General features: G+C 44.0%; 2 protein-coding genes across 3 annotated transcripts in view; both read right to left on the bottom strand.

Moving 5' to 3' along the window:
- The window catches only part of TAPT1 (transmembrane anterior posterior transformation 1), a 66,527-nt gene extending 66,280 nt beyond the window's left edge, over positions 1 to 247 (bottom strand). The window contains exon 1 of the mRNA XM_069744701.1: positions 33 to 247. Within this exon, the coding sequence (XP_069600802.1) occupies positions 33 to 183 (151 nt within the window). The 5' untranslated portion in view covers positions 184 to 247. The remainder of the gene's footprint in view (positions 1 to 32) is intronic.
- Positions 248 to 71,447: 71,200 nt separating this feature from the next.
- LDB2 (LIM domain binding 2) lies at positions 71,448 to 640,854 on the bottom strand. 2 transcript variants are annotated; one of them, XM_069744698.1, is made up of 9 exons: positions 640,488 to 640,854; positions 458,554 to 458,656; positions 213,553 to 213,725; positions 170,147 to 170,269; positions 163,251 to 163,334; positions 95,337 to 95,460; positions 91,767 to 91,903; positions 88,902 to 88,976; positions 71,448 to 77,039 (listed from the first exon to the last, which is right to left on the bottom strand). In XM_069744698.1, the coding sequence occupies exons 1-9, from the start codon at positions 640,617 to 640,619 to the stop codon at positions 76,809 to 76,811; spliced, it is 1,182 nt and encodes a 393-aa protein (XP_069600799.1). In that variant the 5' UTR covers positions 640,620 to 640,854; the 3' UTR covers positions 71,448 to 76,808. The 2 variants fall into 2 exon arrangements, with proteins under 2 accessions (XP_069600799.1, XP_069600801.1); XM_069744700.1 differs by having other exon boundaries at positions 76,934 to 77,073.
- Positions 640,855 to 1,040,285: the final 399,431 nt, after the last annotated feature.

Raw genomic sequence — 1,040,285 nt, 5'->3', positions numbered from 1 at the left:
ACTGCAGGGTTAACCCCGCTGCTATCAATCACCTGACAGGTGGCGCCTGTTCTCCTCCGGCCGCTGCAGGTCGCTCCTCTCGTAGAAGCCCAGTGTCTCCGCGGGGCCCGCGCTGCTCCCCGCCGTCTTTTTCCCTCCATCCTCCTCCTTGTCTTCTCCGCTGATAGCCGCCGCGTCCGCCATCCCCTACCGCGGCGGCCAGGATCCCCGAAGTGAGAGTGTCTCACCAAACACAGTGCGTCATCACAAGGCGCCGGCGCCAGGGAGAACGATGACTGCGCTTACACCAGGGGGCGGGGTCTGGAGGCCGCCGGCGCCATATTGGATGAGGGCGGAATGCCTGCTGTCGTGTTTTCTCTTTAGGTCCCTGCTCCCCCTGAGGTAGCATTGCTGGGGTCATTGCTGCACAGCCCTGGTGGATTGGTGAATAAGCCCCTTATTATGGAGATACATGTCCCAACACACTAAAAAAGAAAGAGGAACAAATTGTGCAACCCCCAGCCATACTTATTACCTATTTCCACCGTGGCAGGAGGTGTCAGAGGAGGCATGGGGGTAGTGATGGGCAGTCTGGCTCTGTGTGGTGAACGGGATCACTTGGTTCCACTCACCAAGCAGGGCCGGCCCTTTTGGATCCTTATTATGTGTTCCCACCAGGTGAAGCCACTTGTAAAGGAAGGACAGCCTGCAGCGTGCATAGGGACCGCCTGCAGCGTGCATAGGGACAGCGTGCATAGGGACAGCGTGCATAGTGACAGCCTGCAGCATGCATAGTGACAGCCTGCAGCGTGCATAGGGACAGCCTGCAGCGTGCATAGGGACAGCGTGCATAGTGACAGCCTGCAGCATGCATAGTGACAGCCTGCAGCGTGCATAGGGACAGCGTGCATAGTGACAGTCTGCAGCGTGCATAGGGACAGCCTTCAGCGTGCATAGTGACAGCCTGCAGCGTGCATAGGGACAGCGTGCATAGTGACAGCCTGCAGCGTGCATAGGGACAGCATGCATAGGGACAGCCTTCAGCGTGCATAGGGACAGCGTGCATAGTGACAGCCTGCAGCGTGCATAGGAACAGCCTTCAGCGTGCATACGGACAGCGTGCATAGGGACACGTGCATAGTGACAGCCTGCAGCGTGCATAGGGACAGCGTGCATAGGGACAGCCTGCAGTGTGCATAGTGACAGCCTGCAGCGTGCATAGGGACAGCCTGCAGCGTGCATAGGGACAGCCTGCAGCCTGCATTTCAGTCTCACCTGGTCATATTAATGGCACAGTAGGCCTCACAGGCACAGCACAGGCATTATTGATCCCCCTCCTCTCAAAGGTAGCAGGGGGTCCCGCCACTCACAGGACCTTCATATTCTTAGGTTCTACTTGAATCCCCTCCACTCAGGTATACCGCCGCCCTTGTGGAGAACCGGTGTGACCTCCGTGGCCTCTCAGGCTCACTGCGCCTGAAGGTTCTCACTTTTGAAGGTTTGTACTTTCTGGGTTTTTTTTCACCACGATTGATGAATAATGTAAAGTCTGTGGATATTTCATAGAAATGAGTAGGGTTTTCTTACAAATAAGAGGGTTTTGGCAGTAGGGTACTTTTTGCTATGGTTATTAAAAAAATTTTTATATGATTTTGTGCACTCTCTTCGCTATGAAGGTCACAGATTAAGATTAGAGCCCAGAAATTGAGTTAATTGGATATTATATATAGATATCTTCTAACCTGTGCCTGTCAGGTGCACTCCTCCTGAACCCATTTTTATTATCCTGTCCATTATAGGAGCAGAACAATGGAAAACAGTTGGAGGCAGATTTGTCAAACTCACACAGGAGAGCCTAACCGACCCACTGTCTATAATGAGCTCAATCCAGTATCTGTGCACAAGTTCAACACATTTTAAACCTAAGTTCTTGTTTCTATTAGTCCAGACTCAGGCCGTCTCGTCAGCGCTCCTCTCTGCCCCCAGGCCGTCTCGTCGGCGCTCCTCTCTGCCCCCAGGCCGTCTCGTCGGCGCTCCTCTCTGCCCCCAGGCCGTCTCTTCGGCGCTCCTCTCTGCCCCCAGGCCGTTTCGTCAGCGCTCCTCTCTGCCCCCAGGCTGTCACGTCGGCGCTCCTCTCTGCCCCCAGGCCGTCTCATCGGCGCTACTCTTGCTATCAGTTGATCTCAGTTTTCCCTGAGAAAAATGGCGTGGGCTCCTGCTTAATATTCTTAACCAGCAGAGGGAAAGCCGACGGCTGTTGGCAGATGTTTATAGCCTGGGAAGGGGGTAATACCCATGGAGCTCCCAGGCTATTAATATCAGCTCACAGCTGTATACTTAGCCTTTACTGGCTATCGAAATGGAGGACCCCCCAAAAAATGATGTAGGGTCCTCCTATAATTAATAACCAGCAATGGCTATGCAGACAGCTGCGGGCTAATAATAGCCTAGGAAGGGGCCATGGATACTGGCCCCCCCAGGCTAAAAACATCAGCTCTCAGCCGCCCCAGAAAAGGCACATCTCTAAGATGCACCAAATCTGGCCCTTAGACTAGTCCCATCAGCTGACACCAGTGACTGAAGGTAAACTGTATACCTCTGATCACACCTGAGCACTCACGCTGTCTTTTGACAGCGTGGGAACCGCAGTTCTCTCACCGGCGGGGATGGTTTCACTGCCGATCAGAAACTGTGTTTGCTGCACTGTCATGCATATGACAACGTGTCAAACACTATTGTCGGGGCCCCCCCATTCAAGTGAATGGGGTTCTGGTCCGCTCTGCTGGATTACAGGCCATATGGATGCATCATGCAGCCTGCCATCTAGATGTAGAGGAGCTGATTGTGAGGTCACATCCTGCTGTCCTTGACTTTCCTGCAGAAAATACGCTGCAAAAAAAGTCAACCTACGTATTTGCAGCATTTTTTCACCTTCCATTCAAGCCAATGGGTGAAAAACGCTGAAAGAAATGACATGCTCTATGTAAAAAAAAAAAAAACACTGCAAAGCACAAAATCCTGATGACAAAAAAAAACAACAATGTGTGTGCATGAGACTTCTGAAATCTCATAGGCTTTGCTGGTACTGTAAAAGCAGCTGAAAATTAACTTAAAAAAACGCCCAGTGTGAACTTACCCTTATACGGAAACCCCAATGTAAGCCCTCAGCACAGGATAAATGTGCACTGAGCCTTACTGCAAACTTTGAGAGGCAGAATGAACAAATCAGCAGCATGTCAAAAATTGGTTTCATATATTTATTATGCCGTTCCTCGTGTGGTATAAGTGATTAGACGACTTCATTCTTTGGGTTAGTGCCATTGCAGCAATACCAGATTTATATCAGGTTTTTATACATGTATTTGGCTGCTGTCACAGACTAAAAGACGTTTGTTTTTACAAAAACAAGTTTTTGCATCTCAGTATTTTGAGAGCTATAATTTTTCCATATTTCTGCTGACTAAGCCAAGTGACAGCTTGTTTTTTGCAAAACGAGTTGACGTTTTTATTGATCCCATTTTTGAGCACATTACATTTTTTGATCACTTTCCATTCAGATTTTTGTGAGGCAGAATGAACAAAAAACAGCAATTCAGGATTTTTTTTTTTTTTTTTTAATTCCATTCGCAGTGTGCTAAAATTGATAAGGAAGCTTTATTCTTTTGGTCAGTATGATTACAGCAATAACAAATTTATGTCTTTATTTTTCTCTATGTTTTGCCACTTTTACACAAACTATTTTATAGAAAATAGAATTGTGTTTTCATCGCTATCACTTTTTTGTTTCTATGCTGATGGAGCTGAAAGGCTTCTTTTTTGCGGGACAAGATGACGTTTTCAGTGGTACAATTTTGATTTCAATTTGACTTTTTGTTCGCTTTTTATTACACTTTTTGTTCAGCATTATGATGAAAAATAATTTTTTCCCCCATTTTTTTATTTATCATTTTTTTTACGGTGTGCACTGAAGGTGTTTACGCATGTCAGTTTTATAGGTCTGGTCGTTCTGGACGCAGCAATACCAAATATGTGTACTTTTTTTTACATAAATATACGGTATGTATTTATTGTTTTATTTATTTATTTTTTTACTTAGATTCTGTATGGGACTTTAATTTTTATTTTTCCAATCCCTGGTCTCATGCATTGCAATAAATGGCAGAAAATGAACTTTATTCCTCCCAGGAGCTGCCGGCTTTCACTCATAGAGGTGCACAAGGTGTCTACAGTCACCTTTCGCAGCACAGAGAGTGGCCGCTATAAGCAGACCCCGACACTTTGACTGACAGCTGGCTTTGTACTGATGCTCTGCAGAGTCGTCTCTCAGCATTTAATTTTATTAAGTTTTTAATAGCGCTCTTGTTTACACTATTTAATGATGTCTGTAAATTTTTGTTGCCATTTTTGTCCGTCGAATATTTGAAATGGATTTTCTATACCAGAATCCCCCCTTAATGAAGCACGACAGGTGCTGGGAGTTTATAACATATGCCTGATTCTTTCTCTTTTCTGTTTGAAAAACGTTCTGAAAACAGAAATCTTTACTGCCTTTACCTTTTCCAAGTTGTTGATGTCATCAGACAACAGAAATGCCAAGAAAAGTCAGCGGGGAACTTACAGACTGGCACCGAATCCCATATCCATTCATACTATCTGCTAGCCAAAGGCTGTAAATATTAAAGAAAATTTCCGCTTTTAAATAACACATTACAATATTCTACAGTTTCATTACACATAAAAATCTGAGTATCTTTGTAAATAATTTGCTTTACTTTTCTTTTACAATTGCTTGATGTTTTATTGCTAGTTCAGATTGAAATATAAATTTCCATTTTTCTCAGAGGGCAGTGCATTGTGGGAGCGTAGATGTCACTTAGATCTGTTCAGTCACTTGTTGGACAGCGGAGTGACATCATTTTTTTTTGTTTTCTTTAAATTTTATTTTATGGAACGGACTTAGAAGAACATAGAATTAGCAAAACAAAAAATAACCATGTAGAATTAGAAAGCTGATAAGGAGATCTAAGTGGAGGAATAGGTGGAGTAGCTGGAGGTTGACGTTGTAGTGTAGGTGGAACAGGCAGAAGAGAAGGTAGCCAATGCTGTTTTTTTTTGTTATTTGTGGAGGCCCCAAAATTAAATAAATGGCAAATAGAGATGAATAATGGCTGGGTGTGGCTGTATAGTTGTCTAGTCTGCCAAAGGTACGGACAATGTATGTTAGCTCCACCACGTTGGCTGTGGAGGGGCAGTGGGGGCAGTCGCCCAGGGCCCCGCACTCTGAGGGGGCCCACCTGGAGCCACGCTAATGCCCCCTGCCTGTCATCGCAAGGTCAGCTGTACCGGCATTTAGCCGATACAGCTGATCGCATTAATGGGATAAGGAGCGCTATGCTCCTCCCACCATCCCCCTGTCAGTGACTAACATCACCGACGCCGACACTGACAGCGGGTGCGATGACATTACCAGCGCCCGCTGTCAGGAGATGAGCAGGTGCTCAGAACACCGGAGGAACCAGGAAGGAGAGGTGAATATTTATTTTTTATGGGGGCTGCCTTGTACTACAGGGTCTGCCTATATGGGTGCTGCCTTATACTACAGAGTCTGCTTATAGGGGTACTGCCTTATACTACAGGGTCTGCCTATAGGGGTGCTGCCTTATACTACAGAGTCTGCCAATAGGGGTGCTGCCTTATACTACAGGGTCTGCCTATGGTGGTGTTGCCTTATACTACAGGGTCTGCCTATAGGGATGCTGCTTTGTACTACAGGGTCTGCCTATGGGGTGCTGCCTTATACCACAGGGTCTGTCTATGGGGTGCTGCTTTGTACTATTGGGTCTGTCTATGGGGTGCTGTCTTATACTACAGGGTCTGCGTATAGGGGTGCTGCCTTATACTACAGAGTCTGCCAATAGGGGTGCTGCCTTATACTACAGGGTCCGACTTTGGGAGTGTTGCCTTATACTACATGGTCTGCCAATAGGGGTGCTGCTTTGTACTACAGGGTCTGCCTATGGGATGCTGCCTTATACAGTTATATGAAAAAGTTTGGGCACCCCTATTAACCTTAAGCTTAATGTTTTATAAAAATTGTTTTTTTTGCAACAGCTATTTCAGTTTCATATATCTAATAATTGTTGGACACAGTAATGTTTCTGCCTTGAAATGAGGTTTATTGTACTAACATAAAATGTGCAATCTGCATTCAAACAAAATTTGACAAGTGCATAAGTATGGGCACCCTTATCATTTTCTTGTTTTAAATACTCCTACCTACTTTTTACTGACTTACTAAATCACTTTTTTTGGTTTTCTAACCTCATTGAGCTTTGAACTTCATAGCCAGGTGTATGCAATCATGAGAAAAGCTACTTAAAGGAGCCACTTGCAAGTTGTTCTCCTGTTTGAATCTCCTCTGAAGAGTGGCATCATGGGCTCCTCAAAACAACTGTCTAATGATCTGAAAACAAAGATTATTCAACATAGTTGTTCAGGGGAAGGATACAAAAAGCTGTATCAGAGATTTAACCTGTCAATTTCCACTGTGAGGAACATAGTAAGGAAATGGAAGAACACAGGTACAGTTCTTGTTAAGGCCAGAAGTGGCAGGCCAAGAAAAACATCAGAAAGGCAGAGAAGAAGAATGGTGAGATAAGTCAAGGACAATCCTCAGACCACCTCCAGAGAGCTGCAGCATCAACTTGCTGCAGATGGTGTCACTGTGCATCGGTCAACCATACAACCCACTTTGCACAAGGAGAAGCTGTATGGGAGAGTGATGCGAAAGAAGCAGTTTCTGTAAGCACGCCACAAACAGAGTCAGCTGAGGTATGCAAAAGCACATTTGGAGAAGCCAATTTCTTTTTGGAAGAAGGTTGTTATGACCTGGTGGTTAGGAGCACCCGACCTGATAGTTAAACTCATACAGGACGAGCTCTGGGATGTGGGAGCTCTGCTGACCACAAGCTCTAATCCTATCACACACACTAAAAATAGCCGTGGAGCGCTCCTGACGCTCCCTAGGCGCCTCGTCACAGCCTCAGAGCTAGCTAGCCCTAGAGATAGAAAATAAAGCCTACCTTGCCTCAGAGAAATTCCCCAAAGGAATAGGCAGCCCCCCACATATAATGACTGAGAAAAGATGAAAGTCACAAACGCAGAAATGAAATAGGTTTCAGCAAAGAGAGGCCAGACTTACTAAATAGACAGAGGATAGGAAAGGAATCTTTGCGGTCAGCACAAAAACCTACAAAAGACCACACAGAGTGTGCAAAAAAGACCTCCGCACCGACTCACGGTGCGGGGAGGGGGCACTCTGCATCCCAGAGCTTCCAGCTAGCAAGACAAAATCAGGATAACCAGCTGGACAAAGAAACAATGAGCAAAAATAACAATAAGGAACTTAGCTTCTGCAGGAGAAGACAGGTCACCAGGCAGATCCAGGAGCGAACTGAACCAATGCTAAAACATTGACAGCTGGCATGGAGTAACGATCTGAGTGGAGTTAAATAGAGAAGCCAACCAAAGGATAAACCACGTCACCTGTGCAGTGGCGTAGGAAGGGGCGTGCGGGGGTGCGGGCCGCCCCGGGCGGCACAATGCGGGGGGCGGCCGGCGCTGCAGGAGGAGGAAGAAAAAAATTTTTTTTAAAAATACGCGGGCCCTTTAAATCTTCGGGCGGCGCCGTCCGCCGCCAAGACCAGGCTCCTCCCACCCCCGGCCCCCGCTCTATACTCACCTCTCCTGGTTCCTGCGGCAGCTGCAGCGTCTTCAGCGCCCTCTGACTCTGCGACGTCATCACTGTGCGCGCCGCTCAGCCTCTCTGTCCTGAGCGTTGCAGAGCCGGAGAGACGCTGACTGGCTGCACCGGACCTGCGCTAGGAACGGGAGAGGTGAGGATTTTTTTTTTTCTTTATGTCTGACTCTGTCTGGGGGCAATGTTGGAGACACTGGGGCAATACTGGAGACCATGGGGCAGATTGCTGGACACACCGGGGCAATACTGGAGACCATGGGGCAGATTGCTGGACACACTGGGGCAATACAGGAGACCATGGGGCAGATTGCTGGACACACTGGGGCAATACTGGAGACCCTGGGGCAGATTTCTGGACACATTGAGGCAATGCTGGAGACCCTGGGGCAGACTTCTGGACACACTGGGGCAGATTTCTGGACATACTGGGGCAATGCTGGAGACCGTGGGGCAGATTTCTGGACACTGGGGCAATGCTGGACACTGGGGCAGATTGCTGTGCAAGCTAGGGCAGATTGCTGTGCACGCTGGGGCAGATTGCTGTGCACGCTGGGGCAGATTGCTGTGCACACTGGGGCAGATTGCTGTGCACACTGGGGGCAATGCTGGACACACTGGGGGCAATGCTGGAGACCATGGGGCAGATTTCTGGACACACTGGGGCAATGCTGGGCACTGGGGCAGATTGCTGGACACACTGGGGCAATGCTGGACACTGGGGCAGATTGCTGGACACACTGGGGGCAATGCTGGACACACTGGGGCAATGCTGGACACACTGGGGCAATACTGGAGACCCTGGGGCAGATTTCTGGACACATTGAGGCAATGCTGGAGACCCTGGGGCAGATTTCTGGACACACTGGGGCAGATTTCTGGATATACTGGGGCAATGCTGGAGACCCTGGGGCAGATTTCTGGACACTGGGGCAATGCTGGACACTGGGGCAGATTGCTGGACACGCTGGGGCAATGCTGGACACTGTGGCAGATTGCTGTGCACACTGTGGCAGATTGCTGTGCACACTGTGGCAGATTGCTGTGCACACTGTAGCAGATTGCTGTGCACACTGGGGCAATGCTGGAGACCCTGGGGCAGATTTCTGGACAAACTGGGGCAATGCTGGACACTGGGGCAGATTGCTGGACACACTGGGGGTAATATGCTGGACACACTGGGGCAATGCTGGACAACATGGGGGTAATATGCTGGACACACTGGGGGCAGGACTTGAGGCATGGGCAGAATGTAGATACGGGGCATGATTGGAGACACAGGGCAGGATTGGATCATGGGGCAGGACGGATACGATGGAGGCTGGTGGGGCAGGATGGGGAGATCATATGGGGTAGAATGGATACTCATGAGGGCAGGATGGGAGAACATATGGCTGGAGCCAGGAATGAGATAAACGGGGCCAGGGTGGGGAATATTATTACCATAGGGGCTAATTAAGGGATATTATTACTGCAGTGATGTATTTATTTTATTTTTTGAGTATACTGTTTTAAATGGGGGGCGGTCCTGTTACTGTGCAGAGTGACACTATATCACCTTTTTTTCTTCATGTGGTGTAATGTAGAAGTTGTGAAAAATTAAGTAATGTGTTCTGCAAGCGGAGCTTGAGATAACTGTTATTTCCTGCAGAAACGAGTCCTGGCTGGAAGGAATGATAGCGGTCTGTGCTGGATGAAAGATGAAGGACTTCACCTAGAGACGTCACTGGTGAGTCAGTGTTACCTATACACTGACACTATACACTGTATACTATATACAGAGGTCCTGTGTACAATGTCACCAGTGATCACTGTATTATCTATACATTATATACAGAGTTCCTGTGTATAATACCACCAGTGATCTCTGTATTACCTATACACAGACACTGCATACTAAGTACAGATCTCCTGTGAATACTGGCACTTATGGTGACAGTATTGTGGTTTTTTTTTTATTACTGATCAGTATTGTAGTATTCAGTCACTATGTGGTGGTAATATGTGGTCTGGAAATGGTGTTGTGTTATTTGTCCCTTGTATGTAGTATTATTCGGTCACTATGTGGTCTGGTCACGGTGTGGTGGTATTAAGTCGCAGGTTTGGCATGTGGGGGTGACACCATTAGGCCCAGTTTAAGTTCTACAAAACAGGAAAACCATTTTTAGTAACCTTTGTGTGTATTGAGCGGGGGGGGGGAGGGGCAAACTCGGGAACAGCCCCGGGCGGCAAAAGCTCTAGCTACGCCTCTGCACCTGTGTAAGGAGCCTCAGAAGCAGCAGCTTCACTCATGGCCACCAGAGGGAGCCCATAGACAGAACTCGCCGAAGTTCCATTCACGACCACAGGAGGGAGTTCGACAACAGAATTCACAACACTACCCCCCCCCTTGAGGAGGGGTCACCGAACCCTCACCAGAGCCCCCAGGCCGATCAGGATGAGCCAAATGAAAGGCACGAACAAGATCGGCAGCATGAACATCAGAGGCAAAAACCCAGGAATTATCTTCTTGACCATAACCCTTCCACTTGACCAGGTACTGGAGTTTCCGTCTCGAAACACGAGAATCCAAAATCTTCTCCACCACATACTCCAACTCCCCCTCGACCAACACCGGGGCAGGAGGATCAACGGAGGGAACCATAGGCGCCATGTATCTCCGCAACAACGACCTATGGAACACATTATGGATGGCAAAAGAAGCTGGAAGGTCCAAACGAAATGACACAGGATTAAGAACCTCAGAAATCTTATATGGTCCAATGAAACGAGGCTTAAACTTAGGAGAGGAAACCTTCATAGGAACGTGACGAGATGACAACCAAACCAAATCCCCAACACGAAGTCGGGGACCAACACAACGCCGGCGGTTAGCGAAACGTTGAGCCTTCTCCTGGGACAATGTCAAATTGTCCACCACATGAGTCCAAATCTGCTGCAACCTGTCCACCACCGCATGCACACCAGGACAGTCCGAAGGCTCAACCTGCCCTGAAGAGAAACGAGGATGGAAACCAGAATGTCAGAAAAAAGGAGAAACTAAAGTAGCCGAGCTGGCCCGATTATTAAGGGCGAACTCAGCCAAAGGCAAGAAGGACACCCAATCATCCTGATCAGCAGAAACAAAGCATCTCAGATATGTCTCCAAAGTCTGATTAGTTCGTTCGGTTTGGCCATTAGTCTGAGGATGGAAAGCCGAAGAAAAAGACAAATCAATGCCCATCTTAGCGCAAAAGGACCGCCAAAACCTGGAAACAAACTGGGAATCTCTGTCTGAAACGATGTTCTCCGGAATGCCATGCAAACGAACCACATGCTGGAAAAACAATGGCACCAAATCAGAGGAGGAAGGCAGTTTAGACAAGGGTACCAAATGGACCATCTTAGAGAAGCGATCACAAACCACCCAAATGACCGACATCTTTTGAGAAACAGGGAGATCAGAAATAAAATCCATGGAAATATGCGTCCAGGGCCTCTTCGGAATCGGCAAGGGCAAAAGCAACCCACTGGCACGAGAACAGCAGGGCTTAGCCCGAGCCCGAATCCCACAGGACTGCACAAAAGAACGCACATCCCGTGACAAAGAAGGCCACCAAAAAGATCTAGCCACCAAATATCTGGTACCAAAGATTCCAGGATGACCAGCCAATACTGAACAATGAATCTCCGAGATAACTCTACCAGTCCATCTATCAGGAACAAACAGTTTCTCCGTAGGACAACGGTCAGGTCTATCAGCCTGAAACTTTTGCAGCACACGCCGCAAATCAGGGGAAATGGCAGACAAAATTACCCCTTCTTTAAGAATACCCGCCGGCTCCGGAACACCCGGAGAGTCAGGCACAAAACTCCTTGACAGGGCATCAGCCTTCACATTCTTAGATCCCGGAAGGTATGAAACCACAAAATCAAAACGGGAGCAAAAGAGCGACCATCGAGCCTGTCTAGGATTCAACCGTTTGGCAGACTCGAGATAAGTCAAATTCTTGTGATCCGTCAAGACCACCACGCGATGTTTAGCTCCTTCAAGCCAATGTCGCCACTCCTCGAATGCCCATTTCATGGCCAACAACTCCCGATTGCCCACATCATAATTGCGCTCAGCAGGCGAGAATTTTCTAGAAAAGAAGGCACAGGGTTTCATCACCGAGCCATCAGAACTTCTTTGCGACAAAACAGCCCCTGCTCCAATTTCAGAAGCATCAACCTCCACCTGAAAAGGGAGCGAAACATCTGGCTGGCACAACACAGGGGCAGAAGCAAAACGACGCTTCAACTCCTGAAAAGCCGCTACAGCCGCAGAGGACCAATTGACCACATCAGCACCTTTCTTGGTCAAATCAGTCAATGGTTTAGCAATACTGGAAAAGTTAGCGATGAAGCGACGATAAAAATTAGCAAAGCCCAGGAACTTCTGCAAGCTCTTCACAGATGTCGGCTGAGTCCAATCGTAAATGGCCTGAACTTTAACAGGGTCCATCTCGATAGTAGAAGGGGAAAAAATGAAACCCAAAAATGAAACCTTCTAAACTCCAAAGAGACACTTTGACCCCTTCACAAACAAGGAATTCGCACGAAGGACCTGGAACACCATTCTGACCTGCTTCACATGAGACTCCCAATCATCCGAAAAGACCAAAATGTCATCCAAATATACAATCATAAATCTATCCAGGTACTCTCGGAAGATGTCATGCATAAAGGACTGAAACACAGATGGAGCATTAGAAAGCCCGAATGGCATAACCAGGTACTCAAAATGGCCCTCGGGCGTATTAAATGCTGTTTTCCATTCATCACCCTGTTTAGTTCGCACAAGATTATACGCCCCTCGAAGATCTATCTTGGTGAACCAACTAGCCCCCTTAATCCGAGCAAATAAATCAGACAGCAGCGGCAAAGGATACTGAAATTTCACTGTGATCTTATTAAGAAGGCGGTAATCAATACAAGGTCTCAAAGAACCATCCTTCTTGGCCACAAAAAAGAACCCTGCTCCCAATGGTGACGACGACGGACGAATATGACGAATTAAACAGACGGCCCTTAGGAAACTTACTACCAGGAATCAAATTAATAGCACAGTCGCAATTCCTATGAGGAGGTAGGGCAGCAGATTTGGGCTCTTCAAATACATCCCGGTAATCTGATAAAAACTCAGGGACTTCAGAAGGAGTGGAAGGCGAAATTGACAGCAATGGAACATCACCATGTACCCCCTGACAACCCCAGCTGGACACAGACATAGATTTCCAATCCAATACTGGATTATGGACCTGTAGCCATGGCAACCCCAAAACGACCACATCATGAAGATTATGCAACACCAAAAAGCGAATATCCTCCTGATGTTCAGGAGCCATGCACATGGTCAATTGAGTCCAGTACTGAGGCTTATTCTTGGCCAAAGGCGTAGCATCAATTCCTCTCAATGGAATAGGATACTGCAAGGGCTCCAAGAAAAAACCACAGCGCCTGGCAAACTCCAAGTCCATCAAATTCAGGGCAGCGCCTGAATCCACAAATGCCATTACAGAATAGGACGACAGAGAGCAAATCAGAGTAACGGACAAAAGAAATTTAGACTGTACCGTACCAATGGTGGCAGACCTAGCGAACCGCTTAGTGCGCTTAGGACAATCGGAAATAGCATGAGTGGATTCACCACAGTAAAAACACAGCCCATTCCAACGTCTGTGTTCTTGCCGTTCAGCTCTAGTTAAAGTCCTATCACATTGCATAGGCTCAGGCCTATGCTCAGAGAATACCGCCAGATGGTGCACAGCTTTGCGCTCACGCATGCGCCGATCGATCTGAATGGCCAAAGACATAGACTCATTTAGACCAGCAGGCGTGGGAAATCCCACCATGACATCCTTAAGGGCTTCAGAAAGACCCTTTCTGAAAATTGCCGCCAGGGCACATTCATTCCACTGAGTAAGCACAGACAACTTTCTAAACTTCTGACAGTACACCTCCGCTTCATCTTGACCCTGACACAAAGCCAGCAAGATTTTCTCTGCCTGATCCACTGAATTTGGTTCATCATAAAGCAATCCAAGTGCCAGAAAAAACGCATCTACATCTCGCAATGCAGGATCTCCTGGCGCAAGGGAAAATGCCCAGTCTTGAGGGTCACCAAGCAACAAAGAAATTATGATTTTTACTTGTTGAACGGGGTCACCAGAGGAGCGGGGTTTCAAAGCTAGAAACAGTTTACAATTATTTTTGAAATTCAAGAATCTAGATCTATCCCCAGAAAATAAATCAGGAATAGGAATTCTAGGCTCTAACATAGGATTCTGAACCACAAAATCTTGAATGTTTTGTACCCTTGCAGTGAGATGATCCACACAAGAGGATAGACCCTGAATGTCCATCTCTACACCTGTGTCCTGAACCACCCAAAGGTCTAGGGGAAAAGAAAGACAAAACACAGTGCAAAGAAAAAAAAATGGTCTCAGAAGTCCTCTTATCCCTCTATTGAGATGCATTAATACTTTGGGCCAGCTGTACTGTTATGACCTGGTGGTTAGGAGCACCCGACCTGATAGTTAAACTCATACAGGACGAGCTCTGGGATGTGGGAGCTCTGCTGACCGCAAGCCCTAATCCTATCACACACACTAAAAATAGCTGTGGAGCGCTCCTGACGCTCCCTAGGCGCCTCGTCACAGCCTCAGAGCTAGCTAGCCCTAGAGATAGAAAATAAAGCCTACCTTGCATCAGAGAAATTCCCCAAAGGAATAGGCAGCCCCGCACATATAATGACTGTGAGAAAAGATGAAAGTCACAAACGCAGAAATGAAATAGGTTTCAGCAAAGAGAGGCCAGACTTACTAAATAGACAGAGGATAGGAAAGGAATCTTTGTGGTCAGCACAAAAACCCACAAAAGACCACGCAGAGGGTGCAAAAAAGACCTCCGCACCGACTCACGGTGCGGGGGGGGGGCACTCTGCATCCCAGAGCTTCCAGCTAGCAAGACAAAATCAGGATAACCAGCTGGACAAAGAAACAATGAGCAAAAATAACAATAAGGAACTTAGCTTCTGCAGGAGAAGACAGGTCACCAGGCAGATCCAGGAGCGAACTGAACCAATGCTAAAACATTGACAGCTGGCATGGAGTAATGATCTGAGTGGAGTTAAATAGATAAGCCAACCAAAGGATAAACCACGTCACCTGTGTAAGGAACCTCAGAAGCAGCAGCTTCACTCATAGCCACCAGAGGGAACCCATAGACAGAACTCGCCGAAGTACCATTCACGACCACAGGAGGGAGTTCGACAACAGAATTCACAACAGAAGGTCCTGTGGACTGATGAAACCAAGATTGAGTTGTTTGGTCATACAAAAAGGCGTTATGCATGGCAGCCAAAAAACACAGCTTTCCAAGAAAAACACTTGCTAACCACAGTACAATTTGGTGGAGGTTCCATCATGCTTTGGGGCTGTGTGGCCAATGCCGGCACCGGGAATCTTGTTAAAGTTGAGGGAAGCATGGATTCCTCTCAGTGTCAGCAGATTCTTGACAATAATGTTCATGAATCAGTGACAAAGTTGAAGTTACGCAGGGGATTGATCTTTCAGCAAGACAATGATCCAAAACACCGCTCCAAATCTACTCAGGCATTCATGCAGAGGAACAATTACACTGTTCTGGAATGGCCATCCCAGTCCCCAGACCTGAATATCATTGAACATCTGTGGGATCATTTGAAGAGGGCTGTCCATGCTCGGCGACCATCAAACTTAACTGAACTGGAATTGTTTTCTAAAGAGGAATGGTCAAAAATACCTTCATCCAGGATCCAGGAACTCATTAAAAGCTACAGGAAGCGAATAGAGGCTGTTATTTTTGCAAAAGGAGGATCTACTAAATAGTAATGTCACTTTTCTGGTGGGCTGCCCATACTTATGCTCCTGTCAAATTTAGTTTGAATGCAGATTGCACATTTTCTGTTAGTACAATAAACCTCATTTCAAGGCAGAAACATTACTGTGTCCAACTGTTATTAGATATATGAAACTGAAATAGCTGTTGCAAAAAAAAACAATTTTTATAAAACATTAAGATTAATAGGGGTGCCCAAACTTTTTCATATAACTGTACTACAGGGTCTGTCTATGCGGTGCTGCTTTGTATTACAGGGTCTATCTGTGGGGTGCTGTTTTATACTACAGGTTTTGCCTATAGGGGTGCTGCCTTATAATACAGTGTCTGCCAAAGGGTGCTGCATTAGATTACACAGTCTGCCTATGGTGGTGCTGTCTTGTACTACAGAGTCTGCCTATGGGTGTGCTGCCTTATACTACAGGGTCTGCCTATGGGGTGCTGCCTTAGATTACAGAGTCTGCCTAAGGGGGTGCTGTCTTATACCACAGGGTATGCCTATGAGGGTGCTGTCTTATACTACAGTGTCTGCCTGTAGGGTGCTGCCTTATACTACAGGGTCTGCCTATGGGGGTGCTGCCTTATACTACAGGGTCTGCTTGTGGGGTGCTGCCTTATACTACAGGGTCTGCCTGTGGGGTGCTGCCTTATAATACAGGTTCTGCCTGTGGGGTACTGCCTTTTACTACAGGGTCTGCCTATAGGGGTGTTGCTTTGTACTACAGGGTCTGCCTATGGGGTGCTGCCTTATACTACAGGGTCTGTCTATGGGGTGCTGCTTTGTACTACAGAGTCTGCCAATAGGGGTGCTGCCTTATACTACAGGGCAAACGACAAACTAACAGGACTGAAGTATATCCACTTTGTGAGAATTTGAATCTCACTTTTTTGAGGGAGACTGAACCAAACCTCAGGCCCAGTGTGCAGTATAAAACAACAAAATGTAAGTGGCAGAAAGTGGCTGGCTGATATACGACAAACTAACAGGACTGAAGTATATTCATTTTGTAAGAATTTGAATCTCCCTTTTTTTTGAGAGACTGAACCAAAACTCAGGCCCTGTGCATAAAACAACACAATGTAAGTGGCTGGAAGATATATGAGAAAATACAAGGACTGTAGTACAATTTCAATCTCCCTACAATGATCTCAGGACAAATATGGCAGCAATAAAAAGGACTGCAGCACACAAAAGTGTGGACAAATAAACAAGATAACTGTGCAGAAAGGAACAACAGGATTTTTGCTCTTAAAAAAGCAGTTGGTTTGCACAGCGGCGTGCAAACAGCAATGCAGCTATCAGGGAGCCTTCTAGGGCAGCCTAATAAGCTACAGAGCTGATGCACAAAACTATAGCCTCCACTGTCCCTGCAAAGAAATAGTGGTGTTGGACAGTGGAAATTGCTACAGCACAAGCAGTTTGGGGGTTAATCTTCCCTCCCTAACGATATCCCTTCTGATGAAGCTGCAGCAACCTCTCCCTATACTAAGATTGGCAGACGTAAGATGGCGGCCGGCATGCACGCCCCTTTATAGCCCCTGTGATTTTGTAGAAAGCAAGCCAATCACTGTCATGCCCTTCTCTAAGATGGTGGGGACCGAGACCTATGTCATCACGCTGCCCACACTCTGCGTCCTCCTTCATTGGCTGAAAAATGGCGCTGAAAGCGTCATACGAAACGCAACTTTGGCGCGAAGATCGCCGACCTCATGGCCGATCCCACACTAGGATCTGGTCGGGTTTCATGAAACCCGACTTTGCCGAAAGTCGTCGATTTTTGAATTTGTCCGATCCGTTTCGCTCAACCCTAACACAGACACGTGAGAAGGAGCCTAGACCCACGGTTTAACGGCCCGTTTTAAAGTCCAGCTGACCACATTCACCTTAGTGAAACTTGAGGGAAAGCCCACCTGGATCCATGCCAGTCACTGCAAAAAGATCTTTTCACCAGCAGAATGACGGTTCTCCTAATCACCGTGCTGGCAGTGGTAGGATGTGTGCACCTTACAGAGACACTGGATAAACTTTGAAATGTTGACAAGGACAACAACTTATTCAACATCATGCTTTTCTTATAAAAGACGCGGAAGGACAAAAACCGATGGACTGTTGGATCTGTGCACACAGCCCAGTATCTGCAAGGACTATGCTGTACTTAGCCTTTACCCCAGGAGCCAAGGAAGGTATTAACACCACACTACATACACAATGAGACTTGGACTCAGATTTTCTTGGTTCCTTAAGGCTCTTAATGAGACTAATACAATATAGAGACTCCTTTTTAAATCCAGTCAATTGGCTTAGCGGCCTAGCGGGATGGATTATTTTTGGCATTATACAGACTTGTATGCAAATTTTGTTACTTTGCTTATTGTTTTATGTAGCTGAAAAAGCGCTAATATACAGTATGTATTACCTAAGCTATTGAAGAGTGTATGTTTAAGGAAGGAATCTAAGGCTGTGCCATCTATAGTGTATCATAGACCCCGGATAACCACTGCTGACTGGGGAGGTGAGTGTCCACACTGAGGGTGGATGGGCGAAGCAGGTAGAAAGCCCCCTTATGGGTACTAGACCCACGAGACAGTAGCTCCTTTGTAGATATCAGCTGACCCGGTGGCAGAGGTTATACCATTTACAAAAGGGGGAAATTGACATAGAAGGGTTAATAGTTTGCCTTTAAGTACCTTTTGCCTTTAATTGCTAGAATTACTAGAATCTGTTGACGCAGTAGTCTGATGGTCTCCTCTTCAAGGAGACTACACTTCTTCTTCTGTGGGGTGCTGCCTCATACTACAGGGTCTGCCTATGGGTGATGCATTGTGCTATAGAGTCTGCCTATTTGGGGTGCATTATACAATATAGAGTCTGCCTATTTGGGGTGCATTATACAATATAGAGTAGGCCTATGGGGAGTGCATTATACTGTATGGAGGCTTATAGGGAGTGCATTATACTATATGGAGGCTTATGAGGAGTGCATTATACTAAATGTAGGACTATCTGGTGCATTAGACTATATGGAGGCTATCTAGGGGGGCATCATACAGTGTGGAGATTACAGTGAGGGGCCCATCATACAGTGTGGAGATTAGTGAGGGGGCCATCATACAGTGTTGGAGCCATCAAACAGTTTGGAGGCTACTAAGGGGTCAGTATACTGTGTGGGTGGTACTATACAGTGAGGGGGCCTTATGCTGTGTATAAGAGAGCATCATGCTGTGTATAGGGGAGCTGTACAGGGGGGAGACTCGGGACATTATTAATTGTAAAGTGGGCACTTATTGTTATAGGGGAACTCGGGTTACTGTGACTATCAAAGGGGCACACAGGGTATTATTACTTTCTAGGGGGCAAAATATGGGCACTGTTTTCTAGGGCACTTGCACCCGGCATTACTATATTATAGAGAGTTGCTTTAGAATTTAGAGGGCACAGTATTGGGGTATCAGGGGCAATAATAGGGACACATACACCAGCAGCGGCTCAGTATTGGGGTATCAGGGGCAGTAATAGGGACACATACGGCAGCAGCGGCTCAGTATTGGGGTATCAGGTGCAGTAATAGGGACACATACGGCAGCAGCGGCTCAGTATTGGGGTATCAGGGGCAGTAATAGGGACACATAGCATACGGCAGCAGCGGCTCAGTATTGGGGTATCAGCAGGATGAGGAGTTTGTGCAGGTTGGGAACAGATGGTGATGGGGCTGGAATATGAGAAGTGAAACGTGTCTTTATTGTATTCTCTGCAGACGAATCGTGGCTGGAAGAAGTTGTCATGTCGGTCTGGGCCAGATGGAAAGGACGGGAAAAGTGACGATTCCATCAGAATGGATGTCAGCGGTAAGTTGTTATCTGTAACTGTGCTGTGATCTCTTATATGTCCTGTAGGGCTGGTATCTACTACTGACCATATGGCGGTAATATCCATGTTGGTCGTTATATAGAGATTATCTTCAGTAACAGGGCGGTCATCTGCTGAGGTTCTCCTCCACTATTAGGGTGCATCACACAGTTGTAATTAAGGTTACCTGGTTAGGGGCCCACTCAGAAGCTTCACCGCCCCCGAACCAAAACCCTAGCTACACCTCTGCAGTGGACAGGTGGATGGCCCTGTCTGTGAACATATCCACTGCCGTACTAAACACACGTTCCAACAGTACACTTGCTGCAGGGCAGGCCAGCACTTCCAAGACATAAATGACAAGCTCAGGCCATGTGTCCCTAGAAGTTAAGTGGGGCAGATTCATCAGTTGGTACATGGAGACATGTGGACACTCTTCCACCATGTTGTTGTAACGCTGTCTCCTGCTAATACAGACTGTATCAGGCGGTGGTTCTGGATATTGTGGAGTGCATTTCGGCCATGCTAACCCTGCCTACCGAGGTGGTGGCAGTGCCCCAGCTGCGTTGATGACTTCCTCCTCCTCTGCCTTATTTTTCCACTTTGCCCCCGCTGCAGGGCTGGACTGGGACAAAAAAGCAGCCCTGCCACACAAACCCCACCAGCCCACATACTATAACACTCCTCACCCGGATCAGTGCTTTACTTAGTTGTGCCCCTCATCACTCTCCTAAAAGGAAATATTTGAAGAGCCATATGTGAATGCCGCCACAGTGCGTGTGATCGACCACAGCTGCATTTACATGGTGCTCTACAGAGCTCCGTTTTTCATGATCATGGGGGTCCCAACAGTCGGATCTCCAGCAATTGGAAAGTTATCCCCTCTCCTGAGCAAAGCGGATTACTTGGGATAATCCAATTAAACAGCTTTTCCAATATTTTATTTTTATTTGGCCATTGTAATATTGAAAATACTAAACCAATATTCACACCCTTCCCCCCAAAGTCCAATGTCGCCTCTTCGACAACAGGACAGAAGTGGTACTGTGCAATGTATGCAGGGCCAGCTTCAGGTTTTTGTGGGCCCCGGGTCAAAGTCTCAGTTGGCCCCCTTTACACATTTTATATATTGTAAGGAGGATCCAACAGGGTGACCACCCAGTAATCAGCAGTGATAATTCGGGCAATTTGGCGGTCGTTAGGCTGAACTGGATGGACAAATGTCTTTTTTCGGCCTTACTAACTATGTTGCGCAGGCACAGTAGCATGTATTGGCTCATGTGTCAGGCTGCCCAATGACAAGTTGTCCACAGTGGTAAGTGTTTGGTCTGGTTCCTCCATATTCCCCAAGCCACGGTCCAGTGATGCCTGTGAGCTGATTTGAGTGCCACCCTGCTATGAACATGGTTTCTCCTCCTCGACCAAAACTGTCTCCTTGCTGGACGGATGTGTACCTGGCCACTTTTGGTACTGGAACCCACCCTCCGAGCCATGTGTGGACAAGAAGCATGATAACGTTGTGAATGGTCCCTGTTCCTCCTGCTCCTCTTCCTCCTATTTCACCACCTCATCATCATAGCCCGAAGTGTTCTTTTCCAGTAAGGCCTGGGTTACACTTGCGAGTTCAATGCGAGAAACTCATGCATCAAGTCTGGACACGGCCGCCGGCACTCGGGACCTGAGCGTGCCGCTGTATGTGTTTCTATGTAGCTGAATGCTCTGGTCCCGAGTGCCGACGGCAGTGCCGGGTATTGATGCGAGAGACTCGTGCGAGCTTCTCGCATTGAACTCGCAAGTGTGACCCCGGCCTAAGACTCGTGATGGCGTCATTAGCTCTGGCCATGTTGCTGGAGTATTCGAAGCAGCGCAACACGTTACACACGTCCCACATTACACACGTCCCGCATTTAGGCCCATTCACTGGTCGTCAAGTGGTGTTCTGCAGAGTGACACAGCCGGGCGTGCTGCAGCTGAAATTTCACTATTGCCTGCTGCTGCTCACACAGTTTCCCCAGCATGTGGTAAATCGCATATGAGGCGCTGAACGGGAAGACAGAAGTAATGCTGCTGCGTAGACAGCCGAGCAGCAGGGTGAGAACTTCGCAAGCGCACACACACTTTGAATACTTTGAGGCGTGCAGTTTTAAAATTATGGGTAAATGTTGGGGTTTTCTGCCAAATTAGCCCCTCGAAGCGATGCCAAAAGTGAAGTGGTACATCAGAAACATAGGATGTGAAAATTTTATTGAAATAAATGTGAAAAATTGCTGCTAAAATTTAGCCCTAACAAAATAAATACATTACTAGAATGATGCTGATGTAAAATAAAATATACAGTAAATGTTTTTTAAATATTTTGTGTGGTATCGGCGTGTGTTTGTAAGGGCATAGAAATTTGAAGTTTGAAAGTTGAGAATTTTTTCAAAATCTTTGACAAAGTTCCCCTATTTTCATAAATAAATGCAAAACGTGTCGACCTAAATTTACCACAAATGTAAAATAAAACGTTTCATGAAATAACTTTCAGAATAACTGGGATGTCACTTGCTGCCATAGTAGTCTTCACACTGTTTAATGACAGCCACAGGAGTCCTCACATTGTATGATGGCCTCCATCTATTATGAGGTCCCCCAAACTGTATGACAACCCCCTACAGTAGTCCCCACACTGTATGGTTGCCCGCAAGCTGTATAATGGCCCTCACAGTAAATCCCACACTATCCAATGGCCCCCCACTGTAGGCCTCAAAATGTATAATGGCCCTCACAGTAACTCTCACACTGTACAATGGCCCCATGCTGTATGATAGCCCCCCACTCTAGGCCTCAAAATGTATAATGGCCCTCACAGTAAATCCCACACTATCCAATGGCCCCCCACTGTAGGCCTCAAAATGTATAATGGCCCTCACAGTAACTCCCACACTGTACAATGGCCCCATGCTGTATGATAGCCCCCCACTCTAGGCCTCAAAATGTATAATGGCCCTCACAGTAAATCCCACACTATACAATGGCCCCCATCCTGTATGATAGCCCCCCACTGTAGGCCTCAAAATGTATAATGGCCCTCACAGTAAAGGTACCGTCACACTGAAACGAGGCTGCAGCGATACGACAACGATGTCGATCGCTGCAGCGTCGCTGTTTGGTCGCTGGAGAGCTGTCACACAGACCGCTCTCCAGCGACCAACGATCCCGAAGTCCCCTGGTAGCCAGGGTAAACATCGGGTTACTAAGCGCAGGGCCGCGCTTAGTAACCCGATGTTTACCCTGGTTACCAGCGTAAACGTAAAAAAACAAACATTACATACTTACATTCCGTGTCTGTCCTCCCGCGCTGTGCTCTCCTCTGCACTGTCAGCGCCGGTCAGCCGTAAAGCAGAGCGGTGACGTCACCGCTCTGCTTTCTGGCTGGCCGGCACTGACACAGGATGCAGGAGGAGTGCAGAGAAGCAGAGCGCCGGGGACAGACAGCTGAAGGTAAGTATGTAGTGTTTGTTTTTTTTACGTTTACGCTGGTAACCAGGGTAAACATCGGGTTACTAAGCGCGGCCCTGTGCTTAGTAACCCGATGTTTACCCTGGTTACCAGTGAAGACATTGCTGAATCGGCGTCACACACGCCGATTCAGCGATGTCAGCGGGAGAGCCAGCAACGAAATAAAGTTTCAGACGATCTGCTACGACGTACGATTCTCAGCGGGGTCCCTGATCGCAGTAGCGTGTCAGACACAGCGAGATCGTAAGGATATTGCTGGTACGTCACGGATCGTGCCGTCCTAGCGATCAAAGTGCCACTGTGTGACGGTACCCTTACTCCCACACTGTACAATGGCCCCCATCCTGTATGATAGCCCCACACTGTAGGCCTCAAAATGTATAATGGCCCTCACAGTAACTCCCACACTGTACAATGGCCCCCATCCTCTATGATAGCCCCCCACTGTAGGCCTCAAAATGTATAATGGCCCTCAAAGTAACTCTCACACTGTACAATGGCCCCCATCCTGTTTGATAGCCCCCCACTGTAGGCCTCAAAATGTATAATGGCCCTCACATTAACTCCCTCACTGTACAATGGCCCCATCCTGTATGATAGGGGGGCAGAGGAAAGGTAAGTAGAATCTTTTTTTTTTTTTCTATGAAGAATAGCTGCACAATGGGGGACATATACCAGGAGGGGGCCCAGGATATTGGGCATATATACCACGATGGGGGACAAATATACCAGGATACGGGACATATATACCAGTATAGGGGATATATATACCAGGATAAGGGACATATATACCAGGATGGGGGATAAATATACCAGGATAAGGGACATATACAGTGGGTACGGAAGGTATTCAGACCCCTTTAAATTTTTCATTGTTTCATTGCAGCCATTTTGTAAATCCAAAAGCAGTTCATTTTTTTCTCATTAGTGTACACTCTGCACAACATCTTGACTGAAAAAAAAACAAATGTAGAAATTTTTGCAAATTTATTAAAAAAGAAAAACTTAAATATCACTTGGTCATACAAATTCAACCCCTTTGCTCAGTATTGAGTAGAAGCACCATTTGAGCTAGTACAGCCATGAGTCTTCTTGGGAATGATGCAACAAATTTTTCACCCCTGAATTTGGGGACCCTCTGCCATTCTTCCTTGCAGATCCTCTTCAGTTCCGTCAGGTTGGTTGGTGAACGTTGGTGGACAGCCATTTTCAGGTCTCTCCAGAGATGCTCAGTTGGGTTTAGGTCAGGGTTCTGGCTGGGCCAATCAAGAATGGTCACAGAGTTGTTCTGAAGTCACTCCTTTGTTATTTTAGCTGCTTGCTTAGGGGTCATTGTCTTGTTGGAAGGTGAACCTTCTGCCAAGTCTGAGGTCCAGAAGAGGTTTTCATCCAGGATATCTCAGTACTTGGCAGCATTCATGTTTCCTTCAATGACAACCAGTCGTCCTGTCCCTGCAGCTTAAAAACACCCCCATAGCACGATGCTGCCACCACCATGTTTCACTGTTGGGATTGTATTGGGCAGGTGATGAGCAGTGCCTGGTTTTCTCCACACATACCGCTTAGAATTATCACCAAAAAGGTCTACCTTCATCTCATCAGACCAGAGAATCTTATTTCTCATAGTCTGTGAGTCCTTCATGTGTTTCTTTTTAGCAAGCTCTATGTGGGCTTTCATATGTCTTGCACTGAGGAGAGGATTCCATTGGGCCACTCTGCCATAAAGGGCCGACTGGTGGAGGGCTGCAGTGGTAGTTGACTTTGTGGAACATTCTCCCATCTCCCTACTGCATCTCTGGAGCTCAGCCATAGGGATCTTGGGGTTCTTCTTTACCCCTCTCACCAAGGCTCTTCTCCCACGATTGCTCAGTTTGGCTGGATGGTCAGGTCTAGGAAGACTTCTGGTGGTCCCAAACTTCTTCTATTTAAGGATTATGGAGGCCACTGTGCTCTTAGGAACCTTGAGTACTTCTGAAATTCTGTTGTATCCTTGGCCAGATCTGTGCCTTGCCACAATTCTGTCTCTGAGCTCCTTGGCCAGTTCCTTTGACCTCATGATTCTCATTTGGTCTGACATGCACTGTGAGCTGTGAGGTCTCATATAGACAGGTCTGCGCCTTTCCAAATCAAGTCCTATCAGTTTAATTAAACACAGCTGGCCTCCAATGAAGGAGAAGAACCATCTCTAGGAGGATCACAAGGAAATGGACAGCACGTGACTTAAATATGAGTGTCTGAGCAAAGGGTCTGAATACTTATGACCATGTCATATTTCAGTTTTTCTTTTTTTCTTTTTTTATAAATTTGCAAAAATTTCTACATTTCAGTTTTTTTCAGTCAAGATGGGGTGCAGTGTATTCGTTAATGTGAAAAAAATGAACGTTTTTGAATTTACCAAATGGCTGCAATGAAACAGAGTTAAAAATGTAAAGGCGTCTGAATACTTTCCATACCCACTGTATACCAGGATGGGGCCTGGAAGGGGAATATATAAATCAGAATAGAAGACATTTATATATATCAGAATGGGGACAGCATGAAGGACACATGTACCAGGATGGAGGACGTGTATGCAAGGATGGGTGACATATATACCAGGAAGGGAGAAGGCAGTGCAAATTGTATGTTCTTATAGGATTTGGAACACTACAAGGGTCCAAGCATCTGACCAACATGAGGGGGAGGGACAGGTCCAAATCTTTCACAGTGGCCCATTGGACTCTAGTTAAGCCACTGCTTCTTAATAAATTTGTTTTTTTTGTTTTTTTTACTCTGGCCAAATCTGTTCTGTCTAAGTAGTTCTGGCAAAATACTCTCTTTTTTTTAAAAATAAATCTCATAGAATGGAGAGAGGCAATTGTCCACACTACCGTACACGATCATTTACTATCCTTGCACTCGGTGCTACATCATATACTGCCCTTATGGATGCCACAAATAAAAACACTTCCTCTCCTGACCACTAGATGGCAGTAGTAACACATCGCTTTGGAACAAAGACTGACTTTTTTCCTTTTTCCTTTTTTTTATTTTTTCTAACTAAAGCTCATTGTGGTTGCTTCAAGGCTATCTGCCGTTTTGTGTCCAAAATAGAAATTAAAAATGAACACGGACTGGGGGGAACGAGAGTTGTCAGTCATCCTTGCATTTTATTTTTAAGCTGCAGAATGGGAATCTCTTTAAAGCATTATAATGAATGGATGGCTATTGAGCGCGAATAATATTAATTTTCCCTCTCTGTAGATTAATAGTGTATATTCTTTGTAGCATCATTAGATAATAAAACATTTAATTGCCTTTACTAGGATTGTAAAAATACGGTGATTTACAAAGTTTTATTTTTATTATATATTGGCAAATTATATACCATTCATTTGACCTCTGTAATAATTTAATGTTCTTTGTTCTTTAGTCTGTCGGCTGAGTCTGGTATTAGCAGTTCAGCCCCATTTACCTTAATTAGGCCGGCGTCACACTAGCGAGTTTTATGGACGTATGAGAGGTGCAGAAAGTAAGGTACAATGCTTCTCTATGGCCCAGCTCGTATCTGCCGTATTTTACTGATCCGTATTATACGGTCTTCTACGGCCCTAGAAAATCGCAGCATGCTGCGTTTGTCAGCGTATTGTGCAAAAAAATCGCCAATGAAAGTCTATGGGGGCGAGAAAAATACGGATTACACACGGACCAACAGTGTGACTTGCGAGAAATACGCAGCGGTGTTCTATAGAAAAGCCGGCAATTCAGTGATGCGCCCTCTGCTGGATGTCCTCATATGAACTCGAGCGTGGGAAAATATTCTGAAAAGTTTCCAGGCTAGAGTTCATATGAGGACATCCAGCAGAGGGCGCATCACCGCGACTCGAGGTAACTACAGGTCATTCTCCTGCATTCCATTCATTCCCCGGGTTTTTACAGCCACGAGCACAGCTGCATTAGCAGAGCTCCTGGGTGTAAAATGATTTAACCCCTTCAGATGGATTTACAGAGTGGGAGGGACAAGACTGAATGACGGAAGGTATGGAATATTGTTGTTTTTTTTTTTAACTTTGTTCCAGGTGACAAGGGTCTTCAGGTGTATTACCAGTATAATAAAATATTAATACACCCTGTGTCTTTATTTCATTAAAATACTTTGTAATAATGTGTGTGTGTGTTTTATTAACCATTTCGTACTATTGGATTAATAATGGATAGGTGTCATAATTGACGCCTCTCCATTATTCATCTGGCTTAATGTCACCTTACAATAGCAAGGTGACATTAACCCTTCATTACCCCATATCCCACCGCTACAGGGGAGTAGGAAGAGAGTGGCCAAGTGCCAGAATAGGCGCATCTTCCAGATGTGCCTTTTCTGGGGTGGCTGGGGGCAGATGTTTTTACCCGGGGGGGCAATATCCATGGTCCCTCTCCAGGCTATTAATATCTGCCCTCAGTCACTGGCTTTCCCACTCTGGCGGAGAAAACTGTGTCGGAGTCCACACCAATTTTTTCCGCGATTTAACCCTTTAATTTAATAGCTAGAACCCCTACATTTTGCACCAAGACACTTCTTACATGATTAAAGAGCAGGGGTCCCCAACTCCAGGCCTCGAGGGCCGCCAACAGTGCAGGTTTTCAGGATTTCTTTAGAATTGCATCGGTGGTAATGTGATCATCTGCACAGGTGATGATTCCAACCCCTGTGCAATACTAAGGAAATCCTGAAAACCTGCACTGTTGGCGGCCCTCGAGGCCTGGAGTTGGGGACCACTGCTAAAGAGGAATATGTAATAAAAGAAGGGATATTAGATGGTTTACTGTATGTAAACCATGTCTCAAATAATGTCGGGTTTGAGAAGGAGATAGGAACAGCTGGCAATTGAATTACCGTCTTTTCTGCTATCTAGAGCTGTATGAAATATTAATATATATACATATATGTGTCTCACTGACACACACATATATATATATATATATATATATACATACAGTATATATGTTTTAACGAATATGTGAGCCCATGGATCCATTGTATGTCCGTTTTGCAAACCTGCGATAAAATCTCGCAGTACGGATGCCATACGGATTACATACGGAGGATGACACGCGCAAAATAAGCTGCCACACCCTGCCTACGGAGGAGATACGGACCACTATTTTGGGAACATTTCTGCGTATTACGGCCGTAAAAACGTACCGTATTTTCATACGCTGAGTGTGACGCCGGCCTTAGACTGAGATGACATACCAGACACAGCCACTGTACAAGTGTGGCGCTGTTTCTGGAATGAATGTATGAATGAATGCTAAAGGACAAAAAAAAATTGCTTATCAAAGGGAATTTGTCATAAGAAAATGACCTTCTGTTTAAATCCGGTTTTTGTGTTACGTGTATTTTTTAAACATTTTCAGCATTTTTTTTCTTCATATCATGATCTTTATTAAAAAATAAGACTAGTATTCTTGCAATTTTTACAGTACCCAGTGGGGTTCTGTTAGACTCTTCTTCCTGTGTTTTCAGGAAAAATTTAAGGCTATGTTCACAGGTTGAATTTTTGCTGCATTTTTTTAAGGCAAATTTTAGGCTATGTGCACACATTATGGATTTGACGCTTTGGATTCGCAGCAGTTTTCCATGTGGTGTACAGTACCATGTAAACCTATGGAAAACCAAATCCGCAGTGCCCATGGTGCGGAAAATACCGTGTGGGAACGCTGCGGTGTATTTTCCGCAGCATGTCAATTCTTTATGCGGAACTGCAGGGTTTCTGCACCCATTGACTTGCATTGTGTCAGGCCTATCCGCAGCAAACCGGCATATGTAAAAAAGATCTGCAGTTTTGCTGCGGTTGTGGGTGCGAGAAACACTGCCGCCCGGGAGAAGGGAAGTGTGTGGGCGGTGGGTGACTGTGTGCGTGTCTGTGTGTGCAGGCGGGGTCTGCGTGTCTGTGTGTGTGTGGGTCTGCCGGGGCTGTCTGGGGGTCTGTGGGGCTGTCCTGGGGTCTGCGGGGCTGTCCTGGGGTCTGCGAGCTGTCTGGGGGTCTTCCGGGGTTGTGCGGCGGGGTCTGCGGGCTGTCCGGGGGTCTGCGGACTATCCGGGGATCTGCCGGGGCTGTGTCAGTGTGTGTGTGTGTGCAGGCATTGTCTGATGGGACTACGAGTCCCATCCAGCTATGCCTGCTACAGTGACACTGGTTGACACATTAGCCAGTGATGGGACAGTAGTAGTCCCATCATCCGACTAATGTGTTGAATGTAAAAAAACAAAAATAACAAAAAACACATACAGTACATATATAGTTTATACTCACAACCTACACCTAATCCCTCGAAGCCATCGCTCACCTGAAAAAAAAATTAAAATAATAAACCAACAATATACTCCCTGTGTCCGCCGTAATCCAATTGATACGATTGTCCCACAATGATCTCCCATGGAGACCTGTCACATCAGCTGATGCGACTGCTCTCCAGGGGCCCCGGAATACAATGACATAAGGTATCTTTCCACACTGTATCCCTCCGCCGCTGTGAGTGCAATATAGTTCATACTGTCACTTGCGGCACAGCTGTGTGGGAAAATTCCCATGCGGCATTGCCGTAAAGTGAGAGCCTGAACTCAGGTAATCTCTTCAGTGATGCACTGCAGGAGCCATTGTCTCCTGTCAGTGTGTCACTGAAGGTCTATATAGCTGTCACATCTCCTGATGTATAAGGGAAAAACAGCCACACTCAAGTCTTTGTGTTGATGTAGAAAATTTAGTTGCTTTTATTCTCGTGTACAGGCACCACCAAATAATTTTCAGAGAAGAAAAGAAGTGATTGCGGACAACAAGGTTAACATTTCGACCAGGCACGGTCTTTCTCAAACCTCACTTTTGTAAGAGGAGTAGATAGGAAAAAAGGAAATGTAAGAGGGGAGTCCCCGAATGGAGCTCCAAGCTGAGTACAGGAGTAGAGTGTCCGTTTCATTGGTGATGCATCATTACTTTCAGTGCAGCAAACTCACTCCAGAAGTTCATTGTGAATCTCTGAATGATATAATGTTGTGCTAAATGCCTAATGATGATAAATATAATCCACCTGTGTGTAATCAAGTCTCCGTATAAATGCACCTGCTCTGTGATAGTCTCAGGGTTCTGTATGAAGTACAGAGAGCATCATGAAGACCAAGGAACACAACAGGCAGGTCTGTGATACTGTTGTGGAGAAGTTTAAAGTCGGATTTGGATACAAAATGATTTCCAAAACTTTAAACATCCCAAGGAGCACTGTGCAAGCGATGATATTAAAATGGAAGGAGTATCATACCACTGCAAATCTACCAAGACCCGGCCGTCCCTCTACACTTTCCTCTCAAACAAGAAGAAGACTGATCAGAGATGCAGCCAAGAGGCCCATGATCACTCTGGATCAACTGCAGAGGTCTACAGCTGAGGTGGGACAGTCTGTCCATAGGACAACAATCAGTCGTACAGTGCACAAATCTGGCCTTTATAGCAGTGTGGCAAGAAGAAAGCCATTTCTCAAAGATATCCATAAAAAGTGTCATTTAAAGTTTGCAACAAGCCACCTGGGAGACACACCAAACATGTGGAAGAAGGTGCTCTGGTCAGATGAAATAAAAATCGAACTTTTTGGCATCAATGCCAAATGATATGTTTGGGGTAAAGGCAACACAGCTCATCACCCTGAACACACCATCCCCACTGTCAAACATGGTGGTGGCAGCATCATGGTTTGGGCCTGCTTTTCTTAAGCAGGGACAGGGAAGATGGTTGAAATTGATGGAGACAAATACAGACCATTCTTGAAAACCTGTTGGAGTCTGCAAAAGACCTGAGACTGGGACGGGGATTTGTCTTCCAACAAGACAATGATCCCAAACATAAAGCAAAATCTACAATGGAATGGTTCACAAATAAACGTATCCAGGTGTTAGAATGGCCGAGTCACAGTCCAGACCTCAATTCAATCGAGAATCTGTGGAAAGAGCTGAAAACTGCTGTTCACAAACGATCTCCATCAAACCTCACTGAGCTCGAGCTGTTTGCCAAGGAAGAATGGGCAAGAATTTCAGTCTCTCGATGTACAAAACTGATAGAGACATACCCCAAGCGACTTGCAGCTGTAATCGCAGCAAAAGGTGGCGCAACAAAGTATTACAGGCAGGAGCTCTTCTATAATGCAGCTGTGCTCCTGCCTGTAAAACCCCAGCGAATGAATGGAAAGTAGGTCAATGACCTGTAATTACCTTCATTCGCGGTGATGCGCCCTCTGCTGGATGTCCTCATATGACCTCGAGCATGGGAACTTTTCTGCATATTTTCCCAGGCAAGAGCACAGCTGCATTATCGCAGAGCTCCTGCCTGTAAAATAATTTAACCCCTTCAGATGGATTTACATCGTGGGACATATTGACGGAAGGTATGAGATATTGTTGGTTTATTATTTTTAATTTGTTACAGGTCGAGGGTCTTCAGGTGGATTGAGAGTGGAATAAAATATTACAACAACCTGTGTGTTTATTTCATTAAAATACTTTGCAATATTGTGTGTGTGTGTTTTTAACCATTTCATACTATTGGATTAATAATGGATAGGTGTCATAATTGACGCCTCTCCATTATTAATCTGGCTTAATGTCACCTTACAATAGCAAGGTGACATTAATCCTTCATTACCCCATATCCCACCGCTACACGGGAATGGGAAGAGAGTGACCAAGTGCCAGAATAGGCGCATCTTCCAGATGTGCCTTTTCTGGGGTGGCTGGGGCAGATGTTTTTAGCCAGGGGGGGCCAATAACCATGAACCCTCTCCAGGCTATTAATATCTGCCCTCAGTCACTGGCTTTACTACTCTGGCGGAGAAAATTGCGCGGGAGCCCATGCCAATTTTTTCCGCCATTTAACCCTTTAATTTAATAGCTAGAGCGCCCAAATTTTGCACATACACACTACTAACATTAGTAGTGTGGAATATGCCAAAAAATGGGGATATGAGATGGTTTACTGTATGTAAACCATGTCTCATATCATGTCGGGTTTAGGAAGGAGATAGCAAAGCCGGCAATTGAATTACCGGCTTTTAAGCTATCTTGCACTGGATGAAATATTAATATATATATATATATATATATATTTGTGTCTCACTGATATATCTATATATATAATTGCCTAAGGGTTTTTCCGTCTGTCTGTCTTTCTGTCTGTCTGTCCTGGAAATCCCGCGTCTCTGATTGGTCGAGGCCGCCAGGCCTCGACCAATCAGCGATGGGCACAGCGATGATGATGTCATAAAGGACGTAGACATGCCGCGTCTCTGATTGGTCGAGGCCGCGAGGCCTCGACCAATCAGCAACGGGCAATGCGACGATGATGTCATAAAGGACGTAGAAATCCCACGTTTCTGAATCAGCGACGGGCACAGTATCGACGTAGATGTCATAATGGTTGCCATGGCGACGATGATGTCATGAAGGTTGCCTCGACCAATCAGCGGTGGGCACAGTCTGCCGCGAATTCTGGAATAATCATTGTCCATATACTACGGGGACATGCATATTCTAGAATACCCGATGCGTTAGAATCGGGCCACAATCTAGAATATATATATATATATATATATATATATATACAGTACATATATTTTTTTATGTTTTTGGGAGCACATGGATCCATTGTATGTCCGTATGTCGGTTTTGCAAGCCTGCGAGAAAATCTCGCAGTACGGACGCCATACGGATTACTTACGGAGGATGCCATGCACAAAATACGCTGACACACCCTGCCTACGGAGGAGATACGGACCACTATTTTGGGGACTTTTCTGCGTATTACGGCCGTAAAATACGGACCGTATTGTCTTACGCCGAGTGTGACGCCGGCCTAACAAAGCGGACAGTTGGTGCTCAGAAAGTGCTCGTAAATTCAGCCCAAGGTCAGAATGTGCGATGTTCAGACAAATTGCAAAATAAATAAAGAGCTACAGCTCAGACTCTAAAGGCCTCAGAAAGCATGTAAAATGTTCATGGCTACAAAATTAGAAAATGACTGGACAAGTATGGCTTGTTTGGAAGGGTTGCCAGGTAAAAGCTTTTTTTTTTTCTAAAAATAACATGGCAGCACACGTAAAGTTGCATCTGACAAACAAAAAGAATAATAGAGAATTCCAAATGAATTGTCTAACAAAAAAAGAGAAAAATCACCCTTAGTTCTTCATTAACCCCTTTACAACATCCGCCCAGGTGATCGTCATGCCGTACATATACGTCAGTTTGTGCACCTCCAGCAGCATTGTCCGTGTACAGGGTGACAATTGCGCAGTCTCCCGCCGAGCTTCACTACGGTCAAGTGCGGGTGTCAGTTCTATATGAGAGCGGACACTCTGCGGCCATGCACACTATCGATGCTAGCGCCGATCTGACGTTAACCCCTTTGATGCCGCTGTCAATATTGACAGCGACATAAATTGCCGTCGCAGATGGAGAGAGCTCCCTCTCTGCTCTGATCGGCACAATGAGATTATGGTGGTATCCTTGGTTGCAGAGTCATCCAGGTATGATAGTGGCAAAAAGCCGTTCTTTTTCATCATACCGCTGAACAAAAAGTGGAATAAAACGCAATCAAAAAATCAAATGTAAGTAAAAATAGTATAGCTGAACACGTCCCCTTGTCTCGCAAAAGAACAAGCCGCCATATAGCTCCATCAGCAGAAAAATTAAAAATGTATTGCTCTCAGAATAAAGATATGCAAAAACAATTATTCTTTATATAAAATAGTTTTTATTTGAGGAAAAGCGGCAAAACATAAAAAAATGACATAAATGAAGCATCGCTGTAATCGTATAGTGACCTGAAGAATAAATCTGCTTTATCACTTTTACCACAAGGCGAACGGCATAAAATACCCCCCAAAAAATCTGTTCCTGAATTGCTGTTTTTAGTTCATCCTACCTTCCAAAAATCTGAATAGAAGGCCATCAAAAAATGTCATGTGCCTTAAAATGGTACCAATAGAAACGTCAACTCAACCCGCAGAAAACAAGCACTAACATGCTTGTGTCAGCAGAAATATAGAAAAATTGTAACTCTCAAAATATTGCGATTCAAAAACTTTGTTTGTAAAAAAAAAAAAATGGGGTTTTAGTGTGTGACAGCAGCCAAACATTAAAAATCGGATATAAATCTGGTATCGCTGTAATCGCCCCAACCCAAAGAATAAAGTCGCTTAATGACTTATACTGCATGAGGAACAGCGTATAAAAATTAATAAACCTAATTCTTCACCTGCTGTTAATTTTTTCATTCTGTCTTCCAAAGATCGCAGTAAGGCTTGGCTCACATTTACAGTGGGGGGAAATAAGTATTTGATCCTTTGCTGATTTTGTAAGTTTGCCCGCTGACAAAGAGATGAACAGTCTATCATTTTAAGGGTAGGTTAATTTTAACTTTGAGAGATAGAATATCAAAAATAAAATTGAGAAAATTACACTGTATAAATTGCATAAATTTATTTGCATTTTGCAGTGAGAAATAAGTACAGTACAGACCAAAAGTTTGGACACACCTTCTCATTTAAAGATTTTTCTGTATTTTCATGACTATGAAAATTGTAAATTCACACTGAAGGCATCAAAACTATGAATTAACTCATGTGGAATAATATGCTTAACCAAAAAGTGTGAAACAACTGAAAATATGTCTTATATTCTAGGTTCTTCAAAGTAGCCACATTTTGCTTTTATAACTGCTTTGCACACTCTTGGCATTCTCTTGATGCCAAGAGGTAGTCACCGGAAATGGTTTTCACTTCACAGGTGTGCCCTGTCAGGTTTAATAAGTGGGATTTCTTGCCTTATAAATGGGGTTGGGACCATCAGTAGTGTTGAACAGAAGTCTGGTGGATACACAGCTGATAGTCCTACTGAATAGACTGTTAGCTGCTTTTTCTTGCCATACTACAAATTCTAAGTAAAGAAAAACGAGTGGCCATCATTACTTTAAAGGGACACTGTCACCTGGAATTGGAGGGAACAATCTTCAGCCATGGAGGCGGGGTTTTGGGGTTTTTGATTCACCCTTTCCTTACCTGCTGGCTGCATGCTGGCTGCAATATTGGATTGAAGTTCATTCTCTCTCCTCCATAGTACACGCCTGCACAAGGCAATCTTACCTGGTGCAGGCATGTACTACGGAGGACAGAGAATGAGCTTCAATCCAATATTGCAGCCAGCATGCAGCCAGCGGGTAAGGAAAGGGTGAATCAAAAACCCCAAAACCCCGCCTCCATGGCTGAAGATTGTTCCCTCCAAATTCAGGTGACAGTGTCCCTTTAAGAAATGAAGGTCAGTCATTCCGAAAAATTGGGAAAACTTTGAAATTGTCCCCAAGTGCAGTTGAAAAACCATCAAGCGCTACAAAGAAACTGGCTCACATGAAGACCACCCCAGGAAAGGAAGACCAAGAGTCACCTCTGCTTCTGAGGATAAGTTTATCCGAGTTACCAGCCTCAGAAATCGCAGGTTAACAGCAGCTCAGATTAGAGACCAGGTCAATGCCACACAGAGTTCTAGCAGCAAACACATCTCTACAACAACTGTTAACAGGAGACTTTGTGCAGCAGGCCTTCATGGTAAAACAGCTGCTAGGAAACCACTGCTAAGGACAGGCAACAAGCACAAGAGACTTGTTTGGGCTAAAGAACACAAGGAATGGACATTAGACCAGTGTAAATCTGTGCTTTGGTCTGATGAGTCCAAATTTGAGATCTTTGGTTCCAACCACAGTGTCTTTGTGCGACGCAGAAGAGGTGAACGGATGGACTCTACATGCCTAGTTCCCACCTTGAATCATGGAGGAGGAAGTGTGATGGTGTGGGGGTGATTTGCTGGTCACACTTGGGGATTTATTCAAAATTGAAGGCATACTGAACAAGCATGGCTACCACAGCATCTTGTAGCAGAATGCTATTCCATCCGGTTTGCGTTTAGTTGGACCATCATTTATTTTTCAACAGGAAAATGACCCCAATCACACCTCCAGGCTGTGTAAGGGCTATTTGACCAAGAGGGAGAGTGATGGGGTGCTACGCCAGATGACCTGGCCTCCACAGTCACCAGACCTGAACCCAATCGAGATGGATTGGGGTGAGCTGGACTGCAGAGTGAAGGCAAAAGGGCCAACAAGTGCTAAGCATCTCTGGGAACTCCTTCAAGATTGTTGGAAGACCATTTCCGGTGACTACCTCTTGAAGCTCATCAAGACAATGCTAAGGGTGTGCAAAGCAGTCATCAAAACAAAAGTTGGTTACTTTGAAGAACCTAGAATATAAGACATATTTTCAGTTGTTTCACACTGTTTTGTTAAGTATATAATTCCACATGTGTTAAGTCATAGTTTTGATGCCTTCAGTGTGAATTTACAACTTTCATAGTCATGAAAATACAGAAAAATCTTTAAATGAGAAGGTGTGTCCAAACTTTTGGTCTGTACTGTATTTGACCCTTACCAACCATTAAGAGTTCTGGCTCCTACAGACCAGTTAGATGCTCCTAATCAACTCCTTATCTGCATTAAAGACAGCTGTCTTACATAGTCACCTTTATAAACGACTCCTGTCCACAGACTCAATTAATCAGTCAGACTCTAACCTCCACAACATGGCCAAGACCTAAGAGCTTTATAAGGATGTCAGGGGCAAGATCATAGACCTGCACAAAGCTGGAATGGGCTACAAAACCATAAGTAAGACGCTGGGTGAGAAGGAGACAACTATTGGTGCAATAGTAAGAAAATGGAAGAAATACAAAATGACTGACAATCGACATCAATCTGGGGCAACATGCAAAATCTCACCTCATGGGTTATCCTTGTTCACGAGGAAGGTGAGCGATCAGCCTAAAACTACACGGGTGGGATATTGTTTTGGAGGCGTTTCTCTGCTAAGGGCACATTATTACTTCACCACATCAGTGGGAGAACGGACGGAGCCATGTACCATAAAATCCTGAGTGACAACTTCTTTCCCTCCGTCAGAACATTAAAAATGGGTCGTGGCTGGGTCTTCCAGCCACAAAGGAGTGGCTCAAAAGGAAGCACATTAAGGTCATGGAGTGGCCTAGATGGAGTTTCCCTGGGGTGCACTTACAGTATATGGTGCTGGGCAGCCCACCTAATCTAATAGTACAGTGGGTACGGAAAGTATTCAAACCCCTTTAAATTTTTCACTTTTTGTTTTTTTGCAACCATTTAGTAAATTCAAAAAAGTTCATTTTTTTTCTCTTTAATGTATACTCTGCACCCCATCTTGACTGAAAAACAAAAAGTAGAAATGTTTGCAAATTTATTTAAAAAAGAAAAACTGAAATATCACATGGTCATAAGTATTCATACCCTTTGCCCCGACACTCATATTTAAGTCCCATGCTGTCCATTTTCTTGTGATCCTCCTTGAGATGGTTCTACTCCTTCATTGGAGTCCAGCTGTGCAATTAAACTGATAGAACTTGATTTGGAAAGACACACACCCGTCTATATAAGACCTCACAGCTCACAGTGCATGTCAAACCAAATGAGAATCATGAGGTCAAAGGAACTGGCCAAGGAGCTCAGAGACAGAATTGTGGCAAGGCACAGATCTAGCCAAGGTTACAGCAGAATTTCTGCAGTTCTCAAGGTTCCTAAGAACACAGTGGCTCCATAGTCCTTAAATGGAAGAAGTTTGGGACCACCAGAAGTCTTCCTAGACCTGGCCATCCAGCCAAACTAAGCAATCATGGGAGAAGAGCCTTGGTGAGAGATGTAAAGAAGAACCCCAAGATCATTGTGGCTGAGCTCCAGACATGCAGTAGGGAGATGGGAGAATGTTCCACAAAGTCAACCATCACTGCAGCCCTCCACAAGTCGGGTCTTTATGGCAGAGTGGCCTGACGGAAGCTTCTTCTCAGTGCAAAACATATGAAAGCCCTCATAGAGTTTGCTAAAAAACACATGAAGAACTCCCAGACTATGAGAAATAAGATTATCTGGTCTGATGAGACGAAGATAGACCTTTTTGGTGATTCTAAGCGGTATGCATGGAGAAAACCAGGCACTGCTTATCACCTGCCCAATACAATCCCAACAGTGATTGGTGGTGGCAGCATCATGCTATGGGGGTGTTTTTCAGCTGCAGGGAAAGGACGACTGGTTGTCATGGAAGGAAACATGAATGCGGCCAAGTACAGAGATATCCTGGATGAAAACCTCTTCCGGAGTGCTCTGGACCTCAGACTTGTCCGAAGGTTCACCTTCCAATAAGACAATGACCCCTAAGCACACAGCTAAAATAACAAAGCAGTGGCTTCAGAACAACTCTGTGACCATTCTTGACCGGCCCAGCCAGAGCCCTGACCTAAACCCAACTGAGCATCACTGGAGAGACCTGAAAATGGCTGTCGACCAACGTTCACCATCCAACCTGACGGAACTGGAGAGGATCTGCAAGGAAGAATGGCCGAGGATCCCCAAATCCAAGTGTGAAAAACTTGTTACATCATTCCCAAGAAGACTCATGGCTGTACTAGCTCAAAAGGCAGCTTCTACTTAATACTGAGCAAAGGGTCTTAATACTTATGACCATGTGATATTTCAGTTTTTCTTTTTTTTTAATAAATTTGCAAACATTTCTGTTTTTTTCAGTCAAGATGGGGTGCAGAGTGTACATTTATGAGAAAAAAATGAACTTTTTGAATTAACCAAATGGCTGCAATGAAACAAAGAATAAAACATTTAAAGGGGTCTGAATACTTTCCGTACCCACTGTATGGGTGTCACTAATAGGCAGTAAGCCAGACACTGTGCACTAACTGTGTGTGACCAGGGCCCTATACAAGCTTTATTTGTGTACAATTGTATTACTTAAGCAATCACCCCTCCATGATTTGGTAGGTTGTGAGTGGTCGTCCCATCAGTATTCTGCACCTGTGTTGCCGCTATCTTCACCATAGGGGTTTGCTGCATCCTGATAATGCATTAGCTCTGAGACCTGGGCAGGTAAATACTGCCGCCCTTTTTTTGCTGTGTTAATTCTTTAATTTTTGGAGGATTTTGTATTCCTTTTTGTCGCTTTTGCTTTTAAACAGTTTTATAACATTTGAGGTTGGTTAATCTAATTAAGTGAGTACATTTAAATGTAGGGCTGTACAACTTTATAAAAAAGAAAAAATAGAGAATAACTTAAAAGCGTAAAACATTATAAAATATCTGAATCTTTAGTTCGGTGCCCATATTTTTCCTCTCTAGTGTTGCTCTAAATAATGGTCTGAATGTCAGGACTGCCAACTCAAAGCATTTTTCACAGTGTGATACGTAGACTATGGAGCTGGGTATGTTAAAAAAGCAACCCCGTGGCATGCTCATAGAACAGTTTGGGCACACCATAAAAGAAAAACAGCTTGCTGTGTGCAGAACCATCCATTGTAGCCTGAAAAATAAACCACTTAACATGAAGAAGTGAAATCCATTATACAGTCGGTGAAGCAGGCATCTAATACAAGCCTATAGCAATAAATAGGAAGAATAATGTAAAATAGATAAAAACAATACACAGCATTAAAAGTGAAATGGTGATAATCAAGCACTACACTGCTCGAGTGCTTGTTACTCGAATTGAGCAGGTCAGACTCTAGTACAGGCTCGACTTGAGTAATGAGTATAGTGGAAGTCAATGGGAAACTCAAGCAATTTTCTAGCAGATCCTAACAAGAGAGCTGGGAGCGGCAGGATAAGCACTGAAATGGATGGAAACAGCGCTCAAATGGAATGGGAACAGTGTGGGGAAGATGCCTGGATGCATCTCTGACTCCCAAGTCGCTGCTGGGAACTAAAGAAATGAAAAAAGACGTATTTTTGATAACCAGCCAAGGTAAAGACAGCTAATATTATCAGGCTGGGAAGGCCCATTGTTATATGGCCCTTCCCAGAATAAAAATACAATTGGATGTGCCAATTCTGGAGCTATGCCCTGCTCTTCCTGATTGTCCTGATGCAGTGGCAATAGAGCTATTATTTTTGAGGGTTGATGACAGCTTGAAACTCGAGTCAAGCAAATCGTAATACTTGGGTGCCTGACCCGAGTAAGCAGTATAATGAAAGTCAATAGGAAACTCGAGCATTTTTCCAGCATCCTCCTTCGGAGATCTGGACGGGGTCTAAAAATTAATGAAAACAATGGAAACAGCCTGCAATAAACATAAGAGCCATCTTCGCAGAATGCAGCCTTAGTGCTGCTGAAGGTGGCTCCTTTAAAGAAGCACCCAGACATAGATGGAAATAAATCACTTAAGAGTTCAGAAGTGATAATTCCAGCTCCAGTAGCGTAAAGTCTCCTACCTCTTACATACAGATGCTACAGAGAAACTGTGAAAGGACACATTAAATCAGTTAATTTTGCATGCTTTCATAAATTTCTGAGTACAGAATTCTGTAAAAAACATGTATCTGTCCATGGAAAAAGCAGCAGCAAGGCTTAGAGTTTATAAGGCAAAATAACCTTTGACTAGATGCCAGTCATACGCTATACCTGTTGCATCACCTTACCATAGACTAAGTGCAGACAAGAACGGTTTTATGATAACAGAATATAATGTATTTGAATTAGCTCTAGAAAAAAAAGAAGCAATTTGTTTAATTTAGCAGCAGCAAAGACTGTTATTTCATGAACCCTGCTGGGGAATATAGTGGAGCATTTTGCATCTGCTTAGCCTGATATGGAGGAGACCAGGATCTTCTGTACTTACTGTACAAAGTTTCCTGTCCCGGCTGTGAAATTCAGTGTGCAGTATGAGTACTCCCTATGTGAAGACCACCTGACAGCCCAAAACAAGGCACTGGATCATATACTAATAGAACCCACTGGCTCTTTTGGTTTCCAAAATTGTTCCCTCAACTAGAAAGTGGAGCCTCAGAAAATATTTTTTTTCCCATTACTAAGGAGTGGGTCTCCTAAACTGGTAAAGCGTACGCACTAAGTGCAAGAGATGAAGGAGGCACTTTAATACCCCTTTGAAGAGAGGTAGTGGATGGCCTCAGAAAACATTTTCCCCAGTATTAACCCCTTAAGCCCCAAGGGTGGTTTGTACATTAATGACCGGGCCAATTTTTACAATTCTGACCACTGTCCATTTATGAGGTTATAAGTCTGGAACGCTTCAACGGATCCTGATAATTCTGACACTGTTTTCTCGTGACATATTGTACTTCATGATAGTTGTAAAATTTATTCGATAAGACTTGCGTTTATTTGTCAAAAAACGGAAATTTGGCAAACATTTTGAAAATTTCGCAATTTTCCAACTTTGAATTTTTATGCCCTTAAAGGGCACCTGTCACCCTGAAAATCGCGGGTGAGGTAAGCCCACCGGCATCAGGGGCTTATCTACAGCATTCTGTAATGCTGTAGATAAGCCCCCGATGTTACCTGAAAAAGGAGAAAAAGAGGTTAGATTATACTCACCCAGGGGCGGTCCCGCTGCTGGTCAGGTCGGATGGGCGTCTCCGGTCCGCTGCGGCGCCTCCTATCTTCTTTCCATGACGTCCTCTTCTGATCTTCAGCCACGGCTCCGGCGCAGGCGTACTTTGCTCTGCCCTGTTGAGGGCAGACAAAGTACTGCAGTGCGCAGGCGCCGGGCCTCTGACCTTTCCGGCGCCTGCGCACTGCAGTACTATCCTCTGCCCTCAAGAGGGCAGAGCAAAGTATGCCTGCGCCGGAGCCGTGGCTGAAGATCAGAAGAGGACGTCATGGAAAGAAGATAGGAGGCGCCGCAGCGGACCGGAGACGCCCATCCGACCTGACCAGCAGCGGGACCGCCCCTTGGTAAGTATAATATAACGTCTTTTTCTCCTTTTTCAGGTAACATCGGGGGCTTATCTACAGCATTACAGAATGCTGTAGATAAGCCCCTGATGCCGGTGGGCTTACCTCACCCGCGATTTTCGGGGTGACAGGTTCCCTTTAAATCACAGAGATACAGTACAGACCAAAACTTTGGACACACCTTCTCATTTAAAGATTTTTCTGTTTTTTCATGACTATGAAAATTGTACATTCACATTGAAGGCATCAAAACTATGAATTAACACATGTGGAATTATATACCGTATATACTGGTGTATAAGCCGACCCGAGTATAAGCCGACCCCCCTAATTTTGCAACAAAAAACTGGGAAAACTTATTGACTTAAGTGTAAGCCTAGGGTGGAAAATGCAGCAGCTATGGGTAAATGTTAAAAATAAAAATAGATACCAATAAAAGTAAAATTACTTGACACATCAGTAGGTTAAGTGTTGTGAATTCTGTGGTCAAGCTCCCTCCTGTGGTCATGAGTGGTACTTCGGCTGGTTCTGTCTATGAGCTTCCTCTGGTGGATGTGAGTGGGGCTGCGGCTTCTGAGTTTCCTTCCTCAGGTGACGAGGTTAAGTCGTTAGGTGCTGCTCTATTTAACTCCACCTAGTTCTTTGTTCCTGGCCTCCAGTCAATGTTCCAGTATTGGTCTTGCTTTCTCCTGGATCGTTCTTGTGGCCTGTCTGCCCTGCATAAGCTAAGTTCTGCTTGTGTTACTTTTGTTTGCTATTTTTTCTGTCCAGCTTGCTATATTGGTTTTTCTTGCTTGCTGGAAGCTCTGAGACGCAGAGGGAGCACCTCCGTACCGTTAGTCGGTGCGGAGGGTCTTTCTGCCCCCTCTGCGTGGTTGTTTGTAGGTTTTTGTGCTGACCGCAAAGCTATCTTTCCTATCCTCGGTCTATTCAGTAAGTCGGGCCTCACTTTGCTAAAATCTATTTCATCCCTGTGTTTGTATTTTCATCTTAACTCACAGTCATTATATGTGGGGGGCTGCCTTTTCCTTTGGGGAATTTCTCTGAGGCAAGGTAGGCTTATTTTTCTATCTTCAGGGCTAGCTAGTTTCTCAGGCTGTGCCCGAGGCGTCTAGGTCTGGTCAGGAACGCTCCACGGCTACCTTTAGTGTGGTATGATAGGATTAGGAATTGCGGTCAGCAGAGTTCCCACGTCTCAGAGCTTGTCCTATGTGATTAGCAACTATCAGGTCATTTTCTGTGCTCGTAACCACCAGGTCCATTGTGGTTCTGAATCACCTGTTCATAACAGTTAAGTGTTTTTGAATATCCATATTGAATCAAGAGCCCCATATAATGATCCATACAGTTGATTATGGCCCCATAAGATGCTCCATACAAAATAGGCCCCATATAATGCTCCATATAGTTCATTATGGACCATAAGATGCACCATATATTGCTCCATGCAGTTCTTTATGCTCCATAACATGCCCCATATAATGCTCCATTCAGTTCTTTATGGCCCCATAGATGCCCATATAATGCTCCATTCAGTTATTTATGGCCCTATAGATGCCTCATATACTGCGCCATGCAGTTATGGCCCCATAGATGCCCCATATAATGCTCCATGCAGTTATGGCCCCATAGATGCCCCATATAATGCTCCATGCAGTTATGGCCTCATATAATGCTCCATGCAGTTATGGCCCCATAGATGCTCCATATAATGCTCCATGCAGTTCTTTATGCATTGTACCACATGTAATGCTTCTGCTGCTGCACTAAAAAAAATGACATACTCACCTCTTGTCGCTGCTCCTCAGCGTCCCGTCTCTCCGCACTGACTGTTCAGGCAGAGGGCGGTGCGCATACTAATGCCTCATCGCGCCCTCTGACCTGAACAGTCACAGCAAGAGGACGGGAGGACAGGGCGGCGGTGGAGCGCGGAAAGGTGAATATGACATACTCACCTGCTCCCAGCGCTCCGGACGCAGTCCCCACATGTCCCACGTCTCCAGGAGCGGCAGCTTCTTCCTGTAGTGAGCGGTCACATGGTACCGCTCATTACAGTAATAAATATGCAGCTCCACCCTTATGGGAGTGGAGTCCATATTCATAGCTTTAATGAGCGGTACCAGTGACCGCTGAACAGGGGAAGAAGCTGCAGGCGTCCGAAGACCGTGGGACATGCAGGGACCGCGTCAGGAGCGCTGGGAGCAGGTGAGTATTTGACAGGCATCGCTCCCTCTCACCCGCCGACCCCCCCGCCTTCCATGACTCGAGTATAAGCCGAGAGGCGCACTTTCAGCCCATTTTTTTGGCTCAAAATCTCGGCTTATACTTGAGTATATATGGTACTTAACAAAAAAAGTGTGAAACAACTGAAATTATGTGTTATATTCTAGATTCTTCAAAGTAGCCACCTTTTGCTTTGATGACTGCTTTGCACACTCTGGCATTCTCTGATGAGCTTCAAGAGGTAGTCACCGGGAATGGTCTACCAACTATCTTGAAAGAGTTCCCAGAGATACTTAGCACTCGTTGGCCCTTTTGCCTTCACTCTGCGGTCCAGCTCACCCTAAATCATCTCGATTGGGTTCAGATCTGGTGACTGTGGAGGCCAGGTCATCTCTCTCCTTCTTGGTCAAATAGCCCTTACACAACCTGGAGGTGTGTTTGGGGTCATTGTCCTGTTGAAAAATAAATGATGGTCCAACTAAACGCATGCCGGATGGGATGGAATGCCGCTGCAAGATGCTGTGGTAGCCATGCTGGTTCAGTATGCCTTCAATTTTGAATAAATCCCCAACAGTGTCACCAGCAAAGCACCCCCACACCATCACACCTCCTCCTCCATGCTTCACGGTGGGAACCAGCGATGTAGAGTCCATCCGTTCACCTTTTCTGCGTCGCACAAAGACACGGTGGTTGGAACCAAAGATCTCAAATTTGGACTCATCAGCCCAAAGCACAGATTTCCACTGGTCTAATGTCCATTCCTTGTGTTCTTTAGCCCAAACAAGTCTCTTGTGCTTGTTGCCTGTCCTTAGCAGTGGTTTCCTAGCAGCTATTTTACCACGAAGGCCTGCTGCACAAAGTCTCCTGTTAACAGTTGTTGTAGAGATGTGTCTGTTGCTAGAACTCTGTGTGGCATTGACCTGGTCTCTAATCCAAGCTGCTGTTAACCTGCGATTTCTGAGGCTGGTGACTTGGATAAACTTATCCTCAGAAGCAGAGGTGACTCTTGGTCTTCCTTTCCTGGGGCGGTCCTCATGTGAGCCAGTTTCTTTGTAGCGCTTGACGGTTTTTGCCACTGCACTTGGGGACACTTTCAAAGTTTTCCCAATTTTTCGGACTGACTGACCTTCATTTCTTAAAGTAATGATGGACACTTGTTTTTCTTTACTTAGCTGCTTTTTTTCTTGCCATAATACAAATTCTAACAGTCTATTCAGTAGGACTATCAGCTGTGTATCCACCAGACTTCTGCACAACACAACTGATGGTCCCAACCCCATTTATAAGGCAAGAAATCCCACTTATTAAACCTGACAGGGCACACCTGTGAAGTGAAAACCATTCCCGGTGACTACCTCTTGAAGCTCATCAAGAGAATGCCAGAGTGTGCAAAGCAGTCATCAAAGCAAAAGGTGGCTACTTTGAAGAACCTAGAATATAAGACATAATTTCAGTTGTTTCACACTTTTTTGGTTAAGTATATAATTCCACATGTGTTAATTCATAGTTTTGATGCCTTCAGTGTGAATGTACAATTTTCATAGTCATGAAAATACAGAAGAATCTTTAAATGAGAAGGTGTGTCCAAACTTTTGGTCTGTACTGTATGTCACACAAAATACTTCATAAGTAACATTTCTCACATGTCTACTTTACATCAGCACAATTTTGGAACCAAAATTTTTTTGTTAGAGAGTTATAAGTGTTAAAAGTTGACCAGCAATTTCTCATTTTTACAACACCATTTTGTTTAGGGACCACATCTCATTTGAAGTCATTTTGAGGGGTCTACATGATAGAAAATAACCAAGTGTGACACCATCCTAAAAACTGCACCCCTCAAGGTGCTTAAAACCACATTCAAGAAGTTTATTAACCCTTCAGGTGTTTCACAGGAATTTTTGGAATGTTTAAATAAAAATGAACATTTTTCACTTTTTTTCATAGAAAATTTATTCAGCTCCAATTTTTTTTATTTTACCAAGGGTAACAGGAGAAATTGGATGCCAAAAGTTGTACAATTTGTCCTGAGCACGCTGATACCCAATATGTGGGGGTAAACCACTGTTTGGGCGCATGGCAGAGCTCGGAAGGGAAGGAGCGCCGTTTGACTTTTCAATGCAAAATTGACAGGAATTGAGATGGGACGCCATGTTGCGTTTGGAGAGCCACTGATGTGCCTAAACATTGAAACCCCCCACAAGTGACACAATTTTGGAAAGTAGACCCCTAAGGAACTTATCTAGATGTGTTGTGAGAACTTTGAACCCCCAAGTGTTTCACTACAGTTTATAACGCAGAGCCGTGAAAATAAAAAATCATTTTTTCCCAACAAAAATGTTTTTTTAGCCCCTCAAATTTTTATTTTCCCAAGGGTAACAAGAGAAATTGGACCCCAAAAGTTGTTGTCCAATTTGTCCTGAGTACGCTGATACCCCATATGTTGGGGTAAACCCCTGTTTGGGCGCACGGTAGAGCTCGGAAGGAAAGGAGCACTGTTTTACTTTTTTAACGCAAAATTGGCTGGAATTGAGATTGGACACCATGTTGCGTTTGGAGAGCCCCTGATGTGCCTAAACAGTGGAAACCCCCAATTCTAACTGAAACACTAACCCTAACCCTAGCCTTATGTTACGGCCGCTACCGCTACTCACCGCTCCTTGTCTGGGTCCCGCCGCGCTGTCCCCGCTTCTCCTCCTGCTGTTGCCGCTGCTCCCCTCGGCCGCTCGTCCTTCAGGTTACGGCGTGCTGGTCCGTCTCCCTCCGTTGCTGCTCGTTCCTGCAGCCCGACTTCCGGTGGGCGGTACGCTCGTCCTCGGCGGGCCCCTCCTCCACGTCTTAGACGTGCTGCTCCTGCGCAGGCACGCAGGATCCTGCGTTAGTCATTCCTTCCCGGTTTTCCTGATTCCGGATGCAGTCTCCGGTGTGCTGCAGCCAATCCAGGTAAAGTGCCTACTATTTCAGGCCGCCTCCTTTGCTAGGAGGTGCCTGAGTGTCTTTAGCTTTAGCTTTTGCCTCCGGTCACGTTGCTGCTGTGTCTCTGTGTCTCTTGCTGCTTCCCTCCTTTCCCTTCAGCTCCAACTTTGCTCTCCTTCTGTTCCCGTTCATCGTTCACATTTTTGCTCATCATCTCTCCTCTCTCCCTACAGTTCCGTCTCGGGTATTCTACTGTTCCAGCTTGTCTTTTCATCCCCGAATCCTCAGCCTCCGGTCCCGTAGTCCTCGGTTCAGGTTTTCTGTTTCGCTCTCATCCTCTGTTTTCTCCCTTTCCTGAGCCGTCCCTCTTGGTATCTGCTACCGTGGATAGGAGACCCCTGGGCCTGCTCCTGACAGCCCCTGTATAGGGGTTGGTTACATCTGGTCTACTCGCCCAGGGGTAGGTCTACCACGGTCCAGAGGGTCCACTCTCGTTTTTGCCCCTGAAACGTTACAGTACACTCAGGCCATGGACCCCGCAGGTGCCGCGTTCTCTGCTCAGAAGGAGCTAGCACATCTGCGCGAAAATCAACAGCGTATTATGTCCTTCTTAAAGAACATGGAGTCCCGCCTGACTTCTTTGCAAACTTCTGATCCAGTTATCGCTTCTCAGATTGCAGACCTGCAGCAAGAGCTTTCTCAGCAGCGAGATACGCAAGCACGTATGCTGTCTTATATGGCTTCCATAGACGACCGCTTATTTAATTTGCAGTCTGTTTCTACAGCTTCTGCTCAAGGTACGCAAGACTCTAATCTTGCTCCTTCCTCCCATCCGTCACCTCGTCTTGGCAAACCTCCTCCCCCAACAATACCCTACCGATCGGGCCAAGGTGGCCTTCATGGTTTCGCATTTAGAGGGTGAGGCTTTGGCTTGGGTCAATCCCCTGTGGGAGCGGGACGATCCCATAGTCTCCCAATTAGCCTTTTTTCTTGAGACCTTCCGCCGGGTTTTTGATGAGCCCGGGTGCCTAGCCTCTACGACCGAGTCGCTTTTCAACCTGCAACAGGGCTCTCTTACTGTCGCTCAGTACGCCATCCGCTTTCGCACCCTAGCCTCCGAGTTAGGGTGGAACAATGAGGCCCTGGTAGGCGCTTTCTGGCGAGGCCTCTCTAGTCGAATAAAAGATGAGTTGGCAGGACGGGATACTCCAACCTCGTTAGAGGATCTCATATCTCTGTCAACATGCATTGACCTGCGCTTCCAGGAGCGAACGCGTGAGTCCACTAGAGAGAGGAGGTCTGTTCGTTCTTCACCATCTGTCCGTAGGTCGTGGAGTCCGCGGCCTTTGTTGTCCTCTTTGGCGTCTGCACCAGAACCTATGCAGGTAGATCGGGTCAAACTGGCTGAGCAGCGTCGTCGGGAGAGACGTTCCCAGGGACTCTGCTTCTATTGTGGTAGTGCTTCCCATCTACTGCGAGCATGCCCCGAGAGACCGGAAAACTCCTCCGCCTAGGACAGGTAAGAGAGGCCTCCCTAGGTGTTTCTGATTCCTCTCAACCCTTGTGTCTGTCTGTCCTGTTTGTTCTTAATCAGAGACGATTTTCTGAAGTTGCGTATGTGGATTCGGGCGCAGCAGGCAACTTTATCAGTCTTGAGGCAGTTCGGAGGCTTCGCGTTCCAGTTCTCTCATTGGACTCTCCTCGTCTGATCGCTTCTGTGGATGGAAGACCTTTGCAGGATGCCATTACCTTGGTTACGGAAGAGATTGAATTATGGATCGGGGCTCTACATCGTGAGAAGATCACTTTCTATGTTCTCCCTAACCTCGCTCATGCTTTGCTTCTAGGGTTGCCTTGGCTCCGAAGGCATGAACCTACTCTTGACTGGCGGTCTGGTGACGTACGACTGTCCGATCGAACTCCTTTCCGGTTCCACTCCGCCTAGAGGAAGAATTTACCCACTCACTCCGGCGGAGACTAAAGCCATGTCCGAGTATATTCAAGAAAATTTGTCCAGAGGATTTATCCGAAAGTCATCTTCTCCCGCAGGTGCGGGATTCTTCTTCGTCAGAAGAAAGACGGGTCACTTCGTCCTTGTATCGACTACAGAGGTCTGAACAACATTACGATCAAGAACAAGTATCCTCTGCCGCTCATTCCGGAACTCTTTGATCGACTTAGAGGAGTGCGAATTTTCACTAAATTGGATCTTCGGGGCGCTTACAACCTTGTCCGAATTCGAGCCGGTGACGAATGGAAGACCGCATTTAACACTCGAGACGGTCATTATGAATACCTAGTCATGCCGTTCGGTCTCTGCAACGCTCCTGCAGTCTTCCAAGAATTCGTTAATGACATTTTCCGTGACCTTCTCTACTCCTGTGTTGTGGTGTATCTTGATGACATCCTGGTCTTTTCTGTAGACTTACCGTCCCACAGAAGAAGTGTTCGTTTGGTTTTGCAACGTTTAAGAGAGAATCGCCTTTATGCCAAGTATGAGAAGTGTCTCTTCGAACAAACTTCTTTACCTTTTCTCGGATACATCATTTCGGATGCCGGTCTCAAAATGGATCCTGAAAAGGTGAATGCTATTCTCCATTGGCCACGTCCCTATGGAATAAAAGCCGTTCAACGGTTTCTTGGATTCGCTAACTACTACAGGCAATTCATATCTCATTTCTCCTCCATAATTCGGCCTCTCTCTGCTCTCACTCGCAAAGGATCCAACCCGAAGACTTGGACCACGGAGGTCGAGAATGCCTTTGTACTCTTGAAGAAGTCCTATTCTTCTGCCCCAGTACTTCACCATCCGGAAGTTAATAAACCATTCGTTCTCGAGGTGGATGCCTCTTCCACGGGTGCCGGAGCAGTACTCTCCCAAAGGTCTCAAATGGGTCGATTAGTTCCGTGCGGTTTCTTTTCTAAGACGTTCTCTGCTTCTGAACGTAACTATACCATTGGGGACCGTGAACTTTTGGCCATAAAACTTGCTTTGGAGGAATGGAGGCATCTTCTTGAAGGAGCGGTTCATCCTTTTGTGATTTTCTCTGACCACAAGAATTTGGCCTACCTTCAAACTGCGCACAGACTTAATCCACGGCAAGCTCGATGGTCCCTGTTCTTTGCTCGCTTCGATTTCGAGCTCCGTTTTCGGCCTGGTGACAAGAATGTCAAGGCAGATGCACTGTCCAGACTTTCTCAGCCAGAAGACATTGACGAAGAACCTGCGCATATCCTGGATCCCTGCAAAGTCGTCACGGTGGCTCCTCTTAAGATGATCCGTCCTCCTCCGGGTAAGACACTAGTGACGGAAGATGACAAGATGAGAGTGCTTCGTTGGGGTCATTCCTCTAAATTGGCAGGTCATGCCGGAATAAAGAAGACCTTCCTTCTCATCTCTCGCTACTAGTGGTGGCCTTCGCTATGCCAGGATATCAAAGACTTTATTGCCTCTTGTCCCTCCTGTGCTAAGTACAAAGTGCCAAGACAGTTACCTCGTGGGAGTCTGCTTCCCCTTCCCGTACCTTCCTGTCCGTGGCAACATATCGCCATGGACTTCATTACTGATTTACCAAAATCCTCTGGTTGTACTGTCATCCTAACAGTCGTAGATCGGTTTTCTAAAATGGCGCATTTTGTTCCTCTGCCTGGACTACCCTCGGCTCCTGAGTTGGCGAAAATTTTTATTTCTAATATTTTCAGACTCCATGGTTTTCCTCAAAACATCGTGTCTGACCGAGGAGTTCAATTTACTTCACATTTTTGGAGGGCGTTCTGCAAACTCTTGAAAGTATCGCTGGATTTTTCGTCTGCTTATCACCCACAGACTAACGGTCAAGCGGAACGTACGAATCAGATTGTGGCTTCCTATCTTCGTCATTTCATCAACGTCCACCAAGATGACTGGGTCAGCCTTTTGCCTTGGGCCGAGTTCGCCTATAATAATCACTCTAACGAGTCCTCCGCTAAATCTCCTTTTTTCATTGTCTTCGGTCAGCATCCGAATATGCCCCTCCCAATTTCTTCCGTGTCTGGAGTTCCGGCAGCAGAGTCTTTATCTTCTAAATTCTCTGCAATCTGGGGTGAAGTTAAAGATGCTCTCAATTTGGCCTCTGCTAAGATGAAGAGACATGCCGACAAGAGGCGTTTAGATTCTTCTCCATTTTCTCCTGGCGATAAGGTCTGGCTGTCCTCGCGTTATATTAGGCTCAAGATTCCATCCTATAAACTTGGTCCCCGCTACATTGGTCCTTTTGAGGTTCTGAGTCAAGTCAACGATGTCACCTACAAGCTGAAGTTGCCTGCTTCGCTCCGTGTTCCCAATACTTTCCATGTGTCTCTGCTCAAACCTGTTACTCTTAATCGCTTCCATCCCTCTTCTGGTACCTCTCCTCCGTCTGTCTGCGCCGATAACATTTTTGAGGTAAGGGATATTTTAGCCATGAAGAGGGTTCGTGGGAGAGATTTTTTCCTGGTGGATTGGAGGGGTTTTGGTCCTGAGGAGAGATCGTGGGAGCCTCGGGAGAATATCAATGCTCCTCGTCTTCTTAACAAATTCCTCTCCGGGATTGGGAGAGGGGATTTTAAGGAGGGGGGTACTGTTACGGCCGCTACCGCTACTCACCGCTCCTTGTCTGGGTCCCGCCGCGCTGTCCCCGCTTCTCCTCCTGCTGTCGCCGCTGCTCCCCTCGGCCGCTCGTCCTTCAGGTTACGGCGTGCTGGTCCGTCTCCCTCCGTTGCTGCTCGTTCCTGCAGCCCGACTTCCGGTGGGCGGTACGCTCGTCCTCGGCGGGCCCCTCCTCCACGTCTTAGACGTGCTGCTCCTGCGCAGGCACGCAGGATCCTGCGTTAGGCATTCCTTCCCGGTTTTCCTGATTCCGGATGCAGTCTCCGGTGTGCTGCAGCCAATCCAGGTAGAGTGCCTACTATTTCAGGCCGCCTCCTTTGCTAGGAGGTGCCTGAGTGTCTTTAGCTTTAGCTTTTGCCTCCGGTCACGTTGCTGCTGTGTCTCTGTGTCTCTTGCTGCTTCCCTCCTTTCCCTTCAGCTCCGACTTTGCTCTCCTTCTGTTCCCGTTCATGGTTCCCATTTTTGCTCATCATCTCTCCTCTCTCCCTACAGTTCCGTCTCGGGTATTCTACTGTTCCAGCTTGTCTTTTCATCCCCGAATCCTCAGCCTCCGGTCCCGTAGTCCTCGGTTCAGGTTTTCTGTTTCGCTCTCATCCTCTGTTTTCTCCCTTTCCTGAGCCGTCCCTCTTGGTATCTGCTACCGTGGATAGGAGACCCCTGGGCCTGCTCCTGACAGCCCCTGTATAGGGGTTGGTTACATCTGGTCTACTCACCCAGGGGTAGGTCTACCACGGTCCAGAGGGTCCACTCTCGTTTTTGCCCCTGAAACGTTACACCTTAACCCTACCCCTAACCCTAGCCCTAATCCTAATGGGAAAATGAAAAATAAATACATTTTTTAATTATTTTTCCCTAACTAAGGGGGCGATGAAGGGGGGTTTGATTTACTATTTATAGCGGGGTTTTTTAGCGGAGTTTTATGATTGGCAGGGGGCAGCACGGTGGCTCAGTGGTAGCACTGCAGCCTTGCAGCGCTGGAGTCCTGGGTTCTAATCCCACCTTGGACACCATCTGCAAGGAGTTTGTATGCTCTCCCCTTGTTTGCGTGGGTTTCCTCCGGGTTCTCCGGTTTCCTCCCACATTCCAAAGACATACTGATAGGGAATTTAGATTGTGAGCCCCAACAGGGACAGCGATGATAATGTGTGCAAAACTGTAAAGTGCTGCGGAATATGTTAGCGCTATATAAAAATAAAGATTATTATTATTTATTATCACACACTAAAAGACTCTTTTTATTGCAAAAAATTGTTTTTTGCGTCTCTACATTTTGAGAGTCACGTGACATTTTTTGATCGCTTTTTATTTTTGTGAGGCAGAATGACTAAAAACCAGCTATTCATGAATTTCTTTTGTGGGGGGCTTTTATACCGTTCCATGTTTTGTAAAATTGATAAAGCAGTTTTGGCGCTTTTATACGATAAAAACTATTTTATAGAAAAAATAATTATTTTTGCATCGCTTTATTCTGAGGACTATAACTTTTTATTTTTTGCTGATGATGCTGTATGGCAGCTAGTTTTTTGCGGGACAAGATGATGTTTTCAGCGGTACCATGGTTATTTATATCTGTCTTTTTGATCGCGTGTTATTCCACTTTTTGTTGGCGGTATGATAATAAAGCGTTGTTTTTTGCCTCGGGTTTTTTTTTTTTTTTTTACCGCATTCACTGAAGGTGTTAACTAGTGGGACAGTTTTATTGGTGGGTATAAAGAAGAAAGAACAGTACATGCAAAAAACGGTTGGAACTCCACAAATCAATAATTTAAAAAAATATCAAATTTTATTTGTACACAAAAAGTACTACACACAGTTAAAAACATCTAAAAAACTACTCCAACAAGTAGATATATCCAAACTTCCATGATTAAATACAATTTGTCTGGTCATAAACATACATTTGCACCAAGATGGTTATATAGTATAGATGCTGCATATATCTTAAACAAGAAAAATTCTATTGCAGATTAACGGAATCCTCATGTCCTAATTTCTTCTATTTTTTTCTTTCAACATGCATCAGAATGTCTTCTACGGAGTCTTCATCTGATAAGGAGTTCCAGCCACGTCAGTCAGAAGTGGATCATGTCAGTGAGGTTAGTTTTTGGTCCTTCAGCTTGGTAAGTATTGACTGTCACATCGACACATGAGACAATTTGATTTTTTTTTTATAGAGCACTTCAACTGAGGGACAGAGAGGGACGGAGCAGCGGAGTCAAGGTCCGGTGGGAAGACGGCAGCGGGTATGTATAGAAAGCAGACTGTCCTCATTGTAATATTCTTGAATCTTCCTTTCTGTACCCTTGATTTTCTTTTAATTTTTCTTGTATGATCCTTTTCTGAAAGTTGACTTTCATATTCCTGCCCTTTCTCATCTTCTGGTATTTTTTTTTTCCCAATGTGATTGAGCAAACTTAAATGATTTTCTTTTACTTTTAGGTTTCACAACGGGACGACGATCGGATCGATAATGACCTCCTGATCACCCTGGTCCAGGAGCGAGTCCCGTTGTGGGACAGCCGGGATCCACAGCACGCAGTCAATAGTACGCTACGTCGGTTGTGGAGTGAGGTGGCCCAAGTGTTGTGGGAAGGCTGGGAGAATGCCCCGCCACAGGTCCGTAATGCATTTGGTAAGTATTGCACTGCAGTGTGAAGCAGCAGAGACCTTGGCCGGGCTCTCTTGACTGTGTGTGATGAAAGAAACTTTTCGGAGTTTCTGTCATCACACACAGTCAAGAGAGCACGGCCAAAAGTACTTTTTCTGACCATTATATGTTTTTGTTATTTCACAGTGGACAAAATAAGAACATGTTGGCGTTCCATGAAGGACCGCTTCAACAAGGACCTTCGTGCAGAGAATCGTTCAGCAAGTGGTTCCGGAGCAAGGCACCGGCTCTACAAATACCACCGTGTGCTGGCCTTTTTAAGACCGGTCCTTCTCATGAGAACGTAAGTATTTCTCACATGCTTCCAGTTGTATTGCATTGACATAATCTGTAATTTTACATTCCACAGGATGTACCGTCTTGTTATATTTTGGTATTAATTTTCTGTTTTCTTTTTTCACAGCACACACTGCACGACTGTCGCAACAGGTTCTGGAGCGGTCCTTCAGCCGGCAGCCACGGACCCGTCCCAGCCATCCAGCAGCGCAGCACCAGGTGGGTCTTCCACACTCACTGGAGACCAGGGGGCTGGCCCATCAGGTCTTCCCCTTTCGCAGTCCTCTTTCACTGCACCCATTTTTGCGGGCTCATCCCGGCAGCGACAGAGGGCTTCAGATAGGTCCCTTATACCCGAGTTTTTGCACTTGAGCTCGGTTTTACACGAAGCAATCAAGGCTTTAGGTGACAGATTGGATGTGTCCCATAACCTCTTAGATTGCCGCATCCAGGATGTCGCCAAAAGCGTTGATCAAGTGAAAGCCGACCTCCAGAAGCCAGGTCATCATTTTTTTAATCAAATACAACAGGGCATGTGGGAACACCTTAGCCCTGATCTCCAGCTGAGTGTGATGCAGGCCTGCAATGTTGCTTTTGTGCAGGCTATGCAGCAGAGTCAGAGTCGTAATGTGGCGGCATATCCAACTGTGCCGTCACTGTCACGATTAACCACCATTCCTACCTCTGCTGCATACCACTGCACGGCCACCTCTATTCCATCCACAGGTGTACTCCACTACAGCGCCAACACGATGACGAGTGCTGTTGGACATCCCACCGCCACCACCGTGACAACCGCTGCTCCGGCTTGGACCTCCTCCGCTGACACCACGATGACGCAGGACCCTGGCGTGGCTTATCGGCCCGGCCCCCTCCCGATGCAGCAGGACCCAGCCATGGCATATCGGACCGCCCCCCCCCCCCCGATGCAGCAAGACCGAGGCATGGCATATCGGACCGCCCCCCCCCATGCAGCAGGACCGAGGCATTGCTTTCCGGGCAGGACACCCCCCGATGCAGCAGGACCCAGGCCAGGCGTATAGGACGGCCCACCCCCCCATGCAGCAGGACCCAGGCATGGCGTATCGCACCGGCCCCCCATGATGCAGCAGGACCAAGCCATAGCTTTCCAGGCAGGACCCACCCCGGTGCAGCAGGACCCTGCCACGGCTTTATGTTCCCCCCACCAGCAATGCAGCAGGACCCCGGTATGGGCTTATGTTCCCCCCCCAACGATGCACCAGGACCCTGGGAGGGTTTTATGTTCCCCCCCAATGAGGCACCAGGATCCTGGGAGGGTTTTAGTTCCCCCCCCCCCCAACGAGGCACCAGGACCCAGGCGGGGCTTTATCTTTCCCCCCCACTACAATGCTGTTGGACTCTGAAGTTGCCGAGCGCTCCACAATGGAGACGGACTGTGTTATTGTGGAGCCGGATCCTGACGTGTCTCCCGCCAACACTCAACATCCTATTAGCCCAAGAAGACATCCCCCTACCAGGAAAACCCAAAGGAAAACCGCCAAAACACATAAAAAACAAAAAACTCTGAATATTCCTCCCCCATCACCTACCGATGTGTCTCTATTGTCTGTTGTTTCTCACCCTTCCAGTGTGTCTCAAGCCCCTCATGTTTTAAGCCCCATCCCCGAACTTCCAGACCCTTCCAGTTTAATTGCCCCTTCTCCTGCCACCTCTGCCTCCTCCACGGTGAGCCAGGCTTCAGTTCTGAACACCCCCCAGTTACGTCACTCTACCCCAAGCCGGCGCGGTACAACCCGTCGCGGTACAAAAAAATAAATTTGTTTGTTTTTTCTCAATAAAAAAAAAAGTTTATTTGCAACAATTATGCTTGGTTTATTGTGTCTTTCACCGCTCTCAATACACACCAATAAGCTTCGCCACACACTTATTCTTTTGGCCTAAACATATCTCCAGTAGTATAAAATACAAGACAACATCTATATGTGTTTCTTTAGTATACAGATATGAGTTGGCCCAAAAAATATAACAGTTATTTCCATACTCTTATTATTGTACCTAGTGTAGTGTCACTGTACAAAGAGAAAATGGTGGAAATCAAGTTCAGTACTCAACTGAATCGGTCAGATGTCAAAATAGACACCTGACCTATTTAGTTGATTACTGCCTTGTATATTCACCATATTCTCTTATTATGTGACAATGGTTGCAAACTGATGGGACAATGGTTGTCACACGCTACATATCTATGCTCACCTGGCCAGGTGTAAGAAATTGTGAATTCATGATCATGTATATGTTTATCATGAATTCATTATTTCTTACACTTGACTTGATGGGTATAGAGAGCGTGACAGTCTTGACGCAATGACGTCAAGAAGATTACCAATAAATAAATCAAAATTTGGTCCATTATTATAAGTATGCGGCCCGTGTTTTATATCATTCTTTGTAAACCAAAATAGGGAGTGCAACAATATAAGAGGTCAATTATGATGAAAAAAAAATAAATTATTACCTCATCATCTATCACCCACTCCTGGTTTTGGATTACAAAATATGATATACATATCTACTGCCCATCTTTGGTCAACCTTTGTTTAGAGAGGAAAAAGATAGGAGACATGGTCAACACAACCCACACTAAAGTTTATTAATTAGAAAAATTTGTATCAGTATTTAATAATTGGTAAAGATAAACATACAACAGGACATTTACACAACATTGTCCTGCCATGACACCCGTCCAATATCGGACACAAAATAGGCCGCAAATTGGTCCAGCATAAGACCAACGGCTGCAGTTTACCGCATCGGGTGATGCTGAAAATCTGGCAATGGGTGTGAAACTGGTTCATCAAGTTCATTGTGGGGTCGCTCCTTAGCCATTATATAATTGTGTAGAACCACACAGGCTTTGACCACCTCGTCCACTGTTTCCACTTTTAGATTGATGGCTGTTGCAAGAATGCGCCATTTAGCAACCAGAATGCCAAAGCTGCACTCTACGGTTCTTCTGGCCCTGGTCAGTCTGTAGTTGAATATTCTTCTAGTGTGGTCCAAGTCCCTACTAGAATATGGCTTCAGGAGATTTTCACACATCTGGAAGGCCTCATCCCCAACCATAACAAATGGCAGCGGTGGGCCTTGAGTGTTGGGGAGAGGCTGTGGAGGGGGAAAATTAAAATTGTTGCCATACACACGACGGCCCATATCCGAGCTCTTGAAGGTCTGGGAATCATTGCCACAGCCAAAAGCTCCAATATCCACGGCGATGAAGCGACACTCCGCATCCACTATTGCCATGAGCACTACCGAAAAATATTTTTTATAATTAGAAAACTCAGATCCGGTTCTGGCAGGTTTGACAATACGGATGTGCTTTCCATCCACCGCTCCTAAACAGTTGGGGAAATCACACACGTTCAAAAATGTATTTGAAATTTCCCGCCACCTGTCCACGGTGGGTACGGGTATAAACTCCTCACAGAGTACATTCCATAACGCACGACAGGTGTCCACAACAATTCCGGACAGGGTTGATATTCCAAGGCGGTATTGGAAGTGCAGGGAAGATAAACTCTCTCCTGTGGCAAGAAATCTAGAAGAAAAAGAAACAAAAAAAAACCATTTAAAATCGGCTCTTAATGGTGTGTTTAAAAATAAGAAAAAGAAAAAAACAACATAAAATACATGTCATAACAAAAAATTTGGACTGTCATTGGTTTAGTTTTGGAACGTACCGTAATGTCACTAACAGACGTTCCTTGGGTGGAATTGCTCTACGGAGCCGTGTGTCCTGTCGCCGTATGGATCCTTCGACACGAGACAGTAAATCCCGGAAAGATTCCTGAGACATTCTCGTGTAATCCTGGAATTTCTCCGGGTTGGCATTCAGCTCCGCATAGAGTGTGTGATATGCTCCACGGGTCTCACGCACTTCAATGATGGGGTGCCTCCAAAAACGCCGACGCTGTCTCCTTCTCCATCTTTGGCAGTTTCGGTCTTGCTCCCGAGCAAAAACACAGGCAAGGAAAATCTTGAAGCTGAACTCCAGTTTGAAATAAAAGCTCTCCATTGAAAGATCCATCATGACACCGGAAACAGTAGCAAGCTGTGAACATTTCTGTACCCCCAGGGTCAATATATTGAGAGACAATCATATACGCCCTCTCTATTCCCATTGGTTGTGTCTGGTGACCTTTTTTTTGTATTTTTTTTTTTTTGGTAAAATGCTTAAAAAAATGCAAACGCATGCAAAAACGCATGTAAACGCGTGTAAACGCTGCGTTTTTTTGACGCACGCGTTTAACGCATGCGTCAAAAAAACGCAGCGTATACACGCGTTTACATGCGTTTTTGCACCATGCATTTTTTTAAAAAAACGCATGCGTTCAAAAACGCAAGTGTGAAACCAGCCTTATAGGGTCAGATCGCTGCAGGACCCGGATGTAGCCCCACGGCCATTTTGGATCCGGGGCCTGCAGGGAGGAGACGCTCGGTACAAGGTGAGCACATTGCCTTGTACCGAGGGTCTCAGGGAAGCACGCAGGGAGCCCCCTCCCTGCGCGATGCTTCCCTGTACCGCCAGAATGCTGCGATCATGTTTGTGGTTAATTTGCCAGGAGCTGTCCGTGCGATAGTCAGCTGACACCCAGCCGCGATCGGCCGCACTCTCCCCATGAGCGTGGCTGATCGCATATGACGTACTATCCCATCGGTGGTCATACCGATAGGATAGTATGTCATATGGGATTAAGGGGTTAAGGAATGGCTATCCTAGACTGGTAATGCCCATGCACTAAGTGCATAGGCTGAAATACTTTTACCCCTGGAAGGTTATACATATATATCATATACAGTATATGTTCGAGGTAGGCCTCTAAAAATTGTTAATGCAGGAATCATAAACACGCTTAAAAAATTTATAACGAGGGTAGCATGAATACCCTGCTAATATGGTGGTGGAGGAGGACAACACAAAAAAAGGCAAAATCCTGAAGCATATACCTATGCTTGGGTGGAAAGGGGTGCATGGGAATAGACCAGATAAAAAACAAAAACAGTGGATTTGAGTTTTTTCCGCTGCTTTCATCTGGTGGTGTGGAGAAATCTGGCCCAATTCAGCCACTGTTCATTTTGATAAGTCAGCCTGTCAGCATTATCAGTTGACAGGCGGATGCGCCTATCGGTTATATTATAAACCCCCCAGCGGCACTAAAAACCCACTCTAAAAATACCCTAGTACAAAATTTACAAAAAAATTTTTTTAGGGTCCACAACACATTGGGAGTCACTTTGAGGGGTCTATATGAAAAAAAGATACCCAAAAGTGATACCATTCTAAAAACTGCACCCCTCAATGTACTCAATACCACATTCAAGAAGTTTATTAACCCTTCAGGTGCTTCACAGGAATTTTTTTTTTAAATTAACTTAACTTTGTTTCACAAAAAATTGACTTCAGAGCCATTTTTTTATTTTGACAAGGGTAACGGGAAAAATTGCACCATATAATTTGTTATGCAATTTCTTCTGAGTGCGCCGATACCCCATATGAGGGAGAAAACCACTGTTTGGGCGCACGGCAAAGCTCAGACGGGATAGAGCACCGTTTGACTTTTTGAATGCAAAATTAGTTGGTACAGTTGGCAGATGCAATGTTGCATTTCGAGAGCCCCAGATGTGGCTAAACAGTGAAAATCCCCCACAACTTACGCCATTTTGAAAACTAGACCCCTCGGGGAACTGATCTAGATGTGTAGTGAGCACATTGAATCTTCAGGTGCTTCACAAAAGTTTATAACATTGAGCCGTAAAAATAAAAAAATCAAATTTTCCCCACAAACATGTTTTCACCACAAAATATTGCATTTTCATAAGGGTAACAGGAGAAATTGCAACATACAATTTGGGCAGGGCTCGGAAGGGAAGGAGTGTCATTTGACTTTTTTAATGTAAAATTTCCTTGAATCATTAGTGGGCGTCATGATGTCCCATTTGGAGAGCCCCTGATGTGCCTAAACAGTGGAAACCCCCTATATGTTACCCCATTTTGGAAACTAGACCCCTCAAGGAATGTATTTAGATGCGCGGTGAGCACCTTGATCACCAAGGTACTTCACAGAAGATTATAACGTTGAGTCGTGAAAATAATAAAATCACATTTTCCTCACAAAAATGTTGTTTTATCCCCAAGTTTTTAATTTTTCTAAGGGCTAATAAGAACATTTTTTTAACAAACTGAGGTCCATTTTATCCTGAGTGTTCCAATACCCTACATGTAGTCAGGAAATATTTTTCAGGCACAGTGCAACGCTCAGAAAGCAAGGAGCGCCAGATTTTACTGTTATGGTTTGTAGGTACCATTACCCACTGGGACAGCCCATGAGGTGCCAGCACAGCAGAAGCTCCCCCATAAGTGACCCCATTTTACAAACTACACCTCTCAATGAATTCATCTAGGTGTGCAGTGATCATATTGACACCATGATTGTGTCACAGAATTTTATACCATTGAGCCGTGAAGACAAAATAACTACATTTTTACCATCAAAATTTAGTTTTATCCTCAGATTTTACATTTTCACACAAGAAGTGGGTAAAAATGGCACCAAAATCTGTCACACAATTTCTACTGAACGTGGCAATACCCCATATGTGGCTGTACAGTGGTACTTAGCCATACGGAGAGACTTGGAAGGAACAGAGCGCTATTTGCCTACTGGAGTGCAGATTTTCCTAGAAGAGTTTGTGGACTCCATATAAAGAGCCCCTAATTGTTAGAAGAGCAGAATCCCCCCTCAAATGACACAATTTGGAAATTATAACCCTTGGGGAATTTATCTACAGGTGTAGTGCTGACAGGTTTGGACTTGGCCACCCTGCCACCCAGGCCCTGACACCTGCTGACATACAGGGCCAACAGCTGCCTAGGGCCTCGGCTGCTTCAGGGGCCAGCGGGGCAGCAGCAGGTGACAGGAAGTCTACGCCTGATCCCACTGCTAAAGTGAAATGAATATTCACGCTTCTCCACGCCCCCTTGGGGGTGGAGAGGAGTGACTTCATTTCACCATATTAGCAGGCAGCGTTTGCCGCATGCTGCAACTAACACTGCCCGCTATCAGGGTCCGCAGACCAGGGCCCCACCCCTGTTCCCTCTCCTCCAGGGGCCCCAAGCCCACACGGCCTCTATGGGGCCGTAAGCCAGGGGGACCCGTAGCCAGCGCAGCCCCCCAGCGCACATTAATGGAGGAGAGAGCATAATTCCTCTCTCCTCTAACACCCAGCGGGTGCGCGATGACTTCACTTCATTGCTTACCTGCGGTGTGCGTGGCCTCCTGCAGCGCTGCTCCTGTCATTGGAGCAGAGCTGCCACCAGAATCTGCGTGGGAGCGAGGAGGAGAGGTGAGTATTGTGGTTTTTTATATATATATATCAGTGAGTCTGGGACAGCATTACACCCTTACACCCTATGGGGGGCAGCATTATTCCCTATGAGGGGCGGCGCATTATTCCCTATGAGGGGGGCAGCATTATACCCTATGAGGGGAGCAGCATTACTCCCTATGAGGGGGCAGCATTATTCCCTATGTGGAGCTTCATTATACCCTATGAGGTGGGCAGCATTATTCCCTATTGGGGGAGATACATTATTCCCTATGGTGGGAGCTGCATTGTACCTTATGAGGGGGGCATCATTATTCCCTATGCGGGAGCTGCATTGTACCCCATGAGCGGGGCATTATTCCCTATGGGAGGAGCTGCATTGTACCCTATAAATGGGGGCAGCATTATTCCCTATGGGGGAAGCTGCATTATACCCTGTGGGGTGAACTGCATTATACCCTATGGGGTGAGCTGCATTATATCCTATGGAGGAGCTGCATTATACCCTATGAGGGGCTGCATTATACCTTATGAGGGGGGCATCATTATACTCTGAGGGGGCTGCATTATATTCTGTGGGGGGCTGCATTGTACTATATGAGAAAGCTACATTATATTCTATGGAGGGGCTGCATTATACTCTGAGGGAGCTACATTATATTCTGGAGTGCTGTATTATACTATATGAAGTGGGCTACATTATATTCTATGGGGGGCTGTATTATACCTTATGAGGGGGTTGCAATATACTCTATGAGGCTGGTTGCATTATATTCTATGGGGGGTGCATTATATTCTATGGGGGGCTGAATTATATTCTATGAGGGGGCTGCATTATACTATATGAGAGCTACATTATATTCTGTGAAGGGGCTACATTATACTATATGAGGGGAATACTTTATATACCATGAGGGGGCTGCATTGTACCCTATGAGGGGGCTACTTTATATCCTATGAGTTGGCTACTTTAGTTTCAATGAGAGGGCTACTTTATATTCTATGAGGGGGGGCTACCCAACCCCTGCTATAAAATTAAGTTATGTACTACCTAATATTCTACCCTGATATTAGCACGTTTTACCACACAATTGATGGTCTTGTATTTATTTCTATGTAGCTACATAGTGGGCCCCAAGAATGATTTTCTCTGGTGGGCCCAAGGTGCTCCAGTCCGACGCTGAGTGCTGATTTTGACTCCATGGGTATTTTCTAGAAACAAGCAGCAATGAATGTTGCCGAGTGAAAATTGCAAACTGCCGTTGTAGTGACAAGTGTGTTGCGGTATGTTATGCCCAGCTCATGCTTCTGGAGGCATGCACCTGTTAAGTTAGACGTGCTCTCATCGCTTCAGAAATGCCAAATGTGGACGCTATATGTGGTTTAGGTACACTGTGGGGCTCAGAAGTGAGGGGGGCATTTGGATTTGGGAGCACAGAATTTGCTGAATTTCTTTTGGCGGGTGAGGAGCCATTTCTCTTTTCCCAGAGCCTTTGTACTACCATTAACATGGAAGCCCCCTATATTACCGTTAACAGATGACAGATCTGAGTGGGGACTTGATTTTTATGTGGACTGAGTTAAAGCTTTTATTGGGAACATTTTACATAACATTTGCGATCACATTTATCTGGCGCTCTACGCTGAGCACTTCTTTTGGGGTTTCCATTAGTGATGAGCGAATATACTCGTCACTCGAGATTTCTCGAGCACGCACGGGTGACCTCGAGTATTTTTTAGTGCTCGGAGATTTAGTTTTCATCACCTTAGCTGAATGATTTACATCTCTTAGCCAGCATAAGTACATGTGGGGGTTGCCTGGTTGCTAGGAAACCCCCTCATGTACTTATGCTGGCTAGTAGCTGTAAATCATTCAGCTGCAGTGAGGAAAATTAACCCCTTAGCGACCGCCGATACGCCTTTTAACGGCGGCCGCTAAGGGTACTTAAACCACAGCGCCGTTAATTAACGGCGCTGTGGAAAAAGTGTATAGCACCCCCCAGAGTCGGATTTTCTTTGGGGTCTCGGCTGCCGGGGGTAGCCGAGACCCCAAAGAACATGATTCAGGGGGTTTTGTACCCACCCCGCATTTGCGATCGCCGGTAATTAACCGTTTACCGGCGATCGCAAAAAAAAAAACCGCGATCTCTTTTTAATTTCTCTGTCCTTCGATGTGATCGCACATTGGAGGACAGAGAAAGGGGGTCCCAGATAGCCCCCCGATACTTACCTATCTCCCCCGGTGCTCCTCGTGTCTCCCGGTGGGCGCCGCCATCTTCAAAATGGCGGGCACATGCGCAGTGCGCCCGCCGGCCGGCCCCGCGAGAATCTTTGGGGTCTCGGCTGCCGGGGGTAGCCGAGACCCCAAAGAGCATGATCGGGGTCGGTTTTACAGACCCCCTGTTTTGCGATCGCCGGTAATTAACTGTTTACCGGCGACCGCAAAAAAAAAAAAAAAAAAAGTAAAGTGTAATTCTCTGTCCTCTGATGTGATCGCACATCAGAGGACAGAGAAATAGGGGGATTCGGGGACCCTATCATACTCACCTGTGTCCCTGGATCCTCCTGCTGCTCCTCCTGGCCGCCGGCAAAAGAAAATAGCGGGCGCATGCGCAGTGCGCCCGCCATCTGTCTCCATCTGCTGGCCGGCAGGAGAACAGCAGTTGGGGCTAAAATTAGGGTTAGGGGTAGGGTTAGGGTTAGGGGTAGGGTTAGGGGTAGGGTTAGGGGTAGGGTTAGGGGTAAGGTTAGGGGTAGGGTTAGGGGTAGGGTTAGGGGTAGGGGTAGGGTTAGGGGTAGGGTTGGGGCTAAATTTAGGGTTAGGGTTGGGGCTAAATTTAGGGTTAGGGTTGGGGCTAAATTTAGGGTTAGGCTTCTTTCACACTTATGTCGGTACGGGGCCGTCGCAATGCGTCGGCCCGACATACCGACGCACGTTGTGAAAATTGTGCACAACGTGGGCAGCGGCTGTAGTTTTTCAACGCATCCGCTGCCCAATCTATGTCCTGGGGAGGAGGGGGCGGAGTTACGGCCACGCATGTGCGGTCAGAAATGGCGGATGCGACGTACAAAAAAACGTTTCATTGAACTTTTTTTGTGCCGACGGTCCGCCAAAACACAACTGATCCAGTGCACGACGGACGCGACGTGTGGCCATCCGTCACGATCCGTCGGCAATACAAGTTTATGGGCAAAAAACGCATCCTGCGGGCACATTTGCAGGATCCGTTTCTTGTCCAAAACGATGGATTGCGACGGATGCCAAACGACGCAAGTGTGAAAGTAGCCTTAGGGCTAGGGTTAGGGTTGGGGCTAAAGTTAGAGTTAGAGTTGGGATTAGGGTTAGGGTTTGGATTAGGGTTGGTATTAGGGTTAGGGTTGGCATTAGGGTTACGCTTGGGATTAGGGTTAGGTTTGGGATTAGGGTTAAGGTTAGGGTTGTGATTAGGGGTGTATTGGGATTAGGGTTAGGTTTGAGGTTAGGGTTGAGATTAGGATTAGGGGTGTGTTGGATTTAGGGTTTTGATTAGGGTTAGGTTTGAGGTTAGGGTTGAGATTAGGGGTGTGTTGGATTTAGGGTTTTGATTAGGGTTATGGTTAGGGTTGACATTAGGGTTGTTTTGGGGTAAGGGTTGTGATTATGGTTAGGGTTAGTGATTAGGATTATGGATCAGGTTGGGATTAGGGTTAGGGGTGTGTTGGGGTTAGGGTTGGAGCTAGAATTGGGGGGTTTCCACTGTTTAGGTACATCAGGGGGTCTCCAAACACGACAGCCAATTTTGCGCTCAAAAAGTCAAATGGTGCTCCCTCCTTTCTGAGCTCTGCCGTGCGCCCAAACAGTGGGTTACTCCCACATATGGGGTACCAGCATACTCAGGACAAATTGGACAACAACTTTTGGGGTCCAATTTCTCTTGTTACCCTTGTGAAAATAAAAACTTGGGGGCTAAAAAATCTTTTTTGTGTAAAAAAAAAAATATTTTTTATTTTCACGACTCTGCATTATAAACTTCTGTGAAGCACTTGGGCATTCAAAGTTCTCACCACACATCTAGATAAGTTCCATGGGGGGTCTAGTTTCCAAAATGGGGTCACTTGTGGGGGATTTCTACTGTTTAGTCACATCAGGGGCTCTCCAAACGCGACATGGCGTCCGATCTCAATTCCAGCCAATTCTGCATTGAAAAAGTCAAACGGCACTCCTTCACTTCCAAGTTCTGCGGTGCGCCCAAAAAGTGGTTTACCCTCACATATGGGGTATCAGCATACTCAGGAGAAATTGCACAACAACTTTTGTGGTCTAATTTCTCCTGTTACCCTTGTGAAAATAAAAATTTGTGGGCAAAAAGATCATTTTTGTAGAAAAAATGCGATTTTTTTTTCATGGCTCTACATTATAATCTTCTGTGAAGCACATGGGGGTTCAAAGTGCTCACCACACATCTAGATAAGTTCCTTGGGGGGTCTAGTTTCCAAAACGGGGTCACTTGTGGGGGGTTACTACTGTTTAGGTACATCAGGGGCTCTGCAAACGCAACATAACGCCCACAGACCATTCTATCTAAGTCTGCATTCCAAAACGGCGCTCCTTCCCTTCCGAGCTCTGCCGTGCGCCCAAACAGTGGTTTACCCCCACATATGGGGCATCAGCATACTCAGGATAAATTGGACAACAACTTTAGTGGTCCAATTTCTCCTCTTACCCTTGTGAAAATAAAAACTTGGGGGCTACAATTTCTTTTTTTGTGAAAAAAAAAATATTTTTTATTTTCACGACTCTGCATTCTAAACTTCTGTGAAGCACTTGGGCATTCAAAGTTCTCACCACACATCTAGATAAGTTCCTTGGGGGGTCTAGTTTCCAAAATGGGGTCACTTGTGGAGGGTTTCTACTGGTTAGGTACATCAGGGGCTCTGCAAACGCAACATAATGCCAGCAGACCATTCTATCAAAGTCTGCATTCCAAAACGGCGCTCCTTCCTTCCGAGCTCTTCCGTGCGCCCAAACAGTGGTTTACCCCCACATATGGGGTACCAGCATACTCAGGACAAATTGGACAACAACTTTTGGGGTCCAATTTCTCTTGTTACCCTTGTGAAAATAAAAACTTGGGGGCTAAAATATCTTTTTTGTGTAAAAAAAAAAAATTTTTTATTTTCATGACTCTGCATTATAAACTTCTGTGAAGCACTTGGGCATTCAAAGTTCTCACCACCATCTAGATAAGTTCCATGGGGGGTCTAGTTTCCAAAATGGGGTCACTTGTGGGGGATTTCTACTGTTTAGGCACATCAGGGGCTCTCCAAACGCGACATGGCGTCCGATCTCAATTCCAGCCAATTCTGCATTGAAAAAGTCAAACGGCACTCCTTCACTTCCAAGTTCTGCGGTGCGCCCAAAAAGTGCTTTACCCCCACATATGGGGTATTGTCGTATTCAGGAGAAATTGCATAACAAAATTTATGGTTACATTTCGGTTTTTACACTTGTGAAAATAAAAAAAATGGTTCTGAATTAAGATGTTTGCAAAAAATAGTTAAATGTTCATATTTTCCTTCCACATTGTTTCAGTTCCTGTGAAGCACGTAAAGGGTTAATAAACTTCTTGAATGTGGTTTTCAGAACCTTGAGGGGTGTAGTTTTTAGAATGGTGTCACACTTCATTATTTTCTATCATATAGACCCCTCAAAATGACTTCAAATGTGATGTGGTCCCTAAAAAAAAATGGTGTTGTAAAAATGAGAAATTGCTGGTCAACTTTTAACCCTTATAACTCCCTAACAAAAAAAAATTTTGTTTCCAAAATTGTGCTGATGTAAAGTAGACATGTGGGAAATGTTATTTATTAACTATTTTTTGTGACATATCTCTCTGATTTAAGGGCATAAAAATACAAAGTTTGAAAATTGCAAAATTTTAAAAATTTTCGCCATATTTCCATTTTTTTCATAAATAATTGCAAGTAATATCGAAGAAATGTTACCACTAACATGAAGTACAATATGTCACGAAAAAACAGTCTCAGAATCAGCGGGATCCGTTGAAGCGTTCCAGAGTTATAACCTCATAAAGTGACAGTGGTCAGAATTGCAAAAATTGGCTCGGTCATTAAGTACCAATTTGGCTCTGTCACTAAGGGGTTAAAGCTCCGAGCACTAAAAAATACTCGGAGGTCAACAGAGCGTGCTCGGGAAATCTCGAGTAACGAGTATATTCGCTCATCACTAGTTTCCATATAAATCCCCGAGTGACGTGATTGAGATGAAACCCCCGAGGGATCCATTCACAATAAAGGGGTAGCAGAGTTACTCTGGACTCTGTTTGACCTCTGTTTAGCAGTGTCCTTCTTTCCAGAAGTGCACAAAACTGTGGCCGACGGTACTTTTATGCAACCCTAAAAAGACGGACACCGCCGGATCACAGGTCAGACGGCATCCACAGTGCCTCCATCTGCCTCATTATAGGTAATCTTCCACCAGAGGTTCCATCTGAATCAAGTATTTCAGAGATTTACACGGAAACGCCGGGGCGAGCGCTCAACGCAGAGCTAGCGGTTCTGTGACTGCTGAGCTCTGTATAACCCCATCCACACCACTGATTGGCAGCTTATTCTGTACTCTGTGCATAGGCAGAAAGATGTCAATCAGTGGGGCAGGGTTACACAGGGCAGGAGAACTCCATGCCGTGAGACAACTAGTCCTCTAGTGATAATCTCCTGCTGATTAAACACTGATTTTATTGAAACTACAAGAAGCCCAATAAGTGACACATGGTTGAAATCAGGGTATCTGCCCCTACATCATGCTGCTCTCAGATTACAAAGCAAAAACCTGACAGATTCCTTTTATTACCTATTGACAAGGGGAATAGAAAAACCCAATGGGCAATATATTCATCCACTTCTAGGAGGAATACTGGAGGAACATCACAATACATAGTTATAAGCAAAATTGGTCCAACGTTATTACATGGTTGAAATGTATTTTTTTTTTCTTTCACATTTTCCAATCTAAGCAGTTATGCATTACTGATGGTTATACTTTTAGTGGGACGGGAATGTAAAAACATTTCTGGTTGTCCCGTTTTCTCACCTACTGTAACCTTCGCTCACACATATGCATTCATATCGTGGAGGTGGGCTACATTAGAAGTAGATTTTTTTTTATGTTCTTAAAATATTCCCGCTCGGTTTTCCATGCAAAGACCTACACAATGAGCAGTCTAAGCAATTACCGCTCACTTACTAATGCGCCTCCATAATTGAACACCTTTTAGGTCTAAAAAGAAGTGGTTTTATTCACAGTGTGAGACTCAATAAGAAAACATTTTTAGCTTTTTTTCCCCCCTTATTCTGACAAATGCAAATGTCTTTTATTTCTGGAGCTCATTTAAAATAACGAGGAGGAGGAGGGCGCCATTCATTGGGTCTGGCGGGTCACGAGATGACGCTATCCATTGTTCTCTCCTGGTAAGCCGGGCAGACAGACGTCTATCACGTCTCTCATTTCCAGCCTCTTTGGACTCATTACGTTGTAGTCCTTAAACAATAAAGTATGCGCTGGCTGTTAAGCTTATGTGGGATGGATAATTGGCTCCAGTAATAAAGTATTCGTTTTGATTAGTCTAATTATGACTTTTTGTGGGAGTTGACAATTGGACTTATGTGGAAATAATAGTAATCCGAAGAGCAAAGGAACATGGAACAGAATCGGAACGTTGAGATCGGTTCTGTCCGTTACGGTACATTCAGGCAACTGCCGTGGACTGAAAGCTGTTGACAAATGTTAGAGGGGCGCCCATCCTAGAAATAAATGAGAAATACAAATTTGGTAAAAAGCCCCTGAAATATACGATCTGCAAGAAAAAAAGGTCATCTTACCTTTATTCCCTTTATTTCAGGGCCTTTATTGGTTGGTGTTGGTGAAATGAGCGGATCGATTTTAGATGACTTCGCTCCTCAAAAAATCATTTAGGTCATCGTTGACTTTGTTTTACGTTAATTTCTGATTTGGTTCTAAAGTACAAAAATTAAAGAAAATTATACTCCTCTATCCAGTTTGACTTTGCCTTTCGACATCTTCGGCAGCACCTCGACATCATGACTTGCGTCGCCTCTCGCTGTGACCTCCTGAGCCATCCAAGATCCTAGAAGACAAAGTCTGACAGAAGAAGGAGCGGGGCTGTGCCGTGGGACAGGTCAGGACCAGGGTAAGGTTAATGTAATTTAGAAAAAATAAAGTTAATTTATTAAGTTCTTGGGTCTGGAGAGACCCAATGTCATAAAAAAATCACACTGAATTCACATTGATTAAATTTGATGGTTGATTTGAGCGAATCTGGCGTTTTTGCATGTCGACAGATTCGCCTTTCACTACTCATTTTCCATAGTTTAAACTATCCAGAAACTCAAACCCCTTCCTTAAATAGGTTGTCCACTTTACCTTTAGGTTAATGAACTTTCGAATGGGCAGAGCTTTTCAACTGAAACCCAATGTAAGCAAACATTGTGGGCATGCTCAGTGATCTGTGCAGAGGTTATTGTGCAAGGAGGGTGATGAGGTGAGCTGTGTCCATCACTTATTGTCTGTTTTAAGAAAGAAAATAAGGAGGCGCTCCATGTGTTTTACCACATTGACATGTGATAAAGAAACTGGAGATTACCACTTACCAGGGTGGGTTGTGTCCCGACACAACTCCACTGAACATAATGAGGGAACTGATGCTCCAGCTGCTGACCTACACCTTGGTGTGTAAGAACATAGAAATGCTGACAAAATGTGTGGTGTGTTCTGGACTGGAAACTAGACATGCGTCAAGAAGAGAATTATTCATACAACGCGTTTCAGACTTCAACTCCTTCCTCATTTTTCAGTTTTTCCAGCAATTGCCAGCAGTGTGGTGTGTTACCTGCCATATTTTTCATAAAGCTTTAACCTTTTAGTGTTATCCTGTTTCCGAAGAGAACAAAATGACTGCTGAGAAGTGATCTCTACAGAACAGGATGTCTAAGATGTCCCAGAATGAGAATGAAGGGGACTGGATGCTCGGAAGAATCTTATGACCACTTGATAAAACAAAAGAAGACTTTATGACCACGTGGTAAAAAAAGCGGTGGTTTTGTGCAGATAAAAACCCTTTGTGGAATTTAGTACCAGGCATGTGGGTGACATTTTAACAAATCCACATGCTATGGATTTTTTCAACATAGAAATTGACCGCTGGTGAGATTTTTTAGATCTACAGTAGGTCAATGTCTACGATGGATTTTCACTGCTTTCAATATAGTAGGGATGAAATCTGCAGGGAATCTGTGGCAAAATTGGCAGAAAAATCTACAGTGGAATTCCTGCAGAATCCAGCGGTCAATTTGGCCAGGAAAAATTTGCCAAATTTTGATATCGCCTTTAAAAAAAAACCCCAGCTATGGCAGCAATAAGGATATAATAATTAATCATCTTTTACAAAGCGACTTTTCCTTGACATCCTACCAAAATATACCGTACGTGTCTGTTCAGCTCTTTAAAAAAAAAAAGGCAAAACAATTATGTTAGCACAGTTTATTGGCACACAAATCGGCAAAGCATAACATGAAATACATTTGCTCATAACACATTGACTTATACTGTGTGCTCAAAATGGTCATATGAAAATTAAACAGAATTTTAGACATATAAAGTTTCACATAAATACACTGCAATAATAATAAAAAAATGCCATAAGAGAATTTACAAAATATTTATACAAGAAATATACTATGAAAGATAGCAACAAAGCCAACCGAGATACAATAAAACACAAATTCTGGATTTTATAAACTCCTCACGAAATGAAAATGAATACATGGCTTTTTGAAATATCTTGACCAAAAGATTTTTTTTTTCATTTTTTGGTATTTTTATGGTTCAAAAATGTATTTAAAACTGCTAACATGATATTAAATAGGACCGGTCACTTCTCTTAATATGTCTGTTTTAATAAACATTTGTATTCTCCAAGAAATAACAATTCCACATGATATTTTCTTAGGATTCTACACGGATTCCAATCTGCTACCCCTCTTGGAAACGCATGATTAAATTGACAACCTGGTGTTATCTTTTTACTAATTGGTTGTTTGTACCTACAAGATCTAATAATGTCCAATTACTGTTGAATATCAGGTTGTGTAGTAACACAATCTATTGATCAGAAAAATGGTAACACTCTGTTATCAATTAGCGCCATCTCAGCAGCGACGGTAGTCGCGATTCCTAGCGCTATTGCCACCACAATTATACTGGACACACCACCGGCAATCAGTTCTGATGAAGGTCCAATGTAGGACCGAAACATTAATTTAATGCAGATTTCCTATTAAAGAAACTATCTATTTTTCACCGTAACCTTTGAGTGCCAAGTTTTCTCTAGTATTCAGTTGTCAATGAATTATATTACATTTCCAGGAGGAGTAATAATTAAGATTTTTATTTAAAATACAAAAACAGGCGTGTCAGAAGTGATGACCGGCCCTCCTGTAAAGGGAACCCGACAGGAACATGCTACCCAAACCACAGACGGCGTAAATCAGAGACATTCTGCTGCTGTGCATATTTTATTCTAAAAAATTGCCATGATTCAGAGAATAAAATACTTTGTAAATCCGACCAGGGACTGTGCATCGTAGACGGTTAGTCCATGTGACATGTACCTAGCCGCTGTCAGTTATGGAGATCTGATAGACAAGGGTTGTGGGGCAGAGCAGTGGCTTGGACAGAGATAACTAAAGTCTCAGTATGATGAAATAAACTTTGTCATCTCAGTCGTTGCTTATGCAGAGTGCAGTAACTAGTGACAAACTCACCTGTCCTGTGCACTGTGCTCTTCTTCGGCTCTTTGCCTTTACTCTCAGTATTGTGAGAGAATAGGCAGATACCTGCTGGTACAACCGTAACAAAATTTAAGCTGTTCGTGACATATGACATACCTATATGTCATGTGTAGTCTCACTGCCTTTGATGCGGGCTCACACGCCGAGCCTGCATCCTTTCCAGCAGATGCTGGTGAAAGGTGTTTGGTATCTGCCTAGTTGTACTGACCTGGAGAATCATATTGCCAGGTCATTTTTATTGTATAGTGAATATGGAAAAAAACAAAGATGGAAATTTGTCTGGGGGTGAAGAGATTAAAAAAGTGTCACCTGTAGGAAGAAGATTTAAAAAATGAAGTTAAGACTAGGTTAAAGTTAGGAGTAGAACGAAGACAAGGGATAGGGTTAGAGCTAGTGTTATATTTAAGGTTAAGAGTAGAGTTAAGGTTAGAGCTCGTGTTGTAGTTAAGGATAAGATTAGGGTTAGAGCTAGGCTTATAGGTAAGGATAAGAGTAGGGTTAGAGATAGGCTTATAGGTAAGGATAAGAGTAAGGTTAGGGTTAGAGCTAGTGTTGTAGTTAAGGATAGGAGTAGGGTTAGAGCTAGGGTTATAGGTAAGGATAAGAGTAGGGTTAGAGCTAGGGTTATAGTTAAGGTTAAGAGTAGGGTTAGAGCTAGGGTTATAGGTAAGGATAAGAGTAGGGTTAGGGTTAGCGCTAGTGTTGTAGTTAAGGAAAAGAGTAGGGTTAGAGCTAGGGTTATAGTTAAGGTTAAGAGTAGGGTTAGAGCTAGGGTTATAGGTAAGGATAAGAGTAGGGTTAGGGTTAGCGCTAGTGTTGTAGTTAAGGAAAAGAGTAGGGTTAGAGCTAGGGTTATAGGTAAGGATAAGAGTAGGGTTAGAGCTAGGGTTATAGGTAAGGATAAGAGTAGGGTTAGAGCTAGGGTTATAGGTAAGGATAAGAGTAGGGTTAGAGCTAGGGTTATAGGTAAGGATAAGAGTAGGGTTAGAGCTAGGGTTATAGGTAAGGATAAGAGTAGGATTAGAGCTAGGGTTATAGGTAAGGATAAGAGTAGGGTTAGAGCTAGGGTTATAGGTAAGGATAGGACTAGAGTTGAGGTTAGAAACTGGGGTTAGGGATAGTGTTAAGGTTCAGTTAATATCTACGATAATTAGTTACATAAAAAAATAATAAAGCAAAAAATTAAAGCATTTTATTGTTAATAATTTATATTGTATTTCAGCAAAATGTAGAAAATAACTACAGAGTCATGGGGCAAGTTACAATTAAATTGATATTTTCTTTAAATAAAAATACATGTTCTTGGGGTAAGCGGTTCAATGCTGGACTGGTGGAAGGATTAGGAGGCGTAAAATATTTGCTTTGCCCCTGTGCTGGCAAGCAACGTTATGCCACAGGGTCACAAAAAAGTATGTTTTTTCTGAAATGACTTTGTGTTTTCAGGGTAAAATGTACACAGCTGCAGTAGTAAAGGCGGTCGCTAATTCTTCTTGACTATGGTTCAGGGAGAATGAATCTCCTGTCGGGTTCCCTTTAAATAATAATAAGTATTAACAATCTATGTGAACTTTATATGACCAATAAACAGCAAGAAATAAAAAAAAAATCTGCATTAATTTCGTAACTAAGGAAACAAACAAATGAAATATATAAAAAAGTCTTAAGCGCAGGATCATACAAAGTTATAAATGAAGTTGATGTTCCATTTGTTAAAGCACAAATGACTCCTCAGATTTACAAAAAGTTTCACACTTACAAACTATTGTAAGTTAATACTGTCATAATCACGGTTCAAAACCAAATTAATGAAATAAAACTTTTTAGAAATTTCTACATAAGTAGAGATGAGTGACACAAATACCGTCCGAGATGTGGAGGATTTTAACCAGTTAGGCGTGTTTTAAGTAAAGAGTGGAAGTCACAAAAAAAGATAATAACAAAAAAAAAAAAAGGTTGTCCATCAGGAATAAATATTTTAATTTGTTTTATATCTTCCTTATTATTTAAACTGTTTTGGATGATGAATTACGTTTTAGGAAAAATAAAACAAATTAACAATAGGAAAACATTTAGCTTTTAAATAAGCTTATTTATGAAATGCCTAAAAAAAAAATAAAAGTAAAAAATATACTGGCCCAAAGTGACAAAAAATTCTGTGAACCACATCCCAACAGACCCATTTACACTGAGAATTACTTTTTAAATACTTCACAGACTGTGATATTCTTTACGCATGGAAAGGCAATCTTTACAATTTTAAAAAGTGAACCCTCCCTTTTATTGTTAGGTGTTGACAGATTCCCTTTAAAATGAATCTGTCATGAGGATTTTGCCACCTAATCTGAAAGCAGCATTTACATACGGTGGCAGATCTGATGTCTGCATACCGGGCATTCTTACAAAATGCTCTCCTGCGAGTTTTACTGCTGATCTGAGCTGACTACGATGTGCACAATGACAGCGCACGTTGAGTTTAGTGCACATCACACAGGGACTAGCCCAGTAACAACCGTTACTGATGATGCTTCATTTCAGAGAGGAGTGACCGCAGCCTTCACCCCTTGATGACGCTTTATTTCAGTATCCACAGCAAGCACTGGAATTCTCAAGAGAGGCGTCATCAAGAAGGAAGAAGACAAAAAAGAGCAAAGAGTTGTTAGTGCAGTTGGGGAAGGATAGGGAATTATTAAATTCATGTACAGTATATTAAAATATAGTTTATATTATCACATCATATAGATACGATCTTATGAAGAAAATTTATGTGGATTTTACCCCTTTTAAGGTTGGTTTACACTGGCTGATAATCTGTCAGATTCTAGTGGCAATGTCCTATCTTTCACGATAATTATGTATTATGAATAAGTAGAGTGACTGAACAATGTGTGCAAAAATGCTCATTCATCGGGATTGAAATCGTTTAGGTGAGCAAAAATATTCACGTTCAGTTTTCGAAAGTTGTGTAATATAAATGGAGACTGATCACTCATTCAACAATTCGACCATCAAAAGGGAGGAGTGGAAATTCAAGTCTTAGTGTTGACGAGTTGTAATATTGGACAGAGTACATATCCGTAATTATCCCCAAAAATATTTTGCTTAGTTAGTTTGATTATATTTGTACAATACTTTATAAATTCATGTATCCGAAATAAATACTATGAATTAAGGGATGTTAATGTTGAACATATAACTTTACGTAACTTATCTGCCTGTGATAACAGTGGACAATGTTCGATGTTATGACTGCTATTCAACCATTTCATTCACGATTCTCATCCTGTGTAAACATTTGTCTGACATCGTATTCTGGTCGGGAGTAATTATTGCAGTGTTCATTGTTCAAAAGATTATCTGCTCCTGTAAACGATCCCTTAGGGCCCCCATACACATTAGCTAAAAATGTGACCAAACTCGCTGATTTATTTGAGACTGGCTGATTATCAAGAGACAGAAGGATTGGGCACTTGTAACTTTCGACATCAGATTCTTTTGTTTCTAGGGGGGATAAGCCGCTGCCAGAAGAGCCTGGTAGCGGCTTTCTCCTTTTTTACTATGGAAAACACATGAACGGTGACCCAAACGTTTACATTTTTGAGACAGTCAGGAGTGATGTGAGCCAACTCAAGGGAATAGGCAGGGTGCATGCTCGACCTGCGTTCCATTCAAAGTCCTTTGATGACTGGGATTTCCAGAAGTTGGTCCCTCATCGATATGCTATTTTTATGTAACCAGTGTGCCAGAGTTATATTACATTTTTGTTATACACCTTTGGCAATTTTTGGGAATACATGGTAATCTTTCACCAAAACTATACTCCAATTCATAAAATATCACAAGCTGCAGAGTATTAGAAAACTCATGGTAATTGTACAATTTGCATTGTAACTAATTGATATGAACATATAGGTATTTGTAGAATTTTTTGTTTGGCATAATGACAATTTTTGTATAATTGTACGGACACAAAGTAAACAATGTAATAATCTGTAAATCAACATCTTAAGCATTATCAAGTTCTCTGGTCAGTCTTGATCTATTGGGAAGCTTGTTGCGTTGGATTCTCTGGTTTGGTGTCCTGGGTACTGGGCGGTTTGCTGTTCCATGGACTATTGTTTCCCAGTGCAGGGGAATTGTTGAAATCTTCTTCATCATCCATTCCATTAGCTGCATCATATTGAGTGTTTTCTAGTCTAGTGATAAGCCTTTCATCTTCATCTCCAAATTCGCCTCCCATCAAAGTTGGTTCTCCTACCACCATCACATCCTGTGAACAGCACAGACCATTATTATGTGGGCACCTTGAGGAAAGACAAAAAAACTATCGATGACTGAATGTGGGACTGGTATTGTGCGATCTTACAGAAGGTTTGTCACAAGCATTACTGGAGATTAGATAAAGATTAGGGAATAATTATGAGAAGCTTTGAATTTTAGTTTTCGAGACATTAACCCCCAACGCAAAAGACTTGTGAGATTGGTAACCAGGTAAATTCCAAGACAAGTCTTTTTACATTTCTAAGGATATGTGCACATAGTGTTTTTTGAGGAGTTTTTTTTTTAAGCTTTAAAAAATCTCTTAAAAAATGCTGGAAAGACTCTTCTTATTCATTTCGACTACAAAACCACTTTGCTGTTCTTATGATTAAGCAGTTCCTGATGTATTCCGCTTCAGACTAGGCACTGTCCAATCAAAAGGCTGAGAGAAACACTTCAAGAAAAAAAACTCTTCCAAAATGCTTTTAAAACTCTTCAATACACCAACACTTCAGAAAACAAAAAGCATCTCCAAAATCTCTTTAAAGAAGGAGTGTTTCCTAAAGCAGTTTCCACGATAAAATGTGCTTAATTTTAAAGGATTTATCCAGGAATATATATATTTTTTTAACTATGGTCCTAAAACCTAACGGGCTGGCAGTTGTTACCTACCTGCCTTTTGTACCCAGTGCTAATCTCTGCCAGCTCAGAATGGTCACAGACCTCTCCTGCCAGCAATTCAGCAGTTACTACTGACATCTGCTTCTCTTCTGCTGTGCTCTGTTGATGTTGATGGGTTGTGACTGCTAATGTCATGCTGATTGACAGCTGGCTCTCCGTTGCCCTACTGTGGGAAGCCAGCTGTCAATCAGCATGACATCGGTAGTCATACTCTGTCAACAGACCAGCCAGGAAGAGGAAGAGCTGCTCTGTTGATGTTGAGCAGCTGAATCGCTGGAAGGAGCGGTCAATGACCACTTTGAACTGTTGTTGGGTAGAGGAGGCAGGTAGTTACATATGATCTGATAGAGATCATATGAGAAAAATGGACACCAAAACCATGCTTACCAAATATCATTTTTATTAATTATAATACAAAAAAATACACTTTTGTTAAAAACATGTACAAAAGTGGGAAACCACAAGATGGCACCACATTCCTAAAACTGGTATACACAGGCGACAGGCTCATGAAGTCATCTAAACTATCTAGCACTCTCACATGTGTCTAATAGATCTATAGCCTGCTGGTATCATACTAATTAAACAGCATTATGAAAGAGAAAAACATCATATAAGAGGACCCAGTCCTTTTTGGTGTAATGCACCCCCAGAAGACGGCATTATTCTGAAACGTACGTCGGGGTTTGTACCACATTCCATTACAGATAACAACATATGTCTGTATATGCTTTCCTTCTTATGATCTGTATATGTATGTCCTGCTGGGTCCTCTTATGTAATGTGTTTTTCTTTCATAATGTTATTTAACTAGAATAATACCAGCAGGCTATAGATCTTTTAGACACATGTGGGATTGCTAGGTATTTTAGATGATTTCATGCATCTGTTGCCTGTATATACCAGTTTTGGGAATGTGGTGCCATCTTTTGGTTTCCAACTTCTTGCATGTTTTTAACAAAAGTGTATTTTTGTATTGTAATAAAAAAAATGTGATATTTGTTGATAAACATGGTTCTGGTGTACATTTTTTCTCATATGATTTAAGCTCTTCTATGAACTGAACCTATTAATCTATCCATGCAAAGAAATTAGTTTGGCACATCAATATTATTGTATGTATTTGTGCCATGACTGTGGACACATTTGCTAACTACCTGATCAGATAGAAAGCAGGAAGACTTCCAGCAACCGCAATGGAAAGAACTATAAAAACATTTATTAATAACTAATACAATATCAAAAGGGAAAAATAAACACACTAGCCCTACGCCTTAGTGCTCAAAACGTACTCAGAAGAGGAAGAGCTTCTCTGTTGACTGTCACGGGGTTACCGAGACAGTGTGGAGCCAGAAGACCACAGCGTCTAATTGCTCCTACTCTGGCACTGAGAAGAAGCACTTCTTCATTTTGGCAGAACAGCGGTTAACTCTGAGCTCGCAGCTGAGCCCAGTTAGCCACTCCCTTCCCCTTTATAATCTGGGCTTTGATGCAAATCAATGTCAGAGCTAGCATTTGCTGCATGGCTTCAGGAGGAAGAGGTGTTCATATGAGAAGGAGAGTTGGAGGAGTTCTCTTTGACTATTGCAAAGTTTGTAAGTGGGGTAATTCCCTTTTCTACTTTTGTTTATTCCCTATCCTCCACTCCCCGATGCATTCCTTGATTATATGTGAGTGAATTTTTTATATGCCTGGAGTTTTCTGTTAATCCTTGTTTGTGTAGCCTTGTTTGTCGGGTTGGTGTACTGCGGTACATAATAGCGCCCCCTCTTCCCTGGGTGGGGGAAGAGAACAGACGGAGGGCTAACTAAGGAGATAAGGCAAGAGTGGAGGCTCCAGCATCTTCACCTTCAAAAGTATCCTAGGGAATAGGGCGAGCTAGGGCGCCCCCTAGTGGTAGGATCAGGGAAGGAGCCCCGGGTCCCGGGTCACCCGACAGCTGTGTCGTGAAATTGACGTTGAGCATAGGAATTGCCGTCAGCATTGGTCACTCTCCGGGTAGAGCAGACAAGTAGTTGGCAACCAGCGTGTTAGTTTTTAGGCCCATAGTGAAAAAAAAGTCCTGGATAAACCCTTTAACTGCCTAAAGACAACTCCATGTGCATATAATCTATGCCCTACCGCACTGATCAAGGGTTCAAGGAGCTTCAATATAGCTTAATACATACCTGCTGTCTCTAAGCCATAAGATAAAGCCAAGAAAGGTCATATTACACTCTTCTCCAAGTCAATGTCAAGTAGGAGGAGGCAAAGCTCACATTGTCTGACCTCCTGAATGGCACTGCAAATAACCTTCAGGTTCAGGTTTGATTGCATATCGCACACATTCCCTATTATAAATGGAACCTGAACTAGTGACATATACTTTTTAAACATTAGGCACAACAGGCCCATGACAATGCGCTGCGATTCCACTCAGTGAGAATGTGTCATCAGAAAATTACATACTATTTAAATTAGGTTTTTATGTTACATTTATTTTTTTATGTTTTGGTAGGTTTTTCTTTCCAAATCACAATCTGTACAAAAGCAAAAAATAATAGAAATCTTGTAATTCTCACACTGGTCACTGGGGTCTTTCTAGACTTTCACTTTCAGGAAATCCTCTTGTATATTAGCTGCAGTAGATGGCGATAGATCCAGTACTGAAGCAGCTAACGAGTTTGTGGAAGGGTTATTATGAAGTTGGGGATAAGGGGAACTGTGACGTCACCTATAGTGAATGGTGGATTGTTATTTACTGTATATAGGGGTGTTGCATATCATTGTAACCCTGCCTGTGATGATAATGAGACTTCCGAAAAGTTTTCTGTACAAAAAACTGGAAGCGTGAATCTAAAATGTCCTTCGTGGCCGGTATGAAATTTGCAAGGTTGCCAATTTTATTTGCAACTATTTTTTAGAAACCTGTTAAACAATTAAACCTAGCTTAAACTATAGAACATTTTTTGATTATACATTTAAATCAGTTTTCCATGTTAAAATGGTTTCATCCATTCAGCTTTCCTTACGTAAAAATAATAAAATCGGCTCTAATCACCGTCCCTTGCTCCAGGAACCGTTTCCTGTCGCGTCTCCCAGTAAGTGTTTTCAGGATGTAGGAATGATGTTGATGTAGACGTCAAGTGATTGGCGGCAGCGGTCACAAGTTCTGTAGCTGTGGGGGTCACCGCCTATAAACAAACACTGGGAGCAGCAGAGAATAGCTGGAACAGGAAACTGGGAGTGCAGTTGATTTTATTATTTTTACATAGGGTGAGCCGACGGCACTAAAAGAATTTGAACAAGGAAAATCCCTTTAGGACCCGTTGCACTATGCTGTTTCTAGTCTTGTCTTAGGATCTCACACACAGCATATATACAGTCATGGCCAAAAGTCTTGGCATCCTTGAAATTGTTCCAGAAAATGAAGTATTTCTCCCAGAAAATTATTACAATTACATGTTTTGTTATACACATGTTTATTTCCTTTGTGTGTATTAGAACAACACAAAAATAACTGAGACAAAAAAGGCAAATTGGACATAAATTCACACAAAACCTCAAAAATGGACAAAATTGTTGGCACCTTTAACTTTGGATGCACACCCTTTGAAATAAATAACTGCAATCATTTGCTTCCTATAACCATCAACAAGCTTCTTACATCTCTCAGCTGGAATTTTGGACCACTCTTCTTTTGAAAACTGCTCCTGGTCTCTCATATTTGAAGGTGCCTTCTCCAAACAGCAATTTTAAGATCTCTCCACAGGTGTTCAATGGGATTTAGATCAGGACTCATTGCTGGCCATTCCAGCGCTTTGTTTCCATCGATTTCTGGGTGCTTTTTGAAGTATGTTTGGGGTTGCTGTTTTCCTGCTTGAAAACCTATGACCTAGGACGGAAACCCAGATTTCTGACATTGGGCACTACATTGTGACCCAGTGTGAGGGGCAGCAAAACAACCCCCAAAACATGATGAAGCTCCACCATATTTGACTGTAGGTACTGTGTTCTTTTCTTTGTAGGCCTCATTTAGTTTTCAGCAAACCGTAGAATGATGTGCTTTACCAAAAACACTTTCTTGGCCTCATCTGTCCACAAGACACTTTCCAATAAGAATATTGGCGTACTCCCATACATTTTGGCAAACTGCAGTCTAGCTTTTTTATGCCTCTGTGTCAGCAGTGGAGCACTCCTGGGTCTCTTGAAATAGCGTTTAAATTTATTCAAATGTTGACTGATAGTTCGCAGTGACACTGATGCACCCTGGGCCTGCAGGACAGTTTGAATTTCTTTGGAACTTGATTGGGGCTTTTTATCCACCATCTAGACTATCCTGCGTTACAACCTTTCATCAAATTTTCTCTGCCGTCCAGAAAGAATAGCTACAGTGCCATGGGTTGTAAACTTCTTGATTATGCTGCGCACTGTTGACAAAAGACCATAAAGATCTCTGTAGCAGGACTTGTAACCTTGGGATTGTTGAGATTTTTCAACAATTTTGGTTTTAAAGTCCTCAGACAGTTCTTTTCTCTTCTTTCTGTTCTCCATGCTTAGTGTGACACACAGACACACAATGCAAAGATTGAGTCAACTTCTCCCTTTTGTATCCAGTTTCAGGTGGGATTTTCATATTGTCTACACCACTTACTTGCCACAGGTGAGTTTGAACCAGCATCACACGCCTGAAACAAAGTTGTTTACGCGCAATTTTGGAAAGGTGCCAACAATTTTGTCCGGACCATTTTTGGGGGGATTTTGTGTGAAATTATGTCCAATTTGACTTTTTTCTCTGTTTTTTTTGTGCTGTTCCAATACAAAACCCATAATAGAAACATAATAAGCAAATGCCTTGCAGTATATAAATAAACAGCAATAATGCAAGAAAATAATATTGGGTACTTAGTTAACATAATTTTGATTAAAATAAATACAAAAGCCATCCCACCGTGTCATGGTAACCCTAATCGGGACAGTCCTAACTTCAAATATTAAAACCTTACCATTTGTCAAATGACATGCATGTGCATAAGGACTGAGGGACTGAAGCTGGCTAGTAGACACACAGCCATGGGAAATCACATGAATATAATGTCCAGCTCAAAGAAATGGCAGGCCACCCCTATATATGCACAGGGTGCAAACAAACAAGGTATTTGCTTATTATGTTTTTTTTCTTCGGTTTTGTCTGTCTAGTGCCCAGTGTGAACATGCACTTACATGCTGCATGCACACCAACTTATATCCCAGTTAATTTCTTTAGGTTGTTTTTTATTCAGTCTGTTTACACCATGTGCATATAAAGGTGTGGCCTCCCTTTTCCTTGAGCTGAACATTATATTGATGTGGCTCCCCATGGCTGTGTGTCTACTAGCTATCTTCAGTCCTTCTCAGCCCTTATTCATATGACTGTCACTATACAAACGGTAAGGTTTTAATATTGAGGTTAGGACTATCCCAATTAGGGTTACCGTAAAGTGGTTGGACGGCTTTTGCATTTTTTTTTTATAAAGATTATGTTAACTAAGTACCATATATTAATTTCAAGCACTATTGCTATTTAATTACTGTAGGGTATTTGCTTATTATGTTTCTACCTTGGTTTTGTCTGTTTAGTGACCAGTGTGAACATGCACTTACAGGCTCGGACTGGCCCACCGGAGAACCGGAGGATTCTCCGGTGGGCCCAGGCACTGACACCTGCTGGCATACTTGCCAGCAGCTGCCTAGGGCCCCCACTGCTTCAAGGGCCCCCACTGCTCCAGGGGCCCCTAGCCAGTGGCTATGTGGCCCCTGAGTCAAGGGGGCCCGCTCTGTGCCAGCCTATCAGCAGCTGGAGACAGGATCCTGTCCCCGCTGCTAAAGCTAAATGAATATTCACGCTTCTCCACGCCCCTATGGGCGTGGAGAAGCGTGAATACCATTTCTCTTTAATAGCGGGCAGCGTTAGCCGCAGGGTGAGGCTAACGCTGCCCGCATGTAACGCCCCACCACCGCACCACACAAAGCACCGTCACAGCACCACATACACAGGCATACAGTCAGACACACACAGCGCAGTTCACCTCCTGGCAGCAGCAGCACATCCCGGTGTCCTGCTTCCTGTCTGAGACAGCCTAGCTGGATGACGTCATCACCCAGCACGCTGTCTCACACAGAAAGCTGCCGGCGAGGAAGAGGCTGCAGCCTGCAGGGAGGTGAGCAGTGCTGTGTGAGTGTGCCTGTGTCTGTCGGCTACCCAATCACACAGATGGGCACCATCTATCAGCCTGCAGCTGTACACTACCGTTTGCTCCTCCATGCAACATTATGTCTCAATGCATAGTCATGGTGTCTGACATTACTATAGGAGGTTTGAATATACTGTATAAGGGGAACGGATCTGGGATCTGAATTGTGTTAGGGGGTCTGGTCTGAGGTCTGATTATACACGGTGGTTTGATCTGGAGTATGAGATTAATATAGGGGCCTAATTTAGGGTTTGACTATATTTAGGGGGCAGTGGTTTGGAGTCTGGCATTTATATATGGGCATAATATGGGGTGTGATAATATGGGGGGGTCTGGTCTATATTAATATAGGGGTTTGGTCTAGGGTCTTATAAAATATATGGGCTATGATAATATTATAGAGGGTCCAATCTCTGGTATGAAAATATAGGGGGCCTGAACCGAGTTCTAAATATATTTAGGGGGCTAGTCTGGGGTTTGCTATTTATATAAGGGTCTGGTCTGAAATCTGAATTACCATAAAGTGCTGATCTGGGGTCTGATTACATGACGATAGCCTAATATAGGGGGTCTGGATACATAAAGGGCATGTGTGTGTGTGTGTGTGTGCGCGCGCGTGTGTGTGCCTGCGTGTGTGTTGGTGGGGAAGCACAATGATATTGGTGGGGGATGCAATAGTGCAGGCGATGGGCAATGATGGTGTTGGGGGGAGACAGTGATGGAGGTGATGGGCAATGATGGTGGGGGGCAATGATGGTGAGGGGAGGCAACGACGGAAGTGATGGGCAATGATGGAGGTGATGGGCAATGATGGTGAGAGGAGGCAATGATGGAGGTGATGGGAAATGATGGTGGTGGGGGAGACAGTGATGGAGGTGATGGGCAATGATGGTGGTGGGGGAGACAATGATGGAGGTGATGGGCAATGATGGTGGAGGGCAATGATAGTAAGGGGAGGCAACGATGGAAGTGATGAGCAATGATGGTGAGAGGAGTCAATGATGGAGGTGATAGGCAATGATGGCGGTGGGGGAGACAGTGATGGAGGTGATGGGCAATGATGGTGGTGGGGGAGACAATGATGGAGGTGATGGGCAATGATGGTGGGGTGGCAATGATGGTGAGGGGAGGCAACGATGGAAGTGATGGGCAATGATGGTGAGAGGAGGCAATGATGGAGGTGATGGGCAATGATGGCGGTGGGGGGAGACAGTGATGGAGGTGATGGGCAATGATGGCAGTGGGGGGAGACAATGATGGAGGTGATGGGCAATGATGGTGGGGGGGGCAATGACGGTAAGTGGAGGCAACGATGGAAGTGATGGGCAATGTTGGAGGTGATGGGCAATGATGGTGAGAGGAGGCAATGATGGAGGTGATGGGCAATGATGGCGGTGGGGGGAAACAGTGATGGAGGTGATGGGCAATGATGGCAGTGGGGGGAGACAATGATGGAGGTTATGGGCAATGATGGTGGGGGGCAATGATGGTGAGGGGAGGCAACGATGGAAGTGATGGGCAATGTTGGAGGTGATGGGCAATGATCGTGACAGGAGGCAATGATGGAGGTGATTGGGCAATGATGGTGGGGGAGGCAATGATGGAGGTGATGGGGGAGGCAATGATGGAGATGATGGGCAATGATGGTGGTGGGGGGAGACAATGATGGAGGTCATTAGGCAATGATGGTGGTGGGGGAGGCAATGATGGTGGGGGGAGGCAATGATGGTGGCGATAAGCAATGATGGTGGGGGAGGCAATGATGGAGGTGATGGGCAATGATGGCGGTGGGGGCAAGCAACGATGGAGGTGATGGGCAATGATGGTGGTGGGGGAGGCAATGAAGTTAGGGGGAGGCAATGATGGAGGCAATAGGCAATGATGGTGGCAAGAAGCAATGATGGTGGGGGTGGCAATGATGGAGGTGATGGGCAATGATGGCAGTGGGGCAGGCAATGATGGAGGTGATGGGCAATGATGGTGGTGGGGGAGGCAATGATGGAGGTGATGGGCAATGATGGTGGTGGGGGAAGGCAATGATGGAGGTGATGAAATAGGCAATGATGGTGGGGAGAAGGCAATGATGGAGATGGTGGAATGGGCAGTGATGGGGTGGTGGGGGAGAAGAAGGCAATGATGGAGGTGGTGATGAGGACAATGAGGGGGGTGGAGAGGGGCTGCATTATACTTTGTGAGGGGGGCTACATTATTCTCAGGGGACTACATTATATTCTGGGGGGGCTCCATATTACTATATGAGGGGTCCACAGTGTATGCTATGGGGGGCTGCATTATATTCTGTGGTGGGGCTGCCTTATTCTCTCAGGGGGTGACATTATATTCTATGAGGGGGCTACCCCTCTATGATTCTACCCCAACACCTGCTACATAATTAAGACATGTACTACCTTATATTATACCCTGATATTAGCATGTTTTACCACACAATTGGTGGTCTTGTATTTTTTAGGTAGCTGCATAGTGGGCCCCAAGAATGATTTTCTCTGGTGGGCCCAAGGTGCTCCAGTTCGACGCTGAACACTTACATGCTGCATGCACACCAACGTATATCCCAGTTCAATTCTTTTTGTGCCAGTACACACAAACAAAATAAACATATAAAAATAACAAAATATCGGTAGTTGCAATAATTTTCTGGAACAATTTCAATGGTGCCAACATGACATGTGTGTGTATATATATATATATATATACACTTAAACAACAGAATCTAACTCCAAGTAAATCAAACTTCTGTGAAATCACACTGTCCACTTAGGAAACAACACTGTTTGACAATCAATTTCACATGCTGTTGTGCAAATGGAATAGACAACAGATGGAAATTATTGGCAATTATCAAGACACCCTCAATAAGGGAGTGGTTCTGCAGGTGGGGACCAAACTTCTGTGAAATCACACTGTCCACTTAGGAAACAACACTGTTTGGCAATCAATTTCACATGCTGTTGTGCAAATGGAATAGACAACATATGGAAATTATTGGCATTTATCAAGACACCCTCAATAAGGGAGTGGTTCTGCAGGTGGGGACCACATACCACATCTCGGTACCAATGCTTTGTGGCTGATGTTTTGGTCACTTTTGAATGTTGGTTGTGCTTTCACACTGAGACGGACTCTACAACCCACACAAGTGGCTCAGGTAGAGCAGCTCATCCAGGATGGCACATCAATGCGAGCTGTGGCAAGAAGGTTTGCTGTGTCTGTCAGCGTAGTGTCCAGAGGATGGAGGCGCTACCAGGAGACAGGACAGTACACAAGGAGACGTGGAGGGGGCCATAGGAGGGCAACAACTCAGCAGCAGGACCGCTACCTCCAACTTTGTGCAAGGAGGAACAGGAGGAGATCTGCCAGAGCCCTGCAAAATGACCTCCAGAAGGCCACAAATGTGCATATGTCTGCACAAACGGTTAGAAACCGACTCCATGAGGATGGTCTGAGTGACCAAAGTCCACAGATGGGGGTTGTGCTCACAGCCCAACACCGTGCAGGACGCTTGGCATTTGCCACAGAACACCAGGTTTGGCAAATTCACCACTGGCAACCTGTGCTCTTCACAGATGAAAGCAGGTTCACACTGAGCACTTGTGACAGACGTGACAGAGTCTGGAGACGCTGTGGAGAGCGATCTGCTGCCTGCAACATCCTTCAGCATGACCGGTTTGGCAGTGGGTCAGTAATGGTGTGGGGTGGCATTACTTTGAAAGGCCGCATAACCCTACATGTGCTCGCCAGAGGTAGCCTGACTGCCATTAGGTACCGAGATGAGATCCTTAGACCCCTTGTGAGACCATATGCTGCTGAGGTTGGCCCTGGGTTCCTCCTAATGCAGGACAATGCCAGACCTAATGTGGCTGGAGTGTGTCAGCAGTTCCTGCAAGATGAGGGCATTGAAGCTATGGACCCGCCCGTTCCCCAGACTTGAATCCGATTGAGTACATCTGGGATATCATATCTCGCTCCATCCACCAACATCACGTTGCACAACAGACTGTCCAGGAGTTGGCGGATGATTTAGTCCAGGTCTGGGAGGAGATCCCTCAGGAGACCATCCGCTGCCTCATTAGGAGCATGCCCAGGTGTTGTAGAGAGGTCATACAGGCAAGTGGAGGCCACACACACTACTGAGCACCTTTTCCTTGTCATGAGGCATTTCCACTGAAGTTGGATCAGCCTCTAATTTGATTTTCCACTTTGATTTTGAGTATCATTCCAAATCCAGACCTCCATGGGATATTTATTTTGATTTACATTGATAATTGTTCTGTTTTATTGTTCTGAACACATTCCACTATGCAATGAATAAAAATTTGCAACTGGAATATTTCATTCAGAGATATCTAGGATGCGGGATTTTAGTGTTCCTTTTTTTTTATTGAGCAGTATGTGTGTGTGTGTGTGTGTGTATATATATATATATATATATATATATATATATATATATATATATATAGTGTAGCAATGACATTGTGTCTGATATGTCTGTACGACATTAAAGCTTAGTTTAATACATGATTCTCTGCAAGGACCAGACCCTTGACCTACGTTCGAGCAAGGAACTTAGTATTTCACTACCCTCGCCTACTGTATTCTCACCCATCCCTTGTAGATTGTGAGCCCTCGCGGGCAGGGTCCTCTCCTCCTGTATCAGTTATGACTTCTATTGTTTAAGATTATTGTACTTGTTTTTATTATGTATACTCCTCATCACATGTAAAGCACCATGGAATAAATGGCGCTATAATAATAAATAATAATAATAATAACACAACAAAACCAGTCCATATTCCATGATAATTGAGCCCATGCCTTCAATGTATGCAACCATACAAGCATATTTTCAATTGGGATCGATTTAGCAGCAGAGCAAGCCTGCTAAAGGATATTATCATGGAATAGGCACTGGTTTGGCATAACAGGCCCAAAATGTATTTTTGCCTGGGCCCATTACTTACCAAACCGTTCCGTATTCCACGATAATTCCTCCTGACTCTCGTCTTATCGCCTATTAATTTTTTTGTAGTGCTGAGCTGTAAATAAAGGTGAGGACTTTGTTAAAGAAGAGATTTAATAGAGAAGTTACACATATAATACAGATACATTTGTGCATTTAAAGAAAATTATTTGCAAAATATTTCAATAAAATATTGCATTAACATAGTAAAATGTAAAATTTAATGCAGGTTCACTGCTTTTAAAATAAGATCAGGCAGGACTCATAAAATGCTCATATTAATATCATGATTATACAGCTATTTTGCTGGGGATTTTCAAAGTAAGTACATCAGTCTCATTGGGTTTAATAGATCTATCTATGCAGCTTGTATTGCATCCTTTTAAAATCTGTGACAATTCTGACGCATGCTGAGTAGGCTGTTCCTGCTCGCTGTCGTGATACTTTCATTGTGCACCCTTGCCGGCTTGTCACTTCCTTTTTGAACCAGTGAGCGAGCGTCAGCAATTTATCACATTCTATATTAATCTTTATCAATCTTTATTAATTCCCCACATCACATTTTTTATGAATGCAACTTGCTTAATGTCTTCTTTAGACTCTAAATTCTTTTTGTTTCAGGAAATTACATTGACATTAGCAGCAATAGACTAACTGAGACCCTATCTTTTGAAAAGAAGCATCTAATGAGCATGTGCAAAGGTCATTATGAAGGGAAGCTGTGACATCACCTATTGAGTTATCAGCTGTATACAGTAATGCAGGTGTGGGGGTCAATTATGGCCTGCCATGTCCTACTCTCCAACCTCGGGAAAATTCCCGGAGATCGCAGTGCTCATATCGGCAGCTGGCATAACACTGGTCACAGGCTCTTTAATTGCTTTTTACACTGCGAGCGCACACATGCTTTGTTCATTACTGAATGCTGCAGCACATGCAATAAAGGATTTTGTCCTGATGATGGCCATTGCCCGCTTTAGGACATGCTTTGTGGGTGGAGTCAGTGAACTCTGCTCTCAAGTCCCACAGAGGAAGAAAGAATGGCAGGCCCAGCGTCTCCTGTGATGCATATGCTCAAGTTCTAGTATCTCTTGTGTGTGTATGCCCCAGCATCTCCTGTGATGTGTATGCCCCAGCGTCTCCTGTGATGTGTATGCCCCAGCATCTCCTGTGATGTGTATGCCCTAGCATCTCCTGAGATGTGTATGCCCCAGCATCTCCTGTGATGTGTATGCCCCAGCGTCTCCTGTGATGTGTATGCTCCAGCATCTCCTGTGATGTGTATGCCCTAGCATCTCCTGAGATGTGTATGCCCCAGCATCTCCTGTGATGTGTATGCCCTAGCATCTCCTGAGATGTGTATGCCCCAGCGTCTCCTGTGATGTGTATGCCCCAGCGTCTCCTGTGATGTGTATGCCCCAGCATCTCCTGTGATGTGTATGCCCTAGCATCTCCTGAGATGTGTATGCCCCAGCATCTCCTGTGATGTGTATGCCCTAGCATCTCCTGAGATGTGTATGCCCCAGCGTCTCCTGTGATGTGTATGCCCCAGCATCTCCTGTGATGTGTATGCCCCAGCATCTCCTGTGATGTGTATGCCCCAGCATCTCCTGTGATGTGTATGCCCCAGCATCTCCTGTGATGTGTATGCCCTAGCATCTCCTGAGATGTGTATGCCCCAGCATCTCCTGTGATGTGTATGCCCTAGCATCTCCTGAGATGTGTATGCCCCAGCGTCTCCTGTGATGTGTATGCCCCAGCATCTCCTGTGATGTGTATGCCCCAGCATCTCCTGTGATGTGTATGCCCCAGCATCTCCTGTGATGTGTATGCCCCAGCATCGCCTGTGATGTGTATGTCCCAGCATCTCCTGTGATGTGTATGCCCCAGCATCTCCTGTGATGTGTATGCCCCAGCATCTTCTGTGCTGTGTATGCCCCAGCATCTCCTGTGCTGTGTATGCCCCAGCATCTCCTGTGATGTGTATGCCCCAGCATCTCCTGTGATGTGTATGCCCCAGCATCTCCTGTGCTGTGTATGCCCCAGCATCTCCTGTGATGTGTATGCCCCAGCATCTCCTGTGATGTATATGCCCCTACCATATCCTGTGATGTATATGCCCCATCCCAGGAGTCTCCTATTTAATGTATATGCTGCAGCCCCAGTGTCTCCTATATGATGTATATGCCCCTACCATATCCTGTGATGTATATGCCCCAGCCCGGGAGTCTCCTATTTAATGTAAATGCTGCAGCCCCAGTGTCTCTTATATGATGTATATGCCCCTACCATATCCTGTGATGTATATGCCCATAGTGTCTCCTATGTTGTATATTCCACCAATGTCTCCTGTGATGTCCAGACTGAAGCAAATCTGGAAAGGCAGTTGAGTAGCAACGTTATCAATACCACCTAACATCATATGTTTCAAGTTGATCATTTTATATGGCCCCCGAATGATGGGACAACTATCCAAATGGTCCTTGTTAGAAAAAAAGGTTTCCCACCCCTGCAGTAATATAATCCAGTAATGTAATGTTATCGCCTGTGTCAATATAATTCTACCTCAGCTGGTCACAATCCTGCTGAAAAGTCTTCTTGATAGGACAGGAAATACAAGTCCAAAACAGCCCAGTTTCAGCTGTGTTTTTCTTTAATTCATGACATTTCGGGTTGGACCCCAATTATCCTCTAAGCATAGCCACCCAGTGTTCTGTTTTGTGGACCTTTACTAAATGATATTCATGATTATTTGCCCTATGTTTTATACCATCACCTTATGAACTTCTGATTTTTTGGATAATGCCTCTAGCAAAAAAGTCACAATCCAAATATACGAGACCGGCATTAACCAAAGGATGCTTACAGGTACTTGACTGGATAAGTTGAGATTTGCGGCTGGTGCTTTTTTCTTGGAGTATGTGCTGTTTGTGTTGTTTCCTGTACTGCTGTTAGAATTTTTCCTTTTCCGCCTCTTGGTGGTCGTCTGTCTTGTAGGTTCTGCTGCGAGACACAAATAGCTAAATTAGTTGAGCACTTGGAGACATGGCGGTGATATGATAAAGAATTGATAATGACGGCTAATCATGAAAGGATCCACCTGCATCATCTATCCAGGTGACATCCATACAGTGAAGTGAGAGTCATGGGGAGATATAGGGGAGATATGAACCCTCTCACCCATTTCATATAAGATCATTACCATCAGTTTACCAATCTCTACTCTGGGATTGGACATGTCATATTGACACTATGGGACTGTAGAAATGCATGGAGGCCCCAACTCTACCTTGTTTTATTTCCATGTCCAACCAGCATTGAATCTTAGTGTTTTTGGAAGTCTTTTAAGGAAGCTTTCCGCTGATTACATTTCCCAGGGGTGCACTGAGTGACGTGTAAGTCTACTTTCACCAGTGTGGTGGTCTCATCATGGAGAAACCTAACCCCTTGGACGACTCCATAAAGATATCTTACTAAGAGAGAAATAGTCTCCCACATTGCACTGATAAGGGGCAAGAACCCCAAAACACGTGCAAATAGAGGTATTTTTGTTCGGTTTGGCTATTTATTAGTCACTTAGCGAACACTTTAACCCATTAAATAGGACTTGTCACCAGGTTTAAAGTGACCCAGATTTGCTCTTATTTTATGCTCGCTGCTGCCCTGAGTATTCTCCTTTTTTAAAATCCTTCATACGGGTCTAGAGATATGGGACTTTTTATCTAGTGCCAAAGGGGCGTTACTCACAAGACCCTCCTGGGCGTGTGTTTAAAGACCAAAGGGAAAAAACACTAAATAAAAAGCCTTCTCTCTGGAAACTGTATGGCAGATTTAAAAAAAAAAGTAAAAACTACAATACTTAGGGGAGCAACGGGGATAAAATAGGAGCAAAAACTGGGCACTTTTCACAAGGTAACAGATCCTCTTCAATGACCCAGGAATTTTTCATTTTTGAGCTTTCGTTCCAAGAGCCATAATTTTTCTTTTATTTTTCAGTCAACATAGCCGTAGTAGGGCTTATTTTTTACAGGACGAGTTGTAGATTGGAATGATACCATTCATTTTACCATAATCATTTACTGACAAAAATTACAAGTGCTGCGAAATTGTGAAAAAAAAACCTCAACTGTTCTTAGGCTTTTTTTTTTTACAATATTCATTGTCCTGTAAAAATGGTTTGACAACGCGAATTTCGAGATGAGTACGATTACAGCAATACCAAACCTGTCCAGGTTTTCTATGTTCTTGGTGAAAATAAAATCTGAAATATTCAAATATATACAGTATATTCTATGTGTCCCGTCATTTTTATTTTTCGGTCAGTGGAACTGTGTGAAGGCTTGGTTTTTTTGCGTCCTAAACTGATGTCTCTATTGACATTTCTTCAGGGTACACAATTTTTTCAATTTTCTTTTTACTTTATTGCTGTTTAATGTCTGATTTCAATAATTTTATATTTTGATAGATTGTACTTTTTGGGACATGATAATATAAAATGGTTATTTTTCAATTTCTTTATTTTTAAAGTGTGGGGGGGGGGAAGTGAGTGATTCCATTTTTAATATTTTCTAACTTTTTATTTTTTAAAACCTTTTTTTATAATATTTACTATGTTTTAGTCCTGCGATAACTTGAAGACTATCATAGTATTGCATTATATAGGGAAAATGTGGTTCTCCTACGAAGCTCAGCCTGTGTCAGTTATGGGGCCTCCATGATAACCCAATCGGGTACCTGCCACTGAACAGTGTGTATATATATGTATATATATATATATATACAGTGGGGCAAAAAAGTATTTAGTCAGTCAGCAATAGTGCAAGTTCCACCACTTAAAAAGATGAGAGGCGTCTGTAATTTACATCATAGGTAGACCTCAACTATGGGAGACAAACTGAGAAAAAAAAATCCAGAAAATCACATTGTCTGTTTTTTTAACAATTTATTTGCATATTATGGTGGAAAATAAGTATTTGGTCAGAAACAAACAATCAAGATTTCAGGCTCTCACAGACCTGTAACTTCTTCTTTAAGAGTCTCCTGTTTCCTCCACTCATTACCTGTAGTATTGGCACCTGTTTAAACTTGTTATCAGTATAATAAGACACCTGTGCACACCCTCAAACAGTCTGACTCCAAACTCCACTATGGTGAAGACCAAAGAGCTGTCAAAGGACACCAGAAACAAAATTGTAGCCCTGCACCAGGCTGGGAAGACTGAATCTGCAATAGCCAACCAGCTTGGAGTGAAGAAATCAACAGTGGGAGCAAAAATTAGAAAATGGAAGACATACAAGACCACTGATAATCTCCCTCGATCTGGGGCTCCACGCAAAATCCCACCCCGTGGGGTCAGAATGATCACAAGAACGGTGAGCAAAAATCCCAGAACCACGCGGGGGGACCTAGTGAATGAACAGCAGAGAGCTGGGACCAATGTAACCAGGGCTACCATAAGTAACACACTACGCCACCATGGACTCAGATCCTGCAGTGCCAGACGTGTCCCACTGCTTAAGCCAGTACATGTCCGGGCCCGTCTGAAGTTTGCTAGAGAGCATTTGGATGATCCAGAGGAGTTTTGGGAGAATGTCCTATGGTCTGATGAAACCAAACTGGAACTGTTTGGTAGAAACACAACTTGTCGTGTTTGGAGGAAAAAGAATACTGAGTTGCATCCATCAAACACCATACCTACTGTAAAGCATGGTGGTGGAAACATCATGCTTTGGGGCTGTTTCTCTGCAAAGGGGCCAGGACGACTGATCCGGGTACATGAAAGAATGAATGGGGCCATGTATCGTGAGATTTTGAGTGCAAACCTCCTTCCATCAGCAAGGGCATTGAAGATGAAACGTGGCTGGGTCTTTCAACATGACAATGATCCAAAGCACACCGCCAGGGCAACGAAGGAGTGGCTTCGTAAGAAGCATTTCAAGGTCCTGGAGTGGTCTAGCCAGTCTCCAGATCTCAACCCTATAGAAAACCTTTGGAGGGAGTTGAAAGTCCGTGTTGCCAAGCGAAAAGCCAAAAACATCACTGCTCTAGAGGAGATCTGCATGGAGGAATGGGCCAACATACCAACAACAGTGTGTGGCAACCTTGTGAAGACTTACAGAAAACGTTTGACTTCTGCCATTGCCAACAAAGGATATATTACAAAGTATTGAGATGAAATTTTGTTTCTGACCAAATACTTATTTTCCACCATAATATGCAAATAAATTGTTAAAAAAACAGACAATGTGATTTTCTGGATTTTTTTTTCTCAGGTTGTCTCCCATAGTTGAGGTCTACCTATGATGTAAATTACAGACGCCTCTCATCTTTTTAAGTGGTGGAACTTGCACTATTGCTGACTGACTAAATACTTTTTTGCCCCACTGTATATATATATATATATATATTGTATAGTAGATGGATATATAGTACTCACCTGGGGGTGCAACCATTCGCTGCCATTTTTGAAACAAACAGGTTTTCAGACAGTCCCGTGGACTTAGGTTATAGGTTTTATGTCTTGACATTAATTCTTGCATTGGCTCCAGTATTACACACAACTATGATAAAGCACAAATTCAAGATATTACAATCAGCAGCTCCTCGTAGATATCACTGGTTTAATAAGGCTCCCTAAAAGTATATCTTTATTAAATTTGTCCTATTCTGCTCTCTCAGGAAATATCAGTTTTAGTAAATGAAATAAGAAGTTTCATATTTTATTGCTCGGTGTTGTTACGTTTCTCTGTTATTCTTCTTGATTATTCATAATTGAATTGACAACTGGGTGGTACTATTCTCCATGTAAAGAGAATTTGGATTGGATTGGACAGTGTAAGATTGGGCAGGGACACCCCCCCAAAAGGTAACACCCAATTGTCAATTATCTGATACATTTCTACTAACAGAGTAACAGAGGATCGGCATAAAATAAAGATCTAAGAAGAGATGCTTCAAAATTGTCATCCATGGAGACAATTAGTTTCTAAAATAAACAGAAGAGATAGGTTTTCTTAAAAAAAATATTATATATATATATATGACAGTGTATATGGAGAGATTTTAGTTCATCATATTTTGGAAAAAGAAGCAAAATCAAAGCGTGAAAGGTTAAAATGAAGTTCTCACAAGTCCTATTTTCTCACCAGTTATAGGACAGATGTGGTGCCACAATTTGGGCAGTATGAATCGTCGGCATGACTGCAGCCAGGCATAATATTCACTGAAATGCTCCGGTGTTTCAAAGAAAATATACTTTGAAGGGCTGGTGATGAGATTAGTCCAGCCCTGCCCCGACTGGGTTTTCCCAGGGCCGCTTATGAAATTGACAGGACTCTCAGTAAGTAAATGCGAGGGATAGACCTGTCAGTCATCTGCTGTGATGCTGAGGGAAGCTAGCCGAGGGCGGCACCAGACTAGTCTCATCTCTCGCTTTGGTCCAAGCTCGATCCTTAAAGTACATTATCTTTAAAATGCAAGTGAATAATATACCGGTTACAGTTCATGCTGCCAGCTGTAAGGACAGGTTCCATGTCACCAGGTTTTCCCTATATAAATAGATCCAGTAAAGTGTCCAGCTCCACCTAAGAAAATATCTTTATAATCTTTTAAAAAGGTTATCCGGGAATGTTTTTTTAAATATTTGCCTAAAAACTAATAGGCAGAGAGTTGCTAAGAGAGGCAATTACTTGCCTATTCTACCCGGCGCAGGCCGCTCCTGCCAGCGATTCAGGTGCTCCATGTTAATAGAGCAGCTCTTCCTTTTCTGTCTGCTCTGTTGACAGGGTGTGACGCCCAGCGTCATGCTGATTGACAGCCAACTTCCTGCAGTTAGGCAGAATGGAGCCGACGGTCAATCAGCATGACAGCAGCAGTCATGTCCCATCAGAGGAGAGCGGGAGATGAAGAGCAGATCTATTGACGTGAAGTGAAGCTACTGATACGCAGTCAGGAGACCGCTCCGTCCCGGCAGAGATCGGCGACCGGAACGACAGGCAGGTAAGTCCCGTATACATCCTATATGTAGGAGGGCAAGTGATTGTGGGGATAGAGGAGACAATGAGCCCTGACTAACACCCTAGTGAAAGGGGCCTGTCAGGGTTGTAGGTGAGGGTGGTGCCCCGTATGGACAGTGGGTATCTGTGTAAAACTGTACCAAGCTGGCCTTGCGTGTCCCCAGGGGGTGAGGAACGTCACGTTGGTGCAAGTGGGGAGACCGTACCACGCGATCCCTCCGATGTAATAGTGATGACAGGCGGTGTGGCGAGGTGCGAGATCATCACAGCCCTATTTTGGAATACATAGGATAAGTTGATCACTTTGTGGTGTGTTGACAGAAAAATGGCAGTTTTTGGCATTTCTATTTTTTTTTTACTTTGCGGGTTTAATACTGTTACATTTTCATTCATTGAATTTACGTGAATTTGGTGATTCTAAATATGATTATTTCTCTTTATTTTCATAGGAATAAACGGGTATGTATGGGACAGTGCTACTGTGAACAAAGCATCATATCTGCAGACACTATGCTGTAGACCAGGAGGAGGAACTGAGCAAATTAACAAGTAGCTTTGTGGGGAAATAGTTTTTATCTATTTAAATCCCTTCTCCGTGCTCCGGAGTTCAATGAGTCGTCCCAATCAGTGGTTAATCACTATTTCTATATGACTCTGCGTAGAGGTGAAACTGTCAATCGCATAGTAGCACCGCCCACTGGACTCCTAAGGACGGAACGAGCAGATATCTAATGAATAAAATATGCCAAACTCCATCTTTTTCCATGAAAACAATATGTCAAGGATCAAAAACTAAGGCATCTATAGCACCCCAGCTGACACGAAACTACAAATCCCAGCATGATCTGACAGCATCTGACAGCACGCGGCTGTCAGCGATTTCTAGGGATGACAGAGAGTGATAGGTTCGCTTTAAAAATAAGTATTGTAATAAATGTATGTATTTTATTGTGCCTCTCTACCGCCTGTCCATGGTTCTGTCTGGTACTGCAGCTCAGTGCATAGGTTGTGCGCAGTGTAGCAGCTTACACCCGTGACAGCTATTTTTGATCATTCTCTACATCCCCCTGTAAGAGTATTTTCACACTAGGTGTTTTTCCAGCGTTTTTTGATGGTGTCCGCTCCAATAAAATGGCAGGAAAAAAGCTCTCGGAAAGCACTCCAAAAAAAATCTTCCTATTCATTTCTATGGAAAAACGACTTTCTGTTCCTATATTTAAGCTTTCGAGCATCTTTTAAACACTTCAAACTTTCAATAATGGCAAGGGGTTAAACGTGGTGACGACCATTCTACTTTACAATAGAAGTCAATGGAAAGCCTATAATAAAAAACCCGCCTGTGTCTTATTTATTGAGCATTTTTTAAAGCACCACTCCAGATTTTTTTTTATTGGACCCCTGGAGTGGCGCTTTCAATGGAATTCCCCTTCTCTCTGTCTGATACTCACCTGCCGTCAACTTCATCGTTTTCCAGCATCATTCCTGATGGTCTCCGGCGAAAAGTCACCTGCCGGCAGCTCCAGTGTTTCATTGAGCGGTACAGAGGTCACTTTTCAACAGAAGTCTATGAAATCCTTGTTCAAAAATTTTTTTGCAGTAGACAACTCCAAAAAAAAAAAAAGGTTAAAAGGTCAGGAAAAAAATGTAAAAAAAAAAGAAAAAAAAGAAAAAGGCAGCATTTACTGAAGTGGTATCTGCGCTGAAGGGAGGGTTTAAAATATACTACTCTCCCTGCTAGCTGAGATTGCCAGTAGCAGCTACCTACAGCCGCCACTAGGGGGAGCAGATGAAACAAGAATGCTTATAATATCCATTTTAGAAAAACACGACCACGGTGTAATAGTTAGAAGTGCACAGGCACATAAAAGCCCTAACATTAAATGGCCGACAGTCACTAGTTTTACAAATGGTGATATGAAAAGAATCTATATATATATAATTGCCTAAGGGTTTTTCCGTCTGTCTGTCTGTCTGTCCTGGAAATCCCGCGCCTCTGATTGGTCAATCAGCGATGGGCACAGCGACGATGATGTCATAAAGGAAGTAGAAATCCCACGTTTCTGATTCAGCGACGGGCACAGTATCAACGTAGATGTCATAATGGTTGCCATGGCGACGATGATGTGATAAAGGTTGCCTCGACCAATCAGCGACGGGCACAATCTGCCGCGAATTCTGTAATCATCATTGTCCATATACTACGGGGACATGCATATTCTAGAATACCCGATGCGTTAGAATCGGGCCACAATCTAGTTTACTATATAAAGCTGAATGTGTGTATGTGTGTCTGTGTGTGTGTGTGTGTGTGTGTATGTCCGGGATTGGCATCTGCACCGTCGCAGCTACAGCCACAAAATTTTGCACAGTCACACGTCTGGACCCCGAGAGCCTCATAGGCTATATTGTGAGGCGAAATTTTAACCCCGCGCGTTCCAATTCACCAAACAATTTTGCCCCTATCTACATAATGGGGAAAAAAGTGAAAGGAAAAGTGTTGGAGGCGTCGCAGCTACAGAAACAAAATTTTGCACAGTCACACGTCTGGACCCTGAGAGCATCATAGGCTATGTTGTGAGGTGAAATTTTAACCCCGCGCTTTCCAATTCACCAAACAATTTTGCCCCTATCTACATAATGGGGAAAAAGTGAAAGGAAAAGTGTTGGAGGCGTCGCAGCTACAGCCACAAAATTTTGCACAGTCACACGTCTGGACCCTGAGAGCGTCATAGGCTACGTTGTGAGGTGAAATTTTAACCCCGCGCTTTCCAATTCACCAAACTATTTTTCCCCTATCTACATACTGTGGAAAAGTGAAAGGAAAAGTGTTGGAGGCAAATTGACAGCTGCCAGATGTGAACAAGGGGGACTTAAAGAATGAGAGCGATGGCGCCAAGGAGTATATACCGTACAGTTGCTAAGGTGGGACCCCGACATGGGATACTCACCACACACGGGGATATGAACACACACACAAAATGCGCCACACACTACCATGTGCTTGAACACATATACCACCCTCAGCACACATTTCACCACACATACACCAACCTCGCCACATAAAAGTCGAAACACAAAAGTCACCGCTCAAAACTCACCACGCGCAAAACTCGCCACATGCAAAAAATAGGCTCAGGCAAAACTCGCCACAAGTGCAAAACTCACCTCATGGAAAACTCGCCACACGCAAAACTTGCACATGCGGAAAAATTGCCACATGCACAAAATTTGCAACACATGCAAAAGTTGCCTCGCACAAAACTTGCACATACTCAAAACGCACCAGACATAAAACTCACCACGCGCAAAACTTGCCATGCGCAAAACTTGCTGCACACAACTTGCTACACTAACCTGTCACATGCAACTCGACACACAAAAAGTTGCTACACGCATGTTGCCACACAAAACTCATCACACAACTCAACACACACAACTTGACAAACGAAACTCGCCCTAAAACACACACAAGTCTGGTATTAGCCTTCAAAAATAAAAATCTGATTAATAAGCAGACAAACTACAAGAGCAACAAATGTACCATATAGGAAATACGGCAGCTGTCAGTCACATGACCTGTCTATTATGTGTATGTGTGAGCTAATATATACTGCCAGGGGGAGGGCTTCCTGTTGGCTGGGGATTTATCAGGCTGCCAATTTAGCTTACAAATACTGAGGTAAAAATACTGAGCAAATAACGTGTTAACGAGGTCTAATACAGGAGATCACACAGGTATATACTATATACAGGGGAGATGACACACAGATATATACTATATACAGGAGAGATGACACACAGGTATATACTATATAAAGGAGGAGATGACATACAGGTACATACTATATACAGGAGGAGATGACATACAGGTATATACTATATACAGGAGGAGATGACACACAGGTATATACTATATACAGGAGGAGATGACACACAGGTATATACTATATATAGGAAAAGATGACATACAGGTATATACTATATACAGGAGGAGATGACACACAGGTACATACTATATACAGGAGGAGATGACATACAGGTATATACTATATACAGGAGGAGATGACACACAGGTATATACTATATACAGGAGCAGATTACCTACAGGTATATACTATATACAGGAGGAGATGACATACAGGTATATGCTATATATAGAAGATGACATACAGGTATATACTATATACAGGAGGAGATGACACACAGATATATACTATATACAGGGGAGATGACACACCGGTATATACTATATACAGGAGGAGATGACATACAGGTATATACTATATATAGAAGGAGATGACATACAGGTATATACTATATATAGGAGGAGATGACATACATGTATATACTATATATAGGAGGAGATGACATACAGGTATATGCTATATATAGGAGGAGATGACATACAGGTATATACTATATACAGGGGAGATGACACACAGCAGTTATATACTATATACAGGGGAGATGACATACAGGTATATACTATATACAGGAGATGACATACAGGTGTATACTATATATAAGGGAGATGACAAACATGTATATACTGAGGTGAAAATGAGAGGTGTGAGGTGAAAATGAAAAGGTGTGAGTGCAAAATGAGAGGAGTGAGGGAAAATAGTGGAGTGATCGGAAAATGACAGTTGTGAGGTCGAAAAGACAAGTGTTAGGCGGGAATGAGAGGAGTGAGGGAGAAAATGAGAGGTGTGAGGGAGAAAATGAGAGATGTGAGGGGGAAAATTAAAGATGTGATTGGGAAAATGAGAGGCGTGATGGGAAAATAAGAGAAGTGAGGTGCTATAACTAACCACAGATATTTACTATGCCCAGGCAACGCCGGGCTCTTCAGCTAGTATACTAATAACTATCATGTAAGATGCAGCCTGGCCTCCAAGCTGCAGGTTGTAGAGAAAGATTTGCTCACCAGATTGATCTATAGTTAGAGAAAACAATTTAGTGTTACTTGTATTTTATCATTTCATTTCCTCCTCATTCTGTGCTTTAGTGACCAGTGGGGGGATTTTATTAATGGATGGATAGGACCGCCCACCGGACTCCTAAGTTCAAAATGGACAGATTTGAAATGAAAAGTTATACTGAATCTTTTCCCATAAAACTTTAGAATCAGTTTTTGCTCGATTCCATGTTATCTGCCGCTCAGACACCATCTGTAGTGTGCAGCAGTGTAAGTCATCCATATATTATAATGCACCCCATAGTCATCCATAAAGTACAGGGCACCCCATAGTCCTCCATGTAGTATAACGCACCCCATAGTCATCCATAAAGTATAACGCACCCCATAGTCATCCATAAAGTATAACGCACCCCATAGTCATCCATATAGTATAATGCACCCCATAGTCATCCATAAAGTATAATGCACCCCACAGTCATCCATATAGTATAATGCACCCCATAGTCATCCATAAAGTATAACGCACCCCATAGTCATCCATGTAGTATAACGCACCCCATAGTCATCCATAAAGTATAACGCACCCCACAGTCATCCATATAGTATAACGCACCCCATAGTCATCCATAAAGTATAACGCACCCCACAGTCATCCATAAAGTATAACGCACCCCACAGTCATCCATATAGTATAATGCACCCCATAGTCATCCATAAAGTATAACGCACCCCATAGTCATCCATATAGTGTAATGCACCCCATAGTCATCCATGTAGTATAACGCACCCCACAATCATCCATAAAGTATAACGCACCCCATAGTCATCCATATAGTATAATGCACCCCACAGTCATCCATAAACTATAATGCACCCCATAGTCATCCATATAGTATAATGCACCCCACAGTCATCCATAAAGTATAACGCATCCCATAGTCATCCATAAACTATAATGCACCCCATAGTAATTCATAAAGTATAATGCACCCCATAGTAATCCATATAGTATAATGCACCCCACAGTCATCCATAAACTATAATGCACCCCATAGTCATCCATATAGTATAATGCACCCCACAGTCATCCATAAAGTATAACGCACCCCATAGTCATCCATAAACTATAATGCACCCCATAGTAATCCATAAAGTATAATGCACCCCATAGTAATCCATAAAGTATAATGCACCCCACAGTCATCCATAAACTATAATGCACCCCATAGTCATCCATAAACTATAACGCACCCCATAGTTGTCCATGTAGTATAATACACAGCCCATAGTCATACATGTACTAGTATGGCTATTGATAAAAAATATAAAAGAAATACTCATCTTCCCTTCGTTCCCAGCTGCGCGGCGTCCTTGTGAAGCCGATAACGGACTTCGGAGTGTGAGGGGTTCGCATGACGTCACGGTCATGCACCCAGTCACGTGCATGCTGACATCAGCTCCTGGCCTCTATTTGGCTGGCAGCGTATATTGTCGCACATGGACCTGATGGGTCTGTGCACCACAATACACTTCAGCTGGAGGTGCGTCCAAGGATGCACATCCAGTTGACGTTTCCACTGGCATCGGTGGACCCTGACTTGCAGGGCCCTGTCACAGCTGCGGTGTCGTTACTTCGCTGGTAATGTGAAAGGTTCCTTCTAAATAAGTAGAATTAAATATCTGACTGAACCAGTCCGCGGGCCACTACATTTCTATTTCTGTTTATTGTACAATATATTTTCACATAAATTCTATGTAGTCAAAATACTTGCCGCACATTTACATAAAATTAGTAAAAATAAATGAGCAAATTGCCACTTCAGAGAGAAAGAGGACTTGCACGCTATAAAATAAAAATAACTGGAGACCTAAGTTGTTGAGACCTGAGCGGTGCTGCTGCATATGACCACTAGATGGCAGTAATGGCATATCCAGGCCTTGGGAAGGCAACGCACTAATCCCCAGTATAGTATTGCTGCTATTTGAAATAGAAAAACATTCTCTTCCAGCACTGGAATTAATTATACCAGATACAAAAAGGACAAAAACCCCTGCCATGCAAAATACAGCCAGACTAAAAACAAATTCAATGGACAGATATGCACAGGATTATTTTTCACACATTTATAAGAAAAAATACATCTAGTATAAGGGATTGCAATACTCCTGTATGTGCAAATAAATAATGCAACTCATTAAAGGGGACTTGTGTCATTAAAAATAGTATCTGCTCAGCAATCATCATATTATAGGGCAGAAGGAAGTGAGTAGACTGATTCATCATCTTTGGAGAAAAGATTTATTATAACTGGTATTTTTTTTTTCATTTATGTCTTTGCTCCTTCTCTGCTTAGGTGTCCAGTGGGCGGTCTTACCAATGACAGATTTCTTGTTTGACTGTATATACAGATAAAATAAGTAGGACCGCCCACTGGACTCCGAGGCAGAAGAAGCAGAGACACATTATAAATAGAGAAGAGCGAGTATACTCTTTGTTCATGTGATCTCTGAGTATTTGTTATTGTTCGGAGATATAGTTTTCATCGCCTCAGTTGCATGATTTACAGCTGCCAGATACGCTGAATACATGTGAGGAATGCCTGTTTGTTAGGGAATTCCCACATGTATTCAGCTTGTCCAGCAGCCGTAAATCATGCAACTGAGGCGATGAAAACTATATCTCTGAGCAATAACAAATACTCGGAGATCACCCGAACAACGAGTATATTCGCTCATCACTATTTATAAACAAATACAACAGAGGTTAAACTGAATCTTTTGACACAAAACTATATAACAATCTGCTCATCTATTTCTGATCTATTACATGGTGCCTGCAGATAGATATATACTGTAGATAGAATTAGAATCTACCTATCCATCCACCTACCCATCCATCCATCCACCCATCCATCCATCTACCCAACCATCTACCCATCCATCTACCCAAACATCTACCCATCCATCTACCAAAACATCTACCCATCCATCCATCTACCCAGCCACCTACCTATCCATCCACCCATCCATCTACCCAACCATCTACCCAACCATCTACCCATCCATCATCCATCTACCCATCCATCCATCTACCCAACCACCTACCTATCCATCTACCCATCCATCCATCTACCCAACCACCTACCTATCCATCTACCCATCCATCCATCTACCCAACCACCTACCTATCCATCTACCCATCCACCCAACCATCCATCTACCCAACAATCTACCCATCCATCCACCCATTCATCCATCTACCCAACCACCTACCTATCCATCTACCCAACCATCTACACATCTATCCATCTACTCAACCATCCATCTACCCAACCATCTACTCATCCATCCACCCACCCAACCATCCATCTACCCAACCATCTACTCATCCATCCATCCATCCATCTACCCATCTACCCAACCATCCATCTACCCAACCATCTCCCCATCCATCCATCTCCCCAACTTTCCATCTACCCAACCATCCATCTACCCATCCATCCATTTATCCAACCAGCAATCTACCCATCCATCTACCCATCCATCCATCTACCTATCCATCCATCTACCCACCCACCCACCCATCCATCTACGCATCCATCCACCCACCCATCCATCTACCCATCCACCCACCCATCCATCTACCCATCCATCTACCCAACCATCCATCTACCCAACCATCTATCCATCCATCTACCCAAACATCTACCCATCCATCCATCTACCCAAACATCTACCCCTCCATCCATCTACCCAACCACCTACCTATCCATCTACCGATCCATCCACCCAACCATCCATCAACCCATATACCGAACCATCCATCCATCTACCCAACCATCTACCCATCCATCCATCTACCCAACCATCCATCTACCCAGCCAGCAATCTACTCATCCATCCATCCATCCATCCATCTACCTATCCATCCATCTACTCAACCATCTACCCAACCATCCATCTGCCCAACCATCTACCCATCCATCTACCCAACCAGCAATTTACCCATCCATCCATCCACCCACCCATTCATCCATCTACCCAACCACCCACCTATCCATCTACCCACCCATCCATCTACCCAACCATCTACCCATCCATCCACCAAACCATACATCTACCCAAACATCCATCTACCCAACCATCTACCCATCCATCCATCTACCCAACCAGCAATCAACCCATTCATCCATCTACCTATCCATCCATCCACTCAACCATCCATCTACCCAACCATCCATCTACCCATCCATCCACCCATCCATCTACCCAACCAGCAATCTACCCATCCATCTACCCATCCATCCATCTACCTATCCATCCATCTACCCATCCTTCCATCCAACCATCCATCTACCCATCCATCCATCTACCCAAACATCTACCCATCCATCTACCCAACCACCTACATATCCATCTACCCATCCATCCACCCAACCAACCATCCATCTACCCATCCATCTACCCATCCATCCACCCATCCATCCACCCATTCATCCATCTACCCAACCATCCATCTACCCAACCATCTACCCATCCATCCATCTACCCAACCAGCAATCTACCCATCCATCTACCTATCCATCTATCTACCCATCCATCCAACCATCCATCTACTCAACCATCTACCCATCCATCCAACCATCCATCCATCCACCTACCCACCCAACCAGCAATCTACCCATCCATCTACCCATCCATCCATCTACCTATCCATCCATATACCCATCCATCCACCCAACCATCCATCTACCCAACCATCTACTCATCCATCCATCTGCCCATTCATCCATCTACCCATCCATCAACCCATTCATCCATCTACCCATCCATTTACCCAACCATCTACCCATCCATCCATCTACCCATCCATCCATCTACCCATTCATCCACCCATCCATCCATCCATCAACCCATCCTTCCATCTACCCAGCCATCTACCCATCCATCCATCCATGTATCCATCCACCCATCTATCCATCCATCCATCAATTCAGCCATCCATTCATCAATCCATCTACCCATCCATCCACCCATCCATCTACCTATCAATCCAACCATCTACCCATCCATCCATCAATCTTATCACACGCCGTCGCCTCTTGCCTCCTGTTCTCATGAGTATTGACCAGATTGCAGAGTGTTCCCTTCTTTCTCCACTATGGTTTTGCTATGCTTTTCGCCTTCTATATTTATTGTATTTGTAGCTCTTTCTATAATCTAATGTGGCTTTGGACGCACCGTACTTACATAACATTTCCAATAGTCACATTAGTTTTCCCACATGGATATATTGCACTATAAAAACACGAGTTTTTCACTGCTTCTTCTTATTTAGGTTCCCCCTGGAATAGATTATCTGCGGCACAGCGCTTGTACCTGCAATATTACATTATGGAATGGCTTCTAAATTCAAAGAGAATGCAAAGAGTATGTATTGTTAAAAAAGTGAAGGAAGGACAATTCCTGGGCTGTATATTGTATTTGAAGGATAAGATTATATTTAGAATATATCATACACTACGAGTAAAAACAACTAAAACACACACACAGCGGTGTAAAAAAGGCAGTATTATTTGGCAATTGCTCTAGATAAAGGAGGTGGCATGGCCGATATCCATCTTTAGAAGTCATCACTTGTCAATAGGACTGCAAATAATTTGCTGATCAGTGGGGGTCCGACCCAGCAAGAACCCCCAGCAATCTCCAGAACAGGGCTCTCCTGAGACCCATCTAGATGGCGCAATGGCCGCTCCATTCATTCCCTGAGTCTGCCAGGATAAGTACGTTGTTTGGCTTTCTCTGTGGATTCCCTGCAAGTTATCAAATATCTGTGGATAATTAAAGTTTGCTCCCATCTTAAGAAATTATTAAATGTCCCCCAAAATGTACAATGGATAAACTATTGTGAGTGTATCTCGACTTTGGTAACAAACATGCCAATATTTAGTACATTTTGTAGCAAATATTTGCATCCAATTTTGCACATATTTATTATGTGTTTTATACACTTTTTGTGGCACATACAACTAAGGTGAGTCTTTAAGGAAAATGGGACATGGCTCAATTGCTCAACATCAGCCAAATGTGCAAAGAGTGGCACAGATTAAAGGGGTTCTCCTGGCTTTGGGCTCAGTTCTGTAGTCACTTTATGTGACCGCAGACTTGTGAATTCTGACAGCGTGCACAGTGTGCACTCTCAGGATTCACGGATACTGGCGTTCATGTGATTTGTATACTCTCGGCCACATTCCGACTAGACTTGTTTAGCTTCACTAAATTCACTTGTATTGAGCGAGGCCACTAATGTCTAGTCGGCATGTGACCGCATGTATGCAAATCGCATAACTTACCTACTGTCCGGAGAAAGCTGACAATGCACACACACAGACTAGAACCTCAAGCCTGAGCAACCCCTTTAAGCTAACCAAGAAGTGATGTGAAAGGATACACCAAGTTTATCATTCAGCATGAATCACTGTGATGAATTTATCGTGTTTTTTTCGGTTGGACAATTTGGACAAAATTAGTAAAACTGACTTTTTAATTGAACCCTTAGATTTTATAATAGATGATAATATAATTGGTTCATAAATAGCCTCAGTGACCACCATTACTACCAATGAGCTATAGACCTTTTTGGCTTTAAGAAACCCAGTTTCATGCGCCGAAAAAATATAATTCTGAATGAAAAGACGGAGGTTCACTGTTCAGAGTTGTGAAATTGATTATCAAAAGATCATGGACAGCCAACAATAGGAATTTGTTATATGACCATTTTCATCTTGATTTTAGTTAAAGATAACTTGATCTCATTAGCCATATAATCTGCAAATGACTTATAAATTATGTTGTCTTACTGCCCAAAAAGAAACCCTGGCAACTAGGCCTGTTGTCAGGCATAATCCTTCTTCAGCAGCAGGGAAACCAAGAGCAATTGCATGAATTGGGGGCGGGGCTTTATGTTTGCTCCTTCTCTCCTGTCTGTCAAACTGCATACGCGCATAATAGAGAGGCGGGCTTTCAGTTCGGTGCAGACAGGCCATTGGACAGTAGTTGGAGCAGTGCACCCTGGGATGGAAAAGTAATTTTAGCACATATAGTGCTCAAAGAACGCTGTTGAAGAGGAAGCACCCACTGAAAAAAAAATTGCTGTAGGGTAGGAGAATTGGTACAAATCCTAAGCATATTATTTGGGTAGGTGCACCAAAAGCAGTTTACGCTTGTTGGGGACGAAGAAGAAAAGTACACTTTAATGTCTCACAATTGTTAATTTTTTTACACCCCCGTCCTTTACATATATCTCTGACTCGCTGAGATGGAGACACTGGAAATTTAGAGAAGTAAACTGTAGCCCGTAAAATATAAGCAGTCATATGGATCCTAATGTGCAGAAGTGAGGTTGGTATTGTTGTGTTCCTACTGCGAATGTCATTGCATTTTGAAAAAAGTAATGTCGCCTATATGTTCCAGCAGAGAGACATTTTTTTTTTCCCACTTGTCAACTGTCGTTTGATAACAAACACATAGAGGGAATGAACGGAGGTGTACAGTATCTTTAGGAAACAGCATGGGAAATCTGTACTTCCTCCTCAGCGTCTCTCAGTACAGTGCTCGCTGTTGTTGAGTCACATTTCCTTCCTTTAAACAGGACAACATGTCAGCATGCCCAGTTTTTCATGTTATTTGTTCATTGCAGGAGGTAATTTACAAAGCAGTGTCCTTAAATCTAATATTATTATCATAGAGATTTGATATATCTCAACCAGGATCTTATTGTCATAGGGTTTCTGATCAAGTGTGGAATAACATGCTACAGTAAATGCATCTGTACCACAGAGGAGATACCGTGCCTGGAAAAAGTGTACAGACCTTGTGAACGTTTCTACGTTACACTCACCAAACTTAAATGTATTTTATTGGGATTTTATGTGATAAAGAAGCGAGTTTCACGCTGCTACAATGTAGGAAAATGCAAGCTCCACCAGACCTTCAATGCAGCGGCGAGGCCACCACTAGGTGGCAGCAGAATAGTCAAAACAAACCAGGTCAATATAAGAGTCAACAACAAGCCAAATAGGTCAGTATCGGTCAGGAGCAGATATGCCAAAGACGAGACAAAACCACAGGTCAGGTTCCAAGCGAAGTCAAAACCAGAGAGTCAATACACGAAAGGGGTAAACTGAATCAGGAAGGGAAGAGGGGAAAAACAGACACAGATTCAGTAAGCAAGCAGCAGGACAAATCAGGGCAAACCGAGTCAGCTACACATGCCATAGGCAGAAACTATAACTGACATGGTCTGCAGGACGCAGCGGAGATAAATAGCAAACCTGAGACCAGACTGAGGCTGAGAAAGTTAACCCCTGACATGACCAGACCGGAAAAAGGGGAAGACAGGACTCAAAACCTGGTCTGGATCATTACAGCAAGTATTGGTGAAGTGTAAAGAAAAGGATACACGGTTTTCTGATTATTTTAAAAATATAAATCTGAAAATTGTGATGCTCTTTAGTAATTTGAGTAGTTTGATACCCCTAAATAAAATCCTGAGTGACTAATTGCCTCCAGAAGTCACATAAATTGAGTCCTCTTGTGTGTAATTTAGCGTCAGTATAACTACAGCTGTTTTTCGGGCGCCTCACAGGTTTGTTTGCAAACATTAGGAGTCAAGCATAATGAAAACCAAGGAAAACACCAGACAGAACTGGGATAAAGTTGTGGAGAAGAATAAAGCAGGATTAAGGTATAAAACAATAATGGATGGTTGAGATCAAAACATATTCATGTGTGTGAATCACCCAGTCACAGTCCACACCTAAATCTCATTGAGACACTATGGCAAGACTCAAAAATTGCTGTTTACAGATGTCTCCTTCCAATGTCGCTGAGCTACAGCAAGTGTGCAAAGTAGAATAGAAAGATAGTATTATAAAGTATTGAATTAGGGGGGCTGAATACAAATGCACATCATAAATTTTATATTTTTAAAATAATTAGAAAAACATCTGCTAGGGCTGGCAAAACGCACAAAATAAAAATAAAGATAACAATAAGGTGTGTTTGCAGCCCGGGGTCCACCGTTCAGAGACGTTAATTGCGGCTCGGTAATGGCGGACACTATATGGCAATATAGTACCTACACACACGGGTTAAGCGTCACCTGGTGGGAACTGCAGCGAGCCCTGTTACATCACAGAACTGCTGACTATATTTAGCACACTAAGTGCGTGAGGCGTCGCACAGGCGAACGCCAAAGACTGACGCTAGCTACCGTGAAGTGTGAACTGAGTGCATGGTGACGAATAAGCAATGGCACTACTCGGCACTGTCTAAAACTCCAATCACCCTATTCACATACACAACCAGAGGAGCTTTCGCCAGAGGCATACACGCTTGCACACACACACCACGATTATACAATATACTAGCGCACGGCCGTGCGATCCTTTTATAGCCACAGTCTTCTGGGACCTTGCTGATGGCCCAATCCGAGCTGCTTGAGGACCTGAGCATGTGACCTCCGACCACCAATGAGCGGTCGTTTTACGGGTATGCTCAGATGGAGAAAAGCAGGACTTAGTCCCAGGAGCATCTGCTCGCCGCTGACTAATGCTAGTTGCTATAGTTGGACCTGGGACGGCAGCAGCAGCAACCAGATGCACAGCATTAGCCTGAGCAAGACGCTGGGACCGACATCTCTGCTGAGCAGAATCCTGTGCGGCTGAAGAAGAATGGGAGACTGCAGAGGACATGGCTGGAGATTCCCCCTATGCAGCGGTGGAATCTCGACGCCTAACACCATCTATCATTTACTTTACACTTCACAAATAGTTGCTACTTTGCATTGGTATTTCACAGAAAATCCCAAGAAAATCCATTTGTTTGTGGCTGTAACATGAAAAACAGTGGAAAAGTTCATTGGGTGTGAATACTTTTTCAAGGCACTGTATTAGTTTAATGTTTGTCATTTTAAAATATACAAGAACCACAATGGCAACTGTTAAATCCTTATCTGAATCTGCCGCAGAGATATCTATCTCTTTCACTAGGCGTGGCCGCATGCACTTTTTGGGTGGCACTCATGATGCAGGAGGCGGCATTGCTAATATCACTGAGTGGCACAGATTCTCTCCAGCTAAAAATAGTGCTGTCACTATAACTTGTGGTCCTGTCTAAACAGAGAATGTGTGTGTGCTGTTCAGCTGTTATGCAGGTTTAATCAATTACCTGCTGTGAACCAAGGGGCAGCACCCCACCTTATTTAAACTCCCAACTGAAATTTGCCAGTTATTCTATTGTTGCTTGCCTATATTGCTGGTATGCTGCTATGGTGTTCTGATCCTGATCCTGAGCCTAACTTGTGGACCACTTTCATCTTTCTCCAAAAATCCAACCAGATTCAGGCCTTGATTAGTTTAATCTATCTTTTTATGATACCTGACCATGGCTATTTTCCTGACTACGGTTTATTCTCCTACTGTCCCTGGTTCTGTCTCTTCAGTTACTGACACAGATAGTTTGACCATTTTTGCCTCAACCTTGTTCTTCTGGCCAGCAGCTACTCCATGCAACACAGGTGAACCTCATTTTATTTTTCTATGCTATTCCAACTTATTTCTGACCTTAACGTGAATCCGTCATGTTCTCTTTGTGTTTTAAACTGCCCTCAGTGTGTGGTTAGTGATGCAATGTGCATCACTAACATGGTTTTCTCAAAGAAAAGCTCCCACTACAAACAGCTCTGGCAAAAATTAAGACACCACTGCACAGTTTTATAAAAATCAGCTTCTCTACAAGTCTGACAACCATTCCATTCCAGTGTCAGTTGAATTCCAACCAGAGGACACCTCATTCTACTTAATGTGCTTCTGATTACGTGATCACCTGAACCAAATTTTATTTAACGAAGGAAAGTATAAAAAACCCTGCTGTGGTGTTCACAATCCTCTTGCAATAAGACAAGCTGGATGGAAAAACAAGTGCTAGTAATATCCCAAAAGCAATAGGAATGCAAAAATAACTTTTAACCATGTCAAAGGAGTTGAAAAGAAAAATCTTGATTGAGGAAAAGAAGGGCTCAATTCTGGCTTTGCTAGCAGAGGGACACAGTGAGCATCATGTTGCCTCCATTCTTAAAATTTCTAAGATGGCAGTCCATTACAACAAGGTCAAGCAGCAGACATTGGGGACAACAAAGCTACAGACCGGCAGAGGGCGAAAACGACTCTCCATTGATCGGGATGCAAGTCATTCTATTCGATTGTCACTCAGCAACCGCAGGATACGTCAAGTGACCTACAAAATGAATGGTAAATGGCAGCTGGGGTGAAGTGCATGGCAAGAACAGTTGATAACAGGTTCCTAGAGGCAGGACTCAAGTCATGTAAAGCAAGAAAAAAGCCTTTCATCAATGAGAAGGAGAGCCAGGCTGAAGTTTACCAAAAACCATAAAGATTGGACCATAGAGGACTGTAGTAAGGTAATCTTCTCTGACGAGTGTAATTGTCAGCTTTGCCCAAGACCTGGTCATCTAATGGTTAGCCGGAGACTTGGAGAGGCGGACAAGCCACCGTGTGTTGCACCCACTGTGAAATTTGGTGGAGGAGCGGTGATGATCTGGGGATACTTCAGCAAGGCTGGAATTGGGCAGGTTGTTCTTTGTGAAGGACATGTGAATCAAGCCGTAACCACAGTTATCCTTGAAAAACAGTTGATTCCTTCTGCTCAGGCAATGTTCCCCAACTCTGAGGACTGTTCTTTTCAGCAGGACAATTCACCATTCCACGCAGCTAGGTCAATCAAGGTGTGGATGAAGTACCACCATGTCAAATCCCTGTCATGGCTAGCCCAATCTCTAGACCTGAACCCCATTGAAAACCTTTGGAATGTAATCAAGAGGAAGATGGATAGTCACAAGCCATCAAACAAAGAATAACTGTTTAGATTTTTGTACCAGGAGTGGCATAAGGTTACCCAAAAGCAGTGGGAAAGACTGGTGGAAAGCAGCCAAGACGCATGAAAGCTGTGATTAAAAATCATGGTTATTCCACAAAATATTGATTTCTGAACTCTTCCTGAGTTAAAACATTAGTATTGTTTCTGAATGATTATGAACTTATTTTTTTTGCATTATTTGAGGTCTGCAAGCAATGCATTTTTTTGTTATTTTGACCATTTCTCATTTTCAGAAAATAAATAAAAATGTATTGCTTGGAACTTCGGAAACATGTCAGTAGTTTATAGAAAAAAATAACAATTTACATTTTACTCAAAAATATACATATAACAAGAAAAATCAGACTTAAATAAATAATGAAAAACATTTTTTGACAACCAGCCAAGCTAAATCAGACATCTGGGGTCTGAAATTCTCAAACTGGGAAGGACCTATGGATATTGGCCCTTCCCAGCCTAAAAATTGCAGCCTGCAGCTATTTTCTGGAACTTTGCCCGGCTCTTCCCACTTGCCCTGGTGTGGGGCCAAGTGGGGTAATATTTGGGGGCTTGATGTCAGCTTTGGAACGTCAGCTGACATCAAGCCCAGGGGTTAGTAATGGCTAACCCGGTTATGAAAATTAAATAAAGAGGCACTCGTGAAAAAGTCCTTTAATTGAACAAAATACACATAAAAATCCTTTATTTGAAATAAACAGTCCCCAACCTTTTTTACCCATTTATAACTGTAAAATAATAGAACACCATATTCCTCACCTGTCCTACGACAATCCATTTGTCTAACGAAAAGGTCAACTCTGCTACATCTGGATTGCATGGCTGAGCAGAGGCATGATGCAACCGCTCAGCTGTGACTCTAGGAGACACTGAGCTGAGCCTGAGAGTGCAGCATTAGTGACCTGCGGTGATGTCATTGACGTTACCACCGGTCACGGCCAACAGTACTCGGGCTCAGCTCAGTGTCTGCTGGGTTCATGGCTGAGCGGTCGCATCATGTTGCCACTAAGCCATGCACTCCAGATGTAGCGGAGTAGGCCTCTTTGTTGAACAAATGGATTGCTGTCGTACTGGTGAGGAGTATGGTGTTTTATTATTTTCTCATTTACATTTATAAATGGGTAAATGAGGGTGGGGAGTGTTTATTTAAAATAAAGGAGCTTTTCTGTATATTTATTTCAATTAAATAATTTTTTGCTGCGAGTGTGTGTCTTTCTTACATACGATAATGGTGTTAGTAAATGTAGATGTCTTATAGATGTCTTTCCATTACTAACCCCTGGGCTTGATGTCAGCTGACATTACAAAGCTGACATCAACCCCGCAAATGTTATCCCACTTGCCACCACACCAAGGCAAGTGGGAAGAGCTGGGCAAAGCACCAGGATTGTCGCATCTAATAGATGTGCCTTTTCTGGGGCAGCTGTTGGCTGCTATTTTTAGGCTGGTTGGGGAAAAATTCATGGCCCCTTACCAGTCTTAGAATAGCAGCCCCCAGCTGTCTGCTTTAGCTTAGCTGGTTGTTAAAAAATGGAGGGGACCCCACACCGCTTTTTAAAATTATTTATTTAAATAATTTTAAAAAAAAACAGCGTGGGGACCCATCTATGTTTGATAACCAGCCAAGATAGCTGAGGGTTGCAGCCTGCAGCTGTTGGTTTTGCCTGCGCTGCTTTTCTAAAATAGGGGGGACGCCATGCCATTTTTTAAAATTTTATTTATTTATTTATTTCACCAGCTCAGACTGATGAATACTCTCAGCATCTTAAGCCTGCTCTCACTGCTATCGGTGAAACCAGGTGTAGGATAATGAGAGAAGCTCTCTCATCAGCTGACGCATGTAGCCTGTGGTAACCTTTTTACTGCCGGTCAGAGCTGCTGGCTCATACACTGTCATCCGTGTGACAGCGTGGGAAACGCAGCGCTCTGACCAGTGGTAATGAACTTACTGATGATCAGAGCTGGTGTTTCTCACGCTGTCACACAGATGACAGGGTGGGAAACGCCGGATGTACGGGCAGCCGAACCCCAACAGTAACATGGTATTCAGGGGGAAGTCCATGTTTCGGTTCTGTACATGGACACTAGATGTTCGGTATAGACCCCGAATTTTACCACTCGAGTTCGTTCATCCCTAGTCCTGTGACCTACTATCCGGAGTGTTTTGAGCCAATTCCGTCTGAGGAGGTTGCCTTTTTGAGTCTAAGGTCTCAGGCATTTTTTGGGGGGGAATATGTGGAAATATATTTTTTTAACAAGTTCCTCTTTCTTATCTAATTCTTGTGAAAGAAAAACTAGATTTATAAATGAATATTATAAGTACATGGGATTTCTATGCCCACATATGGGGGAAATGTATCAATCCTGTCTAATTCTTAGTGTGAACATAGACTAGACAGTGTTACATTGTGCCACATTTATCATAGTGGCTCCCTCTGTGTGAGAAATCTGGTGTATCTTTTGACTGTCTAGAGGAAAATTATCATGATGAGACGATTTTGTATCATTTTCTTGACTGGTATTATCCTTTTCTTGCGAATGATTTTGTGACATATTCATCATACAATGCATGTTAATTCTAGTGCTATTCATTTTGGCACCCGCTTTGAAAAAGTGACTAATAAAAAGCAAGTTCTAGAAAATTCTTATCACATTTGTCAATAATATTTCTAATTTAACATGGAATGCCTTTCTGAAAGTGGAGACAAAACAACAAACAACAGGCACGGAGCAGTTATACAAGAATTTTAGACGGCAAAATAAAAAAATAAAAAAAAGAGGTTTAAAAATCCAAAGCTTTCACATGAGAATACTGAGAAAAAAAGCTTTAAATAATAATAATAATTTTATTTATATAGCACCAATATATTCCGCATCGCTTTGAAAAAATCTCTTTGCATCTAAATTTTGCATCTTTTCACCTCTTCATGCCGATTTCTCCCAGCCCTGGTAGTATTCTTTCTACCATGTGATATACTGGAAACCAAGCAAAAAATTCCAAGGTGTGGTTGCAATCAACTGCAATTCTACTATTGATTTTTTAATTTGTTTCATATAGCATTCAATGTATTATAAAAATGACCTGGAATTATGATTTTCCAAGTCTGTACAATTCTGGTGATACCAACCTTGCATGTTTTCTTTTTTATTTAATTGTAAAAAATTTGGAAAATCTGTAAAAAAAATAAAAAAACAAAACATTTTGCTTGTTTTGCCACTTTCCAACACTTAGATTTTGCTTTTGATGGAGCTGTGTGACAAATGGTTTTATTTTGAGTGGTGAGCTATCGGTTTTATTGATATAATTTCGATAGCTTCTTGGGAGTTTTGGGAATTTTTTGGGAGTTGAGTTGACCAAAAACTGCAATTATGGCATTTTGATTTTTTTTTCTTCAGTTTTTACCCACTTTTTTGATGTTTTGATACATCAGACTTTTAAAGTCACAGTGATCCTAGATACTGTATGTTTTTTTTAATATCTTTATTTTTAATGGAGGGAAAGAGGAGTGATTAAAATTTTTGTTTTTCTTTTTTAAAAACTTTTTTTTAAAAACATTTTTTTTACTTTCTCCTGTATTTTTTTTAGCCACCTTAGGGGACTTGGTCATCGGCAGACCCCCAGATGCCATGGGAAACCATCATCACCCACAATTGTATCACAGGTGGAGGCCAATGGGCTCTTACAACGTCGTCCCCCTCATGCCTTGCTGCACAAATGCTGGTTGTTAGAGGCAGAGGATGGCTCAATAACACAGCCATCCTCTGCTGGGATGATAAATGTTAATAAATACAATGCAAGTCATAAAAGTCAGTTTTTTTGGCACAAATTGCTCCACAATTCTTGCACATATACTGTAGCTTTATAAATATCTCAGGTAAAATCTATGAGATTTTCTGCATGTTCTGATACATGATTTTTTTGGTTGAAAAGGTTAATTATTACGGCTCATGCACACAACCGTATAAATTGGACGAGTGCTATCTGTGGTTTTGACAGATATCACTTGTCCTCATGTTATTCTATGGGACTGTGTAAATTTCTGATTTTTTTTACCTCGGACCGAGTGATCCCAGAAAGAAAATTGCATACATTTATGATCTCAAAATCGCCTGGACGTATCCATAGATCCCAGGTTGATAAGTACCAGGCCACCTGTACATATGGATATGTCTAAGGTCGGACAGGGGTTAAAACTTAATTCACTAAAAATAGATATGTCATTAAATCAGAGTACAAAAAATATTGCATATGAAACTTATGTGTTAGCTATGTATGTGATCTGGTGTTCAATGGGAACTGACAATGTGTGATTGGTGAGGATGGGGTGCAGAAGTGGCGTTTTCCAAGAGAGGGTGGTAGGACTGTGGAAGGTTCAAGGGGCCCCGAAAATTTTACCCATATGGGGCCCTGACAAGGTAGACTCTTGGCCTGGCCCTACTCTAACTTATTAACCTTCAATTAATCATTTTCTGTCCCCCCGTTCCTACCCCTCAATTCATCATTATTGCGCTTTCTCACCTCAATAGATCGCCCCTCGTCCCACACCATCATGTAAAGCTAGAAAAAAGCCTTTCATCAATGAGAAGCAAATGAGAGTCAGGCTGAAGTTTGCCAAAGACCATAAGGATTTTGCCATAGAGGACTGGAGTAAGGTAATCTTCTCTGATGAGTCTAATTTTCAGCTTTGCCCAACACCTGGTCGTCTAATGGTTAGACGGAGACCTGGAGAGGCGTACAAGCCACAGTGTCTTGCACCCACTGTGAAATTTGGTGGAGGATCGGTGATGATCTGGGGATGTTTCAGCAAGGCAGGAATTAGGCAGGTTGTTCTTTGCAAAGGACGCATGAATCAAGCCGCATACAAGGTTATCCTCGAAAAACAGTTGATTCCTTCTGCTCAGGTAATGTTCCCCAACTCTGAGGACTGTTTTTTCCAGCAGGACAATGCGCCATGCCACACAGCTAGGTCAATCAAGGTGTGGATGAAGGACCACCACATCAAATCCCTGTCATGGCTAGCCCAATCTCCATACCTGAACCCCATTGAAAACCTCTGGAATGTAATCAAGAGGAAGATGGATAGTCACAAGCCATCAAACAAAGAAGAACTGCTTGGTGGGTGGATAGATGGATGAGTATATTGATGGATGAGCATATGGATGGATGGAGTGATGGATTGGTAGATAGAAGGATAAGTAGATGGATGGATAGTTGGATGAGTATATGGTTGGATGGGTGGATGGATGGATGGGTAGACGATGGATGGGTAGATGGATGATGTGTAGATGGATGGATGGATGGATGGGTAGATGGATGGATGTGTAGATGTATGGATGTGTAGATGGGCTGGATGGGTAAATGGTTTCATGGATGGATAGATGGGTAGACGATGGATGGGTAGATGGATGGATGGGTAGATGGATGGTGTTATGTGTTACGGAACCACTCAGCACCCAGAATATGTTGTGCAGTTATATGTATGTATAATAGGTTCCATGTGAGATGCATGTCCCTAATGCATCAGCCCACAGGCTGCGCCCCTGGGCAGAGGGGACACGATATTCCCCTTTTGTCCGCCCCCACCTTTGTAATTCCCACAGTAAATATCGGCAGGCTCCGGCCACCTGCGGCTATTGTAATGTATGTCTGGCCTGCCGCTTTTCTATTGGCCTGCCCTCTGTATCTGTGTGATATATTCTGTGTCCTGTGAGTAAAGTGTTGTCAGACTGGAAATACGTGGAGAAGCAGTGATCTTTTATATGCGCCCATGTAATCAAGGAATTCCAGCCAGCGTCCTTCATTCAGACTCCAGCCAAAGCAGAGTGGACCTCCTGAAACACGGGGTGGTACTGAAAGAGGTACCCCAGCTTGGTAGACCTCGTTAGAGATGGATGGGTAGATGGATGTGTAGATAGATGGATTGATGAATGGATGGTTGAGTATATGGATGGATGGGAAGGTGAATGGACAAAAGAATGAGTAGATGCATGGATGGATAGCTGGATAGATGGATGATAGATATAAAGTATATGAAATTTATAACTATAATTTTCTTCTTGCTATATGATATTTTTATCCAATAGTAAAAGTTGGTTATTTGTTAGATTTGGAGTTTTTAAGCAAGAGATTTTTGTTCCTGTTAGATTCTGTACTCGGAGATCATGAAACCAGTTGTGCAGCCAACTGTTCTCGGTGTTTTTCACAGACCCAGTGCTATTTTTAGCCTGAATTGTAGGAAGTGTGCGGCTTTCATAGATGGGAGAGAAGCAGAGAGCCTTGCTGCATATTAACGTGCTAGCCTGAGAGATAGCCTGGCCTACAGCCAGCAAATTACAGGGGGGAGAGGGAAATAAGAGCGCCGAATCTACAATAACACACTGACGATATTCTGTGGGGTGTCAGAAGAATTATTAATGGGTGAGAAAGTGGAACATTGATTATAAAATAATGATTTAACTGGTAAATATCTTATATTGAATAATTGATGTATAGATAATTATATATATATATAATAATAATAATAATAATAATAATTTTATTTATATAGCGCCAACATATTCCGCAGCGCTTTACAAATTATAGAGGGGACTTGTACAGACAATAGACATTACAGCATAACAGAAATACAGTTCAAAACAGATACCAGGAGGAGTGAGGGCCCTGCTCGCAAGCTTACAAACTATGAGGAAAAGGGGAGACACGAGAGGTGGATGGTAACAATTGCTTTAGTTATTCGGACCAGCTATAGTGTAAGGCTCAGGTGTTCATGTAAAGCTGCATGAACCAGTTACCTGCCTAAGTATGTAGCAGTACAGACACAGAGGGCTAATACTGCATAAAGTGTATGAGAACATGATGCGAGGAACCTTTTTTTTTTTTTTTTATTATAAATAGGCCACACAGGGATCGTTAGGTTAATGCATTGAGGCGGTAGGCCAGTCTGAACAAATGAGTTTTTAGGGCACGCTTAAAACTGTGGGGATTGGGGATTAATCGTATTAACCTAGGTAGTGCATTCCAAAGAATCGGCGCAGCACGTGTAAAGTCTTGGAGACGGGAGTGGGAGGTTCTGATTATTGAGGATGCTAACCTGAGGTCATTAGCGGAGCGGAGGGCACGGGTAGGATGGTAGACTGATACCAGGGAGGAGATGTAGGGTGGTGCTGAGCCATGGAGTGCTTTGTGGATGAGGGTAGTAGTTTTGTACTGGATTCTGGAGTGGATGGGTAGCCAGTGTAATGACTGGCACAGGGTAGAGGCATCGGTGTAACGGTTGGTGAGGAATATGATCCTGGCTGCAGCATTCAGGACAGATTGGAGCGGGGAGAGTTTTGCAAGAGGGAGACCGATTAGTAGAGAGTTACAATAGTCCAGACGAGAATGAATAAGTGAAACAGTCAGAGTTTTTGCAGAGTCGAAATTAAGAAAAGGGCGAATTCTAGAAATGTTTTTGAGATGCAGGTAAGAAGAGCGAGCCAGTGATCGGATGTAGGGGGTGAATGAAAGGTCAGAATCAAGGATGACCCCAAGGCAGCGGGCATGTTGCTTTGGAGTAATGGTGGAACCGCACACGGAGATGGCAATGTCAGGCAAAGGTAGGTTAGTAGAGGGAGAGAACACGAGGAGTTCAGTTTTTGACAGGTTTAGTTTCAGATAGAGGGAGGACATGATGTTAGAGACAGCGGTAAGACAATCACTGGTGTTTTCTAAAAAGGTCGGTGTGATATCGGGAGCAGAAGTGTATAATTGGGTGTCGTCAGCATAGAGATGGTACTGGAAACCAAATCTACTGATTGTTTGTCCAATAGGGGCAGTATACAACGAGAAGAGTAGGGGGCCTAGGACTGATCCTTGAGGAACCCCAACAGTAAGGGGAAGGTGAGAGGAGGAGGAACCAGCAAAACATACAGTGAAGGATCGGTCAGAGAGATAGGAGGAGAACCAGGAGAGAACGGTGTCCTTGAGGCCGATGGAGCGGAGCATAGTGAGGAGGAGCTGATGATCCACAGTGTCGAATGCTGCAGAGAGATCCAAGAGAATTAGCATGGAGTAGTTACCATTAGATTTAGCTGTTAGTAGGTCATTAGAGACTTTAATGAGGGCAGTTTCAGTAGAGTGTAAAGAGCGGAAGCCAGATTGAAGAGGGTCGAGAAGAGAGTTATCTGAGAGATAGCGGGTAAGACGGGAGTGGACCAGGCGTTCGAGGAGTTTAGAGATGAAGGGAAGATTAGAGACAGGTCTATAATTAGCGGCACAGTTTTGATCGAGGGATGGTTTTTTAAGTAATGGATGTATGATGGCATGCTTAAATGAGGAGGGAAAAATACCGGAAGTGAGGGAAAGGTTGAATATTTTTGTTAGGTGAGAGGTGATAGCCGGGGAAAGGGACTGGAGGAGATGTGACGGAATGGGGTCACTGGTGCAAGTGGTCGGGCGAGAAGATGCAAGGAGCCTGCTTACTTCTTCTTCTGTAACTGCTTCAAAGTATATATCTATATATATATCTATATTATATATATATATATATTATATATATCTATATATATATATATTTAAATTTAATTTTTTAAACACGTTTCTCAAAAATATTTTCTGTGTTGGTAGATTAATATGGAGACATCTTAGTGTATAAAATCAATAAAAAAGAAATATTATAGAATTTAGCCAAGAAAAGCAGCAAAGTTTTGCCTTTTTGGAATCTTATTTAAATCAGAAAAAAAAAAATAATAATTAAAATTTTAATGGTTCCTGTCTTTTCACACAACTGAATCATTCACATTTGATAGATATAGTGATAAAAATACAATGTGCAAATCCCTTTATTTCCGGGTGCCTGCAGACGAGGGTACAAACCGGACGTGCGCTATCCTATCGGACAGCACCCTGACCCATGTTATTCAGTAGGGCTGATTTCCGGATACATTTCTATTATACACCTAGGAAACTAGATCATGTGCATGATTTAATGTACAATATGAAAACAGATCACGCATGGATGTCGAAAAACACACACAGATGACACATGGGTGAAAATCTGATGAAAATTAGAAAAAAAAATCTAACGGGTTTTCTGCATGAAACTTCGATGCTTTTTACTCTTTCATACGCTCCTCTGCAGGAACCCTAAAAGTGATATCTTACCAGTAAACAACATCAGAAAATGCCGACCACTAGGTGTCTCCCTTCTCTAGCAGCAAAAAAACACAGTCACATTGCAAGAAGTCTGGGCTCAGTCTTTCTGCATGCAGGAATAACAGGGAGGAGAGCTTTCAGTTCAGGTCATGAAAGCCATTGGACAAAAGCATTTGCAATGCATGTTGGGGAAGCTAAAAATAAGGGAAGTTCCAGCACCTATAGTGCTGGAAGAATGTTGATGACCAAATAACTCTCCAGAGAGAATACAAACCAAATCTGGAGTATGAAGTGGGAATAAAATTAGACTATACAGACCTATTGTGACAGATTAAGTATAAATCTGATCCGCCATGTACATGAAACATTAAAAAGTATGGAAAAATGGGAACAGCAATTATATGTAAATCATCAATTGTCTTCTTCCACAAGGAAAAACTATTATTCTACTTGGGTAAAAACTGTTCTCATAAATTTCCAAGATGTGCCTATTTAAAATGAGATACTATATCATTAAAAGGGGTTGTCTTATATTTTAAATATTATTTTTTAAAAATGCTCAGAATAGGTAACAAAAAAAAAAAAAAAGAAGAAACAATTCTTTACTGCTCACTGATCCCACATCGATCCTATTCTGGTGCTGGCTAGCTTCGTCCCTGATTCTTATTTATGCCGTACCAATGACATCATGTCACAGGGACATGTGATCACTGTTGGCAGATTTGCAACACATACAGACTTATTTGTGGACAGGAGGAGTTTACACTTTTCTGACAGTAGATGGCGATGTTGTTACTGTTATATGCTTAGTTGAATGTAATGCATATACTTGTTGTACTTTGGTTTCACTTTCTCTCTGGTAAAAGGTCGATTAGACTTCCTGTTATGCTGTATTAAGAAGCTGATGTATGAACCTCGTGTTCTGTGTAGATAAAAGTTGAATTACCCCATATAATCTACTCTGACAATTTTCATCTGCGACCAAACTATGCAACAATCACTGCAGCCAATCACTAGCTGCGTTTTACAGCAATACTCAGTGATTGGCTGAGCAGTCATTGCCTTTATGTGAAGACGGACCAAGGGGTTGACCTGTGAATCCTTACAGTTCGCACACTGCATGCTGTCAGGATTGTCCGGTGCGGGCATCGGGAGTGGACGGTCATGTGACCACAATTATGAGATTTACCTAGTTCTGGCCACATTTTGATTAGATGTATCTGGCCTCGCTTCACTTTTATTGCAAATCACATTCATGAGTCTACCGGCTTCGGCACCGGAGAATTCTTACAGCACGTACACCGTGCGCTGTGAGGATTCACAAGTCTGCAGTCACATACAGTGACTGCAGACTTGAACCCCAAGGATGGACAACCCATTGCTGGTGGCATAAGAGCTGATGCACGGGCATTCTTCAGTCCAGCAATAATGGCCTTTGGTGGGGGATATTGGTTCAATATTCTGGATTATGGAATTGTAAGAAAAATCTCTATAAAACAAGTTTGCGACTGAGAGTCAATAAGGGTTATATAATATAGTTTCTTGCTCAGGTGATTTGTATGGCAATACTACAAGGAAAAATAATTTGTCCAGCTTTTGAGTACAAATCTTCAGTTTCTCTATGTGACTGCAGACTTGTGAATCCGACTGCACCGTATTGAAGGGATGATGGATGGGGTCATGTATCTCGAGATTTTGGCCAATAATCTCCTTTTCTCAGTATGAGCATTGAAGATGGGTCATTGCTGGGTCTTCCAGCATGACAGTGACCCGAAACTCACAGTCAGGGAAACTAAGAAGTGGCTCCGTTACAAGCATTTCAAGGTCCTGGAGTGGCCTAGCCAGTCTTCTGATCTGAACCCAATAGAAATTCTTTGGAGGGAGCTGAAGCTCAATGTTGCCCATCGACAGCCCTGAAACCTGAAAGATCTGTAGAAGATCTATATGGAGGAGTGACCCAAAATCCCTGCTGCAGTGTGTGCAAACTTTGTCAAGAACTACAGGAAACATCTGACCTCTGTAATTGCAAACAAAGGTTTCTGTACCAAATATTACGTTCTGATTTTCTACTTATCAAATACTTATTTCATGCAATAAAATGCAAATTAATTATGTAAAAATCCTACAATGTGATTTTCTGGATTTTTTTCAAGATTCTATCTCTCACAGGCGAATTGTACCGACGATAAAAATCACAAACTTCTCCATTCTTTGTAGGTGGGAAAACTTTCAAAATCGTCAGTGTATCAAATACTTATTTTCCGCATTCTATATAGCTAATTTTTCGATGAATATATATATAAATCAGACAATTCGAGATGTGGGGGATTATGTGAGAGTAGAGAAACATTGTTCTTTAACAATGTTATATGTATGTATTTTACCTTTTTCTTTTTTTTCCGATGTTTTACATATTTTAAAATTAGTTTAATAAAAACAGATAAAAGTTATTATTTTATTTGATCATTAAATAATGTGTGACCTTCATTATAACCATTGTGATTGCTATGATACTATATTCAGTATGTGTATTTTTTTCTTTTAAAGACTTTTGATATAAAAAAAACACGAATTTTATTTCTCGCTTTGAACACTTTATAAAATACATTTTAATTGACTATAACAATTTTTCTTGGTTTTACTTGGACACTTCACAGTGCGATTAGTTTAAGTTATTATTGTTTGTCAGTTTTACAAATAGCCATGGAGGGTCTCGGGGTCTTTGTTAGACTCCTGGCTGTTATGGCAATTTATTGGTAGCCACAATTGTGAGGTGGGGTGCTACAAGCTGACAGAAAGCCTCCTTCTTCTGTCCTACTACCTGGATGCTATGGCCATATCGGGTGTGAGCAGACGGTAAGGCAGCCGCTGCGGGTTACCGTGGACAGCCTGCCATTGCAACGCAATCACCGATCAGTGATAGGCAAGCAGTTAATGATCGCAGCATAAATATGAATACCCATGAATCGTCATCTTTTCACGTGAAGTGCAGATATCTATAAATGCGTGGAGCAGCGGGACGCCACTTACTGTACCTGCACTGATTAAACAATTCTTGGAATTGCCGAATACTGGAAATATCCATATTCTGTGGACGAAACCTTTATAAGAAAAGTATCGACACATCGCACAAACAAACTTTGCCAGCATTTACCATTTGCAAAATTATTGCCAATATTGTCAATATAAGTGTGTAAGCCACAATGAAAACCAATATCCTTTGTCCTAACAATATACACCTATATAGAATGATGGAATCATAGAATGTTACAGTTGCGAGGGACCTCCTGGGTCATCGTGTCCAACCCCCTGTTCCATGTATTCATGTCACCTGCAGCTCAATAGTGTTCTCATTCCACCTGACAATTGCAAAAATTATATTGTTAAGAGACTAGTCATGCAAGTGATATTACTGGCTAATATAATAGTATACACCACATAATCCAATGCGTTTCTGAGAAGCTCCCTCTCCTATGTAGATTAGTTGTTGTGACGTCACACAGGAATCTACGGAAAGTCCTACCGGCTGGATTACAAACTTTTGGATATCATCACCAGCCACAGTACTTGTGGACACTTACTGGCTGTGAACAGGTTGGCCAATCCATGAATTTATGTGTTTATTAACCTTATGTGCATAACATTCTGTATATTAGCCTGTATTGTTATAAGATAGAATGAGTTGACGAGCCCTGAAGCCATATTGACCTGTCTGTTTAATGGAGATGAACAAGCCCCCCCAATACTCCAGCATCATATGAATAGTGTGGCACTAAGCATCCTATAGATCAGTGGACTCCAACCTACCAGTTGTAGGTTTACAGTATTTGAGGAGCCACTGGTTGGAGACCACTGCTATAGAAGTTACAGAGTTCTTGGTGAATAAATTGTCTATGGGAGCTGCCGAGCTTCTATCGGTGTCTGCTGGATAAATATCGATAGAACTCACTGATTTATTGTTTTTCTCCTGATGTACTAGTTTGTCAATCACTTCCAAGTTTAAGAAATTAAGGAGTCCATTCATTAATTTTATTGACTATGTTTCATTCATAAACAAGTTGAAGAGAACCTGTCATATTGAACATGGCGTCTGATCTGTAGAGCAGGAGAAACTGAACAGATTGGTTAAATATTTAATTGGAAAAAAATAAAGTGGGTTATCCAGGACAATTTTTTTAAATATGGGCCTAAAACTAGCAGGCAGTTGCTAACAGAGGCAGCTAAGGCTTCTTTCACATTTCCGTCGGTACGGGGCCATCGCCATGTGTCGGCCCGACGTACCGACGGACGTTGTGAAATTTGTGCACAACGTGGGCAGCGGATGCAGTTTTTCAACGCATCCGCTGCCCATTGTGAAGTCTGGGGAGGAGGGGGCGGAGTTCCGGCCACACATGCGCAGTCGGAAATGGTGTGATCCGACGTACAAAAAAAGTTCACTTGAACGTTTTTTCGTGCCGACGGTCTGCCAAATACCGACGGATCCAGTGCATGGCGGATGCGACGTTTGGCCATTCGTCGCGATCCGTTGGCAATAAGTCTGTGGGCAAAAAACGCATCCTGCGGGCACATTTGCAGGATCCATTTTTTGCCCAAAACGATGGATTGCGACAGATGGCAAAAAACGCCAGTGTGAAAGTAGCCTTACTGCCTGTTCTACCCTGCACTTGGTCAGTGCAGTCATCGACCGCTCCTGTCAGTGGTTCAGCTGCTCAATGTCGACAGAGCAGCTATTCCTCCTCTGGGCTGCTCTGTTGAAGGGGGTGACTGCAGTGAGTGAAGAGCTGGCTGTCAATTAGCATAACGTTGGCAGTCACACCCTGTCAACAGAGCAGAGAGGAAGAGAAGCCATAACTGTGATGACGTGATATCAGTGGATAATTAAATAAGTGGAAGCCACTGAATCACAGGCAGGCTCAGTCTGTGACCGATCTGTGCCAGCAAACACAACACAACAGAAACGTAGGTAGCAACTATGTGCTGGTTAGCCTTTAGGCCCATAGTAAAAAAACTAAATAGTTTTAGATAAATCCTTTAACCCCTTAGTGACAGAGCCAATTTGGTACTTAATGACCAGGCCAATTTTTGCAATTCTGACCACTGTCACTTTATGAGGTTATAACTCTGGAACGCTTCAACGGATCCCGCTGATTCTGAGATTATTTTTTCGTGACATATTGTACTTCATGTTAGTGGTAACATTTCTTCGATATTACTTGCGATTATTTATGAAAAAAATGGAAATATGGCGAAAATTTTTTAAATTTTGCAATTTTCAAACTTTGTATTTTTATGCCCTTAAATCAGAGAGATATGTCATGAAAAATAGTTAATAAATAACATTTCCCACATGTCTACTTTAAATCAGCACAATTTTGGAAACAAAATTTTTTTTTGTTAGGGAGTTATAAGGGTTAAAAGTTGACCAGCAATTTCTCATTTTTACAACACCATTTTTTTTTAGGGACCACATCACATTTGAAGTCGTTTTGAGGGGTCTATATGATAGAAAATAACGAAGTGTGACACCATTCTAAAAACTACACCCCTCAAGGTTCTCAAAACCACATTCAAGAAGTTTATTAACCCTTTACGTGCTTCACAGGAACTGAAACAATGTGGAACATTTAACTTTTTTTTGCAAACATCTTAATTCAGAACCATTTTTTTTATTTTCACAAGTGTAAAAACAGAAATGTAACCATAAATTTTGTTATGCAATTTCTCCTGAATACGCCAATACCCCATATGTGGGGGTAAACCACTGTTTGGGTGCACCGCAGAGCTTGGAAGTGAAGGAGTGCCGTTTGACTTTTTCAATGCAGAATTGGCTGGAATTGAGATCGGACGCCATGTCACGTTTAGAGAGCCCCTGATGTGCCTAAACAGTGGAAACTCCCCACAAGTGACACCATTTTGGAAACTAGATCCCTTAAGGAACTTATCTAGATGTGTGGTGAGCACTTTGAACCCCCAAGTGCTTCACAGAAGTTTATAATGTAGAGCCGTGAAAATAAAAAATCGCTTTTGTTTACACAAAAATGATCTTTTCGCCCACAAATTCTTATTTTCACAAGGGTAACAGGAGAAATTAGACCACAAAAGTTGTTGTGCGATTTCTCCTGAATACGTCGATACCCCATATGTGAGGGTAAACCACTGTTTGGGCGCACCGCAGAGCTTGGAAGTGAAGGAGCGCCGTTTTACTTTTTCAATGTAAAATTGGCTGGAATTGAGATTGGACGCCATGTCGTGTTTGGAGAGCCCCTGATGTGCCTAAACAGTGGAAAACCCCCACAAGTGACACCATTTTGGAAACTAGACCCCTTAAGGAACTTATCTAGATGTGTGGTGAGCACTTTGAACCCCCATGTGCTTCACAGAAGTTTATAATGTAGAGCCGTGAAAAAAAAAAATCGCATTTCTTCTACAGAAATGATCTTTTTGCCCACAAATTTTTATTTTCACAAGGGTAACAGGAGAAATTAGACCACAAAAGTTGTTGTGCAATTTCTCCTGAGTACGCTGATACCCAATATGTGGGGGTAAACCACTGTTAGGGCGCACCGCAGAGCTTGGAAGAGAAGGAGTGCCGTTTTACTTTTTCAATGTAGAATTGGCTGGAATTGAGATTGGACGCCATGTCGCGTTTGGAGAGCCCCTGATGTGCCTAAACAGTGGAAACCCCCCACAAGTGACACCATTTTGGAAACTAGACCCCTTAAGAAACTTATCTAGATGTGTGGCGAGCACTTTGAACCCCCATGTGCTTCACAGAAGTTTATAACGTAGAGCCGTGAAAAAAAAAAACTGCATTTTTTCTACAAAAATGATCTTTTTGCCCACAAATTTTTATTTTCACAAGGGTAACAGGAGAAATTATACCACTAAAGTTGTTGTGCAATTTCTCCTGAGTATGTCGATACCCAATATGTGGGGGTAAACCACTGTTTGGGCGCACCGCAGAGCTTGGAAGAGAAAGAGTGCCGTTTTACTTTTTCAATGTAGAATTGGCTGGAATTGAGATCGGACGCCATGTCGCGTTTGGAGAGCCCCTGATGTGCCTAAACAGTAGAAATCCCCCACAAGTGACCCTATTTTGGAAGCTAGACCCCCCATGGAACTTATCTAGATGTGTGGTGAGAACCTTGAATGCCCAAGTGCTTCACAGAAGTTTATAATGCAGAGCCGTGAAAATAAAAAATATTTTTTTTTCCACAAAAAAGATATTGTAGCCCCCACGTTTTTATTTTCACAAGGGTAACAAGAGAAATTGGACCCCAAAAGTTGTTGTCCAATTTGTCCTGAGTATGCTGGTACCCCATATGTGGGGGTAAACCACTGTTTGGGCGCACGGCAGAGCTCGGAAGGAAGGAGCGCCGTTTTGGAATGCAGACTTTGATAGAATGGTCTGTGGGTATTATGTTGCGTTTGCAGAGCCCCTGATGTACCTAACCAGTAGAAACCCTCCACAAGTGACCCCATTTTGGAAACTAGACCCCCCAAGGAACTTATCTAGATGTGTGGTGAGAACTTTGAATGCCCAAGTGCTTCACAGAAGTTTAGAATGCAGAGTCGTGAAAATAAAAAATATTTTTTTTTCCACAAAAAAGATATTGTAGCCCCCAAGTTTTTATTTTCACAAGGGTAACAGGAGAAATTGGACTGCAATAGTTATTGTCCAATTTATCCCGAGTACGCTGATGCGCCATATGTGGGGGTAAACCACTGTTTGGGCGCACGGCAGAGCTCGGAAGGGAAGGAGCGCCTTTTTGGAATGCAGACTTTGATAGAATGGTCTGTGGGCATTATGTTGCGATTGCAGAGCCCCTGATGTACCTAAACTGTAGTAACCCCCCACAAGTGACCCCATTTTGGAAACTAGACCCCCCAAGGAACTTATCTAGATGTGTGGTGAGAACTTTGAATGCCCAAGTGCTTCACAGAAGTTTAGAATGCAGAGTCGTGAAAATAAAAAATATTTTTTTTTCCACAAAAAAGATATTGTAGCCCCCAAGTTTTTATTTTCACAAGGGTAACAGGAGAAATTGGACTGCAATAGTTATTGTCCAATTTATCCCGAGTACGCTGATGCGCCATATGTGGGGGTAAACCACTGTTTGGGCGCACGGCAGAGCTCGGAAGGGAAGGAGTGCCTTTTTGGAATGCAGACTTTGATAGAATGGTCTGTGGGCATTATGTTGCGATTGCAGAACCCCTGATGTATCTAAACTGTTGTAACCCCCCACAAGTGACCCCATTTTGGAAACTAGACCCCCCAAGGAACTTATCTAGATGTGTGGTGAGAATTTTGAATGCCCAAGTGCTTCACAGAAGTTTAGAATGCAGAGTCGTGAAAATAAAAAATATTTTTTTTTCCACAAAAAAGATATTGTAGCCCCCAAGTTTTTATTTTCACAAGGGTAACAAGAGAAATTGGACCCCAGAAGTTGTTGTCCAATTTATCCCGAGTACGCTGATGCACCATATGTGGGGGTAACCCACTGTTTGGGCGCACGGCAGAGCTCAGAAGGGAGGGAGCACCATTTGACTTTTTGAGCGCAAAATTGGCTGTCGTGTTTGGAGACCCCCTGATGTATCTAAACAGTGGAAACCCCCCAATTCTAGCTCCAACCCTAACCCCAACACACCCCTAACCCTAATCCCAACCTGATCCATAATCCTAATCACTAACCCTAACCATAATCACAACCCTTACCCCAAAACAACCCTAATGTCAACCCTAACCATAACCCTAATCAAAACCCTAAATCCAACACACCCCTAATCCTAATCTCAACCCTAACCTCAAACCTAACCCTAATCCCAATATACCCCTAATCACAACCCTAACCTTAACCCTAATCCCAAACCTAACCCTAATCCCAAGCGTAATCCTAATGCCAACCCTAACCCTAATACCAACCCTAATCCAAACCCTAACCCTAATCCCAGCTCTAACCCTAACTTTAGCCCCAACCCTAGCCCTAACTTTAGCCCCAACCCTAACCCTAGCCCTAAGGCTACTTTCACACTTGCGTCGTTTGGCATTCCGTCGCAATCCGTCGTTTTGGACAAGAAACGGATCCTGCAAATGTGCCCGCAGGATGCGTTTTTTGCCCATAGACTTGTATTGCCGACGGATCGTGACGGATGGCCACACGTCGCGTCCGTCGTGCACTGGATCAGTTGTGTTTTGGCTGAGCGTCGGCACAAAAAAACGTTCAATGAAACGTTTTTTTGTACGTCGCATCCGCCATTTCTGACCGCGCATGCGTGGCCGTAAATCCGCCCCCTCCTACCCAAGACATAGATTGGGCAGCGGATGCTTTGAAAAACTACAGCTGCTGCCCATGTTGTGCACAATTTTCACAACGTGCATCGGTATGTCGGGCCGACGCATTGCGACGGCTCCGTACCGACGTAAGTGTGAAAGAAGCCTAACCCTAAATTTAGCCCCAACCCTAACCCTAAATTTAGCCCCAACCCTAACCCTAAATTTAGCCCCAACCCTAACCCTAACCCTAGCCCTACCCCTAACCCTACCCCTAGCCCTACCCCTAGCCCTAACCCTACCCCTAACCCTACCCCTAACCCTAACCCTACCCCTACCCTAACCCTACCCCTAACCCTACCCCTAACCCTAACCCTAACCCTACCCCTAACCCTACCCCTAACCCTAACCCTACCCCTAACCCTACCCCTAACCCTAACCCTACCCCTAACCCTACCCCTAACCCTACCCCTAACCCTAACCCTACCCCTAACCCTAACCCTAACCCTAATTTTAGCCCCAACTGTTGTTCTCTTGCCGGCCGGCAGATGGAGACAGATGGCGGGCGCACTGAGCATGCGCCCGCCATTTTCTTCTGCCGGCGGCCAGGAGGAGCAGCAAGAGGATCCAGGGACCTAGGTGAGTATGCTAGGGTCCCCGAATCCCCCTATTTCTCTGTCCTCTGGTGTGCGATCACATCAGAGGACAGAGAATTACACTTTACTTTTTTTTTTTTTTGCGGTCGCCGGTAAACAGTTAATTACCGGCGATCGCAAAACAGGGGTCGGTAATACCGACCCCGATCATGCTCTTTGGGGTCTCGGCTACCCCCGGCAGCCGAGACCCCAAAGATTCTCCTGGTGTCGGCCGGCGGGCGCACTGCGCATGCGCCCGCCATTTTGAAGATGGCGGCGCCCACCGGGAGACACGAGGAGCATCGGGGGAGCTAGGTGAGCATTGGGGGGCCACCTGGGACCCCTTTTCTCTGTCCTCCAATGTGCGATCACATTGGAGGACAGAGAAATTAAAAAGAGATCGCTTTTTTTTTTGTTTGTTTTTTTTGCGATCGCCGGTAAACGGTTAATTACCGGCGATCGCAAATGCGGGGAGGGTTAAAAACCCCCCGAATCATGTTCTCTGGGGTCTCGGCTACCCCCGGCAGCCGAGACCCCGGAGAAAATCGGCCTCTGGGGGGCGCTATGTACATTTTCCACAGCGCCGTTAATTAACGGCGCTGTGGTTTAAGTACCCTTAGCGGCCGCCGTTAAAAGGCGTATTGGCGGTCGCTAAGGGGTTAATTATAAGAGAAGAGTCTTGTGAGCTTAGGAGTCCAGTGGGTGGTCTTAATACCTACTTCACAACCACCTATGGATACATGCGGATCACTGAAACTACCTACTGGACTCCAAAGCACAGAGTGACTAAGGAAGGAGTCCAGTGACACATAATGGCTGCAGCCAATCACTAGCCTTATAGACTTGTACCATCTACTTTGACATAACTGCTACGGCCGGTGATTGATGGCAGTGATAACATTTTGTAGACGGAACGTCATAGCTGCCACCCTGTCTCCTAAGAACTCAAGGAAAATGCAGAGCGACAAGGGCTTTAACACCAAAGTATTTTTGTTTCAAGCAAACCCCGTTTTTGTTATTTTTTTTTTCTTTCCATTAATTGTTTTTGTCTTATTGCTGTTATTTTAACCCACGTTGAACTTCTTGGAAAGTGTGAAAGTGGAGGGACAAAAACAAATTATTTTGTCCCAGCTGAATTGGGAAATGTTGGGTCTTTGGAAGACCTCTTGTGAAAACAACATGTTTACCAGCAAAATGTTAGGCTCCTGCAGTATAAAATGATGGGTTGTATGAAACTCAACATTTAGGCTGTAATCCACAAAGGTATGTACGTGTTCCTGGGTCACTCAGAAAAGCAGAAAATATAACTCCAGGGAATACATTCTATTTCTTGGTATATGGTTTGATTTTCCTCTTCATGTGTTTTCTGGTTTTGATGAAAATCAGATTCCACCTTAAGAAATATCTCTAATTAAATACTTTACAGGTGGGAGCTTTGGCTCATTAAACAGAAATGTTTCCCATCATCTACAAACATGAGGTTTGGGGTTCATTTCATTTATTGGTGGAGAATAGTGTTGACTTAAACTTAATTGCAAACAATATCACAGCAGCCGATGTTATTAATGTCACGCACACCTCTCTTATCGCTCCGGAGATTATATTAAAAATCATTCTCAAACTTTTCAATACCGTCAGGTGAATGAAGTGCTAGTCCTCACGTGTAAAGGTACCGTCACACTTAGCGACGCTGGAGCGATACCGACAACGATCCGGATCGCTGCAGCGTCGCTGTTTGGTCGCTGGAGAGCTGTCACACAGACCGCTCTCCAGCGACCAACGATGCCGGTAACCAGGGTAAACATCGGGTAACTAAGCACAGGGCCGCGCTTAGTAACCCGATGTTTACCCTGGTTACCATCCTAAAAGTAAAAAAAAACAAACAGTACATACTTACCTACAGCCGTCTGTCCTCCAGCGCTGTGCTCTGCACTCCTCCTGTACTGGCTGTGAGCACAGCGGCCGGAAAGCAGAGCGGTGACGTCACCGCTCTGCTTTCCGGCTGACCGACGCTCACAGCCAGAGCAGGAGGAGTGCAGAGCACAGCGCTGGAGGACAGACGGCTGTAGGTAAGTATGTACTGTTTGTTTTTTTTTACTTTTAGGATGGTAACCAGGGTAAACATCGGGTTACTAAGCGCGGCCCTGCGCTTAGTTACCCGATGTTTACCCTGGTTACCAGTGAACACATCGCTGAATCGGTGTCACACACGCCGATTCAGCGATGTCTGCGGGGAGTCCAGCGACGAAATAAAGTTCTGGACTTTCTTCCCCGACCAGCGACAGCACAGCAGGGGCCTGATCGCTGCTGCCTGTCACACTGGACGATATCGCTAGCCAGGACGCTGCAACGTCACGGATCGCTAGAGATATCGTCTAGTGTGACGGTACCTTAAGACCGGATGAAAATTTGGTGATCACTATAGACGTACAATGGAGACTTTTGGGTTGATTGTTGGGTACAGTGCTGTACATTTCCTGGTGGCTGAGCCTGGTAGTGCAGCGGATTTGCAGCTGCGTCCCATTGAAAAGTAAAAAAGGAAAAGGATATGATCTAGCACTGTAGAAAATTATATAAAAAAATACATTTTCTTAAAGCTTAATTAATTAAAAATAAATCACAAAATCAGAGGAAGAAAAAATTGCACGTGAACCTTACGCGTTTCGGACTAAGACAAATCCTTATGGAAGGACTTGTCTTATTAAAGCTTAATTCATTTAAAATAGATGTACATTGGTAAAGTAAGTATTGAACACATCATCAGTTTTCAATGGATATATTTCTAAAGGTGTTATTGGCATGAAATTCTCACAAGATGTCAGTAACAACTAGTGTGAGCGATACCGTCCGATACTTGAAAGTATCGGTATCGGATAGTATAGTATCGTGCAGCACGGTGGCGCAGTGGTTAGCACTGCAGCCTTGCAGCGCTGGGGTCCTGGGTTCGAATCCCACCCAGGACAACATCTGCAAAGAGTTTGTATGTTCTCTCCGTGTTTGCGTGGGTTTCCTCCGGGCACTCCGGTTTCCTCCCACATTCCAAAGACATACTGATAGGGATTCTAGATTGTGAGCCCCATCGGGGACAGTGATGATAATGTGTGCAAACTGTAAAGCGCTGCGGAATATGTTAGCACTATATAAAAATAAAGATTATTATTATTTATTATTAGTATCGGCCGATACCCGAAAATTATCGGATATCGCCGATACCGATATCCGATACCAATACAAGTCAATGGGACATCAAGTATCGGAATGTATTCTGATGGTTCCCAGGGTCTGAAGGAGAGGAAACTCTCCTTCAGGCCCTGGGATCCATAGTGAGGTGTAAAATAAAGAATTAAAATAAAAAATATTGATATGCTCACCTCTCCGGCGGCCCCTGGACATCACGCTGGTAACCGGCCGGCTTCTTTGTTTAAAATGAGCGCGTTTAGGACCTGCGAATGACGTCGCGGCTTCTGATTGGTCGCGTGCCACTCATGTGACCGCCACGCGACCAATCAGAAGCCGCGACGTCATTCTCATTCACTAAACTCCTAATTCTAGGAATTTAGGACCTGCGAATGACGTCGCGGCTTCTGATTGGTCGCGTGGCGGTCACATGAGCGGCACGCGACCAATCAGAAGCCGCGACGTCATTCGCAGGCCCTAAACGTGCTCATTTTAAACAAAGAAGCCGGCCGGTAACCAGCGTGATATCCAGGGGCCGCCGGAGAGGTGAGCATATCAATATTTTTTATTTTAATTCTTTATTTTACACATCCCTATTGATCCGATACCACAAAAGTATCGGATCTCGGTATCGGAATTCCGATACCGCAAGTATCGGCCGATACCCGATACTTGCGGTATCGGAATGCTCAACACTAGTAACAACCCATCCACTCCACACAGGCAAATGAATCATACCATGGATGTCTATTAATTAAGTTATGTGTAATAATAAGTAATGACACAGAAAAAGAGTATTGAACAAGATTACTGAAATGTATTTAATACTTCATACAAAAGCCTTTGTTGGTGATGACAGCTTTAAAATGCTTCCTGTATGGAGAAACTAGTCGCAGGTATTGCTCAGATGTCATTTTGGCCCATTCTTCCACACAAACACTCTCTAAATCTTGACGGTTCCTTGGTCTCCTTCTATGGACTCTTAGCTTTAGTTCCTTCCATAAATTTTCTATTGGATTCAGGTTAGGTGATTGGCTGGCCATTCTAGCAGCTTTATCTTCCTTCTTTGAAACCAATTGAGATTTTCCTTGGCTGTGTGTTTGGGATCATTGTCTTGCTGATATGTCTACCCTCCTTTCATCTTCATCATCCTGTTAGATGGCAGTAGAATTTTTATCAAGAATGTCTTGGTACATTTGTCTATTCAACCTTCCTTCAATTTTGTGAAGTTTGCCAGGGCCATATGCTGAAAAAAAAGTCCCATACCATGGTGTTACCACCTCCAAACTTCACTGTTGGTTTGATTTTTTTTGTGACTATATACAGTGCCTTTTGGCCTCCAAACAAGGTGTGTATTATGGCATCCAAAGAGTTCAATTTTGATCTCATCTGACCAGACCCCTTTTATAGGCCATCAGTTGAACCAGCTGATGTTTTTTTTCTCTAAGAGGCAGGATTTCTTTCTTGCTCGAGTTTACCGGCCTGGAGATTTCTGTGCACCATCCTAACACAGTAAATCCTCTGCGTTTCTTCCAGAGTAATAATGAGCTGAATATTTTTTTCCCTACCTTTTTACATTGAGTCCCATTCAAGTTGCAATAATAGGAACAGCCACTACAAAAAATACATTGCTGTGCCTCACAAGCGATAAAAGGGATGAAGTGCTTACTGGAGAGCTACTGTCCTCTTGTCACCTACTTTCATGAGAAGTTTGACCCCCCACTATTTATTTAGATACCAAAGAATAAGCTGTCATGTAATGTACATGAGGCATAAAATTATTTCTGACTATCGTATGATCTGCATCTATCAGTTTTCAATTGTTTTTGCCTATACAGGCTTTATCTTTAATTTTCAGTTGTGTCTTAGCTAATGGGTTGAGATTAGCTGCTATGGTGTGTCTTATACACTGCACATCGTGACACAAGGCATTCCTGCACTCCTGTCTGTAGCACACCCTCAGAAGCAGCATCAACACAGAGGCAATTATAGGAAGTACTGAGCAGTGTAGCTGTGAATCCAGTACTTTGGATGAGATGAAACACTTACTAAGCACCAGCACCTCCTGCTTGTCTTGGAGCTTCTCTCTCACTCTGCTTCTCCCCCTCCTCCCTTCTTCATAGTCCTCTATTGACAGCTGTAACCTGATCCCTCAGTAAGCTGGCAGTTTGTGTTGTCTTGAGCAAGACAAATTGTAAACAGTTTTTCAAACTGAATGATGAATTCAGGAAACAAGTGGGTGAAGGAGAAGTGGTTCATAGAAATCAGCATTTTTCCGAAAGGGTATTTCTTGTAATCTATTGTAGTATTGATGTATTGAAACATTACTGAAATGTCAGAGACCATTTAAGCTCCAGAAAACCCTTTAGGGTATGTGTCCACGTTCAGGATTGCATCAGGATTTGGTCAGGATTTTTCATCAGTATTTGTAAGCCAAAACCAGGAATGGAACAATTAGCGGAAAAGTATAATAGAAACATATGCACCACTTCTGTATTTATCACCCACTCCTGGTTTTGGCTTATAAATACTGATGGAAAATCCTGACCAAATCCTGATGCAATCCTGAACGTGGACACATACCCTCAAGAAACCTTGCCACTTCATATCATCTGCTACTGTTTGGAATTGTTTATTTCTTTAAATACTTCCCCGTAAACCAACATGTTCATAAAGGATGTCCAGACACACAGTATTTTAAATAGTAGATAGTGTCATCTGGTGCCCTCCTGCCTCCATCACTGCGTTAGGCTAGTCCTTACCTGAGGGAACGGCAGAACATTTTGCATTTGCTAATTATATGGAAAGTTGTACATATTTTATGGCGGTCGGACAATAGTTATAACATTAGTAATGAATTATGAAGAACGTTATAGTAAGTCATCTATACAAGGCTTATCAGCATAATAGATCTTTATGGAACGAATCATCTTTTATTTGCAGATTTTAAGTCATTATTATTTAATAGAGTGTTTGGGATGTATAACATAGCTAATATACTATGTACGAATATATCCTCAAACTTACTGCTATCTCAGATATAGCTATCTATCTATTACACTGGTCAACACACAAAAAAATCATCAGCAAAGGTAATATATCTGTTTTATGGAGTTTGATGTGCTCATTCCAAAAATATGCTTAGTTTTGCTCTATCATAAAACATTTATGAGATAGAAGTATTTTTGTTATTACGTTATTTCTGCATTTTCAATGCATGTGGTTTTTCCTTTGTTATTCCCATTTCTTTGCCTGTCATACTTAACTGTGATTTTTCTTAGGCTACTTTCACACTAGCGTCGGAATCTCCCCGTCGCAATGCGTCGGGCAGAGATTCCGACGCTAGAGTTTGACGCACTGCACAACGGGTGCAGCGGATGCATTTCTCCGGCGCATCCACTGCCCCATTGTGAGGTGCGGGGAGGTGGGGGCGGAGTTCCGGCCGCGTATGCGCGGTCGGAAAAAGCGGTCCGTCAGGAGCAAAAAACGTTACATTTAACGTTTTTTGCTCCCGGCGGTCCGCCACAACACGGCGCAACCGTCGCACGACGGTTGCGATGTGTGGCAAAGCGTCGCAATGCGTCGCTAATGTTAATCTATGGGGCAAAAACGCATCCTGCAAACAACTTTGCAGGATGCGTTTTTTGCAATAAACGACGCATTGGGACGTCTCGCAAAAAACGCCAGTGTGAAAGTAGCCTTACAGGGACAACATCAGTAAAGGTTTTAGTGAGTTTTACGGGAAGGAGTATTGACAGTGCAGTTAACCAATGACTGCTTCTTGGAAAAGTCACATATTATGGGGAGGAGCTGTTATGAGGTATAAGATTTGAGTCAGTCAGAAAAGGATGGTGATGGCAGCAAGGACTGGTATGTGAGACTCTGACAGGAGACAGGCCTCTACAGGGATCGGAGCCCTGCCACAGGGAGATAGAAGGGAAGGCAGCGGACAGCCGCCATTGTGAGAGGATTTTCGCTGCATTTCTGGGAAGGCAAGTCAGGGAAGAAATCAGCTCAGCCACTGAGGTGTAACTGAGTGAGAGTCTCCACAGAGAGAGAACCTGAAAGCAGCCTGTCTGCAAATGTTCATCTGTAAGGAATAGGCTGGCCCATTTACCTCACAACTGTATATAGTTATCTACCTGATTACCTCCAGTAAAATCAGTTCTAAATACAAGCTGCCTCTGTCATCTCTGGGGAAATATCTACATATAGTCGGTCGGCTCATCGCATTTTTTTTAGTTTGTGACCACCATTGAACTGAACTTACCCTACTATTTGATCTGATTTAAAGGAGAAAAATGCCCCGACAGTGTATCAATCATCAGAACAGATCCTGCTATGTGTGTGGTTCTTTTACACCAAAAGGCCAAGTACGTTCAATCACTCATGAGATTAAAAGGATGTACCAGATGTACTTTAAGTGTCCACTTGATGAACAAGACAAAAGCTGGACCCTCATGTGATATGATCAGATTGTTCAAATGGTCTTCACGACTGGTTGAATATGAGTATAGTGGCTATGCCATTTGCTGTTCCCATGATTTGGAGTGATCCCAAAAATCATAGTGATGACTGCTACTTTTGTTTTGTCAAACTGAAGGGCTTTTCTACAAAGAACAAACATAAGATTAATAACCTTGAAAGTTGAATTTGCGATTAGGCCAGTTCCACATGATGGTACCGTGCCAGTTCCTGTACCACCGTTGTCTGGATTGGATGAAAATGACGTAGAATATGAAGACTATTGAGCTGAAGCTACTGGCAAAGACATGGAGATTTCAAGTCAAGATGAGTATGTGCAGCGCCCCAGAGTCCTGGTCGTTGCAGTAATGTCGTTCTTCCACCAGGGGGAGCGATGTTACGTCTCATGGCACCAAAGGAGTTCACCCTGCCAGGTATCACAGCCACACACACACTTCACATGCCGGGCCACCAGGGGGAGCAAAAGGTTCTATCTATTAGGCCACTCCTCACACTTGGGTAAAACTGGGGGTTTGGTTAAGAAGTGAGTCAGTAGGAGACAGAGAGAGAAGCTGACTGGAGGGGAAGGAGATAGTCAGGAGGAGACTGGGCTCGGCCCAGGAAGGAAAGAAGGACACGGAGCTGCGCCTGCAACCCAGGCGGCAGCCTCCTAAGAAAGGACAAGAAAGGAAGTGTGCCGTAGTGAGAGAGCATTGAAATCGTAGCAACAGGAGTAAAACACCAGTGGGAGACCAGCTAGGAGCAGGCTGCCTCCCACTGAGCACAGATCCGGTAGCTGGAACACCGAGGGAGTAATAGACTCTACGCTTTACTTCAGAGACCGGCAGGACAGTCGATTCCAAGTTGGCTGCCTGACCTAAGAACCTAAGCAGACAAGGTGGCAACGCGGAGGAGGGGCGATGCTAGGGTCCCTATAAAATAGCCTCAGGCCACCACCATCATACGGGTTTGTCCTATCCATCTGGGGGACAGAGAGAAGAGTAACAAGAGTGATGACCCTATGGGAGCTAATGCACGTAGGGACCTACTACGTTACTGTGCACAATGGGAAGGCTACTGAGTTCCACCTGGATAAGGGGACTCTGGAATTGCCATCAGACCGGCCAGACTCTGCCTACCCTGTGATCCGGCACCCTGGACTGTGGATGCTGAAGCCTTCAGTAAAGGTAAAGAGACTGCACCGATTGTGTCCTCGTTATTCACCGCACCTTGCACCACCCACTATCACCAACTACACTTTTGGGAAGCCCTGGGGACATACTTTACCTGTGGGAACGTATACCATCTAGCTGCCATTCCATCACCCCAGTGGATCCCTAAGCAGCGTCGGTCACACTGACCGAATACCACAGGTCACGAACACTACCGTTTTCTACAAACTCTAACCCCGCTTATTGGGCGCCCCTCATAGGGCCACAGTCCGGGTCTGGCCACCGTGACATCCCAGCTGCGGGAACTGAAGGACCCAGTACCGAGTACTCCATTGCCCTTACGTGGGGGCGATCCATATGTACCTGATGGAGCAGCCAGAACACTTTACTCAACATGAATTAAATGATCTCATCAGAGACCTTTCATTGTCAAAAGATAAAGCTGAATTTCTTGCATCTAGGTTCCAAGAAGTATTGTTTCTCCTTGTGGAGAGTGACATGATAAGGATGTCGAGGTGAGGAGATTTAAAGCCGCAATGCTCCTCTGGGAAATATGTAAATTGTCTCTTCAGAGAGGAAGAGGACTAGAACTCTAGTGCCACCTATTGGAAGTAGCAATCCTAACAGTCAATGTTGACTCTTTAATGAGCCTTGTCACATGACTTAGGATAATAGCAAAACCAGAATCTCAATGTGCTGACACTGTGTTTCTGGGTACTGCCCCTCGTCAGTGCAAAGTGGAGATCTGGTTTGGCTGATTGAGAGGTGTCTGACCGGGATCCAAGAAGTATCATTTCTCCTTGCGGAGAGTGACATGATAAGCATGTCGAGGTGAGGAGACTTAAAGCCGCATTGCTCCTTTGGGAAATATGCAAATTGTCTCTTCAGAGAGGAAGAGGACTAGAACTCTAGTGCCACCTATTGCCATCTATCTATAAATCTATTATCTATTATCTAGTATCTATTATCGATTATCTATCTATTATCTATATATATAATTGTCTAAGGGGTACTTCTGTCTTTCTGTCCTCAACTTCCATAACGGAAATCCCGCGTTGCTGATTGGTCTCGGCAGCTGCCTGTCATGGGTGCCGCGACCAATCAGCGATGGGCACAGTCCGATTAGTCCCTCTGCTCCATACTCCCCGCAGTCAGTGTCCCCTGCGCTCCGCTCCATACTCCCCACTCCATGCTCCCCGCAGTCAGTGTCCCTGGCGCCCGCTCCATACTCCCCGCAGTCAGTGTCCCCGGTGCTCCGCTCCATACTCCCCGCAGTCAGTGTCCCCGATGCCCGCTCCATACTCCCCACTCCATAGTCCCTGCAGTCAGTGCCCACTCCATACTCCCCGCAGTCAGTGTCCCCGGCGCTCCACTCCATACTCCCCGCTCCATGCTCCCCGCAGTCAGTGTCCCTGGCGCCCGCTCCATACTCCCCGCAGTCAGTGTCCCTGGCGCTCCGCTCCATGCTCCCCGCAGTCAGTGACCCCGCCGCCCGCTCCATGCTCCCCCCCCGCAGTCAGTCTCCCCGGCGCCCACTCCATACTCCCCGTAGTCAGTGCCCACTCCATAATGCCCTCCAGTCACCGCTCACACAGGGTTAATACCAGCAGTAACAGACTGCGTTATGCCGTGGGTAACACATTCCGTATCCACTGCTATTAACCCTGTGTGCCTATGCAGCATCAATAGTAAAAAGATGCAATGTTAAAAATAATAATAAAACAAAAAACTTGCTATTCTCACCTTCCGATTTCGAACGATGCGCTCGCGCCGGCCGCCATCTTCCGTTCCCAGAGATGCATTGCAAACTTACCCAGAAGACTTAGCGGTCTCATGAGACCGCTAAGTCATCTGGGTAATTTCGCAATGCATCTTGGGAACGGAAGATGGTGGCCGCATCACACAGCTTCGCTGGATCCCAGGGGTGAGTATATAACTAATTTTTATTTTAATTATTTTTTTTAACATGGATATGGTGCACACACTGCTAAATACTGCTTGGGCAGTGTTATATACCTACGTGACTGGCCAATATACTACGTGACTGGCCAATATACTACGTGGCTGGGCAATATACTACGTGACTGGGCAATATACTACGTGGCTCGGTGCTGAATACTACGTCGCTGGGCAATATACTACGTGACTGGGCAATATACTACGTGACTGGGCAATATACTACGTGACTGGGCAATATACTACGTGACTGGGCAATGTACTACGTGACTGGGCAATATACTATGTGACTGGGCAATATACTACGTGGCTGGGCAATATACTACATGGCTGGGCACTATACTATGTGACTGGGCAATATACTACATGGCTGGGCAATATACTACATCACTGGGCAATATATTACGTGACTGGGCAATATACTACGTGACTGGGCAATATACTATGTGACTGGGCAATATACTACATGGCTGGGCAATATACTACGTGACTGGGCAATATATTACGTGACTGGGCAATATATTACGTGACTGGGCAATATACTACGTGACTGGGCAATATACTATGTGACTGGGCAATATACTACGTGACTGGGCAATATACTACATGGCTGGGCAATATACTATGTGACTCGGCAATATACTACGTGGCTGGGCAATATACTACGTGACTGGGCAATATACTACGGGGCTGGGCAATATACTACGTGGCTGGGCAATATACTACATGACTGGGCAATATACTATGTGACTGGGCAATATACTACATGGCTGGGCAATATACTATGTGACTCGGCAATATACTACGTGGCTGGGCAATATACTACTTAGCTGGGCAATATACTACGTGGCTGGGCAATATACTACATGGCTGGGCAATATACTATGTGACTCGGCAATATACTACGTGGCTGGGCAATATACTACTTAGCTGGGCAATATACTACGTGGCTCTGTGCTGAATACTACATCGCTGGGCAATATACTACGTGGTTGGGCAATATACTACGTGACTGGGCAATATACTACGTGGCTGGGCAATATACTACGTGGTTGGGCAATATACTACGTGGGCTGTGCAATATACTACGTGGACATGCATATTCTAGAATACCCGATGCGTTAGAATCGGGCCACCATCTAGTCTATAATAATTAATGAAAATTTGGCAGCACTACCAAAAGAAAGCGAGACCGCTAAGTCATCTGGGTAATTTCGCAATGCATCTTGGGAACGGAAGATGGTGGCCGCATCACACAGCTTCGCTGGATCCCAGGGGTGAGTATATAACTAATTTTTATTTTTATTATTTTTATTAACATGGATATGGTGCACACACTGCTAAATACTGCGTGGGCAGTGTTATATACCTATGTTACTGGCCAATATACTACGTGACTGGCCAATATACTACGTGGCTGGGCAATATACTACGCGACTGGGCAATATACTACGTGGCTGGGCAATATACTACGTGGCTCGGTGCTGAATACTACGTCGCTGGGCAATATACTACGCGACTGGGCAATATACTACGTGGCTGGGCAATATACTACATCGCTGGGCAATATACTACGTGACTGGGCAATATACTACGTGACTAGGCAATGTACTACGTGACTGGGCAATATACTATGTGACTGGGCACTATACTATGTGACTGGGCAATATACTACATGGCTGGGCAATATACTACGTGACTGGGCAATATACTACATGGCTGGGCAATATACTATGTGACTCGGCAATATACTACGTAGCTGGGCAATATACTACGTGACTGGGCAATATACTACGGGGCTGGGCAATATACTACGTGGCTGGGCAATATACTATGTGACTCGGCAATATACTACGGGGCTGGGCAATATACTACGTGACTGGGCAATATACTACGTGACTGGGCAATATACTACGTGACTGTGCAATATACTACGTGACTGGGCAATATATTACGTGGCTGGGCAATATACTACGTGGCTGGGCAATATACTACGTGGCTGGGCAATATACTACGTGGCTGGGCAATATACTACGTGGGCTGTGCAATATACTACGTGGACATGCATATTCTAGAATACCCGATGCGTTAGAATCGGGCCACCATCTAGTCTATAATAATTAATGAAAATTTGGCAGCACTACCAAAAGAAATGTAAAGAAATCTGCCGAAACGTTGCTGTTAAGGGATCAGTAAAGCCACAGTTTTTTTACTTTTATTTTCACTGTTTTTGGATTGCTTTTCTAATAAATCTGATATAATTTTTCTGAAACTCAATATTGCTGGATTTTTTCTTCACCGTACAATTTGTAAATAGTGTAGAAGAGAGTGGGGACTCTAGTGTGTCCTGTTGGAAATTATAAGCCGAAAAGTCAATATCAACCCTTTAACCCCTTCATGACATGCACCGTACTAGTACTGCGCTGCTGGCACTGCATTTGTGCCAGCAGCAGTACTAGTACGGCGCGCCGATCACCGCGGTCTCGCGCTGAGCGCCGCGGTGATCGGGTGCGGGTGTCAGCTGTATATGACAGCTGACACCCCGCAGCAATGCCCACGGTCGGCGGTAGCGCCGATCGCGGGCATTTAACCCCTCTGATGCCGCTGTCAGTAGTGACAGCGGCATAGAGGGGGATCGCGCAGGGACGGGGGCTCCCTGCGCTCTCCCACCGGAGAAACGCGATGAGATCGCGTTGCTCCGGTGACCCAGAAGGAGTCCCCGGATCCAAGGTGGCCGCCGGACTCCTTCCGGGTCATGAAATGACCTGGCTAGCCGGCGCCTGCTGAGAGTTGCTGAGAGCAGGCGCCGGAAAGCCTCCTGAACTTGCCTGTCAGATCGTTGATCTGACAGTGTGCTATGCACACTGTCAGATCAACGATCTGATCTAATACAGTGATGTCCCACCCTGGGACAATGGTAGAAAGTAAAAAAAAAAAATTGAATGTATAAAAAAATTTAAAAAATCCCCAAATAAAGAAAAAAAAAACATTTCCCACTATATCCATTTATTTATGTAAATTAAAAAAAAACAATAAAAGTACACATATTTGGTATCGCACTAGTTAACCCCTTCAGTGAACACCGCAAAAAAAAAAAGGCAAAAAACATTGCTTTATTATCATACAGGCGAACAAAAAGTGGAATAACACGCGATCAAAACGATGGATATAAATAACCATGGTACCACTGAAAACGTCATCTTGTCCCGCAAAAAAAAGGCGCCAAACAGCATCATCAGCAGAAAAATAAAAAAGTTATAGCTCTCAGAATATAGCGATGCAAAAACAATTATTTTTTTATATAAAATAGTTTTTATTGTGTAAAAGCGCCAAAACATAAAAAAATTACATAAATGAGGTATCACTGTAATCGTACTGACCCGAAGAATAAAGCTGCTTTATCAATTTTACCACACGTGGAACGGTATAAACGCCCCCCCTAAAAGAATTTCAGGAATTGCTGGTTTTTGTTCATTCAGCCTCACAAAAATCGGAATAAAAAGCGATCAAAAAATGTAATCTACCTGAAAATGGTACCAATAAAAACGTCAACTCATCCCGCAAAAAACAAGATCTCACAAGACTCTGTGGGCCAAAATATGGATAAATTATAGCTCTCAAAACGAGGTGATGCAAAAACTATTTTTTGCAATAAAAAGCGTCTTTTAGTGTGTGACAGCTGCCAACCCTAAAAATCCGCCCAAAAAACGCTATAAAAGTAAATCAAACCCCCCCTTCATCACCCCCTTAGTTAGCGAAAAATAATAAAATGTAAAAAAATGTATTTATTTCCATTTTCCCATTAGGGTTAGGGCTAGGGTTAGGACTAGGGTTAGGGCTAGGGTTAGGGTTGGGGTTGGGGTTGGGGCTAGGGTTAGGGTTGGGGTTAGGGTTACCATTGGAATAAGGGTTAGGGGTGTGTTTGGATTAGGGTTTCAGTTAGAATTGGGAAGTTTCCACTGTTTCGGCACATCAGGGGCTCTCCAAACGCGACATGGCGTCCGATCTCAATTCCAGCCAATTCTGCTTTGAAAAACTAAAACACTGCTCCTTCCCTTCCGAGTTCTCCTGTGCACCCAAACAGTGGTTTCCCCCAACATATGGGGTATCAGCGTTCTCAGGACAAGTTGATCAACAACTTTTGGGGTCCAATTTGTCCTGTTACCCTTGGGAAAAAAAAACCTGGGAGCTAAAATATCATTTTCGTGGAAAAAAAAATATTTTTTATTTTCACGGCTCTGCGTTATAAACTGTAGTGAAACACTTGTTGGTTCAAAGTTCTCACAACACATCTAGATAAGTTCCTTGGGGGGGGTCTAGTTTCCAATATGGGGTCACTTGTGGGGGGTTTCTACTGTTTAGGTACATCAGGGGCTCTGCAAATGTAACATGATGCCTGCAGACCAATCCATCTAAGTCTGCATTTCAAACGGCGCTCCTTCCCTTCCGAGCTCTGCCATGCACTCAAACGGTGGTTCCCCCCCACATATGGGGTATCAGCGTACTCAGGACAAATTGGACAATAACTTTTGTGGTCCAATTTCTCCTGTTACCCTTGGGAAAATAAAAACGTGGGGGCTAAAATATCATTTTCGTGGAAAAAAAAATATTTTTTATTTTCACGGCTCTGCATTATAAACTGTAGTGAAACACTTGTTGGTTCAAAGCTCTCACAACACATCTAGATAAGTTCCTTGGGGGGTCTAGTTTCCAATATGGGGTCACTTGTGGGGGGTTTCTACTGTTTAGGTACATCAGGGGCTTTGCAAATGCAACATGACACCTGAAGACCAATCCATCTAAGTCTGCATTTCAAACGGCGCTCCTTCCCTTCCGAGCTCTGCCGTGCACCCAAACAGTGGTTCCCCCAACATATGGGGTATCAGCGTTCTCAGGACAAGTTTGACAACAACTTTTGGGGTCTAATTTGTCCTGTTACCCTTGGGAAAATAAAAACGTGGGGGTTAAAATATCATTTTCGTGGAAAAAAAAATATTTTTTATTTTCACGGCTCTGCATTATAAACTGTAGTGAAACACTTGTTGGTTCAAAGCTCTCACAACACATCTAGATAAGTTCCTTGGGGGGTCTAGTTTCCAATATGGGGTCACTTGTGGGGGGTTTCTACTGTTTAGGTACATCAGGGGCTCTGCAAATGCAACATGACACCTGAAGACCAATCCATCTAAGTCTGCATTTCAAACGGCGCTCCTTCCCTTCCGAGCTCTGCCATGCACTCAAACGGTGGTTCCCCCCAACATATGGGGTATCAGCGTACTTAGGACAATAACTTTTGTGGTCCAATTTCTCCTGTTACCCTTGGCGAAAAAAAAATTGCGGGCTAAAACATCATTTTGTGGAAAGAAAAAATGATTTTTTAATTTTCACACCGCTACATTCTAAACTTTAGTGAAACAATTGGGGGTTAACAGTGCTCACCTAGATAAGTTCCTTATGGGGTCTTCTTTCCAAAATGGGGTCACTTGTGGGGGGTTTCCACTGTTAACCCCTCTGTGACCTTAGACGTACTATCCCGTCGAGGTGCCCTGGGCTTATCTGACCCTGGACGGGATAGTACGTCATAGCCGATCGGCCGCGCTCACGGGGGGAGCGCGGCCGATCGCGGCCGGGTGTCAGCTGCTTATCGCAGCTGACATCCGGCACTATGTGCCAGGAGCGGTCACAGACCGCCCCCGGCACATTAACCCCTGGCACACCGCGATCAAAGATGATCGCGATGTGCCGGCGGTGCAGGGAAGCACCGCGCAGGGAGGGGGCTCCCTGCGGGCTTCCCTGAGCCCCCCGCAGCAACGCGATGTGATCGCGTTGCTGCGAGGGTCTCCTCACCTCCCTCCCTGCTCGAGCCCCGGATCCAAGATGGCCGCGGATCCGGGTCCTGCAGGGAGGGAGGTGGCTTCACAGAGCCTGCTCAGAGCAGGCACTGTGAAGGCTGCAGCGCTGCATGTCAGATCAGTGATCTGACAGAGTGCTGTGCAAACTGTCAGATCACTGATCTGTGATGTCCCCCCCTGGGACAAAGTAAAAAAGTAAAAAAAAAAATTTCCAAATGTGTAAAAAAAATAAAAAAAAATATTCCAAAATAATGAAAAAAAAAAAAAAATATTATTCCCATAAATACATTTCTTCATCTAAATAAAAAAAAAAAACCAATAAAAGTACACATATTTAGTATCGCCGCGTCCGTAACGACCCGACCTATAAAACTGTCCCACTAGTTAACCCCTTAAGTAAACACCGTAAGAAAAAAAAAAAAAAAACGAGGCAAAAAACAACGCTTTATTATCATACCGCCGAACAAAAAGTGGAATAACACGCGATCAAAAGGACAGATATAAATAACCATGGTACCGCTGAAAGCGTCATATTGTCCCGCAAAAAAAGAGCTGCCATACAGCATCATCAGCAAAAAAATAAAAAAGTTATAGTCCTGAGAATAAAGCGATGCAAAAATAATTATTTTTTCTGTAAAATAGTTTTTATCGTATAAAAGCACCAAACCATAAAAAAATGATATAAATGAGGTATCGCTGTAATCGTACTGACCCGAAGAATAAAACTGATTTATCAATTTTACCAAACGCGGAACGGTATAAACGCCTCCCCCAATAGAAATTCATGAATAGCTGGCTTTTGGTCATTCTTCCTCACAAAAATCGGAATAAAAAGCGATAAAAAAAGTCACGTGCCCAAAAATGTTTTCAATAAAAACGTCAACTCGTCCCGCAAAAAACAAGACCTCACATGACTCTGTGGACCAAAATATGGAAAAATTATAGCTCTCAAAATGTGGTATTGCAAAAAATATTTTTTGCAATAAAAAGGGTCTTTCAGTGTGTGACGGCTGCCAATCATAAAAATCCGCTAAAAAACTCGCTATAAAAGTAAATCAAACCCCCCTTCATCACCCCCTTAGTTAGGGAAAAATAAAAAAAAATGTATTTATTTCCATTTTCCCATTAGGGCTAGGGTTAGGGCTAGGGTTAGGGCTAGGGCTAGGGTTAGTGCTAGGGTTAGGGTTAGGGCTAGGGTTAGGGCTAGGGTTAGGGCTAGGGCTAGGGTTAGGGTTAGGGCTAGGGTTAGGGCTAGGGTTAGGGCTAGGGCTAGGGTTAGGGCTAGGGTTAGGGCTAGGGTTAGGGCTAGGGCTAGGGTTAGGGTTAGGGCTAGGGTTAGGGCTAGGGTTAGGGCTAGGGTTAGGGTTAGGGCTAGGGTTAGGGCTAGGGTTAGGGCTAGGGTTAGGGTTAGGGTTGGGGCTACAGTTAGGGTTGGGGCTAAAGTTAGGGTTAGGGTTTAGATTACATTTACAGTTGGGAATAGGGTTGGGATTAGGGTTAGGGGTGTGTCAAGGTTAGAGGTGTGGTTAGGGTTACCGTTGGAATTAGGGTTAGGGGTGTGTTTAGATTAGGGTTTCAGTTATAATTGGGGGGTTTCCACTGTTTCGGCACATCAGGGGCTCTCCAAACACGACATGGCGTCCGATCTCAATTCCAGCCAATTCTGCGTTGAAAAAGTAAAACAGTGCTCCTTCCCTTCCGAGCTCTCCTGTGTGCCCAAACAGGGGTTTACCCCAACATATGGGGTATCAGCGTACTCAGGACAAATTGGACAACAACTTTTGTGGACCAATTTCTCCTGTTACCCTTGGGAAAATACAAAACTGGGGGCTAAAAAATAATTTTTGTGGGAAAACAAAAAGATTTTTTATTTTCACGGCTCTGCGTTATAAACTGTAGTGAAACACTTGGGGGTTCAAAGTTCTCACAACACATCTAGATAAGTTCATTGAGGGGTCTAGTTTCCAATATGGGGTCACTTGTGGGGGGTTTCTACTGTTTAGGTACATTAGGGGCTCTGCAAACGCAATGTGACGCCTGCAGACCAATCCATCTAAGTCTGCATTCCAAATGATGCTCCTTCCCTTCCGAGCCCTCCCATGCGCCCAAACAGTGGTTCCCCCCCACATATCGGGTATCAGCGTACTCAGGACAAATTGGACAACAACATTTAGGGTCCAATTTCTCCTGCTAACCTTGGAAAAATACAAAACTGGGGGCTAAAATATAATTTTTGTGGAAAAAAAATATTTTTTATTTGCATGGGTCTGCGTTATAAACTGTAGTGAAATACTTGGGGGTTCAAAGCTCTCACAACACATCAAGATGAGTTCCTTAGGGGGTCTACTTTCCAAAATGGTGTCACTTGTGGGGGGTTTCTACTGTTTAGGTACATTAGGGGCTCTGCAAACGCAATGTGACGCCTGCAGACCATTCCATCTAAGTCTGCATTCCAAATGGCGCTCCTTCCCTTCCGAACCCTCCCATGCGCCCAAACGGTGGTTCCCCCCCACATATGGGGTATCAGCGTACTCAGGACAAATTGGACAACAACTTTTGGGGTCCAATTTCTCCTGTTACCCTAGGGAAAATACAAAACTGGGGGCTAAAAAATAATTTTTGTGGGAAAAAAATTTTGTTTTATTTTTATGGCTCTGCATTATAAACTTCTGTGAAGCCCTTGGTGGGTCAAAGTGCTCACCACACATCCAGATAAGTTCCTTAGGGGGTCTACTTTCCAAAATGGTGTCACTTGTGGGGGGTTTCAATGTTTAGGCACATCAGTGGCTCTCCAAACGCAACATGGCGTCCCATCTCAATTCCTGTCAATTTTGCATTGAAAAGTCAAACGGCGCTCCTTCCCTTCCGAGCTCTCCCATGCGCCCAAACAGTGGTTTACTGCCACATATGGGGTATCAGCGTACTCGGGACAAATTGGACAACAACTTTTGAGGTCCAATTTCTTTTCTTACCCTTGGAAAAATAAAAAATTGGGGGCAAAAATATAATTTTTGTGAAAAAATATGATTTTTTATTTTTACGGTTCTGCATTATAAACTTCTGTGAAGCACTTGGTGGGTCAAAGTGCTCACCACACCTCTAGATAAGTTCCTTAGGGGGTCTACTTTCCAAAATGGTGTCACTTGTGGGGGGTTTCAATGTTTAGGCACATCAGTGGCTCTCCAAACGCAACATGGCGTCCCATCTCAATTTCTGTCAATTTTGCATTGAAAAGTCAAACTGCGCTCCTTCCCTTCCGAGCTCTCCCATGCGCCCAAACAGTGGTTTACTGCCACATATGGGGTATCAGCGTACTCAGGACAAATTGGACAACAACTTTTGAGGTCCAATTTCTTCTCTTACCCTTGGAAAAATAAAAAATTGGGGGCAAAAATATAATTTTTGTGAAAAAATATGATTTTTTATTTTTACGGTTCTGCATTATAAACTTCTGTGAAGCACTTGGTGGGTCAAAGTGCTCACCACACATCCAGATAAGTTCCTTAGGGGGTCTACTTTCCAAAATGGTGTCACTTGTGGGGGGTTTCAATGTTTAGGCACATCAGTGGCTCTCCAAACGCAACATGGCGTCCCATCTCAATTCCTGTCAATTTTGCATTGAAAAGTCAAATAGCGCTCCTTCCCTTCCGAGCTCTCCCATGCGCCCAAACAGTGGTTTACTGCCACATATGGGGTATCAGCGTACTCAGGACAAATTGGACAACAACTTTTTGGGTCCAATTTCTCCTGTTACCCTTGGTAAAATAAAACAAATTGGAGCTGAAGTAAATTTTTTGTGTAAAAAAGTTAAATGTTCATTTTTATTTACACACATGCTAGCCACCTTAGGGAGAGACCCAAGTTGGGCTAAATGTAGCGGGACGAAAGAGACCGAAAAGCCCTCTACTTAAAGGAAATACATAGTGGATGCTTTCCTGAAACGGAAAGTACTTGCAAGCAGCATAATACAAAGAATAGCTGGTTTACCCAGAATCCTTTGCAGTAGGCGGAGCTATGCAAATCATCTCTTTCCACCCCAGTCTAATCCACAGCGCTTGGAACCGCCAAGCGTGCAATGCTGCGGATTAGTTTCTAAATTTACACAGCCAACCTAAGGTGGCTAGCATGTGTGTATCGCTTGCTCACCGAGCCCCACTCCATACAGCCAACCAATTCCAGCCCTGTGCTGATGAGGGCCTAAAGCCCGAAACACGTGTCCACAGGTAGGAATTGGTTGGCTGTGTAAATTTAGAAACTAATCCGCAGCATTGCACGCTTGGCGGTTCCAAGCGCTGTGGATTAGACTGGGGTGGAAAGAGATGATTTGCATAGCTCCGCCTACTGCAAAGGATTCTGGGTAAACCAGCTATTCTTTGTATTATGCTGCTTGCAAGTACTTTCCGTTTCAGGAAAGCATCCACTATGTATTTCCTTTAAGTAGAGGGCTTTTCGGTCTCTTTCGTCCCGCTACATTTAGCCCAACTTGGGTCTCTCCCTAAGGTGGCTAGCATGTGTGTATCGCTTGCTCACCGAGCCCCACTCCATACAGCCAACCAATTCCAGCCCTGTGCTGATGAGGGCCTAAAGCCCGAAACACGTGTCCACAGGTAGGAATTGGTTGGCTGTGTAAATTTAGAAACTAATCCGCAGCATTGCACGCTTGGCGGTTCCAAGCGCTGTGGATTAGACTGGGGTGGAAAGAGATGATTTGCATAGCTCCGCCTACTGCAAAGGATTCTGGGTAAACCAGCTATTCTTTGTATTATGCTGCTTGCAAGTACTTTCCGTTTCAGGAAAGCATCCACTATGTATTTCCTTTAAGTAGAGGGCTTTTCGGTCTCTTTCGTCCCGCTACATTTAGCCCAACTTGGGTCTCTCCCTAAGGTGGCTAGCATGTGTGTATCGCTTGCTCACCGAGCCCCACTCCATACAGCCAACCAATTCCAGCCCTGTGCTGATGAGGGCCTAAAGCCCGAAACACGTGTCCACAGGTAGGAATTGGTTGGCTGTGTAAATTTAGAAACTAATCCGCAGCATTGCACGCTTGGCGGTTCCAAGCGCTGTGGATTAGACTGGGGTGGAAAGAGATGATTTGCATAGCTCCGCCTACTGCAAAGGATTCTGGGTAAACCAGCTATTCTTTGTATTATGCTGCTTGCAAGTACTTTCCGTTTCAGGAAAGCATCCACTATGTATTTCCTTTAAGTAGAGGGCTTTTCGGTCTCTTTCGTCCCGCTACATTTAGCCCAACTTGGGTCTCTCCCTAAGGTGGCTAGCATGTGTGTATCGCTTGCTCACCGAGCCCCACTCCATACAGCCAACCAATTCCAGCCCTGTGCTGATGAGGGCCTAAAGCCCGAAACACGTGTCCACAGGTAGGAATTGGTTGGCTGTGTAAATTTAGAAACTAATCCGCAGCATTGCACGCTTGGCGGTTCCAAGCGCTGTGGATTAGACTGGGGTGGAAAGAGATGATTTGCATAGCTCCGCCTACTGCAAAGGATTCTGGGTAAACCAGCTATTCTTTGTATTATGCTGCTTGCAAGTACTTTCCGTTTCAGGAAAGCATCCACTATGTATTTCCTTTAAGTAGAGGGCTTTTCGGTCTCTTTCGTCCCGCTACATTTAGCCCAACTTGGGTCTCTCCCTAAGGTGGCTAGCATGTGTGTATCGCTTGCTCACCGAGCCCCACTCCATACAGCCAACCAATTCCAGCCCTGTGCTGATGAGGGCCTAAAGCCCGAAACACGTGTCCACAGGTAGGAATTGGTTGGCTGTGTAAATTTAGAAACTAATCCGCAGCATTGCACGCTTGGCGGTTCCAAGCGCTGTGGATTAGACTGGGGTGGAAAGAGATGATTTGCATAGCTCCGCCTACTGCAAAGGATTCTGGGTAAACCAGCTATTCTTTGTATTATGCTGCTTGCAAGTACTTTCCGTTTCAGGAAAGCATCCACTATGTATTTCCTTTAAGTAGAGGGCTTTTCGGTCTCTTTCGTCCCGCTACATTTAGCCCAACTTGGGTCTCTCCCTAAGGTGGCTAGCATGTGTGTATCGCTTGCTCACCGAGCCCCACTCCATACAGCCAACCAATTCCAGCCCTGTGCTGATGAGGGCCTAAAGCCCGAAACACGTGTCCACAGGTAGGAATTGGTTGGCTGTGTAAATTTAGAAACTAATCCGCAGCATTGCACGCTTGGCGGTTCCAAGCGCTGTGGATTAGACTGGGGTGGAAAGAGATGATTTGCATAGCTCCGCCTACTGCAAAGGATTCTGGGTAAACCAGCTATTCTTTGTATTATGCTGCTTGCAAGTACTTTCCGTTTCAGGAAAGCATCCACTATGTATTTCCTTTAAGTAGAGGGCTTTTCGGTCTCTTTCGTCCCGCTACATTTAGCCCAACTTGGGTCTCTCCCTAAGGTGGCTAGCATGTGTGTATCGCTTGCTCACCGAGCCCCACTCCATACAGCCAACCAATTCCAGCCCTGTGCTGATGAGGGCCTAAAGCCCGAAACACGTGTCCACAGGTAGGAATTGGTTGGCTGTGTAAATTTAGAAACTAATCCGCAGCATTGCACGCTTGGCGGTTCCAAGCGCTGTGGATTAGACTGGGGTGGAAAGAGATGATTTGCATAGCTCCGCCTACTGCAAAGGATTCTGGGTAAACCAGCTATTCTTTGTATTATGCTGCTTGCAAGTACTTTCCGTTTCAGGAAAGCATCCACTATGTATTTCCTTTAAGTAGAGGGCTTTTCGGTCTCTTTCGTCCCGCTACATTTAGCCCAACTTGGGTCTCTCCCTAAGGTGGCTAGCATGTGTGTATCGCTTGCTCACCGAGCCCCACTCCATACAGCCAACCAATTCCAGCCCTGTGCTGATGAGGGCCTAAAGCCCGAAACACGTGTCCACAGGTAGGAATTGGTTGGCTGTGTAAATTTAGAAACTAATCCGCAGCATTGCACGCTTGGCGGTTCCAAGCGCTGTGGATTAGACTGGGGTGGAAAGAGATGATTTGCATAGCTCCGCCTACTGCAAAGGATTCTGGGTAAACCAGCTATTCTTTGTATTATGCTGCTTGCAAGTACTTTCCGTTTCAGGAAAGCATCCACTATGTATTTCCTTTAAGTAGAGGGCTTTTCGGTCTCTTTCGTCCCGCTACATTTAGCCCAACTTGGGTCTCTCCCTAAGGTGGCTAGCATGTGTGTATCGCTTGCTCACCGAGCCCCACTCCATACAGCCAACCAATTCCAGCCCTGTGCTGATGAGGGCCTAAAGCCCGAAACACGTGTCCACAGGTAGGAATTGGTTGGCTGTGTAAATTTAGAAACTAATCCGCAGCATTGCACGCTTGGCGGTTCCAAGCGCTGTGGATTAGACTGGGGTGGAAAGAGATGATTTGCATAGCTCCGCCTACTGCAAAGGATTCTGGGTAAACCAGCTATTCTTTGTATTATGCTGCTTGCAAGTACTTTCCGTTTCAGGAAAGCATCCACTATGTATTTCCTTTAAGTAGAGGGCTTTTCGGTCTCTTTCGTCCCGCTACATTTAGCCCAACTTGGGTCTCTCCCTAAGGTGGCTAGCATGTGTGTATCGCTTGCTCACCGAGCCCCACTCCATACAGCCAACCAATTCCAGCCCTGTGCTGATGAGGGCCTAAAGCCCGAAACACGTGTCCACAGGTAGGAATTGGTTGGCTGTGTAAATTTAGAAACTAATCCGCAGCATTGCACGCTTGGCGGTTCCAAGCGCTGTGGATTAGACTGGGGTGGAAAGAGATGATTTGCATAGCTCCGCCTACTGCAAAGGATTCTGGGTAAACCAGCTATTCTTTGTATTATGCTGCTTGCAAGTACTTTCCGTTTCAGGAAAGCATCCACTATGTATTTCCTTTAAGTAGAGGGCTTTTCGGTCTCTTTCGTCCCGCTACATTTAGCCCAACTTGGGTCTCTCCCTAAGGTGGCTAGCATGTGTGTATCGCTTGCTCACCGAGCCCCACTCCATACAGCCAACCAATTCCAGCCCTGTGCTGATGAGGGCCTAAAGCCCGAAACACGTGTCCACAGGTAGGAATTGGTTGGCTGTGTAAATTTAGAAACTAATCCGCAGCATTGCACGCTTGGCGGTTCCAAGCGCTGTGGATTAGACTGGGGTGGAAAGAGATGATTTGCATAGCTCCGCCTACTGCAAAGGATTCTGGGTAAACCAGCTATTCTTTGTATTATGCTGCTTGCAAGTACTTTCCGTTTCAGGAAAGCATCCACTATGCATTTTTATTTAAACATTCCAAAAATTCCTATTAAACACCTGAAGGGTTAATAAACTTCTTGAATGTGGTTTTGAGCACCTTGAGGGGTGCAGTTTTTAGAATGGTGTCACACTTGGGCATTTTCTATCATATAGACCCCTCAAAATGACTTCAAATGAGACGTGGTCCCTAAAAAAAAATGGTGTTGTAAAAATGAGAAATTGCTGGTCAACTTTTAACCCTTATAACTCCCTAACAAAAAAAAAAATTGGTTCCAAAATTATGCTGATGTAAAGGAGACATGTGGGAAATGTTACTTATTAAGTATTTTGTGTGACATATCTCTGTGATTTAATTGCATAAAAATTCAAAGTTTGAAAATTGCGAAATTTTCAAAATTTTCGCCAAATTTCCGTTTTTTTCACAAATAAACGCAGGTACTATCAAAGAAATTTTACCACTATCATGAAGTACAATATGTCACGAGAAAACAATGTCAGAATCACCAGGATCCGTTGAAGCGTTTCGGAGTTATAACCTCATAAAGGGACAGTGGTCAGAATTGTAAAAATTGGCCTGGTCATTAACGTGCAAACCACCCTTGGGGGTAAAGGGGTTAAGGCACGTCAGGGGCTCTCCAAATGCGACATGGGTTCCGATCTCAATTCCAGCCAATTATGCATTGAAAAGTCAAATGGCGCTCCTTCCCTTCCGAGCTCTGCCATGCGCTCAAACAGTGGTTTATCCCTATATATGAAGTATCAGCATACTCAGGACAAATTGCACATCAACTTTTGGGGTCCAATTTATCCTGTTACCCTTGGGGAAAAAAATTGGGGGCAAAAAGATCATTTTTTGTGAAAATTAATATGAAATTTTTTTTACGGCTCTACATTATAAAATTCTGTGAAGCACTTGGAGGTTCAAAGTGCTCACCACACATCTAGATTAGTTCCTTAGAGGGTCTACTTTCCAAAATGGTGTCGCTTGTGGGGGTTTCCACTGTTTAGGCACATCAGGGGCTCTCCAATCGTGACATGGGCTCCGATCTCAATTCCAGCAAATCTTGCATTGAAAAGTCAAATGGCGCTCCTTCCCTTCCGAGCTCTGCCATGTGCCCAAACAGTGGTTTACCCCCACATATGGGGTATCGGCGTACTCAGGACAAATTGTACAACGACTTTTGTGGTCCAATTTCTCCTGTACCCTTGGTAAAATGAAACAAATTGGACCTGAAGTAAAAATTTTGTGAAAAAAAAGTTAAATGTTCAATTTTTTTTTAAACATTCAAAAATTTCCTGTGAAGCACCTGAAGGGTTAATAAACTTTTTGAATGTGGTTTTGAGTACCTTGAGGGGTGCAGTTTTTAGAATGGTGTCACTTTTGGGCATTTTCTGTCATATAGACCCCTCAAAGTCACTTCAAGTGTGAGGTGGTCCGTAAAAAAAAATGGTTTTGCAAATTTTGTTGCAAAAATGAGAAATCGCTGGTCAACTTTTAACCCTTATAACTCCCTAACAAAAAAAAATTATGTTTCCAAAATTGTGCTGATGTAAAGCAGACATGTGGGAAATGTTGATTATTAACTATATTGTGTGATATAACTCTTTAATTTAAGGGCATAAAAACTAAAAGTTTGAAAATTGCTAAATTTTCATAATTTCCGACAAATTTTTGTTTTTTTCACAAATAAATGCAAGTCATATCAAAGAAGTTTTACCACTTTCATGAAGTACAATATGTCACGAGAAAACAATGTCAGAATCACCAGGATCCGTTGAAGCGTTTCAGAGTTATGACCTCATAAAGTGACAGTGGTCAGAATTGTAAAAATTGGCCCTGTCACTTAGGTTAAAACAGGCTTTGGGGTGAAGGGGTTAAAGAGTCTTGCCATGACTACAGCATGTGTTAGGCTCTTTAATGGGTTGATACTGATTTTTAGGATTATAATTTTCAACGGGTGGCACTAGAGACCCCAGAAGCAGATAATTTTCCATCAAACAATATCATCAGGGAGGCATCTGACTGGGTCTAAATTTATTGTGTCTCAGAACAACGACCGCACACATACAGTCAATGTCAATAACAACTATATTCCGTGTACAGAAGAATATGGAGTCCTGGAATTGATGAGATGATCCCCACAGTCAAGATCTCAAAATCATCGTGTTTGTCTGGCAGTATATGAAGAGACAGAAGGATCTGCACAAGCGTCATACACAGAAGATCTGGGGTTAGTTCTCCAAGATGTTTGGAACATCTAGAAGAATTGATTCTTTGCTGCAGTTTTGAAGACAAATATTGATAAGATTTAGATTTCTCTTTTTTTCAATCATTTTGTATTTAATTGATTGCTAAAAAGCATCTAATAACATTTCTATTTTTTAATTGCATTCTTACTCTACAGCATATTTTCCACCCACACCTGCCTAGAACTTTTGCACAGAACTGTATGGTAATAATGCGATAATGATACGCTGCTTGTCTGATACAGAACGGCAGTGATCTCTGTATGTACTAATTAAAGTTATAGGATAAGCAACTGTAGTCAATAATTTTTTGGATGAAATGTGGCAGATGCCGTAAATTACTGTAAATTAATTACATTTATTAATGAAGATATCCAGCTGACAAGCTGAGGTGAAGCATCAATGAACAAATCATTCTGCACGCAGTAAGAGGCAATTGGCAGCACAATTAGCGAATTACCAAAAATGACTGGAGCCTCTCACAACAGTAAATAAAGATGATGCTCACAGCTGCCAGAATGAGTTACGTTCGCAGAAATCCTCAGCTCGTAGTGTCTCTGATGTACATGATACATGATGATTAGTGATAAGCGAGCGTCCTCAGGTAAGGTGTTACCAGACCATGCTCAGGTGCTGAGAGTCTTCGCCGTGCTCGAATACTATGTTCGAGTCCCCGCAGCTGCATATTCCGTGGCTGTCCAACAGCCGCAACACATGTATGGATTGGCTAACAAACAGGCAATCCCTCCATGTGTTGCAGCTGTCGAACAGCCGCGAGACATGCAGCCGCGGGGACTCGAACATATTATTTGAGCACGGCGAAGACTCTCAGCACCTGAGCATGGTCTGGTAACACCTTACCTGAGGACGATCGCTTATCACTAATGATGATAGCTTCTTACTAATCTTTAACTCCTTCCATAACTGGCCATTTTTCATTTTTTGTACTTTTGTTCAATTCCTCCACTGCTTCCAAGAGCCGTAACTTTTGCATTCTTCCATCTACGTCAGGGGTGTCAAACTGCATTCCTCGAGGGCTGCAAACAGGTCATGTTTTCAGGATTTCCTTGTACTGCACAGGTGATAATTTAATCACCTACACAAATAATGAGTTGGTGATTAAATTATCACCTGCGCAGTACAAGGAAATCCTGAAAACATGACCTGTTTGCAGCCCTCGAGGAATGCAGTTTGACACCCCTGATCTACGTAGTCGCACAAGAACTTATTTATCCCTTTACGAGTTGTAGCTTTGAACAAAATCATTCACATTATCATATATTGTATTGAACAGGGGAAAAAAACCCTTTCACAGTTGGGTTTCATTGTGCAGTGAAAGCGACCTGACATATGAACAGGCTAGTGCAATAACCGCGTAAAACAAAGAAATTCAAAACTTAAAAAAAAATGGTTTGTATCGCCATTTTATGTAACCTGTAATGTTATATTTACTTGGATGGACCTGTGTGAGAGGTATTTTTTATTTCCAGATCCAGACATTGTCGGTTTTTTTTTTTGTTGGGGGGGGGAAAGGGGGGTGAGCCACATACATTGTGTTGATTAATTTTTTTTTTAATTTTTGGGAGGAGGTGCTAGGACCAAATAACAGTAATTCAGTAATTCTGACTTTTTGTTTCTTTTTCAATGTTAAATAATTTTATATTTTGATAGATTGAACTTTTATAGGTGTAATGATAACAAATGTTTGTTTTTTTAATTTATTTTCATTGGGAAAATAGGGGTGATATACCGTATGTTGATATGTTTTTATTATTTCAATATTTTGTAAACATTTTTTAATACATTTTACGTTTTAGTTTAGTCCTCCAAGGGACTTGAACCTGCAATCGTTTGAGTGCGTGTACTATATACTGCAATCCTAAGGTATAAGGTGCAATAGATATGGTAGAATTGCTGATCTCCTATGAAACCCAGCCTGTCTTCGAGTTTTATAGGAGTACCAAGATGGCGACAGTGGGGATCTTCAATAGGCCCTTGGCTGCCATAACAGTCCGTTGACTCCCTATGACCTTCTTATGGAGGACCAGTGAGATCTGAAGCTTTTGGGTTAGAACAACCTATGTTGGGATGACTTGAATGATGACGGTCTGTTTGGGACACTTTGAGGAACACAAAATATCAATGTGGCAAAAAAGTAAGAATTTCAGGATGATATACAAGACACTAATATAATATTCAATAAATGATGAATATGGTGGTTCAGAGTCTGTGCTGCCCAAGGTTCAAAGGTACGATTTCAGACAAGTGGTTGTGGTTTGTTCCTCATGAAGAGGTTTCAAAACCTTGAAACGCGTTGACATACTAAACCGCCTTAATGTTTCACTTTGGTGTGTGATCGTTCCTTTGAACCTTGGGCAGCGCGGACTCTGGACCACCGCCCTCCTCATTTATGGCATCATATCTCATTGGTGGTCCAGCAGCATCCATTACATGCTTCTATAGGCATTCAATCACAACTCCATCTGTTAAGCGTACGTATAATATTTTATATCACTTGGTTATCAGATAAGACACTGTTTGCACTTTTTTGTCTTTCCAGTTTTACTATTTTGTTTTACTATTATAACATTTTCACCTCTCGTGGAGTTGGCTTGGTGGTCAGCACAGAGGACCTGGGTTCAGGTCTACGCCATAAGTAACATTGCAGTTTTCACAGTCTCCCAGTTCTTTTTTAGGAGGAACATAGTGCCCCTTTGCTTCACATTTCTGGGTTGACATCTGACCAAGGGCAATAATTATTATTATTATTTATATAGCACCATTGATTCCATGGTGCTGTACATGAGAAAGGGTTACATACAAGTTACAGATATCACTTACAGTAAGCAAACTAACAATGACAGACTGACACAGAGGGGCGAGGACCCTGCCCTTGTGGGCTTACATTCTACAGGATGGTGGGGATGGAGACAGTAGGTCGGGGGTTGCAGCAGCTCCGGTGTTGGTGAACCTATATTTGCACGTTCTCATTTTTGCATGACTTTCTTCCCACTCTCCAAATACACATTTATAGGGAATTTAGATGATGAGCCCCCCAGTATTTTTATCACACTTTCCATCCAATTGTCCTATGCATTTGTGTATTTACTTGCCTGAAATAGGAATTATATTGTAAGCCCGGTGGGGTCCACAGCCAATTTGAGTGATTACAATCTGTGTACATTGCTACAGAATATAACAGCGTTATAGAAGCAATGGAATATAAATGAAGTGTCCACAAAACTCATAAATCTTGCACAACTGTCTGAATTCACTTTACACAATATCAGCTTCTAGGTACTTACCCTGAGGTAGTTGAGGGTGAAGTTGGTTAGACCCATCCTAGTTATATTTTTGGAGAGCTGCTCTAACACCTGGGGGTCTGGTGCCTGTATATACAAGACATGAATTACAATACACAAACTGATAAGTCCGCCAAGGAAAATTCACAGAGTTGCATTCTCTATTACATTACTGACCTGAATAGAAGTAAAACAAAGGAGAATCACAATGTATAATCCATAGAAGCATCGACACCGCAGTGGAAATTCAATATATATATATATTGTATACTAATTTCTATCATGATCACTAGTATTTTAGACTTTCCATGTACTTTCTAGGCTAAATATGAAGGCATTTGAGTGGTGAATGGTGCTCAGAACTCTAAGGAATATGTAAGTCTTTATAGTACTATTTCATTCATTTCTATTATTTAAGGGGATATTTATTGCTGGTGAAATACCAGTATGTGGTCTGCAGTCATAAAACAGCTAAGAGGAGCAGAAAGATGATGTAGGTACTGATAGGTGATAGAGGAGGAGCTCCTCATCTAGCTCTTTCCCCTAGCCTCTACATAGAATATTATCAGCACCAACCACCATCTTCTATCCTTGTGATGTAACAATCTGTCTTCACCGAAGACAGATTTTACCTGTCAATTGAGCCTATTGAAAATGAAAGTTTAGTCTAGTAGGTGAAAAAAGGCAGATTTCTCAGATAAGATATATTACACAGTTTATTTTTTTTTCATGTGAATTATTGATTCTATGCATTTTAAGAAAGACTAATTGACCCACTCAATATCCAAAAGACTCTAGACGCTGAAAAAAATAATTCTGGGGTATCTGTTATGATAAGGTAATTCAGTACCACAATGGACATAGAGGTCAGAGCACATACAGTGACCTGACAATAACCCAAAAACATAGAACGAGCTCTGAGACGTGGGAACTCTGCTGACCGCAATCCCTAATCCTCTCCAACCACACTAGAGGCAGCCGTGGATTGCGCCTAACGCTCCCTATGCAACTCGGCACAGCCTGAGAAACTAGCTAGCCTAAAGATAGAAAATAAGCCTACCTTGCCTCAGAGAAATACCCCAAAGGAAAAGGCAGCCCCCACATATAATGACTGTGAGTTAAGATGAAAGACAAACGTAGAGATGAAATAGATTTAGCAAAGTGAGGCCCGACTTTCTGAACAGAGCGAGGATAGGAAAGGTAACTTTGCGGTCAACACAAAACCCTACAAAAACCACGCAAAGGGGGCAAAAAGACCCTCCGTACCGAACTAACGGCACGGAGGTACACCCTCTGCGTCTCAGAGCTTCCAGCAAGCAGGAAAAAAAAATAGACAAGCTGGACAGAAAAAAACAGCAAACAAAATAGCAAAGCGGAACTTAGCTATGCAGAGAAGCAGGCCACAGGAACGATCCAGGAGGAAACAGGTCCAATACTAGAACATTGACTGGAGGCCAGGATCAAAGCACTAGGTGGCGTTAAATAGAGCAGCACCTAACGACCTCACCACATCACCTGAGGAAGGAAACCCAGAAGCCGCAGTACCACTTTCCTCCACCAATGGAAGCTCACAGAGAGAATCAGCCGAAGTACCACTTGTGACCACAGGAGGGAGCTCTGCCACAGAATTCACAACAGTACCCCCCCTTGAGGAGGGAGGGAGGGGTCACCGAACCCTCACCAGAGCCCCCAGGACGACCAGGATGAGCCATATGAAAGGCACGAACAAGATCGGGAGCATGGATATCAGAGGCAAAGACACAGGAATTATCTTCCTGAGCATAACCCTTCCACTTAACCAGATACTGGAGTTTCCGTCTTGAAACACGAGAATCCAAAATCTTCTCCACAATATACTCCAACTCCCCCTCCACCAAAACCGGGGCAGGAGGATCAACAGATGGAACCATAGGTGCCACGTATCTCCGCAACAATGACCTATGGAATACGTTATGTATGGAAAAAGAATCTGGAAGGGTCAGAGGAAAAGACACAGGATTAAGAACCTCAGAAATCCTATACGGACCAATGAAACGAGGTTTAAACTTAGGAGAGGAAACCTTCATAGGAATATGACGAGAAGATAACCAAACCAAATCCCCAACACGAAGTCGGGGACCCACACAGCGTCTGCGATTAGCGAAACGTTGAACCTTCTCCTGGGACAAGGTCAAATTGTCCACTACATGAGTCCAAATCTGCTGCAACCTGTCCACCACAGTATCAACACCAGGACAGTCCGAAGACTCAACCTGCCCTGAAGAGAAACGAGGATGAAACCCAGAGTTGCAGAAAAACGGCGAAACCAAGGTAGCCAAGCTGGCCCGATTATTAAGGGCGAACTCAGCCAAAGGCAAAAAGGACACCCAGTCATCCTGATCAGCAGAAACAAAGCATCTCAGATATGTTTCCAAGGTCTGATTGGTTCGTTCGGTCTGGCCATTAGTCTGAGGATGGAAAGCCGAGGAAAAAGACAAGTCAATGCCCATCCTACCACAAAAGGCTCGCCAAAACCTCGAAACAAACTGGGAACCTCTGTCAGAAACGATATTCTCTGGAATGGCATGTAAACGAACCACATGCTGGAAGAACAATGGCACCAAATCAGAGGAGGAAGGTAATTTAGACAAGGGTACCAAATGGACCATGTTAGAGAAGCGATCACAGACCACCCAAATGACTGACATCTTTTGAGAGACGGGAAGATCTGAAATAAAATCCATAGAGATATGTGTCCAAGGCCTCTTCGGGACCGGCAAGGGCAAAAGCAACCCACTGGCACGAGAACAGCAGGGCTTAGCCCGAGCACAAATCCCACAGGACTGCACAAAAGAACGCACATCCCGCGACAGAGATGGCCACCAAAAGGATCTAGCCGCTAACTCTCTCGTACCAAAGATTCCAGGATGACCAGCCAACACCGAACAATGAACCTCAGAGATAACTTTATTCGTCCACCTATCAGGGACAAACAGTTTCTCCGCTGGGCAACGATCAGGTTTATTAGCCTGAAATTTTTGCAGCACCCGCCGCAAATCAGGGGAGATGGCAGACACAATTACTCCCTCTTTGAGGATACCCGCCGGCTCAGATAAACCCGGAGAGTCGGGCACAAAACTCCTAGACAGAGCATCCGCCTTCACATTTTTAGAGCCCGGAAGGTACGAAATCACAAAGTCAAAACGGGCAAAAAACAGCGACCAACGAGCCTGTCTAGGATTCAACCGCTTGGCAGACTCGAGATAAGTCAAGTTCTTATGATCAGTCAAGACCACCACGCGATGCTTAGCTCCTTCAAGCCAATGACGCCACTCCTCGAATGCCCACTTCATGGCCAGCAACTCTCGATTGCCCACATCATAATTTCGCTCAGCAGGCGAAAACTTCCTGGAAAAGAAGGCGCATGGTTTCATCACCGAGCAATCAGAACTTCTCTGCGACAAAACAGCCCCTGCTCCAATCTCAGAAGCATCAACCTCGACCTGGAACGGAAGCGAAACATCTGGTTGACACAACACAGGGGCAGAAGAAAAACGACGCTTCAACTCTTGAAAAGCTTCCACAGCAGCAAAAGACCAATTGACCACATCAGCACCCTTCTTGGTCAAATCGGTCAATGGTTTAGCAATACTAGAAAAATTGCAGATGAAGCGACGATAAAAATTAGCAAAGCCCAGGAACTTTTACAGACTTTTCAGAGATGTCGGCTGAGTCCAATCATGGATGGCTTGGACCTTAACAGGGTCCATCTCGATAGTAGAAGGGGAAAAGATGAACCCCAAAAATGAAACCTTCTGAACACCAAAGAGACACTTTGATCCCTTCACAAACAAAGAATTAGCACGCAGGACCTGAAACACCGTTCTGACCTGCTTCACATGAGACTCCCAATCATCCGAGAAGATCAAAATGTCATCCAAGTACACAATCAGGAATTTATCCAGGTACTCTCGGCAGATGTCATGCATAAAGGACTGAAACACTGATGGAGCATTGGCAAGTCCGAATGGCATTACTAGATACTCAAAATGGCCCTCGGGCGTATTAAATGCAGTTTTCCATTCATCGCCTCGCTTAATACGCACAAGATTATACGCACCACGAAGATCTATCTTGGTGAACCAACTAGCCCCCTTAATCCGGGCAAACAAATCAGATAACAACGGCAAGGGGTACTGAAATATAACCGTGATCTTATTTAGAAGGCGGTAATCTATACAAGGTCTCAGTGAACCATCCTTCTTGGCTACAAAAAAGAACCCAGCTCCTAATGGCGACGATGACGGGCGAATATGCCCCTTCTCCAAGGACTCCTTCACATAACTCCGCATAGCGGCGTGCTCAGGCACAGATAAATTAAACAGTCGACCTTTTGGGAATTTACTACCAGGAATCAAATCGATAGCACAGTCACAATCCCTATGCGGAGGTAGGGTATCGGACTTAGGCTCATCAAATACATCCCGGTAATCAGACAAGAACTCTGGAACCTCAGAAGGGGTGGATGACGAAATAGTCAGAAATGGGACATCACCATGTACCCCCTGACAACCCCAGCTGGACACAGACATGGATTTCCAATCTAATACTGGATTATGGACTTGTAGCCATGGCAACCCCAACACGACCACATCATGCAGATTATGCAACACCAGAAAGCGAATAGCCTCCTGATGTGCAGGAGCCATGCACATGGTCAGCTGGGTCCAGTACTGAGGCTTATTCTTGGCCAAAGTCGTAGCATCAATTCCTCTCAATGGAATAGGACACTGCAAGTGCTCCAAGAAAAACCCACAACGCCTAGCATACTCCAAGTCCATCAAATTCAGGGCAGCGCCTGAATCCACAAATGCCATGACAGAATACGATGACAAAGAGCAGATCAAGATAACGGACAGAAGAAATTTTGACTGTACCGTACCAATGGTGGCAGACCTAGCGAACCGCTTAGTGCGCTTAGGACAATCAGAGATAGCATGAGTGGAATCACCACAGTAGAAACACAGCCCATTCAGAAGTCTGTGTTCTTGCCGTTCAACTCTGGTCAAAGTCCTATCACACTGCATAGGCTCAGGTTTAAGCTCAGGTAATACCGCCAAATGGTGCACAGATTTACGCTCATGCAAGCGTCGACCGATCTGAATGGCCAAAGACATAGACTCATTCAGACCAGCAGGCATAGGAAATCCCACCATGACATCCTTAAGGGCTTCAGAGAGACCTTTTCTGAAAATAGCTGCGAGAGCACCTTCATTCCATTGAGTGAGTACGGACCACTTTCTAAATTTCTGACAATATACCTCTATCTCATCCTGACCCTGACACAGAGCCAGCAAATTTTTCTCTGCCTGATCCACTGAATTAGGTTCATCGTACAGCAATCTGAGTGCCAGGAAAAACGCATCGATATTACTTAATGCAGGATCTCCTGACGCAAGAGAAAATGCCCAGTCCTGAGGGTCGCCATGTAAAAAAGAAATAATGATCCTAACTTGTTGAACTGGGTCACCAGAGGAGCGAGGTTTCAAAGCCAGAAATAGTTTACAATTATTTTTGAAACTCAGAAATTTAGTTCTATCTCCAAAAAACAAATCAGGAATAGGAATTCTCGGTTCTAACATAGAATTCTGAACCACAAAGTCTTGAATATTTTGTACTCTTGCCGTGAGCTGATCCACACATGAAGACAGACCTTTAATGTCCATCGCTACACCTGTGTCCTGAACCACCCAAATGTGTAGGGGAAAAAAAAGGCAAAACACAGTGCAGAGAAAAAAAATGGTCTCAGAACTTCTTTTTTCCCTCTATTGAGAATCATTAGTACTTTGGGCCTCCAGTACTGTTATGATAAGGTAATTCAGTACCACAATGGACATAGAGTTCAGAGCACATACAGTGACCTGACAATAACCCAAAAACATAGAACAAGCTCTGAGACGTGGGAACTCTGCTGACCGCAATCCCTAATCCTCTCCAACCACACTAGAGGCAGCCGTGGATTGCGCCTAACGCTCCCTATGCAACTCGGCACAGCCTGAGAAACTAGCTAGCCTGAAGATAGAAAATAAGCCTACCTTGCCTCAGAGAAATACCCCAAAGGAAAAGGCAGCCCCCACATATAATGACTGTGAGTTAAGATGAAAAGACAAACGTAGAGATGAAATAGATTTAGCAAAGTGAGGCCCGACTTTCTGAACAGAGCGAGGATAGGAAAGGTAACTTTGCGGTCAACACAAAACCCTACAAAAACCACGCAAAGGGGGCAAAAAGACCCTCCGTACCGAACTAACGGCACGGAGGTACACCCTCTGCGTCCCAGAGCTTCCAGCAAGCAGGAAAAAACAAATAGACAAGCTGGACAGAAAAAAACAGCAAACAAAATAGCAAAGCGGAACTTAGCTATGCAGAGAAGCAGGCCACAGGAACGATCCAGGAGGAAACAGGTCCAATACTAGAACATTGACTGGAGGCCAGGATCAAAGCACTAGGTGGAGTTAAATAGAGCAGCACCTAACGACCTCACCACATCACCTGAGGAAGGAAACCCAGAAGCCGCAGTACCACATTCCTCCACCAACGGAAGCTCAAAGAGAGAATCAGCCGAAGTACCACTTGTGACCACAGGAGGGAGCTCTGCCACAGAATTCACAACAGGTACCAAAAAGTAGGTAACAATGCCAAAAAGGTAAAAAAAAATATTAGGTATTTACCTCCGATTTTGCAGTCAATTTAGTGGAATAGTTTGGATGGAGTTTAGATTGTCAGTCTTCATAAACGGAAATAGGAAAATTCAGAGGGTACAGTATCTGTTGTTTTAGTTTGAGCTCAGGACCAAGACCTTAAGCATTATACGTAGCAATTATATAGGTTCCTAATTTGTAATTTAATGAGGTACTTACGTGCATGGCGAGTATGCTGCGAGGTACTAATTCTCTGTATTGTCTAATGGTAAAGTGCCATGTCTTAATTCTCATGAGATCATCAAATGTGAACTCCAGGATGAGGCGACCTTCAGTGCATACCTAGGAGGAGGAACAAAAGGAACATTTACTTCCATGATTGCCAAGTGCTGCCAAGAAAAGATGACAATAATATTGGAATGTTATGGTCTTTTCTTGGCAAACCACTGGTTGCTTATTAGGCAAAGACCAAAGAGAGGGGATCATACTCCAGCTAGTTCTGCAGACAATATGGTCAAATCAGGTTAAATTTTCCATAATAGAATTTATCTTAAAACTAAAATCTTAAAGTCTTTTTTGTTTTCCTTCTGACCATTAAGCATAATATTGGACTCATACTTCCTGTTCTGTACAGAACGCTTTTCAGCAGTTCTCTTATTCAAGGCTGGATAACAACAAAGGGTTGCACCTATAGTATACTGTACATACACACAGTGCTCAGCATGAATGAGGACACCCCCTTTAAAAAGTAAGATTTTAATTAATATAATTAATATATCGCTGAAGACAAGGACAATTTCCAAAATTTTTACAAGGTTACGTTTCAGGCATTTAGAAAAAGTGCAGATCTACCAAGGGTACTGAGTGATGGTGGATTCTTATCTTTCAATATAGAGCAGCACATCTGTGAATTCATGATACCATCAATAAAATGCAGCTCCCCAACACCAGTAGCACGAATGCAGCCCCACGTGAGGACACTGTGACCACCATGTTTCACTATAGGCACCATGCATTTTTTTAATTAATTTTTCTAAATGCATGGTGCCTACAGTGAAACATGGTGGTGTCAGTGTTCTTAATTGGGGCTGCATGAGAGCTGTCGGTGTCGGAGAGCTACATTTCATTGATTGTATCATGAATTCACAAATATACTGCTCTATTTTGAAAGAGAAGATGCTGCCATTACTCTGTGTCTTTAGTAGATGTGCACTTTTCCAACATTACAATGATCCAAAATACACGTCTAATGCCACTGTTGCATTTCTGAAGAGGAGCAGGGTGAAAGTGGTTCAGTGAACAAGTGTCTTCTGATCTGAACCCAACTGAACATCTATGGGGAATTCTGAAGAGACAAGTTGTCATCACTCTCCATGCAGCATTCATGATCTGAAAGAGGCCATTCTTGTGGAATGGATAAAGATTGATGTTGCAATATGTTGTCAGCTAGTGTTAGGACTGGCGGAACGCACCAAGTATAAGGTGTAATGGTATTAGGTGCGTTCGCCGTCCGAGGTCCACCGTGCAGGTGAAAACCCTGCTGCTAGTAGAGACGGACGAGATGGCGGTACAATATGAATACACACTTGTGTTAACTTCACCCAGTGTGAAGGAAGCGAACCCTGTTGAGTCACAGGGCCGCGGTACCGCACCAAGAGAATATATTTTAGAGGCACGAGAGTGCGTGCGCTGCCGCACTGGCGGACGCCACTAACCACCCAGGCTTGGGTTAGGAAAGCGCAGAGAAAGCGCACGGCGCCGCACTGGCGGTCACAGCAATAAGACGCTGTAATGTGTGTACCGTGCTAGGTAGCAATCACCCACCTTCCGCGAGCAGTCATACAATAGGGAGGGGATTTTAAAGAACGACTTTCACTCACAACACACACACATTTACAAAAGACAATACTAGCGCATGGCCGTGCGGCCATGCGAGGCTTAAATAGCTGCAGCATGTTTAGGACCTTCCAAAGAAGGACCAATGGAGTGCTGCAGCACCTGAGCATGTGACCCTGGATCTCCCACTGAGAGATCTCGCCCTGGGCATGCTCAGAGTGCAAAGCAGGATTTAGTCCTAGCAGCTACAAGGACCTTAGCTGCAGTATCTGATCATGTGACCCTCGATCTCCACTGAGAGATCTTACTCTGGGCATGCTCAGAATGTGAAAAGCAGGACTTAGCCCCAGAAGCGTCCGCTCGCCGCTGCCCAGCAATGACTTCAATGGGAGAAGCAGGAAACGCAGCAGTAACTCTAAGCACAGAGTCAGACTGAGCGAGACGCTGGGATCGACGTCTCCGCTGAGCAAGCTCCACTGCGGCAGGAGAAGAATGGGAGACCGCAGCGGAGATGGCCCGAGATTCCCCCTGTGCAGAGGCAGGAACTCGACCCCTAACATTACCCCCCCCCTCTAGGGCCCCCCCTCCTTGGGCCTCGCTACGTTCGAAGGCAGCAATGAGCTGCGGAGCCTGAATGTGCTCAGCAGGCTCCCAGGACCTGTCCTCAGGGCCATAACCCTTCCAATCCACCAAATAGAATTTTTTACCACGTACCACCTTGTACCCCAAAATAGCGTTCACCTCGTAATCATCCGTAGACGAACCCGATGTCCCGGCAGATGACTCAGAAAGCCGGGACATGTATACGGGCTTAAGGAGGGACACATGAAAGGTGTCGGTGATACCAAGGCGTGGAGGAAGGGCCAGACGGTAGACCACAGGATTAACCTGTTCGAGGACCTTGAAGGGACCCAAGTAGCGAGGTGCAAACTTAGTGGACTCTACACACAGCCTGATGTTACGGGCGGAGAGCCACACTAAATCGCCAGGAGCAAAGGTCGGGGCAGGGCGCCGATGTGCATCGGCGGAGGACCTCATTCTCTCCTTTGAGGCCCGAATGGCATCCTGAGTGCGGTCCCAAATGTCCCGTGCCCCCACTGCCCAGTCTGCCACCCTGGAGTCAGCAGAGGACACGGGCATAGGCACAGGAACCCGCGGATGCTGGCCGTAATTAAGGAGGAAAGGAGTCTGACCAGTGGAGGCTACAGCGTTATTAAAGGCGAAGTCTGCCCATGGTAATAAAGATGCCCAGTCATCCTGCCTGGCAGAAACAAAATGTCATAGATATGTGACCAGAGTCTGATTGGCCCTCTCTACCAACCCATTCGTCTCGGGATGATATGCGGAAGAGAGATTTAACTCAATGCTGAGAAGACGACAAAGCTCTCTCCAGAACCGAGACGCAAACTGGGGACCCCGGTCACTGACAATTTTGTCTGGCATGCCGTGTAGGCGGAAGATGTGTCTTATGAACAACGCTGCCAAGGCCCGTGCAGAAGGTAACCGTGGGAGCGGCACCAAATGCACCATTTTCGAGAAATGATCGGTAATAACCCAAATGACGGTACAGCCGCGAGACTTGGGCAAACCCACTACAAAGTCCATCCCGACCATCTCCCAGGGCCTGTCTGCCACCGGCAAGGGATAGAGTAACCCAGACGGCCGTTGTCGAGGAGACTTATTTTTGGCGCATGAGACACACGCCAGAACGTAATCTCTGACATCTCGGAGCATATGCGGCCACCAGTACGTCCTCGCCAGCAGCTCAGATGTCCTTTTTGTCCCAAAGTGTCCACCCACCCTGGAGGAATGAGCCCAAGAGAGAACCTCCGGTCGCAAATTTATGGGCACAAAAGTCTTGCCCGGAGGCACAGACTCAAGCGACACCGGAGCCACGGTTCTCAAGCTCTCAGAAGGAACAATAAGCCGAGGCTCTCCTTCCTCCTCCTCAGATGACACAACAGAGCGAGAAAGGGCATCAGCTCGAATGTTCTTCTCCCCAGCGAGATAATGGAGGGTGAAGTGGAATCGGGAGAAGAATAAGGACCATCTGGCCTGGTGAGAATTTAGCCGCTGGGCTGTTTGCAAATATAGCAAATTTTTGTGGTCTGTGAAAACTTGAAAGGGAAAACGAGCCCCCTCCAAGAGATGTCTCCACTCTGAGAAAGCCAATTTCATCACTAGCAACTCCCTGTCCCCGATGGAATAATTCCTCTCCGCTGGTGTGAAGGTCTTGGAGAAGAAGAAGCACGGATGCTTCCGACCTTGAGCATCTTTTTGGAAGAGGACTGCTCCAGCACCAACGGAAGAGGCATCCACCTCCATTATAAACGGCTTATTGACATCGGGACGATGTAGGATGGGAGCGCTAGCAAAATGAGACTTAGTAGAAGAAAAGGCCCTGGAGACCTCTTCAGACCACACTTTGGGATTTGCTCCCTTCTTGGTGAGGGCTACCAAGGGGGCTACCAGAGTTGAGAAGTGGGGAATGAACTGGAGGTAATAATTAATGAACCCCATAAAGCGCTGCACCGCCTTAAGAGAATGGGGCTCTTGCCAGTCCATCACAGCCTGTAGTTTGGCAGGATCCATAGCCAATCCCTGGGCGGAGATGATATAGCCCAGGAACGGTAAAGATTCCTGCTCAAACATACACTTCTCCAACTTAGCATAAAGAGAGTTTGCCCGTAGGAGGTCGAAGACTCTGCCAACATCTCTCCGGTGGGAGTCAATATCTGGAGAAAAGATGAGAATATCATCCAGATAGACTACAACCGAGGTGGAAAGCATATCCCGGAAGATGTCGTTGACAAAGTCTTGGAAAACGGCTGGGGCATTACAGAGCCCGAAGGGCATCACCAGATACTCATAGTGCCCATCTCTGGTGTTAAACGCCGTTTTCCATTCGTCCCCCTCACGGATGCGAATCAGGTTGTAAGCACCCCGCAGATCTAGTTTGGTAAACACCCTTGCTCCCCGAAGCCTATCGAAAAGCTCAGATATCAAGGGCAAAGGATACTTGTTCTTAACGGTGATAGCGTTAAGACCCCTGTAGTCTATGCATGGACGTAGTTCCCCATTCTTCTTCTGCACGAAAAAGAACCCTGCCCCAGCAGGTGACACTGACTTCCTGATGAACCCTCTTGCCAGATTCTCTTGAATGTACTGAGACATTGCCTCCGTCTCCGGGAGAGATAATGGATAGACTGGACCCCGGGGAGGCTCAGCACCAGGCAAGAGATCAATCGGACAGTCATAGGGGCAATGGGGCGGAAGGGTCTCCGCCGCCTTTTTGGAGAACACGTCTGCATACGACCAATATTGCTTGGGGAGAGAGGATAGATCTGCGGATACCTCCGTAGTAGCAACCTGAACGCACTCTCGGTGACACCTACCCCCACATGATTCACCCCACCCCAGAATTCTGCCTGAGGACCACTCGATGTGAGGAGAGTGGTACCGTAACCAAGGTATCCCCAACAGGACCTCATCAATCCCTTCAGGAATGATGAGCAAAGATATAATCTCCTGATGGGATGGTGACATGGACAGAGTAAAAGGGATGGTCTGATGTGTTATCTGTGCGGGCAGTGTCGACCCATTCACCACTCGTACCGTTACTGGTTGGGGTAGCATAACCAGGGGTATTGCGTAACGTTGGGCGAAGGCAGAAGACATGAAATTGCCCTCCGCCCCAGAATCCACGCAGAGCTCTACTGGGTGGGAGGATGAGCCTAATGTTATTGACAATTTGGAGGCAAACGTCGCCATGTCTAGTGCACCTCCACCTACTACCACTAGACGCTGACGTTTCCTCGACCGCTGGAGACATCTGGTGGCAAGATGTCCTGACTGTTGGCAAACATGACAAACCTGGAGTGCACGAGCGGTCCGGGACTTAGATCCCGCTCGTGACACTACCATAGGCTCATGGGACTCAGGAGCCTGGACTGGAGACTCTAAAGGTTTCGCGAAGGTGGGAGCCAGCCGAAACCTCTGCCTACACTGGGCTCGCTCTAACCTCCGCTCGTGAAAACGGAGGTCAATACGAGTAGACACTGTTATTAACTCTTCCAGTGTGGCGGGAATCTCCCTAATGGCCAAGGCGTCCTTAACATGGTCAGCCAGCCCCTCCAAAATATAGGAATAAGGGCCTTATCCGACCACTCCAGCTCAGATGCTAGGGTGCGGAAGTGGACGGCAAAATGGCTGACCAAGGACGAGCCCTGAGTCAATGCCAACAGTTGGAGCGCCGTATCATGGGTGACACGAGGTCCTAAAAAGACCTGTTTCAGAGTGCTCAGGAATAACAGAGCACTCTGCACCACATGATCGCCACGCTCCCACAGCGGCGTAGCCCACTGCAACGCCCTGTCCGACAATAAAGATACGATAAAGCCCACCTTAGCCCGCTCTGTAGGGAAACGAGAGGCCAGAAGCTCGAGATGTATTGAGCACTGACTCACGAAACCCCTACAGGACTTACTGTCACCAGAAAATTTCTCTGGTAGCGGGAGGCGAGATAGCGTCGGTACAGGGGCGGCAGTGGACAAAGTAGCTGCAGCCACACTTGCAGCCTGAACAGCGACAGCAGTAACATCCACAGCTGAGGTTGAACGCTCAAGAGCCGCCAACCTTCTCTCCAGCTGCTGGATGTACCGCTGTGAACGCTGATCGTCCGTCATTACTAGCCAGACCTTGGCGCTAGTATTATGTTAGGACTGGCGGAACGCACCAAGTATAAGGTGTAATGGTATTAGGTGCGTTCGCTGTCCGAGGTCCACCGTGCAGGTGAAAACCCTGCTGCTAGTAGAGACGGACGAGATGGCGGTACAATATGAATACACACTTGGGTTAACTTCACCCAGTGTGAAGGAAGCGAACCCTGTTGAGTCACAGGGCCGCGGTACCGCACCAAGAGAATATATTTTAGAGGCACGAGAGTGCGTGCGGTGCCGCACTGGCGGACGCCACTAACCACCCAGGCTTGGGTTAGGAAAGCGCAGAGAAAGCGCACGGCGCTGCACTGGCGGTCACAGCAATAAGACGCTGTAATGTGTGTACCGTGCTGATGGCTAAGTCGGGCGCTAGGTAGCAATCACCCACCTTCCGCGAGCAGTCATACAATAGGGAGGGGATTTTAAAGAACGACTTTCACTCACAACACACACACATTTACAAAAGACAATACTAGCGCATGGCCGTGCGGCCATGCGAGGCTTAAATAGCTGCAGCATGTTTAGGACCTTCCAAAGAAGGACCAATGGAGTGCTGCAGCACCTGAGCATGTGACCCTGGATCTCCCACTGAGAGACCTCGCCCTGGGCATGCTCAGAGTGCAAAGCAGGATTTAGTCCTAGCAGCTACAAGGACCTTAGCTGCAGTATCTGATCATGTGACCCTCAATCTCCACTGAGAGATCTTACTCTGGGCATGCTCAGAATGTGAAAAGCAGGACTTAGCCCCAGAAGCGTCCGCTCGCCGCTGCCCAGCACTGACTTCAATGGGAGAAGCAGGAAACGCAACAGTAACTCTAAGCACAGAGTCAGACTGAGCGAGACGCTGGGATCGACGTCTCCGCTGAGCAAGCTCCACTGCGGCAGGAGAAGAATGGGAGACCGCAGCGGAGATGGCCCGAGATTCCCCCTGTGCAGAGGCAGGAACTCGACCCCTAACAGCTAGTGGGGAGCAAACCAGTGGATGTTCAGGTTCGCTGGGTTAGGGTAGACTTTTTAAAACGTCCATGTTGGGACTCAATCTTAACCCCAGACTCTGAATTCTATTCAAGTCAATGGAGACCTGAACTTCAGTGCTGTAAAATGGTTGGAGTAAGGGCTAGGGGGCTGCAAAAAGAAACTAAATGGGGGTTAGAGCAGGATAATTTTCCTGCAATTAGACGTGGATAGGAAAATGACTTAAAGGTGTTCTGTCACCAGAGCAATCATGGTAAAATAGGAAGTAAATGAATAACATAAAAAAAATGCTAACAGTGCCCTCACAGAGACTGAGGCTTGCTACTGCCAGTCCAGTTAAAAATTTCACTCACAAAGCATGGGGCAGAGAATCCCCACAGAAGCAGCTTACAAAAGGTGATGGTCACAGCTCACCCCCTCCCCAGTCCCTGCATGAGGAACTCTGCGCAGATCACTGAGCGTGTCTAATAATACTTCTGATATTAATCAGTCTATGCAGCTGCTGTAAGCAAAATGGCTATCCCCATAATCATCTACAGAAAATAGAAAAATATGCCAGCAGAAAATAAAAACGGATTCGAAAAAAGTCACATGCTGGTATATCAGCATCTGGTTTTAAGTATTTAAAATAATATAGGTGATATATTTCCTACAAATGGCCTCTCCAAATGTCCAAGTATTTCCAGAGAATCGTTCCCTAGTCCTAGTCGATCACCGAGCTTAGGAGGGACACATACACTGTCTAGCTTGAATTGTTTCTAATACAACTGAGGCACAACAAATTATAGGATGAAGATGTAGAAAGCCGTAAAGATCCCGAGTAATGGCTTATGCATTCAACCAGCAATATTCAATTTCTGAACCGTTTCCTTTGTATTTTTGTAATGCATTGTAGTTTATTGAGCAAGGAAATAATGAATATTTATGAATATTTATGAGTCAAGACAATACGGCTCCCTCAACAGGAGAGGCCCACCCCTGGTTGATCCAGTCCTTTTGGTGGAGAGAACGTGGGCAGATCTCCCGAATCCAGGGAAACCACATTTTCCACAAGTGAAGAGATGAGGAATTGACCCAAAGGTCATGAAAAAGGGTGTGAAGGGTCAAACAGATAACTTTCGGGTAGCAAAATTGGACACCATATTGGGGGACCCGGTTTGACCTGTGCTATAGAGCCCCTTTTTAGGCACAGAATTGTTCAAATGAATGATTCCATGGTAATGAGCTTTTGGAGAGTATGGAGCCCATATACTGTCCATTAACAGGGGCCACTTGTGTCTGACCCTGGAAGTAAATCAAATTTTGCAGATATTATAATGATGTTTTTGAACTATTTCTGTTCCCTAATATAGACATGCAGTGCCTTAACAATATATTCGTGCCGCATGAACTTTTCCACATTACACGCACAAACTTGAATGTATTTTATTGGGATTTTATGTGATATACCAACACAAAATAGCAAGTATTTGTGAAGTGTGAAGTAAATGATACATTATTTTCTAAATAATGTAAAACTATAAATGTGAAAATTGTGACGTGCATTTGTATTCAGCCCCCCTGAGTCAATACTGTGCAGACCACCTTTCGCTGTCATTACTTCTGCAAGTCTTTTGGGGTAGGTCTCTACCAGCTTTGCACATCTAGAGTCTGAAATGTTTGCCCATTCTTCTTTGCACACTTGCTCTAGCTCAGTAAGAATGGATGGATTGCGTCTGTGATCACCAATTGTCAAGTCTTGCCATAGATTCTCAATGGGATTTAGGTCTGGACTGTGACTGGACAATTCCCACACAAATGAATATGCTAATATGCTTTGATTGAAACCATTCCATTGTGGCTTTGGCAGTAGGTTTAGTCCTGTTGGAAGATGAACCTACAAGTCTCAAGTCTTTTGCAGCCACTAACAGGTTTTCTTCCAGAGTTGCCCTGTACTTAGCGCCATCCATCTTCCCACCAACTCTGACCATCTTTCCTGTCCTTGCTGAAGAAAACATCCCCATATAATTATACTGCCACCACCATGTTTGTCAGTGGGGATGGTGTTTTCAGTGTCTTGTGCAGTGTTAGTTTTCTGCCTCACAGAGCATTATGCATTGAACACAATAAGTTTTACTTTGGTCTTACCAGAATCCAGAACAGAGCACCTTCTTACACACATTAGCTGTATCTCTTACATGCATTTTTGCAAACTGTAAAACGTGACTTTATATGGTTTGCTTTAAAAAATTGCTTTCTTCTTCTCACTCTTCCTTAAAGGTCAGATTTGTGGAGTATATGGCTAGTAGTTATCCTGTGGACAGATTCTCCCACCTGAGCAGTGGATCTCTGCAGCTCCTCCAGAGTAACCATGTTCCTTTTGACTGTTTTTCTAGTTAGTGCTCTCGTTGCTTGGGATGTCAGTTTAGGTAGGTTTTCAGTTTTTGTAGGTTTACAGTTGTACCATAATCCTTTCATCTTAGGACGATAGATTGAACAGTTCACCATGAGATGTTCAGAGCTTGAGCTATTTTTAACAACGTAACCCTGTTTTACTCTTCTCCACAACTTTATCCCTGGCCTGTCTGGTGTGTTCCTTGCTTTTTATGATACCTTCACATCTAATTAGATACAGGTGGACACAATTTACTACTTATTTGACTTCTGGAGGCAATTGGTCATCAGAATTTCAGGATTTTATTTTGGGGTATCAGACTACAGGGGATTGAATACAATTAGTCACCATTTTCAGATTTACCGTATATTTTTAAAATTTATAGAAAACCATGCATCATTTCCTTTACGTTTTACAAACACTTGCTATTTTGTGTTGGTATATAACATAAAATCCCAATAAAGTACATTTAAATTTAGTGTAATGTGGAAAAGTTCACGAGGAATGAATACATTTTTCAAGGCATTATACATCCAAAGTAGCCTAATCTTCTTACAAATTTCTTGAAAAAAATAAATGAACAACTGATACACTCTTTTCATCCTTATATATTATATATTTAAATATTTAAAAGTAAAAAGAAAGAAAAGTAGCAGAAACTCTTCCACAATTACATTAGAAATCTCCTGAATAATAAACGTACTGGCACAGATCTACCTGTTATCTAGCGGCGTGTTAATATCATATCAGATACAACAAGCAAAACTGATTCCCATAAACGCGTTCTTTCATTGAGAAGAGCCTTGATTTTCTACACATGCGAAGTACAAGCATTAATGTAAAATTCCAAACACTTCACCTGTTCTTGGTGGGAACAACGATGATTAATTGTTTATCTCAATACTCAACTACCGAACTTCTGCTGGCCTTCACAGGTAAGTGATTCTGCGGACTAGATGTACGAGTTGTGTCTTTGTTCAGAAGTTTAAATTGCTGCTTTTGTGACTTGCAAAAGTTTTAACTTAGCAAATAAAATCAGAACTATAAATAAAGTGCATATATAAATATATAAATAGCTGTAATTGATGAAGTTTTGGTCTTGTAGGCAGTTAGTTGAGGCGGGGAGTGAGGTTTTGTTGCTGTGTCCTTCATAGTTGTAACCTCTCTTAGGTCAATACTGACCAAGGCATTTAAGAGGTTAGACAGTCTGGGCAAAAATTAAACTGCCATGGTGCTATAGACCACATTATCTAAGGGGTTTATCATCTGGAATCAGAGATTTCTGCATTTCCTTCCATTACTCTGGTGTCAAACATCTCCAGTCTCCCATACACCAGTTGAGACTGTACGATCACTGTGAAGTATACATGTCTCAGTGCTTAAAGGAAAGGTCCTTCATGACGCACAGGTAGGTCATGGTGCCTTAAAGAAAAACCCGACAGCACAAATTTGCATGTTAAAGAAAAGACTTGAGCAAAATGGCACTTTTACACGGATCAAATTGATACGTTTATTGAAGAAATCCGCTATGTGATTGTTCTTCAATCCGCATTTGAAGTTTTTGGGTGCAAAGGGGCAGTAATGTGGGTAGGGTCTTCTGCTCTTGTCGCGACCCCTCCGCCTGCCTCTGGTGTCTGATTTGTGAGTAATGGGCCTCCTGATTCTTCAGTAAAATGCCACCATGTCAGTGCATACGCAGATTGAACTCTCGGCTCAATTAAATCTCTAAGGCCGGAGTCACACTAGATCGTAATACGGACGAGTGCAATGCAATAAAAAATCGCATAGCACTCGACCCAATGTTAATCTATGGGGCAGCTCCTATCATCCGTTGTTTTCTCGGCCATATTCAGGATCAGAGTGAAATCGCAGAATGCCGCGATTGTCAGCATATATCGGCCGAGAATTGCCAATGCAAGTCTATGGGTGCGAAAAAAAATCGGATTACACACGGACCATCAGTGTGACTTGCGAGAAATACGCACTGGTTTTCTATAGAAAAGCTGGCAATTCAGTGCGGTGTACAGTAAAATCACACTGACAGGTTAGAATAGAACAGATAAAATTAATGTCTACACATAGTATAGGTATATATATATATATATATATGTCATTTATACACATAAATATATACATATATTTATATTTCATATAGCGCTAGATAGCAGAAAAGCCGGTAATTAAATTGCCGGCTTTTGCTTTCTCCTTCCCAAACCGACAGGATATGAGACATAGTTTACATGCAGTAAACCATTTTATATCCCTTATTGTTTTACATATGCCTCACTACTAATGTTAGAAGTGTCTGTGTGCAAAATTTGGGGGCTCTAGCTGTTAAAAATAAAGGGTTAAATCACAGAGAAAACTGGCGTGGGCTCCCGCGCAATTTTCTCCACCAGAATGAGAAAGCCAGTGACTGAGTGCAGATATTAATAACCTAGAGAAGGACCATGGTTATTGCCCCCCCCCCCGGCTAAAAACATCTGCCCCCAGCCACCCCAGAAGAGGCACATCTGTAAGATGCACCTATTCTGGCACTTGGCCCCTCTCTTCCCACTCCCGAATAGCGGTGGGATATAGGGTAATAAAGGGTTAATATCACCTTGCTAGTGTAAAGTGACATTAAGCCTGGTTAATAATGGAGAAATGTCAATAAGACACCTATCCATTATTAATCCAATATCATTAAAGGGTTAAAAAAAACACACACACACACACACACACACATTAGGAATAAAGTATTTTAATGAAATAAAGACACATGGTGTTGTAATAGTTTATTAAACGCTCAATCTAATGGACCCTTGTCACCTGAAACAAAGTTAAAATAATCCCATACCTCTCTGGCGTTACAGTCAAGTCCCACGATGTAAATCCATAAGAATGGGTTAAATAATTTTACAAGCAGGAGCCTGCTAATGCATCCGCCCCTGCCTGTAAAAACTGGGGAATGAATGGGAAGCAGGGGATTGTAGCTATGTAGACTTGTGGTGCTGCGCCCCCTGCTGGCAGAAACTCATATGAACTTGAGCGTGGGAATTTTTCTGAATATTTTCTCACGCTCGAGTTCATATGAGTTTATGCCAGCAGGGGGCGCAGCACCGCAAGTCTAGGTAGCTACGATCCCCTGCTTTCCTTTCTTTCCCCAGTTTTTACTGGCAGGGGCGGCTGCATTAGCAGGCTTCTGCGTGTAAAATTATTTAACCCCTTCTGATGGATTTACATCGTGGGACTTAACTGTAACATTGGAGAGGTATGGGATATTGTTGTTTTTTATTTTAACTTTGTTTCAGGTGACAAGGGTCTTCAATTGGATTGAGCGTTTAATAAACTATTACAACACCCTGTGTCTTTATTTCATTAAAATTTTGTTTTCCTAATGTGTGTGTGTTTTTTAACCCTTACAATAGCAAGGTGACATTAACCTTTTATTACCCCATATCCCACCGCTACATGGGAGTGGGAAGAGAGAGGCTAAGTGCCGGCATCTTCCAGATGTGCCTTTTCTGGGGTGGCTGGGGCAGATGTTTTTAGCCGAGGAGGGGGGGCAATAAACAAGGACCCTCTCCAGTCTATTAATATCTGCCCTCAGTCACTGGCTTTACTACTCTAGCGGAGAAAATTGCGCGGGAGCCCACACCAACTTTCTCCTTGATTTAACCCTTTATTTTAACAGCTAGAGCCCCCAAACTTTGCACACAGACTCTACTAACATTATTAGTGAGGAATATGTAAAAAAATAAGGGATATGAAATGGTTTACTGTATGTAAACCATGTCTCATATCCTGTCGGGAATGGGAAGGAAATAGCAAGAGCCGGCAATTGAATTACCGGCTTTTCTGCTATCTAGCGCTGTATTAAATATTAATATATATATATGTGTTTAAATATTAATATATATATATGTGTCTCACTGACATTATATAGATATATACTGTATATATGTTTTATGAATATTTGAGGCGGTGGATCCATTCTATGTCCATTTTGCAAGCCGGTGAGAAAATCTCGCCGTACGGAAGCCATACGGATGACACACGGATAATTTTTGGAGAAAAAAATCACATCCTCGCATTGAATACGGATCACTGTTCAGGAAATTTTCTGTGTATCTTGGCCATCAAAAACGGACCGTATTTTTATAAGTTGTGTGTGACTCTGGCCTAAAGGACATAATTGAGATTTTTATATGTGCATGTGCCACCATTTTACTGAAGACTGCCCAAAAGATCAACCTGCGCAAGTGCCGTCTGTGGTGAGGGGAGCACCGATGCAAACTTTCAAATGGGAGGCATGTCACTCTCAAAGCAATGACCTGTCATACAGACACCAAATTTCACCAAAACTTCAAATGTTGGTTAAAGGACAAGTATTGTGCGGATTTCTTTACTTAAGGTTTCAATTTAACCTGTATGTTAGCGCCATTATGGCCCTGCCGTTACATGCAAATGGTGTGACGGGTTCTCTTTAAAGGGTTAAAAGTGCGATTGGTTACCATTTTCAATACAGTTGAAAGTGTGAAATCTGACTACCCTTCAATCGTACGCCAGAAGGACAATCGGTATCGACATATTTATCCACTGAATGTCTATTAGCTCATAGGAGTACATCTCTGGAGATTTTCTTGATTTATCGATCACACACCTGTAACATGGGGTGAATTTTATCTAAAAACTGACTTTTATTGGAATATTGTAAATCTTCAATAATAAGGTGCTGGATCGATGTGTGTTCATATTTCCATCCAGAAGGATGTAATAAGGCTATTGTAATGAGGGGTCATTATTGGTGCACTGTTGATCAAGTATAGGCCAAGTTTATGGCATTTTTAGATCAATTTAGCTAACAAGTCTATCATACATCAATAGTACAACTGTAAAGGGTTCTTTACAGTAAGAGCATTCAGACTGTGGAATGCCGACCACAGGACTAGCAATGGCAGACACTATGACAGGTCTTGAAAAAGGGCTGAATGCTTTTCTTACAACAAACGGCATTGTGGGTAATAGAGAATTAGCAGTAGAGAATAAATAACACTGTGTTACAAAGGGTTTGTCCCTTGGACAATTTTGAGTGTTCTTCCTGATAGATTTTTTCATGCTGATTTCAGAAATGACTTCAGATTTTTCCTATCACGTAAGGTTTTTGAGAAATGATACGATTCAGAAGATTTACAATATAACATTCATATTCCAACATATCAACATATGGTTTTTGCGCCAAGTAGAGGGTACACTGTATGCACTCTGTATATTGCCATTTTTTGGCTCCGTGTACTGTCATATGATTCCTGCACCAAGCAGAGTGTTGTACTGTATGCACTCCATGTATTGCCTTTTACTGTATTTGTATGCTTTAGCATTTAGGCTTATTTGGTGCCCATTGTGACTTATTTTATATATATGCGCCGTCTTTTATGTTGCATACTAATTGTGTTCCTCTTCCCACAGAACCGGCCGTTTTGACTCCACCTTTTGACAATAGTGACACTCTACGGCCACCGTACTGCACCCTGCATAGCGGTTCACCATCTGGAACGCACCTCCATCTTCTCCTGTCTCTGTGGAACGCACCACACACTGCCCCCAGCGGTCATGTGACGCTCGCGTCATCACCGCCCCGCCCCTTCCGGTTTCACTTGCCAGGATTGTAGCGCACATACTAGCGCTCTTCCCCTCACTATATAGAGGCACCGGACACAAACCCCCCACTACACTTGCGGTGGACACCGCGTGTATCTCACTCCTGTGGGTAAGTCTCACACACACCGCATGTGTCCTCCTTTGCACCAGCGGTTCATTGCGCCAACACTCATTATTTTATATGCCTTTTCTCACCAGGCAGGTTCCACTGCGCTTGTGGCCCATACTTTTCAGGCCAGTTATTTGGGTATGTAACTCCGCATCTATATCAGTCACCACTAGCTATAGCTTACTCCTTCGGTTACAGCATCTAACACTGCTTCTCTTATAGATGCAATGTTTACTTAATTTGGGGGCTCTACCAAGTATACTGCTATAATTAGGTATGTTTTCCTTCTCCCTCTGCCTATCTCACATATATACATATAGACTCTGTTCCACGGTCACAATTAATCTTTATAGTCCTCCTTCGTACCCTCGTCACCACACCCAGTTGTCCAAGTGCTTGCGTGCACACTCTATACAACAGAGCTCCATGATGTTTTAGTGTACTCCATTGAAGTTGTTTGTTTCCATCCATATACATGACTGTATTGCCCTATGTGATGTACATAATAATTTTTTGTTTAGCTTTTGTTCTTTTGTTTTTGTTATTTTCTGCGTTTTGTTTTTATATTTGATGTCACTTTCTCTGTATATATTCCCTTATAGTACACTGATGAAGGTCCAGTATCGACCGAAACATTTGATTACTGTATGTAAATAAACCCCCCATGTTTGCATCACAACACTTTGGAGTGTGCTAGTCACTTGCATTGTCTACTTTTAACAGCTGACATGTGCCCGCAATAGGCGTGAGTGGAATCACGATCCGCCCGCACCTATTAAGTAGTTAAATGTTGCTGTCAATCTCTGACATCGGGCATTTAAATGCACTTCTGGACGCTGGTCCGGAAATATACGCAGCGTTGTGATCGGTGGTCATCGCTGCGTTGCCATCACAACCAGAGGTCTCCTCAAGACCTCTATGGTTGTTGATGGAAGATTGCTATGAGCGCCACCCTGTGGTCGGCGCTTATAGCAAGCCTGTAATTCTGCTGCATAGAGGTAATCTGAGCATCACCTCTATGTAGCAGAGGCGATCGCGCTATGGCAGCTTTAAGCCTCCTATGGAGTCTATTGAAGCATGCCAGAGAAAGTGTTTAAAAATATAAAAAAATATAAAAAACATAAAATTTCAAATCCACCCCCCTTTCACCCCAATCAAAATAAACAATAAAAAAAACTAACCATACTTGGCATCACCGCATTCAGAATTGCCCGATCTATCAATTAAAAATAAAAAAAGAATTAACATGATCGCTAAACGTCGTAGTGATATAAAAAATCCAAGCACCAGAACTACGTTTCTTTGGTCGCTGCAACATTGCATTAAAATGCAATAACGGGCGATCAAAAGATCGTATTTGCAAAAAAGTGATATCATTGAAAACATCAGCTCGTGCCGCAAAAAAATAAGCCCTCACACGGCCATATTGATGGAAAAATGAAAATGTTATGGCTCTGGAAAGAAGGGGAGCGAAAAACGAAAACGAAAAATCAAAAAAAGCTCCGGTCATGAAGGGTTTAAAAACCTTATGTGATACAAACTTTTGGAGCACATATCCGTGTTCAGCATTTCAAAATCGATAAGATACAATAAAATTTTCTCAGGGGACAAGAACTTCCCCTGAAATTTGTTGCGCAGACCAAAGTCTTTTTCAATCTATGTAACTATGTAAGTAAATATAAGAAATGTTGCCATATACTGTATCTTATCAGAGAAATATGCCTTTTCTCCACTTATGTGACACTTCTCTTCACCCTTGTCTCCTGAACATATCTTTAACTCTGAAAAATAGTTGAAATCCATCTTGCTCAAAACAAGGACTATCAACTCATTGAAGAATCGGGTAACAACTGCCTATTAAACTCTATGTAGTGGGCAGGGGAAAAGAGCAGAATGCACCAGGTAGAGAGATGGCGCCGTAATTTTTAAGTCTTTTATCAATTTCTGAGCTAGATTCACAGCTACACTGCTTAGCACTGCTGTGAAATGTCGTCCATGCTGCTGCTGCTCTTTCTGAATGTGCTATACAGAGCACCAGAGAAGAATCACTCATGTCTCTGTGTGCTGCGTATGGTGGACATCATAGCAGCTAGTATCCACCCACTAGCTCAGAGACAAGTGGAAATGAGAGAGAAAGTCCACAGAGGGCAAAACTTCAGGATACAAGTCACAGAATGACAAAAAATAGATGCATTCTTCATGTACTCCCAGATGACAACATGATTCTGAAAAGTCATCTGAAATGACAGCATTTACCTATTCTTTAACTCGGCACAGAAGTTTATCACCTGACATTTTCATTGTCGATCATGCATCTTATTATTGAATGTTACAGCTTTTTAATATTTTAGAGAGTTCACTAGTGTATCCATCAGAATGAGAAAAATAACATAAAATGCCGTCATGTTCTTATCCGCGATGCCAAACTTGACACTGAGGCTGAATGAGCTATAAAATCACATTGCCCTGTTGCTCCTTACTCTAAGGCATTATTCCGATTAGAATCATGGATTCTGTTGTAAATGGAGCCAAGGTTTGAGAAATCCATTGTGTAATAGCCCAGACAACCATGTCTTCTTGCTGAAAAGTTTAAGGAAACTAGAAGGAATGGAGACTAGTGGAAATGTGAACAGAACCCTAACCGTAGAGTTCATATATTAGCCTTGGGTCAGGCGCATATTTGACACTCCCGAGTTGAGGTGAAGTGCACCTGACAGGCACAGGTGAGAAAACTGCCTATAATATATCTAATTATCTTAATTTCTGGGCTCTAAGAGTAATCAGTGATATTCATAGGGATGTGTTAAAAGAGAGTACGCAAAATCAAATGAAAAAAAAAAAATAACCATAAATGTAATAAAACAAAAAGTACACAAATTTCACAACGACCGCCAATTAGCCTCCAGTTTTCAGGACATAACAATTACTAAAAAATAAAATTAGGAAAAAAACTTAATTGTAAGACACTTAGAAGCTACTGGGGTCGTGTTTACTCTGATTCAGAAGTTAAAAGTTGAGCAGAAACACATTGGCAGAGAGAAAAGCAATGTTGGCAGATCATATTATTATATCATATATCGGGGGGAGGGAGGGACATGTGACAAAGTCACTGGTAAAGTGCTGGAGAGGAGATATGTTTCACTACACCTAAAGGCGTCAGTGATATAAAACTCGGAGTTTTTCTTCCAGCACACTAAGTGTTGTGAGGGGTTAAGCTAATTTTCATAATGGGCTGGCTTTTATGTGGACATCCATAGAGCGGGTGGGAGGAGGTCTACCTTATCTCCACCCCAGGGTGTCGACTGGAGCTTAAGTAGCTGGCCTCCAAAGGCATCAGTGTTCAGTGTCTGGACGTAAACACTCCAGAGAAGTGTTTGGTGCTTTGTTTATGCCTGAACCATGATTCTTGCTAACCCTGAGCGGGCTGATCCCTGCTAATGCAAGGACTGTACTTAGTGCTACTGTCTTTGTTTTGCTGTTTTGCCCAGAGGGCTGTATATATTTTGTGCATCAGCTTGGGTTATGCCGTATCTAATAAAACGTAGTGCATGCCTAAAGCCACAGTGTTTCCGTGTCTACCTCCACGTGCAGCTGAGTGAGCCAATGTACCACAATATATACACACAATCATGGCCGAAAGTGTTGGCACCCTTGAAGTTTTTCCCGAAAATGAAGTATTATTGCAATTACTCATACTTTGTTATACACGTTTATTCCGTTGTGTGTATTGGAACAACACCAAAAAAACTGAAATTTCACACAAACCCCCCAAAAATGGGCTGGACAAAATTGTCGGCACCTTTCCAAAATTGTGGGTAAACAACTTTGTTTCAAACATGTGATGCTCGTTCAAACTCAAGAGGGCAAGTAAAAGGTGTAGGCAATATGAAAATCACACCTGAAACCAGATAAAAAGCGAAAAGTTGACTCAATTCTCAGTTCTCAACAGAGAACAGAAAGAGGAGAAGAGAACTGTCTGAGGACTTGAGAACCCAAATTGATGACAAAATATCAACAATTTCAAAGTTACAAGTCCATCTGCAAGTACATATAGCCCAAAATTGCACCTATTTGTACTTAGTGCCACTTTAATTAATATATTTAGGTATGTACAAACCTTACATTGGTAAGAATTTCCACATGACAGCCCATATAACCTAACTATGCAGACACCTCCAACAGTTAATGTTTTATTTAATGGTATAAAAAAGCTATCACATATTTTAGGAAACCATAACACCAACCCATACTAGATGTGGCTGAAGCCGCACTTCATAGTTATTATATAATCCGATCCATGCCTAATATTCCATCAAGCAATGTAAAAACCAGGGCAATGTATGTAAATATGGAAACTACAAGATAACATTTAGGCTAGATTGTCTTTTCATTTTTATCAATTATGTAAGGAGTGTGACAGACCCTTGTAAGAGGCAGCGATTCATTTCCATAACATCTCACATAAAACACGCTGCTTCTCTAGAATATGCAAAATCTGTGAATGGAAAATTGTTTTTTTTTCTACCATTCTGGAATAAACAGCAAATAAAAAAAACAGTCACGGAAATGTACTTTATCACCAGCATTGCAAGATAAATGTTCGTACTAAACCTGTTTTTCCTGGGTACAGTAAAGGGATTTTGCCATCTCATATATTTATGGTAGATAGAGGTCTCACTGATGGGATGGACATCTTCTTCTATACAAAAACCACCAGTATCAGTAACTAATTTCTCAAAATCCTGTTTTCTGTGTATAATGGTTCTCTTTAAGAATTTTTACAGCTTTTTTAAGCTTTTTTTTTGTACTTGTGTTTTCTGGACATTTTTTAACTCCATTCAACAATGAAGTAATTGCTCACAGTTTTTGAAGCAAAAATGCTGACATAACTGTAAAAAAAATACGCCAGAGCGACTTTTCTTTGAGCTTTACCATTGACTTATACTGTAAAATATCGAGAGTCGCTTCTTTTAACTGCTGGGTTTCTTTGGAAACCTGAAGCAGTTAAAAGACGCTCAAAACCCGGATCATATGAACAGCAAGTTGTTTTTACCTAAGGATTAATATATATAATATATAAATTAATAATATTAATACTATTAATATATTATGTAATTAAATTATATTGATATATTAATATGACATAATATTAAGGCTATGTTCACACCTTGCGTCGGGTCCCTGCGGGTTCTCCCGCAGCGGATTTGATAAATCTGCAGGGCAAAACAACTGCGGTTCTCCCTGCAGATTTATCGCGGTTTGTTCCGCGTTTTCCGCTGCGGGTTTCCGCCTATACTATTGATGCTGCATATGCAGCAATATGCAGCATCAATAGTAATGTTAAAAATAATAAAAATTGGTTATACTCACCCTCTGATGTCCGGATCTCCTGGGCGCTGCACCCGGCGGTCCGGTTCCTAAGATGCTGTGGGAGAAGGACCCTTCGTGACGTCACGGTCATGTGACCGCGACGTCACCGCAGGTCCTGGTCGCACAGCAACTCTGACCGGACAGCCGCGTGCAGCGCCCAGGAGCTCCGGACATCAGAGGGTGAGTATAACCAGATTTTTTATTTTTTAACCCCAAATATGGTTCCCAGGGCCTGGAGGAGAGTCTCCTCTCCTCCACCCCGGGTACCACCCGCACATTATCCGCTTACTTCCCGCAACGTGGGCACAGCCCCATGCGGGAAGTAAGCGGTTCAATGTATTCCTATGGGTGCAGAATCGCAGCGATTCTGCACAAAGAAGTGACATGCTGCGGGTTGTAAACCGCTGCGTTCCCGCGCGGTTTTTCCCGCAGCATGTGCACAGCGGTTTGCGGTTTCCATAGGGTTTACATGTTACTGTAAACGCTATGGAAACTGCTGCGCACCCGCAGCATCAAAATCGCGACGGTTCCGCGGTAAAAACCGCTAAGTGTGAATATAGCCTAATATATTCTTTTCAGAATTTTGTTAGTGCTTTTTCAGGTGGGTTTCAGAACAAATCCGCTCTGTAAAAAATCTTTGTGTGCATATACCGTACGATAGCAGACTATCCTCTTTATAGACAGCATGGACAAATGTGATACCATGCAGACTGAGAGCTAACAGAAAATATGTAGAATTCTGGATCCTAGATAATATGGATCCTAGATACTTTAGTCTTCATACTGTCATATGTCTTCCGTTGAAAAGAATCTAGAGGAATTTTAGTTTTCAGTATCCAGGTCAGAAGCATTGGATTTCTTACTAATGAATTACTGATGACACAAGATGGACACTGATGACGAGATTATTGGCACCTACTGTGGAAGGAGAAGACTGTATCTTAAACGGCATCACGCTCTCTCCCGCAACTGAAATCCGCTGCCTCGGGGTAACTCTCGACTCTGCCCTGTCCTTCAAACCGCACGTCCAAACTCTTACCACCTCCTGTCGCCTCCAACTCAAAAATATTGCCAGAATCAGTCCCTTCCTCAGCCCACAATCTACCAAAACTCTTGTGCATGCCCTCATCATCTCCCTCCTCGATTACTGCAACACCCTCCTCTATGGGCTCCCCGATAACTTTCTTGCACCACTCCAGTCTGTCCTCAACTCTGCTGCTTGGCTAATCCACCTCTCTCCTCGCTACTCCCCTGATTCTCCCTTCTACAAATCCCTCCACTGGCTCCCAATTCCCCAACAAATCCAGTTCAAACTACTAAAACTGATCTACAAAGCCATCCACAACCTGTCCCCTCCCTATATCTCTGGACTAATCTCCCAATATCTTCCCTCAAGTAATCTTCGATCCTCCCAAGACTTCCTACTTTCCTCCACACTTATTCGTTCCTCACACAACCGCCTGCAAGAGTTCTCCCGAATATCCCCCATCCTCTGGAATTCCACACCTCAACAGGTCCGATTATCCACCACCCTCGGATCCTTCAGATGGAACCTGAAAACCCATCTCTTCAGGAAAGCCTACAGCCTGCAATAACCATTCTGCTGCCTCACCACCACCAGAGCTGCCACCTCACCACCACCAGAGCTGATGCACCCCCGACCTTCTGTCTCTTCCCCACTATCCCATAGAATGTAGGTCCGCAAGGACAGGGTCCTCTCCCCTCTGTACCAGTCTGTCATTGTAAATTTGTTTACTGTAAACGATATCTATAACTCTGTACGTAACCCCTTTCTCATGTACAGCACCATGGAATTAATGGTGCTATATAAATAAAAATAATAATGAATAATAATATGTTGTGTGATATTTATATAGTTAGGTAACAAAGCTTGCGTTCCATACTGTGAAGGTAAAATGAAATAAGGAAAAAGGTAACTTTATTGACTTTTTGCCTAAGTCCCTAAAGAGAAACTTTGAGAATATACAGTATAACGACAGTATAGATATATGGAAGGTAAAAGACAACTTCTGACCATCAGAGGTCATTCGAGGAGAGGATGGACAAGACATATTTCCATTCTCAAAACTCTTAATATAGGCCAAGTATCACCATCATACTGGCGCTGATGTAACATTCAGCTTCTGCTAAAAATATCAAATATGTACTTAATGGAGAGTATCACCGATGTCTCGGCAAATACTTATTGTCTCAGATATGTCGGAATGTAATTTCATCACTTTCTACTGATGCGTACACGACTGCTGATTTAACCATTCTAAATTTCCAATCTTCAAATTGAGTAATTTCTTGTAGGTAATTCAGTGTTCACAATAGCATCTAGTTATCCCAAACGTTAAAGGAATTGTCCACTACTTGGACAACCTCTTCTGAACCCTGTTTCCTCCCAGTAAAATCATAACAGCAAAACTCACCTCCAATGCCGACGATGTTCCAGCAGTGTCAGTACTGGTTCCCTGGGACTCGTGTGACATTGTAATTTTATGCAATCACTGTGGAAAGTCAGCATTGGAATCACTCTCCCCTCCTTCTGACAAACCAAGACATCTGGAGAAAGTGAGGGAACAGCCACAGTTCTCACCGGATGTCAATTTCATGCAGAGGAGGGGAGAGTGAAGCCAGCTCTGACTGGCAGCAGGGATCGCGTGACATAACTATGTCAGGAGAACCGGTGCCGACACCGCTGGAACGGCGCAGGCACTGTAGATGAGTATAAGTGTTATTATTTTGCTAGGGGTAAACATAGGGATTCAGAAGCGGTTGCCAGAGTAGTGGACAACCACTTTAACCTAAACATTTCTTTACAGCGGCTGCTGTAAAGCATACAGTATCTCTGAAATGATGTTCACAGAACAGTACAGAGGTTCAAGTGAAATGGCCACCCCCGTAATCATGTACAGAAAATAAAATAATCACGAAAAATCTAGGTGGAGCAGCTTTGAGGGGTAGGTGTAATTCTAGTTGCAATTCTGCATCAGAACTGTAAGAAATAATACTTTTATCCAGCCTTACAATGTGAAACGACTACGCAATATTCTTGATCTGAAGGGTTGTGAAGCTGTCAGTTACCAAATTTGGATGTAGAGCCTCAGATAGGGGATATGCAATGTAATTTGTAGGGTTTTTTTGCCTAGCGATATTAAGGACATAAACTGAAGATAGGTCATCAATGTGAGATTGGTGAGGGTCTGAAACCTGGAACAGCACTGATCAGCTGTTTTCAATTTTTGCGTCGGCTGGATAGCAACAGTGAATGGAGCCAGAACAGCACAGCTCAGCAGTGTGGTGCCCATTGCTGAAAATTGCAGATCGGCTCCTCAGGTAAAATTAGAGTAAGGTAACAACACCGATGTCTACCCAGAAACAGAAATGCATGGAGTCGAGAAGAAGGTTCCTTGCTTTATCTTTTTGCAAATTTAGTAACATAGTTAGTAAGTAACATAGTTAGTAAGGCCGAAAAAAGACATTTGTCCATCCAGTTCAGCCTATATTTCATCATAATAAATCCCCAGATCTACGTCCTTCTACAGAACCTAATAATTGTATGATACAATATTGTTCATAGTAACATAGTTACTAGTTTCAATAAAACTATGCGAGGCAGTGATCGGTGTTATATGTGAGGGTCGCTATGTGTCCCCTAGGATGTGCAAAGAAGCATATGGAGGCCATGGGAGTGTATTGCAGTCACAGGTGTAGCTTTGAATGCAATGCCAAATAAAAGTGTGTATTGGTCTTGGGCATGCTATGTGTCCAGGGCACATTTAAGAAAACCTGTTGGGCTTTTATTTTTTAAACGGACTACAGGATGGTAGTGGGGCAGTCCGTTTCCTCCCGTCCGGCCTGGGTTTTCTATGTGGCCCATGGCCATAGATTCAAGTTAAAAACCCTGCAGTAAAGGGTTTGGGTGTGTCAGTTTTGGTCTTGCAAGCAGGCAGAGCAGAGGGCTCTGCAGAGCTCAACCTGTGTGAGGCAACACAGGGCCAAATGGAGCCAATAGGCCCGGCACCCTCAGCATACATGGCGTGCAACCGGTCACGGGCTATCTTGTTTCCCGGCTGCAATCCGGAGGATACCGTTTTGTTTGTAAGTTTGGACATTAAAACTATGTTTTACTTTGAATTTTCCTTGGTCTCTGCCTCATCACTGCTCAGTGAGGAAAACGGCTGCACTACAACTACTATTTCTCATGATACTAGAGATTTCATAAGCTTTAATGTAGGCAGTGGCACATATAGCATTACAAACAGAGTAACTTATTTTTCTTCTTCTTCATTTTACAGTCTATCACAAGCCAGGTGGATACGCAAGAAAAGACATATGTGCGTATGGCTGCACAAGGATTTAACACATTCTTACACAGACACATATAGCATAAGCGATGTTCGACAGAATGTCACCATTCTTTTTAATGAATCTATTTATTATATACCTTTCACGTTCTGTGGCAAGTTGGCTGACATCTATGGTCCCTATAATTACTATTAGAGGTCGCCACATATCAGAAATTACCTAATTGATAGAACGAATACTGGTTTTATTTTTAACTTTTTAGAGGGAAGCTTGTTTTGTGAAAATACATTGTTTTTAAGACAAAAGTTAATGTGCTAAGCAGAGTGTGGATATGTTTCACTTATTTATAAAATTCTGCTCCCTCTAGGATTTCCTGAAGGGAAGCGTGAAAAATACTGATCAATAGTCTCTGTGTAATGAAGCATCATGGAGAATCTGCAGACATAAAATCAAGAATTACTGGAGCATCGTCTTGACTTTGTGATTTTTCAGGTATTTTGATTTTCAGAGCGATTTTCCTGCTCTCATTTACGGGACTCATTAGAAAAATGTTCTCCATACAAGAAGCCTCGTTTCTGGATACAGCAAATGCAGATGGATTGTTTTCACTTGGTAACTCTTGTTGACAGCAGTGGGAATTCACACCAGGGATCTGCCAGATCCGTCATCTGGTGGAATGTGAGGATGAGACTTGCCATTTACTGACCGAATCCTTAGTTATTGGTGCTGTAAATTTGGCAATTGACAGGAGGCCAAAAAATTAAATTCTTACTGTAGATAATAGGAAATAAAGGCAGTTGTTCTATAGTGCAATATTTTATGATATGTTATACTGACATAAGTACAAATGTTAATGACTTTTACATGAGTCATTATAATGCATCTATAAAATGGCTCTGTAAAGCCCAAGAAGGTATGGGACTGTATGGTGCCCATCAAAGTCCATAGGATTTTCTAAGCCACAATTGGCTTGGTGTTGTTTAGACTGGGGTCTAAGAAATTCTTATTAGTGATGGGTAAAGCTATGGATATTGGGATCCAGCAGGTTCAGCTAAATCAGGACGGTACCCGAACCAGAACCCCATTCACATGAATGGGGGCCCGAACATCCATTTTTGCCATGCTGTCATCTGCATCAGGGGTGTCAAACTGCATTCCTTGAGGGCTGCAAACAGGTCATGTTTTCAGGATTTCCTTGTACTGCACAGGTGATAATTTAATCACCAACTCATTATTTGTGTAGATGATTAAATTATCACCTGTGCAGTCCAAGGAAATCCTGAAAACATGACCTGTTTGTAGCCCTCGAGGAATGCAGTTTGACACCCCTGATCTGCATGACAGAGCTAAAAACACAGGTTCTGATCGGGGGTATGATCATTACCGCCCATCAGAGAGCTGCGATTCTCACCATGTCAGTTGACAGCATGAGCCATCAGCTGTGACCGGCGGTAAAAAGGTTACCACTGGTCACAGGCATCAGATGATGAGAGAGTACTTCTTCCATCATTTTATGCTTGCTGTCACTGATGGAAGTGTTCATAACTGGCACCTATGTTATAAATAAATAAAAATAGCAGCCTGCAGCTGCCCCAGAAAATTTACATCTGTTAGATTTTCCCAGATCTTACCACTTGCCCTGGTGCGGTGGCAAGTGGGGCAATGGTTGTGGGATTGATGTCAGCCGTTGACATCAAGCCCACAGGTTAGTAATGAAGAGGCATCTATAAGATACCCCCCATTACTAACCCCCTAGTTAGATTGTAAAAAAGACACAGCCACAATAAAGTACTTTAATTGAAAAAAAAGACACTGACATCAATCACAGAAATATTACCCCACTTGCCATCGCACCATTGATGTGATGCACCATTTCTGGGGCACTGAGAGCTGATGTTTTCAGTCTGAGAGGGTGCCAATAATCATGGCCCTTTCCTAGGCTATTAATATCAACCTGCAGCAGTCTGTTTAACCTTTGCTGGATATTGATATAATAATTGTTTTGGGGGGGTCTCCCCTATAAAAACTAGTAAAGTCTAAGCAAATTGCTGTAAGCTAATATTAATAGCCTGGCAAACTTTATGGCTATTGGCCCATTCTCAGAATATTAACATCAGACCTCAGCCATCGATTTTCCCTCTGCTGCTAATGAAAATTACGGGGGATATCACACTGTTTTTTTTTTTCGTATTTTTTTTCCTTTTTTTAACAAGTACAGTAAAATACACACCCAAAGTATCTTTAGTTCACAGCCTCCAGGTGTTCCAGCAGCTGAAAACTCCAGTGACCTTAAAATGTCCATCAAAGTTTCCCATGAGGTTTCTGGGCATTGCAGCTTCCAGGAGACCCTGTGGCTGTGAACTCTGGTAAAGGTCACCTGAGTTTAAGCCACCAGGTCTCATGATAGCTTCAGTGCTGAACTGTTGAATTCTGGAGTGGCGAGTGCCGGATTCGCAGGTGTTCATCAGTCCGGCACTTGCAAAGAAAGAGAAAGAGTTGCTATGATGTCACCTTACTGTTCTCATTAAAAAATTTAAAACAAATTTGAAAAAAAAGCCACATGGAGGTCCCCCGTAATTTTCATAAGCAGCAGCTGATGATAATATTCTGGAAAGGAGGGCAATATCCCTAAAGTTTTTTAGGCTATTAAAATAACTAGTAAAGGCTAACCAAACAGCTGTGAGCTAATATTATGGGGGAAAACCTGAAAAAAAACCATACGGTCCATCCATGATTTCAAACTAGCAAAGGCTAAATAGACAGCTGTGGACTGATAGTAGTAGCGAGGGAAGAGGCCAGGGACATTGGCCCTTTTCCCAGGCTAAGAGCATCAATAAGATTACCCAAATCTTGTGCTTAGCCTTGCTCTTCCTACTTGCCCTGTGGCGGTGGCAAGTGGGGTAATTTATGGGGTTGATATCACCTTTATATTTTCAGGTGACATCAAGTCCAGGAGTTAGTAATGGAGAGGCGTCTATGAGACTAACCCATTACTAACCTCATAGTAAGTTTGGAAATAAACACACAGCATGAATAAAATCCTTCATTTGAAATAAAATGCCCTGTTTTACACATGTATTTAAAAATAAAAAAAACAATTAGATCAAAGTGAGCACTGTGACTTTTGAATTTTCTCTTTGAGGTCACTGCAATTCATCGTCCCGGCTCGAGTGAAGTGACCCTGGGAATGCAGCTTCAATGAACTGCGGTAACCTCTACAACGTCACCGCTCATCACTGAAGCTGCGCTCGGAGCACCTCACTGTCTCATGATTTTCAACCTGCATGGTTGCATCATGCCACCGTTCAGTTTGTAAACCAGGTATCACAATGATGGATTACGGTATGGGACAGAATGGCTTATCTTGACTTTGGACAGGTAAGGGATATGATTATTTATTATTTATTTTTGTGTAAGGGACAAGGGCTTAAATGAATTAGGTGTACGGTGAGTATTATCGTTGTTTATTATTTTCTGTGTTTTTTACAGGGGACAATGGCTTCATTGAAATAGGCGTAAGGTGAGTATAACTGTGCTTTTTATTTTTATTTCAAATAAAGGTGTCAGTGTCTTTCTTTCAATTAAAGGATATTATTCTAGCTGTGTATTTTTTACATTCTAACTATGGGGTTAGTAATGGGGGTGTCTTAGAGACACCTCTCCATTACTTACCTGTGGACTTGATGTCCGCGACCATAAAATAGCTGACATCAACCCCACAACCATTACCCCACTTGCCACCACACCAGGGCAAATGGGAAGAGCCAGGCAAAGAGCCAGAATTGGCACATCTAATGCATGTCTAGTCAAGTATAGTCAAGATTAGAGATGAGCGAATCAATCATTGAAGCCCTCCCATCAAAATGTTTATCCTATTAATATATTGCAATCATCATATTATATAGCAATGTGTACTTACAATTTCTCATTTTTCTACCCAGCTAATCTTGTCTTTTCTGTTATGTCTATGACATCACATGATTACAGTTAAATAAATAGGGCAGCACACTGCAGCGCCAAAACATGCAAACTTGAAAAAACGAAATTTGAACTGCATTACTGCACTAGAAATATGAAAAATGAGAGCTTTTAGTGCACAAAAATGGCCAATTTTATGTGTACCTCGTAGCCACGTTAAGGCATCTCTCTTATACGAGGTCCTACGTTTGACCTACCTCACTGAGAATAAACGTCTCCATCTGAATGGGTACATGTAAAAACCTCTTCTTGGACTCAAATTCTCTCTCTATGTGGAGGGGTATTGGACCTACTATAATTAAAACACCTGAAGCTAGGAGGCGGGGAGTGCACGATCAGAAGGCTAGAGAATACATTTCAAAAACCTGACCTGCACATCCAAACATAGACTGAGTGTGAACTATAGTTAAATAAATAGGGCAGCACACTGCAGCGCCAAAACATGCAAACTTGAAAAAACGAAATTTGAACTGCAGGTCAGGTTTTTGAAATGGATGTGCAGGTCAGGTTTTTGAAATGTATTCTCTAGCCTTCTGATCGTGCACTCCCCGCCTCCTAGCTTCAGGTGTTTTAATTATAGTAGGTCCAATACCCCTCCACATAGAGAGAGAATTTGAGTCCAAGAAGAGGTTTTTACATGTACCCATTCAGATGGAGACGTTTATTCTCAGTGAGGTAGGTCAAACGTAGGACCTCGTATAAGAGAGATGCCTTAACGTGGCTACGAGGTACACATAAAATTGGCCATTTTTGTGCGCTAAAAGCTCTCATTTTTCATATTTCTAGTGCAGTAATGCAGTTCAAATTTCGTTTTTTCAAGTTTGCATGTTTTGGCGCTGCAGTGTGCTGCCCTATTTATTTAACTATATACGAGTTGGCGACTCTGGGTTCAGCACCTGTTCACACTCAGTCTATGTTTGGATGTGCAGGTCAGGTTTTTGAAATGTATCACATGATTACAAACTGACTAGGTGAATCCTTCTAAGCTCGGGGCAGAAATAGGAAATCTATTTTCCTATATGACTCATGAGTTACTGCAAAAGTTAATGGCAGGTGGAGGATGGAGCAACTAGGTTATGATTTTAGCAGGGAAAAGAGACTCCCTGTTTCTACATAGAGCAGAGAAAAGAGAAGAAATAGCTGGGAAGAAAGGCAAAATGAGCAATTGTAAGTACACAGTGCAATGTAACATGATGTCTGCAATATACTATATTAAGAAGATAAAAAGTTTGATGGGAGCGCTTCTTTAGAAAAGTAAAATTAGTTCTAATTTCCTTAACTATTTTGATTCCAGCAAGGTAAAAATGTTTGTAATTCAGTTTCCAATCCCCCGAAAAAATGGATGGCTGCCATTATGCTGGAATTTTGAAAAAAAGACATAGGTCCATTAAGTTAAACCTTTCTCCACCAATTATATATTTTGTCACTAAATTATTTATAAAACACAATGTAATGTGCACTGAGGAAATCGTCCAGCCCTTTTTTAAAAGCTGTTATAGTATCTGCCATCCCTACCTCTTGTGGTCGGCATTCCACAGTCTGATTGCTTTAACTGTAAAGAACCCTTTCCTATCTAGCTGTCGGAATCACACCAGGGGACATCAGGGGGCACTCATTTCACCAGAAATTAGTGCCCCCTGGTCCTTAGTATGGTCATTGCAAGGAATAAGTTGTGTGCCAATCCTTTATATTGACCAGACATGTATTTATACATATAAATGAGATCTCCTGTAAGACATCTTGGTCAAGATATGTGGAAGGATTCGGGATTTTGGGCACATTGCACAGGAACAGTGCTCTGCTGCTGTGGCAATATTGTCAAAAAAGTAAAAACAGAAATCACAAGTGTAAATTCTTTCCATTTTCCGTTCAGGAATCAATGACATCATAGCATTTATTTTGACACATTTTGATGATTCTTTTCTGTTCAATTATGACCTCTTGTAGATCCGTCATGATCCATTATTTTTCATGGTGAAAACCCCTTGTATACATAGTTTGTTGTGTGTTAAACATCAAAAATATCAATATATGACAATAACAAATTCTGAAAATCAAGAGCCACCGGAGGTCATAAATAATCGGTGCTCTAAAAACAATTGCAGCGTAAGTACATGCATGTTCTTAGTAATTCAACTGTAGGACTCGAAAATGTTGTATTCCCATGAAATTCACAAAACAAACTCACAAAATGCCATTTTCGCTTAATACGTGTACCTTGATCATCATTATCACCTTTCCATTAAAAGCCAGCACTCACATAGCTCAGCGTGCCATGCCACACATGCCTGTTCACTAGATCTTTCATGCTGAACACTGCTTATTAACACCTACAATATATTTTTCCCTGTAGAGAACAGAGAAAAAAATTTCCTTTGGAAATTCACATTTCCTCGATATATTTTCCACAAAGACTCGGGGTTCAACAATTCTAAGATAAACACTACAAGTCAGAAATAAATATAGACTTACATGTAATGCTCCATCAATTTAATTTACTAGTTAAAATAGATTTGCGTAATTTTTTGTAAAATGTGACATAGAATGGTTAAATTATCAAAGACTTTTTGATTACTCTTGGAAAAAATCTCAAGAATCAAACATGCAATAAATAAATGTGTACAACTTGCATTAGCTACAAGATGACTAATTATTCATCTTTACAGCAAATACATTGATCAGCCTGTGAAACTGGAGAGAAAAATGTCTCTACAGGAGGTGAACTGTGATCTCGAGAACTGAAGGCTCAGGATCTCTGGCCAACTGTGATCACACATGAAAGCATTTTCATGCACCACTAATGTTGGGCACGCTGTTTTGCATTTATTTAGAACATCAGATGAGTAAAAAAAATGTAATGCACAAATATAAAGAATCCCCTAATGGCACACCCTTCATCCTGCTTACCCAGCTCTTTCTTTCCCATTCCAAGGCTTGGTGATGGAACTGGTAAGTGGTCATGCCGTATCATCAGCATTGCATACTTTGGGCAGACTATGGCTCCTCACAAGTCAACATCAGAGTCAAGACATACACTAGCAAGTTTTATCACAACTAGTCCCATTTCCAAAAAAAAACATACAGTAAAACCGGTCAGTCAAAGAAAGTCATCTTGGGTGTCTCTCCCATAGTTAGGAGCCTTGCCCAACCGAGCATTCCTGTGTTATCTATGGCCTCCATTTTGGTAGTGCCATCCTTTTTCTCTCTCTTTGAGAAAGCTGTCACCAGACATTTCGGCTTACAGTGCCTTGGAAAAGTATTCGCCCCTGGAACTTTTCAACCTTTTCCCACATATCATGCTTCACACATAAAGATACCAAATGTAAATTTTTGGTGAAGAATCAACAACAAGTGGAACACAATTGTGAAGTTGAACGAAATTTATTGGTTATTTTAAATTTTTGTGGAAATTCAAAAACTGGGGCGTGCAATATTATTCGGCCCCTTTAACTTAATACTTTGTTGCGCCACCTTTTGCTGCGATTACAGCTGCAAGTCGCTTGGGGTATGTCTCTATCAGCTTTGTACATCGAGAGACTGAAATTCTTGCCCGTTCTTCCTTGTCAAACAGCTCCAGCTCAGTGAGGTTGGATGGAGAGCGTTTGTGAACAGCAGTTTTCAGCTCTTTCCACAGATTCTGGATTGGATTGAGGTCTGGACTTTGACTTGGCCATTCTAAAACCTGGATACGTTTATTTGTGAACCAACCCATTGTAGATTTTGCTTTATGTTTGGGATCATTGTCTTGTTGGAAGACCAATCTCCGTCCCAGTCTCAGGTCTTTTGCAGACTCCAACAGGTTTTCTTCAAGAATGGTCCTGTATTTGGATCCATCCATCTTCCCATCAATTTTATCCATCTTCCCTGTCCCTGCTGAAGAAAAGCAGCCCAATTCATGATGCTGCTACCACCATGTTTGACAGTGGGGATGGTGTGTTCAGGGTGATGAGCTGTGTTGCCTTTACGCCAAACATATCGTTTGGCATTGTTGCCAAAAAGTTTTATTTTGGTTTCATCTGACCAGAGCACCTTCTTACACATGTTTGGGGTGTCTCCCAGGTGGCTTGTTGCAAACTTTAAACGACACTTTTTTGGATATCTTTGAGAAATGGCTTTCTTCTTGCCACTCTTCCATAAAGGCCAGATTTGTACAATGTATGACTGATTGTTGTCCTATGGACAGACTGTCCCACCTCAGCTGTAGATCTCTGCAGTTCATCCAGAGTGATCATGGGCTTCTTGGCTGCTTCTCTGATCAGTCTTCTCCTTGTTTGAGATGAAAGTTTAGAGGGACGGCTGGGTCTTGGTAGATTTGCAGTGATATGATTCTCTTACCATTTCAATATGATCGCTTGTACAGTGCTCCTTGGGATGTTTAAAGTTTTTGAAATAATTTTTTATCCAAATCCGGCTTTAAACTTTCCACAAAGGTTTCACGGACCTGCCTGTTGTGTTCCTTGGTCTTCATGATGCTCTCTGTACTTTAAACGGAACCCTGAGATAATCACAGAGCAGGTGCATTTATACGGAGACTTGATTACACACAGGTGGATTATATTTATCAGCATTAGGCATTTAGGACAACATTGGATCATTCAGAGATCCACAGTGAACTTCTGGAGTGAGTTTGCTGCACTGAAAGTAATGGGGCCGAATAATATTGCACGCCCCACTTTTCAGTTTTTGGAATTTCCACTAAAATTTAAAATAACCAATAAATTTCGTTCAACTTCACAATTGTGTTCCATTTGTTGATTCTTCATTAAAAATTTACATTTGGTATCTTTATGTTTGAAGCATGATATGTGGGAAAAGGTTGAAAATTTCCAGGGGGCCGAATACTTTCGCAGGGCACTGTATCTCCAAGAGAACAAAGTGATCAGCAGTCTGAAATCGGACATGCTGGATCGACATCTCCCCATGACAATTAGTCTACCAGCACGTTAGAGTGTCAGCCGAACCCATTGATATTGATGAGTTGGGTCAACATTAGTCTAATTTGTATGGAGGCCTTAATACTCTGGTAATCCTTATTGTAGAATATAGACATCACAGAGGGACCAGGACGGCCAACTTAAGTTTTTATTTTTTTCAGGAGAGCTTAAAATAAAAAAAATCATAGATGGACAACATTTTTATGGACAAGTTGGACAACCACAATAAATCATTAAAGAGGCAGTTCGGCCTTGGGTTACAAGTCTGCAGACAATATGTGACTGCAGAATTTAGAATTTTCACAGTGACCAGTGTGCATGCTGTTAGGATTCTCATTTCTTGTACTGGTGCCGGGTGCGTGACCCAAGTATGCAGTTTCCATTCATGTGATCACGTGCCAAATAAATATGTGCAGCCTTGCTCAGTGCAAGTGAATTGAGCTAGGCTAGATATGTCTAGCCAGAAGGTGTCTGGAAGTATGCAAATTGCATACTTGTAGTCACATGACTACCTGACGCCGATACTGTGCATTCTGCAAGCTGTGAGTATTCCCAAGTCTCCAGGCACATAGAGTGACTGCAGACTTCTACCCCAATGTAGGACAACCCTTTTAAGCTTCATGTGTGATATATTTCTACAGCCTACAATTTTAATATAAAGATGTAAGGGGTGCACAAGGGCTATTGTGCCCACTTGCCCTGGCCCGTGTTTTACATCCCTGACAAACTGGTGTGTTTAACTGGTGTGTTTGTTATATTGTATATAATTGATAATGTCATGTATTTATATTATTGTCTACGGAAAGTGCAGTATTCAGATTGGCCCACTAGAAAGGGGGCACAATAGTATAACACATCAGTAGGATAGGAACTAGTTAAATTAGGAGGGGCCAAGTGGGATAAGCTGGAAGGATTTTCTGTAGTTAGTCAGTAGGGCCTCATAGCCCGTACAGGGCAGTTGAGCCACGCAACGTTATATTAAGAAAAGGAGCCCAGCTCGTCCAGGGCCCAGGAGTAACGATTGCCAGTGAAGCGAGTGAATGCAGGACAGCTTCGTCATGGTGGCAGACAGCTATGTAGGAAGATACCTGTGTGTCTGTGGCGAATACGGACCTGAACTCCTAAAGATAGCCAGACTTGTCAGACAGAATGCTGTGGTGCCGGGGACAACGGTACGATCCTGCAATAGCCCTAAACAAGTGAGGGACAGCACAGGGAAAGAAAATGTCACATCTTATGAAGTATTCGGTGCTGTACCTGAATGTGAACTGAACGAGATGAGAAAGAAACTGAGTAAAATCGTTTGTTTTAAGTTGGTAACTGACTCTGTCTCTCATTGTGTGGAATCTCAAGAGGGAGACTCCCAGCGGACCAGAGAGGATCCGGATGGACAGGAAAGCGGACAGAAAGGTATGCTACCGCTGGGACATTGTGTGCATGTGATGGAGGGCCAGGGTGCACTGAAGCAGCCACCATTGAAAGACACAAAGGAAGAGGGAGAGCTAGGGAGCACTACCAATGGGCGAGGGGCCAATTGCGACCTATAAAGTAAGTATAATAAGGGGTGCAATGCATAGCAGCAGCAAATACCAAACAAACAAGAAAAGAGACTATGCATATAAGGCGCACACCCAGAATACAAATAAGTTGCAAAAATACAAAAATGTATTTATTAATGGGAAAGACAGAAAACACCAATAAAAACTTATATATTAAAATACAACCAATGGTCCTATACAGAGTCAATATATGGAGACAGCTAAAGATACAATAATATATGGTGAGTCACGCCACCAACGCACTGCTGGTACTTTCATAAATCTAAGATACAAAGATGTAACATAAATAGCAAAACACATATGCACAAACGGTGACTTATGTGCACAATGGCTTATATGCACAAAGCAAGGTAGCAGGTAAACTCTGGGGTAAACTTGGGGACCAGATGCCAGTTGATAAATATTCTGGATTTCCGGAATATATCACACTTATTTGTATAGGTCAAGTTAACAAAAACCAGTCAAGTAAAATGCTAAGAAAAAAAATTGGAGATTTGGTTTAGTCTAAAGTAATTTAATAATGTAATATTATGCAGGTCTGGGTTAACAAGTATTACAGGAACTTGAAGGTAATTGATCAAAAATAAACAACATCATTAAAATCTAAAATTATAAATTTGAAAAAATCCAATTATTTTGCTTTTTTTTCTAGAAACTTGTATGTTTTATTTTCCATTTTATTTATTAAACATTTCAAATGAAAAAAAAAAATGGATGAAATTAAGTTGCGGGGCATCGGGGACTTTGGTCGGTATCTGATTTTAATTTACTTTATTCTGAGTTCTGAATTTTTAATAAACTTTAATAGGGTAAGAACTTTTCCTGTTGTATGGTATAGTAGAGGACGGCGTCAGCTGTTTACAAGTCTATAAGAACGAGAAAAAAAAAGTTTTCATCTCTCCGCAGAGCTGATTAATTTTCAAGGTTTACTCCACATATTCAGCATGTGACCGCGTCGGGGGAGCGCGGCAGGCGGAGGTCAGGGGTCAGTGTCCCACACCGGCTATAATGTATTTCTATAATAAGCACCTGCGAGACCTATAGAAACACTTCTCCTGTATAGCTGAAAAAGCGCAGCCCCAATGGGGAAAAAATTAAAAACATACCAAAATAAAAAATTGCTTAAAGGAAAAAAAAAAAAAGTGCAAAGCCGGAATCCGCACCATAAAACTAATATAAACCTTTCAGGTGATATTTTCTATTTTAGAGCTGATACATAAGACCCTCAATTAACGTGGATTTTAATATAATGCCTTCAAGACGCGCTTAACAGGAAGAATCCAAAAAAAAATCAAAAGGGTCTCCAATTAGGAAAACATTTTGTGTTGTGCAGAATTCGTGTTGCCGTACGCTGAGCTCTGACATTTTGTTACCATGGCAATGGAAAATCAGCTGATTAGTTGGCATGGCAACAGAAAAGATGTAATCCCAGCAGACACACTCTAATCAATGCCCCCAGCACAGATGGTCTCCGGAGGATCAACAAGAAAGAGGCTGGCAGTCATTCAGAGGATCACGTGCTCCCACCAGACTAGACCGGGAAAAGGAAAAAAAAAATGATGAAAAAAAGCAAAAAAAGAACATTTCTTTAGTCAACCAATGGTGGATTAACCCATTCCTTCCTCCCAATTGCCAATTAAACTGCACATTACCAAGAAGACATACAAAGTGCACAGAAGATATGAAAAAATATGCAATGTAGTCACATACCCAGTATATATCTAATATATAAAGCTGAATGTGTGTGTGTATGTCTGGGATTGGCATCTACACTGTCGCAGCTACAGCCGCAAAATTTTGCACAGTCACACGTCTGGTCCCTGAGAGCATCATAGGCTATGTTGTGAGGTGAAATTTTAACCCCGCGCGTTCCAATTCACCAAACAATTTTGCCCCTATCTACATAATGAGAAAAAAGTGAAAGAAAAAGAGTTGGAGGCAAATTGACAGCTGCCAGATGTGAACAAGGGGGACTTAAAGAATGAGAGCGATGGCGCCAAAGAGTATATACCGTACAGTTGCTAAGGTGGGGCCCCGACATGGGATACTCACCACACACGGGGATATGAACACACACACAAAATGCGCCACACACTACCACGTGCTTGAACACAAATATACCACCCTCAGCACACATTTCACCACACATACACCAACCTCGCCACATGAAAGTCGAAACACAAAAGTCGCTCAAAACTCGCCACGTGCAAAACTCGCCACATGCAAAACTAGGCTCATGCAAAACTCGCCACACATGCAAAACTCACCTCATGGAAAGCTCGCCACATGCAAAACTAGGCTCACGCAAAACTCGCCACACGTGCAAAACTCACCTCATGGAAAACTCGCCACATGCAAAACTAGGCTCACGCAAAACTCGCCAAACGTGCAAAACTCACCTCATGGAAAACTCACCACATGCAAAACTTGCACACGCGGAAAAATTGCCACATGCACAAAAGTTGCAACACATGCAAAAGTTGCCTCACTCAAAACTTGCACATACTCAAAACATCTCCTATATACAGGAGGAGATGACACACGTATATACTATATACAGGAGGAGATGACATACAGGTATATACTATATAAAAGAGGAGATGACACATAGGTATATAGAGGCGGAGATGACATACAGGAGGTATATACTATATACAGGGGAGATGACATACAGGAATATAGTATATACAGAAGAGATGACATACAGGTTTATACTATAACAGGAGGAGATGACACATAGGTATATACAATATACAGGAGGAGATGACATACAGCAGGTATATACTATTTACAGGGGAGATGACATACAGGTATATACTATATACAGGAGATGACATACAGGTGTATACAAAAAGGAGATGACAAACATGTATATACTGAGGGGAAAATGAGAGGTGTGAGGTGAAAATGAAAAGGTGTGAGTGCAAAATTTATTATTTATAATGACCACGGACAAGATAAAAATCCCCAATTCACATCAGGACTACAAGATACCAGGTACTTTCAGCTGCGTCACTTCTAAAGTGGTGTACCTAATTATTTGTACTAAATGTCCAACTGGGGGTCTGTATGTGGGGGAGACAGGGCAAAAACTTAGAACAAGAATGAATTCTCACCGCCACACAATAAGAGAAAAAACAATGGATCTACCTGTGGCAATACATTTTTGTCTCCCAAATCATAACATTATGGACATGAAATTACTTGTGTTAAAAGGTAGCTTCAAATCTCAGAGAGACAGAAGAGTCTGGGAATATAAACTGATGACGATCTTTGACACGCACACTGCAGGAATGAATGTGTCGCACGGATTTATGTCTTTTTACATCAACTAAGGAACTTGCCCCTCAGACTATGAGGGGTCATCACAACAGAACCAGACCCCAATAAAACAATCCTTATCTAACAACTGGCCCAATATTTATGGACATAACTGTTTATCACCCATGGTAATTCTGCTTCATGTCACCTGTCTTATCCATGGTCTGTCTTATCCATGGTTTTTCCCTTTTTTTTCTGTGAATTTTTAAATCTACTAAAATAATATTTGATTTCGTCAGAATTATTCCAACCCAGAGAGTAATGTTTAACTGAAAAATGCACGTCGTAAAAACAAAACCCCAAAAACAAAAGAGGAATTTAGTTTTTGCGACATTTGGAATTGTTTTCCCATTTTTAAACATTACATGGTAAAGTGTACGGTGTCAATCAAAACTTTAACTTGTCCCACAAAGAACAAGCCAAGATAAAAGTAAAAAAGTGGAAGAAAAGGAGGGAAAAAAAGTGAAAACGTAAAATTGAAACTTGGCAGCATACTTAAGGGATTAGTTTATCGTATTAAATAGCCAAAAATTGCAAAGTGCATGTGAAAATGAGCAACTTTTAAATTGACCTCTTATTAAAAATGCTTTCTGTTTAAGAACTGAGGCACTTTTAATTCTGTGGTATACAGCTCGTTGCCTGGTTATTGGCCACTTGTTGGCTGTACAGCTTGCGAATGCTCATCTGATGTTGGCCAGATCGCTGGATGGCACTAAGCTCAGTGTCCCTGCGTTTCTCTCATGCTGCAGGGGTAAAGTAGCCTCTGCTAGCAGCAAGCGAGAGCACACAGTTTGGGCAAGTGGCTGAGGCATGCCAGGTGGTCGAACTGACAATTTTCAGGAGTGCACTACCCAATGGTAAACAGGAAGTGAGTAAGCAAGGGAGCGGTGTGCTCCTGAAGATTGGAACATGTAACAACTACTTTAAGGAGTGAGCATAGTCATTTTTTTTTTTGCTTTGATGGTAAAATTGGCTGTTGACCGTTAAGTCACTCTGTATCAGTTAAGGTATTAAAAAGGTTGTTCAGGCTCGGGGCTCAAGTCTGCAGACCTTCTATGTGACTACGGACTTGTGAATCCTCACAGCGTGCACAATTAGTGCTGTTAGGAGTCTCCAGTACGTTCATGTGATTTCAAGTAAGCGATTTTCATACTTACGGCCACATTCCTCGAGATGTGTATTGCCAGGCTCAATACTCATGTACTGAGTGAGGTCGGGCTTCAGGGAAATGGCCGCGGGATGCCGCGCGTGCGCACAAGAGATCGCGGCGGCCATTTTCCCAAAGCCGAGTTTGCATCTCGGCTTTGGGAAAATGGCCGCCGCGATCTCTTGTGCGCACGCGCGGCCATTTTCCTGAAGCCCCGTGCAGCAGAGCACTCCATCTGCGCACGCGTTGCCCCAGGAAGATGGCCGCCCCCATCGATGACAGGGGGTGATAGTGCAGATCGCGCGCTGCTTGTTCACGTGCCCAGAGTGGATTAGTCACTTCAACATGCGCACACCACTACGCCACCAACGTAAAGCTGAGGAAGAAACAGCGCTGTGAACACGCCCTCCCGACCTGACCAGCCTGATTGACAGGCGAAAACGGCGACTTTGGTAATGTATTTTGCAGCATAGGGGGGGAATCAGGGTACACTACATACACTATAGTAACGCACAGCGCAGGCCCTATTTAACAGTATTTATATCTCAATCTGAAAAAACGGGGTGACAGGTTCCCTTTAAGGTGTTCAATTAGGGTGGAGCCAATAAGAAACTCAGGGTGGAGACAATCAGAAACAAAACAGCTACTACTATCTGGGTTGGCAAGGAACTGTCTAGCTAGCTGAATCACTCAGAGGGAAGAGCTACCACCTGGTGCACAAGAGCTGCTGGATTTGAGTCCTGACACCTTTGCTGATCTGAATTTATAGGGGGACCCTACATCATTTATTTTCTGGTGTCCCCCATAAATTCACCATAAAAGGCTTGGGAACCTTATGTGGTATTGTCCATTGTCCCAGATTGTTAACATCAGCCCCCAGCCATGAGCTTTCCCTCTGTTTGTTATGAAAACTGTGCGAGAGCTCACACCATTTTTTTTAAATTAATTATTTATTTTACACAGGAGGGACACAGCTGGTGCTGAGTACAACTCCCATCATTGTCTCCTGATCTCGCTGATCTCAGAGAGCTGCCTTCAGCAGACAGCCAGGGCCAGAGAACAGCGTAAACTGTACCGCTTGTTCCCAGTAACAAAAATGTTTTTCCTTTTTTGTTTATTTTTTACACAAAAATGTGTATTTAATGGTATATTTTTTTAAAATGATTATTATTATTTTGTAAAATTTTTTTTACAAATATTTTTACAATTTCTTTTATTTTTCTTTACCTTTTTTTACTTATTCGCTCTATGGGACTTTTACTTGTTTTTACTTTGATAGCAGTTAAAATGCATTGAAATGCACCTGCAGAACCTATACAGAAGCATTTTCTTAGCATGGTCTAAGATGGTTTACGTAGCTTGGTGACTCGGGGGTCATCATGACGACCTCGGGAACCATGGCAACGGTCAGCCGATCTGAAAGTAGAAGGAGCTCCCTCCATCTCCCTGCTTCCTAAATGTTGGCTCAGTCTCGATCGCAGGATTTAGGGGGTTAAACAGTCATAGGCAGAGCTGGCATCGTCCGTGGCTGTCACAGCAGGATCTCGGTCACTAGCAGTGCTGAGCTCCTGCTGTGATTGTGCGGTAGGTGCTGATATTTCAACACTTCCTGTGCGACTATGCTGTGATCGGTCAGTTAGACTGGCTGACCGATTACAACCCTCTGAGTGCGGGGACCATCAGCGTGCCTCCACACACCTCTTCCCGTGCCGCACAGCTGTCAGTGACAACTGTCAGCACTGAATTGTCACTGTGTGTTTAAATGCATGACTGACATAGCATGTTGTGGTGCGGGAACTGACACTCACTATGTCCACCATTGGTCGTAAGGGTTTAAAGTGGATCTCCATGCAACACCATTAAGGCTGTGTACCCATGATCAATTTTTGACATTTTTTATTTCCTACACTACGTCTTACAGTTCCAGCAGATGATGGGATTTATAGATATCTTATGCCCACTGTGCTGTTATTTTATTCAGTGTAAACTGACATGTGGTGCGTGTTTCACATCCACAATATGTCAATCTCTCTTGCGAGTACACTGAGTTTTCGGTGCAGATTAGCATTAGATGCAGAAATCTGCAGATAGAAAATCCACATGTGTTTTTATTGCATTCACACGGCAGAAACGCATCAAAAACACATGTAATCCGCTAAGGACTCTATCAATAAAGTTTTGTCAAAGCCAAATATCAGGAAGCATCAAAAACAAAGCAGCTTTATTTAAAACAACACATACCAACAAAAGACAAAAACCGGAGCATCTGAAACTTGATAAAAATGCTTGTAAAAAACCTAATTCACCTAAGGCCACGTGCACACGTTGAGTATTTAGGTTTTCAGCATTTGTAACACAAAACCAGTGGTGACATGTTTCTATTATATGTTTATAATCTTTATAATCTTTATTTATATGTTTCCCCTGATTGTTCCTCTCCTGGTTTTGGCTTACAAATACTGACCAAATACTGAACATGTGAACGTGGCCTAATGGGTGCAGAAAATCTTCAACAGCAAAAACTCACCAAAATTTGACTGAGGGAACGTGGCCTAAAGGGGTTTTCCGTTTTCAGAAAATCCCATTCCCAATTTGTCTTTAAAAAAACTCATTAACTTTTTTTTTGTCTCACCGATTCTACTACACCGCTCCCCACACACATCCAGTCAAGTGGACAAGTGACCTCTGCTGCCAATCACTGGCTGTATAAGATTGTCTGCAGCGGTCACAGGTCCCTGTGACTAGATGGATCTCATTGGGAGAGTAGGAAGGATTAGAATGGGTGTGACAAAGGATTTATCTGATCAGCATTGTGCCATTTTTCTTTTTGAAACAATCTGAATTGTTTTTACAAAATAAAAAAAACCACATTCCCCAGACGGCCCCTTTAAAAAAAGATTTCTGGGAACTAGTGAAATAGATTTGGGCAAACTGCTCCTGACGGTACTTTCTCTTTTTTCTTTGCACTGGTTTTAATAAAACTCATTCATGGTATCTGTTCTACGAAAAATTCTTCGTCTTGCCCATAGCAACCACTTGAATAACTTTTTTTCTTTTCTATCCATGCCCTGGAGAGAAAAAAACGGATTGGTTGCTACGGGTAACACTGTTTTTTTGTGGGGTTTTTTGTTGTCATATCCGTTTTTGAGCAGGAGGGCCGCGGTGAGCGATGGCCGCCCTCCCGATGGGTATTTAATAGAAAGCAAATATTTATAAATTAAACAGTTTGTTGCTCTGCTGAAAAATGAAAGTTGTGCATCTGGTCGGGGAGGCAACGATATATTACTACGAGAGCAGGAAAATCAATCACTCTTAAAGATGGGGAAAGAAATCAGCTTTGTTATTACCTTGGTGAACATGGGTTTCCCATGCTGAGTGACCATGGTACATTGATCACAGTCCACGGTGATGGATGAGTTGTGGTATGATTCTTTGGAGTGCTTGAGAATGTAATAGAGATCAGTGACACCCCCTTCAAACACTGTGCTAAAGTATCGAGGAATAAGAGTCCTTCCAATGGCTAAGGAAGTAAAAAGACAGAAAAAAGTAATGAGATTTCAAAACCAAGATCCGAACTAAACAGAAGAATATTATATATCTCCAGGATGGAATGACAACAGATAACATTGGATATCGGCAGTGGCCATCGGCTCGTCTAATGGAATATCATTAATTATTCTTACACATATGAATTCATGGCGATCACACAATGCTACAGATCAATCTATCTATTATCTATCTATCAATCTATCTATCTATCTGTAGATCTATCTATCTATCTATCTATCTATCTATCTATCTATCTATCTATCTATGTATCTATCTATATTATCTATCTATTATCTATATTATCTATCTATCTATATTATCTATCTATCATCTATCTATTATCTATCTATCTATCCATTATCTATCTATCTATCTATCTATCTATCTATCTATCTATCTATTATCTATCTATCTATCTATCTATCTATTATCTATCTATCAATCTATCTATCTATCTGTAGATCTATCTATCTATGTATCTATCTATATTATCTATCTATTATCTATATTATCTATCTATCTATCTATCTATCATCTATCTATTATCTGTCTATTATCTTTCTATCTATTATCTATCTATCTATCTATTATCTATCTATATATCTATCTATCTATCATCTATTATCTGTCTATCTATCTATCTATCTATCTTATCTATCTATCTATCTATATTATCTATCTATTATCTGTATATTATCTATCTATTTATCTATCTAGCTATCTATTATCTATCTATCTATCTATCTATATTATCTATCTATTATCTATCTATCTATCATCTATTATCTATCTATCTATCTATCTATCTATATTATCTATCTATCTATCTATCTATCTATTATCTATCTATCTATCTATTATCTATCTATCTATATTATCTATCTATCTATCTATCTATCTATCTATCTATCTATCTATCTATCTATCTATATTATCTATCTATCTATCTATTATCTATCTATCATCTATCTATATATCTATTATCTATCACCTATCTATCTCTCGATCTATTATCTATTATCATCTATCTATTATCTATTTATTATCTATTATCTATCTATTATCTAATATAGATAATAATAATAATAATAATAGAAGGACGTAGATCTGGGTATTTATTATGATGGAATATAGGCTGAACTGGATGGACAAATGTCTTTTTTCGGCCTTACTAACTATGTTACTATGTTACTATGTATGTTACTATCTATTATCATCTATCTAATATCTATCTATCTATTATCTATCACCTATCTATCTACAGTATCTCACAAAAATGAGTACACCCCTCACATTTTTGTAAATATTTTATTATACCTTTTCATAGGACAGCACTAAAGATCTGATACTTTGATACAATGCTGTCAGTGTATCTTGTACCATATAACAGTGTAAATTTGGTGCCCTCTAAATAACTCAACACACAGACATCAATGTCTAAAAAACTGGCAACAAAAGTGAGTACACCCCTAAGTGTGTACAAGCTGCACACTGACTACTGTACATTGTATCAAAGTGTCAGATCTTCAGTGTTGTCTCCTGAAAATACAGTATATAAAATATTTACAGAAGTGTGATGGGTGTACTCACTTTTGTGAGATACTGTATCTAGGCACTGTATATACATATTTATCTCTCTGTATCTATCTAGAAATGTAAAATAAAGTAATTATATTTATTGAGGCTTTCATTGCTCTGAAATATTGGAAGAAAATAATTTCACCTGTTAATACAAATATAACCACCATTACTATCAGCAATTACTAATTATTATGTAGCCATATGTAAACCAGGGGTGGATGACTGCAGCTAGGCAGATTAGTCACTAGGGCTGCAGATAAGGTGATGATAGCCCCAAGCATTTTTCGTAGTTCTCCAGTTCTTGCCTACTATATTATCATTCATTAATTAAAAGTTTGGAGAAAAAAAAAGTTTAACAATTTGACATCAATTCTTTTTTGGCAGTAAGTTCCCACTGGTCAGCAGATGGCATTGGGCCCTATATGATTGTCATACCTGGTATTTGCCCTCTGGGTAGGATGTAGAAGGGCAAACATTTAATTTTCTTTTCCTAGTATTAAAGGGGGCTTGCTATTTTAGTAGACGATGACATATTGTTTTTTTTTTAGTTATTACGCTTGTTTATATAGAGTCATTAATTTGCACAGTGCTTTACATCATCATCGCTGGCTCCATTACGCTCACAATCTGAAATCCCAGTATGTTTTTGCAGTGTGAGGGGAAACACGGGGAGAACATACAAACCGCGTGCAGATGTTGATCTTGATGAAATTTGAAGCCAGGACCCCAATGCTGCAGGCTACAGTGCTGCTACCCACTGAGCCAACATGCCGCTCGTTAGCCAGCTCCTGATGACCTTTGGGACAATCACTAATCCTTCACAGTTTTTCCTATGCAGAGTGGGCGTTTTGAAGGCCCAGTTTACATGAATACATCCCGGTTTCAGTGAGTGGTTGGGACCATCCCTATGTGTAGGACAAAATACGAAGGGGATGAGGCGTTAAAGTAGTGGAGGCCCCTTTCTTCACCGGATTGGTGATGACTCCAAAGGTCTGATCCCCAGATATCCTAGCAAAATGCCATCTCTTACTGAGGGTCAATATTAATTAAAATATTGATTGGATATACCAAGGATAGGCCTCCAATGTTTTATCTTTGGGGGTCTGACCTTTGTTTCAGGCAACACCAGTAAGTAAAATCCATTAACCCCCAGTTGTCAATTTAATCTTAACTATTCAGAAGAAACATCAGAGCAATCACAAAACACAGAGGAAAATGTTCCCATCATCACTGAAGATTGAAGAGGTTATCCGGGACGATTTGTTTTTACTATGGGCCTAAAAACTAACAGGCATTTAGTTGCTCACTAACTGCTTGTTGTACCTGGCACCGAAACAGAGCAGTCAGTAGCCATTCCTGATGTAGATTCAGTTGATCCACGGTTACAGAGGAGCTCTTCTTTTTCCGGGCTGCTCCATTGACGGGATGTGACTGCCGCTTGTCATGCTGATTGAAATCCGGCTTCTCATAGTTAGGCAGTGGGGAGCCAGCTGTCAATCAGCATGACATCAGCAGTCACGCTCCGTCAACAGGTGAGAACGGTTGCTCTGTCGACGTGACGTCAGCGAAAGCCACTGAATTGCCGTCTACAGTGGTATTTGACCACTCTGTGCCAGCTGAGAATGCCATCGGGCACAACAGGCAGGTAGTTTGTAAATAACTACATGTTAGTTTTTAGACCCATAGTAAAACAAAATTGTCCTGGATAGCCCCCTTTAGGTGAGTACAGGCAGGCGTGTGTTTAGAAGCTTTGTATCTTTTCAATATATCTTGTGCAGGTAGATGTCTTGTGGTATTACAATGGTAGGGTATGCATTGCAGGGCTTGCTGACCTTATAGACTGGATGGATATACGACATTACAGATATATACAAATCCGTCTTGGCGATTGCATAGCCTGCTATTACTCTATTTAGTAACGCAGTTCTCCAATTACAATCTGAAAGAATTTCAAAATGTTCCAAGAATAGAAATCCTACGTTCACTCGCGTCAGCGATATTGTAGAAAAGTGCAATCAATGGCAAACGGCTATCTTTTAGCTCAGTGATTCAGCCCAGCTTACTAAACCACCCGCATCGCATCTTCTCTGTCTTATGAAAGAGAGATAAATATCCTCCACAACCCTGTTGAAATGCTACATTTTTGTCATGTAAAAAAGATCACACCAAGAAGAATCATTTCAGAAATATCTGCACCTTTAAAGCGATAGACCAAAAAAGAGAGAACAACGCGATCATAGAGGCCAGACAATATATAAAAATGCAAAACTTTATTATATACAAATATAAATGACAGGTGAAACAGTGGGTATCCCCACTAACCATACGTACAAAACACACAGGAAAACAGGGACATGAGCACACAGGCTAAAAATGCACAGTGAAGACACAAAAGAGAATAGTAAAACCAAAAACACTCAGTTTGAAAAAATTGTTGCAGTAATCCGCAAGTGCTAGTAAAAGATGTAAAAAACAGGGTATTTGGTTGATACGTTTTTTGCAAAAAATGTATACTAAGCTGCTCTACCAAACTTCACGGTATACCCTTATCAGAGCAGATGTGTGCATACAGAGTAGAACAGCTTTTGTGCAGATAGCCTAAGAGGAGTGGTGGGTAGCTCCCCAGTCTTGTAGACACAAGAGAACAATTATGGAAACAGGAACACATGGGCTACTTGCACAGTGAACAAGTCTGTAGGATCATTGTTGTGGATTCTGTTTTTGGGCTCCCTCTGGTGGTTACAGATGGTACTGGGTGACTTGTGTTTTCTGCGGTCTCTGGTGTCCACCTGTTCTATCAGGATATGGGAGTTTCCTATTTAACCTGGCTTTCTTGTCATTTCCTCGCCGGCTATCAATGTTATCAGTGTGTCTTGTTACCTCTGCTTCCCGCTTCTGTAATCTTCAGGACAAGCTAAGTTTTTGATTTTCCTGTTCCACGTTTTGCTTAATTTTTGTCTTAGTCCAGCTTGCAGATTTGTGATTCCTTTTTGCTGGTTGCTCTAGTGGGCTGATATTACTCCTCATGTTCCATGAGTTGGCACATGAGTTCAAGTAATTTCAGGATGGTTTTTTGTAGGGTTTTTCGCTGACCGCGCAGTTCACTTTTGTATCCTCTGCTATCTAGCTTTAGCGAGCCTCATTTTGCTGAATCTGTTTTCATAACTACGTATGTGCTTTCCTCTCATTTCACCGTCATTACATGTGGGGGGCTGCTATTTCTGTGGGGTGTTTCTCTGGAGGCAAGAGAGGTCTGTGTTTCTTCTAATAGGGGAAGTTAGTCCTTCGGCTGGCGCGAGACGTCTAGGAATCATCGTAGGCACGTTCCCCGGCTACAGCTAGTTGTGTGTTAGGTTCAGGATCGCGGTCAGCTCAGTTTCCATCACCCTAGAGCTTGTTTTGTTTTTTGTGCTTGTCCTTTTGTGATCCCCTGCCATTGGGATCATGACAGATCATGTTCACACACTACCAAGAAACCTGAAGACACAAAAGAGAATAGTAAAACCAAAAACACTCAGTTTGAAAAAATTGTTGCAGTAATCCGCAAGTGCTAGTAAAAGATGTAAAAAACAGGGTATTTGGTTGATACAAAAAATAAAAATGCACAGTACAGCAAAATAAGTATATCTTGTCCAACATAGTACGGATCAATGACGTATTGCTATACCTACTCCCATTATAATATCTAGCCGGCAGTGCCAATCGAAGCATAGTCAATACCCACTAGATGGCAGTGGTGATAGCAAACATAGAGGCCATAGAGAAGCATGGAGCATGGATCACATAGAGAGTAACGGTATATCTTACCCCAATGATAGCATGGGACCGCCGGAGGAATACAAGAGGGAGATAGCCTGGGAACCCACGTCACCCCGACGCGCGTTTCGACACAGCCTTCGTCAGGGGCGAACCTGTCGCCATGATTGACCGAGATGAGATACGGCCACAACCTTTCCGCCCTCATATACAGCATACTAATATGCTGTGCATATGCCCCCGATCTGGCCTGCAACATAAGAAAAAGAGCTTTTATTATACTCACCTTCGGGGCGTTGTGGTCCCATGGGTGTTGCTGGTCTTGGTCCGGCGCCTGACTTCTTGCGATGCTCTCATAGAATCTTAGAATGTTAGAGTTGGAAGGGACCTCCAGGGTCATCATGTCCAACCCCCTGCTCAATGCAGGAGTCACTAAACCGTCTCAGACAGATGTCAGTTCAGCCTCTGTTTGAAGACTTCCATTGAAGGAGAACTCACCACCTCTTGTGGCAGCCTGTTCTACTCATTGATCACCCTCACTCTCAACAAGTTTTTTCTAATATCTAATCTGTATCTTCTCCCATTCAGTTTCATCCCATTGATTCTCGTGTTTCCATGTGCAAATGGGAATAATGATGATCCCTCTACACTGAGACATTTTGGATAGTCATGAGAGACCTCAGAGTGTCATACATATCTTTTCATAGTAATTGGAGGCTACAGGTTTTTTTGACTAGCAGTGAACTGATTTACTGCAAAGTGAATTTCCTGACCAATTTTGGTGAAGGCGCCAAATCAAATTTCAAAAGATTTGTTAATGTCGCATTTTAATGTACCGTATGTACAGTAAATGTTTATATTTCGTATCAGTGTGCATTTAAATAAATGAATATGAAGTCTGCTGTCAACTTCTCTGTTTAGCTGACTTTTTTTTTTACTGTGACCAAATAACCTGTAAACGGAATTTAATAACTTTTTAATTATAATGAAAAATACTAATGTTTAAAATACTACTATAACAGGTAATAATCACTGCTCAGAAAAAAACAAGTTCAAGGAGAAAAAAATGAAACTTGTATTAAGTGCAGTCTTAGACAATTTTCAAGAATAAATATCACTTTATTTGCATAGAACACTTTCTGTGAAGATCAGGATTCCGCCAATATAATGTCTCCTGTTCTCTTCAGCTATATCTTACTCGTACACTAACAGGCAGTTAATATGTCAGATTGATGTACACGACATATCATCAACCAGAGATTTTTTTTTTTTAAATCGATCAATATCCACATTTGTGATGTCAACATTATGTTCCATTTTTAACCCCTTGTGCTCTCATTTTCCCTGAAAAATAGAAAAAAATGACTTAAGCAAATAATAAGTAGCTGAGACAAAGAGTGATGTGTCAGGATGCAAAAACATTAATATTTTGCTAAGATGTTTTGACAGGTAATAGTATTCATGGTAACCTCAAGTTGCATAATGGTTGATACATGTTATCTCCCTGGTGGCGTAGAATGATGAAGGGGTTAATACTGATACTAGAGATGAGCAAATCGTTTGAAATTCAGATGTGCCATTTTTAAAAAAAATTCAATTGCAAGTACTGGAAAGCTTCCAATTAGCCGGAAAAGACGTGTGTAACACTCTGATGTATCCTAGGACTGTATCCAACTCCTTTCAAGTTCTGTGTCGCAAACACAGTAATGTCCAATTGACCTCAACATATATGGCTATGGGTAAACTGATGGTAACTGTTTTTATTGCTGTGATATCACACACCATATGCAATGTTTATTATAACATTACCAATTTGTGTCTCCTCTTACCGTTTTGGCTGGAGGGCACCTTTATTGCTTGTGAAAGCGACAATCATGTTTTTTTTTTAACTATGACTTTTGGTGCTGCTTAATCAGGGGGTTATGGGGTTCATATTGCTCTGGTTATGATCACTTCTACCTGAGAGCCTTAGCGGGGCTGTCAGGTAGTTAAGCCCCTGAAGCTCTGACTTCCTCTGCCAGTCATTATCTCTGCATTCTGATTTATAGAGTATGTCGGTTGTGTGCTCCTGTTGTGTCATCCTGATTTATCCCATTTTCTGACCCTGGCTTGAATATTGACCATCAGCTCCCTGGTCTTCACAATTTAACCCCTATATAGGGATCTGGATTTAACAGGGAACCCTGGACTGAGACCATGGATTTTGTCGATGACGTGACATTTTGGCATTGACCCTCCTTGGTGACCCTTCTTGCATTCAGCTCACACCATTGAACAGCCACTAACTCCATGATCTATGTCCGGGGTTCTGCTATGACCTGGTGGTTAAGAGGCCACACTGAAATGACCTGGTGGCTAAAACGTAACATGGAACGAGCTCTGAGAAGGTGGTATCTCTACTGACCGCAGTCCCTAATCCTAACAACACAACTAGAAATAGCCGTGGGCTGTTCCTGACACTCCCTAGACACCTCGTCACAGCCTAAGATATAACTACCCCTAAAGAAGGAAATAGAAAGCTATCTTGCCTCAGAGAAACCCCGAAAAGGAAAGATAGCCCCCACAAATATTGACTGTGAAAGGAGAGGGAAATGACGAACACAGAAATGAAATTAGAATTCAGCAAAGAGGAGGCCAATACTAAACTAGATAGACAGAGAGCAAAGGATACTGTGCGGTCAGTATTAAAAACTACAAAATCCACGCAGAGTTTACAAAAATGAACTCCACACCGACTTACGGTGTGGAGGGGCAAATCTGCTTTCCCAGAGCTTCCAGCTAGCCTAAATAAGACATAGTGACAAGCTGGACAAAAGAGACAAAATGCAAAGCACTAGAGTCCAAACAAATGGACAAACAAACTAGCAAAACTTATCTTTTGCAGACAAGGACTGGCCATATGAGAAATCCAAGGGAAGAATAAAATCCAACCAAGAACATTGACAGCAGGCATGGACTAAAGCCCAGAGCAGGTTTAAATAACAAACCCAGGCAAGGCGATTAGTGAAGGCAGCTGCTACAGCTACCTAACGGAGCAGCAGTTCCACTCGAAACCACCAGAGGGACCCCAAGGGCAGAACTCGCAAACATACCATTAGCAACCACAGGAGGGAGCTCCAGAACGGAACTCACAACAGTACCCCCCCATTGAGGAGGGGTCATCGAACCCTCACCAGAGCTCCCAGGCCGATCAGGATGAGCCAAATGGAAAGCATGAACCAAATCGGGAGCATGAACATCGGAGGCAACAACCCAAGAATTATCCTCCTGGCCATAACCCTTCCACTTGACCAGATACTGAAGCTTCCGCCTCGAAAAACGAGGATCCAAAATCTTCTCTACCACATATTCCAATTCCCCCTCAACCAACACCGGAGCAGGAGGTTCAGCTGAGGGAACCATAGGTACCACATATCTCCGCAACAAGGATCTATGGAACACATTATGAATGGAAAAGGAAACTGGAAGGGCCAAACGAAAAGACACTGGATTGATAATTTCAGAAATCTTATAAGGCCCAATAAAGCGAGGCTTGAACATAGGGGAAGAAACCTTCATAGGAACATGACGAGAAGACAACCAGACCAAATCCCCAACACGAAGCCGGGGACCAACACACCGACGACGGTTAGCAAAACGCTGAGCCTTCTCCTGAGACAACGTCAAATTGTCCACCATATGAGTCCAAATTTGCTGCAACCTGTCCACCACGGAATCCACACCAGGACAGTCAGAAGGCTCAAGCTGCCCTGAAGAAAAACGAGGATGAAAACCAAAGTTACAAAAAAAAGGCGAAACCAAGGTAGCCGAACTAGCCCGATTATTAAGGGCAAACTCGGCCAACGGCAAAAAGGTCACCCAATCATCCTGATCAGCAGACACGAAGCATCTCAAATAGGTTTCCAAGGTCTGATTGGTTCGCTCAGTTTGGCCATTTGTCTGAGGATGGAATGCAGAAGAAAAAGACAAATCAATGCCAATTCTAGCACAAAAGGGCCGCCAAAACCTAGAAACGAACTGGGAACCTCTGTCAGACACAATATTCTCCGGAATACCATGCAAACGAACCACATGCTGAAAAAATAATGGAACCAAATCAGAAGAGGAAGGCAACTTAGGCAACGGCACCAAATGGACCATCTTAGAAAACCGGTCACAAACCACCCAGATGACAGACATCTTCTGAGAAACAGGAAGATCAGAAATAAAATCCATGGAAATATGCGTCCATGGCCTCTCAGGAATAGGCAAAGGCAAAAGCAACCTGCTGGCACGGGAACAGCAAGGCTTAGCCCGAGCACAGGTCCCACAGGACTGCACAAACGAACGCACATCCCGCGACAAGGAAGGCCACCAAAAGGGCCTAGCCACCAAATCTCTGGTACCGAAAATCCCAGGGTGACCAGCCAACACCGAACCATGAACCTCAGAAATTACCCTACTAGTCCATCTATCAGGAACAAACAATTTCCCCACAGGACAGCGGTCAGGTTTATCAGCCTGAAACTCCTGAAGTACCCGCCGTAAATCAGGGGAGATGGCAGAAAGAATCACCCCCTCCTTGAGGATCCCAGCCGGCTCAAGAACTCCCGGAGAATCAGGCAAAAAACTCCTAGAAAGGGCATCAGCCTTCACATTCTTAGATCCAGGAATATACGAGACCACAAAATCAAAACGTGAGAAAAACAAAGACCACTGAGCCTGTCTAGGATTCCACCGCTTAGCAGACTCGAGGTAAATCAGATTCTTGTGATCAGTCAAGACCACCACGCGATGCTTAGCTCCCTCAAGCCAATGTCGCCACTCCTCAAATGCCCACTTCATAGCCAACAACTCCCGATTGCCGACATCATAATTACGCTCAGAAGACGAAAATTTTCTGGAGAAGAAGGCACATGGTTTCATCAAAGAGCCATCAGAATTTCTCTGAGACAAAACAGCCCCTGCCCCAATCTCAGAAGCATCAACCTCAACCTGAAAAGGGAGAGAAACATCTGGCTGACGCAACACAGGGGCAGAAGTAAAACGACGTTTAAGCTCCTGAAAGGCCTCAACAGCCGCAGAGGACCAATTCACCACATCAGCGCCTTTCCTTGTCAAATCGGTCAGAGGCTTCACCACACTAGAAAAATTAGCAATAAAGCGACGATAAAAATTGGCAAAGCCCAAAAATTTCTGAAGGCTCTTTACAGATGTAGGTTGAGTCCAATCATTAATGGCCTGGACTTTAACAGGGTCCATTTCAATAGCCGAGGGAGAAAAAATGAAACCCAAAAAAGAAATCCTCTGAACTCCAAAGAGGCACTTAGACCCCTTCACAAACAACGCATTAGAACAAAGGACCTGAAACACCATCCTAACCTGCTTCACATGAGACTCCCAATCATCGGAGAAAACCAAAATATCATCCAAATACACAATCATAAATTTATCCAGATAATTCCGGAAGATATCATGCATAAAGGACTGAAATACCGATGGAGCATTAGAGAGCTCGAATGGCATCACAAGATATTCAAAATGGCCTTCAGGCGTATTAAATGCTGTTTTCCATTCATCACCTTGTTTAATACGCACAAGATTATACGCCCCTCAGAGGTCGATTTTAGTAAACCAACTAGCACCCTTAATCCGAGCAAACAAATCAGAAAGCAAAGGCAACGGATACTGGAATTTGACAGTGATCTTATTGAGAAGGCGATAATCTATACAGGGTCTCAAGGAGCCATCCTTCTTGGCAACAAAAAAAAATGCCGCTCCCAACGGTGACGAAGACGGGCGAATATGCCCTTTCTCCAAGGACTCCTTTACATAAATCCGCATAGCGGCATGCTCTGGCACAGACAGATTGAAAAGTCGGCCCTTAGGGAACTTACAGCCAGGAATCAAATTAATGGCACAATCGCAGTCCCTATGAGGAGGCAGGGAACAGGACTTGGGCTCATCAAATACATCCTGGAAATCCGACAAAAACTCAGGAACTTCAGAAGAAGGGGACGAGGAAATGGACATCAAAGGAATATCACTACGTATCCCCTGACAACCCCAACCAGTCACAGACATAGATCTCCAATCCAGCACTGGGTTATGTACCTGTAACCATGGAAAACCCAGCACAACAACATCATGCAAATTATGCAACACCAAAAAGCGAATATTTTCCTGATGTGCTGGAGCCATGTACATGGTTAACTGTGTCCAGTACTGAGGTTTATTCTTGGCCAATGGCGTAGCATCAATCCCCCTTAAGGGAATAGGACTCTGCAAAGGTTCCAAGGAAAAACCACAGCGCCTGGCAAACTCTAAGTCCATTAAGTTCAGGGCAGCGCCAGAATCCACAAATGCCATAACAGAAAAGGACGACAATGAGCAAATCAGGGTAACAGACAAGAGAAATTTAGGCTGCACAGTACTAATGGTAACAGACCTAGGGACCCTCCTAGTACGCTTAGGGCAATCAGAAATAGCATGAGCTGAATCACCACAGTAAAAACACAGGCCATTCTGACGTCTGAATTTCTGCCTTTCTGCTCTAGTCAAAATCCTATCACATTGCATAGGCTCAGGACTTCGCTCAGAGGACACTGCCATATGGTGCACCGCATTGTGCTCACGCAAGCGCCGATCAATCTGAATGGCTAGAGACATAGATTCGCTCAAACCGGTAGGCGTAGGAAAGCCCACCATTACATCTTTAAGGGTTTCAGAAAGACCTTTTCTGAAAATAGCAGCCAGCGCCTCTTCATTCCATTTAGTGAGCACAGACCATTTTCTAAATTTCTGGCAGTATAATTCTGCCGCTTCCTGACCCTGACACAGGGCCAACAGTGTTTTCTCAGCATGCTCTACAGAGTTAGGTTCGTCATACAACAATCCGAGCGCCTGAAAAAATGCATCTACATTCAATAATGCCGGATTCCCTGTTTCAAGAGCAAATGCCCAGTCTTGAGGATCACCACGCAGTAAGGATATGAAGATTTTCACTTGCTGAATGGAATCACCAGAAGAACAGGGTTTCAAAGCAAAAAACAATTTGCAGCTATTTTTAAAGTTCAAAAACTTGGATCTGTCCCCAAAAAACAAATCAGGAGTAGGAATTCTTGGCTCTAAAGCCGGAGTCTGAACAATATAATCTTGGATACTCTGGACTCTTGCAGCAAGTTGATCCACACGGGAAAACAAACCCTGAACCTCCATACCAGAGCATATATCCAGCACCACCCAGATATCAAGAGGAAAAAAAAGGCAGAACAGAGCACTGAAAAAAAAATGGTTCAGAACTCTTTTTTTTTCCTTCTTTTGAGACGCATTCAATTCATTCTTGGCCTGCTGTACTGTTATGACCTGGTGGTTAAGAGGCCACACTGAAATGACCTGGTGGCTAAAATGCAACATGGAACGAGCTCTGAGAAGGTGGTATCTCTACTGACCGCAGTCTCTAATCCTAACAACACAACTAGAATTAGCCGTGGGATGTTCCTGACACTCCCTAGACACCTCGTCACAGCCTAAGATATAACTACCCCTAAAGAAGGAAATAGAAAGCTATCTTGCCTCAGAGAAACCCCCAAAAGGAAAGATAGCCCCCCACAAATATTGACTGTGAAAGGAGAGGGAAATGACGAACACAGAAATGAAATTAGAATTCAGCAAAGGGGGGGCCAATACTAAACTAGATAGACAGAGAGCAAAGGATACTGTGCAGTCAGTATTAAAAACTACAAAATCCACGCAGAGTTTACAAAAATGAACTCCACACCGACTCATGGTTTGGAGGGGCAAATCTGCTTTCCCAGAGCTTCCAGCTAGCCTAAATAAGACATAGTGACAAGCTGGACAAAAGAGACAAAATGCAAAGCACTAGAGTCCAAACAAATGGACAAACAAACTAGCAAAACTTATCTTTTGCAGACAAGGACTGGCCATATGAGAAATCCAAGGGAAGAATAAAATCCAACCAAGAACATTGACAGCAGGCATGGACTAAAGCCCAGAGCAGGTTTAAATAACAAACCCAGGCAAGGCGATTAGTGAAGGCAGCTGCTACAGCTACCTAACGGAGCAGCAGTTCCACTCGAAACCACCAAGGGCAGAACTCGCAAGCATACCATTAGCAACCACAGGAGGGAGCTCCAGAACGGAACTCACAACAGGGTTCCTTATTAAATCCATATCCCTATATAGGGGATAGATTGTGAAGGCCAGGGACTTCTATGGGATTTAGAAAATACAGCAGATGGTCAGGTGACTGCAATTATACAATTTGCATACTTCCGTCCCTATTTCGAATATCCTATATCCGACCTCATTCAATGCACTTGCATTGAGTGAGGCCGGATACCATATACAGTGGGGCAAAAAAGTATTTAGTCAGTCAGCAATAGTGCAAGTTCCACCACTTAAAAAGATGAGAGGCGTCTGTAATTTACATCATAGGTAGACCTCAACTATGGGAGACAAACTGAAAAAAAAAATCCAGAAAATCACAGTCTGTTTTTTTAACATTTTATTTGCATATTGTGGTGGAAAATAAGTATTTGGTCAGAAACAAACAATCAAGATTTCAGGCTCTCACAGACCTATAACTTCTTCTTTAAGAGTCTCCTCTTTCCTCCACTCATTACCTGTAGTAATGGCACCTGTTTAAACTTGTTATCAGTATAAAAAGACACCTGTGCACACCCTCAAACAGTCTGACTCCAAACTCCACTAAGGTGAAGACCAAAGAGCTGTCAAAGGACACCAGAAACAAAATTGTAGCCCTGCACCAGGCTGGGAAGACTGAATCTGCAATAGGCAAGCAGCTTGGAGTGAAAAAATCAACAGTGGGAGCAATAATTAGAAAATGGAAGACATACAAGACCACTGATAATCTCCCTCGATCTGGGGCTCCACGCAAAATCCCACCCCGTGGGGTCAGAATGATCACAAGAACGGTGAGCAAAAATCCCAGAACCACGCGGGGGGACCTAGTGAATGAACTGCAGAGAGCTGGGACCAATGTAACAAGGCCTACCATAAGTAACCCACTACGCCACCACGGACTCAGATCCTGCAGTGCCAGACGTGTCCCACTGCTTAAGCCAGTACATGTCCGGGCCCGTCTGAAGTTTGCTAGAGAGCATTTGGATGATCCAGAGGAGTTTTGGGAGAATGTCCTATGGTCTGATGAAACCAAACTGGAACTGTTTGATAGAAACACAACTTGTCGTGTTTGGAGGAAAAAGAATACTGAGTTGCATCCATCAAACACCATACCTACTGTAAAGCATGGTGGTGGAAACATCATGCTTTGGGGCTGTTTCTCTGCAAAGGGGCCAGGACGACTGATCCGGGTACATGAAAGAATGAATGGGGCCATGTATCGTGAGATTTTGAGTGCAAACCTCCTTCCATCAGCAAGGGCATTGAAGATGAAACGTGGCTGGGTCTTTCAACATGACAATGATCCAAAGCACACCGCCAGGGCAACGAAGGAGTGGCTTCGTAAGAAGCATTTCAAGGTCCTGGAATGGCCTAGCCAGTCTCCAGATCTCAACCCTATAGAAAACCTTTGGAGGGAGTTGAAAGTCCGTGTTGCCAAGCGAAAAGCCAAAAACATCACTGCTCTAGAGGAGATCTGCATGGAGGAATGGGCCAACATACCAACAACAGTGTGTGGCAACCTTGTGAAGACTTACAGAAAACGTTTGACCTCTGTCATTGCCAACAAAGGATATATTACAAAGTATTAAGATGAAATTTTGTTTCTGACCAAATACTTATTTTCCACCATAATATGCAAATAAAATGTTAAAAAAACAGACAATGTGATTTTCTGGATTTTTTTTTCTCAGTTTGTCTCCCATAGTTGAGGTCTACCTATGATGTAAATTACAGACGCCTCTCATCTTTTTAAGTGGTGGAACTTGCACTATTGCTGACTGACTAAATACTTTTTTGCCCCACTGTAGTTGATATTTGACCACATGTATGCAGATTCACCCTAAAATGACTGATGCATTCCCCGCCTCGGATTTTACACAGGCTATATAGTCCCTCCTGATTGGCTATCTGATACCATGTGTTGTGATATCTACTAAGCATTGTGGGGAAGCCTGTGCGGCTGTGCCTGAAGTCATGTGGTCCTTCGTGAGTTGCTGTAATCTTTGACTATATGTACAGAGGTCGAGGATCTACAAGTAGAACGTGAGTCGGGATCAGGCAGAATTTGTGTCCGGTGACCAGGCTTCCGGTCCATTGTATCTGTACCATGGTAAACAAATATAACTTAATTGTGAATTAGTAGAAAAAGAAATATGCAGCACAAATGATTGAGCTGCAAAGGGAAAGACTCCAAATACATGAGAGTCTATGATCATTGGAAACTTTTTATTTTTCACCCAATGTACGGTTAAAGAGAACCTGTCACATTAAAAATGGTGTAAAATCTGCAGGTGGCATCTAATACTGTAGAACAGGGGGACCTGAGGAGAATGGTTTATAGTTTTTGTTTTGTTTTTGGAAAAGATTAAAGAAGGGTCACTTGCTCAAAAAACGGAATTAAGTACCTAGTAAAAATCCCTGTGCTCCCCCGATTCTCTTGCTCTTTTGCGCTGTATCGTTCCATTGCAGAGATATTCACATTTGTTTCTTCTGGATCGCAGTATGTGAAATCTCTGATTGTAGTGCAGTGTCACCTTTCTCCAGAGTCTTCTCTGGGTGTTTGAGCTTACTCTCCTCCCTCCCAGATTCCGCCAATCACAACTTGGTCATTTGAGACTGTGAAATCAGCTGCCAAGCTGTGATTGGCAGCATCTGGGAATTTGGGATGAAAGTGCACTCCCAAAGAGAAGTCTCTAAAGAAACGCCCAGTTCAACTACAAGCAGAGATTTCAAATTCTTTGCTCCAAAAGTAGCAAATGTGATGACCATCTCTAAAATGGAGTGACGCTACATCCTACAGTCAGATTCTTACTATTCAGGAAAGTACTACATTGGCGGCTATTGATCAAACATTGTACTGGCAGACTGGAACCAATCTGCATTGCCGGTCGAGAACCGCGTTTGATTCTGCTCTTGAGCCCGACTAATAGAGAGGAGGTCAAGAAGAAGGAACCTCCATTTATCTTTTCAGTTTGCCATAGTACGGCATTGTAGAAGTTGCCTGAACTACCTAACCCTATTTAACTTACTTTATCTTATCTGATGGAATTTCTGGCTCTCTGCCCACTGGAAACATTGAAATATCTGATTTCTTTTTTTTTTTTACTTTCTTAATGCACTCTCACTACTTAGCAGTAAAACTAGGAGCACAGGTAGTAAAATCTGAGATATACAGGTTTTAAATGAAAAACAGGGCTGTGTAAAAACCTTAGTGTGCCACGGTTTAATTTGCATGTTAATATATCAATAAAAGTTTTATGCCAGAGAGCAGATCTTGCAATAACGGAAGAGTTTGATGGCTTCTCGTGAATAAAAGCGTGCTCAGTTAATCCTCACGATTGAAAGTGCCAAAGCCAGTCAGGATTTCAGGGAAAAATAATTTTGTTTGAATTCACGGACAATTTAAATAGATCTGGAAGTCACATTCATTAATTTAGTAGATTAAAGAACACAATGCCAGCGCTCTGCTGCTTTCTGGAGATTTTACCAAGTTTTATGCAACCTAATTAAAGGCGTTATCGGGTAGCTCTGTAAGTCACATACTTACTAGAGACCCGGATTCCAGTGATGTGGCACTTGCTGGACTGCTTGCTGTAGTTTTGATAAGGATCTGGCCTGGAGTATGTATAACCAGGGCTGTGGAGTCGGAAAGCCAAACCTCCGACTCCAACTCCTCAATTTCCATGACTCCGACTCCACGACTCCGACTTCCTCATACCAGGACTGTGGAGTTGGTAAGCCAAACCTCCGACTCCTCAATTTGCATGACTCCGACTCCACGACTCCGACTTCCTCATACCTGGGCTGTGGAGTTGGTAAGCCAAACCTTCGACTCCGACTCCTCAATTTGCATGACTCCGACTCCACGACTCCGACTTCCTCATACCAGGGCTGTGGAGTTGGTAAGCCAAACCTCCGACTCAGACTCCTCAATTTCCATGACTCCGACTCCACGACTCCAACTTCCTCATACCAGGGCTGTGGAGTCGGTAAGCCAAACCTCCGACTCAGACTCCTCAATTTCCATGACTCCGACTCCACGACTCCGACTTTCTCATGCCAGGGCTGTGGAGTTGGTAAGACAAACCTCCGACTCAGACTCCTCAATTTCCATGACTCCGACTCCATGACTCCGACTTCCTCATACCAGGGCTGTGGAGTCGGTAAGCCAAACCTCCGACTCAGACTCCTCAATTTCCATGATACCGACTCTGACTCCAACAAAATGGGCTCCGACTTCATGATTCTGACTCCACAGCCCTGTGTATAACACATACATACCCTCCTGTCCCAGCTTAGAAACTGGTGAATCGTCATAGCGCACAGTGCTTATCAATTTGGACAGGACAACCCCTTTAAATTTTTTAACTCAGGCACTGGGTCCCTCAAGGAGACCCATTTTTTTGCTATGACACCTTTTTTTTTCATGTTTGACGATCATATTTTTTGGCATGCGGTACAAAGTATCGATTCATTATCAGTGCTGTACATGGCACAGTGGAAAGGACTTTTTTTTTTCTACCTCCAATCCTTTTCACAGTATATAGTCTGGTAAGGCTGATTCATCACTGAGATGCTCCTTGTTTGGGACTGAGGTGGGCGATGAGGCGGCGTACCGGACTCCCTCGGTCGAATTAACAATAATGAGTTAAACTTAAAATGTATTTATTCCAGATCTGCCATTTCTAAGTTTTATTAAGGGGAGATAATAAATCAAATAAGGTTTTTACAAACTTTTGGCAACTTTTGACAAGTTTAGAAGCAAGCAGTTGCCGTCCCACATATACCAAATATACCATAAACTATTCCATATGGTCAGAGACAAGGAAATCTGCTCCAATACAGGAGTCTTTAGTGATCGGTGTATTGCCATTACCATTGCGCAAGAAGGGAGGTACTGAAAATCAGCAAGTTCGTCACTACTACATAAAAAGCAGATAATAAACTGAAATGTAAAGAAATATCAACAAAATTCTCATTTTTTTCTAGAAATTATAATTTAGAATTCAATGTCAATAAAAGTATAATTCTGAAATATTTGACTATTCTGTACCAGGAGCCAAGTCTTCAAAAGATCCTTCCACAAGGTATCGGCTGTATGTCTCAGAAGGGCATGTTCAGCATGCCCGATGACGGGGACAGTGATGCCAGCGCTAATTGGGCATCAGACATCACGTGTCACAACACCACATCACAGCCCCGGGACCGCGAGTGCAGACACCACGGGAATGGCACCAGCACGGGATGTGGGTATAGGCTTTATTATTTTATCAGAGCATAATATTAAGTTTAAGAAGTAAATCAGGGAAGCATTTTGGATACTAAAAACGAATGCCAGATTCCCTAATGGCATGAATTACACCAATTAATTAATGTACGGTATATTTATTTTCAATGATTTATTGTGTATTTTATTTACAATTCATTTTTTATTCATTTACATATTTATGTATTTTCTAATGATTTTTTTTGGTGGTCTCATCAATTGAGGAATGGCTATTGATGTTAAAAGGTAGTAAGTTAGTGTATATATCAGGGTGGGAATAAGACCGATAACTGGTCAAAATGTGTCTACATTTGTTAGGTGTCGAGTTCCCGCCTCTGCACAGTAGGAATCTCGAACCATCTCACCTACAGTCTCCCATTCTTCTCCAGCCACAGTGGAGTCTGCTCAGCAGAGACATCGGTCCCAGTGTCTGGCTCAGGCTGATACTGGACAACTGGTTACTACTGTTCTTCCAGGCTCTGTCCTTGTAGCCAGCAATGTTCAGCAGCGAGCAGGTCTTTCTGGGACTAAGACCTGCTTTTCACATACTGAGCATGCTCACGGGACGACCTCCCATTGGAGGTCGGGGGTCACATGCTCAGGTCCTGTTGCGGCTCTTATTGGTTCATCTGGAAGGTCTTGTTGCACTGCCGTTATAAAAGGTTCGCATGGCCGCTCGGCCATGCGCTAGTGTATACTTGAAAACATGTGTGTGTAGATGTGTGAAAGTCGCTCATTAATCATCCCCTCCCTTGTGTATGACTGCTCACGTAAGGTAGATGTTTGCTATCTAGCGCCCGACAGAGCCATCAGTACTAAACACACGATACAGCGTCTATTGCTGTGACCGCCAGTGCGGCGCCGTGCGCTATTAGAGCGCTTCCCTGACCCAAATCTGGGTGGTTAGTGGCTTCCGTCAGTACGGCACTGCTCGCACTTTTGTGCATAAAATTACTATTTTAGTTATACTGACACCCAGTAGTGGTGTCGAGCGCAAGTGGTCTAGACCAGTGTTTTTCAACCAGTGTGCCGCGACACATGGTCGGGTGTGCCGCGGGGAACGGGAGTCAGCTGTTCTCTGTGCCGACTGTCAAGCTGACAGCCGGCACAGAGAAGCTGCAGCGCGCCGGCTCCCGGAGATCAATTGTACTCGCAGACATCTACCAGCTGCGAGTACAATTGAGGCTCTGACCGCTGGGTCAGAGCGACGCCAGCAGCGTGATCAAGTCATGTGATCACGCTGCTGACGTCACTATCCGGCGCGCAGGAGACAGAAGACACTTGGTGGTAAGTGCTCCTGTGCTGTGGAGCTGAAGACACCGAAGATTCAGCGTGGGGTGGGTTTATGGGGAGTATGTGGGGGGATTTATTAAGTGTGTGGGGGGATTTATTAAGTGTGGGGGGATTTATTCAGTGTGTGGCGGGGATTTATTCAGTGTGTGGGGGGGATTTATTCAGTGTGGGGGGGGGGATTTATTCAGTGTGTGGGGGGATTTATTCAGTGTGTGGGGGGGATTTATTCAGTGCGTGGGGGGATTTATTCAGTGAGTGGGGGGATTTATTCAGTGTGTGGGGGGGATTTATTCAGTGTGTGGGGGGATTTATTCAGTGTGTGGGGGGATTTATTCAGTGTGGGGGGGGATTTATTCAGTGTGGGGGGGATTTATTCAGTGTGTGGGGGGATTTATTCAGTGTGTGGGGGGATTTATTCAGTGTGTGGGGGGATTTATTCAGTGTGTGGGGGGGATTTATTCAGTGTGTGGGGGGATGTATTCAGTGTGTACGTGGGGGGGGCTGGAATTTATTTAGCATGTGTGGGGCAGGGTGCATTTATTCTGTGTGGAAGGGGATGGATTTATTCTATCGGAAGGGGAGTGGATATATTCTGTGGGGGTGAGTGGGGAGATGGGGGTGGACACAGTAGCGAGGGGAAAAATGTGTGCTCACAGTACTGGGAGCAACGGTGATGGGATGTGTGAGGACAGTATGGGGAGTCGGGGGAATGTGTGAGGAGGAAATATGGAGAGAGCAAAGGGGTATGTTAGCAGGGGGGGTGTACAGGAGGAGGCTATTAGAAATGTGTGCAGACAGTATGGGGGGATGAAAGTGTGAGTGGACACATAATAGATACTGAGTAGTGTGAGGGTAACAGCCAGGAGGAGACAGTATGCCAAGTAGGAGGAGTGTAATGAAGGGGCACAGTAGAGAGACTGGGCTCTCTATGAGGGACACCGTATGAGAAGGCAGTGTGAAGTATAGAAAAGAGAGAGAGGGTAGTGTGGATGGCATGTACCATAAGAGGGACAGTGAGGGTCATATTATGTGCTGGGAATAAAGTGAGGGGCAATTATTTACTCAGGGGCTCAGCCTAGGGCAGATATTGTTATTCCGGAGCATTATAATAACACTGCTATCTTTAAGGGTGTTGTGTCGGGATGTGCTGCAGAAGACAGGAGAAGATGGAAGTCTGCAGAAACGAGCTCTGCCGGTGGATGAGAAGAGTCATCATGGCATCTGGACAAGGTGAAGATGAAAAGAAAGAGGCGACTCCACAAACAACGTCATCTATCAGGTACCTGGATGTAAATGTGGTTTTTTTTGTGATACTAATTCTCATTTTTATTTGTTAGGAACATTAAAGGGGATGTCCAAGGTTGTGATGAGTCTGCAGTCATACTATGTGACTGCAGACTTCTGAATTCTCACAGTGCACACTGCTATCATAATTCTCTGATGTTGGTGATTTACATACATGCGGTCACGTGCTGACTAGACATGTGTGGCCTCATTCAATGAAAATGAATTGACTGAGGCCGGACACGTCTAGTTAGAATGTGGCCAGAAGTATCCAAATCACATACTTGTGCTGTCATGACCGTCCACTCTGGCCACCGGCAAGGGAGAATCCTAAAAGTGTGCAGTGCTTGCGCTGTGAGAATTCAGAAGCCTGCAGTCACATAGAATGACTGCAGACTTTCATCTCAAACCTGGACGCACCATTTTGTGCCATTTTGGTTGGTGGTGTGCCTCGGGATTTTTTAAGTATAAAAAGTGTGCCGCGGCTCAAAAAAGGTTGAAAATCACTGGTCTAGACGAACTCTAATCCCGAGTCTTGGGATTGAGTTTTGTGACTCCTTGCTTGCGCTCTTTGTGCGGTACCGCGGCCCTGTGACGCAACAGGGTTCGCTTCTTTCATACCGGGTGAAGCTAACCCGTGTGTGTATCCTCATTGTACCGCCATATAGTCCGTCATTACTCAGCAGCAGGTTCCATCTCTGCACGGTGGACCCCGGGCTGCGAACGCACCTTATATCATCTCTGTAATTATTTGGTGCGTTCCGCTAGCCCTAACAACGTTCACACTGCTCCTGCTGATGGGATGCAATATTTTAATATGAGGATGGAATAAAAATTACATACATTTTAATGATGGCACAGTCACCACTTTATTTTTCCTTTGGAAAACTTATCCAGTGACTGTGGGAGCTGGCAGGCTGACTGTGGTATTGGAGATGCACGATGGATAAGATAATAATTGTGGAACATCTCATAGGCGAGCCTGTACTTCTATAGACTGTTCACATTGGCTAAACTCATGGATTCCAGTGGGATTTGACGTCCATCTAATATATGCAAGGGCTTCCCTACTCGTCTTCAGTTTCAGCTGTCTGGGGAGAGAAGCATCAGGCACTTAGATTTCAACTGCCTAATCCCTGTGCTCTTGGAAAGATAAATTGGAGGAGTCTAGCAGAGGTTTACGGCCCTGTTGCTTCTGAGAACACATGAATGCTTGGCAGAGCATACATGTGTACCTGGTGGGCCTGTTGTTGGCAGAGGTAGCTGTCAGTGGAATGAGCTTTGTCAGACAGCTATCCAATCTGCATTACCAGCCTCACATCACTACATTATAAGGTTATAAGATTACAGGTTGTTTCCAATGGCAGCAGAATATTGCATGCAGCTCTGAGTTATAATAAAGGGTGGATCCCAGGAAATCTTTCTCAACAGCTAATGTGGCCATAAATATACTTACCTCCCAACCCAGTGCAGCTCCTCCGACGTCCAGCCGTCACCATTCCATCATCCAATCCATTGGAATAGTAGAAGGTTGTAGTCGCTATTTGGATGCAGTGATTATGAGACATAATAACGACAGATGAATCACCGTGCTAGCATAGGAGGAGCTCTGCCATTAATGACCAAGCCAATTTTTACAATTCTGACCACTGTCACTTTATGAGGTCACTAGATGGTGGCCCGATTCTAATGCATCGGGTATTCTAGCATATGTATTTATGTATGTATATAGCAGCCACATAGTATATAGCACAGGCCACGTAGTATATAGGGGCCATGCAGTATATAGCAGACAAATACTACGTGGCCTGTGCTATATACTATGTGGCTGCTATATACATACATATTGTAGAATACCCAATGCGTTAATACAGGCCACGCAATATATAACAGTGGCCACGCAGTATATAACACAGCCACGTACTATATAACACAGCCCACACAGTATATAGCAGCCACGCAGTATATAACACAGGCCACACAGTATATAACACTGGCCACCTTATATATAGTACAGCCCACGCAGTATATAGCAGCCACGTAGTATATAACACTGCCCACGCAGTATATAGCAGCCATGTAGTATATAACACTGCCCACACAGTATATAACAGTGGCCACGTAGTATATTGCACGCAGTATAGAACATAGCCCACGTAGTATATAGCACAGCCACATAGTATATAACACTGCCCATGTAGTATATAACACTGCCCACGTAGTATATAACACTGCCCACATAGTATATAAGACTGCCTATGTAGTATATAGCAGCCACGCGGTAACTAACACAGCCCACCCAGTATACAGCGGTGTGGGCACCATATCCCTGTTAAAAAAATTATTAAAATAAAAAATAGTTAAATACTCACCCCTGGAATCCAGCGAAGCTCCGGCAATACGCGCACAGCTGCCGCCATCTTCCGTTCACAGGATGCATTGCGAAATTACCCAGATGACTTAGCGGTCTCGCGAGACCGCTAAGTCTTCTGGGTAATTTCGCAATGCATCGTTGGGAACGGAAGATGGCAGCAGGCGCATGTGGCTCGGCGGACTATGGAGGGTGAGAATAGCAGGTTTTTTGTTTTTTTATTATTTTTAACATTACATTTTTTTACTATTGATGTCGCATAGGCAGCATCAATAGTAAAAAGTTGGGGACACACAGGGTTACTAGCAGCGGTTACGGAGTGCGTTACGCGCGGCATAACGCGGTCTGTTACCGCCGGCATTAACCCTGAGTATGCAGACGCCGGGCACTGACTGCGGGGAGTAAGGAGCGGCCATTTTCTTCCAGACTGTGCCCGTCGCTGATTGGTCGTGGCTTGCCGCGACCAATCAGCGACTTGGATTTCCATGACAGACAGAGGCCGTGACCAATGAATATCCATGACAGACAGAAGTGACCCTTAGACAATTATATAGTAGATAGCTCGGGAACACTTCAATGGATCCCACTGTTTCTGAGAATGTTTTTGCGTAACATATTGTACTTCGTGTTAGTGGTAAAATTTCTTTGACATAGCTTGCGTTTATTTATGAAAAAAACAGAAATTTGGCAAAAATTTTGAAAATTTAGCAATTTTTAAATTTTTTATTTTTATACCCTTAAATTAAATAGTTAATAAATAACATTTCCCCCATGTCTACTTTACATCAGCACAATTTTGGAAACATAAATTTTTTTTGCTAGTACATTTTAAGGGTTAAAAGTTGACCAGCGATTTCTAATTTTTCCAACAACATTTACAAAACTATTTTTTTAGGTATCACCTCACATTTGAAGTGAATTTGGGGGGTCAATATAGCAGATGACTCTTTATTAGTTAAAAGCAAGGCATCAACCCCACCTGTAGTGACCAAAACAAACAAAACCAACAAAAAACAAATGTGCTCAAACCCAAAACAGATAAAACTAATGGGGAAATCTATACCGCCCTAGCTGAGGCACCTATAACTGCCCCTACCTGGCTGTGGAGGTTGACGCCCTAGGGGGGAACGTTGTAGAGCCCCCGCTCAACGATGACTATCCCTATGGGCCCTGATATGCCCTGCAGCCACTATTGGGAGCCTCTACCCACACGCTAGAGGATCCTCTACCACTATACAAAGAACTACTATGCTGGGGAGGACCTAGTTCCCCAAGAGAAACAAGCTATAAATGAACACATATGGTGATATATATGGACTGGATAATTATTCCTTCACAGTGGACTGAAAATTCTCTACAGAGTGTGGCTAACATCCATCTTAGAAAATTTTTAGCCGGATAGACTCTATTCTTTACATGGGCTAACACTCCAATCATGTGTCCCATTGTCACACTCTGGTCTTAATATAAAGCCTCAGCAGCATGGATAATTTCCATACACTGATACATATTGAAGCCATAAATACTCATCTGTGCCACTGTGTTTCACCAGTCGCCATCTAAAACGCACGCCTCAACGCGTTTCGCTTGTGTAGGCTCATCAGGAGGCCAGATGAAGTGATAACTTGTGTCACCTAAGATAGTGGCTATTCGGCTAATAAAGAGTGGTTTTAAAGGGACTCTGTCACCTGAATTTGGAGGGAACAATTTTCAGCCATGGAGGCGTGGTTTTCGGTGTTTGATTCACCCTTTCCTTACCCGCTGGCTGCATGCTGGCTGCAATATTGGATTGAAGTTCATTCTCTGTCCTCCGTAGTACATGCCTGCACAAGGCAATCTTGCAGCCAGCGGGTAAGGAAAGGGTGAATCAAACACCCGAAAACCCCGCCTCCATGGCTGAAAATTGTTCCCTCCAAATTCAGGTGACAGAGTCCCTTTAATATTGAGGTTTTTTCATATGATTTTGATGGTAAACACCTCGTGCCAATTTGAAATTTAGTGAGATTATTGTTGTCAATATAGCAGAAAATATCCAAAAGTGACACCATTCTAAAAACTGCAACCCTTAAGGTGTGAAAAACCACATTCAAGAAGTTTATTAACCCTTCAGATGCTCCACGAGAACTAAAGCAACGTGGAAGGAAAAAATGAACATTTTACTTTTTTCACCAAAAATTTGCTTTGTAACCATTATTTTTATTTTCACAAGGGTATCAGGAGAAAATAGACCACAAAATTTGTTGTGCAATTTCTCCTGAGTATGCTGATGTGGGGGAAAGCCACTGTTTGGGCGCATGGCAAGGCTCAGAAGGGAGGGAGCACCATTTTACTTTTTGAACGCCATGGATTCAATGGTGGCACCATGTTGTATTTGGAGACCCCTTGATGTACCTAAACAATGGAACCCCTATTTCTAACTTCAACCCTAACCCCAACACACCCCTAACTGTTATGATCTGGTGGCCTTGGAGCAGCATGAGACGTACTCTGGAGAAGGTGGTCCCTGTACTGACCGCAAACCCTGAACCTAGCAGCGCAACTAAAAGTAGCCGTGGGGGGTACCTAACACTCCCTAGACCCCTCGGCACAGCCTAAGATCTAACTACCCCTAAAGACAGAAACAGGAAACCTATCTTGCCTCAGAGAAAATCCCCAAAGGATAGATAGCCCCCCACAAATATTGACTGTGAGAGGAGAGGGAAAAAACATACACAGATATGAAATCAGATTTTAGCATAGGAGGCCATACTAGCTAAAAAGAAAGAATAGAACAGAGTACTATGCGGTCAGTATAAAAACACTAGAAAATATCCACCGCAGAAAATACGGATCACCACATCTGACTAATGACATGGGGGGTATATCTGCATCTCCAGAGAAATAGCTAGGCTGCAAAAAATCCACACAGACCAAGCTGGACAAGACAAAAACATGAAAATGCACAGAACTATAAGGTCCACTGCAGGTGGACAGCAAAAACAAAGCCAGGACTTATCTTTGTAGAAAAACACAGCAAACTGGAGAGACCAGCAGGGCAGTGAATCCTTCAAGAACAATGGACAACTGGCACTGACTAAAGGATCCTGCAAAGCTATATACCCCAGTCAGTCCTGCAATTAGTAGATACACATGTCCACTCCTGCAATCCAGGCACAACTGCATTACCCTCTACAACCACCAGAGGAAGCCCAAAAGCTGAATTCACAACAGTACCCCCCCCTTGAGGAGGGGTCACCGAACCCTCACCAGAGCCCCCAGGTTGAGCCCGATGAAAGGCACGAACCAAATCAGCGGCATGGACATCAGAGGCAGAAACCCAAGAATTATCCTCCTGGCCATAACCCTTCCACTTGACAAGGTACTGAAGCTTCCACCTCGAAAAACGAGAATCCAAAATCTTCTCAACAACATATTCCAACTCCCTATCGACCAATACAGGGGCCGGAGGATCAACAGAGGGAACAACGGGCTCCACATATTTCCGCAACAAAGATTTTTGGAAGACATTATGAATAGCAAACTAGGCCGGAAGCGCCAGGCGAAAGGACACCGGATTAATAATCTCAGAAATCCTATAAGGACCAATAAACCGAGGCTTAAACTTAGGGGAAGAAACCTTCATAGGAACATGACGGGAAGATAACCAAACCAGATTACCAACCCGAAGCCGGGAACCAACACACCGACGACGGTTAGCAAAACGCTGAGCCTCCTCCTGAGACAGCACCAAATTGTCCACCACATAAGCCCAAATCTGCTGCAACCTGTCGACCACAGAATCCACACCAGGAAGGTCAGAAGGCTCAACCTGCCCAGAAGAAAAACGAGGATGAAAACCAAAATTACAAAAAAAAGGCGAAACCAAAGTAGCCGAACTAGCCCGATTATTAAGGGCAAACTCGGCCAATGGCAAAAAAGCCACCCAATCATCCTGATCAGCAGACACAAAGCATCTCAAATAGGTCTCCAAGGTCTGATTAGTTCGCTCAGTCTGGCCATTTGTCTGTGGATGAAATGCAGAGGAAAAAGACAAATCAATGCCCAGCTTGGCACAAAAGCCCCGCCAAAACCTAGAAACAAACTGGGAACCTCTGTCGGACACAATATTCTCCGGAATACCATGCAAACGTACCACATGCTGAAAAAACAACGGAACCAAATCAGAAGAAGAAGGCAATTTAGGCAAAGGCACCAAATGAACCATCTTAGAAAATCGGTCACAGACAACCCAGAAAACCGACATTCTTTGGGAAACAGGAAGATCGGAAATAAAATCCATAGAAATATGCGTCCAAGGTCTCTCAGGGACTGGCAATGGCAAAAGCAACCCACTAGCGCGGGAACAGCAAGGCTTAGCCCGCACACAAATCCCACAGGACTGCACAAAAGAACGCACATCCCGTGACAAAGAAGGCCACCAAAAGGACCTACCAACCAAATCTCTGGTACCAAAAATCCCAGGATGGCCAGCCAACACAGAACAATGAACCTCAGAAATCACTTTACTAGTCCATCTATCAGGAACAAACAGATTCCCCACAGGACAGCGGTCAGGCTTATCAGCCTGAAATTCCTGAAGAACCCGTCGCAAATCAGGGGAGATGTGTTATGACCTGGTGGTTAGGAGCACCAGGAATGACCTGATAGTTAAACCTCAAACAGGACAAGCTTTGGGATGTGGGAGCTCTGCTGACCGCAATCCCGAATCCTATCACACACACTAGAAATAGCCATGGAGCACTCCTGACGCTCCCTAGGCGCCTCGGCTGTTGTGAATTCTGTGGCTGAGTTCACTTCTGTGGTCACAAGTGGTATTGCAGTCTCTGGGCTTCCTCCCTCAGGTGTTTTGGTGAGCTCGTTGGCTGCCTTGCTATTTAGCTCCACCTGAGTCTGTCTTCCTTGCTCCTTGTCAATGTTCCAGTGTTGGATCTGAGCTACTGCATCTTTCCTTGGGCCTGCTGCTCTGCTAGATAAGTGCTTCTAGTTTGTTTTCTGTTTTTTCTGTCCAGCTTGCTATTAACTTTTGCTGGAAGCTCTGAGAAGCAAAGGGGTGCACCGCCGTGCTGTTAGTTCGGCACGGTGGGTCTTTTTGCCCCTTTGCGTGGTTTTCGTTTTAGGGTTTTTGTAGACTGCATAGTTCTCTTTGCTATCCTCGCTCTGTCTAGAATATCGGGCCTCACTTTGCTGAATCTATTTCATTCCTACGTTTGTCTTTTCATCTTGCTAACAGTCATTATATGTGGGGGGCTGCCTATTCCTTTGGGGTATTTCTCTGAGGTAAGTCAGGCTTGTATTTCTATCTTCAGGCTAGTCAGCTCCTCAGGCAGTGCCGAGCTGCATAGGTAGTGATAGGCGCAATCCACTGCTGCTTATAGTTGTGTGAGGATAGATCAGGTACTGCAGTCTACAGAGATTCCACGTCTCAGAGCTCGTCCTATTGTTTTTGGTTATTGCCAGATCTCTGTATGTGCGCTGATTACTGCACGCTGTGTTGCCTGATTGCCAGCCATATCAGTACAAGGAGCCACACCAATGATTCCCAATAGAGGGAAAAAAGAAATCCTGACATCATTTTTTTTTCTTAGCTCGGTCTTCAGTCTTTTTTTTCCCCTAGACATTAGAGTGCTTCAGGACACAGCTGTGGACATGGATACTCAGGCTCTGTGCTCCTCAATGGATAATCTCGTTGTAAATGTACAAAAGATTCAAGATACTATTGATCAGAAATCGATGCTAGAACCAAGAATTCCGATTCCTGATTTGTTTTTTGGTGACAGAACTAAGTTCCTGAGCTTCAGAAATAATTGTAAGCTATTTTTGGCCTTGAAACCTCATTCTTCTGGTAATCCTATTCAACAGGTTTTGATTATTATTTCTTTTTTGCGCGGCGACCCACAGGACTGGGCGTTTTCTCTTGCACCAGGAGATTCTGCATTGAGTAATGTTGATGCATTTTTCCAGGCGCTGGGATTGCTTTACGATGAGCCTAATTCAGTGGATCAGGCTGAGAAAAATCTGCTGGCTTTATGCCAGGGTCAGGATGATGTAGAAGTATATTGTCAGAAATTTAGGAAGTGGTCAGTACTCACTCTGTGGAATGAATCTGCACTAGCGGCTTTGTTCAGAAAGGGTCTCTCTGAAGCTCTTAAGGATGTAATGGTGGGATTTCCTATGCCTGCTGGTTTGAATGAGTCTATGTCCTTGGCCATTCAGATCGGTCGTCGCTTGCGCGAGCGTAAATCTGTGCACCATCTGGCGGTATTGTCTGAGAGTAAACCTGAGCCTATGCAGTGCGACAGGACTATGACTAAAGTAGAACGGCAAGAACACAGACGTCTGAACAGACTGTGTTTCTATTGTGGTGATTCTACTCATGCTATTTCTAATTGTCCTAAACGCACTAGGCGGTTCGATAGCTCTGCCGTTATTGGTACTGTACAGTCCAAATTCCTTTTGTCCATTACCTTAATGTGCTCTTTGTCATCGTATTCTGTCATGGCGTTTGTGGATTCAGGCGCTGCCCTGAATCTGATGGATTTGGATTATGCTAAACGTTGTGGATTTTTCTTGGAGCCTTTGCGGTGTCCTATTCCGTTGAGAGGAATTGATGCTACACCTTTGGCCAAGAATAAGCCTCAGTACTGGGCCCAGCTGACCATGTGCATGGCTCCTGCACATCAGGAAGTTATTCGCTTTCTGGTACTGCATAATTTGCATGATGTGGTCGTGTTGGGGTTGCCATGGCTACAAACCCATAATCCAGTATTGGATTGGAACTCTATGTCGGTAACCAGCTGGGGTTGTCAGGGAGTACATGGTGATGTTCCATTTTTGTCTATTTCGTCATCCATTCCTTCTGACATCCCAGAGTTCTTGTCGGACTTTCAGGATGTATTTGAAGAGTCCAAGTCTGATGCCCTACCTCCGCATAGGAATTGTGATTGTGCTATCGATTTGATTCCTGGTAGTAAATTCCCTAAGGGTCGTTTATTTAATTTGTCCGTACCTGAACACACCGCTATGCGCAGTTATGTGAAGGAGTCCCTGGAGAAGGGACATATTCGCCCATCGTCGTCACCATTGGGAGCAGGGTTCTTTTTTGTAGCCAAGAAGGATGGTTCGCTAAGACCGTGTATTGATTACCGCCTTCTTAATAAGATCACTGTTAAGTTTCAGTATCCCTTGCCATTGATTTCTGACTTGTTTGCTCGGATTAAGGGGGCTAGTTGGTTTACTAAGATTGATCTTCGTGGTGCGTATAATCTGGTGAGAATCAGGCAGGGAGATGAATGGAAAACGGCATTTAATACGCCCGAGGGTCATTTTGAGTATCTGGTGATGCCGTTCGGACTTGCCAATGCTCCATCTGTTTTTCAGTCTTTTATGCATGACATTTTCCGTGAGTATCTGGATAAATTCTTGATTGTTTACTTGGATGACATTTTGATCTTCTCAGATGATTGGGAGTCTCATGTGAAGCAAGTCAGAATGGTTTTCCAGGTACTGCGTGCTAATTCCTTGTCCGTGAAGGGATCAAAGTGTCTCTTCGGTGTGCAGAAAGTTTCATTTTTGGGGTTCATCTTTTCCCCTTCTACTATCGAGATGGATCCGGTTAAGGTTCAGGCCATCCAGGATTGGACTCAGCCGACATCTCTAAAAAGTCTGCAGAAATTCCTGGGCTTTGCTAATTTTTATCGTCGCTTCATCTGTAATTTTTCTAGCATTGCCAGACCATTGACCGATTTGACCAAGAAGGGTGCTGATTTGGTTAATTGGTCTTCTGCTGCCGTGGAAGCTTTTCAGGAGTTGAAGCGTCGTTTTTGCTGTGCCCCTGTGTTGTGTCAACCTGATGTTTCTCTTCCGTTCCAGGTCGAGGTTGATGCTTCTGAGATTGGTGCAGGGGCGGTTTTGTCACAGAGAGGTTCTGGTTGCTCAGTGTTCAAACCATGTGCTTTCTTTTCCAGGAAATTTTCTGCTGCTGAGCGTAATTATGATGTGGGCAACCGAGAGTTGCTGGCCATGAAGTGGGCATTCGAGGAGTGGCGTCATTGGCTTGAGGGTGCTAAGCATCGCGTGGTGGTTTTGACTGATCATAAGAACCTTACTTATCTTGAGTCTGCCAAGCGCTTGAATCCTAGACAGGCCCGTTGGTCGTTATTTTTTGCTCGTTTTGATTTTGTGATTTCATACCTTCCGGGCTCTAAAAATGTGAAGGCGGATGCTCTGTCTAGGAGTTTTGTGCCCGACTCTCCGGGGTTATCTGAGCCGGCGAGTATCCTCAAGGAAGGAGTCATTTTGTCTGCCATCTCCCCTGATTTGCGGAGAGTGTTGCAGAAATTTCAGGCTAATAAACCTGATCGTTGTCCGGCCGAGAAACTGTTCGTCCCTGATAGGTGGACTAGTAAAGTTATCTCTGAACTTCATTGTTCGGTGCTGGCCGGTCATCCAGGAATCTTTGGTACCAGGGAGTTGGTTGCTAGATCCTTCTGGTGGCCATCTCTGTCACGGGATGTGCGTGCTTTTGTGCAGTCCTGTGGAATTTGTGCTATGGCTAAGCCCTGCTGTTCACGTGCCAGTGGGTTGCTTTTGCCCTTGCCGGTCCCGAAGAGGCCTTGGACACATATTTCGATGGATTTCATTTCTGACCTTCCCGTTTCTCAAAAAATGTCGGTCATTTGGGTGGTCTGTGATCGCTTTTCTAAAATGGTCCATCTGGTGCCCTTGGTTAAATTGCCTTCCTCCTCTGATTTGGTGCCTTTGTTCTTCCAGCATGTGGTTCGTTTACATGGCATTCCTGAGAATATTGTTTCTGACAGAGGTTCCCAGTTTGTCTCGAGGTTCTGGCGAGCCTTTTGTGGTAGGATGGGCATTGACCTATCTTTCTCCTCGGCCTTCCATCCTCAGACTAATGGCCAGACCGAACGAACCAATCAGACCTTGGAAACATATCTGAGATGTTTTGTTTCCGCTGACCAGGATGATTGGGTGTCATTTTTGCCGTTGGCTGAGTTCGCCCTTAATAATCGGGCCAGCTCGGCTACCTTGGTCTCTCCATTTTTCTGCAATTCTGGGTTCAATCCTCGTTTCTCTTCAGGACAGGTTGAGTCTTCGGACTGTCCTGGTGTGGATTCTGTGGTGGACAGGTTGCAGCAGATCTGGACTCAGGTAGTGGACAATTTGACCTTGTCCCAGGAGAAGGCTCAGCTTTTCGCTAATCGCAGACGCCGTGTGGGACCCCGACTTCGTGTTGGGGATCTGGTTTGGTTATCTTCTCGTCATATTCCTATGAAGGTTTCCTCTCCTAAATTTAAACCTCGTTTTATTGGTCCGTATAGGATTTCTGAGATTCTCAATCCGGTGTCTTTTCGTCTGACCCTCCCAGACTCCTTTTCCATACATAATGTATTCCATAGGTCGTTGTTGAGGAGATACGTGGCACCTATGGTTCCATCTGTGGAGCCTCCTGCCCCTGTTTTGGTGGAGGGGGAATTGGAGTATATTGTGGAGAAGATTTTGGATTCTCGTGTCTCTAGACGGAAACTCCAGTATCTGGTCAAATGGAAGGGTTATGCTCAGGAAGATAATTCCTGGGTTTTTGCCTCTGATGTCCATGCCCCAGATCTTGTTCGTGCCTTTCATGTGGCTCATCCTGGTCGGCCTGGGGGTTCTGGTGAGGGTTCGGTGACCCCTCCTCAAGGGGGGGGGTACTGTTGTGAATTCTGTGGCTGAGTTCACTTCTGTGGTCACAAGTGGTATTGCAGTCTCTGGGCTTCCTCCCTCAGGTGTTTTGGTGAGCTCGTTGGCTGCCTTGCTATTTAGCTCCACCTGAGTCTGTCTTCCTTGCTCCTTGTCAATGTTCCAGTGTTGGATCTGAGCTACTGCATCTTTCCTTGGGCCTGCTGCTCTGCTAGATAAGTGCTTCTAGTTTGTTTTCTGTTTTTTCTGTCCAGCTTGCTATTAACTTTTGCTGGAAGCTCTGAGAAGCAAAGGGGTGCACCGCCGTGCTGTTAGTTCGGCACGGTGGGTCTTTTTGCCCCTTTGCGTGGTTTTCGTTTTAGGGTTTTTGTAGACTGCATAGTTCTCTTTGCTATCCTCGCTCTGTCTAGAATATCGGGCCTCACTTTGCTGAATCTATTTCATTCCTACGTTTGTCTTTTCATCTTGCTAACAGTCATTATATGTGGGGGGCTGCCTATTCCTTTGGGGTATTTCTCTGAGGTAAGTCAGGCTTGTATTTCTATCTTCAGGCTAGTCAGCTCCTCAGGCAGTGCCGAGTTGCATAGGTAGTGATAGGCGCAATCCACTGCTGCTTATAGTTGTGTGAGGATAGATCAGGTACTGCAGTCTACAGAGATTCCACGTCTCAGAGCTCGTCCTATTGTTTTTGGTTATTGCCAGATCTCTGTATGTGCGCTGATTACTGCACGCTGTGTTGCCTGATTGCCAGCCATAACAGTACAAGGAGCCACACCAATGATTCCCAATAGAGGGAAAAAAGAAATCCTGACATCATTTTTTTTTCTTAGCTCGGTCTTCAGTCTTTTTTTCCCCCTAGACATTAGAGTGCTTCAGGACACAGCTGTGGACATGGATACTCAGGCTCTGTGCTCCTCAATGGATAATCTCGTTGTAAATGTACAAAAGATTCAAGATACTATTGATCAGAAATCGATGCTAGAACCAAGAATTCCGATTCCTGATTTGTTTTTTGGTGACAGAACTAAGTTCCTGAGCTTCAGAAATAATTGTAAGCTATTTTTGGCCTTGAAACCTCATTCTTCTGGTAATCCTATTCAACAGGTTTTGATTATTATTTCTTTTTTGCGCGGCGACCCACAGGACTGGGCGTTTTCTCTTGCACCAGGAGATTCTGCATTGAGTAATGTTGATGCATTTTTCCAGGCGCTGGGATTGCTTTACGATGAGCCTAATTCAGTGGATCAGGCTGAGAAAAATCTGCTGGCTTTATGCCAGGGTCAGGATGATGTAGAAGTATATTGTCAGAAATTTAGGAAGTGGTCAGTACTCACTCTGTGGAATGAATCTGCACTAGCGGCTTTGTTCAGAAAGGGTCTCTCTGAAGCTCTTAAGGATGTAATGGTGGGATTTCCTATGCCTGCTGGTTTGAATGAGTCTATGTCCTTGGCCATTCAGATCGGTCGTCGCTTGCGCAAGCGTAAATCTGTGCACCATCTGGCGGTATTGTCTGAGAGTAAACCTGAGCCTATGCAGTGCGACAGGACTATGACTAAAGTAGAACGGCAAGAACACAGACGTCTGAACAGACTGTGTTTCTATTGTGGTGATTCTACTCATGCTATTTCTAATTGTCCTAAACGCACTAGGCGGTTCGATAGCTCTGCCGTTATTGGTACTGTACAGTCCAAATTCCTTTTGTCCATTACCTTAATGTGCTCTTTGTCATCGTATTCTGTCATGGCGTTTGTGGATTCAGGCGCTGCCCTGAATCTGATGGATTTGGATTATGCTAAACGTTGTGGATTTTTCTTGGAGCCTTTGCGGTGTCCTATTCCGTTGAGAGGAATTGATGCTACACCTTTGGCCAAGAATAAGCCTCAGTACTGGGCCCAGCTGACCATGTGCATGGCTCCTGCACATCAGGAAGTTATTCGCTTTCTGGTACTGCATAATTTGCATGATGTGGTCGTGTTGGGGTTGCCATGGCTACAAACCCATAATCCAGTATTGGATTGGAACTCTATGTCGGTAACCAGCTGGGGTTGTCAGGGAGTACATGGTGATGTTCCATTTTTGTCTATTTCGTCATCCATTCCTTCTGACATCCCAGAGTTCTTGTCGGACTTTCAGGATGTATTTGAAGAGTCCAAGTCTGATGCCCTACCTCCGCATAGGAATTGTGATTGTGCTATCGATTTGATTCCTGGTAGTAAATTCCCTAAGGGTCGTTTATTTAATTTGTCCGTACCTGAACACACCGCTATGCGCAGTTATGTGAAGGAGTCCCTGGAGAAGGGACATATTCGCCCATCGTCGTCACCATTGGGAGCAGGGTTCTTTTTTGTAGCCAAGAAGGATGGTTCGCTAAGACCGTGTATTGATTACCGCCTTCTTAATAAGATCACTGTTAAGTTTCAGTATCCCTTGCCATTGATTTCTGACTTGTTTGCTCGGATTAAGGGGGCTAGTTGGTTTACTAAGATTGATCTTCGTGGTGCGTATAATCTGGTGAGAATCAGGCAGGGAGATGAATGGAAAACGGCATTTAATACGCCCGAGGGTCATTTTGAGTATCTGGTGATGCCGTTCGGACTTGCCAATGCTCCATCTGTTTTTCAGTCTTTTATGCATGACATTTTCCGTGAGTATCTGGATAAATTCTTGATTGTTTACTTGGATGACATTTTGATCTTCTCAGATGATTGGGAGTCTCATGTGAAGCAAGTCAGAATGGTTTTCCAGGTACTGCGTGCTAATTCCTTGTCCGTGAAGGGATCAAAGTGTCTCTTCGGTGTGCAGAAAGTTTCATTTTTGGGGTTCATCTTTTCCCCTTCTACTATCGAGATGGATCCGGTTAAGGTTCAGGCCATCCAGGATTGGACTCAGCCGACATCTCTAAAAAGTCTGCAGAAATTCCTGGGCTTTGCTAATTTTTATCGTCGCTTCATCTGTAATTTTTCTAGCATTGCCAGACCATTGACCGATTTGACCAAGAAGGGTGCTGATTTGGTTAATTGGTCTTCTGCTGCCGTGGAAGCTTTTCAGGAGTTGAAGCGTCGTTTTTGCTGTGCCCCTGTGTTGTGTCAACCTGATGTTTCTCTTCCGTTCCAGGTCGAGGTTGATGCTTCTGAGATTGGTGCAGGGGCGGTTTTGTCACAGAGAGGTTCTGGTTGCTCAGTGTTCAAACCATGTGCTTTCTTTTCCAGGAAATTTTCTGCTGCTGAGCGTAATTATGATGTGGGCAACCGAGAGTTGCTGGCCATGAAGTGGGCATTCGAGGAGTGGCGTCATTGGCTTGAGGGTGCTAAGCATCGCGTGGTGGTTTTGACTGATCATAAGAACCTTACTTATCTTGAGTCTGCCAAGCGCTTGAATCCTAGACAGGCCCGTTGGTCGTTATTTTTTGCTCGTTTTGATTTTGTGATTTCATACCTTCCGGGCTCTAAAAATGTGAAGGCGGATGCTCTGTCTAGGAGTTTTGTGCCCGACTCTCCGGGGTTATCTGAGCCGGCGAGTATCCTCAAGGAAGGAGTCATTTTGTCTGCCATCTCCCCTGATTTGCGGAGAGTGTTGCAGAAATTTCAGGCTAATAAACCTGATCGTTGTCCGGCCGAGAAACTGTTCGTCCCTGATAGGTGGACTAGTAAAGTTATCTCTGAACTTCATTGTTCGGTGCTGGCCGGTCATCCAGGAATCTTTGGTACCAGGGAGTTGGTTGCTAGATCCTTCTGGTGGCCATCTCTGTCACGGGATGTGCGTGCTTTTGTGCAGTCCTGTGGAATTTGTGCTATGGCTAAGCCCTGCTGTTCACGTGCCAGTGGGTTGCTTTTGCCCTTGCCGGTCCCGAAGAGGCCTTGGACACATATTTCGATGGATTTCATTTCTGACCTTCCCGTTTCTCAAAAAATGTCGGTCATTTGGGTGGTCTGTGATCGCTTTTCTAAAATGGTCCATCTGGTGCCCTTGGTTAAATTGCCTTCCTCCTCTGATTTGGTGCCTTTGTTCTTCCAGCATGTGGTTCGTTTACATGGCATTCCTGAGAATATTGTTTCTGACAGAGGTTCCCAGTTTGTCTCGAGGTTCTGGCGAGCCTTTTGTGGTAGGATGGGCATTGACCTATCTTTCTCCTCGGCCTTCCATCCTCAGACTAATGGCCAGACCGAACGAACCAATCAGACCTTGGAAACATATCTGAGATGTTTTGTTTCCGCTGACCAGGATGATTGGGTGTCATTTTTGCCGTTGGCTGAGTTCGCCCTTAATAATCGGGCCAGCTCGGCTACCTTGGTCTCTCCATTTTTCTGCAATTCTGGGTTCAATCCTCGTTTCTCTTCAGGACAGGTTGAGTCTTCGGACTGTCCTGGTGTGGATTCTGTGGTGGACAGGTTGCAGCAGATCTGGACTCAGGTAGTGGACAATTTGACCTTGTCCCAGGAGAAGGCTCAGCTTTTCGCTAATCGCAGACGCCGTGTGGGACCCCGACTTCGTGTTGGGGATCTGGTTTGGTTATCTTCTCGTCATATTCCTATGAAGGTTTCCTCTCCTAAATTTAAACCTCGTTTTATTGGTCCGTATAGGATTTCTGAGATTCTCAATCCGGTGTCTTTTCGTCTGACCCTCCCAGACTCCTTTTCCATACATAATGTATTCCATAGGTCGTTGTTGAGGAGATACGTGGCACCTATGGTTCCATCTGTGGAGCCTCCTGCCCCTGTTTTGGTGGAGGGGGAATTGGAGTATATTGTGGAGAAGATTTTGGATTCTCGTGTCTCTAGACGGAAACTCCAGTATCTGGTCAAATGGAAGGGTTATGCTCAGGAAGATAATTCCTGGGTTTTTGCCTCTGATGTCCATGCCCCAGATCTTGTTCGTGCCTTTCATGTGGCTCATCCTGGTCGGCCTGGGGGTTCTGGTGAGGGTTCGGTGACCCCTCCTCAAGGGGGGGGTACTGTTGTGAATTCTGTGGCTGAGTTCACTTCTGTGGTCACAAGTGGTATTGCAGTCTCTGGGCTTCCTCCCTCAGGTGTTTTGGTGAGCTCGTTGGCTGCCTTGCTATTTAGCTCCACCTGAGTCTGTCTTCCTTGCTCCTTGTCAATGTTCCAGTGTTGGATCTGAGCTACTGCATCTTTCCTTGGGCCTGCTGCTCTGCTAGATAAGTGCTTCTAGTTTGTTTTCTGTTTTTTCTGTCCAGCTTGCTATTAACTTTTGCTGGAAGCTCTGAGAAGCAAAGGGGTGCACCGCCGTGCTGTTAGTTCGGCACGGTGGGTCTTTTTGCCCCTTTGCGTGGTTTTCGTTTTAGGGTTTTTGTAGACTGCATAGTTCTCTTTGCTATCCTCGCTCTGTCTAGAATATCGGGCCTCACTTTGCTGAATCTATTTCATTCCTACGTTTGTCTTTTCATCTTGCTAACAGTCATTATATGTGGGGGGCTGCCTATTCCTTTGGGGTATTTCTCTGAGGTAAGTCAGGCTTGTATTTCTATCTTCAGGCTAGTCAGCTCCTCAGGCAGTGCCGAGTTGCATAGGTAGTGATAGGCGCAATCCACTGCTGCTTATAGTTGTGTGAGGATAGATCAGGTACTGCAGTCTACAGAGATTCCACGTCTCAGAGCTCGTCCTATTGTTTTTGGTTATTGCCAGATCTCTGTATGTGCGCTGATTACTGCACGCTGTGTTGCCTGATTGCCAGCCATAACAGTACAAGGAGCCACACCAATGATTCCCAATAGAGGGAAAAAAGAAATCCTGACATCATTTTTTTTTCTTAGCTCGGTCTTCAGTCTTTTTTTTCCCCTAGACATTAGAGTGCTTCAGGACACAGCTGTGGACATGGATACTCAGGCTCTGTGCTCCTCAATGGATAATCTCGTTGTAAATGTACAAAAGATTCAAGATACTATTGATCAGAAATCGATGCTAGAACCAAGAATTCCGATTCCTGATTTGTTTTTTGGTGACAGAACTAAGTTCCTGAGCTTCAGAAATAATTGTAAGCTATTTTTGGCCTTGAAACCTCATTCTTCTGGTAATCCTATTCAACAGGTTTTGATTATTATTTCTTTTTTGCGCGGCGACCCACAGGACTGGGCGTTTTCTCTTGCACCAGGAGATTCTGCATTGAGTAATGTTGATGCATTTTTCCAGGCGCTGGGATTGCTTTACGATGAGCCTAATTCAGTGGATCAGGCTGAGAAAAATCTGCTGGCTTTATGCCAGGGTCAGGATGATGTAGAAGTATATTGTCAGAAATTTAGGAAGTGGTCAGTACTCACTCTGTGGAATGAATCTGCACTAGCGGCTTTGTTCAGAAAGGGTCTCTCTGAAGCTCTTAAGGATGTAATGGTGGGATTTCCTATGCCTGCTGGTTTGAATGAGTCTATGTCCTTGGCCATTCAGATCGGTCGTCGCTTGCGCGAGCGTAAATCTGTGCACCATCTGGCGGTATTGTCTGAGAGTAAACCTGAGCCTATGCAGTGCGACAGGACTATGACTAAAGTAGAACGGCAAGAACACAGACGTCTGAACAGACTGTGTTTCTATTGTGGTGATTCTACTCATGCTATTTCTAATTGTCCTAAACGCACTAGGCGGTTCGATAGCTCTGCCGTTATTGGTACTGTACAGTCCAAATTCCTTTTGTCCATTACCTTAATGTGCTCTTTGTCATCGTATTCTGTCATGGCGTTTGTGGATTCAGGCGCTGCCCTGAATCTGATGGATTTGGATTATGCTAAACGTTGTGGATTTTTCTTGGAGCCTTTGCGGTGTCCTATTCCGTTGAGAGGAATTGATGCTACACCTTTGGCCAAGAATAAGCCTCAGTACTGGGCCCAGCTGACCATGTGCATGGCTCCTGCACATCAGGAAGTTATTCGCTTTCTGGTACTGCATAATTTGCATGATGTGGTCGTGTTGGGGTTGCCATGGCTACAAACCCATAATCCAGTATTGGATTGGAACTCTATGTCGGTAACCAGCTGGGGTTGTCAGGGAGTACATGGTGATGTTCCATTTTTGTCTATTTCGTCATCCATTCCTTCTGACATCCCAGAGTTCTTGTCGGACTTTCAGGATGTATTTGAAGAGTCCAAGTCTGATGCCCTACCTCTGCATAGGAATTGTGATTGTGCTATCGATTTGATTCCTGGTAGTAAATTCCCTAAGGGTCGTTTATTTAATTTGTCCGTACCTGAACACACCGCTATGCGCAGTTATGTGAAGGAGTCCCTGGAGAAGGGACATATTCGCCCATCGTCGTCACCATTGGGAGCAGGGTTCTTTTTTGTAGCCAAGAAGGATGGTTCGCTAAGACCGTGTATTGATTACCGCCTTCTTAATAAGATCACTGTTAAGTTTCAGTATCCCTTGCCATTGATTTCTGACTTGTTTGCTCGGATTAAGGGGGCTAGTTGGTTTACTAAGATTGATCTTCGTGGTGCGTATAATCTGGTGAGAATCAGGCAGGGAGATGAATGGAAAACGGCATTTAATACGCCCGAGGGTCATTTTGAGTATCTGGTGATGCCGTTCGGACTTGCCAATGCTCCATCTGTTTTTCAGTCTTTTATGCATGACATTTTCCGTGAGTATCTGGATAAATTCTTGATTGTTTACTTGGATGACATTTTGATCTTCTCAGATGATTGGGAGTCTCATGTGAAGCAAGTCAGAATGGTTTTCCAGGTACTGCGTGCTAATTCCTTGTTCGTGAAGGGATCAAAGTGTCTCTTCGGTGTGCAGAAAGTTTCATTTTTGGGGTTCATCTTTTCCCCTTCTACTATCGAGATGGATCCGGTTAAGGTTCAGGCCATCCAGGATTGGACTCAGCCGACATCTCTAAAAAGTCTGCAGAAATTCCTGGGCTTTGCTAATTTTTATCGTCGCTTCATCTGTAATTTTTCTAGCATTGCCAGACCATTGACCGATTTGACCAAGAAGGGTGCTGATTTGGTTAATTGGTCTTCTGCTGCCGTGGAAGCTTTTCAGGAGTTGAAGCGTCGTTTTTGCTGTGCCCCTGTGTTGTGTCAACCTGATGTTTCTCTTCCGTTCCAGGTCGAGGTTGATGCTTCTGAGATTGGTGCAGGGGCGGTTTTGTCACAGAGAGGTTCTGGTTGCTCAGTGTTCAAACCATGTGCTTTCTTTTCCAGGAAATTTTCTGCTGCTGAGCGTAATTATGATGTGGGCAACCGAGAGTTGCTGGCCATGAAGTGGGCATTCGAGGAGTGGCGTCATTGGCTTGAGGGTGCTAAGCATCGCGTGGTGGTTTTGACTGATCATAAGAACCTTACTTATCTTGAGTCTGCCAAGCGCTTGAATCCTAGACAGGCCCGTTGGTCGTTATTTTTTGCTCGTTTTGATTTTGTGATTTCATACCTTCCGGGCTCTAAAAATGTGAAGGCGGATGCTCTGTCTAGGAGTTTTGTGCCCGACTCTCCGGGGTTATCTGAGCCGGCGAGTATCCTCAAGGAAGGAGTCATTTTGTCTGCCATCTCCCCTGATTTGCGGAGAGTGTTGCAGAAATTTCAGGCTAATAAACCTGATCGTTGTCCGGCCGAGAAACTGTTCGTCCCTGATAGGTGGACTAGTAAAGTTATCTCTGAACTTCATTGTTCGGTGCTGGCCGGTCATCCAGGAATCTTTGGTACCAGGGAGTTGGTTGCTAGATCCTTCTGGTGGCCATCTCTGTCACGGGATGTGCGTGCTTTTGTGCAGTCCTGTGGAATTTGTGCTATGGCTAAGCCCTGCTGTTCACGTGCCAGTGGGTTGCTTTTGCCCTTGCCGGTCCCGAAGAGGCCTTGGACACATATTTCGATGGATTTCATTTCTGACCTTCCCGTTTCTCAAAAAATGTCGGTCATTTGGGTGGTCTGTGATCGCTTTTCTAAAATGGTCCATCTGGTGCCCTTGGTTAAATTGCCTTCCTCCTCTGATTTGGTGCCTTTGTTCTTCCAGCATGTGGTTCGTTTACATGGCATTCCTGAGAATATTGTTTCTGACAGAGGTTCCCAGTTTGTCTCGAGGTTCTGGCGAGCCTTTTGTGGTAGGATGGGCATTGACCTATCTTTCTCCTCGGCCTTCCATCCTCAGACTAATGGCCAGACCGAACGAACCAATCAGACCTTGGAAACATATCTGAGATGTTTTGTTTCCGCTGACCAGGATGATTGGGTGTCATTTTTGCCGTTGGCTGAGTTCGCCCTTAATAATCGGGCCAGCTCGGCTACCTTGGTCTCTCCATTTTTCTGCAATTCTGGGTTCAATCCTCGTTTCTCTTCAGGACAGGTTGAGTCTTCGGACTGTCCTGGTGTGGATTCTGTGGTGGACAGGTTGCAGCAGATCTGGACTCAGGTAGTGGACAATTTGACCTTGTCCCAGGAGAAGGCTCAGCTTTTCGCTAATCGCAGACGCCGTGTGGGACCCCGACTTCGTGTTGGGGATCTGGTTTGGTTATCTTCTCGTCATATTCCTATGAAGGTTTCCTCTCCTAAATTTAAACCTCGTTTTATTGGTCCGTATAGGATTTCTGAGATTCTCAATCCGGTGTCTTTTCGTCTGACCCTCCCAGACTCCTTTTCCATACATAATGTATTCCATAGGTCGTTGTTGAGGAGATAAGTGGCACCTATGGTTCCATCTGTGGAGCCTCCTGCCCCTGTTTTGGTGGAGGGGGAATTGGAGTATATTGTGGAGAAGATTTTGGATTCTCGTGTCTCTAGACGGAAACTCCAGTATCTGGTCAAATGGAAGGGTTATGCTCAGGAAGATAATTCCTGGGTTTTTGCCTCTGATGTCCATGCCCCAGATCTTGTTCGTGCCTTTCATGTGGCTCATCCTGGTCGGCCTGGGGGTTCTGGTGAGGGTTCGGTGACCCCTCCTCAAGGGGGGGGTACTGTTGTGAATTCTGTGGCTGAGTTCACTTCTGTGGTCACAAGTGGTATTGCAGTCTCTGGGCTTCCTCCCTCAGGTGTTTTGGTGAGCTCATTGGCTGCCTTGCTATTTAGCTCCACCTGAGTCTGTCTTCCTTGCTCCTTGTCAATGTTCCAGTGTTGGATCTGAGCTACTGCATCTTTCCTTGGGCCTGCTGCTCTGCTAGATAAGTGCTTCTAGTTTGTTTTCTGTTTTTTCTGTCCAGCTTGCTATTAACTTTTGCTGGAAGCTCTGAGAAGCAAAGGGGTGCACCGCCGTGCTGTTAGTTCGGCACGGTGGGTCTTTTTGCCCCTTTGCGTGGTTTTCGTTTTAGGGTTTTTGTAGACTGCATAGTTCTCTTTGCTATCCTCGCTCTGTCTAGAATATCGGGCCTCACTTTGCTGAATCTATTTCATTCCTACGTTTGTCTTTTCATCTTGCTAACAGTCATTATATGTGGGGGGCTGCCTATTCCTTTGGGGTATTTCTCTGAGGTAAGTCAGGCTTGTATTTCTATCTTCAGGCTAGTCAGCTCCTCAGGCAGTGCCGAGTTGCATAGGTAGTGATAGGCGCAATCCACTGCTGCTTATAGTTGTGTGAGGATAGATCAGGTACTGCAGTCTACAGAGATTCCACGTCTCAGAGCTCGTCCTATTGTTTTTGGTTATTGCCAGATCTCTGTATGTGCGCTGATTACTGCACGCTGTGTTGCCTGATTGCCAGCCATAACAGTACAAGGAGCCACACCAATGATTCCCAATAGAGGGAAAAAAGAAATCCTGACATCATTTTTTTTTCTTAGCTCGGTCTTCAGTCTTTTTTTTCCCCTAGACATTAGAGTGCTTCAGGACACAGCTGTGGACATGGATACTCAGGCTCTGTGCTCCTCAATGGATAATCTCGTTGTAAATGTACAAAAGATTCAAGATACTATTGATCAGAAATCGATGCTAGAACCAAGAATTCCGATTCCTGATTTGTTTTTTGGTGACAGAACTAAGTTCCTGAGCTTCAGAAATAATTGTAAGCTATTTTTGGCCTTGAAACCTCATTCTTCTGGTAATCCTATTCAACAGGTTTTGATTATTATTTCTTTTTTGCGCGGCGACCCACAGGACTGGGCGTTTTCTCTTGCACCAGGAGATTCTGCATTGAGTAATGTTGATGCATTTTTCCAGGCGCTGGGATTGCTTTACGATGAGCCTAATTCAGTGGATCAGGCTGAGAAAAATCTGCTGGCTTTATGCCAGGGTCAGGATGATGTAGAAGTATATTGTCAGAAATTTAGGAAGTGGTCAGTACTCACTCTGTGGAATGAATCTGCACTAGCGGCTTTGTTCAGAAAGGGTCTCTCTGAAGCTCTTAAGGATGTAATGGTGGGATTTCCTATGCCTGCTGGTTTGAATGAGTCTATGTCCTTGGCCATTCAGATCGGTCGTCGCTTGCGCGAGCGTAAATCTGTGCACCATCTGGCGGTATTGTCTGAGAGTAAACCTGAGCCTATGCAGTGCGACAGGACTATGACTAAAGTAGAACGGCAAGAACACAGACGTCTGAACAGACTGTGTTTCTATTGTGGTGATTCTACTCATGCTATTTCTAATTGTCCTAAACGCACTAGGCGGTTCGATAGCTCTGCCGTTATTGGTACTGTACAGTCCAAATTCCTTTTGTCCATTACCTTAATGTGCTCTTTGTCATCGTATTCTGTCATGGCGTTTGTGGATTCAGGCGCTGCCCTGAATCTGATGGATTTGGATTATGCTAAACGTTGTGGATTTTTCTTGGAGCCTTTGCGGTGTCCTATTCCGTTGAGAGGAATTGATGCTACACCTTTGGCCAAGAATAAGCCTCAGTACTGGGCCCAGCTGACCATGTGCATGGCTCCTGCACATCAGGAAGTTATTCGCTTTCTGGTACTGCATAATTTGCATGATGTGGTCGTGTTGGGGTTGCCATGGCTACAAACCCATAATCCAGTATTGGATTGGAACTCTATGTCGGTAACCAGCTGGGGTTGTCAGGGAGTACATGGTGATGTTCCATTTTTGTCTATTTCGTCATCCATTCCTTCTGACATCCCAGAGTTCTTGTCGGACTTTCAGGATGTATTTGAAGAGTCCAAGTCTGATGCCCTACCTCCGCATAGGAATTGTGATTGTGCTATCGATTTGATTCCTGGTAGTAAATTCCCTAAGGGTCGTTTATTTAATTTGTCCGTACCTGAACACACCGCTATGCGCAGTTATGTGAAGGAGTCCCTGGAGAAGGGACATATTCGCCCATCGTCGTCACCATTGGGAGCAGGGTTCTTTTTTGTAGCCAAGAAGGATGGTTCGCTAAGACCGTGTATTGATTACCGCCTTCTTAATAAGATCACTGTTAAGTTTCAGTATCCCTTGCCATTGATTTCTGACTTGTTTGCTCGGATTAAGGGGGCTAGTTGGTTTACTAAGATTGATCTTCGTGGTGCGTATAATCTGGTGAGAATCAGGCAGGGAGATGAATGGAAAACGGCATTTAATACGCCCGAGGGTCATTTTGAGTATCTGGTGATGCCGTTCGGACTTGCCAATGCTCCATCTGTTTTTCAGTCTTTTATGCATGACATTTTCCGTGAGTATCTGGATAAATTCTTGATTGTTTACTTGGATGACATTTTGATCTTCTCAGATGATTGGGAGTCTCATGTGAAGCAAGTCAGAATGGTTTTCCAGGTACTGCGTGCTAATTCCTTGTTCGTGAAGGGATCAAAGTGTCTCTTCGGTGTGCAGAAAGTTTCATTTTTGGGGTTCATCTTTTCCCCTTCTACTATCGAGATGGATCCGGTTAAGGTTCAGGCCATCCAGGATTGGACTCAGCCGACATCTCTAAAAAGTCTGCAGAAATTCCTGGGCTTTGCTAATTTTTATCGTCGCTTCATCTGTAATTTTTCTAGCATTGCCAGACCATTGACCGATTTGACCAAGAAGGGTGCTGATTTGGTTAATTGGTCTTCTGCTGCCGTGGAAGCTTTTCAGGAGTTGAAGCGTCGTTTTTGCTGTGCCCCTGTGTTGTGTCAACCTGATGTTTCTCTTCCGTTCCAGGTCGAGGTTGATGCTTCTGAGATTGGTGCAGGGGCGGTTTTGTCACAGAGAGGTTCTGGTTGCTCAGTGTTCAAACCATGTGCTTTCTTTTCCAGGAAATTTTCTGCTGCTGAGCGTAATTATGATGTGGGCAACCGAGAGTTGCTGGCCATGAAGTGGGCATTCGAGGAGTGGCGTCATTGGCTTGAGGGTGCTAAGCATCGCGTGGTGGTTTTGACTGATCATAAGAACCTTACTTATCTTGAGTCTGCCAAGCGCTTGAATCCTAGACAGGCCCGTTGGTCGTTATTTTTTGCTCGTTTTGATTTTGTGATTTCATACCTTCCGGGCTCTAAAAATGTGAAGGCGGATGCTCTGTCTAGGAGTTTTGTGCCCGACTCTCCGGGGTTATCTGAGCCGGCGAGTATCCTCAAGGAAGGAGTCATTTTGTCTGCCATCTCCCCTGATTTGCGGAGAGTGTTGCAGAAATTTCAGGCTAATAAACCTGATCGTTGTCCGGCCGAGAAACTGTTCGTCCCTGATAGGTGGACTAGTAAAGTTATCTCTGAACTTCATTGTTCGGTGCTGGCCGGTCATCCAGGAATCTTTGGTACCAGGGAGTTGGTTGCTAGATCCTTCTGGTGGCCATCTCTGTCACGGGATGTGCGTGCTTTTGTGCAGTCCTGTGGAATTTGTGCTATGGCTAAGCCCTGCTGTTCACGTGCCAGTGGGTTGCTTTTGCCCTTGCCGGTCCCGAAGAGGCCTTGGACACATATTTCGATGGATTTCATTTCTGACCTTCCCGTTTCTCAAAAAATGTCGGTCATTTGGGTGGTCTGTGATCGCTTTTCTAAAATGGTCCATCTGGTGCCCTTGGTTAAATTGCCTTCCTCCTCTGATTTGGTGCCTTTGTTCTTCCAGCATGTGGTTCGTTTACATGGCATTCCTGAGAATATTGTTTCTGACAGAGGTTCCCAGTTTGTCTTGAGGTTCTGGCGAGCCTTTTGTGGTAGGATGGGCATTGACCTATCTTTCTCCTCGGCCTTCCATCCTCAGACTAATGGCCAGACCGAACGAACCAATCAGACCTTGGAAACATATCTGAGATGTTTTGTTTCCGCTGACCAGGATGATTGGGTGTCATTTTTGCCGTTGGCTGAGTTCGCCCTTAATAATCGGGCCAGCTCGGCTACCTTGGTCTCTCCATTTTTCTGCAATTCTGGGTTCCATCCTCGTTTCTCTTCAGGACAGGTTGAGTCTTCGGACTGTCCTGGTGTGGATTCTGTGGTGGACAGGTTGCAGCAGATCTGGACTCAGGTAGTGGACAATTTGACCTTGTCCCAGGAGAAGGCTCAGCTTTTCGCTAATCGCAGACGCCGTGTGGGACCCCGACTTCGTGTTGGGGATCTGGTTTGGTTATCTTCTCGTCATATTCCTATGAAGGTTTCCTCTCCTAAATTTAAACCTCGTTTTATTGGTCCGTATAGGATTTCTGAGATTCTCAATCCAGTGTCTTTTCGTCTGACCCTCCCAGACTCCTTTTCCATACATAATGTATTCCATAGGTCGTTGTTGAGGAGATACGTGGCACCTATGGTTCCATCTGTGGAGCCTCCTGCCCCTGTTTTGGTGGAGGGGGAATTGGAGTATATTGTGGAGAAGATTTTGGATTCTCGTGTCTCTAGACGGAAACTCCAGTATCTGGTCAAATGGAAGGGTTATGCTCAGGAAGATAATTCCTGGGTTTTTGCCTCTGATGTCCATGCCCCAGATCTTGTTCGTGCCTTTCATGTGGCTCATCCTGGTCGGCCTGGGGGTTCTGGTGAGGGTTCGGTGACCCCTCCTCAAGGGGGGGGTACTGTTGTGAATTCTGTGGCTGAGTTCACTTCTGTGGTCACAAGTGGTATTGCAGTCTCTGGGCTTCCTCCCTCAGGTGTTTTGGTGAGCTCGTTGGCTGCCTTGCTATTTAGCTCCACCTGAGTCTGTCTTCCTTGCTCCTTGTCAATGTTCCAGTGTTGGATCTGAGCTACTGCATCTTTCCTTGGGCCTGCTGCTCTGCTAGATAAGTGCTTCTAGTTTGTTTTCTGTTTTTTCTGTCCAGCTTGCTATTAACTTTTGCTGGAAGCTCTGAGAAGCAAAGGGGTGCACCGCCGTGCTGTTAGTTCGGCACGGTGGGTCTTTTTGCCCCTTTGCGTGGTTTTCGTTTTAGGGTTTTTGTAGACTGCATAGTTCTCTTTGCTATCCTCGCTCTGTCTAGAATATCGGGCCTCACTTTGCTGAATCTATTTCATTCCTACGTTTGTCTTTTCATCTTGCTAACAGTCATTATATGTGGGGGGCTGCCTATTCCTTTGGGGTATTTCTCTGAGGTAAGTCAGGCTTGTATTTCTATCTTCAGGCTAGTCAGCTCCTCAGGCAGTGCCGAGTTGCATAGGTAGTGATAGGCGCAATCCACTGCTGCTTATAGTTGTGTGAGGATAGATCAGGTACTGCAGTCTACAGAGATTCCACGTCTCAGAGCTCGTCCTATTGTTTTTGGTTATTGCCAGATCTCTGTATGTGCGCTGATTACTGCACGCTGTGTTGCCTGATTGCCAGCCATAACACTCGGCACAGCCTAAGAACTAGCTAGCCCTAGAGAAAGAAAGTAAAGCCTACCCTGCCTCAGAGAAATTCCCCAAAGGAAAAGGCAGCCCCCCACATATATTAACTGTGAGTTAAGATGAAAGTCACAAACACAGAAATGAAACAGGTTTTAGCACAGGGAGGCCAGACTAACTAAATAGACAGAGGATAGGAAAGGTATCTTTGCGGTCAGCACAAAAACTACAAAAGACCACGCAGAGTGTGCAAAAAGACCCCCGCACCGACTCACGGTGCGGAGGCGCCACCCTGCATCCCAGAGCTTCCAGCTAGCAAGACAAAATAATGAAAGCAAGCTGGACTAGAAAACCATGAACAGAAAATAACAAACGGGGACTTAGCTTCTTGCAGGAAGAGACAGGTCTCAGAAAGATCCAAGAGCGAACTGAAGCAATGCAGAAACATTGACAGCTGGCATGGAGTAACGATCTAAGTGGAGTTAAATAGAGCAGCAAACCAAAGGATAAACCCCCTCACCTGTGTAAGGAACCTCAGAAGCAGCAGCTCCACTCACAGCCACCAGAGGGAGCCCACGGACAGAACTCACCGAAGTACCATTCACGACCACAGGAGGGAGCTCGACAACAGAATTCACAACAGAGATGGCAGAAAGAATCACCGCTTCCTTCAAAATGCCGACCGGCTCAAGAACCCCAGGGGAATAAGGAAAAAAACTCCTAGAGAGGGCATCCGCCTTAACATTCTTAGTACCAGGTATGTAGTATGCTTGGCCCCCTCAAGCCAATGTCGCCACTCCTCAAATGCCCACTTCATAGCCAACAACTCCCGATTGCCGACATCATAATTGCGTTCCGCAGGTGAAAACTTCCGAGAAAAGAAGGCACACGGTTTCATCAAGGAACCATCAGAATTCCTCTGAGACAAAACGACCCCTGCCCCAATCTCAGACGCGTCAACCTCAGCCTGAAATGGAAGAGAAACATCTGGCTGACGCAACACAGGGGCAGAAGTAAATCGGCATTTAAGCTCCTGAAAGGCAGAAACAGCCTCGGAGGACCAATTCGTCACATCAGCGCCTTTCTTGGTCAAATCGGTCAGATGTTTAACCACACTGGAGAAGTTGGCAATGAAACGACGATAAAAATTAGCAAAGCCCAAGAATTTCTGAAGGCTCTTCACAGATGTGGGCTGAATCCAATCATGAATGGCCTGAACCTTAACCGGATCCATTTCTATAGATGAGGGAGAAAAAATGAAACCCAAAAAAGAAACCTTCTGCACTCCAAAGAGGCACTTTGACCCTTCACAAATAAAGCATTATTACTGAGGATCTGAAATACCATCCTGACCTGTTTCACATGAGACTCCCAATCATTGGAAAAAATCAAAATATCATCCAAATATACAACCATGAATTTATCAAGATAACTCCGAAAGATATCATGCATGAAGGATTGGAACACAGATGGGGCATTAGAGAGTCCGAATGGCATCACAAGGTATTCAAAATGGCCTTCAGGCGTATTAAATGCAGTTTTCTATTCGTCACCCTGCTTGATACGAATAAGATTATATGCCCCTCAAAGGTCAATCTTAGTAAACCAGCTAGCCCCTTAATCCTAGCAAACAAATCAGTAAGCAAAGGCAAGGGGTATTGAAATTTGACCGTGATCTTATTCAAGAGGCGATAATCAATACAGGGTCTCAAGGAGCCATCCTTCTTGGCAACAAAAAAGAACCCCGCTCCCAACGGTGAAGAAGATGGCCGAATATACCCTTTCTCCAAAGACTCCTTAATATAGCTCCGCATGGTGGTATGTTCAGGCACAGACAGGTTGAAAAGTCGGCCCTTAGGGAACTTACAACCTGGAATCAAATCAATAGCACAATCACAGTCCCTATGCGGTGGAAGGGAACTGGATTTGGGCTCCTCGAATACATCCTGGAAGTCAGACAAAAACTCAGGAACTTCAGAAGAGGGGGAAGAGGAGATTGACATCAAAGGAACCTGATCATGAACCCCCTGACAGCCCCAACTAGTCACAGACATGGATTTCCAATCTAACACCGGATTATGTAGCTGCAACCATGGAAAACCCAGCACAATATCATCATGCAAATTATGCAACACCAGAAAATGACAATCTTTCTGATGGGCTGGCGCCATGCGCATGGTCAGCTGTGTCCAAAACCGAGGTTTATTTTTAGCCAACGGTGTAGCATCAATGCCCCTCAAAGGAATAGGGTTCTGCAAAGGCTGCAAGGGAAAACCACAACGTCTGGCAAATTCTAAGTCCATTAAGTTCAGAGCGGCGCCTGAATCCACAAATGCCATGACAGAAAATGATGATAATGAGCAGATCAAGGTCACAGATACAGAAATTTAGGTTGTATAGTACTGATGGCAACAGAACTAGCGATTCTCTTAGTACGCTTAGGGCAATCAGAAATAACATGAGCAGAATCGCCGCAGTAAAAACACAACCTATTCTGACGCCTGAATGTTTGAAGTTCAGCTCTAGACAAAATCCTATCACACTGCATAGGCTCAGGGCTCCGCTCAGAGGACAACGCCACAGTGTGCACAATTCTGCGCTCGCGCAAGCGCCGATCGATCTGAATGGCCAGAGACATAGAATCACTCAGACCAGCAGGCGTGGGGAACCCCACCATAACATCTTTACCGGATTCAGAAAGACCCTTTCTGAAAATTGCCGCCAAGGCATCCTCATTCCATTTAGTCAGTACAGACCATTTTCTAAATTTCTGGCAATACAATTCTGCCGCTTCTTGACCTTGACACAGGGCTAACAAGATTTTCTCAGCCTGATCCACAGAATTAGGCTCATCATACAACAACCCCAATGCCTGAAAGAACGAATCAACATTAAGCAAAGCAGGATTGCCAGATTCCAGGGAAAATGCCCAATCCTGTGGGTCACCACGCAGCAGAGATATGATGATTTTAACCTGCTGAATAGGATCACCAGAAGACCGGGGTCTTAATGCAAAAAACAGTTTACAGTTATTTTTGAAACTCAAAAATTTGGATCTGTCACCAAAGAATAAATCAGGAGTGGGAATCTTAGGTTCTAAGGCAGGAGTTTGAACAATGAAATCTGAAATACCCTGTACCCTAGCAGCAAGCTGATCCACCCGAGAAACTAACTCCTGAACATTCATGTTAATACTAGACTCCGTAGCCACCCAGAGGTAAAGAGGGAGGAACAGACCAAACAGGCTAAGGAAAAAAAATGGTTCAAAATCTTTCCACCCTTCTTCTGAGATGCAATTAACTCATTGTTGGCCAATTGTACTGTTATGATCTGGTGGCCTTGGAGCAGCATGAGACGTACTCTGGAGCAGGTGGTCCCTGTACTGACCGCAAACCCTGAACCTAGCAGCGCAACTAAAAGTAGCCGTGGGGGGTAGCTAACACTCCCTAGACCCCTCGGCACAGCCTAAGATCTAACTACCCCTAAAGACAGAAACAGGAAACCTATCTTGCCTCAGAGAAAATCCCCAAAGGATAGATAGCCCCCCACAAATATTGACTGTGAGAGGAGAGGGAAAAAACATACGCAGATATGAAATCAGATTTTAGCAAAGGAGGTCATACTAGCTAAAAAGAAAGAATAGAACAGAGTACTATGCAGTCAGTATAAAAACACTAGAAAATATCCACCGCAGAAAATACGGATCACCACATCTGGCTAAAGACATGGGGGGTATATCTGCATCTCCAGAGAAATAGCTAGGCTGCAAAAAATCCTTCACAGACCAAGCTGGACAAGACAAAAACATGAAAATGCACAGAACTATAAGGTCCACTGCAGGTGGACAGTAAAAACAAAGCCAGGACTTATCTTTGTAGAAAAACACAGCAAACTGGAGAGACCAGCAGGGAAGTGAATCCTTCAAGAACAATGGACAACTGGAACTGACTAAAGGATCCTGCAAAGCTATATTCCCCAGTCAGTCCTGCAATTAGTAAATACACATGTCCACTCCTGCAATCCAGGCACAACTGCATTACCCTCTACAACCACCGGAGGGAGCCCAAAAGCTGAATTCACAACACCTAACCTGTTGTGAATTCTGTGGCAGAGCTCCCTCCTGTGGTCACAAGTGGTACTTCGGCTGATTCTCTCTGTGAGCTTCTGTTGGTGGAGGGAAGTGGTACTGCGGCTTCTGAGTTTCCTCCCCCAGATGATCTGGTGAGGTCGTTAGGTGCTTCTCTACTTAACTCCACCTAATGCTTTGATCCTGGCTTCCTGTCAATGTTCCAGTGTTGGACTTGCTTTTCCCTGGATCATTCCTGTGGCCTGCTGCTCTGCATAGCTAAGTTCTTCTTTGCTATTTGTTTGCTATTTTTTCTGTCCAGCTTGTCTAATTTGTTGCTGGAAGCTCTGGGACGCAAAGGGTGTACCTCCGTGCCGTTAGTTCGGTACGGAGGGTCTTTTTGCCCCCTTTGCGTGGTTTTCTTTAGGGTTTTGTGTAGACCGCAAAGTTACCTTTTCTATCCTCGATCTGTTAAGAAAGTCGGGCCTCACTTTGCTGAATCTATTTCATCTCTACGTTTGTCTTTTCATCTTACCTCACAGTCATTATATGTGGGGGGCTGCCTTTTCCTTTGGGGTATTTCTCTGAGGCAAGGTAGGCTTATTTTCTATCTTCAGGCTAGTTAGTTTCTCAGGCTGTGCCGAGTTGCATAGGCAGAGTTAGGCGCAATCCACGGCTGCCTCTAGTGTTGTTTGGAGAGGATTAGGGATTGCGGTCTGCAGAGTTCCCACGTCTCAGAGCTCGTTCTATGATTTTGGGTTATTGTCAGATCACTGTATGTGCTCTGACCGCTATGTCCATTGTAGTACTGAATTGCCTTTCATAACAGTACATGAAGCCAAAAGTACTAATGATTCTCAATAGAGGGAAAAAAGAAGTTCTGAGACCATTTTTTTTTCCAGGAAGTTTTCGCCTGCTGAGCGAAATTATGATGTGGGCAACCGAGAGTTGCTGGCCATGAAGTGGGCATTCAAGGAGTGGCGTCATTGGCTTGGAGGAGCTAAGCATCGCGTGGTGGTATTGACTGATCATAAGAACTTGACTTATCTTGAGTCTGCTAAGCGGTTGAATCCTAGACAGGCTCGTTGGTCGCTGTTTTTTGCCCGTTTTGACTTTGTGATTTCGTACCTTCCGGGCTCTAAAAATGTGAAGGCGGATGCTCTGTCTAGGAGTTTTGTGCCCGACTCTCCGGGTTTGTCTGAGCCGGCGGGTATCCTCAAGGAAGGAGTAATTGTGTCTGCCATCTCCCCTGATTTGCGGCGGGTGCTGCAAAAATTTCAGGCTAATAAACCTGATCGTTGTCCAGCGGAGAGACTGTTTGTCCCTGATAGGTGGACCAATAAAGTTATCTCTGAGGTTCATTGTTCGGTGTTGGCTGGTCATCCTGGAATCTTTGGTACCAGAGAGTTGGTGGCTAGATCCTTTTGGTGGCCGTCTCTGTCGCGGGATGTGCGTGTTTTTGTGCAGTCCTGTGGGATTTGTGCTCGGGCTAAGCCCTGCTGTTCTCGTGCCAGTGGGTTGCTTTTGCCCTTGCCGGTCCCGAAGAGGCCTTGGACACATATCTCTATGGATTTTATTTCTGATCTTCCCGTTTCTCAAAAGATGTCAGTCATTTGGGTGGTCTGTGATCGCTTTTCTAAAATGGTCCATCTGGTACCCTTGTCTAAATTGCCTTCCTCCTCTGATTTGGTGCCATTGTTCTTCCAGCATGTGGTTCGTTTGCATGGCATTCCAGAGAATATTGTTTCTGACAGAGGTTCCCAGTTTGTTTCAAGGTTTTGGCGAGCCTTTTGTGGTAGGATGGGCATTGACTTGTCTTTTTCCTCGGCTTTCCATCCTCAGACTAATGGCCAGACCGAACGAACCAATCAGACCTTGGAAACATATCTGAGATGCTTTGTTTCTGCCGATCAGGATGACTGGGTGTCCTTTTTGCCTTTGGCTGAGTTCGCCCTTAATAATCGGGCCAGCTCGGCTACCTTGGTTTCGCCATTTTTCTGCAATTCTGGGTTCCATCCTCGTTTCTCTTCAGGACAGGTTGAGTCTTCGGACTGTCCTGGTGTGGATACTGTGGTGGACAGGTTGCAGCAGATTTGGACTCATGTAGTGGACAATTTGACCTTGTCCCAGGAGAAGGCTCAACGTTTCGCTAATCGCAGACGCTGTGTGGGTCCCCGACTTCGTGTTGGGGATCTGGTTTGGTTATCTTCTCGTCATATTCCTATGAAGGTTTCCTCTCCTAAGTTTAAACCTCTTTTCATTTTTCCGTATAGGATTTCTGAGGTTCTTAATCCTGTGTCTTTTCGTCTGACCCTTCCAGATTCTTTTTCCATACATAACGTATTCCATAGGTCATTGTTGCGGAGATACGTGGCACCTATGGTTCCATCTGTTGATCCTCCTGCCCCGGTTTTGGTGGAGGGGGAATTGGAGTATATTGTGGAGAAGATTTTGGATTCTCGTGTTTCTAGACGGAAACTCCAGTATCTGGTTAAATGGAAGGGTTATGCTCAGGAAGATAATTCCTGGGTTTTTGCCTCTGATGTCCATGCTCCCGATCTTGTTCGTGCCTTTCATGTGGCTCATCCTGGTCGGCCTGGAGGCTCTGGTGAGGGTTCGGTGACCCCTCCTCAAGGGGGGGGTACTGTTGTGAATTCTGTGGCAGAGCTCCCTCCTGTGGTCACAAGTGGTACTTCGGCTGATTCTCTCTGTGAGCTTCTGTTGGTGGAGGGAAGTGGTACTGCGGCTTCTGAGTTTCCTCCCCCAGATGATCTGGTGAGGTCGTTAGGTGCTTCTCTACTTAACTCCACCTAATGCTTTGATCCTGGCTTCCTGTCAATGTTCCAGTGTTGGACTTGCTTTTCCCTGGATCATTCCTGTGGCCTGCTGCTCTGCATAGCTAAGTTCTTCTTTGCTATTTGTTTGCTATTTTTTCTGTCCAGCTTGTCTAATTTGTTGCTGGAAGCTCTGGGACGCAAAGGGTGTACCTCCGTGCCGTTAGTTCGGTACGGAGGGTCTTTTTGCCCCCTTTGCGTGGTTTTCTTTAGGGTTTTGTGTAGACCGCAAAGTTACCTTTTCTATCCTCGATCTGTTAAGAAAGTCGGGCCTCACTTTGCTGAATCTATTTCATCTCTACGTTTGTCTTTTCATCTTACCTCACAGTCATTATATGTGGGGGGCTGCCTTTTCCTTTGGGGTATTTCTCTGAGGCAAGGTAGGCTTATTTTCTATCTTCAGGCTAGTTAGTTTCTCAGGCTGTGCCGAGTTGCATAGGCAGAGTTAGGCGCAATCCACGGCTGCCTCTAGTGTTGTTTGGAGAGGATTAGGGATTGCGGTCTGCAGAGTTCCCACGTCTCAGAGCTCGTTCTATGATTTTGGGTTATTGTCAGATCACTGTATGTGCTCTGACCGCTATGTCCATTGTAGTACTGAATTGCCTTTCATAACACTAACCCTAATGCCAACTCTAATCACAAGCCTAACCCCAACACAACCCTAATCCTAATCCCAACCCTAACCATAACTAACCACAAACCTAACCCTAACACACCCTTAACCCTAATCCCAACCATAACCACAACCCTAACCCTACCCTAACTTTAGCCCAACCCTATCTTTAGCCCCAACCCTAACCTTAGCCCCAACCGTAACCCTAGCCCCAACCCTAATCCAACCCTAACCCTAGCTTTAGTTCAACACTAACCTTAGCTTTAGCCCAACCCTAACCCTAACTATAGCCCAATTCTAACCCTAATGGAAAAATGGAAATAAATGTATTTTTTAATTTCATTATTTTTAACTAACTAAGGGGGTGATAAAGGGGGGTTTGATTTTCTATTTTTGTATTTGATCATACGGTCTATCACAGTGATCAAAATGAACCAATAGGACAAATTTCCAACTGTTGCCGGGTGCCAGGCGGCAGATCCCGGAGGGTGCACTGCGCATGCACCCGCCATTTTCTTCCCAGAAGACGCCAGCAGCCAGTGGGACTTCACGGGGAGTTGCAGGGACATCGGAGGTACCAGGGGGGTGTTGGGGGACCCCATTTCTCTCTCCTCTGATGAGCGATCACATCAGAATAGATAGAAATTAAATGCAAAATCTGTCTGTTATTTTTTTCCGGTCACTGTTATACCGTTAATAACAGCGATCGCAACACTGGGGTCGGCAAAAAATGACCCAAATCATGTTCTCTGGGGTGTCAGCTACTCCCGGTAGCCGAGACCCTGGAGAAATTCCGAATATGGAGGGGGGGGGCGCTATACACTTATTTCTCAGCGTCGTTAAAAAGTGGAGCTAAGACATAAGTACCCTTAACTGCTGCCGTTAAAAGGTGTATCGGCGGTCGTTAAGGGATCAAGTTCAAAAGGTCAATATGCAGGTTTTTTTTATTTTATCATGGGCAGTTAAGTTGTTAAGAATGGCTTCTCCAGTAGTGAGAAACCACTAAAATTTGACCAAGAAGGAGAGTGATTGGATGCTACGTCAGATGATCTGGCCTCCACAGTCAACAGACCTGAACCCAATCGAGATGGTTTGGGGTGAGCTGGACCGCAGAGTGACGGCAAAAGGGCCAACAAGTGCTAAGCATCTCTGGGAACTCCTTCAAGATTGTTGGAAGACCATTCCCGGTGACTACCTCTTGAAGCTCATCAAGAGAATGCCAATAGTGTGCAAAGTAGTCATCAAAGCAAGAGGTGGCTACTTTAAAGAACCTAGAATATAAGACATAATTTCAGTTGTTTCACACTTTTTTGTTAAGTATATAATTCTACGTGTTAATTCATAGTTTTGATGCCTTCAGTGTGAATGTACAATTTTCATAGTCATGAAAATACGGAAAAATCTTTAAATGAGAAGGTGTGTCCAAACTTTGGTCTGTACTGTGTATATATATATATATATATATATATATATATATACTAGATGGTGGCCCGATTCTAACGCATCGGGTATTCTAAAATATGCATGTCCACGTAGTATATTGCCCAGCCACGTAGTATATTGCCCAGTCACGTAGTATATTGCCCAGTCACGTAGTATATTGCCCAGTCACGTAATATATTGCCCAGCCACGTAGTATGTTGCCCAGCCACGTAGTATATTTCCCAGCCACGTAGTATATTGCCCAGTCACGTAGTATATTGCCCAGTCATGTAGTACATTGCCCAGCCACGTAGTATATTGCCCAGCCACGTAGTATGTTGCCCAGCCACGTAGTATATTGCCCAGCCACGTAGTATATTGCCCAGTCACGTAGTATATTGCCCAGTCACGTAGTATATTGCCCAGTCACGTAGTATATAGCCCAGCGACGTAGATGGTGGCCCGATTCTAACGCATCGGGTATTCTAAAATATGCATGTCCATGTAGTATATTGCCCAGCGACGTAGTATATTGCCCAGCCACGTAGTATATTGCCCAGTCACGTAGTATATTGCCCAGTCATGTAGTATATTGCCCAGTCACGTAGTATATTGCCCAGCCACGTAGTATGTTGCCCAGCCACATAGCATATTGCCCAGCCACGTAGTATATTGCCCAGTCACGTAGTATACTGCCCAGTCACGTAGTATATTGCCCAGTCACGTAGTATATTGCCCAGCCACGTAGTATGTTGCCCAGCCACGTAGTATATTGCCCAGCCACGTAGTATATTGCCCAGTCACGTAGTATATTGCCCAGCCACGTAGTATATTGCCCAGCGACGTAGTATATTGCCCAGCCACGTAGTATATTGCCCAGTCACATAGTATATTGCCCAGTCACGTAGTATATTGCCCAGTCATGTAGTATATTGACCAGCCACGTAGTATGTTGCCCAGCCACGTAGTATATTGCCCAGCCACGTAGTATATTGCCCAGTCACGTAGTATATTGCCCAGTCACGTAATATATTGCCCAGCCACGTAGTATGTTGCCCAGCCACGTAGTATATTTCCCAGCCACGTAGTATATTGCCCAGTCACGTAGTATATTGCCCAGTCACGTAGTATATTGCCCAGCCACGTAGTATATTGCCCAGCCACGTAGTATGTTGCCCAGCCACGTAGTATATTGCCCAGCCACGTAGTATATTGCCCAGTCACGTAGTATATTGCCCAGTCACGTAGTATATTGCCCAGCGACGTAGATGGTGGCCCGATTCTAACGCATCGGGTATTCTAAAATATGCATGTCCACGTAGTATATTGCCCAGCGACGTAGTATATTGCCAGCCACGTAGTATATTGCCCAGTCACGTAGTATATTGCCCAGTCATGTAGTATATTGCCCAGTCACGTAGTATATTGCCCAGCCACGTAGTATGTTGCCCAGCCACGTAGCATATTGCCCAGTCACGTAGTATATTGCCCAGTCACGTAGTATATTGCCCAGTCACATAGTATATTGCCCAGCCACGTAGTATATTGCCCAGCGACGTAGTATATTGCCCAGCCACGTAGTATATTGCCCAGTCACGTAGTATATTGCCCAGTCACGTAATATATTGCCCAGTCACGTAGTATATTGCCCAGCCACATAGTATGTTGCCCAGCCACGTAGTATATTGCACAGCCCACGTAGTATATTGCCCAGTCACTTAGTATATTGCCCAGCCACGTAGTATGTTGCCCAGCCACGTAGCATATTGCCCAGTCACGTAGTATATTGCCCAGTCACGTAGTATATTGCCCAGTCACTTAGTATATTGCCCAGCCACGTAGTATATTGCCCAGTCACGTAGTATATTGCCCAGTCACGTAGTATATTGCCCAGTCACATAGTATATTGCCCAGCCACGTAGTATATTGCCCAGCGACGTAGTATATTGCCCAGCCACGTAGTATATTGCCCAGTCACGTAGTATATTGCCCAGTCACGTAATATATTGCCCAGTCACGTAGTATATTGCCCAGCCACATAGTATGTTGCCCAGCCACGTAGTATATTGCACAGCCCACGTAGTATATTGGACAGCCCACGTAGTATATTACCCAGTCACGTAGTATATTGCCCAGCCACGTAGTATGTTGCCCAGCCACGTAGTATATTGCCCAGTCACGTAGTATATTGCCCAGTCACGTAGTATATTGCCCAGCCACGTAGTATGTTGCCCAGTCACGTAGTATATTGCCCAGTCACCTAGTATATTGCCCAGCCACGTAGTATATTGCCCAGTCACGTAGTATATTGCCCAGTCACGTAATATATTGCCCAGCCACGTAGTATGTTGCCCAGTCACGTAGTATATTGCCCAGTCACGTAGTATATTGCCCAGCGACGTAGATGGTGGCCCGATTCTAACGCATCGGGTATTCTAAAATATGCATGTCCACGTAGTATATTGCCCAGCCACGTAGTATATTGCCCAGCCACGTAGTATATTGCCCAGCCATGTAGTATAATGCCCAGCCACGTAGTATATTGCCCAGTCACGTAGTATATTGCCCAATGACGTAGTATATTTCCCAGCCACATAGTATGTTGCACAGCCACGTAGTATATTGCCCAGCCACGTAGTATATTGCCCAGTCACGTAGTATATTGCCCAGTCACGTAGTATATTGCCCAGCGACGTAGTATATTGCCCAGTCACGTAGTATATTGCCCAGCGACGTAGTATATTGCCCAGTCACGTAGTATATTGCCCAGCCACGTAGTATATTGCCCAGCTATGTAGTATATTGCCCAGTGACGTAGTATATTGCCCAGCCACGTTGTATATAGCAGAGCCACGTAGTATATTGCCCAGGCACGTAGTATATTGCCCAGCCACGTAGTATATTGCCCAGCGACGTAGTATATTGCCCAGTCACGTAGTATATTGCCCAGCCACGTAGTATATTGCCCAGCTATGTAGTATATTGCCCAGTCACGTAGTATATTGCCCAGCCACATAGTATATAGCAGAGCCACGTAGTATATTGCCCAGGCACGTAGTATATTGCCCAGCACAGAGCCACGTAGTATAGAGACTTTAAAAAAAATAAACATATACTCACCTTCCGAAGGCCCGTTAAAGTCCTGCTATAGTCACCATCCGCCGCCTTTGCCGCTCCTTGCCACGCTGCCGGGACCGCTCCATTGCAAGCAGCAGCTTCCGTTTCCAGGGCTGGTGTGAGCAGGAGATTATGGATCGGGCGCCGGGCAGTGAGTGCAGGGGAGTAGGGGAGGGACTAATCGGACTGTGCCCGTCGCCGATTGGTCGCAGCAGTCATGACAGGCAGCTGCCAAGACCAATCAGCGAATGAATAACCGTGACAGAAGGACAGACAGATGGAAGTGACCCTTAGACAATTATATATATAGATATATCTGCGGCTAGTTGGAACAACTTACTTGCAGAGTTTCTTCAAAAACTGTATGCAAGTGTACAGAAAAAAACTGATACTGTTTTGAAGGTAAAGATCACACCAAATATTGATTTGATTTAGATTTCTCTTTTGATCTTACACTTTGCATTTTGTTAATTGCGAAATATAAACCTATTAACACTTCTATTTTTAAAGCATTTGTACTCTGCAGCATTTTTTTTTTGCACATCTGCCTAAAACTTTTACACAGTGCTATTGTTACTATTGCTATTAGTCTAGGGTTATGTGGGCGCATATTCTGTCATCCGAGAGAATCGGCCCGAATATGCTAATAACACTCTGATCAGAGTTTGATCAGAGTGTGATCTGATTTATTCGGATGAGGAGAAGATGGGGAAAAAATATTTTTCTATTTTCTCCATTCTTTCAGTCCGTGATAATCAAACTGCACTCAGATGTCATCTGGGGGCATTTCGATGGTTTCCACGCACTCATTGACTTGCACGACCGAATGGGATCCGCCTTTGTGGCCCCCCAAAAAAATCTGATATGTGCGCGACCCCATAGAATAACAATGGTCCTAGTGCAATCTGATGTATTGTTGAATCGCACTTTGTCGGAAAATACGAGCATGTGCACGAGCCCGTAGCAGTACCATCATGATTATTACGGGTGATTATTCACATGCTCTTGTTTTTCTGTGCTGATTGAATGCAGCAAAAACAACCATAGATAGATTTCCATTTCATTGCTATCTGTTTGGACTGCCTTATAACTTTCTATATTCTGTCATTACAAGCGTGGACAGAAAACAACGTAAGGCACAACAACACTGAAAAAAAGGTAGAGTAAAGCGATGTGAGTGAAAATTGCATGCTTCTTCATTTGCATATATATTTGCATTAACTCACCGGGCTATTAATTTCTTTTTTTTTATGTGCTCTAACGTTTTACAGCACCAGTGAACTGGAGAACAGAATCTACAGCGTGAGAATTGTATTTATTTTGCAGCCATAAAATTCACCACTGATTTAGACACCTGCGCGGAGATCAGACTGCAGCCGTTCAACCCGAAATAATCCCACTGTCCAGCAGTCGCTTCAGGACAGACCATTAATGTATTTAAGAATCACAAAAATGTTTTGTATCTGGATATATTTGTTGTAAGTTACTTTTGCTGTGTCTGCCAAAAATGAATCATTTACTAGCGGTAAAAGATAAAAAATAAAATTAAGCATACAGATGTAGCAAAGCAGAACTTGCCATTACGAAGAGCCAAATCCAAAGTCCAAATTTTCCATAAAAACCATTACTTTATTCTATATATTAAAAAGCCAGAGTTTCCATCACTGACAGCACGGCAAGCAAACTCGTTTCAGGCCGGTTTCACATGTCAGTGGCTCCGGTACATGAGGTGACAGTTTCCTCACGTACCGGAGACACTGACTCACATAGACACATTGAAATCAATGTGTTTCTGCACATGTCAGTGTGTTTTCACGGACCGTGTGTCCGTGTGCAAAACATGGAGACATGTCAGTGTTCGTGGAAGCGCACGGATTACACGGACCCATTAAAGTCAATGGGTCCGTGTAAAAAACGCTGTCCGTGTGCAGTCCGTGTGCCGTGCAGGAAACAGCGCTACAGTAAGTGCTGTCCCCCCAGCGTGGTGCTGAAGTCGCCATTCATATCTTCTCTCCAGCAGCGTTAACTAGAGAGAAGATATGAAAAATCCTTTTTTTTTTTTTTTCGTGTTTAAAATAAAGATCCCTGTCCCCACCCCCCTCCCACCCCCTGTGCGCCCACCTGCTGTTACTAAAATACTCACCCCTCTCCCTCGAAGCGTCCTCTCCGCGCCGCACCTTCTCCTGTATGAGCGGTCATGTGGTGCCGCCCATTACAGTCATGAATATGCGGCTCCACCCCTATGGGAGGTGGAGCCGCATATTCATGACTGTAATCGGCGGCACCATGTGACCGCTCATACAGGAGAAGGTGCGGTGCGGAGAGGACGCGTCGAGGGAGACGGGTGAGTATTTTAGTAACAGCGGGCGCACAGGGGGTGGGAAGGGGGTGGGGACAGGGATCTTTATTTTAAACACACAAAAAAAGGATTTTTCATATCTTCTCTCTAGCGAAAGCTGCTGGAGAGAAGATATGAATGGCGGCTTCAGCACCAGATGCAGGGGACAGCGCTTACTTGTAGCGCTGTCTCCTGCACGGTCTGTGTGGTACCCAGTTGGCACACGGGCGGCACACGGCTGCTGCATGTGTGCCACACTGATGTTCACGGTAAGCACACGGACACGGATAATTCCGGTACCGATTTTTCCGGTAACGGAATTATCTGGACGTGTGAGACTGGCCTCAGACAAAGTTCTTAGTGACTGCAACAACTATCAAAGATTAAGAACTGAAATGCGTTGTATTGTCATTTTGTCGGTGACCGAAGCTGTGACTTTTTAATATACAGAATTAAGTCATGGCTTTTATGGAAAATTTGGATTTGGTATTTTTCTCTCCATTACTTTTACCGTGTGGCAAGTGTCATTAGGTGGTGGTTTATTAGTGAGTTGTTAGGTCCCCTGGTCCTGGGGTGGCCAGTGTCCTGAAGTCATCCATGGCCAGCATTCATAGGAGATTATGATTTTTGCTATAAATACCGGGGCTGAAGACCTGCTATGTCTAGCATAAGTGATCAGATAATCACAGCTTCATGTCTCCTAAGGAGACTATTGAAACAAATATAAAGTAGAGAAAAAATGTTTTTAATAATATAAAAAAAAATAAAAAATATAAAAGTTCAAATCACCCCCATTTTACCCCAATCAAAATAAAACAATAAAAAAAATCGTTGGTGTCGTTCAGTTCAGAATCGCCCAATCTATCAAAATCTAAATTTAAGTAATCCGAATGGTAAACGGCGTAACGAGAAAAAAAAATCAAAACATCAAAATTATGTTTTTTTTGGTTGCTACAACATTGCAATAAAATGCAATAAATAGGAGATCAAAACTTCGTTTCTACCCAAAATTGGTATAAAAAAATATCAGCTCGGCGCCCAAAAAATAAGTCCTCACCCAGCCCCATATCCCAAAAAATGGAGAAACTAGGGGTCTCGGAAAATAGCACCTTTTGTTTTTTCTTTACAAATTTTTGGATTTTGTTTTTTCACCACTTACATAAAAAAGAACCTATATTGGTATCTGCAAACTAATAATGACCTTGAGATTCATAATGGCAGCTTAAGTTTAGCATTTTGTGAACATGGTAAAAAAACACACCAAAAAAAAGAAATTGTGAAATTACACTTTTTTTTGCAATTTCAGCTCACTTGGAATTCCTGTTTTCCAGTACACTATATGGTAAAGTCAATGGAGACGTTCAAAAGTAGAACTAGTTCCGCAAAAAACGAGCTCTCACATAGTCATATTGACGAAAAAGTAAAAATGTTAGTTATGGCTTTGCGAAGAAGGGGAGCAAAAAATGAAACCACAAAAAATGGAAAATCTCAAGGCCGGGAAGGGTTTAATGACCCTTTCTCAACATTTTTTAGTTTTGGCATAGGTGCTAAAAATAGTGTAGTAAATGGCGCAAAACATTGATAAATTTGACTTAGAGATTTACAGTTACAATGATGAAATGTGGCAATTTGTGTAATAATTTTAATGTAAGCGCAACGATAAATGTTTCAGACTGTACAATATTTTCTGCAATATTTTCGAGAGAATTTTTAATTCTAAACTGCAACGTAAAAGTCAAGTGAAGCCTATAATTTATGTCCCCCATGGAACATGGCTAAGTCTGCGGTGTTTACCCATGCAGCTGTACATTTTTTGCCGTCTCCTATTCAAAGAAATCCACATACGGTATATTTAATTGGTCTTTCTGGGACTCTTGTACCAGCACAACCTTCTAATGTTACTTTTTTTGCTACATCCCTGAGGTCACTTTGTGGAGAAAGTAGGCAGAGTTGTTTTTTCTGCTAACCGGCAATCAGCCTCCGTAACAGGAACATATATTGTTCTCTGCCGATGAGTGCAACGATCTACAGTGGCATGTAAAAAGTATGGGCAAAATTACTGCTATTGTGAACAGTCAAGCACGAAGATAAAATCATCTCTAAAAGGGCTAATGTGAAAGATGAGCCATTTCCATTGTATTTTAGGCAAAAAAAATGCAAATATATTGTCATTTTTTTGCATTTTAAAAATTGCAAAAAAGTGACATGAGCAAATCCAAAGTTTGGGCACCCTTAGAGAGAATTGTGTATTCAGGTAACTTTAACCAAGGTTTCAGACCTTAATTAGCCTGTTAAGGTTATGACTTGTTCACTATCATCATTAGGAAAGGCCAGGTGATGCAAATTTCCCAGCTTTAAAAAAAAAAAAAAAAAACAGCCTCCTCTAACCTTGTTCCAAAAAACAACAGCTATGGGTTCTTCTAAGAAGCTGCCTAGCTCTCTGAAAATGGTGGCCCACAAAGCAGGAGAAGGCTATAAGTAGATAGCAAAGCTTTTTCAAGTTGCCTTTTCTTCAGTTAAAAATGTAATTAAGAAATGGAACAATGAACAATGGAGGTCAAGATAAGGTCTGGATGACCAAGCAAAATTTCAGTGAGAGCTGGTGGCAAGATTGCTAGAGAGGCAAATCAGGACACCCACTTGACTGCAAAAGAACTTCAGGGAGATTTAGCAGACTATGGCATTGTTATACTGTTCAGAGACACCTGCACAAATATGGCCTTTATGGAAGTCATCAGAAGAAATCATCTCCTTAATCCACATCATAAAATGCAGCTTTAGAAGTATGCAAAGAAACATCTAAACAAGCTTGATGCAATTTGGAAGCAAGTCCTGTGGACCGATTAGGTTAAATAGATCTCTTTGGCTACAATTATCAAAGGTATGTGTGGAGAAAAAAAGGGCACAGAATTTCGCGAAAAGAACATCTCGTCAACCATTAATCATCAGGGTGGATCAATCATACTTTTGGGTTATGTTGCAGCCAATGACAGTGGGAACATTTCAAGGAAGAATGAATTCAATTAAATTTCAACAAATTCTTGATGCAAACATAACACCAGCTGTACAAAAGCTGAAGTTGAAAAAAGGCAAATGGTTAAGGATCCTAAACCCATACCAAAATCCACAACAGATGACCTCAAAGGGTGCAAGCTGAAGGTTTTACAGTGGCCCTCACAGTCCCTTGATCTGGACATCATTGAAAATCTGTGGCTAGACCTCAAAATAGCAGAAGATGGAATATGACTCAGGAATCTCACATAACTGGTAGAATTTTCCAAGGAAGAAAGGATAAAAATCCCTCAAAAAAAGTTGAAAAACTCTTGGCTGGCTACAAAAAGTGTTTACAAGCTGTGATACTTTCAAAAGGGGGTGCTACTAGGTACTAACCATGTAGTGCTCAAACTTTTGCATTGGCCCATTTTTTTTTTTTTAATTTTTATAATGTAAAATATACCGTATTTTGCGGTTTATAAGATGCATCGGATTATAAGACGCACCCCAAATTTTGAGGAGAAAAATAGAAAAACTTTTTTTAATATAAAATGGTGGTGCTTCTTACAATCCATGCATCTTATTGCTTATCAGGGGTGGTGGCAGCGGTGAAGCGGAGTCACAGGTTCGCTGGCGGAGGCAGGGGTAGGGCAATGCTATGCTGCAGACCCCAGACTGGGAGAAAGGGGTGTTCGGATGTGTGATGCTTTGGGTGTTTGGTGGTGCAGGGGGTCTGCCGATATGAAATATTTGTGAAAGCCCAGAACCCCTGCACTTCCATGGTTTACTAAGCGGTTGACTCAGGGAAAATGGCTACTGGGGGCAGAGCATGCGCAGATGGAAATCTTGGCACTGATATCTCATCTTCCGAGATCTTGGTGCCGATCTTGGCAGTCATTTTCTCATAGCCCACCGCATAGTAAACATGGAAGTGCAGGGGCTCCGGGCTTTCACAAAATGTCAGCAGAGCCTCCGCATCACCGAAGCATTGCACATCCGACCACCAACTCATCCAAGCCTGCAGCAACGTTCCACTCTTGCCTCTTCCAGCAGTCACCCTGGGACCCTGCTCGACCGCGGCTGGTAAGGTATATTCGAATTATAAGACGCACCCCCATTTCCCACCCCAAATTTGGGGAAAAAAAGTGTGTCTTATAATCTGAAAAATACATTGTTGTTTTTTGCCTAAAATACAAAGGAAATTTCTCATCTTTAACTTTAGACATCATTTCATCTTCAACTTGCACAATGAATGCACAAAAAGGCATTTGTTATACTGCCTTATTGTGCATATGAACTATGCATGGGAAAATAAAATTGTGTAAATATGTGACATTTCTGCCCAGGGTATGTTCAGACAGAATTATTTCAGGAGTTTTTTTTTGGAGTGGGTCTACTCCAAAAAACACCTTCAAAATTGCTCAAAAATGCTTTAAAGACTTCTTTTAAACATTTAATAGTTTCCTAAATGGAAAATGTAAAAAAGTCCTCAAAGAGGAAGTTTTTCATAAAGCAGTTTCTAGTAGAAAACACATTAGTTTTGACTGCTTAAGAAAAACTGCATATGTACATACTCTTACTCTATTTTTCCCAGCCGTCAAAAACATTTGTATCTCAAGCAGAAGATACTTGAGGAATTTTTCCTTTCTCTGGAGGCTTGCAAGCTTGAATAGTCTTTATGTTAGCTTTTTTTTTTATCTATCTTGAGTTTTTCTGCTGTTTTATTGTTTTTTTAGCGTTTTTTTGCGGGGGGGGGGGAGGGGAATACTGGTATTTTCTATCATAAACTATTGAGCGTCTTCCTCGTGGAAAATGCCAGAAGAATGAACATGTTAATTTTTTTTAACTCTGGACATCTTTGAAAGCCTGAAGTGTTTAAAAGACGTTCGAAAGACAGAACATATGAACAGTAACTTGTTGCCCCATACAAAATGATAGGACCATTCTTATGATCGTTTTTTATATTACAAGATAGGAAGGACATAGGAAAATTAGTCAGTAGAGGCATTCATTGTGAGGTATAGAAAGGAACAAAAAGAAAATCACAGACAAACCAGTTGGCACCACACACTGCCAACATAAGTCACCAATGTGCTGGATTCACAGCTACACTGTTTAGTAGTGCTTTAAAATCACCTCTATGCTGCTGCTGCTGCTTCTAAACATTCATTCAGGAGAGCAGGAGTTCCTCTATTTTGTCTGTCAGAGGCCACAATCTCAAAAAGACTGCTTTGGACAGACTTGGCATAAGCCAGGTTCCAGAGGAAGTACAGGGATCCGGTTTAACAATGGGTTCCAATGGATTGCTTCCTTGGAAAGGCAGCTATCCGGAGGAGCAAACCAGAGGCAGGGAACAAAATCGTAAAAAACAAGAGGATGGTCAAAATTCACACAAAGGTCATAAAACAGGAGCAATCTGTAAAACAACACAAGCAAGGACTAGCAACCAGTTAAAGAAACTAACTGACTGGCAGTGGAAGTCAGAGACCCAAGGGTTTAAATAGCAGGCTGCCCCTACCCAGACCTCTCAGAAGGGAGTAAGACAATTAACCCCAATAGTTCCTTGATCTACTGGCCCCAAAAATCCCAGGAATAAAACAAGATTGATGATGTCACACATAAAAAGATGGAAAGGTGTGGAACAGCCTAGCGATCGAAACAGAATCAAAAGAGACAGGAACCTGGCACAGATGTTAAATCCTCATGTGTCTGTGCATGGAAGATATAACAGCTAGCCACCACCTACTAGCTGTGAGACAACTGAAAGTTAGAGGTGGAGCCTGCAGAGAGGAATGGCATGAAATTGTGTTATTCCTCATGTACCTTACAGTGGTTTTTTCTGAGATGTCGCCTAAATAGATGCTTTATAGGGTGAACACCAGGGAGTCTCCTAAACGTTGCCATGAAGAACTACGTGTGGGGAAGAGAACAGCTGACCGCACTACCGCTGCTCAGACCAAGAAAGCATGAAACCCACAGACTTCAGCCGGCCGGCAGACCTGAGGTGCTGTAGCCAGAAAAACGACCATCGATGATGCAGCAATAAACAAGAAACTGTGGCAGCACTCACTGGTCTTCTAAAAACAGGTACTTTATTAGCCAAACTTCATGGCTCGGGAGTGTGTACAGAGAAAGTGGCAGCTGAACGACGGCCATTTCGCGTCCTCCGTTGAAGTGTCGGGAGGGCGCGAAACGGCCGTCGTTCGGCTGCCACTTTCTCTATACACAACTCCGAGCCGTGAAGTTTGGCTAATAAAGTACCTGTTTTTAGAAGACCGGTGAGTGCTGCCACAGTTTCTTCTTTATTGCTGCATCATCGTTGCCATGAAGAAGCCTGACTTTGGAAACCTGCTTTGGGCTGATGGCTTGCTACAGCGTTCCTATGTTCAATTCCTCTACATCTACAACTTACTGTAAAGTTTCATGTTCCTTTTTCAGCACAAGGAAATGTTAAGCAATGATCAATGTAGAATTTGTATGTGGAATATCTCATGCAAACATTCATTACCTACGAGAGTCATTTCCAACTTTTTTTCACGCTGACGCTTCAAGGTAGTCGGTCGGTTTACTTACTCATTTCATTATGCACAATCATTCATGCTTTCCCTTAGGAGGCAATTTTTATTTTTTACTGAGCTTGCTGTTTGCTGACGGTTCTAAAAAGGAACACTCAGGAGATACGATCAGCAGTCACTTGTTTCAGCACACATTGAATGTAACATATGCCTCTCAAGTAATGTGTATCCAAACATACAATTTACAAATAATTAACATCATGTTAATTAGTTACATTAATTTATGCCACTTTGTGGAATTATTTCTTTCGAGCCCTTAGGAATGATGCCAGACGTTTGAGCCGGAGCCTGCTTGAAGCAGAAGAACCGTTGTGATCCACAGCGTGAACAGGAGGGATGTGACGACCAGAAAAGATGATTGCATAGCACAGATCCTACTCACTGTTGGGTTACTGGCAGGACACATACTGTAATACAGCGTGGGAGCGCTCGTATTAATTAGCGCGATTTGTAGATGCCAACAATGTCGCGTTATAAATAATAAATCTGTGGATTGCTCCATTCAAAGTAGATTTCTGGACCTGTCACATTTCTTGAAGGCTTTGGTGACTTTTTCCAGCACATACTGAATAAATTACTTCACTTTTCTCAGTTCAGTCACCAAAATGCTATTTTTTCAACTTTGGTTTAGACAATAAGATAATATTTTAAATGTATTTAATATTATTTTAACTTGTCGTGCATATGCAGTCCGATTTGTGGGCAGCATATTATAAAGCAGAAAGGGCTGAGTAGATTAATGAGAATCTGTCAACAGATGTTTGCTATGTAATCTGAAGACAGCAACAGATAGGGGCTGAGACAGTGAATTCAGCGATGTGTCATTTGTTAGGCTACTTACTTACAATGAATGTTTTATCATCAGGAGATTATCACTGCCAAGACTGTTTCCCAGGTGACTGCTAGTCCAACCACGCCCCCCCACGTGATAAGCAGCTAACTGTCAATAGACAATGTACACAGAAATCTGTGGTGTGGGCGAAGTTAGCTTTCTCAGCCCTGCTTCATGTTACATCTAAGAACTCTGATTTGTCACACAGTAAACTAAGTGATACACAATTGGAATCAGTGACTTGTTTCCTACATTATGCTGCTCACAGATGAGGTAGCAAACACCTGGTGACAGATTCACTTGAAAATATAGTTTTGTGGGGGAAAAATTCAGTATAATCTGTCATCTATTAATTTAAGTGGATTGTGCCAGCAAGTTTAGACCCCGTTAACAGAATAGATAATTATATAGTTACTAGATTGTGGCCCGATTCTAACGCATCGGGTATTCTAGAATATGCATGTCTCCGTAGTATATGGACAATGATGATTCCAGAATTCGCGGCAGACTGTGCCCGTCGCTGATTGGTGGAGGCAACCTTTATGACATCATCGTCGCCATGGCAACCATTATGACATCTACGTCGATACTGTGCCCGTCGCTGAATCAGAAACGCGGGATGTCTACGTCCTTTATGACATCATCGTCGCTGTGCCCGTCGCTGATTGGTCGAGGCGTAGCGGCCTCGACCAATCAGAGACGCGGGATTTCTACGTCGATACTGTGCCCGTCGCTGATTGGTCGATGCTGGCGGCCTCGACCAATCAGAGACGCGGGATTTCCAGGACAGACAGACAGACAGAAAGACAGACAGACGGAAAAACCCTTAGACAATTATATATATAGATTGTGGCCCAATTCTAACGCATCGGGTATTCTAGAATATGCATGTCCCCGTAGTATACGGACAATGATGATTCCAGAATTCGCGGCAGACTGTGCCCGTCGCTGATTGGTCGAGGCAACCTTTATGAGATCATCGTCGCCATGGCAACCATTATGACATCATCGTCGCTGTGCCCGTCGCTGATTGGTCGAGGCCTGACGGCCTCGACCAATCAGAGACGCGGGATTTCTACGTCGATACTGTGCCCGTCGCTGATTGGTCGAGGCCTAGTGGCCTCGACCAATCAGAGACGCGGGATTTCCAGGACAGACAGAAAGACAGACATACAGACAGACAGACGGAAAAACCCTTAGGCAATTATATATATAGATTGAAATTGCAAAGTAAGGTTTACATTTATGGCAAAGTGCTGCTCCAGTGCTCTGAACATATCTGTTAATGAGGGTGAAATTGCAATGTGGGGAAACCAATGCATGGCTAGTGTATCAGTCTCTATGCGTGGTGCCAGCTTCCTCTCCTAGATTGATTGCTCCACTCTCCAATGGCCAAACTCCTACTTCAGCATACACCCTTGCTGTAAATCAAGGAGAAGAATATGATGCCAATACTGTGCACTTCTAGCCTCATTACCATACATGTTCAGAATGAAATTTCTTTTTGATGGAGCAACACTTTGGGCACCATAAAAGTACAGCCTATATGGCCATGTATGCTGTTGAAGAGGGTCTAAAGTTGATGACAGGTTCCATTTAAATGGATAAATTACAAGAAGAATTGGTACTAGAGATGAGTGGATCTTTTCAGATTTTATTTAACTTACTTTGTGGAATTTTCCCCCAAAAATCGATTTGTGGCGAAAAAATTTGCACAAATCTCAAGACTGGAAAGCCTGTAATTGCTCAGAAAATACACACGGTGGAGAAGATAGAGAAAACCCCTTTGACAATATAAGCTTACACTTTAGCAGAAGAGAAAGGACCCACTGACCATAAGAGCCTACACTCTACAGGAGAAAGAGGACCCTGCTGACCAAAAGGGGTTACACTATACAGGAGAGGACCCCACTGACCATAAGAGCTTACACTCTACAGGAGAGAGGACCCCGCTGACCATAAGAGCTTACACTCTACAGGAGAGAGAGAGGACCCCGCTGACCATAAGAGCTTACACTCTACAGGAGAGAGAGGACCCCGCTGACCATAAGAGCTTACACTCTACAGGAGAGAGAGAGGACCCCGCTGACCATAAGAGCTTACACTCTACAGGACAGAGAGGACCCCACTGACCATAAGAGCTTATACTCTACAGGGGAGAGAGAGGACCCTGCTGACCATAAGAGCTTACACTCTACAGGAGAGAGAGAGGACCCCGCTGACCATAAGAGCTTACATTCTACAGGAGAGAGAGAGGACCCCGCTGACCATAAGAGCTTACACTCTACAGGAGAGAGAGAGGACCCCGCTGACCATAAGAGCTTACACTCTACAGGAGAGAGAGAGGACCCCGCTGACCATAAGTGCTTACACTCTACAGGAGAGAGAGAGGACCCCACTGACCATAAGAGCTTACACTCCACAGGAGAGAGAGAGGACCCCGCTGACCATAAGAGCTTACACTCTACAGGAGAGAGAGAGGACCCCGCTGACCATAAGAGCTTACACTCTACAGGAGAGAGAGAGGACCCAGCTGACCATAAGAGCTTACACTCTACAGGAGAGAGAGAGGACCCCGCTGACCATAAGAGCTTACACTCTACAGGAGAGAGAGAGGACCCCACTGACCATAAGAGCTTACACTCTACAGGAGAGAGAGAGGACCCCGCTGACCATAAGAGCTTACATTCTACAGGAGAGAGAGAGGACCCCACTGTGTTGTGAATTCTGTTTTCGAACTCCCTCCTGTTGTCATGAATGGTACTTCGGCGAGTTCTGTCCATGAACTCCCTCTGGTGGCTGTGAGTGGAGCTGCTGCTTCTGAGGTTCCTTCCACAGGTGACGTAGTTTATTCTTTGGCTGGCTGTTCTATTTAACTCCACTCAGATCGTTACTCCATGCCAGCTGTCAATGTTCTTGTATTGGTTCAGTTTGCTCTTGGATCTTTCTGGTGACCTGTCTACTCCAGCAGAAGCTAAGTCCCTGCTGGCTAATTATTTGTTCATTGTTTCCTTGTCCAGTTGGCTATCATAATTTTGTCTTGCTAGCTGGAAGCTCTGGGATGCAGAGTGGCACCTCCGCACCGTGAGTCGGTGCGGAGGTCTTTTTGCACACTCTGCGTGGTTTTTTGTAGTTTTTTGTGCTGACCGCAAAGATACCTTTTCTATCCTCAGTCTGTTTAGTAAGTCTGGCCTCCCTTTGCTGAAACCTGTTTCATCTCTGTGTTTGTGGCTTTCATCTTAACTCACAGTCAATATATGTGGGGGGCTGCCTTTTCCTTTGGGGAATTTCTCTGAGGCAAGGTAGGCTTTATTTTCTATCTCTAGGGCTAGTTAGCTCTTAGGCTGTGAAGAGGCGTCTAGGTCGTGTTAGGTACGCTCCATGGATATTTCTAGTTGTGTGACAGGATTAGGGGTTGCGGTCATCAGAGTTCCCACTTCCCAGAGCTTGTCCTGTGTGAGTTTAACCATCAGGTCGTTCCGGGTGCTCTTAACCACCAGGTCCATAACAGTACAGCTGGCCCAAAGTATTAATGCATCTCAATAGAGGGATAAGAGAAGTTCTGAGACCATTTTTTTTTCTCTGCAGTGTTTTTTGTCTTCCTTTTCCCCTTAACCTCTGGGTGGTTCAGATCACAGGTGTAGATATGGACATTCAGGGTCTGTCCTCTTGTGTGGATCATCTCACGGCAAGGGTAAAAAACATTCAAAATTTTGTGGTTCAGAATCCGATGTTAGAGCCTAGAATTCCAGTTCCTGATTTGTTTTCTGGGGATAGATCTAAATTCCTGAATTTCAAAAATAATTGTAAACTGTTTCTAGCTTTGAAACCCCGCTCCTCTGGTGACCCCGTTCAACAAGTAAAAATCATTATTTCTTTGTTGCGTGGTGACCCTCAAGACTGGGCACTTTCCCTTGCGCCAGGAGATCCTGCATTGCGTGATATTAATGCGTTTTTTCTGGCACTTGGATTGCTTTATGATGAACCAAATTCCGTGGATCAGGCAGAGAAAATCTTGCTGGCTTTGTGTCAGGGCCAGGATGAAGCGGAGGTGTACTGTCAGAAGTTTAGAAAGTGGTCTGTGCTTACTCAGTGGAATGAGTGTGCCCTGGCAGCAATTTTCAGAAAGGGTCTTTCTGAAGCCCTTAAGGATGTCATGGTGGGATTTCCCACGCCTGCTGGTCTGAATGAGTCTATGTCCTTGGCCATTCAGATCGATCGGCGCTTGAGTGAGCGCAAAGCTGTGCACCATTTGGCGGTATTCTCTGAGCATAGGCCTGAGCCTATGCAATGTGATAGGACTTTGACCAGAGCGGAACGGCATTTGTGGATTCAGGCGCTGCCCTTAATTTGATGGCCTTGGAGTTTGCCAGGCGCTGTGGTTTTTTCTTGGAGCCCTTGCAGTATCCTATTCCATTGAGAGGAATTGATGCTACGCCTTTGGCCAAGAATAAGCCTCAATACTGGACTCAATTGACCATGTGCATGGCTCCTGCACATCAGGAGGATATTCGCTTTTTGGTGTTGCATAATCTGCATGATGTGGTCGTTTTGGGGTTGCCATGGCTACAGGTCCATAATCCAGTATTGGATTGGAAATCTATGTCTGTGTCCAGCTGGGGTTGTCAGGGGGTACATGGTAATGTTCCATTGCTGTCAATTTCGCCTTCCACTCCTTCTGAAGTCCCTGAGTTTTTGTCAGATTACCGGGATGTATTTGAAGAGCCCAAATTCGGTGCCTTACCTCCTCATAGGGATTGCGATTGTGCTATTAATTTGATTCCTGGTAGTAAGTTTCCTAAGGGCCGACTGTTTAATTTATCTGTGCCAGAGCACGCCGCTATGCAGAGTTATATAAAGGAATCCTTGGAGAAAGGTCATATTCGCTCGTCGTCATCACCGTTGGGAGCAGGGTTCTTTTTTGTGGCCAAGAAGGATGGTTCTTTGAGACCTTGTATTGATTACCGCCTTCTTAATAAGATCACAGTCAAATTTCAGTACCCTTTGCCGCTGCTGTCTGATTTGTTTGCTCGGATTAAGGGGGCTAGTTGGTTCACCAAGATAGATCTTCGAGGGGCGTATAATCTTGTGCGAATTAAACAGGGCGATGAATGGAAAACAGCATTTAATACGCCCGAGGGCCATTTTGAGTACCTGGTTATGCCATTCGGGCTTTCTAATGCTCCATCTGTGTTTCAGTCCTTTATGCAAGACATCTTCCGAGAGTACCTGGATAGATTCATGATTGTATATTTGGATGATATTTTGGTCTTTTCGGATGATTGGGAGTCTCATGTGAAACAGGTCAGAATGGTGTTCCAGGTCCTTCGTGCGAATTCCTTGTTTGTGAAGGGGTCGAAATGTCTCTTTGGGGTTCAGAAGGTTTCATTTTTGGGTTTCATTTTTTCCCCTTCTACTATCGAGATGGACCCTGTTAAAGTTCAGGCCATTTATGATTGGACTCAGCCGACATCTGTGAAGAGCCTGCAGAAGTTCCTGGGCTTTGCTAATTTTTACCGTCGCTTCATCGCTAATTTTTCTAGTGTTAAACCATTGACTGATTTGACCAAGAAAGGTGCTGATGTGGTCAATTGGTCCTCGGCGGCTGTAGAGGCTTTTCAGGAGTTGAAGCGTCGTTTTTCTTCTGCCCCTGTGTTGTGCCAGCCAGATGTTTCGCTCCCGTTTCAGGTCGAGGTTGATGCTTCTGAGATTGGAGCAGGGGCTGTTTTGTCGCAAAGAAGTTCTGATGGCTCGGTGATGAAACCATGTGCCTTCTTTTCTAGAAAATTCTCGCCTGCTGAGCGCAATTATGATGTTGGCAATCGAGAGTTGTTGGCCATGAAGTGGGCATTCGAGGAGTGGCGACATTGGCTTGAAGGAGCCAAGCATCGCGTGGTGGTCTTGACGGATCACAAGAATTTGACTTATCTTGAGTCTGCCAAACGGTTGAATCCTAGACAGGCTCGATGGTCGCTGTTTTTCTCCCGTTTTGATTTTGTGGTTTCGTACCTTCCGGGCTCTAAGAATGTGAAGGCTGATGCCCTGTCAAGGAATTTTGTGCCTGACTCTCCGGGTGTTCCTGAGCCGGCGGGTATTCTCAAAGAGGGGGTAATTTTGTCTGCCATCTCCCCTGATTTGCGGCGCGTGCTGCAGAAGTTTCAGGCTGATAGACCTGACCGTTGTCCAGCGGAGAAACTGTTTGTCCCTGATAGATGGACTAGTAGAGTTATCTCTGAGGTTCATTGTTCGGTGTTGGCGGGTCATCCTGGAATCTTTGGTACCAGAGATTTGGTGGCTAGATCCTTTTGGTGGCCTTCTTTGTCACGGGATGTGCGTTCTTTTGTGCAGTTCTGTGGGATTTGTGCTCGGGCTAGGCCCTGCTGTTCTCGTGCCAGTGGGTTGCGTTTGCCCTTGCCGGTCCCGAAGAGGCCCTGGACGCATATTTCCATCGATTTTATTTCAGATCTCCCTGTCTCTCAAAGAATGTCGGTCATCTGGGTGGTTTGTGATCGCTTCTCTAAGATGGTCCATTTGGTACCCTTGTCTAAATTGCCTTCCTCCTCTGATTTGGTGCCATTGTTTTTCCAGCATGTGGTTCGTTTGCATGGCATTCCGGAGAACATCGTCTCGGACAGAGGTTCTCAGTTTGTTTCGAGGTTTTGGCGGTCCTTTTGTGCTAAAATGGGCATTGATTTGTCTTTTTCTTCGGCTTTCCATCCTCAGACAAATGGCCAAACCGAACGAACTAATCAGACTTTGGAGACATATCTGAGATGCTTTGTTTCTGCTGATCAGGATGATTGGGTGTCCTTCTTGCCTTTGGCTGAGTTCGCCCTTAATAATCGGGCCAGCTCGGCTACTTTGGTTTCGCCTTTTTTCTGTAATTCTGGTTTCCATCCTCGTTTCTCTTCAGGGCAGGTTGAGCCTTCGGACTGTCCTGGTGTGGATACGGTGGTGGACAGGTTGCAGCAGATTTGGACTCATGTGGTGGACAATTTGACATTGTCCCAGGAGAAGGCTCAACGTTTCGCTAACCGCCGGCGCTGTGTTGGTCCCCGACTTCGTGTTGGGGATTTGGTTTGGTTGTCATCTCGTCATGTTCCTATGAAGGTTTCCTCTCCTAAGTTTAAGCCTCGTTTCATTGGGCCATATAAGATTTCTGAAGTTCTTAATCCTGTGTCACTTCGTTTGGACCTTCCAGCTTCTTTTGCCATCCATAATGTGTTCCATAGGTCGTTATTGCGGAGATACTTGGCGCCTATGGTTCCCTCCGTTGATCCTCCTGCCCCGGTGTTGGTCGAGGGGGAGTTGGCGTATGTGGTGGAGAAGATTTTGGATTCTCTTATTTCGAGACGGAAACTCCAGTACCTGGTCAAGTGGAAGGGTGATGGTCAGGAAGATAATTCCTGGGTTTTTGCCTCTGATGTTCATGCTGCCGATCCAGTTCGTGCCTTTCATTTGGCTCGTCCTGATCGGCCTGGGGGCTCTGGTGAGGGTTCGGTGACCCCTCCTCAAGGGGGGGCACTGTTGTGAATTCTGTTTTCGAACTCCCTCCTGTGGTTATGAATGGTACTTCGGCGAGTTCTGTCCATGAACTCCCTCTGGTGGCTGTGAATGGAGCTGCTGCTTCTGAGGTTCCTTCCACAGGTGACGTAGTTTATTCTTTGGCTGGCTGTTCTATTTAACTCCACTCAGATCGTTACTCCATGCCAGCTGTCAATGTTCTTGTACTGGTTCAGTTCGCTCTTGGATCTTTCTGGTGACCTGTCTACTCCAGCAGAAGCTAAGTCCCTGCTGGCTAATTATTTGTTCATTGTTTCCTTGTCCAGTTGGCTATCATAATTTTGTCTTGCTAGCTGGAAGCTCTGGGATGCAGAGTGGCACCTCCGCACCGTGAGTCAGTGCGGAGGTCTTTTTGCACACTCTGTGTGTTTTTTTGTAGTTTTTTGTGCTGACCGCAAAGATACCTTTTCTATCCTCAGTCTGTTTAGTAAGTAACATAGTAACATAGTTAGTAACATAGTAACATAGTTAGTAAGGCCGAAAAAAGACATTTGTCCATCCAGTTCAGCCTATATTCCATCATAATAAATACCCAGATCTACGTCCTTCTACAGAACCTAATTGTATGATACAATATTGTTCTGCTCCAGGAAGACATCCAGGCCTCTCTTGAACCCCTCGACTGAGTTCGCCATCACCACCTCCTCAGGCAAGCAATTCCAGATTCTCACTGCCCTAACAGTAAAGAATCCTCTTCTATGTTGGTGGAAAAACCTTCTCTCCTCCAGACGCAAAGAATGCCCCCTTGTGCCCGTCACCTTCCTTGGTATAAACAGATCCTCAGCGAGATATTTGTATTGTCCCCTTATATACTTATACATGGTTATTAGATCGCCCCTCAGTCGTCTTTTTTCTAGACTAAATAATCCTAATTTCGCTAATCTATCTGGGTATTGTAGTTCTCCCATCCCCTTTATTAATTTTGTTGCCCTCCTTTGTACTCTCTCTAGTTCCATTATATCCTTCCTGAGCACCGGTGCCCAAAACTGGACACAGTACTCCATGTGCGGTCTAACTAGGGATTTGTACAGAGGCAGTATAATGCTCTCATCATGTGTATCCAGACCTCTTTTAATGCACCCCATGATCCTGTTTGCCTTGGCAGCTGCTGCCTGGCACTGGCTGCTCCAGGTAAGTTTATCATTAACTAGGATCCCCAAGTCCTTCTCCCTGTCAGATTTACCCAGTGGTTTCCCGTTCAGTGTGTAATGGTGATATTGATTCCCTCTTCCCATGTGTATAACCTTACATTTATCATTGTTAAACCTCATCTGCCACCTTTCAGCCCAAGTTTCCAACTTATCCAGATCCATCTGTAGCAGAATACTATCTTCTCTTGTATTAACTGCTTTACATAGTTTTGTATCATCTGCAAATATCGATATTTTACTGTGTAAACCTTCTACCAGATCATTAATGAATATGTTGAAGAGAACAGGTCCCAATACTGACCCCTGCGGTACCCCACTGGTCACAGCGACCCAGTTAGAGACTATACCATTTATAACCACCCTCTGCTTTCTATCACTAAGCCAGTTACTAACCCATTTACACACATTTTCCCCCAGACCAAGCATTCTCATTTTGTGTACCAACCTCTTGTGCGGCACGGTATCAAACGCTTTGGAAAAATCGAGATATACCACGTCCAATGACTCACCGTGGTCCAGTCTATAGCTTACCTCTTCATAAAAACTGATTAGATTGGTTTGACAGGAGCGATTTCTCATAAACCCATGCTGATATGGAGTTAAACAGTTATTCTCATTGAGATAATCCAGAATAACATCCCTCAGAAACCCTTCAAATATTTTACCAACAATAGAGGTTAGACTTACTGGCCTATAATTTCCAGGTTCACTTTTAGAGCCCTTTTTGAATATTGGCACCACATTTGCTATGCGCCAGTCCTGCGGAACAGACCCTGTCGCTATAGAGTCACTAAAAATAAGAAATAATGGTTTATCTATTACATTACTTAGTTCTCTTAGTACTCGTGGGTGTATGCCATCCGGACCCGGAGATTTATCTATTTTAATCTTATTTAGCCGGTTTCGCACCTCTTCTTGGGTTAGATTGGTGACCCTTAATATAGGGTTTTCATTGTTTCTTGGGATTTCACCTAGCATTTCATTTTCCACCGTGAATACCGTGGAGAAGAAGGTGTTTAATATGTTAGCTTTTTCCTCGTCATCTACAACCATTCTTTCCTCACTATTTTTTAAGGGGCCTACATTTTCAGTTTTTATTCTTTTACTATTGATATAGTTGAAGAACAGTTTGGGATTAGTTTTACTCTCCTTAGCAATGTGCTTCTCTGTTTCCTTTTTGGCAGCTTTAATTAGTTTTTTAGATAAAGTATTTTTCTCCCTATAGTTTTTTAGAGCTTCAATGGTGCCATCCTGCTTTAGTAGTGCAAATGCTTTCTTTTTACTGTTAATTGCCTGTCTTACTTCTTTGTTTAGCCACATTGGGTTTTTCCTATTTCTAGTCCTTTTATTCCCACAAGGTATAAACCGCTTACACTGCCTATTTAGGATGTTCTTAAACATTTCCCATTTATTATCTGTATTCTCATTTCTGAGGATATTGTCCCAGTCTACCAGATTAAGGGCATCTCTAAGCTGGTCAAACTTTGCCTTCCTAAAGTTCAATGTTTTTGTGACTCCCTGACAAGTCCCCCTAGTGAAAGACAGGTGAAACTGCACAATATTGTGGTCGCTATTTCCTAAATGCCCAACCACCTGCAGATTTGTTATTCTGTCAGGTCTATTAGATAGTATTAGGTCTAAAAGTGCTGCTCCTCTGGTTGGATTCTGCACCAATTGTGAAAGATAATTTTTCTTGGTTATTAGCAGAAACCTGTTGCCTTTATGGGTTTCACAGGTTTCTGTTTCCCAGTTAATATCCGGGTAGTTAAAGTCCCCCATAACCAGGACCTCATTATGGGTTGCAGCTTCATCTATCTGCTTTAGAAGTAGACTTTCCATGCTTTCTGTTATATTTGGGGGTTTGTAACAGACCCCAATGAGAATTTTGTTACCATTTTTCCCTCCATGAATTTCAACCCATATGGACTCGACATCCTCATTCCCTTCGCTAATATCCTCCCTTAAAGTGGACTTTAGACAAGACTTTACATAGAGACAAACCCCTCCTCCTCTCCGATTTTTACGATCCTTTCTAAACAGACTGTAACCCTGTAAGTTAACTGCCCAGTCATAGCTTTCATCTAACCATGTCTCGGTTATTCCCACTATGTCAAAGTTACCTGTAGATATTTCTGCTTCTAGTTCTTCCATCTTGTTTGTCAGGCTTCTGGCGTTTGCGAGCATGCAGTTTAGAGGATTTTGTTTTGTTCCAATCTCCTCACTGTGGATTGTTTTAGAAATGTTCTTACCTCCCTTCTGAGTATGTTTTCCTGGGTCGTCTTTGTTCGAGTCTAATGTTTTTCTTCCCGTCCCCTCTTCTTCTAGTTTAACGCCCTCCTGATGAGTGTAGCGAGTCTTCTGGCGAATGTGTGTTTCCCAGGTTTGTTGAGGTGTAGTCCGTCTCTGGCGAGGAGTCCATCATACCAGTAATTCACACCGTGGTCCAGGAATCCAAATCCTTGTTGTCTGCACCATCGTCTTAGCCAGTTGTTTGCATCAAGGATCCTGTTCCATCTCCTGGTGCCATGCCCGTCTACTGGAAGGATAGAAGAAAAAACTACCTGTGCATCCAGTTCCTTTACTTTCTTCCCCAACTCTTCAAAGTCCTTGCAGATTGTCGGTAGGTCCTTCCTTGCCGTGTCATTGGTGCCAACATGTATCAGAAGAAATGGGTGGACGTCCTTGGAGCTGAAGAGCTTTGGTATCCTATCGGTCACATCCTTGATCATCGCACCTGGAAGGCAGCATACTTCTCTTGCAGTTATGTCCGGTCTGCAGATGGCTGCTTCGGTGCCTCTCAGTAGTGAGTCTCCCACCACCACCACTCTTTGTTGCTTCTTGGCTGTACTTTTTGCTGTCACTTGTTGCTGTGTGCCCTTTTCTTTTTTGCTTGCTGGTATTGCTTCATTCTTAGGTGTGCCATCTTCATCCTCTACAAAGATTTGATATCGGTTCTTCAGTTGTGTGGTTGGTGATTTCTCCATGGTCTTCTTGCTTCTTTTGGTCACATGCTTCCACTCATCTGCTTTTGGAGGTTCTCTGACACTTTTTGCACCTTCTGTGACCAGTAGAGATGCTTCTGTTCTGTCTAGAAAGTCTTCATTCTCTTTGATGAGTTTCAAAGTTGCTATTCTTTCTTCCAGACCCCGCACCTTTTCTTCTAAAAGGGCCACTAGTCTACACTTCTGACAGGTGAAATTGGATTCTTCTTCTGGTCGATCTGTGAACATGTAGCACATGCTGCAGCTCACCATGTAGGTTGTCACATCTGCCATGTTGCTCCTAGATCCTGCTGACTTGCTGTGTGTTTTCCTCCTTGTGTAATCTACTCAGCCAAGCTCTCTTGCAATAATGTCCTACAGGCAAAAAAGATCTTCTAGCTTAGGGAGACTTCGCTTCTCCCAGAAGGCACCTGGAATATGCAAATTAGCCTCCTGAAGCTTGAATCCCTGGTTTGGTGATGCTTTCGAAGCAGCTGGTCCCGGCTGTACCCAACGATCTTCTAGCTTAGGGAGACTTCGCTTCTCCCAGAAGGCACCTGGAATATGCAAATTAGCCTCCTGAAGCTTGAATCCCTGGTTTGGTGATGCTTTCGAAGCAGCTGGTCCCGGCTGTACCCAACGATCTTCTAGCTTAGGGAGACTTCGCTTCTCCCAGAAGGCACCTGGAATATGCAAATTAGCCTCCTGAAGCTTGAATCCCTGGTTTGGTGATGCTTTCGAAGCAGCTGGTCCCGGCTGTACCCAACGATCTTCTAGCTTAGGGAGACTTCGCTTCTCCCAGAAGGCACCTGGAATATGCAAATTAGCCTCCTGAAGCTTGAATCCCTGGTTTGGTGATGCTTTCGAAGCAGCTGGTCCCGGCTGTACCCAACGATCTTCTAGCTTAGGGAGACTTCGCTTCTCCCAGAAGGCACCTGGAATATGCAAATTAGCCTCCTGAAGCTTGAATCCCTGGTTTGAGCAAAGTCTGGCCTCCCTTTGCTGAAACCTGTTTCATCTCTGTGTTTATGACTTTCATCTTAACTCACAGTCAATATATGTGGGGGGCTGCCTTTTCCTTTGGGGAATTTCTCTGAGGCAAGGTAGGCTTTATTTTCTATCTCCAGGGCTAGTTAGCTCTTAGGCTGTGAAGAGGCGTCTAGGTCGTGTTAGGTACGCTCCACGGCTATTTCTAGTTGTGTGACAGGATTAGGGGTTGCGGTCAGCAGAGTTCCCACTTCCCAGAGCTTGTCCTGTGTGAGTTTAACCATCAGGTCGCTCCGGGTGCTCTTAACCACCAGGTCCATAACACCGCTGACCATAAGAGCTTACACTCTACAGGAGAAAGAGGACCCTGCTGACCAAAAGGGGTTACACTCTACAGGAGAGAGAGAGGACCCCACTGACCATAAGAGCTTACACTCTACAGAAGAAAGAGAGGACCCCACTGACCATAAGAGCTTACACTCTACAGGGGAGCAAGAGGACCCCGCTGACCATAAGAGCTTACACTCTACAGGAGAGAGAGGACCCCACTGACGATAAGAACTTACACTCTACAGGAGAGAGAGAGGACCCTGCTGACGATAAGAGCTTACACTCTACAGGAGAGAGAGAGGACCCCACTGACCATAAGAGCTTACACTCTACAGGAGAGAGAGAGGACCCTGCTGACGATAAGAGCTTACACTCTACAGGAGAGAGGACATCTCTGACCATAATAATAAGCATAATAATAATAATAATCTTTATTTTTATATAGCGCTAACATATTCCGCAGTGCTTTACATTTTGCACACATTCTCATCACTTTCCCCGATGGGGCTCACAATCTAAATTCCCTATCAGTATGTCTTTGGAATGTGGGGGGAAACCGGAGATCCCGGAGGAAACCCACGGAAACACGGAGAGAACATACAAACTCTTTGCAGATGTTGTCCTTGGTGGGGTTTAAACCCAGGACTCCAGCGCTGCAAGGCTGCAGTGCTAACCCCTGCGCCACCGTGCCACCCCGGAGCTTACACTCTATAGGAGAGAGAGATCCCCGCTGACCATAAGAGCTTACACTGTACAAGAGAGAGGACCCTGCTTACCAAAAGGAGTTAAACTCTACAAGAGAGAGAGGACCCTGCTGACCATAAGAGCTTACACTCTACAGGAGAGAGAGGACCCTGCTGACCATAAGAGCTTACACTCTACAGGCGAGAGAGAGGACTCTGCTGACCATAAGAGCTTATACTCTACAGGGGATAGAGAGGACCCTGCTGACCATAAGAGCTTATACTCTACAGGGGAGAGAGGACCCTACTGACCATAAGAGCTTACACTCTACAGGAGAGAGAGAGGACCCCGCTGACCATAAGAGCTTACACTCTACAGGAGAGAGAGAGAGGACCCCACTGACCATAACAACTTACACTCTACAAAGAGAGAGGACCCTGCTGACCAAATGAGCCTACACTGTACAGGAGAGAGAGGACCCCGCTGACCATAAGAGCTTACACTCTACAAGAGAGAGGGGAACCTACTGACCATAGGAGCTTACACTCTACAGGAGAGGACCCTGCTGACCATAAGAGTTTACACTCCACAGGAGAGAGGATCCCACTGACCATAATAGCTTATGCTCTACAGGAGAGAGAGGACCCTGCTGACCATAAGAGCTTATACTCTACAGGGGACAGAGACTTACTCAGTGATTCTGGTGACGGAAAACGACTCTGCTGAATAAACTGTGCTCTGCTCGGAAACGCTAATCTGTGATGGCCAAGGTACTGACCACCACTGTACAAGATATGATAATCCACTAGATGTCACAGCTGCAGGACATTACAGGGAAGCCCAAGCGGCCACGCAAATTGATGTTAGCCTGCTCAGTGACGCTTAAGTATATGGGAAATGGTGGTGGGGAAGTTTTAGTTTTTTTAAGAACCACAAATCGAAACCCAAAATGTTCAAATTTGTGTGGAACCCGCAAATTTCTAGAAATTTTACTCTAACTCAATCATCTGTGGATCGATCAGCTCATCTCTGACTGGTACAATTGACACTTGCCATTCCATTGGTCATGACAGTGGTTTACGGCTACTACACGGAAGTGTGAGTATTGCCTCATATCTGCCGACATCCGCAGTTCTTATATTGATGAGAATACACCCTTTTGTAAAGACCATAAAAAGTAGCTCTAAATAAAAGGCCCATATCTCTGGAACCATATGGCGAGTTTAAATAAAATCAAGATCTGGAATGCTGAAGGAAGTAGTGGGAATAGAATAGGAGCAAAAACTGGACACTTCTGAACTGAAGTCAGAAGGAACTGGTAACTAGTCTGAAGGGTAGGAGACCACGTTCTGGGCCATCATATTATGTGGTGCAGCCAGGATGTGGAGGAGTGAACAAACACGATGAGATAAGACAGTTTAAATTTTGCTAGAGACATCATACTCTAATTTAACGTAAAGCTTGGAAATGGAGCTGTCTTCACTTGACTGGTGAGGATATCTTCTCATAAGGGCAACTTAGCTAACTGACGTTTGTTAGTTATTTCTATATCTTGCTTTTTTAGAATAAAAACATGTATATACTTTTTTTTACCTCACAACCTCTTTAATTTTGGGGAGTGAAAATAAGTGTCTACTGATGAACAAGTTTGGCTTTTCTTTCCCTTTCTACCCGCAAATATACACAGAATTTGTGTGCCATAAAACTTGTGCTTAATTAGAAAAAAACATGACTGCTTTTTTGTGGAAACAGCAGCACAGCAGTCTTTGTGTTGTGTCGGTCATTGAAGCTCAGCCTCAGTGAAATGACTAGGAGTTACACACCTGTCCCGAGCTTCAAGGGCTCTGCTACTTTCACCTCACTCTGATGCCCTCTGTTGTGCTACACATTAGATCTTGAAGGCTGCCCGGGCTGGCTCAGTGATGCCATCTCCCTAATCCTATTTTAGACCCATCAGGACACCTCTGTGTCTTAGGATTGAGACCCTAGTGTGCAATGTTTGGTTTGCTCCATTAGATGTACTTGCTGTGTTTCAACTTCCATTAATTCCTTCTGGATTTCACTCCATTTGTCTGACTGTTCCAAAGATTCCAGATAGTTCAAGTCCTCGATTCCATGTGTCCTCTGGGAAGCTGCACCAACGCCCCGGAGTCTGTGACCAGAAGCTTAGCAGATCCACCTCACAAGATGAGCCTTAAACTAGCGTTCTACTGCAACAGCATACTAAACCTGTGCACAAAAGTGGCACTGTGTTTTTGGAAGAAGGCAATTATCATGTTTTAGTCCCGTACAACCACTTTATTCTCTAGACATTTTAAATGCCATGATCAGCAGATACAAACTTATGAGTTGTCAAGTCCTTTCAAACTGTCCTCTTTTCATCCTATAGAAGAGGAACATATGGTGTTACCACTGTCAGTACAAAAGCAGAGTGACAGCTTAAAAAAAAAAGAAGTCTGTATTTAACACACAGACGTACCAGAAGCTAATTTACGCCAAGTTCCCATTAGCCATAAATTAGCTTACATTACAACCTCCTAAAAACAAAAACAAACGACGGAGACAAGCGGAATAGTGGAAGGCAATCGTGGGCACCTATTACTTCATCTAAAAATTGGGAATGAGATTCTTCTTCAAAATAATAGGAGATGAAGTTTAATTAGAAACCAAATTTGTATTGCTAATGAAATGACTCCATAAACACACTGACACTGCTTCTTTGTGCAGTTAATCTCCATATGCCGCTGCTATCTGCTGCTTGCAGGGACTTGTTAGAATTGCTGCCTAAACTGTGGGGATGTGAGCAAAATATTACAATTTATAAGCCTATACTAGCGGTGAGACAAATAAAAAAAGAGCAAGACTGACGAAACGGCAACATTAAAAAATAAAATACCTACTAGGATAATTTAACCCCTTAGCGATGGAGTAAATTTTGACCTCAATGACTTAGTCCAATTTTTTAAATCTGAAATGTGTCACTTTATGTGGTAGTAACTCTAGATTCCTCCAATATATACCAGAGTTTTGTGACTCATTGTACTTTATGTCATTATGGCAAATTTTGATCAATGTTTTGCATTTATTTTTAATGAAAATATATGAATAGTGATTAGCAAACATGATCCGATAAGGTTTTATCCGAGTATGCTCGGGTGCTAAATGAGTCACTTCGGCGTGCTCGAATAATAATAATAATTTTATTTATATAGCGCCAACATATTCTGCAGCGCTTTTTTAATTGTAGAGGGGATTTGTACAGACAATAGACATTACAGCATAACAATAATCACAGTTCAAAACAGATACCAGGAGGAATGAGGGCCCTGCTCGCAAGCTTACAATCTATAGGAAAAAGGGGAGATACGAGCGGTGAATGGTAACAATTGCTTTCATTATTCGGACCGGCCATAGTGTAAGGATCGGGGGCTCATGTAAAGCTGTATGAACCAGTTAACAGCCTAAATATGTAACAGACACAGGGGGATATTAACTGCATAAGGCGTATTAGAACATCATGCGAGGAACCTGATTATGGTTTAAGTTTTTGGAATGGGCCACACAGGGATCGTTAGGTTAATGGGTTGAGGCGGTAGGCCAATCTGAACAAATGAGTATTTAGGGCACCCTTAAAACTATGGGGATTGGGGATTAATCATATTAACCTAGGTAGTGCATTCCAAAGAATTGGCGAAGCACGTGAAAAGTCTTGGAGACGGGAGTGGGAGGTTTTGATTATTGAGGATGCTAACCTGAGGTCATTAGCGGAGCGGAGGGCACGGGTAGGGTGGTAGACTGAGACCAGAGAGGAGATGTAGGGTGGTGCTGAGCCATGGAGTGCTTTGTGGATGAGGGTAGTAGTTTTGTACTGGATTCTGGAGTGGATGGGTAGACAGTGTAATGACCATACCTCCCAACCATCCTTTGATCCAGCGGGACTGCCCCGATTTTGACAGTCAGCCCTGCGATCCCGGGTGGGACATTGGTTGTCCCGCACTGGTTGGGAGGTGTGTAATATCACCCAGTCAGCTCCCTGAGTCCCTGCACTGGCAGAGCAGCACACCACATAATGGCTGCTCTGTGCGCACAGGAACCGTGGTGAGGTCACAGGATGGGAAGAGTCAGGGGGTCACATGATCGGGAGGACCTCCGTGTACAGGACTCTGCTGGTTGTCATGGCGCGGGACAAGGGTAAGCGTAAGTGTGAGGTCAGGAGGTGTTTACAGTGTGGATGTAGCAGAGCCGTGTGTGTACGAGGTGTATAGATCGGAGCAGAGGTGGACGGAGCCGTGAGTATGAGGTGTACGGAGCACAGCCGCGTGTACGAGGTGTACAGAGCGGAGCAGCATGTGAAAGGTGTATGGAGCAGAGTCGTGTGTGTACGAGGTGTACGGAGCAGAGCCATGTGTGTACAAGGTATACGGAGCGGAGCAGAGTGTGCAATGTATATGGAGCGGAGTCATGTGTGTGTACGAGGTGTACAGAGCGGAGCCATGTGTGTGGATGACGTGTGCGGAGCAGAGCCATGTGTGTACAAGGTATATGGAGCGGAGCAGCGTGTGCAATGTGTATGGAGCGGAGCCGTGTGTGTACGAGGTGTACGGAGTGGTGCCATGTGTGTACGAAATGTATGGAGAGGAGCCGTGTGTGTACGAGGTGTACGGAGCGGAGCCGTGTGTGTACGAGATGTATGGATAGGAGCCGTGTGTGTGTATGAGGTGTACGGAGCGGAGCCGTGTGTGTGCAAGGTATACGGAGCGGAGGAGCGTGTGCAATGTGTATGGAGCGGAGCCATGTGTGTACGAGGTGTACGGATCGGAGCCGTGTATGAGGTGTACGGAGTGGAGCCGTGTGTTTACGAGGTGTACGGAGCGGAGCCGCATGTGCAAGGTGTATGGAGCTCAGTTGTGTGTGTACAAGGTGTACGGAGCGGAGCCGTGTGTGTACGAGGTGTGTGTATGGAGCGGAGCCATGTATGTACGAGGTGTACGGAGCAGAGCCGCATGTGCAAGGTTTATGGAGCGCAGTTGTGTATGTATGAGGTGTATGGAGCGGAGCCGTGTGTGTACGAGGTGTACGGAGTGGAGCCGTGTGTGTACGAGATGTATGGAGAGGAGCCATGTGTATGAGGTGTACGGAGCGGAGCCGTGTGTGTACGAGGTGCATGGGGAGGAGCCGTGTGTGTATGAGGTGTACGAAGCGGAGCCGTGTGTGTATGAGGTGTACGGAGAGGAGCTGCATGTGCAAGGTGTATGGAGCGGAGTCGTGTGTGTACGAGGTTTATGGAGCGGAGTCGCATGTGTACGAAGTGTACGGAGCGGAGCCGAATGTGCAAGGTGTATGGAGCGGAGTCGTGTGTGTACGAGGTGTATGGAGCGGAGTCGCATGTGTACAAGGTGTACGGAGCAGACGCTATCTGTGTCGGATCGGAGCAGATATTGCTTCTCGCTCTGACACTGACTGGCACAGGAGTGTTATGAAGGCAATCCAGTAACACAGTGTGCCAGTAATCAGAGCACATACAGTGATCTGACAATAACCCAAAAACAATAGAACGAGCTCTGAGACGTGGAATCTCTGTAGACCGCAATACCTGAACCTATCCTAAACACAACTAAAGGCAGCTGTGGATTGCGCCTGACACTACCTATGCAACTCGGCACAGCCTGAGGAACTGACTAGCCTGAAGATAGAAATACAAGCCTGACTTGCCTCAGAGAAATACCCCAAAGGAAAAGGCAGCCCCCCACATATAATGACTGTTAGCAAGATGAAAAGACAAAACGTAGGGATGAAATAGATTCAGCAAAGTGAGGCCTGATATTCTAGATAGAGCGAGGATAGCAAAGAGAACTTTGCAGTCTACAAAAAACCCTAAAGCAAAAAACCACGCAAAGGGGGCAAAAAGACCCACTGTGCCGAACTAACGGCACGGCGGTACACCCTTTGCGTCTCAGAGCTTCCAGCAAAAACGAATAGACAAGCTGGACAGAAAAAACAGCAACAAAAGCAAAGAAGCTCAGATCCAACACTGGAACATTGACAAGGAGCAAGGAAGACAGAATCAGGTGGAGTTAAATAACAAGGCAGCCAACGAGCTCACCAGAACACCTGAGGGAGGAAGCCCAGAAGCTGCAGTACCACTTGTGACCACAGGAGTGAATTCAGCCACAGAATTCACAACAGTACCCCCCCCTTGAGGAGGGGTCACCGAACCCTCACCAGAGCCCCCAGGCCGACCAGGATGAGCCACATGAAAGGCACGAACAAGATCTGGAGCATGGACATCAGAGGCAAAAACCCAGGAATTATCTTCCTGAGCATAACCCTTCCATTTAACCAGATACTGGAGTTTCCGTCTAGAGACACGAGAATCCAAAATTTTATATATACTCCAATTCCCCCTCCACCAAAACAGGGGCAGGAGGCTCAACAGATGGAACCATAGGTGCCACGTATCTCCTCAACAACGACCTATGGAATACATTATGTATGGAAAAGGAGTCCGGGAGGGTCAGACGAAAGGACACAGGATTGAGAATCTCAGAAATCCTATACGGACCAATAAAACGAGGTTTAACCCCTTCATGACCCAGCCTATTTTGACCTTAAAGACCTTGCCGTTTTTTGCAATTCTGACCAGTGTCCCTTTATGAGGTAATAACTCAGGAACGCTTCAATGGATCCTAGCGGTTCTGAGATTGTTTTTTCATGACATATTGGGCTTTATGTTAGTGGTAAATTTAGGTCAATAAATTCTGCGTTTATTTGTGATAAAAACGGAAATTTGGCGAAAATTTTGAAAATTTTGCAATTTTCACACTTTGAAATTTTATTCTGTTAAACCAGAGAGTTATGTGACACAAAATAGTTAATAAATAACATTTCCCACACGTCTACTTTACATCAGCACAATTTTGGAAACAAAATTTTTTTTTGCTAGGAAGTTATAAGGGTTAAAATTTGACCAGCGCTTTCTCATTTTTAGAACGAAATTTACAAAACCATTTTTTTTAGGGACCACCTCACATTTGAAGTCAGTTTGAGGGGTCTATATGGCTGAAAATACCCAAAAGTGACACCATTCTAAAAACTGCACCCCTCAAGGTGCACAAAACCACATTCAAGAAGTTTATTAACCCTTCAGGTGCTTCACAGCAGCAGAAGCAACATGGAAGGAAAAAATTAACATTTAACTTTTTAGTCACAAAAATGATTTTTCAGCAACAATTTTTTTATTTTCCCAATGGTAAAAGGAGAAACTGAACAACGAAAGTTGTTGTCCAATTTGTCCTGAGTACGCTGATACCTCATATGTGGGGGTAAACCACTGTTTGGGCGCACGGCAGGGCTTGGAAGGGAAGGAGCGCCATTTGACTTTTTGAATGAAAAATTGGCTGCACTCTTTAGCGGACACCATGTCACGTTTGGAGAGCCCCCGTGTGCCTAAAAATTGGAGCTCCCCCACAAGTGACCCCATTTTGGAAACTAGACGCCCCAAGGAACTTATCTAGATGCATAGTGAGCCCTTTAAACCCCCAGGTGCTTCACAAATTGATCTGTAAAAATGAAAAAGTACTTTTTTTTCACAAAAAAATTATTTTCGCCTCAATTTTTTCATTTTCAGATGGACAACAGGATAAAATGGATCCTAAAATTTGTTGGGCAATTTCTCCTGAGTACACCTATACCTCACATGTGGGGGTAAACCACTGTTTGGGCACATGGTAAGGCTCGGAGGGGAAGGAGCGCCATTTGACTTTTTGAATGAAAAATTATCTCCATCGTTAGCGGACACCATGTCGCGTTTGGAGAGACCCTGTGTGCCTAAACATTGGAGCTCCCCCACAAGTGACCCCATTTTGGAAACTGGACCCCCCAAGGAACTTATCTAGATGTCTAGTGAGCACTTTAAACCCTCAGGTGCTTCACAAATTGATCCGTAAAAATGAAAAAGTACTTTTTTTTCACAAAAAATTTCTTTTTGCCTCAATTCTTTTATTTTCACATGGGCAATAGGATAAAATGGATCCTAAAATTTGTTGAGCAATTTCTCCCGAGTACGCCGATACCTCATATGTGGGGGTAAACCACTGTTTGGGCACACGGCAGGGCTCGGAAGGGAAGGCGCGCCTTTTGACTATTTGAATGGAAAATTAGCTCCAATTGTTAGCGGACACCATGTCGCATTTGGAGAGCCCCTGTGTGCCTATGCATTGGAGCTCCCCCACAAGTGACCCCATTTTGGAAACTAGACCCCCCCAAGGAACTTATCTAGATGCATACTGAGCACTTTGAACCCCCAGGTGCTTCACAGAAGTTTATAATGCAGAGCCATGAAAATAAAAAATAATTTTTCTTTTCTCAAAAATGATTTTTTAGCCTGGAATTTCCTATTTTGCCAATGGTAATAGGAGAAATTGGACCACAAATGTTGTTGTCCAGTTTGTCCTGAGTACGCAGATACCCCATATGTGGGGGTAAACCACTGTTTGGGCGCACGGCAGGGCTCAGAAGGGAAGGCACGCCATTTGGCTTTTTAAATGGAAATTTAGCTCCAATCATTAGCGGACACCATGTCGCGTTTGGAGAGCCCCTATGTGCCTAAACATTGGAGATCCCCCACAAATGACCCCATTTTGGATACTAGACCCCCAAAGGAACTAATCTAGATGTGTGGTGAGCACTTTGAACCCTCAAGTGCTTCACAGAAGTTTATAACGCAGAGCCATGAAAATAAAAAAAAAAATTTCTTTTCTCAAAAATGATTTTTTAGCCCGCAATTTTTTATTTTCCCAAGGGTAACAGGAGAAATTTGACCCCAAAAGTTGTTGTCCAGTTTCTCCTGAGTACGCTGATACCCCATATGTGGGGGTAAACCACTGTTTAGGCACATGCTGGGGCCCGGAAGTGAAGTAGTGACGTTTTGAAATGCAGACTTTGATAGAATGCTCTGCGGGCGTCACGTTGCGTTTGCAGAGCCCCTGATGTGGCTAAACAGTAGAAATCCCCCACAAGTGACCCCATTTTTGAAACTAGACCCCGAAAGGAACTTATCTAGATGTGAGGTGAGCACTTTGAACCCCAAGTGCTTCACAGAAGTTCATAACACAGAGCAGTGAAAATAATAAATACGTTTTCTTTCCTCAAAAATAATTTTTTAGCCCAGAATTTTTTAATTTTCCCAAGGGTAACAGGAGAAATTTGACCCCAAAAGTTGTTGTCCAGTTTCTCCTGAGTACGATGATACCCCACATGTGGGGGTAAACTACTATTTGGGCACTTGCCGGGGTTCGGAAGTGAAGTAGTGACGATTTGAAATACAGACTTTGATGGAATGCTCTACGGGCGTCACGTTGCGTTTGCAGAGCCCCTGATGTGACTAAACAGTAGAAACCCCCCACAAGTCACCCCATTTCGGAAACTAGACCCAGAAATGAAATTATCTAGATATGTGGTGAGCACTTTCAACCCCCAAGTGCTTCACAGAAGTTCATAACACAGAGCAGTGAAAATAATAAATACGTTTTCTTTCCTCAAAAATAATTTTTTAGCCCAGAATTTTTTAATTTTCCCAAGGGTAACAGGAGAAATTTGACCCCAAAAGTTGTTGTCCAGTTTCTCCTGAGTACGGTGATACCCCACATGTGGGGGTAAACTACTATTTGGGCACTTGCCGGGGCTCGGAAGTGAAGTAGTGACGATTTGAAATACAGACTTTGATGGAATGCTCTACGGGCGTCACGTTGCGTTTGCAGAGCCCCTGATGTGACTAAACAGTAGAAACCCCCCACAAGTCACCCCATTTCGGAAACTAGACCCCGAAAGGAACTTATCTAGATGTGAGGTGAGCACTTTGAACCCCCAAGTGCTTCACAGAAGTTCATAACACAGAGCAGTGAAAATAATAAATACGTTTTCTTTCCTCAAAAATAATTTTTTAGCCCAGAATTTTTTAATTTTCCCAAGGGTAACAGGAGAAATTTGACCCCAAAAGTTGTTGTCCAGTTTCTCCTGAGTACGGTGATACCCCACATGTGGGGGTAAACTACTATTTGGGCACTTGCCGGGGCTCGGAAGTGAAGTAGTGACGATTTGAAATACAGACTTTGATGGAATGCTCTACGGGCGTCACGTTGCGTTTGCAGAGCCCCTGATGTGACTAAACAGTAGAAACCCCCCACAAGTCACCCCATTTCGGAAACTAGACCCAGAAATGAAATTATCTAGATATGTGGTGAGCACTTTCAACCCCCAAGTGCTTCACAGAAGTTCATAACACAGAGCCGTGAAAATAATAAATACGTTTTCTCTCCTCAAAAATAATTTTTTAGCCCAGAATTTTTTATTTTCCCAAGGGTTACAGGAGAAATTGGACCACAAAAGTTGTTGTCCAGTTTCTCCTGAGTACGCCGATACCCCTTGTGTGGGGGTAAACCACTGTTTGGGCACACGTCGGGGCTCAGAAGGGAAGTAGTGACTTTTGAAATGCAGACTTTGATGGAATGGTCTGCGGGCGTCACGTTGCGTTTGCAGAGCCCCTGGTGTGCCTAAACAGTAGAAACCCCCCACAATTGACCCCATTTTGGAAACTAGACCCCCAAAGGAACTTATCTGGACATGTGGTGAGCACTTTCAACCCCCAAGTGCTTTACAGAAGCTTATAACGCAGAGCCGTGAAAATAATAAATACGTTTTCTTTCCTCAAAAATAATTTTTTAGCCCAGAATTTTTTATTTTCCCAAGGGTTACAGGAGAAATTGGACCCCAAAAGTTGTTGTCCAGTTTCTCCTGAGTACGCCGATACCCCAAGTGTGGGGGTAAACCACTGTTTGGGCGCACGTCGGGGCTCAGAAGGGAAGTAGTGACTTTTGAAATGCAGACTTTGATGGAATTGTCTGCGGATGTCACGTTGCGTTTGCAGAGCCCCTGGTGTGCCTAAACAGTAGAAACCCCCCACAAGTGACCCCATTTTGGAAACTAGACCCCCCAAGGAACTTATCTAGATATGTGCTGAGCACTTTGAACCCCCAAGTGCTTCACAGACGTTTACAACGCAGAGCCGTGAAAATAAAAAATCATTTTTCTTTCCTCAAAAATTATGTTTTAGCAAGCAATTTTTTATTTTCTCAAGGGTAACAGGAGAAATTGGACCCCAGTAATTGTTGCGCAGTTTGTCCTGAGTATGCTGGTACCCCATATGTGGGGGTAAACCACTGTTTGGGCACACGTCGGGGCTCGGAAGTGAGGGAGCACCATTTGACTTTTTGAATACAAGATTGGCTGGAATCAATGGTGGCGCCATGTTGCGTTTGGAGACCCCCTGATGTGCCTAAACAGTGGAAACCCCTCAATTCTAACTCCAACACACCCCTAAACCTTATCCCAACTGTAGCCGTAACCCTAATCACAACCCTAACCCCAACACACCCCTAACCACAACCCTAATTCCAACCCAACCCTAAGGCTATGTGCCAACATTGCGGATTCGTATGAGATTTTTCAGCACCATTTTTGAAAAATGCGCGGGTAAAAGGCACTGCGTTTTACCTGCGGATTTACCGCGGATTGCCAGTGTTTTTTGTGCGGATTTCACCTGTGGATTCCTATTGAGGAACAGGTGTAAAACGCTGCGGAATCCGCACAAAGAATTGACATGCTGCGGAAAATACAACACAGCGTTTCCGCGCGGTATTTTCCGCACCATGGGCACAGCGGATTTGGTTTTCCATATGTTTACATGGTACTGTAAACCTGATGGAACACTGCTGCGAATCCGCAGCGGCCAATCCGCTGTGAATCCTCAGCCAAATCCGCACCGTGTGCACATAGCCTAATTCTAAAGGTATGTGCACACGCTGCGGAAAACGCTGCGGATCCGCAGCAGTTTCCCATGAGTTTACAGTTCAATGTAAACCTATGGGAAACAAAAATCGCTGTACACATGCTGCAGAAAAACAGCACGGAAACGCAGCGGTTTACATTCTGCAGCATGTCACTTCTTTCTGCGGATTCCGCAGCGGTTTTACAACTGCTCCAATAGAAAATCGCAGTTGTAAAACCGCAGTGAAATGCGCAGAAAAACCGCGGTAAATCCACTGCGGTTTAGCACTGCGGATTTATCAAATCCTCTGCGGAAAAATCCGCAGAGGACCAGAATACGTGTGCATATCCCGAACCCTAACCCTACCCCTAACCCTACCCCTAACCCTAACCCTAGCCCTACCCCTAACCCTACCCCTACCCCTAACCCTACCCCTAACTCTAACCCTACCCCTAACCCTACCCCTAACCCTACCCCTAACCCTACCCCTACCCCTAACCCTACCCCTAGTTCTAACTCCAAACTTAGTGAAAAAAAAAAAATTCTTTATTTTTTTTATTGTCCCTACCTATGGGGGTGACAAAGGGGGGGGGTCATTTACTATTTTTTTATTTTGATCACTGAGATAGGTTATATCTCAGTGATCAAAATTCACTCTGGAACGAATCTGCCGGCCGGCAGATTCGGCGGGCGCACTGCACATGCGCCCGCCATTTTGGAAGACGGACACCGGCAGGCTCGGTAAGTATAAGGGGGGGGGAGATCAGGGCACGGGGGGGCGTCGGAGCACGGGGGGGGGGCGTCTGAGCACGGGGGGGGGGAGGCATCGGAGCACGGGGTGGGGGGCGTCGGAGCACGGATGAGGATCGGTGTGAGTGCGGGTGGATTGGAGCACGGGGTGGGGGATCGCTGTGCAGGGGGGGGTGATCGGAGCACGGGGGGGGATCGCTGTGCGGGGGGGTGATCGGAGTGCGGGGGGGTTGACTGGAGCACGGGGGGAGCAGACAGGAGGACGGGGGAGCGGAGCACAGGACGGAGGGGAGCGCTGCACAGATCGGGGGGCTGGGGGGGCGATCGGTGGGGTGGGGTGGGGGCACATTAGTATTTGCAGCCATGGCCGATGGTATTGCAGCATCGGCCATGGCTGGATTGTAATATTTCACCAGTTTTTTAGGTGAAATATTACAAATCGCTCTGATTGGCAGTTTCACTTTCAACAGCCAATCAGAGTGATCGTAGCCACGGGGGGGTGAAGCCACCCACCCTGGGCTAAACTACCACTCCCCCTGTCCCTGCAGATCGGGTGAAATGGGAGTTAACCCTTTCACCCGATCTGCAGGGACGCGATCATCCTGTGACACAGCATATGCGTCACAGGTCGGATTGGCACCGACTTTCATGACGCATACCCTGTGTCACAGGTCGGGAAGGGGTTAAATTTAGGAGAGGAAACCTTCATAGGAATATGACGAGAAGATAACCAAACCAGATCCCCAACACGAAGTCGTGGACCCACACGGCGTCTGCGATTAGCGAAAAGTTGAGCCTTCTCCTGGGACAAGGTCAAATTGTCCACTACCTGAGTCCAGATTTGCTGCAACCTATCCACCACAGAATCCACACCAGGACAGTCCGAAGACTCAACCTGTCCTGAAGAGAAACGAGGATGGAACCCAGAATTGCAGAAAAATGGAGAGACCAAGGTAGCCGAGCTGGCCCGATTATTAAGGGCGAACTCAGCCAACGGCAAAAAGGACACCCAATCATCCTGGTCTGCAGAAACAAAACATCTCAGATATGTTTCCAAGGTCTGATTGGTTCGTTCAGTCTGGCCATTAGTCTGAGGATGGAAAGCCGAGGAAAAAGATAGGTCAATGCCCATCCTACCACAAAAGGCTCGCCAGAACCTTGAAACAAACTGGGAACCTCTGTCAGAAACAATATTCTCAGGAATGCCATGCAAACGAACCACATGCTGGAAGAACAAAGGCACCAAATCAGAGGAGGAAGGCAATTTAACCAAGGGCACCAGATGGACCATTTTAGAAAAGCGATCACAGACCACCCAAATGACTGACATCTTTTGAGAAACGGGAAGGTCAGAAATGAAATCCATCGAAATATGTGTCCAAGGCCTCTTCGGGACCGGCAAGGGCAAAAGCAACCCACTGGCACGTGAACAGCAGGGCTTAGCCCTAGCACAAATCCCACAGGACTGCACAAAAGTACGTACATCCCGTGACAGAGATGGCCACCAGAAGGATCTAGCCACTAACTCTCTGGTACCAAAGATTCCTGGATGACCAGCCAACACCGAACAATGAAGTTCAGAGATAACTTTACAAGTCCACCTATCAGGGACGAACAGTTTCTCGGCCGGACAACGATCAGGTTTATTAGCCTGAAATTTTTGCAACACTCGCCGCAAATCAGGGGAGATGGCAGACACAATTACTCCTTCCTTGAGGATACTCGCCGGCTCAGATAAACCCGGAGAGTCGGGCACAAAACTCCTAGACAGAGCATCCGCCTTCACATTTTTAGAGCCCGGAAGGTACGAAATCACAAAATCGAAGCGAGCAAAAAATAACGACCAACGGGCCTGTCTAGGATTCAAGCGCTTGGCAGACTCGAGATAAGTAAGGTTCTTATGATCAGTCAATACCACCACGCGATGCTTAGCTCCTTCAAGCCAATGACGCCACTCCTCGAATGCCCACTTCATGGCCAGCAACTCTCGGTTGCCCACATCATAATTACGCTCAGCAGCAGAAAACTTCCTGGAAAAGAAAGCACATGGTTTCAACACTGAGCAACCAGAACCTCTCTGTGACAAAACCGCCCCTGCACCAATCTCAGAAGCATCAACCTCGACCTGGAACGGAAGAGAAACATCTGGTTGACACAACACAGGGGCAGAACAAAAACGACGCTTCAACTCCTGAAAAGCTTCCACGGCAGCAGAAGACCAATTAACCAAATCAGCACCCTTCTTGGTCAAATCGGTCAATGGTTTGGCAATGCTAGAAAAATTACAGATGAAGCGACGATAAAAATTAGCAAAGCCCAGGAACTTTTGCAGACTTTTCAGAGATGTCGGCTGAGTCCAATCCTGGATGGCTTGGACCTTAACCGGATCCATCTCGATAGTAGAAGGGGAAAAGATGAACCCCAAAAATGAAACTTTCTGCACACCGAAGAGACACTTTGATCCCTTCACGAACAAAGAATTAGCACGCAGGACCTGGAAAACCATTCTGACCTGCTTCACATGAGACTCCCAATCATCTGAGAAGATCAAAATGTCATCCAAGTAAACAATCAGGAATTTATCCAGATACTCACGGAAGATGTCATGCATAAAAGACTGAAAAACAGATGGAGCATTGGCAAGCGAACGGCATCACTAGATACTCAAAATGACCCTCGGGCGTATTAAATGCCGTTTTCCATTCATCTCCTTGCCTGATTCTCACCAGATTATACGCACCACGAAGATCTATCTTAGTGAACCAACTAGCCCCCTTAATCCGAGCAAACAAGTCTGATAACAATGGCAAGGGATACTGAAACTTAACAGTGATCTTATTAAGAAGGCGGTAATCAATACACGGTCTCAGCGAACCATCCTTCTTGGCTACAAAAAAGAACCCTGCTCCCAGTGGTGATGACGATGGGCGAATATGTCCCTTCTCCGGGGATTCCTTCACATAACTGCGCATAGCGGTGTGTTCAGGCACGGATAAATTAAATAAACGACCTTTAGGGAATTTACTACCAGGAATCAAATTGATAGCACAATCACAATCCCTATGCGGAGGTAGGGCATCGGACTTGGGCTCTTCAAATACATCCTGATAATCAGACAAGAACTCTGGGACCTCAGAAGGAGTGGATGACGAAATAGACAAAAATGGAACATCACCATGTACCCCCTGACAACCCCAGCTGGATACCGACATAGAGTTCCAATCCAATACTGGATTATGGGTTTGTAGCCATGGCAACCCTAACACGACCACATCATGCAGATTATGTAGCACCAGAAAGCGAATAACTTCCTGATGTGCAGGAGCCATGCACATCGTCAGCTGGGCCCAGTACTGAGGTTTATTCTTGGCCAAAGGTGTAGCATCAATTCCTCTCAACGGAATAGGACACCGCAAAGGCTCCAAGAAAAACCCACAACGTTTAGCATAATCCAAATCCATCAGATTCAGGGCAGCGCCTGAATCCACAAACGCCATGACTAGTGTTGAGCATTCCGATACCGCAAGTATCGGGTATCGGCCGATATTTGCGGTATCGGAATTCCGATACCGAATTCCGATACTTCCCGCGTATCGGATACCGGAATCGGAAGTTCCCAGAATTCAAACTGAACGCAGCAGCCAATGAGGAATGATTGGAAGTGTGGGCACATCCTGTTTAGCATGGTGGGCATGTAAGTACTGACAAGGCTTGGATTGGCTGCTGAAATGATGTCACTCTGCACTATAAAAAACGCTGCCGCCATTTTGCGCTCACTCTGCTGTGATTTCAGTTAGGGACAGGACGCTGTGTTCTAACTGAGGGCCAGTCGAGCTAGCTAATTGCTTTATTTTCCTTTCCAAAGGCTAATTTAGCAAAACGCTGTGTGTTCTTCACTGTTCACCTTGCTCTTGCCTTGCAGCGCTGTTTTAACAGCGTTCTGCAAGGTCTCTGTGTGTGTGTGTGTGTGTGCAGCTCACTCTGTAGTCTGTGTGCAGCCATATACCCGGTTGTATTCAGCTCAGGGGGGGTTCACACTGCCTCACACAGTTGTCCTTTTTTGCTCTTAGTGCAGCCTGCTGCACATTTTTTCTCAAATTTCCTATTAGTGTTTTTCCACCAGTCTCCAGCTCTATTGTGGAAAAACACTACATAGGATAACCTAGAGGGGGTTTTTTGGGCCTTGCAGCGCCGTTTACGGCTGTCTGCACGGTCTCCGTGTGAGCCCAGCTCGCCCTGTAGTCTGTGTGCAGCCATAGCCGGTTGGATTCAGCTCAGGGTTCGTTACTGGCTCATACCTTGAGAAAAATGTTACTTTTTTTCAAATAGTGCAGCCTGTTTAAAATTTGAAAAAAAAAAATTCCTATTAGTGTCTTTCCACTCGTATCCAGCTAAATAGTGGAAAAACACTATATAGGATAACCTAGAGGAGGGTTTTTTGGCCTTGCAGCGCCGTTTACGGCTGTCTGCACGGTCTCCGTGTGAGCCCAGCTTGCCCTGTAGTCTGTGTGCAGCCATAGCCAGTTGGATTCAGCTCAGGGTTCGTTACTGGCTCATACCTAGAGAAAAATTTTACTTTTTTTCAAATAGTGCAGCCTGTTTAAAATTTGAAAAACAAAAATTCCTATTAGTGTCTTTCCACTCGTATCCAGCTAAATAGTGGAAAAACACTATATAGGATAACCTAGAGGAGGGTTTTTTGGCCTTGCAGCGCCGTTTACGGCTGTCTGCACGGTCTCTGTGTGAGCGCAGCTCGCCCTGTAGTCTGTGTGCAGCCATAGCCGGTTGGATTCAGCTCAGGGTGCGTTACTGCCTCATACCTTGAAAAACAATTTCCTTTTTTTCAAATAGTGCAGCCAGTTTAATATTTGAAAAAAAAAAATCCTATTAGTGTCTTTCCACTCGTATCCAGCTAAATAGTGGAAAAACACTATATAGGATAACCTAGAGGAGGTTTTTTTGGCCTTGCAGCGCCGTTTACGGCTGTCTGCACGGTCTCCGTGTGAGCCCAGCTCGCCCTGTAGTCTGTGTGCAGCCATAGCAGGTTGGATTCAGCTCAGGGTTCGTTACTGCCTCATACCTTGAGAAAAATTTTACTTTTTTTCAAATAGTGCAGCCTGTTTAAAATTTGAAAAAAAAAATTCCTATTAGTGTCTTTCCACTCGTATCCAGCTAAATAGTGGAAAAACACTATGTAGGATAACCTAGAGGAGGGTTTGTTGGCCTTGCAGCGCCGTTTACGGCTGTCTGCACGGTCTCTGTGTGAGCGCAGCTCGCCCTGTAGTCTGTGTGCAGCCATAGCCGGTTGGATTCAGCTCAGGGTGCGTTACTGCCTCATACCTTGAAAAACAATTTCCTTTTTTTCAAATAGTGCAGCCAGTTTAAAATTTGAAAAAAAAAATTCCTATTAGTGTCTTTCCACTCGTATCCAGCTAAATAGTGGAAAAACACTATATAGGATAACCGAGAGGAGGGTTTTTTGGCCTTGCAGCGCCGTTTACGGCTGTCTACACGGTCTCCGTGTGATTTAAACTAGCTCTGTAGCCCGATCTGCACCAAAAAAAAAGTTAAGTTCACCAAACACAACTTAACACTTGTGTAGGCCACATTTGAAAAATAATAAAGTTTAGTCCACAATTTACAACATTAGTGTTTCTTACACCTGTTAGGAGGAGCATTTCAGGAATAAGCACACTAAGGCCTTAGTACTTTTCTGCTTATCTTTATCTGTCAACCAAGATGAAGAGGGCAGGGAGTAAGGCACGTGGGCGTGGGCGCGGAGCAGGGAGAGGAGCAGGGAGAGGACGTGGTGATTCTGTGCCTGCTGCGGGCGCCGGTGACTCGTCACTCAGTTTCAGCAGGGAACAGTCCTTCATGCGCAGCTTTGTCGGAGAGCGCCGTGCACCGCTGCTACGTGAAGACCAAATTGAAGCCGTTGTCGGGTGGATGGCAGCTAACGCCTCGGCATCGACTTCAGTTAGTGCCACATCCTCTCAGGCACAGAGCACTGGAGAGCAGCCATCTGTCTCTTCACCACCTGCCAAATTGGCCAGGCAGTCAGAGAGCCCAGGACAGGAGCCGTCTCTACTTCTGTTCTCTGAATCTCTTGGCTTGGAAACAGGGGGCCAGCCAAGCAGCATTGGAGAAATGGAAGAAGAGGCAGTGTGCAGTGATGCCCAAAAGCTTTATCTCTCTGACTCTGAAGAGGCAGGTGGGCCAGTGCCTCCGGTGACCACAGCGCAGTACGCATCTGATGATGAAACTCAGGTGCCGCTTTCTGATGCGTACTGTGCTGCCGAGACTACCCAGGAGGAGCAGTTGGTGGCAGAGGGTAGTGGAGATGATGAGGTCCTTGACCCATCGTGGCGTGAGGAACAGGAAGGTGGTGGGAGCAGCTCTGAGGAAGAGCTTCCCCTTACGGGCCAAAGAGGGAGAGGGAGGGGGAAAACTGCGGAGCCTGTAGCCTCCACTTTGGCACCCGTTAGGAGCCTGTCTCTTTCCAAAGCCAAAAAGGGCGCTCCCAAGACTTGCAGTGCCTGGTCCTTTTTTGACACAGTTGCAGATGACATTTGTTTTGTCAAATGCAAGCTGTGTCATCAGAAAGTAAAAAGAGGTAAAAGTGTCAGCAACCTCAATACCACAAATATGTGGAAACATGTGCGGAACAGGCACGCGGTGGAGTTACAGAAACACAGTGAAGACGTAGGCCAACCAACAGCGGCAGCTACCACCTCTTCATCTCGTGTTGCCTCTTCCTCCACTGTTGTCCAGAGACCTAGTGTAATTCCACCCACAGCACCACCTTCCCAGTCATCCTCACACTCCCAGTCTACTCTACAGCCATCGGTAGTCCAGGCATGGGAGAAAAGGCGGGCATTCTCGGCCAACCACCCCCGAGCACAGGCTCTGAATGCAGACATTGCCAAACTGTTGTCCCTGGAAATGCTCTCGTTCAGGCTGGTGGAGACTGACAGCTTCCGTGACTTGATGGCATTGGCAGTCCCACAGTACAAGGTGCCCAGCCGCTTTTACTTCAGCAGGCAGTCTGTCCCTGCCCTGCACAGGCATGTTGAGGCAAACATAAAACATGCGCTACTGAACGCCGTCAGTAGCAAGGTCCACCTCGCCACCGATGCGTGGACCAGTCAGCATGGACAGGGGTGATATGTTTCCCTCACTGCCCATTGGGTTAATGTTGTTGAGCCAGGTACAGATCGTGCGAGTGGCGCAGGACGTGTCCTGCCCACTCCAAGGATTGCAGGAATCCAGTCTGTACGCATCGACTCCTCCTCTTACACCAGTTCCTCTGATTCCTCTCTGCAGGATCCGTCACAGTCCACCTCCACATGGACCCGTGAACGTTTACCTATGACCGACATGAGCACAGCCGTGGCCAAACGTCAGCAGGCCGTCTTGAAACTAGTTTCATTGGGGCATCGAAGCCACACAGCGCAGGAGCTCTGGAATGCCATCAAGCAGGAGAGCGATGTGTGGTTACTGCCAGCGAATCTCCAGCCAGGCATGGTAGTGTGTGACAATGGCCGAAATCTGGTGGCAGCTTTGGCCCTTGGCAACCTCACTCACATCCCATGTCTGGCACATGTGCTCAATTTGGTTGTGCAGAGTTTTCTGAGGGACTATCCGGATCTTGATGCCCTGCTGCACAAGGTCCGCCTAGAGTGTGCTCACTTGCGGCGTTCCAGCTTGGCCAGATCCCGCATTGCTGCTCTGCAGCGCCGATTCCGCCTTCCGGAACACCGCATCATATGTGACCTACCTACCCGGTGGAATTCCACGTTACATATGTTGGAGCGGTTGTGTGAGCAGCAGCAAGCAGTTATGGAGTACCAGCTGCATCAGGCGCAAAGAAGTCGCAGTCAGCGCCGATCAGACTTCACAACCACAGAGTGGGCAACTATGAAGGACGTCTGCCAGGTTTTGCGTCCTTTTGATTATTCCACGCGGATGGCAAGTGCAGATGATGCACTGGTCAGCATGACTGTCCCCCTTATCTGCCTGCTTCAGCAAACTTTGCAAGGGTTAAGGGATGATGTGGTGGAAGAGGTGGAGGATGAGGAGTCACCATTTCCATCAACTTCTGGAGAGTCAGCGCCACGTGGTTCCTCACAAAGGGGTACGCAGGGGCCAATTTGTGAGGAGGATGAGGAGGAGTCAATGGAGGAGGAAGAGCTCCGTCCAGAGGAGGGATTGACACAATTGTCCAGTGGTCAGTGTGTACAGCGAGGGTGGGGTGATGACGAGCGGGCAGAGATCATGTCTCAAGCAGGGGACAGCGTTTCTGGGCCAGTTGGCACTCTGCAGCACATGGTGGATTTCATGCTGCAGTGCCTGAGAAACGACCACCGCATCGACCACATTCTCAACATGCCTGATTATTGGGTGTTCACCCTCCTCGATCCTCGCTACCGGGACAACGTCCAAAACCTCATCCCTGCGTTGACCCGGGAGCGTAAATTGCGGGAGTACCACGACACACTGGTGAATTCCATCATCTTCTCCTGTCCAACTGAGAGGAGTGCTGCTAGTGCTTTACAAAGCAGCTCAGTGCGTCGAGGCAGTGGGGGAGGCTCTGCCCAAAGAGGGAGCAGAAGCAGTGCCTCTGCCCAAGGCAAGCCCAGTATGGCACAACTCTGGCACACTTTTGTGTGCCCGCCCCAAATGTCTACACCATCACCGGCGGCTCCAGTCAGCAGGAGGCAACGGTTCCGTCAGATGGTGACAGACTACATGGCTTGCCCTCTTACTGTACTCCCAGACGGCTCTTCCCCGTTCAAGTTTTGGGTCTCTAAGCTGGATACATGGCCAGAGCTAAGCCAGTATGCATTGGAGGTGCTGGCTTGCCCTGCGGCTAGTGTCTTATCGGAACGTGTCTTTAGTGCCGCAGGTGGTGTACTAACAGACCGTCGCATGCGACTATCCTCCGATAACGTTGACCGGCTTACTTTCCTGAAAATGAACCAGGCCTGGATCTCGCAGGAATTTGCCACTCCTCTGCCTGATTAAGTAATTGGGTGTCATCCAGGTCTCCTGCTGTGTTCATCTTTCTACCACCTGAACTGCTATTCCTGGGCTCCAACACCGCCAGTTGCGGCTCAGAAGTGCAGGCTGCACAGTAAAAACATACGACCAGTGTTATTGGGTTTCAGTAACGTCAGCTGATCCCCAGCTGTGTAGCCGGCAATGTGTCCTGCGACCGCCACGCTGGCACAACAACCTAAATGTAAGGGAACCTGTCCTCCCCCCCCCCCGTCGTTTGTTACTGAAAGAGCCATCTTGTGCAGCAGTAATGCTGCACAAGGAAAAGGTAGCTCTTTTTTTTTAGCTCTTTGCACACGCAGAACTTAACACTTATAAAATGTGTTCACTGATACCGTTATACCGTCCCGGAGCTGGGACTTTCCTTCGTAATGTGACGCAGCACAGCCGTCATTCCTATCCCCTTGGTGCCATGCGCTGCCTCCTCAGCGTTGTTTTAAGCTGTCACGGAGCCTGCGCTGTTCTGTTATCCCTTGGGCATGCCCTATTTGCGCTGCCTGTCTTCTGACATAATTTGGTGTCAGGCTGGCTGCGCCTGTGCGGCCGCGCTGCCCGAGATCCCGCCTCGCAGTGTCTTCTGATTGAGTCACACTGCGGGCCTGGGATCCATGGGCATGCGCAGTGCATATCTTCCCCTCGGGCTCTCGCTCATTTCCCTCCGCCTTCTTTAGACTGTGCGCCGTCAGCTGATCCCTAGCATGCCACGGCCGTGACACCGCACAGTCTGAAGAAGAGGGAAGGAGGGGAGTGAGAGTCGAGGTTATGCACTGTGCATGCCCATGGTTCCAAGGTCCGCAGTGGGATTACGTTAGACGAGACTGCGAGGTGGGATCTGGAGCAGCGTGGACGCACAGGCACTGACAGCCTGACACCAAATTATGTCAGAAGACAGGCAGCGCTAATTGGGCATGGCCAAGGGCTAACAGAACAGCGCAGGCTCCGTGACAGCTTAAAACAACGCTGAGGAGGCAGCGCACGGCATCAAGGGGATAGGAATGACAGCTGTGCTGTGTTCCATTACGAAGGAAATTCGCACCTCCGGAACGGTTTAACGGTATAAAGGGACACATTTTTAGTGTTTACTTCGGTGTTTGCAAGGAGCATAATTAAAAGAGCAACCTTTTCCTTTTGCATCCTTAGTGCTGCACAAGATGGCTCTTTCAGCTACAAACGTCTTGGGGGGGGGGGGTTAAAGGTTTCCTTTCAACTTGCTCCAATCAGGCTTCGGCCTACACTCTGTTCCTCTGCTCCTCCTGCTGTCCCTGGGCTCTAACACCGCCAGTTGGTGCCTGGAAGTGCTGTGTGCACAGTCAACAGTCGCTCCTCTGTTATTGGGGTTCAGTAACGTCAGCTGATCCCCAGCTGTGTGTGCGGCAATACCTCCAATCTGCTCCTCCTGCTGTCCCTGGGCTCTAACACCGCCAGTTGGTGCCTGGAAGTGCTGTGTGCACAGTCAACAGTCGCTCCTCTGTTATTGGGGTTCAGTAACGTCAGCTGATCCCCAGCTGTGTGTGCGGCAATACCTCCAATCTGCTCCTCCTGCTGTCCCTGGGCTCTAACACCGCCAGTTGGTGCCTGGAAGTGCTGTGTGCACAGTCAACAGTCGCTCCTCTGTTATTGGGGTTCAGTAACGTCAGCTGATCCCCAGCTGTGTATCCGGCAACGTGTCATGCGACCGCCACGCTGGCACAACTAAAATGTAAGGGGACCTGTCCCCCCCCCTAGGCGTTTGTTACTGAAAGAGCCACCATGTGCAGCACTAATACTGCACAAGGGAAAGGTCGCTCTTGAAATTATGCTCCTTGCAAACGCTGAACTACACACTCATGTAATGTGTCCCCTCACACCGTCCAACCGTCCCGGAGGTGGGACTTTCCTTTGTAATGTGACGCAGCACAGCCGTCATTGCTACCCCCTTGACACCGTGCGCTGCCTCCTTAGCGTTGTTTGATTCCGTCATGGACCCTGCGCTGTTATGTTATCCCTTGGCCATGCACAGTTTGCGCTGCCCGTCCTCTGACATCATTTGTTGTCGTCCTGGCTGCGCCTGTGCGTCCACGCTGCCCGAAATCACACCTCGCAGTGTCGTCTAATGTGATCCCACAGTGGGCCTGGTATCCATGGCCATGCGCAGTGCATATACTAGCCTCTCACTCCCCTTCTTCACGCTTCTTCAGACTAGGCGGCGTCAGCTGATCCCTAATAGCATGCCACGGCCGTGACGCCGCACAGTCTGAAGAAGCAGGAAGGAGGTGAGTGAGAGGCGATGATATGCACTGCGCATGCCCATGGATCCCTGGCCCGCAGTGGGACTACATTAGATGACACTGCAAGGTTGGATCTCGGGCAGCTTGGACGCACAGGCACTGCCAGCCTGACACCTACATGATGTCAGAAGACGGGCACCGCTAACTGTGCATGGCCAAGGGATAACATTACAGCGCGGGCTCCGTGACAGAACCAAACAACGTTGAGGAGGTGGCGCCCGGCACCAAGGGGGTTGGAATGACGGCTGTGCTGTGTCACATTACAAAGGAAAGTCCCACTTCCGGGATGGTTTGACGGTGTGAGGGGACACATTATATGAGTGTGTACTTCAGCGTTTGCAAGGAGCATAATTTTCGGAGCCACCATTTTCCATGTGCAGTATTACTGCTGTACAAGATGGCTCTTTCAGCAACAAATGCCTGGGGGGGGGGGGTTAAAGGTTCCCTTTCAACTTGCTCCACTGCAGGCTTCGGCCTACACTCTGCTCCTCTTTGATTCCCTGGGTTTCAACACTGTCAGTTGCCACCTGGAAGTGTTGTCTACACAGAAAAAACACTAGGTGATGTGTCAGTGGGGTTCAGCACCGCCAGCTGTTCCCCTGCTGTGTAGTCGGCAACGTGTCCACCACAAGCCACGCTGGCACAACAGAACAAAAGCTGCCACCAGTGCAGGCTTCGGCCTACACTCTGCTCCTCTCCTCCTCCTGCTGACCCTGGGCTCAAACACCGCTAGTTTTTGCCCGGAAGTGCTAGCTGCACAGAGAAAAACACCAGCCAATGTGTTAGTGGGGTTCAGCAACGCCAGCTGTTCCCCTGCTGTGTAGCCGGCAACGTGACCTGCAAACGCCACGCAGGCACATGAACTGAAATTAAAGGGAACCTGGCCCCACCCCCCCAGGTGTTTCTATGTATAACAGCCACCTAGTACAGCAGTACTGCTGCATTTGTACAAGGTGGCTGACTTTTTCTCCTTGCCCACGTGGAAATCAACACGTACAAAATGTGTCTCATTGAGACCATTCCACTGTCCCTGAGGTGTGACTTTCCTTTCTAATGATACGCAGCACCCCCCTTGGTAGCGTTTCCCGTCTTTTGTCATCATGGTTAGCTGGCTGCGCCTGTGCATCCGCCCTGCTAGAAACAACGCCCCTCGTTGTCATATTTATTTTGTCAGCGAGGGTGTTGTTTATGGGCACGAGCAGTGCATATGTTCGCCTGTCTTAACTCATCTCCTTCCGCCTTCTTCAGACTGTGCGGCCTCCTGGCCGTGGTAGGCGATAAGGGATCAGCTGAGGCCGCCCAGTCTGGAGCAGGTGTAAGGACATGTGTAAGCGGCAAACCTATTTACTGCACAAGGCCACGAATCCCAGCCACGCAGTGTGATTTTTTGAAAACACACTGTGGGTCTGGGATTCATGTCCATCGCTAACCGCAACGGCCGAAATGAAATGAGGTCAGAAGACAGGAAGCGCTCACAGCGCATGGCCAAGGGATCACAATAGCGCAGACTCCTGTACAGCAAATAACAACGCTCAGGAATCTGCGCCCAGTACCTAGGTGCAAATTTTGACACCTGTGCTGCGTCTCCTTAAAAAGACAAGTCACGCCTCCACAACTGTTTGACAGTATAATGGGCTAAATAGTGTACGTGTTTTAGTCAGCGTGTGCAAGGAGCAAAACAAATAGAGCATCCTTTTACTTGTGCAGCATTAATGCTGCACAAGGTGTGGCTCTTGTACCTTGCAACACCTGAGGGGGGTTAAAGGTAACCTTTGAAATTGGTTCAACTAGGCTTCGGCCTACACTCTGCTCCTCTCCTGCTGACCCTGGGCTCAAACACCGCTAGTTTTTGCCCGGAACTGCTAGCTGCACAGAGAAAAACACCAGTCAATGTGTTAGTGAGGTTCAGCACCGCCAGCTGTTCCCCTGCTGTGTAGTCGGCATCGTGTCCAGCACAAGCCACGCTGGCACAACTGACCAAAAGCTGCCACCAGTGCAGGCTTCGGCCTACACTCTGCTCCTCTCCTCCTCCTGCTGACCCTGGGCTCAAACACCGCCAGTTTCTGCCCGGAAGTGCTAGCTGCACAGAGAAAAACACCAGCCAATGTGTTAGTGGGGTTCAGCACCGCCAGCTGTTCCCCCGCTGTGTAGCCGGCATCGTGTCCAGCACAAGCCACGCTGGCACAACTGACCAAAAGCTGCCACCAGTGCAGGCTTCGGCCTACACATTGCTCCTCTCCTCCTCCTGCTGACCCTGGGCTCTAACACCGCCAGTTTTTGCCCGGACATGCGAGCTGCACAGAGAAAAACACCAGTCAATGTGTCAGTGGGGTTCAGCACCGCCAGCTGTTCCCCTGCTGTGTAGCTTGCAACGTGACCTGCAAACGCCACGCAGGCACATGAACTGAAATTGAAGGGAGCCTGCCCCCCACCCCCAGGTGTTTCTATGTAAAACAGCCACCTTGTACAGCAGTACTGCTGCATTTGTACAAGGTGGCTGACTTTTTCTCCTTGCCCACGTGGAACTCAACACGTACAAAATGTGTCTCATTGAGACCATTCCACTGTCCCTGAGGTGTGACTTTCCTTTCTAATGATACGCAGCACCACCCTTGTTAGCGCTGCCCGTCTTTTGACATCATTGGTTAGCTGGCTGCGCCTGTGCGTCTGCCCTGCTCGAAACAACGCCCCTCGGTGTCTTATTTTCTTGAACAGCGAGGGTGTGATTGATGGGCATGTGCAGTGCATATGTTTGCCTGTGTTCACTCATCTCCTTCCGCCTTCTTCAGACTGGGTGTCCTCATGGCCGCGGCAGGCGATAAGGGATCAGATGAGGCCGCCCAGTCTGAAGCAGGTGTAAGGACATGTGTGAGCGTCAAACATATTTACTGAACAAGGCCACGAATCCCAGCCACGCAGTGTGATTTTTTGAAAACACACTGTGGGTCTGGGATTCATGTCCATCGCTAACCGTAACGGCCGACATTAAATGAGGTCAGAAGACAGGAAGCGCTCACAGCGCATGGCCAAGGGATCCCAATAGCGCAGACTCCTGTACAGCAAATAACAACGCTCAGGAATCTGCCCACAGCAGCTAGGTGTAAATTTTGACACCTGTGCTGCATCTCCTTAAAAAGACTAGTAGTCACGCCTCCACTACTGTTTGACAGTATAATGGGCTAAATAGTGTACGTGTTTTATTCAGCGTGTGCAAGGAGCAAAATTAAATAGAGCAACCTTTGACTTGTGCATCATTAATGCTGTTCAAGGTGTGGCTCTTGTACCTTGCAACACCTGAGGGGGGGGTTAAAGGTAACCTTTGAAATTGGTTCAACTAGGCTTCGGCCTACACTCTGCTCCTCTACTCCTCCTGCTGACCCTGGGCTCAAACAACGCCAGTTTCTGCCCGGACATGCTAGCTGCACAGAGAAAAACACCAGCCAATGTGTTAGTGGGGTTCAGCACCGCCAGCTGTTCCCCTGCTGTGTAGTCGGCATCGTGTCCAGCACAAGCCACGCTGGCACAACTGACCAAAAGCTGCCACCAGTGCAGGCTTCGGCCTACACTTTGCTCCTCTCCTCCTCCTGCTGACCCTGGGCTCAAACAACGCCAGTTTCTGCCCGGACATGCTAGCTGCACAGAGAAAAACACCAGCCAATGTGTTAGTGGGGTTCAGCACCGCCAGCTGTTCCCCTGCTGTGTAGTCGGCATCGTGTCCAGCACAAGCCACGCTGGCACAACTGACCAAAAGCTGCCACCAGTGCAGGCTTCGGCCTACACTTTGCTCCTCTCCTCCTCCTGCTGACCCTGGGCTCAAACAACGCCAGTTTCTGCCCGGACATGCTAGCTGCACAGAGAAAAACACCAGCCAATGTGTTAGTGGGGTTCAGCACCGCCAGCTGTTCCCCTGCTGTGTAGCTGGCAACGTGTCCTGCAAACGCCACGCAGGCACATGAACTGAAATTGAAGGGAGCCTGCCCCCCACCCCCCCAGATGTTTCTATGTATAACAGCCACCTTGTACAGCAGTACTGCTGCATTTGTACAAGGTGGCTGACTTTTTCTCCTTGCACACGTGGAACTCAACAAGTACAAAATGTGTCTCATTACAGACCATTACAATGTCCCTGAGGTGTGACTTTCCTTTTTAATGACACGCAGCACCCCCATTGTTAGCGCTGCCTGTCTCCTGACATCATTGGTTGGCTGGCTGTGCCTGTGCATCCCCCCTGCCCGACACAACGCCCCCCATTGTCTCATATATTTTGACTGCGAGGGTGTGATTGATGGGCACGAGCAGTGCATATGTTCCCCTGTCTTCACTCCCCTCCTTCCGCCTTCTTCTGACTGTGCGGCCTCATGGCCGCGGCATGCGATAAGGGATCAGCTGAGGCCGCCCAGTCTGAAGCAGGTGTAAGGACATGTGTGAGCGGCGAACATATTTACTGCACAAGGCCACGAATCCCAGCACCGCAGTGTGACTTTAGGAAAAGCCACTGTGGGTCTGGGATTTATGGCCATCGTTAACCGCAACGGCCAACATGAAATGAGGTCATGAGACGGCCTGCACTAACAGGGTATTGCCAAGGGATATCACAAGAGCGCAGTTTCCTGTACTGCAAATTACAACGGTAAGGAATCTGCGCACAGCAGCTAGGTGTAAATTTGTACACCTGTGCTGCGTCTCCTTAAAAAGACTAGTAGTCACGCCTCCACTACTGTTTGACAGTATAATGGGCTAAATAGTGTACGTGTTTTATTCAGCGTGTGCAAGGAGCAAAATTAAATAGAGCAACCTTTGACTTGTGCATCATTAATGCTGTTCAAGGTGTGGCTCTTGTACCTTGCAACACCTGAGGGGGGGGTTAAAGGTAACCTTTGAAATTGGTTCAACTAGGCTTCGGCCTACACTCTGCTCCTCTACTCCTCCTGCTGACCCTGGGCTCAAACACCACTAGTTTCTGCCCGGAACTGCTAGCTGCACAGAGAAAAACACCAGTCAATGTGTTCGTGGGGTTCAGCACCGCCAGCTGTTCCCCTGCTGTGTAGTTGGCATCGTGTCCAGCACATGCCACGCTGGCACAACCGACCAAAAGCTGCCACCAGTGCAGGCTTCGGCCTACACTCTGCTCCTCTCCTCCTCCTGCTGACCCCGGGCTCAAACACCGCCAGTTTCTGCCCGGACATGCTAGCTGCACAGAGAAAAACACCAGTCAATGTGTTAGTGGGGTTCAGCACCGCCAGCTGTTCCCCTGCTGTGTAGTCGGCATCGTGTCCAGCACAAGCCACGCTGGCACAACTGACCAAAAGCTGCCACCAGTGCAGGCTTCGGCCTACACTTTGCTCCTCTCCTCCTCCTGCTGACCCTGGGCTCAAACAACGCCAGTTTCTGCCCGGACATGCTAGCTGCACAGAGAAAAACACCAGCCAATGTGTTAGTGGGGTTCAGCACCGCCAGCTGTTCCCCTGCTGTGTAGCTGGCAACGTGTCCTGCAAACGCCACGCAGGCACATGAACTGAAATTGAAGGGAGCCTGCCCCCCACCCCCCCAGATGTTTCTATGTATAACAGCCACCTTGTACAGCAGTACTGCTGCATTTGTACAAGGTGGCTGACTTTTTCTCCTTGCACATGTGGAACTCAACAAGTACAAAATGTGTCTCATTACAGACCATTACAATGTCCCTGAGGTGTGACTTTCCTTTTTAATGACACGCAGCACCCCCATTGTTAGCGCTGCCCGTCTCCTGACATCATTGGTTGGCTGGCTGTGCCTGTGCGTCCCCCCTGCCCGACACAACGCCCCCCATTGTCTCATATATTTTGACTGCGAGGGTGTGATTGATGGGCACGAGCAGTGCATATGTTCCCCTGTCTTCACTCCCCTCCTTCCGCCTTCTTCTGACTGTGCGGCCTCATGGCCGCGGCATGCGATAAGGGATCAGCTGAGGCCGCCCAGTCTGAAGCAGGTGTAAGGACATGTGTGAGCGGCAAACATATTTACTGCACAAGGCCACGAATCCCAGCACCGCAGTGTGACTATAGGAAAAGCCACTGTGGGTCTGGGATTTATGGCCATCGTTAACCGCACCGGCCAACATGAAATGAGGTCATGAGACGGCCTGCACTAACAGGGTATTGCCAAGGGATAACACAAGAGCGCAGTTTCCTGTACTGCAAATAACAACGGTAAGGAATCTGCGCACAGCACCTAGGTGTAAATTTGTACACCTGTGCTGCGTCTCCTTAAAAAGACTAGTAGTCACGCCTCCACTACTGTTTGACAGTATAATGGGCTAAATAGTGTACGTGTTTTATTCAGCGTGTGCAAGGAGCAAAATTAAATAGAGCAACCTTTGACTTGTGCATCATTAATGCTGTTCAAGGTGTGGCTCTTGTACCTTGCAACACCTGAGGGGGGGTTAAAAGTAACCTTTGAAATTGGTTCAACTAGGCTTCGGCCTACACTCTGCTCCTCTACTCCTCCTGCTGACCCTGGGCTCAAACACCGCTAGTTTCTGCCCGGAACTGCTAGCTGCACAGAGAAAAACACCAGTCAATGTGTTCGTGGGGTTCAGCACCGCCAGCTGTTCCCCTGCTGTGTAGTTGGCATCGTGTCCAGCACAAGCCACGCTGGCACAACCGACCAAAAGCTGCCACCAGTGCAGGCTTCGGCCTACACTCTGCTCCTCTCCTCCTCCTGCTGACCCCGGGCTCAAACACCGCCAGTTTCTGCCCGGACATGCTAGCTGCACAGAGAAAAACACCAGTCAATGTGTTAGTGGGGTTCAGCACCGCCAGCTGTTCCCCTGCTGTGTAGTCGGCATCGTGTCCAGCACAAGCCACGCTGGCACAACTGACCAAAAGCTGCCACCAGTGCAGGCTTCGGCCTACACTTTGCTCCTCTCCTCCTCCTGCTGACCCTGGGCTCAAACAACGCCAGTTTCTGCCCGGACATGCTAGCTACACAGAGAAAAACACCAGCCAATGTGTTAGTGGGGTTCAGCACCGCCAGCTGTTCCCCTGCTGTGTAGCTGGCAACGTGTCCTGCAAACGCCACGCAGGCACATGAACTGAAATTGAAGGGAGCCTGCCCCCCACCCCCCCAGGTGTTTCTATGTATAACAGCCACCTTGTACAGCAGTACTGCTGCATTTGTACAAGGTGGCTGACTTTTTCTCCTTGCACACGTGGAACTCAACAAGTACAAAATGTGTCTCATTACAGACCATTACAATGTCCCTGAGGTGTGACTTTCCTTTTTAATGACACGCAGCACCCCCATTGTTAGCGCTGCCCGTCTCCTGACATCATTGGTTGGCTGGCTGTGCCTGTGCGTCCCCCCTGCCCGACACAACGCCCCCCGTTGTCTCATATATTTTGACTGCGAGGGTGTGATTGATGGGCACGAGCAGTGCATATGTTCCCCTGTCTTCACTCCCCTCCTTCTGCCTTCTTCTGACTGTGCGGCCTCATGGCCGCGGCATGCGATAAGGGATCAGCTGAGGCCGCCCAGTCTGAAGCAGGTGTAAGGACATGTGTGAGCGGCGAACATATTTACTGCACAAGGCCACGAATCCCAGCACCGCAGTGTGACTTTAGGAAAAGCCACTGTGGGTCTGGGATTTATGGCCATCGTTAACCGCAACGGCCAACATGAAATGAGGTCATGAGACGGCCTGCACTAACAGGGTATTGCCAAGGGATATCACAAGAGCGCAGTTTCCTGTACTGCAAATAACAACGGTAAGGAATCTGCGCACAGCACCTAGGTGTAAATTTGTACACCTGTGCTGCGTCTCCTTAAAAAGACTAGTAGTCACGCCTCCACTACTGTTTGACAGTATAATGGGCTAAATAGTGTACGTGTTTAATTCAGCGTGTGCAAGGAGCAAAATTAAATAGAGCAACCTTTGACTTGTGCATCATTAATGCTGTTCAAGGTGTGGCTCTTGTACCTTGCAACACCTGAGGGGGGGGTTAAAGGTAACCTTTGAAATTGGTTCAACTAGGCTTCGGCCTACACTCTGCTCCTCTACTCCTCCTGCTGACCCTGGGCTCAAACACCGCTAGTTTCTGCCCGAAACTGCTAGCTGCACAGAGAAAAACACCAGTCAATGTGTTCGTGGGGTTCAGCACCGCCAGCTGTTCCCCTGCTGTGTAGTTGGCATCGTGTCCAGCACAAGCCACGCTGGCACAACCGACCAAAAGCTGCCACCAGTGCAGGCTTCGGCCTACACTCTGCTCCTCTCCTCCTCCTGCTGACCCCGGGCTCAAACACCGCCAGTTTCTGCCCGGACATGCTAGCTGCACAGAGAAAAACACCAGTCAATGTGTTAGTGGGGTTCAGCACCGCCAGCTGTTCCCCTGCTGTGTAGTCGGCATCGTGTCCAGCACAAGCCACGCTGGCACAACTGACCAAAAGCTGCCACCAGTGCAGGCTTCGGCCTACACTTTGCTCCTCTCCTCCTCCTGCTGACCCTGGGCTCAAACAACGCCAGTTTCTGCCCGGACATGCTAGCTGCACAGAGAAAAACACCAGCCAATGTGTTAGTGGGGTTCAGCACCGCCAGCTGTTCCCCTGCTGTGTAGCTGGCAACGTGTCCTGCAAACGCCACGCAGGCACATGAACTGAAATTGAAGGGAGCCTGCCCCCCACCCCCCCAGATGTTTCTATGTATAACAGCCACCTTGTACAGCAGTACTGCTGCATTTGTACAAGGTGGCTGACTTTTTCTCCTTGCACATGTGGAACTCAACAAGTACAAAATGTGTCTCATTACAGACCATTACAATGTCCCTGAGGTGTGACTTTCCTTTTTAATGACACGCAGCACCCCCATTGTTAGCGCTGCCCGTCTCCTGACATCATTGGTTGGCTGGCTGTGCCTGTGCGTCCCCCCTGCCCGACACAACGCCCCCCATTGTCTCATATATTTTGACTGCGAGGGTGTGATTGATGGGCACGAGCAGTGCATATGTTCCCCTGTCTTCACTCCCCTCCTTCCGCCTTCTTCTGACTGTGCGGCCTCATGGCCGCGGCATGCGATAAGGGATCAGCTGAGGCCGCCCAGTCTGAAGCAGGTGTAAGGACATGTGTGAGCGGCGAACATATTTACTGCACAAGGCCACGAATCCCAGCACCGCAGTGTGACTTTAGGAAAAGCCACTGTGGGTCTGGGATTTATGGCCATCGTTAACCGCAACGGCCAACATGAAATGAGGTCATGAGACGGCCTGCACTAACAGGGTATTGCCAAGGGATATCACAAGAGCGCAGTTTCCTGTACTGCAAATTACAACGGTAAGGAATCTGCGCACAGCAGCTAGGTGTAAATTTGTACACCTGTGCTGCGTCTCCTTAAAAAGACTAGTAGTCACGCCTCCACTACTGTTTGACAGTATAATGGGCTAAATAGTGTACGTGTTTTATTCAGCGTGTGCAAGGAGCAAAATTAAATAGAGCAACCTTTGACTTGTGCATCATTAATGCTGTTCAAGGTGTGGCTCTTGTACCTTGCAACACCTGAGGGGGGGGTTAAAGGTAACCTTTGAAATTGGTTCAACTAGGCTTCGGCCTACACTCTGCTCCTCTACTCCTCCTGCTGACCCTGGGCTCAAACACCACTAGTTTCTGCCCGGAACTGCTAGCTGCACAGAGAAAAACACCAGTCAATGTGTTCGTGGGGTTCAGCACCGCCAGCTGTTCCCCTGCTGTGTAGTTGGCATCGTGTCCAGCACATGCCACGCTGGCACAACCGACCAAAAGCTGCCACCAGTGCAGGCTTCGGCCTACACTCTGCTCCTCTCCTCCTCCTGCTGACCCCGGGCTCAAACACCGCCAGTTTCTGCCCGGACATGCTAGCTGCACAGAGAAAAACACCAGTCAATGTGTTAGTGGGGTTCAGCACCGCCAGCTGTTCCCCTGCTGTGTAGTCGGCATCGTGTCCAGCACAAGCCACGCTGGCACAACTGACCAAAAGCTGCCACCAGTGCAGGCTTCAGCCTACACTTTGCTCCTCTCCTCCTCCTGCTGACCCTGGGCTCAAACAACGCCAGTTTCTGCCCGGACATGCTAGCTGCACAGAGAAAAACACCAGCCAATGTGTTAGTGGGGTTCAGCACCGCCAGCTGTTCCCCTGCTGTGTAGCTGGCAACGTGTCCTGCAAACGCCACGCAGGCACATGAACTGAAATTGAAGGGAGCCTGCCCCCCACCCCCCCAGATGTTTCTATGTATAACAGCCACCTTGTACAGCAGTACTGCTGCATTTGTACAAGGTGGCTGACTTTTTCTCCTTGCACATGTGGAACTCAACAAGTACAAAATGTGTCTCATTACAGACCATTACAATGTCCCTGAGGTGTGACTTTCCTTTTTAATGACACGCAGCACCCCCATTGTTAGCGCTGCCCGTCTCCTGACATCATTGGTTGGCTGGCTGTGCCTGTGCGTCCCCCCTGCCCGACACAACGCCCCCCATTGTCTCATATATTTTGACTGCGAGGGTGTGATTGATGGGCACGAGCAGTGCATATGTTCCCCTGTCTTCACTCCCCTCCTTCCGCCTTCTTCTGACTGTGCGGCCTCATGGCCGCGGCATGCGATAAGGGATCAGCTGAGGCCGCCCAGTCTGAAGCAGGTGTAAGGACATGTGTGAGCGGCAAACATATTTACTGCACAAGGCCACGAATCCCAGCACCGCAGTGTGACTATAGGAAAAGCCACTGTGGGTCTGGGATTTATGGCCATCGTTAACCGCACCGGCCAACATGAAATGAGGTCATGAGACGGCCTGCACTAACAGGGTATTGCCAAGGGATAACACAAGAGCGCAGTTTCCTGTACTGCAAATAACAACGGTAAGGAATCTGCGCACAGCACCTAGGTGTAAATTTGTACACCTGTGCTGCGTCTCCTTAAAAAGACTAGTAGTCACGCCTCCACTACTGTTTGACAGTATAATGGGCTAAATAGTGTACGTGTTTTATTCAGCGTGTGCAAGGAGCAAAATTAAATAGAGCAACCTTTGACTTGTGCATCATTAATGCTGTTCAAGGTGTGGCTCTTGTACCTTGCAACACCTGAGGGGGGGTTAAAAGTAACCTTTGAAATTGGTTCAACTAGGCTTCGGCCTACACTCTGCTCCTCTACTCCTCCTGCTGACCCTGGGCTCAAACACCGCTAGTTTCTGCCCGGAACTGCTAGCTGCACAGAGAAAAACACCAGTCAATGTGTTCGTGGGGTTCAGCACCGCCAGCTGTTCCCCTGCTGTGTAGTTGGCATCGTGTCCAGCACAAGCCACGCTGGCACAACCGACCAAAAGCTGCCACCAGTGCAGGCTTCGGCCTACACTCTGCTCCTCTCCTCCTCCTGCTGACCCCGGGCTCAAACACCGCCAGTTTCTGCCCGGACATGCTAGCTGCACAGAGAAAAACACCAGTCAATGTGTTAGTGGGGTTCAGCACCGCCAGCTGTTCCCCTGCTGTGTAGTCGGCATCGTGTCCAGCACAAGCCACGCTGGCACAACTGACCAAAAGCTGCCACCAGTGCAGGCTTCGGCCTACACTTTGCTCCTCTCCTCCTCCTGCTGACCCTGGGCTCAAACAACGCCAGTTTCTGCCCGGACATGCTAGCTACACAGAGAAAAACACCAGCCAATGTGTTAGTGGGGTTCAGCACCGCCAGCTGTTCCCCTGCTGTGTAGCTGGCAACGTGTCCTGCAAACGCCACGCAGGCACATGAACTGAAATTGAAGGGAGCCTGCCCCCCACCCCCCCAGGTGTTTCTATGTATAACAGCCACCTTGTACAGCAGTACTGCTGCATTTGTACAAGGTGGCTGACTTTTTCTCCTTGCACACGTGGAACTCAACAAGTACAAAATGTGTCTCATTACAGACCATTACAATGTCCCTGAGGTGTGACTTTCCTTTTTAATGACACGCAGCACCCCCATTGTTAGCGCTGCCCGTCTCCTGACATCATTGGTTGGCTGGCTGTGCCTGTGCGTCCCCCCTGCCCGACACAACGCCCCCCGTTGTCTCATATATTTTGACTGCGAGGGTGTGATTGATGGGCACGAGCAGTGCATATGTTCCCCTGTCTTCACTCCCCTCCTTCTGCCTTCTTCTGACTGTGCGGCCTCATGGCCGCGGCATGCGATAAGGGATCAGCTGAGGCCGCCCAGTCTGAAGCAGGTGTAAGGACATGTGTGAGCGGCGAACATATTTACTGCACAAGGCCACGAATCCCAGCACCGCAGTGTGACTTTAGGAAAAGCCACTGTGGGTCTGGGATTTATGGCCATCGTTAACCGCAACGGCCAACATGAAATGAGGTCATGAGACGGCCTGCACTAACAGGGTATTGCCAAGGGATATCACAAGAGCGCAGTTTCCTGTACTGCAAATAACAACGGTAAGGAATCTGCGCACAGCACCTAGGTGTAAATTTGTACACCTGTGCTGCGTCTCCTTAAAAAGACTAGTAGTCACGCCTCCACTACTGTTTGACAGTATAATGGGCTAAATAGTGTACGTGTTTAATTCAGCGTGTGCAAGGAGCAAAATTAAATAGAGCAACCTTTGACTTGTGCATCATTAATGCTGTTCAAGGTGTGGCTCTTGTACCTTGCAACACCTGAGGGGGGGGTTAAAGGTAACCTTTGAAATTGGTTCAACTAGGCTTCGGCCTACACTCTGCTCCTCTACTCCTCCTGCTGACCCTGGGCTCAAACACCGCTAGTTTCTGCCCGAAACTGCTAGCTGCACAGAGAAAAACACCAGTCAATGTGTTCGTGGGGTTCAGCACCGCCAGCTGTTCCCCTGCTGTGTAGTTGGCATCGTGTCCAGCACAAGCCACGCTGGCACAACCGACCAAAAGCTGCCACCAGTGCAGGCTTCGGCCTACACTCTGCTCCTCTCCTCCTCCTGCTGACCCCGGGCTCAAACACCGCCAGTTTCTGCCCGGACATGCTAGCTGCACAGAGAAAAACACCAGTCAATGTGTTAGTGGGGTTCAGCACCGCCAGCTGTTCCCCTGCTGTGTAGTCGGCATCGTGTCCAGCACAAGCCACGCTGGCACAACTGACCAAAAGCTGCCACCAGTGCAGGCTTCGGCCTACACTTTGCTCCTCTCCTCCTCCTGCTGACCCTGGGCTCAAACAACGCCAGTTTCTGCCCGGACATGCTAGCTGCACAGAGAAAAACACCAGCCAATGTGTTAGTGGGGTTCAGCACCGCCAGCTGTTCCCCTGCTGTGTAGCTGGCAACGTGTCCTGCAAACGCCACGCAGGCACATGAACTGAAATTGAAGGGAGCCTGCCCCCCACCCCCCCAGGTGTTTCTATGTATAACAGCCACCTTGTACAGCAGTACTGCTGCATTTGTACGAGGTGGCTGACTTTTTCTCCTTGCACACGTGGAACTCAACAAGTACAAAATGTGTCTCATTACAGACCATTACAATGTCCCTGAGGTGTGACTTTCCTTTTTAATGACACGCAGCACCCCCATTGTTAGCGCTGCCCGTCTCCTGACATCATTGGTTGGCTGGCTGTGCCTGTGCGTCCCCCCTGCCCGACACAACGCCCCCCGTTGTCTCATATATTTTGACTGCGAGGGTGTGATTGATGGGCACGAGCAGTGCATATGTTCCCCTGTCTTCACTCCCCTCCTTCCGCCTTCTTCTGACTGTGCGGCCTCATGGCCGCGGCATGCGATAAGGGATCAGCTGAGGCCGCCCAGTCTGAAGCAGGTGTAAGGACATGTGTGAGCGGCGAACATATTTACTGCACAAGGCCACGAATCCCAGCACCGCAGTGTGACTTTAGGAAAAGCCACTGTGGGTCTGGGATTTATGGCCATCGTTAACCGCACCGGCCAACATGAAATGAGGTCATGAGACGGCCTGCACTAACAGGGTATTGCCAAGGGATAACACAAGAGCGCAGTTTCCTGTACTGCAAATAACAACGGTAAGGAATCTGCGCACAGCACCTAGGTGTAAATTTGTACACCTGTGCTGCGTCTCCTTAAAAAGACTAGTAGACTAGTCACGCCTCCACTACTGTTTGACAGTATAATGGGCTAAATAGTGTACGTGTTTAATTCAGCGTGTGCAAGGAGCAAAATTAAATAGAGCAACCTTTGACTTGTGCATCATTAATGCTGTTCAAGGTGTGGCTCTTGTACCTTGCAACACCTGAGGGGGGGGTTAAAGGTAACCTTTGAAATTGGTTCAACTAGGCTTCGGCCTACACTCTGCTCCTCTACTCCTCCTGCTGACCCTGGGCTCAAACACCGCTAGTTTTTGCCCGGAACTGCTAGCTGCACAGAGAAAAACACCAGTCAATGTGTTAGTGGGGTTCAGCAACGCCAGCTGTTCCCCTGCTGTGTAGTCGGCAACGTGTCCAGCACAAGCCACGCTGGCACAACAGAACAAAAGCTGCCACCAGTGCAGGCTTCGGCCTACACTTTGCTCCTCTCCTCCTCCTGCTGACCCTGGGCTCAAACAACGCCAGTTTCTGCCCGGACATGCTAGCTGCACAGAGAAAAACACCAGCCAATGTGTTAGTGGGGTTCAGCACCGCCAGCTGTTCCCCTGCTGTGTAGTCGGCATCGTGTCCAGCACAAGCCACGCTGGCACAACTGAACAAAAGCTGCCACCAGTGCAGGCTTCGGCCTACACTTTGCTCCTCTCCTCCTCCTGCTGACCCTGGGCTCAAACAACGCCAGTTTCTGCCCGGACATGCTAGCTGCACAGAGAAAAACACCAGCCAATGTGTTAGTGGGGTTCAGCACCGCCAGCTGTTCCCCTGCTGTGTAGCTGGCAACGTGTCCTGCAAACGCCACGCAGGCACATGAACTGAAATTGAAGGGAGCCTGCCCCCCACCCCCAGGTGTTTCTATGTATAACAGCCACCTTGTACAGCAGTACTGCTGCATTTGTACAAGGTGGCTGACTTTTTGTCCTTGCCCACGTGGAACTCAAAATGTACAAAATGTGTCTCATTGAGTCCATTCCACTGTCCCTGAGGTGTGACTTTCCTTTCTAATGATATGCAGCACCCCCCTTGGTAGCGCTTCCCGTCTTCTGACATCATTGGTTGGCTTGTTGCGCCTGTGCGTCCACCCTGCCTGAAACAATGCTCCTCGTTGTCTTATTTTGACTGCGAGGGTGTGATTGATGGGCACGAGCAGTGCATATCTTCACCTGTCTTAACTCATCTCCTTCCGCCATCTTCAGACTGTGCAGCCTCATGGCCGCAGCATGCGACAAGGGATCAGCAGAGGCCGCCCAGTCTGAAGCAGGTGTAAGGACGTGTGTGAGCGGCCAAAATATTTACTGCTCAAGGCCACGAATCACAGCACCGCAGTGTGACTTTATGAAAAGGCACTGTGGGTCTGGGATTTATGGCCATCGTTAACCGCACCGGCCAACATGAAATGAGGTCATAAGACGGGCAGCTCTAACAGGGCATTGCCAAGGGATAACACAAGAGCGCAGACTCCTGTACAGCAAATAACAACGCTCAGGAAGCTGCGCCAAGCACCAAGGCGTTATTTGGGACACCTGTGCTGCGTCTCCTTAAAAAGCCAAGTCACGCATCCACTACAGTTTGACTGTAGAATGGGCTAAATTGTGTACGTCTTTCGTGTGCAAGTAGACAAATTAATAGAGCAACCTTTCACTTGTGCAGCATTAATACTGCACAAGGTGTGTCACTTGTACTTTGTAACACCTGAGGGGGGGTTAAAGGTTTCCTTTGAAATTGGTTCAAATAGGCTTCGGCCTACACTCTGCTCCTCTCCTCCTCCTCCTGCTTCAACACGGGCTCTAACATCGCTAGTTTTTGACCGCAAGTGCTAGCTGCACAGAAAAAAACACACGCCATTGTGTTAGTGGGGTTCAGCAACGCCAGCTGTTCCCCCACTGTGTAGCCGGCAAAGTGTCCTGCAAACGCAACGCAGACACAAAGCTGCCTCCAGTGCAGGCTTCGGCCTACACTCTGCTCCCCCTGCTTACCCTTAGCTCCAACACCGCTAGTTGGGGCTCTAGGAAGACAATCTTTAATAGGCAACGCATCTGGGTTCCAGCACCGCCAGCTGGTTCTCGGCAGTGTTCTTGTCACAGGTACTCCCTCGTGCCAAGCCTGGTTTCAGCACCGTCAGCTGTTTCCGGGTTGTGTCAAGCTCACTGAGACGCCTATGCTTGCCCCATCGTGGTGCGGTCGGGTTAGCCAACTCCAGGGTGCCTCCAGTTTAGGAGCTTCCTATGTGGGCTGCGTGAACTGGCAGTCAAGGCTGGTTCTGTAGTGCCAGTAGGCCCAGCTCCCCCTGTAGGACTGTTGGGGTTCGGTAACTGCGGCTGCCTCGCGGCCTAGCTGTTCTCTCCTCTCCTGTGGGCCTTCGGGTCCACCACCTGGTTCCAGCACCGTCAGCTGGTTCCGGGCCGAGCCTTTGGCTTAGGTGCCTCCTCCTGGGTATCCGAGTTCCGCCAACGTCAGGCGGTCCTTGGTAGTGCTTTTAAGCGCGGGCACCTACAGCTTAGTAACCGGGTTCCAGCACCGCCAGCTGGTCCTCGGTCGTGCCATTGGCTCTTGCACACTGGGGCAACGCATCTGGGTTCCAGCACCGCCAGCTGGTTCTCGGCAGTGTTCTTGACACAGGTACTCCCTCGTGCCAAGCCTGGTTTCAGCACCGTCAGCTGTTTCCGGGTTGTGTCAAGCTCACTGAGACGCCTATGCTTGCCCCGTGGTGGTGCGGTCGGGTTAGCCAACTCCAGGGTGCCTCCAGTTTAGGAGCTTCCTATGTGGGCTGCGTGAACTGGCAGTCAAGGCTGGTTCTGTAGTGCCAGTAGGCCCAGCTCCCCCTGTAGGACTGTTGGGGTTCGGTAACTGCGGCTGCCTCGCGGCCTAGCTGTTCTCTCCTCTCCTGTGGACCTTCAGGTCCACCACATGGTTCCAGCACCATCAGCTGGTTCCAGGCCGAGCCTTTGGCTTAGGTGCCTCCTCCTGGGTATCCGAGTTCCGCCAACGTCAGGCGGTCCATGGTAGTGCTTTTAAGCGCGGGCACCTACAGCTTAGTAACCGGGTTCCAGCACCGCCAGCTGGTCCTCGGTCGTGCCATTGGCTCTTGCACACTGGGGCAACGCATCTGGGTTCCAGCACCGCCAGCTGGTTCTCGGCAGTGTTCTTGACACAGGTACTCCCTCGTGCCAAGCCTGGTTTCAGCACCGCCAGCTGTTTCCTGGTTGTGTCAAGCTCACTGAGACGCCTATGCTTGCCCCGTCGTGGTGCGGTCGGGTTAGCCAACTCCAGGGTGCCTCCAGTTTAGGAGCTTCCTATGTGGGCTGCGTGAACTGGTAGTCAAGGCTGGTTCTGTAGTGCCAGTAGGCCCAGCTCCCCCTGTAGGACTGTTGGGGTTCGGTAACTGCGGCTGCCTCGCGGCCTAGCTGTTCTCTCCTCTCCTGTGGACCTTCAGGTCCACCACCTGGTTCCAGCACCGTCAGCTGGTTCTCGGCAGTGTCTTTTGCTCTTGTACCTTCTGCTCCCCATCCTGGTTCCAGTACCGTCAGCTGGTTCCGGGCAGAGCCTTTGGCTTAGGTGCCTCCTTCTGGGTATCCAAGTTCCACCAACGTCAGGTGGTCCTTGGTAGTGCTTTCGGGCACGGGTACCTCCTGCTTAGTAACCGGGTTCCAGTAACGTCAGCTGGTCCTCGGTAGTTCCATTGGCTCTTGGACCTTCGGCTACCCATCCGGGTTCCAGTACCGTCAGCTGGTTCTCGGCAGTGTCTTTTGCTCTTGTACCTTCTGCTCCCCATCCTGGTTCCAGTACCGTCAGCTGGTTCCGGGCAGAGCCTTTGGCTTAGGTGCCTCCTTCTGGGTATCCGAGTTCCGCCAACGTCAGGCGGTCCTTGGTAGTGCTTTTTAGCACGGGTACCTCCTGCTTAGTAACCGGGTTCCAGTAACGTCAGCTGGTCATCGGTAGTTCCATAGGCTCTTGAACCTTCGGGTAGCCATCCGAGTTCCAGTTCCATCAGCTGGTTCTTGGCATTTTCTCAGCCTTCTTGTATCTTCTGCTACATTTCCAAGTTGAAGACCCTAAAGTCGACGACCCGGAAGACCACCCCGATGACGACGACGACGACCCGGAAGACCACCCCGATGACGACGACGACGACGGCGGAGACGACGACGGCTGAGACGACGACGGCGGAGATGACGACACTGGAGACGACGACCCCGGAGACGACGACATGGAAGACCGAGAAGCAGAAGAACAAGAGGCTGCAGAACAAAGAGCAGAAGAACATTAAGCATAAGACTTAATATCAGAGCAAAAGATATTATCTAAATTATATGCAGAAGAAGACTAAGCAGTGTATGGGGGTGAGTCCGTTCCTCCTCGTGGTGCCCCTGAATAAAGCCTGATGCTGCAGGCCAAACTGAACGCGGACAAATGTAACTTTTGTGACTGGCAGAACGGAAGGTGTAATCTTCCAACTTTTATAGATAACAACTACGGGAATGCCTGTCACAAATGAGAATATGATGAAGAAGTAGAATAGGAAGAATAATAACAGTGGAATAAAAAGAATATGTAGAATAGGAAGAATAATAATAGTTGAATAAAATGAATATGAAGAATGTAATAAAAAAAAAAATAGGTAGAAGATGAAGAAGAAGATGAATAAGGTGAAGAGGAAGTTGATGTCAAAGATGCTGATGATGATGAAGATGAAAGTGTGGGAAAAGTAAAAAAAAAAAGAAAAAAAAAGAAGGGGAAGGGCGTGGAATAGTGAAACATCAATATCTGACAAAATAAAAAAAAATTTACATACTCAATATCTTTTTCACTCCGAACGTCTTAAAAAAAAAAAAAAACATGCTATTCTATTTGATTGGGCTAAACCTCATTGCCTTTAATGTCTCCGCCACCTCCCACAATACATCCTACATTATTCTTAGTTGTTTTCCTTGATGTAGAATGAACCTACAAGGAAAGAAAGGGTTTATTTTAATTCCGATATTTTGGTCCCATTGACTTGCATTGGGATCGGGTATCGGTATCGGCGATATCCGATATTTTTTGAATATCGGCCGATCCCAACCGATACCGATACTTTCCGATATCGGAAGGTATCGCTCAACACTAGCCATGACATAATACGATGACAAAGAGCATATCAAGGTAATGGACAGAAGGAATTTGGACTGTACAGTACCAATGACGGCAGACCTATCGAACCGCTTAGTGCGCTTAGGACAATCAGAAATAGCATGAGTGGAATCACCACAGTAGAAACACAGCCCATTCAGACGTCTGTGTTCTTGCCGTTCAACTCTGGTCATAGTCCTATCGCACTGCATAGGCTCAGGTTTAATCTCAGACAATACCGCCAGATGGTGCACAGATTTACGCTCGCGCAAGCGACGACCGATCTGAATGGCCAAAGACATAGACTCATTCAAACCAGCAGTCATAGGAAAACCCACCATGACATCCTTAAGAGCCTCAGAGAGACCCTTTCTGAACAAAGCTGCCAGCGCAGATTCATTCCACAGAGTGAGTACTGACCACTTCCTAAATTTCTGACAATATACTTCTATATCATCCTGACCCTGGCACAAAGCCAGCAAATTTTTCTCAGCCTGATCCACTGAATTAGGCTCATCGTAAAGTAATCCGAGCGCCAGGAAAAACGCATTGACATTACTCAATGCAGGGTCTCCTGGCGCAAGAGAAAATGCCCAGTCCTGAGGGTCGCCGCGCAAAAAAGAAATAATAATCAAAACCTGTTGAACTGAATTACCAGAAGAATGAGGTTTCAAGGCCAGAAATAGCTTACAATTATTTTTGAAGCTCAGAAACTTAGTTCTATCACCAAAAAACAAATCAGGAATAGGAATTCTTGGTTCTAGCATAGATTTCCGATCAATTGTATCTTGAATCTTTTGTACATTTATAACGAGATTATCCATTGAAGAGCACAGAGCCTGAATATCCATGTCCACAGCTGTGTCCTGAAGCACCCTAATGTCTAGGGGAAAAAAAAGACTGAACACAGAGCTGAGAAAAAAAAATGATGTCAGAACTTCTTTTTTCCCTCTATTGAGAATCATTAGTTTGGCTCCTTGTACTGTTATGAAGGCAATCCAGTAACACAGTGTGCCAGTAATCAGAGCACATACAGTGATCTGACAATAACCCAAAAACAATAGAACGAGCTCTGAGACGTGGAATCTCTGTAGACCGCAATACCTGAACCTATCCTAAACACAACTAAAGGCAGCTGTGGATTGCGCCTGACACTACCTATGCAACTCGGCACAGCCTGAGGAACTGACTAGCCTGAAGATAGAAATACAAGCCTGACTTGCCTCAGAGAAATACCCCAAAGGAAAAGGCAGCCCCCCACATATAATGACTGTTAGCAAGATGAAAAGACAAAACGTAGGGATGAAATAGATTCAGCAAAGTGAGGCCTGATATTCTAGATAGAGCGAGGATAGCAAAGAGAACTTTGCAGTCTACAAAAAACCCTAAAGCAAAAAACCACGCAAAGGGGGCAAAAAGACCCACCGTGCCGAACTAACGGCACGGCGGTACACCCTTTGCGTCTCAGAGCTTCCAGCAAAAACGAATAGACAAGCTGGACAGAAAAAACAGCAACAAAAGCAAAGAAGCTCAGATCCAACACTGGAACATTGACAAGGAGCAAGGAAGACAGAATCAGGTGGAGTTAAATAACAAGGCAGCCAATGAGCTCACCAGAACACCTGAGGGAGGAAACCCAGAAGCTGCAGTACCACTTGTGACCACAGGAGTGAATTCAGCCACAGAATTCACAACACAGGAGACACGGAGAGGTCTTTATCAGTGGCGTATCACAGCTGCAATGACGTGAGCAGTCAGCGGCGCAGCTGGATGACACCATTCAGCGCCGTGGGAGTGGAAGCTGCTGGCTGCTGCGAGGGTGCGCGGTGAAAGGTGTTTGTGTGTAGTGATAGAGAAGGCAATGATGGGGGTGGGGTAACCATGTGTGGTCATTATACTGTACCCAGCATTGTGTGGGGCCATGATACAGTATGGAGCATCGTGTGGGGCCATTATCCTGTATGGACCATCACGTGGGGCAAGTATACTGTACGCAGCATCATGTGGGGCCATTATACAGTATGGAGCATAATGTGCCTTTTAATACAGTATGGAGCATTATGTGTAGTCATTATACAGTATGGGGCACTGTGTGGCCATTATACAGTATGGAGCATCATGTGGAGCCATTATACAGTACGAAGCATCATGTGTGGCCATTATACAGTACGAAGCATCATGTGGGGCTATTATACAGTATGGAGCATAATGTGGCCATTATACAGTATGGAGCATCATGTGTGGCCATTATACAGTATGGAGCATCATGTGTGGCCATTATACAGTATGCAGCATCATGTGTGGCCATTATACAGTACGAAGCATCATGTGGGGCTATTATACAGTATGGAGCATAATGTGGCCATTATACAGTATGGAGCATCATGTGTGGCCATTATACAGTATGGAGCATCATGTGTAGCCATTATACAGTATGGAGCATCATGTGGCCATTATACAGTATGGAGCATCATGTGTGGCCATTATACAGTATGGAGCACTGTGTGGCCATTATACAGTATGGAGCACTGTGTGGCCAATATACAGTCTGGAGCATCATGTGGAGCCATTATACAGTATGGAGCATCTTGTATAGCCATTATACAGTATGCAGCATCATGTGAGCCCATTATACTGTATGGAGCATCACATGGGGCCAGTACACTGTACACAGTATCATTTGGAGCCATTATACAGTATGGAGCATCATGTGTGGCCATTATACAGTATGGAGCATCATGTGGGCCCGTTATACTGTATGGAGCATCATGTGGGGCCAGTACATTGTACGCAGCATCATTTGGGGCCATTATACAGTATGGAGCGTCATGTGTGGCCATTATACAGTATGCAGCATCATGTAGGCCCATTATACTGTATGGAGCATCACGTGGGGCCAGTGCACTGTACGCAGCATCATTTGGGGCCATTATACAGCATGGATCATCATGTGTGGCCATTATACAGTATGGAGCATCACGTGGGGCCAGTACACTGTATGCAGCATCATTTGGGGCCATTATACAGTATGGAGCATCATGTGGGGCCATTATACAGTATGGAGCATCATGTGTGGCCATTATACAGTATGGAGCACTGTATGGCCATATTTTTTTGTTTATAATTATTGTTTATGAAACATTGTGATCAGAAGTGCTAAATGGGTGTGGTTGGGGCGTGACTAGTTGTGAAATGGGTGTGGTCAGAGGTGTGGCTAAAATTGCCGCTGCGCGCGCCGCTAACTTTGTCCCTCTTTCCCTTCCTCAAAAGTTGGGAGGTATGGTAATGACTGGCACAGGGTAGAGGAATCAGTATAACGATTGGTGAGGAATATGATCCTGGCTGCAGCATTCAGGACAGATTGGAGCTGGGAGAGTTTCGTAAGAGGGAGGTCGATTAGTAGAGAATAGGGTTGAGTGAAACGGGTCGGCCACTTTCATGAAACCCGACCCGACCCCTGTGTGGGGTCGGCCATGAAGTCGGCGATCTTCTGAATCTGGAATCGGAATTCCGATACCGATTCCCGATATGTTTAAGATATCGGGAATTGGTATCGGAATTCAGATTTAAGTGTAAAATAAAGAATAAAAATAAAAAATATTGCTATACTTACCCTCTGACGCGCCCTGGTACTAACCGGGAACATTCCTTCCTTCGAATCAGCGCTTTCAGGACCTTGCGGTGACGTCGCGGTGACGTCGCGGCATGTGATTGGTCGCGTGACCGCCGCGCGACCAATCAGAAGCCGTGACGTCACCGCGACGTCACCGAAGGTCCTGGAAGCGCTGATTCTTAGGAAGGAAGGCTGCCGGAAAGAAGCAGGGCGCGTCCGAGGGTGAGTATATTCCTATTATTCCTATTCCTCTCCTTCAGACCCTGGGAACCATTGGAAACCCAATGCACTGCATTGGGTTTCGAGTTTCGGCCGACCCCAACTTTTTTATAGGATCGGCCGATTTCACTCGACCCGACTTTTGAAAAAGTCGGGTTTCGTGAAACCCGACCCGATCCTATAAAAGTAAAGGTCGCTCAACCCTAGTAGAGAGTTACAACAGTCCAGATGAGAATGAATGAGTGAAACAGTAAGAGTTTTTGCAGAGTCGAAAGTAAGAAAAGGGCGAATTCTAGAAATGTTTTTGAGATGAAGATAAGAAGAGCGAGCCAGTGATTGGATGTGGGGGGTGAATGAAACCATAATATGTTTGAAGTCCACGCAGCTGCATGTCTCATGCTGAAGCCCTGCTATGTGTAGGACAAACGATCAGACAATTGCATCTTCAAGTCTCCTATGAGGACTACTGAAGCCAGTAAAAAATAAGAAAATAGTTTTAAAAAATATAAAATAAATAAAAGAACACAAAAGTTCAAATTAAAACCCCTTTTGCCCCATTGAAAATAAAATAATTAAAAATAATCAAAAAGCCAATGAATCGTCAGCTCAGGGTGCAAACCATTTTTTTTCTTACAAATTTTGGATTTTTTTTCACCACTTAAGAAATAACTTAGACATGTTTGGCATCTGCATATCATAGTGACCTGGAGAATCATATTGTCAGGTCAGTTTTAGAATTTAGTAAACATGGTAAATAAAAAAATAAAAATACAATTGTGGAATTGCACTTTTTTTGCAATTTCGCCATACTTGAATTTTTTTTCCTGTACTCCAGTACGCTACATGGTAAAATCAATGGAGTCATTCGAAAGACCAACTTATCCCAGTAAAAGGGGAAAAAGGAGAGCAAAAAAGAAAGCACAAAAACGAAAAGTTGCAAGGTAGTATAGACAAAAAAAATATCCAATAATGACACTATCACAATATCAATATTAATTTAAAGTGCAAAGTGCCAGTGCAGCGCCCCAGAGACCTGGTCGTTGCAGTAATGTCGCTCTGCCACTAAGGGGAGTGATGGTACGTCTGATGGCACTAAAGGAGTTCATCTGACCAGGTATCACCAGCACACATTACACTTCACACTCTGGCCACTAGGGGGAGCAAAAGGTTTTATTTATTAGGCCGCTCCTCACACTGGTATAACTAGGGGTTGGATAGGAAGTTAGTCAGAAGCTGACTTGGTATTGTCCAGGCAACATCCTGTGGCAGGGGGTGCTGCGGGGGAAGATTCAGGGGGGTCCCTGTCAGGCGTTGGAACCTGGCAGGTACCTAGCGACAAGAACAGAACGAAACGGAACCGCGCCTGCACTACCTTGCGACGGTATCCTTAGAAAGGACACGAAGCGAAGGATATTGTGGACAGTGAGAAACGAGATCAAACACAAAGGAGAGCCTGTAGGAGTCGTGCCCGGAGAACGGCAACATCCTACTGAGGCACGTAGCCGGTGCCCGGAACACCGAGGAAGTAACTGACTTTATGCCTTACTTCAAATACTGCAGGACAGTTAATTATAGGTTGGCTGTCTACCTTACATCACCTAAGCAGACATAGGGGGCAACCGTGGAGAGGGGCGTCTCTAGGGTCCCAGAATAGCTCCGAGCCTACCCGTCAAACGCGTGCGTCCTAACCATAACAAACTTGGGGGACGGAGAATAGAAAGATCGAGCAAGAACTAGAAAGAACGAGAAAGAACGAGAACAGAAGTTGTGAGGACTATCCCGAATGCTCAGCAGGGAAGCACTACAACACACAGGCGCTAGTGGTAGGCAACAATTTCCACCTGCAAAGGGAACTCTGGATGTGCCATCGGACCGGCCGGTCTCAGACAGCCCTGTTGACAGTGCTCTGGATTGCGGATCCCGAAGTCTTCAGTAAAAGGTAAAGAGACTGCAACCCTGTGTCCTCGTTATTGACTGCACCTCACACCATCGCCACTGGGAAGCCCTGGGGACATACTTCATCTGTGGGAAGGTATACCATCTAACTGCCATCACATCACCCCAGTGGACCCCAAGCAGCGTCGGTCACCCTGACCGAATACCACAGGTGGCGTCACAAAACCTTAGCTGACTTCCATCATCCCTTTTATTGGATGCCCCTTAGCAGGGTCATGGACCGGGTCCAGCCACCGTGACAACCCTAGGACTGAGACAGAGAGGACCGGTACCGAGTAACCCGTGGCCCTGCGTCTGGGGGCGCTCCACCAGCTTCATTATAAAGTATGTCAAATATACCCAATAAATAATATAAATAGCTGCATAAATGAGATACCATTAATCTTGCAAAAACATGACCATATAAATATGACTAAAATGGAAACCTGGAGGACAATACATACTTAGTATAAGTAAGACCCTAAGAAGGAATATGATTTGTCCTAGAGAGATACCATACTAACAAGTAATGATACAAACTAATAAGTAATGATACAAAATAACAAGAAGACATGTATACAATAAATGGTATAGCCGGTATATCAGATACGGTAGGGACGGAAAGTATTCAGACTAGTGATGAGCGAATATACTCGTTACTCGAGATTTCTCGAGCACGCTCGTGTGTCCTCCGAGTATTTTTTAGTGCTCCGAGATTTAGTTTTTCTTGCCGCAGATGAATGATTTACATCTGTTAGCCAGCATAAGTACATGTGGGGATTCCCTAACAAACAGGCAACCCCCACATGTACTTATGCTGGCTAACAGATGAAAATCATTCAACTGCGGCGATGAAAACTAAATCCCCGAGCACTAAAAAATACTCGGAGGACACCCGAGCGTGCTCGAGAAATCTCGAGTAACGGGTACCCTATATACTCGAGTATAAGCCGAGATTTTCAGCCCACTTTTTTGGCCTGAAAGTCCCCCTCTCGCCTTATACTCGAGTCATACCCAGGGGTCGGCAGAGGAGGGGGAGCGGGGGCTGTCTAATTATACTCACCTGCTCCTGGTGCGGTCCCTGCAGGTCCCTGGCGCTCCAGCTTCTTCCTGTACTGAGCAGTCACATGGTACCGCTCATTACAGTAATAAATATGCGGTTCCACCTCCCATAGAGGTGGAGCCGCATATTCATTACTGTAATGAGCGGTAACGGTGACCGCTCAATACAGAAAGAAGCTGCCGGCGCTGGGAAAGCCAGGGACTGCACAGCGCCAGGAGCAAGTGAGTATAATGGGGAGCGCTGCGCTGTGCGATATTCACCTGCTCCCCGTTCCAGGTGGTGCTCCGTCTTCTGCAGTGACGCTCAGGTCAGACGCCGCGGTGACGTGGTTAGTGCGCGCCCTCTGCTTGAACGTCAGTGCAGAAGATGCTGAAGACGGAGCACCACCCGGAACGGGGAGCAGGTGAATATTGTAAAGTGTTGGGGCCTGAGCGACGGAGAGGTGAGTATGTGATTTTTTTTTATCGCAGAAACAGCAAATGGGGCAAGTGTCTGTATGGAGCATCTATGGGGCCATAACGTTTGTGCAGCACTTATTGGGGCAAGTGTCTGTATGGGGCCATAACGTCTGTGCAGCACTATATGGGGCAAGTGTCTGTATGGGGCCATAACGTTTGTGCAGCACTATATGGGGCAAGTGTCTGTATGGGGCCATAATCAACATTTGTGCGGCACTATATGGGGCAAATATCTTTATGGAGCATCTTATGGGACCATAATCAACATTTGTGCAGCATTATATTGGGCAAATATGTCTATGGAGCATCTTATGGGGCCATTATTAACCTTTATTCAGGATTATATGGGGCATATTTTAATATGGAGCATCTTATGGGGCCCATCATGAACTGTATGGAACATTATATGGGGCTCCTGATTCAATATGGATATTCAAAAACACTTAACCTACTGATGTCTCAATTAATTTTACTTTTTTTGGTATCTATTTTTACTTTTGACACTTACCTGTAGCTGCTGCATTTCCCACCCTAGGTTTATACTCGAGTCATTAAGTTTTCCCAGTTTTATGTAGCAAAATTAGGGAGGTCGGCTTATGCTCGGGTCGGCTTATACTCGAGAATATACGGTATATTCGCTCATCACTAATTCAGACCCCTTTAAATTTTTGCCTCTTTGTTTCATTGCAGCCATTTGGTAAATTCAAAAAACTTCATTTTTTTTCATTAGTGTACACTCTGCACCCCATCTAGACTGAAAAAAAACAGAAATGTAGTAATTTTTGCAAATTTATTAAAAAGAAAAACTGAAATATCACATGGTCATAAGTATTCAGATCCTTTGCTCAGTATTAAACAGAAGCACGCTTTTGAGCTAGTACAGCCATGAGTCTTCTTGGGAATAATGTAACAAGTTTTTCACCCCTGGATTTGGGGATCCTCTGCCATTGTTCTTTGCAGATTCTCTCCGGTTCCGTCAGGTTGGATGGTGAACGTTGGTGGACAGCCATTTTCACATCTCTCCAAAGATGCTAAATTGGCTTTCGGTCAGGACTCTGGCTGGGCCAGTCAAGAATGGTCACAGAGTTGTTCTGAAGCCACTCCTTTGTTATTTTAGCTGTGTGCTTAGGGTCATTGTCTTGTTGGAAGGTGAACCTTTGGCCAAGTCAGAGCACTCTGGAAGAGGTTTTCATCCAGGATATCTCTGTACTTGGCCGCATTCATGTTTCCTTCCATGACAACCAGTCGTCCTGTCCCTGCAGCTGAAAAACACCCCCATAGCACGATGCTGCCACCACCATGTTTCACTGTTGGGATTGTATTGGGCAGGTGATGAGCAGTGCCTGGTTTTCTCCACACATGCCGCTTAGAATTATCACCAAAAAGGTCTATCTGTGTCTCATCAGGCAAGAGAATCTTATTTCTCATAGTCTGGGAGCCCTTCATGTGTTTTTTAGCAAACTCTTTCATATTTCGGGCAGCACCGTGGTGCAGTGGTTAGCACTTCAGCCTTGCAGCGCTGAGGTCCTGGGTTCTAATCCCACCCAGGACAACATCTGCATAGAGTTTGTATGTTCTCTTCGTGTTTGCGTGGGTTTCCTCCGGGCACACTGGTTTCCTCCCACATTCCAAAGACATACTGATAGGGATTCTAGATTGTGAGCCCCATCTGGGACAGTGACGATAATGTGTGCAAAAACTGTAAAGCGCTGCGGAACATGTTAGCGCTATATAAAAATAAAGATTATTATATGTCTTGCACTAAGGAGAGGCTTCCGTCTAGTCACTCTGCCAAAAAAGGCCCGACTGGTGGAGGGCTGCAGTGATAGTTTACTTCGTGGAACTTTCTCCCATCTTCCTACTGCATCTGTGGAGCTCAGCCACAGTGATCTTGGGGTTCTTCCTTACCTCTCTCACCAAGGCTTTTCTCCCACGATTGCTCAGTTTGCCTGGACGGCCAGGTCTAGGAAGACGTCTGGTGGTCCCAAACTTCTTCCATTTAAGGATTATGGAGGCCACTGTGCTTTTAGGAACCTTGAGTACTGTATATATACTCTGTGCGTTTCGCCAACCCTAACAAGGGGTCTGAATACTTTCTGTACCCACTGTATGTATCCTTAACATAAACGTGTGTCGAAAACTGATGTAGTTTCGTCAGAGTGGTCCATCATGTCCCATTTGAAGACTCCCTGAAATACCAAAATAGCAGAACCACCCACCAAATTACCCCATTTTTGGAAAATAAACCTCTCAAAGGATTCATCTCTGGGTGTGGTGAGCATTTTCTACTCACAAATGCTTCACAGAACTTTATGAACATGAAAAAAAACATTTATTCCTGGTAAATGTTGTTTTAGTCCTAAATTTTTCATTTTCATAAGAGTAATAGGAGAAAATAAATGCCATAATTGAATGAGCAACTTCTCCCAAATGGTGGTATATCCCATAGGTGGTCGGAAACTAAGGTTAGGGAAAATGTAACAAAGCAGGATATAATCCACAAAAAAGAGTATGTAAATAGCAATGGACCTAAAACTTAACTTTTATTATCTCCAAAAAACAACATATAAAGTGCCCGTTTAAAAACACCTAAGTGAAAAAAATCACGAACATGGCACCACAAGACACAGAAAAGGGAGGGAATAAAAATACTGATGTCAATGGAATCCAATGCTCCTGTGGGAGCCTATCACAATAAATGTGGAAATATGATTCTAAACCCAATAGTACATGACCGGTACCGTACCTGGATTGTACAAGAATATAGGCCACGAAAGAATCACCACACAAAGCACAATGTCAAACCGTAATTACACATGTATACGTATAAAAAGTGTTCACAAGTGCTGTATAGGCTGTACCAGCGTATGAAAGAAATATATATCGCTGGGACCTAACCCCAAACCAAGATCAAGGGGGGGTATATAGAAAGTGTATCTACATATATAACACAGTATGCTGTTAGATATGGGTAAAGTAATAACCTGTAAAATCTATATAATTACAGCTATGTGTAAGAGAATACACTTATCATCTTACCATGCACTTAGTGGACATTGAAACGGAAATGACATTAAATATACAAATGTACACCAGTATACTAAATAGCAGCAAAACTAAGTAAAAATATATATGCGGCTCAGAGTGGCAAATAGCATGCCCAGGTTACCATATAGCAGCGGGCCAATTATCCATAAATATACTGGTGTACATTTGTATATTTAATGTCATTTCCGTTTCAATGTCCACTAAGTGCATGGTAAGATGATAAGTGTATTCTCTTACACAAAGCTGTAATTATATAGATTTTAAAGGTTATTACTTTACCCATATCTAACAGCATACTGTGTTATATATGTAGATACACTTTCTATATACCCCCCCTTGATCTTGGTTTGGGGTTAGGTCCCAGCGATATATATTTCTTTCATACGCTGGTACTGCCTATACAGCACTTGTGAGCACTTTTTATACGTATACATGTGTAATTACGGTTTGACATTGTGCTTTGTGTGGTGATTCTTTCGTGGCCTATATTCTTGTGCAATCCAGGTACGGTACCAGTCATGTACTATTGGGTTTAGAATCATATTTCCACATTTATTGTGATAGGCTCCCACAGGAGCATTGGATTCCATTGACATCAGTATTTTTATTCCCTCCCTTTTCTGTGTCTTGTGGTGTCATGTTCGTGATTTTTTTCACTTAGGTGTTTTTAAACGGGCACTTTATATGTTGTTTTTTTGGAGATAATAAAAGTTAAGTTTTAGGTTAGGGAAAATGGCAGAGCTTAGAAAGGAAATTGATTTTTGGAACACAAATTTGGCTGGAATAGATTGAGGATACTTTCGCAGAGCGCCCAAGAGACAAAAAAAGTAGAAACACATAAATACTGTCAATAATTTGGAGGCTAACAACCAGGGGCGTGGTGGGCATTTTTAAACAACAGATGCTTCACAGAATTGTAAAAGTTTGGTCCACGAAAATGAAAGATTATGCTTTTCCACTAAAATGTTATTATAGCCTCAAAATTTTCATTCTCACAAGGCGTAATAATAAAAAATGGATACCACAATTTGTAGGGCAATTTTTATCGATCACAACAATAAAAACTAATTAAAGCTGCCAAAAAGGAAACAGAGAAGCACATTGCTAAGGAGAGTAAAACTAATCCCAAACTGTTCTTCAACTATATAAATAGTAAAAGAATAAAAACTGAAAATGTAGGCCCCTTAAAAAATAGTGAGGAAAGAATGGTTGTAGATGACGAGGAAAAAGCTAACATATTAAACACCTTCTTCTCCACGGTATTCACGGTGGAAAATGAAATGCTAGGTGAAATCCCAAGAAACAATGAAAACCTTATATTAAGAGTCACCAATCTAACCCAAGAAGAGGTGCGAAACCGGCTAAATAAGATTAAAATAGATAAATCTCCGGGTCCGGATGGCATACACCCACGAGTACTAAGAGAACTAAGTAATGTAATAGATAAACCATTATTTCTTATTTTTAGTGACTCTATAGCGACAGGGTCTGTTCCGCAGGACTGGCGCATAGCAAATGTGGTGCCAATATTCAAAAAGGGCTCTAAAAGTGAACCTGGAAATTATAGGCCAGTAAGTCTAACCTCTATTGTTGGTAAAATATTTGAAGGGTTTCTGAGGGATGTTATTCTGGATTATCTCAATGAGAATAACTGTTTAACTCCATATCAGCATGGGTTTATGAGAAATCGCTCCTGTCAAACCAATCTAATCAGTTTTTATGAAGAGGTAAGCTATAGACTGGACCACGGTGAGTCATTGGACGTGGTATATCTCGATTTTTCCAAAGCGTTTGATACCGTGCCGCACAAGAGGTTGGTACACAAAATGAGAATGCTTGGTCTGGGGGAAAATGTGTGTAAATGGGTTAGTAACTGGCTTAGTGATAGAAAGCAGCGTGTGGTTATAAATGGTATAGTCTCTAACTGGGTCGCTGTGACCAGTGGGGTACCGCAGGGGTCAGTATTGGGACCTGTTCTCTTCAACATATTCATTAATGATCTGGTAGAAGGTTTACACAGTAAAATATCGATATTTGCAGATGATACAAAACTATGTAAAGCAGTTAATACAAGAGAAGATAGTATTCTGCTACAGATGGATCTGGATAAGTTGGAAACTTGGGCTGAAAGGTGGCAGATGAGGTTTAACAATGATAAATGTAAGGTTATACACATGGGAAGAGGGAATCAATATCACCATTACACACTGAACGGGAAACCACTGGGTAAATCTGACAGGGAGAAGGACTTGGGGATCCTAGTTAATGATAAACTTACCTGGAGCAGCCAGTGCCAGGCAGCAGCTGCCAAGGCAAACAGGATCATGGGGTGCATTAAAAGAGGTCTGGATACACATGATGAGAGCATTATACTGCCTCTGTACAAATCCCTAGTTAGACCGCACATGGAGTACTGTGTCCAGTTTTGGGCACCGGTGCTCAGGAAGGATATAATGGAACTAGAGAGAGTACAAAGGAGGGCAACAAAATTAATAAAGGGGATGGGAGAACTACAATACCCAGATAGATTAGCGAAATTAGGATTATTTAGTCTAGAAAAAAGACGACTGAGGGGCGATCTAATAACCATGTATAAGTATATAAGGGGACAATACAAATATCTCGCTGAGGATCTGTTTATACCAAGGAAGGTGACGGGCACAAGGGGGCATTCTTTGCGTCTGGAGGAGAGAAGGTTTTTCCACCAACATAGAAGAGGATTCTTTACTGTTAGGGCAGTGAGAATCTGGAATTGCTTGCCTGAGGAGGTGGTGATGGCGAACTCAGTCGAGGGGTTCAAAAGAGGCCTGGATGTCTTCCTGGAGCAGAACAATATTGTATCATACAATTATTAGGTTCTGTAGAAGGACGTAGATCTGGGTATTTATTATGATGGAATATAGGCTGAACTGGATGGACAAATGTCTTTTTTCGGCCTTACTAACTATGTTACTATGTTACTATGTTACTATGTAATATCCCATAGGTGGTTGTACACTACTGTTTGAGCACACAGCTGGGTTCGGAAAGGGAAGACCATCTTTTGACTTGTGGAGAACAAATTTTATTTGAATATCTTGTGGGAGCCATTTCCAGAGACCCTCAAGTGCCACAACAATAACAAAAAAACACAAGTGACCCCATTTTGGATACTGCACATCTTGACGAATTAATCTTTGGGTGCAGTGAGTATTTTGGCCCCAGATGGGTTTTCCAGAGACTTGGTGTTATGGAGTGAAAATGGCAAATATGCCATCTAAGAGCCCATACATTGTGTGCAGGTTGTGCTTCATTGTGCGGACTCAATATATTATTACTTATGCTCTTTCCGCTACTGCAATTCCATACATGTGGATGATAATGGTTTAGCCAAACTGTGGGACTGGGCAGGGAAGGGGTAAATTTAGATTTATGAGCTCAGATTTCACTGGATTTCATTTGCAGTATAAGCCTTGTCTCATTTCTTTTGTGCTACCGGTAATGCGAAAATCCACTTTCTTTTTTGTTGACAGATGATGAACCTTGTTATTTCCGGGATGGGTTGAAGTTTTTATTGGTACCATTTTGGGGCACAGAACATTTTATAATTACTTTTTATTCCGATTTTTTTTAACGCAAAATAAACAAAATCCAGAGATTCAGGATTTGTTATTTATTTCTTTTTTTACCTAGTTCATCGTTCGTCAAAAGTGATAAGCCAGCTGTGATCTTCTGGTCACTTCCGTACATTTACGGTGAAACCAGATTTATATTTTTTTTATGCTTTGCTACTTTTGCCTCCTAAAAACGATATATTACAAAATTAATTATATTTTTTATATCCATATTCTGAGAGCTATAGCTGTTTTATTTTCTGCAGACAGAGCTGAATGAGGGCTTGTTTTTGAGTTAATATTTTTAGTGATACAATTTTTTTATATATATGACTTTGTGATCGCTTCCTAGTTTTTGAAAATCACTTAAATGCATTTAGCTTTTGTGAGGTTTTTTTCATATATTTTTTTAACGGTGTTCAATGTACAGGATAAATAATGTAACAATTTTATAGTTATGGTTGTCCAAGACGTGGTAATACCAAATATGTGCATGTTTTTTCTTTTGTTTTTACACAGAAGCTGCATTTTTAATGGCGGAAATGTATTTTTTTTTTGCTTTTCTTCTGTGCATTTTTTTGTGTGGTTTTCTTTTTACGTTTTTACAAATTTTATTGAACTTAACTTTACATTTCATTTAGTCCCACTATAGGACTGAAAATGTTTCAAATTGATCACTGATCTCATGCATTGCAATACTTTTATATTGCAGTGCATGAAACCTATCAGTTTCATACTGAAACAGCCTCTTTTAGACCCTGTTTTTGGCACTGTATCCAAGACCATTACTTAGCCTTTAGGTGCCCTGACAACTATTGGTACCGGTGATAGTGATAGGGTTGAAGAGGAAGCCTCCCCATCTGTTATCTAACTGGATGGCGCTGTAGTGATTGACAGCGGCATCTAAGGGGTGACACAAAGTGCATTAACATCCTCTGGGGGGTGCTTCTTACTTAATCCTCCTTAAATGCTTCTTAATTACAGCTGTAAATAGGCATATCTATAGTCCTTGACTGATTTAAGGGCATAGTCAGTGCTAGGATTTCTGTTGTGAATTCTGTGGCTGAATTCACTTCTGTGGTCACAAGTGGTATTGCAGTCTCTGGGCTTCCTCCCTCAGGTGTTTTGGTGAGCTCGTTGGCTGCCTTGCTATTTAGCTCCACCTGAGTCTGTCTTCCTTGCTCCTTGTCAATGTTCCAGTGTTGGATCTGAGCTACTGCATCTTTCCTTGGGCCTGCTGCTCTGCTAGATAAGTGCTTCTAGTTTGTTTTCTGTTTTTTCTGTCCAGCTTGCTATTAACTTTTGCTGGAAGCTCTGAGAAGCAAAGGGGTGCACCGCCGTGCTGTTAGTTCGGCACGGTGGGTCTTTTTGCCCCTTTGCGTGGTTTTCGTTTTAGGGTTTTTTGTAGACTGCATAGTTCTCTTTGCTATCCTCGCTCTGTCTAGAATATCGGGCCTCACTTTGCTGAATCTATTTCATTCCTACGTTTGTCTTTTCATCTTGCTAACAGTCATTATATGTGGGGGGCTGCCTATTCCTTTGGGGTATTTCTCTGAGGTAAGTCAGGCTTGTATTTCTATCTTCAGGCTAGTCAGCTCCTCAGGCAGTGCCGAGTTGCATAGGTAGTGATAGGCGCAATCCACTGCTGCTTATAGTTGTGTGAGGATAGATCAGGTACTGCAGTCTACAGAGATTCCACGTCTCAGAGCTCGTCCTATTGTTTTTGGTTATTGCCAGATCTCTGTATGTGCGCTGATTACTGCACGCTGTGTTGCCTGATTGCCAGCCATAACAGTACAAGGAGCCTCACCAATGATTCCCAATAGAGGGAAAAAAGAAATCCTGACAGCATTTTTTTTTCTTAGCTCTGTCTTCAGTCTTTTTTTTCCCCTAGACATTAGAGTGCTTCAGGACACAGCTGTGGACATGGATATTCAGGCTCTGTGCTCCTCAATGGATAATCTCGTTGTAAATGTACAAAAGATTCAAGATACTATTGATCAGAAATCGATGCTAGAACCAAGAATTCCGATTCCTGATTTGTTTTTTGGTGACAGAACTAAATTCCTGAGCTTCAGAAATAATTGTAAGCTATTTTTGGCCTTGAAACCTCATTCTTCTGGTAATCCTATTCAACAGGTTTTGATTATTATTTCTTTTTTGCGCGGCGACCCACAGGACTGGGCGTTTTCTCTTGCACCAGGAGATTCTGCATTGAGTAATGTTGATGCATTTTTCCAGGCGCTGGGATTGCTTTACGATGAGCCTAATTCAGTGGATCAGGCTGAGAAAAATCTGCTGGCTTTATGCCAGGATCAGGATGATGTAGAAGTATATTGTCAGAAATTTAGGAAGTGGTCAGTACTCACTCTGTGGAATGAATCTGCACTAGCGGCTTTGTTCAGAAAGGGTCTCTCTGAAGCTCTTAAGGATGTAATGGTGGGATTTCCTATGCCTGCTGGTTTGAATGAGTCTATGTCCTTGGCCATTCAGATCGGTCGTCGCTTGCGCGAGCGTAAATCTGTGCACCATCTGGCGGTATTGTCTGAGAGTAAACCTGAGCCTATGCAGTGCGACAGGACTATGACTAAAGTAGAACGGCAAGAACACAGACGTCTGAACAGACTGTGTTTCTATTGTGGTGATTCTACTCATGCTATTTCTAATTGTCCTAAACGCACTAGGCGGTTCGATAGCTCTGCCGTTATTGGTACTGTACAGTCCAAATTCCTTTTGTCCATTACCTTAATGTGCTCTTTGTCATCGTATTCTGTCATGGCGTTTGTGGATTCAGGCGCTGCCCTGAATCTGATGGATTTGGATTATGCTAAACGTTGTGGATTTTTCTTGGAGCCTTTGCGGTGTCCTATTCCGATGAGAGGAATTGATGCTACACCTTTGGCCAAGAATAAGCCTCAGTACTGGGCCCAGCTGACCATGTGCATTGCTCCTGCACATCAGGAAGTTATTCGCTTTCTGGTACTGCATAATTTGCATGATGTGGTCGTGTTGGGGTTGCCATGGCTACAAACCCATAATCCAGTATTGGATTGGAACTCTATGTCGGTAACCAGCTGGGGTTGTCAGGGAGTACATGGTGATGTTCCATTTTTGTCTATTTCGTCATCCATTCCTTCTGACATCCCAGAGTTCTTGTCGGACTTTCAGGATGTATTTGAAGAGTCCAAGTCTGATGCCCTACCTCCGCATAGGAATTGTGATTGTGCTATCGATTTGATTCCTGGTAGTAAATTCCCTAAGGGTCGTTTATTTAATTTGTCCGTACCTGAACACACCGCTATGCGCAGTTATGTGAAGGAGTCCCTGGAGAAGGGACATATTCGCCCATCGTCGTCACCATTGGGAGCAGGGTTCTTTTTTGTAGCCAAGAAGGATGGTTCGCTAAGACCGTGTATTGATTACCGCCTTCTTAATAAGATCACTGTTAAGTTTCAGTATCCCTTGCCATTGATTTCTGACTTGTTTGCTCGGATTAAGGGGGCTAGTTGGTTTACTAAGATTGATCTTCGTCGTGCGTATAATCTGGTGAGAATCAGGCAGGGAGATGAATGGAAAACGGCATTTAATACGCCCGAGGGTCATTTTGAGTATCTGGTGATGCCGTTCGGACTTGCCAATGCTCCATCTGTTTTTCAGTCTTTTATGCATGACATTTTCCGTGAGTATCTGGATAAATTCTTGATTGTTTACTTGGATGACATTTTGATCTTCTCAGATGATTGGGAGTCTCATGTGAAGCAAGTCAGAATGGTTTTCCAGGTACTGCGTGCTAATTCCTTGTTCGTGAAGGGATCAAAGTGTCTCTTCGGTGTGCAGAAAGTTTCATTTTTGGGGTTCATCTTTTCCCCTTCTACTATCGAGATGGATCCGGTTAAGGTTCAGGCCATCCAGGATTGGACTCAGCCGACATCTCTAAAAAGTCTGCAGAAATTCCTGGGCTTTGCTAATTTTTATCGTCGCTTCATCTGTAATTTTTCTAGCATTGCCAGACCATTGACCGATTTGACCAAGAAGGGTGCTGATTTGGTTAATTGGTCTTCTGCTGCCGTGGAAGCTTTTCAGGAGTTGAAGCGTCGTTTTTGCTGTGCCCCTGTGTTGTGTCAACCTGATGTTTCTCTTCCGTTCCAGGTCGAGGTTGATGCTTCTGAGATTGGTGCAGGGGCGGTTTTGTCACAGAGAGGTTCTGGTTGCTCAGTGTTCAAACCATGTGCTTTCTTTTCCAGGAAATTTTCTGCTGCTGAGCGTAATTATGATGTGGGCAACCGAGAGTTGCTGGCCATGAAGTGGGCATTCGAGGAGTGGCGTCATTGGCTTGAGGGTGCTAAGCATCGCGTGGTGGTTTTGACTGATCATAAGAACCTTACTTATCTTGAGTCTGCCAAGCGCTTGAATCCTAGACAGGCCCGTTGGTCGTTATTTTTTGCTCGTTTTGATTTTGTGATTTCATACCTTCCGGGCTCTAAAAATGTGAAGGCGGATGCTCTGTCTAGGAGTTTTGTGCCCGACTCTCCGGGGTTATCTGAGCCGGCGAGTATCCTCAAGGAAGGAGTCATTGTGTCTGCCATCTCCCCTGATTTGCGGAGAGTGTTGCAGAAATTTCAGGCTAATAAACCTGATCGTTGTCCGGCCGAGAAACTGTTCGTCCCTGATAGGTGGACTAGTAAAGTTATCTCTGAACTTCATTGTTCGGTGCTGGCCGGTCATCCAGGAATCTTTGGTACCAGGGAGTTGGTTGCTAGATCCTTCTGGTGGCCATCTCTGTCGCGGGATGTGCGTGCTTTTGTGCAGTCCTGTGGAATTTGTGCTAGGGCTAAGCCCTGCTGTTCACGTGCCAGTGGGTTGCTTTTGCCCTTGCCGGTCCCGAAGAGGCCTTGGACACATATTTCGATGGATTTCATTTCTGACCTTCCCGTTTCTCAAAAAATGTCGGTCATTTGGGTGGTCTGTGATCGCTTTTCTAAAATGGTCCATCTGGTGCCTTTGGTTAAATTGCCTTCCTCCTCTGATTTGGTGCCTTTGTTCTTCCAGCATGTGGTTCGTTTACATGGCATTCCTGAGAATATTGTTTCTGACAGAGGTTCCCAGTTTGTCTCGAGGTTCTGGCGAGCCTTTTGTGGTAGGATGGGCATTGACCTATCTTTCTCCTCGGCCTTCCATCCTCAGACTAATGGCCAGACCGAACGAACCAATCAGACCTTGGAAACATATCTGAGATGTTTTGTTTCCGCTGACCAGGATGATTGGGTGTCATTTTTGCCGTTGGCTGAGTTCGCCCTTAATAATCGGGCCAGCTCGGCTACCTTGGTCTCTCCATTTTTCTGCAATTCTGGGTTCCATCCTCGTTTCTCTTCAGGACAGGTTGAGTCTTCGGACTGTCCTGGTGTGGATTCTGTGGTGGACAGGTTGCAGCAGATCTGGACTCAGGTAGTGGACAATTTGACCTTGTCCCAGGAGAAGGCTCAGCTTTTCGCTAATCGCAGACGCCGTGTGGGACCCCGACTTCGTGTTGGGGATCTGGTTTGGTTATCTTCTCGTCATATTCCTATGAAGGTTTCCTCTCCTAAATTTAAACCTCGTTTTATTGGTCCGTATAGGATTTCTGAGATTCTCAATCCGGTGTCTTTTCGTCTGATCCTCCCAGACTCCTTTTCCATACATAATGTATTCCATAGGTCGTTGTTGAGGAGATACGTGGCACCTATGGTTCCATCTGTGGAGCCTCCTGCCCCTGTTTTGGTGGAGGGGGAATTGGAGTATATTGTGGAGAAGATTTTGGATTCTCGTGTCTCTAGACGGAAACTCCAGTATCTGGTTAAATGGAAGGGTTATGCTCAGGAAGATAATTCCTGGGTTTTTGCCTCTGATGTCCATGCCCCAGATCTTGTTCGTGCCTTTCATGTGGCTCATCCTGGTTGGCCTGGGGGTTCTGGTGAGGGTTCGGTGACCCCTCCTCAAGGGGGGGGTACTGTTGTGAATTCTGTGGCTGAATTCACTTCTGTGGTCACAAGTGGTATTGCAGTCTCTGGGCTTCCTCCCTCAGGTGTTTTGGTGAGCTCGTTGGCTGCCTTGCTATTTAGCTCCACCTGAGTCTGTCTTCCTTGCTCCTTGTCAATGTTCCAGTGTTGGATCTGAGCTACTGCATCTTTCCTTGGGCCTGCTGCTCTGCTAGATAAGTGCTTCTAGTTTGTTTTCTGTTTTTTCTGTCCAGCTTGCTATTAACTTTTGCTGGAAGCTCTGAGAAGCAAAGGGGTGCACCGCCGTGCTGTTAGTTCGGCACGGTGGGTCTTTTTGCCCCTTTGCGTGGTTTTCGTTTTAGGGTTTTTTGTAGACTGCATAGTTCTCTTTGCTATCCTCGCTCTGTCTAGAATATCGGGCCTCACTTTGCTGAATCTATTTCATTCCTACGTTTGTCTTTTCATCTTGCTAACAGTCATTATATGTGGGGGTCTGCCTATTCCTTTGGGGTATTTCTCTGAGGTAAGTCAGGCTTGTATTTCTATCTTCAGGCTAGTCAGCTCCTCAGGCAGTGCCGAGTTGCATAGGTAGTGATAGGCGCAATCCACTGCTGCTTATAGTTGTGTGAGGATAGATCAGGTACTGCAGTCTACAGAGATTCCACGTCTCAGAGCTCGTCCTATTGTTTTTGGTTATTGCCAGATCTCTGTATGTGCGCTGATTACTGCACGCTGTGTTGCCTGATTGCCAGCCATAACAGATTTCCTTCACCCAGGAAAGATCCAGTTTGCTACTCTAGCCCTATATATGAATAGACAGTGTAAGCCGGAACAGGCTTCCATATTCATAGGGTGTATGCATTGCCAATCTGTCATCTACAACCCCCTTTTAACCCCTTAACTACCTGTGACATACAACTTTATCACAGGTCACATGCGGGGTATATGGAGCCGGCTCAGGGGTAAATAAGCACCGACAACTCAGCATGACCCAGATTCCATCAAGCAGCAAAAAAGTCACTCACTGAGTGGAGGAATCAAGACACCGCCGGGGTGGAAATCTGAGACTTCTATAATCTGTGCGTGATTGATTATTGACCTGGCATTTGATGAGATGTGTCCATACAGTTCCTTTATTATAGTTGTAGTCCGGCTTTATTTTGTCACCGGTTATTTACATCTAACAATACAGCAATGAATGGGCTAAAGGTGGAGTAGGACATAAATATATGAAGGGATATTTTTCAGAAATCTTTTTGTTTAAAATGTAACTGCACTTTTACAATATTTCTGATAATATAGAGATATGTCAAAAGTTTTCACCATAAAAGTAGAAAAAAAAGACGGCGCATCCAAATATTACACATTGATTAAATCAATTGATCAAATTTTATAAACCCACTTCACATTACTGTGAAAGTCTGAGTTATTGCTCTATTACAGTATGTGTATCACGGCATAGTAACTCGCTCAGCACCGTCCCTGGTGCCCAACAGCCAAGATCATGCCAGGTATGGCTCTCACAGCTCTGGGTAACACCACTCCACAGACACAAATCTAACGTAACAATGGCCGCCACTCAGCATTAACACCAAGTAAACAGATCTAAAAACACCTAACTTTCCATGTGGTTTCAGGCAGCAAACAGAGAATAACATAGGCAGGGACTTGTTTTGAAGTCTCCTGAAAATTTAAAAACACTCGACAGGGACCCAATAACAGGGTCCGTGAAATGGCAGTGGGCTTTTACCATTTGATTGTTAACTATCATCTTGTTCACTTCCAACAAACTTTGCTTATCAACAGTCGAACAATTTATAATATTTAGATATTCGATTTATGCCTTTATTTCTACAGAAATCTTTAGTCAACTGTTGCTTTTCTGCAACACTGAAGACTGTCAATTTAGAGCCTGTCTACAGTGTTAGGGAAGAGAAGGGCTCAGTTGAGAGTTTCTGCCTTTGTCTTTTTAGACTTAAGTGGAACTGTTAGAACATGAAGGAGACCATATGCAGAAAGTTAAAGGTGTTATCTAGGACTATTTTATTTTTTTATTACTGGTATGCGCCCAAAAACTAACAGGCAGGCAGTTGCTAAGAGAGGCAATTACCTGCCTGTTCTATCCAGTGTCAGCTCAGAGAGGTCACTGACCGCTCCTGCCAGTGATACAGCTGCTTCACCTTAACAGAGCAGCTTTTCTTCTTCCGTGCTGCCCTGTTGACGGGGGTGACTGTTGACGTCGTACTGATCGACAGCTGGCTTCCCATAGTCAGCATGACGTTGGCAGTAATGACTTGTCAATTGAGTAGAGCAGAAGATGAGCGGCTCTTTTCTCGACGTCACGTCAGTAGAAGCCGCTGAATCGCCGGCAGGAGCGGTCTCTGACCGACCTGAGCCAGCGGCGTATAGCAGGGGTGTCAAACTGCATTCCTCGAGGGCTGCAAACAGGTCATGTTTTCAGGATTTCCTTGTACTGCACAGGTGATAATTTAATCACCTACACAAATGATGAGTTGGTGATTAAATTATCACCTGTGCAGTACAAGGAAATCCTGAAAACATGACCTGTTTGCAGCCCTCGAGGAATGCAGTTTGACACCCCTGCGGCGTATAGAACAGGAAAGTAGTTAGCATTAATTAGGCCTGTAGTAGAAAAATGATATAGTCCTGGATAATCCCTTTAAAAGACTGAGAAATGCATGCTTTCTAAAAACAGCACCTTATCTGTTTACAGGTTATGTGTGGTATGACATCTCAGCCCTATTAACTAAAGTGGAGCTGAGCTGCAATACCAGAGATTGTCATTGTTTTTGGAAAAAATTGTTTTTGAATTTTGTCTAGTTATATAATGGAGCAGCCTGGAGACTTTATGCCAATAACTGTCCTGTGACCATCAGTTGACCATCAGAGCAGCAACTTTCTAATAAAATGTTGTTCAGATTAGATAAAATTCAAAATTTTAAGCATTTGACTCTTTTTTTCAAAAATACGCCATCTATACAATAAGGACTTTACCAACATTGAGGCCTTTTATGACTTCACTAGGAGACTTGAATATCGTTCTCATGTGAGAAAATATTCTGCTATACAATATGTATATGACTTGACATTAGAAATTATTTTTGCATATTTTTCAGGTTTCAGCTCCAGGACTTTTTGGCTGTGTATATGCCATCTGCTCCTTGTATCATATATGTTCCTGTCTCGTACGGGTATCGTCATCTCAATAATTGTACCATTTTGGCAGATAGCAATGTAACATTTCCAGACAGCCATACAAACACAAACATAAATGTATTCTTGTAAAAATTCCACTGCACAAGGAAGAATATATTATAATATATAATTTGCTGTCAGGACCTTGCATTTGTAGACAACATTAGCATGCCGTTACATTTTGCCGTTACATTTGCAGACAGCACTAAACTATCACAATGTAGCATATAATTAGAGTCGGTACTTTGCATATGTGAACACAGAACTCCCACCCCAGAAGATCGCACTAAAGAGTAGACAGTGCGCTTCCAGACTACATTACAACACAACAACATTCAGACATCCTCATAAATAAAGGGGGAGAAGAGTAAACAGCCATACATTAGGGTGACACTGTCGTGTACCGAGATTACTGCAGGTTTCAATTACGGTATAATCTTCTGAATCCTGGTCCATAGCGAAAATACAACAGGTTAATGGAAATGGATGGACATGAATGGTCACCTAAGAGTAGGGTGTCCATAATAACTTCTCCTTCAAAGAGTTCTCCAGAATAGAACCAAATATATAAATATAAAAATAGGTAATTATGAAAAAATTCTTTACGTTTTACTCTTTTCTAAGGTAGTAATACCAACAGAATAAAAATCACCACCATGTTGTAATGTAAATAGGAGAGGTGCCTGTGAGCATGTGCAGAAGAAAACTCTTGCTCACGTGTAGTAATATGTGCTCCCAGTTTATGTTCTGATCTTATACTGGAAATACCCGATGTGCTGAGGTAAGAAAAGGATGCTCACACTGCTGTCCACCATGTCTGTCTGATCTTATTCTGGAGATACTAGATGTGCTGAGGTAAGAAGAGGCTGCTCACACTGCTGTACATCTCATCTGATGCTATAATCCTATACTGGAGATACAAGAGGTGCTAAGGTAAGAAGAGGCTGCTCACACTGCTGTCCAACATGTATGTCTGATCTTATTCTGGAGATACTAGATGTGCTGAGGTAAGAAGAGGCTCCTCACACTGCTGTACATCTCATCTGATCCTATAATCCTATACTGGAGATACAAGAGGTGCTAAGGTAAGAAGAGGCTGCTCACACTGCTGTCCACCATGTCTGTCTGATCTTATTCTGGAGATACTAGATGTGCTGAGGTAAGAAGAGGCTGCTCACACTGCTGTGCATCTCATCTGATCCTATACTGGAGATACAAGAGGTGCTAAGGTAAGAAGAGGCTGCTCACACTGCTGTCCACCATGTCTGTCTGATCTAATACTGGAGCTAGCACGGTGGCTGAGGTAAGAAGAGGCAGCTCACACTGCGGTCCACCATGTCTGTCTGATCTTATTCTGGAGATACTAGATGTGCTGAGGTAAGAAGAGGCTGCTCACACTGCTGTACATCTCATCTGATATACTGGAGATACAAGAGGTACTGAGGTAAGAAGAGGCTGCTCACACTGCTGTACATCTCATCTGATATTATACTGGAGATACCAGAGGTGCTAAAGTAAGAAGAGGCTGCTCACACTACTGTCCACCATGTCTGTCTGATCTTATTCTGGAGATACTAGATGTGCTGAGGTAAGAAGAGGCTGCTCACACTGCTGTACATCTCATCTGATATACTGGAGATACAAGAGGTGCTGAGGTAAGAAGAGGCTGCTCACACTGCTGTACATCTCATCTGATATTATACTGGAGATACCAGAGATGCTAAAGTAAGAAGAGGCTGCTCACACTACTATCCACCATGTCTATCTGATCTAATACTGGAGCTAGCAGGGGTGCTGAGGTAAGAGGAAGCTGCCAACACTGTCGTCCACCATGTCTATCTGTTCTATCACTGGAGATACCAGGGATGCAGAGGAACAGGATTCTGTTCACACTGCTGTCCACTCTATGTGATCCAGTATTGGAGATACCAAGAGTCTTGAGGTAAGAAGAGGTTGCTCACACTACTGTCCACCTTGTCTACCTGATGTATTACTGGACATTCCATAGGTGCTGAGGTAAGAAGCTGTTCATACTGCTGTCTACCCTGTCTTTCTGATCTAGCACTGGACATACTATGGGTGCTGCGGAAGAGGAGGCTGCTAACACTGCTGTCCACCTTATCTATCTGATTTAATACTGGAGATACCAGGGGTGCTGAGGTACAAAGAGGCTGTCACACTGCTGTCCACCCTGTCTTTTTTATCTGATATTGTAAATACCAGGTTACTCACATTGCTTTTTGACTTGCTTAAAGAAAAAAATCAGTATCTCAGGCATTTCAAAAATTTAATCACAAACACACGGTGGGCAGCGGTGTAAGCAAACTCTTCCTACCTTACAACCCTTGGTATTTCCAGTATTAGATTAGAAATTCAGAGTGGACAGCAGTGTGTGCAGCCTTTCCTTACCTCAGCACGCCTGGTATCTTCAGTTTTAGATCAGATGGAGAGGACTAAACAGCCTCATGAAGGCATCATTTATCAAGTTAGAATTAGGAGAAACCTGATTGCAGGATGTCAATAACGTTGATATGGTGATCATGGGGACTACTGCAAGCCCTAGCGTCTGCCATGTTTATGCAACTATGAAGGCAGGGGCAACAGTCAGAAGCAATAGGTAATAGCCAAACAGTAGCCAGATGCAATAGGTAAAAGGTATTTTTACAATACACTATAATATTATAGTACTACAATAAAATGTACAAGTGATCATGTGATAACAGGTTCAAGTCATTATGGAAAAATGTAAAAAAGAAAAGAAAAAATGTTACTATCACTCCCTTTCCTGTAAATAAAATCTAAAAAAAATAACATATTTGATATTGCCACCTATGTAACTATCTGAGTTAATAAAATATTATAATATTTATCCCATGCTACGAATGGTACAGTAATTTAAAAAAGAATTCAATTAGCAAAATTGCTGTTTTTTGGACATTTTACTTCTAAATAAAATGGAATAATATGAGATCAGGGAGTTAGGCAGACTTCAAATTGGTAGTGATTAGTGAGTGTGCTCGCCACCCTATTGAGCATTGGGCTGCTCGGGTACGGATCGAGTATCTTGAGCGCTCGAGCACAATGCTCAAGTCCCTGCACCGCATATTTTGTGGCCGTTAGACAGACAATAAAGTTGTGGGGATTGCCTGCCATAAATGGTAATGCCATAGCCATGTTTACATAGTAACATAGTTAGTAAGGCCGAAAAAAGACATTTGTCCATCCAGTTCAGCCTATATTCCATCATAATAAATCCCCAGATCTACGTCCTTCTACAGAACCTAATAATTGTATGATACAATATTGTTCTGCTCCAGGAAGACATCCAGGCCTCTCTTGAACCCCTCGACTGAGTTCGCCATCACCACCTCCTCAGGCAAGCAATTCCAGATTCTCACTGCCCTAACAGTAAAGAATCCTCTTCCATGTTGGTGGAAAAACCTTCTCTCCTCCAGACGCAAAGAATGCCCCCTTGTGCCCGTCACCTTCCTTGGTATAAACAGATCCTCAGCGAGATATTTGTATTGTCCCCTTATATACTTATACATGGTTATTAGATCGCCCCTCAGTCGTCTTTTTTCTAGACTAAATAATCCTAATTTCGCTAATCTATCTGGGTATTGTAGTTCTCCCATCCCCTTTATTAATTTTGTTGCCCTCCTTTGTACTCTCTCTAGTTCCATTATATCCTTCCTGAGCACCGGTGCCCAAAACTGGACACAGTACTCCATGTGCGGTCTAACTAGGGATTTGTACAGAGGCAGTATAATGCTCTCATCATGTGTATCCAGACCTCTTTTAATGCACCCCATGATCCTGTTTGCCTTGGCAGCTGCTGCCTGGCACTGGCTGCTCCAGGTAAGCTTATCATTAACTAGGATCCCCAAGTCCTTCTCCCTGTCAGATTTACCCAGTGGTTTCCCGTTCAGTGTGTAATGGTGATATTGATTCCTTCTTCCCATGTGTATAACCTTACATTTATCATTGTTAAACCTCATCTGCCACCTTTCAGCCCAAGTTTCCAACTTATCCAGATCCATCTGTAGCAGAATACTATCTTCTCTTGTATTAACTGCTTTACATAGTTTTGTATCATCTGCAAATATCGATATTTTACTGTGTAAACCTTCTACCAGATCATTAATGAATATGTTGAAGAGAACAAGTCCCAATAATGACCCCTGCGGTACCCCACTGGTCACAGCGACCCAGTTAGAGGCTATACCATTTATAATCACCCTCTGCTTTCTATCACTAAGCCAGTTACTAACCCATTTACACACATTTTCCCCCAGACCAAGCATTCTCATTTTGTGTACCAACCTCTTGTGCGGCACGGTATCAAACGCTTTGGAAAAATCGAGATATACCACGTCCAATGACTCACCGTGGTCCAGCCTATAGCTTACCTCTTCATAAAAACTGATTAGATTGGTTTGACAGGAGCGATTTCTCATAAACCCATGCTGATATGGAGTTAAACAGTTATTCTCATTGAGATAATCCAGAATAACATCCCTCAGAAACCCTTCAAATATTTTACCAACAATAGAGGTTAGACTTACTGGCCTATAATTTCCAGGTTCACTTTTAGAGCCCTTTTTGAATATTGGCACCACATTTGCTATGCGCCAGTCCTGCGGAACAGATCCCGTCGCTATAGAGTCCCTAAAAATAAGAAATAATGGTTTATCTATTACATTACTTAGTTCTCTTAGTACTCGTGGGTGTATGCCATCTGGACCCGGAGATTTATCTATTTTAATCTTATTTAGCCGGTTTCGCACCTCTTCTTGGGTTAGATTGGTGACCCTTAATATAGGGTTTTCATTGTTTCTTGGGATTTCACCTAGCATTTCATTTTCCACCGTGAATACCGTGGAGAAGAAGGTGTTTAATATGTTAGCTTTTTCCTCGTCATCTACAACCATTCTTTCCTCACTATTTTTTAAGGGGCCTACATTTTCAGTTTTTATTCTTTTACTATTGATATAGTTGAAGAACAGTTTGGGATTAGTTTTACTCTCCTTAGCAATGTGCTTCTCTGTTTCCTTTTTGGCAGCTTTAATTAGTTTTTTAGATAAAGTATTTTTCTCCCTATAGTTTTTTAGAGCTTCAATGGTGCCATCCTGCTTTAGTAGTGCAAATGCTTTCTTTTTACTGTTAAGTGCCCGTCTTAATTCTTTGTTTAGCCACATTGGGTTTTTCCTATTTCTAGTCCTTTTATTCCCACAAGGTATAAACCGCTTACACTGCCTATTTAGGATGTTCTTAAACATTTCAAATTTATTATCTGTATTCTCATTTCTGAGGATATTGTCCCAGTCTACCAGATTAAGGGCATCTCTAAGCTGGTCAAACTTTGCCTTCCTAAAGTTCAGTGTTTTTGTGACTCCCTGACAAGTCCCCCTAGTGAAAGACAGGTGAAACTGCACAATATTGTGGTCGCTATTTCCTAGATGCCCAACCGCCTGCAGATTTGTTATTCTGTCAGGTCTATTAGATAGTATTAGGTCTAAAAGTGCTGCTCCTCTGGTTGGATTCTGCACCAATTGTGAAAGATAATTTTTCTTGGTTATTAGCAGAAACCTGTTGCCTTTATGGGTTTCACAGGTTTCTGTTTCCCAGTTAATATCCGGGTAGTTAAAGTCCCCCATAACCAGGACCTCATTATGGGTTGCAGCTTCATCTATCTGCTTTAGAAGTAGACTTTCCATGATTTCTGTTATATTTGGGGGTTTGTAACAGACCCCAATGAGAATTTTGTTACCATTTTTCCCTCCATGAATTTCGACCCATATGGACTCGACATCCTCATTTCCTTCGCTAATATCCTCCCTTAAAGTGGACTTTAGACAAGACTTTACATAGAGACAAACCCCTCCTCCTCTCCGATTTTTACGATCCTTTCTAAACAGACTGTAACCCTGTAAGTTAACTGCCCAGTCATAGCTTTCATCTAACCATGTCTCGGTTATTCCCACTATGTCAAAGTTACCTGTAGATATTTCTGCTTCTAGTTCCTCCATCTTGTTTGTCAGGCTTCTGGCGTTTGCGAGCATGCAGTTTAGAGGATTTTGTTTTGTTCCAATCTCCTCGCTGTGGATTGTTTTAGAAATGTTCTTACCTCCCATCTGAGTATGTTTTCCTGGGTCTTCTTTGTTCAAGTCTAATGTTTTTCTTCCCGTCCCCTCTTCTTCTAGTTTAACGCCCTCCTGATGAGTGTAGCGAGTCTTCTGGCGAATGTGTGTTTCCCAGGTTTGTTGAGGTGTAGTCCGTCTCTGGCGAGGAGTCCATCGTACCAGTAATTCACACCGTGGTCCAGGAATCCGAATCCTTGTTGTCTGCACCATCGTCTTAGCCAGTTGTTTGCATCAAGGATCCTGTTCCATCTCCTGGTGCCATGCCCGTCTACTGGAAGGATAGAAGAAAAAACTACCTGTGCATCCAGTTCCGTTACTTTCTTCCCCAACTCTTCAAAGTCTTTGCAGATTGTCGGTAGGTCCTTCCTTGCCGTGTCATTGGTGCCAACATGTATCAGAAGAAATGGGTGGACGTCCTTGGAGCTGAAGAGCTTTGGTATCCTATCGGTCACATCCTTGATCATCGCACCTGGAAGGCAGCATACTTCTCTTGTAGTTATGTCCGGTCTGCAGATGGCTGCTTCTGTGCCTCTCAGTAGTGAGTCTCCCACCACCACCACTCTTCGTTGCTTCTTGGCTGTACTTTTTGCTGTCACTTGTTGCTGTGTGCCCTTTTCTTTTTTGCTTGCTGGTATTGCTTCATCCTTAGGTGTGCCATCTTCATCCTCTACAAAGATTTGATATCGGTTCTTCAGTTGTGTGGTTGTTGGTGATTTCTCCATGGTCTTCTTGCTTCTTTTGGTCACATGCTTCCACTCATCTGCTTTTGGAGGTTCTCTGACACTTTTTTCACCTTCTGTGACCAGTAGAGATGCTTCTGTTCTGTCTAGAAAGTCTTCATTCTCTTTGATGAGTTTCAAAGTTGCTATTCTTTCTTCCAGACCCCGCACCTTTTCTTCTAAAAGGGCCACTAGTCTACACTTCTGACAGGTGAAATTTGATTCTTCTTCTGGTCGATCTGTGAACATGTAGCACATGCTGCAGCTCACCATGTAGGTTGTCACATCTGCCATGTTGCTCCTAGATCCTGCTGACTTGCTGTGTGTTTTCCTTCTTGTGTAATCTACTCAGCCAAGCTCTCTTGCAATAATATCCTACAGGCAAAAATTCTTAGCTTAGGGAGACTTCGCTTTTCCCAGAAGGCACCTGGAATATGCAAATTAGCCTCCTCAAGCTTGAATCCCTGGTTTATTGGCTGTCTAACAGCCGTGAAACATGCGGGATGGGGACTCAAGCATGGCGCTAGAACACCGGCGATACTTGACGCATACCTGAGCACCCCGATACTCAATTGAGTAGCGAGCAAGCTTGCTCATCAGTAGTAGTGATACAAACTACAGAAGACAAGCCCTCATGCAACTCTATCAATGAAAAATTAAACATTTGCAGCTGTTTGGAGGTGATTTGGAAAAATTGAAAGAGTAAAAGGGTCTACTGGAACTATGTCACCTAAAGATCTGTATAAACCTGGCCTTGATCAATTGGCTAAATAACGATGCTGACTAGTGATGCCACCTACAAATATACTATACAGTACAATAGTAAGTCAATAATAACATCAGACAGGAGGACACATACAGTGGGGCAAAAAAGTATTTAGTCAGTCAGCAATAGTGCAAGTTCCACCACTTAAAAAAATGAGAGGCGTCTGTAATTTACATCATAGGTAGACCTCAACTATGGGAGACAAACTGAGAAAAAAAAATCCAGAAAATCACATTGTCTGTTTTTTTAACATTTTATTTGCATATTATGGTGGAAAATAAGTATTTGGTCAGAAACAAAATTTCATCTCAATACTTTGTAATATATCCTTTGTTGGCAATGACAGAGGTCAAACGTTTTCTGTAAGTCTTCACAAAGTTGCCACACACTGTTGTTGGTATGTTGGCCCATTCCTCCATGCAGATCTCCTCTAGAGCAGTGATGTTTTTGGCTTTTCGCTTGGCAACACGGACTTTCAACTCCCTCCAAAGGTTTTCTATAGGGTTGAGATCTGGAGACTGGCTGGGCCACTCCAGGACCTTGAAATGCTTCTTACGAAGCCACTCCTTCGTTGCCCTGGCGGTGTGCTTTGGATCATTGTCATGTTGAAAGACCCAGCCACGTTTCATCTTCAATGCCCTTGCTGATGGAAGGAGGTTTGCACTCAAAATCTCACGATACATGGCCCCATTCATTCTTTCATGTACCCGGATCAGTCGTCCTGGCCCCTTTGCAGAGAAACAGCCCCAAAGCATGATGTTTCCACCACAATGCTTTACAGTAGGTATGGTGTTTGATGGATGCAACTCAGTATTCTTTTTCCTCCAAACACGACAAGTTGTGTTTCTACCAAACAGTTCCAGTTTGGTTTCATCAGACCATAGGACATTCTCCCAAAACTCCTCTGGATCATCCAAATGCTCTCTAGCAAACTTCAGACGGGCCCGGACATGTACTGGCTTAAGCAGTGGGACACGTCTGGCACTGCAGGATCTGAGTCCATGGTGGCGTAGTGTGTTACTTATGGTAGGCCTTGTTACATTGGTCCCAGCTCTCTGCAGTTCATTCACTAGGTCCCCCCGCATGGTTCTGGGATTTTTGCTCACCGTTCTTGTGATCATTCTGACCCCACGGGGTGGGATTTTGCGTGGAGCCCCAGATCGAGGGAGATTATCAGTGGTCTTGTATGTCTTCCATTTTCTAATTATTGCTCCCACTGTTGATTTCTTCACTCCAAGCTGGTTGGCTATTGCAGATTCAGTCTTCCCAGCCTGGTGCAGGGCTACAATTTTGTTTCTGGTGTCCTTTGACAGCTCTTTGGTCTTCACCATAGTGGAGTTTGGAGTCAGACTGTTTGAGGGTGTGCACAGGTGTCTTTTTATACTGATAACAAGTTTAAACAGGTGCCATTACTACAGGTAATGAGTGGAGGAAAGAGGAGACTCTTAAAGAAGAAGTTACAGGTCTGTGAGAGCCAGAAATCTTGATTGTTTGTTTCTGACCAAATACTTATTTTCCACCATAATATGCAAATAAAATGTTAAAAAAACAAACAATGTGATTTTCTGGATTTTTTTTTCTCAGTTTGTCTCCCATAGTTGAGGTCTACCTATGATGTAAATTACAGACGCCTCTCATCTTTTTAAGTGGTGGAACTTGCACTATTGCTGACTGACTAAATACTTTTTTGCCCCACTGTACATATGGTAAAAAGGAGGACTGAAAATAAAACCTTTTTTTACAGTATATGGTGCCATATATCATAAACAGTCCAACAAATGTCATGGAAATGTCAACAGTTTGGCCAGTTTGTCTCCATTTCGACACTCAGCCAGATGAGTGACATTACTGTTGTTCCTCTACTCTTCCTATAATCAACCAGAAGAATCGGAGGAGCACTTAGCTTCCGTCTAATTGCTCACACTTCTGAGATGTTTTGATATCAACTCATTACAACGTTCACCACATTTTAATCTCGTGAACTTAAAGCATTACATGAGCGACAGGTTGACAAGTTTATGCCGTAATTGAAAAAAAAAAAACATTACAAAGTAATAATGAATTGAAAGGATGATAGAAATGTCATCGTTTATACATTTCCACAATTGATTTTCCAGACTTTCTCCTAATGTTTCTTTATTTTCAGTCTTGGCTTGTAGATTGGGGCAGCACGGTGGCGCAGTGGTTAGCACAGCAGCCTTGCAGCGCTGGGGTCCTGGGTTCGAATCCCACCCAGGACAACATCTGCAAAGAGTTTGTATGTTCTCTCCGTGTTTGCGTGGGTTTCCTCCGGGCACTCCGGTTTCCTCCCACATTCCAAAGACATACTGATAGGGATTCTAGATTGTGAGCTCCATTGGGGACAGCGATGATAATGTGTGCAAATTGTAAAGCGCTGCGGAATATGTTAGCGCTATATAAAAATAAAGATTATTATTATTATTAGATTATGTTCTGTGTTCCATAAAACAGATAAACAGTAGATCTACATAAGGGTTTATAGAGGGGAATCGCTACAGAGCAAATCCTACAAAGGAACCGTGCAATAATTGACAATATTAATAAGAGGATAAAACAATGGGCAAGTGTAATAACGTAGCTATAGAATCTACAGAAATGCTTCCTATTCATCGTCCCTGTGCTCAATACAAATAAATAGAAATATAGTCCAGGTCCTGGGTTCATAGCCCACAAAATATATGCAAGAAGTTTGTATGTTCTCCCCGTGCTTGTGTGGGTTTCCTCCGGGTTCTCCGGTTTCCTCCCACACTCCAAACACACACTGATAGGGAATTTAGATTGTGAGCTCCAATGGGGACAGTGATGATGATGTCTATAAAGCGCTTAATGGCGATATATAAGTCAGTAAAATTAATGAGTAATAAAAACACAAGGTCACAGGAAAAAAGTCACAGATCCAGCCGAAAAACAATAACAGACGGATACAAAAAAATTAATTAGATACAGTTACACACATCAAAGTATTTAATTTATTACAAATCATACATATAGTAAAGATGTTTAAATTAGAATACCAGGTATAAAACACATTGATGGGGAGGGACAAAGATCAAAAAAAGATCAAATACCAACAAAATCTCTCTTTACAACGGCGTGCAGCACCGCAAGTATCACTGCACTCTTCACAAGCAAAATTAAAAGGAGTTGATGCTCTCCAGCTGCTCTGCCGACAATCAGCGCGAGCAGGGGAGAATGACGAGAGTTATATTCAAGTGAGAATAATGAGAGCAGGTGGCGGCTGATGGGAGTATTCATCACCCGCCACCTGCTCTATAAATAAGTAAATAAAAAATCCAGCGTGGTTTCACCTGTATTTTCTATAACCAGCTAGGCAAAACTCTCAGCTGTCAGCTTTAGCAAGGCTGGTTATAAAGAATAGTGGGGGTCCCTATGCAGTTTTTTTTTTAATTATTTAAATAAACAGCGTGTGGTCAACCCATTTTGGACAACCAGCCTTGCTAAAGTAGACAGGTGGGAACTGGGATTCTCAGGCTGGTAAGGGGCCATGGATATTGACCACGCCAGCCTAAAAATATCTGCTCGCAGCTGCTCAGAAAAGGTGCATGTTTTAGAGCAGAGGTGAATGATGAGAGCCATCTTCCCGGCGCCAGGGAACAGCGCTTATTGTACCTTTGCTTCTCAGGCGCCACCGGTACGTGTCACATGGATGACATCCCTGTGTCATCCGTGTGCACGTGTGCGGGATGTTTTGAGGCCTGGGCTACTGTTAAAAAAAGGACATGTCAGCGTATTTTGCCCACGGACACACGGTCCATGGAAACACACGGACTTGTGCACAGGCCCAATCACTTTAATGGGTCTACGTATGTGTCTCCAGTACGTTTGAAAAATGTCATCACACGTACAGGAGACATGGACGTCTGAAAGACGCTAACAAGCCATGATCAACCATGCACTCGGAAATTGGTGCTCATTTACTGACCCGTTTAGAGGAAAGGTAGATGTATGTATGATTGTTACTACGATGTTCTTTTCCCCATACAGTATTATGGTATCACAGTGTTCCCCAAGTCCGGTCCTCAAGAGCCACCAACAGGTCATGTTTTCAGGATTTCCTTAGTATTGCACAGGCGATAATTGCATCACCTGCACAGGCAATAATTCCATCACCTGGGCAATACTAAGGAAACCCTGAAAAGATGACCTGTTGGTGGCTCTTGAGGACCGGACTTGGGGATCACTGTGGTATCAGCACATCCCCCATTTACTAACGTTTCAGAGATTCTAATATTATTCCTTTTAATATTCATGTTTGCATTTTTTTCTTGAAATCCTGTGAAATTTACATCTGAATATATTTTTTATTAGAATGTGTACTTTTTTATACTTATTGATTTATTTAATTGAATAAATAGATATCTTAGTCATGATGAGTCTGGTGTGCTTACTGTGAAAATGGCTCTATAATTCTGATATTAAATTGAGCATTTTATGAGTCCAGCTAAAAAGTGAGAGAGTTCCTAAATGCAAGTATTTTTAGCCTCAGCCCATGCAGCCTGTCTGACAGCTGCAGCTTGTACTGAGAAGTGTGAGATCTAAGCAGAAAGGGGGGACACTGAGGTGCTGTTAATCATGCTAAATGGGAGATTGAGTTTAGACTTTCAAAAAAGGATTATACAGCCATACTAAAATGGATTATCAAAGTAATTACCCCAGTATCTTCAGGTTTGGGAGATCTATTGAATAATGAATGCAGTTTCAATCATGAAATCTGGGGAAAGACTGAAACGGACAATTACTTTATGTGTAAGGGGTCTCGCTGCAGAGACTGGAGCAGCGGGGGAATGAGGAAGAGCGCGAGTATTGTATTTTTTTATGGGGAATGCATTATACTATATGGAGGCCTATAAGGAGTGCATTATACTATACAGAGGCCTATGGAGAGAGCATTATACTATTTAAAAGCTTATGGGGAGTGTATTATGCTCTATAGAAGCCTATGGTGAGTGCATTAAACTATAGGGTGCATTATACTATATGGATGACTATGGGAAGTGCATTATACTGTATAGAGGCTTATGGGCAGTGCATTATACTATAAAAGGCTTATGTGGAGTGCATTATGCTATATAGAGGCCTGTGGGGGTGCATTATACCATATGGATGAGGGATGCATCATACTATATTGTGGACTAAGGGGTGCAGTACACTATATGGAGGCCTATGTTGAGTTGCATTATACTATATGGATGCATATGGTGAGTGTATTTATAGGAAAAAATACTATATTGAGAACTATGGAGTGCATTACGCTATATGGAGCACTATGGGCTGTGCAGTATATTATAATTGAGGACTTTGGGGTGCATTGTACTATTTGGAGGACTATGGGCTGTGTATTATACTATATGGAGGCCTATAGGGAGTGCATTATTGTATATGTAGACTATGAAGATTGCAATATACTGTATGGAAGACTATGGAAGTGCAATATACTGCATAGACACCTATGGGGAGTGCATGATGCTACATTGAGGTGTATGGGGAGTGCATTATACTGTATGGGGGACTCTGGTGAGTGCATTATACTATATAGACTATTTAGGGTGCCCTCATACAGTGTGGGGATTACAAAGAGCGGACTATTATACAGTGTTGGGGCCATTAAACAATTTAGAAGCTACTAAGTAGTCAGAATACTGTGCGGGGGGTACTATACAGTGTAGAGGTCATTATACTGTGTATAGGAGAGCATCATATTGTTTATAGAGGAGTTTTACAGGGGGAGTGTTATGATCAGGTGGCCTTGGAGCAGCATGAAAACTTTCACTGGAGTAGGTGGTAACTTATACTGACCGCAAACCCTGATCTTATCACCGCAACTAGAAGTAGCCGTGGGGTGTACCTAACAAGCCCTAGACACCTCGACACAGCCGGAGGACTAAATACCCCTAAAGATGGAAATAGGAAAACTATCTTGCCTCAGAGTACACCCCCAAAGGATAGGCAGCCCCCCACAAATATTGACTGTGAGTTGGAGAGGAAAAGACACACGCAGGCAGAAAACAGGCTTAGCAAAGGAGGCCACTTCTAGCTAAATAGAAAAGGACAGGACAGGATACTAAGCGGTCAGCATAAAAATACTACAAAAAATATCCACAGCAGAAAATACAAAACTCCACCACCTAACTAAAGATGTGGAGAGTATAACTGCAACTCCAGAGAATCCAACCAGACTGAGAAAAACAACTGACACAGTCTAAGCTGGACAAATAGAAACAAAAGATCAGCACTGAAAATAAGCACACAGCAAGTGTGCTTCAGAAAAAGAAACAGACACTTATCTTTGCTGAACTGGCAGCTAAGCAGGTGAGGCCAGGCAGAGATCCAACACTTCCAAAGAAACATTGGCAACTGGCAAGGGCTAATGAATCCTGCACACTTAAATATCCCAGTCAGAACAGCAATTAGCAGATACACCTGGCCAGGACTGTGACTCAGAGACAACTGCATTCCCACCTACAACCACTGGAGGGAACCCAAGAGCAGAATTCACAACAGGGGAGACTCAGGACATTATTAAATGTTACGTGGGCACTTATAGTTATAGGGGAACTCAGGGTATTGTGACAGTCAAAAGGGCACACAGAGGACATTATTACTTTCTAGGGGGAAAAAATGTTGGCACTGTTTTCCTTGTTTTACCATTTAGAGGGCACACAGTAAAAACAAACTGCAGATCATAGAAAGAGGTGTTCCAAAATTGGAAAACCCATTTAACCCCTTCACGACATGCACCGTACTAGTACTTGCGCTGAGCCCACATCAAACTCGCGACATGTCAGCTGTTATGTACAACTGACATGTGCAAGCAATAGCGGCAGGTCGAATCGCGATCCACCCGCCGCTGTTAACCAGTTAAATGCCGCTGTCAAACGCTGAAAGTGGCATTTAACTACCGCTTCCGCCGCCCGGCCGTAAATGCGCGCATCGCCGACCCCCGTTACATGATCGGGGTCTCCTTGAGACCTCTATGGCTACTGATGCCACCGTGGGGTCGGCGCTCATAGCAAGCCTGCAATTCAGCTACATAGGAGCGATCTGATGATCGATGCCATGTAGCAGAGCCGATCAGGATATGCCAGCTTCTAGCCTTCCAAGAAGAAGTTAAAAAAAATGTTTTAAAAAATATGAAAAAAATAAAAAAAATATAAAAGTTTAAATCACCCCCTTTTCGCCCCATCCAAAATAAAACAATAAAAAAATTCAAATATACACATATTTTGTATCGCCGCGTTCAAAATTACCTGATCAATAAAAAAAAAGCATTAACCCGATTGTTAAACAGCATAGTGAGAAAAAAATTTGAAACACCAGAATTACGTTTCTTGGTCGCCACGACTTTGCATTAAAATGCAACAACGGGCGATCAAAAGAACGTATCTGCACAACAGCGGTATCATTAAAAACGTCAGCTCAGCACGCAAAAAATAAGCCCTCACCTGACTCCAGATCCCGAAAAATGGAGACTCTAAGGGTATCGGAAAATGGCGCAAATTTTTTTTTAGCAAAGTTTAGAATTTTTTTCCACCACTTAGATAACAAAAAACCTAGACATGTTTGATGTCTACTAACTCATAATTACCTGGAGAATCATAATGGCAGGTCAGTTTTAGCATTTAGTGAACCTAGCAAAAAAGCCAAACAATTGGAATTTTTTTCCCATTTTCTAGTACAAGACATGGTAAAAACCAATGGTGTCGTTCAAAAGTACAACTCGTCCCGCAAAAAATAAGCCCTCACATGGTCATATTGACGGAAAAATAAAAAAGTTATGGCTCTGAGAAGGAGGGGAGCGAAAAACGAAAACGCAAAAACTAAAAAGGGCTGCGTCTTGAAGGGGTTAAGGTACTCTTCTAACAAGGAGAGATTAATCAAAAGTATTAACACTTTGAAAAATTTTCCCGTATTGTTAATGGATATAAACAGAAGCATCAAAGAAAACTGTGAGAATGATAAGGAATAATGTTGATGATGAAAACGGGTGATGACATTAATGATGATGATGAACATTGAAGGCAATGACGATGAGCAGTGATGATGATGAACAGTGATAATGACTTACACACTGATGATCCTCATCACCATTATCCTGTGCTTGGCCTGTGTGTTTTCATTTCTATTTATCCCACTAGGAAATTAAGCCGTTAACTATGTTCAGCGTATTAATAGAAAATAAATATCCATCCTATTCCATGCAACAACAGAGCATTATTGTAAACCTTTGCCGGCATCTGAAGCATCAGAAATCCTGTGCAACTGATATGAACTGTCAGGATATACAGTTAGGTCCATATATATTTGGACAGAGACAACATTTTTCTAATTTTGGCTGTAGTCATTACCACAATGAATTTTAAACAAAACAATTCAGATGCAGTTGAAGTTCAGACTTTCAGCTTTCATTTGAAGGTATCCACATTAAAATTGGATGAAGGGTTAAGGAGTTTCAGCTCCCTAACTTGTGCCACCCTGTTTTTGAAGGGGCCAAAAGTAATTGGACAGATTCAATAATTTTAAAATAAAATGTTAATTTTTAGTACTTGGTTGAAAACCCTTTGATGGCAATGACTGCCTGAAGTCTTTAACTCATGGACATCACCAGACGCTGTGTTTCCTCCTTTTTGATGATCTGCCAGGCCTTCACTGCGGTGGTTTTCAGTTGCAGTTTGATGGTGGGCCTTTCTGTCTGAAGTGTAGTCTTTAACAAGTGAAATGCATGCTCAATTGGGTTGAGATCAGGTGACTGACTTGGCCATTCAAGAATATTCCACTTCTTTGCTTTAATAAACTCCTGGGTTGCTTTGGCTTTATGTTTTGGGTCATTGTCCATCTGAAGTATGAAACGATGACCAATCAGTTTGACTGCATTTGGCTGGATCTGAGCACACAGTATGGCGGCTCTGAATACCTCAGAATTCATTCGGTTTTTTTCTGTCCTGTGTCACATCATCAATAAACACTAGTGACCCAGTGCCACTGGCAGCCATGCATGCCCGCGCCATCACACTGCCTCCGCCATGTTTTACAGATGATGTGGTATGCTTTGGATCATGAGCTGTACCACGCCTTCGCCATACTTTTCTCTTTCCATCATTCTGGTAGAGGTTGATCTTGGTTTCATCTGTCCAAAGAATGTTCTTCCAGAACTGTGCTGGCTTTTTTAGATGTTTTTTAGCAAAGTCCAGTCAAGCCTTTTTATTCTTGATGCTTATGAGTGGCTTGCACCGTGCAGTGAACCCTCTGTACTTACTTTCATGCAGTCTTCTCTTTATGGTAGATTTGGATATTGATACGCCGACCTCCTGGAGAGTGTTGTTCACTTGGTTGGCTGTTGTGAAGGGGTTTCTCTTCACCATGGAGATTATTCTGCGATCATCCACCACTGTTGTCTTCTGTGGGCGCCCAGGTCTTTTTGCATTAATGAGTTCACCAGTGCTTTCTTTCTTTCTCAGGATGTACCAAACTGTAGATTTTGCCACTCCTAATATTGTAGCAATTTCTCAGATGGGTTTTTACTGTTTTCGCAGCTTAAGGATGGCTTGTTTCACCTGCATGGAGAGCTCTTTTGACCGCATGTTTACTTCACAGCAAAACCTTCCAAATGCAAGCACCACACCTCAAATCAACTCCAGGCCTTTCATATGATTAATTGAGAATGACATAACGAAGGGATTGCCCACACCTGTCCATGAAATAGCCCTTGAGTCAATTGTCCAATTACTTTTGGTCCCTTTAAAAACAGGGTGGCACATGTTAAGGAGCTGAAACTCCTAAACCCTTCATCCAATTTAAATGCGGATACCCTCAAATGAAAGCTGAAAGTCTGAACTTCAACTGCATCTGAATTGTTTTGTTTAAAAATCATTGTGGTAATGTCTATAACCAAAATTAGAAAAATGTTGTCTCTGTCCAAATATATATGGACCTAACTGTAAGCACTTAATAATAAAGTGCTTCAGAATTAATCATTTCACAAAATTAATACCTGCAGAGTCATTGAAACCCAGAGCACATAAAGTTTTGTTCCTGTTGACATCTACAAGAAACAACATCATTCAAGCTCCTAAATTATTATTCATGAAGCTAATATGTGGGGAAATATGTTTTACCCTGTAACCAGAACATTTAAAGAACTCATTTTACTTTTTTCATATTTTTTTTATAAGTAAATGGTGTTTATAGGAATATTTTGTGTAAAAGTTGCCGTAGCTGTTTATTTTGATACATTTATAATCTTCCATTTGTGCATTGATGGTGTGACAAGACGTACGCTTTACGGCATCTGCAATTAATGTAAGTTAAAGGCTTTAGGGTACAGTCACGTAAAGTGACTTCAGGATTGTGAATTTCCACACTGCACGCTGTGAGGATTCTCCTGTGCTTGAGCGATTTGCATGCTGCAGTTACAGTCCGACTAGACGTGCTCACTTTGTTCAATGCAAGTGTTCTGTGCTAGACCAGACACGTCTAGTCAGAATGTGGCTGAAAGTCTGCAAATCACATACTTGAGGTCACGTGACCGCCCAATCCTGGCACTGTAGAATCCTCACAGCGTTTAGTGAGCACAATGTGAGGATTAATAAAGTTGCAGTCAAAGGCCGGGATCACACATGCGAGAAACACGTCCGTGTCTCGCATGTGAAATCCAAGCTCTGGCGCCGGCACTCCAGAGCGGAGCGTGCGGCTCTATGTGTTCCTATGCGGCCGCACGCTCCGCTCCACAGTGCCGGCGCCAGAGCTTGGATTTCACATGCGAGACACGGACGTGTTTCTCGCATGTGTGATCCCGGCCTAATAGAGTGATTGCAGCCTTACATCCCAAGCTTGGACAACCCCTTTAATGGTCAAAGTAATGTCAATAGTCTAATACAATCAAAATTCTAATGAAGTCCAGGGGGATGAGGTGAGGAAAGGGGGAGGACATAGTATCTTCATACATACTACACATTATCTTATTGTGTCACAGTAGTCTCCAACCTTTCTTACCTTGAGAGCCACATTCAGCTCTGAGAGATGGTCCCAAACCACATCCAGGTCCCCCCACTTACACACAATAGTGACGCCCATAGGCCCCCATTATTGGTGTAATGACAGCCAAAGCTTCCCCACAGAGGGCGTACTTACATAAATGGGTTATGGATTTACCCCTGTTCAATATTCTCACATCAATCCCCCCACTTCACTATTTCATCCATATTCAAGCCCCCGTCTAACTTGCAGTATGATGTGATCTCCAGATTACCCTATCTATCCATTCCCCCATATATACGCATCCCAATCTGATTTTCTGTACAATGATGTTCACGAAGCTCACCATCTTGAGATCTCCTCTTCATAGCTGATCGCTAATGCACCGAGCTGGCAGACAGCGCCACACATCATGGACTCGAGAGCCACATGTGGCTCCGTACCACGGGTTTGGGACTCCTGCAATATAGGGTTGATATTTTGCCTTTTCCCCTCCATTTAAAATAAAGATCTTAAAAAAATTATATATTATTGCTGTGTACATAAAAGTCTATCAAAATCTATCTATCAAAATGAAGTAAAGTAACCTGATCTCTGTGAAGAGAAAAAAAAAGCCACAGCTCCTTAAAAAATGCAATAAAAACATCATATCAATGCCAAAATGGTATCAATAAAAACATCAGGTCGTATTGTACAAAACGAGACCTCACACAGCTCCATCAACTTTAAAATGAAAACACTATGGGTCTCGGAAAATGGAGACACAAGCTGATAAAATTCTATTTAGCGGGAAGATGGGAGGAGCTTCTCTCTTCTCCTCCCCTTCTCTTCTTCATAGAGCTTTGTAAGCACAATTCTATTTAGCGGGAAGATGGGAGGAGCTTCTCTCTTCTCCTCCCCTTCTCTTCTTCATAGAGCTTTGTAAGCACAATTCTATTTAGCGGGAAGATGGGAGGAGCTTCTCTCTTCTCCTCCCCTTCTCTTCTTCATAGAGCTTTGTAAGCACAATTCTATTTAGCGGGAAGATGGGAGGAGCTTCTCTCTTCTCCTCCCCTTTTCTTCTTCATAGAACTTTATAAGCACCAACTGCCATCTCCTATCTCAGTAATGGGAAAATCTGTCTTCACTGAAAGCAGATTTTACCCGTGGATTGAGATTTTTGATAAAGACTGATTTCATCGATGAAATAAAAATTTAAATAACAGTTACTCTTTAAGCCATATTTATGTAAACTCCTGGGATTCTTTTTTTTTGCAATTTTCACTTTTGTAATCCATCTAAATCCATCTCAGTAAAGGTCATTGATACCTTCTTTTCCATATAGTTGTCACACTAAACTTATAGAAAGAAAAAAAAAAACAAATCTAGTACAATAAAATAGAAAAAAAAAAAGTTGAAATTGCGGAATGTACAGGAAAGCTGTGGAGACCTTTGGGGTTTTAATGCAGTATTTATAATGTTTTTTCAACCATAACATGAATTCCATAAAGAGTTAATTTCAAACCACCCATCGAAGCATAAGGACTCCAGGTACCTCTGGCACCCCAAGCATATAATATTTATAACATTCATCCAAGTTTAATTTTTTCTTCCTTGCCAAGGAAAGAACACACATTTTTTTCTGCACTGCAGAAAAAGAAAAAAAAAAACCTGAATCTCTCATTAGTTGGGAATTTTCCATTACAGTCGCCGCTGACTGACAAAGTGAATCTGAAAATATAGAGATAGCTACGGACAAAACAGAGGAAGGAATACAACAGAGAACATAGGGAGGGATTTGATTGACAAAATTTGTTATTTTTCAGTTTTGTAAAATATGGGTTAGAATGACATGTAGGACCAATAGGGGGTCAGTGTACAACCTAATTAAAGTCCTCTTCGTGCAAAAAATCCAGGGGTCTTCTGAAGCAATTTATTTATTTTACTCACTTATATAACGCCATTAATTCCACAGCGCTTTACAGACATTATTATCACTGTCCCCATTGGGGCTCACAATCTAAATTCCCTATCATTATGTCTTTGGAATGTGGGAGGAAATCCACGCAAACCCGGGGAGAACATACAAACTCCTTGCAGATGTTCTCCTTGGTGGGATTTGAACTCAGGACTCCAGCGCTGCAAACGAATAGTGTTGACCACTGAGCCACCAAGCTGGCCATGAAAAGTATTGAAATAATTGCAATCAGCAGTGTAGCTATCCGGGGTGCAGAGGGAGCATATGCACTTGAGCACATGATAGAAGGCAGGAGTGGTGTAACTATAGTCATTTGAGCCCCAGTGCAAAATTTTGACCTGGACCCCGACTAGAAAGTTGGTCAAATGTACTACCCCCTGTAATAATGTCTCCCATCCTGGCCCCTTCCTGTAATAATGTCTACCATCCTGGCCCCTTCCTGTAATAATGACCCCCATCATGGTCCCTATAATGCGATAATACCTTGTTCTGGCCCATTCCTTTAATAATGTCTCACATACTGTGATGATGCCCACCTTCATGTAATATTGTCCCTCATGCACGTCATGTAATAATGTTCCTCAAGTTGGACCCTCTCATGTAATAATGTTCTTATCCTGCCCTCTTCGTGTAATAATGTCCCACATCCTGGCCCCCATCCTATAATAATGTCTCCTGTCTTGGCACTTTTCTCCAACACATTAAAAAAAATAATGACCCCCATCCTGACCCCTATAATGTAATAATACCCCCTTTTTTCCACCCGTTGCTTTAATAATGTCCACTTCCTGTAATAATGTTCCCCACCCTGGCTGCCTTCATGTGATAGTGTCCACCATTCAGGCCGCCATACTGTAATAATATCCTCCATCCAATCGTCTATCCTGTAATAAAGTCTCCTGTCTTTGCACTCTTCTCCAAAACATTAACAAAAAAATAAAAATGAACGATTCCTCTTCACTGTCCACGCACCCACTGTGAGCAGTGTGACCTTCTTCCTCCTCCACGGCTGAAGCAGGGGGTGGACGGCGTGTAGTACTGACAAGTACAAGCCAACGTCAGCTGCCGGCCTTTGATTGGCTGGCAGACAATGTATAGCTATTGTGGAAAAGCGGAAAACACTGGTCAGCACACCTGGCGGAAAAATTGTGATATGTGGGCGCACATCCACACTGTGGACATTAACAGACACATATAACTTAGAATAAAATTAATAAATAGATACCCTGCAGTAAGGAGATACTATAAGGAAAAAACACATAGAGCTCTTAGTTGACATTTCATTTAAATAAAAAAAGCGTAAAAGTCATCCCACCGCGACATGGTGTACCCAATCGCGAAATACCTAACTCTAGTAATTTACCTCGTTAATTGCCAGCAGGCCTCAAAATGGATGGGGCCTGACTGTGTTTTATTCATGCCAGTGGACAGCTAAGTAGTCAACGTGAAGGCATCTGGTGGTGGCTATTGTGGCGCAGGGATCTGATTGTTCTTTATCAGTTGAATGTGCGTCCAAGGACACGAGGACAAGAGGGCAGACGTTGGCGGGTTCCCTGACTCCAAAAGCCTGGTTACACCCTCTGTCACCCCATTTATTACACTCCTGGAAGGGAGCTCTGCCATACTGTAAATTTTGTATTATGGCTTAGGAGACCCATTTTTGTAGATTATGTATAAAGCGGGTACATTATAAGTACATTCAGAACGTATCACCTATCCACAGTCTGGGGGATAAGTCTGATAGCTGAGGACAGTGTTATCTCCACCAATCCCATAGACCGTGAATGGAGTAGCAGTGCACTCGCTCTTCAACCACTTCACTGAATTGGGGGGCACAGGACTTCGTTTCTTAAACACAGTGGAGGTCCCAGTGTGGGAACCACCGTGATCATACACTAAGGCCGGCATCACACTAGCGAGTTTTACGGAGCGCATAAAATACGTCCGTAAAACACGCATTACACACGGCCCAATTATTCTCTATGCCCCTGCTCCTATCTGCCATATTTTACTGATCCGTATTATACGGCTTTCTACGGCCGTAGAAAATCACAGCATGCTGCGTTTGTCACCGTATTGCGCAAAAAAATCGCCAATGAAAGTCTATGGGGGCCAGAAAAATACAGATTACACACGGACCAGCAGTGTGACTTGCGAGAAATACGCAGCGGTGTTCTATAGAAAAGCCGGCAATTCAGTGCGGTGTACAGTAAAATCACACTGACAGCTTACAATAGAATAGGTAGAATAAATGTGTACACATATATATATATATATATATATATATATATATATATAGATATATATATATATAGATATATATACCTATTTTATGTCAGTGAGACACATATATGTATATACCGTATATTAATATTTCATACAGCGCTAGATAGCTTAAAAGCCGGTAATTCAATTGCCGGCTTTTGCGATCTCCTTCCAAAACCCGACATGATATGAGACCTGGTTTACATACACTAAACCATGTCATATTCACATTTTTTTTGCATATTCCACACTATTAATGTTAGTAGTGTGTATGTGCAAAATTTGGGCGTTCTAGCTATTAAATTAAAGGGTTAAATGGCGGAAAAAATTGGCGTTGGCTCCCGCGCAATTTTCTCCGCCAGAGTTTTAAAGCCAGTGAGAGGGTCAACGGTTATTGCCCCCCCCCCCGGCTAAAAACATCTGCCCCCAGCCACCCCAGAAAAGGCACATCTGGAAGATGCGCCCATTCTGGCACTTGGTCACTCTCTTCCCATTCCCGTGTAGCGGTGGGATATGGGGTAATGAAGGGTTAATGTCACCTTGCTATTGTAAGGTGACATTAAGCCAGATTAATAATGGAGAGGCGTCAATTATGACACCTATCCATTATTAATCCAATAGTAGGAAATGGTTAAAAAAAACACACACACATTATTAAAAAGTCTTTTAATGAAATAAAAACACATGTTGTTTTAATATTTTATTATTCTGGTAATCCACCTGAAGACCCTCGCTCTGTGACAAAGAAAAAATAATAAACCAACAATATCCATACCTTCCGAGGATCTGTCACGTCCCACGATGTAAATCCATCTGAAGGGGTTAATTTTTTTTACAGCCAGGAGCTCTGCTATAATGCAGCTATGCTCCTGACTGTAAAACCCCAGGGAATGAATGTAAAGTAGGTCAATGACCTGTAGTTACCTTCATTTGCGGTGATGCGCCCTCTGCTGGTTGTCCTCATATGAACTCGAGCCTGGGAACTTTTCTGATTTTTTTCCCACGCTCGAAGGACATCCAGCAGAGGGCGCCTCACCGCGAAACAGCTGTCTGTGGATGGATACCATGCTTGGCATAGGTGGATTTCCTTCATAGGATGCTGCCCTTCCCGTGGTTGTTCCTTCCCGGGGAAAGGCCTGGCTATTCACTGCTTGCGTCGAGAAACACGTGATGGTGTCTCCGCAGCTTCTTTACATGCATAAGAAGGGATTGTATCATTATTAATATTAATAATAAAGTAAACCATGGATGCAAAATAGAAATCTTATTACATCAGCTTACTGAAGCTGTGGTGAGTACTAATAGTGGGGTGTTATGATTTGGTAATTCAGTACCACAATGGACATAGAAGTCAGAGCACATACAGTGACCTGACTATAACCCAAAAACATAGAACGAGCTCTGAGACGTGGGAACTCTGCTGACCGCAATCCCTAATCCTCTCCAACCACACTAGAGGTAGCCGTGGATTGCGCCTAACGCTCCCTATGCAACTCGGCACAGCCTGAGAAACTAGCTAGCCTGAAGATAGAAAATAAGCCTACCTTGCCTCAGAGAAATACCCCAAAGGAAAAGGCAGCCCCCACATATAATGACTGTGAGTTAAGATGAAAAGACAAACGTAGAGATGAAATAGATTTAGCAAAGTGAGGCCCGACTTTCTAAACAGAGCGAGGATAGGAAAGGTAACTTTGCGGTCAACACAAAACCCTACAAACAACCACGCAAAGGGGGCAAAAAGACCCTCCGTACCGAACTAACGGCACGGAGGTACACCCTCTGCGTCCCAGAGCTTCCAGCAAGCAAGAAAAACAAATAAGCAAGCTGGACAGAAAAAAGCAGCAAACAAAATAATAAAAGCGGAACTTAGCTATGCAGAGCAGCAGGCCACAGGAACGATCCAGGAGGAAACAGGTCCAATACTAGAACATTGACTGGAGGCCAGGATAAAAGCACTAGGTGGAGTTAAATAGAGCAGCACCTAACGACTTCACCACATCACCTGAGGAAGGAAACTCAGAAGCCGCAGTACCACTCTCCTCCACCAACGGAAGCTCATAGAGAGAATCAGCCGAAGTACCACTTGTGACCACAGGAGGGAGCTCTGCCACAGAATTCACAACAGTACCCCCCCCTTGAGGAGGGGTCACCGAACCCTCACCAGAGCCCCCAGGACGACCAGGATGAGCCATATGAAAGGCACGAACAAGATCGGGAGCATGGACATCAGAGGCAAAGACCCAGGAATTATCTTCCTGAGCATAACCCTTCCACTTAACCAGATACTGGAGTTTCCGTCTTGAAACACGAGAATCCAAAATCTTCTCCACAATATACTCCAACTCCCCCTCCACCAAAACCGGGGCAGGAGGATCAACAGATGGAACCATAGGTGCCACGTATCTCCGTAACAACGACCTATGGAACACATTATGAATGGAAAAAGAATCTGGAAGGGTCAGATGAAAAGACACAGGATTAAGAACCTCAGAAATCCTATACGGACCAATGAAACGAGGTTTAAACTTAGGAGAGGAAACCTTCATAGGAATATGACGAGAAGACAACCAAACCAAATCCCCAACACGAAGTCGGGGACCCACACAGCGTCTGCGATTAGCGAAACTTTGAGCCTTCTCCTGGGACAAGGTCAAATTGTCCACTACATGAGTCCAAATCTGCTGCAACCTGTCCACCACAGTATCCACACCAGGACAGTCCGAAGACTCAACCTGCCCTGAAGAGAAACGAGGATGGAACCCAGAGTTGCAGAAAAACAGTGAAACCAAGGTAGCCGAGCTAGCCCGATTATTAAGGGCGAACTCAGCCAAAGGCAAAAAGGACACCCAGTCATCCTGATCAGCAGAAACAAAGCATCTCAGATATGTTTCCAAGGTCTGATTGGTTCGTTCGGTCTGGCCATTAGTCTGAGGATGGAAAGCCGAGGAAAAAGACAAGTCAATGCCCATCCTAGCACAAAAGGCTCGCTAAAACCTCGAAACAAACTGGGAACCTCTGTCAGAAACGATATTCTCTGGAATGCCATGTAAACGAATCACATGCTGGAAGAACAATGGCACCAAATCAGAGGAGGAAGGTAATTTAGACAAGGGTACCAAATGGACCATCTTAGAGAAGCGATCACAAACCACCCAAATGACTGACATTTTTTGAGAGACGGGAAGATCTGAAATAAAATCCATAGAGATACATGTCCAAGGCCTCTTCGGGACCGGCAAGGGCAAAAGCAACCCACTGGCACGAGAACAGCAGGGCTTAGCCCGAGCACAAATCCCACAGGACTGCACAAAAGAACGCACATCCCGTGACAGAGATGGCCACCAAAAGGATCTATCCACTAACTCTCTGGTACCAAAGATTCCAGGATGACCAGCCAACACCGAACAATGAACCTCCGAGATAACCTTATTCGTCCACCTATCAGGGACAAACAGTTTCTCCGCTGGGCAACGATCAGGTTTATTAGCCTGAAATTTTTGCAGCGCCCGCCGCAAATCAGGGGAGATGGCAGACACAATTACTCCCTCTTTTAGAATACCCGCCGGCTCAGATAAACCCGGAGAGTCGGGCACAAAACTCCTAGACAGGGCATCCGCCTTCACATTTTTAGAGCCCGGAAGGTATGAAATCACAAAATCAAAACGGGCAAAAAACAGCGACCAACGAGCCTGTCTAGGATTCAACCGCTTGGCAGACTCGAGATAAGTCAAGTTTTTATGATCAGTCAAGACCACCACGCGATGCTTAGCTCCTTCAAGCCAATGACGCCACTCCTCGAATGCCCACTTCATGGCCAGCAACTCTCGATTGCCAACATCATAATTTCGCTCAGCAGGCGAAAACTTCCTGGAAAAGAAGGCACATGGTTTCATCACCGAGCAATCAGAACTTCTCTGCGACAAAACAGCCCCTGCTCCAATCTCAGAAGCATCAACCTCGACCTGGAATGGAAGCGAAACATCTGGTTGACACAACACAGGGGCAGAAGAAAAATGACGCTTCAACTCTTGAAAAGCTTCCACAGCAGCAGAAGACCAATTGACCACATCAGCACCCTTCTTGGTCAAATCGGTCAATGGTTTAGCAATACTAGAAAAATTGCAGATGAAGCGACGATAAAAATTAGCAAAGCCCAGGAACTTTTGCAGACTTTTCAGAGATGTCGGCTGAGTCCAATCATGGATGGCTTGAACCTTAACATGGTCCATCTCGATAGTAGAAGGGGAAAAAATGAACCCCAAAAATGAAACCTTCTGAACACCAAAGAGACACTTTGATCCCTTCACAAACAAAGAATTAGCACGCAGGACCTGAAACACCGTTCTGACCTGCTTCACATGAGACTCCCAATCATCCGAGAAGATCAAAATATCATCCAAGTATACAATCAGGAATTTATCCAGGTACTCTCAGAAGATGTCATGCATAAAGGACTGAAACACTGATGGAGCATTGGCAAGTCCGAATGGCATTACAAGATACTCAAAATGGCCCTCGGGCGTATTAAATGCAGTTTTCCATTCATCGCCTCGCTTAATACGCACAAGATTATACGCACCACGAAGATCTATCTTGGTGAACCAACTAGCCCCCTTAATCTGAGCAAACAAATCAGATAACAACGGCAAGGGGTACTGAAAATTAACCGTGATCTTATTTAGAAGGCGGTAATCTATACAAGGTCTCAGGGAACCATCTTTCTTGGCCACAAAAAAGAACCCTGCTCCTAATGGCGACGATGACGGGCGAATATGCCCCTTCTCCAAGGACTCCTTCACGTAACTCCGCATAGCGGCGTCCTCAGGCACAGATAAATTAAACAGTCGACCTTTTGGGAATTTACTACCAGGAATTAAATCGATAGCACAATCACAATCCCTATGCGGAGGTAGGGTATCGGACTTGGGCTCATCAAATACATCCCGGTAATCAGACAAGAACTCTGGAACCTCAGAAGGGGTGGATGACGCAATAGACAGAAGTGGGACATCACCATGTACCCCCTGACAACCCCAGCTGGACACAGACATGGATTTCCAATCTAATACTTGATTGTGGACTTGTAGCCATGGCAACCTCAACACGACCACATCATGCAGATTATGCAACACCAGAAAGCGAATAACCTCCTGATGTGCAGGAGCCATGCACATGGTCAGCTGGGTCCAGTACTGAGGCTTATTCTTGGCCAAAGGCGTAGCATCAATTCTTCTCAATGGAATAGGACACTGCAAGGGCTCCAAGAAAAACCCACAATGCCTAGCATACTCCAAGTCCATCAAATTCAGGGCAGCGCCTAAATCCACAAATGCCATGACAGAATAAGATGACAAAGAGCAGATCAAGGTAACGGACAAAAGAAATTTTGACTGTACCGTACCAATGGTGGCAGACCTAGCGAACCGCTTAGTGCGCTTAGGACAATCAGAGATAGCATGAGTGGAATCACCACAGTAGAAACACAGCCCATTCTGACGTCTGTGTTCTTGCCGTTCAACTCTGGTCAAAGTCCTATCGCACTGCATAGGCTCAGGTTTATGCTCAGATAATACCGCCAAATGGTGCACAGATTTATGCTCACGCAAGCGTCGACCGATCTGAATGGCCAAAGACATAGACTCATTCAGACCAGCAGGCATAGGAAATCCCACCATGACATCCTTAAGGGCTTCAGAGAGACCCTTTCTGAAAATAGCTGCGAGCGCACCTTCATTCCACTGAGTGAGTATGGACCACTTTCTAAATTTCTGAGAATATACCTCTATCTCATCCTGAGCCTGACACAGAGCCAGCAAATTTCTCTCTGCCTGATCCACTGAATTAGGTTCATCGTACAGCAATCCGAGCGCCAGGAAAAACGCATCGATATTACTTAATGCAGGATCTCCTGGCGCAAGAGAAAATGCCCAGTCCTGAGGGTCGCCACGTAAAAAAAGAAATAATGATCCTAACTTGTTGAACTTGGTCACCAGAGGAGCGAGGTTTCAAAGCCAGAAATAGTTTACAATTATTTTTGAAACTCAGAAATTTAGTTCTATCTCCAAAAAACAAATCAGGAATAGGAATTCTTGGTTCTAACATAGAATTCTGAACCACAAAGTCTTGAATATTTTGTACTCTTGCCGTGAGCTGATCCACACATGAAGACAGACCTTTAATGTCCATCGCTACACCTGTGTCCTGAACCACCCAAATGTCTAGGGGAAAAAAAAGGCAAAACACAGTGCAGAGAAAAAAAAAATGGTCTCAGAACTTCTTTTTTCCCTCTATTGAGAATCATTAGTACTTTTGGCCTCCAGTACTGTTATGATTTGGTAATTCAGTACCACAATGGACATAGAAGTCAGAGCACATACAGTGACCTGACTATAACCCAAAAACATAGAACGAGTTCTGAGACGTGGGCCTCTGCTGACCGCAATCCCTAATCCTCTCCAACCACACTAGAGGTAGCCGTGGATTGCGCCTAACGCTCCCTATGCAACTCGGCACAGCCTGAGAAACTAGCTAGCCTGAAGATAGAAAATAAGCCTACCTTGCCTCAGAGAAATACCCCAAAGGAAAAGGCAGCCCCCACATATAATGACTGTGAGTTAAGATGAAAAGACAAACATAGAGATGAAATAGATTTAGCAAAGTGAGGCCCGACTTTCTAAACAGAGCGAGGATAGGAAAGGTAACTTTGCGGTCAACACAAAACCCTACAAACAACCACGCAAAGGGGGCAAAAAGACCCTCCGTACCGAACTAACGGCACGGAGGTACACCCTCTGCGTCCCAGAGCTTCCAGCAAGCAAGAAAAACAAATAAGCAAGCTGGACAGAAAAAAGCAGCAACCAAAATAATAAAAGCGGAACTTAGCTATGCAGAGCAGCAGGCCACAGAAACGATCCAGGAGGAAACAGTTCCAATACTAGAACATTGACTGGAGGCCAGGATAAAAGCACTAGGTGGAGTTAAATAGAGCAGCACCTAACGACTTCACCACATCACCTGAGGAAGGAAACTCAGAAGCCGCAGTACCACTCTCCTCCACCAACGGAAGCTCATAGAGAGAATCAGCCGAAGTACCACTTGTGACCACGGGAGGGAGCTCTGCCACAGAATTCACAACAGTGGGGGAAATAAGTATTTGATACACTGCCGATTTTGCAATCTTTTCCACCTACAAAAAATGGAGAGGTCTGTAGTAATTTTTATCGTAGATACCTTTCACCTGTGAGAGACAGCATCTATAAATAAAAAACAGAAAATCACATTGTATGATTTTTACATAATTAATTTGCATTTTATTACATGAAATAAGTATTTGATACAATAGAAAAACAGAACTTAATATCTGGTACAGAAACTTTTGTTTGCAATCACAGATGTCAGATTTTTCCTGTAGTTCTTGACCAAGTTTGCACACACTGCAGCAGGGATTTTGGCTTACTCCTCCATACAGATCTTCTCCAGGTCTTTCAGGTTTCTGGGCTGTCACTGGGCAACATTGAGCTTCAGCTCCCTCCAAAGAATTTCTATTGGGTTCAGGTCTGGAGACTGGCTAGGCCACTTCAGGACCTTGAAATGTTTCACTGTTGGGACGGTGTCCTTGGCGTTGTACTCATCCACCTTCTCCTTACAAACATGGCGAGTGAAGTTGATACCAAATTCGATTTTGGTCTCATCTGACCTTCTCCCATGCCTCCTCTGGATCATCCAGATGCTCATTAGTGAACTTCAAACAGGCCTGGACATTTGCTGGTGTGAGCAGGATTTCGTGCCCTGCAGTATTTTAATCCATTATGGGGTAGTGTGTTACTGACGGTAGTGTTTGAGACTGTGGTCCCAGCTCTCTTCAGGTCATTGGCCAGGTCCTCCCGTGTAGTTCTGGGCTGATTCCTGACATTTCTCAGAATCAACCTTAGCTCACCAGGCAAAAACCTACATGGAGCCCCAGACCGAGGAAGATTGACAGTCATCTTATGTTTCTTCCAATTTCTAATAATTATGCCAACAGTTGTTGCCTTCTCACTAAACTGCTTGCGTATTGTCCTGAAGCACATCCCAGCCTTGTGCAAGTCTATAATTTTGTCCCTGGTGTCAGTTCTTTGGTCTTGGCCAAGGTGGGGTTGGAGTGTGATTGAGTGTGTGGACAAATGTCTTATTTATAGGTAATGAGTTCAAACAGGAGCAATTAGTACAGGTAATAAGTGCAGAGTACGAGGCTTCTTAGAGAAAAACTAACAGGTCTGTGAGAGCCAGAATTATTGCTGGTTGGTAGGTGATAAAATACTTATTTCATGCAATAAAATGCAATTTAATTATTTAAAAATCATACAATGTGATTTTATATGTTTTTTTATTTTATTTTTGGATTCTGTCTCTCACAGGTGAAATGTATCTACAATAAAAATTACAGATCTCTCCATTCTTTGTTGGTGGGAAAACTTGCAAAATCGGCAGAGTATCTAATACTTATTTTCTCCGCTGTATATACTGTATATGCAGCGCCCCAAAGTCCTGGTTGTTGCAGTAATGTTAACATCACTCCCCCTGGTGGAAGAATAAGTCTGAAGGCAATGAAGGAGATCTTCTGTACAGGTATCACAACCACAATACACACTTCACACTATAGGCTGGACTCTGCCTACCCTGTGATCTGGTGCTCTGGACTGTAGATCCTGAAGCCTTCAGTAAAGGTAAAGAGACTGCAACCTTGTGTCCTCGTTATTCACTGTGCCTTACATCATCCACCATCCACCATCTACACTCTGGGAAGCCCTGGGGATATACTTCACCTGTGGGAAGGTATACCATCTAACTGCCATAACATCACCCCAGTGGACCCCTAAGCAGCGTCGGTCGCCCTAACCGAATACCACAGGTGGCGTCACGAACATTATACCTTTAAAGACCTTTCCCCCATATTACAACGGACGTTCCCCTAGGGCCACGGACCGGGTCAGCCACCGTGACATCCCACTGAGAACCGAAGGACCTGGTACTGAGTACCCCATAGCCCTACACTGGGGGGGCGATCCATAAATATTAAGTTACCTGCGTTCTGGCATTGAGGAATAATCCTGAGGTTTGGCTATTTCTATAGCTAAGTGCTGTTCTTGTTTCTTCCTCCAACGACTGAAATGCATCCAGTATTAGAAGCCATGGAACTAATATTCTCTATCCCGCATATAGAAATCACTCACTGTCTGAAGTTGGAACATTCCCAGTTACTGCTCAGAAGCTGAAGTTCTGCTCTTTTATCTCTGAAAAAAACCCTTAGGTATTTTTTTTCCTTTTGAATTGTTATATATTTTAGGAAATTTAATCTACACAGTGATTAAATATTTTTGATACCCAGGTGTTTCGGCTGTCATAGCGCAGCTCATCTTTTCATTCTGTAAATGTCTTCTTACATCTATTTGCACGTCAAAGATATTGACTGTCTAAGATGTGTCATGTGCAAATCCACCAGTTAATCACAGTCCTCCTTAGTCAATGTGCCGTGAGTGCTCTCCTGTACTCAAAGGCATCTCAGCCATAATTCAATTAAAGGTGGAAGGAAAATCTTTTTTTATTGTTGCTGATAACGCAGAGAAAATCTTCAATCGAAACTGATTTGGATGATTTTTGGAATTCTGCCATTAAGACTGTCTACCTGGTTTCAAACTCACATCAAGGGCTCATGCAGACGACCATATTATCGGTGCAAGTGCGACCCCACAAAACATCGTATTGCACTCCGACCAATGGTATTCTATGGGGCCATGTACAATCAATCAGATGATCGGAGGTGAAAGTGCCCTAAAGGAACTACAAAATACAAGAAAAAGTTTAAAAAAATAATTTTTTTTCTTTATTTTTAAACATATTTGGTATCGCCAAATCCATAAAAGTCCGATCTATCAATGTATAAAATTAATTCAATTCAATCACTAAATGGAAAATTGAGAAAAATAATTGAAAATCCAGAATTGCAGTTTTTCAGTCACTGACTAAATAAATATGGGGTATATGGGGTAGATCCCGACTGAGGTCACTATAGTTTTAAAGGGGCTGCTCTGTTCTGGTGGCATCTGAGAACTTCTGTCCAGTGCTGGTAAGTGCTGTCGCACCACCACTGATCAGATATTAATGGTCTATCATTATTTTACCCCACACAGCATAGGGGTACTACGTTTAGACCTTTTTTACACTTGTGATGGAGGAAACCAAACTTCTTCAGAGACTCCTCAACTGCACATACTGTATAACCTGACCATACAAGACAGAGCAGTCATCAAATCACCACCACAAAATATGGCTATTGTAATAGGAGAGGATAACAAATGGGGGTGGGATGGTCATATAGGAAAAAGTCGAGTAAGACAACCGCAATCTGACAAAGAATTCTACACATTTCTCAATACAAAGCCAACCAAATAATATAACCAGCCGATCACCAACGATTAAAAAAAAAAATAACGAGAAAGAAAAACAATTCTTGCTTAACAAAGAACCCTTCATGGCTTTCTGCTATCTTTTGCCCAATATACAGAAGCGTACTGAACTCCTCTCTTTGGTCGACCTATGATTTCTGAGATTGTCTCTTTTTTCCTATTTTATCTGCTCCTGTCTATTGCTCTACATGATTGGCCTGAGGAAGGTGTCGGTACGATGCTGAAATGCGTAGCCATGTAGTCTTATTGGGATGAACTATACCGTGGAATGATTCTCTACTTCAGCAGCGCTTTTATTCCCATTTTTTACCTTTTCCTTTAATACAAAAAACATTTGCAGGAACTGCATTTTTGGCAAAATCACTGCATTTAGATTTTTTCCCCCTCATTTTCTAGTACATTAAATGATATAATGAATGGTGTCATCTTGTCCTGCAAAAAAACAAGACCCCATATGGCCAAGAGAGTGGAAAAATAAAAAAAGTTATGGTTCTTGGTACATCCTTCATACACACAGATCTAGAGACCAACAAGTTAATGGCTGTTTGATTCTTAGCCGCATCTTTAGTACACTGATTGATTGGTCTATTCATAAATGGCTGGCGAAAATCATGAAAAAATTTCACAAACAGTGTGTCACACTGGGTGAGGGAAAAGCAAGGTGCACAACAACGGTGAGAGGGAGGGAAAGCCCAAACACTAGGGAAGGGGAGAAGGAGTGGGGACCCCAAGGCAGCTCTAACAACACTTTGTCTGCCCTAAACATCCCTAAATCTGTTCCGCACCTATTGCCAAGCAGGAACCAAATCCTTGCCTGACCCTAGCGATATGCCCTGGATAGGGAGGGGACTTGGTGACCCTAGTCAGCCCCCACTACTACTAAAGACAGAAAGGGTGGACAAATGAGGGGATACACTTAGCTTGAGAAGACCACCGCGATCTCAAGCCAGCAATCCTCCAAGACATTAGCCAACAGCTAGTACTTCCAACCAGACAGAGGGAAATTGAGCTAATTGCAGTGACCTTCTACAGCCGAATCCGGGATGCCTGTCTGTCACACCTGACACACCCATGTCATTGCCAACCTTGCCCAGATACTGTGCCTGTTATAGCAGCTTAGCGAGAGAGGCCCCATTTTCAATATAAGCAATGATTATCTTGTTTCATGAAATGATAAATTGAAATGCTTATATTTACAGATGCTTGAGGCCAAATGTAGAAGAGTAAATGCTCATTCAGACGTTCATGCAAATCAGACCGAGATCAGAATGCGGCTTTCCTTACCCAAGCGGGACAGTCTCATAAAAATACATGAAGCTATCATGCTCAGGTCCGGAGACCCTTGACCAGTCCGTGTATTAGTGGTCCGGTTTGAGACCAGTGTACAAGGACGTTTGAATGACCCTTTAGACATGAGTCAAAATCCAAACCTAAGAGGCTTAACGGGGTTTCCAGGAGTTAACAAATGAAGACCAATTCTTAGGGGATGATTCAACACCCGGATTACTCAAGGACCAACTGAAAGTTGCTCCATGAGCCGCTGTATATAAGCGACATATAGGGCCGCTGTGTCCTGTCACATACATTTCTTATATCCAGTCACTTTCAGAGCAGCCTCAGTCAGGTGTTGGACCCACACAGATCTTATTGATCTATCCTACAGATGGGTCATCATTTTAAAGTCCTGGACAACTACTTTAATAATCACCAAAAGATTTACCTTTGATTTTATGTGTAAAGGTCCTTTTACACAGGTAGATAAACTGGCTGAACGAGCATTGTTCACCAGTATAGAAAGTCAATCAGTGCACGTTTTTCATGCAGCAATCATCATGAAAGTGCAAACTGCATGGGGATAAACGATTGATTGTCTCCATCCAGTCTGTAACATGATATTTATACATCTCCTAAAAAACATGATCATAGGAGGAACAAGCAAATGCTCATGAAAATCATTCCTCAACAAATGTCAAGTTCCTGGTGGATCGCTTAGCAGGATCCACGCCAATGATTACAATGGGGGTCCCATGTCTGATTCTTCTTCAGCGAGGACGAGTTTGAATGAAGGGGCATGGTTGCACATGTGTACTGCTTGCAGCTTTCCCAGTCAGTGTTATAAACAGTCAGTGAAGTTATTGAGAGTAATGTACTGTAGAGTAATAATGCCAGAGGAGGAGTAGTGATACCAGAGGAGGAGGAGTGATGCCAGAGGAGGAGAAGTGATACCAGAGGAGGAGTAGTGATACCAGAGGAGGAGGAGTGATGCCAGAGGAGGAGTAGTGATACCAGAGGAGGAGTAGTGATACCAGAGGAGGAGTAGTGATACCAGAGGAGGAGTAGTGATACCAGAGGAGGAGGAGTGATGCCAGAGGAGGAGAAGTGATACCAGAGGAGGAGGAGTGATGGCAGAGGAGGAGTAGTGATACCAGAGGAGGAGTAGTGATACCAGAGGAGGAGGAGTGATGCCAGAGGAGGAGTAGTGATACCAGAGGAGGAGTAGTGATACCAGAGGAGGAGGAGTGATGCCAGAGGAGGAGTAGTGATACCAGAGGAGGAGTAGTGATACCAGAGGAGGAGTAGTGATACCAGAGGAGGAGGAGTGATGCCAGAGGAGGAGAAGTGATACCAGAGGAGGAGGAGTGATGGCAGAGGAGGAGTAGCGATACCAGAGGAGGAGAAGTGATACCAGAGGAGGAGAAGTGATACCAGAGGAGGAGTAGTGATGGCAGAGGAGGAGTAGTGATACCAGAGGAGGAGGAGTGATGCCAGAGGAGGAGAAGTGATACCAGAGGAGGAGGAGTGATACCAGAGGAGGAGTAGTGATACCAGAGGAGGAGGAGTGATGCCAGAGGAGGAGAAGTGATACCAGAGGAGGAGGAGTGATGCCAGAGGAGGAGAAGTGATACCAGAGGAGGAGTAGTGATACCAGAGGAGGAGTAGTGATACCAGAGGAGGAGGAGTGATGTCAGAGGAGGAGTAGTAATATAAGAGAAGTAGTGATGTCAAAGGAGGAGGAGTAATGTAAGAGGCAAAGTACTGATGTCAAAGGCAGAATAGTGATGTCAGAGGCAGAATAACAGTGTCAGAGACAGAGTAGTGTCATCAGAGGAGAAGTAGTGATGTCAGAGAAGTAGTGATGTCAGAGGAGGAGTAGTGATGTCAGGGAAGAAGTAAAGATATGAGAGGAGGAGTAGAGTTGTCAAAGGAGTAGTAATGTAAGAGGCTAAGTATTGATGTCAGAGGTAGAATAATGATGTCAGAGGCAGAGTAGTGACATCAGAGAAGGAGTAGTAATGTCAGAGGAGGAGTAGTGAGGTCAGAGAAGGAGTAGTGATGTCAGAGAAGGAGTAGTGATGACAGAGGCAAAGCACTAATGTCAGAGGCAGAATAATAATGTCAGAGACAGAGAATTGATGTTAGAGGAGTAGTGATGTCAGAGGGAAAGTACTAATGTTCGAGGTAGAATAATGATTTGTAGGTAAAGTACCGTATTATTAATCTACTCTATATAAATAGAGAACCAGCCCAATACAAATATACAAAGGGCCCGATAGATTCAATATTGTATTAGTCCCTGTTTTTCTTGTCAAGTTTCATCTTTCCATTTTCACCTTTTTTAAGTTTATTTTATATGTATTCACCAAGTTTTTTTTATTTACCCTGGTGGGTTTTTAGATGTTTTTGCCTGTTTAATTATTTGCAACTTTTCAAAAAAACACAAACTTGTCACAAATGTATTCCAGGCCTCTTAGAATAATTCTATATACATCAGGACATTTTGCGCAATTTTTGTGACATTCAGAGAAATTTGCTCCTTTTTTTTAACTCTAAAGAGTTTAAAAAACTATTAATGACACAAAAAAAGACCATTTTTAACTTTGTGCAAAATTCATGAACCGTGTGAGCCATTCTGATGAATTTGGCGCAAAAAAACATTAGCGAATACCACTACCATAAAGATAAAAAAAAGTGACATAAAAAAATGCAAATGCTGAGTTGAGCTCATAGTTTACACTTCACTTAGAGAGATTCCATGAAAAATTAAATTTGGAAATAATGTATGATTAATAGATAACCTACATAAATTCTGTCACTTTCTTGTATAATCTAAAATATATAAAATTATAACTTTCAGTGAGGCTGCCGTCACACTAGCAGTATTTGGTCAGTATTTTACATCAGTATTTGTAGTCAAAACCAGGAGTGGAACAATTAGAGGAAAAGTATAATAGAAACATATGCACCACTTCTGGATTTATCACCCACTCCTGGTTTTGGCTTACAAATACTGATGTAAAATACTGACCAAATACTGATAGTGTGACGGCCGCCTATGGCCGGCGTCACACACAGCGTAAAACAATACGGTCCGTATATTACGGCCGTAATACGCTGAAAAGTCCCGAAAAAAGTGGTCCGTAGCTCCTCCGTAGGCAGGGTGTGTCAGCGTTTTTTGCGCATGGCATCCTCCGTATGTAATCCGTATGGCATCCGTACTGCGTGGTTTTCTCGCAGGCTAGCAAAACCAACATACCGCTATAGAAGTGATCCATGTGTCCCAAAAAGAAAAGAAAATATATATATATACTGTCTATATATATATATATATATATATATATATGTCAGTAGACACATATATTAGAGAGAAAAGCCGGTAATTCAGTGCGGTGTACAGTAAAATGACACTGACAGCTTACAGTAGAATAGGTAGAATAAATGTGTACACATAGAATAGGTATATATATATATATATGTCAGTGAGACACATATATGTATATATATTAATATTTATTCCAGCGCTAGACAGCTTGAAAGCCGGTAATTCAATTACCGGCTTTTTCCTTCTCCTTCCTAAAACCCGACATGATTTGAGACATGGTTTACATACAGTAAACCATGTCTTCTCTCCATTTTTTTTGCAGATTCCACACTACTAATGTCAGTAGTGTGTATCTGCAAAATTTGGCCGTTCTAGCTCTTAAAATAAAGGGTTAAATGGCGGAAAAAATTGGCGTGGGCTCCCGCGCAATTTTCTCCGCCAGAGTAGTAAAGCCAGTGACTGAGGGCAGATATTAATAGCCTGGAGAGGGTCCACGGTTATTGGCCCCCCCTGGCTAAAAATATCTGCCCCCAGCCACCCCAGAAAAGGCACATCTGGAAGATGCGCCTATTCTGGCACTTGGCCACTCTCTTCCCATTCCCGTGTAGCGGTGGGATATGGGGTAATGAAGGGTTAATGCCACCTTGCTATTGTAAGGTGACATTAAGCCTAATTAATAATGGAGAGGCGTCAATTATGACACCTATCCATTATTAATCCAATTGTAGTAAAGGGTTAAATAAAACACAAACACATTTTTTAAAATTATTTTAATGAAATAAAAACAATGGGTGTTGCAGTATTTTATTCAACGCCCAATCCAGTCACTGAAGACCCTCGTTCTGTGAGTAAAAAAACATAATAAACCAACAATATACTTACCCTCCGCAGATCTGTAACGTCCAACGATGTAAATCCTTCTGAAGGGGTTAAAACATTTTGCAGCAAGGAGCTGTGCTAATGCAGGCTGCTCCTCGCTGCAAAACCCCAGGGAATGAGGCTAAAAATAGATCAATGATCTATATTTAGCTTCATTTGCGGTGAGGCGCCCTCTGCTGGCTGTTCATAGATCGTGGGAAATTACCTAGAAAGCCTGGGAGCTTTCTAAGTAATTTCCCACGATCTATGAACAGCCAGCAGAGGGCGCCTCACCGCAAATGAAGCTAAATATAGATCATTGATCTATTTTTAGCCTCATTCCCTGGGGTTTTGCAGCGAGGAGCAGCCTGCATTAGCACAGCTCCTTGCTGCAAAATGTTTTAACCCCTTCAGAAGGATTTACATCGTTGGACGTTACAGATCTGCGGAGGGTAAGTATATTGTTGGTTTATTATGTTTTTTTACTCACAGAACGAGGGTCTTCAGTGACTGGATTGGGCGTTGAATAAAATACTGCAACACCCATTGTTTTTATTTCATTAAAATAATTTTAAAAAATGTGTTTGTGTTTTATTTAACCCTTTACTACAATTGGATTAATAATGGATAGGTGTCATAATTGACGCCTCTCCATTATTAATTAGGCTTAATGTCACCTTACAATAGCAAGGTGGCATTAACCCTTCATTACCCCATATCCCACCGCTACACGGGAATGGGAAGAGAGTGGCCAAGTGCCAGAATAGGCGCATCTTCCAGATGTGCCTTTTCTGGGGTGGCTGGGGGCAGATATTTTTAGCCAGGGGGGGGCCAATAACCGTGGACCCTCTCCAGGCTATTAATATCTGCCCTCAGTCACTGGCTTTACTACTCTGGCGGAGAAAATTGCGCGGGAGCCCACGCCAATTTTTTCCGCCATTTAACCCTTTATTTTAAGAGCTAGAACGGCCAAATTTTGCAGATACACACTACTGACATTAGTAGTGTGGAATCTGCAAAAAAAATGGAGAGAAGACATGGTTTACTGTATGTAAACCATGTCTCAAATCATGTCGGGTTTTAGGAAGGAGAAGGAAAAAGCCGGTAATTGAATTACCGGCTTTCAAGCTGTCTAGCGCTGGAATAAATATTAATATATATACATATATGTGTCTCACTGACATATATATATATATACCTATTCTATGTGTACACATTTATTCTACCTATTCTACTGTAAGCTGTCAGTGTGATTTTACTGTACACCGCACTGAATTACCGGCTTTTCTCTCTAACAGCGCTGCGTATTTCTCGCAAGTCACACTGCTTGTCCGTGTGTAATCCGTATTTTTCACGCTTCCATAGACTTTCATTGGCGTATTTCTTGCGCAGTACGGTGACAAACGCAGCATGCTGCGATTTTGTACGGCCGTAGAAAGCCGTATAATACTGATCAGTAAAATACGGCAAATAGGAGCAGGGGCATAGAGAATAATTGTGCCGTATTTTTTGCGAGTTTTACGGACGTAGATTCTGCGCTCTTACGTCCGTAAAACTCGCATGTGTGACGGCGGCCTATTAGTTCACTCGTTCAGTATTTGGTCAGTATTTTACATCAGTATTTATAAGCCAAAACCAGGAGTGGAACAATCTGAGGAAACACAGAATAGAAACATATGCACCACTTCTGCATTTATCACCCACTCCTGGATTTGGCTTACAAATACTGATGTAAAATACTGACCAAATACTGAATGTGTGAACATGGCCCTAGTCTCTCTTTCCTGGAGAGTGTAAGCTCTTATGGTCCGCAGGGTCTTCTCTCTCGCTCTCGCTCTTTCTGCTATGGAGTGTAATGGTGGTTGGGGTTCTGTCTCTCTGTTCTATAGAATGTAAGCTCTTATAATTAGCGTTGTCCGCACTATTTTCCAAGATATTACAAGTTTTCCAGAATTGAAATTTGTGCAAATTTTTTTGGGACACAAATCGAATGTTGTTGGAAAATTTGGCGAATTTCAAAAGATCTGCTCATCTCTAACTGCTATGTCTTTATTATTGCCTAAAACATAAAACATGAATAGTCTAAATCGTAACAGGAAACAATATGGTCGCTGATAATAATTCTAAAACATAAATACATTTCTGCATTCAGTACAACGTGGGTGGATTCAGGGAGATTTTCTAATAGGAAACACCAGCCCTGTGGCTTACAGTTCTGGAAGGAAATTCGCAAACAGGATGTCAATCAAGACAGAGAGGAAAGCTGATAATCTGGATAAGAAACCTCACGCAGTAAAACTCTCAGGCATACAGTTGTGTCATACACTGTATGTTTACTGGCATATGGTATGGAAGTTAGAATATTTTACCATCATTTTTTAAGTAATTTTCTTGCGCCATTGGTTTGTCTATATGAAGAATTACGCTCATTGCAGCAATTTTAGAAAATAAAAACTAACTCACCTGCAGGACTATGATCCAAATCTAAACTTATTAGCAATGTCACGCATAGATGGTATGAAATATTAAAGGGAATCTGTCAGTAGGATCAATCCTGCTAAGCATCTATATGGGCATGCAGGTCATTAGAAGCTGAATAAAATGATACCTTGATAATTCAGATCTGATGTCTTATTCCAGAGTAATCTGCATTTTTCTTAATATGTAAATGAGCTGTTAAGATCTAAGGGCTGGACATAGATCTCTCTGAGAATCTGCCTCTAGAGCTTATTTTATATAAAGGGGGCGTTATCAGTGTGAGACATGTGATGACTGACAGTCTGCTTTCCTGATCTACATGGGTCACACTATTAACATCCACTCTGATTTAATAAAAGCTCTGGAGGCAGATTCTCAGGGAGATCTACATTTACATATTAATAAAAATGTGGATTTCTCCGAAATGAAACATTGGATTTCAGATATCAAGTTATCATTTTATTCAACTTTCTATGACCTGCATACTCATGTAGACGGGCTAGGAGGTTACATCCTGTTGACAGATTCCCTTTTCTAGGTGCTTTTCTGTGTATGTTTTCTGCCCTTAAAGTCACCCCATTTTTGGCCAATAAGCTGCGGCCACCGCCATCATTCATGCTGTAGATAAGCCCCCGATGTAACTTGAAACATAAGAAAAACAAGTTGGATTATACTCACCCAGGGGCGGTCCCGATGCAGTCCGGTCCGATGGGCGTCGTGGTCCAGGTTCGGCATCTCCCATCTTCCTCTTTGCTTCGTGTTGCGGCTCCTGCACAGGCGTACTTTATCTGCTCTGTTGAGGGCAGAGCAAAGTACTGCAGTGCGCAGGCACATGGCCTCTCTGACCTTTCCCAGGACCTGTGCACTACAGTACTTTGCTCTGTCCTCAACAGGGCAGATATAGTATGCCTGCGCAGGAGCCGCAACAGGAAGCAAATGAGAGGACGTCATCGCATGAAGATGGGAGGCGCCAGACCCGGACCGCGACGCCCAGTGGACCGGACCGCATCGGGACCGCCCCTGGGTGAGTATAATCTAACTTGTTTTTCTTATGTTTCAGGTTACATGCTGTAGATAAGCCCCTGATGGCCGCAGCTAAAAGGCCAAAAATGGGGTGACAGACTCCCTTTAAAGTAAATGAGATTTAAAGTAATGGCCCCTCTCTTAATGAGTTTAATAGCACCTGCATGAGCCTTCTCTATGAAGCATACACCCTTGCATTTACTTTTCCAAAAATGAGAGGCAACGTGTCATAGTAAATCACAAAATAACGCATGTCTGTAAGAACAAGTTCTGATGCATAATAACATATTCTAATCTGACAAACCATAATTCATACCTTAAAATATTTATCCTACCATAGCTTTAGCAAAATATATGGACTGCACATCCAATAATCATGCAATGGTCTAATGCCACCAGGCAAAAATGTACAAAAATGAATATGAGGTTCTTAGTTTAACATTCTGATTAAACTTCATGAAGCCACTGCCTCATCATGGCGAACCTCTCAGTGGGTCCTTTAAGGCTATAAAAATTTAGGAACCCACTGCAAAGTTTGCTGCTCCAATGAACCTATCCATTACAGTAAACGGCTGCCCACTCTGTCCAGTCTCACAAGCTCGCTGCCTCGGGGTAATCCTTGACACTGATTTCTCCTTCAAACCACAAATCCAAGCCCTCTCCATTTCCTGCCGCCTTCAACTCAAAAAATATTTCACAGATCCGTATATTCCTAAACCAAGAATCTGCAAAAACCCTAGTCCATGGCCTCATCATCTCCCGCCTTGACTACTGCAACCTCCTGCTCTGTGGCCTCCCCTCGAACACTCTCGCGCGCCTCCAATCTATTCTAAACGCTGCTGCCCAACTAATTCACTTGTCCCACCGCTATTCCCCGGCCTCTCCCCTCTGTCAATCCCTTCACTGGCTCCCCATTACCCAGAGACTCCAGTACAAAACCCTAACCATGACATACAAAGCCATCCACAACCTGTCTCCTCCATACATCTGTGACCTCGTTTCCTGGTATTTACCTGCACGCAACCTCCGATCCTCACAAGATCTCCTTCTCTACTCCCCTCTTATCTCCTCGTCCCACAATCTTATACAAGATTTCTCTCACGCATCACCCCTACTCTGGAACTTTCTACCACAACATATCAGACTCTCGCCTACCATCGAAACCTTCAAAAAGAACATGAAGACCCACCTCTTCCGACAAGCCTACAACCTGCAGTAATCACCAATCGACCAAAAAGCTGCACGACCAGCTCTAACCTCACCTACTGTATCCTTACCCATCCATTGTAGATTGTGAGCCCTCGCGGGCAGGGTCCTCATTCCTCCTGTACCAGTTATGACTTGTATTGTTTAAGATTATTGTACTTGTTTGTATTATGTATTCCCTCCTTACATGTAAAGCGCCATGGAATAAATGGCGCTATAATAATAAATAATAATAATAATAAAACAGTCTGATCAGAATGTTAAACTTAGAACCTCATGTTTAGTTTTTGAAATTTTTGCCTGGCGGTGTTAGACCAATGTATGATTTATTTATATATGAAGGATGAGCGGACTAATTTTAGAGTATCCGAAAATGATGTGAGGAGGCAGTTTAAGTCACTTAACATTGGTAAAGCTGCAGGACCAGATGGACTCAGCTCACGTGTCCTTAAAGTTTGTGCAGACCAGCTGTGTACTGTCTTTACACGCCTATTTAATGGAAGTATACAAACACAGAGGGTACCTGTGTTATTGAAAACTTCCTGTCTGGTGCCGGTACCCAAGACTTCTTCTCCTGCAACCCTAAATGACTATCGTCCTGTAGCCTTAACATCTCACGCTATGAAGGCCTTGGAAAGATTAGTGCTTGCTCACTTAAGACCAAGGGTCAATGCTTTTATCGATCCCCTTCAGTTTGCCTACCGACATAGATTGGGGGTGGACGATGCTATTCTTTCTCTGTTACATAGTGTACATTCATTTCTAGAGACTGACGGAACCACGGTGCGAGCGATGTTCTTCGATTTCTCGAGTGCATTTAACTCCCTGCAGCCACTTTTACTACACAAAAAGATGACTGATATGAAGCACGGTGGCGCAGTGGTTAGCACAGCAGCCTTGCAGCGCTGGAGTCCTGGGTTCTAATCCCACCTTGGACAACATCTGCAAAGAGTTCTCTCCGTGTTTGCGTGGGTTTCCTCCGGGCACTCCGGTTTCCTCCCACATTCCAAAGACATACTGATAGGGAATCTAGATTGTGAGCCCCATCTGGGACAGTGATGATAATGTGTGCAAACTGTAAAGCGCTGCGGAATATGTTAGCGCTATATATAAAAATAAAGATTATTATTATTATTATTATTATAAGGTTGAGGAGGGGATGAGAAATTGGATAACTGACTACCTATCAGATCGGCCACAGTTTGTACAGATGGGAGCAGTGGTGTCAAGCAGATTATTAAGCAGTGTAGGTGCCCCCCAGGGAACGGTGCTTGCGCCCTTTCTATTCACACTGTATACTTCAGACTTTCAGTATAAATCTGAACTTTGCCACCTTCAAAAATTTTCGGATGACTCTGTGGTTGTGGGATGCATTAGGGGAGATCAGGGGGATGAGGAATACAGAAGGGTGGTGTCGAATTTCGTGGATTGGTGCAATGGTAACTATCTACAACTAAATGTTAAGAAAACTAAGGAGTTGGTGGCCAACTATAGCAGGATTAAGTTGGAATGCTTACCGATCACTATTGCTGGTCAGGAGGTAGAGCAGGTGGAGAGTTACAAATATTTGGGGGTCCATTTGGATAGCAAACTGGACTGGAGATGCCACTCTGAGTTTGTCTACAAGAAGGGGATGAGCAGATTGTATTTCCTAAGGAAACTGAGGTCTTTTAATGTGTGTAGCAAAATGTTAGAAATGTTCTACCAATCTGTGGTGGCAAGTGCCCCAATCATATGCTGGGGTAGTAGTGTGCGGGCCTCTGATGCTAATAAGCTGAATAAGATTATTAAGAAGGCAAGTTCTGCTGTGGGCTGCAATCTGGACTCTTTTGGGGAGGTAGTGGAGAAAAGAACTCTGAAAACGTGTATGACAATTATGAACAATAATGCACATCCACTATATGAGCTATTCATGAGACAGAAGAGCACCTTCAGTAACCGGCTAATACTTCTGAGGTGTAAGAAGGAAAAATATAGGAAATCGTTTGTGCCAACTGCCATGGGAATGTACAACAATAACATTAGGGTTAAACCACCAAGGTGAATGTCTACTTATTTCTCTACATTTCAGTTCACTTGTTGTGTATGTCCTATTCTAATGTATAATGTATAATGTTCTTCTGTCAACTCCACTGTCATGTCAACTATGTAATTCCTTTATGATTTTTATGATTTAAATTGTGCTGCTGTGATACCATAATTTCCCACGGGATCAATAAAGTGTATCGTATCGTATCGTATTTATGTGCGGTCCATGTCTTTTTCTACAGTTCAAACATATTGCATTACTGTTCCCTCATCTTTTTGTTTTACGCCCACTTTCACACGTTCAGTATTTGGTCAACATTTTACATCCTAACCAGGTAAGGAACAATCAGAGAAAAAGTATAATAGAAACATGTCACCACTTCTGTATATTTCAGCCACTCCTGTTTTTACAAATACTGATGTAAAATACTGACGAAATACTGAATATGTGCATGTGGCTTTACTTGGAAAAGCACTCCTTGCAATTGTCCTTTTTTTTGTTATCAGTTCACCATCTGAGAATATGTGGAAGGTGAGTTTTTAGCTACGTTCACTTGGTGTTGGTACTGTGTGGTGGCCATTGTTGCTGCTGTGGTGTGCTTGTGGGGTGGTGTGGCCTGGAGTCATGTGGACTCAGCCTTGTAGCATGGGTGCGCTGAGGCACCAGGTTGTCCGCCCTCCTGGTGCACTGTCACTGTGACCCTATTTTGTGCACAGCACCACACCTTTTAGGCTAGGGACCCACTGAGACTTTCGCCAAGACGTGGCAGTGGGCGTCATACATTCTGATTAGAATGTTAAGCCAAGAACCTCATATTCAGTTTTTGTTATTGGTTGTTGGATGTGAGGTCCATGTCTGTTTTTCTACAGGTCTCCTTAAAATATTTATTACTAAGCATTTGTAAATTAAAAATGAATAAATATTTCATAAAGAAATAGGTTAAAAAATATTTTAAAAGTGCAGCATTTCTACAGATGTCTTGGTAGCCTGATGGGTAGACAGATGCAACAAAAGTTGCCAGTACGGAAACACCTATCTTATGGCATGCCGGTCCAGTTTTCAGAGAGAGTGAGGGCAAGGACTCCTGGGCTGGGGGTAAGCAGTGCACCTTTGTTATTGAGAAGGTCTGCCATTGATAGAACGGACACCCAAAAAAAAGCTGGTGTCAGGCCGCTGGGACTCTAAGAGCTTAACGATAAGCTACATGACATACATGGTCCTTGTGAAAAGCAGGACTTTGTGTAATGCAAAAAAAAAGAAGTATCTATCAGACAAAATCCCGTTCTTCTGATCATAGAGAACAGAGCTGCTTTTCTCTCTCCGTTCTGCTGTGATCACATAGATGGGCGCAGGTACAGGAAGCCTCGCGATCAATGTTTTTCTAACCTTTGCGCTCCCTCCAGGAACAATCACAGTCTGATCACAATTGACTTCCCCTATGTTATATAATGTATAGATACAAATATTTCATCTCACTGGCAGATTTCTCCTAGAATTCATAGAAGAGGCAAAGTAGGGGAACATGGATAATTATACACTGCATAATTTTGCTTCTCCACTTTATAGACGGATTTTGTGTGCGTTTCATTTGAGGGATCTTAGAGAGAGGACCTCTCGACTCTCCTGACATGTCTACTTTAATTACTGATGAAATAACAATTCGGGAGCATCTTAGAACTCTGCATTGTGTCATTCCTGTGTTATTCCTCCAGGAAATCTATGAATAAATTGAGAATTAGTTAAACATTGGTAACAGACTGAGTCCGTCAAATGCGTGTTCATAATAGTGTCAGCGTATGTGTGGACACAACAAACTGACCAGGGGAATGGAGGCACCATAATCTTATTGTGTTTTTAGGAAGAATAACAGAGGAACAGAATGACACCACATCCAAAGAGATGATTATACAGAATTGGTATTTAGTGGGAAATATACATATTTTCTAAAACAGATTTGCGAGGGAAGGTCGCCACACCTCTATAATCAACTCTCTAGGTAACACTAATACACAATGAAAGGGAAAATATACAGATTAGATATTACTGTAGAATAAACTTTTTGATAGTGAGGGTGATCAACAAGTGGAACAGGCTGCAACGAGAGGTGGTGGGTTCTCCTTCAATGGAAGACTTCAGAGGCTGGACAGACATCTGTCTGAGATGGTTTAGTGAATCCTGCATTGAGCAGGGGGTTGGACATGATGACTCTGGAGGTTCATTCTATCTCTAGCAGTCTATGATTCTATGACAAGACATCAGTCGAAATGCCAAAGCATGGGGTGGCGTTGTCTTTTAAAATGGCTCAATAAATGCTATATTGTACTATAAGAAGACTTAGAGCCTTTATCACTGGATCAAACTACCTTCATGTGTGCTTCTGTTGCGGCTGCTCTGCCCTGATCTGTGCAAGGCACTGGAAAATACTGGGGACTACACACTCATGCCGGTAAGAGGACTACCTCTTTTTTTGTTTTGCATAAATAGTGTTACTCAAAGTCCTCATGTATAATCACATAACTTATTCTGAAAAAAATATATATAATTTTTACTGTCTATTGCCAGAGCCGGCTTAATGTTTTCATGGGCCCTGGGTGAAAGAGTCTCAGTGGGCACCTTTAACACATACCACTTACATTACATGATCAATATCTATTGTAAATTCTACAATTACTCAGAAACCAGCGAATCCTTGCAGTCACTGAATGACTGCAGACTTATTATTTTAGACCAGACAGTATAATCATCAGTACAGTATTATGGGCACCACATAATCCTCCATACAGTATTATGGGCACCACATAGTTCTCCATACAGTATTATGGGCATCACATAATCCTCCATACAGTATTATGGGCATCACATAGTCCTCCATACAGTGTAATGAGCCCCACATAGTTCTCCATATAGTATTATGGGCACCACATAGTCCTCCATACAGTATAATGAGCCCCACATAGTCCTCCATATAGTATTATGGGCACCACATAGTCCTCCATATAGTATAATGAGCTCCCCATAGTCCTCCATACAGTATTATGGGCATCACATAGTCCTTCATACAGTATTATGATTTTTTCCACGCACTCATTGACTTGCATGGCAGATGGCAATCTGATAACTTGTGCATGATGTGATTTTTCCTCAGACTGAATTGGTCTGAAGAAAAAATTTGGACATGTTCACTGCCCAATAGAATATCATGGGTATGAGTGCAATCTGTCAAAATGACAGAGAGCACTTGTCCTATTTTTATGGTTGTGTGTCTGAGCCCTTAAAGCGGTTTTCCTTTTTTTTTTAGAAAAGCCTTTTGTTTAAACTAACCGTCAGGAAGGGCCGAACAGTTCAGTAAGTGGCTGCAGTGCTGTTAATATAATGTCATCGTTCCAAACAATATCCGACATTAGAAGCAGCGGCGGAGACTCGGTGCTGGATCCTGAGTAACGCGCATTGAGTAATCCACTTTAACTGGTGTTTCTACCATCTGCAGGTGACTGGAAGAAATCGGAGCTACTCGCAATAGAGAAATCCTCACTATTCTGTATGACTTTTATTCCTCCTGCAAACTAGAAGGATCTTCCCCTGTTATTATGGAGAGTCACAAGCCTGATTGAGGAGCTCAGCATCGCCAATTTGAACAAAACTGCTCTGTCATGTTAATTAAAAAAACAGTACACAAAAACTCAACATATTTATCAGTGCAAATCGTCACATATTAATAGTGCAAAAGAGCAGGCGCTTCACGTATGTGTAGCACCAATGTAAAACCCCTATCAATGGCATTACATAGCGATAACATGAATTACAATCATGCTAATTGTTAGAAAAAGAAGTTGTTGGAAAATGAATAGAGCTGGAATGATTAGTTATGGAGGATGAGCATTCATCATTCGGATTTGTTGTCAGCTAGCGCTGAAAATGAAAAAGCTGCTTGTGAAAAAAATTAACAAATGTTAAATATAACTGTGTAATCTGCTGCATTACATTCAGTCTTTAGCATCAAAATCCCAGATTCAACTTTAATCTGCAAACAGATTTAAAAAAAAAAATCCTCCCTGCTTGGTTTCTTCATATTATCCTAAGCCAAGTGCAAAATAAAATGCAAACCCAAAAGAAACCTAGAGGTTATTATAATGACTGTACGTTCTCACTCTAAAATAGCATCACATACAAGAGGAGCAGAAGCAGGATTTCAGGATTCGACATTTATTCCAGGTGCCATCACTTATTCCTTTCTTGAATGACGCTGAGCTGCTCTTATACAGGTTTTCTGACGTATAAACTGCTGTTCAGCTGATTCCTACGTGTCCTGCCTGTCTCTTTTTTCTCTGATGTACAGACATGTGACTGCTGTAGGAAATTAGTTGCTGAAATCCACATTTGCCAAATTTTTTTCGAATTTCATTAAACCAAATTACTGCAGGGTACTTGCTCATTTTAATTTTAATCTTAGGTTTTGTCTGGTATATTGGTCACAGTGTGAATGTGCACCTACACATTGCACTTATACCAACTTTTGCTCCGGCTCATTTCTTTGGTTTTGCTTTAGTTTTTTGTACTCTGTGGCTCCCATTTTTTGGAATGGCTATTTTGTCTATATACTGTATTTTTTCCATGCGCAGGTGTCTGAACAGTCAAATCTGAGTCCTCCTCCTCCATCTGTCTGCAAACACATATTAAGGTGAAGTACAATAGTTTAGGTCCATCCCTATTGGGGTACACCTTGTCGTGGTGGGATGGCTTTTACACTGTTTTGATCATTATAGTGTCATCTAAGTCCCCTATGTTATTTACATGTACTATTACTATTTATTTACTTCAGGGTATTCGCTCATTTTTTTATATTGAGGAGACCGAGAATGTTTCCGCGCATGAGCGCACAAGGTCTTAGCACTTATTGTGATATCAAGACTTTACGCATTCTTGTGTAGAACCATTCGGGGTTTTATCAGATGGACGTCCCGGGCTAGTACAGTTATATGAAAAAGTTTGGGCACCCCTATTAATCTTAAGCTTAATGTTTTCTAAAAATTGTTTTTTTTGCAACAGCTATTTCAGTTTCATATATCTAATAACTGTTGGACACAGTAATGTTTCTGCCTTGAAATGAGGTTTATTGTACTAACAGAAAATGTGCAATCTGCATTCAAACAAAATTTGACAGGTGCATAAGTATGGGCACCCTTATCATTTTCTTGTTTTAAATACTCCTACCTACTTTTTACTGACTTACTAAAGCACTTTTTTTGGTTTTCTAACCTCATTGAGCTTTGAACTTCATAGCCAGGTGTATGCAATCATGAGAAAAGCTACTTAAAGTGGCCACTTGCAAGTTGTTCTCCTGTTTGAATCTCCTCTGAAGAGTAGCATCATGGGCTCCTCAAAACAACTGTCTAATGATCTGAAAACAAAGATTATTCAACATAGTTGTTCAGGGGAAGGATACAAAAAGCTGTCTCAGAGATTTAACCTGTCAATTTCCACTGCGAGGAACATAGTAAGGAAATGGAAGAACACAGGTACAGTTCTTGTTAAGGCCAGAAGTGGCAGGCCAAGAAAAACATCAGAAAGGCAGAGAAGAAGAATGGTGAGATCAGTCAAGGACAATCCTCAGACCACCTCCAGAGAGCTGAAGCATCAACTTGCTGCAGATGGTGTCACTGTGCATCGGTCAACTCTTCAACGCACTTTGCACAAGGAGAAGCTGTATGGGAGAGTGATGCGAAAGAAGCCGTTTCTGCAAGCACGCCACAAACACAGTCGGCTGAGGTATGCTAAAGCACATTTGGAGAAGCCAATTTCTTTTTGGAAGAAGGTCCTGTGGACTGATGAAACCAAGATTGAGTTGTTTGGTCATACAAAAAGGCGTTATGCATGGCGGCCAAAAAACACAGCATTCCAAGAAAAACACTTACTAACCACAGTACAATTTGGTGGAGGTTCCATCATGCTTTGGGGCTGTGTGGCCAATGCCGGCAACGGGAATCTTGTTAAAGTTGAGGGATGCATGGTTTCCTCTCAGAATCAGCAGATTCTTGACAATAATGTTCATGAATCAGTGACAAAGTTGAAGTTACGCAGGGGATGGATCTTTCAGCAAGACAATGATCCAAAACACCGCTCCAAATCTACTCAGGCATTCATGTAGAGGAACAATTACACTGTTCTGGAATGGCCATCCCAGTCCCCAGACCTGAATATCATTGAAGATCTGTGGGATCATTTGAAGAGGGCTGTCCATGCTCGGCGACCATCAAACTTAACTGAACTGGAATTGTTTTGTAAAGAGGAATGGTCAAAAATACCTTCATCCAGGATCCAGGAACTCATTAAAAGCTACAGGAAGTGACTAGAGGCTGTTATTTTTGCAAAAGGAGGATCTACTAAATATTAATGTCACTTTTCTGGTGGGGTGCCCATACTTATGCACCTGTCAAATTTTGTTTGAATGCAGATTGCACATTTTCTGTTAGTACAATAAACCTCATTTCAAGGCAGAAACATTAATGTGTCCAATAGTTATTAGATATATGAAACTGAAATAGCTGTTGCAAAAAAAATTAATTTTTATAAAACATTAAGCTTAAGATTAATAGGGGTGCCCAAACTTTTTCATATAACTGTAAGTAGAGGCCCGGGGATTTACCGGTTGGCAGCAGTGATAAAAATCTGAGCTGATAAATGGACGGGTTACTGTGAAGAGCGCAGGCACCGGAGAGGTTAGCATAAGTGGAGAGACTCCAGAACATAATAAGGGATATTCAATCTGTGGAGCATAACTTCTCCAAGGATTGAGTTTCCCAGGAAAAAATGCACTAATTGGCAAATTCGAATTTTGTCAGATCTGCTCATCTTTCCTGATGACATTGGGTCCTAGAAAGAAAAGGTATTTTCAGTTTTCAGCATTTCCTTTTTTTTCAATATAAATGAGATAACCATTAACCAGTGTGAAGATCAATCATTGGACAGCAAGCTTGGCGAGTTAGTGAAATAAAAAGGGTCTTGTTACAATTCCAAGGCCTCAATGGGTTAGCGGGAGTCTGTCACCAGCATAATGTAGAGACAGAAACTCTGCTTCTAGAGATGTGTCACTGACTTAAGGTACCATCACACTAGACAATATCGCTAGCAATCCGTGACGTTGCAGCGTCCTGGCTAGCGATATCGTCCAGTGTGACAGGCAGCAGCGATCAGGCCCCTGCTGTGATGTCGCTGGTCGGGGAAGAAAGTCCAGAACTTTGTTTCGTCGCTGGATCTCCCGCTGACATCGCTGAATCGGCGTGTGTGACGCCGATTCAGCGATGTCTTCGCTGGTAACCAGGGTAAACATCGGGTTACTAAGCGCAGGGCCGCGCTTAGTAACCCGATGTTTACCCTGATTACCATCCTAAAAGTTAAAAAAACAACCACTACATACTTACCTACCGCTGTCTGTCCTTGGCGCTCTGCTTCTCTGTACTGGCTGTGAGCACAGCGGCCGGAAAGCAGAGCGGTGACATCACCGCTCTGCTTTCTCTGCTTTCCGGCTGCCCGGCGCTCACAGCCAGAGCAGAGAAGCACAGCGCCGGGGACAGACAGCGGAAGGTAAGTATGTAGTGGTTGTTTTATTACTTTAACGATGGTAACCAGGGTAAACATCGGGTTACTAAGCGCGGCCCTGCGCTTAGTAACCCGATGTTTACCCTGGTTACCGGCATCGTTGGTCGCTGGAGAGCTGTCTGTGTGACAGCTCTCCAGCGACCAAACAGCGACGCTGCAGCGATCCGGATCGTTGTCGGTATCGCTGCAGCGTCGCTAAGTGTGACGGTACCTTTAGTGTGCTTCTCATAAAACCATTGTTTTATCAGCAGGAGATTATCTCTAGAGGACTAGTAATCCTGCCGCCATGTAGTCCTCCATATTCATGACCTCCGTATAACCCCACCCCTACCATTTATTGGCAGAATTGCTGGATCTGCAGCAGATAAATCAGGGATTTAATCAGTGTCTCTGCCTCTATATTATAGAAAAATGCAAAAGCACAATACGATCTTATCTAAGTAAAACAATCACTGGAGAAGGTATTTGCGCTCACCTTACAGGGTTGTGTGAGACTCAACCTCTAAAGAGCCTGTATTCCAGAAGCTGCAGCTTTCCAAGGTAGTGAACACGTATAATTTGCAGGGGCAAAAGAAGTAACCTGCTCTTGTGGGAAATATGACAATCCAAGATCGGATATCAAGTGTTGGTTTATTGTCAACGCGTTTCAGAGTCACATTGACTCCTTCTTCAGGACAACCACATGTAAAGGTTGTATGGTTGTCCTGGAGAAGGAATGATGTCATTCAAAACTACAACTCATCTCCGAAAAAAACAAGCTATAACTGCACCCCTGGTACTTACTCTGCTAGTCATCCTCCTTGCGACATCCCGCGCCAACGTTCCAATTAAGAGTTGGTGCGAATTGTTTCACAGTATCCGCTCCATGGACCATGTTAGTAATCTGTGGCAGCCAAATGGGAGTCTTTAGAACTGCTTCTTTCCTGATTTGCCCGTCTGGCATGAGGTAACTGTGGTGACGTGACAGACATGTAACGTCATTGTAGGTAGGCTAAACAAAAGATGAGCCGCGGATGCCATCAAGTAGATGGTGGTTCTCAGGGCTCCGGCCCAGTGAGCACAGATTAATGACGTGGCTGATGGACTGGGTCCTGTCCATCATTCGCAGAAACTCTACTGGTAATCTTCTTGTATGAAGGATTTTGGAACATTTGTGTAAGTCATTGACACAAAATATGCTAATACATTGTTATTAAACGGACTTGGGTCTAGTCTCTATTTTGGAAAGTGCAGCTAATTGTCATGAAAAATATCATGCAGTGACCGTACAAAGTATTTGAACACAACACAATCCATGAGCAGTTACAGACTGCAGTCTGGAGGCCATTAAAACTTACATGTTGTTTCAGGGGACTTTTTAGAATAGGTCGTCATGTATGAGTAGTACTGTACTGTACGAATAACTGTTTCTAGTCATTGTATAACTTTGACCCCAGATGAAGCTTCAGTGAAACACGTCAGGCCGTTGGGGAGTGAGCATCAATGTACTCTGCTTACTGTTTGTCCTGATCATTATTTGTACCACTGCATTTTATTCACAGTATATGTGTACTTTTTGGGTCTTTCAAATAGTGTTGGCACTTTACATTTCTATTTTTCAGCCAAACTATTTTCTTCATGTGCTCATGCACATTTTGAATATCTGTGATTGCCATGTTGGATTTTTATTGTTCTTTTCCCCTTTTTTAATACTTAATTATTAAAAATGTATACTATTTATATTGAACTTTATCCCAGCTCACTTTTTTGCTTTGTTGGTTTCATTCCGTTCATATGGGACCTAGAGTTATAATTCTTCTGCTCATTACATTACTTGTATGGCACATCTTTCACCAGTTTTCCCTACACAGGCTCTATCTCTAATTTTCATTGTCTTTGAGCTATTGGATGAAGATTAGATGCTCTGATGTGTCCAATATACAGCACACAGAGAGAAAGATGGACAGAAAAAGCTGATGCATGGATGACATTGTACAGAAGTACTGAGCTCTGTGGCTGTGAATCCAGCACTGGAAGGAGGTAGACTTTCATAAACTAACATAAATAAAGATATCTGCCACGACTCAGCTGTCGAGTGACCTGGGACCTGCGGCACCTTTCATGGCCCTAACACTAGGGAGCGCCCTAGCTTGCCCTGTTCCCCGGGACACTTCAGATAGTGAAGATGCCAGAGCCTCCACCCTTGCCTTATTTCCTAAGTTGTCTCCTACCCCCACCCAGGGAAGAGGGGGTGCTACTGTGCACTGTAGTACATCAACCCAACAAACAGGGCATCAAAGACAAGGGTAAACTGAAAACTCCGCACTCACAAAATATTCACTCACATATAACAGAGGAATCCACCAGGTGCAAGACGAATTCCAGCTATTTTTTCTGTGTTAGTAATGAGTTCAAGAGCAAAGGAGGAGGCAGAAGTGGCTCAAAAATGGAGATAAATTGTATATAAAGTAGTAAGATATGTAACAAAGTTTCTTATATTCTACTCTACTATTAAGGGCTTATACTCACATGCGAGAAACTCGGTTGAGTCTCGCACGGCAATACCCGACACTGCACCCGGCACTCAGATCGGAGCGTGAGGCCACATAGCAATACATGCAGCCACCCGCTCCTGAGTGCCGGGTATTGACGTGCGAGACTCATCCGAGTTTCTCTTATGTGAGTATGAGTCCTTATGCAATGTATTGGTCAGCCGATCCTATGGGTTTGTAAATTGATCAGAAAAAAAAGGCTGCAAAAAATCTGTGGCAAAATCCCCATGAGCAATATTTGAATATCTGTGGTTGATCATGCTGCGGATTTGCAACATATTTCACCCTGTATTTTGCAATAAGGGAAATCTATGGAGAAAACCCATTGCACTAATTGATGTATATATTCTACACCAACCACTTGTTCATTTTCGCTCTGATTTTGCACAGATTTTTTTATGCAGCATGTGGAGCAGATTTGGTAAAACATAATCCACTTTTTCCTGCAATGTAATAAGCTGCACATTTTTTGAGTGAACAGAGAGTAATCGTAAGTTATTGACAAGTCCTTCACATTTGAAATATGACTGGCAGCTCACATCGCTCTGCAGAACACAAGAAAAAACAATAAAAGAATCCGCTGAACGGGGCATTGCACCTACCAGCTATAAAATACTGCTTAAGATGAAATATGGCGTTAACGTTTTTTTCTTCATCTAGTTTGCAGTCATTAAAATGAGCAGAATTGTGCTGTGGAAAATGCTGGATTAATTATGACATTTTTTGGCTCTGGGTAGACTGTGAATTCTGCTTATTGTTTCCACTAGCATTAAAAATTCAGATATCAATTTTAAGTAAGGGATACAAAAGTCAACGAATGGGCAATAATCTTGAGAAATAGAAAGCCATATATGAATTAACTCTGTACTTATCAGGTACAACGATATATACTATTGTGTGACTGATACTTCTGCAGTCACATAGTTTGGTAGTGCGTTCCAAAGGATGTCTGCTGCAATGGTAAAGAAGCCTTTCCTATACTGTGCTTTAACAGTAAAGAACCCTTTCCTATACTGGATCTTTTCTCCAAACTGAACTAACCCAATTTGTTAGCTACTCATTGTAGTATATAACTCCAATTCTTTTTATTAATTTAGTCTCCCAGTTGTAAAAAAATCAGCTCTGATGCATACTTTTTGCAAACAGGAGTTCAAGGCTATATGAGCAAAATTCTGGTTGCGTAAAAATGTTGTGACTTTTGGCATTTTTAGGCCAGTCCTTGCTAGCTCTGACAATTATTGAAAAGTGGGCTGAGCTTAGCCGAGAGAGGGCATGGACGAGCGCGATGAGCAGATTCATCAAAATTTACGCCTCTGACAAATGTGGCATAAATGACAATAGAAATGTACTCCAACTAAAAATGTGCCAAATTCCTTACTCCTTCATCGAGACAAATGTGAAAAATGGCAGTCTTAAGCTCGGGGTCATCATTTGCATTTTTTTTAAGTTACTTTTCATCTTTTTTTTTACCCACCATCTGGCTAATCGTTACTCGGACGCGTCCGCTCTTCGCCAGTCGTTACACTGGCTACCCATTCATTACAGGATACAATTCAAAGTACTTGTTCTCACCCACAAAGCTCTCCACAGTGCGGCACCCCCTTACATCTCCTCCCTCATTTCTATCTATCAGCCTAACCAACCACTGCGCTCTGCAAATGACTTTCGGCTAACCTCTGCACTAATCCGTACCTCCCATTCCCGACTCCAAGACTTCTCCCGTGCTGCGCCAATCCTCTGGAATGCTCTACCCCAAGATATTAGGACCACCCATAATTTGCATAGTTTTAGGCGCTCGCTCAAAACACATTTGTTCAGAGCAGCCTATCACGTTCACTAATCAAAGTTATGTTATGTTTGTGTGTGTGTGTAGCCCATTCACTATCCCCATCTATTCCCCACCCCCTGAAGATGGCTGGACCATCATTGTAAATACATCATTGTAAATACACACCTGTGCTTTGTATCTCCCCCACCTCATTGTAGATTGTAAGCTCTCACGAGCAGGGTCGTCTTATTTTGCTTTAATTATTGTATTGTTAACATTGTTACTTATGACTTTTGTGTTTGAAACTGTTAAACTGTAAAGCGCTGCGGAATATGTTGGCGCTATATAAATAAAGATTATTATTATTATTCATTGAGGTGTTGTGCACCAAATCCTTCTAAATGATGCACATGGTTCATAATTATTTTGCAAAGTAAAAAAAAAATCTTCTTTGGTTCAAATCAGAGCAGAGGGTGGTTATAAATGGTATAGTCTCTAACTGGGTCGCTGTGACCAGTGGGGTACCGCAGGGGTCAGTATTGGGACCTGTTCTCTTCAACATATTCATTAATGATCTGGTAGAAGGTTTACACAGTAAAATATCGATATTTGCAGATGATACAAAACTATGTAAAGCAGTTAATACAAGAGAAGATAGTATTCTGCTACAGATGGATCTGGATAAGTTGGAAACTTGGGCTGAAAGGTGGCAGATGAGGTTTAACAATGATAAATGTAAGGTTATACACATGGGAAGAGGGAATCAATATCACCATTACACACTGAACGGGAAACCACTGGGTAAATCTGACAGGGAGAAGGACTTGGGGATCCTAGTTAATGATAAACTTACCTGGAGCAGCCAGTGCCAGGCAGCAGCTGCCAAGGCAAACAGGATCATGGGGTGCATTAAAAGAGGTCTGGATACACATGATGAGAGCATTATACTGCCTCTGTACAAATCCCTAGTTAGACCGCACATGGAGTACTGTGTCCAGTTTTGGGCACCGGTGCTCAGGAAGGATATAATGGAACTAGAGAGAGTACAAAGGAGGGCAACAAAATTAATAAAGGGGATGGGAGAACTACAATACCCAGATAGATTAGCGAAATTAGGATTATTTAGTCTAGAAAAAAGACGACTGAGGGGCGATCTAATAACCATGTATAAGTATATAAGGGGACAATACAAATATCTCGCTGAGGATCTGTTTATACCAAGGAAGGTGACGGGCACAAGGGGGCATTCTTTGCGTCTGGAGGAGAGAAGGTTTTTCCACCAACATAGAAGAGGATTCTTTACTGTTAGGGCAGTGAGAATCTGGAATTGCTTGCCTGAGGAGGTGGTGATGGCGAACTCAGTCGAGGGGTTCAAGAGAGGCCTGGATGTCTTCCTGGAGCAGAACAATATTGTACCATACAATTATTAGGTTCTGTAGAAGGACGTAGATCTGGGTATTTATTATAATGGAATATAGGCTGAACTGGATGGACAAATGTCTTTTTTCGGCCTTACTAACTATGTTACTATGTTACTATGTAAATCCTTTAGTGATTTATTATGGCAAAATTGGGACTTGGGGTAGATAAAGTCAGTCTAGATTGGAGAAACTAGCGTACCTTTGCGGAAAAAGTTTGTGACTTTATCAAAAGTCACAAATAACGGATCAGGAGATAATTTCTGGAAACCCCAAACTTTTCCCACCATGGAGAACATTAAAAAGAAAAACAAAAGAAAACAGGTGGACACATAAAATTAAAAAAAATAAATAAATCCAAAACCAAATGAAAACAGACGAAAAACACTGAAACCTAGACAAAAAAGCACAAATGCAATACTGAATGGGACCCTCTGAGCTATGTTCACATTTTGCACTTTTTGCAGGTTTTTTTGCAAAATAAAAGCTGCTTTTTACAGTACCGGCAGAGCTATGACATTTCAGAAATGTCACGCACACGCTTGTTTTTCTTTTTCCTGACTGAATTTGAGAACGGCAGCATTTTTTAAAATCTTCAGCATGTCAATTCTTTCAGCGTTGCTGCAGCAATTTTTTCCACCCCAAAAAAGCAATGAGAAACTGAAAAAAATGCTACAAAGAATGCAAAAGTTTTTGCTGCATTTTTGCGGTGCTTTTTGTTGTATTTTTTAAGTGTTTTCGGTGAATAAAACTAACTTCATTAAACATGCACTGTAGATAAAGAACTCAAGTAATCTGCATAAAAAAAGCTACAAAAAAAATGACAAAAAACACAACGAAACTCTGCGCAACGAGGGTTTTCAAAGAAGAGTTTTTTTACTGCCAACACTGCAAATTTTGTCTGCAGAAAAAAAGCAGTGTGAAGATAGCCTTAATGTTCACAAGCAAATATATTTGAGATCAGACAAATGAATTTACGGCTCTGACACAATCGTGACATTTCATAGCTTTCATTAAATCTCTTGTTAATGTTATTTATCATTACCGTATCTCAAAATGATGGTGCAGTGTTCAATGTAAACTGTTATTTGGGCACATGCTGTGTGACGTGACATTCCGTCTCAGAGCCCAACTGCCCGATGGTACATGACAATCAATGAAGCGTGGCGCTTCTCACGTGCCGGCCAGTGGTAATAAGATGTTGTAATGTAATGTCTTTAGTATGTTGTAAATATCCTTGGATGAATAAAATCGTAACATCTGAGTAAACTCATTGAGCGAGTGCGGGGGAGATATGTCTACCTCTATGACAACCAACGGGCTTCGAAACGCGTTAGTAGAGGTCATCTCGTAGATTTGATGTGATGCCTAGCTAAAAAACTCTAAGAAACCATCTCACGATAGATATTATACTTTTTATGAATTTTCCCCACTATTTTGCTGTTTTTTATACATCCGATCGACATTAAGGTCAGCTGATCAACACTTTTTATATAAAGGAAATAGCATAATCCTATATGACAAAGGTATAATATTGTAATAGTATTAACACCACGTCGAAGCATTTTAACAGCTTTAATTTCTATCAGAATATGGTGGCAATATGAATCCAATAATATATAGTATTTTATAATGTCCCCCTCCGAAGGAAGCCATTATAATGAAAAAACTAAGAAGTCTCCCTCATCTTACACTGTTTATGTGTCTGAAGCTGTCCGTCACTTGTCACTTCACAACACATCAACAACATGTGGCTGACCAGGCTGTCACTATAACGACTCTCGCTGTCCAAGGAATGGCAACAACTACATCCTTCAGTTCCTGAATGAGACGGCTATGAGGCTGAACTGAGAAGACAATTATGACTCCGGGACACATTTCTTATACAAATTTTCATTTCAAGCCTCAAGAAAAAAAAATATATTCAAGCTTATATGGGGATCTGCTTTACATTACGGAGTGTCCAATATAGGTATACAATGTGGGCTTTGTGTTGACCTAACTTCAGGAACATAAACTGCTGGAATGATTCATAAAAGGTTTGTTCCATAATTGAATTTTACATTTCTCAGATTACATAATTTTTTTTTTTTTAAGTATTTCTGTTCCACACTTGATATAGTTACCCCTGTTGTTGGTTTTTTTATTCTCTCTTGGAATGTCCTCCTAATGTGTTCACTGTCCGTGACTGCAGTCTATCCTTCTTAGCCGGGTTGTAGAATATCATGAATTTGCAATGTGTACAAAAGGATCTGGGTGATGGAAAGTTGGTGCCTATTGAGCGTGTGTGACCTGCAGTACAAGATTCATTAGGTAATTAAAGGGGTTATCCGGAAATATTTAATATTTCACAATGGGCCTTAAAACTAACATGCAGATTGCCCCCAATTACCTGCCTGCTGTACCTGCCACCGATCTCTGCCGGCACAGAGTAGTCACAATCCGCTCTTGCCAGTGATTCAGTGGCTTCCTGTGATGTTACGTTTAATTACATGTTCAAATGTTAACTTTTAGTATTGATGCCTTGAATAGGTGTTACTAGATTTCATGTCTTCTTTTTCTGTAAAGACCCATAGATGTCACTTCCACAGGGCAGCAGCTTCTTTTCAGCTCTGCTCTGTTGACAGGGCATGACTGCTGACATCATGCTGATTGACATGACTGCAGGGAGCCGACCATCAATCAACATAACATTGTCAATTACACTTGATCAACAGAGCAGCCCAAAAGAGAAAGAGTTGTTTTTTGACATGAAGCAGCAGAATCGCTAGCAGGAGTGGTCAGTGACAGCTCTGCGTCAGCACCGGGTAGAGCCATCAGGTAGTTACCAAATATTATAATAGTGTAACAATTCGCTTTTGGAAATAGGTAACACAATAAAAACTGCAATTGATCCTACATGTACCTGTACAGACTAGGGGTCCTCACCCCGCAGTCCCTAGTAATTCCTGATTGAGTTGAGATAGACCTTACCAGAGACTACATGATGGCAACTATGACCTATGCTGCCTTAAAAGCCTTCGAGCGCTTCACAAAACTCCTAAAGAACCGGAGGGCAGAGAAGAGTGCAAATTACCTACAAAATGGAAAGTGTGCAAAGATAGAAAAAGATTGCAGAGTGAGTAAAACAATCCATAAAATACAAAATAAAAAGGATTAAGTATATACTGTTAGAGAATACACCACTTACTTCCTAAAAAACACTAAGAAAAGATTTTTTCCTTTTATGGCTAAAAAATTGTTTTTATTAAACAAATATAAAATACAAAATTCATCATACATATAGTCCTGAGCAAAAGCAGGAGGAGAAACACACAACCATGAAGAGGAAAAAACATGGGAACACCTGAATATAAAGGCAATAAATTGATCTTATATATATATCTCATACACAATGTCCCGGGAAATATATGATATATAGAAACACATAACATACAACAACTTATAAAGTGCAAGTGTTTGTAAACACTATAGATTATCAAATTAAATACCATAGGGAATATATCCTTACATTCAATAGCGATCTAAAATTATCAGGCAGCATATCATATCATTCAGACCAAAGTGACAGTGCTGATGACAAACCCAGGCAATAACAATTTGGAGAGATCAAATAAAACCTTGCACATTTACCACAAAGTGTAGCTATCCAGGTGCCCACCACACCCGACGCGCATTTCGCTTGGAAAGCTTCGTCATGGTTGTGTGTTTCTCCTCCTGCTTATGCTCAGACTGTATGTTTGATGAATTTTGTATTTTATGTTTGTTTAATAAAAACTATTTTTTAGCCCATAAAAGGAAAAATCTTCTTTTCATAGTGATTGCTTGCAATTATCCCTTTTCCTTGAGTTTACTTATTGTGGGATTGTGGGTTTACTTTGGTGTTATATATTACTTCCTAAAAAGAAACATAAAATAGGTGCAGGATAAAGAATATAAACAGCAGAGAGATAAACCCTAGCTGGTCTTTCTCTGACTGGCTTAAACTACAGCAATATGGCTGGACATCCAAATGAGACTATTACCAGCAGGAAATACCAGCAGGGGGAAAGTATATAAAGTTTCACCGGAAAGGTGAAAGGGCAGACAAATGAAAAAATGAAAACACCTCATAACCTGAAAAGACTGAAGCAATGATAACAGAGACTAAACACCCAGAGAAAAAATATATCTGCTGTGGCTCAGGGAACAGAAAAGCTGGCCACAAAGCACAGGCTCAAGGGTTCGAAACCAGATGCATGGCACCAACTACCTGTTCAGGTAGTAGGAAGGAAGACATCCTGAAACCGTAATGGAAAGGACCATAAAAGCGTTATCTATTAGTCACTATTAAAATATCAAAAGGGAATAATCACACTAAGGTTATGCCTTAGTGTTCGAAATGTCTATGCCTAGTGTGTTTCACTTTTATTTTTTCGCTTTTGATATTTTAATAGTTACTAATCAATAATCTTTTTACAGTCCTTTCCATTGCAGTTACTGGATGTCTTCTTGCCTTCTACCTGATCATTTTCACACAGGAGCCCGTGGTCTCTTTCCGTGCACAGCTCCCTTACAAGATTGAATGATATCTGGACAGCGTGAGCCGATGTATACATTTTTTTCTCTGCCTTAGTTAGCAACTAGCTGCTTGTTAATTTTTTGTAACAAAAAATAGTCCAATACAACCTTATAAAGAGGTTGTCCACTTTTTTTACATTGATGGCCTATTCTTAAGGCCCCTTCACATTAAGCGACACTGCAGCGATACCGACAACGATCCGGATCGCTGCAGCGTCGCTGTTTGGTCGCTGGAGAGCTGTCACACAGACCGCTCTCCAGCGACCAACGATGCCGGTAACCAGGGTAAACATCGGGTAACTAAGCGCAGGGCCGCGCTTAGTAACCCGATGTTTATCCTGGTTACCATGCTAAAAGTAAAAAAAAACAAACACTAGATACTTACCTACCGCTGTCTGTCCCCGGCGCTGCGCTCTGCTTCTCTGCTCTCCTCCTGTACTGTCTGTGAGCCGGAAAGCAGAGCGGTGACGTCACCGCTCTGCTTTCCGGCTCACAGACAGTACAGGAGGAGTGCAGAGCACAGCGCTGGAGGACAGACAGCGGTAGGTAAGTATCTAGTGTTTGTTTTTTTTTACTTTTAGCATGGTAACCAGGGTAAACATCGGGTTACTAAGCGCGGCCCTGCGCTTAGTTACCCGATGTTTACCCTGGTTACCAGTGAAGACATCGCTGGATCGGTGTCACACACGCCGATCCAGCGATGTCAGCAAGAGTCCAGCGACCAAATAAAGTTCTGGACTTTATTCAGCGACCAACGATCTCCCAGCAGGGGCCTGATCGTTGGTCGCTGTCACACATAACGATTTCATTAACGATATCGTTGCTACGTCACAAATAGCAACGATATCGTTAACAATATCGTTATGTGTGAAGGTACCTTTAGGATAGCTCATCAATGTCTGATCGGCTGGGGTCAGACACCCGGCAACAGCTGTTATAGTTGTCGGCGGCGGCCATCGGCCAGAAGTACTCACTCACTGAGCTGCTCTGTCTGCCTGTAGTGGCCGGGACTTGTTACTGCATATCTGCCTCCCATTGATTTGAATAGGAGGTGGATGGGCAGGAACAAGCTGGGGCCACTACCAGAATGCGAAGCAGCTTGGAGAGTGCAGAGAGTATTTCTGGCCAATGGCCACGGTAACATTTGATCAGCGGGGTTGCTGGGTGTCAAACCTTGGCCGGTAAGACATTGATGACATATCCTAAGGATAAGCCATCAATGTAAAAGTAGTGGACAACTTATTTAAAGTGTCTCTATTGATTTACTAAACACAGACAACCTGACAAGTAACAACTGTGAAACAGTTGTTGGCTAGACAGATTTGTATCTGGAAGGTCCGATGTATTAAAGGGGATTTCCACTACTATTTTAGACCCTTTTATATGTCCTATCCATATGTCTTTAAGGACCAGTAAGTCCACACAAAAAAAGAAAAATGAAGACATGGCTATTTTTGATCTGTGTTAAAGATCAAATAATAATAATCTTTATTTTTATATAGTGCTAACATATTCCACAGCGCTTTACAGGTTGCACACATTATCATCACTGTCACCGATGGGGGCTCACAATCTAAATTCCCTATCAGTATGTCTTTGGAATGTGGGAGGAAACCGGAGGAAACCCACGCAAACACGGGGAGAACATACAAACTCTTTGCAGATGTTGTCCTTGGTGTGGTTTGAACCCAGGACTCCAGCACTGCAAGACTGCTGTGCTAACCACTGAGCCAAATACCCAATTCATGTCTATGGGTCTTCAGAGAAAAAGGAGACAGGAAGTCTAGTGACACCTATTAAAGACGGCAATCCTAAAAGTCAATATTGACCCTTTAATTAAATTGTGTGGAAACGGTTGGGGACCTGTGTTAATCAATAAATATGTAATGAACTAAGAAATTGATCAGCACAGCATATTGGATCATTTTATACAAAAACTTAAGTTTAAGAATAGAAATGCGCTTAAAAAAACAACAGAATAGTTCAAATTGGATTGTTCCAAGGGTTATATAGGCTTGAAGGTTGTCAATCAGCTTTGTTAGACAGATATATTACCACTTTCATTTCCCTCTTGCAATATCATACAGATCATAAAATGTGCTTTAGGAAGCTGTGCTCAAGCGGAGAAGAGGGCACCTAATAGGGTAAAAAGCAAATTAAATATGTTCTTGCTAAAGGGGAATATTTCACCTTTTTTACAAATGGAAACTATAGATCAAAACATTTTTTTGTCATGATCTATTTTTATTTTCTAATTGTATAATTTTAATTAATTATCTCAAAATAGATGTTTTACTACTATGATATTGATGATCAGAGATGAGCAATTTGATTTGTGCAGCCCTTTGTGATAGCCGGTGTTCACTTCTGAGCTTGGTACACTTGGCTTGGCATCCTGGGTGTCTCTTACTAAGTCCCACAACTGATTACATCCATGGGAGTGTCGGGTGTTGGACCCCAACATCAGAGTAGAATTTCTATGTTGCAGCATCAACTTATCAAATGCTTAGTTGGAACAGTGGCATACTTTCAAGAGGTGGAAGACCACACCACCTGTTTGCGGCCTAAGAGTTGGGTGGGCTTAATGTTCCCGAACCTCTTGCCTGGGGAGCGGGCTCAGCCCCAGACATTCACTGTATACTTATGGCAGAGGTTTGTAGGAGTTGTACTGTACGGTCTCAAGCACTGAGCCTGCTCCATACCTGGTGGGTATAAGCTGTTCTACACAGCAAATATCCGCTGGTAACAGCTGCGATTGGAGCTATCTCTGATCACGGTAGTTTAACCCCTTAGATGCTGTGGGGAAGAGTGACCGTGGCATCTAAGCAGTTATATTACAGGGAGGCGCTCCATTTTTCGGCTGATCATAGAAAGACATATTGGTTGCTATCAAGGCAGCCCAAGCCAACTTTTGCACTTTTGTTAGGATTTCTACATATGCCGCAGGGTTGGAAAACCCATTTAAATCACATCGCTGTCAAAATAATAATAATAAACTATCTTTGCTCATGAATGCCACCGGTCACCCAACATACAATATAGCTAAATACATGTCCTTCCTTTCTCCAAACCTTTCCACTTTACCAGTATTGTGCATACTAATCACATCACCCCACAAGATACAGACGGCTATTGGAAGTGGAAGACTCTCTTACAGTGGGGACAGAATGCCACGAAACATAGCCCATGTGCAAAAACAAAAATACAAACTCCTCCTTTTACAGTTTCAATGCTTTTTAAAGGGGTTGTCTACTACTAGGACAACCGCTTCTTAAACGAAATGTTTGGCTCCAATAAAATAATAAGACTATACTCACCGCAGTTGCCGTGGTGTCAGCACGCACTCTCCCCGGGGCTTGCAATGAAGTTGTGTGACATGTGAAGCCGATGCCTAAACAGCTCAGCAGCTCAACCCAGACTTCCTCTTCAGTTCAGTTTGTTCGAAGCCGAAACCAGTGATGCCAGCGTTGACTGGGCGCTGGGCATCAGGTGTCACAGTTCCGTGACTGCGAGCGCCGACACCGCTGGAACGGAGTCGACATGGGAGGTGAGTATAGCCTTTATTCTTTTTTGGGGGGGCCAAACATTTAGTTTAAGAAGGGGTTGTCCTAGTAGTGGACAACGGGTCAAGGCTTCGTTCACATATCAGTAGTTGGTCAGTATTTTGCATAAGTATTTATATGCCAAAACCAGGACTAGAACTTACAGAAACAAACTATAACGGAAAGATTGACACCTGTTATGTGTTTTTGAGACACTCCTGGTTTTGACATACACATAATGATGAAATATTGATCAAAAATTACTGAAATGTAAATTAGTCCTAACAAAAATGAGCAGGCAAACAGATAAAAATCTAAAATCTGGGTTTATAGGCCACCCTCTGTTATGAATGTTTTCACAAAATGGCTGGAAATACGGTTCACGTTGATCCACAGTAATCACTAGTGGGAGTATCGGCACGTTGGCCCCTTTCCTGCTTATCTATAGTTGCAATTCCCACTCTTCTGAACTTTTTCTTTACCACAAAAAGAAGAAAACTATTTTACTGTAAAATACAACTGGAAAGAATATGATATTTATTAAGTTGATAAGTTTTGTGTGTGGTAGAATCTCAGGATACAGACAAGTGATATAAAGTCGCATTCATGGCCTAGTCCTCTCGTCTCTGGTCCTTTAATTAAGGAAATAACAAATGTGTTATGACAAAGAAAACTCCTGCACTGGGAACTGAATGAGCCGGTAGGAACACATCGTAGGCAGAGATATGGGGTTAAATGCTCACATCCATCGGATACACAGGCACAAGATATTACTCAGTGATGAGGATGGCCGTCTATCACTGCTCACTTACAGCTTGTGGTTAACTGCACAGGAAATTCTCTTAGGAAAGTCAGCAATTAGTTTCTCCAAGAAGTTAGCAGAGCTATAGATGATGTATAGAGGTTGTGGTCAAAGCAAGACTTTGGTGCTTTAGAAAGGCCATTGTAGTTCTAATGATAACTCATGCAGGGAAAATAGACTTCCTATTTCTATATAGTGACACAAATCACCCCCCACACTGCCCCACATTCTGCCCGGGCAATGACACAGGCACAGCTATATTGCTGAGCACTAATTGAGTTGTTGTAGAGTTACATTTAAATCTACTGTTGGATCAAGCAAAACAACATTTCTAATTGCAATAATTAAAAAAAATGCCCCTGTGCCCAGATATTGCAGTAATACACTTGTTATGAAGCCCCTCCACAGTTCTTTATGTTTCTTTTTCCTTCTCAGAATGTTCACTTACTGTGATAAACACTGATGTGAAGGAACTTGTCACGATCCATTTTTGGATTCGTGGCAGATCTGGTTCCACTCTGTTTTAAATGTTGCTTTTTCCTTTCAGGACCATCGGGGGTTAATGTCAGTTCCCCTCCCCCCCCCCACTGGCACTCTGGTGTAACTGCAGTGCTGTCAGGTCTTCTGAAGTGGTGGTGACCACTCCCACCATCTTTAAATAGTCACCTGATGCATCAGCTGACTGATGGTGATAGAGTTTCTCTTTGGAGACCAGCCTTGCAGGAGCAGCTCTCTGGTGTCAGCCACTTCAGGTGTTTTGGAGTCCTGTTGCTGTGCTATTTGCAGAGTGGAGCATGACAGCGGTGTCTGGAAGCTAAGTGCTGTGCTTTCTCCTTGTCCTTTTTGTGTTTGTCACTTTCCCCTGTGTGGTACCATCTGCAGTGGTGAGGCTAGCGCTCCTTGCCAGCCAGTGCACTAGCCAGGGCAGTGTGAGGTGACAGTGAAGGACTAGGTTCCTGATGGCAGTGGGAGGAAGGACCCACTTAAGGTGTTAGGGGAGTGCAGGGACAGGCTCAGATTTGAGCTCAGGGGTGTCCTTTCCTTCATTTCCCTATTGATAGGACCTTTCTTACCCCTTTTCCATCCTGTTGTAGCTTTGTTGTGCCATCCGCTACCAACCCACCCCGCGGAGTTGCTATATATTTCGTGACAGAACTCTTTCTGGGATAGGTAATCAATATCAGATCAGTATCAGTATGATACTCAGTGCCCCCCTCCAAAAAATATCTATTATTAACTCTGTTGGCCTCCAGATGTAGACACTGATTCATTAAGACTAGTGTTTCGCGACTCCAGTCAGAGTCTGGAGAAATATTTCTGACTCAAGGAACGCTGACACTTTTGCTGGATTTGTCAGGTGGTGTTGCTCCCCAGTTCTGTCCACTTTGGCTGAGTTGGTCGAAAGTAGCATGAAAAATTTAACGACTTTTCAAAGTGTTTTAACCCTGAATTTTGGCATAAACATTTAACCCTGAATTTTGGCATAAACGCTTTGATGAATCAGGGCCTTTGAACGGAGCAGCATTCAATATTGTAGTGAGCACTGCCATGGGCTACAGAACAATTCTTATCAAAAGAATAATACTGTTCTATAGTACTCAGCAGTAGTCGCTACACATTGCTGGAGCAAATATCAGCTGATTTGTGGGGAACGTCATGTGTTAGATCCCCTCTGCTCTCATATGGATGACCTGTTTTATGGATAGGTCATCAAAATTCCGTGATCGGGCAACCCCATTAAAATGAATAAATTGCAAGTTACATTATACTGAGTCTTTCCCACAAGAAAGCATGGCATGTTCATACTGACAGGCTCCTGGTAAAGAAATACATTTGTATAGTCTGAGGCAAAGAATAGACCTGGAACATTGTCCTCATCTTTATATATTGTTTTCTATCCATTCGTATTTCACTTCCCTTGCTTCTTGCTTGCATACCTGAGTGGCCATCTACCCCACCCCCTCTTTATGACCTGGCTTAACTGTGAACATGTGCTCTAGACACACACGCCCACATCCTCCCTCTCAGCTGTGAGCCCTTAGGTGCCCATAAATTCATAGCCATGAGTCTGACCAGACGTGTCTGACCATCTTAGAAATTGCATTTTTAAATTGCAGTTTTTTAATTGCTATGAATTAGACTAGAATTGGACTGGAATTGACTGGAAGGTAAAGGAATAGAAAACCACTATAATGTTTCGGTTTCTTTTCACATTCACCCCCATACTACTCTATTTCTTCCTATCGCCTGTAATCCCTCCACCCAGTAAGGAACTGGTCATTTCTCCCTCCATCCTCCCCAGTCATCTCACCTCCTCCACAGAACTATTCCTCCACATACAATCCTTTCTCGCCAGGCACACACGGCCACATCACGACCTATCCAGCTCACACCTTCTAACGCTCTGTCTGCTGCTCCTCATTGCTGGCGACATATCCCCAAATCCTGGCCCTCCTCATCACATCCCCACATTCATTTCTAATCCCCTGCCACGATCCTCTACACGTCCTCGCAACCACAGTAACCTCATACCCATTCATCCTGCCCCCACTCCCCCAATTTCCCTATCTGGAGCACTATGGAACGCACGCTCTGTCTGCAATAAACTTCCATTTATCCATGACCTCTTTATCAATAACAAACTCTCCTTCCTCGGCATCACTGAAACCTGGCTCACCCCTTCTGACACAGCCTCCCCTGCGGCACTCTCTTACGGTGGCTTCCACCTTTCTCACACACCCCGCCCCAGCAGCAAGCATGGCGGAGGAGTTGGTTTTCTCCTGTCAGATAACTGCTCCTTCACCCCAATCCCACTGCCACCCTCTGTTACCCTCCCTTCCTTTGAGGTGCACTCTGTGCGCATCTACTCCCCCTCCAACCTCCAACTGGCTGTCATCTACCGTCCCCCAGGGCCAGCCACCACCTTCTTCGACCACTTCACCACCTGGCTACTCCACTTCCTCGCCGCTGACATCCCCACTATCATCATGGGCGACTTCAACATCCCCATTGACACTTCCCTCTCAGCTGCCACTAAACTTCTATCTCTCACTTCCTCCTTTGGCCTCACTCAATGGTCTTCTACAGCCACCCACAAAGATGGTCACACACTGGACCTCATTCTCACCCGCCTCTGCTCCCTATCTAACCTCTCAAACTCACCTCTTCCTCTTTCTGACCACAACCTACTTACATTCTCTTCCCTTTCCACTCCTTGTCTACAACCCCCACCCCACAAACTCTCACACCCTCGCAGAAATCTTAAACACCTTGATCTTCACTCACTCTCTGAATCCCTCCTCCCTCTCACAGACATAAGCTCCCTACACAATGCGGATGATGCTGCCGCTCTATATAACACCACAATAGCTGCAGCTTTGGAATCTCTTGCCCCTCTCACACATACCAAAGCTCGCAAAATCAACAGACAACCCTGGCACACCAGCATGACAAAAGAACTGAGGCGAGCTTCCAGAGCTGCTGAGCGCAGATGGAAAAGATCCCACTCCATCGAGCACTTCATCGCATTCAAACAGTCCCTCACTGCTTTCAAAACCATGCTCGCCACAGCAAAACAAACCTACTTCTCATCTCTCATATCCTCCCTGTCTCACAACCCCAAACAGTTATTCAACACCTTCAACTCTCTCCTCCGTCCCCCAGCACCTCCTCCCTCCCCACTCATCTCAGCTGAAGACTTCGCCTCATTTTTCAAGCAGAAAATTGAGAACATCAGAGACAATTTTAGTAAACAACCCCCAGAACCCTTCCTCCCAACTACCCAGCCCTCCACCTCCAAAACCAACTTCTCCACCATTACAGAAGACGGACTCTCCACTCTACTCTCAAGATCGCATCTCACCACCTGTGCACTTGACCCACTCCCATCCCACTTCATCCCAAACCTCACCACAGTCTTCATCCCAACCCTAACCCATCTCTTTAACCTATCACTAACAACTGGCATTTTCCCCTCAAGCTTTAAACATGCCACAATCACACCTATCCTCAAAAAGCCCTCTCTTGACCCATCCTCTGTATCTAGCTATCGCCCTATATCACTTCTCCCCTTTGCCTCAAAACTACTGGAACAACATGTCCATATTGAACTGTCCTCCCATCTATCTTCCTGCTCCTTCTTCGACCGCTTTCAATCAGGCTTCCGGTCACACCACTCCACTGAAACTGCCCTAACTAAGGTCACCAATGACCTATTAACCGCCAAGAGCAAGCGACACTACTCTGTCCTCCTCCTCCTGGACCTGTCCTCTGCCTTTGACACAGTGGACCATTCCCTGCTGCTGCAGACCCTCTCATCCCTTGGCATCACAGAATTGGCCCTATCCTGGATCTCATCATACCTAACTGACCGTACATTCAGCGTCTCCCACTCACACACCACCTCCTCACCTCGCCCCCTATCTGTCGGAGTCCCGCAAGGTTCAGTTCTAGGACCCCTGCTCTTCTCCATCTACACCTTTGGCCTGGGACAGCTCATAGAATCTCACGGCTTTCAGTATCATCTCTATGCTGACGACACACAGATCTACATCTCTGGACCAGATATCACCTCCCTACTAACCAGAATCCCTCAATGTCTGTCTGCTATTTCATCCTTCTTCTCCACTAGATTTCTAAAACTTAACATGGACAAAACAGAATTCATCATCTTTCCCCCATCTCACGCGATCTCCCCAACGAACCTATCCATTACAGTAAACGGCTGCCCACTCTCCCCAGTCCCACAAGCCCGCTGTCTTGGGGTAATCCTTGACACTGATCTCTCCTTTAAACCACATATCCAAACCCTTTCCACTTCCTGCCGCCTCCAACTCAAAAATATTTCACGGATCCGCACATTCCTAAACCAAGAATCTGCAAAAACCCTAGTCCATGCCCTCATCATCTCCCGCCTTGACTACTGTAACCTCCTGCTCTGTGGCCTCCCCTCTAACACTCTTGCACCCCTCCAATCTATTCTAAACTCTGCTGCCCGACTAATCCACCTGTCCCCCCGCTATTCCCCGGCCTCTCCCCTCTGTCAATCCCTGCACTGGCTCCCCATCACCCAGAGACTCCAGTACAAAAGCCTAACCATGACATATAAAGCCATCCACAACCTGTCTCCTCCATACATCTGTGACCTCGTCTCCCGGTACTTTCCTGCACGCAACCTCCGATCCTCACAAGATCTCCTTCTCTACTCCCCTATTATCTCCTCTTCCCACAATCGCATACAAGATTTCTCTCGTGCATCCCCCCTACTCTGGAATGCTCTACCACAACATATCAGACTCTCGCCTACCATCGAAACCTTCAAAAAGAACCTGAAGACCCACCTCTTCCGACAAGCCTACAACCTGCAGTAACCACCGATTGACCAAACCGCTGCACGGCCAGCTCTACCCTCACCTACTGTATCCTCACCCATCCCTTGTAGATTGTGAGCCCTCGCGGGCAGGGTCCTCTCTCCTCCTGTACCAGTTGTGACTTGTATTTTTCAAGATTATTGTACTTGTTTTATGTATACCCCTCCTCACATGTAAAGCACCATGGAATAAATGGCGCTATAATAATAAATAATAATAATAATATATGATAAAGAACTAAACATTAATCAATCCAAAAAAGAAACAATACAAGAGCAGACTAGATGAAGCATGTCATCTATTTTGACTATTAATGGTTTCTTATATAAGACTACTGTCATGATTCGGGGTCGGGGTTTGTTTCATGTTATTCTCTCCCCAGTCTGGTTATGCGGGGCTAACCTTCTCTGCCTCATTTTGGTTTCTGTGTGGTTATTTCAGTCTTCTATGGCCAGCAGACCAATGTCAGCGATAGTTCATGCTCCCTGGCTAGAGCAGCTGACCCCTTGATACCATGTCTTGTCCTCTGCCCATTTACTCTGTTCCCGTGACTTCACTTTCCTGCCACCCCGCTTGTCTTGTGTTCGCTCCCCGTTCTTGGACCTCTTAGTATGTGACCTTGGTTTGTCTTTTGACCTAATTGACTGTCTCTCGTCTCTGCTATCTCTGCTCCTGCCTGGCTCTGACTTCTGGCTTGTATTTGACCACGTGTATTGCTGTGACCTCTGGTACTTCTTGTCCTAACTGTTTCTGACTCGGCCCGTCTGACCACTCTTTTGCCACCAGGTGGCGCTTGTGCTGCTGCTCAGTGGTGTTACGCTGTGGGTACAACCTCTCTTCCCTCACCAGCATCCCCTGGTGGAGGTTGTGCAGCAGCATTACAACTACATTCACATTTCAGTTTTGGATCAGTATTTTTCAAAATCAGAAAAAGATTCTGAACACAGAAAAATATCAGCGATAGATTTTCCCCCTTTTTTTGAATCTTCTCCTGATCATTGCTTAGAAAAAAAAATCAACATGTCAGATCAAATACTGAAATGTGAATGTGGCCTATCTTTGATTTGTGCAGGTAATCACGTTTCTCCATAGCAATTACTGAGAAGGATCAGGCAACTGACGACACCACTGCCCAATGATCTGCGTGTGGCAGATATTCTTATATGTTGTACATCTGGAAACCTTGATGGAAATGTTGCATTTTTAATGACTAATGATGAGATAATGTTTCCCAACAATTAAATCTTGTATTCTGTGCCTACCAAGAAATATATTCCCTCGATGTCCAAAAATAAATAAATATAATGTCGGTCGATGTGTATTTATTTTTAGATTTACAGTAGCTGAGGATTATGATAAATATGAGTTATACACGTGTCCTTACTTACGGTATTTTCTTTAGTCTTATCATGCCCTGAGATATCTGGCGCAAGAGAACCAAATACAAAAAAAAAAGATAATTTGTGATATTTTGCCACAAGATGTATATGCTCCACATGTCTGTGTGTGGACGCCCAGTGGTCACCATGTGAATTGCAGTCAGTCTATGATATCATCGGTTGACTTGGAAAAGATTTTGATATTTGTATAAAAAAAACTACAGAATATGAGACATCACTCAGGGCTAATAGGCAGAAATGATAGCGAGGGCGACTTCACAGGGACCTCCCCGCTTTAAATAAAACCCAGTGGCAAAAATTATTTTAGGCCAAAAATTTAAGAAAAATAAAATCCATAATTCATCATACATATTGCTGCTGTTTTCCTGAATTTGGTGTTATTTTTCTTTTGTTTCTCTGCTTCTCCGTTCCTGAGATACGGCCCCCTTTCTTTGTCTGTAACTTTAGCTTTTTTAACTAAGCGGGGCATGTTCCGCAAGATAGTCCCAAAGTTGGGAACCACACCCATTTGGCTAAAAAAAGACTAGATTTATATACAGTGAAGAAGGGGTCGCATCTCAGGAATGGAGAGGCGCAGAAACAAAAGTTAAACAACGGCAATTACACCAATTATAAAAAGTACATATTAATGGCATGTGACGGGTCCTCTTTAAAGTCAAGCTTAAAAGAAAAATCACTGAAGGAAGTGATTGTTAAAAATAATAAAATAAACTAATTTCGATATCTAGTGCCACTTTTTATTATTTAAAAAATTACATATTTTTACATTTATGACTAGGGACAGGTCCTCTTTAACCTCGGGCTACAATTACACACTTGCAACATGTGCAGCGTGCGGCTACAGTGGATAATGAAGGCCCTATGTCTCTATAGTGTAGAATTGTAGGCATCTCGCGTGACTCTGCTCAGGACCATCTAATGAAGACACTGAAGACAGGGAAGATGCCACTGAAAGAGAGCATCTGATCAGGCACAAAAAGAGGTTTTCTGATGGATTCATATGAAACCTAACGGAAAAATGACATCAGGGGCACGTATGGCTCCATAGACTCTGTTATGGGTAAAGTAATTAAGGTAAGTAAAGACCAACTTTTCTAGACAGTGAGGTTTACGACCAATATTGGCGCGTTTTTCAGTAGACCCTTCATCAAGGTTGAGCTGTTCCTGTGTGACATCCGGGAAGGTGCCGGAGGTGTTTGCCAGCATTGTTCTTCCGCTACTGGTGTTGTCACTGGCACGCCTTATGTTTTTACACTTCATAGATTAGTTTTATTAGCAAAATTCCTATTAAAACAAGTCAAACATCATTAAACTAAGTATATTCATGGGGTATAAAGAAGCTGAAAGCCACGTTTTATAATAGGAATAAGAGAGGGACATCACGGCCTGTTAATTCTGGAATAATAAAAAAAGTCATTAAAAAGTGAATGGTAGGTTTTGTTACAGTAAAAGTAAATGTGCAAAACACATGTAATGTCAGACACAAAACACTAGGTATATTCTGTGGGCAAATAAATGGAAGATAAAGGACCTTATTCATCTTTTTTTTAAAAAGATTTTTTAACTCACTTTCCTTTTTGCCTTGTGGTATTTGTTGGCAGTTGTTGTTCCAAATTCTTCAAAATGGCACACGTGGTTCAGAAATTTGGCACAAAAGCAAAAATGCTGTTTATTTTTGTCTTTAACCTTTTTTCCAACCCTTAGCATAAAGTGAAGCACAATCCACTAAAATGTCGCAAAAATTGAGTTCTCCGGAAAAAAAAAATCTACAAGTACATGAAGTCATCCCGAGGAAACTAGAGTACATTTGTGCAAACATTTTGAGAAAAAAGTCACAAAAAACAACTCGAAAGCCCAAAACCTCGCGCAAAATGCTGAACGTAAAAAAAAGGAACACAAGCGAACACATAAAAATAGACTTTAAAAAAGACATAGACGCAATAAAAAAAACATATGAAAAACATCATAAATGACAAAAAAGGCGCAGATGCAATAATGAATCGGTTCCATATTGTCTAAATGTACATTTCATTTTTTCAAAGAAAAAAGTGGAAATTATGATTTGATCAATAACATGTCTCATGAGGATGTGTTCACACTGAATCTTTTTGTGGAGTTTTTGAAGTGGAAACTCCTCGTTTTTTAGAGGTTTCAAGATCCTGAGGACGATTTGGAAAGTTTCCTTTATGAAAACGCCTCAAAAAGTTGATGTAAACATATCCTTACTCCTTCTCTGTTGCCAACTCTGGGCATATTCAGACTTGAGATGAAGATAGGGCCTCGTGCACATGACCGTATTTTTAGGCTGTATTCAATCCAACAAAACATCAGATTGCACTCGGACCAATATTATTCTACAGTATGGGGCCGTGCACACGTCTGATAGTTTCCTTGGACTGAGCCAAAAATCAGAGCATGTCTCAGTTGGATCCGATTACCGGATCGCACTCAGCCAAGAAAGTCAATGAATCTTTGGAAAACATCGGACTGCACTTGGATGAATCTGAGTGATGTCCGATTTTCACAGACTGAAAGAATAGAGAAGATGGAGATTTTTTTTCTCCATCTTATCCTTATCCAAGAAAATCAGATCATACTATGATCAAACTTTGATCACAAGGTGATTAGCATAATCGGCCCGATGAGAGAAAATATGCTTGTGTAACCCTAGCCTAAAGCCACGTTCACTATTAGGCCGGCGTCACACACAACGTATAAAGATATCGGTCCATTTTTTATGGCCGAGATACGCAGAAATGTTCATGAACACTGATCCGTATGTCATCCATATGCAATGCAAGGATGCGATTTTTTTTTCTCAAAAAAGTATCCGTGTGACATCCGTATGAAGAGATTTTCTCGTCGTCTTGCAAAATGGACATATAATGGATTCATGGGCCCAAATATTTGTGAAAACATATATTATTTTTATTATTATTATTATTATTATTATTTATTTATATAGCACCATTGATTCCATGGTGCTGTACATGAGAAGGGGTTACATACAAGTTACAAATATCACATACAGTAAACAAACTAACAATGACGGACTGATACAGAGGGGCGAGGACCCTGCCCTTGCGGGCTTACATTCTACAGGATTATGGGGAAGGAGACAGTAGGTTGAGGGTTGCAGGAGCTCCGGTGTTGACCGGATGTATATATGTAAATGTAAATGTATATATATGTCAGTGACATACACATATATCTACTATATAATTGTCTAAGGGTCACTTCCGTCTGTCCTTCTGTCTGTCACGGATATTCATTGGTAGCGGCCTCTATCTGTCATGTAAATCCAAGTCGCTGATTGGTCTCGCCAACTGCGTGTCATGGCTGCCGCAACCAATCAGCAATGGCCACAGTCCGATTAGTCCCTCCCTACTCCCCTGCAGTCAGTGCCCGGCGCCTGCTCCATACTCCCCACAGTCAGTACCTGCTCCATACTGCCCTCCAGTCACCGCTCACACAGAGTTAATGCCAGCGGTAATGGACCAAGTTATGCCGTGGTAACTCACTCCGTTAACTGTTATGATACAGTGGTCTGGGAGCAACATGGAACGAGCTCTGAAGGACGTGGTAAATGTACTGACCGCAGTCCCTAAGCTCAACACAACACTAGAAGTAGCCGTGGAATGCTCCTAACTCTCCCTAGGCATCACCAGGAACAATTTACAAGTGGCACTGGCTGAAGAAAGAGCCAGACCTAAATAGCCGAGCAGAAGAGAAGATAAGTGGAGGCAGCTGATGACAGCTAACTCCAAGGAGCAGTCATACCACTAGAAACCACAAGAGGGAGCCCAAGAGCAGAACTCACAAAAGTGCCACTTACAACCACCGGAGGGAGCCCAAGAGCGGAATTCACAACAGTACCCCCCCTTGAGGAGGGGTCACCGAACCCTCACCAGAGCCCCCAGGCCGATCAGGACGAGCCAAGTGAAAAGCACGAACCAAATCGGCGGCATGGACATCGGAGGCAACAACCCAAGAATTATCCTCCTGGCCATAACCCTTCCACTTGACAAGATACTGAAGCCTCCGCCTCGAAAAACGAGAATCCAAAATCTTCTCAACCTCATATTCCAACTCTCCCTCAACCAACACCGGGGCAGGAGGGTCAACCGAAGGAACAATGGGCACCACATATCTCCGCAACTAAGATCTATGGAAAACATTATGAATGGCAAAAGAGGCAGGAAGAGCCAAACGAAAAGACACCAGATTAATAATTTCAGAAATTTTATAAGGACCAATAAACCGAGGCTTAAACTTAGGAGAAAAAACCTTCATAGGAACATGACGAGAAGACAACCAAACCAAATCCCCCACACGAAGCCGGGGACCAACACACCGACGGCGGTTAACAAAACGTTGAGCCCTTTCCTGAGACAACGTCAAATTGTCCACTTGTACTGTTATGATACGGTGGTCTAGGAGCAACATGGAACGAGCTCTGAAGGACGTGGTAACTGTACTGACCGCAGTCCCTAAGCTCAACACAACACTAGAAGTAGCCGTGGAATGCTCCTAACTCTCCCTAGGCATCTCGTCACAACCTAAGGGCTAACTACCCCTAAAGAAAGAAGCAGGAAAACTATCTTGCCTCAGAGAAAATCCCCAAAGGATAGATTAGCCCCCCACAAATAATGACTGTGAGTGGAGAGGGAAAAGACATACACAGAATGAAACCAGGATGAGCACAGGAGGCCAGTCTAGCTAAATAGATAGGACAGGATGGAATACTGTGCGGTCAGTATAAAACACTACAAAAATCCACGCAGAGTTTACAAAAAATCTCCACACCTGACTAAAGGTGTGGAGGGCAAATCTGCCTCCCAGAGCTTCCAGCAAGACAGAATTAATTCACACTGAAAAGCTGGACAAACATAGAAAGCACAGAATGGATAAGTCCACAATCTATGGACAGAGAAGAGCAAGCAAAAACTTAGCTTAGCTGAACTGGTCAGGATAACAGGGAACTCCAAAGAGATATGAATCCAACCAGGAACAATTTACAAGTGGCACTGGCTGAAATAAGAGCCAGACCTAAATAGCCGAGCAGAAGAGAAGATAAGTGGAGGCAGCTGATGACAGCTAACTCCAAGGAGCAGCCATACCACTAGAAACCACAAGAGGGAGCCCAAGAGCAGAACTCACAAAAGTGCCACTTACAACCACCGGAGGGAGCCCAAGAGCAGAATTCACAACAGTTAACGCCGCTATTAACCCTGTGTGACCAAGTTTTTACTACTGATGCTGCCTATGCAGCATCAATAGTAAAAAGATCTAATGTGAAAAATAATTTTGAAAAAAAACAAAAAAACCTGCTATTCTCACCTTCCGTAGTCCGACGATGCGCTCGCGCCTGCCGCCATCTTGCCTTCCCAGAGATGCATTGCGAAATTACCCAGAAGACTTAGCGGTCTCGTGGGCTGTGTTATATACTGCGTGGCTGCTATATACTGCGTGGCTGCTTTATACCGTGTGGGCTATGTTATATACTACGTGGGCTGTGTTATTTACTGCGCGGCCTATATTAACGCATCGGGTATTCTACAATATGTATGTATGTATATAGCAGCCACATGGTATATACCACAGGCCACGTAGTATTCCTATATACTGTGTGGCCTGTTCTGTATACTATGTGGCTGCTATATACATACATACATATTCTAGAATACCCGATGCGTTAGAATCGGGCCACCATCTAGTACAGTGATTTTCAACCTTTTTTGAGCCGCGGCACACTTTTTATACTTAAAAAATCCCGAGGCACACCACCAACCAAAATGGCACAAAATGGTGCGTCCAGGTTTGAGATGAAAGTCTGCAGTCATTCTATGTGAGTGCAGGCTTCTGAATTCTCACAGCGCAAGCACTGCACACTTTCAGGATTCTCCCTTGCCGGTGGCCAGAGTGGACGGTCATGACAGCACAAGTATGTGATTTGGATACTTCTGGCCACATTCTAACTAGACGTGTCCGGCCTCAGTCAATTCATTTTCATTGAATGAGGCCACACATGTCTAGTCAGCACGTGACCGCATGTATGTAAATCACCAACATCAGAGAATTATGATAGCAGTGTGCACTGTGAGAATTCAGAAGTCTGCAGTCACATAGTATGACTGCAGACTCATCACAACCTTGGACATCCCCTTTAATGTTCCTAACAAATAAAAATGAGAATTAGTATCACAAAAAAAACACATTTACATCCAGGTACCTGATAGATGACGTTGTTTGTGGAGTCGCCTCTTTCTTTTCATCTTCACCTTGTCCAGATGCCATGATGACTCTTCTCATCCACCGGCAGAGCTCGTTTCTGCAGACTTCCATCTTCTCCTGTCTTCTGCAGCACATCCCAACACAACACCCTTAAAGATAGCAGTGTTATTATAATGCTCCGGAATAACAATATCTGCCCTAGGCTGAGCCCCTGAGTAAATAATTGCCCCTCACTTTATTCCCAGCACATAATATGACCCTCACTGTCCCTCTTATGGTACATGCCATCCACACTACCCTCTCTCTCTTTTCCATACTTCACACTGCCTTCTCATACGGTGTCCCTCATAGAGAGCCCAGTCTCTCTACTGTGCCCCTTCATTACACTCCTCCTACTTGGCATACTGTCTCCTCCTGGCTGTTACCCTCACACTACTAAGTATCTATTCTGTATCCACTCACACTTTCATCCCCCCATACTGTCTGCACACATTTCTAATAGCCTCCTCCTGTACATCCCCCCCCTGCTAACATACCCCTTTGCTCTCTCCATATTTCCTCCTCACACATTCCCCCCTCACACATTCCCCCGACTCCCCATACTGTCCTCACACATCCCATCACCGTTGCTCCCAGTACTGTCAGCACACATTTTTCCCCTCGCTACTGTGTCCACCCCCATCTCCCCACTCACCCCCACAGAATATATCCACTCCCCTTCCGATAGAATAAATCCATCCCCTTCCACAGAATAAATGCACCCTGCCCCACACATGCTAAATAAATTCCAGCCCCCCCCCACGTACACACTGAATAAATCCCCCCCACACACTGAATAAATCCCCCCACTCACTGAATAAATCCCCCCCACACACTGAATAAATCCCCCCACACACTGAATAAATCCCCCCCACACACACTGAATAAATCCCCCCACACACTGAATAAATCCCCCCACACACTGAATAAATCCCCCCCACACTGAATAAATCCCCCCACACACTGAATAAATCCCCCCCACACACTGAATAAATCCCCCCACACACTGAATAAATCCCCCCCACACACTGAATAAATCCCCCCCACAGAATAAATCCCCCCACTCACTGAATAAATCCCCCCACACACTGAATAAATCCCCCCCACACACTGAATAAATCCCCCCCCACAGAATAAATCCCCCCCACACTGAATAAATCCCCCCCACACTGAATAAATCCCCCACACACACTGAATAAATCCCCCCCACACTGAATAAATCCCCCCCACACTGAATAAATCCCCCACACACACTGAATAAATCCCCCCCACACTGAATAAATCCCCCCCACACTGAATAAATCCCCCCCCACACTGAATAAATCCCCCCCACACACTGAATAAATCCCCCCACACACTGAATAAATCCCCCCCACAGTGAATAAATCCCCCCCCACTGAATAAATCCCCCCCACACACTGAATAAATCCCCCACACACACTGAATAAATCCCCCCCACACACTGAATAAATCCCCCCACACTTAATAAATCCCCCCACACACTTAATAAATCCCCCCACACACTTAATAAATCCCCCCACACACTTAATAAATCCCCCCACATACTCCCTATAAACCCGCCCCACGCTGAATCTTCGGTGTCTTCAGCTCCACAGCACAGGAGCACTTACCACCAAGTGTCTTCTGTCTCCTGCGCGCCGGATAGTGACGGCAGCAGCGTGATCACATGACTTGATCACGCTGCTGGCGTCGCTCTGACCCAGCGGTCAGAGCCTCAATTGTACTCGCAGCTGGTAGATGTCTGCGAGTACAATTGATCTCCGGGAGCCGGCGCGCTGCAGCTTCTCTGTGCCGGCTGTCAGCTTGACAGTCGGCACAGAGAACAGCTGACTCCCGTTCCCCGCGGCACACCCGACCATGTGTCGCGGCACACTAGTGTGCCGCGGCACACTGGTTGAAAAACACTGATCTAGTATATATATATTTATATTTCATAGAGAGCTAGATAGCAGAAACGCCAGTAATTCATTTGTTGGCTTTTACTAATTCATTAAATCATAAAATACCCCTTTTTATAAAGCTACTTTTATTAGAAAATTAATAAAATTCCACCAACCTGTGGTAATCCCACGTAAACAAAACACACTGTGAACAAACTGGTATGGGGATATAGTGTTGCTGCACTGATACCGTAACTTGTACCTGGCTGTCTGCGGGGGTTGGCGCCCTAGGGGGAACGTTATAGCGCCCCCACTCCACGATGGCTGGCCCTAGGGTCCCTATTAAAAGCCCAGGGTCCCTCTACCCAATTATATCACTGAAGGTACCCCTGTCCACTATACACAGACCAATCCTATGTCTAAGGAATACTGATCCCCACAATGTGTCATAAAAACAATAGAGAACATGTAGAAGAATTCAGGGACGGTAGTTAGATGGAGCATCCTACTTCTCAATATTCCATATCCCGCTGGGTCTCTTACCCATCAGATTTAGGACCTCAATGTGTACTCAATTATGCGGTTAATACTCCCGTAGGATATGCTGCACACATGCTATCATAGATATGAATGGATATACTGGTGAGTATACATCTAGATGTATATATCAATATAGTACTCATCCAGCCAAAGCATGCCGTCCACCTCTCCAAAGTACGCCTCAACGCGTTTTGCGTCTCCAGCTCATCAGGAGGCCCAATTAAAGAACATGTGTCCCGATGGTGTTAGATAGGTATACACTCCTGATCAAGTTACCTCTGATTTAAAAGGTCCGCCCGGGCTCCATATCCGTCCCATTTCCGGTTCAGCCAGAGGTCCGCCTCTGCGGCCTCCTCACATAGAGAAGAAGGTACTGCGCAGAATCACCGTGGCACGCACACATGATCTCGTGTTACCCACAACATGTATTGCGCATGCTCGCCTCAGGACATACCTTCCCTCCTAGTTCACGTATGTAGATACGTCACTAGGCTTATTGCGCTTGCGTCCAGATGGAACGCATCCACTGCGCTCCAGACCATGGATATCAGCTGGATGCTTCTGCGCAAAATCATGACTACGCATCGCCTGTGTTAACCCCTAAATTTCTGCCGGCAGCATAATGATGAATATAATGTGTGATACCTATGATATAAAACAAATATAATGTAAGTATTCCTCTTTTAGGATATACCATTCTGAATACCACTCCATATCAGAAAGATGAAGACTCCATATATAGCCACATAATTTTTACTTGATCTACCGGCAGGGAGTATATAATAATAATACATACACAATTGGCCCAAAACTTTAGCGTAAATGACCCATATCTCAGAGGATTTCTATTATAAATTATCTTTAACATACTGATCTATGTGACACCCTAACTGAGGGTGACCTTTAGAGTGTAGACATAGCCCGAATTGTATTCATGGAGATGTATATCACGCCCCTCCCAATCAAAAACAGAGAGGGAGAACGGGAAAACGTACAAATGACTAGAAAGAACACATACCGTGTGTATGATGCTCCAACGTTAAAGGAAACAAGCAAAGGACAACTGTTCATTCAGCCCCTTGGGGGTCATTGCGTCCATACGGAATGTCCACTCACACTCTCTGTGCAGAATTTTTCTATCAAAATTGCCCCCTCTAGGGTTGGGTTTTACCACCTCAATGGCCATAAATCTGACATTCATCATGTCTCCAGGGTGTTGACATCTCAAATGTTTCGCAAGGGTGGTGTCCCTGTTGTTTCTCACGTGTTCACCCACCCTTCTACGCACAGCTCCCCCTTTGTTTTGCCAATGTAGTCCTTTGGACAGGGACAGGTGGCCATGTACACCACCCCTGAAGATCTGCAGTTAAGAGAAATCCCTCTGATAGAAGACCTTTTCTGTGGAGGAGCTCACAAAGGCCTTATTAGGCCTAAAAGTGATATCTGGGTGTGGAACTAACAGATCCCTGAGATCTGGATCCATTTTGAAGATGTCCCAATGTCTATTTATAATTTCCCTCACTTTATGGTGTTGATGATCATAGGTCCCTATGATTCTAATCACATCTTTTGTTGTTTCCCTTGATGTATCATGCTTATGTAGTAGCTTTTGTCTACTCATATTAGTTTCCCCCCGATATGCTGTTTCCAAGACATGCCTAGGATAGCCTTTTTCTTTAAATCTATTCAGCATAGCATATCATCGGCTTGACTGTGGAACATCCTCTCATCTGAGCAATTTCTCCTCAACCTCAAGAACTGCCCTTGAGGGATCCCCCTTTTTAAAGGTACCGGGTGGTGGCTATTCCAATTCAAAAGGCTGTTCATACTCGTTGGTTTGCGGTAAATACTTGTTGTTATACCCCCATTTTGTTCCCTTCTGATTTTTACATCTAGGAACGCAAGTTCTTTCCTATGAATTTCTGGGGTAAACCTCAAGCCAATCTCGTTGATATTCAGTTCTTTAATGAATGTTTCAAACTGATGTTTCGTACCTGTCCACACCACAAAGACATCATCTATAAACCTGAGCCACATGGCCATACATTCATGCCACCACTTGGTTGTGTCACCAAACACTAGAGTCTCCTCCCACCAGCCCAGGAACAAATTTGCATAAGATGGGGCACAGGGACACCCCATCGTGGTGCCCCTGAGCTGGTGGTAGTGTTTTCCATCAAATTTAAAGGTATTGTGAGTAAGTATGAACCTCAGGAGGGACTCTATGAACTTGTTATATTCTCTGCAGACTGTTATGACCTGCTGGTTAGGAGCAGCCGACCTGATAGTTAAACTCATATAGGACGAGCTCTGGGATGTGGGAGCTCTGCTGACCGCAAGCCCTAATCCTATCGCACACACTAAAAATAGCCATGGAGCGCTCCTGACGCTCCCTAGGCGCCTCGTCACAGCCTCAGAGCTAGCTAGCCCTAGAGATAGAAAATAAAGCCTACCTTGCCTCAGAGAAATTCCCCAAAGGAATAGGCAGCCCCCCACATATAATGACTGTGAGTAAAGATGAAAGTCACAAACGCAGAAATGAAATAGGTTTCAGCAAAGGGAGGCCAGACTTACTAAATAGACAGAGGATAGGAAAGGAATCTTTGCGGTCAGCACAAAAACCTACAAAAGACCACGCAGAGTGTGCAAAAGGGTCCTCCGCACCGACTCACGGTGCGGGGGGTGCCACTCTGCATCCCAGAGCTTCCAGCTAGCAAGACAAAATCAGGATAACCAGCTGGACAAAGAAACAATGAGCAAAAATAACAATAAGGAACTTAGCTTCTGCAGGAGAAGACAGGTCACCAGGCAGATCCAGGAGCGAACTGAACCAATGCTAAAACATTGACAGCTGGCATGGAGTAACGATCTGAGTGGAGTTAAATAGAGAAGCCTACCAAAGGATAAACCACGTCACCTGTGTAAGGAACCTCAGAAGCAGCAGCTTCACTCATAGCCACCAGAGGGAGCCCATAGACAGAACTCGCCGAAGTACCATTCACGACCACAGGAGGGAGTTCGACAACAGAATTCACAACAGCAGACTACCGACCTTTGTTGCAAAAAGTGGTGTGTTCCCTCAATCCCAGCATCATGTGGGATGCTGCTATAAAGGGCTTCCTCATCAATTGATGCTAGCCAGGAGTTATCATCAAGGTATAGCCCTTCCAGTTTTTTCAACAGGTCTGTTGTGTCTCTTAGATAAGAGGGGATTGATACAACAAATGGTTGGAGGATTTCGTCTATATGAAGGCCACGATTTTGTGTTAAAGACTCCACCCCAGACACACTGGGCCGTCCTTTTAGGGGGCTCAGCCCCTTGTGTACTTTCGGCAAAGTGTAGAAGGTTGCCTGTTAGAGAAAATTGGGTAGCAAAAATTCAAATTCACTTTTAGAGATGAGTCTATTTTCAAGAGCTCCCGCCAAGAGCTCTCCCAACCGTTCTCTAAAGTTGTCCATTGGATCAGATCTTAACACCTCATATGTGTTTTTATCCTGGAGGATCATATAGCACATATCACGATACATTTGATGGGCCATTATGACCAGATTCCCACCTTTATCAGATGACTTGATTACTAGCTGGTCATTACCTCTTAGTACCTCTAGTGCTAGCCTTTCTCCTTCGGTGAGGTTGTAGTCTATATCCAGACCATGGCTCCCAATTTTTCTGAGATCTCTCTTCACCAATTGCAAAAATATATCAATATTGTTTGTGTCAGTCTGTGGTGGCATCTTAACACTTCTATACTTTAAAGTTGTAAAAAGGCCATTACCTGTGGCTAACCCTCGTTCATTTTCAACAAGAAGGCCAATTAGGTCCTGATAACTTTCCCAATCTTCCTCATGGAGGCCTTGTTGTACACATTCCTCCCTATTATTGTGCATAAAAATTTCCTCCACTTCAATTTTCTACAAAAGAAGTTCAAGTCCTTGAACCATCCAAAGCAATTACAGTGATTAGTCGGTACAAAATTCAAACCCTTCTGTAGGATACTATATTCATCTCTCGAAAGAGAATGTGTGGATAGATTGATAATCTGACCTCTATCTAGGTGGGTTTTGTTCTGAGATGGTATCCCGACCTCACCCCTTGTTCTAAAAAAGAAGAAGAGGAAGAAGACGATGGAGGCAAAAAGGAGGCTGAAGCTGGTGTTTCCCTTGGGGGTGGGGCAGGTGTTCTTGATGTCCCCTCCCCATTCCTGTAGTAACCCCTTCCCCTTCTTCCATATTTCCCTCTTGGATGTTGCCATTTATGTTTAAATGCTGGTCTCTCACTTAATTGTGCCCCTCTCAAGGAAGTCTCAGATCTCTCGATGTCTGATGAAGAGACCTCCCCCGGTTTAGTTCTTTGGAAATTATACGCCTGATTGTCCGAGAAGTTTTTTAAATCCTTCTGAAACTGTATCTGTTTCCTTTCTTTAAGTAGGGCCTGATATTTTTCTACGGACGTCTGCAAAAGGCCCTCCCTCCTATTGAAGTCCGGGTCCGATTTATATTTCAAAACACGTTCAATCAGATTATTCAGATCACTCATAGATTTCTCCAGTAATTTCTTTTCCTCACTTAGCAACAATTGCAAAAAGCGTATTGATGAATCAACAGACTCCTTCAACCATGCATTTAAAAGTTCAGGGGAGGATGTTCTAGGGGAAGGGCTAATATTGATCCTTAAGCCTCTAGGAATTATCCTGTTTTTAATATAATTTTCCAGAGTACTAATTTCCCACCATGATTTCAAGTATGCTTTATAGCCAACCTAATACCTCATTGAACAAATTTTTAAGGGTTAGAGTACCAGTATTTGAGTCCTGTGTCCCCTCAAGGTTAAAGGCCTGGATAGCATCCTCTAGCCATAGATCATGATTAATTGGGCCTGATAAAAAACTGGCCATGCTACACCAAAATTGCAAATAACTAATTGAATGATCAATTTTACACAAGGGTAACCATTAAAGTATTAAATCATTAATACTTTAATGGTTACCCTTGTGTAATATTGATCATTCAATTAGTCTTTTGCTAATTCATTCCCAAACCCGACAGGATATGAGACATGGTTTACATACAGTAAACCATTGCATATCCGTTAGATTTTTATATGTCCCTCACTAATAATGTTAGGCTGGTTTCACCTTTGTGGTTATGTCCGCAGCATTTCATACGCATACATCCGCATGTGTCTTGATTTCCTATCTTTAACAATGTAGACGCAGGTGCATGCATTTGCATGCGTTCACCCGCGTTTGCTTACGCATGCGTTTTTTCGAGGTGTGCGGCGGGGTGCAGCTGATGCACCATGATAGAATTTGCGAGGCGGCAAATTTCCATCAAATATGCGCAGGCATGCGGATGAGTGCGTTAAAAAAAATTATTTCTGTCTATGGGAACGCATGTGTACGCATGTCTTTGCGTATGCATGTGTTCGATGCGCTTGCGTACTTCGGACTGCGCATGTCCAGGAACTGATTTAGACACGCCCATAGAGACATGCCCTCCTGAAAATATTAAACGCATGCGCATAAAAAGAGCAAACGCATGTAAAAACGCATGCAAACGCTATGGTTTTTTTGCAGTCATGCGTAAGCTGATGCGGATAAAAAATGCTGCGCTATCATGTGTTTGCATGCATTTTTGCATGCGTTTGCAGACGATACGCTGCAGACTCAACCCTAAATGTGAACCTAGCCTTAGCAGTATGTGTGTGTGTGTAAAATTTGGGAGCTGTAGGTGTTAAATTACTGGGTTAGTGCACGGAAAAAACTGGAGTGGACTCCCGCGCAATTTTCTCAGCCAGAGACGAAAAGCCAGTGACTGAGGGCAGATATTAATAGCCTAGAGAGGGACCATGGTTATTGCCCCCCCTGTCTAAAAACATCTGCCCCAGCCACCCCAGAAAAGGCACATCTGTAAGATGCGCCTATTTTGGCACTTAGCCTCTCTCTTCCCACTGCCCTGTGGCATTGGCACATGGGGTAATAAGGGGATAACGTCAGCTTGCTATTGTAAGGTGATATTAATCCTGGTTAATAGTGGAGAGGTGGAGACACCTATCCATTATTAATCCAATAGTCTAAAAGGGTTAAAAATACACAGACACAAGAATAAAGTCTTTTAATGAAATAATTACACACACAAGTTTTACATCTTTATTGCACGCTCAATCCAAGGGAAGCCTTCGTTCTTCTGAAAAAAATTCCAAAATAAAAAAGCAACAAGATCCCATACCTGTCCGCCGTACACTCAAGTCCCACGCTGTAAATCCATCTCAGGGAGTTAATTAATTTACAACCCGGAGCGGTGCTAATGCGACCGGCCGGGCTGTAAACCACTGAGGAATGAATGAAAAGCTGCCTGCACAGCATCTCTGCCTGACTGTACATGAACTCTCTAGCATGGGAAAGTTTCTGAATATTTTCCCACACTGTCAAGTTCACCGCATCAGGCTGGGAGTCACGCAGCCTAAGTGACATCAACGGTAGTCACTGAGCATGCGCTGACTCCCCGCCTGACGCAGTGAACTGACAGCGTGGGAAAATGTTCAGAAACTTTCCCAAGCTATTCAGTTCATGTCCGGTCAGGCGGGGAGGCTGCGCAGGCAGCTTTTCATTTCTCCATGGTTTACAGCCCGGCTGGTAGCATGAGCACTACTACGAGTTATAAACTAATTAACCCCTTGAGATGGATTTACAGCATGGGACTTGACTGTACGGCGGACAGGTATGGGATATTGCTGCTTTTTTATTTTGGAATTTTTTTCAGAAGAACGAGGGCTGCGCTTGGAATGAGCGTGCAATGAAGATGTAAAACCTGTGTGTGTAATTATTTCATTACAATACTTTATTCTTAATGTGTGTGTATTTTTAACCCTTTCAGACTATTGGATTAATAATCGATAGGTGTCTTATTGACATCTCTCCATTATTAACCAGGCTTAATGTCACCTTACATTAGCAAGGTGACATTAACCCCTTATTACCCCATATCCCACCGCTACACGGGAGTGGGAAGAGAGAGGCTAAGTGCCAGAATAGGTGCATCTTACAGATGTGCCTTTTCTGGGGTGGCTGGTGGCAGATGTTTTTAGACAGGGGGGGCAATAACCATGGTCTCTCTCTAGGCTATTAATATCTGCCCTCAGTCACTGACTTTCCCTCTCTGGTGGAGAAAATTGCACGGGAGCCCACGCCAGTTTTTCCGTGAATTAACCCTTTAATTTAAAAACTACAGCTCCCAAATTTTAGACACACACACCACTAACATTATTAGTGAGGGACATATAAAAATCTAACGGATTTGCAGTGGTTTACTGTATGTAAACCATGTCTCATATCCTGTCGGGTTCTTCAATGATTTTACAGAACCCGGCAATCGAATTATCGGCTATTCTGCTATCTAACGCTCTATGAAATATAAATATATATATATATATATATATATATATATATATATGTGTCAATGACAAATATATATATACATCTCCCTATACTATGTGTAGACATTTATTTTATCTATTCTATCCTAACCTGTCAGTGTGATTTTACTGTACACTGCACTGAATTGCCGGCTTTTCTATAGAACACCAATGCATATTTCTCGCAAGTCACACTGATGGTCCGTGTGGTGTGCGAGTTTTTCTCGCCCCCATAGACTTGCACTGGAGAGTCTCGGCCGAGATATGCTGACAATCGCAGCATCCTGTGATTTCACTCACACACTGAATACGCCCGAGAAAGAACGGATGATGGGAGCTGCCCCATAGATTAACATTGGTCCGAGTGCTATGCGATTTTTTATTGCATAGCACTCGTCCGAATTACGCTCTAGTGTGACTCCGGCCTTATGGTGAGTTTTTTACTTCAGTATTTGTAAGCCTAAACCAGGAGTGGGTGATAAATACAGAAGTGGTGCATATGTTTCTATTATACTTCCCTCTGTTTGTTCCTCACCTAATTTTCGCTTGCAAATACTGAGGTAAAATACTGACCAAATACTGACCGTGTGAACGTGGCCTAAATCTGAGAGACAGTTTGATAGCAAATTCTCAACCTGATTACCCCATCCATGTTCCTTGTGGTTACTTGTAAGTCAGAGTAAAATTATAGAAGTACTGTGTCTTCACCATAATTTATACTTGTCTCTAAAAAAAATAGGCAAAATCTTGTGAAGGTCTAAAAAAAAAAATTTTTGACACTGTTGGGGTACGTTCATAAGTAACGTTTCTGATGCATTTTTTTCTGCATAAAAAATGCAGTTGACGGCTGGAAAACTGAATATTTTGGTGTGGCTGGTTTTGGTGGGTGATTATTTTTCTATTTTATAAATGACTTCTAGTACATTTTATTAATTTTTATTATCTATGCATTTAATAGCGAGTGCTCGAGTAACATGTTTAAGTCCCCTCGGCTGCATGTTTTGCAGCTGTTAAACAACCACAAAACACGCAGGAATTGCCCATGTATATTAGGCATTTTCAACATGTTTTCGATCTGGATTATTTTAATTGATTGATTGATTGATTGATTGATTTAAGTGATTGACTTTTTTTTAATGAAATTTGATCACTTTTTTTTTATTAAAAGTAGCTTTTTTTTATAAATTATTGTAAAAAGTGTAAAAAACATTTTAGAAAAAAAGCATAAATTATGCCTCAATTGGTTCACTAATTAAATTTTCACTCAGTAGGGGCTATAGAATAACATGTTAAAGGGGTTGACCCGGGTGTAATGGGGTGACCGACTGCAGGGAACCCCACCTACATCTAGTATGGTGATCTCAAGTCCTACATTTGGACGGCGCTATATTCAAAGTCTACAGGTTTGGATCGATGATACTATACAATACAATCTTGAAACAACCTCATCAGAAGCTCTACATCACTATTCAAAAATACTGTAATCCTGGCAAACTCCATTAACGTAAATGGTGTCTCTAGGGATTCAAAACCTAGAGAAGAATCATTCAGTGCTCTGGTGTACATGGAATTCATGATTGTAGTATAAATATTAAAGGATATGTCCCAAGATATGAAGTTTCCCACCTATCCATTAGGGAAAATTTTCCTGATCATTGGGGTCCCCCCACTTTGACTCCCACTAATCCTAAGAACGGGAGCCCCATCTGAATAAAGTGGTGGTCGAGCTTGCCCATTCTCAATAGACCCCCATAGATAGCCAGGCATAGTGCTCAGCTAATTCCAGCAGTCCGATTAAAAATGAATGGAGCGGAGGTGTTCATCCTTGGCCTCCACTCCATTCTTCTCTATTCCTGCAAAGACTCTTCAGAGCCCCATTCTTGGGATTGGTTGGGGTCCTAGTGATTTGACTCCTAGGAATCAGGGTGTTATCATCCCATTGATAACTTTTCGATTCGACAAAACCCCTTTAAATTCTACCAGTTGTATATGTTTACAATAGCTGTACAATTATCATCATGAACAGACTACTAGAACTACGGTATATTATATTCATCACAATTTAAAATGAAATATTATGAATTGGAAAAGTTCGATATTTAGGTGAATCTAATTTTTTCATAATTTGTGAGAAACCACCTGAGTAATTTTTAATTCTTGTTGGACTGGATTTGACCTACTACCAAGTGGAAATACTGCTCCACTATCTGAAAATCTTGGTTTACCATATAGACGGAAAGAACTTATTCTGCACAGGTGCTTATAATAATAACTTTGCATACACAGTGGAAAATATCATGGTCATGCGCATCATTCCTATATTTGGCAAAAGGCCCCAAGGGTCACAATAAACTAATTAATATATAAATATATAAAGCAGTATATACGACTCTAAAATATATTTACAAAATCTGCTACTGTGCAAAAGAAAATCTGCATTTCCACAACAGAGTGCTAGCATTTCTCTATAAATTTAGTAAAACTGTTCTTAACATGGTACATCTTGTTATTTTCCTACTTTGCATAATCAATAGGAAATAAATATATAGATTTAGACTACAGGTATTTCAGAAATAAGTTTGGTTACACGCAATACATATTCGATTACGGCAGTTAGGCAACTTTTTTCCAGTCTTTTTTTCTGGTTGACTTGTAAACTAGACTAAGTAGTAAGAACAAATAAATATGAATAAAATAAATAAATGTAAAATAAAATATAAATAAACAAAACAAAAATTTAAAATAATATAAAAATAAAATAAATATAAAATAAAACAGAAAATGCATAAAATAGTTAGATAAGTATATATTGTAATATACTAATAATTAGAATTGAAATATGCATGCAATAGACTTTTGTTTAATTAATTTTATTACTTTAAATTACAGCTAGTTTTTCCTTATGTAATTGTTAATTTCTGTCTGAAAATTCATGGTGTCCTTCTCCTTTGTTAATGAAGGATGTGTGACAACTGACAACCAAAACTGCCTACATGATGCAATAGCATGGAATGTACAACACCCGTTCACCACGTGAGGGGAGAAAAAAACAAATATCACAGTTTATGATAATGATTAGACGGCTCAGCTCGTATATAAATACACTCTCTTCCATGCTTTTTTAAACTCCACACGCAATTATAAAGCAGGAGATGATAGAGGAGACGAGAATTTGGAGGAGAGAATAATCACACAATTAATACAGCAGACAGAGATAGTATAGGCTCTAGTTAATCACATGATGCTGGGCTGAGGCACTATGGATTGATAGCAGAGCACAGAGTAGAAAGAAGCAGAGTAGAATCTGAAATTCAAGATGAAATCTAAAGATACGAAAATAAGAACTACAGGGAAGTAAGTACACTGTATATATGATAAGTGCAGGAAGATTGGATAGTATAGTGGTTATACTCTTTCAGTGGTTCTAGTGCGTGACACAATACATTTTTATGCCTTTTTTACGCCTCTATAATACTAGAAAAGTTGAGATTACATCCTCCATCATGACTCATACAAAATGATGATTTTATGGAGCAGAATATATAAAACTTACTGTATCTCTTTGGTCCATCTTCTAAGCAAAATGATAATGTTAATGTTGCATCATCTTCAAAAAATTCTGTAGTAAAGGCATCCCACCAAAGATTGTCACTATCCTACCAAAGAAAGAAGAATATGTATGATTACCTAGATCCTTAAAAGTTCTACAGCCATTTCTTAGTATTTTGTAATAATAATCACCATTGTGACATTTCAGAGTCATTACTATATCGTGGATGAATAATGGCGTCCCTATGTTTAAAGGGAACCTGTCACCCCCAAAATGGAAGGTGAGCTAAGCCCACCGGCATCAGGGGCTTATCTACAGTATTCTGTAATGCTGTACATAAGTCCCCGATATATCCTCAAAGATGAGAAAAAGAGGTTAGATTATACTCACCCAGGGGCGGTCCCGCTGCAGTGGGCATCGCGGTCCGTTCCTGGGCCCCCCATCTTCTTACGATGACGTCCTCTTCTTGTCTTCATGTTGCGGCTCCGGCGCAGGCGTACTTTGTCTGCCCTGTTGAGTGTAGAGCAAAGTACTGCAGTGCGCAGGCGCCGGGAAAGGTCAGAGAGGCCCAGCGCCTGTGCACTGCAGTACATTCCTCTACCCTCAACAGGGCAGACAAAGTACGCCTGCGCCAGAGCCGCAGCGTGAAGACCAGAAGAGGGCATCATCCTATGAAGATGGGAGGCCCCGGACCGGACTGCGTCACCCATCATACCGGACCGCAGCGGGGACCGCCCATGGGTGAGTATAATATAACCTCTTTTTCTCATCTTTCAGGATACATCGGGGGCTTATCTACAGCATTCCAGAATGCATTACAGAATACTGTAGATAAGCCCCTGATGCTGGTGGGCTTAGCTCACCTTCCATTTTGGGGGTGACAGGTTCCCTTTAAAAACTCTGTCAACTTTAGATTCAACTCTTTAAGAACTTCATGAACATATAATAGTATTCTGTATGTAAAATCAAAAGGTTTCTGAGTATTTTGTTGTTCGGTTTTCAATGTACTGACATTTCCTAAAACTTCTATTTGCAAAACTAATATTGCACATTTGACAGATTAATTCAGTGTTCCTTTATATAGAAAGTTACCGTCAGTTAATCAGACACCGTAAATCTAAAATAAATCAAACAATTTTTTTTTATTGTTCCTGGCCCTAAAATCATGATGCAGTAATGAAGAGCCAACATCTTAGAATTGTTTGAAATTATATTTTGTGACTTTGGCATTGACCATCAGTTATCTATTAGCCTAGCACATTAATCGCAGAGGTCCTATCTTTCTATGGTCTTCTGGAACAGTCTCAAAACAATAAATGTAATATAAGTAAATGCAAAAATAAAATATCGAAATGCCAGAACTGTCTTTTTTCTTGTTGCCATTCTTCACCTACAACATGTATGAAAAAGCAATCAAAACGTGGTGTGCACCCCAAAATGACTTCTACAAAAAAAATCTACAGGTCGCTACCCAAAAAATACTAAACCCTCACACTGTTCTATCAATGGAAAAACATTTACAACTTTACAAGTTACAGATTTCAGAAAATGGCAACACAAATGAAAAAAAGATTCACATATTTGAAAAAAAAAATTATATTTCTAAAATATGGGGAAAAAACTATACAAGTCTGACATTACTGTAATTCTACTTGCCTGAAGAATCGTACTTCCTGTTTTTTTTTTTCATTTTATACTACACGAGTACCAAAAAAACTCAAAACCCTTAATGCCAGAATGTTTTTTTTAACCAATTTACCATTTTGTTTTGTATGGGTTTTTTTTTTTAACACATCTTATGGTACATTTAATAGTTTCATTCAAAATTACAAATCTTCCAGAATAAAAAATTATTTTGGTCTTGGACAAAAAAAAAGTTATGATTCTTGGGAGAAGGGGATGAAAAAAAAAAATGAAAGTACAAGAATAAAAATTAGCCATGCCCGGAAAAGGTTTTAAAGAGTAATTTAGGTAAAAAAACTGAATATTTCAAAAATGGCAAAAAAAGAAAGCTCTTTCTTATTGCTTAAAGAATAAATGGAGCTTGTTGAAACAAAAATTTCCAGTTTCAGCTACATCCATTATCAAAACCAGGAATTTGTTTTTTTGTTATTTTACATTTCTATTTGTGCATAAAACACACAAATAATATAATTAAACATCTCAGTTGTTACTTCTGACTTTTACTAAAAAAAAAAGAATAAAAGCAAAGGACTTTATGCTTAAAAAAAAAAGTGAGCACGAAATTGCTTTTTTGGCAAAGATTTCCAAAGTCCAACTTAGCGGAAAATTTAATTCAAAAGATCTGCTCAGCTAGAAATGCAGAAATCAGTACTGGGGGGAAAAAAGTGCTTCGTTTTCTATAAGGAGGAGGAAAAAAAAAGGAACAAAAGATTAAAAACTGAAATTCGAGAACTGCCCTAGGCAGGTTTAAGTTATGGACTGACAGGTAGTGTGGAGTTCTACCAGACTAATTATTTTCCTATTCAACAGTAATGAGAAATTGCCATGGCAACTAAGTTCTCCCCTGGCAGACGGTATATGCACACCACACACGGAGTCATGTGAAGGGAACAAGTAACGCCGAGCGTACACACAATGTTGACTCATTTTCTTTATGATGCTTCCCACTTACATGAGGTAATTGACCTAATATGGATAATGGGAACAGGAAAACCATAAAACACCGTACATGAAGCCTATTACTGGTACATTATAAAAAATGCATTAAACATCACGGTGCTATCGAAAACAATCCAATATCTGCGATATTAATTATTTTTTACATACTGGGACGTATTAAAGTCTTTAATATGGCAAACAGATATTCATTAACTTGGATGGAAAACAACGGTAGGCAAATGAATCATCCAGATTTTTTTTATTTTTTTTTTACAAAAAAAATATTTTTTTTTTCCAGATTCATCAAGATCAGCTTTGTTCACACTGGTCTTGATGATCGTCTTGGTCAGACAATCCTGATTCATAAAGCGTTGCATGCCTCTTCTTGATTCTGGACCATCTGATGAGTGCCACGTGCCTCTATGCTCTAAGCCACAAATCTCATTCCAGTCAGGTACCGGAGTGAGACTTCCGCCATACAGAACACCACCGGTCATATGAAATAGACGAGCTGTGATGCAACGCCCCCGCCACACCCCCAATCCGCCCCAGCTTTACCCGTCTTGGCGGACCTGGGAGAAACGGGTGTGAAAACATCAAAAGTTGCAAAATTTGGACAGAACTTGCTCCTAAATTTTGTGACTTTTGAAAGCTTTACGCCAGAATTCTGGCATGAAAAACTAAGGGCCTCATTCATCTAGGTTATTATCATCTTCATATAAATTAATGGAGCATTACAGTTTTTAAGTTAGTCATTGGCACATACACTTTTGGCTGATGTTTCCTTTTTTTCTACAATTTTCTTGTCAGCTTTACTGAGTAGACTGGGACAGAGTCATCAGAGATTTCTCATCATTAAATAGTCGGGATGTTATTGATAAATGATGGCTGTTTTGGACTGATTTAGACATAAATAAGGCAGGATAGCAAAACTACATACACAGATAATGTGTTTATGCGGAGATGGCTATTTTCCACTTTTTCCTGGAGAAGGTATTTCTCAATGAAACCCGTTCCATCCTTTAATTGTCATAAGCAAACGCTTTGCTAGACTATTTATATCTATTATATTGTACTATCTATAGAAAACGCAGGAAGGACGTGCAATGATCTAATATGGTCACCATCTTGCAAGTTTTAAAAAATAAATTTAACTTTTTTATTAAAATGTATTCCCGCACATTCAAAATATCCACTTTAAAGGCAGGAGAATCACTTGTTTTTGAATAATGAAGATTAATTTAGAAATTTGTTCCAGAATGGTCCCACTGTACAAATTACTCCAAGACAAAGTTCACATGAGTATAGAAAAAATTGACCAATTTTGATTCAGAAAAATACGGAATTTTTTTCATCTGTATTCTCACTGTGTGACATCTGTTTTTATACATCAGAGGTTATTAAAATTTACAAGACCAAGTAAAGTTTCCTATGTTAAAAATTTGCAATGTAGCCACAAAATAACAGGCTACACGGTTGACCCAAATTGGATCTAATTTTTTTGCCCCCCCCCCTCCATACACTTAAGGCCTGTCCCACACGTCCAGATAATTCCGCTACCGGAAAAGTCGGTACCGGAGTTATCCGTGTCCGTGTGCTTACCTGGCACATCAGTGTGGCACACGTGTGGCAGCCATGTGCCGTCCGTGTGCCGACTGGGTACCACACGCACCGTGCAGGAGACAGTGCTAGAGTTAAGCGATGTCCCCTGCTTTGGGTGCTGAATCCAGAATTCATTTCTTCTCTCCAGCAGCGTTCGCTTTAGAGAAGGCGTGAAAAATCATTGTTTTTTTTTGTGTGTTTAAAATAAAGTTCCCGGTAATCTCCCCCCTCCCTCCCCCTGTGCGCCCGCCTGCTGGCATTAAAATACCCGGCTCCCTCGGTGCTTCCATCCTCTCAGCGTCGCAGCTCTTCCTGTATGAGCGGTCACGTGGTGCCGTACATTACAGTGATGAATATGCGGCTCCACCCCTATGGGAGGTGGAGCTGCATATTCATCACTGTAATAAGCGGCACCACGTGACCGCTCATACAGGAAGAGCTGCGACGCTGAGAGGATGGAAGCGCCGAGGGAGCCAGGTAAGTATTTTAATGCCAGCGGGCGGGCGCACAGGGAGAAGGAGGGGGGAGATTACCGGGAACTTTATTTTAAACACACAAAAAAAACAATGATTTTTCATTCCTTCTCTCCAGGGAATGCTGCTGGAGAGAAGAAATGAATGGGACTTCAGCACCACAAGCTGGGGGGACAGCGCTTACTGTAGCGCTGTCTCCTGCCCGGCACACAGACTGCACAGGGACAGCATCCGTGTGCGGTACGTGTTTTACACGGACCCATTGACTTTAATGGGTCTGTGTGATCCGTGAGCTCCCACGAACACTGACATGTCTCCGTGTTTTCCAAATGGACACACGGTCCGTGAAAACACGCTGACATGTGCAGAGACACATTGATTTTAATGTGTCTACGTGAGTCAGTGTCTCCGGTACGTGAGGAAACTGTCACCTCACGTACCGGAGCCACTGATGTGTGAAACCAGCCTAAGAGAGTTACATCCGAAATTCAGAAAAGTGCATGCTGACATTATTTTCAAAAGGACATTTGATCCATGTAAAAAAAACCTCATGTGAACAGCCCTATTGAATTTCCTTGGTTCCCGTGCTGTTTTTTCCATGGAAAGCACTCAGATAAAAAATAAGTTCATGTGAATGTAGCCTAATAGAATAGACATATCACCCATCTTTAGGGGAGAAAATAAATAAAAGGATAATAGAGATAAGTAAATTGAATACAAGTCATGGCAAATTTTTACGAATTCTTCGAACCTGCAAATTCAAATAATTTTACACATTGCAGAAGATTGCATCAGCCAGAGAAAGATCATATGACCTCAGACGTGGCTGAACGGGCTGTCTCATAATGCCTTACAGCTTTCACATCACATGGTAGGACACTCAAGACATCTCAGGAGGGACTCTCATAGCCTGTATGAAACCAAAAACATGCGATGCTGCAGCCATTTTAGGGTGAATCTGGATTGTGAGGGGATGTTACAGTTCTCAGTTTAGATAGGTAGGTAGGCACTGGTAGGTAGGGAAAGACATGGAACACTGAAGAATCTGTATAGACTGTTGTGAATTCTGTGATCGAACTCCCTCCTGTGGTCATGAATGGTACTTCGGCGAGTTCTGTCCATGGACTCCCTCTGGTGGCTGTGAGTGGAGCTGCTGCTTCTGAGGTTCCTTCCACAGGTGACGTAGTTTATTCTTTGGCTGGCTGCTCTATTTAACTCCACTCAGATCGTTACTCCATGCCAGCTGTCAATGTTCTTGTACTGGTTCAGTTGCTCTTGGATCTTTCTGGTGACCTGTCTACTCCAGCAGAAGCTAAGTCCCTGCTAGTTAATTATTTGTTCATTGTTTCCTTGTCCAGCTTGCTATCATGATTTTGCCTTGCTAGCTGGAAGCTCTGGGATGCAGAGTGGCACCTCCGCACCGTGAGTCGGTGCGGAGGTCTTTTTGCACACTCTGCGTGGTCTTTTTGTAGTTTTTTGTGCTGACCGCAAAGATACCTTTCCTATCCTCAGTCTGTTTAGTAAGTCTGGCCTCCCTTTGCTGAAACCTGTTTCATTTCTGTGTTTGTGACTTTCATCTTAACTCACAGTCAATATATGTGGGGGCTGCCTTTTCCTTTGGGGAATTTCTCTGAGGCAAGGTAGGCTTTATTTTCTATCTTTAGGGCTAGTTAGCTCTTAGGCTGTGAAGAGGCGTCTAGGCAGTGTTAGGTACGCTCCACGGCTATTTCTAGTTGTGTGATAGGATTAGGGGTTGTGGTCAGCAGAGCTCCCACTTTCCAGAGCTTGTCCTTTGTGAGTTTAACCATCAGGTCGTTCCGGGTGCTCCTAACCACCAGGTCCATAACAGTACAGCTGGCCCAAAGTATTAATGCATCTCAATAGAGGGATAAGAGAAGTTCTGAGACCATTTTTTTTTCTCTGCAGTGTGTTTTGTCTTTCTTCTCCCCTAAACCTCTGGGTGGTTCAGGACACTGGTGTAGCTATGGATATTCAAGGTCTGTCCTCGTGTGTGGATCATCTTACTGCAAGGGTACAAAACATTCAAGATTTTGTGGTTCAGAATCCGATGTTAGAGCCTAGAATTCCAATGCCTGATTTGTTTTCTGGGGATAGATCTAAGTTCCTGAATTTTAAAAATAATTGTAAACTGTTTCTAGCTTTGAAACCTCGTTCCTCTGGTGACCCCGTTAAACAAGTAAAAATCATTATTTCTTTGTTGCGTGGTGACCCTCAGGACTGGGCATTTTCCCTTGCGCCAGGAGATCCTGCATTGCGTGATGTAGATGCATTTTTTCTGGCGCTTGGATTGCTTTATGATGAACCAAATTCAGTGGATCAGGCAGAGAAAATCTTGCTGACTTTGTGTCAGGGTCAGGATGAAGCGGAGGTGTATTGTCAGAAGTTTAGAAAGTGGTCTGTGCTTACTCAGTGGAATGAGTCTATGTCCTTGGCCATTCAGCTCGATCAGCGCTTGCGTGAGCGCAAAGCTGTGCACCATTTGGCGGTATTCTCTGAGCATAGGCCTGAGTCTATGCAATGTGATAGGATATTGACCAGAGCTGAACGGCAAGAACCCAGACGTCGGAATGGGCTGTGTTTTTACTGTGGTGATTCCACTCATGCTATCTCCGATTGTCCTAAGCGCACTAAGCGGTTCGCTAGATCTGCCACCATTGGTACGGTACAGTCAAAATTTCTTTTGTCCGTTACTCTGATTTGCTCTTTGTCGTCCTATTCTGTTATGGCATTTGTGGATTCAGGCGCTGCCCTGAATTTGATGGACTTGGAGTTTGCCAGGCGCTGTGGTTTTTTCTTGGAGCCCTTGCAGTATCCTATTCCATTGAGAGGAATTGATGCTACGCCTTTGGCCAAGAATAAGCCTCAGTACTGGACTCAATTGACCATGTGCATGGCTCCTGCACATCAGGAGGATATTCGCTTTTTGGTGTTGCATAATCTGCATGATGTGGTCGTTTTGGGGTTGCCATGGCTACAGGTCCATAATCCAGTATTGGATTGGAAATCTATGTCTGTGTCCGGCTGGGGTTGTCAGGGGGTACATGGTGATGTTCCATTGCTGTCAATTTCGCCTTCCACTCCTTCTGAAGTCCCTGAGTTTTTGTCAGATTATCGGGATGTTTTTGAGGAGCCCAAATCCAGTGCCCTACCTCCTCATAGGGATTGCGATTGTGCTATTAATTTGATTCCTGGTAGTAAGTTTCCTAAGGGCCGACTGTTTAATTTATCTGTGCCAGAGCACGCCGCTATGCAGAGTTATATAAAGGAATCCTTGGAGAAAGGTTATATTCGCCCGTCGTCATCACCGTTGGGAGCAGGGTTCTTTTTTGTGGTCAAGAAGGATGGTTCTTTGAGACCTTGTATTGATTACCACCTTATTAATAAGATCACAGTCAAATTTCAGTACCCTTTGCCGCTGCTGTCTGATTTGTTTGCTCGGATTAAGGGGGCTAGTTGGTTCACCAAGATAGATCTTCAAGGGGCATATAATCTTGTACGAATTAAACAGGGCGATGAATGGAAAACAGCATTTAATACGCCCGAGGGCCATTTTGAGTACCTGGTTATGCCATTCGGGCTTTCTAATGCTCCATCTGTGTTTCAGTCCTTTATGCATGACATCTTCCGAGAGTACCTGGGTAGATTCATGATTGTATATTTGGATGATATTTTGGTCTTTTCGGATGATTGGGAGTCTCATGTGAAGCAGGTCAGAATGGTGTTCCAGGTCCTTCGTGCAAATTCCTTGTTTGTGAAGGGGTCAAAATGTCTCTTTGGAGTTCAGAAGGTTTCATTTTTGGGTTTCATTTTTTCCCCTTCTACTATCGAGATGGACCCTGTTAAAGTTCAGGCCATTTATGATTGGACTCAGCCGACATCTGTGAAAAGCCTGCAGAAGTTCCTGGGTTTTGCTAATTTTTACCGTCGCTTCATCGCTAATTTTTCTAGTATTGCTAAACCGTTGACTGATTTGACCAAGAAAGGTGCTGATGTGGTCAATTGGTCCTCTGCGGCTGTAGAGGCTTTTCAAGAGTTGAAGCGTCGTTTTTCTTCTGCCCCTGTGTTGTGCCAGCCAGATGTTTCGCTCCCGTTTCAGGTCGAGGTTGATGCTTCTGAGATTGGAGCAGGGGCTGTTTTGTCGCAAAGAAGTTCTGATGGCTCGGTGATGAAACCATATGCCTTCTTTTCTAGAAAATTCTCGCCTGCTGAGCGCAATTATGATGTTGGCAATCGAGAGTTGTTGGCCATGAAGTGGGCATTCGAGGAGTGGCGTCATTGGCTTGAAGGAGCCATGCATCGCGTGGTGGTCTTGACGGATCACAAGAATTTGACTTATCTCGAGTCTGCCAAACAGTTGAATCCTAGACAGGCTCGATGGTCGCCGTTTTTCTCCCGTTTTGATTTTGTGGTTTCGTACCTTCCGGGCTCTAAGAATGTGAAGGCTGATGCCCTTTCAAGGAGTTTTGTGCCTGACTCTCCGGGTGTTCCTGAGCCGGCGGGTATTCTCAAAGAGGGGGTAATTTTGTCTGCCATCTCCCCAGATGTGCGGCGGGTGCTGCAGAAGTTTCAGGCTGCTAGACCTGACCGTTGTCCAGCGGAGAAACTGTTTGTCCATGATAGATGGACTAGTAGAGTTATCTCTGAGGTTCATTGTTCGGTGTTGGCTGGTCATCCTGGAATCTTTGGTACCAGAGATTTGGTGGCTAGATCCTTTTGGTGGCCTTTTTTGTCACGGGATGTGCGTTCTTTTGTGCAGTCCTGTGGGACTTGTGCTCGGGCTAAGCCCTGCTGTTCTCGTGCCAGTGGGTTGCTTTTGCCCTTGCCGGTCCCGAAGAGGCCCTGGACGCATATTTCCATGGATTTTATTTCAGATCTCCCTGTCTCTCAAAGGATGTCGGTCATTTGGGTGGTTTGTGATCGCTTCTCTAAGATGGTCCATTTGGTACCCTTAGCTAAATTGCCTTCCTCCTCTGATTTGGTGCCATTGTTTTTCCAGCATGTGGTTCGTTTGCATGGCATTCCAGAGAACATCGTCTCGGACAGAGGTTCCCAGTTTGTTTCGAGGTTTTGGCGGTCCTTTTGTGCTAAGATGGGCATTGATTTGTCGTTTTCTTCGGCTTTCCATCCTCAGACAAATGGCCAAACCGAACGAACTAATCAGACTTTGGAAACATATCTGAGATGCTTTGTTTCTGCTGATCAGGATGATTGGGTGTCCTTTTTGCCTTTGGCTGAGTCCGCCCTTAATAATCGGGCCAGCTCGGCTACTTTGGTTTCGCCTTTTTTCTGTAATTCTGGTTTCCATCCTCGTTTCTCTTCAGGGCAGGTTGAGCCTTCGGACTGTCCTGGTGTGGATACTGTGGTGGACAGGTTGCAGCAGATTTGGACTCATGTGGTGGACAATTTGACATTGTCCCAGGAGAAGGCTCAACGTTTCGCTAACTGCCGGCGCTGTGTTGGTCCCCGACTTCGTGTTGGGGATTTGGTTTGGTTGTCATCTCGTTATGTTCCTATGAAGGTTTCCTCTCCTAAGTTTAAGCCTCGTTTCATTGGTCCGTATAAGATTTCTGAAGTTCTCAATCGTGTGTCATTTCGTTTGGCCCTTCCAGCTTCTTTTGCCATCCATAATGTGTTCCATAGGTCGTTATTGCGGAGATACGTGGCACCTATGGTTCCCTCCGTTGATCCTCCTGCCCCGGTGTTGGTCGAGGGGGAGTTGGAGTATGTGGTGGAGAAGATTTTGGATTCTTGTGTTTCGAGATGGAAACTCCAGTACCTGGTCAAGTGGAAGGGTTATGGTCAGGAAGATAATTCCTGGGTTTTTGCCTCTGATGTTCATGCTGCCGATCTGGTTCGTGCCTTTCATTTGGCTCGTCCTGATCGGCCTGGGGGCTCTGGTGAGGGTTCGATGACCCCTCCTCAAGGGGGGGGTACTGTTGTGAATTCTGTGATCGAACTCCCTCCTGTGGTCATGAATGGTACTTCGGCGAGTTCTGTCCATGGACTCCCTCTGGTGGCTGTGAGTGGAGCTGCTGCTTCTGAGGTTCCTTCCACAAGTGACGTAGTTTATTCTTTGGCTGGCTGCTCTATTTAACTCCACTCAGATCGTTACTCCATGCCAGCTGTCAATGTTCTTGTACTGGTTCAGTTGCTCTTGGATCTTTCTGGTGACCTGTCTACTCCAGCAGAAGCTAAGTCCCTGCTAGTTAATTATTTGTTCATTGTTTCCTTGTCCAGCTTGCTATCATGATTTTGCCTTGCTAGCTGGAAGCTCTGGGATGCAGAGTGGCACCTCCGCACCGTGAGTCGGTGCAGAGATCTTTTTGCACACTCTGCGTGGTCTTTTTGTAGTTTTTTGTGCTGACCGCAAATATACCTTTCCTATCCTCAGTCTGTTTAGTAAGTCTGGCCTCCCTTTGCTGAAACCTGTTTCATTTCTGTGTTTGTGACTTTCATCTTAACTCACAGTCAATATATGTGAGGGCTGCCTTTTCCTTTGGGGAATTTCTCTGAGGCAAGGTAGGCTTTATTTTCTATCTTTAGGGCTAGTTAGCTCTTAGGCTGTGAAGAGGCGTCTAGGCAGTGTTAGGTACGCTCCACGGCAATTTCTAGTTGTGTGATAGGATTAGGGGTTGCGGTCAGCAGGGCTCCCACTTCCCAGAGCTTGTCCTGTGTGAGTTTAACCATCAGGTCGTTCCGGGTGCTCCTAACCACCAGGTCCATAACAATAGACAGTGCATATAACAGCACCACAGTGAAGAAGATTAGTATGTAAGGAAAAGAGAATATATATTTAAATGATGTAAAGTGAGAGATAGGAGAGTCTTTGTGCCTGTGAGGCAGGAGAATCTCTGTATGTGTGAGGCAGGAGAGTCTCTGGATATGTGAGGCAGGAGCATCTCTGTGTCTATCAGGCAGGAGAATCTCTGTGTCTGTGAAGCAGGATAGTCTCTGTGTCTGTGAAGCAGGAGAATCTATGTGTGAAGCAGGAGAATCTCTGTATGTGTGAAGCAGGAGAGTCTCTGTATGTGTGAGGCAGGAGAGTCTGTGTGTCTGTCAGGCAGGATAATTTCTGTATGTGTGAGGTAAGAGAGTCTCTGTGTCTGTGAAGCAGGAGAATCTCTGGATATGTGAGGCAGGAGAGTCTGTGTGTCTGTCAGGCAGGATAATTTCTGTATGTGTGAGGTAAGAGAGTCTCTGTGTCTGTGAAGCAGGAGAATCTCTGGATATGTGAGGCAGGAGAGTCTGTGTGTCTGTCAGGCAGGAGAATCTGAGAGAGAGAGAGAGAGGGAGAGAGAGAGAGAGGGAGAGAGGGAGGAAGAGAGAGAGAGAGATTCCTCCATGCAAGGATCTAAAAAAAAAAATCTTGTGGGCATGCTCAGTGTGTTAAAAAGGGATTCAGTCGCCGGAAATGATCTTATCTTTCACACATCAGTTCCATGCGTTTATTGCCGGAAACGTCCCTTCAGGCTTTTTCGCCGGACATAAAAAACGTTGCAGGAGACGTTTTTTGAATCCGGCAAAAAAGCCTGAAGGGACGGATCCGGCACAAAACGGATGAAACGCATGTCCTTCAGGCACAATCCGGCAGTAATACAACTCTATTGGGAAAAAACGGATCAGGCATCAGAAAAACTGATCCAGATTGTGCCTGAAACTGCTGGATTGTGCCTGAAACCAAAAAACCTGATGTGTGAAAGCAGCCTTAGAGAGTCTCTGTGTCTGTGAAGCAGGAGAATCTCTGTATGTGTGAGGTAAGAGAGTCTCTGTGTCTGTCAGGCAGGAGAATCTCTGTATGTGTGAGGCAGGAGAGTCTCTGTGTCTGTCAGGCAGGATAGTCTGTGTTTCTGTCAGGCAGGATAGTCTGTGTATCTGTCAGGCAGGAGAATTTCTGTATGTGTGAGGCAGGAGAGTCTCTGTGTCTGTGTTGCAGGAGAGTCTCTGTGTCTGTGTTGCAGGAGATAATACAAAACCCGGCACTCAACTTTGTGGTGTGAAGAAACGAAAGATTTATTATCCCAAATCAGAAAACGTTTCGGTCCCACAACTGGACCTTCATCAGTAACGTTTACTGGGACAATGTATAGATTCAAGTGGCTATATGGCCTGCCCGGAGGTTGCTACCAATATAGTATTGGATATCCAGAGAGAAAAGTTACAGCCTAAATTGGTGCTGTCATTGCGGCATCCACCGCTGAATAGCCATGGCTGGATATCCAATACTATATTGGTAGCAACCTCCGGGCAGGCCATATAGCCACTTGAATCTATACATTGTCCCAGTAAACGTTACTGATGAAGGTCCAGTTGTGGGACCGAAACGTTTTCTGATTTGGGATAATAAATCTTTCGTTTCTTCACACCACAAAGTTGAGTGCCGGGGTTTTGTATTATTTGCTGATTACGGTTTGGGAACCTACCCGTGCACCTCATACGGTTGTGCACACGTGTTTCTAACTGTGTTGCAGGAGAGTCTCTGTGTCTGTGTTGCAGGAGAGTCTCTGGATATGTGAGGCAGGAGAGTCTGTATGTCTCTCAGGCAGGAGAATTTCTGTATGTGTGAGGCAGGAGAGTCTGTGTATGTGTGAGGCAGGAGAGTCTCTGTGTCTATCAGGCAGGAGAGTCTCTGTGTCTATCAGGCAGGAGAATCTCTGTATGTGTGAGGCAGGAGAGTCTCTGTGTCTGTCAGGCAGGATAGTCTGTGTTTCTGTCAGGCAGGAGAATTTCTGTATGTGTGAGGCAGGACAGTCTCTGTGTCTGTATGGCAGGAGAGTCTCTGGATCTGCGAGGCATGGCCAAGCAGAAACACATTGCTGGCAGCTGCTGCTTGTTTTGTAAATGTTGTTATAGTCCTGCCGCAATTCAATCACACATCCATGTCTTTTCAGGGCAATTGGAGGTTTTGCAGTATTTTCAATTTATGATGCATCAATTCACTGCAAATTGAATTTCCCGAGAAAATTTTGTGAAGCAGGCAAATAGAATTTCAAAAGATTCGCTCATCTACAAACGATGCCCAAAGCATCTCCTGCTGAGGGTGATGGGAAACATTTCACAATTTAAGTCAGTGAGCACTGATAAGATGAATGTGCAAGTAACAAAAAGGAAAAAAATGAAAAATTAAAAACCAAAAAAACCCACCAGTATGTCTGGATAATAACCACTAAGCCATTCTACCACAATCTGAAATATCTATCTTAAAAGGTGAGTAGAAGTGACATTTTTAACCCCTTCACACTGTGGCCAAATTCCATTTTTGTTTTTTCCTCCCCTTCTTCCAAGAGCCTGAACAATTTTATTGTTCCATCCACATAACCGCATGAATGCTTGTTTTTACAGGACAAGTTGTACTTTTTAATGATACCATTAATTTTATCATTTTTTGCATTGGAAAATGGGAAAAATTCCTAAGTGCATAGAAATTGCAAAAAAAAGTGTAATTCCACATTTGTTTTTTGTTTTTTATTTTACCATGTTCACTACACGGTAAAACTTACCTGGCAATAAGATTTTCCAGGTCAGTGTGATTATAGAGATATCAAACATGTAGAGTTTTTTAACTTTTTATTTAAGTGATAAAAAAAAATTGGAAATTTGTTAAAAAGGAAATTTACTTGCGTTGACGTTTTCCAAGACCTGTAAAGTTTTCAATTTTCTGGATATACAATGTATTTGATCGCCTCTCATTGCATTTTATTGCAATGTTGTGGCTGCCAAAAAAACATAATTTTGGCATTTCGATTCTTTTTCTCGTTATGCCTTTTACTGATTGGATTTTTATGACGGCAGCGATACCAAGTACGTGCATATTTTTTATTGCTTTATTTTTAATGAGTCCAAAGGTGGTGATTTGAACTTTTAGATTATTTTATCATATTTTTAAAAACTTTTTTTTACTTTTTACTATATTTCTTAGTCCCCTTAGGGGACTTGAAGTTGTGATCATCCGAGTACTTGTGCTATACGCAGTAGTGCTACAGCACTGCTATGTATAGAGAAAATCACTGTCTCCTATGAACGCCGACTACAGGTTGGCTTTCACATGAGGATCATAATGAAAAGCATGGAGTCTTCAGCAGAACCTCAGCGCCCCGAAATTACGTCATGGGTGCACCATTGGGCACTTACAATGATGCACCCCAATGATAGCATGAGCTAAATGTCACTGTCAGAGATTGACAGAGGCATTAACAGTCTAAAAGCCTCACTTCAAGCATTGCTCCACCCGCGGCTGTTAGCGGCAGATGATGGCTGAATAACTTAGCCACCATCTGCCAGGATAGATGTGGAATCTGCTCAAATTCAGGGGCTTGATGTATGACGAATAACCATATGTCATTTGTCTGGAAGGTGTTAATGAGATACCAAAAACTAATAGGGTTACCCTGTTTACAGTATATGCTATCTATTAAGTCATGTAAACGCTGTAAGCAGGGTGCGACTTTTTTACCGCCTTCTCCCACTCTGTTAACCCACTACTTGCAAGAAATGATTATTGGGATGCAATGAAATGTTACATTTCAAGAGTAGGAACCATGCAAATCCTTTGAACATCATGATCCCTCGTAGCAGTGTATTACAGTCACCTCTTGCAAGAATGAAGAAATCAATTGCCTTAAATGCAAAACCCTATAATACAACCCCCATATACTACATGGCATAACGGTCATTTTGCAGAGATAATGTTGATTAATCTTTGTAGCCATCAAACTAAATATCCAGATGCACAGTCTATCCATGCTTAAGGGTGTAAGAAACTATAGTGTAAGGGGAATGGTCAGTCGCGTGAATCCCGCACACATTTGCGATGAATGTTCCTGTCGTCCTTTTCTAAATGCAATGATCTCAATTATAACAATCTGTCAGAGCGAGTCAGCGTCAGTAGACACGGGAGCCAGTTACACTGCTCAAATGTCACCCGTGCTTCACATGTCATCAGATGCCGCCTAGATGCCAATTAGTTTAGCAAAATGTCTATTTGTTTAAAGTTTTAAAGGCTACTGTACAGCTGACATCTGCCTGTGCTGGGCGCTAGATTGCATTTCACACTTCATCAGAGTAGACAAGTTGACAATTCACATCTAATTAGGGAAAAAAGGTCTCAAGTATGTTAATGGATTCCGTAGTGAGTTTGGGACCGGTTTTGGCTTATGTAAAAATATTGTATTATAGTAATAGAGCTCTTCAAAGAGTTGTTCAGTTATTCTGGGAGGCCTCGAAAGGCAGAGTTGTAGTCATACTTGCCAACTTTCCCGAAATATACGGGGAGCTCCAGAAAAATGGGCAGACTTTCTGTGCTCCTGAGCCCAGTTAAAATCTCCTTGAAACTGGTGATTATAAAAGGTCTCTTGTTCATAAGCATCTAATTGTGAATTTGGAGTTTTTATTATGGAGGGGCATGATCTCTACAGGTGGGTTTGTGTAAGGCCAAAAATTTCAGCAGTGCACGGAGGATTTCCCTCTCAGATTGCACTTTGCAAAAGTTGTGAAGTATGGTTGTAGCTGGGCTTATCTTTTCTATATTGCCAACAACTTAATTTGCTGCCTTAGACATGTATCTTGCTCATGCTACCCCTCAACACTAAGTACTTGGGACACATACAGATGATCCTAGTTTCATCTCTAGGCATGGATTACTGAATACTAGAGATGAGCGAGTATACTCGTTACTCGTGTTTCTCCGAGTATTTTGGCGTGCTCAGAGATTTCGTTTTCGTCACCGCAGCTACATGATTTGCGACTGCTGGACTGCCTGAATACATGTGGGGTTGCCTGTTTGTTAGGGAATTCCCACATGTATTCAGCCAGTCTAACAGCCGAAATCATGCAGCCAAAATACTGGGAGACCACCCGAGAATGCTCGGGGAAACCCGAGTAATGAGTACACTCGCTCATCACTACTGAATACCAGATTACAGCTGAAGCCGCCATTTTACTGAACAGTGGAAGACCACCAAAAGGTTAAAGGGAATCTGTCACCCCATTTTTCGCCTATAAGCTGCGGTCCACTACGATGGGCGACGCGGTCCGGCGCTTCCCATCTTCATGTGATGATGTCCTCTTCCTTGCCTCTATGACCTTTCCCAGCGCCTGCACACTGCAGTACTTTGCTCTGCCCTCAACATCGTCGTCGCATGAAAATGGGAGGCGCCGGACCCGGACCACCCCTGGGTGAGTATAATCTAACTTGTTTTTCTTATCTTTCAGGTTACATCGGGGGCTTATGTACAGCATTACAGAATGCTGTAAATAAGCCCCTGATGGCGGTGGCCGCAGCTTATAGGTGAAAAATGGGGTGACAGATTCCCTTTAGAAAGGCAAAAAACCATACTCACCTCATAGCTCACCCTTTTGGCCAACTCAACTGCTCCCTGCCTCCTGCATGGTTGCCTGTGCATCTGTCACGTCACATCTCCAGCCTGGTGTTCATTCATCTCTGGGGCTTCCGGCCTCAGGTAGTACAATCTTTGTGGCCTGCTAGGGGGCCAAAAATCCCAGCCTAGACTGAACACTAGTCTGGAGAAATAATAATGCTTACTTTAGGCCACGAACAAGCCCCAGAGTTCACTGAACATATATAGTCAACTCTCGGGCCTGCGTGAGGCCATAAGTGATCACTGAGCCAGAGATGTAACCTGATGGAGGTGCGGATTACCAGACAGTGGGCACTGAGTAGTAAAAGAGACAGAGAAGTGGCAGTGAAGTGAGAATAACCAGAGGAGGACTATAATGAAGGCAATCTGGGCTACCAACACTATCGTCAGACAGGGAGCTTTCCTGTAGCTCTACTGCTGGCAATAAAAAATCAACTACAAGCAAGTACAGGAAGCCATTCTTGGCTTCCTGTCAATCCCATTATCTATGAGGACAATACATTAAAATGAATTGATGTTGGGGGGTGGGAGAGATCACATTACATTGTAATCAACTGATGATGGAGGATGTTATAGAGGACATGACAATGAATTGGGGGGCATTTTATTACAATGCATTGGGGAGGATATGTAGTCATAATGAATTGGTGAAGAGAGAGGAACACAGTGGTGGGGGAAGAGTACAATGGCTAATTATTTTTTATTTTTATTGAGAGGGGAAAGAATGGTCTACTACAATTAATGGGGCTACAGTGATGGCTAATTATTTATATTTTGAATGGTGGGTTGCACAATAGCTAATTATGACCATAGAAATATCCACAAACATATACAATGTATAAAGGGGCTTTAAATATTGTAAATCAGTATCCCCATCATGATCACAAATATAAATGGGTGCTTTATAACCCCATATCAACAAAAAGCGGATAACATGTATCTAATAACACCACTCCAAGAAAACGGTAATAAAAATTAATAAATTTTATTGAACAAATACACATTAAAAAAGAAACCATGAATCAGGATTACCCATGAAAGATGTGTGAGGAATCAAAAGATAGGAAAAATATTGAAGTCTTTAAAAGTGGTGAAGCGGACCAGTGTCAGGCTGCAGGTATTTAGTGGTAACCATGCACAAAATTCATAAAGCCAGAAGTATATTAATTAGTAAGCAAGTACATACATATTAAAATCTGACCTAATGAAAAAAAGGTGCAAAATGTATCTTACACATATTGCTGTAAGCCGCCGTCCGTAACACCACAGACGCCCTGACATGCGTTTCGGAGATCTGCTTTCTCAAGAGGAGTGTGTGTGCATATTTACATTCAGTGGTGCAGTGTGGGGGATTTTTATTCAGTAGACAAATGTACAATCATATATATATATCTAAGGGGTACTTCCGTCTTTCTGTCTTTCTGTAACGGAAATCCCATGTCGCTGATTGGTCTCGCCAGCTGCCTGTCATGGCTGCCACGACCAATCAGTGACGGGCACAGTCTGATTAGTCCCTCCCTACTCCCCTGCAATTCAGTGCCCGGCGCCCGCATACTCCCCTCCGGTCACCGCTAACACAGGGTTAATGCCAGCGGTAACGGACCGCGTTATGCTGCGGGTAACGCACTCCGCTATCGCTGCTATTAACCCTGTGTGTCCCCAACTTTTTACTATTGATGCTGCCTATGCGGCATCAATAGTAAAAAAATGTAATGTTAAAAATAATAAAAAAACAAAAAAACCTGCTATTCTCACCCTCTGTAGTCCGCCGAGCCACACGCGGCTGCTGCCATCTTCCGTTCCCAGAGATGCATTGCAAAATTACCCAGAAGACTTAGCGGTCTCGCGAGACTGCTAAGTCATGTTGGTAATTTCACAATGCATCCTGGGAACGGAAGATGGTGTCAGCCGCGCGCTTCGTTGGATGGGTTTCGGCGGGTGAGTATAGAACTATTTTTAATTTTTTTTAACAGGGATATGGTGCACACACTGCTATATACTACGTGGGCTGTGTTATATACCGCATGGCTGCTATATACTACCTGGCCAGTGTTACATACTATGTGGGCTGTGTTAAGTACTGCGTGGGCTGTGCAATATAGTACGTGGCCAGTGTTATATACTGCGTGAGCTGTGCTATATATTACGTGGCCAGTGTTATATACTGCATGGGCTGTGTTATATATTACATGGCCAGTGTTATATAGTATGTGGGCTGTGTTATATATTACATCGCCTGTGTTATATACTGCGTGGCTGCTATATACTGCATGGGCTGTTTTATATAGTACGTGGGCTGTGTTATATACTGCGTGGCCACTGTTATATATTGCGTGGCCTGTATTAATGCATCGGGTATTCTACATTATGTATGTATGTATGTATGTATGTATGTATATAGCAGTCACATAGTATATAACACAGGCCACGTAGTATTTGTCTGCTATATACTATATGGCTCCTATATACTACATGGCCTGTGCTATATACTATGTGGCTGCTATATACATACATACATACATATTCTAGAATACCCAATGCGTTAGAATCGGGCCACCATCTAGTATATATATGGACATCAATATGAAGGCTTGTTAAGATGAAAAAAAACAAAGACAATGGCTCTAATCAGATGAGACTTTAGCAGTAAGTTACCGGATGTAAATATTTATTCTGTATCAAGGTTTGGTTATACTGAGAAACTGTGGCACTAAATGACTGGCGATCAGCAAACCTTTACCAATTACTAGTTATTTCACCCATTTCCCCATTTGCTGCGGGCTCCGGCTATGAGTCCGCAACTTTACTGGCACAAGTCAGCTGATTTTAACAGCTGACATGTGCCCCTAACAGCCGTGCATGGAATCGCAATCCACCCGTGGCTGTTAGCATGTTAAATGTCGCTGTCAATCTATGACAGCAGCATTTAATACGATCATGCCAGAAGTGCGTCACTAATCCTATGGCCATATTGACGGAAAAATAAAAAAAGTTATGGCTCTGGGAAGAAGGGGAGCAAAAAAACAGATAAAGGTCGCAGATGGGTTAATAGTCTGTTTACACAGACACTTCACAGTGAGCGAGTTATATTAGGTATATCAGTGCTCATTGGCTGCCATGGTTCTCCACAGTGTGAGTTCATTTTTTCTGTCTCCCTATGTCTGCAGATATGCACCAGAGCACCTGTATGTTCATCACGCGATCACATGACCTCCCAAAACATCATGTCACATGATATATCAGGTGCAGGTGGGCCCATGTACTCTAAACTGCCCCGTGACATGGCAACACTTAATCCGCCCCTGAAAATAAGTATTTTTTTTTTGTTTTTTTACATCTTAAATTTATTACACTCTGAGGTCTCAAGACTCAAATTTGAGGAACATAACTTCTCTGTGAATTGCATTTTGCGGTAAAACGAGCGCTAACGGGTGAATTGGAATTTTGGCAAATCTGCTCATCTCTGGTGAATAAATTTGTAAGGAACCAATGGCTCAATAGAGTTAAGTCTAAATCCAAGGAAACATGAAGGTGAGGAAGAACAGGTTCAACCAAAGCACGTTTATTTCTCTACAGTCCACTGCTACTATAAACAGATCAGGCATGGAGTATTGACTCTTCGATCTTTATCCCTATGGCTTAATCTTTTTTTTTTTCGAAGGCAAAATGCAGACTGTTATACAACAGATATTGGGAATTTGCCTTTCCAGCTGCAGCCCTGCTCAACAGATTTCTCCCAGAGAGTAAAGCAGCATTTTTATAGTAGCACTAGCTGAAGAGCCCGGCGTTGCCTGGGCATAGTAAATATCTGTGGTTAGTTATAGCACGTCACTTCTCTTATTTTCCCATCACGCCTCTCATTTTCCCAATCACATCTTTAATTTTCCCCCTCACATCTCTCATTTTCTCCCTCACACCTCTCATTTTCTCCCTCACTCCTCTCATTCCCCCCTAACACGTCATTTCGACCTCACATCTGTCATTTTCCGATCACTACACTATTTTCCCTCACTCCTCTCATTTTGCACTCACACCTTTTCATTTTCACCTCACACCTCTCATTTTCACCTCAGTATATACATGTTTGTCATCTCCCTTATATATAGTATACACCTGTATGTCATCTCCTGTATATAGTATATACCTGTATGTCATCTCCCCTGTATATAGTATATACCTGCTGTGTGTCATCTCCCCTGTATATAGTATATACCTGTATGTCATCTCCTCCTATATATAGTATATACCTGTATGTCATCTCCTCCTATATATAGTATATACCTGTATGTCATCTCCTTCTATATATAGTATATACCTGTATGTCATCTCCTCCTGTATATAGTATATACCTGTGTGTCATCTCCCCTGCATATAGTATATATCTGTGTGTCATCTCCTCCTGTATATAGTATATACCTGTATGTCATCTTCTATATATAGCATATACCTGTATGTCATCTTCTCCTGTATATAGTATATACCTGTAGGTAATCTGCTCCTGTATATAGTATATACCTGTGTGTCATCTCCTTCTGTACATAGTATATACCTGTATGTCATCTCCTCCTGTATATAGTATGTACCTGTATGTCATCTCCTCCTCTATATAGTATATACCTGTGTGTCATCTCTCCTGTATATAGTATATATCTGTGTGTCATCTCCCCTGTATATAGTATATACCTGTGTGATCTCCTGTATTAGACCTCGTTAACACGTTATTTGGTCAGTATTTTTACCTCAGTATTTGTAAGATAAATTGGCAGCCTGATAAATCCCCAGCCAACAGGAAGCCCTCCCCCTGGCAGTATATATTAGCTCACACATACACATAATAGACAGGTCATGTGACTGACAGCTGCCGTATTTCCTATATGGTACATTTGTTGCTCTTGTAGTTTGTCTGCTTATTAATCAGATTTTTATTTTTGAAGGCTAATACCAGACTTGTGTGTGTTTTAGGGCGAGTTTCGTTTGTCAAGTTATGTGTGTTGAGTTGTGTGTGGCGACATGCATGTAGCGACTTTTTGTGTGTCGAGTTGCATGTGACAGGTTAGTGTAGCAAGTTGTGTGCAGCAAGTTTTGCGCATGGCGAGTTTTGCGCATGGTGAGTTTTATATCTGGTGCCTTTTGAGTATGTGCAAGTTTTGTGTGAGGCAACTTTTGCATGTGTTGCAAATTTTGTGCATGTGGCAATTTTTCCGCGTGTGCAAGTTTTGCGTGTGGTGAGTTTTCCATGAGGTGAGTTTTGCACTTGTGGCGGGTTTTGCGTGAGCCTAGTTTTTGCATGTGGCGAGTTTTGCGCGTGGCGAGTTTTGAGCGGCGACTTTTGTGTTTCGACTTTTATGTGGCGAGGTTGGTGTATGTGTGGTGAAATGTGTGCTGAGGGTGGTCTATGTGTTCAAGCACGTGGTAGTGTGTGGCGCATTTTGTGTGTGTGTTCATATCCCCGTGTGTGGTGAGTATCCCATGTCGGGGCCCCACCTTAGCAACTGATCGGTATATACTCTTTTGCGCCATCGCTCTCATTCTTTAAGTCCCCCTTGTTCACATCTGGCAGCTGTCAATTTGCCTCCAACACTTTTCCTTTCACTTTTTCCCCATTATGTAGATAGGGGAAAAATAGTTTGGTGAATTGGAAAGCGCGGGGTTAAAATTTCGCCTCACAACATAGCCTATGACGCTCTCGGGGTCCAGACGTGTGACTGTGCAAAATTTTGTGGCTGTAGCTGCGACGGTGCAGATGCCAATCCCGGACATACACACACACATACACACACACACACACAGACACACATTCAGCTTTATATAGTAGACTACAATAGCCAGTAAATATATATACACAGTGGCGGCTTGTAAAACTTTGGGCACCACTGACCAAAATTACAGTTATTGAGAACAGTTAGCAAGTTGAAGATGAAATGATCTCTAAATGGCCTAAAGTTAAAGATAACACATTTCCTTTGCATTTAAGGCCACCATTGTTTTTCATCTTTTACATTGGGGCCGATGCAAAAGTTTAGGCACCACACATGGTTAGTACCTAGCAACAGTGGCATACCACCAATGGCGGCAGGACACTCCTATGGGGCCTGTGAACTGGGAGGGCCCAGTTTCAGTGCCCACATGGGGCCCCACCTCCGAATGTCAGCGCCCACACTGCCTGCCAGCACAGAATGATGAGATGAACGTTTCGTTGATGCTCCCTCCTCCATCATCTTAGCTTGCGCCTTCAGTGCGACCAATGATGATTGAGGAGGGAGTGTCAGCACACGCTTCCACAACCATCATTCTTCCTCAGTGTCTGACGTGTCAGAACAGCGGGCATGATGACTTTATTACAGCACGCCCCGCTGTTCTGACATGTCCAGCGCTTCACACCACACGCTCAGTAGACTGGATCATTGGGTGGAACAAGCAGAGGTGAGTATTGTATTTTTTTTTAAAATCAGTAACTAGTGGCCACAATAGAGTTTTGAGGACCATGGAGGGAGTGCCCTACATTGTTTGGAGACCATGGGTGGGTGCATTTCATTGTATTGGGGACCATGGTTGGGTGCATTATATTCTATGGAGGACCATGAGGACCATAAAGGGAGCATTATATTGTATGGGGGACCATGGGGGGTGCATTATATTCTATGGAGGACCATGTTGGTGCATTATATTCTATGTAGGACCATGGCGATGCATTAAATTTTATGGGGGCGCATTAAAATGTATAGAGAACCATGGGAGTGCATTATATTGTATGGAGCACAATGAGGGGTGCTTTATATTGTATTGTCGGACCGTGGGGGTGCATTATATTCTATGGAAAAGCATAGGGAGTGAATTATATTCTATGGAGGACCATGGGGAGTGCATTATACTATATGGAGGATTATGGGGGGCACATTATACTATATGGAGGATTATGGGGGGCACATTATACTATATGGAGGATTATGGGGAGCATTATACTATTGGAAGATTATATTGGGTGCATTATACTATGTGGAAGGTTATCTGGGTCCATTATAATATCTGGAATGCTGTGTGGGAAGCCATTATACTCTATGCAAGCAATTATACAGTGTGGAGGTTTGTGTGGGGTTCATCATACTGTGTGGAGGGCTAGTGTGGGCCATTATACAGTGTTAGGCTATTATACTGCATGGAGGGCTGTGTGGGGGTCACAGTTGGGGGATCATATTGTGTAGGGTGTCACCATAATTTGCCTTTTGAGTACAGTAGGATTATTCTACTGTTCTCGTAAAGGCTAATGTGGAAGACTTATTTGGGGGGCACTTTTGTTGGCATCATACTTTATTTGGGCAATGAAAGATGAATCTACTTCAGCAGAAGGACAATTGCTCTATAAGGGCTGGAAAGTTATGAGACATGCTCTTCTGTGACCACGACAAATATTTTTTTTTTTTAAGGGAGGGGGCACAACTACAACTTCTGCTATGGGGCCAAATGATTTCTATGTGTGCACCTGCCTAGTAGCACCCTCTTTTGAAAGTTTCACAGCTTGTAAATGCTTCTTGTATTTGGACAAGAGTCTTTCAGTTATTGTTTGAGGGATTTTCATCCATTCTTCCTTGGAAAATTGGAGAATCCTGGGTTGTCTTGCATGCACTGCTAATTTGAGGTCTAGACACAGATTTTCAATGGTGTTCAGATCAGGGGACTGTGAGGGCCATTGTACAATCTTCAGCTTGTAACTTTTTAGATAGTCTACTGTGGATTTTGACATGTGTTTTAGGATCATTGTCCATTTGTAGAAGCCATCCTCTTTTCAACTTCAGCTTTGTTACAGATGGTGTTATATTTGCATTAAGAATTTGTTGAAATTTCATTGAATCCATTTGTCCCTGTACCTGTGAAATATTCCACATGCCATTGACAGCAACACAACCTTAATGCATGATTGATCCACTACCATGCTTAATGGTTGGCCAGATGTTTTTTTTTTCCTGAAATTCTGTGCCCTTTTTTCTCCACACATACCTTTGATCATTGTGGCCAAAGAGTTCTATGTTAACCTCATCAGTCCACAGGACTTGTTTCCAAAATGCATCAGGCTTGTTTAGGTGTTATTTTGCATACTTCTGAGGCTGAATTTTATGGTAAGGACACAGGAGAGGTTTTTTTTTTGGTGACTCGCCCATGAAAGGCATATTTGTGCAGGTGTCTCTGAACAGTACAGTACCACGACTCCAGAATGTGCTAAACAGGCTAATTAAAGTTTAAAACCTTGGTCAGTTTTATGAGATCACAAATCTCCAAGGGTGAACATACTTTTGCATTGACTCATTTTCCTTTTTTGTAAATTTTTAAAATGTAAAAAATTACTATATATATATATATATATATATATATATATATATATATATATATATATATATTTTTTTTTTTTTTTTTTTTTTTTTTGCCTAAAATTCAAAGGAAATGTACCATCTGTAACTTTAGGCCTTATAGAGATTATTTTATCTACAACTTGTTTAAATGTTCATTATAACATTAATTTTGGCCCAGAGGTGCCTGAACTTTTACATGCCACAGTGTATTGTGTGTGTGTATATATATATATATATATATATATATATATATATATATATATATATATATATATATATAGATATATAGATATATAGATATATATATATATATATATATATATATATATATATATATATATATATATATATATATATAGTATATGTTTATACACACTCCTGTACATATGCACATATTTGGAATTCTTTTATTTTTAATAACATCTTTTTACTTTTTTCCTAGGGAATAATTGGAAAGAAAGAAATAGAGGAAAGAGGCATGGCCGCCATAGTTAATTTAGGGAGCATGTACTGACAATGCTTACGGCGGCATCCACTATTATTTCAGCTCTGCTCATTCATGTCGATCTCTAAGACTCTACACTTGCATTTCAGGACATGTTGCTTATTCTACAGTGGCTGGAAATTACCGGTGCAGAACTAAACAAGGCTTTGAAAGTGTCACTGTAATGCGGGATCTGCTTTTAAATGCCACTGATACACACGACTGTATCTGGAAATGTCTATGATACTGATTATTAAAAACATGCAGTACAACCGTTTTATCTTAATCCTAGAAAAAGAGTTTGGCTCATTAAATGCTGCTCTTTTCTTGTAAAGTTTACATCCTCGCTGCAGTAGTTAATCTGGGGTTTGGGAGACGCTGTGCTACTAATCTAACAAGCAATAAAAAAAACTATATATAAGTATAATAAGGAAAAAAAACTGTGGAAACGGCTAAGTGGTAAGAAAAAAAAAAGGAAAATAAATCAGAAATAAATGAAAAAATAGGAGAATATGATATTAACAAAATAAACGTTGAATAAATATAAAATAAATACAGAAATGATGTTAGAGAATGTTTGGTGCTGGTTTTATCAAAGAGATAGGTCACTCTGCAAATTTACCTTTGTGATTTTCTCCTGACGGTAGTTCTGGTTTGAAGGAATGAAAGAGTAATATTCGGCTAATGAAATCACCTAAATTCTTTACCATCTCCGTGGACCCTATTGACATCATCAACAACAACTAGGAGGATCATAGGGAAGAAGACTCCCAAATGAAAGCCGTCTCGCAGTACAGTGTTAACAATCTCCAACAAAAATGAACACGGTAACAACAAATTAACACAGTCTTCTTTACGCAAACCCTACCAGCATAAGCCTGCAGTTGTATATCCCAGCATGACAAGCTACCGTATATATAGCAATGGTGGACATGACGAGGGCATCTTGCTTTCATCAGAGGTCAACATATTCCATCCTAGGAGTGAATGTATGCTTATATATAAGGTTCACATACATGTTCAATTAATGAGGTTGTTTCATATAAATAACAGTAGCCCTTGATAGTTTATGGCCAGCTTTAAAGAGGACTTTTCACCAGTTCGAGTGTGTTCAACTGGCCACATCATGGAATAGTTGCTGCACAGTTGAGTAAAACACAGTCTTTATTTGCTAATTTTTCCCCTCCCTGTTGTGGAGATATCAACTTTTAAAGTTTAGATTATAATTAATGATAAATCAAAGGGGGCGTTACTGGAGATTCTTCTCTGGGGGTGGAAACTTTTTCCGCTGCATAACGTTGACCAATCAGGGTATGAGCACATGTTGCGGATTCGTGTGCGGATTTTTCCCGTGCAGATTCTGAAAAATCTGCAGGTAAAACGCCCAAAGAACTGACATGCTGCCGAAAATAAAACGCAAGGTTTCCGTGCGGAATTTTCCGCAGCATGTGCACTGCAGATTTGATTTTCCATAGGTTTACATGGTACTGTACACCGCATGGAAAACTGCTGCCAATCCACAGCGTCAAATCTGCAACGTGTGCACAGACCCTCATAAGCAAGGAGTGTCGTTTCTCCTGATTATGGAAAAAAAATAGCATGCGCCCAGAAAGTCAGAAGCTGAAGGTGTAACCACAGTGAGCGGCTACAAAGATCACGGATTAGAGCAGGGCTGTCTATCAATATTTCTCCCAGGAGAAAGCATGTTCTTCTGATCTTCTGGGCGCGTGTTGTTTTTTTTCTCTTGCATGACATCTTTTCTTTTTATTGGTCAACCTCAAGCAGGGGGGAAAAAGTACACGCCCCAGAGAAGAATCTGATGTGAAATACTGACCAAATACTGCCGTGTGAATGTAGCCTAACAGTAATTTAAAGATGTTGTGTACTACGTGGTCAACTCCTTCTGAATCCTTGTTTCCCCACTAAAACATTGTCACTGGCTCTTCCAGGGCTTTCATGACATTGTTATGTCACGTGATCACTGAGGCCTATCAGCGCTGGCTTCACTCTCCCTCCTTTGGATGTAATTGACATCTGGAGAAAGGGAGCCCTTCGGCTGCTCTCTCACTTCCTCCAAATGATAACTACATTCGAAGGAGGGGAGGGTGAAGCCAGCGCTGATAGGCCTCAGTGATGACATGGCATAACAATATAACACGATACTTGGGTGACCCAGTGCCGTCATTTCTGGAACAGCGCTGGCACTGGAAGTCAGCATAAGGGCAGAGACAGACTGCCGTATTTTTTGTGTAAGAATTACATCGTAAACCTCGTACTGGCTGTCGGCTCTCCTGACCTGAGCTTGTCAGCTGCATAGAAATACATCATACTGTCTTGTTTAGGACAAGAGAGGTGCCGGGCCAGTGCGTGCAGTGCCATGCAATTCTCGCACAAGAAATACAGCAGTCTGTCTCTGCCCTATGTATTATTATTTTATTAGGGGGGAACATAGAGATTCGAAAGGGGCTACCCAAGAAGTGGACAACCTCTTTAAATGAATGCAATACATTAATGGTCGGAGTCCAGCAGAATCCCTTCGTATAACATCCATGTCCCCTGTAATTTCCCTCCAACTCTCTGTTCGAGCAACACATTGCTATCACGTTACCAGTAGATGAAAGAGTTCATAAAAGTATAATAAGGAAATTCACATAATACAATGTTTTCATTTGTTGTTCTGTATATTGAATATATAGAAAAATTGATGCCTACGAAATACCAGCTAAATTTATCCCCTAAATGGATTTGTTATAAATGGTTTCTTTAACATGAGGAAAGCTGTCTCACTTCTTTTTTTATCCATTACTACAGTATGTTGCTACGTAAAGTCAAATAGCAATAATGAAAAACATACAATGTGATCTTACAACATAAAGAGCATCAAATCTAACAGAATGGAAAGTCTTATTGAAGAATGCGAGACGCTAAGGAACGTTGAAGGATCGCTCAGCACTGCAGTCTAGAGAAGAATAAATCTTCATTAGCATGGCTGAGCGTTGTCATCATCCGCATCCATTAAATCAGTATTCATTATTAATACTGACATTGCTTTAAATGTTTTTTTTTCTAAATGTAATGCCTATTTATATTGATTTTCAATTATCCTTTATTATATATGAAACTATACTTTATATTAATATTTGTTTCTGATTTTAAAAAAAATCAACATTTCAAAAAATAAAGTTGATAATACAGAATCTCACATGGCCAGAATGCCAAGCCTAGAGGACTGGGTATATGTAACCTATATGTAGGGCATTCTTCCATGGTTCTGTCCATCTACAGATTAATTTTGTACCCTTGCCGGATCCTTCTGATGCTAAATTTAAGGAATTCTATTGTATATTTTAGATATCACATGTCTAGATTATAATTCAGATATGTATTGCTTATTATTTGAGGGCGCACTTTTCTTTTCTAAGCTACAAAGAAAAAGTCAGTATAAGTGTTATTATTTTATTGGGGTGGAGGGGAACATAGGGATTTGAAAGGGGTTATCCAAGTAGTGGACAACCTCTTTAAATGAATGCAATAAATTAATGGTCGGAGTCCAGCAGAATCCCTTCTTATAACATCCTTGTGCCCTGTAATTTCCCTCCAAATCTCTGACAGAAGGAAGCAAAAAGTGCTCAAAAATTTCCTGGTAGACGGCTGCGCTGACTTTGGTCTTGATAAAACACAGTGGGCCTACATCAGCAGATGACATGGCTCCCCAAACCATCACTGATTGTGGAGACTTCACACTACACCTCAAGCAGCTTGGATTGTGGCCTCTCCACTCTTCCTCCAGACTCTGGAACCTTGATTTCCAAATGAAATGCAAAATTTACTTTCATCTCAAAACAGCACCTTGGACCTCTGAGGAACAGTCCAGTCCTTTTTCTCCTTGGCCCAGGTAAGAAGCTTCTGGTGTTGTCTATTGGTCATGAGTGGTTTGACACAAGGAATGCGAAAAAAAAGGGGAAAAAAAGGATATGTCTGTGTGTGGTGGCTCTTGAAGCAATGACTTCAGCAGCAGTCCACTCCTTGTGAATCTTCCTCCCCAAAATTTTTGAATGGCCTTTTCTTAACAAACCTTTCAAGGCTGTGGTTATCCTGGTCACTTGTGGACCTTTTTCTACCACACTTTTTCCTTCCACTCAACTTTACATTAATATGCTTGGAAGCAGCACTCTGTGAATAGCCAGCTTCTTTAGCAATGACCCTTTGTGGCTTACCCTCCTTGTGGATTGTGTCAATGACGGCCTGTCAAGTCAGCAGTCTTCCCCATGATTGTGGAGCCTACTGAAACAGACCAAGGGACCTTTTTAAACACTTAGGAAGCCTTTGCCGATGTTTTTTGTTAATTATTACATTTTGTTCCTGAGCCTCTTCATACCTGATATACAGCCCCCTCTTCCTTGTATGTAAATCAAGTATGTTTAGGCAACTGGGAACATTAAAATGGAAAAGAGTTGAGGGCCGCACCCACTTGGATAACAAGACTAGATTTCCAGTACATACAAAGAAGATGAGGCCATACCTCAATAACTGATTGGAGCAGGAACAAAAGAATCCCAACATCAGATTCCAGAGAACAAAGGCATTTACTACGGGGGGGGGGGGGAGATCTTAAATCTCTGTGGCAAGTGACATCTTGGCAGATCCAATCTGACAACAGTAGGGCGAATTGGCTATCATGTTTACACCTAGATATTGGTGCGTTTTAGACATATATTGAGACATATATCGCGACAAGGGAGCATGACTTGAAGACATTGCATAAAGGAAAGGGACGTGGCTTAAAATGTGGCAATGTGCACTAAAATGTAGATGAATTTAGATGTAAAAAACCCAAATAAGTGGTATAAAGCCTGACAAAAGTGTTAAAAAATGCACCAGATGCATCATCCATCAGAGCGGCTTTGATAATTTTTTTTACATTTTATACTGTCTAAAGCAAAGCTACTTTTACAGGGTAGTTGAAATTAGGAAATCTTCCCCATTGTTCTTCTATACTGTAGTAAACTACTATAAAAGAACAATGCAAAATACAATGCAATAGTTGAAGGAATTTTTTAATCTTCCCAGCTTGCAAAATTAAAAGAAAAAAAATCCTCAAATTAAAAGAAAAATAAGGTGCAAGTAAAAAACATCAAAAACTAGACCCCCAAAAATGCAAAAACGCAATAATAATAATCCGGCCCTATATCTTTCATTGTCATGGAGCCACCTGCACTCGTGCTATTAATCTACACGTCATTCCTTTTCATAAAAGGGCTCATCACACAAAACATCTTTTTCCTGTACTTGTGTTTTTCATTAAACCGCCCCGATGAGGAAATTGCTTACACAGCATCTAAAACGTCTTCTTGATACTTTTAAGGACAAAGCCCGCAGCTCACGTTACTAAGCACCTTCAGTCTGTCAGATTTCATGGGAATTCCTGATGAACTAATATTGATTTTCACATATCATTCTTGTCAAAGGGATTTATTGATGTGTCATGTTTTCCAGAAGTCTTGGCGAGGTAGCTTGAAAGGAATTATTAGGAATCCACGCTCTCAAATACAAGGTGGTAAATAACTAACAGCAGCTCGTGACATTGATCCTCGCGGAATGGTCAATGAAATCTTTAGCCTACTAATTGTCAACATTGACAAACAGTTCATGATCTAAATGAACAGCTGGAAGTAATTTCAGAATGGAAATGTTCCAAGTAGGTTTAGAAAGCGAGCTTTGTGAAGCTGTTACTTTTTATTGTTAGGAACCGTGCCTCACAGCATGACTGGCGCATTGCCTAGACAGAGACTTTATACCATAGCAAGCCGCTTAATTTGCTTCTCTCGACAACACCATAATGACGAGTCAAGGTAAATAAAGGTAAATGAATTACTGAGGTCATGTCAATTCAACAACGGCTTACAAGGAGATGCATCATAATCCCCTATTTACTTCAGTCACCATCTAAGTCAGTGCCGTGGTATATCCGAAAAGACAGGCAGCGTAAAGGAGTCAATGTCACGGCGGAAAGCTGATTACATCTATTAGTTATCCAGAAATGATCACACAGCAATACAATCTTTGGCAGCAATAAAATCACTCATTTTTTGTGCTAATGTAGCAATAGCTACTGTCCAGTCAGAAGCTTAAAAATAGTATCTAAATCAGTAGCTGAGTCTTCCCTTTTCAGGTTCTAGCTCCTTTGCCGCTTTTTAGCCCCGCTCCATTAAGACAGAGTTGATATCTGTGACTACAGCTTAGGTACAGTGACTACAGGGGCTCACTGGTAGTCTGAGACCCTTCCTTGCTTCAGACTCATCTGTTCCCTCCTTCTTCCTGCACCTCTACCTCATCAGATTGGCAGCAGTTCATAAACATGAGGCAGCACTGCTAAAGGTATGCTGAAGTCAGACGCTCCTGATTCATTAAGAAGTGCATGCCTAATGATGAATCCGGGGGTCTGAAAGTGGTGTGTGCCTTCGTGTGCACCTTGCCCCAAATCTCACGCCAGTCGTAAGATTTTGGGCACAAGAAACATAACTGCTCGTCAAGATTTTGATGAGTGGGGGTTGCCATGACCTGTCCCACCCCAGCTCTGCGACAAAAAATGTATGTCTATTTATGTCTATCTATGTGACAAAATTTTAACACATCCTTGAGATATACCAACATTTTGCAACTTTTTAGAGCTTTATACACCAGAATGCTGGCATTAAAGCTTTGAAAAATTGGGTCCACACTTATTACACCAATCATCGGTCCATCATGGCAGGTCCAGCTCCCAGACTCCATGTTGAAAACATGAATTTATAGATGGTCCAATATTTCCCTGAAATCCTGTCCATGACTCATTATCCTACCTCTCCAATATAGCATAACCTCGCCAGCTTCATAGAGAAGACTGGAAACTTTTCAGATTCATCAGAACTATCTCTGAAGGAAGCAAGCCAACGTTTCCCTAATACTTCAATGAAATACAATTTATGAAACATTTCTATTTTGACAAGACAATTAAATCATGCACAATCTAGATTACTTACTTTACCCAGCATCAGGACTGTCAGTATCAGACTGAGGTTCCTCAAGCCCACCAAAAAAATTGATTTTGATGGACGACCTCCCTTCAATATTGAACAAAGTTCATTTTAAAATAAATCGTAACATGGCAAAATCATTGCTCATACAGGAAAAATCATTAAAGTATTTTTTTATTGCAGCGCCGGGGTAGTGCTACTAATCTTAAATTCCCTGCCACTAGTCTCATACTTACCAGCCACAATCTTCATCTGCTCTGGTCCGTCTCCAGCATTTTGTGACCTGCCAAATCGTTCTAGTGTTTGCTGGGTGGTCCGGAAGTCACAACTCAATGTAAGTCTATGAAAGCCAGAATGAGGCACTGGGAGCGGTACTGGGAAGAGTGGAAGACAGTGGCTGGTGAGTATAAGACTAGTGTTAGAGAACTTAGATTTGTAGCATCACTTCAGCGGTAAAATAATTAAAAAAAAACACTGGAGTGGTGCTTTAATAACATTTATTAAGTTATTTGTTTGACAACCTATAAAGAGTAGACCCTGGGGACAAGTGATTGGCTCCAATGTCAACTCCAAATGATGTTGTCTTCTGCTGGATCTTTGAGATGCATTATTGTATCAGAAGCCCTGACACACCAGGAGATCATCAGGTACTCTGGTGGTCTGACCCTTTGTATCCATTATGGATCTCAAGACTTCAATGAGGTACACATATGATCCTTTTACTACTCTGATCTATGTCGTACATAGATGCCGATAACACTAAGTAAAAATCGATTTTTATATTATATTTGTCCAAACTACTCACAAACATTACATCGTGCATGCACTATCCAATAAATCCTTGATTTTTCATGTTATACAAGTCAATAAGCCTATTGCATTATATACTATGTGTTTAGACCAAATCTTTTCTTGGTTACAAGCCATTAGAAGTATTCTAGATGGTGCTAAGCCACAATGAATGGTGACAGTAAAGTGCTATGACTTTTATCAGAGAGTACCTGCCAGTGATATGGTTTTGGTCCTGGTACCAACTACTAGTAATGCTGTGACATTCCGGATATCCAATGGTTTCTAGACCTGTCAACAGCTGGACAACCACATGCAAAGGACACCAATGCCATATCTTTCTGGAGAGGCATTGGCTGAAGAACACTAGATTAGCTTACCTTTAATACTTCTCATATTAAGTTTATACGTCTGTAAGATGTCTAGCTCTTGAAGACTGTGAAAGTGCATTCAGAGTGCAACGTATGAGGTTTTACAGTTTTTTGTCTAGCAGGAATCTAATTACATCATTAAGCATTCACAAGATGTAGAACTTGAAAGTTTTACATCTTGCAATCTGGATGAAGTCCCAAGTGTGCACAAAATGTAATACACGTTCTGAGATATTGTAGATGGTAAAGAGAAGAAAACAAACCCGAAAGAAAAATAAAAAAATATTCTAAAAACTACCGTACACAAAAAGTTATCACTGAACTTACTAAACAGCCCCAGATCAATGACTTACAAGTGACCAGCAAATTGCTTCCCGAAATAATTTTCTTATCAATATAGTACCTACAGGTTCAATCTATCTCTCACACTTAGAGCATATCCACTTGTAAAGTAGTTGCTGGTTCCACCAATAGGTTCTGCATTTATTTAGAGAACATGGCCCCATTGTTGCTGCTTTTACTGGAAAGTCTGTTAGTATAACCACCATACAAATTAATGGAATTCTGATTACCTCTCTACTGACAGTGCCGCACTGTGGAGTTCTGTTCTCCAGATAGAAACAAGTCCCATTGGTAAAACCGGCATCTTTTATTCATTTAGGCCATAAAGTACCATAAAAGAATGCCACTTTAAGATAAAAATGAATATACGATAATTATCAAGTTACCTTATAGGTCACTTGCTAATTATCTCCTCACAGCACTATGAGCACTGCAGAAAAATGATAGACCTTGCATATAAAAGCGACACAGGCTACACTAGCACTTATATACATGATCAATGAGATTGGGAACTCAATATATTGTCATCTAAGTTATTTTCGGTCACTTAGGGAAAGAGGAAGGAAATCATAAACGGTACTTTACAGAAGGCTGAGCCAGGTAACACTAGGACATTGCAGAGTGAATTTTGATTTACTGCAGCTGTCCTTTAATGATTAGCATCTTCTACTCATCCATGTTCATCCATTGGTAGCGGTGTAAACTTCATGAAGGAATTTAGGAAGAAAAATCTTTCTAAGTGCACACTGAAGCGTGTTAACATTACAAAATAACTATCAGGAGAGTTCCCGGCTAGATGTTTAGGAATAGATCTCTTGTTAACTGAGGCGATAAAAGAGATTGAAAGGTAGGAAGGCCGTCAAGCTGAAGAGGGTTGGAAGTTGTGACAGAATAAAACATGTACCGGTCACTCGCTGCGGCATTGTCAGAGCTAGTCACTTTCCATCAATAATCACAACAAGCTCAGGGCTCGAAATAGAAAAGCACCAGATTTCTTATTACGGAAGGACTAAAATGATGTACAGCTTGCTGCATTTGCCAATGGCTGTCTTTAGAAAGCTTATAGAGTTATTCCCCAAAAAACAAGTTATCCACTATCCAAGTTATGCCAGGGTCAGACGATTATGAGATGTATGGAGCCGAGGCTGAGTATGCGCACCTTCTCTTTACTTAAGATTGGACTGTAGAGTCTGTTCTCGAGGTTCCAAAGCCCCTATCTGGTGATTGCCAAGGGAGCGAATAGAGAACTGCAAGTTATCTCCTGTGGATATCTTTTTGGGGGTAAATAAACCCTTAATGCAAAGTCAAAGTTAGACTTTCCTTTTTCTGGAGGCAAAGTTTCATATTTCTGCCTTCGTTCTGTCAGTAAATACTGTACTTCAGAAAATAACAAATGCTCCCATCCCTACGAGGGGAAAATACCTCTAGGTATTTCACTATTTAAAGGGGGTTGTCCAGGCTTGGAGATCAAGTCTGCAGTCACTCTATGTGACTGCAGACTTGTGAACCCTGACGGTACGAAAAGTAGGAATGGGATGGGAGCGTGACCTCAAGTATGTGATTTGCTTACATACGGTAATTTGCCAACTATACATGGACAGCCTCTCTCAACACAAGCAAATTCAGCGCAAGTCTAGTCAGAATGTGTCTGGAAGTATGCAAATTCCATACCTGTGGTCACTTGAACTCCTGCTTCCGCTGCCGGCACCAGAGAGTCCTGATAGAGCGAACTGTTCCTGCTGTAAGGGTTTACAAGTCTGTAATCACATAGTTACTGCAGATCTGTACTCCAAGCTTGGACAGCCCCTTTAAAGCAGAGGTATAGATATATCAAGGCAAATATGACCTACGGCTGAAAAGAACAAATGGGTCTGAACTATGGAAAGTTTTTTAGTGCTTACAGGGTGGGCCATGTATATGGATACAGCTGGGTGGGCCATTTATAAAGTTGCATTAAAAAATGGCCGACTTCAAAATGGCTGCCATTGTCACTACCCATCTTCATCTTGAAAAGTTTTCCCCCTCCCATATACTAATGTGCCACAAACAGGAAGTTGATATCACCAACTATTCCCATTTTATTTTGGTGTATCCATATACATGGCCCACCCAATGTTATATGATTTTTTTTAACTAATTAAAAATCTATTAAACACATGCTTCTTTCCATTTTGATTAGATTTTCTGATTGCATAAGATTATTTTGTAATTTTTCACATGATTTCAGGACAGCCATCTTGCCTAATCTACTGGAATAGTAGCTGCTGAGTTAGAATTACTTTACGGAAGACAACTAGACATGAAAAAAACTTGACGTTTACTGTATATAAGAGTGTTGTGAGCATGCTCTGTGCCAAGTGCAGAGGTCACATGAGGCTCAGGTATATGCACCAAGAGGAGCTAAATTTCACTGTAATCCTGCACTATGATGATAATGACTTTTAACCTGCCCCTATCCGTAACCGACTTCTTCAACCAGTGTGAAAACTGCAATTCAAATTTGTCTTAAATAAATACTAAAATTACAAATTAAAACATAGAACTTAACACCCTTTTATATGGTAAATTTTAACAAAAAAATTGAAAATAAATGTTATTGAAACAGAATTGTTTTCTAAAAATATATTCATTCTAGGGCATGATGAGAGCTAAACTTTTTGGACAAGACAGTGGGAGTCAACAATCAACTTCAATATGCTCCATAAGGGTAACTCATTTTTTTGCTTTATTGTACTAGGTGACAATCTTGAAGATGCTAGAGGCCCTACTAAATGTGATTGCACAAAAAGAAAAAAAAATGAGCATGAACCGCACCTCCAAAAATCATACATTGATTTAAAGCCGCTAGGCAAAAATAAATATAACTGAACATGAGGTTCTTAGCTTAACATTCTGATCAGACTGTATGAAGCCCACTGCCACATCACGGCAAACCTCGTAGTGGGTCCTACCGCCCTAATGGAGCACCAGCAGGGCAGATGGCCTGTTGCCCCACAGCACCCATGCTGCAAGACTGTGACCCATGACTCCAGACCGTGCCGCCCCACCAGCACAAAGCCACAGCAACAATGGCCGCCACACAGCACCCACACCAAAATGAAAGGAGCACTGAAACTCACCTTTCCCAAGCTAGGGGTCTAGCCTATTTTTGCTCTCAGAGGCTGGAGGAAGGTGAGTTTAATCACTCCTTTCATTTGGTGTGGGTGCTGTGTGGCGATTGTTGTTGCTGCGGTTTTGTGTTGGTGGGGCGGCGTAGTCTGGAGTCATGGGGACTCAGTCTTGCAGCAAGGGGGTTTGGGGGCACCAGGCTGTCTGCCCTGCTGGTGCATTGCTGCTGTGGTGATGGTTGCCGCATGGCTCCGCTCCATTAGGGCGGTAGGACCCACTGCGAGGTTTGCCGTGACGTGGCAGTGGGCTTCATACAGTCTGATCAGAATGTTAAGCTAAGAACCTCATGTTCAGTTATATATATTTTTGCCGAGAGGCATTAGATCATTGTCTGATTTTTGGAGATGCTGTCCTTTCTCTTTTTTGAGCCTACTAAATGTGGTCCCGCTCTTCTTGCAAAAAAGCCAAAAATATTTTACAAAAAAAAGTAATTAACACATTTCTTGTCATGAGTGTGTCACATCCTCCTGGGAGATCTGGGGTTAGAAGATCATTACGTATTGTGAATTGCAGATCTTCCATTTAGCCTCTGTGGTTGTGTCCCATATTAAATGGATTTGGTTTCCTTTGGTGCTGAAGAGGTTAACGACCCTTTCTATGCTAGTCAGAAGCTTGCAGCTCCATTTCAGCTGCTTCTGATCTGGTCATAACCTTTCCCTATAAAACCTGGCCAGAGCTTCTCTGTCTTGCCAGTCAAAACTTTGCTTCCTATCTCCTTGTAGACACTGTGCTGTATTGGAGATGCTGTTGCTACTGGAGATTGTTGGGTGCTGTTTTGGGGCGTATGCTTTTCTAATTGTCCTATTCCCTTTAGGTTGGTACATTCCTATCCTTCCGTTTATACCTCTCTACAATTTATGTGTGTTTCTATGTTTGCTGCTTTTCTGTTATCCTTGTCTGTCTTATGTGTTGACACATTAGCATTTCTGTCCTGGGACTACTGGGCAAGAGGACATCTTAGGCAATAACAGGAGAACAATAAGACTGGTGGTCCAAACCTCCTCACCTTTAGAGGTACCTTTGGAAGTAGGGATAGTTAGGGCCCCAGTTCTAGGGATGGTTCAGGGCCTCTTTCCCTAATCACGAACACTCACAGCATGACATTTCTTCCTTTTAGGCTATGTGCACATGATGTCTTTTTCGGGTGGATTCCGCTTGGTACCTGCCTGAAAAAGCGTTCAAAAAATGCCAAAAAAATTAACACGTGAATTGCTGTGCACATTTCCCACCTTTTTTTTTCTTCTTTTAATTATTTCAGGCTTTGAAAACCATGAAGTGACTACAAGAAGTGACAAGTCCATTCTACTGGCAGCTTCTGCTTATAAGTTGGCACAATGTTGTATATGGCAAAACAAAAACTATGTTCAAAAAGAAGTCAGAAAAGACACTGAATGGAAAACACCGCTGTGTCTTCTCGAGTCGTTTTCTGCTCCAGAATAGATTCACCGGCTCCTAAAAGATGCCATGTGTGCGTACCCTGAAAAACCCTGCAAAAATCCTAAAATCTGTGAATAAATGCTCTGAATTCGATTCAGTCTAAAATTACAATGCTGCCCAATGGGTGTCAAGCACCATGCCGGATACTGTACCAAAGTTATGGCAGGGGTTCCTACTTTAAATGACCATTGGACCTATTAAGTTTAATTTCAGGTAACTGCCAGAGAGCCTTTCCTGCAATCAGTAATAAACCCTTAACAGACTACAGAATGCATCCCATCAAATGCTGGCGGATAAACAAATATGAGTATCATCGGCAAACACACAGAGCAGAGGTGTGTTTACCGAGATGTGCGCTCCCATTCTTGTGTTCTTGTAATGAGCCTCCATTGATCCCTATGTGCACTGTACTTACCTTGTGTATACACAGCCATCAGCAGTTTCAATTTATCACAATTCTTCTGTCCTACAGCCGCCAGATGTTGATTTCTTCACTAATCTGCTCAATATCTCTTCAATCCCAAATATATTTGTTTACCCCCCCACCCACTGAGAATATTTTAGTTGTCTTCGATGCAAAAGTGTGATTTACAACCTATTTGTTTCTTATGCTATTTTATGTAGCACCATCATATTCTGCACTTTACAGATATTGTCCTATTCCCTACTAGTATGTCCTTGTAGTTTCGGAGAAAACTGGGGAAAATCCACACAAACACAGAGAGAACATACTAACTCGTGTCTTAAGTTGTCCTTGGTGGGATTTCAACCCAGGACCCCAGAGCTACAAGTCAACAGTGCTAACCACTGAGCCACCGCACTGCTTGCACATAGGTTTGTTAAAGGAAACCTGTCACCAGAAAAAAATGCTATTAACCTGCAGATATGGGGTCAATCTGCAGGTTAACAGCGTTATTAACGTGCCCGCAGTTAGCCGAATGCTGCGGGAAGAAATTTCGCTTTATTCTCCCCGTTCAAGTTTCTGTCAAGGGGGAGGAACAGTCGCACATTCAGTCACTGCTCAGAGTATACAGAGCGGTGGCTGTAACTTCACCAGCGCTGCCCCCGTGTCTGAAACCAGAACTCTGCGGGGGCAATAAAGTTCTTCACTTTTTACTGGACTTAATTGTCCCCTTGGAAGACTTGAAGATGCAATCATCCGATTGCTGGTGCTACACATAGCAGTGCATCAACACTGCTATGTATAGCTAAAATCATGATCTCCCATTAATGTCTGCCACGGGCTGGCTTTCACAGCAGGATCGTAATGACAGGAATGGGGATCTTCAACAGACCCCGGGTGTAATGATAACTCATCTGCACCCTGCGATCACATAATTGGCACACTGCTGGGCATGTGAATCATTGCGTGTTAAATGCAGCTGTCAAGAGATTCACAGTGGGATTTAACAAGTTGACAGCTGTGGCTGGACTTCCACTCCACCTGTGGCTGTTAGAGGCACATGATGGCTGACTAAGTGATTTCTTTTTCTATTTTCACCATTTTTTTCAACTGAAATTTTGCTGTTTTTATTCTGACCCCATAGTAGTTTGAAGCTTCCTGCTCTATAGAGATCACCTTTCAATGGCCATCTCATTATCATCACAGGTAGGATTAGAATGGTAGGTAGCACATATATTTAGGGAGCCTAAAGGGTAAAGTTTCTCCTTGTAAAGAGCATGAAGTTAGAGTAGTGAGACGTAAAGTGCACGCAATGCTCCTCTGGGAAATTAAATGTTTCAATTGCCTCTTTGGGGACCCTAGTGACATCTGTCACAATTCCACCCCTCAGTGTGTCTGGGATGCAGTTACTGACAGTCCAGATGTTCAATCTCATACAGTGGCGTACTAAAGCTGTCGGCACTTTGATTGACAGGTCAGTGTACAGGGTGGTGCATGGGAGTGCTGAGCTGTTGGTGCTTTGACTGACGGCTCAGACATCCAATCTGATACTGGGAGGTGCTGGCTGTCTCCAGATATTCATTGTCTCAGGTGATTGCTCTGCTACTTAGTTGGGCTATTAGTCCCAGACCTGTGCCAGACACACATTGAGCTCTTTGTGGTTTGTCTCTCTGTGTCTTTTGTTCTGCCTGTTGATCTTTTGTTACCTGACAATGCCTTTATCACTTTCCTCTGTTTATGATGCACCATCCAGGATTTTGAACTCGAACTCCTTGGCCATCCCAACTAACTGCTTGTCCGTGAGAAGTGATTCAGCGTCACAACATCTTTTACAAATAGCAATCCTAAAAGTCAAAATTGTCCCTTTACAGGACCTTAGTATACCTGACACTTGTTTTGAAATGTTTTCCCCTCATTAGTAAAAAGCGGGAGAATAGGTTGGTTGGATGAGAGACCTTTGACAGGTTTCTAAGGTGTAAAGTGTTTTCTACTGGAGAGCACCAAGTTGGCATAGAGAGGCTTTTTGGCCATGCATTGCTTACTTGGGAAGTTAAATATGCAATTAGCCTCTTTAGCAAGGAGAACAGGGACTGTAGAGCCACTTATTGGAGGTAGCAATCCTAAAAATCAATGCTACTTGCATATTTAAATTCCCAGGAGAACATTGTTTCCCTACACCAATTTAGCGCTCTCCCAAGGAAAAACGTTATCTCTTGTCAAAGGCCTCTCATTATCTCCTGTCAAAGGCTTCTCACCCACCAACCATTCCTCTGCTTTTCAATGATGAGGAACGAATATCCTGAAACATGTCTGCAACATGTGTCTTCTGTTTTCACTTCTCATCTTAAGTCGTGCAGCAAAGCCCTTTGAAAGGGCAAAACAAACTTTTAGCATTGCTATATCCATATGGTGGTACTAGAGTTCCTGTCCTCTTCATCTCTGCATACATATATGTAGGTAACATAGGATCCACCAAATCGGTGATGTCAGAGCTCACTTCAGTCATTTCCCTGCACAATGACCTCTGCACAGATCTTAGAGCATGCCCACAACATTAGCCCTTAAAAGTTAACAACCATCTCCAGACTATTTTTACCTATGGTCTGTGTGGCTGCTGTAGAGTATATGTCTCAGAATACCGGTAACAAGCAAGATGGCTGCTCACTTAATCATGTACAGAAAGCAAAATTAAATATAACAATCCAGAAACGCACAAACATTTGAAATAAAATATGTATTAGTATCTAGTTTTATTTAGTAAGAAATACATGTGGTTCTTTGATGAGGGTCTATAATCTGTAGTGGGGATTTTCAGTTTTTTTTATTGATTTTTTAAAGCAGTTTTTGAAGCATGTTTATCACAAGTATTTTTTGCAGCCTTTTGACTTTAATACCGAGTTTCACCGATTTCATAAGGAATCTGCATCAAAGAAGTGACTGGAAATTACTTGTCAGATCTTTTTTTTTTTTACAGCTATGCGGTTTTCAAAAAAACTTGTTAATTTCTCATTGAAGTCAATAGGAGGTGCATTCAAAGAGTATTTGAAGACTTTTTTATGTGGATTTTGGAGCAGATTCACTTCAAAATCCAGCTAATAAAACATCTGTGTGAACATACTCTAAGGCATAAAAAGAATATTAAAGGAGTAGTTCAATACTTTTATATTGATTGCCTATCCTTATAATAGGTGATCAATAACAGATAGATGGGATGAGTGAGCCAGTACCCCAGCCAATCAGCTTTTACCAGACGGATGTGATCAGTTGTGGAGCTGCACAGAACAGCTCTCTGTCAATTGCATAGTGGCCATGACCAGATATTGCAGATCCCGTCCTATTCAAATGTCTCTATACAGTTTATGGATTAGTGCTGTTCCGCTCTGCAACTGATCACATCCATCCGCTGCTCGCAACGGGAACAGCTGGTCAGCAGGGATGTGGGCTCTCACACCCTCACTGATCTAATATTCATAGCCTATCCTAAAGAAAAGCCATCAAATTTTTACCAATCCTAAATCCTTGGCGCTCTGACGCTTCGGTGGACTCCACTGGTACTGAAAGTAATGACTTTTAATCTACACTGCTCAAAAAATAAAGGGAACACTTAAACAACACAATATAACTCCAAGTAAATCAAACTTCTGTGAAATCAAAGTGTCCACTTAGGAAACAACAATGTTTGACAATCAATTTCACATGCTGTTGTGCAAATGAAATAGACAACAGATGGAAATTATTGGCAATTATCAAGACACCCCGTATAAAGGAGTGGTTCTGCAGGTGGGGACCACAGACCACATCTCAGTACCAATGCTTTCCTGCTGATGTTTTGGTCACTTTTGATTGTTGTTGTGCCTTCACACTCGTGGTAGCATGAGATGGACTCTACAATCCACACAAGTGACTCAGGTAGTGCAGCTCATCCAGGATGGCACATCAATGTTAGCTGTGGCAAGAAGGTTTGCTGTGTCTGTCAGCGTAGTGTCCAGAGGCTGTACAAATGGTTAGAAACCGACTCCGTGAGGATGATCTGAGTGCCCGACTTCCACAGATGGGGGTTGTGCTCACAGCCCAACACCGTGCCGGATGCTTGGCATTTGCCACAAAACACCAGGATTGGCAAATTCGACACTGGTGCCCTGTGCTCTTCGCAGATGAAAGCAGGTCACACTGAGCACATGTGACAGACGTGAAAGAGCCTGGAGAGCGATCTGCTGCCTGTAACATCCTTCAGCATGACCAGTTTGGCAGTGGGTCAGTAATGGTGTAGGGTGGCATTTCTTTGGAGGGCCGCACAGCCCCCCATGTGCTCACCAGAGGTAGCCTGACTGCTATTAGGTACCAAGATGAAATGCTCAGACCCCTTGTGAGACCATATACTGGTGCGGTTGGCCCTGGGTTCCTCCTAATGCAGGACAATGCCAGACCTCATGTAGATGGAGTGTGTCAACAGTTCCTGCAAGATGAAGGCATTGAAGCTATGGACTGGCCTGCCCGTTCCCCAGACCTGAATCCGATTGAACACATCTGGGACATCATGTCTCGCACCATCCACCAACGTCACGTTGCACCACAGACTGTTCAGGAGTTGGCGGATGCTTTAGTCCAGGTCAGAGAGGAGATCACTCAGGAGACCATCCGCCGCCTCATCAGGAGCATGCCCAGGCATTGTAGGGAGGTCATACAGGCCTGTGGAGGCCACACACATTACTGAGCATCAATTCCTTGTCTTGAGGCATTTCCACTGAAGTTGAATAAGCCTGAAACTTAATTTTCCTCTTTGATTTTGAGCATCATTCCAACTCCAGACCTCGGTGAGATGTTAGTTGTGATTTACGTTGATAATTTGTAGGTTTTGTTGTTCTCAACACATTCCACTATGTAATGAATAAAGATTTACAACTGGAATATTTCATTCAGTGATATCTAGAATGTGGGTTTTTAGTGTTCCCTTTATTTTTTTGAGCAGTGTATATAGTCATCTGACCACCAATGTTACTGTGTCACATGTTATGACCTGGTGGTCAGGACAATAATGGACCTGGTGGTTAAGAGCACACGGAATGACCTGATAGTTACTGATAATAAAGGATGAGCTCTGGGACGTGGGAACTCTGCTGACCGCAATCCCTAATCCTATCAAACACACTAGAAATAGCCGTGGGTTGCGCCTAACGCTCCCTATGCAACTCGGCACAGCCTAAGGAACTAGCTAGCCCTGAAGATAGAAAAATAAAGCCTACCTTGCCTCAGAGAAATTCCCCAAAGGAAAAGGCAGCCCCCCACATATAATAACTGTGAGTAAAGATGAAAATACAAACACAGAGATTAAATAGATTTAGCAAAGTGAGGCCCGACTTACTGAACAGACCGAGGATAGGAAAGGTTACTTTGCGGTCAGCACAAAAACCTACAAAAAGACCACGCAGAGGGCGCAAAAAAGACCCTCCGCACCGACTCACGGTGCGGAGGCGCTCCCTCTGCGTCCCAGAACTTCCAGCAAGCAAGACAACAATAAAAATAGCAAGCTGGACAGAAAAATAGCAAACCAAAGAAATACAAGCTGGAACTTAGCTTCTGCTGGGAAGACAGGTCACAAGAACGATCCAGGAGTGAACTAGACCAATACTGGAACATTGACAGGTGGCATGGAGCAAAGATCTAAGTGGAGTTAAATAGAGCAGCAGCTAACGAATTAACCTCGTCACCTGTGGAAGGAAACTCAGAAACACCCACCAGAGGAAGTCCATGGACAGAACCAGCCGAAGTACCATTCATGACCACAGGAGGGAGCCCGACAACAGAATTCACAACAGTACCTCCCCCTTGAGGAGGGGTCACCGAACCCTCACCAGAGCCCCCAGGCCGACCAGGATGAGCCAAATGAAAGGCACGAACCAGATCGGCAGCATGAACATCAGAGGCAAAAACCCAGGAATTATCTTCCTGACCATAACCCTTCCACTTGACCAGGTACTGGAGTTTCCGTCTCGAAACACGAGAATCCAAAATCTTCTCCACCACATACTCCAACTCCCCCTCAACCAACACCGGGGCAGGAGGATCAACGGATGGAACCACAGGCGCCACGTATCTCCGCAATAACGACCTATGGAACACATTATGGATGGCAAAAGAAGCAGGAAGGGCCAAATGAAATGACATAGGATTGATAACCTCAGAAATCTTATACGGACCAATGAAACGAGGCTTATACTTAGGAGAGGAAACCTTCATAGGAACATAACGAGACGACAACCAAACCAAATCCCCAACACGAAGTCGGGGCCCACACAGCGCCGGCGGTTAGCAAAACGTTGAGCCTTCTCCTGGGTCAATGTCAAATTGTCCACCACATGAGTCCAAATCTGCTGCAACCTATCCACCACAGTATCTACACCAGGACAGTCCGAAGACTCAACCTGCCCTGAAGAGAAACGAGGATGGAAACCAGAATTGCAGAAAAACGTCGAAACCAAAGTAGCCGAGCTGGCCCGATTATTAAGGGCGAACTCAGCCAACGGCAAAAAGGACACCCAATCATCCTGATCAGCAGAAACAAAGCATCTCAGATATGTTTCCAAAGTTTGATTAGTTCGTTCGGTTTGGCCATTTGTCTGAGGATGGAAAGCCGAGGAAAAAGACAAATCAATGCCCATCCTAGCACAAAAGGATCGCCAAAACCTCGAAACAAACTGGGAACCTCTGTCAGAAACGATGTTCTCTGGGATACCATGTAAACGAACCACATGCTGGAAAAATAATGGCACCAAATCAGAGGAGGAAGGCAATTTAGACAAAGGTACCAAATGGACCATCTTAGAAAAGCGATCACAAACCACCCAAATGACCGACATCTTTTGAGAGACGGGGAGATCCGAAATAAAATCCAAAGAAATATGCGTCCAGGGCCTCTTCGGGACCGGCAAGGGCAAAAGCAACCCACTGGCACGAGAACAACAGGGCTTAGCCCGAGCACAAGTCCCACAGGACTGCACAAAAGAACGCACATCCCGTGACAAATACGGCCACCAGAAGGATCTAGCCACCAAATCTCTGGTACCAAAGATTCCAGGATGCCCAGCCAACACTGAACAATGAATCTCAGAGATAACTCTACTAGTCCATCTATCAGGGACAAACAGTTTCTCCGCTGGGCAACGGTCAGGTCTATCAGCCTGAAATTTTTGCAGCACCCGCCGCAAATCAGGGGAGATGGCAGACAAAATTACCCCCTCTTTGAGAATACCGGCCGGCTCAGGAACACCCGGAGAGTCAGGTACAAAACTCCTTGACAGGGCAGCCTTCACATTGTTAGAGCCCGGAAGGTACGAAACCACAAAATCAAAATGGGAGAAAAATAACGACCATCGAGCCTGTCTCGGATTCAACCGTTTGGCAGACTCAAGATAAGTCAAATTCTTGTGATCTGTCAAGACCACCACGCGATGCTTGGCTCCTTCCAGCCAATGACGCCACTCCTCGAATGCCCACTTCATGGCCAACAACTCACGATTACCAACATCATAGTTACGCTCAGCAGGCGAAAACTTTCTAGAAAAGAAAGCACATGGCTTCATCACCGAGCGATCAGAACTTCTTTGCGACAAAACAGCCCCTGCTCCAATCTCAGAAGCATCAACCTCAACCTGAAACGGGAGCGAAACATCTGGCTGGCACAACACAGGGGCAGAAGAAAAACTACGCTTCAACTCCTGAAAAGCCTCTACAGCTGCAGAAGACCAATTGACCACATCAGCACCCTTCTTGGTCAAATCAGTCAACGGTTTAACAACAGTAGAAAAATTAGCGATGAAGCGCCGATAAAAATTAGCAAAGCCCAGGAACTTTTGCAGGCTCTTCACAGATGTCGGCTGAGTCCAATCGTAAATGGCCTGGACTTTAACAGGGTCCATCTCGATAGTAGAAGGGGAAAAAATGAACCCCAAAAATGAAACCTTCTGAACTCCAAAGAGACACTTTGACCCCTTCACAAACAAGGAATTCGCACGAAGGACCTGGAACACTATTCTGACCTGCTTCACATGAGACTCCCAATCATCCGAAAAGACCAAAATATCATCCAAATACACAATCAGGAATTTATCCAGGTACTCTCGGAAGATGTCATTCATAAAGGACTGAAATACTGATGGAGCATTGGAAAGCCCGAATGGCATAACCAGGTACTCAAAATGGCCCTCGGGCGTATTAAATACTGTTTTCCATTCATCGCCTTGTTTAATACGCACAAGATTATACGCCCCTCGAAGATCTATCTTGGTGAACCAACTAGCCCCTTTAATACGAGCAAACAAATCAGACAGCAACGGCAAAGGATACTGAAATTTGACTAATTTTATTAAGAAGGCGGTAATCAATACAAGGTCTCAAAGAACCATCCTTCTTGGCCACAAAAAAGAACCCTGCTCCTAACGGTGATGACGACGGGCGAATATGGCCTTTCTCCAAGGACTCCTTTATATAACTCCGCATAGCGGCGTGCTCTGGCACAGATAAATTGAACAATCGGCCCTTAGGAAACTTACTACCAGGAATCAAATTAATTGCACAATCGCAATCCCTATGAGGAGGTAAGGCACTGGCTTTGGGCTCATCAAATACATCCCGATAATCCGACAAAAACTCTGGAACTTCAGAAGGAGTGGAAGACGAAATAGACAAAAATGGAACATCACCATGTACCCCCTGGCAACCCCAGCTGGACACAGACATAGATTTCCAGTCCAATACTGGATTATGAACCTGTAGCCATGGCAACCCCAAAATGACCACATCATGCAGATTATGCAACACCAGAAAGCGGATATCCTCCTGATGTGCAGGAGCCATGCACATGGTCAATTGGGTCCAGTACTGAGGCTTATTCTTGGCCAAAGGCGTAGCATCAATTCCTCTCAATGGAATAGGATACTGCAAGGGCTCCAAGAAAAAACCACAGCGCCTAGCATACTCCAAGTCCATCAAATTCAGGGCAGCGCCTGAATCCACAAATGCCATAACAGAATAGGATGACAAAGATCAAATCAGAGTAACAGACAATAGAAATTTAGACTGTACCGTACCAATGGTGGCAGACCTAGCGAACCGCTTAGTGCGCTTAGGACAATCGGAGATAGCATGAGTGGAATCACCACAGTAAAAACATAGCCCATTCCGACGTCTGTGTTCTTGTCGTTCAGCTCTGGTCAAAGTCCTATCACATTGCATAGGCTCAGGCCCATGCTCAGATAGTACCGCCAAATGGTGCACAGCTTTACGCTCACGCAAGCGTCGATCGATCTGAATGGCCAAGGACATAGACTCATTCAGACCAGCAGGCATGGGAAACACAGCCCATTCTGACGTCTGTATCCCCTCTGTTCCGCTCTAGTCAAAATCCTATCACATTGCATGGACTCAGGACTCTGCTCAGAGGACACTGCCATATGGTGCACCACCCTGCGTTCACGCAGGCGACGATCAATCTGAATGGCTAGAGACATAGATTCGCTCAAACCAATAGGCGTGGGAAACCCCACCATAACTTCTTTAAGGGCTTCAGAAAGACCCTTTCTGAAGATTGCTGCCAGGGCACATTCATTCCACTGAGTGAGCACAGACAACTTTCTAAACTTCTGACAATATATCTCCGCTTCATCCTGACCCTGACACAGAGCCAGCAAGATTTTCTCTGCCTGATCCACTGAATTAGGTTCGTCATAAAGCAATCCAAGCTCCAGGAAAAATGCATCAACATCACGCAATGCCGGATCTCCTGGCGCAAGGGAAAATGCCCAGTCTTGAGGGTCACCACGTAACAAAGAAATAATGATCTTTACTTGTTGAACAGGGTCACCTGAGGAGCGAGGTTTCAAGGCAAGAAACAATTTACAATTATTTTTGAAATTCAAGAACTTAGATCTATCACCAAAAAACAAATCAGGAATTGGAATCCTAGGCTCTGACATCGGATTCTGAACCACAAAATTTTGAATGTTTTGTACCCTTGTAGTGAGATTATCCATCCAAGAGGACAGACCTTGAATGTCCATGTTTACACCAGTGTCCTGAACCACCCAGAGGTAAAGGGGAAAAGAGAGACAAAACACACTGCAAAGAAAAAAAAATGGTCTCAGAACTTCTCTTATCCCTCTATTGAGATGCATTAGTACTTTGTGCCACCTGTACTGTTATGACCTGGTGGTCAGGACAATAATGGACCTGGTGGTTAAGAGCACACGGAATGACCTGATAGTTACTGATAATAAAGGACAAGCACTGGGACGTGGGAACTCTGCTGACCGCAATCCCTAATCCTATCAAACACACTAGAAATAGCCGTGGATTGCGCCTAACGCTCCCTATGCAACTCGGCACAGCCTAAGGAACTAGCTAGCCCTGAAGATAGAAAAATAAAGCCTACCTTGCCTCAGAGAAATTCCCCAAAGGAAAAGGCAGCCCCCCACATATAATGACTGTGAGTAAAGATGAAAATACAAACACAGAGATGAAATAGATTTAGCAAAGTGAGGCCCGACTTACTGAACAGACCGAGGATAGGAAAGGTTACTTTGCGGTCAGCACAAAAACCTACAAAAAGACCACGCAGAGGGCGCATAAAAGACCCTCCGCACCGACTCACGGTGCGGAGGCGCTCCCTCTGCATCCCAGAGCTTCCAGCAAGCAAGACAACAATAAAAATAGCAAGCTGGACAGAAAAATAGCAAACCAAAGAAATACAAGCTGGAACTTAGCTTCTGCTGGGAAGACAGGTCACAAGAACGATCCAGGAGTGAACTAGACCAATACTGGAACATTGACAGGTGGCATGGAGCAAAGATCTAAGTGGAGTTAAATAGAGCAGCAGCTAACGAATTAACCTCGTCACCTGTGGAAGGAAACTCAGAAACACCCACCAGAGGAAGTCCATGGACAGAACCAGCCGAAGTACCATTCATGACCACAGGAGGGAGCCCGACAACAGAATTCACAACAGTCACATGACCAATGCGTTCTCACTGAAAGTGGTGATATCTGGTCCATCAGTCACCTGACCTTGCAACCAATCAGTGAACTCAGCAGTCAGATGACTGTATGGATGGCAGGTTATCACTTTTGTTGCTGGCAGAGGGCACCAGAGCACTCAGCGTTTGGACAGGTAAGGATTTTGTTTTTTAATTTTTCTAAAGATCTTTTCCCTGTGAACTGTTTTTAAAAAAACCTTTTAGCAATCCTTCTTATGTATATCTCAAAATTATATGTGTATCAACACCTTAGTAATTAATTTTCTGGAGAGTCATAAATGAATAAGACTATATATGTAATCCAATTTGTGAAAATCAGGAATTTATATACTAGTCTTACCTAGGGGTAACACATTGGTGGTTTTCTACCCTGTACTGATCTCCTACCATAATAGACAAAGGAAAAGAGCAAATTCTCATGTAACTTCTGCCGTATTTCATGCTCATTATTTCTGTCCTAAAAACATGAATGTTGTACTACATACAGTGCCTTGGAAAAGTATTCATACCCCATGAATTTTTACAAATTTTTTCACATTACAGGCAGAAATTTAAATATATTTTATTGGGATTTTCTGTGATATACCAACACAAAGTATCAAGTATTTGTGAAGTGTTCAGGGAGTTAGAACGTTGCTTTCTAAATACTTTAAAAACATAAATCTGAAAATTTAGCATTTGTATTCAGCCCCCTGTAGTCTGATACCCCTGAAGAAAATCCTGAGTGAACAATTGCCTCCAGAAGTCACATAATTAGTAAATTGAATCCACCTGTGTGTAATTTATTCTCAGTATAAGTACAGCTGACTCCAAACACATACTAATAGGGAATTTAGATTGTGAGCCCCAATGGGGACAGTGATGATGATGTCTGCAAAGCGCTGCGGAATACGACGGTGCTATATAAGCAACGCACAATAAAATAATAATAGCTGTTCTGTGAAGACCTCAGAAGTTTGTTTGAGAACATTAAAGAGGTTATTAACTACTTTTACATCGATGATCTATCGTTAAGATAGGTCATCAATGTCTGATCGACTGGGGTCTGGCATCTGGCATCGCCGTCGATCAACTGTTATCAGAGTCAGTGGCAGCAGCCGCCAGCTGGAAGTACTCACCTGCGGTTCTGGCTGTCTTCTGGTAGTGGTTGCTACATGGTACTGCACATCCGCATCCTATTGATATGAATATACATGAATATACTATGTGGTACTCCGAGTCAGAAGATGGCCAGCTCCGCAAGTTAAAACTTCCAGCTGGCGGCCGCTGACACGGATAACAGTTGATCGGCGGGGGTGCCGGGTACCAGACCCTGGCAAATGAGACATAAGTTAGGTCATCAATGCAAAAGTAGTGGACAACCTCTTTAAGAATTAAACAACATAATGAAAACCAAGGAACACACCAGACAGGTCAAAGATGAAGTTGTGGAAAAGAGTAAAGCAGGGTTAGGTTGCAAAAATATAGCCCAAGCTCTGAACATCTCACAGAGCACTGTTCAATCCATCATGCAAAAATGGATGACGTGTGACACAACTGCAAACTTACCAAGACTTGGCCGTTTACCTAAACTGACATCCAAAGCAATGAGAGCACTAATTAGAGAAGCAGCAAAGAGGCCCATGGTCACTACAGAGAAGCCACGGAGAACCACAGCTCAAGTGAGAGATTCTATCGACAGAACAACTATTAGTCTTAAGGTACCTTCACACTCAGCAACTTTAGAACGATAACGATAGCGATCCGTGACGTTGCAGCGTCCTGGCTAGCGATATCGTTGTGTTTGACACGCAGCAGCGATCAGGATCCTGCTGTGACATCGCTGGTCGGAGCTAGAAGGCCAGAACTTTATTTCGTCGCTGGATCACCTGCTGTCATCGCTGAATCGGCGTGTGTGACACCGATCCAGCGATGTCTTCACTGGTAACCAGGGTAAACATCGGGATACTAAGCGCAGGGCCGCGCTTAGTAACCCGATATTTACCCTGGTTACCATTGTAAATGTAAAAAAAAAACACTACATACTTACATTCCGGTGTCTGTCGCGTCCCCAGGCGTCAGCTTCCCTGCACTGTGTCAGCGCCGGCCGGCCGTAAAGCAGAGCACAGCGGTGACGTCACCGCTCTGCTTTGGTTTGCAAAGAAAAAGGGGCAATAATGTCACCTGTAGATGTGCAAAGCTGGTAGAGACAGACCCCAAAAGACTTGCAGCAGTAATTGCAGCGATAAGTGGTCCTACAAAGTATTGAATTACAGGGGCTGAATACAAATACACGTCACAATATTCAGATTTATATTTTTAAAATAATTAGAAAACCAGGTATCATTTCCTTCACACTTCACGAATGCTTGCTACTTTGTGTTGGTATCACATAAAATCCCAATAAAATACATTTAATTTTGTTGGTGCAACATGAAAAAATCTGCAAACTTTCACGGGTATGTATATTTTTCAAGGCAATGTATAAGTCAATATGAAACACAGATATTAGAGATCAGGGATTATACTTAGTGCCCAAATATTTTGAATAAGGAGCTACATTTTCATATCAGAGAACTGAAAACTTTGGGGAAACTACATGAATCATGTCTCAGCATATGGGTATGACCATGGTGTGATTGTTCTTTAAAATGTAGTGATGTGAAAGATATTGAATCAGGAATGTTAAATTTACGTACACAAAATCAAAGCTCTTCAACTAATATCTAAGAAAACAACAACAACAAAAATAATAAAATGACTCTGCAAAGACTGGATGTTGCAGGACTGTATATGCCAAGAACCTTTCCTGGGGTGTGCTAAACATTGAATCCGATTCACTTGTTTTGTGACACAAACCATATTGAAATGTCTCAAAATTTTTGTGCAACTTGAAGTTGCAGAAAAGTTTTTAGGCTTATTTGGTGGAGCTGGGGTAAAACGTTGAATGGCAAAGACCAAGTGACAAATTACACCATCAATGGATTAAATTTAATTTAAATTTCACCAGAAAGGTTCTCCAGTTCCCTTGTGTGAAGTAACATTTCATGTGGAGGTAATTCAGAAATTAATTAATCCCCAATGAAATAGTCATATCTTACTCTATTAAAGTAATGCCAGTCTTAATTAATTGGGCCCAATAATAATAATAATCTTTATTTCTATATAGCGCTAACATATTCCGCAGCGCTTTACATTTTGCACACATTATCATCGCTGTCCCCGATGGGGCTCACAATCTAAATTCCCTATCAGTCTTTGGAATGTGGGAGGAAACCGGAGAACCCGGAGGAAACCCACGCAAACACGGAGAGAACATACAAACTCTTTGCAGATGTTGTCCTTAGTGGGGCTTGACCCCAGGACTCCAGCGCTGCAAGGTTGCTGTGCTATCCACTGAGCCACTGTGCTGCCCCAATATGAACTCAAACTAACCTCTAGTCTGGAGAAACATATGTAAAACTCAACTTTTTGGAGGAAAAATGGATAACATAGATTAAATAGTGTTTGCCTCGATGACAGAAGTTTGACGTGTATTCCTCCCAATATTTGTTAGTCTGTACTATGACCAGGGACAGATTAGTCACATGGGTCCCATGCCTGGGGAAGGCTTTTTGAGACAGGATGCTTGGGAGAAGGATGTGTCACTAAGCAGTAGGACACGGTGTGCACTGATTGGACAGTGTAGGGACATGCCCAGATGACAAAGGAAATGGTGACACCCAGCTGTCAATGTATTCATTTCCATGGGGAATAACAGAGGAGCAGTGAAATACAAAGTTTTTTGAAAATATGTTCCAAAATTACTCCAGCACTTATTAATAATAGATATGGCAGGAGATATCACAGGTGCTCTTTAAAAGGGTTATCCGGCCTTGGGGTACAAGTCTGAAATAACTCTATGTGACTGCAGACTTGTGAATATTCACAGCGTGCACATTGTGCTCTGTGAGAATTCTACTGTGCTGCCGCCAGGAGCTGGTGGTCATGTACAGTAAGTATACAATTTGCATACTTCCGGTCACATTCCAACTAGACGTGTCCGGGCTCACTCGATATACTTGCATTGAGCGAGGTCGCACATGTCTAGTCGTCATGTGACCTCACGTATGCAAATAACACCAGAGAATCCTTACAGCGTGCAGTGCGCACTGTGAGGATTCCCAAATGTGCAGTCATATAGAATGACTGCAGACTTGTAGCCTAGGGTAGCACAACCCCTTTAAGATTCATATTTTGGTGCCTAGTAACCCTCTTCATTCTTCACTTTCTGCCTATTAAATGCTCTACATTATGGGCCAATATTCATATGCACGGCTTTATATTAAAGCCAAATAACTGCTGAATGATTCCAGTCCAGGAGCTGTAAATCTTGTGTGTTTTTCAATAAGTTATTGCATAAGGTTTATTTAATATGATTAAGATTCATGGGCGTCATTTCGGAGATAAATTACGCTCTGCAGTAAAAGATGAGCGGTGATAGAGCTCGTGCGTGAAGTTCAGCCTCTTTTATTGAACTAGGCATAAAACCAGTTCAGCGGCGGGGCTTTGTGTAATGAATGTGCAGCTCGCCGGTGTAATTAATGTATGCAGCGCTGCTGCACGAAGACTGTTTTTCAGAAACAACACATTAAATAAAATGCAACGTAAGTAAATATTATGGAACAGTGAGTAGCGAGTGTTTCCCACTGCAGCAAACTGTGGCCACGTGGGATGGAAGCTTCTGCAAATTTATCATAGTTAACAGGGACCATCATGTTTTTCCAACCTTTGGTCTAGTAGTTTGCTTGTTTGTTTTTTTTTTAATTAAACCCACATTTATCAATTATACACCCAAACAGTAGAAGAAGTGGAGAGTTGAGAATCTCCTGCTTTTACACTAAACAACTGGATTTGTTTTCCAGAAACCCCCCAAAATTGGACCAGCCAAACAGAAAATAGCTGGTGGTGCCCAAACTGATTGAATGTTGTGGACAGAACTTCGAGGGCCAAACGTTATGTTATACATTGTACTTTCTGGACCTGCACTAGGTCGGGACATAGCTGCAAAGTGGATTGGAGGCTCCAAGTGCTGGGTCTAAGGGATTGCAACTACTATGTTGGACTAGGGTATTTAGAGATAGATCTAAAGAGTAAGTAGGGTTAAAGAGTGAAACATTTTGCAGGATTCAGGTTTTGGGATTAAAAAACAATTAAAAAAAATTAATTCTCTGCTAGCTAGTGATGAGCGAGTATACTCGTTGCTTGGGTTTTCCCGAGCACGCTCAGGTCGTCTCCGAGTATTTGTAAGGCTGCTTTCACACATCAGGTTTTTTGTTTCAGGCTAAATCTGGCTCTCAGGAGAAAAACCGGAACCGGAAAAAATAAAAACCGGATCCAGTTCCCCCCCCTCCCCCCCCAATGACTTGTATTAGCGCCAGATTGCGCCGGATGGCCCAGCGTTCCTTCCGGTTTGATGCCGGATCCGGCGTACACTCGATTCCGGTGTCTGGAAAAAACGTCTACTGTAACGTTTTTTGTCTCTGGCGAAAAAGCCGGAAGCGCCGGATCCGGCGCTTCCGGCTGTTTGCTAGAATGGAAGCCTATGAGAGCCGAAAGGTTCCGGATGCAGAAAATGGCGGATCTGGCGGCCTGATCCGGTTTTTTAAACTGAGCATGCTCCAATTTTTTTTTATCCAATAATCTAGATAGGCTAGCCGGATCCGTCAAAAAAACAGATCTGTCGCATCAGTTTTTCACAATCTGCGCTGGATCCAGTTTTTCCAACATTCGCCGGATTTAGCCTGAAACAAAAAACAGATGTGTGAAAGTAGCCTAAGTGTTCGAAGATTTAATTTTCATTGCCTCAGCTGCATGATTTACAGCTATTAGCCAACTTGATTTCATGTGGGGAATCCCTAGCAACCAGGCAACCCCCACATGTATTCAGGCTGGCTAGCAGCCATAAATCATGCAGCTGAGTCAACAAAAACTAAATCTCCGAACACTAACAAATACTCGGAGATCACCCGAGCGTGCGCAGGAAAACCCAACTAACGAGTACACTCGCTCATCACTACTCCTAGCCTAGATCGAGCGAAGGCCTAAGACGCCAGCGGAGGACCAGCAGGGAGCTGTGTCCGCAGGAGTAAGTGAGCAGCTACCATAGGTGAGTATGACTTTTTAATTGCTTTTAACCCCTTACCGGCCCATTTGATTAATATGATTTGGGGTCAGGAGACCACAGAGCGTATTACAGGTATATATTTTTTGTAATTACCAACAGTCACGGCTTATTGGAATCGTATTGAGGAAATTTGATGGGAATCACATTTTTTGACCAATTTTGAATGAATCTGCTGAATTTAAATTTTGCCATTAAAAAACACAGCATTGGAAAAAAGTATCTCACATTTTGCCAGAAGTGTTTTTTATATATAATCAACAAAAATAGGTAAAGCAGACCTGCCTCATCAATAAAAATTTTCATTTTTTACCAGGCATAAATGACTCTGTTCTCCACAATCAGTTATTGTTTTTCATTTGTTCTGGCGTCTCTCCGTTCATGATACATGCCCCCTCTTCCCTATTGGTAAATTTAGTATTTTTTTTAAGTCGAGCGGGTATGGTCCTCAACTCTTATATATGAAATGCTTATTGAGGACCACACCCAACCGGATAAAAAATAGGTTTACATACATAAAGAGGGGGCCATAGCTTAAGAATAAAGCGCCGCCTGAACAAAAACTAATGCCAGGTTGCACTGCACACTGTATACTTGTGAAATGTGACAGGTATTCTTTTAATTACGGTAGCCAATAACAATGTGAAAAATAGTGTTGTAAATTTCGGATTGCTACTTTCAACAATATTTGGTGAGTCATGAATAATATTTGGTGAGTCTTGCTAAAAAGTGGAACCTACTGAATGTTCTCATCATTGCGACAATGTTGCTCCTATGAAGCCCAGCCACGGGTTAGTCATCATTGGAGATCAGTAATTTTTATTATTGTACAATGTACAGCAAAACCAGAGTATTGTTGCTATGTATTGCAGTATTTAGTATTAGCCATCAAATAATCATAGGATCAAGTCTCTTAGGTGGACTAAAAAAGTAAAAATGAATAAACAGAAACTTTTGATGAATATATAAAAAAAATTACTAAAAAAAGAAGAGTCAATTCCATTTTCCAATTGAAAATTATCCCCTTCAAGACTGGGCCAATTTCCGTTTTTGAGGTTTCATTTTTTTCCTCCCCTTCTTCCCAGAGCCATAACACTTTTATTTTTCTGTCCATACAGACATAGGAGGGCTTCCTCTTTTGCAGGATAAGTTGTTCTTTTGAATGACACCATTTACTTTACCAGGTAGTATACTGGAAAATAAAATAAAAATGTCCAAGTGGGGAGAAATTGTGAAAAAAAATGTAATTCTAACATTGTTTTTTGCAAATTATTTTTATGGTGTACATTTTGTGGTAAAAATGATCTTGCGATATGATTCTTCTCATCAGTACAATTACAATGATACCAAACATGTCCATTTTTTAAAATATTTTTTTGGAGTTGTGTTACTATTTTAAGACTCACAACATTTTCATTTCTTGGTCGATGGAGCTGTGTAACGGTTTTATTGATACCATTTTGGAATAGATGTGAAGTTTAGTTTTGATTGCTTGTTAGAGGATTTTTTGTGAAATTACAGTGACTAAAACAAAATTCCAAGCATACTAATGGAAAGTTGAGTGGAAGGAAAAAGTGTGGTAAGAAAAAGGTGCACAAGCAACCGGGATAACCGCAGAGTTGAAAGGATTGTTAAGAAAAGGCTATTCAAAAATTTGGGGGAGATTCACAAGGAGTGGACTGCTGCTGGAGTCATTGATTCAAGAGTCACCACACCCAGACGTATCCAGGACATTGGCTATAAGTGTCGCATTCCTTGTGTCAAGCCACTCATGACCAATAAATAATGCCAGAAGTTTCTTACCTGGGCCAAGGAGAAAAAGAACTGGACTGTTGCTGGAGTCATTGCTTCAATAGCCACCACACACAGACATATCCAGGACGTAAAAATAGGTGCCTCAGCTTATACTTGGGTCAACTTAGGCAGGGTTCACATTGCGTTACTGCAGTCCATTCAACGCAAGCGATAATTGGACTGCGTTAACGCAAGTGCCAAAAAAGATTGCGTTATTGGATGGCACTAGCGCAGATGCTTTATCTTTGCTAGTGGTGACAGACCCGGAAACACTGCAGCCCGCGTCCCAGGGTCCATCACAGAATGACGGCACATCGCTAGCGCATGCACATTATGGCATGCGTTGGCGATGCGCCCGATAATAGGGGTTAATGGCAGCGTTAACGGACTGCGTTATGCAGCGGTGTAATGAAGTCCGCCTAACGGACTGCCATAACTCAATGTGAACCCAGCCTTATACGTGAGTGTATACTGTATATGAGTTTTACTTTTTGTATTGAAGAACTGAAATAAAGTTCTTCAATACTCCCCATAGTTTCTCCCCCTAAAGTTCAAACTGCCCATAGTTTGTAAGCTTGCGAGCAGGGCCCTCACTCCTCCTGGTATCTGTTTTGAACTGTATTTCTGTTATGCTGTAATGTCTATTGTCTGTACAAGTCCCCTCTATAATTTGTAAAGCGCTGCGGAATATGTTGGCGCTATATAAATAAAATTATTATTATTATTATTATTATTATAAATAAATTAAATTTTTGATGATATTCTCATTTTGTGAGAAGCACCAGTATGTATCCCAATATGGTATCGATAAAAGCTACTGTTCTGCTCACAAAAAAACACAAACTTTTCACATAGGTTTACTGATGGAAGAATTAAAAAAAAAGAATATCAGAAAATGGCAACGCAATTTTTTTCCCCAGAATTTATTTAACTAATAAAATAACCCTCATATATTTGGTTTCGCCGTAATTCTACTGATCTGGTGCATCATTTTACCATGTCATTTCTACAGAAAAATTAATGCTGTAAGAACAAAATCTGAAACACGAAAAGCTTGTACATTATATGATAAAAAGAATGGTGTAACTCAAAACTACAACTTAATGCACAAAAAAACAAGCCCCAATATGGGTACTGTATATAAAGAAAAGTTATAACTCAAGGAAGAAGGGGAGGAAAAACCAAAGTGCAAAAACTAAAATTGTCGAGGAGTGAAAGGATAATACAAATACAGGAGAACTACTTCTCATTTTAATCCCCCTCTCTAGCCCTGTCACTTGGGTGATCTCCCCTGGCCCTGAAGTGATAATGTTCCCACCACATTATCACGTGAATACTGAGGCCACTAATTGAATACCTGGCAGGTAACACATCTTTTTTTATTTTCAAACATTCCCTTCCCCGAACCTGTTTGTAAAAAGCGGGTGGACAGCCATTTTAATTTTTAGCCCTTATGTGGACAGTGATGTAGATAGGATCTATGACCCTGTGAACATTAAAGTGTTCTGACAATGAGGACACCAGAGGCTTAGAAGCTGTGCTTATCGAACTTACGATTTCAATCAATACCTCAGGAGCGGAATAAAGAAAAAAAAAAAGAATTTTAAATCATATTTTTAGCTTTTCATTGCTATTTTCATCTATGCAACCTTTCTTTTATTCTTCTGTAAAATAAAAAAATAAGCAACTTTTCAAATAAACTTGCTTACAGAGGACCAGGTCAAAAGTGACCAGTTTTTACCATTTATTATATTCTCACTGCTACCGAGTTGTTTTTTTCTTATCTGTAATACGGTTAGGATAATGGCCTTTTCATTTAGTGCTAATTTTCTTTGTCTTTACGGGGATGGGGGGGGGAATCACAGAGTAATAATTCAGAACAGCCTAAAGACACCCCAGAGGACCCCGTGAGTCACACTACTTTGGTAAAGACTGTAAAAATTAGCAATCAATAAAAAGGTCTATATCTATGGGTCCATATTGTGGACTAAAAAAAGGAATTTTCAGGGAAGCAATGGTAATAAAATAAGAGCAAAAATTGGCCACTGTTAACTTGCTGACAGATCATCTTCAGTGATAGCCTACAGTTTAGCATCTTCAGTTTCTGTGAAGAACCTTGGTTACGTATCATGACTACACCCTGCAGTTATACTTCCTTCATCAACCGATCCCCTTAATAACACACAACTCGAAGATCAGACAAAAGTAGGTTTGTTTGTGGTCTGTACCCACAGAAATACATACTTCTGCCCAGGAGCTGTAATGTTTAGTTGACACCTATCTCAAATGTATTACTAGATGTACTGGAGCAATACAATTTTTTACTGGATCTCCTTCAATTACAATTAATTTCACACTCAGATTTTATTCTTCCATTTCCTCTTCTCCCTAAAACTCTTAAGTTTGCTTTAAAAAAATTAAAGTTGTCCTCATAAATATCCAACACCGTTCTAATTTTCTATCGCATGTTTGTTTACTTTTCAATGCTACATTCTCGGACTGAAGAAATCATTTAGTGTGAAAATACATCTGCGAAACCACAATTTTCATTTCAAGAGAATAAGTAATGTAGATGCAGTCAAGGACCAGACTGAACTTCTGATATTTTAGAATAACAGGAAAAATAAAATACCAGATGATTCATTCACCTTTCTGAAATGCTAGAGGGCTCAATTGTCATCTAGTTTTTTTTTTTTTATATGGAAAAAATGTAAATATAGAAAGCTTTATTATGCTAATATGAATATTCAGAAGGAATGAAGGGAGCTGATTTGTTATTCAAGGTACACCAGCAATTACATGATTCTGAATATCTATTGCCTCCCTGGAGTCCAACTAAATTAAAAAGTAGCTGCTTCAGAGGAAAAGTTCCGGCCTTGCATGTTCTCCTAGTTTTTACTTTTGGCTAAATCATTGCAAAAAAAAATATATATATATATGTCTAACTAAATAGATTGTGGCCTATGGACTAGAGATGGAGAACTGTGTCTTGAATTTGTGGTGATTTTGTAAGTATGTAAGAATCTGTTCTCCAGGACAAACACTACATGGAATCTCTATGGAACTGTATTATGGATCTTCAGAAAATCCATGTCCCACCTTATGGTACCATAGTGAAGCATCATATTTTCTCCTTTAAAGGGGATATCCGAAACTAAAACAAAAAATGTACCTAAACACCAACAGTCAGGTAATTGCAACATACCTGCCTGTTGTGCATGGTGCCGTTCCTCCCCAGCCCAGAGTGATCACAGACCGCTCCTGCCAGGGATTCAGGAGCCTCTGCTGATGTCACGTCTACAAAGTGAAGGCTTCTTTTCCGCTCCGCTCTACAGACGGGGTGGAACTTCTGAGGCTATTCCGATTGATACCTGGATCCCTGCTGCCTAACTGGGGGAGCTGGCTGTCAGTCATAATGGCGTCGGGAGTCACGCAACGTCGCGTAGGCAGAGGCAGCTGAATTTCCGGCAGGAGCGGTATGTGACCGCTCTGTGCCGAGGAAGAACGGCGCTATGCACAACAGACAGGTAAGTTGCATTTACCTACCTGTTAATGGTACTTTTTTTTAAGTTCCTGATACCCACTTCAAGCAATGCCACTTCCATATTCAAACAGGGTAGAATTATTTTAATATTTATGGATTCTTATATCAACTTTAAACCAAAAGTTTTGAGTATAATCAGTAGGTCAAGAAAGGAGCAAGCTTATATATCAAGATACAGGCGCCGTATTATAGTTTTGCTGCATATTCATTGGGCAACTGCATAAAGTTGTAAAGGACTTGCGCCAGATTGGGAAAAAAAAGTATTTGGGTGATGATTCATTATTGTAACTAACCAGTCCTAATGAAGGAGCTCAATAGTGTAGAGTGCACCCAATTCATTAAAGGGTTTGGTCAGGACTTTAACAATGATGGTCTATTCTTAGGATAGGTCATCAATGTCTGATTGGTGGGGGTGCCACAACTGGCACCCCCCCGATCAGCTGTTCCCTGTGTCATCAGTGACTGCATAGTGGCCACGGCCACGTACAGTACTTCACATCCACCACCTATTTGAAACAAGAGGGGATGGAAGTGCAGTACCAGCCGCATCCACTATGACACTGACAGATAGCAGCTCTGCAACTGAGCAGTTACAGCCACCACTCAGACTGGGAACAGCTGATCAGCATGGGTGCCAGTTGTCACACCCCTACCGATCAGAAATTTTTAGCGCCGACATCTCTGTCCTCTGCCTCCATTCCCTGGCAGAGACGCCGACTCACTCACTGCTGCAGTCCCACACTTTCTCCATCCTCTCCTGCTGATGTCCAGGGTACACACATAAAGCACAGATCCCCAGGCACTGCTCTTAGGGTGCGCGCCTTCCCTCCTGCTTAAAGGGTCCATGCGCGCACCATCATAAAGTGTCCCCAGCCAATGGCTGGGAGACAAATACTATTTAGGGTACATCCACCTGCATGGAGGTGTCTATGAAATGTTGAAGTTTGTTTCTAACATGCATGCTAGTTATCAGGTCTCAGTGCTCGTATCCCAGTATACCTGTCCTGTACATCAGCCCGACTGCCTGTCTATCAGTTGTGAACGCCTGCACCCACGTGCCAGGAACCAGTCATGCCCTTCAGTACCTGCCTTCCTGTGTGTCTGTCGTACTAGTCACTATACCAGCCATGCCACTATACCAGCCATGCTAAATTTACCATTCCTGCCCATTCCCTTGGGGGTCAGCTGCCATCTACCCACGGTCAGTCCTGGTATAGCGCCTGGTTCCGTCACCCTTGTCCCTCCTCAGATTGCGGTTTCGCCAGCCACCGTTCATCGAAGGTCGGACTTGATGAGGCACCTATTCATGCCCCTCCAGATTCTCTTCAGAACACAGCTCAGTGGTTCCACCAATTTCCAAGATGCACAAATATTGTGACTTACTAAGTTGTTTTTTTACATCTGAATTCTGGCATTAACACCTAAATGAGTTGCCCCCTTTATTTTTATTTCCAGAAGAAGCACCACCCCTGAGGATGGGTTGTATCAGGTACTACATTCACTTGAATGGGGTTAAGCAACAATAGCAGACCCAAACCACAGAAAAGAGTGCAATGTGGGAGTATATACAGTATATGTAAGCTGGAAGGGAGGAAGCTGGCTGCTTCAACAATTATTTTATAAAGCCCATTAACAAGTCAGAAAATACAATATATAGAAAATACGGCTATAAACAAAGTAGTTTACAGATTATTGGGTTAGAGTGAAAAGCAGGATCCATGGCATTATTATTATTATTATTATTATTATTTATTGTTATAGCGCCATTTATTCCATGGCGCTTTACATGTGAGGAGGGGTATACATAATAAAAACAAGTACAATAATCTTAAACAATACAAGTCATAACTGGTACAGGAGGAATGAGGACCCTGCCCGCGAAGGCTCACAATCTACAAGGGATGGGTGAGAATACAGTAGGTGAGGGTAGAGCTGGTCATGCAGCGGTTTGGTCGATCGGTGGTTACTGCAGGTTGTAGGCTTGTCTGAAGAGGTGGGTCTTCAGGTTCTTTTTGAAGGTTTCGATGGCAGGCGAGAGTCTGATGTGTTGTGGTAGAGGGTTCCAGAGTAGGGGTGATACGCGAGAGAAATCTTGTATACGATTGTGAGAAGAGGAGATAAGAGGGGAGTAGAGATGGAGATCTTGTGAGGATCGGAGGTTGCGGGTAGGTAAGTACCGGGAGACGAGGTCACATATGTATGGAGGACACAGGTTGTGGATGGCTTTGTACGTCATGGTAAGGGTTTTGTAGTGGAGTCTCTGGGCAATGGAGAGCCAGTGAAGGGATTGACAGAGGGGAGAGGCCGGGGAATAGTGGGGGGATAGGTGGATTAGTCGGACAGCAGAGTTTAGAATAGATTGGAGGGGTGCGAGAGTGTTAGAGGGGAGGCCACAGAGCAGGGGTTGCAGTAGTCAAGGCGAGAGATGATGAGGGCATGGACTAGGGTTTTTGCAGATTCATGGTTGAGGAATGAACGGATTCGTGAAATATTTTTGAGTTGAAAGCGGCAGGAAGTGGAAAGGGTTTGGATATGTGGTTTGAAGGAGAGATCAGCGTCAAGGATTACCCCGAGGCAGCGAGCTTGTGGGACTGGGGAGAGTGGGCAGCCATTTACTGTAATGGATAGGTTCGTTGGGGGGGTCGCGTGAGATGGGGGAAAGATGATGAATTCTGTTTTGTCCATGTTAAGTTTTAGAAATCTAGCGGAGAAGAAGGATGAAATAGCAGACAGACATTGAGGGATTCTGGTTAGAAGGGAGGTGATATCTGGTCCAGAGATGTAGATCTGTGTGTCATCAGCATAGAGGTGATACTGAAAACCGTGAGATTCTATGAGCTGTCCCAGGCCAAAGGTGTAAATGGAGAAGAGCAAGGGCCCAAGAACTGAACCTTGTGGGACTCCGATAAGGGGCGAGGTGAGGAGGTGGTGTGTGAGTGGGAGACGCTGAATGTCCTGTCTGTTAGGTATGATGAGATCCAGGATAGGGCCAAGTCTGTGATGCCAAGGGATGAGAGGGTCTGTAATAATAGGGAATGGTTCACTGTGTCAAAGGCAGCCGACAGGTCGAGGAGGAGGAGGATAGAGTAGTGTCGCTTGCTCTTGGCAGTTAAGAGGTCATTGGTGACTTTAGTTAGGGCAGTTTCGGTGGAATGGTGTGACCGGAAGCCAGATTGTAGGCGGTCAAAGAGGGAGCAAGAAGAGAGATGGGAGGACAGTTCTAGGTAAATGTGTTGTTCCAGTAGTTTTGAGGCATAGGGGAGAAGTGATATAGGGCGATAGCTAGATACAGAGGATGGGTCAAGAGAGGGCTTTTTGAGGATAGGTGTGATGGAGGCATGTTTAAAGCTTGAGGGGAAAACACCAGTTGTTAGTGATAGGTTGAAGAGATGGGTTAGGGTTGGGATGAAGACTGTGGTGAGGTTTGGGATGAGGTGGGATGGGAGTGGGTCAAGTGCACAGGTGGTGAGATGCGATTGTCAAGGTGAAAATATATTTTCTTTATACTCTTTGTACTTTTATATATTCTTATGCTGTGAAACAATAAGTTTTTCTTTTTCATGCTTGCTAATGCAAATTTAACTGTATTTAAGATGGCTGCCAGTATTCACCTTTGCCCCACTTTCAGGCTGAAGGAACAAGTTGCACATTCCAGAAGGACAAGTAACATTTCTCTGGAATTCGAAACTTAACAAGATCTGGACAAAGAAAGATTCATCAGATGACGTCAGACCAACCAGAAGGATTGAATACTAGATACATTGCTTAACCCCTGCCTATCCCCGCCCTCTGCACACCTTCCCCCAATAGATTCTATAATGCTGTGTATTAGAAAATAAAATCAGTTGCTGAGACGTTACTACACCTTGTAGACAAACGGGCAGGCGCTGAGTTTGAACCAGATTTTGTCTGACTCATTCTTCAATTTGGTACCACTGCTCTTATTCTGATTTGGAATGACTGGTGGATGAAGGGTATTGTCGTGATGACCCCGACAATTTGGCGCAACCAACGTGGGGCGTGGCCCGCGAGATCCGAGACCCCCTGGACCCATACCTGGACGTCCGTGGACGACACCCGTAGTGGCTGACCTCGAGGACTGATCACCCTCCAAACACGGTAAGTGGAGATCATACATTCTGTATGTGTCACACTTGCTAGTGTTTCAGCCGTTATTGGTTAGTCTGTGGTCTCCTTGGGTCTGGGGAGTGACCGGTCGAGTGGTGAGACCGAGCGCGATCTCGTGCCACGCTTCGAACCAGCAACTGAGAGACGTCGTACTCTGCGCGTCCTCGTGTACACCACGCCTCCTCCACCGGTCATTGTACTCCATTCAACCACCCTAACTGTGACTGTTGCCTAGTAGTGATAGAGTGAAAGATTGAGGAAGTTTGTGGATTGGGGGCGGCTTTGAGAAAGGGATAGGAGACGCAGCCTCTGTGATATTGTACCAACTAGGTAATTAAGACGTCCCGAGAGGGGACCACCTGTTTTTCTGTGGAGGGCTCTCACTAGGAGACCGCCTCCCGACTGGTTAGAATATCGTGACAGGGTAGACTGTTAATCACTGGTGTCCAGGTTAGGGACAGGATATCGAGCGCGAGGCTCTTTATTCATAACACGTCGAACGAGAAGCTCCATGTTAAGGACACACGTGTTGTTACCGCTGTCAGTGATCCTGGGCTGCAGCAGGGCATAGTATTCTGTGAGTCATGTTGCGTCTCTTATGGCAGAAGAAGTCCGTGCCCCACAAGTTAGATGAGGATGCTGTGGAAGTCAAGACAATAGTAGAGTCACGGGAGGGGAAGAAGGCAGTCAAGAATGTTGAGAGATTGTACAAGTATGTAGGACTGCCCTCGACAGGGAGATTGCAGCCGTCTACATGGCACTATCTCATAGAGAGCAAAAAGGGCATGTTGAAAGATAAAGGATTGTTAGAACAAGCACAAGCTCATCTGCGAGTTGCGCGTGGTTTAAAGAACGAGGGATGGAAAGAGGTTGATGGGGAGGGGGGCTCAGAAGATGCAGAGCCCATGTTTGGTTATAAAATGCCTCCGAATTGTAATCTTGCAGATTGTAAAATGGCCGCTGCGCCACCACTGATGAATACGCAGTCTCAGCCACCGCCCTATAATGGCGGCGGCACGATGTCTCCAGAGCAGTGGGTGTGTCCTGTATGTGGTGTGCAGAATCCGTCTTGGGTGACAACCTGTCGTGTGTGCGGGGCGGGCCGTCCTTGGGGCTCCGCCCAGGTCCCGGACGGAAGTGGGGCATGCCACACTTCCTCCGGCGGCCATCTTGGTGCACCCAGAATTTCTCCCCAGCCGTCATATCCGCTGGTGACATCTTCCGGCGAATACTATCAAGGACCACCCCCTCTTGAAAAACTTCCAGCACCGGCCGATACTTTTTCCACATCCATTGTTCCTGTTTCCACCTCGGCCACTGGGCCTAGTCTTCCAGTGCAACCCACTGTGATATTTGTAAACACACCTGGGCAGGGCCCATTCTCCCTCGATGCCCTAACTGGTAGTGAGGCTTTCCAGTCTGTAATGCGTATGAGACGCCAGGCTGTCGAGGGTGATGAAGAACCGGAAGATCCAGACAATCAGGCCGCTACAACCACTCCTACCCCGCCACCGCTGTTGGGCCCGTGTGAATCCCCCCGGCCCGTAAAAAGCCCGCGACCTACCCCTCTCAACAAGTCCCCTGAGTTACCACAAGCCCCAGAGATCTGGTTTCCCTGTCATTCATGTTACTACGTCACACCTCAGGGCTCCCAGGTTCTCTTCTCGGTGGGGTATGGGGACATAATCACCCACCAGGTGGGAGCCATAGTGAACCCAGCCAACTCTTCCCTGTCACATAGAGGTGGTTTGGCCCAACAGATAGCTAACAAGGGAGGCCCAGTCATAACCCAAGAATGTCAGGCCTACCTTACCACTCACGGCTCCTTGCAGTCAGGAGATGCTATGGCCACCCGAGGGGGGAATTTGCCCTGTGATATAGTGTTACACACTGCAGGTCCCATATATGATTACAAGACACCCAAGCACTGTCGTACAATACTGCAGACTGCCTTGCGTACAGTGCTCACTTTTGCAGGACAGCTAGATAAAAACACACTTCCTCGTAGAACCTTGGCTATACCATTGATATCTTCAGGACTCTTCGGATACCCACTGGGCCCCTGTATGAAGGAACATGTTGAAGTTATCAAAGATTGCCTACAATCAACCCCAAACCTTGATTTGCAGGAAGTCAGGATTGTCTGTTATCATGAGTCTGGGATAGATGGCATCATGCCTTTGGTAGCTGAATACATGGTACCGCTAATGCACACAGGTATAAAGCCTATGGATGAGACAACACCCACCGCGCCCCCAACTGCCCCGAAAGATGAGGTAGTGACGCGTGACGGAGAAGAAGAAGGGCTGAAGCTGAAGTACAAACCCTTCACTCTGGTAAAGATTGATGCTATTGTCAACAAGTTACCAGACCCGGACAAATTTCCCATGCAGTATGTGAGGAAGCTAGAACAGACTAGGAGCATCTACGGGGTTACATGGTCTGATCTATCAGGCATTACCTCAATCAAAGCTTCCGAATATTTTCTTCCCACCATCATGAAAGAATTAGATTCCACTAAGGCGGGACCCCTCAACAAGTTCAAGTCTGGAGAAGAGTTTATGGCACAACTCACAAAGTGGGCTCAGGACCGTCTCTCTGACGAAGCAGGATCAATACAGGACATACAACAAGAACCTGGTGAAGCTGTGGAGAAATACAGTGCCAGGCTAACTATGCAGTTTGAAGATCTGGGTTATTCGGTTCATGTAAAAACACAAGCAGCCTTGTTGGTCCGTGCGTTCATTGATGGTCTGGAAGATCCACTGAAGGATAGGGTCATGAAGCTTCGTCCCGAATTATCCGACGGTCCTCTAAAACAGGCCCTCACTGTTGTGAAGAGTTATCAGAAAATGCTTCAAAGGGAAGAAAAAGAAGCAGAAAAAGAAGCAGAAAAAGAAGCACAGAAGGACAAAGGCAAGAAGAAATTAGCCATGTATTTGGCAGAAGCCCCAGAAGTACCTGTTATGATGTACCAGGCCCAGGGTCGGTATGGACCGCCGCCTGCAGGGCCGAGAAGGCCCCAAGGCCGAAACTACAGGGACAGACCGGTTTATGATGATCAAGGGAGACCCCTGTGTTGGGAGTGTGGCAACCCTGGACACATGAGAAGAGATTGCCCTCACAGGGAGCATTATCAAAGACCTCCTCCTCCACATTCATGAAGTTCAGGCCAACCAGTGCCCACCTTTCCTGCCACTTGTACCTCTTCATCCTGCGGTACAGTTACCCTGGAAGTGGACAACCAACCTCTCAAGTTTCTAGTGGACACTGGGGCGGCCACCTCTGTCATCTCTTCATCTCAGCTACCTCCTACTATCTCCCTGTCTTCAGATTTCCTCACGTGTATTGGAGTTGAAGGTCAACAATCCTCATCACCACTTACTGTTCCTGTTCCAGCTGGCCCTTTCTCTGGTGTCTTTACCAAGTTTCTGGTGTCTGAAACCTGTCCTGTCAACCTTCTGGGAGCTGACCTCCTTCAAAGGCTTCGTGCTACCATCACTTTTGGTGATCAAGGGATGGAACTGCAGTTACAAGACCCTGCCTCACAACAAGGCACTGAAGATCGTTGTGTACTCAAGGCTTTCCCTTTGATGATGATGACACTGCAACTAACACCTACCCCGGATCTGCCTGACCTACCTGAAGCCTTGTGGTCAGCTGGACCTGAAGACGTGGGTCTGCTCAAAGTGCCTCCAGTGAAAGTCCACCTCAAACCCGGGCACCCGTACCCCAGGTTACCTCAATATCCACTCAAGGCTGCTCAAGAAAAAAGCCTTGGAGTTCAGATCACCTCCCTCCTACGTTCTGGAGTACTAATGAAGTGTGTTTCACCCTGTAACACACCCCTGCTTCCGGTGAAGAAGAAGACAGCCCCCGGGGACCCTCCAAGGTACAGACTTGTTCAGGACCTTAGAGCAGTCAATTCAGCTACCATATTGGAAACCCCTGTGGTCCCCAACCCAAACACCTTGCTCTCCCAAGTGCCTGCTTCAGCAACACTCTTCACCGTCATTGATTTGGGCAACGCCTTCTTCAGTGTCCCCCTTCATGAAGACTCACAGTTCTTATTTGCCTTCACGTTTCAAGGATCTCAGCTGACCTGGACTAGGACACCACAGGGCGCTCAGAACTCCCCTAACCAGTTCACTCAGGCTATGAAGATGACTTTGGACCCATGGATATTGGAGAATCTTCACGTCACGCTTCTCCAGTATGTTGATGACCTACTCCTCTGTGGAACCGAGGAAAATCTGTCTGCTGCTTCTGAGTCCCTGCTCCTCTTCCTTCACTCTGCCAACTGCAAAGTCTCAAAGGCCAAGGTCCAGTGGTGCAAAGAAAAGGTTGTCTTCCTCGGACACTGTATTTCTCAAGGCTCGAGACACCTCACCGAGGACAGAAAGCATGCCATCGAAGACATTCGTTATCCGAAAACTTACTCTGGTATGCAATCTTTCTTAGGACTCATTACCTACTGCAGACAGTGGATTCCGGATGCCTCAAGACTCATGCAACCCTTGTATGATTGCCTCAAGGCTGGAGGGCCAGATTGGTATCATGCTGAAAACCCGTACATCTATGCTCAGCAAAAGGACTGTTTTGAGGCTCTTAAGGAAGCTGTTGTCAGTGCCCCTGCTCTGGGTCTCCCTGACTACACTCAGCCATTCCATCTCTTTGTTTCGGAGTCTGAAGGACATGCCTCCGGTGTGCTAGCTCAGAAACATGCTGACCGCTTCTGCCCTCTGGCCTACTACTCAGCCAGACTGGATCCTGTTGCCAGAACAGCTCCATCCTGCCTCAAGGCTGTACATGCAGCTCATGTTCTCCTGGACAAATCTGCTGACATAGCACTTGGTCATGACTTGATCATTCAAGCCAGACATGATCTCTCGGTTGTTCTCGAACAAACATCTTCCAAGCATCTGACAAGTCAAAGACATCTCAGACTTCAGTGCTCTCTACTTCTACCCTCCAACATCACCTTCCAAAAATGTACTACCATCAACCCGGCCACTTTGCTTCCACATTCTAGGGGGGGGATGCCTGACTGGATGTATGAGGAATGGAGGTCACCTGGTGACCCACATGACTGTGTGAAAGCACTGGAACAAGAAATTTCTGCACCACAGAATGTGGTAACTCAAGAGCTTCCCAGTCCTGATTTGCAACTGTGGACTGATGGATCCCGATTTGCAGACTCTTATGGCAAGTTCCACACTGGATATGCTGTCACCACTGAAACAGAAGTCCTTCTGGCCGAAGCTTACCACCTCACCTGTCAGCTCAAGAAGCCGAACTTGTGGCCCTACAACAAGCATGTTATCTAGCAGAAGGGAAAATGGCCAACGTCTACACCGACTCAAGATATGGCTACGGAATCTGTCACGATTTTGGATTCCTGTGGAAGTCCCGAGGGTTCATTACGGCTACAGGAACCCCTGTTAAACATGCACTGAGGATTAAAGCCCTGATGAAGGCATTGGAGCTACCCGTACAGATTGCGGTGATCAAGGATAAAGCCCATGGGAAAGTTGACTCGAAGGAGACTAGAGGAAACCACTTAGCAGACCAAGCTGCCAAAGCTGCTGCCATGAAGAATGTCTCAGCAAAGTGGGAAGAGGAAGAAGCAACACCAGAAAAACTCTGCTGGAAAGACACCTCTACATCTGTGATGCCTGTACTTACCAGAGCACAAACAAAGGAACAGGCAACCACGGAAGCTGCACAAGTTGAAGAAGAACAAGACTTTGAGAAGTCTGAAGCCAAGCCTGAAGCCCGGAGGAAGAAGAAAGAGTTGATAGAAGACATGGAGATGGAATACCCTGCTACCGGATCTGTCTGGAAGCCAGCCCAGCCACCTGAAGAAAGATTATGGGAAGAACAGAAGTTGATTTCCAAAGAAGAAAAACGACAGTGGGAAGCTGCAGGAGCCCTTCGTGGAAATCCTAGGTTTGCCGAACAACACCTATTTCCCAGACTCTACAAAGTAGATGGGAAACCCTGTCTACCCAAAAGAATGTACCCAGCCGTTGCAGCATGGGCTCATGGATCGACTCATCGAGGAAAGAACCAAGCTCTAGCTTGTATCAAGAAGCTTTATTGGAGCCCAGGAATCTCTACCACCGTTACAGCTTACTCAAGAGCCTGCCCAGTTTGTGCCACCTGCAACCCAACGGCCACCGCTAAGGTGCCGCTTCAGCATCTTGCCAAACCAGACTATCCTTGGCAGAGGATCCAAGTTGATCATATTCAAATGCCCAAGTCAGGAAAGTATGAGTACGCCCTGGTAGCTGTGGATATGTTTTCCGGATGGCCTGAAGCCTACCCAGTGACCAACATGACTGCCAAGACTACAGCTAAGAAGCTCATCACTGAAATTTCGTGCAGATTTGGAATCCCTGAAGTCATTGAATCGGATCAGGGCCAGCCTTCACTGCTAATGTCTACGAGGAACTGTGGCACATGTTAGGGACAGGTTTGGGCTTACACACCCCTTATCATCCCTCCAGTTCAGCCAAAGTTGAGAGAATGAACTCTAGAATAAAGACCCAGTTGCTTAAAATGAGCCAGGACCACCCACTTCCATGGCCAGATTTGCTCCCTGTGGTCTTATACCACATCAGGCACACCCCACAGGGGAAACACGGCTTGACTCCTTTTGAAATTCTTTTTGGTGCTCCGCCAAAGATAGGGGATATTAGGCCCCAAGAGTTGTCAGAGACAAATGATAAAGTTGTACAATTTGTGATTGCATTGTCTAAAGAACTGTCTAACACCCACCCTACAGTCTCTGCTTCTCTTCCAGAATCCACAGGTGACGTGGTCCATGACTTTATGCCAGGAGACCTGGTGTATGTGAAAAAGTTTGAGCGCAGAGATTGTCTTCAGCCAAGATTTGAAGGACCCTACACGGTGATCTTGGTTACCCCCACTGCTGTAAAACTTGAAGGAAAGAGCACTTGGGTCCACGCCTCACACTGCAAAAGGGACCGAACCAGTGCCTAGTCACAGCGGTGATTGAAGGGAGATGTTGCTGTTGTTTTTGGTCCTGGGGCAGGGGGCCATCTTCGCCCCTACCTCCCCGGCCCCTATTGTAAATAAGAATACCGGTGCCACTATTCTTTGGGTAAATCTAACGGCCCCGGTAAATATCTGGAGATTTGATTTCTGTGATGTTGTCAAGTGCCCCGAGACTCAGCGGGTGGTAGAGGGAATTATCCAGTTTTATATGTGTGTTACCAGAGAAAACAATAATAATTGTTATTATTGGTCAGATGCTGCCTGGAATACGGGGGATGATTGGGGATATAGACCTAGTGAAGCCATATTCCCTAAAGATGGGATGGGTAGGAGTCTTCGTGGGAGAATGCATCTAACAGCCCTGTTACAACCACCTAGGGGCTGTATATGGGGTAGAAACTGTCACCCCCTCCTCCTAAATCTTGAAAGTCCCCAATCAGCTGACCTGCAGACGTTTGTACTGGGAAGGCATTTTCATAGTGTATTTAGTATCGGATACTATGGGAATTTAGGACATATACAGCTCCAGGATATTAGTTTCAGACCAACCAAGGCTCCCATTACCAGTACACCTAAAACAGGCCTAGGTGAACGTTTGCAAAATATAGTTAACGAAGTAATCCCCATTCCAGGTCTCAGTTGGCAAGAAGTTTTCTCCATAGAAACACAAACAGCCCCAAGGAAAAATTTATGGTTAGAATGGGTAAGATACAATGTAAGAGTTCAGAATATCTCTGTAGGATGTATTGCTTGTGCTGCAGCAAATACACATCTATACACACATACATTGTTTTTTCCTGATGACAATACCACTGCCTGTGTTATGAAACTGTTGAAGGGTCTAAAGCCCACTGATTGCACAGATTATGTCCCACTAATTCATGAAGCACCCAAACTAAAGGTCCCAGGGGGGATAACTGTGTTAGCTGATAATTATACCTGCTATAATTCCCACGACACTACAGGTACACCAGTAGGGGTCTTCGAGACAGGTTTCTGCCAAGAGAACAGTTCCCTGGATACTGATTTGCTAGCTAATCATACACAGTATATGTACATTTATTGGTTATGTGGAGATGGTAAGCTCCATCCTAGGTTGCCTAATGCTTGGACAGGTCAATGCACCCTTGTTAAACTAGCTATGCAGTTCAAGATTTTACCTTGGGATCCAGAGACACCTGATGACTATACCAGAAAGAGGAGAAGTCTCGATCAGCTCCACATGAGTTATGAAGAAGATCCATTGGTATATGTCGATGGCATTGGAGTGCCAAGGGGGGTGCCTGACCAATTTAAGGCCCAGAATCAGATTTATGCTGGCTTTGCTTCCATAATCCCGCAGGTGCAGATTAATAAAAATGTTGATTGGATCAATTACATATATTACAGTGAACAAAGGTTTGTCAATTTCACCTGTGATGCTTTCCAGGGTATAGTTGAGGAGTTGAGCCCTAACACTAGAATGACCCTCCAAAACCGACTAGCCCTTGATATGATCTTAGCTGAGAAAGGAGGAGTCTGTGGGATGGTGGGAGAGGAGTGTTGTACCTATATCCCTCAGAACTCTGGGGTAAATGGAAAGACCATGATAGCCCTTAAAAAGATAAATGGGTTAGCAGCAGAATTAAAATCTAATGCTGGAGTAGACACATCTTTCTTTTCCGGTTGGTTGGGTGGGCTCAAAGGATTCCTTCAACAAGCTTGTCTGGTACTGATTGCCCTTCTTGTAGTTGGATCGATAATTCTCTGTTGTGTTATTCCCCTGTATAAAAAGATTATCACTAAGGCAACTCCGACTGGCACCTTCTACAACCAAGAAGTAGACTCACCAGAGTATGATGGCACTGATCCAGGGGAGATCCCTAAGTATATCCCCCTCAAGAAGATAGACAATACCCTTTACTCTCAGATGATGCTAAGAGATTTAGTTTAGGGACAGCAGGGAGAACTCCATGTGAAGCTAGTGAAGGGTTCAGCTGCCTGGAGGCCTCTCACAAGGGGAGAGCTTCTGAGGTGTCTGGATGAACAAATCCACCTCCCCTTTCCCCATCACATGGACAGTCTCAAAAGATCTTTCTTTTTAGGGAAAAACTTAGTGTTTAGGGGGGATTGTCAAGGTGAAAATATATTTTCTTTATACTCTTTGTACTTTTATATATTCTTATGCTGTGAAACAATAAGTTTTTCTTTTTCATGCTTGCTAATGCAAATTTAACTGTATTTAAGATGGCTGCCAGTATTCACCTTTGCCCCACTTTCAGGCTGAAGGAACAAGTTGCACATTCCAGAAGGACAAGTAACATTTCTCTGGAATTCGAAACTTAACAAGATCTGGACAAAGAAAGATTCATCAGATGACGTCAGACCAACCAGAAGGATTGAATACTAGATACATTGCTTAACCCCTGCCTATCCTCGCCCTCTGCACACCTTCCCCCAATAGATCCTATAATGCTGTGTATTAGAAAATAAAATCAGTTGCTGAGACGTTACTACACCTTGTAGACAAACGGGCAGGCGCTGAGTTTGAACCAGATTTTGTCTGACTCATTCTTCAATTTGGTACCACTGCTCTTATTCTGATTTGGAATGACTGGTGGATGAAGGGTATTGTCGTGACGACCCCGACACGATCTTGAGAGTAGAGTGGAGAGTCGATCTTCTGTAATGGTGGAGAAGTTGGTTTTGGAGGTTGAGGGCTGGGAAATCGGGAGGAAGGGCTCTGGGGGTTGTTGACCAAAACTGTCTCTAATGCTATCAATCTTCTGCTTGAAAAATGAGGCAAAGTCTTCAGCGGAGATAAGTGGGGAGGGAGGAGGTGCTGGGGGACGGAGGAGAGAATTGAAGGTGTAGAATAACTGTTTAGGGTTGTGAGAGAGAGAGGATATGAGAGATGAGAAGTACGTTTGTTTAGCTGTGGCGAGTGTGGTCTTGAAAGTAGTGAGGGACTGTTTGAATGCGATGAAGTGCTCGTTGGAGTGGGATCTTTTCCATCTGCGCTCAGCAGCCCTGGAAGCTCGCCTCAGTTCTTTGGTCAGGCTGGTGTGCCAGGGCTGTCTGTTGATTTTGCGAGCTTTGGTATGTGTAAGTGGGGCAGCAGATTCCAAAGCTGCAGCTATTGTGGTGTTATATAGAGCAGCAGCGTCATCCGCATTGTGTAAGGAACTTATGCCTGTGAGGGGGAGGAGGGATTCAGAGAATGAATGTAGGTCAAGATGTTTAAGATTTCTGCGAGGGTGTGAAAGTTTGTGGGGTCGGGATTGTAAACATGGAGTGGAGAGAGATGAGAATGTGAGAAGGTTGTGGTCAGAGAGTGGAAGAGGTGAGTTAGAGAGGTTAGATAGAGAGCAGAGGCGGGTGAAGATGAGGTCCAGTGTGTGACCGTCTTTGTGAGTGGCTGCAGAAGACCATTGAGTGAGGCCAAAGGAGGAAGTGAGAGTTAGAAGTTTAGTGGCAGCTGAGAGGGAAGTGTCAATGGGGATGTTGAAGTTGCCCATGATGATAGTGGGAATGTCCGCAGAAAGGAAATGAAGTAGCCAGGTGGTGAAGTGGTCAAAGAAGGTGGTGGCTGGCCCTGGGGGGCGGTAAATGACAGCCAGTTGGAGGTTGGTGGGGGAGTAGATGTGCATAGAGTGCACCTCAAAGGAAGGGAGGGTAACAGAGGGTGGCAGTGGGATTGGGGTGAAGGAGCAGTTATCTGACAGGAGAAAACCAACTCCTCCGCCATGCTTGCTGCTGGGGCGGGGTGTGTGGGAAAGGTGGAAGCCACCGTAAGAGAGTGCAGCAGGCGAGACTGTGTCAGAAGGGGTGAGCCAGGTTTCGGTGATGGCGAGGAAGGAAAGTTTGGTAGTAACAAAAAGATCATGGATGAAGGAGAGCTTGTTGCAGACAGAGCGAGCGTTCCACAGAGCTCCTGTTAGTGGGACTGGGGAGGCGGGGGCTGGGCGAATGGGTATAAGGTTAGAGAGGTCACGGAAGTTTGTGATAGAGCGTGGATGGGAGGTAGAAATGATTGTGGGAATATGGTGAGGAGGACCAGGATTAATAAGAGGCCTCTGCAAATAGCAAATCATTGCACAGTTTCTCCTACAATGCCAGTGTAATTTATTGCACAAGTCCAAAAATTTCGTTTTACCTTGACATACTGCACAAAAACATAAATAAAGCAAATAAGTAGTAAAACAATAAAACATTGCAGGCAATTTACCAAGGGTTTTGTCTTAGTTTTTTTTACTGTAAAAAATAGCAAAAATTAACACATTTTTATATTTGCGCAAAAAAAGACATACCTTGTTGCCCTGCCCTGACTACTTTGAAAAACGGCTATGAAAAAGAGTTCAATTTCAGATTTATGATTTTTTACATTTTATTATTTCACTTATTATTTTTATTTGGAAATTACCGTATATAAATCTGGGGGTTAAAAAGTAGTAATTTAATTGTAGACAGAAGTGTTATAATAAAAGTGTAACCGTTATTTTGTAAAAATGATTTATATGTAATAGGTTTGTGATTGCTGGGGGCCGGGTCTCTATCCTGGCAAAGAGAATGACCTGAGAGTCATGTTTGTATTCTGGGTCCTTGTGTTCCCACTTTCCCTTAGTAAATGTAAAATTCACTATTTGTGGGGCATTCGACCCCAGGAGGAGTGGAAGTAGCAGTACGTCCTGGGGGTCCTCATATGTGAAGGGGGCTCAGAAGCAGACGTGGAGATATCGGCTGTATTACACAGCCAGCACCTGTCTCTAACAGCAATTGCCCGATCTTCCTCCAGTCACTGCTATTTAACTAATTCAATGCCACTGTCAATCTGACAATAGCATCTATATGGAAAGATTGCCAGTGCTGATGAGAACCATGGCCATCTTGGTAGAGTCCGTAAAGCCCCTATTTAAACTACATACTGCAATATTATGGCGTGGCAGCATATAAAACAAGCAATCAAAAATTGCACGTTCGGGTCTCCTGAGATAACTAAATAATGAAGGGAACGATGAAAAAAATACATAAATTAAAAAAAAATAATAATAATTTTTTTTAACACTTGAATCACTACTCTTTACCCTTATTAAAAACAGAGAAATAATTTTTTTTTTACCTTTTTTTGTATAGTAAAATGAATGGTGTCTTTCAAGATTGCAACTCATCCCGCAAAAAAAACAAAACAAGCCCCCATATGTTGATAAAGTTATGGCTCTTGGAACAAACAGAACAAAAAACAACAACAAAAAATCGCCCGGTCTTTATGGGGGTTAAAACCGGATGAGAAATGTGGAATTCCTATTCATAGTGAGATATAAGCCCATTCATAAAGGTGTGAAATGATAACGAGTTACAGAGGGAATAGAGAACACAAAGGATTTATGGGCCACGTGATCCCGCTAATCGGACTTCTGGGCCATTATATGACAGCATCATGTAGGAGGAGAATTTTTTTATAATTTTTCATTTGACTAATATAAAGGGAAGATAAAAAATACAATGACTCATTAAAAATATAAACTATAACAATGAATGAATGAAGCAGCGATTAGTACTGAGATTACTGCCTGTGGTCGTCTGCGCCAGTGACTGTGACTGTGACTCACTTATGAACTTCGAGCCTGGAGTTTTCATTTCTCCGGGCAACAACTGTACAGTACGTTGGACATAACCGATGACTTTAATCTCCTGCAAGGAAATTTTCTTTCTAATTACAGAAGACCATTCACCTACAAAGAAGCCAGTGTTGTACAAAATGCATTACTATTCTGCCCAGTATATACAAGAGAGAGAGAATTATGATATATTAGATTTTCAGGGGGTATTTTACATAGAATGTGTACAGCAATTTGCCGAAATATGAAAAAAAAATAGTGCTGCCATATATTGTGCATACAGTAAGGCTATATGACTGACATGGCCGTATGGAGCAGTTATAGCAGCTGCTAGGAGGTAATGGGGTCCACTCAGGTGCAAGAACATTGTACCTTTTTGTACAGAATTATAATTTGGTGACATTTTGCTATTTAGCAGTAATACACAGAGGTTATGTGACATATGGCGATATTATCCATACTTTATTGCTATTTATGCTGTGGTTTCATATTCCTTTTATTAGGCAGTGGAGCTCTATTTCATTTTTCTATAGGGCTCTTTGAAGTCTAATAATACCCCTAAGTGCTCATAACAGTGCCAGATACTGGACTGCCCTAACAAAGCCAGCCACAGTGCTACCATAAATAACACTACCAGCCACAGTGCTCCCATAACACTACCAGCCACAGTGCTCCCATAACACTACCAGCCACACTGCTTCCATAACACTACCAGCCACAGTACTCCCATAACACTACCAGCCACAGTACTCCCATAAGTACTCCCATAACACTACCAGCCACAGTGCTCCCGAAACACTACCAACCACAGTGCTCACATAACACTACCAGCCACAGGGCTTCCATAGCATTATGTTAGCTGTTTTTGATATTAGAGTAGAACTTGCAAGTTGATGAGGACCCTTGACGTTGAGTTGCGGGCTTATCCATTTTGGCCAAAATTGTAACTAATACCTAATCTAATGTATTATATACATTATTTAATTTTTCATCTTTTTTGCACGGTGCAGCAGGGCCCATTTACAGTGGGGCAAAAAAGTATTTAGTCAGTCAGCAATAGTGCAAGTTCCACCACTTAAAAAGATGAGAGGCGTCTGTAATTTACATCATAGGTAGACCTCAACTATGGGAGACAAACTGAGAAAAAAAAATCCAGAAAATCACATTGTCTGTTTTTTTATCATTTTTTTTTGCATTTTATGGTGGAAAATAAGTGTTTGGTCAGAAACAAGCAATCAAGATTGCTGGCTCTCACAGACCTGTAACTTCTTCTTTAAGAGTCTCCTCTTTCCTCCACTCATTACCTGTAGTAATGGCACCTGTTTAAACTTGTTATCAGTATAAAAAGACACCTGTGCACTCCCTCAAACAGTCTGACTCCAAACTCCACTATGGTGAAGACCAAAGAGCTGTCAAAGGACACCAGAAACAAAATTGTAGCCCTGCACCAGGCTGGGAAGACTGAATCTGCAATAGCCAACCAGCTTGGAGTGAAGAAATAAACAGTGGGAGCAATAATTAGAAAATGGAAGACATACAAGACCACTGATAATCTCCCTCGATCTGGGGCTCCACGCAAAATCCCACCCCGTGGGGTCAGAATGATCACAACAACAGTGAGCAAAAATCCCAGAACCACGCGGGGGGACCTAGTGAATGAACTGCAGAGAGCTGGGACCAATGTAACAAGGCCTACCATAAATAACACACTACGCCACCATGGACTCAGATCCTGCAGTGCCAGACGTGTCCCACTGCTTAAGCCAGTACATGTCCGGGCCCGTCTGAAGTTTGCTAGAGAGCATTTGGATGATCCAGAGGAGTTTTGGGAGAATGTCCTATGGTCTGATGAAACCAAACTGGAAACGTTTGGTAGAAACACAACTTGTCGTGTTTGGAGGAAAAAGAATACTGAGTTGCATCCATCAAACACCATACCTACTGTAAAGCATGGTGGTGGAAACATCATGCTTTGGGGCTGTTTCTCTGCAAAGGGGCCAGGATGACTGATCCGGGTACATGAAAGAATGAATGGGGCCATGTATCGTGAGATTTTGAGTGCAAACCTCCTTCCATCAGCAAGGGCATTGAAGATGAAACGTGGCTGGGTCTTTCAGCATGACAATGATCCATAGCACACTGCCAGGGCGACGAAGGAGTGGCTTCGTAAGAAGCATTTCAAGGTCCTGGAGTGGCCTAGCCAGTCTCCAGATCTCAACCCTGTAGAAAACCTATGGAGGGAGTTGAAAGTCCGTGTTGCCAAGCGAAAAGCCAAAAACATCACTGCTCTAGAGGAGATCTGCATGGAGGAATGGGCCAACATACCAACAACAGTGTGTGGCAACCTTGTGAAGACTTACAGAAAACGTTTGACCTCTGTCATTGCCAACAAAGGATATATTACAAAGTATTGAGATGAAATTTTGTTTCTGACCAAATACTTATTTTCCACCATAAAATGCAAATAAAATGTTAAAAAACAGACAATGTGATTTTCTGGATTTTTTTTTTCTCAGTTTGTCTCCCATAGTTGAGGTCTACCTATGATGTAAATTACAGACGCCTCTCATCTTTTTAAGTGGTGGAACTTGCACTATTGCTGACTGACTAAATACTTTTTTGCCCCACTGTATGTTGTTTCTTGTGTGTTGCATGTATATATATAGTGCTGGACAGCCAGCCTGCTAATACTATGGGCGTGATCAATAGGTTGTCCAGACACTGTGCATCACATTTATCTGTGTGAATAGTGTCTTATGCAAGCCTTACCTGTGTGCATTTTTGCTACTAGGCAGCCAAACCCTCTAATGTTTGGGTGAGTGGGTGGTTGCTCTTCATGTTGTGCTTCCATAACATTACCAGCCACAGTACTCCCATAACACTACCAGCCACAGTGCTTCCATAACACTACGAGTCACAGTGCTTTCATAACACTACCAGCCACAGTACTCCCATAACACTACCAGCCACAGTGCTCCCATAACACTACCAGCCACAATGCTCCCATAACACTACCAGCCACAGTGCTCCCATAACACTACCAGCCACAATGCTCCCATAACACTACTAGCCACAGTACTCCCATAACACTACCAGCCACAGTGCTCTCATAACACTACCAGCCACAGTGCTCCCATAACACTACCAGCCACAGTGCTCCCATAACAGTACCTGCCACAGTGCTTCCATAACACTACCTGCCACAGTGCTCCCATAACACTACCAGCCACAGTGCTCCCATAACGCTTCCAGCCACAGTGCTCCCATAACGATTCCAGCCACAGTGCTCGCATGACACTACCAGCCACAGTGCTCCCATAACACTACCAGCCACAGTGCTCCATATTGCTTCCAGCCACAGTGCTCCCATGACACTACCAGACACACTGTTCCCATAACACTACTAACCACACTGTTCCCATAACACTACTAGCCACAGTGCTTCCATACAAGAGCACACGGCAAAAGTTCCACACAAGTGCCAGTCATATTGCCTATATGATATTGCCAGCTTCACTGCCTTCATAACAGAGTCAGCAAGAATACCTTCCTGCTAGTGCCAGCCAGTCTACATACTAATGCAAGCCAGTCTATATGTCCTTACCAGTGTCATTTACAGTGCCAACAGACCTATGCACAACAAAGGTATACCAATAAAAGCCACAAAAGGTACAAAACAGTGCATACGTCATTGTCTGCTGACTCCATAACAGATCAAGTGCCAGTGGTATTAGACTCAAGGGTGGGCATATCAGAAGGGTGGCCCCAGAAGGTTAGGGGGCTCATTTGTACTCCCAGAACAGGAGAAATTCTGCATTTTGATGACATATTAGACTGTAAAGGACCGTCGCACTGTTTCTGTACATGGGCCCCCTTCTGTCTGTGTCCACCACTTACTAGTCCTATTTACTGTACCTCTTCCACTCTCCAACACCTAGTTATATACTCTCCTCAACATTGAAACTATAATACCAAGAAGGAAAAGGCATGGAATTATGGAAATCACAAGATGAATAGATGTGTTAATGATACAGACATGATGAAAAAATTGAAACAAATTTTTCAAAATAACTCAATGTATTTAAAAATGAACACCATGTGAAGAAATGCACTTATACTCCTTGGCATTCTTGTTCTTCTTTGAGCAGACGCAGTGGACTAAACATGCTACCATGTCCTGCAGCGCCTCCAGACTTGTCTCCCTTCAAGCACACCTGGGTCACAATAGCACAGAGGAACTTGGTCAGAGCTTCACTATACCATGAAGCCTGGTGATAGATCAGGGATACACAGTCTCCCTGCACTGCTGCTCTCCAATCCATAGACTCCAGGTCACTTTAAGCCTGCATTCTACAGAACGGCCAAGGCGCCAACCCACACGCAGGACGACAGAGACTCTGAGATCCTGTGCGTGTGTCGACACTATGAAAGCACATTGGTCCGTCAAGAAAACTCGTCGGGATTCTGGATTAGGTGAAAATATTATGTTTTTTTATTTTGATTAACCCCTTTCCGACATCGGGCGTAATAGTATGCCGATGTTGGACTCCCTCGCTTTGATATGGGCTGACATATGCCTCTAACAGCTGCGGGTGGAATTGCAATCCACCAGCGGCTGTTAACTAGTTAAATGCCGCTGTCAATCTCTAACAGTAAAATATTTAGAATTGAGAGTCCTCAGTTGTTGATACCTTTTAATGGCTAACTGAAAAGATGGTAACAAATTGCAAGCTTTCGAGACTACACAGGTCTCTTCATCAGGCAAAGACTAAAACAAATTCTGAAGAATCACATATTTATGCACAACATGGCATAGAAAAAAAAAAGGGAAAAACCATGGGTAAGACAGGTGACATGAAGCAGAATTACCATGGGTGATAAACAGTTAAGTCCATAAATATTGGGCCAATTCTTAGATAAGGATTGTTTTATTGTCCTGTGATTAGGGTCTCTGTTGTAATGACCCTTCATTGCAAATAAGGGTTATTAAAATGCAATAACGGGTGATCAAAAGATTTTATCTGCATCAAAAATCATTAAAAACATCAACTCGGCAAGCAAAATATAAGCCCTCACCCAACCCAAGATCATGAAAAATTGAGACACTACGGGTATCGGAAAATGGCACATTTATTTTTTAAACAGACTTTGGAATTTTTTTCATCACTTAAATAAAAAAGAACCTAGACATGTCTGGTGTCTATGAACTCATAATGACCTAAAGAATCATAATCGCAGGTCAGTTTTAGCATATAGTGAACATGGTAAAAAAAAAAAAACAACTGTGGGATTGCACTTTTTTTGCAATTTCACGGCACTTGGAATTTGTTTCCTGTTTTTTAGTACACGACATGGTAAAACCAATGGTATCGTTCAAAAGTACAACTCGTCCCGCAATAAACAAGCCCTCACATGGCCATATTGGCAAATAAAAAAGTTAGGGCTCTGGGAAGAAGGGGAGCAAAAAATGAAAATGCAAAAACGAGAATACCTCCGGCAGTTAAAATTCGTGGGGGCATCATAAACAATGGAGGAGCCTGAAACAGTAGGGGGGCTCTCTTACATTATAGGGACTACTGTGGGGGCAATAATAAAGTCTAGGGGCATTAAATAGCTGGCACGTGCCAGAAAAGATGTGGGCTCAGCGCCGAGCCCAGAACATAGGGAGGGTATCTGACATCGGTATACTATTGCGCCCGATGTCGGAAAGGGGTTAAAAAATCATTTCTTTTTGGTGCGTTTAACAACCTGGCTCAGTGTCAACCCTTGAACACTTAATAGCCATTAAAATAGGATGTAGCATTTGTGCAGGTTTGGAATAGAAGGGGACGGACTGGAAATGTGAGAAGTTTGATGTGTCTTTGCTGTAATTTCTGTAGACAATTCTTGGCTGGAGAAGTTGTCATGTCGGTCTGGGCCAGAAGGAAATGATGGGAGAAATGAACGACTCCATCAGAAAGATCATCAGCTGTAAGTTAATATACATAACTGTACTGTAATCACTTGTATGTTCTGCAGGACTGGTATCTACCATTATATGATCACCACATGGCGGATATATCAGTGCGCCACCAGAGTTGAAATCAGGGCTTACGGTTAGGGGCCACTCAGATGTTTTTCCTTGTCCTAAGTTACACCATTCGTCAGCAATTGCAAAAGGAGCTGGCAGCAGTGGATCTTTATGATTTCTGTGTCCAAGTATATTCAGTGCAGCAGAACTTTCCTCAGATGACCATTATTAACCTCACTGATATCAGCCAAGGCTGAAGGTGCAGGGATTTCTCTGCTTGGCGCTTATTCTCGATGCTGAATAAATCAAGAAAAAAATGTAAAATGTTGTTTTCATCATTTGTCTATAATTAATATGTCTAATGATCCTGTGATTTCTATAATTACATGACTTTGTCATTTTCGATTTCGCAATTTCAATTTCCTATGCAGGAATCCAGCAATGAAGGTCTGCGAGTGACAAGCTGGGACCATAGCACAGATTTTAATTGCACCCATCGAGAGGGTGCCCTTTCCCTAAAGGCCGTGCATACTAGACATGGAGAAACAGTGGCAGCGGGCAGGAATATTATCACTAATGACTCTGTACTTGTTGCAAACCTTTGTCTATTTTATGGAATGGAAGGATACTAAACGTCTGTTAATCACTTAAGTATCATTATTAATCACAGTTCATTGTTCACCTCTTGTGTTCGTTGGTTTCCACCTCCTCCATTTATTCTTATTATCTGTTGGCCTTCAGAAGTAATGGAGGTTACTGACATCCCACTTACAGCATTTCTTTCTGTGTTTAATCAGCCACTTTCCACACACTTCATAATTTACATTACATCCAGGGCAAATATTAAGACATAATAGGAGATATTTATAACACTTATGTACCGTACTTCACACTATTCTGTACGTTGTGCTATCACAGTCCCTGGATTGTTTCTGAGGCCTGACTGCACTTTTGAAAGAAAATGTGAAGCTGTATACATTTCACTTCCAGAGCTACCCCCCTGATGGTATGTACGTAACATGTCCACCCCAGATTCTTAATTTGCTCCTCATTTCACAATAATCATACTGATCACCCTATGAGGGTGTAAAAAGATCGTTAGTTGGGCAAAATGATCGTTCGGTTTGATCAAGTAGCTGATCAACGGTTGTTTGGGGCCGCTGGCCGGCTGGTATAACAGCACCTTAAAGGGGTTGTCTGGCCTTAGGCTATAAGTCTGCACTCACTCTATGTGACAGAAGACTTGTGAATACTAACATTGCGCGCTCTGCGATCCGCATACATGTGGTCACATGCCAACTTGCTTCCTTGCAGTTCCATGACCACCCTCTCCCAGTGCTGGAGAATCTTCGTAGCATGCAGCGCACAAGATGTGAGAATTCACAAGTCTGCAGTCACATAGAGCGACTACAGACTTGTAGCCTAAGAATAGACAACTGCGTTAAAGTGATCTTCATACACTAGAGATATTTTTTTCTAGGTATGAATTGATTAAAAATAAGGCCGGGATCACACATGCGAGAAACACGTCCGTGTCTCGCATGTGAAATCCAAGCTCTGGCGCCGGCACTTCAGAGCGGAGCATGCGGCCGCATAGCAATACATGGAGCCGCACGCTCTGCTCTGGAGTGCCGGCGCCAGAACTTGGATTTCACATGCGAGACACGGACGTGTTTCTCGCATGTGTGATCCCGGCCTCATAAAGAGAGGCAAACTCTCCTTCGAGCCCCCATGCAAATTAAGTACAGCCTACTGTGACGGCCTGTGGCGATTCCAGAAGTGGTGTCCTCTTTGCTTGAAAGTCACAGCACAACTTGAGCCTGTAATTGGCTCTAGTAATCATGTGACAAGGTTCCGGTGTAATAAACATAATGTATATTAATGCAGGATGTGAAAGAGAAAGCTATAATATAAATATTGTTAGTACTAGTTGGCCCATGCGAAATTTTCGCACATTGGTTGTCGGGGGCGCAGGCAATTTCAGGAAAATGAAGCTGGTCAAATGTTAATGTATATAATGAGATGATGAACACAGAGAGGTATTTATATATGTAGATTGGTAATACAATAAATTGGTTTGATAAGTTGAGGCTAAAAAAATGTCTTGAGGTTGTGCTGCCACCTGCAGATTATTGTGTTTTTTTTTGCAGGTTTCTGAAAATGAATGTTTAAACTGTATTTATTGATCACATCGTGAATGTGTGGGTTTTTTGTGTCTTTTCTTGCTGAAGGGGGCAAGTTTACCTTTCAAATGGTGTATTATTTGTGTGTGTGTGGGGCGAAGTAATCACGGAAAAAGCAGTGCATGTTTACAAATGTGTTTCCATATGTGACTCACCTGCAGTGAAGTGTGCAATCCTCCAATGTGCCTGAAATTGGCTGGGCAAGGAGTTCGGCAAGCTGGAAAGCCCCCAGGGCAAATGTTAGGATTTGTTTGTGATGTCTGTAAGTAGCTTTGTAGTAGTGTGCTTTGGGGTAGTGTGGTGTCACCTGCAGGTCATTTTTCCTTACTGCAGGTTTCTGAAAATGAATGTTTAAACTGTATTTTTTGATCACATCGTGAATGTATGGTTTGTTTGGCTATTTTCTTGCTGAAGGGGGCAAGTTTACCTATCAAATGGTGTGTGGGTGCCGTATGAATGGAGATACAAAGTAATCACCAAAAAAGAGTGTTTTGAAGTAATATAGAAGGATAGTGTGTAGTGTAAGGAAATTCTGTCCAGCAACAGACAGCAGAGTCAAAAGTAGTTAAGTTTTGGGACTAACCCACAGGATGAGTGTTCAGTGATAGGGACAGGACTGTGCTTCCTGGATAGGAGAATGAGTTTTGAGAGGAACAAGTGTGCAGTGCTGCCAATTAGTGATCCACAGCTAGAAGAGATTGGAGCGATGAATAGAGAGATCCGAAAGAGAGTTACTGATGAGACTGAGAGATCTTCCAGAAGGTGTTATCAGATAAGACACTGAGTCATGAGAAACCTGAGAGCTTGCTAGTGACTAAGGTAACAGACCTAAAGAGGACTGAAAATATGGGAATAGTGTGGGTCCTGAGGGGCAGATCCAGGGCGTCCATAGTGATAGGGTGCAGAACCGCTGAGTGAGTGGAGAAGAACTCACTAATCAGGTCTGTGGCCTAGAAGCTGGGTTGTAGCAACATAGAGTTGAAACAGATATAGGCTATGTGCACACGATGCGGATTTGCTGCGGATCCGCAGCGGATTTTTCCGCGCAGAAACTCTGCAGATCCGCACTGTGATGTACAGTACAATGTAAATCAATGTAAAAAAAAAAGCTGTGCACATGGTGCGGAAAAATCAGTGCGGAATTGCTGCGGATTTAATAGAAGTGCACTTCTTTTGTGCGGATCTGCAGCGTTTCTGCACCCCTCCATGATAGAAATCAGCAGTGGCAAAAACTGCAGAAAATCCACACAAAATCCGCATCAATTCCGCGGCAAATCCGCACAAAATCCGTGGCAAATCCGCAGCTGCGGATTCTGCCAGGAGATGCGGATTTTGTGCAGAAAATTCTGCACCACATTTCCTACGTGTGCACAGCTGCAGAGCCCAGGAATATCCCACAGAAGAAGGATACAGTAGGAATGAAAAGGCTTCTTACTGTGAAGGAAATGTGCTTAAGACTGTGTACTCGCTATCCCTATTATTATTATTATACATTTTTATAGCGCCATTTATTCCATGGCGCTTTACATGTGAAAAAGGGGGCAAATATAGACAAATACAATAAACATGAGCAATACAAGGCACTAACAGGTACAGAAGGGGAGAGGACCCTGCCCGCGAGGGCTCACAGTCTGGGGGGATGGGTGAGGATACACTAGGAGAGGGTAGGGCAGGTTGTGCGGTGGTTCAGTAGGTTGAGGATCACTGCAGGTTGTAGGCTTGTCGGAAGAGGTGAGTCTTCAGGTTCTTTTTGAAGATTTCTATGGTACATAACCCTTTATCAAGTTCAGTAATGTCCCCATGTTTGAACGGAAGTCTCCTTTATTAATCTGTGGACTTCATGGTCCTGGTAAACCAACACCATCGGCTATAGGAGGCCTGCACGGGCACAATACCCTCACAACACTAACATCAGAACCCAGCCAGGACCCACTCTTTCATGTAGTGCGCCGGGGCGTGACATGAGAAGATGAGTGCCTCGCCCGTGGCTACTGCCCCGGAAGAACTACAAGAGCTTGTCATGACAAAGTCGCCTGTCCTCTCCAGCAGTGAAGTCCCTGCGGGGCAGACACTTCTGGAGCTGTGGCAAGCTTGAAAGAAGTGACTGAGAGTTCCCTAAAACTAATGAGATTACTCCTAGAGGAAGAAAAACTGATGCTAACTAAACTTAATAACAGTCTTAAAGAACAAATAGACATTACTAAAAGTTTCTCCACTGAACCAGAATTTGGGACCAAAGAAAAAAGCCTACAAAACACCATAGAAAAATTTCAGTATCATCTTAAAGAGAAAAAACATAAATTCTTTGTAAGAGATCTGCAAGATTTCAGAGAGAATAAGGCCTATGATAGTCGGAGTCTACCAGTGAACCCCAAACAAATTAGACCCCAAGAGTCAGACTTATCATCGTCTGAGGCAGAATTTTCAGACCCCGGGACAAGGTTTAAAAACACAAGAGGGAAGTCTAGAGGAAGAGGAGGGGCACGGGGAGGTAGAGGATCAAACAGGGGTTCACCTCAGGGAGATCGTTTTTTAGACCTCAGTTATCCCCTGAGGAACAGGTTCAACCCCAGAAACCCATCATAGGCCAGAGCATCATCAATTTATCCTCTAAACTTCTGAGTGAGGTACAGATGGCGGTCCTTAGCAAAGGCCTGTCTTTTGTCCCTACTACAGACTATGATAGCTTCGAAGCCATAAAAGATCTGAATTTATTTGTCAGACAACTGAAGTGGAAAAAATTCTTTATTAATGAAGACAAAAAACGATGTTCGGAATTGGGCATAGATGAGGATCTCCTTAGGGACGTCAGATTTATTTTCCATCTAGGGGATATAGACCCGAATGACATGGGAGAGGGACCATTCACAACTTTGAAGAATAAAAGTAAACGTATGCCCCCATTTTCAAGGGATATAGGCCCCATAGACGTCTTTCTGAATGTAGTCACCCAGGAGTTGAAAGACTTAGAATCTACTAGACGCAAAAGGTCACCACACAACATGACTAAGATTGAGATGGATAGTCTGCGTGAACTTGAAAAAGATCAGGAACGAGTGATAAAACCCTCGGATAAAAGGGGGCAATGTGGTGGTGATGGATGTGACACAATATAGGGCACTATGTTACTCCCTCCTGAAAGAGGAAATGGGTTATGAAAGGCTCGACTCTAATCCCACCACGTTGTACCTTAGCCAGCTCAAAAGACTGATAATAGAAGCTTTCGACAATAAACTTATTGACTCCAATGAGAAAGACTTCCTAGTACCTACACATCCGATAACGACTACTTTTTACTGTCTACCCAAGATACACAAGGGTACTAACCCTTTGAAGGGTAGACCGATTGTGTCAGGTATTGGGAGTCTGACTCAGAATCTGGGTCTATACGTTGACAAAATTTTGAGGCCCTTTGTGACCTCTTTGAGTTCGTACGTGCGCGACACAGCGGATCTCCTCCTTAAACTAGATAACATCGTACTAGATGCAGACATGCTATTATGCTCTATAGATGTCGAGGCACTATATTCCTCAATTCCACACGACAGGGGCATGATGGCAGTGGACTACTATCTGGGCATGAGAGGACGACAGTATCTGAAACACAATATCTTTGTCAAACAGGCTTTGGAATTTTGCCTCACAAAAAATTATTTCCTGTACGACGGTAGGTACTTCCACCAGCTCAGGGGTACCGCGATGGGGAGCCCTTGTGCCCCCTCGTATGCTAATCTGCTCCTGGGCTGGTGGGAGGAGAACATCGTCTTCAGTGAACACACAGCATCTGAAAGTAATGTCATACTTTGGCTAAGGTACATTGATGACGTGTTTGTTATCTGGAAGGGAGACGAAACCAGTTTCACAAATTTTGTGGCAGACTTGAACCAGAATGAGCTGGGTTTACATTTTACTTTTGAGTCCAACTGGTTCAAATTACCATTTTTGGATATCCTGATAGAGAGGGGGGAAGATGGGCAATTGATAACGAGCACCTTCAGAAAACCCACGGCAACAAACTCCCTCCTGAGATGGGAATCTAACCATCCAACACCACTCAAGAGAGGAATCCCTAAAGGCCAATACCTCCGTATACGGAGGAACTGCTCTGATAACACCAGGTACCTAAAACAAGCAAAGGACCTTAAGGAGCGTTTTTTGGAAAGAGGGTACCCTAATAAAATCTTGAGTGAAGCATATAAATCATCCTTCACGAAACCAAGAAGGGACCTTCTTACTCCCACTCCTAAAAAAGAAAATGAGAACAGTTTAAGACTGATCACTAAATATACTAATGGGGCGGGAGACATACGTGAGATCATTAAGAAACACTGGTCCATCCTACAGATGGACATTGATCTCAGAGATATGTTAACTCCGGTCCCACAAATTACTTTCAGAAAAGGTCGCTCGTTAAAGGATAGATTGGTCCACAGTCACTTTGCCCCCCCCCTCAATCACAAACTACCTGGCTAGGCGGGAAGATCAAGGGATGTTTTAGATGCGGTGGCTGTAAATACTGTCATTCTATACAACAGGGTGGAACCTTCACTAGCAACATAACAGGGAAAGTCTTTCACGTTAACCATTTCATAAACTGCAAAACGTAAGGGAGTGATTTACAAAATCACCTGTAACTGTGGACTGGAATACGTTGGTAAAACAAGTAGGGAATTTAGAAGGAGAGTTGGAGAACACCACTGTGACACTATCAATAAAAGAGACACCCCGGTCGCCAATCACATCAATCGGATCCATCAAGGCGATTTGAAAGTGATTAAATTCATGGGTATAGACAGAGTCTATCAGTCCCAGAGAGGTGGAGACTGGGATAGGAGTATACTGCAGAGAGAAAGTAGGTGGATTTTCCGTCTGCAAACCACTACACCACATGGTCTTAATGGCCACGTAGGCTTCTCTTCTTTCCTGTAGTAACAGGGAGTAACAGGGTATCCTAGAATAGGGGCAGCCGCCGTCGAGTGGGGGCGCCACTGCGCAGGTCTAGGGTGCTAACCTCCGCGATAGGTAGGGATCAGAATCGAAAGGGTTCGCATAGGGATATCTATAGCTGCACCCTTTTCTGTTTTTCTGGTTATGGAGGTTCGCGGTGTCGCCTATGTATGTTCTTGTTCCCTATTTTTGAGTTGTCTGTGACGGCTCTTTATACATGTTCTTTTTTAGAGTTTTCGCATTCGTTATTACCATTAGAACACTGGTGTGTAATTTCATCAATTATAGACATTTTTTCATTTATTTATTCTTTCGTGGGTGATTAATACTGCTCTCCGGGGTCCTATAGGCCTCATAACATGGGGGTATCTTTAGCCTAATTTGTTAGTGAAAGTTTGCACGTACACCCTTTTACAGAAGGCTCTGGGGGAGCGGTATGTGCTTTTGTGCCCCCCCCCTTCATTTTTTGGCATAGTGGTGCAGGAGAGGTATGAGAGACGTAAGTCCCCTTCTTCCTGCACTAACCTAAGCGTTAAGCGCTGATATGCACCGGCTAGTGGGCGGTAGGGAGAGAATGCCCGCCCACCGGATATGACGTGATGGCACGATGTGCCGACGCCGGGATATCCGGAACGGAGTTAGCGCTCCCCTTCATTCCAGAGTGCAGAATACTCGGATACGCACCGGATATTACGTTATGGCACGATCTGCCGACGATGTGATATCCGGAACGGATTTGGCGTTCCCTTGTGTTCCAGAGTGCAGAATATCCGGCTACACCGGAAGTAAGGCACCTAGCGTCCGGAAATCTGAAATGATGAGAAGCCGGGTAGCTACATATAAAAAGGGGCGGGAAATGGACCGCCATAGCGTCATGCTCACGCAATATCTGTATAGGTGACACAATCCCCTGATGATTATGATCCATATGAAACGCGTTGGGAAGCACTGTACAAGATGATGGGCCCAGAGGGAACAATACGGTTGAAAGTGGAATGACCGACACGATGGGCTATTGATACGCAGCACTGCACCAGATCTCCAGAGGATGACTAGCAGAAGACTGATGAGTATCATGGGTTTTATTATGCATGTGACTAGTTATGTATCTTTGCCCTAAGATGCTGTTTGTAGAGGGTAGTTGAATGACAAATATGGTCACTGCATGTCTTTGAGCATTAGAAAGAGTTATATACCGCTGGGTAAGGGTACGTTGTTACTGCAACAGCAGTTACCGAGAGGCTGATAAACAATTATAAACATAGCCTGCTGGGGCGTCATCCTGCCATTTGATCACAGTTGTGGTATAGAGCCGTGAGATCTAGAGGTTTACGGATTCATAGTCTCTAGCCTGTTTCTGTTTAAGATACTAACGTATGTTTTACATACCAAATAGTGTTTGACTGCGCGGTATATGCTCATATGTTTTTATATGTGTCTCCATGTTGGTACGTATGTACGGTGTTCATTTTAGGACATGGTCACAAATCAAAGTCAAACATCAGAAATACTCTGTCTGATACCTCATTCTGATACTTGACTCTTATACCTGACTTTCACACATGGTCACAAATCAAAGTCAAACATCAGAAATAACATCAGAAATGCTCTGTCTGATACCTCATTCTGATACTTGATTCTGATACCTGACTTTCACATATCAAAGTCACAAATCAAAGTCAAACATCAGAAATACTCTGTCTGATACCTCATTCTGATACTTGACTCTGATACTTGACTCTGATACTTGACTTTGATACCTGACTCTGATACTTGACTCTGATACCTTGACTTTGATACCTGACTGATACTTGACTCTGATACTTGACTTTGATACCTGACTCTGATACTTGACTCTGATACTTGACTCTGATACTTGACTTTGATACCTGACTCTGATACTTGACTCTGATACTTGACTCTGATACTTGACTCCGATACCTGAGTCTGATACTTGATTCTGATACATGAAATTAGTAAAATTAGTAAAATTAGCTAAAATTAGTACCTGGGATCACTTGAGCTTGTGGTGCAATGGTAATGCCGACGGCTGTAGCCTCTAGACGCAGGATCCGTTTTTTTTCCGCCGATCCTTTTTTTCCCGCCGGATCGGTTTTATTTTTCTGCCGGATCCGTTTTTGTCGGCCGGATCCGTTTTTCTTCCGCCAGATCCGTTTTTTTCTGCAGGATCCGTTTTTTTTCCTCAGGATCCGTTTTTTTTTCCGGATCCGTTTTTGTCCGCCGGATCCGTTTTTGTCTGCTGGCTCCGTTTTCTTTCTGCCTGTTCCTTTTTTTACGCCGGATCCGTTTTTTTTACACCGGATCCGTTTTTTTTACACCGGATCGATTTTTTTTCGCCAGATCCTTTTTTTTTCTGCCAGATCTGTTTTTTCTTTGCCGGATCCGTTTTTTTTTACGCCAGATCCGTTTTTTTCTGCCGGATCCGTTTTTTTTTCACCGGATCCATTTTTTTTTACGCCGGATCCGTTTTTTTTTGCCGGATCCGTTTTTTTTTACGCCGGATCGGTTTTTCTTCCGCCGGCTCCGTTTTTTTCACCGGATCCGTTTTTTTACGCCGAATCCGTTTTTTTTTTCACCGGATCCGTTTTTTTTCTGCGGAATCCATTTTTTTTACGCCAAATCCGGTTTTTTTTGCCGGATCCGTTTTTTTACGCCAAATCCGTTTTTTTCGCCGGATTCATTTTTTCTTCCGGATCCGTTTTTTTTTTTACGCCTGATCTGTTTATTTTTACGCCGGATCCATTTTTTTTACGCCGGATCCGTTTTTTTTTTACGCCGAATCCGTTTTTTTTCGCCGGATCCGTTTTATTCTGCTGAATCTGTTTTTTTTTTTAACGCCATATCCATTTTTTTTACGCCGGATCCGTTTTTTTTAACGCCGGATCCGTTTTTTTTACAGCGGATCCGTTTTTTTTTCGCCAGATCCGTTTTTTTTGCCTGATCCGTTTTTTTTCGCCGGATCCGTTTTTTTTACGCCAAATCCGTTTTTTTCGCCGGATTCATTTTTTTCTTCCGGATCCGTTTTTTTTTTTTACGCCTGATCCATTTATTTTTACGCCGGATCCGTTTTTTTTACGCCGGATCCGTTTTTTTCCGTCGGATCCGTTTTTTTTCTGCCGCCGGAAAAAACGGATCCGGCGTAAAAAAAAATGTTTTTTACGCCGGATCCGTTTTTTTTATCCGGATCCGGTTTTTTTCCGCCGGCAGAAGAAAAATGGATCCGGCGTAAAAAAACGGATACGGCGCAAAAATAAACTGATCAGGCGTAAAAAAAACGGATCTGGAAGAAAAAATGGATCAGGCGAAAAAAACTGATTCGGCGTAAAAAAAATGGATCAGGTGAAAAAAAACGGATCCGGCCAAAAAAAAAAATCCGGTGTAAAAAAAAAAAAACGGATCCGGCGTAAAAAAAAAAACGGATCCGGCATAAAAAATGGATATGGCGTAAAAAAACAGATGCGACAGAAAAAAACGGATCCGGCGAAAAAAAACGGATTCGGCGTCAAAAAAATGGATCAGGCGAAAAAAAAAACGATCCGGCGAAATAAAAACGGATTCGGTGTAAAAAAACGGATCCCGCGAAGAAAACAGATCCGACGGAAGAAAAAAGGATCTGGCGGAAAAAAAATGGATCAGGCAAAAAAAAAATGGATCCGGCGTAAAAAAAAAACGGATCCGGCGAAAAAAAAATGGATCCGGCGTAAAAACACCCAGATCCGGCGTAAAAAACCCAGATCCGACGTAAAAAAAAATCGGATCCGGCGTAAAAAAACGGAGCCGGCAGAAAAATAAAACCGATCCGGCGGAAAAAAAACGGATCCTGCGTCTAGACACTACAGCCGTTGGGCCTTACCATTGCACCACAAGCTCGAGTGATCCCAGGTACTAATTTTAGCTAATTTTACTAATTTTACTAATTTCATGTATCAGACTCAAGTATCAGAGTCAAGTATCAGAGTCAAGTATCAGAGTCAGGTATCAGAGTCAGGTATCAGAGTCAGGTATCAGAGTCAGGTATCAGAGTCAAGTATCAGAGTCAGGTATCAGAGTCAGGTATCAGAGTCAGGTATCAGAGTCAAGTATCAGAGTCAGGTATCAAAGTCAGGTATCAGAGTCAGGTATCAGAGTCAGGTATCAGAGTCAAGTATCAGAGTCAGGTATCAGAGTCAGGTATCAGAGTCAAGTATCAGAGTCAGGTATCAAAGTCAGGTATCAGAGTCAGGTATCAGAGTCAGGTATCAGAGTCAGGTATCAGAGTCAGGTATCAGAGTCATGTATCAGACTCAGGTATCAGACTCAAGTATCAGAATGAGTTATCAGACAGAGTATTTCTGATGTTTGACTTTGATTTGTGACCATGTCCTAAAATGAACACCGTACGTATGCACTTTGCACTTTTGTCAGCACTGTATGTTTGCACCTTTTTTAAGGGTTTAGAATTAAAAGTTATATTTTAATTATATTTAGGAACCGGCTTGTTTCAATTTAGTTATATTTGGTTCTTTTTTGATTACCTGAGCCTAGCTTGGTTCTACCTCAGCTGTGGCAAGCTCCTGCAATGGATCCGTAGGGGCACGGGAAGGTGGGCATGCTTTCATTTATTATATTCAATCAATAAATCCCCCAAAACATACAATTTTGCTGTCAGATAACCCCTTTAGAGTGCAAAAAATGGATTCAACTGTTAAACGAACAAACTACCGTAAATAAAATCCCCTAATTGCTAAAGTACACCCTCCCTTTGATGTGGACTGCGGCAGTTAAATAAAGAATGCACATAGAATAATGTATGTGCTGTAGATTTGATAAATCACTATAGTGAATAGCTATATAACCACACCCCCATCACTGATTAGCAGATTTCTGTGTACACTGTGCATAGGCAGAAATATGCCAATCAGTGATGTGGGCGGGGTTATACAAAGCTCAGAATTGAGAGAACTGCTAGATCTGAAACAGTGATTTGATCAAAACTGTAGCAAACAGCCTAGTCAGTGACACATCACTGGAATCAGGGTCTATTCCCCTATATCGTGCTGAACGCAGATATTGTAACAAAAATTGGTGGCAGATTATCCTTAGGATAATGATAACTTACTCATCAGGGCAACGTTGGGGCCTGCACTGATCGGCAGAACAAGGACTTTTTATCCCCCACAGAGCACTTTTATGTCTTTTACAAAATGGAGTAGCAGTGTGCATGCCCAATTCATGCTTTAACCATTCTCTTTGGGACTGCAAGAAAAGCCGAGAGCAGACCCATGGAGAATGAATGGAGCACGTGGTCCAGCATGTGCATTTTAATAAAGACAAAAGTTCCCCGTTCTACCAGTCAGTGAGTGTCCCGACAATCAGACCCCAACCGATTAATAAGTTATCACCAATCCTTTAAGGAGGAGTTTTTGAGGATTAGGAGAATATGTGCTTTTCTTTGAAAAAAAAAAAAAGTAAAAAAAAGTATTGCAGCTCAGCCCTCTTCAGTTCGTTGGCGTGGATAAGCAATGACAGACTCCATGTTGTAGCACCCAGCGAAGACAGCACATGCCACAGCCACGCAGTGCCGGCCCCACGAGTGTAAGACACGAGGACACCATGACACTCTTTTATTGCAGCGTTTTATTCTTTTTCCTTAGCCGTAGACACTTTCTCCGGGCTCGGTATACGTTTCCCTGACGAGGCACTGTTCTTATTACTGCAGAGTGCCCAGGCTTCATAAAGAAGTCTCTAAGAAATGGAAATTGATTGCATTAGCCGGCAATTAATGCGCCGTCCCGAGGACTGGAGACCCGCAGAGAGGTCATCTAGTGCCCACTCTCAGAGTAATTAACCGTAATCTAAAATTGTTTATCCGCCTTTCCCTAAATATTTCATCATCCATACCACAAGTTTAGGACGGCAGCGCTCCCCCCATAATGGATACTTACCGGCAGTAAATAGTGATTAGGAAAACAATCCATTGCCGCATCTATAATTTACCTTGACGGTTTCATATTCGCATGTTCTCTATTGACTGCAGTCATAAAGTACATTACATTCCCACATCGGAATTGATAGAAACATCTTATCCATAAGAACGCAGTTACCTCCTTGTATCCTTCACGTTATATGTTTATAATGGCAAAATATAAGCAATCTATGGGATGAGCCTATAAATTACTACACATTATATGGGGCTAATATTACACAGTAATGTGCCTGTTGTTCACCCACAGAATACAATTTCCATGAGTTCAAGGATGTTTCTCATATTTATCTGCGTAATTTATTGGATGTTGAAGGGAGTCCTACTATTTTCTACTGTAATGACAGGCAGCCACGTTGGGGGATCTGGAGAGCTGTCAGTGGTCACCTGGGGACATATTGCCCTGCTCCCCCTTGAAGACATCAGTGCTGTATATAATGTAAAGTGTAGTGTGGATTGTGAAGTGGTGTATTGTAATGTTTTGCACTGTACTGTTAAAGGGAATCTGTCACCCCATTTTTGGCCTATAAGCTTAGCGCACCACCATCAGGGGGTTATCTACAGCATTCTATAATGCTGTAGATAAGCCCCAATGTAACCTGTAAGATAAGAAAAACAAGTTAGATTATACTCACCCAGGGGGGGTCCGGTCCGATGGGCGTCGCGGTCCGGATCCTCCCATCTTCATACGATGACATCTTCTTCTTTGCTTCCTGTCGCGGCTCCTGCGCAGGCGTACTGATTTGCCCTGTTGAGGGCAGAGCAAAGTACTACAGTGCGCAGGCGCCGGGCCTCTCTGACCTTTCCCGGCACCTGCGCACTGCAGTACTTTGCTCTGCCCTCAACAGGGCAAATCAGTACGCCTGCAGCTGAGCCGTGACAGGAAGCAAAGAAGAGGACGTCATCGTATGAAGATGGGAGGCGTCGGACCCGGACAGCGACGCCCATCGGACCGGACTGCAGTGGTACCGCCCCTAGGTGAGTATAATCTAACTTGTTTTTCTTATCTTTCAGGTTACATTGGGGCTTATCTACAGCATTACAGAATGCTGCAGATAAGCCCCTGATAGCGGTGGCCTTAGCTTATAGGCCTAAAATGGGGTGACAGATTCCCTTTAAAAAGCTGAGTTCTGCCCAGCAACAGACAGTGAGTAGGGTAAGATATAGTTAAGTGTTGGGACTAGCACAAAGAGGAAGGGGCTATGTAGCAGGATCAGAGAGGACTTTCTGCTTGTGACTCAAACAGGGCCTAGCTTGCAGCTAGTGCAGACATTTGGTCTGAGCGCTCAGCAGGGCCACATACAGTGGGTGTGCTGTGGCAAAAGGAAAAGGAGAATGGGACAGAAATGGCGGGATCCTGAGGAACAGATCGAGAAAGAGAGAGGGAGTTACAGAGAAGTGGAGAGAAGGACGGCGTCAGCTCAGAGAACTGACCAGAGAGCAGAGTGACCAAGTGAGACGGGTCGGAGAAGGTGTGAATTGCAGCATGACCCCGAGTAACTTACATGTCTCAAAGGTAACGGGCCAGGACTGAATAGAATGTGAGAAGAATTGAGTGTCCCGGGTGGGAGTTCCCTAAGCATCACAGAGCTTGATGCTGAGTCCGGCCATATTGGCAAACGTTCTCCTCTACGAGGAGAATTAGACATGGACCTGCGGGAAGAGGAGATTACTTTCACGGACTGCACTGTGGTGCTGAGCTGGGTGGTGGTGAACGAAGTGAGACCAGTGGAGGCAGGAATGCGTGAGGCCGATGAAGTAACGAGACTGTATTGTGATACTCTGTATTAATAAAGAAACATGAGAGAGGTTGTATACCCGCTATCATGTGTATACATAGCTGCCATGAACTGGTTATCATCAGGTCCTGGCAAACCAGCGTCATCTGTTACATGCGGCCTACACAGGCATCGTGCCCTCACAGCACAAGTCCACACACCCAGCCAGGACCCCCCACTTTCCATTAAGATGCCAGGGCACAGGAGACAGGTACCACCCAGTGCCACGTTACAAGTACACACAACTGTAAGGCCATGTTCACACGTTCCTGATTTCCCTGCTGTATTTTCTGCACTAAAAACCGCAGCTCTTGGCAGAAAACGCAGGTGCGTTTTTTGGTGCTTTTTGGTGCGTTTTTTGATGCGTTTTTTGATGCGGTTTTTAGTGCAGTTTTTTATGCAGTTTTCTCTGCAGAGTCTGTGTGTTTTCTAGGAAGTTTTTTTAGAGTTAAAATGGCTGAAAATACCCTAACCCTACCCCTAACCCTACCCCTAACCCTACCCTTACCCCTAACCCTACCCCTACCCCTAACCCTACCCCTACCCCTAACCCTACCCCTAACCCTACCCCTAACCCTACCCCTACCCCTAACCCTAGTTCTAACTGTAGTGGGGGAAAAAAAAAATTCTTTATTTTATTATTGTTACTACCTATGGGGGTGATAAAGGAGGGGGGGGCATTTACCTTTTTTTTATTTTGATCACTGTGAGGTTATCACAGTGATCAAAATGTGCCTGGAACGAATCTGCCGGCCGGCAGATTCGGCGGGCGCACTGCGCATGCGCCCGCCATTTTGGAAGATGGCGGCGCCCAGGGAGAAGACGGCCGGACGGACACCGGGAGGCCCGGTAAGTATAAGGGGGGGAGATTAGGGCACGGGGGGGGGGGCGTCGGAGCACGGGGGGTGGCATCGGAGCATGGGGGGGTGGGATTGGGGCACGGGGGGCAGCCACACTCCGCCCACGCACTTCCTGCTGCAGCGGTTCTGCACCACAAACCGCAGAAAACCCGCAGATATTTTTTTCGTCTGCGGGTTTTACTGCGGGTTTGACCTCACAATGGAGGTCAATGGGTGCAGAACCGCTGCAGTTACGCAAAAAGAAGTGACATGGTACTTCTTTTTTACCGCAGCTATTCAGCGCGGCTTTTTTCGGGATTTTCCGCAATGTGGGCACAGCAGTTTCTGTTTTCCATAGGGTACATTGTAATGTACCCTGCATGGAAAACAGCTGCGGACCCGCAGCGGCAAAATCGCGGCGGTTCCGCATTAAAAAAAGGATGGTGTGAACATGGCCTAAGACCACTGACCTGATTCATTTTCCATGGTGCCCCACCGCATTTTTTCTTGTAGTCTTCCCCCTCGGTGACTCTACCACTCCTTGAGGTTCCTTCTAAGATTGAATAATTCTATGACTAATACAGCGTCAGCGACCATCAGCCTAAGAAGCCCTTTACAAATAAACATAATTCAATGTTAACATTGTGGATCAGATCTTTCGCTATTTATGTCATTTATTTTTAGCTTTGTCTTTGACATTCCCTTGATGGTCCCATGATAATATTCCAATCACAGGGTGTCCACCACCGGGACCACGAGCTAACGGCTGTAATCTCTGGTGGAACTCAACTGCAAGTGTTTCATTTACCGGGTGCCCTCCACAGAGAAAATGAGGCATTACGTGATTCTCAATAAATTCATGGATAGATTGGGTCCCCTAGAGCCCCTCTCCCTGCCCAATAGATGAGGGTCCTAACTAAGGAGCACCCCACTATCATCGTGCAAATCCTTAACCAGACAATCCCTTTAAAAGAGCATAAAAAAAGCGAAAACCTCTTGTTGTTGTGACAGTTAGTCCTCGGTGTAGCCGAGCGGCCCTGTAAGCTGTAATCAGAGGTCCATCAGGAGGTCTACCGGCCACATACTAATTATACTGTTTCACTTTCTAAAGGTGACAGCCATTACATTACTCATACTTTCTCAGGCTGTATATTTTCTTTCTTAGCAAAATATCCAGACTATGTTTCTACTGTGATAATTTATGGATATTTATTTCCCTTCATTTATATATTGCTATCGTATTCTACAGAGCTGCTCACAGAAGGCATTGATCATTACTCTCTTTGTCATTGGAAAAGAGGTTCTTCAGCAGCTGCAGTGTGTATTATACATTACCGAGTCCTAGCATCTTTAGAGCACGATAACAACCTCAGATGGCGCAGATCTTCTTAATGAAAATGGTCAATTTAAGGCAATCAACAATTAATGGTCTACGGGAATCTGCCTTTTATTTTGCAAAAAGAGGTTTTGCAGCAGCTGAGTTATGTAGCACTCACAGAATTAGCTTCTCTATAATTGTAGTAAAAATATAAAAAGATGTCATAGACAAGTGGTTTCCAATATTCTTATAGTTTTCAGTATCCCTCCTGAAAATGTCCCTCTTTTGGACAGGCAGCCTCTACTTTTGAGCCAACTCTCCATACCTCTGCTCCTTAAAGGGATTCTGTCATTAGGTTTTTGCTACCCCATCTGAAAGCAGCATGATGTAGGGGCAGATACCCTGATTCTAGTGATATATCACTTACTGGGCTGCTTGCTGTAGTTTTGATAAAATCACTGTTTTATCTGCTGCAGATCTAGCGGTGCTGAGCTCTGTATAATGCTGCCCACACCAGTGATTGGTAGTTTTCTGCCTATGCACAGAAATCTGCCAATCAGTGGTGGGGGTGTGTTTGTACAGAGGACTAGAGGGCAGCAGGTTTACTGGTCCTGGTGATAATCTGCTGCTGATAAAACAATGATTTTTGGGAAATTACAGCATTATGCAACTCTCAGAATAGGTGGAAAAAAAGGTGACAGATAACCTTGCAAAGGTTTATCCAGTCAGGCAAAACTTTTGTAAAATTGCACAGAACTAGTCCCAGTGATCACAGGTCTATTTCTGAGAGATGAACATTACAACCGCAAGTACAGGTGCTTCTCACAAAATTAGAATATCAAAAAGTTAATTTATTTCTGTTCTTCAATACAAAAAGTGAAACTCATATATTATATAGTCAATACAATCACAGTGATCTATTTCAAGTGTTTATTGATGATTATGGCTTACAGCCAATGAAACCCAAATGTCATTATCTCAGTAAATTAGAATACTTTATAACACCAGCTTGAAAAATGATTTTAAAATCCGAAATATTGGCCTCCTGAAATGTATGTTCAGTAAATGCACTCAATACTTGGTCGGGGCTACTTGTGAATCAATTGCTGCATCAATGCGGCGTGGCATGGAGGCGATTAGCCTGTGGCGCTGCTGAGGGGTTATGGAAGCCCAGGTTGCTTTGATAGCAGCCTTCAGCTCGTCTGCATTGTTGGGTCTGGTGTCTCTCATCTTCCTCTTGACAATATCCCATAGATTCTCTATGAGGTTAATGTCAGGCGAGTTTTCTGCCAATGAAGCACAGTGATCCTGTTGTTTGTAAACCAGGTCTTGGTACTTTTGGCAGTGTGGACAGGTGCCAAGTCCTGCTGGAGAATGACATTACCATCTCCAAAAAGCTTGTCGCCAGAGGGAAGCATGAAGAGCTCTAAAATGTCCTGGTAGACGGCTGCGCTGACTTTGGTCTTGATAAAACACAGTGGACCTACACCAGCAGATGACATGGCTCCCCAAACCATCACTGATTGTGGAAACGTCACACTAGACCTCCAGCAGCTTGGATTGTGGCCTCTCCACTCTTCCTCCAGACTCTGGGACCTTATTTTCCAAATGAAATGCACAATTTACTGTAGCTGTAACCCATTCAGCTGCCGTGATGAAAACTAAATCTCCGAACACTAACAAATACTCGGAGGTCACCCAATCGTGCTCTGGAAAATCTGAGCAAAGACTACACACGCTCATCTACTATATAATTCTGTCTGTTTGTCTGTAACGGAAATCCCACGTCGCTGATTGGTCACAACATAGTTCACTCACGTTTACTGAACAAATTCTGTCAGTCACAGTGCCACGTAGTTCAGTCACGTTTCCTGAACAAGTTCTATCAGTTACAGTGCCACGTAGTTCAGTCACGTTTACTGAACAAGTACTGTCACTCACATTTACTGGACAAGTTCTGTCAGTCACAGTGCCACATAGTTTGCTCACGTTTACTGAACAAGTTCTATCAGTCACAGTGCCACGTAGTTCAGTCACGTTTACTGAACAAGTTCTGTCAGTCACATTTACTGGACAAGTTCTGTCAGTCACAGTGCCACATAGTTTGCTCACGTTTTCTGAACAAGTTCTATCAGTCACAGTGCCACATAGTTCAGTCACGTTTCCTGAACAAGTTCTATCAGTCACAGTGCCACATAGTTCAGTCATGTTTCCTGAACAAGTTCTGTCAGTCACAGTGCCACACAGTTTGCTCACGTTTACTGAACAATTTCTATCAGTCACAGTGCCACGTAGTTCAGTCACGTTTACTGAACAAGTTCTGTCAGTCACAGTGCGACATAGTTCAGTCACGTTTACTGAACAAGTTCTGTCAGTCACAGTGTCACGTAGTTCAGTCACGTTTACTGAACAAGTTCTGTCAGTCACAGTGCCACGTAGTTCAGTCACGTTTACTGAACAAGTTCTGTCACTCACATTTACTGGACAAGTTCTGTCAGTCACAGTGCCACATAGTTTGCTCACGTTTACTGAACAAGTTCTATCAGTCACAGTGCCACGTAGTTCAGTCACATTTACTGAACAAGTTCTGTCAGTCACATTTACTGGACAAGTTCTGTCAGTCACAGTGCCACATAGTTTGCTCACGTTTACTGAACAAGTTCTATCAGTCACAGTGCCACGTAGTTCAGTCACGTTTCCTGAACAAGTTCTGTCAGTCACAGTGCCACATAGTTTGCTCACGTTTACTGAACAAGTTCTATCAGTCACAGTGCCACGTAGTTCAGTCACGTTTACTGAACAAGTTCTGTCAGTCACAGTGCGACATAGTTCAGTCACGTTTACTGAACAAGTTCTGTCAGTCACAGTGCGACATAGTTCACTCACGTTTACTGAACACATTCAGTCAGTCAATGTGGTGTGCAAAAATATTTTGGGTTGATATTGTTAACAAATATTACAGTGTCGATGTACTTCTTGCGTCCGATGATTTATTTAAATACAGTTAGATATTCATGTAATGGTTTATATATTTTGATGATCTGGTTAATAATTTCGTTCAGTTGTATTAAGTTCTATGAGCAATAAAACGTAATGATAATGTATATATTTTACTCGGAAAAGCCTGTGTATTCATTGCATTATTCTTAAATCTTCATAAATAAACTACATACATATTCTAGAATACCGGACGCGTTAGAATCGGGCCACCATCTAGTCACTAATAACTACTGAACCCAGTGATTGGCTGCAGTGAGCTAGAGTTGTGATATTACCACTGCAGATTGTCAGTAAAGAACGGAGCAATAGTGGAGAAGCAGCACTAGACCTGCGGACGGGTGGGCATAGCTGAAAAAAAAACATGCATCAAAAGCATATTGGTTCACAAATGTATTAACACACCCACACACTCCCTAACAGACGCACAATATTATGCATAAAAATGATACACGCATGCGAAAACCAACCCTGCTATATATATATATATACTGTATATAACACACACAAATACACAATATGTAACAGACAGATTGTTTGAGCTGAATAGTGCTACTTAAGAGCTCCAGTCTGGCAAATATTCTCCTTGAGACCTTGCTTTGTTACTTATAGCCAGATTGATATTTCTGTGCTTCAAAAACTAAAAGCTTCAACACAAACAAATGAAATAAATAGGACAGATAGAAAAACCTACTTGAGACAATAACTCCAACTTACAGTGAAAAATATTATTTAAAGGTGTAGTCTTCTCAAAGAATAAAGTACCGTATACAGGATGTTAGGTGAAGCGTTATCATAAAAGGTATATACTCCATGAAGACTGTATATAATAATGTACAGTTTACATCCACTATGTTGTACAGACTAGTGTGAATGCAGCACTGGCAACTGTGAACGTGGGCTCATATGATGCATGCACACCAGTCTGTATCCTAGGTCATATCTTTCTGTTTTTCCAGTCTGTTTGCACCATGTGCATATAAAAGGGTGGACTGCCTTTTCTTTGAGCTTGACATTACATTGATGTGGTGCCCCATAGCTGTGTGTCTACTAGGTGGATCCAGTACTTCTCAGCCCTTAACCACATGAATATCACTTGGCAAACGGTAAGATATTTAATATTAGAGTTAGGACCATACAAATTAGGGTCACTGTGAAGTGGTGAGATGGCTTTTGCATTTTTTTTTTTTATAAAACGTACCCTGCATTATTTTCATGTACTATTGCTGTTTATTTATTTACTGCAGGGTACTTAATCATTATGTTTGTCTTTGTTTTTGTTTTTTTATCCACAATGTTGTGAAGCATTTCATATGACTTTCCAAAGTTAATGAAGCTCAAACTACATCATATCTCATTATCCAAAGAATTGGAGAATACTGGGTGTTGTTACATATTGCACACAGTTTTTATGTATGAAGTATCACCAGAACCATCATCAGTACATGAATTCAGCACCAGAACAATCATCAGAATAGGAAAACATCACAAGAACTACCATCAGCATGTTATTACAGCACCAGAACCATCATCAGTACATGAATAGAATGTAAGTCCGCCAGGACAGGGCCCTCTCCCCACTGTACCAGTCTGTCATTGTAAATTTGTTTACTGTAAACGATATCTATAACCCTTTATGTAACCCCTTTCTCATGTACAGCACCATAGAATTGATGGTGCTATATAAATGAATAATAATAATAATGAATACATCACCCAAACCACCATTCATCCTTAAATAGAGCACACAAATCACCATCAATACATGAATACAGCATCCATGCACCATCAGTGCATGAATCCATCACCACAACCACCATCAGTACATGAATACAGCACAAGAGCCACCAAAAATCTAAGAATACAGCAAAAGCACCAATAAATTGCATTGTCAAGTAAGACTCAAATATTTTATATCATGCACCTATAAATCCTAGTATGTCCTTAACAATAGTAAAGAGATACTGAGAGTTGCTAATATCCATCATCAGACTGTGAACTATAGAAGAGCCACAGGACTGATAAGACTGTCTCTCTCATGGCCTGCACATTATCCTCTCCTATATAATATTGCCTCCATGTCATCCTTGTTTATCAACCATAACTGCCATGCGGTCCAGCATTTGAAGTATAACAGCTACCCTGCCCGCCCTCGTGTAACATCTGTGCAAGTTACTACATTGGCCATTAGGTGGTTTAGCACCATTGTTACTGGTGATGCTTGACAGCATCAATCCTCTGTTATTCCTGGGACTTGTGGCTCTGGCCAGTCTAGAAGCTAAGGGGTTAATCTTGTTAATTTGAGTTTCCATGTGCTGTCAGCAATGCGTGGGGCTGTTCTATGTAAACCCGAGTGCCAGATCCCATTTACAGTCAACTCTTCTGCCATCCTGGTTTATACCTTTGTGCTGTGCGCCTGTGTTCTGACCCGATTACCCCTGTTCTTTTACCTCAGCTTGACCTCGGTTCATTTGACGACCCAATCATTTTATGATTGTGTTCCTGACATAACCTCCTGGATCTGAACCAGCTACCTGACTATCCTTCTTTCTGGCTTGCACCACTAAACAGCAGCTGACTATGTGGCCCCATCCCTAGGGACCCCTGTGTAAGTCCAGATCCCTGTAAAAGGATTAAAAGGTGAAGGCCTGGGCAACCCAGAGTAACACCTGAGTTCCAGGAAATGGAGTGACCTGTTCATGGCAGCCATTTTGGAGCTGCAAGGTGACTACATACAGTGCATGCATGACACCTCATTAGCTACAACCATCACACTATATGACCCTATTACCTATAACCACCTAATTGTCCACCTTTATTAGCTATGAACACCACACTGTCCCTCTTTATGACCTATGAATGCCACATTGTATGTCCTCAATAGCTATAACATTTTCTGCACTTATTAGCTATTGCTGAAACACTGTCTGCTCTTATTACCTATAACTGCCACACTATCTGCCCTTATTAACTACAATGGCCACATTGTCACTATCTATTGTGCCCCCCCCCATGCTGCCCCTTTTCCATTCTCTTTACACTGCCACTCATACTGTATCTCCCCCATACAGCCCAGTCTCTATACTATGCCTTATACTCAAAATGTTCCCCCTCTGGAAACTGTCCCCTCCATACTGTCCCCCTATGCTGCCCCCCTCCATACTGTCCCCTCACACTGTGTTTCCCCTACACTCACGAGTCTCTATCCTGTTCCCCCTCCTCACACTGTCCCCTCACTCTCCTGCATCTTCCACTATAGTGGAAAGTGTACCTTCTCATACTCATCAGCAGGGTGTGGAGATGATCTCATTATGCTGCTGATCTCCAAAATACACTTATCTTTACAGCATCTATATCCTTAACACATGATTTATCAAAACTTGTCTATTTAAAGCAGAATGATGAAGGCAGCAAGGATGATCGCAAAGAGTTAAACGCGAGGCATAATAAGACAGGTGATGGATGATGACTGTAGTGGCTCACATGGAGCCTTTACCTCCTGCAAAATGCAGTAAGGCCACTTTTCAATCAGATAAGATGTCACAATGCAGCATATCCTCTTTTTTTCATTCAGCTAGTTCCGTGGTAATATCAGTTATCTCTGTCGCCTGGAAGGAACTCTGGGTAAGTCACCGGAAAAAGGTGGGAGCATTGTTGGTGTTTCCTGCTGGCCAAAAAAACTTCAGTATTGTTCACTTTTATTTTTGTACGTCTGTTGCATCTGATCATAATGATTCTTGTTACATCCTCTTTCCATCCAGGGACTGAAATAATATCCATTGACATGTGCAAACTGCGTCAACAGGTTGGAACATGCAGGAGTAATGGTTCAATGATAGAATTATGGAGAACGTGCTGTAGGTGGGAGCTATCAAGGGCATCATCCACAGGGGATGGGACGTGGGGACACATTGAGATGTTTTTTAGATTTTTACTACCCAAATACACATGATTAACTTTCAACATTTCACATATTTTCCAGTGACGCAGTAAACTATCCATCACGCTACCAGAGAAAACGGGTGAGTGCTATGCGAAAAAACATTGCATAGCCCTCGGACCAGTGTTAATCTATGGGGCAGCTCACATCACTGTTTAATTACTCGGGCGTATCCAGCGTGCTGCAATTGTCACCGAGACTCGTCTATGCAAGCCTATGGGTGCAAGAAAAAAAAAAAAATCACACAGCACTCAGACCATGCAAGTGATGTCCGATTTTTACGCACCGGTGACATTTGAAATGTCGGCAATTCATGTTCTGCATACAGTCAAATCACAGAGTGACAGGTTACAATAGAATATATATTTACAATAACCATTCTGTTACTTCACCACCACCCGAGCTGCCGCCTCACCACCACCCAAGCTGCCGCGTCACCACCACCGGAGCTGCCACCTCACCATCACCCGAGCTGCCACGTCACCATCACCAGAGCTGCCACCTCACCACCACCCGAGCTGCCGCGTCACCACCACCCAAGCTGCCGCGTCACCACCACCAGAGCTGCCGCCTCACCATCACCCGAGCTGCCACGTCACCATCACCAGAGCTGCCGCCTCACCATCACCCGAGCTGCCATGTCACCATCACCAGAGCTGCTGCCTCACCAGCACCAGAGCTGTCGCCTCACCACCACCTGAGCTGCTGCCTTACCACCACCAGAGCTGCCGCGTCACCACCACCGGAGCTGCCGCCTCACCATCACCAGAGCTGCCGCTTCACCACCACCAGAGCTGCCGCTTCACCACCACCAGAGCTGCTGCTGCACCACCGACCTTCTGTCTCTTCCCCATTATCCCATAGAATGTAAGTCTGCAAGGACAGGGTCCTCTCCCCTCTGTACCAGTCTGTCACTGTAAATTTGTTTACTGTAAACAATATCTATAACCCTGTATGTCACCCCTTTCTCATGTACAGCACCATGGAATTAATAGTGCTATATAAATAAATAACAATAATACACATAGAATACATATACAGATGTCAGTGACACACACATATACAGTATATATGTATATATATATTACATAGATAGATACAAGAAAAGCAAGAAATTCATCTGCTGTGTTCTGTAAAATCACTTCAGGAGCCGACAGGAGAGAAGACATGGATTACATACAGTAAATACAAATAGGATAGGTAGATATATAGATGTCTGTGACAAATACAATTAGTACAGTGTGTGTGTGTGTGTGTGTGTGTGTGTGTGTGTGTGTGTGTGTGTGTGTGTGTGTGTGTGTGTGTGTGTGTGTGTGTGTGTGTGTGAAGCTTACTGTACATGTATTTAATGAATAAAAGATTATTTTTCGGAAAAAAATGGCATGGAAAATTTCTCACAGCAATCGCTCTGACGTCAGAAAGGTGAAGTGAGTTCATTGGCAGGAGCTGTCTGATGGCAAAGGGAGTAGGAGAACTGTCTCACGCTTGCTGTGCCCTCAGACAGGAAATAGGAGTTCACAGAGAGACACTGAGCACACGGTGCTCAGTGTCTACTGGATGACAGGCTGCATGGTCGCATTATGCAACCATGCAGCCTGCCATCTAGATGTAGCAGAGCTAGACCCGTTGTGGGACAAATGGATTAAAAGCATCTCTGCGGAAAGGTGAGGAATATTGTTATTTTCTTTTTTTTTACCTCTTTTGCAAATGAGGGCATTGGGGGAATAGGCAAGGTCGTAAGTATTGTTTAATTAAGATTATTAAAGGAGTCTGTGTCTTTCTATCAATTAAAGGACTTGTGTGTTTTGACAAATATTTCCTTTGAAAACGATGTGTAAATGACATAAAGAACTGCTGTATGTAAAAGCTCATGTTAAAATTGCTTTGCAGTCCGACAGCAATCGCACTGCATTCGGATGTAAATCGGATGCTAGGTGTGAAAATTAGGATTGTACTCGCATGACAATTGTGCGATTGTCGGCAGGGAGACTCGGAACGATTTTTCATACGTTTATTCCTACTCATAAATGTGGAGCCAGGTCACTTTCTTCCGCTCACCCCCCAAGGCTAATAGCTGCCAGCACTCCGCTTTCTCATGCAGATCGCTCACCAGTCTGACACACGAATGACTTAAAGTGAAGCAAAACAAACAGGCGATAATACTGATCTCCGCATTCTCCTAAAATCCACTGTAATACATGTCTGATATTGCAAAGCTGCTGTATTTATTTGGATAAGACACGCTTATACCTGCTTGACTGGGTCACAGCGTTACACTGTAAAATCGGATTTGCTTTTTTTTATTATTATATAATCCGCCAACCTTGTATTTTTTTTATCAGAAATGTTGAGACGCAGATATCACCGCCATAGAGAAGACGTCGGGCCTTATTTGTGCGTAAAGCGGTCTAACAAGGGGACGCTATTATTCTACGCTCAGTCTATCTCATTCATTAGTGAGGAGGATTTACTAAGATCAAGGAGGCAAATCCCGTTTTTGCACTACTGGATCACCCAAAGCTTTATTGTTCACCTCTGCTCTCAATACAGACTGAAGAAACTAGGTTAGAGATTAGTTCATGGGTTACAGCAGCAGCGAGGTCCCTGACGAGACCCCGAGCTGTAAATATATTCATGAGCCAAGGCTAAATTCCTTATGTCTCCTTTAGTTAGTAAATAAAGGGTAAAGGTTTTATAGGAACCTTACATTATTATTCCATGGTTTATGTTATATTTCTTGTTGCCTATAGAGTGCTAACATATTCCGCAGCCCTGTACAAAACATCCTCCAAGAGTTTTGGAAGAACCACCCTGCTGTTTTCTTTCAAAAACTGTGTGTAAACGTATGGAGAAGAATGGATGCTGTGTCCCACCAAATATTGAGGTGATATAGGTTTCTCATTTGTTCATTCAATTTCCATTTTGTTAACTATCAAAAATTAAAAAAATAAAGGTGGAACCAAATGTGTTAATTCTTTCGCCGCCTGGACAAGGAGACCGTTGACAGATGAAGTTAAAGACTCGTGAAGATTAGATACAGATTATTTGTCAACACGATTTGAAGTAGCACACTTCTTCAGGAGAAACCACAGTGGTTGTTAGGGTACCGTCACACAGTGCCATTTTGATCGCTACGACGGTACGATTCGTGACGTTCCAGCGATATCCATACGATATCGCTGTGTCTGACACGCAGCAGCGATCAGGGATCCTGCTAAGAATCGTACGTCGTAGCAGATCGTTTGGAACATTCTTTCGTCGCTGGATCTCCCGCTGTCATCGCTAGATCGGTGTGTGTGACACCGATCTAGCGATGCGTTCGCTTGTAACCAGGGTAAACATCGGGTAACTAAGCGCAGGACCGCGCTTAGTAACCCGATGTTTACCCTGGTTACCAGCGTAAATGTAAAAAAAACAAACAGTACATACTTACATTCCGGTGTCCGTCAGGTCCCTTGCCGTCTGCTTCCCGCACTCACTGACTGCCGGCCGTAAAGTGAAAGCAGAGCACAGCGGTGACGTCACCGCTGTGCTGTGCTTTCACTTTACGGCCGGCAGTCAGTGAGTGCGGGAAGCAGACGGCAAGGGACAGACACCGGAATGTAAGTATGTACTGTTTGTTTTTTTTTACGCTGGTAACCAGGGTAAACATCGGGTTACTAAGCGCGGCCCTGCGCTTAGTAACCCGATGTTTACCCTGGTTACTCGGGGACCTCGGCATCGTTGGTCGCTGGAGAGCTGTCTGTGTGACAGCTCTCCAGCGACCACACTACGACTTACCAACGATCACGGCCAGGTCATATCGCTGGTCGTGATCGTTGGTAAATTGTATAGTGTGACGGTACCCTTAACGTGTTTCAAAGTATAACATTTCTTCTGGACCAACCACTGTGGTTTCTCCTGAAGAAGCGTGCTACTTCGAAACCTGTTGACAAATAATCCGCATTTAACCTTCATGGGTCTTTGGCTTCATCTGTCAATGGTCTCCTTGTCCAGAATGAACCCATTCCATTCCACCTTTGATTGTCTTTATCTTTTGGGTCTGCAGTAGTCTGCATCTAAATGCATTAAAGGGAACCTGTCACCCCCAAAACCGAGGGTGAGGTAAGCCCACCAACATCAGGGGCTTATCTACAGCATTCTGTATCCTAAAAGATAAGAAAAAGAGGTTAGATTATACTCACCCAGGGGCGGTCCCGGTCCGGTCCGATGGGGGTCACGGTCCGGTCCGGCGCCTCCCTTCTTCATCAGATAACGTCCTCTTCTGGTCTTCGCGCTGCGGCTCCGGCACAGGCGTACTTTGTCTGCCCTGTTGAGGCCAGAGCAAAGTACTGCAGTGCGCAGGCGCCGGGCCTCTCTGACCTTTTCCGGTGCCTGCGCACTGTAGTACTTTGCTCTGCCCTCAACAGGGCAGACAAAGTACACCTGCGCCGGAGCCGCAGTGTGAAAACCAGAAGAGGACGCCATCCTATGAAGATGGGAGGCCCTGGTCCGGACCGCGACGCCCACCGGATCGGACCGCCCGCCCAGGGGACTATAATCTAACCTTTTTCTCATCTTCTAGGATACATCAAGTGTTTATCTACAGCATTACAGAATGCTGTAGATAAGCCCCTCATGCCAGTGGGCTTAGCTCAGCCTCGATTTTGGGGGGGTGACAGGTTCCCTTTAAGTGATTGTGTTAACACAACCTTGTCGGTTGAGCAACTCTCCCTATATTAACTATTTTTTAACATGATAACTATTGCGCTTTTGTCTTTCCAGTTTACTCACCCAAAAATAAACTATTAACACTTCCTTCCTATTTTGAAATCCTTCTTAGACTAGGGTCACACGACTGTATTTTCTCTCATCTGAGAGAATCGAGACGATTACGCTAATCACAGTCTGATCAGCGTTTCATAAGAGTGTGAACAGAGTGTGAACCGATTCTCTCCGATGTGGTTAAGATGGGAAAAAAAATATCCATCTTCTCTATTCTATCAGTCTGTGGAAATCAGATTGCACCGATGTCATCCGAGTGCAGTTCGATGATTTCCACTCACTCATTAACCTGCATCGCTCCGAATATCGGAATATTGGATACAACTTTTGGATGCTGCCATTTTTTCCTTGGACCATCTTGGTCTGTGGAAAACATCAGACGTACACAGCCCTGTAGAATGATATTGGTGTGAGTGGGATCCAATGTTTTCTAGGATCGCACTTGTACTGAAAATATAGTCACATGCACAAGCCTTTACTTGCACCCTATTCATTATACTATTTGCGCCTTTTTTTAAGTTTATTTTATATGCGCTCACCTTTTCTTTCTTTCTTTGTTTTCTGCTTTGTGAGAAAAGTTTATTGATTGCAGATGCTTTCAGATCATTCTTTATTGAAAACTTTTTAAAAAGTCACTAAATTTGGTTGCAACGCCACTCCGGTACCCCCATGCAGTGAGTTTATGAACTTTATAAAAAGTTGCAAAAAAATTAGACTTTTATTTGGTCAAAAAAGTCTCAAAAATGGTTAAGGACAAGGGGAAAAAAAGCCTGCGTTTGACTGTGCGCAGAACTCTGACACGTCCTGACATGTCACTAGGATGGAGTTCTCATGTCACAGCGCTTCTCTTCAGCTCACAAGAGGGTTGTCTGCTTACAATATCGCTCTTCTGTCAGTTGAGACACAGGTCTCGGAAGCTGTGTTTTTTCAGACTTAAGCCTGACACATCATTAGGATGGATTGCCATTTGAATTACGTGATTGGGGCCATTTTATTACACGTGCAGATGGCGTAAAATTCATGAACCGCGTACGCCATTTTGATGAATTTGTGTGTGGATAAAAACTGGAAAAACAATAAGGGCAATAGGGTATCCGGATTACAAAAAAAAGTTAAACAGGATTTGATCACCTGGGGGTTGGGGAATGGTTGATAAAAGTCACAACCCCTCTGTTAACAGGTAATCAGCAAAGTTGGAGATGAAACTCGATGTAAAACTGCGCTGGTATGAGACCAGATACGGTATGGATGCAACTTTATTTGTCAACGCGTTTCCAGGTGATCATATCTCTTCATCAAGACAATCCACAATCATTGAATATTGGATTCTCGGCAGCGTAGTTTTACATCCAAGTTTTCTGATTTTGATCAATTTCGAGCAATAAAGGTCAGCGAATACCACAAGACAAAAAAAGAAATGTCAATAAAAAAAAAAGGCAAATGATGAATCAGGAACGTACGCTTTTGCACAGTTTTGTATCTACGCAGAGACGCCAGGCTGTTGCCTTCTACGCACTATAGGTATGTTATGGAGGGATTGCATTCTTGGTTACTTCTGTCTATATTATTCATTACAGATGCTGAACACAGAACATACTAAAGTTCACCCTCAACCTCGGATCGAGTTTATTAAGTTACGTATATTGATTCCCGCACTAATGCAGAAAAGGGAAATACTCTGGTGAGTTCCCATAATTAAGTCCGCGAGCCTCTTGTCTTTGTCACAGCATTTAAAATGTATTGGAAAAAGTTTCTTGCTCAGTTTTCAAGTGTCCCTGTTCTCCTGGGAGTAAGTGGATATTGAATTGGTAAAACTCTCTACAGTGTATTATATACAGTTCGGTAATGTGATGGTGAGTAAGAATAGTAATGGCGCTCTTCACAAACAGGTAAATGGAGGCAAAATGCATGAGCGCTCCGTCCAAGGGCATAAATTGAACCCCAATACAAAATCAATACCAGGGCTCTAACCCAACTTGTGCCATTCATAACACCGCTGACTTCTTGTTTGGTAGAAGGGGGCACCCTCAACATGCCTGCACCCTCCAGAGCTACATCAACTGGATCTTCTATATGCATTTTCTCTAAATACGATTTCAATGAGCTGCTGCCATCGATTTCCTTAAAATTTTAATATCGAGGACTAGTGGGCACATTAGGCTCTGTTCACACTGGCATAATGAATCCTATTACTAAAGGGTGCACAACAGATCCCACTGACTTATAATTAGTTATTCAGGTTTCTGCATTGCTTGCCTTTAGGTCCCCAATGGAACAAAAGCATCATATTCACACTGGCCCACCATACTGCCCGAGAGTTTAGAACTATATTGAGCCCTAAATACAACAGTATAGCAAATGTCCAGTAAGACATTCCCACTGGGAGGTGACTTTGGAATCAATAATTTGCCTCAAGGGACTATTTCTCAAATGCATTAGCAAATAACCTATTTGCCAATAATTAGTGATCTAAGTGGAATTATTTGGTGTAACAATCACCATTCTCGATACAGTGAGCACAATCTGATCGCTCACCCTGTATCTTACGTGATAGCCAGCTGTGCACACGTACACCGCGGAGCAGGCTGACACTTATATGGTTTCTCCAAGAATGTAATAAAATGCCTCCCCCCTCACATAATTCAAGCACCAGTCTACCCTAGTCACATGTCAGGATGGGCTGCAAGCTGAAGTAACACATCTCCCGATACCTGTCTCTCAAATGCTAGAGGACCAGTATCCTAAGCACATATACTGGAGTTGACAGAGAAGTGTGCGACAAGAGAATAAACAAATCTTATCCTTGGCTGACTAATGACAAAGGATCCGTATGCAGTCAGCTGAGAAGATGCATTTCTTCTCATGTCACAGCGCTTCTATTTGCCTCACAGAGGTTTGTCTGCTTACAATACCGCTCTTCTGTCAGTTGAGACACAGGTCTCGGAAGCTGAGTTTTTTCAAACTTAAGCCCGTCCTGACACGTAATTAGGATGAGCTGCCATTTGAACTACATGATTGGGACCATTTTATAATAGGTGTAGATGGCGTGATAACAGCTCGCTCACAGTATAGTGAGCGGTGATTGTAATACCTCTCTGCACCACCTTAATGACTGGACGTAAATGGCTGCAGGGATAATTTAACTTACGGTAATTTTCTCCCTGGAGCCATGCCTCCATTAACCAACCTAACATGATTTAAACCCCATTTACCTGCCGATTTACCATTATGTCTGCACGGTGTTATAGACATAACTGGTTCTCTTTAAGGACTTCAATTTCTCACAATGCAACTTCAGTATCACAATACACTAGCAAAATCCTCGCAAATCACTTCACAAAATCACCAATACTGAATGGCGGCATATAGACACCTACGGCATAAACGTCTCTGGTAAGAGCATTGCAAAATCATAAGCTGGTCCTCTATTCATCTCAGGATATGTCAAGTCATGGAGAAGTGTAAAGGGATTATGTCAGTAAGATCAACTCTCTTTTAGATCATAGGAAGCTGAATAAAATGATACCTTGATATCTGTGTGATTCGAACTCATATTCTAGAGGAATCTATTTTTTTTTTAAATGTAAATGAGCAGTTAAGATCTATAGGTCGGACATAGATCTCCCTGAAAATCTGCCTCCAGAGCTGATGTCAAATGAAAGGGAGAGTTACCAGTGTGAGACGTGCAGATCAGGAAAACAGACTGTCAGTCATTATATGTCTCACACTGGTAAGGACCCTTTCATTTAAGTTAATTAAGCACTGGTGTCAGATTCTTGGATAGATCTGTGTCCCGTCCTTAAACCTTAACAGTTAATTTGCATATTAAGAAAAATGTGGATTGTTCTGGAATAAAACATTGGATTACAAAAATTAAGGTTTCATTTTATTCAACTTTCTATGACCTACATGCCCATATATTGTAGATGGTTTAGTGGGATTCATCTTACTGGCAGATTTTCTTTAAAGAAAGAAGCATTTGTGTAATATATAATCAAAATAATCCACTGATGGTAGCTATTATTCTGTTTGCTGGCACTTGGTACATGTATGTAAACCTGCTGTGGACACAATTGTCCTCCGGTTTCCAGACTGCTCTGCCTGTTTGACGGTGCTGAGGGCGGTGCTATCGCGCACTTGGGTGGTGCAACTACACATGGTGGTGGAAGTGGTGAGCGATGTGTGAACATGTGATGCCATGCTTCCCACTTGTTTTGAGGCCTAGGAGACAAGGGATGCTGTGTCTTCCGGTTGCCAGACAATGCAGGATGCTTCCTTGCCTATTGTTAGTCAATGGTGGGAAGGTGTGCACCCTGCTGTATAGGTGAGCAAGGAGTGGACATTACTGTGAGGAATGCGTCACCTGATTGTTATCCTTAGATTTGGGCTGGCTAATTAAGGCCTTCTTTTAATCCAGTGCAGTGCTGTTTATTCAGTTCCCTTGTGTAGCAGTTTGGTGAGTAATTCCTGGTTGAGCTCTGGTTGCTTCTCAGTAGTTGCTAATAGTCGCTATTGGCTCTTCTTCATTAGCTATTGTCCCGGGGTTTCCCTTTTGGTTTTCATTTGGGTTTTAATGCTGCTAGCTTTGGATTGACTTCTGTACTTGACGCTACATTGCCTGCATCACCAGATCCCAGCTATCCTCCGACAGCAGTCTCGGAAGTGTTCTGTAAAGCCCCCCTCTCCTTCGGGAGTGGGTGAAGAAAATCCTGACCCTTAAGAACTCGCCTAGCAGTGGTGGCTTGAATAAAGTGCGTCTGTGATTGCACTTTTCCTGATTCGATGCAAGTTGCTACAGAGTAGTTATTCCTGCGCATAACATATATACAGTGGCTTTCAAAAATATTCACCCACCTTGGCATTTTTCTTGTTTTGCTACCTCACAATCTGGAATTTTACAGTTTTTGGGGGGAGTTCGTATAAATTCATGTAAAGAACATGCTTTTATCTGTGAACATATGATTTTCTTCTTATTGTGAAGGAAATAAATAGAACAAAAGAACTGAAAATTTCAGTGTGCATGCTATTCACCCAGCACTAAAGTCAGTACTTTGTAGAGCCTCCTTTTGTGGCAATTACAGCTGCAAGTCACTTTGGATAAATCTCTGTGAGCTTTCCACATCTGGCCACTGAGATTTTTACCCATTCCTAAAGGCAAAACTTCTCTAGCTCCTTCAAGTTAGATGGTTTCCTCTGGTGAACAGCAATCCTCAAGTCTGACCACAGGTTCTCAATTGGATTAAAGTCTGGGCTTTGACTAAAGGTACCTTCACACATAACGATATTGTTAACGATATCGTTGCTATTTGTGACGTAGCAACGATATCGTTAATGAAATCGTTATGTGTGACAGCGACCAACGATCAGGCCCCTGCTGGGAGATCGTTGGTCGCTGAATAAAGTCCAGAACTTTATTTCGTCGCTGGACTCCCTGGAGACATCGCTGGATCGGCGTGTGTGACACCGATCCAGCGATGTCTTCACTGGTAACCAGGGTAAACATCGGGTAACTAAGCGCAGGGCCGCGCTTAGTAACCCGATGTTTACCCTGGTTACCATGCTAAAAGTAAAAAAAAACAAACAGTACATACTTACCTACAGCTGTCTGTCCTCCAGCGCTGCGCTCTGCACTCCTCCTGTACTGGCTGTGAGCCGGAAAGCAGAGCGGTGACGTCACCGCTCTGCTTTCCGGCTCCCAGACAGTACAGGAGGAGAGCAGAGAAGCAGAGCGCAGCGCTGGAGGACAGACGGCTGTAGGTAAGTATGTAGTGTTTGTTTTTTTTTACTTTTAGCATGGTAACCAGGGTAAACATCGGGTTACTAAGCGCGGCCCTGCGCTTAGTTACCCGATGTTTACCCTGGTTACCGGCATCGTTGGTCGCTGGAGAGCGGTCTGTGTGACAGCTCTCCATCGACCAAACAGCGACGCTGCAGCGATTCGGATCGTTGTCGGTATCGCTGCAGCGTCGCTAAATGTGAAGGGGCCTTAAGCCACTCCAAAACATTTACATGTCTCCCTTTAAACCACTTACATGTTGCTTTAGCAGTATGCTTTGAGTCATTGTCTTGTTGGCAGACTGAAACAGGTTTTTTTTTCAGGAATTTCAGGAATTTTTTCAGGTATTTCGCACCATTTTCCCTGTCACTGCTGCCAAAAATATCCCCACAGCATGATGCTGCCGCCATCATGTTTCACTGTGGGGATAGTGTTCTTGGGGTAATGAGCTGCGTTAGTTTGGCTCCAGATATAGCGTTTACCTTGGTGGTAAAAAAAAATTAAAATTTTGGTCTCAACTGACCACAGCACCTTCTTCCATACATTTGGGGAATCGCTAACGTGTCTTTTGGCAAACTCAAAATTAGCCATACAATTTTTGTGTGTAAGTAAAGGCTTTTTTCTGCACACTCTTCCATAAAGGCCACCTCTATGGAGTGTACGGCTTATTGTGGTCGTATGGACAGATACTCCCCTCTCTGCTTGAGAACTCTGCAGCTCCTTCAGGGTTACCTTTGGTCTCTGTGCAGCCTCTCTGATTAATGCCCTCCTTGCCCGGGCTGAGAGGTTTGGTAGCCGGCCCTTTCTTGGCAGGTTTGTTGTGGTACCATGTTCTTTCTATTTGATGATAATAGATTTGATGGTGCTCCGGGGGACCATCAGAGATTGGAATTTTTTTTTATAACCCAGCCCTGACTTGTACTTCTCAAAAACTTTGTCCCTGACTTGTTTGGAGATCTCCTTGGTCGTCATGGTGATATTTGGTTAGTGGCGCCTCTTGCTAAATGGTGTTGCAGCCTCTGTGGCCTTTCAGAAAAGGTAAAATGTATATACTGACCGACATGTGACACACAGATTGCACACAGGTGGACGTCCTGTCACTAAACATCTGATTTATGAAGGTAATTGCTTGCTACAGAAATCTTACGGGACTTCATAGGAAAAGGGGTGAATACATATGCACATGCAAATTTTTAGTTATTTGATCCCATAAATTTAATTTATGCCATTTTTCTCACTTTAACAGCTTAGACTATTTAGTGCTGATGCGTCACACACAAATCGGATGACACAAATATTTAACCACAGGTTGTAATGTAACAAAATAGGTAAAAAGCCAAGGGGTGGGGGGTAAATACTTTTTCAAGCAACTGTATGTATACGGTATATACACTATCCTGGCCTACCTGAAACAGAAGCTTTTAAACATTACGTATTTTGGCTTTTATAACATACTTTCTGCAACAGCATTGTCTTCACAGGCTCATCCATTACTATTTCTTTTCTGAGCGCTGTAGAAATATTATAACTTCACTTATATGATACATTGAAATGCTGTCCAGAAGAGAACCCATACTATACAGTAATACGTTGTGCCTCGTATTATTTATGATTTCATTGCCGATCCCAGCACTCACTTAGTGGAGATCTGCACAGGTTAGGATTAACCATTATATTGATCTGGAATTGATGAATGCATATAAATCTAATGGGTTTGATGAATGAATGAATGAATGAATGAGTTAATGTTCATCTTAGAAACTCAGTAATTTAATTTTTTGCTGATTTTTATATAGTGTGACTTACAGTTTCAATGTCAGCATCCACAATTCACGTCTTCATATCATTCTTAACCTTCTTGTTTTATAGCATTTACGTTGTTAACCTCAAGTTACAGCAGAGCGATGTCTTCTCAATTCTCCTAACAGGGAGCAGGTGCTCAGCGACTGCCGTGTCCTTGAAGTTCATTGCACTGATATAATTGACTATGTAACACATGGACATTGGTGCTACAATATGTATGTCCCGCACTTATTTCCTACCATCACTGATATATTTCCTAGAAAACCCGTTTTATATACAGGGAGGAGCGATTTGCATTAATTCTACTTTTCTGATGCTTCTGCTGAACTTTTGCATAAAAAGTTTCCTCCACTTACCTAATTATGTTTTTTAGGAGTATGTTCCATATTAATCAATGCCATGTTGAGAAATATAATGAAAACTGCACTACTAGAATAGACTTTGTTACTCACCTGTTCTGGCTCAGGTGTCGGGCCTTGCTTTCTTCCCCTTATTTAGGACTTCTTATGGGGTTGTCTACACTAGGTTACTGTAGAAACCTGGTAGACACCTCTGACATCATCATCCAAGACCTTTTATTGTCGGCTCGGGCAGCCATATGCTGTCTGAGTATACAAGAAGCATAGCTTTCAGCTGCCGCAAGTATTATAGGAGTTTGTCTTTTCAACTACTTCCCTCAGCTGTCTAATCACTCCACCAGCAAACTCTGACCGGCTAGCCAACTACTTCCTTGCAAGTAACCAGTTTACCAATACATCACTGCTATCAAATTTCAAAATGCCAAATCTCTGCTACCAGCCAATTACTTGCTGAACGTTCCTGATTGCATACCTCTTTGCTATTAACCATTTGCCTGCTGCAAGTTCCATATTGTCTATACATCTGCTGGTCCCATGTTTACCCTGACACCTGGCCCTGCTTTATCTGATACTTCCGGCTCCACTTGTCGGTCTGCCATCATGCATAACATTCTGACTTGGTCTTCGCTGATCCAAGTGCCATCTTGTAAGACAAGCTGTACTGCTCCATCTCCTCTAGTCCGTGCTGTTGACAGTGACCTACAGTTTAGAGAATCCACCTCAACAGGTGAGCCCTTCAGACTGCTGTATGGCACAAACAGTCCTCTTTTCTTAGTAAATGACCCATTTTGTCTGCCTTTGTAAGGGTCATTAAGCTTTGGCATTGTATTCAGGAAACGGCTTGGCTCGGGATTTCCAGCTTTATAGATTCCTTTTATAAACATGTAGTACATGGAATTGTAGTAAGTCATATCAAGAAATACATTTATCTACTAAGTCAAATACATTTTCTAATAAAAATGAGTTTTGGATCTCCATCTATCAGAATGCTGCATCTACAACTGCAATTTGAAAAAGCTTTTGAAGTGAAGACGTAGTTTGGAGACAAATTACTGCCTATAAGAGTAAGGGGAAGACTGCAGCATGTGAATTTAAGTTTGATTTGTGCCTCTTTTGAATTGTTGATGCGTTCATTACCCCCATCTAGGCATATATGACTTGTTATTGGCTGATTCCCAAATCTTCACAGATATCAGAAGGGCAAAAATAGATTCTGTTTAGAAGGCATTGTGCCACATTAGTCATATTGCACATATGAAGTTCCCATGTAAGCTTCTTTATGTTGACCTCTAAAGCTGGATTACATGTCTTCACCACAAAGGGGCGACCGCTTCTTAATTTCATGCAGATTCTCCCATTAAGAAGATAAGGAAATACTTCAGCCGGCCACAGCCGGTAACTGCTCATCCGCCACCTATTCAAATCAATAGAGGGTGGATGTGCAGTACCCACCCGCGGCCACTATTCTGTAGATGGAGCTGTGCAGTTCACTAACTGAGCAGCTTCGGTAGCCGCCACGGTAGCCGCCAACACAGGGAACAGCTGAACGGGGCATCGCACCCGCACCGATGAGACATTGATGACCTATCCTAAGAATAAATGGTAAATTCCTGGACAACGCTTTTAATTGCTACTTGGTAAGGGGCACTCACCATTGTTTTATTCCCAGAGGCATCCACAATGTTCAATCTGGCCTTGGTGATATAGAAATGGTGACAGGTAAGTAGAGCAGAAAAGATATAATTACCACGTCCAAGGGCAGACCGAGAGTGGTCCACAGAATATAATGGCTGTGGGCAGTGTTAATCATGTACGCCTCATCTAGTGGTGGTGTTTGGGGCATTACCCCGGTGCCAGAAAGCTCAGTCCACCCCGACTGCATCTGTAGTCGTTCTCTTTCCTTCCATCATTATAGGTGTTCCTCATACGGCCTCGTTCACACATTAGTGATTTTTCACGAAACCAATTTTTACCATCAGTGATTTTAACGTATGGAAAAATAAATAATTAAATATATTACAAAGCTTCTCCTATCCCTTCTTATGTTTATCCTATTCACTGCCATCCGGGTACTTTTGACCAATGACTTGGCTCAAAAACAGACCTACGGTATCTTTCTGTGATTTTTTTGTGGACACGCGGTCGGCAAAAACACAGACATGTGAGAAACCTACGTACCTGAAAAACAGACGTCCGAATGAGGCCTTAGGGTACTTAGCACAGCGCATCAAAAACATTCGCCAATCCGACCACGTGTCCTACGTTTCATCGAATGGTTCCCAGAGAATAATGTACAATTACAGAACAAGAAAAGGTCACGATGGAAAAAAAAAAAAATTTTTTTAGGAAAAATTACTGAGGGCTAACCCAAACCATTTTTTTTTCTTTCAACTTCATATGTAGTAAAAAGCTTATTTCTGCCTCACCACGGCTTGTTAAAGGTCATAAAGTTCTTGTCAGCATTTTACAGGCCCCAAAAGACTTATAAATATATCAGGAACTCGACTCAAAAACAAAACATGAAAATAAATTTCATTTTACGAATAAAAAAAAAAAAATACCGAGCTGAAAACATTTCCAGCTTTATTAGGATTCGATGGAGGCTTGACATCGGCTCCAGGACACGTCGCTATTACGTTTCTTTTCTACTTTGGATGTCTTGTATGTTATTACAAAATATCCGAGACAAAAATCACCAAGGAGAAATCAATTTCTTGCGTCCTCTTCTCTCTCCCTCGTCGGCTGTACCCTGCAAGGACACTCGAGAGAAGCCGCTGTCTCTCAAGTAAAGATGGAGTTCTCACATGCATCCGTTATATCTGCAAGATGATGCCAGGTCATCTTTCAAAGCACAAATACCAATCTAAAAACTCATATTCAGTCGAATAGTATGACAAAATATTCAATGAATATTGAACGCTAGAAACTTTGATGCCAATAGGTGATAATGTACTTTCTCAGAATTAAAGAAATCTGTCACCAGATTTTTCCTACCCCATCTGTAAGCAGGATGACATAGCAGCAGAGACCCTGATTCCAGCGATGTGTCATTTACTGCGCTGCTTGCTGCAGTTTTGATACAATCCCTGTTTTATATGGTGCAGATCTAGCAGTTCTCTGAATGCTGAGCGGTGTATTGCCCCGCCCACACCACTGATTGGCTGCTTTCTGTGTACACTGTGCATAGGCAGGAAGCAGCCAATCAGTGGTGTGGATGGGGTTAATCAGAGATCATGGCAACAGGTTCACTAGTCCGCTATTGATAATCTCCTGCTGATAAAACAGTGATTTTATAAAAACTACAGCAAGCAGCCCAGTAAGTGACACATCGCTTGAGTCAGGGTCACTGTCTCTACATTATGCTGTTCTCAGACTAAGCGGCAAAAATCTTTTGATATATTTTGTTTAAACACGCTCCTTTACCTAAAAACAACTTAGATAATATAAAATGAAAAGTGATGTCAGCAGCACCGGGCTCGAGTATGTCGGCTCACAAGAGGAATTAATTCTGAAGACATTTCTCCTGTCTGTACTGCATGTTCAGCTTTAGTTTTGCATTAAACAGGTTGTTCAGGCTTGGGATAGAAGTCTGGAGTCTCTCTATGTGACTCCGGACTTGTGAATCTTCATAGCGCAGCGCTCACAGTGCACACTGTCAGGATTCTCCGATGCTGGAGCACCTCCAGTCGGCGCTTAATTGCATATATGCAGACCACATACTTGAGGTCGCATGCCCGGCCTTGGTGTCGACACCGAAGAATCCTGACAGCGCACACTCTGCTCGCTGTGAAGATTCACATAAAGTGACTGCAGACTTGAACCCCAAGCCTGGATGACAACGCCTTTGACATAGGAGCGCTCCCTGAAGTGCTGCTTTTCTTATAAAATGCTCACATGTTTAATAGGTCAGTAAATTGAAGAGAATGGCCAAATAAGATAAATATCAATATTATCACATGAATAGGATCTGTACAATTACCTATTCCAATTGTGTGAGTGCCACAAAACCCCAGACCTGGTGGAGATAAGACACGTGTCCCATACTGCAAAAATAATATGGCCTTATGCAATAGAAATGTGTCCTTCACTTAAGTCATATAACAGTAGCAAACACATAATGCCTGGTGTTGCTGCAGGATATTAGACCAGTGATTATTCTATGACATGTTCAAGTTCCAAAATGGGATTAAATTAAAAAAAAGTAAAAAAAAAAAAAAAAAAAGAAAGTTAAGAGAAAATGGTAAAAAAAAAGTTAAAAATAAAATCCATAAGATACAGAAAAGAAGAATCATAAAAAAAAGTTTAGTAAAAAAATACAGATTTTTTTAATGTAAAAACAAAAATAAAAAAAGTACACATATTTAGTATTGGAGCAATTCGATCTAGAAAACTGTAACACTATTTAACCCCTACAGTGAATGTCATTCATAACAAAACAAAAGGCTGTTTTTTCATCATTTCACCACACAAAAACACAAAAAGTAGAATTAAATGAAATAAAAAAGACATCTGTAAATAAAAAGAACATCAGTGAACAAACATACATGTCATCTCGTCTCGCAAAAAAAAGTCTCCGCTCTTTCAATAGAAAAATTCAAAAGTTCTAGCTCTGAGAATATAAACTTAGTTTTCTGTTTGCTCTTATTGCTTGAAAGTAGCAAAATATGAAAAAAACCTATAGAAGTCTGGTATCACTGCAATCCAACTGCTACTGACCCAAAGAATAAAGCCATATTATCCCTTTTATTGCAAAGTAAAAGGTGCAAAACAAAATTCCTGAATTGCTATTAATATTTTTGTTCTTCGTGCCTCCGAAAAAACATAATAGAAAGAGATAAAAAATATTATGTTCTCTGAAATGGCACAAATTAAGTGCTCACACAGTTCTAGAAGAAATCTAGAAAAATTAATCTTTCAAAATATGTTTTCCCAAAAAAATTTGGAGAAAAGAAGTGTTTTAGTGTGTAAACATAGCAAAACAAAGTAATATATATATTTGGCACTGCCATAATCATACTGACAGGAAGAATAAAGCCATGTCATCATTTATACTGCATGATAAATGGCTTAAAAATAATATCAGCAATTTTTCAATTGCTGCTGCTTTGTTCATTCTGCCTCCCAAAGATTGCAGTAAGGCTCGGCGTACATTTATCATGCGCTCTACGCTGAGCGCTTACACCGGGATTTCTGTGTATATCTCTAAAATACATGACTCAGACAAAATCTCCGATGGAACATTCCCTATAAGAAAGGTGTAGACCCTGTTCTAATAAGGTACAATCTTTTTAAGTATGCACCAAAGCACAGTCGACCATGCTTTTGTGCACCTCTAAAAAGTCAGACACCAAGGAACATTGGCCAGATGGGGTCCAGAGAAGGTGCCTGCTTCCTTAAAGTGAATTGAGTTCTGTCTGAACCATGTAATTTTGAGACTTACACTGAAACCCCAACATAAGTACTCACTGAAGAGTAAATGTTACTGTATTTACCCCAAATGGTGCCAATAAAAAAACTTGAGCTAAACCTACCAAAAAGAACCCCCATTCAGATCCATCATTTATCAATGATATAGGGGGTTTCCACATTACTGGTAGTACAAAAAGAATTCAAGCGAAACCTGTGCTCTCAAATCCAACTGCCCACACCCTGTTGAGCCCAATAGTGTGTCTAGACCACAGCTAGCATCCACATGTTTGACATTGCTGTAGTGGGAAGAACCTCCTTGAACAACTTATGGGGTGCATATCTCTACAAACACAAGCTGGGCACTATGTACTGGGCACTACAATGGCATACTTGCATTTTCACTGTACAAAATCCATTGTGTGTGGAAATCGGTCATGGAGTCAAAATCACCACTAGACTTGTAGGTTAGCGTCACATGAGAATATGGAAAAAAATGTTCAAATTCTACTGTGGCTTCGAATGGCATCCAATTTTTTTTCACGGACACATAGATTTGAAAGGGCGAGTCTCATCCGATTTATGAAAGAAACTAGAACACGCTGAAATTTTTTTCACACGTAGGTTTGGTCAGTGAAAAGAAATCACTCATCTGCACTGCCCCAATGAGTAACAGACTGATGAAGGTCAGGTATTGACCGAAACATCTCTTAATTTTCTGGAATTTCTTCACTCAATAAATAAGTTCTTGAATACATCTATGTAAGTGCCAAGTATTTCTACATCACAGCTGACGGATTTGGTTATCCTACTTGTGCACCACCAGAATCCAGAAGTGCCGTGTTTTCCTCATAACCTCCTGTAATTATGTCCCCATCCTGGGTTGCACAGATGCCAGCCCTAACAAATCGTATGCTAGCCACATCTTCCCTCCAAGTACCACTGACCTGGCTGCCTGACCGGATTCCCACAAATCGATCTGCTATTAAAACACTGATTGTATTGAAACTACAGCAAGTTGCAAAACACATGGTTAAGTGGGAAGAAGATATGAATATATGTTTTTTTACCTGAGTCATGGAAGAAGTAATTGAAATAACATACAAATGCTAATATTCATGAGAATTATTTTAAAATATTATCTTGTTGGTTCTATGCACCTGTCAGATGAAAGCAGATTTTTGAGAATGGATCAGACTTATGCTGGAGGAATTGTACTCAAAAAGCTAACATATTGTATATTTTCTGGTCATGTCCTTGCAACACCCCAGGTGACCGGTTGTTACAGTGATGTTGATTTCCTTTCGGGGAGGGTGATGTCATGCCTGGAAGCAAGGAAGATCCCTTTAACAGGTAGTACACCTACGTGCAACACATTCTGATTCCAGGCCAGAAGGGGAAGCTCTGGACCCGGTTACAGGGGAGCTTCCCCCAGATAAATACCGTATATACTCGAGTATAAGCCGACCCGAGCATAAGCCGACCCCCTTAATTTTGCCACAAAAAACTGGGAAAACTTAATGACTCGAGTATAAGCCTAGGGTGGAAAATGCAGCAGCTACCGGTAAATTTCAAAAGTAAAAATAGGCACCAATAAAAGTAAAATTAATTGAGACATCAGTAGGTTAAGTGTTTTTGAATATCCATATTGAATCAGGAGCCCCATATAATTCTCCATACAGTTTATGATGGGACCCATAAGATGCTCCATATTAAAATATGCCCCATATAATCCTGCATAAAGGTTAATAATGGCCCCATAAGATGCTCCATAGACACATTTGCCCAATATAATGCTGCACAAATGTTGATTATGACCCCATAAGATGCTCCATAAAGATATTTGCCCCATATAGTGCTGCACAAACCTTGATTATGGCCCCATAAGATGCTCCATACAGACACTTGCCCCATATAATGCTCCACAAACGTTAATTGTGGCCCCATAAGATGCTCCATACAGACACTTGCCCCATATAGTGCTGCACAAACGTTGATTATGGCCCCATACAGACACTTGCCCCATATAGTGCTGCACAAACGTTATGGCCCCATAACATGCTCCATACAGACACTTTCCCCATATAGTGCTGCAGAAACGTTGATTATGGCCCCATAACATGCTCCATACAGACACTTGCCCCATATAGTACTGCACAAACGTTGATTATGGCCCCATAAGATGCCCCATACAGACACTTGCCCCTTATAGTGCTGCAGAAACGTTATGGCCCCATAACATGCTCCATACAGACACTTGCCCCATTTGCTGTTGCTGCGATTAAAAAAAAAATTGCATACTCACCTCTCGTCGCTCAGGCCCCCGACACTTTCAATTTTCACCTGCTCCCCATTCCGGGCACCGCTCCATCTTCAGCATCTTCTGCACTGACGTTCAAGCAGAGGGCGCGCACTAACCGCGTCAGCGCGCCCTCTCACCTGAGCGTCACTGTAAAAGACACTGAAGATGGAGCGGCACCTGGAAAGGGGAGCAGGTGAATATTGCACAGCACTCCCCTCCCTATTATACTCACCTGCTCCTGGCGCGGTGCAGTCCCTGGTTCCCCGGCGCCGCAGCTTCTTCCTGTACTGAGCGGTCAACGTTACCACTCATTACAGTAATGAATATACGGCTGCACCCCTATGGGAGGTGGAGCAGCATATTCATTACTGTAATGAGCGGTACCAGGGAGCGGCGTCAGGGAAAAGACATGCAGGGACCACACCAGGAGCAGGTGAGTATAATTAGATAGCCACCGCTCCCCTTCCCCTGCCAACCCCTGGGTATGACTCAAGTATAAGCCGACAGGGGGACTTTCAGCCCCCCAAAAATGGGCTGAAAATCTCGGCTTATACACGAGTATATACGGTATATATTCTGGTCTGGAGGAGGAGTTAGTTGAGTGGAGAGATTGTGAGAGACAGTGAAGGAGAGAGGAGTGTGAGCAGAGCTGGGGCCATGCAGCCACGTGTGGTGCTGGAGCTCCAGGCTAAAGAGGAAAATCAGAAACGTAGCAAGTGCCTAAGGGGAAAATCACAGGAGAACAAAGGAGGTGGATGGAGCTGCGGCTGCGCTCCTTCCAAGCTGAAGTGCAGTAACCGGGCACCGGGAGCCCGAGGCTGTGTAGTACTTTATGCCCCACAGCAGAACTGGAGGACAGTAGATTTTAAGTCGACTGTCCACACCCCAACCTGAAGGTACAGCAACACATAAAGCCCAAGTCATGATAGAGACTCTGTAAAAGGCTTGAATCGCCTACCATGCAGGTATTGTCCCAGGACAGGAGAGAGAGGACCTTGACAGAAGCCACAGGCAGCAAGGAACTCGCTTAAAAGCGCAAGATGGAAGGTTTATGAACCTCAGCTGGGAAAGGGATCTGTAATTGCTTCCAGGCCAACCGAACCTCACCAACACCTGTTGCTGGTACTCTGGACTGTGGCTGTCTACCATCAGTAAACCAGGTAAAGAGACTGCAACCCTGTGTCCTCTGTTTATTTTCCGGCACCACACCATCCTTGCCATCCACATCGGGAGCCTTGGGGACCCAGCTTTACCTGTGGGAAGCCATACCATCTCTGCTGCCATAGCATCACCCTAGAGGACCCCATTAAGCAGCATCGGTCACCCCTGACAGAGTACCACAGGTGGCGTCACAAACTTTTATTATTTCACAAACCCCTTTAACCCCTTCATGACCTTGGGATTTTTCGTTTTTCCGTGTTCGTTTTTCACTCCCCTCCTTCCCAGAGCCATAACTTTTTTATTTTTCCGTCAATTTGGCCATGTGAGGGCTTATTTTTTGCGGGACGAGTTGTACTTTTGAACGTCATCATTGGTTTTAGCATGTCGTGTACTAGAAAGAGGGAAAAAAATTCCAAGTGCGGTGAAATTGCAAAAAAAGTGCAATCCCACACTGGTTTTTTGTTTGGCTTTTTTGCTAGGTTCACTAAATGCTAAAACTGACCTGCCATTATGATTCTCCAGGTCATTACGAGCTCATAGACACCTAACATGACTAGGTTATTTTTTACCTAAGTGGTGAAAAAAAATTCCAAACTTTGCTAAAAAAAAAAAAAAAAAAATTGCGCCATTTTCCGATACCCGTATCGTCTCCATTTTTCATGATCTGGGGTCGGTTGAGGGCTTATTTTTTGCATGCCGAGATGACGTTTTTAATGATAGCATTTTGGTGCTGATACATTCTTTTGATCGCCCGTTATTGCATTTTAATGCAATGTCGCGGCGACCTAAAAAACGTAATTCTGGCGTTTCGCATTTTTTTCTCGCTACATCGTTTAGTGGTCAGGTTACTGCTTTTTTTAATTGATAGATCGGGCGATTCTGAACGCGGCGATACCAAATATGTGTAGATTTGATTTTTGTTTTATTCATTTATTTTGATTGGGGCGAAAGGGGGGCGATTTAAACTTTTATATTTTTTTTTATTTTTTTCACATTTTTTTTAACTTTTTTTTTTAACTTTTGCCATGCTTTAATAGCCTCCATGGGAGGCTAGAAGCAGGCACAGCACGATCGCCTCTGCTACATAGCAGCGATCATCAGATCTCTGCTATGTAGCAGAATTGCAGGTGTGCTGTGAGCGCCAACCACAAGGTGGCGCTCACAGCTGCCGAGGATCAGTAACCATAGAGGTCTCAAGGACCTCTATGGTTACTATTCTGAATCATCGCCGACCCCCGATCATGTGACGGGGGTCGGCGATGATGTCATTTCCGGCCGCCCGGCCGGAAATGGTAGTTAAATGCCACTGTCTGCGATTGACAGCGGCATTTAACTAGTTAATAGGTGCGGGCAGATCGTGATTCTGCCCGCGCCTATTACGGGCACATGTCAGCTGTTCAAAACAGCTGACATGTCCCGGCTTTGATGCGGGCTCACCGCGGAGCCCTGCATCAAAGCAGGGGATCTGACCTCGGACGTACTATCCCGTCCGAGGTCAGAAAGGGGTTAAAGACCGTCCCTTTTACTTGGGCACCCAGGGCCACGGACCGGGTCACCACCGCCGTGAAACATCCCTTTAAATACCGGACCCGGTACCGAGTGTACCTCATAGCCCTGGCGGGCATTCCATTTACTATATAATTGTCTAAGGGTCACTTCCGTCTGTCCTTCTGTCTGTCTGTCACGGATATTCATTGGTCGCGGGCTCTGTCTGTCATGGAAATCCATGACACAGTCCGGAAGAAAATGGCCGCTCCTTACTCCCCGCAGTCACCGCTCACACAGGGTTAATGCTGGCGGTAACGAACCGCGTTATGCCACGGGTAACGCACTCTGTAACCGCTGCTATTAACCCTGTGTGTCCCCAACTTTTTACTATTGACGCTGCCTATGCGGCATCAATAGTAAAAAATGTAATGTTAAAAATAATAAAAAAAAAAAAAAAACTTGCTATACTCACCCTCCGTAGTCCGCAGAGCCGCACACGCCTGCTGCCATCTTCCGTTCCTGGCAATGCATTGCGAAATTACCCAGAAGACTTAGCGGTCTCACAAGACCACTAAGTCATCTGGGTAATTTCGCAATGCATCCTGTGAACGGAAGATAGCGGCAGTTGTGCGCGTATCGCCGGAGCTTCGCTGGATCCCAGGGGTGAGTATATAACTATTTTCTATTTTAATTATTTTTTTTAACAGGGATATGGTGCCCACACTGCTGTATACTACGTGGGCTGTGTTAGATACCACGTGGCTGCTATACTACATAGGCAGTGCTATATACTATGTGGGCAGTGTTATATACTACATGGGCAGTGTTATATACTAAGTGGCTGTGCAATATACTACGTGGGCTATGTTCTATACTGCGTGCTATATACTACGTGGCCACTGTTATATACTGCGTGGGCAGTGTTATATACTACGTGGCTGCTATATACTGCGTGGGCAGTGTTATATACTACGTGGCTGCTATATACTGCATGGGCTGTGCTATATATTACGTGGCTAGTGTTATATACTGCGTGGCCTGTGTTATATACTACATTGCCTGTATTATATACTGCGTGGCTGCTATATACTGTGTGGGCGGTGTTATATACTGCGTGGCTGCTATATACTGCATGGGCTGTGTTATATAGTATGTGGCTGTGTTATATATTGCGTGGCCACTGTTATATATTGCGTGGCCTGTATTAACGCATCGGGTATTCTACAATATGTATGTATATAGCAGCCACATAGTATATAGCACAGGCCACGTAGTATTTGTCTGCTATATACTACATGGCTCCTATATACTACGTGGCCTGTGCTATATACTATAGCAAAGTACTGCAGTGCGCAGGCGATGGGCCTCTTTGACCTTTCCTGGCGCCTGCGCACTGCAGTACTTTGCTCTGCCCTCAACAGGGCAGACCAAGTATGCCTGTGCCAGAGCTACAGCGTGACTGCAAGAAGAGGACGTCATCGTAAGAAGATGGGAGGCCCCGGACCGGACCGCGACGCCCATCGTACCGGGACCGCCCCTGGGTGAGTATAATCTAACCTCTTTTTCTCATCTGTCAGGATACATCGGGGGCTTATCTACAGCATTACAGAATGCTGTAGATAAGCCCCTGATGCTGGTGGGCTTAGCTCATCTTCGATTTTGGGGGTGACAGAATCCCTTTAAGTGCAGAATCCTAGCATTTCTGTATTAAAAAAGCCTTACAATTCTGCAACAAAACCTAATAGAAAATAGGTAAACAAAATTAAACCTATCAAAAATGCAATAAAAAGCTGTGTTTTTGAATATGGGAACATGGCCAAATACACCCTCATTCCAGGACATATGGAGAGTGCAGCTACAATGACAAAAATCATGTACAGGTAATGGGGGGGTCACAATGTTTTTGTTCATTTCCTCTGTTTGCGGTTGCAAACTGCAAAGCTGTGTATTCCCCCTGCTCCTTTTTTCAGACCTGATGCCAGAGGAAGCGCTGCACACAAGATGCTGTTAAAGGGAGGAAGCAGGAGGTACAGTTGACCATCCCAACGACACTCAGGAAAGGAATGTAGATAAACTATTGTCAGCTCGATTTGTGGAAGTTCACAATGACTACTTGTTTTCTCCTCTGCAAGAAGAACATTACGTTTGGAAGAGCCGTGGCCCACCAGAGGATCCTCTGACCATCCGGCGGGCCAGTCCATCACTGGATGTCAAACTCATAATGATCTGCCACCACTGTGGTTCTGATGCCTCCAGGTCTCCCACTGGTCTCTATACTTGCCAAAAACTAATTATGCGATTTATGTCTATGTGACTGCTGCAGCCAATCACTAGTTGGCTGCCATGGTCAAGTGGTTGGATGTTTCGTGACCAGCTTCAGAGAAATTAAGAGACCAGAAAGCAAAGGAATCAGATTGGTCACAGAATGAGTATAACTTGTTCTTTCATTCTTTCATAGATGTTTTCTGGGGGGTTTATGGCCGAACAACCTTTCTACAATAATTTTCTTTTACTGATTATAACTAAAAATGTAAACACAAAATATTGTGATTAGCCTTGCAAAAAAAGCAACGTAACATCTTTAAGCAGGGCTTAGTCAAGGGGTAGGTGCACACACATACGTGACTTTTTGTTCAGCTCTATTTTGTCTGCATTTTCTCTATATCATTTTTTAAACTTAAGGCTTCTATTACACTTGTCGTGTTTTTGCGGCCTGTTTTCGAAGCCCCAATACATTTCTATGGGGCCACAAAAACGGAGCGCAAAAATTTGACAGAGCGCCGAACGCAGTATGGCCGTGAGGGCCGTATTTGCGGCCGTGAAAAAATATCGAGCCTGCCTGATATTTTTCACGGCTTACGGAAATGTCCCCCATTGAAAATCAGTGGGGCAGCAAAAACAACGGAAGCTTGTTTTGCATTGGACCGTGAACACCGTATTTTCGGAAATGCCGTTTTTTTTTCAATACTTATTCCCTAGTATTTGAAACCAGAAAAATGGCGATTCGCAAGATTTTTGCAGCCCGTTTTTGCAGCAGACCGTGAAAATGATGGCAGTGCGACACTCAAAAAAGGCACGCAAAAACGGGCAGCAAAAATCACTGTAAGTTTAAAAGAAGCCTAAAACAGGATTTTGCAAAAGGAAAAAAAAACTTTTCAAAACAGATTCTAATAGATTTGTCCTTCTTTTATATAGGCTGTGTCCCAACGTTCACAAAAAAATGTTTGCAAAGGAAAGGTTGATTCTATTTTTTATATATAATTTTTTGGAAGTTTTCCAAAAAAAGCAGGACAATTCTGTAACACAGAGACATTCATAAATATCGTTGTTCACCTCGCTGTTCACGGAAGTAACAAAGAAGCCTCAAACCGCCCCCCCTGTATGTGATTAAGTATTGGCCGTAACATTGCCAAAATAAATACATAAAATATAATAACTTTTCAAATTTTGGGTACAAGCTTTTCTGCTTCTAAGTCCCACGTGGATAACATTTTTAGCAGAACAAGAAGTTTGTTGGAACCGATATATTTTTTTACATAAATTACTATATGTCTGCCTCATTGGCTCAAGCATCGGAGCCTCCATTGTTTTCATTGCTGGGTTAACCATTATTTTCGTGTTGACGTAAGCTAGATTGAAATCTCTTGTAATTTCCAGGTATATAGTAATACAATATATTAAAATCACATATTTATTATATTTTTTTTAAAATACTGAATAAATACCTAAAGCTCTGGCAAAAATTAAGAGACCATCACAACAAAACCCTGTCACGGGCAGCCCAATCTCCAGACCTGAACCCCATTGAAAACCTCTGGAATGTAATCAGGAGGATGATGGATAGTCACAAGCCATCAAACAAAGAAGAACTGATTACATTATTGTGCCAGAAGCCGTGTGAAATACTGGTGGAAAGCAGCCAAGACGCATGAAAGCTGTGATTAAAAATCATGGTTATTCCACAAAATATTGATTTCTGAACTCTTCCTGAGTTAAAACATTAGTATTGTTGTTCCTAAATGATCATGAACTTCTTTTCTTTGCATTATTTGAGGTCTGAAAGCACTGTTTTTTTTTTATTTTGACCATTTCTCCTTTTCAGAAAAAAAATACAAAATTTATTGCTTGGAAATTCGGAGACATGTTGTCAGAAGTTTATAGAATAAATGAACAATTTACATTTTACTTACAAATATACCTATAAAGAGAAAAATCAGACAAACTGAACATTTTGCAGCGGTCTCTTAATTTTTGCCAGAGCAGTATATATATATATATTGATGTTATGTCAGAATTATTACTTGATATTAGAGATAAGCACAAAAAAAAATCGAGTGGAATTGAATTCTACTCAAATTTTACAAAAAGCTGCATTTCCCAAATTTTTTTTTGTATTTTCCTTCTGTTCAGGTTAAGCAAAATGGCAGCCACTGGCCACCATTTTTGTGGACAGTAAAAGGCCATCAAAATGTTAAAAAAGTCACTTTACCACTCACCTCTCTGGTCTCTCCGCCCTCCTTGTCACACATCCAGTTTTCGTCTCATCTTCAGATCACCACTGATCACAGTGAATTCGTTAACCCCTTCGTGCCATGCGCCATACTAGTACGGCGCTGCGGCAACAGCAATTGTGCCAGCCGCAGTACTAGTACGGCGCACCGATCACCGTGGTCTTGCGCTGAGCGCCGTGGTGATCGGGTGCGGGTGTCAGCTGTATATGACAGCTGACACCCCGCAGCAATGCCCACGATCGGCGCTAGCGTCGATCGCGGGCAATTAACCCCTCTGATGCTGCTGTCAGTAGTGACAGCGGCATAGAGGGGGATCGCACAGGGACGGGGGCTCCCTTCCAGAGCAACTCGATGCGATAGCGTTGCTTTGGTGATCCGAAGGAGTCTCCGGATCCAAGATGGCCACGGGGCTACTTCCGGGTCACGAAGTGAAGTGGCTAGCCGGCGCATGCTCAGAGCTATGCAAAGTGTCAGATCAGCGATCTGATGAAATATAGTGATGTCCCACTCTGGGACAATGCTAGAAAGTTAAAAAAAAAAAAAAATCCACAAATAAAGATAAAAAAAAATTCCCAATAAATCCATTTATTTATGTAAATAAAAAAAACAATAAAAGTACACATATTTGGTATCGCCACATCCGTAACAACCCGCTCTATAAAGCTATCCCACTAGTTAACCCCTTAAGTGAACACCGCAAAAAAATAAATAAAAAACGAGGCAAAAAACAACGCTTTATTATCATACTGGCAAACAAAAAGTGGAATAACACGTGATAAAAAAAACGGATATAAATAAACATGGTACAGCTGAAAATGTCATCTTGTCCCGCAAAAAAAAAAAAAAAAGCTACCATACAGCATCATCAGCAAAAAAAATAAAAAAGTTATAGCTCTCAGAATAAAGCGATGCAAAAACAATTATTTTTTATATAAAATAGTTTTTATTGTATAAAAGCGCCAAAACATTTAAAAAAATGATATAAATGAGGTATCGCTGTAATTGTACCGACCTGCAGAATAAAGCTGCTTTATCAATTTTACCACAAGTGGAACGGTATAAACGCGCCCCCCCCCCTAAAAGAAATTCAGGAATTGCTGTTTTTTGTTCATTCTGCCTCCCAAAAATCGGAATAAAAGGCGATCAAAATATGTCATGTGCCCGAAAATGGGACCAATGAAAACGTCAACTCGTCCTGCAAAAAACAAGACCTCACTTGACTCTGTGGGCCAAAATATTGATAAACTATAGCTCTCAAATGTGGTGTTGCAAAAACTATTTAAAGCAAAAAAAAGCGTCTTTTAGTGTGTGACAGCTGCCAATCATAATAATCCGCCAAAAAATGATATAAAAGTAAATCAAACCCCCCATCATCACCCCCTTAGTTAGGGAAAAATAATAAAATTTAAAAAATGTATTTATTTCCATTTTCTCATTAGGGTTAGGGTTAGGGCTAGGGTTAGGGTTGGGGTTAGGGTTGGGGTTAGGGCTAGGGTTGGAGTTGGGGCTAAAGCTATGGTTAGGGTTGTGTCTAAAGTTAGGGTTGGGGCTAAAGTTAGGGTTTGGATTACATTTACGTTTGGGATTAGGGTTGGGATTAGGGTTAGGGGTGTGGTTAGGGTTATGGTTGGGATTAGGGTTAGGGGTGTGTTTGGGTTAGGGTTTCAGTTAGAATTGGGGGGTTTCCACTGTTTAGGCACATCAGGGGCTCTCCAAACGTGACATGGGGTCCGATCTCAATTCCAGCCAATTCTGCATTGAAAAACTAAAACAGTGCTCATTCCCTTCCGAGCTCTCCCGTGCGCCCAAACAGGGGTTTACCCCAACATATGGAGTATCAGCATACTCAGGACAAATTGGTCAACAAATTTTGGGGTCCAATTTCTCCTGTTACCCTTGGGAAAATACAAAACCGGGGGCTAAAAAATAATTTTTGTGGAAAAAAAAAAAGATTTTTTATTTTCACGGCTCTGCGTTATAAACTGTGGAGAAACACTTGGGGGTTCAAAGTTCTCACAACATATTTAGATAAGTTCCTTGGGGGTCTAGTTTCCAATATAGCGTCACTTGTGAGGGGTTTCTACTGTTTAGGTACATCAGGGGCTCTGCAAATGCAACGTGACGCCTGCAGACCAATCCCTCTAAGTCTGCATTCCAAACGGCGCTCTTTCCCTTCTGAGCTCTGTCATGCGCCCAAACAGTGGTTCCCCCCACATATTGGGTGTCAGCGTACTCATTACAAATTGGACAACAACTTTTGGGGTCCAATTTGTCCTGTTACCCTTGGGAAAATATAATTTTCGTGGGTAAAAATATATTTTTTCTTTTTACGGCTCTGCGTTAAAAACTGTAGTTAAACACTTGGGGGTTCAAAGTTCTCACAACACATCTAGATAAGCTCCTTGGGGGTCTAGTTTCCAATATAGCGTCACTTGTGAGGGGTTTCTACTGTTTAGGTACATCAGGGGCTCTGCAAATGCAACGTGACGCCTGCAGACCAATCCCTCTAAGTCTGCATTCCAAACGGCGCTCCTTCCCTTCTGAGCTCTGTCATGCGCCCAAACAGTGGTTCCCCCCACATATTGGGTATCAGCGTACTCAGGACAAATTGGACAACAACTTTTGGGGTCCAATTTGTCCTGTTACCCTTGGGAAAATATAATTTTCGTGGGTAAAAATATATTTTTTCTTTTTACGGCTCTGCGTTAAAAACTGTAGTTAAACACTTGGGGGTTCAAAGTTCTCACAACACATCTAGATAAGATCCTTGGGGGGTCTAGTTTCCAATATGGGGTCACTTGTGGGGGGTTTCCACTGTTTAGGCACATCAGGAGCTCTCCAAACGCGACATGGCTTCCGATCTCAATTCCAGCAAATTTTGCATTGAAAAGTCAAACGGCGCTCCTTCCCTTCCAAGCTCTGCCATGCGCCCAAACAGTGGTTTACCCCCACACACGGGGTTATCAGCGTACTCAGGACAAATTGCACAACAACTTTTGCAGTCCATTTTGTCCTGTTACCATTGGAAAAATAAAAAATTTGGGGCAAAAAATCATTTTTTGTGAAAAAAAATATGATTTTCTTTTACGGCTCTACATTATAAACTTCTGTGAAGCACTTGGAGGTTCAAAGTGCTCACCACACATCTAGATTAGTTCCTTAGGGGGTCTACTTTCCAAAATGGTGTCACTTGTGTTGGGTTTCCACTGTTTAGGCCCATCAGGGGCTCTCCAAACACAACACGGTGTCCAATCTCAATTCCAGCAAATTTTGCATTGAAAAGTCAAATGGCGCTCCTTCCCTTCTGAGCTCTGCCATGTGCCCAAACAATAGTTTACCCCAACATATGGGGTATCGGCATACTCAGGACAAATTGTACAACGACTTTTGTGGTTCAATTTCTCCTGTTACCCTTGTTAAAATAAAACAAATTGGATCTGAAGTAAAAAATATTGTGAAAAAAAGGTAAATGTTCAATTTTTATTTAAACATTCCAAAAATTCCTGTGAAGCACCTGAAGGGTTAGTAAACTTTTTGAATGTGGTTTTGAGTACCTTGTTGGGTGCAGTTTTTAGAATGGTGTAACTTTTGGGCATTTTCTGTCATATAGACCCCTCAAAGTCACCACAAGTGTGAGGTGGTCCTTAAAAAAATGGTTTTGCAAATTTTGTTGTAAAAATGAGAAATCGCTGGTCAACTTTTAACCCTTATAACTCCCTAACAAAAAAAAATTATATTTCCAAAATTGTGCTGATGTAAAGCAGACATGTGGGAAATGTTGTTTATTAACTATATTATGTGATATAACTCTCTAATTTAGGGGCATAAAAACTAAAAGTTTGAAAATTGCTAAATTTTCACAATTTTCGCCAAATTTCCATTTTTTTCACAAATAAATGCAAGTCATATAGAAGAAGTTTTACCACTATCATAAAGTACAATATGTCACAAGAAAACAATCTCAGAATCACCAGGATCTGTTGAAGCGTTTCAGAGTTAGGACATCATAAAGTGACAGTGGTCAGAATTGTAAAAATTGGCCGTGTCACTTAGGTGAAAACAGGCTTCGGGGTGAAGTGGTTAAACTTCTCCCTTTGGGTCGGGGCATCCAGGTTTGATTAGGCCTGGGTGAGTTCTGTGCATGAGTTTGTCAGGCCATGGCACATGCCATAATGTAATGACGCCGTGACCATTGGTGCCCTTCTTCAGAACTCTCCAGGGTATCATCAGACATGAAAGTCTGGGCCCAGCATGAGAGGCCTGTGGAATTAATTGAGAACCTCGGATGCGACGAGGACTGTATGAGTTACAGTGATGAGTGGAGTGTCCGGAGCAGTAAGATGAGTGTAAGGATTTTTTTTTTTACATATTACAAATATTATGCTCTGGGGTCTAAAGCGATCCCAGAGCATAATAACAGACAATAAATTTGCAGAGAATAAATTCTCCATGAATCAAATTTTGCGAGAAAATCTGCTCGAATAGCCAATTTCGAAATTTTGCCTGATCTGCTGTTTTCTACTTGGTACATTTGTCGTAGATTTGTTATGTAAATGAAAATATTCAAAACAATAATGTTCCATTATTATTTTTTTTATTTAATTCAAAAAGAGAATCAGAGAAGATTTTTCTGAGTACTTAATACTGCCCAACTCGTACCATGGCGTATTACGAAGATATTTATCTTTAGAGGCATATGAATGACTTTTCCTTTTTTTCGAAAAGGCTCTAAATCAGTTAAATATCCTAAGTCATGTGGCAAGACTCAAGCTTACATGATAGGATAGCTATCTCTAGTAGGTTGTAGGAGAGATAATTTGCATACCTTGTCCCCAGGGTGCATTGCCTGACCTTTAAGTCTCTCTAAGCAAGCCACAAAAAGAAACAGTGTTATGCCTACGGTAATTCACACATCCGTGTCACGGCTTGAGCGCGGTCCGAAATGCACAGACTGCCCGCCGGACTCCTGATCTAACCTTGACAGCCTGATATAGGTTTATGTGACTGCCAATATGAGGCTGTCAAGTTTGGATTAGGAGACTCGTGCGCAGTTGAGCCATGCCATATGGATTTGTGAATGTGGAATTATACACTATAACGGTACATTTATAGGACGTAAGGTGCCCCAAGAGTCTGGCAAAGCCAAGAGAATCCACCCCAAAAAGAAATTCTTGCCCAGTCTCGGAATTATTCAGCTACTTACCGTATTTGACCAGGCACCATACACTTTTGTTTTTCTGATAGTAATTATCCTGGATTAGTTAGTTTTTCTTTTAATTAAAATATCTTGTGAAGCATTTGTCATGTTTTAGAAAAAAAATATATTAAAAAAATAGTACAAAAAGGTAATCGATTGTGATGAGCGAATATACTCGTTACTCAAGATTTCCCGAGCACGCTCGGGTGTCCTCCGAGTATTTGTTAGTGCTCGGAGATTTAGTTTTCATCGCGGCAGCTGAATGATTTTCAGCTATTAGTCAGGCTGAGTACATGTGGGGGTTACCTGGTTGCTAGGGAACCCCCACATGTACTTATGCTGGCTAACAGATGTAAATCATTCAGCTGCGGCGAAGAAAACTAAATCTCCGAGTACAAACAAATACTCGGAGGACACCCGAGCGTGCTCGGGAAATCTCGAGTAACGAGTATATTCGCTCATCACTAGTGATCAACTTTATAGCAAATGGAGTTTCTTGATAGATCAGTGAAATGTTATTGAGTGTTGAGCGAGTCCCGCTTTTCCATACAACTCCAGGTCACGACCACCATAAATATACAACAGATGCTGGAAAAGGAGTAAAAGAGAAAGCTGATCACCAAGATCACATAAAATGAAATTGTGCCTCAAGCAGAAACAGTGGCACATGTAGAATAGACGGGGGCCCAAAATAAAGATGAAAAAATACCCTCATTATCATGCCAGGTCTGTTTTTTTCCCTATATATGCACTTTTCATTTGCCAATTCCCCACTCCTTTTCTGAGTATGAATCATCACTGCAAAAGTCCCTGGCAAGGGGGAAGAGCTGGGTCAAGAGTTGAAGAGGGGGATGACTCATGCAAGGAAAAGAGACTTCCTGCTTTTACATGGAGCTGAGGAAAGAGAAGAATTAGCAGGGTAGAAAGGCAAAATGAGCAATTGTAAGTACACAGTGCTATATAATATAATGATTGCAATGTATTAAGAGGGTGAACACTTTGATGCAGGCTCGGACTGGCCCACAGGAGAACAGGAGAATCCTCCGGTGGGCCCATGTCCACCCTCTTACATGAGCACTATGTACAGACAACGCATCTTACTTATTTAACAATCAACCCAGTTTATTAATGTAGAAATTTGTGAATGAGAATAAAGTCATGTTTTCATGTAACGGAAAAGTGGGGCGCTGGAGTTGAGGTTACTGGTGGGCCAGTCTGACACTGATTTGATGGGTGGAGTGGTTCTTTAATTGCATGATCCGTGGAATATAGTGAACCCTCTCTAAAATCCTACATCGTGGGGAAGAATACCCCTTTACTGAGAGAGGAACTATGGCGTCAGACTTTCACTTCATTATTTACTATACAGATTGGCCGTCTCCTTTGAGAAGATCGCTCCCCAGTAGAAGACAATTTTAATGTAATTTTGGGTAGCGAATCACAGTATGCGCCCTTGGACAAAATATTTGAAGCTGAGATGTTTAATTTTTAGGAAGAAAATACAGAAGGGCGGATGAGAAGCATGTACTACATACTAGCAATGAGATGAAATTCATATATTCACATTTTTAGCAGAATGCAAAATGTAATACATTGGTTGAATCTGCTAATATTTGGCAAGGCAGGAATAATCAGGAATAATCATGATGGCTAATGTTTTATTATTCACAGGTGATGTTTCTGCAGGGATACATTGAAAACGGCTAAAAAAAAATAAAACCAAACATGCTTGCATCTTTTTCATTGCTTTTACAATTTAATTGGTCTCCTTATATAACTACGTTCGAAAAATGCTCGTTTCACCGAATTACTCTGACCGAAAAGCAATGCAGTATCATTGAGATTTTAAGCCAACACTCCTCGCCTTCGAGGCTCATCATTCACCAGGGTCCTGTGAATATTTTTCAAAAACTCTGTCTTCATTAATACAAATTAAGAGAATGAAGAGATTATCATCTCAGTGAGGGATCAGGTTACATGATGCCTTTAGAAGTCTATGGAGGGGAGAAAGGAGAATGAGGGACAAGCAAATTGAGAGAAAGTGGTAGAGACAAACAAAGACGCAGGTGCTAAAAGCTGTTGTAAGTATTTTGAGCACCCTAGTGCTGGGTTCACAGCTGCCCTGCTCAGTATTGCTTTGTAACATCCTCCTTGCTGTAGCTGGTGATTCTAGAGGTATTCTAGAGAGTTGGAGAGCAGGATTTTCTATTCTCTGAGCAGTGTATGGCTGAAGTAATAGCATTTAGTCCCTTCCCCCACATTTATAGAGCCTGCAATATGCCATCAGGTATACATACATTGGAAACTACATGCCATCCGAAAAGCAAAAAAGCACTTAAACGAAGCTCAGGTTCTATTTGCATAGTGTGAGGTTCATTCACTTCTCATAATGGCGTCCAGGAGCTGCAATACAAGGTTCAGAGCAGCACATCATCTGTACGTGCTATATCTATAGGTCTCACCCAAATGCCTTCTACTAATGGTGATGGCTCAGGTCTCATACAAGTGCCGACCAAATGTCCCCTTTCGTAGCCTACTACACTCCCTCATACACAGGGCAAACCGGACCGTCCTCCTCACATAGATCTCTCCCTCAGCAGTAGGCCGTAATATGATGTCCTACAACCACCTACTCGCATCACCGTCTGATCATTGCAATTTCCTAAGTACAGTTTGTCCAATGTTCATATGACCATTCATGGAAATAGAAAGCGACGCTCAAGACAGTGGGACTGAGCCCAAAATAATGTTTGACAGTACAAATCCAGACACATATAATGGACATAGGATTTCTGGAACAAAACAGAAATATGTTCTAATTTATCTTATACAACCTCATTAAAGGAACACTAAAAATAGGGAATACAGAAAAAAATCCTGGTACTCATATGGTCTCCTTTCTTTTCATCCTATTCTGTTTAATATTACAATTAAGAAACTGAGATATACATAAAGAAATCTGTTTGTGTCCCATGAGTCCAGCGATGTTCTGCCTCCTCCTTCTCATAATTCTATGACTCGATGTAAGACAACTGTCTGCAGCAGGAGCCTCCCCCCTGCCCACTCGGACCTTCACAAGCTAAAAATGGAACTGAAAAAACACAAAAGAGAATGAAGCAAAAAGCAAAACATTGATCATTTCACACAAAACTCCAAAAATGGGCCAGACAATAGTATTGGCACCCTCAGCCTAATACTTGGTTGCACAACCTTTAGCCAAAATAACTGCGACCAACCGCTTCCGGTAACCATCAATGAGTTTCTTACAATGCTCTGCTGGAATTTTAGACCATTCTTCTTTGGCAAACTGCTCCAGGCCCCTGATATTTGAAGGATGCCTTCTCCAAACTGCCATTTTTAGATCATTTCACAGGTGATCTATGGGATTCAGGTCTGGACTCATTGCTGGCCACCTTAGAAGTCTCCAGTGCTTTCTCTCAAACCATTTTCTAGTGCTTTTTGAAGTGTGTTTTGGGTCATTGTCCTGCTGGAAGATCCATGACCTCTGAGGGAGACCCAGCTTTCTGACACTGGGCCTTACATTATGCTGCAAAATTTGTTGGTAGTCTTCAGACTTTATAAAGCCATGCACACGGTCAAGCAGTCCAGTGCCAGAGGCACCAAAGCAACCCCAAAACATCAGGGAACCTCCACCATGTTTGACTGTAGGAAATGTGTTTTCTTTGAATGTCTCTCTTTTTCTCCTGTAAACTCTATGTTGATGCCTTTGCCCAAAAAGCTCTACTTTTGTCTCATTTGACCAGAGAACATTCTTCCAAAACGTTTTAGGCTTTTTCAGGTAAGTTTTGGCAAACTCCAGCCTGGCTTTTTTATGTCTCGGGGTAAGAAGTGGGGCCTTCCTGGGTCTCCTACCATACAGCCCCTTTTCATTCAGACGCCGACGGATAGTACGGGTTGACACTGTTGTACCCTCGGACTGCAGGGCAGCTTGAACTTGTTTGGATGTTAGTCGAGGTTCTTTATCCAACATCCGTACAATCTTGCGTTGAAATCTCGTGTCAATTTTTCTTTTCCGTCCACATCTAGGGAGGTTAGCCACAGTGCCATGGGCTTTAAACTTCTTGATGACACTGCGCACGATAGACACAGGAACATTCAGGTCTTTGGAGATGGACTTGTAGCCTTGAGATTGCTCATGCTTCCTCACAATTTGGTTTCTCAAGTCCTCAGACAGTTCTTTGGTCTTCTTTCTTTTCTCTGTTCTCAATGTGGTACACACAAGGACACAGGACAGAGGTTGAGTCAACTTTAATCCATGTCAACTGGCTGCAAGTGTGATTTAGTTATTGCCAACACCTGTTAGATGCCACAGGTAAGTTACAGGTGCTGTTAATTACACAAATTAGAGAAGCATCACATGATTTTTCGAGCAGTGCCAATACTTTTGTCCACCCCCTTTTTTATGTTTGGTGTGGAATTATATCCAATTTGGCTTTAGAACAATTATTTTCATGTTTTTTCATTTAAGACAAATTAAATAAAGATAATACCAAATCATTTGCGTTTGCAATCATTTTCAGGAAGAAACTGAGTAGTATCTGACAGAATTGCAGGGGTGTCAATACTTTTGGCCATGACTGTATATCTATTCTATCTGTTCTATTCTAACCTGTCACACTGTGATATTACCAGCTTTTTTTCTTTCTATCTATCTATCTATCTATCTATCTATCTATTATATATTTATGTACCGTATATGTGTGTGCTTGTATGTTTTGACGAATATTTCCTTTGAAAACGATGTGTAAATGACAGAGAACTGCTGTATGTAAAAGCTGACATTAAAATCACACTGCACTCGGATGTAAATCGGATGCTAGGTGTGAAAAATCAGATTGTACTCTCAGTACTCTCGTGCGACTCTCGGCAGGGAGACTCGGACTGATTTTTCATACGGTCAGTGTGACTCTGGGCTTAGGCCGGCGTCACACTTGCGAGTTTTACGGACGTAAGAGTGCAGAATCTACGTCCGTAAAACTCGCAAAAAATACGGCACAATTATTCTCTATGCCCCTGCTCCTATTTGCCGTATTTTACTGATCAGTATTATACGGCTTTCTACGGCCGTACAAAATCGCAGCATGCTGCGTTTGTCACCGTACTGCGCAAGAAATACGCCAATGAAAGTCTATGGAAGCGTGAAAAATACGGATTACACACGGACAAGCAGTGTGACTTGCGAGAAATACGCAGCGCTGTTAGAGAGAAAAGCCGGTAATTCAGTGCGGTGTACAGTAAAATCACACTGACAGCTTACAGTAGAATAGGTAGAATAAATGTGTACACATAGAATAGGTATATATATATATATATGTCAGTGAGACACATATATGTATATATATTAATATTTATTCCAGCGCTATACAGCTTGAAAGCCGGTAATTCAATTACCGGCTTTTTCCTTCTCCTTCCTAAAACCCGACATGATTTGAGACATGGTTTACATACAGTAAACCATGTCTTCTCTCCATTTTTTTTGCAGATTCCACACTACTAATGTCAGTAGTGTGTATCTGCAAAATTTGGCCGTTCTAGCTCTTAAAATAAAGGGTTAAATGGCGGAAAAAATTGGCGTGGGCTCCCGCGCAATTTTCTCCGCCAGATTAGTAAAGCCAGTGACTGAGGGCAGATATTAATAGCCTGGAGAGGGTCCACGGTTATTGGCCCCCCCCTGGCTAAAAACACCTGCCCCCAGCCACCCCAGAAAAGGCACATCTGGAAGATGCGCCTATTCTGGCACTTGGCCACTCTCTTCCCATTCCCGTGTAGCGGTGGGATATGGGGTAATGAAGGGTTAATGCCACCTTGCTATTGTAAGGTGACATTAAGCCTAATTAATAATGGAGAGGCGTCAATTATGACACCTATCCATTATTAATCCAATACTAGTAAAGGGTTAAATAAAACACAGACACATTTTTTAAAATTATTTTAATGAAATAAAAACAATGGTTGTTGCAGTATTTTATTCAACGCCCAATCCAGTCACTGAAGACCCTCGTTCTGTGAGTAAAAAAACATAATAAACCAACAATATACTTACCCTCCGCAGATCTGTAACGTCCAACGATGTAAATCCTTCTGAAGGGGTTAAAACATTTTGCAGCAAGGAGCTTTGCTAATGCAGGCTGCTCCTCGCTGCAAAACCCCGGGGAATGAGTCTAAATATAGATCAATGAGCTATATTTAGCTTCATTTGCGGTGAGGCGCCCTCTGCTGGCTGTTCATAGATTGTGGGAAATTACCTAGAAAGCTCCCAGGCTTTCTAGGCAAGTTCCCACGATCTATAAACATCCAGCAGAGGGCGCCTCACCGCAAATGAAGCTAAATATAGATCATTGATCTATTTTTAGCCTCATTCCCTGGGGTTTTGCAGCGAGGAGCAGCCTGCATTAGCAAAGCTCCTTGCTGCAAAATGTTTTAACCCCTTCAGAAGGATTTACATCGTTGGACGTTACAGATCTGCGGAGGGTAAGTATATTGTTGGTTTATTATGTTTTTTTACTCACAGAACGAGGGTCTTCAGTGACTGGATTGGGCGTTGAATAAAATACTGCAACAACCATTGTTTTTATTTCATTAAAATAATTTTAAAAAATGTGTCTGTGTTTTATTTAACCCTTTACTAGTATTGGATTAATAATGGATAGGTGTCATAATTGACGACCTCTCCATTATTAATTAGGCTTAATGTCACCTTACAATAGCAAGGTGGCATTAACCCTTCATTACCCCATATCCCACCGCTACACGGGAATGGGAAGAGAGTGGCCAAGTGCCAGAATAGGCGCATCTTCCAGATGTGCCTTTTCTGGGGTGGCTGGGGGCAGATATTTTTAGCCAGGGGGGGGGCCAATAACCGTGGACCCTCTCCAGGCTATTAATATCTGCCCTCAGTCACTGGCTTTACTACTCTGGCGGAGAAAATTGCGTGGGAGCCCACGCCAATTTTTTCCGCCATTTAACCCTTTATTTTAATAGCTAGAACGGCCAAATTTTGCAGATACACACTACTGACATTAGTAGTGTGGAATCTGCAAAAAAAATGGAGAGAAGACATGGTTTACTGTATGTAAACCATGTCTCAAATCATGTCGGGTTTTAGGAAGGAGAAGGAAAAAGCCGGTAATTGAATTACCGGCTTTCAAGCTGTATAGCGCTGGAATAAATATTAATATATATACATATATGTGTCTCACTGACATATATATATATATATATATATATATATATATATATATATACCTATTCTATGTGTACACATTTATTCTACCTATTCTACTGTAAGCTGTCAGTGTGATTTTACTGTACACCGCACTGAATTACCGGCTTTTCTCTCTAATATATGTGTCTACTGACACATATATATATATATATATATATATATATATATATATATAGACAGTATATATATATTTTCTTTTCTTTTTGGGACACATGGATCACTTCTATAGCGGTATGTTGGTTTTGCTAGCCTGCGAGAAAACCACGCAGTACGGATGCCATACGGATTACATACGGAGGATGCCATGCGCAAAAAACGCTGACACACCCTGCCTACGGAGGAGCTACGGACCACTTTTTTCGGGACTTTTCAGCGTATTACGGCCGTAATATACGGACCGTATTGTTTTACGCTGTGTGTGACGCCGGCCTTAGTCATATACTCCACAAATCTGGCCTTTATGGAGAAGAGGGTTCTAAGAAGAAAGCCATGTTTGGAAACCATAAGAAGTCCTATTTTCAGTTTGCATGAATGTGTCTCACATATAATCCCAATAAACTACATTTAAGTTTGTGGGTGTAACATGAAAAAATGTGGAAAAGTTCATAGGTTTTGAATACGTTTTCAAGGCACTGAGATATATATCATTAGGCCATTATTTAGAGTATATCACAAAAGTGAGTACACCCCTCACATTTTTCTAAATATTTTATTATATCTTTTCATGGGACAACACTGAAGGTCCGACACTTTGATACAATATAGTCAGTGTACGGCTTGTATAACAGTGTGATTAAACAGTGTCACAAAAGTGAGTACACCCCTAAGTGAAAATGGCCATTTTCCCTATCAGGTGTCATGTGACTCTTTAGCGCTCGGACTCAGGTGTGAATGGGGAGCAGATGTGGTAAATTTGGTGGTCACTGGAAGAACAACATGGCTCCTCGTGGCAAAGATCTCTCTGAGGATCTATATAAAGAATACAAAATTAATAATAATATATTTACAAAAATCGGAGGGGTGTACTCACTTTTGTCAGTGCTATATGTCTGGCTCTGGATATAGATTCTTCTTGGTGACGTGTATTTTTCTCTCAGCTGCAGAAATCCTAATACCCTGGAGATCATTTTTAGAAGAAATACAGTTAGGTCCATATATATTTGGACAGAGACAACATTTTTCTAATTTTGGTTATAGACATTACCACAATGAATTTTAAACAAAACAATTCCAATGCAGTTGAAGTTCAGACTTTCAGCTTTCATTTGAGGGTATCCACATTAAAATTGGATGAAGGGTTTAGGAGTTTCAGCTCCTTAACATGTGCCACCCTGTTTTTAAAGGGACCAAAAGTAATTGGACAGATTCAATAATTTTTAAATAAAATGTTCATTTCTAGTACTTGGTTGAAAACCCTTTGTTGGCAATGACTGCCTGAAGTCTTGAACTCATGGACATCACCAGACACAGTGTTTCCTCCTTTTTGATGCTCTGCCAGGCCTCCACTGTGGTGGTTTTCAGTTGCTGTTTGTTTCTGGGCCTTTCTGTCTGAAGTTTAGTCTTTAACAAGTGAAATGCTGCTCAATTGGGTTGAGATCAGGTGACTGACTTGGCCATTCAAGAATATTCCACTTCTTTGCTTTAATAAACTCCTGGGTTGCTTTGGCTTTATGTTTTGGGTCATTGTCCATCTGTAGTATGAAATGACGACCAATCAGTTTGGCTGCATTTGGCTGGATCTGAGCACACAGTATGGCGGCTCTGAATACCTCAGAATTCATTCGGCTGCTTCTGTCCTGTGTCACATCATCAATAAACACTAGTGACCCAGTGCCACTGGCAGCCATGCATGCCCAAGCCATCACACTGCCTCCGCCGTGTTTTACAGATGATGTGGTATGCTTTGGATCATGAGCTGTACCACGCCTTCACCATACTTTTCTCTTTCCATCATTCTGGTAGAGGTTGATCTTGGCTTCATCTGTCCAAAGAATGTTCTTCCAGAACTGTGCTGGCTTTTTTAGATGTTTTTTAGCAAAGTCCATTCTAGCCTTTTTATTCTTGATGCTTATGAGTGACTTGCACCGTGCAGTGAACCCTCTGTATTTACTTTCATGCAGTCTTCTCTCTATGGTAGATTTGGATATTGATACGCCGACCTCCTGGAGAGTGTTGGTCACTTGGTCGGCTGTTGTGAAGGGGTTTCTCTTCACCATGGAGATTATTCTGCGATCATCCACCACTGTTGTCTTCCGTGGGCGCCCAGGTCTTTTTGCATTGATGAGTTCACCAGTGCTTTCTTTCTTTCTCAGGATGTACCAAACTGTAGATTTTGCCACTCCTAATATTGTAGCAATTTCTCTGATGGGTTTTTCTGTTTTCACAGCTTAAGGATGGCTTGTTTCACCAGCATGGAGAGCTCCATTGACCGCATGTTTACTTCACAGCAAAACCTTCCAAATGCAGCACCGCACCTCAAATCCACTCCAGGCCTTTTATCTGCTTAATTGAGAATGAAATAATGAAGGGATTGCCCACACCTGTCCATGAAATAGCCTTGGAGTCAATTGTCCAATTACTTTTGGTCCCTTTAAGAACAGGGTGGCCCATGTTAAGGAGCTGAAACTCCTAAACCCTTCATCCAATTGTAATGTGGATACCCTCAAATGAAAGCTGAAAGTCTGAACTTCAACTGCATCTGAATTGTTTTGTTTAAAATTCATTGTGGTAATGTCTATAACCAAAATTAGAAAAATGTTGTCTCTGTCCAAATATATATGGACCTAACTGTAAGTACCCCCCTGACTAAGTGCTCGCCTGCTGCCGCTGCCTGTGTGCGCTGATGTGCTCTCATTTGCTCACATTTAACTCCTGCTGGCGCACGCTCCTCTGCTGTACTCATAACTTATGTTTTGTGCGCATTAAATGAGTCTCCGAATCGCGGTAGTCTCCCCCATCCGCCATATGATGACGGACAGAGCTGTGGACGTGGCTGTGTGGCACGCAGGGTCATTGTTAAGGTTCACGCTGAGAATCATAAAGCTGGGAATGACATCGCCTCTAATTCTGACATCCGACCGAACAATCCATGCCACATTAAATATTGCTGAATTATGTCATGTTACACTGGGCACAGAGTATATTATACGGCGATCGGACGTGCTATAAATCATTGCAGCAATCTGCAGGAGAAATCCACACAGAAAAATACAAGATTTTAGAATTTTGAATATTTCATGATGGAAAAAAACTAGAATTTAAATTCCATTAGAAAATACTAATTATTTCAAACTGCACAATAATAAATAAAAACTGACAAAAATAATCATCGTAGTCATCATCATCATGATTTGTCTGGTGTCTGAGGACAGCAGGACATAGCAGCTGAAACACAGATTTCAATCATGTGTCACTTTTTTGGCTATATGTGCTGTTGTTTTCTTACAATGAAGGTTTTATCACCAGGAGATAATCACTGTTGGACTATAGCAGCAAGCGAGCCCCAGTCTGACTCCACCCCCTACTGTAATACGGATATCACTATCAATAAACTATGCACAGAAAGCTGTGGTGGGGGTGGGGTTAGCTTCCTCAGCTCTGCTGCATGCTGCATCTAAGAACTCTGATTGGATCACAGCTGCTGCACCCAGTAATCTAAGTGATGCATCGTAGGAATCAGGCTCACTTGCCCTGTATTATTCTGCTCTCAGATTAAATAACAAAAAACTGCTGTTAGACATCAGGTCATCCTGCAACACAAAATGGCACCACACCAGAGAATCATAATCTAAGGGGTTTCTACTAGCCACGCATTTATTATGAACCACCATTTACCTGAATGGCCAGCATGAAATACCACATTTCCCCTGCAGTGGGCGCTGTAGGGGGAATGTCTAGACAGACACGGTTTTCCCTAGAAATAAAAAGCTGTTTGTCAGGGCGAGGTATGAGCAACAAGGCTGTATTCTGCAATCCTGAGCCAAGCTTTTTAACAATAATATAAAATAAGAATATGTAGTAACAATCCTCCCAGAAAATCTAATCAAATATCTAATCGAGTGGAATCACTTTGTTAGTTCTACATTTTTCACAGTGAGGGTGATCAATGAGTGGAGCAGGCTGCCATAGGAGGTGGTGAGTTCTGCTTCAATGGAAGACTTCATACACAGGCTGGTCAGACATCTGTCTGGGATGGATTAATGAACTCTGCATTGAGTTGGACACAAAGACCCTGGAGGTCCCTGCCTGCTCTAACATTCTAGGATTGTATTACTCTTCAATTCAAAGGAAACTTTAAAGCCAACCAGGAAAGTAAGCGAGAAGAAGGCAACGCACAATCCTGTCTGATATCGCTGGCAAATATAGACAGAGCAGAGAGGATGCTCCAGGCTGGAATTCTGCGTCCTGCCTTTCCCCCGACCGTCCTATCAGGAATTCTGCCCAGTGTCTCATTCTAATTACACATATATATATATATATACAGTGGGGCAAAAAAGTATTTAGTCAGTCAGCAATAGTGCAAGTTCCACCACTTAAAAAGATGAGAGGCGTCTGTAATTTACATCATAGGTAGACCTCAACTATGGGAGACAAACTGAGAAAAAAAAATCCAGAAAATCACATTGTCTGTTTTTTTATCATTTTATTTGCATATTATGGTGGAAAATAAGTATTTGGTCAGAAACAAAATTTCATCTCAATACTTTGTAATATATCCTTTGTTGGCAATGACAGAGGTCAAACGTTTTCTGTAAGTCTTCACAAGGTTGCCACACACTGTTGTTGGTATGTTGGCCCATTCCTCCATGCAGATCTCCTCTAGAGCAGTGATGTTTTTGGCTTTTCGCTTGGCAACACGGACTTTCAACTCCCTTCTATAGGGTTGAGATCTGGAGACTGGCTAGGCCACTCCAGGACCTTGAAATGCTTCTTACGAAGCCACTCCTTCGTTGCCCTGGCGGTGTGCTTTGGATCATTGTCATGTTGAAAGACCCAGCCACGTTTCATCTCCAATGCCCTTGCTGATGGAAGGAGGTTTGCACTCAAAATCTCACGATACATGGCCCCATTCATTCTTTCATGTACCCGGATCAGTCGTCCTGGCCCCTTTGCAGAGAAACAGCCCCAAAGCATGATGTTTCCACCACCATGCTTTACAGTAGGTATGGTGTTTGATGGATGCAACTCAGTATTCTTTTTCCTCCAAACACGACAAGTTGTGTTTCTACCAAACAGTTCCAGTTTGGTTTCATCAGACCATAGGACATTCTCCCAAAACTCCTCTGGATCATCCAAATGCTCTCTAGCAAACTTCAGACGGGCCCGGACATGTACTGGCTTAAGCAGTGGGACACGTCTGGCACTGCAGGATCTGAGTCCATGGTGGCGTAGTGTGTTACTTATGGTAGGACTTGTTACATTGGTCCCAGCTCTCTGCAGTTCATTCACTAGGTCCCCCCGCGTGGTTCTGGGATTTTTGCTCACTGTTCTTGTGATCATTCTGACCCCACAGGGTGGGATTTTGCGTGGAGCCCCAGATCGAGGGAGATTATCAGTGGTCTTTTATGTCTTCCATTTTCTAATTATTGCTCCCACTGTTGATTTCTTCACTCCAAGCTGGTTGGCTATTGCAGATTCAGTCTTCCCAGCCTGGTGCAGGGCTACAATTTTGTTTCTGGTGTCCTTTGACAGCTCTTTGGTCTTCACCATAGTGGAGTTTGGAGTCAGACTGTTTGAGGGTGTGCACAGGTGTCTTTTTATACTGATAACAAGTTTAAACAGGTGCCATTACTACAGGTAATGAGTGGAGGAAAGAGGAGACTCTTAAAGAAGACGTTACAGGTCTGTGAGAGCCAGAAATCTTGATTGTTTGCTTCTGACCAAATACTTATTTTCCACCATAATATGCAAAAAAAATGATAAAAAAACAGACAATGTGATTTTCTGGATTTTTTTTTCTCAGTTTGTCTCCCATAGTTGAGGTCTACCTATGATGTAAATTACAGACGCCTCTCATCTTTTTAAGTGGTGGAACTTGCACTATTGCTGACTGACTAAATACTTTTTTGCCCCACTGTATATATATATATATATATATATATATATATATATATATATATATATGTCTTCCTAGATAATTCTACTGTCCTTCCTATTAATGTTCCCTTTGTCATTTCACTATTCCAGACCCCTGTTTGTCTGATTTTACAACGAGACTTAAAAAATGTGTTGCTAAAAGGTAAAAGACAAAAATTACAGTAAGTGCATTTTTTTTTTTATGAAAAATTCATGATCTTGCGTGTGTCATTTTGAGGAATTGAAATGGCAATGTATACCAGAAGGAAGAAAAGTGTCTGAAAGTGGTGTTCTCAAAGATGGAAGTTATCTCCTATCTAGGGCTAAGGAATAACGTCCTGATCGCTGGGGGTCAGACCTCTGGGGTCAGCAGCCAATCCCAAGAATTGAGGCGCTGACGATCCCTGTGTGATAGGAGAGGTGGTCGATGATGCGATTTATTCTAATGGGACTCTGAAGATAATCAGCCATCTAAGAGTGACCGCAGCTCCAGTGCACAAGACTGGTTACCACTCCTTTCATACAGGGGTCTTCACAGTACCAGTTCTTAAAATACATTGTTACATAGACATGTCACCAGATGAGGCTAGTGTACTTGCTATGATAATGCATGTGAGGATGGCTGTATAATGCTTTCTAAAAGGTTATACTCTAACTCTGATAAACAGCTGTTCAGTGTCCCTATTATCTAATTATTTATCTATGATCTATCTATCTCTCTATCTATTTATCTATTATCTATCTATCTCTCTATCTATCTCTCTATCTATTATCTATCTATTATTTATCTATTATCTATCTATCTATCTCTCTATCTATTATCTATCTATTATTTATTATCTATCTATCTATCAATCATCTAAATTATCTATCTATCTGTCATCTATCTATCTATTATTTATTATCTATCATCTATCTATTATTTATTATCTATCATCTATATATTATCTATCTATTATCTATCATCTATATATTATCTATCTATTATCTATCATCTATCTATTATCTATCTATTATCTATCTATCTCTCTAGCTCATATCTATCTATCTTTCAAATCTACAGAATAAAGTTAACATCAATTTTCATGAATGCAGCAAAAGAAAGAGAAGCTGTGACAAATGTTTGTTCATCACAAAAAATAAAAAATATATCTATTTGGTATTTCTGTAAATATATAGATCCACAGATTAAAGTTAAAGGGAATCTGTCACCTCAAAATTGGCCTACAAGCTAAGGCCACCAGCATCAGGGGCTTATCTACAGCATTCTGTAATGTTGTAGATAAGCCCCGATGTAACCTAAAAGATAAGAAAAAGAGGTTAGATTATACTCACCCAGGGGCGGTCCCGCTGCGGTGGGCGTCGCGGTCCGGTCCGGGGCCTCCCATCTTCTTACGATGACGTTCTCTTCTTGTCTTCACGCTGCGGCTCTGGCGCAGGCCTACTTTGTCTGCACTGTTGAGGGCAGAGCAAAGTACTGCAGTGTGCAGGTTTCGGGCCTCTCTGATCTTTCCCAGCGCCTGTACACTGCAGTACTTTGTTCTGCCCTCAACAGGGCAGAGATTAACGACTGCGCAGGAGCCGCAGCATGAAGACAAGAAGAGGACGTCATCGTAAGAAGATGGGAGGCCCTGGACCGGGCCGGCCGCGACCAATCAGCGATATTGGGGCAGGATTTAAACACCGCTTCACTTTTTACTATTGATGCTGCCTATGCAGCATCAAAAGTAGTAAAAAGATATAATGTTAAAAATGATATAAAAAAAATCGTGATATTCTCACCTTCCGGCGTCCCTGGCAGCTTTTCCCGCTCCTTGCAATGATCCCGTACCAGTAATGCTTTGTGATAATGACCCCAGATGACGCAGCGGTCTCGCGAGACCGCTACATCACGGGTTATGGCCACAAAGCATCACTGAGAACGGACCTGGTGGCAGCATCGCTAAAGGCCTGAGCTGGAGGGCCACTGGAAGGTGAGTATATAACTATTTTTTATTTTAATTCTTTTTAACAGGGATATGGTGCTCACACTGCTATATACTACGTGGCTGTGTTATATACTACGTGGCTGTGTTATATACTACGTGGGCTGTGTTATATACTGCGTGGCCTGTGCTATATACTACGTGGGCTGTGCTATATACTATGTGGGCTGTGTTATATACTATGTGGGCTGTGCTATATACTATGTGGCTGTGCAATATACTATGTGGCTGTGCTATATACTACGTGGCTGTGTTATATACTACGTGGCTGTGCAATATACTTTGTGGCTATGCTATATACTACGTGGCTGTGTTATATACCATGTGGCTGTGTTATATACTATGTGGGCTGTGTTATATACTACATGGCTATGCTATATACTACGTTGGCTGTGTTACATACTGCGTAAGCTGTGCTAAATACTACGTGGGCTGTGTTATATACTACGTGGGCTGTGCTATATACTACGTGGCTGTGCAATATGTTACGTGGCTGTGCAATAAACTATGTGGCTGTGCAATATACTATGTGGCTGTGCTATATACTACGTGGCTGTGTTATATACTACGTGGGCTGTGTTATATACTATGTGGGCTGTGTTATATACTACGTAGGCTGTGCTATATACTGCGTGGGCTGTGCTATATACTACGTGGGTTGTGCTATATACTATGTGGGCTGTGTTATATACTGCGTAAGCTGTGCTACAGTATATACTACGTGGGCTTTGTTATATACTATGTGGGCTGTGCTATATATTACGTGGCTGTGCAATATACTATGTGGCTATGCTATATACTATGTGGCTGTGCAATATACTACGTAGCTGTGGTATATACTATGTGGCTGTGTTATATACTACGTGGCTGTGCAATATACTATGTGGCTATGCTATATACTACGTGGCTGTGTTATATACTATGTTGGCTGTGTTATATACTATGTGGGCTGTGCTATATACTGCGTGGGCTGTGCTAAATACTACGTGGGCTGTGCTATATACTACATGGGCTGTGTTATATACTGCGCAGGTTGTGCTATATACTACGTGGGCTGTGTTATATACTACATGGGCTGTGCTATATACTACTTGGTTGTGCAATATACTACATGGCTGTGCAATATACTACGTGGCTGTGCTATATACTACATGGCTGTGTTATATACTACGTGGGCTGTGTTATATGCTTCGTGGCTGTGCTATATGCTACGTGGCTGTGTTATATACTGCGTGGGCTGTGTTATATACTACGTGGCTGTGCTATATGCTACATGGGCTGTGCTATATACCATGTGGGCTGTGTTATATGCTACATGGCTATGCTATATTTATCTGCTGTATCTGTGCATCATGAATCGTGGTATGTGTTAGACTGCTGTCACACTAGCAGTATTTGGTCAGTATTTTACATCAGTATTTCTCAGCCAAAACCAGGAGTGGGTGATAAATACAGAAGTGGTGCATATGTTTCTATTATACTTTTCCTCTATTTGTTCCACTCCTGGTTTTGGCTGAGGAATACTGATGTAAAATACTGACCAAATACTGCTAGTGTGACGGCAGCCTTAAAGGGGGGAGCCCACTGAGACTCTTTTGCCCGGGGCCCTCAAAAATTTGGAGCCGGCCCTGGCTTCACTGATTGGTCACGCCCAGCCGGGCGCGACCAATCAGCGACAGGCACAGTCCGGCCGCGAATTGGCGCGGGATTTGAACCACGCTTCGCTAATTGGTTGCGGCCCGCCGGCCGAATCCTGTGTATTCATTGCATTATTCTTAAATCTTCATAAATAAACTACATACATATTCTAGAATACCCGATGCGTTAGAATCGGGCCACCATCTAGCATGTAAATAAGCATAATAAATATATATTAATAAATTAGTATAAGACATTGATTAAATATATGGGTGTAGAGTTTCCATGTATAATCAGACTGGGTGCACACGTAGCGTTTTTTCAGTGCAGATTTGTCACAAAACCTGAAGGGTTTCCCGGTGACAGCAAAGTGAGTGACAATCCTGAGGTCTGGCGCATACATCACTTATTTGTGAATTACAGATTTGGAGCAGATTGAAATCTACATCATATCAGTTGTTTCAACGTTTTTACAACAGATTTCATCCGTACTAACGAGTAGGGAAATATCTGCACCGAAAGTGGAAGTAAAAAAAGCAGAAAAAAGCTTGTTGTGTTTTTCCTACCAAGAGATGCAGGAATGATGCAGCAAATACTTAAAGGGACCGTGTCACCAGGAATAATTCTGATAACCTGCAGATATGGGGTTTAGTAAATGAGTCTTAGAAGAAGGAGAGCTGATGTCCTCCTTGATGGAATTGTGAAGACTAGAGTTGAGCGACCTTGACCTTTTTAGAGTCGAGCCGGGTTTTGCGAAACCCGACTATGTCCAAAGTCGGGTCGAGTGAAATCGGCCGATTATGACGTAAAGTCGGGATCGACCGAAACACAAAACCCAATGCAAGTCAATGGGGCAGCATAGTCGGCAGTGAGTGGGGGCCAGGAAAACACCTAGAGTGGCCATTTTAATGTCAAAACCATCCATTCTTCTTAATGAAGCTTGTCAAGCGTAATTTACCTTATAATAATTGGAAGGCATTTGAAATTGGGGGTCATTTGGCTAAAGTTGTGGGGGGTAGGGCTGGTTCAAGTAATTAGTGGGCCCAGGAAATCTGGACCACGTCACGGCAGTGGAGCAGGGAGAGGTAAGTATTTCAACTTTGCAAGTGCTGTGAACCTGAGCAAGCAGGGGGGGCCCACTCGTTGGCATTGGCACTGGCACAGGGCCCCTCAAAGTACAGCGGTGTGTTTGCACGGCGGGGGCGCCTCCCACCGGCAGCAACACTTTTGCGTACTATGAGAGGCCCTGTGCCAGTGACGTCGCCAACTAGTATTCCTCCCCCCACCTGATGAAGGAACCTGCACTTTCATCTGCACCTTCCTCTTTGTCCCCGTGTAAGGTGGTATGGTATGCGGGAAGAGCAACCTGACTTTCAGCAGGGTCACAATGTTGTTGTGTAGCGTGCACGGGGAATGTTGCGTTATGGGTCAATGTACCAGCAGACTCATCTATCACTGGCTGGGCAATGGGCACGATGAAGTGGAAACACAGATATAGGCCCAAAGAAGAAAGTGGGCTAAATGCAGTTCAAAATTGGTAACACAGGAATAACCAGGGGGCATTGCAGTGGAGGACAACTGGAATGAGAGGCTGACACAGAGAGTAGGGCCAAATCAGTAAGTAGTCGAAATGCAGTTCAAAATTGGCAACCGTAGTAAACAGGCGGCACAGCTTTGTTCAGTGGAGGAGAACAGCAAGGAGTGGCAGACACCGATAGTAGGCCCCAAACCAACTAGTACGCCAAATGCAGTTGTTCCATTTAACCACAATTTAATGAGAGCCTGAAGATAGAAGCTCAGGAAAGGCAACCTGGGGAACACCTTGGAGTGTAACACACCATCTCTCTCCACCCCATACCCATTTTGTATGGCCTAATGCAGTGTACTTTTCTACAACTACTAAACGAGAGTCGGAAGACCGAAGCAATGGCAAGGAAACCTGGGGAACACCTTAGAGTGTAACACACCCTCTCTCTACACCCCATACCCAATTTGAAGGCCTAATGCAGTGTAGTTTCCAAGAACTACTAAACGAGAGCCGGAAGATCGAAGCTCAGGAAAGGCAACCTGGGGAACACCTTGGAGTGTAACACACCCTCTCGCTACACCCCATACCCAATTTGAAGGCCTAATGCAGCGTAGTTTCCAACAACTACTAAACGAGAGCCGGAAGATCGAAGCTCAGGAAAGGCAACCTGGGGAACACCTTGGAGTGGAACACACCATCTCTCTACACCCCATACCCAATTTGAAGGCCTAATGCAGAGTAGTTTCCAAGAACTACTAAACGAGAGCCGGAAGATCGAAGCTCAGGAAAGGCAACCTGGGGAACACCTTGGAGTGTAACACAACGTCTCTCTACACGACGGAAGGGCTGATTCTTAGGAAGGAAGGCTGTTGGAAATAAGCATTGCGCGTCCGAGGGTGATTATATTCTTATTAGGTATATACTCACCCTCGGACGCGCCCTGCTTCTTTATTTGGAATGAATGTTTATTTGCAATGTGGTGTTGACTTTCTCTATTATTTTGGTAATTAATGATTTTATTATTTTCATTATTTTGCATCTTCTCGGCAATAATATAAAGAAGACGCGACAGGACAACACTCGGTGGATGCCATATGTGTGTTTTCAATTTAAAAAAACTTTCAGTTAACTACTTGCAGGAGAAAGTAATTGTAGCTGGTGGCCATTTTTAGTACTGTACCAGATTAGAGTTGTGTGTTTGTTTTTAATGTTAAAATGTCTGCATTTGATATCTCACCAGTATTTTCTTTTTTATAAGCAAAATACTTATTTTTATATTTTCTGATGTTGGTTCCAGGGGTACACGGCCAGCAGTGCCCTGGTCAGTGTAGTAGTAGTTGAAAGAATGGACCGCAGACAGGCATCGAAGGCCTAAAATAATAACACATGGCTGTAGGCAATTTTAAATTGGTTCCAGGGGTACACGGACAGCAGTGGTGTGGTCAGTGGAGGCCTAGTGGAAGGAGTGACCGCAGACAGGCATCGAAGGCCTAAAATAATAACACATGGCTGTAGGCAATTTTAAATTGGTTCCAGGGGTACACGGGCAGCAGTGACCTGGTCAGTGTAGTAGTAGTTGAAAGAATGGACCGCAGACAGGCATCGAAGGCCTAAAATAAAAAAATTGGGCTGGCTGTAGGCAATTTTAAATTGGTTCCAGGGGTACACGGGCAGCAGTGGTGTGGTCAGTGGAGGCCTAGTGGAAGGAGTGACCGCAGACAGGCATCGAAGGCCTAAAATAATAACACATGGCTGTAGGCAATTTTAAATTGGTTCCAGGGGTACACGGGCAGCAGTGACCTGGTCAGTGTAGTAGTAGTTGAAAAAATGGACCGCAGACAGGCATCGAATGCCTAAAATAATAACACATGGCTGTAGGCAATTTTAAATTGGTTCCAGGGGTACACGGACAGCAGTGACCTGGTCAGTGTAGTAGTAGTTGAAAGAATGGACCGCAGACAGGCATCGAAGGCCTAAAATAAAAAAATTGGGCTGGCTGTAGGCAATTTTAAATTGGTTCCAGGGGTACACGGGCAGCAGTGGTGTGGTCAGTGGAGGCCTAGTGGAAGGAGTGACCGCAGACAGGCATCGAAGGCCTAAAATAATAACACATGGCTGTAGGCAATTTTAAATTGGTTCCAGGGGTACACGGACAGCAGTGGTGTGGTCAGTGGAGGCCTAGTGGAAGGAGTGACCGCAGACAGGCATCGAAGGCCTAAAATAATAACACATGGCTGTAGGCAATTTTAAATTGGTTCCAGGGGTACACGGACAGCAGTGACCTGGTCAGTGTAGTAGTAGTTGAAAGAATGGACCGCAGACAGGCATCGAAGGCCTAAAATAAAAAAATTGGGCTGGCTGTAGGCAATTTTAAATTGGTTCCAGGGGTACACGGGCAGCAGTGGTGTGGTCAGTGGAGGCCTAGTGGAAGGAGTGACCGCAGACAGGCATCGAAGGCCTAAAATAATAACACATGGCTGTAGGCAATTTTAAATTGGTTCCAGGGGTACACGGACAGCAGTGGTGTGGTCAGTGGAGGCCTAGTGGAAGGAGTGACCGCAGACAGGCATCGAATGCCTAAAATAATAACACATGGCTGTAGGCAATTTTAAATTGGTTCCAGGGGTACACGGACAGCAGTGACCTGGTCAGTGTAGTAGTAGTTGAAAGAATGGACCGCAGACAGGCATCGAAGGCCTAAAATAAAAAAATTGGGCTGGCTGTAGGCAATTTTAAATTGGTTCCAGGGGTACACGGGCAGCAGTGGTGTGGTCAGTGGAGGCCTAGTGGAAGGAGTGACCGCAGACAGGCATCGAAGGCCTAAAATAATAACACATGGCTGTAGGCAATTTTAAATTGGTTCCAGGGGTACACGGACAGCAGTGGTGTGGTCAGTGGAGGCCTAGTGGAAGGAGTGACCGCAGACAGGCATCGAAGGCCTAAAATAATAACACATGGCTGTAGGCAATTTTAAATTGGTTCCAGGGGTACACGGGCAGCAGTGACCTGGTCAGTGTAGTAGTAGTTGAAAAAATGGACCGCAGACAGGCATCGAATGCCTAAAATAATAACACATGGCTGTAGGCAATTTTAAATTGGTTCCAGGGGTACACGGGCAGCAGTGACCTGGTCAGTGTAGTAGTAGTTGAAAGAATGGACCGCAGACAGGCATCGAAGGCCTAAAATAAAAAAATTGGGCTGGCTGTAGGCAATTTTAAATTGGTTCCAGGGGTACACGGGCAGCAGTGGTGTGGTCAGTGGAGGCCTAGTGGAAGGAGTGACCGCAGACAGGCATCGAAGGCCTAAAATAATAACACATGGCTGTAGGCAATTTTAAATTGGTTCCAGGGGTACACGGACAGCAGTGGTGTGGTCAGTGGAGGCCTAGTGGAAGGAGTGACCGCAGACAGGCATCGAAGGCCTAAAATAATAACACATGGCTGTAGGCAATTTTAAATTGGTTCCAGGGGTACACGGACAGCAGTGACCTGGTCAGTGTAGTAGTAGTTGAAAGAATGGACCGCAGACAGGCATCGAATGCCTAAAATAATAACACATGGCTGTAGGCAATTTTAAATTGGTTCCAGGGGTACACGGGCAGCAGTGACCTGGTCAGTGTAGTAGTAGTTGAAAGAATGGACCGCAGACAGGCATCGAAGGCCTAAAATAAAAAAATTGGGCTGGCTGTAGGCAATTTTAAATTGGTTCCAGGGGTACACGGACAGCAGTGGTGTGGTCAGTGGAGGCCTAGTGGAAGGAGTGACCGCAGACAGGCATCGAAGGCCTAAAATAATAACACATGGCTGTAGGCAATTTTAAATTGGTTCCAGGGGTACACGGACAGCAGTGACCTGGTCAGTGTAGTAGTAGTTGAAAGAATGGACCGCAGACAGGCATCGAAGGCCTAAAATAAAAAAATTGGGCTGGCTGTAGGCAATTTTAAATTGGTTCCAGGGGTACACGGGCAGCAGTGACCTGGTCAGTGTAGTAGTAGTTGAAAGAATGGACCGCAGACAGGCTTAGAAGGCCTAACATAACAAACTTGGGCTGGCTGTAGGCACTTTTAAATTGGTTCCAGGGGTACACGGGCAGCAGTGGTCTGGTCAGTGGAAGTCTAGTGGAAGGAGTGACCGCAGACAGGCTTCCAAGGCCTAACATAACAAACTTGGGCTGGCTGTAGGCACTTTTAAATTGGTTCCAGGGGTACACGGGCAGCAGTGGTCTGGTCAGTGGAAGTCTAGTGGAAGGAGTGACCGCAGACAGGCTTCCAAGGCCTAACATAACAAACTTGGGCTGGCTGTAGGCACTTTTAAATTGGTTCCAGGGGTACACGGGCAGCAGTGGTCTGGTCAGTGGAAGTCTAGTGGAAGGAGTGACCGCAGACAGGCTTCGAAGGCCTAACATAACAAAATTGGGCTGGCTGTAGGCACTTTAAATTGGTTCCAGGGGTACATGGGCAGCAGTGTATGGTCAGTGGAAGTCTAGTGGAAGGAGTGACGGCAGACAGTCTTCGAAGGCCTAACATAACAAAATTGGGCTGACTGTAGGCACTTTTAAATTGGTTCCAGGGTAACACGGCCAGCAGTGGCCTGGTCAGTGTAGTAGTTGTAGAAAGAAGGGACCGCAGACAGGCTTCGAAGGCCTAACATAACAAAAATGTCAAAACAATGGTATTGTCAGTGCCAGGCATTGAAGGATGTCAGCGGCTAGACTACACATTGGTGAAGCTGTGAGAGATAATTTTGCTAGTGGTAGAGCACTGTTTGAGCTGGGGGGGGGAACTGTCTTGTGGCCGGCGGTACAGGCACAGGGCCCCTCATATTACAACGGTGTGTCTGACGTTGGGTGCGCACCACCACCGCCAGAGACACTTTATTGTACTATGAGGGACCCAGTGGCAGTGCCGTCGACCAAAAGCGGCCACACCCACCTCTTCAGACAAACAGCACTCTCAAGGGTCCAAGCGCAAAGTGGCGATAGCACGGCCCCGTGTGGGGAGTTTGGCCATTTCGTGAGGTGGAAACATGTCGTATGCTGGACAATCAGGTGAAGAAAATTACGAGATTGGAAAAGTCATTCAGAATAGTCCACAGGCAAGACCTTTTCATAGGAAAGCTAGGTGTCAGCCGGGCAGGGTGGGGCAAAAGATTTTGAAATCCAGTTGTGGTTCATTTTAATGAAGGTTAGATCATCTACATTTTGGGTAGCCAGACGAGTCCTTTTTTCTGTTAGTATTGAACCTGCAGCACTGAATACTCTTTCTGATAGGACACTAGCTGCCGGGCAAGCAAGCTCCTGCAATGCATATTCTGCCAATTCTGGCCAGGTGTCTAATTTGGATGCCCAGTAATCAAATGGGAATGACGGTTGAGGGAGAACGTCGATAAGGGATGAAAAATAGTTTGTAACCATACTGGACAAATGTTGTCTCCTGTCACTTTGAATTGATGCTGCAGTACCTGTCCTGTCTGCGGTCATAGAAAAATCACTCCACAACCTGGTCAGAAAACCCCTCTGTCCAACGCCACTTCTGATTTCTGCCCCTCTAACACCTCTGGTCTGCTGGCCCCTGGAGCTCGTGTGAGAACGATCACGGGCGCTGTGTGCAGGGAATGCCAGAAGCAAACGGTCAACAAGAGTTGATTGTTTTGTTGCTAATATTAGTTCCAAGTTCTCATGTGGCATAATATTTTGCAATTTGCCTTTATAGCGAGGATCAAGGAGGCAGGCCAACCAGTAATCGTCATCGTTCATCATTTTTGTAATGCGTGTGTCCCTTTTGAGGATACGCAAGGCATAATCCGCCATGTGGGCCAAAGTTCCCGTTGTCAAATCTGCGGTTGTGCTTGGTTGAGGGGCAGTTGCAGGCAAATCTACGTCACTTGTGTCCCTCAAAAAACCAGAACCCGGCCTTGCCACGCCACCAATTTCCCGTGCCCCCGGGAAAGCTTCCTCATTAAAAATATACTCATCCCCATCATCCTCCTCATCCTCCACCTCCTCTTCGCCCGGTACCTCGTCATGTACACTGCCCTGACCAGACAATCGCTGACTGTCATCAAGGCTTTCCTCTTCCTCTGGTGCAGACGCCTGATCCTTTATGTGCGTCAAACTTTGCATCAGCAGACGCATTAGGGGGATGCTCATGCTTATTATGGCGTTGTCTGCACTAACCAGCCGTGTGCATTCCTCAAAACACTGAAGGACTTGACACATGTCTTGAATCTTCGACCACTGCACACCTGACAACTCCATGTCTGCCATCCTACTGCCTGCCCGTGTATGTGTATCCTCCCACAAAAACATAACAGCCCGCCTCTGTTCGCACAGTCTCTGAAGCATGTGCAGTGTTGAGTTCCACCTTGTTGCAACGTCTATGATTAGGCGATGCTGGGGAAGGTTCAAAGAACGCTGATAGGTCTGCATACGGCTGGAGTGTACAGGCGAACGGCGGATATGTGCGCAAAGTCCACGCACTTTGAGGAGCAGGTCGGATAACCCCGGATAACTTTTCAGGAAGCACTGCACCACCAGGTTTAAGGTGTGAGCCAGGCAAGGAATGTGTTTCAGTTGGGAAAGGGAGATGGCAGCCATGAAATTCCTTCCGTTATCACTCACTACCTTGCCTGCCTCAAGATCTACAGTGCCCAGCCACGACTGCGTTTCTTGCTGCAAGAACTCGGACAGAACTTCCGCGGTGTGTCTATTGTCGCCCAAACACTTCATAGCCAATACAGCCTGCTGACGTATGCCAGTAGCTGCCCCATAATGGGAGACCTGGTGTGCAACAGTGGCAGGTGCGGATGGAGTGTTTGTGCGACTGCGGTCTGTGGACGAGCTCTTGCTTCTGCAGGAGGACGAGGAGGAGGAGGAGGAGGGGGTGCGAACGGCTACAGACAACTGTTTACTAGACCGTGGGCTAGGCAGAACTGTCCCAAACTTGCTGTCCCCTGTGGACCCTGAATCCACCACATTTACCCAGTGTGCCGTGATGGACACGTAACGTCCCTGGCCATGCCTACTGGTCCATGCATCTGTTGTCAGGTGCACCTTTGTGCTCACAGATTGCCTGAGTGCATGGACGATGCGCTCTTTAACATGCTGGTGGAGGGCTGGGATGGCTTTTCTGGAAAAAAAGTGTCGACTGGGTAGCTCGTAGCGTGGTACAGCGTAGTCCATCAGGTCTTTGAAAGCTTCGCTTTCAACTAACCGGTAGGGCATCATCTCTAACGAGATTAGTCTAGCTATGTGGGCGTTCAAACCCTGTGTACGCGGATGCGAGGCTAAGTATTTCCTTTTTCTAACCATAGTCTCATGTAGGGTGAGCTGGACTGGAGAGCTGGAGATCGTGGAACTAGCGGGGGTGCCGGTGGACATGGCAGACTGAGAGACGGTGGGAGATGGTATTGTTGCCACCGGTGCCCTAGATGCAGTGTTTCCTACTACGAAACTGGTGATTCCCTGACCCTGACTGCTTTGGCCTGGCAAAGATACCTGCACAGATACAGCAGGTGGTGCGCTAAATGGTGGTCCTACACTGCCGGAAGGGATGTTGCGTTGATGACTAGCTTCATTGGCCGAGGGTGCAACAACCTTAAGGGACGTTTGGTAGTTAGTCCAAGCTTTCAAATGCATGGTGGTTAAATGTCTATGCATGCAACTAGTATTGAGACTTTTCAGATTCTGACCTCTGCTTAAGGAAGTAGAACATTTTTGACAGATGACTTTGCGCTGATCAATTGGATGTTGTTTAAAAAAATGCCAGACTGCACTCTTTCTAGCATCGGATACCTTTTCAGGCATTGCAGACTGAGCTTTAACCGGATGGCCACGCTGTCCTCCACCAGGTTTTGGCTTTGCCACGCGTTTTGGGCAAGATACGGGCCCGGCAGATGGAACCTGTGGCGATGTTGATGCCTGCTGCGGCCCCTCCTCCTCCTCTGCTTCAGAACTGCTGCCGCCTGCACCCTGTTCCCCCAATGGCTGCCAATCGGGGTCAAGAACTGGGTCATCTAATAACTCTTCTTGTACCTCCTGCGCAACTTCGTCTGTGTCACCGTGTCGTTCGGTGGTATAGCGTTCGTGATGGGGCAACATAGTCTCATCAGGGTCTGATTCTTGATCAGCACCCTGCGAGGGCAATGTTGTGGTCTGAGTCAAAGGACCAGCATAGTAGTCTGGCTGTGGCTGTGCGTCAGTGCACTCCATGTCAGATTCAATTTGTAATGGGCATGGACTGTTAACTGCTTCACTTTCTAAGCCAGGGACGGTATGTGTAAAGAGCTCCATGGAGTAACCCGTTGTGTCGCCTGCTGCATTCTTCTCTGTTGTTGTTTTTGCTGAAGAGGACAAGGAAGTGACTTGTCCCTGACCGTGAACATCCACTAACGACGCGCTGCTTTTACTTTTACCAGTTTCACGAGATGAGGCAAAAGAGCTAGAGGCTGAGTCAGCAAGATAAGCCAAAACTTGCTCTTGCTGCTCCGGCTTTAAAAGCGGTTTTCCTAATCCCAGAAAAGGGAGCGTTCGAGGCCTTGTGTAGCCGGACGACGAACCTGGCTCCACAGCTCCAGACTTAGGTGCAATATTTTTTCCCCCACGACCACCTGATGCTCCACCACTACCACTACCCTCATTACCAGCTGACAATGAACGCCCCCGGCCACGACCTCTTCCACTAGACTTCCTCATTGTTTTAAAAACGTAACCAAACTAACGTTATTTGTTGCAGTCACACAACTTACACGGTGAGCTATAACTTCAGTATGATTTAGCTACCCCTTTACAGGTTGGTGAGACCACAGCGAAAATCAGGCCCAATGTTACACACTCTTTTTTTGGTGGCTGCAAATTAGAGAGATGCCCCACACGCAGGACTGTCACTGAAGCACAAATGTTAATATTAATGTCACACTATTATTTTTTTTTTATTTTTATTTTTTTCAGGAACACTTTAGAAACCCCCCAAAAAAAAAAAAATAGATTTTTGCAGGGAGAATTTAGAAAACAAATGTAACAAACTATATGCTTTCTATGGGCCACTGAGTGAGAGATGACGCACACAGGAATCAGGAGTGGCACACAAGCCCAGAGGCCAATATTTTTCTACCAATGATTGATGTAGTTATTTTCTCTGGTAGATTTTAGAACCCAAATCAAGGAAAAAAAATATAGGCTTTCTATGGACCACAATTGGAGAGAGAGAGAGAGAGAGAGAGAGAGAGATGGCACACCCAGGAGTCAAGACTGGCACACAAGCAGAAAGGCCAATATTAATCTCCCACTGTTTTTTTGGTTGTTTTTTTTTTTTTTTTTTCAGGGAGACTTTAGAAATAAAAATAATAAAAAAAATATGATTTTATCAGGAAGAATTTAGAAACCAAATAAAATAAAATGATTTTTTCAGGGAGAATTTAGAAAACAAATAAAACCAAAAATATGCGTTCTATGGCCCACTGACTGAGAGAGAGAGAGAGATGGAACGCTTAGTACTGGCACACAAGCCCAAAGGGCAATATTAATCTCCCTTTTTTTTTCCAGGGAGAATTTCTGAAACCCAAAAAAAAAATAAAATAGGCTTTCTATGGCCCACTATTTGTGAGAGAGATGGGACGCTCAGGACTGGCACAGATGGCACGCTCAGGACTGGCACAGAAGCCCAGAGGCCAATATTAATCTCCCTTTTTTTCTGGGAGAATTTATAAAACCAAAAAAATATTTAAATAGGCTTTCTATGGCCCACTATTTGTGAGAGAGATGGCACGCTCAGGACTGGCACAGATGGCACGCTCACAACTGGCACACAAGCCCAGAGGCCAATATTAATCTCCCTTTTTTCAGGGAGAATTTCTAAAACCCAAAAAAAAAATAAAATAGGCTTTCTATGGCCCACTATTTGTGAGAGAGATGGGACGCTCAGGACTGGCACAGATGGCACGCTCAGGACTGGCACAGAAGCCCAGAGGCCAATATTAATCTCCCTTTTTTTCTGGGAGAATTTATAAAACCAAAAAAATATTTAAATAGGCTTTCTATGGCCCACTATTTGTGAGAGAGATGGCACGCTCAGGACTGGCACAGATGGCACGCTCACAACTGGCACACAAGCCCAGAGGCCAATATTAATCTCCCTTTTTTCAGGGAAAATTGATAAAACAAAAAAAAAAATTAAATAGGCTTTCTATGGCCCACTATTTGTGAGAGAGATGGCACGCTCAGGGCTGGCTGGCACAGATGGCACGCTCAGGACTGGCACACAAGCCCAGAGGCCAATATTAATCTCCCTTTTTTTCTGGGAGAATTTATAAAACCAAAAAAATATTTAAATAGGCTTTCTATGGCCCACTATTTGTGAGAGAGATGGCACGCTCAGGACTGGCACAGATGGCACGCTCACAACTGGCACACAAGCCCAGAGGCCAATATTAATCTCCCTTTTTTCAGGGAAAATTGATAAAACAAAAAAAAAAATTAAATAGGCTTTCTATGGCCCACTATTTGTGAGAGAGATGGCACGCTCAGGGCTGGCTGGCACAGATGGCACGCTCAGGACTGGCACACAAGCCCAGAGGCCAATATTAATCTCCCTTTTTTTCTGGGAGAATTTATAAAACCAAAAAAATATTTAAATAGGCTTTCTATGGCCCACTATTTGTGAGAGAGATGGCACGCTCAGGACTGGCACAGATGGCACGCTCACAACTGGCACACAAGCCCAGAGGCCAATATTAATCTCCCTTTTTTCAGGGAAAATTTATAAAACAAAAAAAAAAATTAAATAGGCTTTCTATGGCCCACTATTTGTGAGAGAGATGGCACACTCAGGGCTGGCACAGATGGCACGCTCAGGACTGGCACACAAGCCCAGAGGCCAATATTAATCTCCCTTTTTTTCAGGGAGAATTTATAAAACCAAAAAAAAAAATAAATAGGCTTTCTATGGCCCACTATTTGTGAGAGAGATGGCACACTCAGGACTGGCACACAAGCCCAAAGGCCAATATTAATCTCCCACTGTATTTTTATCAGGGAGAATTTATACACCCCACAAAAAAAAATACAGAAAAATGAAAAGGCTTTCTATGGCCCACTATGTGAGAGAGATGGCACACACAGGGATGGCACTCTAGCAGAAATGCCAAATTGCCAATCTTAATCTCCCACCAAAAAAAAAAAAAAAAAAAAACAGGGAATGTCCTACAATTACTATCTCCCTGCCTGCAGTAATCTCAGCCAGGTATGGCAGGCAGCTACTATCTCCCTGCCTGCAGTAATCTCAGCCAGGTATGGCAGGCAGCAATAAGGAGTGGACTGATGCACAAATGAAATAAAAAGTGTGGACAAACAAAAAAGATAGCTGTGCAGAAAGGAAGGAACAAGAGGATTTGTGCTTTGAAAAAAGCAGTTGGTTTGCACAGCGGCGTACACACAGCAATGCAGCTATCAGGGAGCCTTCTAGGGCAGCCCAATGAGCTACAGCGCTGAGGGGAAAAAAAAAAAAAAAAAACTTCCACTGTCCCTGCACACCGAGGGTGGTGTTGGACAGTGCAAATCGCTGCAGCACAAGCGGTTTTGTGGTTAATGGACCCTGCCTAACGCTATCCCTGCTTCTGACAAAGCGGCAGCAACCTCTCCCTAAGCTCAGATCAGCAGCAGTAAGATGGCGGTCGGCGGGAACGCCTCTTTATAGCCCCTGTGACGTCGCAGACAGCAAGCCAATCACTGCAATGCCCTTCTCTAAGATGGTGGGGACCAGGACCTATGTCATCACGCTGCCCACACTCTGCGTTTACCTTCATTGGCTGAGAAATGGCGCTTTTCGCGTCATTGAAACGCGACTTTGGCGCGAAAGTCGCGTACCGCATGGCCGACCCCGCACAGGGGTCGGATCGGGTTTCATGAAACCCCGACTTAGCCAAAAGTCGGCGACTTTTGAAAATGTTCGACCCGTTTCGCTCAACCCTAGTGAAGACTGCAACTGAATGGTCATGTGATACAGCGCCACTCCTGTACTCTGGCTGTAGCTGGTATTACAGCTCAGCCCCACCTAAGGGAATACAAGATAGAAGCCATAGATGGCTGGTGTCATTTATTGAAGAAAGCAAATCTAAATCTCATGTAACCCGTATTAAATGGCTAGATATTTACAGGCGTAGTGTCCAGCACGATCTGCTCACATCTGCAGTATGGTGGATCGTGCCAGATCTGACAGACGGATACTGCTGCATGCACTCATTGATTTTTTCCTCACAAATACCAAGATTAAACCTTCAGATCCTATTTTAAGTCCATGGTGTCGGCTGGGTGCCATCGATGCCCATGGCCAGACGGATCGGGCAGAGCGTTGTCAATTTCAATATAAACGATATGTTTCTGTACATGTTTTTATTTCATTACACCGCAGGTTTGGCCTTAATCCGTTTTATACAGGGAAGATTTGCAGACTTGTGGTCTCATGACGATCGTTGGATCGGGGCAGCGGAGTAGAATCCTGACAGCGTGTATACGTCTCTGCTATCCTGCTGCTGTCGCACTCTCGACTCTGCTGCGTCCAATTGTCTGATACCCAACTAATCTCAGCGATCCAGATGATATCCGAAATGTCAGCAGCAAACGCTGTGTCACGTTTCATTTTATCCAACTCACCTCAGCTGTCGCCCTCTCAACTCTGCTTTGTCCAATTGCCTGATAACAACTCATCTTAGCGATCCTGGTGCTGACTACACTCACAGCTCGGCTGTTCCTGTGTGTAGCTACACTCCTCTATCACATTGCCTATATATGGCTTCTGTTCCTGTGTGATCCGCACATCTGGCTCTGCTGCATCCAGTGCTACCAGCTGTGCTATTCATCTGCCATCCAGAATATCCAAAGAAGTCCAGCTCCAATGTATCATCATCATCTCAGTTCTGTGCTGCTCACCCTGACCTTATATGATGCAGATACATAGAGATAATAGATAGATGATAGATAGATGATAGATAGAAAGATAATACATAGATAGATAATAGGTGACTAGATAATAGACAGATAATAGATAGATAGATAGATAATAGGTGGATAATAGATAATAGACAGATAATAGATAGATAGATAGATAGATAGATAGATAGATAGATAGATAATAGATAGATAATAGATAGATGATAGATAGATAGATAATAGATAGATAGATAGATAATAGATAGATAGATAAATAGATTGATAGATAATAGATAGATGATAGATAGATAGATAGATAGATAGATAGATAGATAGATAGATAGATAGATAGATAGATAATAGATAGATGATAGATAGATAATAGACAGATAGATAGAAAGACAGATAATAGATAGATGATAGATAGATAGATAATATATAGATAATAGATAGATAGATAGATAATAGACAGATAATAGATAGATAGATAGATAGATAGATAATAGATAGATAATAGATAGATAGATAGATAATAGACAGATAATAGATAGATAGATAGATAGATAGATAGATAGATAGATAGATAATAGATAGATAATAGATAGATAGATAGATAGATAGATAGATAATAGATAGATAGATAGATAATAGATAGATAGATAGATAGATAGATAATAGATAGATAGATAGATAGATACTAGATAAATAGATAGATAATAGATAGATAGATAGATAGATAGATAGATAGATAGATAGATAATAGATAATAGATAGATAGATAGATAATAGATAGATAGATAGATAGATAGATAGATAGATAGATAGATAGATAGATAGATAGATAATAGATAGATAGATAATAGATAGATAGATAGATAGATAGATACTAGATAAATAGATAGATAATAGATAGATAGATAGATAGATAAATAGATTGATAGATAATAGATAGATGATAGATATATAGATAGATAGTGATAGACAGATAGATAGATAGATAGATAATAGATAGATAATAGATAGATAGATAATAGATAGATGATAGATAGATAGATAGTGATAGACAGATAGATAGATAGATAGATAGATAATAGATAGATAATAGATATATAGATGATAGATAGATAATAGACAGATAGATAGATAATAGATAGATAATAGATAGATAGATAGATGATAGATGATAGATAGATAATAGACAGATAGATAGAAAGACAGATAATAGATAGATAATAGATAGATAGATAATAGATAGATAATAGATAGATAATAGACAGTTAATAGATAGATGATAGATAGATAATAGACAGATAGATAGATAGATAGATAGATAGATAATAGATAGATAGATGATAGATAGATGATAGATAGATAATAGATGATAGATAGATAGATAAATAGATACGATAGATAGATAATAGATAGATAATAGATAGATAGATAGATAGATAAATAGATTGATAGATAATAGATAGATGATAGATATATAGATAGATAGTGATAGACAGATAGATAGATAGATAGATAGATAATAGATAGATAATAGATAGATAGATAATAGATAGATGATAGATAGATAGATAGTGATAGACAGATAGATAGATAGATAGATAGATAATAGATAGATAATAGATATATAGATGATAGATAGATAATAGACAGATAGATAGATAATAGATAGATAATAGATAGATAGATAGATGATAGATGATAGATAGATAATAGACAGATAGATAGAAAGACAGATAATAGATAGATAATAGATAGATAGATAATAGATAGATAATAGATAGATAATAGACAGTTAATAGATAGATGATAGATAGATAATAGACAGATAGATAGATAGATAGATAGATAGATAATAGATAGATAGATGATAGATAGATAATAGATGATAGATAGATAGATAAATAGATACGATAGATAGATAATAGATAGATAATAGATAGATAGATGATAGATAGATAATAGATAGATAATAGACAGTTAATAGATAGATATATAGACAGATAATACTGTAGATAATAGGTATACAGAGCGGTTGACTATATCACATAGTAATTCTGACATTGATAACGGTTTCTATATTCACTGTATTGTATTATTGATGTCTTTCTGCATCTCTAGTTGGATTTGTATTTTTACGTGGAAAACTAATTTGACCCCATGTTTTTATATTACTTTATATAAACGGGAACTAATACTAGAACTTCATCAATCTGAATCTTTATCTAGTCGCCTCCCACAGACATGACACAGATCCGCTCCATCGCTGTGTCTGGCGGAATGTGGACCTGTGCGGCTGCACGGACGGGACAGTGACACCTAGTGGCCAATGATAATAATATTCCAGCATTTAATATTTATTCTTGTTCTTTCTGACTCTCTGGATTCTTAGTTTATCTGTGAGCAATAACCGATCCAGGAGTCCCACAGGCAGAAATAGTAAGAAATGTCCATGTCAGCAGCGTCCGGCGGGCAGGAGACACAGTGGATTTGTGGCGCCTCTCGGGGGCTAATTTACAGAAAATATTGAATAGAGAATCGCTTAAATAGCAACATCCTAACAAATTAATGTATTTAACTGCGTCCGATTGCTCGCTATTTCCAGTTACCAATTCTTTTTTTAATGCAATGGACGGCGAATTCTTTTGAAATGTCAGAGCGTTGCTCCAATAGTAATTTCTTATAATTGCAGATCTCTAGGGATTCCCTCAATCTTTTTTCAAAAATTCGCAAATTCTTTCACATGAAATTTATAATTTAAAAGGATTTACCAGAATTAGAAAAATATGGCAGATTTTTTTTTTTTAACTGCAGTGCCACATCTGTCTACAGGTTGTGTCCGGTATTGCAGCGTAGACTATTTTGATGTGAGCACGGTTGAACTGCAATACCGCCCATAACCTGTGCTCAGAGGTGGCACCCTTTAAGTATTCTTATATTATTAATAGTGCATGTTAATGAACTGCCCTTAAAGGGGTTGTCAGATTTGAAGCAGGCTAATAAATGTCAACTCCATTGATGTAGAAAGGACTGACCGTTTGTGCCACTTCGGCATTTAATGTAGTGAAGAAGCGTAAAGCAACTTTCCATATATTTACATTCATCACTCGTGTTTTCATGAGCAGGAAAATAATGGGAATTAAAGGGATTTTCTTCTTCAAGGAGACCTTTGGGGCCCCCTAGCCTCCAAGGCCCAATGTTATAGCAAACCCGACACCTATTATAGTTACGCCCCTGGTTCCCCAATGATAAGCTATTCTGGGTCATCATGTACCCCTGCTTGGATCTTTATCAATCAACTATAATCTGCAAGGTGAACTTGGAAACAAGTGTTCATTTCCTCTGCAGCGCCACCACAGGAAGACTGAAGTATTACACAATTTCGATTCAAATCAAACGGCTATCTGTGTCCCCTGGATACATAGTGGCAGACGATGATGCCAGATGCAGAAACCTTTCTTTACTAAGAATTCCATAATAATGTATAATATAATAAATCTGTAATAATATATACACTGCTCAAAAAAATAAAGGAAACACTTAAACAACAGAATATAACCCCCAAGTCAATCACACTTCTGTGAAATCAACCTGTCAAGTATGAAGCAACACTGATTGTCAATCAATTTATCCTGCTGTTGTGCAAATAGAACAGACAACAGGTAGAAATAATAGGCAATTAGCAAGACAACCCCTATAAAAGAGTGATTCTGAGGGGGGGAGACCACACGGACCATTTCTCTGTTATCTTTTTTTGGTTGTTGTTTTGGTCACTTTTGCATTTTGTCATTGCTCTCACCCCTAGAGGGTACTGTACAGTAGCTTGAAGCAGTGTCAACAACCCACAGAACTTGCTCAGGTAGTGCAGCTCATCCAGGATGGCATATCAATGCGAGCTGTGGCAAGAAGGGTAGCTGTGTCTGTCAGCGCTATGTCCAAAGAATGGAGCAGATACCAGGAGACAGGCCAGTACACCAGGAGACATGGAGGGAGCTGTAGGAGGGCAACAACCCAGCAGCAGGACCCCTACCTCAGCCTTTGTGCAAGGAGGAACAGGAGGAGTACTGCCAGAGCCCTGCAAAATGACATCCAGCTGGCCACAAATGTGCATGTGTCTGCACAAACTGTCAGAAACAGATTCTATCAGGGTGGTATAAGGGCCCAAGGTCCACAAGTGAGCGTTGTGCTTACAGCCCAACACCGTGCAGGGCGATTGGCATTTGCCAGAGATTGGAAGATTCGACATTGGTGCTCTGTGCGCTTAATGGATGAGAGCAGGTTCACACTGAGCACATGTGACAGACGTGACAGAGTCTGGAGACGCCGTGGAGAGCGATCTGCTGCCTGCAACATTCTCAGCATGACCAGTTTGGTAGTGGGTCAGTAATGGTGTAGGGTGGCATTTCTTTGGAGGGCCGCACAGTCCTCCATGTTCTCGCCAGAGGTAGCCTGACTGCCATTAGGTACCGAGATGAGATCCTCAGACCCCTTGTGAGACCATATGCTGGTGCGGTTGGCCCTGGGTTCCTCCTAATACAGGACAATGCCAGAGTTCATGTGGCTGGAGTGTGTCAGCAGTTCCTGCAAGATGAAGGCGTTGAAGCTATGGACTGGCCCACCCATTCCCCAGACCTGAATCCGATTGATTGAGCCCATCTGGGACATCATGTCTCGCACCATCCACCAACGTCACACTGCACCACAGACTGTCCAGGAGTTGCCGGATGCTTTAATCCAGGTCTTGGAATTGATTCCTGAGGAGACCATCCCCTGCCTCATCAGGAGCATGCCCAGGCATTGTAGGGAGATCATACGGGCACGTGGAGGCCACACACACTACTGAGCATCATTTCCTTGTCTTATTTCCACCGAAGTTGGGTCAGCCTGTAATTTTATTTCCCACTTGATTATGAGCATCATTCCAACTCCAGACCACCATGGGATATTAGTTGTGATTTACGTTGATCACTTTTTTTTTTGTTTTATTGTTCTCAACGCATTCCACTATATAATAAATAAAGATTTTTTTTAACTGGAATAGTAGATTCAGTGATATCTGGGATGAGGCATTTTATTTTTTTGAGCAGTGTATATAGCACAGGAGCCAGATAACCCCTTTATAGGCTAATCGGAGCCCATTCCCAATAGGTCACTCACCATTCTACAGTCACACGACTTAATAGAAGCATATTATAAGGATATCAGATCAGTCAACAGCAGCTTATTGACAGTTTTCAAGTGACAAAAGCGGAAAATAAACAAAACAATATAAAACAACAATACAAATATATGAAGATTTACTAGATAGATGGCAGAGCCTACGTTCGCTGGTTTGGTTAGGTGGAACTTCCATTTTATACAAACTAGTTGTATTTATATTTTTTTGGTAAGAAATATTTTAGCAAAATAAAAAAAAAAATATTGAGCAGCTCCAGAGTTACACAGATACACGGACTACAGGACGGTCCCAATGCAGTAGCATATAAGCCTATGAGCAATAGGGGGTTATCCTGTAAAGAACAATCTGTTTTCGGACTATTTGAGGGCAGCTTGGGGCGCAGAGACTGGGAAATCATTATTGGTTACATCGATTCTTGGCAGAAGGAACTAATATGGATTCCAAGCTTCTGAGACTATGCAGGGAAATGATAGATGGCAGACGTTCACTTTTTGTCCAATCAGTGCTCACTAAATTATGACCGAACCGATGGGCAGCACGGTGGCTCAGTGGATAGCACAGCAGCCTAGCAGCGCTGGGGTCCTGAGTTCAAATCCCACCAAGGACAACATCTGCAAAGAGTTTGAATGTTCTCCCTGTGTTTGTGTGGGTTTCCCCTGTGTTCTCCGGTTTCCTCCCACATTCCATACTGATAGGGAATTTGTATTGTGAGCCCCAATGGGGACAGCGATGATAATGTCTGTAAAGCGCCGAGGAATACGATATATAAGCAAAAAACACAACTATGAAAGATCAGAATGATACAAGTTGCGTGATATAAAAGGTTTTCACTGAGTAGATACAAAAAAAAGTTTGCACTTTAGTAAAGTAGCTGTAGTTGCTGCTCTATTACTAAAAGTGTAATATTGGTGTTACAAGCTATAGAATAATTTGATATGTTAATCGCATTGCAAAAACAGAATTTCAGCCATAAATACACTATTTAAATAAGAAGCCATAATAATTGCAGGAAAAAAGGCAAAACATCCCCACAACAACATATAAATACAGTTTTTGGTCGCACTATTGTTTCTCGACAAGTAACGTTAAACACTCCAAGTAACAATCATTATCCATTTAACTGTTTGCAAATGATGAGTATTCGAGTTGAGATAAAAGTTTTTTGACTGTTTTTTTTTTTTTCATGTGTGATTTTATTATCTTTTTTTTATGCCTTATAAATGATTTTTACTTTTCTCCTGTTCTTTAGTGTAACTCTTTTTCCATTATTTTTGCATACGTAAGAAAATTAATGTTTAACTATTAGGTATCCGTTATCAAGATAATGGCGGGAGAAGACCCTGGTGGAGCGATCTAGGCTTGCCCAAGATCGTTTTTCCTGCAGATCGTTCGTCCATGGCTCGAGATCGAGCAGAAGGCCGTTAAATAAATAAAAAAAAAATCAAGAAGAAATAAAGAAACAGTCAGAACTTGGAAGCGAATGATCATGTCCTGCGAGTAAGCGGGGCATCTCAAGAGTGACGGCAGGAAACAGTGCCCCGAGGCCACAGCCTTAAAGTGTCTGATCCAAGGATTGTTACATCAAATAGTCCTGGTGTAGGGGGATCTGGTGGGTTTCAGATCATTTCTATGACACCTGCCTTTCTATTGCCTCTGCGGGGCTCTGATACACAGTAAGACGTCTTCAATTCTCACTGTCGTGTATTGTAAGACTGACAAGCAGAGTTGTGTCATCAGGTACTTTGCACGTGTCCATGTATATAGTAAAGGTAGAAATGGGGACCTGTTAAGGAGGGCTAACAGGGGCATGTGCCCAGGGGACTCAGCGCCAACAAGCCACTTTATATGGTGAAGGGTATTAAATAGTGGGCTAAGACAGTGAACTCAACTTTTCCCAGGGTGAAAGAAAGTACCGCCATGGAAGCGAGGAGATATATTAATGTATGTGGGCACATGGTACATCCCTTGGAGACTTATCTATTTATACGGTATATATGATATTACTGAGTGTTTTGTGTACTCTGGCATAGAACTGTATTCAATGGAATATTCCGTTTATTAAAATTTACCACATTTCTACAAGTATTGGCCGGATCGGCTCATGTAATGAATAACAGCTTTATATCATGTGCGGCCGCTATGTTCTATGGTCTGTAATCACCGACCTATTGGTCTTTATTGCTTTATTTCTGTAGCTATTTCTTTGTGATTTATAGGAAATATTTACTATTGTGTTATTACATCATTACACAATTTCATCCATGTAAGAGTGAGGACATCCGCCACCTTTTTACGCATCACGTCCTCCACTTTCTTAGGGAGCACGTCCTCCACCTTTTTATGGAACACATCCTCCAACTTTTTGTGGAACGCGGCGCTCTCGACCTTTTTGCGCAGCACGTCTTCCACATTTTTAGGGAGCATGTCCTCCACCTTTTTATGGAACATGTTCTCCACCTTTTTACGGAGCACGTCCTCCACCTTTTTATGGAGCACGTCCTTCACCTTTTTACGGAGCATGTCCTTCACCTTTTTACGGAGCACGTCCTTCCCCTTTTTACGGAGCACTTCCTCCACCTTTTTATGGAACACATTCTACTTTTGTGGAGTGCGCGCTCCACCTTTTTACGCAGCACATCTTCCACATTTTTAGGGAGCATGTCCTCCACCTTTTCACGGAACACGTCCTCCACCTTTTTATGCAGCACGTTCTCAAACTTTTTACGCAGCATGTCCTCCATGTTTTTAGGGAACATGTCCTCCACCTTTTTACGGAACACGTCCTCCACCTTTTTATGCAGCGCGTTCTCAAACTTTTTACGCAGCATGTCCTCCATGTTTTTAGGGAGCATGTCCTCCACCTTTTTATGGAGAACGTCCTCAAACTTTTTAAGGAGTACATCCTTCACCTTTTTAAGGAGCACATCTTCCACCTTTTTACGGAGCACGTTCTCCACCTTTTTAGGGAGTACGGAGCATGTCCTTCACCTATTTGTGAATCTTTATTTGTGTTTCGTGCAGTTTTAGGTAGTGATGTTCAGCTTTTGTATTATTAGTCTTTAGGGATAGCTTTCTACGTGTTCTTGTATGGCTGTGTAATGAGGAGGTGTAAACTTCTGGGTCACTGTGAAAGTTTTGTAGTATAAAGTGTATGTCATTTAAAAACAAAGAAATTAATTTAGATATTGTTCCTAAACGCTTAGGGCGCTGTACATATGAGAATTACTACATAGTGTATGAAGGTACACAACTGAATATTTGGAAGGGTGGCCCATCTAGGACTCACAGTAGCCGCCCGTGCTCTGTGCATCCTTTAAGTGAACGTCTCATTTTACACTTCTGTAAAATAACTCCACACATGTGCACGGCGCTGACATCATACAGCTGTGCGGTGGCATGCACGCCAGGGTGGCGACACAACACATTTGGGGATACAGGTGCCGTCGGGCGCTCGGCATGACACCAGTTCACACACTTTTCAACACTTTACAAGTACGAGCTCACAGACAGCCTATTCAATATTCATCATCTCCATCCCGGGGTGTCTTCCCATCATCCACAGTCACAGTTTACCAAACTCAAAAGTTGCAAATAGAAGTTTCCAAGTCGGACATTGTTCTCCTGTTACCAACTTTAAAATCATCTCAAATTCTTCTAAATATTTTCCGAATCATCAGAAAGAATCAATCAAAATCGTATATTGGACGATTTCAAGACAGAATCATAACTTTACCCCAATTGTTTACAAACAAAATCCCAAATTCTACTAATATAGAAGCCGATGAGCGGAGGTGATAGGAGATAATATAGGTGATGGCGGAAAGCTTGGACTATGCATGCGGCGCGTTATGGGATCCCACATGACGCTCTATAGGGGAAGGTCGAAAGGACTTACCTCCATACGAGACTGCAGCCGCTTGTTCAGCTCGTATATACGGTACTCCGGCTGCACCATGTATGGGGAATGTCTTCTGTAGAAAGGACCAAAAGGAGAAGAATAGAAAGGGTCGTGCGGAGTGCTGGACATCTTTTCTGCTTCCAGAGAATCAGATTTGCAACAGCATCCATATAGAGCTCATGGGCTGCGCGTTCTCCCCAGCATAAACTCGCAGGATGCAAACACAGAGCACACTGCCTGCGAACTGCTGGTAAAGCCCTGAATGGCAGGACACAGAGAGGAAGAGAGGGAGAGAGAGAGGGAGAGAGAGAGGGAGAGAGGGAGAGAGAGCGCCGGAGCGAGAGGCTGCACAGCCTCAGGCTACACTCACTGCTTTTAAAGAAGCCGTATGCCAAGAGGGCGACTTCCTGTCCGCACAGCGGGCGCCTCACACACCAGGCGAGGATTGGTTTTCATTTCATCCGGCACGGTCCCATAGGGAAGCCTGATACTTTCTGTGCCGAGCATCTATCCTGCTGCTTCACATTCTCACTCATTCCTATTCATTCTATGTAGGTGCGTTATCTATTATTAATACAAAGCCCGGCCATTAAATGTGAGGAGCGGGCAACCCGGAGATTCACCGAGAGAGGAAGAGAGTTATTAGGAGGCAAATGAGGAAATCTGAGGGATTATAGGAAAGTTTGTAATTAACTATCTATCCATTCCTCTCCATCTATAGCTCTCTATATCTATCCATCCATCTCTCTATATGTCTATCTTAAAAGAAAGTCTGAGAAAGGGTCAAACATGAACCGAAACGTCGCCAGGTTGGCCGAATAAACAGTATCATTTACTTGGAATTGGAGTGTTGCTCTTCCCTTTTTTATCTATCCATCTATCTAACTATCTATCTATCAATCTATCTCATATCTATCTATCTATTATCTATCTATCTATCTATCATCTATCTATTATCTATCTATCTATCTATCTATCAATCATCTATCTATTATCTATCTATCTATCTATCTATCTATCTATCTATCAATCTATCTCATATCTATCTATCTATCTATTATCTATCTATCAATCATCTATCTATTATCTATCTATCTTTCTATCTCATATCTCTCTATCTATTATCTATCTATCATCTATCATCTATCTATTATCTATCTATCATCTATGTATCATCTATCTATTATCTATCTATCTTTCTATCTATCTATCTATCTCATATCTATCTATCTATTATCTCTCTATCTATCTATTATCTATCTATCTATTATCTATCTATTGATTATCTATTATCTATGTAGTATCAATCTGTTATCTATAATTTATTTATCTATTATCTACCTATCATCTATCTATTATCTATCTATCGTATCTATTTATCATCCATCTATTATCTATCTATTTATCATCTATCTATTTATCTATCATCTATTATCGATATATCTATCTATCCATCTATCTATCTATCATCTACCTATTATCTATCTATCTATCTATTTATCTATCTATTTATCATCTATCTATTATCTTTCTATCTATCTATTATCTATTATCTATTTACAGTGGGTACGGAAAGTATTCAGACCCCTTTAAATTTTTCACTCTTTCTTTCATTGCAGCCATTTGGTAACTTCAAAAAAGTTCATTTTTTCTCATTAATGTACACTCTGCACCCCATCTTGACTGAAAAAAACAGGAATGTAGAAATTTTTGCAAAATTAATAAGAAAAACTGAAATATCACATGGTAAGTATTCAGACCCTTTGCTCAGACACTCATATTTAAGTCCCATGCTGTCCATTTCCTTGTGATCCTCCTTGAGATGGTTCTACTCCTTCATTGGAGTACAGCTGTGTGTAATTAAACTGCTAGGACTTGATTTGGAAAGGCGCACACCTGTCTATATAAGACTTCACAGCTTACAGTGCATGTCAGACCAAATGAGAATCATGAGGTCAAAGGAACTGGCCAAGGAGCTCAGAGACAGAATGGTGACAAGGCACAGATCTGGACAAGGTTACAAAAGAATTTATGCAGTACTCAAGGTTCCTAAGAGCACAGTGGCCTCCATAATCCTTAAATGGAAGAAGTATTGGACCACCAGAAGGCTTCCTAGACCTGGCCGTCCAGCCAAACTGAGCAATCGTGGGAGAAGAGCCTTGGTGAGAGAGGTAAAGAAGAATCCCAAGATCACTGTGACTGAGCTCCAGAGATGCAGTATGGAGATGGGAGAAAGTTCCACAAAGTCAACTATCACTGCAGCACTCCACCAGACGGGCCTTTATGGCAGAGTGGCCAGACGGAAGCCTCTCCTCAGTGAAAGACATATGAAAGCCCGCATAGAGTTTGCTAAAAAACACATGAAGGACTCCCAGACTATGAGAAATAAGATTATCTGGTCTGATGAGATGAAGATAGACCTTTTTGGTGATAATTCTAAGTGGTATGTGTGGAGAAAACCAGGCACTGCTCATCACCTGCCCAATACAATCCCAACAGTGAAACATGGTGGTGGCAGCATCATGCTATGGGTGTGTTTTTCAGCTGCAGGTGTTGTGAATTCCGCTCTTGGGCTCCCTCCGGTGGTTGTAAGTGGCACTTTTGTGAGTTCTGCTCTTGGGCTCCCTCCGGTGGTTTTAAGTGGAATGGCTGCTCCTTGGATTTAGCAGTTAGCAGCTGCTTCCACTGATTGTCTATTCTGCTCGGCTATTTAGCCTGGCTCTTTCCTTCAGCTTGTGCCACTTGTCAATGGTTCCTGGTTGGATTCACATCTCTTTTGGATTTCCCTGTTATCCTGACCAGTTCAGCAAAGTTAAGTCCTTGCTTGCTCTTTTCTGTCCACAGGTTGTGGACTTGTCCGTTCTGTGCTTTCTATGTTTTGTCCAGCTTGTCAGTATGAATTAATTCTGTGTAGCTGGAAGCTCTGGGAAGCAGATTTACCCTCCACACATTTAGTCAGGTGTGGAGATTTTGTAAACTCTGTGTGGATTTTTTGTAGTGTTTTATACTGACCGCACAGTATTCCATCCTGTCCTATCTATCTAGCTAGACTGGCCTCCTGTGCTCATCCTGGTTTCATTCTGTGTATGTCTTTTCCCTCTCCACTCACAGTCATTACTTGTGGGGGGCTATCTATCCTTTGGGGGTTTTCTCTGAGGCAAGATAGTTTTCCTGCTTCTATCTTTAGGAGTAGTTAGTTCTCCGGCTGTGATGAGGTGCCTAGGGAGTGTCAGGAGCATCCCACGGCTACTTCTAGTGTTGTGTTGAGCTTAGGGACTGCGGTCAGTACAGGTACCACTTCCTTCAGAGCTCGTCCCATGTTGCTCCTAAACCACCAGATCATAACATGCAGGTACAGGATGACTGGTTGCCATTGAAGGAAACATGAATGCGGCCAAATACAGAGATATCCTGGATGAAAACCTCTGCCAGAGTGCTCTGGACCTCAGATTTGGCAGGAGGTTCACCTTCCAACAAGACAATGACCCCTAAGCACACAGCTAAAATAACAAAGGAGTGGCTTCAGAACAACTGTGACCATTCTTGACTGGCCCAGCCAGAGCCCTGACCTAAACCCAACTGAGCATCACTGGAGAGACCTGAAAATGGCTGTCCATCAACGTTCACTTTGTTGCCATGGTGACCTGATGTCGTCGTAACGACATCCAGGTCATCAGAGCTAGGAAACATGCTAATCATGTGCAGTGCATGATCAGCAAGCTTCTCTGTCAGTGAAGAACTGACAGTTTCTACATCATGGGTATTCTGCTGCATTCCCATGCTGTAGAAGTGATCAGTCTGCAAAAAATGTTAGTCCCATTGTGGGACTAAGTAAAAAAGTTATTTAAAAAAAAAGTAAAAATAATTTTTTTTAAATAGATGTTTATCTATAAATAAATATTTGAATGAAAAAAAAAATAGAAGTACACGTATTTGATATCACTGTGTCCGCAAGTACTCGACCTATAAAATTGTCACACTAGTTAACCTATTTAGTGAACACCATAAAAAATAAATAAAAAACAAGACAAAAAACAATTCTTTATCATCATACTGCCAAACTAAAAGTATATAAAATAATAAAATGCGATCAAAAAGATGTATATAAATTAACATGGTACCACTGAAAACATCATCTTGTTCCGCAAAAACTAGCTGTGATACAGCTCCATCAGAGGAAAAATAAAAAAGTTATAGCTCTCAGAAGAAAGCGATGCAAAAATAATTAAAAAATTTTTCATTGTGTAAAAGCGACAAAAAAAAGAAATATATCAGTGGGGTATCACTGTAATTGTACTGACCCGAAGAATAAAACAAATCTTGAATAGCTGGAATTCTGGCTCCCAAAAATTGGAATACAAAGCGATTAGTGATGAGCTAGTGTACTCATTGCTCTGGTTTTCCCGAGCATGCTCAGGTGATCTCCAAGTATTTATGACTGCTCAGAGATATAGTTTTCATTGCAGCAGCTGAATGATTTACAGCTACTAGCCAGGCTGAGTACATGTGGGGGTTGCCTTGTTGCTAGGGAATCCCCACATGTAATCAAGCAGGCTGGTAACTGTAAATCATTCAGCTGCAGCGATGAAAACTATATCTCTGAGCAGTCATAAATACTTGGAGATCACCTGAGCATGCTCGGGAAAACCAGAGCAATGAGTACACTAGCTCATCACTAATCGCTTTGTATTCCAATTCCGAGCAATGAGCACCATGAGCAACCTGAGCACCACCATCTTCATTGCCTCCACCACCACCATCCTTGCCTCCCCCACCACCATCATCATTGCCTCCCCACCACCATTATCATCATTGCCTCCCCCACCATCATCATCAACATTGCCTCCCCCACTACCATCATCATCACCTCCCCCACCACCATCATCATCATTGCCTCCACCACCATCATCATTGCCCCCCCACCACAAACATTGCCTTCCCCGCCATCATCATCATTGCCTCCATCACCCCCATCCTCATTGCCTCCACCACCCCCATCATTGCCAATCTCCAATACACACACACAACACCACTATCACACATACAGCACCACACACAGACAGCACTGCACCACTGTCTCTCTCACACACACACACAAACACACACAAAGCACCGCATCACATACACAGGCGCAAACACGCAGGCAGGCATACACATACAAACAGCATCTACTCACCTCTCTGCACGTTCCCTGCAGCCGCAGCACATCCCAGCAGCTTGAGCTTCCTCTCTGAAACAGCCACGCTGAATGATGACGTCATCCAGTGGCACTGAGTCAGACAGGAAGTGCTGGGCAGCGGGCAGGAAGGAGGACGGCGCTGGATCACTGCAGCCCGGCTCCAGTCCCCAGCTCCGGGGTCCTGATTCAGTAGCATCGGCGGGCAGTGTTAGCCACATCATGCAGCTAACGCTGCCAGCTATTACAGTGAAATAGTATTCACTCCTCTCCACGCCCATGGGGGCGTGGGGAAGCGTCAATATTCATTTCTCTTTAGCAGTGGGGACAGGCTCCTGTCTCCAGCTGCTACTCTCTGGCACCGGAAGGGCCCCGCTTGACTCTGGGGCCCCATAGCAGCTGGATGTGCCGCTATTAGCGACACGCCACTGGCTGGGGGACCCCTAGAGCAGTGAGGGCCTTAGGCAGCTGCTGGCCAATATGTCAGAAGGTGTCAGTGCCTGGGCCCACTGGAGTATCCTCCGGTTCTCTGGTGGGCCTGTCCGACCCTGTCCCCCACATATGGGGAATCGGCGTACTCAAGAGAAATTGCACAACAAACTGCATGGTGCAATTTCCCATGTTACACTTATGAAAATGCAAAATTTGGGGCCAAAATGACATTTTTGTGAAGCATCTGGGGGTTCAAGGTGCTCACCACGCATCTAACTACATTCCTTGAGGGGTCTAGATGCCAAAATGGGGTCACTTGTGGGGGGTTTCCACTGTTTAGGAACATCAAGGGCTTTCCAAATGGGACATGACGTCCACTAATGATCCCAGAAAATGTTACATTCAGAAAGTCAAATGATGCTCCTTCCGTTCCAAGTCCTGTCGTGCACCCAAACAGTAGTTTTCTCCCTCATATTGGGTATCGGCGTACTCAGGAGAAATTGCACAACAAATTGTATGCTGCGATTTCTCCTTTTCCCCTTATGAAATTGCAATATTTTGTGCTAAAAACATATTTGTGGGGAAAATGTGACTTTTTATTTTTACGGCTCAACATTATAAACTTCTGTGAAGCACCTGAGGGTTCAATGTGCTCACCACACATCTAGATCCGTTCCCTGAGGGTTCTAGTTTCCAAAATGGGGTCACTTGTGGGGGGTTTTCACTGCTTAGGCACATCAGGGGCTCTCCAAACGCGACATGGCGTCCGCCAATTGTTCCAGAAAATTTTGCATTCAAAAAGTCAAATGTCTCTCCTTCCCTTCCAAGCTCTGCCTCAACAAATTTTGAGGTCCATTTTTCCTGTTACCCTTGTAAAAATAAAAAAAATTGGTTCTGAAGTCAATTTTTTTGGAAAAAAAAGTAAACATTAATTATTTTCAAACAATTCCTGTGAAGCACCTAAAGGGTTAATAAACTTATTGAATGTGGTTTTGAGCACCCTCAGGGGTGCAGTTTTTAGAATGGTGTCAATTTTGGATAGTTTCTGTCACATAGGCCCCTCAAAGTGACTTCAAATGTGAGGTGGTCCCTAAAAAAAATGGTTTTGTAAATTTTGCTGGAAAAATGAGAAATTGCTGGTCAACTTTTGACCCTTATAACGTCCTAACAAAAAAAAAATTGCTTCCAAAACTGTGCTGATGTAAAGTAAACATGTGGGAAATGTTATCTATTAACTATTCTGTGCAACATATCGCTGAGATTTAAGGGCATGAAAATTCAAATTTTGAAAAATGAGATATTTTCCAAATTTTTGCCAGTTTTCCATTTTTTTTCACAAATAAACAAGTCATACCAAAGAAATTTTACGACTATCATGAAGTACAATACGTCACGAAAAAAACGTCTAAGAATCACCAGGATCCGTTGAAGCGTTCCAGAGTTATAACCTCATAAAGGGACAGTGGCCAGAATTGTAAAAATTGGCCTGGTCATTAACATGCAAACCACCCTTGGGGGTAAACAGGTTACAAAATATTGTCAATTTTATAGATTCCTTATCTTTATAGGAAATCTGAGAGCATCATGATGTAGGGACAGAGTCACTAATTCCAGCGATGTATCAGAGCTGCTTGCTGTCATTTTGATACAATTACTCTTTTCCCATCTTCAGATGTAGCAGTGCTTAGAATGCTGAGCTCTGTGCAACTCCTCCTACAACACTGATCACAGCTTTATGTGTACACTGTGCATAGGCAGAATGCTGCCAATTAGTGTTGGGGGTGGGGTTACATAGAGCAGGATGACAAGGAGGTACAAGACACCTTGTCCTGTAGTGTTAATCTCCTGCTGATAAAACACTGATTTAATTGAATCAACAGCACACAGTCTAGTTAGTAAGTAACACATCGCTGGAATCAGGGTCTCAGCCCCTATATCAAGAAGCTCTCAGATTACACAGCAAAACCTTTTGACATAGACCCTTTAATAATGTTGCATCAGATTATAGAAACATGGCTGCTTTCTTGCAGAGACAACTCTCACTGGGCCCATGGGTTGTCTGATTTTGTAGTTCAGCCCCATATATTGGGAAGATCCAGAGCTGCAATACCTAGCACACGCCATGAGAATGAGGCACTGTTTCTGGATGAAAAATAAAAAAAAAATATATATATATATATATATATATATATATATATATATATATTTATTTATTTATTTATTTTATTTTTATTTTTTTTCAAATTCTGTAAAACAAACCAATTACAAAATGGCTGCAATTGGTAATCTCCTGGATCCAACAATGAGTGCTGCATCCTATTCCTTCTGGTCGCTCTTTCTCTTCCTCTGTGCATTGGGTTACCATAGCAATCCAATATTATTATTATTATTATTTATTTATATATATAGCACCATTAATTCCATGGTGCTGTACATGAGAAAGGGGTTACATACAGGGTTATAGATATCGTTTACAGTAAACAGGTTTACAATGACAGACTGGTACAGAGGGGAGAGGACCCTGCCCTTGTGGACTTACATTCTATGGCCAATACACGCCTCTGACTTCCTTCCAGCTCTGTATAAGACTCTGATAAACCCAGCTCTGCTACTTCTAAGGCTGGAGTCACACTCATCGTAAGACAATACGGTCCGTATATTACGGCCGTAATGCGCTGAAAAGTCCCCAAAATAGTGGTCCGTATCTCCTCCGTAGGCAGGGTGTGTCAGCGTTTTTTGTGCATGGCATCCTCCGTATGTAATCCGTATGGCATCCGTACTGCGAGATTTTCTCGCAGGCTTGCAAAACCGACATACGGACATACAATGGATCCATGTGTAAAAAAAAAAAAAACATACATACTGTCTATATATATATATATATATATGTATATATATATATATATATATATATATATACATATATATATATATATGTCAGTAGACACATACAGTGGGGCAAAAAAGTATTTAGTCAGTCAGCAATAGTGCAAGTTCCACCACTTAAAAAGATGAGAGGCGTCTGCAATTTACATCATAGGTAGACCTCAACTATGGGAGACAAACTGAGAAAAAATAATCCAGAAAATCAGATTGTCTGTTTTTTTTATCATTTTTTTTGCATATTGTGGTGGAAAATAAGTATTTGGTCAGAAACAAACAATCAAGATTTCTGGCTCTCACAGACCTGTAACTTCTTCTTTAAGAGTCTCCTCTTTCCTCCACTCATTACCTGTAGTAATGGCACCTGTTTACACTTGTTATCAGTATAAAAAGACACCTGTGCACACCCTCAAACAGTCTGACTCCAAACTCCACTATGGTGAAGACCAAAGAGCTGTCAAAGGACACCAGAAACAAAATTGTAGCCCTGCACCAGGCTGGGAAGACTGAATCTGCAATAGCCAACTAGCTTGGAGTGAAGAAATCAACAGTGGGAGCAATAATTAGAAAATGGAAGACATACAAGACCACTGATAATCTCCCTCGATCTGGGGCTCCACGCAAAATCCTACCCCGTGGGGTCAGAATGATCACAAGAACGGTGAGCAAAAATCCCAGAACCACGCGGGGGGTCCTAGTGAATGAACTGCAGAGAGCTGGGACCAATGTAACAAGGCCTACCATAAGTAACACACTACGCCACCATGGACTCAGATCCTGCAGTGCCAGACGTGTCCCACTGCTTAAGCCAGTATATGTCCGGGCCCGTCTGAAGTTTGCTAGAGAGCATTTGGATGATCCAGAGGAGTTTTGGGAGAATGTCCTATGGTCTGATGAAACCAAACTGGAACTGTTTGGTAGAAACACAATTTGTCGTGTTTGGAGGAAAAAGTACTGAGTTGCATCCATCAAACACCATACCTACTGTAAAGCATGGTGGTGGAAACATCATGCTTTGGGGCTGTTTCTCTGCAAAGGGGCCAGGACGACTGATCCGGGTACATGAAAGAATGAATGGGGCCATGTATCGTGAGATTTTGAGTGCAAACCTCCTTCCATCAGCAAGGGCATTGAAGATGAAACGTGGCTGGGTCTTTCAACATGACAATGATCCAAAGCACACCGCCAGGGCAACGAAGGAGTGGCTTCGTAAGAAGCATTTCAAGGTCCTGGAGTGGCCTAGCCAGTCTCCAGATCTCAACCCTATAGAAAACCTTTGGAGGGAGTTGAAAGTCCGTGTTGCCAAGCGAAAAGCCCAAAACATCACTGCTCTAGAGGAGATCTGCATGGAGGAATGGGCCAACATACCAACAACAGTGTGTGGCAACCTTGTGAAGACTTACAGAAAACGTTTGACCTCTGTCATTGCCAACAAAGGATATATTACAAAGTATTGAGATGAAATTTTATTTCTGACCAAATACTTATTTTCCACCATAATATGCAAATAAAATGTTAAAAAAACAGACAATGTGATTTTCTGGATTTTTTTTTCTCAGTTTGTCTCCCATAGTTGAGGTCTACCTATGATGTAAATTACAGACGCCTCTCATCTTTTTAAGTGGTGGAACTTGCACTATTGCTGACTGACTAAATACTTTTTTGCCCCACTGTATATGCATATATATTAATATTTCTTCCAGCGCTAGATAGCTTTAAAGCCGGTAATTCAATTGCCGGCTTTTGCTATCTCCTTCCTAAAACGCGACATGATATGAGACCTGGTTTACATACAGTAAACCATCTCATATCACCTTTTTTTTGGCATAGTCCACACTACTAATGTTAGTAGTGTGTATATGCAAAATTTGGCCGTTCTAGCTATTAAATTAAAGGGTTAAATGGCGGAAAACATTGGCGTGGGCTCCCGCGCAATTTTCTCCGCCAGAGTAGTAAAGCCAGTGACTGAGGGCAGATATGAATAGCCTGGAGAGGGTCCACGATTATTGCCCCCCCCTGGCTAAAAACATCTGCCCCCAGCCACCCCAGAAAAGGCACATCTGTAAGATGCGCCTATTCTGGCACTTGGCCACTCTCTTCCCATTCCCGTGTAGCGGTGGGATATGGGGTAATGAAGGGTTAATGCCACCTTGCTATTGTAAGGTGACATTAAGCTAGATTAATAATGGAGAGGCGTCAATTATGACACCTATCCATTACTAATCCAATACTAGTAAAGGTTTAAAAAAAACACACACACATTATTAAAAATTATTTTAATGAAATAAAAACAAAGGTTGTTGTAATAATTTATTCTACGCTCAATCCTTCTGAAAACCCTCGCTCTGTAACAAAGTAAAAATAATAAACCAACAATATCCTTACCTTCCGAAGATCTGTAACGTCCCACGATGTAAATCCATCTGAAGGGGTTCAAATATTTTGCAGCCAGGAGCTCTGCTAATGCAGCGCTGCTCCTTGCTGCAAAACCCCGGGGAATGAAGGTAAAGTAGGTCAATGACCTATATTTACCTTCATTTGCGGTGAGGCGCCCTCTGCTGGTTGTTCCTGGAGCGTGGGAACTTTCCTAGAAAGCTCCCAGGCTCGAGTTCATATGGAGACCTTACAGATCTTCGGAAGGTATGTATATTGTTGGTTTATTATTTTTACTTTGTTACAGAGTGAGGGTCTTCAGAAGGATTGAGTGTAGAATAAATTATTACAACAACCTTTGCTTTTATTTCATTAAAATAATTTTTAATAATGTGTGTTTTTTTTTAACCCTTTACTAGTATTGGATTAATAATGGATAGGTGTCATAATTGACGCCTCTCCATTATTAATCTGGCTTAATGTCACCTTACAATAGCAAGGTGACATTAACCCTTCATTACCCCATATCCCACCGCTACACGGGAATGGGAAGAGAGTGGCCAAGTGCCAGAATAGGCGTATCTTCCAGATTTGCCTGTTCTGGGGTGGCTGGGGGCAGATGTTTTTAGCCAGAGGGGCCAATAATCATGGACCCTCTCCAGGCTATTAATATCTGCCCTCAGTCACTGGCTTTACTACTCTGGCGGAGAAAATTGCGCGGGAGCCCACGCCAATTTTTTCTGCCATTTAACCCTTTAATTTAATTGCTAGAATGGCCAAATTTTGCACATACACACTACTAACATTAGTAGTGTGGAATATGCAAAAAAATGGTGATATGAGATGGTTTACTGTATGTAACCAGGTCTCATATCATGTCGGGTTTAGGAAGGAGAAAGCAAAAGCCGGTAATTGAATTGCCGGCTTTAAAGCTGTATGAAGTAATAATATATATACATATATGTGTCTCACTGACATATATATATATATATATATACATATACCGTATACCTATTCTATGTGTACACATTTATTCTACCTATTCTATTGTAAGCTGTCAGTGTGATTTTACTGTACACCGCGCTGAATTGCCGGCTTTTCTCGCTAACACCGCTGCGTATTTCTCGCAAGTCACACTGCTGGTCCGTGTGTAATCCGTATTTTTGGGGCTTCCATAGACTTTCATTGGCGTTTTTTTTGCGCAATATGGTGACAAACGCAGCATGCTGCGATTTTCTACGGCCGTAGAAAGCCGTATAATACTGATCAGTAAAATACGGCAGATAGGAGCAGGGGCATAGAGAATAATTGGGACGTTTGTTTGGCGAGTTTTACGGACGTATTTTCTGCGCTCTTACGTCCGTAAAACTCGCTAGTGTGACTCCAGCCTAATACTTTGCTGGGTAATCACTGTGCTTACAACTTCATTGAACTCAGTGACAAACTAAGCTCTACTGCAATCTCTGAGTTAATTCTGCCATTGTGCTGTGGCAGCTGTACATTGGACTCTGTGACAAACTCAGCTCTGCTTCTTCAGTTACTTTGTTGGAAAACTCTGCTGTCACTGTACATCCGAGCTCTGCTTCACTAGTTCCTTAAAACTGAGTGAATTCTGTTGTGTTCCCAGACCAGTTGTCTTTTGACCCCCCGATATAACTCAGCCCTGCTTCCTCAGTTCCTCACCGCTGAGTCTCCTCTGCTTTGTTCTAGATTACACCTCTCTATACCTTTTGCCATATTCTCAGCTCTGCTATACTAGATCCTGTGGTTCCCATTTGCTCCTCCTTTTGCTATTCTGCCAGTACGGCTTCTGCTGTTCCATTTTGAGCTCCATGCTGCACCAGCGTCATTTGTCCGTGCTGCCTAACAACTGCTCATCCGGGACCAATGGTTTCCAGAATTTACCGCAACACTTTGGACATAATGGCAATGGTAACGCTTTCTACTCATAACAAGCACATTTTATCTATTGTAATTGCTTAATTGTTATCAATTAACTATTCACGCCCTGGCTGTTGACACAGATGTATCATTGCTGGACTACTTAGTATTGTATCATCCTATCCATTGCAACAGGAGAACCCTAAGCAAATGTATTCCCAGTGCAGATGACGCCAACCTCTCAACCAGCCCTATTATATGCATTACTTTGTGACTTTACCATTACATCCCTGTAGGAGTTCAGCTGTAGAATATAGAGAATCGGTTAAAGTTCAGATATATCGGCTTATAAAATGTAGAATTTGAGCTCGTTGTACTGAGCATAGAAGCCATTACTGAGTTACAGCATCTGCTCAGGCATTTTCTATATTCTTATTAGACATGAGCGAATATATTCGTTACTCGCACGGATAGTATGGTATTCAGGCTATTCGTGACTCGATGAGTAATTTGGTAATCACCTTGGTATATTCGAGTGACCCATTCAAGATGTTTGATGATTTATTTGCTTGCCAATCATAGTAATGCCAGCACCTTCAGCTTCAGCAAGGCTAGTTGTCAAGATTAGAGGGGTCCCCATGCCAGATTTTTTAATTATTTAAATTAATAATTTAAAAAAAAACGACATGGGGTTCCCCCCATTCTTGACAGCCAGCCTTGCTAAAGCAGACAGCTGGGGGCTGGTATTCTCAAGCTGGTAAGGGGCCATGTATATCGACCCCCCTCCCCCAGCCTAAAAATAGCAGCCCGCACCTGCCCAGAAAAGGTGCATCTATTAGATGCACCAATTCTGGCGCTTTGCCCAGCTCTTCCTTCTTGCCCTGTAGTAGTGGCAAGTGGGGTTCATATTTGTGGGGTTGATGTCACCGTTGTATTGTCAGGTGGCATCAATCCCACAGCTTAGTAATGGAGAGGCGTCTATAAGATAACTATCCATTACTAATTCTATAGTTACATGGTAAATAAAGGCACAGCCAGAATAAAGTCCTTTATTATAAATAAGACTAAACACAGTTTTCCATTTTTATTTAAAAATAACAAACACAGTTATACTCACCTAACGCCTAATTCCACTGAATCCCTCGTCTTCTGTAATAGAAAATACAGGGGAACCCATGCCAGATTTTTCATTCATTCATTTATTTATTTATTTATAGCACAGGCGGTGGGTGAGGAATACTCCCATCAGCCACTCCTGCTGTCACTGTTATAAGCAGCAGCAGGTGTCCGATGATGGGAGTAATAGTCCCCAGAGCCTCCGCCTGCTGTCATTGTTCTCACTTGAATACAACTCTCATCATTCTCCCCTGCTCGTGCTGATTGTCTCACGCTCGCGGTGATGTCAGACAGGTCCTACGAGTTCATTGCAAGACACTGGGCAGCAGTAGCAGACGCTGCTCAGTGTCTCTGCTGGATGACAGGCTGTATGGTCGCATCATACAATCATGCAGCCTGCTATCTAGATGTAGTAGAGCTAGACTTGTGGGAGAAATGGATTATCATCTTCTCTGCGGAAAGTTGAGGAATATGGTTGTTTTTTATTTTAACTCTTTTGCAGAAGACGATGGCGTCGGTGGAGTGGGCGAGGTCTTAAGTATGGTTTAATTAAGATTTATTAAAGGATACTGTGTCATTCTTTCAATTAACAAATTGAGAAAAAGACCAATGCATAGAAACCCATGCACACTCATAAAATTAGAAGCATATCTTTATTGTCACAAAAAGCACATACAAGTTTAAAAACAAGTAAAAACAATATATTGACATCCTATCCCATGCCAATAGACCTTAGCCTGATGTAGAAAAAATAAAAGAGCTAGCACTCGACAAATGGATGGAGTTAAGATGGTGCAAGTGAACGGGATCCGAAGACCCCCAAATACTGGGAAAAAAGTCAAAACACTGCACTCATCCAGTTCAATTCTGCGTAAGTGAATATTTTTATTTGAAGATGTGGAGGCAGAGATAAAACAGTAAGGCAACAAGTTAACGTTTCGGCCACACAGTGGCCTTGATCACAAACGGTGCCTTAATGTCTGTTCGTGACGCGTCATGTAGAAGTAGGGATATTAATATATACAAAGGTAGGGATGATCCAATAGTAACCCAAATAATGGATACGGTATCCTAATTTTCAATTTTCAATGGTGACTGTTACAGACAGTCCATCAGTAGTTTGAGGCATCTGTAAAAGGGTCAGTTTTGGCTTGTTAGATTGCTATCTCTTATGCGATCCTATAATCCCAAGGGGACCAACAGGGGGAAGGTAATGAAGGCAGGGAGTATTTTGCTTCTTCAGTGTAGTAGCTGTAAACCCTGTTAATCCCAGCCGTAGTCTCACAGCAATTGGTGGCGCAGTGGGGGCGCGATCAGGGATCATGGAGTCCGCATTGGTGGTGCAGTGGAAAACGCCGACACACACAGTGTCTAGGCGAGGGCGCCCTCTGCTGGTTGTCCTCATATGAACTCGAGCCTGGGAGCTTTCTAGGAAAGTTCCCACGCTCCAGGAACAACCAGCAGAGGGCGCCTCACCACAAATGAAGGTAAATATAGGTCATTGACCTACTTTACCTTCATTCTCCGGGGTTTTGCAGCCAGGAGCAGCGCTGCATTAGCAGAGTTCATGGCTGCAAAATATTTTAACCCCTTCAGATGGATTTACATCGTGGGACGTTACAGATCTTTGGAAGGTATGTATATTGTTGGTTTATTATTATTTATTTGTTACAGAGCGAGGGTCTTCAGAAGGATTGAGCGAAGAATAAATTATTACAACAACCTTTGTTTTTATTTCATTAAAATAATTTTTAATAATGTGTTTGTGTTTTTTAACCTTTTACTAGTATTGGATTAATAATGGATAGGTGTCATAATTGACGCCTCTCCATTATTAATCTGGCTTAATGTCACCTTACAATAGCAAGGTGACATTAACCCTTCATTACCCCATATCCCACCGCTACACGGGAATGGGAAGAGAGTGGCCAAGTGCCAGAATAGGCGCATCTTCCAGATGTGCCTTTTCTGGGGTGGCTGGGGGCAGGTGTTTTTAGCCAGGGGGGGGGGCCAATAACCATGGACCCTCTCCAGGCTATTAATATCTGCCCTCTGTCACTGGCTTTACTACTCTGGTGGAGAAAATTGCGCGGGAGCCCACGCCAATTTTTTCCGCCATTTAACCCTTTAATTTAATAGCTAGAACGGCCAAATTTTGCATATACACACTACTAACATTAGTAGTGTGGAATATGCAAAAAAATGGGGATATGAGATGGTTTACTGTATGTAAACCATGTCTCATATCATGTCGGGTTTAGGAAGGAGATAGCAAAAGCCGGTAATTGAATTACCGGCTTTAAAGCTATCTAGCGCTGTATGAAGTAATAATATATATATACATATATGTGTCTCACTAACATATATATATATACCTATTCTATGTGTACACATTTATTCTACCTATTCTACTGTAAGCTGTCAGTGTGATTTTACTGTATACTGCACTGAATTTTTCTAACACCGCTGCGTATTTCTCGCAAGTCACACTGCTGGTCCGTGTGTAATCCGTATTTTTGGGGCTTCCATAGACTTTCATTGGCGTGTTTTTTGCGCAATACGGTGACAAACGCAGCATGCTGCGATTTTCTACGGCCGTAGAAAGCCGTATAATACTGATCAGTAAAATACGGCAGATAGGAGCAGGGGCATAGAGAATAATTGGGACGTTTGTTAGGCGTGTTTTACGGACGTATTTTATGCGCTCATACGTCCGTAAAACTCGCTAGTGTGACTCCAGCCTAATAGCATGCATATCTTGCTCAGTCCTCACACTTTGCTGCTTCAGTTTGCATATTATTGCACATATAGCTGGTGGGACATACTTGGCAGGCAGTTTCATGTAACTTTCTATCTGCATTCATAAATGCATGTTGTTAGACTTTTTTTTTCTTTTTTCCTTGCTCACAGCAGAGATTTGGAGCAGTGTCAGGCCTGCCCAACCCCCACTCTTCACCACTCAATCTCCCTATACATATGGAGTTATACATGTGAGACATTTTTGAGGACGCCCATTTATTGCCTATGCTTTCTGATATTGATATTTTGATTTCTGATATTTCATCTCCACTCACTGTTATCTGCTGCCTACCATCCTGCAACCTTCCCCTTTAATGATCTTCCTTACCTGACCTTTCTATCGCAATCAACGACATCATGCTTTCCCCCGTACCGGAAGTCTGCTGCCTCGGAGTAACCCTTAACTCTGCCCTGTCTTTCAAACCGCACATCCAAGCTCTTTCCACCTCCTGTCGCCTCCAGCTCAAAAATATCTCCAGAATCCGTCCTTTCCTCAACCGTCAATCTACTAAAATGCTTGTGCACGCCCTCATCATCTCCCGCCTTGACTACTGCAACACCCTCATCTGTGGCCTCCCTGCTAACACCATTGCACCTCTCCAGTCCATCCTTAACTCTGTTACCCGACTAATTCATCTCTCTCCTCGCTACTCCTCCGCTTCTCCCTTCTGCAAATCTCTTCACTGGCTCCCATTCCATTCGTATCCAGTTCAAATTACTAATACTGACCTACAAAGCCATCCATAACCTGTCTCCTCCATATATCTCTGAACTAATCTCCCGATATCTTCCCTCACGTAATCTCCGATCCTCACAAGACCTCCTTCTCTCCTCCACACTTATTCGCTCCTCATCCAACCGCCTCCAAGACTTCTCCAGAATATCCCCCATCCTTTGGAATTCTTTGCCCCAACACGTCCAACTATCAACCACATTCGGATCCTTCAGACGGAACCTGAAATCCCATCTCTTCAGGAAAGCCTACAGCCTGCACTGACACCGCTGCCTCCTCATCACTACCGAAGCTACCGCCTCACCAACACCGGAGCTGTAGCAACCCTCAACCTACTGTCTCCTTCCCCATCATCCTGTAGAATGTAAGCCCACAAGGGCAGGGTCCTCGCCCCTCTGTATCAGTCTGTCATTGTTAGTTTGCTTACTGTAAGTCATATCTGTAATTTGTATGTAACCCCTTCTCATGTACAGCACCATGGAATCAATGGTGCTATATAAATAAATAATAATAATATTGTAGATTGTTTTGATCATTGGATAATGTGATTTTGTGTATTTTATGCATGGCAATTTTGCTCATTGCCTTAGGCTGCCGTCACACTAGCAGTATTGGGTCATTATTTTACATCAGTATTTGTAAGCCAAAACCAGGAGTGGGTGATAAATACAGAAGTGGTGCATATGTTTCTATTATACTTTTCCTCTGATTGTTCCACTCCTGGTTTTGGCTACAAATACTGATGTAAAATACTGACCAAATACTGCTAGTGTGACGGCAGTCTTACTGTACCAATTTTGTTATCCGTTTGGTGTGATGATTTTCATATTTGGGGTTGAGCGTTTACATCAGGCTAAGGTCTATTGGCATGGGATAGGGTGTCAATATATTGTTACTTGTTTTTAAACTTGTATGTGCTTTTTTGTGACAATAAAGATATGGTTCTAATTTTACGAGTGTGCACAGGTTTCTATACATTGGTCTTTTTCTCAATTTGTGCATAGCTTCTTTCCATGCATTCTGTGGCACCTTGATAACTATTTATATATTATTATCGATTAAATTGTGGTGCACCCAATATTAAATTTCGTATAAATTCTTTCAATTAAAGGACTTTCTGGGTGTGTGTTTTTATACGATATGACTATGGGGTTAGTAATGGTAGTGTCTTGTTGATGCCTCTCCATTACTAACCTTGGGGTTTGATGTCAACTGATAATCCAAAGGTGATCACCCCAGTTGCCACCACTACAGGGCAAGTGGGAACAGCAAGGCTAAGTGCCAGAATTGGCGCATCTTATAATATCAGCTGAGACCTGATACTTTTAACCCGGAGGGCAGTATCTATGGCCCCTTCCAAGGCTATTAATATAATCAAAAAACTTTGCACTTAAAAAGGTAGTGATGAGGAAAAAAGTTCCATTTTATTGTGCACTCATAAGTTGAACATTTTCGGTCTACACCCAGACCTTCATCAGAAACTGTGTGTTTCAGTGAGAGGAACCCCAGAATCCAGCGCAAGGGAGTGCGAGCTGAGTCGCAAGGGAGAGAGCGTGGTGTAAATCCGCCAACAGTGGACTCTGGAGCAGTGAAAACGTGTTCTGTGCAGTGACAGATCACACTTCTCTATCTGGCATCTGATGGCAAATTCCAGGAGAACACAAACTGCCAGATTGTATTGTACCAACTGTAAAATTGGATGTTTTTCAGGGATGGGCCTCAGTCGCTTCTTAGTTCCTGTGAAGGGAAATCTTAATGCTTCAACAAACAAAAAACTATAGCTCTAAACTTTGTGGGAATAGTTTGGGAAGACCCTTTTCTGTTCCTTATTACTGTGCCCAGAGCGCAAAGTAAGATCCATAAGGCTGTGGTTGGGGGTGTTTGGTGTGGAGGAACATGACCAGCAGCAGAGAGTCCTGACCTCAGCCTCGTCAGCCACCTTTGGAATAAACTAGAGCGGAGATTGTGAACCTGGTCATCTATTCCAACGTCAGTGTCTGACCTCACAAATGCTCTTCTGGACAAATGGGCAAAAATTCCCACAAATACACTACAAAATTTTTATAGAATCAAAGAATGGTAGAGTTGGAAAGGACCTCCAGGGTTATCATGTCCAACCCAACTCTCTATGCAGGATTCACTAAATCATCTCAGACAGATGTCTGTCTAGCCTCTGAAGACTTCCTTTGAAGGAGAACTCACCACCTCTCGTGGCAGCCTGTTCCACTCATTGATCACTCTCACTGCCAAAAAGTTTATTCTAATATCTAATCTGTAACTTCTCCCTTTCAGTTTTATTCCATTGCTTCTCCTGTTTCCATGTGCAAATGAGAATAAGGATGATCCCTCTACACTGTGACATCCCTTCAGATATTTGTATACAGCTATGAAGTCTCCTATTAGCCTTCTTTTTTGCAAGCTAAACATTCCCAGATCCTTTAATCGTTCCTCCTAGGACATACTTTGCAGTCCGCTCGCCATCCTGATAGCTCTTCTCTGAGCTTGCTCCAATTTTTCAATGTCTTTTTTAAGATGTGGTGCCCAGTATTCCAAATGAGGCCTGACCTAGGAGGAGTAGAGGGGGATAATTACTTCACATGATTTTATAAGAATCTTTTCCAGAAAAGTGGGAGCTGTTATAGCTGCAAAGGGTGGATCCATCTCCATATTAATATCTATGGATTTAGAAAGGCATGCTATAAAATCTTCTGTAGATGCAATATGCAGCAGGCACATACTTTTATCCATAATCAGAATACCAGACAACCAAACAAAGAGGAAAAATATTAACCCACTCCATATATACATAGAAAAATTGGAGGAAAATTGAGTATTAAGGGTTAAAACGGGTACTTTATTATAAACCTGTCAAGTGACATAAATACAATACAAAAAATATAAAAGAAGAAAAGGCTGTACACCAATAGGCGAAACGTGTGTTGGGGAGCTCTTGGATGCAACCTGGTGCCAACTACCCCATTGATTGTTTGCTGGTAAGCGCTGCTCTAGAAATATACATGTATATATAGACCACTTGGTTATGATATGTTTGCACCTTATGGAGAGCTCGCTTCCTATTACTTAGAGACTTTGTGCATTATTGGGGGGGGGGGGGGTTAATGGTATCTGATTGTGTACATCATCCTTTTCTTCTTTTATATTTTTTGCATTGTATTTATGTCACCTTGACAGGTTTATAATAAAGTACCCGTTTTAACCCTTAATACTCAATTTTCCTCCAATTTTTCAATACTTTTATCCATGTAGTGTATACAGGTAAGGTGATGTAGCTTCTCATGTAAGCCATCACATATAATGAGTTACACTTATGGTATTAGTATTATAGTTCAGGAGATTTGACCGATAGCAAAATAACTCAGGGACCCTTGCCTGAAAAAGGTCAAATTTGTCAAAAACGCACTTAGAATTTTAAAATCCAACTCAACACATTGCAGGACTAGGAAAGACAATGCATTTATTTAGATACAAATGACTTAAAGCTATCAAGGGCCCAAGATGAGGGATAAGAACATATACCGTGACCCACAATTACACAGTGCTCCTGATCATCAGCAGAAATACACCAAGCGACGTCACTATGGATGCTGAGTCATCTCCCAAGGTCCCATATCTGTTTGCCGTCTTCCATACTAGATCAGCCGTTGTCTTCATTAAATACTTGGATACAAATATAAATATTGCAAATCTGAACCTACAGAATTGTCGAACTAAGGACTGGAAAATATACAGTGCACATAATAAAAAATGCATTGCTGATTGACAAGAACACACGTAGCTTAACAGGGTTTCTGCTCAAATAAAAAAAATACTTAGAAATATAAATCCCATTATTTTTATGTGAAAGGTTCTACAACTGAGCAATTTCTGCATTAGTGGCGGCTACTCGCTGGTAAAGAAAAGGGAGGAACACCAGTAGCCGGCCTTCTGTCCAGGGTGGCAGCACCTGACACCTGAGACCATGGTAAGGAGGCCATTTGATTTCCTCTTTGGGGCTTCATTTTTTTAATGTATGACACTGGAAAAGAAGGAAACATGGAAGTCCATTGAGATGGTGAATGTTCAGGCAAGACTGATTGCCAGCTGTCCTCTGAATACTGGAAGCAGACTATGACACAACGGCCTTCTGAGGACCACAATCATTATACATCTGTGAAGCCTAACCACACACTGGTCTTCATATGAGTCCGTCATTTTGACTATATGCTGTAATACTTCACTACAAGCGAACAAACAACAGCAGGTTCATGTTCTCTATGGACCTGGACATGGCAGCCTCATCATCATCATCACAGACTGGATTGCAACGCTATCTTCAGGATCCACCATTTACAATATGCAGGCCCGGTTTTAGGCAAAGTGGGGCCCTAGGCAGCAGTTTAAAATGGTGCCCCAAATACTAACATATTGCACATCACACAGAAACATTTTGGTTGTATTTACATGCGCTGATTTCAGGCCACTAAACGAGTGTGATCAACAATATTGAAGTCATTCGCCGCTTGTTTCCCGGCCTCTTTACACTGGCTGAGGAATAATGATGACAGAATGATCACTAGTAAATCAATCTGTCCCCATACAGTATCATCTTAGCAGTATATCTGCAGTTTTCACTTGGTGATGTTCTGATGAGAACATATAGTCCTCCATATAGTATAATAGACTCCCCATAATCCTCCATATAGTATAATGTACTCCCCCTAGTCCTCCATATACTGTAGTATAATACACTCACCATAGTCCTCCATATAGTATAATACACTCACCATAGTCCTCCATATAGTATAATAGACTCCCCCTAGACCTCCATATAGTATAATACACTCCCCATAGTCCTCTATATAGTATAATAGACTCCCAATAGTCCTCTATATATTATAATAGACTCCCCATAGTCCTCCATATAGGATTATAGACTCCCCATAGTCCTCCATATAGTATAATACACTGCCCATAGAGTATAATACACTCCCCAGAGTCCTCCATAGAGTATAATACACTCCCTATAGTCCTCCATAGAGTATAATACACTTCCCATAGTCCTCCATAGAGTAAAATACACTCCCCATAGAATATAATACACTCCCCAGAGTCCTCCACAGAGTATAATACATTCCTCAGAGTCCTCCATAGAGTATAATACACTCATAGTAACATAGTAACATAGTTAGTAAGGCCGAAAAAAGACATTTGTCCATCCAGTTCAGCCTATATTCCATCATAATAAATCCCCAGATCTACGTCCTTCTACAGAACCTAATAATTGTATGATACAATATTGTTCTGCTCCAGGAAGACATCCAGGCCTCTCTTGAACCCCTCGACTGAGTTCGCCATCACCACCTCCTCAGGCAAGCAATTCCAGATTCTCACTGCCCTAACAGTAAAGAATCCTCTTCTATGTTGGTGGAAAAACCTTCTCTCCTCCAGACGCAAAGAATGCCCCCTTGTGCCCGTCACCTTCCTTGGTATAAACAGATCCTCAGCGAGATATTTGTATTGTCTCCTTATATACTTATACATGGTTATTAGATCGCCCCTCATATAGTATAACGCAACCCCACATAGAATATTATTCCGCCCCCCTCCAGTCACCCACTGCTCCGCTGCTGCTGCTTCACTGACACCGGGCAGGCTATGAGGCCTGACTCAGTGGCCCCATAGCAGCTGCATGGTGTGCCGCTATTAGCGACACACCACTGGCTGGGGGCCGAGGCAGACACTAATAGCTTGGGGCCCCTGTTCAAGAATTGTATCTGGCCCCCCTCCCTGCCCGGTACGCTGCTTATGATGATTGCAATCTGGCAATGGGACCCTGGAGCCTCTGGCTCTGAGAAACAAGTCAGTTACCTGCAGTAACCACCGATCGACCAAACCACTGCACGACCAGCTCTATCCTCACCTACTGTATCCTCACCCATCCCTTGTAGACTGTGAGCCCTCGCGGGCAGGGTCCTCTCTCCTCCTGTACCAGTTGTGACTTGTATTGTTCAAGATTATTGTACTTGTTTTTATTATGTATACCACTCCTTACATGTAAAGCACCATGGAATAAATGGCGCTATAATAATAAATAATAATAATAATAAAGATTGCCCTTATTATTACTGCTCTGCAAACAGGGGCATACATAGCAATCACAGGGCCCTGTCAGCTCTAAAAAATATATATTTATATTTTTTCACTGAGATGGAGATACATACACGCTGATACAAGTGTACATACATACACACATATACCGTACATACATACACACAGATACAAATACAGTATATGCAAACACATACATATACATACATACACACAAATACACATACATATACCACACATATACACAAATACACATACATATACTGTACATACATACACATAACGTACATACATATACCATGCATACACACAGATACACATATATACCGTACATACATACACATACATATACCGTGCATACATACATATATATACCGTACATACATACACACATATACCGTACATACATACACCGTACATACACACAGATACACATACAAATACAGAATATGCAAACACATACATATACCACACATACACAGATACACGTACATATACCGTCATACATACACATACCGTACATACACACATGCATATACCGTACATTCACACATAGTTATATACACATAGTATACACATACCGAACATACATATACCATTGTGGAGACCAGACTGAACCAAAGGATCCATTTTGTCTCCCAGATGAAATCTGCTTCTGCACAGCAAACTTGACATTTCCTTTTATAGAAGTAATCACGCGCGCATTTCTCCTTGATATTGTAGCCTTTCACCCACATACCAGATATTGTAACTTTTCACTAGTATAGATTTGCTTTGTAAGTGATTATGAAATATGAGCGCTTGTGCGCATGTCTGTAAATGCCTAACTTCTTACTATATAAAGAAGGGGCAGCGCCCAGTGAGGCAGGCGTGCTCCGGGGCTACCCCTGTTTATGAACACACAACCTTTGTGCTGCGTGTCATTTACTTGGATTCCTCAATCCAGGAAGCCAGGGACGGAAGAGGACTCAACATTTCTTGGCGCCCGAAACAGGGACCCGAGGCGAGAGTGTCTACTCGAGATTCACCTACGGATACGGACAACGGAGATCTGGGATAATGGACGGCAAATGAATTGAAAAACCTGGCCAGGTAAGAGACATTATTAGTTCTCTTTTATCTGCCCTGTATTATCCGAAAGATCTCTACGAGCCGTGTAACGCTGGGTTAGTCTAGTAGTGAGTAGATACCTATAAAACTCGGGTTACCATATTGTATAGATTTATGAGTCCTGTCCCTGGCAGTGTGTGAACAAGTGTGAAGGCTGTGGCATGTTATGAAAGAAGGATAAAAGTACGTAGAACAATAAGCCGAAATTGTTAGGACAAGTCTTATTAGTGAAGTCAGCCTAACAGGGTCATGTGGTTGCGTCATTTCGGGGAGACCTCCGCCCATGCTTGACTCTCTTTGAGAAACTTGTTCCTTCATTTTTGGATAAGAGTTTGATAGAATGAGCCCAGGACACGAGTCCATGAGCCTGGGACGAGTATGATAACAGAGACGGAGAGTTTGGTGATCTGTTTGGTGTTGCTGATCCTGTTTGCGTGCATTGTAGGAATCAAGTTTATTCTGCACATTAGAAAGAACGGAGCAGATCAGCCCTTCAATATCTTAGCTCCCTAGGAAAGAAGACAACGAGACATCACTCTAGTGAGGTGATTGTCCAAACGTCACCTAGGATAAGTGTAGCTATTATTGAAAAGAAAAATGGGAAATAAACATACAAAATCCGTCTTAGGACAAGTAGAAGCAAAAGATATCATACAGGAAAGATGTGGAAAGACAGTCAGAAGGCAGATCAGAAGGGTAAGAGAAAAATTGGGAATTTCAGAAGCACTTATGTTTAGCACTGAATGGGAAAGACTGAGTAAAGAACGAGGTGGAATTATCAGGGATAATGGGTGGGAAGAAATCATACACTGTATGATAAAGGTCTCAAAAACAGCTAAAGAGGAGAATTGGAAGTATGATCCAGACACTTCCAAATGGAGTATGGGTACGGGAAAATGTTGTGCCACGACTCATTCAGTTCCTCCTCCTTACCTAGATCCGAATGTTCAACCATTTGTACCTTCTGAAGGAGGACAAACCAAACCAAATTTATATCCTGGGTTAAATGGGGTGGAAGGATGGGTGTGCAAAAATTGTGGCCAGCAGAATCCAGACTGGAGAACTGAATGTTCTGCCTGTGGGGCCCCCAGAGGTCATCAATTGTTAGCTCCTGTTAGGATAGTACCGAAACCCTTCAGAGAAACTGGTGTAGATGGAGCAATGGCAACTAGATATCACCAAACCCGACAATACTTCCCTTGGTCCCCCGCTGAAGGAATGTCTCTTCGGCAGCAGGGCGCGGGAGCGCCGCTTAGTACCTCCACTTTACCAGTACCTTCACCAGGGCTATCATTGCGTAGTTGCACGCACCGCCATTGGCAATTTAAGAGTATACCTTCATCCATATGGACCTTCTCCTCCCCCCATATATATACATTTAAGCGATTATATGATTAAGGCCCAGGTTGGGCCGAAACGTCATTATAATTACCTCTGGTCGCTTACCTTGTATTATAAACCACACCTGTAAAATAAACTTCTTATCACTTTGCAAATATAAACATAGAGTGTGCGGTGTACCATATTTGTCCATATACGTAGGGCTTGTACAGCCCACTACACCAGCACCTCGCTCTCCCATTCTAACCGAGTGCGCGCCAATATTTATTTATATTTTATATCTTCTACATAATGCACCAGATCCTACCCAGTACCCAGTTAGATTCGCACAGTATATACAGCAAATTATGCAGACTCATGCAGGAGTCTGGGCAGATGGAGAGGAATTATGTAGAATGAAAATGACTCCTGGTCTCTTCCAGGAACTGCTAACACATCTACAGGGACACAGGCCACAGGTGGGACAGGAGCTACAAGAGGGACAAGCGGGACAAGGTGCCTTACAAACGATAGAATCAGGAACACAATTTGTAGACCATTTAATAGTTTTCATGAGGCAGAAACAGAGGCAGAGAGGAACAACGGGAGTGGTGGCTCAGAGACCTGGACAATCGGTAGATGAATATTATCTAGGGGTAGAGAATAATTTTAGAGATGAAGGAATAGATCTAACCGCTCCAGGAATGATGAGGTTAATTACAAAAACCTTTATAGATGGATTGTCTCCAAAAGTAAAGGAAAAACTTAAGGCTGCAACTCCTGATTGGAGAACCTTGGAAGACCCACACATGGCCAGGCAAAAAGCCGTAGGGATAGAGTTGGATTTAAGAGAAAATCATAAGCCTGTCAGAATAGCGCAAGCAAACACAACAGGTGGAAGGGCAAGACATAATTTTCCCTGTCATTACTGCAAGAAACCAGGACATTTCCAGAGAGAATGTAGAAAGAAGCAGGCAGACATAAAATCAGGAAAATTTGTACCAAAGAATAAGCCCTCAGACATCCAACAGACATCCATAGTGGATGGTCCCATACCAGATTCAGATTGACTCAATGTGTTACAAACTTCCCTACCAGCTAGAAGACCTATAATACAGGTGAATGTAGGGGGGAGAGAGATTCCATTCTTGATAGATACAGGTGCAACTTCCTCAATTTTGAATCAAGATTTTCTTCCAAACCCGGAAGATATTTCACAACAAACAACTTTTGCTGAGGGTTATGATGGGGTAATTCAAACACTACCATACACTGTGCCCCTAGAGGTCTCATTAGGACCTAAATGTTTTGCATCCAGATTTTTGTATGCCAGAGGTGCCCCAACATGTTTGTTGGGAACTGATGTCTTGAAGAAATTAGAAGCTAACATCAATTTTAGGGAAGATGGCACAGTCATGCTGACTATCCCTGATGATGCAGAAACATTAGAACAATATGTCAGAATTCAGGCTTTTGAGGATTATACTGAAGAAAAAGAGTACACCACAGATCTAGACCTCTCAACGGTCCCAGAAACACTGTGGGCACAGGGTGACACTGATGTGGGATTATTGCATATCTCTCCTGTAAAACTATCTGTGCAACCAGGAACTGTTCTCCCACAGCTCAGACAATACCCTGTGAGTGCCCAGCAGGAACTAGCGATTACAAAACAGATAGAGGGATATAGAGAGAAAGGGGTTTTGGTAGAGATACAATCACCTGCTAACACTCCTCTGTATCCAGTCAAGAAGAGAACTCTTGATAAGGGTTCTATGCCCAAATATCGTATGGTACATGATCTAAGAGAAATAAACAAAGTTCTAGATCCAATCACCCCAGTTGTACCCAATCCTCATACGTTACTATCACAGATACCAGCCAGTTCTCAAGTGTTTACTGTAATAGATCTTTCAAATGCATTTTTCTCGGTTCCTTTACACCAAGACAGTTGGCATTTGTTTGCATTTACATTTAAGGGCAAACAGTTGGCGTGGACACGCCTTCCACAGGGAATGATACACTCCCCTACTCTTTATTCAAATGCCCTACAAACAGTCCTTCAGAGGTTTGAACCCGAACCACAGGTAGTAATTTTGCAGTATGTGGATGACCTACTACTTTGCTGCTCAGATCTATAAACTGCAGAAAGGTCCACTGTGAGTTTACTATGTTTCCTAGAAAAAGAAGGGTGTAAAGTGAATAGACAAAAGCTACAAGTTTGTCAGACCAAAGTGGTCTTTCTAGGTCATTGCATTTCTCAAGGTAAAAAGCATCTTACACCTCAAAGAACTGAAGCAATAAGACAGATGAATGAGCCTAGAAATCATAAACAGCTACGAGCATTTTTAGGAATAGTGTCTCATTGTAGACAATGGATTATACATGCCAGTCAACTAATGCAACCACTGTATGACTGTGTAAAAAGTGAACCTTATTTGTTGACAAAAGAAGGTCAGATTTCGTTCCAACAATTAAAAGATGCCCTTGTTTCAGCTCCAGCGTTAGGGCTACCAGACTACACCAAACCATTTCAGCTTATGGCTGCAGAAGTTGATTCCCATGCTACAGGAGTTCTTACCCAGAAGCATGCAGGGAAACAAAGACCAATTGCATATCTTTCAGCAAGGTTAGATCCCGTAGCTAGAGCAGCGCCAACCTGTGTACGTGTAGTTGTTGCTGTCTCACTATTGTTGGACAAAGCATCAGAAATTGTCCTAGAGCATCCACTCACAGTTCAAACTACACATGATGTTTATGGGATATTAAACCAGGTCCAACCAAAACACATCTCCATGGCCAGACATTTGCGGCTTCAGTGTTCTTTGCTGCTACCCTCCACTATCACATTTGCAAGGCTTCAGACTCTCAATTTAGCTACACTGCTACCTCTCGAGTCTAAAGGGGGGAATAAGGACACTGATCCACACGCAAATTTTTTCCCTACAGATACACATGATTGTACAGAGCTCATTTTACAAGAAACGGTAGGCTTACCCAATGTATCCGAAACACCACTTCAAAATCCAGATTTAGAGCTGTTTATAGATGGTAGTAGGTTTGCAGATGACACAGGTAACTTCCATACAGGGTATGCAGTTGTGTCAGAATCTGAAACTCTCAAAGCAGAACCGCTTCCACCGAAACAATCTGCACAAGAAGCAGAACTAACAGCATTGATTGAAGCTCTAAAAATAGCTGAGAATCAGACAGCTAATATATACACTGATTCTAGGTATGCACATGGTATTGTGTTTGATTTTGGAGTAATCTGGAGAGCTAGAGGTTACATGACAGCGTCAGGACAACCTGTAAAACATGCTTCTCTGATCAAACAGATCTTAGAGGCTGCACAAGAAACAAAAGAAGTAGCAGTAATCAAGGTAGCTGCACATGTGAGACTCGACACTAGGGAATCTAGGGGAAATGATAGGGCTGATAAAGCAGCCAAAGCAGCAGCAGTCAAACCCTTACAACAGGTCCATACTGTAAACCTCACAGAAAATACTGAAGATAGACTGAGACAAGCACAGGAAGATGCAGGAGAAGAGGAGAGGGACAGGTGGAAAAAGGAAGGGGCAGAAGAACAAGAGGGAATTTGGAAGAAAAATGGACTAATATGTCTACCTAGAGCCTGGTACCCGATAGTAGTTGGTGGATTACATCACCCTACGCATGTGTCTGCAAATGCAATGACACTACTGGCAAAGCAAGTCTGGTTGGCTCCAGGTTTTGGCAACTACGCAAGAGACTATTGTGCTGCATGCGCTATATGCCTGACACATAATCCCGGACAGACAGCAAAGACCCCTATGAAGCACCACGTCCGACCTCTCTACCCGTTTCAACGGTTGCAGATAGACTTTATCCAGCTGCCAAAGAGTAATGGGTATGAGTATGTGTTGGTGTGTGTGGACATGTTCTCGGGGTGGCCAGAGGCCTATCCAGTTCGGAAGGCTTCAGCTAAAAACACTGCTGTAAAGCTAGTTACCGAACTGGTGCCCCGTTATGGTCTCCCTGAAGTGATCGAGTCAGATAGGGGTACTCATTTCACTGGAGAAATATTTCAAAATGTACTGAAAATGTTGGGTGTTGAAAGTCAGTTACACACTCCGTATCATCCTCAAAGTTCTGGTAAGGTAGAACGCATGAATGGAACTTTAAAATTAAAAATACAGAAAGCCATGGCTGAAACAGGAAAGCCTTGGACAGAATGCCTTCCACTGGCCCTTTACTCAATACGCAATACCCCAAGGGGTAAGACTAAACTGTCTCCATATGAAATTTTGTTTGGCAGGACTGCCAATTTAGGATGTTATTTTCCACAGCAACTTGTGTTAAATATTGAATCACTGACTTCCTATGTGCAAAATCTTCAGAAACAATTAACTAAGGTGCATGCACAAGTTTTTGCTTCCCTTCCAGATCCTGACAACACTGAAGGAAGTCACAAGTTGGAACCAGGTGATCAAGTCTATATAAAAAGACACACCAGAAAGGCTCTTGAACCAAGATTTGACGGACCCTTCCAAGTCCTGTTGACAACACCTACATCAGTCAAGCTTGAAGGAAAGGCATCGTGGATACATGCAAGCCATTGCAAAAAAGCAGTATAAAACTCATGATATTGATGTTAATAATGTTAACCACAACGAAGGCATGGGAAAGACTAAATTCTTTAGCCCCTTTGAACAATAGATTCGTACAACATCATAGAAAATTAGTGCATGACTTGTTAAACAATACACAAACCCTGACAGATTGTTGGATCTGTACCCATTCGCCGGTATCAGCCACAAGTATACCTTTTCTAGCAGTTCCCGTATCAGCAGAAGAAATATTCGCTTGGCCTAATTGTTCAGACAACCTGGCCAACAACCAAACTGGTAATACTAGGCTATGGAATACTACAATCGCCATACCAATTGTGGGATGGGTAGAATTTCCTTGGTGGCAGGGTAATCTCTCAGGGAGTAGTACACATCTACAATATTTGGCCTATAAGGGTGGAGCCTGGGTCCCTAGGAATAAGACTGGATTAACTAATTTAGGACAGGTCCCCACAGAAAATCTACAGCTCAGTTTCAGTACAACCGCCCCTCCCTCTGATGCTTTCAAACCTGTAGTATTGGAAAGATACATACATAATAGAAAATGGGAACATTCTGAGTTGTTCCCCCAAGGTGATGATAACAGTTGTACAAGTAAGCCGGGGAACCTGGTTTGTAATGAATCTGATGAGTATGTCAACGGAATGCATGTGTGTAGGAATCCCGCAGCCGGGTACTGTAGCCCCTTGGGACAAAAACCCTCTTGGTGTATGCTTCAAAATGTATCTAGTTTTGTGGATTTGGCTCACAGATTGGTATTGCAGCACTCAGCTCTATGGGATCTGCCTGAGGGTACATTTTGGATATGCGGAGAAGGAGCATATAAATGGCTTCCCGTAGGTATAAAGGGTACTTGTACATTAGGACGCCTAACCCCAGCTACTTTCATAATTTCAAATAAACAAGTGAATATGCAAGCCGTACCCAAGCACACACTGTATAAAAGAGCTGCAGATAACTCACCACGTCCCTCGGGGAGGCCACATATAGTACAAATGGGAATTCCCAACAAAATTGCTAGTACCATTTTTATTTATCCTATGTTAACACAAATGTGGGATAAATTAGTTAGAGCCACGGATTATCTAGATGATCAGATCTGGGATATATTAGATATACTAAACACTAGTGTAGCTGTACAGAATCAGCTTATAATAGTCGTCAACCAACATACCCTGGTATTGGATTACCTAACTGCCTCACAAGGGGGTATGTGTCAAATCATTGGACCCACCTGCTGTCATTATATAGACCCGAATAGTACTATGAGTATGACATTCAAATTAAAGGACGTACAACGACTCAGAGATCAGTATGACAAAGACAATGACCAGAATAAGGATAGCTGGTGGTCAGATACCTTTTCTTTTCTTAACCCAGCCAACTGGTTCAGAGGGATCGGTGGGTGGGTTGCCGGGATTATGCAGAGCATAATACATATAGTTATGATTATTGTAATCATATATGTGTTATTCAAGATTGTACTCAAGGGTATCTCAGTATGCACAAATAAATTTTGTGTAAGAGTATAAAGTTTATTATTGCCGTACTAATTTTCTTTTATATTTTAGTATACTGCCGCATAAAGAAGAAAATGCACAAGCTTCATGCAAAAATTTATGACAAATTATAAAAGAATATGTCAAAGGGGGGAATTGTGGAGACCAGACTGAACCAAAGGATCCATTTTGTCTCCCAGATGAAATCTGCTTCTGCACAGCAAACTTGACATTTCCTTTTATAGAAGTAATCACGCGCGCATTTCTCCTTGATATTGTAGCCTTTCACCCACATACCAGATATTGTAACTTTTCACTAGTATAGATTTGCTTTGTAAGTGATTATGAAATATGAGCGCTTGTGCGCATGTCTGTAAATGCCTAGCTTCTTACTATATAAAGAAGGGGCAGCGCCCAGTGAGGCAGGCGTGCTCCGGGGCTTCCCCTGTTTATGAACACACAACCTTTGTGCTGCGTGTCATTTACTTGGATTCCTCAATCCAGGAAGCCAGGGACGGAAGAGGACTCAACACCATACATACACACAAATACACATACATATACCGTTCATACATACACGTACCGTACATACATCTATATACCATACTGTTGTAATAGGCAATTCAGGAACACAATGTGAATAGCGATCAGATCACATACAGTGATCTGACAATAACCCAAAATAATAGAACGAGCTCTGAGACGTGGGAACTCTGCAGACCGCAATCCCTGATCCTCTCCAAACACAACTAGAGGCAGCTATGTATTGCGCCTAACGCTCCCTATGCAACTCGGCACAGCCTGAGAAACTAACTAGCCTGAAGATAGAAAAATAAGCCTACCTTGCCTCAGAGAAATACCCCAAAGGAAAAGGCAGCCCCCCACATATAATGACTGTGAGTAAGATGAAAAGACAAACGTAGGGATGAAATAGATTCAGCAAAGTGAGGCCCGATATTCTAGACAGAACGAGGATAGGAAAGATAACTTTGCGGTCTACACAAAACCCTAAAGAAAACCACGCAAAGGGGGCAAAAAGACCCTCCGTACCGAACTAACGGCACGGAGGTACACCCCTAGCGTCCCAGAGCTTCCAGCAAAACAAATAGACAAGCTGGACAGAAAAAATAGCAACAAATAGCAAAGAAGCACTTAGCTATGCAGAGCAGCAGGCCACAGGAATGATCCAGAGATACACAAGTCCAACACTGGAACATTGACAGGAAGCATGGATCAAAGCATTAGGTGGAGTTAAGTAGAGAAGCAGCTAATGAGCTCACCAGATCACCTGAGGGAGGAAACTCAGAAGCTGCAGTACCACTTTCCTCCACAAACGGAAGCTCCCAGAGAGAATCAGCCGAAGTACCACTTGTGACCACAGGAGTGAACTCTGCCACAGAATTCACAACAGTACCCCCCCCCCCAAGAGGAGGGGTCACCGAACCCTCACCAGAGCCCCCAGGCTGACCAGGATGAGCCACATGAAAGGCACGAACAAGATCGGGAGCATGGACATCAGAAGCAAAAACCCAGGAATTATCTTCCTGAGCATAACCCTTCCATTTAACCAGATACTGGAGTTTCCGTCTTGAAACACGAGAATCCAAAATCTTCTCCACAATATACTCCAATTCCCCCTCCACCAAAACCGGGGCAGGAGGCTCAACAGATGGAACCATAGGTACCACGTATCTCCGCAACAATGACCTATGGCATACGTTATGTATGGAAAAAGAATCTGGGAGGGTCAGACGAAAAGACACAGGATTAAGAACCTCAGAAATCCTATACGGACCAATAAAACGAGGTTTAAACTTAGGAGAGGAAACCTTCATAGGAATATGACGAGAAGATAACCAAACCAGATCCCCAACACGAAGTCGGGGACCCACACGGCGTCTGCGATTAGCGAAAAGTTGAGCCTTCTCCTGGGACAAGGTCAAATTGTCCACTACCTGAGTCCAAATCTGCTGCAACCTGTCCACCACAGTATCCACACCAGGACAGTCCGAAGACTCAACCTGTCCCGAAGAGAAACGAGGATGGAACCCAGAATTGCAGAAAAACGGCGAAACCAAGGTAGCCGAGCTGGCCCGATTATTAAGGGCGAACTCAGCCAAAGGCAAAAAGGACACCCAGTCATCCTGATCAGCAGAAACAAAGCATCTCAGATATGTTTCCAAGGTCTGATTGGTTTGTTCGGTCTGGCCATTAGTCTGAGGATGGAAAGCCGAGGAAAAAGACAAGTCAATGCCCATCCTACCACAAAAGGCTCGCAAAAACCTCGAAACAAACTGGGAACCTCTGTCAGAAACAATATTCTCTGGAATGCCATGCAAACGAACCACATGCTGGAAGAACAAAGGCACCAAATCAGAGGAGGAAGGCAATTTAGACAAGGGTACCAGATGGACCATCTTAGAAAAGCGATCACAGACCACCCAAATGACTGACATCTTTTGAGAAACGGGAAGGTCAGAAATAAAATCCATAGAGATATGTGTCCAAGGCCTCTTCGGGACCGGCAAGGGCAAAAGCAACCCATTGGCACGAGAACAGCAGGGCTTAGCCCGAGCACAAATCCCACAGGACTGCACAAAAGTACGCACATCCCGCGACAGAGACGGCCACCAAATGGATCTAGCCACTAACTCTCTGGTACCAAAGATTCCAGGATGACCAGCCAACACCGAACAATGAAGTTCAGAGATAACTCTATTCGTCCACCTATCAGGGACAAACAGTTTCTCCGCTGGGCAACGATCAGGTTTATTAGCCTGAAATTTTTGCAGCACCCGCCGCAAATCAGGGGAGATGGCAGACACAATTACTATTTCCTTGAGGATACCCGCCGGCTCAGATAAACCCGGAGAGTCGGGCACAAAACTCCTAGACAGAGCATCCGCCTTCACATTTTTAGAGCCCGGAAGGTACGAAATCACAAAGTCAAAACGGGCAAAAAAACAACGACCAACGAGCTTGTCTAGGATTCAAGCGCTTGGCAGACTCAAGATAAGTCAAGTTCTTATGATCAGTCAATACCACCACGCGATGCTTAGCTCCTTCAAGCCAATGACGCCACTCCTCGAATGCCCACTTCATGGCCAGCAACTCTCGGTTGCCCACATCATAATTTCGCTCAGCAGGCGAAAACTTCCTGGAAAAGAAAGCGCATGGTTTCATCACTGAGCAACCAGGACCTCTCTGTGACAAAACAGCCCCTGCTCCAATCTCAGAAGCATCAACCTCGAACTGGAACGGAAGAGAAACATCTGGTTGACACAACACAGGGGCAGAAGAAAAACGACGCTTCAACTCCTGAAAAGCCTCCACAGCAGCAGAAGACCAATTGACCAAATCAGCACCCTTCTTGGTCAAATCGGTCAATGGTTTGGCAACACTAGAAAAATTGCAGATGAAGCGACGATAAAAATTAGCAAAGCCCAGGAACTTTTGCAGACTTTTCAGAGATGTCGGCTGAGTCCAATCATGGATGGCTTGGACCTTAACCGGATCCATCTCGATAGTAGAAGGGGAAAAGATGAACCCCAAAAATGAAACCTTCTGCACACCAAAGAGACACTTTGATCCCTTCACAAACAAAGAATTAGCACGCAGGACCTGAAAAACCGTTCTGACCTGCTTCACATGAGACTCCCAATCATCCGAGAAGATCAAAATGTCATCCAAGTACACAATCAGGAATTTATCCAGGTACTCACGGAAGATGTCATGCATAAAGGACTGAAACACTGATGGAGCATTGGCAAGTCCGAACGGCATCACTAGATACTCAAAATGACCCTCGGGCGTATTAAATGCAGTTTTCCATTCATCGCCTTGCCTGATTCTCACCAGATTATACGCACCACGAAGATCTATCTTAGTGAACCAACTAGCCCCCTTAATCCGAGCAAACAAATCAGATAACAATGGCAAGGGGTACTGAAATTTAACAGTGATCTTATTAAGAAGGCGATAATCTATACACGGTCTCAGCGAACCATCCTTCTTGGCTACAAAAAAGAACCCTGCTCCTAATGGCGACGATGACGGGCGAATATGCCCCTTCTCCAGGGATTCCTTCACATAACTGCGCATAGCGGTGTGCTCAGGCACGGATAAATTAAACAGTCGACCTTTTGGGAATTTACTACCAGGAATCAAATTGATAGCACAATCACAATCCCTATGCGGAGGTAGGGCATCGGACTTGGGCTCATCAAATACATCCCGGTAATCAGACAAGAACTCTGGAACCTCAGAAGGGGTGGATGACGAAATTGACAGAAATGGAACATCACCATGTACCCCCTGACAACCCCAGCTGGACACCAACATGGAATTCCAATCCAATACTGGATTATGGGCTTGTAGCCATGGCAACCCCAACACGACCACATCATGCAGATTATGCAACACCAGAAAGCGAATAACCTCCTGATGTGCAGGAGCCATTGCACATGGTCAGCTGGGTCCAGTATTGAGGCTTATTCTTGGCCAAAGGTGTAGCATCAATTCCTCTCAATGGAATAGGACACTGCAAGGGCTCCAAGAAAAACCCACAACGTTTAGCATAATCCAAGTCCATCAAATTCAGGGCAGCGCCTGAATCCACAAACGCCATGACAGAATACGACGACAAGGAGCATATCAAGGTAACGGACAGAAGAAATTTTGACTGTACAGTACCAATGGCGGCAGACCTAGCGAACCGCTTAGTGCGCTTAGGACAATCAAAGATAGCATGAGTGGAATCACCACAGTAGAAACACAGCCCATTCAGACGTCTGTGTTCTTGCCGTTCAACTCTGGTCATAGTCCTATCGCACTGCATAGGCTCAGGTTTAATCTCAGGTAATACCGCCAAATGGTGCACAGTTTTACGCTCACGCAAGCGTCGACCGATCTGAATGGCCAAAGACATAGACTCATTCAAACCAGCGGGCATAGGAAATCCCACCATGACATCCTTAATGGCTTCAGAGAGACCCTTTCTGAAAATGGCTGCAAGCGCAGATTCATTCCATTGAGTGAGCACGGACCATTTTCTAAATTTCTGGCAATATAGCTCTATCTCATCCTGAGCCTGACAAAGAGCCAGCAAATTCTTTTCTGCCTGATCTACTGAATTAGGCTCATCGTACAGCAATCCAAGCGCCAGGAAAAACGCATCGATATTACTTAATGCAGGATCTCCTGACGCAAGAGAAAATGCCCAGTCCTGAGGGTCGCCACGCAAAAAAGAAATGCTGGGTCACCAGAAGAGCGAGGTTTCAAAGCCAGAAACAGTTTACAATTATTCTTGAAACTCAGAAATTTAGTTCTATCTCCAAAAAACAAATCTGGAATAGGAATTCTCGGTTCTAATAAAGAATTCTGAACCACAAAATTTTGAATATCTTGAACTCTTGCCGTGAGCTGATCTACACATGAAGACAGACCTTTAATGTCCATTGTAACACCTGTGTCCTGAAGCACCCAAATGTCTAGGGGAAAAAAAAGACAAATCACAGTGCAAAGGAAAAAAAATGGTCTCAGAACTTCTTTTTTCCCTCTATTGAGAATCATTAGTACTTTTGGCTTCCTGTACTGTTGTGATAGGCAATTCAGGAACACAATGTGCATAGCGATCAGAGCACATACAGTGATCTGACAATAACCCAAAATAATAGAACGAGCTCTGAGACGTGGGAACTCTGCAGACCGCAATCCCTGATCCTCTCCAAACACAACTAGAGGCAGCTGTGGATTGCGCCTAACGCTCCCTATGCAACTCGGCACAGCCTGAGAAACTAACTAGCCTGAAGATAGAAAAATAAGCCTACCTTGCCTCAGAGAAATGCCCCAAAGGAAAAGGCAGCCCCCCACATATAATGACTGTGAGTAAGATGAAAAGACAAACGTAGGGATGAAATAGATTCAGCAAAGTGAGGCCCGATATTCTAGACAGAACGAGGATAGGAAAGATAACTTTGCGGTCTACACAAAACCCTAAAGAAAACCACGCAAAGGGGGCAAAAAGACCCTCCGTACCGAACTAACGGCACGGAGGTACACCCCTAGCGTCCCAGAGCTTCCAGCAAAACAAATAGACAAGCTGGACAGAAAAAATAGCAACAAATAGCAAAGAAGCACTTAGCTATGCAGAGCAGCAGGCCACAGGAATGATCCAGAGATACACAAGTCCAACACTGGAACATTGACAGGAAGCATGGATCAAAGCATTAGGTGGAGTTAAGTAGAGAAGCAGCTAACGAGCTCACCAGATCACCTGAGGGAGGAAACTCAGAAGCTGCAGTACCACTTTCCTCCACAAACGGAAGCTCCCAGAGATAATCAGCCGAAGTACCACTTGTGACCACAGGAGTGAACTCTGCCACAGAATTCACAACACCATACATAACATACATATACCGTACATATATACACACATATACTGTACATACATACAGATAAACATACATGTCCCATACATACATACATCTATATATATAATTGTCTAAGGGTCACTTCCGTCTGTCCTTCTGTCTGTCTGTCTGTCTGTCCTTCTGTCACAGTTATTCATTCGCTGATTGGTCTCGCCAGCTGCCTGTCATGGCTGCCGCGACCAATCAGCGACGGGCACAGTCCGGAAGAAAATGGCCGCTCCTTACTCCCCACAGTCAGTGCCTGTCGCCCGCATACTCCCCTCCGGTCACCGCTAACACAGGGTTAATGCCGGCGGTAACGGACCGCGTTATGCCGCTGGTAACGCACTCCGTTACCCCCGCTATTAACCCTGTGTGTCCCCAACGTTTTACTATTGATGCTGCCTATGCGGCATCAATAGTAAAAAATGTAATGTTAAAAATAATTTAAAAAAAACAAAAAACCTGCTATACTCACCTTCCGTAGTCGCTCGCGCCGGCCACCATCTTCCGTTGCAGGTTCCGGTGGCAAAGATGGTATGGGAGAAGGACCTGCCATGACGTCACAGTCATGTGACCGCGACGTCATCACAGGCCCTGCGCGCCTGTGCGAGAAGGACCTGCCATGACGTCACGGGCATGTGACCGCGACATCATCACAGGTCCTGCGCTCATACCAACCCTGGGACCGGAAGCTGCCGTGGACTACAAGGGGCTTTCGGAAAGGTGAGTATATGTTTATTTTTTAACCTGTGACAAACCTGGCTGGGCAATATACTACGTGACTGGCCAATATACTACGTGGCTCTGTGCTGTATACTACTTCCCTGTGCAATATACTACGTGGCTCTGTGCTGTATACTACGTCTCTGGGGAATATACTACGTGACTGGCCAATATACTACGTGGCTCTGTGCTATATACTACGTCACTGGGGAATATACTACGTCACTGGGCAATATACTACGTGACTGGCCAATATACTACGTGGCTCTGTGCTGTATACTACGTTACTGGGCAATATACTACGTCACTGGGCATTATACTACGTAGCTGGGCAATATACTACGTGGCTGCGCAATATACTACGTCACTAGGCAATATATTACGTAACTGGGCAATATACTACGTTTCTGCGCAATATACTACGTCACTAGGCAATATACTATGTGGCTCTGTGCTGTATACTACATCACTGGGCAATATATTACGTCACTGGGCAATATACTACGTGGCTGGGCAATATACTACGTCACTGGGCAATATACTACGTGGTTGGCCAATATACTACATGGTTGGGCAATATACTACGTGACTGGGCAATATACTATGTCACTGGGCAATATACTATGTGGTTGGGCAATATACTACGTCACTGGCCAATATACTACGTGGCTGGGCAATATACTACGTCACTGGGCAATATACTACGTAGCTGGGCAATATACTACGTGGGCTGGACAATATACTACGTGACTGTGCAATATACTACGTGGCTGGGCAATATACTACAAGGCTGGGCAATATACTACAAGGCTGGGCAATATACTACGTAGCTGGGCAATATACTACGTCACTGGGCAATATACTACGTAGCTGGGCAATATACTACGTGGGCTGGACAATATACTACATGACTGTGCAATATACTACGCACCTGGCAATATACTACGTGGCTCGGCAATATGCTACGTGGCTGGGCAATATGCTACGTGGCTGGGCAATATACTACGTGGGCTGTGCAATATACTACGTGGACATGCATATTCTAGAATACCCGATGCGTTAGAATCGGGCCACCATATAGTATATATATATATATATATATATATATATATATATATACACACACACACACAGGTGGACAATATGTGCAATAGGGTTATGAAGGGGGAGATTTATCAAACATGGTGTAAAGTGAAACTGACTCAGTTGCCCTTAGCAACCAATCAGATTCAACCTTTCATTTTCCAAAGAGTCTGTGAAGAATGAAAAGTGGAATCTGATTGGCTGCTAAGGGCAACTGAGTCACTTTCACTTTACACCATGTTTGATAAATTTACCCCTCACAACCCTATTTATTACACATACTGACCATATATATATATATATATATATATATATATATATATATATATATATATATATAGTTTCAAAACTGAAAAAAAAAAGTCAAAAAATAAAAAATATAAATTTCAATTAAACAATACATCATTTTCTGATGACACAGTTGGTTTAACTCCCAGCACAATACATCCATTGTAATGGGACTGTTTGGCCCACATGATCCTGGCCAATAAACCTTTAATAAACTTCCACCCCTATAATCAGTTTAATCCCAGGACTATTCTATGAGAATGCTTGCTAGTTTATTCTTGGGGTAAGCCCTATCACCTGCCTGTGTATTTTATTTGTTATAGGTAGCAACACATAGGGATGTTGCAAATTTCAGCTTTCAGCAGAATCATCAGCAGTCAGAAGAAAAAACTTTTACTTGAGATATCAACAATAATCTTCATCACAACATGGAGGATTAATAAAATGAAACAATTAAGCATCAGATTTCAAGCACAAGTCTGCAGCTGTTGCAATTATTTCAACAATAGGTTCCAATTAGTGATGAGCGAATATACTCGTTACTCGAGATTTCCCGAGCACGCTCGGGTGTCCTCCGAGTATTTTTTAGTGCTCAGAGTTTTAGTTTTTAGGGCCGCAGCTGAATGATTTACATCTGTTAGCCAGCATAAGTACATGTGGGGGTTGCCTGGATGCTGGGGAATCCCCACATGTACTTATGCTGGCTAACAGATGTAAATCATTCAGCTGCGGCCCTAAAAACTAAAACTCTGAGCACTAAAACAATACTCGGAGGACACCCAAGCGTATTCACTCATCACTAGTTCCAATGCATTATGATAGAAAATGTAATTTAAAGTGAACCTGTCATGTGATTTATGCCAAACCAGAAGCAGCATGAATCAGAGTCTGGCCTTTTATTGTAGACATGTATGTACTAGTCTTGCATGCTAAGACATTTCAGAAAAAAAAACATGCATTGGAAAGCTATCCGGGGATGGTTTCTTCCAACCGTAATCCCTTTGACTTACAGGTCTCTCCCTATACAAAGACATGAGGAGAGAAATGTCAATCAAAAGAATTGTGGTAGGGAGAAATATAAGAAAGTTATGAGTCTCAGAAATGGTGACCCAATTTAATTTTAATTTTAATTTTTTACAAATTTCAGAATTTTTTTTACTCTACTTAAATAAATAAATAAATATTTTTTTACAAGTTTACTGTTACTGTAATTGTACTGACCTGGAGAATCACGTTGCCGGGTCCTTTGTACAGCACAACTGTAACACAGGTAATTGGATGCAGTGAAACAGAGGCACAGAGCAAGGGTTAACAGGGGAAAACAATTATTGATTTAATTGTTACAGGGATAGACCTCCTTGCAGGGAGCAACAGGGAATAAATCAGGTGAATGACGAGGGATACAAAGGGGAAGAACAAATCGGCAGCGGGCTTTCACCGGTCAGACTGCCTGAGCCCCTAGTCCACTATGCTGCTGCGCAGCCAAGAGTAGTCCACAGCAATCCTAGACTCAGCGTGCACTCCTCCACATGCCTGACGAAGTCTGAGGGTCCTTGCTACACCTGACTTTTATTGCTTCTGAGTGGCCTATCTTTACTCGTGGCTCAGTGCCGGTCCTCACTGACACCTCTCTCTGGCGGGAAGCCCCCTCTCCTTTTCCTGCGCTAACCTTCTTATCCTCCCCTGTCTCACCACGCCCCTTCCACACAGGTCAAGGGTCTGCTCCGCTCCGCCATCCCCTTCCCCCTTGCAACAGCAGTTCCAGACCCGGTACATTTTCAGCACCCACAGCCTAGTCTTCTTCTCTACATCCCCGTTCGCATTTAACTCGCCATTCCACGGGCGAAAGCTTTTTCACCAGGCATTCACATTTCTTCACTTCTTGAACGATTCATTGTCAGACGAATTGATCTTGCTCATAAAGGGTGGGAGGGTTGACATCGGATGTGGGGAGCAACTTTGGTCTGATGGGCCCATCGCTCCCATCGCTTCAAACACTGTTACTTCAGCACTCACTTCTCTGGGAATGGCAGGCAGTGACTCGTTGAGGTCTGGGGCAAAGCTGGCAACTATTCGTCAAAGTTGAGAACCGCTGAAGTAGGTACCTTTGTAGCTTTCGCCGATTCTTCTCCATCCTCGGGTCCTTTGGACAGACAGGGCCGCAGCATGCTATGGTGAACCACCTGGGTAGGTGCTCCCAGGGCTGCCACTAGAAATTTCAGGGCCCCATACTGGCAAAATTTTCGGGGCCCCCTTGAGACTCCACCCAAGCTTCACCCCAGCCCCGCCTCCACCCCTCGAACTGTCCACACTACCCCCGCTCTCTCTTGGAAAAATTCCACTTCTCACCTATCACACATTAACAGTTCCCATCACCAGATCACACATATAGCCAGCAGCTTTTGATTTGGCCAAAAGATTTTTTAAGCCACCACCATAATGCGGTAGACACTTTTGGCCGGGCCCTACTCTGCTGTAACCTACTAAATATTTGTTAAAATATGCAATACAATTTAGGTATATTTTGATATATTTTTCAATTTTTTAAAATGACCAATAATATCACATACAATGAACAAATACCACCACACCATGTCCAGACCACATATTACCACCAGTGACCGAATAATATCATATACAAAGAACAAATGCCACAACCCCATGATCAGACACCATATTACCACCACAGTGATTGAATAATATCAAATACAGGGAACAAATACCAACGCACCATGACCAGACCACACCACAAAGTGACCAAGTAGCACATACAAGGGACAAATACCGCAACACCATGTCCAGACCACATATTACCACCACATAGTAACTTAATACTACAATACTGATCAGTAATAAAAAAAACACAATACAATCACCATAAGTGCCATTATACACAGGAGATCTGTTCTTAGTATGCAGTGTCTGTGTACAGGTAATACAGAGATTATCGGTGACATTATACACAGGACCTCTGTATATAGTTTACAGTGTATAGTGTCAGTGTATAGGTAACACACTGACTCACCAGTGACATCTCTAGGTGAAGTCCTTAATCTTTGTTTTTCGTCTTTCATCCAGCACAGACCGCCGTCACTTCGTCCAGCCAGGGCTCGCCTCTGCAGGAAATAACACAGTTAGCTCGAGCTCTGCTTGCAGAACACATTACTTAATTTTTCCCAACTTCTACATTACACCACATGAAGAAAAAAAGGCGACATAGTATCACTCTACACAGTAACAGGACCGCCCCCCCATTTAAAACAGTATCCTCAAAAATTAAATACATGACTGCAGTAATATCCCTTAATTAGCCCGTATGGTAATAATATTCCCCATCCTGGCCCCAGTGTGTCTCATTCCTGGCTTCAGCCATATGTTCTCCCATCCTGCCCTCATGAGTATCCATTCTGCCCCATATGATCTCCCCATCCTGCCCCATCTGTCTCCATCGTATCCATCCTGCCCCATGATCCAAACCTGCCCCCATGTCTTTCATTCTGCCCCATATCTCCATTCTTGCCCCACCTGTCTCCAGTCCTACCTCCAGTGTGTTCAGCATTCTGCCTCAGTGTGTCCAGCATTCTGCCCCAGTGCTCCAGCGTTCTGCCCCCAGTGCTCCAGCATTCTGCCCCCAGGGCTCCAGCATTCTGCCCCCAGCGTGTCCAGCATTCTGCCCCCAGTGCTCCAGCATTCTCCCCCCAGTGTTCCAGCATTCTGCCCCCAGTGTTCCAGCATTCTGCCCCCAGTGTTCCAGCATTCTGCCCCCAGTGTGTCCAGCATTCTGCCCCAGAACTCCAGCATTCTGCCCTCAGTGTGTCCAGCATTCTGCCCCAGTGTGTCCAGAATTCTGCCCCCAGTGTGTCCAGCATTCTGCCCTCAGTGTGTCCAGCATTCTGCCCTCAGTGTGTCCAGCATTCTGCCCCAGTGTGTCAAGCATTCTGCCCCCAGTGCTCCAGCATTCTGCCCTCAGTGTGTCCAGCATTCTGCCCCAGTGTGTCTAGCATTCTGCCCCCAGTGCTCCAGCATTCTGCCCTCAGTGTGTCCAGCATTCTGCCCCCAGTGTGTCCAGCATTCTGCCCCCAGTGCTCCAGCATTCTACCCCCAGTGTGTCCAGCATTCTGCCCCAGTGCTCCAGCATTCTGCCCCCAGTGCTCCAGCATTCTGCCCTCATGCCCTTCAGCCATATGTTCTCCCATCCTGCCCTCATGAGTATCCATTCTGCCCCATATGATCTCCCCATCCTGCCCCATCTGTCTCCATCGTATCCATCCTGCCCCATGATCCAAACCTGCCCCCATGTCTTTCATTCTGCCCCATATCTCCATTCTTGCACCACCTGTCTCCAGTCCTACCTCTAGTGTGTTCAGCACTCTGCCTCAGTTTGCCCAGCATTCTGCCCCCAGTACTCCAGCATTCTACCCCCAGTGTGTCCAGCATTCTGCCCCAGTGCTCCAGCATTCTGCCCCCAGTGCTCCAGCATTCTGCCCCCAGGGCTCCAGCATTCTGCCCCCAGCGTGTCCAGCATTCTGCCCCCAGTGCTCCAGCATTCTCCCCCCAGTGTTCCAGCATTCTGTCCCCAGTGTTCCAGCATTCTGCCCCCAGTGTTCCAGCATTCTGCCCCCAGTGTGTCCAGAATTCTGCCCCCAGTGTTTCCAGCATTCTGCCCTCAGTGTGTCCAGCATTCTGCCCTCAGTGTGTCCAGCATTCTGCCCCAGTGTGTCAAGCATTCTGCCCCCAGTGCTCCAGCATTCTGCCCTCAGTGTGTCCAGCATTCTGCCCCAGTGTGTCCATCATTCTGCCCCCATTGCTCCAGCATTCTGCCCTCATTGTGTCAAGCATTCTGCCCGTGTGTCCAGCATAATGCCCCCAGTGTGTCCAGCATATCTGCCCCCAATGTGTCCAGCATTCTGCCCTCAGTGTGTCCAGCATTCTGCCCCAGTGTGTCCAGCATTCTGCCCCCAGTGTGTCCAGCATTCTGCCCCCAGTGTGTCCAGTATCTCTGCCCCAGTGTGTCCAGCATTCTGCCCCCAGTGTGTCCAGCATTCTGCCCCAGTGTGTCCAGTATCTCTGCCCCAGTGTGTCCTGCATTCTGCCCCCAATGTCTCCAGCATTCTGCGCCCAGTGCTCCAGCATTCTGCCCTCACTGTGTCAAGCATTCTACCCCCAGTGTGTCCAGCATCTCTGCCCCCAATGTGTCCAGCATTCTGCCCCCAGTGTGTCCAGCATCTCTGCCCTAGTGTGTCCAGCATTCTGCCCCCAGTGTGTCCAGCATTCCGCCCCCAATGTCTCCAGCATTCTGCGCCAGTGTGTCCAGCATTCTGCCCCCAGTGCTCCAGCATTCTGCCTTCAGTGTGTCAAGCATTCTGCCCCTGTGTGTCCAGCATTCTGCCCCCAGTGTGTCCGGCATCTCTGCCCCCAATGTGTCCAGCATTCTGCCCTCAGTGTGTCCAGCATTCTGCCCCCAGTGTGTCCAGCATCTCTGCCCCAGTGTGTCCAGCATTCTGCCCCAGTGTGTCCAGGATTCTGCCCCCAGTTTGTCCAGGATTCTGCCCCCAGTGTCTCCAGTATTCTGCCCCCAATGTCTCCAGCATTCTGCGCCAGTGTGTCCAGCATTCTGCCCCCAGTGCTCCAGCATTCTACCCCCAGTGTGTCCAGCATTCTACCCCCAGTGTGTCCAGCATTCTGCCCCCAGTGCTCCAGCATTCTGCCCCCAGTGCTCCAGCATTCTACCCCCAGTGTGTCCAGCATTCTACCCCCAGTGTGTCCAGCATTCTGCCCCCAGTGCTCCAGCATTCTACCCCCCAGTGTGTCCAGCATTCTGCCCCGGGCCCCTCGGATTGACACTCTCAATAATAAAAAAAAGTTCTTCTTACCTGACCGCGCTCCTGTAGCAAAGGCGAAGCTCCCTCCCTCCACTCAGCTGAAGCGTGTACTTGCCGGCAACTGACACTAATGCCAGCAACGTGCGCGCTGCGGCTGACGTCAGCTGCCAGCCTCCGATTGGCTGGCGGCTGTTAACTATTGACGTGCGGGCGTGAGCCCGCACCCACAAGTCAATAGTGTTGCCGCAGCGCCGCTAAGGGCCCGGTTTCGCTTGCCAGTAGGGGTTCGGTGAGCAGATGAGACGGGGCCCGATGCGGGCCCCCTTTGCCCACCGGGCCCCATACGCCAGTCAGGGCAGTAATGCCCTGATGGCGGCCTTGGGTGCTCCTTCTGTCCATTCAGGCTGAATTTCATACACCGGCCCATCGGAACTAACTCGTCTTACTCAATGTTGGGTCCACTCCCATCGACTTTCCAGCTTTCCTCAGGGACACTTGTTCTAACACCCGGTCCCCTGATCTCAGAGCTGTCCCTCGAATAGGTGACACTTCATGATGATTGAGTTCTTGAAACTTCATCTGCACCAGCCGGCGGAGGGTCTGCTGTCAATGTCGGTGCTCTCGAACCCAAGAAGACACCCCCATCCGTGGGTAGTCCTCTTCGGGGTTCAGCTCCAACTCAGTGATCTCTTGGGCACTCTCCGGCTCAGCTGCGGGTGGGGTGGGTACCTCTTTGCTCTGGACCATCCCTGCCAGGGCCGCTATCCCCTGTTGCTGCTTTCTCATGTCTCATGCGCGCCGCCGCCCCTACTTCTAGGAAGGTCATGCGCGGGCTAATATGCAGGCGTTCTCACAAACCTTGCTTGAGCAGCATGTCCCTGAGGCCCGACACAAACTGATCTCTCAATATCATATCAGGGGGCCCCATTCCCATGGTCCCCACATCATCCCATTTAATAATATGCGCATTCACCTCCTGCAATGCATTAATATACTGGGTCACAGTCTCTCCCTCCGGCTGGACGCGGTGAAACAGTCGCATCCGCAGCTCTCCAACATTAGTTGAGTCACCATGCTTTTCTTCTAGGATCTGCGCCACCTATCCTGTGTATCCCGCACATAGGGGGGCGGAACATGACAGAGTACCGAGCCTCACCATCCTGGGCCATCAAAGCAATCTCAGCTTGCATAGCAGGGGTCATGGGGTGCATCCGCAACATGCTCTTAACCCATTTAGTCCAGTCCCACATCATCATATTACTCCCTGTGAATTTTGGGAGATCGCGGAGCATGGCCCCTAATGGCAAGCTAGACCTTGGGGCTCTCATGGTGGATTGATCTACAGCATCTCTGTCGATAGACTCCATCCTGCCGACTATGCCAAATGTAACACAGGTAATTGAATGCAGCGACACAGAGGCACAGAGCAAGGGTTAACAGGGGAACACAATTACTGATTTAATTGTTACAGGGACAGACCTCCTAGAAGGGAGCAACAGGGAATAAATCAGGTGAATGACGAGGGATGCAAAGGGGAAGAACAACTCAAGGTGGCAGTTTATACATATCAATTTCACTTAGCGTTACTAGGGTGCCTGTCTCTTCTCCTGGGTTGGGTGGCTGGCTGGCTGCCAGTGCTGAGTTCTTCCGGCTTCGCACGGTCTCCTTCTGGCGGCAGCGGGCGCTCACCGGTCTGACCCGCTGAGCCCCTAGTCTGTTATGCTGCTGCGCAGCCAAGACTAGTCCATAGCAATCCTCCACTCGGCATGCACTCTTCCGCATGCCCAACGAAGCCTGAGGATCCTTGCTACACCCGACCTTTATCGCTGCTGAGCGGTCTATCTTTACTTGTGGCTCAGCGCCGGTCCTCACTGACACCTTTCTGGCGGGAAACCCCCTCTCTTTTCCCGCGCTAACCTTCTTATCCTCCCCTGTCTCACTATGCCCGTTCCACACAGGTCAAGGGTCTGCTCCATTCCCCATCTCCTTCCCCTATGCAACAGTAGGCCCGGCCCCAGCAGTTCCGGACCAGGTGCCTTGTCAGCACCCACAGCCCGGTCTTCTTCTCTACAGAACAACAAAACCCAAATAATAGTGTGGCAATTATGTTTTTTACTCACTGTTTCAAAACTATTTTTTCCCGTTTTTGACTATTTTGTATCTTAAAATAAATGGTGTCCTTTAGAATTACAACGCATTTCGCAATAAACAATCCTACATATTGCTGTTCGGATGGAAAAATTTAAAAGCTATGACTCCTGGAAGAAGGAGAGGGGAAAAAAAGCATCTGCAAGGAGTTAAAAAAAAGAAGAAAGATTGAAAGTAGAAATTAACCATTTTTTTAAGGAATTAAAGGTGACCGCCGGGTCAGTCTATACCTGATGACATCACCAGACTTGGCCCATGGTAAGAATGATGCAGACCACCTAATTTCATTGTAGGAACATTATGAAGTAGCCTGGGTTTTACATCAATTCTAACCTGCTTCCATCGATAATTAGTTTATACAGGAATGTTCAACTCTGCCAAAAGTAGATGTTACTGCTGTTATAGGAATAGATAGATCAAGTAAGAGGTTGCATCGCACCAAGATACAGCCAAGAAGTAAAATCTGGTCCCAAACATCTGTTTGCTTTCTTAGGTACAAGTTTATATAGGTAATAAAATAAAGGAATAATGCTAGTCCAGATATCCTGTATAAACTCACACAAAGCTGACCTTCCACCTTGTCAAGCTTATTTCAATGAAGCCTGTACTAAATAGAGATCATTCTGGTTACTGAACTAATATACAGTACTGGGAAAACTTAAAAGATTGTCGCTCAGTAGAATAACTCCTCCTAAGCCGAATATATGGACATGGGGGTCAAAGAAAGCTGATTAGGATGATTCCATGATGTCTGCGATCTGATGTCTAATTCCAGAGAAATCTACCTTTTTTATATGTAAAATGAGATGTTAAGATCCATGGCAGGACATAGATCTCCCTGAGAATCTGTCTCTTCAGTTTATTACCAGTGTGAGACACGTAGATCAGGATAGCAGACTGTCAGTCATTACATGTCTCACCGGTAACGCCCCGTTTCATTTAAAATGAGTACTGCAGGCAGATTCTCAGGTAGATCTGAATCCAACCAATAGATCTTAACAGCTCATTTACCTCTTAAGAATAATGTGGATTTCTCAGGAGTATGACATCAGATCGCAGATATCAAAGTACATTTTATTCAGCTTCTTATGACCTGCGCGCCCATATAGATGATCCTACTGACAGATTCCCTTTAAAGGGGTTCTCCGGATTTGGCAAATGTATAATAAAAAGTTATCCAATTGTCCAGTAAACATTTTACCCCTGATTTGTGATTGCCAAGATCTCTGCTTGTAGTTATTCAAATGGAACTTTTCTTGGTTACCTTTAGTGGATAAAAATCTGTCCAAGTCATGTAAAGGGCACCAGTATTTCCATTTCATAGGCAGGACAGAGTTGTGTAGAGATACTGATACAGACCTGATATTAAAGAATGCCTGTCACCAGAAAGAAAAAGTGCCCAACTTTTTGCTCTTAAATTATTCCAGCAGCTCCACTGAGTATTCTTGCTTTTGTTTTCTTAAAATCTGCCACTCAGTTCCAGAGAAATGGGACCTTTTATTTAGTCCTGTGTGTGTCTTTTGGCTGCTCTGCATAATTACCCGGTTAGCAACATCCACTTGGAAAAGACCTTAAAAACTTGCACTACACAAAAAAGCTCACATCTCTAGAACCCTATGGCAGATTAAAAAGAAACAAACAATAAAACAACAATGTAATACTAAGGAGCACTGGGAATAAATTAAGCAGCAAATTAAGAGCAAAAACGGTCCACTTGTGACCTGGTGATAAGACCACATTGAAGGAAATTTGTCAACAGGTTTTTGCTACGTAATCTGAAGACAGCAGGACATAATGACTGAAACAATGATTTCAGCGAAAGTCATTTATTAGGCTGTGTACTGTTGTTTACTTACAATGAAGGTTTTATCATCACAAAATTAAGACTGCTAGGTCTCCTCCTGTGATAAGCAGCTCAGGGACTATAGCCATGTAACTCTGTGTAACGTCAGCTGCACCCAGTAATCTAAGTGATACATCACTGGACCCCTCTTTTCCTACATTATGCTGCTCTCAGATGAGGTAGCTGTGACAAATATGAAGGGATTTAAGTCATGCCCATCAACTGTATCATATTATACTACAGTCCTTCATCATGTGTAGCTTTAACAGGACACCTGGCTCAGTAGGTGGTCCAGTATTCTCAGCTGCAAAGTGAAAACTCACACCCTCACTGGTTTATCTAGTATCCATAGTGGGTCATCTTGTGTAACTGCTTCATCCAGTCAGATGGGAATTTCATAAAGAGAGCGAAGTTATCATTCAAGCCACACACTCGTTACATTTTCAAGATTTCTGGAATGGGCTGAACACCTTCCAGGGTCTTGATCCGTTCTAGCACCTCAGGCTGGGGATAACGCAGAAAGGCTAGTAGAAGCCAGGTAGCAAGGGTAGTGTTTGGTATCCAAGCGTAAAAGGGGACCAGCTGGATACGATGGCGCCAGATCCGCCACCCTACGACTTTCTTTTCATAGGTTTTGGGAGTTTTAGATGAAACCCCCCAGGGCAGGGGTATTAAGACCATCCCAGGGGAGGAACAGGGAGTAAAATGCTTGTGCAAGGCCATGTGTTCTCTTTCTTTGTCCTGCTTGCCACATCGAGTAAGGTGCTGGCAGGAATGGGAACCCGCTGTCAGCCCCATGCCCCCATGTGGCCCAACACACACAATCAACTTTCAAACCGGTAAATGAAATGATTCATCTGCTTATATCTTTTGTACTTCACCTGTATTTGCATATCTGACCATTGCATATGTACAGTATAACCATTGGGTATAAAGGCAGATAATGTAAAGTAAAGCAGAATACCAGAATTACGTGCAGAACTCACAGAACTCACAGAACAGACAGGGTTCTATAATTGTATTGCTTCTCCAAGAGGCCACATCTGGGATCATGAAAGGTCTGGAAATTTTAACCCTTTTACTACAAAATCTAACTTAATTTGGTTTTAAAAATGTAGAGGCATGATACTCCTGACACACCACAACAAGCATCTTTTTGTTGCCCAATCATCACAGTAATATGTGATTTTAACCCCTTCACAACCAATGATGGACATAGCACAGCATCATCAGCGGGTGTCAGTTCCCGCATCATGATGTGCTATGTCCGTCATGATTTAAAGCTGTCGCTGCGTGTAAATATGCAAGACAGTTCCGTGCCGACAGCTGCCACTGACCTCCGATGGCTTGGATCGGTACGATGTATTGGTACTACAGTGTACTGGACACTACAATAGCATATTTGCATTTTCACTTAGCAATATCCATTGCTAGTAAAATCATCACTACAATAGCAGATGAATTCCCAGAAGGGTGCACTTTACAAATTGGGGTCAATTAAGGGGGGATTCTGCTGTTTTGGCACTTAGGGGCTCTGTAGATGGAGTCCGCAAACTACGAAAATTTTTCTCCAAATGTCAAGTAGTGCTCCTTCCCTCCCGCTGTGTGGCCAAACATGTACAGCCAGATATTGAGTATTGCCACATTCAGAAAAAAATGTGTAATAAATTATGTGGTAATTTTTACCTATTTCCTGTTGTGAAAATGTAAAATCTGGGGGCTAAGGCAACATTATAGTGGTAAAAATGTATTCATTTTTTTCTTCACCGCTTAATGGTAGAAAATTTTGTGAAACACATGTGGTGCCAATATGCTCACTGCACCTCTTGATGAATTCATTAAAAGGTGTAGTTTTTAAAATATGGTCACTTATGGCCTTATGGAGAGTCCTGCTTTACTAACACGTCAGGGTCTCTGTCAAAGTGACATGGCACTGGCAAATCATTCCTGAAAAATATATACTCTAATATGGCGCTCCTTCCCTTCTGAGCTTTGCACTGTGCCTAAAAAGTATTTTTTGACCACATGTGGGGCATTTTTGTAAGCAGCAGACATTGTGTAACAAATTTTGTGATCCATTTTCTCCTATTAGACCTTTTGAAAATTAAAAACTTGGGGCTAAAACAACATTTTAGTGCACGCAAAAAATGTAACGTTTCATTTTCACAGCCCAATTTTATACAATCCTGTGAAATACTTATGGGTTTAAAATGCTCAGTACACCCCTACAGGAATTCTTCAAGAAGTGTAGTTTCTAAAATAGGGTCATTTGTGATGGGTTTCCATTGTTTAGGCACATCAGGGGCTCATGAAATGTGTCATGGGCATGGCATTTGCTATTGATTCCACTCCAAAAGTCAAATGGCACTCCTTCCCTTTCGAGCCTTGCTGTGTGCCCAAATAGTAGTTTTCCTTCACATCTAGGGTATTGGCATGCTCAGGATAAATTGCACAACGAATTGTATGGTCTATTTTTTCCTGTTACCCTTAAGAAAATAAAAATTTGGCACTAAAAGAACATTTTTGTGGGGAATAATTTGATTTTTTATTTTCAAAACTCTACATTATAAACTTCTGTGAAGCACCTGGGGGTTTAAGGTGCCAACCACACATCTAGATACATTCCTTGAGGAGTTTAGTTTCCATAATGGGGTCACTTGTGGCGAGTTTCTACTGTTTAGGCACATCACAGACTTTCCAAATGCGACATGGCATCCGCTCTCGACTCCAGCCATTTTTGCATATAAAAAAAAACAGCCCTCCTTTCCTTCCGACCCCCGCCATGCACCCAAACAGTAGTTTTCCCCAACATATAGAGCATCTGTGTACTCAGGAGAAATTGCACAATGAATTTTGGGGTCCATTTTCTCCTGCTACTCTTGTAAAAATAAAAAATTTGAGGTTAAAGTAAACTTTTTGTGAAAAAAATGTAAAATGTTAATTTTTTCTTTCCACATTGCATTAATTCCAGTGAAGCACATGAAGGGTTGATAAACTTCTTGAATGTGGTTTTGAGTACTTTCAGGCGTGCAGGTGTTAGAATAATGTCATTTTTGGGTATTTTCTGTCATGTAGGCCATCCAAAGTCACTTTAAATGTCATGTGGTGACTACAAAAATGGTTTTGTACATTTATTTTAAAAATGAGAAATCACAGGTCAACTATTTACCGTTCTAACTGCTTAACAAAAAGAATTATGCCCTGAAAATGATGCAGATGTAAAGAAGACATATGGAAAATGTTATTTATTAACTATTTTGTGTGACATACCTGGGGCCGAAATCAGGGCATTACTGCCCTTACTGGCAAAGTTCACCGGACCCCAGGGGCATGAGGATCCTGGTGGTCTGTAACTGAATGTGCGTCCTTGGAGTTTAAAGTCACCAGCCAATCACAGGCTGGCAGCTGACGTCTGCCCAGTCTGTGTATGTATTACACCTTGCCGCTTTCAGTAAAAATAAAAAAACAACTTTCTCCTTACCTGGCTGCGGCCCAGCGGCATCTTCTCCTCTATCTGTTTGAAGTGCGGACTTGCCGATGCTTGACAGTGACGTCATGCGCTGGAGAGTCCGAATTTCAAATGAATGGAGGAGATAATGCCACTGGGCCGCAGCCAGGTAAAGAGAAAGGTGTTTTTTTAAAAACTGAAAGCAGCAAGCTGAAAACATACACAGACTGGGCGGGATCATGGGACAGATTGGGCAGCATGGAGACAGATGAGGCAGGATCATGGGACACATGAGGCAGGATCATTGGACAGATGGGACAGGATCATAGGGCACATGAGGAATGATCATGGAACATATGGGGCAGGATCATGGGACACATGTGGCAGGATCATGGGACACGAGGCAGGATCATGGGACAGATGAGACAGGATAATGGGACACATGGGGCAGCATCATGAGACACATGAGGCAGGATTATGTGACAGATGGAGCCGGATTATGGGACACATGGGATATGATCATGGGACAGATGGGGCAGGATTATGGGACAGATGGGGCAGGATCATGGGACAGATGGAGCAGGAGTATAGGACAGATGGGGCAAGATCCTGGGACAGATGGGGCAGGGTCATGGGACAGATGGGGCAGGTTTATGGGACAGCTGGGGCCGGATTATGGGACACATGGGATAGGATCATGGGACAGATGGGGCATGATTATTGGACAGATGGGGCAGGATCATGGGACACAATGGACAGGAGTATAGGATAGATGGGGCAAGATCCAGGGACAGATGGGGCAGGATCATGGGACAGATGGGGCAGGATTATGGGACAGATGGGGCAGGATTATGGGACAAATTGGGCAGGATTATGGGGCAGGATCATGGGACAGATGGGGCAGGATCATTGGACTGCTGGGTCAGGATTATGGGTCAGAATCATAGGACACATGGGACAGGATCATAGCACAGATGGGGCAAGATCCTGGGACAAATGGGGCAGGATCATGTGACAGATGTTGCAGGATCATTAGACAGATGGGGCAGGATTATGGGACAGATGGTGCAAGATTATGGGACAGATGGGGCAGGATCATGGGACAGATGGAGCAGGATCATGGGACAGATGGGGCAGGATCATGGGACAGATGGGGCAGGATTATTGGACAGATGGGGCAGAATCATGGGACACATGGGCAAGATCATAGGACACATGGGACAAGATCATAGGACAGATGGGGCAGTAGTGCCTCAACCTGTATGCGCTTGAGTTCAAGCATTTTGAAATTTGAAATCCTGCTCCAGTGACGGAAGAAAGGATAGCTCGTTGTTTTTGAAGTGGGGATATAGCAGGGTGGGTGGCCACCCTGTAATCAGCAGGGGTAACAACTTGGCAGTCATTGAGCAGGTACAGCATCATGTAATGGCTCATGTGTGCCAGGATACCCAGAGGCAATGACAAGTAGGCCTCAGTGGGAGGTGTATCGTCTAGGTCATCTACATCCCTCAGCTATGCTCCAGTGATACCCATGAGTTGCTTTGAGTGCCACCCTGTTGTGGCTGGACAGTTTGGTGCCTGGCTGCTGTTGGGACAGGAACACACTCACCAAGCCATTTGTGTGGACGACAGGCCTGATGATGGTGTGAATGGTCCCTGTGTCTCATGCTCCGATTCCTCCTGTGCCACCATCTCATCCATCATCACCTGAAGCGTGTTTTCAACCAAGCATAGAAGTAGTAAAGTAACGCTTATGTTGGCGTCATCAGCGTTGGTCATGTTGGTGGAGTATTCGAAGCAGCACAACACAGCACACATGTCCCATTCATTGGTAGCAAAGTGGTGTTCCACAGAGCAGCCCACCTGTGTGTGCTGAAGCTGAAACTCCAGTACTGCCTGCTGCTCACACAATGTCTCCAGCATATGTAAGGTGGAGTTCCACCTTGTTGGTACATCGCATATAAGGTGGTGTGTGATAAGGCAGAAGTGACACTGTAGCACAGACAGGTGACCAGCAGCAGGATGAGGACACCAAAAGCACACACACACTTTCAGGAGCAGCTCTGACATTTGTGGGTAATTTTTAACCCCTTTATCCCATATGACGTACTATCCCGTCGAGGTGACCTGGAACTTAATTCCCCGTGATGGGAAAGTACGTCACGGGGCAGCGTGGCCGATTGCCGCCGGGTGTCAGCTGATTATTACAGCTGACATCCGGCACTATGTGCCAGGAGCAGTCCCGGACCGCTCCTGACACATTGACCCCCGGCACACTGCGATCAATAATGATCGCAGCGTTCCGGCGGCATAGGGAAGCATCGCGCAGGGAGGGGGCTCCCTGCGTGCTTCCCTGAGACCCTCGGAGTAACGCGATGTGATCGCGTTGCTCCAAGGGTCTCCTACCTCCTCCTGCCTGTAGGTCCGGATCCAAAATGGCCACAGGGAGCCTTCCGGATCCTGCAGGGAGGTGGCTTTCAAGCGCCTGCTCAGAGCAGGTGTCGGGAAGCCTCCCTGCAATGCCTGTGTGATCGCTGATTTGACACAGTGCACTGCAAAGTGTCAGATCAGCGATCTGTCACTATAATGTGATGACCCCCCCCCAGGGGCAATGTAAAAAAGTTTAAAAAAAAATATTTACATGTGTAAAAAAAAAAAAAAATCCTAAATAAAGAAAAAAATAATATTGTTCCAATAAATACATTTCTTTATCTAAATAAATAAAAGAAACCATTAATGTACACATATTTAGTATTGCCTCATCCGTAATGACCCGACCTATAAAACTGTCCCACTAGTTAACTCTTTTGGTGAACACCGTAAAAAAAAAGAGGCAAAAAACGATGCTTTATTATCATACATCCAAACAAAAAGTGGAATAATACGCAATCAAAAAGACAGATATAAATAATCATGGTACCACTGAAAACGTCATCTTGTCCCGCAAAAAACTAGCCACCATACAGCATCATCAACGAAAAAATAAAAATGGAAAAATGGAAAAATTATAGCTCTCAAAATGTGGAGATGCAAAAACTATTTTTTGCAATAAAAAGCGTCTTTTAGTGTGTGACGGCTGCCAATCATAAAAATCTGCTAAAAAACCTACTATAAAAGTAAATCAACCCCCCTTCATCGCCCCCTTTTTTTAGGGAAAAATAATAAAACTTTAAAAAATTTACTTATTTCCATTTTCCCATTAGGGTTAGGGTTGGGGCTAAAGTTAGAATTAGGGTTGGAGCTAAAGTTAGGGTTAGGGTTGGGGCTAAAGATAGAATTAGGGTTGGAGCTAAAGTTAGGGTTAGGGTTGGGGCTAAAGATAGGGTTGGGGTTAGGCTTGTGGCTAAAGTTAGAATTTGGATTACATTTACGGTTGGGATTAGGGTTGGGATTAGGGTTAGGGGGTGTGGTTAGGGTTATGGTTGGGATTAGGTTAGGGGTGTGTTTGGGTTAGGGTTTCAGTTAGATTTGGGAGGTTTCCACTGTTTAGGTACATCAGGGGCTCTCCAAATGCGACCTGACGTCTGATCTCAATTCTAGCCAATTCTGCATTGAAAAACAGTGCTCCTTCCCAGCTCTCCTGTGCGCCCAAACAGGGGTTTACCCAAACATATGGGGTATCAGCGTACTCGGGACAAATTGGACAACAACTTTTGGGGTCCAATTTCTTCTGTTACCCTTGTGAAAATACAAAACTGGGGGCTAAAAAATAAATTTTGTGGAAAAATAATGATTTTTTATTTTCATGGCTCTGCGTTATAAACTGTAGTGAAATACTTGGGGGTGCAAAGTTCTCACAACACATCTAGATAAGTTCCTTGAGGGGTCTAATTTCCAATATGGGGTCACTTGTGGGGGGTTTCTACTGTTTAGGTACATTAGGGGCTCTGCAAATGCAGCATGTTGACTGCAGACCAATCCATCTAAGTCTGCATTCCAAAAAGCGCTCCTTCCCTTTTGAGCTCTGCCATGTGCCCAAACGGTGCTTCCCCCCCCACATATGGGGCATCAGCGTACTCAGGACAAAATGGACAACAAATTTTGGGGTCCAATTTCTCCTTTCACCCTTGAGAAAATACAAAACTGGGGACTAAAAAATAATTTTTGTGGAAAAAAAGAATTTTTATTTTCACGGCTCTGCGTTATAAACTGTAGTGAAACACTTGAAGGTTCAAAGTTTTCACAACACATCTAGATAAGTTCCTTAGGGGGTCTACTTTCCAAAATGGTGTCACTTGTGGGGGGTTTCAATGTTTAGGCACATCAGGGGCTCTCCAAACGCGACATGGCGTCCCATCTCAATTCCAGATAATTTTGCATTGAAAAGTCAAATGGCGCTCCTTCCTTTCCAAGCTCTGCCATGTGCCCAAACAGTGGTTTACCCCCACATATGGGGTATCAGCGTACTCAGGACAAATTTTTGCAACAAATTTTCGGGTCCAATTTCTCTTGTTACCCTTGGTAAAATAAAACAAATTGGAGCTGAAGTAAATTTTTTGTGAAAAAAAGTTAAATGTTCATTTTGTTTTAAACATTCCAAAAATTCCTGTGAAACACCTGAAAGGTTAATAAACTTCTTGAATGTGGTTTTGAGCATCTTGAGGGGTGCAGTTTTTAGAATGTTGTCACACTTGGGTATTTTCTATCATATAGACCCCTCTAAGTGACTTCAAATGTGATGTGGTTCCTAAAAAAAGTGGTGTTGTAAAAATGAGAAATTGCTGGTCAACGTTTAACCTTTATAACTCCCTAACAAAAAAAAAAAAATTCAAAATTGTGCTGATGTAAAGTAGAAATGTGGGAAATGTTACTGATTAGGTATTGTGTGTGACATATCTCTGTGATTTAAGGGCATAAAAATTCAAAGTTGAAAAAGTGCGAAATTTTCAAAATTTTCACCAAATTTCCGTGTTTTTCACAAATAAACGCAGGTAATATCAAAGAAATTTTACCACTATCATGAAGTACAATATGTCACGAGAAAATAATGTCAGAATCATCAGGATTTGTTGAAGCGTTCCAGAGTTATAACCTCATAAAGGGACAGTGATCAGAATTATAAAAATTGACTAGTCATTAACATGCAAACCACCCTTGGGTGTTAAAGGGATAAGGAAGCACTGACCCACCAAATTCAGCACATGTGCAAGGCAAGGGATGTGCATCAAACCGACCAGGCCCAGAGCTGCTATGAGATTTTGCCCATTATCGCACACCACCAGGCCAGGCTTGAGGTTCACCAGCACCAACCACTCATCTGTCTGCTGTTTGATCCCCATCTACAGCTCTTGCGTGGTGTGGGATTTATCCCACAAACAAATGACTTTCAGAACAGCCTGCTGTCGTTTCCACTCAGCTGTGCTGAAGATAGTGGCGCAGGATTTACTATGACTGGATGAGGAGGTGGAGGAGGCAACATGGACAGAGAAACGACCAACAATCCTTGGTGATGGTAGGAAATGCACTGCAATGCCTTGTGCCTCTGTCCCACCTGCCACTAAATTTAGCCAGTGGGCAGCTACAGAGATAAAACGTCCCTGGCTAAGCTTACTGGTCCAAGTATTGGTGGTTATGTACACCTTGCCACTGATGGCCTTATGCAGTGCACACCTGATTTGGTTAGCAACATGTATGTGCAGGGCCGATATGGCTCGCCTGTAAAAGTAGTGGCGGCTGTGAACAACATGCTGCAGGAAAGCCACCACCATCAGTATTTTTTTTAAACTGTATGTCTCCACCAGCTGGAATGGCAGCATTTCACAGACCAGGAATTTTGAAATGCTGTCATTCAGGAGCAGTGCAAATGGGTGGCTATGGGGGTATTTCCTCTTTCTCTCAAAGGTTTGGGGGATAAAAAGCCGAACACTTCCATGAGATGGTGTGGAGATGCTCATTGACAATGCTGATGTTGGGGCTGTCACATCCTCTCTTTGCAGAGAGGCAGTGGGAGGTAGAGGCCGAGACTACAACAGAAGAGGGAGCAGGAGGAGGCTCAGATATGTCATGCTTTTTAAGGTGTGTACGCCACTGCGCCTCTTCATGCAGGTGGTGCTCAGGCTCAGAACATTTATGTCTCGCTTCAGTCTCTAATAGCACAATGTGAAAACCACTCGTCGATTGTCGTCAGCAAATTGACTGAAGAAATGCCAGGCCAGGGAGCTCCTTTGAACTGGCTTTGGTGTGCTCATTCATTCAGGCGTGGTGGGCAGTAGTAGCCGATGTACTGGTTAGAGGCCAGCTGCTGTACTTTTGCACCCTGCTCCTACTTTTGCTGCGCTGCTGAGGCAGTGTGACCACCTCCTCTTCCTCCAAATTGCACACATCATTAGGATGGTCTTTGCTAAATGTGGTCATCATCCCCGCATCATCGTCCACCCACTCCTCACATCTGCCCTCCTTGCCAGTCTGCACACTGCAGAAAGTCGCAGCAGTTGGCACCTGTGTTTTGTCATCCTCCGAGATGTGCTGTGGTTGTCCGCTGACCGAGTGCACTAACCCTCCCAACGTACTCATCCTTCAAGATAAAAAGTGGTTGGGCATCAGTGTACTCTGTCTTTTCACCTTCTGGGGCAGGGCAAAGTGGATGGGCCACAGAACCCCAGCCAGCAGAGTCATCAAAAAGCAGAAGAGACTGCTACATGACTTGGGGCGCAAACTGCTTGACTGAATTGCAAGGGGTTGAGGTGAAAGAAAGATGCCCATGGTCCTCAGGTGCCAACTCTGCCCTTTCTGTAGGGGACTGATTGGAAGACAATGTGAAGGAACTGAAGGCACTCCCAGCCATCCTATCAACGTGTTCTGGTTTCACCATTCATGCAATAGTACTCGGACCTACAAAATGACGCAGAAAACCCTGTCACTTGCGTACCTGAGGAAGGTGTTTCCCTTGGGCATGTAATCGGCATGTAACAGACAGAGATTGACCATGTCCTCTCCTTACATCACCACCAGCAGCTTCATGAGTACATCCACATTCCAAATTTGATGAGCTCATCATTTTTCCCCCTAAAAAAATCCCTAGTAGAGAAGAGGTTGAATTAGGGAATTCTGCATGAAGCTGTAAGAGCACAGTGCACCAGGCTCTTAGGTCAGTATATGCACCAGGCTGTACGGACACTGTGCACTGGGCTGTAAGGGCAGTGTGCACCAGATTGTATGGGGAATATGTGTCAGTCTGTACAGACAAAATGCACCAGAATGTACGGCTCTAAGCACCAGGCTGTAAGGGCAGTGTGCACCAGACTGTACGAATAGTGTGCACTAGGCCGTACGAATAGTGTGCACTAGGCTGTAAGGGCAGTGCACACCAGGCCGTACGGGCAGTATGCACCAGAATGATAGAGCAGGCTGCACGTGGCTGGATTAGGGCACTAAATACAGACGCTGTTGATAGCACCAGGCACTGGTCTCAGAATGGCAGTGCAACTCATATTCTGGCCTTTATACAGGCCGGGTCACATGGGGAGCCAGCCAATCACAGCCATGCCAATACTTGGGGAAATGCCCACAGTCTTAAGGCTTGTTGATTTGCTGTTTTGCAGCCTTTCAACAAGCTTTATTCGTCTGGCTAACACGAACAGTAACACAGACTTCCATTTAGATTTCCGTGTTCAGGGTTTCGGCACCGGACACTAGTTGTTTGGTACGTACTCCGTACTTTACTGTTCATGTTCACTTATCCCTACTCATTAGGTGCCAAATACTTTGATTGCTAATATCTCTACACGGGGCTGGATTAATAGTAGCCAGGGTAGTTTATATGGCGTGGCCAGGGCCGGTTTTAGACAAAGTGGGGCCCTGGGCAAAAATTTAAAGTGGGGGCCCCAAATTACAACATCGCACTGTGGCACCCCATATTTAGGGGCCTTATATTGGCCAATAGGTCTGCCACTATTAGCTGTACGCAGGGGCGTTGCTTGCTAGGGTCAGAAAAGATTGGGGGCCCAAGACAAAGAGTTGGAACCAACCCCCTCTTAATTTTTGTTTTAACTCTGAGTCTTCAGATAAAACAGTGCTAACTCTCTGAGAACAGATAATGTAGTAGATGTTACCTGCAGTCCTATGTAACACCAGAGATAGCAGTGATAATTCTCTGAGTATAGATAATTTAGTATATATCACATGCAGTCCTATGTAACACCACAGATAGACATAGCATTTCAGAATAAGACTATGTTCACATGCAGCATTTTTTTCAGTAGCCAAAACCTTTTCTATTAGCAGTAAAAATGTTGCGTTCAAAACACCTGTCTGTTTTTCTGCTTGTTTTGTGGTGTTCTTCACAGTTTTTTCACCTTTTTTTTGGAGTGAGGATGTTTGTTTTGCCTACAGTATGTTTAAGGCCACGTTCACACGTTGAGTATTTGGTCAGTATTTCAAATCAGCATATTAAAGCCAAAACCAGGAGGGTGAGAAATACAAAAGTAGTGACGTGTTTCTCAGGCTATGTGAACACGTTGCGGATTTTGCTGTGGATCTGCAGCAGTTTTCCATGCGTTGTACAGTACCATGTAAACGTATGGAAAACAAAATCCGCAGTACACATGCTGCGAAAAATACAGCGCGGAAACGCTGCGCTGTATTTTCCGCAGCATGTCAATTCTTTGTGCGGATTCCGCAGCGTTTTACACCTGCTCCATAATAGGAATCCGCAGGTGTAAAAATGCAGTTGAAAACCGCACAAAACTCGCAGTAATTCCACGATAAATACGCGGTAAATCTGCAGGTAAAACGCCAGGCCTTTTACCTGCAGATTCCGCAACGTGTGCACATAGCCTCATTGTTCCACTGCTGTTTCTGCATTATAAACACTGACCTAATGGTTTAATTCACCAAAACCACTTAAAAAATTGCAGTGAAAATGCTGCTGCAATATCTGCAGCTTTTTTATTCTTTCATTGCTTTCTACGGGTGAAAACACACTGAAAGAAGTGACACGCTACAGATTTAAAAAGCGCTACAGTTCTGAAATCAGTCAGAAAAAAACACGCGCCTGCAGGATATTTAGAAAATCTCCTATGTTATGCTGGCACTTTGAAAAGCAGCTTTTCGACATGTTCATATGCAGAATTTTTGCAGCTCTTTCTTCTGCAAATAAGTACTTCACAGCATTTTACAGCACAAGCAAAAACTAAGATTTTCAGAAATCTCCTGCACACCCTTTTATTTTCCCCTGACTGAATTTCACAACTGCAGCGTTTTTTAAATCTGCAGCGTGTCACTTCTTTCAGCAATTTTTTTTCACCCGTAGAAAGCAATCTAAAAGTTTTAAAAATGCTGCAAATGTTGCAACGTTGTTTTTCACTGCGTTTTTTGTGAATAATACTAACTTTATTAAACATGTACTGTAGACAAAATGCATACTGTAAAAAAACAAACAGCAAAAGCTCTAAAGGTATGTGTCCACAATCAGAAAACGCTGCAGGTCGGCTGCTGTGTACTTGTGCAGCTTCCAACCCGCAGCGCCAGTTGTTACAGTATAGTGAATGGGATTTCAAGAAATTCCATCTCTACTATATGTACACTATCACCTGCACCTCACCCGCAGAGACGGACATGTTGCGCGTCTGTTCAGGCTGCAGCATGTAATTTTATATGGCGTAGACGCGAGTCTCCGCAAGAGAAATCTCACCCCTGCAATGCATAGGACGCGGTGATTCCACACAGATCAATGAACACACGCGGAATCACCTGTGTTCAAAACATGGCAGCACTTTGGACACCGCACATGTCTGCTGCATCCAAAAAGCTGCCATTTCCAGATCCTCTGCATGTACCCTAAAAAATGGGTGTTTTGATAGCAGTGTTTTTACTGCCAAGAGAGCAGGCTTTGGCTGCAAAATTTAAATAAAATAAATAAATACCCTGATTCAGCAGACAATATTCCAGTCTTGTGTCATCCAGACAGTAGTGACAGCAGGTCGCCCTGTCAGATTACAAGCAGTGATTCAGTGACTGTGGTCAAAGCCTTTGCTGATCCCTGCTGTATGTGACTGTGAAACCTGATCCTACAGCAAACAGCACAGAGCTCCGGACCACATGAGTAAATCACAGCACTGAGGGGGTCTCAAGAGGATTTGGGAGAGACATTCCAGAACAACAGAGCAATGCACAGCATTACTCACTGCTGTACACCCTCTGGGCACTTCATACAGGGGCTGCAGAGGCAGGGGGCCCCAATCAACTGCCTGGTCTGCCTGTGCCAAACGCCGGCCCTGGGCGTGGCCTTCCCCCAGCACCTGATGAATCACGTGACATGTCACAAGATTCCCTTGAGAGATCATATGATAGGTCACGTGGTTAACATACAGGTGATCTGGTGCACATCTGCAGATGCAAAAAAATAAAGAGCGGCAAGCACAGCCGCAAAATTCACGGATAGCACTCATACCTGTGATAGTCTATGGAGCTATTCACATGTTCGACTTTTTCCTTGGGCAGAGAGGTCTGCAGACAATTATGGAGACTTATCCAATTTTGATCTCAGGGTCATATCAAACTTTGCAATGCAAGTCAATGCGCCCGTGAAAAAAAATAGGACCACACTCAAATGGCGGTCTGATTTTCACGAACAGTCAGAATGGAGAAGATGGAGGATTTTTTTTTAAAAATTCTCCACGTAAAAGAAAATTGGTTGACAAGCGCACATCACTCTGGTCAAACTCTGATCAAAGTCTCATCAGAAGGTCCATTTTCTTGTATGTGGAAATATTGGACATCTGCATGAGACCTAAGACTTTTTCAGGTCTAGTCATTAAAAGATTAATTAAAAATATATATTTTATTATTTCTTGCTTTTCTACTTAAATGTAATTTATACAACAAATTGAAATATGTTACACAACCACTTTAATTTGAGCAGTTGTGCAGGATGTTGTACCAAACTCCAGGTTTTTAAGTGAACATTTATTTAATAAGACTAAGTACAGACTGTACAGTCTGATGCCCCAGCAGCACATTGTCCATGGAAATGACCATATAATGAAATTCAGTCCCCGCTCTATGGTCTTCGGAGACAGCATCACACATGATAGGACTAGACACGCTGCCTCGGCATCACATTGTTCATGAAAATTATGTAAAATGTTTGCAAACATGTAATTCATTTTTTCATTTCTACATCATTTATGTCTTAGTCTATTTTCCATCTTTCATTTCCCTAATTGCTCATTCCTCCCCTCGCATAATTCCACCTGCAGTTTGGACTCTCAAGTCCCTTAAAAGTGTCTCTTTAAATCTTGTATTGAATTAGAAACTTTCTCATTCCCCATATCCAACCCCCTTCCAGATCCCCCGCCCAAGTACTTACTACGGTGACCATTACCAAATAAAAACTTCACACTGAAATTGGATTAAATGGCCATAGCAGCCTTTTATTAAACATTTAATAAAACAATTTAACAATAAAGTCCAAAAAGGAAGGGTGTGGTCCTCGAAGCCCCAAAACACCTAATCTTAAGTATCCACAGCCCACCATGGCTCCAGGCAGGGCCGGCGTCAGCACCCGGTGCACCTGGGCAAATGCCGGGGCCCTGTCATAGATACAGCTGGGAGAGCAGAGCAGGAGAACATGCTCTCTCCGCCCACAAAGTCACTGCTGGCTGCGTTCTCTTTACCCCTATGTGCCAGCTCTGACACAAGCATCTTCTCACTCAGTCAGTGCAGCCAGGCAGGCACACATAGGGGTTAAGAGAAGGCAGGCAATGTGACATTGTTTGTGGGCGGAGAGAGCACCTTCTCCTGCTCTGCTCTCCGCCCCTGGCTGGCTGCAGTGCTGAAGTTTATCAGGCAGATTCTGGAGGAGCTCCTACCAGTGCCTGAGTGAGTGCAAAGGTATCCAGCAGTGGTTGCAGTTGGTCTTATGGCTCAGTCTGCTGCTGTCTGTCTCCGCTGCCTAAAAATGTGGGTGATGTCTGGAGGAGAAGCTGGTGGGGTGCAGCCTGCAACATGCAGCCACCCAGCTCTCCCAGAATACATGCATGCTGCACCAAACCTGCACCAGTGGGGTAGGAAGAAGCTGAACCCCTTCCCATCTGTATGAAGGTTATTGCTAAACCTTAAAGACAACAATCCGACCCGCATAAATGGGGTTAACCAGATGCCAGGAGGAAGGGGAGTTGCTGCCATGGATAAAACTGAGCTGTGGGCTGTACGTTGGGGCCCCGTGGCCCCAGGCTGGTGACTGGAGGCACTCTTCCCAGTGCTGGCATGTGGGTGATTTCTGCTCCGGAGTCTCAGCTTCTCTCCTCCAGGTCATACTGTGCAGTCACAGCAACATTGGTTGTCTCTGTCCAGGTCCCAGCAGCTGCCACTGCTCCCACCATGGACATGGCATCACTTAACCCTTCCCCTACAGCCACCGGCAACAATTCCAAATTATTCCTTGATTAAATCAGGTTCCAACCCAATAGAGGAGCAGACATTTCCTGCTGCTATTAGGGTCCGGGAGGGGGTGACCTGTGACATTGGCTGCCCTGCTACTCTGTAGTGGGGGGTGACAAGGGTAACATGGGGTAACGATGACGGAGAAATGCACAGGATAATAGTGAGCGCGACAGAGGGCAGTGTATGGTATGGAGCAGTCAGGGGGTGGGCTGCAGGATCCCCCCATACTGTACATGACTGCTCAGGACAGGGAGGCGTTTAATGAGCTTCTAATGACGGGGCACTAATTGGGTCATTAGGGTTTGTGGAAAGGATTCAGCATCAGGTCCCTCCTTAATGCCCGAGCCGCCTGTTACTTTGTAGCACAGATCTGTTAGGGCCGCAAAACCAAACAACGTTGTTTATGTAGAAAAGTCTTTGTTTCATAGAAAAACTCAAAACAGAAAAGATTTTCTGATACAACAACGCCCTGCTCACGACTGCACAGCACCTCTCCTGTATATATACACTGAACAGCACCTTTCCCCCTGTATATATACACTGCACAGTACCGCTCCTCCTGTATATGTACACTGCACAGCACCTTTCCTCCTGTATATGTACACTGCACAGCACCTTTCCTCCTGTATATGTACACTGCACAGCACCTTTCCTCCTGTATGTATACACTGCACAGCACCTTTCCTCCTGTATATATACACTGTACAGCACCTCTCCCCCTGTATATATACACTGCACAGTACCGCTCCTCCTGTATATATACACTGCACAGCACCACTCCTCCTGTATATATACACTGCACAGCACCTCTCCCCCTGTATATATACACTGCACAGCACCTTTCCTCCTGTATATATACACTGCACAGCACCTCTCCTGTATATATACACTGCACCTTTCCTCCTGTCCTATATATACACTGCCCAGCACCTTTCCTCCTGTATGTATACACTGCACAGCACCTCTCCTGTATATATACACTGCACAGCACCTTTCCTCCTGTATATATACACTGCACAGTACCACTCCTCCTGTCCTGTATATATACACTGCAGAATTTACAATAGCTGTCATTCATGTAAGAAGTGAAATCTGGCATTGTACTATACATTTCTCTGCCATATCTGTGCATCATAAATCGGGGTATGTGTTAAAGGAGGGGGGCCCACTGAGACTCTTTCGCCCGGAGCCGGCCCTGGCCCCAGGTCAAGTCTTACCCCCAGACACTATACACCAGCTCAGGGGCAGATGATAACCAACCTGGCCGAACCTCTAACCCATTGATGGGTCCCTTGATTAACCCTTCCATAGGATTGAACAGACCCCGTCCATCCGAAATTCCTTAGGGGAGTCCAGGACCTCGTGAGATCCCCCCCTACCAATCCACCATTTCCATTTCCACCAACTTTGAGGACCTTCCCCCCACGCCACCAATATGAATGTTTTGACCCCTCAAATTTAAATCTCTCTCGATGCCTTCTTGTATGGCCAAGCACCTCATATCCGTGCCCACTGTGTTTAAATGAACGCCATCCGCTCTCCAATAACTTCCTTCACCTGATTCCAAATCCACATGATGAACTACCACTGCGCCATTCCTTCCCATAAAACGAGAAACTGCTTTATTCAACTTAATCCTCGCTTTATTAACCCCTATCACCGATCTTGCTCCACGCCAGACCTTCCGCAGAATAATTTTGGACAAAACCACCACCACTTTAGGAAACATCGCCCATAGCCTTAGCATGTCAAACTTAATGTCCCTTATTAACTCTCTGCAGGGCCTCTTACCTAGATCGTTCCCTCCTAAATGAATAACAACTATATCAGCAACCCGGTCCAACCGAACGAAACGATGAAATTCAAACAAAAACTGCCCCCACACCATCCCTCTTTTACCAATCCACCGTAGGGTTGCTACAGGGCCGTATTTGCCACTAGGCACTTGAGGGCACGTGCCTAGGGCGGGGACGATGAGGGGGGCGGCGCCTGTGCAAGGTTGATATTTTTTTTTTAATAGTCCGGGGTGCAGCCACCGAAAAGCAACCCGCCCTCCCTCCTTCCGACCAGCCCTCCCTCCCACCGGCCCTCCGTCCCTCCCTCTAACCAGCCCTCCCTCCCACCTACATCTTCTGGCTGCTGCGGGGCTCTAGAATCCTGTGCTGTAGCGTGTAATGCACAGGGAGCTGGAGGAAGAAACACGTCACATTGCAGGCTCCGCCTCCTCCTCGCTGTGGCGCCAAGTTCAGTTTCTGCCTGAGTGAGTGACGGTCGGAGCAGCTGCTGGGGAGGATTATTGTGTTCACTTCAGGTCAGTTGTGCAGTGCTTGCTGTGGAACCACTAGTCCCAGCATGTTCGGCAGCTTCAGCGCTAGCAGGAGAGGCAGGGCCCACTCTGCTGCAGACTACACAAGATTATGCTGAGAGGGGCCCTGTCCCTCACCTGTTTGATGCTGCGGTCTGCCGGGAGGGAAGGAGCATCTGATCACACGGAGCCTCACGCTGTGATTCCCTCTGTTGCTGCCTGTGCTGTGCCATGAGGATAAGAACAGAGGGGGACATCGCTGAAGCAGGACATTAACCATGTCCTGATCACTATAAGGGGCCTCTGCAGTATAAGTCCGCCCCTGTAAACTTTCCACCATCACAGCATGTCTTGTTTTTCCTATTTCCGGAGCTGCTGTAGAACCATAAGTTCCAGCATTCCCGGTCTTTGTCTAAGGGGGACTTGTCCCTTCCCTCCCTGCCTTTTTATTCTGTAGCTGCAGGATAACTGCAAGTTACGTGTCCTGTCATTCTAATTATGGAGATGTAGGACTGCAAATCCCAGCATGCCCTGTGGTTGATGCTGTACGGACTGCAAATCCCAGCATGCCCTGTGGTTGATGCTGTACGGACTGCAAATCCCAGCATGCCCTGTGGTTGATGCTGTACGGACTGCAAATCCCAGCATGCCCTGTGGTTGATTCACTAGGGACTTTTCTGGCAGTGTCTTTTTTTTAACCCCTAAACAACTGTAGGATTAGTAATGGATAGGTGTCTTATTGACGCCTCTCCATTACTAAAGCCACTTTGACACATCAGTTTTTTTGTTTCAGGCATAATCTGGCGAGTTTTGAAAAAAACAAATCCGTTTTTTTCCCAGAGTTGTATTAGCGCCAGATTGCACCTGATGGCCAGAGGTTTCATCCTTTTTTCAGCATCCATCCAAAGAGTCGTTTCCGGCGGACGGAGAAAACGTCCAGAGGAACATTTTTTTTGTCCGGCGAAAAAAGCGCAGAGCGACGGAGGCGGCCAAAAACGTGTGAAACGAATCTGGCCTCTGGATCCGGTTTTCCATTCAAATCATGCACATGGAAGTCACTGTAAACCCCATGGTAAAAATAGAAAACCGGATCAGGCAGAAAAAAGGATCCGTTGCATCAGTTTTTTCACTATTTGCAACAGATCCCCTTCATGGAACATTAGCCGAATTTAGCCTGACAAAGGTAACAAAAAAACAACAACTACTACCCCACTTTGCCACCACTATAGGGCAAGTGGGAAGAGAGAGGCTAAGTGCCAGAATTGGCACATCTTAAGGTACCGTTACACTAAATGACTTACCAACAATCACGACCAGCGATACGACCTGGCCGTGATCGTTGGTAAGTCGTTGTGTGGTCGCTGGGGAGCTGTCACACAGTCAGCTCTCCAGCTACCAACGATGCCGAAGTCCCCGGGTAACCTGGGTAAACATCGGGTTACTAAGCACAGGGCCGCGCTTAGTAACCCGATATTTACCCTGGTTACCATTGTAAATGTAAAAAAAAAAACTCTACATACTCACATTCTGATGTCTGTCACGTCCCCGCCGTCAGCTTCCCGCACTGAATGTGTCAGTGCCGGCCGTAAAGCAGAGCACAGCGGTGACGTCACCGCTGTGCTTTGCGGCCGGCGCTCACAGTCAGTGCGGGAAGCTGAAGGCGAGGGACGTGACAGACATCGGAATGCAAGTATGTAGTGTTTTTTTTTTTTTTTACTTTTACAATGGTAACCAGGGTAAATATCGGGTTACTAAGCGCGGTCCTGCGCTTAGTAACCCGATATTTACCCTGGTTACAAGTAAACACATCGCTGGATCAGCGTCACACACGCCGATCCAGCGATGACAGCGGGTGATCAGCGACCAAAAAAAAGGTCCTGATCATTCCCCAGTGACCAACGATCTCCCAGCAGGGGCCTGATCGTTGGTCGCTGTCACACAAAACGAGATCGTTAGCGGGATCGTTGCTACATCACAAAAAGCGTGACTTTGCAACGATATCGTTAACAAAATCGTTATGTGTGAAGGTACCTTTAGAGATGTGCCATTTCTGGGGCGGCTGAGAGCTGATGTTTATAGCCGGTGGGGGGGGGGGGAGGGGAGCATTTTCCATTCCCCCTTTCTAGGCTATAAATGTCAGCCTGCAGATGTCTGTATAGCCTTTTCTGGTTATTATTATAGGGGGACCCCATGTCATTTTGGGGGGATTTCCCTTATTTTAATAGCTATCTTTTCTATTCTAACCTGTCAGTGTGATTTTACTGTACACCGCCCATGAATTACTGGATTTTCCCAGAGGAGCATTGCACTGCGAATAAGCCTCCTTACCTTGACAAGCCAGAGATGGTATGTCACTCTCCCTAAGGAGAAACGATACCCCTTTGACCCCAGTCCAGAGCCTCTCACCTAGCCAAATCAGTTCTCATGCTTCGCACTGACGAGGGCCAACAGCCCGAAACACCGTGTCTGCGAATAGAGATACTAATTTGGCTTTTATCCTAAGTCATATTGCACGACTCGTTAAAGGGTTGATTGTGACTTGTAGGATCGCTACTTCCAACAGGTGGCGCTATAGAGTTTAAGTCCTCTTTTTCTCAGAAGAGGCAATTTGCATACGGCTTTTCAAAGGATACCGGTGCATAAAAATCAGACAGCACTCGCATGGTGCGAGTGCTGTGCGATTATTATTATTTTTTTTTTCCCCCTTCTCGCACCCATTGATTTGCATTGGCGAGTCTCGGCTGATATACAGGTGAAATCACTCGCACGGATAATACGGCTAAGAAAAGAAAACGATGATGGGAGCTGCCCCATAGATTAATACTGGTCCCAGTGTTATGCGATTTTTTTATTTTTTTTTTGCATAGCACTTGTCTGTATTCCTCGCTAGTGTAACTCCAGCCTTATTCATACTCACCATTGGGGGAGGCAGCACTAAAAGTGCCTAGGGCAGCATAAACTCTAAATACGGCCCTGGGTTGCTAATTCCTGAGGAAAACCCAATTGACACCCAGACGGGCGCACCACTGCCCTCAACGCTGCCCAGAAGACAAACGAGTGTCCCATTATCCAAATTAACCGTTGATGATGGTCTGCAACAGAAAAAAGGAGGGAAGAAAAAATCTCAAATCAGATTTGGACGAACATATGACCGAAATCTCTCGGATTCCCAGCGTCCAATCTTCTTTATCACATCCTCATTTAATCCCAATCTAGCAGCTTCTGTTGCTGCTCCAATCCTGAACGAATGCCCGTTATACTCAGCGGCTGGTAAACCCCCTGCCTCCAAACAACCTCTGAAAACCGCTATAAACTGGAACCTTGACAAAAAGGAGCCGTCTGCATGTACTAACAATGGTTCCGTTATTGACCCACCATGTTGCATAAAATTCCTCAAGCAAAACACCGGACACAAGGGAGAACCATGAACCCCAAATAATACTACTTTACAACCTCTCCCATTCACATCTGTTTTAAGGAGTGAAGGAACACCACCAACCTATCGTCATAGACGTCCACATCCTCCCTCAACAAGCCCCCTCTTATAAAACTCGAAGGACTAATAAGCTCCCCTAAGCGAAAGGCACCAAAAAACGCCAAAGATAACGCGGCGTTAAACAAATCAATTTCCCATGCGGAAGAACATATATCCGATAATTGTCTTCCAATCACCAGTAATACTTCATATGAAACCGGCCGCCTGCCGTCTAATGACTTCCTCCCTCTTTTCATACCTCTTACCACTTGCCGCACCAAAAATGATTTGGTTTCATCTGACACATCTCTAACTTTAAAACCAAATGATAGGCCCGCCACAAACTTACTCAATTTTGACACTGACCAACCTGATTCCCAGCCATGACCCAATAACAACAACAATGTACTATCGTCCTCAATATCTGTGCTTATTGACGCTCTCCAAGCCTGCCAAATATTCCAGGCTTGGCCATACTCTTTCCAAGACCTGTCTGCCAATGACCTAGAAAAGAGCTACCCTTATGAACAAACCCAAAACATCAGCATCCACGATTGGACAGATCCAAATGGAACAACCATTATATTTCTCCAGGAACGGTTCCCACACTTTCAAATCGTCTCTCATCTCCTTTTTCAATCTGATAAAATGCAAAGGGGATTTGACCCCCGCTGTCGCCAACAATAGCCGCCGACAAAAAACACGCCCCATTGGCAAAATCCTACACGCAAAATTTAGCTTGCCTAATAAACACTTAACTCCCTCAGAGTTAATTTACGTGAACTCGCCGCTCTCCCTACTTGTCTTCAAAGCCGTCACTTTTTCCTCTGGCAATCTACACTCCATAGCCAACGTGTCAATCTCGATTCCTAAAAAACTGAGTGAAGCAACCGGTCCAACTGTCTTGTTAGTCACTAATGGAATCCCAAATTTTTCTTGCTATTCTTTCCATAGTATGCAACAAAATTGAACAATCAGCTGCCTGTGCTGGACCAATAAATAAGAAGTCGTTGAGATAATGGATACAAGAATTCAAACTGGAAACATCCTTAACCACCCATTCTAAAAATGTACTAAACGTTTCAAAATAGGCACACGAAAGAGAACATCCCATAGGGAGACAACGATCCATAAAAAATCCCTCATCCCAAAAACAACCTAACAAATGCATGCTCTCTGGGTGTACTGGCAGTAAACGAAATCCTGCTTCAATATCTGTCTTAGCTAGCAATGCCCTTTTCCGCATAATCTAACCCAGTCCACAGCTGCATCAAATGACGTATATAAAACCGAACACAACTGTGGATCAATCCCTTCATTTACTGATGACCCTTTTGGAAACGATAAATGATGAATAAGTCTAAATTTATTGGGCTCTTTTTTCAGAACTACACCAAGTGGTGAAACCCTCAGGTTACTGAAGGGCGCCGATACGAAGGGACCGGCCATCCTGCCCAAGGTGACCTCCTTTTTTAACTTTTCTGAGACCACATCCGGAAACTGCAAAGCCGATTTTAAATTCTTTTTTGACAACCCAACTTCTTGTTCGATAAAAGGGATCCTAAAACCCTCCTTAAAACAGTCTTTCAACAACACTGCCGCCGCTACGTCAGGGTACCTATTTAGATAAGCCTCCATCTCGTCCAGCCAAACCAGGGTCACCCCTTTTTTCAATTGTATCACCTCCCTTCTGCCTGCCTCCCCGAAAACATTTTGAGGCCCCATGTGTTCCCCCACAAGATGAGCATTCGTGCCTAAATTACATTTACCCCCAAATCTACAGTTCCCGTCATTGAAGGAGAAACAGTCTTTTTTGCATAGCCACTGAGTGTCCTGACTGTCCTGAACCCCCAGTGCCCCCTTGAAAAGGCTGACCTGATCTAGCAGGAACCATCACCTTCATCCACAGTGCAATATCCTTGTGGTCTAATACTAGGTCGCACCGCTTTTCACTGGTGAAACTGTTCATCGTATCTTAACCAGCCCTGTCCCCGGTAAACCCTATAAGCCTCACCTATCGCATCCATATAACAAAACAAGCCTGAAAAATTTTCAGGGGCCTTCTCTCCAATTACACTTACCAAAAAGTTCTAGGGATTAACCAGTACCTCCCCCTTTCCTCATCCTCTTTTTTAGCATCCTCCCTCCTGAGCCTATCCAAATTGAAACACTCTAACGGCAAAGAAAAAATCTCTATATAATCCCCTTTCCATATTTTGTCTCTCCCCTCATTTTTTAAATGAGCCCCCAATGGGCCTTCAAAACACACATATACTTCCCCTTTTGCTGCATCGTCCAGGCATACCGTATCATCCTTTTCTTTCTCGCCACACGTCCCCACACTAAAACTAGTACTAGCCGAGTCATCTATAACTGTAGTGACTCCGGATGCCCCCCCATCACAGAGGGAGTACTACTAGAATCTACAACCACGGTATTTGAAAAACCCCCATTGTCAACGGAAGCTCTGTCTATTCAAAGGGAATAAATAATGTGACCCAGTTTTATAGAGCAGGTCCTTCTGGACACGGTGATACAAATTATGTGTACTTTTTTGTTTATTTTTGTTTTATGAGAAATGCTGCGTTTTTTCGTGAGTTGTGTGCACTTTTTGTTTTGTTTTAACTTTTTTACATATTTTCTTTTACTTTTTTTTTCACTTTTTTTTACACTTTTTCACAGTGGGAAATTTTTACTTTGATTTTTACTTTGATCACTGGTCTCATACACTGCGGTACTCATGTACAGCAGTGTATGAGACTGTCATTGTCTCCGTGACTGTGCCAGTGAGATTCAGCTTAACCCCTTAGCGACCGCCGATACGCCTTTTAACGGTGGCCGCTAAGGGTACTTAAACCACAGCGCCGTTAATTAACGGCGCTGTGGAAAAAGTAAATAGCGCCCCCCCAGAGTCGGATTTTCTCCGGGGTCTCGGCTGCCAGGGGCAGCCGAGACCCCAGAGAACATGATTCGGGGGATTTAACTGTTAAAAATCGTTATTGAGCAAAAATATCTCATCAAGACTTAACCAGGTGCGTTATTCTTAAAATAAAAATGTCATGATATTCTGACGAAAGTATAGTGGTTTATTGAGTTATCCACCATCGCAACAAAAACATAAAAGATAGATGAAACAATTACAAACAGAGTGTCCATGTGTAGATATCAGCGCTTCTCCTGTTACTCATCTTTCCAGGGTCCTGAATGGTAGAAGTCATCTGTCTGTGTGAAAGTCTGAAGTCATCATGGCATGGAGTAGCTAACAGCTGTTGTTCCTCGTGTCTTGTCCCATGTCCATGGAGAATGATGGTGAAGGAAGGGAGGTGACCGTCCCACGTGACAAAAGAACCCCCACCCCCTCCTAAGAGACGTTTATATATGTTCAACACTGATCACGTGTTCTCTGTATATGGAGTTAACTTATACTCTGAGCTACATACACAGAAATAGCTTTTGATAGTGTCAGCAAGAAACCATGTGCTCGGTACAGAATAAAAATAAGAATAATTAATATTTAACAATTCCCCCTTTTGAGGGTGACAGACATTGATTGGAACCCTCAAATTAAAATATTAATAAAATCTTCTTTCTTCTTTGGCAAAATGATGTAATAAATAATATTATTAATAATAATATCGTTATATGTTCTCAATAATATAATGATATGTAAATTCATGTTATGGTAATTCATGTTATGGTAATTCATGTTATGGTAAGCCGTGACTAATATTCATATAAAATATATATTATACTTCCCTATATCTACTTGAAGCATCTCAGGTGTGATGTCATCTGATGTCATCTGGTCTTCATCTTGGTTCTTCTTCTTGGTTCTTTCAAACAATCTTTAATATGTCTTTTGTAATAGATGATAGCATGTAGATATGTAGAGACCGTGTGTCATGTGTCAATCAAAGTCCATAAATTCAAATGTTGATAAGAAAACAAAGTTCATAGATGAAATAAAGCTTTAATATCTGTGCAGTGTCACTTTTAGAGACCTGGACTTACGTTGGCTCGCCTTGGAAATCATCTGGAATCCTCATATCGTCCGCACTGGTCTTGGAACAGGTGTGACGTCTTTGGTCAGCACAGCAAGGGTTACATTGACTCTTCCTTGCCAAACATAGCACCATAACCAGTCCTTAGTGCACAGGACACATGTCAGGGTTGTAGCGTCCTGACAATTACCTGAGTGTTCACCAGCTTTCATGGAAGTCTTATAGGTGATAGGAAACCACTGGAACGTAATAACACCGTTCATCTTTGATACTGTACTCAGTTGTCAGTGATGGATGCTGTAGTTGTGAGTGGTGACATGAATTGCATTTGACACAGTCTATTACTCAGAAATCATAGCATTGTTACCTTGTGGAACTTCTGGATAACGGCTTTTCTTCTTGCAACTTTTTAGAATCAATTGAAAATATGAAAAGTCTTTATTAACGTATCTCCGGTATCTTGATTGAAGTCTTCATTCCCTATTCTATACCAAATCTGGTTCTTTTCCCTAACTTATAACATCACAGCGTACCATAGCAATCAATAATATCCATATAATTATTAAATTATATTAATATGAAATTTATATTTAGAAAATAAAATAATAATAATAATAATAATAATAAATGATATATTATTAACCATATTCTTCATGTGATTGGACATTTTTATGTCATAGGTGTAATTTCTTTTTGAACCCATAGATGTCAGTATGTCTTTTATGTAACAAGTGCTGATATTTAGTATTAAACCTTTATTAATTTATGTTCAGTAGACCAATAATATGTAAGTATGTATAGCCATGAACCAAAATAAGAATATACAGTGGGGCAAAAAAGTATTTAGTCAGTCAGCAATAGTGCAAGTTCCACCACTTAAAAAGATGAGAGGCGTCTGTAATTTACATCATAGGTAGACCTCAACTATGGGAGACAAACTGAGAAAAAAAAATCCAGAAAATCACATTGTCTGTTTTTTTAACATTTTATTTGCATATTATGGTGGAAAATAAGTATTTGGTCAGAAACAAAATTTCATCTCAATACTTTGTAATATATCCTTTGTTGGCAATGACAGAGGTCAAACGTTTTCTGTAAGTCTTCACAAGGTTGCCACACACTGTTGTTGGTATGTTGGCCCATTCCTCCATGCAGATCTCCTCTAGAGCAGTGATGTTTTTGGCTTTTCGCTTGGCAACACGGACTTTCAACTCCCTCCAAAGGTTTTCTATAGGGTTGAGATCTGGAGACTGGCTAGGCCACTCCAGGACCTTGAAATGCTTCTTACGAAGCCACTCCTTCGTTGCCCTGGCGGTGTGCTTTGGATCATTGTCATGTTGAAAGACCCAGCCACGTTTCATCTTCAATGCCCTTGCTGATGGAAGGAGGTTTGCACTCAAAATCTCACGATACATGGCCCCATTCATTCTTTCATGTACCCGGATCAGTCGTCCTGGCCCCTTTGCAGAGAATCAGCCCCAAAGCATGATGTTTCCACCACCATGCTTTACAGTAGGTATGGTGTTTGATGGATGCAACTCAGTATTCTTTTTCCTCCAAACACGACAAGTTGTGTTTCTACCAAACAGTTCCAGTTTGGTTTCATCAGACCATAGGACATTCTCCCAAAACTCCTCTGGATCATCCAAATGCTCTCTAGCAAACTTCAGACGGGCCCGGACATGTACTGGCTTAAGCAGTGGGACACGTCTGGCACTGCAGGATCTGAGTCCATGGTGGTGTAGTGTGTTACTTATGGTAGGCCTTGTTACATTGGTCCCAGCTCTCTGCAGTTCATTCACTAGGTCCCCCCGCGTGGTTCTGGGATTTTTGCTCACCGTTCTTGTGATCATTCTGACCCCACGGGGTGGGATTTTGCGTGGAGCCCCAGATCGAGGGAGATTATCAGTGGTCTTGTATGTCTTCCATTTTCTAATTATTGCTCCCACTGTTGATTTCTTCACTCCAAGCTGGTTGGCTATTGCAGATTCAGTCTTCCCAGCCTGGTGCAGGGCTACAATTTTGTTTCTGGTGTCCTTTGACAGCTCTTTGGTCTTCACCATAGTGGAGTTTGGAGTCAGAGTGTTTGGGGGTGTGCACAGGTGTCTTTTTATACTGATAACAAGTTTAAACAGGTGCCATTACTACAGGTAATGAGTGGAGGAAAGAGGAGACTCTTAAAGAAGAAGTTACAGGTCTGTGAGAGCCAGAAATCTTGATTGTTTGTTTCTGACCAAATACTTATTTTCCACCATAAAATGCAAATAAAATGATAAAAAACAGACAATGTGATTTTCTGGATTTTTTTTTCTCAGTTTGTCTCCCATAGTTGAGGTCTACCTATGATGTAAATTACAGACGCCTCTCATCTTTTTAAGTGGTGGAACTTGCACTATTGCTGACTGACTAAATACTTTTTTGCCCCACTGTATATATGAATGAATGAATGAGTGAAAGAATTGTTGTATTTAACTTAGAATTGAAACATTTCTTATATAATGAAACCATATGATCACTATATTTGATAAAGCAATATGCTTGTAGACATTACTCTATTAAATATTGATTTTTCCTTGATGAAAAATAAAAATGAAAAATAAAAATTGAAGAAAAAATTAAAAATTAAAATAAGGCCTTCATTTGTTGATGAAAAAAATGAAAAATTAAAAACAAAAATGAGAATAAAAAATAAGAATAAGACCTTTATATGTTGATGACAAATGTTGAGATTATTTCTCAGTAACACATTTCCTTAATATTTTCCTCATGTAGATGTTGTCATAACCTTGGATCACCAAAATATTGAAATTATGCAACTTTGCATATAATACCCTTCATTAGAGGAAAAAATGACTTTTATAATATTTATTGTTATTGTACCCAATAATACCTTATTAATATTTCTTCTTTATTAAAATGTGTGAAGAAGAGGTATTGATGAAATGTGATGATGTGATCAGGATCAAAAACACATTTCCCCCTTAATATCAAAAAATATTATTTTATGAAAAAATTAATTTGTAAAAACCCAAGTGAAAAATCATTATTTTTATAACTGTCATATCAACTTGTGCCATATATTTGTTTGAAGATGTGTACTCATCTATGTAACCATAAAAAAACACTGAATATGAAAAAAATTGTCATTTGGAAAAATTATTCTAAATGTAGGTTTTCTTGATAAACCATATTGATGTGTTATTGTACTTATTAAATAATAATAACTAAAGAAATATATGTTGAATAATAATATTTAAATATATCTTAATATTCTAATAATTTAACTGAATCTTATTATTTATTAAACACAAAGTTGTTGGTTTTTTTTTTCTTTTCTCTCAAACATACCATAAATCATGAGGCCTCAGTCAAACTGTGCATACACATTCCACATTCCACATTCCACGCTCTGGTCACTCTTACATTGGATTCACCCTTAGCAGCTGCCCATATTCTCTGTTACCTGTCACTCAAACTGTGACACACATAGACGTTCACAATACATTTCACATACAAAGAATAAAAAACATGTATATTAACCCAAAATATTGTATCCTAATTATCAATCAATGCGCATTGTAATCTATTAAATTTAGTATTCTAATATTCCTTTGAATATTCCCCAAATATTATCTAACAGTATGTTTTAACCTATAGAAAGGACTCCTCCATTCACAAGAAACCCGAGTTGAATATTTCAACGCTATTTCGGTACAAGCCTGTTACTGAAACCATTTGAATGTAAAAGCTGAGGAAAATTCCTAAAATTAAAACAACAAGGCTATATGATATTTCTTAACTCACATATGTCACACCATGCACCATGCAGTGGGAGGAAAAAAAAACATAATGTTACAGAAAAACTTGTAGTACACACATTTTTAGGTTATTAGATATATTATTTATTTTGTTAGTGTTAAATATATATATAAAAATCATGCAGTTAATATAGCTTCCTGTGTGAATAAGACATAAGTTCATGAAACAGGTATTTTTTGTTCAATCCTCGCTCTGAAAATAAAATTCTAAGGGAAAATGAAAGATAAAGGTTAATTTCATATTTATTTAACAACAAAATAATTTAAATATCTTATACATATGTATATATTTAATAAATGTATTTAATTGTAATTCTAAATATTTTTAACTGGAGTAAATTTTAATTATTTCACTATACATATAAAAATGCAGTTAATATAATCTCTACTTATACAAATATGCTACAGTATTTACTGTATATTATATTAATATATGTAACTGCAGAATTATATTGAAATAGAATAATTACATTAATAAATAATACATTGTATAACTCATCATATAATATAATTAATTTTTAGCCAATTCCTATCCCAAAATGTAACTCTCTGTCGATTATCTGAAATGCTGTATTTAGTAAGGTCAGTTTTAACCCTATGGACTCTTTGAAGAACTGCTGTGATAATGGAGTGTTCAGCTGAGCTCCCCCTGGGATACTCACCTGCTTCCGTCTGTCAGTTTCCGCCATCTTTAGAGACAGATCTGACCCTTCAGATTTTAAATCTTTCAGAGAAATTTCTTTAATAGACTCCTGAGTCTTTTCATACGGTTTGTAACAAATATGTAATTTTCTTCGTACTTCATAGATTTGATTTTGGATCAGATTTGAAGATTTTGATTTTGGCTTTTGATAAGATTGAATTCTGACTGGTTTCAAAAACTTAGTAAAATGTGTTTTCCTTTCAAGATTCTCGTGTTTTCTAGAAAAATCAAGGGATTGGGCGCATTCGTATAAAGAATTTTTCTGTGTAGCAATTGCACGAGATACAGGATTTAAGAATTTAAACTTGTTTACAAAACAATTTATCATGGATTGTTGATTCAAATTCGTACAGACCAATTTATAAATCCTTTCAAAAATGGCCATAAAAGTAAACGTACATTCTTCCTGGCCAATCTTCAATTTTAGAAGAATATCAAGATCTGGATAATTTTCTTTTAATCCACAGAAAATCAAAATTCTTAATCTTTCTACATCAGTCATATTTTCATACTCCTTATTCTGCATTTCTAATGAATATCTTCTCATAAAAGTTACTGGCAGCCAAATTTTAAACAAATTATTTTTCTCCTGATTAGTCAAATCAAACTTATCAGCAAAACTTTCAAATATCTCTGAATTTCTGCACACATGGATTTTGTCATCATATGCAGGAATGATTTTGCATAATTTTAGCAGGATTTTCCTAGATTTAAGTTGGAGTTGGGCCTCTGAGTCGTCTATTTTTAGTGGCCCTTGTACATCTGTCCCTCGTAGATCATCTTTGTCAATTGTCATGTCTCCTTCACTTCCTCCATCTTGTTTTTCATTTTGTGTCACAAAGTCAATGTCACTTTGGGTGGTCATCGTCATTACAGATACGTGCGTCACATCTTTCTCACTCTTCTCATTACAGTCAATCTTGGGAACATCATTCGTTTCCTTAGAAATTCTTTCTACGCTGTCTTTTTTGGACTTCTCTGTCACAAACTCGTTAAATACATAAACCATATGTAAAATATTTTTCAGTTGCTCTTTTTCTTTTTTCTTAGACATTAGCTTAGAATCTAAATTCAAATTCGAATTCGCTATTCTGCATTCTGCAAATAAATTAGACCAAAATATTTCTAAGCTAGATCCGTACAAACTTACAAATTCTATCTGACTTGATTTAGCATATGAATTTATCAAATCCATTTGTCTTACCTTGAAATCTCAGCTTGTAATCCCTTTGCTGTACAACGCTGGGCTCCGGACTTCAGCACGGCTATTTTTAGCACATCTATCTTCAGCACTACCAGTGCTTGCTGTCAATCCGTCTGACACCTGTTAAAGTCTTCGTAATTCGTAGGTTCTTGTATGAGTTCTTTGTGACTTGAAGTTTTGAAGTGGAATTCCTGAATACTTGCACAATCTAGCGGAACTCTTCTGTCTTCCCCCGTGTGCAAGAAGAAGGAAATTCACGCAAAAATAGCACAAAAAATCAAAACTGGCTGGCTAGGCCAAATGTTAAAAATCGTTATTGAGCAAAAATATCTCATCAAGACTTAACCAGGTGCGTTATTCTTAAAATAAAAATGTCATGATATTCTGACGAAAGTATAGTGGTTTATTGAGTTATCCACCATCGCAACAAAAACATAAAAGATAGATGAAACAATTACAAACAGAGTGTCCATGTGTAGATATCAGCGCTTCTCCTGTTACTCATCTTTCCAGGGTCCTGAATGGTAGAAGTCATCTGTCTGTGTGAAAGTCTGAAGTCATCATGGCATGGAGTAGCTAACAGCTGTTGTTCCTCGTGTCTTGTCCCATGTCCATGGAGAATGATAGTGAAGGCAGGGAGGTGACCGTCCCACGTGACAAAAGAACCCCCACCCCCTCCTAAGAGACGTTTATATATGTTCAACACTGATCACGTGTTCTCTGTATATGGAGTTAACTTATACTCTGAGCTACATACACAGAAATAGCTTTTGATAGTGTCAGCAAGAAACCATGTGCTCGGTACAGAATAAAAATAAGAATAATTAATATTTAACATTAACCCACCCCGCATTTGCGATCACCGGTAATTAACCGTTTACCGGCGATCGCAAAAAAAAACAAAACGCGATCTCTTTTTAATTTCTCTGTCCTCCGATGTGATCGCACATCGGAGGACAGAGAAAAGGGGTCCCAGGTAGCCCCCCAATACTTACCTATCTCCCCCGATGCTCCTCGTGGCTCCCGGTGGGCGCCGCCATCTTCAAAATGGCGGGCGCATGCGCAGTGCGCCCGCCGGCCGGCCCCGCAAGAATCTTTGGGGTCTCGGCTGCCGGGGGTACCCGAGACCCCAAAGAGCATGATCGGGGTCGGTTTACTGTTTACCGGCGACCGCAAAAAAAAAAAAAAAGTCAAAGTGTAATTCTCTGTCCTCTGATGTGATCGCACATCAGAGGACAGAGAAATAGGGGGATTCGGGGACCCTGCCATACTCACCTGTGTCCCTGGGTCCTCCTGATGTTCCTCCTGGCCGCCGGCAAAAGAAAATGGCGGGCGCATGCGCAGTGCGCCCGCCATCTGTCTCCATCTGCCAGCCGGCAGGAGAACAGCAGTTGGGGCTAAAATTAGGGTTAGGGGTAGGGGTAGGGTTAGGGCTAGGGTTAGGGGTAGGGTTAGGGGTAGGGCTAGGGTTAGGGCTAGGGTTAGGGCTAGGGTTAGGGCTAGGGTTAGGGCTAGGGTTAGGGGTAGGGTTAGGGCTAGGATTAGGGTTAGGGCTAAATTTAGGGTTAGGGTTGGGGCTAAATTTAGGGTTAGGGTTGGGGTTAAATTTAGAGTTAGGGTTGGGGCTAAATTTAGGGTTAGGCTTTTTTCACACTTACGTCGGTACGGGGCCGTCGCAATGCATCGGCCCGACATACCGACACACGTTGTGAAAATTGTGCACAACGTGGGCAGCGGATGTAGTTTTTTAACGCATCCGCTGCCCAATCTATGTCCTGGGGAGGAGGAGGCGGAGTTATGGCCACGCATGCGCCGTCAGAAATGGCGGATGCGACGTACAAAAAAACGTTACATTGAACTTTTTTTGTGCTGAGGGTCCGCCAAAACACTGATCCAGTGCACGACAGACGCGACGTGTGGCCATCCGTCACGATCCGTCGGCAATACAAGTCTATGGGCAAAAAACGCATCCTGCGGGCACATTTGCAGGATCCGGTTGTTGTCAAAAACGACGGATTGCGACGGATGCCAAACAACGCAAGTGTGAAAGTAGCTTTAGGGCTAGGGTTAGGGTTGGGGCTAAAGTTAGGGCTAGGGTTGGGGCTAAAGTTAGGGTAAGAGTTGGGATTAGGGTTAGGGTTTGGATTAGGGTTGGTATTAGGGTTAGGGTTGGCATTAGGGTTACGCTTGGGATTAGGGTTAGGTTTGGGATTAGGGTTAAGGTTAGGGTTGTGATTAGTGGTGTATTGGGATTAGGGTTAGGTTTGAGGTTAGGGTTGAGATTAGGATTAGGGGTCTGTTGGATTTAGGGTTTTGATTAGGGTTATGGTTAGGGTTGACATTAGGGTTGTTTTGGGGTAAGGGTTGTGATTATGGTTAGGGTTAGTGATTAGGATTATGGATCAGGTTGGGATTAGGGTTAGGGGTGTGTTGGAGTTGGGTTGGAGCTAGAATTGGGGGGTTTCCACTGTTTAGGTACATCAGGGGGTCTCCAAACACGATAGCCAATTTTGCGCTCAAAAAGTCAAATGGTGCTCCCTCCCTTCTGAGCTCTGCCGTGCGCCCAAATAGTGGGTTACCCCCACATATGGGGCATCAGCATACTCGGGATAAATTGGACAACAACTTCTGGGGTCCAATTTCTCTTGTTACCCTTGTGAAAATAAAAACTTGGGGGCTACAAAATCCTTTTTGTGGAAAAATATATATATATTTTCTTTTATGACTCTGCATTATAAACTTCTGTGAAGCACTTGGGCATTCAAAGTTCTCACCACACATCTATATAAGTTCCTTGGGGGGTCTAGTTTCCAAAACAGGGTCACTTGTGGGGGGTTACTACTGTTTAGGTACATCAGGGGCTCTGCAATCGCAACATAACGCCCACAGACCATTCTATCAAAGTCTGCATTCCAAAAAGGTGCTCCTTCCCTTCCGAGCTCTGCCGTGCGCCCAAACAGTGGTTTACCCCCACATTTGGTGCATCAGCGTACTCGGGATAAATTGTACAACAACTATTGCAGTCCAATTTCTCCTGTTACCCTTGTGAAAATAAAAACTTGGGGGCTACAATATCTTTTTTGTGGAAAAAAAAATATTTTTTATTTTCACGACTCTGCATTCTAAACTTCTGTGAAGCACTTGGGCATTCAAAGTTCTCACCACACATCTAGATAAGTTCCATGGGGGGTCTAGTTTCCAAAATGGGGTCACTTGTGGGGGATTTCTACTGTTTAGGCACATCAGGGGCTCTCCAAACGCGACATGGCGTCCGATCTCAATTCCAGCCAATTCTACATTGAAAAAGTAAAACGGCACTCTTTCTCTTCCAAGCTCTGCGGTGCGCCCAAACAGTGGTTTACCCTCACATATGGGGTATCGACGTATTCAGGAGAAATCGCACAACAACTTTTGTGGTCTAATTTCTCCTGTAACCCTTGTGAAAATAAAAATTTGTGGGCAAAAAGATCATTTTTGTAGAAAAAATGCGATTTTTTTTCACGGCTCTACGTTATAAACTTCTGTGAAGCACATGGGGGTTCAAAGTGCTCACCACACATCTAGATAAGTTCCTTAAGGGGTCTAGTTTCCAAAATAGTGTCACTTGTGGGGAGTTTCCACTGTTTAGGCACATCAGGGGCTCTCTAAACGTGACATGGCATCCGATCTCAATTCCAGCCAATTCTGCATTGAAAAAGTCAAACGGCGCTCCTTCACTTCTAAGTTCTGCGGTGCGCCCAAAAAGTGGTTTACCCCCACATATGGGGTATTGGCGTACTCAGGAGAAATTGCATAACAAAATTTATGGTTACATTTCTGTTTTTACACTTGTGAAAATAAAAAAAAAATTAAGATGTTTGCAAAAAAAAGTTAAATGTTCATTTTTTCCTTCCACATTGTTTCAGTTCCTGTGAAGCATGTAAAGGGTTAATAAACTTCTTGAATGTGGTTTTGAGAACCTTGAGGGGTGTCGTTTTAAGAATGGTGTCACACTTCATTATTTTCTATAATATACACCCCTCAAAATGACTTCAAATGTGATGTGGTCCCTAAAAAAAAATGGTGTTGTAAAAATGAGAAATTGCTGGTCAACTTTTAACCCTTATAACTCCCTAACAAAAAAAAAATTTGTTTCCAAAATTGTGCTGATGTAAAGTAGACATGTGGGAAATGTTATTTATTAACTATTTTTCGTGACATATCTCTCTGATTTAAGGGCATAAAAATACAAAGTTTGAAAATTGTAAAATTTTAAAAATTTTCGCCATATTTCTGTTTTTTTCATATCGCAAGTAATATCGAAGAAATGTTACCACTAACATGAAGTACAATATGTCACGAAAAAACATAAAGTGACAGTGGTCAGAATTGCAAAAATTGGCTCGGTCATTAAGTACCAAATTGGCTCTGTCACTAAGGGGTTAATAGAGCTGGTTCTCACAGGCCACTGTATCCTGAGGTCATTACATGACCTCAGGGCACCATAGTACCCATCGGGACATGAGATTCTCATCGCAGGGGTCCGATGGTTACTAAGGGGGTCTTGCGATTGGCAAAGGTTTTTAAAGGGTTAATTGACCCAGATCGGTCTCAAAACCATATTGTGTGATATTACAGGAGAGTGCTATTCACTGTGTAGCTGAGCAGCAATATACACAGCTCCCTGCTGTTCTGGACCCAGCAGAACAGTCCCGATTTGGGGAAGCTGTCCTGGGAGGTCAGGGCAATGGCCCAACTTTTACTCACTATGTCCGGTCTCATCTCCTGCAGTCTTCACTGGTGTTTTCATTTCTCCATAGTTCCTCATCCTCCTCCCCTGATGCTCCCTGCTCACTACATACTTATATTCATACTAGATGGTGGCCCAATTCTAACACATCGGGTATTCTAGAATATTCTGACTGACAGAACGTGTTCAGTGAACGTGACTGAACTATGTCGCACTGTGACTGACTGAACGTGTTCAGTAAACGTGAGCGAACTATGTCACACTGTGACTGACAGAACTTGTTCAGTAAATGTGAGTGAACTATGTCACACTGTGACTGACAGAACTTATTCAGTAAACGTGAGTGAACTACGTGGCACTGTGACTGACAGAACTTGTTCAGTAAACGAGACTGAACAACGTGGCACTGTGACTGACAGAACTTGTTCAGTAAACGTGACTGAACTACGTGGCACTGTAACTGACAGAACTAGTTCAGTAAACGTGACTGAACTACGTGGCACTGTGACTGACATAACTTGTTCAGTAAATGTGACTGAACTACGTGGCACTGAGACTGACAGAACTTGTTCAGTAAACGTAACTGAACTATGTGGCACTGTGACTGACAGAACTTGTTCAGTAAATGTGACTGAACTATGTGGCACTGGGATTGACAGAACTTGTTTAGTAAACATTACTGAACTACAGCCGGACTACGCCTGTCGCTGATTGGTCGCGGGCGGCTGTTGCGACCATTCAGCGATGCGGGATTTCTGTTACAGACAAACAGACAGAATTAGATGATTATATAGTAGCCTAGATGGTGGCCCGATTCTAACGCATTGGGTATTCTAGAATATGTATGCAATGAATACACAGGATTCGGCCGGCCGGGCGCGACCAATTAGCGAAGCGTGGTTCAAATTCCGTGCCAATTCGTGGTCGGACTGCACCTGCTGCTGATTGTTCGTGGCCGGCCGGGCATGACCAATCAGTGAAGCCAGGGCCTGCTCCAGGTGTTTGAGGGCCCTGGGCGAAAGAGTCTCAGTGGGCCCCCCTCTTTAACACATACCACGATTTATGATGCACAGATACAGCAGAGAAAAATAGCACAGCCAGGTGGCATAGAGCACAGCCATGTAGCATATAACACAGCCCACATAGCATATAGCACAGCCCATGTAGCAAATAGCACGTGCCACGTAGCATATAACACAGCCACATAGTATATAGCACAACCACATAGTATAAAACACAGCCCACGTAGTATATAACACAGCCCATGTAGCATATAGCATAGGCCACATAGTATATAACACAGCCCACGTAGCATATAGCACAGCCACGTAGCATATAACACAGCCATGTATGATATAACAACCCACGTAGTATATAACACAGCCACATAGTATATAGTACAGCCACATAGTATATTACACATCCATGTAGTATATAGCACAGCCCGCATAGTATATAGCACAGCCCATGTAGTATATAGCACAGCCCACGTAGTATATATCACAGCCACATAGTATATGACCCTGCCATGTAAAATATAGCACAGCCCACATAGTGTATAGCACAGCCCATGTAGTATATAGCACAGCCCACACAGTATATAACACAGCACATGTAGTATATAACACAGCCACGTAGTATATAGCACAGCCACATAGTATATGACCCTGCCATGTAAAATATAGCACAGCCCACGTAGTGTATAGCACAGCCCATGTAGTATATAGCACAGCCCACACAGTATATAACACAGCAAATGTAGTATATAACACAGCAAATGTAGTATATAACACAGCCACGTAGTATATAGCACAGCCACATAGTATATAGCACAGCCACGTAGTATATTGCACAGTCACATATATTGCACAGCCCACGTAGTATATAACACAGCCACATAGTATATAGCACATCCACATAGTATATAGCACAGCCACGTAGTATATAGCACAGCCCACATAGTATAAAACACAGGCCACGTAGTATATAACACAGCCCATGTAGTATATAACACAACCACGTAGTATATAGCACAGCCACGTAGTATATTGCCCAACCACGTATATTGCACAGCTATGTAGTATATAGCACAGCCCACATAGTATATAACACAGCCACGTAGTATATAGCACAGCACACGTAGTATATAGCACAGCCCACGTAGTATATAGCACAGCTCACGCAGTAAATAACACAGCCATGTAGTATATTGCCCAGCCATGTAATATATTGCACAGCCACGTAGTATATAGCACAGCCCACATAGTATATAGCACAGCGACGTACTACTGTATATAACACAGCCCACGCAGTATATAACACAGCCCACAGAGTATATAACACAACCAACGTAGTATCTAACACAGCCCCCGTAGTATATAGCAATGTGGGCTCCATATCCCTGTTAAAAAAGAATGTTTTATGTTATTGAGTTTAGCGATGCTCTTCGCGATGTTCCGGTGCCAAGAATGCATCGCGGTCTCGTGAGGACCGCGATGCATTCTTGGCACCGGAGCGTCGCGAGGAGCGGGAAAGGCGCCGGAAGATGAGTATATAATGATTTTTTATTTTTTAATTATTTTTAACATTAGATCTTTTTACTATTGATGCTGCATAGGCAGCATCAATAGTAAAAATTTGGTCACACAGGGTTAATAGCAGCGTTAACGGACTGCATTACACCGCGGCATAACGCTGTGTAATGCAGCCATTAACCCTGTGTGAGCCCTGACTGGAGGGGAGTAGGGAGGGGGCACTGACGGAGAGTAGGAAGGGGAGAATTCGCGGCCGGACTGTGCCCGTCACTGACTGTTCGCGGTCTGCCGGCTGCAACCAATCAGCGATGCGGGATTTCCGCTACAGACAAACAGACAGACAGACAAACAGACGGAAGTGACCCTTAGACAATTATATATATAGAATAAAGAGAACCTGTCAGCAGAGAGTAGCAGCAGAGACTCAGCAGTGGACCGGGTAGGGTAAGTTAACCACAGATTAGTTTTTTCATAACAAACTGCGCCCTGTGTCTTCTATTTTCTGAAAGGGGACAATCCCCTTAATGATTTTTGGGGTCAGCTGAAACATGCATAGCATTGGACCCTGCCTAGGACCTGGGAACATAATAGGCTCTGATAATGTTTCTTTTTTACTTATACTCCCTGTATGCACTACGAAAAAAAGTATCAGGAACTTTTTAGAAACAGATGGATCCTGCTCAGTGCTGTCGGATACATCTTCAAAAGACGGAGAATCGATAATAAACTTTCTTGAGAAGGCGTTACATTTTCAAGTGTTTCAGGTTTAACAAAACATAACTTCCATTAATGTTGGCTAATTCTTCTGGTGATGGAGTATCCACTGTATTTCCATTACTTCAGCTGCAATATCTCAACTCTCCTCCAATATAGGTTCTTCATTTAGCAGGGTCTTTTGCTGAAATTAAGTCAAATGTATTGATGAGGTGATCACTCAAGGAATAGAACCATGGTTCTCAGTTTTCTCATGTCCTGGACATGATGTTACCCTACGGAATTTATGCTCACAATTACTGATAGCTTAGAGAGTAATTGATGGTACAGAGCAGTCTAGCAAAAAAAATGCCCCTAAAATCACTTCTTTATTATTACAAAGTTAAAAAAATTCCCAACCAACAGGTTACCTCATATAGATACATAATAATCACTTCTTTTGTATTACAAAGTTATATATAATAGATATATGATGCACAGATTAATCACACATTATTGGCAGTAAGTCTATTATATAGAATCTTGTGGATAGTGGGAAAAAGAAGGATATACTCTCCCTAGTATTCCCTGAAAATGTGACCTTCCCTATCCGCGGAGGCTGGCATCCTCCCCATCTCAAGAGTGGGGGTGCCTCATAGGTATATTCTAGGGTGGCAACCTCCATAGCTAGGTATCACTTTATCAGGTAAGGCTAAACAAACAGCTGTGGATTGATATTAATAGCCTGTAAAGGGGCCAGAGCTATTTCCCTCCCAGGCTACCAACATCAGCCCTCAGCTGCCCCAGAAAGATCTGTACGATGCACCAAATCGGGTGCTTTGCCTCACTCTTCCCACTTGCCCTGTGGCGGTACCAAATTTGGTAATAGAGTTTGGGTTGATGTCACTTTTGTATTGTCAGGTGACATCAAGCCCAAGGGTCAGAAATGGAGAAATGTCTTTAAGACTCCCCCATTACTAACCCCATGGTTAGTATTGAAATAAACACACAGTATAAATAAAATCCTTTATCTGAAATAAAACAAAAAACCCTGTTTTACATATTTATTTAAAAATGAAAAACATAACTTTAGCTCACCTTATTGTTGTGAATTCTGTTGTCGAACTCCCTCCTGTGGTCGGGAATGGTACTTCGGCGAGTTCTGTCCATGGACTCCCTCTGGTGTCTGTGAGTGAAGCTGCTGCTTCTGAGGTTCCTTACACAGGTGACGTGGTTTATCCTTTGGTTGGCTGCTCTATTTAACTCCACTCAGATCGTTACTCCATGCCAGCTGTCAATGTTCCTGCATTGGTTCAGTTCGCTCTTGGATCTTTCTGGCGACCTGTCTTCTCCAGCAGAAGCTAAGTTCCTGATAGTTATTATTTATTCATTGTTTCCTTGTCCAGTTGGCTTTCATGATTTTGTCTTGCTAGCTGGAAGCTCTGTGATGCAGAGTGGCACCTCCGCACCGTTAGTCGGTGCGGAGGTCTTTTTGCACACTCTGTGTGGTCTTTTGTAGTTTTTGTGCTGACCGCAAAGATACCTTTCCTATCCTCTGTCTGTTTAGTAAGTCTGGCTTCCCTTTGCTGAAACCTGTTTCATTTCTGCGTTTGTGACTTTCATCTTTACTCACAGTCAATATATGTGGGGGGTTGCCTTTTCCTTTGGGGAATTTCTCTGAGGCAAGGTAGGCTATATTTTCTATCTCTAGGGCTAGCTAGCTCTTAGGCTGTGAAGAGGCATCTAGGGAGTGTCTAGTTGTTGTGATAGGATTAGGGCTTGCGGTCAGCAGAGCTCCCACATCGCAGAGCTTGTCCTGTGTGAGTTTACCTATCAGGTCGTTCCGGGTGCTCCTAACCACCAGGTCCATAACAGTACAGCTGGCCCAAAGTATTAATGCATCTCAGTAGAGGGATAAGAGAACTTCTGAGACCATTTTTTTTCTTTGCACTGTGTTTTGTCTTTCTTTTCCCCTAAACCTTTGGGTGGTTCAGGACACAGGTGTAGATATGGACATTCAAGGTCTGTCCTCTTGTGTGGATCATCTCACTGCAAGGGTACAAAACATTCAAGATTTTGTGGTTCAGAATCCTATGTTACCCTGTTTCCCCGATAGTAAGACACCCCCGAAAGTAAGACGTAGTGGGGGTTTTAGCGGGGTCGGCTAATGTAAGACGTACCCCGAAAGTAAGACGTAGTAAATACCGTAGTGTCGGGGTCGGCCGAAACTCGATGGTTCCCAGGGTCTGAAGGAGAGGGGTAACTCTCTTTCAGGCCCTGCGATCCATATTTAAGTGTAAAATAAAGAATTAAAATAAAAAATATCGCTATACTTACCCTCTGACGCGCCCTGGTACTAACCGGGAACCTTCCTTCCTTCGAATCAGCGCTTCCAGGACCTGCGGTGACGTCGCGGCTTCTGATTGGTCGTGCGAGCGGTCACGCGACCAATCACAAGCCGCGACGTAACCGCGACATCACCGCAGGTCCTGGAAGCGCTGATTCGAAGGAAGGAAGGTTCCCGGTTAGTACCAGGGCGCGTCAGAGGGTAAGTATAGCGATATTTTTTATTTTAATTATTTATTTTACACTTAAATATGGATCGCAGGGCCTGAAGGAGAGTTTCCTCTCCTTCAGATCCTGGGAACCATCCAGGGATACCTTCCGATACTTGTCTCCCATTGACTTGTATTGGTGTCGGTATCGGCGATATCCGATATTTTTCAGGTATCGGCCGATACTATCCAATACCGATACTTTCAAGTATCGGACGGTATCGCTCAACACTAGTACGGTAGTAAACTGTACGTTGGAAAAAAAAACGCAGCGTTTTTTTTTCCAATGTAAGACATACCCCGAAAGTAAGACGTAGTGGGACTTTTGAGTGGTAAAAGAATGTAAGACACCGTCTTACTTTCGGGGAAACACGGTAGAGCCTAGAATTCCTATTCCTGATTTATTTTCTGGGGATAGATCTAAGTTCTTGAATTTCAAAAATAATTGTAAACTGTTTCTAGCTTTGAAACCCCGCTCCTCTGGTGACCCCGTTCAACAAGTAAAAATCATTATTTCTTTGTTGCGTGGTGACCCTCAAGACTGGGCATTTTCCCTTGCGCCAGGAGATCCTGCATTGCGTGATGTTGATGCGTTTTTTCTGGCGCTTGGATTGCTTTATGATGAACCAAATTCAGTGGATCAGGCAGAGAAAATCTTGCTGGCTTTGTGTCAGGGTCAGGATGAAGCGGAGGTGTACTGTCAGAAGTTTAGAAAGTGGTCTGTGCTTACTCAGTGGAATGAGTGTGCCCTGGCGGCGGTTTTCAGAAAGGGTCTTTCTGAAGCCCTTAAGGATGTCATGGTGGGATTTCCCACGCCTGCTGGTCTGAATGAGTCTATGTCCTTGGCCATTCAGATCGATCGGCGCTTGCGTGAGCGCAAAGCTGTGCACCATCTGGCGGTATTCTCTGAGCATAGGCCTGAGCCTATGCAGTGTGATAGGACTTTGACCAGAGCTGAACGGCAAGAACACAGACGTCGGAATGGGCTGTGTTTTTACTGTGGTGAATCCACTCATGCTATCTCCGATTGTCCTAAGCGCACTAAGCGGTTCGCTAGGTCTGCCACCATTGGTACGGTACAGTCTAAATTTCTTTTGTCCGTTACTCTGATTTGCTCTCTGTCGTCCTATTCTGTTATGGCATTTGTGGATTCAGGCGCTGCCCTGAATTTGATGGACTTGGAGTTTGCCAGGCGCTGTGGTTTTTTCTTGGAGCCCTTGCAGTATCCTATTCCATTGAGAGGAATTGATGCTACGCCTTTGGCCAAGAATAAGCCTCAGTACTGGACTCAATTGACCATGTGCATGGCTCCTGCACATCAGGAGGATATTCGCTTTTTGGTGTTGCATAATCTGCATGATGTGGTCGTTTTGGGGTTGCCATGGCTACAGGTCCATAATCCAGTGTTGGATTGGAAATCTATGTCTTTGTCCGGCTGGGGTTGTCAGGGGGTACATGGTGATGTTCCATTGTTGTCAATTTCGCCTTCCACTCCTTCTGAAGTCCCTGAGTTTTTATCAGATTACCGGGATGTATTTGAAGAGCCCAAATCCGGTGCCCTACCTCCTCATAGGGATTGCGATTGTGCTATTAATTTGATTCCTGGTAGTAAGTTTCCTAAGGGCCGTCTGTTTAATTTATCTGTGCCAGAGCACGCTGCTATGCGGAGTTATGTAAAGGAATCCTTGGAGAAGGGTCATATTCGCCCGTCGTCGTCACCATTGGGAGCAGGGTTCTTTTTTGTGGCCAAGAAGGATGGCTCTTTGAGACCTTGTATTGATTACCGCCTTCTTAATAAGATCACAGTCAAATTTCAGTATCCTCTGCCGCTGCTGTCTGATTTGTTTGCTCGGATTAAGGGGGCTAGTTGGTTCACCAAGATAGATCTTCGAGGGGCGTATAATCTTGTGCGAATTAAACAGGGCGATGAATGGAAAACAGCATTTAATACGCCCGAGGGCCATTTTGAGTACCTGGTTATGCCATTCGGGCTTTCTAATGCTCCATCTGTGTTTCAGTCCTTTATGCATGACATCTTCCGAGAGTACCTGGATAGATTCATGATTGTATATTTGGATGACATTTTGGTCTTTTCGGGTGATTGGGAGTCTCATGTGAAGCAGGTCAGAATGGTGTTCCAGGTCCTTCGTGCGAATTCCTTGTTTGTGAAGGGGTCAAAGTGTCTCTTTGGAGTTCAGAAGGTTTCATTTTTGGGTTTCATTTTTTCCCCTTCTACTATCGAGATGGACCCTGTTAAAGTTCAGGCCATTTATGATTGGACTCAGCCGACATCTGTGAAGAGCCTGCAGAAGTTCCTGGGCTTTGCTAATTTTTATCGTCGCTTCATCGCTAATTTTTCTAGTATTGCTAAACCGTTGACTGATTTGACCAAGAAAGGTGCTGATGTGGTCAATTGGTCCTCTGCGGCTGTAGAGGCTTTTCAGGAGTTGAAGCGTCATTTTTCTTTTGCCCCTGTGTTGTGCCAGTCAGATGTTTCGCTCCCGTTTCAGGTCGAGGTTGATGCTTCTGAGATTGGAGCAGGGGCTGTTTTGTCGCAAAGAAGTTCTGATGGCTCGGTGATGAAACCATGTGCCTTCTTTTCTAGAAAATTCTCGCCTGCTGAGCGCAATTATGACGTTGGCAATTGAGAGTTGTTGGCCATGAAGTGGGCATTCGAGGAGTGGCGACATTGGCTTGAAGGAGCTAAACATCGCGTGGTGGTCTTGACGGATCACAAGAATTTGACTTATCTCGAGTCTGCCAAACGGTTGAATCCTAGACAGGCTCGATGGTTGCTCTTTTTCTCCCGTTTTGATTTTGTGGTTTCATACCTTCCTGGATCTAAGAATGTGAAAGCTGATGCCCTGTCAAGGAGTTTTGTGCCTGATTCTCTGGGTGTTCCGGAGCCGGCGGGTATTCTTAAAGAGGGGGTAATTTTGTATGCCATCTCCCCTGATTTGCGGCGCGTGCTGCAGAAGTTTCAGGCTGATAGACCTGACCGTTGTCCTATGGAGAAACTGTTTGTCCCTGATAGATGGACTAGTAGAGTTGGTAGCTAGATCCTTTTGGTGGCCTTCTTTGTCACGGGATGTGCGTTCTTTTGTACAGTCCTGTGGGACTTGTACTCGGGCTAAGCCCTGCTGTTCTCGTGCCAGTGGGTTGCTTTTGCCCTTGCCGGTCCCGAAGAGGCCCTGGACGCATATTTCCATGGATTTTTTTTCTGATCTCCCTGTTTCTCAAAGGATGTCGGTGGTTTGTGATCGCTTCTCTAAGATGGTCCATTTGGTACCCTTGTCTAAATTGCCTTCCTCCTCTGATTTGGTGCCATTGTTTTTCCAGCATGTGGTTCATTTGCATGGCATTCGAGAGAACATCGTCTCGGACAGAGGTTCCCAGTTTGTTTCGAGGTTTTGGCGGTCCTTTTGTGCTAAGATGGGCATTGATTTGTCTTTTTCTTCGGCTTTCCATCCTCAGACTAATGGCCAAACCGAACGAACTAATCAGACTTTGGAAACATATCTGAGATGCTTTGTTTCTGCTGATCAGGATGATTGGGTGTCCTTCTTGCCTTTGGCTGAGTTCGCCCTTAATAATCGGGCCAGCTCGGCTACTTTAATTTCTCCTTTTTTCTGTAATTCTGGTTTCCATCCTCGTTTCTCTTCAGGGCAGGTTGCGCCTTCGGACTGTCCTGGTGTGGATACGGTGGTGGACAGGTTGCAGCAGATTTGGACTTATGTGGTGGACAATTTGACATTGTCCCAGGAGAAGGCTCAAAGTTTCGCTAACCGCTGGCGCTGTGTTGGTCCCCGACTTCGTGTTGGGGATTTGGTTTGGTTGTCATCTCGTCATGTTCCCATGAAGGTTTCCTCTCCTAAGTTTAAGCCTCGTTTCATTGGGCCATATAAGATTTCTGAAGTTCTTAATCCTGTGTCATTTCGTTTGGACCTTCCAGCTTCTTTTGCCATCCATAATGTGTTCCATAGGTCGTTGTTGCGGAGATACTTGGCGCCTATGGTTCCCTCCGTTGATCCTCCTGCCCCGGTGTTGGTCGAGGAGGAGTTGGAGTATGTGGTGGAGAAGATTTTGGATTCTCGTGTTTCGAGACGGAAACTCCAGTACCTGGTCAAGTGGAAGGGTTATGGTCAGGAAGATAATTCCTAGGTTTTTGCCTCTGATGTTCATGCTGCCGATCTAGTTTGTGCCTTTAATTTGGCTCATCCTGATCGGCCTGGGGCTCTGGTGAGGGTTCGGTGACCCCTCCTCAAGGGGGGGTACTGTTGTGATTTCTGTTGTCGAACTCCCTCCTGTGGTCGTGAATGGTACTTCGGCGAGTTCTGTACATGGACTCCCTCTGGTGGCTGTGAGTGAAGCTGCTGCTTCTGAGGTTCCTTACACAGGTGACGTGGTTTATCCTTTGGTTTGCTGCTCTATTTAACTCCACTCAGATCGTTACTCCATGCCAGCTGTCAATGTTCCTGCATTGGTTCAGTTCGCTCTTGGATCTTTCTGGTGACCTGTCTTCTCCAGCAGAAGCTAAGTTCCTGATAGTTATTATTTGTTCATTGTTTCCTTGTCCAGTTGGCTTTCATGATTTTGTCTTGCTAGCTGGAAGCTCTGGGATGCAGAGTGGCACCTCCGCACCGTGAGTCGGTGCGGAAGTCTTTTTGCACACTCTGCGTGGTCTTTTGTAGTTTTTGTGCTGACCGCAAAGATACCTTTCCTATCCTCTGTCTGTTTAGTAAGTCTGGCCTCCCTTTGCTGAAACCTGTTTCATTTCTGCATTTGTGACTTTCATCTTTACTCACAGTCAATATATGTGGGGGGCTGCCTTTTCCTTTGGGGAATTTCTCTGAGGCAAGGTAGGCTATATTTTCTATCTCTAGGGCTAGCTAGCTCTTAGGCTGTGAAGAGGTGTCTTGGGAGTGTCTAGTTGTTGTGATAGGATTAGGGCTTGCGGTCAGCAGAGCTCCCACATCTCAGAGCTTGTCCTGTGTGAGTTTAACTATCAGGTCGTGCCGGGTGCTCCTAACCACCAGGTCCATAACACCTTATACTGTATCTAATCCATTGAAGATCTTGTCCCCTGTAAAAGACAGAAAAAAATAAACAACCATTATACTCACCTTACATCTAATCCAACATTGCCTGTGTCACCTGTAAAAAAACAAAAATAATAAACAACCATATCCCTCACCTATTAATGGAGTGCCCCTAGCAGTGGGGTACTCGGAGCCAGGCCCTTCGGTTCTCAAGGGGGATGTCACGGTGGCTGACCCGGTCCGTGGCCCTAGTGGCGTCCGTTGTATAAAGGAGGAAAGGTCTTTAAAGCGATATGTTCGTGACGCCAACTGTGGTATTCGGTCAGGGTGACCGACGCTTAGGGGTCCGCTGAGGTGATGTTATGGCAGCTAGATGGTATACCTTCCCACAGGTGAAGTATGTCACCAGGGCTTCCCAGAGTGTAGATGGTGGATGGTGTGAGGCACAGTGAAGAACGAGGACACAAGTGTGCAGTCTCTTTACCTTTTTACTGAAGGTTCAGCATTCACAGTCCAGAGCACCGGATCACAGGGCAGGCAGAGTCCGGCTGGTCCAAAGGCAAATCCAGAGTCCCCTTATCCAGGTGGAAATCAGTAGCCTTCCTCCAACACCTAGGTGTTGTAGTACCTCCCTGCTGTGCGTCTCGGTAAGGTCCTCACAACTGTTGTGGATGTTATGTCTCTTTCTCTCTCTGTCCCCCTGATGGATAGGATAGAACAATCCCGTATGACTGATGGCCTGAGGCTTTTTACAGGAGCTCTTAGATACCCCGGCCCCCACAATTGCCACCGTGCCTCCTGGGTAAAGGTCGAGCAACTAATATGGAACTAGCTGTCCTGCCGGTCTCTGGAGCCAGGCTTGGAGACGATGACTCCCTCAGTGTTCCGGCTACCGGCTTCTCTGCCTCAGAAAGGAGGCAGCCTTTTGCAGGGCAGAACTCCTTCTGGTTTTCCTCTTTTTTTGCTATGACTTAGTTTCTCAAACTCTGCACTGCAATTCCCTTCAATTTCTCTTTCTTAGGATGCTGCCGCACGTCGGGCCGATGCAGCTCCGTGGCCTTCTGTCTAGGCCTCTGACAGGATCCCACCCCTGTCAGGGACCCACTACCTGAACGGAGCTCAGATAGCAGCTAACTGAGTGTAGCCCAGCCAGCCTCTGCCAGACTGATGCTGCCTGGGTGAAACCCAGTCAGCTTCTGCCTAACTTCCTGTCCAACCCAACAGTTTTACCTGATTGTGAGGAGTGCCCTAATCGATAGGACCATGGTTCCCCCTGGTGGACTGGAGTGTGAAGTGTGTTGTGTAGTTTGTGATACCTGGTAAAGTGATCTCCTTTATTGCCTTCAGACGTAACATCACTCCCCCTGGTGGAAGAATGACATTACTGCAACGACCAGGACCCTGGGGCGCTGCACTAACGTAATCATAAAGCACTGGTATACACTGCGGCCCAGTGCAAAAGTATAAAGCTCTCCCAGGACAACCCAACGGTGTCAAACCAAACAGACAATGCAAAGTAGATATAGCCAAGAGAAAATAGAGTAAAAATACAAAATTTATTTATTGAAAAAATCACATGAAAAATACTTCAATTATACATGCTGTATGCACTATATAAAAATCAGGAAGTTAAAACGGAGGAGACATGAAGGTACGCCGGGTTTGGGGAGGACAGCAAAATTCATCCTAGGGACGCAAACATCTGAATAGACAGTTCATGAAATTTCCCAATGGCCTTCAGTAATTAGTGAAAATCACAATATCAATTTAGTATCAGCCAGATAAACCCCAAAGTAGTTACAAAGATGCATGCTTATCCATGAGATTAACAGGGGAGTGTCCCCACCTCACCCAGCAGCCCCTGCAACGATGGTCCTAAAAGGAAAATAACTACTTTCAAAACAGAGTGGAAAGACTGCCTAGTGCAGTGAAAACGCTTCGACTGGGTCATGTCGACCATGTAAATTTTTCTTTTGCATGCACTATATTTTCTTTTGAAAAATAAAAAGAAAAGGAAAATCCAGTCCTGTTGAGCCGGACTCCAATTTTTTCTATTTTCCTTGATGTGAGGCCAGGGTGAGGCCAGTGTCTGACTCCCAGGTGGAAGAGCATAGAGCAACTGGGTGAGCTGGAATCAAGTTTCTATACTTGGGTCACCTTCCCCTTGCTTATTCAATTACCTGAATGCTTAGGGGTCTCGCCAGCGTCCTAATCCTCAGACCATGGGTCTGGACAAAGGGAAAATCTTATTTGATCTACTATTTTTTATATTACTTTTTGGTGGGTAGCATGAGATGGTGGGTGTCTTTGCCTCCAGTGGGACTCACAGTTATATGGGAGCAACTATTGATTATATGCACTTGCACTTTTAATCATTCTGCTGCTACTTCCTGCTCTATCCTACCACTATAATATAGGTGGACTCTGTGTGTTACCTCTGTGATATCAATTATCCAACTGTGTCTTTGATTTGATTATTACTATGTTCTTGTTGTGTTTGATATGTTTTTTGAATTTATTTTGATATACTATTTTATTTTGGGGATTTTTTTGCTCTTTTTTTTCCTTTTGGTATGGTTATGCATTATGGAAGTGTCCCGAAATATTATAGCCCCCATCACCACTTGGTATTGGGTGTGACGGTTTGAGAAAAAATATGGTTTCTGTTCTGAAGATATTGTTCATCACTTAATTGTGAGTAGTGTGCATTTGAGTAGACACAGAAGCGGGAAGGTTACGGTGATTATGGCATCTTGGCTGATTCCTCAAATCAGACATCCATACTCACTCGTCGGTTGTTATGTGCAAAGAATGACCGGAATACCAACCGGCATGTTGTATCTGGTATTCAGCTACTGCACTTTGCTGCTCACAAACCCTTGCCAACATATGTAATGTAGAGTTCCAGCGTCATGTCGCACATCAGTCTGGCAGCACTGCCAGGCCAGCAGCAGCTGTTGCTGACTTGCGGAAATGGGCGAACACATGGCATAACTTCACAAGTAGCTCAGACAAATCTGTATAGATTTTCAGAAATTGCAGGAACAGCTGAACCACTAAGATGAACCCGTGAGCCAGGCATGGTATGTGTGCAAACTTGCCAAGCTTCACAGCCACAACCATGTCTGGTTGTAGGTTGAGCGGCAAGAGTCATAAATCTGTCTCGTTTGCTTTACCTTTCAACAACTCTGTGTTGGTGTATACCTAAGCAAATCAGTTTCAGCAGAGCCTATTGCCGCTTCACCAAGGCAGTTCTGCAGTGCTTACAGCTTGCCACTGATGTGGATGACAATTTTGAAGTGGAGGATAAGGAGGATGAGGTATGTTTTCAGAAACTAGTGTAGCAGGTGATGTCGCTCACAGACACTGATTGTGGACCCAGGCATTAGGCCCATTCAGTTGAGTGATTTGATGACATGTGCCTGAGCATGCTGGTGATGGTCAGGCTGGTGTTTGTCAAGCCCCTGTGGATCTTGGTATGGCACAGGTTGCAAATGACCATTCTTTTATCATCCATATTTTCTTTTAAAAAGCTCCAGACTGGGGAACTCATAACTCTTGGCTTGGTAACTTGCCGCGTGTGGGTGCTCTGGGGAACTGTGTCCCGCCTTCTCCCCCTGGCAACCCCTCTGCCTCTTCTTGCTTATTTCGTTGCTGTGGATTGCGCCCACTCTGCCCTGCTGTGCTCTGCATGGCACCTTCCCAGGTTGGGTCAGTGACTTCACCATCTACCACCTGGTCTTCCATGTCATCACTCTGGTCATCACTTGTTGACAACTGTGGCTCATCATCATCTACCTCTTGAGACATTGTCGTTCCTCTCAGTCATCTTCTTCTGACCATAGCTGCTCAAATATTTGGGCATCACTACACACAAGATACTCATGTCCCTCTTTAAACAGGGGGAGAGGCCAGAAGTAATAAATGGAAATGTGAAGAGCTTCTTGGAGTATCTGAGTGTAGGATCACTTGTCTCCTCCTAGAACTCACAATGGTGGGAGGAAGGAGAATCGGGGTGAGGATTAGGTGGTTCAAACTCTTGGCTAGTGTGGAAGACAGGGTGGTCCTGGGCAACATACTGGAAGCATTATTTGCCATCCAACCGACAGTCTGTTCGCGCTGTTCTAGCTTCAAGACTGGTGTCCCTCTCCCCTTTGCAAAGTGTGACAGGAAACTAGATCTTGTGGATAAGTGTTTGTTGCGCTCCTTCAGCAAGCACAGTTTCACCGGGCCCATGGCCTCGGCCTCTTCGTGCACCACCAGAAGCATATCCACTTCCCCATCTTTTAACGCATGCCTTGTGCATTTTAAATTAGGTATATATTTATATGCCTGCAAATGCTTTGGTATTAATAGGGAAACAAAAATATTTAGCCCTGAAAAGGACGTTTTGTTAAAGGTGCAGCAACGAGCAGCAGCAATATTAAACCATGCTTACATGCCTCTAATCTAAAACTATCCCTCCACTGAATGCAACAGCAGTTTTACTACAGAAAGGAAAATATTTAGCCCTGAAAAGGACTGTTGTTTTTAGGTTGCAGCAGCAGGACTGTAAGGCAATAAACCCTAACTATAAACTTACTCTAAGATATACTCTCCTTCCTATATAACTCTCCATGAACTGTATCCTGAGGACAGTTTTCCAAGCATCTACTATATAATTGTCTAAGGGTCACTTCCGTCTTTCTGTCCTTCTGTCTGTCACGGATATTCATTGGTCACGGCCTCTGTCAAGGAAATCCAAGTCGTTGATTGGTCGCGGCCAATCAGCCACGACAAATCAGCGACGGGCACAGTCCGGAAGAAAATGGCTGCTCCTTACTTCCCGTAGTCACTGCCCGGCGCCCGCATACTCCCCTCCGGTCACCGCTAACACAGGGTTAATGCTGGTTAATGACCGCATTATGCCGCGGGTAACGCACTCCGTTACCGCCGCTATTAACCCTGTGTGTCCCCAACTTTTTACTATTGATGCTGCCTATGCGGCATCAATAGTAAAAAATGTAATGTTAAAAATAATAAAAAAACAAAAAACCTGCTATACTCACCCTCCGTTGTCCGCAGAGCCGGCCGCCATCTTCCGTTCCCGGCGATGCATTGCGAAATTACCCAGAAGACTTAGCGGCCTCGCTAAATTGGTGTTAGAAGAATGGAGGCATTTTTTGGAGGGAGCTGTCCATCGTATCACTGTCATTACAGATCACAAGAACCTGTCCTATATCGAGTCCACCAAACGTTTAACCCTGAGACAGGTGAGGTGGTCACGTTCTCGATTTCAGTTTTCAATCACTTTCAGGCCGGGGTCCAAGATTGCTAAGGCTGATGCCTTATCTCGCAGCCTGTATCCAATATCACCTCCTGAACCTCCTTCCTCCATTCTTCAGTATGGAGTGGTGGTGGCTGCGTTTTCTTCGGCATTGGAGCAGGAGATTTGTGAGGCCCAATGTCTTGCTCCTCCGTCCGTACCTAATAATAAGTTCTTCGTGCCTGTCCAGTATTGGTTAAGGGTGCTTTGGGAATTCCATGTCTCGGCTTTGAGTGGACATCCTGGAATCTCGGCCACGCGTAAAACCATCGCTAGGCTGTTTTGGTGCTCTCATTGGCTTCTGACGTCACTGGTTTTGTGTCCTCCCGCGAAACTTGTGCCCACGCAAAAACCTCCCATAACCGGCCGGCTGAGGAATTGGTGCCACTGCCAATTTAGATAGACCATGGACTCATCTGTCCATGGATTTTATCACAGAATTCCCCTCCCCCCCCTAATGGCAAACCGTGATCTGGGTAGTTGTTTATAAGTTCAGTAAACAGGCGCATTTTGTACCATTGGCGGATCTTCCTAATGCTGAAACTCTATCAAAACTATTCATTGAGCATGTGGTCCGATTGCATGGAGTGCCTGTCAGTGTAGTGTCTGATAGAGGGGTGCAATTTGTGTTGAAATTCTGGAGGGCTTTTTGTAAAAGACTGGGTATCAGTCTGACCTTTTCGTCGGCCTATCATCCCGAGATCACCGGTCAGACTGAAAGGACCAATCAGTCTTTGGTACAGATTTTGCAGTGTCTTGCCATGTCTAGACAAGATGATCGGTGCTCTTTGGTACCCATGAATTCGCATTCAATAATCGTGTCAATCAATCCACTGGTACTTCCCCGTTCTTTTGCAACCATGGGTTTCACCCTCATTTTGATGAGTTTTCCCAGCTGGATTCTGGGTGTCCAGGGGCTGATTCGGCCTTTCAGCGATTGGGGGAGGCCTGGAGGGAGAATCAGAGAAACATTGGGAAGGCTCAGGTCAAGTACAATTTTTTTGCGGATAAACGACTTTCGTTGGGGCTGGCTTTCCAGGTGGTGGATAAGGTATGGTTATCCACCAAGAATATAAGTTTGAGGATTCCTTCTCCTAAGTTGGGTCTCAAGTTTATTGGTCCTTATGAAATTTTAGAGGGAATTAATACTGTGCCTTTTGCCTGCACCTGCCTTCATCGTTGCAGATCCCCAATGTGGTCCATAAGGCGCTTCTGAAGCCGTTGGTGTCTTTCTCGGGTGAGTCCCCCTCGCACATGCCACTTGTTGTGGTGGATGGCCAGACCGAGTATGAGGTGAAACAAATGTATGCTCCGCCATTCTTTTCAGTATTTGGTCCATTGGAAGGGTTACGGTCTTGAGGACCGGTCATGGGTGTCGGCGCGTTTGGTCCATGTGGATCGGTTGGTCCGGGTATTTCACGTTCGTTATCCAGGTAAACCTGGATGGGGTAAACAATGGGGGTGGCCCCCCATTGAGAGATGGGTGCTGTCATAATCCAGGCCAGGGTTGTTTCTTGTTATTTTCTCCCCGGTCTGGTCATGCGAGGGTTAACCTTCTTTGCCTCATATTGGGTTCTGTGTGGCTATTTCAGTCTTCTATGGCCTGCAGACCAATGTCAGTGATAGTTCATGCTCCCAGGCTAGAGCAGCTGACCCCTTGATACCATTTCTTGTCCTCTGCCAAAGTACTCTGTTCCCGCGACTTCCCTTCCTGCCACCCTGCTTTGTCTTAGTGTTCACTCCCTGTGCTTGGACCTTTTGGTATGTGACTCGGCTTGTCTTCTGACCTGTTTTACTGTCTCTCGTCTCGGTTATATCCGCTCCCGTCTGGCTCTGACTTCTGACTTGTATTTGACCACGTGTATTGCTGTGACCTCTGGTACATCTTGTCCTGACGGTTTCTGACTCGGCTCGTCTGACCACTCTTTCGCCACTTGGTGGCACTTGTACTATTGCTCAGTGGTGTTACGCTGAGTGTGCAACCTCTCTTCCTTCACCAGCATCCCCTGGTGGAGGTTACGGTATACTGCACCTCAGCAGCATTACAATACATTCATCTTAATGAATCAGAAGCACCTATGTCTTGCGCCTCCACATACAATGCTAAAAATCTACAGGCTCCACTCCGAGTTATTACACCCACACTGATCGCTCAAAAAACTTCTCACTTGTGTACTGCTGAGGAAACAGAAATGCTCTGCCCTGCATGATGACATACACACAAAGGGGTGTATGAGCTTCACTCAGCAGTGTATGAGCTACACACAGAGTGGTGTATGAGCTGCACACAGAGCGGTGTATGAGCTACACACAGAGTGATGTATGAGCTACACACAGAGTGGTGCATCAACTTGTAAGCAGGTTCCAGGATGCAGTGACGGACAGGAGGCAGAACAAGGGTTAACAAGTTTATTAACAGAGGAATACTCCACGCAGGGAGGTAAAGGGTTAAACAGGGGGCAAAACAGTTCAATGGCAAATTATATGGTGAGGTGAAGAATAACAGTAATAGTAACGGCAGTTTTGATGAGTCAATGATTCCTAGGTCCATGAAATGGTTAGTGCCGACAACAGCTGGCGTGGTATCTTTCCCTGAATATCCTGTGGGCATTAATGCCCCGTCTTCTGGGGGCAGTGGTCGGTCTCCGGTACCTTCCGCTGAACCCAAATTTATATACTGATGTGACCAGAAGTGCGTGGGCCACAGCACTGTCTGAGCCTGATGTGGCCCCTGCACGACTCTCCACACAGTCTCTGTCAGCAGTGGCGGTGGCAGTGCTTGGGCGCGGGTCTACTCTGAATGGATGCTCTGGGACCGAAGCACTCACTGGTCCCTGCTGTAGTATCTGACAAGGGTACGGGCCACAGTCCTGTACGAGCCCAACATGACTTGGCAAATCAATAATGGCATCATCAGGGTGCAAGGGTATGTCCTGTCCCCCGTCTCTCTTATGGGGCACGTGTGTTGTACTCACGGACACGGTGCATTTGGTGCCTTGCTTTCTGGTAGTCACCGGTACACTGCACCTCTCTCTGAAGTCGCCAGGTACACACTGCACATCACTCTCCCTCTCTAATCCCTGCTGCTGGCGGTGGGAGATAGCGGATGCTGGCCTGCACGATGCTGGTGGTCCCCAGACGGAGCACTCCTCTCTCTGGCTGCTGCTACTAGACACACAGCTCCCCTCAGTGCAGCAGTTCCTGTCCTTCTGGTCTGCTCAGTGTGCACGGATCTGCTCTGTGTGCATGGCTCTTTGTTCTGCAGCGATCCCTCTGCAGGCGACAGGGGGCTCTCTATGCCACCTGTCACAGTGCTGGTACACCGCTCACTGCCCTGCACGCTGCTCTGCGTTCTTCCCAAACTGACCTCCTGTGCATGCTTTTCTCTTTTATCCCCCTGCTGCTGCGTGAGCTTTTTCCTCTTCTTTCTCCGCCCTCCTGGGACAGCAAGAAGGTCCGCCCCACTAGTGCTTCCCTCAGGCAATAGGGGAAGGTCCAACTCACTCTGGCTTTTCCCCGGGAAAAGGGGATGCAGCCTCTCTAGTTCTGTCAACCCCCTTACAAGCCACACACAGAGTATGAGCTACACACAGCGATGTATGAGCTACACACAGAGTGGTGTATAAGATACACACACAGCGATGTATGAGCTACACACAGAGTGGTGTATGAGCTACACACAGAGTGGTGTATGAGCTACACACAGAGTGATGTATGAGCTACACACTGAGCGATGTATGAGCTACACACAGAGCCATGTATGAGCTACATACAGAGTTGTGTATGAGCTACACACAGAGCGGTTTATGAGCTACACACATAGTGGTGTGTGAGCTATACACAGAGTGGTGTATGAGCTAGACACAGAGTGATGTATGAGATACACATAGAGTGATGAATGAGCTACACACAGAGTGGTGTATGAGCTACACATAGAGCCATGTGTGAGCTACACACAGAGTGGTGTATGAGCTACACATAGAGTGGTGTATGAGCTACACACAGAGTTGTGTATGAGCTACACACAGAGCCATGTATGAGCTACATACAGAGTTGTGTATGAGCTACACACAGAGCGGTGTATGAGCTACACACATAGTGGTGTGTGAGCTATACACAGAGTGGTGTATGAGCTAGACACAGAGTGATGTATGAGCTACACATAGAGTGATGTATGAGCTACACACAGAGTGGTGTATGAGCTACACATAGAGCCATGTGTGAGCTACACACAGAGTGGTGTATGAGCTACACATAGAGTGGTGTATGAGCTACACTCAGAGTGGTGTATGAGCTAGACACTGAGTGATGTATGAGCTACACATAGAGTGATGAATGAGCTACACACAGAGTGGTGTATGAGCTACACACAGAGTGATGTATGAGCTACACACAGAGTGATATATGTTATGTCTGCTAATGAAAGGTGTAATGAAGGCAATCCAGAGACACAGTGTGCCTAGAGATCCGAGCGCACACAGTGATCTGACAAATACCAAAAAACAAAAGAACGAGCTCTGAGACGTGGAAACTCTGTAGACTGCATACCTGATCCTATCCTAAACACAACTAATAGCGGCTGTGGATTGCGCCTAGCAACTACCTATGCAACTCGGCACAGCCTAAGAAACTAGCTAGCCTGAAGATAGAAAAATAGGCCTGACTTGCCCCCAGAGAAATACCCCAAAGGAAAAGGCAGCCCCCCACATATAATGACTGTGAGTAAGATGAAAAGACAAAACGTAGGGATGAAATAGATTCAGCAAAGTGGGGCCCGATAATCTTAGACAGAGCGAGGATAGTAAAGCGAACTTTGCAGTCTACAAAAAACCCTAAAGCAAAAACCACGCAAAGGGGGCAAAAAAGACCCACCGTGCCGAACTAACGGCACGGCGGTACACCCTTTGCTTCTCAGAGCTACCAGCAAAACAAAAGACAAGCTGGACAGAAAAAAAGCAACAAAATAGCAAAAAAGCACTTAGCTATACAGAGCAGCAGGTCACAGGAACAATCAGGAGAAGCTCAGATCCAACACTGGAACATTGACAAGGAGCAGGGATAGCAGCATCAGGCGGAGTTAAGTAACGAAGCAGTTAACGAGCTCACCAGAACACCTGAGGAAGGAAGCTCAGAAGCTGCAGTACCACTTGTGACCACAGGAGTGAATTCAGCCACAGAATTCACAACAGATATATGAGCTACACACAGAGCCATGTATGAGCTACATACAAAGTTGTGTATGAGCTACACACAGAGCGGTTTATGAGCTACACACATAGTTGTGTGTGAGCTATACACAGAGTGGTGTATGAGCTAGACACAGAGTGATGTATGAGCTACACACAGAGTGATGTATGAGCTACACATAGAGTGGTGTATGAGCTACACATAGAGTGGTGTATGAGCTACACTCAGAGTGGTGTATGAGCTACACAGAGTGGGGTATGAGCTACACATAGAGTGGTGTATGAGCATCACACAGAGTGATGTATGACCTACACACAGAGTGGTGCATGTGTGGCGCCCCAGGGTCCTGGTCATCACAGTAATATTGCTTTCCTCATGGGGAGAGTGATGTTATATTTAGAAGCGATTAAAGATATCTTTAATCAGGTAACCACCATACACACAACATGTTCACACTCCAGGCCACATGTGGGAGCTTTTGATCCTATTTACTAGGTGACTCCCCTATATACATTGTGGTTTGGAGGGAAAGGGATTTCAGATTGTCAGAGAGACAGAAGAGAGTGGACGGACCTAGAGGGTCAACGTCTGAAGGGGCCGTGTGGTCTGAAGTACCACAGCTCCTGGAAAGAGACATACAGAAAGCCGAACATTGTTCAGTGAGCGTGAAGAAGAGCGAAGAACAGGAGAGTAACATCAAGGGAGATCAGCTACGAGAAGGCTGCCTCCTTCTGAAAGGCAGATAACCAGTAGCCGGACCGCCGAGGTTGTAAGGGACTCTACGACTTACAGCAGAGACCGGCAGGAGAGCTGAACTTCAAGTTACCTGTCCGCCTTAATACCCAGGAGGCACGGTGATACCTATAGAGCCTGGGGCGTGCTAGAGTCCCTGTAGAAAGGCTCAAGTCACCAGTCATATGGGTTATGTCCTATCCTATATGGGGGACAGAGAGAATAACTGTGAGGACCTTATCCGAAGCCATAGGCAGTAAGGGACTACAACACCACCGCACTAGAGGAAGGCTTTTAACTCCGTCTGGTAAAGGGGACTCTGGATTCGCTTCCAAGCCGGCTGGACCCTGCCTGCCCTGTGATCTGGTACCCTGGATTGTGGTTGCCAGAAGTCTTCAGTAAACTAGGTAAAGAGACTGCAAACCTGTGTCCTTGTTTCTTTACTGTGCCATTAACCATCTTCCATCTACACACCGGGAGCCCTGGGGACACACTTCACCTGTGGGAAGGTATACCATCTAGCTGCCATAATATCACTCCAGAGGACCCCTTAAAGAAGCATTGGTCCCCACTGACCGAATACCACAGGTGGCGTCACGAACATAAACTTTATTCACAAAATCCCTTTAAAGACTTTCCCCTTTTACATGGGTGCCCAGGGCCATGGACCGCGTCGCCACCGTGACATCCCCCTGTGAACACCGGACCCAGTACCGAGTACCCAAAGGCCCTGGCGGGCGACTCAAATGAGCTACACATATTGATGTATGCGCTACACACAGAGAAGTGTATGAGCTACTCACAGAGTGGTATATGAGCTACACACAGAGTGGTGCATGAGCTACACACATTGATGTATGAGCTACACACAGAGTGGTGCATGAGCTACACACAGAGCGGTGTATGAACTACACACATTGATGTATGGGCTACACACAGAGCGTTGTATGAGCTACACATAGAGTGAAGTATGAGCTACACACAGAGTGGTGTATGAGCTACACACAGAGTGATATATGAGCTACACACAGAGCCATGTATGAGCTACATACAGAGTTGTGTATGAGCTACACACAGAGCGGTTTATGAGTTACACACATAGTGGTGTGTGAGCTATACACAGAGTCGTGTATGAGCTAGACACAGAGTGATGTATGAGCTACACATAGAGTGATGTATGAGCTACACACAGAGTGGTGTATGAGCTACACACAGAGTTGTGTATGAGCTACACACAGAGCCATGTATGAGCTACATACAGAGTTGTGTATGAGCTACACACAGTGATGTATGAGCTACACATTATGTGATGTATGAGCTACACACAGAGTGGTGTATGAGCTACACACAGAGTTGTGTATGAGTTACACACAGAATGATGTATGATCTACACACAGAGTTGAGTATGAGCTACACATAGAGTGAAGTATGAGCTACACACAGACTGATGTATGAGCTACACACAGAGCAGTGTATGAGCTACACACAGACTGATGTATGAGCTACACACAGTGTGAGGTATGAGCTACACACATTGATGTATGAGCTACACACAGAGTGACGTATGAGCTACACATTGTGTGATGTATGAGTTACACACTGATGTATGAGCTACACACAGAGTTGTGTATGAGCTACACAGAGCGGTGTATGAGCTACACATAGAGTGGTGTATGAGCTACACACAGAGTGTTGCATGAGCTACACACAGAGCAGTGTATGAGCTACACACATTGATGTATGGACTACACACAAAGCGTTGTATGAGCTACACAGAGCGGTGTATGAGCTACACATAAAGTGGTGTATGAGCTACACACAGAGTAGTGTATGAGCTACACACAGAGTAGTGTATGAGCTACACACAGAGTAGTGTATGAGCTACACACAGAGTAGTGTATGAGCTACACACAGAGGTGTGTATGAGCTACACATAGAGTGAAGTATGAGCTACACACAGACTGATGTATGAGCTACACACAGTGTGAGGTATGAGCTACACACATTGATGTATGAGCTACACACAGCAGTGTATGAGCTACACACAGAGTGATGTATGAGCTACACATTGTGTGATGTATGAGTTACACACATTGATGTATGAGCTACACACAGAGTTGTGTATGAGCTACACAGAGCGGTGTATGAGCTACACATAGAGTGGTGTATGATCTACACACAGAGTGGTGCATGAGCTACACACAGAGCGGTGTATGAGCTACACACATTGATGTATGGGCTACACACAAAGCATTGTATGAGCTACACAGAGCGGTGTATGAGCTACACATAAAGTGGTGTATGAGCTACACATAGAGTGAAGTATGAGCTACACACAGAGTAGTGTATGAGCTACACACAGAGCAGTGTATGAGCTACACTCAGAGTTGTGTATGAGCTACACATAGGGTGAAGTATGAGCTACACACAGACTGATGTATGAGCTACACACAGAGCAGTGTATGAGCTACACACAGACTGATGTATGAGCTACACACAGTGTGAGGTATGAGCTACACACATTGATGTATGAGCTACACACAGCAGTGTATGAGCTACACACAGAGTGATGTATGAGCTACACATTGTGTGATGTATGAGCTACACACAGTGGTTTATGAGCTACACACAGAGTTGTGTATGAGCTACACACAGACTGATATATGAGCTACACACATTGATGTATGAGCTACACACAGAGCAGTGTATGAGCTACACACATTGATGTATGAGCTACACACAGCGATGTATGAGCTACACAGAGCAGTGTATGAGCTACACATAGAGTGATGTATGAGCTACACACATTGATGTATGAGCTACACACAGCGGTGTATGAGCTACACAGAGCAGTGTATGAGCTACACATAGAGTGATGTATGAGCTACACACATTGATGTAAGCTACACACATTGATGTATGAGCTACACACAGAGCAGTGTATGAGCTCAATACAAAGTATATGACCCCACTCTGTGTGTTTTCTCATGGATGTCAGAGAGCTTCTCTTTCCTGAGCAGTGATGGTACGTCTTAATTGTTATGTGTTGATTCTGAACCATGTTGGAGATACAGTAGGAACAAAGGAAAGGACAAATCTTGACCTGAGAGAGTTGTGAACTGGGGTCAATAGATGGTTCTATAGCAAAGCAATAAAAATAACTGAGGCAGAGTGCCAAGTTGTAGATTGTATAGGTTAGGCCACCATACCCCTTGCTTGCTAACCCTAACAAGCCCATCTTACAATTTGGCACTACAATGAAGTCTCATAAGCCAGGGATAGTGAAACCCTTGTTTAATACAAAAAAAAATATACTGGAAAATATTCTCTCGCTCTCTCTTCCCCTGTAACTTTGAACATTGTAACGAACGTCTGGGAGAAGTTGGTTTTCACCGATTAGCACTGGACACTAACTGACCGGTACGAAACCCGAACTTCTAAGTTCAGGTTCGCTCATCTTCATTTAATGTCTTCCTTCAATTACGGGAAATGCTAATCCACCCAGGAATCTACAAGATGCAAAATTATACTATTTTCCTAATCTCTTGAAGGAACATATTAATGTCTTTATAGACTGAAAGTCCTCAGCAATGAAAACATCTGCCGCTTCTGATCATAAGAAATTAAATACTTAAAATCTGTTACAAAAGTCCAAACTGGAATAATCAGTCTGCCTGCCTGCTCCATGAATCGGGAGCAATGAGCAGATGCAGCGCCATAATATTCAGCTACTTCTTCTCATTCCTGTTCATACATTACTGACTTAGTGAGTTAATATGCCGTATGTCTTCTGGGAGCGACAGCCCGCTTTCTTCATCACTTTTTAAACTTAGCAAGGAGGAAACTTACATTTTTTTCCCATATTTAGACTATATCCTGATGAGCCTCGCAAAAAGACTCATTTTACACAGAAACTGTTATTTGTTAACACATTGATAAAATAGTGGCAATTGACAGACAGATAGCCACATGAGGCTGTTCCAGGATTTATTTCAGTTTCATTTGCTATCTCTATTCTCCGCCCTGTCCTCCTCCTGCATAATACACAGGAATCCTTCTTATACCACCTATTTATAAGGACACTTATCTTGAAGCAAGAGACAGCAGCACGTATCTCTCCTGTGTTTCCATGCTGCACACTCCCAGTCTTCCACCGCACTGTGATCTCTTCCAAATCAAAAGCAGGAAGTCCCACACTGCTGTCAAAATAGAGAGACAGCAAAGGTCCCAATTAGCAGACTTTCTTACAATTTGTTGTTAAAAATCTTCTCTGCTCTGGACAATGAAAGGATTTTTTAACTCTATTTACTGCTCATTGCCTAACTTATAATCCCAAAAAGCAAGGCCAAAACGGTAACAGCTCATCCATAAATAAACAATGAATACCCCAAAGAACAAAATGGACATAAGAGCAATTAACAGAGGAGAAAATATATTCAAATTTTATTAATATAAAAAAGTACATATTAAAAATTGCTAGTTAGATGTAAAAACAGGAGTAAGAATTAGCGACACCCAGATACCACGTCCAAAAGGGCTGGTATATATAAATATCTAAAAAAAATGAAGAATAGCGGGGAAATGATTAGTGTTGAGCATTCCAATACTGCAAGTATCAGGTATCGGCCAATACTTGCTCTATCGGAATTCCGATACCGAGTTCCGATACTTTTGTGATATCGGAAATCGGTATCGGAGTGTGCGGTGCGTATGGTTCCAAGGGTCTGAAGGAGAGGAAACTCTACTTCAGGCCCTGGGATCCATATTAATGTAAAAAGTAAAGAATAAAAATAAAAAATATGGCTATACTCACCCCTCCGACAAACCCTGGCTGTCACCGCTGCAAGCGTTCGCCTCCGTTCCTGAGAATGTAGTGAGTGAAGGACCTTCGATGACGTCGCGGTCAGGTGAGCGATCACGTGAGCTGACCGCGACGTCATTGAAGGTCCTTCACTCTCTGCAATTCTCTGGAACGGAGGCGGACGCTTGCAGCGGTGACAGCCAGGGTCCTTCGGAGGGGTGAGTATAGCCATATTTTTTATTTTTATTCTTTATTTTTTACATTAATATGGATCCCAGGGCCTGAAGGAGAGTTTCCTCTCCTTCAGACCCAGGGAACCATCAAGGATACATTCCGATATTTGTGTCCCATTGACTTATATTGGTATCGGTTATCGGTATCGGCGAGATCCGATATTTTGCCGGTATCAGCCGATACCATCCGATACCGATACTTTCAAATATCGGAAGGTATCGCTCAACACTAGAAATGATGTACCTACTGCCCCCTGAAGAAGCACAATTGCAAAACGCGCGTTGGGATTTTCCCTTTCCACGTTCCATATAAGGTTGGTCTTTCATTCTAATACATGTTTCATTGACCACATGGTCTTTATGTACAGTACAGACCAAAAGTTTGGACACACCTTCTCATTTAAAATTTTTCTGTATTTTCATGACTATGAAAATTGTACATTCACATTGAAGGAATCAAAACTATGAATTTACACATGTGGAATTATATACTTAACAAAAAAGTGGGAAACAACTGAAATTATGTCTTATATTCTAGGTTCTTCAAAGTAGCCACCTTTTGCTTTGATGACTGCTTTGCACACTCTTGGCATTCTCTTGATGAGCTTCAAGAGCTTCAATGGTCTTCCAGAGTTCCCAGAGATGCTTAGCGCTTGTTGGCCCTGTTGCCTTCACTCTGTGGTCCAGCTCACCCCAAACCATCTCGATTGGGTTCAGGTCTGGTAACTGTGCAGGCTAGGTCATCTGGCGTAGCACCTTATCACTCTCCTTCTTCGTCAAATAGCCCTTACACAGCCTGGAGGTGTGTTTGGGGTCATTGTCCTGTTGAAAAATTAAAGATGGTCCAACTAAATGCAAACCAGATGGAAAAGCATGCCACTGCAAGATGCTGTGGTAGCCATGCTGGTTCAGTATGCATTCAATTTTGAATAAATCCACAACAGTGTCACCAGCAAAGCACCCCCACACCATCACACCTCCTCCTCCATGCTTCACGGTGGGAACCAGGCATGTAGAGTCAATCCATTCACCTTTTCTGCATCGCACAAAGACATGGTGGTTGGAACCAAAGAGCTCAAATTTGGACTCAGCAGACCAAAGCACAGATTTCCACTGGTCTAATGTCCATTCCTTGTGTTCTTTAGCCCAAACAAATCTCTTCTGCTTGCTGCATGTCCTTAGCAGTAGGGTTGAGCGACTTTTCTTTTTATAGGATCGGGTCGGGTTTCACGAAACCCGACTTTTTCAAAAGTCGGGTCGAGTGAAATCGGCCGATCCTATAGAAAAGTCGGGGTCGGGGTCGGCCGAAACACGAAACCCAATGCAGTGCATTCCTTCCTAAGAATGAGCGCCTGAAGGACCTTCGATGATGTCGCGGCTTGTGATTGGTCGCGTGAGTGGTCACATGGGCGTCACGCGACCAATCACAAGCCGCGACGTCATCTAAGGTCCTTCAGGCGCTGATTCTTAGGAAGGAAGGCTGCGGGTTAGAACCAGGGCGCGTCCGAGGGTGAGTATATACCTATTAGGAATATACTCGCCCTCGGACGCGCCCTCGGATGCTTCCTTCCTAAGAATTAGTGCCTAAAGGACCTTAGATGATGTCGCGGCTTGTGATTGGTTGCGTGACGCCCATGTGACCGCTCACACGACCAATCACAAGCTGCGACGTCATCGAAGGCCCTTCAGGCGCTCATTCTTAGGAAGGAAGGCTGCCGGTGAGAACCAGGGCGCGTCCGAGGGTGAGTATATCAATATTTTTTTTTGTTATTCTTTATTTTACACTTAAATATGAATTTCGATACCGATTCCCGATATCTTAAACATATCGGAACTCGGTATCGGAATTCCAATTCCAGATCAGAAGATCGCCGACCTCATGGCCGACCCCACACAGGGGTCGGGTCGGGTTTCATGAAACCCGACTTTGCCAAAAGTTGGCGACTTCTGAATCTGGCTGACCCATTTCGCTCAACCCTACTTAGCAGTTTCCTAGCAGCTATTTTACCATGAAGGCCTGCTGCACAAAGTCTCCTAGTAACAGTTGTTGTAGAAATGTGTCTGCTGCTAGAACTCTGTGTGGCATTGACCTGGTCTCTAATCTGAGCTGCTGTTAACCTGCTTTCTGAGGCTGGTGACTCGGATAAACTTATCCTCAGAAGCAGAGGTGACTCTTGGTCTTCCTTTCCTGGGCGGTCCTCATGTGAGCCAGTTTCTTTGTAGGTCTTGATGGTTTTTGCCACTGCACTTGGGGACACTTTCAAAGTTTTCCCAATTTTTCGGACTGACTGACCTTCATTTCTTAAAGTAATGATGGCCACTCGTTTTACTTTACTTAGTTGCTTTTTTCTTGCCATAATACAAATTCTAACAGTCTATTCAGTAGGACTATCAGCTGTGTATCCACCAGACTTCTGCTCTACACAACTGATGGTCCCAACCCCATTTATAAGGCAAGAAATCCCACTTATTAAACCTGACAGGGCACACCTGTGAAGTGAAAACCATTCCCGGTGACTGCCTCTTGAAGCTCATCAAGAGAATGCCAAGAGTGTGCAAAGCAGTCATCAAAGCAAAAGGTGGCTACTTTGAAGAACCTAGAATATAAGACATAATTTCAGTTGTTTCACGCTTTTTTGTTAAGTATATAATTCCACATGTTTTCATTCATAGTTTTGATGCCTTCAGTGTAAATGTACAATTTTCTTAGTCATGAAAATACAGAAAAATCTTTAAATGAGAAGGTGTGTCCAAACGTTTGGTCTGTACTGTATATTCAGACTCTGACTTAATTTTTGACTGGTATTGGGCTTAATGTGCATTATTCTTTGATCTCTGTAAACCGTTGTCCACTCTTTAATAGGCCTGGTTAGACCACTTTTTGCATTTGCACTTTATATTTAATTTATTCCCCTTGAATCATTTTGAATAGTGGAGAAGGTTTTCTTGTTGACCTTATTGTGTAATTTCACGCTCCTACTGTGCAACATTATGCTATAATAATTCGGGGTACATAATAAAGGGGATGGGAGAACTACAATACCCAGATAGATTAGCGAAATTAGGATTATTTAGTCTAGAAAAAAGACGACTGAGGGGCGATCTAATAACCATGTATAAGTATATAAGGGGACAATACAAATATCTCGCTGAGGATCTGTTTATACCAAGGAAGGTGACGGGCACAAGGGGGCATTCTTTGCGTCTGGAGGAGAGAAGGTTTTTCCACCAACATAGAAGAGGATTCTTTACTGTTAGGGCAGTGAGAATCTGGAATTGCTTGCCTGAGGAGGTGGTGATGGCGAACTGAGTCGAGGGGTTCAAGAGAGGCCTGGATGTCTTCCTGGAGCAGAACAATATTGTATCATACAATTATTAGGTTCTGTAGAAGGACGTAGATCTGGGGATTTATTATGATGGAATATAGGCTGAACTGGATGGACAAATGTCTTTTTTCGGCCTTACTAACCATGTTACTATGTTACATCATTTCCCCACTATTTTTGAGTCTTCATTTTTTAAATTTATATATATATATATATATATATATATATATATATATAAACATATATATATATATATATATATATATTAGCTATTGAACCCGTTCTATGCCCGGGTGGCGAGCATTTATATTGGTATATGGTCTCCATCCTGGTATGTGCTGCTCCCATCCTGCGCCCTTACCCTGCCATGTGCTGCTCCTATCTTGTGCCCCCATCCTGTCATGTGCTGCTCCCATCCTGTCATGTGCTGCTGCCATCCTGCTCCCCCGTTCTGTCATGTGCTGCTCCCATCCTGTCATGTGCTGCTGCCATCCTGCTCCCCCGTTCTGTGCTGCTCCCATCCTGAGCCCCGATTCTGTCATGTGCTGCTGCCATCCTGTGCCCCCATGCTGTCATGCGCTGCTCCCATCTTGAGCCCCCATTCTGTCTTCTGTCATGTACTGCTCCCATCCTACGCCCCAGTTCTGTCATGTGCTGCTCCCATCCTGTGGCCCCATTCTGTCATGTGCTGCACCCATCCTGCGCCCCCATTCTGACATGTGCTGCACCCATCCTGCGCCTCCATTCTGTCATTTGCTGCTCCCATCCTGCGCCCCCATTCTGTCATGTGCTGCTCCCATCCTGTGCCCCCATTCTGACATGTGCTGCACCCATCCTGCGCCTCCATTCTGTCATTTGCTGCTCCCATCCTGCGCCCCCGTTCTGTCATGTGCTGCCCTATTCTGTCATGTGCTGCTCCCATCCTACGCCACAGTTCTGTAATGTGCTGCTCCCATCCTGCACCACCGTTGTGTAATTTGCTGCTCCCATCCATATGCCCCATACGCTGCTCCATAAAGGTTGATGGCCCCCATAAGATGCTCCATAGTATATGCCTCATATGCTGCTCCATTATGGTTGATGGCCCCCATAAGATGCTCCATAGTATATGCCCCGTATACTGCTCCATAAATGTTGATGGCCCCCATAAGATGCTCCATAGTATTATATGCCCCGTATGCTGCTGCAATATATATATATAAAAAATAGCATACTCACCTATCGTCGCTGGGCGCCGAGTGCTGGGGGCCTGAGCAGGAGGGGACACCGGCGCGTTGTGGGGGTCAGGTGCCGGAGTTGCTGCTAGCTCAGGCCCCTGACACTTGCTATAGTCACCTGGCCCTGATCCAGCGCTGCGTGCTGCTCCGTCTTCCGGGTCCTCTGGCTGTGACTGTTCAGTCAGAGGGTGGCGCGCATTAAGAGCGTCATCGCGCCCTCTGAACTGAACGTCACAGGCAGAGGACCCGGAAGACGGAGCAGCACGCAGCACTGGAACGGGACAGGTGAATATAACATACTCACCCTCCTGGCACGTCCCTGCTTCTCCGTTGGAGATCGCGGTGTGCATTCAGTGCTTACGCATACCGCGATCTCCTGGGCTGCGTCACTCTGTGGGGTCCAGACTGCGCCTGCGCTTGCACTTGCGCAGTCTATGAAGGCTTCGGACAGAGTAACGCTACCAGCGTTATATTATAGATATATATATATACCAGCCCTTTTGGACGTGGTATCTGGGTGTTGCTAATTTACTGTTCACTTCTGCTGTCTATTAATGATGGACAGTCTCCTAGTAAATACATTGTTTCCAACAGAGCTTGTAAGCGCTGCTCTGAAGCTAGCTGCATTTCTGGACCCTGCCTCGTTCAGTTTCACTGTGCTACTCTTGTGCTGAAGAGGCAAAGCTGACTTGCAGCATCAAAGATCACACACTTTGGGCCAGCCATGCAGCAATGCTGCTGGTTTGGACTGTCAATCAATCATAAACTGCAATGGTGGGACAGCCACTTTAAAGTACCACAAGTTTGGGACTTGACTTCTTGGTTTATTATGATTATGACAATGCAACTATATATATTTTTCAATATATATATATTTTTGTCCTGCCACAAACCAAGCCAGAACATTTTTTAATTTTCATCTGTCTTTTTTTGTGGGAAGTATAGACTTAAACACATGGTTGACCTGGGGTCCTTCCGTAGACCCTAGCTACCATGTTAAACTCTCAGCACTCTGTGATCACACAGCAGGTGCTCCTTAGGCCTCTTTCACACTTCCATCTTTCTTTTTCTGTCACAATCCGTCGTTTTGTGAAAAAAAAACGGATCCAGCAAATGTTTCTGCTGGATCAGTTTTTTTCTCATAGACTTGTATTAGTCCGTCGGGCGGAGACAACACACAGAGGAATGTTTTTTCTGTACGTCGTAAAATCGCTCAGCGACGGATCCTGCGCTGTCTGTCGTTGGTTATAATGGAAGCCTATGGACGCAGGATCCATCGCTGACCGTCAAAAGCAGGAATCCAGCAACGGATGCAGTCTTTTGAAACTGAGCATGCACGGAACAATTCCCTGTCAGGGAAATTCTCTCTCGCTCTCTCTCTTTTTACTATTGATGCTGCCTATGCGAGACCGCTACTTCATCACAGGTCATTGCTTGCAAAGCATTACTGGGAATGGAATCTGCCGGCAGCATCGGGAAGGCCGCGGGAAGGATACAGGGGATGCCGGAAGGTAAGAATATCGAATATCAAATTTTTTATTTTTTTTATTATTTTTAACCTGGGTTGTGTTGTGTATGCGTTTTCGCAGTGGAAAAACGCGGCAAAGACGCATACACAATGTGTGCACATAGCCTCGACGGATCCATAAAAAAAAACAGACCCAGTGCACCCGTTTTTTACAATCTGCACAGGATCCGTCTTTTCAACATTTTGACGGATTGTGACAGATTGTAGAAAACGTTAGTGTGAAAGAGGCCTTAGAGTGACAGAAGGAGCCTCCTGCCTTTGTCTAACCATTTAAATGCCACAGATACTATTGACTTCAGCATCTAGTCAAAAGGCTGAGATCAGTGTTACAATACCTCGCTACAGACCCAGGCAGAACGGTTGTGCCTATGCAATCTGCAATCACAGTGCTGGATGCTAATCACTAGTTTTTCAAGGTCTGTACATTTACGGTTCATGTTGTCAAAAGGTTAATAAATCAACCACAAAATACTGTTCATAAAAACGATTACTTTTCACAGTGAATAAAATTAAAGCACTTTTTACATACAAGGTATGCATGGGGTAAGAAAATGCAATTTTGCTTTTCATGCAAGTTGCTCTTCTATTAAATAGATAATCAGACAAGTTGTTATCTATTTAACTTCTGCTTTTCATCTGCTTTTAGTCGGTGGTCAACCCTTCATCTGCTGGAAAAAAAAAGTAGAGCTTTTACTAATAGACAGAAGTCGACCCCTTATTGATCAGCCATTGGTGGGCAATTTGTGACCTGTGTCTGAAATATGAAAACCCCTTAACAAATCTAAACATGGTGGTAATTTACTTAAAGGAGTATGCGATACAAGCAACATTTAGTTTTTTACACCTGTTTTAATAAAAAAATGTGTCTGTCTTTTTGAAGTTAAAATTTTGGTGGTATATTTATTAAATAGGAAAAATGTTTTAGGCTTGTAGTCCATTGGAGAACCTAAACGTTGGCTGAGTTCTAGTCTTGGATTTCTGTAGTCTGATGAATAGACTACTTTCTAATTTTTTAAAGTTGGGTATCGGGAATCATTTAGAGATTTTAGCAACATATAGTTTGTACTTTATTGATGATGTCACTTACTAGGGAATAGATTTTCAACTCGGGAATATTAAAGGGAACCTGTCATGTCGGGGGACGCTATTTACTTGCTGCTACAGAGTTAATTGGTAGATAAATAGGTTAAAATCTTGCCTGCCTACCTTACTGAAGGCATGGCTGCAGGGAGAAAATGATCTTGTATCTTCCCTGTAGCTGATCGCTTTTAGTTATCGGTGTAGCACAACAGTTATCATTCACTGTAGAGTTATCTGTAATCACTCCCCAGCACTTTTAAGTGACAGCCTGCTCTGTAGGGCACATGTGCAGTTCAATGGTCAGCCAGCATTGTTGGGGGGAGTGGTAAGGGGATATAAAGAAGGGTCAGAGGAGGGGGTATTTGAGCAGTAAAATATAGGAAGACGTTGCCTGCCTGGCAATAAAATAGTCGTACAATTAGATTTTCTCAGGTTCAGTGGATGGAAGTAGAAGACATCTTTAAAGGGATAAGAAGAAAGAGCCTAAAAATAATTTGCTAATAGGGCCCAATGGGAGTAGGAACCTCAATTAATTTGGTCCGGATCATTGCTGCAAGTTGGAAAGAGTCCTGAGGGACATAAAGGCGACCTTTCATTTATTTATGCATAGTGAACTGGACACACAATGTGATAGTTGCTACAGACAGGAATAAAACTTTTCTTTTTTTTTTTTTTTAGCTCTCCTCTCCGTTGCAGGGATATTAGAAATCAAAGTATTTGGCACCTAATGAGTCAATTTTAGTTAAGTCCAAGTGGGTATTGGCAACTCATACAGGAAAAGAAGTACAGGGACTTAGCTAAGCTTAACTCATTAGGAGAGGCAAAATATAAAAATAAAGTTTTATTCCTCTTTATGGCCACTATTGCATTGTGTGTCCAGCTCAGCATTAAAAATTTGGTGAAAGGTTCCCTTTAACATACTGATCGGCTGAGGGGGAAAAACAGTATGAGGCTGCCGTCACACTATCAGTATTTGGTCAGTATTTTACATCAGTATTTGTAGCCAAAACCAGGAGTGGAACAATCAGAGGGAAACTATAATAGAAACACATCACCACTTCTGTATTTATCACCCACTCCTGGTTTTGGCTACAAATACTGATGTAAAATACTGACCAAATACTGCTAGTGTGACGGCAGCCTGAGACTTGAGACTTGAAAATTGGGCTTTTAGCGAATGATTCATCAAGTGTGGGTGACATTATAAATTGGGGAGTCCAGCAGTTGTGACATTTATAAAAGTAATTGTTCTATTATTTCAGTCTCTTGTTTATTGGGTGTTGATAGAATGAGTCTATCATGACGGCAGAGATCTGATTAGTTTGCTATGACCAATGCCTTTGTAGCACCGACATATTCTGCAGCGCTGTATGGATTCTGTTGTACCATTTCAGTCTCTGACTGCAGAAGGGATGACAATATGGCAGCATCCACACATCCATGTGAGTGTTACCATCCGAGAAAAACAGACTGATTTTTTTCTTAGGTGTTCATCCTTGTTGCTTTCATTTTTGTTTTTTTGGGGGTCACTGAAGAGGAGTGTTTGCTCCCAAGCCAATAAAAAGACCCCTGTAATGTTTTTATTCAAATTTATCACTAATCAACAGATCTATGAGACGATGATGCAAATAAGAAAGCTCTCAAGTCTCAAGGATCTCCATAGTCTTTAATATATTTTTATTTAACTTACTTATAAAGCACTACTAATTCCAATTTACAGACATTATTATCACTGTCCCCATTGGGGCTGACAATCTAAAAGTTCACATTGATTTACAATAGCAGTAAGAGTAGATTACATCAGGTCAATTTAATGTATATGGTTGTAAATTTAACCCCTTAACGACCTCCGATACGCCTTTTAACTGCGGCAGCTAAGGGTACTTAAAACACAGCGCCGTTATTTAAGAGTCAGATTTTCTCTGGGGTCTCGGTTGCCGGGGTAGCCGAGACCCCAGAAAATATGATTCGGGTCGGTTTTTACCAACCCGTGGGTTGCGATCACCGATAAATAACCGTTTACCAGCCACAAAAAAACCCTGCAAAAACGAGATTTCCCATTTAATTTCTCTGTCCTTTGATGTGATCGCACATCAGACGACAGAGAAATGGGGTCCCTGATGCCCCCCGATACTCACCTGTCTCCCCCGATGCTCCTCGTGGCTCCCGATAGGCGCCACCATCTTTTTCCAGGAAATAAATGGCGGGCGCATGCGCAGTGCGCCCGCCGGCCGCCACCCGGCAGATCTTTGGGGTCTCGGCTGCCGGGTGTAGCCGAGACCCCAAAGAACATGATCGAGGTCAGTTTTTACCGACCCACTGGTAATTAACAATTTACTGGCGACCGCAAAAAGAAAAAAATTAAGCGGCATGTCATTCTCTGTCCTCTGATGTGATCGCACATCAGAGGGCAGAGAAGTAGGGGGATCGGGGACCCTGTTATACTTACCGGTGTCCCTGGGTCCTCCTGCATCCCCTCCTGGCCGCCAGCTTCTTCCTCCGGGAAGAAATGGCGGGCGAATGTGCAGTGCGCCCGCCGTGATGTGCCAGCCAGCAGAGGAAGATTCTTCATCTTGTTTTATTTTGGTCACTGTGAGATCCTATTACAGTGATCAAAATAAAAAAAATAGTAAACCCACTTAGTTAGGAAAAAATAATAGAATTAAAAAAATGTATGTATCTCTATTTTCCAATTAGGGTTAGGGTTATGGCTAGGGTTAGGGCTAGGGTTAAGGCTAGGGTTAGGGTGTTATGATCCGGTGACCTTGGAGCCGCATGGAACTTTCTCTGAGTTGGTGGAAACTGTACTGACCGCAAATCCTGAACTTAACATCGCAACTAGAAGTAGCCGTGGGGTGTGCCTAACAAATCCTAGACACCTCGACACAGCCGGAGGACTAAATACCCCTATAGATGGAAATAGGAATTCTACCTTGCCTCAGAGCAGAACCCCAAAGGATAGGCAGCCCCCCACAAATATTGACTGTGAATAGTAGAGGAAAAGACACACGCAGGCAGGAAACAGGATTTAGCAAAAGAGGCCACTCTAGCTAAAATAGGAAAGGATAGGACAGAATACTAAGCGGTCAGTATTAAAACCCTTCCAAAAATATCCACAGCAGAAGATACAAAAAATTCCACCATCTAACTAAAGATGTGGAGCGTATATCTGCAACTCCAGAGAATCCAACAAGACTGAGAAAACACTGACACAATCTAAGCTGGACAAGAGAAAACAAATGAATAGCACATAATTATTAAGCACACAGCATGTGTGCCACAGGAACAAAAACCAGACACTTATCTTTGCTGAATTGGCAGCAAGGCAGGAGGAACCAGACAAAGATCCAAAACCTCCCAGAACCATGGACAACTGGCAAGGACTAATGAATCCTGCACACCTAAATATCCCAGTCAGAACTGCAATCAGCAGATACACCTGGCCAAGACTGCGACTCAGGGACAACTGCATTCCCACCTACAACCACTGGAGGGAACCCAAAAGCAGAATTCACAACATAGGGCTAGGGTTGGGGCTAAAGTTAGGGTTAGGGTTGGGGCTAAAGTTAGGGTTAGGGCTAGGGTTAGGGTTGGGGCTAAAGTTAGGGTTAGGGTTGGGGCTAAAGTTAGGGTTAGGGCTAGGGTTAGGGTCGGGGCTAAAGTTAGGGTTAGGGTTAGGGTTAGGATTGGTGCTAAAGTTAGGGTTAGGGTTGGGGCTAAAGTTAGGGTTAGGGTTGGTGCTAAAGTTGGGGTTAGGACTAGGGTTAGGGATAGGGTTGGGGCTAAAGTTAGGGTTAGGGTTGGGGCTAAAGTTAAGGTTAGGGTTGGGGCTATAGTTAGGGTTAGGGTTGGGATTAGAGTTTGGATTAGGGTTAGGGTTAGTATTAGGGTTAGGGTTGGCATTAACCCCTATCTGACCTCGGACGGGATAGTACGTCCGAGGTCAGATCCCCTGCTTTGATGCAGGGCTCCGCGGTGAGCCCGCATCAAAGCCGGGACATGTCAGCTGTTTTGAACACCTGACATGTGCCCGTAATAGGCGCGGGCAGAATCGTGATCTGCCCGCACCTATTAACTAGTTAAATGCCGCTGTCAAACGCAGACAGCGGCATTTAACTACCGCTTCCAGCCGGGCGGCCGGAAATGACGTCATCGCCGACCTCCGTCACATGATCGGGGGTCGGCGATGCGTCAGGATGGTAACCATAGAGGTCCTAGAGACCTCTATGGTTACTGATCACCGGTGGCTGTGAGCGCCACCCTGTGGTCGGCGCTCACAGCACACCTCCATTTCTGCTACATAGCAGCGATCAGCAGATCGCTGCTATGTAGCAGAGGCGATCGAGTTGTGCCTGCTTCTAGCCTCCCATGGAGGCTATTGAAGCATGGCAAAAGTTAAAAAAAAGTAAAAAAAAATGTGAAAAAAATAAAAAAAATATAAAAGTTTAAATCACCCCCCTTTCGCCCCAATCAAAATAAATCAATAAAAAAAATCAAATCTACACATATTTGGTATCGCCGCGCTCAGAATCGCCCGATCTATCAATTAAAAAAAAGTATTAACCTGATCGCTAAACGGCGTAGCGAGAAAAAAATTCAAAACGCCAGAATTACGTTTTTTAGGTCGCCGCGACATTGCATTAAAATGCAATAATGGGCGATCAAAAGAACGTATCTGCACCAAAATGCTATCATTAAAAACGCCAGCTCAGCACGCAAAAAATAAGCCCTCAACCGATCCCAGATCACGAAAAATGGAGACGCTACGAGTATCGGAAAATGGCGCAATTTTTTTTTTTTTTTTTTAGCAAAGTTTGGAATTTTTTTTCACCACTTAGATAAAAAATAACCTAGTCATGTTAGGTGTCTATGAACTCGTACTGACCTAGAGAATCATAATGGCATTTAGTGAACCTAGCAAAAAAGCCAAACAAAAAACAAGTGTGGGATTGCACTTGTTTTGCAATTTCACCGCACTTGGAATTTTTTTCCCATTTTCTAGTACACGACATGCTAAAACCAATTATGTCGTTCAAAAGTACAACTCGTCCCGCAAAAAATAAGCCCTCACATGGCCAAATTGACGGAAAAGTAAAAAAGTTATGGCTCTAGGAAGGAGGGGAGTGAAAAACGAACACGGAAAATCGAAAAATCCCAAGGTCATGAAGGGGTTAAGGTTACATTTGGGATGAGGGTTAGGGTTGGGATTAGGGTTAGGGTTGGGATTAGGGTTAGGTTTGAGGATAGGGTTGAAATTATGATTAGGGGTGCGTTGGGCTTAAGGATTTGATTAGCGCTAGGGTTAGGATTAGGGTTAGGGGTGTTTTGGCGTTAGGGTTGTGATTAGGGCTATGGTTAGGGTTGGGATTAGGGTTAGGGGTGTTTTGGGGTTAGGGTTTTGATTAGGGTTATGGATGGGGTTGGGATTAGCGTTTGGGGTGTGTTGGGGTTACGGTTGGAGTTTGAACTGGGGGGTTTCCACTGTTTAGTTACATCAGGGGGTCTCCAAACACGACAGCCAATTTTGCGCTCAAAAAGTCAAATGATGCTCCCTCCCTTCTGAGCTCTGCCGTGGTTTACCCCCAAATATTGGGTATCAGCGTACTCAGGACTAATTGGACAACAACTTTTGGGGTCCAGTTTCTCCTGTTACCCTTGCAAAAATAAAAAAAATTGGGGGCTAAAAAATCATTTTTATGGGAAAAAATGATTTTTTTTTTTCATGGCTCCGCGTCAAACTTCTGTGAAGCACTTGGGTGTTCAAAGTGCTCACCACACATCTAGATAAGTTCCTTGGGGGTCTAGTTTCCAAAATGGGGTAACTTGTGGGGGGTTTCTACTGTTTAGGCACATCAGGGGCTCTCCAAACGTGACATGGCGTCCAATCTCAATTCCAGCCAATTCTGCATTGAAAAAGTCAAACTGTGCTCCTTCCAAGCCCTGCTGTGCGCCCAAACAGTGGTTTACCCCCACATATGGGGTATCGGTGTATTCAGGAGAAATTGCACAACATATTTTGTGGTTTACTTTCTCTTTTTACACTTGTGAAAATAAAAAAAATTGGTTCTGAAGTAAAATGCTTGCAAAAAAAAGTTAAATGTTCATTTTTTCCTTCCACATGTTTCAGTTGCTGTGAAGCACATCAAGAGTTTATAAACTTCTTGAATGTGGTTTTGAGCACCTTGAGGGTGTAGTTTTTAGAATGGTGTCAAGTTTGGGTATTTTCTGTCATGTACATCCTTCAAAGTGACGTTGAATGTGAGATGGTCCCTAAAAAAAATGGTTTTGTAAATTTTGTTGTAAAAATGAGAAATCGCTGGTCAACTTTTAACCTTTATAACTTCCTAACAAAAAAAATTTTTATTTCCAAAATTGTGCTGATTAGGGTTGAGCGAAACGGATCCTTCATTTTCAAAAGTCGCCGACTTTTGGCAAAGTCGGGTTTCATGAAACCCGACCCGACCCCTGTGCGGGGTCGGCCATGCGGTATGCGACTTTCGCGCCAAAGTCGCGTTTCAATGACGCGAAAAACGCCATTTCTCAGCCAATGAAGGTGGACGCAGAGTGTGGGCAGCGTGATGACATAGGTCCTGGTCCCCACCATCTTAGAGAAGGGCATTGCAGTGATTGGCTTGCTGTCTGCGGCGTCACAGGGGCTATAAAGGGGAGTTCCCGCCGACCGCCATCTTACTGCTGCTGATCTGAGCATAGGGAGAGGTTGCTGACGCTTCTTCAGAAGCAGGGATAGTGTTAGGCAGGGTCCATTAACCACCAAACCGCTTGTGCTGTAGCAATTTCCACTGTCCAACACCACCTTTGTTTGCAGGGACAGTGGAAGCTACATTTTTTTTTCCTCAGCGCTGTAGCTCATTGGGCTGCCCTAGAAGGCTCCCTGATAGCTGCATTGCTGTGTGTACGCCGCTGTGCAAACCAACTGCTTTTTTCAAAGCATAAATCCTGTTGTTTCTTCCTTTCTGCACAGCTATCTTGTTTGTTTGTCCACACTTTTTATTTAATTTGTGCAGCAGTCCACTCCTTATTGCTGCCTGCCATACCTGGCTGAGATTACTGCAGGGAGATAGTAATTGTAGGACAGTCCCTGTGTTGTTTTTTTTTTTTTTTTTTAATTCTCCCTAAAAAAAAAAAAGCTGTGGGAGATTAAGATTGGCATTTCTGCTCGAGTGCCATCCCTGTGTGTGCCATCTCACATAGTGGGCCATAGAAAGCCTAATTTTTTTTTCTGTTTTTTTTTGTGGGGTTTCTAAATTCTCCCTGAAAAAAAAAACAGTGGGAGATTAATATTGGCCTTTGGGCTTGTGTGCCAGTCCTGAGCGTGCCATCTCTCTCTCAAATAGTGGGCCATAGAAAGCCTATTTATTTTTTTTTATTGGTTTTATAAATTCTCCCTGAAAAAAAAAAAACAGTGGGAGATTAATATTGCCCTTTGGGCTTGTGTGCCAGTCCTGAGCGTGCCATCTCTCTGTCAAATAGTGGGCCATAGAAAGCCTATTTTTTTTTTTTTATTGGTTTTATAAATTCTCCCTGAAAAAAAAAAAACCAGTGGGAGATTAATATTGCCCTTTGGGCTTGTGTGCCAGTCCTGAGCGTGCCATCTCTCTCTCAAATAGTGGCCCATAGAAAGCCTATTTATTATTTTTTCATTGGTTTTATGAATTCTCCCTGAAAAAAAAAACAGTGGGAGATTAATATTGCCCTTTGGGCTTGTGTGCCAGTCCTGAGCGTGCCATCTTTCTGTCAAATAGTGGGTCATAGAAAGCCTATTTATTATTTTTTCATTGGTTTTATAAATTCTCCCTGAGAAAAAAAAAAAACAGTGGGAGATTAATATTGCCCTTTGGGCTTGTGTGCCAGTCCTGAGCGTGCCATCTCTCTCTCAAATAGTGGCCCATAGAAAGCCTATTTATTATTTTTTCATTGGTTTTATAAATTGTCCCTGAAAAAAAAAACAGTGGGAGATTAATATTGCCCTTTGGGCTTGTGTGCCAGTCCTGAGCGTGCCATCTCTCTCTCATATAGTGGGCCATAGAAAGCCTATTTATTTTTTTTATTGGTTTTATAAATTCTCCCTGAAAAAAAAAAACAGTGGGAGATTAATATTGGCCTTTGGGCTTGTGTGCCAGTCCTGAGTGTGCCATCTCTCTCTCTCAGATAGTGGGCCATAGAAAGCCTATTTGTTTTGTTTTTTTATTTGGTTTCTAAATTCTCTCTGAAAAAATCACTTTTTTTTATTTGTTTTCTAAATTCTTCCTTAAAAAATCATTTTTTGGGGGTGGTTTCTAAATTCTCCCTGAAAAAATAAAAAAAAACAGTGGGAGATTAATATTGGCCTTTCTGCTTGTGTGCCAGTCCTGACTCCTGGGTGTGCCATCTCTCTCTCTCTCTCTCTCTCAGATAGTGGGCCATAGAAAGCCTATTTCTTTTGTTTTTTTATTTGGTTTTTAAATTCTCTCTGAAAAAATCACTTTTTTTTTAATTTGTTTTCTAAATTCTTCCTTAAAAAATCTTTTTTTTTTGGGGGGGGGGGTTTCTAAATTCTCCCTGAAAAAAAAAAACCAAAACAGTGGGAGATTAATATTGGCCTTTCTGCTTGTGTGCCAGCCCTGACTCCTGGGTGTGCCATCTCTCTCTCTCAGATAGTGGGCCATAGAAAGCCTATTTGTTTGTTTTTTTATTATTTGGTTTCTAAATTCTCTGAAAAAATCACTTTTTTTTAATTTGTTTTCTAAATTCTTCCTTAAAAAATCTTTTTTTTGGGGGGGTTTCTAAATTCTCCCTGAAAAAATAAAAAAAAAACAGTGGGAGATTAATATTGGCCTTTCTGCTTGTGTGCCAGTCCTGACTCCTGGGTGTGCCATCTCTCTCTCTCAGATAGTGGGCCATAGAAAGCCTATTTGTTTTTTGTCTTTTTATTTGGTTTCTAAATTCTCTCTGAAAAAAATCACTTTTTTTTATTTGTTTTCTAAATTCTTCCTTAAAAAATCATTTTTTTGGGGGGGTTTCTAAATTCTCCCTGAAAAAAAAAAAAAACAGTGGGAGATTAATATTGGCCTTTCTGCTTATGTGCCAGTCCTGACTCCTGGGTGTGCCATCTCTCTCTCTCAGATAGTGGGCCATAGAAAGCCTATTTGTTTTTTTTTTTTATTTGGTTTCTAAATTCTCTCTGAAAAAATCACTTTTTTTTTATTTGTTTCTAAATTCTTCCTTAAAAATTTTTTTTTTGGGGGGGTTTCTAAATTCTCCCTGAAAAAATAAAAAAAAACAGTGGGAGATTAATATTGGCCTTTCTGCTTGTGTGCCAGTCCTGACTCCTGGGTGTGCCATCTCTCTCTCTCAGATAGTGGGCCATAGAAAGCCTATTTGTTTTGTTTTTTTTATTTGGTTTCTAATTTCTCTCTGAAAAAATTACTTTTTTTTATTTGTTTTCTAAATTCTTCCTGAAAAAATCATTTTTTGGGGGGGGTTTCTAAATTCTCCCTGAAAAAATAAAAACAAACAGTGGGAGATTAATATTGACATTTGTGCTTGAGTGACAGTCCTGCGTGTGTGGCATCTCTCTCATTTGGTGCCACCAAAAACAGAGTGTGTAACATTGTGCCTGCTTTTCCTTGCGGTCTCACCCACCTGTAAAGGGGTATCTAAATCATACTGAAGTTATAGCTCACCGTGTAAGTTGTTTGACAGCAACAAATACCGTTAGTTTGGTTACGTTTTTAAAACAATGAGGAAGTCTAGTGGAAGAGGTCGTGGCCGGGGGCATTCATTGTCAGCTGGTAATGAGGGTAGTGGTAGTGGTGGAGCATCAGGTGGTCGTGGGAAAAAAATATTGCACCTAAGTCTGGAGCTGTGGAGCCAGGTTCGTCGTCTGGCTACACAAGGCCTCGAACGCTCCCTTTTCTGGTAATAGGAAAACCGCTTTTAAAGCCGGAGCAGCAAGAGCAAGTTTTGGCTCACCTTGCTGACTCAGCCTCTAGCTCTTTTGCCTCCTCTTTTGAAACTGGTAAATGTAAAAGCAGAGCGTCGTTAGTGGATGTTCACGGTCAGGGACAAGTCGCTTCCTTGTCCTCTTCAGCAAAAACAACAACAGAGAAGGATGCAGCAGGCGACACAACGGGTTACTCCATGGAGCTCTTTACACATACCGTCCCTGGCTTAGAAAGTGAAGCAGTTAACAGGCCATGCCCATTACAAGTTGAATCTGACATGGAGTGCACTGATGCACAGCCACAGCCAGACTACTATGCTGGTCCTTTGACTCAGACCACAACATTGCCCTCGCAGGGTACTGATCCAGAATCAGACCCTGATGAGACTATGTTGACCTGTCACGAACGCTCTACCACCGACTTACACGGTGACACAGACGGAGTTGCGCACGAGCTAGAAGAGGAGGTTATAGATGACCCAGTTGTTGACCCCGATTGGCAGCCATTGGGGGAACAGGGTGCAGGCGGCAGTAGTTCTGAAGCGGAGGAGGAGGGGCCGCAGCAGGCATCAAGATCGCAACAGGTTCCATCTGCCGGGCCCGTATCTGGCCCAAAATGCGTGGCAAAGTCAAAACCTGTTGGAGGACAGCGTGGCCATCCGGTTAAAGCTCAGTCTGCAATGCCTGAAAAGGTATCCAATGCTAGAAAGAGTGCAGTCTGGCATTTTTTCAAACAACATCCAATTGATCAGCGCAAAGTCATCTGTCAAAAATGTGAACTACCTTAAGCAGAGGTCAGAATCTGAAAAGTCTCAATACAAGTTGCATGCATAGACATTTAACCACCATGCATTTGCAAGCCTGGACTAACTACCAAACATCCCTTAAGGTTGTAGCACCCTCGGCCAATGAAGCTAGTCAGCAACGCAACATCCCTTCCGGCAGTGTAGGGCCACCATTTTCCGCACCACCTGCAGTATCTGTGCAGGTTTCTTTGCCAGGCCAAAGCAGTCAGGGTCAGGGAATCACCAGTTTCGTAGTAGGAAACACTGCATCTAGGGCACCGGCGGCAACAATACCATCTCCCACCGTCTCTCAGTCTGCCATGTCCACCGGCACCCCCGCTAGTTCCACGATCTCCAGCTCTCCAGTCCAGCTCACCCTACATGAGACTATGGTTAGAAAAAGGAAGTACTTAGCCTCGCATCCGCGTACACAGGGTTTGAACGCCCACATAGCTAGACTAATCTCGTTAGAGATGATGCCCTACCGGTTAATTGAAAGCGAAGCTTTCAAAGCCCTGATGGACTACGCTGTACCACGCTACGAGCTACCCAATCGACACTTCTTTTCCAGAAAAGCCATCCCAGCCCTCCACCAGCATGTTAAAGAGCGCATCGTCCATGCACTCAGGCAATCTGTGAGCACAAAGGTGCACCTGACAACAGATGCATGGACCAGTAGGCATGGCCAGGGACGTTACGTGTCCATCACGGCACACTGGGTGAATGTTGTGGATGCAGGGTCCACAGGGGACAGCAATTTTGGGACAGTTCTGCCTAGCCCACGGTCTAGGAAACAGTTGGCTGTAGCCGTTCGCACACCCTCCTCCTCCTCCTCGTCCTCCTGCAGAAGCGAGAGCTCGTCCACAGACCGCAGTCGCACAACCACTCCATCCGCAGCTGCCACTGTTGCACACCAGGTCTCCCATTATGGGGCAGCTACTGGCAAGCGTCAGCAGGCTGTATTGGCTATGAAGTGTTTGGGCGACAACAGACACACCGCGGAAGTTCTGTCCGAGTTCTTGCAGAAAGAAACGCAGTCGTGGCTGGGCACTGTAGATCTTGAGGCAGGCAAGGTAGTGAGTGATAACGGAAGGAATTTCATGGCTGCCATCTCCCTTTCCCAACTGAAACACATTCCTTGCCTGGCTCACACCTTAAACCTGGTGGTGCAGTGCTTCCTGAAAAGTTATCCGGGGTTATCCGACCTGCTCCTCAAAGTGCGCGGACTTTGCTCGCATATCCGCCGGTCGCCCGTACACTCCAGCCGTATGCAGACCTATCAGCGGTCTTTGAACCTTCCCCAGCATCGCCTAATCATAGACATTGCAACAAGGTGGAACTCAACACTGCACATGCTTCAGAGACTGTGCAAACAGAGGCGGGCTGTTATGTTTTTGTGGGAGGATACACATACACGGGCAGGCAGTAGGATGGCAGACATGGAGTTGTCAGGTGTGCAGTGGTCGAAGATACAAGACATGTGTCAAGTCCTTCAGTGTTTTGAGGAATGCACATGGCTGGTTAGTGCAGACAACACCATAATAAGCATGAGCATCCCCCTAATGCGTCTGCTGATGCAAAGTTTGACGCACATAAAGGATCAGGCGTCTGCAGCAGAGGAAGAGGAAAGCCTGGATGACAGTCAGCCATTGTCTGGTCAGGGCAGTGTACAGGACGAGGTAGCGGGCGAAGAGGAGGAGGACGAGGAGGATGATGGGGATGATTATATTTTTAATGAGGAAGCTTTTCCGGGGCCACTGGAAATTGGTGGTGTGGCAAGGCCAGGTTCTGGTTTTTTGAGGGACACAAGTGACGGAGATTTGCCTGAAACTGCCCCTCAAACAAGCACAACCGCAGATTTGACAACTGGAACTTTGGCCCACATGGCGGATTATGCCTTACGTATCCTCAAAAGGGACACACGCATTACTAACATGATGAACGATGACGATTACTGGTTGGCCTGCCTCCTTGATCCTCGCTATAAAGGCAAATTGCAAAATATAATGCCACATGAGAACTTGGAACTAATATTAGCAACCAAACAATCAACTCTTGTTGACCGTTTGCTTCAGGCATTCCCAGCACACAGCGCCCGTGATCGTTCTCACACGAGCTGCAGGGGCCAGCAGACCAGAGGTGTTAGAGGGGCAGAAATCAGAAGTGGCGTTGGACAGAGGGGTTTTCTGACCAGGTTGTGGAGTGATTTTGCTATGACCGCAGACAGGACAGGTACTGCAGCATCAATTCAAAGTGACAGGAGACAACATTTGTCCAGTATGGTTACTAACTATTTTTCATCCCTTATCGACGTTCTCCCTCAACCGTCATTCCCATTTGATTACTGGGCATCCAAATTAGACACCTGGCCAGAATTGGCAGAAAATGCATTGCAGGAGCTTGCTTGCCCGGCAGCTAGTGTCCTATCAGAAAGAGTATTCAGTGCTGCAGGTTCAATATTAACCGAAAAAAGGACTCGTCTGGCTACCCAAAATGTAGATGATCTAACCTTCATTAAAATGAACCACAACTGGATTTCGAAATCTTTTGCCCCACCTTGCCCGGCCGACACCTAGCTTTCCTATGAAAAGGTCTTGCCTGTGGACTATTCTGAATGACTTTTCCAATCTCGTAATTTGCAGCACCTGATTGTCCAGCATACGACATGTTTACACCTCCCTAAATGGCCAAACTCCCCACACGGGGCCGTGGTATCACCACTTGGCGACAGCACCCGTGAGAGTGCTGTTTGTCTGAAGAGATGGGTGTGCCCGCTTTTGGTCGACGGCACTGCCACTGGGTCCCTCATAGTACAATAAAGTGTCTCTGGCGGTGGTGGTGCGCACCCAACGTCAGACACACTGTTGTAACATGAGGGGCCCTGGGCCTGTACCGCCGGCCACAAGAGAGTTCCCCCACCCCCAGCTCAAACATTGCTAAACCACTTGCACAATTATCTCTCACAGTTCCACCAATGTTTAGTCTATGCGCTGACATCCTTAAATTCCAGCCACTGACAATACCATTGTATTGACATGTATGATGGTACTTAACATAGTCCGGGGCAGTGTCCTATATTTACCCAAGTAAATACTTTGCGCCAAATTACTAGGTCTGAAACTCCGCAGAGGAGCCCACCCCAGTACCGAATGATTGCACCCTTTGGTGGTTTCGTTTTGTTGTCATGCGAGAGATTAGCATGTATTTATTGTTTGGGACTACTAACTGGCAGACACTCATTACAATCGGCCTCCGCTGACAACACCAATGCTGCCCGTGTACCCCTGGAACCAATTAGAAAGTGCTTACAGCCCAATTTTTTTTATGTTAGGCCTTCAAAGCCTGTCTGCGGTCCCTCCTTCCACTAGGCCTCCACTGACCTGTCTACTGCTGCCCGTGTACCCCTGGAACCAATTATAAAGTGCCTACAGCCCAATTTTATTATGTTAGGCCTTCGAAGCCTGTCTGCGGTCCCTTCTTTCTACTACTCCTCCACTGACCTGTCTACTGCTGCCCGTGTACCCCTGGAACCAATTAGAAAGTGCCTACAGCCCAATTTTTTTTATGTTAGGCCTTCGAAGCCTGTCTGCGGTCCCTCCTTAAACTAGGCCTCCACTGACCTGTCTACTGCTGCCCGTGTACCCCTGGAACCAATTATAAAGTGCCTACAGCCCAATTTTATTATGTTAGGCCTTCGAAGCCTGTCTGCGGTCCCTTCTTTCTACTACTCCTCCACTGACCAGACCACTGCTGCCCGTGTACCCCTGGAACCTATTTAAAAGTGCCTACAGCCCAATTTTTTTATGTTAGGCCTTCGAAGCCTGTCTGCGGTCCCTCCTTCCACTAGGCCTCCACTGACCTGTCTACTGCTGCCCGTGTACCCCTGGAACCAATTATAAAGTGCCTACAGCCCAATTTTATTATGTTAGGCCTTCGAAGCCTGTGTGCGGTCCCTTCTTTCTACTACTCCTCCACTGACCAGACCAATGCTGCCCGTGTACCCCTGGAACCAATTATAAAGTGCCTACAGCCCAATTTTTTTATGTTAGGCCTTCGAAGCCTGTCTGCGGTCCCTTCTTTCTACTACTCCTCCACTGACCAGACCACTGCTGACCGTGTACCCCTGGAACCTATTTAAAAGTGCCTACAGCCCAATTTTATTATGTTAGGCCTTCGAAGCCTGTCTGCGGTCCCTTCTTTCTACTACTCCTCCACTGACCAGACCAATGCTGCCCGTGTACCCCTGGAACCAATTATAAAGTGCCTACAGCCCAATTTTTTTTATGTTAGGCCTTCGAAGCCTGTCTGCGGTCCCTCCTTCCACTAGGCCTCCACTGACCTGTCTACTGCTGCCCGTGTACCCCTGGAACCAATTATAAAGTGCCTACAGCCCAATTTTATTATGTTAGGCCTTCGAAGCCTGTCTGCGGTCCCTTCTTTCTACTACTCCTCCACTGACCAGACCACTGCTGCCCGTGTACCCCTGGAACCTATTTTAAAGTGCATACAGCCTACTTTTTTTCTTTAATTTATAATTATAAAGCCCAGATGGACTACGCTGTACCACGGTAAGAGCTACCCAGTCGTCACTTCTTTTGCGAGAAAAGCCATCCCAGCCCTCCACCATCATGTAAAAATCCGCATTGTCCATGCTCTCAGGCTATCTAATAGTAGAAAGGTGCACCTGACAACAGATGCATGGACCAGTAGGCATGTCCACGAAAGGTTACATGTCCATTACGGCGCACTGGGTTAATGTTGTGGATGCATGGTCCACAGGGGGCAGCCTACTAAGTCTGTCTGCAGTCCCAAATAGAAATTCTCCTCCGCTTACCACACCAATGCTGCCTGTGTACCCCTGGAACATTTTATAAACTCCATTGACCAAAATTTTGGGTTTAAAGCCTACTACCAGTGTCTGCCGCTCCAAGGTGTTCTCCGGGTAGCCTTTTCTGAGCTTTGATCTTCAGGCTCTCGTTTAGTAGTTTTTTTTAAATCTAACTGCAGTGGGGCTAGTACTTGGGTTGGGGCCTACTACCAGTGTCTGCCGCTCCAAGGTGTTCTCCGGGTTGCCTTTTCTGAGCTTTGATCTTCAGGCTCTCGTTTAGTATTTTTTTGTAAATCTAACTGCAGTGGGGCTAGTACTTGGGTTGGGGCCTACTACCAGTGTCTGCCGCTCCAAGGTGTTCTCCAGGTTGCCTCTTCATTGCTTCAATCTTCTGGCTCTTGTTTAGTAGTTGTTGAAAACAACACTGCATGCGGCCTACAAGTTGGGTCAGGGGTGTAGAGACGGTGTGTTCCACTCCAAGGTCTTCCCCAGGTTGCCTCTCCATTGCTTCAATCTTGAGGCTCTTCTTAAGTAGTTGTTGAAAACAACACTGCATTCGGCCTACAAGTTGGGTCTGGGTTGTAGAGACGGTGTCTTCCGCTCCAAGGTGTTCTCCAGGTTGCCTTTCCTGAGCTTCTATCTTCAGGCTCTTGTTAAATAGTTGTTAAATGGAACAACTGCATTTGGCCTACTAGTTGGGTTGGGGCCTACTAACAGTGTCTGCCGCTCCTTGCTGTTCTCCTGGTGTCCTGTCCTGAAATTCCATTTTCAGGCTCTCGTTAAGTAGTTGTTAATGTTAGACTGCATTTGGCCTACTAGTTGGGTTGGGGCCTACTATTGGTGTCTGCCGCTCCTTGCTGTTCTCCTCCACTGAACAAAGCTGTGCCGCCTGTTTACTACTGTTGCCAATTTCGAACTGCATTTAGACTAATTACTGATTTGGGCCTACTCTCTGTGTCAGACTCTCATTACAGTTGTCCTCCACTGAACAAAGCAATGCCCCCTGGTTAGTCCTCTTACCAATTTTGAACTGCATTTAAACCACTTTATTCTTTGGGCCTATATCTGTGTTTCCTCCTCATCCTGCCCATTGCCCAGCCAGTGATAGATGAGTCTGCTGGTACATTGACCCATAACGCAACATTCCCCATGCACGCTACACAGCAAGATTGTGACCCTGCTGAAAGTCAGGTTCCTCTTCCCGCATACCATACCACCTTACACGGGGACAAAGAGGAAGGTGCAGATGAAAGTGCAGGTTCGTTCATCAGGTGGGGGGAGGAATACTCGTTGGCGACGTCACTGGCACAGGGCCCCTCATAGTACGCAAAAGTGTCGCTGCCGGTGGGAGGCGCCCCCGCCATGCAAACACACCGCCGTACTTTGAGGGGCCCTGTGCCAGTGCCAATGCCAATGAGTGGGCCCCCCCTGCTTGCTCAGGATCACAGCACTTGCAAAGTTTAAATACTTACCTTACCTTAACTATTATTATAAGGGAAATTAAGATTGACAAGCTTCATTAAGAAGAATGCATGGTTTTGGCATTAAATTGGGCACTCTAGGTGTTTTCCTGGCCCCCACTCACTGCCGACTATGCTGCCCCATTGACTTGCATTGGGTTTCGTGTTTCGGTCGATCCCGACTTTACGTCATAATCGGCCGATTTCACTCGACCCGACTATTGAGATAGTCGGGTTTTGCGAAACCCGACTCGACTCTAAAAAAGTCAAGGTCGCTCAACCCTAGTGCTGATGTAAAGCAGACATGTGGAAAATGTTATTTATTAACTATTTTGTTTGACATATCTCTCTGATTTAAATGGACTCTGTCACCTGAATTTGGAGGGAACAATTTTCAGCCATAGGGGCGGGGTTTTCGGGTGTTTGATTCACCCTTTCTTTACCCGCTGGCTGCAATATTGGATTGAAGTTCATTCTCTGTCCTCTGTAGTACATGCCTGCACAAGGCAATCTTGCCTTGCGCAGGCGTGTACTATGGAGGACAGAGAATGAACTTCAATCCAATATTGCAGCCAGCATGCAGCCAGTGGGTAAGGAAAGGGTGAATCAAACACCCGAAAACCCCGCCCCTATGGCTAAAAATTGTTCCCTCCAAATTCAGGTGACAGAGTCTCTTTAAGGGCATAAAAATTCAAAGTTTGAAAATTGCAAAATTTTAAAAATTTTCGCCATATTTCCATTTTTTTCATAAATAATCGCAAGTAATATCGAAGAAATGCTACCAGTATCATGAAGTACAATATGTCACGAAAAAACATTATCAGAATCAGCGGGATCCATTAAAGCGTTCCAGAGTTATAACCTCATAAAGTGTCAGTGGACAGAATTGTAAAAATTGGCTTGGTCATTAAGTACCAAATTGGCTCTGTCACTAAGGGGTTAAAATGCCACATTGATGTGAGTTGATCCTTAAAGGAGAAGGAGTGGGGATTCTTAGCTGAGGCAAGACCCCATGTCCATCTGTGACTGCGGAAGCGAACGGGGCGAGACTGAAGCTGACGTCATATCTCGTCGTTCGTGGGATTGTTTTGGGATCCCTTGGACTCGTGTTGACTATTGCTTTGTTAGCTGGCACAAGGATTATCGGGAGGTGCCCCCGAATCTGTTCTGTTGGACTAATTGTGGACTCTGTAGATCTACCTGCATGTTTTGTTCCAGCGTTCTTGATAATAAATCTGTTGAATCATCCCTTGGCCTGTTGTCCCTTCTTGCTCTGCCGTACACCCCGTCACAAACTGGTTGGCAGCAGAGGGATCAGAGCAGAGGAATGGAGGACAATGGCCCAACTTCGGGAACCAACACCGCAGAGTACAAGAACTGGACTTTGGGGAGCCTACAATCAAAGGCCCGTGAAGTAGGAGTCCGTTTTAAAGGACTCTCCAAGGAGCAGCTAATTGAGGCTTTGGAAGGAGTTCGCCTGCAAGATGACGCTGAGGAAGGATCCTCACAGCAAATGGAGGAAAGACTGCAGCCGGAGGAAAAAACCCAAAAAAGTCAGTGGGTTGTGTGGTACAAGGAGGAGTTGGCATTGCTGGGAGAAGAGGCCACCATAGACGATAAGAGGGAGGCCATTCACAGAGCTCAGGAGAGGGAGAGGGAGGCCATTCACAGAGCCGAGGAGAGGGAGGCCATTCACAGAGCCGAGGAGAGGGAGGCCATTCACAGAGCCGAGGAGAGGGAGAGGGAGGCCAATCACAGAGCTCAGGAGATGGCATTGCTGGAGAGGCAGATCACTTTGGAAGCAGCTAGAAGCTCCAGACAGACTCTAACTCCAGCACCCACCATGAGACAACTCCCCAGAGTGTCCCGCAAAGACTTCAAGCCCTTTAATGAGGCTGCAGGTGACATTGAGGGCTTCTTCCAGGACTTTGAGCATCAGTGTCGATTAATGGAAGTCCCGGAAAGGGACCGAGTCCGACATCTGGTGGGGCTCTTAGAGGGTGGAGCTGCCGCAGCCTATAGAGCTATGGACCCTCAGGGGAACTGTGAGTATGCGGAGATTAAACGGACTATTCTAGAACATTATGCTGTTACCCCAGACACTTACAGGACTCAGTTCCGTACTTTAGCCTGCGATGAGGAAGTGTCTTTCAAGATGTATGCCCACAGACTCAAACAAATATGTCATCGCTGGCTGGAGGCAGAGGAGGCCTTAACCTGGGAGACCTTCCTCCAGGTTATCCTAAAAGAGCAGTTTTACTTCAAGTGCCCTGCTGAGATCTGGGAATGGGTGCGTGAAAGGAGACCAGCCACTGTGGAGGAAGCTGCAGCTCTAGCTGATGAGGCTCTCATCATCAAGCCTCAGTGGAGGGTTCTGTTGGAGGATGGAGAGAGGCCTACCAGCTCCACAACACCGGTGGCCCCCTGTTCTTCTGTCCCCATTGTTCCCCGTTCCTCTGAGCCACCACCTCATGCTGATACCCGTGTAAATGTGCCTCCAGTTGCTTCTACTGCGTTTTCTGGAATACGACGAGGAGAGGAAGTAGCAGAGCGCAGGTGTTATGGTTGTGGGCATCCGGGGCATCCGCAGGCCTCATGCCCAGCCAGCCCATGGAGGAGTCGTCCTCAAAACCCTACAGCACCTTCAGGTGGGGGCCGGCCTCCAGGTTCCCTTACCCCTCGCCCAAGAGGACGCCTCTGGTGGAGTGAGACCCAGCACAGATGCTATCGATGTGGACAGCCAGGGCATCTGCAAGCCTCCTGCCCAGCTGTTCAAATGAGGATTAATCCTGTACCCAGTCGTATTATTAATTATGTACAGCCAAGTGCCATGGAGGACGATGTGTCACCACTACATGAGGACTGGCCTAGTGCCTCACCCACCCATGTTGCACCACTAGGAGTTTATGGTGTGCGACCTGCAGCTATGATGACTTCTGCTCATCGAGGTAAGCACTTGCAGGAGGTCGTGCTGGATGGACAGAGACTTATTGGATTTTGTGACTCAGGGGCTTCCCTCACACTGGCTGATCCCCGAGTGGTTCGGCCTGAGGCAATCCATAGAGGACCTGGGATTGTCATTGAACTGTCTGGTGGACAATGGAGGACTATTCCCACAGCCACTGTGCATCTGAACTTTGGTTTTGGGGTCAGGCGATGTGTGGTTGGGGTGATGGGTGGTCTGCCTGCAGATGTTCTCCTGGACAATGATGTTGGAGAGCTACGATGCCAATTCGTGGCTGCATGAAGCCACATGTAAGCTACGCTCTGCCTGTGTGTACTTAACCAGCGACCTGTAGAGGTCCCTAGTACGTACACAAATTGGTAGGGGAAGGGATTGTCATGATATGTACTTTTGCCCTGTCCTGTATTTGAATAATATGCCATTTGATGTAGGTAACTGTTCTCTGGTTTCTATTAGCTGTAATTTATGTATTTTCTTGTGCTGGGAGTTCACCTGTAACAAAATGTCTCCTTCCCCCAATACTTGCAGCCCTAAGCTATAATGTAATTAAGCTTTGTCAACATCAGTAGTGAAAGAATAGCCATTCTTCCTCTCAGCAGGTGGCTAGTCAAATGTACATACTACATAGACTAAGTGGAGCCCACCAGTCTAGAATCTTCTGGTGGACCCAACCATTGAATAGAAGGTGTGACCCCTACCCCCCTTCATGGGCGGATCCCAGGAGCGCAGACAATCCATTCTTATTTTGAGATCAGATGTGAGTTGATCCTTAAAGGAGAAGGAGTGGGGATTCTTAGCTGAGGCAAGACCCCATGTCCATCTGTGACTGCGGAAGTGAACGGGGCGAGACTTGAGCTGAGGACGTATCTTGTCGTTCGTGGGATTGTTTTGGGATCCCTTGGACTCGTGTTGACTATTGCTTTGTTATCTGGCACAAGGATTATCGGGAGGTGCCCCCGAATCTGTTCTGTTGGACTAATTGTGGACTCTGTAGATCTACCTGCATGTGTTGTTCCAGGGTTCTTGATAATAAATCTGTTGAATCATCACAAAAAAAAACAAACACATTTTATATGGTGTTTTCAAAATAATACTGAAAAATGTGTAAATATTTGGTTCTTATTATTTCTGCACATATGTCCCCCTGACTGCTGCGCCCTAGGCCATGGCCTAGGTTGGCCTTATGGGAAATCCGCCCCTGAACCCAACCCTACAGAGCAACAGTGGCAATCATTGAGCCACCAACCTGCCCATATAATGGCCAAGTTGAATCCGCAAAATCAGATCAGAATAGAATCTGCTCTGAGTCTCACGGATTTCACTCTTCGATCCATGAGTTGAACGTATAGGTGAAAGCAGCCTAATTCCAAGGATCAGAATAATCCCTACTTTTCTGCTTTTTTCTATTAATGCCAATTTTTTATGACTTCTAAATACTGAATTATCCAGTGTCCTCCATGTTCATGATGTGAAATTGTAATATCTGGATATGGATAACGGCTTGCATTATCTGACAGACCAGAAGAAATTTGCAAGAACAAGGATCATTGATCCCAATTCCCGTATCCGATATTGCACTTTAACCACACCGGACTCACCGGTGCCTAATCACTCCACTGACTGAGCCCTTACTGTATGTTTATCTCCATAAATCATTTAACATGGCTCTAAATATAGACTGGAAACCATTACAACATATACTCTGAATGGAGCTTTCCAATCACTGTAGCGGCTCGTTATGTGCCGTGGGGGAGCATTCCTGTTTTCGTTCATGTTGAGACGATAGAGGGTGCACGGCTGCTTACAGCTGCCTCTACTCGCTGCCTGCTGAGACCATATGAGGTTCTGCAGCCTCCCTAGTAACATCAGCTAGCAAATTCACAGCACATGTCAGCTGCCCTGGGTTAACATTCACAACCCTCATTTGATTACTAATGAGCTCGAGCTCATTTATCTGTTCCCTGTTTAGCTGTTTGGATTGATGCTGTCCTTTAACACGTTCCCTTAGCGTTAAGCGTGAGTGAAGCAACACGTTTAATTGTTACTGGTGGCCTTACAACTTTCAATCCATTATTTACCCTGTTTGCTTTTGATGAAAAATTGAGAGCAAAGAATTACTAACATATCCTATCTATGTTTTCAATAAAGAAGAATCAGAGGGCTGATTCAAAACCATATATATTCGCCTGCCTCAAAAATCCTATAGATTGTGCAGTGAGGAGGAATGAGGGACTTGGGACTAGAGATGAGCGAATCTTTTAAGGTTCAGTTCGTTTCGAATCAGCGAACATCCCGATGTTCGCAAAACATGTTCACTGAATGGTTCGATTAACATACCCAAACCCCATTGACTTCAATGGGAGGCAAAACCAAACGCATAGACAACACCTTCAGGGGGGCAAATAAGCTGCCAAAACAGCTAAAATTAGGGGCAGGCAACCGGAAAAGTGGCATCTATTGACCCATCAATTGCGCTATAAATAAAAAAAATTTGAAATAATTGATGTGAGTTACCCTGTATTTTTGATAAACAGCCAGGTAAAACTGAAAACAGTGTACGACAACTCTCAGCTGTTAGCATTAGCAAGGCTGGTTATCAAGAATAGTGGTCCCCACACTGTTTTTTTTAAATTATATAAATAAATTATTTTAAAAAACTGTATCCGGTTCCCCTATTTTCGATGACCATCCAAGCTAAAGCTGACAGCTGGAGACTGGAATTCCCAGGCTGGTAAGGGGCCATGGATATTGGCCCCTAAAGCTTAAAAATAGCAGCCTGCAGCCAGAAAAGGCGCATCTATTAGATTACTGTATATACTCGAGTATAAGCCGACCCGAATATAAACCGAGGCACCTACTTTTGCCACACAAAAGTGGGTAAGCTTATTGACTCGGGTATAAGCCAGGTATGCATTGTCCCCTCATCCCTGTCCTGCTATGCATGGCTCCCCCTGTCCTGTCCTGGTATGTGGCTCCCCTAACCTGTCCTGCTATTCGTGGCTCCCCCCGTCCTGTCCTAGTATGTGGCTCCCCTGTCCTGTCCTGCTATTCGTGGCTCCCCCCGTCCTGTCCTAGTATGTGGCTCCCCTGTCCTGTCCTGCTATGCGTGGCTGTCCTGTCCTGGTATGTGGCTCCCCCTGTCCTGTCCTGCTATGCATGGCTCCCCCTGTCCTGTCCTGGTATGTGGCTCCCCCTGTCCTGTCCTGCTATTCGTGGCTCCCCTGTCCTGGTATGTGGCTCCCCCGTCCAGTCCTGGTATGTTTGGCTCCCCTGTCCTGTATGTGGCTCCCCCGTGCTGTCCTGGTATGTGTGGCTCCCCCTGTTGTATGCATGGCTCCGCCCGTTCCCGCATGGCTCGGCTCACTCAGTCCACTTGGCTGGGCTCCCCCGTCCCATGGTTGTATGCATGGCTCACAAAACCCCCTCTCCCACCCACCCCATCCTACTCACCCTCCTCACGCCTGTATCTCCGTTGTCCCAGTGCCGGCAGCTCTCCTCTCCGGCCCCGGGAAAACAGAAATGCAGGGATGGAGATTCAGCGACGAAGGGTGAGTATGATGTCTTCTGTTAGCCGGCGGCTGCAGCTGTCATTGTGCCACAGCTCCTGCCGCTGCTGAAAAAAATACAAAATGGCATGCATACTGCTCTGGCAAAAATTAAGAGACCACTGCAAAATGTTCAGTTTGTCTGATTTTTCGGGACGAAGCTGCGTGTAGCAGTGAAACGCGCGTCGAAGTTGTCTTGGAGCACGGAGATCACTCCCACCATGTCGACAGGTAGAGTCTCGGCTGGGCACATTCGTGTATTATTTACCAGACATTATTCATAGGTGTAGCATTTCATCTATTTCATTAGATAGTTATTGTATACACACCTATGCTTTGTGAGGCTGGCTGGCAGGATACTTCTGCCCTATATATTTATTTTTTGATAGCACTAACGCGAGTGAAGCAAGGTTGATTATCTAAATCATATACCCATAGAATGTAAGTCCGCAAGGACAGGGTCCTCTCCCCTCTGTACCAGTTTGTCACTGTAAACCTGTTTACTGTAAACGATAACTATAACCCTGTATGTAACCCCTTTCTCATGTACAGCACCATGGAATTAATGGTGCTATATAAATAAATAAATAATAATAATAATAATATACTAAGGAGGGATATATATTATCTGCTCTCGTGGTACGTTAATAATGGTTTTGGTTGCTATCATGGTGGGAGTGTTATATATATCTGTGTGACCAATTTTGTTCTCTTGTATGTAGTCTCTAATATGTATGTGATCTATATCTTAAAATCCAGCAGTGCCTGCCTTGCTTCAGGCCCACCTGAAGTTTGCCAATGAACACCTGGATGATTCTGTGAGTGATTGGGAGAAGGTGCTGTGGTCAGATGAGACAAAAATTGAGGTCAATTGAGGAAGAGAAATGCTGCCTTTGGCCCAAAGAATACCGTCCCCAATGTCAAGCATGGAGGTGGAAACATTATGTTTTGTGGGTGTTTCTCTGCTAAGGGCACAGGACTACTTCACAGCATCAATGGGAGAATGGATGGAACCGTAAAATCCTGAGTGACAGCCTCCTTCCCTTCACCAGGACATTAAAAATGGGTCATGGCTGGGTCTTCCAGCAAGACAATGACCTAAAACATACAGCCAAGGCAACAAAGGAGTGGCTCATAAAGAAGCACATTAAGGTCATGGAGTGGCCTAGCCAGTCTCCAGACCTTAATCCCATAGAAAACTTATAGAGGGAGTTGAAGCTCAAAGTTGCCAAGCAACAGCCTCAAAATCTTAATGATTTAGAGATGATCTGCAAAGAGGAGTGGACCATGTGTGCAAACCTTAACCCCATAGAGAATCTATGGGGTATTATCAAGAGGAAGATGAGAGACACTAGACCCAACAATGCAGACGAGCTGAAGGCTGCTATCAAAGCAACCTGGGCTTCCATAACTCCTCAGCAATGCCACAAGCTGATCGCCTCCATGCCACGCCGCATTGATGCAGTAATTGATGCAAAAGGAGCCCCGACCAAGTACTGAGTGCATTTACTGAACATACATTTCAGTAGACCAACATTTCAGATTTTAATATCATTTTTCACAATGGTGTTATAAAGTATTTTAATTTACTGATAATGACTTTTGGGTTTTCATTGGCTGTAAGCCATAATCATCAACATTAACAGAAATAAACACTTGAAATAGATCACTGTTTGTAATGACTCTATATAATATATGAGTTTCACTTTTTGTATTGAAGAACTGAAATAAATTAACTTTTTGATGATATTCTAATTTTGTGAGAAGCACCTGTTTAAATATATATACTGTATATATGAAATAATTATCAATTGAATTGCTGTAACAAAAAGTTTTGCAGGACGTCATCCTTCCACTTGTTTCAGGACTTATCACATACCTCTTTAAAACATGAAAATATGTTCCTAAGGTTGGATGGCAATGTAGGAGAGAAACATACTGTTGCATAAATTGTAATGCTAGAGGAGAGGTTTGGAATTCATAAATAATGCATTTTGACTCATCCCTAGTTACCTGGTAAACCATTTGTGAATTTTCTACACACTCTTAAAAAAATATCTGCAGCTTATGAATAAATTCTTGTTTAGAAAAATGTGGTCTGGTTCAAGGCTAAGAGAGCCAGCCGACATGTACCATGCAAGCATTACTGAAATATTAATTGTCGATATTTGCATAGACTTCTATAATATCCATCCAGTCAAGCGCGCTTGGATTTTTTCTCGTAGGGCATCGCTGAGTGTCTATAGTCAGCAGTTTTGGTAAGTTTGCGCAATTGTCTCATTCATATTTGTCTGACAATATGTTTTCATAAAATGGTTGAAGAAGTGAAGCATTTCTAATAATTATACAATATTTTAATTTGGAGGTTGAAATGTAAATATGGCAGCAGTATTGGATCATTTTGAGATCCAATTACATTTTTCTCTGTTCCTGAGCAACAGTATGTTCCCGCGATGCTTATTCCTAAAGGTTTAAAGTAATAAATTATAGGGCAAATAGAAAAACTTCATGTAACCTGCATCCGGTATATTTGCCTTTGAAATATATTATTCATAAATTCTATTTTTTCCAATGTTTGCTTACCAGCTCTTCTTTTTCTCTGCAATTACGTTCAAAGAGTAACTGCAGCAAAAACATATATGTAAATGTAATATATAAAAAAACTTAAAATAAAATTATATCATTAGAAGTGGAAAAGTAGAAGAATATACAAGAAGTGACAAAATAGGCAGTCAGGGGTGCAAGGCCATAGAAAATGGATACTTATCCCATTTAAAAATATTGAAAAATCACTAACTCTCTAAAATTAGCAAAAAGTAATTCTTTGCTTGTTCATTATTAACCCCTTTACCCCCAAGGGTGGTTTGCACGTCAATGACCAGGCCAATTTTTACAATTCTGACCACTGTCCCATTACGAAACGCTTCAACGGATCCTGGTGATTCTGACATTGTTTTCTCGTGACATATTGTACTTCATGATAGTGGTAAAATTTATTTGATAGTACCTGCGTTTATTTGTGAAAAAAACGGAAATTTGGCGAAAATTTTGAAAATTTCGCAATTTTCAAACTTTGAATTTTTATGCAATTAAATCACAGAGATATGTCACACAAAATACTTAATAAGTAACATTTCCCACATGTCTCCTTTACATCAGCATAATTTTGGAACCAATTTTTTTTTTTGTTAGGGAGTTATAAGGGTTAAAAGTTGACCAGCAATTTCTCATTTTTACAACACCATTTTTTTTTAGGGACCACGTCTCATTTGAAGTCATTTTGAGGGGTCTATATGATAGAAAATGCCCAAGTGTGACACCATTCTAAAAACTGCACCCCTCAAGGTGCTCAAAACCACATTCAAGAAGTTTATTAACCCTTCAGGTGTTTAATAGGAATTTTTGGAATGTTTAAATAAAAATGAACATTTAACTTTTTTACACAAAAAATTTACTTCAGCTCCAATTTGTTTTATTTTACCAAGGGTAACAGGAGAAATTGGACCCAAAAAGTTGTTGTCCAATTTGTCCTGAGTACGCTGATACCCCATATGTGGCAGTAAACCACTGTTTGGGCGCATGGGAGAGCTCGGAAGGGAAGGAGCGCAGTTTGACTTTTCAATGCAAAATTGACAGGAATTGAGATGGGACGCCATGTTGCGTTTGGAGAGCCACTGATGTGCCTAAACATTGAAACCCCCCACAAGTGACACCATTTTGGAAATTAGACCCCCTAAGGAACTTATCTAGAGGTGTGGTGAGCACTTTGACCCACCAAATGCTTCACAGAAGTTTATAATGCAGAACCGTAAAAATAAAAAATCATATTTTTTCACAAAAATTATATTTTTGCCCCCAATTTTTTATTTTTCCAAGGGTAAGAGAAGAAATTGGACCTCAAAAGTTGTTGTCCAATTTGTCCCGAGTACGCTGATACCCCATATGTGGCAGTTAACCACTGTTTGGGCGCATGGGAGAGCTCGGAAGGGAAGGAGCGCCGTTTGACTTTTCAATGCAAAATTGACAGGAATTGAGATGGGACGCCATGTTGCGTTTGGAGAGCCACTGATGTGCCTAAACATTGAAACCCCCCACAAGTGACACCATTTTGGAAAGTAGACCCCCTAAGGAACTTATCTGGATGTGTGGTGAGCACTTTGACCCACCAAGGGCTTCACAGAAGTTTATAATGCAGAGCCATAAAAATAAAACAAAATTTTTTTCCCACAAAAATTATTTTTTAGCCCCCAGTTTTGTATTTTCCCTAGGGTAACAGGAGAAATTGGACCCCAAAAGTTGTTGTCCAATTTGTCCTGAGTACGCTGATACCCCATATGTGGGGGGGAACCACCGTTTGGGCGCATGGGAGGGTTCGGAAGGGAAGGAGCGCCATTTGGAATGCAGACTTAGATGGAATGGTCTGCAGGCGTCACATTGCGTCTGCAGAGCCCCTAATGTACCTAAACAGTAGAAACCCCCCACAAGTGACACCATTTTGGAAAGTAGACCCCCTAAGGAACTCATCTTGATGTGTTGAGAGCTTTGAACCCCCAAGTATTTCACTACAGTTTATAACGCAGAGCCATGCAAATAAAAAATATTTTTTTTTCCACAAAAATTATATTTTAGCCCCCAGTTTTGTATTTTTCCAAGGTTAGCAGGAGAAATTGGACCCTAAATGTTGTTGTCCAATTTGTCCTGAGTACGCTGATACCCGATATGTGGGGGGAACCACCGTTTGGGCGCATGGGAGGGCTCGGAAGGGAAGGAGCATCATTTGGAATGCAGACTTAGATGGATTGGTCTGCAGGCGTCACATTGCGTTTGCAGAACCCCTAATGTACCTAAACAGTAGAAACCCCCCACAAGTGACCCCATATTGGAAACTAGACCCCTCAATGAACTTATCTAGATGTGTTGTGAGAACTTTGAACCCCCAAGTGTTTCACTACAGTTTATAACGCAGAGCCGTGAAAATAAAAAATCTTTTTGTTTTCCCACAAAAATTATTTTTTAGCCCCCAGTTTTGTATTTTCCCAAGGGTAACAGGAGAAATTGGTCCACAAAAGTTGTTGTCCAATTTGTCCTGAGTATGCTGATACCCCATATGTTGGGGTAAACCCCTGTTTGGGCACACAGGAGAGCTCGGAAGGGAAGGAGCACTGTTTTACTTTTTCAACGCAGAATTGGCTGGAATTGAGATCGGACGCCATGTCGTGTTTGGAGAGCCCCTGATGTGCCGAAACAGTGGAAACCCCCCAATTATAACTGAAACCCTAATCTAAACACACCCCTAACCCTAATTCCAACGGTAACCCTAACCACACCTCTAACCCTGACACACCCCTAACCCTAATCCCAACCCTATTCCCAACTGTTAATGTAATCTAAACCCTAACCCTAACTTTAGCCCCAACCCTAACTGTAGCCCCAACCCTAACCCTAACCCTAGCCCTAACCCTAGCCCTAACCCTAGCCCTAACCCTAACCCTAGCCCTAACCCTAGCCCTAACCCTAGCCCTAACCCTAACCCTAGCCCTAACCATAGCCCTAACCCTAGCCCTAGCCCTAACCCTAACCCTAGCCCTAACCCTAGCCCTAGCCCTAACCCTAACCCTAGCCCTAGCCCTAACCCTAGCCCTAACCCTAGCCCTAATGACGAAGGGGGGTTTGATTTACTTTTATAGCAAGTTTTTTAGCGGATTTTTATGATTGGCAGCCGTCACACACTGAAAGACCCTTTTTATTGCAAAAAATATTTTTTGCAATACCACATTTTGAGAGCTATAATTTTTCCATATTTTGGTCCACAGAGTCATGTGAGGTCTTGTTTTTTGCGGGACGAGTTGACGTTTTTATTGAAAACATTTTTGGGCACGTGCCATTTTTTGATCGCTTTTTATTCCGATTTTTGTGAGGAAGAATGACCAAAAGCCAGCTATTCATGAATTTCTATTGGGGGAGGCGTTTATACCGTTCCGCGTTTGGTAAAATTGATAAATCAGTTTTATTCTTCGGGTCAGTACAATTACAGCGATACCTCATTTATATCATTTTTTTATGGTTTGGCGCTTTTATACGATAAAAACTATTTTACAGAAAAAATAATTATTTTTGCATCGCTTTATTCTCAGGACTATAACTTTTTTATTTTTTTGCTGATGATGCTGTATGGCGGCTCTTTTTTTGCGGGACAATATGATGTTTTCAGCGGTACCATGGTTATTTATATCTGTCCTTTTGATCGCGTGTTATTCCACTTTTTGTTCGGCGGTATGATAATAAAGCGTTGTTTTTTGCCTCGTTTTTTTTTTTTTTTTCTTACGGTGTTTACTGAAGGGGTTAACTAGTGGGACAGTTTTATAGGTCGGGTCGTTACGGACGCGACGATACTAAATATGTGTACTTTTATTGGTTTTTTTTTGTATTTAGATGAAGAAATGTATTTATGGGAATAATATTTTTTTTTTTTTTCATTATTTTGGAATATTTTTTTTTATTTTTTTTACACATTTGGAAAATTTTTTTTTAACTTTTTTACTTTGTCCCAGGGGGGGACATCACAGATCAGTGATCTGACAGTTTGCACAGCACTCTGTCAGATCACTGATCTGACATGCAGCGCTGCAGGCTTCACAGTGCCTGCTCTGAGCAGGCTCTGTGAAGCCACCTCCCTCCCTGCAGGACCCGGATCCGCGGCCATCTTGGATCCGGGGCTGGAGGGAGCAGGGAGGGAGGTGAGACCCTCGCAGCAACGCGATCACATCGCGTTGCTCCGGGGGGCTCAGGGAAGCCCGCAGGGAGCCCCCTCCCTGCGCGGTGCTTCCCTGCACCGCCGGCACATCGCGATCATCTTTGATCGCGGTGTGCCAGGGGTTAATGTGCCGGGGGCGGTCCGTGACCGCTCCTGGCACATAGTGCCGGATGTCAGCTGCGATAAGCAGCTGACACCCGGCCGCGATCGGCTGCGCTCCCCCCGTGAACGCGGCCGATCGGCTATGACGTACTATCCCGTCCAGGGTCAGATAAGCCCAGGGCACCTCGACGGGATAGTACGTCTAAGGTCACAGAGGGGTTAATATAGATACTGTGTACACGTGAGTTACTGTTTAAAGAGAAACTGTCAGCAGGATTGTGCACAGTAACCTACAGACAATGTCGGGTTGGCTCTGTTAGGCCGGCGTCACACTTGCGAGTTTTACGGACGTAAGAGCGCAGAAACTACGTCCGTAAAACTCGCATAACATACGGCACAATGATTCTCAATGGGTCTAGTCCTATCAGCCGTATATTACGGATCCGTAATATACGGCGTTCTACGGCCGCACAAAATCGCAGCATGCTGCGTTTGTCAGCGTATCGCGCAAAAAATATGCCAATGCAAGTCTATGGGAGAGCGTATAATACGGAATGCATACGGACCATGCGTGTGCCTTGCGAGAAATACGCAACTTACTGGCAGATGTCCGGAAATGTCTAAAGGACTCAATCAGGCAGGTGAGACATGCTAATTAGCTGAAAAAGCCAGACAGTGAACCCGGAAGTCTGCTGCACGCCTCCACGGAGTGATATTCAGCATGGCAAACATTGTCAATACGGACATGCTGATAATTTTGGTCCAAGAGAGGCCTGTCATCTGGGACCAAAGAGATCCAAATTATGCCAACAGGGCCCAAAAAGAGGCAGCATGGAGGAGCGTGTGGGTCCCTCTTTCCACATTATGACCAGCAGCCACGTGAGGCACAGCGACAGATAAGTAAGTACACCCATGTTTGAAATGTAATGTTCTTGTGAAACAGCAGGCCTTTACTAATTAGAATTTAGCATCAAGAATGTCTTAAATATTCATGAAAGAACTAGAAAGCACACCAGTAGATACATGGTGTTGTACCTGATAAACGGATTTCAGTAATGTTTGGAATAGGTGTCCCTTACTAACAGTGTTTCCCATTAATTGTCCTTTCTGTGATAGAGGTTAGGGGACTCTGTCCTTGTGGCCTTGCTTGATAATTGTGTGTGTGGTTTTTAAATTTAATATTAAATGTGCTCCACAAATGCCTATTTCTATGCTACACTTAAATCTGTGTATTCAATTTCACCTTGTGTGAGCAATCTGCATAATAGTCTAATCAATGTGTTTATTTTTTGTTGTTTTAGTGGGTGATGTTACAACAAGGTGGCGGATTATCCGTGACCAGTATAGGAGGGAGAGGCAGCAGCGGGAGAACAGTGGAGCCGGGGCACCTCCCAAAAAACGTAAATACCTCTACTTCGACCGCCTAACCTTCCTTAACCCCAGCATGGACCTCAGGCCGTAAGTACAAACATCACTCACTGTTTTTATTAAGTCTTTTGATACAAATTTTCATTAAAATTTTGAATAAATATAAATTTTTCTTTTTCAGAACTCAGTCTAACCTCACTGACAGGGAGACAGGGTCTGAGTCAGAGCTGGTCATTGACCCAGTTGGGGAAGGTGAAGAGGTGGCTGGTCCATCTGCTGCTCCCTCCGGCTCCATCCCTCATGGATCCTCCACATCTGGCCAGACAGCTCCATCTGCATCAGAACCACATCAAGAGGCCCCAGAGTTTGCATCTTCCGCCGCAGCATCATCATCAGCAGCAGCACCACCACCTAGCCAGGATGACCCTGGAAATAGCAGCAGCCCAACTGTTGCCCTGGATCCATCCCCACAGGCTGCAGTCAGACCACAGCGTTCACGCCGCAGGAGAGAGCTGATCCAAAGTCGGCGAAACGTTGATGCTGGGGTCATGAACTATTTGGCACGGGTTCGAGAGGATGATGGGGAGGAGGGATTTACAAGGAGCCTTGCCCAGTACTTAAGGTCCATAGAGCGGGAGTTGAGGCTGCGTTTGAGAGGGTGTTTTCAGATCCTTATTGACGCATGCACCCCCCCAAATAAAGCATACAATCTCTTGCAGATGATTGAACAGTGGCAGATGTCACCTGAAAATATTCTGCGGCCTCAGAGATTACAAGGCCTGGCTGCTCAACAAGGATCTGAAGCACCCCCTCAACGTCAGCCAACCCCTCAACCCCAACCCACAACGAACCCACAATGGCAACCTCAGCAACATATGTCAGGATATCATCAAACATCCCAATATGGCCACTTGTCCTCACCTAGTGCTGGAGGCTGGTCCTAACCTGGGTATGGACAATATGGTCATTTTGGATTGGGGTATGATTCCCGGACATATGGTCAGTAACAGCAGGGGTATGTCCCAAATCCTCGGCCCACTCTTCAAAGTTTCCAGCATCATAGCTGGGCTAATGTCCCTCAGGCCACTACAACATCTGCACAGGGTGCTGGACAATTGGGCATACAAAGGCCACCTGATGCTGACCCTGAGCAAGCTACATCTCCTGCACCAACCTACCAGGACTTGTAATTTTTTTTTGTTTGTTTTTTGTTTTTAAATTTTCCTTGTTATTTTTTTGTGGTTTAGATTATTTTATCCACAATATTGGTTTAGATTGTGCATACATAGCAGTCTTAATTGTGGATGTTGTAAATAATTTTGTGGCCACTAAAAAAAGGCCATTTAGATGCCAAAATCTGGTTATGGCCAAAAAAAACCCAAGACCATAACAAATGTTCTACAGTAAAAAGTTATATTACTAACAATCAAAGTCTGGATGCGCTCGATTCATTCTTCCATCACACACACATGATATGCTGACAACCATATGTGAAATAATTAAATACAACAGACCGAGTTTATAAATTGGTTAACACATACTTCATAGATCCAAATAATTAAACATGCAAAAATGCATAGTCTTGCCAGGGAGTAGCACCTTGAGGACTCAAAAAATAATTTGTAAAGACATCACGAACTTTAAGACCAGAAAGTGGACGGCACAGAGGAGGGACATATGGGGTAGGCCTACTAACATTGTTCATGAGGTGATCTTCAAAATTTGGAGAGGAACAATCATGTATTCTTGTGAAATTATGTAGAATTACACAGACTTTGATCACTTCATTGATTGTAGCCTCACTCAGCTGGATGGCAGACTGAAGAACACGCCATTTGGCAACAAGAATCCCAAAGGGGCACTCAACCAGTCTCCGTGCCCTTGCAAGTCTCAAATTAAACACCCTCCGCCGGTGGTCAAGGTTGCACCTGGGGTAAGGCCTCATGACGTGCCTCGTCAGTTGGAAGGCCTCATCTCCAACAAAAACAAAAGGCACTGCTTCCGCATTGGAGCCTGGGAGTTATTGTGGTGGTGGGAGGTTCAACTGGTTGTCACGTAGCCGCCGACCCATTATGGACGAATTGAAGACCCTAGATGTTGTGAATTCTGTGGCAGAGCTCCCTCCTGTGGTCACAAGTGGTACTTCGGCTGGTTCTCTCTGTGAGCTTCCGTTGGTGGAGGAAAATGGTACTGCGGCTTCTGAGTTTCCTTCCTCAGGTGATGTGGTGAAGTCGTTAGGTGCTGCTCTATTTAACTCCACCTAGTGCTTTGATCCTGGCCTCCAGTCAATGTTCTAGTATTGGACCTGTTTCCTCCTGGATCGTTCCTGTGGCCTGCTGCTCTGCATAGCTAAGTTCCTCTTTGCTATTTGTTTGCTGTTTTTTTCTGTCCAGCTTGTCTATTTGTTTTTTACTGCTTGCTGGAAGCTCTGGGACGCAGAGGGTGTACCTCCGTGCCGTTAGTTCGGTACGGAGGGTCTTTTTGCCCCCTTTGCGTGGTTTTTGTAGGGTTTTGTGTTGACCGCAAAGTTACCTTTCCTATCATCGCTCTGTTCAGAAAGTTGGGCCTCACTTTGCTAAATCTATTTCATCTCTACGTTTGTCTTTTCATCTCAACTCACAGTCATTATATTTGGGGGCTGCCTTTTCCTTTGGGGTATTTCTCTGAGGCAAGGTAGGCTTATTTTCTATCTTCAGGCTAGCTAGTTTCTCAGGCCGTGCCGAGTTGCATAGAGAGCGTTAGGTGCAATCCACGGCTGCCTTTAGTGTGGTTGGAGAGGATTAGGGATTGCGGTCATCAGAGTTCCCACGTCTCAGAGCTCGTTCTTGTTTTTTGGGTTATTGCCAGGTCACTGTATGTGCGCTGACCTCTATGTCCATTGTGGTACTGAATTACCTTTCATAACACCTAGAGTCTCCAGTTCGCCCATAGGCCCCAATGTCTACAATTATAAACCTGTAGTTACTGTCAGCAACTGCTAACAGAACTACAGAGAAAAACTGCTTGTAATTGTAGAATTGGGAACCAGAGTTTGGCGGCTTACGCACCCTGATATGTTTCCCATCCACAGCTCCAATGCAGTTAGGGAAGTCACAAGTATTTTTGAAACCAGTGACGATTTTGAGCCAATCCTCCTGTTTGGGCTCAGGCATCACAACTTTCTGAAGTTTTGGGAACAGGTTGTCCTAACAATGCCTGAAATTGTCGACCGCCCAATCAGAAACTCCAGGTGTAGACCCGCATAGGACAAGCCTGTGGACAGGAAGCTGCAATACAAGAAAAAGGTAATAAAAACATTAACATGATGACTACGAAAACAGGAATAAGCACAAGTGTATATTTCATTTACTAGGACATTATTTACAATAGAAAAAGGTTAATTTTACTATCTTAAAATAATAGCATATTTACAACATTCTTTTATATGTGCTTGTGGCTTCATGTCCAAGTTAAGTTAGTGAAACATAGTAGGACACCACACAGTTTTGAACAAACAAACAAAAAACAGTATGTGCGAATGTGGAATACATACCGTAAGGTTAGGAGCAGACGCTCCTCAGCAGAGATGGCTTTTCTCATCCAGGTGTCCTGATAGGTGAGGCCAGGACGTAAGATCTCCAACAACATGTCAAAAGTCCTGATGGACATGCGACTATACAGGTAAAACTTGTCAGGATGTGCCCTCAAAGCTGAATATAGTCTCTGGAAATGTCCTTTACTCTGGCGTTGGGTCAATAGAGGATGGACCCACAATCTTCGTCTCCTCCTTCGCGGATCAACATTGACCGGATATGGCTGGCCAAAGCGACGAGACAACACCCAGTGAAGCAACACCCGCTGAGTTGTGCTTAAATACACATGGTCAGACATGTTTGTAAGGTCCAAGCAACACAGCCAAAATATGCTAGAGAACATATAGGGCAGATGGGAGGGGTCCACCTGTTGTAGAGGGCTTAAATAGTGTGTTTAATGATGATTTAAATGATTTGCAGGCCAGAAAACCGTTAAATGTCCATTTTGTGAGGGTGTGTGAAAAATACGCCATACGGATTACATACGGATTACACACGCACAAGCACATGCGCAAAATACGCGACCACACCTAAGAAACGCATTAACTACGGAAGTCGATTACGGAGACATTTTGGCGTATTGAACGCGTAGTACGGACGTATAATACGTTCCGTATTGTCTTACGCCAAGTGTGACGCCGGCCTTAGAAGTTTTCAGTTAATGATATACTCAAGCTCCAGGGCGTGACTGTAGGCAAAGTCTTATCTTCCTGCTCTATCCTGCTCTATGCCAGAGAAACTAAGGAAAGACCTGCCCACATGTTTGAAGTTCCATGGGACTCTGGAGAACAGGAGAAAAGTTCTGGTCTCCATTGTTTTCAACGGGGTTCCGGTTCTGGTTCAAGTGCGGGTGCAGTTCTGGCTCCTGAACCAAAGTTTGGAAAAAAGTTCAGGTCGGGTACCAGAACTCGAACTTCCATGGGTCTGCTCATCCCTATGTGACAGGGTCACTGGCACAGTGTATGAAGGAAGATATGCGTCACTGCGTATACAACAGTCAGTGATGTAGAACCAGATTATTTTTGCCCCAGCATGCTGAGAGGGTTAATCTTAAAGTTACAATAGGTTGGTTTTATTTGAGCACCCATTGAGTGGGTGGGAAGGTGCTCACCCTATCCCCTCTTGCAGAGTCGACAACAACATGTGTACTAGCAGGACCTGTGGTGATGTCACTATCATGTGTGTTGTGAATTCTGTTGTCGAACTCCCTCCTGTGGTCGTGAATGGTACTTCGGCGAGTTCTGTCTATGGGCTCCCTCTGGTGGTTATGAGTGAAGCTGCTGCTTCTGAGGTTCCTTACACAGGTGACGTGGTTTATCCTTTGCTTGGCTGCTCTATTTAACTCCTCTCAGATCGTTACTCCTTGCCAGCTGTCAATGTTTTTGCATTGGTTCAGTTCGCTCCTGGATCTCTCTGGTGACCTGCCTTCTCCTGCAGAAGCTAAGTTCCTGATAGTCATTATTTGTTCACTGTTTTCTTGTCCAGCTGGTTATCATGATTTTGTCTTGCTAGCTGGAAGCTCTGGGATGCAGAGTGGCCCCTCTGCACCGTGAGTCAGTGCGGAGGTCTTTTTTGCACACTCTGCGTGGTCTTTTGTAGGTTTTTGTGCTGACCGCAAAGTTACCTTTCCTATCCTCTGTCTATTTAGTAAGTCTGGCCTCCCTTTGCGGAAACCTGTTTCATCTCTGCGTTTGTGACTTCCATCTTTACTCACAGTTAATATATGTGGGGGGCTTCCTTTACCTTTGGGGAATTTCTCTGAGGCAAGGTAGGCTTTATTTTCTATCTCTAGGGCTAGATAGCTCTTAGGCTGTGACGAGGCGCCTAGGTCTGGTCTGGAGCGCTCCACGGCTATTTTTAGTGTGTGTGATGGGATTGGGGCTTGCGGTCAGCAGAGCTCCCACATCCCAGAGCTCGTCCTGTATGAGGTTTAACTATCAGGTCATTCCGGGTGCTCCTAACCACCAGGTCATAACAGTACAGCTGGCCCAAAGTATTAATGCATCTCAATAGAGGGATAAGAGAACTTCTGAGACCATTTTTTTTTCTTTGTACTGTGTTTTGTCTTTCTTTTCCCCTAGACCTTTGGGTGGTTCAGGACACAGGTGTAGATATGGACATTCAAGGTCTGTCCTCTTGTGTGGATCATCTCACTGCAAGGGTGCAAAACATTCAAGATTTTGTGGTTCAGAATCCTATGTTAGAGCCTAGAATTCCTATTCCTGACTTATTTTCTGGGGATAGATCTAGGTTCTTGAATTTCAAAAAAAATTGTAAACTGTTTCTAGCTTTGAAACCCCGCTCCTCTGGTGACCCCGTTCAACAGGTAAAAATCATTATTTCTTTGTTGCGGTGGTGGACAGGTTGCAGCAGATTTGGACTCATGTGGTGGACAATTTGACATTGTCCCAGGAGGAGGCTCAACGTTTCGCTAACCGCCGGCGTTGTGTTGGTCCCTGACTTCGTGTTGGGGATTTGGTTTGGTTGTCATCTCGTCACGTTCCTATGAAGGTTTCCTCTCCTAAGTTTAAGCCTCGTTTCATTGGGCCATATAAGATTTCTGAAGTTCTTAATCCTGTGTCATTTCGTTTGGACCTTCCAGCTTCTTTTGCCATCCATAATGTGTTCCATAGGTCGTTGTTGCGGAGATACGTGGTGCCTATGGTTCCCTCCGTTGATCCTCCTGCCCCGGTGTTGGTCGAGGGGGAGTTGGAGTATGTGGTGGAGAAGATTTTGGATTCTCGTGTTTCAAGACGGAAACTCCAGTATCTGGTCAAGTGGAAGGGCTATGGTCAGGAAGATAATTCCTGGGTTTTTGCCTCTGATGTTCATGCTGCCGATCTTGTTCGTGCCTTTCATTTGGCTCATCCTGATCGGCCTGGGGGCTCTGGTGAGGGTTCGGTGACCCCTCCTCAAGGGATTGCGACTGTGCTATTAATTTGATTCCTGGTAGTAAGTTTCCTAAGGGTCGTCTGTTTAATTTATCTGTACCAGAGCACGCCGCTATGCGGAGTTATATAAAGGAATCCTTGGAGAAGGCTCATATTCGTCCGTCCTCGTCACCATTGGGAGCAGGGTTCTTTTTTGTGGCCAAGAAGGATGGTTCTTTGAGACCTTGTATTGATTACCGCCTTCTTAATAAGATCACAGTCAAATTTCAGTATCCTTTGCCGCTGCTGTCTGATTTATTTGCTCGGATTAAGGGGGCTAGTTGGTTCACCAAGATAGATCTTCGTGGTGCGTATAATCTTGTGCAAATTAAACAGGGTGATGAATGGAAAACGGCATTTAATATGCCCGAGGGCCATTTTGAGTACCTGGTTATGCCATTCGGGCTTTCTAATGCTCCATCTGTGTTTCAGTCCTTTATGCATGACATCTTCCGAGAGTACCTGGATAGATTCATGATTGTATACTTGGATGACATTTTGGTCTTTTCGGATGATTGGGAGTCTCATGTGAAGCAGGTCAGAATGGTGTTCCAGGTCCTTCGTGCGAATTCCTTGTTTGTGAAGGGGTCAAACTGTCTCTTTGGAGTTCAGAAGGTTTCATTTTTGGGTTTCATTTTTTCCCCTTCTACTATCGAGATGGACCCTGTTAAAGTTCAGGCCATTTACGATTGGACTCAGCCGACATCTGTGAAGAGCTTTGATTTGACCAAGAAAGGTGCTGATGCGGTCAGCACAAAAACCTACAAAAGACCACGCAGAGTGTGCAAAAAAGACCTCCGCACCGACTCACGGTGCGGAGGGGCCACTCTGCATCCCAGAGCTTCCAGCTAGCAAGACAAAATCATGATAACCAGCTGGACAAGAAAACAGTGAACAAATAATGACTATCAGGAACTTAGCTTCTGCAGGAGAAGGCAGGTCACCAGAGAGATCCAGGAGCGAACTGAACCAATGCAAAAACATTGACATCTGGCAAGGAGTAACGATCTGAGAGGAGTTAAATAGAGCAGCCAACCAAAGGATAAACCACGTCACCTGTGTAAGAAACCTCAGAAGCAGCAGCTTCACTCATAGCCACCAGAGGGAGCCCATAGACAGAACTCGCCAAAGTACCATTCATGACCACAGGAGGGAGTTCGACAACAGAATTCACAACACATGTGATCATCACAGGGTCCTGGTTAAAGGGACTTTGTCACCTCAATTTGGCAGGATATTAAAATGAGTTGTTACTGGTCTGATGGGCGGCGTATCCTCGTAATTTCTCCACCCCGTCTGTCCCTTTTTTCTGCAATAGTTTAGTGCATAAGAGTATGCGTGCTGTTGTGAATTCTGTGGCAGAGCTCCCTCCTCTGGTCACAAGTGGTACTTCGGCTGATTCTCTCTGTGAGCTTCTGTTGGTGGAGGGAAGTGGTACTGCGGCTTCTGAGTTTCCTCCCTCAGGTGATCTGGTGAGGTCGTTAGGTGCTTCTCTACTTAACTCCACCTAATGCTTTGATCCTGGCTTCCTGTCAATGTTCCAGTGTTGGACTTGCTTTTCCCTGGATCATTCCTGTGGCCTGCTGCTCTGCATAGCTAAGTTCCTCTTTGCTATTTGTTTGCTATTTTTTCTGTCCAGCTTGTCTAATTTGTTGCTGGAAGCTCTGGGACGCAAAGGGTGTACCTCCGTGCCGTTAGTTCAGTACGGAGGGTCTTTTTGCCCCCTTTGCGTGGTTTTCTTTAGGGTTTTGTGTAGACCGCAAAGTTACCTTTTCTATCCTCGATCTGTTAAGAAAGTCGGGCCTCACTTCTGAATCTATTTCATCTCTACGTTTGTCTTTTCATCTTAACTCACAGTCATTATATGTGGGGGGCTGCCTTTTCCTTTGGGGTATTTCTCTGAGGCAAGGTAGGCTTATTTTCTATCTTCAGGCTAGTTAGTTTCTCAGGCTGTGCCGAGTTGCATAGGCAGAGTTAGGCGCAATCCACGGCTGCCTCTAGTGTTGTTTGGAGAGGATTAGGGATTGCGGTCTGCAGAGTTCCCACGTCTCAGAGCTCGTTCTATGATTTTGGGTTATTGTCAGATCACTGTATGTGCTCTGACCGCTATGTCCATTGTAGTACTGAATTGCCTCTTCATAACAGTACAGGAAGCCAAAAGTACTAATGATTCTCAATAGAGGGAAAAAAGAAGTTCTGAGACCATTTTTTTTTCTTTGCACTGTGTTTTGCCTTTTTTTCCCCCTAGACATTTGGGTGGTTCAGTACACAGGTGTAGCGATGGACATTAGAAGTCTGTCTTCATTTGTGGATCAGCTCTCGGCAAGAGTACAAAAGATTCAAGACACTATTAATCAGAAAGCTATGTTGGAACCAAGAATTCCTATTCCTGATTTGTTTTTTGGAGATAGAACTAAGTTTCTGAGTTTCAAAAATAATTGTAAATTATTTCTGGCCTTGAAACCTCGCTCCTCTGGTGATCCAGTTCAACAGGTTTTGATTGTTATTTCTTTTTTGCGCGGCGACCCTCAGGACTGGGCATTTTCTCTTGCGCCAGGAGATCCTGCATTGAGTAATATCGATGCGTTTTTCCTGGCGCTCGGATTGCTGTACGATGAACCTAATTCAGTGGATCAGGCAGAGAAAAATTTGCTGGCTCTTTGTCAGGGTCAGGATAAGATAGAGGTATATTGTCAGAAATTTAGAAAGTGGTCCGTGCTCACTCAATGGAATGAATCTGCGCTGGCAGCTATGTTCAGAAAGGGTCTCTCTGAAGCCCTTAAGGATGTCATGGTGGGATTTCCTATGCCTGCTGGTTTGAATGAGTCTATGTCTTTGGCCATTCAGATCGGTCGACGCTTGCGTGAGCGTAAATCTGTGCACCATTTGGCGGTATTACCTGAGCTTAAACCTGAGCCTATGCAGTGCGATAGGACTTTGACCAGAGTTAAACGGCAAGAACACAGACGTCTGAATGGGCTGTGTTTCTACTGTGGTGATTCCACTCATGCTATCTCTGATTGTCCTAAGCGCACTAAGCGGTTCGCTAGGTCTGCCACCATTGGTACGGTACAGTCAAAATTTCTTCTGTCCGTTACCTTGATCTGCTCTTTGTCATCGTATTCTTTCATGGCATTTGTGGATTCAGGCGCTGCCCTGAATTTGATGGACTTGGAGTATGCTAAGCGTTGTGGGTTTCTCTTAGAGCCCTTGCAGTGTCCTATTCCATTGAGAGGAATTGATGCCACGCCTTTGGCCAAGAATAAGCCTCAATACTGGACCCAGCTGACCATGTGCATGGCTCCTGCACATCAGGAGGTTATTCGCTTTCTGGTGTTGCATAATCTGCATGATGTGGTCGTGTTGGGGTTGCCATGGCTACAAGCCCATAATCCAGTATTAGATTGGAAATCCAAGTCGGTGTCCAGCTGGGGTTGTCAGGGGGTACATGGTGATGTTCCATTTCTGTCAATTTCGTCATCCACCCCTTCTGAGGTTCCAGAGTTCTTGTCTGATTACTGGGATGTATTTGATGAGCCCAAGTCCGATGCCCTACCTCCGCATAGGGATTGTGATTGTGCTATCAATTTGATTCCTGGTAGTAAATTCCCAAAAGGTCGACTGTTTAATTTATCCGTGCCTGAGCACGCCGCTATGCGCAGTTATGTGAAGGAATCCCTGGAGAAGGGGCATATTCGCCCGTCATCGTCACCATTAGGAGCAGGGTTCTTTTTTGTAGCCAAGAAGGATGGTTCGCTGAGACCTTGTATAGATTACCGCCTTCTAAATAAGATCACGGTTAAATTTCAGTACCTCTTGCCATTGTTATCTGATTTGTTTGCTCGGATTAAGGGGGCTAGTTGGTTCACCAAGATAGATCTTCGTGGTGCGTATAATCTGGTGCGAATCAGGCGAGGAGATGAATGGAAAACTGCATTCAATACGCCCGAGGGTCATTTTGAGTATTTAGTGATGCCATTCGGACTTGCCAATGCTCCATCAGTGTTTCAGTCCTTTATGCATGACATCTTCAGAGAGTACCTGGATAAATTCCTGATTGTGTACTTGGATGACATTTTGATCTTCTCGGATGATTGGGAGTCTCATGTGAAGCAGGTCAGAACAGTTTTTCAGGTCCTGCGTGCTAATTCTTTGTTTGTGAAGGGATCAAAGTGTCTCTTTGGTGTGCAGAAGGTTTTATTTTTGGGGTTCATCTTTTCCCCTTCTACTATCGAGATGGATCCTGTTAAGGTCCAAGCCATCCATGATTGGACTCAGCCGACATCTCTGAAAAATCTGCAAAAGTTCCTGGGCTTTGCTAATTTTTATCGTCGCTTTATCTGCAATTTTTCTAGTATTGCCAAACCATTGACCGATTTGACCAAGAAGGGTGCTGATTTGGTCAATTGGTCTTCTGCTGCTGTGGAAGCTTTTCAAGACTTGAAGCGTCGTTTTTCTTCTGCCCCTGTGTTGTGTCAACCAGATGTTTCTCTTCCGTTCCAGGTCAAGGTTGATGCTTCTGAGATTGGAGCAGGGGCTGTTTTGTCGCAGAGAGGTTCTGATTGCTCAGTGATGAAACCATGCGCTTTTTTTTCCAGGAAGTGTTCGCCTGCTGAGCGAAATTATGATGTGGGCAACCGAGAGTTGCTGGCCATGAAGTGGGCATTCGAGGAGTGGCGTCATTGGCTTGAAGGAGCTAAGCATCGCGTGGTGGTATTGACTGATCATAAGAACTTGACTTATCTTGAGTCTGCTAAGCGGTTGAATCCTAGACAGTCTCGTTGGTCGCTGTTTTTTGCCCGTTTTGACTTTGTGATTTCGTACCTTCCGGGCTCTAAAAATGTGAAGGCGGATGCTCTGTCTAGGAGTTTTGTGCCCGACTCTCCGGGTTTGTCTGAGCCGGCGGGTATCCTCAAGGAAGGAGTAATTGTGTCTGCCATCTCCCCTGATTTGCGGCGGGTGCTGCAAAAATTTCAGGCTAATAAACCTGATCGTTGTCCAGCGGAGAGACTGTTTGTCCCTGATAGGTGGACCAATAAAGTTATCTCTGAGGTTCATTGTTCGGTGTTGGCTGGTCATCCTGGAATCTTTGGTACCAGAGAGTTGGTGGCTAGATCCTTTTGGTGGCCATCTCTGTCGCGGGATGTGCGTGTTTTTGTGCAGTCCTGTGGGATTTGTGCTCGGGCTAAGCCCTGCTGTTCTCGTGCCAGTGGGTTGCTTTTGCCCTTGCCAGTCCCGAAGAGGCCTTGGACACATATCTCTATGGATTTTATTTCTGATCTTCCCGTTTCTCAAAAGATGTCAGTCATTTGGGTGGTCTGTGATCGCTTTTCTAAGATGGTCCATCTGGTACCCTTGTCTAAATTGCCTTCCTCCTCTGATTTGGTGCCATTGTTCTTCCAGCATGTCGTTCATTTACATGGCATTCCAGAGAATATCGTTTCTGACAGAGGTTCCCAGTTTGTTTCAAGGTTTTGGCGAGCCTTTTGTGGTAGGATGGGCATTGACTTGTCTTTTTCCTCGGCTTTCCATCCTCAGACTAATGGCCAGACCGAACGAACCAATCAGACCTTGGAAACATATCTGAGATGCTTTGTTTCTGCTGATCAGGATGACTGGGTGTCCTTTTTGCCTTTGGCTGAGTTCGCCCTTAATAATCGGGCCAGCTCGGCTACCTTGGTTTCGCCATTTTTCTGCAATTCTGGGTTCCATCCTCGTTTCTCTTCAGGACAGGTTGAGTCTTCGGACTGTCCTGGTGTGGATACTGTGGTGGACAGGTTGCAGCAGATTTGGACTCATGTAGTGGACAATTTGACCTTGTCCCAGGAGAAGGCTCAACGTTTCGCTAATCGCAGACGCCGTGTGGGTCCCCGACTTCGTGTTGGGGATCTGGTTTGGTTATCTTCTCGTCATATTCCTATGAAGGTTTCCTCTCCTAAGTTTAAACCTCGTTTCATTGGTCCGTATAGGATTTCTGAGGTTCTTAATCCTGTGTCTTTTCGTCTGACCCTTCCAGATTCTTTTTCCATACATAACGTTTTCCATAGGTCATTGTTGCGGAGATACGTGGCACCTAAGGTTCCATCTGTTGATCCTCCTGCCCCAGTTTTGGTGGAGGGGGAATTGGAGTATATTGTGGAGAAGATTTTGGATTCTCGTGTTTCTAGACGGAAACTCCAGTATCTGGTTAAATGGAAGGGTTATGCTCAGGAAGATAATTCCTGGGTTTTTGCCTCTGATGTCCATGCTCCCGATCTTGTTCATGCCTTTCATGTGGCTCATCCTGGTTGGCCTGGGGGCTCTGGTGAGGGTTCGGTGACCCCTCCTCAAGGGGGGGGTACTGTTGTGAATTCTGTGGCAGAGCTCCCTCCTGTGGTCACAAGTGGTACTTCGGCTGATTCTCTCTGTGAGCTTCTGTTGGTGGAGGGAAGTGGTACTGCGGCTTCTGAGTTTCCTCCCTCAGGTGATCTGGTGAGGTCGTTAGGTGCTTCTCTACTTAACTCCACCTAATGCTTTGCTCCTGGCTTCCTGTCAATGTTCCAGTGTTGGACTTGCTTTTCCCTGGATCATTCCTGTGGCCTGCTGCTCTGCATAGCTAAGTTCCTCTTTGCTATTTGTTTGCTATTTTTTCTGTCCAGCTTGTCTAATTTGTTGCTGGAAGCTCTGGGACGCAAAGTGTGTACCTCCGTGCCGTTAGTTCAGTACGGAGGGTCTTTTTTCCCCTTTGCGTGGTTTTCTTTAGGGTTTTGTGTAGACTGCAAAGTTACCTTTTCTATCCTCAATCTGTTAAGAAAGTCGGGCCTCACTTTGCTGAATCTATTTCATCTCTACGTTTGTCTTTTCATCTTAACTCACAGTCATTATATGTGGGGGGCTGCCTTTTCCTTTGGGGTATTTCTCTGAGGCAAGGTAGGCTTATTTTCTATCTTCAGGCTAGTTAGTTTCTCAGGCTGTGCCGAGTTGCATAGGCAGAGTTAGGCGCAATCCACGGCTGCCTCTAGTGTTGTTTGGAGAGGATTAGGGATTGCGGTCTGCAGAGTTCCCACGTCTCAGAGCTCGTTCTATGATTTTGAGTTATTGTCAGATCACTGTATGTGCTCTGACCGCTATGTCCATTGTAGTACTGAATTGCCTTTCATAACAGCGTGCGCCATAGTTGGCGTGTGCGCCTGCAGTCTTCGGTGGCGCACGTGCAGTATGCTTTTCCCTACTGCGGGCAAAGCCGAAAAGCATTACTGCGCATGCGCCCGCGTACTATGTCCCAGTACACAGCTAAATACTTCCGGAACATAGGGCGGGGACGCATGCGCAGTAATGCTTTTCGGCACGCATACTCTTATGCACTAAACTATTGTGGAAAAAAGGGATGGACGGGGTGGAGAAATTACTAGGATACGCCGCCCATCTGACCGGTAACAACTCATTTTAATATCCAAATTGATGTGACAGAGTCCCTTTAAATACCTGGACATGAGAGACAGTCTGTGTGTGTGTTGGGAGAGGGAACACTCCCATGTGGCTTCAGGAGGAGTGAAGGACATTGCTAGATGTCTGCAGGTGGAACCTGCAGAGCAAGGACTCTGTTGCACTCTGTTTTGTTTTTCCGTTAAGCCAGGAAGGCTCTGCTTTTGTTTTTGTGGACCTTGCCTTGGTCTATGCTGACTTTAATAAAGCAGCAGGTGTTTCACGATCAAAGTGTTCCTGTGTCTACCTGAAGAAGCAGCTAAGCGATTCAACCCCTCACACCTGAGACACCCTTGAGAAAGCCATGCTGTAAAGCGGCGAAACGTACGTCGGGGTGCGTCCAGTTGCGCATTACGGCACCGGTAAGGTTAACCCTTTTTCATTCTGTCTAATTCCTATGTTATAACTTTACTTTGTACCTACATGGTGGCATGTGAGACGGATCTATTATGAACTGTGGACATTATCATGCATTAACCATTGGGACAGAACTTGTGCTGTCCTCCCCCTAGAGGTCTTGAGGGGATTTGTTTGGACACACTATTGGGTAGGGCTATTGACCTTATATACTTTTAGTCCTTTTCGTTGGAAGTTCATATTTATATGGTGCTGTATGTTGCTTATTAGTGTCCTTTACCATCATATATATTCTTTTAAAAAAATTGTCTGTCAATATATGTGTGATTGTATTCATAAAGATTTGTCATAAGTTTTTATACCATAAAACTCCTATGTTTCTCCTTTTGTTAGTAAATCTGAAAGCATGTCGTTTCCACTCTCTGTTCTCAGCTGATACTTCCTATTCTGTAGATAATGAATAGTCATCTTAGAGATGATAGAATCAATCCACGATGAATCTACTTTGAGTTGAATTTCCGAAAACTTGCATGTCCCTGCGACTTTAAAAACTTGTGATGCAATTCACGTGGAAGAGATGTGCGGACTTCTCCATAATGCTCTGCAGTTATTACATTAGATGTCCAGGGGCGTAACCAGGCGGGGGCAGGTGGGGTCATGTGACCCAGGTGTAGAGAGCAGGGATGGAATGGCGGCACCAAAGAGCGAGGTGGTATTTACAAGGAGGCAACCCCGGACTGTGAAGTGAAGAGAGGAAGGGACTTCCTGAGATCCTAGAGTAACAAAACAGTGCGAGTTTGAAAAATAGGTGACAGCTGCGGAGAGAGAGCGAGAAAAATCAATAGAACACAATGCGATCGGCAATCTAAGCGGAGAGGAGAGCGTGGCATCAGCTGTGACTCCGGCAGCAGAAGAGCAGAAAGGAGAACAGCAGTCGAGAGACCCGAAGACTAAAAACAAAGAGAAAAGCACAGAAGAGACTGCAGCCTAGAAGCAAAGAAAAAGACAACATCACCATGGATCATGCAACCTCAGGCCTCATTCACCTCTCCGTGTTTAAATACTCACGTAAAGAATGGTACCGATGTCACAAGTGCTGCGCATCTGTGCCTCATCAGTCCGCTGTTACCATCGATTGGGGCGTCATCAGTGTTTTTCAGGGACCCATAGACTTGTACTGGCCCTTGTTGTTCGTGCTGCGAGACACACTATCCATGAAAAATATGGATATGCGCATAGCACCATAATTATAAGAGGTAGATGAAAAAAAACGGATACAACATTTATGTGCAACACAAACATCTGTTCAGCTCCCATGATTTTTTTTTTTTTGCAAATTTTCAAAGCTGTGTGTTTTCCCTGTGCAAAAAATTCAGCATCTTACAGTTCTGGAACTGGCTTTTTGGTGTCTGTAAAGCCATGTTCACAGGTTGCAGAAATGTTGTGCTTTTTGGTTTCTGCAGGTGTCCACTCCAAACTCCACTATAACAATCTTCTCTGGTTATTGCATTTTTGCTGCATGTTTTTTAAGCCCTTTTTTAGGCCCTTTATTTGATGCATTTCTGGTTTAGTTGTGAAGCCACGTTTTTAGGCTATGTGCACACGTTGCGGATTTTGATGCGTTTCTGCAGCGTTTTTGGATGCACAGAATTGCATCAAATCCGCAGTGTAGTGCAAAAGCAATGATAGTCAATGGGAAATTAAGAATTGCCATGTACATTCTGCGGAAAAATCTGTGTGGAATCGCAGCATTTTTTTTCCCACAGCATGTCAATTCTTTTTGCGGATTTGCAGCGTTTCTGCCCCCCATGACTTTCATTGTGTCAGGCAAATCTACAGCAAAACCACAGGTTTTTTAAACGATCTGTGGATTTGCTGCGGATGTGCCTGCGAGAAACGCTGCAGATCGGGAGGAGGAAGAATGTGTAGGCGGAGTGTGGGAGGAGACTGTATGTATACCGAGAAGATGTGCGTCTCTGTGTGGGGCTGTGTGTGTGTGTGGAGGCAGGCATCATCCAATGGGACTACTAGTCCCATCCGGCTATGCCTGCTACAGTGACAGCTAGCTGGATGATGGGACAGTAGTAATCCCATCATCCGGCTATTGTAAAAAAAAAAAACACATACACACATATACACAAACAGTACATATGTAACACCCCAGGTAACCGGTTGTTACAGTGATGTTGCCAGTGACAGTGGAAAGAGGCTGTTGGTCCAGGGAGACCAAGGAGTGAAGTTGGAGAGAAACTCAGGAGAAAGGAAGTCTGGAGCAGAGTGCAGACTACGGAGCCTTGCAGCCAGGACTGAGCTGCGGCTCCAGGGAAGGATGACAACCCAAGGGGTTGTTGTATGCAGTGGAGCCATTGAGGGAAGGAGCAAAGGAGTGGAAAAGGGCTCAGAGGGGAACTGTGACTGGGCACCCTCAGAGCTGAAGCGCAGAAACCGGGCACCGGGAGCCCGAAGCTTTGTTGTACTCTAGGACACATAGCAGAACCGGAGGGCATTAGACTGTGCGTTGCTTGCCCACACCAAGTCTGAGGTGAAGCAGTATCTTTAGAGCCCGGGTCATGATAGAGACCCTGTAAAACAGCTCACACTGCCCACCGTGCAGGCACCTGTCCCAGGACAGGAGAGGAAAGGAGGACCTTGTCAGCAAGCTTGAGGCAGCAGGGACTTCGCACATCAGCGCAAGTAGGAAAGGCTTATGGACCTCACCTGGAAAAGGAAATTTGCCTATTGCCTCCAAGCCGGCCGGACCACATCACCACCTGTGCCTGGTACCCTGGACTGTGGACTGCGGACTGCTACCACTAGTAAACCAGATAAAGACTTTACAACTCTCTGTCCTCCACTTATTTGTCGGCATACACCATCCAAACTCACACACCTTGGGAGCCCTGGGGACCCTGCTTCACCAGTGGGAAGCGTCACCATCAGGCCACCATACCATCACCCCAGAGGACCTTTTTAAGCAGTGCCAGTCCCAACTGACCGAAAAGCACAGGTGGCGTCACGAATAGACTTTATTACCAATTCCCCCTTAAAAACTTTTCCCTTTTATTGAGTGCCCAGGGCCATGGACCGGGTTGCAGCCACTGTGACATCCCCTTTAAGAGCGACCGGACCCGGTACCGAGCATCCCCATTGCACTGGTGGGCGAATCACATACAACATACAGAATACAGTATATACTCACCATACACCTACTCCCCGAAGACCTCGATCACCTGTAAAAAAATAAATAAATAAACCAACAGTATACTCCCTGATCCGATGTAATCCATTTAATAACGAGTGTTCCACGACGATCTTCCGTGGAGAGCTGTCACATCAGCAGATGCGTCACCGCTCTCCATGGGCTCCGGTGATACAGTGACAGGAGGTAATCCTCCGCACTGTATCCCTGTGCCGTGAGTTCAGTATAGTTCATACTGTCACATGCGGCACCAATGCATGGTAAAATTCTCACGCAGCAATGCCGTAAAGTGAGAGCCCATTGAACCCTCAGTGATAACACTGCAGGAGCCATTGTCTCCTGTCAGTGTGTCACTGGAGGCCCTGTAAAGCGGTCACATCTCCTGATGTGATAGCTCTATAGGGGAGATCGTCGTGGGACAGTCGTTATTAAATTGACTGCATCGGACCAGGGAGTATTTGTGTTGTTTTTTTATTTTTACAGGAGATTGAGGGTGTTGCATGGATTGGAATAATAAAAATGGCAAAACTGTGTAGTGTTTTATTTCATTAAAATACTTTATTGCGGGTGTGTGTTTATTTAACCCATTAACAACTATAGGACTAGTAATGGAGAGGTGTCTTATTGACACCTCTCCTTCACCAAGCCGGCTCGATGTCATCTTACAATTCAAAGGTGACATTAACACCCTATTACCCCCTATTACCTCATATTCCACTGCTACATTGCAGTGGGAGAGAGAGGCTAAGTGCCGAAATTGGCGCATCTTACAGATGTGCTATTTCTGGGGCAGCTGTGAGCTGGTGTTTGTAGCCGAGGGGGGGCAATATCCATGGTCCCTTTCTAGGCTATGAATATCCGCCCACAGCTGTCTGCATAGTGTTTTCTGGCTACTAATTATAGGGGGACTCCAAGTCATTTTTTTTTAGGGGGTCCCCCTATTTTAATAGCCAGTAAGGGCTAAATATACAACTGCGGGCTGATATTCATAGCCTGGGAAGAGCCATAGGTATTAACCCCTTCCCAGGCTATAAACATCGGCCCCTAGTCACTAGCTTTCCCTCTGTGGCACATAAAAAGGCGCGGAAGCCCACGCCATTTCTTTTTCAAATTTTTTATACACACTTGCGAGTCTCTCGCATCAATACCCGGCACTGCCACGGGCACTTGGGACCACAGCGTGCGGCTGCATGTATTTCTTTGTAGCTGAAAGCACCGGGTATTGAGGTGCGAGACTCGTGCGAGTTTCTTTTAAGTGTGACCCCGGCCTAACGCAGATTTTGTGGGTGTGTCTGTGTCTTTATTTAACTCTTTATGTTCCATTTTATTATGTTTATTACTAAACATCGGGCTTGGTATTATCTATCTATCTATAGATATATCTATCTATTACAGTTATATGAAAAAGTTTGGGCACCCCTATTAATTTTAAGCTTAATGTTTTATAAAAATTGTTTTTTTTGCAACAGCTATTTCAGTTTCATAGATCTAATAACTGTTGGACACAGTAATGTTCCTGCCTTGAAATGAGGTTTATCGTACTAACAGAAAATATGCAATCTTCATTCAAACAAAATTTAACATGTGCATAAGTATGGGCACCCTTATCATTTTCTTGTTTTAAATACTCCTACCTACTTTTTACTGACTTACTAAAGCACTTTTTTTGGTTTTCTAATCTCATTGAGCTTTGAACTTCATAGCCAGGTGTATGCAATCATGAGAAAAGCAACTTAGGCCGGCCTCACACTAGCGAGTTTTACGTACGTATGAGAGGTGCAGAAAATACGGATTGCACACGGTACAATGATTCTCTATGCCCCAGCTCCTATCTGCCGTATTTTACTGATCCGTATTATACGGTCTTCTACGGCCTTAGAAAATCACAGCATGCTGCGTTTGTCAGCGTATTGCGCAAAAAATACGCCAATGAAAGTCTATGGAGGCGAAAAAAATACGGATTACACACGGACCAACAGTGTGACTTGCGAGAAATACGCAGCGGTGTTTGATAGAAAAGCCGGCAATTCAGTGCGGTGTACAGTAAAATCACACTGACAGGTTAGAATAGAATAGCTAAGATAAATGTATACACATAGTATAGGGGTATATATAAATATATATACTGTATATATATGTCAGTGAGACACATATATGTGTATATATTAATATTTCAAACAGCGCTAGATAGCTTAAAAGCCGGTAATTCAATTGCCGGCTTTTCCTATCTCTTTCTCAAACCCGACATGATATGAGACATAGTTTACATACAGTAAACCATCTCATATCCCCATTTTTTTGCATATTCCACACTACTAATGTTACTATTGTGTATGTGCAAAATTTGGGCATTCTAGCTATTAAATTAAAGGGTTAAATCGCGGAAAAAATTGGTGTGGGCTCCCGCGCAATTTTCTCTGCCAGAATGGTAAAGCCAGTGACTGAGGGCAAATATTAATAGCCTGGAGAGGGTCCACGGTTATTGGCCCCCCTGGCTAAAAACATCTGCCCCCAGCCACCCCAGAAAAGGCACATCTGGAAGATGCGCCTATTCTGGCACTTGGCCACTCTCTTCCCATTCCCGTGTAGCGGTGGGATATGGGGTAATGAAGAGTCAATGTCACCTTGCTTTTGTAAGGTGACATTAAGCCAGATTAATAATGGAGAGGCCTCAATTATGACACCTATCCATTATTAATCCAATAGTAAGAAATGGTTGATAAAACACACACACACATTATTACAAAGTATTTTAATGAAATAAATACACAGGTTGTTGTAATATTTTATTATACTGGTAATCCACCTGAAGGCCCTTGTCACCTGGAACAAATGTAAAAAAAACAAACAACAATATTCCATACCTTCCGATGATCAGTCTTGTCCCACGCTGTAAATCCATCTGAAAGGGGTAACTAATTTTACAAGCAGAAGCTTGCTAATGCAGCCGCCCCTGCCTGTTATAACCCGGCGAATGAATGGAATGTAGGTGAATGACCTGTAGTTACCTCGAGTTGCGGTGATGCGCCCTCTGCTGGATGTCCTCATATGAACTCGAGCCTGGGAACTTTTCAGAATATTTTCCCATGCTCGAATTCATATGAGGACATCCAGCAGAGAGCGCATCACCGCAACTCGAGGTAACTACAGGTCATTCACCTACATTCCATTCATTCGCTGGGTTTTTACAGACAGGGGCGGCTGCATTAGCAGTGGCCACTTGCAAGTTGTTCTCCTGTATGAATCTCCTCTGAAGAGTGGCATCATGGGCTCCTCAAAACAACTGTCTAATGATCTGAAAACAAAGATTATTCAACATAATTGTTCAGGGGAAGGATACAAAAAGCTGTCTCAGAGATTTAACCTGTCAATTTCCACTGTGAGGAACATAGTAAGGAAATGGAAGAACACAGGTACAGTTCTTGTTAAGGCCAGAAGTGGCAGGCCAAGAAAAACATCAGAAAGGCAGAGAAGAAGAATGGTGAGATCAGTCAAGGACAATCCTCAGACCACCTCCAGAGAGCTGCAGCATCAACTTGCTGCAGATGGTGTCACTGTGCATTGGTCAACTATACAACGCACTTTGCACAAGGAAAAGCTGTATGGGAGAGTGATGCGAAAGAAGCCGTTTCTGCAAGCACGTCACAAACAGTCGGCTGAGGTATGCAAAAGCACATTTGGAGAAGCCAATTTCTTTTTGGAAGAAGGTCCTGTGGACTGATGAAACCAAGATTGAGTTGTTTGGTCATACAAAAAGGCGTTATGCATGGCGGCCAAAAAACACAGCATTCCAAGAAAAACACTTGCTACCCACAGTAAAATTTGGTGGAGGTTCCATCATGCTTTGAGGCTGTGTGGCCAATGCCGGCACCGGGAATCTTGTTAAAGTTGAGGGACGCATGGATTCCTCTCAGTATCAGCAAATTCTTGCCAATAATGTTCATGAATCAGTGACAAAGTTGAAGTTACGCAGGGGATGGATCTTTCAGCAAGACAATGATCCAAAACACCGCTCCAAATCTACTCAGGCATTCATGCAGAGGAACAATTACACTGTTCTGGAATGGCCATCCCAGTCCCCAGACCTGAATATCATTGAACATCTGTGGGATCTTTTGAGGAGAGCTGTCCATGCTCGGCGACCATCAAACTTAACTGAACTGGAATTGTTTTGTAAAGAGGAATGGTCAAAAATACCTTCATCCAGGATCCAGGAACTCATTAAAAGCTACAGGAAGCGACTAGAGGCTGTTATTTTTGCAAAAGGAGGATCTACTAAATATTAATGTCACTTTTCTGGTGGGGTGCCCATACTTATGCACCTGTCAAATTTTGTTTGAGTGCAGATTGCACATTTTCTGTTAGTACAATAAACCTCATTTCAAGGCAGAAACATTACTGTGTCCAACAGTTATTAGATATATGAAACTGAAATAGCCGTTGCAAAAAAACAATTTTTAGAAAACATTAAGCTTAAGATTAATAGGGGTGCCCAAACTTTTTCATATAACTGTATCTATCTATCTATCTTCTACCTATAGATTTATCTATCTATTACACAGGGGAACAATTTGAAAAAAAAATTCTGTTGAGTTAGGTTTTTGAGCTGATTTATACTAAAATTGGCATGCTGATTCCAAAAATGTAGTCAGTTTTTTTCTAGCACGTCAAGTTTTTCCTACACAACTTACCTGCCAGAGAAGCACAATTGCACTGATATCTGTAATAAGACTTGTTATCTGATTACAATTCGACTCATATAGAGCTACGTAGCAACTTGTAAGAGTAGTCACAACTTTGTCATGCCTATTTCTTATATATTTCATTTTTTGTTCATATTTGTACTATTTAAAAAAAACAACACTTTTTAGGTACAGTAGTTTACATAGTTTTGAGAAGACAAAAATCCTATAGTTCAAAAACTTGACGTGATAGAGAAAAACTGAGATCATTTCTGGATTCAGCATCCAAAAATTAATTAAGAACAGTTTGTCTGACCTAACTCTTAAAAAATTGTGTTCCCCAGTGAATTATCTATCTATTATCTATCTATAGATTTGTCTATCGATTATCTCTCTATAGAACTATCTATCTATTAATTATCTATCTATAGATCTATCTATCTATTATTTGTCTATCTATAGATTTGTCTATTATCTGTCTATAGATCTATCTATCTTTCTATTACCTATCTATCTATAGATCAGGGGCGGACACAGACTGCAGAGGGCCCCTGTGCAAGAAATCTTCCCGGGCCCCCCCCCCAATAGCGCAACAAAGTTATGTAAACATATAGGCAGGGGAGGGATTCAAATTTTTAACAACATTTTCTGTGTTTGTGTGTAGGAAAACCACACCCATTTTTTAAGCCACACCCATTTACACACACCTTTTCCTCAAACATATACAAGTAGGGGCGCAGTTAAACCATACCTCCCAACTTTTGAAGAGGGGAAAGAGGGATAAAGTTTGCGGCGCGTGCAGCGGCAAACTTTAAGCCACACCTCTGACCACACCCATTTCACAACTGGTCACACCCATATCCACATCCGAACCACAGCCATTTAGCACTGCTGATCACACTGTTTCATAAACAGTAATTATAAACAAAAAAATATGGCCACACAGTGCTCCATACTGTATAATGGCCACACATGATGCTCCATACTGTATAATGGCCACACAGTGCTCCATACTGTATAATGGCCACACATGATGCTCCATACTGTGCAATGGCCACACAGTGCTCCATACTGTATAATGGCCACATTCACATGATGCTCCATACTGTATAATGGCCACACTTGATGCTCCATACTGTATAATGACCACATATGATGCTCCATATTGTATAATGGCCACTGTTGTGAATTCTGTTGTCGAACTCCCTCCTGTGGTCGTGAATGGTACTTCGGCGAGTTCTGTCTATGGGCTCCCTCTGGTGGCTATGAGTGAAGCTGCTGCTTCTGAGGTTCCTTACACAGGTGACGTGGCTTATCCTTTGGTTGGCTGCTCTATTTAACTCCTCTCAGATCGTTACTCCATGCCAGCTGTCAATGTTTTTGCATTGGTTCAATTCTCTCCTGGACCTCTCTGGTGACCTGCCTTCTCCTGCAGAAGCTAAGTTCCTGATAGTCATTATTTGTTCACTGTTTTCTTGTCCAGCTGGTTATCATGATTTTGTCTTGCTAGCTGGAAGCTCTGGGATGCAGAGTGGCCCCTCCACACCGTGAGCCGGTGCGGAGGTCTTTTTTGCACACTCTGCGTGGTCTTTTGTAGGTTTTTGTGCTGATCGCAAAGTTACCTTTCCTATCCTCTGACTATTTAGTAAGTCTGGCCTCCCTTTGCTGAAACCTGTTTCATCTCTGCGTTTGTGACTTCCATCTTTACTCACAGTCAATATATGTGGGGGGCTTCCTTTACCATTGGGGAATTTCTCTGAGGCAAGGTTTTTAAGAAAGACATAGCTGAACTGGAGCGGGTGCAGAGAAGAGCGACCAAGGTTATTAGAGGACTGGGGGGTCTGCAATACCAAGATAGGTTATTACACTTGGGGCTATTTAGTTTGGAAAAACGAAGACTAAGGGGTGATCTTATTTTAATGTATAAATATATGAGGGGACAGTACAAAGACCTTTCTGATGATCTTTTTAATCATAGACCTGAAACAGGGACAAGGGGGCATCCTCTGCGGTTGGAGGAAAAAAGGTTTAAGCATAATAACAGACGCGGATTCTTTACTGTAAGAGCAGTGAGACTATGGAACTCTCTGCCGTATGATGTTGTAATGAGTGATTCATTACTTAAATTTAAGAGGGGACTGGATATCTTTCTGGAAAAGTATAATGTTACAGGGTATATACACTAGATTCCTTGATAGGGCGTTGATCCAGGGAACTAGTCTGATTGCCGTATGTGGAGTCGGGAAGGAATTTTTTTCCCCAATGTGGAGCTTACTCTTTGCACATGGGTTTTTTTTGCCTTCCTCTGGATCAACATGTTAGGTTAGGCTATGGGTTGAACTAGATGGACATATAGTCTTCCTTCAACCTTAATAACTATGTAACTATGTAACTATGTAAGGTAGGCTTTATTTTCTATCTCTAGGGCTAGATAGTTCTTAGGCTGTGACGAGGTGCCTAGGTCTGGTCAGGAGCGCTCCACGGCTATTTTTAGTGTGTGTGATAGGATTACGGCTTGCGGTCAGCAGAGCTCCCACATCCCAGAGCTCGTCCTGTATGAGGTTTAACTATCAGGTCATTCCTGCGCTCCTAACCACCAGGTCATAACAGTACAGCTGGCCCAAAGTATTAATGCATCTCAAAAGAGGGATAAGAGAACTTCTGAGACCATTTTTTTTTCGTTGCACTGTGTTTTGTCTTTCTTTTCCCCTAGACCTTTGGGTGGTTCAGGACACAGGTGTAGATATGGACATTCAAGGTTTGTCCTCTTGTGTGGATCATCTCACTGCAAGGGTGCAAAACCTTCAAGGTTTTGTGGTTCAGAATCCTATGTTAGAGCCTAGATTTCCTATTCCTGACTTATTTTCTGGGGATAGATCTAGGTTCTTGAATTTCAAAAAAAATTGTAAACTGTTTCTAGCTTTGAAACCCCGCTCCTCTGGTGACCCCGTTCAACAGGTAAAAATCATTATTTCTTTGTTGCGTGGTGACCCTCAAGACTGGGCATTTTCCCTTGCGCCAGGAGATCCTGCATTGCGTGATGTTGATGCGTTTTTTCTGGCGCTTGGATTGCTTTATGATGAACCAAATTCAGTGGATCAGGCAGAGAAAATCTTGATGGCTTTGCGTCAGGGTCAGGATGAAGCGGAGGTGTACTGTCAGAAGTTTAGAAAGTGGTCTGTGCTTACTCAGTGGAATGAATGTGCCCTGGCAGCAATTTTCAGAAAGTGTCTTTCTGAAGCCCTTAAGGATGTCATGGTGGGATTTCCCACGCCTGCTGGTCTGAATGAGTCTATGTCTTTGGCCATTCAGATCAATCGGCGCATGCGTGAGCGCAAAGCTGTGCACCATCTGGCGGTATTCTCTGAGCATAGGCCTGAGCCTATGCAGTGTGATAGGACTTTGACCAGAGCTGAACGGCAAGAACACAGACGTCGGAATGGGCTGTGTTTTTACTGTGGTGAATCCACTCATGCTATCTCCGATTGTCCTAAGCGCACTAAGCGGTTCGCTAGGTCTGCCACCATTGGTACCGTACAGTCTAAATTTCTTTTGTCCGTTACTCTGATTTGCTCTCTGTCGTCCTATTCTGTAATGGCATTTGTGGATTCAGGCGCTGCCCTGAATTTGATGGACTTGGAGTTTGCCAGGCGCTGTGGTTTTTTCTTGGAGCCCTTGCAGTATCCTATTCCATTGAGAGGAATTGATGCTACGCCTTTGGCCAAGAATAAACCTCAGTACTGGACTCAATTGACCATGTTCATGGCTCCTGCACATCAGGAGGATATTCGCTTTCTGGTGTTGCATAATCTGCATGATGTGGTCGTTTTGGGGTTGCCATGGCTACTGGTCCATAATCCAGTGTTGGATTGGAAATCTATGTCTGTGTCCAGCTGGGGTTGTCAGGGGGTACATGGTGATGTTCCATTGCTGTCAATTTCACCTTCCACTCCTTCTGAAGTCCCTGAGTTTTTATCAGATTACCGGGATGTATTTGAAGAGCCCAAATCTGGTGCCCTACCTCCTCATAAGGATTGCAACTGCTATTAATTTGATTCCTGGTAGTAAGTTTCCTAAGGGTTGTCTGTTTAATTTATATGTACCAGAGCACGCTGCTATGCGGAGTTATATAAAGGAATCCTTGGAGAAGGGTCATATTCGTCCGTCCTCGTCACCATTGGGAGCAGGGTTCTTTTTTGTGGCCAAGAAGGATGGTTCTTTGAGACCTTGTATTGATTACCGCCTTCTCAATAAGATCACAGTCAAATTTCAGTATCCTTTGCCGCTGCTTTCTGATTTATTTGCTCGGATTAAGGGGGCTAGTTGGTTCACCAAGATAGATCTTCGTGGTGCGTATAATCTTGTGCGAATTAAACAGGGTGATGAATGGAAAACGGCATTTAATACGCCCGAGGGCCATTTTGAGTACCTGGTTATGCCATTCGGGCTTTCTAATGCTCCATCTGTGTTCCAGTCCTTTATGCATGACATCTTCCGAGAGTACCTGGATAGATTCATGATTGTATACTTGGATGACATTTTGGTCTTTTCGGATGATTGGGAGTCTCACGTGAAGCAGGTCAGAATTGTGTTCCAGGTCCTTCGTGCGAATTCCTTGTTTGTGAAGGGGTCAAAGTGCCTCTTTGGAGTTCAGAAGGTTTCATTTTTGGGTTTCATTTTTTCCCCTTCTACTATCGAGATGGACCCTGTTAAAGTTCAGGCCATTTACGATTGGACTCAGCCGACATCTGTGAAGAGCTTGCAGAAATTCCTTGGCTTTGCTAATTTTTATCGTCGCTTCATCGCTAATTTTTCTAGTATTGCTAAACCGTTGACTGATTTGACCAAGAAAGGTGCTGATGTGGTCAATTGGTCCTCTGCGGCTGTGGAGGCTTTTCAGGAATTGAAGCGTCGTTTTGCTTCTGCCCCTGTGTTGTGCAGCCAGATGTTTCGCTCCCTTTTCAGGTTGAGGTTGATGCTTCTGAAATTGGAGCAGGGGCTGTTTTGTCGCAAAGAAGTTCTGATGGCTCGGTGATGAAACCCTGTGCCTTCTTTTCTAGAAAATTCTCGCCTGCTGAGTGCAATTATGGTGTGGGCAATCAGGAGTTGTTGGCCATGAAGTGGGCATTCGAGGAGTGGCGACATTGGCTTGAAGGAGCTAGGCATCGCGTGGTGGTCTTGACGGATCACAAGAATTTGACTTATCTCGAGTCTGCCAAACGGTTGAATCCTAGACAGGCTCGTTGGTCGCTCTTTTTCTCCCGTTTTGATTTTGTGGTTTCATACCTTCCGGGATCTAAGAATGTGAAGGCTGACGCCCTGTCAAGGAGTTTTGTGCCTGACTCTCCGGGTGTTCCAGAGCCGGCGGGTATTCTTAAAGAGGGGGTAATTTTGTCTGCCATCTCCCCTGATTTGCGGCGGGTGCTGCAGAAGTTTCAGGCTGATAGACCTGACCGTTGTCCTACGGAGAAACTGTTTGTCCCTGATAGATGGACTAGTAGAGTTATCTCTGAGGTTCATTGTTCGGTGTTGGCTGGTCATCCTGGAATCTTTGGTACCATAGATTTGGTGGCTAGATCCTTTTGGTGGCCTTCTTTGTCACGGGATGTGCGTTCTTTTGTGCAGTCCTGTGGGACTTGTGCTCGGGCAAAGCCCTGCTGTTCTCGTGCCAGTGGGTTGCTTTTGCCCTTGCCGATCCCGAAGAGGCCCTGGACGCATATGTCCATGGATTTTATTTCTGATCTCCCTGTTTCTCAAAAGATGTCGGTCATTTGGGTGGTTTGTGATCGCTTCTCTAAGATGGTCCATTTGGTACCCTTATCTAAATTGCCTTCCTCCTCTGATTTGGTGCCATTGTTTTTCCAGCATGTGGTTCGTTTGCATGGCATTCCAGAGAACATCGTCTCGGACAGAGGTTCCCAGTTTGTTTCGAGGTTTTGGCGGTCGTTTTGCGCTAAGATGGGCATTGATTTGTCTTTTTCTTCAGCTTTCCATCCTCAGACTAATGGCCAAACCGAATGAACTAATCAGACTTTGGAGACATATCTGAGATGCTTTGTTTCTGCTGATCAGGATGATTGGGTGTCCTTCTTGCCTTTGGCTGAGTTCGCCCTTAATAATCGGGCCAGCTCGGCTACTTTAGTTTCTCCTTTTTTCTGTAATTCTGGTTTCCATCCTCATTTCTCTTCAGGGCAGGTTGAGCCTTCGGACTGTCCTGGTGTGGATGCGGTGGTGGACAGGTTGCAGCAGATTTGGACTCATGTGATGGACAAATTGACATTGTCCCAGGAGAAAACTCAACGTTTCGCTAACCGCCGGCGTTGTGTTGGTCCCCGACTTTGTGTTGGGGATTTGGTTTGGTTGTCATCTTGTCACGTTCCTATGAAGGTTTCCTCTCCTAAGTTTAAGCCTCGTTTCATTGGGCCATATAAGATTTCTGAGGTTCTTAATCCTGTGTCATTTCGTTTGGACCTTCCAGCTTCTTTTGCCATCCATAATGTGTTCCATAGGTCATTGTTGCGGAGATACGTGGCGCCTATGGTTCCCTCCGTTGATCCTCCTGCCCCGGTGTTGGTCGAGGGGGAGTTGGAGTATGTGGTGGAGAAGATTTTGGATTCTCGTGTTTCGAGACGGAAACTCCAGTACCTGGTCAAGTGGAAGGGTTATGGTCAGGAAGATAATTCCTGGGTTTTTGCCTCTGATGTTCAGGCTGCTGATCTTGTTCGTGCCTTTCATTTGGCTCATCCTGATCGGCCTGGGGGCTCTGGTGAGGGTTCGGTGACCCCTCCTCAAGGGGGGGTACTGTTGTGAATTCTGTTGTCGAACTCCCTCCTGTGGTCGTGAATGGTACTTCGGCGAGTTCTGTCTATGGGCTCCCTCTGGTGGCTATGAGTGAAGCTGCTGCTTCTGAGGTTCCTTACACAGGTGACGTGGCTTATCCTTTGGTTGGCCACACATGTTGCTCCATACTGTATAATGGCCACACATGATGCTCCATACTGTATAATGGCCACACAGTGCTCCACACTGTATAGTGGCTACACATGATGCTGCATACTGTTTAATTACCACACATGATGCTCCATACTGTATAATGCCACACATGATGCTCCATACTGTATAATGCCACACATGATGCTCCATACTGTATAATGGCCAAACTCACATGATGCTCCATACTGTATAATGACCACATATGATGCTCCATATTGTATAATGGCCACACATGATGCTCCATACTGTATAATGGACCTACATGATGCTCCATACTGTATAATGGCCACACATGTTGCTCCATACTGTATAATGGCCACACATGATGCTCCATACTGTATAATGGCCACACAGTGCTCCACACTGTATAGTGGCTACACATGATGCTGCGTACTGTTTAATTACCACACATGATGCTCCATACTGTATAATGCCACACATGATGCTCCATACTGTATAATGGCCACACATGATGTTACATACTGTATGATGGCCACACATGATGCTACATACTGTATAATGGCCACACATGATGCTACATACTGTATAATGGCCACACATGATGCTACATACTGTATGATGGCCCCACATGATACTACATACTGTATAATGGCCACACATATTTACTCCTACACACGCGGCTCTGCTCCGTACACCTTGCATACACAGCTCCGCTCTGTACACCTCATATACACACAGCTCCGCTCCGTACACCTCATACACACACATGGCTCCGCTTCGGACACCTCATACACACACGGCTCCGCTCCGTACATCTCATACACACACACTGCTCTGCTCCGTACACCTCATTCACACACACGGTTCTGCTCCGCACATCTCATAGACACACGCGGCTCCACTCCGTACACCTCATATACACACACGGCTCCGCTCTGTACACCTCGTACACACACACGGCTCTGCTCCGTACACCTCATAGACACACGGCTCCGCTTCGTACACCTCATACACACACACGGCTTCCCTCCGTACACCTCATACACACACACGGCTCCGCTCCGTACACTTCATACACACACACGGCTCCGCTCCGTACACCTCATACACACACACACGGCTCCACTCCGTAGACCTCATACACACACATGGCTCTGCTCCGTACACCTCATACACACACACGGCTCCGCTCCGTACACCTCATACACACACACGGCTCTGCTCCGTACACCTCATACACACACACACAGCTCCGCTCCATACACCTCATACCAGGGCCGGCTCCAGGTTTTCGAGGGCCCCGGGCGAAAGAGTCTCAGTGGGCCCCCCCCTTTAACACATACCCCGATTTATGATGCCCAGATACGGCAGAGAAATGTATAGTACAATACCAGATTTCACTTCTTACATGAGTGACAGCTATTGTAGATTCTGCAGTGTATATATACAGGAGGAAAGGTGCTGTGCAGTGTATATATACAGGAGAGGTGCTGTGCAGTGTATATATACAGGAGAGGTGCTTTTCTGTTTTGAGTTTTTCTATGAAACAAAGACTTTTCTACATAAACAACTTTGTTTGGTTTTGCGGCCCCAACAGATCTGTGCTACAAAGTAACAGGTGGCTCGGGCATTAATGAGGGACCTGATGCTGAATCCTTTCCACAAACCCTAATGACCCAATTAGTGCCCTGTCATTAGAAGCTCATTAAACGCCTCCCTGTCCTGAGTAGTCATGTACAGTATGGGGGGATCCTGCAGCCCACCCCCTGACTGCTCCATACCATACACTGCCCTCTGTCGCTCTCACTATTATCCTGTGCATTTCTCTGTCATCGTTACCCCATGTTACACTTGTCACCCCCCACTACAGAGTAGCAGGGCAGCCAATGTCACCCTCTCCCGGACCCTAATGGCAGCAGGAAATGTCTGCTCCTCTATTGGGTTGGAACCTGATTTAATCAAGGAATAATGTGGATTTGTTGCCGGTGGCTGCAGGGGAAGGGTTAAGTGATGCCATGTCCTTGGTGGGAGCAGTGGCAGCTGCTGGGACCTGGACAGACACAACCAATGTTGCTGTGACTGCACAGTGTGATGTGGAGGAGAGAAGCTGAGACTCCGGAGCAGAAATCACCCACATGCCAGCACTGGGCAGAGTCCCTCCAGTCACCAGCCTGGGGCCACGGGGCCCCAATGTACAGCCCACAGCTCAGTGTTATCCATGGCAGCAGCTCCCCTTCCTCCTGGCATCTGGTTAACCCCATTTATGTGGGTCGGATTGTTATCTTTAAGGTTTAGCAATAACCTTCATACAGATGGGAAGGGGTTAAGCTTCTTCCTACCCCACTGGTGCAGGTTTGGTGCAGCATGCATGTATTCTGGGTGAGCTGGGCGGCTACAGGCTGCACCCCACCAGCTGCTCCTCCAGACATCACCCACATTTTTAGGCAGCGGAGACAGACAGCAGCAGACTGAGCCACAACTGCAACCACTGCTGGATACCTTTGCACTCACTCAGGCTCCTCTGGAATCTGCCTGATAAACTTCAGCACTGTCTGCAGCCACCCAGGGGGGAGAGCAGAGAATGTGCTCTCTCCGCCCACAATGTCACACTGGCTGCCTTCTGTTAACCCCTATGTGTGCCTGCCTGGCTGCACTGACTGAGTGAGAAGATGCTTGTGTCAGAGCTGGCACATAGGGGTTAAGAGAACGCAGCCAGCATGACTTTGTGGGGGGAGAGAGCATGTTATCTCCTGCTCTGCTCTCCATGGGCCCCCCCCTCTCCCCAGGGCCCTGGCATTTGCCCGCTGTGCCGGTTGCTGACGCCGGCCCTGCCTCATACACACACACACACGGCTCCGCTCCGTACATCTCATACACACACACGGCTCTGCTCCGTACACCTCATACACACACACACACGGCTCCGCTCCATACACCTCATACACACACACACGGCTCCGCTCCTTACACCTCATACACACACAGCTCCACTCTGTACACCTCGTGCACACACACGGCTCTGCTACATCCACACTGTAAACAACTCCTGACATTACACATCAGCTTACCGTCTAGCACCATAACAGCACAGCAGAGTCCTGCAATACACGAGGCCCCTGATCATGTGAGTCCTGACTCCTCCCCTCCTGTGACCTCATCACAGGTCCTGAGCAAGCTTCAGTGACTCCTCTCTTCCTGGTCCAGCGTCTGCTACCCGTCACCTCACCGCAGACCACAGCAGTGACAGCCGGCTGGACAGCAGCATAATATATTCTAGCAGGTGAGGAGGGGGGCCCGTTTAACTGTCATATCACATGCGTGCAGCAGAGCTTCTCCTGTTAGCAGTAATACTACCGCCGGCTGTCATTCACATTCACTGCTTTGTATGCCCGTTGGGGGCCCCCTCCCGCTCTGGGCCCCTGTGCAGTTGCACAGGTTGAACAGGCAGTATGTCTGCCCATGCTATAGATTATCTATCATCTATCTACAGTATCTATTTATCTATCTATCTATCTATCTGTGTGTAAACATTATTCTTCAATGGAGTATGTAAATGAAGAGGATGGACAAGAAATGACATCACAATTCTTTATTTTTTTTGTTAAATAATCGTTAAATAGATCTTTATTTAGCTTCCAAAAACACATACAAATGTGCATTAAAAACGCATTAAAATCCTCAGCAAAAACGCATCAAATCAGAGCGAATTTTAACCTGCGTTTTCTGCCAAGAGATGCAGAATCTGTGCAGAAAATTCCACAGGCAATTCTGCAACGTGTGCACATACCGTTAATGTGATTTTTATAGCACAGAAAAGCTTTGATTCTGCATATAAAGAAGTAACTGCAGTTTTTTGCCTACTTTTTTATACTCCACATGGAAGCCTCTAGAGAATAAAAAGCACCAAAACCGCACAGTCCTGCAGCGTCTTTAGACGTACAGTGAAGAGGATTTTTCGGGAAATCACATCTACTTTGCTTGGACAGTTAAACACAGCAGAGTTTTTGTGCAAAAAATGCAGCATTTATGCTACATGTGAACACAGACTAAATTTCCAACCAAAGTTAATGTGATTTCATGAAATCAATGCCCTCTGTGCATCTAAAGACGCTGCTGAACTCTGCGGTTTTTGGTGTTTTGTTTTTCTGTAGTTTTCTATGTGGAGCTTAAAAAAATGCAAGGAAAAAAATGCACCATTGCAATTGCACCATTGCACCATCATTGCACACATGATGAGAGCATTATACTGCCTCTGTACAAATCCCTAGTTAGACCGCACATGGAGTACTGTGTCCAGTTTTGGGCACCGGTGCTCAGGAAGGATACAATGGAACTAGAGAGAGTACAAAGGAGGGCAACAAAATTAATAAATGGGATGGGAGAACTACAATACCCGGATAGATTAGCAAAATTAGGATTATTTAGTCTAGAAAAAAGACGACTGAGGGGCGATCTAATAACCATGTATAAGTATATAAGGGGACAATACAAATATCTCGCTGAGGATCTGTTTATACCAAGGAAGGTGACGGGCACAAGGGGGCATTCTTTGCGTCTGGAGGAGAGAAGGTTTTTCCACCAACATAGAAGAGGATTCTTTACTGTTAGGGCAGTGAGAATCTGGAATTGCTTGCCTGAGGAGGTGGTGATGGCGAACTCAGTCGAGGGGTTCAAGAGAGGCCTGGATGTCTTCCTGGAGCAGAACAATATTGTATCATACAATTAGGTTCCGTAGAAGGACGTAGATCTGGGGATTTATTATGATGGAATATAGGCTGAACTGGATGGACAAATGTCTTTTTTCGGCCTTACTAACTATGTTACTATGTTACTATGTAATTTTAAGCACAGAATCAAAGCTTTTGTGTATTGTTAAAAAAGCTTTAAAAACACAGCTTCACATGTGCACTAAAAAAGCATCAAATAAGGTAGAAGACACATAAGGCCGGTTTCACACGTCAGTGGCTCCGGTACATGAGGTGACAGTTTCCTCACGTAACGGAGCCACTGACACACGTAGACACATTAAAATCAATGCATCTGTGCAGATGTCATTGATTTTTTGCGGACCGTGTCTCCGTGTGCCAAACACGGAGACATGTCAGTGTTCGTGGGAGCGCACGGATTACACGGACCCATTAAAGTCAATGGGGCCGTGTAAAACACGTACTGCACACGGACGTTGTCCGTGTGCAGTCCGTGTGCCGTGCAGGAGACAGCACTACATTAAGCGCTGTCCCCCCCACTGGTGCTGAAGCCGCCATTCATATCCTCCCTGCAGCAGCGTTTGCTGTAGAGAAGATATGATTAATCGTGTATAAAATCAAGATCCAGGTCCCCCCCCCCCCCCCCGCTGTGATTAAAATACTCTCCCGGCTCCCTTGTAGCTTCCTGTCCTGGCTGCACCTTCTACTGTATGAGCGGTCACGTGGGGCCGCTCATTTACAGTAATGAATATGTGGCTCCACCCCTATGGGAGGTGGAGCCGCATATTCATGATTGTAATGGAAGACCCCACGTGACCGCTCATACAGTAGAGTGCGGCCAGGACAGGAAGCAGCGCCAGCCAGCGAGGGAGCCAGGTGAGTATTTTAATCACAGCGGGGGGGGGAGATGGCGCACAGGGGGTGGGAGGTGTTTGGGGACCTGGATATTGATTTTACACACAATTATTCATATCTTCTCTTCAGCAAACGCTGCTGCAGGGAAGATATGAATGGGGCTTCAGCACCAGATGCAGGGGACAGCGCTAAACTTTAGCGCTGTCTCCGGAACGGTGCATGTGGTACCCAGTGGGCACACGGGCGGCACACTGATGTGCCACAGAAACGCACCGGCACACGGACACGGATAATTCCGGTACTGATTTTTCCAGTACCGGAATTATCTGGACGTGTGGGACTGCCCTAAGAGAAACTCAGAAAACATGCAATAATCAGTGAAGATTGTTATTGCATCATGTGATGAAGACACAAGCAGAAAAATAAAAAGAAGTAGAAATAAATGCACCATTTACGCTACGTATGAACACTGCCTCAGCGTTACATTTTTATTACATTTTTATGGGTTTAATAGAGAAAAATATCAATAATGCCATGTTTTACACCATTTACCGATCCCTGTAAATAATCTGATTGCTGTGATGTGCGGATCATTACGATTATGGGAACATCCAATATGTCTGTTTTATTTGCTGATTTGTGATGTTTATTATTTTTTTAAAAAAGCGCATTAGAATAACATGTTTTTTTATTGATATTTTTTAATAATTTTATAGGAAGAAAACATTTTTTTCTCCCTCTAAAATCCAGGAGCATAGAAATGCAAATATAATCAAATGCATCAGTATCAGCTGCAGTCACAGAATGCAATACAGATCAAGTACACAAAATTCTCCCAGTGATATCACAATAGCCCATGGCTAAAGTGCTTTAGTACCTTCCTGTAGTGTTGAAGCTTGGAGGTTCGAGTACGGGGGAGACTCACAAAAAGAAAAAATTTCAATTTTTTAAATTGCTTTCATTATGTTTAGTAGTTTTCTAGGAAAAAAATCTGACTTTTTCTTCACCCATAGTATACAGAGAACATAGAAATACTGTTATATGCAATGTATCTCTATGTACATGTTTAATCTGCTTCTGGTTTCACTGCCTGAAATGCAGCTCTAGATTACCATAGCTAAAGCTTGAGCATGGAGTTGCGAATTTGAGAATCCGGGAGACCCGAGAAGGAGGGAATAGTTTAATTTATGCACAAGCAGAGATTCCCGCCCCCGAGGAGGAAGAGCTATGATAAAGGCATCAGAGAGCAGACAAGTGAGTATTAGAAGTTGGGACTGAACCTCAAATCGGGACAGTCCCGCTGAATCCGAGATGATCAGGAGCTATGTTATTCATGCTGTCCAAGCTGCAGGCATCATGTCCTGTGCTTCTTCAGGTGATAGACAGGTCTCTCCCATGGGTGTACATAAAAAGAGTCCCGTCAATCGACTAGTGTGGTGCTTGGAGAAGCCATGCCAGGGATGGCATCAGACAAGTCTGGTCTTTCGTTCTGCTAACTATATTTTCTCTGGAACATCAGAGAAAACCATGCCTGGCAGCAATTTTGCAACCTGTGGAGCACCCACCAGAGCCGTGGGGTACTCAGAACCGGGCCGGTTCTTAAAGGGATGGCTCACGGTGGCAGTGACCCGGTCCATGGGAAATAAAATCTATGGTAGTGTTTGTGACGTCACCTGTGTTTTGGCGGTATATCCTTTTGATTTCATCAAAGGCATTGGGACTGGGACTTCAGACTTGGATGAATCGGAGCCCTCTTTGAAGGAGATATTGATCCATTTTAAGGGCACAGCAGAAGCTAAGTGAAGGTGTTCTGGATGTCTTTTTTGTCAAATTGTTAGCTATAGGGACTTTACTAGACACACTCTAGTGAAAGGCGCAGATGACTACGGATGCCATAGACTACGATGACTACGACTACGATGACTATGACTATGAAGACTACGGATGCCGCATTGCTCAATTGGGTGCCAACCTCTGCGATAAGTCAGGGAACAGTCTTTATTTAGGATATTTATAGGGTCTACATAGATTTTGCTTACATGTGTTCCATTTACTTACTATATGTCCTTCCCCTTTAATTCTTTAATTATATTTCTCCTTTAGGGAACAATTAATTAATACATACTTTTGTATTAAGTACAGTAACTATTTACTTGATGAGAAAAAAAAGCTGAATTTTGTACTGTTTAATTAAAACCTATTTATTCCCTATCAGGACTGACAATTATTGTTCTCATTTGTTGTTTTGTTATGCATCGCTTTTTAATACAGGTTTATTTTTTATAATTATAAATAAAGGTTTATTTTTTTTAATATAAGGGTTATTTTCTGGCTTTACTTTGACAGTATTTACCCTAATATTTCATAATGTGAGAGCTTTAAGAATAAAAAATTTATTTTGAATTCATTAATGGCCCTTTTTTAGTTCTGCAAAATGGTCTTCAGCTTGCAGCCATTTTTCTGAACCAGCGCTGAAGTGAATGACATTTGGCAAATGCGGAATTTTTGTCAAATTCTAGTAGAATTCAATTCCACTCAATTTTCAAAAGGCTCACCTGTTTCTGCTCCTTAAATAAAGGATAATTATTGGAAGGCTTGCGAAAAAGTGAATGCTTCTTTGTTTTGCAAAGAGCAACACTCATGACACTCCCGCAAAAAGGAAGATTTTTTTCAAATCCATGGCTTCTTCCATTTCCACAGTTTCTGTATACTGTAAACACCAATAAAGAAGCATTTGCTTCCAGACATGTATAATTTTTGAACCGTATTAACATTTTAACTAGAATAAAAAGTATTTTAGTGCAGTGTGTTGTCAAGTGGACAACCACAGTTTACCATACATTCTTACCTTTGCCAGATATATTGAGGTCATTTTGTCATTACTAAAGCTTTGTTTGTGTTAAAGATCTCAAAAATGTACAATTCGGAACTAGGAGATCTCAGATTGTCATACAGTGACTTGCGAAAGCATTCACCGCCTTTGCCATCTTTCATGTTTTTCTACCTCACAACCTGGAATGTCATTGTTTTGTTTTTTAAGGGTTTGCATCAGTTCATGTAAAAGACATGCCTACAACTGTGAACATTTGGATTTCTTTTTATTGTGAAGTAAACAACAAATAGGATAAACTGAAAACTTCAGTGTGCATAACTATTCAACCCCCTAAAGTCAGTACTTTGTAGAGCCTCCTTTTGCAGCAATTACAGCTATAAGTCACTTTAGATAAGTCTATATGAGCTTTCCACATATTGCCATTGGGCTTCTCCAGCTCCTTCAAGTTAGATGAGTTCCTCTGGTGAACAGCAATCTTCAAGTTTGACCACAAATTTCTCAATTGGATTAAGGTCTGGTCTTTGACTAAGTCACTCCAAAACATTTACACGTTTCCCCTTAAATCACTCAAGTGCTGCTTTAGGTCATAGTCTTTTTGGAAAGGTTAACCTCCGCCAAAGTCTCAAATCATTGACAATAGCCTTGTAGTTTGCACCATTCATCTTTCCCTCAACTTGAACCATTTTCCCAGTCCCTGCTGCCAATGAACATCCCCACAGCATGATGCTGCCACCAACATGTTTCACTGTGAGGATGGTGTTCTTGGGGTAGTGAGCTGTGTTGGTTTGGTGCCACACATAGCGATCACATTGGTGGTCAAAAATGTCTTTTGGCAAACTCAAAATGGAGTGTACGGCTTATTGTGGTCATGTAGACAGATACAATAGTCTCTGCTTGGGAACTCTGCAGCTCCTTCAGGGTTACCTATGGTCTCTGTGCTGCCTCTCTGATTTATAGAGAAGAAAATATATACCAGCTCTCCCATCAATGCATTAGCTGAACTTCGGGAGCACGGACCCGCTGTGTCCAAGCGTATATAATCCAAAAGAAAAGAGATGTCCAGCTCCACCAAATCCGTGAAGATAAAATTTGCTCATTCACAAAACTTGTAACATAGAGGATATGCAAGAGGATATGCAAATTGCCTCTTCAGAGAAAAAGTGGACTTAAACTCTATAACGCCACCTGTTGGAAGTAGCGATCCTACAAGTCACAATCAACCCTTTAACAAGTCGTGATACAAACTTCAGCACAAAACCAAATGGGTGTGAATCTCAACGCATTTCTGGAGGCTAAGTGTTGTGAATTCTGTGGCTGAGTTCACTTCTGTGGTCACAAGTGGTATTGCAGTCTCTGGGCTTCCTCCCTCAGGTGTTTTGGTGAGCTCGTTGGCTGCCTTGCTATTTAGCTCCACCTGAGTCTGTCTTCCTTGCTCCTTGTCAATGTTCCAGTGTTGGATCTGAGCTACTGCATCTTTCCTTGGGCCTGCTGCTCTGCTAGATAAGTGCTTCTAGTTTGTTTTCTGTTTTTTCTGTCCAGCTTGCTATTAACTTTTGCTGGAAGCTCTGAGAAGCAAAGGGGTGCACCGCCGTGCTGTTAGTTCGGCACGGTGGGTCTTTTTGCCCCCCTTTGCGTGGTTCTGCTTTAGGGTTTTTTGTAGACTGCATAGTTCTCTTTGCTATCCTCGCTCTGTCTAGAATATCGGGCCTCACTTTGCTGAATCTATTTCATTCCTACGTTTGTCTTTTCATCTTGCTAACAGTCATTATATGTGGGGGGCTGCCTATTCCTTTGGGGTATTTCTCTGAGGTAAGTCAGGCTTGTATTTCTATCTTCAGGCTAGTCAGCTCCTCAGGCAGTGTCGAGTTGCATAGGTAGTGTTAGGCGCAATCCACTGCTGCTTATAGTTGTGTGAGGATAGATCAGGTACTGCAGTCTACAGAGATTCCACATCTCAGAGCTCGTCCTATTGTTTTTGGTTATTGCCAGATCTCTGTATGTGCGCTGATTACTGCACGCTGTGTTGCCTGATTGCCAGCCATAACAGTACAAGGAGCCACACCAATGATTCCCAATAGAGGGAAAAAGAAATCCTGACATCATTTTTTTTTCTTAGCTCTGTCTTCAGTCTTTTTTTTCCCCTAGACATTAGAGTGCTTCAGGACACAGCTGTGGACATGGATATTCAGGCTCTGTGCTCCTCAATGGATAATCTCGTTGTAAATGTACAAAAGATTCAAGATACTATTGATCAGAAATCGATGCTAGAACCAAGAATTCCGATTCCTGATTTGTTTTTCGGTGACAGAACTAAGTTCCTGAGCTTCAGAAATAATTGTAAGCTATTTTTGGCCTTGAAACCTCATTCTTCTGGTAATCCTATTCAACAGGTTTTGATTATTATTTCTTTTTTGCGCGGCGACCCACAGGACTGGGCGTTTTCTCTTGCACCAGGAGATTCTGCATTGAGTAATGTTGATGCATTTTTCCAGGCGCTGGGATTGCTTTACGATGAGCCTAATTCAGTGGATCAGGCTGAAAAAAATCTGCTGGCTTTATGCCAGGGTCAGGATGATGTAGAAGTATATTGTCAGAAATTTAGGAGGTGGTCAGTACTCACTCTGTGGAATGAATCTGCACTAGCGGCTTTGTTCAGAAAGGGTCTCTCTGAAGCTCTTAAGGATGTAATGGTGGGATTTCCTATGCCTGCTGGTTTGAATGAGTCTATGTCCTTGGCCATTCAGATCGGTCGTCGCTTGCGCGAGCGTAAATCTGTGCACCATCTGGCGGTATTGTCTGAGAGTAAACCTGAGCCTATGCAGTGCGACAGGACTATGACTAAAGTAGAACGGCAAGAACACAGACGTCTGAACAGACTGTGTTTCTATTGTGGTGATTCTACTCATGCTATTTCTAATTGTCCTAAACGCACTAGGCGGTTCGATAGCTCTGCCGTTATTGGTACTGTACAGTCCAAATTCCTTTTGTCCATTACCTTAATGTGCTCTTTGTCATCGTATTCTGTCATGGCGTTTGTGGATTCAGGCGCTGCCCTGAATCTGATGGATTTGGATTATGCTAAACGTTGTGGATTTTTCTTGGAGCCTTTGCGGTGTCCTATTCCGTTGAGAGGAATTGATGCTACACCTTTGGCCAAGAATAAGCCTCAGTACTGGGCCCAGCTGACCATGTGCATGGCTCCTGCACATCAGGAAGTTATTCGCTTTCTGGTACTGCATAATTTGCATGATGTGGTCGTGTTGGGGTTGCCATGGCTACAAACCCATAATCCAGTATTGGATTGGAACTCTATGTCGGTAACCAGCTGGGGTTGTCAGGGAGTACATGGTGATGTTCCATTTTTGTCAATTTCGTCATCCATTCCTTCTGACATCCCAGAGTTCTTGTCGGACTTTCAGGATGTATTTGAAGAGTCCAAGTCTGATGCCCTACCTCCGCATAGGAATTGTGATTGTGCTATCGATTTGATTCCTGGTAGTAAATTCCCTAAGGGTCGTTTATTTAATTTGTCCGTACCTGAACACACCGCTATGCGCAGTTATGTGAAGGAGTCCCTGGAGAAGGGACATATTCGCCCATCGTCGTCACCATTGGGAGCAGGGTTCTTTTTTGTAGCCAAGAAGGATGGTTCGCTAAGACCGTGTATTGATTACCGCCTTCTTAATAAGATCACTGTTAAGTTTCAGTATCCCTTGCCATTGATTTCTGACTTGTTTGCTCGGATTAAGGGGGCTAGTTGGTTTACTAAGATTGATCTTCGTGGTGCGTATAATCTGGTGAGAATCAGGCAGGGAGATGAATGGAAAACGGCATTTAATACGCCCGAGGGTCATTTTGAGTATCTGGTGATGCCGTTCGGACTTGCCAATGCTCCATCTGTTTTTCAGTCTTTTATGCATGACATTTTCCGTGAGTATCTGGATAAATTCTTGATTGTTTACTTGGATGACATTTTGATCTTCTCAGATGATTGGGAGTCTCATGTGAAGCAAGTCAGAATGGTTTTCCAGGTACTGCGTGCTAATTCCTTGTTCGTGAAGGGATCAAAGTGTCTCTTCGGTGTGCAGAAAGTTTCATTTTTGGGGTTCATCTTTTCCCCTTCTACTATCGAGATGGATCCGGTTAAGGTTCAGGCCATCCAGGATTGGACTCAGCCGACATCTCTAAAAAGTCTGCAGAAATTCCTGGGCTTTGCTAATTTTTATCGTCGCTTCATCTGTAATTTTTCTAGCATTGCCAGACCATTGACCGATTTGACCAAGAAGGGTGCTGATTTGGTTAATTGGTCTTCTGCTGCCGTGGAAGCTTTTCAGGAGTTGAAGCGTCGTTTTTGCTGTGCCCCTGTGTTGTGTCAACCTGATGTTTCTCTTCCGTTCCAGGTCGAGGTTGATGCTTCTGAGATTGGTGCAGGGGCGGTTTTGTCACAGAGAGGTTCTGGTTGCTCAGTGTTCAAACCATGTGCTTTCTTTTCCAGGAAATTTTCTGCTGCTGAGCGTAATTATGATGTGGGCAACCGAGAGTTGCTGGCCATGAAGTGGGCATTCGAGGAGTGGCGTCATTGGCTTGAGGGTGCTAAGCATCGCGTGGTGGTTTTGACTGATCATAAGAACCTTACTTATCTTGAGTCTGCCAAGCGCTTGAATCCTAGACAGGCCCGTTGGTCGTTATTTTTTGCTCGTTTTGATTTTGTGATTTCATACCTTCCGGGCTCTAAAAATGTGAAGGCGGATGCTCTGTCTAGGAGTTTTGTGCCCGACTCTCCGGGGTTATCTGAGCCGGCGAGTATCCTCAAGGAAGGAGTCATTGTGTCTGCCATCTCCCCTGATTTGCGGAGAGTGTTGCAGAAATTTCAGGCTAATAAACCTGATCGTTGTCCGGCCGAGAAACTGTTCGTCCCTGATAGGTGGACTAGTAAAGTTATCTCTGAACTTCATTGTTCGGTGCTGGCCGGTCATCCAGGAATCTTTGGTACCAGGGAGTTGGTTGCTAGATCCTTCTGGTGGCCATCTCTGTCACGGGATGTGCGTGCTTTTGTGCAGTCCTGTGGAATTTGTGCTAGGGCTAAGCCCTGCTGTTCACGTGCCAGTGGGTTGCTTTTGCCCTTGCCGGTCCCGAAGAGGCCTTGGACACATATTTCGATGGATTTCATTTCTGACCTTCCCGTTTCTCAAAAAATGTCGGTCATTTGGGTGGTCTGTGATCGCTTTTCTAAAATGATCCATCTGGTGCCCTTGGTTAAATTGCCTTCCTCCTCTGATTTGGTGCCTTTGTTCTTCCAGCATGTGGTTCGTTTACATGGCATTCCTGAGAATATTGTTTCTGACAGAGGTTCCCAGTTTGTCTCGAGGTTCTGGCGAGCCTTTTGTGGTAGGATGGGCATTGACCTATCTTTCTCCTCGGCCTTCCATCCTCAGACTAATGGCCAGACCGAACGAACCAATCAGACCTTGGAAACATATCTGAGATGTTTTGTTTCCGCTGACCAGGATGATTGGGTGTCATTTTTGCCGTTGGCTGAGTTCGCCCTTAATAATCGGGCCAGCTCGGCTACCTTGGTCTCTCCATTTTTCTGCAATTCTGGGTTCCATCCTCGTTTCTCTTCAGGACAGGTTGAGTCTTCGGACTGTCCTGGTGTGGATTCTGTGGTGGACAGGTTGCAGCAGATCTGGACTCAGGTAGTGGACAATTTGACCTTGTCCCAGGAGAAGGCTCAGCTTTTCGCTAATCGCAGACGCCGTGTGGGACCCCGACTTCGTGTTGGGGATCTGGTTTGGTTATCTTCTCGTCATATTCCTATGAAGGTTTCCTCTCCTAAATTTAAACCTCGTTTTATTGGTCCATATAGGATTTTTGAGATTCTCAATCCGGTGTCTTTTCGTCTGACCCTCCCAGACTCCTTTTCCATACATAATGTATTCCATAGGTCGTTGTTGAGGAGATACGTGGCACCTATGGTTCCATCTGTGGAGCCTCCTGCCCCTGTTTTGGTGGAGGGGGAATTGGAGTATATTGTGGAGAAGATTTTGGATTCTCGTGTCTCTAGACGGAAACTTCAGTATCTGGTCAAATGGAAGGGTTATGCTCAGGAAGATAATTCCTGGGTTTTTGCCTCTGATGTCCATGCCCCAGATCTTGTTCGTGCCTTTCATGTGGCTCATCCTGGTCGGCCTGGGGGTTCTGGTGAGGGTTCGGTGACCCCTCCTCAAGGGGGGGGTACTGTTGTGAATTCTGTGGCTGAGTTCACTTCTGTGGTCACAAGTGGTATTGCAGTCTCTGGGCTTCCTCCCTCAGGTGTTTTGGTGAGCTCGTTGGCTGCCTTGCTATTTAGCTCCACCTGAGTCTGTCTTCCTTGCTCCTTGTCAATGTTCCAGTGTTGGATCTGAGCTACTGCATCTTTCCTTGGGCCTGCTGCTCTGCTAGATAAGTGCTTCTAGTTTGTTTTCTGTTTTTTCTGTCCAGCTTGCTATTAACTTTTGCTGGAAGCTCTGAGAAGCAAAGGGGTGCACCGCCGTGCTGTTAGTTCGGCACGGTGGGTCTTTTTGCCCCCCTTTGCGTGGTTCTGCTTTAGGGTTTTTTGTAGACTGCATAGTTCTCTTTGCTATCCTCGCTCTGTCTAGAATATCGGGCCTCACTTTGCTGAATCTATTTCATTCCTACGTTTGTCTTTTCATCTTGCTAACAGTCATTATATGTGGGGGGCTGCCTATTCCTTTGGGGTATTTCTCTGAGGTAAGTCAGGCTTGTATTTCTATCTTCAGGCTAGTCAGCTCCTCAGGCAGTGTCGAGTTGCATAGGTAGTGTTAGGCGCAATCCACTGCTGCTTATAGTTGTGTGAGGATAGATCAGGTACTGCAGTCTACAGAGATTCCACATCTCAGAGCTCGTCCTATTGTTTTTGGTTATTGCCAGATCTCTGTATGTGCGCTGATTACTGCACGCTGTGTTGCCTGATTGCCAGCCATAACAGCTAAGCTCCCTTTATTAAGCCACATACAAGGTTATCCTGGAAAAACAGTTGTTTCCTTCTGCGCCATGCCACACAGCTAGATCAATCAAGGTGTGGATGAAGGACCACCACATCAAATCCTGGTCATGGGCAGCCCAATCTCCAGACCTGAACCCCACTGAAAACCTCTGGAATGTAATCAAGAGGAAGGTGGATAGTCACAAGCCATCAAACAAAGAAGAACTGCTTACATTCTTGTACCAGGAGTGGCATAAGGTCACCCAAAAGCAGTGTGAAAGACTGGTGGAAAGCATGCCAAGACATGAAAGATGTGATTAAAAATCATGGTTATTCCACAAAATATTGATTTCTGAACTCTTCCGGAGTTAAATCATTAGTACTGTTGTTTCTAAATGATTATGAACTTGTTTTTTGCCATTATTTGAGGTCTGCAAGCAATGCATTTTTTTGTTATTTTGACCATTTCTCATTTTCAGAAAATAAATACAAAATGTATTGCTACGAACTTCGGAGACTTGTTGTCATTGTCAGTAGTTTATAGAATTAGAGAATAATTTTCATTTTACTCAAAAATATACCGATAAAGAGAAAAATCAGACAAACTGAACATTTTGCAGTGGTCTCTTAATTTTTGCCAGAGCTGTATATTTATGCATTAATAGCCGACTGTGTTTCTATTAGCACACAGGCTAATATATGCACCAGAGAAAAGATATACGGTATACCAGTACATTTAAAATTAAAAGGAAAAAAACTCTTTTAAATTAAAAATGTGTAATAAAAAAATCTTATAAGTAGTAAAAAATTGAAAATGAAGCAAAAAGCACATTTTATTTTACAATAAATAAACTTTATTAAATATAAGTCCAAAGACATAAAATAACATACATATTTAGCATCATCGTGATTCGTAACCATAACAACCTAAAAATAATAAAAGTATTTCATGTTTAGTTTGTCACTGCCTATTGAAGTGTCATCATTCAGTAAGATGTGGTTGCTAAAGGGTAAATGAACACTAAACACAGAATATGTAAGAAAAATAATTACAGCAATTACTCCAACAAATTTCTTTGTTTTCTTGTCATATGTTACAGTTAAAACTAAAAAAATAAAATCTTCTCTGTGTGTCTCTAGAGATTTGCCGTGTTCTCCTTCTTCTCCTCACTTCCTTGTGTGTGGCTGTAAGAAAACTGCCTGCAGCAGAAGCCTCTCCCCTCTTTCCTGTCTACAGGAAGACAAAAAAGTTTTCAAACTGCGCCCCTTGGCTGTTGGCCAGGCAATTCATTCCTTTGTTTTCCACTGACTTTCTGCAAAGCTGACTGTTTCAGTGTGATACAGAAAATGCTGCAGACCAACAAACAGTAAGGGCAACATTATTCCATATTTCACTTAATCATTCAATTCGGGGCTTAGTCTTCCTTTAAGTGCTCTTACTTTTTGCTTCTTCTGCCACTAAAAATTCTATATTCTGACTCTAAAGTCACATTTTGTACTTTTTTGGCATATATGCTCATGCATCGGCATTCTTTCCCCAGCATATTTTGCAGTCAGATGCATATTTGACTTTTTTTGTCTTTTACATATTGTATATGTAGATACTTGACCTATGTGTTTTCCGTGTCCTTTTCCATTTTTATATTGTCTGTCTATACATATGGATCAAATGTATACCTACTGGACATGGGTTATTACTGATTGACTATGTGTTATAAAAATATCCAATATGGTCACACACGAAAACTCCCTGAAAAAGCCAAGTGCGAAACAAGCATCAAGTTTCTTGGGTAAGACTCCACCTATAATTTAAAACCGTTATTTTGGAAATGTCTTTCCATTTCCAGAGAAATATGTTTTGGGGATTTTGCTTCTGTCTCATGAAATTACTATTTTTTTTTCATTTGCATTTCACTATTTTCACTATTTATTTTCATTGATATTTCACTACTTCTTGTTCCATGATACTTTATTGCTGTTTACTACTGCGTTTATTGTATTCATCATCTGTTATTTCAAGGAGTTATTATCTTCTACAACCTGTTTTCTTTCTCACCTATCTCTCTTGCTCGTGTATATGTATGTTTTAATTCCAACTATGATATTTTTTGTAGAAAAAAACTAAGGCTACGTTCACATTTGCGTTGTGCGGCGCTGCGTCGGCGACGCAACGCACAACGCAAATATGAACGCATGCACAAACGCTGCATTTTGCGACGCATGCGTCGCTTTTTGCATGGTTTTGGGCACAGGAAAAACTGCATCATGCAGCGTTCCCTGCGCCCTGACGCATGCGCTGCAGCGACGCATGCGTCACAAAATGCAAATGCAACGCATGTCCATACGCCCCCATGTTAAATATAAGGGCGCATGGCGCGTGCATCGCCGCGGCTACGCCCGACGCAGCCGGGAGCGGCGCAAATGTGAACGTAGCCTAACTAAAATGTTGTATGTCTTATAGTCTGAAGTCTGCTTCCTATGATTGAGTAGTACTGATGAACCATTACTTCCTGATCACTGCGTGAGCTATGCAGCAGCACAGGTCCGTCTTCCTGCCTGGCATTAATCAGTCTGATCGGTGCAGGGCAGGAGAGAAAACTATAAGGACCTACATATCATCAAAGCAGCACAGATGCTGCTGGTTCTGGCTATCTGAAGGACTTTTCAGGTTATGTGACCAGTCACTTGCCTAGAAGGAAATTCAAAATATGGTGCTGTGTGCGCTCATGTAGCAGAGCTGTGTGTGTGCTGATGTAGCAAAGTTGTGTGTATGTATACACAGCAGAGCTAGGTGTGCATGTACCAATTATGCAGCAGTGTTTTGCGTATGAGGGTACATTTTGTGCGTGCTGTAAAGCTATGTGTGTAAAATACTCATGCCGCACAGAAACACTAACAATAGATCTATTATCTCCCTATTCCACCCTACTACACCGACAAGGACTTTTTAATTTGAAGGAAATAAGTTTTTCCTATTTTCTGCTGCCCAAACCTGGCAAGCCTCTTACAGTAAGGTGTGTCCTGTAGTCCGAAAAATATAGTATGTTCTACTTTTAATATTTATTAATAAAATCCAGTATACATTTTTTTTTATATTCTAATGTCTCTCCACGTGTCCTTAGTTTGGTGTGTCCAAGTTTCGGAATAGAATTAATAATAGCATACTTCTGTAGTTCAGCACCCCCATTAAGTTTTCAATGACAGCCAACTCTTATTTTTTTGGTTCCACTACAATATATTATATTTACTGTTTTATAGGTGAAATTGTCATTGATGCAGGCATAGCAGTTGCAGGAATAGGCACATTCGACCTTAAAGTAGTCAGTAATCACTATGCGTTACCCACTACGTCACATTTCTAAAGTTTCAAAAAAAGTTCTTCTGACTAAAGAAAGTGATGAGGAGATGGTAAAACATTGGAGAACATCTCACTCATCACCTCCAGTTTCTTATTTGATGGTTCACGCTTAATATAAACTTCTTCACTTTCTCATTCAGTATGTCCTAAAGAATATATTGAAGAGAAGTCGCCCCCATTTTATGATCCCGTGTATATGAACAGCTTTACCCTGAGTGAATATTTCATGAGTTAGTTTATGGTGGAGTAACGAGGTTATATTTTTTCTAGTAATTACAAAATCCTGGGCTCTCTCCTGAAGCTATTTCATCGCATTCGCTTCCTCGCTAGGCTGTCTACGTGTCTCAGAGAATCTTTTTTCCCCCTACATTGGACTTCAATGAACACAATAGCAGCTAGAAGGTTGTACCAAGACCTGCTTTGCATAAACATCATTTCTGTGCATTGGGCTTTCTGCCCGGTTCAAAGCATTTTACTTGTTCTGTCCGTGGTTGCAGTTTTCTCTTCATTTCGATAAAAAGCACCTGTTTATTGTAAAAGATGATTCTTTGTTTTCCTCTTAGGCATATATAAGCAGCTATGAGACAAGACACATATATTACAAAGCTGAATTTCTACTCAATTACCAACAATGGGTACTATCCATACGTATATTTGGAGAAAGAGGTACTTTAAAGAAGATCTGTCATTTTTTTTTTAAAAAAAGGCATTGAATACCTATTAAAAAAATCCGTTAGTTCTCTTCATTCTGCTGCTCTTTTTCTTTTAGTGCTATGTCAAAGCATTGTAGAGATATTCACATTAGTTTTCTTCAGATGTGCAGTATGGGAAATCTCTGCTTTGCAGTCCAATAGGGCGTTTCTTCAGAGTCTTCTCTGGGGGTGTGCACTTTCACCCCTCCCTCTCAGATACTGCAAATCACAGCTCAGCTGCATCTGATACTCCTAGATCAGCTGTCATAACTCCAAAGCGCAAGGCTGCACCTGCATATCATTAGTTACCAAAGACTTGGCCGGGGAGCTAGTGTGGTGCCCCTGAGGGTCCATTTGCCACAGAGGTACTGCACCTCAGCCAGAGGTGTGGTATCCCACTCTTGGGTAAGGAGGGGGCACTACACTACCCGCACACTAGCATCCAACACACCACTCCAGGCCAAGGGATCTGGGAGAACCCTATATAGGGAAGGCCCCATCTCAGGCTGGAGGGGGAAATAGGTAGAGGGTGTGGGTGGAGAGGAGTGAGAGGAGGACAGAGGAGTGAAAGTGGAAACAAGGGCTCTAGGGAATTGCAGCTGCGTCAGAGCTGACCCTGGAGCTGAGCGCTGACAAGAAGGACGCCAGAGTCCTTGGCTGTGCGGGTGCTGTATGCCCTGATAGCCGAATCTGGAGAGCAGAGCATTGCAAGGAAGGCCTCCAATCTCACCTGGTAAGGTTTACCCTCTAAATGCTTCCAGGCTAGCCAGACTCCAGCTGTCATCTGTAACTGGTACCCCAGATTGCAAGTTCATCTACAAAGAAGTAAAGGTAAAGAAAACTGCACTTTTCTGCATCTCTTGCTTATTCTCTGCACCCCAACGTTCATCGCCACCTGAACCGACTGTTATATCTGCCCTGGGACCCCGATCTACCCATTGGGAGCTGTACCATCTTTTCTGTGTCACCATCGGCCCCAATGGACATGAACCGCAGCGTTGGCCATCCCTTGCCGAACATCATGGGTTGCCTCACAAATCGATCCCATATAACTTTTCCCCCTTGCATCATTTTTATTGCATGCCTAGGACGACGGAGTCAGGTCATGGCCCCGTGACTTCCCCAAATAACTGTCCGACCCGGTCCCGAGTACCCCACGGCCCTGGTGGGCATCACACTAGCAGTAACCAAACATATACCACGAGCCTGAGCAAGACACTGGGACTGTCTGTGCTGAGCAGCAATCCCAGCAGCCAAACCAGAATGGGAGACCGCAGCACCAGACAATGCTTGGGATTTATCCCGCACAGCGGAAGATTCCCGACGCCTAACAGATTGTGAGCCCAATTTTTTCTGCAACATCAGTGTCTGACCTCAGAAATGCTCTTCTAAATAAATGGGCAAAAGACATACTCCAAAATGTTGTAGAAAGCCTTGCCAGAAGAGTGGGAGCTGATATAGGAGCAAAGAGGGGAAACGAAGTCATAGAAATGTCTATGAATTGAAAATGGAATGTCATATAAGTTCCAATAGGTGTCTGAACACTTTTATCCATGTAGAGTAACTTACCAAGATATTTCAGTTTGGGATGTGAGATGTCTATTGTCAAAAATTCATATACAGCTCTGGCAAAAATTAAGAGACCACTGCACAGTTTTATAAAAATCAGCTTCTCTACATGTCTGACAGCCATTCCATTCCAGTGTCAGTTGAATTCCAACCAGAGGACACCTCATTCTACTTAACGTGCTTCTGATTAGGTGATCACCTGAACCAAATCTTATTTAAGGAAGGAAAGTATAAAAAATTCTGCTGTGGTGTTCACAATCCTCTTGCAATAGGACAAGCTGGATGGCAAAACAAGTGCTAGTAATATCCCAAAAGGTATGAAAAAATAAATTTTAACCATGCCAAAGGAGTTGAAAAGAAAAGTCTTGAGTGAGGAAAAGAAGGGCTCAATTCTGGCTTTACTGGCAGAGGGACACAGTGAGCGTCATGTTGCCATCATCCTTAATATTTCTAAGATGGCAGTCCATTACAACAAGGTCAAGCAGCAGACATTGGGGACAACAAAGCTACAGAGAGGGAGAAAACGACTCTCCAGTGACCGGGATGACCGTCATCCTATTCGAATATCACTCAGCAACCGAAGGATGACATTAAGTGACCTACAAAAGGAATGGCAAATGGCAGCTTGGGTGAAGTGCACGGCAAGAACAGTTCATAACAGGCTCCTAGAGGCAGGACTGAAGTCATGCAAAGCTAGAAAAAAGCCTTTCATCAATGAGAAGCAAAGGAGAGCCAGGCTGAAGTTTGCCAAAGACCATAAGGATTGAACCATAGACGACTGGAGTAAGGTAATCTTCTCTGATGAGTCTAATTTTTAGCTTTGCCCAACTACTGGTCATCTAATGGTTAGAAGGAGACCTTGAGAGGTGTACAAGCCACAGTGTCTTGCACCCACTGTGAAATTTGGTGGAGGATCGGTGATGATCTTAGAATGCTTCAGCAAGGCTGGAATTGGGCAAGTTGTTCTTTGCGAAGGACGCATGAATCAAGCTGCATACAAGGTTATCCTGGAAAAACAGTTGATTCCTTCTGCTCAGGCAATGTTCCCCAACTCTGTGGACTCGTTTTTCCAGCAAGACAATGCACCATGCCACACAGCTAGGTCAATCAAGGTGTGGCTGAAGGACCACCACTTCAAATCCTTGTCATGGCCAGCCCAATCTCCAGACCTGAACTTCATTGAAAACCTTTGGAATATAATCAAGAGGAAGATGGATAGTCTCAAGCCATCAAACAAAGAACTGCTTACATTTTTGTCCCAGGAGTGGCATAAGGTCACCCAAAAGCAGTGTGAAAGACTGGTGGAAAGCATGCCAAGACACATGAAAGATGTAATTAAAAATCATGGTTATTCCACAAAATATTGATTTCTGAACTCTTCCAGAGTTAAAACATTAGTATTGTTGTTTCTAAATGATTATGAACTTGTTTTTTTACATTATTTGAGGTGTGCAATGTGTTTTTTTTATTATTTTGACTATTTCTCATTTTCAGAAAATAAATACAAAATGTATTGCTTGGAACTTCAGAGACATGTTGTCAGTAGTTTATAGAATAAAAGAACAGTTTACATTTTACTCCAAAATATACATATAAAGAGAAAAATCAGACAAACTGAAAATTTTGCAGTGGTCTCTTAATTTTTGCCAGAGCTGTATATGTTTAATGTTGGTAATAAAAATTGTTTAGGCAACGATAGAAAAACTACTCCAAACATACAAATCCTGATAATTCATGAGTCAGTAAGCCCACTCTCTACACATGCCTCTGATTGACAGCTTCACTGTATTAAAAAAAAGACCCATTGAGTTTTAACACGGTTCAGGCATGATTTATTTTTTTACAGATAAAGGATAATCACCTCCTGGTTATTACATTCTGCTGATAAAATAAGTCTTCTTTCATGACAGAATATCTACAGGAAAAGCAGAGCTGTATTTGTCATGTAGTTTTTTTGTTCATTATAATTGTTCTTGATTTTTTTTTGCAGAATTACATATTCACACCAGTTTGATTAAAGGAACTCTATCAGCGCAGAAAGGCTGTTTAAACCAAGTACAGGCACTTGGTGCTTCATCGCGAGGCCAATCAAGGTCGGGACAAGGTATTTTGTTGCCCTAGACAGATGAAGCTGAAGGAATGTGTGGGAGACTAAAATAAAAGGAGCTCTAACACACCCCTCCCCCTAATGGGTTAATAATATCTGACAACCACTTCCTCTGGAATTGTTACCTTTTTCTCCAAATAGCACCATCAAAAGATAAAAAAAATATATAGTGGTGAGACCTAACAGAGAGCGTGCTTTCAAAGTTAGATATAGAATCATTCATTGTTTGGAAACCATTTACACAATATCAGGGACAAATAGTGATAGTCATCCCTGACATTCTATGTTTTATATGTCAGACACAAGGTACAGTTATGGAAACGAATATAACTTAACTACAATGGGGCCAATTGGTTTCAATTAGGTTGTACAGCATTTGGCACTCAGATACCTTAATGGAAACTAAACTGACCCTATTATAGATAAAGGTATAGTTATGATGGTTTTTAAGTCTGCCATGCAGCAAATGCAGTTTGCAATACAACTTATGGTGATTCTGGTGCCGTATTCATGTACTAATAGTGGTCCTGGTGCCATATTCCTGTACTGATGATGGTTCTGGTACTGTATTCATGTACTGATGGTGGTTCTGGTGATGTGATGTATTCATGTAGTGATAATTGTTCTGGTGCTCTAGTCACATACTTCTGATGGCTCTTGCGATGTATTCATGTAATGCTGATGGTTGTGTTGCTGTATTCATCAACAGAACCATCAGCAGTACATGAATACAAAACCAAAATAATCATAAGTACATAAGTAGAACACCAGAACCATCAAAAGTATATAAATACAGCACCAGAACTATAATCAGCAAATTAGAACAGTAGAACTACCATCAGTACATAAATACAGCACCAGAACCAACATCAGTAAATTAATGAGTCACCAGAACTTCAATCAGTACATGAATACATCCAGGGGTGTTTCTAGCCTTTCCTGCACCCGGGGCAAGTGATCAGTTTGGCGCCCCCCCCCCCCCAAACCTCCCCCATTTGAACCTTAACTCTATTGAAACTGTATGACCAAGCCAAGGTACATTCCTGAATCCCCATGTTAAAATAGATACCAATAAAAGTAAAATTAATTGAGACATCAGTAGGTTAAGTGTTTTTGAATATCCATATTGAATCAGGAGCCCTAAATAATCCTGCATAAAGGTTAATAATGGCCCCATAAGATGCTCCATAAAGATATTTGCGCCATATAGTGCTGCAGAAACGTTGATTATGGCCCCATAAGATGCTCCATAAAGATATTTGCCCCATATAGTGCTGCACAAACGTTAATTATGGCCCCATAAGATGCTCCATACAGACACTTGCCCCATATAGTGCTGCACAAACGTTACGGCCCCATAAGATGCTCTATACAGACACTTGCCCCATTATAGTGCTGCACAAACGTTACGGCCCCATAAGATGCTCTATACAGACACTTGCCCCATTATAGTGCTGCACAAACGTTATGGCCCCATAAGATGCTCCATACAGACACTTGCCCCGTTATAAGGCTGCACAAACGTTATGGCCCCATAAGATGCTCCGTACAGACACTTGCCCCATATAGTACTGCACAAACGTTATGGCCCCATAAGTTGCTCTATACAGACACTTGCCCCATATAGTGCTGCACAAACGTTATGGCCCCATAAGATGCCCCATACAGACACTTGCCCCATTTGCTGTTGCTGCGATAAAAAAAAAAAAATCACATACTCACCTCTCCGTCGCTCTGGCCCCCGGCACTTTCAATATTCACCTGCTCCTCATTCCAGCCGCCGCTCCATCTTCAGCACTGATGTTCAGGCAGAGGGCGCGCACTAACTATGTCACCGCGCCCTCTGACCTCAGCGACACTGCTGAAGACGGAGCGGCGCCGGAACGAGGAGCAGGTGAATATCGCACTGCGCTCCCCTCCCCATTATACTCACCTGCTCCTGGCGCAGTGCAGTCCCTGCTTCCCCGGCGCCGGCAGCTTCTTCCTGTACTGAGCGGTCACCGTTACCGCTCATTACAGTAATGAATATGCGGCTCCACCCTATGGGAGGTGGAGCCGCATAATCATTACTGTAATGAGCAGTACCATGTGACCGCTCAGTACAGGACGAGGAGCCTCCTTGGACCACCGCATCATCAGGCGGCCCGCTGGCGGCCCCTGTCGGCTGCGCCCGGGGCACATGCCCTGGCTGCCCCCCCTGGATACGCCACTGAATACATCACAAAAACCATAATCAGTAAATAGATACAATACTGGTACCATCATCATTACATGTATACATCACCAGAACCACCATCAATACGTGAATACATCACCAAGCTTAGTACAGCAATCAATTGTAATGTCAAGTCAGGCCCATTTATATTTGTATCTCATAAACCTACAATCTACAACTCCCAGTATGTTCTTAACAATCGTAAAGAGATGCTGTGAGTTGTTGTCATAAATCTTTACCAGACTGTGGACTATACAGGTACGACAGTACTGATGAGACATAGTCAATATCAACAAGAAAATATTTACATCCAGGTACCTTATAGATGACAACTGCTCTGATTGAGTCGTTTCTATCTTTTTGTCTCCATCTTGTCCTGACCAGTGATGAGCGAATTTGTTCAGAAAAAGATCACCAAGCATAAATTTTGCATGAATATGGCACATTCGGATTCGTGATCAGAAACATGAGCAAAATGTTATAAAATCGGTGAAAATCGGTAACAGTCGGTAAAAGTGCTGGAAAATATTTGCGTTGCTACAAAAGTATTTTCAGCACTTTTGCAATGATAATAATGGTGTATCACGAGTGTTTTGCATGTGTTTGATGAGGGGAGGGGGTTTGCAGAGCTCAAAGGTGTGGCGTTCTCATAAACTTGTTTCCCCTAACTTCATGTGTGCACATTGCGGCTAGCCAATCAGGGCGCAGGAAACATCCACAACAGAGGTATATCTAGCGTTTCTGGCACCCGGGGCAAGAATTCATTTTGCCATCCCCCCCCCTCCAAGGGCATATGCCCCCCATCAGCCCCATCATTGCCCTCTCCTCCCCCCCCACACACACCATTCACTTCTCTGCACATTCCCCTGCAGCGCGATACACACACACACACAATACTGAGACACACACATACTCACACACTCACATACACACACTCACACACATACACATTCACACACACGCATACATTCACACACATACACACATTCACACACATACACACTCACATTCCCACACATACACACACTCACATACACACACACACACACACACTCCTCTCACCTGTCCTCGCGCTCTGCGCAGCAGCTCCATCGCCTTCCTCTGACACAGCCGGCCGCCGAATTAGGCGGCCCGACTGCGCCCCCCTGCTGGCTGCGCCCAGGGCAAATGCCCCGGCTGCCCCCCCCCCTAGATATGCCACTGATCCACAATGTACTGACACCACAGCTTGTGTCATTGGACCTGACTTTAAAATAGCTTGTAGTGTCTAGTGTGTTATATGGGCCTGATTCAGAAGCCACAACAAATTCTTCTTTTCCTAGTGTCATACAGAAGGGCACCTGACTTTAAAATAGTTTGTAGCATCTAGTGTGTTACATAGGCCTTATCCAGAGGCCACCAAAATATTCTTCTATTCCTAGTGTCATACAGAAGGGCACCTGACTTTACATTAATTTGTAGTATCTAGTGTGATATAGAGGCCTGATCCAGAGGCCACAAAAATTCTTCTGTTACTGGTGTCATACATTAGGGGACCTGACTTTAAAATAGTTTGTAGCATCTAGTGTGTTATAGAGGCCTGATCCAGAGGCCACAAAAAAAATCTTGTGTTCCTAATATCATAAAGTAGGGGACATCTGACTTTCAAATTGTTTGTAGCATATCTTCTTTGTCCTACAGGCCTCATCCACACTCAAACAATTCTTTCTTCTGTGACTAAGATGATACAACACGCCATATTTCACCTTGGAATTTACTGTCGCTCAATTTCAGCTGTTTGCAGAGGTGGCGCAGAGTTTAAAATCTAATTTTTTGTTGCTAATACTGTGCTCCTATCACACTATCTGAGCAACATGACTGGGAAAAAGCGAGGTGGAAGGAGAATTACGCTTGGTGTTCAAGGTGTATGTGGGTTACTAGTGAATCAATGTCCCGTCCTATGCAAAGACAACTGACAACTTCTGCTACTGGACAGGCTTCTCCACTACCTTTCTTTGGCATTCACACATTGTACGCCTTGTTGATGAGGCCCAGAAATGGCATGTGCTCGAGTGGATGGCAAGCGCAGCTTCAAGTGGCCTCTTCTCATCTTCCTCCACCTCAACATCACACCCAGTACAGTCCACAGAGGTGAACCCAATTTCCCCTTGCTTTCAACTGCATCCCAACTCTCCAACCATACAACTGACTGTACGAAACCACAGATGGGTGAGTATGAAGAGCTGTTCACACATTCTAAGAAATGATCATCAGAAGTGTACGCAAGTGTACTCAAAAGCTTCACAGAGTCAAGAGGAGGAAATCTGCACCAATACCCAAAATTGCTTTAGCATGGATCCAGGGTAGAATGAAGTAGGGTCCGGACAGCATCCTGACCCTCATCATCAGATGTTAACCCCTAGAAGAGGTGATCCTGATGAGACTCAGATATCTGAAGCTCACGCGAACTGTACTGTGCTGTCACGGCAGGAACAGGAGGAGGGTGACTCCAAGGGTGAGGAATGTGATAACACAGAGGATGATGATGATGAGGTGTTACATCACAGTTGGTGTGAACATGGAGGCACACAGCTGAGTAGGTCATCTGAGGAGGTTACGTTTGCTTGTGTAGGTCCACTGTGTTTTATCAAGACCAAAGTCAGCCCAGGCATCTACCAGGAAATTTTAGCGCACTTCATGGTTCCCTCTGCAGACAAGCTTTTTGGAGATGGAAATTTCATTCTCCAGCAGGACTTGACACCTGTCCACACTGCCAAAAGTACCAATACCTCGTATAAAACATCAGTATTACTGTGTTTGATTGGCCTGCAAACTCAACTGACCTTAACCTCATAGAGAATCTATGGGGTATTGTCAAGAGGAAGATGAGAGACACCAGATCCAACAATGCAGATGAGCTGAAGGCTGCTATCAAAGCCACCCGGGTTTCCATAACAACTCAGCAGTGTCACAGGCTGATCGCCTCCATGCCACTCCACATTGATTCAGCAATTGATGCAAAAGAAGCCCTGATCAAGTATTGAGTGAAATTACTGAACATAAATTTCAGTAGGCCAACATTTTGAATTTTAAAATCATTTATTCAAGCTGTAGTATTCTTCTGAAGTATTCTAATTTACTGAGATAATGACTTTTGGGTTTCATTGGCTGTAAGCCATAATCATCAATTGTTAGGGGTCGAGTTCCCGCTTCTGCACAGGGAGAATCTCAGGCCGTTTCTGCTGCGGTCTCCCATTCTTCTCCTGCCGCAGTGGAACCTGCTCAGCGGAGACGTCAGTCCTTGCGTCTGGCTCAGTCTCACTCTGTGCTTAGGCTTGCTGTTGCTTTTCCAGCTTTTGCCATTAAAGCCAGTGCTGGGCAGCGGCGAGCGGACGCTTTTGGGACTAAGCCCTGCTTTTTCACTTCTGAGCATGCCCAGGGTGAGATCTCCCATTGGAGATTGTGGGTCACATGCTCAGATGCTGCAGCGGTTCCCATTGGTCCTCCTGGAAGGTCCTGAAGGTGCTAAACTTCTGTGGCAGCTTCCCATTGGTCTTTTTTTGCAAGGTCCTATACGTACTGCAGCTATGTAAGCTTCGCATGACCGCACGGCCATGCGCTAGTGTACAATTATATATGTGTGTATGTTGATGAGTGCAAGTCGTCCTTTAAATAACCCACCCTATTGAATGACTGCTCGCGTAAGGTGTATGGCTGCTATCTAGCGCCCGACTATCCTCACAACATGTTACACATGAATCAGCGTCCATTGCTGTGACCGCCAGTGCGGCACCACGCGCCAGTAGTACGCTTTCTAACCCAGGTCTGGGTGCCTGGTGGTGTTTGCCAGCACGGCACAGTTCGCACTTCGGTGCTCTAAAACTATTCCTATTAGTTAGTGAATACACCCAGTTGTGGTGTTGTGCGCTATTTGTCTGAACGGACTTCAACCCCGAGTCTTGGGACTGAGTTCGGTGACTCTTTAGTGCGATGTTGCGGTCCTGTGGCTTAACAGGGTTTGCTTCCACCACCATATAGCGCTGCCATTTACAAGCAGCAGGTTTTCACCTGCACGGTGGACCCCGGACTGCGAACGCACCTAATATTATTTCATCTTATACTTAGTGCGTTCCGCCAGTCCTAACATCAATATTAACAGAAATAAACACTTGAAATAGATCACTCTGTTTGTAATGACTCTATATAGTATTTGAGTTTCACTTTTTGTATTCATGAACTGAAATAAATTAACTTTTTGATGATATTATAATTTTGTGAGATGCACCTGTATTAGGCTGTTATATTCATGTTATGGGTGATCAATGTCTAGCCAGCTAGTCTGAAGTTTTCGATGATGTCACTGATGTAACAGAGAAGAGGAGCAGAATGGTGCTGGATCAAGGAGAATGCAGCAATATATGAGTATACATGACATGTACATACAGAGGGTAAAATAAGTATTTCATGCAATATTTCATGCAATAAAATGAAAATCAATTATGTAAAAATCATGCAATGTGATGTTCTGTTTTTTTTTTTATGATTTTGTCTCTCACAGTTGAAATGTACCTATGATAAAAATTACAGAACTATCCATTCTTTGTAGGTAGGAAAGCTTGCAAAACCTGCAGCGCATCAAATACTTATTTTCACCATTGTGTATACACAGATTTAATGAAATTTAATGAAAAAAAAAATTATGGGAGTGCTTCATTAAAACTTCCTGTCCAGCACTTCCATAGTGAAAGTATACTTTTAATTAGTAGCATTTAACTCTCTGGTCGATCTGTTGGCAAATATGAGCCATCACATCAAGTGCTGTAAAGCTTACCACTTATCTCCAGCTTATTGATTAAATGCACTCAAATCACTTCATATATTTTGCCTAATTAAAATAATTATGTCTGCCATCAAAAGTCAAAAGGATATTCTTGAGTCGGGAAGTAGCTCTAAATTGAAGTTTAGGACTCGGCCATGACTGCAGGTTCAATCTGAAAAACTATTCTACAGGGCTGATATCTTGGAGTATGTGGAATTCAAAGCTAAAGGCCGGTCATTGTAAACTGGGCACACATAGCATACATATGATTTTGAGAACTTCAAAGACACTCATGAACACGAACACACCCATGACTTTTAATCCTCCATAACCACAACAAAATTTTTCATTCCAGGAACTTTGAAAAAAAAAATTCACCTTGATCCAACTTGGTGCCAAAGACAGCGCAACTCCCTGGTTTTCTACCTTGTTCTTCACACTGTGGGAAATCCTTGTAAGGAGTCCATACCCATCCCACCAGGTTGGTGGTACTCTCTTGCAATATCATGTATACCCAACCAAGAGTTGTCCCTGATTGCACAACCTCATCAAGTGAGCAATTCCCCTATAACTCACTTTTCCATTTGATCAAATCTTACTACGCTTAGATAGCGTCACGATTTTTCTCCTTTAAGATTTTTCAAGTGTGTTAATATCCTCACCGATCGCCATTTTCTCTGTTACCCACATGACTAAGAAGAGGAGCGGAACGGCATTTGGATACCGATATTAACACATTAACACTACACTACTCTATCATTTAGGGGAAAAAAAGATATTGGAAGAGTTTCAACAACATATTATTTTTAACCATTCTTGTAGAAACGAAAATCATGATTAGTTTAAATTAGATTAGTATTTCATTTCAGGGCCTAATGGAAAAAAAGAACATTAATGTCGTGCTTGTGTGTAAGGAATAATATAGTCACAATGTGTTGCGTTTTTATGACCAGGAACATACTGCAGAGAAATTCTAGGTGCCACCTTCATTATTGACAAGTGGTTTGTCCTGATGAAGAAGTGTGGAACTTCAAAATGCCTAGACAAATAAACCGCATTCCCATATTTCTCTTTCCTTTTCCATCTTCATTTATCTGTTATGAAACTATCAGAGATAGACAGACAGAACCTACACACTATATTATAGCTAACAGTAAAAAGCAGGAAACAAAAAACAAAACAAGTTCAACCATAAAACGTGAGCAAAAGGGAGAGGCGAATACAAGAGGGAGTAACAGGGCTAAAACCTAGCTGGTGATCCCTGTCTTCTTCTGACTCTCCACCTTCAGCTCTTGTGGAGTGTTTGCATATAAAGCTGCCTCCCACCTGCTAGTGAAATGTGAACATTACATTGTATACGTTTTCCCTTCACCTACAACTAATTTGCTGCATTACATACTGTTCTTAGGAAGAAAGGGGGAGATCGTCACAGCTCTACTGTTTCCACGTAACCACCGGTTGTGGCAGCCTGGTCCTTTTACACTATGGTGCAATGTTTCAGTAGTATTAAAGGGGTCATCCACTACCCATACAATCTCTTCTTAATTAATATATTTCCCCCTTGTAAAATTACAGCCTGTACTCTTCTTTGGTGTGGGAGCCATTCCAGCAACGTTCTTGTCTGCTCTCCCGGAGCCTGGAATGTCACGCGAGCCCTACAGCCAATCATCAGCAGTTTTATTCTCCCCTCCTTTGTACGTAATTGACACCCGGAGGATGTCAGAAACCACGAGTGGCTCTCACATCTTCCTGATGTTTGTTTCATCTGTAGGAGTTGAGAGGGAAGTGGTCATTGATTGGCTGCAGGGCTCTTGTGACATAATATCATGCAAACCTTTGGAGAACAGGTGCCAACATCACTGGAACAGTGCCCACACCAAAGGTGAGTATAGATGTTATTATTTCTCATGGGAGAAATATAGTGATTGAGAAAGGGATGTCTAATTAGTGGACAACCTCTATATTGGAAATGAGCAAATGGGTTGAAAATGAATTGAACTTGGCTGACATTTTACAAAAAATTTGTATTTCCTCTATCCAAAATTATTTGAGAATTCACCAAAATTGTGGAAATCCAAATAAACGGATGAAAATAAAAAAAATGTTCATCTCGCTGATCACCTGTTCATCCCCCCCATCCATCCTTCACACAATTCTCTATGGTACCGCTCGGCTTCCTCTGATATACTTTTTGGCTCTTCTGTCAACTTCACTCAACATCAAGATTTCTGCCAACGAGTTGGGCTCTAACATCACAACGCGTGATGTGACGTCATGACTGGTATCGATTGAAGAACTGACCAGTACGATGCAACTTGCCAGAAGTTTTTGAAAATGGCAGAAGAGCCGAGGAGAACATCATACATGCAGTGCCAAAGGGAGACCAAACAGATGCCTGCGTTGACAGATGAGCTGAAAAGTGATCAATTTTTCATTCTTTAACCCTACGTTGATCATGTCATGGAGTCTGGAGAATCACATTTCTTGGCGGAACCCTTGGCCCCTTGTTCTCTTTATCAGCTCGGATCCCAGTGATCAGATCCACTTATCCTGTAGTTCGATATAAACTTTTTCATCGTGTAATAACCCTTTTAAAATAATTTCTAGGAAAACTAGGAGAAAATACTTACGGTAACTATCGCAACAGCCATATTAGTTGTCACTCAGCTGTTGATGGATTCATTTTAACTAAGAAAATATTCGCTATTTGACCACTATGTTTTATTCAAAATTTTTATGAAAAAACTGCATTAAATAAATTGCATTAATTTATCCTAATTGTGATGGTTATTATTAGAGTTTTATTAATATTATTATGATAATTATTTGCCTATTTTACATTTAGGATGCAAAATGATGTTGTATAAGGTTTGCCATATGAACGAAACACAATCTCAAATAATATATAAGAAGAGGAATTGGCTGCAGGAGAAACTTTCCCTTTTTAACAAGTACCCGGCACACTGAGCTCTTGAACACAATCCGCTATAATCTGCACTCCACCACCTTCACATACCTAATTAGACTTTCCACGCACGTACAGTACTAAGCACAATACCTCAACAAGAAAGCATTTAGGCTTAAAGGATTCAAGGATTCAAATCCTCAGCTGGGTGCCACTGTGGCGCAATGTGTCACCGCTCGTACAAGAACCAGTTACCCTGTTACAAAAATAAAAGCTATATTATCCTATTTCTGCAGAACAGTAAAAGTGCAATTAAACTTTTCTATATTTCCCTCTATAAAACATACATAAAATACTTGTCAAGGATATTAAATTTCACCAAACAAGCAGATATAAATAATATGCTGGTCACAGAAAAATCAAAAAAAGATAGGGAGCCATCATTCTCATTAAATTCAGAGGAGTCCATGGTTTAATTAGATATGCACATTAGTAAATATTTATTAGATAGACTTATTAAAACACCAAAAAAGCACCACAAAACAATGAATAAAAAGAGGGGGAACAAGGGGATCCTCTCAAAAAACAACAGGGTAGGAAGAGGAAAGGGAACCTGTTATGGACCTGGTGGTTAGGAGCACCCGGAACGACCTGATGGTTAAACTCACACAGGACAAGCTCTGGGAAGTGGGAGCTCTGCTGACCGCAACCCCTAATCCTATCACACAACTAAAAATAGCCGTGGAGCGTACCTAACACGACCTAGACACCTCTTCACAGCCTAAGAGCTAACTAGCCCTAAAGATAGAAAATAAAGCCTACCTTGCCTCAGAGAAATTCCCCAAAGGAAAAGGCAGCCCCCCACATATATTGACTGTGATTTAAGATGAAAGTCACAAACACAGAAATGAAACAGGTTTCAGCAAAGGGAGGCCAGACTTACTAAACAGACTGAGGATAGGAAAGGTATCTTTGCGGTCAGCACAAAAAGCTACAAAATACCACGCAGAGTGTGCAAAAAGACCTCCGCACCGACTCACGGTGCGGAGGTGCCACTCTGCATCCCAGAGCTTCCAGCTAGCAAGGCAAAATCATGATAGCCAACTGGACAAGGAAACAATGAACAAATAATAACTAGCAGGGACTTAGCTTCTGCTGGAGTAGACAGGTCACCAGAAAGATCCAAGAGCGAACTGAACCAGTACAAGAACATTGACAGCTGGCATGGAGTAACGATCTGAGTGGAGTAAATAGAACAGCCAGCCAAAGAATAAACTACGTCACCTGTGGAAGGAACCTCAGAAGCAGCAGCTCCACTCACAGCCACCAGAGGGAGTCCATGGACAGAACTCGCCGAAGTACCATTCATGACCACAGGAGGGAGTTCGAAAACAGAATTCACAACAGTACCCCCCCCTTGAGGAGGGGTCACAGAACCCTCACCAGAGCCCCCAGGCCGATCAGGATGAGCCAAATGAAAGGCACCAACTAGATCGGCAGCATGAACATCAGAGGCAAAAACCCAGGAATTATCTTCCTGACCATAACCCTTCCACTTGACCAGGTACTGGAGTTTCCGTCTCGAAATACGAGAATCCAAAATCTTCTCCACCACATACTCCAACTCCCCCTCGACCAACACCGGGGCAGGAGGATCAACGGAGGGAACCATAGGCACCACGTATCTCCGCAATAACGACCTATGGAACACATTATGGATGGCAAAAGAAGCTGGAAGGGCCAAACGAAATGACACAGGATTGAGAACCTCAGAAATCTTATACGGACCAATGAAGCGAGGCTTAAACTTAGGAGAGGAAACCTTCATAGGAACATGACGAGATGACAACCAAACCAAATCCCCAACACGAAGTCGGGGACCAACACAGCGCCGGCGCTTAGCGAAACGTTGAGCCTTCTCCTGGGACAATGTCAAATTGTCCACCACATGAGTCCAAATCTGCTGCAACCTGTCCACCACCGTATCCACACCAGGACAGTCCGAAGGCTCAACCTGCCCTGAAGAGAAATGAGGATGGAAACCAGAATTACAGAAAAAATGCAAAGCCAAAGTAGCCGAGCTGGCCCGATTATTAAGGGCGAACTCAGCCAAAGGCAAGAAGGACACCCAATCATCCTGATCAGCAGAAACAAAGCATCTCAGATATGTCTCCAAAGTCTGATTAGTTCGTTCAGTTTGGCCATTTGTCTGAGGATGGAAAGCCGAAGAAAAAGACAAATCAATGCCCATCTTAGCACAAAAGGACCGCCAAAACCTCGAAACAAACTGGGAACCTCTGTCCAAGACGATGTTCTCCGGAATGCCATGCAAACGAACCACATGCTGGAAAAACAATGGCACCAAATCAGAGGAGGAAGGCAATTTAGACAAGGGTACCAAATGAATCATCTTAGAGAAGTGATCACAAACCACCCAAATGACCGACATCCTTTGAGAGACAGGGAGATCTGAAATAAAATCCATGGAAATATGCGTCCAGGGCCTCTTCGGGACCAGCAAGGGCAAAAGCAACCCACTGGCACGAGAACAGCAGGGCTTAGCCCGAGCACAAGTCCCGCAGGAGTGCACAAAAGAATGCACATCCCGCGACAAACAAGGCCACCAAAAGGATCTAGCCACCAAATCTCTGGTACCAAAGATTCCAGGATGACCCGCCAACACCGAACAATGAACCTCAGAGATAACTCTACTAGTCCATCTATCAGGGACAAACAGTTTCTCCGCTGGACAACGGTCAGGTCTATCAGCCTGAAACTTCTGCAGCACACGCCGCAAATCAGGGGAGATGGCAGACAAAATTACCCCCTCTTTGAGAATACCCGCCGTCTCCGGAACACCCGGAGAGTCAGGCACAAAACTCCTTGACAGGGCATCAGCCTTCACATTCTTAGAGCCCAGAAGGTACGAAACCACAAAATCTAAACGGGAGAAAAAGAGCGACCATCGAGCCTGTCTAGGATTCAACTGTTTGGCAGACTCGAGATAAGTCAAATTCTTGTGATCCGTCAAGACCACCACGCGATGCTTGGCTCCTTCAAGCCAATGTCGCCACTCCTCGAATGCCCACTTCATGGCCAACAACTCTCGATTGCCAACATCATAATTGCGCTCAGCAGGCGAGAATTTTCTAGAAAAGAAGGCACATGGTTTCATCACCGAGCCATCAGAACTTCTTTGCGACAAAACAGCCCCTGCTCCAATCTCAGATGCATCAACCTCAACCTGAAACGGGAGCGAAACATCTGGCTGGCACAACACAGGGGCAGAAGAAAAACGACACTTCAACTCCTGAAAAGCCTCTACAGCCGCCGAGGACCAATTGACCACATCAGCACCTTTCTTGGTCAAATCAGTCAACGGTTTAGCAACACTAGAAAATTAGCGATGAAGCGACGGTAAAAATTAGCAAAGCCCAGGAACTTCTGCAGGCTCTTCACAGATGTCGGCTGAGTCCAATCATAAATGGCCTGAACTTTAACAGGGTCCATCTCGATAGTAGAAGGGGAAAAAATGAAACCCAAAAATGAAACCTTCTGAACCCCAAAGAGACATTTCGACCCTTTCACAAACAAGGAATTCGCACGAAGGACCTGGAACACCATTCTGACCTGCTTCACATGAGACTCCCAATCATCCGAAAAGACCAAAATATCATCCAAATATACAATCATGAATCTATACAGGTACTCTCGGAAGATGTCATGCATAAAGGACTGAAACACAGATGGAGCATTAGAAAGCCCGAATGGCATAACCAGGTACTCAAAATGGCCCTCGGGCGTATTAAATGCTGTTTTCCATTCATCGCCCTGTTTAATTCGCACAAGATTATACGCCCCTCGAAGATCTATCTTGGTGAAACAACAAGCCCCCTTAATCCGAGCAAACATATCAGACAGCAGCGGCAAAGGGTACTGAAATTTGACTGTGATCTTATTAAGAAGGCGGTAATCAATACAAGGTCTCAAAGAGCCATCCTTCTTGGCCACAAAAAAGAACCCTGCTCCCAATGGTGATGACGACGGGCGAATATGACCGTTCTCCAAGGATTCCTTTATATAACTTCGCATAGCGGCGTGCTCTGGCACAGATAAATTAAACAGTCGTCCCTTAGGAAACTTACTACCAGGAATCAAATTAATAGCACAATCGCAATCCCTATGAGGAGGTAAGGCACCGGATTTGGGCTCTTCAAATACATCCCGGTAATCTGACAAAAACTCAGGGACTTCAGAAGGAGTGGAAGGCGAAATTGACAGCAATGGAACATCACCATGTACCCCCTGACAACCCCAGCCGGACACAGACATAGATTTCCAATCCAATACTGGATTATGGACCTGTAGCCATGGCAACCCCAAAACGACCACATCATGCAGATTATGCAACACCAAAAAGCGAATATCCTCCTGATGTGCAGGAGCCATGCGCATGGTCAATTGAGTCCAGTACTGAGGCTTATTCTTGGCCAAAGGCGTAGCATCAATTCCTCTCAATGGAATAGGATACTGCAAGGGTTCCAAGAAAAAACCACAGCGCCTGGCAAACTCCAAGTCCATCAAATTCAGGGCAGCGCCTGAATCCACAAATGCCATAACAGAATAGGACGACAGAGAGCAAATCAGAGTAACGGACAAAAGAAATTTAGACTGTACCGTACCAATGGTGGCAGACCTAGCGAACCGCTTAGTGCGCTTAGGACAATCGGAAATAACATGAGTGGAATCACCACAGTAAAAACACAGCCCATTCCGACGTCTGTGTTCTTGCCGTTCAGCTCTGGTCAAAGTCCTATCACACTGCATAGGCTCAGGCCTATGCTCAGAGAATACCGCCAAATGGTGCACAGCTTTGCGCTCACGCAAGCGCCGATCGATCTGAATGGCCAAGGACATAGACTCATTCAGACCAGCAGGCGTGGGAAATCCCACCATGACATCCTTAAGGGCTTCAGAAAGACCTGAGTAAGCACAGACCACTTTCTAAACTTCTGACAATATACCTCCGCTTCATCCTGACCATGACACAAAGCCAGCAAGATTTTCTCTGCCTGATCCACTGAATTTGGTTCATCATAAAGCAATCCAAGAGCCAGAAAAAAACGCATCTACATCACGCAATGCAGGAACTCCTGGCGCAAGGGAAAATGCCCAGTCTTGATGGTCACCACGCAACAAAGAAATAATGATTTTTACTTGTTGAACGGGGTCACCAGAGGAGCGGGTTTTTAAAGCTAGAAACAGTTTACAATTATTTTTGAAATTCAGGAATTTAGATCTATCCCCAGAAAACAAGTCAGGAATTGGAATTCTAGGCTCTAACATCGGATTCTGAACCACAAAATCTTGAATGTTTTGTACCCTTGCAGTGAGATGATCCACACAAGAGGACAGACCTTGAATGTCCATATCTACACCTGTGTCCTGAACCACCCAGAGGTTAAGGGGAAAAGAAAGACAAAAAACACTGCAGAGAAAAAAAATGGTCTCAGAACTTCTCTTATCCCTCTATTGAGATGCATTAATACTTTGGGCCAGCTGTACTGTTATGGACCTGGTGGTTAGGAGCACACCGGAACGACCTGATGGTTAAACTCACACAGGACAAGCTCTGGGAAGTGGGAGCTCTGCTGACCGCAACCCCTAATCCTATCACACAACTAAAAATAGCCGTGGAGCGTACCTAACACGACCTAGACGCCTCTTCACAGCCTAAGAGCTAACTAGCCCTAAAGATAGAAAATAAAGCCTACCTTGCCTCAGAGAAATTCCCCAAAGGAAAAGGCAGCCCCCCACATATATTGACTGTGAGTTAAGATGAAAGTCACAAACACAGAAATGAAACAGGTTTCAGCAAAGGGAGGCCAGACTTACTAAACAGACTGAGGATAGGAAAGGTATCTTTGCGGTCAGCACAAAAAACTACAAAAGACCACGCAGAGTGTGCAAAAAGACCTCCGCACCGACTCACGGTGCGGAGGTGCCACTCTGCATCCCAGAGCTTCCAGCTAGCAAGGCAAAATCATGATAGCCAACTGGACAAGGAAACAATGAACAAATAATAAGTAGCAGGGACTTAGCTTCTGCTGGAGTAGACAGGTCACCAGAAAGATCCAAGAGCGAACTGAACCAGTACAAGAACATTGACAGCTGGCATGGAGTAACAATCTGAGTGGAGTAAATAGAACAGCCAGCCAAAGAATAAACTATGTCACCTGTGGAAGGAACTTCAGAAGCAGCAGCTCCACTCACAGCCACCAGAGGGAGTCCATGGACAGAACTCGCCGAAGTACCATTCATGACCACAGGAGGGAGTTCGAAAACAGAATTCACAACAGGAACCTACAGTACCCCTGTAAGACCGTAGTGCTTATTTGCCTATTTCTGAACAGTGGAGGTTGCCACCATAAACTTGTATAATTGCACTTGGCTCAACGCCCTGTTATTCCCTAATAAAGTATCTAAATGCTCGAAAAGACAAAATGTCATCCCTTTGCAGCATTCTATATGGGACTGAAGACTTACTTCCTGGCCTCCTGATGATCCAGATATTTCATGGGAAGCGGTAACATGGTAAAATGCACTCCTTTTTATATTATGGGGGTAAACGCTATCTATCATTATATACTGTACGCTGTCCTGATTGTTATTCCCATAGCATTATGAATAAGCTAAGTAATTATTTACTGTCATTTTGCCTTTTCTATTAGGAAATAATAGAGCTTAGCCTATATTGAGCAGGGGATCCATTAAACAATTTCAGGGTGCCAACCATCTCGGTTCAGGTGGGGACAACTAAGTATTAGGGATTTACAGGGATACGGTAGGTGCCCTTTCACCCTTCCCACCCTATTTTTTTTTAAGGGGATCCTTTTGTTCTCCCTCTTTATATGTATAATTTTGTGGTGTCATTTGGGTGTTTTTAATAAGTCTGGATATTGACTAAACTTTAAAGTGGTAATTTTTCAGTTGCTACAGTAAATGTATAATGGAAGTCAATGGGAAACTCGAGCATTTTTCCAAAAGACCCTAGCAGGAAAGCTGGGGGGTGAGGGGGGACCGAAAATCATTGAAATGGATGGAAACAGCGCTCATATGGCAATAGAACAGCATGGGGAAGATGCCTGAACGCATCTCTGACCCCCAGGTTGCTGCTGGAAACTAAATAAATCATTTATAAAATGACGTTGGGTCCCCCCCATTTTGGATAACCAGCCAAGGTAAAGCAGGCTGCTGTGGGCTGATATTATCAGGCTTGGTAGGTCCATGGTTATTTGACTCATCCCCCAAAAATATTACCCCCTTTACCACTACTTCAGAGCAATCGGGAAGAGCCAGGCATAGTGCCACAATTGGGGCTGGATGCTCCAGTTCTGGCACGACTGCTGGCTGGTATTTCTACGCTGGGAAGGGGCCAATATCCATGTTAGTACCCCGACACAGATATTATTGTCAGGGAAAAAATGGCACAACGAACCATTCAGCCTGTTGATCCATTTAGGTCCCCTTCACATATGGTCCCCTGATGAACCACAGAACGGACGGGGTAAACACATCGGGACAATAGGGATCTCACATATGAAACTCCACAATTCAGATAAGTTACCTTTGGGATATTGTAAATTTGATGTGGGTTGCCTGTTAGGATGTATGTAATCGGGGGGAAAGATAAAAGTACAAATGCACTTTATCCTAACCATATCGTCTTAAACTTGTAGGCCGGGAAATTAGCGTACATTGATATATATACTCTGATACCCTCATACATCCACTTTCTTACTAAAGAATTACCCACTCTCTCAGGGTCCTATAAATACTAAACCTATTATATGGTCCTATTTAGATCTTATATACAGCTCTGACAAAAATTAAGATACCACTGCAAAATGTTCAGTTTGTCTGATTTTTCTCTTTGTAGGTATATTTTTGAGTGAAATGTAAATTGTTCTTTTATTCTATAAACTTCTGACAACATGTCTCCAAAGTTCCAATAAATTTTGTATTTTTTTTCTGAAAAGGAGAAATGGTCAAAATTAAAAAAACAAACAAACAGTGCTTTCAGACCTCAAACAATGCAAAGTAAACAAGTTCATAATCATTTAGAAACAACAATATTAATGTTTTAACTCCGGAAGAGTTCAGAAATCAATATTTTGTGGAATAACCATGATTTTTAATCACAGCTTTCATGCGTCTTGGCATGCTTTCCACCAGTCTTTCACACTGCTTCTGGTGCAAAAATTTAAGCAGTTCTTTGTTTGATGGCTTGTGACTATCCATCATCCTCTTGATTACATTTCAGAGGTTTTCAATTGTGTTCAGGTCTGGAGATTGGGCTGCCCATGACAGGTTTTTGATAAGGTGGTCTCTTAGTTTTTGCCAGAGCTGTATATATGTGTGTGAATATTACATATGGGTTAATAGGGTTTTTCAGGGACTGCCAAGGTTGAGTGAAGGCACCATATTAACTAATTAGGGTGCCAACCTTCTCGGTCAGTCAGATGAACAGCATTAAAGGGCATATTAGGGGCTGGTAGCTTGTCTTTGGGCAGTACCCCAAAACATAGTGCCTGCAAATAGAAATTTTGGTTTGGGTTTTATCCTAAATCATGTGACAAGGCTTGTTAGAGTTAATGTTGACTTTTAGGATTGCTACTTCCTGTAGTTAGCGCTAGAATTCTAGTCCTCTTCCTCTTTGAAGAGACAATTTGCATATTTCCCAGAGAAGCATTATGGATTAAAAGTTTCCTCACCTCGGCATGTCAGGCTTGGTTCCAGCACTCTGTGAACAGCCCGCTTCTTTAAAAATGATGTTTTGTGGCTTACCCTCCTTGTGGAGTGTGTCAATGACTGCCTTCTGGACATCTGTCAGGTCCGCAGTCTTCCCCATGATTGTGGAGCTACTGAAACAGACTAAGGAAACTTTTTAAACACTTAGGAAGCCTTTGCAGGTGTTTTTTGTTCATTATTCTAAATACCTGAGATAATGACTTTTGGGTTTTCATTGGCCGTAAGCCATAATCATGAACATTAACAGAAATAAAGACTTGAAATAGATCATTCTGTTTGTAATGACTATATAATATATGAGCATCACTTTTTGTATTGAAGAACTGAAATAAATTTACTTTTTGATGATATTCTAATTTTATGAGAAGCACCTGTTGTAGTTGCAGGCTGCCACCAATGGGACTATCATTTTTTTCAAGAAACAGCCCTTTCACTGCTGATTGAAATTTCCATACAAATTAATGAAAATTATAGCACAGCCACTATTCCTCTGACAGCATAGTAACATAGTAATATAGTTAGTAAGGCCGAAAAAAGACATTTGTCCATCCAGTTCAGCTTATATTCCATCATAATAAATCCCCAGATCTACGTCCTTCTACAGAACCTAATAATTGTATGTTACAATATTGTTCTGCTCCAGGAAGATATCCAGGCCTCTCTTGAACCCCTTGACTGAGTTCGTCATCACCACCTCTTCAAGCAATTCCAGATTCTCACTGCCCTAACAGTAAAGAATCCTCTTCTATGTTGGTGGAAAAACCTTCTCTCCTCCAGACGCAAACAATGCCCCCTTGTGCCCTTCACCATCCTTGGTATAAACAGATCCTCAGCGAGATATTTGTATTGTCCCCTTATATACTTATACATGGTTATTAGATCGCCCCTCAGTCGTCTTTTTTCTAGACTAAATAATCCTAATTTCGCTAATCTATCTGGGTATTGTAGTTCTCCCATCCCCTTTATTAATTTTGTTGCCCTCCTTTGTACTCTCTCTAGTTCCATTATATCCTTCCTGAGCACCGGTGCCCAAAACTGGACACAGTACTCCATGTGCGGTCTAACTAGGGATTTGTACAGAGGCAGTATAATGCTCTCATCATGTGTATCCAGACCTCTTTTAATGCACCCCATGATCCTGTTTGCCTTGGCAGCTGCTGCCTGGCACTGGCTGCTCCAGGTAAGTTTATCATTAACTAGGATCCCCAAGTCCTTCTCCCTGTCAGATTTACCCAGTGGTTTCCCGTTCAGTGTGTAATGGTGATATTGATTCCTTCTTCCCATGTGTATAACCTTACATTTATCATTGTTAAACCTCATCTGCCACCTTTCAGCCCAAGTTTCCAACCTATCCAGATCCATCTGTAGCAGAATACTATCTTCTCTTGTATTAACTGCTTTACATAGTTTTGTATCATCTGCAAATATCGATATTTTACTGTGTAAACCTTCTACCAGATCATTGATGAATATGTTGAAGAGAACAGGTTCCAATACCGACCCCTGGGGTACTCCACTGGTCACAGCGACCCAGTTAGAGACTATACCATTTATAACCACCCTCTGCTTTCTATCACTAAGACAGTTACTAACCCATTTACACACATTTTTCCCCAGACCAAGCATTCTCATTTTGTGTACCAACCTCTTTTGTGGCACGGTATCAAACGCTTTGGAAAAATCGAGATATACCACGTCCAATGACTCACCGTGGTCCAGCCTATAGCTTACCTCTTCATAAAAACTGATTAGATTGGTTTGACAGGAGCGATTTCTCATAAACCCATGCTGATATGGAGTTAAACAGTTATTCTCATTGAGATAATCCAGAATAACATCCCTCAGAAACCCTTCAAATATTTTACCAACAATAGAGGTTAGACTTACTGGCCTATAATTTCCAGGTTCACTTTTAGAGCCCTTTTTGAATATTGGTACCACATTTGCTATGTGCCAGTCCTGCGGAACAGACCCCGTCGCTATAGAGTCACTAAAAATAAGAAATAATGGTTTATCTATTACATTACTTAGTTCTCTTAGTACTCGTGGGTGTATGCCATCCGGACCCGGAGATTTATCTATTTTAATCTTATTTAGCCGGTTTCGCACCTCTTCTTGGGTTAGATTGGTGACCCTTAATATAGGGTTTCATTGTTTCTTGGGATTTCACCTAGCATTTCATTTTCCACCGTGAATACCGTGGAGAAGAAGGTGTTTAATATGTTAGCTTTTTCCTCGTCATCTACAACCATTCTTTCCTCACTATTTTTTAAGGGGCCTACATTTTCAGTTTTTATTCTTTTACTATTGATATAGTTGAAGAACAGTTTGGGATTAGTTTTACTCTCCTTAGCAATGTGCTTCTCTGTTTCCTTTTTGGCAGCTTTAATTAGTTTTTTAGATAAAGTATTTTTCTCCCTATAGTTTTTTAGAGCTTTAATGGTGCCATCCTGCTTTAGTAGTGCAAATGCTTTCTTTTTACTGTTAATTGCCTGTCTTACTTCTTTGTTTAGCCACATTGGGTTTTTCCTATTTCTAGTCCTTTTATTCCCACAAGGTATAAACCGCTTACACTGCCTATTTAGGATGTTCTTAAACATTTTCCATGTCAGTTCCAGAGATAGATGAAGACCCCATTGGTAGGATCCAACTGTACATATATTGGTATGTAATAAATGTACAAAATGGAAATACACCTTATACATGTGCACACTCCATAATGTATTATTACATCATGGACAGGGTGTGGGTGTATGGATAGGCAAAATGACCTGAGCTTGTTCCATACAGGGCTCTGTTATAACCCATACTCACCTCCTGGATAGGAGCCATTCCAGCAATTTCAGCATTGTTTTGGCCAGTGCTCCAGTAACATTGTTATGTCATATGAGTGCTGCAGTGAGTCAATAGTCGCTGATGGGCTGCAGCGCTTATGTGAAATAACAGTGTCATGTGAGCGCCAGGAGATACAGCGCCAGCAATATTGGAATGGCACCAATCCAGGTGGTGCGTATGTTTTTTTTAATGTTACGAGGGATGTCATAGCATTTAAGATAACGGACAACCCCTTTAAACTGGAAATGTTACATGCAATTTTCTAGTATCACAAAAAAAATTCCAACATCTAATCTAATAAATGAAATCTAATACAATCATATTGAAATACAGTGCCTTGCAAAAGTATTTGGGTCGATTGAACTTTTCAACCTTTTCCCGCATATCATGCTTCAAACATAAAAATACCAAATGTAAATTTTTGTTAAAGAATCTACAACAAGTGGAACACATTTGTGAAGTTTACCGAAATTTATTGGTTATTTAAAATTTTTGTGGAAATTCAAAATCTGAAGAGTGGGTGTGCAATATTATTCGGCCCCTTTACTTTCAGTGCAGCAAACTCACTCCAGAAGTTCATTGTGGATCTCTGAATGATCCAATGTTGTCCTAAATGCCTAATGATGATAAATATAATCCACCTGTGTGTAATGAAGTCTCCGTATAAATGTACCTGCTCTGTGATAGTCTCAGGGCTTTGTTTGAAGCACAAAGAGCATCATGAAGACCAAGGAACACAACAGGCAGGTCCGTTATACTGTTGTGGAGAAGTTTAAAGCCGGATTTGGATACAAAGTGATTTCCAAAACTTTAAACATCCCAAGGAGCACTGTGCAAGCGATCATATTGAAATGGAAGGAGTATCATACCACTGCAAATCTACCAAGACCCGGCCGTCCCTCTAATCTTTCATCTCAAACAAGGAGAAGACTGATCAGAGATGCAGCCAAGAGGCCCATGATCACTCTGGATGAACTGCAGAGATCTACAGCTGAGGTGGGACAGTCTGTCCATAGGACAACAATCAGTCGCAGACTGCACAGATCTGGCCTTTATGGAAGAGTGGCAAGAAGAAAGCCATTTCTCAAAGATATCCATTTAAAGTGTAGTTTATAGTTTGCAACAAGCCACCTGGGAGACACAACAAACATGTGGAAGAAGGTGCTCTGGTCAGTTGAAACCAAAATCGAACTTGTTGGCAGCAATGCCAAATGATATGTTTGGTGTAAAGGCAACACAACTCATCACCCTGAACACACCATCCCCACTGTCAAACATGGTGGTGGCAGCATCATGGTTTGGGCCTGCTTTTCTTCAGCAGGGACAGGGAAGATGATTAAAATTGATGGGAAGATGGATGGATCCAAATATAGGACCATTCTTGAAGAAAACCTGTTGGAGTCTGCAAAAGACCTGAGACTGGGACGGGGATTTGTCTTCCAACAAGACAGTGATCCCAAACATAAAGCAAAATCTACAATGGAATGGTTCACAAATAAATGTATCCAGGTGTTAGAATGGCCAAGTCAGAGTCCAGACCTCAATCCAATCGAGAATCTGTGGAAAGAGCTGAAAACTGCTGTTCACAAACGATCTTCATCAAACCTCACTGAGCTCGAGCTGTTTGCCAAGGAAGAATGGGCAAGAATTTCAGTCTCTCGATGTACAAAACTGATAGAGACATACCCCAAGCGACTTGCAGCTGTAAATGCAGAAAAAGGTGGCACAACAAAGTATTAAGTTAAAGGGGCCGAATAATATTGCACGCCCCACTTTCCAGTTTTTTAATTTCCACAAAAATTTAAAATAACCAATAAATTTTGTTAAACTTCACAATTGTGTTCCACTTGTTGTTGATTCTTCACCAAAAATTTACATTTGGTATCTTTATGTTTGAAGCATGATATGTGGGAAAAGGTTGAAAAGTTCCAGGGAGCCGAATACTTTCGCAAGGCACTGAATATCATATGCAGTATTATGCTTATGGTACTGCCATCTAACACCATCATATTAGTGCCTCATCGGGGTCTTACAGGCATTTACCACCCAAGATGCATCAGAAATGTTTATATCATCAGGCATATATTACAATACCACACATTACATATCCAGCACTGCTACATCTTTTCTAATATCAATTAAATGTGCTTTCTAGTGAATGACAGATTCATAAGCCTTTTGTGTTCTAGTAACAAGTGAGTGCTGCGTTCTGTAGGGTGGTCAATACGGTGTAATAGTTCTAATTGATTGCACTCAATTGTTTTCGCTCCATACATGCAATGATTATTGGGTTCAGAAGTTGTTGCATTTTCCAGCAGCTTTAATCTTTACTCAAAATCTTCTGATAAAACAGAATTGCAGCTCTTAGAAGTGCTGAACTGTTGTGTACTGGATTAAGGGATATCACATTTAAAACGCCGCTTAAAGGAAAAGAATTTACAGCAATGCAAGGAGCAGGATGTGCGGCTCCGCGCCTGAGTCCATCTATGGCTGATACTGCAGGAATAGACGGACATTACAGCACAAATGTCTCCCATGAGCCCCTCGTGATTCATAACCGATGTGAATATTACAAATGTTCAGACTGCTTACAACTGAGATAGACGGACAAGGGAGAAACTGGATGTAGGAGGAAAGATATAACAGCACGACTCGTCTGGAACATATCCAACCTGGGGAACAATAAGGAAAAGGAAGGGGAAAACACATGGCTCCTGGCACCACGTGAATGTAGGTCGCCTGAAAACCCAGCGTAATGTCATAATAGCAATTAACACTTTCAGTGCCATCATTGCACCGGTCTTATGATTTTTGCAGCATCAGTCAAGCACAACATATGGCTCTTTAAAGGGTTATTGCCAAAATGTTAAATTGTCCCCTATCCTATGGACTCTTTATCAGCATTCCAGCCAACATTTTAGGTGGTAAAATCTCATTTCCCCTCACTGAACTCAAAGCCTGCTTTTCTGTCATGCCTGCGAAACCGGCTAAATAAGATTAAAATAGATAAATCTCCGGGTCCGGATGGCATACACCCACGAGTACTAAGAGAACTAAGTAATGTAATAGATAAACCATTATTTCTTATTTTTAGTGACTCTATAGCGACAGGGTCTGTTCCGCAGGACTGGCGCATAGCAAATGTGGTGCCAATATTCAAAAAGGGCTCTAAAAGTGAACCTGGAAATTATAGGCCAGTAAGTCTAACCTCTATTGTTGGTAAAATATTTGAAGGGTTTCTGAGGGATGTTATTCTGGATTATCTCAATGAGAATAACTGTTTAACTCCATATCAGCATGGGTTTATGAGAAATCGCTCCTGTCAAACCAATCTAATCAGTTTTTATGAAGAGGTAAGCTATAGACTGGACCACGGTGAGTCATTGGACGTGGTATATCTCGATTTTTCCAAAGCGTTTGATACCGTGCCGCACAAGAGGTTGGTACACAAAATGAGAATGCTTGGTCTGGGGGAAAATGTGTGTAAATGGGTTAGTAACTGGCTTAGTGATAGAAAGCAGAGGGTGGTTATAAATGGTATAGTCTCTAACTGGGTCGCTGTGGCCAGTGGGGTACCGCAGGGGTCGGTATTGGGACCTGTTCTCTTCAACATATTCATTAATGATCTGGTAGAAGGTTTACACAGTAAAATATCGATATTTGCAGATGATACAAAACTATGTAAAGCAGTTAATACAAGAGAAGATAGTATTCTGCTACAGATGGATCTGGATAAGTTGGAAACTTGGGCTGAAAGGTGGCAGATGAGGTTTAACAATGATAAATGTAAGGTTATACACATGGGAAGAGGGAATCAATATCACCATAACACACTGAACGGGAAACCACTGGGTAAATCTGACAGGGAGAAGGACTTGGGGATCCTAGTTAATGATAAACTTACCTGGAGCAGCCAGTGCCAGGCAGCAGCTGCCAAGGCAAACAGGATCATGGGGTGCATTAAAAGAGGTCTGGATACACATGATGAGAGCATTATACTGCCTCTGTACAAATCCCTAGTTAGACCGCACATGGAGTACTGTGTCCAGTTTTGGGCACCGGTGCTCAGGAAGGATATAATGGAACTAGAGAGAGTACAAAGGAGGGCAACAAAATTAATAAAGGGGATGGGAGAACTACAATACCCAGATAGATTAGCGCAATTAGGATTATTTAGTCTAGAAAAAAGACGACTGAGGGGCGATTTAATAACCATGTATAAGTATATAAGGGGACAATACAAATATCTCGCTGAGGATCTGTTTATACCAAGGAAGGTGACGGGCACAAGGGGGCATTCTTTGCGTCTGGAGGAGAGAAGGTTTTTCCACCAACATAGAAGAGGATTCTTTACTGTTAGGGCAGTGAGAATCTGGAATTGCTTGCCTGAGGAGGTGGTGATGGCGAACTCAGTCGAGGGGTTCAAGAGAGGCCTGGATGTCTTCCTGGAGCAGAACAATATTGTATCATACAATTAGGTTCTGTAGAAGGACGTAGATCTGGGGATTTATTATGATGGAATATAGGCTGAACTGGATGGACAAATGTCTTTTTTCGGCCTTACTAACTATGTTACTATGTTACTATGTTACTTTGACAGACAGGAGAGCAGGAGCAGAGACAGAGATCCACCCCTACCACCATTGACAGTCTGTGCGTATGTCAACCTAAGGCCATGGGATAGTTCTTGCCATCTCCATAGATACACGTGACCTCAACCCCCTTCCCAGGGACAAGCACATAAAGAAGTATGACCCTTACCAGAGCCACCAAACTCCAGAGTCCAGAAGTCCTGTCACTTTGACATCGTTCACAGTCAACTAAGTGACATGAGGCACCTCGGTAGGATGACGACCTGCACAGCAGGCAGGGTAGGCGAAGTAGGAGTAGCACTGGCCTACGGAGCAGTCCGTTGGTTCTTTTTTTAATGGATGTTTTTACTACAGGTGTCTCCAAACTATGGACATGCATAGTGCTAAAAAATGGATTTATTAACAAATGACATAATGAATATCTATCCATTATGATTCCATTCCCATAGATGTTAATATTGAATTCATTGTGAAGTTTTAATTATTTTTTTATTTTTTTTCTAAGAATTTATCTCATAATAGTACCGCACGAAACTACATTTTGGTATGTGTGAGGCAGTGACCCCTGTTACAGCTAGGGGGCGCTGTATGTGCTCTCCAGAATGTGCAAGGAAGCGTAGTGAGTTTATGAGGGCGTACTACAGACACAGGTGTGGCTGTAATTAGAATAGTGAAGCAGTCACTGATTAAAAAGCCCTGTAGTACTTGTTTGAACTTGCTTGGGTCACTGCCGTTTCACTGTGTATGGTCCTACCGCTGCATCACATACGTAAAAAAAGGAAGTCCTCATGCAGTTCTACTGATATAAATATGGGTCTTGCAAAATGGTGACACAAACCACACTTTTTTTCTTACAAAGTTCAAAATTCTAAATATAAAAGAAATAAACATATAAAAAGCCATAATAAGAAAAGAAAAAAATCAAAAGCCAGAATTGTGGTGCTTCTTTCATATCCTCCTTAGTAATATGCAATAAGAAGCGATCAAAACTTTGTATATATCGCAAGATGGGATCAATAAAAACACCAGATCACTATGCAAAAAACAACTGCTTAGGCTACTTTTACACTGGCGTTTTTTGCAATACGTCGCAATGCGTCGTTTATGGCAAAAAACGCATCCTGCAAAGATGTTTGCAGGATGCGTTTTTGCCCCATAGATTAACATTAGCGACGCATTGCGACGCTTTGCCACACGTCGCAACCGTCGTGCGACGGTTGCGCCGTGTTGTGGCGGACCGCCGGGAGCAAAAAACGTTACATGTAACATGTTTTGCTCCTGACGGACCGCTTTTTCCGACCGAGCATTCGTGGCCGGAACTCCACCCCCACCTCCCCGCACCTCACAATGGGGCAGTGGATGCGCCGGAGAAAGGCATCCGCTGCACCCGTTGTGCAGTGCGTCAAACGCTAGCGTCGGAATCTCTGCTCGATGCATTGCGACGGGGAGATTCCGACGCTAGTGTGAAAGTAGCCTAACACAGCTTTACAGACCAAAAAAATGAAAACATGAAAAGTCTTAGAATATCGTGTCTCAAGCAGAAAAAAATATATAACTTTTCAAATTTTTTCCTCCATTTAATTAAAAAAATGTAAGATTGGTACTACTGTAATCATATTGATCAGGGGAACAATATTGCCATGTAAATTTTACTGCAGTGTGAACGCTGTAATGCCATAAAACAATTGCAGAATTTTTTTTTCAAAATAGATATTGTCATTCAAAATTACAACACATCACCCCCCAAAAAAATTAAGCCCTCAAAGGGGTGTGTAGATAGAAAAATGAAAAAGATATGGCTCCGACTGTTGGAAGAAAGTGAGGATAAAATGAAAGTGTAAAAACTAAAAATTGCCAGGTCCCTAAGGGGTTGAACTAGAACATTTTAAAGAGGAATTTTCATGACTTTTTGGCCGGCGTCACACTTGCGAGTTTTACGGACGTAAGAGCGCAGAAACTACGTCCGTAAAACTCGCAAAAAATACGGCACAATTATTCTCTATGCCCCTGCTCCTATCTGCCGTATTTTACTGATCAGTATTATGCGGCTTTCTACGGCCGTAGAAAATCGCAGCATGCTGTGTTTGTCACCGTATTGCGCAAATAAAACGCCAATGAAAGTCTATGGAAGCCCCAAAAATACGGATTACACACGGACCAGCAGTGTGACTTGCGAGAAATACGCAGCGGTGTTACAGAGAAAAGCCGGCAATTCAGTGCGGTGTACAGTAAAATCACACTGACAGCTTACAATAGAATAGGTAGAATAAATGTGGACACATAGAATAGGTATATATATATATACATATATATATATATATATATACAGTATGTCAGTGAGACACATATATGTATATATATTATTACTTCATACCGCCGCGATATAGCAGAAAGCTGATAATTCAATTACCGGCTTTTGCTTTCTCCTTCCTAAACCCGACATGATATGAGACATGGTTTACATACAGTAAACCATCTCATATCACCATTTTTTTTGCATATTCCACACTACTAATGTTAATAGTGTGTATATGCAAAATTTGGCCGTTCTAGCTCTTAAAATAAAGGGTTAAATGGCAGAAAAAATTGGCGTGGGCTCCCGCGCAATTTTCTCCGCCAGAGTAGTAAAGCCAGTGACTGAGGGCAGATATTAATAGCCTGGAGAGGGTCCATGGTTATTGCCCCCCCCTGGCTAAAAACACCTGCCCCCAGCCACCCCAGAAAAGGCACATCTGGAAGATGCGCCTATTCTGGCACTTGGCCACTCTCTTCCCACTCCCGTGTAGCAGTGGGATATGGGGTAATGAAGGGTTAATGTCCCCTTGCTATTGTAAGGTGACATTAAGCCAAATTAATAATGGAGAGGCGTCAATTATGACACCTATCCATTATTAATCCAATACTAGGAAAGGGTTAAAAAAACCACACACGCATTATGAAAAATTATTTTAATGAAATAAAAACAAAGGTTGTTGTAATATTTTATTTAACGCCCAATCCAGTCACTGAAGACCCTCGTTCTGTAACAAAAAAACATAATAAACCAACAATATACATACCTTCCGCAGATCTGTAAAGTCCAGCGATGTAAATCCTTCTGAAGGGGTTAAAACATTTTGCAGCCAGGAGTTCTGCTAATGCAACGCTACTCCTCGCTGCAAAACCCCAGGGAATGAAGGTAAAGTAGGTCAATGACCTATATTTACCTGCATTTGCGGTGAGGCGCCCTCTGCTGGCTGTTCATAGATCGTTGGAGCTTTCCTTGAAAGCCTGGGAGCTTTCTAGGAAAGTTCCCACGATCTATGAACAGCCAGCAGAGGGCGCCTCACCGCAAATGCAGGAAAATATAGGTCATTGACCTACTTTACCTTCATTCCCTGGGGTTTTGCAGCGAGGAGTAGCGTTGCATTAGCAGAACTCCTGGCTGCAAAATGTTTTAACCCCTTCAGAAGGATTTACATCGTTGGACTTTACAGATCTGTGGAAGGTATGTATATTGTTGGTTTATTATGTTTTTTTTGTTAGAGAACGAGGGTTTTCAGTGATTGGATTGGGCGTTAAATAAAATATTACAACAACCTTTGTTTTTATTTCATTAAAATAATTTTTCATAATGCGTGTGTGTTTTTTTTAACCCTTTCATTCAATTGGATTAATAATGGATAGGTGTCATAATTGACGCCTCTCCATTATTAATTTGGCTTAATGTCACCTTACAATAGCAAGGTGGCATTAACCCTTCATTACCCCATATCCCACCGCTACACGGGAATGGGAAGAGAGTGGCCAAGTGCCAGAATAGGCGCATCTTCCAGATGAGCCTTTTCTGGGGTGGCTGGGGGCAGATGTTTTTAGCCAGGGGGGGCCAATAACCATGGACCCTCTCCAGGCTATTAATATCTGCCCTCAGTCACTGGCTTTACTACTCTGGCGGAGAAAATTGTGCGGGAGCCCACGCCAAATTTTTCCGCCATTTAACCCTTTATTTTAAGAGCTAGAATGGCCAAATTTTGCATATACACACTACTAACATTAGTAGTGTGGAATATGCAAAAAAAATGGTGATATGAGATGGTTTACTGTATGTAAACCAGGTCTCATATCATGTCGGGTTTAGGAAGGAGAAAGCAAAAGCCGGTAATTGAATTACCAGCTTTCTGCTATATCGCGGCTGTATGAAGTAATAATATATATACATATACAGTGGGGCAAAAAAGTATTTAGTCAGTCAGCAATAGTGCAAGTTCCACCACTTAAAAAGATGAGAGGCGTCTGTAATTTACATCATAGGTAGACCTCAACTATTGGAGACAAACTGAGAAAAAAAAATCCAGAAAATCACATTGTCTGTTTTTTTATCATTTTTTTTTCCTTTTATGGTGGAAAATAAGTATTTGGTCAGAAACAAACAATCAAGATTTCTGGCTCTCACAGGCTTGTAACTTCTTCTTTAAGAGTCTCCTCTTTCCTCCACTCCTTACCTGTAGTAATGGCACCTGTTTAAACTTGTTATCAGTATAAAAAGACACCTGTGCACACCCTCAAACAGTCTGACTCCAAACTCCACTATGGTGAAGACCAAAGAGCTGTCAAAGGACACCAGAAACAAAATTGTAGCCCTGCACCAGGCTGGGAAGACTGAATCTGCAAAAGCCAACCAGCTTGGAGTGAAGAAATCAACAGTGGGAGCAATAATTAGAAAATGGAAGACATACAAGACCATTGATAATCTCCCTCGATCTGGGGCTCCACGCAAAATCCCTCCCCGTGGGGTCAGAATGATCACAAGAACGGTGAGCAAAAATCCCAGAACCACGCGGGGGGACCTAGTGAATGAACTGCAGAGAGCTGGGACCAATGTAACAAGGCCTACCATAAGTAACACACTACGCCACCATGGACTCAGATCCTGCAGTGCCAGACGTGTCCCACTGCTTAAGCCAGTACATGTCTGGGCCCGTCTGAAGTTTGCTAGAGAGCATTTGGATGATCCAGAGGAGTTTTGGGAGAATGTCCTATGGTCTGATGAAACCAAACTGGAACTGTTTGGTAGAAACACAACTTGTCATGTTTGGAGGAAAAAGAATACTGAGTTGCATCCATCAAACATCATACCTACTGAAAAGCATGGTGGTGGAAACATCATGCTTTGGGGCTGTTTCTCTGCAAAGGGGCCAGGACGACTGATCCGGGTACATGAAAGAATGAATGGGGCCATGTATCGTGAGATTTTGAGTGCAAACCTCCTTCCATCAGCAAGGGCATTGAAGATGAAACGTGGCTGGGTCTTTCAACATGACAATGATCCAAAGCACACCGCCAGGGCAACGAAGGAGGGGCTTCGTAAGAAGCATTTCAAGGTCCTGGAGTGGCCTAGCCAGTCTCCAGATTTCAACCCTATAGAAAACCTTTGGAGGGAGTTGAAAGTCCGTGTTGCCAAGTGAAAAGCCAAAAACATCACTGCTCTAGAGGAGATCTGCATGGAGGAATGGGCCAACATACCAACAACAGTGTGTGGCAACCTTGTGAAGACTTACAGAAAACGTTTGACCTCTGTCATTGCCAACAAAGTATATATTACAAAGTATTGAGATGAAATTTTGTTTCTGACCAAATACTTATTTTCCACCATAATATGCAAAAAAAAAAATGTTAAAAAAACAGACAATGTGATTTTCTGGATTTTTTTTCTCAGTTTGTCTCTCATAGTTGAGGTCTACCTATGATGTAAATTACAGACACCTCTCATCTTTTTAAGGGGTGGAACTTGCACTATTGCTGACTGACTAAATACTTATTTGCCCCACTGTATATAGACAGTATATATGTTTGTTTGTTTTTTACACATGGATCCCTTGTATAGCCGTATGTTGGTTTTGCAAGCCTGCGATAAAAACACGCAGTACGGATGCCATACGGATTACATACGGAGGATGCCATGCGCAAAAAACGGTGACACACCATGCCTATGGAGTAGCTACGGACCACCATTTTCGGGACTTTTCAGCGTATTACGGCCGTAATATACGGACCGTATTTTCATACGCTGTGTGTGACGCCGGCCTTTACCTTTTAAGTTGACTCTATCCTGAGCTAGAGGGTGAAGAGCTGATTAACAGGGTTTTTTTTGCATGTTTTTTCTTTACCATGTCATAGATCTTGTCAGTCCGATATATGAGCTTATGATGTTTTTATCAAAATTTTTTTTTCAGCTACATAAGCAGAAACAAATTTTTCTCAGAGCTCACTAATAGTGATGAACGAGTGTACTGTGGCTAAAAAGAAAAGTTTGATAAAAATTTTATAAGCTCATATCTCAGGATCTTTTAAATGTTGATGATTTTTGCCAGTTTTCAGGCTATGCAAGAGGAAAATAAGCTGTGGACATCCTGGCTTGTATAGACTAGGAACTATGGCTCCATCAGCACATGAAGTGAGAGCACATGCTCATTTGGGAAAATCTAGTTTGCCAAAAATCAGAGGAAGTCTCAATGTGTTTTCTAGCCTCGTCTCGTCACTTTTCTGTTTCTGTCAGCAAGGCTACCCCTACAAATAGTATCTGGTCACTGTTGTCATCACCATCATCATCCACAACTACTGCTAGTCATATCCATAGCACGGCTCCTCTTGCTTTTCCATTATACTGCAAACATCAATCCATAATTTTGTGTTGAGAAAATATGCAAACAAACTAAAATCCCACCTGGCCTAGTTCCTGGTAGTGTAGTTGCTCCTGTATCACTTAGTGGATTCTGATGCCTTTTAAGAAATGAGCGGCGTGCACTCAGCCTTAGGCTAAGTTCACATTGCGTTAAAGCAGCCCATTCAACACATGCGTTAAATGGGCTGCGTTAACGCAAATGCCGAAATGTGATCGTGCTAGCGCAGATAGAGCTAGCAGATGCTCTATCTGCGCTAGCGGTGACGGACCCGGAAACGCTGCAGCCCGCGTCCCAGGGTCCGTCACTCAATGATGGCACATCGCTAGCGCACGCCCATTTTGGGCATGCGCTAGCGATGCGTCCAAAATAGGGCTTAGTGGAAGCATTAACGGACTGTGTTACACCGCGTTATGCTACGGTGTAATGCAGTCCGTCTAACCGACTGCATATAGCCTAATGTGAACCCAGCCTTACTCATGCAGGAGAAGGTAGGCTGCTAAATTTATCTTTGAGCTCCACAGTTTACTGCACCATAGATACCTGGAGCAGCATCTATGGCCTGAGACAGTACATGAGTTTCAAGGTTTAGAGAGTTAGCAATGCACCAATGAAACTGGGAAAGGTGGTGAAGTATCCAAGACTCGGAACAACATCTGTTTCCACAGTCAGGCAGCAATTATCTGTCTCCTCCTACATTTCCTACAGATCCTACTCAACAGACATGACCCATTCCCAACAGCCATAGGATACAGCATTGATTCCACACACTGCCCTCATTCATTTTGCTCATGCAAGGTGATATCAAGTGGTTTAAGGCTTGAAACCTGGAGGAGAAAAGTTCTCATTCTGGCAAGCTCCTGAACTGCAGCTGGAAATTCTAATGATTGACAATGCCCAAAACATTTTGGTTGCCTTACAGACAGGCAAAGTAACTCACACTCCCTGCATGGTACACAGTCTGAATTTAGTTCTGCAACATTTCTATCATGCAGCAGCCAAACTAGAGAGTGGGTTACCTTCAGATCCACCAATGGTGGCTGATGAGGGACTCTTGTCCCCTACTGAAAGTTGTAAGTAGGGAAAAGTATGGAATCAATTATATCATCGCTCTCATATCTATCTTGAAAAAAAAACACTAGAGGCAAGAGTGGTTGGAGGAGCAACAACAACTTTCACATGTTCATTGAAGCCTGGTGTTTGTTGAGGACCCTCAATATCCATGTTACATGCAGCATGATTTTGGTGAGGAAAAGGAGAAGAAGCAGCTGGTGAATATCGAGGGAGACTTAGAGTTGCCACAATTAGGGGATGAGGCTGACAGAGAAAAATGATGATGATGACTCTGGCCTTGACAACTAACCATCGTCACACAGTGATGAAAATAAACAACATGGCTCTCAGTCATGCTTGTGAGCATGGCAAACTGTATGCTGGAATCCTTGTGGGATGACAGGAGTATTGTTACCATCAACAAAAGAGATGATATTCATGTTTTTGACCTTTGTGATAAAAGCAAAATGGGTGAATTATTTTTGAATGGAAGTCCAAATTGGCTAATTACCAGGATAAACTATTTTATCTCCTCTGTAAATCTTAACCTGAGTGTATAGGTACCGTCACACTGAAACGACGCTGCAGCGATACGACAACGATGTCGATCGCTGCAGCGTCGCTGTGTGGTCGCTGGAGAGCTGTCACACAGACCGCTCTCCAGCGACCAACGATCCCGAAGTCCCCTGGTAACCAGGGTAAACATCGGGTTACTAAGCGCAGGGCCGCGCTTAGTAAAATGATGTTTACCCTGGTTACCAGCGAAAACGTAAAAAAAGCAAACACTACATACTTACCTTCCGTGTCTGTCCTCCGGCGCTGTGCTTTCCTCTGCACTGTCAGCGCCGGTCAGCCGTAAAGCAGAGCGGTGACATCACCGCTGTGCTTTCCGGCTGGCCGGCGCTCACAGCCAGTGCAGAGAAGTACAGCACTGGAGACAGACACGGAAGGTAAGTATGTAGTGTTTGTTTGTTTTTACGTTTACGCTGGTAACCAGGGAAAACATCGGGTTACTAAGCATGGCCCTGCGCTTAGTAACCCGATGTTTACCCTGGTTACCAGTGAAGACATCGGTGAATCGGCGTCACACACGCCGATTCAGCGATGTCAGCGGGAGATCCAGCGACGAAAGAAAGTTTCAAACGATCTGCTACGACATACGATTCTCAGCGGGGTCCCTGATCGCAGTAGCGTGTCAGACACAGCGAGATCGTGAGGATATCGCTGGAACGTCACGGATCGTGCCGTCCTAGCGATCAAAGTGCCACTGTGTGACGGTACCCTTAGTCTACTGACCATATGACTGACCAGGAAATCCCTCTGTGATACCCACTCACACTATGCTACCCCGGCTCAACTAGCATTAGGGCTAGAATATGTAGCCGAGATAGCAACAACTACAATATATTTAAAGGCTAAATGTTTTACTTGCTATTGCAACAACCTGACACGTTTTTGCTAACAGAAAACACCCAGGTTCACCATTGCATAGACTTTGTCCTTTCTCAGGCACCCAAATTCTTGATCCCATTGACTTTTGGGCCAGTAGATTGGACCAGTGCTATAAACTGTCCCAATTTGACACCGGAGTATGCGCTGTCATGTACATTTGTAAAGCGCTGCAGAATATGTTGGCGCTATATAAAAGTATTATTATTATTATCCTCCAATGTAATGTCAGAAAGGGTGTTCAGCATGGCTGATCACACCCAAGTGGACCAGGTTATCCGCTACAGGCGTGGAAAACCTAACATTTGTTAAAAAGAATAAGGCATGGATAAGTGTCGACTTTCATTTATCAAGGCTGATGCATTCATGAAATCAGCTGTTCCATCTGCCTGTAAGGGGCTTTAGGGACTGGTACTTGCTCCTACTCTTCTAAGAACCGACCCGGTTCTTATTGTAGAATTTGGATGCTATATATATATATATGTTTGTAATTGTTGTTATGTACCTTTTTGCTGGTATGTTATCAGATTTACTATGCCATCTTGTGTGCTGCTTAGAACGTATACTACTTTATTATAGGGAAAGTGCAGTATCTCATTTGGAACACTAGATGGGTTTCCATAGTGTATGAAGTTAACTATAGTAGGAGCCAGCTGTGGGTAAGACAGAAGTATTTCCTGATTAGAGTTCAATGAAGACAAGGAGCTGGTGCAGCTCAGAGGAGCCAGGGAGCCCCAAGCGTCCTGAGGGGCTGAAGAGCCCGGGACAGTGCAGCAGCACTGCAACATTTGGAGAAAAGGGCCCAGCCGTACAGTTTCAGTGGGTCAGAAAGTTACAGCTTAAAGGGCCACTGTCACCCCCCTGCAGCCGTTATAAACTAAAAGAGCCACCTTGTGCAGCAGTAATGCTGCATTCTAACAAGGTGGCTCTTTTAGTTTTGTGTTTAGGTATTACTAAAATAAAGCGTTTTGAAACTTTGCAAAAATACTTTGTCCACGGAGGCAGGTCTGAAGCCTCTTCTGTGAAGCGCCCAACTGCCGTCACTCATCTCTTCTGGGGCGATGGTCGCCGCCCCCTCCGCGCTGTTTTCTTTTCAAATCCGGCGCCGGCGCTGTGTAAATATTTGTGGGGCAGGCGCAGTAAGCTCTGGCGGTCTGACGTCCCAGCCAGGCTTGCAGACTGCGCCTGTGCGGGCAGTGCGGCCACCCACCTCGGTAATCCCTGCCCCGCACTGTGTTATGCATTATGCACAGTGCGGGGCTGGGATTCCTGGGCATGCGCACTGCGTGTGTCAGCCACTCACCCAGGTCCCCCCGCTGACACACGCAGTGCGTTGCACTACTTTCATTAATGTTATTTCTGTGTATATGTATATACACCCGTGGTATGAGTACAATTGATCCTTTTTTGCTCTTCAGCTTAGTATAACGTCCGTGTGTGGCACTAGTGTCGCCTTTCCGTTTTTTCATTGCATCTTTTTATTCTGATTTCTATTTACAGTATTTATGTATTTTTAAATGGTTTTTCAATAAAATTGTTACTTTTTAGCTCTGGTGTCCATTCTTTTTTCGGGTTTCTATGATATTTGTGATGGCGGAGCATTTACCTCCAGTGCCCTCCCTATAGGTTTACTGGTCCATAGTTAGATGAGCATCAACTCCATGTTCATCAGGTCATCTATACTATAGTACTGCAATTGATAGGGCTGCCATTTTCTTACAGTGTCACACCTCTCCCTGCCTGCCCCATCTTCAGAGCTGCCTCTGCCACTGCATAGCCATGCTAAGTTGCTAACCATGCCTCTCTTGGCTGCTCAGTATGCTTTATAATGCTATATTGTTAAGTCATAGTTAAAAGTTTTGAAACTGACACATATTTTGGTTTTCACAAAGTTTCCTGCTTCAGTCTTAATTCTGACAATTTCCATTAACTCTAGATTGTTAGAAAGAAACATCTGTTGAATTGCAAAAAATGCCACGAAATTTAACTTAATCCTAAAGCTCCCATTTCCACTTAAAGGGAACCTATCAGCAAGATTTAACACTATAAAGTTATGGCAATACTGGCACTATTATACTGATTTGATCAGTGGTTCTTTTTTAATCATGGTTTTAATTTTTCCTCTGATGACATCATCTGTATATGAGAGCAGGCCTAGGAAGGTTGGGTCTTCTTCTGCTGCAGCCACTCCACCTATCTCCTGTGATTTTACAAGTCACTGATTATTCACGCTGCTGCCATCATTGACCCAGTCTCATTTACCCAGTCTTCGGGTCTTCAAAAAAATAGCACCAGAGACAGCACATGCACAGATTGAGATCTGAAATTTTAAAGCAGAGGCAGGTCACCGAATAATTACTGTCTTATAGAAACACAGGAGGCAGGCGGAGGGGCCGGAGCAGAATAAAACCAAACTCGACAAGACCCAACGTCATCAGAAGAAAACGTAAAACCATGATTATAAAACAACTGCTGATCGGATTCCTTCAACAAAGGTATCAATTTAATCAATGTAATAGCATCATTATGGTCATGTCTGTACTTTATAGTATTAAATCCTGCTGAAAGGTTCTCTTAAATTTTGCCCTGCTAATAAATGACCTGCTTACATAATTTCATCGATCTTTTTGTTAGCTCAGAAGAAACTGTTAAACGAGGATAAGGCATTTGTCTCAATCTGTCATGCTAATTGAATTATAAAAACGAACAAGTTGTTTTAAAAGAAGGCTGGTGCTTGAAATTTCTTGACTTCTTATGTTAACCATGGTTACCTCCATGAAAACACATGCAGTCATTACTAATTTATATCTAAAGGGCTTTACAGGCAAGGACATTGCTACTTGCAAGACATCGCCTAAGTCAACCATCAAGATCATCAAGAACTTCAAAGAGAAAGGTTCAATGCTTTGAAGATAGCTTTAAGGCAGTCAAGAAAGTCCAGCAATTGCCAGAATCAATTTAACCCTAGTGCAGAGCTTGCTTAGGAATGGCATCAGTAAATTATCAGTGCATCTGTACATACAGTGAGGCAAAGTCTTTTAGAGACTTAGTGGTGTTAAGAAGGGCAACAAAGAAGCTACTCCTCCCTAAGAAAAACATCAAGGATAAGGTCACCCTCAAACTGTTTTGGGAGATCTGGAAGAATTATTGGAGAAGAAATGCTAAACTCTGCCATGAGTCCTGTGTCGTGCCGACAGTAATGCCTCCAGAGACAATTCATGCGTACATTTGCTTTTCATCCAAGGGAGTGGACTCACTTGCAGTTTTTCTTAAGAACACTGCCATGAATTAAGAATGTGATCTAAAATTCCTCCAAGAGCAACCTTTGCCAATGATCTAGGAGCAATTTGATGATGCACAATAACTTTCTAGCATGATAAAGCAACATATCAAAAGTCATAACTAAGTAGTTAAGTGTGAAAAAAAACTTTGTAATTTTGAGCTCAAGCCCAGGAAGTTCCCTAGATCTGAATCCTATTGAAAGTCTGTGGTAAATCCTCTAATAGTGGAGGGTATGGCGCAGCGGTATCCACACTGTGCAGTGATGAGGCAGTGACCCAGGAAAAGTTCATAGTAAAGTCTCTTGTAATATTCAGCTTACTCATAAATAGAAAGTAAATGGGATCCTCCAGATCGCAGCCAGAAAAACAAAGATGCCGTGGGCAACTGCACTGCTGTGTATGCCGGAGGGTGCCAGGCCTTTTGACTGCTTGACAATGTGTTGCCTCACACAGGATGAGCTCTGCAGAGCCTTCTGCTCTGCCTGTTTGCAAGACCAAAACTGACATACCCAACCCTCTGCTGCAGGGGATTTTACAAAAGAACCTGTGGCCGTTGGCCACATTTAAAAAAAAAGCGGGGCCGGGGGGATGAAACGGTCTTTCCCACTACCATCCTGTAGTCCTATTAAAAAATAAAAGCCCAGAGCAGGTTTTCTTAAATCTGCCTTGGACAAATAGCTTGCCCAAGGTCAACACTAAACCAGGGATTCAAGCTTCAGGAGGCTAATTTGCATATTCCAGGTGCCTTCTGGGAGAAGCGAAGTCTCCCTAAGCTAGAAGATCGTTGGGTACAGCCGGGACCAGCTGCTTCGAAAGCATCACCAAACCAGGGATTCAAGCTTCAGGAGGCTAATTTGCATATTCCAGGTGCCTTCTGGGAGAAGCGAAGTCTCCCTAAGCTAGAAGATCGTTGGGTACAGCCGGGACCAGCTGCTTCGAAAGCATCACCAAACCAGGGATTCAAGCTTCAGGAGGCTAATTTGCATATTCCAGGTGCCTTCTGGGAGAAGCGAAGTCTCCCTAAGCTAGAAGATCGTTGGGTACAGCCGGGACCAGCTGCTTCGAAAGCATCACCAAACCAGGGATTCAAGCTTCAGGAGGCTAATTTGCATATTCCAGGTGCCTTCTGGGAGAAGCGAAGTCTCCCTAAGCTAGAAGATCGTTGGGTACAGCCGGGACCAGCTGCTTCGAAAGCATCACCAAACCAGGGATTCAAGCTTCAGGAGGCTAATTTGCATATTCCAGGTGCCTTCTGGGAGAAGCGAAGTCTCCCTAAGCTAGAAGATCGTTGGGTACAGCCGGGACCAGCTGCTTCGAAAGCATCACCAAACCAGGGATTCAAGCTTCAGGAGGCTAATTTGCATATTCCAGGTGCCTTCTGGGAGAAGCGAAGTCTCCCTAAGCTAGAAGATCGTTGGGTACAGCCGGGACCAGCTGCTTCGAAAGCATCACCAAACCGCGCGCCGTACGGCGCGCAAATTTTTGCCTGTAGGACATTATTGCAAGAGAGCTTGGCTGAGTAGATTACACAAGAAGGAAAACACACAGCAAGTCAGCAGGATCTAGGAGCAACATGGCAGATGTGACAACCTACATGGTGAGCTGCAGCATGTGCTACATGTTCACAGATCGACCAGAAGAAGAATCCAATTTCACCTGTCAGAAGTGTAGACTAGTGGCCCTTTTAGAAGAAAAGGTGCGGGGTCTGGAAGAAAGAATAGCAACTTTGAAACTCATCAAAGAGAATGAAGACTTTCTAGACAGAACAGAAGCATCTCTACTGGTCACAGAAGGTGAAAAAAGTGTCAGAGAACCTCCAAAAGCAGATGAGTGGAAGCATGTGACCAAAAGAAGCAAGAAGACCATGGAGAAATCACCAACCACACAACTGATGAACCGATATCAAATCTTTGTAGAGGATGAAGATGGCACACCTAAGAATGAAGCAATACCAGCAAGCAAAAAAGAAAAGGGCACACAGCAACAAGTGACAGCAAAAAGTACAGCCAAGAAGCAACGAAGAGTGGTGGTGGTGGGAGACTCACTACTGAGAGGCACAGAAGCAACCATCTGCAGACCGGACATAACTGCAAGAGAAGTATGCTGCCTTCCAGGTGCGATGATCAAGGATGTGACCGATAGGATACCAAAGCTCTTCAGCTCCAAGGACGTCCACCCATTTCTTCTGATACATGTTGGCACCAATGACACGGCAAGGAAGGACCTACCGACAATCTGCAAGGACTTTGAAGAGTTGGGGAAGAAAGTAAAGGAACTGGATGCACAGGTAGTTTTTTCTTCTATCCTTCCAGTAGACGGGCATGGCACCAGGAGATGGAACAGGATCCTTGATGCAAACAACTGGCTAAGACGATGGTGCTGACAACAAGGATTTGGATTCCTGGACCACGGTGTGAATTACTGGTATGATGGACTCCTCGCCAGAGACGGACTACACCTCAACAAACCTGGGAAACACACATTCGCCAGAAGACTCGCTACACTCATCAGGAGGGCGTTAAACTAGAAGAAGAGGGGACGGGAAGAAAAACATTAGACTCGAACAAAGACGACCCAGGAAAACATATTCAGAAGGGAGGTAAGAACATTTCTAAAACAATCCACAGTGAGGAGATTGGAACAAAACAAAATCCTCTAAACTGCATGCTCGCAAACGCCAGAAGCCTGACAAACAAGATGGAAGAACTAGAAGCAGAAATATCTACAGGTAACTTTGACATAGTGGGAATAACCGAGACATGGTTAGATGAAAGCTATGACTGGGCAGTTAACTTACAGGGTTACAGTCTGTTTAGAAAGGATCGTAAAAATCGTAGAGGAGGAGGGGTTTGTCTCTATGTAAAGTCTTGTCTAAAGTCCACTTTAAGGGAGGATATTAGCGAAGGGAATGAGGATGTCGAGTCCATATGGGTTGAAATTCATGGAGGGAAAAATGGTAACAAAATTCTCATTGGGGTCTGTTACAAACCCCCAAATATAACAGAAAGCATGGAAAGTCTACTTCTAAAGCAGATAGATGAAGCTGCAACCCATAATGAGGTCCTGGTTATGGGGGACTTTAACTACCCGGATATTAACTGGGAAACAGAAACCTGTGAAACCCATAAAGGCAACAGGTTTCTGCTAATAACCAAGAAAAATTATCTTTCACAATTGGTGCAGAATCCAACCAGAGGAGCAGCACTTTTAGACCTAATACTATCTAATAGACCTGACAGAATAACAAATCTGCAGGTGGTTGGGCATTTAGGAAATAGCGACCACAATATTGTGCAGTTTCACCTGTCTTTCACTAGGGGGACTTGTCAGGGAGTCACAAAAACATTGAACTTTAGGAAGGCAAAGTTTGACCAGCTTAGAGATGCCCTTAATCTGGTAGACTGGGACAATATCCTCAGAAATGAGAATACAGATAATAAATGGGAAATGTTTAAGAACATCCTAAATAGGCAGTGTAAGCGGTTTATACCTTGTGGGAATAAAAGGACTAGAAATAGGAAAAACCCAATGTGGCTAAACAAAGAAGTAAGACAGGCAATTAACAGTAAAAAGAAAGCATTTGCACTACTAAAGCAGGATGGCACCATTGAAGCTCTAAAAAACTATAGGGAGAAAAATACTTTATCTAAAAAACTAATTAAAGCTGCCAAAAAGGAAACAGAGAAGCACATTGCTAAGGAGAGTAAAACTAATCCCAAACTGTTCTTCAACTATATCAATAGTAAAAGAATAAAAACTGAAAATGTAGGCCCCTTAAAAAATAGTGAGGAAAGAATGGTTGTAGATGACGAGGAAAAAGCTAACATATTAAACACCTTCTTCTCCACGGTATTCACGGTGGAAAATGAAATGCTAGGTGAAATCCCAAGAAACAATGAAAACCCTATATTAAGGGTCACCAATCTAACCCAAGAAATAAGATTAAAATAGATAAATCTCCGGGTCCGGATGGCATACACCCACGAGTACTAAGAGAACTAAGTAATGTAATAGATAAACCATTATTTCTTATTTTTAGTGACTCTATAGCGACAGGGTCTGTTCCGCAGGACTGGCGCATAGCAAATGTGGTGCCAATATTCAAAAAGGGCTCTAAAAGTGAACCTGGAAATTATAGGCCAGTAAGTCTAACCTCTATTGTTGGTAAAATATTTGAAGGGTTTCTGAGGGATGTTATTCTGGATTATCTCAATGAGAATAACTGTTTAACTCCATATCAGCATGGGTTTATGAGAAATCGCTCCTGTCAAACCAATCTAATCAGTTTTTATGAAGAGGTAAGCTATAGGCTGGACCACGGTGAGTCATTGGACGTGGTATATCTCGATTTTTCCAAAGCGTTTGATACCGTGCCGCACAAGAGGTTGGTACACAAAATGAGAATGCTTGGTCTGGGGGAAAATGTGTGTAAATGGGTTAGTAACTGGCTTAGTGATAGAAAGCAGAGGGTGGTTATAAATGGTATAGTCTCTAACTGGGTCGCTGTGACCAGTGGGGTACTGCAGGGGTCGGTATTGGGACCTGTTCTCTTCAACATATTCATTAATGATCTGGTAGAAGGTTTACACAGTAAAATATCGATATTTGCAGATGATACAAAACTATGTAAAGCAGTTAATACAAGAGAAGATAGTATTCTGCTACAGATGGATCTGGATAAGTTGGAAACTTGGGCTGAAAGGTGGCAGATGAGGTTTAACAATGATAAATGTAAGGTTATACACATGGGAAGAGGGAATCAATATCACCATTACACACTGAACGGGAAACCACTGGGTAAATCTGACAGGGAGAAGGACTTGGGGATCCTGGTTAATGATAAACTTACCTGGAGCAGCCAGTGCCAGGCAGCAGCTGCCAAGGCAAACAGGATCATGGGGTGCATTAAAAGAGGTCTGGATACACATGATGAGAGCATTATACTGCCTCTGTACAAATCCCTAGTTAGACCGCACATGGAGTACTGTGTCCAGTTTTGGGCACCGGTGCTCAGGAAGGATATAATGGAACTAGAGAGAGTACAAAGGAGGGCAACAAAATTAATAAAGGGGATGGGAGAACTACAATACCCAGATAGATTAGCGAAATTAGGATTATTTAGTCTAGAAAAAAGACGACTGAGGGGCGATCTAATAACCATGTATAAGTATATAAGGGGACAATACAAATATCTCGCTGAGGATCTGTTTATACCAAGGAAGGTGACGGGCACAAGGGGGCATTCTTTGCGTCTGGAGGAGAGAAGGTTTTTCCACCAACACAGAAGAGGATTCTTTACTGTTAGGGCAGTGAGAATCTGGAATTGCTTGCCTGAGGAGGTGGTGATGGCGAACTCAGTCGAGGGGTTCAAGAGAGGCCTGGATGCCTTCCTGGAGCAGAACAATATTGTATCATACAATTATTAGGTTCTGTAGAAGGACGTAGATCTGGGTATTTATTATGATGGAATATAGGCTGAACTGGATGGACAAATGTCTTTTTTCGGCCTTACTAACTATGTTACTATGTTACTTCTATTCTGCACATTGCAATCACAGCTCTGCCTGTGACTGCAATGCACTCCCACAGCCTCCACATGCTTCTTTGTACATCCTGCGGAACACATAGTTAGCCTCGCATATAACACCCATCACTTCCTCACAAGGGATAAAAAAGAAATTGTAAAAAACTGCAAGCACTGATTGGCAGGAATGGGTTGTCAATAGTCTGGATCTGGAACAGAAACTGATATGCATCATGCCAAAGTGAATTGAAGAAATCTTACAAAATAAGGACACAGTTATTATTGACTCTTTGAATAACATTGTTGTATTTGTCAATAAAAGTTTAATGATACCATTGAAACATCTGACTAAAAGATCTAAAAACACTGAAGCATCAATTCTGAAAACCAAAAGTTGTGTCAGTCTAAATACTTTAGGGCACAACTGTACTGTTGTTGCTGGGGCTGCTAGTGCTGATCCTATACTGCCATACATCTCCTTACCTGCCCCATCATAATTCTCCATCACGTGGCTTCTGCCACTGCAACTGCACAGCCACACCAGCCACATATCTCCTGGCTGCCGACTCTGGTTTATAAAGTTATGCTGTACTGTTGCTGGTAAAACGTACTCTCTTGAAAACATGAAACTGTTCACAAAATAAGGATAGTTTTTTTTTTTTTCTGACAAGCCATTTTTTCTTCACTTTGAAAACAGTTAGCCTGTTCCCGTTCCTTCAAAAAAGGATTTTTTTAATGTCTTGTTAAAAAGCATTTACAATTATTTAATAGTTTTGTGTATAGTAAACCTATTGCTGATCCCAAGAAAGGAATCCATTTTTAACTTCTAATTGAAAAGGCAGTATCACCTAAGTATCAAAACAGCATACCTGTCTTCACTGCATTAAAAATGGGATAATTTTTGGATGGCTTGTGAAAAGCTATCCTATCACTTTTCTTCTTTATTTAGTAAAGAAAAAAACTCCTGATATTCAATAAAATGGACAAGTTTTGCACTACCCTGTGTGAATATGCCCCTTGCACTCCATGTATAAACACAGCAAAACAGGCATCTGCCCTCAAAAAAGGAATAATTTTTGGACATTATTTATTTAAATAGTCTAAAAAGTCTGATACTGCAGTGTGTTGATAAGTAGGCTGGTGATTATCAACAGTTACTGTCCTTTTCCCTAGCCAGATAAGTTGAGGTCACTGTTTCCAACATTGAGATCTATGGCAAACTTATTCACCACAAATCAAATTGTTGGTAAAAATTCAGCAAAGCTGGCAATTTTGAATTTCAAATGATCCCCTCATCTCTAGAGTCAAAACTGCATTGGCTTGTTATCATAAGTGAAAAGACGAGGGAATAATTTGTTTAGGTAGAAAAGAAATATTCGTAGCCAAACCAAGACATTTAGTCAATAGGTCAAACTCACTCCTTAAGTAATACCAAACAAAGCACAATGTGAGACTCAAAAAAGACAATATAACTATGAAACAATTAAAATGACCGCACTCATACTGCAAACAGTGGATTAATAACATTCAAGAGATTATCCACAGATGTTTTTTTCTTTTTAAAGCAGTAAAAACAATATCTGTATACCTCCGCAATGACAGCTCATTTGGAACAAGTAAAAAAAAGAACCTTCTCACTCATCTTCTGATTCGAGATTGCATCATGGTTCATCACTGGTAACATGCATAGTTTTTAAGGTTGAAGGAAGACTTTAAAGGGAACCTGTCAGCAGGTTTGGCCTATATAAGATGCGGCCACTGCCCTTCAGGGCTTATCTACAACATTCTATAATGCTGTAGATAAGCCCCCGATCCGACCTGCAAGATAATGAAAATAACTTTTATTATACTCACCCGGGGGGGGCGTCCGGTCCGATGGGTGTCGCAGGCCTGGGTCGGGCGCCTCCCAAGTTATTTTTCTTATCTTGCAGGACAGATCTGGGTTTATCTTCAGTATTATAGAATCCTGTGGATAAGCCCTGAAAGGCAGTGGCCACATCTTATAGCGGCCAAAACAGGTGACAGGTGCACTTTAAGTCCATCTAGTTCAACCCATATCCTAAGCAAACATGCCGTAACCTGTTGATCCAGAGGAAGGCAAAAAAAAACCCATGTGGCAAACAGTAAGCTCCAAATTGAGGGAAAAAAATTCCTTCCCGACTCCACATACGGCAATCAGACTAGTTCCCTGGATCAACGCCCTATCAAGGAATCTAGTGTATATACCCTGTAACATTATACTTTTTTAAGAAAGGTATCCAGTCCCCTCCTAAATTTTAGTAATGAATCACTCATTACAACATCATACGGCAGAGAGTTCCATAGTCTCACTGCTCTTACAGTAAAGAATCCGCGTCTGTTATTATGCTTAAACCCTCTTTCTTCCAACTGAAGAGGATGCCCCCTTTTCCCCATTTCTGGTCAACGAGTAAAAAGATCATCAGAAAGGTCTTTGTACTGTCCCCTCATTTATTTATACATTGTAATAAGATCGCCACTAAACCTTCATTTTTCCAACTAAATAACCCCAAGTGTAATAACCTGTCTTGGTATTGCAGACAGGGCCGCCATCAGGGCATTATAACCCTTACTGGTGTATGGGGCCCCTGAGCTTGGGGGGCCCAGCGTCAGTTTTCATAAGCAGGGCGGTGAGGAGAGAGCAGGAGGAGGACCCTCACTGTGAAAGACTGCTGGGCTGAGCTGAGGCAGCCAGCGCTGAGCTACAGGAAGGCGGGGCCACAAGAGGGCCGGACTCCACCCTCCAATCCCTGCTGAGCGCGGGCTCAGTGCAGCATCTCCCCCCAGTCAGTGAGCAGCAGGAGCAGCGCAGCGCCGGGTGAGTGTGACTGAAGAGCCTGTGCTGGTGTAGTGTATGTACAGTGTGATGACAAGCTCCAGTTCAGTCCCTGCAGCAGACCCATAGTCAGTGAGCCGGACAGCGTCAGCATAGCATCTGCTCACTGACCTGTTGTGAATTCTGTTATCGAACTCCCTCCTGTGGTCATGAATGGTACTTCGGCGAGTTCTGTCCATGGACTCCCTCTGGTGGCTGTGAGTGGAGTTGCTGGTTCTGAGGTTCCTTCCACAGGTGACCTAGGTTATTCTTAGGCTGGCTTCTCTATTTAACTCCACTCAGATCGTTACTCCATGCCAGCTGTCAATGTTCCTGTACTGGTTCAGTTCGCTCTTGGATCTTTCTGGTGACCTGTCTCTTCCTGCAAGAAGCTAAGTTCCCGATTGTTATTTTCTGCTCATTGTTTCCTTGTCCAGCTTGCTTTCATGATTTTGTTTTGCTGGAAGCTCTGGGATGCAGAGTGGCACCTCCGCACCGTGAGTCGGTGCGGGGGTCTTTTTGCACACTCTGCGTGGTCTTTTGTAGTTTTTTGTGCTGACCGCAAAGATACCTTTCCTATCCTCTGTCTATTTAGTTAGTCTGGCCTCCCTTTGCTAAAACCTGTTTCATTTCTGTGTTTGTGACTTTCATCTTTACTCACAGTTAATATTTGTGGGGGGCTGCCTTTTCCTTTGGGGAAATTTCTCTGAGGCAAGGTAGGCTTTATTTTCTATCTCTAGGGCTAGCTAGTTCTTAGGCTGTGACGAGGCGTCTAGGCCACGTCAGGTACGCTCCACGGCTATTTCTAGTGTGTGTGATAGGATTAGGGATTACGGTCAGCAGAGTTCCCACTTCCCAGAGCTTGTCCTGTATCGGTTTAACCATCAGGTCATTTCGGGTGCTCCTAACCACCAGGTCATAACAGTATAGCTGGCCAAAAGTATTAATGCATCTCAATAGAGGGATAAGAGAAGTTCTGAGACCATTTTTTTTTCTCTGCAGTGTGTTTTGTCTTCCTTTTCCCCTTAATCTCTGGGTGGTTCAGGACACAGGTGTAGATATGGACATTCAAGGTCTGTCCTCTTGTGTGGATCATCTCACTGCAAGGGTACAAAGCATTCAAGATTTTGTAGTTCGGAATCCGATGTTAGAACCTAGAATTCCTATTCCTGATTTGTTTTCTGGGGATAGATCTAGGTTTCTGAATTTCAAAAATAATTGTAAACTGTTTCTTGCTTTGAAACCCCGCTCCTCTGGTGATCCCGTTCAACAAGTGAAAATTATTATTTCTTTCTTGCGTGGCGACCCTCAAGACTGGGCATTTTCCCTTGCGCCAGGAGATCCTGCATTGCGTGATGTTGATGCGTTTTTTTCTGGCGCTTGGATTGCTTTATGATGAACCAAATTCAGTGGATCAGGCAGAGAAAATCTTGCTGGCTTTGTGTCAGGGTCAGGATGAAGCGGAGGTATATTGTCAGAAGTTTAGAAAGTGGTCTGTGCTTACTCAGTGGAATGAGTGTGCACTGGCGGCAATTTTCAGAAAGGGTCTTTCGGAAACCCTTAAGGATACTATGGTGGGATTTCCCACACCTGCTGGTCTGAATGAGTCTATGTCCTTGGCCATTCAGATCGATCGGCGTTTGCGTGAGCGCAAAGCTGTGCACCATTTGGCGGTACTCTCTGAGCATAGGCCTGAGCCCATGCAATGCGATAGGACTTTGACCAGAGCTGAACGGCAGGAACACAGACGTCAGAATGGGCTGTGTTTTTACTGTGGTGACTCCACTCATGCTATTTCCAATTGTCCTAAGCGCACTAAGCGGTTCGCTAGGTCTGCCACCATTGGTACTGTACAGTCTAAATTTCTTTTGTCCGTTACTCTGATTTGCTCTTTGTCGTCCTATTCTGTTATGGCATTTGTGGATTCAGGCGCTGCCCTGAATTTGATGGACTTAGAGTTTGCCAGGCGCTGTGGTTTTTTCTTGGAGCCCTTGCAGTATCCTATTCCTTTGAGAGGAATTGATGCTACGCCTTTTGGCCAAGAATAAGCCTCAGTACTGGATTCATTTGACCATGTGCATGGCTCCTGCACATCAGGAGGATATTCGCTTTTTGGTGTTGCATAATCTGCATGATGTGGTCGTTTTGGGGTTGCCATGGCTACAGGTCCACAACCCAGTATTGGATTGGAAATCAATGTCTGTGTCCAGCTGGTGTTGTCAAGGGGTACATGGTGATGTTCTATTGCTGTCAATTTCGTCTTCCACTCCTTCTGAAGTCCCTGAGTTTTTGTCGGATTACCGGGATGTATTTGATGAGCCCAAATCCGGTACCCTACCTCCTCATAGGGATTGTGATTGTGCTATTTATTTGATTCCTGGTAGTAAGTTTCCTAAGGGCCGACTGTTCAATTTATCTGTGCCAGAACACGCCGCTATGCGGAATTATATAAAGGAGTCCTTGGAGAAAGGGCATATTCGCCCGTCGTCATCACCGTTGGGAGCAGGGTTCTTTTTTGTGGCCAAGAAGGATGGTTATTTGAGACCTTGTATTGATTAATAAGATCACGGTCAAATTTCAGTACCCTTTGCCGCTACTGTCTGATTTGTTTGGTCGGATTAAGGGGGCTAGTTGGTTCACCAAGATAGATCTCCGAGGGGCGTATAATCTTGTGCGAATTAAACAGGGCGATGAATGGAAAACAGCATTTAATACGCCCGAGGGCCATTTTGAGTACCTGGTTATGCCATTCGGGCTTTCTAATGCTCCATCTGTGTTTCAGTCCTTTATGCATGACATGTTCCGAAAGTACCTGGATAGATTCATGATTGTATATTTGGATGATATTTTGGTCTTTTCGGATGATTGGGAGTCTCATGTGAAGCAGGTCAGAATGGTGTTCCAGGTCCTTCGTGCAAATTCCTTGTTTGTGAAGGGGTCTAAATGTCTCTTTGGGGTTCAGAAGGTTTCATTTTTGGGTTTCATTTTTTCCCCTTCTACTATCGAGATGGACCCTGTTAAAGTTCAGGCCATTTATGATTGGACTCAGCCTACATCTGTGAAGAGCCTCCAGAAGTTCCTGGGCTTTGCTAATTTTTACCGTCGCTTCATCGCTAATTTTTCTAGTGTTGTTAAACCGTTGACTGATTTGACCAAGAAAGGTGCTGATGTGGTCAATTGGTCATCTGCGGCCGTTGGGGCCTTTCAGGAGTTGAAGCGTCGTTTTTCTACTGCCCCTGTGTTGTGTCAGCCAGATGTTTCGGTCCCGTTTCAGGTCGAGGTTGATGCTTCTGAGATTGGAGCAGGGGCTGTTTTGTCTCAAAGAAGTTCGGATGGCTCGGTGATGAAACCATGTGCTTTCTTTTCTAGAAAGTTCTCGCCTGCTGAGCGCAATTATGATGTTGGCAATCGAGAGTTGTTGGCTATGAAGTGGGCATTCGAGGAGTGGCGACATTGGCTTGAAGGAGCCAAGCATCGCGTGGTGGTCTTGACGGATCACAAGAATTTGACTTATCTCGAGTCTGCCAAACGGTTGAATCCTAGACATGCTCGATGGTCGCTGTTTTTCTCCCATTTCGATTTTGTGGTTTCATACCTTCCGGGCTCTAAGAATGTGAAGGCTGATGCCCTTTCAAGGAGCTTTGTGCCTGACTCTCCGGATGTTCCTGAGCCAGCTGGTATTCTCAAAGAGGGGGTAATTTTGTCTGCCATCTCCCCTGATTTGCGGCGGGTGCTGCAGAAGTTTCAGGTTGATAGACCTGACCGTTGTCCAGCGGAGAAACTGTCCCTGACAGATGGACTAGTAGAGTTATCTCTGAGGTTCATTGTTCGGTGTTAGGCTGGTTTCACACTTGCGTTTTTGAACGCATGCGTTTTTTAAAAAAAAGAAATTTTCAGAGCTTGCTACTGTTTCCGGTGTCATGATGGATTTTTCAATGGAGAACTTTTATTTCAAACTGGAGTTCAGCTTCAAGATTTTTCTTGCCTGTGTTTTTGCTTGGGAGCAAGACCGAAACCTCCAAAGACAGCGTCGGCGTTTTTGGAGGCACCCCATCATTGAAGTGCGTGAGAGCCGTGGTGTATATCACACGCTCTATGCGGAGCTGAATGCCAACCCGGAGAAATTCCAGGATTACACGAGAATGTCTCAAGAATCTTTCCGGGATTTACTGTCTCGCGTCGAAGGATCCATATGGCGACAGGACACACGGCTCCGTAGAGCGATTCCACCTGAGGAACGTCTGTTAGTGACATTACGGTACGTTCCAAAACTAACCCAATGACCATCAAATTTTTTGTTATGACATGTTTTTTATGTTGTTTTTTTCTTTTTCTTTTTTTTAAACACACCATTAATTAAAGAGCCGATTTTAAATGTTTTTTTTTGTTTCTTTTTCTTCTAGATTTCTTGCCACAGGAGAGAGTTTATCTTCCCTCCACTTCCAATACCGCCTTGGAATCTCAACCCTGTCCGGAATTGTTGTGGACACTTGTCGTGCGTTATGGAATGTACTCCGTGAGGAGTTTATACCAGTACCCACCGTGGAGATTTGGCGTGAAATTTCTGAAAATTTTTTGAACGTGTGTGATTTCCCCAACTGTATAGGGGCGGTGGATGGAAAGCACATCCGCATTATAAAACCTGCCAGAACCGGATCTGAGTTTTTTAACTACAAAAAATATTTTTCGGTAGTTCTCATGGCAATAGCGGATGCGGAGTGTCGCTTCATTGCCGTGGACATTGGAGCTTTTGGCCGTGGCAATGATTCCCAGACTTTTAAGAGCTCGGATATGGGCCGTCGTGTGTATGGCAACAATTTTAATTTTCCCACTCCACAGCCTCTCCCCAACACTCAAGGCCCACCGCTGCCATTTGTTATGGTTGGGGATGAGGCCTTCCAGATGTGTGAAAATCTCCTGAAGCCATATTCTAGTAGGGACTTGGACCACACTAGAAGAATATTCAACTACAGACTGACCAGGGCCAGAAGAACCATAGAGTGCGCCTTTGGCATTCTGGTTGCTAAATGGCGCATTCTTGCAACAGCCATCAATCTAAAAGTGGAAACAGTGGACAAGGTGGTCAAAGCCTGTGTGGTTCTACACAATTACCTCATTGCTAAGGAGTGACCCCATATTGAACTTGATGAACCAGTTTCACACCCATTGCCTGATTTTCAGCATCACCCAATGCGGTCAACTGCAGCCGTTGGTCTTATGCGGGACCAATTTGCGGCCTATTTTGTGTCCGATATTGGACGGGTGTCATGGCAGGACAATGTTGTGTAAATGTCCTGTTGTATGTTTATCTTTACCAATTATTAAATACTGATACAAATTTTTAAAATTAATAAACTTGAGTGTTGGTTGTGTTGACCATGTCTCCTATCTTTTTCCTCTCTAAACAAAGGTTGACCAAAGATGGGCAGTAGATATGTATATCATATTTTGTAATCCAAAACCAGGAGTGGGTGATAGATGATGAGGTAATATATATATTTTTTTTTATCATAATTGACCTCTTATATTGTTGCACTCCCTATTTTGGTTTACAAATAATGATATAAAACACAGGCCGCATACTTATAATAATGGAAAAAAATGTTGATTTATTGGTAATCTTCTTGACATCATTGCGTCAAGACTGTCACGCTCTCTATACCCATCAAGTCAAGTGTAAGAAATAATGAATTCATGATAAACATATACATGATCATGAATTCACAATTTCTTACACCTGGCCAGGTGAGCATAGATATGTAGCGTGTGACAACCATTGTCCCATCAGTTTGACAACCATTGTCACATAATGTGCTATATAAATAAGAGAATATGGTGAATATACAATGCAGTAATCAACTAAATAGGTCAGGTGTCTATTTTGACATCTGACCGGTTCAGTTGAGTACTGAACTTGATTTCCACCATTTTCTCTTTGTACAGTGACACTACACTAGGTACAATAATAAGAGTATGGAAATAACTAATATTTTTTTGGCCAACTCATATCTGTATACTGAAGAAACACATATAGATGTAGTCTTGTATTTTATACTACTGGAGATTAGAGTTGAGCGACCTTGACCTTTTTAGAGTCGAGCCGGGTTTTGCGAAACCCGACTATGTCCAAAGTCGGGTCGAGTGAAATCGGCCGATTATGACGTAAAGTCGGGATCGACCGAAACACGAAACCCAATGCAAGTCAATGGGGCAGCATAGTCGGCAGTGAGTGGGGGCCAGGAAAACACCTAGAGTGCCCATTTTAATGTCAAAACCATCCATTCTTCTTAATGAAGCTTGTCAAGCGTAATTTACCTTATAATAATTGGAAGGCATTTGAAATTGGGGGTCATTTGGCTAAAGTTGTGGGGGGTAGGGCTGGTTCAAGTAATTAGTGGGCCCAGGAAATCTGGACCACGTCACGGCAGTGGAGCAGGGAGAGGTAAGTATTTCAACTTTGCAAGTGCTGTGAACCTGAGCAAGCAGGGGGGGCCCACTCGTTGGCATTGGCACTGGCACAGGGCCCCTCAAAGTACAGCGGTGTGTTTGCACGGCGGGGGCGCCTCCCACCGGCAGCAACACTTTTGCGTACTATGAGAGGCCCTGTGCCAGTGACGTCGCCAACTAGTATTCCTCCCCCCACCTGATGAAGGAACCTGCACTTTCATCTGCACCTTCCTCTTTGTCCCCGTGTAAGGTGGTATGGTATGCGGGAAGAGCAACCTGACTTTCAGCAGGGTCACAATGTTGTTGTGTAGCGTGCACGGGGAATGTTGCGTTATGGGTCAATGTACCAGCAGACTCATCTATCACTGGCTGGGCAATGGGCACGATGAAGTGGAAACACAGATATAGGCCCAAAGAAGAAAGTGGGCTAAATGCAGTTCAAAATTGGTAACACAGGAATAACCAGGGGGCATTGCAGTGGAGGACAACTGGAATGAGAGGCTGACACAGAGAGTAGGGCCAAATCAGTAAGTAGTCGAAATGCAGTTCAAAATTGGCAACCGTAGTAAACAGGCGGCACAGCTTTGTTCAGTGGAGGAGAACAGCAAGGAGTGGCAGACACCGATAGTAGGCCCCAAACCAACTAGTACGCCAAATGCAGTTGTTCCATTTAACCACAATTTAATGAGAGCCTGAAGATAGAAGCTCAGGAAAGGCAACCTGGGGAACACCTTGGAGTGTAACACACCATCTCTCTCCACCCCATACCCATTTTGTAGGCCTAATGCTGTGTACTTTTCTACAACTACTAAACGAGAGTCGGAAGACCGAAGCAATGGCAAGGAAACCTGGGGAACACCTTGGAGTGTAACACACCATCTCTCTCCACCCCATACCCAATTTGTAGGCCTAATGCAGCCTACTTTCCGACACCTACTAAACGAGAGCATGAAGATCGAAGCTCAGGAAAGGCAACCTGGGGAACACCTTGGAGTGTAACACACCATCTCTCTCCACCCCATACCCATTTTGTAGGCCTAATGCTGTGTACTTTTCCACCAACTACTAAACGAGAGCCGGAAGATCGAAGCTCATGAAAGGCAACCCGGGGAACACCTTGGAGTGTAACACAACCTCTCTCTACACCACGAAAGGGCTGATTCTTAGGAAGGAAGGCTGTTGTAAATAAGCATTGCGCGTCCGAGGGTGATTATATTCTTATTCGGTATCTACTCACCCTCGGACGCGCCATGCTTCTTGATTTGTAATTAATGTTTATTTGCAATGTGCTTTTGACTTACTCAATTATTTTTTTAATTATTGATTTTATTAAATTAATAGTTTAACATCTTATTGGAAATAATTTAAAGGAGACGCGACAGGACAACACTCGGTGGATGCCATATCTGTGTTAACAACTCCAAAAAACTTTCAGTTAACTTCTTGCAGGAGAAAGAAATTGTAGCTGTTGGACCTTTGTAGTACAGTTCCAGATATTTGTTGTGTGTTTGTTTTGATTGTTAAAATGTCTGCATTTGAGATCTCAACACGATCTTATTTTTTATAATCAAATTAATTTTTTAAATATTTTATTAGGTTGGTTCAAGGGGTACACGGGCCGCAGTAGACAGGTCAGTGGAGGCCTAGTGGAAGGAGGGACCGCAGATGCGCCACTGTTTCACCCATACACAATTAGTAGGCCTAATGCAGCGTAGTTTCCAACAGCTACTAAACGAGAGCCGGAAGATCGAAGCTCAGGAAAGGCAACCTGGGGAACACCTTGGAGTGTAACACAACCTCTCTCTACACCACGGAAGGGCTGATTCTTAGGATGGAAGGCTGTTGTAAATAAGCATTGCGCGTCCGAGGGTGATTATATTCTTATTCGGTATCTACTCACCCTCGGACGCGCCATGCTTCTTGATTTGTAATTAATGTTTATTTGCAATGTGCTTTTGACTTACTCAATTATTTTTTTAATTATTGATTTTATTAAATTAATAGTTTAACATCTTATTGGAAATAATTTAAAGGAGACGCGACAGGACAACACTCGGTGGATGCCATATCTGTGTTAACAACTCCAAAAAACTTTCAGTTAACTTCTTGCAGGAGAAAGAAATTGTAGCTGTTGGACCTTTGTAGTACAGTTCCAGATATTTGTTGTGTGTTTGTTTTGATTGTTAAAATGTCTGCATTTGAGATCTCAACACGATCTTATTTTTTATAATCAAATTAATTTTTTTTATATTTAATGATGTTGGTTCAAGGGGTACACGGGCAGCAATAGACAGGTCAGTGGAGGCCTAGTGGAAGGAGTGACGGCAGACAGGCATCAAAGGCCTAACATTGGGCTGGCTGTAGGCAAGTTAAAATTGGTTCCAGGGGAACACGGCCATCAGTGGCCTGGTCAGTGTAGTTGTAGTTGAAAGAACGGGACGCAGACAGGCTTCGAAGGCCTAACATAACAAACTTGGGCTGGCTGTAGGCACTTTTAAATTTGTTCCAGGGGTACATGGGCAGCAGTGTATGGTCAGTGGAAGTCTAGTGGAAGGAGTGACCGCAGACAGGCTTCCAAGGCCTAACATAACAAACTTGGGCTGGCTGTAGGCACTTTTAAATTGGTTCCAGGGGTACACGGGCAGCAGTGGTCTGGTCTGTGGAAGTCTAGTGGAAGGAGTGACCGCAGACAGGCTTCGAAGGCCTAACATAACAAACTTGGGCTGGCTGTAGGCACTTTTAAATTGGTTCCAGGGGTACACGGGCAGCAGTGGTCTGGTCAGTGGAAGTCTAGTGGAAGGAGTGACCGCAGACAGGCTTCCAAGGCCTAACATAACAAACTTGGGCTGGCTGTAGGCACTTTTAAATTGGTTCCAGGGGTACACGGGCAGCAGTGGTCTGGTCTGTGGAAGTCTAGTGGAAGGAGTGACCGCAGACAGGCTTCGAAGGCCTAACATAACAAACTTGGGCTGGCTGTAGGCACTTTTAAATTGGTTCCAGGGGTACACGGGCAGCAGTGGTCTGGTCAGTGGAAGTCTAGTGGAAGGAGTGACCGCAGACAGGCTTCCAAGGCCTAACATAACAAACTTGGGCTGGCTGTAGGCACTTTTAAATTGGTTCCAGGGGTACACGGGCAGCAGTGGTCTGGTCTGTGGAAGTCTAGTGGAAGGAGTGACCGCAGACAGGCTTCCAAGGCCTAACATAACAAACTTGGGCTGGCTGTAGGCACTTTTAAATTGGTTCCAGGGGTACACGGGCAGCAGTGGTCTGGTCAGTGGAAGTCTAGTGGAAGGAGTGACCGCAGACAGGCTTCCAAGGCCTAACATAACAAACTTGGGCTGGCTGTAGGCACTTTTAAATTGGTTCCAGGGGTACACGGGCAGCAGTGGTCTGGTCAGTGGAAGTCTAGTGGAAGGAGTGACCGCAGACAGGCTTCCAAGGCCTAACATAACAAACTTGGGCTGGCTGTAGGCACTTTTAAATTGGTTGCAGGGGTACACGGGCAGCAGTGGTCTGGTCAGTGGAAGTCTAGTGGAAGGAGTGACCGCAGACAGGCTTCGAAGGCCTAACATAACAAAATTGGGCTGGCTGTAGGCACTTTAAATTGGTTCCAGGGGTACATGGGCAGCAGTGTATGGTCAGTGGAAGTCTAGTGGAAGGAGTGACGGCAGACAGTCTTCGAAGGCCTAACATAACAAAATTGGGCTGACTGTAGGCACTTTTAAATTGGTTCCAGGGTAACACGGCCAGCAGTGGCCTGGTCAGTGTAGTAGTTGTAGAAAGAAGGGACCGCAGACAGGCTTCGAAGGCCTAACATAACAAAAATGTCAAAACAATGGTATTGTCAGTGCCAGGCATTGAAGGATGTCAGCGCCTAGACTACACATTGGTGAAGCTGTGAGAGATAATTTTGCTAGTGGTAGAGCACTGTTTGAGCTGGGGGGGGGAACTGTCTTGTGGCCGGCGGTACAGGCACAGGGCCCCTCATATTACAACGGTGTGTCTGACGTTGGGTGCGCACCACCACCGCCAGAGACACTTTATTGTACTATGAGGGACCCAGTGGCAGTGCCGTCGACCAAAAGCGGCCACACCCACCTCTTCAGACAAACAGCACTCTCAAGGGTCCAAGCGCAAAGTGGCGATAGCACGGCCCCGTGTGGGGAGTTTGGCCATTTCGTGAGGTGGAAACATGTCGTATGCTGGACAATCAGGTGAAGAAAATTACGAGATTGGAAAAGTCATTCAGAATAGTCCACAGGCAAGACCTTTTCATAGGAAAGCTAGGTGTCAGCCGGGCAGGGTGGGGCAAAAGATTTTGAAATCCAGTTGTGGTTCATTTTAATGAAGGTTAGATCATCTACATTTTGGGTAGCCAGACGAGTCCTTTTTTCTGTTAGTATTGAACCTGCAGCACTGAATACTCTTTCTGATAGGACACTAGCTGCCGGGCAAGCAAGCTCCTGCAATGCATATTCTGCCAATTCTGGCCAGGTGTCTAATTTGGATGCCCAGTAATCAAATGGGAATGACGGTTGAGGGAGAACGTCGATAAGGGATGAAAAATAGTTTGTAACCATACTGGACAAATGTTGTCTCCTGTCACTTTGAATTGATGCTGCAGTACCTGTCCTGTCTGCGGTCATAGAAAAATCACTCCACAACCTGGTCAGAAAACCCCTCTGGCCAACGCCACTTCTGATTTCTGCCCCTCTAACACCTCTGGTCTGCTGGCCCCTGGAGCTCGTGTGAGAACGATCACGGGCGCTGTGTGCAGGGAATGCCAGAAGCAAACGGTCAACAAGAGTTGATTGTTTTGTTGCTAATATTAGTTCCAAGTTCTCATGTGGCATAATATTTTGCAATTTGCCTTTATAGCGAGGATCAAGGAGGCAGGCCAACCAGTAATCGTCATCGTTCATCATTTTTGTAATGCGTGTGTCCCTTTTGAGGATACGCAAGGCATAATCCGCCATGTGGGCCAAAGTTCCCGTTGTCAAATCTGCGGTTGTGCTTGGTTGAGGGGCAGTTGCAGGCAAATCTACGTCACTTGTGTCCCTCAAAAAACCAGAACCCGGCCTTGCCACGCCACCAATTTCCCGTGCCCCCGGGAAAGCTTCCTCATTAAAAATATACTCATCCCCATCATCCTCCTCATCCTCCACCTCCTCTTCGCCCGGTACCTCGTCATGTACACTGCCCTGACCAGACAATCGCTGACTGTCATCAAGGCTTTCCTCTTCCTCTGGTGCAGACGCCTGATCCTTTATGTGCGTCAAACTTTGCATCAGCAGACGCATTAGGGGGATGCTCATGCTTATTATGGCGTTGTCTGCACTAACCAGCCGTGTGCATTCCTCAAAACACTGAAGGACTTGACACATGTCTTGAATCTTCGACCACTGCACACCTGACAACTCCATGTCTGCCATCCTACTGCCTGCCCGTGTATGTGTATCCTCCCACAAAAACATAACAGCCCGCCTCTGTTCGCACAGTCTCTGAAGCATGTGCAGTGTTGAGTTCCACCTTGTTGCAACGTCTATGATTAGGCGATGCTGGGGAAGGTTCAAAGAACGCTGATAGGTCTGCATACGGCTGGAGTGTACAGGCGAACGGCGGATATGTGCGCAAAGTCCACGCACTTTGAGGAGCAGGTCGGATAACCCCGGATAACTTTTCAGGAAGCACTGCACCACCAGGTTTAAGGTGTGAGCCAGGCAAGGAATGTGTTTCAGTTGGGAAAGGGAGATGGCAGCCATGAAATTCCTTCCGTTATCACTCACTACCTTGCCTGCCTCAAGATCTACAGTGCCCAGCCACGACTGCGTTTCTTGCTGCAAGAACTCGGACAGAACTTCCGCGGTGTGTCTATTGTCGCCCAAACACTTCATAGCCAATACAGCCTGCTGACGTATGCCAGTAGCTGCCCCATAATGGGAGACCTGGTGTGCAACAGTGGCAGGTGCGGATGGAGTGTTTGTGCGACTGCGGTCTGTGGACGAGCTCTTGCTTCTGCAGGAGGACGAGGAGGAGGAGGAGGAGGAGGGGGTGCGAACGGCTACAGACAACTGTTTACTAGACCGTGGGCTAGGCAGAACTGTCCCAAACTTGCTGTCCCCTGTGGACCCTGAATCCACCACATTTACCCAGTGTGCCGTGATGGACACGTAACGTCCCTGGCCATGCCTACTGGTCCATGCATCTGTTGTCAGGTGCACCTTTGTGCTCACAGATTGCCTGAGTGCATGGACGATGCGCTCTTTAACATGCTGGTGGAGGGCTGGGATGGCTTTTCTGGAAAAAAAGTGTCGACTGGGTAGCTCGTAGCGTGGTACAGCGTAGTCCATCAGGTCTTTGAAAGCTTCGCTTTCAACTAACCGGTAGGGCATCATCTCTAACGAGATTAGTCTAGCTATGTGGGCGTTCAAACCCTGTGTACGCGGATGCGAGGCTAAGTATTTCCTTTTTCTAACCATAGTCTCATGTAGGGTGAGCTGGACTGGAGAGCTGGAGATCGTGGAACTAGCGGGGGTGCCGGTGGACATGGCAGACTGAGAGACGGTGGGAGATGGTATTGTTGCCGCCGGTGCCCTAGATGCAGTGTTTCCTACTACGAAACTGGTGATTCCCTGACCCTGACTGCTTTGGCCTGGCAAAGATACCTGCACAGATACAGCAGGTGGTGCGCTAAATGGTGGTCCTACACTGCCGGAAGGGATGTTGCGTTGATGACTAGCTTCATTGGCCGAGGGTGCAACAACCTTAAGGGACGTTTGGTAGTTAGTCCAAGCTTTCAAATGCATGGTGGTTAAATGTCTATGCATGCAACTAGTATTGAGACTTTTCAGATTCTGACCTCTGCTTAAGGAAGTAGAACATTTTTGACAGATGACTTTGCGCTGATCAATTGGATGTTGTTTAAAAAAATGCCAGACTGCACTCTTTCTAGCATCGGATACCTTTTCAGGCATTGCAGACTGAGCTTTAACCGGATGGCCACGCTGTCCTCCACCAGGTTTTGGCTTTGCCACGCGTTTTGGGCAAGATACGGGCCCGGCAGATGGAACCTGTGGCGATGTTGATGCCTGCTGCGGCCCCTCCTCCTCCTCTGCTTCAGAACTGCTGCCGCCTGCACCCTGTTCCCCCAATGGCTGCCAATCGGGGTCAAGAACTGGGTCATCTAATAACTCTTCTTGTACCTCCTGCGCAACTTCATCTGTGTCACCGTGTCGTTCGGTGGTATAGCGTTCGTGATGGGGCAACATAGTCTCATCAGGGTCTGATTCTTGATCAGCACCCTGCGAGGGCAATGTTGTGGTCTGAGTCAAAGGACCAGCATAGTAGTCTGGCTGTGGCTGTGCGTCAGTGCACTCCATGTCAGATTCAACTTGTAATGGGCATGGACTGTTAACTGCTTCACTTTCTAAGCCAGGGACAGTATGTGTAAAGAGCTCCATGGAGTAACCCATTGTGTCGCCTGCTGCATTCTTCTCTGTTGTTGTTTTTGCTGAAGAGGACAAGGAAGTGACTTGTCCCTGACCGTGAACATCCACTAACGACGCGCTGCTTTTACTTTTACCAGTTTCACGAGAGGAGGCAAAAGAGCTAGAGGCTGAGTCAGCAAGATAAGCCAAAACTTGCTCTTGCTGCTCCGGCTTTAAAAGCGGTTTTCCTAATCCCAGAAAAGGGAGCGTTCGAGGCCTTGTGTAGCCGGACGACGAACCTGGCTCCACAGCTCCAGACTTAGGTGCAATATTTTTTTCCCCACGACCACCTGATGCTCCACCACTACCACTACCCTCATTACCAGCTGACAATGAACGCCCCCGGCCACGACCTCTTCCACTAGACTTCCTCATTGTTTTAAAAACGTAACCAAACTAACGTTATTTGTTGCAGTCACACAACTTACACGGTGAGCTATAACTTCAGTATGATTTAGCTACCCCTTTACAGGTTGGTGAGACCACAGCGAAAATCAGGCCCAATGTTACACACTCTTTTTTTGGTGGCTGCAAATTAGAGAGATGCCCCACACGCAGGACTGTCACTGAAGCACAAATGTTAATATTAATGTCACACTATTATTTTTTTTTTATTTTTATTTTTTTCAGGAACACTTTAGAAACCCCCCAAAAAAAAAAAAATAGATTTTTGCAGGGAGAATTTAGAAAACAAATGTAACAAACTATATGCTTTCTATGGGCCACTGAGTGAGAGATGACGCACACAGGAATCAGGAGTGGCACACAAGCCCAGAGGCCAATATTTTTCTACCAATGATTGATGGAGTTATTTTCTCTGGTAGATTTTGGAACCCAAATCAAGGAAAAAAAATGTAGGCTTTCTATGGACCACAATTGGAGAGAGAGAGAGAGAGAGAGAGAGAGATGGCACACCCAGGAGTCAAGACTGGCACACAAGCAGAAAGGCCAATATTAATCTCCCATTTTTTTGGGGGTTTTGTTTTTTTTTTTTGTTTTTTTTTTTTTTCAGGGAGACTTTAGAAAAAAAAATAATAAAAAAAATATGATTTTATCAGGAAGAATTTAGAAACCAAATAAAATAAAATGATTTTTCCAGGGAGAATTTATAAAACAAATAAAAACAAAAATAGGCGTTCTATGGCCCACTGACTGAGAGATGACGCACACAGGAGTCAGGAGTGGCACACAAGCCCAGAGGCCAATATTTTTCTACCAATGATTGATGTAGTTATTTTCTCTGGTAGATTTTGGAACCCAAATCAAGGAAAAAAAATATAGGCTTTCTATGGACCACAATTGGAGAGAGAGAGAGAGAGAGAGAGAGATGGCACACCCAGGAGTCAAGACTGGCACACAAGCAGAAAGGCCAATATTAATCTCCCACTGTTTTTTTTGTTTGTTTTTTTTTTTTTTTTTTCAGGGAGACTTTAGAAAAAAAAATAATAAAAAAAATATGATTTTATCAGGAAGAATTTAGAAACCAAATAAAATAAAATGATTTTTCCAGGGAGAATTTATAAAACAAATAAAAACAAAAATAGGCGTTCTATGGCCCACTGACTGAGAGATGACGCACACAGGAGTCAGGAGTGGCACACAAGCCCAGAGGCCAATATTTTTCTACCAATGATTGATGTAGTTATTTTCTCTGGTAGATTTTGGAACCCAAATCAAGGAAAAAAAATATAGGCTTTCTATGGACCACAATTGGAGAGAGAGAGAGAGAGAGAGAGAGAGAGATGGCACACCCAGGAGTCAAGACTGGCACACAAGCAGAAAGGCCAATATTAATCTCCCACTGTTTTTTTTGTTTGTTTTTTTTTTTTTTTTTCAGGGAGACTTTAGAAAAAAAAATAATAAAAAAAATATGATTTTATCAGGAAGAATTTAGAAACCAAATAAAATAAAATGATTTTTCCAGGGAGAATTTATAAAACAAATAAAAACAAAAATAGGCGTTCTATGGCCCACTGACTGAGAGATGACGCACACAGGAGTCAGGAGTGGCACACAAGCCCAGAGGCCAATATTTTTCTACCAATGATTGATGTAGTTATTTTCTCTGGTAGATTTTGGAACCCAAATCAAGGAAAAAAAATATAGGCTTTCTATGGACCACAATTGGAGAGAGAGAGAGAGAGAGAGAGAGAGAGATGGCACACCCAGGAGTCAAGACTGGCACACAAGCAGAAAGGCCAATATTAATCTCCCACTGTTTTTTTTGTTTGTTTTTTTTTTTTTTTTTTTCAGGGAGACTTTAGAAAAAAAAATAATAAAAAAAATATGATTTTATCAGGAAGAATTTAGAAACCAAATAAAATAAAATGATTTTTTCAGGGAGAATTTATAAAACAAATAAAAACAAAAATAGGCGTTCTATGGCCCACTGACTGAGAGATGACGCACACAGGAGTCAGGAGTGGCACACAAACCCAGAGGCCAATATTTTTCTACCAATGATTGATGTAGTTATTTTCTCTGGTAGATTTTAGAACCCAAATCAAGGAAAAAAAATATAGGCTTTCTATGGACCACAATTGGAGAGAGAGAGAGAGAGAGAGAGAGAGAGAGAGAGAGAGATGGCACACCCAGGAGTCAAGACTGGCACACAAGCAGAAAGGCCAATATTAATCTCCCACTGTTTTTTTTGGTTGTTTTTTTTTTTTTTTTTCAGGGAGACTTTAGAAAAAAAAATAATAAAAAAAATATGATTTTATCAGGAAGAATTTAGAAACCAAATAAAATAAAATGATTTTTTCAGGGAGAATTTAGAAAACAAATAAAACCAAAAATAGGCGTTCTATGGCCCACTGACTGAGAGATGACGCACCCAGGAGTCAAGACTGGCACACAAGCAGAAAGGCCAATATTAATCTCCCACTGTTTTTTTTTTTTTTTTCAGGGAGACTTTAGAAAAAAAAATAATAAAAAAAATATGATTTTATCAGGAAGAATTTAGAAACCAAATAAAATAAAATGATTTTTTCAGGGAGAATTTAGAAAACAAATAAAACCAAAAATAGGCGTTCTATGGCCCACTGACTGAGAGAGAGAGAGAGATGGAACGCTTAGTACTGGCACACAAGCCCAAAGGGCAATATTAATCTCCCTTTTTTTTTCCAGGGAGAATTTCTAAAACCCAAAAAAAAAAAAAAATAGGCTTTCTATGGCCCACTATTTGTGAGAGAGATGGGACGCTCAGGACTGGCACAGATGGCACGCTCAGGACTGGCACAGAAGCCCAGAGGCCAATATTAATCTCCCTTTTTTTCTGGGAGAATTTATAAAACCAAAAAAATATTTAAATAGGCTTTCTATGGCCCACTATTTGTGAGAGAGATGGCACGCTCAGGACTGGCACAGATGGCACGCTCACAACTGGCACACAAGCCCAGAGGCCAATATTAATCTCCCTTTTTTCAGGGAAAATTTATAAAACCAAAAAAAAAATTAAATAGGCTTTCTATGGCCCACTATTTGTGAGAGAGATGGCACGCTCAGGACTGGCACAGATGGCACGCTCACAACTGGCACACAAGCCCAGAGGCCAATATTAATCTCCCTTTTTTCAGGGAAAATTTATAAAACAAAAAAAAAATTAAATAGGCTTTCTATGGCCCACTATTTGTGAGAGAGATGGCACGCTCAGGGCTGGCACAGATGGCACGCTCAGGACTGGCACACAAGCCCAGAGGCCAATATTAATCTCCCTTTTTTTCAGGGAGAATTTATAAAACCAAAAAAAAAAATAAATAGGCTTTCTATGGCCCACTATTTGTGAGAGAGATGGCACGCTCAGGGCTGGCACAGATGGCACGCTCAGGACTGGCACACAAGCCCAGAGGCCAATATTAATCTCCCTTTTTTTCAGGGAGAATTTATAAAACCCAAAAAAAAATAAAATAGGCTTTCTATGGCCCACTATTTGTGAGAGAGATGGCACACTCAGGACTGGCACACAAGCCCAAAGGCCAATATTAATCTCCCACTGTATTTTTATCAGGGAGAATTTATACACCCCACAAAAAAAAATACAGAAAAATGAAAAGGCTTTCTATGGCCCACTATGTGAGAGAGATGGCACACACAGGGATGGCACTCTAGCAGAAATGCCAAATTGCCAATCTTAATCTCCCACCAAAAAAAAAAAAAAAAAAAAAAACAGGGAATGTCCTACAATTACTATCTCCCTGCCTGCAGTAATCTCAGCCAGGTATGGCAGGCAGCTACTATCTCCCTGCCTGCAGTAATCTCAGCCAGGTATGGCAGGCAGCAATAAGGAGTGGACTGATGCACAAATGAAATAAAAAGTGTGGACAAACAAAAAAGATAGCTGTGCAGAAAGGAAGGAACAAGAGGATTTGTGCTTTGAAAAAAGCAGTTGGTTTGCACAGCGGCGTACACACAGCAATGCAGCTATCAGGGAGCCTTCTAGGGCAGCCCAATGAGCTACAGCGCTGAGGGGAAAAAAAAAAAAAAAAAAACTTCCACTGTCCCTGCACACCGAGGGTGGTGTTGGACAGTGCAAATCGCTGCAGCACAAGCGGTTTTGTGGTTAATGGACCCTGCCTAACGCTATCCCTGCTTCTGACAAAGCGGCAGCAACCTCTCCCTAAGCTCAGATCAGCAGCAGTAAGATGGCGGTCGGCGGGAACGCCTCTTTATAGCCCCTGTGACGTCGCAGACAGCAAGCCAATCACTGCAATGCCCTTCTCTAAGATGGTGGGGACCAGGACCTATGTCATCACGCTGCCCACACTCTGCGTTTACCTTCATTGGCTGAGAAATGGCGCTTTTCGCGTCATTGAAACGCGACTTTGGCGCGAAAGTCGCGTACCGCATGGCCGACCCCGCACAGGGGTCGGATCGGGTTTCATGAAACCCCGACTTAGCCAAAAGTCGGCGACTTTTGAAAATGTTCGACCCGTTTCGCTCAACCCTACTGGAGATATGTTTTGGCCAAAAGAATAAGTGTGTGGCGAAGTTTATTGGTGTGTATTGAGAGTGGTGAAAGACACAATAAACGAAGCATAATTGTTGCAAATAACCTTTTTTTTATTGAGTTTTAACAACCAAATTTATTTTTTTGTACCGCGACGGGTTGTACCGCGCCGGCTTGGGGTAGAGTGACGTAACCGGGGGGTGTTGAGAACTGAAGCCTGGCTCACCGTGGAGGAGGCAGAGGTGGCAGGAGAAGGGGCAATAAAACTGGAAGGGTCTGGAAGTTCGGGGATGGGGCTTAAAACATGAAGGGCTTGAGACACACTGGAAGGGTGAGACACAACAGACAATACAGACACATCGGTAGGTGATGGGGGAGGAATACTCAGAGTTTTTTGTTTTTTGTGTGTTTTGGGGGTTTTCCTTTGGGTTTTCATTGTAGGGGGATGTCTTCTTTGGCTAATTGGATGTTGAGTGTTGGCGGGAGACACATCAGGATCCGGCTCCACAATAACACAGTCCGTCTCCATTGTGGAGCGCTCGGCAACGTCAGAGTCCAACTGCATCGTAGTGGGGGGGAAAGATAAAGCCCTGCCAGGGTCCTGGTGCCTCGTTGGGGGGGGGGAACATAAAACCCTCCCAGGGTCCTGGTGCATCGTTGGGGGGGAACATAAAACCCTCCCAGGGTCCTGGTGCATCGTTGGGGGGGGAACATAAGCCCATACCAGGGTCCTGGTGCATCGTTGGGGGAGACCTAAACCCCTCCCAGGGTCCTGCTGCATTGCTGGTGGGGGGGAACATAAAGCCCTGGCAGGGTCCTGCTGCATCGGGGTGGGTCCTGCCCGGAAAGCCATGGCTTGGTCCTGCTGCATCGTGGGGGGGCCGATGCGATACGCCATGCCTGGGTACTGCTGCATGGGGGGGGCCGTCCTATACTCCTGGCCTGGGTCCTGATGCATCGGGGGGTGTCCTGCCCGGAAAGCAATGCCTCGGTCCTGCTGCATCGGGAGGGGGCCGGGCCGATAAGCCACGCCAGGGTCCTGCGTCATCGTGGTGTCAGCGGAGGAGGTCCAAGCCGGAGCAGCGGTTGTCACGGTGGTGGCAGTGGGATGTCCAACAGCACTCGTCATAGTGTTGGCGCTGTAGTGGAGTACACCTGTAGAGGGAATAGATGTGGCCGTGCAGTGGTATGCAGCAGAGGTTGGAATGGTGGTTAATCGTGACAGTGACGGCACAGTTGGATATGCCGCCACATTACGACTCTGACTCTGCTGCATAGCCTGCACAAAAGCAACATTGCAGGCCTGCATCACACTCAGCTGGAGATCGGGGCTAAGGTGTTCCGACATGCCCTGTTGTATTTGATTAAAAAAATGATGAGCTGGCTTCTGGAGGTCGGCTTTAACTTGATCAACGCTTTTGGCGACATCCTGGATGCGGCAATCTAAGAGATTATGGGACACATCCATTCTGTCACCTAAAGCCTTGATTGCTTCGTGTAAAACCGAGCTCAAGTGCAAAAACTCGGGCATGAGGGACCTATCCGAAGCCCTCTGTCGCTGCCGGGATGAGCCCGCAAAAATGGGTGCAGTGAAAGAGGACTGCGAAAGGGGAAGACCTGATGGGCCAACCCCCTGGTCTCCAGTGAGTGTGGAAGACCCACCTGCTGCTGCGCTGCTGGATGGCTGGGACGGGTCCGTGGCTGCCGGCTGAAGGACCGCTCCAGAACCTGTTGCGACAGTCGTGCAGTGTGTGCTGTGAAAAAAGAACACAGAAAATTAATACCAAAATATAACAAGACGGTACATCCTGTGGAATGTAAAATTACAGATTATGTCAATGCAATACAACCGGAAGCATGTGAGAAATACTTACGTTCTCATGAGAAGGACCGGTCTTAAAAAGGCCAGCACAAGGTGGTATTTGTACAGCCGGTGCCTTGCTCCAGAACCACTAGCTGCACGATTCTCTGCACGAAGGTCCTTGTTGAAGCGGTCCTTCATGGAACGCCAACGTGTTCTTATTTTGTCCACTGTGAAATAACAAAAACATATAATGGTCAGAAAAAGTACTTTTGGCCGTGCTCTCTTGACTGTGTGTGATGACAGAAACTCCAAAAAGTTTCTTTCATCACACACAGTCAAGAGAGCCCGGCCAAGGTCTCTGCTGCTTCACACTGCAGTGCAATACTTACCAAATGCATTACGGACCCGTGGCGGGGCATTCTCCCAGCCATCCCACAACGCTTGGGCCACCTCACTCCACAACCGACGGAGCGTACTATTGACTGCGTGCTGTGGATCGAGGCTGTCCAACAACGGGACTCGCTCCTGGACCAGGGTGATCAGGAGGTCATTATCGATCCGGTCGTCGTCCCGTTGTGAAACCTAAAAGTAAAAGAAAATCATATAAGTTTGCTCAATCACATTGGGAAAAAAGAAAAAAAAAGAAGATGAGAAAGGGCAGGAATATGAAAGTCAACTTTCAGAAAAGGATCATACAAGAAAAATTAAAAGAAAATCAAGGGTACAGAAAGGAAGATTCAAGAATATTACAATGAGGACAGTCTGCCTTGTATACATACCCGCTGACGTCTTCCCACCGGACCTTGACTCCGCTGCTCCGTCCCTCTCTGTCCCTCAGTTGAAGTGCTCTATAAAAAAAAAAAATCAAATTGTCTCATGTGTCGATGTGACAGTCAATACTTACCAAGCTGAAGGACAAAAAACTAACCTCACTGACATGATCCACTTCTGACTGGCGTGGCTCAAACTCCTCATCAGATGAAGACTCCGCAGAAGACATTCTGATGCATGTTGAAATAAAAAAAAAAGAAGAAATTAGGACATGTAGATCCAAAAAATTAAAAATAAATGCATTGGCTAGGATATACTCACATTGCTCTGGGTCTTGTCCACCAATGCGTCCGAGCAGGGTCTTGTCTTCTTTGGAGTCTGATGAGAAGTGACCAGAAACTTCCCCCAACCTTCCTTTTATAACCCTGCTGCTGGGGGAGGCTTATCAGTGTCTAGACAACCTTATCTACAGTCTATTCAACCTTTGTTTAAAAAAACGCATGCGTCAAAAAAACGCATGCAAACGCATGTACAAAAAAACGCATGCGTCCCCATTGACGCCGATGTATTTTTGGTCCAAAAAAAACGCATGAAAACGCATGCGTTTTTTTGTATCCAAAAAACGCCTCTCAAAAATACTACAAAGTTGCATTTTTGAAAATGAACGCATGCAGTAAAAAAACGCATGCGATTGAAAACGCGACCAAACGCGTACACAAAAAAACGCATGCGTTTTCAATGTTAAGTATAGGAAAAAGAACGCATGCGTTTTTTTGTGCAAAAAACGCAGCAGACAAAAACGCAAGTGTGAAACCACCCTTAGCTGGTCATCCTGGAATCTTTGGTACCAGAGATTTGGTGGCTAGATCCTTTTGGTGGCCTTCCTTGTCACGGGATGTGCGTTCTTTTGTGCAGTCCTGTGGGATTTGTGCTCGGGCTAAGCCCTGCTGTTCTCGTGCCAGTGGGTTGCTTTTGCCCTTGCCGGTCCCGAAGAGGCCCTGGACGCATATTTCCATGGATTTTATTTCAGATCTCCCTCTCTCTCAAAGGATGTCGGTCATCTGGGTGGTTTGTGATCGCTTCTCTAAGATGGTCCATTTGGTACCCTTGTCTAAGTTGCCTTCCTCCTCCGATTTGGTGCCATTGTTTTTCCAGCATGTGGTTCGTTTGCATGGCATTCCGGAGAACATCGTCTCGGACAGAGGTTCCCAGTTTGTTTCAAGGTTTTGGCGGTCCTTTTGTGCTAAGAGGGGCATTGATTTGTCTTTTTCTTCGGCCTTCCATCCTCAGACAAATGGCCAAACCGAACGAACCAATCAGACTTTGGAAACATACAGTGGGGCAAAAAAGTATTTAGTCAGTCAGCAATAGTGCAAGTTCCACCACTTAAAAAGATGAGAGGCGTCTGTAATTTACATCATAGGTAGACCTCAACTATGGGAGACAAACTGAGAAAAAAAAATCCAGAAAATCACATTGTCTGTTTTTTTAACATTTTATTTGCATATTATGGTGGAAAATAAGTATTTGGTCAGAAACAAAATTTCATCTCAATACTTTGTAATATATTCTTTGTTGGCAATGACAGAGGTCAAACGTTTTCTGTAAGTCTTCACAAGGTTGCCACACACTGTTGTTGGTATGTTGGCCCATTCCTCCATGCAGATCTCCTCTAGAGCAGTGATGTTTTTGGCTTTTCGCTTGGCAACACGGACTTTCAACTCCCTCCAAAGGTTTTCCATAGGGTTGAGATCTGGAGACTGGCTAGGCCACTCCAGGACCTTGAAATGCTTCTTACGAAGCCACTCCTTCGTTGCCCTGGCGGTGTGCTTTGGATCATTGTCATGTTGAAAGACCCAGCCACGTTTCATTTTCAATGCCCTTGCTGATGGAAGGAGGTTTGCACTCAAAATCTCACGATACATGGCCCCATTCATTCTTTCATGTACCCGGATCAGTCGTCCTGGCCCCTTTGCAGAGAAACAGCCCCAAAGCATGATGTTTCCACCACCATGCTTTACAGTAGGTATGGTGTTTGATGGATGCAACTCAGTATTCTTTTTCCTCCAAACACGACAAGTTGTGTTTCTACCAAACAGTTCCAGTTTGGTTTCATCAGACCATAGGACATTCTCCCAAAACTCCTCTGGATCATCCAAATGCTCTCTAGCAAACTTCAGACGGGCCCGGACATGTACTGGCTTAAGCAGTGGGACACGTCTGGCACTGCAGGATCTGAGTCCATGGTGGCGTAGTGTGTTACTTATGGTAGGCCTTGTTACATTGGTCCCAGCTCTCTGCAGTTCATTCACTAGGTCCCCCCGCATGGTTCTGGGATTTTTGCTCACCGTTCTTGTGATCATTCTGACCCCACGGGGTGGGATTTTGCGTGGAGCCCCAGATCGAGGGAGATTATCAGTGGTCTTGTATGTCTTCCATTTTCTAATTATTGCTCCCACTGTTGATTTCTTCACTCCAAGCTGGTTGGCTATTGCAGATTCAGTCTTCCCTGCCTGGTGCAGGGCTACAATTTTGTTTCTGGTGTCCTTTGACAGCTCTTTGGTCTTCACCATAGTGGAGTTTGGAGTCAGACTGTTTGAGGGTGTGCACAGGTGTCTTTTTATACTGATAACAAGTTTAAACAGGTGCCATTACTACAGGTAATGAGTGGAGGAAAGAGGAGACTCTTAAATAAGAAGTTACAGGTCTGTGAGAGCCAGAAATCTTGATTGTTTGTTTCTGACCAAATACTTATTTTCCACCATAATATGCAAAAAAAATGATAAAAAAAACAGACAATGTGATTTTCTGGATTTTTTTTTCTCAGTTTGTCTCCCATAGTTGAGGTCTACCTATAATGTAAATTACAGACGCCTCTCATCTTTTTAAGTGGTGGAACTTGCACTATTGCTGACTGACTAAATACTTTTTTGCCCCACTGTATCTGAGATGTTTTGTTTCTGCTGATGAGGATGATTGGGTGTCCTTCTTGCCTTTTGGCTGAGTTCGCCCTTAATAATCGGGCCAGCTCGGCTACTTTGGTTTCGCCTTTTTTTTGTAATTCTGGTTTCCATCCTCGTTTTTCTTCAGGGCAGGTTGAGCCTTCGGACTGTCCTGGTGTAGATTCTGTGGTGGACAGGTTGCAGCAAATTTGGACTCACGTAGTGGACAATTTGACATTGTCCCAGGAGAAGGCTCAGCGTTTCACTAACCGCCGTCGCTGTGTTGGTCCCCGACTTCGTGCTGGGGATTTGGTTTGGTTGTCGTCTCGTTATGTTCCTATGAAGGTTTCCTCTCCTAAATTTAAGCCTCGTTTCATTGGCCCTTATAAGATTTCTGAAGTTCTCAATCCTTTGTCATTTCGTTTGGCCCTTCCAGCTTCTTTTGCCATCCATAATGTGTTCCATAGGTCATTTTTGCGGATATATGTGGCGCCTATGGTTCCCTCCGTTGACCCTCCTGCCCCGGTGTTGGTCGAGGGGGAGTTGGAGTATGTGGTGGAGAAGATTTTGGATTCTCGTATTTCGAGACGGAAACTCCAGTACCTGGTCAAGTGGAAGGGTTATGGTCAGGAAGATAATTCCTGGGTTGTTGCCTCTGATGTTCATGCTGCCGATCTTGTTCGTGCCTTTCATTTGGCTCATCCTGATCGGCCTGGGGGTTCTGGTGAGGGTTCGGTGACCCCTCCTCAAGGGGGGGGTACTGTTGTGAATTCTGTTGTCAAGCTCCCTCCTGTGGTCATGAATGGTACTTCGGCGAGTTCTGTCCATGGACTCCCTCTGGTGGCTGTGAGTGGAGTTGCTGGTTCTGAGGTTCCTTCCACAGGTGACCTAGGTTATTCTTAGGCTGGCTTCTCTATTTAACTCCACTCACATCGTTACTCCATGCCAGCTGTCAATGTTCCTGTAGTGGTTCAGTTCGCTCTTGGATCTTTCTGGTGACCTGTCTCTTCCTGCAAGAAGCTAAGTCCCCGATTGTTATTTTCTGCTCATTGTTTCCTTGTCCAGCTTGCTTTCATGATTTTGTCTTGCTAGCTGGAAGCTCTGGGATGCAGAGTGGCACCTCCGCACCGTGAGTCGGTGCGGGGGTCTTTTTGCACACTCTGCGTGGTCTTTTGTAGTTTTTGTGCTGACCGCAAAGATACCTTTCCTATCCTCTGTCTATTTAGTTAGTCTGGTCTCCCTTTGCTAAAACCTGTTTCATTTCTGTGTTTGTGACTTTCATCTTTACTCACAGTTAATATTTGTGGGGGGCTGCCTTTTCCTTTGGGGAAATTTCTCTGAGGCAAGGTGGGCTTTATTTTCTATCTCTAGGGCTAGCTAGTTCTTAGGCTGTGACGAGGCGTCTAGGCCATGTCAGGTACGCTCCACGGCTATTTCTAGTGTGTGTGATAGGATTAGGGATTGCGGTCAGCAGAGTTCCCACTTCCCAGAGCTTGTCCTGTATCGGTTTAACCATCAGGTCATTTCGGGTGCTCCTAACCACCAGGTCATAACACTGACCCCTGTCTGTATCAGCTATAGGTCGTGATAAGAGCAGAGCACAGTCATTCCTCCCCTCCAGATAAGGATAAGGCTGCTGAACCCAATCTGCCCCTCACAGGACACAGCAGCCCTCTCTGAAGATTCCCACAGGTGGCATTTACTCTCCAAACTGCTCTGAAAAATGTCAGTATTTAGAATTGAGCTACTGTGTCCTGTCAGGCGACGGATGGGGCACAGCAGCCTTAGCTTTCTCTGCAGGGGGGAGGGGGTCAGCAGGACACTGCTTATCAGGATTTATAGCTGACAAATAGGCTCACCTTCCAGAGAGATGTCATGTCACACAACCACACACACACTATATATATTATACATATCACAAGCACAGTATATTGGAGGAGGAATAAAGGCTATTGGGCTATGTTTCCACGTTCAGTATTGGCAGTGCTTTGGATGCAGCTCCGTCCAAAGCGCTGCCGGCTTTTGTTCGCGCAGTGATTCCACGTGTTCATTGAACCATGTGGAATCACCACATCCTATACATAGAACAGTGATATTTATCGCACGGAGACTGAGCGTCTCCACAAGATAAATAGACATGCTGCGGTCTGGAAAGATGCGCCGCATGTGCGTATACGCAGCGAAGCCGGAGGCGTCTCTGCACATAAAATCCCCTCCACTATGCTGTAACATCTGGCCGTTCCAGACCATGGAAACATACCATTAGTTCCTCACACTGGCCTATAACATGGCCAAGTGCTATGTGATGTTTATGCTATGGGGCACTGCAGATCTGTGATTTTTTTTATATGGTCCAAATAGGTCTGTGGAAAAATAATCTGCAGCATGCTGTGAATGTCTCTGGAATTCGGATCACACGCACCCACTGAGATCTATGGATGCATGTGAAACATCAGGCTGCACTCAGCTGTCATCTGGCATAGTGTAAAGGTTGGGGAAAAATTGGGGAATGTTCTCTAGATAACTGTGTTATTTTCTGCAGAGATGAGTTGTGGCTGGAAGAAGTGATGGTGGTCTGAACTGGATGAAGAAGAAAAGCGAAGATGAAGGACTTCAACTAGAGACGTCACTGGTGAGTCACTGTGTTACCTGTACATTTACACTATACACTATATACAGCGGTCCTGTGCATAATGTCACTGGTGATCACAGGTAATACAGTGATCACCAGTGACATTATATATATATATATATATATATATATATATACTAGATGGTGGCCCGATTCTATCGCATCGGGTATTCTAGTATATGCTTGTCCACGTAGTATATTGCACAGCCCACGTAGTATATTGCCCAGTCACGTAGTATATTGCCCAGTGACGTAGTATATTGCCCAGTCACGTAGTATATTGCCCAGCCACGTAGTATATTGCCCAGTCACGTAGTATATTGCCCAGCAACGTAGTATATTGCACAGCGACGTAGTATATTGCCCAGCCACGTAGTATATTGCACAGCGACGTAGTATATTGCCCAGCCACGTAGTATATTGCCCAGTCACGTAGTATATTGCCCAGTCACGTAGTATATTGCCAAGCCACGTAGTATATTGCCCAGTCACGTAGTATATTGATCAGCGACGTAGTATATTGCACAGCGACGTAGTATATTGCCCAGCGACGTAGTATATTGCCCAGCCACGTAGTATATTGCACAGTGACATAGTATATTGCCCAGCCACATAGTATATTGCCCAGCTACGTAGTATACAGCACAGAGCCACGTAGTATACAACACAGAGCCACATAGTATATTTCCCAGCCACGTAGTATATTGCCCAGTCACATAGTATATTGCCCAGCTACGTAGTATACAGCACAGAGCCACGTAGTATACTGCCCAGTCATGTAAGATATAGCACAGCCCACGGAGTACATAACACTGCCTATGTAGTATACAGCACAGAGCCACGCGGTATGTAACACAGCCCATGTAGTATACAGCAGTGTGGGCACCATATCCCTGTTAAAAAAAAATAATTAAAATAAAAAATAGTTATATACTCACCTCCTGGGATCCAGCAGAGCTCCGGCGCTAGGCGCGCGGCTGCCGCCATCTTCCGTTCCCAGGATGCATTGCGAAATTGCCCAGATGACTTAGCGGGCTCAGCGGACAATGGAGGGTGAGTTGTTATGATCTGGTGGTTTAGGAGCAACATGGAACGAGCTCTAAAGGAAGTGGTATCTGTACTGACCGCAGTTCCTAAGCTCAACACAACACTAGAAGTAGCCGTGGGATGCTCCTAACTCTCCCTAGGCACCTCGTCACAGCCTAAGAGCTAACTACCCCTAAAGATAGAAACAGGAAAGCTATCTTGCCTCAGAGAAAATCCCCAAAGGATAGACTAGCCCCCCACAAATAATGACTGTGAGAGGAGAGGGAAAAAGACATACACAGAATGAAACCAGGATGAGCACAGGAGGCCAGTCTAGCTAGATAGAGAGGACAGGATGGAATACTGTTCGGTCAGTATAAAACACTACAAAAATCCACGCAGAGATTACAAAAATCTCCACACCTAACTAAAGGTGTGGAGGGTAAATCTGCTTCCCAGAGCTTCCAGCAACATAATTAAATCATACTGACAAGCTGGACAAACATAGCAAGCACAGAACAGATAAGTCCACAACATGTGGACAGAAAAGAGCAAGCAAGGACTTAGCTTTGCTGAACTGGTCAGGATAACAGGGAAATCCAAAGAGATGTGAATCCAACCAGGAACCATTTACAAGTGGCACTGGCTGAAGAAAGAGCCAGGCATAAATAGCCGAGCAGAAAAGACAATCAGTGGAAGCAGCTGAAGACAGCTAAATCCAAGGAGCAGCCATACCACTTGAAACCACAAGAGGGAGCCCAAGAACGGAATTCACAACAGTACCCCCATCTTCCTTGAGGAGGGGTCACCGAACCCTCACCAGAGCCCCCAGGCCGATCAGGACGAGCCAAGTGAAAAGCACGAACCAAATCGGTGGCATGGACATCGGAGGCAACAACCCAAGAATTATCCTCCTGGCCATAACCCTTCCACTTGACAAGATACTGAAGCCTCCGCCTCGAAAAACGAGAATCCAAAATCTTCTCAAATAGGTCTCCAAGGTCTGATTAGTACGCTCAGTTTGGCCATTAGTCTGAGGATGAAACGCCGAAGAAAAAGACAAATCAATGCCCATCCTAGCACAAAAGGCCCGCCAATACCTAGAGACAAACTGAGAACCTCTGTCAGATACAATATTCTCCGGAATGCCATGCAAACGAACCACAAACTGAAAAAACAACGGATCCAGATCTGAGGGGGAAGGCAACTTAGACAAAGGTACCAGATGGACCATTTTAGAGAACCGGTCACAAACAACCCAGATAACAGACATCTTCTGGGAAACAGGAAGATCCAAAATAAAATCCATGGAAATATGCGTCCAGGGCCTCTCAGGGACCGGCAAAGGCAAAAGCAACCCACTGGCGCTGGAACAGCAAGGCTTGGCTCGGGCGCAAGTCCCACAGGACTGCACAAAAGCACGGACATCGCGCGACAAGGAAGGCCACCAAAGGACCTAGCAACCAAATCTCTGGTACCAAAAATCCCAGGATGACCAGCCAACACTGAACAATGAACCTCAGAAATCACCTTACTTGTCCATCCATCAGGATCAAACAGCTTCCCCACAGGACAGCGGTCAGGCCTATCAGCCTGAAATTCCTGAAGCACCCATCGCAAATCAGGGGAGATGGCAGAAAGACTCCAGGAGAATCAGGCGAAAAACTCCTAGAGAGGGCATCAGCCTTAACATTCTTAGATCCTGGAAGATACGAGACCACAAAATCAAAATGGGAGAAAAACAGGGACCATCGAGCCTGTCTAGGATTCAGCCGCTTGGCCAACTCGAGGTAAATCAGATTCTTATGATCGGTCAGGACCACAACGCGGTGCTTAGCTCCCTCAAGCCAATGTCGCCACTCCTCAAACGCCCACTTCATAGCCAACAACTCCCGATTGCCGACATCATAATTCCGTTCCGCAGGCGAAAACTTTCTGGAAAAAAAAGCGCACGGTTTCATCAAAGAACCATCAGATTCCCTCTGAGACAAAACGTCCCCTGCCCCAATCTCAGAAGCATCAACCTCAACCTGAAAAGGAAGAGAAACATCTGGCTGACGCAACACAGGGGCAGAAGTAAATCGGCGTTTAAGCTCCTGAAAGGCCTCAACAGCCGCAGAGGACCAATTTGTCACATCAGCGCCTTTCTTTGTCAAATCAGTAAGGGGCTTAACCACACTAGAAAAGTTGGCAATGAAACGGCGATAGAAATTAGCAAAGCCCAAAAATTTTTGAAGGCCCTTCACTGATGTGGGTTGAATCCAATCATGAATAGCTTGGACCTTAACAGGATCCATTTCCATAGACGAGTGAGAAAAAATAAAACCCAAAATAGAGACCTTCTTAACTCCGAATAGGCACTTAGACCCCTTCACAAACAAAGCATTATCACGAAGGATCTGGAACACCATCCTGACCTGCCTCACATGAGACTCCCAATCATCGGAAAAAATCAAAATATCATCCAAATATACAACCATGAATTTATCAAGATAATTGCGGAAAATATCATGCATGAAGGATTGGAACACAGATGGAGCATTAGAGAGCCCGAATGGCATCACAAGGTATTCAAAATGGCCTTCGGGCGTATTAAATGCAGTTTTCCATTCGTCACCCTGTTTAATACGAACAAGATTATAAGCCCCTCGGAGGTCAATCTTAGTAAACCAACTAGCCCCCTTAATCTGAGCAAACAAATCAGAAAGCAAAGGCAAGGGGTATTGGAATTTGACCGTGATCTTATTAACCCCTTTCTGCCATTAGACGTACTATTCCGGCCATGTGGGGTGGGCCTTACTTCCCAAGGACGGAATAGTACGTCATGCCCTTTAATGCGACACTGCGACTTAAGTCGCAGTGATCGCATTAAAATTCCAACGCCATCTTACCTGCAGGAAGATGGTGTCGGCATCCTAGGGCCTGTCGCCGCCCCCCCGGCCTCCCGATCGCTGGAACTGGCTGCTCAATTCTGAGCAGCCAATCGCAGCCTTTCTCATTGTTTAAGCCAATCAATTTGGCAGAAACAGTGAGGTCCCAGCCTAGGATCGAGTACCGATGTACTCGATCCTAGGCCAGTGCCTGGCAATGCCAGGCATGGGCCCAAACCCCCCCAGGATTGACACGATCGAGATCGATCGATCGCGCCAATCGCAGGGCACAGCGGCGGTGTTACCGCTCTTTGCCCTGCCTGTACCTGCGCGCTCTGCAGCCCCGGGCCATGGCTCCGGATCCCCTGTCATGGCTCCGGAGCATTCAACTCTGATTGGCGCGATAGACGATCACATCGATTGCGCCAATCGCAGGACACAGCAGCGGTGTTACCGCTGCTGTGTCCTGCCTACCTGCTCGCTCTGCAGCCCGGTGTTCCCTGCCTCCGGATCGGGATCCTTGCAGTCTGATTGGCGCGATTGATGTGATCGTCGATCGCGCCAATCACAGGGCACAGCAGCGGTGTGACCGCGCTGTGCCCTGATGGTGACCTGCCGGTGACCTGCCGGTCACCTGCCTGTCACCTGCTGGTGACCTGCCTATGATCAGAGCTGCGAGCTCCGATCATAGGCTGGTGCATAGCAACACCAGCGTCACCAGGGCCTTCTTTGATTGGTGGGATCGATGTGATCATCGATCCCACCAATCACAGGTCACAGCAGCGGTGTGACCGCTCTGTGACCTGTCTCACCTGCCCCTGACCTGTGTAACTGCTCTGAAGGAATCCTCACACTTGGTGAGGATTCCTTCAGAGCGGTCACGCTGCGAGATCCCTTCCTGTGCTGAGACTTGTGGTGCCACAGTAGCCTGTGACACCACAATTCTTGCTAAAGAAAGAAGAGAGAAGAAAGAAGAGAGAAGAAAGAAGAGAGACTACAAACCGTAAGTATTGATACCCCGATCCCGGCCCGATCTCTATTCATCCCCCCTTCTCCCATCCCCCCTTCTCCCATCCCCCCTCCTTGCGCCGTATCCGTGCCCAAATTTAGCAGCCGCCGAGCGTTGATTGGTGACGCAGTTCACCTATCAACACTCGTGCTCGCTTTTTTTTCACCCCCTTAGCGCCGCCGAGCGTTGATTGGTGACGCAGTTCACCTATCAACACTCGTGCTCACTTTTTTTTTCCCATCCCCATGCGCTTCACCAGCCGCCGCGTCTAATCCGTGCCTTTTCTTTTTTTTTTCCCCCGTCCCCTTGCGCTCCCCCAGCCGCCGCGTGTAATCGGTGCCTTCCCTTTTCTTTTTTTTTTTTCCCCATCCCCGTGCGCTCCCCCAGCCGCTGCGTCTAGTCCGTGCCTTTTCTTTTTTTTTTCCCCCATCCCCTTGCGCTTCCCCAGCCGCCGCGTGTAATCTGTGCCTTCCCTTTTTTTTTTTTTTATACCCATCCCCGTGCGCTCCCCCAGCTGCTGCGTCTAATCCGTGTCTTTTCTTTTTTTTTTTCCCCCATCCCCTTGCGCTCCCCCAGCCGCCGCGTTTAATCTGTGCCTTCCCTTTTCTTTTTTTTTTCCCCCCATCTCCGTGCGCTCCTCCAGCCGCTGCGTCCAATCCGTGCCTTTTTTTTTCCCCCATCCCCTTGCGCTCCCCCAGCCGCCGCGTTTAATCTGTGCCTTCCCTTTTCTTTTTTTTTTCCCCATCTCCGTGCGCTCCTCCAGCCGCTGCGTGTAATCCGTGCCTTTTCTTTTTTTTTCCCCCATCCCCTTACGCTCCCCCAGCCGCCGCGTCTAATCTGTGCCTTCCCTTTTCTTTTTTTTTCCCCATCTCCGTGCGCTCCTCCAACCGCTGCGTCTAATCCGTGTCTTTTCTTTTTTTTTTTTTCCCCCATCCCCTTGCGCTCCCCCAGCCGCCGCGTTTAATCTGTGCCTTCCCTTTTCGTTTTTTTTCCCCATCTCCGTGCGCTCCTCCAGCCGCTGCGTCTAATCCGTGCCTTTTCTTTTTTTTTTTCCCCCCATCCCCTTGCGCTCCCCCAGCCGCCGCGTTTAATCTGTGCCTTCCCTTTTCTTTTTTTTTTTCCCATCCCCGTGCGCTCCCCCAGCCGCTGCGTCTAATCCGTGCCTTTTCTTTTTTTTCCCCCATCCCCTTGCGCTCCCCCAGCCGCCGCGTCAAATCTGTGCCTTCCCTTTTCTTTTTTTTTTCCCCATCTCCGTGCGCTCCCCCAGCCGCTGCGTCTAATCCGTGCCTTTTCTTTTTTTTTTCCCCCATCCCCTTGCGCTCCCCCAGCCGCCGCGTTTAATCTGTGCCTTCCCTTTTCTTTTTTTTTTCCCCCCATCTCCGTGCGCTCCTCCAGCCGCTGCGTCCAATCCGTGCCTTTTTTTTTTCCCCCATCCCCTTGCGCTCCCCCAGCCGCCGCGTTTAATCTGTGCCTTCCCTTTTCTTTTTTTTTCCCCATCTCCGTGCGCTCCTCCAGCCGCTGCGTCTAATCTGTGCCTTTTCTTTTTTTTTTCCCCCATCCCCTTACGCTCCCCCAGCCGCCGCGTCTAATCTGTGCCTTCCCTTTTCTTTTTTTTTTCCCCATCTCCGTGCGCTCCTCCAACCGCTGCGTCTAATCCGTGCCTTTTCTTTTTTTTTTCCCCCATCCCCTTGCGCTCCCCCAGCCGCCGCGTTTAATCTGTGCCTTCCCTTTTCTTTTTTTTTTTCCCATCCCCGTGCGCTCCCCCAGCCGCTGCGTCTAATCCGTGCCTTTTCTTTTTTTTCCCCCATCCCCTTGCGCTCCCCCAGCCGCCGCGTCTAATCTGTGCCTTCCCTTTTCTTTTTTTTTTCCCCATCTCCGTGCGCTCCCCCAGCCGCTGCGTCTAATCCGTGCCTTTTCTTTTTTTTTCCCCCATCCCCTTGCGCTCCCCCAGCCGCCGCGTTTAATCTGTGCCTTCCCTTTTCTTTTTTTTTTCCCATCCCCGTGCGCTCCCCCAGCCGCTGCGTCTAATCCGTGCCTTTTCTTTTTTTTCCCCCATCCCCTTGCGCTCCCCCAACCGCCGCGTGTAATCTGTGCCTTCCCTTTTTTTTTCCCATCCCCGTGCGCTCCCCCAGCCACTGCGTCTAATCCGTGCCTTTTCTTTTTTTTCCCTCCATCCCCTTGTGCTCCCCCAGCCGCCGCGTGTAATCTGTGCCTTCCCTTTTCTTTTTTTTCCCCATCTCCGTGCGCTCCTCCAGCTGCTGCGTCTAATCCGTGCCTTTTCTTTTTTTTTCCCCCATCCCCTTGCGCTCCTCCTGCCGCCGTGTCTAATCTGTGCCTTCCCTTTTCACATCCCCGTTCGCACACCCAGCAGCCGCCGAACTCTGATAAGTGAACCGTGTCACTTATCAGAGCTCTCGTGCCTGGCGTTTTTTCCACATCCCCGTTCGTACACCCAGCAGGTGCCGAAATTTGATAAGTGACGCGGTTCACTTATCAGAGCTAGGGCCTGCTGTTTTAGACTTTTCCTTTCACAGGTATTTTTTTCTCCCCTTTGCTTTTTTTTTCCTTTAGCTTTTTCTTTTTAGAATAGTTTGCACCAAACACTATCCCCCCACACGTACACATAGTTGCCAATAAAGTACACAAAAGCACCATACTGACAAAAAAATGTCCCATTCGTCCCGTTCGTCCCAACAGCGCTATTCAGCGGAGGAGGCATATGCTTTCCTTGCCTCCGACACTGATAGCGAGGGAGAGGATCCCACTTTTCTTTATTTTTCTGATTCTTCCTCATCCTCTTCCTCATCCTCTTCCCCCTCCTCATCTTCCTCCTCCGGCCCTGCGGAACCGCCATGCAGACGCCGCAGGACAGAAGAAGTGCCCATCATTCATGAAGATGAAGATGAGGCAGGGCGCACTCCTGAAGATGAACCAGCGCGCCCCTCTTCGGACCCCGTATGGACCTCGCCCCCCGAAAATTACGAGCCACTGATTCCTGATTTTGTGGCAGAATCAGGAATCAGGTTTGACACCACCGACCTCACAGAAATAGACTTTTTCAAAGTCTTTTTCTCTGAGGATTTTGTTAACCTCATGGTGGAGCAAACTAATTTGTACGCTCATCAATTTTTGGAGCAAAACACCGGTTCATCATATTCTAACTGGTCTCCTGTAGACGCAGTTGAAATTATGCAGTTTTGGGGCCTGATGCTTCATATGGGGCTCCTGAAGAAGCCAGAAGTTCGGCAATGTTGGAGTGTTGATATTTTATTCAACACTCCAGTGTTCCGAATGGTCATGGTCCGAACGCGTTTTGAGGCCATCCATAAGTTCCTGCATTATTCCGATAATGCACAGTGTCCTGCACGAGATGACCCCAACTTTGACCGTCTGTTCAAAGTTCGGACTGTCATCAAACACTTCAACAAAAAGTTCGGTGAAGTGTACGTGCCCAAAAGGGACATCTGCGTGGATGAGTCCTTGGTTCATTTTAAGGGGCGGCTCGGATTCCGTCAATACCTGCCCAGCAAGAGGGCCAGGTACGGAATCAAACTCTACAAGCTGTGTGAGAGTACCTCAGGGTACACCTACAGCTTTAGAGTCTATGAGGGGAAGGACAGCAGGATTGAACCGCCTGAGTGTCCCCCTGTCCTGGGAGTGAGTGGGAAAATAGTGTGGGATTTGGTGCACCCACTGCTGGATAAAGGTTATCACCTCTACACTGATAACTTTTATTCCAGCATCCCACTCTACAAATCCCTCTCTGTGCGAGGTACCGCAGCCTGCGGTACTGTCCGCAAAAATCAGAGAGGCCTCCCAAAGACGCTACTTGGGCAGATGATCAGAAAAGGTGAGAGCAGAGCCCAATGTAGCGATCACCTGCTGGTGGTCAAGTACAAGGACAAGAGGGATGTCCTTCTCTTGACCACCATACATGGTGATGGCAGTGCCCTCAGCACTGTACGGGGTACCTCTACACAGGTCTGCAAACCGGACTGTGTACTGGGGTACAACAAAAACATGGGGGGCGTTGATCTCTCTGATCAACTCCTCCAACCATACAGTGCTTTGAGGAAGGCCAAGGTGTGGTACAAAAAGCTGTCCGTGCACATCGTACAAATGGCAATGCTCAACGCTTACACAGCGATACGTAATACCTTCAGTTCCAGGAGGTAGTGGTTAAGGCCCTGTTATTTGGCATGAGGGAAGGAGCTGGCCCCAGTACTTCCAGAACTGAAGGTGCTCGTATCGTACCAGGTCAGCATTTCCCGGGGGAGGTCCCGCAAACTGGAAAAAGAGGTAAGTCGCAATAAAGGTGCCGAGTGTGTTACAAAAGGGGAATACGCAAGGACACCATTTATCAATGCGACACCTGCCCCGAAAAACCTGGCCTGTGTATGAAGGATTGCTTCAGATTGTACCACACCTCCATGCACTACTAATTTACTTTACAGGAAACAGTAGATTAGTTCCAAAAAGGGGGCACATCTATGTAAGTTCATTGGGGGTCTAGTTTACAAAATGTCACTTGTGGTTTTTTTTTACTGTTTGGGCACATCAGGGGCTCTGCAAACGGAACATGACGCCTGCAGACCATTCCATCAAAGTCTGCTTTCCAAAACGTCACCACATCCCTTCCGAGCCCCGACGTGTGCCCAAACAGAATTTTTTCCCACATGTGGGGTATCACCGTATTCAGGACAAATTGGACAACAACTTTCGGGGTCCGATTTCTCCTGTTACACTTGGGAAAATTAAAAATTGGGGACTAAATGATCATTTTTGTAGGAAAAAATAGGATATTTTATTTTCACGCCCGGGCGTTATAAATTTAAGTGAAACACTTGGGGGTTCAAAATTGTCACCACACAACTAGATAAGTTCCCAATTAGGTCTAGTTTCCAAAATGGGGTCACTTGTGGGGGATTTCTACTGTTCAAGCACATCAGGGGCTCTGCAAATGGAACATGATGTCCGCATACCATTCAATCAAAGTCTGCTTTTCAAAACGTCACTACTTCCCTTCCGAGCCCCGAAGTGTACCCAAATAGTAGTTTTTTCCCACATGTGGGGTATCAGCGTATTCAGGACAAATTGGACAACAACTTTTGGGCTCCAATTTCTCCTGTTACACTTGGGAAAATTAAAAATTGGGGACTAAATGATCATTTTTGTAGGAAAAAATAGGATATTTTGTTTTCACGCCCGGGCGTTATAAATTTAAGTGAAACACTTGGGGGTTCAAAGTTGTCACCACACACCTAGATAAGTTCCAAATTATGTCTAGTTTCCAAAATGGGGTCACTTGTGGGGGATTTTTACTGTTCAGGCACATCAGGGGCTCTGCAAACGGAACATGATGTCCACGTACCATTCCATCAAAGTCTGCTTTTCAAAACATCACTACTTCCCTTCCGAGCCCCGAAGTGTACCCAAACAGTAGTTTTCTCCCACATGTGGGGTATCAGCGTACTCAGGACAAATTGGACAACAACTTTTGGGGTCCAATTTCTCCTGTTACACTTGGGAAAATTAAAAATTGGGGACTAAATGATCATTTTTGTGGGAAAAAATAGGTTTTTTTTTTTCACGCCCGGGCATAATAAACTTTCGTGAAGCACTTGGGGGATAAAAGTGCGCACGACACATCTAGATAAGTTCCTCAGGGGGTCTAGTTTCCAAAATGGGGTCACTTGTGGGGGTTTTCCACTGTTTAGGCACATCAGGGGCTTGCCAAACGCGACATGGCGTCCGATCTCAATTCCAGCCAATTTTAGCTTGAAAATGTGAAACGGCGCTCCTTTCCTTCTGAGCCCTGCCATGCGCCCAAACAGTGGTTCCCCCCTACATATGGGGTATCAGTGTACTCAGGACAAATTGGACAACAACTTTTCGGGTCCAATTTCTCCTTTTACCCTTGAGAAAATAAAAAATTGGGGACTGAACGATCATGTTTGTGGAAAAAATAGGATTTTTTATTTTCACGCCCTGGCATTATAAACTTTCGTGAAGCACTTGGGGGATAAAAGTGCTAACGACACATCTAGATAAGTTCCTTAAAGGGTCTAGTTTCCAAAATGGGGTCACTTGTGGGGGTTTTCCACTCTTTAGGCACATCAGGGGCTTGCCAAACGCGACATGGCGTCCGATCTCAATTCCAGCCAATTTTAGCTTGAAAATATGAAACGGCGCTCCTTTCCTTCTGAGCCCTGCCATGCACCCAAACAGTGGTTCCCCCCTACATATGGGGAATCAGCGTACTCAGGACAAATTGGACAACAACTTTTGCGGTCCAATTTCTCCTTTTACCCTTGAGAAAATAAAAAATTGGGGACTAAACGATCATGTTTGTGGAAAAAATAGGATTTTTTATTTTCACGCCCAGGCGTTATAAACTTTCGTGAAGCACTTGGAGGATAAAAGTGCTCACGACACATCTAGATAAGTTCCTTAGGGGGTCTAGTTTCCAAAATGGGATCACTTGTGGGGGTTTTCCACTGTTTAGGCACATCAGGGGCTCGCCAAACACAACATGGCGTCCGATCTCAATTCCAGCCAATTTTAGATTGAAAATGTCAAACGGTGCTCCTTTCCTTCTGAGCTCTGCCATGCGCCCAAACAGTGGTTCCCCCCCACATGTCGGGTATCAGCGTACTCAGGACACATTGCACAAGAACGTTTGTGGTCCAATTTCTCCTTTTACCCTTGAGAAAATAAGAAATTGGGGACTAAACGATGATGTTTGTGGAAAAAATAGGATTTTTTATTTTCACGCCCAGGCGTTATAAACTTTTGTGAAGCACTTGGGGGATAAAAGTGCTCACGACACATCTAGATAAGTTCCTTAGGGGGTCTAGTTTCCAAAATGGGGTCACTTGTGGGGGTTTTCCACTGTTTAGGCACATCAGGGGTTTGCCAAACGCGACATGGCGTCCGATCTCAATTCCAGCCAATTTTAGCTTGAAAATGTGAAACGGCGCTCCTTTCCATCTGAGCCCTGCCATGCGCCCAAACAGTGGTTCCCCCCTACATATGGGGTATCAGCGTACTCAGGACAAATTGGACAACAACTTTTGGGGTCCAATTTCTCCTTTTACCCTTGAGAAAATAAAAAATTGGGGACTAAACAATCATGTTTGTGGAAAAAATAGGATTTTTTATTTTCACGCCCAGGCGTTATAAACTTTTGTGAAGCACTTAGGGGATAAAAGTGCTCACGACACATCTAGATAAGTTCCTTAGGGGGTCTAGTTTCCAAAATGGGGTCACTTGTGGGGGTTTTCCACTGTTTAGGCACATCAGGGGCTTGCCAAACGTGACATGGCGTCCGATCTCAATTCCAGCCAATTTTAGATTGAAAATGTCAAACGGTGCTCCTTTCCTTCTGAGCTCTGCCATGCGCCCAAACAGTGGTTCCCCCCCACATATCGGGTATCAGCATACTCAGGACACATTGCACAAGAACGTTTGTGGTCCAATTTCTCCTTTTACCCTTGAGAAAATAAGAAATTGGGGACTAAACGATCATGTTTGTGGAAAAAATAGGATTTTTTATTTTCACGCCCGGGCATTATAAACTTTCGTGAAGCACTTGGGGGATAAAAGTGCTCACGACACTTCTAGATAAGTTCCTTAGGGGGTCTAGTTTCCAAAATGGGGTCACTTGTGGGGGTTTTCCACTGTTTAGGCACATCAGGGGCTTGCCAAACGCGACATGGCGTCCGATCTCAATTCCAGCCAATTTTAGCTTGAAAATGTCAAACGGCTCTCCTTTCCTTCTGAGCCCTGCCATGCGCCCAAACAGTGGTTCCCCCCAACATATAGGGTATCAGCGTACTCAGAACAAATTGGACAACAACTTTTCGGGTCCAATTTCTCCTTTTACCCTTGAAAAAATAAAAAATTGGAGTCTAAACGATCATGTTTGTGGAAAAAATAGGATTTTTTATTTTCACGCCCGGGCATTATAAACTTTCGTGAAGCACTTGGGGGATAAAAGTGCTCACGACACATCTAGATAAGTTCCTTAGGGGGTCTAGTTTCCAAAATGGGGTCACTTGTGGTGGTTTTCCACTGTTTAGCCACATCAGGGGCTCGCCAAACGCGACATGGCGTCCGATCTCAATTCCAGCCGATTTTAGATTGAAAATGTCAAACGGCGCTCCTTTCCTTCTGAGCCCTGCCGTGCGCCCAAAAAGTGGTTCCCCCTCAAATGTGGGGTATCAGCGTACTCAGGACAAATTGGACAACAACTTTTGAGGTCCATTTCATCTTTTTACCCTTGGGAAATTAAAAGAATTATTGCTGAAAAATCATTTTTGTGACTAAAAAGTAAAATGTTAATTTTTTCCTTCCATGTTGCTTCTGCTGCTGTGAAACACCTGAAGGGTTAATCAACTTCTTGAATATGGTTTTGTGCACCTTGAGGGGTGCAGTTTTTAGAATGGTGTCACTTTTGGGTATTTTCTGCCATATAGACCCCTCAAAATGACTTCAAATGTGAAGTGGTCCCTAAAAAAATGGTTTTCTAAATTTTGTTGTAAAAATGAGAAATTGCTGGTCAAATTTTAACCCTTATAACTTTGTAGAAAAAAAAAAATGTTGTTTCCAAAATTGTGCTGATGTAAAGTAGACATGTGGGAAATGTTATTTATTAACTATATTGTGTCACATATCTCTCTGGTTTAACAGAATAAAAATTCAAAGTTGGAAAATTGCGAAATTTTCAAAATTTTTGCGAAATTTCTGTTTTTTTCACAAATAAACACAAGTTATATCGAAGAAATTTTACCACTATCATGAAGTACAATATGTTACAAGAAAACAGTGTCAGAATCACTGGGATCCGTTGAAGCGTTCCAGAGTTATAACCTCATAAAGGGACAGTGGTCGGAATTGTAAAAATTGGCCCGGTCCATAACGTGCAAAGCACCCTTGGGGGTAAAGGGGTTAAGAAGACGATAATCTATACAGGGTCTCAAGGAGCCATCCTTCTTAACAACAAAAAAGAAACCGGCTCCCAATGGTGACGAAGATGGCCGAATATGCCCTTTCTCCAAAGATTCCTTAACATAGCTCCGCATGGCGGCATGCTCTGGCACAGAGCATGTAAGTTGGAACTTACAACCTGGAATCAAGTTAATAGCACAATCACAGTCCCTATGTGGAGGAAGGGAACTGGACTTGGGCTCATCAAATACATCCTGGAAATCCGACAAAAACTCAGGGACGTCAGAAGAGGGGGAAGAGGAAATTGACATCAAAGGAGCGTCACTATGTACCCCTTGACAACCCCAACTAGTCACAGACATAGTTTTCCAATCCAGCACCGGATTATGTTCCTGTAACCATGGAAAACCCAGTACAACAACATCATGCAGGTTATGCAACACCAGAAAACGGCAATTTTCCTGATGTGCAGGAGCCATGTACATGGTCATCTGCGTCCAGTACTGAGGTTTATCCTTGGCCAATGGAGTAGCATCAATGCCCCTCAAAGGAATAGGGCTCTGTAAAGGCTGCAAGGAAAAACCACAGCGCCTGGCGAATTCTAAGTCGATTAGGTTCAGGGCAGCGCCTGAATCCACAAATGCCATGACAGAAAAGGACGACAATGAGCAAATCAGGGTCACAGATAAAAGAAATTTAGGCTGTATAGTACTAATGGTAACAGACCTAGCGACCCTCCTAGTATGTTTAGGGCAATCAGAAATAACATGAGCAGAATCACCACAGTAAAAACACAGCCCATTCTGACGTCTGAATTCCTGCCGTCCTATTTTAGTCAAAATCCTATCACATTGCATAGGTTCAGGACTCTGCTCAGAGGACACTGCCATATGGTGCACAGCTTTGCGCTCGCGCAAACGCCGATCAATCTGAATGGCTAGAGACATAGATTCACTCAAACCAGTAGGCGTAGGGAAGCCCACCATAACATCTTTAAGGGCTTCAGAAAGACCCTTTCTGAAAATAGCAGCCAGAGCATCCTCATTCCATTTAGTGAGCACAGACCATTTCCTAAATTTCTGGCAGTATAATTCTGCCGCTTCCTGACCCTGACACAAGGCCAACAGGTTTTTTTCTGCATGATCCACAGAGTTAGGTTCATCATACAATAATCCGAGCGCTTGAAAAAATGCGTCTACATTCAGCAATGCCGGATCCCCTGATTCAAGGGAGAATGCCCAGTCCTGAGGGTCACCACGCAGCAAGGATATGATGATTTTAACTTGCTGAATGGGATCACCAGAAGAACGGGGTTTCAAAGCAAAAAACAATTTGCAGTTATTTTTAAAGTTCAAAAACTTAGATCTGTCTTCAATAAACAAATCAAGAGTAGGAATTTTAGGCTCCAAAGCCAGAGTCTGGACAACATAATCTTAGATACTCTGTACTCTTGCAGCAAGTTGATCCACACGAGAAAACAAACCCTGAACATCCATGCCAGAGCACAAATCCTGCACCACCCAAATGTCAAGAGGAAAAAAAAGACAAAAGAGTGCACAGAAAAAAAAATGGCTCAGAATTTTTTCCTTCTTTTGAGATGCATTTAATTCATTTTTGGCCACTTGTACTGTTATGATCTGGTGGTTTAGGAGCAACATGGAATGAGCTCTAAAGGAAGTGGTATCTGTACTGACCGCAGTCCCTAAGCTCAACACAACACTAGAAGTAGCCGTGGGATGCTCCTAACTCTCCCTAGGCACCTCGTCACAGCCTAAGAGCTAACTACCCCTAAAGATAGAAACAGGAAAGCTATCTTGCCTCAGAGAAAATCCCCAAAGGATAGATTAGCCCCCCACAAATAATGACTGTGAGAGGAGAGGGAAAAAGACATACACAGAATGAAACCAGGATGAGCACAGAAGGCGAGTCTAGCTAGAGAGAGAGGACAGGATGGAATACTGTTCGGTCAGTATAAAACACTACAAAAATCCACGCAGAGATTACAAAAATCTCCACACCTGACTAAAGGTGTGGAGGGTAAATCTGCTTCCCAGAGCTTCCAGCAACAGAATTAAATCATACTGACAAGCTGGACAAACATAGCAAGCACAGAACGGATAAGTCCACAACCTGTGGACAGAATAGAGCAAGCAAGGACTTAGCTTTGCTGAACTGGTCAGGATAACAGGGAAATCCAAAGAGATGTGAATCCAACCAGAAACCATTTACAAGTGGCACTGACTGAAGAAAGAGCCAGGCATAAATAGCCGAGCAGAAAAGACAATCAGTGGAAGCAGCTGAAGACAGCTAAATCCAAGGAGCAGCCATACCACGTGAAACCACAAGGGGGAGCCCAAGAACGGAATTCACAACAGTGAGTATACCAGGTTTTTTGTTTTTTTTATTATTTTTAACATTACATTTTTTTACTATTGATGCCGCATAGGCAGCATCAATAGTAAAAGGTTGGGGACACAAAGGGTTAATAGCGGCGGTAACTCGGTCTGTTACCGCCGGCATTAACCCTGTGTGAGCGGTGAGGGGAGGGGAGTATGCGGGCGCCAGCCACTGACTGCGGGTAGTAAGGAGCGGCCATTTTCTTCCGGACTGTGCCTGTCGCTGATTGGTCATGGCTGTTTTGCCATGACCAATCAGCGACTTGGATTTCCAGGACAGACAGAGGCCGCAACCAATGAATATCCGTGACAGACAGACAGAAAGACAGACAGACAGACGGAAGTGACCCTTAGACAATTTTATAGTAGATATAGGACCTCTGTATATAGTGTCAGTGTACAGGTAATACAGTGATCATCAGGGACATTATACACAGGAGCTCTGTATATAGTGTACAGGTAATACATTGATCACCAGTGACATACCAGTACGCTATATACAGCGTTCGTGTGTATAATGTTAATGGTGTTCACTGTATTACCTGTACACTGACACTATGCATTATATGATGTATACAGAGCTCCTACATATAATGCCACTGTATTATCTGTACACTGACACTGTATATAGTATCTCTGTATACAGCATATAGTGTATAATGTCACTGGTGATCACTGTATTATCTGTACACTGACATTGTATACAGAGCTCCTGTGTATAATGTCACTGGTGATCACTGTATTACCTGTAAACGGACAATGTATACCAAGTGGAGCAAAAGAAAAAAGTTCCAGCTTCCAAATTTACTGTGAATAAAAAGCAAGATCCAGATAAAATCACATAATTTTGAGGGAATTTATTTCAAACAGTAAGTTGTTCTTTCTCAAGCCATATACAGGTCCTTCTCAAAAAATTAGCATATAGTGTTAAATTTCATTATTTACCATAATGTAGTGATTACAATTAAGGTACCGTCACACTAGACGATATCGCTAGCGATCCATGACGTTGCAGCGTCCTTGCTAGCGATATCGTCCAGTGTGACAGGCAGCAGCGATCAGGCCCCTGCTGTGCTGTCGCTGGTCGGGGAAGAAAGTCCAGAACTTTATTTCGTCGCTGGACTCCCCACAGACATCGCTGAATCGGTGTGTGTGACACCGATTCAGCGATGTCTTCACTGGTAACCAGGGTAAACATCGGGTAACTAAGCGCAGGGCCGCGCTTAGTAACCCGATGTTTACCCTGGTTACCATCGTAAAAAAACAAACAGTACATACTTACATTCAGCTGTCTGTCCCTTGCCGTCTATTTCCTGCACTGACTGCTGGCCGCAAAGTGAAAGTGAAAGCACAGCACAGCGGTGAGTCACACAGCGGTGACTCACCGCTGTGGCTGTGCTCTGCTTTCACTTTGCGGCCAGCAGTCAGTGCAGCAAACAGACGGCAAGGGACAGACAGCTGAATGTAAGTATGTACTGTTTGTTTTTTTACGATGGTAACCAGGGTAAACATCGGGTTACTAAGCGCGGCCCTGCGCTTAGTTACCCGATGTTTACCCTGGTTACCGGGGACCTCGGGATCGTTGGTCGCTGGAGAGCGGTCTGTGTGACAGCTCTCCAGCGACCAAACAGCGACGCTGCAGCGATCCGGATCGTTGTCGGTATCGCTGCAGCGTCGCTAAGTGTGACGGTACCTTTAAACTTTCATATATTATAGATTCATTATCCACCAACTGAAATTTGTCAGGTCTTTTATTGTTTTAATACTGATGATTTTGGCATACAACTCCTGATAACCCAAAAAACCTGTCTCAATAAATTAGCATATCAAGAAAAGGTTCTCTAAACGACCTATTACCCTAATCTTCTGAATCAACTAATTAACTCTAAACACATGCAAAAGATACCTGAGGCTTTTATAAACTCCCTGCCTGGTTCATTACTCAAAACCCCCATCATGGGTAAGACTAGCGACCTGACAGATGTCAAGAAGGCCATCATTGACACCCTCAAGCAAGAGGGTAAGACCCAGAAAGAAATTTCTCAACAAATAGGCTGTTCCCAGAGTGCTGTATCAAGGCACCTCAATGGTAAGTCTGTTGGAAGGAAACAATGTGGCAGAAAACGCTGTACAACGAGAAGAGGAGACCGGACCCTGAGGAAGATTGTGGAGAAGGACCGATTCCAGACCTTGGGGAACCTGAGGAAGCAGTGGACTGAGTCTGGTGTGGAAACATCCAGAGCCACCGTGCACAGGCGTGTGCAGGAAATGGGCTACAGGTGCCGCATTCCCCAGGTAAAGCCACTTTTGAACCATAAACAGCGGCAGAGGCGCCTGACCTGGGCTACAGAGAAGCAGCACTGGACTGTTGCTAAGTGGTCCCAAGTACTTTTTTCTGATGAAAGCAAATTTTGCATGTCATTCGGAAATCAAGGTGCCAGAGTCTGGAGGAAGACTGGGGAGAAGGAAATGCCAAAATGCCTGAAGTCCAGTGTCAAGTACCCACAGTCAGTGATGGTGTGGGGTGCCATGTCAGCTGCTGGTGTTGGTCCACTGTGTTTCATCAAGGGCAGGGTCAATGCAGCTAGCTATCAGGAGATTTTGGAGCACTTCATGCTTCCATCGGCTGAAATGCTTTATGGAGATGAAGATTTCATTTTTCAGCACGACCTGGCACCTGCTCACAGTGCCAAAACCACTGGTAAATGGTTTACTGACCTACTGTGCTCAATTGGCCTGCCAACTCTCCTGACCTGAACCCCATAGAGAATCTGTGGGATATTGTGAAGAGAAAGTTGAGAGACGCAAGACCCAACACTCTGGATGAGCTTAAGGCCGCTATTGAAGCATCCTGGGCCTCCATAACATCTCAGCAGTGTCACAGGCTGATTTCCTCCATGCCACGCCGCATTGAAGCAGTCATTTCTGCCAAAGGATTCCCGACCAAGTATTGAGTGCATAACTGAACATTATTATTTGATGGTTTTTTTGTTTGTTATTAAAAAACACTTTTATTTGATTGGATGGGTGAAATATGCTAATTTATTGAGACAGGTTTTTTGGGTTATCAGGAGTTGTATGCCAAAATCATCAGTATTAAAACAATAAAAGACCTGACAAATTTCAGTTGGTGGATAATGAATCTATAATATATGAAAGTTTAATTGTAATCATTACATTATGGTAAATAATGAAATTTAACACTATATGCTAATTTTTTGAGAAGGACCTGTACTAAGTACAGATCTCCTCTGTATAATGGCATTAGTATTGTGTGGTTTTTTTAGTAATGATCAGTGTAGTATTGGGTCACTATCTGGTGGTAATATGTGATTCGGTCATGGTGGGATGGAATTTATCCCTTGTATGTGATATTTTGGTCATTTAAAAAATTGAAAAATAAATAAAAATATATCTAAATTGTATTGCATATTTTAACAAATGTTTAATAGGTTAGAGTAGAGTAGAGCTCGGCCAAAAGAGTCTGCCTAGTTGTGGTGGTGGCTTAAACAATCTTTTCACGAAAACAAAAGCTGCTGGTTATATGTGTGATCTGGTGATGGCACCTGTTAATGTGTGATTGGTGAGGACATGGTTCAGAAGAGGAGTTTTTCCAAGAGAGGGTGGTGGGATTGTGGAAGGTTCGAGGGGTGGGGGCGTGGCTAGGGTGGAGCTTGGGCAGAGGTTCAAGGGGCCCTGAAAATTTTGCCAGTATGGGGCCCTGAAATTCCTAGTGGCAGCCCTGATTGCAGACCCCTCAGTCCTCTAATAACCTTGGTCGCTCTTCTCTGCACCCGCTCTAGTTCAGCTATGTCTTTCTTATACACCGGAGACCAGAACTGTACACAGTATTCTAAATGTGGTCGACTAGTGACTTGTATAGAGGTAAAATTATGTTTTCCTCATGAGCATCTTTGCCTCTTTTAATGCATCTAATTATTTTATTTGCCTTCGTAGCAGCTGCCTGACACTGGCCACTAAATGTGAGTTTGTCATCCACCCATACACCCAGGTATTTTTCAATGATGGTTTTGCCCAGTGTTTTACAATTAAGCACATAATTATACATCTTATTTCTTCTGCCCATGTGCATGACCTTACATTTATCCCCATTAAAGCTCATTTGCCATTTATCAGCCCAAGCTTCTAGTTTACATAAATCCTCCTGTAATATAAATTGTCCTCCTCTGTATTGATTACCCTGCAGAGTTTAGTGTCATCTGCAAATATTGAAATTCTACTCTGAATGCCCCCTACAAGGTCATCAATAAATATGCTAAAAAGAAGAGGGCCCAATACTGACCCCTGTGGTACCCCACTGCTAACCGCGACCAAGTCCGAGTGTGCTCCTTTAATAACCACCCTTTGTTTCCTATCCCTGAGCCAGCTCTCAACCCACTTACACATATTTTCCCCTATCCCCATTATTCTCATTTTATGTATCAACCTTTTGTGTGGCACCGTATCAAAAGCTTTTGAAAAGTCCATATACACCACATCCACTGCGTGTCCTTGGTCCAGTCAGGAACTTATCAGATTAGTCTGACAGGAACGGTCCCTAGTAAACCCATGTTGATTTTGGATCATGAGGTTATTCCTCTTCAGATACTCCAGTATAGCATCTCTTAGAAAACCCTCCAGGATTTTACCCACAGCAGAGGTTAAGCTTACAGGTCTATAATTTCCGAGTTCAGTTTTTGTCCCCTTTTTGAATATTGGCACCACATTTGCTATACGCCAGTCCTGTGGTACAGACCCTGTTATTATGGAGTCTTTAAAGATTAAAAATAATGGTCTATCAATGACTGTACTTAATTCCTGCAGTACTTGAGGGTGTATCCCATCCGGGCCCGAAGATTTGTCAATTTTAGTGATTTTTAGACGCCGACGTACTTCCTGCTGGGTTAAGCAGGTGACATTTAATGGGGAATTTTTTTGTCACTGATCATTTTTTCTGCCAAGGGATTTTCTTGTGTAAATACTGATGAAAAAAAGTCATTTAGCATATTGGCTTTTTCCTCATCCTCATCCACCATTTCACCCAGACTATTTTTAAGGGGGCCAACACTATCATTTTTTAGTTTCTTACCGTTTACGTAGTTAAAGAATATTTTGTGATTATTTTTACTCTCTCTGGCAATGAGTCTCTCTGTCTCAATCTTTGCTGCCTTGATTTGCTTTTTACAGAATTTATTTAATTTTCTGTATTTATTTAATGCCTCCTTACTACCTACTTCCTTTAATTCTCTAAATGCTTTCTTTTTGTCACTTATTGCACCCCTTACAGCTCTATTTAGCCATATTGGTTTCCTCCTATTTCTAGTATGTTTATTCCCATACGGTATATACTGTGCACAGGTCCTATCCAGGATGCTAATAAACATCTCCCATTTTCTTTGTGTATTTTTATGTCTCAGGATATCGTCCCAGATATTTGCACCAAGATCATCTCTCATCTGTTGGAAATTTGCCCTCCTGAAGTTTAGTGTCCTTGTAACTAGGGTTGAGCGAAACGGGTCGAACATTTTCAAAAGTCGCCGACTTTTGGCTAAGTCGGGGTTTCATGAAACCCGACCCCTGTGCGGGGTCGGCCATGCGGTACGCGACTTTCGCGCCAAAGTCGCGTTTCAATGACGCGAAAAGCGCCATTTCTCAGCCAATGAAGGTAAACGCAGAGTGTGGGCAGCGTGATGACATAGGTCCTGGTCCCCACCATCTTAGAGAAGGGCATTGCAGTGATTGGCTTGCTGTCTGCGACGTCACAGGGGCTATAAAGAGGCGTTCCCGCCGACCGCCATCTTACTGCTGCTGATCTGAGCTTAGGGAGAGGTTGCTGCCGCTTTGTCAGAAGCAGGGATAGCGTTAGGCAGGGTCCATTAACCACAAAACCGCTTGTGCTGCAGCGATTTGCACTGTCCAACACCACCCTCGGTGTGCAGGGACAGTGGAAGTTTTTTTTTTTTTTTTTTTTCCCCTCAGCGCTGTAGCTCATTGGGCTGCCCTAGAAGGCTCCCTGATAGCTGCATTGCTGTGTGTACGCCGCTGTGCAAACCAACTGCTTTTTTCAAAGCACAAATCCTCTTGTTCCTTCCTTTCTGCACAGCTATCTTTTTTGTTTGTCCACACTTTTTATTTCATTTGTGCATCAGTCCACTCCTTATTGCTGCCTGCCATACCTGGCTGAGATTACTGCAGGCAGGGAGATAGTAGCTGCCTGCCATACCTGGCTGAGATTACTGCAGGCAGGGAGATAGTAATTGTAGGACATTCCCTGTTTTTTTTTTTTTTTTTTTTTTGGTGGGAGATTAAGATTGGCAATTTGGCATTTCTGCTAGAGTGCCATCCCTGTGTGTGCCATCTCTCTCACATAGTGGGCCATAGAAAGCCTTTTCATTTTTCTGTATTTTTTTTTGTGGGGTGTATAAATTCTCCCTGATAAAAATACAGTGGGAGATTAATATTGGCCTTTGGGCTTGTGTGCCAGTCCTGAGTGTGCCATCTCTCTCACAAATAGTGGGCCATAGAAAGCCTATTTTATTTTTTTTTGGGTTTTATAAATTCTCCCTGAAAAAAAGGGAGATTAATATTGGCCTCTGGGCTTGTGTGCCAGTCCTGAGCGTGCCATCTGTGCCAGCCCTGAGCGTGCCATCTCTCTCACAAATAGTGGGCCATAGAAAGCCTATTTAATTTTTTTTTTGGTTTTATAAATTCTCCCTGAAAAAAAGGGAGATTAATATTGGCCTCTGGGCTTGTGTGCCAGTTGTGAGCGTGCCATCTGTGCCAGTCCTGAGCGTGCCATCTCTCTCACAAATAGTGGGCCATAGAAAGCCTATTTAATTTTTTTTTGGTTTTATAAATTTTCCCTGAAAAAAGGGAGATTAATATTGGCCTCTGGGCTTGTGTGCCAGTTGTGAGCGTGCCATCTGTGCCAGTCCTGAGCGTGCCATCTCTCTCACAAATAGTGGGCCATAGAAAGCCTATTTAAATATTTTTTTGGTTTTATAAATTCTCCCAGAAAAAAAGGGAGATTAATATTGGCCTCTGGGCTTCTGTGCCAGTCCTGAGCGTGCCATCTGTGCCAGTCCTGAGCGTCCCATCTCTCTCACAAATAGTGGGCCATAGAAAGCCTATTTTTTATTTTTTTTGGGTTTTAGAAATTCTCCCTGGAAAAAAAAAGGGAGATTAATATTGCCCTTTGGGCTTGTGTGCCAGTACTAAGCGTTCCATCTCTCTCTCTCTCTCAGTCAGTGGGCCATAGAACGCCTATTTTTGGTTTTATTTGTTTTCTAAATTCTCCCTGAAAAAATCATTTTATTTTATTTGGTTTCTAAATTCTTCCTGATAAAATCATATTTTTTTTATTATTTTTTTTTCTAAAGTCTCCCTGAAAAAAAAAAAAAAAAAAAAAAAACAGTGGGAGATTAATATTGGCCTTTCTGCTTGTGTGCCAGTCTTGACTCCTGGGTGCGTCATCTCTCAGTCAGTGGGCCATAGAACGCCTATTTTTGGTTTTATTTGTTTTATAAATTCTCCCTGAAAAAATCATTTTATTTTATTTGGTTTCTAAATTCTTCCTGATAAAATCATATTTTTTTTATTATTTTTTTTTCTAAAGTCTCCCTGAAAAAAAAAAAAAAAAACAACCAAAAAAAACAGTGGGAGATTAATATTGGCCTTTCTGCTTGTGTGCCAGTCTTGACTCCTGGGTGTGCCATCTCTCTCTCTCTCTCTCTCTCTCTCTCTCTCCAATTGTGGTCCATAGAAAGCCTATATTTTTTTTCCTTGATTTGGGTTCCAAAATCTACCAGAGAAAATAACTACATCAATCATTGCTAGAAAAATATTGGCCTCTGGACTTGTGTGCCACTCCTGACTCCTGTGTGCGTCATCTCTCAGTCAGTGGGCCATAGAACGCCTATTTTTGTTTTTATTTGTTTTATAAATTCTCCCTGAAAAAATCATTTTATTTTATTTGGTTTCTAAATTCTTCCTGATAAAATCATATTTTTTTTATTATTTTTTTTTCTAAAGTCTCCCTGAAAAAAAAAAAAAAAAAACAACCAAAAAAAACAGTGGGAGATTAATATTGGCCTTTCTGCTTGTGTGCCAGTCTTGACTCCTGGGTGTGCCATCTCTCTCTCTCTCTCTCTCTCTCTCTCTCTCTCCAATTGTGGTCCATAGAAAGCCTATATTTTTTTTCCTTGATTTGGGTTCTAAAATCTACCAGAGAAAATAACTACATCAATCATTGGTAGAAAAATATTGGCCTCTGGGCTTGTGTGCCACTCCTGACTCCTGTGTGCGTCATCTCTCAGTCAGTGGGCCATAGAACGCCTATTTTTGTTTTTATTTGTTTTATAAATTCTCCCTGAAAAAATCATTTTATTTTATTTGGTTTCTAAATTCTTCCTGATAAAATCATATTTTTTTTATTATTTTTTTTTCTAAAGTCTCCCTGAAAAAAAAAAAAAAAAAACAAACAAAAAAAACAGTGGGAGATTAATATTGGCCTTTCTGCTTGTGTGCCAGTCTTGACTCCTGGGTGTGCCATCTCTCTCTCTCTCTCTCTCCAATTGTGGTCCATAGAAAGCCTATATTTTTTTTCCTTGATTTGGGTTCCAAAATCTACCAGAGAAAATAACTACATCAATCATTGGTAGAAAAATATTGGCCTCTGGGCTTGTGTGCCACTCCTGACTCCTGTGTGCGTCATCTCTCAGTCAGTGGGCCATAGAACGCCTATTTTTGTTTTTATTTTTTTTATAAATTCTCCCTGAAAAAATCATTTTATTTTATTTGGTTTCTAAATTCTTCCTGATAAAATCATATTTTTTTTATTATTTTTTTTTCTAAAGTCTCCCTGAAAAAAAAAAAAAAAAAACAAACAAAAAAAACAGTGGGAGATTAATATTGGCCTTTCTGCTTGTGTGCCAGTCTTGACTCCTGGGTGTGCCATCTCTCTCTCTCTCTCTCTCTCTCTCTCCAATTGTGGTCCATAGAAAGCCTATATTTTTTTTCCTTGATTTGGGTTCCAAAATCTACCAGAGAAAATAACTCCATCAATCATTGGTAGAAAAATATTGGCCTCTGGGCTTGTGTGCCACTCCTGATTCCTGTGTGCGTCATCTCTCACTCAGTGGCCCATAGAAAGCATATAGTTTGTTACATTTGTTTTCTAAATTCTCCCTGCAAAAATCTATTTTTTTTTTTTGGGGGGGTTTCTAAAGTGTTCCTGAAAAAAATAAAAATAAAAAAAAAATAATAGTGTGACATTAATATTAACATTTGTGCTTCAGTGACAGTCCTGCGTGTGGGGCATCTCTCTAATTTGCAGCCACCAAAAAAAGAGTGTGTAACATTGGGCCTGATTTTCGCTGTGGTCTCACCAACCTGTAAAGGGGTAGCTAAATCATACTGAAGTTATAGCTCACCGTGTAAGTTGTGTGACTGCAACAAATAACGTTAGTTTGGTTACGTTTTTAAAACAATGAGGAAGTCTAGTGGAAGAGGTCGTGGCCGGGGGCGTTCATTGTCAGCTGGTAATGAGGGTAGTGGTAGTGGTGGAGCATCAGGTGGTCGTGGGGAAAAAAATATTGCACCTAAGTCTGGAGCTGTGGAGCCAGGTTCGTCGTCCGGCTACACAAGGCCTCGAACGCTCCCTTTTCTGGGATTAGGAAAACCGCTTTTAAAGCCGGAGCAGCAAGAGCAAGTTTTGGCTTATCTTGCTGACTCAGCCTCTAGCTCTTTTGCCTCCTCTCGTGAAACTGGTAAAAGTAAAAGCAGCGCGTCGTTAGTGGATGTTCACGGTCAGGGACAAGTCACTTCCTTGTCCTCTTCAGCAAAAACAACAACAGAGAAGAATGCAGCAGGCGACACAACGGGTTACTCCATGGAGCTCTTTACACATACCGTCCCTGGCTTAGAAAGTGAAGCAGTTAACAGTCCATGCCCATTACAAATTGAATCTGACATGGAGTGCACTGACGCACAGCCACAGCCAGACTACTATGCTGGTCCTTTGACTCAGACCACAACATTGCCCTCGCAGGGTGCTGATCAAGAATCAGACCCTGATGAGACTATGTTGCCCCATCACGAACGCTATACCACCGAACGACACGGTGACACAGACGAAGTTGCGCAGGAGGTACAAGAAGAGTTATTAGATGACCCAGTTCTTGACCACGATTGGCAGCCATTGGGGGAACAGGGTGCAGGCGGCAGCAGTTCTGAAGCAGAGGAGGAGGAGGGGCCGCAGCAGGCATCAACATCGCCACAGGTTCCATCTGCCGGGCCCGTATCTTGCCCAAAACGCGTGGCAAAGCCAAAACCTGGTGGAGGACAGCGTGGCCATCCGGTTAAAGCTCAGTCTGCAATGCCTGAAAAGGTATCCGATGCTAGAAAGAGTGCAGTCTGGCATTTTTTTAAACAACATCCAATTGATCAGCGCAAAGTCATCTGTCAAAAATGTTCTACTTCCTTAAGCAGAGGTCAGAATCTGAAAAGTCTCAATACTAGTTGCATGCATAGACATTTAACCACCATGCATTTGAAAGCTTGGACTAACTACCAAACGTCCCTTAAGGTTGTTGCACCCTCGGCCAATGAAGCTAGTCATCAACGCAACATCCCTTCCGGCAGTGTAGGACCACCATTTAGCGCACCACCTGCTGTATCTGTGCAGGTATCTTTGCCAGGCCAAAGCAGTCAGGGTCAGGGAATCACCAGTTTCGTAGTAGGAAACACTGCATCTAGGGCACCGGCGGCAACAATACCATCTCCCACCGTCTCTCAGTCTGCCATGTCCACCGGCACCCCCGCTAGTTCCACGATCTCCAGCTCTCCAGTCCAGCTCACCCTACATGAGACTATGGTTAGAAAAAGGAAATACTTAGCCTCGCATCCGCGTACACAGGGTTTGAACGCCCACATAGCTAGACTAATCTCGTTAGAGATGATGCCCTACCGGTTAGTTGAAAGCGAAGCTTTCAAAGACCTGATGGACTACGCTGTACCACGCTACGAGCTACCCAGTCGACACTTTTTTTCCAGAAAAGCCATCCCAGCCCTCCACCAGCATGTTAAAGAGCGCATCGTCCATGCACTCAGGCAATCTGTGAGCACAAAGGTGCACCTGACAACAGATGCATGGACCAGTAGGCATGTCCAGGGACGTTACGTGTCCATCACGGCACACTGGGTAAATGTGGTGGATTCAGGGTCCACAGGGGACAGCAAGTTTGGGACAGTTCTGCCTAGCCCACGGTCTAGTAAACAGTTGTCTGTAGCCGTTCGCACCCCCTCCTCCTCCTCGTCCTCCTGCAGAAGCAAGAGCTCGTCCACAGACCGCAGTCGCACAAACACTCCATCCGCACCTGCCACTGTTGCACACCAGGTCTCCCATTATGGGGCAGCTACTGGCATACGTCAGCAGGCTGTATTGGCTATGAAGTGTTTGGGCGACAATAGACACACCGCGGAAGTTCTGTCCGAGTTCTTGCAGCAAGAAACGCAGTCGTGGCTGGGCACTGTAGATCTTGAGGCAGGCAAGGTAGTGAGTGATAACGGAAGGAATTTCATGGCTGCCATCTCCCTTTCCCAACTGAAACACATTCCTTGCCTGGCTCACACCTTAAACCTGGTGGTGCAGTGCTTCCTGAAAAGTTATCCGGGGTTATCCGACCTGCTCCTCAAAGTGCGTGGACTTTGCGCACATATCCGCCGTTCGCCTGTACACTCCAGCCGTATGCAGACCTATCAGCGTTCTTTGAACCTTCCCCAGCATCGCCTAATCATAGACGTTGCAACAAGGTGGAACTCAACACTGCACATGCTTCAGAGACTGTGCGAACAGAGGCGGGCTGTTATGTTTTTGTGGGAGGATACACATACACGGGCAGGCAGTAGGATGGCAGACATGGAGTTGTCAGGTGTGCAGTGGTCGAAGATTCAAGACATGTGTCAAGTCCTTCAGTGTTTTGAGGAATGCACACGGCTGGTTAGTGCAGACAACGCCATAATAAGCATGAGCATCCCCCTAATGCGTCTGCTGATGCAAAGTTTGACGCACATAAAGGATCAGGCGTCTGCACCAGAGGAAGAGGAAAGCCTTGATGACAGTCAGCGATTGTCTGGTCAGGGCAGTGTACATGACGAGGTACCGGGCGAAGAGGAGGTGGAGGATGAGGAGGATGATGGGGATGAGTATATTTTTAATGAGGAAGCTTTCCCGGGGGCACGGGAAATTGGTGGCGTGGCAAGGCCGGGTTCTGGTTTTTTGAGGGACACAAGTGACGTAGATTTGCCTGCAACTGCCCCTCAACCAAGCACAACCGCAGATTTGACAACGGGAACTTTGGCCCACATGGCGGATTATGCCTTGCGTATCCTCAAAAGGGACACACGCATTACAAAAATGATGAACGATGACGATTACTGGTTGGCCTGCCTCCTTGATCCTCGCTATAAAGGCAAATTGCAAAATATTATGCCACATGAGAACTTGGAACTAATATTAGCAACAAAACAATCAACTCTTGTTGACCGTTTGCTTCTGGCATTCCCTGCACACAGCGCCCGTGATCGTTCTCACACGAGCTCCAGGGGCCAGCAGACCAGAGGTGTTAGAGGGGCAGAAATCAGAAGTGGCGTTGGCCAGAGGGGTTTTCTGACCAGGTTGTGGAGTGATTTTTCTATGACCGCAGACAGGACAGGTACTGCAGCATCAATTCAAAGTGACAGGAGACAACATTTGTCCAGTATGGTTACAAACTATTTTTCATCCCTTATCGACGTTCTCCCTCAACCGTCATTCCCATTTGATTACTGGGCATCCAAATTAGACACCTGGCCAGAATTGGCAGAATATGCATTGCAGGAGCTTGCTTGCCCGGCAGCTAGTGTCCTATCAGAAAGAGTATTCAGTGCTGCAGGTTCAATACTAACAGAAAAAAGGACTCGTCTGGCTACCCAAAATGTAGATGATCTAACCTTCATTAAAATGAACCACAACTGGATTTCAAAATCTTTTGCCCCACCCTGCCCGGCTGACACCTAGCTTTCCTATGAAAAGGTCTTGCCTGTGGACTATTCTGAATGACTTTTCCAATCTCGTAATTTTCTTCACCTGATTGTCCAGCATACGACATGTTTCCACCTCACGAAATGGCCAAACTCCCCACACGGGGCCGTGCTATCGCCACTTTGCGCTTGGACCCTTGAGAGTGCTGTTTGTCTGAAGAGGTGGGTGTGGCCGCTTTTGGTCGACGGCACTGCCACTGGGTCCCTCATAGTACAATAAAGTGTCTCTGGCGGTGGTGGTGCGCACCCAACGTCAAACACACCGTTGTAATATGAGGGGCCCTGTGCCTGTACCGCCGGCCACAAGACAGTTCCCCCCCCCCAGCTCAAACAGTGCTCTACCACTAGCAAAATTATCTCTCACAGCTTCACCAATGTGTAGTCTAGGCGCTGACATCCTTCAATGCCTGGCACTGACAATACCATTGTTTTGACATTTTTGTTATGTTAGGCCTTCGAAGCCTGTCTGCGGTCCCTTCTTTCTACAACTACTACACTGACCAGGCCACTGCTGGCCGTGTTACCCTGGAACCAATTTAAAAGTGCCTACAGTCAGCCCAATTTTGTTATGTTAGGCCTTCGAAGACTGTCTGCCGTCACTCCTTCCACTAGACTTCCACTGACCATACACTGCTGCCCATGTACCCCTGGAACCAATTTAAAGTGCCTACAGCCAGCCCAATTTTGTTATGTTAGGCCTTCGAAGCCTGTCTGCGGTCACTCCTTCCACTAGACTTCCACTGACCAGACCACTGCTGCCCGTGTACCCCTGCAACCAATTTAAAAGTGCCTACAGCCAGCCCAAGTTTGTTATGTTAGGCCTTCGAAGCCTGTCTGCGGTCACTCCTTCCACTAGACTTCCACTGACCAGACCACTGCTGCCCGTGTACCCCTGGAACCAATTTAAAAGTGCCTACAGCCAGCCCAAGTTTGTTATGTTAGGCCTTCGAAGCCTGTCTGCGGTCACTCCTTCCACTAGACTTCCACAGACCAGACCACTGCTGCCCGTGTACCCCTGGAACCAATTTAAAAGTGCCTACAGCCAGCCCAAGTTTGTTATGTTAGGCCTTGGAAGCCTGTCTGCGGTCACTCCTTCCACTAGACTTCCACTGACCAGACCACTGCTGCCCGTGTACCCCTGGAACCAATTTAAAAGTGCCTACAGCCAGCCCAAGTTTGTTATGTTAGGCCTTCGAAGCCTGTCTGCGGTCACTCCTTCCACTAGACTTCCACAGACCAGACCACTGCTGCCCGTGTACCCCTGGAACCAATTTAAAAGTGCCTACAGCCAGCCCAAGTTTGTTATGTTAGGCCTTGGAAGCCTGTCTGCGGTCACTCCTTCCACTAGACTTCCACTGACCAGACCACTGCTGCCCGTGTACCCCTGGAACCAATTTAAAAGTGCCTACAGCCAGCCCAAGTTTGTTATGTTAGGCCTTGGAAGCCTGTCTGCGGTCACTCCTTCCACTAGACTTCCACTGACCAGACCACTGCTGCCCGTGTACCCCTGGAACCAATTTAAAAGTGCCTACAGCCAGCCCAAGTTTGTTATGTTAGGCCTTCGAAGCCTGTCTGCGGTCACTCCTTCCACTAGACTTCCACAGACCAGACCACTGCTGCCCGTGTACCCCTGGAACCAATTTAAAAGTGCCTACAGCCAGCCCAAGTTTGTTATGTTAGGCCTTGGAAGCCTGTCTGCGGTCACTCCTTCCACTAGACTTCCACTGACCAGACCACTGCTGCCCGTGTACCCCTGGAACCAATTTAAAAGTGCCTACAGCCAGCCCAAGTTTGTTATGTTAGGCCTTGGAAGCCTGTCTGCGGTCACTCCTTCCACTAGACTTCCACTGACCATACACTGCTGCCCATGTACCCCTGGAACAAATTTAAAAGTGCCTACAGCCAGCCCAAGTTTGTTATGTTAGGCCTTCGAAGCCTGTCTGCGTCCTGTTCTTTCAACTACAACTACACTGACCAGGCCACTGATGGCCGTGTTCCCTTGGAACCAATTTTAACTTGCCTACAGCCAGCCCTATGTTATTATGTTAGGCCTTCGAAGCCTGTCTGCGTCCCGTTCTTTCAACTACAACTACACTGACCAGGCCACTGATGGCCGTGTTCCCCTGGAACCAATTTTAACTTGCCTACAGCCAGCCCAATGTTAGGCCTTTGATGCCTGTCTGCCGTCACTCCTTCCACTAGGCCTCCACTGACCTGTCTATTGCTGCCCGTGTACCCCTTGAACCAACATCATTAAATATAAAAAAAATTAATTTGATTATAAAAAATAAGATCGTGTTGAGATCTCAAATGCAGACATTTTAACAATCAAAACAAACACACAACAAATATCTGGAACTGTACTACAAAGGTCCAACAGCTACAATTTCTTTCTCCTGCAAGAAGTTAACTGAAAGTTTTTTGGAGTTGTTAACACAGATATGGCATCCACCGAGTGTTGTCCTGTCGCGTCTCCTTTAAATTATTTCCAATAAGATGTTAAACTATTAATTTAATAAAATCAATAATTAAAAAAATAATTGAGTAAGTCAAAAGCACATTGCAAATAAACATTAATTACAAATCAAGAAGCATGGCGCGTCCGAGGGTGAGTAGATACCGAATAAGAATATAATCACCCTCGGACGCGCAATGCTTATTTACAACAGCCTTCCTTCCTAAGAATCAGCCCTTCCGTGGTGTAGAGAGAGGTTGTGTTACACTCCAAGGTGTTCCCCAGGTTGCCTTTCCTGAGCTTCGATCTTCCGGCTCTCGTTTAGTAGCTGTTGGAAACTACGCTGCATTAGGCCTACTAATTGTGTATGGGTGAAACAGTGGCGCATCTGCGGTCCCTCCTTCCACTAGGCCTCCACTGACCTGTCTACTGCGGCCCGTGTACCCCTTGAACCAACCTAATAAAATATTTAAAAAATTAATTTGATTATAAAAAATAAGATCGTGTTGAGATCTCAAATGCAGACATTTTAACAATCAAAACAAACACACAACAAATATCTGGAACTGTACTACAAAGGTCCAACAGCTACAATTTCTTTCTCCTGCAAGAAGTTAACTGAAAGTTTTTTGGAGTTGTTAACACAGATATGGCATCCACCGAGTGTTGTCCTGTCGCGTCTCCTTTAAATTATTTCCAATAAGATGTTAAACTATTAATTTAATAAAATCAATAATTAAAAAAATAATTGAGTAAGTCAAAAGCACATTGCAAATAAACATTAATTACAAATCAAGAAGCATGGCGCGTCCGAGGGTGAGTAGATACCGAATAAGAATATAATCACCCTCGGACGCGCAATGCTTATTTACAACAGCCTTCCTTCCTAAGAATCAGCCCTTTCGTGGTGTAGAGAGAGGTTGTGTTACACTCCAAGGTGTTCCCCGGGTTGCCTTTCATGAGCTTCGATCTTCCGGCTCTCGTTTAGTAGTTGGTGGAAACTACGCTGCATTAGGCCTACAAATTTGGTATGGGGTGTAGAGACAGGTTGTGTTACACTCCAAGGTTTTCACCAGGTTGCCTTTCCTGAGCTTCGATCTTCATGCTCTCGTTTAGTAGGTGTCGGAAAGTAGGCTGCATTAGGCCTACAAATTGGGTATGGGGTGGAGAGAGATGGTGTGTTACACTCCAAGGTGTTCCCCAGGTTTCCTTGCCATTGCTTCGGTCTTCCGACTCTCGTTTAGTAGTTGTAGAAAAGTACACAGCATTAGGCCTACAAAATGGGTATGGGGTGGAGAGAGATGGTGTGTTACACTCCAAGGTGTTCCCCAGGTTGCCTTTCCTGAGCTTCGATCTTCATGCTCTCGTTTAGTAGGTGTCGGAAAGTAGGCTGCATTAGGCCTACAAATTGGGTATGGGGTGGAGAGAGATGGTGTGTTACACTCCAAGGTGTTCCCCAGGTTTCCTTGCCATTGCTTCGGTCTTCCGACTCTCGTTTAGTAGTTGTAGAAAAGTACACAGCATTAGGCCTACAAAATGGGTATGGGGTGGAGAGAGATGGTGTGTTACACTCCAAGGTGTTCCCCAGGTTGCCTTTCCTGAGCTTCGATCTTCATGCTCTCGTTTAGTAGGTGTCGGAAAGTAGGCTGCATTAGGCCTAAAAAATGGGGAATGGGGTGGAGAGAGATGGTGTGTTACACTCCAAGGTGTTCCCCAGGTTTCCTTGCCATTGCTTCGGTCTTCCGACTCTCGTTTAGTAGTTGTAGAAAAGTACACTGCATTAGGCCTAAAAAATGGGTATGGGGTGGAGAGAGATGGTGTGTTACACTCCAAGGTGTTCCCCAGGTTGCCTTTCCTGAGCTTCGATCTTCATGCTCTCGTTTAGTAGGTGTCGGAAAGTAGGCTGCATTAGGCCTACAAATTGGGTATGGGGTGGAGAGAGATGGTGTGTTACACTCCAAGGTGTTCCCCAGGTTTCCTTGCCATTGCTTCGGTCTTCCGACTCTCGTTTAGTAGTTGTAGAAAAGTACACAGCATTAGGCCTACAAAATGGGTATGGGGTGGAGAGAGATGGTGTGTTACACTCCAAGGTGTTCCCCAGGTTGCCTTTCCTGAGCTTCTATCTTCAGGCTCTCATTAAATTGTGGTTAAATGGAACAACTGCATTTGGCGTACTAGTTGGTTTGGGGCCTACTATCGGTGTCTGCCACTCCTTGCTGTTCTCCTGGTTTCCTGTCCTGAAATACCATTTTCAGCCTCTCGTTAAGTAGTTGTTAATGTTAGACTGCATTTGGCCTACTAGTTGGGTTGGGGCCTACTATCGGTGTCTGCCACTCCTTGCTGTTCTCCTCCACTGAACAAAGCTGTGCCGCCTGTTTACTACGGTTGCCAATTTTGAACTGCATTTCGACTACTTACTGATTTGGCCCTACTCTCTGTGTCAGCCTCTCATTCCAGTTGTCCTCCACTGCAATGCCCCCTGGTTATTCCTGTGTTACCAATTTTGAACTGCATTTAGCCCACTTTCTTCTTTGGGCCTATATCTGTGTTTCCACTTCATCGTGCCCATTGCCCAGCCAGTGATAGATGAGTCTGCTGGTACATTGACCCATAACGCAACATTCCCCGTGCACGCTACACAACAACATTGTGACCCTGCTGAAAGTCAGGTTGCTCTTCCCGCATACCATACCACCTTACACGGGGACAAAGAGGAAGGTGCAGATGAAAGTGCAGGTTCCTTCATCAGGTGGGGGGAGGAATACTAGTTGGCGACGTCACTGGCACAGGGCCTCTCATAGTACGCAAAAGTGTTGCTGCCGGTGGGAGGCGCCCCCGCCGTGCAAACACACCGCTGTACTTTGAGGGGCCCTGTGCCAGTGCCAATGCCAACGAGTGGGCCCCCCCTGCTTGCTCAGGTTCACAGCACTTGCAAAGTTGAAATACTTACCTCTCCCTGCTCCACTGCCGTGACGTGGTCCAGATTTCCTGGGCCCACTAATTACTTGAACCAGCCCTACCCCCCACAACTTTAGCCAAATGACCCCCAATTTCAAATGCCTTCCAATTATTATAAGGTAAATTACGCTTGACAAGCTTCATTAAGAAGAATGGATGGTTTTGACATTAAAATGGCCACTCTAGGTGTTTTCCTGGCCCCCACTCACTGCCGACTATGCTGCCCCATTGACTTGCATTGGGTTTCGTGTTTCGGTCGATCCCGACTTTACGTCATAATCGGCCGATTTCACTCGACCCGACTTTGGACATAGTCGGGTTTCGCAAAACCCGGCTCGACTCTAAAAAGGTCAAGGTCGCTCAACTCTACTTGTAACCCCTCTACTACACATCTTATTAAAGGATACATGAAACTTATTATTTTGTGATCACTATTACCCAAGTGACCCCCCACTCTTATATTTGATATGCGGTCTGGCCTGTTGGTTAATATTGGGTCTAGCAATGCCCTTCTTGTTGGGATTTGAACCAGTGTCTCTCATAGAGACAGTTGTCTCTCATAGTTGTCAAAAACCGATTACCTTTGCTGGAACTGCAGGTTTCTGTTCCCCAATGTATTTCAAGGTAGTTGAAGTCCCCCATAATAATGACTTCTCCTTGAGTCACAGCTTCATCTATTTGCTATCAAGAACAAAACTGCTTTCCATAACAGGGGGTGTCAGAAAAGACAAATGCCCTGTTATATAAGCTGTAGGAGCTTTTATGTCCCTATGAAGCCAAATTGCTATGGTGGTACCTGTTGGGGTTCATATATACATGATATTACTAATTGTGAATTTCTCATTTTAACCGTTTCGTTAAAGCACCACTCCAGTGTTTTCTTCTTTATTTTACCGCTGGAGTGGTGCCACTAAGCTAAGTTCCCTGCCCCTAGTGATATACCTTCCATCTGCTATCTTCATCTGTTATAGGCACAACTCCAGTCAGTCTTTTGCAGATTGTGACCTGCCGGATGGCACCAGTGTTTTCAGAATGAGCCGAAAGTCACTACGCCAAGTAAGTGTATGAGAGGCAGAATGAGGCCAGAATGAGGCTGAGGCTCTCATAGACTTACACTGACAGCTTGTGACCGTTACATCTGATTTCCGGTCAGTCGGACGTTGTGGTTACAAGATGGCAGCGGGGACCGCAGCAGTGCTGGGAAGAGCTGAAGATGTCAGCTCGTAAGTATGATACTAGGAATAGATTCGCTCATCTCTGATAGTCGTCTATTTCTGAAAATTAAATTAAAGTAACATTGTTTTACACCAATATCCAATATATAAAGCTGAATATGTTTGCTGCTTTCCTTTATGTTTAGATGGCAATGGCCACCATAAAGGACATGTAAATAGGGAAAACGGATTCTGCAATAAATGGGAAATGCAAATGAGAAAGCTCCAGAAAGCTCCGAATACGCACAGACAAGCTGCTTGCAAATTCCTGCCCGCATTAAACAGAGAATTTCATAATATTTTTTTAATGTTGAGAATGTAAAGTGGCTTATAAAAAAAAACACAGAGTGGCCTAAAGATCAAATACAACATTACAATAGCCGACATGTCAACAAGAAACTCCAACTGAAAGGAGAGAATATAAATGAACTAAAGACCTTCAGAGATCCATGCAATGACTTAAGAAACCTAATAGTAAATGGAGACTTTTATAAAAAGGATAAAACATTCTGAAATGCCTGTTGTATCAAGAGTATTGACATTTTTTATCGATATTATATTCTTGTGATTCTTTTTATAGATTCAAAATCTTGTTTGCCTAAATGTAAAATTTAAAAATGTGTTTCCTTCACTAGAAACCAGCACTTATCTTGACTGGTCATTGGTGCAGCTACTCATTATTCTGTTACCTAGACCTTCAACATTACCGCAAGTCAAACAGCTAACCTTGCACACAGAATATATAGTAAAATGACAAATTCAGCTCCGCTACAAATAATATGAAATGCCTATTTTGTAAAAAAAAATATGAAAATGCAAAGAACAGAAGGTATAGATTATTATCCTGGCAAATCGTGCAGCTGGGAAATGAATGAGTTAAAAGATTAATCCAATGAGAATTCTGCCTTGAAAAGCTGCATTGAGAATCTGCTGTGCAGCTCGGAACAATGGATTTCTCTTTCCCGGCTTGGTTCTTAACACTATGATTTCCAGTTTGCTGAGGATAGAAGATAAATACGTAGTAGAAAATTAAGTATAAAAAGAGAATTCAAATGTAATTTTACATTATATTTAATATCTAACCTGGTGATTTGTGAACTGAGAAAATGATTTAACATTGAAGATTGATATATTGAAAATCTCAGTTGCTATAAGAAAAAGTGATGCACTGTGAGAAAAGAGAGGAAGAAATGAAGGATGAAAGGTGGAGGGATAGGAGGGAATGAAAGAGAAAGGGAGGAAAGGAGGAAGAGTGCAGGGGAAAGAGGAAGGAAGCAAGGAAGGTAAGGGAGGAATAAAGGAAAGAAGGGAGGAGCTGGGTAGGAAGCAGAGGAAATGAAACATGGTAAGAAGGGAAAGCATAGAAAAAGAAAGTCTGAAAGAGAGTGAAGTAATAAAGCACAAGAAGAAGGGGAGATAGCTGAAAGAAGGGGGAGGGGAGAAAGAAGGAAGGAAGCAAGTAAGAGAAGGGCAAAGGAAGGATGTAAGGAAGGAAAAGAGAGAGGAAGGAGAGTGTGGAGACATGGGGGTCAGCGAGTGCTCTAGTCTGCTAATCGAAACCTCATGGACCTGGGCTCATCCCACCGAACGCCCGCTCTCCTTTTACCATGAGAATAATACTATTCAGACAGCATAGGGTGAGGGTTGAACAGTGTGGCAATACTTTATTGAACCACAAAACAAGCAAATAACTCATAGAACAGTTCCAACAAAATATTCAAGATGGTGCAAAATTACAGTCTCACTGCTCCGCCGACTCGCCAGAATAAGAGTAGCTATGACTTCAGAACTTCCAGGGCTGACTACCCCCACCTGTGGCACGCACAGAGAGGAGGTAAAGACAAGCTTAGAAAGCTAACAGTCCATTGATGAACAAGGCCAGGTGACAGGAGGGTCATAACCTGGCTTCTCTGAACATCTCCATGGAGCCAGGAGTCCAAATCCTGGCTTCCCCAAATGTATCCATGGGTTCAATGATGGTCAATGGAGCAGATCTGTATTCTTTCAACCAGGGCCATGGCCCCTAAGCTGACATCCTATAGAATGTCAAATCTTTGTCCCTCGTGAAAGAGCCATGATCTGGCAGCTATCCTACAGATTGTTCCTGGCTGTGGTTTTATAAAGAGTCTCTGGTTCTTTGGATCCCTGGATCCCTTGGATAATTTGAATTTTTGGATATATCTTGTTACAGAATCATATTCCCTTTTTATAGTTCACAACTGTTCTTCAAGCCATTATTCACAGGTCAAGGGGAAGGGGTGATGAGATTAACTCGCATTGCTTGATTATTTAGCTTATCCTTCGATGTCTGCAAGTCAACAAACTGCATGGCCTGGTATAATGTGTAATCAACATCTCAGCAAACATCATTGTTCAGTGACCCTGCATCCCTGTTTTGCAAAGATAACAGTACAATAAACTGTAGAAGCTAATATAACAGGTAAATAACAAACATTCATCAATTTACAAATATCAAATTTAACCTACAAGAATCAACATTTCAGATTCTTGATCAACCGAATAAAGAAACAGATAAATTCAAAAGTCAACATATAGATAACATGCTATGACGTCTGGCTTACTGAAAATTACAGCTGAGCGAATATGTTCAGCCCTCTCCTTATTCGGCAAGCTATAGCGCTTACCGAATAAGCTGCAGAGGGAACCCGAATACCTTGATCGCTCCTGCTGATCAGCTGTCCAGTGCCGCAGCTGCATGTGTCGTGGTTGTTTCACTGTTGCAACACATGGATGGAGAACCCAACAAAGAGACTCTCCATGCATATGTTGTGACAGTGACACAGCCGCAACACATGCAGCTGCGGTGCCGATCAGCTGATTAGCCGGAGCGCTCCATGTATACGGGTTCCCTCTGCAGCATATTCGGTAAGCTCTATAGCTTGCCAAATAAGGAGGGAGCCAAACATATTTGCTCATGTCTACTGAAAATAGACATCTGGATAATTAAGATAAAATGCTGTGTCGTTACAGAGGGGGAGGGAAATAGATATAAGGGAGGAAAGAAGGAGAAGGGTGCAAGAAAGATGACAAGATAAGATAAGAAGGAAGGAATTAAGGAGGGCAGAAATAAGTTAAGGAAGAGAACAAGGGAAAAGAGAGGAAGGCAAAAGGAATAATAATAATAATATAATAATAATATCTTTATGATTATATAGCGCTAACATATTCCGCAGCGCTTTACAGTTTTGCTCACTTTATTATAATGGAAGGAGACGAAGGAATGGAAGGAAGAAGGCCGGTAAGAACGAAAGTAGTGGATCGAAAGTAGGAAAGAAAGAAGAGAAAAGGAAGGAAAAAGGGGAGAAAAGAAGGAGAAGGGATAAAAGGAAGAAGAGAAAGATGGTTTATATTCATTATATGTATGAAAAACAATATGCTATTACATTAGTCATAGAAGGTATTTCTTCCATACACAGAACATTTTCAATGATTTGAGCTATGTTTTCAGAAATTTTTAATACAGACAACATCTCCCTTTAACTTCTCAAGTATCTTTTTTTTTTCAAATATCCAATTTTCTTTTTGCACTCTATTTCATTATCTAACAAACTTCCTGCTGTATAGCAGTATATTTATAACTGGAGACTGAAATAGGGATTGTTTACTACATTGTTTCAGTTTCCATTGTCTGACATGAGGGAAATATGGATCCTCATTAGGAAATAACTTTATGTGTGAAATGCTGAGTAGCAAATATTAAGAAGTTCCAACAGCAACTATTGAATTCAATACCCTGACAACCTAGGGGCAAAATAAATGAATACATATCAGGACCAAAGCTGACGTTAGAAAAAAATGACATTTTTTTGTAGAACTAATTCTGTGTAAAGATGATGATTTTGAAAACGTAGGAACATCATTTGAGTTGAATTCTTCTTTGTTATAAATTATACATCTAAATTCTAAATAATGTAGCTATCTATAAACCAAACGAAGAATTGAACGTGTTTAGAATTTGAGGACAAAAACAAGATTTTGCTTGGCAGAAACATGCTTTTTAATACAACGTCTTGCCTGAAATTTCCTGAAATGGAGAAGCGCTGTCATAAAACCCAATAACATTCAGAAGGGCTGAGTTTCTTGACCCTTTCTCTACCAGAAATGAAATTTGCAACTACATAGTAGGCAGAAAACTGGCATGAAATCCACCCATTCACCTATTAAGTGCCAAAAATCAGACCAATGATTTATGCACATCGTGAATTGTAGTTTTAGGCCAGAGTTACACTTACAACTGCAATGCGAGAAACTCGCGCTTCAATACACGGCAATGCCACCGGCACTCAGGACCGGAGCTTTCAGCTGCATAGAAAGACATGTAGCCGCACACTCAGGTCCCAAGTGTCGGCTGCAGTGCCGGGTATTGAGGCAAGACACTCGCGTGAGTTTCTCATATTGCAGTTGCAAGTGTGATCCCAGTCTTATACAAAGACCAAGTTTTATGGATCAGTAATAAAGCAGCCAAAGAAGTCTATTGGGACAAACTGTACCTCTATGTGCCTCCGATTTCTTATTTACTTTCACAAAAATAGACAGAAGAAAGGAGAGGAGGAACTGCACACCAAATGGCACTTTTTGATGCTTCAAGCACAGCTTCCAAAATTTTTATGTCCGATATTCACACCCAGGTACGGACTCAGCCCTGACAATTGAAATCACACAGGTCCATGTTGTCACCGTCCCCATGAACCAGATGGGATATATTACTAATATTACCCTGGATGGAGGAAAGGAAGATTTACTACAAGACCAATATTTCTAATGATGCCCGTGGCCTGCTGGGGTAAGTGACGAAGTCAGCGATTTTGTGCTCTGTTGCAACTCTTAACAGTATGAGTGTCTTGAGAACACCGATCCTGTTAACAACGTGCCAGACAGGTCCTTCTGGTATTTGTCAGAATTGCCAGATGGCCAGTCCAGCCCTGTTCACACAGCAGTAGGTACAGGGGTAAGTATCAATGTTTCAGGTATAACAACGTTCATCAGGTACCTAGAAGAAAGTCGATTGGATGTATACATCTGTAAGGAGTCCAAGGTTAGAGAAGTGCTGCCCCATAATGAAAACCAGAAGATACCTGAGCTGTCACACATGCAACAAAACATTGCTATCTTTTCCTGCACTTACTGTATTGTGAATATTGGACATGAAACATTTAATAAACTATGTTTAAAGCATCAAAATAGGGCCATTAAGTGTATAGTTCCTCCGCTCCTTTCTTCCAGCTATATGTGGTTGGTTCCATAGGAACTTATCTCACTATAATTAGACTACAATTGATGGGAGTACAGCTTTTCAGATTATCTAACAGATTCCACAAAAATGGATGTCATACTATCTAGACAAAGTACAAATCGATTCACTCCTCCTAGTCCATCAGCCATGATAGTGGTCAGTGGCTACTGGATAGGAACAGGATTTTGGCCTCTTACCTGACTGCATCTAAAGGTCTTTATTTCAATTAGCTGGCCTGGAGCGATGTCATCACTGCGGTGTGATGTCCCTAGCAGCCAACTAAACCAAAGAAGAACCTTTAGATGCTGTCAGGTAAGATTACTGTCATGGCCGATTCAATGGCCTGCGATGTATGGATCAATTCACACCAACTGTTCGAATTCCTTATAAAATAATGCCCTTCCTTAACTTGCTTCTAATTTTTTCCCAAGATGTTTGTAAAGCAATCATAGAAAAAAATGGTTATTTGCAACAAATCTCCAATCCATGGGGGTCACAATTTGCCAAGCTGCTATGAAAACAGAAAGAGCCACACATTTACAACCACCTCTTTCTTTCTGATTGTGCATCGGGACACTTTAGTTAGAAAGATGCCCTTTGATGTGACCCACATGTATCTGATTTCTATGAAATATTAAAATATCCTGTCTATATGAAAGAACTGTCGAAGATAGGAACAACCAATTTAAGCATGTATACATCTTTATGTCAGCATATTCAGTGCACAATGGTTCCAAAATATGAGGCCATAAGAACTCTGTGCAGAACTGATTCCAAATATATATGGTTCTGCATGAGCATGAGCCTAAGGGATCTATAGTGGGTACTGAAAGTATTCAGACACCTTTAAATTTTTCACTCTTTGTTTCATTGCAGCCATTTGGTAAATTCAAAAAAGTTAATTTTGCTTCTCATTAAAGGGAACCTGTCACCTCAAATTGGCGGGATATTAAAATGATTTGTTACCGGTCCGATGGGTGGCGTATCCTCTTCATTTCTCCACCCGTCCATCCCTGTTTTCCGCAATATTTTAGGGAATAAGAGTATGCGTGCGCCATAGTTGGCGCGTGCGCCATGCAGTCTTCGGTGGCACACGTGCAGTATGCTTTGCCCTACTGCGGGCAAAGCCGAAAAGCATTACTGCGCATGCGCCCGTGCACTATGTCCCGGAACACAGCGAAATACTTCTCGAACATAGTGTGCGGGCGCATGCGCAGTAATGCCTTTCGGCTTTGCCCGCAGTAGGGCAAACCATACTGCTCGTGCGCCACCAAAGACTGCATGGCGCATGCGCCAATTATGGCGCACGCATACTCTTATTCTTAAAATATTGCGGAAAACAGGGACGGATGGAAAACCATTCCCATTTTATTTAGGTGTATCCATATAAAAGGCCCACCCTGTACATTCTGCACCCCATCTTGACTGAAAAAAGAACAGAAATGTAGAAATGTTTGCATATTTATTAAAAAAGAAAAACTGAAATATCACATGGTCATAAGTATTCAGACCCTTTGCTCAGACACTCATATTTAAGTCACATGCTCTCCATTTCCTTGTGATCCTCCTTGAGATGGTTCTACTCCTTCATTGGAGTCCAGCTGTGTTTAATTAAACTGCTAGGACTTGATTTGGAAAGGCGCAAACCTGTCTATATAAGACCTCACAGCTCACAGTGCATGTCAGACCAAATGAGAATCATGAGGTCAAAAGAACCGGCCAAGGAGCTACAGACAGAATTGTGGCATAGATCAGGCCAAGGTTACAAAAGAATTTCTGCAGTACTCAAGGTTCCTAAGAGCACAGTGGCCTCCATAATCCTTAAATGGAAGATGTTTGGGACCACCAGAAGTCTTCCTAGACCTGGCCGTCCAGCCAAACTGAGCAATCGTGGGAGAAGAGCCTTGGTGATAGAGGTAAAGAAGAACCCCAAGATCACTGTGGATGGGAGAAAGTTCCATGAAGTCAACTATCACTGCAGCCCTCCACCATTTGAGAGTGGAAGCCTCTCCTCAGTGCAAGACATATGAAAGCCAGTGTAAAGTTTGCTAAAAAACACATGAAGGACTCCCAGACTATGAGAAATAAGATTCTCTGGTCTGATGAGACGAATATAGACCTTTTTGGTGATAATTCTAAGCGGTATGTGTGGAGAAAACCAGGCACTGCTCGTCACCTGCCCAATACAATCCCAACAGTGAAACATGGTGATGACAGCATCATGCTATGGGGGTATTTTTCAGCTGCAGGGACAGGATGACAGGTTGCCATTGAAGGAAACATGAATGCAGCCAAGTACAGAGATATTCTGGAAGATAACCTGTTCCAGAGTGCTCCGGACCTCAGACTTGGCTGAAGGTTCACCTTCCAACAAGACAATGACCCTAAGGACACAGCTAAAATAACAAAGGAGTGGCTTCAGAACAACTCTGTGATCATTCTTGACTGGCCCAGCCAGAGCCCTGACCTAACCCCAACTGAGCATCTCTGGAGAGACCTGAAAATCCAACCTGATGGAACTGGAGAGGATCTGCAAGGAAGAATGGTAGAGGATCCCCAAATCCAGGTGTAAAAAAACTTGTTGCATCATTCCCAAGAAGATTCATGGCTGTACTAGCTCAAAAGGTGCTTCTACTCAATACTGAGCTAAGGGTCTGAATACTTATGACCATGTGATATTTCAGTTTTTCTTTTTTAATACATTTGCAAAAATGTCTACATTTCTGTTTTTTTTCAGTGAAGATGGGGTACATTAATGAGAGAAAAAATTGAACTTTTTGAATTTACTAAATGGCTGCAATGAAGCAAAAAGTGAAAAATTTAGAGGGGTCTGAATACTTTCCATACCGACGGTATGCTTTCCATTTTTATGCTTTTAATCAATGTGAATTTTCAGATGTCCTTTTTATTTGCAGACTAACTGTCCAAAAAAAACCCTCAGAAATTCCGGAGACACTGACTCACGTAGACACATTGAAATCAATGTGTCTCTGCACATGTCAGCATGTTTTCACGGACCGTGTGTCCGTGTGCAAAACACGGAGACATGTCAGTGTTCGTGGGAGCGCACGGATTACACGGACCCATTAAAGTCAATGGGTCCGTGTAAAACATGTACCGCACACGGACGTTGTCCGTGTGCAGTCCGTGTGCCGTGCAGGAGACAGCGCTACAGTAAGCGCTGTCCCCCCCCACATGGTGCTGAAGCCGCGATTCATATCTTCTCTGCAGCAGCGTTTGCTGTAGAGAACATATGAAAAATCCTTTTTTTTTTTTTTTCGTGTTTAAAATAAAGATCCCTGTCCCCACCCCCTCCCACTCCCTGTGAGCCTGCCCGCTGTTGTTAAAATTCTCATCCGGCTCCCTCGCAGTGTCCTGTCCTCGCCGCACCTTCTCCTGTATGCGGTCACATGGGGCCGCCCATTACAGTCATGAATATGCGGCTCCACCTCCCATAGGGGATCTTTATTTTAAACACCAGAAACAAAAAAAAAAAAGGATTTTTCATATCTTCTCTACAGCAAACGCTGCTGCAGAGAAGATATGAAACGCGGCTTCAGCACCAGATGCAGGGGACAGCGCTTATCTCTAGCGCTGTCTCCTGCATGGTGCATGTGGTACCCAGTCGGCACACGGGCGGCACACGTGTGCCGCACGTGTGCCACACCGATGTGCCACAGAAACGCACGGGCACACGGACACGGATAATTCCGGTACCGATTTTTCTGGACGTGTGAGACTGCCCTAAAGTGTTTGTTCACTACTAGAACAACCCCTTCTTAAACTAAATGTTAGGCCCCAATAAAATAATAAAGCCTATACTCACCTCCTGTGCTGGCGCCATGCCCTCGGTGTCTGCACTTTCTCTCCCCGGGCCTGTGATGCGGTGTTGTGTGACAGCACAGGCATCACTGTCTCTGCCTTCGTACGAACTGAACATGAAGAGAAAGTCGGGGCTGCAACTCATCCCAGACTTCCTGTTCATGGTCAACTTGTCCGAAGAGACAGAGACAGTGACGCCAGCGCTGATTGGGCACCGGGCATCACGTGTCACAACAACCGCACAAGAGTCCCAGGACCGCGAATTCTGACACCGCTTTATTATTTTATCATTATTATTTTTGTCTTTTCTTAATAAGAAAAATAACAGATGTAACAAAGGTGGTAAAAATTGACACACGGACCAAAAATGGACCCAACACACTGAAAAAAAAGACCTTTTTTCACATACTAAAAAAAAATTGATGTGTGAAGCCAGTATGAAATGTTCTTTCTGTTGGGTTGTGTCTTTCTTTTACATCCAAGTGAATAATTTTTTCCTTCCTTGAACTAAAAATTCTATATAGTTTCTAATCTCTACGAAGATGTTATATATATATATATATATATATATATATATATATATATTTTTTTTTTTTTTAAATATATTTTGTGGGACCAAACATAAAGATATAAAAAGAAAAAGGAGAAAAATATGTTTAGCATACACTGCTAGTCAAATGGTAGCCTGGGCTAAAGGCATATGTTTACAATTATGATTACTAAGGGGAATTCAAGACTGGATAGAAAAGGAGGCCAGAAAAGGGGGAGTCTCAAAAATACATAAAAGAAAAAAAATTTGGACTGGGAAAACCATTTAAGGATAATGGAAAAAACTTGGTTGTAAAAGCTAGAACTAGTTCTCATTCTTTACTGCTGCACCAATTTCATCCCTTCAGGAAATAGCGAGCCACCGCAGATACATGGAATTCCTGGTCTTATTCTGTGTTCACCATCAGCTTTGATATATCAAATTAGTTTTAATATGCAATGTTTGACTTCAGGCTTCTTTCTTCCATGAGAAAATGTATATAAACCATAATCAGTTTCATTTAAAAATTTTAGTTGGCATAGAGACAAACCAAGCTCCTTTAAAAAAGGAAAGAAAACATATAAAAAAATAAAAATAAGAATGACCTTAAATTTCTTTTTTTTTTCTGATTAATTAACACATGTTGCATTTTTAATCATCTGCTATGGAGAAAATGATTAGAAGAAGGTCAAGCTAAAAATACATGTTTTAAAAATGCAACTGAAAGCGAAGAAAACAAGTGAAGAAAAAGGTTGAAGAAAATTCATTTACTGTTAAAGTATACACTGTATATACAGTATATATACCCATGTGTTGGATTCTCCCTGGATGGTTGCTGGTCAAGGGTGGAATCGGACATGCTATACGTTCAATGTGAAAGCGCCCAATTAGCTGCCTAGGAGCAATAGTAGTGATTGCATCGTCCATCAATCATCAGTACATCATGGGATGGTCCTAACAATTGGTGGCAGTGGTGGGATACCTTACTGATCTCCCTGACATATGGCATTATAGCTGACAGAAAAAACTGAATTCTGTGATTAAAATGTGTTTCCTAATATTTTTGACCATCTTGTGTATCATCAATTAAAGGGTAACGTACAGAGTATACAGGAAGCAGGAAAATATAACTGTAGAGAAACTCCCTTAAGGCTCTGGATAATCCTCTTCCAAATTTATGTTTTTCTCTCTCTGATTTGCCAAAACAGCAGTCAAGCAAAATTAAAATATTTAATTCAACTCCTATTGTGATATGTATTCCAACGCATAGAGGAATCATATTTGCAATATTTTAACTTTTCAATTTGCCATTAATTTGTATCCAGTTTAAATTTCTAACACTGACCTACAAAGCCATCCATAACCTTTCTCCTCCGTATATTTCCACACTTTTCTCTCAATATCTTCCCTCACGTAATCTCCGGTCCTCCCAAGACCTCCTCCTCTCCTGTATGCTTATTCGCTCCTCACCCAATCACCTCCAAGACTTCTCCCGAATATCACCCATCCTCTGGAATTCAGTGCCCCAACACATCCGGTTATCCACTACTTTTGGATCCTTCAAAAGAAACCTGAATACCCATCTCTTCAAAGAAGCTTACAGCCTGTAAAGACCACACGGCCACCTCAACACCATTGGAGCTGCTGCAACCGTCGACCTCCTGTCTCCTTCCCCATAATCCTGTAGAATGTAAGCCCGCAAGGGCAGGGTCCTCGCCCCTCTGTATCAGTCTGTCATTGTTAGTTAGTTTACTGTAAGTGATATTTGTATTTTGATGTAACCCCTTCTCATGTACAGCACCATGGAATTAATGGTGCTATATAAATAAATAATAATAATAATTTGACAGGTTAAGTTAACCCGTTCATGACTGGGGGTATTTTCGTTTTTGCATTTTCGTTTTTTTCTTTCAAGTTGGCCATGTGAGGGCTTGTTTTTTGCAGGATGAGTTGTACTTTTGAATGACACCATTGGTTTTAACATATTGTGTACTGTATAATTGGAAAAAAATTCAAAGAGCGATGAAATTGCAAAAAAGTGCAATTCCACAATAATAATAATTAATAATAATTTTTATTTATATAGTGCCAACATATTCCGCAGCACTTTACAATTAAGCGGGGACATGTACAGACAATAAATTCAATACAAGTTAAGACAATTTAAACAGTGACATTAGGGGTGAGGTCCCTGCTCGCAAGCTTACAATCTACAAGGAAATGGGGGGACACAATAGGTGAAAAGTGCTCGTTATTTCAGGTCTGGCAATTATAATAAATAAGGATTTTCATATAAAGCTGCACGATCCGGTCATCAGCCCGTGTGTTTAAGTGCAATAGTCAAGTATCAAGTGCAGTTATCGTGTGCATGGAGGGTGTGGAGACAGATGAATAGTAGGGTGCAGATTCAGAGTAATATTTGGAAGGAGGGAACAGGGCAAAGTTAGTTTACTGAGTAGTTGATGTGGTAGGCTTGTTTGAAGAGATGGGTTTTTAAAGAGCGCTTGAATAGGTCGGGGCTGGGTATCAGCCTGATCATCTGGGGAAGTGCATTCCAGAGAGCTGGCGCAGCACGAGAGAAGTCTTGGAGACGGAGGTGTGAGGTTCGGATTACAGGGGATGTTAGTCTTAGGTCATTTGTAGAACGGAGGGCACGTGTAGGGCGATAGACAGAGATGAGAGAGGAGATATAAGGTGGTGCAGAACTGTGGAGAGCTTTATGGGTGAGAGAGATGAATTTATACTGGACCCTGTAGCGAAAGGGTAGCCAGTGTAATGACTGGCACAAGATGGAGGCATCGATGAAGCGGCTGGACAGAAATATGACCCTGGCTGCCGCATTCAAGATGGATTGGAGAGGAGAAAGTTTGGTAAGAGGGAGACCGATCAGAAGAGAGTTGCAGTAGTCCAGAAAGGAATGAATGAGAGCGACAGCAAGAGTCTTAGCAGTTTCAAAGGTGAGAAAAGGTCGGATTCTGGAGATGTTTTTAAGATGCAGGTGACTAGAGTGAGTGAGTGATCAGATATAGGGAGTAAAAGAAAGTTCGGTGTCGAATGTGACCCCAAGACAGCGGGCATGCTGCTTGGTAGTTATGGTTGATCCCTCCAGGGTAATTTTGATGTTGGGTAGATGGTGGTTAGTAGAAGGGAGAAACACAAGAAGTTCCGTTTTGGAGAGACTTAGTTTCAGATAGAGGGAGGACATGATGTTAGAGACAGCAGACAGACAATCCTTGGTATTTTGAATTAGGGTAGCGGTGATGTCAGGGGAAGAAGTGTATAATTGGGTGTCGTCAGCATAGAGATGGTACTGGAATCTAAATCTGCTGATTGTTTGTCCAATAGGGGCAGTATATAAAGAGAAGAGGAGGGGGCCTAGGACTGAGCCCTGCAGAACCCAGATAGCAAGGGGACGAGGAGAGGAAGAGGAGCCGGCAAAAGATACAGTGAAGGAGCGGTCAGAGAGGTAGGAGGAGAACCAGGAGAGGGCTGTGTCCTTGAGGCCTATAGAGCGAATCATAGAGAGGAAGAGCTGATGATCCACAGTGTCGAATGCGGCAGAGAGATCCAGGAGAATCAGCAGGGAACAATGACCTTTGGATTTAGCTGTTATTAGATCATTAGAGACTTTAGTGAGGGCAGTTTCAGTGGAGTGTAAAGAGCGGAAACCAGATTGTAAGGGGTCGAGAAGAGAATTGTCCGAGAGATAGCGGATTAGACGAGAGTGGACCAAGCGTTCCAGGAGTTTAGAGATGAAGGAAAGGTTAGAGACAGGTCTGTAGTTAGCAGTGCAGTTCTGGTCCAGGGATGGCTTTTTAAGTAAAGGGGTTATCATGGCATGTTTAAATGAGGAGGGAAAGATACCTGAAGAAAGAGAGAGGTTAAATATTTTAGTCAGGTGAGTGGTGACCACTGGTGAGAGAGACTGCAGGAGATGTGAAGGAATGGGGTCACTGTTGCAGGTGGTAGGCCGAGCAGAAGCAAGGAGCTTGGAAACTTCTTTTTCTGAAGCAGGCTCAAAGATGTGTAGTGAGCTTGAGGTGTGGCAGGGCGGGGTCCCCAGGCACTGAGGAGATTGGGCTGAGATATCCTGATGGATGTGGTTGATTTTTTCTAGGAAATGAGTGGCCAGATCCTCACCGCTGAGGTTGGTGATGGGGGCCTGTACTTTAGGTTTCAGGAGGGAGTGTAAGGTTTCAAAAAGTCGTTTTGGGTTGTTGGATAGTGAGGTGATGAGGGTGGTGAAGTAGGATTGTTTGGCCTGATGAAGGGCTTTTTGTTTTGTTCTTTTTTACTATGTTCACTAAATGTTAAAACTGACCTGTCATTATGATTCTTCAGGTCATTATGAGTTCATAGACACCAAACATGTATAGGTTCTTTTTATCTAAGTGGTGAAAAAAAATTCCAAACTTTTGTTTAAAAAAAAAAAATTGCGCCATTTTCTGAAACCCGTAGCGTCTCCATTTTTTGTGATATTGGGTTGGGTGAGGGCTTATTTTTTGTGAGCTGAGCAGACATTTTTAAAGATATAATTTTGGTGCAGATACAATCTTTTGATCGTCCGTTATAATGCAATGTTGCGGCGACCAAAAAAACGTAATTCTGGTGATCGGGTTAATTCATTTTTTATATTGATAGATCAGGCGATTCTGAATGTGGTGATACCAAATGTGTATGTTTGATTTTTTTTATTATTGTTTTATTTTGAATAGGGCAAAAGGGGGGTGATTTGAACTTTTATATTTTTTATTTTCAAAAACATTTTTTTTAACTTTTGGCATGCTTCAATAGTCTCCATGGGAGACTATAAGCTGCCATAATCTGATCGGCCCTGCTACATACAGGCGATGATCAGATCGCCTATATGTAGCAGAATTGCTGACTTGCTATGAGCACCGGCCACCAGGTGGAGCTTATAGCAATATGATTATCATAGCTCATAGCAATCCGGCAGTGACAACCATAAAAGTCTGCTGGAGACCTCTGGTTGTGATGCCAACCCATTGTCGACCCGCGGTCATGTGACACGGGCGCCGATGGGTGGGATTGCTGGAAGCACAAGTTAAATGCCACTGTCAGAGTTTGCCAGTGGCATTTAACGGGTTAACAGCCACGTGTGCATCGCAATTCCTCCCCCGGCTGTTAGCGGCACATGTCAGCTGTTCAAAACAAATGACTCTGATCGGAAGTTCACATACCCCATTTCTTGATACCGTGTATTGCCCCCTCTAACATCAATGACAGCTTGAAGTCTTTTGTGGTAGTTGTGGATGAGGTTCTTTATTTTCTCAGATGGTAAAGCTGCCCACTCTTCTTGGCAAAAAACCTCCAGATCCTGTAAATTCCTGGGCTCTCTAGCATGAACTGCGCGCTTGAGATCTCCCCAGAGTTGCTCAATGATATTGAGGTCAGAAAACTAAGATGCCCACTAGAGTACCTTGTCTTTGTTCTGCTGTAGCCAATGATAGGTCAACTTGGCCTTGTGTTTTGGATCATTGTCATGTTGGAACGTCCAAGTACGTCCCATGCGCAGCTTCCGGGCGGATGATTGCAAATTTGCCTCCAGAATTTGCTGATAGTGTGCTGCATTCATCTTTCCTCAGATCCACCTCTATGCATTACAGTAGGAATGGTGGCCTTGTTGACCTCTCTCCAAATGTAATGTTTATAGTTGTGGCCAAAAAGTTCAATTTTGGTCTCATCACTCCAAATTACCTTGTTCCAGAAGATTTGAGGCTTGTTTCTGTGATGTTTTGTGTATTGTAGGTGAGATACTTTGTGGCATGTGTGCAGTAATGGGTTTCTTCTGGCGACTCAACCATGCAGCCCATTTTTCTTCAAGTGCCTCTTTATTGTACATCTTGAAACAGCCACACCGCTATTTTTTTTAGAAAGTCCTGTATTTCAGCTGATGAAATTTGTGGGTTTTTCTTTGCATCCGAACAATTTTCCTGGCAGTCGTGGAAAACATTTTTGTTGGTCCACCTGACTATGGTTTTGTTTTTACAGAGCCCCTGTTTTTCCATCACAGTTTGAATGCTGCTGACTGGCATTATCAATTCCTTGGATTTCTTTTTGTATCCCTTTCCTGTTTTATACAGTTAAACTACCTTTTCCCGTAGATCCATTGACAATTATTTTGCTTTCCCCATGATTCACAATCCAGAAACGTCAGTGGCTGGATGAAAGAGTCTGCCTGGATTCCAGAAACTCACTCAGCTTTTATGCACACACTGATTACAAGGAAACAGGTCACATGTGAGGATGTTACCTTTAGTAGCCATTCAAACCCATTTGTGTCATCTTCTGTGCATGTTATCAGGCCAAATTACCAGGGTATGTGAACTTTTGATCAGGTTAATTTGTATGTTTTGGGTTGTCATTATGATTTAAAAAGAGAAAACACCGCAGTTTGACAATAAAAGGCTTCACCCAACCACTAACCATGAGTGGAGAAAAAGTTTTGGTGTTATCATTCATATTCTCTGAAAAAAGGCCAAGAAAGCAAAAATTCTGCCGGGGTATGTAAACGTTTGGGTACAACTGTATATATATATCTGTACAGTGGTGTAAAATTTATTTTGCCCCCTTCCTGATTTCCTATTATTTTGCATGTTTGTCACATTTAAATGTTTCAGATCACCAAACAAATTTAAATATTACACAAAGATAACACAAGTAAACACAAAATGCTGTTTTTAAATGAAGCTATCCAAACCTACAGGGCCATGGGTGAAAAAATGATTGCCCCCTAAACCTAATAACTGGTTGGGCCACCCTTACCAGCAACAACTGCAACCAAGTGTTTGCAATAACTGGCAGTGAATCTTTTACAACGTTTGGAGGAATTTGGGCCCACTCACCTTTGCAGAATTGTTACAATTCATCCACATTGGAGGGTTTCCAAGCATGAACCGCCTTTTTAAGCTCATGCCACAGCATCTCAATAAGATTAAGGTCAGGACTTTAACGAGTGTGTTTTGGATCATTGTCCTGCTGCTAACCCAAGTGCGCTTCAGCTTGAGTTAACGAATTGATGGCCGGACATTCTCTTTCTCGATTTTTTTGGTAGAGAACAGAATTAATGGATTTATTTACCACAGCAAGTTGTCCAGGTCCAGAAGCAGCAAAACCATCACATTACCACCGCCATATTTTACTGTCGGGATAATTTTCCTTTTCTGAAATGCTGTGTTACGTTTACGCCAGTTGTAATGGCACATACACCTTCCAAAAAAAAGTTCAACTTTTGTCTCATCAGTCCAAATAGTATTCTCTCAAAAGTCTTGTGGACCATGAAGATGTTTTCTGACAAAACTGAGACAAGCTTTATGCTCTTATTGCTCAGCAGTGGTTTTCATCTTGGAACTCTGCCATGCAGGCCATTTTTGACCAGTCTCTTTGTTATGGTGGCGTCAACATGAACACTAACCTTAACTGGGGCAAGTGAGGCCTGCAGTTCTTTGGATGTTGTTGTGGGGTCTTTTGTGACCTCTTGAATGAGTTGCCACCGCACTCTTGGAGTAATTTTGGTCAGCCTGCTGCTCCTGGGAAGGCTCACCACTATGCCATGCTTTTGCCATTAGTGGATAGTGGCTCTCACTGTGGTTCACTGGAGTCCAAAAGTGTTAGAAATGGCTTTATAACCTTTTCCAGACAAAGAGATCTCAATTACTTTGTTTCTCATTTGTTCCAGAATTTCTTTGGATAGCAGCATGATGTCTAGTTTTTGAGCCTCTTTTGGTCTACTTCACTTTGTTAGGCAAATGCTATTTAAGTGATTTCTTGATTGAGAACAGGTGTAGCAGCAATCAGTCCTGGATGTGGCTAGCGAATTTGAACTCAGATTCCCAAAGATGTGATAAACCACAATTAATTTATGTTTTAAGAGGGGCAATCACTTTTTCCCACAGGGCCCTGTAGGTTTGGATTTCTTTTTCTCTTAATATTAAAGATCTTCATTTAAAAACTGTATCTTGTGTTCACTTGTGTTATCATTGTCTAATGTTTAACCCCTTCCCGACCCATGACGCCACGTAGGCATCATGAAAGTCAGTGCCAATCCGACCCATGACGCCTATGTGGCGTCATGGAAAGATCGCGTCCCTGCAGATCGGGTGAAACTGTTAACTCCCATTTCACCCGATCTGCAGGGACAGGGGGAGTGGTAGTTTAGCCCAGGGGGGGTGGATTCACCCCCCCGTGGCTACGATCGCTCTGATTGGCTGTTGAAAGTGAAACTGCCAATCAGAGCGATTTGTAATATTTCACCTATTAAAACTGGTGAAATATTACAATCCAGCCATGGCAGATGCTGCAATATCATCGGCCATGGCTGGAAACACTAATGTGCCCCCACCCCACCGATCGCCCCCCCAGCCGTCCGATCTGTCCGGTACACTGCTCCGGCTCCCCTCCGTCCTGTGCTCCGCTCCCCCCGTGCTCTTGTCCGCTCCCCCCGTGCTCCAATCACCCCCTCCGTGCTCCAATCACCCCCCCTGCACTCCGATCCACCCCCCCGTGCTCCGTTCCACCCCCCGTGCTCCGTTCCATCCCCCCGTGCTCCGTTCCACCCCCCCGTGCTCCGTTCCACCCCCTGCGCTCCGATCCACCCCCCCATGCTCCGATCCCGCCCCCCGTGCTCCCCCCCACCCCATCATACTTACCGAACCTGCCGGGGTCCGTCCGTCTTCTCCCTGGGCGCCACCATCTTTCAAAATGGCGGGCGCATGCGCAGTGCGCCCGCCGAATCTGCCGGCTGGCAGATTCGTTCCAAAGTGCATTTTGATCACTGAGATATAATCTATCACAGTGATCAAAATAAAAAAAATAATAAATTACCCCCCCCCCCTTTGTCACCCCCATAGGTAGGGACAATAAAAAAATAAAGAATTTTTTTTTCCACTAATGTTAGAATAGGGTTAGGGCTAGGGTTAGGGTTAGGGCTAGGGTTAGGGTTAGGGCTAGTGTTAGGGTTAGGGTTAGGGCTAGGGTTAGGGCTAGGGTTAGGGTTAGGGCTAGGGTTAGGGCTAGGGCTAGGGTTAGGGTTAGGGCTAGGGTTAGGGTTAGGGTTTCGGTATGTGCACACGTATTCTGGTCCTCTGCGGATTTTTCCGCTGCGGATTTGATAAATCCACAGTGCTAAACCGCTGCGGATTTATGGCGGATTTACCGCATTTTTTCTGTGCATTTCACTGCGGTTTTACAACTGCGATTTTCTATTGGAGCAGTTGTAAAACCGCTGCGGAATCCGCACAAAGAAGTGACATGCTGTGGAATGTAAACCGCCGCGTTTCCGTGCAGTTTTTCTGCAGCATGTGTACAGCGATTTTTGTTTCCCATAGGTCTACATTGAACTGTAAACTCATGGGAAACTGCTGCGGATCCGCAGCGTTTTCCGCAGCGTGTGCACATACCTTTAGAATTAGGCCATGTGCACACGGTGCGGATTTGGCTGCGGATCCGCAGCGGATTGGCCGCTGCGGATTCGCAGCAGTGTTCCATCAGGTTTACAGTACCATGTAAACCTATGGAAAACCAAATCCGCTGTGCCCATGGTGCGGAAAATACCGCGCGGAAACGCTGCGTTGTATTTTCCGCCGCATGTCAATTCTTTGTGCGGATTCCGCAGCGTTTTACACCTGTTCTTCAATAGGAATCCGCAGGTGAAATCCGCACAAAAAACACTGGAAATCCGCGGAAAATCCGCAGGTAAAACGCAGTGCCTTTTACCCGCGGATTTTTCAAAAATGATGCTGAAAAATCTCACACGAATCCGCAACGTGGGCACATAGCCTTAGGGTTAGGGTTGGAATTAGGGTTGTGGTTAGGGTTGTGATTAGGGTTATGGCTACAGTTGGGATTAGGGTTAGGGGTGTGGGGGGGGTTAGTGTTGGAGGTAGAATTGAGGGGTTACCACTGTTTAGGCACATCAGGGGTCTCCAAACGCAACATGGCGCCACCATTGATTCCAGCCAATCTTGTATTCAAAAAGTCAAATGGTGCTCCCTCAATTCCGAGCCCTGACGTGCGCCCAAACAGTGGTTTACCCCCACATATGGGGTACCAGCGTACTCAGGACAAACTGCGCAACAATTACTGGGGTCCAATTTCTCCTGTTACCCTTGTGAAAATAAAAAAATGCTTGCTAAAACATCATTTTTGAGGAAAGAAAAATGATTTTTTATTTTCACGGCTCTGCGTTGTAAACGTCTGTGAAGCACTTGGGGGTTCAAAGTGCTCACCACATATCTAGATAAGTTCCTTGGGGGGTCTAGTTTCTAAAATGGGGTCACTTGTGGGGGGTTTCTACTGTTTAGGCACACCAGGGGCTCTGCAAACGCAACGTGACGCCCGCAGACCATTCCATCAAAGTCTGCATTTCAAAAGTCACTACTTCCCTTCTGAGCCCCGACATGTGCCCAAACAGTGGTTTACCCCCACACATGGGGTATCAGCGTACTCAGGAGAAACTGGATAAAAACTTTTGGGGTCCAATTTCTCCTGTAACCCTTGGGAAAATAAAAAATTCTGGGCTAAATAATTATTTTTGAGGAAAGAAAACGTATTTATTATTTTCACGGCTCTGCATTATAAACTTCTATGAAGCACTTGGGGGTTCAAAGTGCTCACCACACATCTAGATAAGTTCCTTTCGGGGTCTAGTTTCCAAAATGGGGTCACTTGTGGGGGGTTTCTACTGTTTAGCCACATCAGGGGCTCTGCAAACGCAACGTGACGCCCGCAGAGCATTCCATCAAAGTCTGCATTTCAAAACGTCACTACTTCAATTCCGAGCCCCGGCATGTGCCCAAACAGTAGTTTACCCCCACATATGGGGTATCACCGTACTCAGGAGAAACTGGACAACAAATATTGGGGTCAAATTTCTCCTGTTACCTTTGGGAAAATTAAAAAATTCTGGGCTAAATAATTATTTTTGAGGAAAGAAAACGTACTTATTATTTTCACGGCTCTGCATTATAAACTTCTGTGAAGCACTTGGGGGTTCAAAGTGCTCACCACACATCTAGATAAGTTCCTTTCGGGGTCTAGTTTCCAAAATGGGGTCACTTGTGGGGGGTTCCTACTGTTTAGCCACATCAGGGGCTCTGCAAACGCAACGTGATGCCCACAGAGCATTCCATCAAAGTCTGCATTTCAAAACGTCACTACTTCAATTCCGAGCCCCGGCATGTGCCCAAACAGTGGTTTACCCCCACATATGGGGTATCAGCGTACTCAGGAGAAACTGGACAACAACTTTTGGGGTCAAATTTCTCCTGTTACCCTTGGGAAAAGAAAAACTTGCAGGCTAAAAGATCATTTTTGAGAAAATAATTTTTTTTTTTATTTTCATGGCTCTGCGTTATAAACTTCTGTGAAGCACTTGGGGGTTCAAAGGCCTCACCACACATCTAGATTAGTTCCTTTGGGGGTCTAGTTTCCAAAATGGGGTCATTTGTGGGGGATCTGTTGTGAATTCTGTTGTCAAGCTCCCTCCTGTGGTCATGAATGGTACTTCGGCTGGTTCTGTCCATGGACTTCCTCTGGTGGTTGTGAGTGGGGCTGCGGCTTCTGAGTTTCCTTCCACAGGTGACGAGGTTAATTCGTTAGCTAGCTGCTCTATTTAACTCCACTTTTGATCATTGCTCCATGCCACCTGTCAATGTTCCAGTATTGGTCTTGTTCGCTCCTGGATCGTTCTTGTGACCTGTCTTCCCAGCAGAAGCTAAGTTCCTGCTTGTTCTTCTCGTGTTTGCTATTTTTCTGTCCAGCTTGCTATTTTGATTTTTGTCTTGCTTGCTAGAAGCTCTGGGACGCAGAGGGAGCGCCTCCGCATCGTGAGTCGGTGCGGAGGGTCTTTTTGCGCCCTCTGCATGGTCTTTTTGTAGTTTTTATGCTGATCGCAAAGTTACCTTTCCTATCCTCTGTCTGTTCAGTAAGTCGGGCCTCACTTTGCTAAATCTATTTCATCTCTGTGTTTGTAATTTTCATCTTTACTCACAGTCATTATATGTGGGGGGCTGCCTTTTCATTTGGGGAATTTCTCTGAGGCAAGGCAGGCTTTATTTTTCTATCTTTAGGGCTAGCTAGTTCCTTAGGCTGGGACGAGTTGCATAGGGAGCGTTAGGAGCAATCCACGGCTATTTCTAGTGTGTGTGATAGGATTAGGGATTGCGGTCAGCAGAGTTCCCACGTCTCAGAGCTCGTCCTGTATTATTAGTAACTATCAGGTCATTCCGTGTGCTCTTAACCACCAGGTCCATTATTGTCCTAACCACCAGGTCATAACAGGGATCTCCAATGTTTAGGCACACAGGGGCTCTCCAAACGTGACATGGTGTTCACTAATGATTGGAGCTAATTTTCCATTGAAAAAGCCAAATGGCGTGCCTTCCCTTCCGAGCCCTGCCGTGCGCCCAAACAGTGGTTTACCCCCACATATGCAGTATCAGCGTACTCAGGACAAACTGGACAACAACATTTGGGTCCAATTTCTCCTATCACCCTTGGCAAAATAGGAAATTAAAGGCTAAAAAATCATTTTTGAGGAAAGAAAAATTATGTTTTATTTTCATGGCTCTACGTTATAAACTTCTGTGAAGCACCTGGGGGTTTAAAGTGCTCAATATGCATCTAGATAAGTTCCTTGGGGGGTCTAGTTTCCAAAATGGGGTCACTTGTGGGGGAGCCTTTCCTTCTGAGCCCTGCCGTGTGCCCAAACAGTGGTTTACCCCCACATATGAGGTATCGGCGTACTCGGGAGAAATTGGCCAACAACTTTCGTGGTTCAGTTTCTCCTTTTACCATTGGGAAAATAAAAAAATTTTTGCTAAAATATAATTTTTGTGACTAAAAAGTTAAATGTTCATTTTTTCCTTCCATGTTGCTTCTGCTGCTGTGAAGTACCTGAAGGGTTAATAAACTTCTTGAATGTGGTTTTGAGTACCTTGAGTGGTGCATTTTTTAGAATGGTGTCACTTTGGGGTATTTTCAGCCATATAGACCCCTCAAACTGACTTCAAATGTGAGGTGGTCTCTAAAAAAAATGGTTTTGTAAATTTCTTTGTAAAAATGAGAAATCGCTGGTCAAATTTTAACCCTTATAACTTCCTAGCAAAAAAAAATTTTGTTTCCAAAATTGTGCTGATGTAAAGTATACATGTGGGAAATGTTATTTATTAACTATTTTGTGTCACATAACTCTCTGGTTTAACAGAATAAAAATTAAAAATGTGAAAATTGCGAAATTTTAAAAATTTTCGCCAAATTTCCATTTTTATCACAAATAAACGCAGAATTTATTGACCTAAATTTACCACTAACATGAAGCCCAATATGTCACGAAAAAACAATCTCAGAACCGCTAGGATCCGTTGAAGCGTTCCTGAGTTATTACCTCATAAAGGGACACTGGTCAGAATTGCAAAAAACGGCAAGGTCTTTAAGGTCAAAATAGGCTGGGTCATGAAGGGGTTAAATGTGTCTGGTGATCTGAAACATGTAAGTGTGACAAACATGTAAAAGAATAGTAAATCTGGAAGGGGCAAACACTTTTTCACACCACTGTATATGTATTTAACCCCTTTACCTCCAAGGGTGGTTTGCATGTTATTGACCGGGCCAATTTTTACAATTCTGACCAATGAGGTTATAACTCTGGAACGCTTCAATGGATCCTGGTGATTCTGGCATTGTTTTCTCGTGACATAATGTACTTCATGTTAGAGGTAAAATTTCCTTGACATTACTTGAGTTTATTTGTGAAAAAAATGGAAATTTGGCGAAAATGTAGAAAATTTCGCAGTTTTCCAAATTTGAATTTTCATGCCCTTAAATCACAGAGATATGTCACGCAAAATACTTAATAAGTAACATTTCCCACACTTCTACTTTACATCTGCGCAATTTTGGAACCAATTTTTTTGTTGTTATTTGTTTGTTATAAGGGTTAAAAGTTGACCAGCAATTTCTCATTTTTACAACACCATTTTTTTTTAGGGACCACATCATATTTGAAGTCATTTTGAGGGGTCTATATGATAGAAAATACCCAAGTGTGACACCATTCTAAAAACTGCACCCCTCAAGGTGCTCAAAACCACATTCAAGAAGTTTATGAACCCTTCAGGTATTTTACAGGAATTTTTGGAATGTTTAAAAAAAATGAACATTTAACTTTTTTTTTCACAAAAATTTACTTCTGATCCAATTTGCTTTATTTTCCCAAGGGTAACAGGAGAAATTAGACCCCAAAAGTTGTTGTGCAATTTGTCCTGAGTATGATGATACCCCATATGTGGGGGTAAACCACTGTTTGGGCGCATGGCAGAGCTCAGAAAGGAAGGAGCGCCACTTGACTTTTCAATGCAAAATTGGCTGGAATTGAGATGGGACGCCATGTCTCGTTTGGAGAGCCCCTGATGTGCCTAAACAGTGGAAACCCCCCCAAAGTGACCCCATTTTGGAATGTAGACCCTCTAAGGGACTTATCTAGATGTGTGGTGAGCACTTTGAACCCCCAAGTGCTTCACAGAAGTTTATAATGCAGAGCCGTGAAAATAATCAATACGTTTTCTTTCCTCAAAAATAATTATTTAGCCCAGAATTTTTTAATTTTCCCAAGGGTAACAGGAGAAATTTTACCCCAATATTTGTTGTCCAGTTTCCCCTGAGTACGGTGATACCCCATATGTGGGGGTAAACTACTGTTTGGGCACATTTTCCCAAGGGTTTCTGGAGAAATTGGACCACAAAAGTTGTTGTGCAATTTGTAATGAGTACACTGATACCCCTTATGTGTGAGAAAACTACTGTTTGGCAGCATGGCAGAGCTCAGAAGGGAAGATGTGGCGTTTTGGAATGCAGACTTTGATGGAATGTTCTGTGGGCGTGACATTGCGTTTGCAGAGCCCCTGATGTACCTAAACAGTAGAAACCCCCCACAGATGACCCCATATTGGAAACTAGACCCCCAAGGAACTTATCTAGATTGTGGTGATCACTTTGAACCCCCAAGTGTTTCACTAAAGTTTATAACGCAGAGCCGTGAAAATAAAAAATCCTTTTTTCCCACAAAAAATTATTTTTTAGCGCCCAGTTTTGTATTTTCCCATGGGTAACAGGAGAAATTGGACCCCAAAAGTTATTGTCCAATTTGTCCTGATACCCCATATGTGGGGGTGAACCACTGTTTGGGCGCACGGTAGACCTCGGAAGGGAAGGAGCATCGTTTTACTTTTTCAGCGCAGAATTGTATGTATTGAGATAGGACTGTCATGATCCCAATGGCAGGGGATCACAAAAGGACAAGCACAAAAACAAAACAAGCTCTAGGGTGATGGAACCTGAGCTGACCGCGATCCTGAACCTAAACACACAACTAGCAGTAGCCGGGGAACGTGCCTACGATGATTCCTAGACGTCTCGCGCCAGCCGAAGGATTAACTTCCCCTATTAGAAGAAACACAGACCTCACTTGCCTCCAGAGAAACACCCCACAGAAATAGCAGCCCCCCACATGTAATAACAGTGAAATGAGAGGAAAGCACATACGTAGTTATGAAAACAGAATCAGCAAAAATGAGGCCCGCTAAAGCTAGATAGCAGAGGATACAAAAGTGAACTGCGCAGTCAGCGAAAAACGCTTCAAAAAACCATCCTGAAATTACTTGAACTCATGTGCCAACTCATGGAACATGAGGAGTAATTTCAGCCCACTAGAGCAACCAGCAGCAAAGATTCACATATCTGCAAGCTGGACTAAGACAAAAATTAAGCAAAACGTGGAACAGGAAAATCAAAACTTAGCTTGTCCTGAAGATTACAGATGCAGGAAGCAGAGGTAAAAAGACACACTGATTACATTGATAGCCGGCGAGGAAATGACAAGAAAGCCAGGTTAAATAGGAAACTCCCATAACCTGATGGAACAGGTGGACACCAGAGACCGCAGAGAACACAAGTCACCCAGTACCATCAGTAACCACCAGAGGGAGCCCAAAAACAGAACTCACAACAGTACCCCCCCCTTGAGGAGGGGTCACCGAACCCTCACGAGAACCACCAGGGCGACCAGGATGAGCCCTATGAAATGCACGGACCAAATCGGCAGCATGAACATCAGAGGCAACCACCCAAGAATTATCCTCCTGACCATAACCCTTCCACTTGACCAAATACTGGAGTTTCCGTCTGGAAACACGAGAATCCAAGATCTTCTCCACAACATACTCCAATTCACCCTCCACCAGCACCGGAGCAGGAGGCTCAAGCGAAGGAACAACAGGTACCTCATACTTCCGCAACAACGATCGATGGAACACATTATGAATAGCAAACGATGCCGGGAGATCCAAACGAAACGACACAGGGTTAAGAATTTCCAAGATCCTATAGGGACCGATGAACCGAGGCTTGAACTTAGGAGAAGAGACCTTCATAGGAACAAAACGAGAAGACAACCACACCAAGTCCCCAACAAGAAGTCGAGGACCCACGCGGCGACGGCGATTAGCAAACTGCTGAGCCCTCTCCTGGGTCAACTTCAAATTGTCCACCACCTGACTCCAAATCTGATGCAACCTATCCACCACCATGTCCACTCCAGGACAATCAGAAGGCTCCACCTGACCAGAGGAAAAACGAGGATGAAACCCCGAATTACAAAAGAAAGGAGAAACCAAGGTAGCAGAACTAGCCCGATTATTAAGGGCAAACTCGGCAAGCGGCAAAAAGGTAACCCAGTCATCTTGATCAGCAGAAACAAAACACCTTAAATAAGTTTCTAAAGTCTGATTAGTTCGTTCCGTCTGGCCATTCGTCTGGGGATGGAATGCAGACGAAAAGGACAAATCAATGCCCATCTTAGCACAGAACGTCCGCCAAAATCTAGACACAAACTGGGATCCCCTGTCAGAAACGATGTTCTCCGGAATGCCATGCAAACGGACCACGTTTTGAAAAAACAGAGGGACCAACTCAGAGGAGGAAGGTAACTTAGGCAAGGGTACCAGATGAACCATCTTAGAAAAGCGGTCACACACAACCCAGATGACGGACATTTTTTGAGAGACAGGGAGATCCGAAATAAAGTCCATGGAAATGTGCGTCCAAGGCCTCTTCGGGATAGGCAAAGGTGACAACAATCCACTGGCCCGAGAACAGCAAGGCTTAGCCCGAGCGCAAACTCCACAAGACTGCACGAAAGAACGCACATCCCTCGACAAGGAAGGCCACCAAAAAGACCTGGCCACCAAGTCTCTAGTACCAAATATTCCAGGATGACCTGCCAACAAAGAAGAATGGACCTCGGAGATGACTCTACTGGTCCAATTATCCGGAACAAACAGTCTTTCCGGCGGACAACGATCAGGTTTATCCGCCTGAAACTCCTGCAAAGCACGTCGCAAGTCTGGGGAGACAGCCGACAAAATCACCCCATCCCTAAGGATACCAGTGGGCTCAGAATTTCCAGGGGAGTCAGGCACAAAACTCCTAGAAAGAGCATCCGCCTTCACATTCTTTGAACCTGGCAGGTATGAAACCACAAAATTGAAACGGGAGAAAAACAGTGACCAACGAGCCTGTCTAGGATTCAGAGCTTGGCAGACTCAAGGTACATCAGATTTTTGTGATCAGTCAAGACCACCACACGATGTCTAGCACCCTCAAGCCAATGACGCCACTCCTCAAATGCCCACTTCATGGCCAAAAGCTCCCGATTACCAACATCATAATTCTGTTCAGCGGGCGAAAATTTTCTAGAAAAGAACGCACATGGCTTCATCACTGAGCCTTCGGAGCTTCTCTGTGACAAAACCGCCTCCGCTCCGATCTCGGAAGCATCTACCTCAACCTGAAAAGGAAGCGACGTATCTGGCTGACGCAACACAGGAGCAGAAGAAAACCGGCGCTTAAGTTCCCGAAAGGCCTCCACAGCCGCAGGAGACCAATCAGCAACATCAGCACCCTTCTTAGTCAAATCCGTCAAAGGCTTAACAACACTAGAAAAATTAGTTATGAAGCGACGATAAAAATTAGCAAAGCCCAAGAACTTCTGTAGACTCTTAAGAGATGTAGGCTGCGTCCAGTCACAAATAGCCTGAACCTTGACGGGATCCATCTCAATAGTAGAAGGGGAAAAAATATACCCCAAAAAAGAAATCTTCTGGACTCCAAAGAGACATTTAGAACCTTTTACAAACAAAGAATTGGCCCGCAGGACCTGAAACACCTTCCTGACCTGCTGAACATGAGACTCCCAGTCATCAGAAAAAAACAAAACATCATCCAAATACACGATAATAAATTTATCCAGATATTCACGGAAAATATCGTGCATAAAAGACTGGAAGACAGAAGGAGCATTAGAAAGTCCAAAAGGCATCACCAAATACTCGAAATGGCCCTCAGGCGTATTAAATGCGGTTTTCCACTCATCACCCTGCCTTATCCGCACAAGATTATACGCACCCCGAAGATCAATCTTAGTGAACCATTTAGCCCCCTTAATGCGAGCGAACAAATCAGTCAACAATGGCAAAGGATACTGATATTTGACTGTAATCTTATTCAAAAGACGATAATCTATGCAAGGCCTCAAGGAACCATCTTTTTTGGCCACGAAAAAAAAACCTGCTCCCAAAGGGGACGAAGATGGATGGATATGTCCCTTTTCCAAGGACTCCTTAACATAATTCCGCATAGCAGTATGCTCTGGCACTGACAGATTGAACAAACGACCTTTAGGGAATTTACTGCCAGGAATCAAATCTATAGCACAATCGCAATCCCTGTGAGGAGGAAGCGAACTGAGCTTAGGCTCCTCAAAAGCCTCCCGATAATCAGACAAAAATACCGGAACCTCAGAAGGAGTAGATGAAGCGATAGAAATCGGAGATGCATCATCATGAACCCCCTGACATCCCCAGCTTAACACAGACATTGTTTTCCAGTCCAGGACTGGGTTATGAGTTTGTAACCATGGCAGACCAAGCACTAAGACATCATGTAAATTATACAATACCAGGAAGCGAATCACCTCCTGATGAACGGGAGTCATACGCATGGTCACTTGTGTCCAGTACTGAGGTTTATTCATAGCCAAAGGTGTAGAGTCAATTCCTTTCAAAGGAATAGGAACTTCCAGAGGTTCCAGACTAAACCCACAGCGATTGGCAAATGACCAATCCATAAGACTCAGGGCAGCGCCTGAATCCACATAGGCATCGACGGAAATGGATGATAATGAACAAATCAGAGTCACAGACAGAATGAACTTAGACTGTAAAGTACCAATGGCAACAGACTTATCAACCTTTTTTGTGCGTTTAGAGCATGCTGATATAACATGAGCTGAATCACAATCCATTTTTCCGCCTATAATTTTGCCGTTCACTTCTGGACTGAATTCTATCTCATTGCATTATCTCAGGTGCCTGTTCAGAAGACACCGCCAAATGGTGCACAGGTTTGCGCTCCCGTAAATGCCGATCAATCTGAATAGCCATAGTCATGGACTCATTCAGACCTGTAGGCGCCGGGAACCCCACCATAACATCTTTAATGGCCTCAGAAAGGCCATCTCTGAATTTTGCAGCCAGAGCGCACTCATTCCACTGAGTAAGCACCGACCATTTCCGAAATTTCTGACAATATATTTCTGCTTCATCTTGCCCCTGAGAGAGAGCCAATAAAGCTTTTTCAGCCTGAATCTCTAGGTTAGGTTCCTCATAGAACAAACCCAATGCCAGAAAAAACGCATCCACATTGAGCAACGCAGGATCCCCTGGTGCCAATGCAAATGCCCAATTCTGAGGGTCACCCCGCAGGAAAGATATAACAATCTTGACCTGCTGAGCAGGGTCTCCAGAGGAGCGAGATTTCAAGGAAAGAAACAACTTGCAATTGTTCCTAAAATTCAGAAAACTAGATCTATCACCAGAAAAAAACTCTGGGATAGGAATTCTAGGTTCAGACATAGAAGTATGTACAACAAAATCTTGTATATTTTGAACCTTAGCAGCAAGATTATTCAGGCTGGAAGCCAAACTCTGGACGTCCATGATAAACAGCTGAGGTCAGAGCCATTCAAGGATTAAGAGGAGGAAAGAAGCAGCCAGGCTGCAATTAAGGCTAGGCAGCAAACACTGAGGAGGGGGGGGAAAAAAAAAAAAAAAAACTTCCTCAGACTACTTTTCCTCCTACTTCAGCCAAAACGATGACCAATTTTTTCGGGCCGGCTATACTGTCATGATCCCAATGGCAGGGGATCACAAAAGGACAAGCACAAAAACAAAACAAGCTCTAGGGTGATGGAACCTGAGCTGACCGCGATCCTGAACCTAAACACACAACTAGCAGTAGCCGGGGAACGTGCCTACGATGATTCCTAGACGTCTCGCGCCAGCCGAAGGATTAACTTCCCCTATTAGAAGAAACACAGACCTCACTTGCCTCCAGAGAAACACCCCACAGAAATAGCAGCCCCCCACATGTAATAACGGTGAAATGAGAGGAAAGCACATACGTAGTTATGAAAACAGAATCAGCAAAAATGAGGCCCGCTAAAGCTAGATAGCAGAGGATACAAAAGTGAACTGCGCGGTCAGCGAAAAACCCTTCAAAAAACCATCCTGAAATTACTTGAACTCATGTGCCAACTCATGGAACATGAGGAGTAATTTCAGCCCACTAGAGCAACCAGCAGCAAAGAATCACATATCTGCAAGCTGGACTAAGACAAAAATTAAGCAAAACGTGGAACAGGAAAATCAAAACTTAGCTTGTCCTGAAGATTACAGACGCAGGAAGCAGAGGTAAAAAGACACACTGATTACATTGATAGCCGGCGAGGAAATGACAAGAAAGCCAGGTTAAATAGGAAACTCCCATAACCTGATGGAACAGGTGGACACCAGAGACCGCAGAGAACACAAGTCACCCAGTACCATCAGTAACCACCAGAGGGAGCCCAAAAACAGAACTCACAACATAGGACGTCAGGTTGCGTTTGCAGAGTCCCTGCTGTGCATAAACAGTGGGAACCTCCCAATTCTAATGACAACCCTAACCCCAACACACCCCTAAACCTAATTCCAACCCTAACCACACCCTAACCCCAACACACCCCTAACCCTAATCCCAACCCTAACCACACCACTAACCAGAACACACCCCTAACCCTAATCCAAACCCCAACACACCCCTAACCCCAACACACCCATAACCCTAGCCCCAACCCTAACTTTAGCCCCAAGCCTAACTTTAGCCCCAACCCTAACCCTAACTTTAGCCCCAACCCTAACTTTAGCCCCAACCCTAACTTTAGCCCCACCCCTAACCCTAACCCTAATGAGAAAATGGAAATAAACACAATTTTTTATTTTATTATTTTGTCCCTAACTAAAGCAGTGATAATGGGGAGGTTTGATTTACTATTTATAGTGGGTGTTTACAGCGGGTTTTTATGGTTGGCAGCTGTCACACACTAAAAGATGCTTTTTATTGCAAAAACATTCTGAGAGCTTTCCATATTTTGGTCCACAGAGTCATGTGAGGTCTTGTGTTTTGTTGGATGAGTTGTCGTTTTTATTGGTATCATTTTCGGGCACATGACATTTTTTTTATCGCTTATTATTCCGATTTTTGTTAGGCAGAATGAACAAAAACCAGCAATTCATGAATTGATAAAGCAGTTTTATTCTTCGGGTCAGCACGATTACAGCGATACCTCATTTATATCATTTTTTATGTTTTGGCGCTTTTATACAATAAAAACTATTTTATAGAGAAAATATTTATTTTTGCATCGCTTTATTCTGAGGGTTATAATTTTTTTATTTTTTCGCTGATGATGCTGTATGGCAGCTCGTTTTTGCGGGACAAGATGACGTTTTTGGCGGTACAATGTTGATTTATATCTGTCTTTTTGATCGCGTTTTATTCCACTTTTTGTTCAGTATGACAATAAAGCGTTGCTTTTTGCCTAGTTATTTTTTTTTTACGGTGTTCACTGAAAGGGTTAACTCGTGGCACAGTTTTATAGGTCAGCTCGTTACGGACGCGGCGATACTAAATATGTGTACTTTTATTGTTTTTTTTATTTACATAAAGAAATGTATTTATTGGAACAATCATTTTTTTTATTTATTTATTTAGGAATTATTTTTTTTTACATATGTAAATTTGTTTTTTTTACATACTTTTTTACATTGTCCCAGGGTGAGACATCAAGCTATAGTGTCAGATCGCTGATCTGACACTTTGCAATGCGATCTGACAGGCACTCAGAGCAGACGCTTGCAAGCCACCTCCCTACAGGACCTGGAAGGAGCCCCGCGGCCATCTTGGATCCGGGGTCTGCAGGGAGGAGGACGGAGGAGATGCTACGAGGGTCTCAGGGAAGCACGCAGGGTGCCTCCTCCCTGCACAATTCTTCCCTATGCTGCCGGAATGCTTCGGTCATGTTTGATCGCAGTGTTCCGGGGGGTAATGTGCAAGGAGCGGTCCACGAGCGCGGCTGATCGCGTTAGACGTACTATCCTGTCAGTCTTCATACAGGCCCATACCACCTCGACAGGAGACAGGATAGTACGTCTAATGTCAGAATGGGGTTAAGTATAATATTTCCACATAGAGGCTATTAGTGTCATGACTCATTTTGTGGATGTCGTGACAGCTCTGGTTCTGCTTTAATTTAAACGTGGTTTTTCCTTTTGGGCCAGCAAGGGTTAATGTCAGTTTCCCTGCTGTCAGCTGCAGTGTTTGCTGGTCAGCTGATGTGGGTGGTGACCACTCCCACCATCCTTTAAATAGTCATCAGCTGACTGTTGGTGATAGAGTTTTTCTCTGGAGACCAGCCGAGGAGTTGGGAGCTCTCTGGTGCCAGAATGTATCAGCTGCTTGGGATCCTGGTTCCGCTTTGTGGAGCTTGCAGCAGAAACTTGAAAGCTAAGTTTTCTTGTTCCCTGCCTTTGCCTGTCTCATGCTTGTCACTACCCCCTTTGTTTATACCATCTGCAGTCGTGAGGCTACCATCGTTACCAGCCAGTGCACTAGCCAGGGTATAGTGAGGTGACAGCTAGGGGCTAGGCACGTGGGGAAGGATCAGCATGGGGCGTAGAAGAGCTTAGGGATAGGCACAGGTTATATTAGGAGGTGCCCCATCCCTTGGTACCTATTTTTAGGGCCTTCCTCTACCTTTTTTGATCCCGTTGTAGGATTTTGTTGTGCCATCTGCTGGACCGACCCTTGTGAGTCGTGACAATTAGGTTTCTCTTAAAAAGGTTGTCCACTACACGGACAACCCCTTCTCAATCTCTATGTTTGCCCCCCAGTAAAATAATAGCACTTATACTCAACTCCGGTGCCAGCTCCATTCCAGCAGTGTCACTGGCTCTCCCGGAGATCACATTACATTGTTATGTTACACTGCTGTCGCATCGGGTGGGCGGTAATGTCACGATGGGGACAGGCATGCAGCACATTTGTTGCCTAATGGCATCCTGTGATAATCTAATGACTTTTGTATCAGGGGACTCATGTGCTTGATTACTACGCTTATATGCATTGTTTTTGTCCCAGCGATACTGTTGCTCTTCAAGAGTCTCATTTGCCATTTGTTGTCTTCAACATTGTGCCTTTGTTGCTTTCCTTTCATTGTCTTTGGCGTACTTTTTAGGAGGAGCCATGTTGGCATTAATATTTGCTTTTTAAAAGGGTTTTCCCACGAACAAAAGTTCATTTTAAAAATTGTCTGTGTCTGACCGTGTACCCATACCTCCCAACCGTCCCTCATTGTGTGGGACTTTCCCGGATTTGACTCTTTGCCCCGCTGTCCAGCACAGGACGCTCTCATCCCGGGAGACAGCAGGAGAACTCCGTCACACCCCCTTTGTTAGGCCACGCCCCTTCCCCATGTTCCTGACACTTCTAGTTTGAGGTAACAGCTGAACACAGCCTGGGTGCCGGCGGCAATGTAAGCAGCGGACCAGTGTGAGTGGACTAGAGCTGCTAATTATAATGCCTGGCTAGTCTAATCGTGCTTGGAATGAGTGGAGCTGAGCAGGGAGGGACGGACACACTCACAGCCTCCCTCTGTTTGCCTCCTCTGCTCAGTGCTCACTGCTGTGTTATCTGCAGATCAGTGTGAGTGAGATCCATGACTCACTGACAAGTCTGTCTCCAGTCAGTGCATTTGAGGAGGAGCAGTTCCCTGGGAGAGGGTGACAACAAGACTCTATTGGGGCTGCTATTTCCCCACTCATAAAAAGGGCTAAACCAAAGCCCCTGTGACAGTCTGACACTGTAATGTAGCAGAGCTGTGTGTGTACAAGGTGTATGGATCGGAGCAGCATGTGAAAGGTGTATGGAGCAGAGTCGTGTGTGTAAGACGTGTACGGAGCCGTGTGTACGGAGCCGTGTGTACGAGGTGTACAGAGCGGAGCAGCGTGTGTACGAGGTGTGCGGAGCAGAGCCATGTTTGTACAAGGTATACGGAGTGGAGCAGCGTGTGCAATGTGTATGGAGCGGAGCTGTGTGTATATAAGGTGTATGGAGCTGAGCTGTGTGTGTGCAATGTGTACGGAGCGGAGCCGAGTGTACAAGGTGTACGGAGTGGAGCCGTGTGTGTGCGAGGTGTGCGGAGCAGCGTGTGTACGAGGTGTGCGGAGCAGAGCCATGTGTGTACAAGGTATACGGAGTGGAGCAGCGTGTGCAATGTGTATGGAGCGGAGCAGTGTGTGTATAAGGTGTATGGAGCTGAGCTGTGTGTGTGCAATGTGTACGGAACGAAGCCGAGTGTACAAGGTGTACGGAGTGGAGCCGTGTGTGTGCGAGGTGTGCGGAGCAGCGTGTGTACGAGGTGTGCGGAGCAGAGCCATGTGTGTACAAGGTATACGGAGTGGAGCAGCGTGTGCAATGTGTATGGAGCGGAGCAGTGTGTGTATAAGGTGTATGGAGCTGAGCCTTGTGTGTGCAATGTGTACGGAGTGGAGCCGTGTGTGTGTGAGGTGTACGGAGTGGAGCCGTGTGTGTATGAGGCGTACAGAGCGGAGCCGCATGTGCAAGGTGTATGGAATGGAGTCGTGTGTGTACGAGGTGTACGGAGCAGAGCCGCATGTGTACGAGGTGTACGGAGTGGTGCCGTGTGTGTACGAGATGTATGGAGAGGAGCCGTATGTGTATGAGGTGTACGGAGTGGAGCCATGTGTGTGCAAGGTATACTGAGCGGAGCAGCGTGTGCAATGTGGACGGAGCGGAGCCGTGTGTGTACGAGGTGTACGGAGTGGATCCGTGTGTGTATGAGGTGTATGGAGCGGAGCCGTGTGTGTACGAGGTGTATGGAGCGGAGCCGCATGTGCAAGGTGAATGGAGCGCAGTCATGTGTGTACGAGGTGTACGGAGCAGAGCCGCATGTGCAAGGTGTATTGAGCGGAGCCATGTGTGTACGAGGTGTACGGAGCGGAGCTGTGTGTGTATAAGGTGTATGGAGCGGAGCCGTGTGTGTACGAAGTGTATGGAGTGGAGCCGTGTGTGTACAAGGTGTATGAGGAGGAGCCGTATGTATGAGGTGTGCGGAGCGGAGCCGTGTGTGTATGGAGCGGAGCCGCATGTGCAAGGTGTATGGAGCGGAGTCGTGTGTGTACGAGGTGTATGGAGCGGAGTCGCATGTGTACGGAGCGGACGCTGGCTGTGTCAGATCGGAGCAGATATTGCTCCTCGCTCTGACACGGACTGGCACAGGAGACACGGAGGTCTTTATCAGTGGCATATCACAGCTGCAGCGACGTGAGCAGTCAGCGGCGCAGCTGGATGACACCATTCAGCGCCGTGTGTGTCATCCAGCTGCTGCGAGGGAGCGCGGTGAAAGGTGTCTGTGTGTAGTGATGGAGAAGGCAATGATGGGGGTGGGGTAACCATGTGTGGCCAGTATACTGTACCCAGCATTATGTGTGGCCATTATTCTATACCCAGCATCGTGTGGGGCCATTATACTGTACAAAGCATAATGTGGCGCCATAATACTGTATGGACCATCACGTGGGGCAAGTATGCTGTACGCAGCATCAGGTGGGGCCGTTATACAGTATGGAGCATAATGTGGCCAATGGCCATTGTATAGTATGGAGCGTCATGTGTGGCTATTATACAGTATGGAGCGTCGTGTGTGCCCATTATACAGTATGGAGCATCGTGTGTGGCCATTGTACACTATGGAGCGTCGTGTGTGGCCATTGTACACTATGGAGCGTCGTGTGTGGCCATTGTACACTATGGAGCGTTGTGTGTGGCCATTGTACAGTATGGAGCGTCGTGTGTGGCCATTGTACAGTATGGAGCGTAGTGTGTGGCCATTGTACACTATGGAGCGTCGTGTGTGGCCATTGTACACTATGGAGCGTCTTGTGTGGCCATTGTCCAGTATGGAGCGTCGTGTGTGGCCATTGTACAGTATGGAGCATTGTGGGTGTGGCCATTGTACAGTATGGAGCGTTGTGTGTGGCCGTTATACAGTATGGAGCGTCGTGTGGGGCCATTGTACAGTATGGAGCGTCGTGTGGGGCCATTGTACAGTATGGAGCATCGTGTGTGGCCATTGTACACTATGGAGCGTCGTGTGTGGCCATTGTACAGTATGGAGCGTCATGTGTGGCCATTGTACACCATGGAGCGTCGTGTGTGGCCATTGTACACTATGGAGCGTCGTGTGTGGCCATTGTACACTATGGAGCGTCGTGTGTGGCCATTGTACAGTATGGAGCATCGTGTGTGGCCATTGTACACTATGGAGCGTCGTGTGTGGCCATTGTACAGTATGGAACGTCATGTGTGGCCATTGTACACCATGGAGCATCGTGTGTGGCCATTGTACACTATGGAGCGTCGTGTGTGGCCATTGTACATTATGGAGCGTCTTGTGTGGCCATTGTCCAGTATGGAGCGTCGTGTGTGGCCATTGTTCAGTATGGAGCGTTGTGGGTGTGGCCATTGTACAGTATGGAGCGTTGTGTGTGGCCGTTATACAATATGGAGCGTCGTGTGGGGCCATTGTACAGTATGGAGCGTCGTGTGGGGCCATTGTACAGTATGGAGCGTCGTGTGTGGCCATTGTACAGTATGGAGCGTCGTGTGTGGCCATTGTACAGTATGGAGCTTCGTGTGTGGCCATTATAGAGTATGGAGCACTGTGTGGGGCCATTGTACAGTATGGAGCGTCGTGTGGGGCCATTGTCCAGTATGGAGCGTCGTGTGTGGCCATTGTACAGTATGGAGCGTCGTGTGTGGCCATTGTACACTATGGAGCGTCGTGTGTGGCCATTGTACAGTATGGAGCGTCGTGTGTGGCCATTGTACAGTATGGAGCTTCGTGCGTGGCCATTATACAGTATGGAGCACTGTGTGGGGCCATTGTACAGTATGGAGCGTCATGTGGGGCCATTGTCCAGTATGGAGCGTCGTGTGTGGCCATTGTACAGTATGGAGTATCGTGTGTGGCCATTGTACACTATGGAGCGTCATGTGTGGCCATTGTACAGTATGGAGCGTCGTGTGTGGCCATTGTACAGTATGGAGCGTCGTGTGGGGCCATTGTACAGTATGGAGCGTCGTGTGGGGCCATTGTACAGTATGGAGCGTCGTGTGGGGCCATTGTATAGTATGGAGCGTCGTGTGTGGCCATATTTTTTTGTTTATAATTATTGTTTACGAAACATTGTGATCAGAAGTGCTAAATGGGTGTGGTTGGGGCGTGGCTAGTTGTGAAATGGGTGTGGTCAGAGGTGTGGTCTAAAATTTGCAGCGGCGCGCTATGCGTGCCACTGACTTTATCCCTCTTTCCCTTCTTCGAAAGTTGGGAGGTATGCGTGTACCTAACATACCACAGCTCCTGGGCAGGGGAGGAAGCAAAAGACAATGCTGATATTACAGCAGGAGTTCGCAGAGGATACATTTTGTGAGGTAAAATATTTTTTAAAAACAGTCAGTGAAATATTTAACCTCACAAAATGAATCCACTGTGATCCCCTGCTGTAATGTCAGTATTGCCTTTTGCTTCCTCCCCTGCCCAGGAGATGTGGTATGCTCTGTACACGGTCAGACACAGTCAATTTTTAAAATGAACTTTGGTTCCTGGGAAAACCCCTTTAATGTGACCGGCTTCCTCTGCCTGTAGACACGTTGCGGATCTGCTGAATGATTCATTGCACCTGCACGTAATTCACGCAGATGCAGTAAATCAGACCCTCGCCATCTTTGTGCAGACAGATAGCGGCGGTCACATTAAAACTGCGCATGCACTCCTCCTGTATACAGATGGTGGCAGTCAGTGAATCATTCGGCTGATCCCGGCGGAGGCGTGTTCGCAACAGTGTTCTGCTGGTGGTACCGTGCAAGAGGCTGCATGAGTGTGTGTGAGTGTGTGATTGTGAATGTGAGTGTGTAAGTGTAAGTGTGAGTGTGGTGCATACGGCGTATAAAGTGTATGTGTGTGTGTGGTGCGACGGTGTTCCCGTGCAATAGGTTGGTACCAGCAGCAGTTTCCATATTGAGACACCCATCACTTGGGTGTCCCAATATGGCGGTCGGTGAACTTCCTCCGCTTGGAATTCTGGGATATGGTGACATCTGGACAGAACAGGAAATGAAGACATTACAAAGCAATTTTATAAATAGATGACCACTCTGGCCAATCAGCGCTGGCTTCACTTTCCTCTCCTTTGGATGTAATTGACTGTTAGGGGTCAAGTTCCCACCTCTGCACAGGGGGAATCTCGAACCATCTCCGCTGCAGTCTCCCATTCTTCTTCAGCTGCAGTGGAGCCTGCTCAGCGGGACGTCGGTCTCAGCGTCTGGCTCAGCCTGATACAGTGCGGATAATTACTGCTGCCTTTCCAGGCTCAGCCATTGTAGCCAGTACTGATCAGTGGCGAGCAGACGTCTCTGGGACTAAGTCCTGCTTTCCCCCTTCTGAGCATGCCCAGGGTAAGTCCTCTCATTGGAGGTCGGGGGTCACATCCTCAGGTACTTCAGCAGCTCCCATTGGTCCTCTAGGAAGCTCCTGAAGTGGCTCAGGTACTGTAGCAGCTCCCATTGGTCCTCTAGGAAGGTCCTGTGGTTGCTGCAGCTATAAAAAAAAGGTTTGCATGGCCGCACGGCCATGCGCTAGTATCAACAAAGTTATGTGTTCTGCGCCAGTGTGGTCATATGTATGTGGTTTCAGGGTTCAGCTGAAATAAGCCCCTAGAATACCGGCACCTCCGGTGAGGAGTTTTGCGTGTGCTATTCTGACTGCATGACCACTGTTCGCTCTATTTGGTAGCTGTGTTCCTCTGTGAGGGTAACAGGACACAGCGTTCTCTTGTCTTAAGTGACTTTGTGAAGTAACAGAGTCCACTTATACCGCCAAATAGTATCGTCAGTTACTAGCAGCGGGTTTTACCGCTGCACGGTGGACCCCGGGTTGCGAGCGCACCTATTACTCTATAAATATATTTGGTGTGTTCCGCCAAACTCTAACATTGACATCCAAAGGAAGTGAGAATTGTGGCTTTCCTCTCACTTCTTCCAGATGTCTGATTTGTCCAAAGGCGGGGAAAGTGAAGCCAGCGTTAACTGGCTGCAGGGATCATGTGACATGACAATATAATGAGATCTCTGGGAGAGCCAGTGGTGACACTGCTGAAACAGAGACGGCACCGGAGTGGAGTATAAGTGTTATTTTACTGAGGAGAAACATAGAGATTGAGAATGGGTGGACAATCCCTTTAAAGATGAGCAATTCTGCAGCTCTGAAATTTTAGAAACCTATTTTTTATCCTTTCACTGCCTCTTGGTTGGATTACATTATGCAAATACAGTATGTTACATCAAATCAACGGTGTCTACCATTAAAAAATCTAACCAATGTTACCCCTTCTCTCGTGCACAATTCCTGTTTTAGACACTTTAGATAAAGCTTAAGAATTTAGACTAGATAAGTTTGAAAAATGGGCAGCGACTAATAGAATGGTATTTAACAGGGAGAAATGCAAGATCCTACATCTGGGCAAGAAAAATAAATAGAGCTAAGAAATAGCCTGTTTGAAAAATACTTGGGTATACTAGATATAATAGATCACAGACTGCAGTTGAGTCAACATTGTGATGCAGCAGCAAAAAAGGCAAAAACAGTTCTAGGATGTATTAAGAGAAGCATAGAGTCTAGATCATGTGAAGTAATTATCCCCCTCTACTCCTCCTTGGTCAGGCCTGATCTGGAATACCGTGTCCAGTTCTGGGTACCACATTTTTAAAAAAGATATTGAAAAACTGGAGCAAGTTCAGAGAAGAGCTACCAGGATGGTGAGCAGTCTGCAAAGTATGTCCTACGAGGAACGATTAAAGGATCTGGGAATGTTTAGCTTGCAAGAAAGAAGGCTAAGAGGAGACTTAATAGCTGTCTACAAATATCTGATGGGCCGTTACAGTGAAGAGGGATAATTCTTAGGCTGCCAAAACCAGGAGTGGAACAATTAGAGGAAAACTATAATAGAAACATATGCACCACTTCTGTATTTATCACCCACTCCAGGTTTTGGCTTACAAATACTGATGTAAAATACTGACCAAATACTGCTAGTGTGATGGCAGCCTAATTCTCATTTGCACATGAAAACACAAGAAGCAATGGAATGAAACTGAAAGGGGGGAGAGACAGATTAGATATTAGAAAAAACTTTTTTGACAGTGAGGGTGATGGAGCAGGCTGCCACAAGAAGTGGTGAGTTCTTCAATTGAAGTCTTCAAGCAGAAGCTGCACAGACATCTGTCTGAGATGGTTTAGTGACTCCTGCATTGAGCAGGGCGTTGGACACAATGATCCTTTTGGTCCCTTCCAACTCTAACATTCTGTGATTCTATAATTCTATTATTCTCCACTGATCTGCCTTTTGAACACAATCTCTCTGAAAATAGTTAGAATTCTGTACTGCCATAACAAGGGGATTAAAATACATTTTCTTTTTTAAGTTGTAAGATTGTAGTAGCATCGTACGTAGTGAAGAGGCAGTGACCCACAAAGTTCAATCACAAAAGTCTCTTTAATGTGTTTCCTCACAGCATTAAAGTCCAATTCACACAAATGAATATAACTTCAGTGTATATTATAAGTGATCAGTTTACACCAGTTCATAGCAATACATATCACATGGCTTTAGATTTGCGGTCCCTAAACATGCCAGACTTCACTTGTCCAGTTTCCCTGGGCGACCGAACGCCATATTACAGTATAGTCTCTATATGTCTCCATACACACAGCCTCATATGTTGCAGACACTACATACACCAGCCCTCCTCTGACTAGTTCTCATGAGTATCCTGCATCGCTGTATCACAGTCTCTTACAGTCTCTTTACTCAGACAGCCGTACACAGTCCATGATATCCTCCGGATAGAAGCCGGGCACCATATCCACCTATTTGCAATCTTTACACATGCTAGTCCTTTTTCGGGCACAGGACATCCACCTCCGGGCACGGAACTTGTCCACATCCGACTCCTTCGGGCACAGGACATCCACCTCCGGGCACAGGACTTATCCACATCTGAGACCAGTACCATGGACAACTTGCATCACTGTATACGCTGCGGGTGCCAGGCTACTCAGCTGCCCTGGGTGCTTGCTCCACTGGCCTGTGCCTCCATGCACTCAGCCAGCATGCTGCAAGCATCTGCTCTACACACCAGACTGACACTGACGTGCACCTCACACACCTGACACACCCATACCTCTTACTGCAGGGCTTTTAACACACACAAACCTGTGGCCTTCAGTCACATGGAAAACCCGGATTGAAAATCCATGACTTCCATGCACACCTTTAAACTTCATCCATCTGCAAGTACATTCTGGGGAGCATAAACAGCGCTCCCTAGCTGTATAGCTGTAACAGAGGCCTCACAAAGTCTATGGACAGGGGAAGGAGAAGAGCACGGTAAGGGTATGTGCACACGTTCAGGTTTCTTCGCATTTTTTTCACGATAAAAAGGCTATAAAACCACATACAAAAACGCCCACATATGCATCCTATCATTTAGAATGCATTCTGCATTTTTTGTGCACATGATGCGTTTTTTTTCCGCAAAAAAAGGCATCGCGGTAAAAAAAGCAGCATGTTCATTAATTTTGCAGATTTTTCGCGTTTTTTTCCCGCTATATAATGCATAGTGAAGTGACAGAGAGACAGTTATAAATGTAGCATTTTAGTAAGTGTTTTATATCTACCAGCTACATTACTCAGAACTTCCACATAATGATCTCCATACTGCTATTATGTCTGAGGATGTGCTACATAGAGACTGGAGAACCAGAAACACATGGGCTACTTGCACATTGAACCAGTCTGCAGGAACCTGTTCACACACCACCAAGAAACTTGAAGACACAAAAGAGCACAGTGAGGTCAAAAATACTCTGTTGTAAAAAAAATCACAGTAATAAGCAAGTGCTAGTCAAAAGATGGAAAAAACAGGGTATTTAGTTGATACGTTTTTTTGCAAAAAAAATGTATACTAAGCTGCTCCACCAATCGCCAAGGTATATCCATATAGAGCAGTCCTACCTAATGTATATAATCCCTCTCTGATGTATTTAAAAACCTGATCATCTGTATAGTAGCTGTATAAGCAGGGTTCAGAGATGGAATATCCATGTGGACATGGTGGATGGAACAGCTTTGATGCAAATGACACATAAGGAGTGGTGGACTCCCTAGTCTTGTAGAAACAAGAGAACAATTATAGAACCAGAAACACATGAGCTACTTGCACATTGAACAATCTGTAGGAAATTGTTCACACACCACCAAGAAACTTGAAGACACAAAAGAGCACAGTGAGGTCAAAAATACTCTGTTGTAAAAAAAAATCACAGTAATAAGCAAGTGCTAGTCAAAAGATGGAAAAAACAGGGTATTTAGTTGATACTTTTTTTGCAAAAAAATGTATACTAAGCTGCTCCACCAATTGTCAAGGTATACCCATATAGAGCATTTATTTACAACAGAGTATTTTTTACCTCACTGTGCTCAGATAGGGATTATATACATTAGGTAGGACTGCTCTATATGGGTATACTTTGACGATTGGTGGAGCAGCTTAGTATACATTTTTTTGCAAAAAAAAGTATCAACTAAATACCCTGTTTTTTTTCCATCTTTTGACTAGCACTTGCTTATTACTGTGATTTTTTTTACAACAAAATATTTTTGACCTCACTGTGCTCTTTTGTGTCTTCATAGAGACTGGAGAGTAGACTTCCCTCATGTCTCTGACTGTACTAGGTATGGGAAACATCATAGAAGCTAGTTTTTACCCACTGGCTTAGAGACAACTGAAAATTAGAGACCAAGCTTGCAAAGGGTGAAAAATACAGGATACAAGTCATATAATGTTGAAAAAATACGTGACAGCTAATGCTGAAAAGTCATCTGAAATGACAAATACATTGTAGGTTAGTTTCTTCAATGTTGGGCTTTATAAAAACGTCGGTAACCTGGACCTTTGCTGGTGCCAGGGAACTACAACTCTCAGTACTCTTTCAATATAACCAGCAGCTGATTTACAGTACTAAATTGTGCCAGATTTACACCAGGTTTTTTTTTCTCTAACCTCATGAGTGCATGTCACCTCTTCTCTTGGCATGCTTCTACTGCATTGCAGAGGGTTAGTGTTAGAATAGTCTCATTCTTCTGCTCAGAACGCGACTAGTCTGTATGTGGATCAGGTTACCTCAGTGAGAAATCCTAGATTTTCCAGTCTGGAATGAAAGCCAGAACCTAAAATCGATGTGAGCTTTTGTGTTGCCTCAGGCTTGGGAGCAAAGATATTATAGCGTGCTCTACTGCACCAAACACAAATATTCACATTGTGTAATATATCAGAATCTCTTCTTAGAAATGAAAACGCTCACATTAGAAATAGTGCGATGCTCCCAGGAGTAAAGTGCTTAATGCAACGTTCTTTTGTAGGGACCTGACTGCATTGCAGTGGGTCTAGTCATGTGAAGAAATAGAGAAGACTTTTTACATGTATGTGTAAGGCCTCAGTGCACTGATATATCATAGCCTGCTACAAGCCTGTAAGTTGGGGAAGCCACCGGTTGCTTCACTCCTCGTACAATGTTTGCAAAATTATTTGATCTGCCAACATATTTTGTCTGAATATTTATGATAAAGGCTAAACCGAACAAATGAGCCAGAGCACATGCTGGTATAAGTGTGATGTGTAGGTGTATATTCACACTGTGGCCGCTCAGACATAATCCAGTATAAAACCAACATGAGCAAATACCCTGTAGTAAGTACAGTAAATAGTAGTAAGACATGTAAATAACATAGGAAAATTAGTTGATACTATTTTCATTAAAAAAGTGTAAAAGCCCTCCCACCGCGACAAGGTGTACCCAACTCAGGATGGTCCTATCTCTAGTGTTAAACTTCACTATGTGTCAGCAGACCTTTATATAGATGGGGCAGAGCAGGACCAAACGCTGATGTTTAAACAGTTGACTCTGGGTTCTGCTCTGCCCCCACCTATATTGAGGTCTGCTGGCACATAAAGAGGTTTAATACTAGAGATAGGACCATCCTGACTGGGTACACCTTGTCGCCGTGGGGTGGTTTTTATACTTTTTTGTTCAAAATAGTGTCAACTAAGCGTCCTATGTTTCCTCCACGTACAAAGAAAAACTGATGACATTCGGAGCGCACTCAAACTCTGATCAAAAAAATAAGTCTGTTTCTTCTCGGACGTCGAAACATCGGATGTCTGAATAATAAATATTACCATAGTTTATTATAAATTAATGTTCTGCAAAGTTTTCAGCAATTTTGTTTTTTTTTAAGCTAATTTATTTTTTTATTTAATATAATAAAATGCGAGGCGACTGCATGTGTGGTAAGCATAGGATTATAATTGATTTTATCAAGCTGGTTTTACATTATGATAGATGATTCAGGGACCCTATATAAACCACAAACCTTCCACTTTCCTTTATACATACCCCCTGAGGAAACAGGGTGAAATGCTGGGGCCTGGCACTTGTGGGTCTGTACCATTGCAAAGAAAGGTTTTATGTGTCTTTATCTCCCTTTTCTTAGCAATTTATGTCAATCATAACTTTATTGGATTCATTACTTCTAGAGGTAATCTTACTTTTCTACCTCATTTATTTATTGTTATTTCCACTTTGGGTTATTTGACTTTCACCACTGCACTTTGTTCACTCTGGCGACGTTTCAATAATTTTTACTTTTATTCCCATAATACAATACAGAGGTACTTTGCACTAGCACTTTACTCTTTTACCTATTTTTTCTCGTATGACATTGTATTTGCACCTTAAGTATTCTGACAATATTAATATACCGTATGTCTCTATACATAACGGGATCATCTTGAGGCCATTTTTTGCTATACTTTCACAATCATGCATGTAACTAATTTTTGTACTGATAATACCCACTAAATATACATGCATGACTAATAATTTAGAGTTTTATCTCTATTTTGATGACCCCCACTAGATGTTCAATTGGTTTTGACACCACTCTGACCTAGCATCCCTGAAGAAGTTTTTGCTTGTTACTATTCTGTATGATACACTTTAAAATATTTTGAATACATTTGTGATTTTAATATTGGAGTTTTATTGCACATTCATTGGTCTCCCTGGGATTTTGCAGGTCTCCCATGAGAGCCCATGTTTTTTGGTTTCTCAATAATTTAGTGCATCCGTACTATTATGATTAACATGGATCTGTGTAAGGATTGATATGTATCCTCCAAAAACATGTATAAATCAATTCTAAGAGAAAGGAAGCCAGTGCGAGGAATAAATGAGCGAGCATGTCGAAATCTACATGCTCAAGTCTTCGTTTCTTCCAACATATGACAACCTCCCCATATATAGATAATGTAGTCATTTGGTCCTGTCAAATTTGATTGGTTGGTCAAAGTTTGCACTAATATGGATGACTATTGTATTTGCTATCCAAAATGCCCTTAACAAATAAAGGAAAAGGTAAGCTCTTTGTGAGGAGAGGGGGGCTTTTTATTTTTCTATTTATCTTTTTATATAGCTTTATTATTTTTTTCTCACTTTGTATTAATTTTATTATTATTATTATTATTATCTCATTTTTATTATTATTATTATTATTACTAATGTTATTTAATGCATTTATTCTAGCAGTAGATACGTGCATGGTCTACGTTGTTCTCTTCTGTCCATTAGATCACTGTTGGCAGTAATTTAATATATATAGACATGCATGCCTCCAAACCCCTAGAGACTTCATTAATGATGGAATGGGGTTCCCTAGCAACAAGCAGAATGCACCGGTGTCGGCTTCCGCATTCTGGAACTCAGCACTTTTAATGAGAATGGTGTGCAGGGTTGGGCTGTCAGTACAGTACACTACGATCTTGCTGATGACAAGGTGGATATTCTGATAATTTGGGGCAGATGGGATAACCTATTTCGTGCCTCGCCAACTGCATCTGACATAGCAAAGTTGTATCTGTTATTTTCATTTTTCCTCTTTGTTTGCTTATATGTTAACATATTCAACTGCTTACAGTGGGGGGAATAAGTATTTGATCCCTTACTGATTCTGTAAGTTTGCCCACTGACAAAGACATGAACAGTCTGTAATTTTAAGGGTAGGTTAATATTAACATTGAGAGAATATCAAAAATAAAATCCAGAAAAACACATTGTATAAATTATATAAAATTATTTACATTTTGCAGTGAGAAATAAGTATTTGATCCCTCTAGCAAGACTTAATACTTAGTGGAAAAACCCTTCTTGGCAAGCACAGCAGTCAGATGTTTTTTGTAGTTGATGATGAGGTTTGCGCACATGTCAGGTGAATTTTGGTCCACTCCTCTTTGCAGATCATCTCTAAATTGTTAAGATTTTGAGGCTGTCCCTTGGCAACTCGGAGCTTCATCTCCCTCCATAAGTTTACTATGGGATTAGGGTCTGGAGACTGGCTAGGCCACTCCATGACCTTGATGTGCTTCTTTGTTAGCCACTCCTTTGTTGCCTTGGCTGTATGTTTTGGGTCACTGTCTTGCTGGAAGACCCAGCCATGACCCATTTTTAATGTTCTGGTGGAGGGAACGAGGTTGTCACTCAGGATTTTACGGTATATGGCACCATCCATTCTCCCACTGATGCGGAGAGGTTTTAGTTTAGAAAAGCAACACATGCATTAACCCCTTAACTACCAGAGGTATTTTCGTTTTTGCGTTTTTGTTATTTGCTCCCCTTCTTCCCAGAGCTATAACTCTTTTATTTTTCAGTCAAAATGGCCATCTGAGAGCTTGTTTTTTGTGGGACAAGTTGTACTTTTGAATGACACAATTGGTTTTAACATATCTGGAAAACGGGGAAAAAAATCCAAGTGCGGTGAAATAGCAAAAAAAAGTGCAATTCCACAGTTGTATTTTGTTTTTGTTTTTACCATGTTCACTAAATGCTAAAACTGATTCTCCAGGTCATTATGAGTTCATAGATACCAAACTTGTCTAGGTTCTTTTTTATTTATGGCAAGTGGTGAAAAAAAATCCAAACTTTGGTAAAAAGGCGCCATTTTCAGAAACCTTTAGCGTCTCCATGGGAAACTAGAAGCTGCAGTACTCTGATCGCCTCTGCTACACACAGGCGATGATCAGATCGCCTGTGTGTAGCAGAAATGCTCACTTGCTATGAGCGCCGACCACCAGGCGGCGCTCTTAGCAATCTGGCTATGACAACCATAGAGGTCTGCTGGAGACCTCTGGTTGTCATGTCAACCCATCAGTGACCTGCGGTTGTGTGACGGGGTCACCGATAGACGGGATTTCCGGAACGCGAGTTAAACAGCTGACATGTGCTGGGAAAGATGTGGGCTCAGCGCCGAAGCCCAAATCAAAGGGAGGGATTCCGACGCGGGTAATACTATTAAATGTTGGAAAGGGTTAACTTTTTTTTGTCTTAACCCCTTAGTGACAGAGCCAATTTTGGGACTTAATGACAAGTCACTTTTTACAATTCTGACCACTGACACTTTATGAGGTTATAGCTCTGGAATGCTTCAACGGATTCCACTGGTTCTGAGAATGTTTTTTTGTGACATATTGTACTTCATGATAGTGGTAAAATATCACAGGAGAGAAATGAATGGGAAAACTGACTTTTTTTTATGCGGTTGCTGTTTATTCGGTGAATAACGGTGATCGCAACACTGGGGGTGGTAAAAATCTACCCAAATAATTTTTTGATGCTGGGGAGCGCTATACCCTTATTAAAAAGCGGGGCTGAGGAATAAGTATCCTAAACTGCCGCCATTAAGAGGCTTATTGGCGGTCGTTAAGGAGTTAAATGAAAAACACAATAACAGAACTTTCAATGATACAAACAGCTTTTTCTTGAAAGGTAAAAGTTTGCATGTGGCATTGTTCTCTGAAAAGGCATAGTTACTCTGCGGAAAGCACTGTGTTATTGGTCCTCTCAGGAAGGTACAGTGTTATGAGTGCTCTCAGGAAGGTACAGTGCTATGAGTGCTCTCAGGAAGGTACAGTGCTATGAGTGCTCTCAGGAAGGTACAGTGCTATGAGTGCTCTCAGGAAGGCACAGTGCTATGAGTGCTCTCAGGAAGGCACAGTGCTATGAGTGCTCTCAGGAAGGTACAGTGCTATGAGTGCTCTCAGGAAGGCACAGTGCTATGAGTGCTCTCAGGAAGGTACAGTGCTATGAGTGCTCTCAGGAAGGTACAGTGCTATGAGTGCTCTCAGGAAGGCACAGTGCTATGAGTGCTCTCAGGAAGGTACAGTGCTATGAGTGCTCTCAGGAAGGCACAGTGCTATGAGTGCTCTCAGGTAGGTACAGTGCTATGAGTGCTCTCAGGAAGGTACAGTGCTATGAGTGCTCTCAGGAAGGTACAATGCTATGAGTGCTCTCAGGAAGGTACAGTGCTATGAGTGCTCTCAGGAAGGTACAGTGCTATGAGTGCTCTCAGGAAGGTACAGTGCTATGAGTGCTCTCAGGAAGGCACAGTGCTATGAGTGCTCTCAGGAAGGTACAGTGCTATGAGTGCTCTCAGGAAGGTACAGTGCTATGAGTGCTCTCAGGAAGGTACAGTGCTATGAGTGCTCTCAGGAAGGTACAGTGCTATGAGTGCTCTCAGGAAGGTACAGTGCTATGAGTGCTCTCAGGAAGGTACAGTGCTATGAGTGCTCTCAGGAAGGTACAGTGCTATGAGTGCTCTCAGGAAGGTACAGTGCTATGAGTGCTCTCAGGAAGGTACAGTGCTATGAGTGCTCTCAGGAAGGCACAGTGCTATGAGTGCTCTCAGGAAGGCACAGTACTATGAGTGTTCCCAGGAAGGTACAGTGCTATGAGTGCTCTCAGGAAGGTACAGTGCTATGAGTGCTCTCAGGAAGGTACAGTGCTATGAGTGCTCTCAGGAAGGCACAGTGCTATGAGTGCTCCCAGGAAGGTACAGTGCTATGAGTGCTCTCATGAAGGTACAGTGCTATGAGTGCTCTCAGGAAGGTACAGTGCTATGAGTGCTCTCAGGAAGGTACAGTGCTATGAGTGCTCTCAGGAAGGTACAGTGCTATGAGTGCTCTCAGGAAGGTACAGTGCTATGAGTGCTCTCAGGAAGGTACAGTGCTATGAGTGCTCCCAGGAAGGTACAGTGCTATGAGTGCTCTCAGGAAGGTACAGTGCTTTGAGTGCTCTCAGGAAGGTACAGTGCTATGAGTGCTCTCAGGAAGGTACAGTGCTATGAGTGCTCTCAGGAAGGCACAGTGCTATGAGTGCTCTCAGGAAGGTACAGTGCTATGAGTGCTCTCAGGAAGGCACAGTGCTATGAGTGCTCTCATGAAGGTACAGTGCTATGAGTGCTCTCAGGAAGGTACAGTGCTATGAGTGCTCTCAGGAAGGTACAGTGCTATGAGTGCTCTCATGAAGGTACAGTGCTATGAGTGCTCTCAGGAAGGTACAGTGCTATGAGTGCTCTCAGGAAGGTACAGTGCTATGAGTGCTCTCATGAAGGTACAGTGCTATGAGTGCTCTCAGGAAGGTACAGTGCTATGAGTGCTCTCATGAAGGTACAGTGCTATGAGTGCTCTCAGGAAGGTACAGTGCTATGAGTGCTCTCAGGAAGGTACAGTGCTATGAGTGCTCTCATGAAGGTACAGTGCTATGAGTGCTCTCAGGAAGGTACAATGCTATGAGTGCTCTCAGGAAGGTACAGTGCTATGAGTGCTCTCAGGAAGGTACAGTGCTATGAGTGCTCTCAGGAAGGTACAGTGCTATGAGTGCTCTCAGGAAGGCACAGTGCTATGAGTGCTCTCAGGAAGGTACAGTGCTATGAGTGCTCTCAGGAAGGCACAGTGCTATGAGTGCTCTCAGGAAGGTACAGTGCTATGAGTGCTCTCAGGAAGGTACAGTGCTATGAGTGCTCTCAGGAAGGTACAGTGCTATGAGTGCTCTCAGGAAGGCACAGTGCTATGAGTGCTCTCAGGAAGGTACAGTGCTATGAGTGCTCTCAGGAAGGCACAGTGCTATGAGTGCTCTCAGTAAGGTACAGTGCTATGAGTGCTCACAGGAAGGCACAGTGCTATGAGTGCTCCCAGGAAAGTACAGTGCTATGAGTGCTCTCAGGAAGGTACAGTTCTATGAGTGCTCTCAGGAAGGCACAGTGCTATGAGTGCTCTCAGGAAGGCACAGTGCTATGAGTGCTCCCAGGAAGGTACAGTGCTATGAGTGCTCTCAGGAAGGTACAGTGCTATGAGTGCTCTCATGAAGGTACAGTGCTATGAGTGCTCCCAGGAAGGCACAGTGCTATGAGGGCTCTCAGGAAGGTACAGTGCTATGAGTGCTCTCAGGAAGGCACAGTGCTATGAGTGCTCCCAGGAAGGTACAGTGCTATGAGTGCTCTCAGGAAGGTACAGTGCTATGAGTGCTCCCAGGAAGGTACAGTGCTATGAGTGCTCTCAGGAAGGTACAGTGCTATGAGTGCTCCCAGGAAGGCACAGTGCTATGAGGGCTCTCAGGAAGGTACAGTGCTATGAGTGCTCTCAGGAAGGCACAGTGCTATGAGTGCTCCCAGGAAGGTACAGTGCTATGAGTGCTCTCAGGAAGGTACAGTGCTATGAGTGCTCCCAGGAAGGTACAGTGCTATGAGTGCTCTCAGGAAGGCACAGTGCTATGAGTGCTCCCAGGAAGGCACAGTGCTATGAGGGCTCTCAGACAGGGAGCAATAATGTCTCGTTCTTTGGCCACTTGACTACTGAGGCCTGTAACATGGCATCAGCAAAAGCACATCAGTTGATGTTTTCTTCCACTCACATGAGGTCTTAGTGGTTAGTTGACCAAAGAATGGATGTCACTACTTCCTGTCCTGCTGGAGACCACTAAAGCATCTTATGCTAGACCAGGAGTGAGGAACCTTTTTTCTGCCAAGGTCTATTTGGATTTTTATAGCTTTTTGCAGGGGCCACACTAAATTATCAACTAGAACCTCAGGCAGAAGAGAAACATCACCAGAACTATCAGCAGTATAGAAATACATCAGTAGAACCCCAACAGTATGGAAACACAGCATCACAACCCTCATCAATACAGAAATGTCTCAGCAGGTTCACCAGCAGAACATAAATTCATCAATAATGATGGGCAAACTCTAACAGTAAAGTCTGGGGTCTGGACCGTACGAAACACCTAGTGTCTGGGCACTGACCCTGAACACGAACTTCTCCAGGAGGTATTATGTGTTACTGTTTGGGTTCGGCACCCCGAACATCAGCTGTTTCCCACTCTGTCATCTGTGTGACAGCAAGAGAAACATCGGCGACTCTAATTGGCTGTAAATTAGTTACTGCCGGTCAGTGAGCAGCTGCGGTAAGCCAGCAGCTGTGACCGGCGGTAAAAAGGTTACAGATGACAGCAGCTGATCTCTTGGCCTGATTCAACACCCTTATGCTTATGTGCGAGGTAGTTCATTTTGGTTCCATCTTTAGTCACTTCTTATAGTAATAATCTTTATTTTTAAATAGCGCTAACATATTCTGCAGCGCTTGACAGACATTATCATCTCTGTCCCCAATGGGGCTCACAATCTAAATTCCCTATCAGTATGTCTTTGGAATGTGGGAGGAAACTGGAGTACCCGGAGGAAACCCACGCAAACACGAGGAGAACATACAAACTCCTTGCAAATGTTGTCCTTGGTGGGATTCAAACTCAGGACTCCAGCGCTGCAAGGCTGCAGTGCTATCCACTAAGGCTAGGTTCACATTGCGTTAGTGCAGTCCGTTCAACGCATGCGTTAAACGGACTGTAGCACGTAAGTGCCTTTTAAATATCGCGTTATGCGATCGGGCTAGCGCAGATGCTCCATCTGTGCTAGCGGTGATGGACCCGAAAACGCTGCAGACCGTGTCCGAGGGTCCGTCACTGTATGACGGCACATCGCTAACGCTTGCCGATTATGACATGCGTTAGCGATGCGCTACATAATGGCAGTCAATGGGTGCGCTAACGCATCCGTTACATAGCGTTGTGAACCTAGCCTAAGCCACTATGCTACCACTTCTAACTCGAAAGCCATGACGCAGCTAAAACTAGTCTACTAGCGGCTTGGAAGCTGCCACTAAATTATATAGAACATTTTCATAAGACGCCACCAACAAAACTGCTACAAAAACATAAAAAAACAACAACAAAGAATATGTTTCAAGAAAAACACCAAGTGCAGGTACGCAGGTGTCTAAAAAAAAGTTATGTGCACATATACTGTGTCTGTGCGCAATAAAAGCACATATAGTATGGCCGCCATGAGCAAACATAAAATTAAATAATTACCTCTGGCTGCTAATTTTTATTTTAATTTTTATGCCAACCTAGTATCATTTTGCTTCTTTACTAAAAACTACCTATACTTTATTTAATTATGACAGTGGAGATATCTGCAGCGGGATTTTGCTGTGTAATCTGAGAGTGATATAATGTCAGGGCTGAGACACTGATTCCGGAGATATGTCATTTACTGGGCTGTGTGCTACTGTTTCAATAAAATCAGTGTTTTATCCACAGGAGATTATCACTACAGGACTAGTGTCTTGTATCTCCTAATCCCACCACATCCCACCACTAATTAAGAGCCAATCAGGGGTGTGAGCGGGGTTATACAGAGCTCAGCATTCTGAGCTCTGCTACATCTTCAGCAGAGAAAACAGTGATTGTCTGTAAATGACACCATGCGGATGAGCAAGTGATACATTGCTGGAATCAGGCTCTCAGTCCCTACATCAGGCAGCACTCAAATTACATAGCAAAACCTGCTGATAGATTCGCTTTGAAAAAAAAAATAGATTATTTGTTTTTGGCACTGTAACAACATCATACTGTAGGCAATGCACACAAAAGGCGACATTTTGCTCAGGGCATGAAGGCTACAGACCTACATGTGGACAGTCCTGTTTATTTGTTTGACATCCCATATAAAAAATGGAGGTTGCAGGCCGTATTGTCGGGTCAGAGATGGTTTTAGCCCTTTAAAGATGGCTCATACTCCTGTCTTATGAAGTCATTTTGACCAATTTCCAATTGTGTGGGCAAAAAAAACTGTCAGATTTCAGCAAAAAGCAGAAAAAAATGGGTGCAAAGGGCAAATTATACCCATAGCCGTGTACATTTAAGTGAGCAGTTATGGAAATAATGTTTTTTCTTCTATATATCTTATAGTTAGTGGTCTTCAAATTTAAGTTAGGCCATATCTGATTTTCGAAAATGATATTTTAGTTCACACAGTAGTCTAAAAAAATTACATATACCAGAATATTTTTATGTTACATGAAAATAGGGGTCCCGGCTGTGGGTGGACTTGTTCTATGGGGGCACTGTGCCCTTGCAGGCCGCTTGCTACTGATTACTTTGATTGGCAGGGAGGACCAGCTATTGAAGACTTCAATGAGGGAGACCACCAGTCCAAAATAAACTCTTTTCTTAACATTATCTTTGTGGGAATTATATACAGTAGGCAGCAGGCACACAGTTTATGACTGTTACATTCACAATACGGAACATTTTTTACACAATTTCTATTCTCTCCTCCTTAGTCGCTTGTTCTCTATATTCGCTGTTTCTCTCTACTTCACCACAACCCAGGTCAGTATTACAATCCAGTTAGCAAGACTTCTATTCTCAACTCTTTGTTCCCCTCTAGAGAACTATATTGACAGTATGGCGACACTTATCTTCTCTGGCCCAGATAATTCTTGCCCTGGGCACTCTCTGGCATTCCTGTCCGGGCACTCTATTCGTACTCTGTCCCATCTTGGCCCGTTACCTCTTGGAGTTATAAACTCTGGGCCGAACTGCTAGGAATATTTTTCTTGGACCCATCTCGGTCAATCACTTCTCTTTTTCTTTCCGCTAAGATCTCACTTTCCTCTGTCTTGGCCTCCTCTCATGTTAGGGACATCCAAATCATGCAGCATGGCTACTGTCTCGACCTTATGTCCACTCTAGACACACGCTCAGACATTGTCTGACGTCCTGACATGAATCTGTCTCGGTCCCTTCACCTCAGCCACTCTGGGCTAGTCCCAACCATTAACTCTAATTCTCCCCACCGTCAGGCAACACATTATCATCAATAGTGCATGTTACAATTCACATTATTTAGTACAATATTACACTTGTTCTCCAAGGCGGAGCTTGGACAATATGTTTATCTCCTCACAGAAGGACCATCAAAAAGTGCAAAACATAGGCTACAGAGACTCTGTGTGCTTCCTAAAGGCCCCCACATACATTAGATGGCTGTCAAGGAAATTATTTTTGACTTGCAGCCATCTCGATCAGCGCTACCATATAGACTAGTCCTTTCTCGGCCAAGTGATCCTGTGTTCTCTATGAGAAAGCTCCCAACTAATATCTCTGCTGGTGGCTTATCTCCAGGAGAACAAAGTGATTGACTGTCTGAGATCGGACATGTGTGATTGACATATTCTACGACAATCAGTTGGCCAGCCTCCTCATTCATATTAGAGTGTCATCTGTAGAATGTAAGGACAGGGTCCTCGCCCCTCTGTATCAGTCCGTCATTGTTAGTTTGTTTACTGTAAGCAATATCTGTAATTTGTATGTAACCCCTTCTCATGTACAGCACCATGGTATCAATGGTGCTATATAAATAAATAATAATAACCCCTCTCAATCATATGACCAACATTAGTCTAATGTACAGTTGTGTGAAAAAGTGTTTGCCCCTTCCTGATTCCTATTCTTTTGCATGTTTGTCAGACTTAAAGGGAACCTGTCACCCCCAAAATCGATGGTGAGGTAAGCCCACCGTCATCAGGGGCTTATCTACAGCATTCTGTAATGCTGTAGATAAGCCCCCGATGTATCCTGAAAGAGGAGAAAAAGAGGTTAGATTATACTCACCTAGGGGCGTTCCTGGTGCGGTCCGGTCCGATGGGCGTCTCAGGTCCCCTCCAGCGCCTCCTATCTTCATTCCATGACGTCCTCTTCTGATCTTCATGCCGCGGCTCCGGCACAGGCGTACTTTGTCTGCCCTGTTCAGGGCAGAGCAAAGTACTGCAGTGCGCAGGCGCCATGACTCTCTGACCTTTCCGGCGCCTGCGCACTGCAGTATTTTGCTCTGCCCTCTACAGGGCAGACAAAGTACGCCTGCGCCGGAGCCGCGGCGTGAAGACCAGAAGAGGATGTCGTGGAATGAATATGGGAGGCACTGGATCAGACCTGAGATGCCCATTGGATCGGACCGCACCGGGACCACCCCTGGGTGAGTATAATCTAATGTGTTTTTCTCCTCTTTCAGGTAAAATCGGGGGCTTATCTACAGCATTACAGAATGTTGTAGATAAACCCCTGATGGCGGTGGGCTTACTTTACCATCGATTTTTGGGGTGACAGGTTCCTTGTAAATGTTTCAAATCACCAAACAAATTTAAATATTAGACAAAGATAACACAAGAAAACACAAAATACAGTTATTAAAAAATGAATTTTTTTGTTATTAAGGGAAGAAAAAATCCAAACCTACATGGCCCTGTGTGAAAAAGTGATTGACCCCAAAACCTGATAAATAGTTGGGCCACCCTTAGCAGCAACAACTGCAATCAAATGTTTGTGATAGGAGGAATTTTAACCCTCTCATCTTTGCAAAATTGTTGTAATTCAGCCACATTGGAGAGTTTCCAAGCATGAACTGTCTTTTTAACACCTTTCCGATGTTGGGCGTAATAATACACCCACGTTGGAATCCCTCTCTTTGATGTGGGCTCCAGGGCTGAACCCACATATTTCCCGGGACATGTCAAACCAGGGATTCAAGCTTCAGGAGGCTAATTTGCATATTCCAGGTGCCTTCTGGGAGAAGCGAAGTCTCCCTAAGCTAGAAGATCGTTGGGTACAGCCGGGACCAGCTGCTTCGAAAGCATCACCAAACCAGGGATTCAAGCTTCAGGAGGCTAATTTGCATATTCCAGGTGCCTTCTGGGAGAAGCGAAGTCTCCCTAAGCTAGAAGATCGTTGGGTACAGCCGGGACCAGCTGCTTCGAAAGCATCACCAAACCAGGGATTCAAGCTTCAGGAGGCTAATTTGCATATTCCAGGTGCCTTCTGGGAGAAGCGAAGTCTCCCTAAGCTAGAAGATCGTTGGGTACAGCCGGGACGAGCTGCTTCGAAAGCATCACCAAACCAGGGATTCAAGCTTCAGGAGGCTAATTTGCATATTCCAGGTGCCTTCTGGGAGAAGCGAAGTCTCCCTAAGCTAGAAGATCGTTGGGTACAGCCGGGACCAGCTGCTTCGAAAGCATCACCAAACCGCGCGCCGTAATTTTTGCCTGTAGGACATTATTGCAAGAGAGCTTGGCTGAGTAGATTACACAAGAAGGAAAACACACAGCAAGTCAGCAGGATCTAGGAGCAACATGGCAGATGTGACAACCTACATGGTGAGCTGCAGCATGTGCTACATGTTCACAGATCGACCAGAAGAAGAATCCAATTTCACCTGTCAGAAGTGTAGACTAGTGGCCCTTTTAGAAGAAAAGGTGCGGGGTCTGGAAGAAAGAATAGCAACTTTGAAACTCATCAAAGAGAATGAAGACTTTCTAGACAGAACAGAAGCATCTCTACTGGTCACAGAAGGTGCAAAAAGTGTCAGAGAACCTCCAAAAGCAGATGAGTGGAAGCATGTGACCAAAAGAAGCAAGAAGACCATGGAGAAATCACCAACCACACAACTGAAGAACCGATATCAAATCTTTGTAGAGGATGAAGATGGCACACCTAAGAATGAAGCAATACCAGCAAGCAAAAAAGAAAAGGGCACACAGCAACAAGTGACAGCAAAAAGTACAGCCAAGAAGCAACGAAGAGTGGTGGTGGTGGGAGACTCACTACTGAGAGGCACCGATGCAGCCATCTGCAGACCGGACATAACTGCAAGAGAAGTATGCTGCCTTCCAGGTGCGATGATCAAGGATGTGACCGATAGGATACCAAAGCTCTTCAGCTCCAAGGACGTCCTCCCATTTCTTCTGATACATGTTGGCACCAATGACACGGCAAGGAAGGACCTACCGACAATCTGCAAGGACTTTGAAGAGTTGGGGAAGAAAGTAAAGGAACTGGATGCACAGGTAGTTTTTTCTTCTATCCTTCCAGTAGACGGGCATGGCACCAGGAGATGGAACAGGATCCTTGATGCAAACAACTGGCTAAGACGATGGTGCAGACAACAAGGATTTGGATTCCTGGACCACGGTGTGAATTACTGGTATGATGGACTCCTCGCCAGAGACGGACTACACCTCAACAAACCTGGGAAACACACATTCGCCAGAAGACTCGCTACACTCATCAGGAGGGCGTTAAACTAGAAGAAGAGGGGACGGGAAGAAAAACATTAGACTCGAACAAAGACGACCCAGGAAAACATACTCAGAAGGGAGGTAAGAACATTTCTAAAACAATCCACAGTGAGGAGATTGGAACAAAACAAAATCCTCTAAACTGCATGCTCGCAAACGCCAGAAGCCTGACAAACAAGATGGAAGAACTAGAAGCAGAAATATCTACAGGTAACTTTGACATAGTGGGAATAACCGAGACATGGTTAGATGAAAGCTATGACTGGGCAGTTAACTTACAGGGTTACAGTCTGTTTAGAAAGGATCGTAAAAATCGGAGAGGAGGAGGGGTTTGTCTCTATGTAAAGTCTTGTCTAAAGTCCACTTTAAGGGAGGATATTAGCGAAGGGAATGAGGATGTCGAGTCCATATGGGTTGAAATTCATGGAGGGAAAAATGGTAACAAAATTCTCATTGGGGTCTGTTACAAACCCCCAAATATAACAGAAAGCATGGAAAGTCTACTTCTAAAGCAGATAGATGAAGCTGCAACCCATAATGAGGTCCTGGTTATGGGGGACTTTAACTACCCGGATATTAACTGGGAAACAGAAACCTGTGAAACCCATAAAGGCAACAGGTTTCTGCTAATAACCAAGAAAAATTATCTTTCACAATTGGTGCAGAATCCAACCAGAGGAGCAGCACTTTTAGACCTAATACTATCTAATAGACCTGACAGAATAACAAATCTGCAGGTGGTTGGGCATTTAGGAAATAGCGACCACAATATTGTGCAGTTTCACCTGTCTTTCACTAGGGGGACTTGTCAGGGAGTCACAAAAACATTGAACTTTAGGAAGGCAAAGTTTGAACAGCTTAGAGATGCCCTTAATCTGGTAGACTGGGACAATATCCTCAGAAATGAGAATACAGATAATAAATGGGAAATGTTTAAGAACATCCTAAATAGGCAGTGTAAGCGGTTTATACCTTGTGGGAATAAAAGGACTAGAAATAGGAAAAAACCAATGTGGCTAAACAAAGAAGTAAGACAGGCAATTAACAGTAAAAAGAAAGCATTTGCACTACTAAAGCAGGATGGCACCATTGAAGCTCTAAAAAACTATAGGGAGAAAAATACTTTATCTAAAAAACTAATTAAAGCTGCCAAAAAGGAAACAGAGAAGCACATTGCTAAGGAGAGTAAAACTAATCCCAAACTGTTCTTCAACTATATCAATAGTAAAAGAATAAAAACTGAAAATGTAGGCCCCTTAAAAAATAGTGAGGAAAGAATGGTTGTAGATGACGAGGAAAAAGCTAACATATTAAACACCTTCTTCTCCACGGTATTCACGGTTGAAAATGAAATGCTAGGTGAAATCCCAAGAAACAATGAAAACCCTATATTAAGGTTCACCAATCTAACCCAAGAAGAGGTGCGAAACCGGCTAAATAAGATTAAAATAGATAAATCTCCGGGTCCGGATGGCATACACCCACGAGTACTAAGAGAACTAAGTAATGTAATAGATAAACCATTATTTCTTATTTTTAGTGACTCTATAGCGACAGGGTCTGTTCCGCAGGACTGGCGCATAGCAAATGTGGTGCCAATATTCAAAAAGGGCTCTAAAAGTGAACCTGGAAATTATAGGCCAGTAAGTCTAACCTCTATTGTTGGTAAAATATTTGAAGGGTTTCTGAGGGATGTTATTCTGGATTATCTCAATGAGAATAACTGTTTAACTCCATATCAGCATGGGTTTATGAGAAATCGCTCCTGTCAAACCAATCTAATCAGTTTTTATGAAGAGGTAAGCTATAGACTGGACCACGGTGAGTCATTGGACGTGGTATATCTCGATTTTTCCAAAGCGTTTGATACCGTGCCGCACAAGAGGTTGGTACACAAAATGAGAATGCTTGGTCTGGGGGAAAATGTGTGTAAATGGGTTAGTAACTGGCTTAGTGATAGAAAGCAGAGGGTGGTTATAAATGGTATAGTCTCTAACTGGGTCGCTGTGACCAGTGGGGTACCGCAGGGGTCAGTATTGGGACCTGTTCTCTTCAACATATTCATTAATGATCTGGTAGAAGGTTTACACAGTAAAATATCGATATTTGCAGATGATACAAAACTATGTAAAGCAGTTAATACAAGAGAAGATAGTATTCTGCTACAGATGGATCTGGATAAGTTGGAAACTTGGGCTGAAAGGTGGCAGATGAGGTTTAACAATGATAAATGTAAGGTTATACACATGGGAAGAGGGAATCAATATCACCATTACACACTGAACGGGAAACCACTGGGTAAATCTGACAGGGAGAAGGACTTGGGGATCCTAGTTAATGATAAACTTACCTGGAGCAGCCAGTGCCAGGCAGCAGCTGCCAAGGCAAACAGGATCATGGGGTGCATTAAAAGAGGTCTGGATACACATGATGAGAGCATTATACTGCCTCTGTACAAATCCCTAGTTAGACCGCACATGGAGTACTGTGTCCAGTTTTGGGCACCGGTGCTCAGGAAGGATATAATGGAACTAGAGAGAGTACAAAGGAGGGCAACAAAATTAATAAAGGGGATGGGAGAACTACAATACCCAGATAGATTAGCGAAATTAGGATTATTTAGTCTAGAAAAAAGACGACTGAGGGGCGATCTAATAACCATGTATAAGTATATAAGGGGACAATACAAATATCTCGCTGAGGATCTGTTTATACCAAGGAAGGTGACGGGCACAAGGGGGCATTCTTTGCGTCTGGAGGAGAGAAGGTTTTTCCACCAACATAGAAGAGGATTCTTTACTGTTAGGGCAGTGAGAATCTGGAATTGCTTGCCTGAGGAGGTGGTGATGGCGAACTCAGTCGAGGGGTTCAAGAGAGGCCTGGATGTATTCCTGGAGCAGAACAATATTGTATCATACAATTATTAGGTTCTGTAGAAGGACGTAGATCTGGGTATTTATTATGATGGAATATAGGCTGAACTGGATGGACAAATGTCTTTTTTCGGCCTTACTAACTATGTTACTAACTATGTTACTATGTCAGCTGTTTTGAACAGCTGACATGTGCCTATAACAGCCATGGGTGGAATCGTGATCCACTCGCGGCTGTTAACCTGTTAAATGCCGCTGTCAATCTCCGACATCTGGTGGCGGCGTGACACGGGTCCGGCTCCTTATTACATTATGGGTAAGCTCCCCGAATAAGTACTATAACTCTGTTACATATTATTATGCCGCAACTCTGCAAGAACCCCTGATGTTAGTTTGTATATGCTGGTGGGGAAAGCTTCCCGGTGAAACTATGAGCACTATGCACTTTATGGCTTGATACTATTTGCCGGTACACCTGTGACTACCCTTACCCTGTATATGTAAATTCTTGTTATTATTGTAATTTTGGACTGAGTACTCCAATTGTTTTTCTGGGTATATACTGTTGTTAGGAGTGTCCATTTGAGAATATATTGCCTATGACATAAGGGCTGTACAGACGCAACTCATGGGCTGTAGAATATATAGAGTGTTCTATTTGGTTTGGCATTATATTATGTCAATCTCTGACAGCGGCATTTAACTCAGGCTTACTGGAAGTGCGCCTAAGGTTCCACCTCTATGGTTGTCATAGTCAGATTGCCCAGTGGTCGGCACTCATGGCAAGTGAGCATTTCTGCTACAGACAGGCGATCTGATCATCGCCTTCGTGTGGCACAAGCGATCAGACAACTGCAGCTTCTAGCCTTCCATGGAGACTATTGAAGCATGTAAAAAGTAAAACAAAAAGGTTTAAAAAATATTTTAAAAATATAAAAATTCAAATCAACCCCCTTTCACCCCATTCAAAATAAAACATCAAACATACACATATTTGGTATCGCCACATTCAGAATCACCCAATCTAGCAAAATAAAAAAAGAATTAACAAGATCGATAAACGGCATAACGAGAAAAAATTCAAAGCATCAGAATTAACATTTTTTTGGTCGCCGCTACATTGCAATAAAATGCAATAATGGGCGATCAAAAGATCGTATCTACACCAAAACGGTTTCAATAAAAATGTCAGCTCGGCATGCAAAAAATAATCCCTCACCCAGCCCCAATGAAAAAAAAATGGAGATGCTAAAGGTCTCGGAAAATGGCACCAGTTTTTTTTTTAACCAAAGTTTGCATTTTGTGTTATCACTTAAATAAAAAGAACCTGGACATGTTGGTATCTATGAACTCGCAATGACCTCCTAGAGAATCATAACGGCAGGTCAGTTTTAGCATTTAGTGAGCATGGTAAAAAAAAAACCCTGTGGAACTGCACTTTTTTGCAATTTCACCGCACTCGGATTTTTCCCGTTTTCCAGTACACGAAATGTTAAAAGCAATGAATTAGTTCAAAAGTACAACTTGTTCCGCAAAAAACAAGCCCTGGCCATTTTGGCCAAAAAATAAAAAAGTTATGGCTTTGGAAGGAAAGGGAGTGAAAAACCAAAACGCAAAAATGAAAATACCTCCGTCATTAAGGGGTTAAGGTCATGCCACAGCATCTCAATCGGATTAAGGTCAGGACTTTGACTAGGCCTCTTAATTTTGTTTTTCTTAAGCCATTCAGAGGTGAAGTTGCTGGCGTATTTTTGATCATTGTCCTGCTGCATAACCCAAGTGCGCTTCAGCTTGAGGTCACGAACATTCTCCTTCAGGATTTTTGATAGATAGCAGAATTCATGGTTCCATTTACTACAGCAAGTTTTCCAGGTCCTAAAGCAACAAAACAGCCCCATCACATTACCACCACCACATTTTACTGTTGGTATGATGTTCCTTTTCTGAAATGCTGTGTTAATTCTAACTAATTAATTTTGGTCGGCCACTGCTTAGAAGGTTCACCACTATTCCCGGTTTTCACAAATTGTGGATAAACCACAGTAAATTAATGTTTTAAGCAAGAAGGAGAGAAAATCACCTTTTCACACAGGACCCTGTAGTTTTGTATTTCTTTTTCCCTTTATGATGAAGACCTTCATTTAACAACTGCATTTTGTGATTACTTGTGTTATTTTCACCTAATGTTTAAATGTGTATCATTCACCTTTGACTATTGCATCTTTTTATTTATTTACACGTCGTCTACTTACCGTATATACTCGAGTATAAGCCGATCTGAGTATAAGCCGAGCCACCTAATTTTGCCACAGAAAACTGGGTAAGCTTATTGACTCGAGTATAAGCCAGGTATGTATTGTCCCCTCATTCCTATCCCGGTATGTGTGGATCCCCCATCCTGTCCTGCTCTGTGTGGCTCCCCTTGTTATATGCATGGCTCCCCCAGTCCCATCTTGTATGCATGGCTCAGCTCCCCCCTCCCATCCTTGTATGCATGGCTCCCCTGTCCCATCCTGTATGCATAGCTGGGCTCCGTTGGACTCGCCCATCCTCCTCCGTGCTCCCCCATCATACTCACCCTCCTTGCACCATCACAGAACGTCCCTGCATCTCTGTCCCGGCGCGGCAGCTTCTTCCTGTGCTGAGCGGTCATGTAGTGTCACTCATTAAGGTCATGAATATGCTCTCCACGACTAAGGGAGTGGAGTCGCATCCATATTTATGACCTTAATGAGCGGTACCACGTGACCACTCAACACAGGTAGAAGTTGCCGCGCCAGGACAGAGATGCAAAGATGGAGATGCAGCGATGGAAGGTGAGTATTGAGGTCTTCTGGAAGCCGGCAGAGGCAGCTGTCACTGGGCTACAGCCACCGGCTCCCCCTCCCCCGCTGGCTTTCTGGACCATGACTCGTGTATAAGCCGAGGGGGGCACTTTCAGCACAAAAAAATATGCTGAAAATGTGGGCGTATACATGAGTATGTACGGTACTCATTATTCCTTCATGCGTATCCATCTGCATTGTGCCATTCCTTGGTGTCTCTAACTTCCCTGCCCATTTTTGTCTGGTTTTTAATGTTGTATTGACTACCTGTATTGTATTTTTTGTGTTTTTACCTATTTTTTCAATAAAGTTGATCACTTTTACCTTTATATATGGTCTTAGTCATGCTTCACATGTTAGGATCATTCTGACATGATGCATGTGATGTGACCTGTACTTGTAAAGGAAACTTAATCAGTATTATTAGGCTCCACTATTTGTACCAGCCTTTTGACACTTAAGTTTTTGGAAGTTTTTAACCCCTTCACGACATATGATGTATATGTACGTCGTGCCCCTGCCTGTATCTTTCCCTGAACATGACGGCTGATTTAATCAGCCATTTTATGCTTTTAACAGCCGTGGGTGGAGGCTGTTAACCTGTTATCTGCCACCCAGATAGATTAGCGAAATTAGGATTATTTAGTCTAGAAAAAAGACGACTGAGGGGCGATCTAATAACCATGTATAAGTATATAAGGGGACAATACAAATATCTCGCTGAGGATCTGTTTATACCAAGGAAGGTGACGGGCACAAGGGGGCATTCTTTGCGTCTGGAGGAGAGAAGGTTTTTCCACCAACATAGAAGAGGATTCTTTACTGTTAGGGCAGTGAGAATCTGGAATTGCTTGCCTGAGGAGGTGGTGATGGCGAACTCAGTCGAGGGGTTCAAGAGAGGCCTGGATGTCTTCCTGGAGCAGAACAATATTGTATCATACAATTATTAGGTTCTGTAGAAGGACGTAGATCTGGGTATTTATTATGATAGAATATAGGCTGAACTGGATGGACAAATGTCTTTTTTCGGCCTTACTAACTATGTTACTATGTTACTATGTTACTGTCAATCTCTATAAGTGGGATTTAACAAGCACTGACAGGGGAGTGTATCATTCCTGAAGCACTGCTTTCTTTCGTACAAGCGATCTGACGATTACAGCTTCAAGTCTCCTAAGGGGACTATTGAATACATTTAAAAAAAAAAAAATTAAATAAAACAATTAAAAAAAGATAAAATATACACACATTTTGTATCACGATGGTCACAAATCAATTAATCAGATCGGTAAACAATAATAATAATGAGCAAAAAAATTGAAACTGCAGAATTACGGCTTTTTAGTTGCCACCTCATTGCAATGCAATTAGAGGCGATCAAAACATCGAATCTACCCCAAAATGGTATTAGTAAAAATGTCAGCTCAGGGCACAAAAAAATAAGACATCACACAGCCCCATATCCCCAAAAAAGAAAACAATACGAGTCTTGAAAATTGCGACAAAAGCAAAAATAAATTTCATACAAATTTCCCATTTTATTTTCTCTCCTTAAATGTATGAAAAACAATACATGTTTGGTATCTGTGTACTTGTACTGACCCGAAGAATCATATTGCCAGGTCATTTTTACCATATAGTGAACATGGTAAATAAAAAAACAACAATAGTGGAATTGCACTTTTTTTTACTATTTCACCACTCTTCGAATTTTTGTTCCTGATTTCCAGTACCCTAAATGGTAAAATTAATGGAGTCATTCAAAAGTACAACTCATCCTGTAAAAAACAGGCCCTCATATGGCTATATTGACGAAAAAAATAAAAAAGTTATGGCCTAAATTGAAAAAAATGAAAAATGGCCCGAGGTGAAGGTTAATGTAATTCTATTTTTTGTGAAAATTGAAAAAAAAAAAAAGAAAAGTTTAAAAGAATAACCATGGTTTTTTTTTTTGTTTCTAAACCAGTGGTTTCCACAAAAACTGCACCTCCATGTGTGAATTCTGCTTTATATGTATAAAATACTAACATATAGTAAAAAACGCTAACAAAAATAACAATAAAACTTATTGTTGAACAAGGTGAAGCCTTCCAATTGAGGACAATTTACTAATTGCATACTTTGATTAATTAAATCATATTACACTCTCGTTCCTCTGATGAGTTTGGGTCATTTAGGTTTTTTTATTTTCCAGCCTGCTATGTGTTTGTATTCCGCTTTCGTAGAGTGCTGGTGGATTGCATTGTACCATAATTACGGTAGCGCTAGCCTGTTAAACAGACTGATCTGATAATCAAGATGATTGCCATGCAACAGAAGCACACTAATTAAGCAGGGATTTTGCGGCATCCCATTTAATGGCAGACTCGTATGCAAATATAATGAAAAGAACAGAAGAGCAAGAGTTTTCTTTTCTATTTTTTTTTGGGGGGGGGGGGGTGGAATGTGGGATACATATGAAATCACAGACAAGAAATGGCTCTACTTTAACACTGCTTATTAACCACATTAGTCAACTTTAAGGGTAGGGAAGATATTAGTAACACACGTACAGTATTGTGCAAAAGTTTTAGGCAGGTGTGGACAAAATGCTGTAAAGTAAGAATTATTTCAAATATATGTTCATTGAATATTTTTACAAATTAACAAAACAGAAAGAAGACGAACAAAGAGAAATCAAATTAGTTGCTTCCAAACTTTGCCTTCAAAACAGCATCAATTTTTCTAGGTACAGTACAGACTAGGGTTGAGCGACATTTCTTTTTATAGGATCGGGTCGGGTTTCACGAAACCCGACTTTTCCAAAAGTCGGGTCGAGTGAAATCGGCCGATCCTATAGAAAAGTCGGGGTCGGCCGAAACACGAAACCCAATGCAGTGCATTGGGTTTCTAATGGTTCCCAGGGTCTGAAGGAGAGGAAACTCTCCTTCAGGCCCTGGGATCCATATTTAAGTGTAAAATAAAGAATAAAAATAAAAAATATTGATATACTCACCCTCGGACGCGCCCTGGTTCTCACCGGCAGACTTCCTTCCTAAGAATGAGCGCCTGAAGGACCTTCGATGACGTCGCGGCTTGTGATTGGTCGCGTGAGCGGTCACATGGGCGTCATGCGACCAATCACAAGCCGCGACGTCATCTAAGGTCCTTCAGGCGCTGATTCTTAGGAAGGAAGGCTGCGGGTTAGAACCAGGGCGCGTCCGAGGGTGAGTATATACCTATTAGGAATATACTCACCCTCGGACGCGCCCTCGGACGCTTCCTTCCTAAGAATTAGCGCCTGAAGGACCTTAGATGACGTCGCGGCTTGTGATTGGTCGCGTGACGCCCATGTGACCGCTCACGCGACCAATCACAAGCCGCGACATCATCGAAGGCCCTTCAGGCGCTCATTCTTAGGAAGGAAGGCTGCCGGTGAGAACCAGGGCATGTCCGAGGGTGAGTATATCAATATTTTTTATTTTTATTCTTTATTTTACACTTAAATATTAATTCCGATACCGATTCCCGATATCTTAAACATATCGGAACTCGGTATCGGAATTCCGATTCCAGATCAGAAGATCGCCGACCTCATGGCCGACCCCACACAGGGGTCGGGTTTCATGAAACCCGACTTTGCCAAAAGTCGGCGACTTCTGAATATGGCCGACCCGTTTCGCTCAACCCTAGTACAGACCAAAAGTTTGGACACACCTTCTCATTTAAAGATTTTTCTGTATTTTCATGACTATGAAAATTGTACATTCACACTGAAGGCATCAAAACTATGAATTAACACATGTGGAATTATATACTTAAACAAAATAATGTGAACAAAACTGAAAACTGAGCCAATTACTAGCTATTCTACATAAAACGTTGATCATCTATCCACAGGTTAGATGATAAATAATCGGTGGGGGTTTGACCACGGTCCCAATAGGGTTCTTATGTTAATGAGGCAGTAGTGTCCGCATATGACTACTGATCCATTCACTACTACGGATCTATGGGAGCAGTAGTGCAAATGTTTCTAAACCCCTTTATGTGAATGGAGCAGAGATAAACAATGTTCACCACCACCTCATCGGCAAGTGGAGCACAATACTTCTCTTTTTCACTTTTTGCAGGTTTCAGTGGTCAGATCCCCAGCAATCATACTTATCACCTATCCATGGATGATGATAGGCAGGAAATCCCCTTAACGATTTTTACATAATTTTGATGGAATTTTTAAACAATATTTGGTTTTTACACAAACACAATCCGTATGTCCTATTAGAGTTTCTGGATATAATAAAAGGAATACTCCTGTTTGGACCTCCTCTCTATTAGCCAAAATAGGAAGGTGCTACAAAGAGCAAATCCTCATCTAAAAGACTTGGCCCATCCATACGTTACATCCCCAAACCATTAGCTTCAATTACTTGCAAGATTGTGTCCCTGGGAAAAGTAGACTTGCCAGTATCTCCCCCAGTAATAATATGTCATCACTGGGACCAAGCCGCTTGACCAACATAATTAGCTAATCATAAGAAAGCGTGCTTTCTGCCAATAGGACGACCCTCCATATTACATAACGTGAGTTCTAGTATAGTGTTAGTTCTTTGCCTACACACACTTCACAAAAAAAAATCATTCATCATTAACACAACTGATTTTTGCCCAATACATAATTGCATTTGTGCCTTTATTTGGCCTGTTTGGTGGTGCTTCCACCTGTTTTTAATGGGCATCTTTTAAAATCTATTTTATATGTAGTCGCCTGTTCTGTTTTTCTTTTTTATGTCCGCTATCATGGGCAGGGTTTGTTTTCAGCTAATTTTTAAAAAGACGCAAAATTTTTCTGCAAGTGTACTCAAGGCTGCACCCCTGCCACAAGGGTGATTTTATAGATGCCTGGGGTGTTTGCACAAATTTTCCTACAGTTTAGCTGAAAATAGAACTTTAAAGTCATAAAACGGTTAACGAGAACCGTCACCATTTTTTTTTTTTTGCTTACGAACCTTTGCCCATCACCTTTAAGATCATGAGAATGGTGTTCTTACAACCCCTTTTCTATCCTTAGAGGTGCACCTGCATACCCCCAAAAAATATGTTTCATACTTTCAGGCATGAAAATTGCATTGTCCAGTCCAATAGGTGTCTCCAAATTGCGATCAGGTCCACCCTGGTCTCCATAAAAGTCTCGTACTGGCACAGTGAAGTGAGCAGCGAGGGAGCTTCTGAGTTGGCTTTGTGCTGTCGGTGAGAGACTTCGGGCACCGCCTGGATGGCGTAGAGACGTCATCCACCTATATCCAGAGAAAAGAAGTGGCGTGTGAAGAGACCGAGGGTGACGCTGATTGTAATCTGGGGACTCTCATCAGCAATTTACATGTAGCGGGGGGGGGGAAGGGAACATGTATAAAACACATTTTCGGAGGTATGCAAGGGCACCATATAAAGGGGTTGTAAGAACCCCATTCACATAATCTTTTTTCTAATGTGATGGGCGTGGTTGGTAAGTGAAAAAAAAATGGTCACAAAATAATAAAGATCATTCTTGATTTTGCACAAAATTCATGAACCGTGAAAACTTCAAGACATACTAAAAAAAAATGACTTAAAAAAAACCTACAAGTGATGAATCGTGTCCTTTCGTCTTGTTTTGACTAATGGAGAAGGATATGATAGTCAAGCAGAAATGAAGACAGTGCCCTGACGGGTTGGTGGTTACTGACAGGGTCCAGGTGATTGTGCTATTTTTCATTCCGCGCCTCCTGACCGATTCTATGTTTTCTATGTTTTACATCTCTATGTCTTATGATACATAATGCATGCTGGTTAGTATAAAGGAATAATAGCTATCACATGTGCCCTACACGCTGGAAGGTCACCCGTCTGATTACCATTACCGCCATACACTACACCGAATATATTATCCTCACTCCACCCAGCCTGTCATGTGAATCACACGGCACGTCCGCTCACCGCTCACATCACGTCTGGTTTCTGTTTTATATTATCACCATTGGAGACTTTTGGGCCAATTTTGGTCTCTTTTTACGACGCATTTTATTTATAACGAGACGACTAATTTACTCGATTCTGACAAGATTCATGTCCGTTTCGAGGATGCGGTCAGTTTTCTATTTTTCCTGTCATAAAATATATTTATTCTTAACTTGATCTAAAAAATCCAGTGCGGTGTAATTATATCTATTACAAAATCGAACGTTCTGCTTTCCTATCATTTCCATGATAATGGGAAGTCTGTTTTCACGGTGGTGTCTCCGATACACAGGTTCGGGTGATACTTCAAAAATGTAAAACATATTTATCGTGCAACAAAAACTGTGCGTTAGCTTCTGTTTTTAGTGCAATTTAATCTGTGTTTTTTTGAGTAGAAACACGACTGCCATTGTGGGAAACTCTCAGTTGCGTCGAAATGTGCAATTTTCAGCAATGTAAATGTTAGAGAGAATCTGTCCGCAGGTTTTTCCTATTTAATTTGAAGGCAGCATAAAATAGGGTCTGAGACACTGATTTCAGCGATGTGTCACTTATTAGGCTGTGTGCTGTTGTCTCAATAGAATGAGTGTTTTATCAGCAGGAGATTATCACTGCTGGACTAGATCCCACATGCCTCTTGGTCCAGCCCCACCCATAACACTGATTAGCATCTTATTGTCAATAGATGATGTACACAGAAAGATGTGTTGTGGGTGGGGTTAGCTTTCTCAGCTCTGCTTCATGTTACATCTAAAAACTTTGATTGTGTCACAGCTGCTGCACCCAGTACACTAACTGATACATTGCTGGAATCAGGATCTATTTCTTTACATTATGTTCTTTTCAGATGAGGTAGCAAAATCCTGGTGACAGAATCCCTTTAAACATCCTTTTTTAAATTTTAAAATGTCCCCAAATGTTTAATTTGTATACATTTTTAAAGCTGTCGGCAGGGTTTTGCTATGCTATTTGACAGCAGCGTGATGTAGGGGCTGAGACCCTGACTCCAGTGATGTCTCACTTTTTTTGCTGGGTACAGTAGTTCAGTTTTGTCTGTTGTTGAGCTGCGTATAACCAGGCCAACATAACAATTTGTCATGTACATTGTATAGTGACAGAAAGTTTCTATTCAGTAGTGGGGTTGTACCAGGAGGCAGGAAGCCAGTGGTCCTGTAATAATAATCTCCTGCTGATAAAACACTAATTGCATTGAAATAGCAAAACACAGCCTAATAAGAGACACATCCCTGTATTCAGGGTCTCTGCTCTAACAATATTGTTCTCTTTGACTACATAGCAAACATCTGGTGGTGAAAGAGTCCCTTGAAAAATGATCAGTATTCTGTCTTTTCAAATTTGTAGATCAATGGAGGCTAAAGCCATCATCAAATATCAGCTATAGGATTGTTCAAGGAATTTATATATGGGGTAAAGCAAAGTCAAGAATGTGCGATGGAGAAACATGTAGAAGAAAACACAGATGGACACAGCTTGTAAAGAACCTTATGAAATTCAGGAGTTATTATTAGCACCAGCATATAGCGAAAATCCAGCAAAATGTTGGTCATGTGTAGCGCCGTTCCTTGGCACGCAGAGGCGGTTCTCTGAGTGCAGGTCACTTCATTTACAGAACCACAACTTCTTGTCTAAGAAGGGCTTGGTGCCCAGATTGTGGCCTGGTTATCTGTACATAGTGGTGAAGACAACCACTTTAATTCCATAAGGACTTTTGTGGACTGTCTTCTTGTCTTCTATAGGCATTATGATGCTGCTGTCCATTCTTCAGATATTATGATGACATATGTTCAATATTTAGTAACATGAACAAATTAAAGTGGATTTGTTGCCATATTATACAATACAAACTGCATGCATTACTTAAAGGGAATATGTCACAAGGTTTTTGCTAACTCATCTGAGAACAGCATAATGCAGGAAAACAGACCCTGATTCCAGCGATGCGTCACTTAGTTTACTGGGTGCAGCAGTTGTGATTCAATCAAAGTTCTTAGATGGAGCAAGGAGCAGGGCTGAGGAAGCAAACTCCGCCTACACCACAGCTTTCTTTGTGCATTGTCTATTGACAGTGAGCTGCATATTAGAGGAGGGGGCGTGGTCATTCTAGCAGGCATGTGAGCAGGGCCATATTTAGAGTTTTTGCTGCCCTAGGCACTTTTAGTGCTGCCTCCCCCCCATTGGTGAGCATGACACTATCGGCAGTGACTTTTGGCAAAAATCGCTGATATGAAAGTAGCCTTTTGCAGCAGATCCGGAAGTTTTTCTGCATCTGCCGTGTAACGGATCACTTACGGCAACACTGCATTTGGCCTCATTCATTCCCTATGGGATTTGCAGACATTTGCGGCACTTACTGTGATCAAGCAAATGCGGTACCATACCTCCCATATTTTGAAGGAGGTGTAAGAGGGATAAAGTTTGCGGTGCACGTAGCGCGCTGCGGCAAATTTTAGGCCATGCCTCTGACCACACCCATTTTACAACTAGTCACACCCATATCGACGTCCCAACCACACCCATTTAGCACTGCTGATCACACTGTTTCATAAACAATAATTATAAACAAAAAATGGCCATACAGTGCTCCATACTGTGTAATGGCCACACATGATGCTCCATACTGAATAATGGCCACACATGATGCTCCATACTGTATAATGGCCACACATGATGCTCCATACTGTATAATTGCCCCACATGATGCTCCATACTGTATAATGGCCCCACATGATGCTCCATACCGTATAATGGCCCCGTATGGTGCTCCATACCGTATAATGGCCCCACATGATGCTCCATACTGTATAATGGCCACACATGATGCTCCATACTGTATAATGGCCACACATGATGCTCCATACTGTATAATGGCTCCACATGATGCTCCACACTGTATAATGGCCACACATGATGCTCCATACTGTATAATGGCCACACATGATGCTCCATACTGTATAATGGCCCCACATGATGCTCCATACTGTATAATGGCCACACATGATGCTCCATACTGTATAATTGCCCCACATGATGCTCCATACTGTATAATGGCCCACCCCTCCTGCATGCATGGCTCATCTCCCCCCACCCTGTATGCATATCTCATCTCCCCCCTCCCTGTATACATGGCTCAGCTACCCTCCCTGTATGCATGGCACATCACCCCCCTCCCTGTATGCATGACTCATCTCCCCCCTCCCTGTATGCATGGCTCATCTCCCCCTGTATGCATGGCTCATCTCCTCCCTCCCTGTATGCATGGCTCATCTCCCCCTCCCTGTATGCATGGCTTATCTCCCCCTCCCTGTATGTATGGCTCATCTCCCCCCTCCCTGTATGCATGGGCTCATCTCCCCCCTGTATGAATGGCTCATCTCTCCCCCCTCCCTGTATGCATGGCTCATCGGCTCCCTGCTCCCATCTTGCATGGCTCATCTCTCCCCCATCCTGTATGCATGGCTCATCGGCTCCCCACTCCCATCTTGCATGGCTCATCTCTCCCCCCTTCCTGTATGCATGGCTCATCGGCTCCCCGCTCTCATCTTGCCTGGCTCATCTCTCCCCCCTCCTGTATGCATGGCTCATTGGCTCCCCGCTCCCATCTTGAATGGCTCATCCCCCCCTCCCTGTATGCATGGCTCATCGGCTCCCCGCTCCCATCTTGCAAGGCTCATCTCTCCCCCCGTCCTGTGTGCATGGCTCATCGGCTCCCCGCTCCCATCTTGCATGGCTCATCTCTCCTCCCCTCCTGTATGCATGGCTCATCGGCTCCCCGCTCCCATCTTGCATGGCTCATCTCTCCCCCCTCTCCTGTGTGCATGGCTCATCGGCTCCCCGCTCCCATCTTGCATGGCTCATCTCTCCCCCCTGTATGCATGGCTCATCGGCTCCCAGCTCCCATCTTGCATGGCTCGGCTCCCCGTCCTCCCTGGCTGTCATATTCACCTTTTCCACACCGCGCCGATCATTCCTCCAGCTCTGTCCCGGCGTGGGCGCAGCACCTTCTTCCTGCGTGAGTGGTCACGTGGTACCGCTCATTAAGGTGATGAATATGTACCCATATTCATCACCTTAATGAGCGGTACCACATGACGGCTCACATAGGATGAGCTGCTGGCGCTGAGACTAGGCATCGTTGAAGTAGGTGAGTATGATGTCTTCATGGAGGTTGGCGGGCGGTCGGGGGGGGTGGGAGCATCGGGGGCAGGTGGTCAGGAGGTGACCCCGGACTTTAATAAAAAGAAAACACAGAAAAAAACCTTGCTCAGGTGCCGCCCCCCACATCGTCCCGCCCTAGGCACGTACCCTCAAGTGCCTAGTGGCAAATACGGCCCTGCGTGTGAGCATCAGTCATGACAGTGATAATGTCCTGGTGAAAAAACCTTCATTGTACGTAAAGAACAGCACATAACCTAATAAGTGACACTTCACTGAAATCTGCGTTTCAGCCCCTATCGCCTGCTGTTTTAATATTTAATATTACATAGGAAAAACCTGCTGAGAGATTTCTTTTAAAATATCACTTAGACATGATAAGAATGATGTAGTTAGTTTGAAAATTCATGTTAAAACTGCAGTAAAATGTTGATATTAATCATTTTATTTAGCCCCGTTCATCTTAACCCCTTCATGACCAGAGGTATTTTTGTTTTTGAATTTTCATTTTTTGTTCCCCTTCTTCCCAGAGCCATAACTTTTTTTATTCTTCAGTCAATATAGCCATGCGAGGTCTTGTTTTTTGTGGGACGAATTGTACTTTTGACCGACACCATTGGTTTTAACATATCGTGTACTGGAAAAAGGGAAAAAAAAATCCAAGTGTGGTGAAATTGCCAAAAAAGTGCAATCCCACAGTTGTTTTTTTGTTTTGTTTTTTACCATGTTCACTAAATGCTAAAACTGACCTGCCATTATGATTCTCCAGGTCATTACTAGTTCATAGACACCAGATATGTCTAGGTTCTTTTTTTAATTAAGTAGTGAAAATAAAATCCAAACTTTGGTAAAAAATAAAAATAAAAATGGCACCATTTTCCGATACCCGTAGTGTTTCCAGTTTTTGTGATCTCGGGTTGGGTGGGGCTTATTTTTTGCACACCGAGCTGATGTTTTTATTGATATTATTTTGGTGTAGATATGATCTTTTGATCGCCCGTTATTGCAATGTAGCGGCGTAAAAAAAAAGTTAACTCTGACATTTTTAAATTTTTTCTCTTTACGCCGTTTAGCGATCGGGATAATTTTTTTTATATTGATAGATCGGACGATTCTGAACATGGCGATACCAAATATGTGTCTGTTTGATTTTTTTATTGTTTTATTTTGAATGGGGCAAAAGGGGGGTGATTTGAACTTTTATATTTTTTAATTTTTCAAATATTTTTAAAAATTGTACTTTTTGCATGCTTCAATGGTCATAATAGACTAGAAGCTGCTTTTGTCTGATTGCCTCTGCTGCACACAGGTGGTGATCAGATCGCCTGTGTGTAGCAGAAATGCTCACTTGCTATGAGCACCGACCACCATAGCATTTTGGCTATGACAATCATAGAGGTCTGCTGGAGACCTCTGGTTGTCATGCCAGCCCATCAGTGACCCACGATCATGTGACGGGGTCACCGATGGGCGGGATTAGTGACATGCTTCCGGTCAGCGCGAATTAAATGCCGCTGTCAGAAATTGACAGCAGCATTTAAGGAGGTGATATAATGAGATCTGGTCCCCTTCACAATGCTATGAGCTCTACTGTCCTCAGTAAAGCATGTCAGAGAGGATTGTGTGAATTTCTCTATAATATAGCAGCATTTATAATGATTGCGCTGTAGATAGCTGGTTTGCTACAGCAATGGAAGTAATTAATGTAATAGAGCTAATGTTGCTCATTAGTGGATAACAGTCTGGTAACAATGTTTCGATAGAAAAATAATGTAGCTGAGAATTACACTACACTGCTTACTAAACCAAACAGCTTAAAAAGAGACAAGCGGATTTTATTCTCTAGGAGATATCAAAACTGATGGTTACAAAGTCTATTTAACAGGTAACAAGCGTATGTAAGGGTAGATTGCTAGTATATTGCAAAGAGCAAACACTGGTGAAACTTTACTTGTATCTGCCTCAGCCTGCTGGCAAACACTTCAGCTGCACTTCCTGCAGGTGAGGAAAAGGCTTTATGAATATGTGTGTCTTACTCCCTTTGCACCTACAGTATTCTGACATTCAATCATGGACAAAAGGTTTGGGACTGACACAAATGTTGGTTTTCACAGTTTGCTGCTTCAATGTTTTTCAATCTTTTAGTCTGATGTTTCCATTGTTACTCAAGTACAAGTATCAGCATTTTATATGTTTTTTAAACTTTTATTGACAAATACATAAAGATTATGTAAACACTTAATACTTACAGTATTGTCTCTCATTTCTCAAGAATTTTGCCCTTTGCCCTGACAACTGGGTGGTTAAGGGTCAAATCCTGACTTATGATAACTCATTCTTACCTCATCGGTGCTTGCATTGTTTGGTAATGGACCATTCATCCCTTGTCTGGATGAGAAATGCAAAGGAAATGAATACTTGGGTCACCAGATGGTTCCTGTCTCTACAAAATTTCAGTTTTTCAATGGAACATTGGGCGGGGAAATCGCAGGGAAATGCGGATGCCCCATTGTGGGCACCCTGTATGGTGGCAAATGTCCAACCCCAAAAGTTTGAACGGGGGGTATGTGAGGCAGTGACAGGTATTATATGCAAGGTTCGCTATGTATCCCTCAGGATACGCATAGAAACGTATTAAAGGGAAGGTGCCACCAGTTTTCTCGTATTTTGTTTTTTTGTGAAATTAAGCTTAAAATAGTAATTAAAATGTATTAATGCAATGTTTGCACTGTTTGCAAACATTTCTATATGAAAAATATTATATATATTTCTACAAATATACATATTTACCACTAGGGGGAGCATTTTCCGTTTTAGACCTCAAGCAGCTATAGTAAGATTTAGCAGCTCTGCCCCAGGGATATTAGACCACCCAAAAGGGGAGGGAAATGGTGATGTCAGCAGTTACTGCCCCAACAGTAAGAATGAAGAGCAGCATCACAGGGCAGAGCCATTTTGTGTGTGACTGCCCTGTGACCTGCTGTCACCAGCAGTTAGGCTATGTTCACATTAGCGTTGCGCCGCCCTGCGTCGGCGACGCAACGCGCGACGCATGTTAAAACGCGTGCAAACGCGCGCAAAAACGCGCGCGTTTTGCGACGCGTGCGTCGTTTTTGACGAAAATCGGACGCACAGAAAATGCAACTTGTTGCATTTTCTTGCGTCCGACGCTAGCGTCGGAAACGACGCACGTGGCGAAAAACGCCACCCAAAAAACGCACGCGTCCCCTATGTTAAACATAGGGGCGCGTCGCCGCTGCGTCGCCGCTGCGTCGCCGACGCAATAGCGGCGCAACGCTAATGTGAACGTAGCCTTACTGCATCAGAGTCAGAGCTAGTTTACAGGGAGCAGAACACAGTGGGCTCAGCAGAATCTTGACCCAAGAAGAGTGAAGACATGTGGTGTGCATGGAGCAGCATTAGGAGCTGTGTGGGAGCTCCAGCTCTGCAGTGAATAGCCAGGCATTATGGAGGGAGGGGAGAGATGCATTGTATGGCTAAGGCCGGGGTCACACTAAACCATAATACGGACGAGTGCAATGCGATAAAAAAATTGCATAGCACTCGTCCCAATGTTAATCTATGGGGCAGCTCCCATCATCCGATATTCTCTTGGCCGTATTCAGGATCCGAGTGAAATCGCAGCATGCTGCAATTCTCAGCGTATCTCGGCCGAGAATCGCCAATGAAAGTCTATGGGGGTGAGAAAAAATCGCACAGCACACGGACCATCAGTGTGACGTGCGAGAAATTCTCAGGCATTGGGCAGGTGACAGGAAAGGCTCAGCCATTATTTGCTCATTTTGCAAGTGTGTGAGAAAATCTCACCATACGGATGTCACACGGATGTCACACGGATCATTGGATGCGAGAAAATCGCATCCTCGCACTGCACACGGATCACTGTTTTGGTAACATTTGTGCGATTCTCGTCCATCAAAAACGGACCTTTTTTTATACGTTGTGTGTGTCCCCGGCCTAAGAGTGACTGATGGGACGTGAAGTATGATGAGTAGTGTTGAGCATTCCGATACCGCAAGTATCGGGTATCGGCCGATATTTGCGGTATCGGAATTCCGATACCGAATTCCGATACTTCCCGCGTATCGGATACCGGAATCGGAAGTTCCCAGAATTCAAATTGAACGCAGCAGCCAATGAGGAATGAATGAAAGTGTGGGCACATCCTGTTTAGCATGGTGGGCATGTAAGTACTGGCAAGGCTTGGATTGGCTGCTGAAATGATGTCACTCTGCACTATAAAAAAGCGCTGCCGCCATTTTGCGCTCACTCTGCTGTGATTTCAGTTAGGGACAGGACGCTGTGTTCTAACTGAGGGCCAGTTGAGCTAGCTAATTGCTTTATTTTCCTTTCCAAAGGCTAATTTAGCAAAACGCTGTGTGTTCTTCACTGTTCACCTTGCTCTTGCCTTGCAGCGCTGTTTTAACAGCGTTCTGCAAGGTCTCTGTGTGTGTGTGTGTGTGCAGCTCACTCTGTAGTCTGTGTGCAGCCATATACCCGGTTGTATTCAGCTCAGGGGGGGTTCACACTGCCTCACACAGTTGTTCTTTTTTGCTCTTAGTGCAGCCTGCTGCACATTTTTTCTCAAATTTCCTATTAGTGTTTTTCCACCAGTCTCCAGCTCTATTGTGGAAAAACACTACATAGGATAACCTAGAGGGGGGTTTTTGGGCCTTGCAGCGCCGTTTACGGCTGTCTGCACGGTCTCCGTGTGAGCCCAGCTCGCCCTGTAGTCTGTGTGCAGCCATAGCCGGTTGGATTCAGCTCAGGGTTCGTTACTGGCTCATACCTTGAGAAAAATTTTCCTTTTTTTCAAATAGTGCAGCCTGTTTAAAATTTGAAAAAAAAAATTCCTATTAGTGTCTTTCCACTCGTATCCAGCTAAATAGTGGAAAAACACTATATAGGATAACCTAGAGGAGGGTTTTTTGGCCTTGCAGCGCCGTTTACGGCTGTCTGCACGGTCTCCGTGTGAGCCCAGCTCGCCCTGTAGTCTGTGTGCAGCCATAGCCGGTTGGATTCAGCTCAGGGTTCGTTACTGGCTCATACCTTGAGAAAAATTTTCCTTTTTTTCAAATAGTGCAGCCTGTTTAAAATTTGAAAAAAAAAATTCCTATTAGTGTCTTTCCACTCGTATCCAGCTAAATAGTGGAAAAACACTATATAGGATAACCTAGAGGAGGGTTTTTTGGCCTTGCAGCGCCGTTTACGGCTGTCTGCACGGTCTCCGTGTGAGCCCAGCTCGCCCTGTAGTCTGTGTGCAGCCATAGCCGGTTGGATTCAGCTCAGGGTTCGTTACTGGCTCATACCTTGAGAAAAATTTTCCTTTTTTTCAAATAGTGCAGCCTGTTTAAAATTTGAAAAAAAAAATTCCTATTAGTGTCTTTCCACTCGTATCCAGCTAAATAGTGGAAAAACACTATATAGGATAACCTAGAGGAGGGTTTTTTGGCCTTGCAGCGCCGTTTACGGCTGTCTGCACGGTCTCCGTGTGAGCCCAGCTCGCCCTGTAGTCTGTGTGCAGCCATAGCCGGTTGGATTCAGCTCAGGGTGCGTTACTGCCTCATACCTTGAAAAAAAATTTCCTTTTTTTCAAATAGTGCAGCCAGTTTAAAATTTGAAAAAAAAAATTCCTATTAGTGTCTTTCCACTTGTATCCAGCTAAATAGTGGAAAAACACTATATAGGATAACCTAGAGGAGGGTTTCTTGGCCTTGCAGCGCCGTTTACGGCTGTCTGCACGGTCTCCGTGTGATTTAAACTAGCTCTGTAGCCCGATCTGCACCAAAAAAAAGGTTAAGTTCACCAAACACAACTTACACTTGTGTAGGCCACATTTGAAAAATAATAAAGTTTAGTCCACAATTTACAACATTAGTGTTTCTTACACCTGTTAGGAGGAGCATTACAGGAATAAGCACACTAAGGCCTTAGTACTTTTCTGCTTATCTTTATCTGTCAACCAAGATGAAGAGGGCAGGGAGTAAGGCACGTGGGCGTGGGCGCGGAGCAGGGAGAGGAGCAGGGAGAGGACGTGGTGATTCTGTGCCTGCTGCGGGCGCCGGTGACTCGTCGTCACTCAGTTTCAGCAGGGAACAGTCCTTCATGCGCAGCTTTGTCGGAGAGCGCCGTGCACCGCTGCTGCGTGAAGACCAAATTGAAGCCGTTGTCGGGTGGATGGCAGCTAACGCCTCGGCATCGACTTCAGTTAGTGCCACATCCTCTCAGGCACAGAGCACTGGAGAGCAGCCATCTGTCTCTTCACCACCTGCCAAATTGGCCAGGCAGTCAGAGAGCCCAGGACAGGAGCCGTCTCTACTTCTGTTCTCTGAATCTCTTGGCTTGGAAACAGGGGGCCAGCCAAGCAGCATTGGAGAAATGGAAGAAGAGGCAGTGTGCAGTGATGCCCAAAAGCTTTATCTCTCTGACTCTGAAGAGGCAGGTGGGCCAGTGCCTCCGGTGACCACAGCGCAGTACGCATCTGATGATGAAACTCAGGTGCCGCTTTCTCGTGCGTACTGTGCTGCTGAGACTACCCAGGAGGAGCAGTTGGTGGCAGAGGGTAGTGGAGATGATGAGGTCCTTGACCCATCGTGGCGTGAGGAACAGGAAGGTGGTGGGAGCAGCTCAGAGGAAGAGCTTCCTCTTACGGGCCAAAGAGGGAGAGGGAGGGGGAAGACTGCGGAGCCTGTAGCCTCCACTTTGGCACCCGTTAGGAGCCTGTCTCTTTCCAAAGCCAAAAAGGGCGCTCCCAAGACTTGCAGTGCCTGGTCCTTTTTTGACACAGTTGCAGATGACATTTGTTTTGTCAAATGCAAGCTGTGTCATCATAAAGTAAAAAGAGGGAAAAATGTCAGCAACCTCAATACCACAAATATGTGGAAACATGTGCGGACCAGGCACGCGGTGGAGTTACAGAAACACACTGAAGATGTAGGCCAACCAACAGCGGCAGCTACCACCTCTTCAGCTCGTGTTGCCTCTTCCTCCAGCTCACGCACAGCTGGTTTGGCTTCCTCCCAGAGACCTTGTGTAATTCCACCCACAGCACCACCTTCCCAGTCATCCTCACACTCCCAGTCTACTCTACAGCCATCGGTAGTACAGGCATGGGAGAAAAGGCGGGCATTCTCGGCCAACCACCCCCGAGCACAGGCTCTGAATGCAGGCATTGCCAAACTGTTGTCCCTGGAAATGCTCTCGTTCAGGCTGGTGGAGACTGACAGCTTCCGTGACTTGATGGCATTGGCAGTCCCACAGTACAAGGTGCCCAGCCGCTTTTACTTCAGCAGGCAGGCTGTCCCTGCCCTGCACAGGCATGTTGAGGCAAACATAAAACATGCGCTACTGAACGCCGTCAGTAGCAAGGTCCACCTCACCACCGATGCGTGGACCAGTCAGCATGGACAGGGGCGATATGTTTCCCTCACTGCCCATTGGGTTAATGTTGTTGAGCCAGGTACAGATCGTGCGAGTGGCGCAGGACGTGTCCTGCCCACTCCAAGGATTGCAGGAATCCAGTCTGTACGCATCGACTCCTCCTCTTACACCAGTTCCTCTGATTCCTCTCTGCAGGATCCGTCACAGTCCACCCCCACATGGACCCGTGAACGTTTACCTATGACCGACATGAGCACAGCCGTGGCCAAACGTCAGCAGGCCGTCTTGAAACTAGTTTCATTGGGGCATCGAAGCCACACAGCGCAGGAGCTCTGGAATGCCATAAAGCAGGAGAGCGATGTGTGGTTACTGCCAGCGAATCTCCAGCCAGGCATGGTAGTGTGTGACAATGGCCGAAATCTGGTGGCAGCTTTGGCCCTTGGCAACCTCACTCACATCCCATGTCTGGCACATGTGCTCAATTTGGTTGTGCAGAGTTTTCTGAGGGACTATCCGGATCTTGATGCCCTGCTGCACAAGGTCCGCCTAGAGTGTGCTCACTTGCGGCGTTCCAGCTTGGCCAGATCCCGCATTGCTGCTCTGCAGCGCCGATTCCGCCTTCCGGAACACCGCATCATATGTGACCTACCTACCCGGTGGAATTCCACGTTACATATGTTGGAGCGGTTGTGTGAGCAGCAGCAAGCAGTTATGGAGTACCAGCTGCATCAGGCGCAAAGAAGTCGCAGTCAGCGCCGATCAGACTTCACAACCACAGAGTGGGCCACTATGAAGGACGTCTGCCAGGTTTTGCGTCCTTTTGATTATTCCACGCGGATGGCAAGTGCAGATGATGCACTAGTCAGCATGACTGTCCCCCTTATCTGCCTGCTTCAGCAAACTTTGCAAGGGTTAAGGGATGATGTGGTGGAAGAGGTGGAGGATGAGGAGTCACCTTTTCCATCAGCTTCTGGAGAGTCAGCGCCACGTGGTTCCTCACAAAGGGGTACGCAGGGGCCAATTTGTGAGGAGGATGAGGAGGAGTCAATGGAGGAGGAAGAGCTCCGTCCAGAGGAGGGAGCGACACAATTGTCCAGTGGTCAGTGTGTACAGCGAGGGTGGGGTGATGACGAGCGGGCAGAGATCATGTCTCAAGCAGGGGACAGCGTTTCTGGGCCGGTTGGCACTCTGCAGCACATGGTGGATTTCATGCTGCAGTGCCTGAGAAACGACCGCCGCATCGACCACATTCTCAACATGCCTGATTATTGGGTGTTCACCCTCCTCGATCCTCGCTACCGGGACAACGTCCAAAACCTCATCCCTGCGTTGACCCGGGAGCGTAAATTGCGGGAGTACCACGACACACTGGTGAATTCCATCATCTTCTCCTGTCCAACTGAGAGGAGTGCTGCTAGTGCTTTACAAAGCAGCTCAGTGCGTCGAGGCAGTGGGGGAGGCTCTGCCCAAAGAGGGAGCAGAAGCAGTGCCTCTGCCCAAGGCAAGCCCAGTATGGCACAACTCTGGCACACTTTTGTGTGCCCGCCCCAAATGTCTACACCATCACCGGCGGCTCCAGTCAGCAGGAGGCAACGGTTCCGTCAGATGGTGACAGACTACATGGCTTGCCCTCTTACTGTACTCCCAGACGGCTCTTCCCCGTTCAAGTTTTGGGTCTCTAAGCTGGATACATGGCCAGAGCTAAGCCAGTATGCATTGGAGGTGCTGGCTTGCCCTGCGGCTAGTGTCTTATCGGAACGTGTCTTTAGTGCCGCAGGTGGTGTACTAACAGACCGTCGCATGCGACTATCCTCCGATAACGTTGACCGGCTTACTTTCCTGAAAATGAACCAGGCCTGGATCTCGCAGGAATTTGCCACTCCTCTGCCTGATTAAGTAATTGGGTGTCATCCAGGTCTCCTGCTGTGTTCATCTTTCTACCACCTGAACTGCTATTCCTGGGCTCCAACACCGCCAGTTGCGGCTCAGAAGTGCAGGCTGCACAGTAAAAACATACGACCCAGTGTTATTGGGTTTCAGTAACGTCAGCTGATCCCCAGCTGTGTAGCCGGCAATGTGTCCTGCGACCGCCACGCTGGCACAACAACCTAAATGTAAGGGAACCTGTCCCCCCCCCCCCCCCCCGTCGTTTGTTACTGAAAGAGCCATCTTGTGCAGCAGTAATGCTGCACAAGGAAAAGGTAGCTCTTTTTTTTTAGCTCTTTGCACACGCAGAACTTAACACTTATAAAATGTGTTCACTGATACCGTTATACCGTCCCGGAGCTGGGACTTTCCTTCGTAATGTGACGCAGCACAGCCGTCATTCCTACCCCCTTGGTGCCATGCGCTGCCTCCTCAGCGTTGTTTTAAGCTGTCACGGAGCCTGCGCTGTTCTGTTATCCCTTGGGCATGCCCTATTTGCGCTGCCTGTCTTCTGACATAATTTGGTGTCAGGCTGGCTGCGCCTGTGCGGCCGCGCTGCCCGAGATCCCGCCTCGCAGTGTCTTCTGATTGAGTCACACTGCGGGCCTGGGATCCATGGGCATGCGCAGTGCATATCTTCCCCTCGGGCTCTCGCTCATTTCCCTCCGCCTTCTTTAGACTGTGCGCCGTCAGCTGATCCCTAGCATGCCACGGCCGTGACACCGCACAGTCTGAAGAAGAGGGAAGGAGGGGAGTGAGAGTCGAGGTTATGCACTGTGCATGCCCATGGTTCCAAGGCCCGCAGTGGGATTACGTTAGATGAGACTGCGAGGTGGGATCTGGAGCAGCGTGGACGCACAGGCACTGACAGCCTGACACCAAATTATGTCAGAAGACAGGCAGCGCTAATTGGGCATGGCCAAGGGCTAACAGAACAGCGCAGGCTCCGTGGCAGCTTAAAACAACGCTGAGGAGGCAGCGCACGGCATCAAGGGGATAGGAATGACAGCTGTGCTGTGTCCCATTACGAAGGAAATTCGCACCTCCGGAACGGTTTAACGGTATAAAGGGACACATTTTTAGTGTTTACTTCGGTGTTTGCAAGGAGCATAATTAAAAGAGCAACCTTTTCCTTTTGCATCCTTAGTGCTGCACAACATGGCTCTTTCAGCTACAAACGTCTTGGGGGGGGGGGTTAAAGGTTTCCTTTCAACTTGCTCCAATCAGGCTTCGGCCTACACTCTGTTCCTCTGCTCCTCCTGCTGTCCCTGGGCTCTAACACCGCCAGTTGGTGCCTGGAAGTGCTGTGTGCACAGTCAACAGTCGCTCCTCTGTTATTGGGGTTCAGTAACGTCAGCTGATCCCCAGCTGTGTGTGCGGCAATACCTCCAATCTGCTCCTCCTGCTGTCCCTGGGCTCTAACACCGCCAGTTGGTGCCTGGAAGTGCTGTGTGCACAGTCAACAGTCGCTCCTCTGTTATTGGGGTTCAGTAACGTCAGCTGATCCCCAGCTGTGTATCCGGCAACGTGTCATGCGACCGCCACGCTGGCACAACTAAAATGTAAGGGGACCTGTCCCCCCCCCCCCCTAGGCGTTTGTTACTGAAAGAGCCACCATGTGCAGCACTAATACTGCACAAGGGAAAGGTCGCTCTTGAAATTATGCTCCTTGCAAACGCTGAACTACACACTCATGTAATGTGTCCCCTCACACCGTCCAACCGTCCCGGAGGTGGGACTTTCCTTTGTAATGTGACACAGCACAGCCGTCATTGCTACCCCCTTGGCACCGTGCGCTGCCTCCTTAGCGTTGTTTGATTCCGTCATGGACCCTGCGCTGTTATGTTATCCCTTGGCCATGCACAGTTTGCGCTGCCCGTCCTCTGACATCATTTGTTGTCGTCCTGGCTGCGCCTGTGCGTCCACGCTGCCCGAAATCACACCTCGCAGTGTCGTCTAATGTGATCCCACAGTGGGCCTGGTATCCATGGCCATGCGCAGTGCATATACTAGCCTCTCACTCCCCTTCTTCACGCTTCTTCAGACTAGGCGGCGTCAGCTGATCCCTAATAGCATGCCACGGCCGTGACGCCGCACAGTCTGAAGAAGCAGGAAGGAGGTGAGTGAGAGGCGATGATATGCACTGCGCATGCCCATGGATCCCTGGCCCGCAGTGGGACTACATTAGATGACACTGCAAGGTTGGATCTCGGGCAGCTTGGACGCACAGGCACTGCCAGCCTGACACCTACATGATGTCAGAAGACGGGCACCGCTAACTGTGCATGGCCAAGGGATAACATTACAGTGCGGGCTCCGTGACAGAACCAAACAACGTTGAGGAGGTGGTGCCCGGCACCAAGGGGGTTGGAATGACGGCTGTGCTGTGTCACATTACAAAGGAAAGTCCCACTTCCGGGATGGTTTGACGGTGTGAGGGGACACATTATATGA

This window comes from Ranitomeya imitator, chromosome 1 (genome assembly GCF_032444005.1).
Source record: "Ranitomeya imitator isolate aRanImi1 chromosome 1, aRanImi1.pri, whole genome shotgun sequence".
Lineage (NCBI taxonomy): Eukaryota > Metazoa > Chordata > Amphibia > Anura > Dendrobatidae > Ranitomeya > Ranitomeya imitator.
Note: the sequence above shows the minus strand (reverse complement) of the source record. Positions and strands in the feature narration are given on the sequence as shown.

What these genes read in the sequence shown, in the direction of transcription:
- LDB2 (XM_069744698.1), bottom strand. Translation starts at nt 640,619, where the DNA reads ATGTCCAGCACTCCGCACGACCCTTTCTATTCTTCTCCTTTTGGTCCT. An exon ending in GCAGCATACTCGCCATGCAC is followed by an intron (nt 163,335 to 170,146) that starts GTAAGTACCTCA and finishes TTGTATATACAG; the next exon opens with GCACCAGACCCCCAGGTGTT. An exon ending in ACTTATCCAGTCAAGTACCT is followed by an intron (nt 88,977 to 91,766) that starts GTAAGCATCCTT and finishes CTTTATTTACAG; the next exon opens with CTCAGCACTACAAAAAAATT.